Source organism: Dromaius novaehollandiae, chromosome 7 (genome assembly GCF_036370855.1).
Source record: "Dromaius novaehollandiae isolate bDroNov1 chromosome 7, bDroNov1.hap1, whole genome shotgun sequence".
NCBI classification, from domain to species: Eukaryota; Metazoa; Chordata; class Aves; order Casuariiformes; family Dromaiidae; genus Dromaius; species Dromaius novaehollandiae.
In genome coordinates, this window is record NC_088104.1 from 5,719,148 (window position 1) to 6,804,788 (window position 1,085,641).

General features: G+C 37.8%; 1 protein-coding gene and 2 long non-coding RNA genes across 7 annotated transcripts; 1 reads left to right on the plus strand and 2 right to left on the minus strand.

Annotated features, from left to right (window-relative positions):
• Nucleotides 1-25,693: 25,693 nt before the first annotated feature.
• LOC112997453 (uncharacterized) lies at nt 25,694-59,458 on the minus strand. Of its 5 annotated transcripts, none has more exons than XR_010389916.1 (3): nt 59,360-59,458; nt 39,198-39,269; nt 25,694-25,897 (listed from the first exon to the last, which is right to left on the minus strand). It is a non-coding gene; the product is annotated as an uncharacterized LOC112997453 (long non-coding RNA). The 5 variants fall into 5 exon arrangements; XR_010389914.1 differs by having other exon boundaries at nt 39,198-40,716; XR_010389917.1 differs by having other exon boundaries at nt 39,176-40,716.
• A 147,836-nt stretch (nt 59,459-207,294) lies between these two features.
• Nucleotides 207,295-957,560, plus strand: LRP1B (LDL receptor related protein 1B). The gene is made up of 91 exons (XM_064515494.1): nt 207,295-207,376; nt 382,625-382,750; nt 493,129-493,266; nt 580,231-580,350; nt 582,320-582,448; nt 589,553-589,810; nt 606,947-607,109; nt 647,141-647,363; nt 650,218-650,389; nt 652,378-652,521; nt 653,949-654,185; nt 662,771-662,951; nt 665,843-666,062; nt 668,901-669,090; nt 672,913-673,035; nt 674,651-674,791; nt 681,783-681,908; nt 683,833-683,949; nt 688,540-688,620; nt 689,875-690,042; nt 692,803-692,985; nt 698,624-698,824; nt 701,456-701,701; nt 709,501-709,698; nt 711,154-711,358; nt 716,091-716,255; nt 717,451-717,695; nt 725,229-725,360; nt 726,557-726,784; nt 730,648-730,822; nt 731,132-731,226; nt 739,800-739,949; nt 748,582-748,722; nt 751,176-751,301; nt 751,999-752,130; nt 761,238-761,372; nt 761,811-761,940; nt 767,649-767,775; nt 767,925-768,076; nt 768,369-768,493; nt 771,623-771,994; nt 788,152-788,341; nt 789,865-790,069; nt 803,593-803,785; nt 804,245-804,370; nt 809,347-809,475; nt 812,342-812,461; nt 813,477-813,590; nt 813,790-813,939; nt 817,778-817,900; nt 819,624-819,743; nt 822,063-822,191; nt 823,205-823,327; nt 828,582-828,722; nt 830,599-830,786; nt 832,797-832,980; nt 835,108-835,193; nt 838,749-838,871; nt 842,596-842,777; nt 843,051-843,250; nt 857,955-858,143; nt 859,022-859,170; nt 862,499-862,592; nt 864,269-864,385; nt 864,493-864,612; nt 867,741-867,860; nt 874,401-874,517; nt 882,261-882,367; nt 883,075-883,204; nt 884,217-884,323; nt 885,222-885,354; nt 888,766-888,888; nt 890,027-890,149; nt 890,405-890,542; nt 891,117-891,251; nt 892,295-892,414; nt 894,536-894,777; nt 901,341-901,564; nt 901,823-901,929; nt 903,950-904,066; nt 906,439-906,612; nt 908,188-908,313; nt 916,772-916,936; nt 926,584-926,745; nt 931,890-932,064; nt 932,704-932,808; nt 946,749-946,825; nt 949,079-949,169; nt 951,835-951,979; nt 953,022-953,120; nt 955,676-957,560. The coding sequence occupies exons 1-91, from the start codon at nt 207,295-207,297 to the stop codon at nt 955,814-955,816; spliced, it is 13,800 nt and encodes a 4,599-aa protein (XP_064371564.1). The 3' UTR covers nt 955,817-957,560.
• Nucleotides 957,561-977,683: 20,123 nt separating this feature from the next.
• Nucleotides 977,684-980,400, minus strand: LOC112997441 (uncharacterized). The gene is made up of 3 exons (XR_003262695.2): nt 980,318-980,400; nt 979,652-979,837; nt 977,684-977,842 (listed from the first exon to the last, which is right to left on the minus strand). It is a non-coding gene; the product is annotated as an uncharacterized LOC112997441 (long non-coding RNA).
• Nucleotides 980,401-1,085,641: the final 105,241 nt, after the last annotated feature.

Consider the following 1,085,641-nt stretch of genomic DNA (forward strand, 5'->3'; position numbering starts at 1 on the left):
CGTTCATCCTTGTTCAGACCATGCAAACATCAAAATCAAATTTAATTTCTGCTCTGTCAAATAAGACAGAGTATAATGTATTCTTCAAGCAATCAGTATTATATACCCAGGCAGCGATATTTCTAATCTGCTCAACTCTGTTAGCCTGGCCTTTGGAAGCCCTATCTCTGTGATTAGATAGTAGAAATTATGTAGTTAAGTGAACGGTTTTAGCAGTCTTACATGAAAAACTGCCAGTGTCTGGGCTTTGATAATGGGACTAACAGATCCCATGTCAGCTGCAACTCAAAACCTAGGGAAAGGTTTAAATAAAGTGTATTTTTTCCTTAGTATGGAACTTCCTGGGGAATAAAACACAATAGTTGTTTCCAAAATATATCTTACAACCCTAATATATCCTTTCAATCAAGTTAACCAGATGCATTAAGGGATCAAGGCCTTACTCACTCCGAGCATTTGAATTACTTAATGAAAGGCAAAACAGAAGCAAAAAGTCAAACCTACAGCTATCAGCAGTCCTGAACAGGCCTGGCCTTAATCTGGACAACACCCATCTGTCAAGCTCCACTTCCAGGGCTCCATATCCAAATAGCTGAAGGTAAAGTCAATGGACGGTGCACTACTGAGGTTCAGACTCAATGATCTTGTTGTCCCTTGCAGCCTTAAAAGGTCAGTGTCTATATGTTCACGTGCTCTCTATAGTCTGACCAGTGCAATTACACCCTACACAATCCAGTCTGTTATTGTGCTCCCTGCATTGGATTTTTGTCTCCACAGATCATCCTTAAGGAGATGAGACCACTTTATCAGACCTCATTGTGGAGCCAGGGCTTAAATCTTGCTTCCACCACCACCAGCCTTTTGTCTTTTACGAGTCCAACTTAGTTTAAAAGCCACTTCATTAAGAACAAGTGTCTGCCTTTATGAACAGATATTGGCATACAATTTTGTTTATTAAAGAATTATATTTTCCAATAAAAATAACTTTAATAGGGTCTTTTTTGTGCAATTAATTCTTTTTTCAAACAGCTATAGCAGCAGTAAACAATAGTGAGAGTTTGAATCTTCTTGAGTCCTAGAATCAGGAATCGTTCAAGCACGTAAACTCAAAACAGCTGCAGTAATTGGCTAAAATTGCCACTTTTAATGACACAAATTATACCAGAGTGATGTTTAATGAAAGCTACAATTCCCAGCTTCTATAAGCAAAATTTAAAACATTCTCCTAAATTGTGTGGACCTCTCTCCTTTAATACCCTGCTAATCTTTGAAAATTGGAAACAAATGCTTCAATTAAGAAACAATTAATTGACAATTAATTCAACAATAAGCAGATGGCCAGAAAGAGCATCCTGCTATTAAATGAATCAGATTTGAGAGGGAGCATTTGACCTTTCTTACATAAAAACCCTCTGGGGAAAAAAAAAAAAAAAAAAAAAAAAACTTTCCTTTAAAAAGAAAAAAAAAAAAAAGGAATATGGGTTTTTTGTATCATACTATGTGGAGCTCTAAGCTTGAAAAATGAAAATAAAAAGCTTATTTACATCAGTATTTTGGTCTAGGGGATAGGAGACATGAATTAGGATAGGAATAAAGAGAAATAGCTTGCACAAGCGTGGGAGGATTTACAATAGCTCTTGCACCCCAAGGCCCCATAGAAGAAAATAAAGCCACCATTATCATCAAAACTGCAGATGATCTCATAAAGGGCTTGTCTACACGGGGAGGTCAGCGCAGAATAAGCCACGTCGTGAATTTAAAGCACAGTCGCAACTTTGCATAGCCGCCCGTGCAGACGCGACGCCGGCTTTTCCATGGTTACGAGGGCCGAGGCGCGTTAGGAGGCACAGGACGGACGTGCTCCTCCTGATCCCTGCGCTTCAACGGAGCTGCAGCGAGGACTGAAAGCCCAAAACAAAGTCAAGCACGTACCTCCTTCCACCCAGAGCTGGTGGGACCCCTGCCCTACGTCCACCTCGGCTTCTCGCCACCCCCTCCCCGGCCACCCTGCCCGTGGGAAGGGGTCGGCACGATGCCCCAGGCGCAAGCAAATAGCAAGGACTCTTCATATTGATACTCCCACACCCTCCCCAGTAACTTCCCCATGCGATCTAGCCTAAGGGTTTACTATTCTTAATCTATCTTAGTACCATTTTAGTGTGGGGATGACGTGAATGAAGTGTGCATTTCCTGAAGTCAAAGGGAAAACTCATTTAGCTGAGCCAGGACTTCACTCTGTATATCTCAGATGACACCGAAGAGAGATTCTCAGTGACACTGGGGATATTTTCACATACCTGTGTAAAATGGTCCTTCTTCAGTTCTTCGCTTCTTTGAGAAGATGGGTGAAATTCTGATTTTTCTCAGAGAGCCATCATATGCCTGGATATAAATATATGCTGAATTTGTAATGCAGTGCATGGAAAAGAGAAGACATTCAGCCCATGCAAAAAAGTGTCTATGGGGCATAAAAAGCTCTATTTGTTAGCAAAAATGAAATAATTTTCTCTCAAATCAGTTATGAGTGATAAATTGGTTTAAAAAAAAATCAACTTGACCAAGCTGAGAGTTTAAGACCAAAAAAACACCTACAGACAAATAATGTTTGCTATTTTCAGACTTTCAGTTTAACCTGTATGGCAAAATTACCATGATTTATGACTGAGACTTCTATAAATTAACGTGTCAGTCATCCCGCATGTAGCACTGCAGGAGCTCTTATTATGTTGCATTTGCTGGTGCTTTTTTATACAGTCTGGCTATGACTGCAAAAATAATACATACTGCATAAACCTTGAGGCCGTTTGTGGCAGAAGCAGTAAGCCTGGCTTTCTAGGGCTTTGGCGCAGGCAAAGTAGGCAGTGTAATCATTGCTTATACCTAGAGCTGGCTGTGTTTTGTTAATATTCATCATATACCCCCGTCCTTTATTTCAATGTGTGTCGCTTAATCCCACCATGAGAACAACCTAATCCAAAAGCTGCAGCAGCAAGACCATTAAGCAAATTCATGAATACTTTACTCGTAAGACTCATCTTTCATATGTCAACATAATAGTGATGGTCTTTTCCTTTAATATTAATAATACATATGCATTTGAAAAGGTTTTTTAGGCATTCTAAAAGTTAAACAATCAAATGGAAGTTGTAATATAAAATCGGACATACTCTGTGACTTTGGCTTGCACGCGCTGGTGTCTCCAGGACAGTTCCTCCCGGGCTTGTGGGACTCTAGAGAGAAATCTGCGTGGTTTAGACAAGCAATGCATGGGCACGAGTCCCTGGGCTACGTTTCCCAGGGTGGTGGCTGAAAGGCTACGATGGGAAATAAGAGAAAGCAGAGACTCTCTTTAGTAAGAGAGAATAAGATGACATTGATGGAACTGGAAATAATCTTGAACCACTAGGTCAGAATAGAAAAGGCATAAAAGGATGTGATGGGCTCTCATGCAATTATTGTCATGGACCATCATCTTGCCTTTTGCCGAATCCAGCCAGCAGCGTTTGGCTAAGCTTCCTGTATTAGCCAGCTCCAGAAGTTGCTTTTAAACTGCTTTAAATGGTAGTGCTGGTCTCAGTTTCATTCTTTAATTAAACTTTAAGATACCAGCAGCTTTGCGCCCATCGCTTCATTTGGAATATCTTTATCAGTTCCCAGGCAGCATGCGGCACAGTGCTGAGTCTGCACACACATTAGCAGATGCTACACAGATAGAAAAAAAAAAAGAAAAGATGAAATATGTTTGAGGAATATTCATGCACAAACACCTGCTGGGTTCGCTTATTTTGTCTTCACGGCTTATTGGAATTTAAAAGTTTAACTGTTTTCCAGTGAGAAAAATGTTGAAGAAAAAATTCTTTGGGAAAGGGTCAATTTTTGTTAATTTCTTGAAATAATCAAAAAGTTTGAAATAAGGAAAAAAAGGATATTTTGACTTCACTGGTTTTCATTTTTCTATTTCAGAATGGCCTTTCAAACTTTATGTTATAACATGGAAGTCCAAAAAATCACAAACTTTTTTTAAAATTTATTAATAAACAAAAGGAAAAATTAAGGGAAAATTTTTAAGGAAAAATTAAAAATGTTAAGAAATAATAAAAATAAGAAATTTTAAAAATTAAAAAAAGAAATAAAAACAATAAGGAACAATAAAGTGTACCTGTTTATGAACACTTGCTAGCTGTCTATATATGATCTCAGCCAAGAAAGAGGGCCACAAGGTCTAACTAGCCCAGCTCAGAATGGGAAATGAATACAACAGTTACCCCTACTTTTGATAAAAGTGAGATATTGCTAGTAATTAATGTAGGGATTAGAAGCAAGAAGTATAGAAAACTGATACTGGGAATCCAAAGTACATGAGGAGAAATCTCTAGCCATATAAGTCCTTAGTAAATTTTTTTTTGCTTCAATATATTGAAGTATATTTCGATATAGTGCAAAGTTTCTAAAAAAACCAATTTTCTATCAGTAATTGGAAGCAAAGCCAAGATTAATGAAACAGAAATATTTCATAAATAAATCTGCTCTTCAGCTAGGAAAGAAGTCAGATAACATACACACAGCAACATGTATTCAGTAACACTACAGAAACACCAACAGTTTCATTCCTGTAGTGATCAAGATGGATTTTTTTAAAAAAAGGGGTTTTTTTATTAGCTCCACACAGGAATTTTAAATGTCTAGTAAAGAATCTATCACAACCACTAGTGTAGTTTAAGATAATAATTATTAAGTTAACAGATTATTAATATAATCCAGGTATTTTCCAAATGACCGGAAGAAACCTGAACAAAAATAGTTTGTCAATATTATAACAGAATGAGCAAGAACATCTGCGTAATTATATTCCTCTTAGTCTGATTCCAGGCTCAATTTATTTGTCTAATGACAACAAAATTTAAGGGTTTACTTAATACAATACACCACTTCTCTATAATTATGTATATAGTGAACAAATTGATGAGTGCTCTTCAACAGAGCACACCAAGATCAAACAGAGGTTTAAACAAGGCCAATTTAGACTGAAAACACAGTTGTCTGTACTTGTTGAAACTAAGGAATAAATAACTAAGGGTTGTATTTGCGCTTGCATCATTAACCATACTTAAAGATGACGTATCTTGTTGCACCACAGCTATTTGATCGGACTGAACAACTCGTGGAGAGCCTGTACAGGCAGAGGTCTGACCCGGGGCTGGTGATCCCAAGGGACTCGTGCTCAGGAATGGCTGTTGCTCTGGCTTACAAATTAAAGAAATAAAACATTTAATGGGTTTTCTAGTCTTTTGCCCTTGTTTCCTTTTGTCACTACCGGAACATGGGCTTAACCAGTTCGCTCATCAAATGTTGGGGGCTCATCACCAGGTTACTAGTTAGCAGGGCATTAGCTCTATGTTGGCTTCACTTGAGATCAAAAAAAAAAAATACTCAGCGTGCTAATGAGAGCCATGTCGGACTTGACAGCGTATTACAAGCACGGTTTGTGCACTTATAGATGGTCGCGCGGAGCAGGTACACTCCTCAGCCGCGAGGCGTTTCAGGGACGCAGGGGACAACGTGCCCCTTCGAGCTGGCTTTGTCCCTTTGCTAATCGCCTGTCAGCCACATTCTCCTCGCTCTTCTGCGTTCTGCATTGCGTTTTATTTCCAATCTCCTTAAATAGACCCCAAAGCAGGTTACAAAAGCATGACATCACTGCTGAGTCAGCATTGCAGTTAAAAATTGCTGAAGCTTTTTTTTAGTCCCAAACCCGCTCTGCAGCCGGACCTCTCGCTCTCAGGTTCTTTGAAGTGCAGATAAGCAAGTCCACGAGGCTGAAGCTCAATCTGAATTACTTAGAAACGTCAGAACAAGAAAGGCTTCACAAGCGCAATGCCCTATTTAGCAAACCTCTTTAAAACGATCATAGTGGAAAGTGTGAAGTTTGTCGCTTTAAAGTCTTTAAAGTGGGGTCTAATCACAGTTACCAGACCTTGCTAAGCTAGATTTTCAACACCCTGGTACAAAAATGCTCTTAAACAAAGTACATAGTTTGCATGCAGTCCGCTACTGACACTGTTACTAGTTTTATGTTTAGTGCAATGCAAGCACAGTGGTGCAGAGTAATCTAAGCTTGACAGACAGCTTGTGGCTCTTGCTCCTCTTCTGCAGTTGACTTAAGAGTTCCCCCAAGTAAAGGGTCAAATCCTGGAAAACAGCTTTATTCACCCATGATTTCTGCAATTTGCATTACATTTCACTGGTAGACTGCATGTGAAAAAAGACCTTAGTCCAGGCAAGTCCCACTTCTATGGGGAGAGGTGAACAAATACATGAGAATCCCTCTAACTGGATACTTCTCTGGCAGACTTTCTCCTCCCATACAATAATTAGTAGGCATTAATTCAACATAATATAATCATTTTCTCCTATAATATTTTCTGGAAGCATGAGACCTCAAAGCCCACAGCAATCAGAAATATCTCATATAATCCATAACTGTGCAACTCACCAGGTTTAGACATTATACAAAAAAAATTTACATGGACATTCATTCCCGGACACATGACATCTAATCTTCTCTTCCAGTGTGTTTAAATACACTGGTGGATTACCATTATTTTTCTCGCTGTTGCCTTGCTCCCTTGCTGACACGGGGCCGTATCCCCCTTTCCAGGCTCCCTCCCCGACTCCGGTCCTCAGTGCAGCTCTCTGAGCCTTCGCTCAAAATATCAGCTATATGCAGCTAAAAATAAAACTTGCCACAAGACAAACACCTTTCCCAAGGTGAGCAGAATAACAGGCTCTAAAAGATGTGCTTCCAACCACTTCATAACATACTCATCTTTTGCTAGAGTTAGTATTTCTGAGGCAAAAATAGCCCAGATTGTGCTACAGAGGCTTCTAGACCACAGAGAGATATTAAGGTTATTCTCAAGGTGAATGCCTTGCAACATTACTGCAAAAGTCCGTAGCAAGAAAGACAGCTCAAGCCAAAGGTTGCATTTGATTTGGACATGAGCCATGACGCAAAGGAGCAGGTAGTCAGGTTTCCCTTCCTAAGGAAAGTCCCTGGGGGTCTGGGTACACAACACGATAGCAGGGACTGCTGGGACATGGAAATGGCCTGGGTCATGCTGACCTACCTGGCTTCCCACTCCACCTAGGCAGTATTATCCAGGCAAGGAGCAGTTTGCCTTTCCAGCAGGACCTGCTGTACTTCCCGGCGGAGTCAGCACCAGGACGTGCTCTCCATAGGAGCCACCTGAAGGGCTAGGGATGCAATGCCTAGCCATGCATCAGCTCCTGGCAGAGCTGAAGCCAGTACTGCCAGCCAGGCTCTTATGCTTTGCACCCTACAAACGAGAACGAGGGCCTCGTTTCCCCACCTAATTATACCCACCTGGGACCTCCAAGCATGCAAGTTTTTCTATGAACACAGCATTTGCAGCCAGTTTTCAGATGAGGAGAGCAACTCGCTTCTTTATGCTGAGGTGATGTCTCAGGTCAGTGTTTTGCTGCTACAACACACAGATGAGCTCAGCAAAGGTCTTTAAGAAACCAGACCTTATTAGACCTAATTTCAGCCATCACTAAGCAGTTTGGGTCATCATTCTTTCTCAGCAGCCGATGCCTGTGAGCTCAGCCTCACCCAGAAAGTTACTTCAGATTCATGCTGTAAAGAACATAAATAACTTTTTGATTTTGCCCTAGAACAGCAGAGAGAAATTCATGAACTCATTTGAGCCTGAACGCCTGAGCACCATCTCACTTGCATGACGACTGCAGCGCTCGTGGCACAACTGCCACATCTTCCACGTTATTTGGCAATAGTTTGAAAACACACCTGACAAACCAATGCACACCAGTGTACAGCCGTCGGGTTACCTCCAGCTCCTGTTTGCCATCCCCCCTACCTTTCGAGAAAAAAAAAACACAACTAAACAAAACAGATTATAGGAATAATGAAAGACTACACCGTGAGATATCTGCCCGGAATAGAGTGATTAATTTAAATTAGCATAGGGACTTTAGTGGGCTGCAGAGACACAATGATTAATGTGAAAAATACTTCATGCTAGAATAACAAAGTAGACTTATTCAGTTCCATATATTACTGCAATTAAAGCAAAAAAACCCCACCCCTGCAATATTTCTATAGAAGCTTAAGGGGTACATCTATATTAGAAAAGCTGTAGTGCTTTGGTCATATGGATGCAAGCAGGTGTTCAAATCATGGAGGTGGTTATTTTTAGTTAATCTTGACTGGGATGCACACAGTAGTGTCTGGTGGGCAGAGCAGGCAAGACGAAGGTTGGAGTGGCCCCAAGAAGCCAAGAAAGGGCGAAGAAAAGCCACAGTCAAAGGGATTTTGGAGCCAAGAGAGGAGCAAAGTCACGGTTGACGGACGCCAGAAATGAAGTGCGGGTGCTGCTGTCGAGGAGGCACACCGTCCTCCCCAGCTGCCTGCAGCCCGCGTTTCCTAACAAGTAGGTAATGCAACTGCCTTAGTTGTCAGGGAGATCTCGCAGGAATGGCCAGTGGTCAGAAACTGTCTCCAGTTCGGTTGCTGGAGTTCTACTGGCAAGACTGGTTGTGGCGGCATCCCCTGCCTTCATCCCAACGCTTGCTCAGTCCACCCGGAGACACGCGATGTCCCCCCTCCCTCCAGGAGGTTTCACTGGGCTCAGGCACACTTTTCTAAAGGAATGTAAAATAACCGTGAATAAAACGCAGACAAATAGGATCTGCCACGTACTCATTTTGGAAGAGCTTACGCCTGTGTGGGAAGTGCTATAGTGCTATAAAGAACTTTTATACCGCGTAAGTGTAACCCTCCGGGAGCGGGCCAGCGTTGCCAAACGAGGAGGATTGCATATCACCAGTCAATCTGAGCATGCAAACTCTGGGCAGGCCCAGATTAGGTTTTATTAACATCATTCGTTACCGTAGAGCGTGCCTGCGTGTAACACTGAAATAGGACTAAGACTGCCCTCTTTCCCTTGCTCAAAATGATAAACAAGTAGTAGGCTGCATATGTATTTTAAGCTCCACATGCTCAGAAGAAGACCTGACCCTCAGCACCATGAGCTGAGGTCTGACCCAGACTGCTACCTGCAAAAATGAACAAATATTCCATGGATGTTTCTACCTGCCCTGTGTCTGATTGGAAATACCGTGTGGAATTGTGTTTTTCCTTGTGCATTTTTAGTGAACTGGGAAATGTGCTGACTAAAGCGTGAAAAATCTGTATTAATATGGATCAACCAGTAAATAAAAGCATTTTAATGAAATGTTGTCCCCTAAGGCAAAACACAATACCTTTTATTTGCCTTAGCATAGTGGAGTCACTGAATTGCTAAATAAATAATAACAGGTAGTACAGAGACTACCGTCAACGTTATGTGCCAAAAGAAACAATGCGCTACGTTTGCCAGGAACAAAGACAAAAACAGTACATTGCATAATACGTTTTGCAAAATAAAATTTGAACGTTCTCCAAAGTAATTAGCAAATGCAGGAAACGTAAACAGAGAAAGCGGGACGTGTCCCGTTTCCGCACGTCAGCCTGTCAGCCGCGTTTCCGTCTCAGGAGTGTGAACCCGCCTGACAGTGACAAGGCAGCAGCAGAAAGTGTGGCACGGCTCAGTTGGCAGGATTTCACAAAACCACAGCTCTTCCATAAAGGCAAATTAGCTGTTCTTGTTCGTGCATCTCCCCCTACCAAAATACACTGTCTGCATCAAGATAGAGACGTCGGGACACGAGATAGCCGGGCTGTCAGCGATGCTGCTAACCTAGATCTGTCAAGGTGAGCATGGGAAAGACTTCGGATTTCTGTAGGCTGTTTGGAGGAGGGAAATGATGTGCTGTCCCTACTAAGCTGCCACCATCAAGGAATCAGTGAGCTTTCAGTAACACCCTCTGGTGCTTGAATATTGTACATAACATATTCCCTTTTTTTCCTCATAGCATGAAGGATGCAGCCCTTAGATGGCCACGTGGAGGGACTGCTGCTAAGACAAGACGTGGAGAAAAATAATTGCTCCATCCATCCTGTGGAGGGAACAGCCAAGACTGTTTCATACCTCACAGATTTTCTTCACCCGCGGGCAGGCTGTGCTGTCCAAGCAGCAGCCCTCAAGGCGTGAGACTCCCTGAACCCCAAAGTGAGCAATCCTGGTGGCACCCACTCAGCTCTTCATCTGCCTGTGCTAGATTCAGCCAAAGGAGTCTCATGCAGTAAGGCGGGTCCTTGGGAAAAAAATGTTTAAACGGGGACTCCCGTCTGGTCCGCGTGGCCTCGTGGCTGCAGGCAGAGGTTCACCGCAGTGTTCTTGGCTTCTCCAAGAGACATTACTGCAAACTCTGACAATATTATCTATGGGAAATCACTGAAGCAAAAGTTTTGCAATGTTTTCTCAGATAAGTGTACAGACATAAGCACAGTGGTCAATGTGCCACTGTAGAAAATAGAGGAAACATATTAAACTAAGAATTAAGAAGAAAACATCAAAAGGAAAAAAAGAGGCATTGGGAAGTGGTGTCCTGACAGCATGCTAAGCAGATATCTTTTCCAGATAAACCTAGTCAATACTAGGATGAGTTAAGAGAATACTTAGAGAGAGAAATAGGTGTTTTAAAAATGGATGGGCCATTAACAGCAGATAATTGAATCCTTGTGGTTAAGAAGTATCACTGAATTCCCTAACAGCTATACATATATCTGAAGCCAACACATGGTTTTGTCAGACACCAGATAAGGTGATGGAAAGCAGTGCAATTCTGAGCAACAAAAAAGCATTAGTTTATAATAAAAATTGAAAATATGAAGGGAGGCTCGAACGTACTTAGCATGGACAAGCTTTCCCCAAAGCAATGAAAAGCTTGAATGGAAATGCGCAATTCGCTTACTCTGGTGCTGCTTCACAAATAGATAAAGCCACAGGTTCGGCCTGGTGTAAAACTAAGTACTGGGCTGTTACGCCAGAGGTCTGAGAGGGCGGGGAGCGTAGTTATATGGGTAAGTCACAAATTTTACTTTGCCATCTACCACTTGTGTTGAAGAACACACATATTTTTAAAAAGATCTCATGCAAATTCAGTGTCCTTTGGGTCATCTAACTTAGCTCCCATATAGAGAGCAAGAAAACTGCTTCTACATCAGGATTTTCCTCGTTATTCAAGAGCCTTGACATCCTCCAGCCCAATAAATGAGATATGTCAATGGTTTTAGATAGCTTCATAGTGTCCCATAGGAAAACAAGAAAATTCACAAGATAAGAGTTATTTTAAACCTGACTAAGACTGTTACTGGAACATACACCTCAGGTACACGATGACAGCTAGATGGAAAAGAAAGATTACCTTAAAACTGTGTTCAAATCCTGTCCGTGTTATAGGTCCATTTTCATTCCCTTGAGAGGATCTTACTGCATGTGAGCAAACCCCAGATAAAGTCACAACCGTATCCAAAGTCAGTAATTATCTATCTAGCTTTAATGAACCAGTTCAGTGACGCACCACAACCGACACAGAGCTTATACCAGCTTTTCATTGATTTACAGGCAAACTTTCAGTCGGGTGGGGGGCATGTTTGTGCCTGTAAAATGATAGCAACAGGTAAAGTCAAAACCAGGACTTCAAGGACTTGCTTCCTGTTGTAAGTTTTCATTTTCGTAATACACATCTTTGCCCAAAAGCTGCCCTGAGCTCTTGGACTACTTCTCTTTGACCGTATCCCATCTGTTAGCTGGCTCTTTGCTACATTGCTAAATCATGATCAGCATCTTCTTGTTCTAGCTTCTTGTCTTTGGCTTCAGCTGTCATATATCTGACTATCTCCCCAGCTAATTAAAAAGGCACCCCAAATATTCATGTTGCCTGTGCTTTCACTTTGGGATTAATTGTGCTTGTTTTCATCTTTCATTTGGTTGTGGCTGGACATTTGCAGAAATGCTTTGCTGAGAATGCATGCAGCATATATTGCCAGCAAGTATTCTCAAAATATGCCCGTACCAGAAAAAAAACATTGCAAAGTTTGAAAGACTTGTACAGAACTTGACTTTCTCCTAATTAAAACTTTATTATTTGTATTAAATATATGAAATAGGAGGCTAATTTATGCAGCCCCAGAATACTATTTTCCTGCAGATTTTGTCAATCTGGTTTCTTTGATATTTTCCAATATTTCTCCAATATTTCCTCATATCTTTGTAGGCCTCTGTTGATTATAGTTGTAAAATAAAAATTGGCTTACAATTCTCTTGAAGACAGGGTTAGGACTAAATCTATAATGCTCTTCCTGATACATTTAATAAAGTTGAAAGTGAAGATTGCAGAGACATCCCACATACCAATGTCCATGCTGTGTGGTGCTTCGCAAGCTTTGTCCCCCAAATAAAAATGATTGATTTAGACAAGCCTTGGATTTTGAATCTGTAATCACTGACAGACAGGTGCTTCCCTGATACAAAATGACATTGTTATATTGATTTTGATGTAGCAACTCTAAAAAATACCTAGAAACAATGAAAAAGTAAAGGGCTTTCTATCTCTGATCTTTGGTTATGCTTGAGCCATTTTACTTTAAATAACCATTTTCAAGAGCTAGAAAATCATAGATCGAAGCCAATTTTTAATACGTGTTTTGGATAAATCAGAAACCTGAAATTTTTGCCAGTTCCACATATGGGCTAGAAGAAGCAGAGTCTAGAGATGAGCTCAGCTGCACAAACTACCCCAGCCATCCTGCAGGTAAGGACTTCGAGGTAACGCCAGAATGATGCATGGGTCTCTCTAAGGTAACTTATGACCATACCTTTGCTCACAGAATATTCCTCCATAATCTCTAGACCTTATTTTATTACCGATATTGTTTTCTAAAATTGAGGACGCTATATTTTATCACTTCAGAGATGCTGAACATAAAAATGCAACCTGCATGATTTTATTTTATGATTAGTGTTCTACTAGCAGCAGAAACCCTCTTTAGCCTGATGAATATCTATGGAAGACTCCATTTGTATCTAGAATTAAATAGATGATGAGGAACATTGCAAATTGAAAATAATTTCTGCCTTCCCCCCTCCTCCAGCTCCCACTTAGTCTTAGTCGTTACCTTTTCCCAAGAGATTCTTTAGCTAGTGTGAAAAAAAACTCACAGAAATTCTGCACATTTTGTGAAAGATTCACTGATTTTTATTCCTGCAGCTGACAAGGAAGAAATTACTGTGAGCCATTATGTTTTGGAGAATTGAGAATACCCCGTGCACGCATAACGGTGCCAGCGACGCAGCTGATATTTTGGGGAGCCTGACCTTTATGAAGAGCAGCCACACACAGCAACTCCCTTCCCCACCCAAAAGCGCTCACCCATGAAGGCAGAGAGCAGATGCACAGGGTCTATAAGCACCTGAGACCAGTTTCCAAGAAGGTAGCCCATGAGTATGAAAACACAGCTCAGAGAACACCCTGAGACCCTCTGGAAGGCAATGTCACCAAGAGCGATGCCCTTCCACCACAGAGCATATATATATATATGTGTGTGTGTGTGTGTATATATATATATATTTTTTTCATCTATCGGAGTTTGTGCTTGTGCCCTGAGAATTCATCAGCCAGCTATAAAGGCATAACAATAGCTGGTCAAGGACAGGGCGCACGATGCCTTTTCACATGGGGCAAAGGCAATCAAGAGATTTCACACATATTTGTGCTGCCTGAGAAACATCCTTAATGTGTGGGGACACGGACAAGGGTAAGAGCAAGAAAGATAAATTATCTCGCTCCAAGCTGCAGTCAGCCTGTGGATAGGAGCAGATTGACACAGTTGAGTACAAGCACCATGAGCCAGAGCCTGTAAATACCTGTTAGAGTGCAAGCTGGTCTAAGTGAGGAAAAATGCCTCCCTCTCCTTCTCCCTATCCCGTCCACTCATCTCTGTCTGTCTCTCCTGATAATTTTATCATCCTTCTCAGCAAGCAGAGAGGGGGTGGAAAGGGTAAGTGGCATTTCTAACCCTGACCCTGGATATTCAAGGGTGAGGTATTTAAATTTGTAAGCTAGATTTGAGAGTCATCGTCCCACGGAGAAGAGTTCTTAGATTAGCAGTCATAAAAACTCCTCAGGAACTGCAGCTAAACCAACTCATACAAAGCCTCCCAGTAATCCCTTTTTTTTGCGCGTTTGCAAAAATGGACTGAGGAGGGTGAGAAACATTCAGTCCTTCCTGAAATCTGGTAGCTTATGTGGCTACTGCTATAGCTCTTGGCTAATTATACTAAGAGATGCAGATCTGACAGAAAGATTTAGACCTGAGAAAAAAGACAAGAAAATGTTGAAAATTTCCTTGAAATATTCCTACCTGCCCTCTTCGTAAATCCTTCTGTATTATGTGTATGTTGTAAAATGACTTGTGCTTTGCAATGTCTGAGATGTTTTTAGGGAAGATCATATACTGAAAAGAATTCATTTTCCAAATTCAGGTCTGGCGCTGCATCCATCATTCACCAGGAGATTAAGAAACCAGGAACTGGCCAGATACAGCCAAGAGTATAAGGGACAGCCTTTGGGTTTGGTTGTATCTTGAGCACGTCACTGTAACATAAGCCTCTATTTTTAGCACTGTCAGGCTGGTGGAGATACTGGATCTGACCAAGGACATTGCCCACTGTGCTGCTTTTAACGGATGGTCCCTGCAAATGTTGCCCCGTTGTGCAGCGCAGGCAGATTTAGCGCTGCTTTGCAGAAACCCAGGTCACTACCAAGCTGACAGTGCTTCTGTGCCATGTCCTACCCGAGGATCCTGCTTTCCTCATCATTAAGCTGAGGACGGGAACAGTTTTCAGCTCCCCTCCCAACTGGGTGTGCAAGTTTCCCTCCATGGAAACGAGGTCAGGGAGCAAAAACCTGCTGAATACCTGAATCGTGTCCTGTCACTTGCTCAAAAATACAACTGGGACGTGGAAACCTGGAAGCTTTTCCCCTAATTTATATGAGGCTATATCTAACCAGAGGTAGATACAGCTATAGAGCTATATCCAGCCCAATTAGGGGCAGAGCCTCAGCTGCCCAAGCAGAAGGGGTCCAGAGCTCATCACAGATGTGCGTAATGCACAGAAAAGGAGGGAGTCTCGCTCCCAGAGCTGCTGGTCACCGTGTCGTCTTCTTACAGTCCTGCACTTGACGAGATACCGGGAGAGCTCTTTCTCCTCGGAAACCGACATCCTGAAATCCGAATTTCCGTCCGAGAACAGTGTAGTGATCATCTGGACATACGACCATATGGCAGGTCATACGTGCCGGGTGAAGGTCTCAGAAGAGCTGAGTTTCCACCTTCTGAATATTACTGCTAATCGCTCTCCTCCAGACTGCGAAAGGCAAAATGCCCAGGACGCTGCCAGACTTAAAGACAGGTCTGCAGAAGAACTGACCTATTATATGGGTAGTAAATATGATATGACATTACACTATAAATAAAAATAGAATACGTTGAAATAAAATACTATCAACGCCTTTTGAAATATAGAAGCAATCCTGTTTGAGGGCCTCCAACTGTTTCTTTTTTCTTTTTGCTTCACTTGGACTTTTGCAGTTTGGTTTTTCATTCTGATGTGGAACTTGTTTTACATGTAAAGAATTTACCACAAAACAGCACAAAAGATGCTGTTCATTAATCAAAAGCAAACAATTTATGTTTAAAATGGAAACAATGATACTCATAACAGTATGAATCCCTGATGAAGACATAAAATTCATTGTTTTTCAAATCAAATGTTAGTGACTACTGTAAGAATGACTGCAAATATCATCTATATTGGTGCTTGAGGAGCCCGTTTAACTCAGGATCTAATCACAATAGCTGCCATGCTAATAACCACAAACTAGACTATAGCTTTCTAAATGTTAAGATTGCTGAATATTAAGCAAGAAACTTATAAATTACAATGCAGCTGATCATCATCTAGATGTGACAGTGAATAAAATCATTCCAGAAGAGTTCAAATTTGTGTACTGTTGGATCACATTTTTCATTTCTGACTGAAAATGAGTCCATGTTATCTTAGTTTTATCTCCATGGAGAGCTGAAGACAGCTACTGTCATCCTATACCCTAGGCTTTCGCATTTGGGCCATCTTGCATTGGGAGCCAAAGAATACAATGACTTTTAAGTACAGTCTTCTCAACATCAGGTTACTAGCTCCAAAAAAATTTTTACCAAAAGGGAATAAGAAAATCGTTGCTGAAGCTGCAAGTCAGATGCGAAGGCAAACTTCTTTGCAGCTTCATTTCCAAACAGAAGAAAAACAAAAATCATAATCAAATGCAGGTCTATGATTAAAAATACAGTTCAACCAAAACCATACATCACAAATAATGTCTGCTTGCTGTAATTAAAACTGAAGACACAGGATTGACGGCCTTGTAGGCCGTTCGCACTGTCTGCTGGAATCCCTACATGCCCTTCCATACTGTGCTGATAAGTGCTTAAGAAATGTCAAGCCATGGATAAAATCAACCAATACTGAATCAAATCCAGTTGCTACATTAGTGGGTTAACTGTAAAATAGCAAAGAAAACATGACAAGAGATAAGTTAATGACTTTTTTCTTTTTAAATAGCTTTCATTATTACAATGAAATGTGACCGCAAGTCAAGCCCATAAAATAGATAAAGGGAAACTGTGGTGGTATCTGAGAGCTAATTTTCCCCGCCCTTCCTCTGCTTTTGTTGCTATCTGTAAAGCGAAGAGACGCAGCAATTACACTCTAAGGCTTCGAGTGAACAATTGAATCAACTTTGGCTTAATTCAATAATAACCAGAGTCTTTGGGAGCTTCCCCAGCCCGCAGGGACAGAAAGTTCAGTTTGAGAAGGGCTGTAAAGTCCCATCTGTGAGCACAAGGATTTGGCCAGTGAGATGTTCATTTTAATGCTGGACTAAGTTTGTCAAAAACAAAGCCTTTCCAATTAAAAATTAATTGTCTTTAGCAGTATATGACATTAAAATGTAAATTTAAGGCTCAGTCTTTTAAGGTGCTGAACCGTATGGTTTTAATCCACTGAGGCATTAAAGCATGTACTTAATCTTTGTACATGGATAGTCTTATTGATGTAAGCACTTCACTAAAAGGGGCCAGATTAAGAAGCGTCTTTAAGGACGTAGCCCTCAGCAGTGAAAAGAGGTAGTTTAGGCCAAAAGCATTACAGTGGGCCAGAGCCCACAGGTTATTTGCATTTTGAATGAGAGCATTTTAATAATTTAATCACATTTGAAAACCATTGTATAGAGGCGATCCCTAGTCATCTGGAGGAACTAAGTCCTCTTAAATTCTAATTCTCACCCTTCTGCTTATTCACAAAATAGCTTTAAGAAATATCTTTCCATGTCTCAGCTTTTCCATCGCCACAATGCTTACCTCAAAGGGCTATTGTGCATGTCATTAAGTAATGCTGGTAAAGCACTCTGAAGATATGCATTGGTATATATATTCTAAGAGAAATGATTATTGACGTGTTAGTACCATCGGAAGTTTGATACAAATCCATGAAATATACCATTGGTTACAATTCTTTAAACACAATCTCCAGCATAAAGACCTTAAGCGTAAGAAATAGTTGACTACTTTAGAACATAGTTTTGTAAAACCTTCATTCTTATAGCTATATTATATTCAAATGTCAGAATATATCCAAACCCCTATTTTTATTTTAAGCTTGGCTGATTTATTGATGGCTGTGCTTAATTTTTAAAACATTTTCTCCTTTAGAAATTAGTCTACTGTCAACCCTTCTAATGTACACAGTCTGGAGTCACCGCGTTCATCTTAAGAAGCTTAGCATTAATGTTTAATTCTGCAGTCCTTGCCCTAGCTGTGCAGAGCAGTTTGATAGTTTATGCGCTTCTGCAATCAGCGGCGAACACAGATCCCGTATTCTCACCTGCGTGGAGAGTTGGCAGTCTCTCCCACCCCGTCGCCCCTTTTTTCCCCCCTGTACTTTTCATAACCATTGTAACTTTTCAGTAACACGTAATTGCAAAAGCCAGCAGTGAAAATGCAGAAGTCTGAAGGAAAACCACTCTCGTTGCAAGCGAGGGTTGGAGAGGTGATTACAAAGTGAATTCTGCACTTGTGGTCCCAGGCGGGGTATTTGCTTCTGCGTGTTGACCCCCTGCCACCAAGGGGTTTATTCACTTCAGTCTTTAGTGCTACACATCATTCTCTGTCACTGGACAGACCTTCTACCGACCCAAGAAACGTTCTTGTCTTAACGAGCAGAAGCAATATCTTTTTTTTCCCCATACTTCATAAATGACGAAATTAAATGAGGGGTGCCGTATGCACTGGCTTGTGCTGCCCGTGGGATTAACATTAGTTTAAATGCACTGCTTTTTTTTTTTAATATATATATCCACTGCCTACATTTATACATACTATACACATATTTCTCAAAAATTCCTTATATACACCAGGTTTTGCTATCTGCTATAGTGCACACACTAGCAAAATGCTCTTTGCTCTAGAAGTTCTTAGTGTCTGCTCCTCTGAAGCACGTGGAGACCGGATAGGTCTCGATTCAACAAAGTGTATGCTTAACATTAGACCATGCTTATCTTCCATTAAATCTAATAAGACTAGGCACTTGCTTTATGTTAATTATACACTTAGGTGTTTTATGGATTGGGGGCCTAGATTACTTATTTGATTACAATTAAGCCTGTGATTGCATGTTTGCTGAGTTGGAGCTATGGAGGCAATGAGCCCGCCTGCACGGCTGCTCTGTACCTGCCTCGTTTGATGCAACGGGAGTTGTTATGACGCTGCAGTTTCGAGGGGTTTCTGTTAGCCTTGCAAGTGGCAAATTCCAGTCTTTTTCCACAGAAATAAAAAAACTGCTTATTTCAGCACCTCATGACCATTTACAGAGGAAAAAAACTTTGCCGACAAGAGAGTTAGCAAACTATTCCCAACACACAAACCTTTTATACCTCTAGCCCGTGAATATGTACATACATTTTTTTCCCCCCAGAAGAGCTGCAAACAGGATGAACTCTTCTAACCTCACTCAAACGAAAACCAAGAGAACAAATACTCCAGGGAAAAATGAAGCAGCAGAGCAACCTTTAAGCAAAGACACAGACCATCCCAGCTGCCGTAAAGCCAGAACTAAGGGGAGAAGCTGCTGTCCTGCACCACTCTAACAGGCTTAGCGCCTGGTGTGACCGCAGCAATTTAACAGTTGACCTTGCGGAGCCAAAACGACAGTCAGCTGGGGACAATAGTCATTATGCTAGTAGGAGAATGGTGCATTTTAAAGTCATTTTAGGCAGGGCAATGCTTATAAAGTGAGTTAAATAGTTCGTTTCTCTATGCAGAGTGTCTTCTGTAGACAAACGCATTAAGAAAAGCTGATATACTCATCACGACGGTCTTGCGGTGAGGGTAACAGATTGGGAGTCGTTTCCTAGGTCTGTGTCCTTTTCATGTCTTATCTTTCCGAGACAGATTGCGAACCAGTTATTCGCGCTGACGGGCAGTACTCACACGAGCTGTCCCGCACGAAATAATGATGCAGCTTGCGGAGCAGTCATCCATCACTGTAAAAAGGCACTCTCAATGTAACCTTTAGATTGCATGAGATGTTCAGGGCAGTTACTATCTCTCCTTGCATTTAGCTCAAAGGTCTCCCCTCGGCTGGTGTGTCAAAGGATCTGCAATATAGGGGAAGACAGCCTAAATTATAGCCACTAGTATCTTTCTAGGATATTTAAGTAAAGGTTATTACAAGTAAAATATTAAACTCTCAGTGTTTTCCACAGCCAAGTCAGCATAGTCTACATCCCTATCTCTATCTTAGGCCTCAAAAGCAAATTCGAGGCTAAAGTCACGAAAAAAAAGGAATGGTTAAATACTCATTCATATATAAAGGGTTTTTTTTATAAATATAAATGGCAGTCACTCAAACTATCAGTCATTTGGAGAGGAAGAATCAGCAGGCAATCTAATTCAAGGAATTGGATTGTAATGCCTGATGCAGATCTACCAGTTAATTTAAATAATGAGTCACCTGGTAGGCAATCACATCTAGGTCAGGACATTTAGCGGGCTGAAAATAATGAGTCTAACAGCAACAGAGCTAACAAAACAATCCAGATAATAATGACAGCCCAGAGTGACAGCTCTAACATCATCAGACAGCGTGCACAAACTGTAAATAGGCAGAGCAAAGAGAGGGAACTTGCGTACGGAGGCAAAACATATTCTCCGATGAAACTATTAGAGCAGAATTATGCTTGGTTAAAAGGGAGCACACTGACAATCACAGCGAGGACGTGCAATATTTATGCGCTGCTACAGAATCTCCCATATCTGTGAAATCCTTCTTTTTCGGTTGATTTTCTTTTGTTTTTTGCACATAAAGCAAATATACTTAAATTTTATTGTTGTTGGTTTTTGAAAGCAAGGCAGAAAGACAAAACTTTTCCCCGGGTCTTTTCCTGACTTCTGCTTGCCTGGAGTGGTGGATGTGTCCTGAAACTTGGAACAGTTTTGGCTGACCAAGGATACTACTAAGTTATTCAGACAAAATGTGGAATGGAGACAAAGATTTATCTATTGAGTTTCATCTTACATATGCCGGTCCGGGCAATTGGCATTCTGCTGCCCTGTTACTAACACTGCTCTGTTTAGTTTATTCCCTTAAACAGTTAGGAAACACATAAGAGAGGACCACCAAATAAATATTCTTAAACTTTGGCATCTTAATGTGTTTTAAAATGAATGATGATGTTTCTTTTCACAATTACAGGCTAATGATGAACAGCCCTTTTTTCCCTCAATGAGCTGGTTTTAGTTTATAATTACGATTTCAGTTTTAAAAGCATTCTTGAGTAAAGCAGCAGAGCTGCATCCACAGATTTAGCCAGAGCTCTGTATTCCAGCTTCGTGTTCCCAAAGTTGTCACCAACCTCTTCGTCGCTGCGAGGGAGTCTGCAGGAGCCCTGCTTTTCTTTTCAAAGATGAAAGAAAAAGATCAGATTTTATTCTTACTTACAGCAGTGCAAATTATATCTGCCTCTGCCTTCAAACACTGTGGTGGTAAGGCCACAGGTGCTGGCTACCTGGAAAAACTAGTAGTGCAGAACAGGTGATTAAGAGCCAAAACTGGGTTTTATAACATAAAAGTTTCATCTCATAGTACAATATTAATCATTAGCTTAGAGTTATGAATTTTTTTTTTTTTTTTTTTACATTTTCACTTCATTTTCATGCAAAAAAAAGCAGTGAAAACAGTTTCTAAAGCATGCAGTGTCAAATGAGCAGTGGGCACATGGCGGCCACTTCATTCCCGCGGTGGCACCAGTCGGATCCCACCTAGATGGTGGTGATGCTCACCCACGGTGGCCCGGTGTGATGGTAGGACGATGGTCCTCCCGGTCTCCCACGTTACAACCTCGGATGCCTTTTTGTTGTGGTGGTCTGGCTCAATTTTACATTAACCTGTTTTACATGTTCTTGAAATTTAGCAAATTAATGAGGACTTCTTCATACATCAGAAATGAAGTGAAATTTATGCACACACTTGGTTTGTAGAGTGTTTTGAGGTCCACTTAGATGAAGGGAGCTTTGCAAATGAAAAATCATTATCTTAAGAGTCTACCAGACATTTTAGACTATACAAGCAAGAAGAAGTGTGTATGGGCAGGATAGGAATCACGACCTGGCCGGTATTCCCTGCGTTTAATTTGTACGAGCCTCTTTCACCAATATTGGAGCCACTCACACCTCGCCTGCTTTTCCTAACCTGGAAGTAGCACTTTCAAGTTGTAAATAGTGAAAGCATTTGGCTAGCTGGCCTGCTGAAACGATGAGCCTCGAAACAGTAATTTTCCTCCTTTTAGCTAGTTAGATTTTACAGTTTATAGATGACCAAAATACTCATGCCACACATGATTCTCTTTCTAGCCAAGCCTACTTAAAATGCTCGTTCAAAAGCAATAAACGTGATATTTTTTCTAATCAGGTCCCTTTGGAATCATGGAAAAAAAAACCCATCCCTGGCAGCTCGTGCTGACTACCTGCGCCCCTCGTTACTCCAAACCCCATCTGACAGCCACACAGTCACGGCCGCCTTTCAACAAGAACCACCACCGAGTCTTTTAAAAATAATTTTCTTTCAATTCCCAGCTAGTTCTAGCTTAAAAAACACATATAATTGCCTAATAAGCAGTTCATCAGAGGAGCATAATTTCAAAGGGAAACGTTGGACCCATCCAGGCTTTGGCAGTAACAGAAATTAGAGATGCCTTTTAAGTTCTCCAGTGCAAGTTATTCTGCACCAGAAGAATCAGCAACCTGGCAACTTCTGGAATATCAATTAGGCTTTCACATCACGCACAGAATTTTAGGAGGGGGGGAAGATTATGGTTAATAGGAAGCATTGCTATAGCATATTGTTAGCATATTAGAATATTATTAATATGAAGCAACTACTGAACTTAAATGTAGAAATCTGTTAACTCTCTCAAAAGCAGCTGTAGGCTCTAAAAAAATAATAAGAGATATAATAAGAAATAATAGAAAGAACATGTTTGGATTTGGACAGGGAAAACCCTCCATGCCACTGGAAATTGTTTTTACCTTGTCGCCAATACTCTACCTGCACAAGCAGTTCACAGGTTCAGGGTCTAATCTTGTCTGATATTTTGTGCAACAAGGGCCAGAGAACTTAATGCATATATTTTTTCATCTAGCTGAATTATGGGTGCCTGACTGACTCCCGTTTCCAAACAGCTGAATTATTTTGATCTGCAGACCCCAGGAGACAATGAACTGGACAGAGGCTAAGTTGGGTTAAATCCCTGAGAGCCTTAGGAGAGGCTCCCCGGCACTTGCTGCAGGTTGACCTCAGTTATGTTACCGTGTTAGAATATCTCACTCCTACTGCGTTGTACACAGGTGTGGGTGATTCTGTGCAAATAACGGCTGTTTTAATGAATATTATTTCAACTGTTTGGAAGTGCTTTATTACAACGTTAATGCAGGTTTATTCTCCATGAATAAAATGACATTTTCTTTTTTTTTGATATGATTACAAATTAGATGACCATCACATGAATAATTCTGAGATTTCTAGAGTTTGCTTTTATCTGAATCAAGCAGGAGGATCTTGGCCCTATTTTTAAAAAAAATATTGTGTTATTAAAGTGCTGGAACTATTTCATGATTACTTTTAGTAAAAAAAAAAAGAAACCCTACAACCATATAGAACAAATATAGTATAAAGTAAAATAAAAGAACATAATTAAAAAAAAAGATTGACATTAGTTTATACAGAAAACACTTCTGAAGAAGAAGAAATTTGTTTTCTTTTCCCATTTACTCAAGATGGAAATGCCCCTCTTTTAACTCCTGGGAAATGAGAAAATCATTTTGTCTATGAGCTTTCAGACTTGTAAAAAATAATCAACTAAAAATGTAAATTATAAAACCATAAATTAAATATAAGAAAAATTTAAGAAGTGATCAAATACTAATCAGTTTGCTGTTCTAGATCTGTCTATATCGATGCCTTTGAAACATCCCTTTAACTTGTTTTTCCTCTAAGATTTTGGAAGAGTATGGTACATTCAGTTTCTGAACAAAATTCTTATTAGTTAAGGCATTAATCGGTGGTTAATTGTAATTACTTAGCCTGTGGAAAATTTGGGAATGGAATTCAATTGTGAGTGCAAGTGAAATAAAGTTTGCTTTTACTATTGATTTAAACATTTTTGAGACAGATGTTCAATACGGTTTACTTAGCAATTTTTTTTTTGTAATGCTTGGTCAATGTGCTGAATAATAATTGAACTCGGTCTTTACATAAATTTTTGTATCACATATAAGTTACCTTGTAATCGTCAATAATCTTAACAATAGAGGACAACACATATATTGCTTTTCTAATATGCCTGAGCAAAATTACAAACGGAGATATTTGTGAGCTCGTATACATTTTGTTGTTCAACCGCACGTCCCTGAAAACGTTAAGAATGATTTAAAGCCTGCAGCATTCACTTTGATGCCTGCTTTAAATGCTTTTCAGCTTTCCCAGTGACGCCGTTCAATCCAGCTTTCCTTAGTCTCACAAAACGGTAGCTGTGCTCAGAAGGGCAGAGCCTGCGCCGGGTCTGCAGGCAGCCGCTGGGGATGGGGCCCTCGCTGCCCCTGGTGCCACGCGCATGGCTTTGCTGCTGGGAGCAGGACGTCCTGATTTCTGCCCACCACGCACGTGGCCAAGGCACGCGGGTGGGAGGCAACGGCAAGTGAATGTAGAGTCTCTGGTGGCTAATAAGGTGCATTACTGCATCTTTCTTCCTTGTCCGCCTGCCTAGCGCACAAAACTTGCTGGAGCTACTTACTGCCTTCGACTCTGCGTCTCTGTTGAATCTGGATGAAACTGGCCTAAAAGTCCATCCAATCTAAAAAGCGAATTCAGAATAACTATTCCTTTAGGCAGTATCTCCCCATCCCGAGACCTTGAGAACAGCGACACAGAAATATATCACAATTAGAGCTGCCAATATGATGCGTGTTTTCCAAGGAAAACTGTAATTCCAAAAAAGTTAACTGGCTTTTTAATTAACAGAAAACTGAAATGCACCAGTTTTTAAAACTGAGAAGTTTGGAATATTGACTCTTCTATTTTCTTCTTCATTCCATTTTTTCTTAGATGTATAATAGAAGGAGGGGAAAAATCAAAATGTGAGGAGGAGAAGCTGAAAACGGAGACTTATTTGGCCATCGTGGTAAAATTTTGCAAAAAAAAAAGTTATTTGCAAAACTTTTAAATGTCAATGAAGAAAACCTTCCCTTTCATACTATGATGTCATGATATAATAATATTTATTTTTGTAGCAAGTTAGTAATTCACCAGCATTGAAAGCTACCATGGGAAATTTTCTTAGGCTTTTGAAGCAACTATAAATTACCACTCCTACTGGCAGATTATTTCACTTTTACAAATTCTGTTTTTCTAAACTTATATCTGAATAATAACAGCCTTACCTTCTCTTTTCCATTTGGATTTTAATACAGTTAATGGCATTTTATTGTGACAATTTACTTATTCACGTAGTTGGAATCTTTTGTAAACTACTTACTTTTAAGAGAATATTTAAGAAAATTTTCCAAAATTTACTATGACTCACCTAACCTAGCTGTATCTATCCTTATGCAGCAAAAAGGCAGGAGGCATTATTTTTCTGAAGCACTCTTAGTTAACTGTGTCCCTCTTTTCCAGTGGAGGCTAAGGTAATAATTTATTGCATAGCAGAAAATTACAAGACTTCAGCACTGACTCATCTCTGTTGCTTTGGTTGTTTGTGAAAGCGGATGTGTAGCTCATCTTTTTCTCACTCTTTTTAACATTTTGGGTTAAAAAATAGGTTTAAGATTTGGGAACTTTTTGAATAACAAGGTGGGTAACAACATGAAAAGACTTTGATGCTCCAAAAATAAGCTCTTTGGCATTGCAAAGGCAGAAGTTTGCAGCTCCAAGTTACGACATGGGCTGCGGACAGCCGCAGCGGGCGCCCAGACTGGGCTGGCTTCCCGGCACCGCCTGGGACCTCTGCTTCTGCAGAAACCCCTGCTTCCCTTTACATTCAAACCATGTTTGCATTCCTTGTGCCAGAGAACCAGCATCTACAGTAAAAACCCCAAGACTTCCTATTATAGCCTTTTATTTCACCTTTCTTTTTTAATTCAGGTGTTACAGCAAGACCCATTAGGAAAGATGCTCACGTTCTGCAGAATTGTTGATGTTCTCAGAATTCCTCGTATCGCACAAATCCAGAAGAGCGAGCTCCGATGCAAGCTGTGGGCCAAATTCAGCAGTCCATGTGGATCTTCATACGGCAAGAAGCAATCCTGCTGTGAACAATACCACCATCAATAAATGAAAGTGTTGCTTTTCTCATACCTCTGTCCTACAAAGTATTGTAGTAACCACGAATTTGTTCTTACTTATTTTTACATATATCCTTGTTACTTATTTTTACATATATAAATGAAACAAACAATTCAAAGTAAAAACTTGAAGAGAATGAATAGAGAGCAGCAGAAGTCAAGAGTCACAGTATAACTCTAAAGGACAACGTCAGCAAAACATTCCACTGGCCTCCCTGCGTTTGGTCATGATATAATTAATCCAGTCCAATCCTTTTGTTAAAGAAATAACTAGTAAGATAATTTTAATGAGTTTTAAATTACTTGTTATATTTTATATTCTCTGTAAATTCAAATATTGGCAATAATTCCTGTACAGAAATATTTTCTGCTATTATAACTTCAATAACTACAGTGTATGTAAGCCAAGATATGCCTCGATGGAAGAAAAGAAACTTCGGATAATACATCATTAACCTTAGGCCATATTTTAATCTTCATTTCTAAAGGTTTCGCTTTGTGTACAGTTTATTCATTACACATTGCCCATTTACAACAAGCAGATTCAGCAAACATTATTTATCAGGGTTTCTTTGTAAGCTAGCGGCAGCCTGGGTTTCCTGTTGTGTTGTGGAGGACAAGCCAAGGAGGCAGATTCAACTGAAAATAAATGGTTGATGCCCAGGTTTGCTGTCTATTTTTTTAAACATAGTGGAATTGTCCTTAAAAGCTGCAAGGACACATGGTAAAGTTTCCCAAGAGAAGCCTAATTCATCCTCTGACCTTTTATACCAGTTTGGTTATAACATGTATTCTATTAGTCAATTAAAAAAAGAAAAAAGTAAAGGGAGATGAAGGAAGCAAGTGTAATCCATAGCAATGTCATCTTGCTGGCTCTGATGCTTGCACTGAGTTGTGCCTTACTTGCAGGGTGTGATGAGATCCTCAGACACTAATAGTCAAAAGACAATAATATTTTTGAGAAAGTATTCTAAACGAAGCTTAACTTTTTGGATCAGGAGCTCTTTTTATGAAGCTGTCAAATTTTTCTGTTAGGTAATACCTGAATTTTCTTCATGCCTTATACTTTGATGTCTCCATAAACCTGGAAATACAAAATATGTCCTCATTTGAAGGAAGGAGGAGATTCTTTACATCAAAGTGTAAACAGTTCATTTCTATCTTGGTAAATGAGGTCATTCTGTTATTACTCCACTCTGCTTTTTTCTTTCTTTCCCTGGATACTGAAGTCTGTTTGAAACTAAATTGTCTGCACCTCCTTTTTCTGAGGAATTGAAAAGCCAACTTTTCTGCACATCATCATGTTTTTAATACCCACAGTGGTTTAAATTTTGAAGTTTTTAGATAAATGTAACACTTGCTTTCACTTAAAAGACTATATTTTTCTTTTTCTGGTATTTTAATACACTATTTCAGTGTGTTATTCAATTGCCATTGCACATTCCATTTCTTAGCTGCATAAAAGTTGCAAAGTCACGTGAATCATGGAAGTATTTAATGAGGGTTTCATGTGATACCCAAGGGACTATTGCCAGAAACTTTTGCTAGGTACTCAAAACAACATTTTCAAAAGTATCTACTTATTTTGAATTATTTGGTTATTGTGTGATTATTAGAGGTCCTGGGTCTGTGGAGGACATTCACTGGTCTTATTTAGAATTTTAGATGTTCACAAATTTTCAGAATCCAAACTCCTATAATAGGCTTTTTCTGTGTCACTGATGTCAATCTGAGTTTTATAGACAAGTCAACAGTATCACAATCAAACCTAAATCCATGAGGCATTTGGGAAGTTTAAGTTTCATATTTAATAATAACCAATACCAATAACAACAGAAAAATATTTCCAAAAGTCCTTATCTAGCAAGATTGTGTTACAAAAGATACCCTTAAAAAATTATCCCCACTGCATCCAAGACTGATGCTAATCCAAATTCAGTGAGATAGTTTACTTAAGTAAGAATTACTCATGTGATTAAGAAAGCTTGAAGGGGTGGCTCTGATATTTGTTACAATTCTATAATCATTTTTGTAACTGAGAAATCATTGGCCGGCTTTATTTTTGCAAGAATTGGCCACATTTTTTTCCCAAATTCCATCATTTGTCCTTTTAAAGAATGGCTGAAGACTGAATGGAATTACAATACTCTTCTGTCGGGAAGAGCAAGATTGGATTACACTTCATATTTTACGTGAAGAAAATTGTGGCTATTTTGGTCATAAATATAACCTATAAGAAAAAAATATCGAATTTGGATTGCCAGTGCAATGCTATTATGCTAGAGTAATATAATATCCACGCTGATATGATAGGTGCTCTCGAAAAAGTATGGATATGCAACATGACGCAGTACACTCTGTAGATGAAATGTTCTCTCTTAATATATACCCTGCATAACAATTTCGGGATAATAAATGATGGGTGGATTTCTTGTTATTGATTTTACCATCTGAAACAGTTGGAGGTCAGCATACATTTACACAGCACAAACTACAAATCCCAGTAGCCATAAGCACTGCCTCAGCCTTCTTTTTCCAAATAGTTCATACAACAGTAAACACAGAGAATAATAATTCTTAGTGCTTAGCAATTTCTTTTATTCTGCTTTATATTGTATACAATCTTTTTGTGGGAAAGCCCTTAAGAGAAGCAAAATCAATAGGACACTATGAAACTGTAATAGGAGTCTGCAGAAATCACTCTAAGAACCACCAGATATAATAGAAAGTGATAATATTTCTGTAGGGCTTTTCTTTCTAGGGCAAAGAACATAATAATTAATAAAAAAAAGTAGAAAGCTTGTTTGGTTGGGTTTTTTTCCTAGTAGGTTGTGTTATAATCTACAAAGGCGGAGGAAGAAAAGGTGTTCCTATAGCTCTGAACATATCCTTGAAATGTGCACAGTGAGGAAAGCCTCAAGCCTGTGCGTGACAAGCCCTTGTAGGAGGTGTTGCTCCTCAAGGACACAAAGAAGACCCTCAAACAGAGTCCATGACACTACAAAAGGGAAAATGATACAGAAAAATATGAATTACTGAGCTTTTTTATTTCTCCAAGTAGCCTGAGATCACTGGATGCTACATTTCCAGGGCAATGGAGTGGCTTTTTCTCAGCTCCCATGCTGTATTGAGCCCCGCTGGAGAATAAGCAGATGAGACGGCTCCGTCAGGGAACCATCAGCGCTTCATTATTGATCCCCTGGAAGGAAGTGCCGGAGCAAAGTGACTTAGTTTTCTGCACAGCATTTTTGTGGGTTTTCAACATTAAAGTGATTAAACTATCATAGTTTGAGTGCTTTAGCTGCATGTGGTTCCTTCCGATAATGGTATATCTCAATGAGCTGATTATTCACAAAACATATAATAGTACAAGACTAGAAGCACTACAAAAATCAATTTTATTTAACTTCTATGCTTAACGATACTCTCAAATATTTCAAGATGTTTGAGTGATTATGACAGCATAGGCCCTGATCCAAACCCACCTGCAGTCACAAAGAACCTGGACTTTGATTTGTTTATTTGAGCCTGATTTGGCTACATCCTAAATTCAGTGCGGAATTTTAAGTATACAAATAGTGCTATTAAAACTGAGGAGCTTAACATTATGTATACAAATCCAGTTTCAGGTTGGGGCATATGTTAATATATAAAACACAGATATAACTTCTGCAATAAGCTTCCTTTTCACAACTAATAAATTCACAACGAGAACACTCAAAATGAGTACTTAAAATGATATTCAAGGTAGCACAGGCTGTAATGATCTGCTGGATTAGAGATTTGGATGTTCCATGTCAGCCTTCACACTTACACTGAAACCTCTAAGCATAGGATCAATCTTTTTCATAGGGTTTAATTTTTGGTGTGTCATGGAGGTACTTTGAATCACTGTGTTGAGGTACCTGTCTTTCCTGTACACTATCCGTCCAAGCTCCTAACTCGGTATAATTAAAATATCTAAGTTAAATTCCCGGAGAATCTGAAATACATGGTGAACACATCCTCAGTCAACAGGGAAAGATCATGCCAAGTCCTACGCTGTTACCAGGTGGTACAAATCTACTGAACTGAGTGGATTTAAGTCCCATTTGCACTATGCATATGTTTCCGTCTATAATCATCCTCAAATCATTTCTGTAGCCATACAATAACTGTGGAAACAATTGTTTTTGACAATGTAACCTTTTTGCCAAATGCCTAAAACTATCCAGACCAAGTGCTGAACTGAGCCAGAGCAATGGTAACACGGAGGGTATTAATTATTTTCTTTCAATATTCTAGCCACAGAGACACCACTTCAGCCCATATATTCATCAGAGTGTTTTAGTGTACCTTTTACATTTTCATTGTTCTCTTTGCTCCATTAACAGAACTATTTGCATGAAAGAAAGAGCAAATTGTCTTCTTACTGGTCTATTACAAGGTTCATTAATGAATACAGGGGAGCTTTATTAGTACTTTTATGGTGCACCCATTCACTTTGAGTTTGTCGTTGGTGTTATTGCTATAACAAGTTGCTTCACAGATGTCTGAAAGTGCTGTTAGGTACAACAAAAAATATATTAGAAACCAACTCTTATATTTCTACCACTCTCCTCAGTTGTAAAATCAGTGGTTTTTGAGCAACATTTACCAATACTCATTTGATGGCAAACGATATTTGGGCATCTTAAATGTATTCGAACAGTATACCGCAGTATTCGCTCCAAGTTTCATATGACTTTGCCCCTGCAAAGTGGCAAAATATTTTTTTTAGAGAAGAAAGAGTTGTAAAACAAATTTTGAAGAGTGAACTATTAAATTAATGTTTCATCACATTAACGAAACAATATCCAGCAAAAAACTTTTCTACAAAATGCTGCATTAAAGTTAATGCAAGATTGAATACCGCATACGGGCATATTCACTGCAGCTTTAGATCCTCACTGAGGATAATCTTCTGTGGACACCTTTGGGAATTTGGCTTGAATAAGCATGGAGAAATTAAAGCCTACGCTAAGAAGGAACTTCCAGCTCATGACTCATACATGACTTTTTTTTCCCTTTTAAATGCTGGTCACCACCACTGAATATTGGAAGTGAAAAGGCAAATTAAAGTGCCATGTCACTTGCTCATAGTTGTTACCCACAGATCAGCAAAGGCTACTGTGGGATGGGTCGCCTGAAAACGTCACATACAGGAACACATATGTGTTAAGTCTACTGTAAATTCTATAAATAGTTTTAGCCTTTTCCTGGTAGGGATAGTAAACTGTTATGCTTCAATAAAACATGACATAGAGGGCAAATAAGACTTCTTAAATGACATTTTGTGCTGCTGAAGAGGTAGGTAGAATATTCTTTTTTTATAAATCACCATCTAAAACTCTAGATACTTTGTACTCTTTCTGATTTTCTAAAAAAATTACAGAAAGATTCCTCTGTTCACAAGTGAGCTAAAAAGCCTTGCCCAAGATTATGTCTTGCTCTTTGTCTGGTTTAAGGCAAAGGAGTGCAAGCAGGGGTTGTGAGATTTGGACTCACTCTGTTTTTTGGGACGTTTTACTAGTGACGGTGATGGGATTGCAATATTTACAAGTGTGCCTGCTACAGATAGCTTTGACATGAGCCAACATCATTCCGCGCTCATAATCTGTTCATTCATAAACATTCATCAACCTGCTTTTTTTTTTTCTTGCAAAGTACCATTTGTCAAAAAGGTTTGAAGAAAATCTAATCTAGTAAAAGGGTTTAAACATCTCAGAAGAAGTACAATGAGGCTGAAGTTAGCATTAATGTTTATATTCATGAAAATCATTATTGTCTGAGCGTTTTCATACTGCTTTTTTTCCAAGCTGATAACATAGGCTGACTTACTAGGATGCATTTTTTATAAAGTGTTTGATTATTCAGTTTGATTTCCTGAAGGCTTTAGTGTCTAATTTACTGAGGATGGAGGGATCAGCTTAAACTTTGTGGGGAAAAATGAGAATGACACTTTTATGCAGACCTGTTACACTGTGGCATGATTAGATGCAGCCAATCTTCACGAGACTATAGAATTAATCTTAGTTCATGATAAGGACAAGTGTGGCAGAGCATTTTAGGTTACTAGGAATATTTAAAAAGGAATACAAACTTTATGTAAAATCCTCAAAATTTAAGGAGGAGGAAAGGAGATACACTGCCACCAGATTTAACCCCCACTTTGGTGCTGATCTTGCAGCATTTACATTGCAAAGATTAAAATGTCTCACACCTTTCTCATATATGATTACATAATTTTTCATTCCAGAGTTTAGCCTTATTCTACCAATATTTTCCAATCTACATGGAGAACTATTAACTAGTCAAATTTTACAGCAGGTGAAAATGACCCCAACTAAGCCTTCTCTGATGCTAGATTAAAAAATAAAAGCATGAAATAAAAATGTTTCCCATCTTTTCAAGGTTTATAAACAGATAATCCAGTTTTAATTTTTTTGCTTTCTCTTCCAATAATGTGGTTTAGTAGGTTGAACGTAATTTACATGTTGCTTAACACCATATTAATATTGATGGAGTCCATAACTACCACTGAAGGATTCCTCCAGAAGTTGAGAGATGTTGTGTTTCCAGAAAACAGCAGTATCAAACCTCTCGGTTTACTTCAAATACTCTTCAGGAATGAGGATCTATCACAAATGCAGGGTTATCTTCCACATTAACTATGTATTTGCATTGTTCACAGCCTGGGCAAAATCCAGCTTATCGAGTTATGTGTTTGAGGCTGGTGAGAGCTGCATCTCCTACACTATCTCTGCCAGTTACCATATCATTTCTCCCTTAAATTATTTTTTAATGTGATGTCACTTACACCTTCACTGTTGTCAGAGATGTTTACAGCATCAAAGGGAAATGTAAGACTGAAGGAGCACGTGTATAATGATACAACAGAGATGTATGTGTATTGCGGTAAGAAAGCTTTATGGGGTTCTGAGTTGGAGTAACTTGCGTGGAAATTAGCCAGAAATAAATTACATGGAGATAGGTTTATCTCTGTATTTAGTCCAGTGTTTTATAATACTGACACTAATACTTCCACAGGTTATTTTAAAACACAAAGCACAGCAAACATGAACAGTGAGATGGAAAGCATCAACTGATTTTTTTTTCCTATTATTAAGCCTTTGACATTCATAAATCACCAAGAAGGCTGACCAGATATTCTGAAGCCTGTCCAATTTATCACTGCACTGAGAGGTTACACTTTAGAAAGTTGCTTGTTCATTCTAATCATTATCCTAATTTGAAATGGCAAGATAAATGCTTATATTGATTTCATTAAGACAGTATTTTTTGCCATTAGAAGCACTGTTTAATTTTTCCCCCCCCAGGTTTAGGCGCCAGCTCAGAAAGCATCTGAGCACAGAGTTAAACATGCACTTACTTTACTTGGATTTTAAGCATCTCCTGAAAGGATGAAATCGTTTAAATAATGCACTTAAATGCTCTCTGCCCAGGAACCTCAATATCAGCATTTTTAGAGAGCGCTATTGATTGCAGCTGGCCTCACTGTCACCAGGGGCTCCCGGCCACCACGCACATCCCTGCCACCCAGGGGACACCCGCACCAGCACACCGGCTCACTGGTGCTACTGGTATCGCCTTTGCTGCTCCCTCCATGTCTGGTCAACCCCGCACTAGTGGCAAGACTTTCTCTACAGTTTAAATACAAGGTTTTCACAATTACTAAAAGACATTAGGAGTTCATCCCCCATGGACTTTCAACTTGAGCTAAATGTCGAAAGATTATTTTCTTTCCCTAGATCAACGTGAACTGATACATATTATAGGAAATTTCATTTGTTGGAGTGTATTATGTTAGTATAGTACTAGATTAAACTTGGTTAACTGACAGCTACGTACAGCACCGGTTTCTGGTGCCGTCATGGTGATTTACTCTGGTATCAATATATTCTGGAATTTAAGATTAGCCAGTTTTTCAGGATGCAGAATACAACTGTCAGGAGAAGAGGAATGAAAAGGGAAAGCAATGAAAAAAAAGAGGAATGTCTGCAAATTAGTTTAATTTTAATTCCTTTAAAATATGCTGTGTGAAACAAAGGTATTTGATTGCATTGACATCTTTTTTCCCTAATAAATTTTTAAATCATTACAAAATTGTGAATAACTTAATAAAAATATAGACAATTTAGCTTCAATGTCTTTCTTTATATCACAGACTCAGACCAAGAGGCACTTTTAAAACTGAAGATATATCTTGCAAAACAGAAAAACAATTTGAAAAATCCTCAATGATACGTCAAGCCAATGAACAGAATCAGCTGCTTTTGTGAAATCACTGGTTCGTTGTATTTCTCAAAAACAACAGCGACCCTCCCCCTGTTTTGATGAGTAGTACTTGACTCGAGCAATGCAGTAGGATATATGATTCTCCAAATGTCCCTCGTCCTGATTATACAGCTGTTTAAAGAATATATGGCATTTATAGAGATGCAACCTGTCAAAAGTTAGAAATGATGCCTCCTGGCAGGCCAGCACACTCAGAAGACATGTCAGCTTACTATGGAAACCCCTCTAAACATTGCCATAGAGAGCAGAGAGAAAGGGGAAAATTCTGCTATTTACCAAAGGGAACAGCATTTAAATAATATCCTTGATGCTCGCTGCTGCCTGTTCTCCTTTCTGGGCTCCATGACCTTTTTCACTTTATTCCTCTGGGATTCACAGACATAACTGCTCTTAATAAAATTCCTCGGAGAATTTTCTCGTACGAGCTGAATGAGGAGAGGGTTGCTCCGACAGATCAGCACTGAATTGGCAATGGTCCTCATCTTGACACACATCTCTGCTTTCCCTGACTGAGCTCGAGTCAACAAAGCCATCACTGTATCTTTGCCTTACAGTCCCTCCACGGGTTTTTTCAGAGTTGACTATCATTCCTGCTTTAAAATATTAAGGATGAATGCTCAGCATGCCTTCAGCACTGTTTCCAAGAGTCCCACTGCCTTCCCCCAGTAATGAGCAGCCTGGAGGAAGCCTGACTCCGAGCCTTTGAAGAGGGAGCTATAGGAAGTCATGTCATAATAACAACACTTTTAAATTACTTATTAATAAAGCAATAGTTCCCAGGATTATCAGCCAAAGACCTCATTTCTATTGTGCTAGGCATTATGCGGGCACCAAATTAAAGGATAATTTTCCTGTGTAGGATGTTTAAGATGGTTGAAGTAAACAACTGAAATGTCTTTAAGTAGTATTGGAGCTTAAGTATTTTTCTATTGACTGATAGTTAGTTAGTCATCTTTCTTTCCCAGGAAAATTCTTAAGCAAAAGCTTAATTTTAATAGATTAGACTTGACTGGACTTAAACTTGGACTTCATTACTCAAATCGGGTCCTATTAAGTAGCTCTACAAACTTTCATAAACTGTGCAATTTTCCTATGCAAGAAGTACAACCACGGAAAATGTGCCAATAAATGAGAGTCAACATTGCAGTGAAACAAATACATTGGATTTCCAGGTGTCGGCTATTCTCTAAACAGCAGTCCATCTAAGAGATTCAGTATTTGAAAGACAGCGTCACTTACCAAGCACAAGAGAGAGTCCAAATACATTAATCTCAAAGGATTACAGCCAGGACAAATGGAAACAAACTTTCGAGCTCTTTTCTAAATTAAACAATTAACTCTAATATTCACATCCTCAGAGACATTTCAGTTGAGCTAGCATGTCTAATTTATAATCAATGATTAACAGAAGATGCAACTAATTTGTCTTTGTTATTTGATTTTGCCACAGTCAAATTTACTCAGCAAAATGGATTGAAACAATGTTCTAAAGACGGGTGAGCATTGAATTAGAAATCTGGGATGTGGTTTCTTTGTAGGCTAGCACTAAATAGATGTAATATAGGACAGTATCTCTTGCATTAAGTAGTTCTAACAAATTAATTCTGACCCATGAGCTTAATAAAGTCTGTTAAGTAGGCCCGCCATTTCTGCTAAGTTAAACGGAGACTGAATATTTAATTATTTTAATTGTCTGATAAATTTGAAATTGAGAAAGTAACAGTCCTGAAAATCTTAAAATATATTTTCAGCCCTGTGTGTCATGAAGCATTACTCTGGTGATTTTACTGCATTCACGAGGTTACAAAGTCAAGCCCAGCCACCCCTGATCGAATGAGAATTGCACATTAGCTCAAAAAAAAGAGTTTTCCAGGGGTGAAAGTACCAGTCCAGGGAAGGCAAGGCACCTTGGCAGGAATATTTAGCCTGGTGATTAGGCAGCAGCAGATCTAACGAGGATGGGCAGCCGCAGGAACGAGAAGATACGTCACACAAGTCCAGCGCTGCAGTGAGCTGCAGTGATTCGTATCGTAATGCACGTGACACGGTAGTAGTTCATGCGTGAAGCACTTTTGTAGTCACAGCCCATGCTAAATACGGACAGAGATGCAAAGTTAGAAGCCAGGTCAATCAAGGGCAGCGCCAACTGAAGGCACGTGCGGATCTCCTGTGTTGCAGGTATGAGAGGTTTCCGTGAAACCTGATGTGCCTCAGAGTAAATCTCATGTTTGTATCAACAAGGCTCTTAAGCTCGAAAATGAACCGGGGCGACGGAAATGATGCAGAGACTCTGCATCGCTGGGATGCATCGGTGCCACGGCACCTGCCGAAGGGGATCGGGGAGAGCCTGCGTTGCCACAGGGCAGCAGGACACAGGGAGTGGAGAAATATCCAGGAGACAGAGCAAAAGGTGCAACCAAACCTTTGGAGAGCACAAGCTGACTACTCAGGGTTTACCTATCAGAAATATATATTAAACAACTAGTACAGTTAAATAACTCTTGATGTGGTGCATGCTAATCATGAGAGTTACTTATTCGGTTTGTCAGCACCAGGTCTTAGCTCCACCTTCAGACTTGTTAAATGTTGTTTTTCTTGTGTAGCTTTCTTACTTTTGTGGACTACATAAACTGCAACTTGATATTTTCCTGCAAGATGTTTTCAAAACGGTTTGAACTGCAGTCATCTATGGTTTATGGCCATGCAGTGCAATAGGCCTCCTCATAAAATCAGTATATATCTTTTTTAAAATTTGCAGTAATAATCCAATAACCTAAACAGAACACTAGACCTAATAACTGCAGTTGAGCCATGTACCATATCTTATCTCTCCAAGTAATTCTTTTACAGAGGAAAAAAAATAAAAATCCTTTTGAAAGCACTCTCTCCAGAGGCTGGTTCGGCACTGGACATATAAGGACAGATACTAATCAGTCGCAGTAAAATAAAACAGACAAAAAGCAACTACAGTCAGTAGGCTGAGAAGTCATCCCTGTTAAAATCAATACTGTGATTAATGCGGAAACACAGGACATTAGAATCCATCATGCAATATTTTTTTCTGTCTGTACTGTTATTTTCATTGCTTTAACTTTGCTATGCTGATCTGCTTTGCTTCAGGATAGCTAGTAGAAACCGTCTCCCATCCTTCTGCAAGAAGCAGAGAGGGGCTGAGGTTCGCAATCACCAGAGAAGGAACAGGACACATGCTGAAAGAACATGAATAGCTTTTTCTATCCATAAGGCTACAGTTAAGCTACAGTCCCAGCTATTCGCCTTCTTCCTCTACCTGAAGCATGTAAGTGTGCCCCAATGTAGCTCAGGGACCCGGCTGTGCTGGGCAGCACACAGGTGAGCACCAGCAGCTTCATAAAACACCATCGAGAGGAAGGCGAGCACTGAAACGCCTTAGTTTCAGAATATTAACTTTAAAAGCCCCGCACAATGCGGATAAATGTGTTATTCCAAAGAGACTAACAAAGAGTAAAACCCCTTATCTATGGGAGGGGGAGAACAGACAGCGATCTCCCCTCCTTGAAAACCACGCACAAGCAATTCCTCTAAAATTTACAGGATTACACCGATATGAGATGAATAGATGAGAGGATAGATCATATTAATGAAGAAAAGAGTAAGTCGTAACAAAATGCCTTTCTTTCCCCTACTTGCTGCTTGGTCGGGCTCCCTGGAAACAGATCTATTGCTAAAGAAATAGAAGCAGACCCCAGAGACGTTGCAGCCTAATGTGTTGTGCACTTAATAATGTCCGTCTTTCACAACGGTGGCCCATAACATTATTGGTTTCTAAACGAAGAAAGTAATTTGCATCTACATTACAATTGACAGAGATTGAGCATGTTTTTAAAACCTTACCAAACTTTTGGCCTTATAACAGCAATATATTAAAACTACAGTAGTTTTGTAATACTTCATATTTTTGCTAAAGATCATTTAACCATCCTTAATTGTCACAAGCTAAATAATAAATGGTTTACATAAATTAGAAAGCTGTATTGTACAGAAAGTGTTCATATGATATTTTATACATCTAGCAGATTTTATTGGACAGCTATATCGGGCTTTGCTTTTCATCACCTTGTGCAAGATTTTACATCAAAGATTTTAGCTTGACGCTTGCTTTTCTTTCCTTTCTATTTTGTAATATTATTGATGTATAATTTAATGATAGAAGATTTTGGATGCATTTGTTGATAAATAGAGGTGAAGCTTTGTTCTCTATAAGATCATTGCTTTTTATCTTTTCTTCATCGAATTGTCAAGACTGCATACTTAATCACAGCTAGATGTTGGGCCTCATCTTCAGTGCCCCGGAGTCAATGAGAGTTTTGTAACTGATTTTTATTGGAGTGGGTCCGAGCACACTATTGGTAATGTGCAACTTAGAAATGCCATTTGCACACATATCAATTTTATTAACTCCCTCGGTATGGAATTTTCAGAACGTAATAGTTTGGCAGGCATTACTTTAGATTTATAGGACTCCAGGATGACACTATTAAGTCACATTCACACCTCTGAAAATTGCCATGGCAACATAGTAAGACCAACCCGTCCATCCACACTGGTGAACGCGACTCATCGCAGCAACCGAAACCTCTGCTGCTGCCTTTCGGGGGGCATCGCTTAGGGCTGTGCGAGCTATATGCAGCAAAATATGCTCACACAAATAAATATAGACACAAATAGTAGGAGCAGATGATCACAAGCACAAAGGCAAAGCAGAGAAAATATGGAAAGGTGAGGGAAGTGCAGACATATATGATTTTTAACTGAATTATTGTGGTGGAGCTCTACTCCTTAGGTAGACGCTTTCTGAAGATTTTCTGTTCTACAGACCTGGGACAAAAAAATGGAAATTCTTAAAATATCAGAAATTCTTACAAAAAGGAAAAAGATGACCAACCAGTCTGGTTCCAGTGCTGAAACTCGCCCCCCGAAGAGCAGAGCTGACCTCGCCAGGCGTGCAGAAAAAGGGCTGAGCAGACAAGGAAAGAAAAAAAAATCAGACGTATATTTTAAGTGACAGTTAAAATATCTCCTTTTTCAGGAAAAAAATGGAGGAATAATCCTGGCTGCAGAAGATGTCACCGTTTCAGCTGAAAATTGCAGGCAATTTGTTGTTGTTATTTCCTGCACATCCACGTTAGCCCTTATTGTATCTGTGAACCTAGCTGCTTAACAACATGAAGCATTAGGGACCACTATTTGTTTATACCACCTAAGGAAGAGCCTATCTATTTTTAAAGCTTCATACTTTTAACTAAACCATTACATTTCTATTTGCCTGGGGAACAAAACGTGGCTCTGACTCAGACGACTTGTCATGTTTCGTACTTTCAAATGGTGCCTCATAATCAGTGGATGGACGCATCTCGCCTGTAATTTTAACGCCTGCTTGAGCCTGACTCACTTTTTTTGGCAATGGTGCCATTCCTAACTGATGCTGAATCATGCTGGCAACGCCGTTTAACAATTTGCTTTCAGAAGAGCTACACGCAGTACTTGCACAAAACTATGAACTACGAAAGATTAATTTTCTTCCAAAAATTAAACTCGTAATATACTTGTGCGTTTGAAATGTTCTCTAAAGAGTTACCTAATTCTGAATTAATGCCTTCTAAAGCATTTCTGAACAATTGCTTTTTGATAAGATCGTAGCGATATAGGTAGTTAACAGATAATCTTTTGAAATCAAGCGATTTAAAAGCCAGAGGCGTAATCTCCTCAGCGCCTGGAGATGAAGTGCAACCATCCCAAAATCTCTTCACTTTTTTGTTCTTTGTGAGGCGATAAAAAGAACAAAACCGAGGATCGCGTTAAGGCAGCGCAGAGATGCTGGCAGAAAGCGGAATAAGGAGGCTGTGGCTATTTCGCAGGCCTGGCGCGGGAGGGAAGCGAAGCGAAGCGAAGCAGCGGGAGCTGCCCGCGTGCGCAGCAGCCGGTCGGTGGGCACACATCCGATCGCTTCAAACCAGATGCTTCAGCACGGGTGTCCTGCCTTCCCTCTGGTTTCCGACCGCGGGATAACAGCTTCCCTCTCTTCCTGCAGCAATATTAATTAGACAGTGCTCCAGCAGAAGACTCTTGTCATCTTCCAAGGCACACTGAGACAAGAGCGGATGGCGGCATAAATCATATCTTCTTAAATCAGCCGTGCTGAATGTGGCCCAAAGTTCTTACGGTTCGTTCTGCTGAAGGGGTTGGGCTGAAACGTCAAGCCATTGCCATGACCCAGCTGTCAGCGATGCCACAGTTATTGCTCCGGTGTGCGCTCCGCATGTGTGAACTGTTTTAAAAATCTCTTCTGTTGATCCAATTAGTGACCTCATCTCACTACACACACACCCAAGAGCAGCAGTGATGAAGACCCTGTTCATTGTCTTCTGGCTTCATCCCATGCTTGTGACACTTCTGAGAGGTGTCTTGAGAGTAAGAAAAAAAAAGAAAAGAAAAACTGATTTCACAATTAATAAAGTAAGTGAAATGGTCCTTACAAAATACCTACCTGCATCATTCTTGGCATGTAGCTCTCTACTTTGCTCCAAGTTTATGCATAATTTGAGTTCGCCTTTATGCACTCATCTGTTGATATATGGCTATATTTTTACTGAACAAATTTTGGAAAGATGTCTTAGCTGAGTAAGTATGGAACCTACTTTTTCCTTTTTTTGTTAGACTGAACACTTCTTCATAAAGAATGCAGTCACTAAGCAACTTATATTTGCTTGCACTTTCCTGAAAAATACATGTGGTATATTGATAATATAGCACAGTTATTTCTTACTTGTTGGCAGGTGGTCTCTAGTGCTCCTAGAGAAGAAAAAGTCTCTGTATTAAAAAAAAAGAAACAAAAAGTGAAGTTTAAACATAGGGAAAAAAATTTGCAAGAGTGTTTTAAGGAACTGAGAGAGGCACAGGTAAAAGTACGAGTCTACCAACATTTCTGCTGTGAAAAAAGTTTTAAAATTCCTGTCATTTGGGGCAGCATTCTCCAGGCCAGTGGTGAATAATACATTTTTTCCAATATCTGCAAGAGTCCCAAGACTCATCTCTGATAAGAGTGCTAAAGCAGTACTTGGAGGAAAGTGAAAACCCCAGCGGAGAAGGGAAAACATCTTCAGCTTGCTCCCAGCATTTTGAGCTTCTTCACACATCCTCAGTTCCAGTTTCTTATCTTTTTCTCCTCTAAGATGAATATCTTAACTCATATTAGCTGATTCTCAGAAACCATGTTGGGTTCATACCTGGTGAATGTGTTTCATTAGTATTTTTTTTATTTATAACCATATTAGCAGGGTATTGCACAGCTTCAACCGATCCATTATCCCTACAAACTCGCAAAATTGCTCTTTGGCACATGCCTTTGAAGCTCCGTGCCAACCAGCCAAGCTTTGTCCAACTTGATAGTATAGTTTCCTTTGAATTTCCACTTCCTCCAAGCCCCTGCCAACCCGTCCCTCTCCCCATGCCGTCCAGCTCCTGCAAAGACAGAGCTCCCCGTATCTTTTCACACCAGTTTGGTGCAGCAGTTTTTAATCTCTTTCACTGATTCTGCTTTACTTGACCAAGCTTCTCTCAAAACATGTTTTCTGCTCCGCTTAATGACCAGCATACCTTCAGGAGACCTTCAGCTCCTGCATAGCTCACATCTGCCTTCCCATCTTCAGCTTGGTTCAAGTTTTCTATGAAGATCTGGAGTACAGGCTGGCTAAGCCACATATTGTAATCTGAGTAAATTCTCTCAGTTTTTTTCTCATTCAGCATTTTCTTTTCTTGTCAGATAGTTTGCCCCAATATGTTTTCCCAGATTTCCCCTTCTTTTTAGCTGCTCTTTTAAATCTTTTTTTCCTTCAGGCTGGTCTCTGGCAAAGCTCCTTCCTCTATCCCACAGCCATTTCAAGGATTACTAAGCTGCAACTCACTATTGAAACACCACTAACCTATTCTACACATAAAACTTGAAGAGACCCAAACAGGGTTTGCCTTTAAAAAGCTGCAAAACAACAGTCTTAACGTACATACAGAAAATATTTACAAGTATCATCATCACTCCTTCCAAGCAAAGGTAACTCAAGATGCAGACTACACACCCCTGGTGTTATTCAGCTCATGTCTGAACTTAAGTCCTCTCTCTTAAACATGTAGAACGGTTTGTAGAAATAGATGTCTTTAAATAGTAAGGCACTACTGGTGGAGAAGCTATCTTCTTTTATACAGACCTCTGCAAAATACAAACTGACATGAGTGCAAACTTCATATTTTCTATTTTTCTTGCACATACCAGCCAGCTTTCTAGCTTAACAAGCAGATTACTAAACTCAAAGAAAAGCTGAATATATGCTATACTACTTGCCTAAAAAGAACGAACCAGTTTCCTGATTTCTTTGAATCTATCTGTAAACTGTGAAGTATGCCATCAAGTAACTGCATATTAGTTGTGGGTGATGTAACCTGTCAGTCATAACAGATTTTTTAAATTAGTAGGTTTCTTTGACAAGTAGGTTTCTTTCTTTCTCCTTGATATCAAGTTATTTCCTTCTTAAAAAGGACACAATGACTTCAGACACCTATATAAAAAACTAACATGAAGGTCATGGAACTTGGAGGTTTGTTCCTGTTAATAGTTTTGTAATATTCAGAAATTTCACATAAAATCTCCTCTATGCAAGTGATTTTCATCTTTGGTGGTTAAAACTTCAGGACTATAGTTACAGATTTTCTAGTAGGGAGAAAAAAAACACGTAAAGTACGCTGTCATCAATTTTCTTGAAAATACATTCTTAGTAGAGGATGATACCCCATAAGAAAGGCTCTGCTGGGTCAGACCCACGATCCATCCAGTCCCGATTCTGTCTGTAATAGCACTGGGGGAGATGCCGCCTGGGAGAGCTTGCGTGACGTGCCGCGATCTGCAGTCCACTCCCACATCCTTGTCTGCTGGAGGAGGGATATTAGCACAGACATCTCTGCCTGGTCTCTTCCTTCAGGATATTATTTACTAACCTGTTATCCATTAATTTCTTTAATTCCCTTTTCATCATGCTGATTCGTCCATCTCCACAACCTCCTGAGACCATCAGCTTCATAAGTTTGCTACCGTAACAGAAAACAGTACTTATTTTTGTATGTTTTAGCCGGAATTTCTAGCAATTTCGATGAGTTTCAGAATGAAGCAAGTTAGATATTAAAGTGCTTCTCTGTCCCATCCAACGCCGGAGGCAGGGAACGCAGCACGCTCCTCTCGTTCCTGCGGGAAAGGCGGTACCCGCAGAGCTCCCCACTCGCCGCTAGCAAGCCTGCGGGCCCTTCGGCTCCTTCCAGCACTGCCACCGCACAGATCACCCATGCCAGGAAGGTTTTCTTAACCGTTAGAATAAATTTAAGAACAACGGTAGCAAATGTAGTAAGTAAAGATATTTCTCCGAGAGCACTATTTAGATTAAATAGGCTTCTCTCAGGGCTTTGCAATGACATGCAGCAAGTCCCATTAACCAGTACACATGAATATTTCTAATGATGTAGTTGATGGAATGGACTAAGAGGAAAAATTGATAGGGTTTGTTTGGCTTGTTTTTGCAGACTAATTCCTTAAGCAGCCTATGTTTTAACTTTTTTTTTTTCCCTTCCAAATGGAATTTAGATAGGTGCCACTTGGAGGCACTCTTATACTACTCTCACTTGACGTTTGTGTTATAAGCATTTCGTGTATGAAAACAGCCATTTTTTATTTCTTTTTTGCTTCTGATAATCATCCAGGAATGGGTAATTAACAATGGTTTGTGTATTTAAACTCAGACATTATTCATATATACTGTCTTGCGATTTTGTTTGAGGTAAACAGTCCCCTATGCTTTCAATAAACCCGACTTAATTCCTTTGTGCAAAGGATGATAAAACATGATGCAATGGTGTTCCAAAGAAGTGGTTAGAAAAGACTGCAAACTTACACAAATTATTCACTTCAAAACTGTGTGGGGTTTTATCACTTCAGATTTGAAATTAAACACCCAGCTTATAATTATATTCTATATATGTTAAATTATATATAATTATCTTTGAGAAGCACAGAAAAGTCTTTCTGTTTTATAGGCACACAATCTCTTCATTTTTATTGCATGTTAGGTATAATGAAATGTATTCCAAAGTTCTGTATTTGGAGCAGGATCTTTCCTACACAGATGTGAAACTCAAATAATTATCCTCAGCTTAAGTAAAGATGACATTTTGCAAAGCATTTGCACACCGTAATAGTACTTTTAAATGTGGTGTGCTCCTTAGTGTTACAAACTGTACGTAGTTCATGAAAGAAATATGTAATCAGGTGAAACAAAAGCTTGCCCACTGCTTGCAAGACAGTTGCACACCTGCAAAAGTCTACAAAAGGAGAAAATAAAGGAAGCAGAGCACACTTGTTGTTAGTAAAGGACACACGAGTAGAACTAGTCCAGTAAGAGAGAAGAAAGAAAATTATGATCCTGAAGATCAGAGATGGAGCCCTGTTCACTCCCTGACCTAGGGCCAGACCAGCCGCCTCCCCAGACCATCTCACACCTCTGTGCCAGGTCAACGGTCCGGGTTAGCGTTTTGTTGGGGAAGGGCGTCCGTTCCCCTTCCCCGCTCGCTGGGGATACAGCGGTAACAGCAGCCCAGGACCCTCCTGCGACAGCAGTACCGAGGTGCTCCTGGCGGATCCCTTCCCCAAGCCGCGTGGAGCAGAGAGCCCACCCCTCCCACACCACGAAGGCAAGCGGGCCTGAGAGAGCAGGAACGTTATGAGCAAAGTCCTGGGAAGGGCCACGTAACTCTTCTTCCAAACGACTGCTTCACACGACTGTCGGCATGCAACCTGCGGTCCAGAACACTTTTGAATAAAAGTATGTAATTCAGCGAGATGGATAACACGTGCAACTTTCCAAAGAAATCCTTGCATATGTTTTAGATATATATAAAGGATTCCTCGGAGCGTAGGAGATTAGCACGGACTATACTTGAGCACACTAAGTCTAAATAGTGAGCAGTAAGAGATAATACCTGCCTGGGGAGCCATAAGGACAAAAGTGTACTTAAGGAGAGTGATGGGTTTCAGCAATGTCATTAAGAAGGCGGTAAGGGGAAGCCATCTCACCACAAGGAAGGGAAGGAGCCAAAAGCCTGGGGAACTTGCCATGCTGCAAGGAGAGAAAAGAGGATGGACATTAGGCTTCTGGATATCTTCTGGCTCTGCTGTTGCACCCGTCTTTTCAGGGCCTGTCAACTTTCCTCCTCAGCAGACACCGATCAGGCTCTTCGCCCAGTTCTCACTGCCATCTCCTCTCCTCACCTAGGAGCAGCCCAAGAGGATCGGAGCACCCAGGACACCAAACATCACATCCCATCCCCAGCAGTCACCAAAAGCCGGAGCCGCCCCAGCCCACTCCCACTGGCTCAGGGCTGAACCAGGGTGGTGGCAAAGTAGTGAGTTACCTGCAGGGGATCTTTCTCCAATGAATGCCTAACTTCTGCTTGCACTCAGCAGCTATTTGCTGTGTCTTTTCTATTTTTTCCCTCTCTGCTAAAGATATTTAAGCTAAATATGCATAGTATATGGAAGTAATAGTGACTGTGAAAAAGAAATTGAGATGGTACAAGTGATCCTACCATCCTGCAGCAGGAGTTTCAGAGCTTACCTACACATTTTACCATGTGTTTTGAACCTGCCATTTGCTGCCCTTGTTCTCCTTATCCTCAGCTGCTAGAAATAATATTCCTCCTTTTTCATCCTCTTTTCCTTTTCCCTGTTATTTATTCACTCTGTCACCATTTCTCTATCCCTACTCTTTTCCCTTCTTCCCCCTCTGCCCCCCACTCAATTATTCCTCCACTTTCTACAACCCTTTCTCCTAACAGGTATGTATCACTGGTATAAAAATATCCTTTGAAAAATTTACTAGGAACTGGAAAAACACATTCCCTAAGAGGCAGAATTTCTTATAGGTCTTATTCTGTTCAGAGAAGCCTTCTGGCGCTATTCATAATGCAGAATTGTACCATGTAAACGGCCAAATCAGTTTTTCCAGTGAACTCAGGTGGTTGGTTTGCCATATCTTTTCTGTTATTCATTTTTCCTCTCTGCTAAAGACTTCACACAAAAATGACAAAACCTAAACAGCATGTCAGCTAAGCTAAACATATGTATCATACGAAATAAAATTTCCTGAGAAAAAACAACGGAGACAAAGTGCGAAGGATCTGATGTTTGTTCCCTATCAGACTTAAACTATGTATACACCATTTTAAGACATTATTCCGCCACTCACATCAGTTCAGCTTAAACAGAGCTTTCTGAAGCGCGTGTGGGTTAAGGATGAACTGGAGTCAAAATCTCAGCCCTGCTGCTATCTCATTTTAGGGTGGCAAGGGGCCCCGTGACGCCAGGGAAGAGGGACACACGCTCCAGCTGACCAGCCTCTCTGCTCGGTGCTCTTGCAGAGCAGAGCGAAGGTTTGTCCTCGAGCTCCCATTTAGCTGATACTTCCTCCACGCTCAGGTCACCAACTGATTTATGCTTGTGATTTTACACCCAAACTGGTGCCTGATGTTAATTTGACAAGCCAACTGGTGAATCCTTAAAACACTTTCCTGTTAAAGTGACTAGACAGAATTGAAACTGTGCATTAGGGCGTCAATCACAGAAACCATCTGTTCTAACAGGGCTTTTTGTACCTTCCAAACTCAAGCTTTCTGAATGAGATGCTGTCTGTTTTATAAAATACTGACAAGAATCAGTATACAAGAAATTACCTATTCAGCTTCTCTTAGAGATGATAATTGACAGTAGTCAGTTAACAAGTAAAGATGTTTTGAATGATTAACATGAGGGAGGGATGAGTTATAGAGTGTCTTCATTAATTCTGTATTAAATTAACCTTCCTAACACTTACGGTTTGAGAATTGCCTTGCAAAACACTGCGTACAAGCCCTAAGCACAAGGCATTGTTTCCCATGGCCAGCCACAACAGCTATAAAATAAATCTGATCTGGATGAGCTTTGTCGTCTTTCTTCAACACAATACCCCAAGGTGATTTTATTTTCAGTCATGAATGACTCACTTCACTATCACCATCACCTTTTCATTTATCACAGTAATTTCTCAAATAAAACGGAACAAGAGAGATTCAGGCTAGATATAAGGAAAACCTTTTTCCCCCACGAGGATAGCCAAGCCAGGGAGCAGCCTGCCCAGAGGTGTCACGCCATCTCCATCCTTGGGGGTTTCCCAGCCCCAGGGGATAAAGCCCAGAGCAACCGAGTCCAGGCCCAGAGCTGGTCCCACTTTGGGGCATGAGGTGGTACCAGAGACCTGCTGCCCAGCCCAATTCCTCAGCAATCCTTTATCCTATAACAGACCCTGGCAGTGAATCTTCTTCTGTTACATTTTATAGACAATTGGCTAACCCTGCCTTAACTGCCCCAAGGTTTCCCAAGCCACCACAAGTTTAAAGCAAAGTCACAGTAATTTACCGATTCGGAATTACTCCCAAACTTGGTGCCCTTCAGTAGCTATGCAGCATCGCCTCCCTCAATCTCCCCCAGGAAACTTTAACAAGTTTCTGTCTGGGCATCAGTAGGTGGTCGGGGAGGCTCGTTCCTGCTTCAGGGCACCACAGGAGGTTTATAGAGAACCAGATGAATCTCGATTCAAAAAAGAAAGAACACTTTAACAGTAGGCCCTTGATAATCTAGGATAAAAGTAGGCTTCAGCTTATCTTAAAAGTAACAAAAACCACAAGCAAATGCTTTTGAAAGATTTTGAGAGGCTCTTCTCCCTTGCATAAGCTTTTGAGCAATAGACACAGTAACTGGTTGCATTAATATTCCTCTGCCTGTTGCAATAAAAGGGATTCATTTAACCTCACCAGCAAACACACTGCAGCTTACTGGGAACAGATCCCTGACACCGCAGTGGAAAGAAAATTACTTCCAGGGAAGCTGTGATACTTTTTCCATTACTCTCAGTACTTGGAGCCATCTGGCCTTTCTTAGTGATTCCTCAAACTTCTGAATGGAACTAAAACAGTGACTCTATGATCATTTACTCCTGAAATTAAAAGCATCCACGTGCATTATCAAGCTTCCCTTCTGGAGATACTGGCTGTTCTGTAAGGTGACCATTTAGTTTCCTACATTTCCATTCACTGAGGAGCACCTATCTTCCTCACACTTGTGCTTCCTATAGGCATTTCTCAAGATTGATAATATTTATTTCTCCTCTTACATAGATTTCTTTTATCCCTAGTGATCCAAAGTACTATGCAAGCAATCACGCTGTTTAGGCATTGATATGCAGCTGCTCTCAGGAGCAGAAAGCTCCAGCAGACCGCACAATTTCTTCATAAAATGCTGCACAAAACTAAAAGGACCAAAGAGAGGAAGCAAAATACAGTCTATAGGGAAGAAATATCCACAGAGAGTGGGATGGACTTCTCCATTAACACCTTCTCTGTACATATTTATATATAAAATAAGAATGGGGAAATGAACATGATGCTATAACTTATTTGTGTAACAATTAAAAAAATGACCTTTTTAACAACAATACAGCCTTCCTTTATAACAGCAATCCCTGAAGCTTGCAACAGCACAGGTGTCCTCAGAAGGGCTGTTGAACAGACGGAGTGAGGGAACAGACCTTTGCGCAGCGAAATCTTGCTGACAGCTAGGAGCCGAAAGCTGCATTTTCCTGTACCCTTAAGATAACACAATTGCTTGGATGCAGCAAAGTCTTAGGTGGTTTATGAGGTAGTGATCAAGCTGATTGACAATTCTAATTAGCAGCTCTCTGATGTGCAACATTATGGCATTTTATAGCAACTTTCTGTTGCCTATTAAATCTCCACTGCCATCTTATATGAAACAGTACTTTATAGATCACTCGATAGCCAGTGCTGTCAATTATGTTTGTTTATACTGAAGGGCTTTATTGGCTTGAAAGCATGCTGCTTTGGATATAGAAATTCACATCTGTAATAGTTAGCGATATCTTCCAAGACCCCAGCATTTCTTCTCTAAAGAGCTGCTGGCAGGTGAGGCTGGCACAGGAGGACTACTGTGCCCCGTTATTACTGTTTCCAGAACACAGCGTACTCCAGGTATGAGGTTTTGTACATTTAGAGATGGCTGGGGGGGTTTTTTTCCCCTCTCCGATGGAGGTGATTCATAATGGAATATAGTAATCATAAGAAAAATGACATCTGTTTAAAAATATGGTTCTCTGTTACAAAGTCACGATGACATATCACATTTTGCTTGGTTGAAAACATGCTAGAAAATGGTGCTCATTTGGGATGTGTTATGAAATGTCTAAACAGATTTTTCATGGAACAATATCTCCCCCCGCCCAAACCCAACCATAAACTAAATAATAATTACATAGCAGGGTCATATCTTAGCATCCCCACTGGAATTTGTAACAAGCAGACCAAGGTCCATCAGAAACACAGGAAACAAGCTTGTCTTTCGGTCATCGAGTTTCTTACCTGTATTGAATATGAGTTTGTTTCAGGGTATTTATTTTCCTGATATTTCTCTTGGAAAACTAGGCTTTCCATCATGCAGAAGGTGATAAATTACTGAGAAAAAATAGTATCTTTTCTTATGTGTGTGGACTGTGCCAGAGATCTGTTCTCCCTGGTGTTTTTAGAGCAAAAGACAGTACGTAAAATTTTCCTTTTTATACCCCCCCCCAAAATCCCAGAACAGCAGTTTAAGCCTAAATGTTTCCTTAAGCAAACTATAAGTTAACGACTGAACACTTTCAAAACTAAATTTAAAGATGAGTGATCAGCAAAAATTTCATAAGGCCAAAAAAAATTATGAAGTACAGATAAGAAGGTTGATGATATATATGCACTTGAAATACTAGATATCAGCAGACAGAATGCAAAGCACAGCAGGGCAGTTACAACTCAGTGTGATTCATCTTTTAAGTGATAAGGGTTTTCTAATTTTATGAAGTATTTGTCATATCAAATGCTTCATAGTTCCATGAAAAATTTCTTTGATTTCTATCCCTTAGGGTTTTGATGTACAGTACAGTGCTCCCTTCATGTAAGGTTTAATGCTGGAATTATGAATAAACTGCTCAGCACTTAGGACTACTGATGGCAGTAACTGGCACCCCAGAACTCAGATTCCTTCACTTCACTGTAAGTTTACAGTTTCTCCCAAGACTGGGAGCGTGGGAGGTCCCAGCGCCTACTGGGAGGTCACTGGGTACTTTATTCAGAAGGAAGGCAGAGCCTGAGGATGCATTGATTTCAATCTTATTGCACAAGTTCTCTTGCAAAAACATTATAAATCTTTTCTATAACATGAGGAAGGTTTTTCTTCTTTGGGAAATTAGTCAGGAGGCAATATATACATACATCTATAAATACATGCACACATGCATATAAAAAATAGAGATGGAAGATTATATCATATTTCATTAATAAAAGCAAACAGATTCGAATAAGAGTTTTAGCATAACCAGCCAAATGTCATTTGCTATTTTCCCAGGCTCTGTTCCCTCCCATCTCTTCTTTCTCACCGTCATTACCCTTCCTCCACGGCCAAAGCAAGCTTTTGATCAGGCTCTTTCCAGCTCACTTCCATGGCAGCGTATGGTCCTACAGGACAGCTCGTGTGTGAGCTATTGAAAGAGCTCTGTTTTTCCCAAACTTCAGAAAGCACCTGTGTGCTACACTCCAGTAAGCTGTGTTCTAGCTTTAAATTGGGCTTTTCTGTGACATGAAAATTTGTGTTAAGCATTTTCATGAGAGCTATTAAAGAATGAAAGACTGTTCAAATTTAAACAGGATCCTCTCTCCTAGGCATAAAGAAAAACATTTAACTTTGCTTAATGTGTTAAGTAGCAATCATCAGAAATGGCAAAGAATGTTAATACCAAATATATTTTATACTGGGAGAGACAGAGGAATCAGTAGCACTATCCCAAAATCATTGCTAAATTTGGCATCACTAACACTGCCCAAGACAAGTGTAAATCTCTCTAATCTGCATTCAAATGCAGTTTGGATTTCTCCTGCATATTCTGCACTTGTGCTATTCTCTAGAGATTTTGGTGAGAGATTGATGCATAAAATATGGAACATAGACCCGTAGTGCAAACAAGAGGATGGAAATTTATCCCATCTTTGATGAGGGAAAACACATTTCCCTCATCTATTTCCCTTCAGTTGCACAACCAAGAACAGGGAGTTTCATGATACATCTTTGAAAAGGAACGCATTAGTCCAGGAAATAACAAAATCCAGTAATAGAGCAAGACCTTAACAAAAAAATAATCACGATTCTAAGAGCTGATTAGAAGTCCACGAGAAATTCACTGTGCAGCAGAACTCTTTACAATTAACGTACTGTTGAATGTGTGGAGTTACACTACACAGTGAAAATGTAAACCATCTCAGATCCCATCTGAGAAGTAAAATTAATAAAAATCCTTTGAGAAGGCTAAGGTATATTTAAGAAAAAAACATTTTTCATCCAGTATCTTGAAATCTGCATACAAAAAGGGGGTTACACAACATAAGATGTAAACATTCATGCTGAGGGTCTTCTACTTTCTTATAACATTTTTATATATACATATACACATATATACACACACACACCATGAATTGACATTTATGGCATATCTTAATGTTATTCTACTTTTGCTCTGTATTTGCTTGCTATTTTCTTTGGGAGGCTACTCAAAATAAAAGCAATTGCACACAATGAACAGTTAACTTAAAAATAAACCAGTAATTCAGCACCTGAAGGTTGTTTTTTTTTTTTTCTCTTTCTAATCTCAGATACCTTGGTGCCACTATATAAAAATTGAAGCTACTAAATTTGAATTAAGAAGGTTAATTTATATTGAAATTTAGAGCTAATCTTATTTAAAGTATTACATAGACCTTGCATAATTGATATAGACAAAGCATTTTCTGAAATATGTGGGTCTCCTGTACCAGGTCTGTCTACTGACATGCTCCCCAAAACTCACTTACCCTTGACATGAAAGTTATTTCAAAATCCTTTTTAATTTTTCTTTACATCATACAGTCTTTAAGAAAAAAGGGAAAATGTCCCCATTGTATTGATGGGAAATAGGTTAACAGAAACAAAGTCATTTGCCCAAGATTGTCTAGAAGATTATCTAGTAAGTCAGAGGAAAGACAGGAATTGAACATGCATCTTCCAGCTCCTCCAACGCAGATACCTCCCTAAGAGGTCATGCTATTCCTAGACCATAACACTTTAAAAAAATCATTACCCAGAAGATAAATAGACATGTACACACATTAGACAACAACCCTGCCTGCCACTTCCCCTAGTTAGAAATGCAAACAAGAATTGACCTGGACCACTTTTCCTGGTCTTTGCCCAGTTATCTAAGTGTCTCTTCTCCAGAAGCCAGGCCAAGAGAATTCAAGTCACTGACTGTGGATAAAAGCTTTTCCGATAAACTCTCAATTCATTAAATCAAATGGAGACTTTAAATTGATGAAGATTATAATAAATTATTTCTTAATTCTGCTGTACCAATCTATCATACTACGACACAATGAGCAGTCACACTAAAAGCTTTATGAAAGTCATCTTCTTGTCTTCGTCCAGAGCTCAGTCCCGGCCAGCAAGCAGCAGCCGGGTGGGAGAGGAGTTTCCAGCCACCCTGGCACATGGCTGCCACGGTGCCTCCATGAGCATGAGGCCCCTTGGGAAGAGGTCGAGGCCAGGGACCGCAACTTCTGAGCAGTGATTTGGGCAGGGGGACCTCATGTTGGCATTGCACCATGCAAACCAAGGCCAGCATCTCAGTAACTTGCATGCATGTAGCATTTGACTCTGAAAGCCAAGTTTCTCTCATGTTCTTCCCCATCCCCTTGCCACAACATTCCCTAGTCCCACGCTCGTAAAGCAATGTCCAAATGCTGCACAGGTGGGCAAGAGGGCAGAAAGGCACCACTTGACCTTCACCAGGAAGCAAAACCCAAGCTCTGCTTTACACAACAGTGACACACAAGAGCTCAGCGTTACCACAGCTGCAAGGGTACCACTTCACTCCAGCTTTTCTCCCTTCCTTTCTAAAGGCATCTGGTCCAATCAGCCTATAAAGAACACAACAAAGCCAAGTAAAGAATATCGGATCCATGTTATGGTACAGAAACTAACAGCACCATATATACATGTATATCTACATATGACCAATCCGTTCTAGGTCCTTTGAGGAGAATAAGGAACATGATGCTTCCTTCCAATTTAGGGATGGTGTACAGGAGTAGTTATCATCATGTTATCAGCAGTAAGGTTGTGAAGTACAGAGCCTCACTAGTATTTTTTTTTCCTCCCTCAATGAAAAATCAAAGCATCCATTGTTTACAAAGCTCCTGCTATTAGGAAAGGGAGACAACATAGTCACTCTAAAGATCTTTCAGAATCAGTGCTTCCATTTTTACAGTTTGCTCAGAGAGACACACCTTGAAACCATTCAGGTATGAGCTGTATGCACTGGCTAGCTCATAATCTGCTGTTTTATGCAATTGCATAGTTTTACTTGATGCAGTTCTCATTGATATTTTAGGATTTGCAGAGCTTATCTTAATGCAGACGGGTGGAATCCAGTGTTGGTTTTAATGCATTAAACTGGATCCCAACCATCTAAGAGACTCCCTGCTGCACTGCCAGCCCCGAAAGCACGGCAAAGCCTCCGGGCAGTCCCGAGGCAGCAAGGCAGGGGGGAGCATGGGCAACTCCATCCGAGCATCCCTGCATGCACGACTTACTCCTTACGTCCCTCGGTCGGAAATGCTAACTCGCATTCATCAGGATGATGGTCAGTCAGTGCCCTCACACCTTTTCTTTTGACTTTCGGTAACTCATGGGAATTTCCCCAATCACTTATGTTTATCTAAGCACATATGGTTTTAACTTAGGACAACAGACTTCATTACAAAACCTCTTTCCTTTCATACTTAAAGGTAGGTGCCTAAAGAAATGAAATGAATTATCCTACAATCTCATAATTCCTGGAGAGCTTGAGTTTGGTCCAACGAATACTCAAAGGGTCTTTATTAGAGTCTCTTTCACAGGTCAAGGAAGCTCTCTTTCTACCAGTCCTCTGATTCGAGCAGCAATATCCAAGAGACCAAAAGCAAAACAAACAAAGACATGCTTGGCTTTGAGTTGCATTTCACTGCAGACATTGTCTATTCACCACAGTACGTTCACAAAAGGTGAATCTGATGGGAATACTGCCTGAAAGGAGGTTGCCATAAGATTTCAAGTCCAGTATTGAAGATTCAGGACTTCAGACAAAAATTGGAAGTTTTGAAGTTCTCCTTGCAATAGTGTTTCATACTTGCAGAGCTACACAAGCATCTCAAAGCACGTTTCTTACGGAAATAAATCTTGCAACACCCCTTTAAGATAAAGCTATAGTATAGTTATGTTACAGCTGAGGAATCTTAAGCACAGAGGAAAGCACACGACTATCAAATTGACATTTGCTTTTGGTATCTAGAATGGACTCTTAGGCATCTAAATGATGGCTTAAAAATTCAAATTCAGAAATGGGCATCTTATTTCAATACAAGAATAGAAGTTTTCAAATATGAAAAATATACTGCACTGAAAATAACCTAGTTGATTAAGTATAAACTAAGTTAATTAAGAGCCTTACAAAAAGACCTCTAGCTGGCAAATTTTCAAGCAACCACCCTGATGGGAAAGCAGCCCTCAATATTAATAGTGGTTCTTTTGCCACTGGACCTAGCATTATTGTAAAGAATTATATTTCGCTTAAGATCCTGGGGGTGGGGTGTTAATTTACCACCTTGATATAATAATTAAGTCAGTAGTAGAAACACAGTAAGCCAGTTAGCAACTACCATCACCAAGAATTTGCCGGTTTCAGTAGAAGAGAAGACATCCCTCTCCTAGCTAAACATTTTTTAAAAAAAAAACTTTCTGTAGCAGGACATTTTTCAAAGAAATGTTCTATTCGCAGAAGTTTTGTGTTTTTCCTAAGCTGTAAACCCCGGCAATGCATTTTGTTCTGATTTTTGTGCCTTCCAAGTTTGGCCATGCCATCTTCACCCATCTCTCACTTCCCAAAACTCTTTTCTTCACATGCACAGAAGATGGTCCCAGCAACTCAAAAACACTTCACATCACCTTCCACCCCTGGCACCGGCTCTTCTGCCCACACATTGCACCTGCCACGGTTTGCACTGCTTCCATTCCCTGCAGTAAATTTCAACCAGATGCTTTGCACCCGGTTGGAGCCCTCCAGAGCAGTGGTGTTGCTAAGAAAACCATTCCCTTGGTGGTGGAGCACCGGGCTTGCCAGCTCCAGCCCTCAGCTCGCTCCTGCCTGCCTTTCCCCTCTCTTCAGCTCCAAGGGGCAACTCCACCTCTCCCCTGGGAGCATCAGACCATTTCACCTCCTCCTGGAGGGCAAGCTCACTAGAAATACGTCAGAAATCATTACTAGGAGTTATATTTATAGGCCAACTGTCCTTGCATGGGACTATTACGTCTAATGAGTCCCTGTGCAGCAAGAGGCGAGCAGATCCGAGGGGGTTTGGAGGGTGGAGGAGCCTCTGCAGCCCACCATAAAACAGGCAGAAACCTGGCTCTAGGCTCCCCTTGCAGAAGCCATAAAAAGAAACACATGGGAATAGACAGTATAGATAGGTGAGTGCTGGAGTTTTATTTTATTTTTTGTTAAAAAAAAGCTCCAGAACCCTTCATTGCTCTACACAGAGGACTTCCCAGCCGCAGCAGCCCCACTGCAGGCAAAGTTGTTTACCTCTTTCAGAGAAATACAGTCTCCTGAGCCATATGACTGCAGAATTGATTTCGGACCCTGTGCTTCCTCACAGGCTCCTGATGTTTAAATTTTGCCACCGACAGGCAGACCACAGGAAGAGCTCGCATTTAGGGCTGTGCTCTCAAAGGAAAGCACTGCCCTGCTGCTGCAAGCCCACGGAAAAAGAGCAGAGCTCTGCTTTTGGTATCCTTCCTGCATGCCTGGACTCCGACCCTGAAGGTATAAACTGAGTCATTACTAACCGAAAGGGAGGGGAAAAGGAAACCTAATTTTCTTGCCCTTCTTTTCTTCAATAGGAGTTGATAAGACTATTAAAAAAAGTTTTCTTCATGCACCTCAAGCTTCTTTTTGCAGATTGAGAAATACACTCAATATACATAGCTGCCTAATGAAAGTGCCCCATTAACCGTCCATTGTACTTGTCAGCAACCGTAATTGTGACCTGCTTCAGCTTTTTCTACACTTGTTACTCTTCCCCCCGCTGCCATCCTTTTTGCTTTTACCATATAAAGATGCAGGCAAGAAAGACGCAGAAAAGACAAAATGCAAAATTCAAGACTAAAGAGAAAGTAACCTCTAATATTATAGAGGTTTCTTTGTGCTTTTGCTTTTCCAAACTAAGCTTCATTGCCATTAGTATTGAGTGCAAGGATCCTGCTGGTTCTGTTGCGGTTGTCCTATTGACTTTCTCTGGATGAATAAGTTCCTGTCAAGAGCACCACTAAATATCCACTTTAGAAAAGCACTTTTAGCCATAAAGAGCACATTTTCCCTTCCTTCTTAGAGTCAGAGCCAGAACTACAAAGCAAAATGAAAATGCACAGTCTTTGGAGACAGATATAATAAGTAAATACTTTGTAGGCATTAATTAGCAAGGTTTTCCACCTGTGTTTTGCATAGGGATTCAAACACCCTTCAAAACATAATTCTGCTGCTGCTCCTATGCTTGCTATCTGACTTTACAAGTAATGATTAAACCAAACACTTGTCTTGCATCAATCTTTATATACTTGAATAAAATAATGCTAAGTTCTCCAGGGGTAAACTTCCCCTCACCAAAAAGCAGCTAAGATACCAATTCAGAACTAACTGCAGCCTCTGTGTTTACTTCTGGCCAGGAGCTGAAGCGTGAAGAGACCCGTTGTGCAAAATATCCACAAAAATCCAGAATGTGTACTTAGGACTTAAGTTAGTTATCTGAAATTAATCATCCAGATATACACCAAGCATTGGCTCATCTGCATTCAGCATTGGTACCATTAGATGAAGGTTAAAGAAAAATCCCCACAGAAACAAGGCAGCAGAAAAGACAGATAAAATAAAGGTTGCCTCTTTATTGGTCTTTGGACCTCTGGAAACAGTAGAGCAAATGCTCACTGAGAAGAAGCCACCAGTTCTGCGTCTGCCAGCTAAAAGAGCAGCCAATTTCTTCAGGCCATTTATGTCTAAGGCCGTATAGCTTTTTATTGCTGAGACAGATAATACATCATTGATACAGTAAGACACCTTTACATGAAAAATTAAGAATTCTCTGCACACTAGTATATATTTGTGGAGTTGGTGCCTTTTCTTCAGGCACAAGCCACAACAGACACCCCCATTCCCTCACTTTATTGGTATGACTTGCAGAAACAGGCTCCTATACTAATGCCACACAGTCCCACTGGTACGCTCCACAAGTATTTGGCAATATACACATAAGGTTTCATTGTGGTGAGCATTGCCATCAATAAGCCTATAGAAACTTCAGAGGCAGATGGAGGAGAAACGTGAGTTTACTGATTTGAAAACTAAAATGAACAAATGCTGGATGGAACAGAAACATTCTGCAGAAGTCTGGGAATTTATTGCACCAGCGTCCGTAGTGAAATGCTGGCTGGGAAGGCTAATAAGACACATGAAGTTTTCCACGTGTCTCCTGCTCTTGGCTGTGACTCAGTATCATGTCTGTCCTGTGACATAGTCTATTACCACCAAATACTCAAAGGAGCCCTTAACATCAAGTGGCAGAACCTGCATTTTCACTCCCAAACGCCCTCAGGTTTGCTTAACCTGGCACTTCTGAACACCCAGTTCACCCATCTCTTATCTGGGCGGAGGAAAACATGCCTTCAGATTTTCAGATATTTTAGAGTTCACCATTGGCACATAGGAACATGCAGTTGAAAGGAAGGAGGAAAATCATGCAGGCCATTCCCTGGAGCAAACCAGAGGAGATGATGGCTTAGTATCAGGGGTGAGGGGAGGGGCGTAACAGGAAAAAACAAGCTTCATATATGTTCATCTTGTCCCAGTTTTACCTATCCCAGACTAGAGATATCACTTAGCATCTTTGGTTTGTAAGGAGTGCATAAATATTGATTACTACTGGAAGTGTTCCAAAAAAACCTTTAAACTGACACTTTTATTCTGCACTAATTATTCATATATTTGGGAAAGAAAAAGTTCTTTAGTTTCACTTGGCAAATGCTTTTGTTGAATGTTTTGAATAGTAAGCTCTATAAGACTGGGTAAATTGCTGGAGGATTTTTGTTTTAAAGATTACAGACCACTCCTTTAGATCTGCTATTTTTGACAGAAGGGAAGAAAGGTTAGAGCAGAGTACAGCATAAATAATTCTCACCTAATGACCTAAAACTTCAGGGTCAAATCTTTTATGGGTTTATTATTAATCTCTGGACTTCAACTGACTTTTGGTTTAGTTTTTGCAAGTTGTTTTACAGAAAATTAAGGCTTTTCTCTACTTGGAAAATATGATTAGTTATTTTCTCTATTTTCACTTGATTGGTGTCTTGATTGGGATTTTCCTCTGTGCATAGTATGCTTTTGATAAACAGGGGTACTTGAGGGCTGTTTAGTTGGTGGCAGGATGTTAACACTAATTGGGGCTACACTGGGAATTATTCTTACAGATATTGCAAAGAAATAAAAATATCCAAGAGCACAGACACCTATTTAGTGGAAAGATACATTAAATATACAACTATGCTTGCAGTAATTAATATTTCAGAAACCTGTGGAAGCAAACTGGTGATGGACAGCCAGAACTACAGCTCACATACCCAATCTGTATTCCAAAACTGAGCAAGGTCAGGGTGGGATTAACTTGTGCTACTCAAATAATAGTCTCAGTGATTGTTTAAAAAATATATAACCATTAAAAACAATGACTGGTGCATGAGGGGAGAGGAGAATATTGCTTACTCACAGCAGTTGATGAAAAAGAAGGATCGAGATCCATTGCAGCTTCCTGCGTATAGTTATTGGATGATATATGGTGTACTGTGTTCCCAGGTATTGAAAACCGTTTCAATGACAGCCCTGAGATCCAGCGGCGAGGTACACAAGTTAATCATTATGCATGTGTTGTTGCTTGACTGGAAACACATGAACTGAATGAACTCTACATCCTGACCCAGGCAGGGGACATATCAAATCCAGGGCAGGTTCCTGCAGGAAAAGTCATCTTTGGTACAATTCCTCCTTCTCCAGAGCATCACTTAAAGCAGCTCAAGTTCAGCTGTGTTTTTATTTTTGGACAGTTCTTTATCAGCAGACTCGTACAAGCATTGACTGCAGATCTTACGGCATGCTGTTAAATATGTAAGAACATCTTTAATCACAAAGACATTTCTACAGCAGTGAAAAACATTACACTTTTAATAAAGTAAAGCCTGTTGAAAATAAAAGATACTCTATTTTGGCAGCAAAAGCTTTGAGTTTGTATCAGATGCTCATTACTAGGGTCCACGTTTAGGAGAAGGCAGTAGCTGACAGTAGCCAAGCTCCCACTTTACAAAGGGATCCGAGTCCTGCAGCCTGCGCGAGTGCCAACCCCAAAGAAAGGGGCAGGATCCGCTGGAGCGGGGACTGCTGCACCGCCAGCAGCAATTAAAAAGGGGTAAAGGTGAAATCGCCCCTTCTTAGTAACTACAGTCCAAAAAGCTGTGCACGCAGGGCTCCAGCTCTTCTTATATTTCTTCTTATCCTTGCCTTATGGCCCTAGGGAACAATAGAGGTCTCTCTCATAAGGGTATAAATAAACGAAACAGGACTTTGAACACTCCAAAGGACCTTTCCACAATTGTTAGCTGGGATTTTTCAGTGGCTGATGGCTGGTGCTTTCCACTGAGCTTTCTCGATTTTCCCCCTCCTTTAGATGTTGCATTCAACTTTTCCCCATTTCTTCCTTTTTTCCACCTTTCCCTTGACTCATGTTCCCCTCACATTTAACTCCTAACTTGCTTTCCCTCATGGACACCCCTGAGCTGATGCAGGCTGCTCCTCTGCAGCCCTGGCTGCACCCAGCTCCCGCTGCCTGCACATCCCCTGCATCCCTCCCAGCTCGCAGGACAGGACCAGCACGCCCTCGCCACGTTGGTCTTTCTTGTCTCTAGCACACTACCAAACACATGAAATATTTGCAATTCCCATTTAGGTGAAAAAGCATTAATAAATGCTTTACTTACCCAGTGGCAGTACTTTTTTTTTTTTTTTAAGCACAAGAGTGCAGAAAAGTCACACCACCTATATTCTGAAGAAATCCTTCAAAGACTTTTTAAAACACAATATTTGTGTGGCTGCTGAAGTGACCATGCAGCTGACTGAACTGGCCTGGGTGTGTCAGAGGTGCCATACCACTCCTTGCTGTCGAAAGTAAAGGCTGAACGCAAGCCTCCATCCCGTAGGCAGGCTTAGCCACCGATTAGTCAGTCACAGAAGACTATTAATACATAGCTCCATTGCCATGGCAGCAGGTTAAAGTTAGAAGTAACTGGGTTTCAATAATTTAAATACACTAAAAATACCGACTTCTAGGTTTAAGTGATTCTCTTTGTCACTACACTGCCATCCATAATGACAATTGCCACCTGTGTTAGAGAGTCTCCTTAGAAAACTCAGTCCTTGCACGAGCACGTAGTTCTCTTGTCCATGTATCCCTACTCCAAAAATCATTATATGTTCTTCCACTTGCAGACAGCGGACCCAATAGTTTTATTTCTCAAATACAGTGAATACACGCAGCTCAATTTCTGCAGCAAAAGCAATAATCAGCTACCAGACAGTGAATAGATTCAGTACGACCAAGCCAAACAGGCCGCCGGACAAGGCTGAGTATTATTTCATAACACTTTCTTATATGCTTGCAACTATACGCAAACCCCTCAAAGAGAGCTTGAACAAAAGAAGGTTTTGCAACATGACCATATACAATAAGAGATCTGCAAAAGCTATCAGAAAATAAATAGATACTTCCTATGTTGTCACATCACAGCTCAGAAAACAGACTGTAAAGAGGAAAACTTGCACTACTTATTCCACTGCAATCTAGAAAGGTTGGAGAATAGGCAGCTCTCCCAGAGTCTGCCAAAGGGTAAAACCAAGAAAAATTAATATTTTTTCCTGTTCTTAAGAATGCATGACTGCTCTGGAGCCTCCAAATTAATCCAATGCCAGTCTGGATTAATATAAACCACTGACCTGAGTAAAATTAGTCAGGTGGATAAGTGTTTCCAGGACTGTCCCTTTGACAGGGAAAGGAGACACGGTTCACAGCTTCAGCAGCAAACTCAAAGAAAATATCCATATTTAGCATAAGATTCAAAGCCTTCCTCACTTGTCACACATCTCAATTAAAAAAAACTAAGAGAATGGGAAAAATGAAACAGATGTTTACATATGCAAGTTATAGATACAAACCTACTAGTAGCAGCCTACTGAAAAATGTGGCTCTGCTCCATGCAGGGGTGAGAAAAAATGATTTAAAATCAAGTGATTACGACTACAAAGTTACCTATCAGCAGCCCAGTTGGGAAGCTGGTCCAACAGACCACGGATTAAGGATTCTGGAAGAGAGACATATACAGAGAAAGGAACATAGTGCATAAACTAAAAAAATATATGGCTAGCTCTAAAATTTATATTTTGGGAAGGAACAATCCTTTTCCCCTTCCAGGGGATGAAGAAAAAACTGCTTTTCTTGCATTTCTGTGACAAGTCAATAAAGATTAAAATATTTTCAAGTGCAGTTTACAAGTGGATTCCCCCCAAATTGGTCCAACTCTTTCCCACTGGCAAGCCCAGAAAGCTATGGATAAGCATAGCCACATTTATTTCAGTTTTAATAAGAAATCTGACTTTTGCACAGCGATTCCTTCAAAAAAAGTCATGGGGTGGGAGGCAGCCAGACCTCACTGCTACCCTGGGAGACAAAATCCCTCCCTGAAGCTCCTTGCTGCAGCCCTATTTTCCAGTTAGCCTCCTGCTTATTTGTTCTCTCCAGCTACGTAATTTCAGGAGAACTCAGTGCTTTTAAGGTGGCAGAGAGCTGCCAAGTTTATGGAGCAAGCCGATACTGATAGCTGTGTAAAATGCAGATATGGGAAACAAATGTTTTAAATTTGAGCTCATCCTGACTTTAGATTTCCAGCACCGCTTCATTTGCTGCCCCCGCTAGATAGCCGCTCTGCATTTCCCTTAGATTACGCTGCTCCTGGAGATCCTTCTCCTGGGGTCATTAGGCATATCTCAGTTTAGATTTCCTATAAAAATCTGAAAGTTATAATTTAGTGGCACAGCTGCAGTTATTGAAATGGCTCCGACTCCACCAGCTGAGGACTCCAGGGGAACAGCCGGAGGTCGAGGAGGGAGGTCGGGAGCAGCACACAGGCAGGACCAGGAGCATCTCATCAGCACGAGCCACCTGGAGAAGGGGAGAAGCTGCACCTCAGCTGAGACCATGGGTTTTTTTATGCCACTGTGTTCCTATTTCATAACTTGACAATGAGGTAGTAAATCTTCAAACCAGGGGCAGGCAGGCTGAAAGTTCACCTCCTAGTCCCAACTCACCGCATTTCTCCATTCGTAGTCCTCTTCACGCGCACTACAGAGGAGTATCATTTGCATATAACTAACATATGTTCGAGTATTAGATGCAGACTCCACAGCCAGCTTTGCTTTTTTATAAAATGAAGCAAACGGAAATGATCTGCCCCTCGTATGGAGCAATCATACAATATAGCACGACACTGAGCAGAGTTAGGCTCCAGTTGCCTGTCAGAGCAACATCAAATGGCATCTTAGTATCCTGATCTTCCACACTTTAAAGCGAAGCCCCTAGGTCTCTCAGCTTTATCTATTCAGAGAAGCAAGAAAATAAAGAAATGAGAATAAGAATTGCTGGCCGAAGATCTGAAAGCAGAAGGTACAAACAGTCACAAAGATTACATTTATAATGCCAAAGGAACAGAACATAAAACGTACGTTAAGAAAAGGAGACTTGGCAAATTTGGAGAAAGAGTTGTGACAGTCCCTGGGAAGAAACTAGAAGAAAGTACAGGAGGGCTGGCAGTTAAAGGACAACTTAAAGGCACAATATCAGATGATCCCGAGGCAGAGAAAGTAGAAAAAATACAGAAAAAAAATCAAGACAACTAACAATCTGATAATCAGAAGGGAATCATACTGAAAGTGGAAATATAATTAAGGATGAAGGCAGAAGAGCAGCACAAGTACACAGGCATAAAATTGAAAAGGCAGAGGAACAAGATGAGTTATAACTAGCTATTAATGTAAACAAAAACAAGAAAAGTTCTAGAAATGCATTATCCATAACAAAGATAAACAGTCAAGTTCATCACTTATTTAAGAAGTCAAACAAATAACAGTAAATGCAGAGAAGCTCAAGTACCCAAAACCTTCCTTTCTTCAGTTTTCACTAAGGTTGATTACAGCCAGATACTTAAACAATTAATTAACTAGGAGATAAAAGCATAGACCAGAAAAAGATGGGCTGAAGAATATTTAAGTTAGATGCAGCCAAGTTTTAGGGACAAATGAAATGCTTTTTCAAGTATCAAAATTAACTTAAGCCATCTAAGAACCATTGGCAATTATCTTTGATATCTCAGAGGACAAGGAAATCCCTAGGGGACCAGGGAGGGGCAAACGCAGCACTAACACTTAAAAGGGAGGGTGGAAAGACAGTCCACAGAATTAAAGATCAGCCTTGCTTTTATATTTGGAAATGTATTAGAACAGTGCTTAAAACAGCAGGACAAGAATGTAAAGATAAATGGTATGGGGTTTTTTTGGTTTTTTTTTTTTTTTTTTTTTAAGAATAAGGCAAGCCTGTCACAAAAAAGGTGTTGCTGATACTGATGGGAAAGTTGCAGGCAGCAGGTTGGTTCTGATAAGCATCATAAACTCAGGAAATTCAGCCTAGATGAAGTTACCATGAAGTACGCAGGCAGTTGGTTTAAAATAGCGCTTAAAAAGCAATAACCTTTGACTAACAGATGAGACGGGAAGATGCTTCCCGTGGACTCCTAGGAGGGGCCTTTTCTGGACTTGGTTTAGTTCATTTTCAGCAGGGACGCTGGAATCGAGCGTGCTCCACAGGTCTTCCTGAGATAGCACGATCTTTTGCAAGAGATGTGCGTTTGCAAGAACATAATTGTTTGAGTGGTCCCAGAGCAGTAAACTGATAATAAAATAGCAGTACTTTGCTAGAGGACTGGGAGCAGTTATTTTAAATTAGAGACGTTCCTGTAGAGGCTGCCTTGCTTGAAGCGCTGTGCGGGGTTACTCGTGCTCGGCAACTCTGAGGTCACCTCCTGCTTCTGGAAGGGGCTGGGGGAGCTCGGCTCAGGGCCGAGCACCACAAGGACAACGCTGAAAGCTGGCACAAGCGGATGAGGGCTCAGCCACCGATACGAGGGCTTGGGCTTCCCCATTAGCTACTGGCACCGTGGTTGAGCAAATGCATAGCCTTCTCCTTCAGACCTGGCAGACAAAGGCAGTTGCAAATTGCTAGGAATACTGCATTTATCAGCCCCGATTCCCTCTCAGTCTACTCACTAGTAATAGTCATATTTATACTTCATACAGGGGGGAAAAAGTTACGCAGTCATACTAAAGAAACAGCCACTCAGCAGCAGTTTGATCCAAAACCAATTTCAAGCTTCCGGAATACCAAGTATTTCATGGGAAAATCTTGTCTATCTTCCCCCGGTTGAACAAGCCATGCAACACTATCACTAAGGGAATATCTTTTCTTGACAGTCAACCAGCTATAAGGAGAAATGAGCCCAGCTGAGAAGCAGGATGCTCTGGGTAGCGTGCTGATCTAACACAGCAATATTGCTCCTGGTACACAAAGCCAATCTTGCTTAAGAATTGCTATGTAAATCTGCTAGGAAAATATCCTGTCCTTTCTGTTACATTTCCTCCTCCATCTCCTGTACAAACAGATAATAAGAATTGTGCTCTACCCCTCAGGAAGTCAAGGTGCCTCTTCAAAAGCTGAAACTCTGCAAGACTGAAAACAACTGGTAGAGGGAGACCCACCAGTCAAAATAACTGAAGAAAAAAGCACAACAGAATCAAAAGCTCTACAACCATCTTTCCTTGGAGAAAAAGCTCTATGGCCTCAGACGTTTCATAATACAAAACAAACAAGCAGAAAAGAAAAAGACTGATGAAACTTGAATGGCTCAGAGTTGATATGATTTACAGAAAACCTTCCCTGCATCTCTGCAGTGATAAAACCAGACTGGCCACCACCTCTCCCTTCCAAAGGGCTCAGATATTGTGTGTGCACGTGGGGGCTTTTTAATGCCTAATATGACTTGACCCAGAAGAACACCAATTGAAGAAATACACACCTTGGCAGCATAACTGCAGATAAAACCAAATATGATGCAATACATGTCAATTGGTGATGTGCATATATTGACACACAAATTAATCAAAATAAAAAGTTGTTGAGGTCTTCCATATTGAGCTAGATTATAGATTCACAGAGGTACATGTAGAACAGCGTGAAGGGAATTGACCCCCACCTGTGCTATTCCACATCCTTTGACTCTAGGAGTGAGGCAATAGCACAAACTCCTCAAAAAGAAGGAAGGATAAAGTGAAGGCTATTGCTTTTTCACTTCTGGCCTTCTCAGCAAGCCAATGGGGACAAGAGTGCATAACTTCTAAAAAGAAAACAGCAAGGGAGAAATTGGATTTGTCTCTTTGCTTCTCAAAGTATTTTCTGCAAGTTTTGCTTCACATGGAATTTTAAGGATGTCATCTCCGATTCTGCTGAAGGATGAGCACATTTAGCATGAATGAGCACCTTAAAATGGGGATTGGAGGGCTGAGAGGTTAAACTTTGCCAAGATGCATTTTCTAGAAACTTACTAAACCTCTGACTTCATCGAACAGCAATATAACTTGTCTTCCTGAAGAGCTACATTTTCCTGTTTTCAGCCTTAGGTGCTTCACTCGCTGCACCAGCAATTTGGTCACTACGGGATCTCTAAACCTGGATGACACCAAACTTCTGGTGGAAAGGTATGATCAGCATTCCCCACTTCTTCACAAACATCCCAAGTCTTTAATACAAGGCAGCAAGATAGGTCACCATACTTTCTCATCCAAGTAATGAAGTGGTTCAAAGCTGTGTCCCCCAGGCACTGCACACACAGACACATGCACAGATCCTGCTGTGCACCAAGGCTTAGAAGCTGCAATACAGCATTAAAAATATATTTTTCTTTCAAAGTCCATTTATAATTCCCACTGGCACTTATGGGAGCTGTGCAAATCCATTAAGGAGGAGATGGATATACAAACCCCCTGAGCATACCCCTAAATTACAAACCAAGAAGGTCTATAGAGGTCTGACACCTAGAAGTAAACCTTGAAAATCTGTATTTGTAATGGAGATGCATTTGCTTCTCTCACAATAGCAGTGCTACAGTACAGCGTGTTACACTCACCTCTGCTGCTGTCATTACACAGCTATACTCTCTCTATAGTGTAAGAAGTGCTAATGATATTTAAAATCCAATTTCCAAATCAGCCCTTTCTGCTCCTCCCTCCCCATCTGTATCTGTTTACTTTGTTGAAAAAGCTGTCTGCAGTGCTCAGATACTTCAGTAGCAGAGACATGTAGATATTTATTCAAGGAGCAGAGATCTTCAGCAGGTTTCCAAGTTATTTTGGAACTTGTCATTCCTGCAGCCCTTTGTTTCTGCCCATAATAAACAATGGGCATAATGAAACAGTCTGGAAAGCAGGAAAAATAGAATCAACTAATAGCTCGTCATTCCACCCCGTCCATCTGCCCAAGGCAGGCAGGAGCTCTCAGTGGTATCCTCTCATAGTCCTAAAGTCAAACTCATTCTTTGCCTTGCTCTCCTCCAAAAATAGATTTCTTCGGGTCTAGTCCCGATACTCTTGCATCAGTGTGTTAAAATCCAGTGATGTCAAAAATACCTGCTGGAGCACATGAGAGCACTGTATGGGATTCATTTGTCCTTTATGGGTAATAATGAACAAAATACATTGAGATTACTTTACTTGCACAGAAGGAACATATGATTACATTGCAATTCATATGTGTGAGAAACCCTTCAACTCAAAGCCAGCTCCTCACATGCATTTAAGGGAATTGGGAACTAATTGCAGTTCCACAGCAAAACTACTTTAAACAAGTGTAAAATTAAATTTAACATGTCCTACTGAGGCGAGCAAGACAGTCTCCTGGACTAGCTCAAGAAAGCCAAGTTCTGTTCCACCTGAGTTGCTTACCCATAGGCTGACTTAACAAGTTGAGATTTTGTCTCATTATATCTTATTTCTTCATTGTTAAAGAAAACAGCAAGAATCATTATCTTTTAAAAGTGCTGCCAGATCAACTGGCTTCAAGGAAATGCCCATGCATGCGTAACTACACGAGAGCATTCCCAGAATGCCACTGACTTTTTGGTGCCAATCTGCTGTTGCTGATCAGTGACACTTCCCTTCCCCCCTAAAGTGAGCTAATTACTTACCAAACTGTAAGAAATTCCTAGCACAGGAATTCCTTCGTTATTTTGGACACTTCGCTGCCCTTCACAGACAAGCATGTTTTGTGCAATGGGATAATTTCATTGCTTAGCTGACAGGTAGAAGATTTACTAAACTGCACCAGGTGATGAGCACCAGGCTCTTGCAATAACCAGAAAGACAGGTCACTTGAATGACCCCAGAGCACTGTCATGTCCCTGCCACAAGGAAGGATAGTAGCCCTTTCTGCCCTTTTGGGGATATAAAGATTCTTTACATTCATCTTCTGGATAGCCAGCTGTCTCAAAACCCTTCATTTGTTCTCTGCCACAGGAAAATCAACACCACAGCGCATGCTCAGTGAAGCCAGTGTCGCTGAGAAGTGCCCGACCTCCTGCCCACCTGCTCAAAAATCCATGTGTGCATCCTGGCAAATCCAAAACCCCCAGTAGTACCGGATTTACACCAGATGCCTTGACTCACTAAACCTACCACACACCTGAGCACATGCTTCTGTCCAGAAACTTGGAGAGAGAAATGCAACAGCTTCACCTTGCTGCAAACACCCCCCAAACGCACCCCAATTAGCTGCAGGCGCCTCTGCAGCCCCTCCCGGTATGATTAGGCTGCTTCACTCTTGCCCCCAAGAGATGCAGTGGCTGCAGGGCTGGTTAGTTTTAGCTCTCATCCCGAACTAGCCCGCTGTACCCGATTTCTAGAAGGAAGAAGTGTTATCACAGGCAGCTAGACACAGCAAGCCGAGCACGGACAGGTGTTCCTTTCCGCGGAAAAGTTGTCCAAAAAAACGCTGCGCCTGCGGTTGCAAGCTTCCTTTCATCAGGACTCAACACAGCACCGCCAACACCTCCGGGTAGAACAAACGCCGCACAGAAGAGAGCAACGGTGAAGTAGTGAGTGAAGGACAGCATTTTAAGCTTAATTCACCCTCCCTTTTTCTCAATCCTATTTGCGTCTCCGCCGCTGTCCCCAACCCACGGACAAGCTGCTGCCCTGTGGCTCTTGCAGAGCAGGTTATGGCACATTCGTGTGCGGCCGTACACGGAGCACAGATGCTCGATGTCGTATTTGTAGCTAGCAGCATTAGAAATGGCTTTATGGGGTGGTGGGAACGCGGAGAGGGCGACTGCGCCCTGGGGAATCCTTCGCAATTATTGCACAGGGGAAACGAAGAGTTTACTGAAACAAATCCCAGCAGCAGCAGCTGACTGCAGGAGCTGAGCAGGTGATCTTTCAAACGGAGAAATTGGTTACACAGCAAAGTTTGGTGCAGAATTGAAATATTATGGGTATTAAACATCTCTTAAGCAGGGAAAAGTGATTAGTCATTGACGGATTTAAGTTCTGATTCAAAAAAGGTCAACATTTTTAATGAATCAAGCAAAATGTTTTCAGCTGCACTGAAATATTTTGCTTGGACTAAGTTTTTAGAGATTTAAAAAACAAAATGAAAGGAAAATTGAATCAAAAATTGTTTTATTCCAAGTGCTGAAAATATAGCTTTTGTTAATGTTCTTCATAAAAAGTAGTGAAAATAAATGCATTCAATGTACACGCTGTCAAATTTGCACTTTCTGTCAAGAAATCTGAGCAAAAAATCTCAACATTAGTACTTTTACCACTTTATCAGCTTTTACTGTATTTGAAGGCTTTTGAGCCCTACTCACTAGCAGTATCCAAGGCCAGTGCCTAGGTTTAAGTGCTCAGAGTCAGAGGAGAGTTCACATTTTTGCTCCTACCTGCTATGTTGGATAATTCCCATGTTCCAGGCTGACTCATAAGCAGCCCCTTTCTGTTACACCCGAAGCAGCTGTTTTAACTAAACCTGTTATTGTTTCCCAAAGGCTCCCCTGACAGCAGCCGTTAGCACAGCTCAACAAAACATTGCATTGAGAGTACCGACTTCCCCCCCTGCCCTGCATCAGAGGCACACAAGAAAGTTTAGTTTCCATCAGATGAAAAGCCCACTCCACACCGGCCAAAAGGCACTTAGTTTTCATCTATCTTATGTCTTGCCTGGTCTCTTCCATCTTGTGGAAAACAACATGCTGCCCTCCAAGAGGACACGTGGGCTACACCAACAGGGAACTTGCTGTGCCCACCTGCAGCCATCAAGCAGAGCTGGCCTAAACACAGCAAAGGTTTAACTTGCCAAGATTCCCAGTAGCAAAGTAGACCAGTTGGAAGGCATTGCAGAAAGGGAAAAACAGAGGGAGAAGGAAAAATAAGAACAAAAGTCACTGAATCAAATCTCAGAAGAGAAGGATGGAACCAAAGAATACCTATGAGGTATTTATTCAGTAAATTTAAATATGACAACTGTCTCAACACGCAAACCATGTGTAGCACAGTAACAAAGGAAATATCATCAGGTGGTAAACTCTTAAGACTCTTGCTGTCTAATGCAACAGGGAAAAATAGCTAAGTCAATAATTAATGTATTTCTTCAACACTTTCTCTTAAAATTCATCACAGTAACAGAAGATAAATGTGCTTGTGTACATTTCCTTATTTCTGAAAGGAAGATAAAAGCCCCACTAAGGCAAACAGACTTCCTGACATGAGAGCTAGAGGAAGCTCAGCCTGTGTTTCACCCACTACAGGTAGCAGACACCAATAAACAGTGACATCCAGACACTGTAACCTTATTTTTAATGGTGCTTTGACACTCTAAAGGTATTTAATAGTTGCCATTAAATTCATTATCTCAGAGAGAGGAAGCCAGCTATACAACTGCAACTGCTAGTAACTTTTTTTTTTGAGAGTTACTACATACCACTAATGTATGAAGTGTTTTTCACTAGGGAATACAAAGTGAAACTAAAGTCTGCAATCAAAGAGCAGCTAAAAAAAGCCTCCAAAACTTGGTCAAGTTTTTGATAAGAAGGGACAATTAGTTTGCTTGCAGACTGCTTCCCAGTGATAGGGGAGACTGCAGCCCAGTGCAGAACTACATTGAAAAAGCCCAAATATCACAACTACCTCAAGGCCATCCATAAAAAGCACAGGCAAAACAGGCTCACTTTGGTAGGGAAGTAGTACCAAGAGAGCATACACTTACTAGTTTTTGCAGGAAAACAAGCAAAATGAGGATGGATTGCTCATTTGTGCTACGAACTCACAGCCATCTTCAAGGGAGGCAAACAGCTCCCTGCACCACAGTTTCATTCGAGAAGGTCTCACATGGCCAGTCACAGCAGATTGAACAGACATGGCCCAGATACCTCCCAGCAGCATGAACACACTCACAAAGCAGTGCCAATATCTCGTGGAGGACCACCACATTGAAGTGTCCCTACATGGCACCTTGGAGATGAACTCAATGTAGTGAACTTCGCTAAAAGGTTGGCAACAAGTTTGAGGTGGTGGTTGTTGAGCTTGGATGCAAGAGCAGCATTCAGGCTGCTTTACTTCTGAAAACTTGGGGCAAGAAGGATCAAGGCACTTAATGCATGCTGGTAAAGCATCTTTCCTGAACACCAGGAAGAAAATCCACGTGTGCAAGAAACTAATTTTGAAGTTTTTGCCTTAGAGCAGACTCTGGGAGATAAGGTGCCATGAATGCTGCTATTCATACAGGAAAACCTCTGGAATTTTGTCTGGGGGATGAGAAGAACACATCTACCACTCTACAGGTTAGACTTGGTGCTGCTTCGCAGGGTTTCAGAGAAGCAGAAACCACACACACTTCAGAGGCAAATAAGACTGCTGGGAAGATTGTTTCTGCAGCTTCAGAGCAGCTCAGCCTGATAGCTGTCGGTGTAGGTGAAAATGCCTTCTGCAGATGAGAAATCACTTCTGGGGAAGCGTTTTTCCCTCCTGGTTCTGCCACCCAGTACAAGACTTTGTGTGGCCCCCTGAATTCAGCCTTTGGGAAATGCATCCTAAAGGGAATGCTTTCCACATTCAGTTTTCCCCAGAGCTCACTGTTAATATTTGTGCCTAATGACTCCATACACTGCTGCAGAACTTAAAGCCATGAACATAATGGGGAAAGGGGAGAAAAAACACACACATTTTACTTGCCTACCCAATTTCATTTCAGACTCCTTCCTAATCAGTGCCCTACCTGGCTGCTGCCCAGGAGCCCTCAAGGCAGCAATGCACTCCCGAAATCTTCTCTACAATCACCAGTTAAAATGAGAAATTTCAAGCTGAGGAATGGACAGTGTGATTTTCACAAAAACTTTAAAAAGCATATTTACCTCCTACCATTAAACAGGATATACCTTGTGAAAAATTGCTTATGAAGAATACTGGCCATAATTTGAATCATTCAGAAACCTTACAAAACCAAGGAGGAAAAACACTTAGTACAAAGAGAAAAGGTTAAAAAGTCATTTTATATTCTCACTCACACATGGGTAAAAAAATATTCTATACACCTTAATCAGCAATGGCACACACACGCCTGGATGTATTTGGTAGCATTTCTTACTCAGTGGTCTCCAGATCACATAGGAGAAGGGAGACCTGTTTTCTAACAGATAACAGAATTTCCCCCCTATGTAGCTTAGAAAGAAAGTTTCATATTTTATTGTATGGTTGGTACCATACAGTAAGTATAATCCACTGTCCTATGGAGAACAAACGTACCAGGCTTTGTCACTGGCCAGTGAAGCCACCCAAGTACGAAAACCATGAAAGAACTGTTTTTCCCAAAACACAAGTCTTAGGGCCATCATCCAATTTGGAAACAAAAGACTGTTTGAAGTAATGAAGTAAATATGAATTATACACTAACATGATTTTTTTCATCTGGCAGTAGATTTGATATGAATATTAAAGTTAATCTACTGCTGCACATGATTTCTTGAAAATAATTTTAAGTGGAAATATGCTGCAATTCAGTTACATATGGAACTCAGACACTTCACGTAAGAAATGTCATTTAAGACCTTCTGGAGGTCTTGCTTTGCAGTAGTATAACACTAGGATTATTTCACATCCAGAAATATTATTAGCATTTCATGCTATTTTGCACATACCTAGTTTGTCATGTGGTGCTATAGCTTGTGTATACTGTCACTCCAAGGTTACAAGATGTAACCATTCCCTGTGGCTAAGTGCTTGCAATTAAATACAGCACTGAAGAAGCTAATTAAAAAAATGTTTTGATGATAGCAGCATAATACTTAGTAACCTTCATAGGGGAGCAGCTGTGCAGGAAATACAGACTTTACTAGCAGTTTGAGGGTGTGCTGCACGAATCCCACACACTCACATGATTGCAGGCAGCAAGGACCAAGGGTGACAGCAATTAGCCTGACTGCATCAGTGCTGCCTCCTCCTTGCTCTCTATAGGCAACCTGGATGCAAAATTTGGCATTTCTGGATTCCATTCAGGCACCAGGAGCTAGGAGGTAGATGACACAGCATAAGGCACAGTGACCATGTTCATACTCAAACCAGCTCACATATCCTGAACTTATCAGTTTTCTTTTATGCTGGTCATCACCCCCTAACAGTTACTGGGACTCTGCGTCTCACTGAAGTCATGAACAGTCTCATTACATACATATATATATACACATATATATACACATATATACATATATATATTTACACACACACACCATTGTTTTGCATGCCTCAGCAGTACAATTGGTTTTCACAAACTACCAAAGTCCCAGGCAGATCACACTAGGGAGCAGATCACAAGCAAATGCTTCCACTTCATATGCACACAAAAAGAAAAGCAGCAATGTAAAATCAATAGCAATATGCTTAATAATATGCGTCTTAGCCACAGGCTGTGGCATATAGAATGCAGTACACAAGAAAAAGATTTCAATGCAACAGTTAATAAAATGATAGACATTCTAAGAATACTGTCCCCAAAGACACAAAAACATATGATTTGCCCTAAAAAGAGAAGACCATTGTAATCTCAGTGATGAGTATACAGTGATTTATACCTCAAGGCTAACATTGTCATGAAAAAGCCTTTAAAAAGGTGAAGTTTCTCATATATTGAAATCCCTCGGGTGGGGAAGGTACCCCGGAGGCACTCTCCAGAAGGTGATGATCAGTAGTGTTGGTGTGGAGACAGGCTTCCTCCTGGAGTGGAGCTGCCTTCAGGGCCATATTAGCCAGCAAGCCAAGCAACCTCCGGCAGCCAGAGCCCACCCAAAGGGGAGGTTAGAGCAGAGCAGAGCCCTATGGGACAACAACAAGCTTTCAAAGTGCAATAATGTCTTCCTCATAGCCCAATATCTTCCAAAAATAAACACCACAAGTGTTAAGTAAAAATTAGCATTTTTAAAAACAGAGCATTTCCAAGAACTTTGAGAGGCGAGATGGGCAGGAGGAACAAGGAGTCTCCATCACTGTCACCGTGGGACTAATTTCATACACATTGCCAAGGTATTTTCTGATTGCTGTAGAAAAAGAAAATGCAAATCAGTCCTCACTGTCCTGTTTAGTAATCGTGATTTTTTAATGCAAATCCCCATTGCACATGATTTGTAGGAGAGAATATTTTAACATGATAGCTTAGCCTCTCACAATAGAGCATACATTAGTCTTAATGTCTTTCAAATACTTGGTCTGTTCTAGTGCATAAACTCCATCTCACTCCTTATCAAGTATCCCCCTATCCAGAACTGTGACCTTTATTGTTATTCCAGTTAATTAAGAGCCAGAAAGTGGGAAGATGGAAAACTAGAAACTGCTTTCCAACATCAGTTTTATTACATACTTGAGTAGCCCCAAAACTTTGAATTTTAGTCTAGTTAGAACAAATGCAGGTGCTAAAGATTATTCTTTTATCTAATCTGTCTTTTCTTCACCTTGCCAGGTTATTTGCTTTAATCATATAGCACTACAGTGACTTCCATGGTCTCATTATACATTGCAGAACCAAGTCAAAAGCAAAAAGCAAAGCATGGCCAAGCTTACTTGAATATAACCTTTAAGATCAAGCCATTTGAAAGGTAATAATCCTCCAACAAAACAGAAAGAGCTGCAATTCTCCATATGACTATTTTGCAAGAATGAGTATTTCTGTGGTTCTGCACAATATTTTTAATGTAAGAGAATGTATTTCTGGATGGCAAAAGTTGCTTGAACCTTGAATGATTGAGTACCATTCTTCATTATGTTAATTTAAGTGGTAAAAGGGTTTCCTGACTGACACTAATTGATTGTCCCTCCTGGGGCTTAATTGACACAAATTTGTCTCCAAACCTGCACTGTTAATCAGCGCCTTACCCACTTCGAAAGAGCCTTTGCAGCTGAAGTGCCAGCGAGGGTTACAGCCAGACTGCACTGACTGCATGTAAGGGTCCTTTTGAATGCTCTAGTTTAGTTGTGGTGTTTCATTAAATTAATATTTTCCTAATCTCTGCTCTAAAGTAGAAAAAGATAGTCTTGGATTCATTTGCTATGGGAATAGCTTTTTGTTTTGTAAACATTTCATTAAATGTTAAGTGTTTCCTTTTATCTAGTGCAAATCAGTAGGCTTGCATAACTAGATATTAAATACTGTTTGAAAAAAAAAAAAAAGAATTAGCTAAGACATCAAGCCATCCTGTTCAAGAGAAAATTCATCCTTTTGATTGCCACATACCTTATCTGCAAGGCTCCTGCAGTGATTCATGAAGTACAAGGATCAAGTTTGTCTCTAATTACAGTGATTGTTTATTTTAGCAATTTCTTTGCTTACATTTTCCTGACATTATGAAAGGTAAGCTTGTCCCAGCTTCTTCAGAGCCAGTATCTTCAAAGAACATGCTACTTTTCTGTAATCTTTGGACAACACCGCCCTCATGATTCATACTGAGTTACCACAATGTCCTTTGCCAGTATTTGTAATGATGGCTTCCAGCAGTAGAGAGACCATGAAAGGTAAAAATAACTAAAATGTGCATAAAATTCTCACATTTGTGTCTACTAAACTACATCAATACTGAATTAACCCAACAACTCTGACCCATAGTCTAAGATCTTAGTATTTTGATTTAAAGACTCCAATAGCTGCATCTGTCCAAGTCAGTCTATAGTCATAATTTTCTCTATATCCACTTTCATTTATGCAAGTTATTTCTAACACTCATTTTTAATATTTACTTTTGCTTATATTAGTTTTCTGATTTCTTAAGAAATCCTATGGACTCACAGTGTAAGCAATTGCCCCTTAAAACATGAGTACAGTTATTATAAACATTCAAGACTAGCAACAGTCACTGAAAACCTGAGCTCCTATCCATAATGCATGTGAAAAAAGGTGACCTCATAACATTGCTTCTCAAAAAGAAGGGTAAATGTCCAGGTATCACTTTGCATTTGATTTACTACACTGACTATAGTTTTTGTTGACTGGCAGGATCAGAAAACTTAAAAACAGCTTTAAAGAATAAGAAAAAAGTGACTTACGAAGCATAACCAATTATTTTACTGCCCATTGCAGATGGCAGAGATGCTTAGCAGGGATAAAACTGCTGAGCAATGGCATTGGAGGTGACTTATAAAGAGGCAGAGAGCCCATTTTATAAGCTAGGAGGATTGTTTCTTTTCAGAGTTTAATTGTAGAAAGATGTTTGGGAAGGTAAAGCAAAACAGCTATAAATAACATTATGTTGAAGCTATGCAGAGCTAATCCATAAGATATCTTCAGGATGCGACTTTTCCTACTGCCCCAGTTTGCCAGGCTCCCACCTTACCAACTCTTGTGTATAGCATCGGTCCCCTGCAGCCTTGACAAAAGCAGTCCTGCTCTACTGATACCTGGGAGCAGCACTTTATAAATACTTATAGATATGCTTCATTATTTGCCTTCAAAGCTCACCATAATTCCCCTCCCTGTTGCAAAGCACTTTGGAACAGCCACTGGATTTTGGAAGGGTTTTTGCTTTTTTGTATGATACCTACTATAAGGTCAAAGAAGCAGTAGGCAAGTTGCTAAAGATATGATAGGTTCACCAAAAAAAGAAAACCACCAAGTTACCTCCAATTTTATAACTCTTACCTATGTGGAAAACACACAGCAGTAATTATGCCTGTTTTTATAAATGTGAATATAAATTGGAATAAAATCATCAAAAGCACAGCAGGTTAACTAGTATACCAACTGAAAAAAATCCAATGATGCCCTAAAAGGCAAAGATGCAACAGTGGCTTTTAAATTGGTAAATTATTTGGATAAGAAAAGTTATGTATATAAAGATAAGTGGAAGATGTATAGTGAATAATTTCTTTCAATTCAGTTTGGTTTTCAAAAAAGGACTGAACCAATTTGAACACTGCAAGTTTCCAGAGCCATTTTTCACATCATTCACTTACATCTTCTTCTATTTGACAGTTCTGGTCATGTCAAAATGCACCATATGTTTTCAGGATTTTTTTTTTTTTAATTATACTGAGGATAAGGAAGATTGAAGAGATTAAGATAGGTCCATGATAACTTCCTATCATGAACCGTCACACAGCACAGAAGTTATACAGTTGTTCACAAGATATTGGCAAGTCACATGGGGTGTTGTGCACTTGTCAGGCAAGCAGCTATCAAAGCTATTTCGCATTTCTCTGGTTCTGCTGTATTTGCCCACTTAATGCTCCGTCCAGTGCCATTTCCTACCACTTGCACAGGGGATTTATGCAAGATAAAACACATAGGTATGCTCCACTGTTGCACCAACTCAGCTCTGTGAATGTTGAATAACAAGCCACTGAGAAGCAGTAATTATAGACTGCTATTAAGGACAAGAGTAGTGGTTGTAAAACAAATCAGCCTGGATAGCAAAAGAGTCATGTGCTTCCCCTAGCAAGTTAGTTATAATAGCAGCTTTCACCATATGAGACTCTCCAGGCAGTAATACAAAATCAAGACAATTACCTACACTTCATACTTACATTCTCCAACACATTTTACTACTAATATAAATAAGACTTTTCCCCCAAAGCATTCTGGCATATTCTATTCCTGCTGCAAACCAAGACACCGAATGCCAGGATAACACTACCCAAGCAGCAAATTCAGGCTGCTGTCCTTTGGGACGATGACAGCCCCTGGGAACCTCAGGGATTAGACACCTTCCCTGCTACTGACGCAGTCAGAAAGCATAAATGGATAATGCTGGTCACTGGAAACTGTTTCTTCCACACATACATGTGTGATTCCAGCTCCTCAACCATCCTGTCTTTGAGGAAGATCTCTGCAAGCCCTGGAGCTTCATACTGTGGCATCAGGCACATTGTGTTCCTAAGTATCTAAATACCAGAATACACCAAAATGTATTTGTTTCTACCTTAACATGACTTGAATAAAGATGTGCACTCCATTGCAAAACCCAGACCAAACAAACAATAGCAAAGGTTTGTAAAGACACAGGTGATAACTATAAAATGCATCAGTTAACACACAGTCCAAGATTTTACTTCAGAACTACTTCACCTATTTCTAAACACAAATTTTACTTTGGCGGTCTTATGTTTGATTAAACTGTGAGAAAACTAGTAATCCATTGAACGCAACATACATACCTCAATAAACATCATATTATATGTTTATGTGCATACTTCAGACAGCTATAGGCTTCAATTCCCTTTCTATAATTATTTGTTCTGGATTAGGACTAGATATGAGACACTAACTTTGGAAATAGTGACAGATCCATAATCCTGTCTTTGGGCGATATTGCGCTGGAGAACTTACCTATTTTAAGAAAATAGGTGTCTTTGGAAACTTAGCATGTGTAACAAAGTACACAGTGGCAAGACATCAGTGGTTTTAAGTTCTGACAGAATCAAATTTGCTGACTTACACAAGCCCTACTAACAGGTTCTAGGGATCGCTTCACGCTAATTGCATTAGGGGCAGACCTAAATGAGATTCCAGATAAAGAGAGAAATACAGGTCATAAACTGGAAACTGTCTAATGAACAAATCAAGAACAGTTATAAAGGTGAAGAGGAACGAAAAGCAAGAAATCCTTAAGTAAATGCTGCAGCATTATCAGTGTATTTTCTACAGGTCAAAAACCTGACCTCATGCATTTGTGTATTCAGTGATGCACATATCACGTAGTGGCACAGCTTTCAAACACTGTCACAGGCTATTCGTTCTTGGTATAAAAATGCCTTCCAACAGAAAAATTGAGCTCACCTCCAAAGACTCATTTTCAGAAATAAAAAGATACAGGCTCAGGATTTTTTTTTAAGCAAATTATTTTATCATGTAGCTCTAATTTGAGAGATGCACTTTGTTAAGCAAAGGAGAAAACATTTCCATTGGCTGACAGCTATGGTGAGTTTTAGAAATCTGCATTGCTTTCTAAACATACTAGTTTCTGCTGAAGAGTTGCAATTTATCTACCAGCTGGTCTAACTTGCTCCTTTCAGGTACTGTAGCTTGCATACACTCAGTCACCAAACTGAAAACAGGCTTGTTCTAGGGTTGGCATTTTCTGAATCAAAGTTACTTTGACTACCAAAACTCACTCAGGATGAGCACTTAATGCTTGAAGCCCCAACTTACTAGTCAAGTACCTAGGCTTGGCTCACTGAGCATACCAGTGGTACACAATTGCAACCCTGGTGATGGGTTTCAAGCCTATCCTGACATAACCAAAAATTATTCTCCATGAATCATGTGAGTAGAGCCATGGAAATGAGCATCCTCTGCCACTCAGTCAGGCCCATACCTTTACTGCATACTTTTTTACAGGGGTTTATTTCCACTAGAATTATGCTCACAAGCAGCAAAATAGAAAAATAAACCCAGCCCATTGGCTCACATTACCAGTGTGCTCAGGGGGGGAGTTTCTCACTAAGGACATCAGCTTTCAGGAAAACAACTGGAGGGCTCAAAAATCCATGAATGCTTTTAACTGCTCAGTTTAACAGGCATTCAGGTTGACCCTGCACCTCTTCTACATATTCATGCTTGCTATCTTTGCTTTAGAAGAGTCAACTTGATAACACCACTCCTGGTAAACTGCTCAGCCCTTCAGAGGTAGCACTTATCTCCCTGTAGCTCTTCCTAGGAAGCTAATCTTTCAGGGGGTCACCATGATGCTGAATCTCTTATCTGGCTTTTGGCCTTTCTCCTCCTCCCGTGGTTACCCACAGGGTAAAAGAACATATGATACTTCAACAGATATGAAAGACTTGCATGTGTTTTTGTGCAGAAGAAATTGCTCACACCCACAGAGAAAAGAACCCACCAGCCAACGTTAATGACTTTTTTCCACTTTAGCAGAACAATATAAAGACTGGGAACCCAGCTGAGCTCTCCGTACACAGTTGCTGTGAAGTCTTTTGGGACAAAGTTTCCTAGCTAAGCACCGCTTTCAACACAAACTGTCTCACTGCATTGGTTTATTATGTTGCAGCTTTTAAAGTTAGCAGCAGCTCTTAACCCTGTGTATTTTTGCCTTTTCCTTACAGTTTTTGTGAGCCATACAGTCATCTTTCCTGATAACAGCAAACATTAGCTGCATCTACCCAGGTGAAATGCTGCCAAGACTCATTTACTTCATCTTTTTTGTAGAAAGAAGCCCTTCCTTAAGTCTGGGATAAACAAAAAATAAGAGAACTATTACAAATACACTAATAAACACAACTAAACTCCTTGATCTGTTTTACCATGGAGGTAAAACTCTTTTCACTAACAGTAACTTCCAAACCTCTTCCAAGACTAAACCAGTGTCAATAATTATAGCAATTTATTTTAGGAAAAAAAACAGATGTATGGAGAAGAGAAAGGTGGATTTTGACTGTGCCATTCCATGACTGTATAAGCTAGTCCAAGACTCCCCAGATTTAGCCAGTGCCTTATTCCAATAATATTTGGGTTGCTACGTAGTTGACAACACTTGCCAGCTGTATCAGTCAAAAACTAACCTCTCCCCACCACCCAAAAAATTTGCTATGTAATGGTCTAAGCCAGCCTAGAGCAGGTACAAGAAAAGGAAAAATAAGATGCTGAAACAGAAATTCCCTGGACAAACAGGGAATTTTTGACCTTTTTAGTGATAGCACTAGCTAAGGTGCTTCTCAAAAAGCCACATCCTGATAAAAACAGTTACAATCATTTTTCCAAGCAAACATGAATAAAATGACAGTTTTTCTTATCAGTCAGGTGAGAAATGAAGACCAAGACAGGATAAATGACCTCTCACAACCTGCAAATTTACATAAAATTTACTGTTTCATGGCAATTTTGATGTGTTTTGAAGATCCTTTGCAAAATTTCTTATATCTGCAATCAGCTGGCAGGAAACTTGCTCATTACAACTCATCCCTTCCCACACTACTGAAAATCAAATTAGCATATTAGATCAAACAAACCCAAGAATTTTTAGCCATCTAGGAAAAAGCCTGCATAGCCATTTAATGTGTTGATTAAAAACACACCTAAATAAACAAAAAAGTTCTTTCAGTAAACACAAGCCTCATCATCACTATGGGAATAAACCTTGGATGCTGTTTAGGCCCCTAGTTGATTACTTCTCAGAAAAAGGTGTTCACACTGGGGAAAAGTGACTTTGCTTTAATATCAAGTTGCTGTTGGGCATCTCTATAACACTGTGCCATGTCTACAGTGCCTCCAATATATACAATAAAAAGTAGTAATGCACTGCTGTGCTACACTGACCTCAGAAATGTAACAAGGGGGAAAAAGGCACCAGAATCTTAGAAACAGGAAAAGCAATGTAAGAAGAGAAAATAGCAACTCTTTTTAAGCATGTGAAGGCCATGAAAGGAAATTACAGAGACAGAAGGAAAAAAAAAAAATCAATGTGCATTTAAAGAAAAGCAAGGAGCTACTATTAGGGACACCCAGGCTGGATGGAAAAAGGTAGAATTTAGGTGGTGGTTTTCAGCCTCCCCCTTCCCCAAAGGCACTGTATATCTAGAAAGAGATATTGAAGAGTCAGAGGACTTAAAATTAATCAATTGACTTTTAGTCACAAGTAGCTATTGCAACAGCAGTACAAAAGAGAGACATATGACCTGACTCTCTTAATCAAGGCTGGAGAAGCTGTTTCCTGTGCCAGAGATTACGCAAACTCTTCTTGGGTCTGTCTGGCCCATTTCCCCACTCTAATTTTGTGCTGTATTTGTGTATATATTTAGAGAGAGATTTTCATGGAGCTAAACCACAAATATTGGAGGAAAGAGGAATTACTGTGTTCATAAACAGCATGTCATAACTATATACACATCAAGGTTGCAATTTGACTGAGCATCAATAGCTGACACCGAAGTGTGATAATAGAGGCAGAATCGCATAGAGCAAGTTCTCCTCACTCTTAAATTAGATTATTTCACCTTTTGTCTTATTCAAAGCTTTCTTCTTTATAAGAAGGAAAACCTAGGAGTTGCTGACTAATCTGACAAGCAATGAGGAAAATACAAATATGTTGGACAGAGGAAAAGAAGAATTATAACTCTGGCTCTGTCCCAAAAGTCTGCAGGATCCAGAGCCACCCTCTGCCTAGCATATCCACTTTGTGCTTTAGGGAGCTGACTATCCCAGCACGCATCTTGGGTCTATAAATAAAGCCCAGGACATAACTTAAACTGAGTCTGTAAATACAGTATAGAGCAATGCAAGTAATCCTATGTCATCAGTGTATTTATGACAAAAAAAGAATATCTTAGTAAGATTACAGTGACAATGGTGACACTTGTTTCCCTAAAAAGATGCCTAACCTGTCATATTACAGTCCTCCCTGATAGCTCTCTAAATTCACAATGTAAAAATTCTGTAAGTAACAAATTTTAAGTGATCAGACATTGGTTCTGCCAATAACAGCAATATGAAAATGAAAATTTTTCTGAAAAAATCGAAAGAGCTTATGATGTTTAAGTTTGCCCTTGGAAAGCATCATCCTCAGCAGTTTTGCTTGTGCTGCTTCAGATATTCAGCATAGCCCAGCCTCCTTTAACTGAGCCAGGTGTCTACATGAAGGGACCAGATCTTCAGAAAGCATTTAATACCTTGTAGCTTTATTCAATGATACCAGGCATCTCTGAAAGTCTGGTGTCCTCAGTCTCATGCCTAAACTACAATTGAATTCAAAAACAAAATAGCACCTGTATTTGCGACTGGCACACAGCCACAAGCCATTAATACCTGCAGGAGATCTGCCACCACAGAGAGTGGCAGCTTGGAGACTCCCTATGAAATGGGGTTGTATGGCATAGCTTGTTTTGCTGCTTCTTCCTCACTAACTCTAGGTGAGGTGCCAGAGCTCACAAGAATGAAAAGAACTTGAAAGACGTTTTTGGCTGCATCTTGGACCATTTAGCCCAGTCTCGTGAGTGTAACTAAAGTTACAGGTGCCTGTAACTAAGGGAGCCAGCAAGAAAGAAAACTGGAGATTCAAGTTTTGGTTGGCAAGATCTTGCCCATACACCAAGAAAGAAAGATTTGGAAGTGCCACTAAGAGCTATTTATGATTGAAGACTGGGATAAGAACTATTTAAAAAGATAGATGTGCCTATGATTAACTCTTAAAAGAAAAAAAAAGGAATTTCAAAGGACTCAAAGGGTTTTAACGTCCTTCCAGCAGCACAGGGATGCCAATAATTAATCTTTCTCATCCTATCCACAATTCTGAGCACCGGGAAATGACAAAACAGCCAACATACCTACCTCCATACCACCTTCCCAAGAGGGGAAGTTTACCCTTAGCACTCTGAAGGAAGCCCAAGCTTGGATAGCCACTCTGGAAACATCTGTATGCTTCTGCTAGTGCTAAGGAAAGAAGACATTCCTCTGGGAGGAATATGCTGCAAGAGCCCCAGAGCAGGTAAGCAGTTCTGAAACCTGCATACTTTTTTGGCATAACTTGTTTGTTGGACTGCCCTAATTACATTAATGTAGTTGCATCAAGTCACACAATGACAGGCAGCCAGGAGAGTAGACAGATTCTCTGCTAGACAGAAACTTGACAGAATAAGCAAGTGTACATTTTAGAAGGGTTTTTTTTTCCTCCTCTCTCTGTCTTTAAAAGTGTCTCAAAAAGTAACCCAATCAGCAGGAAGCAACGTGCACAGCACCCAGTGGGAGCAGTATCTGCAGAGGCTTGCTTGGGTGATTTCATTATCACTTGGCAGCCTTAACACTTTCCTGAGGAAAATTTTTTGTCCTTTGGAGTTTTTGATTTAGAAATGCTTAGTTGATGCAGCTTCTTCATAAGTCTCTCTTTCTTAAAAGCACCTCTGGCAAAAAGCAGAGGATAAAGGCAAAGCAGAGCCAAGGAACAAGGTCTCCAAGCCCCGCTCACACCCACGCTGTCCCAGGAGCCCAGGGAGAGAAACTGAACACCCCCTTGACCACAAAGACCTCAGCTAGCTGCAATCTGAAGGAAACTTTGCCTTACAGCAAGTGCAAAAAATACCAGAAGAACTCTCTGTCCAGGTTTGCTAAATTGCAACAAAATCCATACAGTCTTTCTGCTACCCCAGGGAACCCCTTTGCCACCCCAGCCCAGCCACGTGCACATACCTGCCTTGCTGCTGGCACCAGGCTCTCCCTCGTCCCATCCTCTAAAGAGCCTCCCCTAGGCTCCCTTTCCCCTTAAATGCTTTTAATTGCGTTAGGACATGTAATTCCTCACACCTGTGCACAGAACAGCAGCTGGGACAAGGCAGCTTAGGCTCCTCCTTACCCTTTAAAGACACATAACAGAGATTGAATATATATTATAATGCAAATGCATCTATCTCAGTCTGCCACTGATCTTGCCCTAACTGCAGGTGGGGAAGATGAGACAGACCAGATGAAGACCTTAAAGTTTTTGAATCACCTGTATCAAGAAGCACAGAGAGCGTTAGATTTCTTCTACGAATGAATCTCATGCGAAAGGAAACTAAACACTGGAAATTTCTTAATGGTGTTAAATATGTTGCATAAATTCATACCAGTGAAGAAGGTGTGGGAATGAGCTTCCTAACCTGGAAGCTTATGGACTCAGAATAGAAATAGAGACACAGGTACTTAAAGAGGAGAGGAGACACAGGTAGTGGAGGGCAGTAACTGTCCTCCCTGCAGTGGTTGCACTCTAGTGTCCATCAGGTGAATTAAAGCGGACCACTGAGTTCCTGGCTATCTGCTGCACAGAGTCTGAGCGTTTGTAGTTTCAAAAATAGAAAATATTTGAAAATTTTGAAATAGAAATCTCTTTGCCCCAAGCCAGGAGGTACAGGACCTTAGGCCGGTGACGCCTGCAGAGCCCATCGCTGCTGCTGTCTACCGCAGTAACATCTGGCAGGGGATCTGTGGAGCTGTCTGTCACCTGAAGAGTAGTACCAGTGAGTCTGTAAGTCAGCTGAAAGTCTTTGGTGCCATTTACACTGGGAAATCCTGGCAGGAGGATTGGCCTGACTGACTCTGGAGCCCCCGACATGCTCTTGGAAGTGAAAGCGCTGCCTGCGTTGCGCTGCGTGCCACCACGCCAGCATCCCGCAGGTCTCGGTGGCGGGCAGTCCCCGCGCCTGGCCGTGTCTCCAGCGGCAGCGACCTGCGCAAGCCGGAGCTCTGCAGCGCTGCGGGGCGCTGGGCTCCTCCGCAAACCAGCTCAAAGCCAGCTGGGTAAATTATGGGGCATCTAGTTCTCGAGAGCGGAACAACACAGATTGGAAAGATGGTTTATGTGGCTTAGATGAGTGAGGATACCGGAGAGGTTGACCCTAAATATCAGTATTACCTATCTCCCTCCAAGAATGTATTTCTTGGCCACTGACTGATCAGTTAATCCTCTTTTTTATTCCCCTCCCTTCACTAAAACTCCTGAATTATTAAAGGTGATATCCAGGGACACAAAATCCAGGGTTCCACCATGGTATGTTTTACTGCTTCCAATAAAATTTGTGCAAACTTTACGGACTGAGCTTGAATTGTGTCCTTAGTGGAAGTGGCTTGAACCCCTCAGTTCTGAATTCTCATCACACAAGATGGAGGTGTTAATATAATATATATACACACATACATACATACTTCTCTATATATCATATTATATATACCCATACGTATGATATATGATATATGAGATCTCAAATAATTGTCATTATCTGAATGACAAACCAAGTCCTTGCATTATTTCTCTTTTCTCCTTCTTCTTTTCAGAATTCCTCTGTTATTTTCCCTTCGCTATGTCCCAAACCTTGCTTTCTGTACATCTCCCAAAGTCCAGCACGTGCATACACCTCGGTGTGGGCCTGCCTGGTGTTGCTAATATCATTTGCGGCACATGCTTGCCATCTTGCTGGGATGCGCGTGGTAGAAGAACAGAATGCAGTTTTCTGAGATGTCATGTAACATAAGATATGCAAATTGTCTCTGATTGTGAAGAAGAGATTATTTTTCCTGTCAAATACATATGCTTTATGTACACTGCTAGTTAGAACAATGTTCAACAAACATTTCGTTTTTAAAGGCTGGAATATTCACGAGATGAGTTTTGCATATGAAATCTTCATCTCCAAGAAGAAAGATGAAAGTGCTCCGCAGTGTATTCTGTTATCGGGGCTAAACATGGGGCAGCAGGAAAGGTCTGAGGGAAAGCGAGCAAAGGAGGCTGCCCAGTATGTGTATCCAACATCAGTTTTGGAGGGTTTTTTCATGACCTACGTGGTAGAAAATACCTGGCAGCCGTGCCAGCCCTAATGCCAGCGCTAAGAGGAGGGAGGGACCGTCGTGGGGACACGGTGGCTCTGCACGAGCTCTGTGATATCCACAGGATTTAGCCAATCTGTTCCTGCAGATGTCGGTTTTATGCCTGATTTACCTGGCGCGACGCGGTTCTGGCTCGCACAGCGGCACGGCCGGGTCGCGGGCTCACGGGCCGCTGCGGACGGGGAGGGTCAGGCCTCCGTGATTCCAGGGCGTTTCACTTTTAGGCTTTTCCTCAGCATTTTTGCATAGCTCTGAATCCTTGCAGCAGAATTTTAGTCTTTTTGTGTTATGCTTTTCTCATTTTTTTTCTTTCCAGATGGGCTTGCTAGAGACTCCAGGTAAACAAGGGAAGACAGATGCAGGAAAATGCTCTTTACCCAGGCACTGGAATAGCACACGCACTTGTCACCCCTCTACGAAATATTGGCTATTAAAGATGTAATATTTCCACTATCTCTCAATTGCAGTATAAGAAGATTGAATGGGAGGGAGTGTATGCAGCTGACCTTCCGTGAGCGTTTTCAATATACTTCAAAATATCATTATTTACCAGTTGTGGGAAAGCGTTCTTTAGTAAGTAGTACAAAGCAATCACAGTGGCTTTGGAGATTTTAAAGATTTCATAAGGAGCCACTAGTGTCTGTAAGATGCCCTTGGGTCTTCTGTTTTGCACTGTGATTGTGCAGTGCTTTATTTCGGTCATAAAACGCACACAAAGGGAAAGGAAAGAAGTAATCTTCTACAGCTGGAAACCACATTACAGGACTCTCTTATAATAAGGAGAGATTTCCCACCAAGTGACACAATGGGACATTAAGGATTTGATTTTGATCCTACCTAAATGAACAGGGAAAAGTCCCATTGACTTTAGTGGTACAGGATGAAACTCCAAAGGAGCTATTTAAAATGTTATGTAGGTGATTTATGGGTACGGTTTTATGTATGTTCATTAAGTGTCTTCTACTTTCTCTTTTCTTCCTGGAAATACGAAAGAAATATTAGTAAATCCTGTGATTACAGCTGTGTGGTAATATAGCAGTGGTATCTCTATGAAGAGCATTTCTGTTGAAGCACTTATTCAGATAAGCTTTATATTAACACAAATTCACAAATAAGGAATTGTTATCTTCCCTGTTGACAATTGTTGGAGAGAGTCAGTGAATGCCAAAGCATTTATAACATTCATGCACGCTGCAAATAAACCACTACACTTCAGTGCTGACAGTGTGTTGGTACATTCAGGATCTAGCTGCGATCACAAAGCCTGAGCTCCAGTGTACTATGCAAACCAGCTTTTACAAGTACTTGTGGAAAAGAAAGAAAAAAGAAATAGTGAGAAGGAAGAATTCTGAGAAGGAATTTCTGGCACCGTAAATCCTTGACTACTCCTTGGAGAAAAAAAATTGCATGCATGGATAAATTCAATGCTGCATGCATTAAATCATGCTGGTGTGATTTTATTTAGGCAATTTACCTGGGCAATCTGACATAAGTTGGTATTTCCTATTTTGCAGCTCCAAATATACCGTGCAGAACTTCTAGACCTGAACTCAGATTGAGAAGAAATAGGAATTTTACTGTGATAATTTTAAGTAAGAAAATGAGTATAATTTAATTTAGTGTGATGAGACAGTAGTTTTAATCCACCTAACTTGACCTTTTTGCCTGCACTGTGTTATAAAGTTGTCAGCAAGCCTCAGCTGCCTCAGTGTTGTACTTAGAAGCAATATTGGAGAAAAAGAATTACAACTCAAGAGGTCCAGTATTTCAGACTCATTCCAATCACTCTGATATCCTGAAAGGCCTGGTATTGAATTTGACATTTCTTTAACAGTAGGATAGGTCCTGAATCATCAAACTAGAGTTCAGCTCTTTGGATTATTTTGTAAAGCCATAACTGTTTCACCGTTAGGTGCAATCCAGCCACTGCTTGTGTCCAGCTTCCCATTCATTACAATGGACTTCAGAAAAAGTTAATAGAGAGTCAGAAAGTAATATGAGAGCAACGTACATTTGCTTGCTAACTGTTGAAAGAAGAAATGAGCTAAAATTGAGCTAATGGCTTGCCTTGAGAGATTTTTATAGAATGAAATCGTCCTTAAATAAAAGCTGTCAAGAATAGGTCTTCTCGTTTCATGACAGTTGCTCAAGTCAGCAGAGCAGAGCAGCTTTGCCCTTCCCACAGAAAGTGCGTTCAATTCCCATATGTAAGGTATAAAATTGCAGTACGGGATAAACTGGGCAGCTTCAGGACAATCACTGATGAAGCTAAATAATGTTCTGTAAGACAAAAAAGAAAAAGTGTCTTTTAAAAACAGCCTCCTGAATATCCGAAGGTGATAATAATTTTGTAATCAATTTATTAACAAAACCCCTGCTAATTCTTACATTCCTGTAAGCTAAGTATAATTTATAGAGAGAGAAAAAAATCCCAGACTACCCAAACTTGAAGTAAGCCCTCATGCATTTCCATGAAACCCAATGAGATCCCTAACCAAAGTAGCCACAGTTGCTTTTTGCCCGGCTCACGGGCGATTGCCTTGTCGCTCACCCTCGCTTTCCGTGGTTGTCTTTGCACAGCCTTTGCGGGCCTCACCACACAGTCCTGGGCTAGACTCTGAGGTTTTGCTCCCTCCTGCTTACCCGTATTTTAGCGGGGTGCTGTGAATCGTTGTTGATGAGACACCCAGGACAGTTTTACAGAGAAACCAGGGCTGTGGCTGCACCAGCCTCACGCGCTCCAAGGGCTTGCGGCTCCCGGCGCGAGGGGTCTCGTCTCCTCCACCTTTCCTGCTCCCGTGGTGGGGCTCCTTGGCAAGCCAGTCCAACTGCAAACCTGGAAGGAAAACACCATCTTTTCCCTGGGCACACTTTCCACCAGGTTTTGCAGTTGAGATGGCTCCCTGAGGGGTCTGACGGGCAGCAATGCTGTTGCAAAATATTTAGTGGGAGCATGTAATAGGGGCTGGGGAATGGGACAAGCTGGACGTCCCCCATCCGGCAGCAATAGGTTGTCACGTCAGCTCGCTCTGCCTTGCAGAAATGCACCCACGGTGCATCTAACGCATCTAAGTGGTGCTGTAATATCTTTCCTTGTGCTGCTTGTTAAAGCAGAGCTCAGTGTTTTGTTAGCATAGAAAACAGCCAGCACGAGAAAGCCATCTAAAACGGATCCACTTAGCCTAAAGCTGCCAAGAGGAAGAAACGGAGCGTATCTCGCACAGAGCCACTCTGGGCTTCGCTGGGCGAGATGCCTCTGTTCAGCATCATTAATGTCCCGCGTGCCTCTGCAGATGCCTCAGCTGTATTCCTCAGGGAAGGCAGCAAGAGCTCCCATTACTATTTTTGTTAAAACCACACAGAATGAGCCTAGAATGACACATCTTCTGAAAGAGAGATGTGGTGAAAGCACTTCCCCAAAATGCAGAAGACACATCCCTGTCCTTTCATTGCCCGATGGTGTTCAATCAATTTAATCACCTCGCGCCACAGAATATAGCCATGCTTCCCCTTGGCTGTTACAGCTTTCTGTTCCAGTTTAGCCCTGAACATGAATCTCCCCTTCAGGGGGATGATTATATAGTTTACATGAATCTCCACTGCATAAATAACGAGTTTTTGAGGCAAGGACTACACTCCAAGGTTCATTGCTCCTTAGCATCCAAACCACAAGTCTACAGAAAGTTGTTTTTTCTTTTTTTTCCCCCTCCGTTTCTCAATGTACTTTGAAGTACTTTAAGTAGAGTGAAGCAGCTTCAGAAAGAGAGACCCTGGGTGCCTTCACCCAGCGCATGCAGCAGGTTGGGTGCTGATACGCACTTTGGGAAGATGCAGGTTAAGATCCTCTCGGGCGAAGATGGGAATTCAGCATGTTGCTCTCGCCCTGGACAAGTGCTCTCCTTGATAAGCAAGGAATGAGAAGGGATATATAGCTATCAGCTGTCTTCTAAATGCAAACAGAGCCTGCAGTTGCACTTTGTGTGAAGCTCAATGTTCCGTGAAGCATTGCTGGAACTGCAAGAGCATGGTGGGCATCAGGAAAGTCTACAGCTCGGCTGAGATTAAAGTGCTTCCTGGAGGCAGTCTTGATCTTTAAAGGGAAAAGGGGAAATGCTGTAAAGGTGTGTACATTATCACATGATACTTGCTGAACCGGCTGCAAGGATTTCTGGAAAGCTGTTGTGTTTGGGTACTTTATTAGCATCCTTAGCTTTGGTTGCTTGATGTTTCCTGCTCAGTAATTGGAAGTTCTAAGTCAGTGTTTAAGCCTCTAAAAATGAAGTGATCTTTAAGTAATTAAGAGTATTGTCAATGCCATTTGGTGTTCAGAGGCACTGGAAGAGTAACTGCTCTTGTAACACATAACTTCTCTTTAACTCTCTCTTCTGAGATGGGGAGGGGAGCCACATTTTGTTAAGCAGATCTTAGATTCAAACATGTGGCAGAGTCAACTGGAAATAATATGTTCACAAAAAGCATGATGGCCTAGAATCCAAATCGCTTTTCTAGCTAGATTTTTTTTAAGGACATAAGCATTGTCTGTGGAAGTTAGTTGAATGGGGCCACTGATTTTATGCTCAAATATTAGAAAAACAGTCTTATTAAAATGTATGGAATAGAAGCTGGAAGAGCAATCAATCAGTCAGTAAAACTGATCTGGATTAAGCAATAGGTTAATCTTTCTGAAAAAGCCTTATTTCAGACTTGACTTGTCAGCTGAGCAGACTACGGTGTGTTTCCAAACAAGCACTCAGATCCAAGCTAGATACCGTACGATCTAAGTCGAAAACATTTAGCCTCAGAAGGGAATTTAAAACTCAAAATAGAATTGAACCTAAGAGTTTAGATATCTAAGGTCCCAAAGAATAATCTAGAAAACTTTTGTGTGGTGTGAGGCATTACTAGGAGCTAGCTATTAGGAAATGCTAAACACATAACTGCTCTGGAAGTCTCAGTCCCCTCTGGAGATTAAATGCCAGGCTGAATCAGGTTGGAAAAAAGGCACTCCCATTCCCTCCAGGCTCTACAGTCTGCACTCTATTCTCAGGGGTATATATCAAAAGTTTTAAAAGTTTAACTTTGTGAAAGTTCCAACTACTGTGCAAAAGCCTAGCATAAGTACCATGACTCAATTGCCCTGGGCAAGCACATAAAACATATATTTTTCACCTCGGAGAGCATTACAGTACCTGCACCGCACTTGGGTCACTGTGTGTCGAAGAATGCAAGAGTTCAGTAGTCAGAAAGAATTAACGAGACAGAGTATAAAACTCCGGCTGTAGTAGATAGCCTCCTGTCAAGGGGTGAGAAACCTGGGCTCAAGTCTACGCTTAAACAGTAGTTTGTGCATTATTTTTCATTATAATAATTGGATACAGAAAGAAAATAATCTTGGGGTTGGAATGCAGGGCTCAGTGTCTCAGCTGAGTCTTTGAGCCTATAAACATCCCTTAGCGTCATGCAACATCTTAACAACTGCGGACCCCTGAACTGGGATGGGAGTACGGGGTACTTCAACCCAGATCAGCCTATGGTTTCAAGTCTAGGTTCCCAGTTTTAGACATCAGGTGCATTTGAGGCATAAGTTTTCTTCTAGAAGTCCTATCGTCTGGGGCTTCCTCTACATCTTCTGCAGGTAAGGATGGTGTACCCAGCGGTTCCCACGCTGGGGTCAGGAGGCAACTGGTGGTCGGCAGACCCCAGCAGGTTCTGCTCGAAGAGGACATGGTGGTGGCTTGCCTGTGGTATCTAAAGGTGCGTGTTAGGGCATAACAGCTGGCTGAAGTGGCACTCAGGCACTTTGCAGCTCCCAGGGGCGCATCGCTGCTCGGGCCACGCAGGTTGATCACGGTGCGGGACGAGACCTCGAATCCCCAGAGCAGGAGGCCGAGCGGCACGCTACAGCCTGACCACCAGGAAGGACAGCTTTTTTTCTTTTGTATGTTCTTTTTCTCTTTTTCTTTAAAGATGTCTTATTTAAATATGTGGTCTTGCTCTCTTTTTTGAAGACTTCAGAACTCAGCTGTGCAGCTTTGAAAGTTTATCAGAAAATTGAAGATTTAGCTGGAAGCTTGTTTTCTGCTGTCTTTCAAAAATTTTAGTAGGGTTCAATTCCGTGTATTCATAACAATTTTATTTGTTTCCTGTTGAGGACAGGCCAGACAAAATTATCTTTGAAGAACTAGCTTTTTATTGGATGTGAATTTAGGTCATTTTTATCCTTGGGTTCCTTAGGCAGAGCCTAAAATCCAGGCCATTTTAAAGGAAAATCCTAATGGTAGCTTGCTAGGATTTCACATCTGACTATTCTTGAAGATTTCTGTTATCAATGACACAGATTCTTCCAACAGAAAATGTGCTTCTACTGTGTTTCATGGTTCTTGAGACAGATCTTGGAGCTGCATAAGTCAAAAGCATTTTTTTTTCAACATATTGAACATGGTATAGTACTAGACTCTCATTAGGAAAGGACACCTTAGAAATAATTTTTTAATGTTGCAAAAAGTAGAAAAAATTAAATGCAGTTATATTTTTAGTCTCTCCTATCAAATCAATCTCCATTCTTGTTAGACAATTAAAAAAAAAAAACACCTGTCTTTGATAAGGTGAAATACTTTAACAGGTACAAGCCTCTTGTTGGCTGTTTGGAGTTGGCACAGAAATTTTCTATGCAATGTGTTGCTTGATTTAGTTTCTGGCATGATGTTCTCTCTCCCTTGGTGGATTTTCAGCTGCTTGAGAAGAAGAAAACTGATGGATTTGATGTGTGTGAAAAAACCTTCCTCAATGAACCAAACTGGCAATGCTATCTGATTCCAGCTAGAATGAACGAACACCACAAAAATGTTAAGTAAAAACAAAACATTTGTTTCAACAGCCTTAGATGTTTTGCATTAGCTTTCCTTGGCAAACAACGTATTTTCCTGCAAAGATACTGAGCAGGATCGCCAGATCGCCAGCTTTGGGCCCAGACTGTAGAGGAAGTACTTAGACAACTTCCAGCTAAACTGAGCCTTTAGGCTTATTTCTGCGTATAATCAGAAGCCCCTCCAGAAGCCATGATTTGAGTTCCACAGGTTTGGGGTCGAAACTTCTATTCTTCCATGTCATTTGGGACAGCTGCCAAGCCCTAGTGTATCTGCAGTCTTTAAAATGTGGTATTTGTACAAAAATTTCATAACTTAGGAGAGACTTTGCTTTTCATCTTTGTCTCTGGCACAGAATCTTTTTGGATAAGCCAGCAAGCAGAAAAAATACCCAGTTGTTTAATGAACTGTTAAATGAAGCTCTGGGCCTATGTGGCTGAAGTGGCTTAACTGGCTGAAATGTTTGTCTGTTATTCACAGATAGTTGAAAGGTTTGTAGAAAAATCACAAATACGCAAAACGGGGAGGCAGTATAAAGGCTGGGTTTGTCCATTAGGATGCAAAACACAGAACAGCAAGTCTTTTCTGTTGCATCCCCTTTTCATCCAGCATCCAGACTGCTACAGCTTATTATGCCTCATTACGTATTTAGCAACATTACCAAACAAGTTCAGTAACTCAGTAAGTAAAAAGGAGTCAGTGCACGTGTAGAGCTGGGCAGTGGGAGTTAGAAGCAGAGACGTACAAGGTAAAAGTCTCGTGCAGCTGAACGGGCTGCTCCAGCACAGGGGTGGGAAGCAGCAACTTGGTGGCCTCCATGTTCCCCTTCTGCTCAAATTTCTTGAAGGTGTTCACGACTCCTGATTATCATCAGTATCAAAATGATTCCTAAAAAAATTTCAGGAAAACAGGGAATGAGTGAACAAGACAAATACTTCTGAGAGCAATGACTTCTTCTGCTTTCACAGCGGAGGTTGAGAACGATGATTTCCAGGATCTCTCTATTCTGTCTTCCACCGTTAGCCCAAGCACCGCACATCCACTCATACTCATCTCCTACAAGTGCCTCTAGGGTTTTTTTTTTCTTTGTTTTTATTCAAGCCCTTTATATGAGGAACAATTTCTCCCTTTTATCAATTTCAGCTGAGTTTCAAAGACAATTTTCAACATCAGTGTTCACTCTTTCAAAGACAATATTTGGAAATATTGTATGTGAAAAATACCTTCCAGACAAATAGCCACGAGGACAGGCAGGAACCTACTTAAGATTAATAGGCTGAGTTAATAGGCTGAATTTTGCTCTAGACTGACCTTTGTACTCTGCTGAATAAAACTTTAGCCAAAATCAGATGCCAAATTCATTTCCTTCTTCCTCAGTTTCATTATCTATATAATAGGAATATCAGTCTACAGCTGATGGGTAGAGTCTCCTTCCTAGTCTTAGGAAATTTTCCAATGTAAATATTAAGAGTCTGAACATTACTAATCTATAACAGTTGATGGAAAGTCTTATTGGTTAAGCCTGCTCTGTTCCTTAATGGGACTCCCAGGTGCTATCCATCTTTCAGCACACTAGGCTAGAATATGAAATAAGTCCAAACTTCAGAGCATGAGGTCACTCCTAGAGCATCCTCTCTCCTCTGCACCACACTACCATATCATGCTATAATGCAGGTATTGTTCAAGGTTTTGATGCCTGCCCCTTAAACCCTTCCAGCCTTTGTGGTGTGCAGGACCTTTCTGCACCATGGAGAGCTTGTGACCTGCATCATCCCTTTTCCGCAAAGCATGTTACATTAGCACTCCCCACCTAAGGGCCTTGGCATTAAATCAAACCTCCAAGCAAAACAGACCCAACACATTGCCACTGCTTCAGAGCAGGAGGCCAGCCAGGGACCTACGTGGTTTCTCCTTGAAGTGGACAAGTACACCTGAAACTGCAGGCTGGGGCCCTTCACCAGTAGCCACACCACCACAGACACTGTGTAGGAACTGCACCTTGGTTTCACCATTTTGTCATGTATTTTTCATTCGCCAAGCACATGGTGCAATTGCTAAGGGGTGCTGCCAAAGAGTGCCTGCCGCTGGTTTCTCACTGTGGGTTCACGTCTCCAGCAGGAACATGACTCAGGTGCTAGCATTTTCCACTCTGTCTCTCTGTTCTTCTGAAACTTGATTTTGACTCTATGGGGTATTCAGCAAGCATCTTCTCGCTCAGGTGGCACAAGCCTGCACTGAGTGCGGTGGCACGTGCCTTGCCTTTCAGCGGCAGCATCCTCGATGGTGTCTGCAGCAGGCTCCGTCCAAAGGGATGCCCGTGCCAGCAATGCACCATGTCCAGGTGGGCTATGATGGAGCCCCCAGCATGGAAGGCATCACTCCAGCCTACCCCTTGCCTTGTCAGCCCCCATTCATTCCCAAATCCAGTCTGTGCTCCGCTTTCCCAGAGATGCCCAAGGCTGATGTGTCAGGTGTGACATGAGCGGGCCATGAGCTGCACGACCTGGGCAGCCTCTGCCGTGCTCCTTCTCCTCCCTGCACACTCCTTCTGGTCTTGGCACGCTCACCAAGCTCATGGAGCTGCATCCCGGGCTGCTGTGACCTGTTGGAAGATAGAGAGAGTATAGCTGAAAAGGGAGCAGACTCTTGGCATTCAGCCATTGGATCTGGAAACACCATCCTGGCACTTCCCAGGCCTTTCCAGACGTTTTCTTGGGGCTTGTATGAAAAATATGGGTCTTGCAAGGCAGTCCCTAGATCTCCCACTGCAGGTGCTGGCAGACTTGAGGCACTTCGTCTGGAGCATTTTATAGGTGAACTCAAGGGGGACATCTACTCGTGGACATCTACTGATTGCCTTCAGGCGAGTCCCAGAGGGGCTCTTCTGTGGCTAAAAAGTGTGAACAAGCTATGTCAGCATCACGATGCCCTTACAAGTCAGGATAGGTACTTAATCTTAAGGGTGTTATAAATCTGTGGTTGTTTAGGAACAGCAGAGGACACTTATCTACCTTAGGAAAACATTAATACTCTTTTAAAACGAAAAGCACAGTTTCCACTAAGAGCTAGGGATATGTATGAAGTTGGAAGAGAGGTAAAGAGATGAAAATACGTGAAGAAGGGAAAGGGGAGGAAAGGTCTAAACAGAATGATTCTGTAGAGAGTGTGGTAAAAAATTTTTTTCATAAAACAGGCAGGAATTTCCCTTACTGTGTCTTCGGTGTATCATGATCCTACAATGTTATGTTCGATGTAAGCTAGATGATGATTTTTTTTCCCCTCCTGTAGTACTTCCTAAATTCTCCAGGCCTGCTGTACCTCATCTTGCATAACACAGCAGATGGGAGAGAGAACAGAGCAGGGCAGGATCCAGTAACATCCCTTGGATGGTTGGACTGGCAGATTGCAAGAAACTGTGTTGAATGTAACTGCCAAGTCATCAATCAGTCTGAATCAATTAATTGTCAAACTGGCACACAGTTCATAGCAGGAAGCTCCGTGACCCATTCTGGTTAGTTGTCTTTGGTTTTTTTTCTATTTTTATCAATCCAGTGTCATGTTTATTAAGAAAAAAAAGCTCTCTTCTTGTGTATGCAGGCTCACCCCTTTGCTCGCTGACCTCTTGAATATCCATACTTCTTGTAAAATTGTAGATAATGCATCAAAGTCAGTGCAGCCTGGTTCTGCTAGTGTTTAATGTTTTCTGGATAACAGATTGTTTTCAGGAAGTGAAAATATTATTCAAGTCTCTTTGAAGGGAAGATATGTTTAAGGTGTTGGAAGTGAAAGCACCGGTGACAATACTGGAAAAGAAAATATGTTCTACTTCTTCATTAGTGGCATCCTCCAGCCACTACATTTAAAAGTTTTATTTTCTACTTTTGCATGTGTCTTTCAGCTCCAGCAGTAACACTGCTGTTGGCTTCACATAAATGACCTTGTTTATGTCTTCATATTTATTCATAGCACCGGGCTATGATATATTATATAAATGTTATATGCACATTACTAACAGGACTTAAATTAAATAGAGTCTATAGCAGAGGCGGCTCGCTCCTTGGGGATAGGGGGACCATCCCCACAAACTTGATACCTTTCGGTAAAATCTTTCTGAGCTGGATTTCCCCTTGGTGCCCCCACGGTCGCAAAATCTGTGGGTACCACTGATGGCAGCTGCTGTGATACGCTCGCACCAGCGTGCCGAAAACTGCCGGGTCACCACTGGTTTTGGGGTAAGACGTAGCGTCCTTCACAAGCAGATTGAGAGCTGCAACGTGAGCTCTGCAAGAAGAGCTGCTCGTCGGTGGGTTCACGTGGCAAACAAAGTTGATTTCCCACAAGTGTAACTTTCTTTGAGACGGCTCTTTGTCAGCGCTCGGAAAGGATGATCTGTGGGGAGAAGCAGGGGGCCTGGACCGGGAGGAGCAGGTGTTCCCTTCCAGCCGCACATTGCGGTGAGCAGTCGCAAGACATATGTCATTGTGCACAGTAAGGTAGTCTGATCCGGAGCGAAGACGCATACATAACGAGCAAAGTTTGCGTCGGAAGGAGAAGAGTTGCAAATGTTTCAGAAAAGAAATCAGGGTTAAATACTGCAGCAGGAATGAATGTTAAATAGCGCAGCCTGTGCAGCATCCAGGAGAAGCTAAAACGATCCCAAGAATTTAGCAGTAGCTGGCAAAGGCCAGATGCATCCCTCAAGCGATGAAGGACACTGGGCACCACCAGGCCAGGCCATTACTATCAATACCAGATTTGTACACGGATTTGCCCTGGTGTATCCATTTCTCTGCAATGCACACGAGCCCACAATGTGGGTTTTGTGTCAGTGTTATGACACAGCGGCAAGACAAACGGTATTGGATACAGCACACCTTCTCCTAGGACAAAGTTAACCCATCCAGAAAAATTTAGAAAACATTTGAATGAGCAGAGGGAGTTCAGACCAGACCAATGCTCTCTGTTATTGTTATTTTGATCTCTATGTTATTTTGATCTGGCACCAGAAACCCAGTCAAATGATGACCTAAAGGAGATCTAAGGCAGCCTGTAGTCTACCATATCCAGGGTTTCAGCCTTAGATTGCAAACATTATTCTCTTTTACGTCAGAATGAAGTTTCCTTTGGATAATATTCACCCTGGGTCTAGCAAGCCCAAACCCTCAGGAGAGTGATCAAACGTCCAAAAAGCTGACATGATTTTCAGAGAGGCAGGTCCTCCCAAGCCATTGCAGCTGAGCACTTCCGAAAACCATATTAAGAGTAATGCAGCATACCACACCTTGACGCTCTGCATGACCTTGTATGCGTGTTAAAAAAAGTAGTTGCTATGGAACAAATAAACCTGTAAGGATGGACTTCTTTCAAACACAAAAATACACAAACGCATGTCTGTCACAGAGACAAAATTACTGCATCTGCGCACACAACCTGAAAGCTCGAGTGCACAGCTTTTCCCACAGCCAAATACTCACATGCCCAAATACAGGATTGCATATGAAATTTTAGTAATTTTTAATGTGTTTTAATCCAGCCCTTAGGGTTTATTTGGATACTTGCCACTCTGTTCCCACATCAATGCATTATTCAATAATCTTAAGTTAAACCTATTAAAAAGTTGCTTTGTGCTGGCAGAAGGATAGAGTTTGAATTGCTCTACAAAGGATTTTCCCACTGACCTACTATATAGTGATTCTCTCTACACACATCCACTTAAATTTTTCTAAACTTAGAAAAAAAACTTGTATAAGGATAGTTCCTGTTACACTTCAATGCAATTTTGATTATATTATACTACAGCAGTAGCACTGGCCTTCCTTCAAGTCTAGGTGAGAAGCTAATTGGTTTCAAACTGTTTTAATATGCTGAAGTTATAGTTGTCAATTATTTTTCTGGAACAGTTCAATTCCTCAGATTGAACTCTGCTTTGTTAAAGAGCTTTAAACCTGCTAAAATAATTAAATAACTAACTATTTTCCTTACTTTGCTCTGCTTTCATATTTAGACTGCTTTGGTTTCTGACCTCCAAATCCTGTTAATTTTGATCGGCTTTCTTTGTGAGTTTAAACACTGTACTGTGTTCTCTTTTTAAAACAAATATTGTGTTAATATATTTTACATTGCTTAAAGTTACTTCAGGAGCTGGTGCCAAAGGAGATGTGACAATATAATTTTCATATGCTTGCTCGTCTTGCTTACTGATAGTGTCTTTTTACCTGATACAATCAACAATTTTAAAGGAACTATTGCTTATTTAACAGATTGCAAATTCTTTTTAGTAGATATTCAAGGCTAATGTGCTGCTCTGAAAGCTACCCAGAGATGCAATAGTGTTGAACGCACACAGAATTGCATTCAAAAATTTCAGTTAAAGTTACACAGAATTATTATCTAGCTCCCAAAAAGCTAATTTTATTTTTGGCAGAGAAATGCTTCTGCAAACATGTATGTGTGTTTGTTGCAACACCTGAATCAATATCCATGTCAGGTTACTCACAGATGTAGCAGCCTTTGAGCATGCTATGGGTAATGTATTGCCACAGAACATTTATCACTTTTGATATATAATTATCAGTAAAACAGGGATTAGTGTTTTGTTGGGTAAGGCCCAGCCTTATGTGAAATCAGAACAAGGGCCATTACCTTTAATGCCTTTTTATCTCTTGGGCTGCTGGAACGATTACTGTTTGGAAGGAGGAAGGACGGGGAGTGGGAATGGTCACAGTCCAAGGTGTCCGAGACATCTGTCTGCCTGGATCAGCGAGAGGGAGAAAAAGGAGAAGCAAGAAATTCAACCAAAATTAGCAGCTAATCCTCCTCAGAGGCATGCGGCAAAGCCCGTTGCGATGACCGGAGAAGGCTGGACGGGGCAGGACGGTGACAGTATGTAGCACCTGGATCTCCCAATGGAGGAACGAGGCGTCACTTGGCCGCGGGTAGCCAAAGCCACTGCTTCGGCATCAGCTTCTCCATTTCCAAAAATCTTAGGAAATAGAAATGAACGGCTTCAGTAGAGAGGTTTGGGAGAGTGAGTATTACTTTTAGAGAGTTGTTACATTAAAAGTTAATATGGCTATGAGGAATACAGGATTCACCTTGCTGGGTCAGATTAAACTGGTGCAGGATCCTTCTATCAACAGTGGCCGATACTGATGTTTGATAGTGCTCAAATAGCTTGCGGCTATGGCTATAACTGCTTACCCTGACCCTGGGCGGTCAGATAACATCTCTCCCCCTGTGTGGGGATTTACGTCCCTCAAATATTTCTATTCTGTCAGAATACAGACATTTTATGGAGGGGCGAGGGTGTTTTATTTCAAATATGTTTTTCTAATTCTCTTTGAAGCTCTCTAAGCTTTACTATTATTAGCCGCAAGGCTGAGCTAGTGTCACCGTAGCACAATACGTTTACCTTAAAAGACGTGTTAAAAAGATGCGTGTGAGAACAGACATACCCTCTGCAAATCCGGAGCTGGCTGCTGCTGGTGACGTCAACGGGAAGAGGAGGAGACCAGCAGGGCAGGGTTTCATGGCCCTACGCGAGATGCCACGAAGTCATGATCAAAAACATGTAGTCAGAGGTTTGACTGATCGCTGCAGGTGGGATCTGAGTGGCTGCTGGCGTCTCTCTGCAACACCGAGCGGGCACAGAGGGGAAGATGCTCTGCACAGTACTCCCAAACACCCCTCGAGGAACCGCTCACTTCTCCCCCCGGCCTGCACTGGGTGCAGCATGCCCCTTCCACCACTGACCTGCCATGAAACCAGAAGGAATGTAACTGAAAATCACAATTACCAAAAATCCCCCAAGAGAACAACCTGACTGGGCACGACCCCCAGCTGCAAGGTGTGCTGTTTTGGGGGGCTTGGGAGGAGAACTGGTTTGGAAGGTCTTTTCCTTTTTTGGTTTTGTTCAAATCTTTACTCCTTCAAAATGCACTTAGTGACTTCAGAGATCAGGCTGCAAAACCCAGAAAACACCTCTCTTTCCAGATATGCAGCACGAGAGCAGCAGCAGGGTCTGCTTTCTCATCCCACCTACATGTCTCTGGCCCAAGGAGGGGAGGCCGCACAGGGAGAAGTGCAGTCCACACCAATTCATTTTTTGGCTTCTTTGCTAAGATAAATTCTTCTCCTTTGTATTTAACAGAGCCTTTAACCAGCACAACAAACAGCTTTATGAATATCCGCAAAGAAATCTCCAGCCGGGTTGCCAGCTACCGTGTTGGTTTTGTAGGAGGGACATCTGTCCAAAGGCAGCTTGGCCAAAGCCACCAGCAGAGCCACGCTTGCAGCCGCTTGTGCCGGTAACCTCAAAGGACCAAATGGAAAGTGAGGCTTGTTCCCAGTCCCGTCACTAGTGCTCTGAACTTTCCAGGCCTCTTCTAAAAATTCTCATATCTTCCACTTGGCATGGGAAATTCCTCCGACTCCAGCAAAGGGCTTTGAAAACAGAACAGCTCTCTCTTCTTTCTATAGACTCTGTCTTCTCTCCAAGGCCTCATTTTCGTTATCTGAAAGATTCCCACACAACCTTCATAGCCACAGCCTCCAGACAGAATAAAATCCTAACTAAGTATACCCTCAAACGGGAACCTGGGGCTGAAATATGTTTGTAAATCCCTTGGATCAGAGCACAAGCCCAATTTTAAGTCCAAAACCATGATTGACCTTTTCCTCTGTTAAAATATGGTTGCATTCACACAAGAAAAGCTATTTTTATAAAACTTTGGCTCTTGGTGGCGGCAATCTTAGGTCTAATTTCTAGAAATTGAGGTTGAGCAGTTCTGAACCATATGTTGTAAAAAGCAGACGTGAATGTCTGACCCTGCAACACTTCTCAGCTTCCCTGCTCCCTCGCATCACTTCCCGAGCCCTCAGGTTGCATTTGTGCACAAAGTGCCAGCTTTCCCCTCTTCCCCTTGCCAGCCTCCATCCCTTGTCTGTTCTAAATGCAGCTTTGGCAATGGTTTAAGCGTTTGGTCGAGGCATGCATGTGTTTTAACCGGTACACTTTTTCCCCACAGGAAGACACCAGACCGGCTGGAAGGGGCCGTATATTGGAAAAGCTGATTTCCCTTTGCACCCAGATGCTATCAAAAAGTGCAGCGCCCTGGAATAACCGGATCTATACCAATACAGGTAATGTAGTGGACCTTCTTGTGCAGACCAGCCTTCAGGTACTTTTTTCCAGCTCACAAATCCCTCCGCACCGCAACCATCGGTCCCATTTCAGGGTGATTTCCTCCCATTTAGCATCTCCCACTCCCCATGCCGGGTTCTCACGGGAGGGTGGGCACAGCCCACCCGTCCTTTGTTGTCATCTCCGGATTTTTTCCAAGGAAAATGTAATCACCAGTCCTACTTTAACTTCCAGCATGCCCAAAAGCTGCCTGAGCACATTCTCCCATCCTCGGTTTCTCAGATGCCTGTGTTTGTCCTTGTTGTACAAGTAGTGCTTGGCGAGACACGACTGTCAACTTTGCTGGAGACACAGTGTAAATATTTTGTGCTTGTACAGCCGTGTACTTACTAAAGGAAATTGTGCTGCATACCAGCCCTCGTCGGGTTAACGGGGAAAAAAAGTGCATTTTTCTCATCTCTTTGGAGCAGCTCAAGCTGTAGCATGGTGCATGATTTAGCAGCATTTGTGATGTTTCCCTGATTAATTCTTAAACGGGTCTCCTAGCAACAGACGGAGGGAGACCACAAGTACTTTGCCATCAGAGAAACATCTTTGTATTTTTGTCTGGTGTCAAGTATTGGGATCCGTACTCTCCCACGTATGAATGTGCACGGAGGTCTCCAGCACACGTCCCCTTCTCCGTGCATATATTCCTGAGATAAGGCATTCGGTAAGGGAAGCTTCTGTAGGGATGAGAAAAATAAAGAAAGTAAGTAATTGCTTAAAATTACAGCAAGTGGATTTGAAGTTGGCAGCAACTGCTTGGTTAAAATACTTTTTAAATGATGCCAGGTACAATTTTTAGAGATTTTTAGGATACCTTCTGCATCCTTTTAGATAACCCATAGAGGCAGAGTGAGAAAAGCAAGCAAGACTCCTTTTTTGATAGTGCTGTACACAGAACAACTGTATTCACAATTAATTTCTGCTGTTATAGAAACTGCATATAAATATTTGTGTTTGAGCTCTTCTTCTGTGTGATGAGAAGATTTAATAGGAGCATGCGATCACTGTAGACTTTTTACACGTGAAACTGAAACATAGCCACAACGGAATAAATGCACCAATTCCATTATTTTCTGCTAGCTCTCAGTCTATGAAAGACCATTGCTTTAAAAATTAGGCACAGTGTCTACCACAGAAAGTGTCGTTAGCAAAAAGCAGCATCTTTCCACTGAAATACAAAGAATCCGTAGAACTCATCTGTGATTTGAATTAAAAAAGTGCCAGCAGACTCCAGCACTCATGCATCCTTCTGGAAAAATGAGGGCGGAGGCTCAATAGCAGCTTTTGTCTTTGTACTTCAGGAAAGTCCCTTGGGATGTCGTAGGAAGAAAAAGCTGAAATTTTCCTAAGGGCAGTGAGACAGCTATTTAATCCAGTGAAAAGACACTTGGATAATTGTAGGCTATTAATTCCTTAATTGAAGGAGAGCATAAAGGGATCTCAGCACACACAAGATATTTGTCCTCTCTCCAGTTCTAATCAAATTGTTTTTTCAATGGATTTATTAATTGACTTCAGGATTAGATGCTTTCCTTAGATGTGTCTTCATTATCTGGAAGTAAAATTAATGTAACACCAGAATGCAGATATCAAAGTAGAAAAGGAGTCAAAGAACTAAGGACTTGAAAAATAAAGATAAGTGCATAGTTGAGGGGCTAGGCACTTTTATGAAAGGAAATCTATCAAAACAGATTTCTTTTACCATAAATTGTATCTGGGGAAGGGAGATTTCATGCCAAAATTAATCCTAATCTTACAGTGGAAAGTCTGTGAGTATAGATTACCGCTTGCGTAAAGATCTGCAAGATTTAGCCTTCAGTGTACTTCCCTAGATCATTGCCTTTAAATCAAACCTTGGAAGCTAAATATTGAATTGTCATCTCCAAAGATGCTGCTAGGAGTATTTGAATATTTAGGAAGGGAGGAGGTAGAGGAGATGGAAGAGCCTCCTTGGTGAACTTCCTCCTAGGAAAGACGCATTAAAAGGTATTGAGCCTCGGCGCTCCCATTCCCAGTGCTCAGCTCTCTGCTATTTGCACTGCAAGCAGGCAGTCCTCGACGCAGCAAAACAGCTTGACAATTAAAGAAGTATATAAGACTCTACATCATTAATATGAAGTCTTAAAAGTATGTTTAATTTTGTTGTCTTCAGGAAGCCAGCAGCCTAAAATTCCAGCTGCTCAAAATATGTCAACATTAACAGCAACTGCAGGGCTTGGAGAATAAATCGTAGCAGCCGTTTTGATTTACACGCCTGCCAGCTTCCACGGTGCGACGCTCGGGCTCTGTTTGCCTTTTATCGTTCCTTCATTATTGGCGCATCCCACCATGCCTGATTGCCTTTTATCCTCAAATTTTGGGTAGGTCAACACGCAGGGCCGGTGCCTGTGGAGGCTGCCGGCTTCGGGGGGTTGAAGCACAACCCAGCTGGGATCTACTTTTCTCCTGGTGGTAGGATCCCCCTCCAGTGACACACCGGGTGCAACATTTACAACCAAGCCCTCCTTACTGCATTAGCACCCCACTTTTGTCACAAAAAGGTATTTCAGAACAGAGAAGGTAGCTTGGTTTCCACGTCCATTCAGCAGATGGCATCAATGAATCCATCTTCTGGCTCAAAATGTTAATATTTTATAAGAGAGAGATAACATTCACTTATTTTATTCCCCTTCCCACGGGCATGCACTTAAAAAAAAAATCTTTCCTAACTTATCTTAATTCATATCTCCTATTTCATAATTACCATTTTACTATACTTTCTGTCCCTGTCATAGCTTAGTTGTGTTTTTTTGAAATTTAATCAAATAGTAATTAAATTCTGAGGGTAACACCTCTGGTTATCTCTTCATAATTAAACTTTACTTTTTTCTTCAGAAATATTTGAAAGGAAAAGGCAATTTCTCATAAGAATGCATGCATATCGTTTGTGTGTTAGTTTGATGACTGAAGTGACTTTGGCAGGGAATTCAGGGGAGATGTACTTAATGCATTCAAATATGGGCCTTTTGGAGTTTTTCTTTTTTCATTTGGGATTGGTTAGCTAGTTTCAAGAAGTCCCAGATACATGCCAAATGCAAAATGCAAGAGGTTTGTAAGTCTTATATCTTAACCATTGTTTTCTCTGAGTAATGCATGCAATACAAATTGCTCTCTTTCCTCCCTTCCCTCGGAGGCAGACTAAATCACGCTATTATTTAACATAAATTGAAATTCTTTCCTAGACCTCTTCAAGTAGGACCTATCAATATTTGCGTAATGGGGCAACTGCATTTCCCCCCAAAACCTAGGGCGAAATTCAAATCTCACTTTGCTGAGGAGGGCTGAAACAGAGTTACAGTGCAATTAACCCAGCGCCAGCCGTGCCCAGGCTGCCGTTCTGCTTACGCTAAAACCTTTCTTGGCTCAAGGCAAGGGTTACTTGGCATCCGAGAGTCACGAAGGGAAAAAAAAGCCTTCTCAATATTTCAGTGTTTACATTGAGAACGTTCTTAATATTTTATTGAATATCTCTTCACTCAATAGGATTGAGGGTATTTTCTTCAGAATAAATACCGGCCAAGAAGATCTAAAGTAATAGCTCTTTATTCTGCAGTTATTTACTGCCCCGTGATGCAGAGAGGAGGTAGCTTCAGTCCTTCAACAGTGAAAAGAGAGATTTGGCGAGTGCTTTCAAAGACAAAGAGGGAAGATGACTTTGAAGAGACTTTCCCCAAAGCTGAGCTTGGGCCAGGGCAAGGAGAGGAAACAGTAGCTAAAAATCAGTAGTTCCACTGCAGGCAAAACGATGGCTTCGCTCTTGGTGACATGGAACAGCCCTGAAAGTGAGATGAGTTGTTAAGTCCTACACATCAACGTTTCTTACCTTATTAGACTACGAGGTCTTACATAGCTCTCTCAAAACCTGGTAACAGTTGAGAGTCTCTCTCCTTACACAAACCTTGACAACTATACAACATTTTAAATTTAATTACTTTAGCAGAAACTGTTCCTTGTACAAAGGTTGTTTTCAGATTAATTAATCTGCTTCCTCCATATGTCACAATTCTCTTATGTATCCTTCATGGTCTTTCAGACATGAACAAAATTCATCCAAGATCCATATGTCTTTCTATTTGTGCTGCTACCCCACATTTGTACCTGAATTTTTTTCCAATTACAAAACATTATTTTTTAACCTTTCATGGAAAAAAAACAGCGTTAAAAATAATAAAAGGCTTTTTGTAATGTCGTCTAATCATACTATTTTTTTTTTTTAACTTGAGAGCAGTTATCCCTGCTGTCAACACCAGTCTCATTCGTATACCAATTACCTAAGGGAACAACTGAGTATTTGGCCTTTTAATGCAATCCAGAAGCTGGAACACTGTAAGTCTGTAAATGCCCAGCAGGAGCGTCGCAGATCACTGTCTAGTTGTCCACAGACCGTACAGTTAACAGCTAATTCTGGAGTGGTTAACACTTCATCTAATTAGTCTCCTTGCCAAAAATATAAAAATAAAAAAAATTATAGAGCACTATCTCCCCAGACTTATAACGTCAAGGTTTTATTCTTATAATTAGCATAGCAGCAGCTTATCCTGGTAGCACGAGATGCTCAAAGTTATCAGCTTTGTGACCAAATTAGAACTCTTAGTCTCTCCCAGTTCAAACTGTATCAAAATAATTATAATAATAATAAGAAAAGGAGGACAGGAGTCTCACAGCTGGCTTGTTTCCTCATACAGTGTGTTTGCTGACAAAAATTAAGGGAGCACCTCATTATTTCCCAGGAGATAATCTGAAATCGTTCCCAGAGCGTGGCTGGCACAGGACAAGTGCTCTGACCTCCTTGCGTTTTCCCGTACAAGGCCACAGCAAAGGTGCTCTGGGTGTAGGAAACTGCAGAGCGGCTGCTGCCAGCCAGGGCACGGCGAGGGCTTGAGTGGTGGTCGATCCCAGCCGCAAGAGTCTTGGGCATCCCGACTCTTTCCAAACATGGGTTTTGTTATCAGAAACTGAAAGAAACCGGATTATTTTTCCCTGTCTAAATTTTTTACTTCTTAGGAGAAAAAAAAAAATCAATACTTCCTTAAACATCCACCTCTGATCTGGAGTCTTGTGGAATATTTTCATAGATTAAAGCTTGCAAAAAACTAATGAGCTGGTAACATCAACTCAGTTAACTGCAATGACTGTCATCATTGGTCTGCCACGGAAAAGCCAGGAAATGTTAAATGTTCTGCTGATCTTGTGCCTTTGGTGCCATCGATTTCTTTAATTTTAGATCAGCTGCTCTTGAGTGCAAACCTGCCTTCTGCTTCATCTAGATTTGTTAATACAGTGGTGAAGGTCCAGGAGTCATCTGAGGTTTCAAAGACCTGAGATTTTGAAAGAAGTTTGGAAGAGGAAGAGAGAAGGGACCTCTCGTTATAACACTTGGCTGTGCAGTCTCTACATGAGGTTTGCGTTTTTCAAGGTCCTGCTTGATCCTTCTCAGATTTTGCTGAAACAGCAGCACCCCATCTTCAGGGGTGCAGGACAGGAGCAGAGTATATCTCAACGGTAACAGAAACGTACCAGGTTTTGAGCTCTGTTACATTGCTAGGAATCTAATCTGATGGTTTATAACAATGTAGTGTATATATATATATATACACACACACTATATATATGTAAAGTATACATATATATATAATTATTATATATATATATTTATATATATAAAATTATAATTATTAATTATATATATAAAAACTATGTATATTTAAAAAGATAACTTTTTCTCCAAGTGTTTTTCCTTCTGTTCCCTTCCACTTTTTTGTTATATTAAAGACAGATATAGAAAAAGGTACATGGTTTTCACTTTGCATTTTACCATGTCACTTTGAATTTTACCATTTTTTTCACTTTGAATTTTACCATGTAATTCTGAGTACATCCTAAACTATGAAGGATGAGGAATAGAATACCAAGAATTATCTGTGCTGAAAAAAAAAAGAAAAAAGAAGAACAGATACCAGTATACTTTTGTCCATGGCTTTTCTGTACAAACAATAGCGAGCAGGGAGGAGGAGGAGGAGAAGGAGGAGAAGAGAAGACAACGTTTCGTTACTGGCAAAAGCTCCAGACCTGGGGGGGCTTAACACAAGACTCAAAATGTGACAATTTAAATATGTGAGATTTCAAAGGATTAGGAGCACCATTCTAAATGTCTTATTGAAACACACTACACAATCATTTGCCACAAAAGTGGAGCTATTTAATTTTAAGGCAATTTTAAAATCAAAGCGAACAAGTCTCTCACTCTAAGTGAATGAGACTTGGCAGGTCCTTTACAGCCGAGAAGAGCTAAGCCCTGGTACAGACTGCAAAGTTCTGGTTCATAGAAAGAGACAGTAACTGAAGATGAGAAAAATTTCTTAACAAATATCATTGAGGGGGAGAAGGGAAGCGTGCACCTCTGCAAATCAGAAGGGAAATCAGAAGAATCATTGGGGTGGGATTTTTTATCTCCAAATCAAAGTGTTGGTAGCAATTCAGCCTGTTTATGCAGGGAGAAATGTCTTTGAAGCAGGGAGAGGAAAAAAAATAACAAGCACATGGCACTATTTGCTCTACAAGTCAATGAAAAATAAGTATTCATTACTAGAGAAGAAACATTTGCACAGTTCAGCACACAGCTGATGAGGAGCACTAGAGGAAAAGACAGAAAGCACAACAAATTTTGAGTGTGGTCCCAAGAAACGAGCTGAATAGTCTTAAACTCACCTATGACTGAATGGGTTTTTAACTCAGTTTGGACCATCAATGTGAATGAGACAAATAATTTGATACACAGAAAAAAAACTGGCTAATCTCTATGAAACTGCCAAGATATCAAATCTGTTAAAGTGACTAACCATGTACAGAAGTGTCAGAGCAGACTTTGAAATGCACCTAGATGTTTCCACAGAACCCTGGCCCCAGCTCAGATTTTCCAAAGTGACCCTGGGTCAGATTTGGGGAGATATTTAACAGCCTAGAAATATGTATGAACACTGATGGGACCTACATCATTGCTTAAATAATTCCATTACTTTACTCCTGTTAAAAATTTCAATGAATGTGTTCCACTGGGCTCTGAGAAGCAATTGTAAATGCTGAGAATTTGTTCATTAACAGTTCGTCTTCCTAATCTGTAATCTGGTGTGTAAGAGCGGTGATGTTAACTGCAGTGTGCTGGAGTCAGATGCATCCTTTGACCACCTAAACCCAGGCTGCCTGGAGCTGTCTTCTGCACTGCAGACTGCTATTCACCATGGCTTTTATCAAACACAGCAAGGCAGTTTCAGTATTATTTCTCCTAAGAGAAAATTTGAGGTTTATCTTCAGATGTTTCAATATGATTTTGGCTCCATCTGCACCGGCTAAGTGAAATTAATTGGAACCACATTTACCATAATCAAATTGAAGTTAAGTAAGGCTATTAAACTGGGGATTTTTACTTCACATGTTTAGGCAGAATTAAAACAGAGATTTTTCCAGTTCTTTCCGGCCTCTGAATTTTTTTCTATTCACTCTTAAACCTAAAGAACTAGCATAGAATTTGGCATGAAATTCTGCTTTTTCTTTTTTCTATTACCAGTTAAAAACACCACCCATGCAGTCCTTTTCATTTAAAAACCCCAGTTTGAGAATTACAGACTCTTCTATTTCTCAAAAGGGCTACCATTTTGAAAATACACAGAGAAAATCATTAATAAAAAATGGAGAACCGGCACTGATTGAACATTAAGTGTATATACAGAGCCATTAAGCCCGTCTGTCTAAGATGTGCTTCATACTCGGAACATTGTGTGCATTCAGAATGAGAAAATTAATTTAAAACTACCTAAGAACTTCTGAACTGCAGATTAAGGTCCATCATCCCTTACAGAAAGGGAGAATAATTGTCATCTGCTTCCTGCTAATACAATACGAGTTGTGTTCCTTGGAAAGGAATGCTTTGCACTCTGTTTTTTTATGTACACAAAAATGGCATGCAATATTAATTTGTTTCTCGGTGGTGATCCTCGGACTGTTTTTTTGTGTTGCCTGTTTATTTTGTGTTCACTGAAGGGACAGGAAGAGGAATAAAAAGAGAAAAAGAAAACTTTTGAAAATATGTTAACATTTAAACTCAATCTACAGATCATCTCTAACCAGGGTGCTGTTACCTAGTACTTGATAAAGATATTACTTTAAGAATATACTTTAAATTATAGTTCTGATGACTCTCCTTAACCTTGACTTAAAGATCTATCTCCACCCTTTCTCCTTTTAAGCAGATTTTTCAGGCTAAGCTCTTAAGACAGAAGATAACAACATTATTTTTCACTTTGATTTTTTGAAGGCATTCAATTTCTGTAATATTTTCAATTAGTAGAATATGGAATCTTTCATTTCATCCAAACAGAACACAAGATTGCATCACTAACTTGTCAATGCAATTAGCCATATTCTTAATTTGATGCATTTCACTGAAGCAGCACCTTTCAGCTTCTTGTCAAGGACCACATAGTTATGATAAATCTTTCACAATGAATGAAAAGGTTAAAAACATCTACTGAGTTTGTAATCGAATGTTCTGCACATCCTCAAACATCACCCCCCACAAACTGATTTTGGGGTCATGTTTTTCATTCTTATTCTGGTGCTGTGGTCGCTATGCCTTTAGACATTGTGATGCTATACGAGAAAACCCAGAATAGCAGTATATTGCGAGCGCTGACTTAGTAACTAACGAAAACGAGAGCTCTACTGAATCACACAAAAGATCCGTGTTTCCTTACATTTAACAAACTGCTGAAAGACCTATAATTTAGATAGCAGGAACTAAGAAGATCTGTGCTCTAAGTAGGGAAGAGATAAAGGGTTATAAGGCAGTGGAAAGGAAAAGATAAAGAACATCACTGCAAGATCCATTTCTGATACTAACCATCCCTTTTAGCCATTTCTTTTAGCTAAAAGGTTTGTTTATGCCATCCTGGGCTTTTATTCCAAATGTCAAAGTGACAGGAATGATATGAAAAACACAGATTAGAAAGCAATTGCCCAAGTGTAATGACCTCTGATGTAAAGAAGAGAGAAAAGTTGCTTTATGAAGCTTTGGACACAGAGAACACGATACTTCTTTCTTACTCCATATTTCAAAACCTGGGATCTCCCTGAGTCCCTGCTTGTGCTAATCAGCGATTGCTGCCTGCGTTGCACCAACTGCGCTGGCTCTTGGAGGTCCCTTTGATGGAGCAAAGAGGAAATTGCTTCACTGTCCGTGCAGACCATGGCAAGGAGAAAACCTTGGCTCTCAGGCCAACGAAGGTGGATCATCTTGTTCCCACAGCACAAAGAGCTATTGCTCCTTAGAGCAGACTGGCCAGGTCCAAACTGCATGGCCTTACTGCACTCGCCTTACATTTCCATCCACCACTTGTGTTACCCCTGTGGCCACTATTTTCCCCTTTTTTGTGTGTGTGTTTTTTTTTCCCCCAGTTCCAAGCACTGTAAGCTACGGGAGGGCTGTGTAACAACTTAATAAAGTTGTTTTGTACAATATAACCCTGAGATTATGTGTTTGGTGTGCGGGAGGCATTTGAGAGCTCAAAGCCTGTAGGATGCTTTTGGACAGCTGAATCAGGAAGAAGATGCCAAAATGAGCACAGTTTGTGTCCAGTAGTGTCTGACCTGAAGTAGTCCCAGAGTACATTATCCTACCAATTGTAGCCAGGTTTTCTTTCGGAGCGAACTAATAGGCTCACTGAAGAGGGGATCATAGGAAGAAGCACGACGTGGATAGGTGAGAGAGCAGGGCTTTGGAGTGAAGTAGGAAACAAGCCAAAACGGCAGAGAAGACTTGGATCCTCTTCTCAGGACGAGGGGAAATTAATATTTGCATAAGCTTTCCTCATCGCTGAAACCACCTTCACAGGCTGGGCCGTGTAGAACTGGGCTGGTATACACGACCATTATTTACTGAGGCAAATGCGTACTTGGCTTTTAATGTATAATTTTAATATTTGATGCTACTTCTAAATAAAATGCTTTAAAAACTGATAGGCCTTTTTTGGGAAAGGGTTAAAGTGGTACTTTGTATAGCTATATGACATAGTTTTAATGTGTGCAAACACCAGCCAGGTCTTACAGTATTGCCTCAATACTGAATTTTGCAGTAAACTTATCGGCAATGTCCTACTCATTTGGGAATACCAGATAGTACCGACCGCTTGTCTTTTAGACATGCTGCTTGACAACATTAGGTTACAGATGGCCTTGGAGTGAACACGGACACAAGCAACTTCCAAACCATGTCTTGAACAAAAACGAAGATTTTGGGCCAGATTATCAGCAGGTAGATAATTCAGGTGCTCTTGCATAGAGGGACAGTTATTGATGGCAGCTACACGAGAACTGCCAAAGCCTGGGCTGTCCCCTTAGCTCCTGCTGCAACACAAGGACTGGCAGCGTAAGTGATATTAGTACAGCTAAGTGCAAAAGTGAACAGGCCAGTTTACACCATTCTTTAGTAATCATTTAAACTAAACTGGATTGCCACTGGATTGAACTAGGAACAGTGCTTTACCGTGTTACCACCCACAGCTGAGAAGAGCTTTAAAAAGCTGTCCTTGACACCTCTTGGCTTTTAGTTATTCTTATCTCCTGGTTTCTTTATGACTCTGTCACTCAATCCACCGTCGAAGCTGCATCTTGCTAAGAAGCATCTCAGGCCAATTCTCAGAAGAAAAAATGTGATAACTAAAGAATACAGACTGCCTGAGGGCAGGACCAGGGAATTCAGTAGCAAGGGAGGAAACTGCCACTAGAAAGAGTGGCAGAAAGACTAGACCTAACTACACCTGGTCCTCTTCCTCATGTCCTTCTACGCAGGCAGGTGAGGCCAGTTGGGTCTGAGCCCAGTTTCGGGGGGTGAAAAGTGCCATCTACTGAGTCAAAGATGGACCAGGTAGTTCCTGGACAGAGGTAGCTACTGCCAATAGTCGGGTGTTATGGTGACAACTATTAACAGCTCTCTCAATAACAATTATTAGTAGTACATTGGTACTTCTTTTGTCTGCTTACTCATTTTTACATAAATTAAGCATCGCGAAATCACCTTTTCTTTAAGAAGCATCTACAACGTTGTGGGTATGACTGAAATACAATTAATAGCAAGTTGCATATATTCTGTCCCAGGGTTATTAAACTTATATTTGTGGTTCTGCCAGCTTTCATTGCCTGCAAATAGGTTCTTTCAAAATATTTCACTGTAAATCACATAAGATCCCTTGTAATCACTGTGGTGGATTATGCAGGAGCTTAATCTGGTGGTTCACCGCAACTCTCTGCTCATAGGGCCTGCTGGGCAGCAGTTCCCTTGGTTTTGCTGGTCGCGGTCAGGATCGGGCAGATCCTGCTGGCCAGGCCAGGTGAGATGAGTACTGGCAGGTTAGAGGTGTCCAGGCGTGCCCTTCCCCACCGGTGGTGACCTGCTCAGGTTTACTGGGCAGGAATAACATGTAATAAAAAACATATAAATTCCCCCATACATATCCTCATGCATGTATCCAATTTGACATGGTCTTCTCTCATCTTGGGCCAGCTTGGGTCAAACACAGCTGCGTCTGGGGCAGGTTGAGCAGGGAAGCGGAGCTGGTGTTATGCCACATTCACGTTGTTCTTGCTCTAATAGCAGCGAGGCGCCGGAGAGGTGTAGATGAGAGGAAGAGCTGATGCTTCCAGCGCGTCCAGAAATGTTCAAGAAGCGGAAGTGGAACTGGCAGTCTGATCCGTGGGTCTCAGGCAGGGAATGAATACTCGGATATCCTCTTAATCAGGTGTCCCGCCCCAGCTTTCAAAGCCTCAATGGTGGAAAACACAGAAGCAGCACAAGAGACACAACCCAAAGCATGCATAAAATTAAAAAATAGTGACAGCATAATTAGAATGATAAGGCAGGCAGAGAGTAACCAGTCTTCAAAGGTGATTTGAGAAAACACCAAGGTGAAATGGGATTTTTGTCATTAACTTCTATGGGGCTGGGCTTTCGCTACAAATCTAACCCTTTCCTCAGCATTCTCTTTCGTTTTCATACTTACTAGGAGCTACATATGTGAAAATCAATTAGATTGTTTTCATTATGTCATACTTTCCAAAAATTACAACAGAAAGTTGTCCCTACAACAGTAATATTTTAATTTTAGAGCATAATATTCACTTGATAACTTAGTGCATTATTTCAGTATTTTCTCTTACATGAAATAATACATATGCAGCACAGTGATACAGAATGGTGTTATAAAAACATTTCACAAAGTTCAATTGCACATAATGGTTTATATTGCCTATGCATATGTGCAAATACAAGTTTTATTTTGGGGAAAAAAAAGTGGAATTTTGCAGTATTTGTTACGCTTATCAGACTAGAACACTTGTAAAAGGTTTCTTCTGGAAGATATTTCTATGTGACCAAAAGCAGTTACTAGTGGTTTCATGTTGAAGACCTCAAGCCGTGTTTTCCATGAAAGACTGATACTGTCAAGTCCTGTATATCTATTTCTGCTATAGTCTATGAAAATCCAACTGCATCCCTGTAAAAGAAGAAGCCGTACTTGTGCAGTCAGTTTTGTTTAGAAGAGCTGTGCTGTGCATCTTCTCTGTGTTTTCACAACAATCCACCATTGCTTAATAACAATCCATAATGTTCTAAAAATAATAAGCCTAGGTGGTCTGAAAAGGTAGAAAATGGAAATCCTGTCACATTTTATCCAGAGGGAATTTATACATTTTGTTTTGCTCTATTCCCTAAAGGACAGAGCAGATGTACAGGTGCTAGGCTAGAAATTGTTATAATTACAGAATCTATTCAGTTCCTCTGAGAGCTTTGAAATTTTCAACATAAAGCAGGAACTCAAGCTTTGAAGAAAAAAAAATCCATATGCTTGAAGAACAATAGAGTACAGGATGATTTCCTGAATTATTTACTGCAGCAAGTTGATCATTAAGAAATACAGCACAGTAAACAAAACTCAGAAGAAGCCTTGTAAATCTAAACAATATCAGAAACAAAACTGCTAGCCCACAAAGGTTATATAAATATATATATATACACATATATATATACACACACAAAACTTTTGTTTCATACTTTTTGTACTTAAGGAGTGGTTACATAAAAATTTACACATACCGACACCACTGTTCTCCTTACCATATCTCCTTCATCCATGTGCTTGAATTCTAGCTATTTGTTTTCTGTGAGGGGAAAAGCCTTTACTATTACTAAGATATGAGCCGAGTGAGAAAATGAGTTGAATTCTGCAGGTTCCTATTTAGCAGCAAAAAAAACTGTTTACTTTTCACTTGCAAAAGATTGATCATTGATGGTCATAAAACAATAACAGAGGGAAGAAGGTGAGGTCCTAGGTTAACCTTACACGGCGCTGCTGGGTATCACACCATTCTCTTAAGTCCAACAACCCGTAGGCGAATCCCATGGTTACAGAGGCAGCTCCAAAACTTCCTGACATCAGTATGAAGCTCATCACCTTTCACCAGTACTGCTGTGACACCTGCATGTCCCTTCTAAATCAAGATATATAATTTATGGCTATCTTCTGGAAACTAGACCATTTTATGTAGATCTGTCCCAATTATTTGACAATCTGCATTGTTCAAATTTCATCCCTATCATCTGAAATTCATACGGAAATTGAAATGCACTATGAGATGGTTTCAGATTTCTCCTGGGAGTTTGGTAAAAGTAGAATTTCCTTGTGTTTAGCATTTTAACCCCCTGTTGTATGCCCCTGCAGCGTCTTTGCTGCAGCAGAAGGCAGCAGCCCTGTCAGTATAGACAGTGCCTGGGAACAAGGGGGAGAAGCTTAGTGCATTTGGTGAGTCGTGTAGCACCAAATTATTAATACAAAAATTACAGCTTTAGATCAGATCCTGCGATGTACATCATTTTCCTTTTAATCGCCGAGTGTTTTTCCACTAGCCACTGTTGCAGCTATTACTTATAACCCCTTTGGTTTGGGGGACTGTGCTCAGGTAGAAAGAGTGGAGCAGGAGGAAAGAAGGGGCAAGCGATGGCTGGGGAAGAGGAGGAGGGCAGGAGGCGGGGGGAGCCAGGCTGAACACTTAACTGGGCTTCTAGCACAGATGGTGATGCCCCATGAGGAGGCATGAACTCACCCTCCACCCAGCTATCCCAAAACAAGCAGAATGAAGCAGGAACTGTGATTTTCATGGTTTTCCTTTGAATTTCTAATCTGTTTCCAGATTATGCATTTACATGCTATTCCTTTCTGTGTACGGCTTGCAAATAACAATCTAATCCCAATCACTGCTAAAATTATTTTATAAAGAATCTGTAATAGTAGCAAAATTCCAGCCTCATCAAAAATCTGAAAGCTATTATACAATGGATTTTTGACAGCAAGTCTCCCTAGAGCCCACTTTAATAAAATCTATAGGGAAGTCACTCCCTGCATTGCTACTCTCATTACGTGGATTTTTAGACAATCGGCTTCCATGGCTAAATAGAAGAGCTTTACTGCTTTTCCTCTGTGCCACAGCTTTGTCCTTTGCTCTTGTTCACAAAAAAAAAAAAAGAAAAAGAAACATTTAGCTATTGCTGTCACTTCTGAAGGACCTTGCAGATTATGAACTTTTCATTCAGTCTCTTCAACAGAGGAGGAAAAAGTGTTTGTTCTTCTGCTGACCCTATGAGACAGCACCACGTTTGAATGGACATCAGCCTCAGCTCCATCAGCAGAAGCAGAAGGAAGGCAATGTCACCGTTATTTTTGCATGTGTTATGAGTCAGTATAGTTATTTGTGATGTGGAAATGTATTTTTCAAGTCTTCAAGTTTTATACTCTCCAGTACGGAATAGCATGAATTTAATAGTATTGTCTGGTTTCTGAGATGCCTTGACTTGAGAAACAAAGCAGGAACCTATCTTTTAGGCTTTTAGACAGAAAACATGAAATGAGAAACTGAAAATCTCTTTTAGTAGCATCATTCTGTAAGCTTTATAGGATTCCTAAGTATGTAGTAAATTGTGTTATCATGGTTGATAAACAGAAGCATTTAAAAGAAGAGTATTTCATTTTTTTTCAAAAAAAAAAGAAACAAGAAAACAAACAACTAGAAACCGGCCCTCAGAGAATAGGCTGGCACTTGCACTTCTTACAGTTTGGCTCCAAACAAGGGATTTTTCTCTACTTTTGAAGGGAACTTTTGTAGTAACCTTTTTGAATTTTGCAAAAAAGAAAAAGACATACTTGAATTGCATCACATTGTGTTTCATCTGGCATAGCTTTTCAAGCTCTTCAACAATTTCTGCTACCACAAAATGTCTTCATGTAACATAGCAACAGTTTCAGCAACTGTGCAGATTTAGAATCATGAAAAACATTCTAGTTTTGTGTAAATCACATGGATCCCTTCCCTATTCCATGCGTTGTATAACGTGCATGTACGGTATTTAAAAGTAGCTGTTTCCTCTCCCGCAGCAAAATAGAAGAATAATAAAACAGTATGAATTGGTACTATGCCTGATGCTTGAAATCCCTCTAAAGCATTTGAGGCATCTTGGAAAGATAATAACTCCTGATTTAAAGGGAAGATAACTTGTTTCTCTATTAATTTTGAATACTTAATAGTAACACATTAAAGATCAAAATAACCAGATCACAATAAATAAAATAAAAACATGAAAATGAAGACAGATCTATTGCTTATGAAATGTGCACATTCTCATGCAATGCATTAAGCTTTGAAATAGCTTTCAAATAGAAATCCAGTGTGCCACATTATGTTGCTAAGAAGATATGGACAAACTGATAGAGTTCAGAGAATGTTCTGAAAAGTAGCAGAGGCTTGGACATGTTGATTCATGAGGAGTAGCTTAAATATAAAATTCAGTTTAATCAGATTAAATAAACAGTATAATAAGGCTTTAACTATACTTGCATGATTACATATTTAAATAAGCAAAAGCAAATGTGTAAGGTTAAATTGTTAAAGTTTTTTTCTAATGCTATATTCGAGTGTAGCACAATTTCCATAAAAAATAACAGTGGAAGTTGTTTAACATAAGATTTTTTTTTTAAACTAGATTGAAGAAAAACTGAGAAATTTGTAACACAAAATATGTCCAACACCAGTCAACGGAAAGTGGACTCTCTGGTCTGGTAGGTCTTTGCCAGTGTGTACATTTATTATTTTAAACTTTTTATTATGCTGGAGTTTGCTAATGGATGCTATCTTGAGCTATCTTTAATCTGCAGAGCAGTCACAGCAGATTAAATCAGTGAGGTGTGCTAAGTACTCTGCTACAGTTACACTGGAGGACGGGTAGAGCTCTTTAAATAGCGATGATCTGATGAGTTGGGGATGGGGAATTATTTAGCAAAAAACCCAGAAGGGGAAGCAATCCTGTAACATCAAGAACAGAAGAGGTAATGAACCTGCCTGCTATGAATCTGTTTCTTCCTGTTTTCTACAGGCCCATGGGGGCCACTGATATATGTGTAAATATTAATGTGTGTGTTTACAAAATATATAAGAGTAAATATAACCTGAACGTGGAAACTGCACTGTGAAAGGAAACTCCTTTCTCACTGGCACTGTCTGCAGCGTGGAAGTGGGCTCCAAACTTTAGTCTGCAGTGAGTTTTTCCTCCGGGCAGATCCTCTGCAATCACAGCAGGGGAAAGGGAGTGCTGTGCAGCGGAAGAGGACCTCAGCGGCATGAGATCCGACGTGTCCATCAGTCACATCGGTGTAAACAGAATCAAGACGTGTAGAACATGCAGACCATGATGGTCTGAAAATGCTGTGGACTGGTTCCCAAACAAGGCAAGAATCCACTTGGTCTAGTGGATAGGGACGTCCTTGCAGGTGACCATGCGCAGTATTGCGCAGAGAGGCCAGAGATGCCCAGGACGTAGTATTCTGGTATACAGATAAGGGCTAAGCTCACTCTGAATGTGCACTTTCTGGAAAGATCACGTTTCCACTCTCTGATAGTACATCTAGCAGAAAATGGTGAACTCCAAGATGAATAGAAACATTAGAAGAGTTACTAAAAATTCATTAGCAGTGCCTGAGTTCATCTTTATCAAATGGCATATGAGTAGAGGAAAGTGTAATCTAAATAACCCCTTTTAAAAACAAATGCGTGAACTTAGGGGAAATCTTGTCCTTAATGAAGTCAGTGTTGCAATTGATTTCATTATAACAAGGATTTCATGCAAATAATTGCTAGCGATTTTAACACCTATAGTAACGCTTCCCACAACTGCAGGTCATGGTTGCTTCGAGGCGTTCTCCAGACCTCTTCCCCCAAGCACCACTTTCCGCAAGGAATAATTATGCAGCGTGAAAGCTGATAGATTGTTCTGATATCAGTGAAGTCTTCGTGTCTTTTCACCAGATGTAAAGTGTAATCAGAATTTTACAGAAGTGCTTTTGAATGTCATTTATGAAGTTTTCTTGGCAGCTTTTTGGAATCCATTTCCTGTCATACACGGAGGTACAGAGGCAGAATTGTAAAAATTCTACTTTTCTTTTCCTTATTTTTCTTAAGCAGGAGAAAGCTAACAACAAGAAATGGAGGATGGAACGTGTATCAGATGTGTAACACTGTGGGAACTTCGGTAGCCCTGTAAAGCTGACTGTGTTTTTTTCCACAGCCTGATAGTGCCAAGTTGTCTATTATTTCAACTTTTGTTTTGTAATTAAAATATCTTTAGTCAAAAGTGTCACTGTATCGCTTTGCTCACCGACTGAAAATTTCAGATCGTAGGCGCTCCTTGCCAAATGCAGAGTGCATGCTGCACCTAGCACCTGGAACTTGTGGTTTACAGCAGCTTCCTGTGCTGAAAAGAGAAAATATTTGGATTGCTGTTTGGGACTTGCAAGTGGAGAAGCAGAGCTGATAATGGAGTGTTGTTCACTACTGTGCCAACGGCAACATCAGATCAGAACAGGGCAAGAGCACAGCAGAAGATAGCTCAATTATTTTTATAGACAAGCTACCTTCCTGTCAAACCACGGAGCAGCTGGTGGCCAGTCATCACCTTACTATCATTACTGGACTTTTAATGAGAAGCTATCGCTTTTAATTGCTGATATTGCATAGTTAATTTAGTGTTGGTAGATCAACTCTATGGACTGTTGTCATGGACTTTTGCAAGTGTGCTTCACCAGGTCATAAAAAGATTGGCAGTGCCCAGCAATACTGAGAATCTTACACCTGTAGAGCTGTCAAACTCTAGATAATATATGCATTCATTCTCTTACAAAATAGATGAAGAAAAAGGTTTATCAACAGAAAAGGGTTGTGCTTGCCTGACTGCTCCAGGAATTGAAAGGAAAGATCCATATTGGCAAGATCTTTATCAACTCAAGACTGTTTCCCAAAATCAACAAGTGTATTTTGGCGTCTCAGATTTCATTCTTACTGTCATTCGGGGACATTCAACATAGTCTTTTCCTCACTTCCAAATTTTGTTTCTTACTGAGTGTTTGTACATAGGAAAACAGGCTCTTTCACTTTAGGCTGCATGCATGCAGCGATTGGGGTTTGTTTCTCAAGGACTGAGTGCACGGTGAGGTGCCTCGAGACAAAATTGGAAAGTTCTCATCATTCTCTGTGTTGTAAAACAAATCAGACTGTATCTGGTGTTTCAGAAAGACCGAGGGAAAAAGTGTTGGCCAGGAAGGCTATGCTACACATCATGAATAGAAAAGGTAGATCTGCAAAACATATCAGTGAAATAAAGCCAGGAATGTTCTGTGTGTTTCCTATTTTGATTATATGACTTTGGTATCAAGGAAATGTTTGGGTTTGATTTTTTTAGGAGTTAAATCAATTGGATGGTGACTGCTTTTAGGAGCTGGTCTCCCATGACATTTTTAGACAAGAACAAAAAAAAAAAACTGTCAAATAATGCACCACATTAATAAAACCATGAATAATGCAACTCAGGACTAGCTGAACTATTACAGAGAGTCCTGACATATGTAATAGGCTTTTGCTGTGGTTAATTGGCCCAGCAAAGGCCTGCAAAGTCATTGACAAAAGAGGGCACTCGGCAGTTTCTGCTCCATCATTTGCATGATGTTGTTGGGTTATTTAGCTTGAGCTTTGAGGCAAAGGCAGCCTAAAACAGCTGTCTGCCTGTGTGTCCTATACATAATGCAAGCTTCATGAGCTCTTTTTCGTGACCGCACACTACTATCCGAGTCTGCCAGATTGCTCCCAAAACATATCCTCCTATTACTTCTCTACAGTTGTGGCACTATTTAAAGACAGAGTCTTCTTATTTGCCTTGTTTGGCTTTTCTCCCAAAGGCTTGGCAGCTTTCAACAGATAAGGTTGCTTTAGAAAATGCAGCATTTCAGTGCCAATATAATCAGAAAGAAAGATAACTAATTATTATCCCAATATTAATATCCACACCAACAGCAATGATGTTGCTCTTATGACAAACTAGAATGCAGTTTCTAACTACGCTTTCACATTTTCTTCAAGATGGCAAGATGTTTTCTAATATTCTTACTTGTCTTTTGTAGCAGACCGCTGTGCTGGTGGTATATGGTGCGTGGATAAACAGAAAATCTATGTATGGACGAGATAGATAGGTTAACAGCTGCATAGAGGTCACTGCAAGTTGTATTTAACATGGGGCATGTTCTAATCCCTGAGCTGTAGGACGCAGAGGGGCCTTCTACCAGTTGAAAACCAAGATATGCAGTGCCAGTATCAGCACTACTAGAAAGATGATTTCTATTCTGTAACTTCAAATAGGTTTTAAGTAAAACTTAAGTATCTCTTATGTTTATCCTCACAGCTGTGAATTTCATTGAGCTCTGATGTAACTTTTACTCATTTAGAGAATGAGCTTGTAAAGTAGCAAGATAACGAGTTGTACTCTCAAGAATATCAGGAAAAACAACTGTTTTAGGCAATCTGTGTCTCTGGCTGCTTCTTGTTGCTTTGAGTGACATAATCCTCTCCCACACACCCTAAAAGAAGGTGGGTTTTTTTGTTCTAAAGGAACATTTTAACTTTCCCATTCCCAAAGTGCCTAAGTAATATACAGCCAAGTCATCTAACCTTGATTTTTCCAGACCCATACACCAATGTGAAAAGAAATACACTCTCAAAGTCAAGAGGTTTATGTATGCATTCAGTAAGATTAAAGTTCATGTCAAACACAATTACTTAGTTTAGGTAAGCTGAGTACCATCGAAAATCTTGTCAGGTATAGTCATTTAATTAAATTTATTTTTTTCTGTACTATTTCTATAGTAATGTGTATGTGATTATGAAAATTGGTAATATCACTCTCTTTGCTGCTCATTTGCACAGTAATAGCTTATGGCTCCTGCGTCTGTAAATGTACCCAGAAACAGAGTGCACCAGGTGCCACTGTTCAACTGCCAAGAGCCAAAACAGGAGAAGAAAAAGGCCAACGCTGCTAGTGTAGTTTCTTAACAAATTAAAGAAAAAAAGTAGACCGTGAGAATGAAATGATTCCTGTTCTGTGAGAGATAAGATGACTGCGGCTGCAGAATGCAAAAAATGTCATTGACCTGTTGTTGGTTTGGAAAGAAAAAGGCTTTCTCTAGAACTGTTGTAAAAATACAGACACGCACACTCGCACACACACGGCCGACAGAAAGGCTAAGGAAGTTTAGCTGCAAGCAGCAGTGAGAAGCTGTACCAGTGGTGCTGTTGCCTCTCCATACGGCTGTGGATGCATGCAGTTGTCTTCTCATCGCTCGATGTGGAGTTTCTGCTTGTCTGGAAACAAGAACAAAAATCTGCGTTAATTAAAGCTGAGAATGGGAGAAATAAATCAGTAAGAAATCAAGGGAGGAGGTAATCAATGAGGCGGGAGGATCCTGCTGGTAGGATGCAATTATACTTCACAGGAAAGGACACAGCGAGATTGATCACATGATAGCTCCCTGGTTATCACAAAATATTCTGCTCCACTCGCTGTGAGGACACAAAAGTGGTAATTGTGTCAGTCTTGTAGTCAAAGTTTTAAAATAACAGAAAGTTGACACAGATAATTGCATTAGCTGAAAAAAAAACCCAACAGGTATTGAGAATCACAACGTCTTTCTGTTAGGCATCGGGAAAGAGAGCAAAATAGAATAACAGACCTATCATGCTGATGCCAATTTGTTCTCAAAAATTAAGTCTGATACACAGAAATAAAAACTGAACTGTCTAGGATGATCTTAAATGAAAAGCCAAGCAGATAGGTGGACAAAACTTCTCCTTTCAGTAAGCTCGGTCGTAGCAGGAAGCTTATTTGCTTAAAAGTAAAAGAATGAATTAATATGTAAAATAAAGAGAAAACAGTGTAAGTTAAGAGTAGAAAAACATTTACACATAGAGTAGTTAAAAACAACCTGTTAGCTTCTTGCTGTGGTGCCATCTCCAGCTGCGCAGAACAACCAGGCACATAGGATTTCCTTTACCCACAGAGGACCGGGAGAGAGCATCTGCCCGCCACGTCCCCCGGCTCAGCTCTCGTATGGGCAGCTCCTCTGAACTATTTTCCAGAGAAAATAGGTAGCCCATAGCGAGAGGCATGGACCACTGTGAAAGCTTAGGTGAAATGTTTCTGGCCCTAACCTCGTCCTATTAAGTTAGTCCCCATTTTTAATATTTAATTCTGCTGTGGCTGTGCCAGGAGGTCAGGGCACCACTGTGGTAGTGCCTGAAAAAAAGTGTTAGATGGGGCAGTCTCACGAGCTTATAACTAGTAGTCAGCTTAGTTCAGTATTAACAATCAATCCAAGCCCTGGGGTTTTTTTTTACAATAAATTGGATTAATCTGTTTTTCAATTTCATTGGCCAGTACGCTTTCTGGATGACTCTTCAGATAGGCACATCAAAATCCGTCAACTGTTATAATATATGCCCCAAAAGGACAAACCTTAAGGGGCCCAGACTGAACTGGGATAGGATACTACAGGATATAAATAGAAAGAAGAGGCTGTGAATTGCTAATATGCTGACTACCTTCCTTACTTTCACCATTGGGGCGTTCAGGATATATTGCTACAGTTGAGGATGCCACCCCTGAAACTGCCATGGTGAAATCGCAAATGCAGTGCTCCTCCTGCAAGATGTTTTCTTAGAGGTGTGCCTTTGTTTTTCTTTCTAGCAGTGGAGCCACAGAAGTTCATTCTGCTTTTCTTTTCCTTAAGATTAATGTCGTGAGCAAATGAAAAAAGTCATACCTAAAATCATTTTTAAAGATGGGGATAATGGTGCTTCCTTCATGGGGGTGCTGTGCAGCCCAATTAGCAGTTTGGCCATGTGTCCACGCAGGAGCCATACCTCAGCAACCTCTCCGAGGCCTTAGTTTTCTTCAAAACTATTGACCTAGAGCTCGTGGTGAGTCCTCCTGCTCTAAGCCGTGCACAGCTTTTCCTGCTGCTAGGTAATGCCCCGTGGCTGGCCAAGGGGAAGGAGATGCAGCCTCCCGCCCCATAGCTGAAGGACCCATACCCAGGGTATGCTTTGTGTACTGCGTTGTCCAAGGATTGCATTCCCAATACCACACAGCATTCACTGGAGCGACTTCATGAAAATAATTTGAAATATATGTATTCTTCTAAATATAATTTCTTCAAGAGTCAAACAGATCCGAATTCAGAGAACTGTTTTTCAGCTTGGGTTCCTCCTTCCCTGCAAGAAATTTGACATCTCTTCACAGAGGGGAGATTCTTCTTTGCCAAGAGCTTTTTTTTTCTTTTTGAAAAAAATCAAATTCAGCAAGCACGATACATTTGACAAATCTGCTTTGGTTTCGCTAAAGAGTTTGTGTTGAAAAACTTTCAAAAAGATGTAGTTAGATTTGTGTTGTGCTTTACAATATTGTAATATTTTGGTGAGTCCTACTACTGTGCAGTGAAAAGTAGATATGGCCAATCACTGCTTAATGAAGAGACATTATAATGGCGTTAAATCTAGATTTAAAGAATCTCTGTCTCATACAGCACTCATCTCCTAAAAGAAGAATGGTGTTGTAAGCAAATTTTAAGGTTAAAATATTCTCCACTATCAAGGGCTAGCGTGAGCTGCAGTCCAGGCTGAAGACCCATTTTTCTTTTAAAATTGGTGGGAGAAGAGATAAGTGTTATTGCTTCTCCCTACTTCCCTACGCACTGCAGACTTTCCCGTGCCTTTCATGTGATACACCCATGCTTGCCTCCATGTTGTAGCTGCAAGCGCTCCCTTTCTCATCTCCACTTTCCATGCACTGGTTAAAATTTCACACAGTGCAAAAGAGCAGAGATACAGGTTTCCTATTTTAAAAACATCTTTCTTACTGAGGAATATGGGGTCTGCCCTCCTTCGCTGGTGGAAATCAGAATGCCGGTAGGATACACAGAGATGGCTCAGTGCAAAACCCGCCTGCGGGAGGGAAGAGTTAGACCCCCGTCTCTGATGAGCTCCTGGGAACATGCTGTTGCCTTTGGCAATGGTTTGCTTTTGAGGTGACCTTTCTGCAAAATGTTTTTCAACAACTTTATGCTTTTTTCCAAGTGTTTGGGATATATCTACAGCAGTTCAGGGGAGTCAGGAATCTCAAAGGGAATGCAAGACACCCATACCATCTTTGAAAATCCCAGTTTAAATATTTTTTCACAATACTCAGTGTAAGTGTGAGCTCTAATAGCGATGGTGGCATAAGGAAGCTTCAGGCCAGGCTGCCTTCCCCTTCCAGAGGGTCCCACTGCTGCTGGAAGCCCAGCTGGACCCCCGGTGCAGTCGGTGCCCTCTCCCACCGCCCGACGCTCCTGCCCCAATTTCCTACCTGCTGCCCCAGCTCCTCCTTGCTGCAGGGTTTCTGCTCCGAACAAATGGGAGCGTCTCACTGAATGTCAGACCAACCCTGCTGGGACCAAAATCCTCAACAAGAAGACGATGATTACAGACTCATTAGGCAAGCCTATAGTGAAAGTGCTGTGACCAAATGTTCAGTTTTTGCAGTGCCATGAGCTTTCCTAAATGGTAAAGCAGTGTTTTAAGCCGGCTCTCACTTATTCTGGATCAGGGTGATTAGGGGAGGATTCTCTGCTCTAATGCATGTGGCAGAAAGAGAGGATGTCTATTTTGGGGGTGTTTATTTTTTCCTTTTAAGGTATGGTCTCAAGCCAAAAGCCTGGATCTGAACTAAAGCTTTGAATCCAGGTTTGTGGTTCGAAAGCATCATTGTTGTAGGCACGAGCAATGGAGCATGGGAAGTGTTTCTTTTGGATTTGAATTTCAGACGACCAGCTTAAAGATCTAGATTCTTGATTCTTGGTCCATTAAGGACATACAGTATTTGTATACAGATCCACAATTTTGTTCTGCACCTGTTATATATTAGGGGAGCAAACATTGCTTTATAAAGAAAGAGAAGCTGAGTAAATTCACGGTAGCAATTAATATTAAATATGTGGTATATATAATTGATGGTGATGGGGACTGAGTAAATTAACTCCGGATTTTATTTTTCTTGGAGGGCTTGGTGTGTTTCATACAAAATTGATTAGTTGCCTTGCCTTGACTTTATTGCACAGTATTGAACTCGCTGGCACTGAACCTGCTGCACCTGTGTCTTTGTGGGAATGAGTAATGCAACCTACATGAATTGTTTTAAGAAGGAAATAGGAATCTGGACAGGGTATTGCACACAGAAACGGAGTTATTGATGTCAGTCTTGTAGCAGGCTAAAAGATCAAGATATGATACTCACTGTACCTCCGCTAGACCTGCCAGTATTGGAGTGCCCCAGAGGTCACCCAAATGTTTCCTTAAAGGAACATCCAAATGGAAATACTGGCCTCCTACAGAGGTGGCACAAAACTCTGGGTGATAAAAAAGGATTAGTGTTTGGACACAATTCTATAATTAATGAAAATATTTTTCATAATAGTCCACATGATTAATAAGGTTGACACAAGAGTAACTGAATGTTAAATTTGGTCATTTTTTCCCTGTGTGCTGAACTTTTTCTCAGCTGTCTCATGAGTTACTACTTAGCTCTGGTCACCAGAGGGGTAGACAAAACAAGCCAAATAATAACAGAGAAATTTGTGCGATTTCAACTGGTCTTGCACTTGCTCTTTGAGTGACAAGTGGCAGAGAGCCAACTCTTAAGCTAATGTTTGGAAAGAAGGGACTAGTTCATTGTGCTTTTGTTCAAAGCATGCCCACGGGTGACTAAATGGAACAATTCACTTTTACTGAAAGGCTGAGAAGGCATGTGATTTCCTTCCTAAATACATCATGGAGTTTAATGCCGGGGAGGAAGAAGAGCTATTTAAATTAAAGACAATGTTGGCACAAGATTATAACAAAAGGAGCAAAATGTTCATAAATAAATGGAACTGGAAAATTGGAAGATTTTTAACCATTAGAGGAGTAAAGTTATGGAAACATCTTTAAAGTTAGGTCCACACATCAGTGGAATCTCATTCACAGAGATGACCGTGCAGTATTTATTTATCTGAAGCATTACACTCCTCTCTTGAAAAAGAACAAAAAATGACTCATAAAAGTGATATGTTGACAAGGAATCAGTCACATGAGTCTGTCATATTCTGTGCAGAACTAACTATAGCCCTGCACTTATCCATTCGGCTTTTACTGTTATATTTGCACATTTGCTGTCTCTTCTTTCTTTACTTATACTCATGTATGCAATCTCTTTCAATGATTAAAGAAATAACTATGCAAAAGGTAACATTACAATTCTATTTATATCTCCAGGTTCTTCACTGCAACTCAGCACTACAACACAGTTTCTAAAAGTGAAAGAATTTACTTTTTATAAAATATGCTAATAGAGAAGGGATTTTGAAGAAGGAACTTGAAAGACTCTGCAATGTTCTATTATTATCTAGTCCATGAAAAGAGTACCACAGCAGTTTATCTTGCTTATGGCTCATAGGACTACAAAATTTTTGAATTTTAGGGTGTTTAGCAGGGAATTAATTAAACTATCAGTCATTTCACAAGACAGTTTTAGGGAAAGATTAAGCCTCACCTGTGGAGCTCCCTGAAGTACAAGTGATTTGTACGTATACTTAAAATGCACTTTTATTGTATTAGGTCATTGTTTAGAACTATTTTGCCCTAAATAAGCATGCAGCAAATAAGCCTTTTTGCACTTTTGCTGTTTGTTTTGCTTGAAAGACTATCGTAGTTGCTCTTCTTCATCCTGTGCGAATTATTACTTCACTAAAGGAATTGGGAGGTTGTGCAGGCATTTCAGCTGGGGGTATTGAAAAGTTTAGCATTCTCCCAGTGCCTTCCTCCTGTACTGCTGCCACGGCTAAAATTGCTGGGCTGGTTTCCATGAACCACCAGCAGCACAGGGCAGGATCCGTCCCCCAGCACTCTGCTTGCTGCTGTGGAAAGCGGTGAGGGTAGACAGCATCCGCGGGCACAGCAGAGACCTGGGCAAAGTCATGGACAATGGGGTCAAAAAGGCTGGGTACCACCCATAACCATGCACTAAGTAGGATCAGCCCTCCCATATACGGCCACATATTCCCCTCTGCCTTTGTCAACGGATGTAACATCCCTTATGCGCTTTAATCACTTGGGATTTTTTCTTTAATGAATCATATGTTTAAAATTAGGCACACACAGAAACATATAGATTAGAGACAGCGACAGAGACAGAGACAGACAGAGACAGAGATACAGATGTAGAAGTAGATACAGATGTAGATGTAGATGCAGATGTAGATAGATATAGATGCAGATGTAGTTATAGATGAAGATGTAGATGTAAGTGTAGATGCAGATATTAATCAGGCAAGAGAGTGCACATGCTCCGAGCCATGGAAACGTCTTAGTCTCCAAAGACAATTACAGAAATCGTATTCATTATTAAAAAAAGAAGATGAACTGACAACCGTCAAACCTCCAGCAAGAATTTTGTGGAGATACCTGGAGGTGTCTGAAAGGCAAATGTGAGCACTGTTTTCCCAGTGCGCCCATCAGAGGAAAGCTACAGCAAACGTGCTGCTTCAATGGGCAAAACGCTCTGCGCCACAGTCATGTGGCAGTGCAATGGCACCAAGCAACAATAAAGTAAATTATTATTCCACTGATCTTCGAGTACTCTTTTGCTTTGAAATGAAGAATATAACTAAATGTTCAGAAATCTTTTGCCCTGCCTTCTCTGAGAAGATTATAACACAATGAGGCACTGCATGGATCCTAACTAGTCTGTATTTAGTATACAAAATTGAAAAAAGGCAGAACTATGTGATACATTCAGGTTCCCAAAGCACTTTATCCTGGGGTCCAGTGGGGGGTAAGGGAAGCATAAAACAAACTGGGAAAAAAATCATCTCTTTTCAATCTTTTTACCATGCCTCAATTCCATTTTAAGAAAACTTCACAGTGCCAGAAATCAAGGCGTGAGAAACATCTGTGATTCTGAATTCCTCATTTTTGTAATATGATGATTCTCTGAGTAGTCTGATGCACATCCTCCACTTACTTTTTTAACATTTTGCACCTTTTTAATTAAAAGGATTGCTTCTATCATTTTCTTTTAGACTGCTTTCCACTTGTTCTTCTGCTGCGGTAAGCATATTGAAATTCAGAAGATAAAAAGTCGTAAGCATGAGATCTGGGGGTGAATAAATGAATGAAACCATGGAAAAGTCTGTAACAAGGTATTATAACCAGGATAAGCATGAGACAGGTGTATCACCCCTGAGAAGTTAGTGTAAGTAAAGAAATGGCAGGACAAATTAAGTTCTATAAATTAAAACACAGAGAAATTCTGACTAGGCATCTTGAATGTCTCATGAAATAAGAGGTCACTAAAAGATTGCTTTTGCTCATGTCAGCAGAATCCCTTCAAAAACAAATGCCTGTCCTGTGCTGGGAAGATGATATATCTATCTATTCCTCCATTACTAACTTCTACGTTTTTGCATTGCATCTCTGTCAAACACTGAACACAGCATCTTTACTCATTACCTTATAAATCTACTGTAGCAACCTAGAAGTCATAAAATTGCCAATGTATATTTATCGAGTAGGAGTTTTTTATCAGGGCTTTTTCTTCTATATCTTTTAGTGGTAGCAGACTGATACCTATTGAAATTCAGAAACATTTTGTATAAATAGATGTTTATTTTGTTGTTATTTAAATATACGAAACCGTGCTATATATGTGGCTTCTGATACTTACATGCAAATTTCTTTTCAAAGGATGACTAAGCCAATTTAAGCTGCATGTAAAGAAAGCATTTCTTTACTGAGACTTGCATGCCAAATTTCAGCCAGAGAGAATTTTAATATAGAACCTTCAGACATACAAACCCCTCAGAAACAATATTTATAATGGAAATTTTGACAGCGCCTTCAGTACAGCAGTGAAAATAACACCACCATAATGAAAAAGAAATGATGATAAACAGAATATATTATAAAGTAGGGTCTAACAAATTCTTAGCCTTACTTTTGTCAGTGAGCTGACGACAGGCAGTGAAATAAAAAACAAGCCTTAGCTTTTAAACAAGAACCGCCTGAACAACAAAAGGGCTTCTGTAAAATAGATTAAGAAAATATAATACTGCTCGTACTGCATAAGGTACTATTTTCATTAGAAACCATAATTCACAAATTAACACTGAGAGCACTTATAACTGAAAAGGTGAAAAATGTGGCTATCTGTCATTTTGGTAACACATTTTCTTCAAAAAGACATTCTTATTACATTTCCCAGGCAGGTCTGTTAATGCCTTTTGTTTAAATATTCATATGTGGGGTTTTGAGTCTGATTTCTGGGAAGAGAGACAGAGCCCGGGAGCTTATGTTGAACGTCCGAAAAGACGCAGTCCATGGAAAAACAGGGTGACAGGATAGACGGATGCAGCGTCCTCCTTGGCAGAAGGTCCTCACGGCTGCCACACGTGAGAGCAGGCTAAGGGCTGCTTTGCTTTAGCTCCAGAGAAATGCACACACACACACACACACACGTGTATGTATACATACATACATGCATACCGGCTACAGGAGACCTTGAACATACCAGAATTTGTATAATAAATATTGGAAAGAATCCTTTTCCCATGTTTTCTAACCATTTCAAAGGCAGCAGCAAGGGAGCAGTTCCAGCAGCAGCTTGTGCTAGCCCATGAGGGAGACCTTCCCTTGCCTAACACAACACCAGTGCAACAGCTTCATGCAAGGCAAGACAGCAACTCTCCCATAGAATCCAGCATTGGTTTTGCTCACATTTTTTTCGGCATAAAAATAACTATTATCCAACACAATGAGTCCGTCACTGTGCAAAAATATATTAAACACAGTATCGGCCATTCTTCTATTGGAAGAAGCTATATTTAGAGAAAAGGTATGTGTCTACAACAGAATTTAAATTATGTTAGAATGTAAATGGTAAAAGATATATTCAGACACTACTTGGTGTCTGCGTTTAATCTGTCTAATGTAATGCAATGTTTCAAAAACAAAATGTAGGAGGAAAATTTCATAACAATGATGTCCTATCTCTCTACTTGGCATGTTGTATGTAAATTAGATATTCTTGAGTCTGTAATGTATTTCATTCTCCATTCATTTGAGACAAATATCAAGATTAAACCATTAGAAATGTATATTGTTTCAGCTTTCAAATAATTTCACTGTAAAGCATTGTCATTTGTTGGCTAATGTGAACTGAGTTGATTAAAGCAGAGAGATCAGTAATGTCTTCTGTAATTTCAAAGTCGCCTTTGCAAGAAATGTGATTCCTCACATGGGCATGCTCAGATACCTACAGACATCTACACATATCTATGACTGCCTTATATTAAATGCCTCATTCTAAAGATAAAGGCGCAATTTATCTGCTCTGCACAGTAGATCTCTTGTTTTTAAAAGGCTGCTGTAAACAGAGAAGTCATCTCTACTCCTTTGTTCATCTAACCTTGTGTCTCTCAGAGTATCACTCTTCTGAGAAACAGTTTTCCGGATCTGACCCAACAGCTATTCCTTCCCTGTCCAGCACAATTCATGGGGAGTCACTTCCCATGTCATTTCTCCCCCGTAATCAACATCCAAGAATAACAATTAAATGTTAAGAAGTATAATAATGAAATGACTTTATCCTGTGCATCAGTGACCCATGATTTGTCACAATGTAAAAGGAAATGTGAGATTTTTTAAAAATGGTTGTTCACATACTGTACAGATCACTAGTCACATTTTGTCTCATTTTTGTTTTCTTCTGTATCTGTCTGAGTTGGGCCTAAGCCTGGCTGAGGTCTTGGAACATTTTACATCCATAAAAAACCCTGATAAATAATAATGGTTAATTAAATTTTCTTTTTTCTGCTAAGAAAAACATTTCACGTTCTTTACTTGAACAATCCTATGCACAGGAATCCTGTGTATTTTATCAGAAAATGGGGTACAATCTTATAACGTAAAGTGAGAAATTTTGTCACACATTTTTATTTTTATTTGAACAATAACATTCACTCATCCCTTGAAAAATAATTCATCTTGTTTCTCAATTTCTATTATGTCTATCTCTCATGTTGGCAATATATATAATAACCATATAGGTCATATTTACATTGTTCTCTTATTTTGCTCTGAGGAGCATTTTCATTGCACTCACATCTGAATCCTTCAGATTATCTGAATTTCATGCATGCTGCAGAGCACATGGAGTGTTTCTGGCCTTGACCCCCATCCCAGAAGTCCTTGTAACCTTGGCAAGGCGTTTCCAGCACTTTGGAAGTGCTGCATCATCAGTCCTGTCCATGGATCTAAACAAAATCACCAGCACTGCTATTTTTGGCCAACACATCAGGGCACAGAGGACGGGGCACTGGGACGGTGACGTCTGGGCCAAGGTCACATCCAGACTCCTGGGTGGTCAAAGCCAGGTAGGAGACACTGCTGAGCACCTGCCCAATGAGTTTAGCCCCCACTGGCAATTTCCTTTGACATTAATCACATTAACCACACATTATTTCCTATCACTAATTTTCTATTATCACATAACTCTTTTTAGCCTCTGGTGACCTACTCTGTGTACGTGTTTCTTCTGAATGAAAAGCTTTCTTCTCTGTGTTCACTGTGGACAAAACCATCACGCTGTCATTAATTGGGCATGGGCACTGTATTCAGCTTATATCCCTTCTCCAGATAAAACCTGGCTGATTTTTCCTGCTCAGCATGTCTAGGATGTGTAAGAATCATAAATATCAAAACAGCTAGAACTTGACCCAGGCTCTCTTCATCACAAATCTCAGTTTCTGCAATATTCTTCTCTCTGGCATTATCAAATACAGACCTGCCCTGACCACGATGCTGTTCTTACTCCATTGTTTTGTTCATATTATTCCCCCTGTTTCCTTTGCTGTATTAAACATAAACTTCTTGTTTCCACCGTCAAAGACATGCGCTATCCCCACCTCCAATCAGATCATACTGCTAACTTCCAATGTTAAAATGTCCATTTTTCAAGTTGGCACTTTCATGCTTTCTCCCATACTATCACTCCCTCTTTGCAGGAGCTCCCCATAAATGTAAGAAAAAATAACTACTCCTCCTCCAAAATGTCCCTCAAACCACTCTTTTGCTGAAATGACTTTGTTTTTCATTGGCTATGGGTGCACTGAGATGTACTACATACATGTTAATCAATATCACCTCATTGCTTTCTCGCATTCCTCCAATTTTTTTTATTTATTTCTATGTTCTTGCCTGTCTTACACTGAGATTAGAAAAACATCTTTTAGTCCTGTGTTTTCACCTTATTTAGATAGCTGCCCACACCTACGATGTGGCCTCATAGGCAATACAGTGACACAAAAAATAAAGAATTATAGGCATATAAAGATGTCTGCAAATCAGAAGCATTCTCCTAAAGGGAGTATAGTTGAAATTTACTGGTGCACATTAAATCTCAACTGTTCTCTGACTTTAAAAAGATGATGCACCCAGGCTTGGATGGAGACGTACTGGAGAGCAGCATGTGGTTTCTCATTAAGTACAGAGATATACTTTGAGTTATAGGCAAACTTTGGCTCATTTTTACAGAAGAAAAGTGGAGATCCTCCGTAGGATTTACCTCTAGGTAAGTACGTCTGCCAGTCTGAAGCGCGGCTGGCATTTTTGCAGCCTGCCCCCTGCAAGGGGTCACGCTTTGCTGCTTTGTGCTGGAAGCAGACAAGGAAGCAAATTCTGACAAAGCCTTTTTCCCTCTGCTAGCGGACAGATGTTTCCTTGTTCAGCACTATCTATAATGCAGCATATGCACTTGAATATGCAGGAACAACCGATACAAGACTCCCCACCTTCCACCAGTCACTGCCTGCAAACATTATGATGAGAAATAGTAGCTGTTTTCCTTTCTTACGCTGTTCTTCATGACAACTAGCACAGGAGAGGTATTATGAGAGACACAGGGTGGGTCACTAATGCTTTCTAAGGACAAAATTTTACAATATATTATTGATTTAAATGCTTTTGGTGAAATGGTGATGATATCACTTTTTCTTTTCCTTTTTCACTTAAACACAAAAAAGCAGTAAGCCCCCATATCTTTTGATACTTCTTTTCCTATAGAGATGATGGAATGCCAAAGAAAATCATGCAAACAAAACCTTCATCAGTCTGTCCTGGAGGCCAGCCAGAGCCTAGATAATTTGGACATGACCATGATGGGCTGGATGAATGAGTGGGAAGGAGATACTGCTTTCAGGCTTTGTAAAACGGCTGTAGACAGTCTGTCCTTTTTAAAAATGTGTTTACAAATTTTTCAGAGCAAAAATAAAGTCCAGCATTTTTACTGTGCTCATTTGAAAATAAATTGTTGAGAAGAAGGAGAAAGGGAGAAATCATGTTTTGCTATAACGGTGCTACCTAGTCCAGTCATAATCTCATAGCACAGAAAGTACACCACTTAAGAATCTGCTTTTTAAGAGCTGCCAGGATTTTTAACCTCTTCTCAAAATACATGAAAGACCTCTTAAATGTATTGCCTTAGTACATTGCAAATCTATTCATTTAGCAATTGTATCAGATATATTTCTTTGTCAGCTACCCATTTAAGAAAGGATCATCTTAAAAGGCACTGACATAAATTGTTGTGTGGAAGATCGATTAGTTTAAAAGGTTTTTCCTTTTAACAGATCAGATAGCTATTATATCTCACCATTTGGTATATGGAATTTTCATTGAACAATTTCAGTATTTAATCACTGATTAAAACACATATTCATTTTAAATGATTTTACCTAGATTCCATGATCATGAGTTACTTAGATGAGTTTTCCACTTGTGCAATGCATTGAATGGATTTGACCAAATGGCCAGGAAATTCTTCCCAATAAGGCCAATAATTAACAAGGAGAGGCTTTAGGTGCAAAGCAAGGAGGGAATTATTCATCTGAGACAAGTAAAAGCAGCTTTTATAAGGAAGGTAGCAAATTATCAACACTTTGCTAGGAATTATAGAGCATACAGGTGATCATTACAGATCCCTACCAGTTGTGGCATTGGCAGTTTGTTGGATCCCATTCTTCCCAGCATAAATCACTGAATTAATTCCTACAGGTGTGTGAAGGAGTATACATGAACTGTTGCTATTTACTGTTCTGAAAAATCACACTTTTTGACAGATATGTAATTGCTGTTATGTTTCTTGAAATTAGTTCATAAGAAAGATGCTGAAAACAGCAATCTGGTAAATAACTTTAATTGAATTCTAAGGGCAAAATTCTGCCAATCATTATTCCCATTGGGTAACACTTTTCTCTGCAATTAGTCTATTGATTTTGTTGAGATTACTTATAGGTTGAGATTAGGTACCATGTAAGTAAATGACAGAGCAGAACTTCGCCTTAGTATTGAAATGTGGTGAGGGTGTCTCCTTTCTGAGGGCCTTTTCAGCTCGTTTAAGGTGAAGGAAACCATTCATTATCCTGGGCTACTCTTTAATACCAGCCTGGACAACATACAGGGTGTGTAATGGAAGCATAAAGTGTCAGTGATAGACACCATATTCAGTTACACGGTTTCTTCTGCATGAATCCCAGTGAAGTTCTTTTTCCTTGACTTGATGAAGAAAAAACTTTTGATAGCTCCACAGTCTTGAGGCACACTGAGAATTAAATAAACTAACTGTGGTAGATCTCTGATTTCATCAGCCTCCCACACATTTACTTTTGTGTTTTACTCATTTTTACTGCATGCCTAATTAATCAGGAGATTTCACAATTACAAAATCTAAACTATCAATAGACTTTCTTATGTTCTTAAAGCTTAGGAAAAGGAAACAGAACGAAAAAGAAAGCATTTTGAATCAGAAACTTCCTAGAAATGGTATAACCTCAATCCCTTGCATTTAGAAATCATTAAGCTACCTTTTCAAGGCCCATAGATGATTTTTCAGGCTAAGTCTTACAGCAAACCGAGATTTATGCCACTGTTGAGGGTTTTTTTTTATTTATAGTATATTTTCTTGCGAAAGCCTCATAGAAAGAAAAAATCATTTCCATCTTTATTCCTTTTTTTAGCATACTTCCCTAATCTCAACAGGAACAAGAAGATGTCACATTTCAGATGAGTTTATACAGATTCATAGAGTTTTAGAGACAAGAATATCTCCATATGAATGGCATTTCAAAACTGAAATCAAACATGACGCTGTAATTCCCTCTGAAGATTCTGTTTCATGTACTACATGTTGAATAATAACCTGAAAGGACTCCATGTTTCTAAAGCTAAACAGTACTTTTATTGTGATAGCCATTTACAGAGAAGCTGCACACTGCACACACAACACACTGACTTTCTGGTTCTGCCTTAACCTCTTCTGTCTGTTAACCTATGCTCTTGCTTAAGCTCCTTGTTGGCTGGTACAGATTTCTTTTTAATGCTTGCTGTTATGTATTTCACACAATAGTCTGTGGGGGACAGAAGTTATATAATTCAGTGAAAGAATACATTTTCTAAAGCCACAGACCTCCCAGGTGACCAATGGGACACTTGTGCCTAAAATTATTAGTTTCTTTTCTCTTGCAAATTTGGATTTGTATCTCCAACCTTCTCCAGGTTGCATCATTATGTACATACAATTGTGCTTGCACAAAATCTGTGGGGAGAGTTGGAAGGAACAGGGCTCCTTTCATGCTTTTCTCTGTGGTTTGCAGGACTCTGAGCACAGCCCTTCAGAAGTCAGCAAATGTCCAGCACGGGAGACCTGCTTAAGAAGCAACAGACTTTGTTGTTCTATTCCTATATTATATTCCTTTCTCCTTCAGTCAGCATGACGCTAACTGTAGCCCTGAAGTACAGGAGAACTAGAGGTCATCCGAGCGTATAGCTCACACAAGCGTTCCTGGGACCCATAGGCAGGTATGCCGAAAGAGGCGTGCTACAAGAAGCTGCCAAGTGGCTAAATGACTTAAGAAGATCAGTATATCAGAAGCCACAGAGAGCAAATGCGTCTGTTCTGCATAGGTCAGGCAGTGTGTCTGCTGTAACAGATAATGAATCGTCACTGCTATTCAGTCTATTCAGTGAGAGTGTATGAATTCAAACCCAGTCTACCCACAAAAGCATCTGTTTTGTGATATCTTCAATCAACATATTTTTGCCTTTCCTTGCAGATTTGCAAGATCCCCCTTGCTGAATTTTGCTAGAACTGGTAGAAGTCTATATTCCAGTTGTATTATGAGTTGCACCTGGGAGGCTGGGGAGGGGAGGGAAGTTTGCTGTTTCCAAGACCTACTTGCTCTCTGAGAGGCCCTGAAACACGTGCCTACTGTCAGCAGGGTCAGCAAATGGTGACTGATCTCTTATCATTGCCAACTGCAAAATGTACCGAACGAAAATCCACACCTTACATTGCCCTACTGTCACCCTGCTGAGTGGACTCTACTCTTGTGTATCTACTTCAGATGGCTACGCACTCAAATGACTAGGATATGTTGTGATTCACCTGTCGGATTTCTTTCGGGAGCATGGATTTTCTCACCAGTTTTAGAATATTTTTACTGTACCCTACTACTACTTGGTAATGTTTCTTGACACTATTCTGGGATTATATTGTTTCTTCCTCCCCAGTACAGCTGGAATCAAAGGGTTTGAGAGTAAGCAATTGCAAATATGGTTTCCAAATATCCAGAAGCCTTTTTCTCTACAGTGTACTTAGTGTCTGTTTCTTTTATTACATCTTTTTTTTTGTCAATCATTCTATATTTCCATACATTCTGTACAGTGATACGAAAAGCAAAAGAAATATACAGTGACTGAGGAAAAAAAGATGCATGCATTACCGATCTGTCTGTCTAGCACTTCACCTAATACTCTAGTCATGAGCATAGAAACCAACTTCCTGAAATCTTTTCCAAATCTTTCTTTTCTGCTTTTGTCATCAAGTTCCACTTTGAGTGCTTTCAGTTCCTTCTTGATTTTTTATCAAGAAAATGGAACAAATGCACTTTGATGAAAAAAATGTATCTAGAGACATTTGGATCAGGCTTTAGGGACTTTAGTTATGCACCCAGGCAGAGTACATACCCTAATAAAGCAGATAAAGCACTGAAATTTTGAATCAGTTCATGCAGTTAGCATCTTTTATTGGCATGTGCAATGAGTTCCGTGGTATTTCTTGTGCATTAATTATGATAAGCAGCAATTTGCTGTATATAAACAAGGTGCTTTTGCAAAATATACCCATGATATACATAGGGATTTGTGATTACAGTTTTGGAGTTTCCATTCTTACTATGCTAAAAGTGCACTGTAGAAGACCTTTCCAAAACATGAATTAGCAGTATGTCTCAAGTCCTCTCTGTGTACGAACCAAAAGTAGGTAATAGTTCCCAATGACATACAAAGAAGAATCTGTTGAATAGATGGAGATTTGTGACTGCTTAGTATTTTAGAGTTATTCCTAAATATGAAGTGAGCACTAAGAGCCTCTCAGAAATAGGTGGGATACTGTGATACACAGGCAAGCTAAGGATTCATACCTGTTTTTTAATATATATACAAGAACATCTGCAGATAAAATAAGAATTGAAACATTTCATGTATTATACTGTAGGGCATTCAAGCTCCTAGCTGATGGGTATAATGAGAAACTTCCCATTTAGGTATTATATTGTTGTGCAGTATAGGGTTTTTGCACCTTTCTCTGAAGCATCTGCTATGGGTTATTTTCAAAACCCTACTTTGAGCATCACTTTGGCTTAACATAATAATTTCTATGCTCCTGAAACTGGGACATTCTAATTATCTTTCAACATTATAGTACTGTACTACTAAAACCACTTTAATCTATAATAATAACAGAAAAGAATCATAAGCCAAAAGACTGTTTACAAGTTGACACAAATGACCTAATCCTTGCGAAGAGCCATAGTGGAAAAAGTGTGAAAAATGTACTTCACAGAAGCATCCTTGGCAGAAGAAATGAATTCAGTGAAAAGGTTTAATACATTTTAACGAATGCCTGAATTGGATGACAGAACTGTAAGAGTGGATCTTGTACCTTAACGGTGGCCTGAAAAGTTCTTGGAAAAGACAGTTCATATCTGATATGTTATTGAACTCAGTGAAAAATATCAAATATGATAAACAGAAAAATGGCAAGAAAATATCTAAACACAACAAACTAACCTCTGGAAGTTTCTTCACAGCTTTATCCCCTTGAACGTGACTGGTGATATGAATGTATATTAATATTCTTCTAGCAGTTGTGTGGGTCCATTAGCCAAATGCTATTCTTCATAACAAAACCATTAGAAATATATGGCCACAAAGTGCTTCTGGCCTGAGTCCAGCTGATCCCATATTTCAGCAAACAGCTCCAATATAAGGAAAAGATTAAAAAAAGGGGAAATCTTTTTTTGAGCATGTCATCTCTCCAAATCTAATAATGTGTAGTGGGACAGATCAGGCAGATTTCCACATTGTCCAAAAGTTACAGGTTAAAGCTGGGAGAGACTGTTTAATGAAGTATGAGTGCTTCCTGGCTTCAGTACAACGTGAAACACATGCTGTTAACCTCAATACTGCTGTCTCAACAGCATTTAGTTTTCTGTACGGAAAAAGGTGAGATTTGAAATTCTGTACTCTATCAAGAAATGCCCAGCATACTATAAACTGGAAGACAGAAAATCAAAATAATCATTTTATAAAGTGTTAACAACAATATTATTATTTTTATTTTATTGAAGTAAGGGAAGTGAGAAAAATAACCGTCACCTGATGCTGAAGCAAATTGTGTTTACAGCTTTGCTTAAAGCAAAGCTAACGCAATTCACCAATACTTAAGCTCTGAGAAATGATCTTTCCTGGCAAAATAAAGGGTAGGGCTGTCTCAGGCAGCATCCGTTATGGCGTAAGTATAACCCAAGTGCCGGAAGGAGAGAAGTTAATGTGGATAAAGCAAAAGGCCAAGACCACCTTTTCTTGACTATCATTTCCCAGATTTATTGCTGGGCCTTTGAGCAGATTCCTTAATTTTTACTTTGTCTCAATTTCCACATCTATAAGCTAGGGCTAATTTGCCTTAGCTGTGTTGCATAGCTACTCAGCCTAATTCTTTTTCATTGAGTACCCAGGATACACAAAGATCAACAGAAGCCTTTTCTGCATAGCTGATACGATTTGGTCACTCACTATTAAATTTTGTTTTGAATTTGTTATTTCCATAGGAATCATACACAGCAGAGCTGTTGAACTCAGAAGTTATCTGCTAGCCAGTGCAAGTTTCTGCATGCGGTGAGCAGGGGCTGATCACTCCTGATGGCTTAATGGCAGCAAGATCACTGGGCGTGAAAACCCTCCACTACTTTAAATACATCTGACAAGCAAATCTAAACTTAGGAAAACATTTATTTTCCCATGTTAGCTAGCGTACGTTAGCATTCTGGCATAAACAGCATGTAATTTTAATTGCTAACTTGTTAAAGTAAAATACATTCATATTATTTTTTCTTAGAATTCAAGGTAGGATATGAAACCAAATAACTCCAGTAGTGTTAACAGGATCATGAGTAATCAGCTGATTGCACTTTTCATTTGGGATATTCCCTACCCTAAGGATGCCAGACATAACAGATTAAGTAGATTTAAAAGTGCTAGCAAAATGCAAAGGTGCTTGACAGCATACAGACACCATATAATATAATGATAAACAGATGCAGATAAACATAATTAAAAATATGAAGAAAAAAAAGAGGCATCCTGATACCATATGACACAAAAATACAAAATATATATATAGAAACTCTTTCAAACATCTTTCAAACTGTTTGAAATCTTCCTAATGCCTCCTTCTGTATTTCTCTATTCCCTCTCCCCTAGCAAGCAGGAAAAGACCAACATGCGTATCCCCCCCCCCCCACTCCCAAAAAAAAGCACAAATAGCATGGACTGCAAAATAACTTGTGGGATTGAAATATATCTCATTGTTGGAGCAAAGCACAAATTCCACGTTTCAGTAAACCAACAAAAGGTAGGTATCAGCAGGGGCTTAGCTAGCTCCATCCAAGACAAAGACACTTTAGCCAGGGGTCTCCAAATAACGAGAGATGCCACAAAAGCAATCACTGGAAGTAAACAAATATTTGAGCCCGAAGTAAAAGGGGCTTTGCATACATGTGTGACAAGAAATCTAATGGATAAACAAATTACATATAAACACTGCAAAAGCTCTCAGCTCTGCAGAACTTCTAAAGCAATTTGCAATTGCCAAAATATTTACAGAGCAGGAATCACTTCTCCCTAGCCCAGCTTGGGATGAAGCTCTGACATTAGGAAAACGGAGCTCCTCAGCAGTTAGTAATCCCCAGCAACTGCAGAACAGCTGCTAGTTCTGGTCAACACCATAGCACAAAGAGACCTCATAAACTCTATATGGAGCAAGAAATCTCCTAAGCTGGTCCCTCCTCAAGCCTGGGCACTGGTGTGCTAGGTTTCATGCAGAGCAGACTCATCCTTTTTGAAGCTGCCTCCCAGCAGCCCAGATACTGCAGCAAAATTAAAACCAGGTGCCCTGGAGTTAGGGCTAGGCAAACTGCTGATCACTGAACCCCCATTACATGCTGAGAGACAGAACTAGAGTTTCAGGTAAAAACCTATTTTGACTGTCTAAACCATGGTGTTAGGGCTGTCTTCCCCAGGTTCCATGATATGAGGGAGCCAGGAAAAGAATATTTTATGTATATGTTTTTGTTCATGTTTTTGCAACTTTTGTTTTGTTTTTAAAAATTTTTCATCATTAAAATATTCCCTAATCTTTCTTGTGTCCCTATTTTGCCTGTTGTCAGGCATCTCTAAACCAAGGCTGGACCACATCTACTGTCTCTAATTAATGAAAAATATGAAATAAGAAAGTCTTATCTCAAGAAAAACAAATAAACAGACAAAGCCTAAGCAGGCTTTAAGCCTAAATAGGCTGCATTCTTTAACAGTTTGCAGAGTCACATATTTTAAAGAAAAGGATACAATTTTCAAAATGCTTCAATCCCATTTAAAAAATACAATGTTTTGGGGCCCAAGTCCCAGACTCCATTGTGGTATTAGGTACACTGTAAAACTGTTTTCACACCTCTAAGGTCAGCTCTGGTGAGTCGGCTGTGTTGCACTGAATGAAGTGAGGCTTTACACCAGCCAAAGCTAAAGCTCAGTTCAAGAGACATTCATTTTTTTCCTTTAGAAACTCATGAAAACGTGATACTTGGATTGAGACACTCATCTTGAGAAACAGCTCTTTCTTTTCAAATCTGCAAAAGTTATTTGGATAGAGTGTACTTTCTGGTCCTTCATATTTAATGGCAATAATCCTTCCATTGTATGCTTGTATTACACATAATTCAGCCTTCTGACCTTTGAATCACCACTAGAAGCCACCATGAAGAATTTATTTGGCAATCTTGATTCCCAGAGAAGGCTCAGGGACAATTTTTGTGGCCTCTCCTGTTAAAATGTCCAGACATGCTTTGTATCAAAACAGAAAATAATACACTTGCAAAGCACTTACCATCAATTACAAATATTTGCTGCAAAACTCAGTTGGTGGAAGGTTCTTTTATGTCCAGAAACTTTAAAGAACTGCCAAAAGCTGAAATCTATGAGACATTTTAACTAGGTTTACAAGAGGATGCCATATCTTCAGCTTTAACGTATTGTGAGTATAAAGCCAAACTGCCAGAATTAAAGCTATTCATACTGAAAAAGCACAGTGTAGTTATCAGACTCCAGGACTAACATGCATAATGAGCAAAGTCTTACAATCAGAAGGGAATTAAAGCAAAATTATTTGAGGAAAACTCATTGAAGGACTGATCCTCATGGTTGATATGTTATTAGCAGATGTGGGTTCTACACACCTTTCTAGACCAAAGCCTAAAAGCACCAGATGTTTCAAATGCCTTCTGTAACCAGGTAAGGCTGTATTCTGCATTTCACTACACTGTGTGAACCCTTTGCCTTATGCAGGATTGTCATAGTAGGAACTGTTATGACTTAATTTTAAAAATTAACCTTAGTTTCAAGCCTTTAAAATTGTTTTTGTATCATTTGCAAAAGGTTTGTTTCTTTTTTCAGTGTTTTTCCTCTTGTTCACCTACCAAACCACTTTTACTCCATTTATTCTGAAGAACAATGTAGTAATATCTTCATCTATATGAACAATCAGGGCTCTCTTAAGCATCTTGTGCTCTTGTATAGACTCTACATCATATTCGTGAGTAGCTGGACAAGTGAGAGGGGCACTGATGCACGTGCATTGGGTATTGTGCACTGCCTGCAGGATCCCTTTCAAATTAGAGGATCGGAAGATGATCCTCATGGGCCCCTCTCTTAAGACAGTGCTGCCTGTGAGCATGAGAATAAAGTAGTTAGAAGAGCCAACATGCAACTGTGCTCTGCATATTTTATGGGGTTTAATTGTATTATATTGATTTGAGTCCATTATAGCCTGGTTACTCTAATAAATTACATTGTTCTTGTATCTGACTGGTGTGCTTCAAATATGATGTTTACCAAAGGCTATGGAAAATATAATCCTTGAAAGGGTTTCACTCTGATGAAGTTTTCTAAGTAAGATCCCAGCAGTTTAGAAATGGTCCCTAAGCATTGACTAGTAGCATCAAGTAGGAGGAGAACAGCAGAGAGAAGTACCATTTTTTCAGACTGAGCTTCACAAAGCAAGAAAAAGGGAAAGGGAAAGGAAAGGGAATTTATTATAAATGCTCTCCAATGCTAATGTCTTTTTGTATATGTCCTAAGTTGGGGGTTTGGAAAAGTGTTAATTAGTGAAAGAAAAACAATATTCCAGAAACACATCTGTATTAAATATATCATTTACTATTGTTTGTATGTTTTATGTGGCAATTCATATGAAATCTGAAGCTGAAAGAATATGCATAAGGCAACATATGAAGGTGTGTTCTATGTATTCCATGTATTTTTCTGGCAGTACAAAGTTTTTTCGGTGGAAAATAAAAAGGGAGAAGGGTTACTGCTGGAATGGAAAATAGTGTAAACAGGCGCTCGGAGCAGATCAAAAATTTTTGCATGTTAATAATTTCCAAAAGGACCTGGAGATTTTAAAAGCCACAGCTTCAAGTTGCCTAATTGAGATAAGTTAAGTCAGCGTGGTTTTCAAAGGCTTTTCTGAAAATCAAGGCTTTTAAGATCGCTCGCATTAAAGGTGGAAAAAAGGGACATTTCATTTCTAGTCATTTTTGAAAATTTGTGACAGCAGATGTGTTAGGAGACAATATACACTATTCCACTGTTATATGATAAAGGTGAGTCATCAACATAAAATGAACAACTTTTCTTTTAAGCCTATGGGATTCCTCTTTGATGATTAGCAACAGAGTCACAGCAAGCAGGTGCCTGTTGAGAGGCATCGCTGCATCAGCTCCACCTCGCTGTGTTGGAAATTCCCACTGTAGCACTGAGATCATATTCCTACGTGATGGACTCGCACGTGATTCAGCCCCCGGAAGGCAGGAAGTCTGGTGAGGAGACTCTACAGATGTAGGTGGTTGGCAGAGGAAGTGGAAACTCTGTAATATACATATATAATGTATGTATGTATATAAAAGGAAAGTCTCACTCTAGAGTCCAATTAAATTATTGGATGCTACCTTCAGAAATACAGAATTCTAAGCTTTTAGATAAATTTATTGACGGAAACGAACATTTAAATATATTCACATACAGCTTCTGAAAGACTGTAAAAGGTGTGAACTGACAGAAACAGACTTTATAGTGTTCACACCTGAGCATATTTTAGCACTTAATTTGAAAAAATATATATGTATTATCTACTTTATTGATAACTTCTCTTGCCCTTGATGGGTCTCACAATTCATGTATCACCTGTTGGCAGGTATAAAAGGAGCTTGATTTCCTTTCAGCTGAAGCGTAGTGTAAAACTGCTCTCTCAGAACTGGACAAAGCGAGGCTGTTTGCTCCAACTGCCTCAACTTTGAAAGGAAACAGGAATGAATCCCATGGAGCCCCATGTCCCGCATTATGCGGACGAGACAAGAGGACGTCAGCAATCACTTCTGGCCTTGCAGTCCCTGGAGCTGGGCTTGCAGACAGGCCGGGGTGTGGTGAGCTGTGCCGTTGCAGGAATTACCACTGGGACTGACATTACAGAATTGGTCATTCATCATGTTTGACACCGGGGCTATTTCCGAAAGTACTGCTTTGGCACATTCAGGAATAATTACATCAAAGTTGGTGCTGTGCGCTGCTTCAGAGGGAGGTCATGCAGACAATAATGCATCACATCCTTGCGCTATTGTAATGCTACCTATGTCTTAGATATGTCTCTAACTACTGGTCTGTAGCCTTCCCAAGCCAGGTGCCAGGACTGTTTGCCTTCAGAGAGTCTGCATTCAGATCTCAGTAAAATAGCAGAGCAAAGGCGAAAGGAATGCAAATAAGAACAGCAAAAAAGGCATGTGGAAAAAGGTCTGATTCCTGTACAAAAGAATGTATGTTTAATATGTTCAGAAGAATTCATAAGAAAAATCAATGTGACTTGTATAAATCTAAAACTTATAGAACAATATGCAAACTACCATTATACACTCAAAACAACATATTATGTTTCATTTATAAAGGCGTATTTTAAATTCACAGAAATAGACATTACAAAGTGACCTGATTTACACAAAGTAGAATATACACAAACTGAATTATAAATAAAAAACAGAATATTTTAAGTGCAAACAAAAGGTCTATCTGTATACCTATTCTACTAATAGCAAAATTGTAAGTGTTTGCAGTAGGCATAAAATTGGCTTATAATGGCCTAATCGAACCAATGCTACTTACCTTGGCATAGGCTAATGTCAACCTTATGAATAATTCTACATGTGTCAGTAAAGATGCAGCTGTTAAAATGGTAAGCCAAGCTGATCAGTTAGATTAGCCTGAAAACAATGACTTAAAAATGGGAGTTCACATAATTGACTTCTTATGGTAAACCTTTAGGATCACAGAGATCTTTCACAAGCTTTTCTCCACCAGAAATTAAAATTAGGATTTTCTTCCTTTTCCTTTCCCGTCCTCTTTTCTTTTGAAAAGCTCAAATTTCATTATTAACCTCAGCTCATAAAATAGAGATTTAAGGGAAATATTGAATGACATGAGACTTGCAACAAATATGCTAGAATCAGCAACATGTAGCTTGCAATAAAAAAATTCAGCTATTGAGTAGCATCTTGATGATGTATTAGTACAAAGTGAATTTTAAGATCAAGAAACTGTATATATCTAATTATATTATGTCCTATTCACAAAGATTATTTACTTGACAACCAAACCAGCAGAATCATGAGACTATTTCAGTCTTTGAATGTATGCAGTATCGTTTTAACAGCCCGTGTGCATCACTGAAAAATAGAACACCTTAAAACACAGTTAATTATATCTATTGTTGTATGCTTCAAACAATACAAAAATATAAATCTGTTTATTAGGAAAGGCAGTAGGACTTTGACCTATTGGCAGTTTACCCTGAAGATAAAGGATCAAACAGCCCTCTAAACATTTAAAGATCATTTTTTCTCATGTTGAGTAATAGCAACATGAAAAGCACTGATTATTATTTATATATTTACCTTCCTTATAGTGAGAATGAGAACTGAACATTACAATAGCTCCAGAAAAAGAACCTAAGAAATATCCTAACGCAGTTTAACTTTACAGGTGTAGATTGCACAGTGAACACTTAAGCACTAGCTTCCTTGCTTTCTTAAAAGCAAAGCATTCCTATGAGACAAACTATACAAAAAAAAAAAAAAAAAAAAGACTGTACATTTTTTCACTGCACTGGCAGGACTATTATAAAATTTTCCAAGGAAATTTTACCCTGCAAAGTTATGGCTGAATATACCTTGCCGTAACATGAAGTAGATGTTGATGACTGTTCTCTCCTCCTACCCTCCAATGCATGCACACACACACCATTTTTACCATAATCAAAATACTCCATCTGTGACACTGCAGTCAAACAAAACTTTCCCAGAAAACACAGTAAAATGAAAACTGACTTTTTTTTTTTTAAGAGGGAGTGATTTTATTTATAGTATTACTTACAAATCAAAGGGGACTATCCGTATGCAGCTCCCCACACTCTCATTTGGCAGGTCAGCTCCTGCAAGCACAAATCTTTTCCTTTTGGCTTCACAGGATACAAGATCTTATTTCAGTAGCTCCCTGGGGCAAAAGAGAGCTCTGAGGGCTGAGGCTGCACAGGGACACGGGTGCTACGGGCAGGGTGCTGAGGGCGCGCAGAGCTCCTCTGCCTGCCAGTAATGTATGTTCCCATGTAGTTGTTGCATTCGAGGCAGGTCGTAATGAGGGTAATTTTTTGGTTTAGCTGATAGCAGCTCTGAAAGAGGCATTGCAAGGGTACAGGCACTGAAGTTTGAAACTCGACAGTCAAGATCCGGAAAACAATCTCTGTACTACATCTCTATCATTAACTGCAAAACCAAGCAAAAGAGGTATTCCTATCCTTAAAAAGACACTTTCCGTTCCTGATGTCAGGAAGCAATCTGCCTAACTTGCTATCTGGCTTAACCGGTTCTAACTGTGATATCGCTCCGTTAGCCAACCGAAGGTGTGCTGGCAGCCATCTGTTCCCCACGCTTTCAAGACCCTATGTTGCTTTGAGAAAATGAGAGGCTTTTTTTTTTTTTTTTTTTTTTTTTTACTATTTCAGTGCAAAATTTGAGTATAATTATCCTCAGATAAATGAGAACTGAAATTCAAAAGCATTTGCATGTTTTGAGACTTAGCATATACTCTTACGTATCAGCTGTGGGATCATAACTGCTGGGCCTTCACCCCAAAGTACAGTTCACATAGCAGTGATCATACTTGGCAGTGATCAGATTTACAGCTAAAGTTACACATTTCAGAGCTTGCTAGAACCATACAAAAATAAATCAAGCAAATTTGATTAAAGTGTAATTAAAGAAACCCTTTATTATCCTCCTCCAAAATGGGGGGGGGTGATAATTCTTTTCTCTCATTACCAACAAGGATCACCTAAAGCACGCCTCGGATTTTTCCCAGTAGCATTAAGACAGACAAAGGAAAGTTTCTGGAACATAAAAGATACAAAACCCACAGCTACCACTACACATTTTTTAGGAATAAAAACCTTGTGTCAAGACGCTTCAAATTCTATTTGGAGTAATTCATTTCCACTCTCACATCAAGCAAAGTACATAGAAAAGCGGAAGTCTGGCATAAAAGCACTATAATACCTGTAACTCATTCAAGAGTTTCCAGATAGAGAACCACTGACATTGCTGAAACTGGACGAAAGAGTACACATATTGAACAATAACACTTCAGAACTTCATTTGGATGAAATTTTAAAACTTTGATTAAGCATTGCTATATACAAGAAGAAATTTTTGCAGGTGGATTAGCTGGCTCACACATTTGCCCAAAGCTACCATAAACCACTGGCAAAATTATATGCCTTGAATTCTCCTGTCCCTACCCACGATGTTGCACTCACCAAACCAGAATATAATTTAAGACTTCTTGCCGTTACACTAATTGAACTGACACAACTCTATTAATATGCATACAATCTAATAACAACATTTCAATGAGCAGGAAATACATTTGCTTGTTTTTCTTAAAAGAAAAGAATGGGAAAAGATATTTTGGGGTTGGCTGGGCATCTATTCCCAAACCATAATAAGGTTGTTATCAACTAGAAAAGCCTATTAAGCTAGAAAATGAATACTGAAAGCTTTCTAATTAAACACTTTCCACTTACATGATATTGAAAGAATAGAGTGGGAGATGGTGGTACTGATACTGTATTAGTCATTGTATCACTCATATCATGATGTTGTAGTCAGCTTTTGGGACACTACATGAATAACCCAGGTGCTCAAGCTGTGCTGCAGTTTGTAATTGGAAATATCTTTCGATAATAGGTGTCTCATGAGTTGTTTTCTCTTCCTGACATATTTTTAATGTTACGTGACTTATAATTGAGTGTTTTATTAACTGTCATAGACTTTTTTTTTTCAGACTTTGAGCCTGATCCTGCCAAGCCACTCTGCAAATTTGTCCTCAGCGGGACTGGAGTATCTCCATGGAAACTGTACAATATAGGTCCTGTCCCTCTAAAGCAGCTTGCAGGACTAGGCCTGCAAGCTTTTCATTCTTCGAGTGGGGATACAGTTTTCATGTTTATCTGCAAAGATCCCCACGATGGGGTATATACTTCGATACTGATTTTAAATTATTCTAAGAGTAACACAGCAAAACCAACAGCAGCATTGCCCATCTTCAAGTGGAAATCTCGTATCACTTCTCAGAAAAATGTTATGTAGCAGAGGATGCAGTGAGTTACAAAGATTTCATTACATTTGAAAGAGTAATGCCATATTCAAAAATGTTACTAATAAGGAAAGTAACTTTTCCCACAATTGTCATTAAAATCACAACTCCGTATATCTGGTTTGTTTAAAATATAGTAATGACTGTTTTCATTCTGAGACTTTCACGTAAAGGGGTGGATTTGGTGGCCATCCTGATTTGAAATATGCCTGAAAAATACAGAAATTAAATCTGGTCTGCATGGAAGGTTAAAAATCCTCCTGTCTCACCTGAACGAAAACTGCTGGTATGCTGTACATTCAAAACAGAATCACAGTGAAATCCATAATATTTAAATTTATGCCATTTACTTCTTTCAGATTTAGAAAGGTATTCCCACAGATGTACAGCATACCTGTGCATAGCACAAGACTATACAACAAATAATCTTAACTGAAATAGAGAAATCATGATTAGCTTTAACACTCTCAAGTGTAAGCTGTTTCTAATATATACCCTTCCATATGTTCTTGTCAAAGGTTCTCCAATTATGCAATAATTGGGATACAACAGGTGTACTGGCAATGGCTTGGAAGTGAGAGTAGTAGACGAATGAAGCAGATTATTTGATTAAAAGGCTGGATTTAAAACATATTGGAAATATATTAAATACATTAATCAGTTCATTTATAGAGCTTAATGCTTTGTAATAAAGACTTGCTGCAGCAGGAGTGCATAGCAGTCTGCATGCAGGAGTGCAGTTGCCTGTACGGAGAGGATGGTTTTGAGACATTCCCATTTGTTGGGATTCTTTCAAATCCCTTTCTGAGGGTGTTTGTTCTGCTTGACTTTTAGGAAAGTAACTGTACACAGTGGCTGTTTATTCTCTTGGCTTTCCCTTATGGCCAGTGGTAATTCCCTATGTATACACACTAAGGATGAACAATACTAGGGACTCCTTTTTTGGACACAGAGAAGAAAAAGTGGAATTGGCTGTGGCAATTTTGAATGATGGTGTTTAATACAACTGTTTTCCAACTGCCGTGCAGTGGTTTGTTTCTGACCCAGAAGGAAGAGTGGCTCTCTGGTGGCGCAGTCCTGCAGTGAAGGCTAGGCCATACCTGCGTTACCAGCCTTCCTTGGCTGTGATAGGTAAAAGTGCAGCCCAGGTTTTAACAGCAGTATCCTTTAGAGAAGATGACTGTGGCCTGTTGAGTCACCGCATCGAGGCCTCATGGCTTCCTCTGGACCAGCTCCTTTTTTTCATTCCCCTCTACATTTGGTTACACACAGAGCTACAGCTAATATTGCCTTATGCTATGCAAGGCAGAGGCTGCCCAAAATTTATCTTCACCAGCCAAACAATTTCTATGATGAAATGTAGCTGATTCTCCTTCTTAACTCTACTGTTATCACACCCAAGGTAATTCTCTCAGTCCCTATGAATCAAAATACAAGATGGGAACCAAAATATGTTACAGTTGCCCAAATTTATTGACTTAAACAGGAAATATGCAAGGAAAGCACCATCTCAGTCCTTAAGATGTGGGTAAAATAAAGAAACCTAAAATCTTTCAATTAGATACCAGTTCTGCAAAGCACTAACCATGGAATTTTGGGAACTTAGTTAACCATGAATACTGCAACTGTGTGGTCATATATTCTAATTAATGGGAATATGTGTGCAGACCTACCAATTTTGCAAGTCCAGAAACAGCCCTCCATGGTTTTACAGTGTACACAGAGACGTGCCTGTGTGGCATGTGGCACGGGACACGCCGGTCAAGCACAGAACAACTGTCCGTGCCCAGTGTTAGGGACTGCAGGACTCTTGCACCTGTGCTGGTTGCAGACCAACTCTACGCTTAATTACTACAAAGACTGGCACTTCTGATATGCACCACGTTCATGGCATGTGCAGGGTATAAAGCTGCACACAAGTGCACTGCTAATTCGTTTGGCATGCCCAGGGGCACCCCTATGCTCACTACTGACACCAGTAGAGCCCTAGACTGGGCAGTGGTTGCTCACCAGAAATCAGTAATGGCTGCAGCAGAACTTGTGTCTTGTGTGATAACAAAAGTGAGGGGACTTCTTATTAGTGTATAGTTATTAATAGCTATATGTTTTATTTCTGATCTATTCATGGTGATTTTAATACACAGAATTACTAAAGAGAGATCTGAAAATGCTGCAGAAGTTAGAAATAAATAAATAAATGAATAACCTGTGACTTGAACATGAGCTGAAAGAACAACTTATTGAATAGAAAGGGGGTGGAAGGTCAAACAGGGCGGGATATCGACTTGAAAGAAGCATTAGCAGACAGAAGTTGCAATTTCAAAAGTTGAAGAGGAAGGTTTCATTCAATGTGCAAGGTTGAAATGCCAGTAGCAGACAAGAGCAGGTCTTTGAATAGTTACAACACCTGGACATCCTTTAAAATCGTAAGCCAGGGAGAGCTGGTATGAGAAGTGGTATGAATTTGATATAAATTGGATGTATTGAAATAACATAATATAGCTTCCTAGCTTCTCAGTACAGCAGCCATGTAGCAGACGTTTCCAAACACCCTCGACCAATGACAGACTGTAGTCCCTGTATAATAGTAGCAGAAACATTTTGTTCTAACAGAGAGAGAGATTAGAAACTTGACCTAATTCTTCAGATTTAAGAAAAAATATCCAAGCATGGAAAAGGACCCTCCTTGAATCCGGATGAATTGAAGTGGCCTATTCTAGCTGTTGTTAGTTTCTTCTACACATAAGATTTTATTTTGGAAGTCACAGGTTCTTAGTTAAAACAAGTTTAACTATTTAGCATCAGATTCAGCCACCTACATAAAATTCTCCAACTGTTGAAGTTGTTAAAGGGACACTGTCAATTTTAAACCTGCACGTCTGTCTAAAAATCTTTTACCTTCTGTTGTTAGGAGACAGTCCTAAGGTTGTATGCTTGAAAGGCATTAGAGAGAAAATACGTCTTTTTGACAGGATTCTGGGTGTCATCCATTTCACCAGTTTTCCTCTTAACTCACTTAGGCCAGATCCTGCAATGACATTCACTGATGTCTCTGTGTGGGACTCAGGCTTCAGTGTAATTCCTCTAACTTTAAACAGTTTTTTTCAAATGATTGCCTGTCAAGGTGATACTCTTCTGTTAGTTCAAATTCATAGAAAAACTGTGGTGTAGTCTTTTATTAGCATCAGTCAGAACGAACTGTAAGAGGCAAAGAGCTAACTTCAATATTGCATGCATTAGCTGATACTGCATCCTCTTCAAGCCCTTGTAATCCTGACCTTGATCAACAACTTCATATTTTCCAATACTTACCAAGAATTAATTCCTCTCAGGAATGGCAGGTACTGTGGGAGTCACATTAGAGGCTAAAAAGGCAAATTCTGCAAGCACGAAGCAAGATTTCTGAGTAGCAATTGAGAAGGCTATATGACAGTGTGAAAGGCCAGCAAATATTCATGAGCTGTCGGAGGAAGTGAGAAAGCAGACTGTAGGAAGTAGAAGGTGGATAGGAATAGAAAGGGACTGGAGCGTGGGAGAGATTTTGATGGTTTCAGAGATGTGGAAAAAATAAAGATTAAAAAGTAGGGATGAATGAAGACGTAAGAAGACTTAAGGACAGGTGAGATAAGGCAAGGAAGACTAATGCTGCAAAGTGAGCAAAGAAGAGGTCTTTTGGAAAAAGCTATTATCAAAAACAGAATTGTATTTCATATGCAGAAGGAGACTTACTTTAAAGTGGCATGAGGAAGCAATGTTTGTTATGGCATTTCGCAGCCTCTATGTATTTGATTTCTCAAACGGCATACTCTTTTAATGTAACTTTTTATATATATTACATATAGATTTGGGATGTTTATTTTTCTTGTTAATGTAGTATATAATTCTGACTGACGCTGCTCTTAATTAAATTCCCTCTTCATAGTTAAGCTTAGAAGCTATGCAGTGTAAGTGTACTTATCCTTTAACTGCAAAGGCATGAAAGATTTTGGAAAACTTAGCTTTAAAATGACACCATCGAGTCTGCCAGTATCTCTGGCAGGGTAAGTGGAGAGAAGAGCCGTGCAAAAGACAGGGCACACAAGAGGCCCTCACAGGCTGCTGGGAGCAGCCGCTGGAGACACCAAAAGAAACTCCCAGGCTAAACTCACTCGACAGCTTATATCCATATTTTGTGTATCGATGCATGCAAAAGGGCAGAGGAAGTTTTACTGTTGACTTCACAAGGAGAATTGGCTCCTAATGCATTTTCGATGCTGTGCGACTTAACCTCCTTAAACCCATTTTCTCCTCACGTGATCCTTTGAAAGTTTATAAATAACCAAACTGATATGTCTTAGCAGTTGCATTTTTGCAGTGAAGTCTAAGTAGGCACACAATATCTTTGTACTCCTATTCTCTAAGAGAAGGTAGGTATGATAAGATGTGTATTCAGAAAACAGGAAAAAATAACATTTGGTTACTTTCTTATTTATCTCAGATGTCCTTTATATTTTTTAGCATTGTAAATTATAATAATTAAGAAAAATGTTCTCTTCCACCTCCTAATTTTAGCTAAAGAAGAAATCAGCAAACTAATAATGACTCTGATGGACAACAGATGGATATAATTGCTATGTAGAGAACGACAGAGAAATAAACATAAACATGTAGACTTACTAAGGCCTCAGTTGCAACCACAGTTCCCTATTTGTCACTTTAACTGCTTGAATAAATGCAAGCATTTAATGGGAGTCCTCTCATAAGTAAAGTAACTTTATCTGTAAATACCTGCAGAACAGAGATATCAGCAGCAGCCATCCTGTATTTGTCTTCAGGACCATAACGAGGGACACCCATTCTGATTTCATTATCCCATTCTACAAGATATTGGAATTTTCATCAATTTTCATCTTGGTTTAAAGCTGAGCTATGCATAGTTCAGGGAAAAGGGAGGCTTGACCTCTGTGTGAAAAACTTTTGCTCATATTCTGGCATAAGTAAGAATCCTAACAAAATTTCTGAATAAAAGGAAGAAGTTCTGCATTAGATGACTTTCACTTTTCCAAAAGATAATAACTGCTTTAGTTATTGGCTGATCTAAAGCCCTGTGAAATTTTACTTACTTCACTGTACTCACATCTTCTCTGTGGAAGACATATTTAGTCAAACAATTAAGTACTTTGGCCCCAAATTCTTTCCAGCGAGACTTGAGCAATAATAATATCAGTGTGTGACATATGTGCAATGAAGTCAGCATCTGACACAATGTTTCTAAAGGAAATTCTGGTGAAATAGGTAACATTAATGCTGATAAAGCTAAGAGAATAGGCTGGATAAATGGCATTCTCTTGCTTACCAGATCTGATTCTGATAATCGCTGAGAGTCTGTCACGTATATGTTTGACTGCAAAACGTATGTGCCCCAGAGTTGCTGAAAGGCAATAAGCAACATTTCTCAATGCTGTTTTTTAGACAGAGTATTTTCACAGGGACTTCAGTGGGAATGAGGGAAGTTTATAGGAACTGTGGTGGGAAAGTTCAGGTGTTATTATTACTTAAATATGTTATAGTTTTAGTGCAAAGGGACAGAGAATCACACAGAAAAAATTACGCAGAAGTCTCCAAGCACTGCATACTGAAGTGACAGACACTACCAACACAAAAGAGAAATAGATGGACACAAGTATTTTCTGAGTTCAGTATTAAAGAGAACCATGCTGTTTTTGTTGTTGCCATTTTCATTCAAAGTAAGATTTGTGTATTTGTAAATTAAAATAGATTAAGTTAATTTGAACATTTTTCCCTGTTGCAGCTCTATGATGTTAGCTGTTTTATTGGTGAAAAAACTGAACCAGCTCCAGAGGTTTGCTCAAGAGCCATTAGAATATATAGTAATTTACAGCTACTCAAAGTTATGCACTGAGTTACTAATTAATTGCTCATGTTGAGGTGCTTGATTGGATGCTGAGTTATATGCAAAATTTATTGAAAATAATTTTGTTTCTTTCTCCCCTCTACAACTACAGTCATTAAATCAAGACAGATATGCCAGGTAGTTATATCTATCTCCTAAGGCCTTGAGCTTAAAAGCCTCCTACTGGCTAAGACCTTTGCAGACCATATAATCAGGATATCCTAAAACATGTGTTACTAAAAATAAGCAAAATAAAATATCCCTGTGCCTTATCTTTCCCCATGGTTTATTACAAGGACATGAAAAATGTCAGCAGTGCCCAATGCCAGAAGAAATATTTGGAGATTTCAGATTTTATTCAGTTTAATAAAAACATAATGAAAACTCAGCAAAATAACGTATTGTAATAAGAATGTTTCCGATTCATTTTTCTTTTGTTTTTCATTTTGGATTTTAAGTAAAAGTCAAGCAAATGTGCTGTGCATTTAATTCAAAGACCCGATGCACAGGTGGGGATCAATGAATGGTGTCTAAGGGGTCTATGACAGGAGTTTCAGCAGCAAAAACCACAGCAAAACGGTACAGCTTTTGATTGTCTAAACTTCCATTGAACTGTCTTCGAGCTGCTTCATTACCTGTATGAGCAGGTTTAACCTACTGTGCTTTGAAACCAGCTGGACTGTTAACTGTAATACTTCCCAGAATCTCATAATCAGACTGGGAGAGTTACAGGGATAATTCATAGTCTGAATTACCTGCACGAGATGAAAGAGTTCCAGGTCTCAGCTCCACAATTCACTCGGGAGGCAGAGAACATAGCACCCTCGGGAAAGAGCAATCCTGAAAAGAAAGGTTTTGTGGATGTCACCACGTGCAACCGCCAGCGCTGTTAGTGATAGGATGTTTTGGTATTTTTCCTGTGTTGTATGTGTTTCCGAACATCCTCAAAATGAACAGCTGAGCAAAAGAATGTTCTAATCCCAAAGTAATTTTAGATATTAGTTCACATATATTGAATGAACAGTTGGAAAGTCAGCTCAGGAGCAAAACACTGAATAGATTAGTTGATCTCTTACTGCTAGAGAAAAAAATGTTGTTTATTTTCAAACATTTTAGAACAGTGTTTGTTTCAATTATTTTGAGCATTGAAATAGCACTGCTGCTCCCTCCCCTAACAAAAGGAATAGCTTTAAAAAGCCTGGACTTCATGTTCTGGTCAGCTGAAAGGTAGAGAGGATTGGACAAGAGACAGGGGGAATCCAGTACCTGTGACCAAGTCGGATCAGAGGCCAAACAGCATCCTTTGTATTTGAGACCTTAGAAATACTCTTGTGCTTGTATTTTTGTGGAACAGTGTGTTTTTTAATCTAGAAGGAGGCACAGGTACCAGCAAAATTTGGCAGTGTTTATAATACCTTTTTCCTTTCCTCTCCAAAGACAGGATAGAAAGAAAAGAACGATTAAATGTAAAACAAGTTATGGGGAGAGGGACATATTTGATCCAAGTGCCTTAGACAATGCTTATTTCGAAGGAGATGTGGGATGGTCTAACCTATATTTTTGATTTCCAGATTAATTGAAAAAATTAATTTTTAAAAGCATTAATATTACCAAGCAAGCAAAAAATGTTTCTTAAAGTCTACAATACAAAGGTATTAATATTTCTTTCTGGGGCTGCCTTTTTTTTAATGCCCCTCTTGAGAGAAGGCATCAGGATTGGAGCACATATCTCCTGGTTTCCTAGTAACTTAAAACTTTTACCCACTGAAGGCCATGCCCTGTGTGCTACGCAAGTCCCTTCCACCGCAGAGCGGTGTGACAGTAACTCCACGGGGTAACCATTATATAGATCCTGCAGCGCTAACCGGCTCCTCAGGTGATCTCCCAAAGGTAAACATGAATTATCCTTCGGGTCCAATTCAAGAATGCAATGATTTATGGTGGTTTCAACGAGTTTAAAATAGCAATTGCAATAGTTTATATGGATATTTTGAATGCAACATTTTGCCAGTTACTGTCACAGTGTTTTGCTGTCTAAACATCCCATTCTGATCTGTCATCATATTCATTTTTAAGCTTTCAATGGCAAAGATGTGCAAACAGCAAAATGTCTGTATGATCAAACCAGCTTACATAATCATGAGTTTTTGTTCTTAGCTCATAATCATGAGCTAAGTACAAAATTTAAAAGAAACTATGTATCTGGGAAACCTAGCCTTTTTTTCTGTTAGGTGTTCATTCGAAAGAAGTTCAGAATTTACATGAATTTATTCACGTACTGTTTTTGTGCGGAGAATTTTTGGCTTGCACTCTCACCTTGAATGCCTGTTCATGCAGTTTTAATAATCCATGTTTGGCTGTCCCAGTGCTTCGTGCTGCTTCATGGGAACTGGGAAAATGAGCTCCGGTTTTCTGTAACGTCACATCTGGGAATTAGACCTCTGAGGTATTTGGCCTTAATCTCTCTGCGCCTCCAGTGTTCTCCTGAAAGATGATGAGAATATCACCACCTTTTCTCAGAAACGCAAAGGAAGGGATTTCGCTTGCAAAACAACTACTCTAGGTCCTAAGAATGTGATGGGCTATGCTATATATTCTTGGATACCACCTAGTGGCACTGTCTCTGTTAACTATGGATATAAATAACCCCAGCATTTGGTTACCACAATTCTGAGATTAAGCTTATGTCCTTAATAATTGATCTTTGCAGCATTTAAGGAATGTGACCAAAAATAATTGCGGCAAATTACTGGAAAGAAACAGAGCAGATATTCACAGCCAATATATAGCAATATTTATTCCAAGCTTAGCAATATTTATTCCAATCTATTCATGATAATCTGTGTCTATCCCTTCATTCTAGTGGTCAATATTATAAATCAATGTCTTTTTCCTTAAAGTGCAACTGTTTTATTAGCAGCTGAATCTAACAATCTAACATAATCTAACCACTTAAAGATGGTTTGTATCAGTTTGCTATTGCACTTACATTATTATTCTCATGGAGAAGAATACCTTCTAACTAAATAGCAGAAGCATACTAGACTGTGTCTGTTGGTTAGATGGTCCATCTTGTCACAACCAGCAATAAAAACTATTTGCAGACGATGCAAAAATGCCTTCATTTCATAGATTCTGTTCCCAGTGTCCTGAACGAAATGCATATCACTAACCTATTAAGTACAAATCGCTTAAAGATGTAAATTTTTTATGACTTGCTAAATGTTAATGTATGACTTGTAAAATGTTAAAGTAGTAAATAGCTTCTTTGAGCTCATACACACTAAATTCCACTTTGTAGCCCTAAGCATTTAAGGTAACAGTCACAGGGTATTAGTCAGAGAAATTTCCATAATCCTCATTGACTTTAATTCATTATTGTTAAAAAAAAAGACAATTAATAGTTAATGTCAGTAGAATAGAAAAATAGGCCATTGTCAGAGGAAAATGGTCTTCCGCTAATAGCAGAATGTTGAGACATTCACTGAGAATAAATGTTATGAAATATGAAATTTATGATACAATATCACAATGTGTAATTATAGCTATTTTATGTCAGCTCTTCCGAAGGACTCCAGAAGACATTATCAAAATCTGATTAATGTTTCCGCATTTGATACTTATTGATTTATTGATGTATTAACCAGCTGGGAAGGACTCCTCACAAACACAATTTACTTAAAGCTTACCATAGAAGCATGTATACATACTGCTTTCCATCTGGCAGAATATTTCCTATATTTAGGATAATATACGAATATAAATGAAAGTCACCAAGTGGAATTTGTTCTGGCTGAAAATATCACAGGCTGATATGGTTGTTTGTTGAAAAGGGAGCTAGCCAGCTTCTAGAGAATATTGATGAATGGTCTCCAGATACACAGCAAAGAGCTAAATTCAGAGATGTGAAATTAATGTGACTGCACCTGTGAAAACTAGCCACAAATGTGATCCAAAAGGATATGTTATGAATATGTGGAGATATCAAAGATATCCAGTGCCTTGGAACAAATACTGTAGTAAATCATGAGGATCCTAGCATAAAAAAAGGAAATACAGTTACTTTTAATTCCCCCTTCATTTAGGTATTTCAAAGTTATCTAAATATTTAGCACTAAATTTCAATTCTGACATCCATGCCAAAGAACATTTTAATTATCAGGGACTGTTGAGGTATTGCTGCTTGCTATCAGTAGAGGTTTTCCCTCCAGGTCTCAAGTGAGTAGGTGTGCTAAATACTTTCATCTTCTAGAATAAAGATCATTCTGTTTCAATTTTTAATAACATTTTGAGATCTAATCCAAATGTGATTCATTTAAATAAAAATCAATAGATTTAGCTGCTTCTTTTGAATCATTTAGGGAAACATTTTTCCATCAGATCTTCATGAGGGGTCAAATTATGGGCTGACTGATGCTTACAACCCGTTGACTTTAGAGGATTTGCACATTGTGTAAATTAGCACAGATTTGATTCCAGGGATCTTTGATAAGTGACATAAATTAAGAACAGCTCTCTTTTAAAACCCCATAAAGGTCAGTACAAAATTGAGAACAAGAATTGAAGACACGGCCCCAAGTCTCTGAGTTAAAATGTATTAAAGGGTTTCATGAAGCCCTTTAATGCTCACAACCACAATTTGCCCCCATTCTCCTGTCCTGCAGTGTCTCATTTCACACCCACCACACTGGTATGCTGCGAATAGTATGAGTCAGTTTTGCCCCCCAAAGCAGCATATTTAGCATGCTGTGTTGACTTCTAAATTAGATGACAGCACCTGGCTTCAGTTTAAGTGAAGTGACTGTGGGTGAAACAATCTTTATCAGTTGCCATCCCACAGGCTGAAACTTCAGTCTGAGGAAGGGATTTATGCAATTGCTAATCTGAGCATTTCATTACAAATATTAATATTTGAGGACATCTGAGACTTTTCCTGGAAGACAACTGCATTTAAAAACTCAGCACTACTAAGAAGCCTTACTTCCACTATTTTTTTGCAGAAAAGTTCCCTTCTAATGTGAGCACCTTCTCTCTTCTGTACCGCACAGTCTTTGGGGAAATAGATATGTGTGGCCAGTGCCTAACAAACATTGTGCTCTCTCTGGATAATCAGTCACTTGCTCTTGGTCACCAGGAACGGCAGGGCAGATTGCCTGCTGCCATTCATGCTGACAGGTGCATTTTGACAGAAACAGAAAAGACACTAAAGAAGGTTAGATGTGGGCCTTTTGAACTGCATAACACTTAAGCAGAATGAAAGCTGTGAAAAGCTATCTTGGAATTATTTAGGATTTTCTTAACAAATAGCAGTGCTGTTTCCTTGTAACACATTGGGTCTTTTTTACAAAGACCACAAATGGTCAAAGCAATGCTCCAATGCTCAGCTGTACTCTATCTGCTATTTTTATGATACATATAAAAGACCGGCTAAAAGAACCACTGTGCAATTTTGATAGGCAGTAATTTAGGAGCCGTCATCTCACATGGCCTGACTCATGACCATGCCCAAAGTTTATGTGACCTGTGAAAAAATGTCCTACTAGAGTGTTTCATGTGAAGCTGTTGGTTGTGCATTAGCTCCTTATAAGATAAGTAGTATCTTCTAACTTTTCTTTCAGAGTATGGAAACAGTGACTGTGGTGCATAGCATGAGATCTTTTCAATAGAAGTCATGGGATGCTGAAAATATTTTGGTCATTGTAAGTGTGATTCATAGGAAACAAGAACTTGAATACCAGACATCAAATCTGAAATTAAAACTCAATTTAGCCTCAAAGCTGCAGAAGACTAGACTTTGGCATGTGAGCAAGCAGAGAAAATAGTCCAGATGGCTAGGCTCTTTAATGTATTACGGACAGAGTTAATCATAGTGAGGAGACGATTTTTGTGCCTTTGATGAAATAACAGGTTTCTTTTAGGTTTTGCTAAGGATAACACTTTTGTTGCAATGCTTAAAGAAGTACAAGGCTTATTCTTCACATGTTGAGTAATGCAAATTAATGAAAATGTTTTGTATGGGCCCTAATAGAGTGATTTTAACCTTTAAAGAATGAGATAAATTCCTTCTTAATCCCAGACATGCAGCTATTCATCCAAGCAACCAAAGCACTTGGGACACTGGCAAGTTCACAAGTGTAAAATACTTCTTGCGAGATAGGAGGAGTTCGAGTACTTGCCCTGTCCATCCTCACCCAGGATTCACAAACAATTAGCTGGCCAACCGGGCTACGCAGTTCCCTAGCATTATGTCCAGTCCTCCAGGGAACCGAGTCCAACCTTTAGAAGAAACTGAGACTATTTGTCACTTTCTGAATTATACTTAACACTTCACCCTGTCTGGCTTTTCAGGAATCAGCCTTCAAAAATTATTTCAGTGTGCACAGAGATCCAGTGTAGGTATGGTTTCTAGCCTTTGACACATTAAATAGCTAGTTCTCCTGCAAACAGAAGTCGACACTAAGAATGGTAGTCTTCCTGCTGTAAGACTTCAGTAGTGGATCTATGATAATTGCATATTACATCTATATGTATACCAAATGCATTTATAATGAGTATTGTCATTGCAGTGAATAGCAAAACAATTAACTATGATTAACCTCTTCTTGTGAAGTGTTGCCATTAATTTTGGCATTTATTATGGAAATACTTTTGAAATTTTACAGGAGATTTGAATAAGACTATTGATATTTTCACAGGCTTTTTTGATTACTGAGAAATGAATTAACTGAACATTTTAAAGTCATGAATATACGAGAGATGAGAAAATGTGACAATATATATCAAAATGTTCTATCTTCTTCATTAAAAGCAACTATAAGACAGGACATAGGGAATTAAAAAGCTGATCTTGCTAAGCTATTTATCTGATACTCTTTCAGTCACTTCAGTCAACATTAGGCTATTTTGACAAAGACATAAAATAAAATCCTCATTAAACTGAAATTCACTGACTTCAAAAGCTCCAGGATTTCAACTATATTTTGGTATTTTTAAGGAATAAAAATTGAGTGAAGGATAAATTAATTAATTCAAGTTCAGCTTTTCGATTATACAAATTCTTGTCTAGTTTCAGAGAGTTTCCCAAGCTCTCAGTTTGGGAAAATGATCCAGAGGATGAATGGGATAAGGGAGGGGCTCACACTTTTCCAGAAGTCTGACAGCATTTCCTGCCTGCACTTGAAGAATTAAGACAAGGACTAAGATGTTTGTTTCTAGTTTGGATAATTCCAAAAATTTAGAAGCTTATTTTTATTGATATAGTCCATAAAAACAGTAAAAAGAATCTATTTAGAGTATAATTCAAATCTTTGAAAGATAAGAAATTCCAGTGTCAAAGAAATATTTATGAAAACAGATAGCATTTTCTTTAGCTGAAGAGAATGCAGATTTGTACTAGTACCTGTTCTTTATCCACACAAAGTCAAGGACCTTTTGGCTTCAGGAGTTCAAATGTAAATCAAATATTTCACTAAGCCCTCCACTCTTAGCTCCTCAAACAAAACACACACAAAAAGGAACTAAACAGATCAACTGGAAGCCAAGAATGAAAAGCAGTGAGCCCATCTCTACAAGTCAAACAAAAACCAGGAAGAAATCATGCAAGAATTTTTCCTGAACTGATTACCGACAGGTTTTGCAGTCAGCTCATGCTCTTCAGAGACAAAGTGGCCGCTGGAGGCACTCAGAGAGACAACCAGCAGGACAGCCACCACTGCAGGCTGCCAGCCACAGTGCTAAGGAGCAGGGGAAGGAGATGCAGAGCCTCTCTGACCAGATTTTCAGAGGCTCCAACTTTCAGAGCACTTCCACCCCCAGGCTGACAACTCAGAGCACACCACTGGGTTGGGAACAACAAAGTAGGAGAGTTCAGTTAATCCCCATATTAATCTCATGTTGGGTGTGAAGCTCAGACTAAGCTTTCAGGTATCTTAAATACTGTCTGTATAGATAAGCTAGTTAGGAGGAAGCAGCTCTTGACTTTGTCCTAAATGCCACTGTGTAATAGGAACCCTAAACATACTAATGTGCTACTGAATCAACAGAGGTTCCTAAATTCAATACAGCAGTCTTCAATTTCATATATGATACAAGGGGAGCTACAGGAAGCTGAGGAAACCTTTTAGAAAAATGCTAAAAGGGGATACCAAGAGTGAAAAATGTTTGCTGTAGGCTTTTTTTAAAAACACCCTGCTTTTGCCTTAAAGCAAACGCTCAGCAAAAACATCTTTAGAAAGGTCAAGAAAAAAAAAGAACACAGCATAGGTAAAGAACAGTACACAGGAGACAATTAGAAAGCATAAGACATCTTTAAAAATTGGAAGTCAAATCCAAATAAAGGAAATAGAAACCAGTATGAACTCTGTCAGTTTAAATGTGAAGACACAGTGAGACAAACCTAAGAAATATGAATGCCTTCTGAAAGCAGTAGTGGACGGATCTCACAGTTCTGCATGACGGAGTGATAAAATACCCCAGAAATTCTAAGTGTAGCAATGCTATGAAAACTCAATACTCAGGAAGGAAGAGAAAGTGGAACAGCAAAGTGAAGCAGCATTATGCCACTGAATAAATCCTGAACAAAGAGCGAAAGGACATAGTAGAACTGAAAAGAGTTCAGAGAAGAACATTGATGATGATCAGAGGTATTGGATGTTGCCTATAGGACGATCAACAAACTGAGAAGTACTGAAAACTGAAGGGATGTATGTAGGAGAGAGGAAAGTTATATGAAATATGAAAGGTGAATAGGTAATGATTCCTCACTGTCTCTTGCAGTACAATAACTGTGAACATCAAATGAAGCTAGCAGGTGGCAAATTCAGAGTAGACAAATGGGGATGGCAATTCATCGCTTGTGCCTAATTTAATGAAAAAACTTCATTCCATGAATATTTTGACTGTCAAAAGTTCACATACAGTCAAATAATGATTAGAGAAATGAACAGAAAAAAATCCACAAAAACACCCACTTCCAGTTTAGCAGTCCTCTGTTCCGCTGATATTGAATGCTGTGAAAATATACCAGGAAGAGTCCTTAAATACTTCTCAAATTTTTATATATATTTTTTAGACATCTGTTATTGGCCACAGCTAGATACAGGATGAAGTGTTAGCCAGAACTATGATCTGGCCAAAAATTCCTCTTCTGCTGTTCTACTCATGGCAAAGGATGGCAGTCTGCGTCCAGCCTCATTTGGTGTGTTTGTATTGTAAATGCAAGCTAATGCAACCTAAAACTTGTCCTTTGATTGCACATCCCAGGTTTCTGTAAAGCATTAGTGAGAGCTACATGAGTGAAACTTGGAACATATTTGGCCCTTACCCACAATTTTGATGCACTGAGGTTTCTTGTCACTTCAAACACATAAAAGAAGGAAGCCGAATTTTAGTCTACCAGATATTTAATCAGAAGAAGCAAAAAATTAGTAAAGCCATCACTTTCAGAATAACATTAGGTAATCAAACAAGAAACAGAAATGATATAATTTAGTCAGAGGAGTCAACATTTTGTGCACCACAAATTCTCTCATTTAATAGTTTTCTGTAAAGCTTCACTTTAATTTTGTTTCCAAAAAGCAATAAAGCAGAAGTTGTTTTCACAAAGCAGACAGAAAATTGATTCACTAAATGTTGATCATTTTCCAAGGGTAATTCAGAATTTCTAAACTCTTGCATATTTAATAGTAGTTTTGTTTTTATTTTACATAAGAATCTCAATAGGTTAATGATTAACTTGGTTATGATCTACATATTGGTATGTGTTATTGTTTCTGGTACGATTATCCATTATGTTCTGTTTGCTCATGTTCAAAAGTCACAGTTGGAACATTTTTGTGCTGTTTTACATTGATTGTTTTTTTTGGTCACCTCAAGTAAACTACCGTATAGACAAAATAAGAATCTCAATATAATAGCAAATTGCAAGCAATTCACTGCTGTATTGCTCATTTCAACTTTTTTTCAGTTCTTTGAAAGGAATGCAATTTGCATTTTCTTATTAATACTGATAAGAAGCCGGACATTATAGTTATTGGAAACACAATTCAATTTGGTTTGCCCTTCAAACAAAATACTCCTGTGTTACAAGACTTGGCAGCTCTCTGTTAAAAGATTGATAGGTCTGGATGCTGAATTCTTTGTAACTGAAAGGTTAGCAGCAAAGACTATGTATATTAAAGCTGAGACAGAATCTGATGCTACCTGAAGGGAAAAAATTGGATATATATGTGTGTGTTTTAATTTAAAGTATTTCTGAAACAAAGGTGAATTTTAACCAATGCACTCAAAGTACGAAAGAGTGCCAGCTGAAATAGAAGAATACAAAGAATGAACAAACTGCAAGAAAAACAAACAATCTGTTTAGGAGAAGTGGATTTTTAAGCAGTCTATATAGTAGGTTTTTTGTAGCCAAGGTCACATAATTTTACAGATAATCAAACTAGTGCCAAGCAGATAATAGTCTGTGTTCAGAGTACTTGTTTTCCAAAGATGTTTAAAGTACAGGTGGTCCTACTTCTCTTGCCATGAGACTGGATATTTTATTTGATAAATGTTGACAGAAAAAGCACAGCTTTTTTCATAGGAAGAGTTTCTTCTCACTTAGCATCTAAGAACTTGACTTGATTTAGAAGTAATATTCACCTAAGCTTCTCAATGTGAATTTTTTTTTTTACGGAAACTTTAAAAAATAATATTGTTATGTCTAATAAAAAGGTTGAGGGAGAGGAGACCAATGAAAGAGAGCAAGAGAGGAGAGAAAACTGGAGCTGACCATAAAAATCTTTTTCTGCATCTTCTTTTTTGATTTTGTTATTCTTTCATGGTAAATTTAGATTTCTGAAAAGGGAAAAGAAATATTCACCTTAAAATAGATATTTCTTCTCTCTTTTAAAACAACCTTCTACTGCCCCATTCTCACTGTACAGTTTCCCTCTGGATAAAAACTTGCCCATTTTAGTGGCAGGGGATTACTGCATGCACAGTCCCGTTCCCAGTAATAACACTGAGTTTTGCTCCTAGCCTTGATGACAGTAGGGCTGACGGTGTATCCCACTGTTGCCACTTGCAAATCCTTTTTAGGATTTGCATTTTGTAAGACTGTACACATGAGATGTTAGTAGTATCACTCAGTGTAAGAGTCAGGTATAAGAACTAAACGAATCAGGTTTTTCACTTGCACACAATTTACGAACAGGTCATGGATTAGAGTTTAGCTTGGACTGTACATCACCATATGGGGAATGTCTTTATTGATAAAGGTATTCTTTTTAGCTAGATTCATGCCCATGGAGAATGAAAAAACAAAAAGAAGAGATGACACCTACTCTTTGGTGTTTAAAATAGAATTTGCTTCTAACTGTAAAGGAACACGTTAGGGCTTGGGGACCATGTGACATCACTTTGATTTATATAAACTAGCTCCACTATTTGCCTTTGTAGGTTGTATTAGACTTCAAGGACATTTTTCATGTTGGAATGACAGAACGGCAGAATTCAAGTAAACAGAACAGTTAGTTTTTTTTATTTTGTTTTCCTATGCAATATAATTGCTAGTTTTTTTTCTCAGAGTGACCCTGAAAAGTCACCCCCAGTGGTAATGAAATCTAGCTGCATAAACAAAGCTGTCTGATTGGAAAAAAAATTCAGGTCCTAGTTTTTCACAGTTAAGGAGCCTTTTACAGACTGATGATTTGTTTCTAAAATGACCATCTCCAACTGAATATATGCCTTATCACAAAAATCACTGCTGTTTTCTTGGTTAGTAGTTACAGGAGAGAGAAATATGGCTTGATCTACCATGTTCAGTAACTTGAGACCTATGTGCTCCCTAACTTCACTACTCTCCTGCACCTTATAAAAGCTTGTCAAATCAGGATTAGTCCATGTTAACTGATCAGCATAGTGAACCTCCCACTTGCTCTGTTCGTGGGACTTGAAGGAGACTTAGGAAGATTTGAGTCTACCAGGTTATCAGTCCACCACCTGTAAGGAATATTAATTGCTTTTTTATGTTGGACATAATAGGGTTTACCTAGTTCACCTGCTTTCTAATATGTGCTCCATTGACTCATTTTCTTAGAAAACAATGCGAGCATAAGGTTTAGGCAGAATAACAGTGAAGAGAAGGTGGCTATATTCCTGCTAAAGTTTTTTCAGTGATACTTTTTCATTCAGCCTTCTAAGAAAGAATATGTAGGAATCTCAGCCAGGTCATTCCCCATCTATGCCCATGGGACAGAGGGGGTGAGGAAGTACATATGTAAGTCAGTTTAGGCGCATAGTCAGCTAGTCTCCATAGGACAATACTTTTACAATCCAAAGAGAGATGAGGCTTAATTTGGATGAAACAGGCTGATCCTGTTAGTGAGTTCCCATCCTTTGCTTCATCCTAGTCCCCTGCTCTTCTACCTAGCATACAAGTCAGTTCATATTTAGGCTCCTCTCTGGAGTGACCTCAACAGTTCCTTGTCTGGGAAATCAGATCTGATTCTCACTGACTGCCAAGTCCTCTAAATCACACCAGGAGGCCTTGTACGCTCCATTCGCCCTCAAAGACCATGACAAGAGAGCTGCTTTCTCCCATGCGTCACTCAAAGTAACCACGGATGTATGGAGCATATATACTCTCTTAAATGCAGCTCTCCTACTAAGTTCACTCCGTGATCACTGCTGATCATGCTAAATATGAAGCACAAAACATCCCATGAGGCAGCACTTTTTTTCCTTCACCAAAACTGTCATTTGACAAGGCAGATGCTGGACTGGACTGCAGATGGGATCATGGCCAAGGACTGTGTGAGGCAGTAGCTGAGTGTTTATTTGGTCTGGGCACAGATATAGGTTGTGCTGGTAGGGACAGAGTGTGTTCGTGCGCAGATGAGAGACCTGGAGTGTGCCAGATTCGCGTGTCTGAGGTGGCTGTGGTGACATGGTGGGAGGTAGCATGGGACAGTTTTTGCACTGCAGTGCTCCCCTACGAAGCGCAGCACTGATGAGACCCGTCCTTTGCAAAGATGCTAGGACTGTTCTGGGCTGACCCGTTCACTACGTCCAGCACAGGATTACAGGGACTTCTCTGCCCAGTCACAGACTCAGTCATCGTGTCTGAAGCATCTTCTAGAGGATCCTGTTTCTACCTACTGATTGTGTGGGAGCTGAAGAAGACCAAGTAACTTGACTGGTTACCGTAAGTACCTAAAATGAACAGTATAAACACATGGGACAGTGTCTCCCCAGTTCCACAAAGGGCTGTGCTGGAACAGCCCTCTCTTCAGTGTGTTTGTGACAACTCCACTGCCTGCAGTTACCTCCCTGTGTGCACTCCTAGAATGCATAAAAGCATTTAGTGTCTATCTTCATATACACAAATCAGTCATTTATGAGGAACGGAGTGTGCTGTCCAGGATGTGAGCATTCACATGATATAGCCTATTAGATCTTTAGGATATAAGTGGTATAGGCTAGGCCTTACACCCAATTTCTCTAACTTTGGAAAGAAAGAACATCCTTCCTCACCCTTTCTCACTGTTGTCTCTTTATAATTCTGCCAAGCTATTCTTTATCTGTTTTGTCATACCCGAAATGTTAATAAACAAAGTTTGGTGCTCTTCATACTGAAGTCAGGGGATGTTTTGCTGAGCCCATAAATATCAGTAGTAGATGAATCAGGACAATTATTTGTAAGTTTTTTGTCTTGAATCTCTGCTGTTCCTAGCATTAAATCTTCACTGAGTACTGTTAATTAAAAGCAGCTTTAAGTAACACAACCAGTTTGCTTTTGGGTGATTTTCCAGATTCTGACAGTAGGTGCTACATATGCTGTCTTTTCAATACATGACACAATATCCACCAGTTACTTCTATGTTAAGTTTCATCCAGTAATGTTTTTTTCCCCAATATCAATCAGAACCATAAAGCAGAATGGATATCTGGAGGTAGAAGTCAAGATTTTGATTGACAGTGAATAGCAAATAATATTTCCAGCTCAATAAATGTCAGCGAGCTTTTGATAAGCAAGGTAAACTATAATAATCCCTAGAGTAGAACATAGTACAAGAATAGCAAAAAAAAAAAAATCTAAAAATTTTAATTTAGGTGAAAGAGGCAAACCCAGCTATTTGAAATGTTGTGTTTGTTTCTGCAAAAATGTGGTTCACAGTTTCATATTAACAGATGTCTTTAGAAAAAGGAAAGGTAAAGAGATTGTTTTCTTTAATCCTATAGATATAATGACGTGACCTAAGATAAATGCAGCAATGTAAAGAAAAAAAGGTTAGTTTTTCATTCCCCAAATTAGTTTTCAGATCACACAGCAGAACTATTAAAACAGCAAGTTTAATCAACTTATGTAAGAAGTCTAAATATAAGCAATAAAAGACATAGTAAGAATCTTCAAGAAGGATCATTCTCAAAAGCTGTACATTTAGAAAGAAAAGAAAAGAAACAATAAAAAACATTTCCAAACTGTACATGAAAACCTTATTTCTGCTTATTCAGTGTGGCTGAAGTCAACCTTAAAGGGTGGGTACATTTGGGACCCCCAGATATTAAATTCAGTTGTGCATATATTAAATGTCTGCAAAACTTGTTAGAGTTGAGTATTGTCATGTACATAATTTTTCTTTCCTTTTGGGGCAGAAGAGGGGAGAAATGCAGAGCATTGATTTCTTGTGCTCAAAGGCATCATGTCATCTCTTCATTAATCAATGGTATGCCTAGTTCTAGATGATTACAAATTTTGTAGTCCATCCTTATATTTTCAGTCTCCAGAGATCTCTTCAGGGAGCACAGCAAAACAGCAGTCAATATTTGGACTTAGGTAGAGCTTGATTAATAAACAGGATATCTCTTTGCTGAAACCTGTCATGCTACACCATAAGTTTGCTTCCATAATCCAGCACAAAAAATAGAACCTCTTCAAGTTTTTAAAATGATTCTAAATCTTGGACATCTATGTGGTTTCCTAAATTTATTTAGTAAACCCCTGATTTAAGTAGTGGATTCACACTTTATTCTCAGCTAAACAACTGTTTATATTTTTCCCCAACATGCCATAACAGATTGCAGACAAGAAGGTTTCAGAGAATTTTCTGTGTGTATGATGAGGTGGGGAGGTAAGGCGTGTTTGACTGACAACCAGTTTTTGATGAGTAGCACAGTAACATGTATAGATGATTCTGTGGTAAGAATACATTATTTATTTCCCAATAGAATATTTTTTGCACAGTGCAAATGATACTATGATTTATCTGTCAGGTCAAAGTCTAATGGACATAAAAATCTATAAAGAAACAATGTCAATTAGGCTTATGATGGCATATTATTATTTTGGTAGACTTGTGATGGATCTGGATCAGAGCTTAAAAGGGATTTTTTGTCAAATATTTCTTTTCACTTTTAAAAAAAAGCCAATACTTGAGAAGAATTTTTTTCTATGAGACACAGATGATAGCTGTCAAGAAGATGATATTAGTAAGTGGAAGATCTCCTGAATCATGAATGTCCTCTTGAAAACTTACACGTATTATAAAATACATTTTAACAGTGCTTGATAAGCACTTCCCAATATTCCCAATATCCCTCATTTTAGCTGCCTTTCCTATTTTAATGGCACAAAACTTTTGGAACGGTGCAGATGGGCTCTGCTCTTATCCACCCCTCAGCAACTTGGTTGTCCAGTATACTCCTGTGCCTGATGGGAAGGGAGCAGGATCACTGTGACTTTCCTAATTAACATCACCTGGTATGGCAGTTCCTTGGTGCTACACTACATAGAGCCATCACTTCAGAAATGTGACAAGAGTCACATTACAGGCTTCTTTGCAGCCTCATTTGGTCTGTTGCCTCAGTCTGAGCTTTGCTTGTGTTTTATCTTCTCAAGATCTGTGCGAAACAAAAGTGTATTTTAAAGCCTTTGTCCAAAAATAGAATAAAAAAGAATAGATCAACATTGTTAATTGTTCACTGATTTTCTAGTGCCTCCATTTTGGGGGCTCATCAGAGACATCTAAAATTTGTGCAGAGATGTGAAAATTGCTATAATCAATCTCAATTCATAATCAGTTTGGGTAAGTAAGTATTCAGCTAATCTAAAAATTCATCTCAAGAGTGTCTCAAGTTGCATGTTCAAGTGGGACCCAAAATGAGCGAGCACCTTGGGGATGCTGGGTATATTGCTTGACTAAGATTGTTCAAGGAGGGATTTTGGGGGGGAAAATCTAGCTTTAATTCTGCATCAAACCCTCCATCTCAATTCAGATAGATTTAAATCAGCACCAGCTGTTCCACTATGTTCTGCTGCTACTGGTCATCACTGCTAGCTAATGCAGATACATCCTTCAAGTGCTAAATATGTATCTGTGCTTTCTCCATTTACAATTGCAGTTCAACAGCCAGGAATGTGTGTGTGTCCTGTTTGTTTGTTCTGCCCTGTGCTCCATCACCAGAGAGTATGGAGAAAGGGAAATTAGATGGTCTTTTCCTCTAACCTGACATTACTATTATTATGATATTATCACTAACATAAAAATCATTCATATGATTTCACTAGTATTTGTCATAAGAGATCTGATGCTTTGACAAATGCTTGATATATATTTCCCCCACCTAAAACTGTACAGTTTTAATGTGCATTTTCTACTAACCAAAACACCGTGTCTGGTCTCTTTTTCTATTCACTGTCATCAAATTACCTCAAAACAGAATTTAAAAACTAACAATTAGGATCCAGCTTCTGGGAATGATGGACTGATTGAGAGCCCTGGAAAATGCTGTTACTTTACTGCAAAGAACAGCAACCACTTGTCCGGTGCCAGTGAAAGGCTACCTCAAAACCCTTTTATCTCTCATGACATTGGTTTGATGGCATCCATCTCAAAAAAGAGGGGAAGTCATTTTAGCTATGAAATTCTAGCCTTTCTGCAAGGCTGGACCAGTGATTTTTTGGTGTAAACACCTCTGAGTTAAGAGATGGGATGAGAACATTACAAGCCAGTGTGGCACAGCTACTGGAACGGGTACTGATACTGCTGCTTCCTATCAGCAGCAGAGCTGACCAAATTTAAACAAGGACTCAGGTGAACTGTACCTCGGTAGGATTGAATATGGTTATTGATTATGGGCTGCACTTAATATACACTGAGGAACACAAAAAAAATAAAAAGGACAACTTTCTGTAAGTCACTCAAGTTGAAATTGCCTAAAGCCTTTCTCTTAGCTATGGGTTTGGCAAATTTCTTACATTTTAGGATATAGACCACTGTAAACCAAAGGATAGGGACATCTGTTGCAAGATGAAAAATTTCTTCTCCTGTTACCTATCCCCTCAACTACTGTCTGTCCAGTTCCCTCACAAGTGTCCTCATACTTACACTTTTCTCCTTACATATTGAATGGCAGCCCTGTACTGATCTGGCAAAAAAAGGTCTCGTAATTTAAACCCCCTTCAATCCTTTCCTCTGTCATGACAACCTTGGAAAATCATCCAACAAAGGGAAAATAATTTGGATGAGAAGAGGCATGAACAAGTATATTTAAAAATTAAAACAATATGTAAGCCCCGTGTTCCTCCTCTCTTGCAACCTTATGTTGGTAAGCAGGCAGAAGAATTGCCTCCTTTTCAGAAGCTTTCTCTCAAAATGCCAGGCAGACAAACTGGAAGGAAGGAGCTCTTTGGCCTCCAACCATTGGTAGGAAGGAAGAAAGCTAGGACAAGATAGCTAGCTAGGACAGAAAATCGTGTAGAATTTCTGCCCAGAGTCAGCAGTTCCCCAAGCACAGCTGCTGTGCTGCCTCTCACGCCTACTCTCAGGGCCAGATGTGGCAACATCTGCAGCTTACCTCTGACAAACTGTAGCAGGCTGAGGGAGAAGAGTTCAGCTGATCAGCCATCCTCCTCGTCCCAACAGCCATTCCCTGACTCCGACAGGCAACAGAGGGAGAGCCAAAAGGGATGCCCAATTGGACAAGTCTGAAGAGGGCTAGCACTGCTACTGACAGCATTATATCACTGATCCTCGGGAGCTGAATGTAATATGTTGTATTGATTGGATAGAATTAATCATTTCACAGATGCCTTTAATGTCATCGCCCAATCAATTTGGAATTTGCTTAAATTTTTAACAACTCCTAAGTAATTGCCAAAGTTATTTGAGGAGGAAGGTTTATATAAAAGACATGGTCTCTGCAGCCCACAGATGGGGATGCAAAGTTTCTCCTTCTCTGGGGTCTCTCACCATGTAGAGCCCTAAAAAAAAAAATTTTTTTTTGTTATGTTACTGTGCTGTAAATGCTGTTTGGGTGCCATTAAAAAAACACACAGGTGGGGTCTTCTTTGTGCTCCTTCATTCTCCAACCCAGAAGACATTTCTCTGCCAGAGGCATAGACTTAAAGGAAACTTTTCAGTTCCCTCATTTCTAGCATGGTTCTCTTGCTTTGCATTTTGTTTTTCTCCACAGAAGAACCACTAAGTGCTATTCTTTTTCTCTTTTTTTTAATGCTTTTCACCACATTGCCTCCGGGACAAGTCAGATTCTAGAATAACTATTTTAAATCTGACTTTAGAAGACCTTGGAAAGGATCCTGAATTTGAAATGCATCATTCTGCCATCTTAGAAACACATTTTGGCACTCCCTCTTTGACGATGTCATAAATGGCATATATGATCTTTTATTCATAATCTACTGCTGCAGCTGATATAGTTAGATTTAACTATGCTTTTTTTTTTCATAAATAAATGCATTCTTTAAATGTCTTTGAACCACTTTTAAGAACGAATGCACCATACAGTATGTTGTGACAACTGGCTGATTAGTCCCAATTTCTTTTTTTTTTCCTTTGGAAGTTTTCCTTTCATGTGCATATCAACCTGTGAATTCTGTGTACTTTGCAGCATCAGTGATTCAGTGATACCAAACACTAAAAAAGCTATTCACGCAATTAGCTACCAAAAGGGCTGGGGGTTTTGGGGGTGTCTTTTTTGCATCTGCTTGGTTACCATTTTCGATGCATTAAAGAGAGAAAATTTTAACTATACATATCAAATTAATCAAAATAGATAGCATCATGCTACCATATGTATTTGATAGTCTATGTTTATTTGACCTTTGGGCTGCATTATGTGGGAAGTCATATTTTACAGATTGGCGAAGCTGCAATTAAAGATTGCGAAGAAGTTATCAGAAATATCTCCTTTAGCTAGCTTGAAGTCGCTCAGCTCAGAGGCTAGCAGTGGGTAGCCACAGCAACATGGAATAAGTGTTCGTTGGTCCCTGAATTCCTGAGGGATTTTACAGTTCTCTTGTCCATCCCCATCTGCACATTCCTGCCCTTCCTCAGGCTAGCTCTAGTCCTCACTGGAAACTGGGATAAGCCTAGTAGAAAGCTATTCACTTTTTGCTGCATTTGTTTTCTGCCTATCTGCAGCACTGAAATGGTACCGTGATGAGTGTTAGAAGGCCAGGAAGGGGAAGTGAGAGGAGAGGAGGGATGGCACCGGCTGCTGTGCAACCATAGACCTGCCTCATCTTCTGAGGAAACACCAGTGCCTGCTCCACTGGGGAATCAAACTAGCCAATTTGGAGCTAGTGTGAGTGGTCTGTCTGAGTTAAATCACTGCTGACTGTAACTGCAGCTGCAATAATGTAGACACACCCTAAATTATTGTGATAACTGTTATCCTTAAACCTATGAATCTGTAAGAAATTTATGAATCGTGAAAGCAGTTGCATACATGAATAAGACAACTCATTTGATCAGTCCCAATGTTAGTGCTATTGACTGTATATTCCTCTGGAACAAGTAAATCCATATATCAATAGCCATCATCTCCAAAACCCACCAAACTGAATTAGTGTTAACTAACATTTCATCATAATATTTTTTTTTGTCTATCATCTAGATACCTTTTATTTAGCAAAACCTATAGAGAAAGAGTGCCAGGAAATTAAATCAGAAAACCATACAAAATACTTTATCTATATTAAATCTATGATTCTGTACAGATATTTAAATCCAGCATAAAATTGATCCACAATATTTCAGAAGAAAGAATATGTTACATTTTTGTCATAAAAGTAGCCGAATTGGTCTCTTCTGTGTTACCACTCCAGCTCTTTCATTCTCGCCTTACAGGTGGGAGAAACGGGGGATGACAGTAGATGTATACTTTCCGTATCTTCCTGAATGCCTTTCAAAAGCAAAAGTGTGTTACCCAAAATAGTAAAGAATGTCATACATTCTCATTCTTCATGTATTGAGAATAATAATTACATGTCATCAAATCTTGAAGATCTTTGGGGGGTTTTCAGTGTACATCCAGACAGACTCCCATTCATACAGCTATTCACTGAGCCCATGAACTAATAGTTATAATTTCTTGCCTTTGACATATGGATCCTAGAAATGTCAATTATAAGATCCATTTAAAGAAAAGCTTCTATCTCCTTCTATGTAAACTGATCACAAAGTTTGTTGACAATTGTGCCTAAAATTCGCTCTCACTAGATTCTGAAATTTTGAAAACATATGACCTTACATACCTTAATTTTCTGAGACTATGTCAACTCTGAGTCATTACACCTCAGTAAAATTTTGCCAGACACGAGCAGTCTCCATTCTCTTCTGTTATTCCTTGTTTCAGGAAAACATAGGAGAAAACTGATGCTTAACCATGTTGTGCTTTTATTTGTGAGGTGAGTGGTGCAAATTCATTCTGCAACATGAGTTCGAACTTTCCTTTTTTGATGAAGTTGAAAATCTAGGGCTTTGTGTTGGAAAACAAGTTCACTGAATGCATGGCTGGATCCTGGTGCCTTCGTGCACTGTGCAGAAGCCCTCCAGGGGGACTGCATGGGCTACTCAAGCTCACAGAGATGTGCATGTGACAACTCTGGCTAAGTGCAAAAAGTGCTGCACAGGAGAAAGCTGCATGGTCATTTAAAAAGAAATGGCCAGGTTTTCAGTTTTTCAACATATAACAACCACATCTTCTCATCTTGTTGGTATTATCCTGAAAATTAATAATTTACACTGGTTTTGTTTTTTATGATATTGTTCTCTTAAACCTCCGCTGTTACGTGCATACACATGCACGCCCACTAACACACACCTGTCTGCTGCAAAATTTTTTGTTGCAAACCCCACCAGTCAAAAAGCATTTGAGCCACCACTGCTGTGCACGTAATCAAACATGTCTGAGTTATAGCAGTTTAACAGATTACACTTATTAGCTGAGTGACTGTAGCTGACTTTGTACATAGTTTCACCTTTTTTACAATGACAAGCATAACACTTTAGCTTAAGCCTCTGCAAAGGTGATTTAAGAAAGGTGTACTGCATTATGATTTCAGCTCTGAAAGTGCCTTTCTATGGTCTTCGTCAAATAATGTAATTTCACCTCATGATGTTTCCTCTAAAACAGGGAAAATGCTTAGAATGAATGACAGGCCATAAAATAATTAAAGCAGTTTTGTAAACCATTTATTTAAAATGCTGAAAGGAAATCAATATGATGATTTGCATGAGCAGATATTGATTTGCATGAGCAGATATTTGACAACGTGAATAAAGCAATAACATTCTTGCCTAACTAATTAATACCTACAGAATGCTAAAAAAAGTGCTACAAGTCTCTGAATAGAGAGCTTTCAAGGCCTGAAATTGCCTTCAGTTTATTCAGGCATTTACCGCTAAAAAATTATTTTGAAAAGGTACAAAAGCTTCAACATGATGGAGTCAATGCAGTTATCAGCCAGGACAACCTAAAAAGTGTTCAATAACTGTATTTTGGCTCCAATTTGAAAATTAGCCCAAGTCAGGAAATAATTTCCTCATCCCAGAAAACACTTTCAGATTGAAAAAGTCCTCTTCTGAAGTGAGATATAGCAAAGAGGTTTCAGAATTTTTCACAGTAAAGCAAAAGAATAAAAATTCAGTGTTGCAGGCATTCGCCTAAGACGTGACCAAGCCAAGTTCAAATCTCTTCCCATTTGATTCAGGGACTACAGTCTGGGCCTCCTACTCAAGACCAAGGACTGCCAGCTTATTAGGTTTTCCACAGCTGTGCTTCTCAATGACTTCTCCTGCCTGAATCTACTTTTTACAGATAAATAAATAGTTTTTGAACAAGTAGAGAGGTGTAAGGGTGAGGAAAGAAGGAGGCTGACTAACTACTTGACTCAAAACACTGACTTGATCTTTTTCCCAGGTGGGGACCACAATCAATTGTTCAGAAAGTCTCTTAGAGCGGTTCTTCTTTGTATAAATGCTATTTTGGAATAGGGAAAAACAATAAGACTATCCCTCAGTAGGCATACATGCTCACATGATATTTGGGGAAAGTCAAGTTCAAGTCTCTACTTTGCATCAGATAAAAAGGAAGACTTATTTCTAGACGCAGGTTTCTCTTTATAGAATTAGAATCCATACTTTCACCCTAATTCGTAAAACATTTCAGGAAAAGTTTGATCAAAACTGATACTTTTCCACAAAACATTTTGCTTTACTACCTGAGTCAGAATTTCCCGATTAAAATATCCCTACAGTCCTGTCTGACTCTACTGTAAAACTATTCTCTCATACATAATGCCATTTATGGAATTCGGTGCATGCTGGAGAGCAGGCTAGAAGACCATAGCCTGTATGTAAAATAAGAGATCATGGAGATCATGGTGGACTGACCTGACCTATCTTTGGTGTGGAAAAGCAATAAACTACTATTTTTCTCACCTTTTGCTCAGCCAGCCATCTCCGCTCCTACCGATTTCAGTGGAAGTTTGCTTCTTTAAGGGTTTGGCTTGTGTTTTATGTATCTTGCATTGATCTATTACCAAGATGCATTTTTCATCCATTTTTAAACAGAATTTTACAATAGAATAGAACATCTAATTCTTAAAACGTTCTTTCCCTTTGTGATCCAACCTAGAAAATAAGAGATTTTTTAATTTTTCATAAAGGCTCATTATTTTCTTTGTCATATTCACCTTTTCCATACAATGATCAGAAACAGAATGAAAATAGTCATCCTTGTCTTTGTAATTAAGGAGCATCTTTACAGAATGTGGTAAGATTCTAAATTTCTTCCTTCTCTTATGGTCTGACTTAGGAAATTATTTAGCATGATTGTGGACAAGATCTAAAAAAAACATGCAAGTGCCTGAAGTTTGACTTAGGTGAAACTGAAGAGTCTAAGTCAGATATTTTGTTTAAAAGATCCTCCTAGCTAATAGGCACCTCCTCAGCCATGCAGAGTCTGGTCTCTTTTGCTGCCTAGAGCTACCCCCTTCTCAAGAGAGTAGCACCTATTTCACCCCTCAGTCTGATCAGGACTCAGAAATCCACTTCCTTTTCCCTAAATCTCCTGAGTAACTCGATATAATAGCTGTTCACAGATCACAGCCAACAAACATCAGAAGAATAGAGATGAAGTCACTTTATTTTCTAAACTTGGTCCTCAAGAGCATGACTGGTAGCAGTGCTTATGTGTTATATATGCTAGCTATTTCTTACAGTATTTGCCTGAGAAATGGAGAACATATATTTAATTTCACCTTCTGCCAGGGGAAGTTCACATTTCCAACCCCAGAGTACAGTTCCTTAACTGTTAGACTATAAGCTAGTCAGTGGGTTCTGATCTCAGGATTACTAGGTATTTTTCCAAAGACAGTTTAGTCTAGCAACAGACTTTGAAGGCAGAGATTTTAATTGCTTCTGACTCAGAAGGGAGCCGAACTCTAGGCATTTGCTTTCCATACGAATGACCGAACTGGTCGGCTATTTCACAAACATCAACCCTGATCACTGGCCCTTCCTAAAAGAAAATCATGCACCTCAGTCAGCCTTTGAAGGGACAGCTAGAGGCAGCTCCCTTTCGGCTGCGGACTTTGGGTGGCCGCGGCCAGTCCTCCTGGCTGTCACCCAGTGCAGGCAGCTAAACCAGGGCACCAGGAGGTTTCCCTGCACTCAGCATTTGCTACTGCGCAGCACCTGCCTGCCTGCTACTTGCTCTTCGAGTAGGCTGCTGGAGTCTGCTGCTTCTTCCTCGCTGGGGTGTGCAGCACCCCTGAATGTCTCATGTAAAACGAGGAGTCCGCAATAAACTGCGTTCTTTAAAATGCTTTTTTTTCCTTTTTTTTCCCTTAGTTATTTAAATAGTCCATTACTATAGCAACTAGTGCCTCACCATCTTTAATATATTAAACCTCATTACCCTGTATGAGGCAAGGGAATATTGTAATTTTACTCTACAAAGGTGGGAGTGAGACATAGATACTAAACAGGTATTTACATAGCAAAAAAAAAAAGTTATGATTTCAGGAAAGAAGGCATACCCCTGTTACCTCTAATTTAGCAATCACTAGTAACAACAGGAGCAGACAAACAATTTGCACTTTACTGTGGACTAGTAACCTGTATATATAATCAGTGGGCCTGAATTTCTCAGCTTACCTGGAACTCCATGCCTTCATCTGACCCCTTCTCCCCTGCATCGGTATGTGTGTCAGACAGGCGAAAGCCAGCGGAAGCATCTACTCTTGCACATTTTGCAGCCACGTATTATTTTGTCTCGTTGATAAAAGGGCCGAGCGTGTAGCTGCAACCACAAAGGACTTTCTTTTTGCAAGTCAGTATTTTGATTTCTGCATATACGAATGCAGTGCTGGGTAAAGCTCAAGCAGTGTGGCTCAACTAAGAGCTGCAGTCCCAGCACCATGCTTCATAACACTATTGGTTTAATACTGTATTGAGCAGGCACCACTTCATCATATGTTTTGGGTATGTGTATGCGTCCTGTGTATTATACAGTACTATACAATTTAAGACATGTCACTTCCACTTCTTGAAGTCAACCGTATTTTACTGAGAAAATATATGAATTGATAGCACGTTATTAGCATTTCTGGCACATCACTCATGTAACAGAGTGGCAGAAGAGGTCACTCCCTCATGTGAAGAAATACGCTGTATTATTTCAGTACTCATTATGATCTTTAACTTATTTGCTTCATTTAAAAAAAATCACTGACAGATACGTTGATTCAGAGCTGCTGCTAACACTAGTGCTCTGAAACTTATCAGAGAAAGATGTGTCTGAAGAATAAGCTTTATTTTGAAAAAGAAAGAAAAATTGGAAGTCAGATATAACACCAGGATATTTTTGCTTAAAACCCTGTCTGACAATTATCCTCAGAGTTTTAACAGCAGCTGTTGGTTCAAATAGTTCATCCAAGATCTGATCTGAGAAGAAAGAAAATTGAAAGTCTAAGGCTTTAGGCTTAGATTTAACTTAACAAATTAATCAATATTTTTCAAATAATATATCTGACTGGGGCATCTAGGGCTAACATGAATAGAAGCTGTCCCACTCATACAGATGGCTAATACTAAGGGCTTGAGACACTGCGCTGAAGACAGTCACCTGAAGTCTTCTTATCAACTTTACCAAACTTTGAACAAGAAATATTGAGCAAAGCCTGACTGAACCGTGTGTCTGAATTCACATGGAAAACCATCTTTTCCTATGGAATTATCTTCTAGAGCCTCAGATTATGGTTTTGAATATGGTTTCTGAATATATGGTTTGAATATGGGGGGTTTTTTTGAATATGGCTTGAATATGGTTTTCTGCTACTAGTCATGACAGTTACAAAGAAGAGCCTGAAAATGTTAACTGAAGGTAAGATGCTACTGGAATATATTCCTGAATTTTCAAAAGTCTGAAATAGTGTTTGTGAAAAAGCAGGAATGCAACATTCATCTGCAAGGCTTGTTAAATCCAAAACCCTGGGGTAACAAGCTGCAGCAGGCAGAGCAGTGAATGTGTGGGGACCTAAAGAAACTGAATTTCAAATCAATATAAAAATGTACAACACAATTGTTACCGTAATTCAAATGTTCTTTTTTTCCATCCAAATTCCAGTTCCCTTGAGGCCATATTCTTGTTATTATTAGACTAAGCGGCAGAAATTTCACTAATTTCACTACTCCAGTAACTAATTTACAACCTGAACTTAATGTATGAGCATCAACTACTGCCATGTGTAAGATCGAAACTTGTGTTTAAAAACAGGTGCATATTATTAGTTTTACAAAAAAATTATTAATATAATTTGCATGAGCATTTCTTTTGGTTTGGAAAGGAGGAAGAGGCATAAGTAATGAGGGAGAGTGAATGCTGATAAGAAGAAAAGCCCAAGGATCTGCATTGCAATGTATTGCACCGTACTACACTGTGAAGGATGCCCTATCTATTGAAGGATGCCTCTGTGCCCTTCCTGGAGAGATTAAGCCTGCTTTCAGAGGGAGCAAGTCCTCTGCTGTTTGTACAAGGCGAGACTGAGGGAATTACTGTAACGTAGAAGGGTGTTTCTGTGGCCCTGCTGAGGGGTGAAAGAGGTAAACCCTCTGGACTGCATTTCCCACAGAAAAGCATTGAACACTGGGGAGGGTTGTATGAAAAGACCTTTATGTTTTTCTGAAATAGGGGAATAGTCCATCCACTTGTGAGATGTCTGGGGGCAACCGGAAAGGACCCCTGGTAGGAGAGTAAGTTTCAAAGGTTGTAAAAACTGTTCCAGCTTGCTTTTTGTCTTTTAAAAGGGTATTAGCTGTGAGGGTCTTTTTGGTATGTTTGGGGATTTTTTGAGTTAACATTTCAGAAATAGTCTTGAAATATAAATGGGATAAAAATGCAACCTGATGCATGATTGAAGGAGATATGCTGTTGGAAGCGCAGTAGTGCAGCAAGAGCCTATGGAGTTCCTATCTTTCTCTCCTTTTTTCACCTTTTGACACAAATCAACAGACGTCTGACTACCCAATATTCATCCCATTGCCCTTCTTCCAAAGGCTCTGTTCTGGCACTTTGAAATAGTCCGTTTAACTCTGTGCACTGCCTGTGTACTCCTTGTCCACTATATTCATCTTTTGTTGCTTGATATGGAGTGATATGAACTCTAGCATTTGCCGGCTTAAAAGCCGCACTTTATGGAATCATGAGAAAAAATTTTTTTAAATGAAAAAGGCAAACAAAACACAATTTTTGCCATCAAGGTTATAGATAAAAGCTTGGAAATATGTGAAAGTAACTAGGTTTACGGTGCTGGAGGTGTCTACTTTGGATGAAATATAAAATCCATCTTCAAATATTTCAAGGCACCTTTTATAAAAGACATTTAACTATTGAGATAATAGTTAAAGCAAAAATAACAGAATAATCTCTTCTTTTTAATCAGGTTCTCTGTTCAATCTATAACATTAATATTCCAGTCAATGACTTGAACTATGATAGTTTTGTTATATGCTAATAAACTTAATATAGCCCCATGTCTAAAGTGCTTTCCAAGATTATTGTAGCAATTATTCTTTCTAAAGTCTTCTGATGGTCCTATGGGGTGGCTTGTGCAAATTCAAGGTACACTGTTACTATGTTTCCCTAACCCTTTAAAAAAAGCTAGCGTAGATGTTAAAATTTGGGCATTACTACAATGACATGTTGCTTCTGTATATTACCAAACACTTTTGCAGTAACACTGCCAAAGGAAAGTAATGCTATGTTAGCTGTACCTTGAGCAAACTAATGGATCTGAAAGAAATTGCAATGTGGTAAATAATCTTCTGTCTGCTGTAATTAAGGATGTAGCTGAGGAGAGGAAGATTACTTATCTGCTAGCATGCAAGAAAAAGGCCACGAATGAAAATAAATTATGTACAGCCCTCTTCAGCAAAAAGGACTGCCCCTTGACGCCCGCTCTAGGAGATTTATGTATTTTCAGAGACATTCCTGCATCTGCCACCTTTCCCACGCGGAGGCGGCAGCTGCTCAGCCAGCAGTTCCTGCCGGGCCCTGGCCCCGCTGGGCTGGCAGGAGGAAGCACGCTCCAGGGGAAACCTGGAAGCCGAGTGCTGCTACTACTCTTCTTATTTTCATCACAAGTAAGGGTAATGCAAAAGTAATAATGGTACTCATCTCCTCACACTGCATGAGTGACCTAACTCTTCATTACACTACATTAGCAAATTATTCTCCATTCAGATTTTGAAAGTCCTGACATGACATTTCTTTGGCTGATATGACCTGTTGTATGCCTATATATATATCATGTCATATTGAACGATGGTAACTGAAAGCTCCTGAAAACTGAGAAATCTTTAAATAATTCAATAACAAGTACTGTGTAACTACAGCATGAACCTTCCTAATTATCCCTGGCCTGCCTCTTGGAAGTGTTTTTAGGACAGCCACTATCCAGACTTCTAGTCCTAAGCATGTGTTAGCAAAACCAGCGAGTAGGCAGAGAATCATTTCACCTGGATCTCAGTCCATGTGAGATTATTTGCAGCCACGATATGTTCTGGAGAGTGGTGAATAACCTCTAGCTATGTCTAAGCCAGAAAGAGACTGTATGAACATTGTGCAAAGACCAAACTAAAATAAACATTGCATCTCATGTCCCTTTTATTTGTGGATTTCCTCCTCCTGCCAAGATAAGGTCCCTCCCTCCAGTGAGGGAAAGAACTGGAGAGGAAAGAACTGAGAGGAAGGGCTCAAGGCAATCCTTCTCCTGCCACATAGAAATGCTCAAGATCGGCTTACTTTTGTGTTTTGAACACTGCTGTAGAGATCGCGCTTTAAGTAATGGAAATCATATGGACTTCTATTGCCAGAAATAGGGAGGAACAGCGTTAAATGGGAGGACTGCTGTAGAAAGGGTGATGGTCTAGGCTTCCCGTTGATCTGGAGTCAGACAAGTTTGGGGGACAGAGGCTGTGAAAAGTTCATCAGGAAATAAAATCTGTGGAAGAACCACTGCAGAGATACTCCTTCTTGAGGTTACCTCACCAGGAGGTGTGGCAGTCCTAACAAATCTTTTCTTTATTCATTCTAAAGACTTGATTTTTCAGTGCATTGTTTCTGACAACCCACTGTCTATCTGTCTTCATCTTCATCTTTCTCTCTTTCTGACTTCTTATCTGGACTGATCTCCTCTCTTTTGCCATATGATCTCTGAAATTTGTTCACCAAGCTTCACCCGCGTGGAACTACTTTTCTGCGTTTTTCTGCTTCATTGTGTCTGTACTGCTTCCAAATTTCAGGTGAAATGTGTTCTTGTCCCTTGACTCTATCTTTAGAATGTGGCTGAAAGAAGGATATTTTTTCTTTGAGAGTATATGAAAGGTGCTACATAAAATAAGTTTTGGGGTTTTTTTTAAATCCATTTTTAAGGTAAATATGGTTGCGCATAAGAAATACCTGTGTCTAATATCATTCACACTGGTTTAAGTCAGGAATATTTTCCTTGAAGTCAGCAGAAAATGCTAGGACAAGGCAGACTAGAACTGACATTCTATTAAGAAAATATAAAACTAAATTCCAATCAGAATTTTTTGTAACTATTTGATTATCTTGAGTACATAACATCACAACAGTTATTGGAAAAAAAGTCCTGTATTCCATTAAATATATAATTATTCATATTTATAAGGCTTAAAGGACGCTGTGCAGTATTGCTAATTACTTTGGAGGCAGAAAAAATCGTGTTTGCTTTTATTGTGTTTTAAGAGATGTTGTAATTTCACTAGGAAACTTGGCATGGTCAAAAAAAAGAAGAATTCAGTTTCTCTAACACTTGAAAGAAAGATGCAAGGCCACCTCAGAATGCATGACAAGGTTGTACAGGGATTTTTTCCTAACTCAGATATGTGGTTGGCTAATTCCATGAAGTGTGAGTATCTTATGAAGTTGTAACTATATTTTTAACTGTGGATGCTCTTATTATCTATGCAAAGGCTTATTCCTTAGAATCTGAACAGTGGCTAACAAAGAATGTCATAAGTTAATAATGTAAGCAGAGGGGGGGAGAGAAGAAAGATATTTTTATGTTTTCCTACATGTTTTAAGAGTGATAGCTTTCAGTTTTATGGAATGCTTTATTTCTCTTACATTAGGTGAGTTTATATGATCTCACAGTTTACCTCCTGGTAAGTGATATGCAGCACTTAATATTTTATTTACTTCTTCCTTTTTATCATTTCTGCACTAAAACTATTAGTACCTATCTATTAATGTTAAACTATCTTCTTACTATCTATCCATCCACATATAGAAATAAAATCATCAAAAGATTTCTTTTTCTTAATAGTTTGGATTTTTGCTCAGTATATCCCTTCATTAGTGCTATACAATTTATGAAATAACCAAAACTGAAGACATAATTACAGGTGAGGGCATACCAAAACTGAGGACATAATTACAGGTAAGGCCATACCATTGACAAATTGTTGGTGCCGTAACCTCTCCGGTAGTAAAAAAATATGAGAGAGAGACATCCTAATATTTTGTTTGCCTTTCATTCTACCATTACGGCCAGATATGGTGTTACACATTCTACTACACAACTCAAAAATTCTGAAAGAATAGATTAAAATATATATGTCTTTTTGTTCTTTTGCCATCATATCACCATCTACGCTGATAAGCATCCTGACTCTCATGACCAGAACAGCAGAAACACTGAGTCATAACCATTCTGAAAGCTGCTGGAGCAAACCAGACGCCAAACTACACTATTCTCCATCGGCACACTAAGGCTTCACTTTAGGAGAACCTAAAGAAATGTGGTGATTTGAATGCATGGGAGCTCTGTTGGAGGCTCTCACTGAACCGCCACTGGCTGTGTGGGGTCACACAAGCGATGCCATGTCAGATCCTGTGGTCACGCAGGGGTGGCACAAACAGCACACGAAGTTTCCAAGGAAGGTGAGCTTCTTGCTTTACTGCACTACCAAGCTCGAGCTTTTTGCTGTTATTTTTCTTCTCAGTCTAATTTCTAATTTTGTTTACTTTCTTGATATGAACGCTGACATCTAAGGGGAAGAGATTGCTGACTGCAAATATATCTCTTTTTGGCAGAGTTATCCCAGTAATTTGTGCTGACCATATGATTATCTAGTAGCTGATACAGCGAGGAAAGGTTTTATTTTTTTTAAAGGGAAGAGAAACCTCTCTCTGCATGGTGATGGGTGAATATATGGGATTCAGTTAGGAAAAAATTTTGAGTTCAAGTGAGAAAGGCTTACTTTCAGTTACTCCATTGTAAATTTGAAATTACTTTATTGAAATAAGTGAATTTATTTTTGTGTTACTTTAGGCTAAATGATCAGAATTTAGCCATACTGCCACACTGTGCCAGTGTGCATTTCCCTACTAAAAAGGCAGGATATCATAAGTTATTTTTAATGGTGAAGAATGAGACATTAGCACTGTATTTGAAGTGGAAGATAGTTTTAGCTCCTCTGTCACATACCTGCCAGTGAAACATCATATCTGAGCACAGGACTGTAGTCTGCCTACCTCTAGCAGTAATTACTTCTCTGGCATGTGATAGTTTGCTTGTGGTATATTTCATTCTAAAGGCCTTTTCCATATAAATATGGAAATATATATATGTACATGTATATACACATATATGCATGTGTATATATTCTGGCACTGAGAAAAATAAGTGTAGAAAATATACAGCCTAAGTGGAATCCCTCCAGTAAGGCCAAGAATGAGATTGTTTGAAAGCAGGTCTAACAGTACATTGAAAAAAAAACCAAACCCTAAAAGATCATGAGAGATACTTTCAGTGTGTGAATTACTTATCCTAAAGTCAACCCAATTACTGTCTCTCCAGTGTTGATTCTAATTCATTCTGGATATTTTTATTCATTTCCTTGAGCTTCCCTCAGGCTGATTTCTGAGTTTTTAGACTGATTTTTAGGATTGGGGTTGTTTGTTTCAGAAACTTCATAATATGTGTAGTTTTCATGTAGCAGACACCATGGCTTAAAGGGCTAAACTTACAGTTCTCTATTTCCCAGTAAATGAAGGAAAAATAATAATCTATTAACCACTTTATAATAACTGCTAATTTATGTGAATTACATTCTGGGGTAAGAATAGAAAAGCTTTTAAAATCAAAACTGAGGAAATGATCTGTGTGCTCATGATGGTTCTTAAATCAAAAGATTGTTTTGCTTTGGGGTTGGGTTTTTTGTTACTGTTATTAAAATCTTCTAAGAAAATGTATGTAAAGTAACCCAGTATTCTATTTCAAATCTGGTGAGTTTTATAGCAGATCACTGGTGTTTATTTGAAATAAATGTGATGCAACTCCAAATGTCTCTTCCAGTGTGAATACAAAGTTATTAGGCAAGCCAGTAAGATAATTTTGATTTGATGGCTATTCTATAATCACTAAAAACAGAAGGGAGAGGTAAAAGAAAATGTACTGAAATTTCTGTGTAATGGACAGAAAAACAAGAGAGGAAGGGAGCAGAGAAGGATAGAGCTGATTATAGATTAAAAACCCTATTGTGCTAACAATTAACTTTAAAAAATTTCATGGAAACATAAAGTCTTCAGAGTTTTTAAGAGAAATAGAAATAGAAATAGAAAACTCTCATAGAGTTTTAAAGAGAAATGGAATAAAAATGATCATTCTAAAACTGTTAGCATATTCACTTGTGACTCTGGAAAGACACACACCACTTCCATTCATGCCAAATGTAGTAGTATACATGCATCAATAGACTTACAAGACAAACGAACAACATTTTATAAAGAGAGGCATTTTCGACATCACTCAATATTGTCTTTTGTAATTCTGTAAAACTACAGCTGTGGTCTTTCCATAGTATTATTTCCAAACTTATTTTCTCCATTTATATACACTCATCCTGTCCAGGAAAGTATTAAAAATATGTGTGATGATTGTGGCTTCCTTTCTTCTACTTTTGAATTTAACATTTTTCTACAGATAGAATCCCATATTTTAAAGCTTGTCCTGCAATTCAGTCTTATAAGGTGTGTAGTAGCAGGACCTTGCATAAATTTAAAATACGTCAATAAAAACTGAATCCATGCTAATGAAGTAATAATTTGCTAACATTTTCAGATTCTCTTAATGAGCAGAAGACATAAATGTAACTTGAATCATGACTGCATATGATGATTGCATATCCTTATTGCAGTCTTATTCCCTCTTATTGCTTTAAACAAATTTGAGCTACATGAATAAAGACGAGATTGCATCAGATATGGGATGTAAGGAGCAGCAGCTATTTTTCTGCACAATAATACTTCACAAGATATTCTTGAGGATGACTTTGAGGGGGTTCTTCTTGTGTTGATGCACACAGTTTAAGCTCTCACCTTGAAGTTAATTTTATACTGCAGTAGGCAGAGAAGCCATTACATAGGAGCTGAATGAAATTCAGAGATGCTGATTTCACATGCAAACACACATGAGCTGTGAGTGCTCTCGAATGCTGCTATGATTCAAAGGCCCGCCTTCCCGTGACAGAGAGGGAGGGTAGCTCGGTAGGAGCACGCAGACCAGGACCTGGCGAAATGCCTCTCCTTAGTCAGCCACAGATCTCCCTTGTGATCTCACGCAAGTCACTTAAGCCTAGATTAAAAGATGGAGCGAGGTAGGCAGTAGGAACCTGAACTGCAAGTTGAGCACTTTGGAAGTATGAACCCCCAAACCCCTGTACACCGGGCAGGGGTGCGCTTCGATCTGCAACATGGAATACCAACAACAGATAAACAGCCTAAGATCAAGTTGTTACCCTAAGCTGAGCTGCCTGAACCAAGGCTGAGAGCACGATACCTACACCGCCTGGCAAGAAGCCCAGAGACATCTTGTGTAAAGGCAGCTGCCCACAGCCGTCAAAGAGTCAAGGAGGGCTTTCTCTTTTCAGAATCCAGCCGGATGATGAGGTATTATGGTGCCCTGGCCAGCAGGCTGTGAGCTGGGCTCACCAGGTCTACCTTCCATGCCTCTGGTTGAGGTCGATCACTATATCAGCTTCACAGAGGACCGGAACTGGGGAGGAACAGGATTTTTTCAGTTTAAGGTTTAGGGATCTCTAGTTGGCAGAAAGAAGCTCTGATTCCATGTCTTGCCCCTATACCTCTTATTCTTTATATATTATAAACAGTTACACATGGAAATGTATATACAGATATACATGGAAATAACTCTGACTAACGGGAAGAGGATTATGGGGATTTTCCTTGGTATCAGGAAGAAAATAACCATGCAAGAAAAAAAAAATAAAATGAAATTTGGTGGTTTTAGATGTCTGAGAGTCTTCTTTTCTTCAAGGACACATGGGTATTGTGAGGTAAGTCTATTACTTTTACACGACTGTGATAACATATATCAGTACGTATTCTGCAACACAGAATAACCTGGTTAAAATTGTGATGAATTATGATTTTAATACTTTCCTGTTTTTTCCTCCTTTCGTTAATTTTTGGGGGAGGACAGGGGGATTTTTAGGGGAGGAGAGAAGTCATGGCTGCGGTGGCTGTAGCTTTCTTTTCCTCCTCAGCTCCCTGATTTCTCAGCACCTCGCCACCACCACATCCAGTACAACCCACTATGCTTGCTCAGCCTCTTTCCCCACTTCTTGCTCCTTCCTCCCAAACTCCAATGGCAGTGCAGATACGTCTGCATCTGTCCTGAATCCCACTTGGGGACCTCCATAAATAAGCCAATATGGCCTCCCAGGTGAAAGACGGGTGGAGGAAATCAAGCAGAACTCCTAGATGTTGTCATTGTTCCCCAAACAAAGTTATTTTCAACAATACACTCATAATTTATGATTCTAACTTTGACCACAAGCCTGTTTTAGGTCTAGTACTTCCTGGCTCATCAGATCAAATAGAACCAGCTTTGGCATGCTACACATACATATTATATATACATACTATACAGATGCCCTCCAGTATCAGAGTATAGGTCATAGCCTCATTTGCAGGATCAAAGCTGTGACTGCAGAAGCTGGGATTGTGATGTTCTTGGCATTTCTTGTGAAAATGAGAGTTTAGACCAGTATTTATGCATAGGTGCTTCCTGACTGGGTCCCCCCACCCATAGCCCTTTATGTAGTTTATTCTTTTTTCTGGGAGGGGAGTGGAATGATACTCTGCTGGGCTACTGCCAAGCTGAGGATGCTATTAAAACTGCATTTTAAGGTTTACATTTTGAGTGCTCTTTTATGTAACTTTAGATTTTGGCTGAAATGTAGTAATATTGGAGAAATGGCTAAAAATAATACTTTATAATTGCAATGTATAAATCTTACATAATGCTACCTTTCAGCAGAGTCAGGTACATTTGCAACAGAAAACTGAAGCACTAGGTGCTTCCAGCTACAGCATAGATTGAATTGGCAAGGAAGAAAGAAAACATCTCATTCTTCCCTGCACACTGTTCATTACTACTATCGGTATTCATGTCTTTACAGCGGTACTTCAAAACCACTTGAACAACACGCTAACTATGGCACAAATACAAAGTACAAGAGCTTACAACTCACAGGGACATGGCAGAGAGAACTGAGTAAGATGGCAGCAAATATGTTAGTGATACCATCTTTTTTTCACTAGGCTTGACTGAGGATTGATCTAAGTGAATAACAGGGATGGGCTGAGGCAATAATGGGCAAGTATGAAAAGAAGTGCTAAAGTGCAAAGGCTGAAAGAAGATACAGGATCCTTTGGAAGTGGCACAGGATCACTTTGCTTCAAGAGAAATTCTGCAAGTCTGAGCTACAATCAATCAGTCCAAAGCATTTAGCAAGTGGCAGCCTTAGGTTTGGAACTCAGGATTTCCTTTCTCTCATCTTCCTGTTCATTAAAACATCTTTCTGTGAATTTTAAACTATGATTGAAGGGAATTATCAGAACTTTATTGCAAGTTAACTAATAATCATTAGACCCAAATTGCATAAAGTTTGTCTGTAAGAAGCATGAAAATAAACCAAGTATATCTCTGAATATTAAAAAAATTTCTAAACAGAGCTATTATTTGAGCATCTTTGGACTTCAGGCAGAAGCAACAGATTTTCCATTTAATTTGGGTGAGGTGTGAGTTCAGTTTTTACACCTTTGGATCCACTCTTTCTGCATACTTAATTTTTTGGTTTGGTAAAGAAAAAACATATAATGCCCATAACTATGGCTATATCTATCTTTGCAATTTAAGGATCAGAACATGTAAATTTGATCTTGAAGTTATTGCACATTTTTCTCTTTTTATTTAAGGCTTTCAGTATGTGATTGTACAGGTGTGTACTGACTTTCTGATAAGGTCTGTCTAATGCAAATCCTTCTCAGATGCTGTTTTTTATTCAGCAATGAAGTAAAACTAATAATTAATCAATTTTTTTCCTCACCAATATTAGGTAGAAGAGGAGAGAAAACTGGGTAAGAATAAGGCACTTGGTTATTGCATTGTGAGATATTTTCATATTTCACTACTGAGCATGTTATGAATAATGGCTTTTGATAAATTTCTCTAGCCTTATTCAAGGAAAAATGGTTGTCTTTGTCAGTAGAGGCAAAAGAAATCTTTTTCTCTTTTTACTTTTGCCTGGATCTCATATTTCTGTGGTTGCTATAGAAAGCTATTACTGGAACTCATATCTAATAAGTTTTCTTCTCCATCACCAAATAACTCTCTAATACCCAGTATTCCTAGGTGTTTGTTTTAGATATTGTTCTCCATGACCTTTTTTCTTTCTTTTTTTACTTGTAAAAGGGTCAAGATTTTACTTTCTCTACAGACACCTTCTAACTTTAAAATCTCTGAATTTCATGTACTTCCTTCATAGGATAGCAACAGTCACCAATAAATACAGCAAAACACTCTTACTTATTTTACGTTTGCTCTGTTGTGAAGATACTGTTTCAAACAAATGCTGAGCGTTCCTGTTTCCTGCTGCAGCCAGCAAGGACCAGCTTTGGTTGCTTCATATTTTCAGATGGACTGATTTACAAATGTTTGCAAGTCTTTACATCTTTCTTCCATCATAGCAGCGAAGCTAGTATCCTCTGCTAGCAAGATGGGAGTTGGAATGGGAGTGGGGAGCAGGGTGAGTAGGAAAAAGAGAAAAAGGGAAGAAAATGGCACAGTGCAGAATTAATGCTTTTTGCATTTTCAGATAAAATTCATGTGGCAGCAGCCTTGCTGCTGAAAAGCAGATGTAATGTGGGTGACAGGAAAAGGGTGAACTTAAAAGTCTGGAGGGTAGTTCTTGCAAAACATGTAGTACCTGTTTGTATGGGTGACTAGTTAAGATGGAGTTTTGCCTAGGGCAGCGGAGCCCCTGCAGTCTGACCTGTGTGAAGGGATTATTCAAGAAAGCTGCTTTTCATTCAGTGTCAGATATGTGCAGCAGATGATGCATAACTTGATGATGCATCATTTATGCTATTGTCCTATGAGGGTTATGAATTCCAACATGTAAAAGGTACCGTATGACACAAATCTACTTTTTCACTCCTTCTAGTGAAATCAAGGAATATAGAGATGTACCAGAAGTAGCTGAATTATATCCCATCACAAGAGTTTTATATATCAAAAAAAAAAAAAAAATCATACTGTTAATTATGCAGAGTGAAATGCAATAGTAAACTCAAAGACTTTTTTTTATCTTAATGCTTAAATGTTAAGCTAAATATAAAAAGGATCCATAAATAAATGATAAATTGTTTATTACTTTGAAAGCCTACTTGAAATTTGTGTACTGTGTTGCTGACACTGAATGTCCTGAATTGGCCTAACAGATGCAACTTAATGTAGAAAACACCATGATGGCATGTATATTCATCTGGCAGCTAGACAGCGTTTTTTTTTCAACGCACTGAAGTGATTCTGTCCACATGAAAAGAAAGCCATTACATAATCTATAACAACAAGTTTGCAAGATTCCTAGGACAAGAACAGGGAGGGAAAAAAATACTCCTAAGTTCAGTCATTAAATACAGTCTGGCCTTGAAGAATGCATACAAAATTGATTTCCCTGTGTGTTGAGCTGCAGTATGAGTACTTCAGTGTAACAGAAATCTGTCTTGCTAGTTCCCTACTCCCTTCCTTCACTTCTACCGTATGTTGTGTTTGTACACATGTAGATATATATACACACACACTCCCCCATATGTACACACATTCCACTCAAGCCACAGAATTTTTTAAAATGCCTGAAAGCAGTTCAGTTTGTGGCAGAGCATGGGTTTAATGGTCTGACTTTGAAATTATCCCTATTCTTCATACATTGTGTCTTCTCCCACTTCAAAAAGGGGATCTTATTGTCCTTCATCAGTTCTTTTCTTCAGTTATCATCACATCATCTTTAATCTGTCTTGATGTTCTTGCTCAGGTACAGGCATTCACAGGCTCTTGGCAGGCATGCAAATCTTCTCTCTACCGACCAGCGAGATCAGCCTCATCTTCAACAGGGGAGGCCAATTCCAGTAGGTAAGCAACAGCACAGCCACTCTATCCATGTCTGATGGGCCAGTCAGGTGTTATTGGGAGTAGGGCGAGCTAATATGCAACGGAGCGGGATGTGAGGCTAACAGCTGAATCTCTGTTTGCATTACAACTCTGCTTGATTAGAAACTCCGGGTTAGTCACTTCCCTTGGGAAATCCCACTCCCTCCAGAGACATCAAGACAATTGCTAAGCTGGGGAATTCTGCATGATATATTGACTTATGCTGCCCTGTTGAGGGAGGGAGGCACATGGTAAAGTGGAGAAGGCTTTTGTGCATTGCATGGAAAAGCCAGAGGAACATACTATTGCTGCCATGTTGCCCTCCTCTTTCCTTCCATAGCCACTTTATAGAACCGTGCAGGCACTGAACTCAGCTGCTCTTTGAAAAATCTAAGTGTAAAAACAGAGAATATTTTTTCCAGAGGTTTTCCCCAGATTATTCTTCTGTTATTTGGACCACTCTTGGAGGAACGGGTAATTGAGTGAAGCAACCAAAGGGACCGTCTGACCATTTTAGCACAAAGCCAGCATCCAGTGGAACAACAGGGCCTTGCTCCACAGGAATTGCCCCTTCCACATTTCCCTTTGAATGACCTTATCACTGACAGTTCATGTCCATCTCTCCTACTGCCTTCACTGGTTGTATATTCATATCCTATCAGTGGTTTGCAAAATGATGAAGGGAGTTTTACTTCTATCTTGAACAGCAATAATTAAGATCCTTTTTGCATCTGATGCCGCTCTGTGTGCAGAACACAGATCATGTTTCCTGGATAGTTTCCCCACTTTGTCCTGTGCCATCCACCACCTACTGCTGTATTTGCGCTGGCTGCCTTCTGCGCTGTGCAAAGAAGGGCAACATATGCTCCATAATCAGGAGCATCTCCCCTCCAAAATTCAGGATGGATGGGTGGCCAGCCGCAGTATGACAGGCGACAGACAACGCAGTTCGTGCGTAGGACCTAAGGGTATGGAGAACAACTCATGCCAGAATCTCCAAGGTCTGGGTCTGCCCCCTGTGGATTTTGATGTCGGGCTGCCTGAATCGCTGTCCAGGCTCCCTGGCTCCTCTGCTCTCTCACTCGTGCTGCCTCCCGCAGGAGAAAACACAGTGGGGCTGCCTCGCTAGAAACCTCCTGTGAGCCCTGAGATGGGTGTTTTCATTCCTCGAGCTAACCACCTCCTTGGAGATGAGCATATGGTTCTTCCTGATATGGTAATAAGGAAAGCAGGTCCCAGGAAGTGGGATCATGGTGCCGACTGCCAGGGCTGACATCCTGTAGCTCTGCGAAGAACGTTTCTTGAATCTGAATTTAAGACCCTTAGCTGCCAGGTTTTTGTTAAATAGAACACGTTTTCTGTGCCTCGGACCAGATCTTGCACTTGGAGTGTATCACTCAAGCTGCTGACAATAGGGTTCAGTGAGCAGAACCTGCAGGATCAAGTTCTGTCCGGTACGAAAAGTCAGAGCTCAAACAGCAGTTTGAGCTTAAAAGGAAGGAAATCTCATATTTATTCATGATTTAATTAAGAGAAATCAGCCTTTTCAGACCGTTTTGAATACACATGAAAACAAATACGCAGACTATCATTCCTCAAATCAGCCCTATGCTTCTGAACAAAATGTAGCGGTTCCAAATATTCCTGATACAGTGATTTAATCCATCACCTGGGTCAGACGCTTCTATTTCCACATCAGGATTTGGAGCATAGAACTACAGGTTTGAATCCCAAATGCCGAATGAAAGACACATAAAAAGTAAAAAATCCTTCACAGAATTTTGTTCAAGCTTTGTTTGAACACAAACCTCTCTGTGCTCTGGGTTTTATTCATTAAAATAAAGCACACAAAATAACTCTCACCTACTATTATTAATCATAAGGATTTACTCAGGAAAACAAATACACTCAGGCTTTCAGAACAAATCAATTCAGAGGAAGGGAATATTTTGGCTGCCATGGCAGCCCAGAAGACAGTAAAAACAAACATCTTTGCTGCAGATAGTTTGCAGCTGACTACGAGATGGACTGTTGGTGATGTGTGATGCTATTTTTAAATAGCAATTGTTTAATCATTTCTGTTCCCCTGGGTTGAGACTAAAAATGATGCCTCCAGAGCACTTTGTCTACAAGCAGGTAGAAATAATTTGATCACATCCTTTATGGGCTGCAGAGAAAATGGAGCTGTATGAAGTATTGGCAACACGTTTCACAAAGAATCTAAATATTGAGTAGAAGTGAGAGTGTGTTGATCATGACATTTAAGTGACATAATGTCACCAAGTGATATCCTGTGAAACATATCATATCAAACAGAAAAGGGAATCTTTTTTTAAAACTGTATTTTCTTTTCTGGCTTGCTTTCTTTACTTCAGTTAACTCTTGGGGATCATGTACCCACCCACTTTACATGAAGGGGACAGATTATGTCTGAAGTACATATGCAATTGTATATAAGTAGACCAAGTGTGGGTATTTCTGAAAGAGTTATTAGACTTGCTGTTGGCTTGTAATAGCTGACAGATTTATTGCTGACTTCCACCAGGCAAAACAGAATTAAATAGAGATGAACTTGCCAGGATGACGGTGTCTCACCAACAAGTTCTGAACTGTAGCCTCCTTATAATTCCTTGCAAATTAAGAGAAACCATACATTTGTATTTGGACTTTTACAGTATACCTAGATCTTACTTGTAATATAGAAACAATGCCTATTATTGTTAGAAGCAGTAACTCTCTTGCAGTAAAGCATTCATTTCAGCAAATTGGAGCTATTTTCTTGGTTGAATTCACATGTGGTGTAACTCTTTGTAAATCAGCAGAGTTATGCAAGCAAGAAACTTGACCTAATAGAACAAACACTTAAACCACAAGCACATAGAGTAATAGCTTGGTTTCACAGATGCCAATGGGAATTTTACTATTGACTTCCATAGGGCCAGGATCTCACCCATATCTACATAGATGATTAATAGCTCCCCTGCCTTTCAATACCCTCTCTGGCTAACAATACGTTATCTCTGCCAGTGATTACTTTTAAGATGTAGCTCATAAAAATGCTTGTGAAAAGTAAATAGTTTTGCCATTGGGACATACTATATCAAAGACAGCGTTGGATATTGCAGAAATCTTCCCCAGACAGATTGCCATAGGGCACTATGAAGTCTTCTCGTGTCCGTTTAAATAATCCCAGCTGCTTGTCCTGTTATAGCGTTATCCTTGTAGATTTTTCAGAAAGAAGGAATTAACCTTTCCATCAAAATGCATTTAATATGTCTGCTTGCTAAGTGGTTTTGCCTCCTTCCTTGGTTACAGGCTTGCTGAGATATTTTTGTTTACTTTGAGAAAAGAAATACATACTTTCCCTGGCATCTCTTACTTTTTTTTTTTTTTCGTACACATGTACCCCTAAGAAACAGTACTCAGTACCAGCTGATGGGGGATCAGTTATTGAAATTTTATTTTCACCTTCTTAAAATATTGGCCAAAGTATTGGCCAAGTACTCCAGTTTTGGGATATAAGGACCTAGAAAGAAAAAGCCTTACTGATAAAGTAGTGAATGATCTGATTTTCAAAGGTGCAGGACACCTTCATCCAATAATTGTTCTGTGGTTCACTGGCAATTTAACACTTCTTTTTAAGTGATTCCCATCCCTGCCTCTCCTTTCCTTGTTTTGACTGCAGTAAGCTTTTAAGAGAAGCTGGAGAAGGATTTCAGCTGGACTGATCTTCCCAACTGGTCCAGCTGCCTGCAAATTTCTCTTTCCTGTTAATTTCTTGCTTCCTGTATCATTTATTCACTCTCCTTCAATCTCTTGCATTCCTATTCAGCGGAAGAATATCAGGTTTCAGGTATATACAAGGCTCACGTGTTAAGATGGCAAAAATGTAAGCCATAACGTAAGTGATGTCTTCTTGGCTTATGTGGGATATTGCAGAAATATTCAGACTCCTTTGGGACTTCCAGTTTCTCCACTGAGGAAATAACCATTTATTGCTACCTTTTGTTTCTTATCTGTGGGGAGAGGAGCAGTCATACTGTTATCAAGAAAGCAGGGCTACAGAAGGAGAGGTTTGTATTCATGTTCATATCCTAGTGATTAGACCTGAGAGTGAAGTCTCCGTATCTCAGGCTGGGTCCCTCACAACCAGCAGCCACAGACGTACACTTATATTTTGATTGCTCTCTTTTGCTGTTGTTCCAGTGTTGAACAAAACAAATCTTGAAGTCTTTAAAGGCATTTTGCACTTATAATCAGCACTGGATGTTGCCCAGCGTTCAGTGGGTGCACAGCCTGCACCTCTCCCTCTCCTCCATGTAGCAATTCTTGAGTTTCATTGTTACTTCATCTACTGACATGAAAGAGTAAATGCAGTGATTCCCTAACAACACCAGTAGTACAAGCTGGGAAAGTTAACCCCTCAAAGAGTCTCTTTTTCATGCTACAACATGTTTCACAATGGCAATACCTCAACTTTTTTTTCATATCACAGCCACATATTTTCTTCAGTACTTTCCTTTGCCCCTTCTGTCACCTTTCTTCATGATCCATAAGCTTACTTATGCTGGCAGAAGCGCACTAGAAAACAGCTGTTCTGCAGAATGTCCAGTCCTAGGGTGCCTGTGGAGCTAGGTGGGTTCAGAGAATTTTGGTGTTGATAAAGCTTCATTTGTTTTACTCTCCTTTTAAAAAATGGTGTATGTTTTCCAATATGAACGTGTCTAATGAGCAATGTTACTTCCATGAAGCCAGTAGGTATCTGACACACCCTAGCTTATACAAGCCAAGTTTCACTAGCTATGAAGTGCAATGTCTACTCTAACAGCTAGCAGATAAGAAAATGATATATTTTAATGTCCCACCAATGATAAATGGAAGGCACTTATAAAAGGAGAGAATATTAACATAGCTTTAAACTTCCCACCCTTTAAGTATGTGCCATAACTTGACTGTTTTCTTCTTTCCTAGTGAAATACGAATTTATATCAATTCTTTTATTCTGAGAACTATGTCATTGCAAGTCGTAATAGCCATATGCAGTATCTATCTCTATAAACCTTGAATTCTTTGTTAATTCTGTTGGAAAGTATTCTGCTTTTTAAAATACATTATGTCTATGAAAGAAGATGATTTATCACTTGAAATGGTCATGTTTAAATAAGGTATATATAGATCTAACTGGATCTTTAACTCTTCTATACACACAGTTTTCAAAAAATAAAATATTACACTGCAAACAATGATTGGCATTATAGTTATGTCACTCAGCGTTATTATCCTTTGGGAGCTGTAACTGTATTGGGGGGGACAGGTGTTTTAAGGTTTTAGGCTGCTTTTTCTCAAGATTGAAAGATTTTCTTTTTTGTATCTAGTTTAAAACAATTATTTGAGAAGTAGCCTATGGGGGGCACTCAAGTACTGCAAACGGATACTCCTCTTCCGAAACCAGTCAGCCTATGCTTAGATGGAATGGGGCAGACCCTGGGGCACATTTTCACATTACCTTTTAAACAGAGGACAAAAGTGAGTAAAATAAACTAAAACATTTTTTGTCACAGCCTTACTATTCCCCGATGAAAGACAAAGTGATATTAAAAGGTGCATTTAAACGACATTCAGAGGCTGATTATGCTAAAAGCATAAAAGCATAGTGTAGACTGCGGAGCTTGTCTGCATTTTTTAAATTCTAAACAAGGTATCTTGTACATTATGTTTCAATGGTAGATACAATTATTATTCGCCTACTGAGTTTTTGGGATTGTTTTAAACTTTAATGACAGTCTTACGCTCTGTTCTTGATTTTACAGAGTGACACAATTATTTATTCAAATCACTTTAAATATATCCTTTTCTGTGAAGGAAAATTTTGCCTACTGTTGTAGTCGTGGCTGTTTGCCACAACAGTCATTTGGACTGCTACCGTAAAGCCTTCATCTGATGGCAAAAACCTTGTACCAGATGTTCCTTTATTTGATCTGTTTTATGATTAAAAAGATTTAACCCAAAACCAGAATGAAAACCCTGCTATGGCACCTGGCTGCCATCACACAATAATTTGCTTTGAAGTGGAGGGGAAGACTCATTTAATCTTTGAAATGCTGTGGTGCGGATCAGTAAGTTTTTGTTCTGGTATATTTTGGAGGAAGATACTGTAAAAGTGAATATAATAGCCGTCTGCAGGATAATTTTCTAAACATCCTAAACCAGTAAATACTACTAATTTCTCCTAAAGGAAATGTTAAAGTAAGTTTGAATAGTAAACGTGAAGTTTCACACAAGCTCTCACGCCTGGCCAACCGGCACTGATGACGATGGAACGAAGGAGCGCTAGCGCAATGCACCACTAGCCACAAGGCTAACAGCCCGGCTCTGTAATAAAATGCAGTTTCTCTGTAGAAGAAAAAGTAGTGCCAAAAGGAAAGTGTTCACCCAAACGTCATCAGTAACACAAATGCAAGTGTCCGACATTTATCAAGAATGGGAAATTTCATGAACACGCAACGTTCATCAAGAATGGGAAATTTTATGAGCTTACAACATTGAATCAAGCAATGTAGAGTTATGTTTGGGAACGACATTTCCCATAGTGCACTTCTCTCAGGAAAAGCACCTAAAACAACATCATAATGTACGGGAATCTGAAGTGATGTAAGTGCTTTGCTCCAGACCTAGATGCATGTGGAACTGACACAATAGTGGCAACTTTACTTTCTTGATAATGTATAATTTTATTTTAATTGATTTTATGGTCATGAGAAGTGATTCACATACACACAGGACATGTTAGATAAGCATGAGCTTCCCAAGTTTGTCAGTATAGGTACACGTACTTGTATGGTATATCATCATTCTCTTTGCGATACGCGGAATGATGTGAAACACATGAATGATATATGTCATAACAGGATCCATTTACAGTATCTATTAAGTGGCACAAATTCTCTTCAATTTCAATACTGTCAGCTGTAAGGCTTTAAGAAAACACTTGTTTTTTAAATATTACTTCTAGTTTTTATACCTCCGTCAAATAGCGAATTATGCTTCTGGAGAGCACTAAAATATGGAAAGCTAACAGAAGATTGTGGAAATGGATAAATACTTCCATTGAATGCCATTATACATTACGTATTATTATTTTTTGAATCATTTGGTATCGCTGAGAAAGATCCCACTAGGTTATTTCTGATGCCAAACTTAGGAAATAGAAAATATAGATAAAGCCATATAGTTTACTTCACAAGCACTTGCATGATGAAATTGAATTTTTCCTAAATTAGTTGCAGGAGATCAAATCAAAAAAAGATGAGCTTTCTTCTTAGGCAATATTCCTATAGATTTCTGCATTGGTCCTCTATGAATGTTATAAACCATGAAATTAATTCAAAGCAATGTATGTTACTACTGTTGGGACTGGTTACCATTGCCCCCTACCCCTTCCTTGGCAGTGCCTTGCAGGTACTTAGATGTCCAAACCTTAATCATTTCAATAACTGGACTTTCAGGACAAATTGTGTAGAATATTTAAGTTTGTCTTTAACTTCAAGCATGTGCTCATTTGCTTTTGTGAGATGATATCAAAGTGTACTTCACTACGCTTCATGTACCTCAGTACAGTGTTTGTCTTTGAAAAACATATTTCATTTAAAAAAAAAGATTATTTTATTATGGTACTCATAGGTGCAGGATTCATGCAGAGTATATTTCTCCTGGGATAAACTGGAGAAGGAAGTAATTTGAAACTGGTTAATATGTCACTCGGTCCTGACATAATTTTACCATGGGAGTTTGAAACAGATTTAAACAGATGTATTCCTCACTTTTTCCATTTTAAATATTTTTCCTCAGGACAAGCTACAAACACTATTTTGCTGGACAAGGAGTTTCTGCCCAGTTATTGGAAACAAATTTGATCTCTCACTGCATGTTGATGCAGTGTCTCTGAGCATAGCAGAATGCCAGGTAAGACATTTGGCCCATTTTAAATAAGAAACTTAATTTATTGGGTAATAGTAATTTGAAAGTACAGGTTTTTTTTGAAAGAGATTAATCTTTTCAAAATTGTCCTTTGAACAAACTTAAAAAGTTGATGAGCTCTTTTCTGCTCTAATAACACTTATGAGCCTATTCTTATGAGAAACAAACCTGGCAATCAACATTAAGATCTCCCATTTATGTCTTAGCTAAAGTATATCCAGCTAACTGCAAAATATGGCAGTTCCAGGCAAATCTCTGGGGGCCATAAGCTGGTGTTTAGTTGCCTTGTCTTTAGCAGATGTGCATCAGTTCACCACATGTCACCTTAACTGCTATATGGTCCAACATAATCTCTCCAGCGTTTACAAGCAAAATAATGTAACTGAATCTCTTCACGATAGTTGCAAGATGGAGAGAAGGAATAAATCAAGATCCTGGTTTCTACCTAGGTTTGGGTCTGCAGGTACTACTTTTCTGTGTTCCATTTATTGTTGCATTTCTGAGACAGGTCTTCACACTGTTCCATTTTCATGGATTTTTGCTCAATACTTCACAATTTATGTACTAAAGCCATGCAAAATATCTTGAATGCCAGGCAGTGATTTTCATCCATGGCACTTGGTCTGCAAATGTACACATCATAGCTCACACATGAAGAACTTCTCCAGGAGCTGTTGAAGATGCACATTTAGAAAGTCTTTAATAATGAAACTACTGTAGCTCCGTAGTAATGAAAAATTCCTTTAGGGATGTTTTCTCCAGTAGGGATGGCTTGTAGTGTAAAACCGTGAATTCAGATTTTTTTTTTTTTAATCTTTGGTCTTTCTTCCTTCTCACTCCCCTCAAATACTTTCTTCCTTCTTTTTAGTCCTGTGTCAGCTGCTGCCTGGCAACTTTTCTGTATCTGCTCGGACAGGGCAGGGCACCCAACTGCCTTCGAACTCTCTGCCAATATCATCCCCTAGCAACCTGGCTTCGTGGGCCAGCTCTGCTCTCCAAGGGCTGCACGCATCCCCGCTGTGTCACGGCCAACAACCTTGCTACGTACAACCCCCCTGTTTTCTGCTTAACTTATGACCCACCAAATTGAGTAGTAGGTGAATTGTTACTGCTACTATTAATAGGCACCTACTTGCAGACTGTTGCTGATATAAAAGAAATAAGCAAAGCCGTAACCCAATTTCCAGTGATGCAATCAAGACAGTTTTCACAGTTACTAATGTTAGAATTACCTCTGGCTGATAATTAATATTCCTGTGTTGTTTTATACCAGCAACTACGAATGATTGGTTCTACTTTGTTTAATTTAACTCAATAAGAGATTTCATAATATTCTATAGCTTGATGAATTCATTTATTTAACTTGTCAGTATTAATAACTTTGATTAGGAGGAAGAAGTTATAAAGCACTGTAGGAGCAAACAGATCTCCAACAGCACTTTTAAGTTTGAATTATCTGTTCACCATTACTTCACTCTAATCTCCCATATAAGTCTCTTTTTTGGTTGTAGAGAGGAAAAACACGCTCGAAGTCTTCTTGTCTCTCTCCTCAGTATCTACTCTGTTTGACTCTCCCGTGCTTCTTGCTTGATTCTTTCACATGGGAGTGGTTGAAAACACCAGACTGATTTGACCGCTGATATGTGTAACTGTTTCTACCACCAATCCCATGTTTCTTCACGTTAATAAACCATGCGGTAATCTCAGTAAAGATGTATGCATACAAACAACGGCAGTGAGGGTGCAAACACAGAAACGGTATCCATCTAAAAATCTCCATTTTCTAATTTTTAGTTGTGGAGTATAGTAAAAGCATATTATACAGCAGGTGACTGTTTAAAGAGTTTGAATTTTAATACATATACAGATACCGGGTGGGATTATGTCTGTGGTGACCTCATGAAACATTTTAAGATTTATTCGCAAAAGAAATATATTAAATTTTTTATACAGAGAAGCTTTTGATGCTGACTTACTGAAGGTGGGAAGAAGATACAAGAAAGAACATTATTCATATATTAGTCATACATATTTGTATTTTATGTATTTTTTGAGCTGTCTAATTTCATCATATAGATATGACCTCATAGTGAATGATGTTTAATGGAAATGAAACTGATGAGGAGAATGACTTACCAATGGGCAACTTTTATCTGTTCAACAGCCTATGTTTTCTTAAAACTAGGCTTCCATGATAATGGTCGTCTCATAGTGCTATCTTAAAGCAACCTACATTTTTAGGTGGCAATTTGACAAATGATTACTTACAGGTAATTGTGTTTCTAGTCATGATTATGAAGACATACTGTGTATTGACACTATTTCATGTAAATAAAGAGGCTGTTGACATTTTTTATAAATATTATTTAAATATTTTAATATGTTCAGGTGCATATGTGATCTGCAGTATTGAAAGCAAGATCAATTAATTCTTCACATGCTCTCATAAATGTTAATGCTTAAAAGGGGGAGCAAATTGCACCATATCATTAAAGGAAATTATTCAAGAAGAGCACTGAGGACTGTTGTTAAGTAAGTATGGAATAAGACTGAAAAGGAGGAAATTAGTAATAAAGCATCAGATGGCTGAAAATAAGATTTCAGTCAAAATATTTTTGTGGTAATGAATAAAGGGCCAGCATGGCAATTAACAGATAATGCTTGGGGGGGAAATGCATGACCACATTTAACTTTGCAGACCTGGAGACTTCTGCAGAAGACGCAAGAACTCAAGGTGAAAGAAGACTGTTCTATAATGATATTTCAGTATATGAAGAATACATTGACAGACATTCATTTGCTGTTTGCAGAATGTACTTCTTTCTACCATGTGTCAGTCTTTTCATGTGGGAAATGGTACTGACTTAAGCAGGAATTCCTGTTCAGGACTTGGAGTTCCCTGGTTTTCCTTCACACATTTTCTGATTTGGCTCTGGCATCTAAGTATTTTCATATTAGGAATGTTAAAGGTTGCTCAAATAAAATTATAATTAATGCATACCAGCCTTACACATGACTCTGGTGGCATACAAAAGGACCCAAAGCAATCTTGCCTGTAAATACATGTAGTGATGTCTCAGGACAGCATTCAGCATGACTTCACTTTGGTTATAAAAGGAACTGATTGCAAAGACCACAGACATTGTCAGAATTTTTTTCACCTTAATTCAGATCTGCTCAATTCTGTATTAGCGAAGGTCCTCTGCATGGGGATATATAATTCTGCTCAGCTGTAGTCATATAAATACTAATTGACTTTAGGGGGATTATATAGGCTTTATAGATAGTAGATAAATGCAGAATTTGGTCCAACTGGATTTTTTCCCCTCAGCTGTAAATTACTTGAAGTAATAAAGCAACCAGCATACCTCTGTGAACTTTGGGCTAGATTCTGACCCCAGCGGAGCCACTGGGCCCAGGGCTGGGTTCTTTAACTTCTTAGGCAACAGTGCCATGGAGTCCCTCCGCCATTTTAATGTAAATAATTAAATATTTCATATTTCTTTCAGGTTGTGTACTTACTCCTTCTTGCAGCACTGCCTATTCTTCCTGCCCCTTGAAGTCTCTTGCCTGTGCGGCTTCACATAAAAGCTTCTGTGCTGGGGAATATAAACATGAAGTTAAAAGGACTAAGGCTTTACCCTTGAAGCATAAAGGTCTCAGCAGTCAATTTTAGCACCTTGCTGTATTTAGAGAAAACTAGTATCTGAAGATGATATAAAAGCTTTAGCGCCTTTCATCTGTTGAAGGGTCTGCTTTTTAAAAGAAAGAAAGATTTTTTTTTTGTAAAAATGCAGTGAGTTAAAGTTGTCAAATAATGCAAATTCCCTCATGTGAAGTTATGACTCAGCTATACAAAGTGGTGAAAAAAAACACAAAATGTGAAACCGCCGCCTGCTTACATGATATACTTCAAGAAGCCTCATTAACTCGGGCAAAGTTTGCCACGGCTCCCTCGGCTGTCAGCTCGCGTCCACGCTCCCGAGGAGCCGGTACCCTCTCAGCCGGGCACGTCGGCGGGACCGTTTTTTTTTTCGCTGAGTCACGCAGCGTGGCGCCGCGCCCTCCGCAGGTTCGCCCTCGCGAATTAAAAAATAATTTAAAAAAAACACCCAGGAAAACGCATCATTTGTGTTGTACGGCTTCAAAAGGGGGAAAAAAATAAAGGGGGGGAGAAGTTTCTGGCGCGGGGCGCGCCCCTCCCCCCCCGCCGCCGCGTGCGCGCAGCGGCTTCGCGCCTGGCGGGCGCGGGCGGGCGGGGCGGGGCGGGGCGGGGCGCGCGGCGCGGGGCGGGGCGGGGGCGGGGCGCGGCGCTCGCGGCCGCCGGCGCCCCGCGCTGCCCCGCCGCGTGAGGCGAGCCCGCCCGCTCCGCAGTGAAAAGTCGCGGCGCGGCGGCTCCGGCTCCGGCACACGGCAGCAGCGCGGCGGGCGGCGCCGCTCCGCACCCGCGGCAGGCTCCGCGGCGCGGCCGCCGCGATGTCCGCGCTCCTCCTGGCCCTGGCGGCGCTCTGGGGATTACCGCCCGTCGCCGAGGCGCTGGCAGCGGCAGCCCGCGCAGGTAAGGCGCCCGCGGGGAGGGCCGGCCGCGGGAGGAGGGCAGCGCGGCCACCGCTCAACTTCCGCGGGCTCCCCCCCTCCCCGCCACCTTTTAGCCTGAAGTTTCGCCGCGGCGTCGCCTCCCGCCCCGGGCTGCGCGGGCGCTTAAGCCGCGTCGAAACTTGGGTGCTGCGGGCGCTTCGCTTTGGGGGAAAACGCTGCGCTTTCGGCGCAGCCCGGAGTGGGCAAGCCCCGTGCCGGGGCCGCGGGGGACGCGTCCCCTCGTGCCGCCCGTAACGGCCGGCGCGGCGGCCGTTGGAATTCGAAATTCGAAGGAAGCGGGCGTTGAGGGCGCCGGTGCGCGGGCGCGGAGCCGCGGGCGCAGCCCGGCTCCTGCGGGGCGACCCCTGCGCTCTGCCGCCTCGCGCGCCGCGAAACTTGCTCGGCTCTGCCAACTCGGCGCCCTCTTTCCCACCGAGCTCGTCGCTGGGCTGTGCGCGGCTCGTGGCGCAAATAACGGCGTTGGGGCAGAAGGAGCTCAGCACCTCTTAGGCGAGATATTTAAAAAAAAAAAAAAAAAAAAGCAAGTTGAAACACTTTTCTCCTCTGAAGAAGTCTCTGATCAAAGAGGGGAGCAATCCTTCTGCCGGAGTTAGTCTCGGTGTTCCTTGCTCTGTTCTGTACTGTTGTCAGACCTTTCTTATTTTCCTTGGAGATGACCGAATTAAATATATATTTTTTTCTAGTATAGACTAAGTCTCTCTGCTGTTTCTCAGGTGCAAAAATATTAGTGTGCTCGTCTGACTCAGAATTTCTTACCTTCGTCAGAAATGATGCTAATCAGAAAATAGTCTCTCGGCTTATTTGCAGCCCTTTAGCTTCAAAACTACGTAGTTAAATAAATAGGACTGCACTGAAGATTGTTGTATGAAATCTGCTAGGAATAAGTTAGATTTCATTATAAATGTAGCTACATAATACAGTGAATTCTTATTGTTAAATATCTGGCTCTTCTCCATCATGTACGCACTATCTACTAAATTGTTTACTAACTGCTTACGACTCATTTGGGCAAGTGGAGATGGATCTAGATAGTCAGTTTCATGTATATGTTTCTGCTTTAGTGAAACTACTAAACCTCTCAGTTCTATTTCCCACCTAGATATCAAAATTAAATAGGTGATTCATGCTGCAAAAATGAGAAATAACAAGCTATCAAAGAGAAAAGTACTGCTGCAGCATCACAAACTTGCGTGTTTAAAACACTGCATCATAAGGATATTGCAAAGAAACAAAGATACTATTCACTGTAATGCCACCTGAACAGCCAAATGTGAAAGGTTCTTAGGAAATCTTTTAGTTTTGTGAAAAGTACATATGCTTTTATTTTGATGTATGAAGATTTGTGGTTGTGATGGTGCTTGTTTGATTGGAAAATATTTCAAGAACTTTCCATGATATTCACAGAATGGTCAGATTATGTTTCAGTAACTGTAGCCTGAATCTATCAGTGATCTTATGAATAAAAATCAAACTTTCAAAAATCTTGTAAAATTGTTCTAGAAACTGATTTGTCCCTCTGTGCCCCTTAATAGAGATTAGTAGGTGCTGATTATTAGTGAATATTAATTTCTGGTGTTTAAATTTTTCTTCATTTCCCCTTTGTTTTGTTTTCATGGTTACCTTGTACTGATTTAGTGTTTCACAAAAAATGTGCTGTCTGCTTACATTAAAATCAATCCAATCTTAAAAGGCAACATCCTTGTAAATCATACCAGCCCAAAAAGTGGGATAAATCAAATTTACTTAGAATCAACTAACTCATCATATCATAATGTCATGTCTTATCAAAGCCAAGTGGAGTACAAATTAGGACTTAAAAGGCATTTTGTTAAAAAAGTCAAGTGGTCTCAACCTGAAAGGGATTCAGGATGAGGCATCCAGAAACAGAATTATATTTGCACATCAGATAAACTTTATCATATACTGCAAAAATACTGACCGTACCAAGCTGATTTTTCTTTATGGGGTGAAATTCTGAGTCACTTAAGCTTGCTAGGCTTAATATATGTAAAAGGCACTGAAATATGGAATGCACTGAGGCTTACCATTGGTAGTAAGAGAATTGGGAAAATGTCATGGATTGTGTTAATAGCAGTGTTGTGGTAGCCATGGTAATACAAAATATTAGTGAGGTGCTGTAGGGAGAGGTTACACCTTCTATCAGACCAGTGGATATGAGCTTAAAAATAAGGGGGTGGGGGGCAAGGTTTGGTATGTTTCTTTAGGTCTGAAATAAGATCAGAAGAATAGCATTTTATTGGATCAGATATGCCCTCAGTCATGTTACAACTACTCTGATTTTGTATATATTAAAGAATTGGGAAGAAAAAATGATGTGGATAAAGTGATGGAAATGAGGTGGAAAAGGAAGTAAAAAGGAAGTGTAGAGGAGAAGAAAGGAATCTAGACATGAGATGACAGGTGGTAAGGATAAGAGAATAGTTTTGCAGTTGAGGTTATGTCATTTCAGTTATTAAGAAACATAATTTGCTTTTAAACTTTAGTCAGTCTTTTTTCGAGGAAGTTCCTGAAACCAGAGTCTCTTCAGGTTATCCTGGTTTAAAAAAAGTTGCAACTGTTGAGATTAGTGAATTTTAAAAGCTTGAGAAAACACTTAGTAATAGTTTACAATGCTGAGAACAGTATGATTATCTGCTCTTTATCAGGCTGTGCAGAAGAACTTCAGAAGTCCCATCTCCATCTTTTACGTTAGAGTACCTAAATTGTCCAAGGGCTCTGCAGTTTCAGAATGCAGAGTTTCCCTCCCACAGCTTTCTCAGTCCTTGTAACTGTGCCTTGGGGTTATGCCTGGACTCCTACACCCATTTTTGTTTTATTTGTTTGGTTTTGTGGCTCTACTGCGAAATGGCATTACATTGTACTAACTGGCATGATTATCAAGAGGTTATCCAAATTACATAGGTGTCCCAAGTAATAGGAGCTGGATTTGGGTTGTCTTTACCAAGCGTGGTGTTTTCAGTGAAATATATATCCACAATAGTGTTAATGAGCCTGTGGCCCATTATTAGTGGACATACCATCTATTGTGAAACTGTTCATCGTTTTTGTTCAGTTTTGGTAGTAGATCACTGTCTACAGCACAGTATTTTCTTGCTACGGACTTCTCACAGTCAGTTTGTGTTTTGAATCTGATTTCAAAGTACTGTAAGATGAAACAGCTTGTCAACAAAGTCTTACAAGTGATCTGTCTGTAAAAAGTTATCTGGTAACATTTTCCTGTTCAGTATAAAGTCTAAAGACTCATGAAGTTCCATGACTGATGGCATATCATGCTTTTTTATAATTCTTAGCCTGTTTTAAAGAAGTAAAAACAGATTTTCATGAGACCTACTACTTTCCAGAGTCATAAAACCATCCAAAACTTCCATCTTTCTTACATTTAGCAGGGAATTTACAGTTTTCAGTGTCCTTTGACATATTTAAGTAAAGGCTGGAAATAAATTACTTTGAAATGGGATTTTCAGGTTTAAGGTTCATTCAGTTGATGTTAATTTGGATTACTCACTCTGATAGCAGAAATGTAAACCAGGCAGAATAAATCTAGTTCCTTTTTGTCATGATTGCTGATGATCTTCATTCTCTATTAAGGTGTCACAGCAGGCAGTGGTATGTTGGTAGGTTTTAGACCAGTCTTATTATTAATAGTTAGGTGTTTGAAACCAAATGTGCCAAACAGTACAAACTGAGCTCCAGCTCATCAATCCAGTAGAAAGTATTCTCCATAGTCTTGAGGCAGATTTTCTAATAAGGCTGTTTGTGTTGTACTATAGAAGTTCCTTCTCATACTTAAATCCGTCTCCAACAGGTAACAAAGTATTAGTATCTTGCACACAAGATGCTTACAAGGTCACAGTAACATTCCCACTTATTTATTCTGAATAACAATATAACAGGAAGCACGGTGTGCTTTTAAGAACTTTTTTTATTGGAGAGGTAAAATTACAGAGAAGGGTGAAAATATATCAAGGAATTTAGGACTGTAGTTTAGAAGGATGTGCCGTAAGAGGTGTAACTAAAGACAGAAATCATGAAAGATTTCCACAAGTGCAGTTTCAGTGACTGGTTAGGGCTGATTAGGGATGTATCTATGTCCTCAACTGAGTATGTGATTGCATGCACAGAGTACTGACACTTCTGAAGACTGCGAGGAAAGTGTGTGGCACGCTCTAAACAGATATGTGGGTTCTCTCTAATCCATATCATTGTTTTAAGTTAAAGGGTTTTGGAAGTGCTTTAGTGTTACAGAAGAAAAAGCATCAGAAACACACAGACTATTTAGAAGGGTAACAATGCATTTTACAATTCAGAATGAGGTGTTTGATGTGAAAAAGACTGTGTAAACTGGTTTTGTGGCAAACCTTTTGCTGATTTGCTTATAGACTTTCTGCTGATTCTTCTGCAGGTTGAAGTAGCTATCCTCCAAAGAGTTACAGAAAAGCTCTTCTTACTTCAGGCATGGACTTTTTGAAGTTTTATGTGACTGCCTCTGTGTGAAATTGAGCATATGGATATACTTTTATGTTCATACAGACCCCAGTCTTCCCCATTTAAAGGAAGTGGCAAAACTTGCCTTGATTTCAGTGGACTAGTCTGTAGCTTGGAAGTGTCTCTTTCTCTAGAACCCTGTTATATATTCTTTTATCTATCATTTGGAGTTAGAGAATAGTTTTATCTTATTGACTGCAGAGTATGTATGTATTTTTAAGTTAGTAATTTAAAAATAATGGTTATCTGTAGAAAATGCTAGTAGTTTAGATGGTAGAATATTGGTTTTATTACAGTGCTATACTAGTGGGGTGCTAGGATGTTGTTGCTTGTTTATTGTTTTTATGTATCAATGGATCTTTAACAGTCATTTTCCTCCAAATGCAATTACAAAAACTTGCTTAGAGAATTCATTTTAATTGCATTTACCCATAACATTTTTAATCATAAACAGTAAAGATGAAAATACCGGAACTTGGCTATTTTATGCAAGTCATGATGACTATTGCGCCTGCATTTAGTGTGAGTTTGGGCTGAGCACAGAGACTGCAGAGCTAGGTCCTAAATTTGTGAGTGCAATTAGGAACTAACTGGATTTTTTAAAAAATGTAATTACTCAAATAATGACTGTGCACCTTCTGTCCAACCCACTAGTTTATTTAAACAAATTAGTGTTTTTTCTCCTTTAATTCTATTTGTTGAAAAGATTAAGGTATTTATAAATGTAGTTACATTCCAGTTAGGACTTCAATTGTTGGCCATAATGCCAAAAATTCCCAAGACACATCAAACTTCCTAATGCAGAGTCTTGCTTTTTATGTAGTTGGTAAAGTGAAATAACCAGAAGCGTGGTTCATTACTCTTGAATTAGCTGCCTGATGCAGCCCTGATTCCCCTGAGATCAGTGCCTGTGCTTTGCATGTTAGAAGATGCTGAGCCATGCGTGAGGTGGGGATGTCTTTTTGCATGGATGCAGGGGTATATGTTAGCAGGATTGGACCTCAGTAATGGAATTCCAATAAAACTCTGTCAGTGTCTTTTAATTAGATTTAATGAGAACTGGAAAGGATCATTAGGAAGATAAACACATGCTTTTGTAAGTAATATGTTCACTATATTATTAATTTGATTTAGTTTGTAAAATGCTGATAGCAGGAAGCAGATCTCTCTATGTACCTGGAAAGTGTTGTATGGCTCTGTTTTGTTTTGTTATGATATACATCACTGCTTCCTGAGTAGTGTGTAAACACAGAGCCTAATTGTAATTGGATGTATTTTGCTTATGAACCCTACCAATCTGAGAACAGAATTTGACACTAGAAGGAAGACTGTCTCCCTTTAGCAACTGCTGTTTTATTGACAGTTTCATAATAAATTGCATTTTTAAGAACAAAACATTGCAGTAAACAAGTGTATTATTAAGTAAAAGGATTTTCTGAAGATGATGTAATGCCAGTCTTCAAGTGAGGTACTTTTTGAGATTTTATTTCTATTTGGTTAGAAATGCAGCATAATTATCAATGATAGAGATTACTGTATGGCAAGTTCTAGATAGGGTACAGTGTATCATGGGATGCCTTCCTAACACCAGCTGGGTGCTCCTAAATTTCTTGCTTCTTGAGTGGCTTGGCCTTCTGGAAGTGATACACTATTGAAATGCAGCTTCACTTCAGGAATAAGAATGTACATATTTCTCTTCTTAAGATCAAGGATTTCTGACTATGTATTGACTTATTATCAATAGTATGTCCCTTGGTAAGCTTTGTACATGACACTGTTTTATGACTTATGCTTCAAGCATAATAGGATAAGTGCTATAGAGATGAATCTTTAAGTTTAAGAATAAGATGAATATGTATAATTCCTCAAGGATTTTACCACCACTGAGTTTTTATTTAATAGCAGTTCATAAGCTTCTCTTACTTTTTTTCCTTGCAAAAAGAACAAAGAAAACTTGGAGAATGAGCAAGTATAGTTTTGCTTCTTTGAATAGTCCTGTGATGATGTATCTGAGGAGGGACTAGAACATGCGCAAGACAATTGCTGATGTAATGCTCCATGTGGTATTTTTTTCATATGAGGTGTTCTGTCAGGGAAAAACTGTTCTGTGTACACACCCATCCACCTGCCCCACTGTAACAGAATACCCCTGTGTTTTTCATGCAATAGGTGATATTAATTTACCTATCTGCAAGTTAGCAAAACCACTTTATCAACAATTTTTAGAGGACAGCATGGATATTGCCAAACAGTTTGGGCAGCTAGTTATTCTATTCTGAAAGGCTGTAATATGTTGGAGAGCACTTGGATTTCCACCTCTAGTTTTCTTAATGTGCAAGCAAAGTATTTTTCATAAAACATAGTTCTCCAGAATAATTAGGGCACCAGACATACCAAAATGCTAGTGTTTCTTATGTCCTTGTTTAAATCTGCCTTCTTGGAGGAATACTTTCACTGTTGTGAAAATACATATAAAAAAATCTTAAGCTAATACAAGATGATCATGGAAAAATCCCAGTAATTTTTTAGATTATAGATAAATTTCTCAAACACTTGCCTCTTTCAAATACTATGAAGAGAGGAGAGAGCAGCTTAAGTTCATAGCTAGCTGGATGCCCTTTTGCACATGCAAACACAAACTGACTTACCCAAGGATATTTGTGTAAAACTGCTTATGAAATGAAAGTCATGTCATTAGTGAATGAAACTTTCTTCTCTGGAAAAGAATAGTTTTTTATTAATGTTCTAATATTCTGTTAAATGGATTATGGATCTGAATTTACATCACTGAAATTAGTAGATAATTTGTTTTGTCCTGCATGGTTGTAGGGTCAGACTACAGATCTTTAAGGGAGTTTTGGATCATTTTACTGAAATTTCACAGAAAAATCTTAACTAGAAGACAGTTGATTAAACCGTATTTTGTCTGGATTGTTTTATGCCTTTTGTGTAAGGCATTGTTATTCCTTCCGATATCTTTCTTAAGTTTCAGTCAATTTTGCCTGAGTTCCTTATCTTAAACCCACTTTTATATTCCTCACATCTGCTTTAAAAACACATATGGAAATCATGATCACTTTTTATTTCTCAGTCTATAATAATATTTTGGAAAATGAGCCATTACATAGCTGCTTTATTTTTGGTAAAGATTTGGATAATTCAGCCAGATATTTCATGACATCTTAATATTGACATAATGCCTATTTCTTTAATAGTACTGACAATTTCTCATTAAAAATCAGTTTTGTAAAGAGACCATCTTCTCATGGGGTCAGAAAAATGGAAAATTCCAGACTCTGTGCTAAGGTATGTATGGTCTGCTACTTGGAATTTTTGACTTTCTTTATTACACAGAACTATGTTTAACTATAAAGTTGCTGGTTTTCTAGATGAAACATGGTGCTTTTCATTCAAGATGGCTAGTTACTGCTCCATATCACTCATTTAAAGTAGTTAAAACATGATGCGTTGAAAGAAATTGAGAACACAGTATCCATTGAATTGGAACAATGAAATAGAATGGCAAGAATGTTTTATTCTAATGTCCTAATTAAAGTGTGGATCATTTGGCTTCTGACTGGCTATATGGGTTAAGTAAAAACAAGAATCACACTTGGATAAATGAGGAGTGATTGCTTGTAACTTAAATCATGAAGATATTTTTGTACCCAGTGCTCTAATAAACTGATCCAAAACTCATGGGCGATCATGGAAAGATTGTCTTGCTTTCCGTAGATTTTTGGCCAATTCCTAAACGCTGATCTGAAAGCAGTGTTTATATGGTACCTTGTCATTCAACAAGTCAGTTCTCTGAATATTTGTAGTCATATACAGTGAGTAGCATGTTTGACTGTAGCAGCATGCTTCCCGGCTGCCTCCTGGTTGGCTAACCTGTGTGGCACGCGTTGAGTCGAGTCACAGCAAGGCAGGCTGCAGGATTGTCTTTGAGACCTGTGGTCAGATCATCTGTGTTTCCAGCAGTACCCTGTCATACAAACCTTGCACACTTGGAGCCTGCTTGGTTTAAAGGTGAAAGTAAGATTTTTTTTTTTTTAATGGATGAATGGCAGAAATACAGCTCTGAGAGAATAGAGAAGGTTATTTCCTGCTCATGCTTGTATATGGAGTTTTAAAAAATCATAATTTTGTATTTATAAACAGTTTTGAATTCTAATTGGGCTTTTTCTATCTCATCTATTCAAACTTTTGGGGATTCCTTAGGACTGGCAGAAACAAGAATACAATGGCAGTGGGGTTTCATTAAAACATGACTAGGGCCAGTGTGAAGCCTGTAGATTCTCCAGTGCCAATACTGATGTGCCATCCAGAAGGAAAGTAGTTTGACTAACAAATTTGTGCTTGAGTGCGGAGACGGCAAAATAACAAGTATAGCTGTATAAACAGCAGCTATGATCTAGAAACTACTGGAACTTACTAAATTAGATTCTTTAAAATAGCATGTGTTATCCCCCCCTTCTCAGAGCAGGACTACCCTTTGAAGTGTTGTTGTTCCTGGGTTTTATAAGATTACCTATAAGCTACATGTAAAGAATGCATATGAAGGAAGCTTAATTACAATTTTTTTTGTATCAGGCCATATAATTTTAAACTATTAAAGAAAATTGTAGATTTTTTTAGCATAGTAGGGAGAAAAGGGGTTAAGGTAAATACTAGATAAAACACTAGGTATAGTCAGTTGAGAAATGTATTTGAAGAAGCATGATCTCACATTGTCATAAATACTTGTTTTAAATGCTTACTTTGTAACTGTAGTGAGGGGTTTTTTGAGGGATGTTTGTGGGTAGTGGGAGCTAAAGATTAGAAGGATGGGAGGACTGAAAAAAATGAATTTATTCCTCTTGGTTCCCACATGCTAAGCCAAGTGGTTTATTCTTATATTTAGACCACAGAAAGAATAGTAAACAGCAAATGCTTTCTTCATAGTAATGTCTTATAATTGTAGTAGTCTTAGGAGGAACACTTAAAACTAGGATACTAAAACATATACAAGGAAGATGGAGCAAGACTGTAAAAGAGTGAAAACTAAGGCAGTCTTCCATACCTGCACCTTGTCAGCTTGAATTGCTTTTATGCTTTTGATAAAACAAAGTTAGGCTACATTGAAGCAAGAAGGTATTTTGCAGACAATGTTTCAGAGGCTACATCTGAACTGCAGCAGTTGAATGGCATATGGCTGCTATAAGCCACTTTTACTGGAACATACTGCATGTATATAGATGTGTATAAAACCTTGGCTATGTAGGGAGAGCCTTGAAAGAAGCTGCAGTAAAGTACAACAAAGCCAGGAGTGCTGGGGGATTTTGTGCAGGTATAATCTTACAGCCTAACCCAAATGGCCAATTATCACACTATTCCAAATTGGGGCAAGCTATTCAGGTCAGCATATATGTACAGACCAGTCTAAATGGATTCCTTCTCTTAAACTTGCTAAGTTACATTTCTTTTTCTGGATTTAGAATGGCTGTGACTTAAACAGAGCTGACAGTACACAATATTACCCATTTACTCTCTAGATTATACTCCTCTGGAGAATTGGCATTGGCTAATCTGCCACTTCTACATTTTCAGAGACCTGTTAACTGCATATCCAGCAATATTGCAGGAGAGTGCAAAAATCTAGGCTTATGTAATTTTCTTCCTTATTTCCCTCAAATTTTCAGGTACATATGTCCAGATCTCCAGCCTTAGCAATTTACTTTGTCCTATGAATAGTTGCCTTTCTGTGTGGAAGTTCTGTCAATACCTAATTTTGACTGCTCGTAGGGCAGTAAGAAGCTTGAAGCAGATGGCTGTCAACAGATGATGACGAAATTCTGAAATACTGTTCAAATACAAACTGCGAGGCTCAGTATTTAAAGGATATTTGAGCATATAAAGCCAGCTTATTTCTAATGCCATTACCATGTTTGTTGCAGAATATTCTACATACAGTTTCTATGTCTTTGCTTCTAGTGGTATGATAACAAACAGTCTCTTCTACTGAGAAAAATCTAGAATGTTGCTAACGTTATCAGTGTTCAGTAATGAATAAAGCAGTATGAATGACGTTATAATTTTGTCAGTTAGAGTTGTTAAATTGTCTTCAATAAAACCACTGATTTACATTAATTGGTGGCCTGGCTCCTCACAACTGTATCATACTCTTTCAAATGTTCCTTGCAAAACATTGGCAATCACTGTAAATTTAGTTATTACATTCTTGCATTGTTTTTGTTGTTGTTGACTTTGACTACTAGTGAAAGACCTCAGAATTCTGGCACACTTAATATGTGGCAGGAATTTTAGAAGCATAGCTAAAAGCATTTATAAAAAGTACTAAACTAGCAGGCATAGTACAACTTGGATTCTGCTTCCTCATCACATTTGTAAATTACATTGAGTTTGTGGATTTAAGTGCTTTTATAAAAGAATGCTTGTGTATATATGAAAAACATGATGCAAGTATGCAAATTCAATAGAATGCCTTTTACATCTTTATGTATCTCAATGAAAAGTGTCAGACCATAATAGATCAAAGGTCTGTTTAGCACCACTGTAGCCAGTTTTTCTAGAGATAGTATAGTACATATATATCTGCTCATGAAGTGAATTAACACTCTGGAGAGCATGTTTCTTGATGCTAGCTAATGCCTATTTCCCAGATTTAGATAATATGTCTTTATGTTCAGTATGGTAATTGTGGTGTGTTCTCCACCATCTAATTATGCATCCATAGAAGTCGCTTCCCCCTACTAGTTTTAAATATTGCCTTTATGTTTCATTCCATTCACTATTCTGTTTTTATGTGCAGTTGAGAAGTTGCCACACCGAAGTGGTCATCTTTGAATGTTTATTTGGAATGCTAACAGCTCAAAAACGTGCTGGTTGTGGGCTTTGTTCTTACTGTTGGCAAGTGCAGTGGTAATTTTAGTTGTGTGCTTATTTCGCGCTGGAGTAGGATATCTCATTTTTCTATCAAATTTACAAAATCTCATGCCTGGGGGGAAAAAAGCTCTTGTGACTTCAGGTGACCAGGTGCTACAGAGCTTATTAGAGAATAACAGCTTTTGACGATACAAGCTCCTGTTGAATGTTGCTTTCATTTGGAATTGCAGCCTCAGGGAAACAAAAACACGGAGTAGAAGTGGATAATGGAAACAGAGGCTAGAAGGGTTATTGGTTAAATTACAGGATTATTATATTTGTTGGGAGGAAGGAAGGCCATGTCTGGTACAAAAACTCCACAGCTTCTACCAGCAGTCTTCAGTGCTTCTGAACCAAAAATGGTTTGTATTTCTGAATAGGCTAGGAGTTAGGTGGCAGCATGTGGCATGTGCAAGTTTTTTTTTTTTTTTTTTTTTGTTGGTTGGGGTTATTGTTTCTGCTTTTTATAAAATGTGGGGAAATCAAGCTTCCAACTTTCTTTCCTGGAAATACAGGATAGCCTACTTGGAGCTGCTTGTGGAAATGAATATATTAGTGAAGAATTCATGGGTGATCAGATCTAATTCTTATGGAAATGAATGGTAACATGCTGTGGGACTTCAGATCTATGTGAATATATTTTACATTCACCTGACTTACTCTAGATTTAAGGAATAATATTCAGTGACTGATAAATCACTGAAGGTTTAACACAGCTCATCTCAGTAGAAACTGCTGCCACTAAGAGGAAAAAAATGTCAGCAGTAGTGCAGTGATATTTTAAAAATACATAGTAATTTTCCTCTACTTCAGTAATAAAGTTATGTGGACTACAGTTTGCTTTCTTGTCAGCATCTTTCTATTGACAGCTTTCTGTCAAAAAGGTGAAGTGAAGAATAAAACCTAAGTGTTTTCTCTTATTTTAAATGTATTCTGCAAAGCTTTTGTGAAATATAAAGCATATGGACTCTGCAGATAATGTTTGCATTTGGGACTTGGGGGGAATTTAGGTGAACTTTGTGCTGTAGAAATCACTGCCCTTTAAAGCAACTGCTTATATTTAAAATAGGCACATCTCTAAAACCTGCGTATTTTGTAGTGTAGTCTAGTCTTTAGAACTTTGGAAGTTGTAAGTATTGGTATAAACTGAATTTTCAAAAATCTCCAGTTCACATAAATAGACCTACCAAATGTTTTCTGAGGAAGCTGTTAACGTTTAAAACAAGCAGACAAAAAGCATACCCTAGTAAACTAAGTCAGAGAAGTTTGGATAGTTTCAGTCCACATCTGCAATAATATAGTCTAAAAGCTCATTGTTCATTAATGTCAATCTTAATTGTGATAATTTGAACACTAGTTCTAATTAAAAGAAATAAAAATGAAGGAGACTAATATATTCTTAGATGTCAAGGTCTGGTCCACAAAACATCCAAAAGGATATCCTTCAAAAGCAATAGGCAGAAAGTATGTGTATGAATTTCATTAGCCAGTAATAATATGTGTACCCATACTTGCAAAAAACATCACTTTAAAAATGTACTTTCTGCTAGAACAGTGGGCTCATGTAATTCACAAGGATAGGCCTTCTGCCTCATCTTCACAGACCTCTCTGCTGAAACAGCTGGGGTAAGCTTTTGCAAAACTCCTGGCATCTGTTAAATATAACTTTTGAAGTAAAATCCCCGAAGAGTTTGGCCTATGTAAAGTGCTGTATGAAAGATCTGAATTCACCTTTGGCTCTGCATGCACACCACTGGTTGACCGGAACAGGGAGCCTGCAGAAGGAATGCTCATTGGCATGTGCTTGGTGTTTATTGCATGAGTCTGTCAGTCATCTTAATCATGAATGGGATTTGCTTGCTCAAGGAAAGTTTGCATTAAAATGTTTACTCATTACAGGCAGGGAAGTATGCTGCAGGATCAGCAACTGTTGATGAGAATGTGTTGATGACTAGTCTTGAGGAAGCATTTGTGTTTTTCAGGATATTGATAGCAGAATAAGGGTTACATAGCAGGAAAGAAGGTCAGACTTCTCTCTGGTGCAAGGGGTATTCTCATCTCTGAGGAGGTGCAAGGGAGGACAAGACTCAGGAGAGCAAGCATGCATGCATGACAGACTTTGTGCCAGATCAAGACAACCCCACACCACTTAGTGATGCAGAACAACTGACAAGATGGGTAGTGTTGATATTTTAGTGCTGAGGTGGTATTGGTACTCAGTGATGTGGGCAAATTTGCTTGGAGCACTGTATATGCTAATTTAGATATGGCTCATCAGTCTCCAGCAAAACCAAGAAAAACATAAGAAAATGTCATCTTTTTTTATGTTAGATCACTTTGAGAAGGTGAAGTTTGAGAAATGTAAGTAAAAATCTATGAAATAGACCAACCAAGCAATAGGGATATTTTAGCCCTGGGATTTGGAGTGCAGAGTAACCTCTCAGCTGAAGGGTTCTGGACTTCAAGAGCCTTCTGAGCAGAGGGAAGTGGAAAGAGCAGTGTAGCAAGGCCCAGCAGTGACTGCAGGGGAAGAAAAGGCCTCTGGTCTCCAGGAGCCTCTTGGGGCTGACTTCACTTCTGTGCTGGTTTTTAATGAATTCAGCTGCACCTGGGAAGAAAAAGCTGAATAGACCTTGGGCATTTCCAGAAAACATCTGAGATTCTGGGTGGAATATGTGGGAAGGTGCAGAGGTGGTGGGGCTGAGCTGAGCCGGGCTGCTGTTAATAGCCCAAGGAAGAGGGAACCTGTAACCCAGAAAAGGGCAAAGTTACTGCTGAAAAATGAAATGCAAGGGGTTTTCCTTTTCTGAGCACTTGCTGGTCTCCACCCCACTTAGAGGAATGAAAGGAAAGGCTCAATCAATCTTGCTCTTATTAAACTGCCGTAGCTAATACATTCTGCTAAAGTGTGCTCATCATGCTGTTTAAAACAATCAGTTTAGGAATCCACTGACAATAAATGAAGATTTATTGTTTCAGAGTCATTGGGGCACCTAATACAGGTTTGCAATACTAACTGTAATTTGTGAAAGGGGGGAAAGTCCTGGTGCCATTTAATTAACTATCTGGCCAATAATTCTCCCATTTTATTGAAAAATCTAAGTTGCAACTGGCTTCAAGTACACTCTTGTACAACTGTGCCAAAAGTCGGCAACTAAACACATTAAAATCCAGAAAGCTGTATACCATTCTATACACACTAGACAAAATCACACCTTGAACTGCAGAGATAGTTTAACATTTTTTTCCTCTCTAATAAAGAGCAAACCAGAATGTAGTAATTACCTATCTAAATAAAAAGTGATTAGAAGAGAATTAATATTGTCATAAATGTACAAGAAGTGTATCATGGTAAGGGTGTCTGTGTGGGACAATTAAGAGATTTGGGCAAATCTGAACAGTATTTTCTTAATTTGTAAGCTGGTTTAGTTAGATAGTTCAAAGGCTTTGAAAGGTGAATGTGATTTTTTTTTTTTTTCCATTTGCCCATGACTTTTATCCCACTTTTAAGTACAGTTTTTTGGCTATGAGTAATGTGGATTTTAAGGGTTTAATAAGTTACCTTCTTTTTCCCTGGCTTATGGAAAACATATGCACTACTAGCTTGTTTTATATATTAAAATGGGCTATTAGAAATTCTTCTGATTTGCTTTCTAAAGGACATTCTGCAATTCAAGTCTTTCTTATAAAATTTTACTGTTTGTATTGCTACCATATTAAGACACACTGGAAGCTGGATGCAAATAACCTATTTCCTGCAAGTCACACTGCTTAGATTTTTTATTACTCAGTGACATAGCAAGCTTTGAGCAAAGTGCAGGAGCTGCAAAACTTGAAATTTTATCTGGATTTTGAATCAGTTTTGTGAATTAATGCCTTACAAGATTTCATGGGAATTTTTTTTTTCCTTTTTTGATAGCTGATTTAAATTTTCATGTAATTTTTCCAAGTAACTTTGAATGAGGGAGTCTTAACTCACTGTGGGATGCCCCTGAAACTTCAACTGGAAGTTTCCCTGCATTTCTGGTGGTGGCCCCTCTTCTGAGTCCTGCCATGAGCTTGGGTCTGCCCTTCTGAAAGGTGCCCTGCCTCTGCACGTGAATACCTACCCACTGGCTTGGGTGCTGCTTCAGCTCCCCTGGTCTCTGTGGAAATGGCTCCCTGCCTTGGGCCACTGCTAACTAGAAGGTCTGGATTTGTCACTTAAACTGAAAGTCTTGATATAAATAGTTTGGGTTTTAGCATATAATGCTACAGACCAGGTGGTCATATGGATGTAGAATGTGAAGCTCAGTGGTTAATGTTTTTGTCAGATGGAGGCCAAGCTTGGAAGTGTTTAGAAGACAACTAAAAGAAATCAATCTAAAACTATTGAATTAATTTGATTACATTTTTAGCAACCACTAGAGCTGTTTCAGTCACTCTGGTCAGGTTTCCATCTGTCATTCTAAAGTTGAAAGGTTAATGACTCATTTACTAAGCTATGCAGTTTTCTTTTGTTTTTCATTTACAGTTATCTCTACTTCAAAAACTGAAAGGCACTTCCAAAATATATTGTACTCATGCATTATTGCTGTCAATTAAAGTTATTAAATCATAGATCCTTAAAAGTGAAATCCAAATATGCATTAATATATTTCAGTCACTGAGTAGCTGTTCCATTACAAAAATGACGAATCTAATATTGGAGCAGCTGTGGCCTCCAGCTAATACTGGAACTCTGCAGATGTTTCTTTCTCAGGATCCAAATGTTCATCTGAATATCCATTTTGCAGAATGTCTTGGAAGGATAGAAACAGAAGGAAGAGTCCTAAAAATGGCAAAGCAGGAGGGAAAAATGCAGATAAACAGAACTCATACACAAACACTGACGAGGTTCTGAGTGAAAGACTGATAGAGAATAGCTTTGTTGCGATGAAGGCCTCAGGAACAGGCACTAGTAATGTGAAGAGGTGACGGTGGAGTGGGGCCCTTAAAAATGAGGATGAGACACTTTGCATTTGGTTGGGGAAGCCAACGGAGGGTGAACGTGACAAGGAAAACAAGTGACAAGAAAAACATCACAGCTATATTTGCAGTAGATTGTGAGAGTTGCTGGGGCAGGTACTCCAGCGTGAGAGTTGGAGAAAATTAGGGTGAGCAGCAAGAGGTGAGGATGCCTTGTATATAAGGGCAATCAAAGACAAGCAAAGAAGAGGCACATCCTGAGTTCTGCTTAGAGGGGTGATGAAGAGGAAAGAGGAATCATTGATAACTTGCAAGTCATAGGCATAAAAAAACTAAAATGTGGGTAGTGAATTCAGGGAATGGAAGATGACGAGGGCAAAAGTCACATTTTTTTGCAGCCATTTAATACAGCATTTATGTTCGTGCTCCATTGTGAATTTCTTAAATTAGCAATTTCACTTTTCTGCAAGTCTAGTGTACTTTGACTCTTAACTGAATTAAGTCCCATTATAAATGACATCTTTCCAACATTCAGAATGCAGGTTAGCTCTCCCAAGAGGGGCGCTTTAATGAGGTTGTTGCTATGACAACTTAGCTTTAGATGGCACACGTGCCATTTCTGAAATACACGGTTTCCTCAAATACTACTGTAACTTCTCTGAGCAGATTTTAAAATTTCCCTCTTTAGCGGAATTTTACATCCCTACAACATATTTCTTTTCTCCAAGTAATGCAGGTGAGACTTTGACAGTCCATACAACTTACTTCTTCTATTTCTGAAATGTTGATAGTAATTCATGGTTTGGCAAGTAAAGAAATAACAAGGTGTTCGCTCTATGGTAATTTCAAAGGATACACTTAGGACTAAGTCAACAGGTTTACAGAAGGAACAAGAACATTAAACTACACTGTTTACAGTGAAAATGCATTGGGCCTGTCTCTTTCAAATTCACATCAGAGAACTCTTCATGGGTAGAAGTTACTTACCACATACTTAGCTAACTGGTAGGAATACAAGTGTCCCTGCTACTACACAGCCATGCAAGTGGGTTTAACAATTTGCTGCTTTAGAGGAGGTGTCTGTGGTCTGTAACTGTGCTGTGTAACTTCTCACTATTTCCCAAAGACATTAACTTAAGCTGTTGCATCTCTTTTCAGGAAGATTTTCAGTGCAAGTCTGAAAAAGGTGAATAGAGAGGCAAAATCCCAGTACAGAACTTGGCAGCCAGGTGCTGGAAGCTATTTTTTGTTGGGTTCTTCTATCATCAGCAATGAAAAGAGGTTTCTGCCCTCCAGAGGAACCTGACCTGTAACCATGCCCTGGGGATGAGCGTCTGGCTCCCTATGCCAGTTGTGCAGGAAGCCCAGGGAGGCAGGCACTGAGGTTGCACTTGCTTTACCAGAGCTGCCTGTACTACTCGGGTTGCTGCACTATTAGATGGTGAAGTGTCATGTTTACATTCAGCTGACCTGCTCTGAAATGTATTTCTGCTACTTCAGTTTTTCTGTTGCTTTATAAATTTGGGTTACTTTTCATTGTTCTGTCACTTCTTCCTTCCAAGCTTTGAAAATTAAGTATATGAAAGTACAAGATAACACAGAAAGGAGTCACAGTCACATCTCACATGACCTGTACAAATACTGCCTTAAACATTGGCCTGGAGTACACTGCTTCTGTTCAGGTTGAAAAGTCTTATTCAGGTTGCATATGTGTTCAGTTTTTTCTGCTTGGTTGTTAATTATTGCAGTCATTTCTCTTCTGGCGTGTGGATAGAGCCACTGGTGAATACTCTACCACCTGGCTGACTGTTGGAAACAAACTGTTTAGCACTGCTGATCTCAGTGAAATTAAAACCGGGGAGGTACTGAGGAATGACAAATTCCATTATTTTTCTTCAGCCCCAGAAAGCTTGGGGGTTTTTTTGAACTGAAGTTAATTAGTTTAAAAGAACTTGGTTTGTTGCTCCTTTATAAGCAGCACACTAAAAATCTGGATTTATATTTTGTATTTTATTATAAGATAAAATACATTGATATTAAAGAATGAAAAGGCAGGCTATATAAATCACTATTTCATTGTACTTATTGTGCTATTTATTAGCTTCCAAGTATAGTAAATTTTTATAAATGCAAAATCATTCAGCTGTATCCAAATTGGCTTGAAAGATGCTGATAAGAATATTTGAGGTTTTTTGCAGGTTCTGGTAATACTGTTTGTCATAAGTGTGCTCATCCCAGTTTCATTCTTTCTGTGACTAGACTGAAAGTGCAGTGTCTGAATTATTTTAATGGCAGGTAAATAATAATGTGTGACCCTTTCCAATTCTATTTGATTTTTTTGGCCATTAATGCCATTTAAAATCTGATTGGGTTTTCTTTTTTATTTTGGAAAAAAGTGAGATGGAGATTAGCAGGTGTCAAAAAAAGAAAGGCAAAATCCCACTATGCATTGAAAAAATGAGAGCAGATGCAGAGTGAAAAGCACATGGTACTGATTCTGGCTTTTCAGTATGAAGACTGATACAAGAAGAGAAAACATATAGCAATTTAGTCTCATGGCAAAAACTAAATGGAACAAGAAGTACAGAAATCTCAATATGTTGTTGCTAATGAAATTTACATTTAGAACAGTATGTCCTCCTCACCATTATGCTCTCTTTAAACATAGCAAAATTAAACTAGTCTATAGGCAGAGCTTCTTGAACTGTAGTCAGAACCTGCAGTAAATGAACATATAACACTCAAAGGTAACTATACAATACATGAAAAAATATTTTTTGAGATGCTGTGTTTGTTTAGGAGTTATCGCCATGTGTAATGATATCAAATTATTATACTGTTTCTTGAAGTCCTAAGTTGCATTTTTTTTTTTGTTATACCAGAAAATGACTCATACTTAGATATGTTTATCTGTGTGTGTGTGTGTGTATATGTATATGTATATAATATATATATATGGCAGGTTTTAAATTGAACAGTTCCAGACATAATTTTTCTAATACTGGTTAATCCTTCTTTAATTAAAATGTTAATTGCTAATCCAGATATTACATGCACAAAAATCAGCCTACAGTAAACGGTTTCTTATTTGCACAAGGAAGAAAAACGTGCAATTACATGGTAATATGCTCTTCATAATTGCAAAGCAGTTGTCTTATCTAGAATAACCAACTAAAAACATATTGTTGAGTTACTGTAGGAGTTTTTCCAAAAAAAAAAATTTTGCTCTAACTAAAAATTCCCGGTTGGCCCAAAGTAGGGCCTGAAATACCATTTTTAGGGAAGTTGTTGTACAGAGCGAGTTATTCTAGTGCTATAGCTGTAATTACCTCTAACAGTTGCTTGGCTAGAGAAATGATCTCTTGCACCGTCCAGAACAAAACTCCCTTTGTCCAAGCAATGTATTTCAGAAGTCAGTCTTGTTTTCCAGCCGAGGGTTACAGAAGGTAAAGTTAGCTAGATGAAGGTTTTGCTTGTCGTGTAAAAACTGCATTAGGGTTACTAACTCACTTCAACCTGCAGCAGGGAAGAGTTGCATTTGTTTTGTCCTTGAGGTGCATTCTGTGTGCGACTCGGTTTACTGATCTTATATCACTCAGTGACAAAGTTAAGCAGGTGTAGTTACATGGGTAGTAGAGCACTTCATGCTTATCAAGTAATAATGATTTATGTGAATACTAGTTCAAAGTTCTACATGTAACTGTGGCCAGTAAGTCTTCTGAATCAGTGTTGTTAACAGAAAGTACATACGATGCTGCTGGCTGATAACTTGTTAATCCTATAGAATATTAGGAAATACTTAATTGCTGAATGGAATGGCATAGTGCTTTGTACCCCTGAAATCAGTTCACTTGGCTCTTGTGGCTTTAGATTTTTTTAATCCATCCTTAATGGAATTGCTAAGGACAACACAATTCAAATGTTTCACACTAAGCTTTTTCAGAGTAATCGTATTGAAATTGCAAACTTTCAAATCATACAAGACTTAGCAGCCAAAGTAATATATTAAATGAGGAAAAAAATAGAGACTTGCCTTTTAGAGTGCCATCTGTTGATTTTTTTTTAATTAGAGAAATCATTTTTATAAATCTGTCTCACTCAGTATATGCTAATAGCTAAGCTTTTTAAAATATCTTCATTTTTATAAAACCTGAAAGGAAAAACAACTTCAAAAACATATGAAGTATTGACTACCACTACATAGTATTCAACAAAAAGCATGCTGCTTAATTTCAGAAGTCTTAATGGTCTGTTCCTATTTGGGGCCTGTCTGAATATCATTGGAAAGGTTTGAGCTTTTGGATTTAGGATGTGCTTTTTCATATTTTTTTTTAACCTGTTCATTTTTCATCAAAGGAGGTGACCTCTTCACCTTTCTTTTTAATCTTTCCTCCCTTTCATTCCCTGTATTCCAGTGTTCTATCCAACTTGTAAAAGTCACTTAATCTCTGTTTGAAACTATGCATGATCTGCTCCAACAGCAAGGCTTCTCTTATCAAGTTCATCCAAATGGATAAAGAGGAGGATGCCTTTGACACTTCTGCTGTACCAGGAGGATGCATCCTTTGCTTGGCTAAGAGGTATAAAAGAGGTTATTTTAAGAATTATATGGATTTGTGTATATCACTTTGGCTTGGTTTCCAGTCACTGTCTTTTGAGATGTGCTTGAACATCTGCTATTGATGCATGAATAACAGTGCTATTTATAGCTGGTTTTCAGGCAAGAATACTGGCTGCGGCCACCAGGAGAGTCAGTACTCCTTGGCTCGAGGTTGTTTTGATTCCTTACAAGGCTTAGACTAGAAAGGCCTAAGACATAATAAAAAAAAATCATCCTCCACACTTCCAAGGTTAGATGATGGTTTTCTGAGTGGTGTTACCTCATCAGGCAGAACCTTGTTCACAGGATATGGGACAACCCATGGGACAAACACGTCCCATCTCCTGGGGGACCTCTCATCTTTCCCTGTGCAAACCCTTGAGCTATATACAGTGACAGAGGCCTTCTACCACCTGGTATGCTTGCTGTAGCTCCTCTTCGCTTGTCGTCTTATAATACAAGTTCTATATAATGCAGGCTAGTAGCTGGATCTGGGGGGAAAAAAAGACTTGTGCCTGAATTACATTATTTCCTTTTCTTAGAGTGGATTAAGAATCATTTCTTCTTCCTTTTGTCTTGTGGGCTAGGACTAAAGAATCTAAAGACAAATCTGCTGTGACTGAGCTTGTCTGAGAGAACAGGGAGAGTGATGAGGCTCTAAATTGGCAAGTGTGTAGAAACTAATATACAGGTAAAACTGATCTCTGCAAGATATTCCCCAAATCATTATTCAGTGAATAATCTTATAAATGCGAGGTTATAGAACTGCTGCATTCTCAAGAAAATTCTCTCATTTTGCTCTTAATTTGCCTATGTAAGGTTCGAGGGTTTTTTGGTCATATCTTTTTTTAAACAAAACTACAAAATGCATACTGGATGCATGATGAGTTCGGGATTATGTGGCGTAGGAAGAGGGACATGTTGGGGGACCGAGCAAGTAAATGCATCAAAGTTTCTGCTCAAGAGGTCTGACCGCCCACTCCATGAGCAGCAGGGATTGCTGACATTCACATGCCAGATATTAAATGGGCAAGTAATAAAGTAGGAAGGGGGATACCGCAGTGAACCAGGAGGAAAACCGTTTGACTGGATGTATTTAAAAAAAAAAAAAAAAAAAAAAAAGCTCTACCATGATAAAAGGGAAGGATGGGGGGTTCTCACCCGGATGCTTTCATTCGGTAGACTGGCCAGAGGAGTCCTGTCAGATTTTAAAGGAAAAAAAGGATGAGGGTGAGGTAGTTCTGTGGGGGGAAAAAAAGATAGAAGAAAAGTGGGAAATGCTCTTAACTTTTTAGGGAGTGTTTTTCCTTTCTTATTACACAAGCAGATTCACTCTGGATCCGTAAAGCGCTCTCAGTTATCTTGCAGTAACGGTCCCCAGAGCTTCAACCTTTTTACTAAACTACCTTTACAAAAAAGCTCCAAATGAAAGTTTAACAACCCCTCTCCTCCAGTAAAAAGATTGTTCAATAAAATCATAAGTGTGTATTTCTTGGCCTAAAGCCATGTTTCAGATTTTGCATAGACACAGGGCAAAAACCTGCCAGAAGATTGGAAGGGCATCCACCAAGTTTGGTCCATTTGGTTTGCTGTCTTTGCTTGTCTTTCTTACATATGCACACTCATACACTGTTTTCCTATGCATGCTCTTTTGTGTAGCACAAGTTTCTCAGAGTATCAGTGTCTCTGGTGTATAAGCCCTATTTTATTGTTCATGTCGTCTTGCCATGTGTATCTTAAGGACATCCTTTTAAAAACTAGCTTCTAATACCACACCCATAACTCCAAAAACTCTGACTCCAAAATGAGTTATTTACTCAGTCTCTGTGGGGAATTTGGTGTCATGCAGTTGCTCCTGGACTAGATTGCAATCAGGCTGTGTTGGTATACCTCTCCTATCCTATGTTTCATTTTGCCTGTGGTTAGCCATTTATTTCCCATTATGTTATTTAAAATCCTACTGCCTCCATATTTAAAATGTTACTTTTGTCAGCATCAATGTAAAATTTCCTTGCAAGGTAAGCACAGATCTTGTTTTGCTTAGGCAAGACCTCAAGGCATAAAGCTATGAGTGCAGAAAACCATACAGGGAAAGGTCTGCCCTTAAAAATGCATAATTGTGTTCGTATTTCTTCAGTGGTATAGCAGTAACTTACAAGTGCCTTTGCACTGTGGTGATTTCCAGTTCACTTTCAAAAATCTAGCTGATTTGAAATGTCACTCTTGATAGCTGCCTGTTGATATATTAAAAAGTAACTCTGTAGGATATTCCAGTTAAGCAGGGCACTTTATGTTGAGCTTCTGCCCAGCAGCTAGTTGTACTAAAGTTCTAAAATAATTAATGAATTAACCAAGGTGTAACCATGGGGACAATTTCTGTGTTGATGTTCACCCAGTGCAAGTTCAGTCACTATAATTTGACCTGTAAAGACAAATTGCGTAATTCATCTGCAGTTTGGTATGATCATGTGTAAAAAGCAACTGATTTCCTGACTACCTTTGGGATATAATAATGCTGCTATTTTCCCCCCTTTTTTCCAGAAGAACTGAAGCAAATTTAAAACCAGTATCTATTGAATTAGGGCTTCATTTCCTAAAAGATGTCTGAGGTGAGAAATTGTTCCAAATTTATACCAGCAATCCCATGTTTCAGGATGCAAATAGCAATCATAACCTGTGGACATTTTGTGAGCAACAGGTGCAGGAAAAAGCAACTCGCCAGTATTAGAATAAAATTGTTTAATTAGATTTTTTCATACTTATTTTTAGCTTGCAAGATAATTGCCTCATTATGGACAGTAGATTCTGATTTTATTATGTCAATGTTTATCAGCACTACACGCAGTTCCAGGAAAGCTATAACCAATCACAAAAGCATTTTGAATGCTCAGAAATGGCTATTAAGAGAAGAATAGTTCAAATGTGTAAAGATTAGATATCTAGAGAAACAGCCATTTTAGGAGGGGCAAGAACCATTACGTGGTTAAGTTAAATTAATAGCACAATTTTGGTTCATTTGGGCTTACATTTAGAGCTCCTAAAGGCACACATGGGAATATATGAATTAGGTTTTTTAATTACATTATTTAATTTGAGCAGTTAAATTGCTTTTCAATTTTTAATACAACTGTTTTTGAGCTGAAAACACTTTCTGATTTGGATTTGTGTGTGTGTGCTTGTTGTTTATGCTCACTATTTTGGTTCTGCTCCAAAGATCTTTTCTTTTTCCCTAGGAAAATAGTGAGAATTAATGTGTTGGCAAAATCCAGCCATGACTTCAGAGAGTTGTGAATAATGAATGCAGGAACTTTCTCTTTCTCTGCAATGGCAGTAAAACATTAGCCAGCTTTTTATTAAAAATGCTACATTTGTAATTATGGCCCAGAAAAGAACAGTTCAAGTGCAGATTCTTAGACCCTGATCAGTCAATATATTGTGTGAGTGGACAGATGGGACCCCCTTTGGTATCAGGTGTCTTGCACTGGTTCAGACAGCTCTATATACATACGTACTGCTGGAGAAGAAACAAAGTTAGCTTTCAAACAGAGCTAGTTAGAAGATAAACTTTTTTTTTTGGGGGGGGGGGGGGTCCTGACTGCATGTTTCCTTAGTTTTACAGCAAAATAGTATGTAATTCCTGATGCCACTCTGTAATGTATGTAAAACAAATTTGTCAGACATGGCTAATAATTGTTCAAACATGCTTCTGGCAAAAAGAGGCTAGAGTTTGGTTTACTCAGCCTCAGGGAATCCTACTAACCCCTCATATTGGAGTCAGTGGGAGCTTTGTCATTGACTTAGAGATTAAAGGGTATAGTAAGGTGACTTGATTTAAATCAAAGTGGTTTAGCTATGATTTAAACCAACAAGCAGGAAACTTTGATTTAAATAATTGATTTTAATCTTACTGTGAATTTAGTTTTTAGCTGTTTTCTTAGGGAAAGATTCCTTGGCTGGTTTATCAATTTAAAGGTACTGCTTTGTCACCAAATAAACTTAACTGATATGTTTTTGGCCAAACAGTAAAATACTCCTCTACTCCCACTTAAACGCTTGTGTTCCTGAACAGATCTGTGTTCTGACTTAACTTTTCATGAACTCTTACAAGCTTAACTCCTGTTTGAAGTTATTGGGAATGGATGAGAATTAATTCAGCATTGGTTAAATCTTGAGTCACATATTAGTTTTTAAATGCCTTTACTTTAAAGCTGAGTATGATTTAACTCTGATGCCACACACTTTATTCACCATTTGGAGTGAATTATTGTGGACACTAGAGGGAGCACATATTGTTTTAGGAATGCAAAAATCACTGCATATGCAAGTTCTTAGGGATTAGAAGAATTTTTGTCCCGTTAAACCAGAGTGATCTCAACAGATGGCAATATAAAGCAACGTATACAGTATCAGTAGACAAGTGTGTACATCTTGGGTCATTTGTCAAGGAGAAAGCATGCAAAAAATAAGAACACTTTGTGAGAAACCTCTTTAAAAGTAAGTTTTCTGCACTTTCAAGGATCACTTTCAAGGATACAAGAATGTTGATTTGCTTTCTCCAAAATACTTTGCAATGCAAATCAGGTGCAAAGTGGCAATCCACTATAGACAAACTTCAAGCAAATACTAGTTTCCAGTCAAGACTGCTGCGTGGTTTGGTGTGAGAGGAAGCTGCTGGCAACATCTGCCTTCTCTTTTGCCTTGCCATCATTTCTGATGGGCTGAGTTCCCCTTCATGGAAACCCCAGAAGAGCCACAGAAACCTGGCAATGCAGAGGTGAAATGGAAGGCTTTTCATGAAATTTCTTTAAAAAAAGAAAAACTGTTTACACTTCACCCTCTGCTTTCTGTATTAAGGAAATCTACTGTCTGGGTAAAATGAGATTGCCTAAAAGAGATTTCATGTTTTAGTAGAGATAGAGTGCTCTTGCAGGGTTGTTGATACTGTATTATGTTACACAAAATGAATGAGATCAGTGTTTGATTAAGAAATTTAGAGAAATACTGCCAGGTTTTCTAAGACTTAATGGGTTGGACCACTAGTGGTAACTTTTTTCTGGTTTTCCTCTCAGCATTTTAACCAGTTCTAACAAAGTTCCAATGACCTAGGTTGGTTTCAGTAACATATCTGTTATATACATTTCAGTGGAAATTGGTTTTCATAACAGAATATCTTGTCTGTGATGTAATTTTATTGGCTTGTGTTAAAATGCATTAATTTTGGCTGAAATAAAGGCTTCAGGGTAGATGCATTTTTTTCTGGTGGGAGTTCATTGGAGTCATCTTGTTTGTTTCAGTAAATCTCCATTTAAAAGCAAATGTGTCATTTGAAGATTATGCTGCCTGACTGAATAATGTCCATTTATTTTCAAACATAGCATTCTTTCTAACATAAAACATGGCATTCAAAAATACTTTTAAATCTTATTCTATTAAACTTATTTTTAATGTACATAATTGTCAAGCTATTATGTTTGCCTTATTAAATAAGTGCTTAATTAAATTAAAGTGGTTTCTGTCTTAACTTGGGGATAATAAAATTAGCTGACTAATGCCTATTTAATTCGTCTTACCTCTGCAATGTAACTGAAGCGAGAGGTAAAATGTGTTGTGTTCACATATCAGCAAACAAGGGACTTCAAGTTTCTGATCTGAAACAGTGATAGCAGCATCTGTGATAGCCAGTGATCAGTTACACCTATTGATTTGACACTGATTACCATCACTTTGGCCAAATGTTGTAACCTCTCCAAATCCTCTACTACTAAGGTTATTGTTTTTGATCTCTACCTCCTTATCTGCCTGTAAGATGGAAAGAGTTTCCTACCTTGTACTGGGGTTGCAAAGAATAAATACTAATGTTTTAAAAGCATTCCAAAGCTTTAGAACTTTCTGGCAAAATTGAAGTCCCAAATTTTGTCACTAGTAGGCAGCAAGTTTTATTGGTGCCAGTATGTTTCTCCTGGAAACCAATAACCCTTGTGTGAAAGAAACTACTACCTTTGAACCAGAATAAAGACCAGAAATGTAAGCTCAAGCCAATGACCGTATTTTTTCCAACAAAGTATTTTTCCTCATGTGCAGTCGTCATGCAAATCTTTTGCTGTGGTCTTCAGTAAATGTTTGCTCACAACAAAACATAGACTGGTATTTTCCCTTCCTGTGTTGAAATCCATGGAAAAGGCTTTCACTGAGGAAATATGCAATTATTTTGTGGGGAGTCCCCTTCCCTTCCCCCCCCCCCCCCCCCCCCCAATTCTGCACCAGTCTTTTCCCATGAGAAGTTGGTCTTGTTCCCTTCTGCATGACTGTTCACTGGCTTAGATTCTTGACAGGTCAATATAAATGATCTCTGAAATTATAGATGTGGTAGTTCTGGCCTAAATCAGGCCAAGTTTATTGTCCATGTCAGCAGATGGGACTCCAATGGACTTCTGCTTCATTGCCAACACTCAAATCACCTCCCTGGCTGAGCAGTGTAGTCGTTACATGATTCATGGCAGTCTGCCCCCATGTTCATACATAAATTCCATTATTTGTGCTTTTTCTGTTCTGCTGTTTCACAATGGACTTGACTAGCTACAACACTAGGGGAACAAGCAGGCTATGTTGTAATCAGCTTAAATCCATTACTACTTAAAAAGAAAGATGTTCCCAATGTGGATCTAGACTGCTGTGGTCTGTTAGGGAGTGCAGTGTTGTTTGGCCACATTAAGGAGGGTGGAAAAGTCTTCCTTTTCCTCCCTCCTGCCAAATGCCCTTTGCCTCCTCCAATAATCCTTTGCCTACAGTGTGGTGATAATGACATTAGATGCATATACTGCTTAAAATGTGTATCAAGCCAGTTGCAACATTTTAATGAACACACAACATTAATGTTGAATACCTGTATATAAGATATACAATACCTACTTCTTACGGAAATGCAGTTTCATATATGTATATCCACCTTGTGAATGAACTGTTTCTCTATTTGCCTGTCAGTTATCCCTAAATCTCCTGAAAGTTGTATGTTAGTATTCAAGTTCTGCTATGGCTACCTTTAATTCTCATAAATGCAGGAGTAATTTTCTTATACCCAGCAAGAGTCTATCAGCATACAATGATGGTTATTCAAAGTTAAACAAAGGCAAATAGACTTCTATGTGCTTAAGTTCCAACCAGTATGGTTTATCAGCAGATTAATGACTTACAAAACCAAAAGCAATTCTACTACGTTTAATATTCTACAACTGCAAACCAACATATTATATATATTAATCAATTTGTCATAAATGGACCCCTATTTCATATACAAGCAAATAAAATGGACAAGCCACAGCATATTTTATTCATAAACCAATATATAACAAACAAATGGACTTTGATGTAATCATATTTTATTTTAAAAGTGAGAGATTAAATCTATATGCTTGTTATACAAATTTATGTAACCTGTTTGAATCAATATGTGATATATAACCTATTTTAAACTCTGACATGTTTGGTACTTCATAATTACTTCAATTTTATGAAAAGTTCCAAGTTTCTGGTTTTAAGACAGTCCTAGAAGCAACTCAGATTTTAATTAAAAGTTTTGCCTTGGTTTTAAAAAGGTCATTTTAGCCAAGGGGAGATAATGTCCCTTTATAGTAGCACATCTTGTTTCTGTTCCTAATTGACGTTATTTGCTGGCTGCTGAAGAAGTTTTCATCCTGCTGGTAAGGGGAGGAAAAAGTGGAATTTCAGTAGTGTTGCAGTTTTCTTTAGAATAACATTTTTCTGTGTTAGATTGTTCATGTTTTTTTTCTTTGTCCTATTAGGTAAGTGATGTTTTAAAAAGAAATGCATAACATTATTCTTAATTGGTGGAAAAATGTGATATTTTACTAATGTAGTGTGCACTTTGGCCCTCAAAATAAAGTGGTGAACCATATACCTATCTTCTAGCTTCCAATCCAGTCCTGGAATTTCTCATCTCATCTACTTCATTCTGGTTAGCAAAATGTGTTGCCTGAAATGTTCACTGTATAAATTTACTCCAGCACTGTGAATGTATGATTACAGGAAAAGACTGGTATATGCAGATTATTAGAATTGAGAAAGAAAAACAGAACAAAATAATATAACAGTCCAAAGAACATGTAAAACAAGTGCTGAACATTGTTCAAAAATCAAAATAATCTGTAAATCCAACAAAATTAGTCTGTAAAAATTTCACCTGTGTGGCAAAACTATCCTTAGACTAAAGGTAATATATCATGGGAGGCTAAGAAGTCAAACTGAGGAGAAGATGAACAGTAGATTTACAAAAGCAATCGGAGGGGAAAAAGGCAGCATGAGAAAAATGAGGGAAATATTTTGACATTCTGCTCTTAAGAGAATCTCTTCCTGTTCTTCCAAGTTCCACTAAGAGTGGTCCTGCAATCACGAGGCAGAGTCTGTTTAACTTGAGGGAGACCTGAGATTGGAATGACAGGAACTTGTAGGCAAAAACAGTGTTTAGTTCCTGCTGGTGCACACCTTCACTATCCAGATCATAGCCTACAAAGACATCAAGGAGACACTTTCAAGATGCTGCCTGTCTTTGCACATGCATGGCAATGTGGCACCTAGCCAAAAGATGGTGAGAAATATTTCAGTATAATTCAAGCAACTCACATGTGTATGGCTGAATTAGTAATTCAGTTGATAGACATAGCTGGCTATCTGCAAGCAAGTGGATGAGGGAGTCAAAGCCACTCTTTGTCCTAAAAACTTTATGAGGAAAAAAGTTCTCATACTTTACCAAAGAAATTTAGTGACTACCTTGTGGTTTTAATTTTATAAAAATAATGACTGGCCACTGTAGTGACTGCTGTATATATAACTTCCTTAAATTTTCAAAAAAGCTAAATTTGTCAAGAAAGTTCAGCTGCCTTTTGTAAGGGCACTTAAAATGTAAGAGACAGATTTACAAATGCTCACTATCAGTTTGCATTGAGAACTAAGGATCCTGCTGAGCACTAAGTATTACTGAAAATCAGTGACTTAATATGCAGAAGGTCAGATGTGTTTCTAAAATAGAGATGTACAATTAAAGTATTACAGTGCATATGTGATTTGTTTAAAAGATCTTTCTGACAGATTGTTATTCCCTGTAATCTATCAAGCAGTTAATTTTAAATCCTAAGGAACACACATCCATATGTATATTACTCTGCAAAGTTATGTTGCTTAGAGCATAATAATGCATATTTTTAATGTTTTCTGTGCTTCTGTTTTCATGTTAAATGGCTTCCAGAGCCATTATTGTCTTTTATGCTAACTATAAAATTATTCCCTTCACTGTTTTGTAACACATCTTGTAGAGTTGTACATTTCTATCTCTCCTTTTCTTCCTAGACAGAACAGTGGTCTACCCTTACACCCCAAGTCTGTCTTACTGTTCCTCTATTAACCTAATTACTTCATTTACTATCTGATTTGCTTGACATGGAGCCTGGATTTTCAGAGATATACTCTTAAGATAGGCATATGAATTCATGCTTAGGTAGCAAAATAATTTGATCATCAGAAGAGTTTCTTCATATCCAGGGCTTTTGAAAGAATTTAGGAGTCTGGAGGCTTCTGTTCTTTAAATCTTGGTCCAGATTCTCATTTCTGCAAGGGCTGATAGTTAGGCTGGTTGGTCTGTCACAGAAAATATGTACAGTGTCATATGATGGTGCACTATCTGGTCAGGAATTTTCAGTATATCACTGAAACACTGCTGGCCCTATCTACTAGAAGCTCTTGCAGATTCTGTTTGTTTTATATCAGCAATATTCAGTTATTCTACCTCAGTGTGTAAACAGTGCTCAGAACTCTCTTACCAGTTCTCAAGAATCAGTGTTTTCTTTCATTGAGTAGAAAACCTATTAAAAGTAAAATTAATTGAGCTGAGGGCTTTCGGTCTCCCTCAAAGATAACAGAAGAAGGGAGACAGTTCATCCCAAAGCCAGCATCACTGCAGTGTAACTTGTAACCCTTGCCTGGTCTCATTAAAAAAGTGGTAAAGGACTGCGTGCATTAATCCTCTATATGTAATTGTAAGAAGTATGATCTATGTACGTGTTTATCTGAAGAATGAAGTTCAGTGGCTTGAACACTACCTCTGAGCAGTAGTCAGCTGAGTACTTACGGGCTAGATGGAGAAGAATACCACTTCTGGCATACTCCAACCGTACCTGGAGTTGCAGAATGCAGTGACAAGGGGAAATGGTCACAAGTTACAGCAAAGGGCATTCCAAGTAGAGATAGCAGTTTCACCAAAGGGGTGGTTAGCACTGGTACAGGTTGCCCAGAGGGATTGTGGTATCTCCATCTTTGAAGATATTAAATGGTGTACTGAAAAAGGCCCTGTGCAATAGGGTCTAATTCTGCGTTTAACCCTGCTTTGAGCTGGGGAGTGGCACTAGAAAGCCTGGAGGTGCCTTCCAACTTAACTTCGTTTCTGATTTCCAAGGCAGGAGGATACAGGCAATAATATAGTCTTGAGAAGGTTGAACCTCTTTCCTAGTTAAGTACTTTTTAAATTTTTAAATTTTATTTTTTTTTCCTAAAGGCACTTCTCTCAGCTGTCAAATAGATGCAGGGGCTATGAAAGAAACCTTTAAAACTTACCTGAAGATTGCACCAAAATAGTAGGCTTCTTGAGGAGCCACATAGCTGAGACCAGATATATGCCAACTTCTAGTTAACTTAAGACATGGTTTATTCCTGAAAGATTTGTAAAAGCTACAGTTTCAAGCACACTATCTTTGCCAGACAGCACAAAGTATTGAAAGTTCAAGAAGGAGCCACTATGTAAATTTTCAAAGGAAATGTGCTGGATATAAAAGGCTTTCTTTGGAAAAGCCGTTCTGTCTATGAAAGTGCTTGTAGCTAAGGGATAACTACTATGGGGCATACATAGAAGAGCAGATAATACAGTGATGGTAATGCAGTGTTTACCTCAGGGGTAGGTTTTCACTGAAAATCAACTTTTGGGTTGCAAAACTAGCTGAGTAGGATATGATGAGCAGCTTGATAAAGTGGAGAGTGACAGGTTTTGCTTTGCACAGTAGCATTGATAAGATGTAGAAACTTTGCAAAGAATTCTGATCGTTGCTGACATAAAGTGACTGAAAGAAGACTGCCAGGAAAGGTTCAGCTTCAGAACTCTAGCTTCTGCCCAGGCTAGTGAAAAACAGTGATCCTTTGGTAAAGCTAGCCTTGATGTTAACTGCGTTAAGATTATGAATGTCTCTGTTTCCTCAAAGGGCATTATGGCTCCTCTGGATATAGTTACTCAGAGTAACAAAGTTGCCTGTTGTCCTCTTTGAGACAGAGGAGAACACACTGGCGGTTTTCAGTCATCTTTGGCAGTCTAAACCCAGGGTTGTCATTGTCTTAAAGGATATTTGTCATGAAAGTTTCAAATTACTTTAGAGACTTATCACAAGAAATGTTGAAGTCTCTAATTAAAGATGTTTTGTTGACATGTGTTAAATTTCACAGTATGTTATGTATTAAAGGTTTTAGAGTCTTGGGAGATGTTGCAATGTTTATCTCATTGTGCTTGAACAATTCTGTACTAGCTGAGCCAATGCAATGAAAGTGGTATTTTGGACAAGATACCTAGAATTCTTCAACCATCAGGGACTCCCCAGAATTAATAAAATTTGTTCTAATTTATCTTCTGAATAGAAGATAGATTCTTTGAATAATGCCAGCTAGTCTTCGAAACGCATACTCAAGTCAAAAGAGCAATCAGCCACTGAATACACTCAAAATCTCCAGTGATTTGGAAGTTCATGATGGAGCTGGTGGAACAGAGCTGGTCCTAGAGACCTCCACCATACCTGCAGTCATTCTTCTGGAGTGTTAGTCTTGCTTTGTGAAGTGCAAATGTTTTGAGGAGAAACCTTCTGAAGTGATAGTACATGTTTGCAGAGGCAGCTAGGACAAAAAAACCTCACAGGTTACACTGCAAACTATACATATCAACGTACTGGAAGAATGACACACCTAGACGTTAGCCATAAGCAGAGCTAAGAGGCATCATGACTCTGGACTGACTTTGAAATCTTCAAAGGATGTTGCACTGAGGTAGGTAGAAATCGGAGGAGTGCACACATGCCCTGAACAGACTTTCTGATAAGCGAGGTTATTTCCAGACTGCTTACTGCTCTACTTACCAAGGACGCAAGCATGGTGGGACACAGGAGACTGAGGAAATAAGAGTCATATTGAAACTGAAATTACAATTAAGTCCCAGACACTGAGCTGAAGCAGTGGTTATGACTGAAGGTTGGGAGGTATGGATCAGAGTGACTTAGCCCAGTGATCAGACCAACAGCTATGTTATGCTCAGAACGGGCAGTTTAATGGGTGCCTTGAGCAGGTCCAAATGACTCATTACAAAGGCTGCTGACAAATCCCACCTGTTCATGAGGAAACCTTTTTTTATGGGTGAAGGGCAATGCTGTTTTGATTACTATGGTAGCAACCAGAGATTCAGAGATCAGTCGAACAACATTTCTTAGAGCTCTACAAATAAAACCAGTTTATGTTGTTGGCACAGGAAATTACAGGAGTAACATGGAAAAATACAAAAAAGTTAGGGTTATATTGCAAAGGTTAGAGTAGAAGAGAGAAAGTTAAAGCATCTCCATCTTTCTGTAGTTGGAAGAGTGGGATTAATTAGGGAGGAGAGATTAGAGAGGGACCTGACAATTAATATAGTTCCTCATCTGCTGAATGCCATCACAGATTGATTTGTAATTCCAAGGTAGCAGACTATTAAAATTCTGTCCCTGTAGGTATAGTGATTCATAAAACAAAAGATGCTGAGTTGGTGTCCAGCCAGCCTAACATTTCTGTAAAATACTCAAAAGTTAATAGATTACCTTTCTCCTTAGTTGCAGCGGCTGCTTTAGGTAGCACAAGGTTTGAGAGGAAGAAATGCTTCTCTGGGACTGATAATGTGGAGAATTCTCTGTAAGTGATAAAATCACATGGAGCGCAATGACTCCCAGGGCAGGAGAGCTTGTGACAGGGGCAAAATTTAATAAATGTTCCTTTGAAAATCTATAAAGGTTATGAAATGTCATCTTTATGTGCTGTTGAAATAATCCAGCTTTAACAATGGCACCTCTTTTATGTGACTTCTATGTGTAAAAAAAAAAAATAAAAAAATTGCAAATTCATACACTTCATAATTATTAATTTTCACTACAAAATTATTCTGTTTAATTTTTTTGTTTAGACATCCCCATCATGGATAGTGTATTATTCTAATACCAGGGAAAGTGTTAAAATATATCCAGTAAAAATATATACTGGTAAAGTCTCCAGTTACCCAGAATAATTCTATAAAATTGTGCTGTTTAATGAATGATGGTGACAGAAGTAAAGATAGACTTAACTCAGCTTTAAAGAAACTAATGATCCTCTGTTTTTCCCAGTTTGGACCTGTAATCTCATATGAACAGGTTTTGTTTTCTTTTTGTGCGGGAATACAATGAGAAAGTTCAGAAGAATGACACTTTTTATTAAACCGACATGTTCATTTAAAAAATTAAAGTTGTTCAGATTTTAAGTTTTTGACAGCACTTGACTCACTTCCTGTTCTAGGTGATTTGGTTCAGCCTTCCTAAGCTTACACTAATATGAATTCCTGCATAGAAAGCTTTGTGAAGCATAACATGTCTATGATTCCTATAAATGTAGCAAGGGGATCTGACAAGACAGATGCATCAAGGGGAAAAATCATGACTAAGTTGCAATAAAAATAAGAAAAGACTGTAAATTAATTGTTGAAGCAACAGAGGTATCCTTTTTGAAGGTGTAGAACAGAAGTGTGAAGGAAAAGGGTGACTCTCAGCTGAGATTTATAAGTCTCAAACTTTGGGCATTTCATTTCTTTTCAAATTCTGACATACATATTAATCCCAGTCAGACCACTGTTTGTTCAGTATTCATGAATGAAGAGTCATGATGTTTTTAACTTTGCTCCAAAGAAGGTGTTGCCAGTACTAAGATCAGCCTTTGGAAGCTGAAAATTGTGGATGACCAGGTGAGTCTTGAGAGATGGTAAAATAACAGGAAAATGAATAAATGTCAACCCCAAACATAACTGAAATAGTTTCCATGGGAACACAGATGTGTAGCTTCTGTGCATGTCATATTTAGCAATTTGATTGCATGTTTGTTTGACCTTAAAATTCAAAAAGGCCATTTGAAAATCCTAGCATTTGAGGATCCTAACAAGGGATTATTATGCTAATGGTTCCTGAAATATCCCTAAACTCATATGCTAAAGTTCATAACTGTAAATGGCTCAATCTGAAGTATAAATCATTAAATGACTGAGTTCCACTTTACCCTCAGCGAAGTACTCTACTGACTTTTAGTACAAAGAAAATATGCATGAAAATGTCCTTTAATGTATGTCATGGTGATCTTGAAAGCCTAAGTAGAAGTAACATTGAACAGTAACCTTTATCCAGTAAGTACTGTATTTTCATAGTTTACCATTAAGATAAATTTGCCTTAACCCTCATTTTTGTAGTAGTCTGCCTCTAGTCTCACAAAGCCTTTTTCTTATGTCTGTAACCTGTCCTGCCTCTGGTTCTCCTGTTCTTATGGAACAATGTATTTTAAAAAGACATGGTTTGCTTAAGGTGAAAGTTATATTTGTAGAGATGTGTAACTCTGACATGTGGAGGTCTTCAAAGGTATAGTTGACTCCAGATAACTCATTTATTAATGTGAAATATTTGAAAGTTTCCAGTAACTTAGGAGTTTAAGCTGTAACTTGGAGAATGGGTAGGCTATGTGAAATACTCTAATCTAGTTAGAGGCTGGCCAGTCAATAATTTTAATGTCTGCTGGTTTGAACACATGCAAATGTTCATTTATAAAATAGCTTTCCACGTTAACTCATGTGGCCTTTCGGTTTTTTAGTATGTGGATTCAAAGTCACAACCTGAACTGTGGCCTCCCTGCTGTCATACAGTATGTCATCAGGGACCAGTGGCAGCTAATCTCTTCAAAGGTGCCGTGCCCTGACTTACTGTGTAATTCTTGTATTTTTGCTGTAGTTAGAAGGATATCTAAATTGGAACATAAATTGCCTCTAGTTAATTATTTCATTAAATGAACAATGTGGACTGCTAAGCATTATTATTCCCATTTTACAATTGAAGAAATGAAGATAGCAGTATCTCAGTGATATAGACTATGAATATATAGTTACACGTTTAGTTCCACACCAAGAGCAAAATCTGGCATGTCACAGCTGTTCTGGTCATTGAGAACAGACTGATGATGAAGATAAACTTGCTCATATGCTGTACTTGTTCTGAATGCACAATTTCTACTTATCTCTGTAAGAATCAAATGCCAAACCTGAACACTGGTTACTGAATGCTTCAGGATAATTAGCCAGTCCCAAAAATGAATCCTGAAGTAGAATACAATAATACTGCTTATCTCTGTTACAGCAAATTCAGGTGTTTTAACAGAAGTCTCTACCTTTAGAACTTCATCCTATCTTTCATCTTGCATGTGATTTTTTTGGAGGTAAGGATATGCATTACAGTCTGCTGATAGTCTTGGGGGATTTTTATATAATTTTTTTCACTGAAAGTAGTAGTTCCTGAAGAAATGGTTTATTTTGTCTTGGATCACTTTTTTTAAGCAAAATGTTATATGTAACTTTTCAGTACAGAACATATGACCTGACTGGTTCCTGGTAAGGATTTACTTACATTCCTAGATATTTTCTTTTTAAGTCCAGGCATATATGGGGTTTATGATTTATTTCAGTTAATCACAGATGTCTAAATGCAAAATCAAGGACCTGCAGTTTTCAGGTGGGTCTGTGACTCTTCTTGAACTAATTGGGTTGTGAAACAAATTAATTTCAGCAGATTAAACTCTCATGAAGAAAATTACTAAAAATTTTTATTTTGACTCATCAAGTCACTTTGTAGTGCAAAAACAGAATGTAAATTAGAGTTCCAAAGGGGCCTGGTTTCAGCATAAGACTTTTTTCCCTGCTATGCAACACTTTTCCAGATTCATATTTTCTCTTCAGCACACCAAACTTAGGTGGAATGGTATCACTGAAATACCCACATGGGATATCATTTGTTCTCTAGTACAAATTAAGTAAACACAGGTTGTCATATAGATTTAAATGAATACTTTCTCTTATGGGTGATTGTCCACATAGCATATTATTCACTGCAGCAGATAATTATGCTATTAAAATATTCAGGGAATATAGTATTTGCATAGAGCTTTTAGGCACACACATGCTTCTGCGTTGTAATTATCTAGTTCAGGGCTTTTTCTTAATGTGACCTATCACCAGCACTGGGGCACTTGCAGGCCCTGCCAGGCAAATGTAATATGTTGTAGATTATGAAGAAGAGAGTGTCTTGGTGTGATGTATTTGTGAGATCCTGTGGGGAGCCGAGGAAATCTGTTTCAAATACACTGTGCCCTGCAGAGAGAGCTTTCACATCTGATCTCAGGACAAAAACGCTAAACTTCTAAGTGCTCACTAGTGTGCGTCTCATCTGGCCCACAGGAAATAATTGGAACGTGTTTATAAAATACAGTCTTGCCATCAGCACTGAGAAGGAGATGGGAGAAAATGGGATCCCATGTAGTGGCAGCCATATTCATTATTGTAAGAAAACAAAAACTGATTACAGAAATAGTTGGCGTGATGTTTCGTAACTAGGATGAAGATGACTAGCTGCCACTGCTACATGCTTATTGTGGAATGAATGGTACATATTTTTGTTTATTTCATCTTCCTCTTATTATTATTCTGTTAATTCCTTCAAACATTCCTGCAGAGCAGTGGCTAAGTGTTTCACATTATTGAAATGTTTGTCTTTTTACTTTCAAATCAGACAGAGTATGTATCCATGTGCATATTAAAATATGAATTTAAATGATATATAAAAATGTGATTATTTTTAATAGTGAAGGTCACATTTGTTTACAAAAAAATCTGTCAGTACTTTGACCAGTGTAAGATGTTTTTGCTTTAGGGCAATTGTGTTGCAAAGTGCTGGTACAAATGGAAGTTCTCATTTAACTTAGATCTTCATTCAGTGCTCGTAAATCAAAGTCCTTATTTTAAGCCTAGAAAACAGTAGCTAGAGGATTCTAGGCAGTGTGAGATTCTACCTGTCTGTTTTGTGAAGGGATATTATTGAGCCTCATATGTTCTTGGGTTTAAGAGCTGAGACAGTTTCCATAGGGTCCCCATGAATTTTCTTTCAGCTACCCATGTGTAAATTAGGAGTAGCTTAATGAAGTTGCACTGATTCGAAATAAGTGATTCTTGCCCCATACTCTTCAGAGTTCACAACATTAGTAATAATTTTCCATGTGGCAATGTTGACTCTTCTTCCTATTCTTTAGATAGGAATTAGCACAGTCTTTTGCTGTAAGACTGACCATGCTCAGAATGGTTATGTTAATCACAATTTTAAGACTGGATTTCCCAAGAGAACAGAAAACATCTTTCTAATCATTTTAAACATGCATTTCAAGAAAGACTTATTCCTTTTGGATGCCTGTGCTACCTATGTCTGTGCTAATCTTGTATATTGTTGAATTTCAGATTGATTCAGAAAGGGATGCTGGGTGGTACCAAGAGTAGCTGAGCCATCTCTGAACATCTGGGAGACTTCTGTATCTGAAACATGTAGATCTCCACTGTGCCAGCCAGAGTCTTTAGAAGCATGGTTTTTAATGCAAAGTAAAACAAACTTAGAAAAAGATTAGAGACCCAGCTTTCTGCTTCCATGCTTGCATCACGTTTCCTAAGAAACAGTTATGATTGAGCATATGGTCAATGCATGGTGGTATTTTATTCTTTGGGTGTTTGCTTCATCACAAACATCTGTTACCCAAAGCAAAAATCCAGCACAGTGGCAAGTTTGTGCTTGACAATAGCAACATCTGAATGTACTGTGTGCCATGTCAAGGAGGCTGGTTCAGCTGTTGTCCCACTGCCTAAACAGCAATGACTTAAGGCAAACCAAATTAGATGCTAAAATGCAAGGAGATTAAGAAGAAACATTCTAAAGAAGTCTTTCACATCCCTCACATATTGAGTTTCATATGCTTACCACAATATTCATGCCGAAGGAGCCGCATCCATTCTAATCCATGGACAGTAGGCAGAGGAAGGGATCATCACTGTTTCATATGGTGTGAAGGATGCTTTGGGTTTGCCAATGCCAAGCAAGCCTTCTTGTTTCTTCCTTGGTTCTGTAAATCTGTGCTTGCCTGCTTCACTGTCAAGCTTTTTATGAATAATGCTTGAAAATATTGAAATCTGAAGAGGCTCACAATGCATAAAAGATGTTTTACAAACTCAAGAAGATTCATCATAACCTTAAATTGTGCTCAGATTAAAATCACTAATCTGAATGTATCCATGTTTTTACTGTTGCATGCAATTTTTTACAACTTATTTTATGAAATTCTGGAAAGGAAGGCAAATAGGGTCATCTCTGTGGGTGGATCAGAGTGATTAAAGAACACAAAATTGGCTTTCCTGATATCAATCAAATGTTTATTCTGCAGTTACAAAATCATCCAAGTCTAGGTTTAATCATGAAATTGGAAGGTCAGGATTTCAGAGACATTGCCCTACATGGGCCTCCTCTGTGCGTATGTGTTTTTTGATGCAGCAATAGATGGTTGGATCTTCAAAACTTTTTAATATGTAATGACTACAAATGATCTTGAAGGAAAGATTTCTAAGCTCCGGCAGGGTACAGAGCATCCATTAGCAACTTTAAAATAGTTCATTAAGTGAATGGGAAGAGCTATCTGCTCGGATAACCTGCTCCTATTTCTAGGTGTCTAGTTGGCTAGCTTTCTTGTAGTATCTTGGCCAGAATGCTGTCATTCGAAGCTGGTGAGTCTCTGCACTTCGAGAATATTTGGCACTGTAAGCACATGATCATTATAAGCATATACTACTGTCACAGAAGGAAAATCTCTTGAAGAGAACAAGGTGGAGATTGAAAAAAACTTTATCTGACATGTCTTACAGGTGCAGTATGTTATAGTGCTGCTATTTATTCAATTCCATGTCCGGTTAAAATACATTCCTTTTAACTTTCATTGTCTTCTATTCTTAAGCTTTTAGACTGTTTATTCTTCCATTGTTTCTTCAATCCCTTGGTGAATGCAGTAGCAATATCTTTTAAATAATGGTGTTGCATTACGTTGGCCTAGTATAAAACAGTACTGAAATCAAACAGGTTATTTACTGGTCTCTTATGTAAAGTACTGCATGTTCCCAGAGGGATGCTTAGTGTTGATGTCTTATAAAACTGGATGTTATGCTACAATATCAACTGGTATTTGGCTTTAAAATATGTTCTTTTTGTCTCAAGTGAAATATGTTTCCTTTTGCGGTACAAAAAGATGGTGATCTTTTCCTGCAGTACCTTCTTTAACAGTGGAATGTAAAATACTATCTAACATACAAAGCGGCTTGTAATGAAGAGAGATGACGCTAAAGACTGACCGGAATTCAAGCTACCAAAAAATGAATTGAAAATAATCTCCTGTCGAAAGCATCTCAGAAGTATAGTTTCCACTGAACAATGAAAGCTAGCATTTAAATTGTATAACAGAACTGAACAGAGCCACAGAACATAAGGCAAACATGTAACACTTAGGCCAGCTTATCTTTTGTGAGCTGCTCTTGTCTAAAAGGAAGGTCAATGGCAGCTGCATGTATGCGAATACTTTAACTACAACAAACCATTATTGTTCTTAATGTCCTTCATTGGAAGATCTCAAGATTTTTTTTCGTTTAATAATTATGCATTACAACTAACATTCCAGTAAGGGAGCTATGATGTTCCTTTAAGTGCTAGAAACAAGATTCTTACCTGGGTTAGAAGTTTGGTGAATGGTAAATCTAGCAATAAAAACAAGATGTCTTAAGTAGAGCAATTAAACTCCTTCCCTCTACCATCTCAAAATGGAGAAATTCATTTGCTTCCACTGCAAGTTTGAATGCTACAAACCTCTTAGGCTGCCTGACTTTAGATTTATCTAATCATTCCCTGAAAAGCCTTATTTTGTTTCCTCCTAGGTGAAGGAATGTTTGCAGCTGTTTTCAGTTCTCCCCTTTCCTACTTTGGGGATGGTCTTCATTTCTCAGAAGCTTAAAGTTCCCAAAGAAAAGTTATCCCTAAAGTCACCTGAACTTATAAATCAATGGGTTTGAAAAATGGTCCTCATCTTGATACCTTGTACCTTTTCTAATCATTAAACTATATAATAGACAAAGGGAATAAGTTAGAAGTGAGGAAACTGGGTATTTTTTTCTTCTGATTTTTTTAACAAGTGAATTTAATGGAAGATCAATAGCTCTGGCTAGAATCAGCTTCACTTTAGGAAGGCAATATGTACAGTTCTCAATGTGATCTTCTGAAGTATCTGAACTGTGACCATATCCTTCATTTCCAGTTGTTCATCTGTTGAAGCAAAAAATGCCAATCATGCTGTCTTGTGCAGTGATGTATGTGATATCAATAATGATGGAATCTAGTCATCAAAGCATTTTACAAGGTAGTGTACAAATATTAATTAACCTTTAAAAATGAGTATGAAGTAAGTAATATTATCCCCATTTTGGAGTTGTGGTAACTGGAATATACAAAGATAGGCATGGATGGATTTTTCAAAAAATGCCATAATCCTATTAAAGATGAAGGAAGTGCAAGTCTTCAGATCCTCTGAGACTGAGGCGAACAATTTAATGTGTAAGCCATTGCAAGAAAAACTAGAATCACTAAAGTATCTAGCTTTCATACCCACCCATGCTTAATACAACAGTCATAAGGAAGTTTTTTTTTAAAAAAAAAAAAAAGCATAGATTGGTATAGAACTGCCACTTTTGTTTTCCTCTGATTGGTATAAGACCAGATCTTAGCTAGCAGAACTGTACTTAATGAAAACGCAATTTAAAGGGGGTTTTGCTGATAGTGTATAACAGAGGGGGTGTTATATTTTATGTACATGTCAACAATGTGGATTTATCTCAATTTTAGAATATATTCTTCTAAAAAATAAACAACTTGCTTCGAGCTAACCACAGCAAGCCTGTTAAAGCACAATGGAAAACAGTCCAGTTTAGGCATATTTAAAAGCTATTTCGGTTGGCACGGAATCAAGTCGAGAAGTCTTTTAGGTCATTTTGGTTCACTGGAGCCAAATGTGACAAGCAGTGTGATTCATCTCAGCATTCCCAGGATCCCTCAGTGTGAGTACAACTGTCAGGTCTTCACTACTGCAGGGAATGCCATTCAGCAAAGCTGTTCAGGGGAACCCATTCACCTGCGAGGAAAGCCTCCATCCTCTCTATAATGTACCAGAGTCCTGTTACAATGCATTGTCTACAATTGTGGATGTGAATGCAACTCTGTATGCCTGCTGCTGTGTATCCTCTAGAATTTTGGTGTGAACTCTGCTTTTTCTTAATGTATGTAACTATGTCCTGGTGACACATTATAGTTTCTTTTATTAGATTTAATTTTTTATCTTGTTTATTCTATTACGCTGACTTTAAGAAAAATCCAGTGCCATGCTTGTCAGCGTCATAGGTTTTTTCAATATAAATATTATCTTTTTGATGATTCCGAGAATTCTGAGAGAAAATATTGATTTCTCTAAGTCAAAAGGCTCTTCTATATCTCATAAATATTCTTTTTGTCAAGATTTAATAATTCGTTATCCAAGCCAGTGCTTAAGTGGAATAGATTTATGTTAATACAAACTTTCTTTGGTATTAAGATGATCAATTTTTCAAGTGAGAAAAAAGGAAAGGTGACAGGAGCAGCAAATGATCATATATACTATGGTTTACTTGTAACCTCAGGCTCAATCCTTGTGGTTTTGAGGAAGGGTTCATTGAATAGATATTGAAACATGTAAAGGCAAAGAGATCTTTTTTGCATAGCTACCTGTAGGGGAAGCATTAATGCTCATCAAAGTCAACAGGTATTTAGTCAGAGTGCTTGCAAAGGTGGTATTCCACAGTCGTCTTGGGTAGCTTGCAGGAATATGAAAATTCAAGAGTCTATTCAGATTTTAATTAAACAAAAGCCTTATCCTGTGTGCTTAAAAGTCAGTATGATATTTTCTATGTTCTCCACTAGGTTTTTAGCTAAACTTCAGCCAGTCGACCACTAAGCAGGAATAGATTTAATTTACTGAATAGGTTTTGCCATGACGAGGAAAAAAATTCCCTCTCCTAACTAGAGGTAAGAATAATTAGATTTTAAAGTACTTCACGTATCAATGAAACCATAGTGATTCCAGTTAGAATAGATAAAAATGAGACAAGATACTTAATTTTGCTAACTGTGATAAAACTCAGATATAGGAGATAAATAAGACTGGTACAGTATTAACCATTGTCAGGTAGCACCAGTGCCTGCAAGTAGCAGGACAGGAAGGCAAAAACTGGACATTCAAGAAGACTGTATGAACCATAGTGCTATCATTGCTATTGGCCTATTTGTGCTTATTAAAGAAAAGTATTTCGTAAAGTATGACTAAATGCGTATTGTAGCAAAGACAAGCCTAAAACTTACAAAGGTACCACTCTTGTTTGAAAACAAAGTAAAAAATGCTCTTTCCTGTCTTCACTGGTCTGTTTTATCAATATATTTTTTCATATGGGCACTGTCTCTGAACATAGACTGAGTTTTATTACTGGCTTTCTAAACATGAGAAATACGATTTAGAAATGAATCAGTGCTTAATTTAATTTCCTGGGCTTTATTTTTAATTATATGCTTCTACTAATCAAACAACAAATTAAGGAAAACTGACAGTGGAAAAATAAACTTGCGGGATATTTTTCCTTGCAGTTCTGGTAAGTCATTATATCATGAAATCGTCTCTTATGCACAAATTGAGTTGGGAAGGTAAACTAGAATTGAGCTATTTTATGTTACATGTGTATTGATGTTTCATATTTTAAATTGACTTGAAGTTTGACTTGCTGTCTGACAAAAATAAGGGGGTTATATTTCCTTCTGCAACAAAGTTTCAGGTTTCAGACCAATGAATGTTCTGGCAGAATGATCAAAGTTTAGTTTCAGCAATGACTGTACAGATTGCCAGATTATATTGTGTATAATTAGCGTATGTTGTTCAAAATGCTTCTTAGTTATACTAGTGAGAAGCCAGAAGTACTCTCTTGAGAGCAATGTATTTTCTGTTATTTACACTGCTGAAATCACAGTTTAGCTCACTGTGTGTTTTTATAATGTGTTGTACACAACTGTGAATACCTATTTGATGGAAATGTGATTAAAATTTAGCCTTGTTCACTTCACCTGCTTTTACTCTCTATATCTCTACTGAGATTTATTCCATCATTCAAAACTCTCCAACTGCTTCAGAAAGCTGCCAGAAAAAATGAAAACAGGAAATAACAAACAAAATCCTTTTGGCCAAGGCCTTGATTTCTTTTCCTCCTACAAACATGGGTTTCATCTCTGCCACTGTGGCAAGTTTATCCATCTGATATTTCCATTCCCTGTAAGGAGAGAAATAGAGGTTCTAAGCCAAGCCCTAAAAAACAGATCTTCAAATACTAACTTTAAAATAGTAGTCTTTTTATGTATAATTTTCTGTATTTCATCTGTAGTGGCTTGGTTTCCAAGAGGGACACTGAAAACTCTTCTGATAACTTTAACAACTTTCCAGTCTCTCAGAAGAGGTTTTCCGTAGTGTATAGGCATACTAGATAGTGCCTTATCGACATTCACCTGGGTTGCCCAGCATGAGTCATAGCTTTGTCATTCATCAGTACCTCCGCAATCCCAAACACAAAACAGCTCTAAATAATAAATCAAACCTTACCAGCATTATTATCTAGGCTTTATACGTGATGGGCAAACTCTTGAGGTAAATCAGTGCTGTTGCTTTTTTGCTTCTTTTTCTGAAGCAGAAAAATGTAAGATAACTTTTCTGAATTAGAAGGCTGGATATGATCACGGAACTTGCTTAAAAGAGGAGTCTGTAGTTGCCCTAAATTTGCATCACATAATTTTCCTTTTTGTTGGAAACTGTGCAAGCCACTGAATGGATCAATAAAAATTGATTTTTGAATAGTGAGCAGAAGCAAACAATTGTATAAAAGGGGAAATAATCTTAGGCTGAAAGCAATTGGATAATATAGTTTTGCCAGTAATTGATGGGTACATAGAGGTTAAAAAAAAAAAAATGCAGGGCATTTAAGACATAGAAAAAAAATTAAATGAGGTTTTAATTCTGATTTGTGATATTTTTGACTGATATAGAACAAAGTATCTAATTTTATTCTAGGCAGGGTGATTTTTTTTATCTTTGCTGACTTATTTCTGTTGAGTTGTGAAAGTGTGCTAAGTAGCCCCAGAAGAGCTTTCAAAGGATGGATTGCTATTGCTTTTGGTTGTACAAAAAGGTTAATTATGGAGGTTGGGAAAATGTTGCTGCTTTAATGATAAGGGACTGCTATATATAAATGACTAACTGAGCTAGTTTTCAGTCATCTTAATTTTAAAATAAATGACAAAACATCAGGCTCCTTGATCATTTTAAGCATTAAAAGTGAAAGGTCTGACCTGCATGAGAAGTACCTAATGACCAGAAAATCTGGGATAGGTAACAGAAGAAGAGATCAACCAAAAAATAACTGATTAGAATTTCTATGAATTTCTATGTAACATGATCTTTTTGAAGTAATTAAAAAATCCAGAAAAAAAGTTGTCGTATTTTTGCCAGAGTTTATAGAATTTTGAGTACGAACAAGTTTTCAATAAATCAAACTAATACAAACCCATATTTTCATGCCTCACTCCATAGCTCTTATTCTGCCATGCAAGTCAATTAGCTACTGGAGGATTTCAAAAGAGAACAGAACTTGGATTTTATCACTGGCATACTAAAGTTGACAGATCACCACAATTTTTGCTTTACAGCTGGTCCTGTTACACAAGTTTCCAAATAGAATTCATATGCTTCACCCATTTTTGCATTAAATGTAAAGGAAAAGGCCTGTTCAAGGTTTGTACAATACTTTTTGGCATGAATATGAAAGCCTGTAAATTAGTGTTTACTAGAAAATGCAAGAAAGGCTGTACCTGTCAAAGAATGATTGCTTAAGAACATCATACTTAGTGTTGAAGCAATGATGGATAAATCTGCAAAGGTGGATCAGAAATTAACTTTTTGCTTAAATAAGTGTTCTTATATGAATTCACTGAGTCCAATGAAAATCACTCTAGGCTAATGAACCTCTAAGAAATCTTGCAATAACCAGCTGTCTTCCGAGATTATTTCCACCAGATGCCCTTGAGGATTGCCTCTGTTAGCAGCACTAAATACTTAGAAATATTTCTCAGACCTTTAAAATGGATTGCAAAACTTGTTTGTCTTTATGCTTTCTGTCATTACTAGGTAGTTCTGGCTGAGGAATCTTCCCAATTCCTTTTGACCTTTGAGCCATATTGCTGAGATATTCTTTCAGTCTGAAAAATAACCCTAGACAAAACATGATGTAAATATGGATTCTTGGGTTCAAGTTGTGTTCTGCTTGGGGAATGTTTTGTATTGTGCTGCCTAGCCAGTCCCAGCTGAACCTCACGCCAGAGAGGAATCTCCTGGGGCCTAGATGCAATATATTTTTTCATACTCTGTGTATCTTACCTTATAGCTTTTGACTATTGCTGTTATTTTAAGTAATCTGTTAGACTCTAAATTATGTTTGAGTACTAAGCTAATATAGTCCACATTGCAAGGAGTTTGAGGTTTGCATTTTCACTCTTCCTTTGAAGTTGTAAGAATTTGCACGAATTTGCACTGAGTTTTGAAGAAAAAAAAACATGCTTTAGTCCTATTCCACCGTACTTTTTACTGACCTGAATGAATTTAAAAGCATCTTCCATCTATGGAGGTTTACCTACCATGTAAACAGAGTAGCTATGTGAAGTGACTGAGCAACAGTCTTATCAGTATTCTCAAAATATTTAGTGTTTTAATTCTTCAAACTCTAGTACCCCAATATTTTGAAAATTTATGATCCTAACCGCTTGCTAGTGCAATTAAAAACTACATATTCAAGTAATGCAGAACTGCTAACAGAAATTAGCAAAGATAGAAGTTTGCATTATTTTTAAAACTCATAAAATCAATGAGTTTTATATAAAAGTTAATATCTAGAGATACCTAAGATGGAAACAGTGATTAGAAATATTAAGAACTTTCAAATGTGAAGAAAAATGCTGCTTTCCATTTTCTTTTTTGTGCATGTCTATTTTGCAGTTCTGAGGTGTTCGTCTTGCAAAGTGTGACTACACAGGAAAAACTTGTAGAATTTCAGTAATACTGTGATATTGATAAAATTCAGGATGTCAGTAAAGCATTAGCGATGAGAATTATTAACATTCACATATTTTACTTCTGTTTGTTCTGATCTCAGTTCTTTCATATATGTGGAAAAGAAAGTATTTTTTCAGTCTTTAAGACCTCCTACAGGACAGTTTAATTCCAATAAGCAGAACATTTCTGAAGCACATCTCTGTCCCCACAATCCGTGCTGTGGCTCACTGAGCAATTTTGGAGCCTGTGAAAGGATTCCTGCGGGTCAGCGTTAAGCTGAAAATTGGACTGCAGCCCGTGCCTCCAGGGATCCATGTGGCAAGGGGCCTGGAGCCTGCAGAGTGAGACCCGAGCTTTCCAGTACATACCCAGCAGATGTGGGATGGTGGACTAGTTAGTGGATAGAAAAGGAAAAATCTTGAGCCATTGCAAACGAAAATGTGGAGCTAGAAGCAAGTCAAGAGCTATAGAAGAAAAGTACGTAGTAGGAAAACTGCATGGTGTTGAACAATGGTCTTAGCAGTTTGTGATAAGCTCGGATATTTAGAGCAATAAAAATTAAAAGGGGTATAAACTTAGAATTATGGATAGTTAGAGTCTGGAAAATTTAGGAGATGGAGAGGACTCAAAGATCGAGATGAAAAGATGATTTGGTGAGACTGCTTGCAGTGGTTAGATCAAGCCAGTGCACTGGTGAATACTCTGCAGTGTGTGGGGCTTGTTTAGGAGAGTGAGTACACAATACCACTATGCTCCAGTGATCTCTTTGGCATGAGACAGCTGTGGCTTAGGCTGGTGCTTTAGTTCTCTTCGTATATCTTCATTCTTGTAGGTAGGCTGCATTTCACTTAATTTAGCAGACGAGGAATAGATACTTAGTGTGTGTTTCATTGAAATAAATGCTGCATAAATCTAAACTATAAGCACTTGTCATTGTTATTCTGAAATATGTGCTTTGCTTTGACAAATAGCTCCATTTGGTTTTGTTTCATGTAAATACAGCAAATAAATATTTTTATTTACTATGGTTATTCCTAACTAGCATATGTTAGTTTCGAGCATAAACAGCATGTATAGATTTAAGAGTTAACCAAGACTGAAATGTAATTCCTTTTGAGTATTTGACTATTAACTTCATGCAAGGAAAACCATTCAGTTGCTTATTTAGTGACTTATTTGTTTATATAGAAAATCAATTAGTATGGCCCCTGTGGTTTCCTTACCTTTTCTCTTCAAGGGTTCTCATCAGGAAGTGCGTTGACACAGCATGCTTTTGGCACCCACGAATTCCCACATTTTGCTGGGGGCTTCCATGGCCCAGTAAAGTGCCAAATTAATACATCAGAGTAGGAGCTGGGAATGTCAGAAGCAGACCTGAGACTTCAAGACCTTTAAACATCCTCTTAAAGCTCTTACTTAAGTCTCACTTTCAGGTATTGATAATGCTAATGGAAAAAGAAACAACATTGTTCTGTTTGACAGACTGATGGCTCAGCAAAAGCTTGAACTAAGCCTTTTTATATAAATATTTGTAATTGCCTTTGTTGTTGTTCTTGTGGAAAGAGAAGGAACTCCTTTAGGACATGAGTTGCATATACGTGGGGGAGGAACCTACTGGAATAACACCATATAGAGGCGAGCAGGAGGGAGAGGTGCTGGGCACATCTCTCATTTGCTGCCAATTCAGCTGATTATGGGCCTTGGTGGTTCCAATTGTGTCTCCCCTCTGAGCAGAAACAGGCAAAAGCCAGTGCTTCCAAGCTGTTTGCTGGTCGCTTCTGTCACTGCCTTTGAAGCAGGCATATTTCCTCTCGGGATTCTCCCTTGAAGCCTCCAGCATTTTTTGTGCTGGTGACTGTCTAAATTGGCCCAGATTTACAAAGGAGACCATATATGCTTGTTACACTGAGATAAATCAGTCTTTTTTCATGAAAAGTCAATTGTATTCCTATTTATCTGTCTGTACATGCAGTTACTGATATGAAACACGGTTTGTTTTTTTGCTTTATGCTTTCCTGAATTGGAAGGGAAGCGAACCCCACACCTTTGTTCTGTCATTCGGATGCCTAATTGGCACTGACATGCACCAAGTTAGTGTGTCAGTGTGGCTATTGACAGCGAGATGTGCTTGTGACTAGTGAATCCAAAATTATAAACAAATGGCAGTGACAATGAGAGTGAGAATATTACTTTTGATATGGTGTGTAAAGGAGAGACAGTGGTCAAAGAAACACAGCCAGGCCAGCCGCCTTCTGGCACAGCGAGCCCTTCTGGCTCTAGTCACTCTTCCATCTACTTTCAGTGGACATTCAACAATACTTGATTTTTAATTTCAGGTTTTCCTAAACAAACACCTACAAATAACAATTAGTAGGGGAATTCTGGAAATTCAGCAATAATACCTGATTCCCTCAATTCTTTATTTTTTAATCATTGGTCTGGTGGAGCTTCCCAAGGACCAGGAGATATTTTGATGGTTACATTTAGCTTATTTGGAGTCTTAATCTTTTTTTTTAATTGTAGAAACTGGGAGAGAACATTTATTTTAATAGGACAGCTGTCAAAACAGTCTGCTTTAGATAGTTTCTAAGTTTGGTGACCTAGAAGGAAACTGAAAAATAAGGAATAGTTTAAGCTAGTTGGAAATACTAAGACTACAAGTGAATATTGATTTATTTAAATAATTGTGCTCAATTTTTAAAAACTAAAAATGTTAAAAGGTGAAAAGATTATTCACAGAAAGGATGTCATGAATCATTTCAGTTTATTAACCCATGCTGCTCAACCAAGGAAAGGAGAAGGAAATATCAGGTCTCTGCTGAATAGAGTTTGATCATTGTGTTGGGTGTTGATGAACTGAAACAGTGACATTCAGCAAACAGGTTTAAGGCTTTTGTGGCAGATATGAAATGGAGAGTAAATATTCCTAGTGGACTGTATAAGTTTATATCATCAGCGCCTCAGATTGCTGCAGTCAATCATAAGCCCTTAGAGATAGAATTGGAATTGGCCCTGTGTTATGCAGGCTCATTGACTTTTATTGTGTAATGTATTTCATCCTCTGCAGGAAGAAGATAGTGTGGGAAACAGTCTTTACATTCAGCTTGTTCATAATAACAAAGAGGAGTTTGTGGGAAAGGAAATCAGGACAGCTGCTTACTCTTTCCAAAAGAGAAGATGCTCTGACTATTTTAAGAAACATCGTTAACCCAAAATCTAGTTAATTACATTTTTGCAGCAGTCCAAACATATACTCAGGTATTATGTCTGTTTCTGGGGCTTTTCTGTGCTTGAGGGGGGCAGATTTACAGTGTCAGTTTTTCTCCTTTCCTCAATTCTCACCTCTATAGCTCCCTGAGAGATCTGTGCATACAAAAGGCAGGCTGACTAAGACTTAATCCTGCAGTTTGTCCCTGATGGGAATATGCGCATGGTGCCCATTAAAGGGAACAGGTTTTGGCACAGGAGCAGTGGTCTGCCTAGATACAGCTGGAGAAACTGGAGCTTAAAAATAGTATTTCAGAAGGGGAGCTGTGAAGCTTATGCACTATAAGAAATGCTGACAGTATAAGCCCTTACTATGCATGTGTTCTTGCCATATACAACAGTACACACACAAAGTGCAGTTAAAAAGTCTACTGTATTGGATTGCCATTAATGAGCTATGCCATAAGTAATGAGCACAACATTTCTGTAGGAAAAAATCAGGTTCTCAGAGTAACACAAGACAATTTAAATAGGTTACATAGCTAATTTTTCTTTAAGCTGCAGAGTTCCTGGAGCTGGAAATGACTGCAAAAAAGGTGAAAAATGAGAAAGTTTGGATGAACAAGTATTTTGATTCTGAACAGATCAATACTCAAAGGCTGAGCGTGGATCAGTCATTTTGAGTGAGGCCAAGGGGAGCTGGTGGGTTGGGACAGAGGCAAGTCAGGTTGGGGGAAGCCCTTTCTTAAGAGCGCTGTGAAAAGATGCTTTCTTTATGGTGTTTATTACATCTGCTCTGCAGAAGACGGAGCTTATGCTCATACATAAGTAACTTTCACTAAGAAAATACATAATTCTGGGTCATCTGCCTCTATGTTAATAGGAGATAGGCCTGCAAGTCTGTTGGCAAAAGGATAATACATTTCCATTTAATGTAAATTAAATGATGTCACATGCAAAAACTTGGGTAAAGTTGGTCAAAATAACATAGAAAAAGTGAAAGGTTATTTATTATTAAAGACTAAATCAGTGTGGTCAGACCTCTTTAGCAGGGAGTACTGCCTCAGCTGGTTTCATGTCATCCCTTGTGAGCAATAACTGAATAATGGAATTCGTGTTAGGGTAAATTGAACTCGAGGAGAATTTTGTAAATGTTCGCAGTTAATTAAGATATTACCAGTTCAGCAAAAATAATAAAAACATTAAAAATATTGAATGAATGTAGATGCAATTAGCATATTTTAATGGATTCATTCTTTGATCATTTATCTTCTGGTCAGCATTACTTTAAAATACAATAAAAATGGACAATTGTTGAATTTAACTGAAAATGAATGTAGTTGTGAACTTCTTTAGGAACAGTGCAGTGCTGATGCTGTTAAATTACCGCTCACACCTACACAGTGACACTTTAATGGAAAGTATTTGCAATTAAAAAAAATGAAGCCAGGTGCCTGTTGGTGTCAAGAAAGATAGAGAGATGTTATATTTTGAAAATATCTCTAGACTTTAATGTAACACATCTGCCAGCAATTGGAAAGACTTGCAGGTTGAGTTATAGGATTTATATTAGCTTTATTTTAGACGCTTTTAGGAATGCCGAAACATATAGCTAAAAGGAAACAAAATCTTCCTGAAGCTAGAAAACATCAGGCCTACTCCTCCTTCATCCTACTATGATTAAAATACAACTGTAAATCATATATTTCAGAAATTGTTTATGAACTCACATGTCTAAACTGAATAGCTGTCCGTAAAGTTTTAAAAATTAAAATCCTTTTAGGAAGTAGTGGCATTGCAAAGCTTAAATTGCTTATACGCTTCTGAAGGATAAGTTAGGGATAGATATAAACTAGATAAAAACTCATAAAGAGTCCAGGCTGTTCTTATCCCTCTGTCCACAGGGCTTTAAGAAAAATCTGACTTCTCACTAAACTGTGGCTGCTATTTCTTCAAGTTTGTTTCTTATCGTATTTATAATCGGCCACCAAGAGCTTTAGCAAGCGGCTTGTGCTGTGGCTCAACTCTGAGCGATGCCATGACTCTCAGGTGGCTGCTGGGCTGGGGTAGAGGATGGGCAGTCACCTGGCTGCAGGCTGCCCTGCTGCTGGGCACCTGCGAGCCTGAGCTAAAGCGGCAAGCTATGGGGAATGCGACGTCTAGCAATCTCTGCTCTCCCGGGGAGCTAAGATAACGTAACTACTTGCACGTGCATTGTAGACCCGCATGGCTAGTAGTAGCAGGCTGTTGTCTTAGCTCGGATGGTGGCAGTGTGCTGTGATAAGAAAGGATCCCGCTCTGCTCTTTCTTCCCTACTTTTGTGTCCAACCTGATGCTCCTGAGGAAGTTTTGGTGGCAATAGAGAAATTCCCAGTAGCCTGTTTGTCCAGTATTATAAATATATTAAACAGTAAATAAAAGATGCTATGGAAGTAAAACTGTAAAGAGAGAGCTTGTCAAAAATGCTGTGCTCCAAAATGCGCTATGAATTAACATGCCAGATAACTCAAAGGCCAGCAGAAACACAGAAGCTTACATTGGCTGTTATGGGGCACTTAGGGTTTTTTACAGCAGGCTGCACTTTATGCCAGTTAATTTTTATGTTGTTTTTAAACTTGATCATCTTCACTGCTGTTGTTCAAATGCCATTAATTTAAAAAACTGTCGATCAAAGATGATTATTACTATGCAGGAGTGGTGCACTGCATACAGCAGAATTATTGAAGATTGAAATATTTTAATCTATTTTGCTCAGGTACAGAATGGAGATCAAATATGACTGCAGCTGTTAACAACAAAGTGCAGTGTTACACTAAAATTGCAATTTTAATTGTAATTTAAAGTTGAATTTGGAGTTTTAAAATTCCATTATTTAATGTATAACCTCAAAAAGAATTGTATTTTGTAAAGAGGAGGTAGTACAAGAAGTAGTTAGCTTTTAAGAGACTTAAGTTTAGGAATGAGAAGTTGCTGAATTAAGAGTTTGAATTATAATTGGACAATTTTTTTCCTATAATGCAAAAATATAAACTGTAAGAATCAGCATTACTGTAAATGGGGAATGAAAAACTCATTCTGTGAAAAACCTAAGTATAAGATTATTTTACTAGTTGAAAATATTTACTTTCTGGACATCAGAGATGCAATGAATGGCTGAGCCAGGTTAGAATTGAGATGTGTTGGCTTTCCCCAATTATCTATAGGCAGTGTCAGATTTGTACCTAAAACAGAGCAAGAAATTATAATAAGTGATATAACCAGCACAAAAGTCTCAATAACGTACAAAATGTCACTTAAGATGTTCTTTGATGTTTGTGGAAACAGAATATTAGCTTTATTTTTTAGTTCTTTCCATTTGCATTTCTGTTCTTTGTTTCCTGAGGAAATCTTTTTCTGTTTAATTAGAAAGAAAAGCTAAGATAGGTACTTGTTAACAGGCTTAATTTGCAGTACTATGCCAAAGGTTCTTTGCAAGTCTTTCGAAGGAATGTGGGAAGAGAAGAGAATTTGATATTCCTTCTAAGCTCTTAACATTAATGGTTATTGCTGCTTTCTTACTACTGCCTGCATTATATCTGATGTAGAGTTCCACACTTTTTGCTCTTAATAGAATTATAAAAAGACACTATCTCACTTGCCTCACTACCTTATGTACCCACAAATACATATGTATGTGTGTATACTTAACTTCAGAAATAATGTCAGTGCTTTTCAAGGGAGGAAGCAAGATGTGGAAGATCAAAATGGGACAAGAGTGAGGAACCTCAAGAAACTTACTATTTGAAAGGAGATTTATTTTTCCATTGGTACAAAATGATGATGATTAGTATAGCTTGAAATACTGAGCAAAAATGGTTAAACTGTAGAACAAATTTCAATTCTGGATATTTTTAGACCTGTGACTATTTATTTCAAAATCTCAATACTTCAGTCTGGTATGTGTATTATCAAAGTTTGAAATACAATTTCACAAAAAACAAGTCTTCCAAATTTTCTAAAATTTTAAATCCATCTAAGATTATAATTGTCTGTTTCCTTATGAATTGTTAGAACCATGTAAAAATCTAAAAAGTCAAATATCATAAATAAGTTGTTAATTTGTTGTGCACAAAAATACATACAATGTTCTCATCTGTTCTTTTACAAAATTTTCTTCTTGTGTGGGCTTTCTGTACCAAATACGTTTTTGCAAAATGATTTTTCATGCAAAGTATAACTCTTTTTGCCTATCCCCGTCCTGTTAACAGGTACTTTCTCTTTTTTTGTACCTCAGCACACTTTTGTTTTTATACAGATGGATTGCCTACCAATATTTTGCAAACAGTGGCCAAAAAAATCATTACTCAGGATTAGGGAAATTGCAGATTAACAGTTATAGAGACAAAATTTATATTGTTCTCTAAACAAGAAAGTTATGAGCCAAACTGAGTCTTCCACTTCAATCAGCTTATCCATCTTGACTGGTTCTCCAAAAATACACAATCATCAATCATTTATGTATAATGTTAATATCCATGGACAAATTGCTAATTGTCAGATGTGTAGCTGGCTACACCAGTTCTAGTTACAATTAGGCAATTGCAAGAGAGAAAATAAAAGCCTGTTCCAGGTAGCACCAGAGGCATGTAGTACAAAACCATCAGTAAGTTAAGTTAAAGACAAAATTAGATAGCTCATAGTCTGTAATATATGCACAGTGTGCCTCAGTCTCAGAGTGCTACCCAAGTAATTCACAATATTCCATCTTAATTTAGGATTCTAACTCTCTGTAAGAAAACAACCAGAAATCTGCTCTAACAAGCTGGATGGCTAGCAGTAGCTGTTTGTAATGCCAAACACCTTTGACAAGGACATTAGTTACTTTAAACTAATCGGCACGCTAAAACAACAGTATAATCCCAAAAGATAGTTTCCAAATAATACAGATTTCAAAGTCTTGGCAAGGTATAGTTGGAAGTTTCATCACTTGGAATGTTTTGTGTGAGCAGAAGATGACTGAATTGTCAAAATGGAAACATTTAGCAGGGATAATTTGATTTCGGCAAAATTGTGATGGAATGGCAACAGAATTGGTCATTTTCTGCCAACTTCTTCACGGATTTCCTAGCAGATCAGCAGGAGAGCTGCTAACTAATAGGAACCTGGTGGTCTCCGAGTACCAGCCCGGCTTTCTTTGGTGTGCCAGAGGTGCGATGGAGAACAGGGCTGGGGACATCCAGGCTTTTCAGCTCCTTCCCAGCCTCCTTCATCACCTGTTGAACAATCCAGAAGTCCCATGCAGGTGGTGCAGATGCCTGCACTTTGGAGCTGTTTCCTGCTTAGGGCACGGAACCATTCTTTACAGGTTTAGACAACAGGACGATTAAATATCAGTGTTTATCTTCCAGCAACTTTCTGATTTGTCTGAGTTTTATGAAAACTTTTTTTATAATTGCCATACTGTTAAGTAAAGATTTGCAAAACAGCCGCTTAAAGCACTTAAAAACTGAGCTAGGCAGTCTCCAGATGGTTCACTATAGTATCATCCAACACAGCTCCTCGCTACAGTAGTTCTAGTTATAATTAATGTAAAGATGTAAATTAAGATGAACACACCTCTATTTTGTGTAATCCCAAGCATTTTCAACTAGCTGAGACACAGCAGATATGTGGGCTGCAATTTAGACTATATGCATGTACTTGAAAACAAGTTAACCCTTTAATTACACATTTCATATAATAGCAAAAATGCACATCACAAATATACCAAAATGTACAATAATTTGCATATGCAGTGGTATTCTGCCCTCATCTTTCCTTCAATTTCCTTCTTAAAAACCACATCTGCAAGTAGCTTCTTTATAGAAAAAATCCTCATGTCTTCCATATAAAATATTAGTGATTTGTTGCAACACCCTTGGCTGTTTTATTTAACCCCTTTAATTGATTACCATCTTTTCATACTCTTAGAGCAGTGATGTACACAATAGTGCTTGAGAATAATTTCATATATAAGTTCATTGTACCCATGTTCTTACTGAGATCACTTAGGTTCCATATAAGTAAATGGATCTCTTCCCCCTGGAGCGAGCAACAAGATCAGGGTCTTGGATTTTCAGTTCTTTATATTGTCAGATAATGGTTTGTCTTTAAAGCATAATGTATACTTATGGTACTGTTTAAGTGATAAGGAATTTATAATCCATACTGAATGTGCTAGAATATGTTAAATTAGAAAAACAAGCAAGGAAATAAAATTCTTAATGAAAATTAAACTCTCTAAATCCTAAATCCTGGTATTATTGTTTTTAATTTCACTCTGATGTTGAAAGGTACTTCAAAAGCAGATCTTGTGGATACTAAGAGTAAAGTAGAGCATCTTATATTTTTATAATGATACTTGCTTTGGGTATTGAAACAGCTCTGGCTGCTGTTTTGGAGAACTGTGATTTGGGCTCTTGATCTTCGGTTCTCCATCTGGCTGTGCAACAGCTCAGGTTCAGTAGCTCTTATCTAACTAAGAATGCCTGAAAACTTTCACAATTTCACAAGTAAAGATTAGGAGTTCAGTTCCATAATTGCAGTTTCTTTTGACTGATTTTGATAAAAAGCTATTACTCGTAGGCAAGACTGGCAGAAGACTACATGGGACGTTATTTGTTAGATTTGTGGAGACTAACAGTGCTCAATTCAGTCCTCTTGGGCAGCTCCAGCAAGACTTCAGAAAAGACGCTTGTACATGGTTAACATGCTGGTAGCCACAGTATGTGGTTTCGGAGGCTTTTCTGCAGCCTGGAAGAGTTATGTGGTCCATATAAAAAGTTAATGCAGCTGCCTTTTAGTCAGGACAGCTGGAAAGCACACTACAGCAGGTAAGCCAGGCAATACTGAACTGGTTTTGCAATGCTGAAGAAAAAGTAAGCAGGGAGCAGCTATGTGGAGACCTGGAATAACATTTGCAGGAAAGGAGTAGCAGGGCTCTCGTTTGTGTGATGTCAAAGTGCACAGGGAGAATCAGAAACACCAGCGGGTAGCAGTGTCTCAGTCCACCTGAGACTTGGCAGAGAAGCAGCCAAAAACCTTCAGTGCCACTAGTTGCCACCATCTACATTAGCCTAGTTCAACAGAGACACGTCATGTTGTAACACTTCATTTCATGGAAGTCATGGAATTTTTTTGTGTGTGGCAATGTTGAAACATTGCATTTGATCATTTTTTGGAAATGTTTCTAGTTTTCAGTTTGAAGTTATTCTTGTCAAGTAATTTATATTTACAATTTGATATAATACAAAGAGGATAGCCCTTATTTAAAATAAGCTATTTGCACCCAGTTAACCTTTTCTTAGAATGTTAATTTATACACATTTTGAAAATGTAGAACTTGTTTGGAATTGGAACAAAAATAAGACTTAAAATATCTAAATATTATTTAGGATATCAGTTGTGTTTGGTGCTTGCTTTTACTAAAATTTGATGGTGCTGGATCAAAGATACCACACTCCTTCAGAAAAATGAGCAAGTTCATAAAACACTTTCAGCATTTATGTATTCCTAAGAGATTTTATTAAGTGTGCTATGTATATTGTGTTTTTCTGATCGTGAAAGGCAAAAATTGTCAGTCGTGTCTTACTTGCATCTGCACTCATTGTAGCATTCAAAGCTAGGACTGAATTGCTACTTAATTCAAAATCAGAATTATAAAAAAATTTATGTCTAACTTGATATTTCAAAACCTTCCTAACTTTGAAGAGAGAATCAATAATCTGCTTTATCAGGCACTATAGGATTTTAATCTCTATTATCCTTTCAACCCCTGCTGCCACAAATTAGTCATATTGATCGTGTGCAATTCCACATGGATATAAATCATTAATAGTGGCAATATATCCTATATAATACACACAAATACACAAAGTTATAATAATGCATATATAAAGGCATGCTGAATCCACTCCATCTGGAAAAGGATGACCTTCTGCAGTACCAAATGAATTACAAAATCTTTTCTAGCTACTACAAGTGTATAGATCATATTCTTAGCGTACCCATAAAAATCATAGTTACTGTCAATTTGAGAAATTTCAGCTCCGTGCTCATGTTTCTCTTTTGCTGTCACAGGAGAAAAGCAATCCTTCTTATTAGAAGGACAAGATGTACTACTGGATAGTGCCTTGACAAATGACCTTTTCCTAGCTTTAATAGCTCTAGAATCTGTATTGTTGAAAACAAGTGTGTGTTTACATTTGCCATTTGAATCGTAGAGTATTGCATGTTTTGCTTGGTCTCTTCAGGTAACATTATTTAAGATGTCTTTTAACATACTTATAAATTTCTTCTGTTCTAAGCAGCAGCCTGATATTTTGCATCCCCTTTTTTGTTTTATTAAACTTTTCAGTTTCATAAAAATAGTTACTGAATACCTTAAAAAGGTATACCTTAAAAATATTACCTTTTATGCCTCATTGCATTAAGGGGGGAAAAAAAAAAAAAAAGAAAAGACTGTAATTATTGCAGCTTTTCACTGAAGAAGGACCAAATGCATCCTTCCTTCCGAACTGGAGCATTTCCCAACAGAACCGCTGTGCCCAGCTGAGATGCCAGAGGCTGTCCTCCACTGCAGCAAGCATGACAGCCCCCGCTCCATTTTAAGCTGAAACGGTATCATTATGCATATAGCAGAGAAAAAAAATGGTGCAATTTGATTGAAACATGGATATTTACGGATATAGGGATCGTGGCTCAACAGATGTGATCCTTATTTTTAAAATGGGAATGAAAATACGAATCAGCCTTTAATAAAGTTTGCACAACTGCCTTCTTATTACTCACGTTGGGTGACAGGGGTTATGTTTCTTTAGCTTTCCTGCAGGAAAACACTTGCTTTCTCATGATATTTGGTCACCTGCTAAACAAGATGTTTGTGAGATATAACCATACACTTATTAAACATTTTTTGTAATAAGAAAGATAGATGTTAATGCTAAACATAGCAAATTAAAGTAGGAACACCTATTACAGCCTTTACTGAGTACCTTGTTGCCTGTCTGAACCTTTAGAAATCGAAGCTTTAAGGGCCACAAATTGTAGGAAGAACTGTTGGTCTCTTAAGGGGAATGCTGTTGTGCATCACACCGCTAGAGCTGAATGTATCGCTTGCATCTGGACTTTGAGACTAAACGGCTGGATCATAAGAATCTTCTGTTAAAACAGTTCAGATAATGCAAATTCTTTTGCATAAATAATACAAAGCAGTTATGCAAATACTTTAAATTAAAATCACTATTGAAGTTAGAAATCTGTATTTTTCTTACAACTAACAATGTAATACTTTGGACCAGATTGTTTATATGACTTCTTAGCTTATTAAAATAACTATATGGTTATTTAGAGAGAATGAACATTCTCTGTAGAGTGCAAATTTCACAACTGCCTGGCATCAGCAAAAATGACATAGACATTACATCAGATGTCTGTTTAGGATGGATTTTTGATGCACCAAAAATGTATGTTGAAAGTCCTATCATTAAGTTATTTGAAAACATGATAATGTGGCAGAAAATAAATGTGAAAATATTGACTTATGTAGAAAATAGCTGTTGAAGGGAAGTAAATCAGATGTAAAGCCTTTCATGACCACATCAAAATGTTTATGGAAATGAACACGGTGATATATGGAGAAGAAACACAAGTGGAAGGCCATAGGAAAGGAAGGACTGAAAGGATGCAAAAAGATAGTTGTAATTCTGAGTCAGTTAGTTAGGATCAGATTGAATAAGAAGAAAAACGAAGATGTTTGTAACAAAATGAACAAAAGATTGGTACTCCTGAGATTTACACAGTTCATTTAGTCTGTACTGAGATTCACTAACATTAAGAAAGCTTGCTAGAAGATCCGAGCGTTACCTAAGAAGGAAAAAATGTAAGTGATTCAATGTCCTTGGATCACAGGTCCAATGATCCAAGTTGGATCTCGTTTACACCAGTTACTGCAAATTGGTGTAGAATAACTTAAGCCTATTTTACTGCAAAGGCACTACTTCTGATCTGTCACGAAGGAAACCTGATTTCCAGTCTCTGGCATCTGTACAGCACTGTTTTTGTTGAGGCCCTGAAGAACCGTACTCAGTACTTTCTAACCTTTTTAAGCAATGTATTTCAGTCCCAATTGCTCTATCTATTAACCTATATATGCCTATACAGGGAAAAAGAGTGCAAGTCTAAGGTGCCATTTACTATTTCAGTCTGTCCTTGAATCTTATAATAAATCAGACAGAATAAGACCACCTTAATTTATACCATCAATGCACATAGCAATGTTCTGCAGTGAGCAGCAGGGATCTCACTGTAGTTACTGAATATAGTAGTAACATATTTACAAAAACTTACATTATTTTCATATTAAAATGTAATAGCAGCAGTAATGCACATTTATTCTAAGCAGTAACACATTTTGTGAAGTGTGAATGGCACTGTATGCAAAACACCGTTTTTAAAGAGTAGAAATACTGTATATTTTCAGCTATGAAATGCTTTTAAAATACTACACTCTATCGTCACTAGAATTTGATAAGGGCAAACATCATACAATAAAATAAAAGGTCATTTATGACAAGGATGTAAATATACAGTAAATCCTTAGCAAAAATAGGTCTTGAAGTTTGTTGGGTTTTTTTCATTCCAGCTTTCTTAAGTGTAAAATACCTTAAGCTTTTTGTCTGATTGTTTATAAACAAACATTGTTCTTAAAATTCATGCTATGCCTTGTTCTTCTTTCCTGTTTCCTTTATCTGCAGGAACTCATACGGTCTGTGACTTACTTAAACGGATCCTATGTGATCGCTAGCACAGGGACAGCTCGTCCTGCTTCATATTTTTTACAGGAATGCTTGTTTCACTCAGTGAACCAGTATGAGCTATATTTGGGGGAAAAAATTGCTGGCATAACTTAAATTGATGTTTAGAGGCTTTGCTAGTAGAGTTATGCCACTGTAATTATTACTGACAAGAGTCCCCCTGCAAAGCCAGCCTAGCCCAGGAACGGGGATGTATAAGATGCACAGCTTCATTTTAAAGCCCTGCAAACATCCTTAGAGGTCATACAAACCCACTTTTCCCAGGTGCTGAGTGGTACCACAGAGATTAATTAAGTGGATGGGCAATCAATAGGACAAAACCAGTTTCAGCTGTATTATTCTGGATTCAAGAACTCCTGTCATTACCTTAAAATAATCTATTTCCTCAAAGGCTTGGAAATGCTTGTCAGTTTGAGCTAAACAAGAGATGGGATGATGAAAAATATAAACCAAAAGTAAGAAAATCATTGGCCTAAATTTGGCCAAAGACTTGCATTGTACTGGATTTCATTCATTTCCTATGTGTCCCTTAGAGTGGCTTTGCTTTCTCCGGAGCACGTGCCAATGAGCAGCGTCACCTGCTGAGACTGGTGCGACGCGCTGAAACGTTGGGAGAGATGGCAGCTTTGCGTCCTGTCAGGTCATTTGGTTGTCTTTGATGACTACAAGTATCAAAACTGTTTTCTGCATCTTTTGATTCTAAGACTTTTTAGAAACATACAGATCTAGGTCTTGGGTTTTTTTACTTTGCTGCTGTTCTCTTTAAATAATAGGAGTGTTTACTTAAGAACAAGTAAGAAGTGCTAGAAACGGCAGGCTTTGTGATTAAACTGTATGTTCCAAATTGAAAAGAGTATTTTAAAGTTGGGTGTTATTAAGAGTGCATTTAATCAGAGAAGGTGACAAACAATTTGTTGTAAGACACATAAATACTAGTTGGAAACTAATTTCACTGACATAAAAAACAATCAACTCTTGCATATGAAGTAAGTGGAAAGAGTGTACCCCTGCATGTTATTACTCGTGCAGTATTTTACATTCATTTAGAACAACTACTTCCTTCTTTTGACTAGAGCAGCCTTTTTTATCCACAGAGTAAAGCAGAAAAATATTCAGAAAACATAGTAATATGCAAAAACAGCTACATGATTTTCCTTTTTTGCTTCTTAGTCATATTTAATAATCATAAATTGCCTTGTTGTATAAGATCTTGACCTTCTCTGTTACCAAAGCTCTCCCCTAAAAATCCTGCAAAGTTTCAATTTCTAAATGTCACAAAATATCAAATGAGTGCAGAAGACAAGAAGCAAGTCAATAAATGTTTGTATTCTTCTCTTGATGCTCTTTTGTATTTCATTTTCTATGGAAAAAAAATTAACCCAAAGTTTAATCTGTCCTCCAAATAAAAGGAAGAAAGAGAACAGAGCCTGGGGTAACAGTCAGTTAAAAGTATTGATTACAATGCATAGCAATTTACTGAAAAATAAATAAATAAACCTGAAATGCCTTCAAACTATTTAGGAGAAAGCATACTGTTTCCTATGGTGGGAAGAAGTATAATTAAAAAGCTATCAGCAGTCTGGGATTGTCAAAAGTACTTTGTCACCTAAAGCACATTCCTTGTAATTATCTTTTAGGCTTTAAGCTAGATCACCATTAACCTCCAAAGAAGAAGGGTTACTATGCTTTCTGGTGTGAAAAATTGTATCATCATGTAAATTAAACCCTGTTAGGTAGTCCAATTGGATTTGGGAAACGATTGAGTATTAAACCTAGTCATGTATATTATCAAATGACACAAAGCATGAAATGCTAAGAGGGAAAGAAACAGAATTTTTTTTCTTCCTTAAAAATATCAATATTTTTGTAGGAAAAAAAGGTTAAAAACAAGAGAAATGCAATAGTATGTATATGTACTTACACCTTGATTACATACAGGTGGGGGTTTTTTTTTGTTTTTTGTTTTTTGGTTTTTTTTTTTTTTTAATCTCCAGGGAATGTAAAATGAGACAACTCAGGGTTAGCTGATAATAATGTAGCAGTACCTGAAATCACACTTACCTATTACTCAGAATCTTTTACTCTGACAAGTAATTACCTGGGTTGATAGGCAAAGACTCCTTCTACCCAAATTTCCTGCTGATGACTGCTGCAATGGTGTATTGAAGTAATGCGACTTGCTTTATATAGGCACTTAGTCTAACTAGTAAGTACTATGGATCATATTAAAAAGTTTTAACTAAATGCTGAAAAGTTAATAATAATCTCTAAAACATCAAAGTTATTATCTGGGAGGGGAAAAATGACTGCATTTTCTTTTAGCTTTAATCAGTATAAGCTGAAAACTTTGTGTTTCGAATGCAAGAATAAATGCCTTTCAAGCATAGATTTTTTTTGACTCATTAGCTTTTGAAGCCAGCTGTGTTTACGAAGGTGCAACATTTCAATGACCAGTGTAAATTAAAGAGTGGTTTTACTCAGCTTGATGACAGGTTAGTACTTGGCACTGCTTGAACTGAGTCTGCCAGCGAGTCTATGAATAGGTTTAATGATTGACTATTCCTACAGGTGCATTACAGGGTGAGGTGTATTATCAGGGTTGCCAAGAGTCACCCACAGTAGCAATGGTCCCATCTCCCCTGTCCTCATGGTGTCTGCCTCTTGCGTTCTGAAATTCGTAGCCTTCCCCAAAGCCTATGTTCACATTTCCACACACGAAGCCTATGTGCCACAGTACGGGCTCTCCGTTTCCATCAGACCTTTGAGTTCAGCTCCCAAGCCAGCCGCGCTCAGGCCTGAGGTGCACACGGTGTTCGCACCGAGTGGCACTTGTGTGGCAAGCCTCCCTCGGTCATGCTCAGCAAGACTCCTGCTTGACGTAGGATCAAGGCTTTTTAACGTGCCAAAGAAAATCTTTTTCCCTTTCACATGAAGAGTGTGCAGAAAGGAGAACTCTGCTGGTAATGGCAAGGATCCACTGTATAACATACTCTTCTCAGAAACAGAAATGAAATAGGGAGCTTTGCAAATCGGTAACATGTAGTTCCATCATTAGGAAGTAGATGTTTCTTTGTAGTCGCTAAATATAAAAATAATTTGCCAACAATCCCTGAGAGACTTTGAATATTTTTTATTTTGAACAGAACTTTTTATTTCTCTGCCAAATTACTGTGTGTTGACAATGGGCTGTAGCCAGCATTTATAGTATTTCTGCTTTCAACTAGTGGAAAGTGGATAATTCAAGTGGTGTGCACAATAAATGAGAAGATCCACTGGTTCCATAAAGACCTTCTAAAAGCCTCAAAATGGAAAGTAAGGCATGCTAATATGAATTGCAAAAGGACACAATTAATTTGTACATGAAAAAATTTTTAGTATGCCATTAGCCTCTGTGACAGCCAAAAATAAAAAAGGCAATCATGTGTAACCTTGCCAAAAGTATGACAAACTGCTTGTAATGAAAAAGTTCTGTATTTTAAGCAAATTCATAATGTTTTTATACAAATGATTCTGTTAACCCTTATTTGCTGTCAATGAAATTAAGTTTAAAAAATGATATTAAAATGTATGCTCATTTCATAGTCAAAAAATCAGGAACATCTGCTAAAGAAAGTGGAAGTCCTAGTGCTGGTGCTGTTCAGTTTATTCAGAAGACTTGAATTTTCAGGAAAACAATTCTGTCTCATTTCCTCTGTGTCTCTGTTCCTTTTGTATGGCTTATTAAAGAAAATATGAGAGAAAATATCAGAAAAAATAATCATGAGAAAGTTAGGAATCTCAATTCTGCCTCCCATATCTTTAACAAGCTTAATTTTTCCTTTGAATTTTTGTTTTAAATTGAAAGTCTCTTCTTCTCTTTTATCCCCCCTGCTTCTCCCTTTGTCACTTAATCTTTTTAAGCATATATTATATGCAGTATTGTATTTCAGAAAAAAATAAGTAAATTTTGTCAAATGTTCTTTATTATTAAGTAATTTTATTTCTAGATATAGCTAGCCATGGTTATAAAATGCTCCTGCTAATGCTTCCTGCTAACAATGAAAGTTAAATTATTTTACAGATATTAAAATGACACCATTGTGAGATTGATAAATTATTTTCTGCATACTATGAAAAAAATGAATCATGGCATTTCACTAACCTAATTTAATCAATAATTCTGTAATTCCTATTCAATCATTGCTCACTTTTATTCATCATTGCATGAGTACAACAATTACTAGTGAGTCCTCTATGAAAGTATCTGACAGCATTAAATAATACAGATAGAATAGGAGCACTCTTATGAAACAACAGGGAGCCAGTGTCTTGTCAGTACAAGTGGGTAACTGTCATTTATGTTAACAGCAGCTGAAATATCATAGTAGTCAAAGGAGACACCCCTGAAGCTTCCAGCAATAATAGGGACTACAAATTCTCTCTACTGGAAATCTGATGGGGATTATTTAGTAGAAAAACATATTTCTCAAACATACATATAATCTCCTCATGCTTTGTAATACTTAATATGCATTTATCTGAAAAAGTCATTAAGATAATTTATGTTACAGTAATCTGTGGTATGAGTTAATTTTATAAGCCTTCTCATATGCCCACTAAGAGATTTATCGATTATCAGCCTGATTTTTTCATCAGTGCAACTCATTTGCAACTCCAGTCAAAATCATTTGGTAGAAGCAGAAGGGACAGTTTTGCGATGCCTGTGGAAAGTGAGATGATATATCTCCTGATAGAAATCTCCACACGACTTGTGTCACCGTGCTACAGTAGCAGCTTCCAAGATCACAATTCAAGATGATATGCATGAGAGCAAATAGACATTCGCAGTCCTTCAGCTAATGTCAGAAAGTGCTTTTGCCAAAAAGAATGTGCACATTGCACTACGATGGTAGCTATTTCTTTCAAAGGTGAGGAAAAAATAGTATTTTCCAAGATAATTTGGAAATGAAGCTTGCTTAAACACTGTGTTTTGCTGGTGCTGTGGTAGCTAGACACAATACTCAAGAGTAGTAAAATCATATTCTTTTTTTAAAACAAGACTGAAAGTTCTTAAATTACCTCCTTCCTTACTACTCAAAAAGGCATTTCATTTCTGTGTGAAGTTCTGGCCTCTCTGAATTTCAGTGTCTTCCTTGCTATTTGCTCCTCTTCATTCTCTTCCTATAAAAAACTTTGAATTTAGTACCCTTTAAGTGTATCATCTAAAGTATTGCTTTCTAGCAATGATGTTCACTGAAGCTGGACTGCCTATAGTTGCTGGGACCTGTTTCCTTTGGAAGACTAGTGAATAATACTGTTGTAGGTAAATTCTTTCTGTGATTTTCTCTAACACCTGGTGAGCTATTTCTCATGTAGAAGTGAGGGACAGAGCTGCAGATACCACAGAGACACCCATACCACACTATGACTAGAATGAGAAAGGTTTCTAAAGTCCCAGTTGCTCTCTGCCATCTCGGCTGCTGGTATTTAAGGCTGTAGCAGGAGGATAGTGACAAAATACTTGGCTTGTCAACTCGAACCCATCTGACCGGCACAGTCTGCCCACGTTTGATCTCACATATTCCCTCTCCCAGCTACAGTATCCCTTGCTCTTACAAACAGGGCTGTTGCGAGTCCCAGTTTTATCAAAACTGTTTAGTTTAGCAATGTTGGCCTGGAAAGCCACAAATGAACCATCTTGGAGTCAAAGGTAATGGCTACTGCACACACAAAATATAGTTGTTATCTACTAGCTCCACTGCCTTGTGTTCTACTGGGACATACTGTCATATAACAAACACAAGGAATTGTCTAACTGGAGATTTTGTTATTTCAAAGCAGCTCACAACTGGCTGCAAATTTTGCTATCTTTACTCAGGAAAAACTCCGTGTAGTGACTGCAAGATAGAGCCCTAGTTTTCTGCACCGGAAACTTTCAGTATTCTAACTTTCTACATAATACAAAACATTCCAGAGCTGAGCCTTTTTTTATGTTTATTTTGATATCTGTTGGCTGTACTTGTGTGCACAAAATACTTCTTAAAAAGGTCCAGTTGTGTCTCTGTTTTGGATTGATGTGTGATTATCTGTTATAGCACTTTAAAGTCTGGCATATCTTGCCATATATATATACTTAGATTGATTGTACTAATTCTGTAAGTATACTTGCTCTCCTGGGTTTCCCTCTTTCTCTTTTCTTTGATCTTGTAAATCTGCGGAAAACAGGAGAGATGACAACCTTGTAGTCAGTGTGTCTGTATTTCTTGTATAGCAGAGACTCTGTTTCTCATTATTACACCCAGGTTTTTCTTCTTCTTCTGTGGTCCTTCTTTGCCATTTCTGACAAATTTCTCCACTCCACAGTGTTTGATTTGACTCATTTTTTTCCTTTTTCTTTTGGATAAATGCTACCTTCTTCAGCCTCTCATATTTTCTTCAGTTGTGTACTGCTCTCCCACTCCATGCATTGCTAAGTCCAGTGAAGAGTTTCTTTTACCCTTTTCTTCATTACAGTCCATTCTTATTTCAGCTGTGGCACAGATTTTTTATTTCAGCTTTCTGATAACTCACATTTTCTACCACCTTTACAGTGCTGTGGAAAGCACCCCTCTTGATGAGCCAGCCGTTGCTATAAAGCAAGTAATGACAATTACAATCTCCTTAAGGGTTCCTCTTATAAGTTGGTTATCTTTAGTACTAATCACCACATGTGATTGAATGGCAGGGACAAAGATCTGCAACCTGATCCAACACTGAAGTCAGCCCTGATTTGAGCGAGGGGTTGGGCCTTTTGAGGACCTTCCAACCTAAATTATTCTGTGATTCTAAACATAGCCTTTTCCCAAAGAATTCTTTGAACAGAAGTGTAAGACTCCCTAAGGATGCATGAAGCTTCTCCTCTTCTTCCCCATCATGATTTCTCTGCTTCATTTTGCCTCCCAAAGAATCCACACTTGAAAGCACAGCGAGGGTATTGGACTTCTTTCCAAAAGTGTTACAGAAATGTTAAGTTCCAATTAATCTCAAACTTGATTTTTCTGTTTTACATCCTCAGATGGGGGAAGTTACTAGTGACTGCTCCCATATAGAAAGGATAATAATAATCCTGGATTTTTCTTGAATGATTCTTTCCAGGTCACTTAAATTTTATTGACTTATTTAGGAAAAAAAGAAGTAGGTGAAGGATTGCATCATTTGCGGTAAAACTTTTGAGAAGAAATGTGGAAAGAAAAAGAGTCAGATTCACCCTGGCATAATTTGATTAGTTACTGTGAAGTTACACCAGGGACTAATTTGGCCCGAGAAGTTGATAATCATGTAACACAGATGTTACAGTATTTGAAGGCAATGGTCCATAATAGCAGAAGGAACAATATTATGCCCCAAAGGACCTATCAAGTGAATGAGATGTTAGAGAGGTTTTTTTTTTTTTTTTTTACACAAACACGGAATCAATACTGGGTGCCAGATCAAAGTACGCCTAAGAAAATAAAGCACTTTACTAGATTTTAGATTAAACCTGCCGATGTCCATTTTAGAACAACTACAGGGCATTTTAGTATCATCCTGTAACTGCATATATAGAAATGGAAGTTCAGTATGCAAATACGGTTTCTATTACTTTACTAATAATATGACAATTTTGAAAGAATGGCTTTATCAATCAACATAAGTATTGTTCAGAATTTTGTAAGATTTTTGTTGTAATATAAGTTTTTATATGTTTTAAAATATTTAAGTAAACGTATGTGAAAATCTATAGATGTTCCTGTATTTTGAATAGTTTATCATCTGGAAGATAGAGGTCAGAGACTTATTAGAAATGGAACAATTATGGTATGTACTCTGTGATTAAATATCAAAATCATTAACCAGACACAACGTTACAGTTTAATATTAGAATAAAATTGACAGTTTCTCTTGTAAAAGGCTAATGAGGCTGCATGCATTTATAGGCCTTCTGTAATTTGAAATTTGATATTGACCTGCACATAATGATTGATTCCTCCCACTCAACAGAAGATGAAACTTCCCAAATCTTTCATCTGCCACAAGGTAAACACTGAATCCTTCATTATAAACCAGTGGACTTCTTAATCACGAACGGCACATTCCCAGCAAACCAGATAATTAAAACAGGCAGCTCTATAGTCCAAGCTCTATCCTTTTGAGTTTCCATAACCTGGCAAATCATAAGGCACCAAGATGATGAACCTCAGAAGAAACTTGTGTTTTCTTACTACTGCTCTAATTTCCAGGAGAAAGAACTTCCTGGGCAACTCAAAGTATCCAGTATAGTTATCATAGTGAAAGGGATAAGACTGAGTAATATCTATATTCTGAGAAAATGTCTTACTGCAGTTTTTCATTTCCTAGCAGTTTGGGGGTTTTCTTATTTTTATTTTTGCAGAATTGCTTGTGAAAGATCATGTGATTCTGAAATTCTGCTAGCCTTGGTATCAGCTACATACTTCTTCGTTGTTATTGGTTTGGTACGCATGTGCTTTATTTTAGATTAAAAGGAAAAGTACATCCATCCAAGGCTTAGGCAATTTAGCATAATAAATTGTACAATACAAATAATTTAATTAAAAGTTTGTTAGACTGAAGTCCTCAGAAACCGAGTTTACCATTTTTGTACTGTGAGACACATTCTGGCAGCCTTCTCTGGAGGTTTTATTATTATTTTTTTTTTTTCAGTGTACTCAGCTTAAGGAAGATCCAAGGCATAGGAATGGTCAAAAAAATATACATGTGTACTGTGAGCACCCCTTTCATTTGTAACAAGGGGGTGAAGTGCTCTTACCTTAAAAAGATGATTCCCCATAGCTGTTGGACAGGCATCACATTAAAAAAGAATGAAATGAGACATCTCTCGATGCCCTTTCACTTCCTCTCCTCTAAGGGTTGCCATTGCCCCATATAACAATGTATATTGTAATATCGCATTTTTCATGGCTGCCCTACAGGAAGTTGATTGAATGTGTCTATCACCCCCCTGCAGTCTCCAGACAACTCTGATTTATTCATTACTCTTTCCATGATTGGATGTCAATTAGTGATTTTAAAATAAAGTCTTCATCATCGTAGTAATCCCTTGAGCTCCCAAGTCTCCCAACGCCTCAGCCATTTTATCTCATTTATTATACCAATATAAATGAAGTACTACTGTCAGATTGCACTGGGGAAAGGGAGCAAATTAAATCCTGTGTGTTGGGAAGTCTCCAAAACTGAGCCATCCTTCACAAAGGGACGGGCGTATCTTTCGAGGAGCCGTTTTACTTAAAGGAATTCAGTCCTTTCGGTTCCATGACTGTTTTCAACTATGTAATACAAACAGTGGTAGACATGCCTAACATGCACGTTTCTGCCTTTATGCTACTCAAGAAAAAGTTAAGAACAAAAATAACTGTCAACTAAGGTCTTTTTAACTGATTTTTCAAGAGTCCAGCCAAAAGATTTTGAATTGACAGCTGGTGAAATGTTCATAGAGATGACATCTGCCCATTAAAAATATACCTCATACTTTTTCTTGTCCTCAGGGATTTCAAGACTGCAAATCATTTTCATGAGAGATGTAACCTTAGATGAAGTTATGTAAAAAGACATCACTTCTATCAAGTGCAATAATCGCAGTATGATACAGGAATATTAAACCACTGCCTGCTAGCATGATATGCACAAAATTTTTCAGAATTTTCCTGAGTGTCTTCAATTGTTATTTCATATTGTGACACCTGTAATTGTATATAGCAATCTAGATTTTAAAATCCTGACAAGATTTCTATGGGTTCCATAGCATACCTAAATCCATCACAATGTACTAGATAGATTTTAAATTGATGGTACCACACCAAGCACTGAAATAAAAGCACTAGCAGCACTTATCCTTGTAGACTAATAGCTGCAAATGATTTTATGAATCATTAGTTCAGATACTATAGTCCTACCCATTTTAAACCATTTCTAGATTAATGCTTTTTGTCTGTGATATGGTATTAATAGGCTGCTGAAAAGCATGTAGTTTCCAGCAGTGTGTCACACAAACATTTTAGTGATGGAACAAAGTTTGTAGTATTGCAATAACAGATTAATTGCACCGAGTCAGTTAGCTGGTTCTTTTTCAAAGAATAATCTCCCAAGAGTTATTATCCTGTGAACAGACCTCACTTCTAAGCACACAGATTACCTGCTGCTGAGTAGTTATGTTTGGATGATAATGTGGTACAAAAACACCCTCAGATTTTATACGCCAAAAGTGCTTACTTAAACCCTTTTGTAATCTAGTAATCTAGTAGAAAAAAAGTCAATGATATTTCAGCATTCACCTGCTTTTGCTTCAGGTCATGCTGGCAGAGCAGCAAGCAAACTAAAGTGTCAATTATCGCATGTTCTGTTGTTGCTCCTCTCCCTCCATAACTTAAAAGCAACATAGACAGCTTAAGGCAAAAACATTGTAAGCAAAACTGAATTTTGCTTATAGCTCAAGGATGAGAGCTGGGCAAGGATCCTCTTACCTTACCACATGAAGGGGGGAGAAGTGGAAGGGAAAACCAGGAGAGGGAGATGCGGGTCAAGCCACATGTGGGGAGCTGCTGTTAGTGCGGGGCTGACTGCCCTGCGCCCCCATAGCTTTTTTCTTTTTTGCAAAATTTGCAGATTTTTTTTTTCCTTTGGATTTGCCAATCCACTGCAACCTTCCAATCCAATGCAAGCACACCACGTGCTTGTTTCATGTTACCTGAGCATCTAGGACAGGGGTTTTATAAGTGCGTCGGTGCCTTCTGCAGAGCCTGTGGCCAGGCCGGGTCGGGGCAGGCCGGCCGGGTGGCCGCAGGCGCATGCTGGAGCGGGGCCGCGGACGGGTCTCACCGCATCGCGCCCAGCCTTTGGCTCCCTGTCCTGGCCACAGCAAATATCCGAGGAGAGACTTTTTCTTCTTCACCGAGTAAATGGAACAATCGATTCTCCATCTTGTGGAGGAAGTGGGGTGCCAGCCCTCCGCTTTTAAGTCTCCTGAAAAGATCTCATTATTTGGAGGTGGATACTTTTTCCTGTACTGTAACTCTGCATTTATGTGATCGCTTTCTTGTTCAGTTCAATCAGTTTTTTTGTATTTCTCTGAATGATGGTAAATGTTAACGATAGTTTGCAGCAATTCAGCTGTATAGCTTTCACTAACATGAGTTGTATCATATTGATGATTTCTTATCCCTTTTAAAATATTTAGCTGCTATTTTCTACGTATTCATGTGTCGTAGTGAACTGCACTTGCTCTGAGCAGGTTTTGTCGCAAATGCTGTTTACTATCGATTGCAAGCATAGAAATGTGTTTTAAATGTAAAATCAGTACAATGAGGCCTTCACATTTGGATGTTGGAGGTTAATTGCCCAGGTCTGGAAGCTTTGGGTGCTTTTCCTTCCAGGATGCTAGTTGCAAAAGAAATGGTTTGACTATTTAGAAATACGGTTGTCGGGCTCATTTTTTAATCTTTTTCTTCAGCTGAGCAGGATAGCTGGGTGCCTTCCAATGCTCCTTCCACCCTTCGTACGGATTTAGTTTGCTTGATGAACCACAGTTCCTAGTAGTTACTGTCCTGGACTGACCTGTATGGATCTCCTGTTATCAGAGATAGTGACGCCGAGCCTTTAAGGCAAGGTGTGGGTGATGGTGAGGCCACCCATCCTCTGCAACCCTGTGGCTTTGTGTAGGCTTGATCATCATAACAGCTTCCAATACAGTTCCATAACATTACTCAATAACTACATAAATTGAGCAAAAATATTTAATCATTTTTTAAAGTAATTAAGTCTCAACTCCTATTTATGATTCTAAAATGTTTTTAATACTAATGATACTAAAAAGGTGAAATAGAATTGGGAAGAAAAATTAAAAATGGCATGTCTGCTTCTAACTCTGGCAGGCAGGACAGTACTCGTGTTTTCTACCTCCCTATCGCATTCCCTAGAGACGTCTGAGAGACTGTCCTTTGGAGGAACCTCTCTCTTTCTATTTGGTATGCAGAGCCAAGGAGATTAGGCGCTTAATCTTATATCTTTAGACCGTGATGGTATGATGTCACATCTTTAACATGATGGCAGGAAAACAATTATGGCTGTATTGTTTCTTACTTGGCTTTCTTTATTGTGCTGTTGAATCCAGGAGGTTCAAAGGTGAGTAGTAACAATGTGATATAAGGACCTAGAGTGCTAAAGGGCTGACATGTGAAAGGGATGCACTTTCTGTAATGATGAATTCTTGGAAACTGCTGCAATTTTAATGTTGTTACTGCTGCATTTAATTTACTTCCCCTTCTACAGTGGATAGTGAATGATGTGGAGTATGTTTTCTTCTGTATTCCAGATGAGAAATGAACTTCTATTTATATCATATTTGCAGTGAAAAGTTAGTATTGCAACTTTTTTTTTTCTCTCATTTCTTCTACTCTATTCTAAATTCATAGGTTATAGTATCTGGTTTGCAGTACTAAAAATAATAGTAAAAGCCTGTGCATTTTCCAGACATGTCCGTAAATAAAACATGCAGGCATGCCTACATTTTTAAGTAGCTGCACATACTGTTATCATATATTAATAGGTGCAAAAGTCATATTCTGCTATCCACATGTTAACAATTAACTCTTTAGATGGATAGCTAAATAATTTCTTGTTTAGATCATATTACCAGACATATTATTCAATCACTGCACCACAGACCTTGAGCAGACATAGACTGACACTGACAGTTACGGAATGTGCTGCAGTGGTTACAGGAGACTTCTCTCTACAGTTATATGCCTCTTTTTTTTTTTTTTAAATAAGTCTAAGCAATAAAAAAGGGGAGACGTGCAAGAACAAGATTTTTAGACTATGCCTGTGTAAACCTGGAAAGACAGATGGATGTTACATCTAGTCCATACGCTCATGTAGGAGGCTTCCTCTAGACCAGCGCGACCTACATTCTTGCTGCAGGAGAGGAGAACAGCACAAAGTCAATGTCGTTCTCTCCTGTTCCGGTAGAATATACTTTTTTTTTTTTTTTCCCTCTCTCCTGTCAGGGTTAAGCACTGAGGGATCTCACATCAAATAAATTAGAATAACCCATCATCTTCAATAGCGCTACAAGGATTTACGCTATGTAAGGATCAGTCCTTAAGTCATTCCAGAGGTTAGCAGGGGGTGTTGCATACCTGAGTCAGCCTTCCCTGTCTAGTTGCCTTAATCAATTCGTGAACACTGTGCTGAAACATATCATGATATTCATCAATTCCCCTCTCCAAATAAGCAAGAAAAATTCTAGGAAGGTTTTTTCTGTCATTACTGATGTTCATAATATAGTGAGATTGATGGATTGCACTAAAATCCTCACTGTGGCAATGGCTCATTTTGAAATGCATTGGAAAAAAAAGCATTTTTAGTGCAGAGGTATGCAAGAATATTTAAAGGTGTTTTGCTGAAATATGCTGGATTTAGGAAGGATACACAAACATTAGAAAGAAGTATAAGTTCATGCAAATATGTAAATTATGAGGTCAAAACTTGTTTCTGAGCTTTGAAAAAGTTACATTTTTGAAAATGCATCTATTTGATACTTTAATTTTTGTCATTTGTAATGAACTAATATAATTATTGTAAACCATCTTTAGGAAAATCTTAAGTGTTTCTCTAACATGCAAAATCCTTTACAGGCAGTAGTTAAAGGGCTTCTCATGAAATTAAAAAAGAATTGGGTTATTTAAAAGTACTTATAGTGAATATCATATATCCAAAGCATCAAAATGTTTTGTCAAAAGTATTCACATCTGCAGACATTTTTGTAAAAGGAAAATTAGTTTTCATTTGGAATTTGTATTTAAAAATGAGAAAGAAGCAAAGCACAGATTTAAATTCAAAGAGCTTTTAGATCATACAGTAAATTGATGGCACATGTAACATTCCCAAATATTATTCAGCCACATATGTTAATTAACATGTTTGTAGAAAAATCTGCATATAATCAACTTTTTCAGTGGAAATATGAGAATTTCTTACACACTAGTGAAGATCATGTCTTTACAAAGATATGAGACACATACTAAATCCCCAAAACATCATTCCAAAAGCTAACCACCACTGTCAGCCAGGAAACTGCCTCTCAAACACTTCAAACAACAGGAAAACAACTTTTTGACCTCGAACATTTGACACTGTATCCTACCGTGTATCATCAACAAGATCAAACTGTCAGGGACTTTTCTTGCAGGCAAAAAGCCACATATGGCTATCAAGTCTTCTTTTAGCCAAATCTGAACAATGACAACAAATCAAACTCCTGAATCCTGTATGGAAAACTTCAGTGTCTGTCTCCAGGATCACACCTGCCCTCTTACCTTTTCTAAGGACATATCAAGTTTCCTTTCAAATCAATTTGCCCATATCAGCTTCTTTGGGAGGCTTGCAAATTGTCAGAAATATCCTGAATTCCAGTCTAAATTTATTCATGAACAATTTATAGCCCTTGAGCTTGTATGAGTATCAGCCTGTAAGTTAAATAATTCTTCTCCCTCCCTGCTGTTTACCTCCAAATGTACCTATAAAGAATAATTGCATCCCTTCTCAGACTTCACTTTGCTAGGCTAAATAGATGAAGCTCTTTTTAATTTCCTTCTCTTTAATCCTCCTACTAGGATTTCGCTGCACTTTTTCAAAGGAAGGTATCCAGAACAGTATACAGTATTCTGTATTACATCCTGCTGATGCTCTGTATGATGGTGCTAATGCTGTCTTGTCTCCACTGAACGCTTACCTTTAGGAGTTATCTATTACTAGATGTCTGCAAATAAGAGGAGTAGTTCAGCCTTCACTCATGTAGTTTTTGGACCTTTGCTGCATCTGTAGCTTTAAACAAAATGTAGCTGCAAGCTAGTTAAGTGTTGGATAGAGCTGTGGCCCACAAAACTTATTTCTTGTTGGAGCTGCCAAGTGCCATTTGAAGGCAATTACAGCCTAACTGCTTTGGGTGGATTCACACCTCTACATTCAAACATGTGAAAGACTTTGAGAATCCTAATTAATAATAAGTTCCCTAGTTAGTTTTATTGTTGCATGTTGGAGAAAGAGGCTTCTTCACTGTGAAGATAAATTTTATGGTTTGAATTGCAAGTGTTTTAAGGCCCTCCTAAGCAGGGTTCTGCATGCTGTATACAGAAAAAAAGCTCATTGACTGTCCTCCCTAATTTCATTAACTGTAGCATATGATAAATTCTTCAGCATGTATTAAGAGGGATTGTATCTGTTAACTAAACCTCCAGTTTCACCTACATATAGCTCATTTTGCAGTTTAGGCCCCTTTTGACACCTTGCCTGGTTCATCAAATTAATGTAAATACAATTTTCCCCTAATTGGGTGATTAGCCAACATTCACTACAGGCCTGCTTCTATGGGTTTTAACCAGTACAAGGAAACTCATCGTATGTATCGTTCCAGATTATATAGATATTTGTGAAAGAGTATTAAAACCTTGGATATCAAGTACAGTAGGTATTACCAGAAATGCAAAAAACAGACATCTCATTACATGATCTCATTATGTGATCCTTAGCTCACCTGCTAGACAGACAGACAGCCACTCAGTGACCTTACTATTTTCTGTCTGTCTATTCCTGAAAGACCAAATGGGTAAGACACTAGTCTGTCACAGCAGCAGCCCGGACTCGGTTCGCAGGTCTGCCTATGATGACCTGTCCAACCTCTCAGTCATCATAGCTATGCATTTGGTAAATTACAGTTATTTATCCCCTGGCAGGGACTTGAGACCTTGGTTATTAAGAATTATAAAGAGCAGAGAAATATTACAGTCAGGCAGTAGAAGAGCTGAGATTATACCTCACAGCCTCTCAGACTGAACCTGTGCTCTAGGAGAGGGTATTGTGGGAGAATGCCTCTCTAAGAAAACGCGTGACATTTTTTACGTTTCTGCAGAAATACATAACAGGGCTACTAAATTCATGACACTCCCACAGAATACATGGCAGATCTATATATAAGTGTGTTCAGACTTCCAGCCTTGTGTTTTAACCTCTGGCCATGTATCTTCTCGCTGCTGCCATTTTGGCTAATACAGAGGTTCAAACTAGTGACCTCCAGAATAGAAAGAGTGAGTTGATACATCTCCTGTGAAAGGTCAGGCTCTGCAGCTAGGACGTGTAATTGACTGACTGCTTCTGTGCGCTGGGCTCCAAGGGGAACGTCTGAGTGCTGGGCTGGAGAGAACCGCGCTGGAGACAGCATTCAAGGTCGTCCGCGAGTTGGTATTAGTATGGGGTTGAATAATGAGGCAGTACGGAAACAGGACGTCATCATACTGAATGAACAAGGCTAAGAGAGAAAGAGAGAAAAAGAGAAATCAAGAGGAACAGAGACAGAGTTTTTGATAAGTGAAGCAGTCTTTTGTGTTCACAGTTACAGACAGAAAAGACTTGTGAAATTATATGTGTTTTTTCAGAGGCTAAATGCTGCTTTGTCACAAGTAAAGCCTAAGCCCTTAGTGTTTACCATTGGACCAATACGTTTAAATTCACGCCAATACAGTATTGTACCAGTGAGAGACCACAGAAAATTGCATTCCTGGACTATCGGCTGTTGAGAGCAGAACCATCTTCAGTATTAAATCAGCGTTCTCCTTTCCTCTGATCTGGACCCTGCCATTATTGCTAGCGACCACTTCTGTGTCTTTCCTCGTCCCTTCTGCTGTGCCAAAAATCAATGGAAAGATTCTCATTGATTTTAGTAGGCTTTAGCTCTTGTGCTAAGTGATCAGAAAGGAGTCACTTGACTATAATTCTCTTGTCGCAGCTGTTATAGAGAAAATGAATCCACCCTTGATTGCAAAATTCCCCCCTTGAAACTGCCTTTGTTCACAATTCATTTGCTGGCAGAACATAAGATGCAAGTGAAATTGTTTTCTAAAACAGTAGGATTCTATTCTGGTTAAGCTAATCGTCTAAAAAAAAAATCCCCCAAACACTCATTTAAGTGTAAATTTCATATAAGATAAGCCAGCTAGTTTTGGGAATGCACACTTCAGTGAAAACTGAAAAGAACCTGGTGAGCTTTTTTTTTTTTTTTAAGTTTGAAAATTATACTTCCTCTGAATTCATCCGGGTATTGACAGAGCAGTTCTGCTCTCAAGATACTCTTTCTGCTCTTAATGACATGCTGCTGAAGTTGCTGCAGACGTAAGTAGATGTCAGTATAGTTTTCCAACTTGTCATCAGATTGCATGTTGTAGTTCTTCCTCAGGGTTTGTGATAAGTTATACATTCTGAAATACTTGTTTTTTCATTGTATGCAGATTACTTTTGAAGACATTAGAAGACATTAGATGCTATCCTATTTGATATAAATGCAGGTTAAAAGGGTGTTGCAGGAGATTTCCTCAACCAAAACCTAGAAAACATCTTATAAGGACATATATGTGAAACTGAGAGCATATGTTAGAGTTGGAAATGGTCTTCTTACAAAACTGCAAAGCCCAAGAGACTACTGAACTTGATTCACTGGATGGGTGATTCTGTTTTCCGCAGCCAAAGGATGATTCCCTTTTGCTAACTACAGCATATGTAACATTTTTATGGGCGCAGAATAAGAGAATGGCTATTATAAGAAAAGATTATGTTTTTTATTTAAAAGGTAAAATGTGGATCCTTTTTTTTCCCTAAATCATAATTGCAATTCCTTTCAAAAGGCAAGCTGGAATCAGCTCCCCATAGATGCTTGTAGATGAACTCATAATTTGTAAGTGGGAAGGCTGCATTGTGCCACTACGACTGGAAAAATTCAACAGAAAAGCTATATGCGTTAAGTGCCAAAGCCTTAAGTCTGAAAGCAACCTTTGGAAATACTTTTCTGAAAAACCATATTGACAGACTGAGGTTTAAGCACAGTAACACTGACTACATAGAATTATAGTCTCCTTTGGACTAAAATGTGCTGCCATTTAATGGATTTTTAGTCAGGTGTTATGTGTGTGTCAAAGAATCACAACCAATATACTAGGGCAATTAGATTTTCTTTTCTATTATTATTGGTAACTTTCTCTTAATTATTGAAAAGAAGGTGCATTTGCCACTTAAAACATCACTGATAAAAGACCTCGGATAGTAAGGCTGGCATGTTCATAAGAACATATTCTGATAGCAGAGGAAAATGGGGTCACCAAATATAAACCATTCATCTTCAAGGGGTTCCTATACGCTGTCATTATCTCTCTTTTGCTACCACCTGTGTCTTTGGTCATATATCATTGCCAGCATTGAGCTTAGTCATTTTTTAAAGCAACTCCCCATTTCTTTCTCTGCCGCTCTATAGAGCTCCCTTAACAATTAGGCCTTCACACTTCAGTCCTGTCCTTACACCTGCCTCTGGTGTGATATTTACAGTGTACTCAGTAACAGCTCTGCATTTGTGTGCTGCAGAGCTGTCTGTGACACTGATCATAATCATTTCATTGTCTTCGTGTGCTTCTTTAACCTTTTGTTGTACCCATCTGCTGTCTCTGTCTCACCTTCTGCTTTGGTTATAAAACCGTTGTTGTGGGGATTGTCTGCCACGATCACGGTTTGTATGGTACTTAGCATATTAGAGTCTTAATCCCAAACTGGAGCTGTTAATTGTTACTGCAATACAAATGCATTGACAAGGTCAAGCAGCTGTTATCAAAATTAGAGGTGTATTTTGACTGTCTTCCTCTATGCCAGTGCTCTTCACTTCCTGATAGAGAGAAGCACTATTTATGTGCCTTTCTGTTGTCCTCCACGTATCTCTGGTGCTTCAGCACTGTGGGCTTTAACCTACTTCCTTCTTCTGCTTGGGGTATTCCCGTAGTTTGTTTTATTTCTAGTACCATGTATTGTTCACCGCTGAACTTCTGCACATCGTAACACCCGTTCCACCCCGCTCTCGGGAGAGCTCCTCGGGTGCTGCTTTGTGGTCCTTGTCCTAACCTTTCCCCACACTTTGGGGAGGCCCATGGAAGTGTCTTGGACAGCTGTGGCATATGACGACACAGACCTGAGGTAGAGTAGTGCAAAAGATCCTTTATTGAAAACGCAATGGCTGGTTATATAGCAATCAAGCTCAGCCACTCCTCCAAGTATCTCCTAGACATTGTGGCATCTTGTGATAGGTAGGAAGATGTCTTCTGATGCCTGGCAGGCGGGCAGGACAGTCCAGCAGGACAGGCCCACCACAGCTGCTGGCATGTAGGCAGGAAGGCACATGATCACTAGCAACTCACGTGCACACATTCTGGCCACAAATCATAGTTACCACATCATTACTTTCTGCTTCAAAGGTTCTCTGCTGTCTTACACAGCATCATCCTATCTTGGTCCCCAACAGACAGCTGCAGCTGTGGTGATGGACAGGCCTTGTGCCAGGGCCAGTGGTTAAATGCTTTTCCTTTGCGCATCTGTGAGTGCCTATCAACTATTTTCCCTAGGGTTTTGAAGAATACATTGAAGGTTACCATAATTTAAAAGGTTAGGTGAAATGGCTGGTGAATTTAAAACTGAGAGCATTGTCTCATGTAATTTCTTTAAACCTGTTAGAAGAAGCCTTCATCTCCTTCTGCTCATGTTAGGGAGGTAAAACAGTAGTGAAAGTTGAGATATGTACAAAGGCTTTGACAAAAGTCAGTCTTCCAAGAGATAGACTCTCAGCTTTAAGGAAAAATGACCCACCAATAAATTACATTCCAAAATATATCTTCAAATAATGCATGAAACCTGATTTACAGAAAAACATGTCTAGGAGCCCTTAAGGCCAGGTTGTTCTTTTGTAAGCCAAGACCTCTTTCAGAAAGAGAAAAAAAAAAGTATCCCACTCTTGCAATCTTAATGTAGAAAGCAGATCATTTCTGCCTGTACACAAATCTGATGGCATTGTTTTCCTAAAGTTTCATCTGTTTGTCATACCAATGCACAGAATACTTGAGTTTTTTGGGAGAATACTGGAGTCCAGATATACTGTATGCATCCCCATCAGTGCAGTGGAAAATCCAGTGCCTCTTTTAATGTATGTGGTCACTGAGGTGAACCACAGATTCCTGAGAAGTTTGAGCTCTTAGACAAAACATGGGAGATTATTATCCACCAAGGAATGTCAGTGAAAGCAGAAGTAAGCAAGGATGCCGGTTAATGCCAGTTGTGATTAGGGTTTATAGAAAAAGACCTGTTATGGATTAATCATGCTTCTCCTTTGTGCTGCAACGGACTCTGCCTGCTATGAAAATGATGCATTTTCACTTCAGCATATGCCAAGGTTTGGGAGTATCGCACCGAGGGCCTGCGTGCACGAGTTAGCTCTGGAGAGCCTCATCATGCCTCCTGAGGACACAACAGTAGATATTAAGACAAGGTTTGGTTTGTGGGATCCACAGGCAATTATCCCAAAGCGCAATTTGCTACGTGGCTTTACAGATACGACAAAAGGTCATTGGGTCCGGTTTTAACAGGGGCTCTTGTTAGGCTTTGCACTGAGCAAGATTTGTACCCATGGGCTCTATAACATGTAAATGGCAGTGATCCTCTAAAATCTGTGCTCCCAGCTAGGTTTCAGTCAATCGAGTATATATTTTTTGATAAGGCTTGTTCTCTAGAAAATAGCAGTTGGTAATGCAAATACCAGTAGACCCATAACATATGTTAGTTATGGAAGGATTAAGTTAAGAAATCAACAAAAAAATTACTATTCTTTTCTTCATGGTTATGCTTTGTGGGGATAGGAAGCTTTCAGAGGGAAGAGGGACAGCCGTTTAAGCTAGGAAATTCAGATGAAACGTCAAATGAATTAGCATGCAGTCTTAGTATCAGGGATTTTTTAATCCTGCCTTAGCCTAACATCTCCCCAGAACAGTTTTATGAGAAAAGCAGACCAGGAAAAAAGGAGCTTATAACAGCGACTTACAGGTTTCCTCTAAGGTTAATTAATTGCCATTATTTGTGAAGTACTGCAGCAATGAACAGTAGCTTTGAATTTGATAAAGTTAAAAAAAAAAAAGAAAAAAAAAAGGAAAAACCCGTATGGAACAATCCTGAGCTTGCAGATGTTTTTTTTTTCCCCTCTCCTCTCTGTAGACTCAGTTTGCAAACTTAACTCAGACAATTTACAAATATAATTACAGCAGAGAATTAATTTAGCAGCTATGTGGAGTGGTGGAAAGAACAAAATATTTTCATTGAGAATGTTGAGGCTGGAAAATCCAGGAAGGACGCATTTACCAAGAGTGTGTACCCAACCATTTTGGAAAAAGGATATTTTTAGAGAAGTTTGTCCCCTGATTTGGAGTCATTTATATTTAGAAAAAATAGATATTGAATCAATAATAAAAATAACAGGAGTCCATTTTTGCCTTCAGTTGCTCTGGAAGAAGAATTTTGTTAGAAAATGAAGTCGCTAGTTTGGTTAATTCCCCAGAAAGGCATGCGTTGCAGAAACAGGACTAAGATTATCACTAAGAGGGTCTGGAATCACTGTTTCTATCTTCTTAGCTTACATCTTTCTCTTTCCAATTAAATGCTCTGCAGAGACTACTATTTACTAGCATTAAAGTAGTGGCAAGAAACCCCAACCAAAACTGTTCTGGGCAATTGTTAGGAGACAATTTCTAACCCAAACAGCTTAAAAGCATAGACATTAGGGGATGGAAACGGCAGATGTGTCAGTGGCAGAATTAAAAAAAAAACCCAAACCCAGAATGCACTAGCTTCAGATCTGGCTGCCTCTGCCTCTTCCTCTCTCTCCCATCCCTCTTTACCCCTTCGTGTCTATCATGACTGCACTGTTTGAATCAATGGTTCAGCTGAAAAGACCTACATATTAGCTTGAAAATGCATAGCCAAGAACACAGTTACCCAGCTCACTTTGGCCTGAAACAAGGGTTTCACCATGCAGGGGAATCTACTTCACTTGCTTTCTCATCTGCTCAAATCTTAGGGTCCGGTCAGCAGGGAAAACAAAAATTACTTTCAAGTTTACCAACTCCCTGAGAAGGCTGCTCTGTGTATGTGATGTGGTTACAGTCCCCAAACTGATGTATTTATTCTACAACCATAGCTCTGAGTGTGCAGAGCAGTGTCACACAACGGCAAAGTTTGCAAAAAGAGATACTTGCACAGAAAACCTAAAACTAAAAAAAACAGGATGCAGTTACATTTGGAGATATGTGAGATACAGCTAGTAATGTTTGTTCATAACAGACTCGTACTGTCATAATAAAGAATTCCTTGAGCCATCTCAGAGTCTTATTTCAAAATTTATTATACTATTTAGCATATATAAGGTTAAGAAAATCAACACCATAGGCAGATGGCTGGGGAATTGTATCATCCGGTGGCTCCCTTCCCTACCGCCAATAAATTTGGTGGCCAAGGCAGGGCACCAGATGCAACCTGCTGCCACCAGGGCCAACTGTGGGCATGAAAGGCTGGAGCTCCGTTGTGTTACTGTCGGCTTCCAAGAGACCGGCCCTGGGGTTTGGCCGAATAATCTTAATCACATACTAAGTTACTACTATGATTGCAGAGCACAAGAGAAATGGGATGAGAGGGAATTTCACTTTATCTATTGGTTAGAGAGGAGAAATATCACTGGTGCTGTGAGATTGTTAGGAAATGAATTAATAAAGAAGAAGTCATACTCAATTAAATCATTCCCCTTGTCTCTTCTAGATAGTGTGGCACCAAGGCTGTGCTTCACAGTTTACAGATTTGTGTAAAAAATTGGTGCTAATAGTTCAATTTTGTGTAATTTTCATGCTGGTAACATTGAGTGGAGGGAGTAGGAGACAATTCTTGTATAAATAGTTAATATTCAGAGGGGGCAGGTGGGGTAAAGCTATATTTAGAGATTAGAACAGACAGCAAAGATCCTCTGAGATCTAATCCTAGCTCTGACAGAGTTTCTGTCCATCATGAGTTGTCACTAAAGCTCTCCAGGTTTTTTTTTTTTTTAATCTTTTACATGAAGATAATTCCTTGCTATCTCACTGGGGCTTTGTGACAATTCATGTCTGTATAACACTTTGAAGCAGAGCTTGTAAAGTGCTAAGTATTATTAAGATGAGATGAGGAGAATCTCTTATCTCAAACATCAAGTTCTTCAGGGATGGGGAAGGAGGCAGTGATCTATTATCCATAATACTTCTCTTCAGACTAAACCTGATCAGCCTTAGTGTGATTCAACAAAACCCTGTTCAACTGTGGACAAATGGACATCTCTATTACAAATGATGAAATGGAAAGATGTATAAAGAGAGAAATCGCCTGACACTGTCTTTGATCATAATCTATCTATGCCTCAAAGGAGAACATAATAATACAAACATATTTGCAGAAGTAAGTCAGTTTTGCCAAAAATAACTCCTACTGTTGTTCTGGCTGTCTAAAGCCATCACAGATATATACAGACAGTTGTTGTTGTTGTCAGTGTTGTACAGTGTCGCTGTGCCAGTTAAAACCCTGCCAAGTAGCACACTATGGCGGCTGCATTCCAGTGATGTGATTCCTGTTTGTAAAATTTGTAAAGCACTGAAGCATCTTTCAAAACGGAAATGAAGAATTATGATAAACTGTCACTTGATAATGATAAACACTAGCTAGATCATCTCTGGGCTAATTTTAAAAATAAAGCGTATTTCGTGTTCTCAGGCTAAAGCTTATTGCAGAGAAAAGACAGGATAGAAGCAGCTATGGGGGCAGATGCTATCAGCATAGACGCAGATATGTTTTAACCAATTAAACCAGATTCTCACCAAGTGTTTGAGGAAGAATAGGAGGGAGTAATTTTGTTTATAAAAAATGTTCTTATCTGTCAACATGTATACCAATAGCCTTGTTATTGGTATTGAATCCGGATGTGCACTCTAACATTCAGAAGCTATGCTGTGTTCTTTCAGCAATTTGAGTTTTCTGAACGTTATTTCAAGGTCACATATCACTGTCTCCCATGTTGTCAATCAAATAAGTAGCATCTTGCTCGCTCTCTCTCACTCCTTCTGCATAATATTCTATTCAGCCTTCCCATGTACAGGATCAGTCTTTGCAGCTTTAACGCCTCTTACTTAAAGGTGGGTCAAAGAAGAAGTAAGACTCTGAATTCTTCTGATTTTTAAATCTTTGATTGAATATTATGTATTCCTTTTTAGAGTTTCCTTTCCTTCAGGTAGGAGACTGGGGAATAAGTGCAATTCAAAAAGTAATTGTTACTCATTTATTTTCATTGTGGATCTGCAGCAACTTTCTGTGACACATCAGTCTTGATGAATATTGACACAGAAATAATGACTGCCCATTGCTATAGTTCCACTTGCATTATCAGTTGGAACCAATGTCTTCATTACTTAATAGAAATAAATTAATAAATAAAATATATTATATCAATTTGCAAGATGACCTATAAAATGTACCAATACATTCTTCTCTTAAATAATCCTGTGTACTTCAAAGAGTGAATTTGCTGATTGAAATGAAGTTTTTAGAATATTTGTACTCCCTGAAGGGCATATTTCAACCAAATGCCATTAATAATTGATCATGACATACTGGTTCCAGGAGGTTAAGAAGATCATAACAAGTATAATACCCCCAAAAGTACAAACTTTGGGTGAACACAGCATGAGAAGCTGGCATTCTTTACTGTTTTTATGTTGTGGCCACTGCATGGGATGGGAGCTCAGATGAATAATGGATAAGTGTTTGTTCTCCTTTCCTTTGTCTGTTCTTTAACCTTTCCTACCGTGTGTGTCTTTCTTACCAAAGACATTTTGTCATTTTACTAATGATGAACTAATGTACTTGTTCACTTGGAATCTCCTGTTTGTATATTGGCTGGGAAGTGCTAGTAGAAGCATCTCGCATTCTTTAAAGTCTTTAGTCTTAGACGTCATCTACTCTCTTTGGAGCCATCCATCTTCATGAGAAATTGCATTTCTGTATTTCCTACTGGCATAGTATTCTACAACTGTACTAATAGCCCACATCAGGTATTGTCACACATCCTGCACCCCCCCATATTCACTAAGTAGCCCTTTCAGAATAGATGGGATGTTCCTTGTTATTGATGTATTGTTTTTTCAGTATGCACTTTGGAAATTCAACATACTAGAAGGTAAAATTGCATACCATACGAGCTATTAAAAGTCAGATTTTGCCAGCCACAGACTTGTCATAGCTAAGTATGGAAGTCTAATGAAGGAAGAGTAATGGCATCTTGAATCTCACAGTGCTTTATATTAATTGCTGGCAAATGCTGACTGCTGGCAACCATTCCATAGTCAAAACATAATGGACTTTAGAGGCCAAACTTGCATTCCTGCAATATAGCAATTTTTCATAATGCAGTCAAAATAATTGTAGAGGAGGAAGCATCCTCTACCTCCCTGGCATGGTTTGGAAGGTCTACAGGAAGAGCAGCCTTCATCTGAAGGCCTGGAAGGATGAGCAGGGAAGATGTAGCAACTGTGCAATAATCTTTTGGTAGTCTTGAAAATTAGCAGCAGCAGGCTCTGGAAAAGTCCAATAAAAACTCTGTGCAGAGAGATCTTCCTGACACAATGGGCTAGTTATAGTTGGAGAAGCAAATGATTTGGAGGGAGAGGAAAGGTTTTATTTTCTCCTAGTCATTGCCTCGCACATTAACTGCAAAGCAGATATTTTTCAGCAGATATTTTTCAGACCTGTACAAGGGTCTAATGACTCCACACAACAGATCTTTTTTGTTTGGTATCTGACAGTCATTAACACCTACATGTGCAGGTTTTGAGAGTGTGAATTCCGATGTCTGCACATGATAGGGTGAAAAGGCATTAAATTCTTGGGAAGGTTTTACTATTTGAAAATTCTGAGTGTTCAGAGTTCACATGAAGGAGGAGAAACTAAATAGATACTTTTTGCCAGATTAACAAAGTAAAACCAGGTCTGAATATTACAGTGTTGGCTTACTATTCAAGACTTAAAATTGAGAATTCATGCTTATTTCCGTTCAAGTACTTTTTAGTTCCAATGAGTAAAATGAATATGGTCCATATTTTGCATTACTGGGGGGAGATTCATATTAAGAAAAAAGTTACTTCGTTATACTTACAGCTGTATGAGCCATTTAAGTAGGTGTCCAAATGATACATTATCAAATCTAAGAACAATTAACAATAAATACTGCTTTTGATTAAATAGTAGCAATGAAATGATTGTCTTAACTATATTAATACAGAAGGAGGGCAAAATAGATACAGTAACAGAAGAACTTTCTATCCTGTGACTTGATGTGTCCTATGAGCAGATTGCAAGTTCTGGCACAATCTATAGTTGAAAACATATCTATTTTTCATTTTGCAGCTATCAGAGAGAACAGCAGTTTCTATTTTTATAGGTTTTGCAGTGGGAATTTAGCTAAGTTGTTCAGAAGCTAATGCCTAAGTGTTTTTTAAGCTGCATTCACATGTGCATGGCTGTTCAGGATAGGCCTTTGCTTAATAATCAGTCTTATCCAAATTCATGATAGGAAGACATTTCCCATCAAGAAAAATTTGCAAAACGTAGCTTCCAGTGCTTCCATAGCTCACCATGGATACCTTACCATCACAAATACTGGATCCCTCCCTACCTCGGCCATCTGCAGCACATGCCTCCAACACATACTACAACCTAATCTAGGCACAGGCTGAAATACTGTGAGGTCAGATTCACCACCATCATTTCAGCACTTCTGGTTCGAAATTGGGCTGGAAGGCATTAATAAATAGCATAATGTTAATGGAAGTTTTCTGAACAAGAAGAAGTAAGTTTGATTCTGGGAAAGAGTCATGGGCTATGAGGTACAGTTTGCCACAGTAATTTGTGTTTCTGTTGACCAATGCATAATCTTCTCAAAATGATTTTTTTTTCTCTAAGACTACTGTATGAATGGAAGCATCAAAGTAAACAATACATCAAGTCAAACATGCCTTTGAGTATGCCATGTTACCTATAAGCAGTAGCTCTTTCATATACAAAGGAGAATATGAAAACAAATGAAAACATGCATCAAAGAGGCTATTTGATATTTCTTCTTCATCAAGATCACTGGCTTTTGCGATGCAAGAGATGATTTCTGAGATATAGTCACAGAGAACAGCAAGAGCTTTGATACCAAACTTGCATGGACCACGGTGATTTTAACCTTGCAAGTGTAAAGGTTATGTACCATGTACTTCTGCTGTTCTGTATTTTTTTTTTAATTAAGGATGCATTATACGCTTAGGCAAAAGAGATACACGTAGAAGTTGTCCTGTAATCTATGTGGAAGGCTCTATTATATATAACTTAGCAAATCATCTGAAAAAATGCTCTTTGGCTTTCCCTTTGTGTGTTCTCAGCTCTTGAATGCCAGGCATTTTTATATTCACAAAAACAAAGTGAGCTCTTCTGTAGTGCCTTACTTCCTTGGAGTTTAAGAGACGTGCTACATGTCAGAATGTTTTATATGTCTTCCTCTTTTTTTAGCCCATTCCTGGATCAACCGTGGCTATCACAACTTGGGGAACACTCTGCAGTCCCTAATGCTCCTGCTCTGGGTAGCTGGAGCATGGCATGCACCAGCCATTCATCCCATCTCCATCCTTTTTTCTACAAACGTTATAAAGATCACATAGAAACCACCTGTGCAGGATAGACAGCTACCAAGAACCTCCCCTACCCACCTTCCAAAGAGGACAATGATTTAGCATATTGCACAGAGAACACAGATGGTTTAGTTCTTAACATCTTGAGAACTTTTATTTTTAATTTTGCTTGGGTTAATGACAAAAAAGGCAATTAAGCTTTCATCATGAAAAGTTTCCCTAAATAGTTGCCATACAGATAAAACTCAGGGGAAGTAATAGGAGGAAGTCTGTTTCACCTTTTTGGGGCCAGAAAGTATGTATATTTCTGCTAAATGCAATTCCAGTCATTCTCTGTATTTTTTCATACACAGAGGTATCTAGATGGACATAAGTTGCAGAGAAGTGGTACTTTCTGCTAGTGTTGCAAGGCACAGAGCATTTGCGTGCAGCCTTTCACCCTTCCTCTAGTAACTAGGTGATGGTATCTGCAATTATATATCATCTTTTCCTGGACCAAAATACTGAAAAACAACATTGTTGATTGCAATTTCTCTTATACTTCCATCTTATTTAAGTATCTTTGCAGGTTCAACCAGTATTTACTACTTCTCTAAAATAAGATGCTTTTAGGAAATCTAAAACTCAGCTATGTTTTCTGCAGAGAATAAAACAATTTCTGCAACATTCTCCAGCATTACCCACCTGAAAGCCCTGAAACAAGTCAGCTCCGGGGCTAACAATACCTCTCTCTCATCAGTTCGTCTCTTCTAAAAATTTTTTGAAGAGCCTTTGTCTATTCCTTCTGACTGATCAGTGGCTGTAGCTGTAGCCCTGCTGGCCTTCCAAGGCCTGGTTTTTCAGGTTAATTGTTGACACATGTCAGCTAGCTATTTCGTAAGAAACAGCATGGGCATTCAGGGAGCAAAGCATCCTCCCCAAACAGGCAGATAAACAGATGAGGAGAAACAGAAGATGGTAGAAGACAATCTTCCTCACTCAAAGCAAAGCAAATGCAATCACACTACATCTAACAGCTGAATGGTCCTTATACTAAACCACCTGCCACAAAGTCAGTGCCTCATGTCATGATTCTTGGGAGCAAACGGAGCAAGTCATGCCTGCGTTCTGGCTCTCATCCTTGCTAAGGAACCTCTGATATTTCTTATTTTGTGGCCCATCAAAACAGTGATATTTAAACAAAGGCAGTAGAAGTACCTCACAGAGAAAAGGTGGGAAAGCTGTTATAAATATCACTGCCTTTAAATATGACAAAATATTTAAGAAATACATTACTAGAGAGTGCAAATGATGCAGCCCTGCGTTACACAGATAAGAACTGCTACTAGCAGAGTAAAACACTGCGCCCAAGTCTGGGCATCTGAATTGTGAAAAAGTTTTGTCTAATGGGGAAAAAGCTGAAGCAATCAGTGCTGCAAAGTGCTGACTGGAAGAATAAACATTAAAGAGAGAAACCAAACCAGAAGGCAAAAGCAATCAGATTTGTAAAAGAGAGCAGATTCTGATTTTATCTTATGGAAATAAATGCAATAAAAGCTTTCTAACTGGGGTTGTATAGAGTTGCAATTTTTTTTTATGCAATAGGAGAAAAATTGATGCCAGTGGTGGTTTTAATATTTTATGGAAATGCTTCTGCAAATAAATGGAAGTGTTTTTTATTTGCAGACATAAGGTAAATGGGAGAACCAAAGCTTTTTTCTAAATACATTTTTTCTATTAGATGACTTCACACTGTGATTGTATAGTTTTTGCAAATAGTGTTTAGATAACATTTAAACATCACAAGTCATGCATATCTGTGAAAGTCCAGGACTGAAAATGTTAGGTGCTGGAAATGCCTGCCTCTGTTTCACTGCAGCATTGGACTACTTTGTAGCCATGAAAACTAGTCCCAGTAGTTCACGAAAAGAGCAGTGTCTGGCAGATCAGGTATTCTGCATTTTGATGTTCACTGTCCTGAAGCCATGGTGTCACCCCAGTGATTTCAGGGCCTCTTCCTGAGCACGCCCTGAGAGCCAGCCATCCATCTGTCATAATAGCCAACATTCAGGTCCTGTCTTCATGCCGCTAATGTAAAACCTGGACGATAATAAAACTGATGGTGAAACTGCAGCAAATACAGACATATACAGCTTTTCCTGTGAAAAGTAAGGTAGCCAGCACAATGCATTAAAGCAGTCATTTCCTTTTATCTGATAGGGGAAAAAAAACCCAACCAACTAAAAATAGCCAGGGCATTATGCCCTATGATCTCTCTTCATCCTATGGATCAATATGTCCTGAGCTTGCATCCCATACATAAATAGCTTTCATGGGCAGATGACCTTGCTATGGAATAGACAGATCTTTAATCAACGCAGCCTCGGTATAGTAGTGTGAGTAGGGTAGAGGCTATAGTAGTTTATAAATAATGGAATTCAGCTAAATTCAAAGCACAATAAATCAGAATTCCTAAAACCCCAATTAAGACTTACTGGTAATGAAGAACATTTTTGTGTCATAGGAAAACCTTGTTGATAGTAGCAGCATGGCACCAAAATCTAGCAGTTCTTTTCTTAGCCATATTCAGTCACTATTGGCTTTTTTCTTTTTTGCAGGGTGGGGGCAGACAGAATATGCCATACTTTCCTAATTTAATTCTGATAGGTGTAAACCCGAGAATCTGGGGGAACGGACAGCACAGACTGCTGTGTCACGTTCTAGTGAGAGGTGATGAACTAGGAAACTTCCTATCGTGGTGAAAATTCAGACCTGGCTCTGCAGTGTAACTACACAAAAAGGTACCGATGGAGGAAGGCAGCGAATTGCTGGCAGGCAGGGCTCACCCCAAAATGAGTCATTTGAATTTATTTTTGGATCAGATCTTCAAGAGGCTCACAGCAGTGCCGCCAGTAACAGTTTCTGATTGCTGTAGCCTCAGAGGTAAGAGGGTGTCAGCCTACATCTGGTATAGAGGAAATTATATTGCTTCAGCTTTAAATAGTTTCCACTAAGTTGCAAGTTGTGTTTTGTTCAAGATCAAATACCTTTGTTATTTTAATGTTGAAGGAAGGTTTGCAATTCCTCCAATTTTTATCCTTAAAATTAATAACTGAGAACAGCTCTTCCTTTTTGGAAAGCTAAGGTTCTTTTGTGAGTAAAATACTAGACACAACATTTCAGATTAGTCTTCAGAAAAATATTTAGATTTTTCTGCGTGATTTCGTACTTTATTTGGTTGTAAGTGAGGAAAATTCTATCCTTAATTTTACTATAGAACATATTTATTTTATTTATTTTAAGATTTTGTTTCTAAAATGCAGACCATGTCCTAAATTAACTGAAAGAAAAAACATGGTTATTTCCTTGTAATTTTTCTTTTGTAATAGCTAAGAAATAATTTTGGTCAATGACTTAAGAATTTCATGAGCACTATAATATTGTCTGTTTAAGAAACACACACAGGAGACAGACAGAATCAACATGTGTATGCCTACACGCAACATGTGTGGTGAGGACACTTACAGGATACCTATACAAGAAAATGTTTTACGCATTTTTCCTTCCTTTCTGCAAGACTGCAGCAAGTTAATGCATCTAGCAGCTAAGCAAGTAAAAAGCATTTGGAGTGGGGAAAAGCTGAGTGCAATAAATACAAAAACTCTGCAGCAAGTAATTCTAGACATGTTCAGTTCTAAATTATACCTTGAGTATGCTGGGACTTTTTTGTAAGGGAATACAAATGGTTGAAGGAGGATAATATACTTCACATATTCAAAGCTGTACCAAAGTATTCTACAGAAGTGGTCCCAAACTCTGCAATTAGTTTGATACTCAGCACACACTCAACACAGCATCGAGTCTTTTTAAAGATGGTTTCCATGCTATTGCCGAGTCACGGATTCTTTGCGATTCGTGGTGAGTGAATCAGACTGCTGTGGGGAAAGGGGCTGCTAATTAACCCGGGACAGTAGGATAGCCAAATGCAGTCCAGTCTGATGGGTGTTCTGCCACACCTGATTTATTTAATTTCTGCTTTGATTAATATCAACTTTTATTAAAACTTCTTCAATTTACAATTTTCCTATCAGTTTTAAGTAAAGTTCAAGTAAAAGATGTAAAGAATTAGAATTAGCTGAAATCCTCCCTGTCCTGATTTGACACCTGTAGACAAGAGAGCTGCACAGCAAAGGAATCATCCATGGCAGTATAGAATGCAAATTGCTCAGCACGCAGCACGTCCTGACACAAGCTAGGTATTAATTTATTTAAAGCTCACACTATTGTAATGAATTCAGGGTTTGCTTGGCTTTGAGGTAGAAATTGTGCATATATCAGGTAGCAGTAGGATATAAGGTTCATCCAGTTAGCCTCCAATACTGAGCATAAAGCCCATGCTGCTTCCTCCTTCTCTCTTTGAAATCAGTAGCATAGCTTCTACTGCCTTGTCTGGGCTAGAATCAAATCCTTGCAAAACTGTACCCTGCTAGGAAAGAAGTCCATTATGTAGGTGAAACAACATCCTTTCAATGTCAGACATATCATGTCTTTTCATTCAGGTGAATCGCAAACTCAGATGAGGAAAGGCTGAGCCATTTAAATTTTATAGCAGTATAAATTATAGATAGGAATCACTTTTGGAATAGGGTGAATTAGAATTGCAATGTTTAAACTGAACATTCAAATGGTAGCTGATGGTTAAGTTTTGTGAGATGGCGATCACTAGTAATAGTCACTACTAATAATTTTATTTAAATTCTAGCAATGTCCAGAGACGTCAATAGAGCTCAGAGCCACTGTGGAAGTCACCGCACAAACACATGCCAAGGTACCTTCACAGCTTTTTAGAGTAGGAAAAAGAAGAATTGTTATTATTCTCATTTTAGAGATTTAGAGAGAGAAGCAATTTGGGAAACAGCTCACAGGAAGTCTAAAAGGCAGAGCTGTTAGTAAGGAGAGAAGAATTCCAGTCACTGCTTTGGTCACTGCAATTTTACTACTGTGCTTATTTAAGCTGTTCCTTTTCTGACTCTGCCTTCTGGAAATATTCAGTGTTACAGTTCAGCTCAGAAAAAACTTCTGTTTATATCTTTTGACAATTTTTTTCTGATGGCTGCAAGGCTCCATATGTATTAGTCTGTAACCACTGTTCAAAGATCAACTTTCTCTTATTTAATATACGTGCATCCTGTCTTTGGCTCCAGTGTTTTCTTTGAGTTCAGTACATAAATTCTCAATTTTAAAACATTACATTCACATAAGCAGAATATGAAAATAATAAATATAACATTAAATTATGCATTACACTACAGTATGTTAACCACTTTCATGTTCACCAAGTAAAATGTAGGAAAGCAGTTTGAGTCTAAACAAGGCAGCAATTTTACATTGTGTAGGTCACTAGAACACATTGTACTCATTAAATACCCAGTAACCTTGGTAAAAAGTTGAATCCTAGATAAGCGTAAGGAAGCCTCTAATGGATAGTCTGCAAATATATCAGCTGATTTGTAAAACATAAATATTTTATGAGTAACAGGGTTTTAAAGCTGATTTTGATTAATGAAATGCAATCTACATATTCTTTCAAGAGTCAGCCTACAAGCATCTAACCAACTAATTAGTCTGTTTAGGTAAAGTATTAAATCTGCCTTGTGTTTAGAAATAATAAAAAGAAAAAAACAACTTAGACCTGCTTTGGAAGGTGGCTGTAGTATGGAAAAAACTTCACTGGGATAAATGACCCAATTAGAAAAGTATAATAATTATATAAAACTCTGCAAGTATTTTTACAAAGGGTTTGTATTCCTAAACATAATGACTATTTCAATCTCATGAGTGAAAATATTAAATGCAAAGAATGGGGGAAAATGAACCTAAAACTTTATTATATGCAGACCCTCTGAAGGCAGAAATGGTTTTGTGAAGTCCAGTGAGGTCACTGTGAGTGCATCCCTATATCAATTTATAAAGAGTGAATCTGTATGTCAGTTTAGTGGTCATTAAGATGAACAGGTTCTGGAAGTCTGACAAATCTTTTCTTTTTTACTCTTTTAATTTACATCCATGCCACAGATGCCTGGCTGTGATCAGTCATGAGTGTTGCACGCCACTACAGCCATGAGTTGGATTTCTAATACGGTGCACTGGAGAAGCCACTTCCAAGTAGAACTTGCTGAAAGATATTGATACAAATATCTTCCATGTGGTCACATACTATTCTTGACATTGATGATATTTTCAGTGGGAAGGTATTAAAATGGTTCCTTTGATGTTTTTGGTTGTTTCTTCTCATTTTACCACTTAGCTTTGTTTTAACTTTGCTATCATATTAAAATAAGAATTCTAGTTTCCAATATGTTCAGTTTCAGCATTTTCTCAAACAGATACAGTCACAAGACTGAAAACTGCAGGCTGTTAACACTGATGCCTGAAGCGAACAACCACCCTGTGGTATTTATTTAGGTGGTCTGACTTGTTAAAGAAACCAATGTGAGGCAGAAAGGCAACACCATACCTTGATCTTATAACAGTGTCTATCAAACACTATGGAGAGCAAAGACACTCTAAAAGGGCAGTGAGATAACACCTTCGTTGAGATAAGAGAAGGCAGAGAAAGTGGCAGAGACAGTTTCCAGAAAACAAATGGGTCCCAAGAGCTCTTTAGTTTTTTTAAATAGTGTACTGGTTGGTTCTTTTTTCATAATGCATAACAATGTCCTCTCAAACAGCGCTTGTATGTAGTAAAGCCTGAGATTAGATGAGGCTGCATACATTCATATTGCTGTTAATATAATCATACCCCAATGCTTAAATAATGTTGCTGCTTTTAAAACACTTTTGAATGATTTTATTCCATCTCATACATCTTTGGCCATTGATAAGTAATCATTCTCTTACTTCACTGACATATCAGTCTTTGCATAATTATTTTTCTGCATTTGTGTTTACTATACTGACTACTGCTATCCCTAATAGCAGACAATAATTTTCACAAGGCAAGATCAAGAGTGACAGCAATATTTCCTAAAACCTCAGTGAAATCATGCCATTCAGACCTTACAGACTGAAGTATCCCTCAGATACACCTTGTCCAAATGCAAAAGCTCTGTTTTATCTGTAGTCCAGTAAGTTCTTATGCCTGAGTGACAGCTCTGCTACTATTGAAGGAAGTCTTTAGTAATCCATTAGTGATGAATGCAACGTTTGTCCATTGGAGAAATTTCTCTGATTCCAGTTTGCATCATTTTATCATCTGATTTTTTTTTAAGTATCTATTTTCTTTGTTAGTATTTTCTTTCTTTCCAATATATTTCAGATTATCTGTTTTCATCTGCCCTCCCATTTCCCATTAGTTCTCACAGCGATATACTTTGATTGTTCTTTACTAGTAGTGCCAAGATCACCCTGGCTGTACATCTGCTATTTCCCTTAGGAAATGCATTGTTTTTTTCCTGCAAGAAAGTGAAGTAAGAAAAAAAATGATATTTCCATTATATTTCTAAAATAATCTAAATTCTCTGCTTCAGTACATGTGTAGACGAGGCATTAGAGACCTCAGGATAGTTACTGTCATATCTCTGATTTTTCTTGTTTCAAAAATTTTCCATTATTGCAGATCCTGATCATTTCTTTAAGTGAAGAAACTTCTGCAAAAAAAAAGTTCCACAAGATCCTTCTATTTCTCCATTTTGTGCAATCAGAAAGATTTGATACATAAACACCATTTTATCCTGAAACTGTACTAATCCATATATTATTAATTTCAGTGTTTCCTCAATCCTACTTAGGATGAGTTTGGTAAAGATCCTCTGGCTGTTATTCAATGTACTTATCCTGCTAATATTTTCATGATTATCCCATTCTCTGTCTTTTGGATGAGAATTAGGATTTATTCTTCCACTACTCTGGAACCTTCTCACCCTTTCAAATATCCCAGGGGGATCTTTCATAATTCAGTTACTGTTACTTCACAGCTCTAGCTGTGAAAGCTCAGGAAAAGCTGCTTAGCAAATAAGTGAGCTCACTTTAAAAAAACTGCTAGATTCACTAGGCTTTTATGTTTGACATATCAATACCACATGTCATTTTACTGGGGTCTCCAGTTCCTCACTTGCTCCTAGTTGTCTGCATCAGCAAAAATGTGTTGTCAACCTTAAAGTGACATAAGCTATATATCTTGCCCTCTGCTTTCTATCAATATATTTGTAAAGTCTTTTAGCACTTTTCTATTTCCTGAGATGCTTTTAACACTTATCCTGTTTAATACCCTCTGAGCATTCAGAAAACAACAATTTTATATCAGAAATAGTCTATAACTAAGTACAGTAAGTGAAATGTTGCCATCTTTCCACAGTAGAGTGGCAAATCCTCATACCGAGACAATACGTGAAAGTCATTAGTGGGAAGGAGAGTGGGAGAACTGCTAGACTTATTCCCAGCTTTCTGGCAAAATGATGCTATAAAGCCACTGGCAATTGCCCCAACAACCTATAGCATTTTGGCACTCTTTATACATTTGAAAACTGCAACTGTAATGCTGTCAGTAGAAGTAATATCTTCCTATGCAGATGCAGAAGTGAAGGAATCCCAAGAATATCCATGGAAACACATAAAAAAAAATAAGGTCCATTTGAAAACTGAATCCTAGCCAGTGTGCCTCAGTTGGTGGAGAGCCCATCTAAAAAGCAGAAATGAAAAAGCAGTAAAAGGGCATCATTAGTTCATGTTGCTGGTTCATCACTAAAATTACTAAACACATTCGTCATTGGGATACATTTATTTTAAAAAATGGACAAATGCTTTATGCCGTGACGCTGTTAGACCATTTACAAAAGTCAGAATGGTTGTACATTCTGTTAATGTGTTACTGGAATAAAATAATGCTGCACAGTTAGTCCTGGATTATGTGGAGAGCAGCCAATACTTGTAGCATTGATTACAAGGTCTATGCCTAAGTAGTTCTCTTCCTGATTTATGATCAATGCATTATCATTCACTGAGTGACAGAGTAAGCTACTAGATTTGTTAATTGGACTGTAAACCACACTTTCATTCTCATGTTACAGCATTTTTCATTAAAAAGAGACATATCTAACATTTAATGAAATGCTTAAATAAATTAATTTATATAGTGTTGAATATAGAACCTGTGCTTATTTCTGCGGAAAGGACTAGTGTATACTATATCTATTAATTAGTCTTGAAAAACATAATTAAAGGGCTGTAAACTCTGTGAGGAAGTTAACTAGCCTTGTAATAAATACCAATTTATATGTACAGTAGGTCAGTTAGTATTAAGTAAAAAGCTAACCTGTAAAGAAACTCATTTTTTAGCACGGAGACAACATAAATAAATTATCATCATGAAAAATAGAGCTGACCTTGCAGATTCAAAGGCAGCAGATTGCAATGTTTTCACAAGTTCACATAGTTTTTTATCTCCTAGCAACTGTATGTCATTTACATATTTTACCACATTAAGCATTTTAAAGAAATTCTCTGATTATTGTTGTTGGAAAGCTGTACATTCTCATTATAGTATAGTTCCTGGAAGACTGTTGTTTTTATAACTGTGCCCAGTGTCTTTATGGAAACTAATGAAGCTACATAAAAGATTTTGGTGTAGGAATTTGATATTAAAGATAATTTCTGTTATTTTATGGTGTTTACAAAAACACTCAGGTGTAAGTTCAAGTTGAACTATGTTGGCACAGCTCCTGGTGCTCTCAGTCTGAGATGCACTGGTATAAAAAAGGGCAGAATTTGTGGGGGCTTTTCATTAGTTTACCAGTGGAGTTCTGCTCTTTAATTATCTTATGGCTTTTGCAATAGCAGGGCTTCAGTTAATGCACAGATCTCTCAGCAATGGCAGAGAGAGTCCTGAACATCTATCTGGGGCCATGTTCTGTGACATGTTGTAGGGTTTCTGCGCTAGTGTGGAAGATTAGACATCAGTTAGGGTTTTTTTGCTGTACGTTTTTATTTCTGTAAGAAAACTTTCCTTCTTGTACCACTAATGATAGCAGTAGGTGAAATTTCAGAAGATCATGGAAAAAACTTATTCTTTTCCATGCTGATGCCAAGAAGATACTGGATCTAGATGCAGACTTGATCCAAAATAGGTTAAGGGAACTGAAAGTTTGGTGCTACATCAACCTTCTAATCTTTTCTTTCAGGTAGCTGAGAAGCAGAAAGACTCTTTATATGACTTAAGCCTTTGTCATAATAAGGACACTGTAGCATATGAAAAATCATTTGAGATCATTTGAGCCTCATCACCTGAGCCCGTCAAATCACAAGCACTCAGCTCAGTTAGAGGGTAATCTGACAAGAGCTGAACTCAATGGCTAAAAATTTCATTCACTCATACAGTGCAGTATTAGGGAATTTAAAAGCAGCTCTTCTGCTTGCAGAAGTTTTTTTCAATGACGAAGGAATGTAATTCTTGAATGAAGTGAACAGAAGAGCTGTTTTTGAAGAGATGGCAAAAGCAAAGCTAATATCAAGCTGGCATCACTTTCAGAGAGCCAGGAGCTGAAGTTCACAGAACAAAATGCATGCATATAAACTCCCAGCTCTCGGGCTTCTCTCTGCAGTATGAAGTGCAACGCTATTCCAGCCCACTGGAGAACTACCCCAGGCAGAACAGCCTAGCAAGAACCACCTCTTATGTGATGCATAACTTAACAATGTGCTTAAGATGTCAGTAAGGACTGTACCTGTCCCTACTATTAGAAGGTTAGTCCCATCAATTTTATATCAATGCACCTGTTAGTGTGCTTCTTTTTCTTTATCCCAGCAATATTGTCTAATCAATTTTAATACCTAGTCAGAACAGTTATTTTGTAAAATTCGTGAGATGACAGAGACCTCATGCAAGCTGTACAAAATTACCAATTATGGAACTACACAATGTTTTCTGGGATATAATAAAGTGTTGTTATTTACTCTAGAAAGAGAATGTCTAAACAGATCGGTTTCTCATCAGATGCCATTGCTCAGAGATCTGAAAAATATGGAAATGCCTGAGTTTAAATCATCCATATGCCTGAAACAGCATAAGAAATTAGTTTCTTGAGCTAGTTTTATGTTTTTCTAGCTTACAGCTAAATCATGTATTATGGTGAATCATTAACTACTGACTTTTATAGCTAATCCTTACATAGCCCATTTTTAGCATAGATGATATTTTTGAAATGCAAGTTTTTATAGACTACAAATATGCATCAGACAATGCAATTATCTGTTTTCAGCATGTCTTCAAGTTTAGTCTTTCTCTGGAGAAAATATGGAGAGAGGTTGACCTTTATTTATAGCGTGCTTTGTACTGTACTTTGATTCCTTCTACTACCTCACCTTCATGGGGAGTGATTTTCCCATCATTGGGGAGAGATGCACAATTCAATTCCTCATACACATAAAATCCCAGCCGATTTGCTGCACAGACTGAAATAGCCTACATCTGCAATACCAGGCACTCTGTATTCTCTCCATGTCACAAGGGAGGGGACAAGGCAGTTCAAACTGATTCCTCTCAGGATAAGATTGGAGGTACATTTCTGTTTTCTTGCTACGTTTCAATTGAAAACTAAGCCAGGCCTTTAGACTTGAACATAAGTTCTCCTGTAATTTCTTTGTACAGAAATGTGGATAATCAAATCTTTTTCTTGCCAGAGACAATGTCATTTCATGCTTTGATTTGTTCTGATGTGTTCAGTTTGTCGTTCTCCATAGTCCTGAAAAGTCCTTTTGAAATTAATAAAACAGTGGGAAACTTCCCAATAAGAGTTTTCAGGAGGGAAATAAAAAAATAAAGGAAAGGGATCCTTGATGTAACCTGAGGTTGAGAGGTGTTTTAGCACTTGTAACTCCCACTGATAGTGACAAAATACAGAGAAAACTGAGGATGTAAATAGACAGGTATATGGGTTAAATGCCATATGCATATAAACTCCAACTATCGGGAGATGCAGGATCCTCAGTTGGAGTCCCCAAAATTTAACACCGAGTGTGGAATCTCCCTGCACAGCCAGCAGAAAATACCTGGCATGGAGATGAACCTGCAGCCTTGCCCCTCAGAAGTGTGTGTCAGGAATGTGTGTGTGTCTCTCCACTTGTATGCTGAAAAGTATGCTGAAGGATATAGCTGCCTGTTTTTGATTGCTGCCTTCTCAATGCCTTCTCTTGGCATGACTCACAACTCAGTTTACTCTCTTCATTATATTCAGAAATGCTTCACAATGTTTCATTTTCTTAACTAAAATAAAAAGGCCCCATGGCAGTTCAGACAGGCATGCATTAATATTGAATGATTTGATGAAGATTGACAAATTGAGATATTTGGTTTAGACTCAAGCCATCTGAAATGAAATTATTTCTTTCAAATTTTCAAGGAAAAGATGGGAAGAATCAAACTTTGCATAAACTTTATTTACCTGGAAAACTTACAAATAGCTCTGCTTTCAGCTGAGCTTCTAGGGTTCACTTCTAGGATTGGCTTAAGTTAGTCTAAATCTGTATGTGTATTGTACTCTTGCTTCTATTTTAAGTAGGTATTCCTATTCCTTTTCTGGGCCAGACACCATGTGCTCCTGCCTGGTAGTCAGGGGACCAAGGAATTGATCTGTCTGAAATCCCTCCAAAAAAAAAAACAAAAAAAAAAAAACAAAAAAAAAACAACCTAAACAAAAACCAAACCTGGAACAGTTTCCTGGATGTGGCTGGTTGCAGAATCACAAGTGCTGACACGGGATGGGAATCGGGAGCTAGAGGTAAGAGGAAGGCAGAAACGCTTCAGCAGCAGCATGGATTTATATTGGCTTGGGGTGAACATGGAACTGTATCCTTGGACTGTGAATGGGATCTAAGAAACATGAGACATGTAAGATGTACTGGTTTAGCATCATTTCTGCTAGTAAAGAGATGCCAGCTCAGCTGTGACGCTGCTTAAGGCTTCCTGGGCCGGTTAGTGAAAAGGTAATAACTGTACCTAGAAAAGTGAGAAGAAAAATTGACTCATGCCGAAGTTAAAGTTTTAATCTTTCTGGGATGATGGATGTAAAGCTAATAAAAAGAAGAGTTTTGAGCTTAGTTTAAAGATAAACTTCATAATGAATGCCTGTCTTGCCTCGTAAAGGTGAGGCAGGCAATTCATTCTCATATGCAGCTGCAACAGCAAGGACGATAATATTATACAGTAGACTGTGGGTAACGATGCTTTCTTTAAGTGAGAGAATGTAACACATTTTTGAATTTTTCACAGCTCTCCTTTTTGTTCTTTGTGGATAGGAAAACAATTAGACTTATAAAGCTCTCTGATTAGACACTAGGATGGGCAATGACACATCAAATGGCTTTTCTCACACGGAGGTTAAAGCATTGTGGGTAGACTTTTAAATAAACAGAAGATTTATTCATAGTAGTTGGGTGCCTTTCTTCTGAACTGAAGGAATCCTTTTAATAAAAATTATCAACTTCCCCCTTCTCTTGCAGCCTTTAAGCGTGTGTGCGTACGCACGGGCGAGTGCAGGGAGAACATTCCCGTTAGCGTTAGATTCCTCACAAGTCTTTCTGTGTGTGGCTTAATAGCCTTCTGAGGGAACTGAAGTCTCATTTTGTGCTGCTCTGAATTTAAATCCAGGTCACAGAGATGTTAAATAGCAAATGACACATTTACTGTGCCACCCAGCTGCCTTCTATAATGCAGTAGGAATGCTTTCTGAACAGAGATAGTATGCCAATATTAACTTACATACAGGTTGTTTTGTTTTGGAAGCTAATGTTCAAAAAAAAGAAAAAAAAAAGGATGCTGCTCACATTTAAATAGCTACTTAGTCCCTTTGCTACCTTCCCTCCCTGAAGTATTAATGTCTCATTCCTGACTTCCTAAAACATCAGTTCCTTTTGGTTCAGGCTGTTACATTTGTGTTTATAATACCAAAGAAAAGATTTTCAGTTTCCAGGTAACCAGAAATCAAGATGATATTACCAATATGCTATTCTAACTCTCGTGTTTAGTTAAAAAGTGGATTTGTGTAAAAAGTGGATTTGTCCAGAAGTAGACACTCTTTGGTTTATCCTGCCTGTAACATTATCCTTTTGTAAAGTCACATATTTTGTTTCTCAGGAAGGTAAGCGGTTTGTCACAGGCTGGTGCATCATTTCAGCCTTACAAGCAAATAATAAAGTTGGACACCTGCATTCTGTACAAAAAGGCTTTTATCAGGCAGATGGAGAATGTGTTCCAGTGTATCCAAAAGGCTTATCACAAGATGAAAAAGATGTGGATATTGGGGTATCGCTTCACAGATGTCCTTTCTGTAACAGTACACATACACAAACAGCAGCTTAATTGACTTTTGACCGATAGATGGAGACAAAAAGCATTTTTCTTCATTATCCTCTCCTGTCAATTCCTACTGAGCAGGTCAGTTTACCTGCAATTCCCTATCTGGTAGTGATCCTGTTCAGAACAGGTGGGTTTATTTCATTTTTTTCAATATATGTTTTTAAACGGGGGATTTAGGTCTGCTGAGTGTTTCCCTTAAGTGCAACATTTTGTTTTCTCTAGGTTTGTGGGTGGAACAGCTTTTCAGGTTCAGGATTTCAGGTTTACTTCACTTTTTCTAACCTCATACAGGGACATACTGCACTACAAGTACAGCAGTTGTCATCTTGCTAACATTAGGAAATTTTACTTGGAAGCCCCAGGGCCTAAAGTAATCTTTTCCTCAGGACAGAGGGGACCCTTCAGCACCTGGGACCTGCAGGCGACCTGCAGACAAGCTCCAGGGTTCACCCGGGTCACCATCATCCATCCCAGTGGCATGTCCAACAGTTGGCATTGGGCTTGAGCCTCTGCAATTTGGGAGCAGATGAACAGAGAGAGAGACATAGCAACCTGGGCTATAGGTTACTGAAGCAAATAGCACCTGACTTCAGCTTTCATTTTGTTTTATGCATGTCTGTTTTACAGCATCCAGATATTTGCAACAAATCTCACTGAAAATGCATGAAAAACAGGTGTCTATTCTTAAATATGTAATGACTCAGCCACAGAATCTTAGAACATGTTTTACATTATGCCTTAAGTTATTTCCATTGACTTCAGTTGTATTTTTCAGGTGAAAAGTTGAAAACACCCATATACATATATGTACATGTATATGTATATATATTTGTGAGATTTTAAGGAACTGTTTAATTTAACAGGATTGAAGGTAGAAAATGGACTAGATACTAATCCAACAGTATCACAGATACATGCACATGAGAAATGTAACTTGACAAACAGAATTGAAAAAGATTTAGAAGTACTAGCTGTACCTGCAGCATGAGGAGTTTTCTTCCTAAGGTCTTTTCCCTATACACTTTTACTACTCTTGACTGAATTAGTGAAATGTGGACAATAATTAGGCTTGGCTTCATTTTTTTTTCTTTGCTCATTTGCCAGTGTTTTCAGTTTACAAGTAAATTGCCCCTGCAGATTCATGTATCACAACTCACCCCATTCTAAGTATCTCTCTGCCTTCTAGTATTGACTTATCCCAGTATCTCTCTGTCTGTTAGAATTTTCTTGTTTCAGACACTTGGTCCACAGGTTAACCTCTTTGATCTTTCTTATGTGTTCTAATTGCCACATTTTTAAAACACACATTTACTCCCAAATCCATGGTGAGCTCTGACACTGTTGTCTGATAAATGCTTATAATCTAATAAAGATAAATGTGTGTTAGGAAAAAAACCCAACAGTAGTGTTCTGCCATCTGTTATGTTCTGATATGCTGTATTGAATCAGTACGTATTTCTGATCCATTAATCTAAACAAAAATTCAGTTTAGCTCCAATTTCCTTAAACCACAAACTACTGTGTTTATTCTATAAATTGCTTTTTATGTATTCCACTCATGTCTGTTGAATATAATCAACCTGTACCTGCAAATACCAAAACCTCAACACATACTATGAACTAAAAAAAAAAAAAAATATTATGGAGGTTGCTGGTTTCACAAATATATAAATAACCTTCCAAAAATGTAATGAAGGTTCATATCCCCTTCCTAATAAATCTGAATTCATTTTATATTTATTAGGAAGGGGATGTGAGAATTCTGTAGGAGTATTTAAATATCACAGCACGATCAATTTAATGAGACCTGTAATCACTGCTCAGCACTAAGCACCCCTTCACAGGTATACAGCTGATTTCTGTCTTGCAGGAGGTATGTAAGTTTGCATTAACATATAATTTCTAACCTGGGATTACGGGAGCCTGATATTTAGAGCTTTTCTCTATTATTTTCTTCTCTTTTTCAAGAAATACTCCATTGTCCTTGAAATACTGTTTGTTTTGGGTGCCATTAGAAATATTCTTTAAACTGCAAGTTAACCAATTAAAGGTTCATTTGAATTCTGAATCTTTTGAATTACAGTTAAGTCTTATTCTCAGGATCAGTTTATTTCATACAAAACTTTCAGGCTAGATATAAGATGGACATTGATTAAAATCTTAAGACCCAGAGTTTGAATTAAATGTAGTCTTCTATCTGCTTACAGGTTGGAAAATAAACAAGATCACTTAAATAAATTCAGGAAAGTTAAATCAGAAATAATATGTGAAAAACTGATTTGTAACTTGGACTCTTTGAGTCAATTCATGACAGACTATTTGTCATTGTTGTGAAAGTCATTTATCAGTCCTGTTCGTCTTTTACAGCTACTCTTGATTTTTTTTGGGGGGGGGGGGGGGCCGGTTTAGGATTGTCTTCTTGCCCTTCTTTCGAACACTTTGGTCCCTAGAGCATTTATGGGAATTCATTGGGCAGCTGATAAGGAAAATTTGCCTCTTACTGCTGGTCTTTGCATAATTAAACAAACACATCAGTTTTAAATACCGGTAGCCAGTTTTGAAAAGTTATGTGCAAACAAGCAACAAAACTCCTTGTCTTTAAAAGAGGCAAAATTTGTTAAACACAACTGTCTTTGTAATTGCCCAGTTATGATTGATCTTCTCAGGCTTTGGTGGTGCAGTACCAACATGATTTTCTGCTGGCTGACAATGTAAGTTTGGGAGGATGGAGCGGTTTCAAGTGCCATTCTGCCACTTGATACTGGTGTTGTATGTTCCTCTTTTCTTGCTTGCAAATGGTTTTAGTATGTTTTTTCTTCTTTCCTTGGCTAGATGGCATGCCCTTGATATCTTTTCATTTTCTGCCATATGCACATAAGGCTTTTCTTTAACAGGGAAAGCAGCGTGTGTAAAATATTCATAGACTAAAACATTTAAAAAGATGTTAAAGGACAAATAGCATTTAGTCATGGTCGCAACCTTTCTACCATGCTTTTAATCCCATAAAGGTGAAATTCCGCTCTAAGTTAAAGCAGAGCTGTGACTCAGAAATAACATAATTAGCTTCAAAATGTGTTTGAATAATCATGCTGAGTATGAAGTTACTCATAATTTAGCCCTAAATATATAAGAGGTTTATTTAAAAATACATTTTCCTGCAGGTAAACATGACAGACTGGGCTGGAGGAATGCAAAGTTTAGCTAGTTCTCTAAGGCACTTTGCACCCAGTGTTCTGCTTTTATCATGCCAGACTATATTTGGCCAGCAACAATCCCAGATCAACTGGAGATTAGATTAAAACAACAAAATTAATTTTAACTGTGACATAGGGTATATTTGAACCCAGTAAAGAAAGGGTAGCCCTGTATTTCACCTTGATTAGAGAAAAAAAAAATGTCTGGAATTATGCAATTACATCAAAAGTGACTGACATTATGATTTACTATGTCAAAACTTTCCATCTTCTTCTAGCACCACGAAGGTCAGCGACAAAACAAGTCTGCTGCATAAGATCGAAAAAGAAACTGGTACTGTGAATAAAAGCCAGGAATGTCATTTTTAATTTTCAACGTCCCTGCTTTTGTGGCTGTAAGCCAGACCATAACGTTTCACTTGTTTTTAAAAAACTTGTATGTAATACTTTTTCTGAAGGAGTCAAGTTGAACTCCCTGGAGAACCGGCGACACAGCTAGAAGTGTAGTCAGTGTTAGAGAAGTTATTTGCAAAGTTTTTTTAATAACAGACATAGTCTGCTCTGAAGGGATTCCTAGATCTTAAGTTTTTATGCAGTCAGCACTCGTATGACAAAGAAGGTAAAGAGGGTGCTGAGAAAAAATGGTAGTGCCACATGTTGGCATTGCCCCATTATGTCATGCAACTTGCTTGCTAATTCTTTAAATATGTCATGCCATTAGAGAGCAGAAGGAGTGCCAGGCACCTGAGCTGAAAAATTTTGTAAATGCATATTGTTTATTTATTAGTAGTATAAATAGCAAAGGAATTAACTTGTAAAAAAACAGAAGTCTGAAATATTTGTGCATGCAGTGCATACTGTTGAATTTCTGAACTGAATTGCTCAGTATTAGAGCCACTTTTTAAAGAATTACTAAAAACTTTTAATCATCAAATAAATAATTCACTTTTTGATTATTTTTGTTCACCTCTAAATGTAAATGTGATTATTTTTAATCTGAAGAGGCTGTCTTTGGGATGGAAAGCAGTTCATTTCTCATATTCTTTTATCTAATCTTCTAAAGTGTTTTATAAAGTGGCATCTTTACATATAGGACATCGGGATGCAGTGTGCACATATTCAGAGGATCACTGAGGCTGACAGTAATCTCTCAGCAGACTCCAGTGATCTGTGTTGTGGCTGGCAATATGTAAGTAAGTTTACAAGTGCCATTGTTCCTACAGGTTAGGTTCAGAAACGGCAGTGCAGAAAGACTGAAATTAGTCAAATAAACTGATCGTTCTGTAAGAACAAGCAGGCAGCAAAGCGCTAGAGAATTCCATTTTGGCAAGAAAACATTCAAGCTTTGTTATTCTGGTTTTATGACGTTATGAAGAGCCCTCAATAGAATTATAAATTTGTGTTACATGAATGTTTATCTACTAACCTGCAGGAATGTAGTGAATAACTCGAAACATCTTCCATGATCTTTTCGTGCATATTCATGCCTTCACCTCTCCTACAGTCTCTTTTTACATGATGCCTCCATTTCATACAGACCTGCATGATTTAGATAAACTAAAACATGCATCTATATGGACTTAGTTATTTCAGTTTCTATGACATATTCCACTTTACTGCATATTGGTGGAGGTGCATAAATTTGTTACTCATAGCAATGAGTTCCTGTGTCCAAGACTTAAATCTTTTTTTTTTTTAACTGATCTAAACCTCAGTAAAATTGGTTTATAACGTTTACAAAATCTTTTCACTAGTTTAGGTATATTAATTTTAAATCATGCTAAGTCAAATAACAACTTGGGACAGATAAGCCCTCATTCTTTTCCTATCTTTCTCTTTCATGTCTCTTGTTCCTATAATCGCTTATGCCTATGTATATTATGTGACACGTTTTGGTATAATTCAATAACAAGAACTTTTGAGCTCTTTCCCTGGTAGCTGCAGGAGATGGCCAGGTTTTGAAAGAAGATTATTTGCAGCTGTCATAAAAATTGTACTTAATATAGTACCTAAATATCATGGAAACGAACCGCATGCCTAATGAGCTAAATAGTTAGGAAACACCTCAGATTTTGAACCCCAAAATGCAGCGCACTACATTTTGTTCTTCTTGTGGTAGCTGGGCGTAACTCAATTGATTTCCGTAACAGCACATCTGAGGATGAAAATAGGTTTACAGTATCATAATATTGTTGCCCAACTCCAAGAGCAATGGGTGGAAAATTTACATACAAAGTTCATATTGCTAGGGATATTTGCACAAATAATTAATCAAGTCAATGCATGTGTGATAGGAAAAATGTGACTGTGATACAGATAATTACTGACTCTCTAATACAGTGAAAATAAACTGATGGATATGAAATAATTGTGACTGAGCTTAGCCAATTCCTAGTTAAGCTTTAAAAGGAAGTAATGCTGGAATAAATCTTACCCTTAGATAGTTGCATATGGTGATATCAAGTGCTGAAGATAGTTGGATCATACTCCTCTCTCACCAGAAAAGAGGATTTTGTTCAGCTCAGCAAGCAGAACTACTGCCTATGAAGTGCCAAGGACTCAGGCGGACTCCCAGTAACATGCATGGGGAGTGCAGGAGTTCAGCCTGATGGGATATTGCAGTGATGCCCTCGAGCTGGTTTCACATTGCATGTCATATCTGAGAGATACATCAACAACTTTGAGAAGATAGGTATTGTAGAGCATATGAGAACTGTGGAGTGAAAATGGGTGGTAGCATGGATTATTTAGGAAAAGTGTGGAAGAACTAACATGGAAGGTTGAATAAGTAAAACTGGTAATCCTGCGCTATATTATTTGTGTGGTACAGATGAGTGGAATTGATTAGCATCCCTGTCTCCTTTTCAGATTTCTAAAAGCAGACTGTGATGTCCTTAGCAAAAATGAATACAATAGTATTTCCTGAATACTCCTCTAAATTCAGAAGCAAAACACTATTTGTTATGGATGTAAATGTCCCAGTATATCCCTTCATGTGTCTTCAAGTTAATATTGAGAAAAAAATTCTGAAAGATTCAGTGAAAAGAATATTTTCCGAAAAAAAACTTTTCAAAATTTCTTAAGCAGTGACTCAACATCAGACTCTTTTGGTGGGATTCAATACGGGACTAACATAAATATCAGTATCTACATGCAGCCAACACGTCTAATCTACTGGGGCAATGGGAGATCTAGTCAACAAAGCCAATGAATGCTCGGGATTGACTCAGCTCTCCGCTGTGACTACATGGCCAGCCAGCTGCATTGCTCTGTAAATTCCTCTGCCTGTATTAACTGCATCTCCAGTGACTATGGGGACTGAGGCATCTGGCTTATAGCTATGCACCTGCATACTAGCATGTGAATTTAAGTGTCTTGAACTGATTCTTTCCCATCATGACTCTAGACGAGGTGACTTCAGACAGTCATGCTATTTTTGAGTTTATAAACTTTAACTGTAGCTTAATAACATTGAGCTAGTGGCAGGTCCCATATAAATAATTTAATAATATGTCTCTATGAAAACGATTGCTATCTAACCAGTAGAAATAACAAAAGTAATTAAATTGAATTCAGTATACACATTAGCCACTGAACTACATAGCTAAAAAAGAATGAAGAGTGTGATCTAAGAGTTGTCTGTTCCTCCCATAGCTTTATAATTATATCTTGAGGGAAATGCCAGAGCTCAGCACTTAACAATCTGCCATCAGATGCATTTATGAGGAAATTTTCAGGAAACCAAAGTGTCGACAGTATCGTTTCCACAAAAGAAGTAGTCATTGAACAGTCTGGCAGTGATGTGCTGAGAGGAGCATTGATCTGTATATTTACATAACATGTAAAGATAATAATTTTAATCTTTTTTTCCCCAAGAAAACCCACAGCAAGGTCATGATCTCACAGTAATGTTTAGAAAATAGAGCATAAATCTTGGACAATGTCAATCTGTCATTGCCCTACAGCAGTTTTTTATTGTTTGAAAGAGTGCAGCTGGTCAATTCAGTGAGTCTGAGAGTGTTTTCCATAAGGGATGGCTAAGGCAAAAAATGGCCCCTTTGCAATGCTAAACTGTGGGGTACTGCAAAAGGGGGAGATATTTACAATATAGGAAACAGTGACATGAGGTATTATTGCTGAATTAACAGATGCACAGAGTAAACAAATAATGGAAAAAAATTAGCAAAATGCTTTTCCTATTGCCAGTTTGTAAATCAAAGTGAAATATCTTTTGTAGCTATGGCTGGTACATATACGCAGATATTAATATTTAATTAATTAATACTTTCAAGCCGAAAACTGAAAATCTGGATCAAGACTAATCTATTTAGTGCTTAATGTGAGTAACTTTCAACTTAAAATACATATGTAATTTCCCAAAGGGAACAGAACAAGTCCAGATTGTGGCTGTCAAGTGTTTCTTAAACATTTCAAAAAATTGCTCGCATAACTGTTCATCTCTCTGAGCAGGTTAGATGTCTAAAGAGATTTTGAGATAGAGGAAAAAATCAAGTAGCCTTAAGAAGAAAAAGACAAACATGGCTATGAGTGAATTTATTTGACTGACTGAAACACTCAATAAGAGTTGAAGAAGTCTAATTAAGTTATATGCACTCCTAATCTAGTGAGACAGAGATTTTTAAGAAGATACTGTCAGATTACAAGTGGACTGGCAACATCATTACTATGTTATCCTTTATAGTGACTGTTTATCACTTGCATTTGTCTTAGCACAGGCAATGAAAATAGGTAAATCACAATCATTTCCACTTACAGCAAAAATCAAAATACCCTATGCTATTGTTTATTATCTATTGTTAAAGCAGTAGCTCCTACTGACCCCATTCATGGAATTGAACTTCAGAGAGTGAGCACTGTGGTTTTTGCAAAATAGGAAGTAGCCAGAAAAGTTGTGTTAATTTCAAGCTCCATTAGCCACAATGTTTGCCAAATGGAAGAGGACCAAATTGGTTGGAAATCTTATCTTCAGGTTCCTATCTTGGTATTAAAAATTACAAAGAGTAGGTAGTAGTAAATAAAAATCACATAATGTATCATATGAATCATTTCTTTTGAAATTACTTTGAGCCTTTTAACATTATTTCTTTTCCTAGAATCGTAAAGTAATTACTCAGGAAATATTGATTATAGAACTGTACCATCCACCTGGGTTTTCCAGGACCAGGTTATTGAGATCGCAATTTGAATTACTTAAAGATAATTAGACCATAAAAAAGTAATAGTAATTAAACTTTCTTTTCTTTACATTTCTTTATCCTTCTTTTAAAATTCTGTAAATCATGTGTAGCACTATATGATTTGAACACTGTAATTAGAGGAAGAAATAGTATAAATAATAAAGGGCATAGCTGACTCTAATTCAGTCTATTATTTTTACTATGATGATTAGTCTGAGTGGCAAGATTTATTCCTCACTCTGCATATCGAAGTGCTTATTTTCATACAGAACTTCTCCCACAGGAAGCTATACTTTAAAGTCTCATTAGATCCACAGCATTTTGCAATGTTGATATATTTTTGTTCTTGCAAATGTTGTATTAGCACAGATGTCGGGGGGGGTACTGACCATGTACAGAGAGCCAGGCCCTGTTGAGCAGATTGAATGATGCAATGTATAATTTTACATTTACATTTAAATGATAAAGTCACACTCAAGATTTAAAGGAATCCCCAGAGTACCTAATTTGACTTCTAGGAAAACATGAGCCACAGAATGTCATCCACTTGTTCTGCATCCAGCTCCATTATTTGTAGTGGAAGTCCAGTAATTAATATTAAAGAAATCTTATTGATTGTGATAAGGCACGAATCAGGCCTCTGCTCCAATGCATCAGTTTAATTGATTAAACAGATAAAATGATTGATACAAAGGTATTAGAACCTGGTCCTGCAATTTGGACTGATAGTCATTAACTGCACATAAAGGCCCTCACACGTCATTTATATTACTGCCAAGCCAAGTAATAGCTATCAGGCATTTGAACTGTACAGCTGTATTCTATATTTTTTAAAATTTCCCCCTAGAGAGCTATTATCAGCATTGCCAGCAGTAGATAGTGTGAAATATTAAAACTATCCTTCGTTTGGAAATCGGGGACTCTAAAAAGGTGATAGTAATGCAGAATATCAAGTAACATGCACATTAAAGAGAGGGAGCTTGAACTGGAAATGTTGCCACAGGTAAGGCAGAATAAACTTGAAGGACAATTAAATTATTTGATTGAATTGATTTAAATTGAATTTAATTTAAAATTGATACATTTTGTGGGTTTGTTTGTTAGAAAAGATGGAGTCAGTTCTTAAAGCCAGCCTTGCACATTACAGCTAGAGTAGGCAATGCGACGCGACTGGGCGCTCAGGTCTGTGCCTGCCGCCTACATGCACTGTTTATATGCAGTACCAGTAACAAGACTGCTGAGTCCCAGAATGCTAGAGAATGAATGTCAGCTCATTTAATCTTTGTCAGCATGGTCCTCCCTCACTTCATCCCTTGAAAAGAAACCTTAAAAGGAGGTGTGTAAAGAGATGTTTTCAATATTCGCTCTAGGAAGTGTGGTTCTCAAGATTTCCTGGTTTTGTTTAACAAGTTGCTCTTCAAGCAAGTGATTTCAGAGTCAGCTCTAACACTTTAAAAACGAGTATTTGTTATTGACACTGATATTGTAATATATTGACTGATCTGTTAGTGTGTGTGCTGGGCACCATTTAAAAAGTCAGTGTTCACCAAGGGGTAGCAAATCCTGGGGCTTGCTCTAGTTCAAGGATGACTCATCCTTGTCTCTCACTGAAATTTTGTACGTATATGTATGCGGATATATATTTATATGTATCTATGTATGTGGGGGCAAATATATATATCTCAAGGCTGCTAGAGAAGAAGTTGACATGATCTCATGCAAGCAACTATTTAAAATAAATACTTTTACATTAGTTTAGCTTGAAATAACTGATTCTAAATGCTTTAGAGTTTTTTTAAGATTTTACTAGTAGTTTTGAGAGCTTGCTAAATATATTGGCATGTTCTCATTTGTTGAATTCTGTGGAGGTTCTTTGTAGCTGTGGGATGACAGAGACTTTTACAGTCAGGAAAGAGTAGCTCATACAGTCTTTCCTACCGAACTATCCTCTCCCATACCAGAGAAAGATTTCTACTTCCTAAGGAACGGAAGACAGCACACACTACTCTGCTTCATTGCAAGGCAGTGTAACCGCTGAAGAAATGGATCCACTCATTCAGCACAAGTAAGCAAATTCAGCTGGCTTATGAAAGGAAGCCTAGACAACGGTGTTCAAACACTTGCTTACATTTCCTTCCCTCCCCCACCCCCCAGATGTCTGGTTTCAGTTTTAAAACATAGTAACATTTCATTAAGAAGCCATAGCAACCCTTCACTAATTTGTGAAGAGTACATTGTGAGCTACATTCTGTACTTATCAACATTTGAGCACTTTAGATCTTGTTTCATCTCATTAGTGGATGTTTATGGGACCTAAGGGTTTAAGCACTCTCTGACTCATTAGTTAGCGTGTTGTGGTGCAGGTTATATACTACAGGAAATTATTTCCTCAGCCTTTAAATGTTCACACAACCTTCAACAGAAGTTCAGTCAGAAATGTTTCCTCACATTAAACCGTCAGTTATAAAGGAACGTGCAAAGGTGTTTTTAAAAATAAAACTACTTATTATAACACTGTGTATTTCAAAGTCATACTGTTCCCAGTGGCAGACTACTGGACCACCAAAGAGATACAAAGTGCTGTATATTTAAATTGCTGGAAAATTGCTCTGGAAAATTTAGCCAGAGGATGGCATTTAAAGTAAACAGCAAATCACAGGAATGTGTCAGACTGGAACTTGCTTGGTGTTAGCACCAGAAAAATAAGAATCATGTTTCCAGACTCATTTACTAGACCACAGTCTTTTTTCCCAAACACTGCAATTAACGGAGGTTCATGCATGATCTAACTCATATGAAAATAAATGCTCTTTCTCCTCAACTAAATGTATTAACCAGGGCATCATTTAGTAAACTGTCAGTAGCATCTGTTGGAGACTGCCAGATAAAATACTGATGAAAGAAGAAGCGGTTTGCCCAGATTACTGGCAAGTAGTTCTGCATAATATGGACAAATTCTGTGTGTGCATAATTTAATAGGAAATAATCCACCAATCTACTTCTTGTCGTTTCGTTTCTAATACTTTTTTCTTTCCCATCATGATGTGCAGTTTTCTTTGAAATACATTAACAAATGGAAAAAACAAATACAAGTGTGAATTAACAGTGTGATGTAAATGACAGAGCAGGAAATGGCATCTTAAATTTGTTTACAATATGTTGCAAGTCAAAGCATAGGAAACTGCTTTATTAATAAGCAGTTGATAGTCATGTTCATTAGGAAATCACAGCAAAAATGTGCTGCTTGTGTGATAATTGCCTTATTAACACTGCATAGGCTGTATCCATTTTGCAAGGATTAATGCAGAAGTCAGGTTCACATGTTCTGCTCTTGCAAAGATAGTATGGATTTGCTTATTTATAGGTAGAGCTCTGGTACTGTAATTGAGAGAAGATAACTGGTAAGGTCCTTAAAAATCTCTCGCCAAAATGGAAATGTGATGAAGATCAATATCAGATCTTATCTGAATAAACACTGCTGAATTTCACAGTTACTACGTGGCAACCTGTGCTTACAGAATGCAACTTTACAAATTGGAAGTCTCCAGCTTCACTCATAAACAATACCTACACAAGCACTGTATGATTTTGCTACCAATCTTTTATGCGTGAGTCACTAGGCATATCGTGATTTTGATGGGAAACAAAAGTGGAAGGCTCATGCAGATTGCAGGGGGATGGGGGCTTGCATTTGAAAAAAAAACAATATTATATTTCATTTCAGAAGGTTGAAGTACAGACATAAGCCAAACCAATGCATTTCTTTCATTCCATCAATGTGGCCAAACACAGCTTGTAGGACAACAGTTCCAGCACATCATTTCTCAAAGCCTCACGCTATTCAGACTGTCAGAGAACACAGCACCTTGGCCACAAAACCCACTCACTTGAGGCAGACTGGCCTGCCAGGGAAGCTGCAGAAGTACGTGCTAAAGCTCCAGTATCAGGGTAGGGAGGCACAGGCACTTATTGTACCTGTGACTTTCCCTTCATTTGTGTAAATCCAAAGTAAGAGGCTGGTGTCAGATGATTTATAAGAGGGTGAAACTGCTGCACTTAGGCCATGTTCTACCATTTTCAGTAATTAGTTTAAGATGACTCCTGTAGGTGTGATGTGAGTACCCTGCTAATTGAAAATAGCCAAACGCAGTACCTGTGCGTCAACTGTAGAGAAGCAAGAGTGGCTGTGCTTAAGAACCAAACTGCACTCGAGAACATCTCCAAGCTCCAGTGCCTGTTCCATTTTATTCATGCTTCTTGATTTATATCTTCAGTTGCATAAGTTTCTGTACCTAACCAAAGGGGAAAAGCTGTGTTCCTAGAGTGGACTGGCAGCACAGCTTTTCAAGCTTTTTTAAATCTTATTTGAACCAACCTGCTTTCTTTTCTGCCACGCCAAGCTGATGCCTCTGGAGCAGAATGGCAGAACCTGCACATCCCTCAGCTCATGCCATGGCTCCAAATGCTCACACTGTCACCCCAAGCGGTTATGTGACCTTCAGCCGCACAGACAAGGAACCCAGCCCTTCCACTACTGGTCCAACCTCTCTGCTACGAACAGAGTAGAAGATGGCAAAGATCTTAAAAATAAGATGGCCAAACCACTTCCTGGGATCACTGTTAATGATCCTGTCCTTCCCCTGCCTGGAGCGATTCTCTCCTAGAATACTTGATGAATTCTTGTCATTGTTGCTTGGATATCCATGGTGCAGAAAGAGAGACTTCTGCCCTTCTCTCTTTGTCCTGTATCTTCCATATACAGATATCCAGGGAGTGCGACTGATAAAATTTTCAGGTCCATGAGGAACCTTCTAAATGGAAGCTGGAGGCTGGAGTCCCTGTGGCAGAATTTGAGAATAAATATGATTGTTCATTGTAGTCTGCCAAGACATATGTTTGATAGGAGGTAAGTGTAACTCTGCCTTGAAGCAAAGCCTCCTCTTCCTGTGGTGAGCTTGCAGCTCGATGGCAGAATCACTAGACAAAGCAGCTGATGAAACAATAAGGGAAAGGGCTGACAGTTTAGGGTGGTTTAGGACACTTCTTTATCTTCAGACTTTTGCCATGTATTGCCACAGATTGCACTATAGTGTTTTCTTCCAGAACAGGACAGTTCTGTCACTCTGACTTCATGGTCTGCCATATGTCTTGTTTATGTGATCAGCCTAGAAGAACTGAGAGGAAGGTGTTCTTCTCTGAAGCATTTAGGGACAAGCACATTTGCTGCAAGAGCATGATTAAGCTAGAGGACCTAATGGACTTAACCTAAAATGCTCTCTTGAGCTCGTTTATGCTCTCTTGGGCTTGTTTAGCCTTTTTCTCAAGATCTTGGCAATGTAGTCCTGGTGTTTATCATGTATAATCAGTATTCCAGGACAAGTTAATAGAGGCACTTCAGTTCTATGCCTTTTGTAACTTCTGGAGGACAAAAGGGTATGGAGGCCCTGGAATTGCTGCTTTTGGAGGGCAGTTTGAAGACTTTTATTTGACCCATTACATGTGTGACTGAAGTGTTTCGCTGTGGGCACTAGCAACTGATTTTTGCTCTTCCTGGTGATAAATTGTGTCACCTGATGACTCACAAGGGATCTTCTCTCTTTATCTGTATTGGCTTCCTGCTTTCCCCAAAATCATGCCTTTCTCCTCCAGCTGGCTTTTTCCTGTGTTGCTCTGGCTGTGCCTGTGCCCTCTTGAGTCCAGGCTAGGTCTGCAGTGCTGTCCAGAGGCCAACATGATGTTGCAACCAGGTAGCGGAAAATTACAGCATCGATGTGCAGGATGTGGTCCAGATCTGTCGTCCTAGTGGCTGTTGGGAGGATTGGAGCTATCCTGTTCCCATGAAGCGTTCAGGTGGGAGAAGCCTGTGAGCCATGTTGAGGCATACTGACAGTCTGTTCCCTCTCCCTTTCCTCCACAGTGAATCCTGCTGCTGGACTTCTGCTTGGAAAGATTCATAACTTCTTCAAAAATCCTAATAAAAAATATATCCTTGTTTGTGGGTAAATTTGGCTCAATGTCCATTATGAAAGCATTACTTCTTATCTAAACCCAAATTTTAATGTTCTTTTACAAAGTCCGTTTTCTCTCTGATACCTTCATGTGAATCATTTGTCCTTGGCCATGGTCCACCTAGTGAAGCATCCTGGCTGTGGTTTCAGATCTGATTAAGTAGATTACTCTCCTCTTTTTTACTATATGGTGATACATCTGGAGCACAGCTCAGGCGACACAGGTGTTTTATGGAAGTCATGGCCATGTTAAGATGTACTGCTGAATAGCAGTAGACAAAGTTCTTTGGTGAACTGGAAAATGAAGAAGAAAGAATTGCCCCAGGGGTCTGATTCACCACTCCACTATGATTCAATAAAATTACTGGAGTTACGGAGATGTAAAACCGGTGTGACATAGTATAGAAACAGGTCTTTTGCCTTTCACTTAGAAACACGTCTGCATTTTCGAGTTGCTTTATGACTTTAACACATTAATGCTGAGCAAGGGGAACTGGCATAGATCTCATTTCCTGTTGTTATCAATAACAGTGGCAGTTCATAACTCCCCCGTGAGTTAGATAATAATTTTACTCATTTTTTATATTTATATAAATGAACAAAAAAGACTAGCAGTAAGCGCACCGTAGTCAAGAGCATCAGGATGCTCACCAAGCAAAAAATTCTTATAGTGATCACAGTAGTAAAAATAAGTGAATATTCCAGTTTAAATCCACACTTTACTTTGGTCCAGCTTGCTTAAATGGCAAAAAAATACTTCTCACTAGCTATGAGACTGATGGCACTTTTTATAAAAATACAAGGAAAACCAGTAATTGTTCTAGTCAACTATGTCATTTATCATATTCCATTTAGTGAACTCAGTATCTTTGTTGGTTCAAAGTGCTGTTTTTGAAGGCCTTGATGTCTGACATGCTGATTTGTCCTTAGAAAAAGCAGAAATATATAAAATTTTCAAGAGAACAAAGTTTCACAGCAGGCAGTTTAACAACATTCTTTGCTACCTTCTTAAAATAAACTTTACTTGGCTTTAATCTGACACCATCTACTGTTACTGTGTAAGATGTGTTATGACATGCTCAAGCATCTGGAGTTCAAGTATCCAGACTGGTCCTCCTAGGCCACATGGTAGTATTTTCTCTACCTGCAAGCCAGGGCACTCCTGAGGGGAGCACGGAGGATGCTGCATTTTGATCTCATCCTGACACTGTCAGGATGTAGCTGGAGTTCCTGTCCTGGAAACTGGGAAGTGCTACCAGTTTCTTCAATCTATGAAAAGCCTTAAAGATTATGTCTGATTGTTTCAGAATCAGATCCCGTAGTCCCTTATTTATGGAGAACATTGTTTATACAAGGCACTGTCTCTCTTTTTTTTAAAAAAAGCTAACATATGAATGTTGTGATTCTAATTTAATAACATAACTGACACACTTGCTGTTTAGTATCTTATTCCACACTGAAAAACATCCCCAGACTCATCATGTAGGGTTTATATAAAGTAATAGTAAAATAAATTATTTTCTATTTTAAACATCTACAAAAGAGATACTAGCTGATTTTAAAATACATGCATTTCATGCTCTTGTGTAAAGAAATCATAATCTTCCCAGTTCTGTTTGACTGCAGTTCTATAGAATAATTTTTCTTTTTTTCTGATTTTTTTTCCCTAAGGATATTTAATGTGGGGGTGTGATTTGACTTCTCTCACCATTTAGGGCACTAGTACAAGTCATGCTGTGCAATATACATTTTACATGCTATTCTGCTTCCACAAAAGGCTAATGAACACAAACATTTGGGATTCATCGGAAATGGTCTACTTAATGTGATGCTTCTGCAGCAGATGCAGTACTTTTTAAAAGTTACTGCTTCTCCAGTCCTTGCAGCTATTCCCATCATATACACTTGGGAACAGTGACAAGGACATGTAGTACAGTAGCTGTTATAATGCCAAAATGGGTCTAATAGATCTTAATTCTTATTTGTTGTTTGCATAAACATTCAACTGAAGGACAAGCTCCAAATTCTGACTTGTGACACAGTCTTCATTAAGATGTGAATGAGGAATTGGGAAACTTCATTGCTTAGCTTATTTTTGAATAGACATTTCTGACTATTTCCAGGTAACTTGAGTCTAACCCTGATCTTGCTCTTTCTGAAGCCTACGGTAATTTTCTTACTGAATGCAATGGTTCAGCATTGGCTGCTAATAAAGGAAGAGGGCAACTGTCCTTAATACTAAACCTTTCAGGCCAGATCATTGCAAAAGTGGTGTTAGTGCAATTAAGAAGAACCAGGCCAAGGCTATTTAACTGCTTAATCTTAAAAATGAGATTGCACAAATTGCACTGCAAATGCGCTGGCTGCAGGATCAGCAAAAGACATTTTTACATACACACATACACGTGTGTGTGTGTGTGAGAGAGAGAGAGAGAGAGAGAGAGAGAAATTCTCTTGCCTGTCTATGGAAAACACTGGATGAATGTAATTGCCCTGCTCCACTGTGAAGGCAGCAAGAATGTGGAAAGCCACACCAGCATGCCATGCACAGAGAGAGAGAGACTCAACTGTTTTCTGATGTGGAGTTTTCTGGGCCTCCTCTCAAAGGGGTTTTAGGCGACAGTGGTATAACTCAGTAATATATAGTTAATGTGCCTTACAACCATAGCAGACAACAGCCATTCCTCTACCCTGTTAAACCCATCATTTGTGGAACCAGTTCAATTTTAGGTTAGAGCAGTTCAGTTTTAGGCCAGAGGTTTGATTCACCCAATTCCAGTTTCCATCCATTTTAGATACAAAAGCTGTATGCTACCACCTTTCTAACAAATTCCTCATTCTTTAATGTATCAATATTGATAATTCCTCTGTGATGTTAGAAAAAGTACAGAAAATTTCATCATGGCATTAAAATGCACCTGAATCCTTAATCTGCACTGAAATCCAAAGGTACTTATGAGATTTCTAAAAATCTTACATATAGAAGTCTGAAAGGGAACTGAATTTGCATCTCTTTCATTATAGACTATTGTTGTAATGATTCAAGCATTTTTTCCTCATAAGGGACAGCGTATTTACCATGCTATCCATTAGGGAGACAAATGCTCCTGAAAGATATGCCAAACTACCAGTTTTTCCATGTGTGAATGTTCACAGTCACCTGTATAAATAGCAGCGGGCTGCTAGAGAATACCGTATTGATGCTTTTGCCTTTACTTCTGGGAGTTAGTTTATTTGGCTTTCATGATCAGTGAGAATTTTTTAAAACTGCTTCCACAGAACAATGCCTACAAGTAACAGGGGGGCAATATGCTAGCACTGCAGTCCTCAGGGGCCAAGCTCAGCAGTCTGAAATGAAATTTTTCTAGAACTGTAGCCTTAATTTAAAAAATATTCTATGTCTGCAACAGGTTTTATTTCTAGACCTATACTTTAAAAAAGAATAGGGGCAGGAATCTTGGAAGAGTTATCTATTATTGTTGCCCAGCATGCTACTGCACCAAAACAGCAATAGATGTCAATAGATTTCCAGTAGATAATTCAATGGTAACACTGTTTTGAGCACTGCAGCGTGGGAGCCATTGAAAGAAAGAGGTTAAGAGACAAGTAAGTAGTACTGGAGTACTATTATTACAGCTATTTTTCTTTACTTCTACTACATATCATCCTCTTTTATTAGGAGCTGACTGTTGAACCAGAAAAAACAATGCAACAGTAAAAAAATGATACATTGGCAAGGAAGTACCGTCGATAAGTGATCTGAACAGCACTGACCTTTTGGTAAAATTAAATAAAAATATATACATCTTAAAACTTTCAAAAGTGTAAGATTGCCCACACTGTGCACAGAGAGCACAGGTAGTTCTAACAGTGACACAGGAAAATAGAGCCACCATGATCCCCACCTTAACCTCAGAGATGCAGGAACTATTCGATGAGGCATTGTGCATCACTAGAATCACAACGCTCACAGCACCCGGGAGCTGAAAAGAGAATCCCGAAGATGTCAAATTTGAGTGAAAGTTCTCCAAATCCCACTTGTACAACTATTATACTCTCAATACACTATTCAAATATCAATTAATTAATGTTTGCTATTTTGTGTGATTTAACCATATATTTGGGGCTTCTTTGTTTGTTTAGCAGCTATAAGATGTCATTGCAAGATCTAAGGGGAGACTTAGGGGGAAAGTCAGTTTTTAAATGCAGCCTCATGACCTTTCAGCGATTTCCTATAACTTGGTATTAGCACTCTCCCAAATTCACTTACCTTTCCTGCTTCTCCACACCTATATGCATCCATCCTGCCTGTTTCACATATGGTATCACTGTGTTTGTTTTAAATATTAATTTTTCATAGGTTTGATTTTGTAACAGACATTGTTTTATCTACCAATCTACATGCATTTGATGTGAAAATCACCTACTTTCCTTTTCATCTCCATAAACAAGATTTGTGCATCATGTTCTGCAGGGATTGCTATTCTAAACCTTGGAAAATTACTTTTAGGACTTTTAACATGGAATTTTTGTATGTCTTTTTGTGAGTGTCTGGCTGCAACAAAGGAAGTCTGGGGAAAGTATCAGCCAACTAATGGCAGCTCCCTAAGTCTCAGTTTTGTGGTACCTTAAGCCTTAAGTGAGGCTACGAAAGAATTCTATGTAGACTAGAATTCACATCAGCTAAGGCATCATAGACCAGCCAAATATAGCTTGAACAGGGGAGATTTTAGTCATATGAATCCCATTCTGTACTATCCCCCTAAACATGCTTGTAATGCTGAAGCTAAATGTTGGAGATGGGACTGGGGCCAAGTACAACAAAGCTTCTTAAGCTTCTTTTCATGGGCATATATATGTATAGACACACACATCTATGCATCCATATGGGCATACCCATGTAAGCTTTCCATTGATGAATATAGCTAGTGACAGTGGTAAAATATGGCCCTTTAAACCTGTGGTTTTCATAGATGACTGATTTCCTTTTGCCTGCCTGATGGCGCAGGGATTCCTGCGATTCCGTTCACATAAGGCTCAGAGCTCTATCACAAACACCAGCCTTTGGCTGGCTGCACACTGACGCAGCGCTCTGTAGCCACACCTGAGGACATGAAAGATGACTACGTATGGAGAAAAATTATCTCTAATTTACACAGGAAATAGCATTCCTCAAGAGATGTACGGAAAGAACAAAATAATAATTAGAGAGCTCTAAATCATCCAGACATGGACTTTCTTCTAATGCTCAGTACTGGCGGAGAACTTAAAAACAGTTGATTTCCAGAGAGTGTGTACCGTAGTGTGTATCCAGTTAACTTGGAACTGTCTTATTTCTTACTGTCTTCTCCATTTCTTTACTGCACCCATGATCCAAGCAAATATTGAGAAACTGGGAACAAGGAGAGAAAGTAATAGTCCCAATGTCACTTCTGAAGTCAGCTATGCTATGGGCTTTGTATTATGCTGATAACAAAATCAACCAAGTGAAGCGTTAAAAGATGGATTTTCTTTTAAATGAATTAGGTTGGATTTAGCTTGATGTTCCACATCACAGAACTGCCAATCTTTCTTCTGTGAACCTGGAAGCTGTCGGTCATATGGAAGTGAAGGCCATATGCTTGTAAGAATGGTGAAAAATTTTCATTTCGATTTTGAGCAGTTATTTTCTGAGTAACACAGAATGCAACCACTGAAATCTCAGGGGCAGCAAGGTCCTTAGTCTCTGCTGGAGGGACCTGAATCCTAATTTAATGACCTATCTTTTTGCAGGTGGGAAAAAAGCTAGCAAGGGGACTGGGAGGTTAAGGCGAGCAGATAAGAGATAGAGAATGAAAAACAAGCCAAGAGGGCAGCACTCCCATGGACTGCCAGGCAGCTGAGGCTTAACTACAGTGTTGACTTAGATTGTCAGAAAAGGTGTGCAACTTCAGGCCGAGCAATGACTGGAAGTCAGCACTGGAAACCTAACTTGATGTTTCAGTCTGCTGTTTAGAGACCATACTGTCACAGCTGTGGAAAAAAAATCCTTCACTTCCAGATTGCTAGTGAAAAAAATACATTTATTTTTCTACAGTAACTGTAATGCCCTACTCTTTCCTATCAGGAAGTCACATTGCTGAAAATTACTCAGGAGTAGAGGTCTGGTTTAACTAAATTTCATAAGGCACTGGCTCCTTAATGAAATGGAATTAAAAGCTGATTTAGGGAATCATCACCTAAAGAAACAGGAGAATAGGGTTATGCTACACACGTATGATATAAAATGATCCCTTTCCCATGCGCTTCATCCAAAGGAAGTCTGACAGTATCCTAGACAATTGCATTACTCCAGGTGTGAAGGGAAATGTTTTCACAGCATGCTAAAAACATAGAGAGATAGAAATGGCAAAAAAACAATTGTGTTTCTGGACACAGAACCTGGTATTCTCAGGAACAGAAAAGAAAATCAAAATATACCAGTTCTGCTGGTATACAAGAGACTATAGGGCAGTTACTTCTACTACTCCATGGCCATGCAGGCTATTTGAGTAGATCCCATACTCAAACAGCAAGGTTCTCAGGTTTCCTCTCCGGAGCAGACCACACAAAACTCTGAGCCTTCTAATTTACTTTAGAGGTTACAGTGTAAAAGGAAGGTAGAAATCTAGGCCTTTAAGTCAAGCTTTTTAATCTAAGGTTGAATTTAAATTGTTGCTTCAGCTATTCACTGAAATAATGTTACATGAGTAATTAGCAAATTAATAGCTCACTGCATTGTGTGTAAATGTCAGCCCCTACAAATGTCATTGCTTTTTCTTTACTAGCTTATCTTATAATTTTTAGACTGATGATTTTGTCTCCACTGGGTATGTGCTTTCTTGCTGCTGAATAATGGAACAGTATATATACAGAGGCTAGGATTTCAAACTTTTAAAGACAGTTTAGGTGACATTAGTTGATACTTGAACAGTCCACATACGTAAATACATTTTTTGCAGAGGTGATGTTCTTCAGCCTGCTTGATTCAGGGAATAGGTTTGTATCTAGTCTTCTACTTTGACAGTTCCCAGATGAAACAGAAAATCCTAGAGGCTTTGAGAATTCAGCAGTCCTCAGGATCTTCAGTGTGTCCAGCGACGTGACTGGCACCTCGCACCTTGTGGAGAGACCCGCTATCACCTGTAAGCTACATTCTGGTGCTGCATCTTGTGCTGCAAGACCAGGTTCCAGGAATAAGCCATGGCTTTTATTCAGAGAACTCATACACAGTATGTTCCCTGAGGTGACAAAGGTCCACCCATTTGTTATACACTGGCAATATTTTTTCCTTCAGCCATTCTCAGACAGTCCCCTTAAAAATAACGATCGAGAAACAGAAGCATGTATCTGGTGGAATCTATGAGTAATGCACCACTTAATACTTTAAGTGCCCCTCTGTGTCCAGTGAAGCAGCACTCATATGGCCCCATGGATGTGTTTTTGATGTATGTGCCGCCACTTCTGCTGCTCCATTGGAAGTAATTAGATCACCCAAAGGGCATGTCTCTGGGTGTATTGACTGTGCCACTTGAAGAAGTAACAAGACATTTTATTCCCCTTTAAGCCATAATAATGCTTGTTACAGTTTGCAGTTCTCTGTTACATACTGTTCTTTGTGATAAAAAAGTCAACTTCAGGTTGTTGTAGGAATCCAGTTGCACAGTAGGAACAAACTGGTAAAAGACGAGAGCAGGGATCATGTTTTCAGTTTCTGTACAAATCTTCTTTAACTCCATTGTAAAAGATACACTGAAATCTGACAACTTAACAAGCAAATTAAGTGTTATAAAGCAAAATGCATAGCACTACAAAAAAAGCAAAGGATAATGAAAATACTGTGTTCGATGACATGTATTATACCTACCAGAAGAAATAAAAAATTAGCCATGATTTTCCACGCTGGTACTGGCCATTTAAATTAGGTACTCCTTACTTAGCATTTATTTTTGTTTGACTGGATAATTAGATGGCTATCTTATCTTGTTAAAGAAAGTATGACAAATAGATCAGAGTATTTTCAAAATATTTTACTTTCTTAAAAGTAATTGAAAATCTGGAACCCAAAACCCATTGTCAATACTCATATTTAATTAAAAGTTTTATGGATGCTTTTCATGAGAAGTGTATATGAAGATGACCTTTTGATACTAACAAAAGTAAGACTGAGGCTTTCTTTTGTTTGTGTTTAAGATAAACCGCTTTGTTATATACTCTTGTGTGAGAAAGATTTGAAGGGTAGTACGAAATAAACACAAATGGTTGGTAACTTCTTTTTCAGTTGTTTTATCCTAATTAAAATCCAGATTGTTGTTTACTGCATAATATTTATTTAATTCAGGTTTGCAAACAAGAAGTAACAATTTACTTTTATTGTTTCAGTAGTTCAGCTTAGTTTCATTTTGATCACAGAAAAGCTACCAAGTAGACAGTTCATCTGCATACCAGAGATATTTTTACTGGTTGGAATTTTTCCTAGTGGATTAACTCTTTCAACAGAGACTTTGACACTATTGTAATTACTCTTCATGTATAACCTATCATGGCAGTAGGAGGAAAAAAATTAAGAGAAACAGTGACTAATTTTGTTCATTCAAATTGTGTTTGCTCACAAGAAGACAGGCTATTATTTTGTCTTATGAAAACCATAATGAGAAATTTTCTGAGCTGATTATTCAGATCAAGCATAGGGCAATGTGAATTTGATTAAAGTCCACCTGAAGCCTTGAGCCCAGGCATATCAAACGGGAAAGCAAACTCACTTTCCAAATCCTAAAAGAGTTAGTTTAGACCTCAGACCGCTCTTGGATTTTTTATCAGAAAGAAATTGTAGAAAATTTTTAGGGCTAGATTGGCTGGAAAGGTTAAAGCTAAGTGAGGCAAAAAAATAAAAATAAAAAACAGAAAGACTGTATTGTGAGGACTCCATACCTTGAAAAGCACTGTTGATAATGCCCAGATAACATCTTACCCTGTTTAGGGTAAACACTAGTTAGTTTTCACAAGCTCATATTATATTCACTTTTTAGGGATCAAGTCCCTCCTGCATTGTTAGTACCTCTGTTTCCCCATATGCAGCACCAGAAAAATAACAAGCAATATGAAATTTGTAAAAATATCAGTCAGTCTGATGCCTCTTACTTGATTATATCCATAATCTCCCTGGGTAGACATGCCATTTCACAGAATCCAATCAATAACATAGCAACGGCAGTCTGCAAGTTCTAGCAGTGTGTTAATAAATCCCACTTTTCCATTGAGCTATATATGAACTCTTGCTGAAGTCACTATGAGTTTTGTGAGCTGATCAATGTCAGGTTTGGACTCAAATGCCTAATAAGGAGAGGGAAAAAAAGTTCCCTCGCTCCAGTAAGTATCCTTGCCACAAGGAATATTAGAACCTTGATGTTCATGTCCTATGACTTTCTGCACATAGCACATTATTTAAATAACAGCAGCAGAGTTTTGTTGATACAGCAATTGACGACTACTTGAAACTTACACAGAGTAGATTAAGGCGGCATAGATCAATCCTAAATATTTACTGCCACGTACATTTGCAAAGAAGGCGGTGAAATATTTCACAGTGCAGTACAATCAGAGAAAATGCTGACCTCCAGTATGGTTACTGTCCACTGTCCATAAGCATTGCTCTTATCCCATTAAGAAGTTTTGGCTGTACGATCAGTTAAAAGGCACACATAGCAATTTTAGATGTTCTCAAGTGGAAAATCCAGAAAGAAGCTCTGCATGTATGTTGAGAGAAAGGGTGAATAAATAAAGGATAGCTCTTTAATGCAGCTTAGCAAGCAGTTGTGCCATTGCCTAGTGTTATCCTCCTCACTCACTGAACATAAAATAAGACCTGGGACAAAATCTCAAGTGCTAAATTGGCACAACTCTAGCATCGAATAGGAACTCTAGCCATCCCAGTATCCTTTTATTTCATTTTACTTTGCTAACAGTCTTATCTAACCCATTAACACTTCTAACGGTCTACAAAGATTAACCAGTCTCTTAGTAAAGAACAGGACTCAGAATAAACGAGTTGTACATGTTTTTTAAAGAAAAAGGAAAAACTTTGCAAGAAAAATAAAGTATTAGAGACCACATAACATTGTTCTATCTTGAGTTATAAACTCTCCAATCTGTGAAAACAAAAGGCTAAGGGGAAGGTGCACAATTTAGACCGTGTAGTTTAAAATGACTTTGCTGTTCAGTACAAAAAAGCAGTTCAGTAGAAAAAGCAGCTACTGTAGCATCTACTTCACAGAGAGTACTTTGATATTTTTCAAGATGGTTAGTCGTAGTACATGCATTCTGTGCAGTGAATCTTCACTGAAGCTCTGATTAAATGGAAATGTTTAGCTAGGATGCATGCAAGCCCAATTAGAGGTAAAATACAACCATTGCAGTATTTTCTCTTCTTCTGAGAAACTTCTCAGATACTTCACAATTACACATAACATAATGGAATCTCCATTTAAAAGCTGCTGTCTGTTATTACATCATTTAATACTGAAAAGGCTCAAGATCAAACTACTGTATTTAAAAAGAAGCAAAGGAAATGCTTTCCCTGAGATACTCACATTATAAAAAGAGGTAAGAGTGGAGAAACACTCAGCTATGTTACTCAACTTGTTGTGTGCTAATGTTTACACAACATGATACATCTTGTTTTCTGACTAGTCTGTATCCTGATGGAAAACTATATTCTTTTCAAACTGACCTGCCTTGTGAGACTGTGATATTTTGCTTGTGGTTAAATGAATGTTTTTTTACTGATAGTTTATTTGTTGAAAAACAGTTTTTGCCAATATAAAAATATTTGCGAAGCCAGATAGATTGTTCTGATACTTTCAGCTTTTTCAGAAGAAACAATTTTGTGTGTATAAAATGAAGTTTTGGAAATAGTAATTAAAAAATTGAAAATTTCTGGTTTCCTGAAAACATCTCTGGCCTAAAAAAGAGGAAAGAAACAAAGTGTTGCATCTAGTTGTAAAGTTAGTATAGGACATTGTCTCAAAGTTAATACAGCACTTGTTACCATGACTTCAAAATATCCTTGTACGCTAACAGAAAGGACAGATAAGGAGATGTGTAACTGCATCATATTTAATTTCTGCCCTGCAGGTTTTTCATTAGTATTCATTGCTCTATATTCTTTTCTCGGGATTTTTTGCAAAGGACTATTTGCCTATGAGTAATGTTGAGTATTTTTGTAGTTTGGCATCTGAAACACAAGCTGCTTTAATTGGATTCACCAGACCACATGGTATATTTTATTCTCTGGTTAGGTGTCCATTCCAGTGCACAATAAACTGTGAGTCAAAGAAAACTTCTATTGATCTAACAGAGTTTATTTTTAGGATGAGATTATTATCAGGAAGTAGATGAGAAATTTTTTTTAATAATTTTTGTATAAATATGATTATAACGTTAAAATTCACTTTATATAAATATTCTATTTGTCTTCTGGAATATTAATTTCAATTTCACTGCTTCAGTGATTAATCTTGCCTAAAAATAATTTGCTTGAATATAGAAACTGAGGGAACACAAAATGACAAGACTAGAGTCAAAGGAAATTTTTTTAACAATCTGAATAGTTATGAAATGTTTGCTATTGTGATATTTACCTAGCTCTGTTTTTCTTTTCTTGGTAAATTTTTGTTTTGCCTTGTTTTCATACTGGCTGGCTGATTCAAAAGTGAAGGCAATGGCAGTTTTTCTATCAGCATCACTGCCCTATGAAACAGGCATTACATGTCATTCCATATATCAACCTCTCAGTTTAGTCTCAGTGTCTTATTGTTTTGAATGAAAACAAATAACAACTCTACGGGGCAACCAATCACCTTATTATTTTTCATAAATCTACATTACTGTCATACACAAGAACTACCTCCCTGCCAGAGAAAAAATTCAATTAAAAGCCTGCCAGAACAAATGCACCCACACTGCATCCCAAAGTCAGCCAAACTCAGTTCCAATAAAATACAAAAGCAGATTTCTCAAATGAAGGCCCTCTGCTTAAAATGTCTTGCCACCAGTTTTACAGTTTGCTTGAGGAATCAACAGCTAAAGCATCCTCCTTTTTAGTGCCATGATGGATCATAGTTGACTTTTTCTCTATGTAGACAGGGAAATGCAGCTATCGTCATAGGATAGAAATTTTTCACTGCGGATGACCATACAGCCTTCATTTTGCCAGTGATTTAAAAAAAGCTATATATATGTGTGTGTGTGTAACCTCTTATTTATTCTAAAAAACTACTTAGTGCTTTATTATAAGATGTCAATCTTTTTCATATCTAACAGAATCTTAATGCTAGACAGGATCGTGGCTCAAGATTCCATTATTCCCCCCCCCCAAAAAAAAACAGATAAAAAGTAAGTTTTTCAGAAGCCACGCCGCTACAGATCAGCTCTAAGTAAGGAAGATTTCTTCAGGTTGCTGTGTCCTATGGCACAGCCTCTTCCTCTGACAAAGAAGTGACCCTTTCTAATACTCCTCTATGATCTTACTTGGAAATAAGCAAACAGAAAGTCTAAATAAGGACTTCTTTTTAAGAGCTCCCCATGGTTGGGGGGTGTGTGGTGGGAGGTGTCTAGAGGGTCTCATTTATTTTAATTAGTTACTGGCAGTATAATAAAACTATATCAAAATCACATCTTTAAAAGCTTGAATTAAAATAAAAATCTTTCTACTTTTTTAATGTGTACTAGAGTTAAGTTCCTGCACCTGCAATGCAAACTTAGAACACTGATTTTTTTTTTTTGGAGCTATTTATCACTACAAATTGTTAATAAGTTGGCTTTCACAGTGTTACGGGCATCACTCATCTCTTTTCACCAGCCTTTTGTTTCTTTTGTGCCACATCTAAAGATACTGTAAATGTTTATCATAATCTCATATTTAGTTTTTCACTTTTGGTATGTTTAGTAGGCCTTTCAATACCGTATTCTACTTTGTTGTCTTCCATGTCTCTGCTTTTTCCACACTAAGGGGTCTCACAATTTTTGATTTTGTAATTCCTTAGCTATGTTATGTTAGTAACCAGCTTCACTAACCTCTAATATTATTACTTGCTTACTATTTCTTCTGGTGTTAGTTTAGTATTGATTCAAGTTTTTCCCTTTTTAAAATTGTTGGTAGCATGATAGAAGCAGTGTAGTTTTCTTACGATAGAAGTACTTATCCAAAGACTTTGGCCAGCTCGTAGTGAATTTTCTGGGAAGAACACCATAGGCTTTTTCCTCTGTGCTAAAAGCAGCAGTTGACAGAGAAATTGCTTGCGTGCTGCTATACACTCCAGGGTCTATTGAAAACAGTTATCAAATAAAAGTGTTGTTTAATAAGAAAATCTGCCTTTGCAGATTCATATCAGATTCCTATCAGTACAAAGTTCATTGTTCACCTGTTATTGGTTGCAAGTGCAAAGTGATGCCTTAGTGCAGAAAACTACAGGGTTTGGAAGCAGTTATATAACTGAAATAAAGAAGGAAACTGCAGGTAGATTAAAAAAAAAGTTCAAAAAATACTTGCATCAGATGCACCTAGAACCACAGTATTTAAAGGGAAAGTGTTCTGTAATATGCTCCTTTTTGTATGAAAACTTAAGGAAATCCTTACATAGCAATCCCCATCAGCGTGCAACGTAGTGTAAAACTGACAGATGCTAGTAATTGTAACATTACCTGTGTGGCATGACAGGCAATTTAAGACTAAGCCCACATATTGATGATCTTTGCATTTGAGCTTTCATTCCTGGGACAGCTCAGGGAATGGTGAAGCTGTGAGAAATATCCCAGCCTCTTCCCTGAAATACTGTTCCGCATGGGAGTAATGAAATACAGTGAAGCTTACAGAGGTTTGCAGACCTTTCTGTCCACCTGTCCACTGTAATGTAACTCCTAAATAAATGAGTTCCTTTGCATAGCATATATTGCCAGTGGAAAATAATGCACAGTGTAAGAATGACATTGCACTATTCAAAATATACTACATATGGAGCCTTTGAGAGGTGGGGTTTCTAGCAGTGAAGTCTGCTTCTAGCTTTTCATACAGCCTGTGTACACAGCATGTGTTTTATAATGTTTGCCAGATATCTCATCTCTAAAGCTACATCTGGATTGGAGACACAGTTTGTGGAAAATCAGTTTGGTCCCAACAAGCCATTTTAAAATAATTTTGAAAGTAAAAAGTAGTGAAAAGTCTGTGTTGATTGTGTTGTAAAAGGCATATGTATCATACCTGCCATGAGCTCCACTAGATTTTCATTTCTCTGAACTTTTAAAAGTAATTGTTACTACAGATGCTGTAATACAGCAGAAAAGCTCCCCTCAAGCAATGGGTAGATATTTCTTGTCCCAGCAAATCACTAACAACGAGAGGTTTTCTTTATTTTCCCACTGTGATAATATAAAAGATTTATTTAAAACTGCTTGGTCCTTTGGTAGCTGATATAAAGAAAAAGATACTGGTAACGGTGTACTGCATTTGAAGTCTTCTTTTTCTGCCTAAAAAGTGCCATTGCGGGGGGAAGGGGGTGGTGCATGTGTGTGTATGCATGTGCGTGTGCATGCGCGCGCACACACAGGAATCTGTAGCATATTATTTCCTGTAATGTGATATATGTAATAGAACTCAATTACACGTAAAACATAGGAGATAGCTACAAGGTCTTAGTCCAGGCCTAAGTATTCTCTTCACTTATTTTTCCATTTCCTAAAATAATACTGAAAACAGGACAATACTATTTCTTTTCTGAGTTACAGAACATGGTAAACCTGTAATAGCGAGTATACTAGGGCCTTTTTGCAGGATCACCCTCTTTACCCTATCTCTACAAGAAGATTTTTGTGGAAAACAATGTGCTGCATTAATTTTGCCTTCATCAGAAATCTCATCTATTGCTCTAGGGTTTGGTTGCCAGTTATCTTCAAATCTGCCAACTGTTACAGAAACAAAAACTCTTTCCAGTTCACTTCACCCAGAAATGGCCTGCTGTGTAAATTCCTTCATAACCCAGCTTTCTGCTATTTTAACACCCGCACCCCCCCAAATTCTATGGGGACGGTCCTAAAACAGCAAGGTATTTTTTCCTGCAGGTATGGCCTCAAGCACTCTGAAGGCTCAGCTCCAGGCCTGTGTGGCACTGCTCCTTTTTCAAGGCGTAGGGCACAGAGGCTTCTGCAGAGAGAGGTCAGAGCACTTCATCTTAAGAGATCCAAGAGAAATGTAGCTTCATACATTCTCAAAGACAAAATCTTGCAAAGACTATCAAGGAAACGGATATGTAATATCTCAATTCTATTTTAAAGCTGCCAGACAATAAAATAATACCGAATCCCTTTCCTGATAACCACATTCCAACTAGAAAGTGAAAAAAAAATACTTTATTTCTCAGCTAAAAGTCTCATTATACTGACTATACTCTGACATTCAGAAACACTCAATGACCAGCCAATAGACACAAAAGGTCAAAATGTTAGTTCACATATTTAATTTACAGATAATTGGATTAAAAACAAAAAACCAGTTATATGAAACTTTTCATACTAATATATTTAGAACTGGTACCAATAGGTTTCAAAAATAACACAGGTATGTTATCTTCGTATTCTAGACAGAACGGTATGATCAGACTGTATGTCAGTCCCAGATCCATCACAGGGAAATTTATGCTAGAATTTTCTTTGGTCAGGCCCAAATTATTGGTACCATCGCTATTATCTACTAAAATGCGGTTTGCATAGCAGCATAACAGATTATTAATAGCAAAGAAAGGAGGAATAGCTGAAAGTTTTTTGAAAGTTTGGAATCGTTATTTTCTTTCAACCTCTTCCTGTACATGACAGGAAGCAGAGCTTTTAGAGGATTTTCATATGCACATTGAAACACACCTTTAAGTCTTTCCCATTTAGTTTTAGCAACTAAATATATTAAGTAGATTAGTTCCACCAGAACAGAATATATCTACCAGATACATTGCCAGCTGTTTCAGCTCAAAGTTCCACTCCCTCATATATGACTAGGACACTTTGTATTGGAAACTTAGACAGCATGTATGACAGTATTTCAGCTACCTACATCAAAATTTTTTGATTGCTTTACAGACTTGCCTTACTTTGCAAATCCTGCAAGTACATTTCAATCAAGCTTGAATTTGACTTAAAAATAAAAATATTTCATCCAAGAAATTGGATTTTTCAATTTATTATAACTTTAAAAAAGACTGAAGCATGTGTGGACAACCCAATATAGTATGACTATGATTTTTTTAAATCATCAAAGCAATACTTTCTTATCATGTGAATTTGCTTGCAAGTTTGACCTTACTTCCTACATTTTCTACGCTTACTACCATGCTTTAACCACATGATTTCCAGTAATCTTTCGTGGCTATAGCTTTGCTTGCAAAGTCAGATGGTTAATACTATTTCTATGATGTCACTTTTCTTTATATCAACTTAATCCGAAAATTCAATACATTGAAAATATAAGCAAATTGAGAGCAAAGTGGTAACTCTTTTTCTTTTCTTTAGGGTTTTTATATATGTCTCACAAGCCACTCAAAAGCTGTAGATGTAGATGAAATGGTTTTCAGCTATCTTCATCTGTGAAATTAAAGGAATTGTAAATGATAGATCTCATTTGTGTAATCTTAGCTTTGTTGTAAGGAAACAGTTACTCTATATGCTGTACATGTCACCACTCTGAAACCTCCCAGACTGATAAATCAAAATAAGGGTTTTCTCCACATTCAAGTGAGCCTTGCAAGGGAAGAACATCTGACTGAATTGATTAAGGCAGTGAATCAAGTCAGTAGGGGCCATGTTTCCACCAATATATAGATCAGCAGTTTAGAAGGTTTTCACTACATTTTACTACTTATTGACCAAAGCTTTCTCCAAAAATAAAGTAGAAAAAACAATCTATTCTTTCTTGCAACAGTGTTTTGAAACTGCTGACTCCTTGTCCTAAATTGTTCTTACACTCCAGTCATTCAGTAGGGCCTCATCACTGTCGGACGGGGAAATTCTTCCATTTTAAATTTTGTGAGCGTGCAAAACCTAGGCTAACCAAGGATCTTGCTTTTCAAAACCATAATATATAAGAAAATTAGTAGTGTGACATCACAAATTCAGATTAAAACAACCTTTATCACGTCCTCAGATAATCCTCTGTCTTCCAGCCTGTTACTGGCATGAAGATACGTAAAATATCTATCTTTTCATAAAAGTCAGAAGCAAAGCACAGTGATAACTGCTGAATTTTACAAATTAGAAAGCTGAAAACTATGAATAGATCTAGCAAAGAATCTATTATCTGTACAGTTTTTTATACTCTCCAGTTTCACTTAATGCATGATTTTGTCTTCTGAATAGTTTTTAAGTGTCATAATTACAACTCTCCTGACTGCATTGTACTTAAGGCCATAGCCCTTGAGTCATGATACCTACGAACCTGACATTTAGAGAGGTTTTGACCCCATTAGCTGGGCAAACCTGAGTGCATTTGAGTCACAGCAGGGCTCTGGGGAAATCTTTATCTTATTCCAATATCATTAATGAAGTCCAAGCCACAGTGGTTCAACACAGAGTGTCTTATGCTCATTCAAGTAGCATTATAGGAAACTGCTGAAAAGATGTACCAAGATCTCTGAGATTGTGATCTGTGACTTTGATTGCCAAGCAAAACACAGGGACAATTATTTAACGTCTTGAATGTCATGTTTTTCCACTTAAAAAGACTATATTGTCAAACAAGGTAAAACATACTTCTGCAGAAACAATTGCTATATATATATTATATATAATATCTACTTAGCATGTCATATGTATTTATATCCTTCATATATAAAGGTGCATTTCTTTTGCAATATATATGGCACTATGGAGACAGACCAGCCCTGACCTAGTCCTGGCAGACTACCCAGCTGTGAACTCCCAGTCTGTGTCCCATGTCCAGGAGCACATATTGCACTGCCAGTCACAGGGGAGGGGGGAAGAGTCCACATCACGATTTAGCGTTTTACGCTTTGGATCTTTGTACTGCAATAGAAGAGAGTGATATTTTGCATCATTTGCATGTCTTCAAGGATAGAAGTGGAATTCCCACTAGAACAAGGTCAGAACAGCAAAAGCTGCATGAAAGAGTAGAAGGATGTCATTGAAAAACTTGGTCTGTAAAAGGAACTAATGTCTCACAGAATTGGTAATGGGATATGGATTATTTCTCCTATAGGTCACTGTCTCTATTCCTGCACAGATCTGTACTAGTGACTGAACATCATAACTAGCTAATAGCTCAGTTAGGCAGGCTATGTGAATGTACTGACTGTTTCAGTCTATTTCCTTGTGGGATTATTTACATCTCAAAAATGCCATTTTGACTTTGAGTAACTGGTACCCCTATTAGCACTGTAAACAAAAAGGTCAAGGACTGAACTGAACAAAGGCTGAGCTATTGCCTCTTTTCTGGCTAGATTTAGCCTGAAATCTCACACTGAAGGTACAGTCACTCTGCAGCTAGATTTCCATCTGCAAAAGACTCCTTATAAAAGACTGAACAGTCCAGCTATATTTATGCCCTGAGATAAAGACTGATTAGAAATTTATCTTTTTAAATACCATGATGGAAATGTAAAAAAAAAACAAAAAAAACCTGTAGTTCAAGTTTGCACAGACAGGAGAGAACAATCAAGATAATTTTATACCTGGGATAAAAAAAATCCAGCATTACTTTGAGTATTTTTTTCCACCACAGTCTTCTGAATAGCCTTTAAAAATTTTAATCATATTTACATTTCTAGTCCCATACATTTCTAATCCCATGCACTTCACTGGAAGTTACGCACTGAAATACTTTTAATTCCATTATCTCCTCCCAAAACTGAAGCTTTGCCTCAGGGCCTACCACTTCCCTGCTGAGGAACTGGCCTACACTTTTTTAAATAAGCACATCAAAAAAACATGATGAATCTTTCTATCTCTGAAGTTGTCTTTTATTAGAATCCAAACCTAGTAATGTAGAATAATTTAACTCTGTAAACAGAGAAAACTTTGACCTGCCAGATGAGACAGATCGCAAAATTGTAACATGCAAACAAATCCCCTCCAGGCCCAGTGGGTGCTGGAGTGACCAGGACTGCTTCTTTCCCCCTCATTTCTAGCCCAGTAAAGTTAGTGGCGCTCCAGGCTGCCACAGGGGTACCGTCACCTTTGCCCACCCCTGAAGCTGAGCTGTGGGTGGGTTCCCGGGAGCGCCCACCTTCCCAGTGTGCTTGTCCTTCGCAGAGACCCTTGGGAAGGAGGGCACAACCCTCTCTGCAGAAGGTCCTGGAAGATGCCTGGACCAGGATGAGGTACTGAATAATTCCTTTCCACCCCTAGTCCACCCTTTTACTGGAACATAAAACAGATGTTGCCCATCCACTGAGCTCCAAGCAAGCAAATTAAATAGCTGTACCATCCATCCTCAATGGTAATATTATTTATCTCCCTGGGATACCAATGAAGACATTGAACATGGAAAAGGAGTAACAGTTAGGTCTTTGGAAAGATCTTGAACACTTTTAAATTCAGCACAGCAGTAGCAAAGCACCCCGCCATCTTCTAGTAGCCACAGTACCATGGAAATGCGTGTAGTCCTTATTGATTGCCCGAGGAGGGTTAAGCGCTTGGGAATGGAGTCTGCCGTACTCCCGTGGGCCGTGAGGGGCTGCGCTGCTCTCTTTGAGGGGAATAAATCAGTACGTGAAGGCAAAGGTGCCAGCAGGACCCTGTCACTTTACAGATATTACATTAAACAGGGTTTGGGGACTGAGTACAGAGATCCCCACCTTGCTTAGTAGTGAGGTAAGTAATTACACTTAAAAATTTTTCTTCTTTGCTACAGATACCAGTAATTTCTCAGCTGTCTTCTGTGTAGGTCTCAGATGTGCTCTGAAAATGCATGCCAGGTGTACCTCCAGAGACAAGATTCGTTTTTTTATGCATGTAGCTATGAGCTAAACACTGGCATGACTACACTCTCATCTTTTCTATACATATGCAGCTGCAGATATTTTGGGCAGTTTCATATGGGAAATAAAAAGTGGTTTTAGGATTTTATTTTGGACCCATTTGTGGATCTTGTTCTCAGCAAGCATGGCGATGAAGAAGACTGAATGGAACGTGGGAAAATCTTCCTGGGTTGTGGCATGACCACATCATCTCTTTTATAAATTAATCAAACTCCATTTTAAGCTGATTCGGTTTATGGAGTTCTTTTGTCTCTATTGTCCTTCCTGGGAGGCTGTCCAAGAAGCTGGTGCTTTATAAGGAGCCTTCAAATTCTTAACTTATGCTATACATAGCCAAAATATATAGTCATTTATTCCTGGGCCAGCATCATCCTTTAACTTAAATAATTTTTTCCTCCTGATGTCTACTCCTTTTTCTCCCTACTCCATCCAGCCTTACCTAGGTTTTTAGAGATATATGAGATAAATCTGATTCTTTGGTTCCAAGGTAATTAGTAATATACTGGACACCTATTTTTTTTAAAAGGACACCTCAGGTAAAAAGAGGAATATCAACATAAAGTCTAATTTTATGTCAGTGTTATTTTGGAATGATTCAGTATATGTGTCTGCAATGTGACTGGAAGGTTGATAAAGTAATTACCGTTTTTATGAATCTTGGAGTTATTATTCCCTCAGTACAAGCCCTTGTAACTTGTCAGCTTCAGGGGGAACATTCATCAAAAATTTTTTTATGGTGACATGATATGAAAATGGCTTATGCAAGAAAATTCAGCTTACATGTTCTAATAACTGCTTTCAATTTGTACTTCCCATCAGCACCATTAATATGCAAATACAATGCAAAATTATGATGTCACATTATAGACCTAGTCACTACATTCTACTTTGTATATGATTTTTACTGTTCTTGTGGAAAAGTATAAATCATATGGAAAAAAATAATGATCTCCCTATTCTGTGTGCATCATAAACATGACAAAAGGACGACAGGAAAGGAAAAGTGAGTATTAGAAAAATTTTAGACCTTTGGGTTAGCTGCTGGAAGACACCCTATTTAGACAGCAGAAATATATCAATGTCCCTGGAAAGCATTAGTTTACTATATTGATTTTCTGTTATGTGAATTAGAAGATCACATTGACACTTAGATTTGTAATTTTGCCTGATTTGCTCTGCTATACTGTTTTGCAATATATTTACTTTTTTTTTTTAATAATATTGACTGTTTGACGGTAGCAGGAATACATAGAGTTAAACAGACTATCATAGTATTTGTGTTTTTTGAAAACTAACTTCTCAGTAAACATGAAGCTTTTAAAACATTCTGATAAATGCTAATTTAGTATCCATCTTTAAGCAATTAAAAAAAACAGAATAGGACACAATATGCACAGAAAGTGTGCAGAATGCACAAAATTAGTGTGTATAAAAGAAGAAAAACATAAAAAGAAGAGTTTCCAACTGCTAATTTGAGGTGTCCATCCCTAGTCACTATCAATCCACATACTGTGGTGCAAAAATAATTTCTTTCCAAAGGAAATATCAATAGGCAGTAAGAAAAAGTAATGTCAAAAACAATACCTGGAGAACTAGTCTTTAACCGCAGGTTCTAGCGACCTGCTGCTTTTTAAATTTTCTGAACCAAGAAACACTATCCTGATGATGTGTAACTTTGACATGTTACTTTAAAATGTTTTTCTTAGCGTAAGAAAAGCAGTGCAAGAAAAGCAATACATTAAGTAGTACCACAGGAGAGTTACCTGAACTTAGAATCAGTTTTGCTTCAAAACCAATTCTTAATATCATTTCCAGTTTTGTTTTGTTATTTTTAATACCCTTAATCCATTGGCAGGTGAACCTGAGCACGTATACCATTTTCTTTTTAAGCGTCTTATGATGGCAGTGATTATAACTGTATAAACTCTATCACCAGACCCTCCCTACAAGGCGTAGACACTAATGTGAGATTTATGTGGTATCTAAGCACTCAGACTAAAACTGAGCTCCAAGAACCGCCGTTCATCTGCTAATTTTTTGACTTGGATCCACCCAAGCGTCTAAAGAACTGCACAGGTACCTCAGTCTTCCCAGAACGGAGCGCGCTGGTGCACGGGGCGCTCCCTCACATCCATGCTTGCTTGAAATCCCCAAATGCTCCTTTCCACGTTGGGTCAGCTCCCTGGGGCACAACCGCACGATCACGCTGGCTCTATCACCAAAACAAGGGCGTTAGGAAACGTTTGGTATCGTGAGACCACAGCCTAAAACACGCTGACAGCACCAGGGTCGCTGCGACGTGGTAGTGACCGCTGTCGGCCTTCTTCAAAGGTGCTGGAGTCGCCTCGTTGATAACACAGTAATTCACTGAATAAAGAAGTGGCCAGAATAATTACCTGAGTAAACCCAGGAGTTCCCCGTGCGGCGCCCAAGCCTCACAGTGCCCGATTGCGCCGTGCGCCCTCCCGGCCTGGCTGTCCGGCGAAGCCCGCCTCGGCGCTGCGCGGATGCAGCCGCGTTAGCCAAGGGGCAGCCGCCGCTTCACAGCCGACACGAGCCTCCCCCTCGCCTTCCCAGAGGTTTCCACAGTGGGGACGCAGCAGCCGTGGTTGCGGTTACCCGCTCTCCAGCTCCGCCATTTCGCGCCATGAGGTGAGGGGACAGGGTCCAGCTCCGCCATGTTGCGCAGCGTCGGGGGCACCATGAGGTGGGGGGGAGAGAAGTTTCTAGAACGGGGCGGGGGGGGGGGGAAGAGCCGCCTCCCCGAGCGCCCTGAGGAGCTGTGGGCAAGCACTGGGTAGGCAGACAAAGTGCTGCTCATAACCCTCTGAAAACTTCCTGTTTTACCTCAGCACTTAGATTTTTTTTTTTCCAGTTTAGCGGTTATTTATCCCAGTGCCCTGTTTTAATGCGTTTTTCGTGTCCTTGGCAGTTAACTATACCCGAAAGGCCTGGCCACCGCTCTGTGGAGGTGCCGGCCGGCTCAAGCCTGGATGCCTCTGCTTCCTAGTTCAGTGCTCAGGTACCCAGATGCCTTTCTTTTACATGTAGACAGTTAATACTAGATTTTTGAAAATACTTTTTCCAGATTTTTTTTTCCCCTCTAAGTTGCAAAATGCAGCAGGTGGTCATCTCTGTTTCAGTAAAAATCAAAAGAATCACAATGGTGTTTCTTTTTCTACAGGCAGCAAAACTGTGTTGAGTTTCAGACTTTCAGTGATCAAAAGGAGAAAATTTTGATGGTTACTAAAATGAAGTTTTGAAAACTCTTACTACATTTCAGAAGAGGGCTTTCAATGTATGATTAAACAGTAACCCAAGCTGGGCTTAAGAGCTGTAGCACTTAAATGTTTTTGTTTGTACTTTTGTATACTGTGGTTTGATGTTTCACATTGCATTGCTTTGCTTCTGTGCTGACACTCAAAATGCTTGTGTGAAAGCAGCTATTGAAATTTCACTGTGAACGCAGAGCGAACACAGAGCGAAACACTGAGTATCCTGAGCCAAACTAACATGGCAGAAAGGAGCAATTTCTTTTAACGGCCTCGTAGTCTAGAAACAGGTACAACTGTAACAAGGAAACTAGACTATTTTCTTAGTTCATGCATAATGGTATTGTCATATGCAGTTTTAAAAAGACTTGTTACATAACATCCAGCAAGATGTCATAAATTATTTCTATCTTTAAGAAGATAAGAATTCAGGCCACCTATGATTAATTGTTGCCTCCTTATTAGACCTGATAGAAAACACCTGGACCCCCTATACAGATTCAGGAGGTAAGGAAAGAAAAAGAAAAGCTGCAGCTTTTATGGCACTGTAGGAGAAAGGTATGTCTGGGATTTGTTGTAGTAAGCATGATTAGTTGGAAATTTAGAGCTGTATAGAATGAACAGATTTGTAGAAGCTTCATGATATTGAGGTAAAAATAGACAGCTTTTGGGGTAACAAGGAAGAGCCATCTGAACTAAGGGTCCAGTAAAAGAAAGGGGTTTTTTTATGCTTAATAAAGGTGAGGTGAAATGGGGAAGGGTGCTTCTTTACACAATCCTTGTGGCAGTGATAACACTGAAAGAAAAGTGGATTTTGTGAAGTGTAAGCAAGGTAGGGCAGGAGATATTATCTCTGGGCTGTGTTTTCTGAAGATTCATGCCCTAGGACCAAAAAGCTAGGGGCTTCTAATTATTTTACTTGTGCAAATGTTCAACTGAGAATTTAATGCACTGATACCGCTTGCATTATAATTATTCCTGGAAGAAGGTTTCAAGCTGAATTTAGGGACCAACAAAGATTATTTTCTCTGTTCAGGAAATATAACTTCTTGTTTAGGTCTGTTTGTAGAAGAAACTAGAAACTTAGTCACTTATGGACTGGGGGAGAAATAATGATGTTAAGAATGAGATGGGTTGGGATATAAGGTAATGGTTTATTTTTACAGAAGTCCTATGCAAGTAAGTTTAAACATAAGACAAAAAAACCTCAAATTATGTTTTATTAACTGTAGTTGAGTTATGACTTCTGAGTGCTGTACAAAAGAAATGGAAAAACAGGGTTATAACAACTGGAAACACTGAAGTATGCAAAAGAAAGAAAAAAGTTTCTGAGATGTTAGTGGGGGAACTTGGACTACAACTAGTACTGACCCTGGTTTATCCAAGTAGTTCATAGGTCTTGCAAAACTGATTATATTTACTGCCTCAAAGTGAATGAATACATCTTAATAGTTTCTCTGAAGTCATCTGTTAAAAGCATAGTGGATTTTGTATAATATAAAACCAGCTCTTTAAGTTTATTTGTGTATTGCCAAGGCTGCTTATGTAAATAACATCATTCTAGAATTTGGAGGAAACCATATCAAACATACAGAACTTTCAGAGTGATTTAGATTGAGAAATGCCAGTGTATAGTGCCCTGCTATGTCAAAACACTTTTTCCAAACCAGACTCTATCCCTGTTCAAAGTAGAAGAGAATCATTTAGGTTCTTTTATATAAGTGGACAGAAAAATGGGTTTGACAGTTTACTTGAAAATGATTTGTCTGTGTCTGGATTGTATCAATTCTGTGCTTCCTGAGGCTCGATTCAGCCACTTTGAAAAGCAGAGATACCATACCTCTTAGCTTGAGGCATAGTACACTGTATCTATACGCATAGATAGTAACTATACAAATTTCCAGCAAAGATCACTTACCTCTTATGTTGCGTATTTTCTTTTACATATGAGAAGAGGGAAAGGTAGAAAGCGGAGAGGCATTTTAAAGCCATCCAAAGGGAGAAGGCCAGTCATTCAAGCCTTGTTTGAATCACCCCTAAAACCTGTCTATTTAAAATCTATTAAAGAAACACTGAAGTCAAAACTCTTCTGAGGCAAGGAGCAGAAATAAAAAGACTTATAACTATTCAAGGTGTCCTAACCACCAGGGAAGAAAAAATGTGCCTACTCTGCACATGCTTGGTGTGTTGGAGTGCTTTCTCAAGTCTACCTGCTGGCAGGAGCTGTCGATTTGCCCCTCTTGCTTAACTTGTTCACCGAAATCAGGAGGTAGGTTGGTAATGAGCATGATTACCACTTTCTGCTGGTGCTTCCAGAAAGCATATTAAAGCACTTAACTGCTTCATGCCTCTTGCTTGTGGAGACAGCAGGACAAAATTCATTAAGCTGTTTGCACTAGACAAAGGTCTGTTTGAATCATGGTGGTGACTTGGAAATTCCTTTTCAGCAGGGATGAATCTTTTTTTCCTGTGACCATTTTATGAATGTATCCCTGTATCTTATCTGCCAGGAGGCTTCCCTGTCCCTTGCAGTCCCTGGAAGCTCCCCTAGTTCCTGTGGTGTCTGTTCCCTGCTTGGCCAGGGCAACTCAGATGAAAACTAACTGCTAGCTGAACTAATGCCATTTAATCAAACTAGAGAATATGTGGGCCCGATCCTGATCTCAGCTGGATAAAGGTAAATTCTGTTGACTTCAACTGAAGTAGCCTCTGTAGTACTGCTGCCTCAATATTCTGGTTAATTGGTGAGCTGCTGTTATTTCCATGTACTTCCAAATACATCCCTGCATAGCTATTTTATCTATTGCATAACAATTTCTTTCAAGGTTAAACTTAAATTTGACTCGGCTAGCTACTCCATTATATTAAAGTAAGTATTTCTGGTTATGTCAGCAAAATATATCAGTCTAATTGGCATCATATAGTGGATTCCTTTTTAATATGTGTTGAGAAGCGCTGTCTTGTGTCTGAGACTGAATGGCAGCTGCAGTGATACTGTGGAATTCAAAATCCCAGGGTTACGTCTCTGGATGTTTTAGTGTTCCCTCGAGTCCCAGAACAATCTAAATTGCTTTTCTCCTTCTATCTGTGCTATTCAGCACTGACCTTTGTGGGCTGAGGCTAATCAAAAATATGTTTGCCCAAGGGAAAAAGGTGAATTTTGTATCAATCACTTCCTCCCTCTTAAAGAAGTTCAACAGATTGATTTTTTTTTTTTTTTTTTTTTTTTTTGGTATGATAGCTCCTACCTTTTGGGATACTGTGGCTACTTAACTTCACCTGCTAAGACATTATTGTAACAGAAGTGAAGGGGGAATTCCTTCACCAAAATATCTGAAAACTTCCAAGATGTTTCCATTTTGTGCACTGTTTGCAAAGAAACATTTTTCAAAATTTGACACGTCTTATTTGAAAATGGAAGTTTGCCAAACGTTCAAAATAACAATTTCCAATATACGGAAGCATAAATATACTTTAAATTATGGTAAATGGAATTTGGTTTTTTTCCCTAAAACTTGAGGTAATTTGCTGCTTAGGGCATTTCTGACCTTGCTTGTCTATTGCAAATAACGGCCGTTTACAATTGGTGTATCTACAAAAGCCAAAATGGAGTATTAAAAGTGAGAAAGAATCAATTCCATTTGTGCAAAACCTGTGTTGTAAAGGATGTGATAACAACCTCAGATGTATCTGGAGATTATTGGGAATCTCGAAGAGAAGGCTCATGTCTTTAATTAGCTGCTAATTAAAATGCTGATTATCTGGCCTGTATCCCTTGGCATCTTCAAACAAGATAATAACATGGTACACATGTAATTCTGTTATCTCATGTGCTAGAAAACTTCATCAGCTTGCCTACCACTAAAAAGTAAAGCCACATTGTCACATAGATAAAATGCTAAAACCGAAATTGTTTGTTTTTGAGTGGCGGTTGTGAAAAGGCCAAATGAAATATGTTTTTAAAAAAACAACAGCAAAAAACAAAACTGAATGGATAAAATGGTCACAAGAGGATTGGACCTGTGTAATGTTCTTCATTTATCTCTGCTTCACTTAGAGTTCTTTTTCCCTCTTATGTAGTTAAAAATATATTTGAGTCTGGTATGAGCATTTTAGCAAGTGACAAATACTCAGGTTTCCAACATAGAAAATTGAGGTTTCAGCTATAGAGTTAATTTAACAAGAGGTTGGCATTGGTGAATTGTCCAGACCTCCCTATATACTGAACTTCATGGTAAATTTATGTTTTAAGATTCTTTTTTCGGTCTCAAAACCTTTGTCTCTTACTTACGCGAAAGCTGCTTTAATGCACTAGCTTGTATAATTCACTGAGCTTTTCTCCTTTTAGCAGCCGCCAGCATCTTTCATCTTCTAGCCCTTGGGGAATGTAATGTAGTGTGAGGTACCATGTTTCTGTTTGCTGATTACAATAGCTCTGATACTAATACATAATCTAGATGTTGTTCTGCAGTGTATGTTTTACATGTGGCTACAAAATGTGTTTCCTGCGAGCTGAATTGTAAAGGACAGTATAGTGTCTTATGCAGGGTTTAAACAACTAGCAGAATAAATATTAAGGAATCACAGAGTTAGTGGTGACTTAACAGCAGTTTTTTTTTTTAAGGCTAGGTAAATTATTGGTGTTTTCAAAATATGTCAGTTCTATAAGAGGAGACATGATTGAAACACGAACAAAAAGTTGCCTAAGGTGTGGTCTGCATTTGTTGAATTGTATTTATTTGCAGATAGCTATTGCTGTTTTTTTGTTTTTGTTTTTTTTAACTCTTTTTAATGACTAAAAAGACTCAGGTCAAATGACTCATCAAATCATTTCTTTTTGCCAAAGTCCATAAATGTTGTGACCAGATAGATTGTTCTCTTCCCCCTTAGTAGAATATAATTTCCTTTTGCAATTAATTTTTGTTGTTTTCTCAAAATAGATTTCACAGGTTTGTTAAACTTCTGTGAAACTTTTCCATTGACTGTAATCTTTCTAGGAGGATGCTCAAACCTCCCTGAGAACAAAGAGGTGTAATCAGAAAAAAAAATACACTTTTCAATGGAAAAACTTATTTGCTTTCCTTGTTAAATTATTTAATGCAAAAATGTCTGCATGCTCCTGGAATCTGAGACCAGAGCTCTGCCCAGGCCTGAGGAACATTTGGTGGTGCAGCGGGCTCCTTGGTGCAGATACTTTCCCTCACCTGGGGAAGCTTGTATTCTCAGCTGTACGGTGACATGGCTTCAACAGGAAAAGTGCAAAGTCTAGCCAAAAGCTCGATGTTGGAGCACTCTACTGGGAGATGGAAGTTGTGAAGTTTGTGTCTTCCTTAGCTGAGGAGTTTGAGAATTATGTCAGCTGCTTTAAAGTAGGCACCATTTGGCTACTGTAGCAAAGGTCCTCCACCATGTTTTAAAAGGAAAATAGTAAAACACCTTTATTTATCTGATGGGTATTGGTGCCATCCTCAAAGATTCTACTCTCTGGGTCTTGAGCCAGGTCGTTTGTTTGTTTGTTTGCTTGTTTTTTGTGGATGGATTTCCCTAACGTTTGAGGGCTAGTACTGTTAATACTGTATCTTTTGGAAAGTATAAGGCATTTAATTTTCATTTTTTTCTTTTTTCTTTTCATTTGAAACCTACTAAAATGAAGCAAGAAAGATTATTTGCTTTCTTTGACAACACTATGACTGACATAGTGCCATTTTGTTAATGAGGAGAGCAGTGGTAACAGAAGCCCAGTAAGCTTAAGTAATGAAGGCTGGGTTTGCTTGTTTTTTCTCACCTTTTTTTGCCTGTTTCCTTGAGCAAATTCTAATGTACCTTTTCAAATAAACTGACTGGGAACAGGACACTGCTGTTTCTACACTGAATACTGGCAAATCTAATGTCACCTTGAGCAAAGCTCTGCTTACTTTGTTATTTTTGTAAGAATTTTATAAAAATCTGTCATTCTTTTGTAAGTAATTTTGCTAAAGGGAAGATCCTGCTCTTTCTGAAGTTTGTGGTAAAATGCCAGTTGCCTAGTTCAGCTTTTAAATCTACCATGTATCAACAAGGCTGGGTAAGTACATAACCTTCTTCCACAACTTGACTAAATCTCATTACACACACAGAAGTTTTGCAGAACATTAAAAACAGAAAAAGGCAATGCATATACTATTTATATGTTAAAGAATTCTAATTTTCTTCAAAGCCAGATTTTTCTAGTATCATGCAATTACTTTCACCTGAGTAAATGCTTTTACTTCCAGTACTTGCATTAACTGTGTTTATAAGATAGGAAGGAATTTCTACCAAGAGATAGCATGAAAGATCAAATGTTTTCCCTGTCTTCATTTTCTTTATCTTTTTAGAAGGCTCAGGGACAGCAGCAGGTAATTTGGGGTCTACATTTTTGAAGAACTTCAGCCCCTATTACTAAACTAAGCCTTCAGAAAAATTTGGTCACTTTATAAGGATGTCTAACAAGAGCTGGCTTCCTTTGGAAAAAAAGGTGTTCGTTCGTAAGTCATGTTGAGTAAAATTGAAATAATATAAAAAGAGGGAAAGCAAAGAAGAGGAGTAATATTCAGCAAACCTGGAAATATTGATGATAGCCCCTTCAGTAGAATTCTAAGAGAGGAAAATAACTTTTGGCCTGACTACATACTTGTGCACTTGAGTGATTAAGAAGGGGGTCGTGGGCTTGGGTTTTGCAAACATGAGGTATGGGGAACGTATGCTTCTGGCAGTAAGGGGATTTATTCCTCTTTTTAGAATTTATAAAAGTGCTTTCATGAGCCTAGTTAGAGAAAATATTACACTCTGTCTTTGGTGGCTCATGACAAATAACTACAATCACAAACAGTTCACCAGTTTAAAAACAAGGCATGAAGCTTGCATGGGGCAAAAATAGCAAATGTCTGCTAGCTTGTGAAAGCTGAAATGAGAGAAATAAGTGAGATTTTTCACTCTAAATGTGTTTTCACGCTGAATTTATACCACATACCTTATTACTCTTCTTTACCCCCCCTTTCATCTTTTCTCTCAATGATACTAAGAAACCCTACATAAACTCTTCTTAAAAGTATTTTATACAGCTGTAGCCTTTTACTTAAGCAAGATAACTTTTTTTCATGAAGAACTTATAAAATACTTGTTTTGTTGCACATAGATAGTTAAATTCACCTTTGTTATTGAAAGCCTATTAAAAATTAATTAGGCCTTTTAAAAGGCAGTCTAGCTTTTCATAGCTATATTCACTAAATTCTCTCTTCTTTCTCTTCCCTTAGCAGCTCCCAACCTTGCATTGGTCACACTCATCGTTGTTGAGTCTGTTGCTAAACTCATCTAATTGATTTTTATCAATCTCACAATTCACAACCAAATGACTCTTCTGACTTAACCAGTGTCAGAATGTTTTTGCAAGCCCTATACTGAGTAATGCTGTGTAAATTTGGTTTTTCTGATTCTAAAAAAGGAGCACAATAAACAGATTTAATTCTGACGCAATGCTTGCTGCTGGCCGATTTGTTCTCTTTACAGAGACAAACTTCAGTTTCCTTCAGTGCCTCATTTGAAGGCAGTGGGAGTCTTGTCTCTAGGACTGTGGGTTGTTTCAGCCAAAAGAATGGTCACATATTAGAAACAGTGCAAGTCTCACATCTTACATTCCTCTCAGGTCTGAAAGAAACATAAAACAGTGCAGGCTTTTTGTTGTATCTTTGAAATGAAAGCCTTCACTGCAGCACGTGCTTTTCCTGCAATGTTTCTAATACTTTCTTCTTCAGTTTTTTTCCTTTGTTTTCTATTTGTTTGTTTTGTGAGCTTCACTTTGTGTCTTTTTGTCTTGTTCATTATATCCCCACATTGTTCTGCATGCTACCTCCATGTAAAATGTGGCCCAATAAAGCCGTTAAATTCTCTTATGAGAGTGTTGCTGCAAATTTTACAAGTATACCAATTGCACCTAGTGGGAGTAAGAGCTAGTAAGGTTAAACTGCTTTCCTTTTCTTTCTGAAATGACATGATTCAAAATTTCCAAAAGGCTTAAGAAAGAAACTAATATTTTAATTGCCTTGTATTTCTGCAGCTGATATTAATAGTGCTGTCAGTATGTTAGACGATAAGAAGCTGCATTACACACAGGAAAATGTGTTGCAAGAAATAAAGGCATCACTGATTTATTATGTAGGGCCAAATCCTATTCCAGTGAGTACATTGGTGACTGACTATTGCTGGGATTTAAGGCTAGCTGATTATGGTTATGTAATCTAACAGCATACATAATATAAATGTGTATATATACATAAATATAAGAGTTTGTTCAGTAATTCCTAGGATGAAGTCCATAACTTCTGTGCAAGGAAAGCAGATTTATAACTGGATACCGTGTCCAAGTAATCTGACAGGACACCGAGAAAGGGAATGAATCTCTGTTTAGGGTTGTGAAGCAGCTACATTGCAATTCATAAAGCGTGTTTCAGACTAGTGAATCTGTCTTCTGGTTTTAACATGTTGTTTTAGCATACTACATGTACAAGCTCAGATAGTTTAGATTACCTAGGCATGGAGCACAGTACAAATTAAACAGTTCTGCAGCATTATGGAAGGCTTATATCTCAAGGTAATATGGCACATTCCCAATATCCATAGAAATGTATGAGGCCCAAAGCCAGCAAGATCTACAGTCATCTTTAAGAAAATCTGGTTTTCCTAGAAGCTCGCAAACATTAACATTTGTAACACTGCTTGTGACTTCAAAATGTGATGCCTCCATTACTTACATAGAATGATTTTGCTCCTTCTAATTATTTCTCTACTAGCATGAATATTAATCGTTGCTTACATTATAAATGTGAAGTACTATAGAACTACATGGGAGCAAGCATAGCTCTTAGGGTTTGTTTTTTGTTTTTTGTTTTTTTCCCCCTTCTTCCTCATATGGGTTCAAATTCTTCATGTTGGCTCTTCTCAGCATGCACTGGGAATAATAAGAAGACTGATTGTGAGGGGAAAAATATGACTAAGAGAGAAATTAAGCATGAGAACTTGCTGTATGGTGTTTGTTCCACTGAATATTTTCAGGATTGTCAGCTGATAGTGGGATATTCCAGCACTACCAGATGTCTGTTTCCTCAACTTGAGACTAAAATTGGAATGGTGAACAGGGTTTTTCGTTGCTTGCATTTCTCATGAGAGAAAAAGTGATGTGAAACTTAGTCCATACATTACCGGAGAGAAAACAGCTGGTTCTACAAGCTTCATCTACATATTTTCAGTAATCTTTTTGCTTAGTGCTTCTAAGTTTTTATTGCTGCCAGCAAATGACAACTGTTGTTACAGTATTTGGTAAATTGAGAAAGTGAAGAATACAGCAGAAGTTACAGAGAGCTAGAATTTCTGGATGATTTATTAGCTCAGTATAGGATATTAGTTTCATCTGTGTAACTTACACATTTGGGAAGCTAAACTTAAACTTGAGGTAGCACTTGTCTTGAGCCCTCCAGGAGATGCATCTAAGAGGCTTGGGAGTTTTAACACAATGTGTACAAACTAATTGATATCTCTTGTTCTAAGGACCAAACAGGCTTAAGATACAACACATAAATAATGCCTAATAAGAAACATAACGATGATAATAAATATAATAAGCATAGATAATGCCTGCCTTTGGAAGTGGAAGTTAAAAAACAGTATTTCTGGCCTTTTGGAAGGGAAGGGAAAAAACGGGCTACTTCTATTAAAATCTGGCTTTTTAATTCAGCTTTGTGTGTGTGTTCTCTCTCTCCCTCTCTCCTTCTCTCCCTCCGTCCCTCCCTCCCTCTCTTGCTCTCTCTCTCTCTTTTTTTAATTCTATTTGTCATTTTAAGAGATGAAGGGATGGAATGATGCAGATTATAGTAGAGAAGTCCTACTTTCATTCTCCTGTTGTTCTACAGTAACGAAGATGGATGTGAGTTTGGGCTCCCCGTTTGATTTCCCCTGGTTTCACTCTGGTGAATTCCAGTCACCATTCATTCTGTCTAATGAGATCAAAGCAAGGAGTTACCCTTGCACTAATACAGCACTTCAAAGGTAGTAATTGCTTCTCTACATATTCCTGAGGAATGTTTCCAAAATACATATGTTGGCGGACCCACAGAACTTAGTTTTATTTTTGCAGGTGCCTTTGAGCTGAAAAAAAAATAATTATTTTATTGCAGTTTAGGCCAAATGAATTGGTGAGAGATTTCTCTCCAGCTTAGCTGACATCAAAGCAGACTGTGGTTACCTTCCGTCAGCTTGCATAGTCAAAGGTCAGTCCCGGGCTAGATCTGTGAGCTAATATGGAACAAGCTGACAGAGATAAGGGTGATGAACTTTTCTAGCGTGAGAAATTGGTGGTCATAAGTATAGAACTGATAGGATAATAATGAAATGCCTTTCTAAATAGGCTTAAATCTGATTGACACTGAAAAGGTGCTGCCAAATTATTGAGTGTTCATACGTACCTTTCTGAATCTTATTCCAGTTCATCTAAACTTGTTTTGACCAATTCCTTCTTAACTTAAAAAGGTGACCTGTAGCACCGTTATATTCTTTAACTTCAACATTCCAGATTGTGGACAATGTTATGCTTAATTAAAGTTGTTTTTTTTTAATGGTAGAATGGTCCAGTTGTTTCATAATGCAAATTAAATTTTAGCAGATGTGTATTGCAGGTGTAGATGATAAACGCTTTATGACAATCCTGTTTCTAATTTTCCTCTAATTTCCTTGATTGCTTATGAGTTAATTGTGTGTGTACTGACAGAAAGACTTCAAAATGCTTCATCAGTTAATTAAGAATAAATCAACACATTTTAAAATGTGGTAAAATAGTCTTAGACTTTTATGTTTTGTTGAGTAGTAACTGCTTTTTAATTTTTTTTGTTGTTTTGGGGGAGAGGGTTGCTCTTTTGAACTCGGTGCTCAAAAAAACTGACATGTATGGTTAGTGATTGGCTACTAAATTGAAAGTTAACTGATTAAACAACTGTTAGCATGCTAATTAAGGGATATTTCTGTTGTTTTAAAATCTGTCAAACAGTTCTGCAGTGTGTGTATAAGGAATACTGGGACTGAGTGATGCTTTGGTGCTAGTTCACTAAGGAGTTTACATGAGTATAAATATAATTGCACCTCTTTTTTGCCAATTGATTTTATTACTGTGCTTAATGGTTTGTTGAATAGTTTATAGGATAATGAATGTCATTTCCTTGTATTATACTATAAATAACTTGGCAAATTTTTAATTAGGATAATCATGGTAGCTTTCTCTACTGCTGTAATCAAGCTTTGCTTTTTGCATCCAAGAGCTAATGTACATCTATATCAGGTTAGACCAATTATGTTTTTCTAGAGAGTACAAGTTTTTGTTGATTTTATTTTTTTACATCGTTTCCCTTCTTAAATCTTGGCTCTGCTTCTGTTGAAATTATAATTCGCTTTATTGGATGATTTTTAATTACTTTAATATTCTGATTAGAATAACGCAGAGGACAGAAGTTTTGTTCCATGAAAGATTTAGAAGTTTGGCTTTTTGTAGCATTTGAAGAAAATTAGGCATTTCCTAATTTAGTATGAAAAGAAGATTTTAAACACCGGTAAAATCAAAAGTTTAATTTGGTTTCATTTGTAATCTTAAAGCTGATTAACAGCTATAAAATTTAAGAATTCAGAAAATGAAAAGTAATTCAAGCAAAAGTTTAGAAGTGCTCCAAGCACTGCAGGGAGCTACCCCCATTTTGGGGGAACCTGATCTACCAACCTGCATCTGCAGCACAGCCTGGGAGCCCTGGAGCAGTTAAGGGCTGGCAGGATGGCATGCTGCAGGCAGTGACGGCCTGGCTGATGCGGTTGTCCTGACAGGCGAAGCATCTCAGTGCTCACATAACTGTACATTCTGGGAGAATACTTTCCATTCGTTTCTCTGGCTAGCTGCTGCTTTTTTTTTTTTTTTAATCACCTGTGTAATGCTTACTCTTTCTGTGATAAACTGGTACAACTTTCTGTACAACTGGTCTTTACAAAAGAGGTGTTTTACCAGCTTTGTGCTGTGCATCTTACACTGACAAAAGTGTCATCCAAATGAGAGTTTTGCCTAATTAAATATTACATATTTATACATGCACTTTATTTCATTGCTGTGTGGAACTGTGCGCTGTTTAACTCACCAGGGATTTGCTCGTTTCAGACCAGGATTTCACTTGTGTAGCAAGTGGCAGATCTGAACTGTGCAAGTAAAGGCAGTTGCATGAAGCCTTGAAGTATGTGGAATGCAATATGCAGCTACAGTAGAGGGTTTCAGTTATTATATTGGTTGCAATTGCTTTCTTCTGTTTTTATAGTTCTGAGATGAAACTAGGGGGATGGGGAGAGGGACTTTTTCAGTGCCCTGAAAATATTATAATATATATCAGAAATTGCTGGTTGAAAGTTTTTTTTTTTTTTTTTTTTTTTAATTAAATGGACATAAGGCAGAAAAAGTCTGTTTTTCAAAATAGAAGCCTTTTGCACGTATCTGGAAACATAACGCTTTCAGTGAAACTTTTAATTAAGAGAAGGGTTGTTGGGTTCATGAAGGAATTCTTGACGAGAAAAAGAATTGATTCTAATTTTGCTCTCTTGAGCAAGAAGCAGTTTGCCACCACCTTCAACTTTGTAAAACACTCATGAAGTTTCTTACCACACTGCTGCATTCCAAATGATGACAAATGTACAGAAAGGCCAACTCCTCTTTGTTCTTCACAAAACTCAGAAGCTTAGGTGGATTCAAATTAACAGTTTCCTTTATCTCTTCTGTAAGAGTAACAGAAGGACCTATGTTATGCTAAGGGCTGCATAGTGCTATGCTTCTCCCGTAGGTGACAATAGAAATACCCATTTCATTGCAAGGATTTGAAAGTTGTTAATGTGACTCTCACTACGTTGCGGAAGACTTCTCCAGCTCTGTGGCCGCAACGCAGCTAACATGCAGAGATCTAACTGCTTGCCCTCTATAGTCTTGCAATTATGTCATCACACATGAGTCTGAACATATGGTCACTTCTATAAAATAAGAAGCCTGAGAAAACTGTAGAGAGCAATGATGAGACAGGAAAAAAATCCAGTGGAAATACAGAATTAAATGTCAATGTCTGCATTGTGCCTAGTTAATATTTCAGAGGAATGCTGTCAACTTGTTATAGAACCCGAAGGATTTATGTGTTTTTCTGACAGATTATCATGATTCCCATCTGAACACTTAATGCCAACATCTGTAGGGTTACACCTAATTTGGGAAACAAATATATTCTGTCCTCGTCCAAAAAGAATACTTGGTACGTTTCAGGAAATGCTTATTACTTTAGGGTCACTGCAATTAAGTGGAGGACAGTTTTTAAAAGGCTGTGATATAGAGAACGTTATGCTTTCCTTTTGGCTGCTGGCTTTAAATGCAAGTTGACTAAAGCCAACTACTGGTCTTCATAATGCAGTGAAAAAGTGCTGCTGTTAATAGCTCTGAGTAAACACCTTGCTTTGAAGTATAAACATGATAAGTAGTACTGACTATTGAACTTTGGTTGTACCATCAGTGCTTTATGAATTGAGTACATTGGAAATGTATTATAACAGCTATATGTTCCATTCAGAACTTCATAAGCTCCACTGTAATACTTCTTCAAGTTTCACCTCTATTGGTCCTTGTGGAAGCTGTCACAAAACCTAGCTTTTCTGGTAGTTTAAAAACCTTCTTTACATTAAATCATGGCCAGTTTCAAAATTGATGCACAAGAACACATGTATTAACTGTTTCTTTGTTTATCACTGTCTCTTCTGACTCTTCATAGTATGTGTTTATAAGGGTGATTCCTCTTATGTCCTTCTGTGGTAAGTATAACAAAAAACTAAAGAAAAACCATGCCTGTTGTAGTTAATGATAAAACTACATGGCTAAAGGAAGAAGAAGAAAAACCTAACCAAAAATTTTGAAATATGGAAATAGCATTTCTCATGTATTACTTGAAAAATAATAAGTGCAGAGAGTGGAAACTGTTAATTTTTATCTGATTTTAAAATATATATAAAATAAAAGCAAACGAGTTTAATGAAAGAAGAGATCTATACTTTTGGAACGCTCATTAAATGGCTTTCCTGTAATCTGTACATCTCTGCAACTTTCTGTTATTCATTACTTCTAAGTTACAAAAGTAACTACCTAGGTTAAATTCAGTGTTGCTGAATTTTAATTTATGCAGTGCTTAGAACTGTTAACTTGGAGAATGGGGAGAAAATAGGAATTTTTCATGAAGGGGTTGCTTTTGAATAGCTTTTGTTTAACCAAAGCATGATTAGAAAATTTAACAGAATTTTTACCTGCCACAGTATGCTAGTTACAATTTTTTTTTAATAAAGTGTTTGCTTTGAATGATAAATGTACTATTATGTACTAAAATGTCAGTCTGGAGATCATCTTAATCCTGCGTTCTTTCGGCAAGACCAGGAAGCAGAATGGTGTCTATCAGTGAATCTGATCAGAATAAAAATGAACTTGTAAGCCAATAAAGTGAGTCTAAACCACTTTATTAGAAGTAGCATTGAGTTAAACAGGAACAAAGATATTGCATTCAGTTCTGAATGATGAATAGGACTTCAGTTTTAAAGGCTATTTGCTCTGCCTACTTGATGCAGACTTAGTGCTGATAAAAGCATCCTTTCGATTCACCTGGTGGTTCCACACATTTTGGGTATCCAGAGTTCCAGGTTTCTGAGTGTATAACAGTTGTGCCATGCAAGCCGGTAACTCCGTGGGTGACTGTTTGTTTTGCCTTCATCTAGATGATAACTTTCTTTCTTAGTAGTCTCTATCTTCATATCTTTCTTCTGTTTCTTATCTTCAACATCATGTCATCTCTTTTTTGCATCTCTAACAAATGTCCCATGGTACTGCTGGCCTTTTTCTCCTTCAAAAGAGAGAGAGAGACTTTCCTCCCAGCAGCCCTTCTCAGAGATCACTATGTGGTGTCACCTAGTAGAAATGAGAGAGGAAGTGGTGTATGGCGGTGTGTTTGGGCAAATGCAGAAAACCATGAGGACCAAACAATGTCATGTCCTTCTTGCTGAGGTCAGACACAGCAGGGGAGTGAAGCCATGAAAAGCAGTTCTAAGGCAAGAAATGTCCAGTAAAGCCTTAAAGACCTGATTTTTTTCTGGGAAAAAATCAGTGGAGTTTGGAGGAGTACTCTGGAAACATGGATTTGCAACTCTTTCATGTTTGTAAAATATCAGACTTTTTTTTTTTTTTTTCCTTTTATTCCCTCTTGACAGTGTTCACAAATGCACAAGTATTTCTGCTGCAGAATGTAAAATTCTTTTAGAACTGTGGATAAATCTCAGTGGGAGGCTAAACTGGTCACACATCTACCAAAAGAGGGGAAACTATGAACTCACCGATACTTCCTCAGTCCTTAAACTGTATTATGTTTTACCCCTTTTAGCTAAAATGGATTCACAGTGTGATATCTTGGACTGAACAAAGGGAAGGGAAAATGCTGCCCTGAGCCCAAACTGGGGTAGAGTGCTATTATGACCCAGATCTCCATCAGCACAGCAGGAGATTAAAAGAGGAAAAAGTGATCACACTGGAAAATGTAAGCCAGTGGCCAAGACACACACTTTACGAAATTTTGTAAAGTGTAGCATTGGGAGTTTGCATGTTTATGCCTCAGTCCGTGTGGATGACAGCAGTGACATGCAGGGATCTGAACCAAGTTGTGAATTTTCAACTACTTGGGTCATAGGATAGATTTTAAGTGATGTGTCCTCAGGAGGCCTCTTTGCTCAGCCCTCTCTAATGACTGATTAGAAAGCACTCATGTTCTCAGAGATCTGGGGAAAGTGAGGGTAAGGAAGGAGGAATGGCATGATCTCCGAGACCTACCATCTTTTCTCCCTAATTATAATAATAGTGTTATAAAAGTCCTCAAAGTTATAGTTAGAAAACAATGAACAAGATATTATATAATTTCCTAATCATATGATTATAAATAAATAAATACTTTATTGTATTTTTATTCTGAGTTGAATCTTGGGCATCAGCATTCTAAATGTTTTGGTCAGTTATTACAATATTATTATGTCATCATCTTTCCATTTCTTCAAAAGGCCTATTTCCAAAATACTTGCAGATATCCTGTCACTTTAGTGTGTGTCTCAGGGGATCAGTGAAATAACTTTTACACAGATGATGTGAGTAATAAAAAAGCATTCCTTTGCATATTCAGCTGCATTCATGACCTTAGGTTTTCTTCAATATTGGTGTCTTCTACATGGAATATTGTTTTTCTCCTCAGTGGTAACATAAGCCTTTCTTCTTCAAAACATATGATTTATTTTTCTTGTCAAATTGTCATTAAAATCTCTTGGAGTCTTTTTGTGTGTGTGTACCTTCATTTTTCTTAATGCAGGAAAGTGATCATTACTAGCTAGCAAATAACAGAATAAGAAAAATATTTTCTTTTGTGCATGTACACAAAGCAGCTTTCAAAATATCCTCTGTATATTGCTGAATCTTACCTAAAATTTCCTTGTAACCTATCATAAATTACTTTGGTCTCACAGTGCAATCTTCCAAAGCATATTCTGCAGGGTTTTTTTTTTGTTGTTTGTTTGTTTGTTTTTTCCTGTAATGTCTTTGAAGAAACAGAATCAAAAAATCTTAATCTTAAAAAAATTGTCCTCAGAACAGACTGACACTGTATCCCTATCAATCATGAATGTAAATAAAGTAGAAGGCAAATGTTGAAAACAAATTCATTGAATAAATTCCAAACCCTTAGTTTAGTTAGACTTGGTTAAGTGAATGTCATTCATCTTGTCTCTGAACTTGTTTGCTTATGATTAAAAGAAACTAGTTACAAGCTTATAATTGTTCTTTATACTAATCAGTCAACAATAGCTTAATGAGAAACATATTTGAATAATTTAAAATATTCATACGAACAAAAATTGAAAACAGCTCGCTACTTCCAACAATAATGATTTGTAAATATACCTGACAGTGAAGTCATACAAATAGATTAATACCAGTTTTCCTCAACTTCATGGGCTGATTTAATTGCAGTCTGGGAGTGATGGTGTAATAGTATCTCTAATTCACTTAAGGAGCTAGAATTTTACCAGGCTGCTTAAATGAAAGTAAATGTGTAGATCTCTGATGGCACCTTAGGAACTAGTGTACCCTACGTAATGCTAGTGGGACAGCTTTCAGGACCTATATCTATATTTTCTTCTTTAAAATCAAAAAAAAGAATTAATGCCACCATTCTGTTATAGGTGTGCTTTCCATGAAATGGCACTTGAAATCTACTTGAGTATCATTATTGAAGAGGTTCAAACAGTTTAGATCTTAATTGATATTAATAAGAATAACCCTCAATGACATGAACTTGGCAAGCCAGAAATTGCAGCTGTTCTCAGCAGTAGTGGCAGTAACAAAGATAATTAATTGTTTTTCCCTGGGAGATATATTTAGATTGTACAATCTAAATATTTCCTTCCCTAAGCCCTAGTTCAGGCTTGCATTTGTTCTGCAAATACCATAAGTAAAACTAAAGTTAATATTTTTTGACTGTTAGCTATTTCACAATATGAGGTATTGCAATTATTTTAAAAAATATATATTTTTAAAGTGTTCATTACACCAGCCTTCAAATGATAACTTTAACAGTAAATATTGTACATGGATTCTTTAGCATAAAAGAAGTAGTAATTTGATTAAAAAAAATAAAGCTTCTTAAGAAAGTGGTTTAGTGGAGCTAATCACACTGGACCCACCAGTAATGTACAAAGGTCATTATATTCAATATTGTAGAGCATACATTCCTGGCCAAGTGTGGTTGTGGTTTTAGGCAAAAAGTATACTTGAGTGAGCACAGATTCATCTACTAAAAAGCTGTAGTCAGCAGTTAAAATAGTCCTGAAGTTTCAGTCCTAAAATGCTTTTTCAAGTGCAGCAAAAATATTTAAATCACACTGAAATGTTCAGACCCATCCTGCAAAACCTCTGTGCAGATCATTGTTTGTCAAGCTTTAAAATACTTTATTAGCTTAAAACAATATTCCGAATGTTTAAGGAATCCTTGTTGATGCATTACTTAAAGATAACATCAAATTGCAACAACCGCTCAGGACTATGCACACCACTGTGTCTGTAAGGGAATGAAACTCCAAAGCCACGCTGCACCAAACACCACCTCCCGAAGCAACTTTTTCGTTGTTGTTATTTTATTTTATTTTTTATTTTTTAAGTATAATGTATGCTTAGGAAGTGTTTATTTTTGGCCCTGATTCTAGAAACTGTAATGGATACACCTACAAGGGTGTGTGTTCATTTGCTTTAAGTGTGGTTTTTTTACTAACACTTATTTTACTAGGGGCTGTAAAAAACATAAATTTAAATGCTGTTCTAAAAAGGGATATTCTGAATGAGGGTTTCTTTAATCAGTTAAATATTTCTACAATACAAACTTGCTATCGAGGTATTATTTTATGTACACCAGTAATATCCAGCACTAAAACACAGTATATAGTAATAGATAGTGCTCTACTGCTTGATACAGTAGTATTTTCCTATTTTAAGTTTAGAAACAGTGGGTTTTTTTGTTTTTGTTTTTGTTTTTTTTTTAAAGAGGGGGTTGGTTGCTGCTGCTGTCTGGGCTGAGGTTTTCGTGGAGGCTGTTGTAGGTTCTGAACTGATAAGGCAGCTGTTACCAAAGTCAATCAGCTGTTTTCCTGCAGTAGCTGTACAAAACATTTCCTTTCATAGTCAACATATGAGGCTTTATTTCTCCCTAAACTAATAAGGTACTAAACCACCAAACTAAACATTTACCTTTGTGATGTAAATATTTTCTAAGCTGAGCTATCAAACGATGCATTTACTTACATTGTTCGTTTTGAGGTTCAGACTTTCCAGCAGGAAGATCTGTCGTTTGTGAATAGCACAAATTTTTTTTATTCACTTGCATCTTCAACTAAATCTAAATTATGCATCATGCTTTGCATACAGCGTAAGTAATACATATAATGAAAAAATAATTGTATGTAATCAATAGTAGCAGTGATTCACATGTGTTGTCCATTATCCCTCCTTCAGCCCATTACCCAGAAAAACTCTAGAGTGTTAAAAGAAGTTACAAGTTCATCAACTGAGATATTCCAAATCCGAAACTTTCTGGATCTCTCCACATTATTTTGCTCATTATATGGCTGCAAGATTAATTTTTTTAGTATGTATATTAAAAACATATTGTGCAATAGAGGTTGGCATTCAGTATTGCTTCTTTTCAGCAGCAGTAGAATTGAGAGGTAGTACTGCTTTTGCCTGTGCTCTGAAGTACAGTAGACTGCTATTAATGAAACCCTAGCTGGGGATACCTTAGAAGTTTGGTGCTATAAGTAATAGGAGGAAAAAAATATATATATTTATAAAAAGACCAAAAAGTACTGTCAGCACTGTGATCACGCATCAGGCTAAACCAGTTCCTCCTGGGAGGGGCGGGGAGTGTTTGTACATACATTTTTTAGAGAATCATTCAGTCTGCTTCTGTGATTTAGTCCTGTCAGTTATATACTGTAGAAGAGTAGCTGCAACGAATAACTGGTGCAACACTAAATAAAGTGTCTTCTCATTAATCCCCTGACTCAAAATCACTAGTAAAACCATTATAGTGCAGAATTCCAAAGCCATGTCTTCTGTGGAGAATTGCCCAGTCATATGGTTTTGCTTTTCTTTCTTTCCTGCTGCTAAGATATAATTAAAGTTGCTAAAAATACGTGCTTCCTAATACTGTTTTTCAGTGTAAACATATGCTACTGCTGTAGCCGTTACTCTGTTATCAAGGGAGGAAACGGTACAATGATGAATGCTGCTTAGCTCTATTAAGTGGTCCCTACTACATAAAGATATGAGAGCTTCTTGTTTATGGTCTGATCCAAAGTATCCCGAAGTCTGTAAGTAATAAATATGCAGAGGAACCTGCTGGGTCTGTTAGTCTTATGGAAGTATTTTTACATGTCAGATGAGAGGAGACATCTGAACTGTGAACTACTGGTTTCATCCTAGCCTGTGAGAATTCATGTTTTCAGTGCTGAGGAAATCAGTAGACCAAATGGGGGCATAATTACTGAGCTTTTACAATACTGACATCATACCTAATTATGGTTTAATCTACAGAACATACTGTTTGTTTAATAAGTCCCAGCAGAGATTGTTCAAGCATATGCTTTCACATCACCTGAAGGTAGCTGGGAATGACTGTGGCAACACTGTCAAGAAATGACAGTTTACAAGATTTTACGTATTTTACAGTATACTGTGTGGCTCACCTTTGAGATGCATGAGATCACTTAAAGGTAACCAGTAATAAGTATTTAGAGCCAAAGTAGCTTAAACGTGTTATGCAAAGAGACTCCTTGTTTGTCTTTGTGCCTCGGTCTTATCACACAGTTTTCTTAGCACAACCTCAGTAACTAACAAAGCAGGTAATAAAATCCTCAGCACCCCTTCTGCTACAGTGAGATCTGGTTGTTGCTGACAAAGGTTAAACATCGATCAGCTTTTTGACCTGCTAAAAAGATGACATCTGCAGGGTTTATTCTGAGCTTACTAACTCAGGATGTCTTTTCTCAGTTTGTATTTAAAGCTGGCTAATGTTTTCCTGAATGTCAAGCCCTTGATTTCCCTTCCTGTCTCCTCGCCCATCACTAGAATTTTAATCATCACTCCCCACGTGTGGAAGGACTGACATGCTTTAAGTAACTTGAGGATTTTTTGGAAAGGAGAGGGTGGGGAGTGAAAGTAGCCTGAGTTTGCATGTGTGAGTGGTTGCCTCCCAGTGAATGGGGTCAGGGCAGGGGGTGGGGAGAGTGGTTGGGGTTTTGTTGTTGTTTGTAAGGTGGGACCTTCCTTTGCAAAAGCCATGGTATGTCATATTTGTTCAGGTGTCCACTCCTGCTCTTTACTGCAGTTTTTGCTAACTCCATATTCAGCACATCAGGCTTATAAGCCTGTGATTCCCGTGACTCTCCTGGAACTTTTAGAAATTAGGATTGCATTTTCGACTCAGATACCAGACAGTTTTAAGAAAGCAGTTATGTGAAAAATTAAATTATTCCATTCTGTCTTACATCTAAAACCTTTAGCACTTGTGCAGAATCATGTGTACAATTGTACTGATTCTGTTTTGATGCTGTCTTCAGTTTTCTAATTGACCATTTCCATCCTCTTGACCATCCTATGTGACTCAAACAGCCCTAGGGACTGTAGTGGATCTAGCGGTCTGAAAAAGCAATAGTTGATTTAAACCTTCCAAAAGGAACAATGTCTTTTAATTAAATGTTACCTAGGTAAGGGTGTGGGTGCCCATGTATGTAGCCAATAAGATTTTTTATTCTGTCTCTTGAAAGTTACGCTTGATAGCATTGTATCACTAGTATTATGTTGATAAAGAAAATGTTTGATACGTTACTTCACTGTATGTCTGTTATCATGTCTCTTACATACTTACAGTATTTTTTTAAAAATGCAAGTTAATATTTCTGAAGACTAATAGAATTTCTCATAACTGTGCCAAAGCAGTAATTAAGCTTACGATTCTTTGGTTTTGGTTTGCCTTTAAATAATTCTGTACTAAATTTATGCATATGATTGTGCTCTGATCTCTCTGTTCTTTATTAATTGTTTTTTTAGAAGATGTTAGTGTTACAAAAACATTTAATAAATACATCTTATGTTCATTTTTGTATGATATTAAATAATTCTGAATGATAGTACTTGGTTATTGTTGCATGTTGAGCTGGTTACGATCCTAGAATGCTACCTAGGATAAGGGCTTCTTCCGGGAAGAAAACTCTCATCAGAGAGAGGCAATTCCTAGCTTGCTTTAGAAACAAAACGGGTCTTTTTGATCCATACCTGAGGCCCATTATGGTCTCCCTATCATTTTAGCAACTCAGCGCTTCTCTCTGTTCTGTTTTTGGACAGTGCCAACGCTTTGTCTTTTTCCTTGTTGTTTCCAAGGAGCAAATGGGCGTATGTGCTCATTCATCCTGTATGTCTGTACTCCAGGCTCCCATAACTCGTGCAGTGCTATTCTGCTGTCCTGCACGGGATAATAAATTCAAGTAGGGGTAGTTCCGAAACTTGCTTGTAAGCAGTCAGGTGACGCCATGCTCTCTAGGTGATGCAAGGTGCATACATTTTGGCTATATTTTTACAAAGCAGAAGCTATAAAGCACATCCATTACTTCAATGTAATCCTTCTTTGTAGCATTGACACTTTACAGAGAATATAAAGCTTGCCCTGCTAATACCACTTAAAACTTTCCAGTAGTGATTTTTTCTAAACATTGTATCATACTACCTCTAAATAATACCTGTTTTCCTACTCGGATATTCACATTCAGGGCATACTGACAGCAGCAGCTAAAATTACAATACATTGTTTGCTAGTGGTGTGAAAATTACTATTCAACTAATACATTTCTAAATTACACCTTAAATCATCACTCTTGGATCATACTGTCAGAAAGTCAGACCTGAGCTGAAAATCACAGTTTTAAATGCTTTTCTGACTCTTAAATTGAAATAAGATCTATTTTAGAATATCCTTTGGTGCCCCATTGACATAATTCTTACAATTTAAATTCGAACTCTTGATTAGCATTATTTAAAATAATGGTTATAACTTCAGTAGGGCCCAGCACAAATATGGAATCAATTTCAGGATTGGAACAAAATTTAAAAATATCTATGTAAAAATACAATTTTTGTTGTTGTTGTAAATTTCTAATGTTACTACCACTTTTTAAATGACTTGTTTGAACTTTTTTGGTATTAAAGGTATGCAATATCAAATTTGAACTGAATATTTTAGCTAAACCTGCTACAACTCTTCTTTTAGCTGTGTATGTGGATTGCATTTATAAGGGAATTTTAGCTTAGTTTTCTCCTAGTTCTTTCATCCTTTTAATCACTGAGTTTATTATGAGGGTATCTTAGTCTTTAACCCTGTTTCCCTGTAGATTAATTATTCCAATATAAAATTAACATGCATTAGACATATGTGGTTGCTTACGGTAGCAGATTTGTCTGTTTCATTTTATATAAATCTTCTGTTGCACAAAACAAAACCTTCATATTTAAGATTTCTCTTGTCATTAAAATTGAATTATGTAATAGGCTTCCATCTGCTATCAAAACCTGTTCATCGTTATTTCATGTCATTTTAAGTGGGATTGTTCTGAGATATGTTTCCTGGCAGTAGGCTTGCCACACTCCTGACTATGAAAATATGGTAGGATAGGGCTTCCTTTCTATCTGCAAAAACATTTTAATATTAATTATCTTCTGATAGAACTGTCTTGAAGAAGAGCTCTTTTTTTTTCTTTTTTCTTTCTTTCTTTTTTTTTCCCTGGCTCATAGGTTAAGAGGCTGTGACCTTTCAGAAGGGGTCCATTCTGGAGAGTGGCCATGGACAAGCCAGTGCTTCCTCCAGCTAGTCTGATGATCCTACTCCTCCTGTCTCACCCTCTTCCATGTTGTTACACGCTGTACTGGTGTACTTCAATTGTGTGCAAGTCCTAAGTCCTTGCCTGCCTCTCCCCCGTCCATTACGCCAGTTGCTGTGGGAAGAACAGCTTTGCTATCTGTCAAACTCAGCCACTTCTTCCGTGAGACTGATTATGGTTAGCAGAGCAGTATTAAATATACAATCATTAAATTAGTATTAAATGGTTGGCAAAGGAATGACCAAAGAGTGGATAGGGAGGTGATGGACAGTAGAGTGTTACTGCGTTGTTTTTTCTTGAATGTAAGTGGTATTTCAGAACTGGGTAAATACTATCTGATAGCCCTAATGACAGCTAGGTAACACATTATGGCAAACATTATTTCCACAGGAATAGCTGAGTACCGGAACAAATTACCTAAGGAAATGCAGAAATTTTGCTGGAAATTTTTAATAACTTTATTGATTAATATGTGCTAGATATATTTTTGGAGACTTGATACAACTTTCCAACAAATGAGCTGGACTGGATAATCTCATAAAGTCCCTACTAGTCCTATATCTTTTAAGGTTCTCTGAATGAAGTGTGAGTCTAATGACTCCAAGTTGTTTTGGAAGGATGCAGGTGGGAGGTAAGAGAGAAAGGCCAACTTATTCCAAAAGAAATAAGAGTGTATGAAGTATTGTGATTTTTCTTAACTTTCAGCATTTAGCTGCTGGAGGACTGTACAGTTTGGGGATTAAGCTATTTGATCCAGTATTGAAATTTTTGGCAAAAGGACCAAAATGTGCACTTGAGTCCTAAAACAAAGCAAACAAACCAGCCAGCCAACGATGATTACACAACCTCAAAATTCACCTGCAAAGGAAATAAAAGAGAAAGCGAAGAAGACAATTCAGTTCAGTCCCAATACTATGCAGCTCCTTGCATCCTGCTTTGGTTCCCTCTTTTCTTCCCTTTAAGATATTTCACCAGTTACAGGTGTTTTGTTTTGGGGTGTTTTCTTTTAGACTGGGTTGGGCTTTTTGTTTTGTTTTGTTTTTGGTGTAACTTTTGTTTTTCTGTTTCAGAACAGTTTCCGTTTTGGTTTATATGGAGATCTGAAAATGATCTACATCTTAACTTCTTGTATCTTTCCTTCATGCAGTTATCTATATTTAAAAAGAAGACTTAAAATTATATTTGTATTCAAATTGATGATAAACGGAGCAGAATTTTACAGTCCCACAGTGTTCTTGGTATCTATGAATATTAAAACAGTTTTAGTACGTGCTTTTCCTTTCTTGATGGGCACATGTAGTTCTCTTTCAAAAGTCTGAAAAATTAAAAGGAAATGGCTTTATGAAGTTTTACATAGTAATAAAACTGCTGAATTAAAACAGTGACATCTTTTTATTATCCTTTGATATATGAAACTTATCTAAATTAATTATCTTCTGGTATTTGCTAAAAATGTTACTATGTGAAAATTCACAATGAAATAACATCTGCTCAGAGGAGGACTTCTCAAAGATATTATAACTGAGCTATCTAATGAATATTTTCAGCTTTCAAAAGAGAAAATATTGTGCCTGGCATTTAGTTAAATAACTTGTCTCAAATCAGATTCTCCATCCTGCTTCTAAGAAAAAGAAGCGTTTCTGACTTGGAAACATTACACTTAACCTTGGAAGCTTTACTACTAAATTAAAAACATAATTTGGAAATATCCAAAGAGTTAATGAAGATAGTAGACAACAAAGATTTATTTCAAGTCTTGCTTAGAGGCACACTACATGTCACAGGGCATCCAATTCTGTCTGAAATTACTGAGAGTGACTTATTTTCAGTCCCAATCCTTATGCTCATTTCTTCTACTTTCTGGGAGTATGTATTTTCAGACTTTTCAAGGTATAATCTCAGGAGTAACTAGAAGCATTAGTCAGTTCTCCACTGAGTTTTCTGGAGAAGGAATTATTTGGTTTTGCATGTGAAAGTTTATTTTGCATATCAAGGCACATACTTGGAGTAGAAAGCACAGAGTCTGTAGGGTGTTCTACACAGCTTCCTGCACAGATCCTCACCATTCTCTGTAAAGATTAATTTCACTGATTAAGCATTTTGCTAGTCTTTTGTAACTGTCATTTCTTCCAGAAGAGAAGAGCTGGTACTGGACTTACACCAAAGCAAATGAAATGACAATATTATGAACACATTATGATACAGACCGAGTTGGAGACACTCAAAAAGTTCTTACGTTTCATATAAATGACTTCCTTGACAAGTTATTTAGACTTCCAAAGACATGTTGTTCTGTGAGAGGGGAAAAGAGGCAGGACTTGTTGCACTGAAAGCCTTTGAGAACCTTTCCACAAACAAGCATTCGTGCTCACATTCACCCCGGCACTGCTGGGCTGTGTAGTTGTTAACAGCTGTAAGGGCACGTAATTGACTCCGTTAAGGGTCTTACCATCCCTCATAGATAAGGGGAGAAGCGATGGTCATTTTGACTGTGCATCCAAACATTCATACTCATTCTGAGTCTGGCTGGCTGGGAAGGAGGACAGCTTTGCACTGGGAAACCTGGTTGCATGTTTCCTCCATTTTTGAAGGAGGTAACAGATAATTGTAAAATACTGGTTTGTATGGAGATTGTTGGGACTTCAGCTTCTTTTTTGCATAGGGCTACTTGGAGTACAGATTGGCAAATAGCAAGATTACAGGTAATATTTCTTCTATTAGTATATTTCTATTGCATTAAAGAAGATATCTTGCTATTCTGTAGTATTTTTGTGTCATTAGAGAACATCACTATCATGTCATTTCATAGTTTGCTGAGACATGTATTACTGTGTGACCCTTTGCTGTTTAGGTAAAAATTGTCTCAAGAATATTTGGGTCTTTCTCATTATCTGAATATTAGGTTTCTCAGTCCATGAAGTGTGCCAAATTAAGGCTGAATAATCACCTTTTCTGGTGATTTCTGATTCAAATCCACAGGATGGAATTCAGGGTCAGTCCTCTTGTTGGAAATACTATACTGTCAAAGCAAAAGTAAAAAAGAGAGGAGCAAGGCTGCTCCCAGACTTATCACCTCCCGAGCCCCAAAAGAGTGGATTTGTAGGAAGCAGTGAGGATTTCTAGTCTCTTATCAGTATTGATATCTAACATATTATTTGCTCAGCCTGATCTGTAAGTTATAGCGGTACTGTATAGGTCTGAAAAATACAAACCAATATTGTAGCTGCATAATGTAACAAGGAATTTGAGTGTGCTTATTTATGGACTAAGTTATGGGTTGAGAAATAGGGTGCTTGGTGTTAATGAGGAGACTTTGGTTTAAACCAAAGTTTAAACAAGATGTCTGTGATCTTGTTGCGGGGAGGATGTGCAGACTGAGAAACACCTGAATGCAGCATTTAAAGATGTATAGCATCAACTGAACATATGGTGCTGTTAGTGACTGGTACCTGTATATGTGCTTTGCCTATGGATAAAGTAATTAGTTTGTTAGCAGTTACCATCTACAGGTCAGGAACTGAATAAATGTATACAAAACTTACATATTCATTCTTAATAATTTTTTATACACATATAGATGTATAAAATATATACATATACATAAAATGTATTTATTTAAAGGGAAGGGAAGCCATGCAGCTGTAGCTTGGATTATTTGGATGTGGACTGCTGTAGGTTTTGACCTTACTTGGAGCTGTTGTTTTTTGAGTAAACCACGTTTGGCTAGCCATCCGATTTAGGGTGTTAGTCCAGAACTGATCATTCAGTCTGTGATGGGCATCTCTTTTTGGGTGCACTAGATTATTCTTCAACTGTTGTTCTGGCTAAATCCGTACTAGAAAAAAAGAATGGGCAGGGTCCTTGGCAAATGAGAAGACATGGTTTACATGTGCAGAGCTAAACATGGGAAACGAGGTGAGGTGAGCATGCCCCGTTGCCTTCCGGGCAAGGTTGCTGGTTGCTGGTCTCCCTGCTCCCCGCCTGGGTCAATGCTGGGGGAGCCAGTGCTGTGCAGGGGAGCGCGGCCACGCTTCCCGCCGCGGTGGCTGGGGGAGAAGTGCTTGGGCCGCTCCCTGGCCTTTCGCATCAGTGTGTGTAGACCTCGGGCCTGAGCAGAGGATGGTCTTTGTATAGATCCTCGGGGCGAGAAGGGGAATAATGCTGGGTGACTGGTTAAGCCCCTTTCCACAAATCCGCACGTGGTAGATCTTGGGAGAAATTTTTGGCTCCTGTGAACAAAATTTTTACTTGTTGACTCTGAAGTCTGACTAGGTGTCACAGCATTATACTGAACTGAGTACAACAGAAACAAGTGACTGAAACACTTTGATATACTCTGAGTATAAAAGCTTATTTACTGTTTTACAAGACACATTCTAAGGATTTTTTTCTGTAGTTTAGTGCTGCCAAAACCTAAATATTGTGCTGGAATGCTGGGCACTAAAAATGTAGATTTAACTCAAAAGGTATAAAAGGTCAGAAAAAGATCACAAATAGGAACTGAAAAGTCACAAATAGGAACTGCTGTGCATGCTCTTTCTTCACATTTCCCTTTCAGTTAGAGTAATTTTAAATTTTAGCATATGATGAATTTCATCTTAACTTACTACTGGAATCTGCTTTTCAACTTTTGAGTAAATTTTTCAGAAATTAATCTGCAAACTCTTCCATGTTTCAGAGTAAGAGATCAAAGAAAATCCCAAATGGAAAACATACTTTTTGGGGAAGGAGAGGGAGGGGGAAAGTTCCAAGTTCTCAAGCTCTTGTAATGAAGATAATTAAAGCAAAACTAATTAAGAACTTAAAAGTGCAAGTTAATGGTTGCATAATATCCTTGAAACATGGCAGAGCCAGTTTATTATCAATAGAAGGTCCATGTAGAGTAGGCAGGTGATACAGTCATCAATGGATCAGAATGAAAAACACACTGCTGAATTCTGGTTTTGTTACCGCTGTCAGTAGTCTTCCTGCTCTCTCCGTTAGTTTTTCAGAAGAAATTGCTATTTCAGCAGGGAATCCCCCCTCTTCCTTGCGAGTTTTGCCTGTGTAAGCAGTCAGCAAAAGACCAGCTGAGCATTTGTATGTATTTATCTTTTTTTTCTTGTGGAACCAAGTTGTCATTTTAAACTTTCGGCATTTACCTAATAGGAACAATTGGGTGGCATGGTTTAGCCATTCCCCAGTTCAAAATCCCAGCATGTTTACATGTGTGCTCCCTTTCCCTTATTCTACTTTGGGAGTAAGAGGTATTTCCCCCCCGCAAAATCACAAAGATTTCACAATACAGAGCACAAAACTTTCTTGGACATAATTTGTTAGCTTTCCTGTAATGAATGATCAAGGATGTTCTATGTATATCTTTTGTCCCCTTTTCTTCTTGAAAACAGAGAGAGACCTAAATTTTCTTTCATTGGAACCATAGTAAAAATAACTTTTAATTTTTTTGAATTAAAAAATTCATGAAATTGCATGAAACATTCACACTTAATGTTAAATAGCATATGTAAAAAAAAAGTTTAAAATTGTTATGATGATCTTTTATCCCTAAATATTCATTCGTATAATGTCATATCATTATAGATCAAGAGCTTATGTTTGAATGCATTTTTTGGATTAGTTTGCATGTGTGTTTTTTTTTTTTTTTTAATGAATATTTAGTGAAGCCTAGTGAGCATACTCCATGCTATAATGAATCAAGAATTTATTAGGTTATTTAAGTTTTGTTTACTTTGAAGAGTGTTGCCATATGGGAGATTGTTTTTTGGGGGGGTCTCAGGTGCTCTTAGCAGATGGAGATGGAAAGGGCTCTGAAGAAAGCATATACCAAGCAATTCGGATCTAAGCAGAGTGGTCGAATTGCCTGAATCATGGCAGAAGCCTGGCAGATCCATGGAGCGTCCATGCAAGGGACTCCTGAAAGGGAAGGAGAGCTCTGAAAGTGGAGACAGTGCTGACGCCTCCTGGCAAAAACAGTTCTGGAAATATGACTGTTTCTCTGTGTGTCTGGCTTTTTGACTAAGGCAGATATTAATTACATTCACAGTGAATCATTTACATTCTCATGATAGAACTGAAGAAGCACTCAATTATATAAACGTTATCTTCTTTATACTTCTTTTCAAGAACCCTGTTTTTATACTTCTTTTCAAGAACCCTGTTGACCTGCTTTTCGTAATTGCATTCATTCAAATACGAAAAATCCAGATACCTTTGACCTCTACCAGTCAATGTGATCACGGGCAATGACCTTTATCCCTTATCATTCAGGAGCTGAATGCATGTTTACAGAGGCAACTATCTTTTTAAAGTTGCAGCAGTCGTGTTCTAGATAAATATTGGTTGCCATCTTGTATTCTGAATTTTTTCTGCTTGCCTAATGATAGCAGTGCATTGCAACTCTGAATTTGAAAATCTTTGAAAACTGCAAATGGTGATAAATTTAAACTGGAATTTTGGTTTTTCACATTTAGTGTAATTGCATAAGTTATAATTGTAATTAGTTTTCTTTTTTAAAATTTTTTATTAAAAAAAAGAGAGAGACAGAGAGAGCAAAGAGATTTCAGGCTTTATCCTCTTAAAGACATGCCAGTCTTTTGACAAATTTTTGGCTCTAGCAACATATTTGCTTTAAAGCAAAGGCACCGGCTTTTTTGTGAAACTTTCCTTCTAGGAGGCATTGCCAGGTGTTTGCAACATAGGGTAGGAGTACTATCCTCAGGGAGGCAAAGCTTTCATTGACCCATAGAGATGATTTCTAACCATCTGCTCTGTATCTCAAAGAATCAATATGTTAAAAATATGTGAATTTTCTCATCCTCTGGGAGCCTGCCTGTGCAGCACACAGAATACAGAAGAAAACAGTGCCCTGAGAGAGGTGTCACTGAAAATAACTCTTTTCTGCAGTTAGGAATAAGACTTAGTTGACCATTTTTAAGATATGTTTTTAAAAAACACTAATTAATGCATATTTACAAGTAGCTGGGCCAATTCATTTTGCAAAGAAAACAGCTGAAAATAAGAGATAATTGTAACATATATGCAAAATAACACAGTTTGAAAAAGCACTGTTTCAGAAACAATAAAAACCTGAGCTCATATTAAGCTCCTTTGCTCTGAACAAGATCTATTTTTAAAAGTATTTTACAAGTTAAAATGTGTTTCTTCACTCTATTAGTTTTTTTTTTCAAAGTAGAAAATATAAAAAGCTTAGAACTTTCTAATTTCTGTACTGCTGAATAAAATAGAAAGCAGGAGTTTAATTATGTGGAAATAACTAAATGATTTCAACCTACTAAAATTAAAAAGAACAACCTTTTTTCCTTTTTTCTTTCTTTCTTTCTCTTTTCTCTTTTCTCTTTTCTCTTTTCTCCCCCCCTTTCTGTCTTTTCCCTTTCTGTCTTTTCCCTTTCTTCTTCTTTTTTTTTTTTTTTTTTTTTTTCCCAAAAATGCATCCCAAAACCCTTGGGCTAATTATGAATTAGTTTCTTTATATTTGTACGTGCCAGGTCATGCTCGTTCTGTAAGGTGTGTGTATCCTTACCCAAAATAAGAAAAATGTAAGCTTTATTTGTGTAGGTGTATATGACCGTCCACAGCTTTAGAATGGTATAATAGCCCAGCACAGTGCTTACTGACTGCTGTCTCAATGTTCCTTCTTATTTCACATCAGCAACCTACCAGATTTTCTGTGTCAGACTCTCATTATCCTTGAACACAGTGATAGAATACTTCCCCTTGCCATATACTTCCTTGTTTGAATGACATTTACTTAGGCATTTATGGTGTTATTCACAGGTTTCTGTTGTATTCCTGTTCATTATTGCTGGCACTAGTACTGCTCTGATATATTTTGACTGACAGATGACATTGAGCAGTGAAAAGGTATTTTATTAAAGATAAGAGCATAAAACATAATGGAATGTTGTGGATGAGAAGGGTCTCTAAATTAATGGCAGTATGGCCTTACTTCCTTGTCTTTCTCTCTGCTTAAATTTTACATTTCCAAGGGAGATGTATTAAGGACTATATAGAAGAGGGGTCTGTTCCTTTTAAACCAGTTTCATTCCTTTCTGTTAAATTTTCTTCAGTAACATCCACAACAGTTAAGGATGGGCAGTGTTTAATATAGTCATTGCACCAAAAAGCATACAGAAGTTCTGCAGACTTCACATTGATTTCATTGGCATCACTGTAAACTTAGTTTAGAAGCTTAAATAACTATACTGAAATTCTTCATTAACTTCAAATATGATTTTTTTCCCTCAACACTGGGCTCTGCTTGCTGCAGAATACAAGCAGAGTTGGAGTATTATATTTTGACATAAATGACAGCATTGATTTCTCCCTTCACCTAATTATTGCTAGTTAGGACTTGCAGAAAAGAACCAGCAATTCTTTTTCTAGGTATTTTACATGTAGGTAATTGAGTAGGTTTGTGTAGAACCAGTCACATGCATAAACTTATCTACATAAATGTTTTGATACTGAAGATACTACTGTCAATTAAAATGCATACATTTTTCAGTGGTATAGATAAGTAGGCACAGTAGGTAACTGATTTTTGATTCTTCCATGTCTGTTACGAACAGGCATGTAATACGTGGAAAATGACAGATATTTCATACTGTGCTGTAAGGTTTCTGTAAGATCAGTATTCTTGAAATCCATGATAGATTGCTGTTTCTTTATGTAGAATTCTGTATACATGTTTTGTTCGTACTAATGTATATCCTTGGAATGCTGAAACTCACCTAATTCCCTCCTTCATTCCGACTTGAAAGACTGCAAAATTTCTGCGAGTATGTAAAACTGTGCTTTTAATTACATAGTCATTCATTTTTTTGCAAAACAGATGAACAAGGTTGTCTAAAGTATCTCAGCACTCTGCTGTTTTGATAAATGCAAGGAATGAAAATATATCAAAAATGCTTAAGATGTTTACAGAGTAATAGAAGCAGCAATGTAGCTATTTATGTAGATCTACATAATACTTGCAACTTTCAGTCATTTGAAACTGTAGCTGTCGGTAGTTTTAGAGACCGACCTTGGACAAGGGCTGCGTGAATGATGTAATGAGTAGGTTGATTTTAACAAAGTGTTCCTATTGTTATTTCCTAGAATAGTAAAACATAACTCTCCCAAAACCATGCCCAAAGAATTTTTATTTAAAGCTTGTATTCAGCTTTACAAGCACTTTTTAAAAATATGTCTTGCAATGATTAGACAACATACTTGCATATATTTTTTTGCAAAATACATATTTTGTTTAGGAGGCCAATTAAGTTTTTCTGAGGAGCACTCTCTTTTATTATAATGCTAATTGCTAGTTAACATATCTGACTCAGAAACAAATACTGTGAGGATTCCTGATAATTACAAGCATTTAATCACAAGCTGTAGCCAAACAGATCACGTTTAAGAGCAAATCAGTTCATCAGACACTTAAACTAGCTATGTACAGGGACAATGAATTACAGCATGCTGATAATGATTAGAAAAGATAGCAATACCCATTAGCGTTCAGCATGAACTAAACTGATGGATTGATCTAGATATGGAATTGGGCTTAATTCTCTCTTTATTTATACCCGGTTTTATATCTCTGTAACAAATATTGACTCCAGTGAAGTTATTCCTCATTTGTATTAGTATAAGTGAGAGAACAATCCAAAAAGCTTTTCCCAGTGACTCGCAACGTAACAGTGTGGAAGGCACTGCTGCAATTTATATATTGATAAAACGAATATGATGATATAAGCTTTTTGAGCTTTAATTAGTAGTTTATTAGGATAGTTTTACGTTTATCAATGATGGAATAGTCTTGTGTTAATTAACTCCTCCAGATCTCAAGGACATCAGACTTTCTTTGAAGCCAGCAGATAGACTGGGTGTGCCATACGTCCAAAATTGCCCTCTTAAGGGCCTTGTTTTTGAGGTGCCTCTATTCTGACTTCAAATAGCTAAATCCTTTCTCTGCAACTTTGTCACATGAAGTCTAGAATATTGTTATATGTAAACTTGAGGCAAGATCTAGTTGTAGAAATATGTATTTAAAGCAATAGTCAAAAAATATATACATATTCAAAAAATGCTTACAAAAAATATGTCCTGGTAAAAATCTAATTACTCGAAACAGCAATGTGGTGATATTTTCTGCGGGCAAGAGAGGAGACTGGTACCTCCCTGCAAATACTATGAAATTAAGGCTTGTCGAACTCTGTGTTGTTAACAAACTTACTTCATTGTGAAATAGTTGAAGAGAAGAGTAGAATTTCTTAAAATTCTCTTTCATAGAGGTACTTCTGGCTAAATTTCTTTCTGTCTGGTTGGAACAGTTACTCCCACTGAAATACTGGGGATGTTAGGCCTGTCCAGTCTCAGTAAGGACACTGCTTTTAGCTATCTCATTAAATTAGTACTTCATATTGTTTCTATTCTTTGCTTTGATTTCTCATTTCAAAATCACTTTATTTTCACTTTTACTTTTCATTGTGTTGCTTTATTTTTGCTCATTTTTGTAATCATTACATTTTAAAACATTCTTGTTTTCAGAAGAACGTCAGTTTTGTGACGTAGGAGAGTTTCTTTGTCGCGATCATGTGACTTGTGTCTCTCAACACTGGCTATGTGATGGAGAACCTGATTGTCCTGATGATTCAGATGAGTCTTTAGATACATGTAAGTAAAGAAGCTGCTGATTTTATTTTATTTCCCTTTTAACTGTAAGATTTATAGCTGCACTCAGTATACAATTGTAAGGATGGATTTTGCTTTTTAAGAAATCCCAAATAAATCTTCATATCAAGGGGAATAGGTTACATTCACTGTCTAGGTCAGAGATAAAAGAAATGGAAGGTGTTTTGTTCATGTGCCACTTTGTAATGAACACTATCACCAGAGCATATGTTCCTTATGCTCAGACGGAGCTAATAGATTAGCTATAGAGGGCAGAGGCAAAGTCAGGCACAGGAAAAAAATATTCCTTTAAAAAGGAAAGAGGCGGATTGTAATTGAATAGTGCAAAAATATTTTCAATAAAAGTAACAAGAGCATGCAAACATCAAAGGAAGAAATGAAAGAAAATGAAAAACTATAAGGAAAAAGAAGCAAAGAAAGGAAAATGAGGGAAAGCTTTAATAAAACATATTTAATTATAATTATAATAGAAGATCTTGTTTTTTATGTGTCTAAGAGCTTCTGAAGATGAGAATAGCAACCTTATAGACTTTTTTCTTATCAGCCTTGTAGCCTACTGATGAGGTGATATTAAATCTTAATGTTCCCTTGTTTCCTGTGTTCTGAGGAAAATGAGGGAATTTCCTGGTTGTATCCCCAGGATAATCAGTTAATGTGAGAGAGGAACCATGTCTTTTCAAAGCAATACTGATAATCAAGAAGGCTAGAAATACTTTTTTTTTTCTTTCTGCTAAAAGAAGAGAAAATATCATGTATCAGACAGTATTTAGGAGTCTAATCTGTAAGGTGAGGGACAGAAAGTTGAGATGTCTGGAAACCATTTCTGGCTGGGCAAACATTGTACAAGTGATTGCAACCTTCCTGCTCCACAGTTTGCTCTTTGAGATAGATAGGAAAATTGCCTCTGAGACTGTGAGGAGGGTTCTCTGATTAACTGTTTGTGAAACACTTTAGGATTTTCAAGAAACAAAACACTCTATTTGGAAGCATCAGATACATTTAGAATTTTTATTACTGCACTGATAGGTGATTACTGTTTTCTCCCCAATGTAATAATTATTTTGAAGCATAGTGTCAGTATCTGCAGTTGAAAGGGGTTTTTTTCCAGTTAATGAATATTGTGATAAAAGCACAAAAGTCACATGCACAGTTTTTAGCTTGCCTCCTGATATTTAGCACGTAGTTCTAGCCCGTAGTTCCAGATCCAGCAGCTTGCTAGATATCTGGATATCTACCTAGATAGCTAGACATTCCTTCTGAAAACTTTGTATATCTGATTGTACTGGACCATATGATCTGTGTTCAGTTATGCCATTTAAAATCATAGCATCTTAAAAACATGAGCTTTGAAGTTTATTGATGGCTTGAAGAAGGAAAGAAGGGGTGGGCAGGAAGCCCATGTTCTTCCCAACATCAGATCCTCTTAGAAATAAGTCCTTCTTTGCAAATGCTAACAATTTCCTTAGTATCCATTGCTTACATTGTCCGAAGTCAAAGGTAGGTGTTAGATTCATTGCTTTTCTGGCTGTAGAGCAGCTAAATCCTCATGCATATACAACCAGTGTAGTCCTTTGCTGGCAAGCTGCTGGTTAATCACATACCTGGGCAGCATTCAACTGTGCAGGATGAAATTATGATTGTGACATGACTGGTGTCGCACTCTGTCGTTTAAGTTTAGCCAAGGCCTCTGCTTAAGAACCAGCACTGGCATGCTGAGCAGAACTTTTTTATGTATTTTTTCTCAATTATGTTTTGGTATTAATGGTTCTGTGTTTGTTAGCATAATTTACTATCAAATGTAGTAGTTCTTGAGATATGTGTATGCCACATCAAGTAAGCTGTTTATACACATTAGAGATGAGTATAATGTTCCTTATTTTTTCTGCTCATATTTTGCATGATGGTATTTGTGAGGAGTGATTAACTACCTTAAAATATTTTTATGAAATATTTGAAGACTCTGTGGTATTAATGCCAAAGACACAGAACCCTGAGGTTTAGAGCATCAAATTGTCTGTCTGGTTGTTTATAGATGAATGCGGCTTCTATTTGTCAGCTCTTTGCTGACTTATATAAGATGAGTTATTTGGTGAAGCCTGACAGATATTACTAGTTGTTCCTATAGCCATAAACAAATGAAGTTTGATTGATTTTTCTGTGGATTTGTGCCTAGTAAAAGGGTTTTCTGGATTCTAATAATGTGCAAGCATTGATCAAAGCTTTTCCTGCAAGTGGAAGTTCTTAACTTCTCTCACATGTGGATTTCAAGGTGTCTGAAAGGAGGTAAGTACTTATGCTGAAGCTTTTCCCACAGCGAGAATATGAAAAGTCTTGGCACACTCTGTCACTCAGCCATCTATTGCAGAAAATTTTGAGGAACTGAATATCTTTGACCTCTCTGCTGGTGGCATTTTGACCAGACTTTCAATAGAGCCCAAAAGTTATTGGGCTATGCAAACACATACAATATGGTTGTATCAAATTATATCCTCAAGAGTCCCCATGAAATAATACAATCTAGTCCTCTTACTAGCTTTAGTAAAGAGATCTAGGATGGACAGAAAGGAGAAAAAGGTGGCATTCTTAGTTAATGTTAAATTCAGCCTCTCTGTTGGCAAAGGTTGGATCAGGGCTTTATGCATCTACAGCTTCTGTTTGCTTTAGCCAAGCAGTTTGATGGAGCTGTCCTGTCACTGCCTGTGCTCTTCTGAGTCTAAAGACAGAGCTTCTGTCACCAGTCTGCCACTCTTCTACTCCCCATCTTCCAGTAAGTGGTCTCACAAATAGCTTTGAAAAAGCAGGAGTGAATTCCTATAGCACCTACACTTGTGCTCTGTTCCGTTTCTTAGCAGCTGTAATTCTTTCTCCTCTCAGTGGAGTTGCTGCTTTTTATAGTACCAAAGAACCTGCTTCAGTGATTCATAATGAATATTTTAGTGAACAAATTCTGTTGCTTTTCTGTTAGTGAATTGTTCATGAGAAAACTGATTTTTAAAAGTTAAATTAATAAAACTCTTGACCAAGTAATTTCTACCCTGTCTTGGGTAGAATTTCTCTAGGTTTTTCCTGAGGCTTTTGCAAATGTTCAGGATTCAAAAATCAATTTACTTAACCTAATTGGATGATGCTAGCTTCTTTGGTAGGCTAAATCAAGCTCACTTGAAAGCAGTAGAACTCTGTCAGGTTCTCCAGAATCTGACCAGACAAGTTGGACTCTTACAGGTAGATTTTGGTCTGGAGTTTGCAAATGTTTAGAGGACTTCTTTATTTTAAAAAATTCTTTATTTCCTGTTTTGGTGGGATAAGTACAGAAGGATCAAAAATACCATTGAAGGAAATGGAGTTTAAAAGACAGAATAGTGACAACCTTGTATAATATCTAAATATCAGTTCTGTATTGACTGCTTTAGACATTAAGTAGTTAGTAAAAATCAGTATTACACAGATGTTTCCAATTTTATCATTCTTGCCACCCATCTTAGGCAAATGCTTACAGCTTAAGACCATCTCAGCAGTTTTTAAGGGGCTCAAGTAGGGGAGTTCATGAATTGCGTGCTCAAAGCACAAATTTAAAGCATTGTCATTTGGGGGTACTAATGTGTGTACCATTCCACAGCTGGGCCTCTGACTAAAATAATTCACCATCTGTAAATAAGCCATGCGATTGCCCAGGAAATCTGACTTGATTACATGGCTTTTCCCTGAACCTCCTGCTAGTAGGGTTGAGATCTAAAGGTATATTTGGAAATGATTCCATTTATTTGTATTAAGGAATTTCTTATGTTAAGAGCTTCAGGATTTGTCTGGATTGCATGTGCTTTTCTAATCTCAGTTCACAAATTCCTCTCAGTCAAAGTGCATCATACTAAGGAAAGGTAAAACAGGGGAACAGGAAAATAAATTGCTTTCTGTGGCTTCTTTTGGAACTATACACATCTATTGTATTCATTTTTTGTAATGCTTATTGCAGCAGCAGTTCCAGCAAGGGCTGGTATGTTGTCTCTTAGCCATGAAATGGAGGAAGATGTTATAACACTGCCTGATATTTGCTTTGTGAAGAAAGACTTGAGGTCTGAACTCTTTTCATATCGTTCTGTGGCATGTTCCAGGCCGTAGTGCTTTGCTACAGCATACATAGTTGCCCATTAGAACAGCCTCTGACGCGAAGTATTGCTTGAATATAATAAATAACCTTGTGAGAGGAAATACAATATCAGCACTCCTGCTCCCACAACATAAAAGTACTTGATACTCTGTTATTTTTAGCAGCATGAAAATTCCTAAAATAATTCTCTGCAATTCTGTTTTTTATACTATCCACAACTGCATGTTCCTTGTTACCTGGCAATGCTGTTCTTGTATTTGAACTTTCTTAAATGGTATCCAAATAGCCATTTGAATACAAGTGACTCCTACAGTTTTATTTGTAACCGCATGGTCCTGAATTGAAAGAACCCCAGTTTCCATTAGCAAACAGTTAAATTTTGAATGGTCCTTATCCCTAGAAGTTTGAGTGGTTGTAACTTTATCAGAGACCTGTTGAAATTAACTCTGATAATAATCCTTCTCTGGGATGGTGAGAGACTATCACCTTAAACTGAAGTTAAAGGAGAAAAAGAAGGCAGCAATAGGAAATATCTTGTTTACAAGCTTGAGTCTCGCTTTGCTAAAATAGCTTCTCCCATTCTCTGGATTGTTAATTGCGTGAGACTAGTTTCACAAGCTTAAAAATTGTTAATTTGGTACCTAAATTGTAATTCTCTTTCAAGTAAATGATAAGATAATTGACTACTATGTTGCTCCTATGTCATGAAATAATAAAGATCAAGTTTCCTAAAGCTCCTAAATCTTTTATAAATAGATCCATTGAAATTCAATAGAAGTCAAGCTCTCAAACCATTCTTAGGTAGCTTTTGAAAATCCCAGATCAATAAATAACTTTTGCATACATTTAAGATGAGCTGTCATGAGACTGTTGAAGGTAAATGAAGAAAACACTGGATACAAGGCAAAAATGTATCTTGTGTTTTCACCCTTTAATTTTGCTGTATGCAGAGTTAGTATTGAACAAGGAAATCTACATAAGATAGCTGCTTGTACCTATTCTTCAGCAAGATACTGAACCATATTAGTGTCATTAATTTTAACTGATTTGAGGTGATGAATGTATACTGACTTTTCTCTCTGAATTAAGAGCTTTTGTATCTGTAGCATAAAACTTAAACAGCTTCTATAGCTCTTGTAGGAAATGAATGAAAATGAAATGACAAATGTCAAGAAGTTTTAAGAAACTGCTGCTAGTTTATATAAAGTGAGGTTAAATACTTAATATAACAATACATTACTGTCACACTTTTGTTTTTGCTGGTGAAGAGAAGTACTTCTGACAGAACAGGATGAATGTTTTAAAGAAGGATTAATTTTCCTGATAATGGTTCTGCAAATCTGAAAGAAAACATACTCCTCACTGGGTCTCTCATTGCAGTTTCTTCTGGCAAAGATGGAGTGGTTGGCAACCACCAGTAAAGACAAGATTGTTTTGGCCCATGTTTTTGCCATACTACTTTCTGGCCTATAGTTGCTCATCTCTACCCTTCTTGATCTCTTTCAGATGGTTTGCTATTCTCTGCTCCTTTTCCCCAGGGTGAACATCTGCTTGATTGCTCTCTGGGCTTTAGCTCCATCTGACCTCTGCTTTCTCCTCACTCTGTGACTTGAGAAAACTACCTTATTTGGCCCCTCCAGGAAAGGTTATTCTGCTGGAGTGGTATGATTTCCAATGTTCTGTCCGATAGTTAATGGAGTATTGGAGCAAACAGTCTGGAAAGGACAAATGTCAATTCCGAAGCTTTTGGAAAGGTTATAGAAAAGTACCCCATTGAGACAGATCATGCATTGTAGTAATTCTGGAGAAGAGGCGTTCAAGTTGTTGCATTGTAATATTTGAGGACCGGTGCTGGTTAGGCTTCATTGCCTTCCTGAGAGGTTTCATGCTTTGGGAATGTTCTTATATTTCTCTCCGCTAATTCTGTTCCTCCTCTGTTTGGGCCACCAGGTCTTTGAGCACAGATAAGCAGTCATCTTAGGCCAGAGAATAACCTGAATTTTTTTTGCACTTATCTTCTGTCAGAGCCAACATATAAGCAGCAGTGTTGAGGCCCAAGTGAACGTTTAGAGGCAATTCCTTTTTATACTTTCCTGAGGATGTTAAACTACATAAGCATGACACATAAGCATGTTGTCAAATTGCTGGAATACAGGCACTATCCTTTGAATATACAACTAGTTCATTTTTTGTGTGTGTGAGTGCCTTTGAACACTTGGTGTGAATATTCACGTGACTATGGCCCCTATAAAACCTGATCCTAGTATTATTTGCAATGCATTTATATAGCCTATTTGCAGCAGGTATGAACTTGCACTAAACAAAAGCCGGGAAAATGCACTAACATGACACTAGACGCCAGCATAACCCCAAACCCAAGCCGATGGTCCCCCTTCTAGTGGGACCTATTGGCTTATATGGCTTTTGGGTGGGAGCTTTTCTGCATTCTACTGTCTAAAGTTTAGAAAGAGTGAGCTTATGCCTGCTTGTTGTTTTTGGTTTTTGTGTTTTGTGGGTTTTTTTTTTTTTTTTTAAACATATGATAGATATGGGAGCTTGAGTGGGATAGCAGAATCTGATCCACAGGAAGGAATGTTCAAAAGGATAGATAATGAGGTGCTTGAGCATTACTAGGAATGTAATGGTACACTGAATACCTATTGTATGTATCGTTTAACCTGTCAGCCAGATAACACTGCAGGAGTTAAAATTTATACTGTACTAAACACAAGGATTTTGCAAGAGCAAGGTATAAATCTGTCCAATGGATATCAGAAGTATTGTTAGTCTTATTCTGGTGACTTGTCTGACACTGCTGCATTACCTGTAAAGGGTATAGCAACAAAGGTTTTTCTGCCATCAGCATTCATTTTGTAGTGTGTTGCCATTCCAATTTTGCAAATAAAAATATTTTTTCTTAAATGTTCATTCTGAGTGACATACTACAATCAGGTAAGCATCATAATTTAGCAGGAAAGAGAATAAATGGCTTTCTCTCTCTTTTTTTTTTTTTTTTTTTTTTTTTTTTGTGGTCATTTAAAGGACTAAAAGCAATCAACAACTCTTTTTAATGGTTTATTTTTCTAATCCTTATATTCAGTTTTCTGCTGATCTCCAGTCTGACTACTCTTTGACATTGTCCTTTACATAATGCATGCATCCAGTCCCATTTCAGCCAAAAGTAACTGTCTTAAAGCTTAAAAGCTAGATGAAAACTTTGCAGATTTTGATTATGATTTTGCAGTTGGTGTAATTATACTTGTACATATTGAAAAACTGTTTACAGCTTATCAATATAAATTGTTGCATTAACTTTTAATATAGGCTAATACATTTCCATAAGGTTACCTTATTTGAGGTTTACTAATAATAATTCATGTCTTGCAAATGTATAGCAGGACATCTGTGTTGTATTAAAAAAGTTTGACAAAGAATAATTTCTTTGTGAAATTCTTCAAGCTCATACTATGAAATGAACTTTAGGTAAGATTCTCCCCTGGGCTCAGGAAAGTGCTAGGATTTTTGTTTCTATTTGAGCACATAAAATGAAGCATGACATTTCTTTCCCTCTTTCCGCATAGGGCAGTATTTTCAAAGTGTTTATTTAAGAATTATTTAGGGGTGTGGCAAAATCATAAGCTGTCTTGTCTGTGTGAAAGACAAGAACTACACAGGGAACATGATATTATTACTGTGCAGCAACGGAGCATCCCTAGCAAGAGGTCTAGGTTTGAATAGATAAAAATTGTGAGCTCACCAGCTGCATATTTTCTTGGTAATTTCAGTTCTGGAATAAAGTATGCAGCAACAAGACTAGCATTGAAGGATTTAGAGGTCATTGTATCTCTCAGTGACATGTCATTAGAAATACTACTTTTTTTTTTCCCCCCATCACTGATTATCTTGTGCATGGTTTTCCAAAAGTGATTCATAGGGAATTCAATTAAATGATTGCTGACAAAATGAGCCTCTTTTAAGGTCTGCAGAAACATGTAGGTAAAATACAAGGGCAGGATGGAGCCTTTGAAGGATGGTGCCCACTACCTAAAACTCTGAAACAGCTCATTTATGGATTAATTGCTTGCTAAAATTGCACTTCCTACACAGAAGCAGCTCTAATGGGATATATACTCACAAGACAAGAAAGTGAAAAGATCAGTCTTTTGAAAAACCCATAAAAGCAATTCATACTTTGACCACGACTTTGTTTTTGAGTTTTTAACCGAAAGCAATTTTATTTTCATAGCTAAGCTATAAATTACACCCCTCCAAAAAAAATGTGTGTGGGAGGAGGGAAGAGATGGCAAGGCTGGCCTGGTGTCCCTTCCATGAGATTGTAGTAGCTGTTAAGCCTAGCCTAATGGCATTTTTTGCATCCTTGAGCTTCTTGTCAACATTTGGTCACAAACGAGATATATGCTTTAATGGTGATCTGCACCTGGGGATACTCAGTCTGTCATGTGCAAGTGCTGTCTTCCCTAGTTTCATGGGAAGAATTTTTCTCCTGCACTATCGACACAGCAGATCACAGTAAGGATCTAAGCAACAGCACTGTGGTTGTAAGAAACAGCGCCAAGGAGTCTCTAAAATACACTGGTGCAAGAAATGTCAGACAGCCTGAAAAAGTAGGTTTATAATTAATAATTGGGCAAGTGGTTGGAGAGAAAGACGTGAGATTGCAGTGGTTTTTGTAGAACCTCTTTATTTAGTTTGATTTGAACTTTTTTCTTTCCTGTAATATTTTTTGTCCCTATCTCCCTGTGCCTTTCTTTCAAACTTAACCTGCATTAACCTGTATCACTTAGCGACCTCTATTATTTATTTCCTTTTCTCCTCCTCCCTTTTGTGTTAATCTCCTTGCAACTCTTTAGTGCCTTCTGTACTGAACTTATCATTCCTTCTCTAATTCTGCATTTCCCACTGATTCTTTTCAGCCCTAATCCCTACTGTTTCTTAATTCATTACTTTCCTACTTTCTTTTTTTTGCCTTTATTAGTTCTGATGAAATTGTCAAAACTACCACAAAAACTGCTATTTTTTATGCTTTGTGTTCCTCTATTTTTCCTCTATAATCATCCTAACCAGATTCCCCTTCCCCACTCATATGTCTGATCCTTTTCTCTTCAGTCATGTCCTAATCACTGTTCCTTCATTCTGTGTCTCAATTTTCATCTTTCCCTAACAGTCCTTTGTGTCCTGCTCTCTTGTCATGCTACTGAGGTTTGATAGTCAGAATCAGGAAAAGAGATTATTTGGGGAAATGGGGAATGCACCTTAAACAGTATAATTCATCCAAATATCAAGATGATTGTGATAGCATTGGCTGTTAGTATGTCATTGCATTCTCTAGCAGAAATAGCTTTGGTAAAAGAGAGGCAGAGAAATTACTGCACCATGGCATTAGCTATTGATTAGACATTGATAAAATTTAAAAACATATTTAGAAAAAAACTAAGTGCATAGCCCCACCAAAAACCTTTTTGGCTTTGCTGGTATGAAAAGGTAATTTTTGATAATGCAGGGATTTACAAATTACAGCAATCTTATGTATGAAATTTCTAGTTGAAAGACTTTTATCTGAGGTGATGCTACTTTACTGTGGGCCCCAGTTGCACTGAGACTCATTACAAACGTTTATAATTATAATGATGTATCTGGCCCTTAGACCCTGTACTGGGAGAGATGTAGTGTGTTTAAATAGCGGGCTGGATAGTATTCTTTATTTGTCACTTAAAAAGTCCTAAAGTGTAATAACCATTTTTCTTCTCAAAATTACTAATGAAAACAACTCTCATTAGCAAGCAGATGGCTTTCTGGAAGAAAAGTAAAATTGCTCTTTTTGAAAATAGGGCTGTGATTTCAAATAAGAATTTAGATATCTTATTAGCTATAAAATGCAGAGTAGTTTTAGTGAAGGGGGCACTTTACTATGGACAGAAAAATAATGCAAGACAAAAAGTCTATTCACAAAGTATAATGCACAACTATGAAAAAGGACTGCAGCTCACTATAGCCAGTAGCCTAGGATTCAACTGCACTACATTTTAGCCTTCTAATAAGCAGAAAAGGAAATGGTTGAAAAGATTTTATTTCAAAAAGTATCCTTCAGATTTAGTTCTTTATTGTTTACTTATGGATTTACAGATCTAATCCAGAAAGTCCTTACTTGTATTAGCAGTTCTTACTCATGCACCAGTACTTCTGGCTGAAATTTAACTGTGCCAAATAAAACATTTTAAAGTCTCTGCATCGCTTAATGCCTTCATCTATGCATTATTCAAAGATGCATCAACATCCACGTGCATCCAGCTTTGTAGAACTGAGAGCTGTGCCCTCAGAAATAGGTCTTAAATGGTATGTTAAACCTGTGTGCCCAATATGAAAATAATTCCCTATTAGTTCTACTCATGTGAACAAGTATTTATAGGATTGGATCCACGTTTGTGTATGTATTTCTTTAGTGAGAACACCAAATTCTTTTTTATCATCTGACATTTACAACCTCACCAAAAGCACAGCTTCTTAGGGGTTACAGCTGTTAATGATGTATTTGCAGTAAGGTGAGGTATTCCAAAGGGAAGTAAAGGAATGTGGCAAATTTACTTTTCATTGCTTAAGTGATGAACCAAAATTTAGGGAAAGAATTTACTTTGGATTTTGTCCATTTTCTAAAAAAAAATTACTCACTGTGTTTCTCCTCTTTACTTCCTTTTTTAAAGATAATGGAGTGGTTAGAATATTTTTACTTGTTGGTCTCTTCACTTAAACATGCTTAAGGTTTTTGGAGATCCAGGTTCAACTCCTCTGCCTTCTTTTAGAAACCAGAAGTAGCCTGTCAATCCCTTCTGTGAACATGGTTTCTGCCTTATCAATAATTGACTCCCTGCTGGAAGGAACTGGGCCTCTGATGCTTGGCACCCCCTTCTACCCCAGGCAGTCCTAGGCCATGGGGGCTTTATCTGAGTGACTGGGTCAGTATTGTGGTTTGCAAGGTGGAACGGTTTCAGGGGAGTGTTTGCATCCAGGGGAGGAAAGCCCCGTTTCAGATGCTTCTGCACCTGGGGTGCATCAGTATGCCAAAGCTACAAAAAACATCTCTTGCTGCCTTAACACTCAGGCTGTAGAGAATATTGAGATGGGGCTTTCTAACTCATACTGACTTGTACTGCTCTCCTTTTGTGCCTGATATTTGATATTTTAGGTAAGTTTTGAATTACTACTACCTAGATTTGTCTAAGGTAGATCTCCAGCATGCTACTGTCTTTGGTTTTCTAGCTTCTTGTTGCAAGAGGTAATTTAGTTTCAAGTATGTTCCATTACCCAAAGCCAGTGATAACTTCAAATACAAAAAATAGGCTTAGATAATACTGTACACTGTACTATTGTACTATTAAGTGAGAAGTTACATAACATTATCCCTGCGCAATAGAACAATAAAATAAAGATACAGTATCCTTATTCAAATCTCTTTTCTGAGTTGTATTTTCAGTAAAATAAATAGCATGTGTTGTTGTCTTCCAATGAGTTCTCCTCCAAACTCCTCACGTCCTTAAATCCAGAGTGTTGGTGCTGTCATTGCACTGCTTTCAGTCACTGGGAATTCACATAAAGGAGAACACTTAGTGAGCTGGGATCACAGGGGCAGCTTGCACTTTGTCCAGCCTATAAAATTAATAATGGAACCTACTCAGTCGTTGGATTTTCCATAATAGCAAATGCTTTGCTTCATTGGTTTGTAATTCCCTGTTCAAAATGAGACAGTTCAGTTTAATAACAGACTTATTTTCACAGTTGAGTTTTTTTCTCAGTAATGCTGTGGTGAGTTCTCTATCCAAACTGGAGAACCATCTTCTCTGTCCTCAAGTTTCCCAAAGTAGGATTTTTTGGGTTTTATTTATTTCTATGACCTGCATGCAGATTTAAGTGATCTGAAGGTCGATGGTTTTACTCATTAGGCTCCTGTAAAGCCAAATCTCATTTCACTTTGGCTGCACCAGAGATATCTCTGAGGTCAGCCAGGTCAAGGCGGCAGTTGCTGCAAGTAACTATATGATTTCTTTCCTGCTGACAATCCTGGGGATTTGAATACATCTGATGAATAAGGTCAGCTGAACTGAACTATTTTTGTATTTACAAAATTATTTAATTTGCCTTGTTCTTATCTTCCTTTGCGTTGACTTTGGCCTGGCCTTATACCCTAGTCACTCACTTCTTGATATGTATTGGGTTTCATGCATATCCTGATTATGTGACTTCATAGCAAGTGGAGGAAATTACATGATGATCATTAAAGTGTGAAATTAAATTCTTAAAGATGAAACATCTAAAATAACTAAAACATTACCCTAAAAACAAACAGTGTAATTGATCCTACTTAATTACATGCTTAATAATTTTATACTAATATAAAGCACATTGGCTATGTACTAATCCATTTCATATTCACTGCCACTACAGATTTCCTCTTTCTTATTTGCTTTACAACTCATCATTACTGTGCACGTAAAGCTAGTTTTCTTAGAATTTTTATAGTATTATTTCCATATAAAATGAGGAAAAGTCTAATATATGAATACTAAACAGCTCATTAACATAGTTTGTAATATATCTGTTCATGATAAAAGCAGCTGAGAAATGCTGATATAAAATAGTACTTCAGTCCCAGAGTATATCTAAGATTAGAAGAATCATGCCTTGGATAATAAATACTTCAGGGAAAACAGGAAGTCTTAAATACAAATAAAATCAAATAAAGTGCTTTGTATGCTTAATTAAACACATTAACAGATGCAATTATTTCAGTTAAATAATTAATATATTACTGCTACTGACAAACAGATTTTTTTTTGTGATTAAAAAATAACCTGAAGATTATGGGAAAGGTTTTCATTTTAGGAGACAAAAGACTGCCTCTAAAAGACATTAAAGACCCTTTTTGGATCTGTAACTAGCATGAAGATTGTTAATGACTGCATAACACAGCAAGCGGAGTGCATGGAAGAAGAAGCTAATTTACTGTGTCAAGAACTCAGATTTTTAGATTTGCTCTTGATGGGCAAGCCACTGTTTCCAGCCTAAGACATAGGACTGGCTTTGAAACAGTTTAGCTGATGAACAGTTTCTTCTCTACCCATATGCATTCAGGTTTGTTCCCTGAAGTCATCCTCTCTGGCATTTTGCCTGTGCTTTCTGAGTCCAGGCTCCAGGAACAAGCTGTGAGTTGTCTGTCCAGGATTGTCCATAGGATGTGTGTGAGTGAAACATTTTGCATTCACCATGAATATTTGTTAGAGGTTGGAGCTGAAACTTTGGAAAGATGTACTGCAAAATGAAATGATGTATTTTAGGTTTAAGTTGTTGGCAGTTTATACTTTGATGTAGATTTAGCCATATCAAATTACATGCAAAAGCACCTTTTTTTTGCCTTTCTGCATGATTTTGTATCTGTAAGAGAGTAGCTGTGCTACTATTTCGTTGCACTAGTGACTTAACAGTTCAGCTTAAGTTTCATACTCAGCTCTGGGGTATTAGCCAGTGAAGCAAAAATACTGACAGTTTTATAAGGGTCACGTTTGGTCCTTAACCTTTGCTAAGATACCACATTAAACAAAACATCATTTAAGCCAAAATACAGCTTAACTTTTGGTCATCTGAAATGTCATTACAAATAATTGGTGAGATATTTATTTATTACAAATTTTTCTGGTATTATTGACAGTAAAATAATAAACAATGCATTTTCTAGACTTTTGCATACTGAAGTATTTCCCCATAGTGGAAAACTCCCACTCATTTTCTTGGATGAGTCAGAATTTCTTCTACATTTTTCAGCTTGGTTTATCAGGGACAAGTCACCAAAGCAGGAAAAATGGGAGAACGCTCTAGACAGAGTGTAGCCTCTGTGCTGACGCACAAAGCCCTAGTGTGGGGCTAGGACGTAGGACTGCCCTCCAAGCGTCCTTCACACTGTTCATGAACAGTGTCTGCTGTTAAAAGTAGCCATTTCATAGCACTATTCTTTAGTCTGTCACAGAAAAGGATGCTGGGAGAAGAGACTGCTAATTTACTGTTACTATGTAGTGTGGTGATATTTGCATTGAGTGTATGCGTGGACTTAAACATTTTAGTGAATGTTCTTGTGTATTTCCCTAGAAATAGTGGAAAAATGTGAAACAGACGAATGATTCTTACTAAGCTATGACAAGGTTAACTCTGACTAAGATGGGCTTTTTTCTTCTTTTTTTGTCTTTTTCTTTGCTGATGATGGGTTGAAATGACGCATGTAATGTTCCTTGACCTCCGAGGCCTGGTCTCTTTGTTTCTTGGCTTGCTGCTGTCAGGGACAGCACCCAGAGAGATGAGAGCACACAGTAGTTCATACAGCCAACATCTATAATGCAGACCCAGTTTAGCAATGTGAGTAACACAGCTAACGCTGATGGCAATGGTCTTCTGCGGCTGTCCATTTAAAAGCCCGAAAATGCTGTGTAGGAAGAATAGCTGGGGAGGAGCTCCTGGCCTCATGAGGGAAGCTGTAGATGGAAGAGCAACAGGATCTAATCAGTTCTCAAGTCTTCCAGCAACCTACGCAGGTCAGCGCAAACCATACTACCTTTATGCTTCAACCCAGGTTGCAAACTGCTGCCAAGCAGTGACACATGTACTCCCACACTCATGATTCATCTGCCCCTACCTGGTCTGCGGACGCTTCATCAGAGGGTATTATATGCTCATCTGTACTTTTGCTGTACTGTGGTCCTGTCAGCAGGGTATAATGTTTTAAAAAAAGCTTAGTCCACAAAGGAAGTGTGATAGTTTGTAGCTGTTGCAGCTGGGAGTGATCCTCTGTGGATCCTCTGTGATCGCACTGCCTGGAAAGGCAGTGAAAATTACACTGATCCAGACAGCTCAGTTGCTTTTCTATGGTAAAGCATACAACCATAATGATGATGGTATGTTCTGGTTTTCCATGCTTCAGCTGCATTTGTTGCTATGTTAGCTAAAGCAGGCTGACAATTTTGAATATATAGAAAATAGTACAAGATTCTTTTAATGGCATTTTCTTTTCTCAGTTTGATTTTGCTGTGACAGTAAATAGAAAGCTGAAAAATTCCTTACACAATCAAGGGGAATGCTAGTTTTCCCATGCAGAGGAGGGTGCTAAGACATGTATAAAATTGCCCCTGAGGAGTCAATTCAATAGAAGAAGCTCACACCCGCAATTTCCACAAACTTCTATTTTTAACTCAGGTTTGGACTCTCTGAATATATGACCCATTTTGGAAGGGGCTGATAACTTCTGAAAGACAAAAAAATATCCTAATCATCCCTTTTGTAGGGCACAAGAACAGCAAGAGTTTATTTAAAAAAGAAAAAAGTGTTTGGAAAGTTGATGGTGAAAAGTAACTCAAAGCAGAAGGGAATGTGGAATTTAACGTACTTCTCTGTGGCTTTTCCTGCTGGAGAGCTCTGTTTTATGATTGAGCTTTGTTTTATTTTTCTGGCTGTGCAGAGGCACACTGCATCAGGCATGTTTTTATTTATGTTTGAATTTAAGGCCTGTTTCTACTTTGAGCAGTGCAAAAGAACCTTGTCATAAATGAGGAGTGTTTCTGTTGTTGTTGTTATTGTCATTAAGTGTCTTGCTATAACGTCAAGCTATAATGATCCTACTTTTTTTTAATTGTATGTAACGTTGAAGGAGCTACATACATTATGAATGTATAGGTTCTGTTCAAGGCTGAAAGCAGCGTAGCTGATCTTGTACAGTGCTGTGCTGGAATTGAATAACATCTCTCAGCAAGCAGGTCTTATTAGCTTGGGTAAAGCTATACATGAACCATCTGTAGTACTGCTGAACCTAACCCGATGCCACTGCAGTACAGTGCTGTGTACGGACTTTTGAAGGCTGAGATCAGAGGACTTGCCCAGGGTAGATACTATTTCAGTTCACAGGGTGGGCAAGACTCCTCAGACACAGGCTTATTACTAGAAAAATTTAATGATACTGGGATAGTCTTTGAAGGGATTTTGTCTTGTACCAAATATGCACATACGGTTGATAGTAAGGTCTCTTTTTAGGAACTGAAATTGCTAGAGTAAAAATATATGTAAAATCTTAACCATTACCAGCATAGAAACATGCCAAGTACCAAAGCTAATTTCTACCACCATGTAATGGGCTTGGTAAATGTATTACTCTGTGTGTCCACTTTACTGTCATTTATTTATAATGACAAATTCATTTTAGCAAGATGTTTTTAGCTTGTTAAAATTGCATTAGTTAGTCTGCGGCCAACAGTAATATTTGGACAGTGATCCATGCCTGCCCCAATAAACTGCTCACAAGGCAGTGATCTTTGGTGTAGGCCTCTGTGCGTGCTTGTGCAGAGCTCATTAAGATGTCTTATTCTAGTAGAAGGCACAGCTATATTAAGTACTGAGTTCTGGCAATAAAAACAAATGCAGCATGGCATGGAAATACATTAACATCCCTTGGTTCACTGTAGCATCATGTTTTCAGTGAAACAAACAAAGGCGATATAATAAACTGAGCTGGCATCAGCCCAGTTAGTCTAGGAAACCTGTAATGGCTTTCACAGGGCTCAGGGTTGGGTCCTATGCATCATTAATATTCTTTTAAAGGCGAGCGGAATCTTTACTGTTGAAATAAGGAGTGAAAACATAAAAATAAGAAACCCTTGAAAGCTGTACAGAATCTTACACTCATGTATTGCTGATAAATACTTAACAAAATAACAACCTGAAAACCAGTGCAGATGTTTTTTCTGGTAGCTGGTGGAAACTTCTCCAGCTGTCTGCGTTGTGAGTGCACGCTGGGAAGGCGGATGGCCGAAGCACAGCCACGCGCTGGTGCTACTTGTAGTGCTTGCAGGGTTGTCACTACCTGTTATAAATTATTTATTATTCAGACATTACTTGAAACTACAGACTCTCTTGCGTGTCTGCTTTGTTCAGTGCTGAAGTTCTGAATGGTCGGCATGGCATGCTGAGAAATTCTGTGTACAGCAGTTCCACCTGTCTAAAACCTCTCAAAATAAGAGTTCTGTATCTTGTATTTTGCCAGACAGACATAACGGTGCACTTATTCATCAGGATGAGTGTCTTGTGCAAGCTAGCAGTTTCACATTAATCTATGTGGCACCCTACACTGTCACCCGAATAGCAGATTTCATCCTCATCAGCAGCTCCAGCAATCACTGTTTGCTTTTTAACTGATATTGGAAGAGAGTTATTATGTGTGCAGAGTGTGCTTCCAGTTTGGTTTCGTGATTCCTTTGTCTGTAGAGCTCAACGACAATGATCAGATACTTTTGAAGTTCAGTTTGCAAATCCTGTACTGGTTAACTGGTTGGGTTTTTTGATCTTTGTTTTTTGATTTTTAGCTCTTCAGAGGGGCTTTCACAAGGCTATTTTAGCAGTGGTGGTATGTGGCTGATTGTGAATTGCAACTAATTCAGGCATCTTATAAATATCAAAACAACACATTTTGCTTTTACATTAATATGCTAAGGTCAAAGTCACTTTTCTGTTTGAATAGGTAAGTGTTTCATCTTTGTTAATATCTACAACTTACAAGCTGCAGTTTAAAAAAGGAATTTTTAATGTTTTCACGTTGCTGTTTCAGCCTAGTCCTCTCTAAGGAAAGCTGCTAAATACAAATGTAAAATTGCTGTATAACATTCTGGTGCGTGCCAACGCATTTTGATGGCTGCGTAGGAGGTCCGTATCCTGTTTTTTGACTGTAATATTGGAACAGGATTGGTCAGTGCTTTAGCTTTGAGCTTATTCTCATTTCAGGTTTGTTCCTCCTGTTGATTAAATCCATTCAGTTCCCATACTGGTTATTGAGATTGGCATTGGATGTCCTTTGAATGTTTCTGAACAGTAGCTTTTCATATTGCTGATTCAGTTGATATTTTTCCTCTGGTAACATTGTATCTTACTCCGTTTATGCACTCATCTAGTTAGAGCTCGTACTTCCTCAGGACATGCAGGAACAGTTTTGGCTCTTTACTTTGGTATTCTTGCAGTTTGTGCAGTATAAATATCATTGTTGCTTGGACACTAATGTTCAATTTAAAAACAATAAATACCCCATTTGCTGAAGGCTAATAGTCTGTTCATTTTGTGCTGTAATATTGCCTGCTAATTCTGTGAAGAATCCATCTTCTGAGAAAGTGATGCTGTGATCTTTGCTGTGTCATACCAACTCTTGCAAAGTAATGTAATATTAGTTCTTTCATCATTTTTGCAAATGTCAGATACTGTCAGTCTAACTGTCTGTCTGTCAGAGCAGTTCTTGGAACTGGACCTTCTTGCTTCAGATTTGCTTCTCCATGCAATACTATAAAGGCCTGAATATAACGTAGCTTGAAACCCAAGGCAACCTTCGTCTTTTTTTAAAGTATGTCACAGTAGATCAATCCATCCCATTAACGAATAGTGGCCAGTCTTCCAGCTTCTCCAGCTTTACACACTCTCCATACGTTCCACAGGCCCTGCAGCTGCTTTTTCCCCTGTCCCAGACTGAGCGCCTTTCCTTGCTGCCTGACTGCCGGGAGTGCTTTTCAATGCCAGGGCCGCTGTTTACTACAGGAAGATGCTTTGAGTGGTGGAAACATGGCAATACCTGACTCTGATTCTGGAGGGATTGGTGTTAATGCTGCCAGGACCCCAACTCAAGTGCAGGTTTACTTAAGAGAAAGCATAACCATGTCCCTTGGTTACATCCTTTGGTGTAGGGTTGCTGTTATGGGTGGGGGGGGGGGGGGTGGACTTTGCCTTAGGCTCTGGATAGTTGGACCATCTGGTTTATTATCATGTTACCTTTACCATGTTAATCAGTGTACTGTCTATCCCTATGAACTTTAGTCTCTACGTTTGGCATGCTTTAACTGGTTTAGCAAGGCTTACTCTCTTTCATGTTTCTACTTTCTTTTTGTACCCTTTGACAAAGGAGATAAAAAGACTTCATGTTTAAGTGGAATGCAGTGGTCCTTGAGTTTCATAGTTAGTTTTTTCCTGTGAGAGTCAAATGGAAACTTTCTGCTATTTAAACAGAATTTTTACCCTGTATTTTGAAGGAGAGTATACCCTGTCATGGGGTCTATTTCAACCACTCCATTAAAAAAAAATTACATCTAGTTACAAATGTTATTGTGGTGACTCAGAGATTAGGAGCCTGAGAGAGGTCAGTTAGATGAAGCGTTAAAAATTAGACCAGTACAGTGCAATATTAGCTTTGCCGTAGAACAACCAGCTTTCCGGATTCCTACCAGAGACTTTTAAATATATAGAGTCTCACATGCTGAGGCCCAATCTCTAGTAAGGATCTTCAGCTTTGTAATGATCTTTCAGTCTTTGAAGTGTGTTATAACATGAAGAGAAAATGAGAAATGTACTTGGTTTTAAAATGTAAAGTGACATATAAAGAATATGGATAAAATGGAAATTTTTAAGAGAAAGGATGCATTTTATTATTTCCAGGATTTTCTCTGTTAACTAGTGAGGAAAATGGTTTCTCTTCAATTGTTGTTTTTTTTAACAGTATTTTGAAGTAAAGAATATAACCAGTTCTGTGATGAGTAGTGGTATACTCATTTTATCAGCCTATCAGCACTTGATAAATGTCTGTTGGAGATGATCTAGATATATGAAAGGGATCTTATATTAAAAAATCACTATATAGCCTCTGTAGAGTTCTGTCTATTAATAGAGGCCAGAAATATCATGAGAGGTGTAACCAAAAGATGAAGAATTTTAACCTTTTTTAAGGTGATAATTAAGATGAAAATTGCTTCGCAAAAAAAGTGTTGTCTATAGTGTTAGATTATTCTGAAAAAGGTTTATACAGAGGTATTACAAATTAAATCCGTGGTGAATGTTAAGGGAGAGAGAAACAAAAGGTGCTCTGGACGCTGCTTTCGCATCCTTCTAGTGGACAGAGAGAAGAAGAAAGCCTGGAGAGACACGTGTGCAATAGTGCTCTCTGCGGGAGCGAAAGGAGCTGAGCCACCAGCGAGGTTAAACGAGCTTTTGAACTTGATTCAGCAGATGTTTGGGAATGGCGTATCTCTCAGTGGTGAGTTATTTTGCAGGTCAGTCTAACGATCACCCTGAACAAATTCAGTACTGGGGACTTTAAACAAGGCAGTCCTTGATTGTCCAGACCCGTAAGCTGAGTCAGCAGCACAACTCTCAGGAGAGCACTGAAGCTTATGGGCCAGGATGGGGGAAAAAAGGCGGCAGTGAAAACTTGCAGTTGGCTAGAAAAGTGGGATCTATTTCATTCCTTTTATGAAGTCCTTGGGCCACTGATGTGCTACTATGCTGTAGCTGTAAGCAGTGCTACTCTTTTTTTTTTTTTTTTCCCTGAATAATTAAAGCAGTAAAATGGTTTGCCAGTCCATTTTTTCAGTAAATATTTTTATTCCATGCTTCAAATTAAAGAATTCTAGTAACATTTAGCTTAGTAAAATGGCCTACTCTTTTACATTTTTTTAAATTATTTTTTCATACAGTACTTAGTGTTGTAAACATGTAGGACAAAACGAAGTATATTGAATCTCAGAAATAGTGGGCAGAAATAGAGCCCATGGTGACTTCATAATTGGCAGGTATCTTTCCTGTCTGTATTTGTTTACAGGTTTACATAAATGTGTTGGGGCTTTTTCTCTGGTTTTCAAATCTTTGTTGATTCTGGATCAGTTTAGGTTGTTGAATGATGGCTTTGCAACATTTGCCACGTTTCTGTCATGATGATGACAGAATGATATGATAATTAAACTATTGATCCTATTAGAAATTCAGTCACAATTTAGTGAACTTTATTCACTAATATTCCAGTCAACATATTTCTTGCTTTCTTGTAATCATTATGTTCTTCAAGATTCATGTGACAGTTCTTGGGATACAGGATCGTTAAAACTGTCAGTTAAGAACCACTACATTAATGGTTGGAAAACAGTGGCAGTTTGCAACAGAGAAGTAAATTAGTCTGCCTACTAACTTGGACAACTCCTTACTTCTTATTTCAGCAAAAAGGTGCCTCACAAGGCGAGGTGACCTATGTGATGTATTCTGCAAAATATATCAAAAGAATTGCAAAGAAACTTTTCATTTCATGATGCAGGATTACATAGAGCATGAGGAACATTTAATGATAATGATTATTACTATTGCATATAGATTGTTAATGACCCAGGAGGCACACTATTAAGCTTTCCTGAGCTTTTTAGTAAGTCTTTTATCTTACAAGGTTGCAAATACAGATGCATGCATTTCTTTTATTGACCACAGTAGCAGAAATTATTAAAAGAAGAAGATGCAATTCATGGTGGCCTGCAGGCAAACAGATTTAAAGATATGAATCTCATGCCATAGTGATTTGCCAAAAGAGAAAAATGTGAAGATGAGTTTTCACTTGGAAACGTACGGAAGAAAAATATTTGATGGAATTGGTCTTAGGAACAGAACAGGAAAAGGAGACTGAAGCTTGGAGGTGTCCCTTTAACCTGACTGCAGGATTCTTTGTGTTTGAGCATTAAGAGTGTTAAAGCAAATGCTGTTTTGCAGAGCATGTTGAATTGCTTTATTGATACACTCATATATTTATCTGAATTTCGTCTCACGTATGACAACACAGACTCTTTTCCATGGCATACTAGATTCAGACCGTAGTGTGCTTGCCTGTCTCTTAGGTGTACAGAATCTATGAAAACATATTTCAGAAAGGAAGCAGGAAGATCTTATTTATGATGTTGCTCAGTGATCACAACATTGAGCTTTCTTTAGTAGCTCCTTTAAAGCCTTAGATATTCTCAATGTAAAATATAGTTTTGCCATTTTTTTACCTTTTTTAATTATGTTTTTTACACTAAACTGCTTTTAAGTGCCCTTTTCAGCTTCCTTCAGAAAAAAAGTATCACAAATAAGCATGATGCCCTTTCTACAAATCCCTTTGTCATGTGCTGTGATAAACAGATGCATAGGAGATAGTTAACACTATTTATCACATCCTACTTGGCAAGTTTGGGATGTGTCAAGTTAGATAAAGTAGCAGCTAGATGTTCTCCATTCTAAACTTCATAAAACAGAGCCCAAACCAAGGAGATTGCCTTCTTGTTTTAGGAAGATGCCATAGGTTACTTTCTTTTTTTTTTTCCATCCTCTCTCAGAAAACATTTCAGAAAACCTAGGACACTATGCTTTTACTTGTAGAAAAGATAAGTTTTAGTAGGGTATCTTTATTTAAGAAATATAATTTGTCTTTGCGAGGTTATTATTTCATATACCTGGTTATTTCAGTTGCTTATCCTGCATGATAAATATACTTAAATAAACATTTCATTTAACATTAATGGAATAATTTATTGTATGTAAAATACTGATTTATAATAGGACAAATTTATTAAGATATGACATTTGTTCCATTCACTGCTCATGTTAGATAACAATTAAGCTTTACCAGGTTATTTTAAATTTATCAGTACAGAGTTTTTGTAACAATAGCTACTATAATACATGTGCAGTGATACATTATCTCCTACTACAGTGCCGTATTAAATGAACATTCATTTCAACATATCCATAGGCATTCGGTTGCTAATTGTAATTACTTCCAATATGTTGCATCATACAAAGCAGAATATTGCTAGCAGGTATGATAGTATTTTGTGCAACAGTGGATTTGAACTAAGTTCTTTGAAATCAGTGAAATGGTGCTTTTGGATCTGATCTCTTAATCATGTAGCAGACTGCACATAAAAATTAGGTAATGGAGTGTATACAGTAGAAAATGCATTGGAAACATTTTTTCTCCAAACAAACCTGTAAGTACTGACAGATACAAAGCCTGCTGGGTTTTATGAAAGGCACTTCTAGCACCTCCAACTTTAGTCTTCTGTTTGCTTGATCTCTTGTACTTCATGGAAGGGCCTTGGAGAGTTACTGTTCTGAATTCTGAATTTCCTATGAAATGTATAAAGTCCCTGTCCAGTCCATGAAGAGCTGGAGAAAGTTAGCATTAGAAGCTTCATTTTTTAAAAAAAGACAAAATATTAGACAAGAAGCTGACCTTCTGGTCAATCGCTGCATCTGAATAATAACAGTTCTCAGCAGTCCCCAGGAAAACAGTAGCCCTTTTCTGGGAAAGGGGTATTGAGTTTAGACAAGGGAGGCAAATAACATCCTGTAACTTGCATGGGACTCTTGAGCTGGCAGTAGAGTTTCTGCCAAGATTTCTTGTCAGTGAGCTCCCTGCGGCAGTTGAGCATTTGGGAAGGAATGAGGAGCTCTGGGCTCCATGTCCACAGCTGGTCGGTGCTGGCCATTCCCACCCTGTTCCGCATACTGTGGCAGATTTTAGCTCAGCCAACCAGCAGTGACAGCAGTTGGTACCAACTACCTGGGGAGCCAAAACAGGCTCACTTCTGCCTTGCTGTTTCTTTTCTTTCAAGTTCCTAGTAGCTGTAGGAATTCCAGTGTTGGATAGCCTTTTTTCAGGAAATGGAAGTGAGATATAGAAAGAACAGGATGCTGAAATGGGAGGATATTCCAGGGGTTAGAAAAGAGGAAAAAGAGGACCTGGGTTTGAGGAGCTTGAAGAAGAAAATCTGCAGTCCATAATTAAGGTGGGGATGTTAATTCAGAGGACTGGCATTTCCAAGTCTTTTAAGCCTGTTTTCTCCCAAGGATACTTTTCTTATACCATGATGATTGCCCTCTATTAGAGAGAAAAGCACAGGCTTTGCAGTATATTGCTGAGGTTATATAAGAACCAAAAATATACTTTCAACTTCTGTGGGAAATGGTATGGATAACCCTCAGTTAGCTGACAGCTGGAGTAGCTAAGGAAATAACTTTCACATACAGATTTTACATTTATGTTGTGACTGGGTAATAGCAACGTCATGAGCTACAAATTGTTGAAGACTTGTGGACAATGGATAAGAAAATAATACCAGATTGACCAACCATATGGTTGAGTTGGCAGTTGTTTTTAATACTGTAATCTAATAATAAAAAAAAAGAACACTTTTTTAGTGGAAAAAAATGCTTTCATTGTAAGAATATGGTCACACATCAACTTTAAGAGAAGAACAGCAAAGTGCAGTGTGTTTGAAAAAAGTGAGTCTAATAAAGCATCTTTATTAAGGATCCAAATTACTTCTCTACATGATCAGGGAGGAGAGTTGTAATGTGAAAACTTGGCTTTTGAGATTAATTAATTTGGTTACGTAGGTTTTTCAGTCAACGTATTATTAGAATAATTTAGCAAAATATCTGGGGCTAAATTCTTGGCTATAGTGTGATCCCTTTATATTATGTGACTGTTTAGTAACATTTATAACATTCAATTTTAATTTTGTTGTAATAATAATGATGTCTAATGGATTAAGATATAAAAACAAACCACAAATAGGTAAACATTTATGTATTTAATTATTTGTGCCATACCTTGTAAGTGCAACTATCTGCAAAATAGTAAGCGTTTGTTGAGGTTTTTGATGCTATTATTTTCTTAATGCTATGAAAGATTTTCTACCCTTGGTTTAGGATGCTGCAGTTTACTAATGTTCTTATAAGTTATTTGTCTTGTAAAATCTCCCAGGATTAAAAAATTTCCTGTAAAAGTCAGATGGTTTCTCACAACTTTATGTATTGGAACAGTCCGTTTTATTGAGCCCTTTGAAATTCCAGAAAAAATCCTTGTAGATGAAAAAAACATAATCTCTTAGTATGAATTGTGTAACACATAAAATGTATCAATTCTTTTTAATCTTCCAATTAAATACTCACTCACTGGTACACTGTTCCAAGGGGAATAAATTGCAATTGTATGAAAAAGAAGAAAAATAACCTCTAAAAGAGAAAATTCTCACTCCTCTTAGGCTTGGCAAGTTGGCTTTCATATAATGATCAGCAACTTGAAACATGGGTTCAGAAATAAAATTTCTCTGAAGTTTTGGAATTTGTTGACTTCCCCATCACTTCTGTGCTCCAGTCTCCTGGCTCCAGAATGAGATTAAAATATGAATGTATGACAAGCAGGGCAGCGTAAATGACTTGTGCTTTGTTTTCTCCCTGAAACAACCAACCAACCCCAATCACTTGAGTTGATAAAACACTCTGAGCTTTCTATTTTTAATCCTTTTTCTCTCATTCAATTTAGGAAAGTGCTTAATGTTATTTCAGAATAAAAAGAACACTTTGGAAACATCAAGATGAAAGGTCTCAGTTTTTCTTTTCTATTCTTTTTGCAGTTTAAACCGCACATCAGATTTTACCTGGGTTTGCTGTCATTTCTGTTAAATTTGGGGCAAATGCATTCTTCTTTGGAATATCTTTTCGATTATCAGAATAAAACCTGTTCTTTGTGTCACTGGGCTAGTAATAAAATCTTCAAAAAGGCAAGCATTTGCAGGGTTTGTGCTCCTTAAGATTGGAATTAGGCATCTGCTCTATGCCTCAAAAACGTCAAGTGAGTGTCTGGAATCAGTTATTTGGAGTCCATATATTATTACAGAAGTGGACATTTTTAACAAAAGGCCAAAACTAATTATGATGAACATGTTTAATAAACTAAAGTGAAAAAACAGAGCTAAGAAATTAAAGTAAACATTACAAGTATGTGCTTTTGGATTCTGTCTGGTTTTCAGCTACTTCAACAAGTCCACATATATAGCATGTTTGAGTGGAATTAATAGCACCATTTCTTTTCTTCCTCTATTTTCTCAAGTCTAGCTTTCAAATTTTAGTTTATATGTCTGCAGAACTTTTTAACATAATGTAGTACAGTGAATTTTGTTATGTATAGCATATTTGATTGCATATGTGCTTTTTGAATAATCAGAATCTTTGTAATAAGGGAATTGAAGCTTTGGTTAAAGAAAGATTTTTAAAGGGCATAATTCTGATTTTCTATTAGTCAATTCATTTGCTTAGCTAAGTGGAGAGAAAAAAATGGTCTAAAGTATGTCTTTTACAAGAGATCACTCCAACAGTGTTATTTAGTTTTGTCTATTTGTATGTATTCTACTGAAATTGCCTGTCTTTCTTTCTCTATTTCTGTTTGTACATAAAGAATCCTATTAGCACATCAGTAATTTGCAATCTAAGTTCCCTTGAGGTGCTGTATTCTTCCAGCACTTTTTATTCCGAGCTCACAGGTATCAGTGTTCCAAGTACAATGAAAAACCTTAGGTGCACAAAAGAGATTCTACTGATTCATCAAGGCACTGATTTTTTATATTCAAGAAATTTGAAGACTAACATAATTGAAAAGAAAGTTATTAGAAAAATTGTTTTCTCCTGAGGGCTGGTATCCTAGCTCCAGAAGCAATAGCAGGTTGAAATGGGAAAGGAAGAAAAAACAAACTTGCAGCAGTCAGCCATAGTGAGACATAGGATTGAAACAGTTAGAGGTTTGGTTTCTATAGCTTTACCTTTCTAGCTCACCTCTCTTTCTTATGCTGTATTAATGTTTGTTATGTCTCTGACTATACAAGAGGAGAAGCAAGGAGAATTTTACCTCCAGAGGATAGGTTTTTGCACTCTGCCCCCCGGATTACAACCAGAGCTGTTACTTCTGCTTATAGTTGAGATTGGCCTACTTCCCGTTGCTGAGAACTTGGCCCGTGTTTCTATATCCAGCTAGAAATTGCCATGTCTGCCTGACAGTGTTTGGGACTGTTTGGAGGGTTGTGAAGTAGGAAGAGGGTAAAGCAAAACTTAGCTGGTCATTTTTGAGAATGAGTTTTGTGATGAAAAGTGGCTTTGCCCACTCTTGTTGAGAAAACTTAACACCTCCATTCATTAGATCAGTGACTGAAAGTTAAAGAGAGGAAGGTTTTGCACAAGGTACTTGCACACTTTTGGTCCAGGATTTGCCATCTGTTTTAGATGGCTTAACAGTTCAAATTGGTGAAACTCTCTTGATTATTTGATGCTTGGCAAGCTGTACCCTACAGTGTCTTGCAGAATGCCGATTCCTGATGTACAGCTTGATGTTCAGCGGGAATACGCTAAGGACATTTACACAGCTATTTTCCTGTCTGCTTGGGCTGCCAGACACTAAAACAATTAAAGGCTGCATCCACAGAGTTAAGACAGATATCTGTCACTTAAGGAGCGTAAGTCCAAGCTTTAGATCTTCAAACTGCAGCTCAGCTGCCACTCAAGTTGGCAGTTCCCACCAGATGCTGACGTTTTCAGAAGAATCACTGTCTGCTATGCAGAGTGTGCATGACGGATTGGGTTATGTTGCAAATCTGAGCGGCAGCTGTAGGTTAAGTACTTGGCATTCATGGGAGCAGGGATTGCAAGTCAGGCGGTAGTCTTTTGCTGAATGTCCTAACCAGCTGGCTCCTGAATGTGATTGCTCCTTTGACTCTGACCTAATGGATATTGTACTTATATAGGTAAAATGGAACAGTGCCAACAAGCAGAATGAGATTGCCTGCCGTACCTTGCTCGAAGAGGCCGGAGAGGGCAGCATTTGGAGTGGGAAAAAAACAGGAAATACTTGTTCAGATCCTTCTGATTTCATCCAGGACAGTTTCTGAAAGAGAAGCTGTAATTAAAGTGTTGTGTCAGGGGGCTGAATCCTGAATGAAAGGAGTAACATGCTGCAACTCGGAAGATCTTAACCAAAGTACAGGAGCATATTTCATATCTGTTTTTTTTGTGTTTTAATTACAGTTATAGAAAGATGAAAAAAAGGAGAGCTTAAGATTGACCATAAGCAGTCTTTCACCTGCTTCAACACCTCAATTTAATTTTCTGTCATTGTTTTCCTTTAGGCTATGCCACGCTTAGCATCTTTTAACTTAAACTGAGGTATCTCTCCCTCCTGTCTTTCCCTTCTTCCTGCTCTCCTGGGATAAGGAGGTGGGAATGGACCAAAGTAAGGTTTGAACCTCAGTTTTCTGAGAATAACATGCGTGGGGAGGCCCAGCAGGGAGCTCGGAGCTGCCTCTCCATGGCCCCGTGGGGCAGGACTTGCTGTGCAGTGCAGGCGAAGGCAGCTGGGATGCTTGCAGAGCCGGCTGCCATCTCCACCGGGTGCTGTTGCTGTCACCGCTGGTTAGTAATTCCCACCAGCTGACATGCCTGAAGCTGCTGCAGGCCCAAGTCCTGCCCTCCTAATGACTCGTGGGTGACGGGATTTGACTCTGGGATGTGGGGGGAAACAGGCAGACCCTGGTTTGATTCAGTAATGCTCAGCTTTTTTTAAACATAATTTGGGAAAATAAAAGGTTAGGGCATGAACTGGAAGCTTAATTTTAGTGTTGTCAACATCTGGCTTTTCCACTTGAATGTACATTTTCAGTATATTTGGGATCTTTTTAGTATACTTGCTGTTGATGTGATCTGGTATCCATGTCACAAAGATTAAATCTTTGAAAAGGAATTAAAACCCACTAAATGAAAAATATTTAGTGGGAAGAGATCATGCTACATTTCTCCTTTTTATAGGGTCTCTGAAGTAAAATATCTTTGTTCAAATTAATAATTACATTATAATTCTTTGTAACTGTATGGGGGTTAATGAAGCAGGAGCGTGGTTTATGGAGGAATTCCTTTTATAGAATTGCTTTCAGAAATTTCTTTGAAGTAGAATAGTCCTCGTTGACTGATTTTCTTCAGTTCAGAAAATCTGCTTCAGTGGGAATTGTACTAAATTCAGTGAAAACTTAGTATTCCAATACAACTAGGGTCTTTCATTTTTAAAGTAATGGTTTGAATGCTTAATCTGTGGGAAAAGTGTACTGTTAGTGGATTTGCTATACTCATATGACTTACAGCTATCTTTTAGCAAGAAGGAAGGGGCTTTGATATAAACTACCAAAATCATGCCTGCAGTTTGCTTCAAATCATGACCTGGTGACTTTATTCAAAATCCTAACTGTTTCCTAAACAAATTGGTCCTATTTGTGTATTACTGTTGTTTTATAGTTTTGTGGAGAAGACTAAAATCTTGTTTTAGAGATATCTCCTAAAACAGAGGAGGCATACAGTAATTTGTTTTAATCAGCGGGACCTGAACATAGAAAATATTATCTAGTAATATTTATGAAATAAACTCTGGCAGAAAAAAGTTTCAGCAGTCCATCTGGCATATAAAATCTTAAAAGCTTACCCTCCAGTGAAGAACAGAATGAAGATAAAATATAGCACACACCGCTCCTTGGTCTTGTTTAGCTGCTGTCCACAGAGACCTGAAGAAGCTTTAAAGCTGCCTGAAAATACTGTCTGCTGAAAGGCAAAGTAAAATAAGGAAAGCTGTGGAATAGCTCATAGGAAGGCTGAGGCTGCTTTCAAATACAGAGATTTGATACACTGCAGTTCATGAACAGCTGTCTTGATGCTGTAACGTGTCCAGGACTTGGGATTCACTGGGGAGGAAGACCTCAGAGAGGCAGTGGCAGAAATCTTAAATGGTTCTGTTGTTCCTAGAAAAAGTTTATGCTTTTCCTTATCACTGGGGGGAAAAAGGGAAAACGAAGCGTGCTGCTTTAGTGAAGACTAACAGTGTGCGGATTTGCTTGAGAGCCTTTGCGTCCTGGTGCCAACTGGCAAACGGTGCATGTGTTCAAACATCAGTCAAGAGATTAGGGGCTGAAATTGTTCTGCAAATAGTGTCTTCTCCGTGTGATTTTAATGATGAGTACGCAACATTGGGCTGTGATTTTAGAATCAGGGCTCATACATTTACATGTCTGGGTCTCCCCAGGAATGATTACACCCTTGGAGGGTGAACAGTGGATTAAGTCTCTATGTGAATGCTACATCCATGGCTGGTAATACCACCTTTCTTGGTTGTTTCTTAGCAGCCCAGAACAGAGATTTTTGCGATTGCTTAGGAAGAGGTTAATTTTAAAAGAATTGGCTGGAAAATCCTCTGCTTACTTTTGCCTGAGGTTTGTTATTTTGTTGTTGTTTTCCAGCTCCTTCAGAAGGTTCTTGCTGTTGTTTCAACTAGTTCTGTTCCACCAGAACATGAGGCACTGCCAGCATTTTCTGGGTAATCAAGAGGATTACCTTGTTTCTAGGAGGGAGAGTCCTGTAGAGCTGCCCTGAAACACGGACACAGAAATTTCAATGTCTGGCATATACTCAAGCTCCCAAACTCCTAATTCTGATGGAATAGAGAAATCCATCAAAAAAGCTTAGCACATGTGTTTTGGTTTTCATGTTGAATTAGTGGTGAAATGTGTGAATTCGTTTGTTAAATTTTTATCATTACATTTTGGAGGGCATTTCATTGTCTTGCTGTCGCTACTAAGGAAAATAACTGAAATATGGAAGTAGAAGTAAATATAGTTGTTCAAGAGCCAACAAAGGAAAAAAAAAGAATCAGAAAATATAGAAATAAAAAACCCTAATGCTTTAAAACATAAGTAATCAGCAATACTATTGAACATAGCCTTTCTCATGCTTTGTGAAATCACAATTAGGATTTTAATTTTTACTGCAAATTAATTTTAATTAGAGGGTTTTTTTAATTAACAAAAATATTACGCTTTTTATGTTGGCCCACTGGTTAAATGAGTAAAATATACAGGATCTCATTTAGGTCATTGACTGGAGATACATTTATGTTTAGGAACAGATTATTTCTATGTGGATTCCCTTCAACTTTTACTTATGGATCTGAAATGATTATTCCATGTTTCTAGAGAAAAAATAGTATTGCACAACAATTTGTGCGGGAATATCACACGGGTTATCAGGCCGCAGTGGTGTTAGCTGACATTGTGCAACAGCAGCATGGGACTGCAGCTATTCAGTTTCATGCATGAACTGAGCTGATAGGTCTCTGCAAGGTGACGCGCTGTCCTGTGTGGCTTTACCAGTGGAGTCTCTGCTAGCTCAAAGCTGTCTGCGGAGGGTTGCCCTGCACTTTTCAAAAGAGCCTGGAGACGAGTGGGAAGGGTTGAGCTTCGGATGGCTACTGTGCTTTTTTTTCAGTCTTTTGAAATTGTACGTTTCCTTGTTCTGAGTTTGGCTGAGATAACATTTACTGCAACTTCTTTCTGCAATGACAGAAAATCAGAGACGGATAAAACACAGTGATGCAGCCAAAAAAATCCTCATCAATTGTTGGAGCACTAATAGACATAGAACATCTCCTGTTATGGCCAAAGTGCTTCCAGTGTCACTTTATACAATAAGATATAAATTTCCGGTCCAATGCAGTGTTAACTTAAAGTATTTATTTTTCAGTGGACTGCTCCTAAAAGTCTGTGTTCTTTTGTCTCCCTATGGAGTTTGAAAGCCTGAGGCGTTCTTTTTCAGAAGTGTAATGGCAGACAAGCCTGTGGTGATGGCTCGGTACACGTCCAGCTGCTCCACAAATTGTCACCACCAGTGAAGTGAGAGAATAAAGGGCACTCGCTGAGGGAGGCAACAAAAGCGTCAAGCTCATCCATACATCATGATTTCATTTCAGTGGCAACAATGTGGTCAGAAAATACTTAATTTTGAACCATAATCAAATCAACACTTGCAAAAGGAGGAGCAAGAGATGGGTAGGATACTAGTTAAACTGGAGAAAAATGTAACATTTATGGTCAAAGTGCTAGAAGTGGCAGTGGTTGCTCTGTGAATAGTGCTAACCTAAGTCTTTCAAGAGCATATTAATGTGTGAGAGATCCAGACTAAAAAAATATCATCTAAAAAGCAGTTCTTGTAATGGATGTCTTGCATTAAAGATAACTTCTGAATTTTGTCTATATCGGAACAAGGCATCATTCCTTAGTTACTGTGTCATCTCACTTCCTTTTTTATTTATGGTAGAATGTGTAGATACATTTTTCATATTCTGTAGATTCATCATTTAAGAACTCCAAAATGAAATGCTGTGCCCCAGATTTGGTGGGAAGTTTGCAACCCACAATATTGTGATTTTACAGTGTCAAGCTACTGAACGTAAGAGCTGACATGCTGTGATACAAGGCAGGCATGTGATTTATGGTTGACTTTCTGCCACTACCATCACTCAATCTTAATCTACCACCAATCTACCATCATTTCAATCTTAAGAAGCACCAAGCAGGCTCGTAGGGCTTGGTGTGTGCCCTGACAGCAGAAGCTGCCGTGGAGGCATTCTGCAGTTTGCTTCTGCTGTTATTGAAGTCAAAAGTAAAGAGCTCATTGATTTTAAGTGGACCAGGATCAATTAGTCTTCAATTAGAACATGACCTTCATAATCTTCTTCTAATCAGCACTTCCTTTTTACAAGAGTGCCGCTTGGCACTATCCTAACCCTGGTCTGAGTTATTTTTGTTTTTATGGATCTACATTACTGTTTTCAGATCGAAGTAAAGTAAATTGAAGTAAATTTCTTCCTTTCCTTTATGCCTGTACTGTGCTAATCTTTCATCTAATGCAACTCATTAGTTGTCTCGCTATTATTTATTTACTTATGTATTCATTCATTCATTTAAATTTAGAAGCTATAGTTTTGCTTCATTCAGTCTTGCTATAAATCCTATGGTAATTCTAAAAAGGAAAAAAAATCAACATACAAAATATACATGGACAAATACATCGGTTGTTAATCCCATTAACTTTATTTAATACCTTTTAAGAAACAGAACTGCACATTTCCATAAACTCTTCAGATATGCCAGTTAATTGGAACGTGATCTTTCCTAAACGTGCCAGATCACTTCAGCCTGAGTGCCATTCAGTGATGTAAATTTTGTTTTCTGACTTTTAATCGTTAGTGATTATTCCCCTGATGATCTTACTAGCTTTGAGTGCAAATACTTCAAGTGGCCCACTGAATAACTAGAAGTCTGTGGATCTCCTTCGTAAATCTGCATGGCTGTCCAAGTGCAATTTTAGTCTTTTTCCTTACAGAAAGTAAGAATGAAGTGATTCCGTCATTACATAATGTTATTTCACTACTTCTATGATTATAAGGCTCAGGACTATCATAGTCTGTAGGCATAGGTAATGTCTCTCATTTGGTAGACTGACAGATGGAAAATATGAGCAAGCACTGTGCATATAAGCTTTCTGAAGAAAGCCCTAAAGCCTTTTTTTTTTTCCTCTCTCTCAAAATTTATCAGCTGATCTAGTAAAAGATACTGCCTTTCTGTGCAAGTTTTGTCTCCTTCAAGTCTTTAGATGATGACAACTACCTGTAACTTTACCTTTTCAATGCTATTCTAGTATGAAGTTTCACAAGCCCAGTATGTTCTGAAGACACTTTCTGTTTAGTCATCTCTGGTAGATAATAATGCATAATTACAATATGTATTATATATAAGTGATAAATTGTGATTTATAAGTGTTGTGATTATGATGTTTCTACAGAAACTGTCTTTTGGAGACTGAGCTGATTAGCTGAAGGTTTTTATAGAGCTATTCTGTACTTTTTGTTTACTCTAAGATGTTCATTGCTTCTGTCTTTTGTGTAGTCTGTATGTGAAAATGGTTTCATCCTCTCTAGTGATCTTTCTAGGCTTTTATCCTAGACTCTGCATTTATGGGGACTCCGTGAATTGCCAGTATCATAATGGTAATTACAAATGTTACCTCTACTTAGAGCTTTGAGAGGAATGTTGAAATTGCTTTGGCATTTATATCTTTTTCTTTTCTGTAGTTAGGATTGTGCTACAAGCTGTTTATAAACCTGTTGCTGCCTGGCTGCTTGTATCAGGCTGCACAGAGTGAATGTTCGCGTGGCTTCGCTGGGTGTTTCATTAGAGACTCCGGTGTCCTAGTTCACGAAGAAGCTTGGCTTCCACATAAGCTAAGTGCAGTGGCAAGTATTGCTGTTATAGGCAAGGTTATTCTGAATTTGCATTATCAGTCTTTCTTTTTTTGTTTATTGCTCTATAAGAGAAGAGCAGGAAAATCACAAAATCGATGACCCATTTGAAACAGTCTGCTTCCAACGGGACATGGGACAAGATCAAGGAGCTGGGACCTGGAACAGGAACAGGAAGGGAGCAATAGGGATTTTATTAAAGATTCGTGTGTGAGGTCATGCCAGGGAGGCAGTTTCTTGGGCTTCTCGTTTCAACTGCCACCCAGTTGCTTCTTCCCAAGCTTCCTGAGGATTTCTAGACACTTCAATTCTCCCAGAAAAGTTGAATACTTATTAGCCGTGCTTTTTTTCAGATGATGTACGGAGGCACAGAGGGGTTATGTTGCTTCTCTAGTGAAGATGAGAATAATAGAAAGTAGGAGTCAGGATTTTTAGTCCTATAATTTATTTTTTTCAACAGTCTTGTTTGGTGGCAGTGGGCTTAGCTCTTTTTTTTTTTATACTTACCTAAAGTTAGCCTTTCCTTAATAATGTGAAACTTTTGTAGTTGTCCTAATTCTGACTCATAAGGTATGCTAAAAATTCCTCCTTCAGTTGACAGCTTTCTTTGCCAGATTATACTATTCCCAACTGATTTGTTGTTTCAACTACAGTTTTTTTTCCCCTGAAAAGTACAATTAGTAGAATTTGTTTCAAGGTACTTGCAGTTTGCTATAGAATGTACTTTCTATATTTTACATTTTCTTAGCAGAGCGAGTGTTGTTATTTGTGTTGTTCAAAGTACATGTTCACCCTTTCTCCTTCTTCCTCTTACCCCCCAACACCATGCCAACAAACAAAAATTAACGTACTGAATAAATCCAAAAATAGCCCTTATCCCAGCCCTGGCACTTGTCTTTCATCATGCATGTGCAGCAGTGGTCGTTGTGAAAATACAGCTCTTTGCTAAGATAATACTGTGTTGGAAGGAAGCAGGGCGGAGAGGGGGAAAACTGGAGCATTAGGAGCTTTCAGGAGCGCAGACAGAGCTGTGGGTTTCTGTGCCTCGGAGCAGGGTGTTCACCGCTGGATGGTGGCGCCACCAAATAGTTGAAATTAGTTACAGTCAGAGTAGAAGGTCCTGTCCCTTTCTAGGGTGACCATTTCATTTTCATTAATTAGGAAATTCAGGGAAGAAAGCAGTAAGAGGTGGCTTGATACCTCCATATTAATCAGCACTGATTGAAAAGGCAGACAGCAATCATGTATGTAGGTTTTATAGAACTTTATGAAGATAAAAACCCTGTAATATATGCTTCACTTCTGGTATATGGCAGCTGACACTTGCTGAATGTCTGCAGAAGTGTGATTAAATTCTTAAAAAGAAGAAAAGTCATTTCTAGGAGCTCTTAAAAAGCGTTAGGAATAAGTGCTGAAGACTGAATGTGTCTGGTTTCTTGTCATGGGTACAACAGTGTGGTTGGTAATGCAGCAGATCTAAGCTGAAGCAGGAGGGTGCCAGAAGAGAAGGTACATAAAGCTGCTTGCAAACTTCACAGTGTCATGGTCTGGCCTTTTTGCAAGCTTTTTTTTTTTTTTGGAAGTTTGCAAAGCGAATAATCACTATGAAGAAGTGATACAAAAAAAAGAAGAACTAGCTAAATGTGCACTGAATACAGCTTGTGTGTGTATAAATTGGAGCCGTAGACCACTGTGGTAAGGAAGATGTGAACAGATTTTCTGTTGCTCAAAATTAGAGAGAAAAACTCAGTTTAATGTGTTTACACCTAACTGTTCTGACTTTATATTTCATTCAAACGGAGAGTGCTGAAATGCTAGTACACATGTACTTTGGAAAATACCGTAGATTCCTGTTTTAATTGCATATAAAAATCTTAAGTTAATAAAGGAATTGGATCTGCTATTGTTATAAAATTTCCATTTTATAAATCTTGTCTGTAGTTTTCTTGAACTTAAAGATATTGCAATAGAGATGAAACAAGATGCTGGGCTGAATATGGACAAGGAATAGGTAGAATTTTCATAGAATAGTGAAATGTCAGTTGTATATGTTAGACCATAAATGATCGTTTTTACATTTACTAATTTGTGAAATGCAATATGAATGTATCTGCTCAGAATAATATTTATATGAAGTTGGTTGATTATTTCCAAACTAAAGTCATAGGAGATTGTTTCCAGCTTCTCTCTTTTTTTCCTTTCTGTTTCATTTTCATTTTCATTTAAAAAGAAATAAAAGACTGAAGAGGTTTACATTGGCCAGAATTTAATTTGTATTGACATTTATATCTTACCTCTGAGGGCTGAGGGAAAAAAAAGCAATCAAATTAGGTCAGACACATACAAATGAGAAGATATTGCTTGGAGCTGCGTGAGCACTGAAACACCTAAATCCAGGTTAAGCAAAAGTGAGCTTGAAACTCAACCAACATGTGAGTCGTGGGATTCGGGAGACTGGGTGTGGAAATCAGCTTACAGTTTACTGAGACTGTCTTGAAGGCAGAAAACTGTGGGCTGGAGGGACAGAATTCAGAATGCCTAATTAATTTTAATAATAATCTCATCAAGGCTAGCTGTATGTGAGAGAAATACCCGTTTATTTGCCATAGTGTAGACTATAATGAAAGTACAAACCAAACATTAGTTTGCAATAGTAATGCCGCAGATTTTACTCACCCCATTTGATTTAGCACGGTATGCGATAACAGACGTTTTATACTACAAAATAAGTATGGCTTTAGGATATTTTAACTCGTGTATAGGACAAACATACTGTAAAGGAAATGAGAAGACTTTAAAACTTGGAAGTTTGGCACTTGATATTTTGTTACAGGAGCAATATTAAGACAAGGGAGAAGCTCTGTAGCTTCAGTACCTGTATAGGGAATTGTTTTCGCATTGTAAATTGTGAATCATTTTTCTTCTTTATTTACATTTTTTTGAAAAATGCATCCTGGTTGGTATTGTGGTACCTTTTGTAATGCTGCCATAACTGCTGTTTTGGACAGATCTTCATGAAATAAATGTTATGGGAAAAGGAAGGTGAAATCTCACTTTTTTTAAGAAGCTATTTTACAAACAAAACAAAACAAAACAAAACAACCAACAGTTCACCACCACCCAACTATATACCAAATTATGACGTATCAACACAACAGTTTCACTGTTGTGGATGTTGTGTTCTCAAAAGTGTTTTTTTAAAGGACTTGTTTCACAGCTGTGTATTGAGTACAGAAATATTTTTTCCAGTGAATTTGTGCTTTAAGTGGATAGAAGAGAGTGTTGGTTGGGTTTTCACAGTTATGGAATGTAAATATTCAGAAGTATCAGTGAAGCCTTTCATTAAGTTAACCTCTACTTATACAGTTACCCTGATGGGTCGGGTGGGGTTTTGATTTCTAATTTACTGTCAGAAATCTGCTTTGTGAATAGGGGTCTTCTCCTGTTTACTTGAGAGTAAATTTAAATTACAAATGAAAAAAGAAAAAATAGCTCTAAAAACTGATGCATACATATATATTTGTCTATTGCAAGTACCAAAGTGAACAGATAGTAATTAGTGATAAGTGATCAGTCTCACAAAGTTGGTTTGAATAACACGATTCAGAGCTCAATGCATAGCAAATAAGCTTAGACTCAATGGAGAGAAGGTAGAGAAGTTAATCTTTCCTCCAGGGCAATAATGTTCCAGGTGATATATTTACAATGGATTTTGTCACATCGTATTTTAATTCTTCCAAACAATGAGTTTCCACTTCTGTTTTCCTTAGGAGATTCATTCACAGCTTATGTATTAACAACCCTTAGGCTTCCCCTGGAAGTCTGTCTTTTTTTCCAGATGAGTCGGTAGCATCGATTGCAATTGATTAGTAAGGTCAAACTTGTATTGCTCTGGAAAGATGCACAATCATGGAAAATTCATGAATGAGCATCTAATATTGACTCATTACACTCTCTTAGCAGAGCATGATAATTTAAAACAACTGCTGCGTTTGGAGAGAACTAAAATACACATTATACAGAAAATGTGTAGCAAAGCCAGCAGCTGACCTAGACCTATGTTTCAGTGCACTTTCCAAATTGTAGACTCAGAGAGGGAGTGCTCTCTGAACCACTGCTTTTTGATGAAACAAATGTCTTTTTCTCTTTTGATGCTTGAGGAACACTACAATGACTGTAGTGAAGTCTCAGCTATTTTGTTTTACCAATAATAAAATTATTAAATATTTTCTTTTCCATATCCCCCGAAGTTGATACCTCGTTACTTAAAGGCTGTTGATAAAACACTAGTATGAACCATACTTAGATAAAAAGGAAACAATACTGTTTGCTGTATTAGTATACTATTAAAAACATCAACAAAAATATTCAGCATGGGTGATGATGAAGACATTAAAAGTGAGGATATAGAACAGAGGAATTATAGGTACTTATTTATGATACTGAGTATTTAAAGGAAAATCCAGGTCAATCTCCAAATTTCCTAAGAAATAATCTCAACAGAAGTTTTACTTTTTGTAAAGAAGTTGTACTTTTTAGCGAAAATAGAGGAATAAGTACACATTTACAGAATCTAAATGGATTTACTGCTTATAGATGATAGGTTTTATATTGTTCTGTCAAATTTACCACCTCTGTTGATAACAGCTATGAAATCTTTTAAAGTATTCATGTAATTGTTTAAACTTGCACTATATTTTACTAAGCAGGTAGTCTCAATTATGTTTTGTGGCAGCAGATTATTATTTCTTGCAAACATTATTTTCATGTATCACTTTTAAATTTGTTGTGTTTTATACTCTTCAACTAGTTCTCGTTCTTGGCTTTGATTATTTTGTTTGTTCAATGAGAATTACACAGAACAATGTCACAGTACCCAATGGAAATAGGTCTGAGGGCAGACTTTGACTCCTGTGTAGTTTGCCAGAAGTAGAGCTACCATATGGCCAGATTTTCCTGGATGTGTCTCTTTTCCTACTGAATATCTTTTCTGGCGTAACTGGAGAACTTCAGAGTGGGCTGTTCAGACGTCGTGTGGTTTTGTCGTAGCCAGTGTGTTGCTTAGACTGAAGAAATCCAGATGTGCTCTTGCACTACAGTTGATCAGCACATCCGCTCTTGTGACCCACGTAGGCCCAAGCAAGTAAGGTACGCTGCATGGGACCTTCGGAAGTATGTATGTCTTTCTGTCTAGGTAATCCAGGACAGAAGTATGTGAGTCTTAATGAGGTTGTAAAGCTAAAAATAGCTAGGTGACCATAAAGGAAAATTTTTACCTCAAGTCTCTCCTCAAAGGTAACTTTTATTCACGGTGTTACTTACCTGACTGACTTCTGTGGTGTATTTCAGTTGTAGAGAGGAAGATAACGTGTTAGAGATTTTTGGCAAGCCAATTAAAACATGGGAAATAGGGTAATTCTGGTGTGTACCCTTAGATGGTGGCTGCCCTCCGGGAAGGCGGAAGGCTTCCCTTTCCTGAGCCTGCGTGGCACCAGCTCAGCAGCGAGCCCCGCACTCGCCTGGCAGCGGCCCCAACTATTGACCTGTGTGAAATCAATGGGGAAGTGCTGGGTAAAGCTTGACGGCAAGGTTATATCTTCACACTGAATACCAAATGTGCAAGAAACTTTAAAAAGTGTTGGGGGGAAGAATATGACTTTATTCCAGTTGCATCTTACTGCAGAAGGTCTTACAGAAAGGCTACCAAGCTGAAGCAATCACGTTTATAACCAGTGCCAGCTCATTTGCAAATCTGCATGGCAAGTTTGAGCAACTTAGAAACCCCTCCGCCCCCCTCACAGCCTACCAAGGGTATTCACTGAATGCCAAATATGGACTGCCTGATTAAACCGTAAATTACTTGTGTTGATTTTGATGATGTTGGGCTTCATTTCAAAAGCTTGAGACGTTGCTCTACTGTGGAATCTGAATAAAAGGACTTCAAAATTAAAAATAAAATCCCTGTAAGACTCCAGGAGTAAGCTGGCAATCAGAAAAGTACTGGCACTGTTCCATGATCTGTAGCCTTATTGTAATAAATGCAAATCATCTTTGGGCTGAAAGTTGTACATGTGAAAGCTTTTAATTTTGTTAAAATGAATTACCTGTAATTATCTTGTTGTTAATACGTAGCAGTGGACTACTAAAAGACATTGATTATTCACAGCAATTTACCATTAATCAAGGAAAAAACTCAGAAGACAGGTTAAACTCATATTACTGCAAAAGCAGCTTACATCCTACATCAGCAATTTGCTGTACAAAATTCAAAACACAAATAATAGTGTGTGCAACTGTGTTGATGAGGTTTCTATGCAGTTGTTTATTGCAATACTAAGAGGTCAGGTAGGTACTGTACAGCAAGCATAAAGGTTAAACTGTTGTCCCAAAACGTGCATAATGCAAAGGGTATATATGAATAGTCATTTTGCGAAGAGATATTGCCCCCCTTTCTGAGCTGCCCCTTGTTCACCAGGAGTACCCGGCCTGTCTCTCCGCGAGGCTGTTAGGGAGCGCTGTGAGCTGCTGTGGAGGAATGGGGGGCCCTGCGTCCTCCTGCCCGGCCCTGGTGACTGCCGGAGAAGCAGAGAGCAGCGGCACACCGCCGCTGTGCGCGCTAGGGAGAGCGCAGGCCGTACCTCTCGGCGGGGTCACGCTATAGCAAGGGAGAGCGATGTCTTTAGTGTGTAATGTAGTATCATAGCCACCTCTGATCTTTTGCTTCAGGTTTAGTTCACCTGTCACTTTTATTTATATTTCCTTCTCCCTTTAACACTACATATGAATGTGGTCCATACTCTGCCCGGAGCTGTTTACTGGGAACTCTTTGGCACTAGTGCTTATAATGTTCTGCTTATTGCACTGTGTATAATCAGATTAACCTTTATTTTGAGCTGTAATTATTACATAGAAGGGTGAAATTCAGCCAGGAAGGAGTGACTTTAATGAAGACGCTGCTGTAAATATTCTCATTCTGTTTATTCTCATTCCTGTGATTTATTCAAAAACAAGAGAAAGAGCAATCTTGATGAGTTCTACAGCTGAAATTACAGTAAACGCATGCTATGCGTCCTCAAAAAGCTGAAACTTCAAATTTGCTGTTTTCAACCTGAGGAAACTTCTCCAGTGGCTGTCTTGAAGATATCTGCTCCTTATCTGCCCCATTGCATCTGTTACTGCATGTGATTGTTGCTACTTACTATTAACAGCAGTCACACATGTTCAAATAGTTTTTTTGAATCAGTTTGGAAGTGAGAGAGAGGTGCTAATGCTTTTATGAAATCTGGTAAGCAAATTTAATCAACACGATTATCACAGCCCCAGGGCAAGAATATGAGTGTGTGATATTGTGGGGAGAATATTTCAAAAGCTCCTCAGTGCTGAAGACTTAAATGCTTGCGTCAGTAATGACGGTGCAGAATCCTAAATCATCCTGGCGCTTCTGTAGACATTACTGTATAAGCTGCTGTAACTTTAGACATCCCCCGAACATTTCTCTCAACTTCACGCGTCGCTGTGAAGCTTTAATCTCTGTATGAAGCTGACAAGTGATGAGAGTCATGTTCTATTACTTTATGGTTTATCTTGTCAAGTTAGCAGCAAAGAACAAATATTCTAGTCAGTCTGATTGATTCTGCAGGTAGGCTTAAGTTACTGTAGCAAACGCTGTTCTGTGATGCAGCCTTTGCAGATTCTCAGGTCCTTTGGCATTTCTCTGCATAGTGTTTGAAAAACAAAAGAGGAAACGGGCTTTTTAATCTCATAATGTGCAGGAACATTTCATAAATTATATATGAATGTTATGATATATGAATGCAAATGCTAAAGTGATGGAAGAAATTGAAATACAGTACTTGATAGAATATAACTTTATTCAGTTCTAAGTTTCAGAGTTCTTCAAATTAGCTAATCACATAAAAGAATATTTGAAAACTGATTTAAAATATATTGCCATTAAGATAACTCATGTTTTTAATTACCATCAGTATATGGGAGCTGCCATATATCATACCCTAATATATGTGAGATTTCTGAGGCTCGGCAGACTGGCTTACTGCGGTTTCAACTGAAGTCATTAATAAAATTTCTTGTTGAGTTCCAGGGACACAACTAGGCCACTGCTGAGAGTTTATCAAAAATGCTCAGATTTCCTCTGTAACTAAAGGTAGAATATTGAAAAATGAATTGATGACAACTCTTTGGAAAGTGTTATCAGTATTACATGCTACTGAATTACAGTGTCTGGGGTGGGGGGGACACAGTAATATATACAAATGCACATACAGGGAAATCAGAGGTTAAATCCTGAGTACATTTTTCAAGATGAATGGTAATGGAAAGCTTCTTGTCAGCTCAATAACATGCTCAAACTTCTTCTCTTGCACAGCTTTGTGTTATCGTTTCTGTCCATCAAGATATTTTGAGGCTTGAGGATTCTGTTAATCAAGTAAGCTCATCCAAATTAGCTTAATATACTTGAAAAGCTCTGTCAAGACACATGAAACCATGTGAGCTCACTGTTTTTAACCGGCAAGGAGAATCTAAGTTAAATAAAAACTGCAGCTCCAAAGAATATCAGTTTGGCTTGTGTAACGCGTCTTCCTGCCTTCTCTTAAAGATCAGAACAGAAACCTAAATGTTTCTGTCTGTGATCTCAGGAGGACTTAAAGACAAACAGGTAAAATGCTTTATAGTCAAAGTAGCAGAAGGTTTGTGGGGTTTTTTGATCGTTTTCCATTTGCTTTTACCCTTCCAAGGATGTTGGATGTAATTTTTCCCCCAACTTATCATATTTCTTCTTATAAAAATACAATTAGTTAGAACATTATGGGGTATTTGTACCACAGCATGGCCTATGAAAATTCAAACGGACATAATTAATTGGAGTACCACGAAACAGCATGTTCCCCAAGCACAGTAAAATTCAGGATAATCATTTTATCCTAGTTTATGTTTTAAGCATTTTAGAAGATAAAGGAGATTGTAAGAGCGGCTGGACCTTGAGGTTTTGTCCTTAAGACATTTCTGAGGATTCATTGTGGAAAACAAAGGAATGAAAATATAAATCAGTTACATAGTTTACTCTCAGGCAAAAACATATATCAAGACCGAAAGCATTTTGCACTTAGTATTGACTGCTGTTTGCACTTGCATTGCTTATGCAGCTGACCCCCTCTAAACAAATACACAGGTCAGAATTACTTTAAATGCCTCTAAAATTATTTTATTATTTAGTGTGGCACGTAGATATTTTATTTAAAGTTTAGATTTCTGTGAGGCTTTATAATTAGATGGAGGAGAGGGACTACACTTACACAGTGAAGTTTTATTGTGGGTTTTAAAATGCGTTAGTGTGGTGGTGCCCTTTTTATGTAAGTGTTAAATGTTTACTAGTATCAGTTCTGTATATCAACTTGACTGGTTTTGAAGCATTTTCATCTTCTGTTCACAAATGGAATTAAGATTAAGCTACTGCTTACTCGCTATTGGACTCCAATGAGTAAGATATTTTTATGAATCTGTTAATCCATTTTTCATACTGTGACTAGACAGCTTGAAAAAAAAAAAAGTATTCCATGTTTTTAAGAGCATTCTCACATAGAAAGAAGTCCAATCAAACTCCCCATTTTCAGAACTCCTGGAATAAATAATTCTTCAAATAGCGCTCCAAACAAGAGGTATGTCATAGAAACGTAGATATTCCTTTCCCTCAAATAATGTTTCTTACCTGTTTTACTGTTGCATCTTTAGTACCACAGTGGTTTGTTTTAAGATATGATCATCTCCTTTTCCTTCTTTCTTTATGCCATTCTTTTTGTTTATTTGTTTGTTAACATTTGTTAATGCTGATAAAATCGTAATGTTTTGACCAACCTAGGATAGTCATTCTAGTAATTGCACCTGCAAGTGCACTTTAGTTAAAGGCATTTTTAGTTTGAGACTCTAAAGCTTAATAATGGGGGGTTTTTTGTTTTCTTTTTTAATATGAAATACTGTTAAGGTAAAAGAGGAAAAATTCAGAAGTTTAGAAGGGGAACACAGGAGAGAGTTTTCATCCCAGACTCTATCCTGTTCTAAAAGACTGACCTGTATTAAAAGTAGAAACACGTTACATTTTAGATCTTCTAGATTGTTTATAACAACTGTTTTGTTCACAATATTTGATAGCTGGCAGCAAATGGCAAAGAAATATTTGAAATGTTTGAGAGAGAGAATATTTTAAGTAGCAGAAGTGTGTTCCCCTATCATATATGAATGTCTTCAGTATGGGAAAATTTTCAGAAGGTGTAAGTTGGATTCCTGCACCATACCTAAGGGGAATACAGTGATATTTCCTGTGGGATTATGCAGATTTACACAAGTTCTCTGCTTAGTGGGTTTTAAGCCTTTAGTACAAGCAACACTGACCAAGTAAAGGGCTGCAAGACGATTCCTCCCTTTCAGTCTGTTTTAAATTTTAATTTGTTGTGATTGTAAGCAATGTCAGAAGATCTCATAAGCGGTGTGATGCCCATGAGCCATGGGCTGTTTCTGTGTAATGGTGACTTGCTGAGGTCTTAAAACTGATCCTCAAATGAGGGACCAGCTAGCATTAGAAAATTTATGTGACCCTAGGACATTCTGCTACCAAGAATATGAAGCTTCAGCTGTCATAACTATATTTATAATTATTGATAACTGAATGTAGGAAATGATTCATCTATTAAATCTATTAAGTCATTTCTTTGCGCACTACTGGCAGGCAAGATCACTGGCAATAAAAAGGGTCTGTTCGCTTTCCTTAGTAATGTAAGTAAAAAGGAGTTTGCCAGAAAACGGTTTCTTTCCCCATCCTTTGTCAGCATCTTTCTGTGAAGCTTTCGTTTGCCTTCCCTAAGTAGAACTTTCTGCAGAGCGCTGAGCCCCTGCTCTCTGGCTGACCTGTGGCAGTGGAGGTGGGAGTGTGTCCCTCTCTTCCACTTCTTCTCAGATGGCTAGAGCTTTCCTCACATGGTAGGTTAGAGCTTTTCGTGGCTGCACGTTGCTCTACCATGCCTATCTTGAGGATTTGGGGAGTTTAGTAGACCTTTTTTGTATTCTTTGAGGTTTGCCCGGCTTTCTTTCAAGAAAACACCTGTAAGATGTGTATGTACTGTTTTCATAAGACTGGTCTCCTGACGTTGGCTGTGACTTTGCCAAATGGCTTTAAAAGTGGTGTTTATTGTGTCTGCAAGTTTCCAGTCTCAGATGACCAGAAATACACTGACCACAAATGCTGCCTTTATTGGTTGGGAGAGGGCCGTGATATTGATGAGTACCCACCTGCCTGACCTTCAGAGCCAAACAGGTGAGAGCCTTTCCTCAGCAACACCATAAGCTTCCCCACAAATCTACCAGAAGCATTTATTCACAAGTGGACACTTCCTGCTCTGATTCTTTGGGACCACAATCCCCTTCTCAAGGGAAAGATTTCCCAAGACCATTTCAATCTCGTATTATTTCCAGTGCCAAGTTTGTTTCAGCCTTTTCAGTGAAGCTCTGAGAGCTAATGGCTTAAAGTAGCTGCAGAAGAGGCTGGCTGTGTCCTTCTTAGGAGCAGTAGCTCTCCTCTCTATTCATTGAAGAAAAGGGTTTGCTGAAAAGAATCATCCTAAAATAAAATGCTTATGCCAGTACTCAAGTGTTACTAAGATTGGAAAACACCACATAAAAATACTGCCCTAGTACCTGTATAATACTTCTCAAAGCAGAACAGTTACATAGCAGGGTTTTCTGTGTAGATCAAGATATTTTTGGTAAGTTATATATTATGACCTGCTGAGTAACAGCTATTCCTGGTAGCTGATAGTTTCAGTGAGGGACCCAATTATTGGGTGGCTAGTGCATAAATATTTGGTGATCAACATGCTATCTGGCAGAAATGAGTGAACCATTTAAATTTCATTCCACCCAATTGAAATTAGAGAGATTAAAATTATCACCCTAAATCCAAGGTTAGGGAAATGTCTCCTTTCTATTTTTTGTAAACCTGAACTCTAGGTTTTAGTGGTGATTAATGAGAAGTGTTAGTTGGAGTATATAAGTATGAAGTGTGTTGCTAACAAACATTACAGGGATAGACTTTCCTTCTTTCTGCCAGGATGCTTAATCAAAGGGTTCAAGGGGTTTCAGTTCAGGCCAGACCTCTTGCAAAGATGACTAATCTCACTTAGCTGCCACTTTTCAGTGCATCTTTGCCTGCTGTTTTCTCCCTTTTACAGAGCGCAGGATGTGCAGAAGGTCTTCTGATTTGCTACTTTATCCATGGAGACCCATTGAGGAAGGGGGTTGAGGGAGCTTAGAGATGTTAGAGAGCTTGCTGCTCCTCTCTGAATTTTACTGTTGATGAGTGAGTGTGCAGAACTCCATAAAACAGTGTGTATATGCAAATGAACAAACAAGTAAGTTATCAAGGACTATCAGTTGGGAAGGAAAAAAAAGTCAAGTGTCTTATCTTTCCAGGAGACATATGTTACAACCAGATAAGCAGTTCATCTTCTCAGGTATGTTCCATTAAGTATATTATCCAATCAACTTGGATATATAAGACATATTGCAACTCTAATCTCCTCAGGCAAGTGGTATTCAATTATACTTACCATTTTAAAAAGAGAACTATCCTGAGCATTTAGAGTGCTTGCATTTTTGGCATTCAGTCTTGTTATGTGGAGGCTAATAAAGAGCATTCCAACTAAGAAGGCTTAGTACAGACAGATGAAATATTGAAAAAATGATATTATATATGTCCTGAAGTGAAAATGTTCACCATCTCTCAAAATGGTTTCCTGACATCTTATCTAATGTTCTGAAATTAGGTCAAGGAATGGAGAATGAGAGTGAATTACCATCCATTTCTATGCCTATGGTGTATGTTTGTGTATATAGTTATGATTAAAAGAGACATGCTGCTGAATACTTTGTTTGCGAGTGCCCTTTCTGTTTTAAAAGCGTATTCGTGATGTATTTGTTTTGTTATGTAAATTGCTTTTTGGAATGAATACTGTAGAGACAGACCAATTTTCCTGATATTCTTCTAAGCAAATATTGAGGATGGCAGTGTTGTATCTGTCCCCGCCCCTGTAAGCTCTCCTGAAGAAATGCCTGGTCTACCTTTTAAGATAGAGCAAATGAAAAGATAAGTTCAGTCACAGATAGGTTCGTAATTTGGTGGTAGACTGCTACTTCCATTGGTTTGACTTAAAAAGAATCTAGCATAATATCTTTGGAGACTTATGGGAAAAACTCTGCTTCGTGTCTGTTACTGGAAGCATTTGCAACAGTGATTACAGTTAAGGTTGTTTAGCACTTTCCCACATCAAACCCTATTCTCAGTTGTTTGTCATCTGCCAAACTCTCTTTCAACAGCAATTATATGACCTAAGCTAAATGCTTGGAATTTACAGTTTAGGAAGCATGGCCAGTGTTTAAGAAAAAGAAAGGTTAAGGGAAAATATGGCGTTTAGCTGAGTGTAAAATAAAATTGGTCCAGCCTTTCACTAAGATGCACTAAAGGCTGAATGTTTTGAAACAAAGCCGCACTTCTCAAACTCCTTTATCCACACGTTCCTCTCCAAAGTGACCCACAACACTTTTCATTCAAACTGCAGTTTGCAGATGCCGATGAGGGTGTGCTTGTTCTGTTCTTGCCCTGTCTCTGAAATCCACCAGTATCTTTCTCATTTTCATATCCGTACTTGGCCAAGGTATAAACCTCTAAAAAAATTTTTCAGTTCACGTGTACTTGCTAGAGATTTTGTTTGTTTGGCTTCTACTTTCCTTAAAGGCCCTTTGCTGTTTGCACAGAGCATGTTCCACAAATCCAAGCAAATGATGGCACATGACCTGTATTTCCCCCAGTTTCCTTCCTGTTTTCCCGTCCTACTTTGAGCATTGAGCAGACATCATTGCTGAATTTGTGAAGAGTGAGCTAACCCTGCACTCTGGTTGCTGCTCTTGAATGTTGGTGTGAGCAGAGCAGACGAGACGATGTGAGCAAGCTCATGAGAAGTGAGCTTGTGGCAGACCAGAGTCTCCTTGGCTCTGGATTGTCCCTTTTAATCCTTTCTGGTGATCTGGCCCAAGGGGAGAGAGAAGTTATTTCTTGGTTCAGTGGCAGAGATATGAGATATGATGCAGGCAAGAGAAAGTGGGAAATAGAAGGTTTGTGTTATCTTTTATCCCATTAAAGGTCACCCTATAGAACTGGATTTCTCATCCAAATGCTTATGTATTAGTCAGAGTTTCTGCTCATAGATATCTGATTTTCATGTCTGTCTTTCAGTGTGACTAGTCAGAGATGAAGCCCAGCAAAAGTAACAGTTGTTTAATTAGCCCTGTCTGATCTGACAGTCAGCAATGCGCAATGTATGAAAAGTTAAAGATTGCACAAGAATTGTGATACTTGCAAGCACTGAGGGAAACAGATCTGTGGATATGCTCCAGAGAATGTGCTTGCCTAAACTTCGTCTTACATACTCTTGAAATACCTGGGTTAACATCCATTTGTCAAGATAAGTAGACAAGCTAGTAAAGATCTGTATTTATTTTAAGGGAAAAAATGTATGAGGAAAAGGTTCTGAAAATGGATTTAAACTGGAAGCTTACATTGGAGGAGTGATATTCCCTTCCCTGCACCTTTCTGTAGCCGGTGGTCATGTTATTCTCCATCTGTATTGTACCCAGAACAGTTCTAACCTAATCAAGCAGAACAATTCCTTTTTTTCCAGCTAGAGCATAAGACTATTTTTAAATTAAAGTTTTTCCCCCATATGGTTTTCAGCACAAAAACAAAATAAAAGAAAAACCTTAATGTGGCAAATAGGACTTAGTCATGTTGCCTTGTTTTTCCAACCTCTGGTTCCCAGTGGGTCCATGCACTTAGCTTGCTAGCTAACTATGCAGTGAACTGTTCATCTCTTTGAAAGACAAATAGCTCTCTGGAAGTAAGCAGTTAAGACAGCATTAGCAGTAACCTGTGTGCAACACTCGGATATGTCGTCTCATGTCTGCGTGGGAAACGCTGCCTTACCTTACGTTACTGCCTTTCCTATATTATGCAGGAAAGAAGTATTTAGCTGGTTGTCCCTGTAGCTCTTGCAGTCCAAATCAGGCCAGTCATGGACATTTAGGTCATGCTATGTGTTTCTTCCTGAATTCCGATTTTCAGAAAGGTTCAAGGCTCCCAGTGGATCAACTTAATTGGGGAGTGAACTTTGATTCAGTTCTTGACCTTCCTTCTCCCTTGGTCTTTTTTTCCCACTTTGTCTTCACAGAATAAACAGTTTACAGCAATCCAAATGTCAGGAACTTCAAATAACTAGTTTTTAGATAAACACTCTACCAAAAAATGCTACGCAATTTTCAATTTTTATAGTAATATGTTAAACTAAGGAAAGTGACATTAATGTTAAAATCTCTGAGCTCTGAATAAATTTTAGTGAAAGTCTTACATTTTTTTCATTACTTATGATGTGGCTCCTTTTATTCAAATACCAGAACCATTAAGGGAGCAGTGAAATTATTTGAAGTAAACAGATCTGAACTGGTTTTATTACAAACCAAAAAAACTTTTAACTAAAATTTCAAACCTATATTTCACTGTATGTTCACAGAGTAATAGCTGTAATGATGGACCTATGAAGTGGTAACACTATGGAAAAATAAAGCAACTTATCTCTTATTTCAAAATCTTATTTGACCACTACATTTCTATTGAAATATTAGCACAAATATAATAGAAAAATACTGTATTGTATTGTTTGTCCTATGGCTTTAGTGAATTTTTTCTGTATTAGCCGTATGGGAAAATTTGCGCTTGGGTAGAAGACATTTCTATTTGACCTATATGTAATGACTTCGGCCTAGGTGCAAATTTTCCCATTTGTTAAAGAATTCCTGGTACTGAAATTAAACCTCAACTATTAATAAGATATGAGAATTTGAAAAAGCTCACACATTTCACCAGAATACATATCTTCTCTTCTTTCCTACATTGTGGGATTGTAGGAAGACTCTGTCAGGAGGAGGAAAAAAGAAACAGTTAGCAATTGGGGTCCAATGCAAACTTGTAGCTGAAGGAAACCATATCCTCTGCTATAAGACTTAGTTATCCTATCAAGAGTACGTACCTGCCTCTATCTCAGCTAATTACCATAGCTGCGACTAAAGAAAAAGCTATTTTGCAAATAATAATATCCTATAGATTTGCAGTACAGGTCTGGCATTATCTTTTACTGCCTGTGTAAGTCCTCCGTATAATTGGTTGTAGTTAAATAAAATTTTGAAACGATTTTTCATCAAATGCATACATTGCATGACAAATATTCAAGCATTAGTTCAAAAATTACCTGAGGATAGCTTATAGGGTCACTAATGCACCTGAATATCATTAATAAAAATTCCATGAAAGATAAAAAAATATCTGGGCCTAATGAATATTTAACTAGAAGTTCTTTATTGTTTTTTCTTGCACATCAAAGCAGTTTGAAAGCTGAATTCTTTTATAGCAAATAGTATGCTCAAATATAGAGTGTGGGGTTTTTTGTTTTGTTTATCAGAGAGTTTTAGCAAATGTTTGCAAATATCTTTGTAAGATCTGCTGTTGACTTCACTAAGTTTTATTATTTACTGCCATTTTAGACATAAATCACTAGGCTTTAAGAAAAGGAGGGGTGTTCCTTCACTAAAAGTTTTTCTTCATTTCCATACTGCTTTAGGTAAATACCATTCATATATGCCTGAGCCTACCAGCTCATGGCATGGGGTGGTGGGAGGAGGCATGGTACGGTTGTGATTGCCGCAGAACCTGCTGCCTCTAGGAACAAGGTGCTGCCCTCGATGAGTGGTACCGGCCAGCTGTGCAGCCTGTAGCACTCCTCAGGTGTGAAAATGATGATCAGTTTGAGGTATCATTTCCCTACAAGTTTCTACCACTATTCAGATTGCAGGTGTTTGCCTAACTAAAAGTAATGATAACGGGATGTATTACTGCTCAGTATTTTAAAAATAAAGTGATAGTACAGATAGCTTCATGGTAGTTCCTCCTACCAGCACTTCAATTCTCTTGAGCAAATCACCTTTCCATGGGTGGTCACTCCTTACTTTCCATATTCATATCTTAAAGACTCCTGAGATAAAGGAAACTGTGCTGTAGTTTCTTGCTTTGTACAGCTTTAGACCACCAGCATTCTCTTTAAACTTTTATTGCATACAAATTGGCTGAAACTAATCCATAATAAATATATTTAATAGGAAAGGAAGAAGAAAGGCAGATAAGTCAGAAGTGTAATGTATGCAAAGGCATTTACTTTATGTGGATTTTGCGTAGATGCTCAGCAAGTGGAAGATCTCTAACTTTCTCATTAGGATTCTTGGGAATGTGAAATATGTTCCATTTTAAGGAGTAATGAAGAACATTGAGGAACAAAATCTATTCCTTTCTCCTATCCTCTTTCAGCAGCAATCTTAATGAAATATAAAATCAGCAAGCCTTTAGAAAATCTCTTCTTCTTTTTAGGGAAATAGAAAATCTTAGCCTAGAGAATTCTGTGGAAATATTGCTTGGGGATATCAAATTTATCCTGCATTTTAATGGAATCACAAATGAGTCAATTTAGAACTAGTATACCATAAGCTATGCTTCCTTCCCACATCTGTTCATAAACACAGAAGTATGTATACCTAGGGGAAACTTAGTTCCTCTTACATGCAAGGAGGAAAAATTCTAACTAAGAATACATGTTTTTCCTCATTCCCTGTGGGTAAACATGATAGAGTAAAATATAGTTATCTTTCATTTCTAATACACAGTGCCCCTTGTCAATCATCATTGTTAATAAGGCTTGGTGGAAGCAGAAGTGTGTCACTACGTATATCTAGGTAACGTCATTTGCATTGAGTCGGTCGAGTGTTAACTCTTACTTAACAAACCATAATCTTGAAACATAAGACTAGGAGTCTTCCTTACTAACATTTGGTTTTGCAGAGAGTTTCCCGGATGCTATATCAAACAATAACTTTAGATAAACCTTAGAAAGACCAAAACCAAACAAACTTTGAAAACAACTTATATAATTATGTATATTTTATTATATGTAATTTAAATGCAAGTAATTCCTAGGTCTTCTGAAAGCAGGTCTTTAGAAGTTAGAGCTGAAGTATACAGGGAGATTATAAATGAACCCTTGTGTAACCATTGTCTTTTTTTTTCAAAACTGGATCCACAGAATCTGCTGAATTGCATTGTGTATATAATTGTAATTATTTTTAAAATAATGTATATGCCAATTGACATAATCAGCCATCAGTGGGTATGGCTGATACCTCGGCTGTCATCTGTTCAAGTCATGCAGTGATGTGCAGGGCAAGCTGACCATCAGATTGGTCGCTGTATTTAAAATGAGTGAGACGTGAATATAGTAATCATTGTTTGAGAAAACTTGGGTTCTAAACTAATATCTCTTTTAATAGTGGTGACTGGTCATAGTCACAGTAGGTGAACAGAGGATAATGTTTTTAGCTTTTTCTCATGTGACTCTTTGAGTACTGTTCTTCAGTTTCACCTAAGCTGGCCACCCACATGACTTCAGAGAAGTGTTAGTGTAATTCTGTTTTTTTCCAAAGTTACGACAACTTATCACAGTGAGTGCAAATTGCTGATTCAGGTTAAGGAGTCACTGCAGTAACTGTCAGTTTAAATGGGACTGTACACACGCATTAGCCCTTAACAGGCAGGGATGTTGTTACCTGTGCTTGAAATACAGATACTCCTTGAAAAGTGCTACATTTATTGCCGTTGGTTCAAAACTGTTGTCTCCTTGTATTAAGGGATTCCTCAGCTTTGCATGCATTTCAGGGACAGCATAGTATATAGTATATGGATTACTTCATCATGCTGGGAGCAAAACTGATAGTTTTCCTGGTGCTGGGAAATCCTTAGTGGAATTTCAAATGAAAAAGTATGTATTCTCCAAAAGTTACTCTAATATGTATCAGCGCCTAAAAAAAATAAAAAAGGGGAAATACTTAAAGAGCAGTGGCTGGACATAACATGGACATAACAGTCCCAAATGCGAAGTGTGTTCTGAGATTCTAGATTTTTAGGGATCCTCAATGATACTTCTTCTGTGTTATTTAACATTTAAGGCAGAAGTAGTTTTTCTTAATGCAACTTCATTGAATTATACAAAAGAAATTAATCCTTGGTGTTTGATAAAAGTGGCACTTTTCTAACAATTTCGGTTTAAAGATTTCAAGTATGTGTCTGGATTAATGGGAAATAGTTCATATGCTCAAATTAAGTAAAGGCAGTGCTTTATGAACCCAGCCCCAAGTGAGATATGCAATGGGGTTTACGTTGCAGTAGCAATCCTTGAGTGATTCTTGAGTATCTTTTGTTCCTGAAGATGCTCAAAGGAGTGTAATTGCCTGAAGTTTAGAAGCTAGATTCTGACTTCAGAATATGAATATAGACCTTGGTGCTTTTTGCATTAACTGTAGAGCTTTCTTGTCCCCAAAAGTATACGTGGGCTTAACTGTCCCATGAAGATAGTGCTATATTACCTTGTTGCCATAAGTAGCTGGAGAGAAGTTGAGAGATCTACTATCCAAAGTGCTGATTCACTATCATCCCCACGTGATCTCCAGAAGAGGTGTTTTACAAACATTACCACGCAGTGGGAATGCGACTGTGGTACATACTCTTTTTAATTCTTGTAAATTAATATTTTCTCCGAATCTCTGAATTTCTTTACTGAATCCGTTAGAAATGTTCACAATATTTTAACGGCTTTTCTTCTATTAATATGACACTTCTTGAGGTGAAAGTTGTGCTCTCCTCCATTTCTAATTAATTGTGCTAGCAGCCATAACATTTTATTACATGATTCATACAGCTTTTATTTGGCATGAAATAGAAGCGAGTTAGCTTTAGGGTATGAGCGGTTCCAAGAACGGAACCTTTTATTTCATTCTCTTTAGCATCACCTTTCTCAGAAGATATTTAAAGATTCCTTTTAGTCTTGCTCGGTTATTTTTAGGAACCTTGGTTGTTTTTCTCTTCAGAAGTTGTTAGCTGACAGTTCAAAGATCAGCCATCCTGTTGACGTCCTTTTTCTTCTTCATCGTCTGTGCACCTCCAAGCCCTGCAGTATGGTGTTGCCAGTTGGTGTTTGAGCTCTGCGCATTGCAGCGTGATGACGGGGCCTGCCAAAAGAGTTTGGCTAGAAATAAGCTAATCTCGAAAGCGGCGAGTTGTCATTAGCTCGTTTCTCAGCTCTAGGTATGTTAACGTGTTGCAGTGACATCAGTTGTGGTCAGATTACATGCCCTTTCGTCGTGCTTCTCAAGGAGAATAAACAGTGGAAAGACGATAGGAGAGAGACTCTGTAGGCCAGCTCCTTTCTCTCCAGCATTTGTACAGGCTGCCAGCTCACACCCCAGTGTCATCATGCATACACCTCGGCCAGGGCATCAAGGGAAAAGATATCTTCCAATTAAAGATGGATAAAAAAACCTATGGTTACAATCTGGTTTCTCTGTAATGGTAGTAGAGTCATCATTAGTCCTAAGTTATTGAAAGAAACCTTAAATGTTAGTTTTAATTACAATTCAGATGATTACATTTTTTATAACAATCTCATATCTTTTATATATATATATATATATATACTATTATATATAATAACAGCCTTTAAGTCATCAAGACAGCTACATTAAATAAACAGGGTAAAAACCTTTTTGGTTTTAGTGGTTGGTTAGAAATGGCTGAATCTATTTGATTTATATGCAATACGGGGCAAGAGGAAGCCCGGAAACCCCTTCATTCGTTTTATGATGGAATTATTTGGCATGGCTTTCTTAAATCTCTTGTTGCCATGTATCATGTTAGTTCAATATTAAAAATGAAAAAGGTTCAAAAAATAGATTGCATTAGATCACTGTAGGTGCAGAAACATGGGCAGAAGTGGAGTATTAATGCAGCACTTAAACACTGGGCAAAGTTGAGACCTTATTTCCAGTTCACGGCAGGGTGATACAATCTGGCAAAGCCTGAAAGTCTTGGCAGTTTTAAGAACTCATCTATCCTATCCATGCACTTTTGTAGCAACCAAAGAGAAAGATTAATCTTCAGCTTCTGTGACATTGACACCTATATACAAAAAATAATTTCACTGGAGAATAGTTACTCTTCACCCCTGTGGCCCTTACATGGATATTTAGCATAAGATCAAAATGCTGTAACCATGTTCTCGCTTCTGATTCAAAACACGCTATCGAGAGTGATTTGCTGTTAATACTAGAGACCCTCTAGGTGACAACTGCCTCTCAGAAACCAGCCTTCATAAAATTGCCTTCAGATGCTGTCTGGATTTGCAAATGTGTAATTCTCCAGAGCTTTCAATACAATAACCTCAGATTCTAATTTCAGTTTTGTCTTTCCAGAAATGGCTTTAGGAAGTTCTGTGCTTGAAGCTGGTTTTATTCGTGTTTTGTAACTACTGATATAATTCTTCAATGCAAAGTCCTTGGACCTTTTTCATTTTTCAGATCTGTTGATTTATCTAGAAATAGCTTGTAAAAAACCAGCCTAAAGCATTGAAAGCTGAGTTAGGGATGGGAGAACAGGTCTGGTAAATATACTCTGAATTACAGCAACATTTGCAAATTTGTAAACTTTGGGCCTAACATAATCTAATTTCTTACGTCTATACAATCAGTTTCTGATTCTTTTTCCTCCTAGGAAATGCCATAAAGACCCCAAAACCAAACTAAGGACTTCTCAGAAACCTCTGTCCATCAGGACATTCCAACAGGTCCAGTCTGTCATTCCAATATTTACAGGGCATCATTCCAAACTGTAAGCCAGGTCTTGCATCTGTTCTCTTCTCTTCTCTGTGTTTTCTCTGGAGGCTGGTACTTACTGAGAGAATTCAGACTAATAGGATAACATTGCATCAATGTCTGTGTCTTTGGTGGAAAGCAGCAAATCTATTTTTCTAGTCCAAACTAATTATCTCTCTAACACACACAGAGTACAGTGTATGTTACAGGTTGCATATCTGTTTCACTTCAGGTTTTGCAGAGCCAAATGAAAGAACGACAAATGCATTTGAATTGTTTAACCATCTTCCAGAAGACTGTGTTGTGGAATGCACGTAGAAATAAGGGAAAAATGCAAAATTTACCATCAGTGTCAGTGCAGAATATTTCATACATCTTCGCTTTCATCTGTGCATTTCCATGTCTGTATAGGTTATTTTAATAGCTTTGAATATAACGAAACTATTAATTCCTGAGAGAGCAGTTTATGACACTGACCGGGAAGAATACTTTACAAGCATGCAAATAATTTAAGTATTTTGTAGGCAATTTCCATGCTTTTGAGCAAAGCTGATGGCAATATAAGCTCCAGTTTACCCAAACGTGTGTGTGCTTTCAGGTTTATGCAGAAATTCCTGAATGCTTTGCAGAATGGGGGTCACTAGCTTGTGCTGAATAGAGGTGGCCACATACCTAAGGCTGAAAGCTATACCTCTAAGCATGCAGTTGTGTGCTTTGCTGATTTCACACCCTAAATACTCTAGATCACTAAATACATTACTTATGAAGGAAAGATTGCTAGGATAATGAATTGTAAATGGGGTCTTCCTCAAGGGTATAATGCCCTTTATAAGATATTTTAATGCATCAGTAAAAGATTTACAGCTTTTTGCTTATTATAGTACACTTACCTCTACTTCTCATGACTTGAATGGGATATGGACCTAAAGATGGAATGTATTTACACAGAAATAAAATAAGGTGGAAAATCTTGACAAGAAATACTGTTAAGTGAACAAAAACCCCACCATTAAAGTTTGTTTCTGTGTAAAGTAAGGAAAAACAAAGTGTAAATTCAAAAAAAAAAAAAAAAAAAAAAAAGATACCTGGAACAAACAGTGGTTTCGTTTTTCCAAGAAAACTGATAGTGAAATCTGACACCAACCATCACTTAACAAGCATTAACAAGAAATGTAAATATTTGTCTATTGTATCCTGGAAACTGGAAAATTAATATGGACAAGATATTACTGTTAGTAGGAGGCTTATCTTTCTTTGTAAACAGTATTGAAATATTTGTTGAGATTTATGCACCATCACTACTGTAGTTCAAATAAGCTCTGTAAAGCTAAATTTTAAACTCACATGCTGATCAAGATATCTTTTTAATTTATTTATCCTTATCACAGTCTTGCTCAAATTATCTCCAAAATGTTCTTGGAAGCCAAAATTATTCAGAGGAATGCATAAAGGTTTAATGCTTCTCAGGAGAGAAACAGTGCCAAGGCAATAGGCTTTTTCTCTATGTTTTGACACTTGAAAATTGTCCCAGCAAGAAGCAAGATCAAAGATGCGTGAAATAGTGATAATGGAGTGCTGAAGAATATTTACAAAACATTCAGTTCAGGTCGGGAATCTGATTTGGTCAAAGGCTCAAATGAATTCTCATTTCATACTATTATTTTCTCATTTCGTGAAAGGTTTCTAACCACCACAGGAGTGAGGTTCTTGAACTGCCTTTGATAGAGGTAGCACAAAATAACTAATTCTAAGATAGAGCCATCATCATCAGATTATTAAAATGATCATAAAACTTGGCCTGCTGTAGCAGAGACTGGCCACAGTGGTAAAGATTTCCTTTCAAGTCTTGAGTTCCTATGTCAAAGCTATTTGGAGATAAAGCAACGTTTCATGTCTAATAGAGCTTTTCCGTGTCCTGTTGTGAAGTGGAATCAGTATTATCCTGCTGATGTTGTACCAGAAGTAGGAACGAAGCTTGTCCACTGCTCCCCAGTGCTCTGTGCTTTATGCTTTACTTGAAATTCAGAAGTATCTTCTTGTCCTTCTCTTCTAGATTGTGCCAGCTTCTCCTCTGCCCTGCCTACAGCAGAGCTTCAGTGTCAGGGCTACTGCTTATTCCCTTTCTAGGCATTGTGCAAAGTCTCCTAACTGTGGGTTTTCTTACAAATAAAATTCCAAAGGAATTAGATCAGCAGAAGCTGAACTATCCACTAACCACTCTGTTAGTATTTATATTTTATTGTATTGTATCGTATTTATATTTTAGCTAAACCTTGACCTCCTTTTGTGAAGAAAGGAAAAATGAAAGATTGGCGTTAAATCATCCTTTTACTTCTCAAAAACCCATCATCTCTATCCCTACTTAATCCTTTTGTTATCACAGCATATTCACACATGCTAACGTGCATGCAGAAGAAGAAGAGGAAGAAGAAAAATGAAACAAAAAACCCCAAAATTTCTGTACTATATTTGCTATATACACGTCAACAAAGATTAGCTCTCTTTATATTCTGTATGTGGAAATGATTTCTTATAGAAAATTAACCTTTTTTTCTTTTTCTTTATAATTATTTTATTATTTATTAATTTATTAAATTGATAATTATTTATTAACCTTTTTTCTTTTTTATTTGAAAAGACGAATTAGAGCAAGATGGCTTGCAATAGAGCACATTCAGTGGTTGCACTCTGTCACCTCTATGTTAAGCTTACAATTGCTTTTAACTATTGCAGCTTCTTTTCTTATTTTTCGGCAATTCCTGAATAAACATCAGTTACCTTCAATGCAAGACAGGAAGGGATATACAGGGAGAGAAATGACATTCTTTACTGCTTGCATATGCTGCAGATTTGCACTTTCAGTTTGTTCTACAGGAAGAAGCACGTAAGACAAAACAGGCAGCATTACGTTTTCTTTAATGTTAATGTTTTAATGTTTTCTTTAATACATTTCTTTAATGTATTGAGACACTAACATTGTTCAGGCTGTGAGATTCAGATTCAAACATTTTATTTCAAGTGTCATCGCATATCATTATGATAAGAAAACATTACAACGGGGAGAAAGAAGATAGATGTCAGTATTTTCAGTCCCCCTTTCCAGCAGATATTTTCAAACACAAGATCCTGTTGAGTTTGAAGTGCACAGAGGTTGATTGATGTTGTAATTGATTTGAAGCTGATTTCTCTCAGAACTGTCACTGGAAGACCAAAGGTGGTAATATAGCTTTCATGATGAACGCTGCATATGGTTTACTGATAAGGAAGTTGGAGAGGAAATACTAGATCCTAAAACCTGGAAGAAGGAAAGAGGGAAGGGAAGAGCGAAGGAAGGAAAAGCTCTGATGGTGTTAATGTTTCTGGGGAAATCCAAGCCACCACGGAGTCCCGCACCAGGGTCAAAAAGATACATGCAGCTGAAAGAACCCATATCAAAGCAAACTAAAGTAATGGTTTTTAAAATGATAATGCTGATTTAAAAAATCAGGAAAAAAAGTAAAAAGTAAATTATCAGCTTAGGACATTCTTCAAAATACTGTGACAAAATCCTTTAATGTTTTTGTCTAAGTAAGCTTTTGCAGTGAATTTAACCCAGCTAACTTGAAACTCTAACATACAGAATTTTGTGCACTTGTATGTCATTTTTCATTTTAAAAGGCATGTCATTTTAGACTTTGCTTCCCATTTTTTATAGCTCTTCAAGTGCCTGCAAATGGCACTTATCTCTGATTTTTTTAATTCTCTTGGTTTTGGAAGTTGCTGAAGTTCATTCAAACCTTGAGAACAGCTTGAAAAAATCCTGCCAGTGTGTTCCTGAAATGCTCTTTATTCCCAAAATGGGAAAAGGTAGTAAAATTGGCAGGTACTGGTAGGAATTTAACTACCATATCATACTATGATTTAAATGCAAAAATCATAATATTAAGCAGTTCATACATTGTCATTTGCCATAGAAATTCATTTAACTTTATGAACTGCATGTGAGAGATGAACAAAACCGTCAGATTTTTGCCTTGATTCACATATTTGTCTTCAAAACCTTTGTATTTTAGCTGTGACTTCTCTCTTCAAAGTGCATTTTGGACATATGTAACACCAGCAGGGGCTATTCTGCCTCCAAGTTTTTGATTCTTTATAGGCCTGCCAGCACTCTGGAAGCCGTATATAGAAATACGTGAGATAAGCAAATATTATTTATAACATTTAATGCATGATGAGTTTTTATTCCTTTTTTTTTAGTGGTGGTATCTCTTGAATCCTTTGGATATAAAAGGAAAGAACGATGATGATCAAAGGTCTATTTTATGCAAATTTAGGTAATGATCCATTACCGCATGGGTCAGAATTATTTTCACATTCATCTTTAAGTGACCTTCTAATTCTGGAGAATAAATACAATTCCAGCCTGTTCTGTCAAACTAATTCATTTTCCAACAGTATAATAAGCTTGTAGTAAAAGAATCAAACTCTTCAGAAATGTAGCTGATATGTCTCATCGCTGGCCATTATTGAATAAATAAAATTATCTTCAGGGTCAAGCTCTTAAATGTTAGTAGAGACACCCAAGAAACGAGCTGCTTTACAAAAGTGTTGGCACTAGAATTTTTGAATTATGGATGAAATGAGGAGCTTAGTGGAAACAAAACAGAACTCACCCCGAAATCTTAAAAAATGGAATCATATGTCGTTTTAGACTTTTGATTTTGGCACTTTGATGTCACAGTGTAAAGAGAACAGTGAATAACAATTAACCGTAAAAGTGGTGAGAGAAAAGCTGGTGTAAGCACAATACATAGGATTCATTGAAAATGAAATAGTTGTTGGGTTTTTTAACATTTTTCTACTCATATGCATATCTTTAAGATATTTATGACTGGAAAAGGTACCTGCATCTTCTGTTTTATCCATATGGTCCCATAGTAACAGATGCCTAAAACGGCTTAGGAAAGGTGTGACTCATACTATCTGCTGGATTTTTCCTGGCAATTTTTCCCTTGATTTGTCAAAATATTGCACAAAAGAATGTTCATTTATAGGATTACAGACTAAAACCTACATTTAGAAATGCTGTCATAAATGCCTGCATGCAGTCTGGCTGTCTTCCCTGCCAAGGACTGTTAATGCTTAAATTAGCCACCTGATGGTCTGGTGCCTTGTTGTTCACAAATGTCGACTGCTTATGAAAGAAATAACAGTTTTTTTCCATCAACTTGCAGAATAACATTCTAAGTGAGCTCATAAACCCCACTAATTGTTGGCTAAATTTCACATGTACTTTCTTTTGCAGTGTTTAATGTTCCATTGTAGGTTAAATAGCAACACACAGAGCCGCCACCAAGATCCTAGGTATGATTTTTTAAACTTTGTCACTTTGAAAGAGAAATGACTAAGACAATAAAACAGAAGACGTGATCTCAGCCTTGTTTCTTGTTTCTCGTTATAATTTTATGTAATTATTAGGTAAAGTATTCAAATTACAGACTTTTCCATACACAGGGTAAACCCTGTTCAGATAAAAGGTATTTAAATTTGCGATGTTTTTCTTCTGTTAAAGTGCACTTGAGGCTTAATGTAGTTCACTTTTTCTGCCTTCTCCGTCTCCTCTTTGCCCTCCACCCTCCAGCTCTACACTTTCCCCAAATGCAGAATCTGTATAAAAGTCCAATTTGAGTTGAAAAAGGAACTAATTTTAACATAAAAATTACATCTTCTAACAACCTGTTCCAGAGTTGTCAAAAAAAGTAGCATTTCTAGTAATGCTCTTTAATTTCTAAAATCGGTACTTTGCAGCAATTTTAAAGTAGTCCTCCACTCCTGCAGTCTAAAGAACTGTTCTTTAAGAGATGTTTTACTTACACACTTCAGATATAACAACCCGTAGAAATGCGAAGACATCCTTAGTCTGGTTAAAATGCGAATTTTACAGCTCTCTACCAAACCAAGCTGGGAACATGTTTATCAAAATGGGTAGCTACAAATATCTGAAATTCCCTGAGTTCACCAGCAGATTTGGTAATAACAAGCAAGTGAAAAGACTTTCAAAGAAACGGAGGCATTTGGCAAGCAGAGCACTGAGACTGCATATTCTCAGCGTGGATGCATTTGTGCCGCACGTGCATGTAGGTTTTGCACGCGTGGCTCTCCCCCGGGGCCGGCGGGGCCTCCGCAGCGGCGCGCTCCAGCGCTCTGCCTCCTGCCGACCTGCTGCAGAGAGGCTGCTCGGCACAGGCTAAACATCGCTCTTGGTGTTACTTTAACAGGTTCATGTATCCAGACTTTAAATAATGGGAACATGATGAGAAAACGGACATAAAAATAAGAGCGATAAACTGATCGGGATGGAGGTGCTGAGGGGACAGGGTCACTTGGGAGGCAGGAAATTACAGTGATCTGCTCTGACATACCTTGTCTGCAACGGGTTACGTTTCCCAGAGTGTCCTTTCAGAAGGGAGGCAGAATTTTAGTTATCCAGATTAAATTTGACCAATATGCCTCCTTTTTTTTTTTTCTAAGGCTAGAGGAACTGGTAGCTAAAGGTGGTAACTAACTATTCAGTTTTATTTCCTGCACGTTATCGCTATATGTGGAAGAGTCGAGTATCTTACGTTCAGCATGTGAATGCACGTGAGACGGCATTTTAAAATTAAGATGAGGCTACAAAGAGATCTGGTATTCACAGCAGGAACTTTAAACCTCACGTCTGGCATGCACTATTTACTTTTAATAGCTTGTGCTGTGAAAATCTGTTAAAAACTCATTATGCTAGTTAAAAACAGGCAATAATGAGTCCACCAGTAACTGTTTGCTTTGGACCACAGTGCAGTATGGCAGCTTCCTGACTAGACTCAACCTGCTGAAAATGTTTAAATCTAGACGTTATGAATGCAGAAGGTTAACAGCCAAGAGTTGGCAGTGCAAACTGTTCATCCGATGTGAACATTGTGCAAAATGGCTGTACTCAAAACATAAATAACTTGAGAGATTTGCAGAATTTAATCTGTGTTCCAGTTTTTGCTTTCTTAAGCCAAGTCGATTCCCTAAACTGTGGGTTTTTGTTGAAGCTGTAACCGATCACGATGGCAGTGATCTGCTGGCTACAGTTGTAATAACAGAGTACTTTCTTTTTAAAAGGCTGCAGGACTTTCCATATTATATATAGGATTAGGATAAGCAGGCTTGACTAAGGTAAACTACACAGATGTTTGTAAGAAATGTTTTATACGGTTTTTGTTTTATATGGATTAGTTCAGAGGTTGCCAAGGCTTTCTGGAGTGAGTTCTCCTCCTCCTCCTTCTCCCCCTTTCCTTGCCGTGTTTTCTTTGTGGTGAAAAACCATTTAACTAGATGACTTCTCTCGTCGTTTTCCAGCCCTGCTTTCTGATCCGCCAAAGTTATGTGGGGTTTTACTTATCGATTAATTATGTAGCAGTATTTATGGAGCAGTGTGGCCTTGACATGGCTTCAGCTATTCTTTGGTTTGGAGGGAGGGCTGAGTTTTTGAAAATTTAATCAGTCGCTGTCTCTGGTTCAGTGTATCAAAATAATCTTCCAACACAGAGATAGGCACCTCTGCATCAGCTTGTGAAAATCGTCCTGCTTTTCCTACAGTGCATCCCTTTCGTTTTATTTAGATCAGCTGCGATGCTCCAGCAACACAAAAGTAACACTAACAAAGTGCTCCAGGAGAAACTAGCCATTTCCTTGTGCGTTAAGAATTAACAGAAAAAAATAGTTAACATGGGGTTTCTGTGGAGAGTCTTCGTAGTGTGATCTTCGGTTATGCACTATTTATGCATACTGGTTATAATGGAGGGGAGAATTGATAGGAATTTGGCATTTTAAGAATAGATGGAGTACCCTAAAGAATTCACATGTATTGAAATTGCTTCTGTGCTGCATACTCACTTCAGTGTAAACATCTCATTGTCACTGTTGTACAGTGTAAATGGCAGAGTTGGAGACGGTGTAAAATTTTCCTTTTTGATAGACTACAGAATATTTCTTTGAAAATATACACAGATTTATCAAATTGAGAGGCATACGCAGGGATGCTTTCAATTCACCTGAAATTTCTTTGAGATTTTCTGAGGTGGAGCTGGAAAATGAGTACGTGTTTCAAAGACGCCTTGTACCTTGTGGTAGTGCAGAGAATTATATGGAGTGGTTAGATACTATTTTGCACTATTCTCAATGAATTGTCAATTAAAAATAATAGTAAACTCCGGACACAGATTAACAGCAAATAAGATGGAATATGATTACTTTTAGTAGTGAGGTTAGAAAGGCAGTGCACAGAAATTGCTCCTCCATGTGTCCTGTATTCTGCTTTACTGGGATTGCTGCTTTGAAGCTTCATAAGAAAAAAAGGAAATCTGCCGAGCACTATATTGCTAAATGTCATAAGTAAATGATATTGCATATCTTCAAAAATTACCTGATAAAAGAAAGATTGCAATTATGTCACTAATATTAATGTTTTAGGAGGAAAAAAGTGAAGTAATTTATACTGCAATGGAATATCGTATTGTTTGTAGGACACAGTTTTATCTCTTGTTTTTCACTTAGATAATCCCTGAGAAGAAAGAAGGATTTCCTAAGTTTTATGAAGTCAATGCACATTGAGCAGCCTGCGGAACTATGATATTTTCCAGACTGCTTTTCATGTAAAGGCATAATGTGGGAGGACTTACAGGAATAAGAGTAAAGCTATTGTCTGAGAGATGGACGGGCTCCTAGCAGAGTTCTCAGAAGTACCTGTTAGTCCATTTGTTTGTAAATATTATTAGATTTCATGGAAACCTTCTACAGGATTATTAATAGTGCTATGGACAGCTCACCCTGCAAGGGCAAGAGCTAGACGGTGGTATTACTGAGAAAATCTGACACTAGCTGCTTTCTGTGTCAATATTTTATTTCAGATATTGGTATTCAGAAAGTAGAATATATGCCCTCACATTCCATTTGTTTGTGCCACCTTGTTTATGCCATTAGTTTTATAACTTAGAACTTTGAAAAGTTTGTATCAGAAGAGATATATGAATAGTAGAGCAGTTGCACAGTTTTTTATGCAACATTTTTAACCAGAGTATGAAGTTTTCTCAGGATCTATAAATTTTATGAGCCCACGTCTGGTTCACTGCTGTTTTCTATTAGGGAAGGTTTACAAAAGCCCTTCATTTTGTTTCGATGATGTTAAAACTTTTCATCTTGACACCTGCAGCATTTCATTTTTACTTCTTAATTTTGATTCATTTATCTAGATATTTAAATTGCATTAAATGTATATTGCAATGAAATGTATTTTGTATTATAAGATATATGGGTGTGTATTCTGCATAACACAGTGCAGTATGATATCCAGAAGTAGGAGGAAAATGAAGTGACAGTGAAATTTCATTTGTTTCAGAATTTCCAATACAATCTTGTTCTATAGAGATGTAAATATTTTACTCTGCTGCAGTCTTTCAATATATAAATATATGTCTGTATATGTGTGTGAATATATAAGTATATATGAATATAGATGTACATATATACACACAGTGTAAGAAGTTTTAGGAACACTTTCCTAACTTCTGGGTGTTTCTAATTAATAGTTTTCTGATACTATCTGCTCTGCAATAATTTTCCACAATATCCGACAGTGTGTTCTGCAATCAATTAGATGTGTTGCTCTCAAAAAGCCTCCTAATCTCACTAGTTACAGCACTGATCCAAAATACTGAAGTGGTGGTAGAAGCAAGGCCTGGAGGTCTAGGTCTGCCCAGCATCCAGCTGAGAGCCACACTGTAGAGGCAGGTTTACTTTTTCTTCCTCTTTTTAGCTCAGTGACTATGTACGTATCCAAATAAAATGTAGTAGCTGAGACAGATGGAGCTGCACAATATCCAGTAGCATAACAGTTTCGAACCCTCCAAGGAGGTGTGAAAAGGGGATTAAAATCTCCTCAGGTAGGGGAGGACCTGAACCGGGATCTCCCTCGGTGAGTGCTCCGGGCAGCGGGGCTGGGGGTGGCAAGCAGGCAGCACCTCCTTTTGCCCCTTCTGGGGTAATCGGAGCACAGCTACGCGATGAGCCGCCCCGGGGAGAGCCCTGAACGTGGCCTTGTTTTGATGGGTCTTGAGCATAAACTCAGAAGCGTTTGCAGATCTCAGTTTTGAGCGTGCTCTGTAAGAGGAGCTTTGGATACTCAAACCTATATCTGGGATAGACACTGAGCCAAAATTTAGGCATTTTGTGAGTGACAGTGGTCTTACAAAGTTGGATGTAAGCTCCTAATGTTTAGGCGTTTAGATGCCTAAGGCTCCTTGAAAATGTATTCTAGAGTGCTTTATGCCAAAAATGTCAAGTTAAAGTTGCTTAGGAAATGGTGCTTTTGTTGATTGTATAGAATTGTTCTTTGTAATAACTAAAATAATTCATCTGGGGAAGGCAGAGATGCCAGACAGAAAGATAATGTTGTGCCAATATTTAAGAAGAGTAAATGGAACAGCCCTGGCAATTACTGGCCTGTTAGCCTGATATCGATCTCAAGCAAAATAATGCAGTGGTTAATAGGAGGCTTGCTTAATAAAAATATAAGGAAGATAATATAATTAATGCCTAGAAGCATTGGCTTAGGGAATTAGATCGCACCAAGCTACCTTGGTATCATTTTTGATGAGATTACAAGTTTGATAAAATTAAGATGTTGGCCATAGTCAGATGTCTTAGAAGACTATAGTGCATGATATTTTCATTAAGAACAACAGCAAAACAATGTGGTGCAGTAGATTTAAAATAAGCCACCGACATAAATTTTAAACAATTACGTATTTCGCATCACTGAGTAAATATGTTTTGAGGATCTTTCTTCTGTTCTATTTAACATTTTTATCACTATACTGTCACAAAATATAAAATAAGTATTAATAAAAATTGCACATTATACAAGGGCTGGGGGGGGGTTGTTAATGATGATAGTGACAGATCAGATTCAGAATGGTCTGAATTTCTTGTGCACAGGAAGCAGCATGCAGAAAATCCCATGCCTTTAATAAAGCCAGCAGAAAGTCGTACTTTCAGAACAGAAGATTGTGCCTAGGAAGTAATTGCCGTTAGAGGCTGTTTGGATGGAAATGAATTAAATATGAATTCTTAGCGTAAACAAGGTATATTGGGTCAGAATGGAAAAATGGTACCTGTGAGTTTGGTTCATTTTTAAACACTCTCAGAAGGTCTTCTAGCTCTATCCACAATTCAAGGAATGTGTTGACAATTTAAAGGATATTCATTAAAGACTTCCAAGAAAGTTGAAAAGTTTATAAGCTTTCTCTGTAATTGAAAACTAGAAGAAACTCAATAATCTTAATTTATATTTATAGAAGTGAAAGTTAAGTCCTGATTTCATTTTTGCATGGGGAACTGTAATTTGATAGCAAACTGGGGGAGAGCAGGAGGAGTGTTCTGGATGTCTGTTTTCCTGTCAAACAAATAATAAGATCTAAAGGCTGGGAGCTGGAAATAAGTGTATGGTTTTGGTTGCTTTTCTAAAGAAGGGAAATTTCAAACAATTTATTTTTGCTTTAGTTATGGAGTTGACTCAACTGTCTAACTGCAGTAGTACATTCCATTTTGCACGGAAGCATTATCATCATTATGGCACATAGTGATATATTTTTGAGTCCAACTGAGCCTTTGTCCAACAAAACATTCATAAGTTACAAACATACCTTAGCTTTACTAGGTGAGCACTTCAAAACTTGTTCCAGCAGTAGTTTCCAAAGTCTGTAATATGGGTAAATATACAACTCTTTCTTATACCATTTCTGTCTTAATGCTAATGAAGCGGAAACTGTTGATAGCTAAAGACATATTAAGAAATTCCTTGCACAAACTGAAGAGTTGGAAGATATTGGCTGTGCTAGTGCTGTCTGAAAGTGCAGGGAAGACAGCTGCCAAGCTGAGGAATCAGCAGTTAAGAAAGACCACCATGCTAGTATATATTATCTGAGAAGCTTCAAGACAGAAATGGTGGTAAGCTGATTTTTGGAAGGTGAGAAAGAATAGAAGAAAGAATAGAGAACAACCCTGATACCCAAGTTACGCAAGGCAAATTCCCAGTTTTATTTTTAGCAAGATAGAACAGTCATAGAGAATAGATGTTGATTTAAGTTTGAGAAACATGCTATAAAGAAGAGTGCTGACATAGCATATGTTGCTAGCTAAGAACTGAGGAAGGATAATGAAACAGGAGAGAAAAGTCTGAATTTGTGTCAGCATTCCATAATGCAAATGAAAAAACTTCCAGGAAGATCAACTCTAATGGGAAAGTAGTGTGCACACATTCGTTTCTTAACTCATGTGGCCAGGTAAGCAAAAACCAGATGAAATGATTCAACTAAAAGATTCTGAATTTTCCACTTCAGCTTATTGTAATTGTTCTATTAGAACTGGATTTAAGAGTTTTCAGAGTTCTACAGTCAGAAGAAATGGAATAATGATTGTCAAAGAGTATGTTTTATTTTATATTATCTTGTGTTAAGTTCTGGTGTAGAATTAAAATATAGATGCTTTGGGGGAAGGGGAAAAAGTAGCAGCTGGTCACCTAGGGAGAAGAGAAGAAAATGGCATCAGATAATTAAGTATCTGATAGAACTGACTTAGAATTTTTGTTCCAAATTTTTTGCTTAATGCTTAATTTGCTAAAATTAGTCTCTGAAAGGATCCTGGAGAATATTCTGAGTCTAGTTTTTCAGCTCACTTTAAATTGCTTTTCTCTTATTCTACTACCTTTGTGAGGACATAAAAAGGAAGAGAGTCCACTCCCTGTTCATATGCTTAACTGTTATAGTAACTGTTATATATCTGTGTTCAGGTGTATGGCCCTGTGCATCCTGTGCATCCTCAGAATAGCCATGTTTTTGAGTTTTTTTAAAATGATTGTCTTCTTCAGTGTACATTATTATGAAGTCAGATAAACTCTGAGTGTCTCGAGACTAGACAGGATAATAAAACAAGAACATTCCTAAGCCCAGACTATAATTTCAGGTGAGCCTGAAGCAAATGTAGTTAAAAGTTTCAGAATAGCCATATGCTTAACAGAGATCTGTAGAACTGAAATATATTATTGCTGTGGACTTTTGGTGCCTGGTCTTATTTTGGGGTGAGAGGTGGGGGGAACTCCTGAAATAATCTAAGAGAAGCTTTTCCTTGTGCTGTGCTTAGAAGGGCGAGAAATGCTGCCGATCCTTCGCTGGAGCCAGCTACCCGAGCTTACAGGCGTTTAGTTTTAATGGGAGATTCTGTCGAACACCCAAAACTCCAAGGGCCTCCTTGCAACTGAGTCTCAGGCACCATTCAGTCCATCTCTTACTAGTATTGAACTAATACTTTGGCGAAAGCAATATTTAAATAAAATATCTTCCAATTTTTCTACCATACTTAGTAAACTAAGAGTTTTTAAAAAAATCTGGAAGCTTTCTGGTGATACCATAGAGCACCTGTGTTAATGTGGTTCTTGCACCCTGGTGATGTAATTCATCGTCAGTATGCCTTAAACGTAAACATATTTTCATCCTGCTGCGGCCTAGGATCCCTGTAATCCTCTGAACTGGGCTGGCTAGGAGAACAAAAGGAAGCCTTAATTAAATTATTGCATAAATTCCCTTTGGAGAAAATGAATAAAATTCAGTAGATGTAGAATATCCGGCTCTGAGTAGATGTCAAAGGAAATCTGCAGGCCTAGTACGCTGGACAAGAAATCAAAAAACTAAGCTATTTAAATGCAATGCTTTGAGAGATGATTATTTTTGAGAGAATTGCCTCCCCTTTTGAAGCATTCTTGTTTTTTCTTGCCCCAGCTAGGGTTGGGGGTGTGTGTTTGTCTGTTTTTGCTTAGATGCATCATGCTCACGACTGGAAGAAGCCTAGCTGGTGCAGAGTTGTTGCGCAGCTAGGTTTCCTGTCTCACTACTGTACCATATCCAAAGTTGTCAGGAGAGACGCATTTTCATCATAGGATGTAGATTTTGTTTCCTTGATATGCCAGGGCACTGGAGGACAGCAAGTGTTACATGTAGAGATCGTCTTCGCAAAGCCAAAATATTTTGCAGGGATCTGACAGTCTGATGACATTTTTACAGTGTGAAAAGGGGCAACGGGTGAAGAGAGACTTCCCAAAATATTTTGGTAGTCAGAACTGTGCTGAAAACACCTATAAACAGTGTTGGAGTGCCCGCTGTGGTGAGCATGGTCAGTGCTCGAAACCAAGGGAGGGAAGTTTGAAATCAGACATTTTGACATCTCAGTTTTGGGGTAATCATTCAAGACACTTGATTTTTCTCAGTTTAGGGCAACAGTATGTTTTGAAATGCTAAAACTGGTATGAAATAGCATTTCCATAGCTTTGGATGGCTTTAATTACCTGCCTGTGCTTGTGGCTATCTATCTAATATAAATACGAAGTGAGCGGATTTAGGATCTTGTTAATAATAGCTGTGCTTTGCTATAGCTAGGAATGGATTTTTGTGCTGGAATAGTTCTCATATTTCAGAGCAGAGATCTGTTGCTCAAACCAAAATTGATGTCCGACCTCCTACCCCCTTCTCACAAAAATGTATTAAGGCATCATGCATCAAGACCAACAATGTTACATTATATTTAGCTGCCTGACAACGTGATGTTCCTTAGCGAGATTAGTAGTGTACTACTAATAATAACAAAATGCAACCGGACATGATACCCTAACAATAGCAATTTCAGTTCTGCTGTGTCCTCCTAATGCCACTGAACAAGTACCAGATACAATTGCTCATTGACCAATTCAATTATTCTTATGTGGTTGGACATGTTGCTAATGCTAACCAATTAGCATCTCCTTGAACTACTGGAAGGTCTTTAGTTATGCTTGGGGCTGAAAGCGTTTTAAAGCTTTCTTTAGAATAGTATCTTCCTAGAGAGAAGAAAGTAGTCACTTTGAAAGATAAGGAAAAATCACTTTTTCCTCTTTTGTAAGCACTTTTTTCAGGGAAATAAGGTGATATGGAAGTATAGGCTGTTGTTTAATACCGAATAATAATAAAAATTGTACTAATAAGAATAGGATGATAAAAAATAATGAACTCAGCTTTTGGAATATGGTTCCTCTAGTAGCAATATTTCTGCTGTCTCCTGTGCTGTCACTTAAAATCTGTTCAGCTGCACAGTGAGCTGTGTTGGGAGCTGATCTGTCTGAAGACTATTGAGTTTTTATGTTGTTAGGGTTAGCTTTTGCCTGTTCAAGCTTTCTAAGCAGGCTTGTGTTGTGCAAGTGCTGGTGTTGGCACCTGGCTGGAGGACAGCTGAGCCTGGGTTATAGAGAAAGATCAATCGGAGACAGTTTGCGTTGCCGTAGGACTACAGTCCCGGTGTGATGTCTGACTGATGTGAGTCTTGAGTAAGAGGAATTTAGCAATTTGTTGGGTAAGTTGTTTAGAGAAAAATATTGGGTAGAGCAGAATCCACGCCTGTCGCTATCAGTCCTTGACCTTTGCCATTAGGTTGTCTTTCACTTTTTGCAATACAGCATTGATTTACAGGTCTCAGTTATCTCATTAGTTCTCTAGTTATCTAATCTAGTTATCTATCCAGTTATCTAATAGTTCTGCGTGAGTAGGTTCACACTAGTTTAAACATTGCATCTTTGATGGCCTTATGCAGGGTGCTGTCACCCCCAACTTTACATGGACTGCAGTTTGTGGGAGCTGGGCAAGGAAGATGTGCGTTCCTTCAGTGACATCGTATAAAAATGAAGTTTAGATAACTCTTGTGGAAGGTTATATGAACGCAAAAATCAAAAGAAACAGGAAGGAAAATCTTGGGAAATAGCTTTATAATGAACTTATCTAATGATCCGTATAAAAATGAGCTAAATTAAAGTTTGATTGGATCAGGTGTGTATCAGTAGCAAATAAGCTTAAGGATTCACAAGTTAGAGTCCATGAGCATAAAAATAGCTATGCTGATGAGACCAAGAAGTCTATCCAGTCCAATAAAGTCCTTTGGAAAGCAGCCACAAGGGAAGCATAAAAGACACAGGACAAGTACAGACTTAGCCATCCTTGGGATACTTCGCAGGTTTTAACTGATGACTTAAGGACAAAACAAGGGCACTTCCTAGCTGGAATTTGCATTTAGGCCATCATGCCCAATAGATACTAATGGACTCCGATGAATTAATCTGACTTGTTTCTGAACCCATTGACTTCCAGCAGATCCTACAGCAATGTGTTCAAAAATTGTGGCTCTGAAGTGTGGTTTTACAAGCATCTTTGTTTTTTCTAAACTTATCCCTTGATTTTCTTATGAGATACAGGAAGTAATCATTTCTTTTTCACCTTCATCATATCGCTCATTATTTTATAGATCTCTGCCATGTTCCTGTTTTTTTTGTTTTCTTTTTCAGACAGATATATTTCGCTCTGATTTGTCCTTTCCCTCCCCTTTCCCTTGCCTGGAAACTGTTTCACATAGCATATCTTCTCTTTTTGTGCTTTTCCATATTTCTGCTACAGCCTTCTTGAGGTAAAGTGACTAGAATTGCATGGAATATTCCAAGACATGGTACATCATGAATTTATAAAATGGTATAGTGATGCTTTTTGATATGTTGTTAATAGTTTTCTATTTGCTTTTTTGAGCTTTACTAAGCATTAAACTGGCAGTTTTAGAGGACTGTCTGATGTGACACCAAGATCTCATTTATGAGTGGCGGCGATATATTATCTAGAGCCTGTTATTGTGCTAGATAGGGTTATTTTTATCCATGTGCAACTGATTGCTTTGAACTGTATCTGCCATTTTATCACCTAGACATTCTCTATTATGTATGTCTTTTCAATCAAACTTGCATACAGACTTTCAAGCTTGCCACGATTTACTTAGATGTTGAACATCACAGATCTGAGCACTGATCCTTGAGATACCCCACATCTCCTATTCTGGAAAAAAAAAAAAAAAAAAAAAAGTCATCTACCATATCCTTTTTCTCTTTTAGTGAATCTTTTAATCCACAAGATGACCCTCTCTCTTGTCTCATAACAATGCAGGTATTTTAAGATGTTTGGGTAAGAGATACTAAGAAAAGGATTTATAAGATAGACATAGCACATACTAATTATTACTGTCCAGAAGCTTTTTGCCTTTTCAAAAAGCTTTTATAGATTTGAGGGCAACTTCAAAGCTATTTTTACCTTTTCTAAACATAGCCTATTATATTCTAAAATTTATTATATATTATTATCTCTATGTTAGTTCTCTTCTGATACAATTTCCACCAGTTTTCCGAGAACAGAAGTTTCATTTAGTGTCTATAGCAACTTATTTCTGTTTCACCATGCTGATTGCTGCAATATTGCACCTACTAGTAGTACTTTGTGATGTGAGTGTGATTTGTCATGTGTAGGTTATTCATTAGTTTTAAAAAGGGATAGAAATTGAGTGAAAGTGTGTTCTCTTGTAGTACATTCATTTTTCTTTGAGAGAGTGCATTTTTTGCATTTTAAGAGGGATAGAAGTGATGGCTTTTGTATGTTTATATAGGCACAGAGCTATGCATATATGCTGGAGAGAGCCAAGACTAATATATCAGACTAATATATCTCAATATTTCTAACTACACTTCATTCTACTGGAAGGGGCACACATACTCCTATGTTACCTTGAAGATTTCCCCACGAGTCCTAATATGCGTCAGGCTGGTTGAGGTGTTAGACTTAGCATCCCGTTTTTGGAGTTGCCATGTGTTGAAAACGGAGGCCACCAGGGAATTTATAGGCACAGAGGCAAAGTGAATAAAAGGACTAGTAGAATTATCATGAGAAAGCAACATAAATTGGGCAGGCAGCTAAAACCAGATTAATAGTAACATTGAATGGAAATATCTGAACATTTTTATTTGCTTTTTTGGTGAACAAGAAGGTAATTCCTTTGAAGTACAACACTAAAACAATTGTCTATGTGTGAGCTGGTATTATAGGACTGTATGTGTACAGACTTGGAATTTGTGATAATCATGGTTACTTATTTACATGAAGGCATGTAAAGGTTCCCTTAGTAATTTTTTTAAGTGTGCATTTTTACTAAGCTCACATTAGGAAAATGACTTGTCTCTAAAGAATTGTTGTATATAAATTTAGGCTTCATGATTAAATTTAGCAGTAGAGTGAAATAGTATTTTAACTAATTTAGAAAATCTCAATCCATTTCTTAATGAAGTTTCCATAATCAACTTCTATGGCAAGAGGAAAAAAAAAAAAGGAAAAGAAAAAAGGAAATTCAATATTTTACAGTTTAAATGTCAGACTCCATGCAGACACTGAGTCATTAGGGATAAGAAAGTCCTGCACGATTTTCCTTTAAAGAACATTCTCCCTTGTTCACCAGAAGGTAGTTTTCAAAGTTGACTTTCACCAACGGAGTAGTATAATGTGATGTTACTTCAGTGTTGTGAATACCAAAATTTAATGTTTCCTTTATTTCTGCCAGAAACTTTAACTGCATTTAAGCTTAGAAAGATGTTTTGATACATTTTGTCTTTCGCAAGTAATAGCAGCAGGAAATTACAGACTAGTGTCAAATGGTGATTCTCTGTCATTGAAATATATTCTAAAAGAGAAGCTTTGATGACATGAAACTGCCTCGAATGGCACTACTTTATGCCTCGAAGACAGTGTATATTCTCAAGTTGTTCCTGGGAAGACGTGAGGTGTGGGAATTTAATAACCTACGCTGCTCTTGAAAAGATGTAATTTTTCTCATTTTTTCAGCCCAGTTCTGCAATAAAGCAAAAAAATGAGGTTTGGTATTAATAATGCCTCTAACCTTCTGAATGATTAATATTTAGACGATGACTTGGTACAGATAAGATAATTCAGTTCTTCTGATTATAAGACTTAATAGTGATAACGAACTCAAGGTTAAATTAAGCTTATATAGCACCTTTTCAGCTGGGGAGTTCAAATGCTATATAAACATAATTAATTACGCTTTAGAATATTACTGGTATAAGCATTTAACTCATTGTAAGGAAAAGCAAAAGTTAGCTCAAACAATGTTTTGTCCCAAGTTCACATTATGAGTTAGGAAGAGAAGAGAGATGGGGACAGAACCAAGCAATCCTGAATGGCAGTCCCTCTCCTAATCACTGCCTGCAAAGACTTACTAAAAAAAAAAAGAGAAGAAGAAGTATACGTGGCATATGATAAACAGGGTGATAGCTAAGTGTTACCACTCAAAACGCTATTCTGGTAACTAAACTAAGCATGAGACTTTGAGTAAAAATTTGGAGGAGGCAAGTTTTATACCAGGGGGTCACTTCGGTGGCATTGTGTTGGGGTCTGCGTGATGGACACATCTGCATGATGGACACAAAGATACTGAGCAGCAAAGCAGTTTTAACTGCTAACAAAAGGTGAGGCCACCCTCAAATAGAAAAGGGTGGCCGTCAAGCAGACCAAGAACTACTGTGAGAGGATTTGCCACAGCTTTGCTGCTCCAGTGTGCGAAGAGGTCTTTTTGTCTGTCTCAGGTATCCCTGCAGTTTTTGCAGTCAGCCAGCCTTGAAATGTGAGCCAAGGGGAATCTTTTTCTTTTCTCCAGTGCTTTGTTAATGAATAGGATTTTCATTACTCAAAGTAGAAAAAATATAGATGTGATGGGGAAGAAGTGTACAGTTCACAGCATGGATGTTCCTTCCCAAAAGCTAAAGTAATTATAAATTATTAAATACTTTCAATTATTTCTCTCTTTTAGTAGATGTAAGACCTTTTGATTTGAATGTGCATTCATTATTTTGGTTACAAGAATTGGAGAAGAGATGGGGCAGGTGCAGAGGACATGCTTCATTTGGGAGATGAGATATGGCAATGCCCAAAATAATGGAAAATTAAGTCCCCCTTAAAGACGGCCAAATCAAGGTCACTGAATGTTTCCTTTAGCATTTTTTCCCCAGGATAAGCCCTTCTGTGAGAAGTCCCCAGTCATTCCTGCAACGGGGATCTGGGAATCCACCAGGATGAGGGTTTTATACCTCTGTGCTATGGGAACTCCTTGGCCACATCATTATCTTTGATACTTGATCTCAAACGTGTCACTCCCGATAAAATACCATGGGATGTTGTATGCGCATCAGCTCAGTCGTGTCAGGGAGTGTGTGCTGCTGGAGTCCAAGAGCTTTCCTGTCCTATCCCTCCCCTCCTGTGTGTCTCCAGGGTGAAGGAAGGTTTTCTGCACTCTTCAGTTAGCTGAGAAGCAGCACACATTCTGCTCTGGCAATTCCAAATGAGCACAAATTGAGGTAAAATAGAAAATCATGAACTATTTAATACTCCTATTTCCACATTATTTATTCAGAAGAAATTTCTATTAACAGTGCATTGTACTCACAGAGCAATTAACTCCATCCCTTTCACAGATCACTCTACAGATACACTGACATGCTCTGCAAAACAAAGGGGTTGATCTTTTGGGACTAAGATGCTGTTATTTTCTTCATTTGCTTATCACTGAGTTAACATGTGAGTGACAATGATTAGTTACATTGCTGCATTCTGTGAAGATACAGAAGGTCAGGAAGATGTATCTAGAGCTACATCCACTTCAGAAATGTTTTCCCTTGCCAATATTCAGAGCATCCAAAATGATTCTTTTCTTTCTTCAGGTCTGCTTTCCCCTTGTCTTCCTGAGAAACACAGTTGAGTTCATAGCTTCTGTTTCTATATTTTGCTTGGTGCCTGGTAGAGACAGATATAAAACACAGATAATGATTGCTCTTGAAGAGGGCAAGTGGTGGTAGATAAGCTTTAAGGTGTTTCGTTGACAGAAAAATGCGTTCTGTCTCAATTCCGTGTGCTTCAGGAGTCAGTTCCAGTGAGGTGGATGCCTTTGCAGAAGATGGTTTGTTTTCTGCGTAGCTATGATAAATACTGTAATGATGAAGTAAACACACACTTTAATTATTCTAAAGCATAATTTGCACATTAGTTTCCATAGTAACTTGTCATCCGTGTGGCATGGTTGAAGATAGTGACATTTGTGAGTATAGAAAGTCAATTTATGCAATGGTTTACAATGTAGCATTTGATTTCTCACATAAATATTATTTTTGTTGGTTATGTTGGTTTTGTTGGTTATGTTGGTTTTGTTGGTTATAGCTGCATTTAGGTCAAAATTGTTATAAATTTCATAGGTATAAACTGCATGGAAAAATTAGTCAATGAGGTCGCTGTATTTTAAACGTTAAGAACTGTAATTGAAATCTGCTTCTGCACAAGATGCTGTATTTTCAAAAATATACTACTTTGGCACATGGGAATGTTGTTTCTTCAGGGCTTGCTCCACTGTTAAATAAAGATTTAAGCGTTTAGCTCTGAAGGAATCATCACTTTCAACCAGGGACAATTCACTGTGCCAATAAAAAGGTTGTGTACAATTTAGAAAGAACATGAAAACAATGTTCTTGGTCCTAATTAGTTTTCTTGATATATAAGGTAATATATTTCTCAGAAGGAAATAAATGATACTAACACTGTTATTTTGACATAATAAGCCTCCTAAAGAATTACTGAGTTTAGATGAAAAATATATACATTACTAGAAAGTATTCCACTGTGCCTGTGCTCACAGCTATTGCTGTATGCATCTGTACGTGGAGAAAACTTACACACATTAAACCACGAACTATTGCTTCTGCAGACTTCTTAGTCTTTAATAGGTGTCTGTAACAGATTATGGAAATCTGCAGCAGCAGCAGATCTCAGAGGGGAACTAGTTTGTCCTGGAATGGGTTTGCTAGTGTGCAAGAGAACTGGCACCCCAGACTTGTCTTTACTGCAAAATCTGACCGCTGCAAAAGCACGTTGCACAAAACAGCTTTGACAAAGACCTCACAGTCGATGCAGATGAGGTTAGAATGTCAAATACTCTTGATATGATGCAGATTTAGCTGTAATTAGTTGACACTGTGAATATAACTATAACTTGAGCTTCTGTAGTCTGATCTCAAAGTCATAGGCATCATCTGGTAACGAGTTTAATTCTTCAAGGCTTTCTTCTGCTAATAGTTTCACTCAATTATCTTCTAGTGAATGGAATAAAAACTGTGGGTATACTGGAACAGTAGTTTCATTTTTGTTATAATGTCATTTACACTCCAAAAATTGGCCAGATATGCAGTCTGAGGAGGAAATAAGGAAAGAAGAATGAAGATTAAAAGTGAGTGGATCTTTAACAAAATACAAATTGTGTGGGGAGAGGGGGGGAAGATGTTTCTACTCTGCATGACCCTGGTGCAGCAGGCCATGATGTGGTTAATGGTGCTGTGACCGACAGGCAAACAGGCAGGGATGCCAACAGGCAGGAAGGGGCGTTGCACTGTGCCTTAAGTGCCTTCACCTTCATGTTGCCACAGGCCTTGCATTTGCAATTCAGTAGCGTGCCTTTTGCTTTCAGCTGCCTAACCTCTCACCTTGCCGCTGTGGCTGTGTTTTCCAGGGCCCCTGTGGCTCCTTGCTGTCCTGCTGCCGGTTTGCGCTGCTGTTCCCATGGCCTTGCACCTGCAAACCCCAGCAGGACTCTTAACGGTGGGTTCTCACGGGAAGCTACCGCCCATGGTGTGAGAATCGCCCCTCTCCCCTCGTCCCCATTTCTTAACCTTTAAGTTGTAGTTACTATTTTACATTAGTGGAGGACAAAACTTATGCATAGCAAACAGATAGCAGTCATTTAAATATCTGATAGCTATCACCTGATTAAGCTGATCAGTCATGCCTGACGAAGCATGCTTCATTCACCGCTAGCGGTGTCAGAAGTGGCAACTACCAGTTGGGAGTCTGAACTGGGTCCTGCTTAAACCAGCTCACCAATAAATTCCTAAGTACAAGGCTTAAGTATTGCAATTGTAATTGTGCCCACTGAATACGCAGACCACAAACAGGTATTGCCATAGTAAAGGATTGGGCTGGGAAGTGGGCAGGTCGGCAGACAAAGGTCTCTTCTTCCCTCCTGCTGGACTGGGAAATGTTTGACGTCCCCTATATCTTTCTTTTGTTTTCATTCTCCTCTTTATTCCCATTTGATGATGGAGGAATAAGGAGTGGATTTGTTCCTAGGTCAGTTGTAATGCTGGTGGAGAAAAAGGTTATGAATTGGAGGAAATTTTCTAAGACACTTTTCTTTTTCTGTAAATACCTTTCTTTCTAGATTGCCAGAAACAACTGGACAAGCTGGGCAGTAACCACTAGAAAGGAAATTATAGACAGCCTACTGGAGGTCCACTGGGCACAAATTAATTTGTATTTTTATATTTATCCATTCTATGTTTTCAGCTCCTGGTGGAGGTAGTAAAAGATTGAGCATAGAGTTACAAAAATCCGCCCTTAAGAATGGGGGGTATGATATGTGAATAAAATTGGAAAATGGATAAAAGTTGTATTGGCGAAGCTTCGCTAGCACCTGACATGCCTTATTTCAGTTAAGTTTTTTAATCATTTTATTTCCTACTAAAGAAGATGTCTATGTATTTCTGCTGTAACTATCACAGTGATAAGGCAGAATAGGGAAGATTACTGAGGATTGGATCTATCTTGATGACATTGTGGAAAGAGCAAAGACAGAATAGAAATGAAGGATCAGGTGTTCATAATTATTCATCTGTGAGCATTTTACTGTTTTACTGTAACGTCTCAGTTAGTTTAGCTGTGAAGTGAGGACAACAGGACTTCAAAAAGGTGTTGGGTGGACTGATCAGAATACAGTTACGCAGACAAATTAAAATAGTTAAGGTACTGCTTGTCAAATGAGCAGCAAAAACCGAGTCCACGTGCAATCTTTTTTCAAAGTAAAAATGTGTTAGCTTAATCCACAGTGTATTGTACTTTGTAAATGGGATATTTTGCATGCATGCGCACACACACACACAGTTAATAACTGACTTGACAGATAAACTATAATTTAACTGTCATCGTGTGAACATGACCAGTGATTTGTGTAGAGAACTGTATGCTTTTCCGTAGTTTGTAATTCATGTTTTCTAAATATGTAGACATACAGCATATGTGGATGTTCGTATGCCAAAGGAAAATGTTTAGGGTAGATAGAATACACAAAATTCATTGCTGTTTAGTAAGCTTTGTGCACATCTTTTATGCAGTTATGCTGTTGTGGAAATCACATCTATTTAGGTAAGTGACTAAAATGTTTTCCTTTTGGCCACTTGCTTAAGATGTTTTGCTCCTGCACCTGTTTGTGTTAACTATATACCTAAAGGAATCAAAATATTTTGCTAGTGATCTATCAATACTGCGAAAATGTTGTAGTAAACACAGTGCAAAGTGCTTTTCTGTACTTTTCACAGTAAATTAAAGTCTGTGGGCCAAATTTTGGATAGCATGTGTTTGAGAGAAAAAGGAGAAAAGTCATTGTCTTTTGAACTAAAACAATGTTAATGATTCCATTTCTTCAGTGCGGTGGAGGACTTCAGTTGCCGGCTTCTGTGTGTGATCCCAGTCTTTACTCAGTGGCTAAATCGAGTTGGAAGTTTTTCTGCACAAGTTTCAAACCCATGCGTACCCCACAGGCTACGAACAAGGGGATTTGGTTTTGTTTGGGAAGTTTTAGTTCCTATTTAAAACATGTCTAATATGTAGTCAGTGTTTCCTTGTGCCTCTTTGCTCTGTGTGAGGGTGTTCAGAAATTCCTTCCAGAGTGTCCCATCATGGAAAACTAGTGGTGATTAAGCATAAGAGCTTAGCATTTTAATGACTCGGTAACAGCCAGTGTGAGCTGACTCTCAGGGTACTGTCTCCTCTTCATCTCATGATCGAGAGGAGAAAGAGGATGATAATATCTTCCCTAGTTTCTCGTCATTTCATATCCATAGTCACAATGTTTCGGAGGGCCATGCTGCCATTCAGAGGGACCTTGACAGGCTGGAGAGATGGGCAGAGGGGAGCCTCATGAAGTCCAACACAGGCAAGTGCAGAGTCCTGCACCTAGGTGCACCCATGCACTAGTACAGGCCAGTGGTATCCCGGGTTGTGTTAGGAAGAGCGTTGGCAGCAGGTCGAGGGAGGTGATCCTTCTCCTCTCCTCAGCCCTGGTGAGGCCGCATCTGGAGTACTATGTCCAGTGCTGGGCTCCCCAGTACAAGAGAGACGTGGAGCTACTGGAGCGAGTTCAGCAGAGGGCTACTAAGATGATTAAGGGACTGGAGCACCTCTCCTATGAGGAAACGTGCTGTAGATGACCCTGCTTGAGCAGGGGGGTTGGCCTTGATGATCTGCAGAGGTCCCTTCTAACCTCAACCATTCTGGGATTCTGGGATTCTGTTTTTACTCAATTTAGGGTTCAATTCTGAATTGTTTAGATTTGGATTTCATAAACTCTGGATTGGATTTTCATTTTAATGAACTTCATTCTGTAAGACATCAGCTATGATGGTACTGTATTTTTTGGCCGCATTTCTATATGTGCAATGTTTAGTTCAATTAATAATTGATTAGATTATCAAAAGCATCCATTTGTGACTGAAGGACTTGTGTCTTTTGGACTTATTTCCAGATATTTAATATAGCATGTTAATTGCCAGACTGTCTATAACACTCATGGATCACTGGACATCATACTGAAGTTTGTCAAATATCCTTATTTCACTTAATTATGAGGTGTTGTGAGTCTATGCAGTTATTTGAAACAGACTTAAAACAACTAAAGGATTTTAATTTAGCAAAGGATTTATAGTACTGCATGATCAATAAGGCAAAAAGAATTTTTGCTTTAGAAAAAATGAAATGCATGTGCAAAAGAAACTAGTTGGGCTTCATTCTTTCACAGGATATATATAAATTAAGTTTTTTATATGTTGTAGTGAAAAAATGTAACAATTTGCACCTTATATGTCTTTATACTTCTGTGCTTTGGTGGTTGTTGCAACATTTTTTCACTGTGAAAAGTGGCATATGTAATTATGGGGAAGACAGAATTACACATTGCATGCAATTACATTCAAACAAGTAAACAAAATAAAACTATATTCAGCAAGCTAAGGAAGAGCTGAAAGCCTTTTAATGGAGATGCCAAAGATGAGGTTCTGTAGCTCTACAATTTGCCAGTCAAACTGTTGTCATTTAGGAGAACTTGCCCACAGAAGCTCCTAGTAGAGCCAATGATTGGCAAATTGGCTTTCTAAAATGTTATGTACTGTTCTGATTGCTTTTTCCCTATTATTCTTTGACAAGATCTTAATATTTTCAAACTTAAGAACTTGCGTATATGTCTTTAAAAACTGAACTTTATTATTCTGCATGTCTCATGAAATGGGGCACATCTCAGTAATATTTTGATGGAGTGAATGTAATAAAAAGCTTCATGAGTTTTTTAAAAGATCCCTGAAAAGAGGATAAATATCATGTCCATATTGTTCAGAACTTTATCACTGAAAGACATAATGTCTTCTGAAAATAAATCAGTGGCAAAAGTAACTGAAGCTGCAGAGATAAGGTCATGTTCTTAGCTGTAGACAGATCCTGTTCTAAATAAACTAAATTTTGGTTTCAAATGACTGCTAGGGGTCTCCTTGTTATCTTGCATACAGTTACTAGAGCTTCAGGAGAGTTCATGTTGATTAACACTGTAGGATGCACAGAATGAACCCGTGGTTTCTCTGCCTTCCCTGCTGCCCACCTTTTTTGGGGGAGGGTTAAACTGTGGTATGGAACATCCCTAATGGAACGTCTGATGCCTTCCTGCGTAAAGGGGCAACTTACTACATGGGACACTTTTTGTTTTGTCATTTTTTGAAAGATTAAGAGTTACTCGGTGGTTTGGAGGAAGAGCCAGCACAGGGATTCCTCCATACCCCCTTTTTTTTAAAAAAAGGATATTCTTCAGCATGTCCAGAGACAGTCAGATTATCTAATGGTCTCATGGAGTGTGTTGTGCAGCTGCCTTCTCTTGATCAGTAATCCTCTCTCTCCACCAGCAACATACCTGACAAAAAATTGACTGAACATTTTCTTAGCAAAGAATTATTTGCCCGATTAAAGCTCTTAGTCTTCAGAAGTAAAGAACTGTGAAAAAATTTGGGAAATCCTGAATTCACCTTTCATTTTAACAAATGGAGGGAAGGTAAAGAGCATCTTAAACTCATTGAAAAAATGCTTTCTGTTGAAAACACAATAAAAAGATGCAGAAGTTTTTGCTTCTGCAAACACACAAACAAAATACTGTCCAGACTGATGCTTAAGAAAAAAAGTAAAATGAGGTGGATAGTGACAAATCAAATTTGTAGGATTTATTTTAGCAAGTGGCTATGAATCCTTTTTTAGAATATTCCCCCCAGATCTTGTAGTAAAAGATTGTACAAATTAAGAACTATGTACAAGAGCCTACCCTGTTCTGTGAATAATTTCCCATAGAACTCTTACTATGTTTCAGCTACTTTAAAACATTATTCAATTAAATGATATGTCAAAATACATTTAGGAACTACATAGGGCATATTTCTCCTGCAGCTGTATTACAATTAGTCAAGCAATTTATATCGATGTTAGATTTACAGTGTATGTCCAAACTATCGAGCTAATAAATGGAGGTGGGAAAAAAAAGCGAAATATTTGAGTAGGTAACCAAACAATGGAGGTATTTGGATATGATTAAGTTGGAGGAAAATAGTAAAAATAAATAAGAGAGTGGACAAGGGAATATTGTCAAAAGCAGCAGGAGCTAAAGACTAAACCCAAAGTATTTCAAGAAGGAGGAGAAGAAAGTAGCTGGAAACACATCATTTAGGAGACTGCAACAATGGCAGATTTGCATGATCATGTTTGAAGTAATTTGCCTGTAGGAGACAAAAGCATCTTGTTTTGAAATTCTATAGAAATTAAAATGCTGCGCAGTGTCCCAAGTTCTTGTTTTAGTTAAGTTTTTTGACAGCTATGAATGTCAGTAAAAAGCTTCCTGTCTTGGTGTATGTAATTTGGGTTAAGGAGAAGAAGCGAGCAATGAGATTTTGATGAATCTTTTGTCAGTGTGTACACAGAAATAGATTTGAATTCTCTATTACTTTCTGTATAGTATGTAGAGAAGTTTAGATTTCAGTAGTCTGAATTTGGTTTAAACTAAAGGTGGTTTAAAATTTAAATGTACTAGAGATGATGCAGATTTGGAATCAATTCTTATTTCAGAATACTGCCATGAAAATCTCAAGTATCTGTTTTTGCTTAGTGCAAAACTATCAATAGAGCTTAAATTTTTAAGAAATAACTTTTCTATATGTTTGATTTCTATATAACTCGCTGATGTCTCAAATTGGAAGTGTTTATCAAACCATTCCCAGGGACCATCACACTGAATCCCAATATTGGTTCTCCCAGGAATAAACTTTGCACACTTTTCAAATATGCTGTGACAGGTGTTGTTGCTGCAAACTGTCTTGCCAATGAAATTATGAAAGACCATATGATACGTTGTGTGAACAAGTTAAGTTAAAATTTTATTTCACTGTGATTTGGGAAGAAGCTTCGTTATTTCCACTCTATTGTGAAGGGGGATGGATTCCTGCCTGTGGAGCCTGGTCCTCTGAAACCTCTCTAGCTCCTGGAAATGCAGGCTCCTTGCTTCTGAGCCAGTCCTGGGACTACGCATTATGGGAGCTGTGGACCTTGTAGAGTCTCAAGCACTGTGGCTCCAGGCTTAGCTGAACCATAATAGAAGGTGACTTAACTCTGCCACTGCTCAAGTTAGTTTGAGCATCCTCATTGTGTACCAAAAAGTAAAAATGGGTTGTATGCTTTAAGATCATTAATATGATTCTGAAGGAATTGTAGGAACTTCATGCTTTAGCATATATAAACTCAGAGGTGATGCATGTTCCATTGGCTCCCTGTCTGCTAAGAAAAGGCACATCCTCAGGTGTGAACAGACCAGCTTGCAGGTCTCCCATGAGAAAATGCACCCATAAGCATTCTTGCATGACATGGACTGGATTGCAGCAGCACAGGTCCTATTAGCAAGGGAGACATAACACAACTGCTGTCAGCGTTGGCATTGGTATTGCAGGAGATACCGAGGTGCATCTGCAGTAGAGTCTTGGTGGGAGGAACCATAAGAAAATCCGTATCTTGTGTCAGGGCTCTGTTGCATGTCAAGCGCTGCTGAAGAATGGGGTTTGCTAGAGAGCTGGATCTCAGCTCTTCCTGGTCTGTGTGAAACGTAGGAATTGCCTTAAGCCAAAAGTATGAGAAGAATGGCACGTGCATTTTCTGCATTAGGGTGCAGATTTGCAGTTCCATTAAGCCCATCCAATGCAGTAGCAGTGTGGTTCCTCTGTAAATGCCGCACCATCTTCATCCTTACAATGGCGTTAGCTCTCACTTGACTTCTCCGGGAAGTGGATTCATCTTGCTAAGCTGTTGGGACAATGCAACTTTCTTCCCCCCCCCGGTATTAGTTTTCTGCAAACTTAGTGAGCTCAGCAAAGACAGGAACGTTTCTAATTCAGTTCCAGGATGTGTCTAAGATATTGTTTTAATTCAGCTCAGAACTGTGTGCTTTTTAAGTGAGTACGTTATTCCCACAAGGAGATCTCCTAAACATCTCTACAAATTTTGTTGTTTAGGCTAGCGATTTTTCAACATGAATTCTTTTGACTTGGGCAAATCTGTATTCTTTTTGCACATCTGTTTAAGTGATGTAAATTTGCATAGCTCCTTAAATTAATGATACTTTGTGAGGGTAACAGGTTTTAAAGGTTTGCGGGGGAGGGAAGGGGAGGGAAGTGGGGGTGAGAGGAAGATTTTTTCCCTTTAATCTCCTCTTGTTAATCTGAATAGTAGTGCCAGCATTCTTCTTGAGTCTCAGAAAGTCAAGTTTAATGTCAAACTGCTTAACTCTGTCGTGAAACGGCAGATTGAACAACAGAAAGCACAGGGAAGTTTGAAAGCCTGTTCATCCATCAGCAGAGTCTTTGTTTCACCCAGCCAGTACCCAGAGGCTAAAATAAGAACCACAAATAACCTTCATTTGATCTTTAGTTTAAGTAAAAGTAGCATTATATATCAGCAAATAGACCAAGGTAAATAATGCAGAAAGCTATTTGTCAGTCCAAGTTGCAACAAAATCCATAAATTATTATTATTTTTATTCATAGGACCTTTTATTTTTGCCTTGCAAATGTTCATAAAGCATACTTTCCTTCGCAAAATTGTTTGCTGAAAGGGAGAGATACATATGCATCTGGGAACTGATGTTCACGGCTAGCTTGACTGAAGAGGGATCCGAGCAGGGAAGGAGCGGCACTTGACTTTAGAGGTCCTAAATTGGTTGGATGCCTTGTTCATGGGGAATAGTGCAGCTATCATCAGTCAGCTCTGCTTCCTTCAAACGCAGCCAGAGTGGATCATTAAAACGATGGGGTAGATCGTCCTTTTACTTGCATCTATTTTAGAGCACTGTAATTCCCTTGATTTCAGTGGACCTGCTCTTGATTTATGTTGCTGTAAAATAAATAAACAAAGAAAGAGCTAATATATTAACTAATATAACCACACAGGCTGCACATAATTATATAGATGCTAGCTATATTAGCCTTTTAATGTTTTACTTAAAAATCTAGAATAAATAACATCAGCTACGTTATACAGAAAGATTAATAAAAGGTATTAATAACTCCAGATAGAAGAGAAAATTAAATTTTGGTCTAATATACAAATTATTCAAAAATGCATTGTACATGCACTTGGTATGTAGTCCATTATGCGTGATGCTGCATACTTTTTTGCCTTTCATGTATATTTGATTTCTTTAAGAATTTATATATTGTCTTTCCATTAACATTCCCTAAAGGCCGAGATCTGATATTTTTTCAAATTAAAGCCTCATCAGTTATGTTAAACGAAACTAAATATGTATTACAGAAAAAATCAGATGGGCATATCAGTAGTCACATGTTTCCCTGGAATTCAGGGATTGGTATGAAAATGGTCTTGAAATCTTTATCTGATATTCTTGTTTGAAGCTTTTTAAATAAAGCTTTTAAATTTTTACCTTAATACATCCTGACAGTTTGTATAAATGTATTTGTAGAAAATCAGAGGCTACTGTAGTACAGTAAACTTTGTTATTTGAAGCAAATGGTGACTATAGAGGTCATAACTGTATTAAACCATATGAAGAGTTCTTACTTGGCGTGTGAAGTTAGTATAGGGTGGATATATTACCTAAAGATTATGATAAATAACCTGTTAGTGACACTTTACATACTATCTAATAAGGAGTGACCTTCAATTTAAGAGTGATTTGTTTGTGCTAAAGTGTTTCTTTCCTGCCTGTGTGTTCCAGATTAGTATGTGTGAATGCTGTATCTAGGAATTGTGTAGATGGATTCAAACTGGGAATTTGTCTTTTTAAACTCTTTTTATTGGTACAAAGATAGTTCTGTATAAATAGAAACATCCATCAGGCCATTGGTTTTGTGTACCGGCGGTTTGGATTTCCGGACTGGACTTTACCTCCTGGGAGCTCTCCAGTGTGGCTCCCTGCATCACGACTGAGCTTGGGTGTGAAAATGTTTATTCTGTGTGAGTAATCGGTGTCATATTTAATACGAGCCATGTATTCTTGTTATTGTAGTGATCTTATGAGAACTGCATGTTTTTTGATGTTTTTGTATTTTAGCAAAATAATTACACCTCTCTGGAATAGTACTATTGACAAGCAGATACTAATCTAGTTTATGAAACCCTAGATACTTGCATCGCATTTGTATCAGATTCTTTTGCAGTTTATATTCTGTATTTTGTTGCTGTGTCTTCTGTTTGTTGCCACTATGGCTATTTTTTGATATTTCACCTGATTTCTACTATTGCTTTTCCTGTCCGGGGACTTTCATCATTTGATTTGGTTATCTGCTTTCTTGGATTAAAGATTTTGCTTACTACCAAAGGCTCAGATCATAAGGTATGTCTAGACAAAAGCATGAAAAATCAGTTTTAAATACATGAAGAGTGGCTTCTACTGGGTGATTCAGTCACAGTTTTCATGAAAGATTTCTCTGGCTAAATATTGGTAGCCCTTCATTAAAGAGTCAACAACATAAAAGTAACTGTTGTTCTTGTAGATGTAACCACTGAAGGACATATCAAACCGAGTGCTCTCAAAGCTTTCTTCTATTACAAATGTAATTACTGTCTTGGTGTTCTTCATCTCTTGAAGTGACTTCACATATATTCTTTTGTAACTGTTTCCTGACATTTGCCTTTTTTCTTCTTGAAGTCTCTCTCTGGCACTGTGAAATGATGTTTTCCCATGTTTTCTGAATGCTTTTATTCTTCCATTTAATGCAGAAAAAGAAAATCAATGAAGACTATGCTTCTCTATTTACTCTGTGCACCCCCTTCCTTTCCTAATGTGTGTTCTCTCATAAATTCAGAAAATATAACAAATAAGCACAATATCGTATCTTTCCACCTATCTATCCACCTATTTATCTACCTGTCTACCATAATGGGCAAGATGTATCCCATGTCCTGCAGACCAGTAAAACATCCGAGCCTTCGCTCACACCCCTTATTTTGGAAGGTTTAACAACATTTAGTTTGCTCATTTCATAGGGGAATGATTGCGTTTGATAATATTAGGATAATCTCAATCTGAATCAAATCTAGTGGTTCCAGGTTTTGAGAATTTTGACTCACTAAAAAGTTTGATAAAATGCAGTTTATTTGCAGAGTTAATGGCTATACTTTTCTATATCTTTGTTTTTTGTTTGCTGGTGAGAGTGTGGGTTTTGGATTGGAGAGGAGTAAGTATTTTTTCCTCTGCGTTTTCTTTTTAGGCTGGATTCGTGTTAAAAACCAAAACACGGAAAAAGATTCAGATTGTTGTGCTGGCCTAAAGAATAAATGTCAGCGAGCTCATGTACACTGAGGGGCTTGTTCTCCTGAGACTGTATCCGTTCAGCAGCCCACTGAAGCTCTGCTAAATACCGATTACAGTCAGATCTGACAGTCATTTGAATCTGTGTGCATGTCAACAATTGTCCTTAGATCAAGGGTGACAGGGAGAGCTCTAGCTGTATGGAAGCAGATGTCAAGTCACTCAAGCAGTCTTCCCAGTTGTTGAACATAGATAAGTTGTAAATCACTTTAGGTCAAGGGAAAAAATACTTGCAAGAAGGCACATTGAGAGCTAGGTGAAAAAGTGAGATAACAGCTGGAAAAGCAGCTTGTAAAAGTTTCAATTCCTTCAAAGCATCAATAACTGTAAAAGCATTTGGATTTTCTACTTTAATTAATGCAGCTGCTTGTGACAATGCAGCCTTCAAACACGCAGTCTGGCTTTAGAAATATTCGTCTAAGGGATTGAACTTGTGGTTACATCATTGCCACCAGAAAAAAATGGGTTTGAAAGATTGCATGCTTGGCTGAATAGGAGACTCTTACAAGAATCAAATGTGATAATCCATTTCTGTAGCATGCCGTGCACTGTTGCATTCCAGCATGAACAGGATCAAACTTTGCCACGCTCAAGGGATGTCTGAGCTTGCGCTGGCTTCCCAGCATCAGAACGCTACTGGATTGCGGTCCTACCAAATCCTCGTAAAATAAAACAGAACAGTAGTCTCGATGCCTGCAAAATTACATATGGAAGAGGAGAAATGGGGCTTAATTACCTACAGCTCTCTACTGGGAAGCTCTTAGAAGACATAGCAAGAATTAAGGAATTTGGTTGCCAGCTCTGTAAGTGCATATATAAGACACGGCCTCTGACTTTCAAACAGTCTTTGATAGTTAGAACTGTCCTTCCATAAAACCTGGAGGGAGATAGCAAAAAACGTTTTTGTTTTTTTAAGGCATTTTCAAAACTTGGGAGAAAAAATACCCCTTTCTTTATGAGGCAGTCTTGCCAAGTTCAATGCAGGCATAAAATCAATTTCTCCCATTGAAAACTGCTTTTCGTTTCTCTGAATTGAATGTGTGCATGACAGGGGAGGTGGAGTTGCCTGTCAAGGCTGAAATAACTCTTGCTGCATCACTTGTTCTTGGTCTAAAAGTTACCTACCTGATTGCACTACTAGCCGTTAATATGAGAAGGGATGGGAGAGAGCAGAAGCTTCCAAGCCCTTATGAAAATTGATTATTTGTTTTCTTCAGTTCACGTGCATGCTATATTTAAAATAAATTGTAAAAGGAGTCGGGCAAAAGAGGATGATTTCCTACAAATGAAGGTAAATATGGTTAAACCAGGAAAGGCTTCCAGTGTAAAAAAGCTAGAGCCAAAGAATAGATGTGGCAATAATAACCAAGTCTCTTGCTGTAAGTAGTTATCTGTCCATGGCCTGTGCCCAGCACAGAGCAGATGGTGTCTGAAATGCTGAACATTTCAAGCTGCAGGCTGGAGAAGCCCCAGCTTGCCTGTTATTAAAAAATAAAGAAATAGTAGGTTTTTAAGCTTACTGATCTTACCGATGTTTTCTAACAACTACAGTAATGGACAATACAGAAGAAATATGAAAATCTGAAAAAATATGGATTGGTTCAAAGCAACAGTTGTAATTATGTTGGAATATACTGATTCTGCTGGTGAGCAGGAACTGCTCAACTGTTAAGATAGAAACTTATAATGTAAGAACATTTGCAGTTTTAATTAAATGTTATTGAGAAAGTTACGGTATTAGAGAACATAGAAAATCTAGGGGCTAGAGTATTCACCAAGGATATGGAAAACTCAAGTTCACATGTCTTTTCTGCCCTCGTTCCAAAGACACAGACTTGACTACGAGGTTCTGGGCACTGTTTATCACAGAATAGCAAAGCAGTTATCTTACCAGAGCATATACATGTTTATAAATGTCTGGTGGGAGGGTGTGAAGAGGACAGGGCTGGTGGTGCTCAGTGACGGGAGAGGTAATGGGCACAAATTGAAGCACAGGGAATTTCACTTGAATGCAAGAAAACCCTTCTTCGCTGTGAGGTTGCTTGAGCACTGGCACAGACTGCCCAGAGAGGCTGTGGAGTCTCCGTCCTTGGAGATAGCCCAGCACCAACGGGCACAGCCTGGGCACCCTGCTCCAGCCGACCCTGCCAGAGCAGGGCTTGGGCCAAACGGCCTCCAGAGGGGCCCACGAACCCCGGCTAGTCTGTGATTCTGCAGTTCTCTTCCCATCGCACTTCTGTTTGGAAAGGGAAAAGTAAGCTGCAGCAAAAGAGGTAGAAAAGATTAGTAATAGAAAATCCAGGAAAATTCTCGATACAAAAAGAGAAATTAAAGAACACATAAATCCTTTCCTATAACTGAAGAAAGGGGTCATTCAAAAGTCTGCCTGCATTTTATTACAGAACTTTACTTGGTTTTATTGAGATCTGTTGGGAAATCTCCTCCTCTGTTTGGAAGAGAAGAGAAGCACGGTGAAATGCAGTGTCTCACTGGAGCTGCCGTGGCACAGGGACTCACTGAAACTGATGAAAACACAGACACATCAGCGTCTGGAAAAATGAAATCTTGGTGGTAAATAGAGTTTTATGAGTGAGATGAAATAGGAAGTCTGAAGAAAAAAGACAGTTAATAATGTATAGTTGGGGGACGAAGAAGATGGAGATGCCATTGTGAATACACACCAAGAGGAAAAGAAATGTATTTACTTAACATTTAGATTTCTTTCTTCAGATATAAAAGGACACTAATTGTATAATTTGCAGTTCATGTTCAGAAAGGGAAGCGATTTACTGCAAACTGAAAGTCATGCTATGAAATAACCGTGCAGTAGCAAAGCTGACAGTTCTGCACAACAGGCCAAGCATGAATTCCATTAGCCCTGCGACACAGCGGCTCTTACAGCAGAGCTCACCGGGCGCTGCCCAGAAACCGTGTAAAAGTCCAACTGTGTGACAGGAAAGATGATGTTCAGGACCAGCAGTAAGTCGTCAAATGATGCAACACCCTTGAAAAGGAAGCTGAATGGTTAACAAAATACGGTGCTTGTCCCCAGATCCATGTGTTAACCCTGTTAAAATCCTGGCAGTGGATATCCAGAATTTTAATAGTCTGATAAACTGATTTTGTTGATTAAAACTCTGAATGCCTCAGTTTTTAAGTCCCTAAAGAATAGATTCCTGTCTTTAAGCGCCTAAGTCTTTAGACTTTGTTTGGAAAACCTGACCGTTTCTCTAAGAGCTTTGCTGGGGACTAAGGACGCTGCCTTAGACCTCTGATGGGAAATCTCGCTGCTCCCTGTTTGTGTCTGCAGAGCGATAAACGCAGCAGCGAAACAGTGTGAGTGCTACCGAGGCTTTGGGACTCTCTGGGGCTCTCCAAATCTGTCTCTTGTTTCCCTCTCTAAGTATATAGGTGCCTGTGTGGCAGTAAATAAAATGTCTATCTATTTGCAGACATATAAATGCACTTACTAAGTGTATATAGATATGTGAGGCCTTATTCTTTCTACTCATTTGAATAAGGAAGTTAGTTTCTTACTCCTTAATCAAAGCCTTTCAGCCAGTGTTGTGGGTCCTTATGAAAAGAATTCATAGAAATATAGTAAATATAGGTCTTGATTTTTTTTCTATTTGCTCCTTGTCTCTGTCACCTAGTCTGTTGTCTCTGATCCCGGGTTATGCTTCCTATGTTATTCTGACTATATGGAAATGAGTTTGTACAAATGTTTCATGTTTTTTTTTCTTTAATATCTGTATTTGTGGATGGATTCTGTAGCTCCTCTGCAGGCAGTATGATGGGGGTAACTTTTTAAACTAATATTCATGTTCTAAGGTGCACATGAGCCACTGCCTGGAGCAAGGAGCCTCACAGCTGTTGTGTTTTGAAAGTAAATGGGAAAAGCGCTTCTGTTTAGACAGAAAATAAAGACCTTGAAATTTGTATAGATACTGGTTCAAAGACCAGGAGGTTTATTTGTTATTATTCTTCTGATAAAAGATTACCTTGAAGGAAACCCAACACAAACAAGGTTGGAGGAATTAAGATTCCAGAGAACAGATCTGAAAAATAGGTGCTATATTTGCAAGGAAAAATGGGGCCAATATTTTTACACTGTGATCTCAGCTTCAATACCTTTCTTTGCATGTCTACAGTAATGCACCAGGGTAAAAACAGTGATTGTCACAGAAGAGAATGCAAAGGGCAAAAAATGAGTCAGGACCAAAGAAGCACTTAAAAGAGGTATTTTTTAAATAAAAAAACCCCAAAAAACCAAAAACCACTAGGAGGCAGAGATAACAAAAGATGGGAGAAAGATCCCCCTGACAGCATATTGAATTTTTTTCTTCCATAAAAGCATCCAAAGGACAATAGCAGAGAAAAAGGGAAACATCATTCTGCAACTGTTTGTTGTAGTTAAGAGTTCCAGAGCTGAGGCTGTTCTTCATGGTGCGGATTTCTCTTTTTTAATGATCGTGGGAAAAGTGACATGGGACAAGCAAAATGCTTCTGTAAGAACAAGCAAGAGTAGAAGTTACTTTTAAAATACTTCCCTCCAGCTCCATTGTTTACTTACACTGTTTATAATTGAGACAGGTAGGTCAGAGATCAGAAACGAGAAATTTCCCACATTCTTTCAAAAGTGAAACAAATTGCAGTAGCATAAGACTGAAATGTCTTTTTGAAACACTAAAACAGTGATAAAAATCATCCCAGCCACCTGGGATTTAGGAGGTGTCAAAAAATTCTTTTGAAATATAGACACATCAATGACTAAAATTGACAGTAGAACAAATGCTGCCATTTTTGGTCTCTCTTTTTAGTTAGAGAACAAATGCAAGTTTTACTAGGAAGAAGTTCATGGCTTTTTTTTTTTTTTTTTTTTTTTTTTTCCCCAAACACAAGACAAATGAGGCAAAAGTGGATAGTTTGGCACAACATTGAATTCCTATCAGCTTCATACTTCTTAAATATTATGCACACTCAAGCAGCTTACTGCTGTGGAATATTTTACAGCGAATGGACAGCTGTCAAAAATAAGACTGTTAATGTACCTACTTCCATTTTTTTTCCAGAAAAACAAAAAAAAGTGAAAATTCTTCAGTCTGCTAACAGCTCCTATCCTTCTTAGCCTAGTATTCAGTCCTTTGGTTAGGAAAGAAAATGAGATACTCACTTACCTCTTTGCTTCAGGGGGGTTCAAACCCCCATTTACTCCTTTCTCAGACTGTAACAACCAGCATTAGTGTAGTCAGCTCACTATAGGCCCAGCTTTATCCCAGCTGGTGTTAATAATCAAGCTAAATTAATTTACATGAACTTAAAGTTCATTAAAGCAAAAAATCTGTGGACTCCATTGGCTGTGTTGTTTTGGACCGTTGGCTGCATTATTTGGAAGGGAATAGATGACATTCGCAGATATAAGAAACTGAACATTAAATAAAATATGCAGGGCAGCTGACTAAAATCACGTCCTGTTCTATGCGGAAGTTGTTTAAGGTAAATTGTAGTAGAGCCTGGATGAAAGCTAAGGAATGCTTAGAAAAGGAAGCTTTATACATACTTTTTATGTTGCTTTTTAGGTCCTAATCTAGAAATTTATAGTACAAATGGAAACTATTGAGATTGATGGGATACCATTATAGATGCAGCAGTCTGTAAATGGAATACTTTAAATATGTGTGTCCTAAAAGTCCTTAAGAGTATATTCAGGTAAAATATGAATATTACAAACTTTTCTTTCTAAGCTGTTTCATCAGAATAAAGTGACTCCTGTGCTTTACCAAATGCCAGAGCAAAGCAGATAGGTTCAGTAACCACCAAAGGAATTTCTTGAAATTATATTCAAGTGCATAATATAAACAAATGAAAAATACTTCTCCTATAATCTGACTGTAAAGAATATAAATAATTCTGACAACAAACTCACTCATGCATCTTCTGTAGTTACCAGATATGTGCTTTGTGTCATTATTTAGTCAACCGTTGTAGCCATTTTTTTTCTGAACATGGGTATCCAAACAGTATCTGTTATGTGCTGTCAGTTTGCTGGCAAAATTCCACTTTTTATTTAGAGTGAACACAAATGTCCCTACTTAAAAGATACTTAAATTACAGCACTTACGCTGAGTTGAAGTGAGCCTATCCATTTTATAAGTACCATCCGTTCTTGTAATTTCAATCTCATCTTTCGCTTCCTTTTCCATCTCAGGAGAAGGAAAAAATGTGTCCTGAGGAAAATGTAAAGCAGGTTAAACTCAGTCTGGTATCCTACCAAAGGAACAGAAAAGTTCTATAAAAAGAATGGTCACAGAAAGTCAGGTTCTTGTCCGCAATGCAGTTTCCATGCTTACCTTTTGTCTTTGATGGACTCATCACACCCCATCTGAGAGCAAGGAGCCACTTATCTCCTAAAAACTATGTATTTATGCTACTGTGAATGATGCAGGGCATCTCAAGATTAAGGCATCACATTTAGCAAGACAATGATGAACACTGATTCACCAGTAATATTTGGGAACCAAGTCTTAGAGGTTATTTTTTAAAACTATATTCATGTAGAAAAATATTCAGTTTGATGTCATTAATATCACTGCTGTTCTTATGGGAAAGATGCTGTGCCCGTACATGTAAGTTCAGTATAGAATTGGAGTAGTATACCGAAATGACCTCAGCCTGTATCTCAGCAGATGCATCAGTGGGAAGGATAATATTTTTCTACTCAAAATTCGATGCAGGGTTTCATATTTTTTTATCATTATGAAGTGACAGAGATAATTGTAGGCTTTTCCTGTCTAAATCTGAAAAAAAATCTCTAAAATTTTATATGAATCCTTTGATTTATTTTCCAAAATATGGGTTCAGTATATGCGTGCTCCTGTAACTGTTGAGTCATAGTCTGTTAGAACAAGGCAATAAAAAAGTTCTAAACAGAACTTCCACATTCATTCTGACAGTGGAGTAACATGTTCTAAATCTTATAATATTATAAATAAAACCACTATTGTATATGTCTTTTTTATAAACCATTTTGACACTTTCTTGGGTTTGATGTTTGAAGACGTTGCGACTATTCACCTGAAAACCTTTTTAAATCTTGATTCTTGACAGTTAAAGTCCAATACTGGGGCAAATGGTCTTAATACCTTTCGTAAATCTAGCTCAGTGCACTCTCTGCTCTGATTAATTGAAAAACCATTCACTACTGGTACTGTGGTTGTGAAAGAGACAAAATACTTTCCATAAATTGTTTTAGGATTGTTATAAAAATACATATGTTCATTCTTTTCTTCAGCACACTGATTTTACCTAATTAGTTTATCACCACAAAATTCTATATAGAAATATTAAACCTTTCTAAAATAGTATGCAAAGGATATGAAGAATTTTGTTCTTGGTCCATTCTCTTTGAGCATCACCTTTGTAATTTTTTACTATTTCATATAGTTTTGCATGGAACATGTTTGATTTGATTTTATAATTTCGTAACAAGAAGTTAGTTTCAGGTTTTTCTATTCTGAAGAGATTGAAACCCAGGATTCTAAAAGTGACTTGGAGTGATTGAAATACTGTGTTATAGAAAATGAAAACCTTTTGTTCTGATTTTGGAATATACTTTTTAAAGACCTTTCTGTAACATACATCTCTCTACTAGACCTTGATGAGTCCCAACAAAAGTTGGATTCTTTAATAAGCGCTGTCTCGACCTCCCCGTGATGGAAGTGATTTTCCTAGTCACAAATGACAAATCTCATGGCTTAACAAAGCTACTTTATTGAAGAGAGAAGAGAAGAAAGGGAAGCCTGAGAAGATGAAGTACAAAAAACTACTTCGCTTCCCTCATTTGAACTCCGTATTCATTTCTTGGCAGTGAGCTACCAAAGTGGGTGGCTGCCGCTTTTCTTCTCTGTCAATACTTCCTCGCAGTCGGGCTTGCCAGGTAGGAAAGTGTCAGCCAAGCTGCAGCAGAGGCTTGCATGAGCGAGCGTGACTTGCTTGCTTGCTTGCTCCTTCGGCTTGGTAGCGGTTCCTGCTTTTTAGCAGATGTGTCATACCATCAGCACCACGTGCTGCCCACATCCCTGTGAGAGACCTCTTCAACTCTCTCCTTTAACCGTTATTAGCTAGTTTTGCAAGCTGTTACCCACTCTGTGGTGATCACTCCCATCTAGGCAGGCTGTGTTTTGGTCAGACTTTCCACATTGCAGCTGCATCATTTCCTCAGGTTTACAGCATTGTTGCTTTTAAAAGTAATGCTACCCAATGTGGTAAAACATAAAAAGCTGAACATGTTTCAGATATTACCAAGACCTTTCATTACGTTCCCTTTGGCTTTACCAACCCACCCACACTTCTGGACTTCCTTTTTTCTTGAGTCTGCTGAAGGACTGAGCTCTTCTAAGACTTAGTCTTGGGCTGACAGTACAATATGACCCATGAAAAATCTAAATATTCCATTCTGAAAAACTGTGGAATTGGCTGATGAGGGGAAAAAAAAAATCTCTGCAGCTCTTCTCAGGGACCAGAATGTAGCAAGCAACTAATAATTTTCCCATTTTTTCCTCCATGTTTCACATGAAGTTGTTTTTATTTCTTCAGACTGACCAGACTTTAATGTCCCTTTATCTCCTACTTGTTGCCTTCTCTTGGTGCAGGTTGTGTTACATGCTAGGCATGGGCTCGGGGAAATTTTCATGTGCTAGAATCTTATTTCAGTGGTGAATTGCCAATTTTTGTTTCAAACATCATTAGTATATTACAGAATTGCATTGGAACCAGCATTTAAAAATATTACTTCCTATAAATCGTGAGTGTGTCAGACCTTTGCAGTCTTGTGAGTTTGACCGCAGCAGCCTCTCGGCAGGTAGGTGAGAGCCCGTCTCCAGCTGCTCTGTCTCTCCGGCGGGGGCCGTGGACCTGCCTCGGGTGCAGCCACGGCCTGTGGCTTCAGAGGGGGTGGCGGGAGCTGAATGAGCTGGAACTTCCCCTTGGCACTTACTAGCAGTCCAAAAACGAGGGAAGATCTGGCTTAAGAGGCTAGAGATTACAGGTTTGTTCACTAATATTTGCTGTGGTTTTGTCTCGTATGGGTTGTCTGCTTCTGCCATACCATTTATCTCAAGTCCCTTTATTTTTTGTATTTGAGAAAGAGACAGCTGAGGCTGAATCGCATTACCTAATGCCAGGAGAAAAGGACTCTAGAAGTATGAGAATGAGAAGGGAAGGTTAGTTATGTTGTTTCCTAACTAGTAAGCATATGAAACTCATTTTCTCTCTAAATCATCCTACTTATCACACTGTAAAGCCTTTTACAAGTCTCTCAGAGGTACTAATCTAACATTTCCTGTGCATAGCGCAGGAATTTTGTTATGCCGTTCTCTTTTTTCTGTCTGGGTTTTGGTTCACCTGTGTATGCTTCTAAGGAATAAACAATTTGGCTTGTTGTGAGAAGTCGCAAACAGCCAGAGTAGTCTGACAAAAACACGCTTACTTTGATATGTCCTATAGCCTGTGTTATTTTCCATTTGAAAAGAAGAACATTGCAGGTAATTTTACAATTATAGTCCAATATTGCATCAAATAGGACCTTCAGTATCTATGCAGTGCAAAGCCCTGTAAGTTTTATCTTTTTGACACAGAGCATACTCTAACAAACCCAATTTATTATTTTATTGTGCTAAATTTTGCACTCAGAACAATTAAAATTGGTTCCCATCATTTCAGTGCCTGACTGCATATGAAGAAACAAGGCACACAATTTATTTTAATTAGAGGTAATTTACATTTATGTGTCTGTGTGGAAAACAAAAAATGAATAATTTTGTGATTGCAAACTACCTTGCTCATTTTAAAAAATGCATGAAGTGTATTTCTAAGTTACTGTAGCAAGGCTGAATTAAATATATAAGATAATCTTTAAAATGAATAAGTAATGCAGATTTAACAACACTAAAAATGCTCAAATGCTTAGAAAATGTTGGCCTTTTGAGCTAAATTTTCTTGCCGTTATAGAATAGTGTTATGCATTTTAGTGCTAAATTTCCACCCCAAAATCATAAATAAAACATGGATATAGATACTAACATCATCTACTAAAAAGGCTTAAAATATTGCAAGCAAGGTGAAAACTCCATTTTTGCTGTTTAAAATAAGAAGTTAATATATCAGTGCATGTTCCAGTCCTTTCTTGTTTTTAAAATACTTGTGTTTTATGTTACAGATCTCCTCAAACCCTGAGTAATTTGACATTATTTGTAACTTGAAAACTCTTTCTGAGTTTGAATTCCCATTCTACTGGTGCAAAGTTGAACTCAGTAAATTATATCTCACCACACAGACATTTCTGAGGTTCTGTGTGGGTGCATAAATATCTGTAAGATGTGGGCCGTAGGATTTTCATAAAAATTTCCAGAGCTTGTTACAGATACGAACCAGTAAATAAGTCTTCCAGTTCCCTTATTTTAATAGAACTTCTTCAGTCTAATGAAGAGCTCAGCTGGAAAATGATAGAATGGAATATGTATATATGCATGTATATAGCCAATACATGTATGTATATATGCAAATATAATCAAACACTTTTTATAATATCTAATGCTAGTATGCTGCAAAGATTCAGTTACATTCTATATTACATCCAGCAATTCTATTAAACCACTACATTTGTCCTCTGAAGAACATCTGCATGCATTTTGCCACTGACATGTATACACTTTGAATATGTAAATATGTATAACGTAAGTGCTGATGTGTTACAATATTGCTGGTATTAGGTATTTTAATTGTGTAAGCAATTAACACTTCTTTTGTTCAGCTCACTATCATTTTTCTCAAGCTGAGACTCTATTAGCAACCCATTTGGTATTATGCATAGACATCAAGTCATTACAACAGTTGACACAAGACAGCCTTGAAATGTGTGACACTAATTAAGTAAAAATCTCCAAATTACAAATGAGTTCCATATAACTAATGAAGAATGACCATCTACATGAGACAATATTCATTTCTTACTTTGTTGATCATAAAGCGTTGCTTTAGTGTGTTGTATTAAATCACCAAAATCCATTAACTAAGCTTTCATGTCAGTCTCTCCAAATACAAGGAATATTAACTATTTCCACTTCCCAAAAACTGAGAGCATTTTTTCTCCTCTCCCTACAGTCTTCATTGACAAATGTTCACCAATCTCTTCTCCAAAAATAACCAGGGAATATATACTTACAAAGCTTTTACCTGTTCATAGATACATACATTTTCTTCCTTTACATTCTGAGACATCCTATGTACAAGAGCTTAGTAAAACTATGTTTTAGCTTTCTAATTTTTAGAGCCTGAGGCAAAGAATGTAACTTCTCTGTCTGTCCTATTGTCTGTTTGGGTGAGTTTCACTGCACAAGTTGATGCTGTGGTCATTGAGCAAGCTTATAAAAATATCAAAACTGGGTGAGGCAATGCTGGGAACCTGTGATAGAAGATTACAATGGTGTGGACTGCATTTTGTTAGGGGTTTTTCTAAGCAAAGGCCACTGACACACTGAATTTTGCAAAATAAGAGAGAGGCTGTTGGTTTTCAAACAAAGTTCATGGTACTTAAGTACATCTTCTTGTGGGTTCTTCATTCTCTCTGCTTCCAACACCCACCTATTTTCTCTAAAGCTAGATATTTTTATTAGTCTTTATTGACTGCAGTGAGAGGTTTTTTATTAGTTCCTGTGAGATAATGCATTTTCTTCTAGGCTGTATAATTTCACAGGGTTACAGTTTTGCATTTATGACAAATTCAAGTGAAAAGTTTAAGGGTAAAATTAGGGAGATTTAAGAAAATTCAGAGATTTCAAAAGACCCATTTCCAATTTTTATATTCACAGCTCCACAGTAATATAGAGTGAAGAATGGGAAAGCGTGATTTACTGCATTAACACACTATCAGGTCGTATGTGCTCTTTTTAATACACTCTATATGTGTATGGATGGATGCACGCTCCTTATATGCATGTGTATAGAGTCTATAAAAAAGGAATAATTATTACTCAATCTGGGACAACAAAAATCAGATAAGTACAGAAAGAGATGAGGTTTCCAGCATCTAATGAAGTAGTGGAGCCAGCAGAAGGGTTTGATTTAAGCAATAGGCAAAAATGAGATGTTTACCTTAACTTTAGTAAAGGCCAGAATTTTGTAATCTGTTCTATAGGGCTGGAGATGTCTTAAAAATGTGATATACAAAGTACTTCTGTTCCCTTATTGCATAGTAATGTGGCCTTGCTGGTGTTACCTATAGATACATTTTCACTGACATCCAAAAAAGTGCAAGTGCAAAGAGGAGGACCACATTAAAATGTACATATCTTTTGGACTTTACGTGGTTGTCAGTTCCTTTATAAACCACGGTTATGTATCTAAATTACCCTCGTCACTAAATTAACTTTCATTTTGATCAAGGATGGCATTTTTTAAGTACTATATATTTATTAATTGATTTGTTACATTAGTCTTCTGACATAGTGTATGAATTCTTTTGAAAGAAGGCTGGAACAGTCCAAGTGACTCCAGTCTGGTTTCCTCTCCCTGCTCTCCTTCCCTCTACTATAGCTTTTGTTCTTCCTTGCTACATTATTTTTCTCCCTCTTTATCTTGCCTGTCCTCTAATGAATTCCTCCATTTTTTTCTCACCCAGGTCTCTCCTCTGCAGTTTTTTGCTCTTTTTCTATTACTGGAGAGGCTTCAGGGGTGTTAGTAGGCAAGTGGATTTTCCCTTTCTGGCCGTTGATTTCTGTGACCATCCTTAAGAGCATTAAAAGAATTCACATGCGCATGAGTTTGAATTCAGAAGTGGATAAATTTAGAGTCATGCTTGGAAAAACTACTCCAGTCTCATAGAACTGTATGTTAGACACAGAAACTATGGATAGAGAAACTATATTGAAACTAGCGCTGAGAGAGAGGCTCTCCATGCTGTGGCTGAGGAGGTGGCATCTCCTTTAATTAACCATACAGGCACCCTGTTGACCAGGTGAATTTTCTATTTGAGGTAATTTTGGATGCAAAATGTCCGACTGGACATAAGACTCTAGATGGGTTTTGGTATTATGAACTGATTTTATTGTTGCCAGTCAGATTTCCTCAACGGAAATTGCTGGGTTTGGTAGCTAGATGTGCGTAGTGTTGTCTCTGTCCTGCCTGGGTGGGACACAGTGGATCACACCCCAGGTCCAGTGGCCATGCTGGGTCTGATCACCAGAGGATCAGCTGTATTCTGACTCCAGCTGTGTCCAAATACATATGTGCCCAGAGAGTTTTTTAAATGGTGATAAGGAGCTATATAAAGATTTTCTCTATACCTCTTTATGCCATTTGTCAGCCCTTGTGCAAACTTTAACTGAATTTTCCTACTTCTCTCTAGTAGCTGCTAGCTACATTACAGTAGAAGAGATGAGGCCAGTGGCTCCGTTAATTATTTACATCTGTGGACATGAGCAAGTGTCTGACATACAGCAAGCGGTGATTAGGAGAAAGATAGCCAAAGGGAAAGCGTTTACTGGAGAGTTTTCTCAAATAGAGTACTGACAGTCATTATACTAGCCGTGTGCAAACAATGTTCAAGTTTTAAACAATTAAACTTATTGTGTAATATTAGGTTTAGGCTGTCTGCTGTTTGCATTTCTCCAGTGTTTATGAAAACGCACACACAAAAAGGAGAAAGCAAGCAACTGTGGAGCATCATAAACCAATATCCATATGTTGTGTTTTGCACCTGTGAACTCATTCATGGATAATACTAATGACGATGCTAAAAGCGTATCACAGCAGTGTACGGACTGGAGCTTTGTATGCCACTACGAGGCTTGCTAAGCTTTACATATAGATGATCTTTGAATTATTTAATCTACAAAACCACACAAAGTTGTAAACCATCCTTCAGCAGCTAATTTGAATGCTTCTTAATTATGAAGTCTTGAATCACTAAATTGCGTATCAGCACCATAAGCACAAACTAAGATCAATGCAAATCCTCGACTGGATTTGAGAAGCATTGCCTCGGATAGTTGTGCTGCTTCTCTCCCTACAAAACACAATGAGCCGAAGGCAGAAGGCTTTTTGAGGCCATACACTTCTCTTTATAAAGAGAGGATGAGACACTCGACGCTAGATACTTAAGGCTGTGAACCAGCACAAATCTGTTGCTTTTAAGAGCTATAATGACTCAAAGCAATTTTTTGATTTCTTATGTTCTGCATTTTCTCTTTTTTTCTGTTTGTTTCAGTATTGCTTTCTACAGTTTTCCACACTCACTTCTTAAGCTTGGTCATAAGTTATGAGATGATACAGTCAGTATATTCATTCATTTCCATACTCACAAACCTACTCACTGTCACCAGTTTTATTCTTTCTTGTGAAATATTATTTTGGAGACAATATGTTGTGTTTGCGAGGTAGGAGATGACAGCTGTTGTTCTGTCTTGAATAGCACCATACTTTGCTTGCTTTCCTCTTCTTTTCAATTGTCCATCTCTTAGCCTAAGTGCTTATAATTCTCTCATGGACGGCTAAATATCTAATTTAATTGAAGGTGACTTCAAACTTCTATTCGTTATGAGTCTACGTGGGCGAATAAAGCACAGTGATAAATAAGAGTAGAAATGAATGACTAAAGGGGTAACTATGATACCATAGATCCCTATTGAATCTAAAATCCTTTGTCTGCATATACGTAAGGTGCCAAAGAATAAATTTTAAAGTAACTTCCATAAACTTACCCCAGAGTTTCAAAATCCTGATATTAAAAGTACATGTTATGCTATAGAAGTGGTAATATCTGTGTGAAAAAATGACTTTTTAAGGGATTGTGGTATCATGTGATATATAGCATTTAATTTGCACTTCACACATTAATCGGTGGCTGCAGAAAATAGTAGTAGTATTCAACCTCTTGGAAGCTTTCAAACATTCAACATAAACCCATGAATTTATCATGGAAGAATTGTCTTTTGTTCCCATTAATCTTTAATTTTCCCACAAAAGCAAATTCTTCTAATGGCTGTAATTTAGCCCTAAGCCTTAAATATCTTTAAGGTACAGTATCCCTTGTCCTGTCAGGGCCAGAAATGTATGTTACTACTTTAAAATGTTGTGTTTTCAAGTTTTACAAAAGATGAGCACCTTTTAAATCCCTGGTTATCAGCAAGGAACTGGAGCAAAAAACAAAAAAGCATCAAAACCACTGTGGATAATTTCTGGCATTTTAAAGTCTATATTGGACATTTTATGTGACTTTGGCTGCATGTAGTAATTAGGGCAGCTTGTTTTTATAGACCAAGAGCTATGTTAAAGAATATCAAGTTTTTTAAATCAATTCTGCAATCTTCAAAATTTTAAATTGTAGATAATCTATTAAATCTTGATGTTCAAGCAATTTGATTTTTTTAAAATAAATTTTTCACTTTATTTAAATTTCTTTTTCACTTAATTTAACCGACTGCTTCTCCACTGTGCTCTGCGCCCAGAGCAGAGACGGGGCACTGTGGCGGCTGCGCTGGGCGCCAGCTCGGGAGGAGCGACAGGCCCCACTCCCCAGCTTCCCCGTGCCCAGGATCATTAATGGGACTGACTGAATATGGTGTTGTGCCATGGTGCGGTATTTTCATTTAAGCCCATATTTATCCAGAGAGATCCTAAAAGTAGTGGTTTGGATTGTTCTTTCTTAAACTTTGGGCTATTTTACGTTAATTACAGTCATTAATCAACTCCCTTTGGTAATCCTGAGGAGGAAACATATGTAGCTGCGACATGAAGACTTCTCTGGAGTGTGCTGTAGTCAGAACAGTGAAAGACATTTTTCAGAACTCCATTTGCATCAAAATTATCAATTTTCTCTTTGGGTCAGAGTCTGTCCACTGCCGCCTTGGTGCTTGCTGCAGGCACCAGTACAGAAATGCCTTTGCCAGAATTCCCTGCCGTCTGTGCAAGCCGACCTGGACTCGAAGGCCACCGAAAGAGCGGAGTAAGCTTTTGTTCAGGGGGCTGCTCGCTGGTGAGGGGGCCGACTCTGTCAAAACAGCTCAGGGAGCAGGACGGAGCTGGGTGTCGCTGGCGCCCAGCGCAAATGTAGCTTGCAGAGGCGTCCCGCAGGCTGGAATCGCCGTTCCTGTGGCTGAGGACAGAGCTGCTGGAAAGTTGCTAGGCTTTGAGCAAACTGAATGCAGCGATGGAAAAGGGGACCCTTCCACAAGCAAACAGATCTGCCCAGGCGCCTATTTAGAAGTGTGGGCTACTGCCTCATCCTTTACCTGAGCGCTTCAAATAAAACTTACCTGGGAAAGACAAAGATGGAAAAACTAGCCCGGGACTGGCAGCTTTGATGATGTTTTGTGTCAGTTGTTGAATATGAGCATCTCTGAATGAATTTGTAAGAGTTAAGGTTTTTGTGTGAATTTTACTGGGCGTTGAATGTTTGAAGGGCAGTAACAAGTCTCCTCTCATCTTGCTGTTTCGAAAGTCTCTGCAAGTACGTGTTATTCATGCCTTGTGCCTCCTTAGTAAAGTTGCAATGCAAAGTTATGCGTTGTTTCACATTAAATTAAGAGGAATATTTCTAGAAGGACTGTATGTGGTGAAATAATCTTTATCCATAAGTTCTGTTACTGAAGAAAGAAAAACCCACTTACGCCTTGCCTATGATAACGAGCTCCTAGAAATACTCCGCTCATACCCGCAGTTGCCTTCTCTAGTCAGAGACTTAGTACAGCGTGAGCTGGAAGTGGGACAAGTATAGTTTTGATGACAAGGAAGCTCAAATTTAAGACCGATACCATTTCAAAGTGGCTGGAGAAATGTCTCTGACGATTCTGACAGGGGTCTTTGATGCCTTCTGTCACGGTGCCGCTGTGGTGGGAGAAGAGGGATTGTGTTTCACCAATGCCAGTCTTCCCTGCTAAAGGCGATTACAGGGATTCCCGTATCTTTTCTCAACCCTGCACTGAAGCAAGGGCACGTCTGTTGAAGAGACGTTAACTAAAGTCCCCAAATCCTGCACATGGACGGCAGAATCATGGTGTTTTCTCATGCTCTCCCAAGTGGTGGGGAAATGCAGTTAGCCGTGACATAACACGATCGCATCAGACATGGAAGCCCGCAGTTGCTAATCAGTTCAAGTCGCCGGAGAAATTGGCGATTTCTTACATATTACAGCTCATGTGGTCTTCTCGCTTGTGCATCACGCATTCATTAAATTACTGATCCATGCAGTATTCACTCAATTTCCAATCATTGTTAATATCATAGGTTCAAATGAGATAGGAGCCATGTGACTTTGGATGTCATGTCCGTGTGGTTCCTGGCCTTCATGTCGTCGCTGTGCAGTACTCTGTCAGAAGGAGAAACTGCAGCTCGGTCCACAGGTCTTCTGTGGATTTGGTGCTTGCCAGTCTTTTCTGGGACCTCGAGACCCTGTTTGGGCCTTTCTTCAGTTAGTCTGTGCTCAGTGAGCTGCACTGATTGCTTTCTCTGGTTCATGGCCCCGAGGGCTCCCCTGGGCCTTATCAGCCCTGCTCACCCTGCCGGGGGCCCAGACCCCCGCTCAGCCCAGCCAGGGCCGTCAGTCCCGTCCTGGTGACACCACAGCGGTGCCGGGCTCCGGCGCCAGCACAGCCCCACCGACCCCAACCTTTGGGCCGCCCACCCAGCCAGGCCTCAGCGTGTCCCCGCAGCCGTACCCAGTGCCCGGGGCTGGCAGCCGGGACCCCTTTTTCCATTTATCCTTTAGTCAATAGGCCTAGGCCGCGCGCCTCCGTCCCCTTTGCCTTCCAAGGAGTGCCGCAGTACGGGTGCTCCAAGTGTTGGTACCGCCTCTTACAGCCAGTCGTTTGGACTGTGCCTCACCAACTTGTGAGACTAGGAATCATTGCGTCTTTTGAAGGGAAGAAAGGACACCAGGCATCTTTGATATTCTTAGCGTTCTTGCACTGGTGTAAAATATACTGAGATGATTTCAAAGAGGAACACTTCTGGATTCCTTTTCCTCAAGTTGACTTGATGAAACTCCCAGAAGTGGCTGTCCGTTAGAGGAGAAGGGAATGGAGTAAACAAGATGAAAAGCTGCTCGTCTTTATTTGCATTAAACTTTTCGGAAAGTGCCATAACTAGCTCGGATTCTGTGGGCAAAGTATGTGCCACCCTGAATGCACAGTCACGCGGAGCTGCGTTTGGCCTGAGGGCCAGGGTAGGGCCCAGGGGCAGCTCGTGGGCCCTGGGGACGTGCAGTCTCCTCCCATTGACGTTGCTGGGTAATCAAGACCTGTTAGTTCTTAGACTCATTTTGCAGCCACTAGTTACATAAAATAGGGTTTTTTTTGGAAGTTCATCGTCTTGCGCAAGTCAATTCAACAAAAATTACTGTATTTTTCCATAGCACCATGCCAGTAAGGAAACATAAAGAACATAAAAATTTATCTTAATCAGTCACATTAATATATTAATTCCTTCTAAACTGAACCTTTCTGTTTTCACAAGCGGTGCATAAAATTTCGCTTGAAAACAAAACACTGTGATTAATACTTCTCTGAGCATATTTCTGTTTCCCCTCATACCTTTCCTCCTCAAAGAAAGCTAATTTAGCGAGCCCACCTTCTACTGATTTTAAGTTAGATAATGTATTTAAAATTGCAGTTCATTTGTGTCCTGAAGGAATCTTTGTATTCTAAAAACAAGAGGGTTAAAACCAAATCAAAGCCAAATCTTATCAGCTTATCAGACTTGTCCTGCTCAGATATTAAATGTTAATTAAGAGATTTCTTCTTTTCACTCATTCGTTTTACTGGGAAAATACAAATGTTTATATATTTCTGATCACATATTTCAATTTTCTGCTTGATCACATATGATTACTGGCTGTATCTGTGAGCACTGAAGCAATCTTGGGTTTATATGCAAGTAATGCAGTACCATCGTTTACATACTTTGCAAATATGTATTATTTTTGTGAATGTTCCCTGTTTTTTTAAAAAGCATTTTTTTCTCCTCACTCTCACTGTTCACATTTGCTTTAATGCAGTGGATAAATGGCAGATTGGAGATATTTGGTTTTGTTAAATTTTAGGTGCCCTCAAGTTCTGATGAAATTGAAATGTGAATACAAGCTAAATATTTCAGTTTTACATGACCTACCTGATACTGAGCACTTGGCTATCCCAAGCTGCTTTATTTCTGTTCTTTTCTGATAACTCTGCCTTTCTCCATGGATCCATGGCATGTCATAGTTGATAGTCTGGCAGGAAATAGGAATAAGCTTTTCTAGTTCTAGTTCTTATACTCTTCTAATTCGGCCTTAAATGAAGCCACTGAGTTCAGATCACAGAATCTGGTACGTAAAACATCCCGGCTCGGATTCCTCAGTCTCCAACTTCCATGGAAGAACGTAGGAGAGAGCACGAGAACAGGTTTTGAGGAAATTAGAAGCTTAAGATGTCTGAAAAGTAATTAAAAAGGAATAGCGTAGGTTTACACAAGCATCTAAAAAACTGCTTATTGCCTGGCATGAGAAGTAGCCCACAAACCCTGCAAAACTAATCGAATTCCGGAGGAACACTGGGCACTGCCGGAGTTTTTGGATAAAGTAGTGAACTCGATGTGCATGCAGTGCTTTATGGCATGAGGCATCTTACCCTCATGTAACAAAAACTACCTCCATATAGCAAAACCCCCCAGAAAAGACACCAAAAACCCAAATCAAAACAAAGAAAACTGCCCAGTGGCCCTGCTGCACAGAAAGGGAATAGAGCCGCATTCCCCCTCCCCTCGCTTTCTTGCTTCCCCCAGGGTCTGTGGCAGAGTCAGGAGGTCAGGTCTCTGCTTCTCAAAGGAGAGTTACTGTGATCTTCAAATCCTAACTGAGAAAAAAATTATAATCATCTCTGCACTTCCTATTTTTAATTTCCTTTTCAATTTTACTGGAAAATATAGAAAAAAAAATCTTTGTACAGTGTTTCAGTATCTCTATATCAGCTAAGCACTCATTTGATCTAGTGCACAAGGAGAGTAGTTCCTTTTCTTTCAGTTCAAGGGGCAGTTTTAGACCCTTCATCCTTAGCTTAGCAAGGCAGTTTGCCTGAAAACCTGTATGTAAAACACAGCTGTGATACAACCTTCTTTTTCAGTCCTGGAAGCACACAACTTGAGACAGAGCACATTCATCCTTGTACGTATTAGCTTTTAATCCCTAGTCCCAGTGAACCATTTTTTCTGTGAGTCAGTGATGTAGGTATCAAGGATACACAAGGACCTAAGTGGTGGCCCTGCATCAGTAGGAGGTGCCAAGCTCCAAGGACGGGAGCAGCAAGCGGGAGGCCCCACGTCACCCCTTTCCCCGTGGTGCGTCCGCGCGGCGCTGGTGACGGGGACCCGGGGCGGCGGGAGGCACGGGGTAGAAGAGCACCCTTCCATGAGCAAACAGATTATAAATGTTTAATTAGGGTTTTCTTATTGGAGCATGTTTTCCAAGTCTGGACTTTTATTCACTGGGCTATATTAAGAACTAGCTGTATCTGTTTAAAAGTACATAAAGTGCCTCAGCGCCGTCCTTTGCTTTGTCCTGCTGACCCAAAGAAAGACAAGATGTGCCAAAATGGAGATTTTCCCACTTCTGGGGGAGCTTTCAGATACTGCCTGTTTTATTTCTGTCCTTGGTCTCGGAATTAGTACCGAGGAGAAGGTGAAAGCATATTGCACTCGAGCACATTGCGTCCTAGCTTGTATTTCCCTTGAGGACTGTTACAAGCTGACCGAGTTACGCATAGACCCATAGCAACTCTGCCTAACACAGGGAACCAGGGAGCTCTCAGTTGTTTCCTGAAAAAATCTCCACAGCTCTAGTCTCCGGGCAGCTAACCGTATACTGCCCAGAAGCTGAGATCCGTCCTGCTGTGGGCCTCCAGATGTCCTGAACAGAGCGTTAAAAGCTCTCTCTGCTTATCGTGGGAAATTACAATGCTGTTTTGTTTCCCCCCCCCATCAATCAACCCCCCTACAAATAGCTAACCAAAAGGGCTCCTCAGGAACCCATGCTGGAGGCTTTGGCGAGCGCAGCGGGTAGAGGGACTGCGGGCAGGAGGGGAAGCTCGGCCGCCTCCTTCCCCTCTCCCTAGCATCCTGCGCAGCTCAGCTCCGCAGCCGGGCTCCTGGGCTGCCGGGACCGTTTCAGCCAGTGTGGCCATAAATATTTAACGTTTATATGTAATTTCATATCTAAGAATCAATATCTGAGGTTATTTATATAGTGAAGCAATGAATATAAATACTAATATCTCTTTCTTTTGATATGACCAGAGAAACTCTAGACTGTGGTTCACTAGGCAATTGCAAATCTGTGATACTTCTTTCATGTTTGCAAAGGTAAATTTTAGCATCTGTAAAGTTTAACATGAAGGAAAACATATATTTTATCAACTGTATTGTAGGAAGTAATCCTACTCGATGATTTAATTCTCCTCAATATGCTATTGATAGTGCACTGAAAAGCTTGACAACAGACAGCTATGTGAAGTGTTGTACTTAGCTTTAAAATGGAAATAGTATGCAATATAGAACTTCCTCTGCCTTTTTGTGCATATAAAAATATATATGAGAAACTTTCTGTGTATTTTCTAGGTCCTGACGAGGCAGATTTCACCTGTACCCCGAACTATGTTGCCTGCATCGGTACAAATAAATGCATTCACTTGTCCCAGCTCTGCAATGGTGTTTATGACTGCGCTGATGGGTATGATGAAGGGGTACATTGCCGGGGTAAGTAAATTTGCTGAGGAAAAAATGCTTTAACCTTAGGTCTTTTACTATGTTTTACTTTTGAATGCAAAAAGAACCAGAACTTTCTTCTTCTTGGAAATACACATATTTTAAAATGAAAATGAATGTCACTGATAGACGTATGTTTTGATGTATATTTCAAGTTTATTTTAAAAATATTTTGTTGTATATAGTAAATGCAAGTAAGAAGCACACACGGATTTTCAAACTTTAACAATTAATTGAGTTGGTATGATGGAATCCTTTACACCAAAAGAAGGATGAGGAAACCTTTGTTAGGGAGCAAAAGTCGGGCAGCACACGCTGTTTGCCAGAAATTTCTTTTTTCCTTGTAACTTCTGTTTAAAGAAAATCAGATATGAGAAGAGCTAAAGAACGACACTGAAAAGACCTCAGATTTGCCATGAGCATTAGTTTGCTTTTAAGACTGGCTTTATGTAAGATTTTGTTCAAGTCATCTACTGTTTGGGAGTGTAGTTATCTAACTGTGACAATGAAAAATCTTAAACAGAAATTTGGGAGGTCAGCTTTTCAATATCTCAGGTCTAACACTCATGAGTTTTATTAAGCTCTACCTTGGAGACAGTTATAAGCTGCCATATTAAACCCAAATCTTTGACACCCTAAGTGGTTAATGTGTCAATGAGTAGACTTCACTGCTAGGCAAATGATTGTTGATGATCCTTCGCAGGTCTCCTGTTCAAAAAGAGAAACCCAGGAGCAGGTCCTGGAACTTGCACTGCAATCTAATGTGACAATATACAGTAAAAGATGCGAGTAATGATATACTTCAGAAAGTTAAATTAGAATTTAAAAGTTTGGGTGGACAGATTTCCAAAACTGTCATAATAAAATCTAAGCCAGTACCAAAAATAAACCCTCTAAAAAAAACAGACGCATAAAGGAAAAGAACGTCAGCTGGAATTAGTCAGTATAATACTGCTTGACTCCACAAAACCACAAGTAGTTATTTTTATGTAACCCACTCAGGATATAGACTGACACAAGCTATATTATTCTTATTCACAGCAATAGCAATCATTTCTTTTCTTGAAGGCTCTACTTTTGTGGGCTTGTTCAAGAAGCAATGTACAAAATCAAAATTTGTGTCAACATACTGATTTTAGCATTGGTCTCAGCATCAAAAAAGAGCAAGTATTAAATTGGCCAAAGCAATCTTTGGCCCACACTGAAGTTTTCCAAAGTTGCAAATGAGTTTTTTTTCAGAGAACGGCGTTAATCCACTGGCCACCATTTAGATGTGTATTCCTCAATAATTCACATATTTGTACTAATTTTTCTGGATTAAGGTGCAGAGGGTTAAAAACTTCATGTGCTGAATAGTTATTTTAAGTCTTCAAATCAGGAGAGTAATGGAGTCAGAAAAATAAGTAGACTAAAAAGTGAATTTGTACGTTGGTGTAAATTAAATGTGTTTATTTTTTATGTGCAGCTTTTTGCATATGTAGTCTGTACTTTGCAATGTTGTAGCACATAAAATAACTAGTCTTTATTCATGCCCTTTTAATTTATGCTCAAATCTACCTTGTAAGGTTCCTGTTGATTCCCACTCCTTGCTTTATTATCATATATGAATATGAAAACTTCCCTATGGTAAAATTAATGTCTGTGCTAATAAATTACCATAAAATTTAGTAAAATATACTAAGATTTTAACAGTAAACATTTGGCCTAGAACATACAGAACATGTATATGATGAAGTTCTTTAATATTAGTTTTTTATGAAGAATTTCACGTTGTCTCCCAGTGATTCATCTAGTAAATGGTAAACAACGCATTAATATTGATTCTAGTAGCAATTACCAGTTTTGCTGTGCTTAATAGAGGCTATTCTTGAGAATATTAGTGGACACATTCCTGTAAAGAAAGCTAAAGAATATAGAAAATTATAATTTTACATTATGGTGATGTAGTTTGATAATTACAAGTGCCACTAATGTATTGTAGACAGGGTTGTTATGTATCATATGGCTGGTATGAATGCAATATAGCAGTGATTATATTTATATATATATGTATATATAATTATAAATATATAAAAATATATATATAATTGTAAATGTATAAATATAAACATATCAGAACAATAAACAGTTGATGCATTCTGTAGCTAATGTCCATTATAAATAATGAACTTACAAGGATATGTTCAGGGGATGTGTGTAGCCAAAAGCTGGAAAGTTGCTTCAGAAACCTAGCGGAATATTTAACTCTTGATATTAGTAAGAAACATGACAAGTGTGTTCCTCTTTAATTAACATTATTCATATGAAATTTTTTGTGAAATTTTTGATTGATCGGGAGGGTAAAGCAGTTTTAAGTGTTGGTTTGCAAACCACTCTTATGTTCACAGACCTGACTGTGTTAAAATAATCTGTTACCATTGACACTGGTAACTCTGGGCAAAGAAGTTACGGTCTGTGCAGCAGAAAAATATTTCACAGTCTGAGTTATGGGGCATGTGATCATGGCACAGACTTTTGCAGGGTTCAGGTCACAACTCCAGAAAGGTGACAGCTTCTAATAATGGTTAAGATCTAATAAGATACAAACATTCAATATATGGAACTATTCTAGGAATTTCTTTCTCTAATACTCTTATGTTATTTCATTATAATATCATCTTTGAGGGATATATTCAGGACTGCACCTTTCCCTGGGTAGCAGAAAACATGATTGTATCTGCAGTGTGGTAATGTATGTGAAATTTCAAGGAAATAGTAGTAAATACAGTGACATTCCTTTCTTGTCATCTTTTATTTCAGTCACATACACATTTTTGCTGGTGAACGTAATGCATAAATTCAGGAGGGTTTGTGGCAATATGTAATAAAAAATCTTATATTTTGTATGGTCATTTTACATTATGCATTTCAGTGTCCTTCAGAGGAGAAGGGGTATTTGGTTCCCTAAAACAGATTGTGGGCTTAAGCTATTTGAAACTCGCAACATGTAACAGTGATAAGACATCTGTGTTTGGTCATTTTGGTTTCTCTGCTGTTTTTGACTAATTAAAGAATGCATTAGAGAGGATGAAGGCACAAGCGAGGGCTTACAGTAATTGCTAACCTCTCCTACAAAGTGTAGGCTGGGGCTGCTCAGTTTTCTGAGATTCACCCGCTAATTTCCCCCCAGACCAGTCCTGCCAGATGTTGGGGCAGTTGCTGCCCATCGGGTGTTTGGAGGCTGGATAAGGCTCCACTAAAACCTGCCAAGCCAGACCAGAGCCTGCCAGTTTGAGCAGTTCTGCTGGAGGACTGATCCAGAGCTGTTCCTGACAACTACGTTTCTCTTCTCAACACAGTTCTTCAGGTTTCTTTTGAGAGCTGTATCTTTAGTTCAGTTGTATTTTCAGCCACTTTTAAAGCTCAGCCAAGCAATGAGCTGAGAATTCCTCTGCCGCAGGGGAGCCACCGAATTACTGAGAGCTGAGCTGTTCGCTCCAAGTCCTTCCTTCACACTATTTATCCCTGAGCACCCCGCGCAGGGATCTCGCTGTGGGTATTGCTGAGGGGGGGACCGGGACAGGCTGCAGTAAGTTAAATCACATGTCACGTGCCTTCAGCTTCCTCCAGTATCTGATTTTGGGGTCTTTTGAAGGTTAAAATATCTCATTTTTTCTGTTCTATTTAGGAACAGCTTAAACAAACACAAAGGATAGACTGGGTAGTCTGGCCTTGAGCAGGTGAAGGGAGGTGGATTAAATATATCATTAAGATAATTTCTAGAGAATTACAATCCCATTTCTATGAATCTAGAAATGGTCATTTATAGGGCTAGAAAAGTCATCTCCACAGTTTTATAAATCAATTTCTCTTATATATTTAGCAAAAAATTGAAGGTGATATGCCAAAATTAATTTTTGGTCTATCTCTGAGTTAGAGCGGTAGAGAAGCAAAACTTGTTCAGAGTGTAAAAACATCTCTTTTCAGTCAGCTAACTTATGACTACAGGAGTAGTTATGCTAAAATTCTGGATATTCTAGCCACGAAATACCATAAAAATACTGTAAGAAGTACTAAGAAGAATACTAGCAAAAATACTTTGCATATCTTCAACTTTAAGCCAAAATATCGTAAAAGATACAGAATATTTTTGGAAAAATTACCAAGGAGCAAAACCAACACAGAATTAGCGGCACAAGTAAGAGCCCAGTGCAGCCACTAATCACATGCTGATTCTCTGCCTTTAAAGTTGAAGTATATTTTGCATTATACAGCAGTATCCATTGCATTTTTATGGGCAGTGTTGTATTATATTTATATACACATATATATCTATATATATGCTGGGAATACTGCAGGAAATTCATCCATAGTAGCTAAAAAGACAAAATAATAACAGCTTTAATAGCCTGCAAGTGCAGCTCTCCAGCGTACACATTCACAGTAAAGTACCTTAGGGGCCGCTGCACCCGGGGCTCGAGGAGCTCAGGACTTGCGCTCTCGTTGCTCTCCCTGGCCCTGGGCTGCAGCAGCTCCCCACTGACGTCAGAGTTGCACGAAGCATGTGGATGGACCATTTTCCCACCTGAAACACTGCTTACTCAGATTGCTTACGCTATCGCAAATTGTAATTAATCATAATAGCAAGGTTTCAGCATCCATTAAAGCCCTTGCTGTTTAGAGAGTCACTGATAAGGTAACTGCTTGCTTCTCTACCTGTCCCTCTATTTAACACCGCTGACAAGACACCTGGCCACACAGTACCATCTGCATCACCTGCAGAAGACTGAAGATATCATAAAAATAACTTGAACATTTTTTGATACACTAACTAGAAGAAACCTAACATGTGTTAGTAGGCTAATACTCATTAAGAACGTCTAGGCGAGATCATAGCAGTTACTTAAGAGATTTTTTTCGGTTAAAGCTGAAAGTTTGACTGCACTTAGCTGAGCTCTGATAGAGTCCTGCCAAGCCTTTGGTTCGTTTGGATCTTTGCTAACCATGACCCTAGCCATAATCTTTAGTGAATAAAATATACAAACTGGATCATTTAGCATAAAAAAACCCAAAACACATATACAGAAGATTTTGCTGAATAATTGCTATGTTTTTTGTAGCAGCCTATAATCAGAGTATTATTTTTCTGTTTATGCTTTTTGAATGAATTGTTGCCATAAGATGAAGATAAATGCTGCTATTACAGAATCATTTATCCATTCTGGCACTTGTACAGCTGGAGCACTGGGACATTTTAAGTAGTGTTTACTAGAGAGGAAAATACAAATTTCAGAATTTTATGGAAACTTAAGGCCTTTCAAGAACGAGACAGAATTACAAAATTGAAAACTTGCGGAGCTACGTTTAGGTCCACATGTTAGAAATCTTTTTTTTTTTTCTCTTTTCTTTGTTGTTTTGGTTTTCTAATGAAGCTGTGTGGCAGGGTAACAAAGAAAATCGAATTTAGACTGGAATCGTAAATGTTCCCCTGATTTTCTCCTGAGACTTTTGCAGAAATAGCGCACAGCTTCTGCAAAAGAAATCCCCGTACACTCGTTTGGCGTATTCTGCCGAGCATAAAGTCAGTCAGCCTTTAAGACTGCAGCGTGCAAAGTGTAACATGAGGTTACCGAATCCTTGAACCTGCAGGAAATGTCACGCTGCTCCTGACAAGCCAGTGGGGCTGCAGAAGCCACAAGGTGACGTTCAGAATGGTCCCCCTGCAGTCACACTGTGTCCCACGTCAGGCCTTTTACCTGCGCTTGTAAGACAGAAAAAGAGAAAAAAAGGGTAGGGACTAAACTTCTAAAAAGCATCAAACGGTTTCTTTATGTGCAAAGTAATGAGTCCTCTCAAGGTAAAGAAATTTGTACTGCGGGAAATGTGATGTAATTTTCTCATTGCATAAAAAGCTTCTGAAATTGTGCAAGATTTCATGAAATCTGGAAACGAGCCACAAAACACTTTAACCTTTGTATTCCTCCCTAACCATTGGGTTTTTTTTCCGCACTGCTAGAACTGACTTCCAATTTAAACTGTAAAGTCTTAGGAGAAAAATAAAAAGTGCAGGACTTTTCCTAAAGACTCATTTTTTTTATATCATAGTATCTGCTGTTATATGTTTGCAAGAGAAACACATTTTGCTTGCCTAGGATGCCAAGATGGTCTCTTTCTTTCTTTTGAGATAATTGTTGTGATCCTCTTGGTCAAACAACAGAGAAATGAGTTAAAACATGATCTTTTAGGATATTGAGGTAGACTACTGAGATATGGTAGAAACATACTGAGACTTTTAAATCCTTGAAAACTGTCATGTAGGACATAACGTGTGCTTTGTGGGACGGCACGCTGGTTGCGTGGCATACTTGGAGGGGCCGGGGGACACGGCGCCTCGGGTGCTGGAAATGAAATCTGTGAGGGTTTAGGTGAGGTGAAGATTGCGTCTGTCCAGATTTTCAAAAATTCAGTGGAGATATGCTTAAAGAAGAGAGAGTTTATTCAGTCTGACGTGTTCAAAATTTCTGCTTGTTGAGCTGTATAATTCTGCAAGAAAACAAGAAATGTGTAAATAAATTTTAGAAAGCGTCAGAGGATCTGTATCCAGGTGTAGCGCTTTCATTTCTGTAGAGGCAGAATTCAGGCACTGACCCTGCACGAGGAAGGAACCGCGCGTAACCAGCCACGGTTCAGCCGATGGCTCTTCTTCACCATCATGGGTAGTTTCGCTTTGGATCAGAGCTGCTAGTAGATAACTGCATTTGTCTCGGGGAAGCTTGCTTGCTCTTTTTATTCCATCTCCTTCTCATTTCACCGCACAGATACTCGGCTTGGGGGACGTGCTTGTTTTTCCCACCTTGATGCTGTAGCGGAGCTTGATGCAGCTCCTGGAGATTAGCAAGCTCCTTCAGTCTGTTCTGCTGTCAGGAGAACCACGTCATGGGCTTGCTGATTTAGTACCTCGCTATCACAAAACCCGATTGTAGCAAAGCAAATTAAAGTCGGCTGGCAGAAGTATATAGCAGTGGAAGATGCTTGAGTGATGAGATTGCATCCCACCTTTAATAGGCTGTTTCTAAAGATGTTTTTAGGCCAAAATACTGGGCAGAGCAAATGCTAAAATTAAGAAAGAGCTGGAAAGAAAGAACAGGAGGTGGCAGTGATGAAGACTGAGAAGAGACAAATGGGTAATTCCTCACTCTCTATTTCAGAATTCTTTTGTTATTCTTAAGTAAAAAAAAATCCCAAATCCATTAGAAACCTGATTTTTCAGAAAAGGGCCACTACGATACCAGCATTGCCTATATGGCAAACTAAATGTAGATTTTAAAAGTTTGATAATCGTTTGATAAAAGTTTGATATAATAATAATAAAAGATAACAGATCATCAACTGCTGAAGGACAGTGTGTGCACAGTATTATGATCCTGTCTTCTGAAAGAGTGATACTTATTTTGTCTGTTCTCAATTGGTTTTTCCATTTTAAGTTACAGTATTCATTTTCTTGAGAGAAAAGGTTAGATGGTTGTACATGTCAGCAAAATCAAATATTGGTCAGTTATGACCTCCCTGAATACAAATACTGATTTGTTTTGCTATTCAGACTGTATTAGTGCCAGTGTTTTAAATACATATACTTTCTTAAGGGTCAAGGAAACCATGTTTACACAAGGAAGTGTAGAATTGAATGTTTCAACCATGGATTTCTTTTTAGTCTTCCCTATGAAAGAGAAGATTAAAGGTTCTAACTCAAATATTTTATTTCTTCTAGGATTCCATTACCTAATAAAATGCATAAAGTGTAACAGACATTTTAAATATGTCATATTTTAAACTAGTCCATGGTAGTTAAACCAGCAAGCTAGCTAGCAGGATAGTTAGCAGGATCGTGCTCTGGGACACGCGGACCTGATGAGCACGGCTCTGTTGGGGTCGGAGGCGGCTGCAGGAGAGTGACAGGAGAAAGGTTTGCTCTGCTTTCCAGGGACCGAGGTTAAGTGGTATTTATTGTTACCTGCTGTTACTGTTTTAAGGCTGCCCTCTATTAAGAAAACAAACAACCATCCTAACTCTTACCATGAGCATCACATTTTCAGTTGTATTCAAAAAATTTTGTTATCTTTCTGTGGATCAGTGGGTATAATTACCTGATTATTTTTTCCAGTTACAACTTCTTTAAGGAATTGTCTTGCATAAGAAATATAAGATGCATATACAAATTATTTGAAAGGTACTTTTATGAAGATAAATACTCTTGGCATAATCTCTACATGAAAAGTTCCAGACATATTCACATTGCAAAAGAAACCAACTTTCACGTGAGCTTGCCCCGCAAGCAGGAGTTGTAGCTGCTACCTGCGATCCAGTCGTTCACGTCCCAGAGTGCATCTTAACTGCATCGTCGATGTAAAGGCGTGGGAGACAGCTTGTCCGTGAGGGGGAACCAGGGCCTGCGACCAAATCCTTAAGAAACACTGGTAACCTTCAGGCATAGTGAGAATGATGGCATGAGCTTTATCTTCTGCTATTGTCACCAATATTCAGGGAAAGAAAAATAGTTTAGACTTACTGAAATCTTATTTAGAAGGAGTAACACTTTTTCCAGTTTCCTTTTGAGCAACTTTCCATTATCAGAATATACAGGAACTTTTAAAATAAGACATATAGGGTAAGAGCTCAATTAATATTTATTATGTTAATTAATAATAAAATTATATCTGATGAGAAAAAAAGGCACCTGAGGCACCCATCCATCAATAAGAGGCATCATTATTACATTTCCATGGACTCTTATTCCAGTGACATTATTTGTGTATTCATTGCTCAGATTCAAGAGTTTTGAAATAATTGAGCAAACTGGTGTTTGAAGTGAGGAAGAAAATTAAGTGAAAGATACATTTGCTGAAAAATGTGGTTTTGGTCCCCCTAAAGCTATTCATAAAGTCGACCTAAATTTACAGAACGGTATCAAATGGAAGACAGAAAAGAAAGAAAGAGCAAATTCCAGGGCTAGAATCACATTATTTGTCAGAAGTGGAGTTGTCAGTTTTCTCCCCCAGGAGTCCTCAGCCAAGCTAAATTATGAGACTTGGTTTCAAGTTCTTTTACTCTCTGCCTGAGGGGATTTGACTTCCCAGCTCCTTATCTTCCCAAGGTGAATAAGCAAACTATGAGGTGCTCTGGGTGGGGGCTGCCTCTGCTCCTCATGCTGCTCTTCTACGTGGGATACGCAGTTAACCATTTGTTAGAGCAAATACTTGAAGACCCAGGAATATTTATCCTCATTCCCATGACAAAGAGGCAGTTTTGGTCTCTCTTGTTCCAATCTCCACAATTATTTGTGTATTTTTAACCAAAGTGGGCCAGCTGCAGGAGTTTGGGTAGATGTAGTCCCACCTGGAATACATAAGCAGCTGCAGAACATCTGCATGCCTATCCGCCTACGCGTGGTGCGTATCTGAGAACAAGGAGACCTCGTTTCAATGCCAGGCACTGAAGCAGGCAGCAACCACCAGCTGTTGATTAGTGTTCAACAACTTACAAGTTTTCTGGAAAAGGCTGCTCTTTACTCTTGGCATTTCTGCCTAGTGCATTATATACGCAAGTACATGGAGATGGACAGTCACTAAACGAGAAAGTCGCTCTTGGTAGCTCGTCAGGTGGAGGGATTTAGGACTCTTCTGGAAAAAGGAGTTCAAATGCTTTAAGCAGAGCAAGGATATTAACATGGATCTCCCATATTTCTTTAGAGTACACAAACTCCTTATCTTTATTCTCCTGAGAAGAGAAAGAAATCCAAACAAACACAGGCTTCTTTCAAACTATTTTTTCCCTCCTTTCCCACTTTTCAGTAGCCAAAACACATTGTCTGGTATTTTCAGAGGCCTTCCTGGTATGTAAACTTTAGTTTATTATATCAAGGACAAAAGGATTGCCAGGTTTGAATATCTTTTAAAGTCAGGTATTTATTAATAAAATCCAAAAAGTTTGATGAAGGTAGGCTTTTCCTTTGCCTAGTTTTTAATCATTCCCTTAAAATGTTTTGTAGGTAATATGTCAGGAGGACTTCAGGCTATTCTGCCTTTTCACACTTTGCAATTTATAGCTGAAAAAAGGGAACCTGTTCATTTTTCTTCTAGACAAGGACCATAATTTCTTGCCATATCCAACTTCTTACATCTTTCAATTTTAAACTCAGGAAACTGTATAATCAAAAAGTATAAGTCATTTTCAAAGCATGTAATACAGTTTAAAAATTAAAAGTTACCATAATTTCTGATGATAAGTAAGTCAAAAGTGTGACCAGCAAACTTAAGTGAGATTGATAACATTCAGTGGTGTGAAGAAAAGTTTGCTTTGACATTTGAGAAAAAACTTCTGGTCTTCCACTGGTAAGCAAGAACATGCACGTAGAATACATAATCTTAAACTGATTCTCTGAATTTGTTACATCCTCTCTGGAAAATTTCAATCAATATTCTTGTCGCCACAAAAATCCGAGTCAAGAAAGAGAAAATTAGTCTTTAGCTCATGGGAGTAAGACCTGTAGTTAGGGTCTTACCGTAGGTTTGAGTCAGTGCTCCCTGGAATATGTGCGTGCAAGGGTAGGAACATGTTTGCCCTGTACTGACTCAGGTAAGAAGAAAGTGGGCCAGGGAACTCCGTAATCTAAGGATATTACCTTATTACTGTGGAAGCGGGTGAGCTGCAGCGTTGTGCCTGTGCACGCAGTGGTATCAGTCCGTGTGGCTCATCATCATCCGGGTTGTGGTAGTGGCTCCTTCTGCCCTTTGCTCGCTGATTGTCGCTGCTGGGCATTTATAACCTCACAAATTTTGCCACAGTTGCTCCCCACAACACTTGTCTTACCAAGATGTTAAGCATAAATTTTAAATGGTCAAAAGGTTATGATTTGGCATCATGTTCTTACAGATTTTGAGTGGGAGAAACTACATACCTCTATTTCCATTCCCTGCAATATGGAGGGAGAGTCAAAATCCCCTTGAAAGTGTGAAGTTCAGAAAACATGCAGATGATGTAAAATAGTACTGAAGAATGCTTCAGTACTGTTCACAAAATATACGTAGCGAAACTCAAGTTAATGCATTCGAATCACATATAATCTGTACTTGGCATATTGCAGAGGAAACAGATTAATAATTTACTTCCTATTAATATTCCTTTCACACCCAAAACATTATGCTGAGAAAACTTGTAGACCTAACTTACTGTTCTCTGTGCAGGTAATTAAAGTCCTCGCAAGATCTTTGCTTCACACTTGTCAAAAAAATTAAAATAAGTGGTGTGCAACAAGCAGAAAATTTTAGTTAGAATCAGACCCGAAGCCTGTTGGACTTAATGGCAAATTCCCATGATTTTAGAGGCCTTTGGATTGGGCCTATCCAAATCAGAAAATACCAATGCTTAATTTTTGGAGATTCTTGTGTTCAAGTAGTGTTTAAAAACCTGTATATGCAAAAGGCATTAAAATTGTTGACTCTCAGCTCACAAAAAAGGAGCATCCCTAAAACAGAATGACTTTTTTTCCTTTTTTTTCAGACGCTCTAGGAAAATGTTAGATCTTGAGAAGGATGTTTAAAGTTCAGGATGTGACCTTGATCCACTCTGTGCAGAACAGTAATGTTTTCTGGCATGCATCTAAACTGTTGAATAAGGTTGCTATATTCTGTTCTCTGAACCTCTCTCCTTAGCTCTAGGATATTGTGCCTTTGAAAGGTGTTCTGTGAAATCGAAATTCCTGAGACTCTGCATTTAGCATCTTTCTAAAAATAAATTTGTCAGTAGTGTTGTTCTTAAATCCATTTACATGTAGCAAAGCATAAAAATGCTACTTAGGAGATAAGGTATCTTATACCTGGGATGGATTAGTGGAACAATGGACCATTGTCAGCCTTAAGTTTTCTCAGAGGGGGTGATGAACTGCTAAGATTATGAAAGAGGAGGCGTTAGTAAAGGGGAGGATTATGATTCCAGAAATAGGTTTATCAGCCCCGCAGTGACACTTTCCTGACCCCTTCGTTTTGCCGCTTCCACGTATAATGTGGGTTCCACACTTGTGTGAGGGTCCGTAATAGCTGCTGTCGCGTTAGCAGCACCAGGGCAGCCAGAGAGAAAAACATCTGTGCTTTAAAATAAAAGACACTTTTATAGTAATTTAAGCCCCAAACGTATCTCTCAGCCGTGCTATAGAAGGTCAGACTCCTACCTCATTAAGGACCATGTATGACCTTTTAAATAAATGTACTTTTTAATTACCAGCAGGCAATTCAGCACAATTTGTTGCTGTCTGAGGTACTTTCTATTTTCTAATGGTCTTGCATATTTTATAGCCTCTTTCAAAATTATGCATCAGATGTAGGACCTGCCACTTGTTTAACTGACTTTTCCCCTTGTTTTAATGATGTGCGTCCCCTGGAATTTCAGCAGACGGGGAGGCAGCTCTTGGTTTTAGTTACACACGCGTACGCAAGGGACATCACAGCGAGGAGGGTCCTAGCCACAGCCTGCTGACGCCCAGAGGATCCTCTTGCTGTAGAGACCCTGGGGCTATGACCGGTATCTCCATGTACTCCCTGCTAGCAACCATCCCAAATACTTGCTGGAGAAAGAATATAATTGCTGGATAGTAGCTTATGCCCTGGACTGGTCGTGCCATCATTTTCATCATCATTGGTTTAGCTGCATTCTTTATTATTGACTCTTATAATTTATTAAAAACAAACATATCATCATTTGATGAGCATTCAGATCTTGATTTAGCTGCTAAATTAATTCTTGAACAACATAAAAACAAAGTGCATTTGCATTTTATATTCTTCTTTAGAATATTTTAAAATATTTATGGTAGAACAGTGCAGTGTCCCTGAAGCGTAGACAGATGCTTTGATTTTTGGAAGAGAAGGGGAAAAGTGCAAATCCAAAACAAATCTCATGTTGGTCATAATATGAGGTATTAGAGGAAAGGATAAAACAAACGCAGTGATGCAAAAATGCCTTAAATAGTAACGTGCCTTTTACCAACATGTGGATTACTGTTTAGATGAAGTAAAATGGGCATCACTGATGCTTCTTCTCTTACTGAAGTTAGTGGTTTCAGTATTTATGTTTACATAAATACAGGTTGACAAAGGAGAGCTGGATGAAAGACCAAAAAATGCTCTTAGATTATCCTCACAGAAAATCAGGCTTTTTAATATATGAAAACAAATGTTTTGCTTTGAAGTCCACCCCTATATATCAGGTTTCCTGATATCATCCTGAAACTGTTGGAAAGACATGCATCATTTCTCTGCTAAAACTGTTAAACTTGGGGGATATTGGAAAGGACAAACATTTCCTGCTAAACGCAGGGATTTGCAGTCTCATAATTTGCACACCTGAAGGAGTCTGTGCATCACATATAACGCAGATTCGTTCTGCCAGTCCAGAGCTTCTTCCCACCCTGATGGCAGCGGAGCTCGCGGCCGGGAGGAGTGCAGTCTGCTCGGTGTGCCAAACGCCCCAGCTTCCCTAAGGCTCGCCACCAAGTCAGCAAAGCCCTTGACGCACGCCAAAGGATGCGTGTAGTGCACCTGGTGCACACCCAGCGATGTCCGTGCTGCGTACCGAAGGTCCCAGCAGGGAAAGAAAAGCTGCACATCTAATGTAAATTCATAGGTTCCCTGTGTCACTACGAAGCTTCACATAGCACCGTCTGGCAGCCGGGCTGTTTCGGACCCCAGCTCTATAGCTTCTGCCTCCATCTCAGGACACCCGCAAGAGGAACTGTATTGCCTTTAAGTTACTTAGCCCTACAGCACTCACAAAAGGAAAGTCGGTATGGTAATAAAACAGCCGTCAATGTTCAGTGAAGGACCCAGTAAGCTCTGCTCAGTGTATGCACTGCGAAGGAAACTGGAAGTTGCCATTAGCTTATGTTAGTGCTAGTTATAGTCTTCTTCCAAAGTAAAAACTAATCTGCAAAATAACCCGTGTTAGCAGATGCACGCGCCGGCCTTTGCTCCGGAGGTGGGCTGTGGAAGTGCTCCTCACGTCCTCGCGGGGAGAGCACCGCCACGGGGAGCTCCAGGCTCCGGGATAGCGAGGCTGCCTGTAGAAAGGGGAGGCTTGAGGAGCACGTCAGATACTCCGAAAAATCTGAAAATATTTTGCCCAAATGGAAACAACTGGTTTTTGTTGGGTTGGTTTTTGTCATTTCTAGTTCATTGTGATACCTTTTACCGCTTTTTGATGGCGATTAGGGCATGCTGTGGGCCAGGTTTTGGGGCACGTTGGATGACTGCTGCCAACGTTGCATCGAAGCGGCAGGACAGAAGCGGCTTTTCATGGTGCTGGCCTTCTCGTGCCCCAGAAGCACACTAACGGGAGCTTTCCGCTGCTCGCACCCCGCTGCTGCATGCGGGAGGAGGGTGGGCGAGGGCCCGCGCCCGCCGGACCGCCCTCCCTTCCCAGCTCTCCGCCTTGCTGGTGGGCTCTGCTCATCCCTTTAATCTAGCCCATGCTGAGGACAGTCAAGTTACTGGGTTGCGATCATCATGAGATGCAGAAGACGTAACTTCACTTTCTGTTCAAGAATTTGCCTCCCCCTGTAGAAGGATTACTGACGTAGATGCGAGGGCTGTTTGGGAGTATGTGAAGTAACTTGGGCTGGTGTTCAGCACTGTGACCTCTGCTGCCAACAGGGAGCTTGGAAATGTGGGTTGTAATCCTGAACGTATTAGAAATGTGCTTCATACTTAAGTGTAACAGAGTATTTTCTATTATAAGCTGAAAAAGATTTTTTTTTAAAGCCCACAGTCATTGCCTTTCACTCTGGGAAATCCTGCCATACCCGAAAGCGTGACCTTTACAAGTACTCAAACTTCTGCTATTTCCGTATTTTGGAAACTATAATCTGACAAACGCCAGTGTTAGCAGTAGGCTAATAATTAGGATTGTGTTGTTTCTTCTGGCATTACACTGTATGTATTTCTAAAGACTCGGTCAGTTAAGGGCTTAGTGGAGTGAGATTGTGGTGGGGTTGATGGCTGGGCTTCAGCTGGCGGTCCTTAGAGGTGCAGTTTTTATTTAGATTTTTCTCAGGTGAGCTACCAGTGAACAAAGCTCTCGTCTAGGTGGTTTTGGCACAATACCTGGTTTTCTTTAGTGTTACCAGTATGGACAACATTTTAAATTGTGGTGTTATATTGCTAAGATTGCCAAGGAATTTGCATCTGCAATGTTAAAAATGACATGTTTGGGAAAAATAAGTATTTTTTGTGAGGGTGAAAACAGTAACATGATTATTGATTTTGTTCTTTCTTAATGGACATTTTCTAGCAAATTGGAAGTCTTTAATCAAAATGATTTTCTAAATGGATTTAATTTTTTTTATACACAAAACCTAAAATATTTGTAAATTAGAAAGTCAAAGGTGAATTTTGAAAACAACTTTATATTAGCTTTTAGTAAAACATCACTTTTTTTTTCAGAAATGGACACGCTATACATTTGCATATGAAGAAAACACGCTTCCTTTTTTTTTTCTACACTGGTACATTTTAACGAGAGAGTTGCAGAAACCCCCAATAAATCCACGCTGCCCGTGGAGATGTTTACTTTAATAGAAAGGTCCGACAATAAATAATCAAATCAGATTCCAGAATTTTAGAAATTATATTTTACTCATTGTGATAAAGATATAATCACTGGAAATTGAGGTCTCGCAAAACATGAAGTAGTTTAAGAATCTGAAACAGCCCTGCATTCGCATCAGCCGTGCCTTGCCCCAAGCCGGGAGTCCCCTTCCAAGCGCGGCCCGGCCCTGCCTCGGTGGCCTCCCCTCCTTCGCTCCTAAAAGACCGTGCAGCAGGCAGGTGATCGCCACCGCTGCTGGTACGTGAGCAGGAGTGATGGGAACCTCTGAAAGCACGTTTAGTATTACCTGGAAAAAATAGTGATGCCATTGTAGAGAAGCTTACTAATTCTTTCCACCTCAATGCCTGTATGTTTTTTTTAAAAGAGATATTATGTATCATCAGCTACAGTGTGATTTCTTTTTGGAAAAAAATATTCTTCAGGTGCCTCTGAGTGTTTTCTAAAGATGGATGTTTTTCAGGGAAAAAGAGATGCATAATCCAACACACTGCAGGATAAAGCTTTTATTACTATTTGATAAAGCTTTTATTACTATTTTGAAGTTAATTGGAATTGATGGTGTTCATTCATATTTCTTGTCAAAAGGGTTTTAGAAAGTAAAATTAGGGTTAAAAATTGTGGGCAACTGATAGAGCTTTAAGAAAATGAAGAGATATAATGATGTTGGAAGGAAAGACCCAAAAAGGTCTAATGAGTCAACATGAAATGGAGTCCTTGGTGCGTTAGACCGTTGCCTGTCGCACTGAGCCCCACAGCTTCCCATCACTTACACGTCCGTTCCTGTCTCCCTGCATACCTGGTGTGTCGAAGACCATAAGTTTTTTGCCACAAAGAAAACTGAATTTACAGTGGGAATCTGGTCTGTAGCTTCAGCTCCCAGGTCCTAAGGTAATAATTATTACGCAGAGCTAGTCACTGCAGAGACCCTCGTTGCATGCAGAAGGATACACGAGATAAGGGAAAACCGTAACTCGGTGATTGTGTGGAGCCGGGGTCACTGGGCCTGGGCTGGTGCTGTAAGTAAAGCGTAAGCAACCTGACGGCCGCCCAGATGCTCAACAGCCCATCCTGATTGAGGACTGTACTGACAGGGGTATAGGAAATGCCGCCTGCTGCGGCCCGATGAAACACCAAAGAGTTTCCATGGAATCAGATTTTATTTTGGTTTATGAACTGAAACACAATAAGTTCTGGGAAGAAAAAAAAACTGGCACAGACTCCACTGAAATGCTAACACTTCTTAGCATGCAAGTCAGAAGGATCACAAGCTAAGTGAGAGATTTTAAGGGAATGTTTTAAATGTTTGCTTTCCCTCTGTCCTTTACCAGTTCATGTAATAAGAATCAGTGACTATTTGCCTTTTAAGTTCCCATAATCTTTTCATGGAAAGAAAATTTCAGGGTGTGTTTCCTCAGTACAGTCAAATGCTTTGTGGATTTATATTGATGAAGATCTGCTGCCTATCTGCAGCAGGGACGTGTCCTCCTTTTAATCCATCCATCTTTCAGCAGTGATAAAAGGTGGCTCTTCACTTTTTAGTCATAAAGTTAACTTCAAATAGGAGATGTCAGTGAGTAAAAGAAAGTGATCTTCATCTTCTAATATCATCACAAACCCATTTTTTATTGATAGGTGCCAAAAAAGGGTTGCAATCATTTTGCATGGCTTTAAAGCAGTGATAGCTTTGCTTTGAGCCCATTAAACCTGTGCTGGTGACTCTAAAGAAGACAGCAATTACCACCTTGCTGTTGTTAGTCACAGAGGGAAAATCATAAAGTTCCTAAGTACAGGAGTTACATATTTTAATCATTACAGGAATACTTACATCTATTAATCATTTTGTTGTTGTTCGACTAATGTTCTATTGTTGGGCCTGATTTGCCAATACATTCATGTGCTGCTTGTTATTTTGTCACTGCATTATAATTTCATTATTCTCTGACCTTGCTTGTCCTTTGCTCGCACAATTGCAGTGTAAGGATGGTTGCAGCCACTGGGGTACAATGAAAGCAGTCGAAACTTTTGCTTTTCAGTCAAACTGCATACAGTATAAATCTTAATTAGGTTCACAGAAATTCAGCCGGTTTCTGCGGTGGCTCTGGCCCCGGCTGCTGGGCCGGGCTGGGGGTACCGCGTGCCCCGAGTTCAAGGTTACTCTGACACAGTGGTGTAATTTTCAGCTACTATTTGTATTTTACACCAGCAAGGAGCCGCACATGCTGGATGGCCTGTCTCAAGGAACTTCATCTTAGGTTGCAAATTAAATTTGCTAAGCATTTGTATATTGACATATGTATCTAAATCTGGAGCAAACTATTCAGTCTTCCTACCTGTAACTAACATTATGATGATGATAATGAGATAATGGATCTAATATTTGTGTTATAAACTTCTCTTGGGATAATGTGACTGTGTGGAAAAAAAAGAAAGCTTTTACTTCTTAGAGATTTTGTGTCTTTTGAGATAAGTTGAAATCAGCTGTGAGATGAGAAGACAAGAGGGAGACTGTCCTTTCCTGCTTTAATAGCTTCCAGGATAACACATTTTTATGATTACACGATTCACCTGTTCACCAAGGTTAATAGGTGCCTGAAACAGCGGCTTGTCTGTAGTTTGTATCCTGAGCTACACTGGGCCTGTTAATAAATGTCTAATAGCTCTTGCTGCATTTAAAGGCTTAAACAGGAGAGTCCATCGCTAGCTGAAACAGCGAGTTTGTGCTCTCTGGTGTTGTGCGCTGGCGCGTTCTTGCAAAAGAGAAGAGCACTGACACCCTGCCTTAAAACCTCCCACTGCTCCTCACCTTAGCTCTGGATCCAGCTTTAAACCCATCATGGAGGAGGGTTATTGTTGCTGCTAGTTAACTGCCTGCTCCATCTGTGCAGCCGTGGAGGGGATATCCTCCCAAACAAAAACAAATCTGGCTGCTGCCTGGAAACTTCAGGCAGCTGTGGCCTACGTAGGCGCAGCTTTATGTGCGCCAGTGCTGGGAGCGCTGCAAGACACACCGGCCACCACCGAGGCTGTTGTCTGCTCGGGGTGGATGGGGAATGTGATCTGTTAAACAGAAAATTAACAGCACAATGAAAGAAGAATGTTTACTTTTAATAGTTCTTCTTTTATCTTCTTTTCAGTGCCTGTCTGTGCTTTATCTCCTTCCTGTTGTGGCAGTCCTTAGGAATGCTGATGAGTCGATGCGGGTCCTCAAGTGCTTAAGCTAGGAGCCATTTACCTACTCACATATCGCAAGCTTGAGTCAGAGTTGGTGCATTTTACATAATTTATTTCCTAAAACCTGGTAGACAGAGTGTTTTGTGTAGCAAGGAGGGCAGTTTGGCATGAACAGGATCAGGCATGACCCCGGTTTAGCCTGCTTGTAGCTTGCAGCAGTGGAGCTGGTTGCCGAAAAGGCACCAAAATGCCAGGGCTCCAGAAGGGAGGAAGCTGAAGGTGAAAACCCAGTGCTCTGAGCACGTAAGGAGAGCTGAAGACACGGGAGACAAGTGCCCATGCCAGAGGCCTCAAAAATAAGCGAGCGATAGGCCTGGAACTGCCCCTGCTGCCTCTCAGACACTCGAGTTGTGGGGAAAGTAGGCACCTGGATGTTGCAGGTGGCGAAAGCACCCAACAGCCCCTCAGTTCCTGCTGTATTTTGCTCCCGAGTCTAGGTGTGCTGCCTTCAATGTAGGTTCCAAATAGGTTTCTTCTCTAAAGTCTATTTGGTCTTACTTTCATAAGATGCTACATTTTATTATATCGTGAGTTACCGCTGTTTAAAGGGCCAGCGCTGCTCGTACAAATCTGCTGCGACAACCCCAGACGTGGCTGCGTTTCAGTTCTGGGATTACTCTTAGGTAGTTTGTAATTGCTTTATGATCTTTCTGCATTGAAGATTATCAGTGTTCACTAGCGACCTGAATATTTTTCTCATATATTAATACCAGCACTTGGCATTTTAAAGTAAAACAGAGGAATAAACGCACGTCCTCCCACACGAGAAAGCGGAGGTCTGAAGTGCCTCTGCAAAACAGTTATGAAATTGCAGTGTATTGCCCGTGCTTTTGGCTTCAGGGAGGCCGAGATATTGCCCCCGTGCCCAGCCAGGGAAGGGCTGGAGGGGTCGGGAGCTGCCGCTCTGCCGGCAGCAGCCCCGCACGGGCGCGGGCCGGGGAGCGTGGCAGGCAGCCCGCCGCGGCTGCTCCACCTTCACCGCGGTGCCTGCGCAGCGTAACGCCTCACTCATTTCCCCCCAACGCATTGAAACCCTCTGCATGGAAATAAAATAGAAAAGAAATTACTTTCATTATGTTGGTTTTATTTGTTTTCTGACTCAGTCTAATGTGCGAGATTATTCTCGCCAAAGTAAATTACACATTAGAAGCAGTATAACAAAGGTATGCACTGTTTCAATGGAAATAAGTTGATATTGGCAAAAGTACATAAATATGAGAAGTCCAACAGTGCACGTTAAGAAGACAATAAATGTCTTTACACAATTTTTAAACAAAATTGTTACTCATTGCTGCACTGTGTATGCTCCCATCCCTTCTTCTGTGTTCTCCACCTCCCCCTTCCCAAATCTGAAGGCTTCATATTGATTTCTGGATGAATAAGAATATTCTACAGAAGAGGAGTTTGTAATTTGTGATTACAATTCATCTGTCTCCCTAAGAAAACTACACCCTGCTATCATTATTCCGCCCTGGCCTGGAGGTGGGAGGCAGACTTTCTTCATCTTGCACCCCGCTGAGCTGAGTAATGAAGGTAGTGAAGAACAGCCAAAGCATCAAAAGCAGCCACCATCCAGTCTGCGCTCAGATTTGCTGATTTTTTTTATTCCTTTTTTTGAAGCAACACTCAGAAATAATCAAGTGTATTGCTGTAAATACCAGCATGTTATTGCCGTGGAAAAGCTGCACTGAAAAATCTGTGTTTCATGGAGTCTAAATTGTGCAGAATATCCAGAGGTATTCGCTAGCTACCTCTACTGTTTCTGCTGTTTTTTATGTACTTCAGTGAAGTCATTTATGATGCTTGAGTCACCAAAATTTAAGGTGACATGACAATCCATAAAAGCATTTGTCTCCCAGAGATTTGTGAGAGATACTTGTGTGCCATAAGAAAAAGCAGTTAAAAAACTGTGAATCTTTATGTTGATTTTTGTCAGTCTTACCTACTGTCTACTTTCAAAAAGGGATTCGCACTCAATATTTCACATTGACTAACCCCTCTTTGCCCATGAATGACCAACATAATCGTGCAGATCGCTTTCATGCCGTGAAAGCAGCAGCCCGCCAGTGTCTGCCCCACGCTGCCGCCTTACCCTTGCGACTGACCCTGTGAACGAAGGCACGCACAAATCTGGGATGTGCTGTTCTCATAGTTCGTACTGCGCAAAATTAGAATCTCTTTTAATGATATGCCATTTTTCTTATGTCCAACCCAACATTTTTTCATATCAGATGTACTTTCTTTAAGGACAAGCTGCCAGGTCTTTTCTGTTGCAAATTCTACTAACAGCTTTTATATGAAGTTGAAACTCTTGAAGGAAAATGAAAACTGTATCACTTCTGATTTTCCTCCTACATTGCAACCTGCTTCTTGTGCTAAGGGAAAATTATGGGAGCAAGAACACAGGATGAAGTACACTATCAGCAGGAGCACTCGCTGGAGCATGCCTCCCTTCTTGAAAAGAGGAATATTCTATTACTAGTATATATATATATATGTATATATATATATATGCCAGGTTCTTCTTTTTTTCCAGCAAAGAAGAGGCTTTTCCAGTCTTTGTTCTCTAGTCTCAAATTGGACTTGATACCAGGTGTGACTTTCACACCTCCAGGCCATACCCACTGGGCGCTAACTGTCCAGCAGCTCTCATCTGAAGTTTATTGGCTATGGTGCCAAACCACAGCCAATATTATATTTCATTACAGTGAAAAATATATTCTAATACCCTGTGTTTTAAGTTTACCAATCAGTCACAAAGCAGATTTACATACTTAACTCACAAACAAACACCAGTCACTACCCTAACTGTGTATTTGGTCTATGCATTCGTGTCATGTTCATAAGGGTTTTTTTTATGCCAGGTAGTGTGTGTGTGTGTGTGTGCATGCGTGTGTGCGTATGTGTATTTGGAAATACATATGGGGTCCTGTAAATGGAGCTGGTGCCAGCTGGAGGTACGTAGAGGTTGTTGTTTCCACCAGCCTCAGCACCAGCACTGCCCAGCCTGTGCCATGCTTACTGCCCCCAAAGTAGCTGACTGCCCTCCTGCTAGCTTGCGTGCCTGATTTTTGTTATCAGTTATATCCAAGTCTACGTAACAGATTCCTAATATTCCTCTTAATCTCTACAACCATTAAACTCCAAAGTGGTTTTGATTAAACAGAGCCCGCTCAGATAAGCTCTCACTAAGTGCTGACTGCACCACAGATAGATAGACAAGCTGCCCCGTCCTCTTTACCTCTACCATTATCTTTGGAGCACTTCAAGATGCTTCAAGTATACTTCAGTGCTATATTCACTGTGACAGTATATGGTCATAGTCACTTCTAGTATGCTAGTACTATTATTCCTTAATCTGCTTTACCTCTGGGAAGAGTTCCAGTTTCTCAGTTTTCTTTTTATTTAATAACCCCTTGCAGCAATGTCCTAACATGCTGATGATTTCTTTTGATCTCCCCCAAATATATGCATAGATTGGGTAGGTCCCGTTATCCAGTTTATCACCCGTGTGATTGCAGCTACTGCAATCAGTCCCATCACAAGTACTTTCCCTCTCCTTGCTGTTTGTAGTGATTCTTTTCGCTATTTCTTTATCTTAAAAAAAATCTTTTATTTCCCTTACAGTGTATTCAAACTAGCACAGAAATGATATGAGTCCTCATATTTTCTCCCCACTTCTTTCTTCTAATTCATTCCTTAATACCACAGAGATGCATAGGAAGAAGAGTCCTTTTCTAATAAATGTCTCCAACATAAATATCCCCAAAGCTGTTTTGTCTGTGATGTTTACTTTCTCTTCTTTTGTCCTTTAAGTAGATCATCGTCCTCTCTTACCACATTTCAAGTTCTCCTGCCTCTTTCCTCATGAGCGCTGATGTTTCATAGCTAAGTAGATTCCAGCCTAATTCACTGAAGGATAATTAATATACAACTCTCTTCATCTAATCATCTTCTGAGTCTTTGCATCTTCTTAGATCATTTCTAGTAGTCTCTTGTTCACTACCATCAGGTTTTTTTCTTACTCTGTGGACTTGAAAAAGTGGTGAAAACAGCAGAAGCCCTCCTATAGACTGTCCTGTTCACTGCAAGGTGATTTCTAAGCCTTTTACCTATGTCTTCTCTACTCCACTTTTTAAAATAGCCAGTGATTGTATGCAGATCTCCAGTCTTTCCTTGCCTGGGTGAGACTTGCTGAATAGTAGGACAAGGGTGGCATCGAGAGTCCTCTCATGTTTTCTGTCTGTCCTGCGGGTCCCATCCTGTGCTCTGTTTCCCTCTTACTCAGCTGAGTGGGTGAGTTAGGGCACTGCGTCCCCATGGACAGCAAGCAGGTTCCTGGCGGCGGTGTGTTTATTCTGTTGCTGCCGTAGCCATGACGAGAAGGGACTGCACGTTAATTTGTCTTGAGCACTATAAGCATAAACACATATATACATATGCATACAGGTAAATTGCTTCTGAGAGCCTGAAGCCTCAGGAAGAGCACGATCAGCAGGAAGCTCCCGGCGTACGTGAGCACCCGTTTGCTGTGGATGCCCATGGCCTCGGTCTGCTGCAGTAACCTCCGCTGTCTTTGCTGAACAGATCAGATGGACCCGAAACAATGGCTGCAGCTGTGTGCGATGTGCAGCGTTGTGTCATGCCAGAACGTTTAGTCTAAGAGAACTGTTGCATGGTTATTTATTGCTAAACTGTCATCTCTTGGGGCAGAGGGAAGCAGAATTGGACTCTACCACTTATAATAAGTCATATTTTCAAAGTTGGTACAAAATTTTAAAAGTAGAAATTATTTTTGCAGGTGGCCTAACATGTATATGTGTATAAAGGCATGTGCAATGATACTTTGGTTTCGAAACGCCACTCAGGAGGCTTTCTGTACTGCTGTTCCTAATCAAATGCTTTGCGTGAGAAAGTGTTTTAAATTTGCTCTCGTAGCTTTACCTTGGGCCATACATTCCAGTACCATTTGTTCTTCTACATTTTCCTGTTGCTATGTTCAGAGCATCATTTTGATCAGCTGTGCTTCCTGTCCCCTAATTTTTCTTGTCTGTGATAACCAGTTTCTGACACTGGAATTTGGGTGGGAGCCAACAATGGTGGTAGATTCATTTAAGAGAGGCAGTAAATATACATTTAATACAGCTGTTAATGTTCAAAATCAGATTAAGTTTATATACTTTGGTCACTGAACCAGGACTCAAACAACTGCAAATATTTGCATTTCAATTCTATTTTCGTTAGTGTATAGTAAATAAATGCCACATATGACATGATGTAAGGAGACCGACAGAACAAGAATAAAAAAACTCATGCATAGACATTTTCTACTTTAGCATCCCAGTGTTTTTTATTTATTTTTTAAACGCCATTTACAGGTATATAAAACTAAATTTAGTCCGTTTTTACAGCTTTAACAGATGTTGCACTTTTGTTTTACAAGTGTTCCCAGTATTAAATTCTGTGTAGTTTAATTATTTTAATGTCATTTGAACGATTAAAGATGCAAAGGGAAGTAACATCGAAATCTCTCTTGAATTATCATATTAAAATAGCATTCTCTCTTTCCAAGCTCCTCCCTCTTTCTATTCTTGATGTTTTACAGTTTATCCATGCATTGAATAAAAGAAAATACGCATGGGAAGACTCCAAAGGATAGAAGTTACATCTGTAAAACTCCCAATGATTCTTAAATTTTATAAGAATTTAAATACAAATCCTTGGCAGCTTTGAAAGAGTGTGGTTCTATTGACTTAAGTGAAATTATTTTAATTATAGTTGGCAGAACTGGCTTCTGAACCTAAGCATACAAGCCCTTCGTAGATGAATTCTCCAGGAAAGTGCAGTCAAATTTACCAACTTGCATCTTTGCTCATGCGAAGAGACCTGGGGGAACAGCTGTGACCAGAGGTGCTCTACCGTGTGCAAGGCAGTAGCTCTAAGTACTTAGATACGCCGATTCTTAGGACTGACCCCAGAGTCCCTGAGCTTCTGGAATTCTGGACTTACATGTTGTTCAGCCCTCTAAAAACAGGCCACTAGCAGAGAGATTTGTGCCTGATTCTTTCTGTACTGATTTCCTGAAATCAGTGCAGAACATGGTCACATGTACTGGACTATTCCGTTGCCCATATTGACCATTTTCCTGATGTTCTTGATGGAATTGCAAAGTGGTTAGGCTAACTGTTGTAGCGAGTTTAAATCTACAATGAACAAAATACACTATTTTCCTAAAGCACAGCTGCATACAGTATAAAAGGGGACAGCAAGTACCGGAATATGGAAGACATTAGGATAATGTTGCACATTATTGTTTGTATAGTCTAGAGACATCTACAGTGGAAGGGGTCATTTTAGTGTTCAGTGGTACTTTCTGAGATTTCAGAAAGGTTTCTTCTCTGTATTAAATGGATTCAAGGCATTTACTTTTCCCTCTCCACAAAATACGGAATACCCTGAAATACCCGAATGCCTGAATTAAGGAATCTCACGGGAGTTATCTGTGGCTGGTAGGAGTTTATAGTCAAACCGTAGTTTCCAAAGACAGCCAAAAAGGTGTCAGAGCGTATTGCTATTTCCACTTGACAGGTAAGGGGCAAAATCATAAAGAGTTTAAGTGACTTAACAGGAAATCTGTTGTGTGGCTAAGAAATAAAATGGAATTTCAGAAGACCTAAAATGTGGTTATACATTCTCTCTGTATTATTACAGTGCTGTAAAAGTAGTGTATTTGCTGACATCCTTCTCAATTGGTGCCAGTGAAATTAATCACTGGGTTAATTCTAAATACAGTTTTGCTGACTTGCCCAAACTATGCTGTCATATATTATTATAACAGTTTATATGTGCTGACAAAGTAGATGGTTTTGTACTCCTGAGGATGAAGTTTTAAAAATATGGTCTTATTTAGACGAGCATGTTAAGTGACAAGAAAATTCACTAAATATAAAAGCATGGTCTAAAATTCCTCAGAGCTGTCCCTGCCTGAGTGACCAGTTAGGGAGAGTTTATGTATCGTTTCAGGTCCGACAGAGAATCTTGTCTTAATAAATCTCTTCGGCATCTAGGCAAGCGATAAAATTTGTGTCGAACATGACCTTGCTGTTTATCATTTATGTGCCAGTTTGTACACATTCCTGCTCCTTCCACTACTATTGGGTCTGAGTAGACAGATGTGATATATATCCTATGCAGTTCACATATGTCTTCCAGTGCTTGAAAATACAGATTTCAGGTTAACATAATTGATAGAATTACTAAAAAGCTTCATTTTGGGGTAGACTGTGAATTTGCTATGAAAATTCAGTAATACTGAGAGATTACCAGCACAGTGTTTTTCTAGTCCATCAAGTATCAATTAGTATAAAGCATTGCCAAGAAGTTTCTATTGTTTTCTTGTTATTGCAAGAGATTGCCTGAATGCACCAGAAAAATGTGAGGACTTTTAAATATGGAGAAAAACAGAAGGAAACCTTTAATAAGGAACGAGGGGAGACCTCCCCTTTCCAAGACAGATAAGAAGTTTTTCTGTTTTGACAAGCAGTACCAGATATCGAAATTTTGTGGCTTGCTTCCAAATGAAGAAAAATGAGCGGTACACAACAAGAAACTTTTCTACTCAGTGTAATGAGTATATTTTACACTGCGCGTATCGGTCTTTGAAACAAAGACGCCAGAAGCAGCCCACATGGGCAATTGCCTCTTGTCGGAGAACTGAAAGCGGAGATCCCAGGAGAGAACTCCTTCTCCGTTATTGATTCCAGTTAGAGAAATTAAGATGGACAGAAAACTTCCTAATTAATTGTCAGAGCTTCCTCAAAGAACCGCTATCACAAAAGAAACACAGTAGCGGTTTCTTTTAAGACTAAAACCTTGCTCATATGAAAAAATAAATCACTATCAGTGAAATCTTTAAACGTTTAACAGTGCCATCTGGTGACCTTTGCCATAACAACAAGAATTTATTCGGGAGTGTCTGTCTTGAGGATCTGAAAGGGCTGCGCAAACAACGGGCTATTGCTGATTGAAAACCTCGCTTGGGGAAAAGCGGAGGCGTTTATTATTTCTGCTCTTCTTCCTCTACTCTACAGCTTCCAAAACTGAGGCAGGTTGATTTGTAAACTCATATTTTCCTCCTAGTGACAACATATGGAAATAATATCTATGTAATATTTGTATGTATAGGGTTTATATATATATAATTATAGTTTCAGAGATGCATGTAGAAACACATATACAATTACTGCTTGGTAGCCAGGTACCAACACAATTAATATTCTCGTACAGTCTCTTGAAACATGCCTGGGAACTGCGGTAGGAGTTCAGCCAGTTTCTGAAGACAAGGCCAGCCCCGAAATCACTGAGGAGGAGCCCGTATCCAGTGAGGAGCCTTTGCTGGGTCGGCTCTGACTGATGTTTTGACTAATACGGTTTATTGTGAAACTCTCAATGTCTCATGTTTTTTTTCCCCAGTGAAAAGATAGAGATAGCACATGTTCTTAATCTTTGTCTGTCCTGTCCATCGAAATTTTAAGCTTTTCAGGACAGGGAGTCTCTCTGACTGTGAGTCAGGGGGAATCTCACTAGGAGTTGCTGGAGACTACTAGCAGTGAAACAAGCTGTTAGGAATATATTAGTTTTAATTCAAAATAAATTTTGCATTTGAATGTAAATTTTGAATCTGGTTTAGTACAAGCAGAAATTCAGAACACCATTGAATGTTGTTTTCTGTCTTCACAGTCACAAAATTAGTGCAAAAATACTCCTCCCCTCTGAAGAGGGAAGACGAAAATTAAGTGCTTTAAACTAAGTGGTTTAGAGAGTTGTCCTCAAGCCTCTACCAAACATGGCATAAGGAAGCTGTTCATTGACTGTGGGAGTATCTTCCTCATGGAAAAACAGAGCACCTGCTAAGCGCTAATACTTTCAGTATTCATTTATGTGCCATACGCTTTGACATGTTGAATAGATACAGGTAAATAAGCAGAAATAGAAAATCCACAAACACATTAAAAGTGATATACATGTATTTTACCTCATAAAAATGCACTTGTCAGTTTATTGTTAACCTAACTACAGAAAAGAAAAACTGAAATCCAGACACGTGCAATGGGAGACATTGCACCGTATGTTTCCGTCAATGCCAAATCATTTGTCTGCATCTCTTTTAGCGATACTTCTTTCTTTGATTACTTCAGTCGACTCTTCACTAAGCAATTGTTGCCTATCTTGGTCACTCTGTCCATCAATTCTTTGTCACACGTTATTCAAAACTCATCTTTAAATTTCAAATTTAACATGCTGTTTAGGACTGTAGATTGTGGGGGATGTTTGCGTTCTACATTTGGCTACTGTGTTGCAAAATACATTGTTTTATATCTCCAACATGTTGCATGTTAGTGAGTTTTATAAAGTTCTAAAGCCTTTTCGGGGATAAATCTATTGGATTGATTCGAATTAAAAAAATAGTTTTTTTCTGGAAAACAGAGGCTGATATAGAATTAGGACTCAGTGAATGTTGTTGGTGACTTTTTTATTGAAATATCAGTTTTCATAGAATAATATGAAAGTAGTGATGAATTTCAATAAAATGTCCGGAACACATTATCCTGAGATATGCAGAATTTTGGGACAAGGGCCCTTGCTTTAACTAATATGTTTGTGCCTAAATCAGTCTATTGGGAAGTGAGAGGCAGTCCAAATTGTCGGTCTGCATGGGCCACCATGAACTTCTTCCTGCCTCTCCTAGCACAGGTTACTAGATCACCATGCTGCAAGGTATTTTGAGTGGGCAGCTCTCAATCTCTGCCAACATTGATTTGCTATTAAAATATTAAGATGCCTTTTAGTGAAAAAAATGGAGCCCAGGTATATACTTATGGAGGGATGATCTGGGCACTGTGGTATAGAGTGATTCACTTTCTTCAAATAAACATTTAACTTCTCAAAGTGGAACTTTGAGAAAGGATTTTGTTTGTAGAACTGGGGAAAAATCAGAGAAGGGCAACAACTTTTATTGAACAAGGAAGGTGGAGTAACTTTTTATGAGGAATAATGAAGCAAGCTGGACTCTTCATCTTCAAAGGGAGTTGTCCAAGTTGGAATATTTTGGGAGTCTGCAAAGCTTGAGTGATAGAGATCAGGATTGGTGCTCAGTGTCTCTTCCAAAACAGACGTGAACGTAGGTGGGAAGCTAGTAGGTGGGACAGTTAGGGTCTGGGAGACTACTAAGGGAGATAGATACCCTGTACAGGTCTTGTTCTTACTCTTCCGTAGGCATCAGATACAGACGCTGTCAGTAACTGGACAGCGGGCTTGATCTACCCTTGGTCAAGTGCCTTATTATGTCAGAATTAGAAAAAAAAAGGTGTGGGGGGAGGGTCCTGCCAAAAAATAAATCCTTGAGAATATTCATTTTGAGCTGAGCCAAACTCTTTTCATTTCTGTTTTCAGTTTGCTCAAGGGATTTGGCCAGGGAAATGGGATTAAAATGATATGGCCCGATTGCTACCTTTAAGCTTATGTGCAGTCTTCGGACTGTATGCAGATGTGTATTCATTAATAAATGAGACATATTGATCATAAGAAAGATACATTTCTTGATATATCTTTCCTTTTAAGATTGGTCATATTTAGGGCTTTATTCCAACTATATTTCTGGGCTTTTTTTTCCTTTTTGTGTTGTGCTTATTTTATCCTTGGATTATCAATAAATCTCATTTTTAGAAAGAAAATAGAGTATACTGTACCATATTTCATTCCTAAACCCCAAAGTGAAAAGATCTCTCATCTCTGAAACTCATAAACCCGTGCAGCAGAGGCAGAATTTGTTCTGTACCAGCAGGAGCAATTATGAGTGTCCCAGAGGATCCCTGTGTTTGTGCCGGTGCTGATGCCTTGGTTTGTACACAGGTCATGGATCCTCTAATGACCGCGGCTCACGTTGCCGTTTAGAGACTGGGAGAGCACACCGTGTGCTGTCCCGTTGCTTTTACAGGACTAACGGACACAAAGATTCGGGCAAAAGAGCACTATAGATGAAGTTGCTTTTGTCATATCGGCACAACTAACACTGCAACAGTTAAATGTCTGTAAGCGTTTCCATCATAAATAAAATGCTTGGCATTTAAGAGCTCAGCTGCTAAAAATCACAGGAGATAAAATAGGTCTGTTAGCTTGTTTAAACAAAAAGATCAACATCTATTAAAGTGTTTACATTGGTCACGCTTTCTTTTTAATGGCGTAATTAGGACATGTAAAATGTGCTAGGCCACCTGACCAGTGACTGTAAATGGTGTCACAGCTTTGTGGCGTGCCTGCTGCTGAAGCGGTGTGCGCTGCCGCGTCTGCAGAGCTCAGGCAAGCCGAGGCAGTGCATCAGTTCGGCTCGAGCGAGGAAGGAGCAGCGACGCAATCGCGCTGCGCGCAGGGCTTTGCCCGCGGAGCTTTGCCCTGGGTTTCCGAGCGGAGGGAAGAGCTGGCCCGGGCGGGCAGGACCATGGCGGAGCGCACCTTCGGGGGCCGCCCCGGCCGGGCAGTGCTCCGGGAACAGGAACGCGCCGCAGCGGCTGCCGTGCGCTCGCGGCCGTGCGCGTCCTCACCCCCGTGGGGCAGGCGGCACCGCTCCGGCCAGGCGTCTCCGCGCTCTGGGCCCGAGAGCGAAGCCCTTAGACGGGCGTCGAACATGTAGCGGTAGCTCCCCACCAGATCTATGCCTTGCTCTCCTCCCACTTCTCTACTATAGCTTTCCTCTCGTTTCTGTATTTTAAGTTTCCTTGCAATTACAGTCTTCTTCACAAAATTACTGCTGAACTTGATAGTTATTTAAATCTTGTTAGAATATTGTTGTGTATTTTATCCCAAATGGGAGCGTGGGGACTATAGTTTTAGCAATTATACGTTCTTCCTTCCTATTCAGTCAGGCAGGAACCTTCTTTGCTGAGTACATGGTTACATTAATTGCTGAGCAGAAGACATGGGACTCCTGCTAATGAGTTAGAAAGCAGCCCAGATGCAAGGGCTGTGTGAGCTGGTCATCACAATCTTTGTTTTCCAAGCAGTAACATTTATGTAAATGTACTTGCCGGATCTGAGCTTTCGAAAGCTTTGATATAGGGATGCAAAACACTAATTGGTGAGTGTATCAAGAATGGAATAGGGAAGGACTGAGTGGATAAAGAACATGTTAGATATTGATGTCCGATGGGTCTCATGAGGTGAAATAGTGGCTGAAGGAATATCCTCAGGCGGCGTGGTTTTCCTTTCTGCGTTTTATTCCCAAAGAGAACAATGCAGTAAGATGTTACATTTTGCTAATGACATTAAACAGTGGGGAGAAGTCAGTTCAAAGGAAATGATAGTATTCCAAATTACACAGCGAGATTAAGGGAATACACAGAGATGTAATCAAGATACAGAAGAAAACTAATCCGGAAAGTAAAAACAACAGTCAAGATGTAACAAGGGTGTAAAGTCATCCCTGTAAGTTTTAGACTGCTTTATTATGTGCAAAACTGTATAGCACTTTGTGAGTGTACACAGGTCTGCACACTGCCCTAGAGTACATACTGCACTAAAGGAGAGCTTCAGTGACTAAAAAGAAGTGTCCGATGCCATTTTACATGCTGTAGGATAACCAGTTTTCAGCTGTTACTCCATATGGGCATAGGTGTCCCATAGGTCCTTTGCCAGCTTTGCCAGCCCTAGGCAGATATCTGCAGTATCCTATAGTGTCCAGGATGGTTCCAGATACCCACGTTTTGATGTGCATATGATGACTCTAAACATCCTGGTGATCCACCTGGTCTTCACGCTGCCACCTGAAGGTTTCAAGCAGCATTCAAAAATCTTTGGCTGACAGCTTTTTCAAGACACTAATTTGTTTTGGAGATCTGTTTTTACTGCAGAACTCATTTATCATAAGGACCTGAAATGCTTTGTCTCTGTTCATCTGTAGCCAGTCTCCATGCTGCTGTCACTTCATCCTCAGATTTGTGTGTGTGTGTGTGTGTGTGTGTGTAGCTCATTTGTCTCACCAAATACGCTTATATTTTTGATGTCATTTAATGTGTAATTAAGCATCCCCATTTAAGTATATACATGATACCTCTTTTCCTAAGAAGGAATGAAAAAATCAACATTCAGGTGCTGGTACAAGCTGTCTCATCACTTGAACGTGGCTGCTTGGGCTGGCTTCTGATTTTGGCAGGTAAAGAATGAAGATTTCTTGTATTAGTTGTTGCCTTTCTTGCTCCTGACTGAAAAGTGCCCAGCATGTGAAATGAAAGAAGCCACACCTAACCATATCACAACATCAAGAAAGTCAGGTGGGGGCAAGAAGTTTTCCTGTATATCTTTTTCGCACACACGTGTTCTGAATTCTTATGAATATTAAAATATGTGAGATATTATTCTCTGTTGCATTTTGAAAGACATTCAACAAAAATATTGGTCTTTTGTGAGTGTACCTATTACATTTTATTCTTCCATCAGTTTTTTGTCACAATACATGACGCACATGCACCATAGATCACAGAATTGATATATGCTCCCATTCATCAGATGTGCCACATAAATCACTTCAGATAGTGATATAATATTTTAAAGAACTGACAGAACCCGTTCAGCCAGAATTGTTTTTCTCTTCTCTTGCTGAGATGATTCTGTGGAAACAAGAGTGGAGAGGTTGTTGGTAGGTCAAAATTTTATGCTTCTTAAGAGAAGAAAAAGGTACAAGTAATCTGCAACCCTACACATAATTGACCTTGACATTAAAATCATTGTATGTACATAATCTATCAATAGAGGCAGTAGAGAAAGACGTGTTCGTAGTACTGGAACAGAGAAATTAAGCTTAACCTGCAACAGCTTGTGACAAACAAAATAAGAATCAAATCTATTGCATTCCAGAGTGCATTGTATGACCAAGTTGAACAGTATATTGCCAGTCTGAAAAACGTAACAGTCAGTTCTGAAGTATCCTGTGAAAAACCTTGAAACAGACATTGAATAAGAAAGCTTCAGACAGTTCTTCTCTCTAACACTGAATGAAGAAATTTTCCAGGCCACCGACTTGACCTTTATGTTGGGCAAGGGAAGCACATAATTTTTCAGGAGTGCGTCATATAAATGAAATGTGACCTTCTTTACTAAGTAGTATTTGGACACCAGAACTTTATTCAGAACATTGTTATATGAAATACTTATAGGCCTGATACAGCTAAATTCTGGGAGAAGATGTGTATGTGGTTAATCATTTTCTTTCATTTACACCAACAGAATATGCAAAATCTGTGCTTAATGCTTTCCACAGTTAGAACTTTCCCCATTGAATTGAACATGTGTTGCAATTCCAGTGCCAGCATGGCCCACTGCGACCTCCAAGGGAAGAAATATTGTGTTTACTAGTGAGAAATCTTTATCACCTTTTATTTTATATCACTTTTTCAATTCTCCTTTTATTTGCATTTCAAATATAGTACACCTTTGCTCATTTTATTTTCAGATCCCAGCTTTTCTTAATTGACCTTTTCATTGTATCTGGACTGGGCAGGTGAGATATTGCTTATGGTCCTAGTGACGTTGTTGAATGTCAATTCTTGTGAATTCCAACACCTTCACTCATTGTCATATATTTCTTAAAATTTTTAAGTATGTCCTTTTTGGGAAAAAAAAAACTTGGGAATTTATAAATAATTCATGGAAACAGTTGTAATACAGATTATACATTACTAAGCAGATACAAAACAGGCATAGATGAACTCCCTAGCATTTGGAGTTTATTGAAGTCTTACAGCTTCTCTGTGCTCTGAGCTGGCCCCATGGCAATATGGTGATCTGGCCCAGTCTCTCAGCACTTTCGAAACCTGCACAAGAGCCACCCACCTGGCGTACACAGCACGCAGGTTGTTGTGGCTCATACCCAACCAGATCAAGAATGGCAGATATTTTCATAATCCCCAAACTTTGCAAATTTTAAAGGATAATTATTTTAAGCATGTATAACAATATATATTTTATCTTAACCAAGAAAGCAATAATTTTAATTTTTTAAAGAGCAGAGTCCTTCACAGCACTATGTACATCTGAGTTTCTGGCAATCCACACAGTTTTGCAGGGTCTGCATTTTTGTTATTAGAGAAAATTCTCCCTCACAGCTTATGTTCCCTGTATAAGTTCACTTTTTGCAAAATGATTCACTTCTTTCATACACTTCAAAGCATTTCCGTATGCACCAGAATATCATCTATAGTCTAACATAACAAACAAACTGATAAGGCAGGTCACGTACCGTTACCTCCATTAACCTTTCAAATGTGGCTGGGTTGAAAAGCCATCACTTTAAATTACAGCAGGCCTTGGCTTGCTCTGAAAGTAATCTCTCCCTGTCCTTTGGATCTACTTCCAATTGCCAATACTTTCTTTTTATGTGGTGTGGTAGAACAGACTGAACCTTTTATTGCATCTAGGATGGTATTGAATAAGCATCCTTTAAAATGATGTTGATCCTGTTGAGATTTTTAACTTTGCAGAAATTCAAGCAGCTTGAGAGACATAGTTTATTAGCAGTTTTTCTGTTTGACCTAAGCGGATTGAATTGTGGGAATGCTGATATGCACAAGTTACTGTATTACACGGAAAGGTTGTTTGATAGTTGGTCAGAAATTTAAACAAATGTGTGCTTTCATTTGTTTCTAAAGTTGAAATGTATAGCTTTTTTTATATGAATTCCCATGAAAAGTAATATGGTACAAAACTATGCGAAAGAATATAAGAAGCATTGATACTTATTGACATTTATATAAATGAATCATTTGTATAACCAATAAAAAGCAGATACCATGCTATATCAGCAAGTGTAGTTAAAAAGTATTTGGAAAACTGATATATACAAATCTTAATACATAATGCCTGCTTTGGAGCTTATCCTGAGTGAAGTTGGGGGGGAATGGAACTATGTGAAAACTTAAGAAAGGGCCCAAAGCTCAATTATACCTTTGATTAGTGACCAAAAGGTCTGGAAAGTCTCCTCCTTTTTGTGAAATGCTCAGATAGATCCTAGTAGAAAATTTTCTTGCTGTTCAGTTGTTGGCTGGACCAATTCAGTTGGTCTTCATTGAACAGCACAGGTGCTATCTCTAACTTGGAAAATATCCTAAAAATGGGCTTGCCTATTTGAAAGGAATCCCCCTCTTCACGTAAGTTTTTCTGTCTCAGCACATACTAGATCTCCTGCTTCAGGTTTGCACCACTGTTTCCTTCTTTACTAGTTTCTGCCTGTGGAAGCATTCAGCAAGCACTTAGAAATGCATTTCTGCTCCAGATCCACAAGACCTTTAACAGCTAATATTCCCCCAGGCTGTCTTAACATGTCTGGTTGGATAAGTATTAAGTTTCAGCAAGTATTCCTGAGCATAATTGCATTACTACCACTGTTGTTGCTTGGCAGTAAGTAAAGAAAAACAGGTCCAGAGGTAAATGAAACTTAGAGACTGGTGCCTGCAAGTTGTGCTCCCTCTTGTTTCCTGCACTGGGAAGGTGACTTGGAACGGAAGTTTGTTTTAGTAGATCTGCAGTATAACAGGACTTTTTAACAGTTGCAGTATGTTGGTTTTCTGTGGCCAAAACCAACTCTTCACAACATTTTCGCTCAACGCATAGTTAAATTATCCACACAATTAAACTGGGACTTTGTTTCTGTCGGATTTTGTGGTGGACAAAAGAAAAATAGGTTCAAAAAAGGGATTAGACAAATTCCTGGTGGTAAGATTGATCACTAGCTATTACACTTGTTATAATCATTAGTTCAAGAAGTTCGCTGGCCGCTGATTGTCAGAAACTAGGAAGACAAACAAGAGGAAAGATTACTTTGTATTTGCCTTGCTTATAATATATGTCCCTAAGCATTTGCTTCTGGCAATTTTCAGAAGCAGGCCACTGAGCTGACAGATCTTGTGACTGAGCCAGTATGGTATCAAATATATCTCTCTGAGCTACTTTCCTCAATTTTTTTACTACTTCTGGTCTGTCTTAGTTTACAAACTGATTGTATTTATTCAAAAATGTCATGGAGCAGATTATAACCCTCGCTCCCATCAGACATATTAGACCTCAGGGTGTATTGGAGACTGTTGCAAACAGCTTTCTTTTCCTGCCCTCGTAGACACTTCCTCCCCTAGTTCCACTGCAAGTTCCATGACAAATTTCTTAGCAGTTATCAAACAGGTCATTTCTGGTTTATCCTAGAAGATATTAATCTGTTATGCCAAGAAGGCAAGGCTCCAAAGGTCTTCTATCAGTTTGGATAGAGTTGCTTCTTTACATCTCCTTTTAGCTTTCGACTGTACCTTACCCATTCCCACAAAATGGCTGGTACAAAACTTCATGAAAAGACCAGACACTAAACTGGGAAAACTTAGTCACATTAAGTGATACAGGTTCTTCAGCATATCAGCTGGTCTTGAAAATAAGGTTGGCCTATTTTTCTGTCAGTATTCCAAATATTACCAAAAAAACACTCTGAAATCTGTTCACTCCTCTCTCAGCCACTTAAGTCCTCACTGCAGGTTTTTTCTATTAAGAAATAGGAACTTTTTTTTAACTTCTCTACCCTCATACCATGAAAAATATTTTTGTCAGTAGTAATTGCATTACTAGTCACTTTGTCCTGATCCGTCTTGCCATTGTGAGACAAATAAACTTCATAATCTGTCTAGACAGCCTGGTTGTTACTCTAACAGATGTTTGATCTCCAAAAGCAAGACATCCCTCAGCTAGTTTGTAGAAACCTTTCGGATACTGCATTAATTCATTTTTATCTGTCCAGCTCTTGTTTAAAATCATACTTTTTATTTTCTGAGACATCAGTGAGCTATGCAATTATCTACACTGTTTGTTCCACCATGGATCAACAGCAGGACCAATTCATAGCTACTTTCCGTGGAAATTGTATTCCATTTCTAACAAGCACTTACATGATATCTGCTTGTTCAAAGCCATTAACCAAATTCAAGGTCTTAGAATTTTTCCAGGTAGGAAGAAAAAAATGCTGAAGGAGTCATATGCTAGTCACAAAGAATCTCCAAAATTCTTTTCCTTGTCCAGGAATTGTGATACAGATGATGTCTCCATGTCTCAGGTTTTCTGCCCAAGAACTTCTTTCTTAGCTCTTTTAAGGACAGAGCTTCCAATACCTCTTTGGCTGTGCCTCAGGCTTATTTGCAGCTATTTCTCTCTGCTCCACTGGTCTTTCTATTTCTCTCTCATTAATAGAAAAATGGTCACAAAAAAACCTCAGTGAAATTCCTCTTCCAACATGTCATGTGCATATTGTATCAAGCTGAATAGTGACGGTTGCCAAAGTTTTAAGGAAGACTCAAATTGTTTCAGCTACCTGGTTCCATAAAGGAGCTTAATAGCTTCTTACAAGGATCTTTAGTGAATTCACAGTAGACAGCTAGTTCTAAGACGTATCATCCACTCAAGAAGCATAACATAGCATGCTTATAATCACGTCAGCTCACTTTTGGATTATTTAAATAACTCCACTATAAATAAGCTACAGACAAAAAAATATTTAAAGAAATTAAGGAATAATTTAGAATGAGAGATAGTTATTTGGGAGTGTTGAGAAGCCAAAAGAATTGTTGAGTGTCATTCTTAGTATATATTTGCCACAGATCTTTTCTCTAATTGCAGATATAAAAATGGAAGAAAGGCTTGTTTAAAAAAGGGACTTTATTGCTGGGGCTTGCTTTCCTAATGAAGAGTGTTTACTTTCATAAAGTATTCAGCTATTTTGCCTTTAACTTGTTAGTTTAACTTTTTCTTCCTGGATAGGTTTCCCCTATGGAAATTGTGTATACCTCTACATTTCTTTAATTTTAACAGGAGCTGTGTACATGAATGTTTTCATAATTCTTGTTTCCAGAAATACTAGGATGAGTTCACTATTTTGGAATTTGTAGTTATACAGTCTGTAAAAACGATAGTCTCCAGGCAGCTATTCTTTGTACAGCTACAGTTCTGGTATTTTAATAATTAAATATTGAGTTAATTAAGTATGGGTTGAATCCATTCATTGAAAGTTCATCCTTTCCAAGCTGAAAGCTTTCTGAATATATATATATGTATTTTCGAACCTATACGTGCCTGCATATCCATCTCTCTATTTCCCTCATATTTTCCTTGTTTTCTGGGCAGACTAAAGACTGGTGAAAAATATTAAAACCTCTCTGTCTCAAACTGCTGTTTTATTCCTATAGAGAGCTGTTTAAGTCCATAGCAAAAAAAGTTCATTAAATGTTCAGTACCTTGTTAGCAGAGAACCTTTCTTTCATTCTCTGCCACTTCCGTGTCTTTTCGTGTTCCCAACGCAGTGCCTTGCTCCTCCCTACCCATCCCAGCTCCAGCCACTTGCTTATTGAGATTTTTCCCTTTCTATTTTCATTCCGGCGGCAGATCTGAGAGGCTGGTGTTTGACTCCTTTGCCCCTGAGGCTGCAAGAGTACAGAAGTGAGGCGCAGTGAATGCACTGATATATCTATTTCATATCTCACTCTCCAATTGCATTGGGAAAAGATTGCAAGCCACTATTATACACATAATTTAAGTAGTTCAGGTGAACATATGCTGCTTCTTATATTCACACTTTCTAACAGTTTTAGTGACAAGAATGCTTATGGCATCTTAACATTTTAAAATAATATTGCAGAATATTTTGCTTTAGATGCAGAAATTTATTACTCACATCAGAAGATGATTAGAGTTTCTGCAGCCCTCCAAATACATGACATAAACATAACATGTGATCTGTGGCTTCAGACAATTAGCTTAGCCTGTAAGTGCTGGATAGCAAATGCCCCAGAGAATCCCTTACAAAACTAACTACAGACCAAGAATTATTTGCAGAAGTTGTTCACAGATTATTTCTAAAGGCAGTAATTAAAATATTTGCAAAAAAGGCAATTTGCTTACTAGCAAAAATTGGATCTTAAATCATCTAGTAAATTGTTAATTAGTTATCCATCCGTGTTCGGGACTTCAAGTAAGTGTAAATGGTTGGTCCCTAATGAGATGCGGCTAAGATTCACATTTTCCCCGTTGAGTTGATTAAAATCAAATTAGAAGAGCCTCTGAACAGGTCTGTCAATGGTCTGTATGCAGCTCGGCTAATTTCCGCCGTGCACAGAAAAGGTCTGGCAGGGCAGCAGGAGAGGAAAAGGAGGCTGGGAGCAGGAGGAGGTACGAAATTGGTGGCGGCGTTTGTGTCTTTTTCTCGTTTGATAGAAATGCAAATTGGACACTTGCAGTCTGAGTTAATGGCTGGTCTCTAACTAGACAAAGTGTCATTGATGTGTGCTATCCATTTTTCCAAAGTATCACTAAGAAAAAGTATAAAAACAAATAGATGCAGCCATTTATGGAGCTGGGAATACAACGGTGCATTAGTACAGAAAAATACAATGTGACATAATATTGTAGTTATAGTCCAATTTTAAACATAAAATTTAGTGTTATGTTGGGGCATACTTACCTTGCTGTTCTTTGAGCCAATGCGAACTATCTGTGCGCTGTGCTATAAAGAATAAACCTAGGATTTGAAGTGCCTCAGATAAATCCGATTTTTTTATTGTGTTTGTATGATTTTCACTGTCACAAAATAGTGTTCTTCTAATTAATTTTAAAAACCTAAACTTCAAGGGCCTCGGGTTGTTAATATTTTGCATTGTGTGCTTCACAAATGACATTTGATAGGGGAATGTTACCTGTATCTTATCTTTAACTTCATTGCTTTCCTTGTGTTTAGCTATTATATCTCATACTTCAAGGTCTGTCGCAGCCGCAGTGACTGCATGTTCCTTGGCAGTATTTTCCTAGTTCAAGAGTGTACAATAAACCTGTGTTTATTTCAAACAGGGTTTAGAATAAGACATTCATTTAACCCAGCAGAAGTAAGATATAAATTTCTGAAAAGGCTTCGCTGAAATTTACAGACTCCAGGTTGTGATATATCAGCAAAAACGACAAACTACAGTGAGCAGGAGCGGCTGGCGCTGCCTTTACCGAGAGGAGTAGGATACTGAATGTAGTGTTATTCTCCAAAAAGACATTCACAAAAAACAACAGGTGTGATTAATGGCTTGTGGTGACCCGAGAGGTGAAGTCTTTCTGCTGTTTGATCCACTTGCTGATTACACAGTGTTGCCCTCCGTGCTCTGGCCATCTAGCGATCGCCTGGTGTTGCCTTCCCACCGACCTGCCCATCTGTCGCCTGTTCGGTGCTGCGTGCCTGCTATCCTCTGCACCTGCTGGAAATTCGCTTCCAAGGGGTATCGCATTCAACCACCTAAAAAATGCTCTTCAAACAGTGAGTAGCAGCTTCCTGCGCTCTGGCCTCCACTGAAAGTAGAGTCAACAGGGCAAGCATGTCCCCTGGTCTCTCCCCCAGCTGTGTCTGCCTTCAGCAAACTTTCCGAATGATAAAAATAATAGTTTCCTGCATTTGTAACGTGATGGTTTGACGTTTTAGTTTAAACAGCATGTCCTACTGCAGATTCCCTGGTCTAAACACCCAGATGCAGTGTTTCAAGGGTGTGTGTGAGTCTCTGTCCAGAAGTACAGATTTCATCTCCAGTAGGAACTGCCACATGTAAGACAATTAAAAGACGTTTTATAACATAACCAGAAATCAAACTGTTCCCTGTTAGAGGCTTCTGCCCCAAATGCTGCCTGCCTGTGTGTCATCAGCACACCTGGCGCACGTCAGATGAGAGGAGCTATGGCAGATGAGCTAACACTGCTAGAGAGTTATAAGTACATTCAGCTGAAAATCTGAGTGGTGCATACAATTTGATCAGCTATTTTTGTTACAGACACATAAGCTGTACTTAAGAATTCATTTTTTCAAAAGACATTTTGAAGCATTGAACAAGCAGTGAGGACCTTCAGTTCCTCATTGTTTTGTGGAAATGTTTGTTTGGATTTAAAAAATAGATGACACATAGAGGACATTGACACGTACAATGGAGTCTAAATTAACTTCATTCAAGAGGCACAGCATCAAGATCTAAGACGTAAAACCATTTTTTTATATTGTGGTATAAATCCAAAGAATTAATCTTGATTCATGCCAATGTAAATTAATAGAATTTGACCCAAAGTCATTGTCTTATTGCAGTATTTGTCATTTTGTCCTTGATAAATATATTAGAAGATATTTATCACTGTGAAAGCTCTACTCCAGTTAATGCCAAATCCAAGTAAATAAAAGATTATAGTTAACTGCCAATAACAGGATTTATTTAGTTTGCTGTGGTCTTATAGCTGTATTAGCTATAGAGCCGTATAGAAACACAGCAATCAGAACTGCTGTATCAGAGAAGTATCACGGTCTAACTCACGCATGTCCTTTCCCAAATACATGAAAAGCAATCCTAAGAGAATAAAATAATTTGACATATATATACAGAGCAATTGTCACTAAATTTTATTGTTCCACATAGATGGTAATCTACTGAAGACTGAACAGAGACAGCAGTCTTGTGTTCCCTACCATACCTTCTCATAACACAAGCTCTTCTTCTTAGATGTTTGTTGAATGTTTATAAAAATTTCTATCAGTTCCTGCTGTTTTGCACAATTATGCTAACTATGCTTTTGGCAAGAAAAGTCAGCTATACTTAGGAGTTTGTTAGCATATTCAATGCAAATCTGAATACTTATTCAATGTATCTAAATCCCAATGGATGTAAGGTTTTTTGTGCTTCATGTTTCATTACATCTTTTCATGAAATTGTCTATACTATTGCATTACTTACTGTAACATCAAAATTGATGGAAATTGAGCCTTCAAAAGCTTTTATGGACCAATGTATGCTATTCTGCCCAAGTGAAGTCAGGGCGGGTCAAATCCAGCACAACACGTACTTGTCAAAGTGACTGGAAAGGCAAAGGGGAACTTGGCTGCCTGGTGCATTTTAAGTGTGTGTTGCCAATGCCTTTCAAAGGAGCTCGGATACAGCAAAGCCATCTGGGGGAGGTGATGTTAGGTAAGGAGGGGAAAAAGGTAGAACGTAACTCTTCCTCCTCTGCATAAATCAGCAAAGGTCCACCTTTATTTCCCTGTCTTCAAGAAGAAAAGTCTGTCCCAAATCCTCGCTTCATTCTACCAACCAGGAAACAGAAGATCCCTGCAGTCTTTCCATCTTCTGCTGGTAGTCTAATGCGCCTGGTGGCAGGTCCCCATTACCTCTTCAGAATTTCCTTTTGTCTTTGTAGAAATGTCAATCTAATTGTGGTAATGTATTTTTCACAATGTGACTGTGCAGTTTTAATGGTCATTATTTAAGATAGCAGGTTTTTAATTACTAAAACGAAGGTGCTCAGCTATGTCGGACTTTACACTCTGGCTGCAAGATCCACTGACTATAACCTTTTTCTTCTTTGTTAGAATCTATCATATATTGGTATCTTTATTTCCTGCTTTACTTTGGCAGTAAGACACTTTCATCAGCTGCTGTAAAGGGTACTAATAGTACAGTCAAACTCATTTTCATCAAATTATGGGATTTTGGAAATATTGCTTAGTAGTTCATCCAGTAATAGTTCATCCATATGAAAAATGAATCTTGACCGTGCTCCGTATCAGAGATACTTGGTACTTAACAGTTGCATTATGTAACTGAAAGCTACCAACAGGAACATCATTTTCTCACTCCTATAACTCCCAATTACCTGTTCAGATGCAACCCTTTCAGCTTCAAGAGATACCAGACTATGGTCCTTCTGTCAAGGCAGGGATTTATTTAACTAAAAATGTGCAAGATCTGAGCAACCAAATCGTAATTACCCAGATGACTTCTCTATCAATTAGCAGTTCCTTTGATCAGATGGCCTCTGCAGACTCGGGTGATCAGGGGTCCTTTCCCCGCAGCATCCTTTCTGCTGCAATGCAGGCAAACCCAGAGATCCTGCTGTGAGCTTCCTTAAGTACAAACCTTGGTGCATAGTTGGATGCATGGGCTGATCTCTTTCAGCCACTTGATTGCTGACTTTGTTTGCTAATTTTGCTAAATATATGCTCATACGCAAGCTGTAGCGGTTTGATTGCTAAATTCAAGCAAAACAAAAAGCTTATTATCCCATTCCTTAATTAACATACTAATGGATGTAAGTGGCACCTTGACTGCTTCCCTGTTTTTCTTTTTTCTGTGAGGCTTTTCAACCACAGCTCCAATGGCTAAGACATAAGCCTGTACATCAGGCAGACAAAGATTTGGGCCTGCATTCAACTTCTACATAGCATCTCTCCTTGAGGTAGGATTCCCTCTTTTGTGACTCAGGTCAGCGGGTGTCTGATATATGCACTGAGGCTGAAATTTGTAATTGTCATGTGTGAATCAGAGGGAGCTTTGCGCTATTTTTGGTTGTCTTATGAAATATCAGAGATGCATGTGGTGAGAGAAGGGCATTTTGGCTGGGCAGTGCAATTAGTATGGATGTGATGTTCTGTTATAGAGAGTTTGTTATTCTTTGCTGTGACATCTTCTTACTATATATAGATTATATACACACACACATTATATATATAAATCATGTAAGTATTTTAAAAAATGAAAATAAAATAGCCATCCTACAAAGGCACACGCATTTATCAGGATGCAGTTCAACAGCAACGAAGAAAATGCCTAAGCAGATGTGAATTATACCATGCCTGACATCAGAGAAATCTTGGATCTGATGGGTTAGGCATAATCTCAGATAAGAAACTCCCCTAGCCACAGATGCTGAGAGTTTGAACATAGAAATTGGTCAATATGCTGTGTTATGTAGTTCTAGCTGGCATGAGAGGAATTCTCTCCATTTAAGGCTCTGAGAGTTGATTATGAATTAATTACCAAGTAGGAAATCACTGCAGAGGCAGAATACTTAAAACTATGTATTCTTTACTGCTAAAGCCACAGAGCTGGCAAAATGCCAACAGGCAGAGCCTTTGCTGTAGCCCAAGAGATGGCGGTTTTGCCATTACTCGCAGGGGCCAGGCAGGCTGAGTCCGTGCTGCAGAGGCCCTGGGAAGGGCTCGTGTGACAGCTGGAACTGTGCTATTGAGGAGGTTTTTCCATGTCTGTTGGATAATTTAGATTATTGGACTGTTAAGAACAGGACTGACAATAAACTCACTTTAGTGGGGGGAGCAGCAGGGCAATAGGCTGATTCTCCTTAGTGATAAATGTATGGGATGTCTTGTCTTAGGCTGGTTTTGGACCCTCAGGATTGATCAGAAATTGGCACCTCTGAGGGAAGGTGCTGCATTTTGAAAAGCCCCCTGTAGATGAAAGATATTACTTCTCACGGATGGCAACGCTGTAGCTAGATGGCCACCAAGACAGGTTTTATATATTATCGCAGCTAAGTTTAGAAGGTGACGGTACTTTGTCTTCATACATCAGCATTCTAACAAGACCTCACGATATGAAACAACAATGTTCATAGCACACTATAAATCATTCTTAGCACTACAATAAGTTTTCACAGGGCGTCCTGATGGGTGTCAGATCTCAGCAGAATACTTCATACATCGGAGAGAAAAAGACTTGACTACCAGATTTCTTCACGTCTGTGTATTTGAAGTGATAAACCAAACGTAGTATCGTTTTTGGCCAGCTTTTGTCACACAGAATTCGTTTACCAAGTTTTAGTTTAAGGGTCTAGAATTGGCATTTTAATTGTAAATAATAATTGTACTTTGTAGTCATTTCTAAGTCATACTTTTTCTTGAAAAATACTGATAATCTGTCAACACAATTATCTTTTTCTTTTAATTGGGTTTGGATTTATGCAATGCAACATATGAGAGATAAAAGAATTAACAATTTTATACAAGAAAAAGAGACTCATTTACTAGGAGGATTTTGTTAAAAGGGGACTGAGAAATAGATAATAGGCTATCACAAACAAGAAGAGATTTTAAAAGAGAATCCCTGGGAGAAATTGTGAATAGTTAAAAAATGGGAGTTAGGCCTAATTTCCTTTGACTTTCATGATAGCAAAGTTCATAATTAGCATTTCATTTTCAAACATTTTACAAATATTAAGCTATCCTCACAGTACCTTGCTGGAAGTTAATACCTTGCACAAGCAGATGCTGTGAGACTGTGATTAAACCTTAGACGTTCCTGATCTCAACTTGGATTTGGAAAACAGACGTTCCCCTTCACAGCTTATACCTTCCTCAGGAGCACAAAGCCATTTCGCTTCTACAGACTTTTCCCCACCTGAATAGTTAGTTCAGTTTGATTTGCAGTTAATCTTTCCGTTCTGCTTCTCATTCTCATCTTAGGCATGGCATGCTACTACAGGCAATTGTGTCTGTACACAGAAGGTCTGTACAATCCTGAAACTTGACAGTTGTAAGGGAAACACAACAAACTGTCACTCTTTAATAGCACCAGGACTATTACTACAATTGCACCAGGGCCTATACATAAAAAGAGGCTGATTTTCTTTGTATACTTGTAGTTAATACCAAGAAATATGTGCTGTCAGTTGAAATACGGCTAATATTTTTAATGCTTCTTAGGTTTTTATCATGCCACAATAGTCTACGAGCAGAGACATATAGATCCCTGAACAAAGACCGCCGTCAGACATCAAATACACATTTGCCTTGTGGTATAGAGCAGAAATCACTGATTCCAAGCCATTCAGGCTGAAGGAAATTTTATTCACTGTAACACCTCAAGATGTTTGTAAAAGCCAAAAGAACAAGGCAAAAACAACTGCAGGCTGTTTGAGAATTTTGATGACCTGCAAAGCCTTAGAAGCCACTATAAACTGTGTTAGACAGAGAGACCGGTAGCACCGTGTTTCCCTGTGTTTCCTTTCCTCCTACATAGTAGAAGGACAGAAGTAAGGACAAAATGCAGGGAAAATTGCCTGGATGCAGGGAAACTGGATGCCTGGATTCTGCTCTAGCTAGGAAAAGGACTGGAATGGGTATTGCAGTAGGACGTGAGGCTAGAGTTAGAGCCTCTGGAAACTGGAGTTAGGCAACAGGTGAATCAAAACATGGGAGCAGGAATTAAAGGCAGGAGTCAGCAAAAAAGAGCTGCTGCTGTTGAGTTCTCAAAATACAAGAAGAATAAGGTATGTTACAGGAAAGAAGCAGGATTCAACTGTTGGAAACAGTGCAAAGACCAAACAAGTAGTGAGTCAGAAAGGGAATGGTTCCTTGTTCTAGGAGCAAGATAAAAAGAGTTATTTCATAAGCAATAAACTTAGTTTTCTTTAAGAATTGATTAGCATCTTGCATCTTCATCCATCCCAAAGCAATCTAGGGTTGCTGTAATCTTCCCTGTACAAAACCCATGAGTATGCACTGCCCCTTCCTGTGCTAACCCAAGTTTTAATCCCAGACCTACCTCAGCTTGCATCCTCCCTGCTGCCATTCCCATCCCCTCTTCTCTGGTCCCTAGCTGGCTGCCTGCCTCCCCGCGGTGCCACGGAGGCTGCATAGGGCACCGCTGCCTGTGCCCCGCAGGCAGCCCTACCTGCTCTGCCTGGTCCCTGCTATTCGTTAGTGGATGCAGGGCAGCGAGTTTCCCAGCTGCCGGCCTATTGATTTTTGCAAGGCTCGTCAGAGGAGAATACCTCTGACACTCCTGCCTTTCAGTTTGGTTAAAACAGGCCAACAGCTTCAAAAGTTGTAAACAGTTCAAATGGAGAAACATTGCAAAAAAAAGTCCGCTCTGTTTTTGAGAGGGGTGTTCCTCTGTCTTCAGCCTTATTCCTAAATTCTTCATTACTGTGAGTGCGTACCCACACACACAGTGTGCTCATTTCAGGTTGAATTTCCACTCTGAATTACACATGGAAAATGAATGTCTGATGGCTTTGCCATGAAAAGGTGTCATGTCAAATCCCAACATTTCTCTGGCATATTTTTATATATACCTTCTGATTTGGAGATCATGAGACACACAACATTGCTATGATAGCTGTGTTATTAGAGAGGACAAGAGCATCTCTGCAGGACTAAGACAGGAGGGTGACCTAAACATGTAGATGCAAACAGAGCTGGCTTTACATCCAGGAGAGTTCAGTGCTGTATGTATATGTATATATATTGGGCACACACACACACAAATATATACATGCACATATATTAGTTCAGTCCTATATATAAGTCTGCCCAGCGGAATGGCATAGCTGAAGCAAAATGAAGTCTGTGTAGATTTTCTGGGAACTGACAGATTATTTTTAAGCCCCCTCCGTATTCCCACAGTGCAGTTTAGTTTCAGGAATGGTTGCTGCACCTGCTAACAGACCCAGAGGAGTTGGATGCCAGTTGTTTTGCTGCTCCTCCTTTAAGCCCCACATATAATTAGCTGTGTGGCTCCGGCTTCCTTTGTCTATCAGTGATGCTGCTGCCTTCTCCTGCATGTCAGTCCCACCGGGGCCCGTGGCGAGGTGACAGACAGTTGCAGCCTGGGTAAGAGAAAAGGCAGGAGAGAGACGGTGAATGTAAAAAATATGAAAAAGGCATAAAGGAGAAAAATAGTCACACATATATTTGCAGTCTTATGGAGCATATTTGCATTACAGCCGAAAAGGATCGTATAAGCACTTTCTCTCCTCTGTTGCGACTTACCTTTCATGCAATTTCTACCATGTCTTTCAAACCTGTTAGAAGGACAGCGAACAAGGTCACTTTTTCCTTGGCCAACAGAAAAGCTGATGCATGAAACTTCTGGCCGGCTCTTGCCTGCAGAGAGAATATTCTAAATCTGCAATGTGTGCAGTTTCCCTAAGGATGGGAAACTTAACAACTGTTTTGCATTTGCAAACTATAATACCAGGCTTTAGCGAGCTACACTGAATATGACAATTCCAGAGCCCTGAATTACACAAAGGAGTCTTAAGTCTATACTCAGATCTAAGTGTAAATGGAATTATATACTGAATTATTGCTGCCTACCTGCTTCCCAGTAGAATCACAATGAAAAAAAAAATGTGCTGGAGTACTGCTGCTTTATCTTAGAAAACATTTTAAACCTATTACTTTAAGTAGTCGTTCCAGTTCAGCTGTTACAGAAAAGAGATGGGCCCAGAGTTCCTTACTGAAGGTATTATTCCCTTGGGTATAGGTTTTTATACTGTAGTCTTTATTTTGTGTATACTAAAAGAGTATACCGCCAAAATCCGGATGAATTCCAAATTATAAATGGGCAGAAGAAAAACGTTAGATTCTGAGTAGTTATTATACATAAAAAAAAGTAGACCTTGTACTGATAAAATCCTTGGGATCCTTTTCATCAGAAAAGCAAACTGAGCGTCATGGTAATGGCTCAAGCCAAGGTTTTGGTCATGTTTTTGTTTGTTTTGAAGAGCGTTGTTTTTAGTACTCACGCAGGGCCAAAGCTGAGCGGGAAACTGAAGAAGAATGCCAGCGTTCCTCCTCGGCGAAGCTGCAGGGTGTTTGTAATTCAGGAGCCTCCCACATGCTCTTCTGCTACACCAGAAGAGAAAAGAGGACCATGCTATGGAAAGACGTATCCCTGCTAAATGCAGGGCAATAGGCTTTTACTTACACTGAGGGCAGCATACCTAGCGTTGTCTGCACTTGCAGGCGCTGGCCCAAACAAGGGGAGAGGCTGCGTCCCCAACTCTAGAGCTGTTTCCTCTACCATGGCAAGATACAGGACTATGCTGCTCTTCTTCCAGTCTACTAATTCTTTTCCGCCACTTTCTTCTATTGCTACACAACACATTTCTGTATTTTAAGAATCAAGGAGCGTAGCTTGTATGTTCCCATTAACTGCAACCCACAACTGTTTATGTATTTATATTGACCTCTTTTTCTGTTTGTTATTAAGTCCTTCTTAAAAGCAAACTTAATTATTCCTATAATGAGATAAACATAAAAAGCAGCTTGCAAATATAAAACGTATACATATGTTAATCATTGTCCTTCTGCTTTTAGTCCTTAGCATCACTAATTTCCACCAGCACAGACTGTAGTGATATTGCTGTGAATTAGGTTCTATATTAAGTGCTAGATTTTTAGTAAAAATAGTGCTAAATTAGACGCATTGAGCTCTAAACAGTATGGAGCTGTGGTAGAATATAAGAAACCAAAGTTGGGGTAATTTTGGCTGGTTGAGAAAGTGTTTTAAGGGTGGGGTGGTGACACAGTTTGGGATAGCATGTTGGTTAGAGTACAAATTGCAGTTTGCTGATGACTTTCAAATCATCAATAAGATACTATGCTTTCTCTCTGCTTCTCTGTCACGCAAATATAAGTTATCGTGGTCTTTATATGCCTCCCAGGAGAACTGCTTTTGGATGAAAGAATTAAAATATTCCTGCATTTTTTAAGGTTTATAAGCTATACTGTTCTTGTCAGGAAACCATGCAAGGGTAGTTGTATAGCCGAGTGCAGAAGAAGCTGTATTTTCAAAGCAGGCTGTAAACTTGCACAGAGAGCAGGGTTTGAAACCATTTGTTATTCCTCTGTGTCCTTCTATTGTCTTCCGCACCGTTTGAGTTCAGCCTCAATTTTTTCTTGTATGTCCGTTGTAAATACACACCAGAGAACTGCATGTGCTAACTCGGCCTGCTAGCGCAAATTATTTGGTGAAGAATAACCATTTTCAAATATAAATTGTGACATCTGAAGCTCATTTAATCAATGTAAAAGGAATAATAGATGAATAAGAAAAAAACATTTTTATTAATGGCACTAGAGGAAGGTTCCATGCTCATGATCCTCTGAAAAATCACACACAGATGCTTCAGTGATTTTAGAAGTTTTTTTTCTAAATACTTCAGTTTGCTTATGAATAAATGCATTTCTTGAGTTGAAATTTTCAGATGGGTTTTAATACCATGTTTACATACTGCAAGTATCTATTATTGCTGAATGAAATATTACTTTCTTTAAGCTGATATGGTTGGCTTTTTTCATCTAGCTACATCTGTTACTTTTTATAAATAAGTCTTTTTTTTGCCTAAGAATCAAGCAGAACTTCTTCCAAGCCTTCTATTCTCAAGTGCAACTTTAAAAGTGCAGAAATAATAGCTTTAATACTTAGCCTTTATTGGCTAATTCAATAGCTTTATGTACAGTAACTGAGAAAGGTAAATGTAAGGGGGATTAGAAGGCAAAGGAGAAACTTTTCCTTGTAATTCTGACCCCAGAAGAACTGCTCTGCAAAGGTCCTTCTGGCCCAGGCTGCAGCCTCTGTGGGGGCCGGGGGCCGGTGCGTCAGGAAGGGTGGCAGAAGTGGGGCAGGAGGAGAGAACCGCTGCCGGGTGTCCCTGCTGCGGCGTGCTTAGGGGTGTCCGGGGTTGGGGGCATCTGCATCATCCTTTTCTACCCAGCTTTGCAAATTTCTCGAATCCGTTTTGAACCGATTTATACTTTATCCTCCAGAACAATGTGGCTGTGATCCCACAGGTTTTTAAAATCAGTATGATAAATGCTTTCACTTGTTTGCTTTAAATCTTTCACCTGAGAATTTTATGGCGTGGTCCGTATTTCCTATATTATGAGAAACAATGATGGTGACAGAAACAGGGATTAGAGGCTTTACCATCTACAAAACCTTCTTCTAAATTTTCCTTCCTATGTTGTATATCAATAAATAAAAGTTTTATAACTTTTAGGCCTTGGGGCTACCGCTTCTTCCCCCCTGAATGAGTGTTGTTTCATTTTCTTCCCTGAGACATCTCCATGCTTTAGAGCGGGATGGTAAGAGAGCTTGAGAGCAGGAGTCATCTTTGGTTCAGTGTTTGAACATTGCAGGGCAAAACTGTATCTTGTCTGTTAGCATTAGCTCCTCATAACACGATTAATAACAAGAAGAGCCATCGAGCATGTCCATGTTAAATGTCTTAAAACTCTTCAAAGCTGGAGAATCTACAACCTCCATCAGCTCTACTGCGTTCACGTCAAGACTGTTCAGTCTGACAGATGTTGTTTGATGAGTGCGATCAAGCTCAGCGGTGTGCACGGACATCATCCTGGGCCCCTGGAGGGCTTGTGGAGGTCCCCAGAGGAGGTGCTCGCAGCTCGCTCCGAGGCAGAGGAGAAATCCTCCTCCTCCAGTCGCACTGTCTTTACTCGGTGTCACTTGGGAAGGAGCGTGGTTAGCAACCCTCAGAGGTATTGCTACAGTGACGTGTTACCACTGTCTAATTTAGGGATTGACACGGTAGACCTCACTCTTTCCAAATAAAGTAAGCAACAGTTGTCGGTTGTTTTGACAAACAGTCATATCCTTTATTGTATTCTTTGAGATTCTTAGCAATAGTGAAAGTCTTCTCATGATTAGCTGTGGTTTATTATACAGCAAAGTACATAGTTTATTCATTTTAATTTCCCACTTACTAATTACTCCTGAAGGCTGTAAATTTCACCTTATTTGGTGACACACATCTGGAGTGTATAATAAATAGTAACATATGTTCGTTGATGTTACATTGCAAAAATCCTTAGGGAATGAAGGATGGTTTTTATCAGTGACCTGAATTCTATTATGTTTTCAAAAATAAAAATGTAATCTAACAAAACAATGATGTACTAATAAATGCCAATATATCCACATTAGTTATTTTTCTCAACAAGCACATTCACTCTTACTGAATGCTGTTTATGACATCTCCGTAATATAAAAGGTTTACAGTGAGGTCAGAGAGGTTCATCCATCAAATTCGAGTCTTATTAACACAGCATTCAGAAACATCCAAGTTTTATTATTAGTTGTCAAAAACATTTTTGTCTGACTTCAGATGAGGTAATTTATGGAATGAAGTAGTCTAACTCAGTTCTGAAAACATCTCTCTACTTTATGGTGCAGTAATGCTTCTTTTCATTTGGATTTCAGATTGCACAGAAAATATCTTTCTTGAGAGATATAAAGATAACTTGAAGAACAAAATATTCTTAGGAAAAGAATAATCTTCTAACTCTTTTTTTCCTCACCCACTGTCAACCACTCATGTGAGTTATCTAATCCTGCACTTGGAGTAGGCTGGTGGCTGGACGTCTGTACCGCACAGGTGGGTGTCCGGCTGCTGCTCTGAATGCAAGAACTCCTTGTCTCTTTGCTGTCTTTGGTGTCTTACTGTCCTTTGAAGATGGTGGGAGAGGATGCTGGTATTGAGTAAGCAGCAGTTTTCAGAAGAGTGAATGGTTTATTTTTACCCGATGGAAACTTATGCGATGAGAGCTATGGAGGAGACCGCAAAATGAAAGCCGCTGTGGCGATTATAGTGATGCAGATGTGGCCCGCTTCACTGAATGCGTGTGAAGCCTCATAGCAATAAGGACAAGTATATTTCTAATGCACTCTCATGCATTATGGGGACAAATCCACACAGGCTTTGGTTGCTTTGGATTATCTTTAAAACAGATGGGAAGATTCTCTGAATCTCATGATATACAAGTTGGAGTAGAAATCATACAGGAATAGACTTTTGAGGGGAAGTTTGCAGAACTTTTTGATTTCATTTAGATCAATGGTAAAAGCATCCATCATTGACTGTTAGTAAAAATCATGCATTATATATCTTTGTGAATTATGTATGGGAAGGAAATTGTAAATTGATATTATACACTAAAACAGGTATCTAAGGGCTTTAATTTATGATGATATGTATATTGGTCTAAGAAATTCGAAATAGCTATCTTTTCTAAGTAAACCACATCTTTGATCTCTATAGGTTCAGAAAAATCTGGCCTCTTTGAGGTAGTCTTTCATATTCCAAGTGACTTCAGAAGATGTCTTTTTTTTATTAGAAGCATAGGTACTGTGCTTTGAAACTTCAGATGTATACTGAGCAACAGAGATGAGTGTATGTTAATGTTTGTGTTCTTTCTTACGTGAAGATTGTGAAGTTTCAGAATGCCAAAGTAAAAATGGAGAGTTCATATGCTTACAAGGTATAAATGTAATCAGCCAGTAGCATCAATTAGGCATACTCAGTAGAACTTAAATACAAATTTTTTTAAGTATACCGTTTGAAGAGTTGGACACAATGCAAAATGAATATTCAGTAATAAATTGGAATTGATCACACATTCCATTTTTTGCATCCATTAATCTATCCAAACCACTGCAGAAGTAAATAGCCATTCTCTGGATTGCTCAGAGTGGTAATGACTAGTTTTGAATAAATAGGGTGTGATCCTGTAGTCTTACTACTAATTGCTATTAAATACAACAGAATTTTTAGTTTTTGATCTAAGTTGATACAGAGTAGAGAAACTTTGAGTATTTTGTGGGCACGGTTCTACAGAGTAGTCTGTTTCTCATTTATAAAGCACTCCTTAAATTACAGGGTTATTTATCAACGAATCAAAGACATTAGAGATTAAATATTTCTATCTTCTATCCAGTCTTTGAGTTCAGGATTGCTCCCTGTAGTATAGTTTTGATGGGCTTTCCAACATTTCCCTTTGAAAAAGAAATAACTATTAATGTTATTAAAAAAAAAAAGCTTTTTCTTTGGATTGTAAAATGTGGGCAGGACATTACAAAAGTGAACTTGCCGGAGCGGATTCACGCTAAAGCCTGATGTCTTTAGCACACCTCTTATTATATGGGCTGAAGAAAAAAACAACAGATGATAAATATATTCATTTAAGAGAAAACCTTGCTAAAGAATGTCATTAGGCAGTCCTTCTACAGTGCAAGGAAATGAAATTAAAATGTAGTACATGTGCTTATTTATCTGAACTTTAGACAGACTCGTGGCCTAGTTCTCAGAAGTAATGAGTACGCCTTTCTTTGCCATTGTTATTTTTTCTTTTTCTGTCACAGTGGAGTTTTTTGTGTGTATGGGAGGAAAGAAGAAAGGAGGGAAACTCTGTAGGTCATCTGCTTTCCCCGGTTTTCTCGGGGTGGTGTTTTCTCCTGTTGTCCCACTCGGCGGCAGTCCCAGCCTCTTGGGGATTCGGCCAAAGTCCTCAGGCTCCAGGGCCCAAACCCCGCATTAGGAGGGAACTTTTAGTGCAAGTAACATTTCAAAGAAAGAAAGAAGGGGGTGACAAATTATGTTGTCTCACCGGATGTTAGCTACTAAGTAAGCTACTATTAGATTTCTATGCAGGTGAAAGTGTGATTTTAAAGTGCAGCTCTATTCAGTGGAGTAACATCAAGCATGATCCAAAAGCGAGCCGAAAGTTATTCCCCTTATCACTAAGCCACTAGAATAGTTGCAGTTTGTTAACATCACCTTTGTTAATCAACATTTTAATACTTCAATTATTAGTAGATCCAATATGCATCATCAAATAATATTGACTTAAAATGAGAGTTTGTTCTGAAACCAAAGTATGTAAAACCGGGATCTGATTACATGTTAAATCTGCCACCTATCTGCATTCAAATACAGTCAAAAATATCTGCTGTTTTTGTAAATAAAGATGCATCCGTATTATTTTTTCAGTGTGAGCCAGTAAGAGAAATTGAGCTGGATTTGACTTTGGTTCATGCATCATCAAAGAAGCAGTAAATTACAGTTGTAGGGAATTCAGCCTGCAGTTACTGGCCAAAAATAATAATTTGTATAATAAGGTTATATTTATTTTGAGTAATCACAGGGTGGGACACATTAGATATTTAAAAAATTTATATTCTACAGAATTCATTTCTGAAGGTGTTTATTGGAGTCTAAGTACAAGGAGACTTTGAGAAATGTAGATAAGTTAAAATGTACTTTTGTAAGAAAATGTGTTTATTTTGTACTGGTGAGGTTCCTACACTAACCACCATAGTACCTGAGGTCTTAATGTAAGGATATTAAACTAAGTGTCCAGCATATCTCACATTTTATTATTTATTGAATGTCAAACTAAAATACCATATCATGACAAAATATATGCATCTTATTACAAGATAATTATTCTAGTGTCACTAGCAGGGAAACTATTTTACCACAGTGAGAAAAGCAAACATAATATTTTACAGTAAAAACAGTTATAACATGATGTCAGTAGTGTTTTAAGGAATCTTTCTGTGGTTTGTTAAGCTCAAACACCAATTAAGCACTGAACTGTAGAATAAAGTTATGACAATCAATATTGAATCAAAAATCAAGTGATCATTAATAGCTTCTAGTGATTTATCGTTCTTCATTTGGAGCCCACAGACCAAGAACATCTTTTAGAGGCAACAGCTTTAGCTGCTAATGCCTGGGTCTCAGCTCTCGTCTGGGCTTGCCTGCTTCTGCCCTGGTTTTACCCTGTTTTAGCAGTTGTCCAGCAGTCGAGCAGCTATCGACTGGCCTGATTTAGCTTGTAAGTGCCCCGCTAGTGAGGCTTGTCTGTGCTAATTCAATAATTTGGACTATTAGACTGTTACTCTATAAAAAAGAATTAGACGAAGAATAAATCCTGGGCTCCATATATAAGATGTTCGGGGCCTTTTGCTCATAACAAGACTTTGAGCAAAACCCTGCAAACCCATCTGAGTGGCTCCTGCGAACAGGTCGGCAGCACGTCCTGATCTGCTCTCAAGGACTGCGGATAAAAATAATGTGTTGGCATAAAGTTAGCAGCTGTTCAGAACACCCCGTTTTGATTTGCTGCTCTTAAATCCTACGAACTCACTTCCAAATCCTTCAAATTGTGGGAATTTAGGATTAAATAACCTGGGAATATAAATCCTGGTTTTATTCTCCTCTCATTCTTGATAGCGTTTCAAAATGCAGATTGAAAGGAGCTGTTTTCCCTGTTCTGTGGATGAGAATGTACTTTCGGAGCGGCGTAGGAAGGAGAGCTGTAGTCGACACAGAGGGCTGCTTGCTGCTTCTCGGGTAGGGCAGGTGCTTGCATTTGCTCCAGGATTTCGTGTGTCAAGAGTGAAATATGAACGTTCATATGTCAAGAAATTCTGTTTATTAAAGGCACCTGATCAAAACGTTGAGCGAGGGGTCAGAAAAACAGGACATGAAACTAAGCTAGAGCCAAGCACGTTAATGAGGAAACAATAAAGTAGGCAGAAAAAAAATGCAAAGTTAGAGTAAGATCCTTAGAAGAGGCAGTACAAGACGTGGCACTCAGCATGCCTGAAATAAGAGGGAGAAAACAATAACAGCTTGTAACAAGGAGCAAGCACTCATCAAGATGAGTGACAATCATCACCAAGGTATAGATAAGAGCCACTCCGCAGGAGCTCTGGGTTTTGGGTTAATTTGCATTATGTAACTTCTGTGGCTCTGCAGGGGCTCAGCCCCAGCTCCTGTCCACACCAGGCTGCTGCTCTCTCTAGGTTTACCTTTTGCACAGCTCCCATGGGGACGAAGCTGTCAGAGCATTTCTGCTGTCCCTAATCTGGAAGTGGTAGGCATGGGGATATCAGTGGGGATTCTTGAACGTTCTTGATGACGTTCTTATGTGATCGCGAGGAACTCCAGCAAGTATCAGTACGCACAGGCTACGCCGCCGTTAAATGCGTATATAAAACGCACCCTTTCCCAGCTGGCCTTTTTGCTAACTCCTTTCAAGTTGTCCTTTCCATCCTCCAAACCTCTTTTTCTCCCAATCTTAATCCATCTCTACTTCGACTTCTTCTTTCCATGCAGTGAGCATAGGCTTGTGTGGTGTCATATCTTCTTTGTAATGATATCCTGATGGACAGCATCAACTAAACAGTAAATGCCATTTTTCCACTGACATCATTTCGGCAGTGAAGAGTAGGCTACTCTTTTGATAGAGAAACAAAAGCCATATTGTAACCTTAATCTTGTAATATTGACATTACAGCCATGTTGGAAAATCCATGACCTGCCTTGCCTCGTGAGACAGTTTACAGTCCACAGCCTTCAAAATCTCTGGTGTTATAATAAAAGTTCAGAAGCCTGCCTTTTTTTGATGCCCAGCACTGCAGTCAGTGAGACAGAGGCAGAAATCGCTATTTATAGTGAGTATTAGTAGGATGTTTCTGAAATCAGCCCGGGCCGTGACCGCAGAGATGCGCCCTTGGCCAGCCAAGCCTTCAGGGGAACATGCAGCCAGATCTGTACGTGTTGCCTTCTGAGCAGAGGGGAGCTGCTGGCTGCAAAAATCATGCTTTTTATACTTCCCATTTAAAAACTCAATTCTACAAAGCCATGGAGAAGTAAACAGGGACTTCAAGAATAAATTTGCACAGTAGGTTGCTGAAAATTTGAGTCACTGAAACAGTAGCTTTCACATGAGCTCTCGCATTGTGTACTAGATCTCCCCAGAGAACAGTCTCTCTCTGCGTTCATTTCTATTCCTGTGCCAGGAACACTCCTGCCTCCTGAAAAATAATAATTATTATATGCTGTTGGATAGCTATTATAACATGGTATTAGATAGATTTCAATAAGTCACGTTTAACCAAGCATAGGACAATCTAAAGAGTAATTTGAAAGATTGACAACTGTGAGGGTTTGAGAGCTTGAACCAACATACACGGATAGATTTTTATATTTGCGTGCAATGATTTTAATTTAAACAGCACAGTTTTTGAGTACATGGCCATAGGCAGATATTCAGAGGTGAAACCATTCGGATGGTGGAATGCTGTCGGTCTATACCACCTGGCTTTGCTCCGAAGCAGATGAGCAGTGCTCACACGTTAAGTTGACTCCACAGAGAGCAATAACAAATAAGTGAAATAGCGATAGCCATCTATGCTTTCTATGCTAGCTGTTTGCTGAGTGAAAGCACATCTGCACCCCAAAGGTTTCTGAGTTCTCTCTGTAGCGTCTTTTTAGTGGAAAAACAGTTGGTCAGTTTGTGTATTAATAAGTGAGCTGCACAAATCTGTTCAGTTTCCTTAGAAGTTTACACTGCTTTAGAAGATTTTTACCAGTTGCACACCTATTCTTCATCTTTAAAAGAAGAAAATCAGTCTTCAAATTCAGACATCAAAACTTAAATTATTTCTGCAATTACTGTTGTTCTTCACACTGGTTTTTGTTTCATGCTTTCCTAACGTTCTTTGGTACTTGCAAAAAATTCTTACATTTATTGCTTGCAGCATTATTGAGTTAAATAAAGTTGTAAGAGAACAGAAATCCTTCAAAAGTGGTTGTATGAAGAGTTTCAGAAAGCTATCCACTACACTTAAAGCTTTTTCTTAGAGATGATATCTAATTTTAAAACAGAAATTTCAATCTTCCAAGTTGATAGAGTATGTTTACATTTTCGGCTGTAGTCAAGGAATAAACTGTTGTAAATGAAAGTTTAGAATTGGCAATTAAATATGGAAACATAACATGTAAGAGGTGAGGGTTTTTCTTTGCTAAAGATGGAATAAGAATCAAGGTACTTCCGCTACCAAAGCATTTGATACAAGTAACAGGTTTCTGCATCTTATCTAAGTTTACCTAGCATAACTCCCTTTTTAAAAATTTTTATTCCAAAGACGCAGAGATTCAATTTAATCATATCATTTTAATATAAAACATAACTTTTATCAAGAAGAAAAAATTTTCAGCTAGGATTTTTCTGATCAAGTAGGAAAATCCATTAAGTAATATCCTACATTCAGAACATGAAATGGTAACTTTATCACTGAATTATAGGACTCTCTCTGGTTTGTAATGCATTGACTGGAGGTCTGCTATACATTCGGATGATCTGGAGACTGTGATTAAGAGTACGTTTTAGAAGTATCACCATTTACATAGAAAAAAAAAGATTTTGATATAAATGAAAACCGACCTGCAGGGAATTATATAGATTAGTGCCCACAAAAATTTAACATGGAAGAGCAGAGCATGTTAAAGGAAAAGACATGCACAGTGCCCAGCAGAACGCAATTCAAGATACTTAAAAGAGCCAGCAAGACTAAGGGTTTTCTCATTCACAGTCTTCTTCTGTGAGTCTGTCATTCAGAAAGCCCCTAGGTCTTTCCAGGTCTTCTTATGTCTTCTATTGAAGATCTTACTAAATCTCGTATAATTTATTCTTGTTGGTTATGTTGTTTTTCTTTTTACTCAGTGGTGTTTTCCACGCTCTCATTCTCTTTTAATATCTAATTTTGTTATTTCTTGGTCTTGCATAAGTGGATTTTGTTCATGTAATGCTTTTGTCACATTTTTTACCACATTAATTCTTCTTTGGTTTAGTTCACATCAAATTTGTTTCTTTAATTGCTACAGTTTATTCATCACATCATTTCTTGTTACTGTTTGCCTTGAGATGCACAAAATGCTGAGTTTTAAATTTGTCAAGTGCAGCATATTCCATTTAAAAAAAGATGTATGAAAAGGCATAAGAGAAATCCTTTAAAAATTCAGAAGGTATGGTAGCCAAAAAGACTTGACAATAAAAAACAGAATGGCAAAATAATTGTAAGACCCAGAAGTTATGTTAGTAACTGCAAAGCACTGAGGGTAAAAAAAGCGATCAAATTGTTTACTGGAAACAAAATTATGAAAGAAAGAATTACCAAATTATAAAGTTGGGGAGAAAGAAGATAGAAACTTGCCACAGTTTTTTGGTTACATTATGGTGAGAACTAAAAAAAAAAAAAAAAAGTTGTTTAAAGAATTAGGATCAGCAAGTCTTCTGGACAAATATTTTTCTTCTGTTTTAATTGCACAGCCTAAGAAAAAGTAACTCCGTTGTTCCCCCTAGTGTTCACAGAGCGTGCACGAGGACGGAGAGAAGAGAACAGGTTTGATGCAGATTAAAGAAGCTGTGCAGAGAGGGTTGTCAAAAGATAAGACAGAAGATGTTCAGAGCTAGGGAAAGTATTGCAGAGGGAAGCGAGCGGGAGACGTCTTGGCAAGGGATAAAGGTCTGCAGCTCGAGGGGAACCTTTCGTGGTGACATTGAAAACCCTCCGGTAGGCATTTGGATGTAATGCTCTGTATTGATTCTGCACTCGGTGCGGAAATGATTATCGTGTTTGTGCACCAGCTACTAAACATGCTAAGCTGTTTTATCAGCATCTTTTAGTTTTAATATTCTGAACGATAGCCTTTTGCCTTGGTAGTCCCATGTAAAGACAGGAATGCTAATCCTCATTTGTACTTGATTTCACTTTATTAGCACATTTTCCCTGTGACTGACAGGCTCCCTTCGTTAAATTATGAACTCCAAATTAACTCTAGGCTCTGTGTCCTGCATCATTGTTTGTCACGGTCAAATGAAACTAGCCCAAGTTATGCCTTTTCTTTTCCAGATCTTATTATTTAAAATAAGGATTGAGCTGCATCTCTCAGCTGCTCTGAAATACTTTAGTGGTTCACTACAAACCGCTTTAGACAGCAGAAAACCAGGTTTATTAATATTCACTGTACTATCAGCTGTACTTGCCACGTTGAGAAGAGGAGTCCATAGGTATCCGCACCTATTTGTTTCTTGGGCAGGAGACGGTGAGTTATCACTCTTTCACACCATAAAACCAGTGTGGCTGTGAAGAGCTTCTGCAGCATTAATCAGCCAATTTTGCAGTCTCTTCTGTTCACAAGAGGGAAAAAAAAAAGCATCTAACTTCTAAATTTTTCTAAATGAGGTCTACTTCCCTTTCTTTAGAAAAGAAAATAGAAAGCTCGTTGCCCGGTAGAGCTCAGCTGGGGCCTGTTACCTGAACGTGATTAGGAGAACATGCTTTCGGCCCACTCTTTTCTCAGTCAGGGAGCACTTCTCTCCTTTGAAAAAAGATGGGACGAAGCTATTGTTGCTGACCAGCATTTTTCAATCAGGTCACCTTCTCCCTTTTTAAAAATCTAAAGAAGAATATTGCAGCTGCTGCCAGTTGTTCTTCTTGAGGTCTTTTTGAATGTCATTTCATTAAAGAAAGAAAAAGATTATATCTTGGGATGTAGTCATTCTTGTATGAGATGGGAGATCATGGAAATACATTAGCTTTCTATTTTTCAGCTGTAGTTGTCATCTTATCAGGTCTCTTAACTTGAGATTTTTGTTGTTCTACTCTTCATTTTTTTCCAGTTTTCAGTTGCTTCTCCACTGATTTTTATCAATAGCCACCTTTTATATTTGCTGTCTGCACTGATCGTTGAGGAATGAAATTAAATGATTTCATATGAAATTAAATTAAATTAATTCAATTAAATATGAAATAAAATGTTAAATGCTTCCCTATCAAAATACACATCACATGGCAAAATAATTGTGGAAAACATGAGCAATGCTGAAGTGCCTGCCAATTTTGGCAGACATCAGTATCTTAAGCATGGACTTCATGCATTTCTGGATTTGTTTTCATTTATGCAATGTGTTTTGGGTATAAATAGCCATAGTTTAGTAGTCCTTTCATTTTAGTCAATTTAGCTGCCTGACTGTATGCAGTCTTGGATTGCCGTGCCTGCAGTTTTAGGGTATCAGTGAAAACGGGAATATGGATTGCAGTATAGTCTTTTGCATGTGATTACAGATGTCTGCCTCCCATATGATTACAGATATCTACCTCCTTTGGTTAAGTTACTCTGTGCACTGCGGTGTTTATGATTTAAGTCAGTTATTTGTTCTTATTGGAGTCCTGCTTTCTGATACCAAGCACTAATGTGTTAGTGCCACTGAGAAGAAATTTTCTATGTGAGCTGCTTTATACTGAAGGCTGACAGCGAGTTCCCGGAATTTTTCAGAAACGTTTTTCAAGAGTGCCTATAAATTTTTCATATGTAGAAGATAAAATACACAGCAGACAACCATCCTGTAACAAATGGTACCATCTGAAAATGTGAAGTTATGATTGTCATATTTTAAAGTGCATGATTTTACACTGAGCTGGAGGCTGCACAAATCGTGCGTGTGTGGCTGCAAATGCACGCGTGTGCCATATCTCAGGTTTCTCACCTAAAACAGTGATGCTTTGCTCTGAAGGCTCCTTTAAGTCATCTTCCTGTTACATCGCGATGGCCGTGGGAAGTTATACCGTACCTTGACTGCGGAGGTGTGGGTGGGACATCAGAGGGTTCATTTTTTTCTAGCAGCCGTCTCCTCTGCTCTAGGAATAATATGCCAATGGGAAGGACAGGAGATTTGCATACTGACCATTTTCTAAATACTTTTTCTTCTTCCATCTTTACCAATGGGCGTAATGCTAAACAGACTTTGTGACCTTTCTGCGCGGCGTTCTTGATGTTTGACAGTGCAGATCTGAGTTCACCGCAGTGACTGACTCGTGGAGCAGCAGTAGCGAAAGAGCAACTCGACGCAGCGGTATCAGCCTCATTAGCAGCGATAATGGGCTCTTCGTGCAGCCTTGATTCTCCTATGATTTTAATGGCACAGCTTTTTCTGTCATTTCTCTATGGAGAAAGCATGAAGTCGGAGAACTTTTGTAGTCAATAAAATATGGAGGGTTGCAGATACACATTTCTTATTCTCAAGGTGTCGTTCTCTTTGTTCTGAAGAGCACACCATTGTCAATAAAAAAAGTGTTTGATGGGAGATTTTCATTAGAAAACTCTGAATTTGAAATATTCAGGTCAGGAAGAGCACACTGTGATAGTCAGCATTTGGTTTGAACTTCTGAACATTGGAAGGGTTTTTGGAGCTACTGCTTAAAAGAAAGTTAAGTCTCTGATCCTGGATGGTCTCTCAATTTGTTAAAAACCTGAATGAACTAATAAAGGTGCTTCAGAGAGCATTATGCACTGTAAAAAGTCAGTAAAAATAATACTGGTCCCCTAAAGTTCTCCATACAAATTTTTGGAAATAGTTTTGGACGTAGTTGTATCTTTCCAATAGTTAAGCCTGGTAGGCAGCCTGGGTCTGCAGCACAATTGGATTTCTTACTGGTTGACATATTGCTGGACTTTGTCAGTATAATTTTAATTGGGAGTCCTGTTAGAAGTGCTTACATCAGAGTATAATCCTGTCGGTTTTATTCTCGCATTGAACTGAAAAGATCTGTTTTTGCCATTAAGAGCTGAATTCTGAATTTTTGCACAGCTCTGCTTGACACTCCACCTCAGTCCAACAAGAAAATCAACTTTCCGTTTTACCTTTATTCCAAGGAGCCAATATTATCATTGTAATTAGCAATTCGTTTCAAGATATTAGAGTGACGTCTAGAGGCCAGGCAAGGTCTCCTCGTACTGTGAGTTGTATTCATGTTCCTTTCTTCCCTCTTTCTCAAAAGTGCTGATGAACCAAGTGGGTCAGGATAACACCAGAAAAAATGATCGGATAGATTTAATTTTTCACACTCCCGGCTTTCGCACCTGTGTAGCTATCATGAGATCGCAACTTGCTGTGCTTATTACAGACAGGATGAGCTCTACAGAGAGAGAAGAACTGTAGGAGCAGGTGCCTCTTCCCTAAAAATGGTCTCTGTTGTCTAATGTGGGAGCCCAAACCATGCGTGTCCCTTCAGTAACTGTGCGTGGGGAAGTGCTGGTCTGCTTCTGTATATGTTTTGGGATAGAGAGTAAATAGGAACGTCATATCCCCAGGTATATAAAGCATATAATCTGCCATGATGTAACCGCAAGAGTGAGCAGACATAATTTTAATATCCATCGAGAGCATATCAGCAGAGTATCAGGATATATTCCTTTGCTCATCTATCAGTTGTTCGTTCCTTCATCACTACAGTGCTTGGGTCTCCTCAGAACAATCCATGTGTTTTGGTTTCATATTGACTCTGCCAAAAACAAAGAACTTGATTAGCTCTAATACTAATCAGCTTTATATCCTGAGTCAAAAGGATATGTAAGAATCCTACCTCAACCTTAGGTTGTGAAATAATCCTTTGTTTCTAAAGACAGTTAATATTAACTTCACTAAGCTTAACTCAGTGTGGAACAAAGGACTGCTTGGTGTGATATTTTCAAAAAATGTTCCCATTATCTCAAAAAACCTCCTTAATATTGGAGGTACTTGTAAGAGAATCATACTTAGTGTCTGTCATTAATATTGCCAGTTGTGTTTGAAGGAAAATAAGAATTTCTGTTTCTTCAGTGTTTTCTTCAAACTTAAATTTAAAATGTAAATTTTCCTTTGCAGTCTTGAAAGCCTTTAAAAAATTATGTTTCCTTCCCCAAGGATATAGAGTACTGAGTGGGATATGTTGATACTACTAAATTTACTCAACTCCTTTCTTCTTAATTCAACAGTTCAGAACTGTTTTTTGTTTTGTTTTGTTTTCCAGTATTTTGCTGTAATGGTCATGTACATAAATTGAGTCCAAAGCATTTCATTAAAGCTGTGGCAGTATTTCTTACGTCAGTAGCTAGCAGCCTGCAGGATGCACGTGCCTGCTGTAGCTGAGCGGCCTCCTGCAGAGACAAACAGAGCAAATGGGCTTGAAACAAAAGATTAAATAAAGCGAGAAGCTATTCCCTGCAGTCGGATAGATAATGTGGCCTGAAACTAGCATCAAATCTAGGACCCAGAATAACCTTTATGTCACCAGAATAATAATTATTATTTTCTATTCAGATATTCCATAGCATTTACCTTTTTTTGTGATAGCCAGGTGTGATACTGCAAAGGCTGCATCAGGATTGGAGCCTTAGTGGTACTAAGGACTGTGCAAGTCGGTGCAGGAGCCATATGGTCCTTGCACTGAAAAAGCTCTCTTCTTAGGAGATGCTGCCACATACTCCCGTGATGAGGCGTGACTTGTAGAAGTGTATCTGCACTGGATTTAGATTGCTCCCCAGCAGGCTGGGCTGGGAGGGAACCAAGCAGGGACCTGTCACTCGCTGCCTTACGCTGGCGTCACGGCGGGGTTGGGGCCGACGCTGCCGGGAGCAGCCGTGCTCTGGACAGCCGGGTAGCTGGTTCAGAGGTGGCTGGTACCTACCCAGGCTGCAGCACAGCCGTACCCTAGGGATTTTCAAAGGGGCTGGTTCGATGTCTGCTCTGCGTGACTCCTGTGTTTCAGCCAGTGCAGGAATGAATTTGGGGAGCTCATGCAACTACTTAGAAATTATTTATATGCTGGTTAGCTAAAGATGTGTGCACATCATGATACATGTTAAGAGTTGCACTAGCTATTGACCTGCGAAAGGTAAAATATAGGCGAAAGCCTGTGCATGGGTAGACATGCTAACATATGTTTATTACCTGTTTCATAGGTGGCTGTATAGGAAACGGTTATAGTTTTGCTTCTTTTCTTAAATAATATTTTTGCTTGGAATATTCACTTGCTTTGTCTTGCAGAATTGTTTCATAGCACCACTCTCTTGCTCATTTTGATTTCTGGATTCCTCTCTTGGACCAAAATGCTATTTTGAGGAAATGTTTTACATTCTTATAATAATGGGCTTTTCAAGCAAGCAACATGGATAATTGCTTGTACTTAGAAACACTCCCCGAAACAACAAACTCACTGTCAAATAGGAAAAGGAATACCCAAAATAAATGTGCAAATTGTATTAGCACTGTAGATATGGCTTATATATTCACGTGGCTCTTTCTGCAACTTGTGACATGTTTCATAGAAGTGTCACCTTTAGGAGGCTATTTTTGGCAATGAGGTTTCAGCAGGGGATTTTAAGGGTAACGGTGGGTGTTGGATATATTCTCAAGAGATCACCTTCACATTCCCTCATATATTTCTGGGCGGATTTAAAAAGCACGTATTGTATGCATTGCTGAGTGGATGTGCACACTTGTTTTATTCTTTCTCATAAAACAAGATTCAGTAAAGGCTTAATATTATGGGATATTTTCATTCAAAGCCATTACTTTCTTTGGATAAACAGCAGCTGGTAAAAATCCTGAAAACAGATGCAGGAAGGTATGCAGGTTGCTTAATATTTGTTGTTCTCGGAACAGCTCAAGCAACAGGCAGAGATATACCTGCACAACAACAGAAAAGAAATGTTAAGGAAAACCTTTATGTCCAGAGAATTTGGAGTTACTTAGCCACCTACTACTCTCTTTAGCCATAAATGGGCAAAAGAGAGATAATGTATAAAAACTTAAGTGACTCTTAGCTTTCTTCTTTCTTCAAAGAATAGAAATTTGTTATATGTTTTAGGAACCGGCAAGTTCCTGAGGGTTTGCTCCATAGTAGCAGTTTAGTGGAGCTCTGCAAATGCTACTGGCAGAGTCTTAACATTTTCATGGCTTGTAGAGAAGTTGGTGCTTGCAGAAAGGCTGGTAAATTATGGGGAAAAAAGAGATCTTGCAGCTCTTCTCTGTTATTGCTTCCCTCAAACTTTGAGAAAATTCAAGGAAAAAGTATTGGTGTTCTTGGCTGAGTGCATGGCTCAGGGAGGTGCAGCCTTTCATTTCTAGGCTCTTCCCAAGCCGCTTACGTCAGCCGGCGCCTTCCTTTTGCCGCTGCTGCCTCCGTGCCCGTTCTGAGGATTCCTCGCAGAGCTGTGCTTGGTGGCTGTCGTGTTCTCTGCGCAGAGCCCCGAGTCAGGAAGCAGATGAAAAAAAGGACGAGAGGCAGAATTTTTTTTTAAAAGAGGAGGTAAATACTGTGTCTTTCTGCTTTGCTGCCTCCTTAGCATGTTTCCTGTCAGAATTCGACATGGTAAATAACTCTTTAAACCTATATTTAGGATGGAAGGCATTTTTTTTAGCTAGAAATAAGACTCAGCACAACCAAATCTATTTAAATGCAGCTTAATAGAAATGTCAACACAGTCGTGAAATGCCTCAAGGTGTTTCTTCGGTGAAGGCTGAATGTGACACAAAATAGATGTACGAATACTGTGGTACAGAATAAAGCTTTTGTGTTCTCCTCAAATCTAATCTCGCCCTCGCCTCACTGAAGGTTTGAAAATGCTTGGCTGAAGTCTGACTGCCGCTGTGGTCCCTGCTCTTTCCTCCTTCCAGGGGATCCATCAGCCCGGAGGAGGTTTTGATCCCGGAGGAGCCGGAGGTTCGGCGGCACCCCAGCTGCCAGAGCTGCCCTCCTGCGGGGCCACGGTGTTGGAGCTCCTCACCTGCTTTCCCCTGCGGACGTTTTACATTCGGATGAGGGTTAGTGGGCACTGCTCACTCAGAACCACCCAGGAAATGTGTTAGCAATTTTGTTTTTCTCAAAAGGGTGGTAGATTCCTCATTTAACTCCTGATGGCTTGAAAGAAGACAACCCCATTTTACAAAAGTAGCTGCCTATCAGTATTCCATTGCTACTGTTCCTCCTTTTTGCTAGCATCCGTAGTCCATAAAGAATGAAGAGTGGGAAGTACATTAAAGTGTCTTTTCATCTTTCATATTTATGAAAATTAAAGAACAGAACAGTTACTCTATATTGCTCTTTTATTAGGAAAGCCTTCTACTTAATCACCCATAATATGCCCCGTGAAGTATGATGCCCTACTGGCAGCCCTACTGCCTTTCCAACGTACATGAAATCTCAAAGATAAATTGCAGGCAGTGGCACACGTAGTGTCTTTACCTCTCCCTCCCAACCTCCCTCCTGGCACTGCCTGAGGAGCATGACCGCGGTCACGGCGTCTCTTGTAGTTATAATTATACCCGGTGTAATTTGTATGTTTATCCCAGCCAGCACTCTAACTCTAGATTTCAGTCTGCCTGTGTGACAGATCTTTCTTTTAGCAGTTGACAGGCAGGGAAGAAGAATCCATCAGACGCTTGCTTTCTGTGGCAATGCAATTTTTTTTTTGAGAGGTTAAGTTCAGCTAGATCTTTATCAGCAAACAGTGATTTCAGAAGGAGAATGAACTTGACAACTGTTTTAACAACCTGGATGTTTATGTATGTCTTCAGTTAATGCCTAAAGTCAATATTTGTTAAGTCTGATTGATAAAAATATGTGCCTTTCATCAAGGTCAAATTAATTTGCAGAAATTTGCTTTTGCTTACCATGCTGCTTTTACACGGAATCTGTGTCAGATTTTGTTAAAACTAGGCAGGCATTTTCTCATTTAGGTTATGATTATCTTCACAACTCACTGTGAACATTACCTCATTGAATGTGTCTTTTTTAAAGGATTTCTCAGATTGGATTCCAGTTCAGTCAGGTGTTAAATTACCTGACCTGACCTCATTCATTAATATTAATAGTACTTGAAGTCTTTATTTTATTCGAGGTTCCTTTGATAGACCTATCTTACAGATGCCTTTATAATAATGCCCATTCATCAGCTCAGCTACATACAGGACATCACGTGAAACTGGTGGTGACTGCTAGATTGCATGTTGTCTACTGGTTTGGGTTGTGTTTCAGCTACGGTTTCCAATGTACACTGCAGGCTATATATCATCAAACCAGCTTAATGAAGTGAAGTTTAACCACTGTAGTTGCCTTCTCTGCTTTTGAGTTTGGTGGGAGTTATGGGGAGATGTGTGGAAGGAATCTGAAAGCGCTGCTCGATCAGGTGGTGCTGCAGCTTCCTCATCACTCTGAAATGTTACTGCCACCTATGTGATGTCTCTGTACTAATACAGTAAAATATGATTTATTTCGTGAGAACCGTGTATTTGCAGTGCTTCAAATAATAGCAGAACTGAGCTAGTTGCTGCTAACTTGGGTTGAGGGTAGGTATTGGTGGTAGCTGCTGCAGGTCAGCAGATAGCAAGATTGGACGTAAGGAAGTTAAACTTTCATCAGTCACTGAAGCATGAAACAAAAAAATACAATATAGACTTAATGTATATTAAACAGCTTGAATTAATAGTATAGTCTTAATCAGGCAACACTGAGGTGCCTGAGATGATGAGTTTTTTTTATTTCGGCATGCCCTACAACCTCGTTAACGTGGACTAGAAAGCAGAAACACTACAAAATAAGAGCTTGTTTCCTCCTGAAACCTGTTTTTTAATGTTTATTTCCAATGTGATAGAAGAATTGTTTTTCACAGTTGGGTATGTATTACATATTATTTCTTTAGTGGGAGAGACTGTCTGCTAGAGGCAGTGGGACAGAAAAGCCTTTTGTTTCATGTGTCTTTAGTTCTATATGCTGGGCTGAGACCAGCTAAAAACTTTGGAAGTAGGAGAAAACGGTGCTTTCTGGAGAAGAACTGAGCATGTTGAGGATGGAGAACTCCTGTTAATAGACCTGGTGAGACAGAAAATGGGGCGCACACAGCAAAACTGGGAGATATCAGGAAGAGGGAGAGACTGGCTTGCTGCAAGGAATAGACCCAGAAACCTATTGAAAGCAAAAGAAAAAGTTTCCTAAACAGGAATGTCAGAATTTGTTCAACCCAAAAGCCCCTGGAAGTGATGGGCCTGCAAAAGAACATCGGATAAAACACACATTTTGCTTCTCTCTTTCAGCAGATCTTTATTTTCTCTGTTCGCAGAGATGGTAGCTATATGAATCTCTTAAATTCAGATTTAGATGTGTAAATTAAATATATCCCTGAGACAGGGTGAAAAGCTATAACTCCCATTGAGTCAATTCCTTCTAGCAGCTGGAGACAAAAATGCTCAGCACTTGTGAAATTCAGCCATTTAATTTAAGAACTAGATGAAATAAAAGATATAGTTATCAGCTGGCCTAACTTCTAGCTTTTGCCACCTGAAAAAGAATTCAAAGCCATCAGTTAGGCCTACAAATTCTGGTTTGTGTCTTAGTTGGCAACTAAATATATAGATTGTTGCTGAATCCATATACAAGCTGACTCCATATTAGAAATTGTATTTATAATTTTTTAGATTCTCTCTCCAATCCTTGGCCGAAAGCAAGGCCTTTCAGTCATAACACATGCAGAAAAAGAGAGATCCAGGTCCTGTTCTAGAACACCTGTATATATATAATAGATATTATTATAATACAATCATATATAATATAAATGTGTAGATATAATCAAGCCATAGTAAGTCAATAATAAGTATGTCTCCAGTTGACGTGGGTAGATAAAGGAGAACTAGAACTAGACCCTTAGCTATGAGCAACCAAGGAGCAACAGGCATCTAGGAGATAGAAAGGTGCAGCAGGAAGAGGAATCATGACTTCAAGGAGCAGGATTAAAACTCAAAAAAGAAACTTAAAGAAGTTAAAACTGCTGGAGAGTCCATCTACTCAAAAGCAGTGTTACAGAGCTAAGTTTTCTAGACATACTAAAAGTCATATTAGCCAAAGACGTTTTTGTGCATTTTGTTTTGCTTTGTTAAGCAGCGTGGGGAAAGCACAGGGTTGCTGCTTTGCTCTTCATGTAGACCGAGCCCGTAAGATACCTGGAGGTAAGGACCGACGGTGCTCCCGACTGACCGTCGTAGTTTCCATACAGTACCGAGTTAGCCAAGTCGCATCGAACACGCAGAAATGATTGGTTTCTGCTGATAGGTTTTACAGAACAAAGCACAGGCTTTTCTCCATTTAAATAGAATTACTCTATTGTGATTATGTTAGAAAAAGTCAACTGTGCACACTTAAAATTAGCTACCGCTGAAAATGCAATTTAATTTTCAATTTCTGTTTTCTTCATGAAAAATGTAATTATACTGGACCTATTTTAAATCACTGCCTATTTAATTGCCTTTTTATTTTCACACTAGTCATGAATTTGGAGTTTCTGGTGTACATGCTTGTGCTGAAATTCACGTACTTAATAGCTTTTATTAAAAGTCACTAAATAAATTACTTTTTTTTTCTTTTTTTGCTCAGCTACTCTAATGTTATTTTTAACTTTGGGCAGACCTAAGCTTTTCCACTAGGCTTGATAACATGGTATAAGATAATTAAATGTAAGATAATTAAATATAATGTATCGAGTTAATTTCATTGATACTTTAGAGATGCATTTGTGCGTGTCTCTTCACAGGAGTGCCTGAGGACATAGCTATCAGCAGTATGTAAACACCATATGTTTTCAGGCATGTGTCCAGTAATAATAGCATAAATATACTATAAGCAAGATGCTTTATATCAAGTTCTTACTTGATACAACTTATTCAATATTACTTTTCAAGGAAAGTGATAGGGTGTTATAAACCATTGATGGTGCTATCAGATAGGAGAACCCTGTAACTTAGGCCTTAAAAATACTGTTAACTATACATTATATATTCCATATTACATATATTTAATTAGCATGCATATATAATTAGCAGTATTTAAAACTATATTTGTGTATTAACTATATTATAAATTGTTATTTATAACTATTAAATATAATTTAACTTTTATTTTTATATAATATAGAGTTAACAGTATTGCAAAATGTGAATCATTTTATTTCTGAGAAATCTAAGCTTTCAAAAATCCCTTCTGGCGATGGTGAGATGCAGAAGTAACTATAAAGATGAACTAAGGTAATGCATTTATTTATTAGCTTCTTAATTTGGGTGTGGGTGGCTCTGTTGACTGAGTCCTAAGCAGCTGAAGCATAATAGGTGTTTAACAAGAAAATGGTCAGTTTTTCTGCCAAAATCGGAATGAGCCAAGGGTGATGAGAGCAACTACAAGTATATCCATCTGCTGTGCTGTCACTTGGAAAAGTTGTGAACAACTACACTGAAAGATGCTGGCACTTTGTATTCATCACGGAGAGGATATATCCAAACAGCAGCTGAGCGAAGCAGCGATCCCCCCAGACCTGCCTCCGTACTTCATTGTCTTAAGCCGAGCACGCGACCCAGTCCGACTGCTTGCTAAAAAATCAGAAGATTTGGAGAGGAAACTGGAGAAAAGAGAAAGAGATGCTTTTTGCATTTGCAGGATATAGTAGCTAGATGCTGAAGTAATACATGGAGCCCTTGTGTAAATCCCCAGGCAATTTCTTGTTTGTTCTCAGGAGCTAGAAGTATGAGCTGATCTTTGCAGTACAGTTTAACCTCTAAAGCTCACCAGTCACTGGTATTCTGTGTTATGCTTTGCAGGTGTGCATCTAGTAATCTCAGGTTCTGGCCTGCTGAAATTGGTATTGAGAACTTATATCGTGTTACATTAACTTATTTATCAGCCTTTTCTACCTATGCCCTGGAGAATGACGCTAAACAGGCAGGCTGTGACATACGGAGACATTTATATGCGCTGTCCCCACTGATAATACATGTCAGTGACTTCTTGTGTGAAAACCTTTGCACATTTTCCTTTCCATCTACATTTAAATATACATGAAGTTACATAAAAATATAGTTGTTACCAAGCCATAAAAAATACAAGTGACTGAAAAGATTCATCAGTGGTGTACACTGCTTTCCAGTTGTTTGCTTTACAGCTGGGCTACAGGAGGGGCTTTCTTTTGGGCTCTAGATGCTTGGAGGGATTTGAAAAAAAATGCTAAAACACCAGCTGTGGAAGCCACTATGAAATATAACAAATGTCATAATCCTATAGTAAAAATATTTACTGAAAATTAGATTAAGCGTTCCTATGTATGACTGCGCCTATGACAACAGCATGTATGGGCAATAATGATTTTGAGCAGTGGAGCTGCTGTACTGGATAGATCATTGACTTACTACTAAATGAAGCAATGAATGAAAAGCAATTTTTGTGCTCCTATTGCTTTCAAACTCAGCAACACTGAATCAATTACACATTGCCAAGGGCTAAAGACTTGTTAGAAGGGTAAAATATAAGAAAAGCAATGAAGAAAGACGAGTCATGGTAAAATGGCAGGAAATGTTACCATACTTTACAACGTTACTGCTAATTTAATGTTTTCAGCTGGTGTTTTAAGTATATCTAGCACTTTCAGAGAAGTTACAGGTATATAATCCTAGCTGGATAGAAGGTGAGATGATGACAAAACATCAAACATAGAATAATGCTGGATCACATCCCAAACATCAGCAGAGTAGGTGCAAAGTATGGTGGTTTTGTAGGCTTTCGGGTTGAAGGTTCACATTTTCTAGCTCTTCTGAACTCCTGCATTTCTACGCACTAACATGCATGTGTGAGACAAGACTCATGGGCTAATGACACTCCAGTTAATAAGCTGTTAAGAAAATAACGTAAACACTTGCAGTATTTTGAAAATCGGCAGTAGTGAGCCTTTCTGGACACTGGCAGCCATACACAACTCTAGGTTGAATTCGTTGTGAGTTATGTGCCTCCAGTGGGGCAAAGACTCCCCCTCCAGAAGCCCCCTTGCAATCCGACCATGCTCGTTGCGGCAAGAGAAACTGAAAGAACTAGACTGTTCTTCTGGCAAAGACTGTAAATGTTGCTCTTGAAGGAATATATCGCTTATTCCAAAACCCTGCACAGTTCAGAGTGATATATGTCTAAATGTCTGCCAGGCAAAAGTAACTGTTGAATAAGAATTTTACATGTTCAGTATAATTTTTCCTTGTTACCAGTTTTAATTTTCTTCTTGCTTAAAGTCATTTCTCTTACCTTTCAGTGGGTTTAGTTGTATGTGTGAAAAAAAGTTCGGTTCCTGAGTTGCACACTTGGTGCTCTGGAATGGGTTGTTATTCAATCCCTTTATGTAATTGATTCCAAATCCTGTGCTGAGTTTCCGGGAAGGCGCTGCCTTCAGAGCTTGAGGTTTCTGCTTGGCAATTTTTGAGGATTTTATCTGTCAAGTGAAGTTGTATTCATGAAGAGAAGCAATTTCTGAGGTAATACTTCCATGAAGAGGCATGAAATTGGACGTTGGAAAAAGCTATTATAGGTGTATTTTATGATTTCAAAATGATTTAATTATGTTTTTTCCACATAACTGAGAACTGAGCAAAGTAAATAAAGATGCTAGCTTTCTTCCCCCCCAGTATCAGGAAAGGAATAGTAATAATCCTTGAGGCTCTCTAAAATGTTTAGCACTCCCACACCATTCCCGGCTTTATTGCACTATTAGATTTGCAGCATTTGTTGAGGCCACAGACCAAAGATGAAGGCTAAAGTGGTCTTTTAGCTCCACAAATGGTTACTCCAGAAGAGAACGGAAGCATCTTGGCATGCCCCAGAAGAAGGTGGCACTGCAGCTGCCAGGCCACACCAGGTTCAGATGCAATAGGGAATGTCAACTTACTGGGCCATGAACTGGACACTTGGACATATAAATTTATATAAATGCACAAGTTTCTTGCTTATGTTGTCAGATGGTCTAAGGGCTTCGGCACATACAGCTGTTATGCTCCACAGAGCACTTGAGACCATGCGCAATCCTGCCAGACATCTGTAGAGCTTGTGTCCAACGCCGGAGCTTGGTCCCTTGAGGGATGCAAGGGCTAAACCCAAATCCTGTGCCCCCACGGTGTCTAGGGATGGGAGAACGAACCAGGAGCTTCCTCAGCCTGCCCTGTTCATGCAGAAGGGACGCTGCAGGGCCATTTCCTGGCAGCAGTGAGCGAAGCTGCCCGCACCTGCGTTGCGCACACCTTCTCCCAAAGGCAGCCACGCTCGCACGGACAGGCAGCGCCTGCCCGTACCATCGTTTCACAGCAACCTGTGTCCTGTACCCATGTTACAGACACGGTTCTTAATAAAGGCTTGATATTTTAAAATGTTTTGTACCCTATTATTATTCATATGTCTGAAAGACTAATCAGCAATTTATGGGGAAGATAGAAGGGCGAAGTAGGAGCTGAGAGCAGAGTATCAGCTGGTCTCCACATGGGTTTAATACATGATAAAATATGAGTTGGACATGCATTTGTGCTACTTGATCCCAGAGCTCCTGAGCTCCACCATTTAAAGATACAGGGATGTAGAAAAAACTGGGATATTATCAATCCTGAACATTGGCAAGTTTTCCCTTTTTGACTTAACATTGAATGCCAGCTATACTGAGTTTTTTTCTAATCCTTATTATTGACTTATGTGACATTTCATCTGCACAAAGTTTATTCACTGATGAAACTTGGTCACAGAGCTAGAAGCCAGTACACCATAGGTAAATAATAGTAAAAGTCACTCTTCCTAGAGTGGTATTGCTTAATGGATGTTTAATCTTTTTTTCTTAAGCTGAGTATCAAGCCAAACAAGCAAACAAAGTGCTCGACAGCATAAATGTATAATACAGTCTTCAAGACACATTATTGTTACCCATATAGATTTGCTTTTATAAATTGCCTCCCTGTAAAATAATATATAAACTACTGTCTGCCTGCATCTCACCCCAGGTGATCAAAAAGGATTTAGTGATCAGTGATGGCAGAAAGGCTAAAGATGTGTCAACGAGCAGCAGGCAATTAACCTTGCCTGATTTGGGAGGAATCAATAGGCATTCGTGACCACTAATGATGTTGTTTCTATAATGTGGGCAAAGGTGAGGCACAGCTAAATCTCAGAAGATTGGTGTGACTTACAGTGACCTAGAATGTGGCTTCCAAGTTGTGGAAAACATCAAAAAAATAAATTTCTTTCAACTTGCTGAATGGATTAAATGTTAATGCCTCTAGAAATGGTGTAAGGTCCAAACCTAGCAGCCACTAGGAATACATGAAACATTTTCTATTGATTTCATTATATATAGATAACATCCACAGTACTGAAAATTGCAGTGTTAGGAATTTCAGCTAGAGCATTTTGTACAAGAAAATTGACTGAGGCTGGATGAATTACGAACATGTGTGATGATTTGGGTCTGTGGTTGTAGTACATGTTATCAGTTGCTGTTATTTAAGTGTGCGTTAGGAGTTGCTACTTTCTAGTTTACTTTGTTAGACATTTCATCTAAATTGGTTGAGTGCCTTGGACCCGTACAAGTGTTGCTGTTTGCACCAAATTATTCAGAGCTACTGCAAAGCTGCTGTTTTGGGTTCACGAAATGGGGAGGAAAGGTTGATGGCATGGAGGGCCTCCCATAATTTCTTTATAATTAAAACTTCACTTAAAAAACTTCAGAACAATGTTCAGGTCTACTTGATGATAAAACTCTGATGAACATAAAATGGCAACAGAAATGAACTTGGCAACAATGGTCTCAGTCAGGAGTCTTCACTAATGAGATGTTAGAAAAGAAAGCTTAAGTTTAGAGACTTAATTAAAAAGATTTTCATTCAACACCATGACATCTCAATAAATAATACTTCAAAACATAAATATTTCCCTTAAGTTCATAGGAAACTTTCATCAGAATTGCTTTCAGGACTATAATAAGTGATAAGATATATAGTGTAATTTTGGTAGCGAAGCACATTTTAGCAAAAAAGACTTCTATTAAATCATGCCTTACATGATGTTATAAAACAACTTCATATAACTTTGCTATTGCTTAATGTAAATGGACTTTAACGCAATTGGTTTTGAGTGGGAAGATCTGCATGGGGAGGTCAGATGTATTACTCATCTACAAGAGACTGCTTTAGAATAGGCATTGAACAGTGACAGTGACATACTGTGATCTGGCTTCACGTTAAATAGAGCTGGAAATCATAGGCGTAAAACTGCAATAACAACCACTGGTTTCTGCTTAAAGGTCATTGTTATCCAGTGGCTAGAAGGGAGAAGTGGAGTCGTATATGAGAGTGTGCATCACCGTTACTATGTGATCTTATACTAATTAGTTAGTGGTTAACTATTACAACAGAACATTGTGGGACTTTAATTATAAATTAGTGTTTCCAGAGAACTCTGAGACTTGATAAGTAGTTTGGGTTTGGGTTTTTTTTTTTGTTTAAAAGAATGATGACAATTACTACAACTGAGATGGCTTAAAAATACAATCAGTATATGGTTGATGTCTTTGCTGTCTATATATGTGTGTGCATATCTATTGTTTTTCACAAATATAAAAGCCCAAAATATAAGGCATTATTATTGCAAAATGAATGCTCCAAAGTTTCAGCAGTAGTGTGTTTGAGCCCATAAAAAATTAGCATCAGCAGAATGTGAAATAAGGCTGAGTATGTAAATATGAAAATGAACAAGGTCACTGAGATACTTGATGGGCAAAGTAAGTGAAATTTAAGAAGCAGAAGTGGAAGACATTGTTTTGTCAGATGGGAAGCTTATGTATTACCTTTTCTGAAATATACAATTTTACTTTTTCAGACAGAAGTCTGAAGCTTAATCTGGTTGACTTCACACTGCAGCACATGAGGAGCACTTGCACGGTCCATTACAGTGTCCAGACCTTCCAATTTCTTTCAGTTTTAAAAAACAGCAACGCAAGGACTACGGCGGTATTCCATGTCAGCCCTGTCCCGGTGTTATTTCTCCTCCGCAGCTCCAAAGGTTAACTGAGCAGAGCCTTACAACGGCGCTTGTACAATACTGCGTAACAGCATCACAGGAGACCTTGCATTTGGGTGCCTGTCAATTAGGAAAGCTAAATGCTTTTTCTCAGTGTTGTTACTTCCTTTATCTGGTGAATGTAGCGCACGTTTCCTGTCCCCGAGCGTATGACTTTGCTTTTGGTTGAATTAAGATGTGAGAGCTGGCTCTAATTATTGTCTAAGTAGAGAGCTGACTCGTGCAAAAGCCTCGAAGGTGACATGCTGTACGCTTCGCCTGAAGAACTGCAGATTTACTGTGCGAGGACATGGAGCCCGCCGTGTCCTGGCTGCGGGGACACTCAGGGCTCGCAGAGCCGTGGCCAAGGGAGGGGATGACATACTTGCCGAGGAGCAGCCCCGCTCCTGGCTGCCTCCCCTCCGCTGCCCCCCGCGGCACCAGGGCCCTAAGAGGAAGCTCTGTCCTGGCTCGCCAGCTCGCCCTGCTCTTCTCCCGTCGGTGCCTGCCCTCTGCGGAAGGGACTTAGCTGCGCCCCTTCCCTGGTGCTTTCTTCAGGCTGCTGCAGGGCAAAGTCCTGGTAACATATTTACAAGAAAGACGGAGCCTGTAGGATCCCCAGAAGACTTTCTGGTGGGAGGGGAGAAGGGTTCGTACCTCGGGAACGTGCATAACTGAGGATAGACCTTAATGGAGTGACACCCAGAAGAAGGGACCTGCCCCTTTGGGGACAGGCGCATCAAGAGTCTTTCAATTCCTGAGCCCCCTTGAGAGGCTTCCTACCGTCCTTTGCCTCCCTGAAACTCTGCTGAGCCTTTCTCACTCCAGAGCCTGCTCTGCCTCTGCCAAAAAATTATCTTTGGCCTCTCCAAGCATTCCTCGGGCAGTGAAATGCTATTGAGTTATAAGCCTGAGAAATCTTGAGCTAAATCTGTAAATGCATTTTATATGAACCGGTGCAGATTACTAGCCAGCCCCAGTGACCTGCTCACGGGTGACTGCTGCTCCATGCTGTGGTTGATCCATTCTGCCAGTCTTTGGCACTATACACAAACTGTAGTAGTTACTACTTGCATTTCTGGATTACTAATGAGCATGTTCAGTATTGTCAGGCTTCATGCAAGTGTCCATGATATCTCACTAGATACCCTTAGTTTAATAATGGTTCTTTGTAACTCAGTGAAACTGTTTCAGGATGTGTTCAGTGTTGTGAAAGTACCTAAAACTATATGTTGGTTTATATGACTTTAAATGAATATGTTCTTCTCACATGAGGGATATCTATTCTTTTAGATCTAAATCATATATCCAGATTAATAGCCAGATAAATGAGTGTCTTCTCTTTAGCCATGAAATCACTTGCCCAGTTTCAGTTTTCCCATGTGAACTTCTCTATAGCTTACGCTTGTGTATGGCAGCCAAGGTATAACTAAAGCGGCAAAAGGTCAAAATAATGAGCCATTTCCACTGGTGAAGCTAATATTTTACTACATGCCTACTACCTGCTGATCTCATCTTTTAAAGTGTTTTGTGATGCTATGGTTGAAGAACATAACATAAAGCAAATTGTTTTGAAACTCAGCCAACTGTTGTAGGTCAAGATTTAGACAGGAAAAAATCTCAGTAGTACATCCTTGAAAAATAAATTTATCCATGAACATTGTAAGGAGATATGGTTAGATAATATTTTGAAGATGGATATGTTCAGTTCTGAAAAGGAGTGGTGACTGGAGTTTGAATTTGGAAGATTTGGTTTGTTTGTCTAAGCTTTGTCTAAAGGCATACTGCAATGTTCTTTGTTCTTTTTGATCTCATTGGGTTGGAAATGACCAAAAAACCCCTTATTTTTTAATACTGTCTTGTTAATCACAAACAGCCTGAACTTACTCAGCAAGACATGTCCATCTTCATTTAACAGTAATCACAGTAAGACACTTCTGGCTTTGAGCAGACTGACACATTATTTAAACAAGATCTTTGTTTTTCTTCTAATTGCAAAATTTAAATGTCTGTTTAAAATAACACTGTATCAAATTGTTCATCAACCTTTTATTGCCAACACCTTGACTGCGATGTGTGGAAAGATCAAACAGAGGGTTGAGATACATTAAGTAGGATTTGTGCAATCCAGCCCATGCAGCACTGTGCTCAGAAGTGCTTAAACTGAGCAAAGCTGTTTTTGCATCAGCGCTGTCAGGAAAAAGGGAGTTTGGGTTTTGTGGGATCATAGCGAAAGAATGCACATTACAGTATGAGTCTGTTGCCTGATGATTATAGTAATGGCAGAGGCTGGAAACACTGCAATCTGTTCTTTGCTCCCAGAACCCTTCATATATTTTATCCAGGGACTATTTTATGGAAAATTCAGGAGCAATGTGGTACTCAGGGCAAAGCACCATTCTCAAATATCATTTCCCTGCTTATGTCCTGGAAACATTAATGTAGGACTAACACCTCAGCCTTAAGAAGAGATGCTATACTCTGGATTTCAAGTGGATGGAGCTACCTGCCAGCAGTCCAGGCTCAGGTGACTAAGCTCTGCAAAAGAAAAGGATTTCAGTTATACCCAGGGCTTACGATTTGCTTTGAATTCCTATAGGCACTTCCTTCCCAGCATGCAGGGTTTTCAGTTGTCTTTCTGGGTTACTGTTACTCTGTGCACTATGTGGAAATCCCACCGCCTGTCTGATCTCTGGGGCTAGGTACCTGTAGGCTGGCTTGCAGACCCGAACTCTAAATACCTAAATCTTTAAAGCATCTAGCTTTTAGCTAATTTTTCTAAATGGGGGACTTATTTCAAGTGGCTGGTAAATACAACTTCAGTCCTACGTTTTCCTAAGCCTCCTAACCACAAGTTAGGAAGCAGCAGTGAATCAGCTATACCGGGATGTGGAGGCTGCAGCTGGACCTGGGCTTCCACGGGAAACAAGGGAACACAAGATAGGTGGAGGAAATGTTCATCTCAGCATTTGTCTAAGGGCAGGAAGATATCTTGTTTTTTTCCCTAGCCTAAGGTTTTTTCGCCTATTTGAGTGTAATGGGGCACATCTGCCATTTATTGCATGTTATTTGAAATTTGACTCCTTCAGCTTCTGTGCTGAACTTTGGCTGAGGTCACCCATAGCGAGAGTATAAGGTTATGAATTTGTTCTCAGATTTCCATATCTCTTTCTCAGTAGTATATTGACCATGACGGAGTTATGGGCCCAGGTCCATGACAAAGATCATTATATTTTTGTCCTGTTTTTATGGTACGATAGTCAAAACTAATAAAAAGACCAACAAACGTAAGATAACAACATGCTGCATTATTTCAATCTAGCAATTGAATTCTATCAATCAAGCTACCCTGTTCTGTCAGAGAAGCAAACCATAGAGCTTTATACCATGCATATAACATAAACAATAACAACCACAAAAAAACCTTAGAGTAAATTAAATTAAAGGGTCTAATCTGCAAAAAGGATTGTACTTCAAAAACTGGGAAAATGAACTAGAAAAGCAAAATAAGGCTTACAGCATATGTGTGATAAGAATAGTCTAGACATCAGTTTATGAATATTGAATCATAAAAACTGAATGAATAACACAGTGATAAGATCAGGTAAATTCATGAAACACAAAGCTGCCAAAAAGAATCCGAATATTTAAGAGATATAAGAATATGTATGGAGTGCAATTAGAAGACTAGTTCAGTAACAAACTCCTAAGTTTTCCTTTGGGCTTGTCTCAGAGAGAGGGAAAAAAGAATTAATCTTAGTTCCATAATGAAAAACGATATTCCAGCAAAAGATAGTGAGTTACTTTAGGAATATAGTAGTGGAAAGAACCTCCTGGGTCATGAGCACAGTTTCTGGTTTCTCAAGGGCCTTGCCATATATTGTCTTTCATGAATCTATCATGATCCGTGTCAAAAACATTTATTTATTTTCTGTCCCTGCTGTTTCCTTTCAAAGAGCAGTTCCAGAACCTGATTACTGTAATAGCTGAGAACCTGCTTCTAATTTTCAGCCAAAATTTATTAATGGGTAATTTATGCCCATTTGTACTTCTGCCAACAGCCCGTTAGCTTAAATAGTCTCTCTTTCCCCACTGTTGATCCTCTGATATATTCATAGACAGCAGTCATAATTCCTCTTAGCTTTCATTTTGCAGCACTAATCAACACAAAACCTTCCCGTCTCCCCTCGGATTATAGCTCATTCCACTGATAGTCCTTGAAGCCATTCTCTGACCCTGCTGGAATCCGAGTTTTTCCTCCAGGTGCCCATCAGGGCAGGCACAGCCATGAAGCTCTGTTCGAGAAGAACAGGCCTCACTAGCGTCTGGGGCCTTGACATTAACACTTTCTCTGTGTGAAATACTTATCCTGATGCTCCCAGCGCTGTATTTGCCGTTTTCCCAGGCAACATTACCTTGGTAGCCCATAGTCATTTTCTGATCAACTGTTTGCCAAGGATCCTTTGTTGCTTCAAATTGCGAAGTCCCAAACTTACAGCCGGAGCTTTTTTATTATTCCCTAGGCATGTTAGCTTGCACTTTGAACTATTAAGCTTCACCTCATTTCTTTTACTTAATCCCCCTCTGTATCGTTGATGCTTATCAACGTTGTGTAACCAGCAATTCTTAATTTACCAAGTGCTGTAGAATTGTCTGCCCTCTCTGGCATATACCGTCATTACAAAAAGAGCAGTACAAGTCTTATTTATTACAGATGTGCCTATATCTGCTTTCATACTGACTTAACTGCAATGATAAACCAGCTGTGATGTTTTCCTTGGTCCTTCTCACCAAATAGATGAGGGAAGGGAGAGACTTTTGCAGCGCTTTGCACGAGGGCTGTGGTGTAATTGAAGATGAGCATTTTTATCGGCTTGCCTGATTGTCGGTACATAAAATACCCACAGAGAGTTAAGGAAGCTTTATAAGGAGGCCTGACTCAAGTCTGAAGGGCTTTTCTTATCTTGCCTTTCATTTGAAAAGTATATTAGCTGTTATCCAAAGTCTAGTAGAGGGAACTGAGTAATCAAACACAAATAAACACACATTTAAAACATACTACTAAGGCACTGCCAAGGTTGCCAATTGTGTTTTAAAAGTAAGAGACTTCTGAAAGCATTACTTTTAGCTGTGTCATAATAAAAAGTGAGTTAAAAATTAGCATTTTGACATTAGAATGCTCTTTGAATGGCATAATGTTCCTAAGATGATGATATTTAAGGAAAGTAGACCTGTTTAGTAAATTCATTCTTCCTTTAAAGATTTTTCTGTCAAGATTTCTGAGCAGTATTGGAAATGTTTTTCACATTGAAAGGCTAAAATATTACAGGCATACAAAATATTGGAATCTCTTTTTACCTTTTTGGGGTTTTTTTTAAACTTTGAGTGAATTATAATTAAAATGAGTGACATAGAATCAAAATGTCCAATTTCTTTATTTTTCATTTAATCATTGTTTGAAAATTCAAAGCTTCTTTGTAACCTTACAGGTTTTTTTAAAAGGAAAGGAGGAAGAAAAGAATGGAGTATACATACCATTGCTTTTATGGCATTCTCTAAGAAAAAAGTAAATGGTCATTCTGTTATTTTCCAAATTAAGAGAAAACTTTCATTTGAGACTTGAATTTGTTCATAAACTTGCTTTATAAAATGTTAGTCCTTGCTCAGTTCTGTTCAAAAGGCCTAATATGTCATAAATATCAGGATATGAGAATAGTAATAGAAACTGATTTATTTAAAATATTTATTTTCATTTAACCAAAATAAGACATTTAAATTTCTTATATTACATCTTCCCTTTTACCTTTTCCTCTAAGTTTTTATCTGTCAGGTAAAAGAGATGTTCTGAGCAGGTCCTTTGACCTGCTCAGAAGTTTCAAGGGATGCTTTTGATCTGAAACTCAGACCCAACTTTGCTTCAGGCTGAAATTCTTGTTGCTTAAGACAATAAAGTCAAAACAGGAGAAATGCAGGTGATGTACTCATGAAACATAATTGGGTGCCCGCTACAAGCAGAAGGTCTCATATCATCAAAGTGGCTCAATAATAATGTCAGCTAAATGCATTTCTTTGGGTGTCAGTCTAGTCCTCTTTCATCCTCACAGTAAAGGGAAAGTTAACCGAGGCATCTTATTCAATCAGCTCTAGTGTTTAACAGTTCCTGGTAGCTGAAAAACTTGTGGTATTAGAAAGATTGCAAGCTTAATTGCTTTTCTTTTTAATAAAAGCATAGCCAAAACATCTAAGCTTGAGAACCTCAAGTGAACTGTGAACCTCCTATCAGTTCAGGAGGAAGTGACAAAAAGCATAGTGGATCAATTGGTTAATTCTTTAGTTGAAAAGCCATTCAAGAGAAGATAGCAGTTCCTTATATCCTTCATCTTGGGTGAACTATGGGATGCAATGTACTGCCTTGAACAGGGAAGGGACAAACGAAGCCAGCATTTTATTCCCATGAAATCCTGCGGGAGCAGGCAGCTTGTCCAAGAAGCTTGCAACGCCTCCGAGCCAGTGTCAAAGGAATATCACTTCAGGGGAGATGAGATGAGCAGCATCTTTGCCTGGTTGGCTACTCTCCTGATGGACGAGATTCCTGGGAGTTAGAGGAACGTGGCAGGTGGAAAGCGGAGTGACTTGGATGTATTTCAGAGAGCAGGGTGGCTTTTGTGGTAGACAAAACTTTAGAGAGGCTTTTTCATGGGACCCAGGGAAGGAAAAAATGCTGCTCTGAATCTGACCTATGAAAGAAAGAAAACACTGAACAAAATGATCTAAATCAGAAATGGATGAGTTGTCAGTACGCCCTGGGCTTGGAGAAAATGCGTCAACCTGAAGTCACTCACAGCTGCTTCTGCTACCGTGTATTTCTGCAAATGTCACACCTTGCTTTGCAGCTCCGTGTCTTGAATTGTGGGTCCCTCTGTGAGCTGTAAAGCTCTCTTAAGTTGCTTTCCCTCAGTTCAGCTTCTTCCTTTAAGCCTTGTAGCAGAAATAACATGCTTTGACAAATCCAGAGGTTTCTGTAGCTGTGGTGAAGGTGGAAAGCTCAGTGAGGCTCATTCATCACTGCCTGTGTATTTTGTATGTGAACTGGCATTGAGAAAGGGAGACCAAGTGGGTGCATCATTTCGCTTAATCCTAGCAGGAAGCAAGGCAGGAAGCACAAGAAATGAGGGTCCCTGCTTTTCATCTCTCTAAATTTCCTATCTGGAGTATTAAAAATACCCATGTTCGGCACTTCATGGTTTTCTCTACCTCCTCACCTCTTCCCAAGAGGTCTTTTGCAGGTCTAACCAAGCCATAAGTGGTTGTCAGACATTGTCTTCCAGAACGCACATGTCCTTGGGGGCTTCAGACACCCCCAGAGGCAAACTGACTCCATGTTTTTCTCAAAGGTTTTCAAGATTAATGACTTAAATTGAAGAAAACAAAAGCATTAGTAAGATAGAAAATACATTTATTTACCCTCAGCATCGTTGTTTTATTTTATGCTTCTTTGCTTGTGGATTCCTTTAGCAGGTTTTGCAGAAAATTTGCAATAGAGCATATATGTTCTGGGGCATGAAGATCTCTCTCACACAAGCAATAAGAAAGCTATTCACGGGCATGTGAGTGGAGGCAAATTGCTGTTGTGATCATCTAATAATTTTATGGAGGGAAAAAGTTTGAAGACAGCATGATATGATAATCAGCATTGCTGGGGTGTTTGAAGGATGCCCTACTAGCTGGCTGACCAGCCGCCTCCCTCCAGGGCAACTAGAAAAAAGTAGTTTCAGTGTAAAATTTGAGATAAGCAATAGACTGCACCGTTTCATAACTGGTTCTTGTTAAAACGAGAAAAGAAACTTTGTTTTTCTCACTGCTCTCGTTTTAACTATCTCAAATTCAGCCAAATACTTTGGAAAACATTATTGACAACCGACCGTGAAACATGTTTTTTGAGAAAACTAATTTGAAATTCGTTCATTTCTTGATCAGTAGGATCAGACATCAGTCACAAGGAAGTGAATGTAAAGAACTGCACAAGCAAAGGAAGGAAGCGTTAGTGGAATACTTCCTAGCAGATGCAATTTATAAAAGTGTAGCAGGTGGGAAGAGGACACCAAGGCAATTGTGAGAGACAGTGTGAAAAATAAAGAGTGCGGGAAGCATGAGGGATGAGATGTGTGAGCTATCCAGAGCACTTCAGTTGTACTTACCATCAGGAAAAGGCAACAGTGGCCTTGTTAAAAGTCATCCACGTGATACTGTAATAATTTAAAATCGATGAAATGCAACATGCTATGGAAACAAAGGAACAAATAGGTTATTTTTAGTCACTTTCCCTTGATGGCACTCACTTGCCCATGCTTCGTCACCTCCTCAGGAGCCTTGGCTGGCTGCACGACGGGTCACACTATTACCGTATAAGCTGCTGGCTGGCTGTACCCATTACGGACACAGTGCAAACAATGCAAATCTGGGTTGTGAGTTAAGTAGTTATTGTCCGGTTAAAGCTACCGGCCCTATCGTGTAACACAAATATTTGAAGGAGAAAATTATAGGTTGTAAAGGTGGGTTGATCCATGTTTGCTCAGAAAATGAAATGTATATATCAATTTTGTTCAGATAGTAGTATTAAATAAACAGATACCATATAATCCGCCGTGGTTCCCGTTCCATACCTCGGCATGCAGTTCCAGCCGAAGTTATCTATCTTTAGGGACTTTTTCCTGTTTGTGTTTTGGAATTGACTTGTTCTTGGAAAGGTGTGATAGATTTAAGGACTAGACTAGGGACAAGAAGCCAACAAAGCAAGCTGCAGCCAAAGATGTATTCTCTTCCTCTGCAAAGGACACAAAGGCAGAGGAATAACCCACAAGCCACTTTGGAAGAAGCACAGATTTTGACGGTGGCCCGCAGACTGTGTGGATTATAGAACTTTAGGGACTATGGGAAATATCTGTTTTTATACCAGTTGCATTATAGGAAGCGGTAGCTTTGGGCGCCAGCCACAGCCACTTTTCTCCCAAAACATCAGCTTAGTTTTGACACAGACACACGTTCCAGAACTGAAACCCTGCGTCGCAGATGCTGGTGCTGACTCTTACTCATTTTCATTCTGTCCCTCAAGTAGAACTTGATAAATAATGATCAGCTGGGTTAAGCCTGCCCACATATGAAACTACAGATTTCTCTTTTTCTTTAGGACTTTAAGACAGCTCCGTAACAGAATCTTTGTGGGTTATTTTCTAACCCATCTGTGTGTAGATTTGACTGATGGAAAATGTTTTTAGCTCAACCCTTTGAGCTATATTCCTCAATCCTTTTCTTATTTTTCTATAGGGAAAAATGTTTTTGTACATTAAAATACTCTTTTTTTGATTGACAAAATAATTGATATACTTCATCCAGACTGGCGCTGAGAATTGTCTGAACTTTTTAGTTTGCTTCCATGCTGATTCATGCCAGAAATTATTGCAGTGTGTATTTCTGCAGTATACCTTCTGGTTGCTAGCATCACGTCTTGTGCTGATGGTATGGATTTAAGCAGTAGATGCTATGAAGGACTTCAGTAGTAATGACATTTATTATGTCCACTCTTTGTCCAGCATTACATGTGCAACATTAAATTATTGTACCAGAATGTACTCCCATTGATTGCTGTGAAGGTTATATGTGTATCAGTAAATCAAAATGAGCTTACAAAAGATAGCAAATCAATTGATATGAAGGATAGGAAAGACATAGATATTGAAACCTTTGTTATAAACTTGTCTGTTTTTTATAACTGTAATCTAAGTGTTTGAGGTTTGTTTGCTTTTTTTTCCCAAGTAGTCACTTTGACTGAAAATGACTGATGTGCAAAAAATGGAGGTCTAAGCAGAGCAGAAGTACACCTAAACCATAAACTTGTGAGCAACTTTGGATAGAAGTAGTTATCTTGCTGAAATGCAATTTTGAAAGCAAGCTTTTCACCACGTGTTATGTGTCATTATACCTTTCTGAGAGCAACAACCAGTGTAAACAGCTAGTGATGTTGTTTCCTTCCTGAGACATGCACATACATATAAAAGCTGGCAAGTCTGTGATACAGGAATAATCAGAATGAACATTTAATAACATTTTGCTCTGTTTTCCTTTACAGAATTGCTACCCAAATGCCAACAAATGAATTGCCGATACAAATGCGCCATTACAAGGAATGGCACCAGGTGTTACTGTGAAGATGGATATGAAACAAGCAGTGATGGAAGAAGCTGCAGAGGTGAGTAAGGCATACGCTGTAACGTTAAGGCCCAGGCTTCCCAGTGCTTCCTTGCAGATGGACAATAACGGAGCTGTAGAAATCCTCCGTGGCTGGAGATTCTTTCTAAGATCAGCTGATTAAACTGTATATATCTACTTACACAGGAGATGAATGTGAAAAGTATTACGGTAGCAACATAAAACCATAAACCAACCAAAACCAAACCATAAACCAAAACCAACAGCATAAAACTGTTGTTGTGTTGCTGCTCTCGAGCTGAAAGCAGCTCTGTGCGCGAAGTGTTTCATGAAGTGACTCAGCAGCTTCTGTGATTTGTGAAGCCCAGCATAGGTTATAGCAGCGCGTACTGGTTACTCCCCAGGGCATTACGTGGCCCTGGAAACAACTGTCCTGACAGGTAAAATCCATGGCCTCTTCCAGGCTGGTGGCTGTGCTTGGCCGTGTGGCTCCCGCTGATGGCGGCAGCAATAATGATCCTTGTCTTTCCCATGACTGCGGAGTGGCTGCCCGGCGCAGAGGGCAGGACACAAGCCCAGGCTGTCAGCCAGATCCGGCCTTGACACCGTACAGACCAGTTAATGACAGGCAGGCACGCTTGGTCACTTGCTCATGGCTCCTAGGCCAGGCCCCTATGAGGACGCTGGCTTGGGGCATGGGCCAAGCTGCTGTGGGACAGTGCCCGTCCACACGGACCCTTTCTTGGTGCTCTTCACCTGGGAATGAGCATGGGCTATGGTGGTTAGCCAGGGGACAAGAGTTTTACCTCCAAAACGAGAGTCGGGGCCTTCCTGCTGACTCTTTCGCCTTCCCGTGCCTGTCCCCTGCGAGCAGCTGTGCTCAGCTCCCTGCAGTGAAAGCATCCCCAGCGAGCGGGGAGGAGCGGGCAGCATTTCCCCGTGCCCAGGCACGCTCACGGCTCATTCACGTGAGCCGCTCTGCAGGCCTCGCTGCCAGGGGAGCCTGTAAAGCCTGCAGTGTTTCCCCTCGTGCCCATAAAGTCATATCCAGACTGGAATTTGATGAGTGAACACTCCTAGATCATACAGCTGAGCTCTGGGTGTTATTTGCACATAAGCAATTGTAGAGCGCAACTGGTGTTCTTTTTCCATTCTTGAAATACATGGCTTTTTAATTCTCTATTTGTTTCTTGTTTTATATCTTCTCTTTCTATAAGTAGATTGGGGTTCTGTTGCCTTATGTATGTGCTCACTGCCAATCACTTCTCTTTCCGTGTAATAGTGCTAGGCCAGATTCTTCATAAATATAATTTATTATAAGCTCTTCTGATATATGATTGTCATGTTTTCTGATTGAAAATTTATCAGAGGAAATAATTTCATCAGCAACTTTTTAAGATATCAATTTATTACTTAAACTCTCAACCACTGTTAAAGAGCATGTCTTGATATTATAGTATTGTGCCTATACAGTCTAACTGAGAAAATTGTTCTTTATATTTGTTTGAGGAATATATAGTTTTTGATGTAGTGGATGATGGTTTAATGTAGAAGTTGTGACAGTTCTTTTAAGGAACTGTAAGACATTTCCAGCATAAATAGGTTGAGAAGTATAATCAATTATTTCATCTCTTCAAATGTTGTTTCATTCATGATCCCTGATAATTGTAAATGCAGGTGAAAGTGGTCTCTAATAGAAACAAGAGCCCAAATGTGTCCCTGACATGATGTAGACACTGGATACTAATTGAACAAATGAAGGTTTTTTCTTTCAAAATTAATAGCAGTTAAACTTGAAAACCCTTGATCTTCTGTTTGGTTACTAAAGTAAGTTCAGCAGGCAAGACCTGCAATAAGGTCAAGGTTTGAGAAGGGGAAAAAATAAAGCACGATACCTTCATGGCTTAATGAACTAAACTTTACTAAGAATTCTGATTTTCTGTTGAATTCCCTTACTCTTTTCTTTCTTTCTTTTATCTTTAAACAAACTCTCCTTTATATCCCTTTAGATTTGAATGAATGTAGTACATATGGAAGCTGTAGCCAGATGTGTGAAAATACAGATGGATCATACACTTGTAGCTGTGTGGAGGGTTATGTACTACAGCCTGATAACAAATCTTGCAAGGTCAAAAACGGTAAGTTTTAAACTCTTTTTACCTTAATGGAAACAATTTTTTTGTTTTGGTTCTGTCTAGAGGATATATGTGAAAAAACAGATAGAAATGCATACTAAGAAGAGATGGACTTTCCTTCACTTTATTAAAAGATCCACCCTTAACGACCCTGGAACACTTTTCACATACTATGACAATACTCCAAGGACATTATTAAAAGTTATTATATGGTTATTATTAATGAACTTGAATACTCAATTCAGCCAAGATTAGAACAGTTACCAGTTTCCCTTTTCATAGATAAGTCAAAGATTTTCCCCACACAAACAAAATAAGCTGTTTACTCTGTTAAGATAGTGGAGATGGTGACAAGGCAGAGGAAATTACCATGAGGTAATTGTACCCTTAGGATAAAAAAAGACATGAGATTGCTTTGTCCTTGAAATATCCCAAGAGGTGAATTTCATTATTAACATATTCGCACTAGGTTTTCTTTGTTACCTAATGCATATTTTCATTAGTAATAATAAATTGGGTGTTTGAGGGAATTAGCGAATTGTGTTTAATGAAGCCATATTGTGCAAAGTATTTTCTTACTCAGCACATTGACTTAACAACCTTTTTTTAAAAGAAACAAGCCTTTCTTATTCAATCGATTCAATATCCTTGATGATTCCAGACCCAAGTGTAAAACTACATTCGTTATATTTTTATTTAGGCTTTTGCATTTGGGATTTTTTTTAAGTCTTCTGTAGGTATTTTGCCATTATAAAATGTGAGTATCGAGTGTTTTTTGAGGCTACCTCAAAGAAAAGGCACTGCTAAGCATGCTCAGACTTGAGTGCCAGTAAGAGTATGATTTGTTATTGTTTCTATCAAATTTTGTATTGATCCACACAACATAGCTATAGATTGAAAAAAAATCACTGAGATAAGTAATGTAATATAAGAAATTCCATACAAAATAAAAATATTTTAATATACTTCTTCCTCCACTACATAAAAAATCAACCAAGAACATCAGTCTCGATCAGGAAGTTTTCACGGTGCTAGTACCGGAGGTGAGATGAGTCTCTGAGTTTCCTTTCTTGCATCCAGCAGACTGCACAACAGCCCAGTGCTGTAGAGAGCTGTCAGTGTCTTGGTGGTCTCGGTGAAATGAGTCTCTTCAGCATTAACGGAGAAGAACTCCTCTGTCTTTTGTAGTACCTCATCATATTTATTTTACAGCAATTTTCATCTTTTCTGATATTTCCAGCAGGGAATCACTAGTCATTAATCAGAGAAATCACTGCAGGATAGTACAAATCAAGACCATGGTGCTGTGAAGAAATGAATGTTGCTCTTGTTACACTGGTTCTGTGCGTAAACATAACTTTTCCTTGAGGCGATGCTGGATTAAATAATCAAGATGTGGAATATTTAGACCAAATACTTCATAGCGCCTGGAGGTCTAAAAGAAGCTTGGCACAGGAATGATGGTGTTTCTGTCACCGAATGCTGCAACAGCTCCAACGGCTTGTAGTAACTAATGCTGCTCCACAGGACCCAGCTTAGGGGGTGGCAGATAGGGAAGCACCCACATACCAGCAGGTAGCCTTCCTTCACCCTTTCCACTGCCTTCATGAGTAGACTGATAATACAACTTGCTTTTCACAAGCTGCTGCCTTATAGGATAAGGTTGAGCAGGGAGGAAAGCAAGGTGCTGCCCTGCATGAATAAGGATCGACGAACAACTAACCAGAGACCAGTTCTGTAGAAAAGTAGCTAAAATGCGTCAGGGATCCCAAGTCAAAACTGAGCCCCAAATGCCCTATGGTTGGGGGAGCAGGGGGCAGGGACTATCCTGGTATGTGTAAGCAGGATTATTCCTTGGAAGACATCTGAAGTAATCCTGATACCTACTCTGCAATGGGAAGGCTTCAGCTGGGATGCTACATCCAGTGCTGGGCATCACGCAAGGCCAACGAGGACCAGGAGGATAGACTCCAGGAGAGAACTGTTAGAAGTACGTAGGAAAAAAAACCCCAAGACATCTGAGGAAAACTTTCACCTTTTTTTTTTTTTTTTTTTTCTTAAAATGCCTAAAGAAAATAAGGCTGGGAAGAGGAACCTATTCAAGCAAATGAACTAAGGAATATTCTGTTCTGTGTGTGAAAGGTAATTAAGCAGCAATGGAGGTTTACATTAAGCATGAGGTAAAAACTTTCTCATATTAAGAACTGTGAACCTGCTAATGATATGAATTGCGATCCATGCTGAGAGCCTGGATGCAGCAGAATATGCGACGACAAGCGATAGCACTCCTCTGCCATGTTTTAGCAAACTGAGGTTGCTAAATATTTGCTGATAGAGAACCTAACGTCCTCCTCTCCGTTAGTCCTCATCACGCCGCAGCGGAGGTGGCTGCGGCTGCCGTGCAGGGCTGAGCGGGCTGGCAGCCCTGGGGGCACCCGTGGGTGGGTGCCGAGGCCTCCGGAGGGCTCCCCCAGCTCTCCCTCGCCTCGGAGCCCATCGCCGCCGAATGCTGTTCCTGCACGAGCAAATTATCAAAGACATTCAAAGAAGTTGCTGTTTCTCTGCCCTTTAGGCAGCAAAATGCTTAGCTGTAAAGGTGGGTAGGTTTATACTTCATTAAATTCTGCATTTTCTTCCTCAGCTCATTTGAATAACTTTGGAGCCTGAAACTTTTAGCTACACAGTACCTTTGGGAAGGATGTTAAAATAGGTATCAAAACAGCTGGGGGCACACCATGGTTTTTTCTAGACTTTTTAACCATGCTTTCTTTTATGTGTAAAGCAGTTAATGACTTCTTCCCAGGTGAAAACGAAACAAAATGCAGCTTTGCTGAACACAGTTCTCGAGCTTGTTTCCCAAGATTTTATGCCTCTGTCGCAAGGTCTGCATCTGATGAGAAGAATATTTAAGGAAACAAAATGACAGAATTGGAAATCTTTAGCTTAGGAGAAAAGCCGTCTTTCTTCCAGAAGTACCTGGTATACGTTATTTCTTCCTAGCCTATCTAGAGAGAAACGCCATGGGATAAGAAACATTTGTCGTACAAATATAGCAGGGCGAACTGATAATGATTAAAACAAAGATCTGTTTCTGATATTGTAGAAAACATTCAGCACGATCAGATTTCACAACACAGGTTTCTTTTAAAACCTCACAGAACTAGTTTTTGAGGCTGGAGAGTAAAAATAATCAATTTTTAAGCCTATTGTGGATGAATATTAAAAAGGCACTTAGAATTTACTTGTAAGGCTTCTTCTCCTGAGGTGCACCTTGCAAAGCTGCTGGTAAACCCTGAATTCTGCTTTTCTCCTTTTCGTATCGCTCTAATGAAAAATTTCTGCTGGCATTTGTGAAGATTGTCTCCCACAGGAGAAGTGACTGTGGGTGGCAGGGCAAAGCCCTTCGCTTCGTATTTGCTGTGACATCACTTATTGATCTGTAGTTTAGCCAAGATCAGGGAGGGAGGAAATGCAAGTCTTTCATCTTTTTCACTATTATATCTGAAACATAATTCAAAGGAAGATACTTTCATTTTAGACAAGCAGGATGAATCGTAAAACTTTCCTGGATTAGAGAGCTATTCACTTCTTATCTTTCATATAAAATGAAAGGGAAAAGAAAACTCTGGAAAGAATAACAGTAACTCATCCTAGCTGCGTCCACTAAACTTTTAAGCTTTATAGATTCCATTCTTGAGAAATGGGGAAGTAGTATTTGTGACTGAAAAAGCAGAAAAAATTGTCAGCTTCTTTTTTGTTTTTCATCTACATTATACAATGTATATACTAAGATGCTTTATACAGAATTTTTAATAATTTTGTGTGTAGTTTTATGATAAAATTAATTTTCATTAAACATATTTACTTTTTTTTTTTAAATAAGTGACTAGGACATCAGTGTTTACCTGAGTGACATTGAAATAAATACGTTAGCCAGCATACTGTGAACGAACATGATTAACTGATTCAATTCATTGAATTATTGCTTCTATAGACTGCTTGAAAAATATAATTTCAAGCTCAGTAATCTGGTTTCTGGATAAGTTCTGCAAGAATACAGATGTGTTTTAAATGTTTAATAGCGCCTGCAAAGTAGAAGCTCTTAGCAGTGCCAAGAATACTTATGATCCCTTTGTCTGGAGCCAGGTTTGATTACAACCGCTGCTCAGGAGTTTCGACACTAATTCTTTCTCAGAATTCCCTTATGTCTTAGACATTAATACTAAAATACAGCCTTTCTCCAGAGTTTAGTGAGGTATTAAATCCTTGTTATAATTTTCAATAGGTCAGTTCAAAACACTTCACGAAAGGAAATGGTTCTCTATTATAACTTTGCACATATTTCTCTTTTGGAAAAAACAAGGCTAGGGAGCTTCGCCTCTGGCTTATCCCACTTCACAAGAAGTTACTTTTCTTAAACAAGTTCAGTTCCTTCGATCTTTACGTACCTTTCAAATTTTTCAAATACTTTTTTGTATGGATATCAGTGATATATTGTTGGAACTGAATGTGAGAAAGATGAGAAGGTAAGTTAGAAAAGGAATAAATTTCAGGAAGTGTGATTTTGCAGATGTGAACACGAGGTTTCCTGGAGAGAGAAGATGCATGTCACAAGGTAGAGTAGACATTATAGAAAGAAAAACAATAGGAAAAGAGTCAATGAAAGCCACTTTGGAAAAGAATACATGCTGATCCATTCTAGAAAAGAAAATGTTGGGTAACAAAGTAAGCAAAATGAAAAAGAGATGTTTAGATACAAGTATGTCGTACCAAAGAATAGACTTCAATGCCTACTTCTGTGGATTTCAATGGAGACCCCTAAGCAGTGTATTCACTAAGCATTTTTTTCTCTTTAATCAGACTTGCTGATGAAGTATTATTTGTCAGATCCTTTGATGTATGTAATTTTTTTCCTCCATTCCTTCAGCTAGAATTGCTCAGTAAAATTTTGAAAATTTTATTAAGTAGAATGTTGATTGAAAATACTACATTTAAATACAGAGTTTAAACCCTGATTTATTCCTTTGAATGTACGCAGATTGCTTTGGAGTGAGAGCTCTTGACTTCACAACACAAATATTTTTCACACATGTTTGGCAATTACAGTGTGAGACTGTAGGTTTTAGGGTAAAGTTTTCAGCACACAGCTTCTGAAAGTTTGCCCACTTGCCAACATTATATAATTTCCCAAATCAATGGGATGTGCTGTAATGTCTTTGACCATGCTTCAGGGGACAAGTTTCCATTTTGTGACTCCTATGAACATACCTCATTGCAAAAATAGACATTGCTGTTGCCCAGTTAAACCTAAAGCAAGTTTAAATAATAATTTCCCAGGAAATTTCAATCTCCTTGAAGGTACAAAGAAGTTCTACAAAATTCTGTGTGGTCACCTTATCTCGGGGGTCAGCATTTCTGTTAACTCACCTGTAACAGCTTTAGACATTTGGTGAGGCTCAGTCAATTTGGATCCTATATAAGCATCTACTCTATGTTTCAAATCATACTTTCATCTGGAAATATTGCATCTGACAGCACTAACTTGTTCAGTATTTCTTTGGTACAGTCCATCTGTTGTCACCTTTGGCATATAAATAGGTGTGAGTAGTTCGTGAATTACCTATCATACTTCCATAGATTCTCTACAAAAAAACAAAACCAGTAAAATTCATTCTGTCCATCAAGCAGTCAGGAAAATAAAGCAGATTAAGGCTTATGGTGACACCCTTGCACACGAAATATGAAGGGTATGTGGAAAAACGCTTTGCTCCAGGAGTAGTGTAGCAGCTTCTTGCATTGACTCTTGAGCTTGCTGTTATCAACAGCCTGCTATCCATAGCGCTACAACCTATTTTCCCCTCTAAGAGATTTCTGTATTTGTGTGACTCTAGTTTAATCATTAGCTGAAAAATTTTTGCTGCTTGTGGTGGCAACTGTTAGAAGCAATTGTTTCTATTGCAATTAAACATCAGCTTCTTGGTAGGCCCATGCTCCAGCGGGGGTGCTGGGACCCTTGCAACAGCAGCTGTACGGGGAAGGCAGTGACTCAACACTGGAGTCTCCCTGGAAAGCTCAGTCAAAGCAGAGATCTCTTCTTTACAGGCAAGGATCTGCTTATATGAATGAGATGCCTTCCTCTGCTAAAGATTGAAAACCTGCATAGAGTTGACTAGGTATGTTTTAATCCTAGCCTACAAGAAAAAATATTTGTGGATGCTGTGAAAATTCCACCATATTCACTTGCCCGTAACTTCCAACGGTTGGGCTTTGGGTACTATGGTTCATGGTTACACAATCCAGTTTTTAAGGATACCTTATTTTCATGTCTTCCTCTCTCAGGGAATCTTCTTCACTATTCAGGTATTGTTGTTTTCTTCATTATTCACACATTGTTCAAGTATTGTTATAAATTATTAGCAGGACTTCTGGTCAAAGTGATTCAGGTGAACATGACAAGAGGTCTCAGTTTAAGTTGCATGTAATACCCTACTATGAGTTGCTTCCCCTTATGTATTTTTTATTGTGACCTGAATGTTTTCCTAGTGGAGACTTTACATTCTCCATTCCTTTTTCGCTGTCAGGACACTGCACTGCATAAAGCCTTCTGCCCTGGTATTATGCCTATCGTGTGTGATGTAGCCAGGTTTCATTGTGTTAGTCTTTCTTTAAGCTGCATTCACTCAGTTTTTGTCTTACTTTACAGACTGAAATATGAAAAGTATTTTACTATTTCAGGTATACTCATAAGTTCTTCAGTTTTTCCTGATCTATATTCTTTTAACAGTGTCAGTAATCCAGATAGAAATGATTTGCATAACTTGTATTTCTTTGTATGATTTAGATATGAAAAATGTTGTAATAATGATACTTTGAATTTAACAGAAGCTATGGCTAGGGTAATTAATTTTCTTTAATGATGTGAACCAGGATAAAATAGAGTTGTAATTTGGTATATGTGATAGGTATGAGAATCAAAACAAAAAGGCAATTTATTATGTCTCTTAAAAAATGCAGGTAAAAACATATAAAACTGCATTAAAACTGGAAAGATAAATATGGTCTGTTACAGTCTGTTACCACTTTAATTTCTCTTTGCTTTGTTTTTAGAGCCCACTGATAGACCTCCACTTCTGCTGGTTGCAAACTCTGAAACAATTGAGGTCTTATATCTTAACGGAAGCAGAGTGTCTACCCAAACACCTGTGAAAGGATCTGCAGTTTTTACACTAGATTATATTTACAAAGAGGACACAATTTGTTGGATTGAATCAAGAGATCCTTTAAGTCAGTTGAAATGTGTCAAGATGACAAAAGCTGGGAAGTTAACAGATGAATGGATAATAAACATCGCTCAGTATCTTCACAGTAAGTACTTGACAGTCTTTTAGCAAAACAATATAGAGTGTCTGTCTTTGCAAACTCGCAGGAGACTTTGTGACTATTTTGGGCTTCCTGTTGAAGATAGTCTTAACTGAAATTCATAAGCACTTTTATGTTTCCCTCTCTAAGATATATATATCCAAGGTTTTTAAAGAGGTGCATTTTTTTAGTCCAAATATAATGTGTAAAAGGTATAGTCTTACAAAAACAGGGCAGTGCAAAGGAAGAAGAAATGTAAAAGGCCTCCCTTTCTCTGGTGATGTACTGCTACGTAAAGCTTGAGAAAGATTATTTGCTACTGAAGCAATGCTTTTCACAAGGAATTAATGAGAGATATATGCTTGTCACATTTGCTGACAATGATCATAGGTATATTAGTTCTTGAAAATAATAAAATATTTTGTGATTTATTGGAAATAGATTGCTGCCTTTTTTGCAAGAAAGATTTAACTTGTAATACTGCAGTAGTCTTCTGCATTACATCATTAGTTTTTAATCATCTTCTCAGTGGGTGGACCCTTCTATCTTCTGAAGGATTTGTTGATTTGTTTAGATATATTTTTTAATAGACTACAAAATAACATACAGATTTAAAAAAAATGCAGTTTTCTTCATCTTTCACAGAAGAGTTGTCCACAGATCAGCTTGTAGAGAATGGCACTGAAGAGTGTAATGATGGTAATGTAATCTCCATTGCTTTGCACTGGACCTAAGTTTTTGAAAAATCATTTTAAGTAGAGATGGACATCAAAGAATAAATCTGAACTGATCTTGGACTTTCTGACTGCGCAGTTCAGAAATACTCAAATCACAGGTTTGATTAGACCTCTTGGAGGTTCACGTCAAAGTGGTAAATTCTTTCAAGAGATTGTGCTTTAGACTATCACGATAACTGCTGTAAGATGTGGTTATTTTTCCAGGGGAAGAGATTGATTTTTACTTATTTTTCTAATTCCATCTTTATTATGTAGAAAATTAAATTGAAAAAGAAAGATGAGGGCTTTGGCTTTGCTTATTTTTTTAATAACCACTCATTATGACTCTACTACTTTTAGAGGACTCTTTTATCCTAGATGTAGAGCATATTTGTATTTTTTTTAGCCTTTTTCATATTTTGTTTGCATTTTTTTATGTTGTATTTTAGAGGATTTTTCATACTTTAGGTATCTAAGAGTCCTAAGAATCTCAGTGGTCGTATTTGAATATGCCTTCTTAATTCACTCTGTTATTGTTATTTTCTTTTATTTTCCTTTTAGTAAGAGCAATCAGATTAACTGCAGTCCTTGGCAAAACTTGTTTTGTATTGAACTGTATGTGTGTCTGTTCTGTCACTTATCTTGATCATCAAAGTGGATCTTAGCTCTGTGTTTTTAGTATTGCACCCGTCCTCGCCTGCATTCCTCTCCCTCTGTTCTCGGCGTGTGAAAAGAATTGCTAATCTCTGTGGTGTTTGGATCTGCATTAGCACATCTGTTTGCAAAATTAAGGCTGTATTATGGGTTTGAAATGAATGCAGTGCCTGGAATTAATGAGCTAATCATTTTTCATAGTGTTAGTACACATCAGTGTGGACTCTAATGTTTTTCTGAAACTTCGCTGTAATCATTCAGTCTTGTTTAAATTAAGAATTGAAATTCCCATGGACATGTATTGACTGCAGAGACTTGTTCCAGCTTATTGTTTAATTTTGGTTTAGGAAACAGGGCAGTGGGCTTGGAGCTCTTACTGACAAAACCTGGTAGCTTTGGCTGTGGTTGGTGCCCATGTCCTTGGCTCCATCCTCAGCAGGACAAGTAGTGTGAGAGCTGCTTCCATCTCGCTCTTGCTTACAGCTCTGCCAGTCTGTTCCCTGGGGCAGCAGAGACAGGAGACAGCATGGACAACATGCTGCTCCTCTTATGGGAATAATAATTTCCAAAAGGTTCAGTCACAGACTTTATATTTTCTGGTATTCAGTATAGAAATTACCCGCTTGATAAAATCTTCCCTTGCAGACGTATATCTGGAGTTGCCGTGTCTGCACGTGGACATGGCTGGAGTCTGGATGTATGTCTGCCTACATGTATGGGTCATTTTGTGGCTACAGCCCAAAACTGAGTTTTAATCTTAAAGTATTCCTTCCCCACCACCACCACCTGTTAACCATCGTGTGACTCCTGCCATTTCTACTCAGTACCTAGCACCTACTTCTGGTGTGGCCAATGAAGTCACTTTAGCTGCTCGTCCAGTGTTTCAGCCTCAGCATCTTCAAGCGTGAGTGTCTTCTCTCTGGCAGTTCAAGCTCAAGCCAAACAAATGGTCTTGCCTCTGGAGTTGCTTATAGAAAAATGGAATATCTGTTCTTCATAGGAAACTTCTATTTTTGTGTGTTTCTTTTCTATGGTTTGGGGGTTTTTTTGTTTTTGGTTTTGTTTTGTTTTGTTGCTTTTTTTTTAGCAAGAAAATATCCATCTAGCCAGAAAGAGAACAGGGCTATTCTTAAACTCTTAGAGAAAAAAGAAAAAATATTCTTAGCAGTGTCCGTGGGATTTTTAAATTTATTTATCCCAGTTTTCTAATCTCTTCTTCATTAGTTATCTGGACAAAAACATATCATAAAACATATCCTCATTTGCATATGACACAAAAATTGGTAGAAAAGTCAGTTATACAAAGCATTTGGGACTGCTTGAAGTGGACTTATTCAAAGTGTTTGTTCTAGCACAAACAAATATAATGTCTTGTAATTAGGAACAAAGAATGTAGATTGTATTTTAAGATGAAAGACTACATTTAGGAAAGCAGAGACCATGAAAATTACTTTGTTTTCATGATAGATTGTATAGCACAAGCTCTAGGTAGTGAACATAAACCTTGGATTTACAAAAGAAAGGATATTACAATCCTTTAGTATCTAGCATTTTTCCTCAAAGGCAGTCCAGTATGATTTCATTTTGGTATACATGTGTCCCAGGCACATACAGCCAGATTCTTTTGAAGAGTTGCATTAATTTGGTCTGCATTTGTCCCTTATTCTACGGGAGGATAGAGAAGTAGGAGAGGTTGGTGCTGCACTCAGGTGTCGCTTGCTGCAGCAGAACAGGGTGGAAATCCAGTGCTGGTATTCCTCAGGCTTACTAAGCTAGTTGTTCTCTTACGAGATTTATTATATCATTGATGGGTTTTTTGTTTGCTTGCTTGATAGATTTCTTCTTTCAAATAGAAATAGGTTTCCATAGGCATGGTAACGTCAGCACAAGCATTCGTGTCTCAGCCAAGGCCGGGTTTTGGCATGTTTTTTTGTCTTTTTCTCTTTAAGACCTAGGAGTTGGAAGTGATGCTGGAAAACTTCCTCCTGGAAAGATTTGTGCAGGCAGTGTCAGAGCCAAGTAGGCTTTCAGGGAAGATTCTCGTATAATCAGGCTTGTGCAACCAGTAAAACCCCATAATAAGCCACACACTACTCAATGCTTCACACCGTCTTGCAGCCCGCTCCTCATTTGTACATCAAGACTTCCAGGAACAATCATCTATGTGAAGTGCTACCTCTGGGTAGCTAGGACCAAAGCCAGCAACGGTTTTTAAGGGAATGATGGTGGAAGGTCCCTCCCAACGTCGTGCTGCTCCAAACCTTGATGTGGAATCACCTGCTAATGCTTGTCAACCACGGGGAAGCCAGCAAGAGCAGCATCTTTGGGATGGCAGAATCTTCTTCTCCCTCATTTTAATAAGCATTTTGCATCTTCATCAGTGCAAGTGCCAAGCACCTGACTTGCTCTCCAAACAAGCGCCAGGGAGTGCAGTCTGTGGTCATAGACACTATTCTCGGGTAGAATATAGCAAAATCTCTCTTTGGGATGCTACTCCAGAGCATGCTGGGATGGCATTTGACTCATGTTTCCTTTGCATTTAGTTACCACAGCACATCAGTGCTATTAGAAACCCTGAAACGGTTGCATTTGGCTTTCCTGCCTTGCGGTGTTTTATACCTCCAGACAGACAATCCTGCTTACTCTCAGAACACGTACAGGCTCTTCTGCCAGCAGGTGTGCTTGTGTGGAAGTAATCCAGATGGAAAGAAACATTTTACTCCACGTACTGTCTCAGTTTTAATCCAGCTAATTTCCCTCGCCTTCCCTACCACAGCACAAGGGAAGAGTCGCTGCAAGGTTGGGAACAAGTGGCTAGGACAGAGCTGGCCGTCTCCTCTGGGCACCAGCCAGCATCTAAATGGCAAGCGCAAAATGCACAAAATGGAGATGTATCAGCCTCTCTGCTTGGGGGACTTACCTTCTCCTTGCCCTCACCAGGCCCAAGCTGAAGGACACTTTTTGTCTTTCCCTATTCTTGAATTTGGTCATTATGCAGACTGTCAGGCGGGGAGTCCAAACAAAAGTGTCTGCAGCAGAATGGGAGGACGACCAGTATCAAACAGTGTCTGTTTGGTTACCTTCCTGTTTTTTGCTATGGTCCCAGTTGCTCTAACTGCCCCCCCCCCCCCCCCATAGACACACGCACACACACAGAGGCAGGCAGGCAGGTTTGCCTTTCTTCTGAGCTTAAAAAACCCCAAATATCTCCTTCCAAAAGCAAAGAACAGAAACAAAGTTTAGAATGTGTTTTAGGGGGGGTTGAGGGGGGTGGTGGTGGCGGTGGTGGGTTTTGTTTCCTTTCTTGGTACCTTGAGATCGTACGAAAACAAACAACCACAAGCCCAAATTGCCACCCCTCTCCAAGACCTCAAACACATCCTAGCAGTGACTAACCACAACTACAAATGTTGTGTTGCTCAAAATAGCTACAGTCACTTGGCATTTATAAACCTCAATCACTGAAGGAAACACTTAGTACTAAGGATGGAGCTTCTGTCAGCAAACTTCCTATAAGGTTCCCATGAGTATTCATGAGAAATGAAAGCAAAGATAGGAAAACAACTCTGTAGGGTTTGGGTTTTTTTGCCCTATAAAAAGTCTGCCCACTGAGCATGTCTCCAGATAGGTGTAATAAGCTGTCATATAGTTGTAAAGTGTGATTTTACTTTTTCCTCCGTGATAGACAGCCCTGTTTGAAAAAGGCAACCTTTGTGGGGTTACAGGCGCTGAGACTTCAATTAAACATCAGTTTAATGAGGGTCTAGCTCAAGCACTCACAGAACGATTTCTTCCCAATGCTTCTCCTACCTCTCTGAACTCTTTCTTGTAAATGAAAGAGCTAAATTATTGGAGGTGAAAAGATTATCCTAAAGAAATGTCACAGTATCCTCACGCTGTCTGTGGTATCCACTCAGTGCTCCTAGAGTGCTAGGTGATCTGATATGGTTGTTCATACATTTCTGGGGAGATGGGACAAATGCTACTTCAAGGATAGTCACCTTTCTTTGCGCAGAGGTGTATTTGTGTAGAGACGGGACGGAGCTGGGGTCACCTTGATGGACCTGACATAGTCTGGGAGGCTCTTGTGCCATGATGTGTTTTGGCCTGTCCATACATTCATTCATTCTTCATTCTGGTGCATCTGGATTTACTTCTGATCTAGGTAGGTGATACAGCCCTGGTGAGGGGCTTTCTTGAAGCAATATGAACCATTACAAATCACAGGAAACAAGGCCATCTGATACCAAACGGCTGCTGTACAGCTCTTTGCACCATGTCATGGCAAGATTCTTTAGAGACCTGAGCCTGTGCAGAGACTTCCTTTTATCAGTTTCATCCTGTCTTTAGCTACTAGCTGTTTTTTCTGATTATTGATTGAACACAGCCTTTTTGATGGTCATCAGATTTACTAGAAGAGTAAGAGTAGTTCATACCTTCTTGTTAAACACATTCATTCAGTCTTTCTCAGAGACAGCCTGAGCCATCGCCTGTAGGTTGTGGGATTTCTATGTCATGACCAGTTTGGTATCTTCCTTCAGCAACAGAGGGTATTGCAAATACGTTATGTTTTTGTATGAATAGTATTCGTATATTCAGGTGCTTTTTTCATGGTAATCACTGGTACTATTCTTTAATATGATTTTCACAAAAACTGATCTGAACTTGTTCTGCTTCTAAAAATTTACTGTGGACCTCAGTAATCGGCAAATTTCCGGGAAGACGAAGACATTTGCATAGCAGAGGCTTCTCAGCATTCAGGAAAGATGTGCCCTCACTCCCTTCGTTCCCCTCTGGCTGAACGGTTTCTTTGCTCTCTGGTGAAACCAGAAAGTCCTTTTTTTGCAAGATGCTGCAAGTGAAACAAAGCCAGAATAACGTTACCGTCCAGAACCAGGACTGGTACCCCCTTGTGATGCTATGTGGGATCCAAGCAGTTGTTTCTAGCTCCAGCAATTGTGAAAATTCTTCTACTCTTTCTGCTACAACTTCCAGGCTCTTGAGATGTCCTCAGTATTCAAGGAAGCTTGTCTTCTCCTTTCTTAGAACAGAGGCAGGTGCATGTAGCAGCTGTACAAGAGATACGTACTTGTAAACTGCCCATTTTGGTGGCATTGACTGTGAACCTGAGGCTGTAGGGGTACATTCTTAGAAGTTATTTTCAACGGCAGTACCTAATGAATAATTCAGTATTAAATTCATTCAGCTAACTGTATATCTGTGAACTTTTTTCATCTTTTGTTAATACTTTTTATTTAATTTATAAATTTCCCATTTTTGATAATGCAGCTAGGGCTTTTCTTTCTAAGTGCAGCTATTTCTTTGTAATTTAGTGTCACACAGGATGCTAATCGAGTTTGTTTCAATTAGACTAATTGACAGCAAATTTGCCAGTTACTCCAGACATTAATTTATTAATGCAAATATTTTACTCAGATCTTATCAAAAAACAAAAAAACACATTAAACTGAACTGTGGCTTTTCTTTTTACTTAAGGTACTTTGTATCATGTCATTAAAACTAGATCGTCTACCTCCTTAAGGTATTTCTTTGAGAGATGCAGATCATAGAAGGCAAGCTGCAACAGCATTACAATATAATTACAGCAAAAAGTCTGTGACTAGCCAATAAACTGCTCCAAGTTAGTTTTCTTCAAAGCTTCTTTTGTCTTTAAAGAAAGAAGCATGAGAAAAATTATAAACGAAAAATACTGTTTATTTACGTTTGTATAGCCAATTATGGTACCTGTTAAGAAGCACTTGAGCAACTGCAGACCAAATTTCAGCCCTGATAGACATTTATCCAATAGGTAAAAATGTAAGTGAAGAGTATGTTTTCAGCAAAGATCCTGGGAGCTTTCAGGAAGGCACAGCGCTTTATCTGCTGCGTGCAAAATTGCATATACAGAACATCACCGAGTGACTGGTATTAGTGAATTGGCCCAGTCGCTGCTAGCGTTAGCAGGGAGCGAATCACCAGCGCTGTGACTTTGTCCCTTCCATGTCGGATGTGTAGCGATACAAAAAAATGGCTGCGGTATGTTTTTTGGGGAAGCAGCAGTAAAAAAAAAAAAGCAGCTTACATAAATTATACAAGGGAAAGAGTACAGGAATAAAAACACAAGTATTACAAGGCATGATCCTAGCCGGTGACCTTTACTAATGTTTTTATGTGTTTTGCAACTCACACTTGGATCTAATGCCTTGTGCTGCTACGTCGTGATGGGTAAATAAGGATCGTGCTTTTCCTAAATTGATGAAAATTTGCAGTAATAGAAGTAAAGCTGAAATGAGAACCTGCATCTCTGATGAAATGAAAACCAGTCTCAACATCTTTGCCACTGCTTTTTAAGAAATTACGTAAGTGCTGCCCCTCTGGGCTCTGCTGGACTGCTCTCAGTAGTCAGTCTCTGAGCGCTGTTGTGGTCTGTAGTGAGACCCACCAAAGAGTCCGTGGGGGTCAGGATACAATGAGGGCCTTGCTCTTTAAACAGGCCTTCATCAAGAGCTCTTACAGAAAGAGGACATGCCTGTTTGCAGAAGTTGATAAAACCGTGATTGTTATTTGCACTGCAGTGGCTATGGCAATTTAAAAACACCATCTGATGTTAGGTTTTAATACAGGATTTTTGTTTTTTTAATTTTTAACTTCTTTGACTGGCAGAACCTATGGCTGACTCAAAAAGTATTATCTCTGTTTCATAGGAATATTGTTTGGCTTCTCCAAGTCCTTCCTTACATTGTGGATCTCCAGTAAAAATTGAGTGCATTTGATCAAAAATTTCCTTCTGACTTTAGCTTTGGAGTAGGACCTGAGATGCTGAAAACCTTAACTATCGTGTCGGTGTTATTAAATAAATAAAATGGAAGAACAAATCCTATCCCTCTCATTATTTGTGAGTTAGGCTGAATGAAGTAAAATCTCAGGTTTGCATTACAGTTTTTAATGGTGGTTTTAAGTGGAGCCCTCATTCTGAAACTGATAAATTACATGTAACAAATCTTTTAAGCAGATTAAATCACTTTCACTAAAGTCAGGTTTAAGTTATATAAATTTCTTAGTTCTGGAGAGACAGTGTCAGAATGGTTGTAAGTAATTTAAGAGAAGAGAAAGACGGAGTATGCAAGAGGGCTGGTCCCTTTGCTCAAAGCTGAAGCCCTGCGTTTTATCTGCATGTCGCAAAGCAGCGACAGCTTGCTCGGCTGGGTTAGGCATTCACCGTGGCGCTTCTGAGCCTAGGATGGAGCTTGTGTAGTCTTTGCATGTGGAGTTACATGAACACTGTAGCACGGCACGTAAGCAAAAATAATGAGCTGATTAAGGAGTGTGTGGATACCTGTCAAAATGTACAGTCCCGGTGACTCTGGGATATCTCAGATGTTTTACCTACATATCTGGCTCCATTTTTCAATGTATATGTGTGTGTGTGTGTGTATTAATATTTCAATAAATAGATATCTACAGAGAGAATGTATTTCTAAAGAAAATCAATGCTATTTCTCTTTTAGTTAGGAATATCCTGAAATTACTGTGCATTTTCATTTCAAGGGTCTTTCAAGGATATGGCGGTTATTCTCTAAGTCTGTTCAACTGGTTGCAGAATTCAGGCTTGTTCTAAATAGACATTACCACTTCATTAGCTTCAGAAATGAACTCTTTGGGAAAAGATGACTCAAGTAAGATAAAGTAATGTGAAAACATAATATGGGTATACATTTTTATAATAGCCTGTGAATGTGCTGTAATCCATATTCTGTATTTTACTAAATAACTGGTCACAGTTCATTGCGGGGGGGGGGGTCTCTTATGCTAACATACTTTTATGCCAGCATATCCTTTCTTTGCTAGTATCAAGACCCTTTTTTTCCAGCTGTTTACAGGAGAGGAGGAGTAGCTTAGTGAGAAAGGCAGTCTCGTCTGCTGGTTGTCAGGAGACCACTGTTTTTCCCGAGACTTACTGAATGACATTTAGCAAGTAATCTTCTCTTTTCCCCTCTTATTGTAAAATGAGAATAACAGTATTTCCAGATGTCATAGGGATGCTGTGAGGTTTAAAAACTGAAATGCTAAAAATGATGGGGGGTCTAGTAAGTAGGACTAGTTAGCACAAAGTACCCAAGACTTCTGTAGTTGAGAAGAGGAGGCACTATGGCCACATATCTTTCTAATGTGGCTAGTTAAACTATTTTGGAAGAGGCTGTAAGCTTTTTGAAAGCAAAGTTCAAACTCTACAAATATAAGAGTGTTGTGTGTGAGTCACGTTACTGGAAGCAACAGCTATTTGAATGGTTCGTAAGACTTTTTTGTGGACTCTGTGCTGGTATTCATTTTTAAGATAATGGCATTCTTGTTCAGGTAGACCAATATTTGGATCCCACCACTGCAGTGAAGATAACAGGACCCCCCAGAAAGTGTCCTGATGTCATGTTGAAAAAGAATAACTGACGCATAAAATTGTAATTTGTAAAATGCATCAGCTAGGCCTTGATTTTAAGTCTGGGCAGTTATGTCCTTGTTGATCAGGTCAAATACAACAAGTAACAGTCTCTCCTTCAAAGGATGCTGTTTTGGTTTCGGACAAGGTGGAAGAGATGGATGAAAAAAGATATGGATGAATAGGAAGAAAGCAAGGATGAGGTAACACTAACAGGAGTATGCATTTATAATAGACAGCTGGCATTCAGCATTCCTAGATAGGGAGAGCTTTTTATTTGTTGTGCTCAGACCATAATATAAGGTAAATGGTGACATGAGGTGATGGTGTACAGCGCTTTTGAGTTTTTGCAGAAGTACAAGCGTGTTGGTGGCGTCAGTTGGTGACAGTGATTCCTCTGCCTTGTAGCAGTAGGTACCCACGGAGGAGATGATCCTTTCTGAAGAGTTTCTTTTGTTTTTAGAGGCAGGGAAAGGGATGAAGAAAATGGCTTAATGCCATTTAATGTGAGAAGTAATTTCATTTTCTTTCCTTAGTAACCCTAAAAGAAGAGGTCATCTCATCTGCCAAAGTACATGATGCGGCTTTGTTTCAGAGGTGTTATGTGGCATGATGAGATATATATTTTCTAACTGTGCAGGTTATATTTTTTATAATTAAAAATATTTTAAATTTTTCTACTATTCTCATAGTAGTACTTCTCATGCTGGATTTAAATTGGGATCAACATGCAGAATTTAATTGTATTATATAGTTCTTTAATGACATTTGCATTTGTTCTTATTTGCAAGCACATTTTTTTAAGAATATGATGTCCCTTTCCCCTAAATGTCTGAGATACAGAAAAAACTTCAGTGCTCAATGATGTCTTATATATATCAGAATGAAATATGCTATGGTCGTTATTACCTTCTGATTAAAATTGAATTGAATGTAATAATGACCTTTGGGAAAAAGAAACAGTGATCTATAACACTAGGTCATGCTATATATTGTATATTTGTGTTGTCTAGACAATATATTGCTAATAGCAACTGTATTGGGCTCAACATGAAATTAGCCTATAAAATTAAGACTTCATTTTACCTGCAAGAGAATTTAGCATACTCTGTCTCCTGCGAACCAGTGTTGTCTGACAAGTGTCACCTTCTACGAAAGTGTGTGAGTTCCCTTCCCTCCCTAACCCCCTGTTTAACAGCTGACTGAGATAATTGACTTCTACATTAACCCCCAGATGTGCTCCTTGAAGCGCCGTTGTCCACCTCTGGGACTAATCTGCTTGAACTTTCTCCTGGAAGTCATTTTCCTTAATTACTTTGTATTGCAAAAGTAACTCCATATTTTGTTTAAAAATTTTAATAATGTACTGTTTAGCATCTTTATGGGAAAATGTGCACGTGTCCTTATTTGTGTGTAAGGGCTGTTTATGAAGTGCATACATGCAGCAGGCAGTCCGCGGAAGGGGGAAGGTTGTACACTTTCGCCTTTGATGGAGGGTGGTAAAACGAGCCAAGTATTACAAGCTAATGCAGCACAGCGTCCTCCCCACAGCAGCTCTCTTAGTCCACATGCTTGATGGGATGCCTGTTGCAGCTGAATTATGCTTTAATTTTAACAGTGGATGACTTAACTGCTTTGAAGTAAATAACTGGGTTTGATTTACAGTCTCAGCAGATTTATAAGGAGCCTTTGAATGTGCAGTTAGAAAAAAAGGCTGTTATAGCTATGTACCTCTATAAATCTGTCTTTATTGTTCAGCATGTATGCAGGCTACTGGGACCCCATTACAAGTTTACAATCATTTGGCAATGTGTTTGAAACTCAGTAATGCAGAAATTAGCAGCGTTATGGTTTTCGACACCTCTTACTTGTTTCTGACATGAGATTGGCAGCAGAAAATTCACTCCTTCATCCTCCAAAATCTTGATCCTCAGGATTAAAAGACAAGCCTATTCATCAGGCCATTATTTCACTGTTTCACGCTTCTTCCTTTTACATTTCATCTAGTGGCATCGTAACCAGATGCATGAATCATGATACCGTAACAGAAAATTTCACCCATTTTACTCATTCTGAAACTTGATGTACTGTGAGGTAGAATCATTTTACAATGTGAGGACAAGGAGAAGTATGCTAGGAAATTTTGACCAGATTTTGCTACCTTATTGTAAAATTCCTGGCAAAGGCACCAAGCCCAAGCATACCTGGGACCCAACATCATCCCATTTCCTTTGAATGCTCTGTAAGCAGAAGGATTTTTGTAAAAGGAAGGTGTAGTTTAAGAGCTTAGCTTAAGAGTCCAGCTTGTACGACTGTATCTTGTCGTCGGTGCTCAGATATTATTAATATGTGAGGACCGAAAAGGACCTGGTAGGCCAGCTTTTGTCACAGTCTTCTTGGAGTCTTTTGAAGTGTTTGGAACTACTAATTCCAAAACCACAAAGTCGTCTGACATTTCTGGAGTTGGATCTTCTCTTCTTGATATGTGGGCTGCATCTACTAGAAGAATAAAACCACTGTTTTTAAACTGAAAGAGAAATGCCCAAGTGGATGTGTGCCTGGTCTTGTTTTCTTCTGAGCTAGTCTGAAGCCAAATGCTTGAATCTCTGAGTGACTAGATAGGCTAGATCACTGAGAAAGCAGATGTCGCCGTGAGCGATCAGGATGCTTTCATTAAGTATTCATGATATTTGGATTATGATCATATTTTCTGAAACCCTTGAGTTTGGGGAAACTACTATTGTCTAATTGTTCACATTTACAGGTTTTAAAACCTTCTATCTTCTAATATCCTATAGGTTTGGAAGAATAGCAATTGTATTTGTAAGACAGTAACCCAATTTGTTGAAATTTAAATTACGTTACTCATCAAACAGAGGAAAGCTTTCTTTTCTTTTGAGGAACTTGAAGTCTGGATGCTTTAAAGTGCTTATTTAAATTAAATATATTTTAGGTTTTGCATTATACTCTTTACAAACAGTATCTGAGAGGGCTGATTTCTCAAAAGGATTAGATAGCTGAGGGCAATGCATTTGAAAAAGATAGATGGATATTTGTCATTTAATTTTTCATTTTTAAACATATTCAATAATCATGCAGGGTATGGTTGTTAAAAGCTTACTCACCAATATGTCTAGTTTATTGAATGGTGACATTTTAGATAAAAATCATGTTTTGTAAATGGAACTACCGACATAATTAGCCAAACTGCTGTCAATAGAAGAGGCCCAGAAAAATCTATGCCAACATAAACTTGCCCACACCACGGTGTCAGTATGAAGTTGTCTGGGCTGATAATTAGAAGCATTACTCCCCAAAGAGAGAGAGGCTCAGCAAAGGCGACGCTTGTGCAAGACTTCACAGCCTACCACTTAGGCGGGCTTTACCTGCACGCTGCCTCGGCTCACTCTTACCAGGGGCTTTAGGAAGAGGAAGGCTCGCTGCTGTTTGCCTTGTTGCTCAAAACTTGGCTTTTTACCCAGGCGGAGGCAAAAAGCCTATGTCTAAACTGCCTTCTCTTCTCCTCTGGAATGAAATTTGTTGGTTCCTTTGTACATATATAATTTCATCTCTGTTTTTTCTAAATAGATACTGAATTAAAAAAACAGATTTGTCAATGGCCAACACTTTTAGCACTTGCCTGCCTTACAACATTCACAAAGCCTCACCTGCTGCTATCTCAGCTTGCGTTCAGAAAGGTTAAACACCCTCCTAGCATATTTGTTGGAGAAGTGAAATGCAGATATGTGGGAAAAAATACACCCTGAAGACTCAGGAAACAGAGGGCAAGGCAAAAACTCTCAAATATGGTACCTCATTTTTGTAGGGCATCCCATGGTTTTGGTTTTTAAATTTTGTTTGACTTGTGCTGGAAACAGAAAATCCTTCCTTACTCAAAATAGAGAGAATTTAACTAAAATAGAGAGGTTGGCTGTTTTTGATTCATTAACCAGAAGTATACATGGAGTGTACCCATTTTTGGAGCATAGATTTCATCCAAAATCATGGATCTGAACATTCACTTAGAGGTTTCTAAGAAGGGCTGCAACTGCTTTAAGTTCCACTGTGTCGTTTGCTCAGACCACTTCTCACGTTAAAAACAAGTGATAGTTTTACTGAATTTCATGAATGGAGAAAACTCAATAATTTTTCTATTGCCAACCTTTCTTCAGCATTTGGAAAAAAACATCTATTTACAAAATACTTACTTTAATAGCCAGCACTTAGGTTGAATCCTTAGTTAGAATGGTAGTATAAATAGCAGACTATGGTGCTGTTTTCCTCTCTTTTCTGTTCACCGAAATCTTCCTGTGCAAGTCTTTATTTCAATTAAAATGACTATAGTAATGCATGCAGTGCAAGGTGCATGTCATCCAGTATGGTTCTGACTCTCATAAGCTGCATTTCTGCCATAGCATGTGTATGTCCAGTACCCTTTGAAGATTTAGCCATCCCATATTTAATGTAAAACTGCTGTTTTCTCTAAAGGTATAGTAGTATTTGCGTGTTAAATGAAAAAGTGTTGAGGCACACTTTTGCTGGCGCCCGTGCTCTATGTAATGCCATTAACTGCAATAAAATTTTGAATATATGATATCTTAACTATTCTTTCTGAAGTCCTTGAGAGGAAATACTGTTTTTCAGAAAGTAATAAAGAAAGGATGATCAGATTTAGCAGAAATACTCCAAGGAAAGCTCTTATTAAAATAGAAAAAACCCTCAAAAATATGTACAGTATTGCTCAGAATAAATATGTGTGTTTTCAGGAGCAGTCATTTCTTTTTAGAGACTTCTGAAACTGTGCAAATGAAAGAAAAAAAAGATTAATTACTTCGGAGATGTGAGTGGACTTGCCATCTGCACGTTGGGCTCCAATATATGAGTTCAGAAATAGGCATGAAATTAATTTGGTAACTTCTTGAGTACAAAAATGTATATTTAAAAATTCCCCAGTGCAACCAAAACCTTATCTCCTTGGTATACACTGCATTCAACTGAAGAACCGCTCAGAGTGGCTTATTGCATTGCTGCTAGCAAACCCAGAGATTAAAAGTTTCATTCCTACGAGCGGTATGTGCTAGCTCGGGGGATCTTTCCTGTAGAGGATGATTTTATGGGGGAGTGGACGTGAGCAGCTCCGTACAAACTGCTCTTGTGAGGAATTTGGTGTGTGCAATTCGCAGCAGAACCTGTGGCACAAGAAAGACAAACCAGCAGAGCAGAGGTGTCTAAAATACACAGCTTGGGTTTGTGACTGCCAAGTGGAAACGCCAGTGTGCATCGAATGTCCCGGTTGTTGTTGGGTGACAGCGAGGTACTGCCCCGGAAGGTTTATTTTCGAGAAACACCCTCTTTGCCTGGTGGGAGATGACGTGACTTTTGCTAGTTTTAAAAGCATGTCCTACATTTTGTGTGGACAAGGGAAAAAAATCCTCTTCCTCCTGGAGGGCTTGAATATGTCTCAGTGCATGTGACATTGGCCTCCTCCAGAGGTAGGATACTGCACTAAATGGAGCATTGCTTTATTCTGGCTCAGCATATCTTTGTAATAGCAGCTATCAGATGGGAAGAGGCATAATACTCACTTTGAATTAAAAGGAAAATGAATAGTGGAAGGAGAGAAATCTGAGATAGGAGAGACAGCAGTGGACTGTGTAATGGGATGGCTGTGATGGAAAAGAGCCAGTATTTATTCCTGGTATTTTATTGAGTAAAACTTGTTTACGTTATCTGCCTTTTAAAGGACAGCACGTGCATCTCCAAGTCTCTTTTATCAAATGAACCCTCACTTATTGTCTGTCACAAACGTAATGCTTTCAGTTTCTTTCTAAATCAAGTTTGCTTTATATTCTTTAATACAGCATGTATGTGATGGTGGCAACAGTTTCTTCTGGGAGTGGGGAAGAAGAACCCCTAAAAGCTCAACCTTGAAGGATGATAGAAATACAGAAAACTGAAAGTACCCCAAAAAAGTTTCTATGTGAAATGATATCACACCTGACTTATGGCAATATGAAAAAATTGTAACAGTACTTTGAAACTATAGTCATATACTGTATGTATATGTTTAAAATAAAAGTTTTTAAATAAATAATATAGAAATACCTAACATTCTATTTAAAAGAAAATAATTTTACGATAGTTATTAATTTAAGAATAACTAATTCTGTGTTATATTACACGGTGATGTGAATACAGTACTGTCAACAGGAATAGGAACTAAAGAAATTTTAGTTCAGTGACACTGATAAAGTTTTATCCTTCCTTTAAGAAATGCTTCTTTGCCCTTCTGCTTACTGTAACTAGGTACTGTAAGACTAGGCATAAGACAGGTAGATTGAATTACAAGAAAAATGCAGGATTTAGAATACAAGTACAAAAATTATTCTAGGCTCCCGCCCTGCAAAAAAAAAAAAAAAAAAAAGCAAACTTGTGCAGTCACTGTTTTAAAATGAAGTAGTAGTTGTGCTGGTAATTGTGAGGGTACACGCTTCCCCTTTAGCTGCTGGAGAAGGAAAACTCCTGGTTTCATCGTAACCAAACTTCTCTGCATAAGCACCATGCGGACCGTTAACTTCGATGCAACCCATTTTGGCAGTCGGATCAGAAATCTGGCAGCACGTGGGTGTTTCAGAGCTATAGAAAACCAACGTCTGTGAGGGTGAATGTGGCACACACACGTCTACTGCTGCATGTAGTGGTTTTAGACCTGCGTATCTGCATGCAGGTTTTTTCGATTTCTGTGAAGTTATTTCTGATTTGGCTTTAGTCCATTTTAAATATATATAATATATATAATTAAACAGATCTAAATAAACTATTACATGCATTATCAGTGTCCTATCTCCACCGTGTAATGGACATCCTGGAAAACTAACTGGAGAATTCCCGGGACTTCCTGCAGCTGCCTCCTCCGCGGGGATCTGCTGCCCTGCCCCAGCCCCTGTGGCCTTTCTCATTCCCTGTTTTGTAGGCGCACTGTCATTCAGTGATACCGCTTCTGAAGAGCCTGCAAAACACTTTCAGGAGGGCAAAATTTAAAATATTTTCCCAGATTACAAGCACATGTCTATCTTTTCACGTCCTTGAAGTTGTACCAGGACTTTCATACTTAAAAAGAAACATTTCTCTCAAAACAGTGGCTAAATCATTTGCCAATATTTGACTTGAGAATTGAATTACTTAGTATATACTCTCTAAATACCCTTGTAAACATTCTCGTCTTAAAAAAGTGCGAGTTCTTTAACTGAGTGCAGCATCTGTTCAGTGAAGCAGCTAGAAGTTCAATTATTTGTATGGTGTTTTCGCTTCTGAGCCTTTCTTTCGTCTTTTTGGCAGATGTGCAGCAAATAGCAATCGACTGGATCACTGGGAATCTGTACTTCGCGGATCCCGTCAGCGACAGGATCTTTGTTTGCAGCCCCAGCGGGGCGGTGTGCGTTACCCTGATCGAGCTCGAGCTGAGTAACCCTAAGGCGATAGCTGTTGACCCAACATCAGGGTAAGGTTATTTTTTGCATTACAAATTTTTTATTTTATATGATGCATGCTTATCTGCTGAAACACCCCATAATAATCTTTACATTTGTTTCTATGGCTTTTCACTTTCGGGCCACAGACTGATGTAACATCTACTTTGTTACTAGTTAATGCAGCGTCGTTTACACACCCCAGTGACTGCAAATCGTGTATCTGTTTCATGTAGGTGTTTTAACAACTGTATTTTCACTTTTATATTGAGCTATTTATATAGTAGCTATAACAAAACAATAATGCACTTGCAGCAAGCAGTTAAGACATTAATTAGAGTACATGATGCATAACTTTTCAAAACGGAATGAGAAATATAAAAACAATTTTATCTCTACCTTGTCATAAGTTTTTCTTTGCTTGGGTTTTCCTATAAATTGTGTTTCTAACTAGAATATGTGAAAAAGGAACTTTTTATTTCTTTATATTTTAACCCCTCGTTATCAGGAGTATTGGAAGTAGCTCTACGGAGTTTAGTTACACACAGAATTTCAGGACTTCGTGCTCTGCTTTAGAGGGTCATCTAAAATGATATGAATACATTGTGTTTGCTTTTTCTCTTCCATTGATACATTCAGCATCACTTGGGAATAAAGCCTTGCTTAAAATACAGGGTACTAAAAATCTTCCATTTTACAGCAGCCACCAGCTGGGAAAAGTTTTAAAGCAAATGAGGAAGTAAAAGTGTAGCTAAAGAGGAACGATGAAGTTAATTTAAAAACTGTAGATTTCAGTGAGGATTTTGAAACAGGGATTTTCTCCTTGTTTTAGTCTGTAAGTAAGTGGTTAAGACTGAAATGTCTGGTGGAATATATCCTAAACTGACATAAACCCCTTCTCAATAAATACAATAATGTTTACTGTAGAACAGCTTGTCATCCGTATGTGGACTTTTTTTACTCTTTATTTAAAGTCTGATTGAATATTAAGATGCATTATCACGACAACTTTAATTCTGACAAGAACAGCTTGCATGTAAAGTTTACTAAGAAGTTGTATAATGTAATTCTTGAATATAGCTGTATCTCCTTCTGCAGCAGATGGTAAACTTGCCTTGATCTGACTGCAGTGTTGTTTTAAAAGAAACAAATAAAAAATCATGTATAAATTGATTTTTCTGAAAGTTCTGATCTGAAAGAGCTTGAAGCTTTCAGATTTGCTAACAGCAGCCTTTTTTGTACATTTGCTTGTTTATTCTTTGCTGGATTTACTAGATGAGTTCTAAGCTTGTGATTAGATAATCTTATCTTTCAGGGGTGTAAGAACTGCATCCAGCACTTTGATTCTGCAAGGAAGGCTGGAACAGACCAAAAAAAAAGACTGTTTTTCCTTCTGTTTGTTATCCATTAGCCATAAACCATTCTTATCTAGATAGCTGCCTTTTCCAGTGGCGTAGAAGGGAGTAAATTAGTACTTTAAAAATATTTTCCTTAATTTTTTCTCTTTTTTGCTTTCTTTTTACTCTTTCATGTTGATACTAGCTAAGACATAATTCTGTGTCAGAGTATTGACATGGTATTCTATTCCAGGTAACTTGATGGTTTTATTTTATTTAAAGAACCACAAAAATATCAATATGCAAAAATTTGTTGCAGTTTGAGCACCAAATGAGCAGGTCACATAAAAGTGTAATAGCTTCTTAAGACAGTTATATTTGTGCACTGTAAACATATATTTAGAAATCATGGGTGCTTTTTACTGAAATATGAAACCTAGCCTGTTTTGAGAGATTTTATATGGACTGCTGTAAGAAATTATCCAATTCCGTTTTAATATGTTTGTTCCTGTAACAGGTATTGCTGCCATGTTACGTTCATTAGAGCGCTCTTCTGAAAGCTGACAGTACACTTGCACAGCAAAGACCATTTGCTATGTTAAGGAATTCGGAGCTTGATCGTAAGCCATTGCGCCTATGACAAACTTACCTATAGTGATGGGGGATGAAGCCCTGATATTTTGATATGTTTACATCCGCAGTGTCTTGCACATCACTGTTGTATGATGATCCAGAATTCCTGATTTACCAATAGACCATGTAAAGCCTAGGCAGAAAATTTCTTAAGCCTAAATGGTTCCTCTTGCTTTACTGAAGATAGTTTTTGCGAGTGTGATTAATTTTACCTATCAGTACATGTGACTTTTATTAGGTGTTTGTTTAGTGGTTTCGTATATTCTCCTATGCATTTAGAATTGAACTTCAGTGAGAACTGTTATTCGTAATCTAAACTGATCTTAGAACTGAGAGAAAAAAGGTTCTACTATTCAAAAAGCTCTTGAACAAAGTGGTTTGTTATGTTTCCAGTCTAAGCCCCCGCTATTTTCATTTAGGATTTTAGCAATTTTATCAGTCTGAACTATGTTCTTTTACTCTAGCCCGCACCTACTGGAAACATATGTGAAAATTTCAGGAAAAAAGCAAAAAGGAAAAGGGCAAATTAATTATTCAGCCACTTACAGGTTTTGCAGCACTAGTATTCATCTGCTGTGTCAATGAACTTGTAATACTGTGTAAGTACTGGAGCTGCGTTAGGGAGACCATTGCCAGAGGAAAAAGTCGTGTGTGCACGGATTGCTGTGAGGACTTCAGTGTTCACACTTGTCAGTGAAGCATATATTGAAGAAAAAGTTAGAACGATGCTAGTGGAAAATAAAGTAGCAGTCAGAAACAGAGAGGGAGAACAAATTATTTTGTAATCATGTATTATCTGTCAAATGCCTTTGGAGTGAGATTTTAGCTGCTCAGGTCTTCAGTTCATAGTTTTGATAAACTGTAATATAGGACTCCTTTTCTTCAGTGGTCAAGAAACCTAAGCAGTTAGTCTTCCTGCCCCCCTTCGTCTTTTGGTCTTTAAAAGTGGTGTAAAATTGATGATGGTACTGATGAGTGTCACATGAAATAAATATGAGTTGTGTTAGAGTGATTTCATTTCTGGCTACAGTCTTCAGTGTAGGTCTGCTGTACTAGGGGAGAATGACATATTTTTAAAAGGATTCTGCCTTATTCTTTTGGCAGTAAGCTTGCACACCGATGAGACTTTGTGGTTGCCATATGTGGAAAACAATAAGGAAGGTGGTGATGCACTTCAAACTCCCAAGAGACTAGACCGGAGGGTTTAGCAGGTTCTCCCAAGTCTGCTACTGACCAGCTAGTTGTGTGCAGAAAATGCGTTTTCATTTTTTTATGTCTTCTATTTAATAGGGAGAATGACAAGCATCTTGTGTAAGTTATATGATATTTGGTTGTATTCGGGGAGAGGAGGAATAATTATTGCAGAATGCACTGTTAAGCGTGTACTTCTATATACACGTACGTATATATATACCGTAAGGATGTCCAGTGTTCGTAAAAATATATCCAGTTAAATCCAGCGTTCCAGGTAGACTGTTGCCTTCCAGTGCGCCACACTGGTAATGCGGAGTGTAGACCAGCATTTTACATGGGAAGAATGGATTGGAGTAGGGGCATGCTAGAGTTCCCTCCCCTGACATTAGCACTTTAAAATTTTGGTCCTGTTCTTCCTGCTTATATGTCTACTATATATGGAGTAATGTATATCGGGGTTACTTAATTTCTTCTGGGATGCATTTCTGATTTCTGCAAGAATGCCAGGAAATGGGGAAAGGCAGGAGTAGCAGAAAGCTGTGAGTCTGTCGCTGGCTCAGGGCTACTCCTGGCTGCAGTACTGTGTGACTCGAAACCATGGCTCTGATGCTCTTTGGGATGCCGATCGTAATTCTCTATTACATTTTATGGGCTTAAGGAAAAACAGGAATTTTAAGGAGAGCATTTAAAACGCAAAGGCTATTGATCTAGTACCCACTTACGAAACTGTTTGGAGCATGAGGAGGTGCCCAGGGAAAGGGCACGCACGGCGAGATTACAGAGACGACGTACAGAGGAGAGCTAGCGTGTGGGAGGGTAGCCCGGAGCGTAGAGAAGCCCTGGGAGTGAAGAAGGGAGTCAGACACCTCTTCTATGAATCACTATAAAAGAAAGGCATATCGGTGGGAGAGACGGGAGGGAAGAGGGGGAGGCAGAGAATTGCAGAGGATGCCCAATTAGAGGCTGAAGTCATTGAAATGGGAGCTTGTCACAGTCATTTAAAAGTTATATTAGTAACAATGGGGAGAGAAGACTTACTGCTAAAGAGATTTGTAAAAAGAGCTATCAAAGACTTTAATACTGCAACAGTGTGTCTCATATAAATATCTGAATAAATCTTTTAATCATCTTTTCCTTCTGGTGTGTTGTAAAAATAAAAAAGGACAGCACTGCGTATTCCCTTCACTCAGCACTGTAAGTACATGCAGGAGGAGACTGTGGTAAGATGACTGTTAAAAGGACAACATCTATTACTGTGTTCTGCACAGTCTCTTGGAAGTGCTAGTATGTCAAAAATACTGCCAAAATACTGCACAACAACAAAAAAACTTTGATATGAGGTTTCCAAGTCTGTAGTAGCAATCAGGTGATACCTTCTCCCTTCCCTTCACAAAGGTGAAGAAGGGAAACAAGGGAAGAATTCATAGCCTAGGTCTTCCCTTTCCTCAACAAAGGAATTTGTTCTGAGGGGAAAATAAAAAAGACTATTCCTTTAACTTTTCTGAGATTCTCAGCACAGATTTTACTGTGGCTACGGTCAAAGCCACAGTATGATAAAAGGAATTCAATTAATAAATATGTAAGGAAGTTCTTGAAATACAGTTGGACAATTTGCATCAGTCCAAAATCCAGGAAACAGAAGAAACCAAAGTGTGAGACATCATTTTGAAAGACAGCGTTCTGTATAAGGACGGAGTGGGGCAGCGTCCTTACACTATCGTATCTGGAAGTAAAAATCCTGAGAAACAGTTGTGTCTGCTTTTTAATGTTTTTTCTTTTTATTTGTAAATTTATTTCTCTTCTGAAATACTTCTGGTATGCCTAAGAGGAAGAAGGGAGATTGGTCATGTGAACCCTGTTATCATCCAGAGTGATTAACTGCTGTTGCATATATTCTTAATCAAGCTGCGTCTGATTATCCCCTTGAGATGTTTACAATTATTGGACAGACTTAAATGTAATGTAAGGTCCATTGAACAGTTCACACTAACAGTGCCAAGGGAATGATAGAGTTTTTACACATCATTAAATCAAAGTTTTACTTGCTAGAGAGCTATGTACAGGAGATAGTGCCTAGTGTAATAAAGAGATACAGCCAAGGAAGGGAAACAACTTTTAAGAGTGTGGAGAGATTTTTTTCCCTGTGAAGCTGTAAATGGAATGAGTTTGGGGCTGGCAATTAAACCTGTTTGGCCACATGAGAAGACTTTCAAGCCCATAAGAGCTATCCTATTTGGCAGGATCTGAAAAAGAAGCTAGGAGAAACTTTTTCATGGTAAATTGTTTGATGGAGCTTCTGCATGGGCAGAGCCTGAGCCTAACCCTGAAACCTTGTCTCCTGAAATAGCCAGAAAAGAGCAAGTCAGCTGAGGAGCAGCGGGAGAGGGGGACCTTTCTGAATCAACTTCTCTGGAAGCACCTGTATCTTCAAAAAAAAAATGTAAATGCACTATCTTGTAGATGTCATGAATAATGCTCGCATTTGCATTTTCTTTGCCTTGAGTTAAGGTAAATGGATGGATAAGAAAAAAATCATTGGAGGTGTAAAATCTGCAAGGCGGTGGGTGCAGGAGCAGGCGTTGCGGCATCCCCCCAGTCCCGCTCTGCGCTCAGAGGTGCGGGAGAGGAGCGGCAGCCAGCGCAGGGCCGGCACCTCGGCACGTGGCGACACGCCGGGCTGCACGCTTGAGTCTTTAGGATCTGTATTTTAACCCACCGTGTCCCTCCTCCCTCCACCCCTGCTGATTTTGGGGGATTAGACATGCTTGCCTTTGCACCCTTTCTTGCATTTGATGTGGGCGGTGAGGGAGGATGCAAGCGTGTGGGCAGTGAGATTGGAGCAATGTCCCAGACGAGGGAGAGGGGAGAAAAGCTCATGGAATTTGTTACTGAGGATGAAATCAAGTTTCTTACCAGGGAGGAAAGAGCAGGAGTTGAAAAAGTAGATGAGGTCAGACCACTAAACATATTTTTTTTTTATGTCATTGTTGTTTAAACAGGGGAGTCTTTCAGGATAAATATAAAGCATCGACATTTAGTATCTGCTGTCTCTTTTTATTCTGTTCGTGCTCTCTTGTCTCTGAGCTTTTAAAACAGTCACAAGGCTTGGGAGAGAACTCTGAAATGTAAAACTTTTTTTCCCTCAGATTAGTCACCATTTTCTGCTGATCAAAGAGGAGTGTTATAGTCATTAAGGCTCACTTTTAAACAGCAAAATCATTAGTATTTTAATATCATGCCGTTATTAAAAGAGCTCAGTTCCTTTTCTTGTCACAAGCAGTTTCAAAGGGCTATGTGTAAGATACATATAAGACATAATAACTTTTAGAAAGTTTTAAAGGTGACCTGGAAAAAAATCCCCTTTAAAAAAATTCTTTATGATAACTCATGACAAGCTGAAAGTTTTAAGATTTTGGCTTTCGCTGATCATTCTCCCCCCCCACACACACCGCTTTCAGGCTGTGAACAGTCAGAAGTAATAGCTAGGGGAACCAAAACAACTCAGAAAGAAAGATATTTAATCAGGCAAAAAAACCCTTTGAAAATTATGTTTACCTTTGCTGCCACCTATTTAGCTCAAATGGTTGTTAAACACTTAGGAGAACATATTTTTACATGTTTTCAAGTCTTCTGAAAACTCTGCTTCCATTTCTGTGGTATTCTGTTTAAAAATGCATTTGTTGCTAACTAAAATGAGGCACTCATTTATTTATATTTGGCACCTTTACATTTCCCTGTGGACCTGATCTCCTTTGAAACTTTGCTTCTTTTGTAGTGGTACAGATTTGCTTATTGGGAAACTTTGCTGGCTGCTGCTGTAGTAATGACAGAAAGCAAGGGATAACTTCATCTTCTGTCTTTCTTGAAACAGCATGATATGATTTTGCATGCATATGCAAACAGAATAGAAGAAAAAAATAAAGTTGTTCTTCAAGGAACTCAAATATTTGGATTTATGAACATAAAAAGACACAAACCTGTATGAAACCCATTTAAGGCTGATGAAAAGTATTCACAGTCACTGATGAAATGAAAGAAATCAAAATATCAAGCACTTTACATAACTTTACCTTAAAAGGGAACTTATTAACAAGTTGAGGTTAAGTAGCTGGATCAAAGCAATTTGTATCATCAAGACAAAAATAGAATAAACTTGCACAGCTTTAGTACATGCATATTTTCAAATAATTATGTGTTTGCATTTTCTATTGTGCATACCTTTTTGTTAATCAAATACACTTCACAACAGATAATTGATGGCTACGGTTAAAATCCAATCTTTTGTATCTATTTGAAGAGGTACCCAAACCAAACTGCATTTAAAGAAAAGCAGATAATAATAGCGATGCTAATCTGTGAGTTAGAAAGAACCTTTCTCCTCCCGTGACTGTAAAACTTGGTGAAGCCATTGGCAAACTGACTACTGGCAGTATTACTAGAGTATCTTACGATGTCTTGGGTGATGGTATTATCTAATAATCAGAATTACTGTCTGGAGAACAAAAAGCTCGCTAGCTGCTGCTGACACATCTATTGCAACATAAACTTAGGTAAGCTTTTCTCTTTTGCAGCCTGTGCGTGGTGATGCATTTTGCAAGTACGTTGCGGCTAGCAGAGGTATTTGAGCAGTGTAAATAATTACGGGAAAACTGCAGTCGAAAGAACTGCAATGCTTCGATGGATGAGCTTTTCAAAAAACACCACTGAAATCACAAACTGACTAAAGCTATTACATTCGCAGAAAATAAAATAGCTTTTAAGTCAGTAAAAGATAAGTATTTTCACTTATCAAAAATTGCCTGTCAGCAATTAGTATTGCCTGTAGGCAATAGTTGGTGCAGAGGGCCTTGAATGCCACGCTGTGCCTCCCTCGCTTCGTCACCCTCGCTGGAATTGGGCCTAATAACCGAGCTGTCATCCGAGTACAGCGGTTGCACAAAACAGGCCTGCTTTTTCATGGGGTGTCTGTGGTGCTTTTTGTTGATAACTGTTTGAACCGTCTCAGCAATCGGCACTGAACACACGAACAGTAGCAACACTAATAACACGCCACGCGACTGATTGCCTGGGGCCGTTCCCAGTGGATGCAGCACATGCCCAGCTGGAAACTGCCTGTGTGCAGGTACTGTTCCTTCTCCCCCACACCCCTGTCCCTCCATCCTTAACTGATTAAACTTCTGATCAAAACACTCTCCCTTTATTAAAGCTACCATGGATTACAACTGCAAAGTTAAACCACTTGTGGAGGAGATGGAAAATAGGTTTGCTTCTCTGGCTAGTACAAAAGTCTTGTGATTTTTTTCTATACGTGAAATGCCCTGACAAAAGCTACATGATCTGAATCACACTATCAATGATCTCCTCTAAGATGAAAGCAATTAAGCTAGAGACAACTGAGGCCACTTTGTTTCTGAATGAGAATATAAATGGGAGTTTAAGGCTCTGTAATGCATATACGTTATGCTCATGTCCGTCTGAATTCTCCTTTTATTTTTTTTTATTACCTGATTCTCTTATTATCTAACCAGCTTCTGTAAGGTCATTACTCTTGTTCTGGAACAGTCAGCCAAAGGGGCAAAAAGGATGATAACCACTCAGTTAATTTATGAGCGGTATGATGGTATCACCCTGATAGGGACTGCTGCTCTGCTGGGGCCTGTTGGGTGTCCTTAGCTCTTCATATGTTTTCCAGAGTCGTTTTCCCGTGCCTCCCCTCCCTCGGTGCTACGCTTAGCAGCTCAGCAGCGTGAACGTGCCTTGCTGATGCCTCAGCTGAAATGTGACCGCTTCGGGTCACCATATAAAATATATATAAGATACAGAAAACTGGAGGAAGTCTGGAGATAAAAATACAAGTTGTTAAAAAAAAAAAAAGGCCTGTGCAAAATCATTGCAGCATCATTGCAGGGAGTCTAATCTGGAAGAGAGGAGGTTCAGAAGAGCCATCACTGTTTTCTATAAAAGGTTGGTTAAACTGAAAGGTGGTTAATTATTCTGCCTGTTAAAGAAAGGACAGGGAAAAAAGTCATTTTAATTAGCAGCAGAGACTTTGATGGATACAGAAAACTTACAAGGCTGAGGAAGCATTAGTGTATGATCCATGTGGAAGTCGTAATCGCCTTCATTAGGGATTCGTTGGACTTTGCTAGGCCGACATCAGGCAAGGATAATAATCTAGCCTCGTTTGCCCTTTCCTCTGTACAGGAGGCAGTACATGTGTATGGGTCTGCAACCTTATCGTATCAGACACTGGCACGCTAGAAGAATAAATGTGAACAACATTTACTAACAATTCAGTGTAGCTATTTAAGGGTACAGTTAAAAAATTACAAAGTTACTAGTTGTTTTCTTTCCCCATTTGATGGGATTTCAGAGATTTTAAGGGAAAAAAAGGCAAAAATTAGATTTTAACTGGCTTTACTGAGAATTTTGATAACAAAATGAAAATGTAGTGTGGAACATTTGCAAAAGAAGAACAGTGATAAGAGAAGAAGAGTTAGAGCCCTCCTGCAAGCAACATCGTTGCCTTTTAAGAATTGTCTTCATTTTAATAGATACTGCAATCAAATTGTAAGTTTAACTGCTGTATCTTTTTGCATTCATAAAGTGATGCGAGAGTCTTCTCTTATTGCCATAGACAAGCAGCATATTAAATAAGCATCAGTAATGAAGGTTTTGCCTTTTTAGAGTTGTTACTTATTTATTGTCTGGTACAATTGTGATACATTTGACCCCAAGTATATGCAAGATAGGAGGAAAAGAATGGAAAACATGACCAGGACTGTGACCGCGTTTGGCTAAACAGAGGTAAAAAGCTAATTAAAGCGTGTGTAGAAACTTAGGGATATTGTGGGTGATGCGCAGCTTTTCTTTAAAGATGAGTGCATCCAAGTTACTAAATATTGCATTATTAGTGGGTTGTTAAGTAAGTTGTTTAAAGGGCCTTAAACTGTCAGAATACACAACTACATGAAGTTTCAGTGGGAGCAGAATTAATTACATCTACTTTACAGTATTGAAAAATACATCAAAAGTAACTGAAAGTGGAGAAGTGCTTGTTTATTTTTTAACGTTGGCATTACCAGTTATTTTGAGATAGTTGAATCATTTTCAGGGACAAGACCGCACACACACAAACACACACACAACACTTGTTCTAGGATAGAGTCTCTTGTGACTGGCCTCGGGCTTAGTGTTTCTAAACTAGAGAATTGATGTGTTTGGACAGTGTTCAGACCGGCATTTGAAAACATGTTTACCTTGAATCAATGGGTAATTAGCTCGTTGGAGATGCAAACTTGCAGTGCAGACAAGCCTAGAAAAAGGCTGTGAAGAATAAAGTGCTCTCATTGAGTCTACTTCAGCTTGATTTAGATCATTATTATTCATTAGGATTTGACAGCTCATCTACAAACCCTAGACCAAAATACTCAGGGATTTATATTTAACAGATTTTTAAGGAGAATATTATATTGATAGGATATTTGAAATTCACTGCGTTTTTTAGCTGCTAAAAAATAAACACAAGAATAGGCTATGCTTATAGACTTCTTCAGGTACAAAAATTGTACAGAATCACTTCTTGGCTGATCTTAGCCGGCAAAATGATAATATATGGTACTTTCATCTAGTGCAGCTCGTTTGAGCGTAAGGAGGGGAGAATAAGCAAACTGCATTTCCAGCAGGGATTACACTGATTTCAACAAGAAATTAGTCTCTAACCAAAATATTTAAACTGGAACATACATTGGTTGACTAAACCAAGCCAAGCTCTTTGTATTCTTGAGTGTTTGACAGGGTTTACTAATATGAATGTGTAACATCTTCTGAAAGTTCAAGTTTTTTGTTTTTTTAATGTACTAGGCTACCCATTGAATTAGTCTTTTCTTATTTGACATAGATTTTTCTATTCCAATACTTTAGTATATGTAATTTATACTTCAAAAATTGATGTCTATTCTAACATTTTCAAAAGTGAGATCTTAGTATTGGCACCCAAATTCATATTTAAACATTCAGTAGGTTGGCAGCTGAATTTTGTAAGATTTGACAGCTTCCAGCTCATATCCAGGTTGGTTAACAGCTGTGACTGTTCAGAACTGTTGAAAATTAGGCTGCTTTTTTATTTAAATAATGTGTGTGTGTGTGTGTGTGTGTATCCGTGTTTGTGATTGTGTGTGTGTATGTACAATGTACATATAGAACATGCAGGCATAGACACTTATTTCTCTTACCACAACTGTCTTCAATGTTGTAGACCATAGTAACTATCAAGCTCAATGGATCTTTTCCCATTTGTTGTCTCCACTCTGGGGGAAGTGTGTTGGGAATGAGGTAAGGATAGTACGAAGGAGATTTTTTCTTGCATAAGAAAATTAAATGCTACTCAGGAGGACTGGATTTTGTCCAGGATTTGGGGAGAGGATTCCTGCCTGTTGCCGGTGAACCAGGTTAGGCAAGTCGTTACTGGCAGCATATTCTGCACTACGTGAACATCCAGCAGAAGCCACCTGGGTTTCGGCGCGCAGAAGATTTGAGTGTGTTCAACTGCGACTGGCTTGGAAGTAGCTGTGGCGCCTGTCATGTGTTAGTATGAATGCTGTGCCATGTCAGGCTTAACATAGTTTAAGCTGAGCAGTCATAATTAGTGGGTAGGTTTGAAATTCTGCATTTAAATTCAATGGTAAAACAGGCAGATTACTTCATTTAAGCTTGTGAGGATTTTGTGAGAAGAATTCATTAATATTTGTGAAGCAGGAGGAGATAGTGGTGAGAACACAGGGAAAGTCCCAGTGGGGAATGAACAGCTGTGTATTCAGAGCAGGATTAGCGGAGAGTGCATTTCTGTCGTACGGCACGAAGCTGCCCAACACGTAAGAAAGCGATAGTCACTGCCTCAACACATAGGCAGGGTGCTCCAGAATAATAATAAACATTGATGTAATCAAAGAATTTAGATGGTCCATATCAGGTGATAGATTAAGATTATGCAGGAGTCTTTGCTTGATAACATGTGAATGTTTGAATTTGCCCTTGTAATTTCAGCTTTGATGGTATTCTTACGTAGCTCACAGTGTGGAGCTAAGTAAATTACCTAATTGCACACCTGCTGCATCTTTTTCTGTTTGTGAGGAAAAAGAGTAGCAATTAGAGCTAGAGCTTGAGAGGCCATCTCTTTTATCACCTTGTTTGAAGGCAGAATAGACTATGTCTGCAACTTTCCTCAAGGAGTTTTTTATAAATGTTCTCAAATATTCAGAGAAGGAATTCCAGGAACCTAAATGTTCCTTGCCTTTTACTTAAGTTTATTACTTCTTGTTGTGTTGCTAGCTGACAAGAAGAAGAGTTTATTTCCTTCCTCTTGTAGTAGCCTTTTAAATATCCCAGGACAGCTTCTTTTAATCCAGAGTAAGAAAACTAATTTCTTGCAACATGTCTCCACATATTCCATCACCCCCACAGTTTTCTTCATCCAAACTTGCAATTATTTAGTAGCTGCGATTTGTATTGTCTCCGTTTGGTCTACATTTTCCTTGGAAGTGAAGTCATGCCTTTTTGATGCTAAAAGTGAAATAGGAAAGTTTTATTCTCCCATGTAAACACTCTAGTATGATGCTTGCTATTTTTCTTTAGTTTTCCTTTAACTCTGAAATATGACTGATGTGGGACTAGTTCTGCTAAGTGTTACCTTTGGTAAATGTAGTTAAGTTGTTCTTTTTTCCCTCTTCTGGCTACAGTTTCCTGCTCGTACTTGTTCTTTCACCGCCTTTGGGCTATCACTTGTCCAGGCTTTACTCATCAGAGTGAAGTCAAGGGATGCGGTAGTTTGTAATGTCACGCTCTAAACCAGACCTGTGAAGGAATCCAAGTTATATTAAAAAAAAAATTTAAATAGTAAGTGAAAGTGATCACACCAGCAAGTGACTTAGCAAAACCGAGGTGTAGGTGTCTGCCGTGAGAAGATGTGATGGATGCACAGCAGGAGCACGACCCACCGCAGCTAAGCCTGCTGCCAAGAGGAGTGAGGGGACCAGGAGCCTAGCGCTCGCCTTGGCGTCCGCCGGTCCCGTAGAGACTCGCCTGAATGGTTGGTGCTGAGCCAGGTGCTCCCGATCTTATGCTTGTGCAATTATCTGATACCTGAGCCATTAGATTGGTGGAGCTTCCTCTGAAATCATAGTGGACATACAGGTTTTCGTCTGTATCCTTACATGAGTATATCCTATTTCAGTTACGTCTTTGGAACATTATAATAGCTTGTCCTCTCCTCCAGGTTGCTTGTAATCCCTTGCATTCTGGTATTGGTTTTCAAGAGAATATGTATTCTATATTCTGTTATCCAGTGTTCCTTATTTTTAACCATAGCTGTCTTCCACCCAGCAGAACTTCAAAAAATTATATCTACAGTCCTTCTACTTCCTTTTTTGGGGGAGTACCATTACCATCCCGGATGGCGCAGAGCGTCGCAGCTGCCGGAGAGGGTGGGGAGTGCGAAGTCCCACTTGTCAGCGCCTGAGCGTTACGCTGCAAATGGCAGAGCGAAGCTGGCAGCATTGCCCATTCGCCTGAGAGAGTGTCAGCTTGCTTCGACCCTTCTATGAGAAGGAAAAGATAGTTCTGTATACTAAGTATTTCTTTTTATATTAATCTCTTCGACCAACAATAATTTGCTAAATATGTGAGTGTAGTCTACAAATTAATAGTTGTGAGATGGCTTATGCACAGACTTCTCACTCACAGATTCTTTAGGAAAGGCAATTTATCTTTTTAAGGTTTAACACATTTAATATGCTTATATGTTGAGATTTTTATTAATACATTTTGTCAAATTGTTCCTCTGATATGCTATTAAAAGTAGACTTTACTGCCTTTCTTTCCTGAAAAAATCAAGAACACTACAAGAAAAGTGAAATAAAATGCAGCAAAACTACAGTACTACAGAGTCTGAATAAAATAAAAACTGCAAAAACACAGACTAAAGCCTGGCAGAATAAAAACTAGTAGAAAAGTCTGAGTGAGAGATAGTTCCACAGCACCAAAGGTTATAAGGGAATAATAAAACAATTAAAACTAACAATTTTTGAAAAACATGTATGTATTTATGAATTTTGCTTTGTTCAGAGAAAATAGAAGCCAAACCTTAAAGAGTAGATTCAGAGGTCAAACAATACATGGATTCAACTGAGTATAGAGGAAATTCAGGAAATTTCAGTCAGAAAGTGAATACAGATCTGTCAAGAGAAATTGTTCAATATTAAAAAAAAAAAAAAAGTAATGTAATAGAGTGACTTTTTAATAATTCTGTCTCCAGGCCTTTTGAAGGCCCCAATTTTGTAAATGTTTCATTATTAGGCCTTCATTTTTAATTCAAGTATTTCTAGAAGAAACCAATTTCTAATAATTGTCAATAATGTTTAATTAAAAGTTATTCTAGTTTGAAATAAAAATAGGTACTTTTTTTAGTTGACCTCCGTATACGTAGATAAACACATATATGCTAATGCTGTTCTTTAGTAGGAGTACAGATGCTGAGAAGTATAATGCAAAAGCTTTTGGTAAGAGGTCTATTACTCTGAATATTCCTGCATAAATCGCAAGATTGGGTAAGGGTATTCATACCTTTCATCTAATGTACTCCTTGGAGATGTGGCTGCGTTATCTGTTTCCTTGTTGCCAGTTAGTTACAGGAAATGCTACTTGACTAAATACTGTTAATAGTTTCCAGAAACATTTCCATTTAGTCTGTCTGTAGTTAATCCAGCCTATCTTCACCTGTCCATACGAGCTATAAGGTTCTGCAATGAACATCTAATTATAATTAGCATCGCCAACCAGTCGGAAGGCCTGAACAGGAGCGTACGCATCCGTGTGTGCGCTCTGCTTGCGGACAGTACCCGTTGCCCCAGATGATGCACACCCTTCGGTGCCTCGTGGGGCCTCGTGGGGCTTTGCATGCTCTCTCTGCGGTGGTGCTTTTGCTTTCCCTGATGGTCTTACTACGGAATACTTCCTTTTGTCCAAAGACAAACTAGCTATGTCACCTTGAAGGCATCAACTCCAATAGCAGCTGATACTGCATATGAAATGTTAATATTTGAATGTAAAATTTTGCTTGCATTCTAGGATAGCAAGAATATAGTAAAAAAAAATAAACCCTCCTCACTGCAGACACTCACAGTCACGTTCCAGTCGCCCCTCATTAGGTACTGTTCCTCAGTGTGGTCTTCTCCTCATTCCTTTGCAAAACTATGTGTTGGCATGAACATCATTTTAAGTACAGCATGAATACGTGTTATGGCATTGAGTTTAGGACATATTTACCTGCAGCAAGCTCATTTGTTAATAGGATTGCAGGAGGCTATAAGACAGTACTGATTTTTTCATTGTCTGGGTGAATCTCTTTTCCCTGCCCAAACCCAGGGAGCAGATTCAGGCAGTTCCTCTGGGAGAGGGAACAGTGCAGTCCGGCGCTAGCGTGGCACAGTATTCAAGTGACTGAAGTCCCGCCAGCGGTCTTGTGGGGTGAACGTTGTCAGGGAGGCCACGCATACCTCTCCTGGACAAAACAGCATTATGTTTTGGCTGCCTGAATTCATAACTATATGCCACCCCGGTAGGCAGTACGCGTTCTGCTCCATCTTTACAGAAATCAGGTCTGACTTTTGGAGTCCTGCAAAGCGTAGCCCCGAGTTATACAAGCTCGAGGTACCCTCCGCAGAAGTGAGGCCAACCGGGGATTTCTGCAGGCTGCACAGGCTGCTTTCCTTCTCTTTGGAGAAATGCAGCCCTGATGTGGATAGCGACAATTCTTTTTCTTTGCCTCGGTTGCCTCCCACATCAGCTAGTTAAGAAGCTGCTCACAAATAAGTTTGGGCATCTAACTTCAAATACCCTTACAGGTAAAGGGGCTCGAGCCCTGACTGCAATGCACAATAAGCTCAAGCTACATAAAGGAAGACGGAGAAACAGCTGCAGTCAAAATCTCCAGGAAATTCTGCTGTCAACTTCTGCTACCGGTTTAGAACATTAAAGAATTAATGATCCTGGATTTTAATGTTCTGCGTAGCACAACTAAACAAAAACAACGTGGGTTGTCCTTTAATGTATTAAATGCCAAGCATTGTCTTGCAGAGAGATAGGTATGTTTGGGTGGCCTGCAGAGAAGTAGTAGAATCCCAGACAGAAAAACAAATGTATCTGCTTGCACATACGAAAGAGAGTGCACCTCTGCAGCTGCTCAGCATTTGTCCCTGCAGGTAATAACAGAAACATATAACAAACAACATGTAAACATCTGACAAATAATATACCTGGAATTGTAGGTTTTGGGGGGAAAAGTCTGAAGCCAAGTTACCGGAGCTGGACTGCAAATAGTTGACAATATGAAACCTAAAGAAATCTGAAAATGAGTCTAAAAGGAGTCTAAAAAAATAAATATGTTACACTCACAGTAGTTTACCCTGAATCAGTACTTGATCTATGATTTTTGGTTTTGTTGCACTGGTTTTCAAACAGTGATCTGCAGACTGCAGAAATTTTGGACAGCATCTGAAGGTTTTCAGAAGGTGAATAAGAAAAGCATGCTCATATATAGATGGTTGCATCATATATATAGGAAATTTCTTAAAACAGCTGCCTTAGAGAGCCATTTTTCCTCTGGGAAAAAATAGCATCTACAAGTAAAAGTCACTGAAAACCCTAGGGATATTACCGTTAGTATCCCTCATAAAAATATATATATATATCTTTGTATTAGATCTCATTTTAATAATTCCTAGGCCTAGAACAGCATACCGTCTATTGCACTTTGTATAAGTCATTTTGATTTATTATTCTCACATTTAAATGCACCTTAAGTGTTCAAACAAATAAATAAAATGCAGATTACCACTTAATATCTTAAATACCAAATATTGTCTTGCCGAAAGCCAAATAAGCTACCTATCTCTGTTTTGACTTACATGTACTGGGGCTTAATAAGGGGTACTTTACTCTACCATGTTATTTCTTTGCAGAGATGTTTCAGGGAAAAAGAGATTAATAAAGATATGAACTTTAGAATTATGAACTTCCCTATTATCAAGTTTAAATGGGTGTTTTTTAGTGTCTCTGGGCCATTGCTGCTTCAGATTTGAAGCATCACTTCAGAAAGCTATAATTCCTTTTTGTATCATAAACTGTAGTAAAGAAGGTATTGAAATAAGACTTAAAATTAATGTGGGCAGATGTAGAAAAGAAAATATGAAATGCCAGGTTGCAGATAGTACAGTAAAAATAATTTGAGATCAGACAAGAAGGTAGAAATGAAAATGCAAAAGGAGCAGATCCGGTGAGATGGGACAAAGGTACGTCAAGAGGATGTGGAGAATATTATTTGGAGAAGAAAATAAGGAGAGACAAAGAAAACGAGGGAAAAATAAAGTGAAGAAAGCTTCAGGAGCAGAAATAATACTGGGCTGTTGCAGATGGAACTGACAAGGGTAGGTATTAGGGAAAAGATGTGTGATCACACACATTCATAAAAATTCATGCAGTTTATGGTTTGTTCCCTGGGCCCTGTTTTGTTTTGTTTTACAGTTTTTGAGATCAGTGGGTGCAGTCCTGATCTAGACAGGCAGCACTGCAGAGTTCTGCTCTCGAGATGGTCAGCTTGTCACTTCCCAATGCCTGCAGCTTCCTTTCTCTGTGCTTGCTTTACTTGGATTTGTTTATCTTACTCATTATGACTAAAGTACAGGTGAAAAATCAGGTAATGAAGTCTTACAGACCTTTCAGAATAAACAAATGACAGCTAGTAATAAGCAGGAGCACCTGGGCTGTGTTTTCTGCACAGTACGTGGTGGGTTAGAGAGCTCGAATTAACAGTTTGCCAGGGATGACAAAGGTGATGTAGCCATTTTCGATCTGCTGAGAGAGAATATGGTAGACGGAAGAGCTACAAGCATAGCTTTCATAGGTTTATGAAGATGCAAAAGTATTGTCTTGCTGTCATGTAAGTAACTACAGTGCAGTTATGAAATATAAATGTATTAAACCTTGGTAACATTTTCACTTTTTTAAGCAGCTGTCATTAACTAGAAAAAAACTGTGGTCCTATCTAGACCACATGTTTATTCAATGTCTGAGTAGACAGAGTCACACGGACAGTTTGTAGATGTTGTTAAAATTGTGTCTCCAAAAACTGAAAGGACAGTGAAGGGGAGACCTTCATTCCCCTATGGTGGTCTCTAGCATTGTGACATGAATCTCCATCTGTTAACCTCTCGCTTGACCTGCATATCAGCATAAATAACCTGCTATGGTTTAGGTAAAAAGAAAGCAAGAGCAAAAATAGGTCACTTTGTGTAAAGCCAAACTTAAAAAATCACAGAAGTGTAAGCTTTCACTCACCCTTGGATGGGACCCAAATCAATCTTGAAGGGCTGGCATCCCAGCTTTTTCATACCTGGTGTCCTACTGTTATGCTATTTTACTGTCGTGATACTGCAGAGAAATAGAGCTCCTAATCTGCAATTTTAAATTCACAGTTGTTGATAGGGAGCTTTTGCAACTGCAGTATAGTAGAAATTTCTAGAAATGGCAGGAAAACCTCCAAACGAAGATTGCAGAGACTTCCTTTTCTAAGTAGCAATCTTACAGGTTTCGGAGATGAAAATGTATTTCACTACTAAGAGTAGTGACTGTGTTGCTGTCAGTGCCAAATGCCTGAGAAACCATGTTTCTCTTTGGGACAGGGAAGGTGAGGGAAAGAGGGAAGTGTGCCATATACTTCTTACTCCATATTATTTTGCATTCAGAATGAATAAAATGAGAACTGCTCAAAGGCTTTTTCTATCAATAAATTTTTTTTACCTGCCTCCTGGTACCAGTACCCTCATGGAGCAGATTCTTTCTGCAGTCAGGATAATGCCAGACAGTGTGAATTAGGGAAAAGAAGGAAAGGTAAATTAGTTTTTATGGTGTTCAATAGTCCCTTTAGCCTGGTTAGTGTTGGCATTAAGTCTAGTTCTTATGGCATTATGTATACATCACTGAACTCACTGTGATAGTTTCTGTATTTTGTTTACCTTTCTGTGAAAGTAAGTCGCACCATTTGAAACCCTGTACCATCAAGTCAAATCTCCCGGAGTGCTAAACAGGGTAACACTGCGGCTGTGTGAACTAATCCTCAGGCTCCAAGGGATATTGATGTCCCTTGTTTTCTGCCTCCTCCATTTCCTGATGTAATTGTCAAGCAAACTATCCTTCAGATTTCAGATTCTCTGTAAGATTAGGTGTTCTTGCAAGCTGCTTTGGTGGGAATTATGCTATAAAATCAGGAAGAAAACGTAAAATAGTGAAGTTTTATCTAGCAGGTATTTCTTACTAGCCGTTCCGATTTCCTGCAGATACATATTTTATTTTATCTGTGGCTATGAAATGTAATTTCCTAGCCAGGAAGTCTCGTAAAACTTTGGAGATCTCTCTGTAGCCATATCACTTCATTCATTTACAGCAGAAAGTGGACTTCACGAAACCTGGAAAACATGCTGTGGCGAGCCCTTCCTGTGCTGCTGCTGGGTTTAGGCATGGCCTCGAAGGTTATTCCAGGTCCACTTTGCCTGATATTTAACTCCTGTATTCTGGTTCTAACATTGCACACCACTCTGCCAAATAAGATATATAAATCAAAGGCCCGATCCTACTCCTGCTCCGGTTCTACTAGGACGTTTGGCAGGGCTGTCTCCAGAGTTTGTTGGCTGACTGCGCCCTGACCTCTATAGGCAAAATTGCATATATAGCATGGTGGTGTATATTTAGCTATATGATACAGTTTAAAGAAAGAAAGTAATACACAGAATTTGTAATGAGATTCAAGTCTAATTATATTTTAAATTATAAGTTTGGTGACATTTACCTTTCACTGTATCATGTTATTTTTCATTTTGTGCCTCAAGCCAGTGTTTCCCAAACTCAGTGCTGCTTAAAAATGCTTAATCAAATAAAAATGCTTATTTTCCATCAGTGGATTTCTAGCTACAGTCATGATAGATTAAAGCAAAAAAAATTAAACAGCTTTGTGACAGAAATGAGGGAATATTCCTAATCATTATACCCATTTTAAAATTCATTGTGTGTTTAAAATGCGGTGAATTTGTCTATGTGCAGCATGAGTTCTTTTTAAGGATATGCAATTACCGTATATTGAATTGAAATGGCAAATCTCAAAAGCAAGCTGAAAGTATTGAGTCTTTTATCTCCCAAACCGAGAGACCTGAGGCTGCTTACGCCAGTTGAGAGGGAGGCAGATGACTGACTCGGGTGAGGATAAACGTCCAGGAAAGAAGCTAAGCACCCAAATGTTAGTACTAAAAATCACAGGGACCAAGAGATCCAGGAGGGACTGGGAAAGGGGCAGGAAGTCAGGCCAGGGAAATACAGAGTGGGATTGAGCATTGGGAGTAGATGTGAAGATCAGCCTGTAGAGAAACTCCACTCCTTTGGATAGGAGGTACAATCCTGGACTTCAGCTTAACCCCAAAGGTGCTCAGCACTTCTGGGGAAACTGAGATAGGGACATACGTGATTTCCTATAGATCAGAATATTTATTGTAGCAAGCGATGCAAAAATGAGTTGGTTTGAGAACCCATAGAAAGTATGTTCATCTTCATGCTTTGTTAAACACATCCTTGAAAACTGAACTGGGACCCCAGGGTGCTAAAAGCAGCTCGGTCGTGGCAAGAAAGCATCTAGTCTAAGAAGGCATCTGAGTCTAAGAAGGCAAGACGGCATCTGAGTCTAAGGCAGTTTAGCTGCAAAGTCTCAGGCCCTTGGAGTGAATCCTCCACCCAGAAATATGTCTAGGACATCTGCCAGAGAAACAGCCCTGCTCTTCCCCTCCCGCCACCCAGAAAAGAAACCTGCTAAAAACCAGGGGGAGCTGAAGAGCCCTTGTGCACAGCGTTGTTGAAACTAAGCATCCTGGCTCAGCTTGCAGCAGCGTGTCAGTGCTGGGGTTGTGTGGCATTGCCATCGGGCTCAGGGAGAGTCCTCAAACCTTTACCAAAAAGGCAGAGAAGTTCTTAACGAAACCTGACCCAAACTGGTTCATTGCTGAGTTTTGTAGCTGTGTGTTTAGGAGAAGGCAGAACAGAGTACTTAAGTTAGTGTTTATATATATTTTTGGTCATGTAGGGCCTTCTGTTTTTCTGTAGTGCATGAAATTAACTTTGCATGAGCCAAATTATGCAATTTTGAGGTTTTATAGATTTATAATTTTATAATAGATTTATAAATTCTTTTACAGAAATAGAGCCAAGGAAATAAAAGCACGCATTTGTTATACCTAGCAAGGTAGTGGGAATATATCTCTGTCACTTAAAGATATACTTCAGCCATAGGCGTGCAATCAGACTGGCATTTTGTAAAGACAGAACTATAAACAGATGGATAAAGCACAGGTGTAGGAGCTAAAAAACCTTTTCTTTCCTGTTTTAGTACTCGTCAGTTGTGTGACCTCATCAGTCAACTTCATTGCTGGACACCTCAACTTTCACAGCTGTACAATACAGTAAAAGTGCTTCCTTGCCTTTTCTCAATGCTTTGAGAATGATGAAAATTAATGAAAATTTGTTATGAATGACTGATTAGTGACAGCATTTTTATTAGAAAAACTTGAAAGGAGGCTTAATAAATATGATCTTTTCAATCCTTTTACCCTCTGATTTTCTTAGCTTTCTTGGATCACTGACTTCATTATGTGACATCAGAAAATGCCTTCTAAAAGCAACTGCTAATAAAACAAATGTGCATTCTGCTCTTACTGTTTCCACTTCTGTACTTCAAACAGAATGCATTCCCATTCGACTTAGAAAAAAGATTAATGAATATCTCAGTAGTGTCCAGTGATCTGTTATGATCATTAAATAGCTTTTTGTCCAATTACTTCTTCTATAAACAGCTAGTGTTTTCATACCTAAAAATGCAGTGGTGTTATGAAGTTTAAAAAATATTGAAGCTGTTTCAGATCAGTTCTATCTGTTCCCAAATATGAGGATATTAGGATATTTTTAATATGGGGAAATGCAAAGTATGTCAAATACCATGTCTTTGGCTACTGTCCTTCCAAATCGCCTCCTTCAGTTTAGCCTACACATACGTATGACTCAAGGAATGGCAGTTTAAAAAAGACTGCCTCGATTTCTAGGATTTCTAGTACCAAGTGGCATTTTTTGGTGACTTTTTAGTTCTGTGAACTGCTTCCAGGGCACTTCTTGTAAAATAGATGAGAAAATACAAAACATGATTTCACGGCTTCTTTAGACATGTGATCATAGAGGCTGAAAGCTATGTACTTTGGTGATATATTTTGGTTTTCAACTTTAAAGGATTCAAACCTCAGCAATTTAAGCATACTTGGAAAGAAAGTCTAATGGCCTTTATGTTTTAGTGTTTTTTAAGTGGAGCTTCTTAGCAAATTTTTTTCTGTCCTCAAGTTATTCAGGCTTCCAGAAGTTTTTGTGTTCTGCATTAAGGTGAACCTGGGAGCTTTCAAAGTTACTGTGAAAAAAGAAAGATCCCAGGAAGGCCACAGACATAGGGGATACTCATGTACTGTCTGGAAGCTCCAGGTTCAGATATCTCCACTCCTCTAATACTCTGGACAAGTGTATAACTGTCAGCCTACCGCCTCATCTCAGTCTCTCCCATTGAAGGTTTTTGCATATGTATAAATAAATAATTTTATGGACAATTAAATAGCTGTTGGAGTAGAGATTAGAATATTTTGTCTGTCATGCATGCTGTTATCACTGAGCTGTAGCCTGTTGCTTTTGTTCTGTATAATTAATTCCTGATATAAAGCACAAAAGCTTCAAAAGGAAATGCTGGGACAGGTTCTGTGGTACTGACATAGGTTCAACACAGATTTGAAAGACCCATCAAGACAGTAATAGATTTTAACCCAGCTAGCAGGCTATCTGTTACTGTATGGTGTTGTAAACTTTTCTTTTTAACAAAAATTTCATGTGACACCAAAACCATTCCTTGATAAATATTCAACTAAAATATTTATATTCCCTTGGAAATTTTATTTTCAACAAATAAATGTTTCTCAGTGTGGAATAATGGAGCCAATAAACAAAAGAATTATCCCCATCCTCTGATCCACACTTCCTTATTGACTGAATTTTTCTTTGCCTTTAGAATTGTCCTTAGATTTTTGAATGTTGTGTAGATACTGAGAAGAAAGTTACTTTTTCCAAAATATAATTAATTGCACTCAGTTCAGATGTTAATTTATTCCTGTTTTCAGCTGTCTGATACTTGCAGATTAGATGTTCCAGCCCCCACTTTGAGTGGCACAGCTTAGAAAGCATGTTTTGAACATATCCTAACATACTTAATTGAGTTCAGCACATAGCATAGCCTCCATTACTAGTTTAATTAAGGAAAAAAAACAACAACACACGCACACAACACAGAGTGTTGTTTTGCATTATAATTGAATAGTGCTACCAGGAATCGCAGTTCAAAGTGCTTAATTCCCTCTAAGCGCTGTGCAGAGACCTCAGGTTCATAAGTTGCGTTGTGAATCCTTTTTTTGATTCTGACTTCTTAATGATTAAGACTATTTTTCAAAGATGTTTAGACGTAAGAAGAAAGTAATCAGGAAAAAACATCTGCACAACTAACTCCCAGAGATTTATCTTTTATATTGCCATGGGTTTCATTGGGATTTAGGCACCATATGATCTTCTGTGCTTGTTGTCACTGCCGCTCTCTCTCCATTTTGCATTGACAAGCAAGCGCATCCCTAGCCGGGTACCATCAAGAGACAGTCTACATCAAGCAATTACGGGTGGCTGAACATAGCAACCCCTTTAAAGAATATCAAATAGTGTCCTTACCCCTCTCTTCCCTCTTTTGGACTGAAAACTGAAAAGACCTGGAAGAGGTCTTTTAATGAGTAACAAAGGAAGTAACTGTTTTGGCGCAGGTGGTGTCATTTGCACATGTACATTCCTACCCAGGTTATCTCCCACCTTGTCACAGGGAGTTGGAGTGATGAAAATGATGCTGGAGATGGTAAGATTATTCACTGGGGTAACTTTAGAGGAGGACAATTATGTTGAAACAAAGAGGGGAGAAAAAAAGCATCAAGTTAATTTGTGCTCCCTTCACCTCAGGCTGATTAGAGTAAATTACCTGCCTTTGCAATTAATGTGCAAAGTAGGTATTCATTATTTTTCTGATGTCAAATAAAATAACATATAAATATAACAGAAGTAGTCTTGAAGGGCTGTCTACCTGAAAGCATACCTTTTTTCTCATACTCTATCAGTTGGTTTAATAAAAGCTATTCTATTGATAAATCTTGCTCTGGTATGATTATTTCCGTTCCCTGCATAGTGTTAGATGAAGAGGATTTCACCTCCTTTCCAGCTGTCACCACAGTATATGTTATTCTGCCTATAAGTAAAAATAGTAATGAAAGAGTGAATTGTGTAATTATACTGAATTTTTAAAAGTCATATTGTATTGAGCATTTTTATTGGGCTTTATCTTTTTTCTTGTCTTCCTAAAATTAACTTCAGCTTTAATATGCAACTGTATGTGATTATCGCTGTGTGCCTAGCAGCCAAGAGTTTGACGGGGAGAAGTACTACTTAGCAGAGCAGAGAAAGATGAAGTTAGTGACCACTTAAGCAGCCTTGAGCTATGAAAGCCTGGGAGACTGGTGGGATGCGTCCCAGGGAGCCGGGAGGCTGCTGCCTGTCGTCTCTGGAAGGTAGTGGCAATTGTGAGAGATTCCCAATAAGCAGATGATAAAAGTGCAAATGGCAACTTCTTATGGTCCTGTAGGCCATACTTTACCGTAGATGGTAAAACTGTGTTGTTCATTTTCTCATATATTATTATGTTATCCATACATTGGAAACCCACTTCTCATATATTCCTAATTACATAATCTATAAATATTACTTCAAGTATGAAAATTTTGTTGGAATTGAAATAAATAAATTAAATAAATTTGTGAGGTAGCTTGGAGAGCTCGGCTATAAATATAGCAGTTCATTCCAACATAACCTAACAGCTTTGCACATTAGTATAAACCTACACTTGGCAAGAACTGTATTTTTGTTCTTCTGTATTTTTTTACAGTGTAGTCATAGGATCATTTCCTAATTAATTCTATGTAGAGTAGGTTGGTATTTTAAAGTGTTATTACAGAAATGGTGTATACAGTTATCACCTGGGTGCGCTGATTCCCAACCACCACTCCAAACCTGCTAAGCTCTTCTCATCGTGTTCAGGAATCAGTGTTGCTAATACATATCTGCATTTTCTGTGTTTCAGAAGAGTAATCACAAAATAGATTTGTGAGCTTTCTTCTAAACTGCTTGTGAAATTTCTTACTTGAGTTGGTAATCCAGGAATTGGATAATTACAGATCATGAAGTAAAAAGTGGGGTGAGATTTTGGTGAGCACTGCTTTCTTTTAAAGAAACTATTTGCAAATGTAATCTTATGTCAAAATCTCTCTCCCAGTAGAGACTGTACTGGAAGGATCTGGGACTGTAGAAATCAATGTGTGAGAGGCATAAAGGCAGGCCACACAGATGTAGGTTTTTGTTATTTACTTTGCTTGAATAAGTTTAAGTTTTATTTAATTCAGCTCTAGACATACAAGTTCTGGAGAGTCTCTTATCTACACTCTTAATTTTGCTGGGAACAAGTGTCATGTTGTTCATGTATTTTTATTTTGTTTAAGTTGCTTGTTTTTTCTTATATCCTGGAAGTATAAATACAGAGGTTTTTGGAAATAAAGCTTTTCTATTTAAATGGGTGGATCCTGGCAGACTGATTAGGTGTCACCCTTAATATCTGCCTTAAAGATATCACATGAAATTTGAGTCTTACTTTTGATATGTATTTTATATTTGAAAAATGTGTTGTAGATAAGATGCTATTGTCCAGGAAAAATGATTTTAGAGACAGTGCTACAACAGAATGAAGCTCATCTGATCTCTGTACAAACTGGTCTGTAATTATGCATCAAAATGCACAGTTAGTCATTATAATTCCATCACAGCACAATCCTGGTACGCTATTAGCTAATCCTACCTAATAATAGCTTGAAGAAAACTTGATTAATTAAAAAAATGAGTAATTTGTAGTACTTTTTGATATAACATCACCTGATTTGGAAATGATGGCTAAAAGTTTGCTTATGTTTCTTTAACCTAGTTAACAACTGTACCTTCAGCACTGTCTTAAATCAAGGAATGCAAACAGCTACCGTATATGTTTGAGTTCTTTTAAATTTTATTTATTTAGCAGCTATCTATACCAAGAAATTGGAAGGATTTTTTGTAGAAATGTAATGGAGATTTTTCTTTCTTCTGTTTTTCCTTTTTTTTAGTTAAAGTATCTGAATACACTTGTGGGTCCTTAACAGTATCAGAAAAACTTCTTGGATTATTCTGTAGTAGTAGGATACATTTGCCAGCCTAGAAATTTCACTTACGCTGTCTAGACATTAGGACACAGGCATTTCTAGGTGAGTTAGGGTTCTGCTGGGTTCACGTAATCAGCCTGTTGTTTTTGAAGTGGCTGTAACACCCGATTTCTTTTCTGATAATGAGGTATATGGCTTCCTAGGTGAAACAAGAAAATAAAGATAATTAGGATCTTTTTTCCTTACAGATAAGAAATTCTGAGTATCAGCATTTTAAAATTTCAGGTTATCTTTGCTTTGGGAGGTAGAATCAAGTACTTTGTGTTTTACCTGAACTTGCAATTAGCAATATCCTGGCAGGGTTTTTTTTTTTTTTCTGTTGGCAGTGTGTGCATGTATGTGCGCATGTGTACATGCAGTATATGTAAAATTTGGGGCTCTGCCTCCCCGCAAGGACAGTTGGACAGAGAGCTGACACTGTGCTCGGCCCCAGGCACCCGCCTGCTGCGGTGATGGTGGCTGGGAAGCCTGACCGACTTTCCGAAACAGCACCTGAATCCCCCCCACCTTTCTTAGCCAATTTGAGGGTTGATTTACCTTAACGTGGCAGTTTGAAGCGGTGGCTTGGGAGCTCGATGAATCACTCGGTCGCACCGTGCGGCTGGATTCCTCCGTGACGTGCGTGGCCTGGTGCTGGCTACTGCGGGCGAGCGACTTGCAGCGCAGCAGCACGAGAGCCCCGGTGCCCGGAGACCTCCTTGGCCCTCTCTGCAGGGCTTCCCGATGGCCCCGTGTGCAGTGGAGCAGAGGAGAGGGGAAGTAATGAAGTGCCTCCTAGTTTTCTATCTTACTAATTCAGTAAGAGTTTGTGGCTTTTGGAGCTGTTTCTGTGCTGAACATGTTGCCGCGCTGTGCTTTTTACCCTGGAGAAGAAGCAGGTGTGGAGCAGGAGTCAGGATCTTGTGTGCTGTAGCTGTCTGCGAGCTTACACTAAAGTAGATGCTGTCTCTCTTCAGTTAATATGTGATACTCACATCACAAAAATTGGCAGGACAGCACTTGTTAATGTGCTGCCTTTTAAGGGAAAAGGATAAAAAATAGTCCCTTCGCCCCAGCTGTCACCTTCAAGTATCCCTCTGCCTCTGAAGTTGCAGCCGTGTTTTCTGTTCATGTGACCCTTCCCTTTTGGTTTGTACCGTTTCTTTCTTTTTATGCAAGAGGTGGAGATGCCAGCAGAGAAACACAGGCAGGCTAAATACTCGTGTTGTCCTTGCTATTTCCCACGTGGCTGCTTTAAAAGGGAGAAGTGTGTTAATTAAACTAGCTGCAAGATGCCTGTGTTGGGGTGGTTCCTCATCTTACATTCACCAAATAGCATGTAAACTGTCTAAAAACACAGATAATATGTGGTTTTGTGGCAATGCAATTTACCTGATTAAAGAAAAAGAAGAAAAACTAAATTAAGGAAGCCCTTTGAACCCTGTAGGGACTCTGTGTTTGAAGCAGAAGTAATAGCAGGAGCTAGTCCCTGGCTCAGCCTGCGCCTCTGTAGTCCCGAGATTCCCAGTTTGCTTCCCGCAGTCTCCTGTTCAATGCATTATTTATGTTCAAAAATCTGTAACAAATATGGCAAATGTATTACAGATAACGGCTTTTCTATAAAGTACTCTGTCATGCCAGCACAGGTTTTTACTGTGCTGAAATGAGGCAAGTTTCATGTGGAAAATAGTAGCAGATGATTCTGTTGCTAAGGATTAGAATAATGTACTCAAATAAAATGGGAAGTTTCAGTCCAATACCTCACATATAAGAAAAAATAATGTAAGTGGGATTTCAGACTTCTTTGTATACATGTGCACTGATACTGCAATGGTAGATACGGTGCTTGAGATTAGCAAAGGCTGAACTCATCTGTCATGTTGGCAAGGCAGGAAAGGCCACTAATATTTCTAAATAAGGGAAGGGAAAGGGTGTAAAATAGGTCAATCCCTTTGTCATGAATAGTAACAGTTCTTTATCAGTTTTCAAACTATTCTAAGAAAAGATTTGATTGTCCACACTATATTTATTGAACAGCTGTGAACACAAAAAAAAAACCCAATTTTGAACTCGACTGTCAGGTTCTGCGCCTGTGGTTTGTACATGTTGGATCTTAATCAGCACTGTACCAAGAAAGTTCATATTTTGTTTTCTTCCTGGGGGGAAATTGCCTTATTAAGCTTCTCATATTTTCAGTTGATTATGAAATCTATGAATGAAATTTAGCTCTGACTGGATGACATTAATACCAGTCCTGTGATAAGGTATAATTTTGGATAAGGATTTAATTCCAACTGATCATATTTTACTTTGAAAAAAAAAGTCTGTATAAATGGAGGATAATAAATGTTTGTCATTCTTCCTGTGAAACAGTAAGAATTTTGCAGGGCTGTAAGGCAATACACCTTTCCAACACTGAAGAAGAGACAGCATAGCTTCCAGCTGACGAAGACATGAGTGAATTGTGGATGTTGTAATATTTATGTGTAGCAAATCGTTGCTCCTGCGTGTGGAGCAAGCAGCTCTCCCATGCTTCCCGTCTCGTGTCAGGGCCGTTAGTGAGTGAGCCCTGCCCCAGAGCTGTTCACCAGCTCCCATCAGGATGCGCTTTAGCTAACTGGTACCAAGGCGGTAGGTTTCTGAGTACGAGGCTCAATAAATATTAACGAAAAATCCTTTCGTGATTGATTTAATGATTTAACGATTGACACAGCAAACTGTCACCTTCAGCAGTCTACAGCTTAGTGACTTCCAGAGCTAGAAATATACTGTTGCATTTAATAGCCATTAATATATTCTTCTTTCATGAATTTGTTGGAAAAAAGAAATAACCGTCCTTGCTGTTCACTGCTGATTCATGCCGTTAAATCATTAGTTTAAAAAATTTGAGTCTGATGCTTTTGGGATCTAAAAAGTGTTTCTCTAGATATAATCCTTGCCTTTCTTTTTTTTCTGCATATGAAGAAGGAGCCTTGAGAATTCAAAAGCTTGCAAACTGTGGATTTTTGATTAGTTTAATATAATCCTCTGTAATGATGATTATTGTAGCATTTTCTGAATGAGACGGATGAGACAGGTTCTCAAATGCCAGCTATTACTGACATTTAATCTGGTATAGGTCATAAAATACCAAGACGAAAGAACTGTTTTATAATTTATTTTTCACAAAATAATAAATATTTAAATAATTAATATTGCAAAAATGCTGCCTTTTTCATTCTCCATAACTTTGGTGTAAATAGAAAAAGTTGACTGATAGAAATCACAATTTTGGAAACAAAGCATTCTTTTTTAAAACAGAAATCTCTATTGTGATAGGTGCAGTTGATGTAGAAGATGTGATCTCTGATGAACAGAATGGGTATATTTTTGGATTTCGTACTGCAAAACAGTTCATACAACAATTAACCTCTGTTGAGGAAGGCTCACAATGAAAATGCCTAGAATGGCCTGTAAGGATTGGAAAGTAGAGGAGAGCAACAGGGTTATGAAAATGCATATGCTGCCCTTGTTTGCACTGAATCAGCCTGCAATCTTTGTGTGCATCATTTGCAAGCCCCCGTTCCTTTTACTGTTCTCTACTAATGCTTGGGAAGAAAAATACCGGACTGAAAGTGTATCTATCTCTCTATACACACCTAGAAATGCAACCCAATGGCTGCTGCTGCAGCAGGGCGGGAGTGGGGCGAGCGGCCGTGGGGAGGCCTGGTGGAGCCTGGGAAGCACAGATCTGTCCCGCGGCAGACGCTAACCGCGCTCAGACTGTGCCACACTGGCTCAAAGGGCCGAGTGTCCGATCGCTGGGAAAGAAAAGCCACGTGAGAAGTGGGATTACGTGTAGGAGATAATATTGCACTATGTCTCTGTAGCCGTTTTCAGAAAGCTGGTTCCTGCCAGTGCTGGCCTCATCGGCTCCTGAGCTGAGCTTAGCTCTAGGACAGAAATCAAACCCGGCAAGCTCCAGGCTGCTTTCGCATTTGCCTGAATTCCATCAGGCTGGAACTCAGAGACACTTTCAGTTTAGGGTTCTTTTTTTCCCCCCAACAAATATGGAGCAATGAAAGCAATTTTTTTTCCAATATCTTATTTTTAAAAAGTTATTCTCAAAGCTCTCTTTTTCCAACAAAAGGAAAAAGTTGTTTGTGAAGTTGAAGAAGAATTACAGTTTAAATGAGTATAATAATATATTTTGAAAACTAAGTAACTTCAGGGAAAATACTATATTCCATTTTTATATCTGAGAGTTTTAGTATGGCCCTAATTAAGCCTTAGAATATATGTATTCTGATACGTATTTGTGTTTATGTAATTACTATGAATGATCAAGTGGCAACGTTTTGTTGTTCCGGAAATCATTCAAAGCAAAATAATAAAAATGTCATATTAAAAAATATATCTGTAGGACAGCATATATTCTGAACATTCTGAAGGACAGCATATATGTCAGACCCAAGTTTCTAATGAAGAAACCTAATTTAAATTTCCTATGGCAAAATTGTTTCGTTGTATCTTGCGTGCCGTGTGGACTATGCACCAGCTGAAATTAACCATCTAATCCTCAGAAATACTTACTCAGGACAAGCTAAGAAATGTATTTATCATAATGTTTTCACCAGGCTCAGACAGTTATAGATTTAATTATGGTATCTAACAAGAGTGTGTGCCTGATTTCAATATAAACATTCATTTTATAAATATGTGGAAGTGTGTGTGAAATATTTTTGATTTTATATATACTGTTTAAATCTTATAAAGACTTTTGGGTACTAATTGGTTGTCATGTGTTAAAAGTCTACTTAATTGGTGATAAAAAACTACAGGTACATGCCAGTGTGAGTGTATTTAAAAACTGGAGCTTTCCAAGGGATCAGCAGAGTTATTTGGCATAGCCGGTTTGCGAGAGACTGGGAAAAATCAATGGTTCTTCATTCTTATTCTAACTGATGAGTTCGTAGTAGCACATGGGGAGTGCGTGCGTATCCTGAAAGGACACTGCTTCCAGAGACTGCATCTCATTTAAATCTAACAACATTTTCAGAAATAAATCAGTAACTGGACAAATAAAACTAAACACTAATGATAAAGAGGTTTGATGAACTCATGAATACAACTGCAATGTATCCTGTAATGAACAATAACATTTATTAACATCTTGCATATGTTTATGAATAAACATTAATATAGACCTAGAAAGTAAAATTTGATTGAGTTCCTAAAATTTTATACTGGAAATAAATTTTGAAAATTCAAACAACATCCTTTTTTTTAGAAGAAAGAGAAGGACATTGAAAATGCACTCTCACTGCACAAAATTACTCAAGCTAGTTACATTGCTTTAATTAAAGGATATTGAATTGTATTAAGATAGAATAGCATATTAAGCAAGGATAAATTTGATATAAGCTAAGGGATGCAGTTTTTCAAGATTATGTCTCATAGTTTTAATCTCATTGTTGATGGAAAAAAAACAGATTTAACTATTATGATGGCGATGAATGTATTGCAATTTTCTTTTTATTTTTATCCTCTAGCAAAAGCTGAGAACTGAATTTTCATTTATGTGGTTTGATTTATTGGTATTGTCTTCAAGAAGTGCATTTTTTAGTAAGTACAGAAATTCAAACATATTCATATGTGGAGCAAGAAAGAGGATATGTCAGAGTGGATATGAGTTTGCTGCGTATTCACTTTAAGTTTGAGGAAGTAGACCTTATAACAGGAAATTGAAACCATGTAAAGATATCACAAGAGAAAGTTGTACATCTTACTGTTACATATTATTCTGCAGCCAGGAATGGTAAGTCTGTTGAGGAACCACTTGCAGTTACCTTACTGCAGAGAAAGCTCATTCTGGTGATAAAGGGAGAGCGGACAAAACTTTTTAAGGCTTCTTATAGCATTACTAAAACTTGATTTTATATATATTTGGTTGCCATTCCTTGGCAGTGAAAATGAAGGGTTCTATTTCCAAAGAAGTGGGAAGGATCAAATTTCAAAAACTCGATGTAGAATTTTGTTTTGAAAAGCTAAAACAAAAGTGGAGCATATAATGGAAATATTGTAATAAATTACAGTGTAATAAATTAGTCCTGAGTTATCATATTCCATTAACTGTATAACATTCCTGAAAGTGCACATTTCACTATGTTGAAGTAAAGGTGTGCAACAGTGTATGTTTACTTCTGTGGTGCTGCAGAACACTGCAGAAAGAGCATGAATCTTTAATTTCCATATTCCAAATTTTGTTATTTAAAAAGCAGTATCTTAATTCTCATTGAAAACCCAGGGTTCTAGGATAATGGCTTAGAGATTTGGTTATGGAGTTTTCCTTTGTCGGTTTGGGTTTTTTTGGTTTGCTTCTTCCATGTCTTCTCGTGCCCTTCTTAAAAACTGCTTTGAAAAGCAAGGAAAATAGATGTTACAAAGTGAAGGTTTCATATTTTTCTACATGGAGTACAGAAGTTAATATTATGTCACCAGTAGAGGAAACAGTATTTGGCTTTTTTTTACATTTCAGCTAATATTTTAATATAGTTTATGAATGTTGCGATGAAGTTAATTTCCAGTGTCATTACTGTCACGTGTTCACTATCCATAAATAAATATGTACTGTAAACAATACATTTTAATCAAAACTGAAATATATATTAGCTTATTTTTTTCAATTTGCAACCTTAAGTAACTCATTATCATTTTCCTGCCTGCTGAGAAACTGAGCAGCTCCCATAGGTGTCAAAAGATTTTGCAGGAGGAGCACGGCACTGTTAAGGATTAGGTCCCGGAGGTTTCTATGTACAAAGATGTGAGACGCATGGGGTGTAGGCTGATTAAGTCCAGTTCAGATTTCAGAGATAGTGCATTGAATTACAAGAGCGTTGAGCAAAGTGAGGAAAGGCAGCTGGGCCAGGAAGCTCGCAAAGTCCGCAGAGGAGAGCTCACCACTCTAGGTAGCCCTTGCTTCCTCTGGATGCACTAGTTTTAATAGGGGGGGGGGGGGGAAAGGAAAAAAATACATCGATTTTTTTATTCATTAAGAACTACACAGATTATGACAATCTGTGGATTACCATAGTAGGGAAGCAGTACCATTCAAGTACTGAGACTGAGACTTTTCTGGGCCCTGGATCAGTTACCACTAAAAATGTGCTAAGTCTGAGGGTGGCTGATTTCTTTTGCTTTAGATGCAGACAGAAGAGACAATTACTGAACCCAGAAATCAACTTGAATGTTTACAGAGGGGAAAACCTTCCTGGACCATGCTATAAAGCCTCCTATTAATTAACTGCAATGCAGATGAAAGCATACATTCATTCAGATTGAATGCAGATACAAGACCACGTGACAGTCCCCTTTTGAGAATCCAGAGCTTTAATTTGCAAGTGGAGCATCCCATAGATGTTGTCATACAGTCTTTTTAATTAACTGTTTTGATCACCTCTTCTGAAGGTTGTCTGTTTGTCACAGCCCCCATAGTTTTAGTCATCCTACAGTATATTTTTCATGGAGGGAATAATCTTTTATTTCTTTTAACACAAGTAACTGCTCTTTAGCACAAGTAACTGAGCAGAGGCCATATCATTACAAAAAATCTTATTAGTAGTTTTTAAAGACACAAATTTTTATTTTATGTTATTAAATTTCATCCTATTTCTGTTACTCCAGTCCAGAGTTTTTCCTACACTATCATTATTCCTCCTCTATATTAGAAAAAAACCTCTAATTTGGTGCCATTCATACATCCCAGGGCATACAGTTAGTGTGTTTTCATTAAGTAAGATTTCTCCCAAGATCAGTGGAATATCATTAGTAGCCTTCTGTCTTGATAATGATGCTTTCAGTGTAATTTCTGGAAATTAAATACTGTTCTTTCCACTCTCACTCCTGTTGAGGTGTACTATCAAATATTTTACCTTAATCTAGACAGGTCTGGCCCACCGCAGTAACTTTGTCTAAGAAAGCAGCCTTCTTTCTATACATAATATATTAATTTACCTGTGCCAAAACCACATTGCAATTGACTCTGCCCCATGAACTGCCAAGCTCTTTGTCGTTCTTTCCTTCAAAATCTGCTCAGCAGTTCCCATCATGCTGAGACTGAAGCAATGGGCCTGTAATTACTTCAGAAGAACATTCATTCTTTGTTATTCTTCAGCTTATGGAGAAGGTGCTGTCCTTTAAATGTCAGTTTATTTGTAATGTTCATCCTTTTCCTACTAAGTGGTGCTTACACTAACACTTCCTTATCTCTGATAACAGAAGACCAGAGGAAGAAAGAAAAGGATGTATGGGGCGGCAAAAGGCAGGTTTTCCGCGGCATTGACATTTGACTGCTGTGTGGCAGGTGGCATGGATTTGGTCTGGCTGACAGTAGTTTTAACATGTGAACTTCAGTTGACCCTGTAGGATAAGGGAGCAGCTTAGATGTAAGAGTAGTAGAGCCCTGAGCAAAAGCAGCCTGTTCAGGCAGCGTGAAAGTGCAGGGGTGTTGAGACCTCTCGAGGTGAGCAGGCAGTGCCTGGTGGGTGCTGCGTGAGTTTGAATACCCAGTTTGAATATCCAGTCGAGACCTGGCTGTTCTCTGTCCAATCCTAAAATCAACAGTGTCTGGAGTGACTCGGGGAGAGTGGGGAGACACTCGGCGTACCCCAAAAGAGAGATGGGGAGAGCCCGGGGAGCCTGCGGACTGGCACCACTTCGCTGACCCTCCGGCTTTTCTTCTGGGTTGTGTCCTCCACCTGTGGATCGGGGAGGAAGTGTAATCCATATATACCTGCGATTAACATGTTTTGGTATCCAAGTCCATTTAGTCTCCGCACTGTTATTTCATCTTGAACAGCTATATACCATCAGGTGTATGATGGTTTATCTTCTGCACTTCTGTCCTGTCCGGGCATGCCAGCACCTGCTTCTTGCTTCTCCTTGTAGGGGATTTAGGTTATTGTACAACAACACGTACTTCCTCTACAGATCCATTGAAAGAGCACATGAGATTTAAGAGCCAACTAGGGAATTAAAGGAGCAACAAGAACCAGAAATAGGCTGGCTTGCTGAGTTATCTTGGGAACAATTTAAGTCTGTGGCCTGGCAGCTGAACGGATGAGCTACTGGACATGGTTACATGTGTACCGCTTTCCTATAACAAATGGTAGTGAAAGACTGAAGAGGGAAATAAAGAATAAAAAATAATAATAATGGCACATGAATACACTCAATTGTGAAGCATAGTTGTATGTGTCAGGATGAAAATGGAAACTGTTTCATGATACCATTTTTTCATATAGCATTGTTCCACACATATTTTTTATTCAAAGAGTAGCAGAATTGTGAAATTTTGCCACCCCAAATTGTCTGATTGTGCTATAAAGTATATGGCTTTTTAGGTACATAAGATATTAAGACAATGCATTCATCCAAAAGGCCAAATGTAGCTTTATAAGGAGAACATATTTTCTTCAAGGCTAATGAAATAGGTGGGTTATTAATGTTGTGATTGAAAGCTTGGAAAATAAAAGGAAGTAAAAAGTATTGATGGAAAAGTTGAGGGCTTTTTGAGGCCCTCTTGGTTAGTTTGGGGGGCCTGATAATGAAGGAAGATTAATCAGTGACTAATGGTAGGAGAAGAGGAACTAGGAAGTGCAGTGTGACTTTCATCTAGTGAGATGAAGTTGTTCTCCTTCTGGATTAGTTTTATTTGGTTAATTACTTTATTGCAGTTTGTAGTTGGTGGGTTTGTTGGTTGAGGATATTTTGAAATGTTACAGAGACTTTGGTGCTCACTGGGGGAGTTTTTAAAACTACGCTGTTAGTTATGAAATAGGTTGCATTTCATGGACTGGGGACTTGTGATAGGAAAGTCAGCTAAAACCTGTGAAATCATCAGAGGGAGGAGGATGTATGTATTAGCTAGAATAGATTACTGTAAATCAGCAGTGTAATGGAGCTGTGAAAATAGCAAATGCCATCCAGTGATGGATCAATTTGCAGTAGATGTGGGGAAGTTACAGTGCCATTGTACAGACACCAGTGAGCTCCTTTCTGGAACAGTGCATCCAGTGCTGACCATGCTTGTTCAATAACATGACCTAAAACTGGAGTGAGTGCAGAGAAGGGCAACGTAAAGAGCCTGTTTTATGAGATAAGAAAGACTGACTTTGTTTGCTTATCTCTAGCTGGTAACTAGACAGTGCAGAAACTTGATTGCTGTCTAGAAATACATCTGGTGGAGAAGGCAGGTGAGAAAGAACTTTTTAGGCCAAAGAACAGTGCGCTGCAGACGCCAGTAAGTATAATTTAGCCTTGAAGAAATTTTGTTTAGTTTATTAGAAGATTCATAACTGTTAGAGCAAACCATTGCGGAAGAGCCTTCCGGAAGGAGCACTGCAACAAGGCAGCTCAGTACTTTTATGGGAGAGTTTGACAAGTTTGAAATAGGGTAGTATGTGATGCCTGCAAAACACCTGGACTTGAAGAAGTTAGCTGGTTTTGGTCTTAATTAACAATGGGCAGAACATGTTTTTTGTACTATTTCCAAGAGCTAGGAGAATATTCGGAGTTTCTATGCGTGGAAGTGTCTGCAGCTTTCAAAAGATAACATGCCTTAATAAAACTCAATTTAGTGCCAAAATTTTAACTATTTTATAGCAGCATTAGTGTCCTCATTGGTAGTCTCAGGAAATAAAAGCTGTAATGGACACAGTTCTGCCTGTCATTGTTCGAGCTGCTCCCTCAAGGTCAGTACTAATGGATGCTGTTTGGGATGTGCAGGGAGCCATATATTGTCAGGATTCATGCTGCAATTGTTCTGTGAATTGATAAAAGATTTCACCACCCACTGCTGAAAATGGATGGGCAAATGCAGCACCATTTGTAAGCATGGAAATTAGGCTCAAGCAGAAAGAAATACTACTAAATTGTATCCTTGAGAACTCCCAAGGCAAAGGGAAGACAGTGTAATTGTGGGTCAGTTTCATGTGTCAGTAATAAAATTCTGATTTAAACCTGCATTAGTTCTTTAAATACAGAATTGCATTTCAAGATTGCAAGGTGAAGCATTTAATTTTCTTAATTTAATTTTCAGTACTTACTCAGTACTGTCTTCTTTCTCTACATTAAATGATGGATATAAAGTTATATTATTGCCAGTCTCCAAGAGAAATTATCTTTCAAATGAAAATTATGTTATTTACACCTGCAGTAAGGTTAGCTTCCTTACCACAGCTGTTGTTAATATAAAACAGGTATTCAGGAAACACAGAAATGACCCCTGTAACACTGAAAGCTGGAGACGCTACCAAAATTAGATACCCTTTATTGTATCTATTTATTTTATTGACATACCCACATTTTATTTTTTCCTGATCTCCAAAGACGATAGTTTGCAAAAGACAAAGAATTGTTATCTCCAACCTGTTTAATAGCTTGTTTTGTGATATCGTACAGAACCCTATGTGATACCACACAGTCTTCTAGAAGAATACTGTGCACGAAGCAAACGAGTAGAGTCAGTTGCTGCAGGTCTGTATCGTTGCTGTGTAGCTAGAGATGATAGATAAATAGATAGAGATAGAGCTATGATAGATAGATACAGATGTGTGCATGTCTAATCATACTAGAACCAATTTCAGCTTCGTGATTGCAAATTGAGCTTTGATTTGAGTAGCTGAATCTTGAGATACAAAGTCCCATTAAATAATCTAAATCAGATCCCCAGAAATGCACATTGTCAGCTAGAGTGCATGTAATGTTTTAACAAGTGTTATTTTAAATTTAGTAGGTGTTGGTCTTGCTGATTAAAATATATAGAGATAGATAGACAGACAGACAGACAGAGACAGATAGACAGAGAGACAGACAGGTATGGGTTTCTTTTCCAAATAAAACATTCACTTTTCAGGCATAATTTTTACTTTTCACATCATCTGTAGTATGCACATTGTGATTTATATGGACCTGAATGTTAAGTACGTGTTTTTTAAAATGTTCTTAAAGTACAGCTGGAATACAGAATTACCATGAAGGACAAGGCAGGAATTCAAAATGATTTTGACAAATAGAAATCCCTGTCAGGAATGGAGTTATCCCTCAGGAATGATATAGGTAAAGTTTATTCTGCCTTATGGCCTGGTGATGGACTACATGACCTTTCAAATCCTCTTCAAGCCCTGTTCTATGATTCTGTGATCAACTCATTTTAGCATTTGACAGCTGCTGTATTTATACTATAGATAATTCTAGTACTTTAAATACTTTGTGATTTTTCTGAATTTACATATTTTGCACATAAACACTTTAAATTACATTTACATTTCAAATGTATTCTCATTTATGCTAAGGTATTAATAATAAAGGTTATTGGTCTCATTTGGTAATTTAGCAACTCTGTATTTCTTCCAGCCTAAAGCATGAAAGTGTTGGTTTTTTATGAGAGGTAACAAGGCTACAAATTACTATGATTTAATATAAACATATCACAAGGTTGATATACTGTTCATCCATTTGTGGTAATAATTAGCAGATAATTCACTTAGTTTGGAAAATGAAATCCTGATTCTCAAGGTAGTTTTAGTAACATTCAGTCTGGAACAGGATTATTCTTTACAACATGTTAAAGTCATGGCAAGGTGGTCGTCTGCTTGCAAATGTAATTTAGTCTGACGAATAGATAATCCTGTAAAAATATTGTCAGGTTAATCTAAATTGATTTGTTAATATTAAACCCAGTGAATGCTAATCAAATATCAAGTTGAGAAGCTTTAGTAGCAATTTTAAGTCTTTGATAATTTTCCATTACTCTTTGATGGAATGACTCCTAGGTTTTGTGGAAACATACTAAAGCTTTCTCACAGTTGATAGTCCTGTCCTGAACTTCTTTCCAAGACTGGATACAAATGCAATACAGACCCAAGCATCTACTTTAGAAATGCTTCCTTTCTTTTAATCTGATGGTACTGCTGACTTGTTTTTGTTGAATGCTGTATGTAATGAATTGCTTTCTAAACCATGTAACTGCTTTGTGGTTTTGCAACTCCTTGATATTTGTAACTATTTTGTTATTTTTATAGGTAGTAGACTTAGAGAAATACTTAAGATTCGAATACAGTGTCTGTACATACGAATAATAGCCATTTAAAAAACAGAATAAGTATCAGCTGAAGGGTATATTTGTGGCACAGTAAAATGTATTGAAAACTTCTGTATGTTCCACTTGAAAGAAAATTCAATGTAATTGTAAAGTTGTTAAAAGATTTGGTAAAATTTTTAGTTAATCAGTTATATGATTATCAGTATTATATTTGTTATTAATAGAAGTAGTCCCTGAAATGGAGAAGAGTGAAAACTTGCTTTGCACAGTGCGTCCAGGAGCTTTCCATTACGATCACACTCTTTGAAACTTAACAACATTTTATTTTCTTTCAACAGAAAGCTTTTCTTTACAGACTATGGGAATGTTGCCAAGGTTGAGAGATGTGACATGGATGGAATGAACAGGACATGGATAGTAGATTCTAAAATTGAACAACCAACTGCTCTTGCACTAGACCTCGTCAATAAATACGTGTACTGGGTTGACATATATCTGGATAATCTAGAAGTTGTTGACTATCAAGGAAGAAAGAGGCATACAGTAATGAAAGGCAGACAAGTAGGTATTGATTTGCAAAAGCAATAAAAAGTACTGATATCAATAAATGAACCTGCATAATGCTAGCAATTACAGTAATGTTCTTTTCTTTTTTGTTCAAGTAAGTTAGACCTTAAAAGATTCAGCTGCACGTTTTGGTTTTTTTTTGCAATTTAGCCCATTTTGCAACTTACAGACAAGTTTCCATGCAGTGGCTCTTTAACAATACATCATGTTTCCATTGTAAGAGACTTCTGGAGGGGAGATATGGGGTAATACAAGGGGGATAAATTATTAATGACAAGAAGACACTATTGCCAATTCAGGAAGAAGAGACTATTAGGGAGAAGAGAAATAACAAAAGGTGTTCACCTGTTCAGACAATCTAGATGCACTCAAATCATATTTATGTTGATGGCAATTGCATTCTTCACAGTTGATCCAGGTGTTCAGAGTCATAAATATAAACCTTAAGACTGACCTGCGAGTCTGTGCGTGGGATTGCATCAATCCGTTGTTTTAGCTTGGAGAGTGGGGTAATGGGTAGTATGGAAAGGAAGGGTTCTACGGCTGTGGAAAGGCTGGTTGGAAAGCTGGAGAAAAATAGTAAAGAATTATTCCTGGTTGCTACTCTGTCTCACAGAGTTTACATGTAAATCTGGTTCTGCCTGATGTTAAATAGGATATGGAAGAATGAATAAATAGATAGAATAAACACTTCACCTGTTCTGCTGTTGCTCTTTACTCACTTCCAAGTAATCACTGTTTACCCAACAGACAACTGGTTAATATAACTATCATTTAAAAATATTTAGAAACAGTGACAAGAAAACAATCCAGATTGGCTGGCTAAACAGCAAACACCAAGCCTTCCTATTTTTAGTGAAATGCTCCCTTTCTTACTGTAAAATGATCTAGCCACAGTCTTTAGCCAGTTGTTCTGGAATGGCAGGTCTTGTAAACTTTTTTTGGGGGGTGACATTTCGGGAACAGATACTTAGAAAAGAAACTAACAGTTTAACAGACTTGATCTGAGTTGTACATACTTGTGTCTTAGGAGAGAGGCTTGTTCTTTCTCTTATCTGAAATTTGGATACAAAAAAGGATTTCTAATTAAATCTTAAATTCTAAGAAGGGAGAAAGATGATTCTTTCAATATAGATGAACTGAAAGGGTGACAAGTATAAAAAAGTTAGGCTTTTAAATTGGTCACTGTTATCACAGAAGAACAAGCGTATTGATTGTCTTTCCACTCTAATGAAAAACTGGTGATTTCACTGTTTTTTGTGCTTGCATTTGTTGGGATTGAATGTGACTTAGTTACTCCATGCTACTCATAGTTAGTCCAAGGAAAGAGCAAACCAGAAAACTATTCCCAAGAAGTTTTAGGGGTAAGTTTATTTCATAAACCCAAGCACATCAAAAGATATACTTTTCAGATGATAAGGGCTTTTATGATTGATAGCTTGGAGTGGCTTTCAAAGGACTATATAGCAAACAACATTTCCATTCATATATAAGATAATTGGGAAGCTGCATAAGGAGTAAGAACTACTGCAAAAATACATAAATTAAAGCATTATAAAATGCATTGTAAAAAGAGTCACATAATAGTGTAAATGTAGAAAAGCTGCCATGAGAGTTAAATAATGACGTTTTAAAATGTGTGCAAATGGAAACAGGGAAGAAAGAGGATTTAATGCAGAGAATTCAAAAATTTGGTACAGATGGATCATTATTTTCAAGGCTGTTTTCTTTTCAATGTCTGGCATTACTATAATTGGACTGAATTTTTACTGGGTCTTAATCAAACACTTCTGTTGATTTCAGTTAGTTTTTACTGGGTAAGGGCACAGTACAGAGGCAAGCATTTGGCCAACCGGGGGTAATTTCCAGAAAGGACTGGGATTTTGATGCACAACAGGATTTCCCTCCCCCCACCCATTCTTTTTTGGTGAGGTATGTCTGAGTCTAGGAGTAAATGGGCTGAGTAAACACTTTGTCATGAATAATTAATTGATTAATAAGACACAGCTTATGGAGCACCTACCAACAAATTCTCTTTAATTTATTCAGTTTTCACATTGCTTAGTGAGATGTTTTGCATTTTCTAAATCTATAGATCAAGCGCAACCTCTATTATTGAACACTTCATGTTTGAGCTGTAATTGGTTAACTAACTATGGGTAATTTTGAATGCATGTACCCATACACATCTCAGATTAATGTAATTTTAGAATTCACTTCTTGAGAAACATACCTGGCAGTACTGTATGACCCCAAACATATTCAAAGACACAACACAAAAGGAACACAAGCATAGCTGAGAGAATTTATTTATTTATTAGAAAACATTCAGTGAAAATATCTTGCAGTATTTGCCTGGCTTTGGTCACAACATAATTAAAAAATACATACATTCAACCTATTCACTGTTCTCTGTACACAGAAAAAAAGGTTTTTGCTAGTTCATTTACTATATTTATTAGTGAAACACTAGCTAATATTAATATGCATTACTAGTTAGCTAATTAATATTAGTTAATACTAATGCATTCACTTAGCACAGCATGCCAGACTTTATAATTTTAAAGACAGAGAAATGGGAAATTCAGAGAACAGACGAATTCGGAAAGCTTAATGTTTTAAATTTTCTTTTTCTTGTACAAAACTTTTTTTTACCATAAGCTTATGATTACAAGAATGTGAGCTATACTTGTAGTGTAATTTTCATTTAGTTTTACAAATATGTATCGCTTTATGCAGAAATTATTCTGTATGGTTTAGCATGTACATTTCACATTTTTATTTGATGTTTCTAAAAAAGAGAAATAGCTAAAATAGCTAAAATAATGATTCTTTTTCTCTTTTCCAGGTTAGGCATCTCTGTGGTATAGCAGTATTTGAAAACTACTTATATGCAGTTAATTCAGATAACTTCAGCATTTTACGAATAAACAGATATAATGGCACTGATGTTCAGTCTCTTACTAAACTCGAAAATGCTAAAGAGATCCGCGTATACCAGAAAAGAACTCAAATAGCAGGTAGGATCAAAATTCCTCTTTCTAAGAAACAGAAAACCAGCAAAGAGGTGGATATGTGGTCAAAAATATTTGTGTAGAATTTCCCATCAGAAGATGCAGTGAAAATGGGTCACTGCAGCAGAACTGTGGATGGCATCCTTCGCCTTGTGCCTGTTCTCCTGCTTCGCTAAGCTCCTAACAGAACTGGCTCCTTAGCGTGTGGTTTGGAGAACTGCTGAAGGCCCTGGTTTGCAAGTTCTTGGACTCCACACAGACATGCTTACAGAATTTAACACTCTTCAAAATTGTTAGATGTCTGGTGTTGCCCACCTGGTTTGGTCTCAGACCTCTCAGATTGCTGGTCTCCCAGGGTCTCCAGAGAGCTATTCAGACAGATGGCAAACCTTGAGGGAGTCGAGCTTCCTGCCTCTGCCTTTGAGGCTGCAAAAAGCATGTAGATTTGGGCAGCTAGCCTGCCTAACTGCCAGCCCAGCAGCTAGTGAGATGGGGAATTGCTTTTCAGTTTTCCTCAGTTTGAATAATTAACTCTTTCCCTTTTGTGAAAGAAATTTGCATTTTAGTCTAGAATGAAAACTTCCTATAATCTCAGAATTTTTCATAAAATAGCAAATTCCTTAATCCACAGTCCTGTATGACTCTAATCATGGGTCTGATTGCATCCTTTCTGCATCCAGAAGAGCAGTATGATTTGTAGGAACTTTGTGCAAAGATTACAAGATCTAAAATGTTTGCAATTACACTTTATCAATGAGGGGGTTTTGATATGACTGATAGCAATAAATACTAAAATCCTTGCCATAGCTGCTTGGACATAAAAGCTAACATATCAGTTCTGGGGATCAACATCAATGTTATTAAACAGACTGACTGCTTTTAGAAAAGTTTCTGAAGTGGTAGCAAGCTCTAAATTGATGTTGATTGGATGAAAAAATTTTCATCGTATAGCCCAGGGCATCAGTTTGCAGATGTGAGTGCCAGAAGAACGCTGTGAGGACGCTGTCCTTGCTACAGGCCGACCTCCTGTACCCCTGAGGGAGTCAGAGACCTTGAGTATAGGAGGGACATGATTACAGTGTATCTTTTATTGCATCCTTTGTGATTACTCTACCTGCTCTTGCCCTTGGTTGACTCTGCTAGTTACTTCCTTTTGAATGAACATGTTTGTTGCTTTCAAGATTTGCTGTAAAGGCTATCTCAGCTTGGTAAAGTTTCTGTATACCTCTAACAATATTGACCTTAAACCACTGGATTACTTGTTGAAAAACAGCTACAAAGCTTGAGAGGATGGAGACAGAAAAGAAAACCAGTGTTTTGAGCTAAAATACCATTGGTTTATTGTGAGCCAGTTTAGCAAATGCAGGATAGATGTTGCTCTCTGATCAGACTTAGTTGAAGAGGATTTTTTTTTTTAAATGAATTTGGTGTATTAGTGTGCTAATTTAGAACTGTGCATTTGAAAATATGATGTCAAGGGAAAGGAATCCTTTGGGTACTACAGTTGGATTTATGTCCCTACTGTTCAAATACAGGAAAAAGACTACAAGGCTCTTGCTGTTCTGTAGTTTCTGCATAGGTATTTGCCCCAAAATGGTGTTGTCTAATGGTGTCGAATGATTAGTGAACTGGATTGGCATTGGATTCACTTGGTTCTCTTATAAAAAAAAGAGATGGGGGGTGGAGAGTCAATGAGCCAGTTACCCCGAGGGAGTGCTGTCTGGCAAATGCCTATGTAAAAACTTATTCAAAAAGAGGTGATTACATGCACCACTGGGGGATATGGGTTGATAGCCACAAAATAGTGCTTCAGATTCATGTATTTGTCAACTTTGGGCATCATTTAAAAGAAACATCTTTTTTTACAGTTATATTCTTGGGAAAGATTGATTGTGATACAAATTCACTTTTTTTCTGTAACCCTCCACATGTTGATGCATATAATTACTTTGCCTTAAATGGGTTTCAATCATGCTGTTTTTCACTTGTTGCAGTCAGAAGCCATGCGTGTGAAGTGGACCTGTATGGAATGCCAGGGGGATGCTCACACATCTGTCTGCTCAGCAGCAACTACAAAACACGGACTTGTCGCTGCAGGACTGGCTTCATCTTGGGAAGTGATGGCAGGTCATGCAAAAGTATGTTTTTAAAATCAAAGAGTTTGCCAGCTGCTATTATTTCAGGTGTTATTTAAAAACAATATCAATAACAATAGAAATAACACAGGCTGTTTTCAGGTAAAATTTGCTTGCATCATGTATCTGACACTTTGTTTATATACTCCTTTTATTCCCTTAAAATTATTTGATTGGACTCAGTTTATAGAAGTGACAAATTAAACCTGGGATGCTCTTTAAAGAATTCTAAAAACCATCAGAAGTTTTCAGTTTAACAGTTTTCTTCTTTTTTTATAAACTGTGCATTCTCATACTACCTAAGTACTGAAATGCTGCTAAATAGTTCCCATCGCCGTTAATTTCTACCCATATAGTCAACTTACCACTGAGAAGCAGACCCTTCACGTGAACATGAGCACGGTTTTTCCTTGTAATAGTTTGCAAAAGGAAATCTTGATTTGAGTAATTATACTTATACCTAGCACTACAAGAAAAACACCGTGTGTTGGTCACCTGCAGCCAAAGGGACAGTCCTGAAGGTTTTGGAAAAGGCCTGTTTTTGTCTGGTTTCTTGACCAAAAGGCACTGATTTAGTTTAGATGAAGTTAACTTAGTTACTTTGATGAATGCTCGTAAGTAGATACTTTTGGCCTCAATCAAACTTCTCATGGTTTTCACTAACAATTCCAAAAACAACAAAAAGTTCAGGGGCTCTGGGGAAAGGATATTTTCATGTCTACAGGAGAATTTTAAGAGGTATGTTCCTAATACAAAGTATCTAAGGATATTTATAAGTATCTTTAAGGAAAGGAAATCACCTTACTAAACTTATTTGTAATTAACTTACTTAGCTAAATTGTAAAAAACTGCTGAGAAATAAGAAATATTGGTATTCACATGTTGTGTCTAAGTTTGAAAGAACAGTGTGTGCTGATGCATTCTATTCCTTCCCATTTGAAAGAAATTTAATGTAGTTTTCTGTCTTGTTTGTTTCAGAGAAACTTCAGGTGAAAAAATCAGTGTTTTGAATTCGCTGAAGTTTACGGTCTTGTTAGATTTAATAATTACTTCAGTCATAGTCTACATTACCCTGATAGAGCCTAATGAATTGTAAAATTAAATGCCTACAATGCTATATATGTCCATTTCACAGTAGACACAAAGTTATTCTACGGTCTAGCATTTCTTTTCAGTATGAAATTTGATAGAAAAAATAATTAGATATAAGCAGCTCACTGAAGTAGTTTATATTTTAATTAAGGTAATGTAATTAGCTAGATTTCTTGAGTTTAGTTACCTTCAGAATATTTGAGAGTTTAATTTTTGGTATTGAATAACACTCCTGCCCCCCTACTAATTGTGCGAGTTAATTAAGCAGTTGACATTACGCACTGTAAAAGAAGATTAGGCAGCATCAGTTGTTTATGTTTGTAATCTTTCTTTTGCAGGACCAAAGAATGAACTGTTTCTTTTTTATGGAAAGGGACGCCCAGGAATAATACGGGGAATGGACCTGAATACCAGAGTATCTGATGAATACATGATCCCTATAGAAAATTTAGTCAATCCTCGTGCTCTGGACTTCCATGCTGAGACCAATTACATTTACTTTGCTGATACTACCAGTTTCCTAATTGGACGACAGAAAATTGATGGCACAGAGCGAGAAACAATCCTCAAAGATGGTAGGCAATGTTAACTAATAGTGACAACCAGAGAATCTCACTAAGGAGAAGCTGAACTTATCTCCACAGATAATTTTAAGTATCCAATTGAAAACACACCCAAACTAGACCTTGTGCACAGTTGGAAATATTTCTTTTCTTACAACTCCCTGTTTATATTTCCTGAGTCCAGAAATAGTAAGTTAGGTTAAGTTGCTGTGTTGTGAATTTTTACATTGCCCATTTAGTCTCTACTCTGCCTCTCCACTGAATTCTTTCAGTGAGTTAGATACAATGGATCCATAATGTAGTTCTTGGTAATTGTCCATGGAGCCATTCCATATCCTTGCTGATGCTTATTCAAGTAGTTTTGCCGAATGAGACTTCCTGTTGTGCTGTCACTTGCAAATTCATTAGAAGAAAAGAAAATGTAGGTGATTTAACTTTGTCTGTCCTGATGCATTTTCCTTCTATTTGTGGAAGCAAGAGGAAGACCTGAACATTCTTGGGAACCCTGAATTAACAAGTTTGTCCCATATATTATAGCAGTGGGAAAAGTAATAGCAGTTCACTACGTTCTACCTCTCCCACCACACTTCACAGAATCTTTCTGGTCTAGATTCACATCTTTTGATACTAAATATTGTTTTCAGTGATTAAACCTCCAGTCTGTCAACCCATCCTTCTTTTTCTTTTTGTGAATCTTTTTCATGAAAGACTGCTTCAGCAGGAGATAAGCACTGCCTCAGTTGAAATCTCTTTTACAGTAATTATTTTCTAGTACTCAAGAGAAAAGCTCTATGAATATCTGTCTTGGCCTTCAGAGAGCTCAATCTGTTTATTTGTAAATTCAAGCTTGAGGTAATAAAAATAACTGAAATAATACCATTGCTTTGAGACAGGGATTTTCATTCGCTGCCATTCATAACACTCATTCCCATGTTTCAATCCAACCATCCCAGAGACAGTATCACCAGCTTGAGGTGATATGGGGATGTTTTGATATTTTGTCTCTTCGCAGACCTCAGAGTCTGCACAACAGTCCCTTCAGTGGTAGCTACAGGGAATGGATGGCTTTCGACCGTATCTTGGTGATTGCCTAATAAAGGGCAGCTATCTGAGCAAATACTGAACTCTCTGCTGTCTACCTGATAATTCTTCAGTTCACTGTGAATATAGAAATGGATAATATATATCAAAGAACTTTCATTGCTGGCCTTCCTTTATTAAACAACACAAATTTCATTTTAAATCAAAGTAATCCAAATGCTGCGTATAGCAAGAGTGGATGGCATGTGAATTTATACATTGTAAGGTAGTAACAAGGAGCACCCTTGCTGAAAGGTATCTGAGAGGCTGAAGTTAGTCTAATCGAACACACAGACATGAATAAACTTTGCATACCAAATCACCTGATGCAAGATACTCTTCTAAATAAAGTCTAACTGTAATTTCTACATTTTATAAATATAGCAAAATGCCAGAGCATCATCAAATGAATTATGGTTCATCTGTGATCTATTATTGGTGGCTGTAATACTTACAAATAAAAATAAAATTTCACTGTATATCTCCCCTCACTCCTTCCCCAGGAGCTTACATTCTATACATTCAGGTTGGTATAGTTTCATAACTTTAAAGTATGTTTAAAAGAACACTTGTTAATGTATTTTTCATGATTTAAAAAATTAATATGGCCTCCAGCCATACTACCTCCGTTTTTCTTCTTGTCAGCTCTCAAGAACTCAGCAGGGATAGATTAAATCGGTCCTTCGTGGAAGGCTACTAGAGAAAAACAGGTGTGTCAGGAGGTGGTTTAATATTTGCTCTGAATGGCATGCTGCTAAGGAGCTCTATCTGTGGTAGGTGTCACTTCTCAGATTAGAAGTTGTCATTTTTTGTGACTATCACATTTTGTAAGAACAGATATGCTAGCTCAAACAACACTACAGCTCCCATAATTACAGTCTGCCTACATGAGAGCCTGATCCTAGAAGCTGTTGACTGTGAATTGGGAGTGCTGAGCACCTTACACTGCTGGAGTTTGATTTCTCATATAGTTGCAGCTGTGATTTCTTATTCTTCATTTCTGATAATAAACTGCTGTGTAACATTGGTAACTATTTGACAGCCCATAGCAAGGCCTATCCCAAAGTTGGCAGCACAACTGCAGTAGTAGTTTAATTTCGCCAGTAATAGAAATTGCTATAATTAAGGTTTCAAAGGTACACTTGTAATCCATTTTTAAATTAAAAATGAAATAAACCAGAAAATTTTAAAAAGGGATTTAAAGATTGCTCAGCTGGAGTAACATAAAGAGGAACTCTCTTTTTTACATTTCTTTGTCTCCTTTGTGTTGTTTAGGGTCACTGTGAACCTTAGAAGTTGTCTATTACTCACTTATTAATATTAGCAAAGTTGGGCAAGGGCTAACTTCTTTTTCAAACAAAATCAATGTAAGTTTGTAAATATTTTTAGAAGCTGTATAGCTGCTGGTATATGGAAGAACTATTTTTTTTCATCTGTTCTCATATTAATCTAGCATTTTAGGCAAGATTTAACTAGTATCAATGAGCTATGCAGTTCTGTGACATACTACATTCCATGCTTATAATTTCTAATATCTTTAAAATCATTTTAAAGGCAAATCATTGCCTTTAGAGATATGATCAGTCTTTTTAATAATCTCTATATTCAGTATACATGGATGTCACATATTACTGTTGATTGTAAAATTCTGGTAGGATTTCCAGAATTCCAAGTATTAATTTTACTTATCAAATGGCATTTTATTCACTGTCATACCTCATTCTTTTTGTATGGAAAGTGCTTCATTTTAGAAATCCTGACCCACTGGAATCAAATAAACTTTGGTTAACTGGAACGGCCACTATTTTGTTCTTTTCGACAGTTACATAAAAGTGAATCCTAAATCCTAACTTGGAACTTACACTCTATAAAATTCTAGTGTAGAATTTTCCTTATTTTAAAGCTTTGTGACATACTTAATATCTAATTACCCTTTGATTTTTTGACTCCAGATTGTATTTGGTTTAGATGGTTAGATATTCCAAAATTATTATGCAAAGCACAGTAGCTCAGATACGGTAAATATTATAAGAGACTGAAAAGACTTGGAGCAATATACTTGTAATTTTTAGCTGATTAAAAATTTTTGATGGTTTTTACTTCCTGAATGCTAGGTATCTCACATTCCAATCTAATATTTAGTTTTGCTGTTGTTACTTATACAGTTCATACTTTATGATGGTTCAAAGTGAACATATTTTATGGAAATATTCTCAGTGTGGAAAGCCTCAAAAGCTTGTCATGTATAAGAAAGGGCAATAGTGTTACTGCATAGATTTATTGACCTTAGTTATGACACAGTTCAGGGTTTTACTGGAAGCTGTTAATCCAGTGTGATAAAATCAGCTGTTGACATCTGCATCCAACAAATTCATTGCTGGCTGTGTGCTTCACAGCCCATGTTGGACTGCAGGAAACTCCTCATCCTTCTGTTCTTGCCTATCCAGTAGCTGAGCTAAACACTGTGAGGGGCTGTTTAGTCCTTTTCCTTGTATTGAGCTCCCAAAGAAGACAATTTAAAATTTGCTGACACTGCCTTTTAAAAGGAACCTAGCAAAGGAACCAAGAAACAACACACAAAACAATGGCCATGAACCTGGAAAATTCTATGATAGTGACAAAAATTCCCTTCCTTTTATGGTAAAAATGAATTATCTCATCTGTGTGTTTCTCTCTATGAAGTTATGCTGTTTACCCACTGCCATTGTGCCCAGAGAGATGATATTTGTAAGGGAAAAAGCAGTTTTAAAAATATTAATTAGCTGTCACGCTATGACTTTCATTAGCCACTTGAGTTGCTTTTAATTTTCTATTATAAAAAGTGAAAATGTAAGTACTGAAATACCTGTGTCAATAGGGTGAATTATAGATGTCATGGATTCTTGTCATTTTTGAGTTTTGGTATACTATGTGAGTCTGTATCATAATTTTAGTATATTTCAACCTTACATATTAAATCCATTCTGCTGTGCATTTTTCTTTAAAGGAAATAGTTATAAAAAACTAGGAAAAATGAAACATTTTGCACTGGCAGACATTACAGTTCTATTAACTTGATAGGGAATATGGTGGTTTTATAAAACACTGTAAAACAGTTCAACAAAAAGGCCATGAAGTAATTTATCATGTTACAATGCTCAATGCTATTGAGATTGTAACAGCACCTTTTACAGATGCTGTTATTGCATCCAAGTGTATAAAAAGCCCAATATTTCAGTTATTGGGTAAAACCGTTATATTTTATCTTTGTGTTTTGCTGATGACATACCATATGTTATCTGTGGTTTGTAGTAAGCTGAAAGTTTTCTGTGCTGCACTAAATAAGTTATGTATATTGTGACACAGTAAGAGAGCTTTACATTCGAATCCATCGTGAAAAATTTTACTGGTTTCTTGTAGGGAAGAAGATAGATTATTCGAGCCATAACCAGTAAAGGTGTTTGGGTCTAGCAAATATTATTGTTGAAAAGTTTGTCCCAAGGAAAACATGGCTGATACACTGCAAAAAATACTTAGGTGTGTTGAAGTTACAAATCTTAATAAGTAAGACCTTTCCATTGGTAGATACTGATTGTATTACAGGGTACTGAAATTTGACTGATGTTTTAGACTATGGCAATACAGTGGCATGCCACAATGCTGTTGCTGTAAACGATTAAAATGAACATTTTGAAATGTCCCAAACTAGAACTGCAAGAGATATTGTGAGATTGTTCAGAAGAAAGCTGACAGTTAAATTACATGAAATTTGTGCCAGCACAATTCAAATAGTAAACAGTTGTGTTCGATTTAGCCGATTTTTACATGCATATCTGGCATAAGCAGAATTTAAGCAGGATCAGTGATTTTTGTCACATCAGCATTTCTTTAAAAATGGCAATACATTAATGAATATTTTGTTACACTGTGATAAAAATCTCTGTTTCATGTTTGTTCTGACAAAACCTTTCAAGAGACTTTACTCTTGATTAGAAAGTGATGCTAACACTAGTGAGAAAGAAATAATCTGATGAAAGTTTGAGTCTAGACACCATAGCCTCCACAAATGTGAACAGAAAAAGTAATTTACATTCCTTTCTTCAGTTTTTGATGATTCCCATCACTGAAATTGTACCTTAGCAGTATTGTGTATCTTACATACAAGTAATACAACCCACATTTTCAAGCAGCATCAGAGCAATGAGGACTTCGGTTTTGGGGTTTTTTTTAACTGTTCAGCCCCACTGACCTTCCCTGTTATGGAAGTAGAGGGAGACATTACAATTCAAATGGGTCTTGTAAATTCTTAGGCTCAGACTTGATAGGAACACAAAAGCTGAAGCTATTACATTGTTATCTGATTTTATTTTTTTTAATAAAAAAGGAAAGATCCAGGAAAAATAAGTAAGAGGATTAAATTATTTCATTACAAAATGGAGAGAGGAAAAACAATGCCCAAATCAAAGAAAGAGGCAAGGAAGTGATGCAGATAAGAATGAGGGATAACTTATCATGCTTTTGAAGTTTGAATATCCAGGTTCATGTGCTGGCTCTGGCACAGACTTCTTCAGTTATGGACAAAGGAGTGCTTTTCCCCAAGGACCTGGGTTAAGAGTACAGTAGGAGCCACTGTCATGAACTGAGATGCCACATGATTTGGTTGTGGAGAGAAAACTTTCCAACAGTATTAAAAACATAACTGTACCTGAAGGCTGTATTGGATAACATTTGGAGCACAGACTCTGCTAACTACGATACGGTATCAAACAATATCACAATAAAATGAGAATTTCCACCCGAAATTGGACCTTGCAGAGGATATTAAAGCACCTAAAGTTTCCTTACCTTCAAGAATGAATTGGGGCCAGGAGGAAATGAAAGGTAGAGGTGAAGGGTAATGCGTGTGCGGCTCAGACTTGACGGCATTGAACTCCGGGCACATGCGTTTTGCCAGGGCGAGGCGGGAGCGTGAGGGACGCTGTGAGGGCGGGGCAGGGCGGGGCGGCCACCAGCGGCCCAGGGCTGGTCGAGGCCAGTCAGGACCGGTTGGAACCGGTTCCAGCCAGCCCTGAGGCGAAGTGGAAACGCATCGCGCGGCTGGTCTGCGACCAGGCAAGGGAGTGTGGTGCCAGTGCAAAGAAATCCACAGGCAGGAGGGATATCCACAGCAGGGGAACACCCCCGAGGGGCCATGGGGTGCCCACCCCACAGCCAGGGCACTAAGGAGCAGGGTAGCAGGTGGTCGTTAAGTGTTGGGTGCCAAAAAAAAAGGGTCAGGCGCAGCGCCTCCTGCGCCGCAGGGATTTGCACGGAGTGAGTGTAACCTGCAGCGACAGTAAATAAAGTTGAGATTGGGGAGGGGGAAAGGTAAGTGTTTGTGTGTTTCTGGGTTCAGATGCTTGTGTCAGCTGGCAGCAAATTGACTTGAGTAAAGTTCGGCGATTCGAGGCTTTCAGTAATTGGGGGAGGAAGGGGAGGGGAGTTGCGGGCAGCTGCAGGGCCTGTCGTGGTCTGGAGCTGGGGTAACTGGAGTGGTTTTGAGACTCCGGGAGGAGCTGTGCCTCTGGGGTTAGGAACCTGTGGTGTGAGAGACCCGCTCGTCGTGTCCGTCGGGCTAAGCCTGAACACCATGCAAAAAGTGGGGAAAAGAAGGGTCTGAAGGGAGCCGAGAAACCCGTAAGGGATGGGAAGGCGGTTGTGATGGGACAAGACGGGTGCCTGCTTCAAGCCCATGCTCCAGTGGCCCGGGAGCGCAGTCCCCACCCGCAGGATCCAGGGAAATTAGGCCGGGAGCGGCGGAGGAGCTGGGGTGGCTGTGAAGCACTGGGAGGGAGGGGTGCTGCTGCCGGTGGGGGCAGAGGGTGTGCCGTGTGCTCCGAGCAGAGCTCTGGGGCGCTGGCACCGCTCGGCAGAGCTGGGCTGTCACGGCAATGGTGCAAAAAGGCAGGCTAACAGAGGTGTTAGCAAGTGCTCAGTGCGGCAGGCACCCTTGGTCAGGAATCGGCTACAGGAGCGGTGAGTGAGCTTCAAACGACTGCCATGGAGTGATCCCGAAACGCTGAGCAAAAGAACTTCAGGACTTTGGCAAATTAGTAACAGAGGCCTTTCGGGCAGCCCCAGTTCCTGTGATGAAGCAGACCTGCGGGAGCGGTGTGAGCACACCACAGGAGCCCGGGAGGACTGGAGCAGCCGCCGTGCAGAGGCTGTGGCAGCAGGGAAGCCGGAGCAAGCGGCGTGCAGCTTTTGGCTCGGGAGAGCAGAGGTCTGGGGAGTTTGGGGGCCTGTGCTTCTTGCAGCCACTGTCATGTGTGGTGGAGTAAGTCTTCGGTGTCGGCCGATGGAGGGATGTGTGGAGTGATGGCCCTGATACCGTGAGCGAGGTGCTCTGTGGAAGGCCTGGGAAGAACAGTGTAACAGACCACAGGTGCTTGGGCAGCTGAGGTGTGTTTGCAGGTGAGGGAGAGGGATCCCAAAAAGGTGGTTAACTGAGATCACGTCCCAAATGCTCTGATGGTCTGGTGCAGGGGGTACCACGCCAGAAGGCTAGTGTAAGATCAGCAGCATGGTAAAGGATGATGCGTAAAATCTGGTAGTGTTGTCGACCTCAACAACACTATAAAGGTCAGGAATGAGCAGAAATTCTGCTTATCCCCACCATACACACTGGGACTTAACAGATCTTCCTGGAAGAAAGAGGAAGGATGTGATGAAGAAGTATGGGAAACCCTTTAGAGATCCAGTGCTGTGGATTTAAAAATTTGTGAGCATGACGAAAAAGGCAGAGCTCAGTTAACACTGCAGCATATTGGACAAGCTTGGAGACTTTGCTGTTCAGAGCATTGTTTTACTTCTCAAATGTGGAAATGCCTGTGTTGTATTGAATGAACGTTGTTGACCCATTTTGGTGCTTGGTGGACTCATGAACCTGTTGGCACATCCAGTAGTAGTATTGCTCTTTGCTTGTATACTGCTTACAGTGTTAATTGTTTGCTCATATACTAAGGCATGGAGAGGAATTCAAACTGTTGTGATATGCTTGCTCATGTGTTTTGCAGTATCAAGGGACATGGAGCAAATACTTATTAAATGTATATTTTGCTTATTAATAGGAATTATATTTGAGATTTGAGTAAAAACAAGATAATTTAGAGACAATGCTGTGATATAATACTGAGAGCAGATCTTGGAAGCTATTCTTGACTCAGGTAATACTATTATTTAGAGTTAAAATTAAGTAGGATTTTGTTCAATGGTGATTTGCCCAATACCGACTGTAGTTATCATATGAAGACCTACAGCTTAATATAGAAGTTTTATGATCAGTCTTTATCTTTTGTAGGGTATTTTCAGCAAAGACAAATTCTGACAAACACAGCAAATTTTAACATCGTATTCCAGCATATATAATTCCAATTCAAGAAAATAATTTAATTTAGCAATACTTGCCTTATATTGTCCATTGTTGACACTAAAGAATAGTGTTAGAACATGAACGTAACCTTAATCTCTTCTTACTGTTTCTTTTTTTTTTTTAACAGACCTTGATAATGTAGAAGGCATAGCAGTGGATTGGATTGGAAATAATCTTTATTGGACAAATGATGGCCACAGGAAAACAATCACTGTAGCCAGGTTGGAAAAAGCCGCTCAGAGTCGAAAAACTTTGTTAGAGGGAGACATGTCCCATCCAAGAGGAATTGTTGTTGATCCTGTCAATGGGTATGAAGTAGACTAATTTTTTATGCATGTTTTTATACTATAAATAAATATAGGATTGAATTTTGCTTGGGATGGGTGTTTAGATCCATGTAGAAGTTTATCTGTAATTCCTGTCCAGTATTCTTCCTGAAGTCTTCAGGATAATGTATATGCCGAAATACTGATCTATGTCAAGTTAACTTGAATGCGATACACTCAATTTGTTACAGCAAAAGGTGAATCAGCCCTGAATATATTTCTATGTTAAATTGTTTAATATTAATTAAACTTTACAGTATTCCCCACTATTTCTATCTTCATAAGTCTCAGTTTCTCAAGACGATTATAACGATATACTTGTACATACTGGTGTCTAAACAAGACAGTTACTTTTTATTTCTCACATAATTAATTGTGATAGGCTACATAATAAGAACATAATATTAGTCTGGTACAACTGTGGTAGGTCTAAAAATTCACTGGTACATATTTATTCAGGGAATTGTTACCAGAGGATGTAGGTAGGTAACTCTAGTGTGCCTGGACTGATGATTGTTGCTTTCCTAGTACAAGAATGTATTTATGCTACCAGGATTTCATTTTTGAATTTGTCCTTTGAGGAATGGAAGTGACTGTGGAAAGGCTATAATTAATTATAAGGTCAGATAGTAGGAATGTAAAATCAGACCACCAACCATAACCATGCCTACAATTACTCTGTTAAATTTTTCAGCTCAGTAGATGTGCAGCATAGAAAGTTTATAAAGAGGTATTGTCTGAAAAGGATTATTATATAAAACACTTTTCTATTGAAATAACATACCCTTCATGATTATACTTCTCATGGAAGCTTTTCTTGAAGGAGAGCGTTTATTATGGCATTTTAATTATGTTTAGAAAATATTAGTCTTGAGATAACAAATGTGGAAGTATTAACTACCTTTTGAGATACAATTAAAACATATTAATGTAAATGTTCATTAGTGTAAGAATGTTTTAGCAAATGACATGGTACTAACAAATGTGGAAGTATTAACTACCTTTTGAGATACAATTAAAACATATTAATGTAAATGTTCATTAGTGTAAGAATGTTTTAGCAAATGACATGGTACCTAGAATAAGTACAGACAAAAAGTTAATGGAAAAAACCTCATTAATTGCTCTTTAGCAGTCATGTAAATATTTGTAAAACATATTTTTTCTTCCAATAAAATAAGTACTGTACTGACCTGGGTCTTTGCTTGGGTTTTAGAGACTCAGCAAGTTTTCTAATTTTGTGATTAAACCTAGTGTTGTTTGAGTCAAACATACAGTCAAGGCCATAAACTTCACGGATTGAGAACTAGTTGGCGTTCTTAATGTATATTTACAAAGATAGTTAAAAAAAGAAAAAATCTGTATGACTTGGAAGAGATATAAAAGGAACAAATGGTATATTTGCATATCTGTAGACCTGTGTAATGATAATACAATCTTTTCTTTGTATTTTGCAATGCGTTGTGTAAAAATCTATTTAATCACATTGTGGTTATACATAAAAGTGTACTGAATAAAATTCTTGATCAGCAGGTTTGGCATCATTTACATGAATATGTTCTAATCTGAATGGATTTGATAGCAAAAATATTTTTCAGCGAAATACTTCATATCCTTTGGAAACATGGGGACTCCTAGAATTAAAATTCGCATACTTTACGTGTCAAAGTACAGACAGGTTAAGTGAATAGAGATCACACAAGTTATATCAGGGAAATTGTAGAATTTTAGAAGCATAAATCCGGTGAAATCAAAGGTAAGGCACGTAAATACTAATTAAGTCATGACACCTTTAATATTCATAAGAAGGATGATATTTGTTTAAGATCCATATGACGTTTTTCCTCTGTTTAAGGCTTAATATTAAAAATCCTAGATTTGACCTTAAATAAGCCTTTTCTGTAGTAGATATTTTCACTATCTTGATGTTACTGTGCGTCATATGATCTGGATGCTCTTTTGAGGTTTCATAGGTGACCTACAGGCTCGTGTGCATTTTTTCCTACAAAAGCTGGTGGTACTTAGCACATTTGCTCCTTTCAGCTTTTGTGTAAGTTAGAATTGTATATTTTAAATCACTGGAATCAGAGTTGTCACCAGCAAATTTTGTAATAAAAGCTTAAAATCAGATTCATTCAGTAAGGAAAGAAACAGTAAAAGAAATGTAGGGTAGGTACACTGCTCCACTGTGTACCATAAAACCTTGGCATATAGTATGCTAAAACTGTCTACTAGCTGCTTTTTTTTTTTTTTTTTTTTTTGCAGATATTTTTTTCTAGACATTTCTCTTTCTAAACATTTTTGTAAGGGACATTCTGCTCCTAATAGTTTTTGAGTAATTTGGCTGCTTTCACATGTGATGTGAAGTTCTTAGAATGTCAAGGTTATCCTGTGGCTATTAAACTAGAGTGCAATTAATTCATGAATTGCAGCTTTTTTGATACTATTAAGTGTAATAAAAAGCAGATTTGCATCATAAAAGCAAATTAGACTCAGCCAAAAAAATACCGGTCAGAAGTCTGAAATTTGTGACAAAGTCAATAGTTGCTGGTTTAAAAAAAAATCATTATTTTGTTGTGATTAAACAAGGCCTCAAACAGTTCTTTCACTTCTCATGTCAATTAACCCATTTGGTATTCATATAATTCAATACTTTCCATGTGTACGGAATGCTACTGAAATGACACTTAACAAAAAGGGATTTTTCTCAAGTTATAAAGAGTAGTCCATTTAGAAATAGCAGTGGAAAGAAACATAAAAAAGACAAAATCCTACTGACTTTTGGGTATGCAGTTGCAAAATTTGTTACAGATTTAGGATATGATTCAGATGGTTAAAATGGAATCTGAATGTTCATTTTTATAATTTCATAGCTGGATGTATTGGACAGACTGGGAAGAAGATGAAATAGATGACAGTGTGGGAAGAATTGAGAAGGCATGGATGGATGGCTACAGTCGGCAGATATTTGTAACATCAAAGATGCTATGGCCAAATGGTCTAACTCTGGACTATAATGCGAATGTATTATACTGGTGTGATGCCTATTATGATCACATTGAAAGGATATTTTTGAATGGAACTGACAGAAAGGTAAAAGAAAAATACTGCTTTTTGCCACAGGCATGCTCTTTCCCTGAGCTTCATTGTGTTATGTTAAAAATACTTTTCAAGTTTTTTAAAGGCTGGATAACCCTGCTGCATGTCCAGTGTCACCTCTGTTGAAAAGAATGATGTTAGCAATCATCTCCCGTAGAACATAGTGTAGATTAAAATTTTCAGCTTGAGAGACTGACAGAGAAGTTAATTTTTTTGTTCTTTTTTAAATCTGTTTTTCTCATGTGTCAATGAATTGCATTTTGACTGAACTATCAAACTGCAAAGAGCTTTCCAGTAGAAAGAAACTGAACACATTCCTTTGGCTCTGCCAGAGAGACACTTTATATAACTTAACTGATTATGCTGGTTCCCATGAATCTCAAGGCCTTCTTTGAGCATTTGTTGTGAGTGCAGGGGGGAAACACTCAACAAAGTCCAGTCAATAATGGAGAGATATTTTTTTAGTTGTTACTGATTGCTTTCATAGCTAGCTACAAGTCTGTACAGAAGCTGTGTGTTGTTTTGTAGAAGTAGCACTAGCTTTCAGCTCAAGCCTGGAACAGACATCTGGAAAACAGTTGAAGATCAGGCCGGAATCTGATAATTTAGGGAATGAGAGGAATAATGCTTCATAAAATTAGGACCCTGACACTTGAGATTTTTATGTCGGTCCTAATTGAAAATGCAAAGCGTTGAAGTATCCTTTTACATTTGAGTAAGGATTTTGTGGCAAAACATACGTATGTTTTGATTTCTCCTTCATCCTTTACTCATGATTCCCTCTGCATGATGGCCTTTCTAGGACCAGTATGCAGATCTCCCATATTGAGAATAGTAACTGTAGACACAGTCCTGCTTGAGATTTGTCCATGTACAAACTCACATTGCTTTTAAAAAGCTTTATACTGGATGATCTGCTGTTAAGTCTCTACCAATGCTGTAGTGTTGCGGTTTGTCATAATAGCTCTGTTAGGTTTTACATTTAGTGCTTTTACTTTTGTCCCAAATCCACTCTGGTCCCATAATGGAGGGAGGGGGATGAGCATATTGGGAGCAGGAATTTTTTTTAGTGAAAGAAACCTTGCCTACTAGCAATTCTAAAATTGCTGGAAAGTTACTGGACAGAACAGGTCTAAGAAGGTAAATGTAGCTGCTGTAGATTACACTAGTTTAGAGAATCTTCTCTAACTATTAGTGAGAACTGCTTTTTTTGCAATCCCTCAGAACTGGTGAATGTTAAGAATGAGCTCTCTTTGCAGGCTTTATTTCAAAGCATGTCACAGAATTGTTCCTTTTTTTTAATAAAGTTATTTTCTATTAATCCTGTGATTTGAATAAGATGCGTAGCCATTTGAATAAAATTTACATAGCCAAAAATAACTAGAAGATGCCTGCTTTTGCTATTAACTCCTTTGTTGTTAATTATAGCATATTCTGGTCAAAAAGTATCTGGAGTAATAGCATTTTTAATACTTAAACACTTCAAGTGTCTGCTTAGTGAAGATTTTTAGGGAAAGGGAGATCCTACAAGAATTCTACCAGCAGCTGGTGGATGACTGATTGATGGATTGGTTTTTATCAGAATGAGTTACTGGAATGAGGGGTTTTGAATACAAGAAATCCAAACCCAAAAAGAAAATTTGAAAGGCAAAAGAAAATGCTATTTTGCCACCTAAGCATAGTTGTATTTTAGTGGTTTTATCTCCTTGTTCTTCTCTTGGTGCCATGTCTCTAAATAGAGAAAAGGCAAGGAATCCGATAAACTGTGTCACTGATCCTAGAGGCAAGATAGATATACTGTTGGACATTAGTTCAAGCAAAAAGCCTAGCTAGGAGGAGGAGTTTGGAACTTAGTGGTTCCAGTGTGGCTGCTGTGGTGAAGTATAAAGGCAGGGTTTCCAAAAGTAAATATTTTAGGGTTTTGCTATTTTCTGTTTTTTAAATACTTCAAAGTAAAGTAATTTTCATGTGATAAATATAGACAATATTTTAAAGTTTTGTCTTAATTCTATATGAATTACAAATATTTTTGAATTGCTTCTCTTTATCAGACAGCTCCTGTGTGGTAGTAGTTGCAATTCCTGTGCAGGAATCCTGAGATGGGAGCTATGGCAATGATATGGTTTTACAACTTTCCTGCAGCCACTAAAGTAGAAACAAGATTTGGGGTGTAATTTGTTATTTTATATAAATTGATTGACCAAAAGTGGAAGAAAGTTTGTTTGATTTTGGGAAGAAACTGTGGTATTTATTTTTTTATGGTTGTCACAACCCAAATTAGAGAGGAAGTTTGCAGGAATAAGTGAGCAATTTATGCGTTTAACTTCTTGTACAAGGATAACCAGCTCACAAACACTATTCTGTGCTGTTGGTTTAAAAAAAAATTACTGAATTAAAGTCTAGTTCAGGTAGAAATCATTTCAGTATTATAAGGTTGATATCTGTGTTTACTGGAGAAGAGGATTTCAGCAACATCTTAAAAGCAGCAAACCTGTGATATAGTTGAGAGATACGCAAATTTATGTAAACATCCATGTTTCATCCCTAGGAAAAAAGGTAGATATTTACCATACATAATAACTGCATAGTTTCTTGTGCATTATCTGACAGGGGCCACTTAATATGAATATGTAAGGTGTTCTGAAGCTGACTATTGATGTTGGTGCATAACACAGCTTTTGACTCTTTCTTTGCTTTTATTGCTTAAAGTCTGCATGTTTGGGGAGAAGTGCTTCTCTCTGTTATTTTCCTATTTTATACTCTCTGAAGTGTATGCTAATAAAAATTAATAATCATTTTAACTTGATAATACTCATTTAACACTAATTGCAGGTAGTCTATAATGGAAAAGATTTGAATCACCCATTTGGACTGTCACATCACGGAAACTATATTTACTGGACAGATTATATGAATGGGTCTATTTTCCAGTTGGATCTGGTTACAAGGAATGTGACGCTGCTAAGAAGTGAGAGACCGCCTTTGTTTGGGCTCCAGATTTATGATCCCCGTAAGCAGCAAGGTATTAATAAGATACAGTTTCTCTGAAGGTCTATTAAAAAAGGATATTTTCCCTCAACTTTTCTAATATTTTCGAGGATACTAGTAGAACAAAAAAAATGTGTAGATGATGGCATGACAAAGGTGCTTTTCAGTGTTTCAGTCTATTGATGTTGAAATTGATCATCTCATACTTATTAAAAACAAACTGTACTAATACTATACCAAATTGCATTTTTCTGTGTATTTACCCTATCTTTATTACCACTTTCCTTGTGTGTGAAAGAGATATTGGGAAAATATAAAATACAGCAGATGATAGTGTATATATGCATTGGCTTATGCACATGAAAGATAATATTGAATTTACCTTTTCTCAAATAAGATCATAAATACCATCTGTCTTTTCCTTTTTGTAATTTTCTTCCCAATCTTGGTCTTCATTGGCACCATGTGACTTAATCTGCTGAGAGTACCTGGTGCTGTTATACAGAGTCAAACTAAGTGGCTTTTGAGGGTAGCGGAAATATCCATTCTTCTTGCTACTTGTATCAGTAGAGAAATGAGATAAAAGGCCATAGGATAGCATGGATGAAGTTTAGATAATGCAATTCTTAGCACACAGGTTAATTGACAATTGTATTTCACTGAAAAAAAGTTGGGAACCTATTTACTGCATGGGGCATTTACAGGCACTTGGAATATTTGCTCTCTGTAGTGAAAACATAGTCTACCAGAGATAAAAAGCATAAAACTAAACATCAGGAATGAGTATAGTATAAATAAAATACTGTTTAAATGTTAACCATATTAAATATTTATATAGATCTCAAAAAGAAGAACATCAGGCCTATTAGGTTATCATTTTTGATATGTAGAAAAGTGTTTCCAGTTCCTATAGAAAACCCGAGCCCCTTAGACGTTGGCAGTTTTGTTACATTTGGTTTTGTATGTGAAACAATAATGAAGAAAATGTAAAAGTCACCATTTCTAGGAATGTTACTTATTATAGATACAACTTTAAAACATGCTTTGCTCAGCTATAATGGCCAGTGTATTAAAATAGTGGGTTTTTCTTTTTCTTTTTCTTTTTTTTTTTAAGATTTAGAGATCCTATTCACAGATACTTTGTCTCTGTGCATAAAGCTTAGTTGTGTTTTCAGTGTCTTCACCCTTAGATTTGGATGTGGTATAGTGTCTTGTTTATGTCCATTCTTACCACTTGGAAGCTCTGTGTCTCTATCCTTTTTAAGTCAGTGAATGTCTTACAGAGCAACTGATAAAAGTAGATAGAATACAACAGTAGAAAAAACTACTTAGCTTTCATAGATAGAGAGAAAATACTTAGCTTTTGTATTTATTAGAGGCATTTGTGTGTTTATATATAAATCATACACTTATCTATGAAAATAAGGTATAATGATTGTTTTACTGATATAGACTGGCTAAATATTTTGCCTATATGTAGCCTTAGACTTATGTGTGGGGTTTATATACCTTATATATTACGTATTTTTTGAATGCTTTTGTTCTATTAGTTTTATCTACAAAAAACTGACTGGTGATTTACAAAGGGGTGAAATACAGTTAAGTTTTCAAATTGTATAAGATGGCATATATAGGGTTATTTAATTATGCTTCATTATAAAGTTCACTATATGTGTTTCTTTCAAGCGTTAGTAGATGTGGTTAATGTTCTTTTAGATAGAGAAGGTGTCTGTCTTCCCCAAAGTATGTCTACCAGTTTGTTTCTGCTTGGTAAAACTGCTTTTCACAAGGTCTCACTTTACCATCTGAGACCCTACTGAAAAGCTTAGTGATTTTCTTTACAACACTGAAGTATGAAGTCTTCCCTTTACTTTTGACTGCTAGCTTTTCTTAGAGAAAGCCACTGAGGTTATTATTTCATTATGGAGTAAGGATGTCCAGGAAGCCATCTTGCAGTTGGTTTTATGAGTTTGGAGGTAATGCTGAAATACTCTCTTTTCTCATATTTTAACATATTTTTTCAGTATGTAAAATAAACTGTAGTATGTGTTCACTACTGTGCTATATCAAGGTCATCACAGTGTGAATTGTTGTATAACAATATCTCTTACTTCAGATGCTTTTCAGATACTCTCTTTTACTTCCAATGTTGCTTAAAAACAAGCTTCTGTTTTTCGTTTTAGACAAAATCTGCCCCCAAATCTACCCTCAAGTTAGCAAAACTTTGGGATACTGTGGGCTGTTTCTGCTAAGAGAGAATGTAGTGATTCCTTTCAATACATAGTGCTTATACTGCTTCACTGGGTACTTAAATTCCTTTTGTTAAAAAAAAAATGTAAATTAAAAAGTGAATGCAGTCGTTACAAGTTCCAAAATCAGCTGTTAAGTCCAGAGGTAGAAGACTAAAATGTCTTCTGTGCTGGCTGTTGTGGCATGTTTCCCCTTAGTGAATCTTTGAGACCACTGCATTTTTATTTTCCCGGGCCATTGCCCCTCTAATCTAACAGGCTGTATTGTTTTACACAAGCTTATTTGAATGTTCAGTGGGGTGTTAATGGAGTGTAGGACACATTTGCTTCTGAGATGTGATGTATGATGGGTCAAATAAAAAGTCTGGGACTAAGTTATTACGGAGTCCTGCAGGACTGTATCCTAAGGTATATTGAGGTACATCTTAAAATTAGAAGATGCTGATGTTTTGAAAATTTTAAAATATTTGCTGGTTATCTGATTTGCATTTAAAAATGTGCAAATGTTTCTCTGCATATGCAGGTATAGCTCTGACAGGATAGAACTGTTTAATATGTGTTTTTGCTGCTAGCTCTATGAGAACCTTTTCTGTGGAAAAATTAAGTCGTCGTGCAGTGAGGAGGAGGAGATTGCATAGAATTTATTTTAACCCAGGAAGTCAATTAATGTTTTGTGGATCTAAATGGAGGAGCAGAGGAAAGAACACCTGTTTTATACTTCAACAAGAAGATCGGAGACCAGTTCTATTTTTAGGACTCGGCAAACTTGAGATTCTGAAGTTTTATACCTTGCCTGATCATACATAGTTAATTAACACAAACTCCTGAAATTTACAGAGCTCTGATCATGAGAAGTGGAGTGCCCTTGGCAGCGTATATCTCAATAATTAGGTCATGACCAAAATGACATAGACAGAAATTGTAACATTTGCTTCAGTGGGCTTTGGTTGTAAATACGCTTGTCCAAGAAATGAGGTGGTGAGGATGCAGCAGCCCCTGACAAATGATAGAAACATTTGACAACTGTCAGTATCTTCATGTGAACAACACAGTGCTTTTGGGAAGAAACATCAGCAGAGGAAAAGAAGGCAAGGAAATAGCAGATGGATTCAGAGAAGAGTAGTGGAATAGCTGGTTGCCATAGAACTGATTACACTTTTAATTTTTGTCTCTTCTTCTTTGTCTCTTTCTTTTGTTTTTTTCCTTTTGTGGTCAGAGTATTTTAACTTCTGTAGCTGCAGAATATAGACATCAGACTATTTCTCCCCCACCCCCCACCAATATTTCTTACTACTACATACATAGTAATCTTTAGGCACATGTAGCTGGTCATTAAATATTTTGTAATATTTGTTCTTCTCATTCTTCATGTGAGAAAGAATGTTGTGAGCTGGTGCTGAAATTGTTTTTTATTCTTGCAGGTTATTGCAATCTGTAACTAAAACCATATTGTAGTATTACAACCTGTGGGAACCAAACTACGGGAATGATGTTCTCTAAAATAGAAAATAATTGTAGAAAGTTTTTTTTAATGTTCTTGCATTCTCAAAATACCTACTTGCTTTGCCATGGCTGTTAGTTTTAAAGTTGCTCTTTCACTTTCACAGGTGATAATGCGTGTCGTGTTAATAATGGAGGCTGCAGCACTCTTTGTTTAGCCATTCCTGGAGGCAGAGTTTGTGCCTGTGCTGATAATCAGCTTTTGGAGGAAAACAGTACAACCTGCACAAGTAAGACTTTTTAATGAATGTCTAGATTGCTATTACTATTAGGGGATAAAGTTAAATATGACAATAAAACAAAAACATGAAATCTCCTAGAGGCTTTTTGTAGTTCTGTAGGACAAACAGCTATTCCTTGAATAAACTTTCTAATCAAAGACAGATTGTTAAATGTAGTAAAGATTTAAAAAAGACAAAATTTTAAGTATATAATATTTGAGCATGAAAATGCATTGGAAAATGTTTCATGATGTCCGATATGGTAACACATTGAAATACTTCACAGGCCTCCTTTGTATTTTATAGAATATCAGAAATGTCAAAAAATGTCATAATAAAATCCATATTAACTGGTTTCAGAATACTACATGGGCTAAATATTTTAAATTGAAATCTGGCATAGCAAATGCTCGTGCTGAAACTGTTCATAAAACATGTCAACCATATTTTTTTATATAATAAGTCCTGACATAGATGATTGAAATCTTGCATTCTCTTTCTTGCATCTATTCCTTGGATGTCTTCATTGAAACACTGGTAAAAGATCTTTGTGTTCATAACAAAATGTGAGATTTTCAATTAAAAGTAATAACTCATCAGAAAATGCATTTAATATAGGTAACTTACTAAATGTTTAGACTTAATATTTGTAATTTATTCAAAATTCTCTCTCATTGATTCATATGTTTCTTGAGTGTAGTGTGTAAAACTTCACATCAGTCTCCAGCTATAGCTGTAGTAATGCTGAGTAAAGTGAAAGGATTATTTCATAATGTGTTGAGTGTTATTGAGTTCACAGTCACGGAGAACTTTACACAAATGCATGCCTTGCAGATCCATCACAGTTACCAAAGACAACTATTTATTTTTAGCATAAAATTCTGGAAAGTGGACTTCTTGCTGGTAAGATGGATTGTAAGCACTAGGAAAAGAGGTTAGATGTTTTCAGATCTGAATGAAGCACGTTTCCTGCTTTTTCCCAGCACACTTCAATACTCAGCTCTTTCCAAAGACTTTGGTGTCCCTGACAGGGTTATAGAGTGAGGTGTTATATTTGCACACGAAGCATTCTGAATGTTGTGTTGAGGAATGTATCTGCCTGAATTTATCAGTGAACTTGTAGCTTGCTACTTAATTCTAACTCAGTAGAATTTTATCCTTCCTCCTTTGCTGAATCTGTATCAGCGCATAATCTAGGCGTTTTTGAGTTGTCGCTTGGATCCAGGAATCAGCTTTTCAGCAATCATTTTCTGGCCCTTTAAATAGCATTAGAATTTGTTCTCTGTCTGTAAAAATATTTTCCGTTCATTGTCAATGAGCTATTACAATTACTTTAAGCTAGTATTTTTAGTGTCTGTTGTCTGAGCACAAATTTAAAAAACAGTTTCAGTGGCATTCTGTTTTGAGTTTTTCAATTTATTAAAAATACGTTCCCTCAACCATACACTCAGATATGCATGCTACTACAGGCTTCAGGTGGAATTACTATATATATAAGAAGTTTACTATAAAGTATTCTGAAGAGTAATAGCAAGAGTTTGTATCTATTTATGTACAGGTAGTATTGCATTCTGATACGCATCAAACTGATGAAACATACAGGCTTCTTGGATCTTTTTCTTAGTTAAACCTGGAGAAGTGCTACCACAGCTGTGCAAAGCTGAACAGTTTCAGTGTAACAATAAGCGCTGTATCCAGGATCGCTGGCGCTGTGATGGAGATGATGACTGTCTGGATGGCAGTGATGAACATTCGGATGTTTGCTGTATGTACTCTTTTACATTTTAAATCATACCTCATAATTTATTTTAAAAATTGTGAACGTGACAGTCTAAGTCTTTGTTAAATATTAAGTCTGAGTGAAGTCAGACAAAAGAAATAATCCTGAAATAAATCATGTAATGTTTCATAAACTTCTTTTCCTGTATATAATAATAGTAATCTTGTTAAATTGCATTTATGTACTGGTTTCATAGCACAGCACAAGACCAGTGTATCAGTCATCTTTTGATTTTGATGTTGTCATTTATAATTCTTTGGGTGTAATTATTTTTGCTTTGTTTCCCACTATTGTGCTTTTTTTAATAAGGGTCATGGGATAATTCAGGTTGGAAGGGGCCTCAGAAGGTTTCTAGTCCAAGCTTCTTCTAAAAGGATAATCAGCTATGAGGTCCGACCAGGTTATTAAGGGCTTTATCCAGTCAGGTCTTGAAAATCTCCAAGGATGGAGGCTGCACAACCTCTGCTACTGCTTGACTGTCCTCATGGTGAAAAAGTTTCTCCTTATATCCCATCTGAATGTCTGTTGTTTCAATTCCTGTCTGCTGTCTCTTGTCCTCCCATCATGCACCACCATGAAGAGCCTGGCTCTGTCTACTCAATAACTTCTTTGTAGGTATGGGAAAGTTGGTATTTTTTCCCCGCAAGCTCTTTTCCAGGCTGAAGACAGAAGGGCTGCCATCATGGTAGCCCTCACTCCAGTTTATTCATGTCTTTCTTGTGTTGGAGGGCCCACAACTGTAGTAGTCTGCATGTGGGTGATGATCACTTTCCTTGACTGGCTGTGCACCTGTTAATAGAGCCAAGGGTGCTGTTGGCCTTTGCTGCCAGGGCACACTGCTGGCCCTTGGTTCAGCTTGCTGTCAACCAAGAGCCGCAGGGCCTTTTCCACAGAGCCAGCACCCAGCCTGTATGCTGGGAATTATTTGCATTTGTCCTTGTTGAATTTCATAATATTCCCATTCCTCCAGCCTGCCTAGGTCCCTCTGAATGGCAGCTCTGTTCTCATGTGTATCAGCTAGTCCCCTAATTTGGTGTTATCTACACGTACAGGATTATTGCTTGCAAAATGAAGACAATATATTTAACTACACAGCAGACAATTACTGAGCATAACATTATTAAACACTTCATTGATTGTTGGCATTGAAGTCTTGAACAGAGTCCAAGAAAGTAGAGTGCAAGATCAGAAGATGCCTTAAAGCTTCACTTGTTTTCTTCTGTATTGTGCAAAGAAAGGGATTTGCTTCTCAATAATCATAAAACATTTTTCAGAAAGACTATATCTGTATGCCTTCTGTTAGTGGAAATGAATCTGACATGCTGCTAATAACGTACTGTCTGCTTGTCACCTTAGGGTCTAAAGGTGCTTTGAAAACACAGTATCATTTGACACATACATATAAGTTAGACAAACCCAGAATATTAAATTTTGACTAAAGGCATGCTAACTTACAGTGCCTTGTTATTGTTTGTAGAAAATACTTCCATATACATTCAAGCATTTTCTGCAAAAGCTGGAGAACTTAATGTTACCAGAATTATATGTTTCAGGCAAACTTGAATGCGCACTGTGTGTAATTGCTTCTTTTGTCTTCTCTTTTAAATTTTCTTGAATTTTTTTCCCTTTGCAGTTCATGTGTTTTTCTTAAGCATTTCCAGTTTTCAGTGAGTTGTATTCTGTATTTAAAAATACAGTTTTACTGGAGCTGTATTTTTTTTTCTGTAGAGGAGGGCTAATGTTGAAACAAAGAATCAGAAAACATACCAATTAGATATCTGTGTCATTCCTGGAAGCTACTTAGATAGCCTAATATAAAGTTAGAATTGCAGCAGTGAGAACTCGTCTCTTTCTTTACTCAGCCTGCCTCAGTGCTTACCATCTCTATCATTAGATCATCTCTCTAAACCAAATCTTCTTTGCCAAAATGAAAATACAATATTTATTTTCCTATCCATTGTAGACATGAAGAACTGATTATACTCTTCTACAGTGCAGCATTGTTCTGTGTTTCCGAAAACGCTTATCATGGTCTCTCATTCTTATCTTTTCTAGACTAAACAACCCTGATCTGTTCTCTTTTCTAATAGATAGTTTTTTACATTTCATTGCTCTTTGAACTTTGCCAGTTGATTCTTGGGGTTTGGTATCCAAAACTGGATATATGTACTTCTGCCAAGTCATTTGTGAAGCTGATTAGGCTGAAGGAATTTGTGTTTAATGGATGACAGTCCTATTTATACATCCTTTGGTGATTCTTGCCTGTTTCACATTGGCCTGACGTTTTTGATGCATACCAAGCTTGTGATCCTTGGTAAGTCCTAGGTCCATTTCTGCATGGCTCTTACCTAACTAGTTTTTCTTCCTTCCTGCATTTATACGTTTTGATGGCTGCATGTAGTAGTCCTTACAGATTTAAATTTTAGTACTTTTCAAAACATTTGTTCAGTTGATTGTTTTGAATAGTAGTCTTTACTAACTTCTTACTTTAATACCAGGAATTCTTAGATTTACTTAAGGAGTTCAAGTAACAACGGCAATGAAAAGAAAAATCTTTTGGTATAGACAGTTGACTTGATTCTCATTCCCGTTAGTGTAATTTAGAATAATTCATTGATCAACACTTGTAATACTCAGGCTTTGTACAGGTACAAATGAAATCATAATCTATTCCCAAATCTGTATGTGAAATACAGTTTAAGCAGCTAGTATAATAATAGTAATCTGTCTTCAGTTACTATAATAATATAAATAGTTCTTTTTGACTTAGTCTAAAATATTTGCAATTATGAATACACAACATATTAGTGAATGTATATGGTGAATATATATGGGCAAAAACTTAAATACCATCTAAAGTATTTTCTATATCTCTAATATTAAAGTCAGATTTTTAAAAAGGTCTTCAATTTTTATCAGATGGCTAGTAAAAGTTTTTTTTTTTCCTCCAGTCACATTCCAAACTATATTACTTCATGAGAGTTGGAATGCCTTACTGCCTTTGATTAGTCTTTACTTGCAGTGTTCTTGCACCGTCCACACAAAACACTCATGAAGAGTTCTTGTGCTATCCGTATCACACTCACTCTATGTTAATTCCAAAAGGAAGAATAGGTAGAAAGGTCAAAGATAAAAGCTACTGAAATGTCAGGGATAAGCCAGCAAGGTGTCCTTTCATTTTAACACTGTTTATTTCCAGATATATTTTAAACTTTTAAAAAAGAAACTATGGAAGGGTAAGTAGGTGGAAAAAACCTGGAGATTTTTGTTAAGCCAGCATTTGAAATGATACTGTATATAGTTTACTGCCCTTGTTGTATTACCTCAGGTCTTGTCATTAGCATACAATAAGCAGAGCATGTGTACTTAACTACAGGTGGAAGAATAAGCTGACAGTATTTACATAATTTCTGTGCTTTCAGAAGTCTTCATCCTTTCCATGATAGCTGGTAGTTAGAAAAACTGGTTTGCAAGATAGCCTGTCCACTCTTGAATAACTGCTTTTTCTCACCGTATTTGACTGTGTTGCATTTTCACCTTTTGACACCTAAATTTTCATCATAAGTAAATAACAGAGGTATATATGGTCATTGAAATTAATATGCACAGTTTTAGAAACATTATATGAATTGTCCAAATCTTTGCTCACTGTGGTATAATATTTTGGTTATGCACTTGGCAACTTCTATCTCTATTCCCTTTGTTATTCTATTTTGGTTTGTTTATCTGTTTACTTCATTTTATATTTATAAAAATAGAAAAACTTGATGGCATTCTTCTTTAAAGAAATAGCAATGTTTTAGCAGCAACACTGTACTTATGTAGTTGAGCTTAATACCAGACTCTTTAAGAGGGAAACGTCATTATTATTTTAAACTAAAACTGATTTCACTCACAGACATTCTCAAATTCCCACTTACTCATAAGACACGTGTCCATCTAGTTTCTCCAGTATTACTTGCAAGTGATGTGGAGGACAAGTGATGCTGACAACTGAATCGTCATCGTATTTCCTGGATCCTTCTTCGGCCGGCAACCGTGTGCTGATTCTTGAATGTTTCTTTTATGCCATTCAGCATCTGACGCTGATTGTCTTTTGCCTCTTTATTTGAATGTTTTACAGCACCAATCCTGTTTTTTATCTTCCCAGCATCATCACTCAATGACTTCAGTCTGCCCTTTGTGTAATCTCATTTTAGACTGTCTTTTGTTTTCCTGATCTGGATTTTTGAGCAGCTGCATATAGATATGCTGAGACCTTCCTAATATTCCATAAGTGCCATCAACCCACAGCACTCAAATGTTTCTTTTGTGCTTTTACACTCACATTCTGATTCATACCAATACTAACATTTCTCTCTTTTTTTCCCCTCCTTTAAAAACGCTGCCTTCCTTCTCCCATGTATACATTCCTTGCTAATAAATACACATGTACAGACTTGGTTTTGAATGAATGGAAAGCAAATGTGTATTCTCTCTATGCACTTTGAAAAAATCTTTCCAGCTGTCATTCTGAATATTCAGATAAATACTTCACATTCCAGAGATACAATGACTGTTTTCGATCTCATCTTGAAATTTGGGCAGGCCTTCAGGTAGCTCAGATCAATGTTTTCTTACTGTCTTGAGTATTTAAAAAATATGTGTTAGTAAAGATCTGCTTCTTTATTTTTAAACAAAAAGGTGTCAGAAAAATCTTGTTAGACCACAGTTCTGTAGTACTCATGTGTTTGTACCAGATAAAAATGTTAGCTCTGTGTGAAAAGTTAAATATAGTCTAATTTAAGTGACAAATAGAGTAAGAAATTTCCTAGCCTTCAGGAATAGGTAGTGATTTCTGCTGAGGAAAAGATACATTCTTCATCTATGTATAGGTTACCCAGAAATTAACATGCTTAAGTAAATGTGTATAATATATGGTTTAAATAAATCATTTTGGTTAATTCAACCTTGTTAGCATTAAAGATTGCTTATAGTCTTGGTGTATACCATTAGATTTTGGGGTAAATGGAGACATATTTGTTGTTTTATTTAGCATTAAATACCAATTGTATGATGACATCTAGAAGCTGATTAATTTAATGACTCATGAGAGATCGGTGTTAAGTCATCTATGTTTGCAGTTCAATAATTTATTGATTTATTTATCAATTTTATTTTAAATCTGTTGTGAAATAGCCTTTTTTCTTGATACCTTCAATATTTTTATTCATGTTGCCATATCTCTATGACTAACTTACTATCATTTTATATATATTACTTCAAAGATTTCTTCTTTTTATTCCTAAGGTTATTTATACAGAACAGAAATGTGGACTTGATGGCAAATGATGGATCCCACACCGTTTGTGTTTTTGCACATATATGTATTAATTTTTAAAAAATATTCTAATATTCTAATATTCTAATCCCAAATCTTTTTTTTTTTTTTTTTTGCTTTTCTATTCCAATGTTTTTGTTTTTTATCTTGGAAAAAATAACACATTCCTGACCTGATCTGTCCCAGAGTAGGAGCTGAATTAAAGTACACTAAAGAAAATGTAATATTTCCTGTTCAACTCAAGATGATCCTATGCAGATATCTTTCAACTCCTTTTAGTAGGTGTTGGAAAAGGACCAAGTATGATCTCATGCTTAAATAAGCATGTGAAACTTTGTAGTTACATCTTAAGCATAGGTAAAGTTGTGGAAGTATTATGTGAATCCATGTCTGATTTAATGCATTTAGGAAAAGACGAATCATGAAGCATTGTGCATAGAGAGCTGCTGTGGAAGTGGGTACAGCTTCTAGAAACTGAGCCTTCAGTGATTTTGTTTAGAGAAACCTGTTCCAGTTCCTGTGTACTGGAACAGCACATCTTTCTCACACCAAATAAATGCTATTATGTTGAAAAAAGACCTTCAAATCCTTTTAAATCAGGTGAATTTTAGATGAATCCATGAAGTGGATGAAATGGAGTTAGGTAGATAGTCTGCTCTTCTTAGATATAAGGGAGCTGTTGCTCTATTGTATCACACAAGCTACTGAGGATTTGATCTATAAAAGAAGAATTTTTTGTTTTTTGTAGGTTTGGCCAATATCTTTAATATTTTCTTTGCTTCTATTTAAAATTCATTCTCATATAAGAGTAGTCTGTTGTTTGTCAGTACTGTTTTACTATAATTACAGTTAGGCTCATGTTACTGATACGAATTACGAATAAGCCTATTGTAGGAAATAATTAGATACTAGGTAGCATGTGGATACATGCTAAATTGTGAACACTATTGAATCATGACAGTTCCTTTGCTGACAGATTATTTGTATATGTTTGTAAGCACACGTGCACATACACCTGCATTTTGTCTGTTGCTACGATTTATTTGCTTGTTCAAGGCATATCAGCATTCTGAGTTACAGAGCTGCAGGAATATGTATATATTTTTTAATATTTTTGAAATGAGCAACTGAAATATTAGTTTATGGGGTTTATTAGGGCTAAGCTAGTTAACGGTTCACATCTCTATTTATATGCAGTGCTTTTCGTCTGAAGTTTTGAGCTGTAAATTGCCATCTCTATCCTCAAAAAAAACAAACCAAAACAAAATTGTTGGATGGTTATGATTGTATTTTCAGGTGGTATTAACTGGTGTAACTCAAATAATGTTAAACTTAAGGGTTTAATCTGTAATTTATGAGACACAGGGTGAAACCTTACATTTTGTTGAACCTTTGGGAGCTGGAGTTTTATCCATGTCTGTTAGACATCTTTTTATCAGTACTTGTAAAATCCTGCTACATATCTTATCCTATCCTCTAAGACTGGATTGCTGAATAATTTCTCTGTCATGGTGATTATAAATACTGGCTAATCATACTAGCTACATCACCAGTGAATATGTTCAATATATTATTTTCAGCTGCTTTTCTCTGATTATTTTCTTAGGAAAAGCTTTTTTTGTTTTTTTTTTTGTTTTTTTCCTCCTTTCACCTCAGTCAATCATAGTTGTCCTGATGATCAATTCAAGTGCCAGAATAATCGCTGCATTCCCAAGAGGTGGCTTTGCGATGGAGCTAATGACTGTGGTAATAATGAAGATGAATCAAATAAAACCTGTGCAGGTAAAAACTTTACTTGGCTGTGCATACTTCTCTAATTTCAGTTCAATAAACAATTCAAATCTGCTTTGAGCTGAACTGAACAAGTCTGCTACTAGTAATCTGATTATTGCCGTTTTAAACTAATTCATATTTTGCTGCCACTAAGGCTGGAATGCAGATTATATTTTACTTAAGCCTTGTGCTTGACTGTGCTTTCCGAATTAATTTAGCACTTAATCTATCCATATGGTTGACTGTCAAAGCACTGCTTGGGTACAGCCTTGTCCCTGCTAAATCTTTATTGTCAGTTAGAATTTTGTTTGTTAGCATGCTGTGATGAGTGCCATCTCAGTAATAAATTTTATTTTATGCTGACAAAAGTATAATTATTTACTCAGTTTCCCCTTGGTACCTTGGAAATTGTTTTGTGTCTGTAATTTATTGGTTGTATATTGGATTTTTAAGGAAACTTCAAGACCAAGACAGTTTGCTGATTCCACTACAGTAAATCTTGGAATTCCAAATCTGTCCTTTGCTTGTAGGGAAGTGATATTTAGGGCTGGTCAGTAGATTACACTAAACAATCATTAAATGTGTGATATACGAGATATGCAAGCTGATATACAAGCTTACTGATATCTGTTTTTTAACAGAAATACAGGGATAGATAGCATACGTTTTTGTGTTAAAATATTCCCTGAACTCATATTGCTTGATTTAAAATTTCGTATATATAATAACCTGCTCACTGGTTGTTACTTGTGCGGATGGGCTAAAAAAACCCTCTAGCACAGATACAGACCTATGGAGTCTACATCACCTCTACAGTGTTATTGGAAATTTTAATAAATCTTGATATCCTTTGATATTCAACTGTATGTCTGTAGAATAAGAGTCTTATTTGAAGACCATATTTTGCATCTGTATTGTGGTTGGCTTTTGGTTGAATTTTGTATTCCTGAATTTTCCTTTGTTCCTGCAGTGGCAAACTCTACTGATGTTAAAAAAAAAATCTTTCTTTGAATGATTTTGTGTTTATATTCTCATATTTTAAGCTGTTTCTAGGGAGAAAAAAAAATGTTAATTTATAACAAGAAAAGGAAAAAATACTCTTTTGATTACTGGGATTTCTAATATATATTTTTTTTTAAGTGTGGAACTTACATATGGATAAACAAACTTCAAAAGCTTAAGCTTTTAATTAAAATCTGTGTCACTGTCACTGACCTTGTAGTTCTAGGCTGACATCTTGAATAAAAACAACCATATGTAGTGTCAGCTTTATGTCAGGTAGATTTTTATTCAAGTTTTACTATTCATTGTCTTCTAAAATCATTTGTGGTTACATAGCATAATTTCTTTTAGTGGTCTCTATTTCTTCAGAAGACAGACCATATATGCTTTACTTTAATGGATAGTTACCGTTGCATATTTTCAGAAGCAAAGATTACAAGAACAGTGCGGCCAGGCACATTGCAGTCACATGTTATAATTTTTCTGTCTAAATGTGAATATCACTAGATCATTGTTTATGTTATAAAAGACAACTTACACTGAAAAGAGCGAGTTAAGATTCCTGTCGTAGCATAGGTATTTCTATGCCATGGGTTTTGTTTACTTCAGCTGTAACGTTAGTGTCATTTTATCAAGCAATAATGCTCTTTCATCACCTAAATTTGTGTAAGTACATATAAAACTTCAGTTTGTCTTTTGCTAAAGAAATCATTAAGAATTATAAAGTACCGGGCTAGGGCACAGTCCTGTAGATTACCTCAGTTTTGTCTGAAATCAAAGGAAGTTGGTGATGCTGTCAGGTCAAGTATAATGAGCAGCCAGGCCAGCAGACACCCTCTGGACTTATAGTGTCTATGTACAGACATGCACTGAGTGACCTAACAGATTTAGTCCACTTCCCTTGCATTTTTGGAGTGTTTTGTCTTGACAGCAAGAACGTGTCAGGCTGACCAATTTTCTTGTGGAAATGGACGCTGTATTCCAACATCGTGGCTGTGTGACAGGGAGAATGACTGTGGTGATGAAACAGATGAAATGACATCCTGTGGTAAGTATTAGTAGAATTAGTAAGTAAGAAAGAATTGTTAAGTAAGGCATTAATATGAGTTAGTTAGTATCCTGACGTATAAGAGGATATGTTTGTGAAATGACTTTTTGAGCATTTTTGAGAAAGGGCACGGAGAGAAGCATCAATCACGTAGGCAGGGGGTGAGAGTTTGTTGCACAAGAAAGTTAAAATATGAAGTGCGTTTCTTAGGATACTTAGCAGCTGAACTTGGATTTTTCTCATATACGGGTGATTTTTTAACTTGATTCACTATTAAAGATCAAAATAAAATCCAACTATGTGAAAGCAGTGTATTCAATAACACATTACTTTATTTGCTTTTCTGAAACGTCTTACTGCTGTAAACCATTTTATTAGTTATTAGAGTTCTATTACTGATAACAGTTGTTCTGCAAAAATATTAATAGCTGTGAAGCCCTTTCAGTGGAAAGCGAGGATGAATCACAGAAAGTAAGTGCATAAATGGAAGCCGTGGGCTGAGATCACGATGTCCTGTGCTTTCTAAACATAAATCTGCAGCACCTTAGCTACCAGCAAATCTATGGAAGGCAGTGTATAGGATCCAACTTGTAAATTCTCTTGATCCCAAGGCACTTCAGATTGTTTAATTCTAAATTATTCATGACTGGCAACCAGCTAATGCCTATTAGTCAGCGTTGTCTTGTTACTTTTTAAGGCCCTCTGTAATTTTCAGCATCTCCTTCTTTCTTCTTTCCCTAGTGATTTAAACGGGAAAAAAAAGTCTAATTTGATATTGACAACTCTGATCAATCGCTTCAGAATAGATGACATTTGACAAAATCAAAATCATTTTGTGAGTGAAAATGAGAATATCATTAAGGTAGATTTCTAATTGCTGTGCCCCAAATCAAGTAACTCTTATTGCCAATTATATACAGAGATAGAGTAGGTGATCCCAGTAGACTCTCTGTATTTTAAAATGTCAGAAATTACAACATTCTGTGTATGACAATAATTTATCCAACTAGCTGTCCTTTGTGTTCTTTGAACAGCTTATCAATTTATAGATCTCAATGTCATCTTTGTAATTTTTAGGTTTTCCTTATGGTATCCTGTAAGCAGATCTTGAATTTTCCTTGAGGTCATCTAATCAGCATTTATTTTACCTGATGTTTGTATTTCAGTTTGGCCAGACTTTACATATGTTCTATTATTTTATTATCTTGTTTTTATCTCAAGCACTGTGGATGTACAAATATGTCTAATATTTCTTTTTTTTTCATTCTGTCTCATGATTTGGTGCTAACTAGAGCATGCATTGTTACTAACAAAAATATTTAGCTATCCACTACTGTTCTGTGAAACAGTTTATAAATCTATTTGTATTCAGTAGTTTTTTTAATAATAAAATCATGTTTTATTTTTTGTTACCATTACAAATCCTTCATTTTTGACTGAACCAGTCTTCAGCTGTAAATAACTTTGGCTTTTTCTATTGATTCAAAAGCTTATGTATACTTTTGCCTGTTTACAACTGTGGTGAGCAGGACCAGAGCTGATAGCAGTATTTTTGCACACATACTATTTCTTAAGATAAAAACACATTTTTTTTTTTTAGCAGTTCTGGACAGCTGAAAATAAACCCTTTATATTTTCTCTTACTTTTCTAAAGGAAACAGGATTTACGATCATGTCCATCTATCTATCACTTCTCTCTGTCATACCATTTACACTCAATAACCAAAGGACAACAGAAGTCTCAAAGAAATGGAGGTTTTACAGGGCAACTGGATAGTTGAGAGAACCTACATTAGGGGGTTCCACACTAATGGAGAGGCTTCACTGTGAGCTCAAGAGTCACCTTTCTTATTTTGTCTGTCTGCTGGTAATCAGCAGGAATCTGGTAATCAGTACAGGGATAGCTATGAATCAGCTACAGGATGTGCATTTCTTTGTCGTGAAATAGGAAAGGCGTACTGGGGAAGCCATAGGGAGAGTGGGGGGGAGTATTGTGTCTGTCCTATAGGATGCAGAATTAGAGCTCTGCAAAGTAAACAGAGATACTGCAGAGGCCTCTGGGAATTCTGTGGTGGGCTGAGAATCGTGAGAAGATGGATGTGTGTGCGAGGATATAGAAATCTGGCTTAATTATTTATGCTGCCTATAATTTTCTTAGAATACCTGCCTTATGCTTTCATGTGGAATTTGTCTTTCAAAGTATGTGTAGTTCCTGGCATACTAAAAGGTGGCCTACATAGGAAATGTGAGGGGGTTAATGGGAAACAATGCGCGCACATGCTCACACACATGCTTGTCACAAAATAGTAAAATCTTAGCTGGGAGACTGACTCCCTGTGTAACACTGATGTATATTGGGTGTCATATGAAGATGACAGACAGAATCCCTGAAGAAAATTTAGAGGGGGAGCAATGAATCAGGTCATTGAAAACTGAAATTCTTTTGTTCTAGCTCAAATCGATAAAAACAAAGCTGAAATTGCCAAGGTGCAAAGTAAGTCAGAAAATATGGACAGTAAAGGGGAAGGAAAAAAGATGGAATCAGGATGTCTCCATGAAGGTGAAAAGGAAGATGTGATTTTTGTCTTAAGTAACTTCCAAGTAAATCATTGTCATAGCAATAGTATATCACAATTCATTTTAATTAGTTTCTGCCTCTTTATACAGGTCTTTCATAGACAGATGAACATAAAGAAAATAAAGTCATGAAGATGTTCATGTATGAAAAAGGAGGAAAAAAAGATTTAATACATGAGTTAAATTTGATTTGTAGAAAAATTAATAAGCAACTGAAAGGCCAAATTAAAAATGGCTTTCATCATTGCTTGAAACACATAAGGCATATGCATAACTAAATACCATCTCATTTGCCGACCTATGTTACTTGGCTCAGGACAGATGTTTGGTCATCATTGCAATGTGTTCCCCCAAGAGAAAGAGCCTTCTTTTGATGAATGCCTTCCCTCCCACCACCTCTGGTCCCTCACAAACTTTTTAGGAGTGATTGACAAACTGTTGTTGGTGATGATATAAATTTTTCTTCCCATCCTTTTCATCTGCTGAAGCAGAAGAATAATCACTTCAGTCTTATGGTGTTCTTGGTGAGCTCTAAACTCTACCATTTGATGCAGCTGGTTTGTTGCTTCATTTAAGCCAAGGAGTTTCCCTGAGCTTCCTTAAAAAATAGTAGCTCTTGAATTATTACTGTAAAACATTTTCTGCGCAAAAGGCCACAAGAAGCAGCAAATGCAAGTGCAGAAGTTCATTGACTAAATATTTCAGTACTTGTCATAAGGAAAAGTTGTGTTTATGTGGCATGTTTTAAAAGTTTGAAAAAAAACCCTTTGGTAGTAAATGACTACATGAGCCAATTCTCAAACTCTTTTTGAAGTTTGGCTTTATGTCAACTTTGAAACAACACTACAACAACCCAATGTAGACAGGAAAACACCATATCATTGGGAGACCTGTTCTAATCTTGGGCAGTTCTGGTGTGGCTACCAGGATTATGCACCATTTCAGATAGTTCTTTCTGTTGCATTTAGGGTGTAGTATGTAGGGATTTGCAATCTGAAATTTTTTAGTGAAGGAGAAACTTGTCCTTAGGCTGCAGTACAAGAAGATTGTTCATATATTGTCTTTGTTTTGTATTAGGTGTTTTAACAGTTATTGAGGAGCATATTATTCTCTTGAAGGTCTGTATAGAGAATTTAGGCACCTGACTTACCCATTTGAATCAAGTCAGACTTTCAGATCGGTTTGTGTGAATTTCCATGTTCTGTGAAGTAGATCTCCTATTTTCATAACTGAATGAATACAAGCTCTTTTGAGTATTTTTATTAGCATGAATGTACATACTTAGTTACCCAGTTGCTTTCATGAAAAGTCTGTGTGGAAAACAGTTTTTTTAAGCAGAAGCATAGTAGACATTTATTAAAAAAAAAAAAAAAAAAAAAGCTCCATGTGTACTTTAGATAAGCCTGTACTTTCTGAATGATAACGTCTCCGTTTTCTACTACTTTTTACTGGAATCCATGTAAGAAATTATTGTAAATACTGACTTTTTAATTCTGGATTTTGTTACATCAGTGCACATTAACTTTATTCCTTGACTGTTCTTTTGCTTGCTGCTTAACCTTCTCATTTATAGTTTCCTATAGTGTCCTGTGTTTTACTGGTAGTTTTATTGCAATTACAGAACATTTTTTGAAAAATAAATATACTGAAAATACAGTTCCTGTGTTAATCATCAAGCTATGAGTAGTCATAATTATTAGGATGCTTAATGGCAAAGAAAGCCCTGATGTGATTGGAGTATAGGACCATGTCATTTGATGCAGAAGCATGCATTTCAGCAGTCCAGATTGATAAAGGACAGTGTTTGGACTCATCTTTACAGTTAAAAGCCCTTTTATTTTTTATTTTTCATCTCATTCCTTTTCCCCCTCTCCAGTTAAGTCTCTGGCAGGTGCAAATGTTTGATACAATAAATTTTATTTGTGTAATTTATGCATATGAGAGGGTAGATGTGTATTACTAAAGACAATACACATTAAAGCATTACTGTATTTCTTTTGAATACTTCCACAGAGTTTCCAACCTGTGAGCCACTAACTCAATTTATATGCAAAAATGGAAGATGCATTAGCAGCAAATGGCTCTGTGATTCAGGCAAGTACCAAGTGTTTGATATCTGAAACTAATATGGTAAATATTAGGTAAATATTGTTTTGATACTCATTCTTTTCTTCTGAGACTGATATTATCAGTTTGCCTTGTAACAGGTCAGAGAATAAATATAATAGTTCTAAATTACTGACCTAATTTTGAAAGTTGCCAAATTGAGGCTGCACATGAGGAATGATGCAGTGGATTTGGAAATAGTTGCAAATGGTATATTCTGTAGAATGAAGTATGATGTAATGTTCGATTTAAAAAAAAAATAATTACTTAGGAAAGTATTTCCTACTTTTAGAAAACAAAACCATTCCAGGGACAATATATAGTGTTTTTGTTGTTTGTGGGCCAGTTCTGCTTAAACAGCATCCCTCAGTATGGAAGGTGGAGAAGATTTACAGTGTAGATACTTCTTTTGTCCTAAAGAGTACATATTTGAATGACAGCTGTTCATATTAATGTTTTCCTAGAGCTTGTGATGTGGGAGGAATGTCATGCAAGTCCTAATAATACTGACTTGGTTTTACGTCCACTACAGCATTCAATATTACTATAATTTTATGACAATGACAGGAATTTATAGCTGTAAATGGACAGATTCCACAAATTATCACAGTATGCTTGCTGAAAGCAAGGCGACTCTTTAGTGTTTATCTAATGTATTTATCTTCTCCATTCCTTGGCAATCATAATCAAATTAAGGGAATTGCCATAAGATTGTTGTAATGACTACAACATTAAAGTAATGAGAAACTACATTCCATCGTTATTTATGTGCACGCTCTCTCCAACTTACACTGTTTGCAAGTGCGTAGAAACAACACTTGTAATACTATTTCAAAGACATTCTGACATCAGGTTTTCATTTTGGGTAATATGAAGCTTGAATCACTGGGACTAAAACAAATCAACTGTATCTGGGAGCCTGTGTAGTCATAGCTGACTGAAGAAGAGAAGAAAATTCAGAGCCTTCTAATACTTACCATTATCTGTGATAGAATAAGGGGTTAGGCTACCCAAAATGACAGAGAATCGAGTGCTGTTGTTAAGATAGGGTTAAGAAATTGCTTATATTACAAACAATGTTACTATAAGCCAGTGGGGAATAAAAAACCCCCATGCTATTCCATTTACTGCACTTTATTTTTCTATAGCCTTTTCAGCAATACCTTGTTTGTCCTGAGATATTTTATTCAGTCTTTTTGTCTTTAAAACCTTTAAAAATATTCATATAAATAATATTCACAGATGACGACTGTGGTGATGGGAGTGATGAATTAGGCTGTATTCACTCATGTTCTGCAAATCAGTTCAGATGTTATAGTGGAAGATGTATCCCAGGTCATTGGGCATGTGATGGTGACAACGACTGTGGAGATTACAGTGATGAAACCAAAACAAACTGCACTGAGGAAGGTTAGCTATTTTTCCTGCATTTTAGTACTTTATTATGAATACATTCCTCAGTCAGTGGAAAAGACGAAACTCTCTTAATCTCGGTGAAAGTTGAAATGGAAAATATGTAAAGCTAGGTGCATCCCTTTTAAGATGCATGTACCTCAGAGCATCCCTAAGTCTTCCATCAGTGTATAAAGAAGGGAATTAGGTTCCAGAAACCTCAGAGGCCACATGTAGAGACAGATATACAAGCTAGATATTGTGTTTCTTTTTATTTCAGATAGCCATGAAGACAGTTAGCCCCCAATTACAAATTACAGTGTACAGTTGTATAGGGCTGGTAGTATTCATAATTATTTTAAATAACTGTCCAGTCATTTTACAACACTTAAAAATATAATTGAAATATGATTTGTAGTAGGCCCCATGGAACCCACCTAGGATAACTTAAGCATTTTTCTTCTTTCGTTGGGCATATATAGTCTCCAAATTTCCTTTTTCCATTTAACTGTTCAAAGTTGCCAGTCTTTCTCTACTCCTGTAAACCTGTTCAGCCAACTGAGAAATTTGCCCATGTAGTCTCCTCTGCCTTTTATTCTCTATGGAGATCTGCCTTTTATTTGGATCCAGAAATATTAAGCAGAGTAATTGGTAGAGAAGATGATTATAGTGGAAGTAGGAATACAACAGAGTGATGACTGGGAAGGGGCTGTTTACATCACTGCATTTTATGATTTAAGAGGAAGCTTGCTTTCAGGACCTTGTTGGAGCAGGGCACTGGAAGGAATTTGGTTAATACGTTTTACAACAAGTTTTCAAAATTTCAGACGTAATATGACAATCAGAAGCATACCATAGAAGAATGACGTATTTGAAAACAAAATGGATATTATACTGAGATAAATTCCATAGTTTTACTTTACTGAAATAGGCTAAACATGATTTTTGTGCTTTTAATAGAGATACATGCTACTTGGATAAAGAGCCAGCAAACAACATTCCTTAAGTTACTGCTTTTTATTTTTCCAGTATTTTTACACAGTAAGCCTCTCAATATACATGTGATTAAAAAAATGTTTTTTGGTAGTGTAACTGAAACATTAAACATGAACATTAAACTGAAACATGTTTTAATAAAATAAAGTCTCACTCAAGTGCCATACCTTCTATTTATTTGGGTGGGGAAAGATGAGGAGGGTATTTGTGGCAAAGGATAAAGAATAAGTAGAAAAGAATGAGGGAATATTTTTCCCTCGTAGTTTCTTCATAGTGATTTTTCACAAAACAAAGTAATTGTACTCAGTTTTATTGACCTTATTCCATGAATCGGCATTCTACATCTTATCTGCAGACCTCATACAAACAGATGAATCAGCAGAATGCTGTGCATGTGTAGTGTAAAAGTTTTGGGTTTTATGTTTACATAATTTACTATTACTCTTACTTATCTGTGTAAAAAAAATTAGCCTGAAACAAAACTATTAACCTGCCTCCATGCACTGCCATCTCAGAGCTTAAAGTCCCACTCCACCTTTTTATACGATACCATATTAGCCTGTGATTTGAGTCACAGTCTGTGAAATAGCACCATTTTGCATGGTCAGAGTTAGCTCATACATCTTTGGTGTCCTGTTCTGCTACATGATGTACACTTGTCCAGGAACAGTGTCTTTGCTTTACTTAGAGTTGAATGCAAAAATGCAGATCATTTAGGAAATAACAAGGTGACTTTTAATAAAAATCGGGTTATAGCCAGTACTAGAAACATTTATTCAAATAATGCTTTTTGGTACAAACAGGACTGTACAACTTTATCATTGCTTTAAAATACATTTTACCAGCATTAGTATGTTATGGATAGTAGACATACTTATAGTGATAATAGTTTATCTAGCAAAGTGGAGGCAAGGGCAAAATTGAAAAGGACATCATCTTGAAAATAGATAAGAGAATTAAATATACGATGAATAATTTAAATCACATAATTATTGTTCTTCAAAACATTGAAGATTGATTCTGCAGCTGCACTGAATTTATTTTTGTTACTGTGGAATTTGGAAAGGCTGCAGCTAGTCTGCCAGTGCTGTGACAGCATGAGTCTGGCAGGTGTGGGGGGTCAGAACTCTTAAGTAAGTTGGAGTAGAGGTATGGCTGTTCTGATTTCTGCCGGGTAGACACATTCCTTGACACCTCTTATGTTTTATGAAGCAGGAGATGGAGTTTGTTGGAAAAGTGGGGAAGGGAGAGTAAGGAGGGGAACGTATCCCGAGGCAGAGAGGAAGGGCTTTCACAGCACCAGGAAAATTTCATCAGCCTAGGTCTTCCTTACATCCCCAAATTCATTCTTGTCTGACAGCTATGTAAAAAATGTGGTATTTACCTTGAGCCAGTGATGAAGGGGGAGTGACAGGAGTGAGCAGGATAAGAGAGAGCGTGTCTGGAGCTTGTGTTGAAGTGATGAGTCAAGAAGGAATAGTGAATGTTGAGTGTTACACTTAGGGACTGTGATTTTCATGTTGGTCAAAAAGGAGAAGGGATGAGAAGCTGGAGGAGGGGAGAGAGTGGAATATGAGTGGCCTAAGAACTATTCTGTTGACCTAAAGATCCAGTTGTGTCAGCATATAGGGCCCACTTCCTACTTACCCTGTCTTTAACTTAGAATATTCACTATGCAAAGGTGAGGCTAGAGAAGTACATGTGTACGTCTATGTCATTGTAGACCTGACAGAGAAAAAAATCGTGAGCAAATTCTTTGATGTAATTCTTATTTTTTCTAAGAAACTCCATCTCCTGTAAGATGCAATGGGAAAGAATTTCAGTGCAGTCCTGATGGTAACTGTGTTCCTGAGTTGTGGCGCTGTGATGGAGAAAAGGACTGTGAAGATGGTAGTGATGAAAAAGCCTGTAACGGAACTATACGGTTGTGTGATGAAAAAACAAAGTTCTCCTGCAAGAATACAGGTACAGTGTATATATATGCAGATTGTTTTGCTCTTGTTTTTATTCATTTTTTGTGTGTATGTGATTTTTGTCATAAATCTACTATTTGAATACAGCTTTTAGTGTTTTAATATTACTGAGGTAATGTTACCAGGTGTATTCTTATCAGGAAAAGAATATTAATATACTTTGCCTAACCTGTTTGCTGACTCATGATACAAAAATTGATGGCTTTTCTTCTATTTTCCATCTAGGACTTACTAAAAGTAAGTTGATTAAAATGACATGAGGTAATTAGTTAGAAGACTTCATAGAATTCAAACTACAACATCAGAAGAAAAACACACTTTCTAAGAAAGCTTAAAATCAAATTTTTCTAAGTATACTTGATGAAAAAGATCTGAAAAGACTGTGATTTAAGTAGTGTTTACATGAGGATATTTTGCAAAGCAATGCTTAGGTGGAACATTTTCTTAAGACTTCATTGTATGAGGTCATCATTGTATGAATGTTTTTGGAATTAGTTTCAAAGCTTAATGAAATACTTTGGGTAAAATATCTTTTAAAAGCAAATTTTAAATTGGTTTATAATAAAACTAGCAATTTAGTAATGCCAGTTGCTATTAGTAATGTAAAGAAAAATATATTCTAAGGCCTGTGTAAGAGCCGAGCATGTTAAATGTTTCAGTCTAGTTATATGAGCTCTATCCAAAAGTGTTTGTAGATGTGTACAGATACAGTAAGATACTTTATTCAGATCTACAATACAAATGTGTACAGGGAGTTACTTTTTAGTACATGGACTACTTTAGGGTGTCTTAGAAATATTTGGAGGCTTGCTGCTACCTGGGCTCTTAAAATTATAGCAATCAATGTCTAAATAAATAAATATGAAATACAGAATTCTGGCTAACAAAAATAATTAAAACATTTCCTTTTTTGTTCTTACAGTTTCCTTAAGGATATGTAGAACAAGTAGTTGTTAAAGGAAACAGCTTCAATAAGTGAAAATGGATTATTAATGAAATAGGCAGCCTAACACAAGAAATACGCTTTCATGATACTGTCCTTTTCCTAGTGCTTCAATGGACAGAAAGCCTCAAACTATGCTTCCCCATTGTATACTTATATATCATGTACACAGTGATGCACAAGGAGAGCAATTTCTCACTGAGTTTACATTATGAAGGATGGAGTGTGAATTCTTTGGCTACCACATGTAAATGTGTAAACAGTTAAACATATAAACAGCAAAACTTGCTTTCATCAAGGATCTGCTAAATTCAAGGGATATACAGCTTTGATTTTGGTGAAAATGCAGTCATGCTTGTCAATTGTGTGGAATGGTCGCTTTTGGAATCAACTCTTGACAATTCCATGAATAACCTTTCTTCCTTTGTTTTCCTTCCCTCAGCTCTAGAATGAGCAAAACTGTTTTTCTGGATGAGGCATGTTGGCAATGCATTGAAACAGAATATTGCAAAATCAACTTCTTAGTTAGGTTACCTTTCAATTTAATTCCCGATGAGTGATATGAAGCAAATGGGTACTGACGGTGTTATGAAAGATAGTTTCTGTCATGATCCTCAGATTTCAGAATAAATGTTATTTTCTGTGTGGATTACTCTGAGGAAATAATGTCTAGCCTTTCACATTTTTGAAAATTATTCAGTTTAAGAGAAGCTGGCTAATCCTCCCCTTATATACTGCTTGGTGGTCATATCTAAGAAGGAAGTCTCTGATTTCTTGACACAAATTCTGATATTTCTGCACAAGAACATGTGCATGGAGGAGGATGAAACAGCTAATGTGTTTTGGAGGAATGACAGTTGGGGAGAAGAGCAAAAGTGAAATGTTTTTGCCCTATTTTTTACCTCCTTCTTTTTTTATGGCTTCAAATAGTAACTGCAGGATCTTCTCTTACTGCATAGGTTTTTGTTGGTTCTAGTTAAATGCGTCATAAAACCACAAGCACAATATGTTTGCAATTGTGTCCAGTCTGCACAGTTCTTAAACTGTGGTATCCAAAGTCAGACAAACTACTGCAGAGCACTCCTGTCAACAGATCTTGGAATGACATTTCTCATTTTTGAAAGAACTTTACACAGTTGTTTGTTGTGATGTGATAAACAATAAACTAGAGTTTTGAGTAGCAAAGGGATATGAGGCGCAGTAAATACCTGATTGAGATTGCCTGCTGTTGGGCTGCTTCTGGCCATTTATTTTCTGCTTTTAAATTAGATTGGAGTTACTTACCATTTTAAATTCTGATTCTGTCCTCCAAAATGAATTGCAGGTGTGTACCTCAGCTAAGCTCTATATACTCCTTTGATCTTTCATTTTTATTCCATCTTCCTTGTTTGCAGTTAGTAGAACTGGACAGAAAACAGAATCTGTACAGTCTCACTTGAAATGTCATCTAATTACTCTAATGATCATAATCAAGTATGTCTGTGAAGACAAATGCAAAGGATTCATAAATACTTTAGTCTAGTAAGCAGTAGATCTAAACTGTCCTATATATTTTTCATAATTGCTGCTTTTTACAGTTCCTCCAAGAAGCAGTTAATTTTGTATTTTACCATTTTTAATCCTATCCTGTGTGCTATCATGTTTTGCTTTTTTTTAACATGTTAGTTATATATTTAGAGGAATATTTGGGCTAGAAAATAAGGAGTGTAAGTGGAGAGGAAGTAAAGTCATGGGATAATTGTGACCGTGAAACTGGAACAGGAGGGCAACGGTGATAGTATTGTCCAAATGTAGAGAGCAAGAGTCAAGGAGCAAGTGAGGTGTGAGGAGCAGAGAGAAATTCATGCTGAAGAAAAGTGGGAAGGAAGGTTTTTGGAGAAAGATTCAGTTGAGGAAGTTGATAGAACCAATCTATGGATTCTGGGAGGGCGGCTGAGAAGGAGAAGTTTACTGTGGAAGGAGATTATGGTATGAAAGGAGTTCAGAAAGATGAGAAGATTTACTAAGAACTCTGGTATGGGAAGCAGTGAAGAGTTCACAGGTGAATGGTAGGATATTGGTCAGAATTTGGGTTCATATCAGAAATGACAGTGTTCTTGAAACAAAATAGTTTAAGTCAGTATAAGACTCAAGTGTGTTCTACAAAACAAGCAAGATTATTGATTGACTACCAGTGTAGGTAATCAGTAAATACAGCTGATTAATTTTGGTGGCTATGTCAGATTAGAACATTCCTTCATTTTGGTAGAAATGACACTGGATCCATCCTATAGATTAGGAAGTCAACTTTAGGCAGTTAGGAGCAACTGAAAGTGTGTAGCAGGAAGGGGCAGTAAAATGAAAATACTTCAGTGAATTTGAAATAATTATTTCAAGAGAGTCATAATAATACTTCATTAAGTCCATCTCTTTTGGATTTTGGCAAAGATTAATTCCTTGTAAATAAATTCTACTTAAGAACATGTCATAGCTATCATAGTGGAAGATGGATCTTTTATTATTAAATGCATCTTCATTAAGATAAGAGAAAGGTAGTGAAACAGATTTGCTCTGTAAACACCTGCATGTATAAAAGATTAAAAAAGAGAACATGAGCTGGAAGGAACATCAATTTGCTTTGGGATCTGGCTAGTTTGACTGACATCAGTGTTTCCCAGTAAATTCCATTTTACTGCTGGGTTATGATAATATTTATTAAATCAATGTTCATTTCAAAGTAATAATGCTGAGTGGAAATTTTCTTGAAACACTTGTGATTGCATGTAAGGGTAAACTGCATGTGTACTACACATACAACTTAATTTCCCTGTGTCTATACGTTTGTACATTTTCAGTGTAGCATATTTAGGATTTTGACCATTACACAAAATGATGAAAGTTTCCCATTCTAATTGACATTTCTCTCTAAGTTTTCCAGGTGATTTTGCACTGGTGAAATTATGTTTTGCCGTTTGCAACCATACTCACTGTAGTATGATCTGAAATTTCAATTTATACCTTTTCTTCACCAGCAATAAAAGTAGTCTGACACTTGCCTCATAGAATGCTTCAGAAACATTTTTTTTCGTTCTTCATGTTTTGCTGTCTTTTATCCAGTTTTCATTCTATGAGGAGGATGGCATCTTTCCCATTTAAAGAAGGCTAAAGTAATAATCCAAAAGCATTACACTAATCTTAAGCTAACCAACAAGTGTTTCTTTTAAAGGAAATTGAAATCTGCTATGGTATTATGGCAGACAGTAGCGTTACAGTTAGAGACAGTTGTTATGTTGTGTGGGCGGTTGTATAATACCTGCTTTGAAGTGGTTTTATATGAATCCCTGTCATGGATGGGGCAGAGTAAACAACAGCCTGTAGTGGATTTGGTACTGGCATGTATTTAAGAACCAACAAAATTTGAGCTTTTACCCTGCTTGATTATCTCACACATAAGCTCACTTTCTCCCCCACAAAGTCATATACTCTTCCCACCTTGGTCTTGACTTCCCACCTGGAAAATTGCTGCTAGTTGGAGAAAGCTGGGCAGAAAATCATGTCGGTTCATGCTGTGCAGCTGTCTTGCAGTTTCCAGTCTTGGGCTTAACCAGCCAGTCCTTCGGTGTTTTTCTCTATGGAGCCACCCATTTCCAGGAACTTTCCCATTCCATCCCAGGTTTCTGCATCTCAATAGTCTATAGGCAGAAACACAATGCAAGATCAGTTTCCCACTTGTGGTTCTGCCTCATGTGTCTTTATTAATTGGAGGATTCAGTAAGTGTCACTTCTGTTTAGTCCAGATGTTACCAAAATTTACAACCAACTATATTGCTTGTAGCTAGCAAGTAACAGGTTTCTGCTTTAGAGTTCAGAAATTCAGTTTTGGACACACGCACAAACACATGCATGTACACATACAGTTATATACACATGCTCGTGTGTGCATACACACACACAATTACACATCTGTAAATGGTAGCATTTGCAGTCTGTTATTTTTCACCTACCTCATCCTTAGCTTGAGTGATTCTACTTTAATACCTATATGTTTCTGGAAAATCATAACTGCTTTCTCAGTAAAGAGACTGTGCTGCATCTCTGATAGTTGATGGTCAGCAAAAAAGTGGAATTTATTCTTTTTTCCTATTAAGGAGTGAAGGAAACAATCTGAACCTTGGTTAGATAAATCTGAAATCTTTCATCTGCTAGAGGTATTTCATATAAAAGATAATCATTTCTCTGACATGATCTGGGAATGTCTGGTGTATACTTCCTAAAACGATTTTGTTCCTTAATCCTGTGTTAATACAATGCCATATTTTGGAGCCTTACTCTTACAGAAGGCTTTTGAAGTAGAAGATAAGAGGAACAGAGAGGAAGAAAAGCAAAAGAAAAATAAATTTTTAGAACTTTTTAGTATAATTCAGTATATTTAACGTAGAATATGAAGATGCGTCCTACCTGTATGAAGTTCTATTCAACAAGGAAGTAAATAGGATTGATTTTGATTGGAAAATTAGGCTGTCAGCATTGATTCGGTTCATAGTTCAGAGTATAAGCCTGAGTTGGTTTATTTCTGTTCATCTGAGAAGAAAATACTGTTAATACAAAAGCAGAATACAAATAGATTTCTGTGTAATGTTATTGAAGTTTTTTTTCCAATGTTTGCTTCTGGTCTGATTTCTTGTGTTTATTGTCTCTTTTCTCCAAGGGAGATGCATTAGCAAAGCGTGGCTGTGTGATGGCGATATTGATTGTGAGGATCAGTCTGATGAGGATAATTGCGAGGGCTATATGTGTGGACCACCAAAATACCCTTGTGCTAATGATACCTCCATCTGCCTACAGCCTGAGAAGCTTTGCAATGGGAGAAGAGATTGTCCTGATGGATCTGATGAAGGCGATCTTTGTGGTATTTCTCTTTTAGATATGTTTTCCCAGCTCTTCTCAATATGATCTGTCACAGTATTTCCTCTTGAAAAAAAGGTCCTCATGCTCGTGTTACTCAAGTTTTCTCATGGTAGCTTGTGCATTTTATTTAATTTAGATCATCCTGTTTTTCTGCTTGAAGTATCAGTTTTCTTCAAATAAGGGAAAACCTACTTCCTTTTAACTCTTTCATTACTTAACCCTTAAGATACTTCCTAGAGGTAAGCAGTTTGAAAGACTATGATATATATGAAAATGCTAAAGCTAACTTGTAGTTCTCTCAAACACAGAAGCTTGAGTTGATGGAATCCTATCAACTAGCTGTATAGGACATCATGAAGAAATACATTATTATGCTTGTTATACTTGTAAGTCATAGTTTTCTACCTGAATCAGAACCAAACCTTTGTCTCATTTTGTTTTTAGTGCTTATATATGCATATGCCCGCAGCATATAGTACTTATCTCATAGGTGTTAAAGAGGATGGTTCTGAAAAAGCATTATTTGTAACTTGATGCAGCTCTTATATTTGATGCACATTCTGTGTAAGCTTTCCAAGTGTGCTGCTTTTAATCCTTTTTTTTCTTGGACTTCTCCATTTTCATTCATCTGTTGTTTTTAGTCTTGCACTTTTGCAAGTATTTTAAGGAGCAGTTTTCTGCTTTTCAGCTACAGTTTTTCTTTTAAAGCTGATGTTTGCAGACCTCTCAGAAAAATAAGGTTGTTATTACTATCTAAAAGATAAATGCAAGGGATGGTGAAAAGCAGTTAGCATGTATCTTCAATAGAATGTGTGTTAAAAGGATTTCATGGTATATGATATAATGTAGGTCATCCCATTGAGTAAAATGGTAAAAAATATGTATATAAAATTGTAACACAAGTGTAATGTTTTCTAATTAAATTATTATAAAATATATATAAAGATAAAATGAATATATTTAGAAGTTAAGATGGGTAGTACTAGTAGTATCATGTAAGAGTGATGGTCTAGGGATAAAAAGTAAAACACGATTTGTAGGAAGAACTTAGGTAATTTTGTAATTCTTTTTAATTACATCAACAAAAACCTCTCCGCACTGATTTTGCTTCTCTTAAGATGTTATATGCCTTACAGCGTCCTGTTACAAAGCATTTCCAGAGGTTTACAGGCAACTTCACCCTCTGACATCTAACTGTTTGCTAGGAGACCCTGTGTAGGGCTGTGCTGTGTCACCTGAATTCATTAGCATACAAGGCAGAGTTTGCTGGCTGGGCAAAAGTTGCTGCAGGGTAGGGTGAAGAGGTCTGTTTACTGCTTTGCACTGTCCTGCTGTGTTGCTTTGCAGACTGTGTTGTCACATGGGGTCTTAAATTCGCTGTTCCCCTTGAACATGTTTATTTTGTAGCCTTAAATCCTTCAATTGCTACATGTGAATCCTGTGCTGTCACCAGTTCTGTCATTAGTACACCATTTATGCTGCAGGTGAAGGAGAATATAGCATAAAGTCATTTTATTTTATTTCTACACTATTTCTATATTTGGACAATTATCTTCCAAATAGTAGTAGCCAGTTATGACACCTGTAGCCTGTTGGGCAACGTATAGGGCCAAGCTTAGCTGTTAACAATTGTTGCAACTTTTAGAAGGTTTAGAAGACAATGGACATTTTGGTAATTGTTAATTATTTAACATTAAAACATATTTAAACATGATCTGAAGGAGAAATACATAGTATGGGATGTTGGGCAAGACCTTTGCATGTTAGATATTTTAAGGAGCCTGCTCCTTTTTTGCTGTCAGAAAAAGCCTTGGCAGTCTGCACAAAGGACCATTAAAAGAAAAACTTTTTATTATTTTTTTTTTAAAACAGGAGGGAAGAAATTCTTCTGTAGAAAACTTGTATAAATTTTATCACAACCACTGTACACAATTATCATGCTCTTCATTCAAATGCTTCAAAGGTTTTACAAATCATTTTCAAACCCCTTAACAGAGCTTTGCAAATTATCAGTTACCTGCAGCATAGAATATGAGAACACTGACACAGAGAATGCAGTAGTAATATTCTCTAATATTTGTCTACACCTTTCTGGAAAAGAAGGAAAACGAAATCCTGATTTTCATTCTTTATGTGTACATGTTTCTTTGACAAGTTATTTAGGATACAGATAAATAGGACTAACAGTTGGAGCCTTCTTGAACCCTTCAGCTCAGGTGTTTGGACACGGGGGAAGTATCTGGGAAAGTATGTGTGTTCCTTTCTCTGGGCCTCAGCTTTTGTTCGCTGTTGAAGATGGGATGTTGGGCTGTTTTGTCTTTGGGCTGGCTCTGTATGGCCACTTTTTGCTTCTTAAATGAATGAAATAATATGCCTGGAAAGCCTGTCAAAATGTGTACATATTGTACATCTGCCATGCTAAAATCTTGAAAAGTTACAGTAAAGCTACTGTGCTGAGCAGTTACAAATTAGATAATTTTAAAAATAAATACAAAAACACTGTTAAGCAGATGTAAAATTCATCTGACTTCTTACAGGCTTTTCATGTGTTTCAGTTAACCTGATGGCTTTAAGAAGTACACAATGTAACCGACAGCATTTGCAGCCCTAATGCCTTTTTATGTTATTTCAGATGAATGTTCACTTAACAATGGAGGATGTAGCCATCAATGTTCTGTGGTTCCTGGAGGAAGAATTGTGTGCTCATGCCCTACAGAATTCACTCTTAGTATAGACAACAAAACTTGTGAAGTTATAGATTACTGTACCAAGCACCTTAAGTGTAGTCAAGTATGTGAACAGAATAAAAATACTGTCAAGTGCTCCTGTTATGAAGGCTGGAAGCTCAGTAAGGATGAAGAAAACTGCATTAGTACTGGTAAGTGGAGATTCAGTTTATTTTCAATATTCCAGGCATTAATAGCCGTTACGTCCATTTAGGAGAATTCATCCCCAACCCCCCTTTTTTGTTTTTTCTTTTAATGAAGGAATACAGGTTTAGATTATGAAAATGTAGGGCTTGGAGGAAGCCGAAGAACTCGCTTAAAATAATCCCTATCCTTGATGCAGGATGAAGGGCTAATGCAGTATTAGTTCCTTGTTTATAAGAGTTCCTAAAAATATTAATACCAAATAGTTTCTAACTAAGTTTTGTTTGAAGTTCTAAACAGTTTTTCATGTGTATTTTGTATTTAAGGGATATATATATAGGATGTATATTTTGAAGAAATTGATCAATCCATGACATCAATGACATGGATGAGTTATGTGGAAATATAGGATCAGTCTTCCAACATGCAAATAAAAACAGTAGATCTTAACACAGAGTGTTCTGTCTTGTGTTCTGGCTCCACATGCAATTTCCAAGCATTGTGAGAGGTTTAGAAGGTGACCTATTTTAGAACTCCTCAGTTTCAAAAAATCAACATCATCTGCAATGATCATTTCTTCTGGTTTAAGGAACATGTATGTGAAGGAAGTAATGCAGCTGTACTTTGCCATATTCCAGTTGGTCTATGATAACCTGACAGCCATACTGAGGAGAAAAAAAAAAAGATCAGAGTACTTAGCGAATCAAGGAATTTTGACGGAGGCTTCAGAAGAGATGGGTTGAGCTCTCATAAGAGTTTACTTTTGCTCAAAGATGTAGTCCTCCTGCCATCTCTTTACCCCCAGTTTCTTTCCCATTTTCCAGACCAGTGTTTCTGTCCTTTCCTTTGCAGTAGTTCTGTGCTCTGGGAGAGACACAGTAAATGACAATTTGTAGTGGATCTGGATAGCAGGGTTTATTTAAGAACCAGTGAGATTAGAGCTTTTATCCTACTTGATTATCTCACACACTCACTCACTTGCTCCCCTCCAACGTTATATTCTCTAGTTTTCTACTTGTCTTCCCAGCAGGGAAATTGCTGCTGGCCTGGGAAGGTCAGACAGAAAGTCATGTCAGTTCATGTTGTGCAGTTTCAAGTCTCAGATGTTACTGATCAAGGTCCCTGGGCATCCCCCAGTGTATGTCTCCACACATCTCTCATCTCCAGAATCTTCCCCCAATTGAGGATCTTCAACTTCCTGTTTTTGGCCCTCCATCCTTTTTCCAAGGCCACCACTTGTTGGTTCTGTCTCACGCCTCTTTGTTAATTGGAAGATTCGGGATATGTCACTTCTGTCCAGGTGTAACCAAGATTTACGAGCAGGTTGTACTAGTTGCAGCTAACAAGTATCAGGCTTCTGCTTGAGAGTTCCAAAGTTTAACTTTGAACACACGCACACACACAAGCACACAAGTGCACATACACACATACGGCCAATTATCTACTGTTAGTGTTAACAATTTAAGCTATTTTTTTTAACCTGTGACATTCTGACATTTGTTTTTTGACATCAGTAAGCCAGTTAGTTTACTAATCCAGGAGAAAACCAACCTACGCCAAAAACAGAGGTGAGGGAACTGCTTTCCCTTCAACATTCACTGTTGTTCTGTATTGAAGTAGGATTCAGAAGCCATGTTATGGATCTCTGTTTGTCAAGTGCAATGTGAATTACATATGTGCAATACAAACACGTATGTGAACTATAGACTCACAGCCTTACCCCCATGTAGAGGAGTTAAAAATAACATTGATTGTACAAAATAACATCGGTTGCTGAAATTTCCTAGATTTTGGAAGCACCAGTTTAGGATTGTTCTCTACTTTTAGTTTTCTAGTGACCTATAAATTCCAGACTGAAATGTCTCCAACACTGTTCCTTCTATCATTTGTTTGATATTTCATAACCCAAAAGATTTTATGATTAAAATAATCCAGATTTATTCCAGATGCTTGGCATTTTTTCAGATGAATTGCATGAAAAACTTCTGAATTAGAGAGCTAGAAATAAAAGCCCATGTTTCTCACTGCTATTCAAGTGAAATAATTTAATTAACAGCCAACTGATCAGTCAATATTTTAGAAAAGGCAAATTCTAATCCTTCTGCTTTGACTATATTTGAGCTAATTTATACAATATCTCAGAACTTTGTTACTGTTGTAATGTGGCCCACAATTTATTTATGGCCAAAACTTCAACTGCATCTAATAAAAATGTTTCTGTTTTCCAAAACATTGAATAACTAAAATTTAGCTTTGTAGTCTATGTGTTCTATTAAATAACCTTTTACAAATGCTCTTTGTCTTGCCTTTGAGCTCTTTTTAATTCATTAAGAATGTGTTTATATTCATCAGCCTAGAAGCTTTGTTGTAATTTCCGGAATGATCTCCAAATTGTGTCTTTGTGTATCAATATTTATTACTATAGTATGTAAATATTTACTACTACAAACTGAGATCAGGAATCTATGTTCCTCAGACATTTCTGAGCTATGCTGATAGTAAACTTTCAAATCATGGATCACTGGCATACTCCTGTGATTCTGTATATCTGAATTTTATTTTATGGCGCTCAATTAAAGTTCTTTTATGATGCTGCTATAGTCTTATTGTCGTTCACTCTTGATCAATCCAGTTTGTTTTATAACTGACATTTCCAAATATTCAAAAATTCCTTCTTACTGGGTTACAGATATAAAAGGAATAAAAGCATATAGAAATCTTAATCATTTGATGGAGGAAAGCCTGAAGGAAACATTTAATTATAGAAAATTGAGATTATTGTAACAATATTTGGAAACTAAGACAAAAAAAAAAGGCGGGGGAGTTATTTTTCAGCAGAAGAGAACATATAACAAAATTGAAACTAAGGTTTCTCAGGTTCTCCTGGGCCAATGAGACACTTCTGCTTGAAGTTTACTGATGTTGGTGAGAACTTGCAGTTACAAATTGATATTCACAGAATTTGTCAAATTATGTAATATTAAATATATGATCTGAGACCAGTGATGTCAGCTGATATGAAAAGCAATACCTTTCTCTACAAACCATAAAGCTTCTATCTTTATGTGATCAAAGCCACAACAAAATTATTGCATGTTAAATATGACATGCCACTATAGTCACTAATAATCTGGGCTAGTTTTAGTTTTTCATTGAAAGACATAAGTGCTCCACAAGACAGATACTCTGATACTTAAGTTGTTGACTGTATGAACAGCATTTTAGTAAACTAGGAAAGGGAGCCCATGTTTGGTCCTGTTTGTGAATCTATGAGCCTCATACTGTCTGTACCGTGAATGTCTCTGAGCATGAGATCTTAAATGAATATAAATTTTTTTAAAAAAAGGCTCTCATGTAATTCTATAACTGGTAGAGTTGAAAGCAGTCTGGTGAAGATAAACAGTCCCCACAGTGCCGAACTTCTTCCTTTTCAGTTATACCAGATGGTATAAAATAATTCTTAGAAGAACCACATTGATTTAGAATGTCTTGAATCAGGAATGCTTGTGTATTACATTAGAACAGTAACCAGTAATCCTTTTTCAAGGAGAAAAAAAATTCCTCAGGGGAATACTATCACCTTAGCTTTTAATTACTTTTTTTTTTTTTGCCATCTAACATATCACTTTTCTATATACAAACACTTCAATAATACACAGAAATAACATCTAAAGCTAGTATGCAACTCTTCACTTTTTGAAGTTATTGCAAAAACTTTTACTTGAGTGTCCATCAAAAATCTAACAGGAATATGCATCCTGAAGATGCATTAATGTATTCGAGTACATTATTTTTGATGGTATATAAGAATCTGTCTGTTTGCCAGAGGAATTTAAAGAATTACCATAGAAATATGGTAAATTATTGAATAATAAGTGAAAAAAAAATTACCTTAATAGTATTCTTTTCTTTTATTTTCTCTATCAATGTCTCTTTCTATGTCTTTCTCTTCATTTCCCATTTTCTGTTATTCCTGTTTATCTTCTGTTCAGTTTTTGAGGTATTAAAATGTTGTGTTTTTCTTTTTTGAGTTTCTTCACTTTCTATATCTTTTGTTTTCAACTGGTTAGGTTTTTGCTCTTCTCACGTGTGTATTGTTACATTACTGACTTCCCAAATAATAAATTTTTCATTCATGCTTAAAATTGTATTGATTCAGCTAAAAGTATGCTACAGAGCTCCATTATTGAAATAGAAAGTAAATATAGATTATATATTTTCATGCCCTACTTCCTAGTTTCTGTTGAAACATCTTTCAAAGCAAGATGCACTGATGTATTTCACTTGAACTCTTTTAGATAATAAAAATGCAGAAAAAAACTGCTCTTGAAAAATATTTACATTGCATGTTTATGTTCAGAATTTTCAGAGTTTGGTTTAATAAAAGGCAAGTTAAATGAACTCAAAACCAATCTAGTTTTCATTAAAAAATGATTCAACCTTTTCTAAGCTGTTGGAACTCAACTATGCATATATTTATTATATATTTATTATATCACTAGCTATACATACGTAAAAGAAGATATCATATCTGTATTCTTGATCTGCTTCAGCTTGTGTTTAATTCAGTTTATTAGAATTTCTAGCTAGTTTTTAATATTGCAGTTTAAAAATTTTTGATAAAAGATGGTCGTAGCCTCTTTGAGGAATGTCAAACTTCTGATGAAGTTTTTATGAAGCTTTTTTCAAACTATTTATGAAGATACCATTTTGCTTTGAGGTAGATTTCAAAAAAGCACAGGGTTGGATGCTTGCTATGCTAATATTCTTACATTAGAGTTCAATGAAACAAAAAATAAGCTTCAGTTAGCATTTTCCAAAAAAAAGAATTTCAAATTAAAACCATTGGAAAAGGTGAAGCATTGATCTTTCTACACAGATTTGTGTGTGTGTGTGCGCGTTTAGGCAGTTTTCTTCTATCAGATTTTTTCCTTATCACTTTTCATGCGTCATGCACAATACTTTGTTTAAATCATGTATTTGGTATACTCTCCTATATGGTAAAAAAGCTTGGTGTGTATGTGAAATCAGAAGTTACAGAAATAGATTATTTTTGTCCAATAATTTATTATCAATTACTTTTCTTTAAAAAGCTTTAAAAAAGAAGAGTCAAGATCCATTATATTGAATTGGGTTGAGGTGAGATTTTTCAAAAAAAATGTTCTTAATCAATTTGTAAAATGCAGAGTGTCTTCTCTGAATTTCCAGAAGAGCAATCAAGATGGAAAAGAAGATCAAATATTTATTTTTAAGGTGATGGAACAATTGCCTCAAATAAAATGGATTCAATTTAGCCTTTAATTTGTAACTCACCATAATACATCCTCTTTCATGGAGTCATAGAAGGATAAGACACCTTCAGTGGTGAACTCCCAGTCTCCCAGGGATGATGTATTTCAGTGCATCACTATCCTTAATTTTTTTTCTAATCTTTCTGAATCTATTTACTCCAAGTTCCAGCCTTTAATCCTAGGCCTACTTCTTATTTGTATAGAAAACAAGATTTTCCCCATATTCACTCTGTCAGCCTTTTATGTCTTTGAAGAGTTTTATGTGCTTCCACTCGCTATCTCAGTCCATTCCTTTTTAGGCTAAGCAGTCCCAGTTTATTCACTCTTTCCTTGCAGGTCATACTTTTAGACCTCTGATTATGCTTGTTGATTTCCTCTTCAGTTCTCCAGGTGACTCACATTCTTCGTCCAGAGCTGTGCTCAGAACAAGGTACAGCATTGTAGACAATCTTCACGAAAGCTTAGGAGGAGTGATTTGAAGGACTATATCATAATGGTTTCTGTCTACTCTTTTGACTCCTTTTCTGGAGAAATTTTTCACCTGTGATGCCTTGTCTCTTGTTTGTCACAGTATCACTCATCAATCTTTATTTATTCTCACACTATTTATGTAGTCTCACATCTGTTTATTGACTGTATAGCAGCCACAGTAATCAAGGATCTGAATTTACACCTCTTCATATTGATATGGGAAGGGTAAGAAAGAGGGGGAAAAAAGCAGTGTATGACCTGCTCTTTCAGATGAAGAAGTCCAAATAAACAAAATGGTGCTACTTTTTTTATACTCAGTTCCATATAAATTGCTATTTTTTTACCCATTTCTCATTATTGATTTACATTTGAAGTACTGTATCTTAAATTTGTCAAGATCATGTTGAATTTTAATCTTCTTCGTGAGTGTTCCTCTATTTGCACCTTACATTATGGAGCTTAAGTTAGACTCCCTCTTGCTGGAATGAAAAACTCTCATCCCACAGAGCATATTTTTTTTAGGATTCTTTTTTTAATTGTGCTGTTCATTATTGAGAAACACAAAAGAAGTTACTGGTGTTGTTCATCATGTCTGTGTTCTTATGCATTGGAATTGCCTAAATAACACTATTTGGGTAGCTTGTGGTCTCCCACATAGTAGCTGCTAATTTATCAGAAATTGAGAAGTGCTGTTAAAGTGTTCCTCAGGTTGAGATAGCTGATTCTTGTGAAACAACTACTAACGTCACTGATCTTGTTCTTCATAAAGTTGTTCGACCAGTGCAGAGCCTTGAAAAATTGGCTTTGCAGAAACTCAGTCATTACCCTGACAAATATGAGAATCATTCAGAAAGGCCAAACAGTTTATGAACAGGTACTTCATGACCAGAAACACTGCTTTGCTGAGGTGTCTTTTTAACTTAACATGTCGTACATAAATGAATCTGTACGTGCAATGATTAGCAAGAAAAGAACATTAAATTTATCTTAAAAATTGATACATATAAGCATCTTTTTATTGTGTAATAATTTGTGGAATTTCTGACTATTTTAGGAGAACAGTGCATATTGTCTATTGTCATGAACTGCCAGTAAGCTGTTTTCTATATAAAATTGAGGTTTTATTGGATGGAAGAAGAAAAATTTCTATTTCAGTATCATGTTGCATTCCAGGGGGAAGACCTACAACAAAGGAAAGCTACTTTCTGAAAGAAAAGGATCAGTGTGAAAAAGTTTGTTTTTTAAAGTGAATATACCGAGTTCACTGGGTAGTTTAGAGATCCATTTTTTTAACACAGCTACTTGTTTAAAAAACTTTTCCTAAAGTAGGATGTGTAAGAATTAAAATATAAAATGAATTTATAGTATGTGTGACCTACGGAGGGAGTGTTTACATGTGTTTATAAATACGATTTTATATAAGCTCACAGACGTGAGCACATACAAAATTATCTATCATTAATCATATAGCAAGGGTATGAAAATAAACTTCAGTACTAGGTGGGTTTGGTGATGGGATATGTCAGTAAGCATGTAAAATGTTCATTTCCTTGCTTAGTATTTTGGGATGAGGTTTTCTTTTTAACTGCTTCAATTAAAAAAAATGATGTTATGTATGTTTTAGTAAAGTTTGTTTTAAAGTAACTAGGATTTGGAACAATGCATAACTTAACAGATTAATTTTTTTGAAGTTTTTGTGAAAATGGATTTTAATTTTAGTGGCTTCAGACTTTTTAAATCCTAGTTGTGGAAGTCCTTGTGGTGGAACTATAAAAATATAGCTCAATAGTTGAGTATGATATTTCTGATTTTAATGTTTAGTATCTCTATGTATGATCAAAGATAAGGCTAGAATGGAGAAGTGAGAAGTTTGTTGGACTAAAAATATGCTTGAAAGACTTCTTATCAGGAAGTGAATTGTTTTAATAATCCTTTTCTTCCAATAAAATATTCTGTGTCTTTTCTTATTCTGTGTGTCATTTATATCAATATGTAACAATGTCTTCTTTATTATTCTTTTGAAATGTATAATCTTTTACTTCTAGATCCATTTGAGGCTTTCATAATTTTTTCTATTCGACATGAGATCAGAAAAATTGATCTTCACAAACGTGACTACAGCCTTTTAGTTCCTGGTTTGAGAAATACAATAGCACTTGATTTTCATTTCAATCAGAGTTTACTATACTGGACAGATGTGGTGGAGGACAAAATTTACAGAGGCAAGCTTTCTGATACTGGAGGTATGAATTCAATCTTAGATTTCTTAGTAGTCAGAACTGCAGTTACAGGATGTTGGACCTGATAAATTGTAACTGAACTACCATTAACAGAAACAAAATCTGTCGTGGCATTCAGCCTTTAAAAAGGTGTATAACGTTCAGCTAGGAAAAGACTGCAAAAATTGCCATTTGCAATATGCTGTAGCAGGGAGAAAATGGCAAACACAGAGGGCTGGTATTTCTTCCTAGTCCAATGACAGAAATACTGATTTTTCATTTTTGTAATTTAGTTAGCTTCACCTTTTAAAAAAATCTACAAGGATTTATCAAGTCTGTGATAAATTGTCGGTTCTCACTGTAGATGAAAGATTTTGTTTCATAATTCTATAGCATTCAAAGACTTGATCTTTACCCTGGTAACATAATTATGGTCTATAATTCAGTATAATCTCACAATATACAAAAAAGTTTTTCTATAAAATTCTGCTGAAGTATATCTTCAGATGCTTTCATTTTTGCATATCCAGAAGCATATCCCGACTGGGACAGAAGTATGCTATGCTTTACATACTACTCAGTATGTAAAGAAGTGAAAGTCTTGCCACTTTCCATTAATGGCTGTGGTGTGTTTGCATGAAATTAGTAAGGTAGACTCTACTGTTATCACACTGTGTTGTGGTCACACTGTACCAGACCGCAGGTGGCTTTTGAGCTGTTATGAAAATAAATTATTCCCTCAGTCTTGCAGCTGTCTAGAAAAGAGTTGCATCTCCACAAAGCCCTCTGTCTTCCTGGAAATCCTGAGTGCTTCTGTAGTTGCTGTTTATGTGAAAAATTTTGAGACCTTCCAGAGGAAGTTTATGATAGGGAAGGGTTTGTAGTCAGTAACAGTATGAATTGTACAAGGGAATTCAAAAGGGCAAAGTAAGGTTGTTTACTGTAGAGCTTATCACAATGTGTGATCTAAACATGCTTTTGATTCTCCCTGCTTTTCTCTCTTCATCACAATCTTTCTGAGTTTTCTCTTACTCTTGTTGAGAAAGAACTGAAATGGAGCTGTATAAATTTTGTTTACTCTGCCACTGGGAGATGGAGCATGAGCGTGTGCTTCACAGATGCTGCAAAAGGGGTCCCTCGTGAGAGGGCATATGTACATCTGCAGTGTGACTCCACATGTGAACTCTGGCCTTCATTGAAAGTTTCGGGGCTTTAGTTACTAAACCATCTAAGAAAAAAAAATGTATATTACTATGGAATAAAATTACTCATTTATTTATATGTGGCCATAACTGTATTTGTTTACAGTAATCGATCATATCCATAAAGAAAAAATATGTTGCATGGAACAAAATACTGTATCATTCATCAGATGAATCATGAGTTCCCTCCAAAACTGTAAAATAGATTTATATGTCCATGTCCACTATATCAGACTCTGTATTAGCCCTATAAGTTTTTGTTTGTTTTGTTTTTAAGGTGTAAGCGCCATTGAGGTGGTAGTACAGCATGGCCTGGCCACTCCTGAAGGCCTTACTGTAGACTGGATTGCAGGAAACATATACTGGATAGACAGCAATTTGGACCAAATTGAAGTAGCAAAACTAGATGGCACTTTGAGAACGACATTAATAGCAGGAGCTATGGAACATCCAAGGGCTATTGCTCTGGATCCTAGATATGGGTAATTACAAAAAGATTTCTTTTTCATGTTGCAAAGTATTTTAAAGTTGGAGATTAAATGTGAGATTGATGAAGTTCCTTTTTGCTGGGAGTTACAGGATCTAACATGTCTTTATTAATTCTTGAGCCTATATTTTGAATCAAATGCCATCCATTGTAATCTGTTTTGCCCCAATGAAAAGGAGCGAGACAAGGTGAGCCAGCAAAAGAAGGTAAGTCAGGAGATACAGGTATCTGTTTGTTGACAAAAAACTTCTCTTGCTCTGTGATTATTTCAGTTAATTTTAATAATGTGGTTGTTAGTAGTTGGAGCCAGTGGTCTAGCATTTCTGTATAGTTAATGGACATATTTAGACATTGCCAAGGCAGTTCATCTCATTTTGAGATTGATTTTAGTGGGACTACAAAAGACTAACTTAGATGTAACCAAAAGACTAAAATTTGAGTGAGACAACTCCCACCTTTTGTGTTTGTTTTTCCATCTTTAAAATGGAGGTAGTGTTTTCCAACTTCTGTTAATAATTTTTCTAGCTATTGATGAGGAATGTTATGTCAATTGGAATATTATTAATAAATCATAAGCAGCCAAGTGTATTAGATTCAGCCTACTACCATAAGTATATGTATTTTATTTAGTGCCTTGCATGATTGTTTATAATAAGTATTAGAATGTTACAAGTAAGATTTTAAAATGGGATGTGGAAATTCATTTCTATGTTTGATGACTGATAAGATTACACTTCATGGTAAAACAGCCTTAATGTGTTAGAATATTATTAAAATCAGACAATAATTTAATTAAGTCAATAGACTTAATTAACATATAGTGGAAGGAAAGTAAAACTGTTGGTAGAACCCTTAATTCACTGTTCAAGTGGTTGTCAAGAGGAGGAAATCAGATTAAAAGTGGCCAAAAATAATATGATAAATTTGGAAGAGTTTGCAGAATCATGACAATTAATTTTGTTTAGAAATCTGATATGGTCTATCACTTGTCTTCACTGAATGTTTCTTTCAGGAACACTGCTGTGGACATAAAAATATAAGTAGATAGACAAAATTCTGAATTTGGAAGTAACATGTTTTAATAAGTAAGGACCCTAGACTCGCAAGTCAGATGCTAGACAGCTTATTTACAGAGTAATAGCTTATCTACAGAGATCTTTAGAAAGGGCCATCCTGTTGGCAGAACTGGATGACAAGTTGTTCAAATTAAATGGGTGAATAAAAACCCCAAATCAAGTCACAACTCTTCTGAAGCTGAAGGCTTAATCTTAGTCTGCCTTTTTAAAAGCTAGAAGCAACTGTATGCTACGTTTTGTTAGAAAAAGGGAAAAGAATAAAATCTCTAAATACAGATGGAACCAGCTCTTCAGTCTTTTCACAAAGAAATGTGAATACACAGGCATAGATGATTCAAAGTAGATGTTTGTGTTAGAGAATCCGGTAAGCCAGTGGAGGGGAGACTGCCACAGCTCCTTGCCTCCAGGTCCACCAGTGGGGAGACAGAGCAGGTAGCGCCAGCAGGCATGCACACGAACACACATATACAACGCAGGTACATATATACAGGACTGACCACGCAAATCAGTGCACATAGGAACACTCAGCCCTTGCACAAACACAAACAGCACCAGCGACCTTGCCCTGTCTTCCTCTCTGACTGAGGATGAAGTTCTGTTAGTGGGAAGTACATACATGCACGTAAATGGCTAGAAATGGGGGTTAATAGGAAGTTAGGGGTTAATGGGGGTTAATAGGAAGTCGGGACAGACTGCACTTTTATTCCCTAATCTCTCAATTTCCACACTCTCGTTCCTCCCCAGACCTCCTTGATCCCTCCCTTTCTCCACCTTTTGGTTGTACCCTGAGACATCCCCTAATAAGTCTTGTGCATCCCATAACGTGTCCCATACCCCAAGGCTCTCTGGAGAGCTGCTCATGGTGCTGGGTGTCCCCTGGCCCATGGGGCTGACGGCTGCCCTTGGACCCCTGGGAGGGGCCAGGGCAGGGGCTGTGTTCAGGTTATCAGGGTTTATTTTGCTAGGTGAGGGGGTCTCTGATCTGTGCCCCTGAGCTCCTTTGTGTTCGTGGAGATGAGGCGTAGTGGGCTCATCACTCTCCTGTCATGGCCCTGGAAGTAGCCAGATCAGGGTATTATTTCGGTTACCCCATCTTGGCACTGTTCCTCAGTGCTTCTTTGTGTGTGTGGAGAGAAGCTTTTTATCACATAACATAATGGTTAGTACTAGTGCCAAATATTCAGCTCTCTTTTTTTGTATGTCTAGATCTCTGATAATCCTTAAAAGCAAACATGCAAATTTAACTTTTTAGTCCTCCAAGTACTCGATGTTTTTTCATGTAACTATTACATATATCAACCAAGTAAAGCCATCAAAAGTTAAATTAATATTGTAGATAGCTTGATATGCCATTAATGGAATTTCAGAAAGGGATGCTAAAATCTTTCATTAATATGGCATTTATAACTTATTTTAAGATTCATTTGGAGTTCAGTATATTCATACAGAAGTGGGTCACAATCAGACACTCACAAATAGTGCTACCATGGGTACATACCTTGTTTACCACAGTCACCTGCAAAAAAATTGTGAACTAAGCTATATTTAAATAAAGCTCAATCTAGAGTTAAATGGTCTTTTTTTGATCTCATTGTCCTATATATGAAGGCACTGAAATTGAATGACTACAGATATTCTTGACTCAGTACATTGCAAAGGCTCCTTGTAAGATTCCTCTAGATTCATCATTGATGTATTTGCTGGCGGGTTATTGGTCTGCTTATAATTGACTGGTCTTTATCCAAAGTTGCTCTGTGGCAAGATAGAAATGAGTTCATAACATAATAAGAACTAATCATTTAAAGTTTCCAAGATTTTATTACATGGATGAAGTATTTATGTGGCACAAAAGGCCCTGATAATAGAATGTACACAACTTTATTTTAGTATTGCTTATATCTTTCTCTGTTTTCAGACTATTTCTAAAATGCATCTCTTAATTGTACAAATAGTCTGAACCAACAGTTCCTATTCTATTGTTACCATTACTCACTTGTAGACAGTAAAGTTCCATATATGATCATTCATAAATTTGTAAGGCTAGAAAAGAACATTGAAGTTACTGAGGCTTTCTGAACAGTAAATGCTGTTGAAGATAATGACATTATTCACTTGCTGGAAGCACAGTGTTAACGAAGCTGTGATTTGAAACTAATTAGGGAAGCATTTAGTGAAATTTTGTCAATTATTGTATATTTTACCATTCCATTGTTGTAAAAGAAAAAAGATTACATATTATACTTGGCAATGTATGTATCCAGTTTTCTCAATTTATCTAAGAATTGTTTATAATAATTACTGAATTCTAAGAAATAAAGTAGTTCTTTGTAGCGTTCCTTGAGGTAGTCTTTAGCAATTTTTCTTAATTCCCTACCTCATTTTAATTTCACTTGCAATTTGATTGATGCAAGTAGTCTAGCTGAGATTTTTTTTATATTATTTTATTTTCAGGGCATAAGTTTACTTGCTTAAAAATTATATGGTGTGCAGATATGGAAGCTGTATGCTGGAAAATATCTTGGTTTTGCCTTCCCCCTCACCTCCCACCCCTTTGTGCTCACACAAAGGTCTTCGTGTTTGTCATCTAATCTGGGTGCAGTTCAGTTGCTTGTACTGTCCATGGGAGGAACTTGGATCCTCTACTAAGCTGATTTAGAGAACCTGAATTGAAGGTTAATGTAGATGATGTAAATACCCACTTTATACATTTTGGGGTATTGAAAAAGTGTGTGGGTAAACTGTCCAAGAATTAATACCTTTGCTTGAGCAGTTATTTAAAAACACTGTGTATTACTTTTCACACGCACTAAGTGGAAAGGCCTTGTGAGAATGTGTTAAGGGCTGAAATTGTCCAAGGTCCTTACTTGTCAAAAGCTTTGCTATAGTCCAGCCTCTCTGCAGTTAGTTCTTACTTAAAACTACTTCAACGTTATTGTATCAAATGTATTCTGTTCCTTTAAGAGGCGTAAAAATTGTGTGCATTTGGAAAACTTAATAAGTTAAAAACAGTATGTGTTTTTGTCCCTTGGTGAAACTGCTTCTACTATTTAACATGAAACTACTTTGGTTATAGTACATATGTACCATACAATACCTTTCTAAGTTTTCTTAGCAAGACCAATCTGTTTAAAATCCCACAGTGACGTGCCAAAATCTAGGGGTCCTCATTTGGAACACTTTTAATAATAGATGGAAATCTCTATCGTATTCCTATATCCTTGCTGCCTCACATCACCTTTCTTCCCTTTCTTCCCTCCCCACCCTCTTCATCTGTGGATTGCTTCAAAGGCTCTCAAAATCATTTTTTTTTATGAGCTGGGTATCAAATTGTAGAAGGAAGACAAGACCAGCTGTCACTAGTATTAATGGACATAAAAAAGAGAGCTCTTCTAGACTTTTAAAGAGAGGTGTCTTTTCAGTTTCGTGATTGCTCTAAAACTAATGAAATATTAATAATGAAACATTCTCTCCATGTTACCCTATAACTTTAGGGAATTTGTATAGTTGCCCAAATTCATCTATGTATATTACTTATTGAGACACTTAAATATATGAACCTGTTTCAAACTTTAGTCTTTTTGAATCCCTTACAAATTTTGCAAGCTTTAAGATGTTCTTACATTTGTTTTCTTTTCCTTTTCCTCTCACCAGAATTCTATTTTGGACAGACTGGGATGCAAATTTTCCTCGCATTGAATCTGCTTCCATGAGTGGAGCAGAAAGAAAGATCATATATAAAGATATGGATACTGGAGCCTGGCCTAATGGCCTTACTGTGGATCACTTTGAAAAAAGAATAGTGTGGACAGATGCCAGGTAAAGAGATAACAATATCTTTGTTACATGTTCATAAGTACTTATTCTTACATATAAAAATGTGAACTGCATTGCAAATAGAATATATATTATGTGCATTTCTTTAATTCTATTACCATTATATATGTCTTCATGGTTCAGTTCTGTGTCCTTTGCAGTCTTTGGCATAAAGCCCTTTACTACTGGGAGTAGGTTTGATGAATTCAGTAGGTGAATGCGAAATTTTGTTAGAATGCAGAAGAAACTATATGAGAAATCTTGCCTAAGTCCTTGAGAGAAGGAGAGTCATTGAACCAATTAACGATCATATTGTCAGGGCCCTGAGGGCACCAGTAGGTGTTAATGGCCCTGATCAGCCTCACCTGAGGCCTCCAGCCACACACCTTCCCTGAGGGCCCCGGACCTTGGACCAGGACCCTTTCAGCTCAGCCTGGGGCCTTCAGCCCCTGCTCCAGCAGGCACCCCTGTAGCAGTGCTGGTCTCCAGCTCCATCACAGCCTTGCCCCTGTTTGGCCATGGATCCTGTTGATCCAGATCCTGACTTCCCAGCCTTCCCTCAGGCTTTCCTCATCACTTTGGACCTGCCTGGTGATCACTGGGCTGTGTCTGACCTTAGTTACCGTCACTGGACCTGACCCTGACCTGCAGATTGATTTCCTGGCTTGACCTCAGACCTGCCTCATGACCACAAACTTTTCCGATGATCTGGACTCTTGATTGAACCTGGCTGCCAACCCCAGGGCTGCCCTGCTTGACCTGCCTGGCTGCAGTAGGATGGGGCCATGGCTGGTAAGGCCCCTGCCTTCCTGTCATGTTGTCATGCAGGCTCCTGACTCCTTGTCCTTTAGGGAACAGCCAGCCCTTTCTGCACCTTGGCACTCACCCATGGAAGACTGAAGCTCTGCAGTGCCTTTTCTCTAAGTTCATGTGAATGAAAATTGGTTTTACTCCTGTATTTCCACTGCATGGAATTTTAAAAACAGCATACAAGCAAAACAGAATTTCTTATCACTAGTTAAGAAATTAATAATATGTACTCTCTCAACTCTGAAGTTAATGATTGCTCTGTAAACATTCTTCAGCCTTACCAGTATGTAAGTATCAGAATATATGACATTTTTGCACCAGTGTCATAATGATTGTGTAGATTTTTAAAAAATTTGTGTGTAATCATAAGTTTGGGTTTATCTTGTAGATCGGATGCTATTTATTCTGCATTATATGATGGAACAGGCATGATAGAGATCATACGAGGTCATGAATATCTTTCTCACCCATTTGCTGTTTCTTTATATGGGAGTGAAGTATATTGGACCGATTGGCGGACGAATACACTGGCAAAAGCTAATAAGTGGACTGGCCAAAATGTCAGTGTAATACAAAAAACAAGTGCTCAGCCGTTTGATCTTCAGATATATCATCCAAGTCGTCAACCACAAGGTAATTATCTATTTATAAAATAGTTATTTATTATTTCTCTGAGAGGAAAAAAGTATTCTTTTTATATACAAGTATTTGTGTATAGATTTGTCTTGAAATAACAATTCTTAATTAAGTGCCATCTTTAACGATAGCATTCCTTGGGTGGTAATACAGGTTTTTTGAACTAGAAGTTTCATGGGGTCGGTGTCTGTGAATATTGTACATTTCGACTCTTATTCTTGTTCTATAATGAATGTAATACAGAACCACATGTATTTAAAAGACTTCCACCTTAATTTTATTTATTTGGAATAACTAGTCTGCCAAAAGCTGTTAGCTGTCTTTCTCATCCTTTTTCACAGAGTAAGATTATTTTTTGTGTGAAATAAGGCATGTGTACAATTTTCGTTAGAATAAATGTTTGTTCTGTATTATAATTGTCTTAATTTGCTAATTCTGTTCTCTGTCTTTATTTCCTTCTCAGTCCTCTTTGTTTTTTTTTCTGTTAGGACTGTGTAACTTAGATTCTACCAGTATAGACCGCTGCTCTATGTAAATAGCCTAAGTAGGGTTTTATCTATAAATTGAAGCTTTTCAAAAGCATATCCCATTCACTTAACAGCTGTTATCTTACAGTAACATTTATAACTTGCAATTTCAAATTAACATAGTATGTTAAACTTACTTTTGGTGTAGATAACTATCCAAACTGACAGGAAGTTCGTGGCATATACTTTAATTAAAAAGTAATAGGAAATTCCTTAATTATTTCTTGATACATTATTTTGTAACTTTAACTTTCAAACGTCATCTGTATAAAACTTACTTGTTGATGTGTATATATTTCCATTTCAGTTCTTCAGCAACACTTGTACAGCACTATAAAACTGATACACAATTATAGAAAGCTGGTATGTGTATAGGCTTTGAAATTAGATGGATGAAATGTGGTCAGTTTTCAGTTTCAAGTCTGATATTGTCCTATTTTAAATTCTAGCAGTTGAAGATCACCAAACACTTAACAACTATTGAATTTTAGCTACCTGATTTAATGAAATATTCTGTTTAATTCTGAGTGAAATATGCAAGAACCTGTTAAAACTTAGCTCGAGACAGATTTACAATGGCTTTCTCTCATTTTGTATAGGCAAAAGGAGTAATGATTTCCTTTTAATTTCAGCTGAAGCTTCAAATGATTTTATCACTGGATTGTAAACCTCTCATTCAGATGGTGAACATTTAGTCAAGAAATTTAAATTACTGACTTCAGTGTTCATACATGTGAACAACTGCTCATCAGGACTAAGAAAGAAATTGGAGAGTAGCACATTAGTAACACATTTAGTATTTTTCTACATTATAACTGTATATTTTATTTCTGTAAGGATTGAAAGTCTTATAAACACAGACACGTGTGTAAAGTTATGATGTGAAATTTTCAGCTCTAAATTTTCCGACTTTGATTACTGCAATATGTAGACTCTATAAGCATGTTGCGTATAACATAAGCAGTAGTTAAAACCAAATTAAATACAGAGGGGCTTAGCACATTTTGCTGTGATTTTATCCTGATACCGACCTGTTTATTGTTACCTGTTTATTGTTTATTTACAGTTAGTCTTTGCTACTGATCTAAATGTGTCTTCTTGCCTTCTCTCCTACCACCTTTTTCCCCCAAGCACTGTCCAGTTGAGGATAGATCAATCCAAGATGCTTAGTACAGTACTGACAACTGGCAATATCCTGCTTGCTAGTAAATGCCACCACTTAAATGATCATTTAAAACATACATTTCATTGGGGTTTATATTACCTCTTTCTCTGATCTTTTTAATACTGAGCCTGTCAAAGTCCATGACTTCGTAATTACAAATGTTAATGGAAATAGTTGGAAAGTGGTTATTATTACATAATCATTTACTAGGGGGCTTTGGAAATTTGAATTTTCATTTATTCAATGTGAAATAATGAGGGTAAGATAGTAGTTGAAGTAATAATGAAGGGATGTGATAGGATATAGAGCAGAAGAATACATTTTTGAGTGAATGTCTTCAGTTATTTTGTCAGATGGATACTCGGAGGTCGTTCTCTCTGTGGACCCCCCAGAGAAAATGGCAAAATATTACTAATGGTGAATAAAGTGGATTTTTTCGTTACAATTATAACTACGTGCATAAAGATGTGTTTAAAATTAAATTTAAATGTACAAAACCAAGTATAGGACAGGAAGACATTATTATGCTATCGCTGGCAATGTACAAAAGCTGTTCCTGCAAAAAGATGTGCTAGAATATTGAGCAAAAAGGGGACAGAGAGTTCAGAACCTCTGATCCTCAGCTAGAATCCCAGCTTTCTCAAGATGGTCTAACTCTTAGATATATCTTTCCTTAGCAGAGATGGAGCAATAACAAGTGATTTATTCGTTGTGTCAGCTGTCAGAGGCAAGAATTTAGCCTGTTTAGGCTTTTCTGTATTTTTAAATCTGTAACTTGTGGATTATTTGTGAACAACAAAAGAGATCCTCCAAAACAAAATGAGCTGTGAATACTAATACTGATGGTGTGAGCTGCCCTGCTATTGGTTATACACATGTGTAAGTTTACTCCAGCAAATGCTCTCCTGCAGTAGTCTTACTGTTTCCTCTTTTTCATAAGCTGTTCATTCTTCCCCAGTAACTTTGCTATCTCTAATTCTCCATCATCTGCCTTTGACTTTGTGTGGGTTATTTAGTGTAAATGGGTTTAAGGATACAGACTATCTAGGATGTGAATAAAGTATTTTTATAGATATATCTATAATAATGCATGCCTAACTTGTGAATATATACTTAAAAATATATGCATATGTACATATATACATGTTTACGTGTGTGTATACATACATTTTTCCCCATGTTTTTGTAGTGTTTGTAGGTTTGTTCAACTTAACATTTCTGAGATGCAAGATATATCACTAAGTGCACTATCTATGAGTAAGCTAAGTTCTGTTGTTACAGGACACAGCTAGGCCATAACTATAGAAGCTTTTGAGGTTTGCCTTAGAAAACAATAATGCTGCAAAGGCAATTTAATGTGTGTTTCTATTGCAAAATATACAAAGAACAATGACTTTAGTTTGTATGTAAACATAAGACAGTGAAAGAAAGAATAGCGCCAGAGGGGGACCACCAGTTAGTCTCAGAACATTCCATGGCCTCTACATAAATTTCAATTCTTTTCCCTAAAATGGTGATGGTAGTAGAAACTAATTTAAAATTCATATCATGTAGTTAAGATTTTCTGATACATTATACTTGTTCTTTAATACTAAAAAAAGACGTTCTGATTTTCTTTTGGCCCAGGGTTTGTAATGTAGAGTAAGCTATTCAGACTTCTATGTTAGTAGGTCCTGGGCAGTCTTTATTTAAAAACATCCTAACAATTTTGTATGGCTTTGTAAATGTCCTAGATCATAGTTCTGCACTAGTTACACATAGAAGAATATAGATGTAGCTCTGATGTAAATGCATGCCAGCAAGTAAAGTTCCCCCTACAGACTAGTAGGGAGAAGCTTTGAAGAATGCTAAGTTCTCTGATAGTATGTATTGAAAAAAGGAGCACCATGAATACAACTCATTTTAAGTTCCTGAAACTAGGCATGATGACAACTATGGGTAAAGATTTGAGGTGAGTGATCTTAATTTAGCTTGCAACATGTTTTGACAAATGCTGTCAGGATATAGCATACGTCTCCTGGTATTATTTAAAAATAGTAATGTGCTAATATTAAACAAGGATGTAACCAAGGTTTTCAGTGAATATCAATTTCCCTGGGCTTCATTACTCTTTGAAATGTGCCTCTTACCAGACTTTACTATCCTGTGCACTGTGCTAACAAAGTTGTGCCACTACAGGACTACGGAGTATGTATGCCTAGGTATCTTAAAATATGGATGGAATAAATGTTCATCCCTGTGCACTCATTTCAAGTAACAATTTTTTGCTAATTTTGTAATTCATCATTTCTGCTACTTTGGGATTTGAGGAATTATGGTCTTTATTCTCTTTCAATGGAAGCAATTTCTTCTTACAAATATACAGTAAGTTAAATGAATACTAGAGAAAAATGATGATACTGTGAGAATATATCTTGATTTTTCCTTTGAATTTTTAGCAATTAAGGAATAAGTGAAACAAGATAATATGCAGTTTAGGATTCCAAAAAGAGATTAATGTTGTATTGGCATTGCAAGATGGCAGTATGAATATAGCACTGAAGAACAAACATGTTGGAGTCTCAGATCCATAGGTAGGCATCCACATCATCTATGTTAAGGTTATTAGCTTTTTTAACATTTTGTGTGATTTATTTTGTTTGAAATAAAGCAGAGGAGAGCCATATAAACTTGCTTTTGGCTGCAGGAATTTATCTGAGTTAATTTAGGACAGCTGCTAATTTAAGACAGCAAAGTTTTAGTGAGATATTTGTATGAACGAGGTATCTACAAGATAGGTTCATCTGTTAGTTAACCACAGGGAATTGCAGAAGGCTCTGTGATCTACTGCAACACGATGTCCCACCTCGGTAATATGAGTTGGAGACCTACTCATCTTCACAGAATCACAGCTGTGTGTCAGGCATGCTATTGACATAGAAAATGCAGGGTTTTAGGAAGAATATTTTCCCAACTACCCTTAAGTTTTAAAAATACACTGGCTGTAAAGAGCAATATCTTCTGCTTTAGGCATAAGAAATTGCAGTTGTACTGTAAGGGGTATTATAAGTGTACTACTGAGGATAGTGATGAGAGGAGTAAATTTAGCGCGCTGGATCTCGGAAGGATCACAGCTTAAAAAAAGTTAGATGTGAATTCCTTGACCATTTTTGAAGTCCTTACATTTCTTAAGGGTATTACTTTGTATTTAAAAATCATGACCATGACACTATTTTTCTTTTTGCAGACTGAATTTTTATAGATTTAAAAATAGGACAAGCAGTATAGTAACTGCTGAACATAAAGTATACTGGCACCACTGGGCCACTGTTTTGTAATTAAAGCATCAAAATGTTTAACTTCATAGTACTATTTTGTTATGGTATTCTGTTGAGGCCTGTATTGCCAGCTGTTAAACTAAATAACCTTTTACAGAAAGGTAGTTTAAGATGCACATGAACAAAGTTTTGGTTATTTTATTTTGGGGTGGATTTTTTTAAATTTTATTAGTTTGAGATTTAATCATAAGCTATTTGTGTACATTGTTTTTGCTTAAAACCCCCAACAAAATTGATATGTGTCTTACAAAATATGCAAAATGCATGTAGTTTTTAAATCTTTTGGTACCTTAAGCTGAATTCCTTTACTCATGGTGTAAGATCCATTTTTATAATTTTTGTTGTTGAAGATATGAAAGAGGACACTGAAACGTGTTCATTAGGAATCATAACGTAATAGGAGTCTTTCCTGAATTAGTCTAACCAAGCAGCCTGTCTTTGACAATGGTGGATGATCAATGCCCACAGGAAAGTGCAGAGCTGAAGAAAGATGGTCACACTCCTCCAGTACACCTTGTAAGCTTCCAGTAATCTGTGCCTCAATTTTTGAACCTAAAATGATGTTTTTGTTTTAGACAGATTTTTCTTACATGAACTTTTCTAGGTGACTTTAGAACTTACATAAACTCTGGATGTCTGCAGCTTTTTGGACTGACAGTTCTGCAGTGTAACTATGCCCTGCTTGAGAGCGTAACTCATCTTGTTTGTTTTCATCCTGCTACCTGATATTTCTGTTTAGTATGTCATAGCTCTTGTAATGGGAGAGGTATGGGGCTGTCATTTCCTAAATACAAATTCTTTTGCCTCAGAGAAGGATCTTGGAGGTATACTAGATGAATGAAAACTCAGCTGGATAATCAATAACAGTAAAAATGCAAATAGGATGTTAAGATTATTATACCACATGTAGTTAAACTGTGGATCTCGTCATGTTACAGATGCTAGTTCAAGTGCTCATCACTGTGCATGTAACTTGCACAGTTTCTTTCAGTATTACGTTATTGCACATTTATTGTATTTTATCTGGTTTTTTTTCTCACTTTGTCATGTAACTTTTGTATAGCTTTTCATAGTTGGATTTCATTTAGTCTTTTGTCACCTTTTTTTAGATATTTGAATACACTGAATGGTGCATACCCTGCCACAGAGGATCCCTTTATTTTGAAAACTAGACATTTATTCCTACCCTTTGCTTCCTGTCTTTTATTAAGTTATTAAACTATGATGGGACCTTCCTTTTCTCCATCCTGGCATAGTTTCCTTACAAAAGCACCATCTAGGGAATTTGGAAAGTCTTTTGGAATTTAAATACGTTATATCATCTGAATAGCTCCTGAATAGTGTGTATTCATAATTGGGATTGGTGAATCATGAGCTTGTGATACAAAAAATGTCTGACTTTTTCACATTATATCACATTTGTTCATGTATCTGATGATTTGATTCTTTATTATAGTTTCTGTATCTGGCTTGTATGGAAGCCAGACCTATTGGTTCTAGCCTGGGAACATCCTTAAAGAAGGAAAAGCCCCAGCAAAAAAAATGTTATAAATCTGTATTCATTGTAGATAACTATGACCATTTATACATCTTATTTACATGACAGAATTTTCACCGCTTTCTTCCCAGTTTATCTTATGCTGGTTTGATGAAAGACATAGATTATGCCGGCAAAATGACGTAAGATTGATATCATGCACTTAATAGGAGACTTTGTGTAATTAAAATGTCACAAAAAGTGACACCAATAGCAAATAAATTAGCAAAAAAATGACCTTCTGTAATGTTAGTAACAGTTATTAATGTCAATGCAGTTATTGTGTATTTGGCTCTTGACTATATTTAACCAAGACTAGATTATTGCAATTTAGTATTTAGAGGAGGGAATAGAGCTTGATGGTACAAAATGTACACTGAAAAACTAAATAAGACCATTCCCATCCTGAGTGCATTAATAGGGGGAAGATAAGAAAAGAATGGAGAAAGTTCATTAAATTTTATAAATAACACAGGGATTACATTTTGAGCAGTTAGGTTGTTTTTTTTTAATGGCATTTAGCTGAAAATTTTGGAGATCAATTAGAAAGAAATGACAGTAATAAAGATGAGGCCTTACAATATGTGGTTGCAGGTTTTTTAGTGTCATAGTGTAAAATTAGGCATAATATCTTGATATCTACTTAAATTTCTCTATAGATACTTACATTTTCTTCTCTTTAGTGTTCTCCCTCAGATTTAGGGAGATAAATTGTTGTTCACTTTTCAGAACAACAGCAATAATAAAAACCCTGTCAGAAAAACTCTTCTAGGACTGTTTATATGAATCAACTTTTATCCCCAAATCTTGTTTGTTTTCAGTCAAAAGCTAGAAAAGCAATTTGGAATCCTCTAGGATAAATTCAATAAACATCAGAATATAAAAAGAAGATATGCAGTGGCATTTTCTAGACATTGATACAGGAATGAAGACTAGCTTCAGAGGATGTTTTTATATTTTGTGTATTTTATTGTGTGATTCCAGCTTCTAATCCATGCGCTGCTAATGAGGGCAGAGGTCCATGTTCGCACATGTGCCTGATCAGTCACAACAGAAGTGCTGCATGTGCATGTCCTCATCTGATGAAACTGTCTGTGGACAGAAAAACATGTTATGGTAAGTTTTTCTCCGCAAACCTGAAAATTGTATCGATTTTAAGATTTTATACTGGAGAAATTAGAATGCATAATCTTGTCTCTGCAGTGTCCTGTAGTGATAAATTTTAAAGGGACATTACTTTTTGAGAATTGATAATACATGAGGTGTGCGGAGCTTTGATATTACTGCCTTAGTCATTTTTTTCTATTGCTCATGGGTATGACATGCTAGTGGAACTTATCTTTGCAAAACAGGAAGATTAATAGTGTAAAGAGCATTATCAGAAAATGACGAGTCAAGTAGCCTGAATAACAAAAAGGTACTTAATGGCTTTAATCTCTACCTGTTCTTCTAAAGTTGTCTTAGTTTCGTTTTCAAGGATCAAGAGCTAAAATGAATAAATATTAAACATGCAGCCTTGCAGGGGAGTTGTATAAAAGACTGTAACACTTTTAAGCTGTAAAAGCCCTAGAAATGTCAAATAATTGTGTCCATTATTTGTAAAACCTTGTAATACACTATTCTTCTCAGTGTCCATTAATAGTGTCTAGGAAATCTGAAGAAAAAATACTTTATCATATCAAAGGATATTAGAAAGAGAGAAGGTACCTTTGCAGTTTATATACTGACCTTTGCTAAAATATTTTAGTTTTGAGGTTAAAAAGTAGGGTTCTCTTCTGCCTTTACTGATTTTATGTATCATACTTTTCATTAGTAGATGTCTAAATTTGTTTTAACATTCAATGACTTCTCTTTTCCTCCCACCTCTTTTTGCCTTTACCCATACATTGAAGCATTCCTACTAACTTTTGTTGTTTTCAAAATGTTTTTCTTACAGTGATAATCTATTCCTGTGAGATATCAAATATTGATTTCTGTTATGATGTGCAAGTGAAGCAGTATTTTTGATTGGAATAAGAGAGATATAAGTTTTAAAATATTTTTAAATTTTTTTTCCTTAGATTTTTACAAGACTGTATTGATAGGGTGCTGTAGTAACATCTTTTCCAGTATCCAGGATTAATATATTTTTCACAAGATTTTATACTCTATAACATACTTTGGCTTTTGGATGTTATTAGGCTGCAGGCTTTCTAGAAGTCCTAAGTCATTCATATAATTTTAATTAAACATTTGGAAAGTGTTTTCATTTAACTTCATTTAGCCATTGAGGTAAGGAAGATGAGGAGTGATGTTTTCCTGTTTCACTACAGAAAAGAAGAAATTTCTTCTTTATGCAAGACATTCAGAAATAAGAGGGGTGGACATAGAGAACCCATACTTCAACTTCATCACAGCTTTCACCGTTCCTGACATCGATGATGTCACGGTCATAGATTTTGATGCTGTTGAGGAACGCTTATACTGGACTGATGTGAAAACACAGACCATCAAGCGTGCCTTTATTAATGGGACTGGCTTAGAAACCATTATCTCAAGAGGTAAATCGCGTAATATTAAATTAAAAATAATTCATTAGAGGTAAATGTTTGTGTGGTTTTTGTATGCAACAGTATGAGAATTCAAGTTTCTATTAAGAATACCTTTCACTGATACTGGATAATTCATGTAAACAATAAAAAAACATAATTTTATTTAGGATTGTAGTTCATTTTATAGATGCATAAATAATTTTTATTTAACATGTAACATTTTTTATAAAGAATTTAAATACAGTGTAGTGAACAATGGAAATACTGTTTTCTGGGAGAGGTAGAATGTTTAAAGACAAAAAGCTGAAAAATAACTGCATCCTGAAATAGCTTTGCATTGAAAAATTTCATGTGGACTTCCTATATCCTTCAGCTAGCTGTGCTGACTTACAGAAGAAATTAGCTCTGTCAGAACCCACTTTTTTTTTCTTTCCAGTGAATGTAGATCTTTCTGATTTAATCTTCAACTTGAATTTCAAATTCAGAAATACAAGAAAACAGTACCTTTGGAATATTAGCTATATATTTGGCATAGTCAGGGCATCAAACCACACAGTAGCTTTGCAGTTTGCTGATACTGGTGTTACACATTTACCTCTTGTCTTCTTGCAAAGTATGTAAGGTTCAAACTGAATGTCATCAGGCTGTTCAGGTCCAGTATTGGCCCGAATGGGGCCAGTATTTTCACCATGTGGAACTGGAGTCTTTTGATTCTGCGTCTTTGAATCCTGGGTATCCTTCTACTGTCATTGGTGCTTCAGTTAAAATACTACGATTCATGTTTTCCTGAGCTTTCTCATTGTAAGTAGGTTGCTTACAGCAGTAAAGGGAAACCAATATTGCAAATGGAAAACCATGACTGGCTGTTTTTTCTGCAGTTGCACCTTCTTTGTTCCAACGCTATTGCTCTGTGCTTTGAATTCAGAGACTGAATAGATCTAAAGTCTGTACTTGGTCGCTCCAACCATATGCCAGTATCTCCAGTGCTAAAATGATACCATTTGTTGCCTTTCCTAACATTTTTTCAATTGTCAGTTCCTGTCCTGGCAGCACATGGTCTTCTATCTTGTAATATGTGCTGCCGGCTTCAAACTAGGAGATGTGTCTGGAGGAGTGTGGGCAAATTTGCAAGCTAAAGGAACTCCTAGATCCTCAACTACTAAAAGTGTATTTGAGGGGAAAGAGGAGAAAATAACTCACTTTTGTAAGATCAGACCTTTTTTCAGTTTGATAACAAACAAAAGAGACTGAAACTGTTTTCTCAGTTGAGTGGCTGGAGACACCAGAAACGGAATTCAAGTTCTGTCCAAGGCTTCTTTTAGACCAAATTTATTCTGTCTTAGCAAGTTTTGCAGAGTCATTGGACCAGTGTGGCATATTCCTACTTGACTTTTTAGGTTGGTAAAAATGATTTCTTTTGTCTGAGTGTCTTTCTTTTTTCCTTGCTAACTCCAGGACAACTTTATTAGCAATCAGAAGCAATTTTCATTACTAGTGACAAGAACAAGGCTTACAAAGCCTCTTTCGGTTCTACCTTAGATCATGATTTGAGGTGCTGAAAAGACAAGGAAAATGATTTTTTTTTGATTGGTAGAATTAAACCATTGTTTTACTGAATAAAATGTATAATGAAAAAATTACAGAAAGTTGTCAAGAAACTTAATGGATAAGGGTATTCACTATGTATAAGTATATCTGTTTATCATGCATTATTTCATAGTTCCAACTAGCTTTTTACTGATGGTAATTTCCATTGTGGAGTAAATTTTGTATGTGTCAGATGTAATTTCTTATATATAAAATTTACAAAATTGCAGTGTTCTGACACATCCAAATGTTACAGGGACTGCTTATTATGTGTAAATGATCACATTGCTTACAGTTATATTTTCGTACTTCTCATAAGAACATAAACTTTAAAAGCATATGCTAACAGGATTCTCACTGGATGAAGTATTAAGCCAATGTCACAACCATGGCAAAGTCATGTTTTAATCTTTTTAAGAGTATGAAATTATGAAATACTTATTTTCTAGTTCCGCCAATCTTAAAAAAAAAAAAAAAAAAAAAAAAAAAAAAAAAGCAGCAAGGGTTCAGTTTATAATGAGTCATGGCTGTATATTTGGTGTCCTTTGTTCCATTCCCAAAAGCTGGCAAACTTCCTAAAGTCCCCTCACCATTTAATATTAAATATACGCAGGCCAGTCCTTAGCAACATCTGTGTTAGTTCATCAATGAGAATAATTCAGTCAGTGAAAGTAAGCAAAGTAAGTTGAAGAGGAGATTGTGTACAAACTGTGAAACATAATGAGATCGCCCCCAGCCTGTTTTCCAGTCTACAAAGATGTTGGCTAACATGAACCATTGCTAAGCCAAGGCAGAGCATGTTGGTATTCAGACCTTCAGTAGTGCATTACACCCAGCATTTAAGGCATGGAGTGCAGGCAAAACATACATTTCTGGTGAACATGGGAATATTTAAACAAGGTGATTTATTTATTTATTTATTTCTCCCAACATTCCTTGATCATTTTGAAGTGCAGAGGGAATTGAATGCCTAGTAGTTTGTCATCTAGTGATGTGTTATCATGATCCATGCTTTTTTCTTTTTTATTCTTTAATCAATATTGTGCTAAGGAGGGCTATCACTTGCAAAAAAACCTGTGAAGCTACCAGAACAGTCACACCTTATTCACATTTTGCCACCTCAGCTGGTTCTGACTACCATCCTAGTTCACAGGTTGCTTCCTTCTAAATGGCATGGGTTTTTTTAAGTGCTGTATTCTCATTAGTCATTGTTCTCCTATAAAAGCTCCTGCATATTTAATAGAAATTATTTGTAACAGGCTCTGGATAGAGCTATCTGTGTCAGGCTACACAGGCCTTAAATCACATCGTTTCAAAAATTCTTCCAATTTAATATTTACTGAATTTGAAGTTCATATCCAGTATCATACCTACAATAAGAATAGTAGTTCCCTCCAGTGGCTCTCGACTTACTGCACTTCATGCCTTAATCAATGAAGACAGCTAGATTTGGTTGCAGTCTTGTGCCTTTAGTGAAGCTTTCAGGTCTTCAGATGTGTTTCAGGTCCAGGGTGTTTGTTCTTAGTATGACATCTTTCATTTTCAAATCCCAAGGAGGGAGTAAGTTGGAGTCTTCAAAGCAGCATTAAGTTTCAGTTCCAGAAATAAGTAGCTACAGTACTGAAGGAGCTTTATTTATCTACTTACGTGCTATAGAACTATCTTTTCTGGGGCCATCTCCAAACCTTTTTTTCTTTTCTTTTCTCTCCTTCCCCCCACCCACCATGTATTGACCAATGACTTTAATCCAGATTTTCTGTACTGAGCCCTCCTGGTGCTACAGAAGTAAGTAGGCTTTCACACTTCAGTATAGCTTTGTTTTAGAACTCCTCCATGTGTTCTGTATCTCTCACACTCAAAGAAGCACAGAGCTTCCTCTTGAGTCAGGATTTATGTTTGTTTAAATATGATCTTTGAACTTCCTAGTGGAACCTAACACATTCTTCATCATCATGTAAAGACTTTTGAGTAGTGCACTGAGTAAAAAATGATTTCCTAAGTAGAAAAAGGCTCTGAAAAAATATAAAGGCTGTTTCATTATTATATTTGGACAGTAGGTTTTTTGCAAGTATTTATAGATGATTTCCTGCATCTTCAGTGCAATTTCCATGTTAATTATTGTTGCTGTATCTGGGTCAAAAATAAAAACAATGATTTCTAATTGCACCTTGTTAGAGTATTGCAGGAGTTTGTTAAATTGCAGAAGAGGTTTGTTTTTTTTTTTTTCTGAAAGTCCGAAAGTTTAGAAAGTAAATCAAAAGAACAACTGCTTTCACTTTTTGCAGATATTCAGAGTATCAGAGGTCTTGCAGTGGATTGGATATCACGTAATTTATACTGGATTAGCTCAGAATTTGATGAAACACAAATTAATGTGGCACATTTAGATGGTTCCTTGAAAACTTCCATCATCCATGGAATTGATAAACCCCAGTGTCTTGCAGTTCACCCAGTAAGAGGGTAATATATTTGTAGTTTTAATAAGTTACCATAAAGCTCATCAGGAGATTTCTTTTTCAATCAGATTTTGAGCTTGCTCATTCTGTTTTCTTGCAAAATTTATACTAAATGCATGCATTTGAAAGATTTTGCACAGAAATTCTTAACTGAGTATTGCTTCTATACCAAAGTTTGCTGTTAATTAAATCATATAACCAGTAGTTGTGTATTATGCCTACTTATTAAATCTATGCACATTTTCACTACTGATGTGTTAAAAATACTGTGTACAGAAGGCAGTGTTTACAATATGCTCTTTTTCTTCTTCAGTAAGCTTTATTGGACGGATGGAAACACAATTAATATGGCAAACATGGATGGCAGCAACAGCAAAATACTCTTTCAGAATCAAAAAGATCCTGTTGGTAAGTATTCTTTTTTTGTTTTTTATTTGATGATATTTTAATATGGAACTTGTCTTGAAATGCTACTTATGTATATGATGATGTTTCTCACATTCTATAGAACAATGATATTCATGTGCATAGAGACATGAAAAACACCAATGTATTTTTGTGTTTTACTGTTCTAAGATATTTTTTGTCCTATTTTAATCACATTGAAATCTACTATAATGAGTCAAATGATACAAGTATTAATTTTTAGGATTACAATAGATACATAGACTAAAGGTGAAATGATACCCATATATCTGTTTGCATCTTTAGGTCATGAATAAAAATACAAAGAGCGGGTCTTTTAATAAACTGTGTTTTTTATACATAGTGTAACATAATTTTTAATAAACTGTTTTTAATAAATATGTGGGAAGATTCTTCTACCAGAAACATAACTTTCTTCATCAGAATGCCAGGTGCACGATGAAAAGATAATTTGACTCTTAACTTTCCATTTATAACAAAGAGCAGAAATTGAAACACTCAACTGATATAAAGCCATAACCCTTATTTTTAATATTTTATCATTAACATAGTTTATAAATTATACCACCTTCTGAAAAATTGTATCCCTTGCATGCGTGCTAGGGCTTTTCTTAGTCATTCAGGTCCCTTTCTTTCTTTTGTTTTGCTTTTTTCTTTTTTTTTTTGATGTCATTTTCTTTAGGTGGTTAAAGTGATCACTCTGGTTGTTTTGCCTTTTTAATGGCCCATGAAGTGTTTAAATTTTAAAGCATTTATTTCTTTTTTGTAACTGAATGTAAGTGAGCCAAAGCAAAAATAAATGACCTAACTAAATAATTAATTTGAGGTTAGAGCAAACACAATGTGCATTTTAGTCCCTAAATTCAAAACAATTTTATAGAAAATATGCAGTAACTGTTTTCTTGTTGGTTTGGTTTCACATCTGTCCACCTTAAGAGACAGCAATCTGTGTATTTGGAGAAAAAACAAAGTGCTAAAGCCACTAAATTTAAGGTGAGCACAAAGGAATTTAATAATAATTGGACAATATTAAGAAATAATGCTGTGTGCAACAATTTGCACTGAATATCCTGTGGTAGATGACAAGGTCACAGGGCCTTGAATTACAGTCCTTGTGGTTTCTGTTCAGTTTGTTCTATCAGTAATTCCACGGAACCAAATACATGGTAGAATGCTAAGTGCTCCTTCTTGCTCCAAGTGTGTTGGCTCTAGGCATGTAGGCTGCACATGCAAATCCACATGGGTTTTGTGACATTTTTTCCTTCATGGATGTGTCTTACTGGTATCAGATGGACTATTTATGCAGTTAAACATCTGTTTAAGCCTTGTAGGGCTGAGAATTGTGACAGAAGTGGTTTGGGTTTTTTTTTTTTGCTATTTGTTTGTTGTTTTTTCCTTCACTACAGAGCTATGAGTGAGGCAAATTGTTGTTGTGCAGTAATGGACTAATGTAAAATGATTAAGAACTGATTTGAGTTGCTTGAAATAGTTTATATTCCATATTAAAAGTTTTCATTGCATAATAATGAGACTAAGGAAAGTGTAGAGATTTAACTGTATTTTCCCTCCTTCTCGCCCACCTGAACGTGTCTTAAATCATAAAGTGTGTCTGTGTGTAGGTTTACGTATGTCTGTATATAAGGGGAAGGTAAAGCTTGCCTCTGTCTATCCATGAAATACTTTTGAAGTGGTAGATGTCTTGCACTTAATTTTATTGTCAGTCAGGATGGACATGAAAATAGCTTCTGTTGCATGTCTTTCATATACCAACGTTGAAATATAAAATATATTAAGTATCAGTTTTAAATGTTTAAATTAGTCCTATCATTAGAAATATTCATTTAACAATAAATGTACATGCCAAGAATAAGAAAACACTGCTGAAGAGCCAGAGGAGCATACTAAAGAACTTATATTTAATAATTCATTTCTAACTGACAAGTTAAACTGTCTTTCTGCATAAGTGAAATTCCAGTTCATGTAATTTACTGATTTCGAAAATTTGGAGAGCAAGATGAGCAATCTGATAAGTGACCTCCCGAGGAGGTTATTGAAAAAGGACAAATATGTGGCTTACTGTATTTGGATGTCTTGAGAATTGATGCTTTTAGATTTCTTGAGACATAATTTCAGAATTTAAAGAATGGGAGAAAGTTTTCCAATCTGTGGCTTGAAATATGCTGATGGTATTTTCTCTGATGAAGTCATGTTAAAAGAAGGAAATTCTTTCCATTTAATTAGAATATGTTTTAACATCAAGAGAATGTAGGTAGTAGATTTTTGTGACGGAGAATCTTAGGAGGACAAATTTTAGGTCTTTTTTTATCTTAATTACTAGTTATGACTTGTTAGTCCTTTCTGCAGTTCTAAAAGGCTTAAATACTGACACACATACACCAGTTGAAAAAAAGAACTATTGAACACTGGGATTTCATTAAATTACATTCTTAGGGATTAGGTTTTTAGCGCTTAATTTGGCTTTTATACTTTGTGAGGCAGATCACTGATGTTTTAAATTTCTAGCTTATAATAAGTTAAGCAGTTGTTCATCTTAAAACTTGAAAAATATAAACCATGCATCCTTTGATTGTTTTCAAAGCATTTAAAAAAACCAGATATTTTAAAATTGTGGCGTATATTTATGTCTATTCATAGGAAGTTTTGAAATAACTTGGATAAATAATCTTTAAAAACACACTGGATCACTAGCTCAGCTGCATTCAAGAGACTATAATTATAGGATAGGTGGGAGGGAGGGGTTTGTTTTGTTTTGTTCTAAACAAATGGTATCTTTCCTATTGTTTCTGTTTTGTCATGATTCTAGTGAAGCATTATTTTCTGTCTCAGTTGCTCTTTGTACTGACTCTGTACTTGAAAATCCCTTGATAATTCATTGTTTCTTTTCAATAAATAGCGTAGTCTACAAACAAAATAGTTGCAGATATGAACAGAAAATCTTCTTGAGACTGGCCCTTGAAATTTTAACTTAAATTTAAATTTTTTGGTAAACTGCCTTTATAAGTTGTTATTTCTTAAATACATATGTTTTTAGTGGAAAAATAAACTTAGTGATTTACTACTTTGAAGCACTGTTTTTACACCGGAAGTATAATCAGCCGTAAAGAGTTAAGAAATCTCTTTCATTCCACTAATTTTTTTAATAGTTATCCGAAGCTGTTTTGGGAAATGTGAGTAAAACTTCCAAATTATGAATCTTGTTATAATTAATCTAAGCCATAACAACAGTATCCAACATTTAATTGATTTATGTAGCCCACTAAATTGTACAAAAAGTGCTATTAGGAGTCATCTTCATGAACTAGGTGGTGTACCAGAGCAAAATACTAAGCTTGCTTTGCCAGCAGTAGAAGCTTAGAGCTTATGACATGGTTTTAAGATTGAGAGGGTTTTGGAACTTCTGTGTAGAAATTGCCAAAATAGTAGCATGTATCTGGTAATTTTAATAAAGTAGAAAATGCATGTGAAAACAGTGACAGTGTAAGACACGATAATTTTTTTTTTTAAGCAGCAATATAATTCTATAAAGGCTTGTCAGATTTTTTCTAATATTTTAAAATGTTACGAAGCAATTGTCCAAATCCATAGCCAAAAATGTGTTATCTGCAGATGGTCTTCAAATAGAATACTGTTTAGTTAATTAGAAGAAATTTTTTCCAGAAATCTAGAGCAAGTGAAAATGGTAGGTGCCATGAGAAAAGGAAGCACAAGAGACTAAAATAAGCAAGACAGTATACACGTTAGGAGGTCACTTAAAGTTTTTGATGGCACTGTATATTTGTAACCTCTTCTGGTAAGATGGAAGAACATAGAGCTGGACTAGCGAATATCAGTTTGAAAACTTTGGGGAGATGTGATTTTTCACATTTCTACCAATACGGGATTAGATGTAATTTCTTTGGGTTTGATTTTAGGATTTTGAACAGCCTCTTGATTTTTCTTAGAAGATACTTTCAGAACAAACCACAGGGAACAGTAGACCGGAGTATTTTAAATAGTGGGGTTTTTTTTTTTTTTTTTTTTTTGTCTTTCTTTACGTTACTCCTTGAATTTGGTTTACCATGTGGCAGATTCACTGGATTTATTTTTACTTTGAAAACAAAGATTCATAATTGACTAGCTTACACCAGTTGCTTGACTTTTAATCTGTATGTGCAATACTTGAAACAGAATTGTATCGTAATCTTATCAAAACAACCAAACATTTATTTTATGAGTGTACCTTGCCGTCAAGTACTAACTTGAAACCTTTTACTAGTTTTGGTTGAAAAGCACTTTTCTTTTAATTAGAAATCAGCATTCTGAACAATCCATTGTTAACCTAAACATTCTTGGGTGAGATTTATTGCTCAGTTTCAGAGGTAATGAGTGCTTGAAATAGTTTACATATAATTGGATTTTAATTCACCAATTAAGGCTGCTTTCATATTTTTCTAAGATTAGTTTCATCTCTAAGTCTACATCAGTCTGTCTCCCAGTACTGAGCTGCCCAATTTTGCCAGCTATCATGGTTATTTGCATTTTACTTGTGGTCTTTTGTCATTCACAGATGCAACCCCAAAAAGCGTCATTTAGATGTTAAGAGAGCAGAATATCCATACAGTAATAGATCACAAGCTAATGAATGAAAATGGAAATTTTAGTTGCAGTGATTGGAACATCTTGCCTAAAGAGTGTTTCTGTCAAGCTGTGTAGGTTACTGGAGAGTTACATGGAAGTATAGCTTGATGTTCTCCCCGATGCTTTCTGTGACGTTGGCATGATTAGGTTCATGAAATATAGTGTTGGCTTTCTCACTGAATGATTACTGTATGATTTAATTAATTTTCATTGGTGTTCCTTGGCTAATGAATATTCAGAATGATCTCAGATAAAAAGGTATATCAGACTTCATAAATAGAAGGAAGGATTATGAAAATAGTTGGCCAAAATATTCCTCTTCCTTTTATAAAATACTACTTGATCAAACTTTTACTGTATCATAGGTTAACTAGTGGGTTTTCTTCTGCAGCCACACTTTTGTTTTGCTTTGCGAACATAGTAGACACAAGAAAGAAACTGGAGATTGCAGTGGTGTCTGCTTCTTAAATTGTTTGTTGGAAAAATAATTTTAATACACATTTGGAACAAAAACTACTTGAAAGGCATGGATCATCTGGATATTTTAGTGCAGGTCAGTCCCTTTCTAGGATGTGAGTGTTCATTCTAGTTTCTGAACAGAACAATGGTTCATATACCTTGTTTAGTTATGCTATTTCTGCTTTGTCCATAGTGCTATAATGGATTGGCATCCTATATTAAAATAACTGGTTAATAAGTATTTGAAATTTGAGCTGTTTAGGTTAGAAAAGTTCTTTACATTGGGAAAAGGTTATAATAATGGCCTACATTAAATTCTCAATAAGAAAAGGTATTGAAGAAATGGCAGAGTAAACTGGAGTGGAGGAAAAAGAGAATACAATGGAAAATACAAGAATAATTCCATGGAAGATGGAAGTGAGAACAGAACCCAAAGAGAAGATTTGGTCTCCTCAAGTGCACACACGTGTCAGTAGTAGTGGGCTATCCCTCAAGAATCCAGCTCACTGAAAATTTCCCAAGCAGTGGGTATATGGAAAAGGCCCATCTTCATCTGGAGCATAAAAGCTAGATCTTGCAGAAGCTAATATAACAAAGTAGGTAAACCTTTGTGGCTGAATTGAAATTTTTGGTCAAGAAAACACATTTTCATTTTTATTGTTCACATGACATCTAATCTATTTTGACTGAAATTCTGAATACAGGATGCGTTTCCGACATGAGATGGAGCTGCACGTAGCCTATTGGAGGCTTTCATTCTCAGGGTATCTCAAAGTCTTTCCTTTCAAAGGTAGATTCCATCTGTGATTCAGGAAGCCAGGATCAGAGCAAGTTGCTGTAAGACCTTTGTGAAAAGGGGTGACACTACATCTGTTTTATAGACCACATCTGTTTGGTGAAATTTTTTATTCTTTTATTTCACTGATTTTTTTGATATTACAACTGTATTTTAACTAACACATAAAATTGGGAAGATATGTACATCCTATTAATAATTTTTATCTTAATTATTTATATCTTAATTATTTATTTTTATCTTAATAATAACCCTGACTTTATTTTAAATTTATAGTCTAATTTTAGAAATCTCTTGACCCACAAAGACCTGATTTTCATTCTACTAATTTTCTGCTTCACGTCCTGTGGGAAGGAGGATTTGCATATGACTTTGGTTCAAAGATTGTACCAGATTAGGTCTATGTACAGGAGGGATAGTGTGACAGCAAGTCACTGCTATGATACTTCTTTGAGTATATTGCAGATTGTTGGTTTTCTTTACATACTTTACTCAAAACAGATCTATCAACTCACCCTGATAAATGCTGGCAGTTCTCATCTAAATGTCTCATCTGATGATTTTCAGGTCCTTGAAGCTGAGTGTCTGCGATGCTTTGTCTTCCATTGGTGGGCCTGCCTTCCTTTCCTCTCAGTTTTCCGAAGAAAAAACATGCAGTATAAATATGAGACAGATATTTCTTGCACTCAAATCAGTTAATGACCAGTGCTTTCCACTCAGCGTTCCAAAGGGCACACAGTATTGCCATGTGGTAGCTGTCTACAAAGTCAGTAGATATTTCTTTTCTACAGTCTATATGTTTAGGTTAAATTAGACAACTCTGCCATAAGGCATAAGCCAGCCGCCCAGAGCAGAATGCATCATGAATGTCTGTGAAGCTTACTACTAGCAAATCACATGTTTTTATTAGTAAAAACAGAATTCCTGAAAAATCTATCTCAATAAACACACTCTGTCTACATTTAAAAATAATACATTTTCACAAAGGTCAATAATTGGTGATATAACACAGCAGAAAAATATTCTGGGAGGGAAGATGTGGTAGAGGTGGCATTAAGGAAACAGGAATGTTAGTTTTGTCAGCTGTTGGAGTGTAATTGGTATACCTGTGTGCAAAAATGTAAGAAATAAAAAACCTGACAACATAACATTGTAATTGCTGTGTATGAAACGCTCATTGCAGCCCCATGAATAGATCTGTCTGTGTGAAAGCGGTCAGCAGCTGACTGGTAGCAGAAAAGAGACAGAGAATAGCAAATGCTGTCCATCTCAGAGCAAGGAAACCTTTCTATTGCATATTGTATTTGTAACTGTAGTAAGGCTTCCCATGCTTACCGTAATTTCTGTGACTGCTGCTTGTTTCCAAGGACTGTGGCACAGTCTCTTCTCTTTGATTAGTGCTTATTTTACAAGCATGAAAACAGTTAGATGCAAAGAGATGTTGCAAGATCACTCTCTCCTGAAGCGACTACTCAGTAGCTTTATCCTCTACTGAGTCTTTCTGTCCATTTTGGGGTTTTTTTTGGGGGGGCAGGGGGGGGTTTCCTCTCCTGCTTCTGGGTCAACCAGTTGTAGAGAGGGGAAAAAATATCAGTTACTGGAAATCAACTGTAAAGCTATTATTGGAAAGCTTAGAAAGTGGGAGCCTATTGCTCTATTATGTCAAATGTCTGTAAAGAAGTAGTGGCGTGCTGCCAGCTATAAGTATTGTAGCACATGGCACTGCTTTTTCACATCAGGATTTTGAAAATGGATCTGGCTTTCCATGGAGAAGCAGACTACAGGATGGAAGGAAAGTATTGTTGAATTTTTACATGTTGACCTATGGAGTGAAATACAGTATTTTTTGGCAAGTTGCTGGATACCTAACATGAGTTCTGGGAGAAGTCTAGTACCAAGGCAAATTATTATGGCATATCTTGTCACCATGCCCAGCATATTTCACAGTGGAAAATCTGCCACAATTACTTGAACATTTTTAAAGGATTATGGAACTCTGAAATATTTTATCTCCTTACTCTTTGCTGTTATTTCCAGAATAATATATGCTTTGTTTACGCGGTAGGATATTCTGCAAGTATTTTCATTTCTACATTTTTCTTGCTTCTAACTCTGAAGAATTGATTATGAAGTCACTTTGCTATGAAGTGAAATTTAAATTAATACTATAAATTTATTGAGAACTAGTAGTAATTTTTTTGTATTTTAAGGGTTATCAGCATTCTAAGCAGTGGACTGTGCATATGGGGCGAGAGCAGATTCTTTACAGTTTTCAAACACACAAATTACTTTTTTAAATCTTCATATATTCATAATTTTAGAATGAAAGTGGTGTATTCTGGTGGGCATTTGCTAGTAGTTTATAACCTCTTTTAGGTCATCAGTTCATTCAAGCAGTTGCCAGATAATAGCCTTTCATCAGTCGGCCACTGATTAATTTCTGTAGATGGGAGAAGTATAGGCAGAAATCTTTCAAAAGGCATGTGCTGTTTCCACTATAAATGGCCAAATTTATTTTGTTTTTGAATGGATAGGTAGATAGATAACACATACTTGTATACTTTTTTTGTCTTAAATACACTTTTCTTTCGAAAACAGCTTAAAGATGCTAAAGGTATATTATAATTAAAGCCACAGTTAAAGTTGTGTACATTAATTGCAGGTTTATCAATTGATTATGTGGAGAACAAACTTTACTGGATCAGTTCAGGAAATGGAACCATAAACAGATGCAATTTGGATGGTGGTAACCTTGAAATAATAGAGTCAATGAAAGAAGACTTAACAAAAGCTACAGCTTTAACCATTATGGGTAAGTCCAGTGGTAAAGTCTTGCTTTTCAAGTGATTGGATGCTGATGAATTATGAATTATCTAAAGCCTTGAAAACTTTCTGTGTGAATGCAGACACATACAGTACATTCACTAGTGGCTGGTGTGCATGTGAGTTCATTGAACATGCAGCTTGCAATCTATATTACAAGTATATGTTTCTAAATAGTACAGTCTTACCTGTATATACACAGCACAAGGTAATGGACTGATGGCTTGTTTTCAGTGTAGTTACTTGTAAAGCATGTTAGAAGAAGGTCTCTATTGCAGAGAATTATCCATGACTTGTTTCTTCTGCTACTTCCTTCTTTCCATCTCAGTTCAGACTAGCCCCAGTTTGTTGACTTTTCATGAACCTTATGAACAGTCCTTTGGGTTAAGACAGCTGATATAAATTGATGATTTGGATTTTTATATATCTGCTGATCTTTCTTGTATTAGATTGGTTGAAAAATAAGTTGTTTTACTTGTTACACTCTGGAATTATATTTTCAAGTTATGAACATAGACTTTATAGACATTTTTCCTTTGCACCTTAGAAATGTTCAGAAACATTCAAATTGTCAAAAAACATCAAAAGAAAAAAAGGTAATGAAAATAAAGTTTTCTATGAAACTCAAGAAGTCTTTAAGTTGCAGAATTGTTGATTATGAGAATATCACTAACTTTGTTTCTTATACGCATGTTCAGCTGTTGGCCCTTGCTAGAGCAAGGATAGGATGCTTTAAGAAACTCTGGTTTGACTCTGAGCCAGCGTTTTATGCTCTTCTAGAGATAATTTTAAAGCTTTTTCCAAATTGCCTCCAAACAGTTTGCTCACTTCTGCTCTGTTTCAGTTCAAAATGATTTGTATTTAGCTTGGGTTTTCTTATAAAAGGTCTTTTGATGGCTAGATTTTTGTTCTTACAGGTGACCCATCAAATGCCATGTCCTTTTTAAAATTATTTTATTTGATTGATAAAATCTTGCTCATTTAATACCCATATAGTTGGTGTACTTGTGTAAGTCATGTTAAATGAACTTCAGATTTATTCACGTGGTATAAATTAGTCATATTTTAAAGTACCCATCTGCTATAAGAGGTTTATTATGTATATATTTGGCCAGTATTGAACTCTATATGCTGTCAAAATCAGTTGGAGAGGAAACATATATGTAAGTTTTATGTCAGAAGAAGTCATGGATGTTAATATGGAAAAACTGTCTTTCCTTGACTTGATTGTGGCTAGAAATGGAAAGAACAGATGACCTTTACCTCAGGGAGTGATTGGAGATCTTCAGTGTGAGATACTGTTAAGAATATTTGTTCACACTGTAACCAAGATGTCTTCTGTATCAACTCTTTAACTGAGAGTCACAGAAACGGCCATAGTGATGATCCATCGGGGATATTGAATTCCTTTCGACTTGTTGAGTTCCAAAATTCCTAGTCTTTTGGCTTCTGTTTTTGCTATGCCATTTTGAGCTTCATATATATGAGTTGAAAATTATATTTCGTTTGGAGTACAACACTGAATATATATAAAAATTACTATTTTTTCTAAGCCCTTACGCATACTAATATTTCTGTTTTTATTGCCATTCTATATTATGATGTTGCTATAAATTCATGATTAAGTCATGTTTGCTCTTCTACTCTTCCCATTTTTTCTCTAAATATACATTCATTGTGTGAAATGTCGGTGACTGCAAAATTACCCATTTTAGTTAATTTACTATTCAGAAAAGTGTATGAATTCTTTGTTTAGTACCTCCCACTGTTTATTGTCTTGCATTTGGTCAACACTTTTTTTTTTTCTTCTGCTACTCTATTACCGATTCATTTTATTTTGTTCAACACCTCTGCGGTTTCTTCTGGTCTTTTAGAATTTATCTAATATGCAGCACTCGAGTGTCAGCAAAATTTTCACCACTACCACTGACACCATTTACAGATTTATAACAAATGTATGCACTCTTTTGGAAACCCAGGATGTCCCAAGTGAGAGAATCTCTGATTTTCCTGTACGGTACAGTTACACTGCTTTCAAGATGAAGAAAATCCTTTCTACACTTCTCTTTATGTTTTACTGAGTTTAAGATATTATACTCAGTATCCGATTTTGGCACTTTTCCTAGTGGCCAATGTCTGAGTATGATCAAATTATATAGATGTATTTGGCATTTTGTATCAAGTTATATTTCCTGGCATCTAAGTTATTTATTGAACGTGGTTCCTTTGCTCAAGTCAGCCTGGTTGGAAATTTACCTTTGTGTGACAAATTTATTTATTTCAGGACTAATGAGCAGAGTCACTGTACTACAAGATTTGGATTACAGAGTGCTTTGCAGCAACATCAGATGTATCTTGAAACTGGCATGTTCTTTCTTGACTTATGTGTGTTCTAAAGCATAAACCGATAGAAGAGTATTGATTAATTACCCTAAGTTTGTAGCTGAGAAGAGTATGTTGAACAACTTTGTTGGCAGTTTTGCTGGAGGTATTTGATTGGACAAGGGTGAAGGAGTAAACTTATTTCCATGTCATATCAGGTCCTCACAGAAATACAGCTTTCACAAAATCAGGAAAATCAGCTAAATCAGCTCATTTTGTTAGAAAATAGGAGTATCATGGCAAATTTAGATGATCCAATGAAACTATAATTTGTTGTGCACTGGTGGTATTTTTTAAAATAAAACTAGTGGTAGAAACTTCAGAGGAAATGTTCCTTGATGCTAAATAGTAGTTTTTGTCTAGTCATTCTTCAGTATTAGAAAATACAGTAACTCCATGTAGTAAATGATGGTATAAATTGGTACTATTTCTATTGAAATTTATATAAAAGTTTTTTCAGTTAGCAATAAACGAAGATCAGACATATGTAATAGCCTTTTTAATGGGAGTGCAGATATTAGAAAAATGCCTTTTGAACACAGACTATAATATAAACACAGCTTTCAAGTTGTATTATCAGGCAATCAAAATAGACAGTAACAATTACAATATTTCATTTTTGACAGGAATGTTGGTTCATATTGCCAAAATATATTCATGATGCCATTTCCCTTGGTCTTGCGGTTAACAGAGTTACTGATTATTTGAATTTTGTATTGTCCTAAATAAAGCTTCAAAAGCAACAGCAGAATGGATTCCTTTAGTAACTCAAATGGTGGGAGTTTTGACTTTGCTGAATTTAATTGTGAAGTGAAAGGTGCTGCTTAGATCAAGGAATTTCAAATACACGCACCTTAATTTTCCAAGCCATCAGTCTTCTAATTGCCATAACACCATTCATTACATTAGCATTAATATATGAAATATATCTAGGCAATTTGCCCAGTTCTAAGTACAGTACATAGTTGTCTACAATAAATACTCAAACAGCCATTAATGAAAACTAATGGCCCATCAAGATTTGCATTCGGAGTACTGCTTGAAATCTCTGAAGGACTGTCCACAATGCTAGTGTAGCAATTTTTGGCATTTGAAATTGCTGTTTCCCAATATGTTGCTGCTGTTAATGCTAATTACCCAACAAAATGGATAAATACAAGAATTTTAATGTATATTATAACCAGTTTCAGAAACGGGATTGTAATTAGTGACTGAAAAACATTCTGGTTAGCATAATCAAGCAAATAAATCATTTAACTTTAGTTTCCTATTTGAAGGTCTCAAATAGTGTTGCTGTTTTTTCTTTCCTATTTTGTGAAGGCAAAATTGTTTTTATGCTAAGGTCAAGTGGCTTTGTAAAATCATGAAGTATATTTTAAATACAAAAAAAACCCAGATTAATTTAACCTAATGTTAGAAATCACAGATGAATTAACTAGTGAAGCAATACATGAATAAACCAGAAAGAATCTTTCCAAAATTCTGCTTCCAGTTACTGTCAAATATAGCACTGTAACATACCTTTTTGTATAAGATTGCTGTGGTGTATATTGCCTGTCTGGCTGTGTCTGAACAATTAAAAGCTTTATTCTTTAGCCAGCTACGACCAGTTCATGTTTTTTTGGCCAGTAGACATATGAGGATTGACCCCAAGATACCAAAACTTCAGAATCTGATCTTTTTGTTAATATCTGAAATGTCAGGATTTGTTTGAGCTTCAACATACTTAAATTCTCAGTCTGTCTTTCTACTTGAACTCCCCCTAATGTATCGTTATCTCGTTCTAAAACTTTTAGTGCACTATGTAAAACCAGCATGGTAAAGAAAAATAAATACTAATTAGGTAAGAGTTTTGTAAATTGTATTGCTAATTAAATATTTGTCCAGGTATCATGTTAACAAGAACGGAAGAGAAAGACAGAAAAATCATTAAGAAGTGTATTTTGAGTATTTTGTTGTGATTTGTCTTTTTTAAAGGTACAGGTGTAGGAGACTATTCAGCTTCTGTGTCCACAGGCCAGCACTCTAAGGACGAGTAATGAGTCTATACTGTGCTGTATTATCTTCTCTTTCTTGTGTTTGTTGCCCAGGGGAGGTTCTTTGTGATCTGAGGACAAAAGTAACAGTGTCTGATAGGACTGATGGAAGTTGTCTAGATACTGTGTGTTGTATACGAGAGCAGCAGCTGTCTCACACAATAAGTGAGTAAGCAAAGGAGGCTCAGGACTGAACCTTCAGTGGCTGATGTGGAAATGGGTTGGTTCAGTACTAGTACTGAGAGGGAGAAAGCAAATGGTATTTGTGATGTGGGTAACTTTGTAATTGAGCTTGATTAACCACAGCTCATACTTTCCTCTTTTGGTAAAAGATATGTTACTAAAGATACGTGTAAGTAGCAGATTGGCTTTTTCGCTATGCTGTTTTCAGAAGTAAAATTTTGAATTTATAACATAAAAATGCAGAACTCATTCTAAAAAGGTGGACTTACAGAGTGGCAGCCCGTCACTTAGGTGGAATGTCAAGGAATGAGCTCGGAAGGAGGTCTTCTTACTGCTTAAGCGTTGTCAGGGGAGTAAGGACTCAGGAAGGGTGTTCTGGCATTCGAAAGAAAATGAGAAACAGGTACTGTGAAATTTATTCTTGACTGGGAAACTTCAGTGTCATCTTGGGAATTTGAAGCCATCACATCATACATCTGTGTGTGCTCTGGAGTCAGTGTGGACTAGTGCAGTCAGGGTATGAGATCAGAAGATTGGCTATGGTTTCCATGTCAGTGATTGACCATTCCCATACTGGAATTTCAGTTTGATATCAAAGCTGCTTAAAAGCAGAATGCATTGGGAGGTAGAGCCTGCTTTTCAGGTATGCCATGATTCTGAAAACAATTACTAATTATAATTGATTTTAATGAAAAAAATATGTTTTAGAGTTGAAAGCAATTTTATTCACTTGTACAAATTAATTTCTTCACAGAAGTAAAATTGGTAGAATTTTCACATATAACTAGATGTTTTAATTTAGGATTTTCTGTGAAAATATCCTCAAATTAACAGTGGTTGCACTGGTTTCTAGTGTTTCCTGTTTCTTAATACCACAATAATTTCAGCTTCTCTCTATAAGCTTTACTCCATAACATCCTACATTTTTCATTTTTAGACCTCACTACTTCATTACCTGTTTCTCTCTTTTTCTGCATACCAGATCTCTCTATTCTGAACACTCTTAGAGCCTTTCTCCATTCACAGTTCCAAGATTTGTTATGACTACTTATTTCTTCCTAAATTATTTAAATTTCTCCCCTTCTTTCTTTTCATTCCTTCACGTGCTGTTGCTGCTTTGGACTACACACACAGGCTGGCCAGCAAATGTGCTGCTTGGCCATCTGGCTGACAACAAACTGAAGGGATTCAACCAATCGTTCAGCTCTACTGCAGTACACAGTGCACTGTCAGGCAAGATTTTGGACAGGGTGGTTTGAGTTCATCAAGGAAATATGATATATGCGTGTTTTTAGTTTTGCTTCTGAAGGAAATTCTGTTTTGACAAAGGTTGTATTCTGTGTGTTGATTTTTTTCTTAAGGTTTTAAGTAGTAATCAACTAGCAGAAGTATGTCATGCCATTACTGTGAAATACAGTCCATCAAGTGGAATACAGGATGCTGATGTTTCTGTTGGACCTGATAGAAACAGCTTGCATGCTTTTCATTGTGTGTGTTTGTCCACCACTAAAAAAACCCAGGAATTGCTTCACTGAAATAATGCTTTCATGCAATGTCTGAAGGATGGCATTAAGAGTTGGCATTGGTTAAGGGTTTTCTGTATGTTGATTATGTTGTGTGTTTCAGTCTCACTCAGACAGGAAAGGACTGTTTTGCTTCACTTCCAGTGTCTAATTAAGATTGATGAATAGATGGGAACAAGTTGGCTGAAATTAATTGCAATAAAAATGGAAAGATTATGTTATAAGGGAAACAACTGACAGTCTTTACATTGATTAGGCAGGGGCTCTTCACTGTGAGAATTCAGTTGTTATGAGTTAGCTGAGTTCTCATTTGCGAAGTCAGTTCAAGTTTTGAAGTGCTTCATCTGCTAAAATTACACAGTGAGCATCATTACTATCATTATTATTATTCCTTTGGATCTGACAAAGTTTGCTACTTGCCTTTCAGAAATACATTGCTGCAACTTTAGTTCATTCTTTTGTCATCTCTAGGCTGAATTGTTGCCATGTACCTTATGGAAGATATTTGTGTAGAGTATTTTAGCTTGCTCATTAAGCAGATGATGTCAGCTTGAGTGTGTAATGCCAGTGCTCACATACCTGAAATTTAAAAGCTTTTGTTTTTTTCTGTGTTGGCACATGGCAAGTCACAAAAGCATATCATGGCTGATTTCAGCACCGTCATTCTGTAATTGTGATAGTCTCAGGTGTGATGTAAGTTTGATACAGTCCTTGGGCATCCCTGATTTATGATGCTTGACTATTGTCCTTGACAATATGGTCGTGACAATATGGTCGTGAGTACCTGTGACATACAGCAGAGCTGTGCTATTGTCACACTGCCTTCTTCACCGAAACAGTGGCATGAGGTAGGTGTTGTAGAAGGCAGTTCTGTGATCTTGGTGCTGTCCTTCAGGGTTACAGTAAAGCTAAAGCTAATAACTGTGCCTTTTTATGTGGACATGGTTGCCAGAATAGTGAAGGGCATCCCCCAGAGTTCTTGTGGTCTTTTTCTTTCATTTGAACCCTTTCTCTCTTCCAAGCCTGGAAAGATTTTCAAAACTATGCATTTCATATCCTTTTCTTCTGTTTGCATTATTTCCTCTTGATGTCTTTCTTGATAGGTCTCCTCTGCTTTTTTTTTTTTTTTTTTTTGTTTTTTTGGAATACAGTCCAAATATCAAATGATGGCATGAAACATAAACTACTCAAAACTTACTAGAAATATGCTCGGTCACAGGTTTGTTTCAGTTAAAGTAGTAAAGCATATTACTTTAAAGAAGGGATAAACCTTTTATACTAGGGCATCTTGTTAGCTTTCGTTAGGTGAATAAAACACCAGCAAGCTTTTGAACTGAAGAGGCTCTTTCATCAATTCCAGCAAAGTCAAAGTCTCAAAGTTGTATGACAACAAATGACCCTGATAAATGTTGTTTGTATTCGTATTTTGTGTTCAGAAAATTGTTGTATTTTCTGAACAAAAGTAAAGCAGGCTAATGTTGATATGTAAATGATGTTAATGAGGCTTCAAAAATAACATCTTCTTGAAGTGATGTTGGGAAATGAAATGACATAAGGAATATACATGTCTCATGAATTTTCAGTTTCTTGGGATTCCTTTTAAATAGCTTGTTTTCATACTTTGTTGTTTTAATTGTTATGGAGAAGAATATTTTAACACTAATAGTGACTTCTAGATCTTAATTTCCTTCCTAATGAAAGCTTGCATTCCACAGAAACTGGTATGGTCATAGGAAAATGATCAAACTCTGTATTTCTATACTCATTTCAGTTAAATTTCCTGTCAGAATTTAAGTGAAATCTTCATGACTAAAGCCATCTGAAATCCCACCTTTGAAAAATATGTTGCCTTTATTGCAATTGTGCATCAAGTGAGAATCCCCTGTCATAATTCTTTGACAAGTCCTACATAATATGATTGATGTATTCTGTATGCATGGGTTTATGAGGATGATTTGAAATTTTATGCTACTATTTGGATAGCATGTCTGTCTTTTGTTATATTTATTTTGTTGTCTCATGTAGATCATGATGAAAAGTTTCATAATTTGGTAGTCTCAGTAATTTCTTTAACACAAGTGACATGTTTCTTAATTTTTTTTATATACTGTTTGTCATACTTATTAATTTGGACATGCAGACCAAGTACTGAAAACCTGGAATGTGAGTCCCTGTCATCTGTACACACATAACGAATGCATATGGCAAAGCCTGAACATGAAGCATCTGATCTGTGAATAAGGTTCTGTAATTTTGGATATCATTCACAGCTTTTCACTTAAAGATGTATGTAAAAACTAATATGTAAAAAGAAAAAAGTAAAATTATAACTCTGAAATTCCTCTTTTCAAAATAAGAAATATTCTTGGTTCTTGGAACAGTTTTCATTATAGTTGATCTGAGAATTAAGCTCAGAAGTCTTTTTTCCCTCAGGTTTCAAGCATACATAATTTGCTAAAGTGATCCTCTTAGTTCATAAAACTTGGAAATTTTACAGATAAAAAACTCTGGTGGGCAGACCAGAATTTAGCTCAGATGGGTACCTGCAACAAAAAAGATGGAAGAAACCCAACTGTCCTGCGAAACAGAACTTCAGGTGTTGTACATATGAAAGTGTACGATAAAGCAGCACAGCAAGGTATGTTCAGTTTTAGCCATGTTTAATGAGCTTTTGGATTGCATGTTACCTTTTCCAGTATTATAGACTGAAATAATACTTATTTTATTGTAATTCAATAATAAAATATTATTGAATAAATTATTGAATAAAATAGGGTAATTGATTCAGAATACCAGGTTTCAGTATAGTTCAGGTTGGTGTTCTTATGGAATGTCAAAGTTGAAAATTTTTAGGCAAAACAAAAACTGATTAATGTGTGCACTTCTTACCAAATTACTGAAAGTTTAAATAAATGAAGTGTTATCTGAGAAGTCACTAATATTCTAAATTATCTCATTATTTTAAGACACTTTAATTAATCTAAATCCCAGAAGTGACAGTAGCATAAATCAGGAGTTAGACAGCAGAAAAAATAGGGGAATGATGCTAATACTCTCAAAAGTTTTTTGGCAAAGTGGGAACCAAGTTAATATGAAGAAGTGTAGTTTGGGGTCATGTACACTGTTATGTGAATTTGGAGATGATTAGAGACAAAAACACAGATTGTTTAGAAAGAGAGATTATTTCTGATTCCAGCAGCTTTCCAAGTAGTGATTGTTGTACCGAAAGTGATGAGGATATGATCTACATTAAACTAATTATTTCATTTTGAGGAGAAGTTTCTAAAGGGACAGGATGGAGCTAAGCTGTCTGACATCTGTTGGACAATGAGTAGTCTAAACATCTCATTAGCCTGCTTTTAGGTAGGGAGGAAAATTTAATATATATTTTTATTAATACACATTTGACTTTGGGCTTTAGTATTTTGGACTTCAGTTATTCCTTTGTTAGATACCCAGTATTGTTTCACAGGCATCTGTCCATATAGCTAGCATGAAGAATATGCTCACAAGGCACTCTCATTACAAATTCAGGATCCTATTTCTTGGTCTGTGTGTGGTGCTGAATATACTCAGAAAATGGTGGACAATGGGTACATTTCACTTAAGAAAAATCCGTCATTAAGACATATCCATACTTGGGTGCATGGCTAAGTCAGCGAATGACCAAATACATTTCTGTGATCCTAGTGCTAGTTAACACAGTGAGACTCTAAATCCAAAAAGAAAAAAAACACCAATTCTGACCTAAATTAATAGAAATCATTTTAGATTTAATACCTATAAGAAATTATTTATATACAAAGGAGTTCTGCTGTGTCTTTTGCCTAGTAGATCATCTACAGGCTTGTTCACAAACGTAGGCAAAAGCATGTTGTGTAACTGAGTAATAGCTGCACTTACATCATGGAGAATACAAAACTTTCTACATACTTCATGAAAGCCTACTAGCTTGAAAAAAGTTGTCATTACATTGATGAAAGTTCAACAGTTGCATCTGAATACTGTTTGCATTCAGGATGCTTGGATAAAAATATACAGATAAGATCTTCTGGAGCACTGTTAGGCAAAAGGCATCTGGCTTCCTCCCACCCTCTTCTTAACTAAATGTCCCTGTGAACTCAAAACCAGACTTAGAAATTTAGACTGCATGGCATATCTGTCTTTGCTCTGAAAATCACAATTCAGATGATGATGCTTAACCCTGCAAAGACACATTATGTTTTTACTCCAACAGATGGAGAGAGACATTGTCATCTGTGCTACGAAACTATGAGTTTTGGGACTTGTTTGGGAATACAGACAAGTACAAGAAGTGTGCTGCATTCTTCTCCTCATTGGAGAGCCGTACATGCCCTTCATCTCTGTACACACAGCTTGTTTATAAGCATATTCACCTAGTGAGAGATTCCTACTAACTTTAACAGTCCTGAAGTATTTTTAGACAAGTGTCAGTGGTCAGGGTATATCCTGGGAGGCCAGAGGGTTCTAGTACTTGCATCAGGTAGCACTTTGCATTTGGTAAACAAATTCCAATCATACTATTAACTGTAACAGCTATTTCTTAAAACAAAGTTCAAATCTTACATTCAAATTCAGGTTTATTGCATGTGAGAGTAGTGATGACAGTTGGTTGACTGCACCAGTAAAACATCAGCTAAAATCCACAGCATTTTGCCTGCAGTAAACTTGCTATTAGATTGAATTAGAAATATTTTCCTGTGTTATAGTTTATTTGTGGAACATAATGTCATGTTTCCCTTGAAAGTGATGGTTTTCACTATTTTGGACTACTAACTCTTCTGAAACAAATTGGGATTGTCCAGCGCTCTGCAAGGGCTAGCAGGGATTTTACACTTTTCTCTTGCAATTGAAATCACACCATGTTTTCCCATTATACAATTGCTAGGTTTTTCACTCCTAAATTTCTCCCAGTTCAGAAGCCTTCTCTGTGCTTGTTAGATACAATAACTGATGTACTGGGATTACCTTTTGAAAAATTGTTAATATATTGATACTAACGTGTTTTCGTAAGAATTACACTGTTCCAATTATGTTTGCTCTTGTCTCTTCTTCCTTGTCATGTTATAGGTAGTAATTCCTGTCAGTTAAAGAATGGTGGATGTTCCCAGCTTTGTTTACCAACATCAGAAACCACTAGAACTTGTGTTTGTACAGTGGGATACAACCTTCAAAAAAACCGCATGGCATGTAAAGGTATAATACTTTTCAATTTTTGCTTTAGCTGACTTCAGATTTATAGGAATACTTAAAGAAATGAATAAATAATCCATTTTTATTAATTTTAATTTAAATAATGTTACATACTATACTTGATTACAGCCGGAGCAGACAAATGTCTGTTGTGGTTAAGATGGAATTTCAGTTTAGCTTTTAATTTCTTGTAGTTCTGCATAGCTTCCACAAATTTGTGGGAAATTCTAAGGAACATTTTTCACACTATTTTTTTTTTAATGTAGACAGAAAAAACAGACTGTCTGACCCATCATTGCCTGTATAATTTCAAGGCCACATACCTTATCCTAAAACTAAGTTATAGTCTACAGTATCTGAAAGATTGGGTATATTCTCTTATTATACAGAACTGAATATACAGTAAGGTCTATTTAAGCAGAAAAAAAATAAAAACATAGCTTACATCCAAAGTCTTAATTTTTGCCTCAGTAATACAGAATAATATAAGTCAAGCATCATCTTACCGTGCCTTATAGTTGTGTAAATTTGCTATTATTTATCACTACATGGAATTGCTGCCTCATCCAGTTGAGAGTGTTATCCTGGAAAGCTGCAAACCAGTGCTGGAAAAGAATGTCCAGTGCTTGTTAGTTTCTCAGTTCATTTTAATTAGGAAATACTCTATTTTGCTCTCATTAACTATCTGATTTTCCCATAGGTATTGAATCATTTCTTATGTATTCTGTTCATGAAGGAATTAGAGGAATTCCTCTTGATCCAAATGATAAAATGGATACTTTAATGCCTATATCTGGAGTTTCATTTGCTGTAGGCATAGACTTCCATGCAGGTAAATATTATGCATAGTTTGCTATAAATATGGTAAATTCTATAAATGAAATAAGAACCTAGTTTTCAAAACTTCTGAGTAACTACAACTACATATAAAGCCAATGGAAGTTGATTGTGTGTTACAATGTTAAACTCTAGCTATTGATGAAGGATACAGTAAAATAGATACTTTGAATTTAGGCTGTTTAATTAAGAAATACAATCAACAAATGTTTCCTATTGAGGTAAGGACTTCAAAAAATACTATAAGCTGAGTTTAAGAGATAAAACTATGAATGTATTTTGCAAATTTATTTCATAAACTTGTTACATTTCTGTAATCTACATTTGTAGGGACAGAGCTTTTCCATAATCTACTTCCTTTAATATGTTAAGGAATAGAAACAAAATAGATTCTTTCTGCGTGGTTAGTGCTTGTGGTGCTGGTCTTCTGTATACCAAGTCTTAAAATTATGCCTTCTGTGAGTAGGTTTAAGGTCTGACTGTACTGTGATTGAAATCAAATGAAATGATATTCAAAACAAAAATAACTTGTAACTTTATATCAGATTGAGGTAGTACAAACGTGTTTTGAAAATATGTAGTATTATAGATTAAATGTTAAAATTACATTAAGCAACAGAACAGTAGAACACCTTAACTTAATATGGAATTATATTACTTACAGTAAATAGAAAAACATTTATTACCTATATTTGTAAAACAGTAATATCTCTTATATATATGTAAATCACACTAGCAGCAGGCTAGGCTCTTTTCAGTGGAGATATCACTGGGAACATGAGTAGGAAATTGGAGCTTTTAGAGAAAATGGTCATAAATCTATAGAAAAGTAGGCTTCACTAGTTCTTTCTTCATTGAAAATAGATTGTTCCTTTCATGACATTTTTTCTCTGAATGTTCTTGGTTACATAGATTGTGCCTAGCAGGTGGGTTGGACAGCTGATAGGGACAGTCTTCTTGTCTAGTAAAGTTCAGCAACTGAACCAACAGTACAATCCAACTCTGTAGCTGTATCTTCCTCTCAGGAGCATATGTTGTAATGGTCTGAAGAACATGAATTTCTATCTTAGGTACACTACGTACATTTCTAGTGCAGTGTATAAATATGAGACAGTTTTTAGTTGAGATAGCCTGACAAATTTCCTATGAAATAGCATTTTAGGTGATCTACATTATAGAAGAATAGGCATTAGTCTCCTGAAATGCACAGATATTTTGTCACGCTCCATTGTTTGTCATTTTGAAATAAATTCTGAGAATTCAGCATTGAGAAATTGTAAGTTTTTGCTTAAGTATATGTTAGTATATGCCATCATATTTAAAACAGACCTTGTTCCGCTTGTTCTGTTTGATTCCAAATATTGCTGAAGTTTTGTTAAAACAGGTGAGAAATGAAACACATTACCGTGCTCTCTGTCTTTTGCCTACTTTCTTTGCTGATGCTCATTTACATCTACTCTGCCTAGCAAACTTACAAGTTCACTTAACATTTCACAGTGCCTTCCTAGCTGTATATTTTGCTTTTGAGTCAGAGACAGCTAATCTTCAGAGCTTTTGTTATACAGTAGTTAGGTCAGTCACAGAGTTCACTTAAAAGCCAATGTGTTTATACAAATACCTTAGATGAGAAAGTCTATGATACATCTGATTTCACCTGTTTGTGGAAAATACAAGATAATAGGGAAGTGCTACCTATGCAAGTTCTTTACTGACAGTACTAAGACAATTTAATTGGGTTTTCTGGGGATATACCAGCTCTTATTTTGGAGAGTTCTATTCAGACTTCTCTAGTCAATATCAGATTTATACTTTGGAATAAAAAGATGCACATACTAATATTTTTAGCTTTTTGGAAAAATGAGATCTGAAATAAAAAGAAATTTGGTGAGATCCGTTAACATGCATTATAATCAGCTACAGCACAGGAAATATATACACAATTGACAGTGACAAATGTATTGATGAACATTAATGTAAATCTTCTGTAGCAGTGAAATCACAAGGGGATGCTGTATCATAATAATTTGAAGTACAGCCTTCTGTTGCATTTCAGCTTAAACAATTATTTTTCTCATTTTGGTATTTTACCTTGAATTTTCTGAATTCGTTCCTAAAACCATTGTTCATAAAATGCAATTCAGAAAGCAAATGGACATGATTTCAGATTGCATCTTGTTTTTATATTGTTTTTTAGTAACTGTAGCTTGCTTTTCCTTCTTAAATATGAAACATTTCCTAATTCTGTTCTACTCTCAAAAATGATTAGGTACACTAAGTGGCTAAAATACATTAACATGTGCTACTGGTGTGTCGTATCTTGCTCAAAGAGTTATGGTAGGTTTTTTTGCAGATGTGAAAGGGGCTAGAACAGCAATATAAAGGCACCTTTCTTCTCCCTTGAGATATCGATATTTCTAAATACTCATTAAAGCAATAAAAGAATAGTTTTGACCTTTGAATTTTCTTAGATGCTGATGGGGAGCAGGGGCTGCATGTTTATCTAAGACATAGGTTTATAAACCTAAGTGTGATCCTAATCCCTTTTGTTTCTATATTGTTAAAGATACTGGAATTGATTCTGCCCCATTGCCAAAGATGACTACCTAGTACATCAGGAAAATGCCTGTTGTGTTTTTCTTTTGACATTGCTTCAGGAATCTAACCATACTTTTTACCTTAGTACCTGGTTTGCATTTCTTGAAATAATTATTTCACATAGTGGGGGGGACTCTGTGATTAAACTTGGTCTGATTAGAGGAGAATCTGGATGACAGACAATTACATGGGGCTCTTTAAGACATCAAGGACTCTCCTTTGAAGAAATGAGAACAATATGGTTATTTGCAAAACCATGTTCTTCAAATTGATGGGTAGAACTGTATCTCCAAGAAAGTGATCGTGTTTATTGAGACAGTCTGTCCTAGCTCCTCCCAATTTAAAGGGTACATATTGCCTAAAGAGTATTAACATCTCTGTCTTTTTAAGGGAGTTACTTGTACAACAATGTGGAGCAGTTACATGAATGTTTTCATTATTCTGAAGAGTCTCCATAAAGATGCAGTAATAGTGAGAGTTTTTGATAGTTTTGACAGAACACAATGTTACTGTTGAGCCCCTTTCACTTCTGCAATAGTTGATTTCAGAAAAGGGATTAAAAGAAAAGATTTGCAAGATTTTGCCTCTGTCAAAAATGGGGTCTTTCCAATCCTTTACTGAGTTTTGCTGAACTTAGTGAGAGCTGGGAACCCAGAGCCATTATCACATACTTTTCCACACATTGGCTGCGATTTCTTCTCCCCTCTTACTCATGCTATCATTCTGCCTCCAGCCCTTTGTGTCTGCAGTGTATGTACAGGTGTGGATAAGTGAAAGAACAATAAATTTTACTCCTTAGCTAAAATAAGCATTGTAAACAACTACAGACTAAGCTGGTAAGGCCTAGCAAAAGGGGAACTAGTACTTTGCGTGTCAAATCTTGAATTACACGATTTTATTGGCAAAATACTAACACATTAACTGGAATTCATCAATGTTTGCTGATAAGCTGCCTGAGAACTGTAGGAGTCAGTGGGAGTTCATTGTTTTAAAGCTCTCCACTCAGCAAAATGCTTTTAGAAGCTGCATGAAGTTATAGATTGATGTTTCCCATTTCATGGTAACTGCCATGTCTAGGTATCAATTCTTTTCATTTCATATTCCAGCAGTCTTTAAATAGACATTGAAGGCTTCTGAAACCAGAGATAACTTCAGAGACCAGATGCTGAACGGAATTTTCATCTCCATTCTGTTGATTTTCAATAACTTCCAATATTTTGGAAAATAAAATAAGTTTGTACCATTATTATATTAATAGTACTACTTGACTGAGACAGCATTGACACAGACCTGTGCAGTATCTCATTAGACTTGCAGTGTTCACTTTTACAAGTTGAACAGACTGTGTAACAAAATAAAGGCCAATTGCTTTATCTGAGTTCCCATTAGCAATGTTCTGCGTGGCATGCGTCCAGTGGTTGAATCCCACTGAGAATGTTACGTTCTATTAAGACACAGGGAACTTCAATTATTAGCAGAAAGGAGCCCATAAAAATTGCTGTCTCATAAAATGAGAAAGATATGTCATTTGGATCACACCATCTGTGTCCAAATGCAATCTGAAACTCAGCAAATTTTGTAGTACTAGCTGTATTTGAAACCCACAGGGATTGTTATTGTTTAGTAAAAGTTAATTTAGTGGATACTTTCACACTGTACAGCACAAGAGTCTCTCACTCTTTTTTTTATATAAAGGACCTGCAAATCAAAAAAAATACTCTCCAAAGTAATGCATAGTGAATAGTGAATGAAAAGTTTGGTATTGCTGTAAATAAATAACCTTTGTCAGTACTTCAGAAAAAGAATTTTTTTTCTTTTCCTTGGATCATCTTTGAAAAATTATATCAAAATCTCAAATGGAATGTATGTTATTGTTATGTTTAATGAAAATTTAATTCAGGATACCAAGGCGAGTGAGGCATGTAGTTATACAATATGAGCATTTAAATTGTGCTTACTGAGGTTTAATATCAGTGTACTAGTGGGAGATTTGACTTTATTTTTCAAGACTGCATGCATTATTTATATAAAATTCTATTGCTGTCAGTGATTTATTATTCTAGAAAAATTACCAACTAAGGTTTTCATTCATTTGTATTTTGCAAAATACTAGAAACAAATATAAATCATGAGCAGTTTGAATCTTCTAATATTTATCTTAAAACAATTTGTTCTTTATTAATTAATCAAGTCCTACTAACATGTAATAGTCTTATATATGTAAAATACATTATTATATATGACTCATATAAAGCTACTGAAAGTCATATACCAGTTCTTTTAATAGTATGACACATCTGAGATGGCCAGTCTGTTTTGAAGAATTGTGCAGTAGGAAAGTGGCATGGACGAAGGGAGGAAAGTGCCATCAGTTGCAAAATTGAAGGTAGAATGTTTGTTCTTCATGGACTGCGTACTCATCCTGCTAGCGTTTACCTTTAGGGGTACTTTCTAGAAGCATACAGCACATGCTTTATGAATTTCTGCTTGCAATACTGATCAGACTTTCTCATCTCTCTTAAGTATGATATTAGAAAGAGACTTTTTGTTTGGTCTCTGAGCTTCTCAGCTGTTTTTTCTAAAGCGCTAATTCCTGGACTTTTTGGAACAATGGTCAGTTGTTAATCCTGTTAATTTCTCATGGACTATTAGGCAGATTTATTATTTTTACTTGTCATTGAAAAGACCAGAAAGGTGGTATTGTTTATAATAGAGTTCTGAGAATCCATTGCCAAATTGGGAATATTACTTGAAATGTCTTTTATTATACTCATTTCTTCTGGCCTCAGTTACTTGGTTCCTCGCATTCTCTGTTGAATAAATATCTTGTCTGTTAAACCTGAAATGAGTCTGAAGGTTCAGCCAACAGCAAAGAGAAGGAATAAGCAGTCAGAGTGCATTGCAGGCTAAGAGCTGGTAGATCATGAAGTGCAATTTGAAGAAATAAAATGCATCTTCACAACTGCAATAGTCTAAGAAGAAGAAAAAGGAAACAACACTGAAGGACTCAGTGTGCAGCAGTTGTTTATCTTGAGAAACCCAAAGCTAATCAGTCACTTATCAGATAAAAGGGTTGTAGAGGGAATGTATGATGAAGCAACTGCTATCAGTCGTAATAAAATGAGTTTGTCCGCAGAACTGGATTTGACAAGATCATGATAGACAATTTCTTTGAAGCTTTTGGCTCCTGCAGGGAAAATGATGGAGGAATATCCCTTTATCTGCTGCTTCTCAATCTGCTGTTTCATAGTTACATTGCCAGTTGTTTAATATCCTGCTCTGCTAATCATTGTCCATTTCATGGATGAGACGGAGAGATATGAAGCAGTTTTTCCTGTAAGATTTACTGTAGCAGAGAGATGCATGCAGGGGCTTCAGAAATGAACACAATTTAAATACACAGGGACAAGTATCTATGGTGTGACAAATGTAGAAGCAAGAGCTTGATCGTCACCTGGAAGAGAGGCTGGCTGCTCAGAACAGATCACTGTTTAGGAGGATCTCAGCAGCTTTCGTCTGTGAAACTGAACACCTGATCATTACCTTGTTTTTCCATCCTTTGTCCTTGATTTGATTGATCTTCAGGAAGACACCATCAATAATGAAAGTGTAACTTCCAGAAAGATATAGCAAGAACCTTGCACCAAAAGATGGTCAGCTTTTGGGCTCACAGATGAATTGTCTGAGACCTCCCAGAACAGTGATACTTCTTAAAAAGTTCATCTCTCCTTCAGGTGACGATTCTAGTGATCCCTCCACTGCTTCTCCCATCTTCTACGCTGCACATACTTTCCCTATGTATTTAATTTTTTTGCATTTCTAAAGGCCCTGCATATGTGCCCCTCTGTTAAATTAATCGCTTCACTGTCTTTTGCGTTACTAACTTCTGTACTTTCCAGGAATGCATCTTTGACAGTTAATGGGATGTGCCTGTATTGCACAAGTTGGCATGAATTTCAGTTTTGAACTGCTCATTTTATTAATGAATTAGAAAAAAGAGAAGATTTTTCTTAAATAAACATGTAGTTCTGGAGGGAAGAGAAGTGGTCTGATTTTAGTTTTGGATTCATATATCCCATTGCTGAATCAAATACCGTGTACAGTGTAAAATCTGGTCTTAAAATAGGGAGGAATACCTCAACTAAATATGTAATCAGACCATCTCTCTCATGGGTACAATACACTGTACATATATTGCTCCAAGTATACAAATAGTGAGTAAACAACTTTTTGATCCACATATATCAATATAGAAAAAGATTTCAGTATTTTGAGTGTGTAAGGAAAGATTTTGCTCAGTCCATCCATTCTGTACTTTGATGCTTTCTTTGATGTTCTCAATTTTTGAGAACCTATGGGAGTAAAATTTCTGAAAATTAGAAACTTCTTTCCGAAATTGTCTAATGAGTTTTTATATTCTGTTCTATTGGTCCAGTTAATGCGTCAGTATAGTTTGTGTAGCATAAGGTATTATTTACTTCCATGTGTAATGTGAAGATACATTAACTACTCTTTTAACAATTGTTCTTTTTATGCTAGAGGTATTATTTCCTCTGACACAGTAAATACAACTTGAGTTTTGCCGATTAGTTTCAGTCCCAAAACTACTTGCATAATTTGTTTTTCTAGAACAGATACTTTCTGCTTAGAAATTCTGGACATTTTACGAGAACACTACCACGTAAATCAAAATGGACTTTTATTGATTTTGAAATACTATTCCCCCCAACATTTGTCTTAAAAAATGTGTTTGCTTTTACTGTTGGAAACTGTTTTTATAGTTTTGGCATTATATCTGTACATGTCTATGGCTTTCTGTCTTCCGATTCCTTTTTGTCTGTGTGCATAACTGTTAGTTGCATTCTACCTGTTTATATTCAGGTAAGGTATATTGTGTATTAAGGAAAAATATATATATTTAGCAAAGTTTACTCTCTCTATATATTTTATATATATATAAATATATATATTTAGCAGAGTAAACTTAAGATTTCACAAAATAATGCATTTTATAGAAAGCAAATTAGTATTTTAGAAATTCTTTTGGTGGTTGCTATGAATAATGATATATTTTAAATAGAAATACAATTTTTTAAGTTGGTATTATCTCTTTAGCATAGGATTGTCTGGTAACCCATGCACATAGTTCAGTTTGCATTTTTGGATTACTGAAAAACACTATTTTAAGAAATAGTCATTTGAGTCTTCTCTATGGGAAATACTACTGCAAAGTCAGCTGGGTTATACACATCAAGATGTGTTTGTGGAATTGAAATCACAGAAATCTCTGTATTCTCATATCTGAGTTGCTTAGCGGTACTCCTGTTAGGTGGGTTGTTGCTCATGTGCCTGACTGTTAAATGGTCATAGTATGAATACAAAGTGGTTTGTTTTTATAAAGATGAATTAAACTGGAATAGGGAATACATAAATTTCTCTAGTAGAAGATTTTGTCCAGTTGGTAAACCTAATATAAACATCCCTTTTTATTATTAACAATGTACTTGCAGATGTAGAGAAGACTTCATAAAGTCATTTCCCTTCTAAATAATTCTATATATCTTACATCCCACTGAAAAGCGTTTGGTATAAGTGCACACAATTGCACATATTAATACCTTAGTGTTGAATGTATGTGCAGTTAGTATTAGGGACTGTGTAGTTTTCTTACCCATTTGGAATTACTAGCAAAATACATGGCTCCAGTATGTGATCTAACTATTTGTTGTGGATACATGAAGTCAGAATCTGTCACTTATCTCATTGTATGGCATTTGTTCCAAATACAATTTCTCAAAAACTGTTTTGAGGTGGTTTGGCCAGAGTTGTTGAGCTTACCATACTGTTTTGGGCTTGGAATTGACCATTATGTGTGTTAGTTTTACTTTTTCTTTCATTATTTCATAAACATATATTTACAAAATTAATAGCAGATACATACAGTATGAAAAGATAAAGAAGGAACAGATATTATTGATCTCCATCAGCTACCGTCTTTCCCAGAGGAAATAGCTCACTCTGGAGGTCTGCCCCTGGTTTCCGCTCGGAAACCAGAATGTCACTGTGGATTGCAGCATGGCTGTGTCGTTTCTCAGAGCTCTGACAATGGAAATTGAGTGAATTCTGCCTTAAAGATGGCATGACCTTGTTTGCCCCATCTCTTTGCCAGCGTTACTTCTCTCACAGTATGGCAACAGAAAGGAATGCATGTCTGTGCTTTGGCCACTCCAAAGTCACAGTCTGCCTAATTAGTTTAAATGGCCAGTGCAAGTGGGTTTGCACTCTCACGCTATGAGACCGGTCAGGAGAAAACCTAGTACTCTGATTTAATTATTTTTAAACAAAAAGGGGAAAAAATGAGGAACTGAAGATGATACTCTTGATACCATTCATCTGTTAGTTCTGTAGCATATTAATACAGTCTTAACTGGCAGTTTTTACAGTTGTTAATGTACACATTTGGACTAAAGTAACTGAATCCAAAAATCCTTGTTATGTATTTCATAGGAAATGATACAATATATTGGACAGACATGGGCTTCAACAAAATTAGCAGATCTAAACGAGACCAAACGTGGAAAGAAGACATTGTTACCAATGGTTTGGGAAGAGTTGAAGGCATTGCAGTGGATTGGATAGCAGGTAGGCCTTTGTTTTTCAGGAATGATCATGTTTTATGACAGTGCAGTCCTGCATTTCCAGCGCTAGGCTAAATACTGTGGTTTGCTTTCAGCTCTAATTTCTAATATACCAAATGTCTAGATTTTTTTCTTTGAAGATATCCACACTGTTTTTTGTAAATTTACTACCAACAGAAAAAATTGTTTAAATGTCTTGGATACTATTTCTTACTTAGACAGATAGTCTCAAATTTGACGATCCACAAATACAGATTTATACTTTAAAACAGAAGCTTGAGTATTACTACAAATTGCAAATACAAAATACGTATAATTTAAAATACATCAATTACTTTCTGGTCCTAACTTATGCATTTAAGATTTAAACACTTTCCAGGTAGCATTTTCTGGGGTTTTTTTTCTTCTTCTTTTTTCAATAACTTCATGGTATTTTTCCTAGGTAACATATATTGGACAGACCATGGCTTCAACTTAATTGAAGTTGCCAGGCTCAACGGCTCATTCCGATATGTAATTATATCCCAGGGCTTGGACCAGCCAAGATCTATTGCAGTACACCCAGAAAAAGGGTAACATGACTGTTGCTAATTGCATTTCTTCTAAAGTCTGCATGCTAGCACTGAAGCTCTTAAAGAAATTGAGGCATTCACTTTAATATGTAATCATTTAATAAACCCCAAAAGGATGTTGAAAAATATTTTACTGAAATTTAACACAGTTTGAAGAAAATGTTATTCTTTTCTTATGGTGAGATCCTTTCATGAGTCTCTGTCTATGTGAAATGCTGTATTCTCTTTGCACAACAGTTTTCATTTTCTGAGGAAATCATTTCAGCTGAAGTTTAGACAACACTTGGAATCATGCTTCAATCTGTTGAATACTACTTAAGTTTCCACCAAATCCAAGGAAATCAAACTAGCAAATGAAAAGCTTAGTGTGGTGATGAAATAGTAGAACAGTGTAATCCTTGATGGTCATGAATTCCAATATTGTATAATATCCCACGACAACAACCAGAAGATTTTTAGGATAACTGAAAACTATGTTAGATGAGGCATATAAGTTTAATAAAAAAAAAAAGTTATCGTAAAATCAGGTCTATCTTCATCCATCTGTTTGACAAGAGCGAGGACTATATTGAAGCATTAACAAGAATAGAGGATGTTATGTCCCCTTCCAGCTACAAAACTATTGCTAGCAAAGGTGCAAGTAAAACAGAACCAGTAAATTCGGGAAAGAGTTCCCATCTTTTTGTCACTGAGAAATATGAAATGGCCTTCCTGAAAAAAGGCATATAAACAAGACTTGGTGGGCTTAGCTGCTACACTTACCATGCTAAAACGAAGCCATATTGTGTTTATGAAAGTCGTAAAAATTTGAGCAGCTACCTGCCCACAAAGCCAAAGACTGTGTTGCTTATTTTCTCCAAATTCAATCAAGTGAGTATCTCAATATCTTCAGGAAAACAGCCTCTGTGTTCAAAGGAATCTTCAGGCCTGGTAGTGAACAATTCTTCTAGCTTCTCAGTAAGGCTGGATTGATACCAGTCATGCAAAGTGTCATTTGGATTTTTACCACACTTTCCTTTATTAGAGTGTAGGCGTAGTGATCTGTGTATCCTCCAGACTAGAACATTGCAGCAGAATGTATTTAAGAATGAAGGTGAAAACAGTAACTGTTTTCATTTTCTGCATAATAGCCTTTGCCACAAATCACTACAGCTGTATTCATATAACACGGCTGGTTGCCTGGCAGTACCTGCTAACAGTTTAGGATTGATCCTGTTCTTCAGAGTAGATAACCACTCAGGATCTGGCTAAAATAATTTTTGTATTTTTGTCCTTAGTGTGTCAGAACAGCTGTGCTCCTCTGGAATAATGCTGTTTTTTTTGGGTTTTTTTGGGGTTTTTTTTGGGGTTTTTTTGGGTTTTTTTGGTTTTTTTTTGGGTTTTTTTTGGGTTTTTTTTGGTGTTTTTTTTGGTTTTTTTTGGTTTTTTTGTTTTTTTTGTTTTTTTTGTTTTTTTTTGTTTTTTTTGTTTTTTTTTGGTTTTTTTTGTTTTTTTGGTTTTTTTGGTTTTTTTGGGTTTTTTTTGTTTTTTTTGTTTTTTTTGGGTTTTTTTGGGTTTTTTTGGGTTTTTTTGGGTTTTTTTGGGTTTTTTGGGGTTTTTTGGTTTTTTGGTTTTTTGGTTTTTTTGTTTTTTTGTTTTTTTTGTTTTTTTTGTTTTTTTTGTTTTTTTGTTTTTTTGTTTTTTTTTTGTTTTTTTTTCTTTTTTTGGTTTTTTTGGTTTTTTTTGTTTTTTTGTTTTTTTGTTTTTTTTGTTTTTTGTTTTTTTGGTTTTTTGTTTTTTGGTTTTTTGGTTTTTTGTTTTTTTGGTTTTTTGTTTTTTTGGTTTTTTTGTTTTTTTTGTTTTTTTTGTTTTTGTTTTTTTGTTTTTTGTTTTTTTTGTTTTTGTTTTTTTGTTTTTTTGTTTTGTTTTTTTTTGGTTTTTGTTTTTTTTGGTTTTTTTGGTTTTTTTGGTTTTTTGGTTTTTTTGGTTTTTTTTGGTTTTTTTGGTTTTTTTGGTTTTTTTGGTTTTTTTTGTTTTTTTTGGTTTTTTTTTTGTTTTTTTTGGTGTTTTGGTGTTTTTTTTAAAAAGGACCTTGCTGTAAAGTAAATGGAATTCTGATAAAAATCTTCTGAGTAGAAGGGCAGACCAAACCTTTTCAACATAATGGTTCATTTGCAGTGTAATTTTCCTCAACATGTATATAATGTACTTGCTGTGCACCTTTATGCATATACACAGAGTTTTCACTTGTTACTTACACCAAAAGGAACAAAAAGCCCTCATGAAGTTTGTGGGGACTCAGTGTAACAGATGAAACTTTTCTGGAGCATGCTTCGGTACTAATAAGGCTTACATAAATAAAACCCATTACTTTCAACCGATGCTAGAAATGGGCAAAAATGTAATCAACTATTCTGCAGTATTTGGAGAGAGTAGCTGGATTGCAGCTGAGATCCAGCATTTGACATTTGCTATGGGGAAGGGTAAATGCAGAACCCTTGACAGAATAATATTTAATACAGCTATTGAGAGAGAAGTTGTTTTTTTGCTCAGTTTGGTATTTTTTGGTTTTAATGAAAATTTCACATAATGGTTTCTGACTCTGTAGTTCCCAATTTTATTTATCTCAAAAGATAAGTATGCACATAAGGAGGTAGATGAAATAATAGATAACAATATTAAGATTCATTTTTAGAGGTGAGGAAACAATTTCTCTGTTTACATTAATGCATCCTTAAAGATACCACTGAGCTGTTGTCTGAAGTCTTACATTCAAATAATCCACTGCCACCACAAAGCAGCTATTAATAAAATGTCATTAAAATATAAGTTGGAGGAATTGATTGAATTATTGCACTTGAAATAAGAGAAAGGGGGGGAAAAAAGAGAAGAATCGATAGATAATGTAGGAAGGAGTTCAGTTGTAAAACATCCTTTAGATATTTCAGCCTTGAGTTTTATAGGTTTCGGATGTGTTCAGAATGTTTAAGAAAGGTTAGGAAGATGAGAAGACCACAGGTTAGTAATTATTTCCCTGCCTGGTAGAAATGTGTATCTTCAGTGAAGGTAGGGAAGATTCATATCTCTGTGTTTATTTTTTATTTTTTATTATTTTTTAATACTATGCCACAAAACTATCTCTTGAGAAAACCCCAATCCACAAATTAACATTTCTACAAGAATTTAGGAGAGCAGTATCTTTTGCTAGCAAAGTAATGGGATATCTTTCTGTGGGAAGATACAGGCCTTCTTACCCTCTGCATTATTGTATCTCTTTCCCTTACCAGGCAAAACTTTCAAAGATGTCCTTTCCCCCCAAACTTCAGCCTTCATTGTTATTGAAACTTGACTTGGCAGCTGTAGGAATGGAGAGGAAAATAGCAGTAATTAAATGCTCATTGATCCTGCCAGTCTTACCAAGATATAAAGCAGCCAGCATTCAGGTGGTTGATAACATTATTTATATTACTAAGGAAAAAGTTAAGAAAGTGTAGCCTACAAAGGAGTGTCATTTCCCTTGTCACATTTTAGTTAGTTGTGTAATATACAATTGACTGTCTTTCTGTCTTTCTGTCTTTTTTGGGGGTGGGAGGCTGAACTGACATGGTCATTTTGAATTGAAATACTGAGTTCAGTTCATACTGAAATATGTCTTAGACTATGAAGATCTCTCTTTCAAAAATATTTCATGGAATTCCTGTATTTATTAGCTTTATTTTAATTTAAACCCAAAATTATTTATTTCCACAGATTTTTTTTTGAAAGTTAATTCCAGGACAGCATCAAATTTCCATCATTTTTATCTCCATGTCAGCCACATAAATTATATATAGAATAGTTCCTCAAAAAATTGAGTCATAGTTATTACTAGCATTGCAGTATATGCACCAAATGCATTAGTAGCGTACTGCTACCTACAAAGGTCCAAGCAAGAAGTACTTTTGACAGCTTCTGGAAATGTCTTGCAAGCTTTTCTGTACCTGCTAATAGTTTGTGTAAATTCATGTATCAATAGATATATTAACATTACTGCTCCAAGAATGTATTAAGTAACTTCCCTTGCCTTTTTAGCAGCTCTTCAGAATTTTCTTTGGAGGATGCTGTATTCATTTAACTTGCTAGTTATAATTTTTAAACGTAACTAAATTTTCTCAAACAATAACTAAACTAAGGGAAAGAGTATTGAATGTTTAATAAAAGAAAATGGAATGCTTGCCTTTCCATAGTCAACATTCAGTTGAGCTCCTGTGTTTGGAAGGTACCTCTGATTGCATACATGCATACAAGTTCAGTTATGTATCAAGATGCTGCTTGTAATCTTCTGGTTAAAGTTGTATTAAAACTTAAACAGTAATTCTTAATATCAAGCTGGTTGGCACTGATTATTTTAACATTTCTAAAACTTAAATATTTTTAATTTAGCTAATGTAGCAGGTAAATTTCCTAGTGTAGGATAAGTTTTATAGTTAGTGTTCATATCACTATTTGTTATGTCAATTTGAGGACAAACTCATTTTTATTATAGTCAAAAAAGTCATACAATTACAGAGTGAATGAAAACTAGACATTGTTCCAGGACCCATGTTTCTTCTCCCCTTCAGTTGCTGCTGTCCTATTTTTATCATTTCTCTTTATTCCATAGATCCCCAGTCATCCAATCAAATATAGCTAATTTAAACAGATTCTACATAGGTAGTACAGTTCAGTAATGCACAGAAGAGTTTTGCCATCTTTAGAAACAGACTAATACATACATTCCACATAGTATGAGAATCTTGTTTATATGTTTTGTTCACTTTTTGTACAGTAAAATACAGTATATTATTAACTTGTGTTTTGGTGTGTTTTTATGAATATTTGCTCTGAAAATGCTTCTCTTCATGCAGAAATATGCTACACTTGAATTAGTTTGTCTTAGAGGGAGATTTCTTGTTCAGAATATATATATATTTATATGTGTTTTTAAATATATTTTATATATCTATTTATGTATAAATGCAGATATTTACTTTTACTTGAAGTTATACCATAGTTTCCTGTTCGGTAAGGAAGCGCTTTATGTAGATTAACTGGCCTCGTTTGCTATGCACCAAGCAACAGATTGAGAGGTAACAGGTAGGGGACAGAAGTTTGACCTAGCTCCTGTTACTGTGCCTGTAATTTTGGCAATGTATACTTGGATAATTAAGATGTGAATTCTTCCCATGAACATTAAGGAGACCAGGGGAAATAATTTATTCCCAAATAAATTGCCTCTCCTGTACATTTCACATAGTGCAGCTTCCTGCTTTGTATTTAAGATATTTCTGAGTTAGACGTATGTCTACGGTATTATCACAACATTTGTTAGTAGGTATTAGATGGGTTAGTTTGTATTTAAAGGATTTTTTTCTGTTTGTTTTTATTCCCGTAAACACAGAGCCGTACTCAGGTCTGTTCTCTATGAATAGAACTGCTTATGACCAAATCACTGTAGTTTTAAGAATGACTTTGTACATATCATTTGAAAAAATTAGTCTTAACAAAATGTTCTTTCTATCAAATAAATATTGCGATACATTTAATCACTAAAGATAATTTTAAAAGGCATGAGCCTTACTGTCTTTTTTTAAATACCTCTTTCATGTTAATAGTACGTTCATTTTTGTTTCCAATAGAAGTACAGGCTTGCACATTTTCAAATCTATTTTCATGATAAATTTTAATCGGTAATTTCTGCAACATTTTAGGTATTTATTTTGGACAGAGTGGGGACAGACTCCTTGCATAGGCAAGGCACACTTAGATGGGTCTGAGAAGGTTGTGCTTGTGAGCCTGGGGATTGCGTGGCCTAATGGGATTTCCATTGACTATGAGGTTAGTTCCTCTGCCTTCCAATATATATTAAGATGCACAGTATTTGTTCTGTTTCATTAAAGGATATTGGTCTTTCACTTTGGTATAATCTTAATAACTCTTAATAAAATACTTCGACGTCTGATGTTTCTTTTAAAATTAATCTTTAGGAAAACAAATTATATTGGTGTGATGCTCGTACCGACAAGATAGAAAGAATTGACCTTGAGAGTGGAGGAAATCGGGAGATTGTGCTGTCAGGGAGCAATGTGGATATGTTTTCAGTTGCAGTGTTTGGAGCTTACATCTACTGGTCTGACAGGTAATTTATTTTTCCATAAATATTTGAGTGTCAAAATGTTATTTTAGTCTCAGGTGCTTCACCTTTGTAGGATTAGCCATTCCTTAGCAAGGTCACAGAATGGATCTCAGAAAGCTATGCAATTTCCAAAGAAAAGGCATTTTTGATGCTCAGAGCTAAAGTGTACGAGTGTCATAGATGAGTGTAGATTTCTTCACCTTCTGTTAGGGGAGCTCTCCACTGCCCTTCAGTCATTTGTTTGGTTTGAATTAGTTGAGGATTGTTGATCAGACATCTTCAACTTTTTTGGCAGAGCACATGCAAATGGCTCTATTAGAAGAGGCCACAAGAATGAGGCCACGGATGCAGTGACCATGAGGACTGGCCTTGGAATAAACCTGAAGGAAGTGAAAGTCTTTAATAGAGCACGAGAGAAAGGTTAGCTGTTCTTAAGGATGCTGTTAATTGTTTTAATATCACCTGATACTATCTATGTATATTAGAGTATAAAGAAAGTTAACTAATCACTGATTTGTAGCAATAGATTCTATCATAGTTCCACTTTTTACTCTTGAAGATCGGTTTTCTTTTTTTATTTTAACTAAATTTATGTTATTGAAGAAAATACATAGTGCAGCTCCTTCTAAAATATTTCTGGGTGTTTTAAAGGAGAAAATCCAAAACCAGATGACTTCTTGTCATTTCAGGTTTTTTAAATAATAAAAGAACGAAAAAGTCTTATAAATGAGATGACTGTTGAGCTGTGCTTTAAAGAGCAGTAATCTCAGATTTCTTTTGGAAAGCAAACCAGAATTTTGTTCCACAGCTAGGAATTCCCAACCTCTTGTCTCCCAAATATTTATTTCCCAAAATTCCTTGGCTTGGGGTCCTACCTTTTTTGTGTGGAAAGTGACCTTGTAGATAGCCAAACTTCGTTTATATTCAATTTGTTTTGCAAAGTGCCAAAGAAATTTAACTTGGATGCTATACTCTTCCGACTTATGATATCAGTGGTTAAATTGTATTTTCAATTATCTGACTAAGAATAATCTTGCTTTTAGCTATCTTTTTCCTGCTAAAGTTCAGTTTTGAGGAGGCCTTGAAAGGCAAAGATGATTTTGTGAGAAAAGAGAGACAGAATTGTATCACCATTGTGAAGAACGTAAGATTTCTGTTGGTTTCAGTGACCAAAATCCATTAGAAGTCTGCCAACAATTAGGATGATTTCCTCTGAACAAACTGCTACCATGCAATCCAGACAAAATTTTACATATATACCCAAAGGGACAGAGAAAGAAAGAAAATGTTATTGAAATACCACATATACTTTTTAATACAGATACATCTCTGGTGTTGGTATCATTCAAAGGCACTTCAATCACAACATTACATATTTGAAGATCCTCTTTCTTTTGCTGAATATACATCTTTCCCGTGTAACTATATTAAATATGAAGGATAAAATAAATCTGCATTTTGAAAGAAAACATATTTAAAATTTGATAAGAAAAACAGTGTATTTCATTTTCTCAAGGGAATTTTAAATATTTCTGGAAAAACGAGTTGGTGAGCTGTATTGATTTTAATACAATTTTAATAAGAATTTCTGCATGTAATTTCACAGTTTTATGGGCATAGTATTTTGTGTTTTAAAAATCTTCACAAAACTTTTTTTTTTTTTTGACTGGGCTAGAAATAGTTAATGTCTACTAGCTTGGAAGGGCTTTGTATTATAGAATTAGGAAAACAACAATTGGATAAAAATGCTTCTTTACATGTAATGATTTTTATTTATAGCTTTAAAGACTTGAGTGCTTTAGAAATAGGAGAAATGGTTACTGGGGCTAAAAATCTTTTGATACTAGTTTGAAAAACATAACAATGATTTTTAATACATTTTTCAAATTTTACTAGGCTACAAATGGTTAATGTCTTTGGGAGGGGCTGTCAGTGAGCCAGGAGGACAAAAGGGAAAAAGCAGGTGAAAAATATTTTTGGAATGTTTTTATATCACTCTAGTACATAATTTTTTAAGTTTATTGAGCTAGAAATAGTTAAAGCTGTTTAAAAAAGAAACCAAGGTAATTAGCTAGCTTCTTGATCTTCTGACATTAACAAAAACCTGTGCTGATTGACAAGTGATCAATCCTCTTTTTTTCAAACACCTGTTTTACCCTTTCTGATGAGCCAGTCCTGCAGTACAATTTGCAAGCAAATTCCTGTCCTTCAGTGCTATTCTACATGTGCAAGGACATGCCCTGACTAAACTGTTTTCAGAACTGGCCACTTTTAAGGATCTTTACAGTTGGTGAGCTGTGGAAGCATTGAAATTTTCAAACAGATATTTTACAAGCTTGAGAATCTTATTCGTTTATTTTCCTTCCTTTTCTCAAACTCTCATCCTTCCAAACAGATATTAACTTTTCTAGCCTAATAAAACTTTAAAGAACCTTTAAAAAAGGCCACTGGCAAAAATGTATACAGTTAACTCTCCAAAAGGTTTTACATGACTATAGAGGAGCATTATTCATATAATCTTGCCTAGGAACACAGAATTCAAGTCATGTAATTTTAAGAGCAACTTAAACCCTGCCCCCATCACCATTATTTTTACTTAAAAGTATCTTCATCTTGAAATGTAGCAATTAGAAAATGCAAATATTCAACAGTGCTTTCAGATTGCTACGTATTCCCTGAAAAATTTTATGGTCTTCTACCAGATAGCAGTCTATTTAAAATGTTTTTGTCTCCTTCGCTATGGGAAAATGACTATACTGAAAGAGCTGAATTGTTATATGGAAGGTGCTGTCAGAAACAGAAACTAAATTATCCAACCTAACTATAATAGTATTTCATATAGAGTCCAAAAAGACAAAGGAAAATAGCTTCTAATTTTTGACAATTACTGTAACTTTAAATATTGCTTATAACACATGTAGTTTAAGTCACTGATGTTACTAATCTGACAATGATTCTTTAATGGTATGTATTTGTCAGGGAGTAAGTTTGTAAAGTCATGTTTCAAAAGATACTAGAAAAAATGTTAGGAAATATCTTTACATTAAGAAGAGGGAACTGGATCAACACAGTTTTGTACCTGTTAATATATATGTTTTTATTTCAATAGAAATTGTCTAAAAACAGTTATGTAGACTATTATATACTGAGTGTATCAAAATTTGAGTCTTTTTGCCAGTAACAGGTGTTTTAAAAAAAATCTTTCAAACCACTTGAAACAGCTCCTAACAGTCTCTGAGTCTTCAGCTGATTATGGAGGAATAACCCATTTTACCATTTTATATTTATAAAATATATACTCTTGTGAATTGGAAAAGACATGAATTATATTTGTTCATAGATTGGATTCTTTAAAATTGGCTTTATTGGCTTTTATTGGTTTTAGTTAAAGTTATATCCTCTTTTGGCCTTTGTTTTACTCATGAATAAAGTAGAAATAGTTTAAATGAAGAATTCTTGAAATACTTTAAAAAGATACATAAAAATATGTCCTGATTTAAGTTAGTGAAGTGTAATATTATAAAAGCCAGATTTCTTTCTTGCTTACAGGTACTAACATTTGTGCCAAGAATAATGGTGGATGTCATCAACTTTGCCTCTATCGGGGCAATGCACAGAGAACATGTGCTTGTGCACATGGCTATCTTGGAGAAGATGGAGTTACTTGCCTGAGACATGAAGGTTACCTATTGTACTCAGGAAGGACAATATTAAAAAGTATACATCTTTCAGATGAAACCAATTTAAATTCACCAGTGCAACCATATGAAAATCCAGAGTACTTCAAAAATGTAATAGCTCTCGCTTTTGACTACAGTCTGAAAGGAAGAGGTACTAACCGCATATTCTTTAGTGATGCACACTTTGGAAATATACAAGTAATTAAAGACAACTGGGCAGGCAGAAGAGTGCTGATTGAAAGTAAGTAAAGAATTTATTTCCCAAAACACTTGTTTTCTTTCAGTAACACTTACTAAATGAAAAGTTGATATCACTTGACTTTATAGAGTAAAAATGACAGTAGAGTTTTACCACAGTTATCACAATTGCTGTAATTGATCTCAATATGATATATTTAAACATTATCTTTTAGTATTACAGCTTTAAAACAATATATTTTTAACAGCCATATGACATACGAAGCATATTTGTTAAAAACAAAGGTGATAATGGTGGTGCTTAATTGGTATTACTGTGATTTTTAGGAGCTGTACTACTGAAACAAGACCTCATTGTACAACACCTAGAAATGAAAGAAGTCCCCTTATGCAATGAACTTACTGTTTATTTGTAGTTGTAGTTGGTAGGGGTAGAGTACTGTAAGATACAGCAGCTGAGGCGACCACTTCCCAGGATAGGAATACTGGGACCCTGATCAGTGCGTCAGCTTGACTCACCATTCCTGTAGCTGTTTCAAGAAATGTGACTGCTGTGCAGTTATGATTGCCAGAGACAAACTCCAGCCTGTGCTATTGATTTTCTTAAGGGGAGGCTCACTCAGTAACATAACATATTTACTGTGCTTTCATTCATCACACTGGTAGGGAGAGGTGCCTGAGACCTAGGGTTTTTCTAGCTTCTGCATGCTCACAGCCTGCCACTTCTGTCACGGGCACTGACACCAATATCATCACCGAAGTCTTTGGGACAGGATACCCAACACCTTTTGCAGCTGAAGCCCCGCTCCCTCAGTAAAATCTTAGGAGGATTTGGCACTGAAATCTCCATCAACAGAGACTAAAATAACTTTAATACAAGGTGTACTTGAAAATTAGGTTTATCATGGTAAAATCAGAACAGAAGGAAAATCTGAATATTGATGAATGATAAAGTCTGAATAGTAAACATACAAAAAATTGTACTCTAAAACTCTAAAACTAAATTTAAAAATTCTATGCTGCCTTTTACTACTTCATTCTAATTTAATTGTTCTAAAATATGTAATAAACCTCATTCATCTGTAGTCAGCTGTTAGGTGCATCTATTTATTATGTTTTTTCTCTTCTTTGCTATTTTAGATTACTGTCAGGTTTGTAATGTGGCTGTAGCCATTCTCCATGTCTGATGTGTTTTATCAGTGTGTGTTTTGTTTTGGTTTTTTTTGGGGTTTTTTTGTTTTTTTTTTTTTTTTTTTTTGAGTCAAACAGTTTGATAAGTCCAAAGAAAGTAATGGGGAAAAACAGAAGTATTTTAATGTAGAACATACTACACTTTGTTGCTTTTATATCATTGGAAATGTTTTTAGAAAAGACATAAGTTAAACAATTGCAAACTAATGAAACTTTATTCCACAACTTACACTGGATAAATGTGTCATTACATACCTCTGTGCTGGGGTTACTGGAAGGTATTCCCAATAAAGATAATTGTTCACACTAATGATTGGAAAAGGTATGATACAAGGTCTTTCTTTATTCTGAGCTTTTATATTTGTATATTTTTGAGAAATTTTTTATATCCACATTAAGGTATAGTAAAGACTAAAAAAGCAATGTTGTAGGGATGTTCTCATTACTGCCAACAACACATTAAAACCTAGGGATTCAGAGCTGAGATTACCTGCACAAGAGACAGAAAGTGCTCACAGAAATGTGCAGTGATTGAATACAATCAGTATTTTAACTCTGCTGTGGTAGGAAAACATGAAAAGTGTTGCATGAAAAACCACTGGAGATTTTTACATTTAGAACGGACAAAAAGAGAGAAATACTGGTGAAGCAGCAATGTAGATACAAAATGGATTTTTAAAAGAACAATAAAGTATTTCTCATTACTTTATAATAGGTTGTTGTAGAAGAGCTAAAGACATTCCACAAAGCATATTTGAGAATTATAATTCAAAAAAATTGGTAGGTAGTGTTTCTACTTGTAATCTTAATATGCCTGATTTCATTTTTCATTAGCAGAGTCAGCACTCTGAATAATTGAATGTCAGATGGCATTTTTTTATCCTTGCAAAAAATTAACTGTATATGCTTGGGATATGTTTGTGAACAATGTCGTTTGTATGGTAGAAATGCTTCGGTTGTGTTTTTGTTGTAAATGAGAAGAGATATCGCATCCCTGTATATGCTTCTCTGTTGTTCTCCTTTCTGTGTTTTTAAAACTTTTAATTATGCTGAGTCATTCACTTTAAACTTGTATTTTTTGTACTGTGGGTCCTTCTTCTCCACAGACTTTGCACTTGATTCTTTTCTCTCAGTGGAAATTGGAAATAGTTCCGTTTAATCAGTGGAAGTATTTCTTGGTGCTCCTTAATGTAATGCAAGTATTTCACTAACAGTGGTATCTATAAGGGAAAAAGGCATTGTGGGATTAGTTGACATCAGTGATTCCATTCACTGTAAGACATTTAAAATTCTAATATTTTCTGATTTCCATGTTGACTACGTGTGATTACATAGAAATTATTAAATGGAAGCCAGCTGACAGATTTCAGTAATAATATTTCATTGCAAGATTGAAAATTTTATCTTTGACATATGTTATATTTTTGCTCCAGAATTATTGGTAAGCATTTATAGTAAGTTTTCTTTCTATTAGAAAGAGATATGAAACTGCATTAAAAGTACCTAGTATAATTCTAGCAAATGTACAGCCCCTTCCTACCTCATTAAGCTCATGTCTGCAATTCATGCAACACATTACTCAGTATTTAATTCAAATAGTGAAAGTAGAGTATGTGATATACAAGATACCACTGCCACAGATTTTTAGTTCAGTGAATGCAGATCTTCTGCTCATAAAGAATCCATTAGCTGATGGGTTTCTACCTCACTGAAATCAGATATGCCACTCAAATCGAACACATTATTGAACTTTTCTGCCCACTGAAAACAGAGTTATGATATATAAAGAGTCCTTTATTAAACAGGTTTCCAGTTCACTGAAAACAGATTTACAACTCACGAGCAACCCATTATCTAACATGTTTTTAGCTCACTGAGAACAGATTTACTACCCAGAAACAACCCATTATCTAACATGTTTCCAGTTCACTGAAAACAGATTTACAACCCATACGCAAGCTATTATCTAACACAGTTCCAACTCACTGAATATTGATTTAGAATTCATAAACAACCCATTATCTGACAAATTTTCACCTCACTGAACAGATTTGCAACTCATAAACAACCCATTAGCTAACACATTTTCAGCTCACGGGAAGTAGATTTACAGCAAATAAACAACTTTATCTAACTTGTTCCAGTTCACTAAAAACAGATTTAGAACTTACCAAGAACCAAGTACCTGATAGGATTCTGTCTTCATCAGGAAGAAAGAACAATAAAAAACACATGTGTAGCGTGCACAGAGTGCCATAACTTAGCACCTTTATTTTTGTGTGGCATAGCTTTTTGCAGTGGATTCTTTCCTATCTTTGAACTGTGCTCATAAAATGAGCTTTATTTCCTTCAGTCAGTAAGTAAGAAAGGTTTTTATGATGATGATGAGTAACTGGATGGAATTAATCTTTCCTCGTCTAGACCTGACTGTCAATTTTTAAAAGTTCATCCTGCTTGCTGTAGTCCCACGAAGTACTCTTTTGGGTGATCAATTAGCAGTTCACTATCCTTTATGATTTTATTACTATAGCATCACGTATGGTATAATCTGGTCTGTAGATGTTCTTAAAATTGCTTAGTATCGTAGTGATATCTATTTTAAATGTGTTAAGTGACATCACTACCATCTGTATCATGTGTTTTGTCCTCCTAGCCTTTCCTTCAAAAGCAAGCATAAGAAGTTTTTTGCTGACAATTTTCCTTTAAATAGACACTTCCAGAAGCATCAGTCTATGAAGAAATGGGTAGGTATGTGGCTAGGTGGTCCCACCACTATTCCATTTTAGTTGTAAAGATTAAATAGGCGCCCAGTACAGTTTACTTTACACAGATTAGGTTGCTTCTGCTTTTTGCCTGTTACTTAAGCTTGCTGTACATTTGTGAACTTTTGTATCCTTTTGTGTTGTGAAAGCTATATGAACCTGTTTAGAAAAAAAAAATGTGTATTCTTACAGTTTCAGGAACTTGCCACAGTGTCCCAGGTGCCTTTTTCCCTCAGAAACCATGAAGAGCCTTCATGGCATTACTATTTTTCATTGTCAGTGGTGGTCCCATATAAAACAAAACAAAACTCAGTGAAAGGGATTATATTTGGAAAACATATGCTCATACCTACTTTCTCTGTTGTTCAAGTTTGAAGAATCCTGCAGGACTCACTTTGCAGAAAGGAGTATTTTTAATTTCACATAAGCTTTCTGGAGCTTTTGGTTGTGAGGACCAGTGCCTTGGCAAATTAAGTCCTAACTCACTCACTACAGACTTTGTAGGAAATTGAAGTAAGATATTAACAGCAAAAGGAGATACAAAAGGTAACAAATTTAGGGGAAAGTGACACTGAGTTTAAATTAATACTTTGGCTTGGCCATCTCAGAATACTCTCTTTAGAATTTCTGTTTGACCCTACCTGAAGTAGAGCTCTAAACTGTTGCCAGTTTCTCTGGAAGAATTTACTTCTGAAAACCTAGATCAAAATGGGGTAACAGAACACTGTACAGAAAGAAAGTACAGAAATAGTAGCAGTTAAAGGCACAGAGTTACATGAAGAGGTGTTTGGAAGTCTGACATCTTTACAATTGCTACAAATTATCAGCTTCATTTTGAGCAATAGGCTCTATTCTCCTTTTAGCCCAGGGGAGAATTTTACTCATATTTTCTACATTGCTAATCACTTCTAGACAGAACAGCTTGCTTATTTCATACTTATGAACCAGTTTCTGTAATACTCAGACTTGAGGTAGTTTTACATGCACTCTGAAAAAAATATATATATATGAAATAGTTTCAATCTTTTGTAGATCTAAGTGGACCTATCTTCACATTTCCAGGTGAAAGAAATTTTAAAGTAGATTGAAAAGACTGAAAATGAGTGTTTCAACAGAAACAAATCTGTTTGATACTAAAGACTTAATATTACCTGCTTATCACCTCAACAGATTCTCGTGTCCTATCTCTCCCACTGGTTGTTTATTGTTTGTCAACTGATAAACAGAGTGGATATTCTTTTTAATAATGTGATGATCTGAAAAGAGACTGAGACTTCCAACTCTATGTAGGAGCAGTTTGACCCGGAGAAAGTCAGTGGAAGAGCATGTACTATCCAAAGGCTAGATTCTTTGTGGTTTTGATAGAGCAAACAGCTATGGGAACTTTAAATAAATTAAAATCATGATGATCAGCAGTGCCCTATAGTCTGTCCTGGGCTAACCAAAATTTTTTATTTCCAACTATGCATGTTTACCACAGTGAATTGGCGCACTGAGCTAAAATTGCACTAATTGGGTTGGGATAATCCTTGCTTGTTTCTTCTGTAGTATCCAAGATTAAGACCTAATTGACAAGCCATCTGCTAAACCTCTCATCTTCGCTTTTGCCTTCCTTCCTGTCTGCCTGCCTAGAAGCAGAATGCCAGAGGAGAATTTGTGTCCCTTCCTCCTTTCCCAGTGAACATGAACACTGTGAATCAGCAGCCCCGAAAACTCTTTAAAATTGAAGCAACTGAGAATTTGGAGAAGACCACATCTTAAACTGTCTCTCTGTGTGAGCTATCCTTCGCCATCCCAGTATAAATGCAAATTAAGATTAACTTTAAACAGTAAATGTCATGCTGGTTGCTGACTAATTAGCATTGTGAAAGAACAAGAAGTTGTGTCATAGCATTTCTGGAGACAAAAATGAGAACAACATGAGAAAAGGAGGGGTGGTTACAAGAGTAATGCTCTGTGAATTCCCTGTACCCAAATGGAGTGTCCTCATTTCGGGTGCTCAGCTGAAGAGCCCATACTGACTTGTAATAGTCTTTCCACAGAGTGAACCACTTGCATCTCTGAGCCTGCAGACCTTTGGTGTTAAAGCCCAATCCACAGCTAGACTTCAGGCCTGCCATCTGAGTGCTTATTCATTCTTCACTGTATATCTTCTCTTTGAGATACTGAAAACCCAACCCAAGGCGTACTTACCCATTTAGGTGGGATTCCGTATTTATAAAGAAGAGTTTGCATCTTTAATGACAGATTGATCTTCTGAAGTGTGCAGAATCACCAGAAGAAAGGACAGATTGCAGCTGTATATGGCTTTAGGTGCCATATATCAGGAACCACAAAGAAGGTAGAAAGAGGCAATACTGGCAGTGTTGATCTGGCAAGATTATGCTCATCCAATAATCATAACATTAAATATCACAGTGTCTTTTTCTGACAGACAAGGTTGCAAGGTTCTTCATATTCTGAAGTTTCTAGTTCAATCTGTCAATCTTATATTTGAAAGAATTTATCAAGACAAATGTGAATAGTCAAGTGACATACCTATACATTCAGAAAACTGGTTCTTCACTTGCACAGTGCAAAGTTCAAACTTGTTTCAAAGCCTTACGCTCATCCAAGGAAAAGGTTTTTAAAAAGACTCTCCCTCTAAGCTATTAGGGCAGTCTCCTTTTTATCGTAGAAGTTTAAGATAACTAAAGTTCATTAATTAAAGCCTGCTTCAGTGAATCTTTGGGAAATAGTGAAGTATTCAAGTAACAGATTCATACTAGGTTTAAGGCAGTGGCACTCAGAAAGGAAGAAGAGAGAAAGGGAGTAAACAAAAGGAAAGGCAAAAGAAAGCAAATGAGGAAGAAAAAGAAGTATTAAGATGAAATACTCTCAGTGAGCTCAGTGGTTTTTTTCCAATTATGTAAACAATGACTAACACATTTTGCCAGCGTCACATCTTTCACAGTATAAAAGGAAGTGTTACGGGCAAAAATTCCATTTCTGTTTTGAACTTTAGATGCTTGTGTCTGTAGAAGGCAAAAATCTTTTCACTGCTAACGAAGTGTCAGATCCTGTGATGTATTGCAAGGCTTTTTACAGTCTGAATCTTTTAAAGGTGTTTCAATGTGTGCTACTATTCTTTCTGACTAAATTGGTCCAATTTAACTGTCAAAAAGGCATTTATGTTCCCATTTCTCTTACAGAGCTTTAAATTTGGTACACTGTGTGAGATCCCTTTAATTTTTGAACTTTTTCCTTCAAGAAAGAACTTTTTAATTTGATAAAAATAAATACTTGAAAAGATACTATTGCTCTTCATTCTGTAAATGGGTTACATTTATTATCATAAATATATATGCATATATAATTATACATGGTGGAATGTAGGTCCAGAGTCTTTCAGGTTTTAAAGGAGGGGAAAGCAAGAGGCTAATGTAAAGCTTAAGATATTTTAAGAGTAAAAGGCAAAATTTATTGTTACAACTGCTACCTTGTTAGCAAAAACCAAAGTGTCTTGTTTATTACTATATTTTGTTTCTGAATGCTGCTGCATATTATCATTAGTGGGTAAAATTTACTAACTGTTCCATGGATAACCACTGCTATAGGTGGATAAAGTTTACTAAGTTTATATTAAGCAGGTGTTATATAGGAATATTTATATTATAGGAATATATATATACAATAGGAATATTTACACATTTTGTGGTTTGTTTAGGTATTCCTGGTTAGAAATGACGAAATGTATTTGTGATAGGAATTCACATACACTGATCTTTCAGTTCAGTATGTCCCTACTACTGCTGTTCTGCAAGTCATGTTTCTGATATCTCATCTCTATCCTAGAATCCTTTGGTTCTATGTTGACAGGAACAAGAAAAACATATGATTATGGGTATTTATTGTAAGCATTGCTTAGTTTTGGGATCGTTGCTGTCGTGACAATTATAATTTTTGTTGATTTAAATGTAAGGCTAACTAATTTTTTTTTTTTTTTTTTTTTTTTTTTTTGAGAAACCACATGTAATGCATAAAGGATACTGTGGGATCTTCTTCTAATTAGAAAAAAAAGTCTTCCAGGAGAATGGTGAAGATGTTTAAAACTTATTTAGCAACAGTAATAAAACACAGTATTTCATCTCTAGCTGTTTTGGCTTTCTATTCTAAAAGTGTTCCTGCTTTTAAAGACTCTCTTGTACTGACATTTTAACTGTTATGGAGTTATGGTATTATAACACTTGCTAACTAGTAATGATGAATTAAACTATATTTAAGAGAGGGAGGGACAGAGATACAGTTATAAAAATACTATTGTTTTTTTCTGATTTGCTGAGTTCTATGTATTTCCTTAAGTATATGGTGTATCAGCCTGTCTTTGTTAGGTTATCCCCTGCTGTCCCTAAGCCATTCCCTAAACCTAACCAAGAAATAAATTATGTCCAGGTTAATAGAGGACAGAGTACTGCAATTTTACATCTCCGTTGATTTGGTTTCCTTCAATAAGACATCAAGGAACCGCTTTGTAAGGTCTATATCCATTGTTGGAAGAAAAAAAGATTTGTAGGTAGATCTAGTACTTCCTCATAAAAAGTTATCTCTCTACAATGCTAACACTTCATTTTCCCTTTAAAGATAAATACTTATTGTATCGAGTACAGGAAGGGAAGAAGGACTGGGAAAAGCCTTTCTGATTTGTTCGGTTTTGTTTTTTCTTGAAAAAAAATTACTTCATTGTTTGAAGAAACATATTATGGTCCACAAGACTATAGAAATATAATTAAATAAGTAATTGTTATATTGATGGAGATAAAGCTATTTATCACAGAAAGTTATGACAATACTCTGAATTGTGACTTGACTGTAGTGTGTTTCTCTGTGACACAAATATTTTGAAAATGCTGTTAATGGAGAGTGAAAAAGAAATCTGGAATTCATGCATAGATAATCATAGTTCTGGAATAAAGACACTGTTTTCAAAATTGCTATTTTCTGAATTTTAAAGAGTTGCTTGCTTGTTCCATATGTATTCAGACAGAAAAGACAAAATAGTGTTTTTTCTGTTCTCCCATAGTGAGTTCTGAGCTCGTCTGTTTGATCCAGAAGTAAGCCAAACTGTACAGCAAAATGTAGAAAAACTACCGGTGATGACAGAAGAAAATTAAAGTCAAATCATATAAAATCTGAAATACTAGTATTAATTATCTGTTTCTTAGCTTGAAACTTAGTCTCTCTGAGTATTCACACCTTTTTGCATAGCTCTGTCTCAGTAACAGAAAATGTTTATGAGTGAATAATTTATTTGTCATCATCCATAGTGAAACTAAACACAAACAAACAAAACCTTTCATGAAACACTATAACACTTGCCGATTGATCCTTTCAGGATCAGCTTTTCCTTCCATCCTGTTTACATTATCAGTACTCCATTGACTGTAACCCCATATTAATAAGCATGTAAGTATTCACCAAGTGTAGATGAGCGATCCACTGTCTGTTTCTAAGGTCCAGCTTCACCTATCTTGTCCACCTTCATGCTTTGATTTACTACTGTTGCCACACCGATTCCTTTCTGCAAGCAGTATGCCCTAGCACAGAAGCGCAGGCTGCACACCTTGGAATCCAGTTCAAGCCACTCGAACACCAAAAATCCAGTCATGAGTGTTCCTTTAATCCCTACCTAATGCATTGCACAGAAATACTACCATCATGTACTTTTTCCTTGGTTGGTTAGTTCATGTTAAGTATGCTTTAATTTTTCAGCCATGGGTTAGGTTCATGCTCTCTCTTATGCTAAGTTTGGGTGTTTCCTAGTCTGAACAGTCTCATCAGGTGCTTTGCATAGACCTTCATTAATTCACTAGTGGGCAATAAACATCCTGCTTGTTAGCAGGATGGGCATGGGCATATAAGTCATGGCATGGCATGGCAATGGGCAATAAACATCCTACTTTGTGTGTACTTGCCTGTCATTCACACTGTACTTATTTCACAGGCACAGTAACTAGATAACTAGTATTTTATATGTCTTCACTGATACCAACTGAAGCAATGTTATCAATCAAAAAAAATATTTACCCAGTAGTTCCTTTTTGCTGAATGTATTAGAAGTGCTCCTTGAACAAGTACCTACTATTTGTATATTCATTTTAATTTATGTATGGACTGAATTTTTAGTTATCATTAGGAAATCACAAAGCTTTTAATAAGAGATCTAAATATTATGCTTTCTACAAAAACAAAGATTTTTTTTTCCTGGATTTTACATTTATTTCTAAATTGTTGTATTTCTCTTTAGATTATTCACAGCAAATGTTCATTCTTTCCTGTTGTCCTACTTCAGAGTGAAGCAATGCTGGGTTATATCCATGGAGATGCTTTTGGTGTCTTGAACTTAAGATGCTTTGTTGCTTTGAAGAACCCAGAGCCTGTGTTTATACCATCTTACTGCGTTTGATAAGCTTTAATGTGCCATAGCAAATAGCGTGATTTTGTATTATACAGCTCTTGAAAAATTGTACAGGCATTTGCTTGTTTATGGTACAATTTTAGCAAACTTTACATTTGCTAATGAAATAATATTCATAGGCTAAAGCGTAATTAAATAATTGGTTATTACAGTCCAAGTTGTTTATGCCAAATTTGATATATTCTTTTTGACAGAAATTTTCAATATGATGACCTAGTTTTACGTGTGATTGATGATAGAAGCAATTAAGAAATAAAATCTGCATCTAATTTTTGAGACAAATGCACCTTATCTTGTTAGTCATTCTTTAATTATACCTTATTATTGTCTCCTTAGAATTTTTATATGCCAGAATTGATTTACTACTTTACAACTACTTGGCTGAAGTAGAAGAGTAAAGACTTAATTAAAATACTGATGGTGCAGTTAGTTAAATATGTGTTTTTTAAAGCCTTCAGGTGTTTTATTGCTTTTGAGGCATTCTTTTCACCTTAGATCAAATAGTGACCACCTGGTATCTATCACCATAATATTAAACAAACAGATTGACAGAGAGCATTATCATCTCCTATGACCAGTCTGGTAAAGCAATTGGCAGACTGTTTCCTGAAAGGTAAAGTTGAAATGTAGTTGGGAGAGTAAATTGAAAAAAAAAAAGTATTATGATGTTGAAAAATCTTCTTGCCTTACAACTTCTCAAAAGAAATGGAGTAGGTGAGAACATGAAATTAAAGGAAAGAGGCAGTCGAACTGATGCAGTCCTTGTCAAAATTGGGGGAAGTCGTGACTGTAATCTTTCTAGAGAATTTCAAATGTGAAAGGTAAAAGATCAAAATCTAGTGGACTGAGAAACAGTATGTACCTTACCAAAAGTCAGTGGCTAGAACTATTGGATAATTTAAACATTATATTCTTAAGCATTTTTATTCTGTATTTGCAATAACAAGGGAGCTCTAATCTGAGCTGTTCAGTTATTGATTTGTTGCTTGTCTGTTCCCCAGGAAAGTCAGATGAAGATCAGCATGACAGTATTTATAGGCTGCATCTCATCTGTGGGATGCAATCCATCTTCGTTAAGTTCAGTAAAAGTGATAGATGGCATTTGGCAATGCAATGATGTGATCGCTCTACCATTGCCTTAGTAAATCATAAGCTGTTGCATTCTCTTGTGTAGATATTTAATCAGTTATACACCCCATTACTGATTTAATTCAGAATGTCAGTGGCAGGTGAATAATGTGAGTATTTGTATATTAATATCATATTGTATTAATGTTCCTTTCATTTAAGTATGCTATTCATGTGAAAATCATAAACTGTTGCTCCATGGCTAGAATAAGTTTAATCTGTGCTGTAGGCATCTAATGCCATCAGTGTTTTAATTCAATATGTCAGTGAAACAAATGTGTTTCTTTTCATTTCCAGTTTCTTTATGCTTTACTAATTCAGAATATTTTATGATGCTCTGAAAATATGAAGCTTAGAGTAAACAAATCACTAATTTTCATTCTGTCGGTAGATTTGGGGATGAAACTGTAGCACCAAATAGCATCAATGAACTCTTATTTCACATATATTTTAAAGTAGTGGAATAGCTGATGATAAATGAATTTCATCACAAAAATTATGTATATGCTCTAAAATATCCCTTTAACAGTATGAAATAAGTACAAAATAGTTGTGATGCAAAATAGTAATGATGTAAAACTGGAGTGCAGTTGTTGTGGAATCTCCTCCAGTATCCTGGCTTTGGCAATTTGAAGTTGATAGTCTCTTGTTCAGTTGCCTCACATTAAAACTAAAACCTTCTATTTCTGTCTGCAGTTGATACAGTGTAACAACTAGCAAAGATAAGAATATGTAAAGCGATTCATATGCATATTGGGGTTTTTGACTGACCTCTAAAATAAAAAGTGTATTTTTACCTAAAAACAACATCAAAAATACTAACAAAAATGCAGCATTAGCATGGATAATTTGCATGTAGTGCTGAAGATACTTCATCTGGTTCAGAGTAAATGTTAGTAAGAACAAAGTTAGTTGTATAGTCCATTGTACTGTCCATCTAAATCTTGGATCAGTTTAGCACTTATTCTCTAGGTCCATTGTCTTTAAAACCACCTTTCCTTACAGATTTGTGCTTTTAAAAAATATGAAGTCATTCTCTCTTGTAATGGTAGAGTTCTCAATTTCATAAGCAAGCAATGTGATAAAACTAGAAGTTTATTGACAAGTCAAGAGAGTGCTAAGGAGAGTGCTTTGTATAAATACTTCAAAACTTACACTTTAGATAGAGGTAACCCAATGTGCTGGGTCTGTGCAGCAGACAATTTTATAATTAATTAGTCTCTAGTGTCTTCTGTCAAATAGATTAGATTGTTCTGAATTATAGATTTTTAAGAAAAGTGTAATTTTTTTAGCTCAAATGCATTTGTGGTGTGTATAAAAACATTATCATCTACAAGCTTATCAACTGAATTTTTCATGGTTCCATATTTAGCTTTCCCGAATGTGATCATTTAATAAGGAAGCCCTCTCTCTTCTTTCTCTTGTGTGTTTTTTTTTTAATTGAAGTAAAAGGAAGATGCAGTCTTCATCTGTATGCTAACAGATTACCTGTGTCCATAGATAGCATAACTTTCCAACTTTCCATGACTCTTTCTCCTAAAAAAAAAAAAAAAAAAAAAAAAAAATTAGAAATTACTATATTATAAATAGTAATATTAAATTAAAGCTTCCTCTGTCACAGTGTCCACACCTTGATTCGGATTTGCAGTATATCTTGGTCCATTTCAGAAATGCAAAGCTATATTTTCTGATTCCTATAGTAAAGTGTAGTTCTTCTCTCTATCACTTAAATATAAAAATTATCAGTAAACTTATAAATACAAGCCTTATATTTCAAGAGCATTTTCTCATTCTAGTTATGGCAGGAACAACATGATTATGTTTTGTCTACTACAAAAATGATTTTAGTTACATTATTTAACACTATGCTTTAAAATCTCTTGTCTGAGATTCAGATGAGGAATACAGCTGAAGTTCAGTGGTGGTAGAAATGCAAGAAGTTACTTGAGAGGAAAATGGAAGTTTTTCTTAAGTTGTCTAATGAAAAATGTGATTTGTAGCAAATCTCAGTTAAATCCTCAGCTCCCTGAGGCCATGTTTTTAACTGCAAGCCAAAGGCTTGGTGGGCTTGGCCGGGGGGGGGGGGGGTAATTGCTTTTTGTTTTTTGTTTTAATTCTGTAAATAAGCTGAGGAAATGCTTAACATTCACAGATACTAAAAGTAAAAATAGTGTAATAGTTCATAATTCATAACAAATGAAGTACAAAATTGGTCAGAAAATGTTGATATGTATTTGAAGTTTTGTAAACTTAAAAAAAAGTTCAGAAAAAAGATGGGTTGGGAGGATTCAGCATGTAATTCTAGTGGAAATGAGTAGACTAAATCAAAATTCTATTCCTGGTTCTTTGTTTTCACAGTTATCACTTCGTAACTTTTTTTTTTTTTAATTTTACAGTTTAGTAAAAGATTTGCAAAGATTTCAGTAAGGTGACCAAGAAGTGTATCGGAGCCTGTAAACTCTACAAATCTCTGCTCTGGGAATAATGTTTGGACCCTGACCAGAGTGCCGAGGGGTTTATGTGCACAGTGCATGGCTAGTGTCGCTAGGATGGTTTGGACAGACCAAGTTTCTTCTAGATCCCATGTTGTGCTCCTCTGGCTCTGAGAAATTATCATAATTTTTGGATTTCTTTCAGTTTTTACCACCTAAAATAATGTGCTGGTTATAATGTCAGCCCACCAGAATGGCATTTTGATGTTGTATAGCTGAGGATATTTTTTGTATGCCCTGAACTGTCATTTCAGAAAGTTAAGGTGTGTTTAAGGTGTACAGATTTTAGTGCTTGGGATGACTCTGTAGGCAAAAGGAACAAAATCTGGTGTGGTCTTGTTTATATTCCCTAAACGAGGTTGCCTCATAAGCAAATTATCACCAGAAGCTTACAAGGATTTCATCTCAGAAGTAATTAATTGGTTCATTCCAAAAGAATTTCTTGGGATAAAGTAACATGCAAGTGATCTGGGTGCTTAAGGGTGGAAGACCCAAGAATAAACAGAGAAACTGAATTACTTGATAGTACAGATCTATCCAGAAACTACATAAACTGTAATTCATTCAATAAACTTGCATTCAGGCATATTTAAATTGTTTTTAAAATGTTTAAATAGGTAGTTGCACATCTCTGTCATGATGTTTCAAATAATTGCTTATCTTTGACTCCAACAGGTGATGCATAAAAATGCATAAAGCAAAAAAAAATCTTGCTGTATTTCAGTATGTGTTTTTAATGCTTAAAATCCAAGTAAGACAAGTAAATACTGTGTTTAAAAAAAAGAAATACTTGTAACCTATCCATCTTTTTCAAAGACAAAACTCTTATCTAATGCAATGGTCAGAAGAGTTTTTGTAATTTTCAAGTTGCCTTCAATGCCCTTGCTAAAGTTCATTTACTTATTTGAGTTATTTGTGAGTGAGCTTCATGTTTATTCCTGAACTTCCCTCAGTAAAGTAGAAGACACTTTTTATGTCTGTTCACCTCTTTAAGGAGAGTCACTTAATTCGTTTTTTCCTAATGGTGTCACTGTGACTTCTGTGCAGATATATCATGAAAATGTAGTCAGAAGATCATCAAATGCTTTGGAAGGAGAAATATAAAAACCATGATAAATAGTGATTTGCCTCATGGTTCTGATTTAGTGTTAGCACTTCCAGTGTGATCAAACTAGTTTTGGAACTTTCTGTTCTCTGTATACGAATTGCAAACTAAAAGTTACATCTTCAGCGAGCCAAATGTAAATAGTAATAATCAGCATACTGCGGTCCTTATTATATTTCTAGATTTTGCCGTCTGTAGTTCATTAATTAGCTGTATGAACATTCTGGTCTAAAATTGATTGTTTCTAACAAAATAATAAGTGAAGCAATCAACATACATTTCTGTAGTAATTCGAAAAACAATGGTAGGAAATAATTGCTCCTGTTTCTCACAGTCTGTCACTTTTATATATTGGAATCAGTAGTCTACAATTTATCTTTTCTGGACATTAAATATATGCTTTAGCTGCCCATTAATATCATTTGTTTCTAACTTATGTTTTTCACGTGGAGTGAAAGAGCTTGGTATTGTGGCTTACTAAATAAGGTATTGATGGTAAAATCTTTAGAGTTGGTGGGTTTTTTTTCCCAGTATTTTTCAGGTGTTTCCCCCCCAAAAAAAAGCCTATTCGGTTAATAAGTGGCCAGCTTTGATCCCTATTAACGTAGTGTGTATCTGTGTTTAGAAAATACATCCAAAGATAATGTTAAATAATGCAAGTAATTAGTAAAAAAAATAAACCCAAGCCTTGGCTTACATGAAGTCTAAAATTGTGACTAAATTACTTCCTTTTTGAATAAAAGCTTATTATTTCTAATGTGCTATCTGGGGACACTGTAGTGAAATTATTTTTTAATGAGCCTAAGAGTTGACTAATGTAGTACAGGGATATTAATAGTGATCTTGCGCTCCAAGGTTTTTCCTGAAAAAAGCCTTGTGTATGGAGAGAAAAAAAAAAAAAGAAAAAAAATCTTAGTTTCACCTGATTTTTATTAGAACCAATAAAAGAACTGAGAAAGCTGGTAGGCTGAAATAGCTGAACCGTATAAGCCTGCAAGATCAACTTTGAAAAAAAAAATCCCTTGCTAGAAGGAATTCATTTGTTCTCTTTCTAACCATGTTTTTCAGATGTTGGTTCTGTGGAGGGACTTGCTTATCATAGAGCTTGGGACACTCTTTATTGGACCAGCTCTACCACATCCTCCATCACGAGACACACAGTTGACCAGCAACGTCGAGGAGCTTTCAACAGGGAAGCAGTAATAACAATGTCGGAAGATGATCATCCACACGTGTTGGCTCTAGATGAATGCCAAAAGTATGTCTTGTATCTTTATTACCAGATTTTGATTTTTACCTAATGTCGAGGACACAGCAGCAGCTCTTTATTTCAGAGACAGCTAATATACTTAACCCTTTGAAAGTTAAGTAGATTTCTTGTTTTAAGAGACAAAATTTAGTCTTAAACTTTTAAAGCAATTTCAGAATTAAGATATCTCATTTTATATGTTTATATGTTTCAGATCAAGTATTAATTACCTTTTCATTGTATGTTTAAAAAAACTCAAGCTGTTTTCAAGGAAAAAAATCAGCTAATGCAAATTATCAACAGCAAGGATAAATAATTGTGACGACTTTACTGATTTCCTCTGTCATGCATGTTGTTCTGGTTGCTTAAGTAAAAACAAAGTGAGTTTAGAGCTTAAAGAAAGAGAATTTCAGTTTCTTGTTTGCCAGATTGATGGGTGTGTGTGTTTATCACAAATCAAATCAGTGTGGTTTAAGAAATATGTAAGAGATGTAGGTTTAAGGTACTTGTGGACAATACCCTGAAAGAAGTCTAGTCCAGTTCACTTCCTGCTACTCTGAAAAAATCTGGGCTTCTTGGAAAAATAATTGGAGTGTTTGTGTTTCTTCTTGATCCTTTTGCTAGTAAATGTCTTACAAATTTGAGCTACTTTAATCTTCTCTGTTATTTCTGGAAGAAAGGAGACCTGTTCTTTTCTTCTTTTTTTTTTTAATCTTAGAATTGTCCCCATTTAGGGGAGGCTAGGCTACATTTCTGCCTTATGTTCTATTTTTAGTTCAAGATAGCTGAACTTCTCTTATTTGCATGGATAGTCATGGAGGTTATTTCCATCTGTGAGTGCATGTACAGTTTATGCAAATTAGGAGTTTATGCTGTATTGTAAAATATGATTTATCTAGGTATCTTAAATAAGCAGACTAAACACTGATGGGGGTTGTAACGAGGGAATAAGCAAAATCTTTTTTTGTTTGCTTCTTATATACAGGTGCTTCTCACTGTATAAATTACAGCCAGAGTTCATTCCATAAGTTTGGCCCCTATTGTTTAACACTAGCAACATTGTGCCTCTTGTGAAACATATTAAGACCCCTTGATTCCTCATTATCAATATTTTGCAAACCAGCCCTTTGGTCTGCATGACAGTTCTAATATGGGAAAAGACACAAATGAATCTCACTGTTAGAAATTATTAATATACATGTTATCAGAGTTAAGTTTATATTGTTATATAGGTTATAACTATCTTTAATGGTGTATTAGTATAAAGACATGATGACGAAAATTAAGCAGACCTGTGAAGAGAAAGAAATATGTACTTGTATACAAGTTAATGAACCAGGAACCTACTGTAATTTGTAGGATACTGTCTATCACATTTTCTTATTTACTATTGATTATCACAATTACTTGCAGATGCCATTCATGATTACCTATGAAGGCATATATTTTTTCTGATACTTATTTCATGAAGAGAATTAAATTATAACATGTATCTCATGGTTTCATTTATTTGTTATTTGATTTCAATACAGCTTAATGTTTTGGACTAACTGGAATGAGCAGCTCCCAAGCATCATGAGATCTACCCTCTCAGGCAAGAATGCACAGGTTATCATTAGTACAGATATTCTCACTCCAAATGGACTTACCATTGATCATAGGGCAGAGAAACTCTACTTTTCAGATGGCAGCTTGGGAAAAATTGAGAGGTGTGAATATGATGGATCACAGAGATATGTAAGTAAAGCAAAAATCACACAAATATTCATTATAAACCTGTATGTTCGATTATATTTGTTGGCCAGTGTTAAATGCAAAATGCAAGGAAAGGATCATGAATTGCAGAAGTTTCTCATAATAATATTAGTTATATATTAGATTTAAAACTGAAAAGATTCCTGAACTAGAAGTAATGCTCTGCTTAACCAACCCGTTCCACTTTCTGGATGGTCTTCTGGAACTGCAGACCCCTCCCACAAAATCTCTTTGCACTGGTATTGAGCATGAAGCATCGCTGTATTAAATGAGCTGCATCAGCTTGAAAGAAATATGCAACCAACATCAGTAGAAGAGGTAGAGAAATGTTGTACTTTACATAGAAAATTAAGATTTAGAGAGTAACATTTGTATGTATATATTTGCATGTATACAAAAGAAACTCTAGTCCATCCCTTGTGCATTCAACAGAGTTTGGCACTAGAAGGAAAATTATAATCGTTCTATTTCCTATCGATTTTCAAGTATATGCAACTCCACGCCATTACTCTTACAATACTTCCTTGAGAGCTCTGCTAGTTTCAGGTAAAAGAGTCCTTTTATATGGAATATGCTAAAGGCAGTTCATCTATGCTCACAATTTTGTTGCATGTTTAGCACTACATTCCTCATATTTCATAAAGCTTTCCCCCCAAAGTGCGTGATGGAACAAGTGAAGGGCATATTCTGGTTTATATTTTCAATTTCAAGCTCCAAAGGCAACATTGAGTGCATCAACTCATTTTTATATCCATTAATGGAAAAATAATTACATCTTATAATGTATAAAAGCTTTGAAACATTTTTGCATCTTAAATGAAAATGGCACATTTTTGTTTTACGTACCGTATCTGGACAAAATTTGCTTATCTGAAGGAAAAGAGAACCAAGCTTGTAGCAGCAGGAGAGAATTAAAATAAGCATGATTAAGCCTATAGTCTTGTATCAGTTCCTTTCCTCTTTTGTTTTCATTTGTATATGTTAGCCTCAGCTCACTAAAGCATTCAAATGCAGTAGCTGCATCAAAAATGGACAAACCAAAGCTATGTACGTTCTAATGTACGCAGCCTCTGACTATGTTTGCTGTAAAAATGCACTGACTTTCCATTTTTATGCTCAGTGAATTTATTATGATAGAATCCACCTGTGTGTCTGAGGATAACGTACAAAAGGTTGATTGATTTTGGGGGGGGAAAGAGGGTGTCCTTTAGGAGATTAAAAAGGAATTACCACCTTTCAATTGTTTCTATTATTCCTTATTTTTTATGCTTCAATTATATCCTGATTCTACATGTTACACTAAATATGTACTCCTTTATTTAAATTTTGCTCATACTTTCATAAATAATCCTTATTATTTATCTCTGGATCTCCTTCAATTACTGTTGCATCTTTTTTCGGATAATGTAACAGAACTACACATGGTGTGCCATATGTAAATGCAATATTAATCTATATTGAACCATATAATAGCCAAATAGTATTTGCAGAATTATTTTTTATTCCATCTCTTATGTTACTAAATATAAGTAATCAAAACTTTTAACTGGGTTGTATGCAATAATCTTGGAGTTCCTAATTAATTTATGAAAGGGTATAAATAGTTCAAATTATCTCTTTGCTTAATAACTAGCATTCGTTGATGTGTTTCTTTGATTCTGCTTTGCTTACTAGTTTCCCCAGAATACATTCTAGTCTTATCCATTCTTATATCTGACTAGTTTGAATAAATTATGCATCTACAGATTTGCTCAGTTTGCTGTCTACCACACTAGAGTATCTTCAGGGACATGCTGACATCTTCAAATAGAAGATTTATTCCTACACTTGTGTTGTATTTCAGGTATAAGAAATTACCTGTTTCTTTCATATTAATCAACTTTCTTAAGTGTTTCCTTTGTAGGGCTTTGATCACAATTTGAAAATCCTGATAAATTATATCTTCCTCTTCTTTATCTTCTACTTTACTATCATTCCTGAAGACTGATAGTATGTTATAGAGTTTTTTGAAAGTTATTCTATCATGCAATATATTCATCTACATTGTTGTAATTCTCATGTAATGACAAACTGCCCTGTAAAGCAAAGCTCATTGACCAATAAAAAAGATACCTATTTAAAAGACATATGCATTATTTCTTTCACAGGTAGGAACTTGTGCTAATATTTCATTCTGTTGACTGCAAGTTTATTACAACATCAGACACTTTATCCTTAATCTCTAGGAGTTTAGGAATTATATAAATACTTATATACCTACCATTTCATTCCAGTGACTTGCTTTACTAGAGTACATCACTGTCTCGGTCTGCGAAGTTATTCCTCTATGTGACTGTTATATTTGTTAAATTTAGTAAAGAAGAGAAAAATACCTTCTTTAGATCTTCACTAGTAAAAGATTTAAAAAAATAATTTTCTCTATTTTGTAGACTTTCTTTAACTGCTTTCTTACAAATACTTTTTTCCAGGTCAGGTATTCTTTTGTTTCTCTTCTGGTTCTAGAGAGATTTTTTTTTTTAATTGTTTTCTTTCATTTTTTCTGTCAGAGCTTCTTCCTATTCATTTCACTTTGTCTGCATTTCCATTTTCTGAAGTATACCTCAGTGTCATATAGATCTGTTTCTTTTCCATTTTGCTGTGGTGTTTAGTTTTGCTTTCTTGATCCCATTTTAATTAAGGTTTTGAATATGCTGTCAGTTAAGTTACAGCATAATAAGTAGGCTATGTGGAAACAGGTATATTCTTCCATGAACAAAATACACCTCATACGGCTCCCACTAATGAAATGGGAGATGATCCAACTTTGTTGCAGAAACCATTCCTAAAATCTCATCCTTTTTATCAGGCCTTTGGCTTTCAGTTTGTATTAGCAAAACAAACTAGTCATATGATTTTTCCCAACCACTGTGTTTTCAAAATTCGTGTCTTCTTGTGGGATGAAAATGTTAATTCAGTTTTTAGCTTCTCTTTCCCATTTCTCATATGAAAAGTTATCTGAACTGTGAAAATTCCAGCTTTTCTAGTATATTGTCTCTTGATTTGACTTTCTGTCCTTTTTAAATCCACTTCCCTATTACAGTAACAAAAAAGGTTCTGCAAGTAATAAGCTGAATGCAACATGTTCTTTAGAAGTTTTTTGAGGAGCTCAGGTGGATTACACCTATACAAAGCTGAACTACTATTAGTTGTCCTGTGATGGTATCAGTTTTGGGAGACTCAACTAACTCAGTAATAAAAAATACTGATCTGAGTCCTCAGCTGGTATGAGCTTTCTACTAGACAGATGTTTAGGATCTTGAGCCATGTGGTGAGCGGTGATTGCTCTGTGGTAAGTTTAACCAATAGCTCCAGAATTCACCCAGGGAACAGAATCCCCTGTAGCCTGTGGCATAGGGCTGTCATGAAAAGAAGAAGCAAGAATGATGGCATGAATGAGCAAAATATCAGGCAGAGGTTTTAGATTTTTAGGTTACTGTCTTCTTGATGTGAAAAAGTTTTTTCTGAGCCTGTTTCTTCACAGGTGTTTTTGCTCTGCATCATTCTCTTCGCCTCTTCCCACCTTAAATATCTTTGAGCATGAAACATACTGCTCTTGTAAAGTCCTCTGAACTACAGTCTGGCTGGATGTCAGCTCAGAACTTGGTTAGAGCAAGGGGCTTAGATTTCAGAGAACACTGAACTAGCTTTCAGCCTATTGGCTTTAAGGGTGGTCTCCTTAAATCTGCTCTGCAGAGTAGCAAAACAGGTAACCTGTAAAAAGGCATGCAAGATATCAGTTGCACCATTCTGTTTGGGAGTGAGAAAACAGGTTCCGAGTTCAAAAAACTTCTGCAGAGGAAACTGCTAGTTTTTCAGAAATACTTCTAAGGACTTTTTTTTTTTTTTTTTTTTTTTTTTCAGGGTATGGCAACTTACACACTTGAGAGTAATTGTGCTGTTATCACAGCTAGGATGCACACCATATTTTTCTTTCATATATATGCTGTGTTACGTGTCAATAAATAGAGAAATTTAAAATATGTGAGCTAGATGCCATGAAAAATATAGCCATACCTTCAGACTATGATTTACTTTCAAAACCTCAAGGCTAAGATTCCAAGATTAGTGCCACATTGCAAAGAAATTTCAAAGTCTTGACTGTGCCACATATCCAAATGTTCATAAACTCAAAGTCCAGACCTTCAACAGCTCTGTCAATAGCATGTCTGAAGAAAAACACATAGACATGACAGGACAGTTAATCAAATTCACTCTCTGTGACAGATGTCAGATACCAATTATATCAGAAGAAACATCAAGACAAAAGAAATTTCCTCAATTTTCAGCAAAGATTTCCTTCCATTGACATTTTAGTTGTTATATCCCTGTGAAGAACAGGAGAATAATCAGGAGCATAAAATTTATAATAACAAAAACAAAAGTGTAAGCAGAAGATAATGCAATACAGTTTGCATAAAGATGCAAAAAAGAGAATTGGGGCTGTCCTAAATTCTGAAAGCACTTTTTTCACATTGTTTAGACAGAGATTGTTATTTATAGCAAAAAAAAAACCCACACCAGGCTTCTTCATTTAAATGTGCAAATGCACTTTACCTGTATTGACCAGCTTCAGTATTAGTGCTTCAGACGAGTTGCTCATCACCTTGTTGATGCATTCTTATATCAAACTAGAATGCAACCATGAAATTGTGTTATTGATCTGGTGAAATAATATTTCCAGGGCACTTGTTCTTTATTGGTGTGCTGTCCAGCTTGACAAGATCTCTGGTTTCTGCAAAATTACGATAATTCAAATAATCATCCCCAAATTCCGGTGATCTGAGATTTTGTAGGATCTTTCAGCAAGGTGCTGCAGTCAGCCACCACTGAAGAATGGTTACAACAGATTAGCCTTTTCCTCACTCTCTCTGCTTCATTGTTTTCTAGTTTCATTTAGGCTAACAAAGATAGAAGCTATGTTGTAGAATGTAAAATGCTAATGTAACTTAGTGAATTTTCTTTCAGGTAGCAGCTTCTTTATTCTACTCACTGTAATAATCTAGTAAAAGGATCAGAAAATATATCAGACGTATTGAATTGTTTCTTTTGAAAAGAATCTTAGGGTTTACTGGGTTTTGTATGAAGCTGATATGTTAATGCTAGTTTTTGGTTGCAGGGGTATTCTTTTAAGTTTGGAAGAATACTTTTTGCTACTAAGAAGATATGCAGGGTTTTGTTTGAGCCAGCAAGATCACTGTAGCAATTAAACATTTCTTGTTCTCCTCTGTCAGATCTTCCTTTTCAAAAAATAAATGTGACAGTTTTTTATTCTTTTTTCTCCCACAATCCTTTCCCCTTTTTCTCTCATTTTAGAACCTGTAGGATTAGTTAGTTGCAGTGCTAGGGAACTGACATCATTGATGCTGGTGAGCTGCTTTCTTTAAGCTCAATCTTAGTGTTACTTTACAGAACTACTTAATGACAGGGTTTGCATAAACAATGGCAATAAAATCCTCTAAGCCCTCTGACCTAGGCAGCTGGTTGATGGAGATCCGACACTGTTAGTTTGGGTCTGTTTGCTGAAATATCTTCATGTCCAATGTCAGTGGGCTGGTAGAAATTAACTGATAAAAGAGTTAAGGAAAACATTAAAATGACTCCTAAGATTATGGAGAAAAAGATTATTTATAACACCTCAGGAACCCACAAAATTAGAAAAATATTGCCCAAAGTTAAACATTAGATGAGGATTGTCATTGCTATTTATGATGTAGAAAAATAGTGTTGTTTAATTAATATGGATGTAGTTACAAAGAAGCTGGTTAATACAGTCATAATTTACAGGGATAGAAATAAGTTCCATTTGGATGGTACCTTGGGAGGATGTTAACCAAAAATTGCTAAAATAAACATTGTCAAATCAACAGAACTGGTCATTTTTCACTCAGGAGTTTTCAAAGAAGCTGTAAGGACCTTAAAATCACTAATCTTGATTTTCTACAATATTTAAAACACTGGCAAGATTCCAGAACACTGGAAAAAAGAAGTGTTACACAAGTATTTTAAAGCATAGTTTAAATTATTAAGGTAGCTGTAAAAGCCAGGTAGCCAATAGTACTCTGATGCTTCAGTAATGAACATGGAAAAAGAAACTACCTTAGTATGCATTATCCTTGTTACATTTATCTATAAACTGATGCAGAACAGATTTAAACAATATTAAGAATGATATAAAGGTTGACAGTGAACATGGTTTAAAAATTTTAATTGGTGCTACAGCTATTTTCATAATGACAAAAATTATCATTTACATGTGCTGATGTTACCACAACTGGTGAATGGTAATTCATCACTGAGACTGGTTTAAATGCTGAAAGTTACAGACATGTTAGACTCAAGTGTTTAATACATCATTTGTCTAAACTGCAAACGTAAATAGTAGTTGGAACACTGAAAGTTTAGCCTTGCAGTTTGCTTTTCAGTGTCATAAACATGTTCATTTCTATAAATGGGGAAACAAAAATTTAAATTAATCCTTGAAAGAGAAAGTACTTTTGATTTTGTTTGCTATGATTTTATGAAGTGTCCACGCTGTATAATTCTTTCCTGTGATACTTTGAAAGATACAGTAAATTAAAAGAAAATCAATGCATTATAGATACTAGAATGATGAAAATATGATTTTTATTCAAGTGGATTGTGATATTTAACATGAACAACAAAAAAGCATGCGCTCTCGTAAATTTTGACCAGATGAACTTGTAGTGGTACATGGTTTTGGTCTTATGTTTCCTCATACTTTCTATTTGGAAAGATGCTTAATATGATTATTTAGTAACTTTAAGCATGTTCATGTTTTTCGGTAGGGTGTAGTAGTGATTGACAAGAAAAGGGAAGCTTCTTAGCTATCTTCTGGTTTCTCTTCCTCCATGAAAATCAGCTTGCATCTTCTTTTTTAGTTAATTTGTGTTTGTGATTTTTCAGCTGCATTAAGACTCCAAATTAGACAGTAATGAAAATCAACATTATAGAGCTAGGTGAAGCCTTCTCCTGCAGTAATACAAGCTACACTGTGAACTATGGGTATAGGCAATCTACAGGCAATCTTTTCCTGAAATAGAGATCTTTTCCCACACACCTAGCTGATGACCCTTCTACCCCTCCTATTTTAGAAGTGGTTCAGGGAGGGGAAAGGAATAGAAGAGAAGTTTCCTTTCTTTGGACTAAGTAACTGGCCCTATTGGGACATATCATGGAGAAGAAATTCTTTATGTAGTGGATTTGTTTACCTAGGAACAGGTAGTATTTTTATTTTGCCAATGAAACAAGATTATTATAAAAGCAACATCAATAACAACCAAAACCAATCTGCCCTAAGTCTGTGTTTTTAAGTGACTAAATCATGTACATAAAGGTACAACTTGCCAAAATATAGATTTTTTTTTTCCCCTGGCTGTGCAGTTAATTTCCCTGTATCGCAGTTCCACATACTACTTTTTCTTTAGGATCCTTTCTTAGGCTTATTTAAAAAACAGTATTCAGTACAGAATAATAAATCTGGCATACTATTTTATATTTTTCATTTAAAAGAATGAAATACATTAGGTAATTTTAGATTAATGTTGTAGTCTACATTATAATACAATAACTTCTTGTTTCTTGGTAAAGGATAAGTAAGTTCTGTGAGACTGGGCTTTATGATATTCACCTAATATGTTTAGGCTAATGATTTTATTTAATATTTGTTTAATGATTTTATTAGGCAATTGACTTAAAGTTGATATTAGTTTTAATCTTTTTAAATGCAGTTTTCTATACTAGCTTTTGTCATTCTGTTATAGACCTGTAAGTAGATTTGGGTATCTTTAGAAGAGTAAAGAGCCCTTAAAAACTTTTAAAAGCTTTATTAGATTGCTGTGCCCGTTTATTAAGCATTTCCAAAGAGCCATATTATCAGTAAGTCATTCATTAGAGTTAAAAATTAAAATGCTTAAAAGCAGCTAATACTATAAGCTGATCCATTAATGGTAGGCATTCATTAAAAAAAAAAAAAAAAAAAAAAACTCTCTTTCTATAAAACTTAAGCTTTAGCATGGTAAGAATTCTTTTTGAATCTAATTCTTAAAGACAATCTAGTAAGTAGATTTATATAAATAAATAACAGTATTCTATGAAGAATTCATGTCTACCTATACAAGTTACAGATATCTCAGATATAGAACAGCTGTATGTTACAACAAATCATGTCTAGAGAACTGAAAGATATAGAAAGGATCATAGTTAAAATTACATTCCCAGTTGTGACACCCTCCCCACCCCAACCCGTTATCTGATTACAGGAAGCAGAGAGAACTTTTAATCTGTTATTATTTAGAGCTCAAAATATTTGCTTCAGTTGAATGCCTGTATCATTCAACATTGAAACACATAGTGTAAAATGGCTTGTTCCCGACTTTTGCTGGAATAGGCAGAAGTGGTAGGGGTGTCTTTTATTCCCTGAATGTTTTAAGATTCTGCATTCCACATGAAGTTGCAAGATCTTATCATTTTAGACATATGATAAAATACATCAAGACAGGGGTCTCTATATGACTGTTTTTATTTTATACTTCAGAAGAACTGTTCAGATTTCTAATGCAGCATGGCAATGCATTGCCTTTTTCATCTGCCTGTGCACATTCATTCAGAGCCACATTTCTCTCCCATCTGTGACCTAAACCATTGTTGATGACCATGATTTTTCCAGCTTTCTTCCTGTTGCACAATGTGCTTTTTGTTGTTTTTTGTCTTTTGTACTAAATGCCTAAAGTACTTATAGTATATATAGTATATATATATAGTATATAGTATATATACTAAAGTACTGCAATAGTTTGTGGGAGTGCATGAGCTTGGACCTCACAAATTAAACCCCTGTTACATTGTAGTCTGTATTATGCTTGACCGAATTCGATAGTTGAGGTTGATCCCTTCCAGGTCTTTTTTTCTAGTATTGTTTTGCACACATTTAAAAAAAGTTATTCCATGTATGATATTCTGTGAAATAGTGATGAACATATTTTCCTAGTTTCATAGTGATGAACATATTTTCCCAATCTGTATTGTGAGATATGTGAAATAGTGATGCTTACTTTCTTATGAAGCTGGGTCCTTTGTCCCTCTCACTCAGTGCACACAGTGGTTCCACCTTTGCAGCGCACCTAACACACAACAGGCAGCGTGTATTGCAGTTGGGTGATTGCTGATAAACTGGCATTATGCTTGTGGTGATAAACTACGTGCTTCCAGATGGGATAAGTAAAGACAGTTTTGCCTTTATTCCCCTCGAGGGAGTGCTGCGGTCATTTGTTTCCACCTAGGCATCAGTTTATATAAAACTTACAGTAAGCTTATTATGTTGGAGTCTTAATGGTACCATTCATTTGTTTTGTTTTCTAATTGACTAACAACTGCAAAGGATATTAGAGAAGGAAATGATGGGTGAGCATACAATATGAATATGCTTCATTTCCTTAGGATACGAAGCTAAAAAATGTTGAGAAGCTCTGATACCTACATATCTGTTGGGGGGATTTGAAATTAGTGAAGATTTGGATCCTACAAAAATATGTTCAAGTTGGAAAACTTCTGCAATCTTGGTTTGCACAGACTCGGTACATAAGACCAGTCATAGTAAGTCAGGCACTGTAAAGTAAAGAGCACTGAGGGGTAGCGGGTGCCCGAGGAAGAGCATAGGAACAAGGCAGTTTTATCATTAACATTGTCATGGGGCAATGACTTCCACTGAATGTTTTTGAAGTACTTTTTTTTCTTCATTTTTAAACTGTCTCCTGCTATTTTCCTTGATTAGAAGAGACAAAGAAAAGAAAACCATTCCCAGTTCTTCTCTGTGCTGCTCATGGTTTTATAGATTCCTCCTCAGCTGTCTGTGAGCAGAGTTGAGATTTTCAGAGAACTGTCACTTCAGTGACCTCAGTGATGTTTTGCCCATGTCCATCATTTTACCCTCATGTCCACTGAATTTCATTTACTACTCACTTCCCAATCTGTATTGTGAGATACTTTCGAAGTTATTTACAATTGGGCCTTATCTTCAGTATTATGAATAATTCAGTTTTGACAGCAAACTTTGTCACTTCGTCATCTAGTCCCTTTTCATTTATAAATATGTTAATCTGAATTTTTAATGATTTTTTTCCTCCAATCAGATGTAGCAATAGGTATTTTTACCTGTGTATTTATCCAGGTGGAATTGGAGCAATTAGTGAGTAACATGTAAATTTACAATTTGAAAATACGATTTTTCTTGCGCTTGAATAGCGATCACCGATTCTCTGTTGGCTTTCATTTCTATAGTATATACTTGGGTATGCCCTTTTGCTGAAGGGCTGCAGCAGCCTTCTTATGTCTTGATACAGATCTTATCAAATTACTATCAATAACTTAGAGGAATAAATTTACAAAGTATTGGCTTCCATCATTTTTTTTTTGTTGCAGACAAGCAATCTATAAAGAAAAAACATGCAGATTCTTTCATGCTGACTACTGCTCCTCAGCCATCCCATATGAGACCTATGTCTGCCCAGTATTAGCTGTAGACACTGCTGAGAAAATCAGCGTCAGCTTTACTGAATATGAGATTTAGAAACGTAGATGACAAAAAAACTTAGAATAGACCTGATAGACAGCAAATCTGGTTGATGTTGAATCCTCTTAAAAATGATTTGGCAGGTGACCAAAGGATGAAATGACTCTTGAAGAAGTCCTTCATTATCAGTTAATTCTGATCATCCAAGAATGCTATCAAGATAAAGAAATTTGTCAATCATTTTCAGACACCTTCTGTAAACTAGAACAATGAAAGGGCTCTAAGGTTGGCCTAAAGCTGGCTGAAATATGAACTCTTTTCTTGTAGATGGTAGAAATGAGATCAATGTCCTAGAATAATGCTTGGCATAGTAGAGGATACCCTGAAGTTCTGAACTTCTACGCTCATCATTGAACAGTGCTCCTGGATGTTGGCTTTTGTGACCCTTTATTTAGATCTCAAATCTGTGAAGGGTGAACCAAGAGAGATCAGTTCTGTAATGAATTTACATTCTTTTGTCACGGTTTGCAAAAAGTGACAACAGTGTGATAGAACATAGAACGCTGAACAGAGTAGGGCTTTCTTTGCCATCATTTGTGAAAAAAATCCTTTGAACTAGGACAGTTTTCACACCATCATGGAGGGCAAATATGGCACTGGAAAATCAGTATGGCCAGATTTGCTACAGATCTTTCAGAAAGATATGTGATAAGATATGAAAGATATGACACTACATTGTCCAAACTGTAATTTATCATTCTTATAAACTTTATGAAGTGAGAAGCTGCACCTTGGTTTTCAAATTTCTTTTTGCCATTAAAACATTTCTGTTTATCTTTTAATACTTTTAATTTTGAAAGAAGCTTAGTTAGAAAAAAGTTGTCTTTGTGGAGACTTTATCACAGGAGGAATCTTTATATTTGCTGGACAATTCTTACAAATAGTCAAATATGTAGCTTAAAATATTAATGTACAGAGTTGAGTAGAATTTGATATGATTATCTGATTAATATAAATAATTTTGACACTATATCTATATGAGATCCATATCTACATGCCCAGGAATGCTCATGTGTACTGGAATGCAATTATGTGCATTAGAAACCTGTCAAAACGCTTTTGTGTCTGAAGTTGGCCCACTGTAATTAGCACTCTTTCCATGCAGTTCTTGGGTGTAGTTTGGCATTGAGTCAGTCCAAGGTCACTGGCAAAGGCATTTTGTGTGCAAGCTGCTCTGTTTTGGAGGCTGTGACAATTTAGCATAGATGGAGGCCTGTTCAGTGCCCAGCCATGTTCTTGGGCATATCTCACTTACTGCCATAGATGTGAGCACCCTGCCACTAAAGCATACTTGGCACTGAACACTGCATAGTTAGGACACCTTAATCTCCAAGGCATAGTGCAAGAGACGTGGGGAAAAAATGTTTTATTCTTCCAGAAAATGAATTTGAGCATCCTATGTATTGGATGAATCTTTTAGGTGGTGAGGAAGATTTTTTCTTTTCTTCATATGGGACTGACCATTAATTCTTCCTCCTTCTGCCAGCATTAAAAAAAGGAGAAATGGTATGCAGTGTCCACGTGCGAGCAGGCTGAGTACTGTACCAGCTGGCTCTGCATACACAGTGCACCCCATGTGCATGTGTGCAGTCAGCATGGATAGCTCAAATGCATCAGATGTGCTGTGTGCATGCAGATAATTATCTTCTATGTTTCAAGTTGATTTCCATAAGCATATGTCATTACTAAAGGTACCGTTGGGAAAGAAGAAGAAGGACATGAAGCAGATGGAAAACTGTGGTGGCCTAGATAGAGAGATAAATTGAACATTGATGATTATAAAAACAAAAAAAGCTATCTCTGAGTTTTTTAAAGAAAGATACCCCTTTTCTGCTTTTATCCCAATTTACTTATGGTAAGCAGCAACTACATATATAGATGCAGTTTTTCATGGCAGCCTGGGTCAGAAGAGCTGTTCCCAGTTCATATATATACCTAAGTTACTAATTGTCCCAGAGAAGTGTAGAAGAATACAGTGCAATAAATACAATCAGAATATTATTTATTTTCATTACCTTTCAAAAATTCTAGTACAGAAATAATGACTCCTTTCCAATAATTTTGCTAGTCAGCCAAAATTTTAAACTAGAGGCCTAATTAAAAACTGCATTACATTCTTCCGAACAGAAGCTATATATATTAATTTTTTAATTCTGATATATAGAAAGAATGAACATACTTTCGAAAAGCTGTAACTTAGGCTGAGATTAAATTCATTGTATTTCTACAATTTTCACTTGTTTAGTGTCATTCAAACCTACTACATAGTGAACTGCAGTTCGTTTTTTTTTTTTTTTCTAGGTTTTAAACTCTGATATCTAACAGTAATATAATGACTTAGGAGATTTTTTTTTGTCATTCGATAATCCTAAAGCATTTAACAAATGCATATTGTCTCGGGTTGAGACTTCTAATATAATGATAGTGGTGAACACTCTTCAGTTTTGAAACATGCTTCTCACATTGATTCATAAAGACTCAGAAGTTTTAGACTTTTCAGCCAAGCTACGGTATCTCATTTTCTCTGTTTTGTTTGGGCTATTAAAGAGTCGGTATGCTGACGGGGTATTTTTACAATCACGTTAATCTAAATTCTGAATTTCATCTTATAGAATAGATGCTTCAAGCAATAGATGGGCACTTGCATTTAAGTTCTGAAACTTTGAATTGTAAATAAATAAGTTAACCTTCATAGCATTCTTTTGAATTATTTTAAGTAAGTGATGTTGTCTTACTTTTCCAGTTGCTTTAAGTATAGAAGAATAAGTGTTTGGTCTAAAACTATGAAGTGAAGTGAGTCAGTGTTTGCACTTTTAAGATTTCTTACTCAGAAGCAACACTCCTCTTCATGTTTGTCTTCTGTACTTATGTATTGTAGGTAATTGTCAAATCTGGACCAGGCACCTTTCTCAGCCTGGCCGTATATGATGATTATATCTTTTGGTCAGATTGGGTGAGAAGAGCTATTCTGCGTTCCAATAAATATACAGGAGGAGAGACAAAAGTCCTTCGTTCTGATATCCCACATCAGCCAATGGGCATTATTGCAGTTGCCAATGATACTAACAGTTGTAAGTTACAAAACAATATACACGATTTTGTTAATTCCATTCATTTCAAGAATTTTGCTTATTTTTAACAAAGTTAATACATTTCACCATGTTTCATAACCTTTTCTTTTTCATTTTGTAGGAACTGTTAACAAAAGATGGGGTAAAACCTCTTCCTCAAGTAATTAAATATTATTGAATGACTATTTTCTGTGATGAGCATTCTGCTCATTTAATGGTAGTTAAATAATTTCTTTTCAAGTGTTTACAGCTTTTGAATGTGGTGTGTTTTTTTTTAAATGACTATATTAGCAGTAACTCCATTTGTTTATTTTTAATATGCCAGCCTCTGAGGCACATGAACATTTTTATCTGTCTTATAAAACTGGAATTAGTTGCCTGTGAATCTTTGCTCTCTCAAAGACATTGGTCATTGAAATCTGATAAAACAGAGTCCATCTTTTATTGTTTATTTTTCAGGTGAGTTATCTCCTTGTGCACAAATGAACGGAGGTTGTCATGATTTGTGCCTTCTGACTCCTGATGGACGAGTGAACTGTTCGTGTAGAGGAGACAGAATACTGACAGATGATAACAGATGTGTGAGTAAGTAATACTGTCTGACACGATGCTTTTCTATGGCATAATGCTGTTGAGTATAAGTCAAAGATAGTTAGCCTAAGCCATTGATTCCTTCCATATACAGTAATTAGTGATGCTGATGATTCAGCACATATCAGTCTTCTGGGTTTATGTCTTGTAAGGCCTTTTGTAGATAAAAAAGCACTAATATTTATACTATTCTTAAATTAAATGATGATTAATTAAATGATGGGGATGAGCCACATTTATAATGTGGAACATGACTTTGCGCTTCTCCACTCTAGAAGTGTAGGTGACTGGATCTGGAAAGGAAGGAAAGGTGGGGGAAAACATGCTATTCCTTATGTCTTTGTTAATGTCATTACATAGCTTTTTTTGTCACAGGTAGAGGCTCCTTCCCAAGTTCTGCTTGTTTCTTAGACCTTTATCTGCGTCAGGCAGAATCTCCCACTCTTGTATCAAGTTCTCCACTTTCGTATCTGTCTACCAAGCAATACTGTTCAGCTACTTCACTTTCAGAGCTATGACCCACCTGCTTTCTTGAATTAAAGCACTTAATCCTAACAGTAGATGGACACTATACTATTCAAGAAAAACATATATTTCAATTGTCTTTATGAATGTCCTGAAACTGAAGGTTTACCTTCAGCTTATAGGAGCTTAGACAGTCTACCTACTTCACACTCTTCTGTATTGGTCTGTTTTCCTTGAACGGCCTAATTAACAGCTTCTCTTCTATCAGTAGACAGTCGCTTTTAAAATGCCACTCCGTATATGCAGAACTGTGTTGTTGTGGGATATGAAGAGATTTATCCTTTGCTGACATTTCTGTACAGTGTATTACAGCTTATTTTGGTCATGCCACTGAAAATTTTTCACACTAGAGTGCAAGTTAGCTTTGCTGTTACATCTGAGTCCATAATGTTTTCATATCAGTAAAACTCTATTGTACACAGGGATTAATACTGTTTAATGATCAATTCAAGGCAATCAAACAGTGTGCTGCTGTTAAAAAGGAAAGTCCTGTTCACCCTCCCATCATGTGGTTTGCATCAGCAATAGAGTCATGTAACTGAGTATCATTTTATCTCATTTACTTGACTGGGAATCAGGATTTTTTTGTTTTAGACCTAGTTTTAGTTGGATCAGGGAGCTTAGGTCATTCAGCCTGACACTGAAGGATCACTAGAGCCAGCTAAAGGAACTAGTCAGAGCACAAGACTGAGGAAGAAAAGAGCAGAATTACAGCTTAAGGAATGTCATGATTTTGAATTGACTTAAATCAACCTTAGAAGTGCACTCTAATGGTCCTCTAGATTTCAGGCTTATAGTCTTGGCAGCTCAGCTGCCAACATTTACCTTTGCCAGGAGCCTGTAATTAGCTTCATCACAGCTAATTTCTTCATTATTTTATCTTAAGTTTTTAGTCCTAGAAAGAAATTCTGCCCTGTTTATTTTGGATCCATAATTTTGCCTCTTATTTACTTTCCTAGAATCTTGCTAATAAATGAAACCAGATGCATACCATAATTATTCAGATAATCAGTATAAATATACTGTAACTATCAAACATGTCCTACACAAATATATAAATTCGTATGATTCTGTTCTGTGCCTTCACACACTATGTAATTCTCCTTCCATCTTTACTTTTGGCTCACACATACATTTTAGGCTCTGGCTTTAAAGTAATAATCTAGGCTTTTACGTAATGCATTGTAAAGTCATTGAAACTTCACAGAAAGACTTAGTTTTGTCATTAAACATATGGAAGTATGAAGATTAAAACTCTTATCCTTCACAACCAGAGAGTATCTAGCATCAAGATATGATAGTAATGTACAGCTAACCTGTATTACATGTACAGCTCTTATTGAAGAACTGCTTTGGCTAGCTGTATAACTGAGATACAGTGGATTGTACAGATGATTTTCAGTGATAAAGATTTTAATTTAAACTATAGTATTGTTGCAGAGTAGCAGATTTTTAGTTTAGTAATAAAATCCAATGATCAGCTGAGATTGTATGGACAGGTACATGATTTGTTAATGGTTCGAAGATGTTAACTAAGACTTTAATACTTTACAAAAAGATGTTTTCCTTTCTAGAGCCAAATTATTCCGCCTCCTGCAGCTTGAATTTTAGCACCAGTAGCTGGACTTACAGAATCACTGTACTTTATCCTCTCACACTGTGGGTTTTTTTTTTTTTTTTTTTTGGACTTTGATCATTCAGGAGACCTCTTGGAACTGGAAAATTTCCTACAAGTTGCATAGCCTACCTATCTATGCTTGGGCTCCTGGGTCAGGTCCATCACTTGCGCAACTAGCATTCTCCCATTCCTTTATCCATGAGATAAAGGGTATGATAAAGCTCATGAATTGCTAAGGACATGACATTAGCTGCCTGCTTCTTCTCTGAATCTGTCAAGGAATTTTTCCTTCATCACTAGATGGTTAAAAGCCTGGTGGGTTTTTTTTTGTTGTTTTTTTAACTTCCTCACAGCAGGCCAGAAACCTGTTTGGCTGATAAAGATAGGATAGGATCAAATTGTATCTGGTTAAAAGTTTCTCAATGCTTGGTTAAGATATGTGCATCATAAACATTTTGGTTTCCCAAATAAGTTCAATTAGGAGAAAATATAGAGAGGGGTTGGAATTCCTAAGGAGCAGTAAGAAGACAAATCTTTCCCTGATCCTCATTTTACCTTCATAAAATGTAATGGACTTCATGTATTTCATGTAATGAACTATACTTACTGCATAAATGTAATAGAAGTACTGGACTGTTTGCTGGTGGGTGAAAAATGTGCTGACGACATCCCAAAGACATTAGAAGAAAAAGAAGATAAAAGAAAAAAAAAAGTTGTGAGGGGTGGAATAGTAACTGCTGTTAATGATAGTAAGATATTACTATCATAGTAGTAGTTACGATGTAGCTGCTAGTATAATAGATAAAAGTAACTATGTGCACTCATTGGCTGTGCCAAATGATTTATTAAAGCTGAATCTTAATTAAAGAACTTATTTGTATCTCTTTTTTCTGCCTAGTCAGGGCAGTGATCAACAGTGAAAGCGAAAGAGGTTAAACAGATAATTTTGTAGGTCCAATAATTTAATTTAGAATATTACATGCCATTAAAACTCTTTATTGGCATATCATGTATGTGTGCCATTTCATACAAGATTCTTAAATCATGGGAAAACCAAACAGCATTTTAGATTTAATGATAGTAGGTTCAGATTCTCAAATACATTGTACTGCTATTATATGAAACAATGTTAAATCTTCTTCTAGACTATGATATAAAAGGTTATTCCATCTTGTAAATCATTCTGTAGAAGATTTTCAGGAAATGGTGATGAAAATTAATGGTAAAAATAGATGTATAGGAAGACAGACTTTAAACATTGGGTTTGACTATCAGAGGAAGGAGAGAAACAAGAGGGACTTCATAGTTTAGCTGGAAATTAGGAATATCCTTTTTTCAAAACACAGCTGAAGATCTGAACTCAATAAAATTGATAGTAATTGCAAACTAATAAGAGGAATTACCTGTCGTTTCAAAGTGCAATTAGCCTATTGCATTTTTGTCAGTCAAGATTTTTGAGACAATGATTCTGTAAAATTGAATGAGGGATTGGATGATTGAATGGACAATATGACTACTCAGACTACTTGTTTCTGATCAAATAAACAGTTTTGAAAGGGATTGCAATGCTTTTTTTTCTGGAAGCTGGGGTTCTGTAGAAGTTTATACTTAGACTTTAACTGAGCATAGATTATATTATAAATACTTTTTTTTTTTGCCAACTTTCTCTGGAGATTACTGTCTACTGAACTAGAAATCTAATCAAGAATGACTTTTCCCAACACCTTAGTTCTCACGATGCTTAAAAATGAAAAGGGTTAAAAAAGAAAGAAAATCAAATTCTGGGGTAAACAAGATTAATATTTAATGGACTCTGTATCATCTTTAGGATCAGCTCTTACTTTGTCCAGAATCCATATTTTCAGCACTTTTATGTTTTTCTTCATATTTAATCTAGTTTAAAAATGGTTTCAAACTATATTTGTTTAACTTCTGCATATTGTGGACATCTGTTCTTCCTGAATTCATGCTGCAGTAATGATAATGGAAATGAGCAGACAAGTGTAATTACCAGGTTTCATTTCCCCATTCTTCCTCTTGAGATGTGCTGTATATTTCTCCTTTCTTTCAAGTTTGTTGTGTCATTTAGAACCATACATATAAAGCAAATGTGCTATAACAAAGTTCACGATGAAATCAGTCTGTGTAAATACTGTGATACATTCTTAGTTGATAACTAAACTGATAAAAATCAATATGCAAGAGAACACGTAAGTCAAAAAGATCAAATACATCTTTTTTTCCTGTAAAACAGTAGCTAAAGCATTTGATAAAGAGAGAACACACAAAATTCACATCTGCCAATTAATTTTTGAGAATTAAAAAAAGTAAAGTACAGATAGCAGGTTTTCTTCATTGAGTGTTAGGTCATAACTTCAGCACTGGATGTAGTATATTGATCACGGTGAAAACACTTGTGTACACACTGAGCAGCTGCACAGCACCACAAAACAGAGTTTGAATTAATTGCTGGGTAACAATAAGTGTTTGCTTCTTTTTCTTGGATGTGCTATATTGAAGAGACTTTTAAAACATCTATTAAGAAATGATTACATACAACCTGGGGGTTGTGTAGAGGCATGTGGGTGGAGGACAATTAAGTGAAAATAAGTAGTTACAGAGTCATTAAAAATCTCATCAGAATCACTGCCTTTAACTTGCCTCTCTAAATGTTCACACACATTCCTCAATATTTGGCTACATACATATTTTTTACAGAATCCATCTTACCTTGGTTTGGAATTCACCCCAACATGACAATATTTTTCTCATTTTCTCTGAGTGTAAAAACTATTAAAAATTATGTGTTAATATGTTTTATTTTTAGTTAAAAATTCTACTTGCAACATTTATTCTGAGTTTGAATGTGGAAATGGTGAATGCATTGATTATCAACTGACTTGTGATGGCATTGCTCATTGTAAGGACAAGTCTGATGAGAAACTTTTCTACTGTGGTAAGTATTTCTAGGCGATTCACCTTCATGTACTATATTCATTTATATCATTTGGTGCTAGTATTCATTTCTCTGTGACTTTTCTACTTAGGCATACCAACTGCTCACCAGATGTACAACAGAAAGAAAAATGCACACTCATACATTAAAAAAACTGACGTTATATGGATAGAATTACTTGCACTGAGGGTATTTACTTGCAAATCTCATGTATTAACAGGGTTAAATTTAATTACAAGCATCCCAAATGCCTGTAATATGTAACATGTCTGTCTCTAAAACAAGAATAAGGGAAAACATAACTAGCTGCTTATTTAAAGATGAGAAATTGGTTATATTCAGGTTTAACTTAGGAATATAGATCTATTCTTTCCATATTTAGTAAGATTTTCTCTGGTTCTGAATAGAAAGTATGAAAAAAGAAGTATTATAAAACAGAAGAATGATTGTGTAATAGAAATCTTTCCACACAATTTTCTTTTCAAGTTTATAATATTGTTCTTCCTGTATGTATGTATGTTGCAAAGAGTTAGCTCTTGGGCTGTCTACTTTTTAGTTTCGTATTTATCTCAAGTATTTCTATGCTGCCCTTACTTTTTGTCCTAATAACCAACAAATGAATTGCTATCACTTCCATTTTTTTCTTTGTGTCCAGCTGAAATCTGAGTTTGCCTGTTTCAGTGTCTAAAGCACTATTGCTCAAATACTTTTGATAACTCGCTGAGTCACCTTACTGAATCCCTGCATCCTGCATGTTAAGTGAAATCTCCTTGATGCCTAGGTAGCTGTAACTCCTGCCTATGTCTTTAGCTTATTCAGCATATCCATATCACATTCTTGATACCTCTTCTGTTTCCTCTGTAAGCAATTCCATGTGTTTTTAAAATTACCCATTATATTTATACCTGCCTTCTCTGTAATTTTATGAAAATGCCTGCTTTAACTCCCAGAGTTCACTGTTCACCCCCAGCATTTCACTAGTCAAGGTTGACATTGGATATGGATTTGGAATAGTTAAAAACAAAACAGAAAAAAACCCAAATAACAGCAAAAAGAAAACCCCAAACACATGCACACACACAACCCCCCAGGTATCCAAGTATATCTTGCAATAGAAACTGCTGTCATTTTTCTTCTTTCTTCTTCAATTAGTGTACCATTAGCTTTCAACTTCTGGGTGATAATTGCCTTGATCGTGTCATATAAAAGTAATAACAACATTTCAGCAGATCACTGACATTCGGATAACTAAGGAAGCTGTTTCCTTGAATTCGAAGAAAGAGAGAAGGCCAAGCAAGGGAAGAAGAATCTGGAATATACAAAACACTGCTGGTTCCCAGGGGGGAAAACCCACCTGGAACAACAAGTGACAGCTTCAAATTACTGAGCAGTCAATGACTTATATCTGTGAATTTTTTCTGAGGTTTCCTCACTAAGTGTGTTGTTGATATGTTTTATTTATTTATATTGCTAAATCATACAGGGAAATGATTTAAAAAAAAAAAAAAAGATAAAACAGCCAGATTCCTGATGAAAGAGAATCAAAGTGGATGAAATACTAATGAGAATGAAGTGAAAACAATACAAATACTTTTTTTTAAATTAAACCTCTTTGATTCTAATATTAATTTTAATCATTGATTTAATTGGCAGCTTATAAGAGGAAGACTAAGGTTTTTATATGTTTTCTTGCGTTTTATTAGGAAAGGAGAGTAGGTTGAAGGAATACAGAGAAAATCCTCTGGGAACAAATTAGAAGGAAAGTTGTACCTGGGGAGGGATCTCAAAATACTGTTGCTTGTCATTCCAGAGAAGTTGTCTTGTCTATCAGTCTGAGGTTTACTGAGCTGTTAAAACTATTTTATGCTTTATTCTATAGTAGTGAAAAAATACAAATGAAAGATCTAGGGATTTGTATTTTGATGGATTTGCCATCTAATTTTATGAGGGTGTAATGTTAATTTCCAGTATGACTGTGTACATTTTGCCTCATTTAAATCAACCATACCAAACATTCGGCTACACAATGAAAAAAATAGCAGGAAGAGTCGTGATTTGGTCATGCACTAGGTCATAAACAGTTTGCTGCTCTCTGAATCTGGTAGAATAGTGTCTTCTGCAGGATGTTGGACACTGCTAAATTAGGACCTTCTCCTTACTACTAATCCAATGAATATTACTTCTGTATTTATTTATTCTTGTGGTATAACTTGTACAATGATTAGGGCTTTAGTAAATACTTTATGAATATTCAAACATATGCAAAAATCATACATTTTTCAACAGTATATCTTCTACCTACTTTAGGAGAATATTTGTAATACTAGTATTCAGAAATTGAGGCATATGTATCCCATAGGTAGACAGATGTCTTCCAGATCTGGCACTTTGCTGCAAATAATTTTTATTATTTTACTTTCCATATTATTGATGATGTATATGTATACATATCTGAATTTAGTTAGGGCAAATTTGGTAATTTTCCAATTCTGTGTGATGAGAATTGTTAACGCGCTATAAAAAAAAAATTGCCACACTCATGACAAAAATACACCAAAACAAATAAATTTAAAAAACCTTTTTAACGTCGTAAAATAGCAATACGTGGGAAATTGGGCTTTTTCATTTTTTTCTCCGTCATTCTTTTGTTCTTTCTCAGAATGCTTTCTTTTATTATCATTTATCTATTGTCAGTCCAAGTTCTTTTGCTGGACAATAAATGAACAATTTCATAACCTTTTTGGTAATTTAAAATGCATTTTCATTAAAAAAAAATTTCCTGGATTGTTTGTTTTTAAATGCAAGGCTGTTTTTATTATATATCAAATGTCCAGATGCAATTATGTACTTATACTTAATATTCCAGAAAATAGAGGCTGTCGGAAAGGTTTCAAACCATGTTTTAATCGCCGCTGTGTTTCAAGTAGCAAAGTATGTGATGGCGCAAATGACTGTGGTGACAACTCTGATGAATTTGACTGTAAAGGTAAATGGCAGTTGCTTCCAAGGTGATTTTAGAATGTTGCTCTGTAGATACTTAGTGTATATATATAGACAGAGCTAGGAGATGCATGTAATTTTATTGAAATTATCAGGGTTGAGATTTTCTTCATTATGATTCAGAAACAAGAGCAAGTATACACTGGTATGTTTAAGAGATCATATATTGGGATAGGTATTAAGATAGATTTTGGGTTTCAGCTATAGTCCTCTAGAAGGAGGGATTTCTTGGCAGTGGAAAATTCAGGAAATACTGTCACTGCTACTTCTGCAAAGGAATACATTGGGCAGCATCTTTGCCATAGTCAGAGAGGATGAAAGTTGTAAGATTTCTTCTCTGCATGTGTTCCTTCTTTGAAGTAGCCAGCGTTCTGTTTCTTTGCTTCTCAGACGCACTGCAACATTTGTGTGCTTTGCAAAACTTAACAGAATTGTCTTTTTATATCTTAAAACATGAATATTTGTATTCATCCTTTAGTTGATGAATAAAAACTAGCTAGCAGACAACAAAAATCCTTAGTTACAATTAAGAAAGTCTGGAGAAGAAATAATGCCACAATATATAGCTAAAACCTGTGACGCTATAGTAACTGGCATGTGTTTCTTATGGAAAAAAATGTGTGATTTTTAATCATACACCTGAATTTGAGTAGAGAGAAAGCATACAGGGAAGAACCCCAGCAAGGTTTTACATGAAAGCAAGCTGAGAGATTCATAGATAGTGCTTCTGTCCTCCTCACATGGTGATTATTTCATAAAGAGTTGAATTAACTAGAGAGAGACTTTCAGCCTCAAGATTCATTTGAAATAAGAAATTTAAAAATCAGAACCTTATGCTTTCAAGTTTATTAGGGCTCTCATTCCTATTGAGGTTCTAGCTATGGAACGGACTGTGCATTCTGAATCTAAAAAGTAGAATCTTTAAACATAATGCATACAATATGTATCTGAGCCCTCTGTTCAGTACATAAATTTGTATCTTCTATAACCATATACTATAGATTCAACATGTGCTTCAACAGAATTCCGTTGTGCAGATGGGATTTGCATTGGAAAATCGGCACAGTGCAACCAGGTCATTGATTGTGCAGATGCTTCAGATGAAAAGAACTGTAGTAAGTTCACATTTGTCTGTGTTTCATCTTAGCATCTGTTCTTCAGTTATTCCTTGTTACATATGTGTTAATTCATAGTCGTTACTCCTTGAGTACCAACAACTGCATGGTCTGTGCAAGTGAAAGCTAAACGTGAAAAACAAACTCAGTCTTTCAATGTGTATTAGATGTGATGCAATAATTTGCTATCTCTTTCCAGATAATATGGATTGTGCTTATTTCTACAAACTTGGAATAAAATCTACAGGATTTATTAGCTGTAATTCTACTTCGCTTTGTATACTGCCAGAATGGATATGTGATGGATCTAATGACTGTGGAGATTATACAGATGAACTAAAATGCCCAGGTAACCATGCAAAACAAAACAAAAGATGTTAATTTCTGTTTCTGGAAAAACATATTTTTGTTTTTTTCTACTTATGTTGCAAAATATTTATTCATTCAATACTGTTTAGTTAATATAGAGATACAAATAATGTGGAACGCCAGGTTTTTTCACCAATCTTGTATTTTTTTTTTAATCAGATTATGCAAAGTATTACAAATTAATGATGCATTTCTCTGAAGAAAACTGTAATGTCTAGCTTTCTGTTTCCTCCAGGTTAGGTCTATCATTAATCATTTTTATTTTTTAAGTTAAACTTCAGTCATCAAAATGTCAAGTTCATCAAGCTTCAGCATAATCACTCAGTAATTTTTATTAGCTACTGTTTTAGTGGATGGTATTTCTTTTCTTGTTTACTCTTTTTCTTTTTATTTTGTTGAGGCACTTGGTGTGGGCTGCCAAGGTAGATTTCAGGATTATTGCTTTTGTGATTCATTTCTGCTCTTGTGCCAGTGCTAAGAGATCATTGTACACTTAAGTTCCAGTCTGGAGTTGAGCTTGTAGGCTTCCAAAAAAAGAAGAGCTATTTACTGCTGGAGATTGCGCTGCTTTTCACATAAACCTGCAACTCTGTTTTCCCTGTCTCTCTCTGCTCTCTTATGGGAAAGAAATTACACCCCTTATAACATCTAGGAAAAAAAACTCCTTAATCCTAATGTCTTGGCAAAGTAACCCTTATTAAAATAGGGTTGAACAAACAACCACTAAGAAAAAGCAGAAGTTAATTTAATATCTTATGTGAAACAAACAAGAAGCAAACTTATGTGACATTTTTTGAAGTCTTTTTTTTCTTTGTATCTTTCTTTTTTTGTGAAAAGCAGAATACTAACATATTACTAGAAACAAACTTTTTCAACATATATAGATATCATAATATAAATCTGAAGGTAAGACACTACATTCATGAGATTTAATTACATAACTTTTATCAGAATCACCAGAGTAAGTGTGAATGAACTTCAGAAGACAGCAGAAGGTTTTTAATGTTTAAATAGTTTTCTCCTCTGAGCCTGTTTAGTATCAGTGGGGAGAAAATCTCACTTGCGGGTGTGTAGTACTTTTGTGCAAGCCTCTTCTGCAGTCTTGAGAGATTCTCCTTATTTCATAATCATGATTTTAGCATCTACTCTCTAATACTTCATAGGTTCTTTTGGTTACCCTGACTTCTGAAGCGTTGTACAAAATGTGATTCTCAGTTATGGATAAATATCTAGATATATTATGAATAAATCTTTATCTTCTAATTTATTTTAGTTTATAGGATTTTTTAGGGGTTATACAAGCCTTAAACCCCATCTTTTGGACACTTAGTACCATATTTAATCTTAACTAATGAATTATTACAATATTAGATTCTTATCCAATGAAGGGTGGCACTTAGGATTTGCTGCTTATTCTTACTCAGAATTTCTCATTTAATTCTGAGAACATGAAGTACAATATATAAACATAAAAGATAAAGAAGTGAAAACCTATATTTAGAATGCAAAAATGATCACAGGTTTGTTGATTCATATTTGTAGGATTAGGGCCATCCTATAAAATTCTGGTTAAGCTGAAGACACTGCACTGTGAACAGAAGCTCTAGGGACATCAAGCCTATAGCTCCTCTCCTGTGCCTTGAGCTCTCATACAAAAATTTGTAGAATTAAAAAATAGTAGTATTTTTTGCCCACAGTATTCGTGTAAGTATCATCTTCCAGAACTTCACTCATTCTTTTAATTTCTAGCCTACCTCTATTCCAGTTTATACTTGTTTGTTCTGATGCTCAGAAGGACTTTGTAGTCTTTCAGTAATCATATCCTCAATCATCTTTACTCGCAATGGCAAATAAGCCAAGGCAGTTTAGCATTTTTCTTTCAAGATAGGATATCTGTCTGTGTCATCTTAATCGTCTCAGTCTGCATCTCTGTTGAACACGCTAGACCAGTATCTGGTATACTAGATGAAGATTTTTTCCATGTGTCACTGAAACGGACTTTCTTGATACATTTTTAAATTTTCTTTGTTCATTTTCATAGTCTTCCTGTGACCAATATCTCTTTCTTCTCCTTAGGAATGATTGTTATTAATCCTTAAGAACAAAATCATGAATTTTGTGCTGCTAAATACCATCTAATTTTTGTTAACCTAGTAATCAGTCATCTGATTCTTCCCACTGAGTATTCTGTTTTTCTGTGTGAAAATCCCAATTTGTGTCATCAGCACTTTCTATTAGAATTCTTACATATTTTTGCCAACATCATAGATGAAAGTGTTAAGAGGATCCAGAATGAACCTGGAAGAGCTTCAGTACTACCGTCATTCAACCTGACATTAAGAATTTTCATTCTCTCTATAAACCAGATTCCTATTAATTTTCAGTTTTCATACTAATCTCCATATTCTCTGGATTATCTCATCATTCTTTATAATTTGCTGCCTATAATACAGCTCGAGATAGCTTAGATTTACTGCATTTTCTTTATCTATAGGTTTTTTTCCATACCAAAGAAGATTTTGAGGGCAGTTTGGTATAGCTTCAGTAAACTGATGTTGCATCTTATTCCATTGTCCATTTGTTTGTATTACTTTATTCTATCTTTCAAATGTGTGCCAAGAATTTCCATCATTTTATTGTGTGACTAAGTGCCTGCATCATTCCTCTCTTTACTCAAAAGCAGGATCGTTCCAGTTCAGCATACTTGTGATTTCCTTTGCCATGTCATTCAAAACCAACTGACTTTGGCACATTAAGTTTCTGAATGTTTTCTGTATTATGAATATAAAAATTCCCTTTAACTATCTTGAATTTGCTCAGTGCCATTGTTCTTACAGAAAATTAAGGCAAAATATTTATTTAGGGGTGGCTATACTTAGATAAACGTTAATCCTACCCAGTCGTCATAGACCTCCCACTTGTTTCCTGATTCTCTTTTTGTATTCATACAGGTGTAGAAGCCATAAACAACAAAATTTTACCTTTTTTTGAGAGAACAAGAGAGACCAAGGGAAAGAAAAGAAAAGAAAAGCAGTATAGATAACCCTTACATATTAAGGGAGTAACAAAAAACTTAACAAAGAGCTCCAAAGATTTCCAGTGCTTGGAATTAATGTATGTTGCCTATGTTTTTACAGGCAACGTGCTTGCTTGAGATTTTGAAAATAACGTATGCCATGCATTTACTAATATTTGTATTTGTTATGAAACTAAATCTATGGTATGTTTTCTTTTCTTGCATTTGTTTTCTGAGCATTTATTAAAGTAAAATGACTCTTACCCTCTACAAAGGAAAAAGGCAAGCAAGAACAATGTTTTCATTTGTGACAAAATCTATATCTCTGGCTCCAATGTCATTAAAACTCCAGTTAGTCAGTGCATGCACTGTCAGTGCATCAGTTGTAGCTTATCCCGAAGAATGTGGCAAAAATACTGCCACAGTTAGGTAATCGTTGATGCTGGCAGATCGATCACAAAGAAGGGCCATATCTTCAGCTGGTGTAAATCAGCAAGCAGTGTTGATTTGACTGAGCTCAAAATCTGTGAACTGAACTATTTTCCTCTCTAGGTCCTTTTAATTTAGGTTGAAGCTGTGTTCTCTTTCTTCTCTAAATAAATGAAGTATTTCAGCTTCCTAAATACTTGGCTATCAATCACTATTCCCTAATATGTATGAACACAATTCAATAATAAAAATAACATTTGTAAACATAATCATCTTGCTATCCATTAATTTTTAGAAATTTAGCAGAAATGTATTAGGATTCTAATCATACTAGCACACACCATTTTACATTACATTCTTTATTTTATCACAGTTCAAAACAAACCCACATGTGAAGAAAATTATTTTGGTTGTCCTAGTGGAAGATGTATTCTGAACACCTGGCTTTGTGATGGGCAGAAAGACTGCGAGGATGGAGTAGACGAATTGCACTGTGGTGAGCATTTTGTCTTTTTTGTAAATCACTGATGTAATTTTTTTTTGTAATTTGTGATGTAATTTGTCACATTTTGCAAATGTGATTTTGTAAATCACTTTCTGTAATCACTGATGCACTTGGAAAACAGGAAATGTGTATTTAGACATCAGCGATTGAGTCTAGAGCAGTGTAAAAAAAAGTGCTTAATACTACATTTTACTTTCATTTTCAGAGTAAAATTTCTACCATTTTGAGTTTCCAGTGTTTTAAACCCTATCTACTATCAGAATGAAAGCCCTATGAACAAAATTTTTCTCCTGAAGATTTGTTTGTATACAGACAAACTATTGCTATAACTTATATTGATTACACTAAGTCTTCACAAAAATTCGTTAGGACACTTTTATGAACATAATGGGTTCATATCAATATAGTGTGATTCCAGGAGGAATTAACCAAAATAGATCTTTATGAGCTTCCTTTGTATCAGAGGCTGTACAGGTATAATTATTTAAAGTAACGACAAAATTCATATATGTGAGTAAAATACAGCATACGCTGTGAACCAGGTCTAAGACTGTTCTGTCTTAGATCTCTTAAGATTCTTAAACACTACCTAATAAAAGAGCAAGGCAGTGAGGGCTGGTCTCTTCACTTCAAATTCCTATGGGTTAACTGAACAGACGATTTCTAGAACTAAACTGTAGCTGAACAGCAGAACCAGTATCAGGTCTTCATATCTCCCATTTCAGTGAAACCTGAAATTTGTATACTCCTTTTTTGTTTTTGCTTTACCACTTAAATGAATGAAAGTTAAACTCTGCACTCTTCATGAGCCAGTTTCCATTAACATGCACCCCTGTTTGGTTTGCAACCCAGTTTCAGTTTGCTTTTCTGATCTTAAACTTAAAAATTAGGAACTGCTGTGCCCCATGAAATGTGGAAGGTTTAGTCCTGACCACATTCATCAAGCATAGTTTGATGTTGACATTTTCAGGTTTTTGTACATATACGTACTTACGTACAACATTATAAAATCTACTAGGCGATGTTTGTGGGTGAGAGGGAAAGGGTTTTGCCCTATTAAACAAAAACAATTTAAAACAAAATAAATTTTATTTTTAAACAAAGAAGGTTGGGAAAAGTGGAATTTTAAGGTTACAGAAAAGATCTTAATAGTGGCATTTATTTAGTATGGTTCTGCAGACAGATTTTGAAATGCAAAAGCACATTATTTTGAATGTATACAAAAGAGTAAATGAAATAACAGAATGCAAATAGACAACAACTTTTTGTGAGAAAAAGAACATGGAATATTTTAAAGACATAATTAAGTACTGCAATACCAAGAAGAGGGAAGTGTTTGAAAATTCAGACTGTGTGGTCTCTGCTCTACTACCAAAATAAAGCAGTTCACTCTAGTTAAAACATCCATGTGAATGAAATACACAAACTGTTCTTATGTTTTTAAAGTATTTGCCCTCATGCTACTAGCAAAATCTTTAAAAATATTACAGGGTAAGCCTTTTGAATGTCTTTTTTTTTACAATTGTATTGGTGAATTCAAAGTGTTAGACTACTGGTTACATCCTCAATACAGGTATAGGATTATACCGTATTTAAGTATATTAATACACTAAATTGGGAGGAGAGAAATGAGTGGTTAGGAGATTCCTAACCTATGCTAAAAGTGCAGTGCTGTTGTGAACCTAACAAATGAAGTGGCTGGTGTCATTCCTAGATTCATCCTGTTCATGGAATCAGTTTGCCTGCTCTGCACACAAGTGCATCTCTAAGCAATGGACTTGTGATGGTGAGGATGACTGTGGAGATGGCTTAGATGAGAGTGATGCTATTTGTGGTAAGTAGAAGAATCTTAGTTCTGTATCATGTCACATTTTATATCTTGAAAAAAACAAAGTGATCCCATGAAGGTGGTGGAAAGGGAACTAGCGCAGCATCTCAGAAGGCCCTATCTTCTAAGGTTAAGCTGTTAGAGGGTATCTGCCCCTCCCCACATCACCTTGGTAGATACTTTCTCGCTGGTAGTGTATGGTTTGTATATAGTCCATCAGTGAAGAAATGAATGACACACTAGCATGAGCAAAATGAGAACCAAACGTTTCTGTTCCCCATCCCTGAGGTAAAACCTGTGTATCTCTATTTGAGCTTTGCATTTTGGTGGTAAGTGCCTGAAGACTCTAAGCAGTTTTTTTCTAGCTCTTTCTTCTATTCCCTTTAAATTTTTCTAGATACAATCATAAGCATGATAGCATAATATTCCTCTCAAAATCCAAAGCTCTTAATTGAGTAGGGAATTCAAATTTTTCCTGTTATTTTGAGGCTCAGTTGAGTGAAGATGTCATAGTGAATTCTTTTAGAAAATCACATAGTGTCAAGTCATACTGTCATAGTTTCATGATAATTTATACATTGGGTCCACCCTTATCTATGCAGTATTTTACAGTTTTCTTTAAAAAAAAATCCAACTTTTAATTCTTAAATACGTGTTCATTTAAAAAAAAATTCTTACTTGAAGTCCACTCAACAACAAAAATAGTTTACTCTGCATGTAATGTAGAATACCACAATAATAATACTCTGTTAATTGTGATAATTTTAATAAAATCAAGTATTCCGTTAAGTAGACTGAAAAGAAATCTCGGCTCATTTTCAGAGCTGTGGTTTTGTTAAATTACTATCCTAATCAAACACGGATGTACAAATGCGAACAAATTAAGAGGATGAAGGTGGAAAATACAGTTCTAATGTGGGCAAATATGAGTGAGTTGTTACTTTAACTTCAAGTTGGCATCCATCTGTAACACATTTTTCATGGTGTTTGGGTCAGGCTGAAGACTGGGGAGTTGGAGGCAATGTCTGTTTGACAAGGAAAGCGATGCCTGCCTCTCCCCCCATGGAACAGGATCAGGAGAGAAGTGTTAAATGAGAAGGCAAGCCCTCATCTAGGACTATTACAGAACAATGTAAAATCCTAAGAAACGTCAAAACATCATTAACATCATTTAGGGCAGAAAATAGGAAAAGTGAGCAGAAAAGGCCAAACATCAGCAAATTACTAAGTGACATTACTACTTTCTGCTCTTCTTTAAAGGTTGTTCAGGAGTAATTCCTTTGATTTCATGACTTACAGTAGATTGTAGATTTCTTCTCAGAAGAGAGCTCTTCCCGTAAAATTGTAGGACATCCCTTGAAGAGGAAGAAATCCACACCAGTTACGAAGTGGGAGCTAAGGCTATATTTCTTCTTAGGAACAGGAGACAAATCTAACTTGCAAGAAAAAAAGAGGGATCAAGATGACTTTGGGTTTTTCAGTCTTGAGAAACATACAAAATCAATGTTTGTTTAACATGAAGTTTAACTTTAGAAATATCCAAAAATGTCAAATGAATAAAAGTAAAGAGAAGTTGGCTTTCATCTTGAATAAGTAATAAAATAATCAAATACAGTCTTTGAATTTTATTTTTTTCTTGAATTTCTAATTGGAATGAGTGGAAAATACAGTATCTCCTTTTTACTGAAGTAAATTTGGCTAATCCAGGAGAAGACATGAACTGATCGATTGCGTAAAAGTTTACCTTAAAACAGAGTAAAATAAATCCAAGGATATAATAATCTGATCTAGAGGAAAGCCTATTTTAAAAGAAAAAAACCACAGGCATTTAATCAAATAAACAATATGCTGAGTTACTTGGAGTGGAACTGTCAGAGATTTTCTTACTCCCACGACTACCATACTTGATACACATTGTTCTCTACTGGGTATTTGGGACTGACCCATCAAAGCATTCTAGCATAGGGTACGGTGAGCTGAGGATTATGCATTTTACAAGAATAGGCCGTTCGGTCAGTCAATCCAAACATACAGTGTTTGCTCAAAACTGATTTGTAAAGATGCTCTTTTGGATAGTTTTCATGAAGTTTTCAGGAAGCAACTTTCCTTACAGAAAACTCTTTTTAAGAGACTGGGTAAATGGAAAGTTTTGTCAAAATTTTATTGTAAAATACAGTCTTAGCCTGTATGTTTAAAACACCGTGCAGAACAAAATCTTTTTTCAGTGTTATTTCAAAGTAAAAATCCCTTACCCAGTCATTACCCATTACTATAAAAAAAAATCAGTCAGGCCATGGTCAACACTCACCAGTAGTATTTTTTCAGGTTCGGTAACCTGTGCAGCAGATACATTCAGTTGCTTGGGTTCCCACGCCTGCGTTCCTCAACACTGGCTTTGTGACGGTGAAAGAGACTGTCCTAACGGAAGTGATGAACTTTCTACAGCAGGCTGTGGTATGTTTCCATATTAAAAATGTCTACCATTTCCTTTTTCAGTGCTTTTGCCTTTATTATACCAAATTCTGTTTGTGTCTGCAGTATTATATGTTTATACTGTCAAGTTTATTAGTAAAGATTGACACATACATGCATACATGCCCAGATGCTTCAGTGTTTCAGTCACCCTAACATCTTTGGGTTTTGTTAATATATACTGATGCACACCAGCTGAAGATCAGTATGTGTGTGTCACTTCCTATACATTATACACCAGATTAACTAATGAAAATTAGCAAGTTGTTATTGACTCTGCAGTGTTCTTCCTCTTCTTGAAGAAAAAAATGATGTCATGCATGTCAGAGAGATTATATGTACATCAAAAGGCAGAGACAGTTGGGTCTCCAGTTTAGTCTGGCTAATTGTTCAGATCTTGACATCTCTTGCACTATAAACTGTTGCTTCCAGTCTTCTGAAATACATTCCTATTAAAGGTGTCAGGAATTCAATATAAGGAAGTTTTGGATTATCATTAGGGGTTTTGTTTTATCAATGTACGTAAAAATGGCATAGGTTAAAAATATTGAAATAACTGTCTCTCCATTTAATGTATATTCTATTCTATCATTTATGACTTCTAGTCTGAACTATGTATTGAATATGGAAGTATTTACAGAGCTTTTGTTCAGGAGCAGAGTAACATAGGAAGAACATCTGTATTTTCAAACATTCCGTGCCTCAGAGGCAGAGCATAGTTTAGTTGTAAACAGTGTCAACTCTTGAAGTCTTTTTTTTTTTTTTTTTGGCTCAGGTTACCTGAGATTTTAGCCATCTTTATCTCTTTGGTGATGAGTAGCTTTTTCTACTATCTAACTGTGTGATGCTCTGTGTATGACTCATAAGTTACAGTTGTTTACATTGAATCCATTCAGACTAAGCATTTACTTCTCTTTTCATTTTTCTATTAGAAAATAACTATATATCTTACTGCTCTCAGTTGTATTTATTTTTATGTACTGTATTTTCCTTAGCTCCTAATAACACTTGTGACGAGAATGCTTTCATGTGCCATAATAAAGTCTGCATTCCCAAACAGTTTGTATGTGACCATGATGATGACTGTGGAGATGGATCAGATGAATCACTGGAATGTGGCAAGTATAACTGAAGTAGTATAAACAGAAAAATTTCAGACTGTTAACTGTAGGACTTTCTGCAAGGCCTGTTACTTTAAGTCACTATTGAATAAGAAAATTGTTCCCTTTCTAAGATTGTTTTAGTGGTGGCTTTTAGTGTGTGCAATAATGAATGCAACTTGGACCTGGAACTGCAATGATAAATTTTTTGCCTTAGTTGTGACTTATAGTCGATTGCTAACAAAACAGAATTAAAACAAAAAAGTATAGTATGTGACTTCTTGTTCTCTATTTATATCTATTTTTATATGTCTATTTTTGTCTTTGTCTCTGTATGCATTTTTTCTGTCAAATAATGATACATCTCTGTCATCATCACTGCTGTTAAATGATATCAACTGAAGCCATATACAGAAGTTTAATTTTCACTGTTCTTTTTGAATTCAGGAATGAATGTGAATATGCGTGTACACCCTATCTAGGCAATGCTCAGAACCATTCATCTGCATAAATAATATTTTTGGAAAATAGAAAGTAGATATTCTGTCCAAAAAAACCATGCACAAGTTATTATTATGTCTCTCTTTGCTCAATTGAAATCTATATTGTTCATATACTCTGCGAAATGTTCTTGGAGAACCACAGCAGAAGACAGCTAGCTATATAATTTAGGCATTTCTAATGTACATACCACTTGAAAGGTGTAAATGCATAAATGATGTAAGTAGGCATCCAAAAATTAGAAGAAAAAAATATACATGATATTTGCAATTAGTGAAATTTTTCGTGTAAGATTTTAATCTACCATAAAATTAAACACTGAAGGGAAAGAGTATGATAATGTACTAAATAAACATTCACTTCTTAGTCATATAAAGAACAGATTTCATCAACATCACTAAAACTGTACATGACATGGAAAAGATCTACTCCTGTGGTGAATTGACCAGTCACCAAATTGTCCCATCTCCCTTTGTGCTCGTGAAGAGTAGGCTGGTACTTTAGAGGCAGCAGCCATTCCTGGGTACATCTACATTACATGGGTCAGATGAGGACTGCACTTCTAAAGTGAATCACCAAGTTGTCCGCACGTACTGTTTTTTGGCTCATATGGAGCAGAGATAAAGCAAGTGAATTGATGGGGAGAAGAAAGACTTTGAATGAAGCTGAACCCAATGATATGCTGTGGCCAGCTTGGGCTTTAAGTCTGCAAGAACAGATTAGGGCTGGTGGAAATTAAAATCCTGAAATGCATATAGTGTGGATATTGGGTCCTCAGTAGCAGCTGTTTTATTCTACAGAACCACCCCTGTTGCACCACACAGCTTGCCAATGTGAATTTAGCCATCCTAGAAGAAAGAAGAGAACATACTCCTCTCCTAGCTGACTCCATTTCCTTTTTACTTACATAAGCCACGTGGCTTTTCGAGAGAAACAAGTTGTAACAATAAGTTGTTCTGGGAAAAAACGACATCATTCATGTAGTTTAAACCAAATCATGATCAAAGCTGGTAATTGATATATTAATGACATAACTGGAGATCTGTTGCTTCAGGCTGAATAGCAGCAACGCAACAGATAAACCACCTTAGAAGACACTTACAGAATGTTAATATTCACCCACAAATTTCTAAACACCCTTCTATAAAGAAATCCCCCAAAGTTCTAACACGCATGCACACAGAGTTACGTGTACCTTCCCCCCCCCACCCCAGGACAAGTGGGTTACAAGCACGCATCCCTTCTTCTGGGCCTCTGCATTGTCCTGTTCTGCACCTCTCCTGCTGGAGACGGGGAGGCTTTAGCTTTATGTGTGCCTGTGCTGCTCTCCACAGCCTGCTAATCCACGGAGGATTGTAGCCCTCCACAGGGTCACGTATGCAGCCTTATTTTTTGTACCTGTGCAGACAACTACAGGTGATCCAGACATGCGCTGCTTATCCTTGCATTCCTATCTTAGCAGTTGTTGTTATCAAGGTCATTTTGCCAAAGGTGGCCTGTGCGAGCAGCCCTGCAATAGTGACAATTTAAACTGTTTTCCTCACTAGTAACAGTTCATGCATGCCAGAATCCTTTACAGGAGGTGACTCATTATAGGTTTCTTCCTTTATTCAGCACTACGTGATCAAGTTGGATGCTGGGGGGAGTATGAGAAACACTCTGATCAGATTTTACTTAGAAGAGGCTTCAATTCCTAAATAATTATTTAGACCTAAACAGTTATTCACAAAGTTCAGAAATATAAGCATTCTTCTAGATACTTATAATTTCTTGCTGGTATTCTTGCTGGTACCTTATTTCATTTGTTTCCTATAACATCATACAAATACATGGTCCCTTAAAATACTGACAAATAAATTGTGGTGGTTCAGGAGACTTTCAGAAGGAGACAGAAGGAGGAATTAGCAACAGAAAAGAGGATGTACAAAATCCTGATTTAACTGTAGTATGGACCTGCCTACAAGCACTGGCTCTATTAAATTTCCACCAAGTATACTGAAATCTGCAGCAACATTTGCTGTGTTGCGCTGCTCCAATTCAATTTCCCATTAGCTGATAATCAAATAGGTACTGTGGTGTGTGACTAAGCTAAAACAGTATCGTAAACCTGTTGTCATAGTGTGATTTTAGAAAGAGAACAACTCATATAGAAGAGGAAGCACATTCCAAAACAGACTTTTGAAAGTTCCTATGAACTTCAGGTGCTAACAGGATTTAAAAATAAATCATCTAAATCATTAAGATTTTTAACATCTAATTTCTAATTTCTCATTTGGGCTGAAACTAGGTAGACTGATCATAGCCCTATTAGATTTTAGAGCTCTGCTAGACCTTTGCATCTTGATGTCCAAAATAATAAAGATAAAAATATGCCTTAGCAGTCTGTCTACTGAGTGGGATAAACTTTGGTTTGAAATACATTCATAAAAGGTAAGTTAGGGTATTCCTTTTAAAAATATAGAAAGCTCACAGTTCTCCTACTCTTTGAAAATTGTTTTGATATGTTTTGACTGTATTTTATAATCCTGTCTTATTTATGAAATCTTATTAATTAATTAAAAAAAAAGCATAGAAGCTGGGGAGACTATGAAAACAAATATATTCTCCCTAAATAGCATCTCCTATTGCTGCTGTTGGAGACAGACTACTGGGCTAGATGAACTGTTGGTCTGATGCTCGAAGGTATTTCTTATGTTCTTAGGAATCAAAAAGTTTTTGTGGGAAACCCTGTTGAAAAATATTCTGGATTAAAGACTTCAACTTTATTTATATGGCTAATCAAAAAGCTAATATAGGAATAGGAATAATTTTTTGATTTCAGTTTCTGATTTCTTTAAATCCTATTCATCCAGAGTAGAAGCAATGTTAGTGTAGAAGAGGGAGCAGATGCCCTTTTTCTGTGGATTGATAGTGACCTTTTCTATGACAACATTCTTGTTGAAACACTACAGAATTGAGGTAAAGCTGTAGGCCTATAAACACTTCCAACCAAAGGCATCTCCAACAACCAAAAAGCCTTCACGTTTTTTCAGTATTAGGCCAGTCTACCTTCTTTCAAGTATGGTTATGTAAAAAGAGGGAGAAAATTAAAAAAAAAAAAAAAAAAAAAAAAAAAAAAAAAAAAAAAAGAAATCCTTCAAAAGGCCACTGAACTCTTTTGAATTCAAATTGATGATTATAATTGATGTAATAGCATACTGTGCTTTGAAAGTAGTACATTAACATATTTCTAAATGACAGCTAAAGCTACAAGAGGATTAAAGATCTTATGTAGAAGGATATCTTATCCCAGACGGTCAAATGTCATGTCTCCATCTGCTAGCAAAAAAAAGCTCTACCACATGGCAGGGGATATAGTAGTTAGAAGAAAGAACAAATATTAATGTTCTACTTCTCTCATTTAACTCTTGTCAGTGCTTGTTTCTGTTTGCAGATTAATCAGTTTCAGTAGTTACTATCACTTCGGATTTCTTTCTTAGAAGAATCAAGTCAAGTTTTTAGAGCTTAAAACCTGCCTTTTTTTTCAAGAGGAAAGAATGATTAGACCTAACTGAAATTGGTTAAAGAAAAAAGTTGCAAAATCATTCTTACTTTGTAAGAGTCTTCATACTTTGCTTAAGTTTATTTGTGGGATATTCCTCAGTGAACTGAGATCGCAATAACTCCATGTTTATAACTTGTGGGTTACGGCTCTAAAAATACAAATCAAATCAGGTAAAAGATTTCCTGGATTATTTAGCAGCAGTGTGTGCATATTTAATACACAAAAATTTACCCTTAAGCTTTTTTTGCTGACTACTTCCATGCTCTCCTTTACCATATGCTTTCTGTTTTTCTCAGTCATTTTTTACTTTCTGTCTCTGATCCTTTCTTCCCCAAAATCTGCCTTTGATTTTGTACAGGTTATCTGAGTTTTAAGTTAAATTTAGGCTTGCTTGGAGTGTTCTTTTAAAGGGGTACAGATTATCTGAGGTAGAATTTATACACATAATATACAGGAAAAATTACAGTTTTCTTTCCCAAACAGGAAGATAAGTGTCAGTGGTTGGTTTGGTGTAATAAATCTTAAAAGTAAAATCTTAAAAGTAAATCTTAAAACTCTTGAAAGTAAATATCTTAAAAATAAAAGGTGATTATCCATCTGGGAATTTTTCAACTTCTATGTTTCAAAATTGAAAAGGAAAAACTAAATTTTTTTCTGACTTTTCTAAGTTTTTCTACTGGTTTGATGTTTTTAAACAGCCAGGTTCTAAGAAGCAAATGCCTGTCTATGGTTTCTTTACTATATTATATATTGATTTTTTCTGTTAGAAAATCATTTCAATTTTGAAAATATTGTAAAAGTTGATATATTTATTTACTTTGCAGAGGGTTTAGAAAATGTGTGCTTAGTATGGTTACAGTGGTTAGTGTTCTGCATGTTTTAAAGGGAAAGAAGTGGTAAGCATGGTGTAAAAGTATTTGTTGAGCATAGCAACTTTTTAAAAGTCGATTAACTATTTCCTAAAATAGCAAAAAGTTAAACTACATCTAAAGAAAAATCTGTTCACAATTATAAGAGTTGAAGACCTGTATTTTACATATGTGGGAATTGTGTCATGACTATATTGTGCTGTGTAAGACACATTTGATTTCTCTGTTGGCAGGCACATGTATAAGCATATAGAGCTTTATATCTCTTTACACAACAGGATCCATTTTTACTTATTTTGCTTTGTATGTGCAAAATTTTATGTCCAAAGTATGGAGTCATTGATTACCGTATTTCTAGGGTATCGTCACTGTCGTCCTGGAGAGTTCACTTGTGCTGATGGAAGATGTCTGTTAAATTCTCAGTGGCAGTGTGATGGGGACTTTGACTGCCCAGACCATTCTGATGAAGCACCTATAAACATAAAATGCAAAAGCTCAGGTTTGTATCTAATTTTGTGAGCAATACATGTAACCCTTCTTTCTGGAAAGCAATGATTTAGGGTTGTAGATAGACAAATGCAAAACCTAGTAGCTTAAAGATACAGTTCTCCATGTAAGGATGTTCCTTGTGTCTTGCAAGGAGAATGTGATCGTAGTTTGTCAATCCTGAGCAATCAAAACCTCAGCTAACAGCTCAATAATTCTTTAATGCTTAAATTCTATTAGTACTAAAACAAGATAGTATTGCTTTAATTATTGTCAGAGCATATAGTAGCTGACCTGTTGTCCTAAACATGTTCAGCATATTTAACGTATATACTCAGAACTGACACATACAAAGGGGGAGGTTAGGTTGTTCCTTCTGCAGTAAACACAAATATATCTTTATTAGAAAATTACTAACTGGATGTGGTTGATTTTATTGTTTCTTTTTTTTTTTTAATGGGCACAAATAATGTTGCTGAGGTCTGAATGTCTGTTGAGTAATAAATGAATCCTGGTCTGCATATGGTATGCTATTCTGTGATTTCTTAAAAGTCCGGTTCTTCTGCCTAGATCTTAATCACTGTATTACACAGTACCATAGTTCATTATGCTATTTTTTGTGGAAATCATTCATTTGCTTTGAGGTAAGGCAATATACGTATATCTTTCTGTGTTAAATTTATTTAAGTTTTTTTTTCTGATTTGAAAAACTTGAATGTAGATGAAAGGATCTGTTGTTTAGGATATGAGGCTGCACATGCACTTACATGTTTTAAATTAGGAAGATATGTTTTACCAATTTCTATTGAAGTCAGCAATAAAATTCCCAATCATTAATAAAACTAGCATTAAACCTGTAATGTGAGTCAAATAAAATATTAATATTTGGAACAACCATATAAAGTTGAAATATCCAGAAGAATAGTAATTGTTTGAAAATTCCATTTTGTTGCTGAGATTTCAACTCACAAAGAGTACTTAGTATTGTCAGTCTCTTCACAACTGTACAAAAGTTCTTAGTATCATAAACATACATAAGAATTTTCAGATAATCTCTAAAACTGAAATGAATTTTACGATATTTCAAACCTTGGGATTTGTATGGAATATATAGTAATATGTAAATCTGTAGCTATGTGTACCAACTATCTGATCTGGTTCTGATCGAAGTCATTCATTACAGGAGGAAAATTCCCTGGAGTTCTCTTGTGTTTCAGCCTCCAGTTCTCCCATTAATTTGCCCAAATTTAGCTTCTAAGTCCAATTACAGAAGTTCCCTTTAAGAATTAGAGTATTTTAATTAAACGTAGTTCTACTTGATTGTAAAAGTTTATCTTCAATGTTGTCAGTTTACTATTTTGTACTTCTGTTTTGTATTACATCAAATATGTGATGCTATAGATATTTACTAGGTTTCTAATTTGAGGTATTTCATTTTAGCTTGGTCTAAGGAAATGAGTCTTGTGTAATCTTGAAAGTAGTCAGTCAGTAAGTCTTACCAGTAAGTCTTACGCATTGACCAGTTTCAACAAAATCTGACAGAGAGGTGGGGGTGTCAAAGGCAGGAGTTTCCTTCCTGTTTTGCCAACAGGTAAAAAAGCCTGTTATCAGTGTCCTCAGAAAAGGAAACACTTCAGAGTTAGATCAGGCACGTTACTAAACCCTGTACCATCCACAGGGCAGGGAAGCCATACTTTGTAAGTCTTGTAAACTGTAGAACTGCTGCTATATTTTGCACAGAGATAATACTGAGGATCCTCAATTAAATGAAAACAAATGCATAGGATGGAATGGTAAGTTGGAGACTTGCATTTGGAGCATTGCAACTGGTCCAAATACCAGTAAACTACACAAAGAAAAAGTCCCACGTTCTCTTTTTTCTTTTGCAGAGCGGTCATGTAACAGCTCTTTCTTTATGTGTAAAAATGGCAAGTGTATTCCTCAACGTGATGTTTGTGATAACAAAGAAGATTGTAATGATGGATCTGATGAGAAAAGCTGCCACATTAATGAATGCCTCAGTAAGAAAGTTAGTGGCTGTTCTCAGGATTGTCAGGATCTTCCTGTTGGATACAAGGTGAATAATTAGACTGTGATACAATGTGATGTAAATTCTTAATTCTTGACTGTTTCTTAACTATCGCCTCATCATAATAAAAATTCCAGTGTATTGTGCTTCCTTGTAAAGAAGTACATTTTAATTCTTATTTTCAGTATGTAAAATGCCAGTTCTACAAAAACTGGTACAATACATTAATTTTGAATCTGTGGGAAAAGAGCATACAATACTTTAATATAATAAATCATACTGATATACACAGCACCAGAAAACAATCTGCTTTTCAGTTGTCAGAAAGAAAAACACCTAGGAGTGAGTCACAGGAATAGTAGTTTTCTCCGATTTTTTTCCTAAGTCAAAGACACTAACATAAGTAATAGGACAAAGTATTTATTACTTTAGTTCCAGAATAAACTCTGTAGCTGCTTGCGTGTGACTGTCTTTCCTGAATCATCTGAACCCATTGTTTGAGTCTGAGATGTTGAGAAAGGATCACTCTACACTTTTCAGGAATTGTACAAACCCTAACCACTGTGCTCACTTAAAATTTGAAGCTAAGGACTGAAGAGAGAGTTTTCGAGGTTTTAACTTCGAAATATCTCTAACCTCACCTGCAAACTTCTCATCTTTTTAATTGAATATTTGCCCACTGAAAGCTAAACCAGATTTGGTTTAGCTCTGAAGGTATTCAAGCCCCATCTCTAAAACGGTCTCCTGGCCTAGAGAGCTGGCAACTATGTTGGATACAGCAAAATTCTTATTGAAGTAGCATCATTGTGGAGACACCACATTCTTGGTCTCTGCAGAGAATGCAGGAGGCAACATGACAAATGCTTGTCCAGTGGTGAAAGTATGCACCTGTTTCAATGATTCATCATTGCTTAATTATACTGTTTATGTACACTACCCAATAATATGTATACTACCCAGTAACTATAACTCTTTTAAAAATTACCACAGGATTAATTCCTTTCAGTCCTGAGGAATTTTCACCATTATAAAAACTTACTGAAAATTACAGTAATTTTAAAATTGTGGAGAGCTTCTTTCAGTTAGTTATTCTTTCAAAATCCTTAAATACAAGTTATTTTATTTTAAACTGTTCCTCTGTGTAACTTGTCTCTTATTTAAACATATTTCATCACCATAATGTGAAATGATGGCATCATTTGTTGTTTTGTAAAATATAAAAGAGAAATCTTCATTTAAATTGTCTTCAATTTCTGCAGTTTTACTGACATTTTTAATGTAATAATGGACTAATAGTATTATAATAATTGATTTTCCCTACTATATTTGAAAAAATGTTATTTTCCCTAGTTCAGTTTGTTATCAGTTTCTTCTGATAGTTCTTTGATGGTTTTAGAACCTTCTTTTTTTTTCAGTCATTTGATATTAACTTCCTCTTCCATTCTCACTTCTTTCTATCTAGCTGTATTTTGCATTACTGTCATATTTGATGTAATCAGCTTACCACAGGTGTCATCAGACCCCAATAAAAGTCAGCTTCAGGGTTCTCATTCACATTACTGTACCTGTTACACAGAATGCTAGATGTCATCAATATCAATGCTTGAAGAAAAATTATTAAAAACTCTACATCTACCTTCCCAAGAAACATATGTGCACCTTAAAATAAGGAACACCAAAGGTGTTCATCATTATTCATCATTATTTTGGTAGAAGAATCCTTGCCATATTTTTGCAAATGTGTTTCACTTTCTCTCCAGTTGAAGAAGACAGGATAATTGCTTATTCTACAGGAGAGGGTAATTTTTTTTTTGGGGGGGGGGGGGGGGGAATAAGGGTGGGAATGCTACTTACAATCACACCAGCTATAATTATAAAAGAAATGTATGTATGCCTTCCAGTAAATAGCACAAATAGCAATTTAATTAGTTGTTACCTGAAAAATTGAGGTTAGATGAGAAAGTTTATGGTGCTAAAATACTCAGAAGAGGATAAATAAACTAAAATACCAAACAGAATCAACCAGTAATACAAAATGAATGCATGTGTCTTTCCCAGTGCAAATGCTGGCCTGGATTCTGGCTGAAGGATGATGGCAAAACCTGTGTAGATATTGATGAATGTTCAACTGGGTTTCCCTGTAGCCAACAATGCATCAATACATATGGAACCTACAAATGCTTGTGTGCAGATGGGTATGAAATACAACCTGATAACCTAAATGGCTGTAAATCTCTTTCAGGTATCACTTTTTTTTTTTTTTTTTCTAATACACATCTGTATCCAGAATAGTTTGCACAATGCCCTAGCTCTGATGTCTGTGTTGTTACCTGTTTATGCAAGACAAAGAAAGTTACTTGGTAGCACATTACTTTTCAACAAACACTGGGAATGTGATGCAATGTCTGAATGTGATAGAAGTTCTATTTTTAGTATATGTTGTGCTCAGATAATTTTGGTGAATAGTGCAGCGGGTTATGATAGTTTGAATTACTAACTTTATTAGAAAAGGTATTGGGAAAGTTGAAAAAAATCACTTCTAGTTTCTACTTTTGAGTCACATGATAATGTGTTTATGATACGTATTTAGAAGACTGCTAGAGTTTATTTTATCAGCTTCAGAATATTACACTGTCCTTTTAACTTCCCAGTATATTAAATATATCTAGTGTGCACAGGAAAAGACAAAACAGGAAAATATAGTAAAAATTACCAATTCCATTGGTCCCAGAGCAGTCAGCCAGCTTAAATATAAAACCAGCCACTGCTTATATGTAATGCACAGTAAAGTTCAAGGTACATAATAGCACTGGTTAATTCCTTACCCCTCTCTCTATTCCACTCATGTTGTTTTTGTGTATTTTAGTCAGGGAGATTCATTAGACCAGTGAAAGGAGGAGGAAAAGGTCAGCAGAAAGAATCAAAAACTCCATTATTGCCTTCTGCTGGATTGCCTTCATAAGGCAGGCAGTTCTCTTACAATTTCAGCAGACTCCTCCTTATTCCAGCCTTGCACAAACTTTATATATATATATATATATGTATATATATATGTATATATATATGTATATATATAAAAAATTTAAAAACTGGTTCTATTTTCTGTCTAAATGACAAGACTGGAACCTCTGTCTGCCTCAGATTCCTGTCTCAGGTGCTTCACTGACTAGTTGGAGGAAGCACAGGAGAGCTGCAGGATCTGTTTTAGCTTTCCACCTATCTCACACCTTGCAAAACACTGATACATTTAGAAGCCATAGATCACTCAAATGAGAGGAGGAGCTGGAACACATGATAGGACAGTTGTGTATTGGAGCAGTAGTAGATAGAATTTGAAAAGTGATGCTGACAAAGTTACAGCTGTGCTGTAGCAAGGATAGCTGTGGTGAAAGGAGTTGGCAACATGTGGTGGCTGGCTTAATGCTGATTTCTTGCATAAATTGCTCTGAACTCTTCACAGCATCAGAGCAGCCTTTCTCCACAACCTGTTAACTTAGTCTGTCCTGAAGATGATGCCTCAGATCATGTAAGAACTGGAGGATGTGTTAAGAATTAAATATAAAATGAATGCAAGGTGATACAAAGTATTCACTAAAAAAGTAGAGTATTTTGGACCACACATCACATCCCAGAATGTATAAGCAGTAGATAGGAGGTAGATAGGAAGTACATGATGGAGTGCTTGAGTATCTGGAGGAATATTTTCAGATAAACTGGAAAACTGGGGTGAAAAAAGCCAAATCTGGCTGAAGTCTAGTGTTAGAGAATTTAGATTTGTCCAGATTGCTCTGTTTCTTTATTTCCAGAATGTTTTGACTATTGAAATTTCAAAAAGCAATGGTCAAAATGTGTTTGGTTTGCGACAATAACAAATAATAGTCTCCTTATTAATAATAACTTGAAAGCGAATTTTGAATATTAAAATATATGAATGTGCAGTTTGCATTTATAGCTAAGGATCAGTTTATGCCTTTAGAAATTGTTAAAAATAAATCAAGAAATTAGAAAATCTCCTTGTTCATTATTTATCTAATGATATTTAAAAACTAGAACAAATGGTATGAAATATATTTCAAATTTAATCTCTGACATTACATTAGCATAAAATTCAGTATGGTTCCTATATTACAAAGACAAAAAACTAAATTACACTGAAAGATATACTAATTGATTGCTTTGTTCATTTTTATACTGCATCATTGATCTTTCTTGGAACATTTAAATGTTTTAAATATTTCTTTCATCCATAACATTGGTCAGAGCATGTAACATTTATTTTTCAAGCCATCTGTATTTCAGCATTGTATTCCTGATTTTCCATAAATTAACGTAAAAGCTAGTCTAATATATTCTTTCTTCTGGGGTTTAGATGAGGAACCTTTCTTAATTCTGGCTGATCATCATGAAATAAGAAAAATTAGCACTGATGGATCCAACTACACTTTGTTGAAACAGGTATAATCCTAGTAACATGCTCTAAGTTTAACTCAGTACCTTTATTCATATTGAAAGTATGCAACTAAGAGAATTGGCACTGTAAGCATCAGAGAACAACTGCAGTACCTTCACAGTTTTTATGATATCTTAAATTGGCTGTTGTATCTGAGTTTGACATGATTAAGGCTCAGGCAGTTGTTTCTTCAGTCGTTCAGAAGTCCAAAAAATAACATCTGTGTTATTTGTGATGCTCTTCCATTGCAATGTGTTTTGCACAATTTGTATAGTTTTACTTTAAAAAAAAAGAAAAAGAAAAAAAGAAAAAAAAAAAAAGCTGTCTTGCCATGTATTATTTGGGCTAATTACTATCAGAATCCAAAATCTATTTTTTTCAATTTAAACACACAATTCCAAGTTTTACTATATAAATGATCATATATTTTTGGCTAAACCTGAATATTTACATATTTTTTCTAAATTGTTATAAATATACCAGGAAAAAAACTTTGAAAAACCTGCAAAAAATAGCAAGTCACTTAGTAAGTACAGAGCTATTGTTTTAACAGTTTCTGCTCTGCCTCTATGCTTCACCTAAGTGTAGTTACTTACCATAGTTTAGATTTCAAGAATATTTTTTAATAAAAGTATCTATTTCCTTGAATACTAATTAAATGATTATAGAAAGACTAGAAAATCAGTTATGCCAGTCAATAGCATTAGGCTTTTTCTGACTTCTGTGTCAGTAAGCTGTACATCTTAATGTCCGAAGAAATGTGTTCAGGTCTTCACAATGGCAGTTAAAAAATTAACCATCTTACATTGTACATTCAACTTTCTTTAAGCATAGCAAACATTATGTTAAAGTCTGTCTGTTTTTCTGAAATCCTCCTGATTACCTCTCATTTACATCTCACTGACTTTCTCCTCTTTTGCTGGTATATCTACTACTAGGAGCCTGTGAAAAGAGAGGAGCAACAGTCAGTTTTCTTTATGGTGGATGCTGACAGATCTGCTCAGAGCTTCATCAGTCTTGAATTTAATGGGCCCCTTTTCACTACACTAGAGACCATGTAGCCCCGGCCATTAAAGAGAAGCTGTGGTTTCCATATTACATCGGTTCCCTAGTCTAAGACATACCTCTGCTGTTGAAGCTACTGGCCTTTGATCTTATAAATGCAGCATCTTTAAAAGCATCCAGATTTGAAAGCAAAAAGAGGAGCTATACCAGCAGAACAGGTGGGCTGTCTTTCTCGTGAGGACATCTTTTTGTCCTTGTAATGTTACGATGGATGGGGTTTAACCCTTTCTTAGACATCTGCTAGATGAAGGCAAATGCCAGAACTGCTCTGGCAAATGAGCAAAACTACCCTTCTCTATGCATTTGATCTGTGCTTTGTCATTCTAACAACTGTTCAGTATAAACCCAAAACAGGGAAGCTGAAAGTAGGAATTCATTCACTCTCCTCTGAATCGTTATGTGCCAGCTTTTTCCTTTCTTTTTTTTTCAAATGTACCTAAACAGTACCACTGTTTGAATTACATGTTTCGTGTATGTTCCTTTGCCATTTCCTTCTTTTGTAGTCATCAAACTCCCAGGGTTTCCCTAGAGAGAGTAGATGGAGAGTCTACCTCCTCATTATTAGTGATTTTAGCTGGCTGTGTGGCTTTTTTTGTTTTTTTGTTTTTTTTTTTAAATCAGGGTGCCAAGGAACACACCTCATGACCAAGGACAGTGTGCTACATGTAATAGAAACAAACACACACAGAGCTTTGAGATGAGAGACATAACACAGCTGATGATACCTAAAAGTTTCACTATTCCTTATAAAATCAAATTACATGAGAAAAGATAAAGAATTATGCTAGGAGGACTCAGAACTGACATATAGAACAGGAAGAGGAGGTGTCATCTGGACAGAGAAATTTATTGCAGATGTACTGAAATAATTTTACCTGCAGTTGATGTTTTGATAAGTATTGGAACTAAAATCACCCAAAATAAAGAAAGTACTTAAAATCAGTCACTAGCAGGCAGTCCGTTTTCCTTTGTCAGACTGAATACTTAAGAAGTTTTTAGTGTTTAAAATATGTAGGCCTGTCTTTCACGAATTTATTAATTTTGCTTTCTAAAATGTTACAAAACCTTGATAGTCTTTTATATTCATCCACATGCTATCTCCTTTGTTAAGAATTTGGGGTAGGGGGTTACCTGTAGAAGTATGTGTACTAAGAGTAGAAAAAGACAATTTAGAAGAAAAAATTGTTTTGTAGCATAGTTACTGTGGCTGACAACTGCAGTTTGTTGTACAAAAATGCTGTGTGCATGAATGTGTGATTTTTGAAAACGAGGGTGGTCCTCCAACACTGTATTGTTTCAGGTTTTGCTTAATAATGGTCTGTGCAACCTAATCGTGCTTTTGGTCAAAAGATATATTTACCATATTACACTATAGTACGGTTTACAGATTAAGCTGTATCTCACTTTCAACAAATGTAAATGTTACTCTTCTTAGTACTTGATTTTAGAGGTGGCTAGTTCAGTACTTTCCCTGTACAGCTATGACCTTCGTTAATGAGGGAGGTTGCCAATTACCTGAGAATAGGTTATTGGGCTGATAATAGAATTAATTGAATTGATATTGTGGTTATAAAAGGATTCCAAACTGCATCTGTTCTTTTTAGCAATGCTGCTTCATCTTTGAAAACATCTTTGTATAATCTTACAAATAACTGAGATTTAACTACATGTCAGAATGTTAAACAGATTACGGAGCAAGGTTTTCCTCATCTCGGACAAGGAGTGAAGGGTCTCCTTTGAACACAGCCAGGATCAAAACCTGTATTAAGGCATGACTATAGGAGACTTCCAGATGCCTGCTTAATCTCTAGCCTTCACATTTTACATATATGCTGCCTTTAATACAGCATCTGAAAATCAAAATCCTCCCTATTCAGGATTTAAAATTCATAGTTTTTTCAGCCTGACAGTTTTGAATAATATATAGTAATAGAAAAAAGTCATTTCTAAAGATGATAAATTTTGTGCTATTTTTTATTTTATTTGTTTAAATGAATGTTTTCACATTTTCCAAAGAGCTGTCATTCCTATATAGGACAGCATTTTACTTCCATTCCTAAATAAGATGGTATTCTAATACTTACCTTTCATTTGGTGGAAATCGTCACAAATTTTTTTCCTTTTCTTTAGTTTGCCAAAGTAATGTCACAAGTAGTAATTAAGAAATTGAGTAAAAGTGGAAATATTTACTCCATAGGTACATTTTAATATTTGGAATGAAAATGCAGGCGTTTCATTTACTTTCATACATCATCTGCATTTTGAAGTAAGTTCTTTGTAGTCATATATTACTGTTACAATTTTTATTTCTTAGTCTGATTGTTTACAAGTAATATATGGAAACATAAAACACAGGTACTTCAAAAATACATACTCAATAGAATAAAACATTTTGAATACTATATGCCATATATTTTGCTTTTTGAGTGCTACCAAACAGTTTCTATTCAATCAAGCATATTTCAGTAAGTAGACTTAATTTTTTCCATTTTTAGGGGTTGAACAATGTGATTGCAATAGATTTTGACTATAGAGAAGAGTTCATCTATTGGATTGATTCCAGCAGACCAAATGGCAGTCGTATAAACAGAATGAGCTTGAATGGAAGTGACATCAAGGTAATTGGGGCTTAATAATGTCACTACTAGAATTAAGTTTAACTGAGTATTTTGGGAAATTCTTCTTCATGGTTGCAACTCAGATTATGAGTTTTCGATATATGCATACATATATACAGAATGAACTAGCAAGTCCTCGTAAAATATAATTGCCTTTTTATCTTTGTATTTTATTTCAAATAACGATAAGGACGAAGAGGACTGTACTTATGAGCTAGTCTGTATAACTTAACCGGCAGTTGACTGAACTGGCTGTTCAGTATGGTTTACAGCAAGCCAAATAAAAAAGACAGGTATAAGTATATAAGCTGTGTAAATACACTGATATATTATTTCTTCTTGTAGTCTTCAATTTATGTTTGTTTCACCTGCACTGCACTGATAGTGAAAAAAGCTCACTGTCTTTGCTATGAATAATCCAGGGTGAAACAGTGTTGTCACTTCTGCACAGCCTGTCTGTTCTGCCTCTATGGTGGAGTAAGTTCACAAATCCACTATTATGCATATTTTTTGACTTACATGAACATTTTTGCTGGATCTGTGGTAAATAGTAAGAAATTCTTCTTTGCTTACTCTCTTACATCTGACCTTCCTCTTAGACAAGGAACAAATTAGCAGTAACAGAGCCTGTAAATTTTGTTTCCTCATTGTACACCAGTGTAGGATACAGAGAGAAGAGGTATGTGTTTTTCATTTGTGGCTTAGTGGATGGACTGACGCAGATACTCAGAGCATACTGACCTTAGTCTTTCTAAGGGTTAAGGCTGCAAAATGCCTGGCACCGGTTGGCCTTGTTTCTGTCCTCCACACAGTAATAACGGCTCTCAGAACTGAAAAGAATGTGGATGAGCACAAGTTATTTAACTCTGATGCCACTGGAAATGAAATTAAAATACAGCATAAACTCTACAGCTCTAGTGAGTCCCTGTGATAATTTTTCTTTCAAAAAATAGGATACAGGAAAATGTGGGATTCTGTCAAAATTCCTTAAATCCTTAGATCATATGTATTTTCTTTGGACACTGTACAAAGTATCCTACTCGGCTTCTTGCCCTCTGTGGCTGAGTCCATATTTTGTTTCTAGAAATGTTGATAGTGGTGAGGGGAAGCTGGGGATGTCCACAGACTCTTTATTTCTAATCTTACTATCTCAAGAAGAGTCAGTCTCTGTCACCAAATTGTAATTGCCAGGTGGGAGAGTACAAAAAAATACCGGATTGGTTTCTAATGACTGAATGATACTTACATTTTTTAGGAAAAGGTTTCAGGAATTTGAACAAATGTGAGAAGAAAATTAGGCTGGGAACATGAAAAGCATTACTTTTTTCCTTCAGTAATACTTTGAAATTTGGAGAATAAGTGTCATCCTGACAGTTTTTTTGCTTAAATAGGATGTCAAGAAATGCAAAGCAAAATTTGTGAAAATAAGTGCATATAGTTTTTATATGACCATTTCAGTTCATTTCACTGAAAACCTTGGTCTGGATTTTAACCTGTGAAACCTAAAAATTGTGTGTAAAATTTATCAAGTATTATATACACTGTAGGTGTTTGATACTTTGTCAGTAATTTTATCAAGTGCAAAATGGTAATTTGCTATCTCTTAGACATACATTTTAATATGTTACTGTAGCACATTTAACAATTGATGTTATAAAGTAATTGATTTCCTGGGAAATCCTTACATATATATATATATATATATATATATGTATATGTATGTGTGTGTGTATATATATATATATATATATATATATATATATATATATATATATATAAGAGAAGGTTTTATGATTGGCCACCTTTTCCTGTGAAGTATGAATTTTTTATTTTATTCCCTTCATACTTCTTGGTTTGCTATTTGCTGTTTGGTGTGAATATTACTATTCAGAAGGAGAAGTGTATATTACCTAGGACTTTCCTTTAAGAAGCCAGCATCTTTTCAGCATACCTAATTCAGTTTTCTTTGTCTAGGAAAACTGATGGTACCTTATTTTTCTTCTGTATCTGATCACGGAGGAGATACTTATACAGTTGAAGTGACAAATTTTCAAAGGAATGAATTCAAACATTAACACAATGTTTTATGTATAGTACTGTAACTTGAAATGAAAACTGTTACTGAGCAGATGAAGAATGCTATAGTATGCTGGAATATATACATTAAATGTCACACTGATAATCTCATTGACGGGAATAAACTTTAAAGTGACCCTTCAGAGAAAAATCATCAGCGAGAAGAGACTAATTTCTGTGGTTGATGCTTCTAGATAGTGTGGCTAAACCACAAAATAAGTTTGCAGAGCTATCCATTTCTACATTACAGCAATTGCTGCAATTACACCTTTATAAAACAGTGAAGGTGGTAGTACGTCAAGCTTGTAGTGAAGCTCGTAGTATTAGGAAATGAAATATTCTATGCATATGAAAAAATTGGTGCACACTTGGATTTAATTTTAAGAAGATTTTATAAGGTGGTAAATAACTTAATAACCTGAAAGGATATTTTTACATATAAAATTGGGGTAAAATATCTCACAGTATCCCATTTTGTTTTGAAGGCTTTTCAATATCTTCAAATAGTAAATGAAATTATAAATAGCACATTCAATTATACACTTTCAGGGTTATGTGTAAAGTTTACACTCCAGTGTACATGGTTTTAGTGGTGAAGTTGAAGATAAGTTAAAATATACAGTGTTCTCATTATCAATACTTAAAAAATTCTTAAATATTTTCAAGTATTGCTCTACTGCTCTCTGTGATTTCTTTTTTTCTTAAGTTCTACTTACATAGACCTAATTAGGAGTTGGGATCAGCTTAGGAGTTGGACTTTGATTTTCTGGTTACTGGGGATATTCACATGTCAGCTGAGTAGAGAGTTAATATGAAGCACTCCCAGCCAAGCAAGATTGAGTCATACTACCATTATGAGCTTTGTTATCCTGTATGTTTACAGTCATTTGTTTCAGTGTCAGAATTATTCAACTAATAAAAAAATTTTGAGAATTACATATCCCTAGCCAATAGAGCACAGATTTTTTTAAAAGAGCACTGAATTGCTTCTGTCTCAGCTCATTCCTTAATTAGGTAGTCTAATTGAGATTGAACTAGAATTAGAAAGTTTCTTTCTTTCACAAAATGAATATTGGAAATAAGAGCACAATATTTACCTTCCAACAAGGTATGCTTACAGCATATCTGTCATGATGACATACAGCATCACTGTTATATTAAAATGAAATATATGCCAGCATAGGCTGGTGAGGGAAGAGGTGAGCTAAGAAGCAGACAGATTTGAGGGCATGGTACAGGGGGAGAGGCCTCATCTCCATTCTGTTCTGTGAAGAATAAACAGAGGAGTAAAGAAAGAAAAGTGTTTTTTTTTTTTAATTAAGACAGAAGGAAAATTAAAAAGTTAACATTGAAAAATAAAAGACATAAAATTATTAAAATTTAGTGTGTCGTCCAGGGAATTTGGTAATTTGACCTTGCCACATCATAGTTTTCTCCATTCTGCCCTCTTATAAGAAACTGCATTAAAAAAGAAGTGTCATTACTTCAGAAATGTCATTGTTTAACATGGAATATTATCTGATTTTTATCATATTGCATGTCTCTGTATCCTATATCCAACCTTTCAATGTTCTGAAATATTTAGCTCCAGAATTGTTGTTGTTCCCAATATTTAAACGGTTAATTTATGTAATTTTTGCTTTTCTAGGTAGTACACAATACAGCTGTTCCCAATGCTCTGGCTGTTGATTGGATTGGGAAGAATCTCTATTGGTCTGATACTGAAAAGAGAATTATTGAGGTGTCTAAACTCAATGGCTTATACCCTACCGTTCTCGTGAGCAAAAGGGTGAAGTTTCCTAGAGATCTGTCATTAGATCCTCAAGCTGGGTATGAAGCAACCATTTTGCAGTAATGCATTATTTAATCTTATTTATTTAAATATTGTCTGACTCTTAGATACACTGAATATTAGTAATCTAAAATGCATAAGCAGTGTTTATTATGCTATCTCACCTGTAGATAAGAAAAAAAACTACCTGGAAGATGGAAATATTGTGGAATAATTACTGTCTTATCCTTGAAACTAACTAAATAAACAAATTATGTATTATTATTATTTTTACATCTCTGAACAAAGTAACTATTGATTTTGTTTTACAGATACTTGTACTGGATTGATTGCTGTGAGTATCCTCACATTGGCCGTGTCGGTATGGATGGCACCAGTCAAACAGTTGTCATAGAAACACAGATATCTAGACCTATGGCCCTTACAATAGATTATGTCAACCGTAGACTGTATTGGGCTGATGAAAATCACATTGAGTTTTCTGACATGGATGGATCTCATAGACATAAAGGTTGGTCAAACAGCTATTTCCATTTTCATCTTTGCTTTGTAGATTTTAATTCAAGATGCTTAATTCAAGATGCTATTTATAATTACATAAAAACTGTACTTTTAAAGTGAAATTGCAAGCTTATTAAATATACTTTTTCCTTTTTATCAATATTTTTAAAGTCATTTTTCATATTACCTCTCTTGGTATTAGTCATTTTTTAAACATGTAGTAATATATGTCTGTGGAAAAAATATCAAATCTAAATTGAAACTCTAGAAACAGACTCAACAATCGGAAACTGCACTGTTAATTCTGTACTCTAGTGTATGCACATAACATGCTGTTCTCGACCAAATTATAAAGCCACTGAAACTCAGCTATTAAAATTGGAAGATGGATGTTCTGTGTGTCATGTGTCAGAAAGTGGCTAAAAGAAATCTTTTCTCCAGCCAGAGAAAGCCTGGAAATGGCCATTTGTCCACTCAGCATGAGTCAGTCAGTGTAGTAGTATTACAAATGTAATTTTGGACTTTCCTGGCAGATGGATAAAATAACTTTGAAAATTCTAATGTAATGAACTAAACTTTATCACTATGTGCTGCTTCTCAGTAAGAGAGGTAATTGAAAAGTTAATATTCTTTACCTATGAAGTGTTAAAAATAAGTTTTTTACAATGATGATTATTTCTCATATTCCAGATGGTATAATTAAAGATCTTTTACTTTAATTAAAATACTCGACATAATCAATATTGGGGTTTTTTTGTTCAGGTGAAAGTTGGTATTATGTGAGCTCCCTTTCCATAACCTAGCCTGGTTTATCCAAACCTCAAAACTGCTGTTATCCTGGTAGAAACTTCATGAATTTCAGCCTTTTTAGGCTTTTATCTCATACTGGGTGCTTCCAGGATTTCTCTGAACTGGAGTTCATGAAATGACTCATTTATTTGGAGCTTTCCTTTGAAATAAATTAAAGAAAAATGTTTTCTAGCTCTTGTGATCATGAAGAATAAATGATAAATAGGTATGAACAGTTCAATGACACTTATTTGAGATGGCAGGTTGGAGAGACTACAGCAATAGCTGAGAGAGTTGCAGACATTCTCATTAATCTCAGCATTATCTTCCATGCTTTTTGTAACAAGCACAAGATAGCTTAATGGTTTTAACTTGCTCACCTAAGCAGTACTTATGCAGACAAACTCCTGAGCGCTGGCTGAATTCCTCATGACAGTGTGTTTTTCTGACAGAGGAAACAAAGCCCCTTACTCTACTGGATGTTATTCCCTGTGTTGCTGTCCTGCTATTTCCTTCTCATACAATTATCCTCCTTTTGCTCTTCTTTATGGATTTTAGCCCTAGCCTGACTGCACTGGTCAAACTTTTCTCAATTTTCTCATTCAACCTGAATGTTTCAGGATTCTTCTTTCTCAGAAAATGTGCTTGTATCAGCAGATTTCAGAAGATACCTGCAAAATTCAGTTCATCCTATCTTTAGTTTCCATTGGCTTGCTCTTCAGCCTGTGGATTTGTATTTAGTCTAATCTTGCCCAAGTGGGTGAAAGCAGCTTCAACTGCTTTTACATTCACAGAATCAATGTCTTCCCTAGAAGATAAGTGAACCTAGGGAGCAAGGAAACTTGTCACAGGCCCACAGTTGGCACCAGTGTAGAGCAATGTGTCATATAATACTCTTTCTCATTCAACAGAACAAAAACCTGCCTACCTTTAGACAGCTGAATGTGTTCAGGACTGTTTACAGAGAATGTCTGATTCTGTAGATACTATAGTGAAAATATTATAAGTCATGTGTTACTAGACATTCTTTAGGCTTTTATTTCTGGTAGTTTTACCATATCCACTAGTGGATGAAATAGGTAGAAATTGGCACCTGTTAAATATTTGAGGCAAGTTTCATAAGTGACAGTGACTTTGTGTACAGCTGGTGTCAAGATACTTTTAAGAACTTGGCTTTTTAAAGTAGATTAAGCAATAAGAAACTTCTTTCTTTGGGAGAAAGATCCTGAGGTATTTCAATCATGTGGGAGGAAGATTTTCTTCTTAGTTAATACAATTTGTCATTTTCTGTTATCAGATGCTGCTTCTCAAAATACAGTTATCAAACCAGAGTCGAGGTGTCACAATTTGTAGAACACTTTCTGTGGATTAAGAGAAGTGATAGAGTTCTTGCTGTCTGAAATGAATCAAAAAGCAAAAGCTACTAAACGATGGTCAATCTGTCTTTAATCAAAATCTTTTCCCTGTCCCTCCCCCGTACATAGTGGAACAAACTAACAAATAAATTCTGTATTTCTTGATGTTTTCAGCACAAGACTGGAAACATTTCTGGAAGATAAAATTTAATCATTACAAGTTAATTATCTTAATAAGGGACACTAGGGGAAATTTAATGGGTAGGGTTTAGAAGAAATGAAACTTTATGATCTCTGCTAGCTTTACAGTATGAGAAACTATGAATCCATGTGGAGATATATATATAAAAAAATAAGAAAGATTGGTTTCATGCCTTGTGGATAACTGTGTTTCTTGAAGACATACCGCCCTCATGGATTGCGTAGTCCATCCTCCTTCTGTTGTTCTGAGGCATTTTGTATCATCAAAGTTAACTAATGGATGATTGATCTTATTCTGTTGTTTCCCTTTTCAAATGGAAAAGGAGAAAAAGGATAAAGGCACAGATATGATCATAAAGTAGACACTGATGGATCAGAGCAAAAAGGTTTAAGTAGGATTCATGTGAGCAGTGCGATCCAAAGGACTAATTCTAGAAAACTAAGTATATTTTCATCTCCTGTGGCCTTTGAAGGTATGGCTAGCTTGCTGTGAGGTTTTTTTTCTGAGAATATATTTGTTGGGTCAGAAAATGCCACAGAGACTTCACAAGACCCAGTAAAAAAGTCTGTTGTCAGAAGCGGCTCTAAGGTATATCATAGAAAGATATTATCATGTAAGATAGACCCTGAAGGGTTGGTGCTTTGCACTAGATACTTTTTAAAGACAAACAGAACAATTTTAGGCAAATTATTTACATAGTGTCTGTTAAATCCATGAGTGTTTTTTCCATGCAACTTCAGTTTACTTGTCTTTTGGTAATTTAGACCTTAGTAGAAAGAGTTTTTGCAACAAGTATATATTTTTTTTCTGTCTTACAGATCAGAAAAAAAAATCAGAAAAAGAAAATACTGCTGCTTTTCTCTTGTAAAATTCCTCAGTTTTTCTATAGAGAAGTAGGCTTTTATAATTGCCAAGATAGTCCAATAAGAACTTTGCAAATATGCTAACTAGGCCAGAAATCTCACAGTACTTGGGAGCTCTTCTTGGCACTAGGGGCGGCAATGACCTTGCTTATCTACTTGAAGTTTAATGCTTGATTATGTAAACTGTCTTTAGAGCTTAGCTAATTTAACACTGCAGCATTCACAAACGCTATGCATAGTAAATGATTAAGCAACCACTGAAGCACTAATCTGGCTAAGCACTAAACTGGTTTATGTCTGTGAGCTTTAAAAACATTTAAGAATTTGTCAGACTTAACAGCTGCTTTTGGTTCCTATTGCCCAGGGGAGATGCAAGCTTCACAGTTCCCCAGCTACCTGATTGCCTCAAACAGGTTTTCGTATGCTTCGGAGCTCTTAAAACCCAGAGGTGCCTACCATTTTCCCATTTCACTCTTTGAAGATGAGTATTTCACTGTAATGAAGCTATAAAACTTGAATCAGATAGTCCAGTTTAGGAAGTACAGAAGCTCCTCTGAGCTGAGATTAGTCTTTAAATGTCCCGAGTTCTTTGATGTTTTATACTGTAACAACAAAAGTTTAGCACTTCATTGCTTCATCTTATATGGGCATGAAAATTAAGCAATGAAGAAGTGTTGAAGCTTTAAATGAATTGAGTATTTGTAAATGACTCCTTTAGTGGAAATACAGTTATCAGAGAAAAACTTTTTTAATATAATATCTTAATTAAAATATTCCTTTTCTTTGGAATTGGCTTGTGCCTGAGTGCTAACAAACTTCAAATTTGGTGTACATATATGCATATATATATATATGTATATAAGCGCATAATACTTGAAAGTATTAAGTCAAAGGTTCTTTGAGATGATAACTTTTCATTTAGCTTCTGCAATTTCAAATATTGCAACTTGTAAGACCTTTGTTGGTACAGAAAGAATATTTCTGTCCAATTCTGAACTCCTGAGTTTATAACCATCTAAATCCAGTTATTTATGGAATTACCCTAATGTAAAAGTAATGTAACAAATTGCAGAAACATAATTCCTTACAATTTTAAGCTGCAGTATTCACAGCTGAAAAATTAGAGAAGCCTGAAAAGAGGATTTCTAATGGCAGATGAGAGATGTACGGTAGCTCTAATACTGAAACAATTTTTCTCTCAATTTGCGTGAAGTCTATAAAATTATTCATTATAGCCACCGCTGATAGCACAAACCAGTATCATAATTGCTTGACTACTATTATTGGGTTCTAGATGCCATTTTCATGATTGTTAAGATAAAATTCTCCAGCTCATATGTCTTCCTAAATCTGATTATTTTATTTTATTGTATTCTATCTGTTTTAATGGCATATTGAGGAAAAATACATAGATTCACATACATTAAAGGCAATTCTTACAATTATGTTACTCAGAAGCTCCACAGTTCAGGGAGCATGAAGGTTGACAACAGATTGGTTTCTGTATCTTCAGCACCTATAATACACCTAAATTTGGTTAGATTATAAACATCTGAAAATAATTTTTCTACATATTCATTAAAAGCTTGACAGACATTGGCTGGTAAAATCTATGAAGTTTCCATATGTGCTAGATATACTCCATCACAAACTTCAAAGGATGGGCATTACTTTCCATGCAGTTGCTTCTGTCAGAAAGCTGCTAGGACTGAGCACATAAAGTACAATTTTTCACATGTAATGATGTCTCCCATGTTCCTACCAAAGCAATACAAAGGGGAGGCAAGAAGCAGGCTGTTGCCAGTGAAGAAGGGTGCAGAATGTTGTGCACCTGATATAGTGGTGGTAGAAGATTTTTGAAAACATATTCTTCTCCTTTCATGATACCATTTTAAGTCATATTTCGTAGTTCACTTTAGTACCATTTGTGCCTTCAGATGTTTAGATTTAATCTTAACTCCAAATATCCTGCTTTCTGTATGTTACTAGTTCTGTGACATATGACAACTTTTGTGTGATTTTTTTTAAAATACAGTATTATGCTAAGATACTATATCAATTTTAACTGTTTCAGTTATATTTTTTGACTGGCAATGTATCTTACCACTTAATGCTAGTACTTGAATCTTCTATTCTCCAGTTTGGACATGTGATGTGTATATTACATTCATAGAAAGAAATAGGCATGCATGCACATTATCAGTAATATTTTCAAAGTTTAAAAGGCTTCAGTTAATGAAATAAACCTATATATTCCATGAAACCTGTATTTTCTGTTCATTAAGTTTGGCAAGGTGATTTAGTAAAATTAATACTGATTAGAAAATGTTAGATATGTGTGTTCTTATCTCTTAAAAAAATCAATGTTTTAGTATAACTTACATAAGTTTAATCACCTCATTATATACTTTTTCACAAGTGTAATAGACATGTCTTATTTTCATTATTCACTATTATTTTCCATTGTCCAAACACTTCAAATCCACTATCAAAAGGAGCAAGTAGCAGCAGAAATACTGTACAGAAATAAAAAGTATAGAACCTGCTTGAAAAGTTTACAATCTGAATATAAACTGAGACAAAAATAGGTATAAGGCAGTTCAAACAGAAATGACAGCAATATGGGCCAGTAATTTCAGCACAAGAGGGGATCGACTATTTCCAAGCTTATTTGTTTTTGTAGGTATAATGGCTATTTTTCCATTAAATGATGTTTTTCTTTGCTAGTTTCTCTTGGAAGTTTCATCAAGTTTCTTCTTAAGATTTTGTCCAGATGTCAGTCTGCTTTTTCTTTCTTTCTTTCTTTCTTTTTTTAAAATTTTGCATTTTTCTAAACAATATTTCAAGGTCAAAATTGTCTCTACAGATGTTGGCTATCAGCCTAAAAGAGTTCAGCTATTCTCAAATTTATTTTTTGTGGGTTTGATGGCTGTGAAAGAACTGGAAAAAGAGCAATGAAGTGTATTTGTACATGTTAACACATCTCTGTCCATCCCTGAATGGCAACATAAAAAGACTGAGAGTCTTCTTTGACAGAAGGGTAATAGATGTAAATTAGGTCTAATTTATTCTAAGTTATTGGGCAATAAGACTTAAATATCTATAAATGATAGTTTATGTTTAGCTAATTCAATACCAACTACTTGATGAGAACGGCGAAGTTTGAAAGTAACTGTTTAAAGTGCAGTCTCAAGGAAACACACTATAAAATGTCATGTGCAGTTTAGGAAATTAGTTTCAGAGAATGGTATGCACAATGATACAACCGTTTTTTTTACAGTTTTGTCAGCAGTATAAATCTTCTTTCTCTGGGTGCCACAACTCTTAAACAGAAACTCCTTCAATGCCACTGAGGGGAGAGGGTCGCGTGAAATGTTGCTTAACGGAACCTCAAGCAGGTCCTAGCTGGGTTAATGCATTTTGGGAGAAGCATGGCAGGAATCTTTCAGTCCTTCTCTTCTTGTACAGTTTTTACAAGCACATCGCAAAGTTGTAGTCTTTTCTCTTTGGAAAGTGAAGGGACAGATCTCTTTCTGAATTAAAGGCAGCTTTGAGAGCGTGAAGTTGTCAGCCAGCTTCAGCTGGCTTGAACAGGATTAGGGAGGAGAGCAGCAAAGAAAATGTAACCTTGGTGGATATGATAAAGTCCAGGTGTTTTTGTAGCATTTCTTGGTTAGAAGAAGTCAATGCAGTACCTTTTTAAGTACGCTTTTCCTTGGGACATAGATTGTACCAGCTGACAATGAGACATTTTTTCCCAATCTTAGTTAGTACTATATTTGTTTCTACTTTTGGAAATACTATACCTTGCCTTAAGAATAGACTGGAGAAAACCATTTATTGAAAATCATGCCTAAAATTGTTTTTTGAATTATTTTTATTTTGCATAATTGCAGTTAAATTCTTTAGTATTTACTGGAGATGCATAAAATGAGAGTATTGTTTATGTTTCAGTGAGGGCTGAGTGGTACCAGACTTCACTTCTGTACAGTATGGCAAGCATATTTTGTAGTTACAAGGTCTCAAATAACATTTTTTCACCCCTGAAATCAAACCTTGCAAATTATGCTACAGGTTTTGTACTTTAGAGTGAATATCAGAAGTACACAGAACTTACTAGAAAATATAAGGGAAATATAATTCCTACAAGGTAAAAGTAGACATTTTTATCACGTGTGTGACAATATGTGATTTTGTATTCTTGGATGAAAATCACCGCAAAACATGAGACAGACATTTACATTTTAAATCTGTGCACACTTCTCACATGTCTACAAGATCATGTTACCAAATTACAGGGCTCTTCTAAGTTTTTTAATGCACTTTATTTCCTTTTATTATGTTATCTATGGTCATTTTTTATTTTATGAGCACTTCAGTTCGGTTGTGAGCCTCCCCTTCTTCTGCCTTTGCCACCTACCTATACTTTCTTCTTCCTATTTGCTCCAGCTTTCTGATAGGCCCGTGCTTTTCTCTTTTCTGGCTTCTTTTTCTTGACACAGTTACCATCTTTTTTTATCTCTTTGGCCAAACACTGCTTGGGATCAGAATTCTTCCCATACTGTACGAGAATTCATTGTTTATATATAATATCACACCTTGCTAGAGAATTAGAGCTGGTAGTGGAAGGCCTGGTAGTGGAAGGCCTGTTAGAGGAGGGGACTGCAAGTGGGGGCTCACCCACCTGCAGTAGCAGTGGAGACTGTGCTAGAAAAAGGCATCACAAAACAGAGTTAATGTGCAGTTTTTCCTCAGAAATGGCTTAGAAAGGTCGTTTTGGATTCCATCTTTGTTATCTCTGAATAAACTCAGATAAAATGTTTTACTTCACAAATGAGAAGAGCAGAGTGTTGAAAATCAAAATGTGTTGTCAATTTGAAATCACAAGACTCTCTTGCTGGAGCAGAGTAAAGCAATTTTTACTGGTATATGATGCATAGAATGTATAGTAGTATTATAGAAAAAAGTGGCATATATCTTTTGATTTGTACTATATCAAAAATTGTAAGCAACTTGAGTCATGGAAATGATTAACTCAGTGGTATCAGTCAATTGAGCAATACTGTTCAGGGAAAGACTTATGCAAGGAGCTAAGGGTGCTTTTCCCTTCTTCCATCACCCCGTAGCAGCTGTCCAGTGTGCAGGTCCACAACGATGGAGCTCGAGACCTGTGGTAGTTGGGCAGTTACCTCTTTTCTGATTGAACTGTACGTGAGTTAAAACAGTGGAGATTTCTTCATTTGAGAGAGAGAGAAAAAAAAATAACATGCATGGGCTACAGGGGTTATTTAAGGATTTGATGTTCCAACGATAGGAAAAAAGCACATGCTTTTTAGAGCACACTGCTCTAATAAAATGTTCTTATGGACTGCTAGAGCTGTATTCAGTAGATTATGGGTCTGTAGACGGAGTGTCTTGTTTGTTAATCAATAACTTAGTTTTGCTGGATGCTTTGAGATACAGATAAAGCTTGGGCATAGCTCAGCCCAATTTTTGAAGCTTTCATACAGGCTATAGAGTGACCTAGTTGTGAGAAACCTTAAAAGAGAAAAAAAGCTATTGAATACATAGGTAATTCTGGAGTAAATTCACACTAGGCAGTTCTAATGGATGTGTGTTAAAATGTCTAACTATTGAATTCTGTCTGAATTTGGTGGTCTTCGTGTCAGGCTAATGTAATTTTTGTGTTTAACAGTATATATTACTCTTACTAATGGATTGGCAAGTAGACATTTTGGTTAAATGTTTTCAAATAGGTAATACTGTCAAAGCAGAGGTACTTACTAATTATGGCTCTAATGTTTTTGCTCTGAATTTGCAGAAACTAGTCCATGTTCACAGTACTTACTACAGAAAGGAGAACAATTAGGCTTGCTTTCCTGTTTAAAACTGTGATTCAAACTATAATGTGTGCAGTGAGGTCAGTTGTTAGTATTGCAGCAACTAACTAATGTATGTCACTTCTGAGGAGGTAGATGAGTAGTGCAGATAGGTTCTCTTGAAGTTAAAGGAACGACGGAGAGAAGAAACTGGATATATCCTCTACTAAACATATTTATGATAAATCAATAGCTGTTAGTACCTGTGATCCTTGAAAGCTTGAAACAGTGATGTTCTCAAAGGGAAAGAATAAGAGGAGGAGACTATTTTACTGTTCATCAAAAAAATAAGATGTAAAATTACATTATGATTTTGTGTTCCTTTGTTTTGTCATTCACATTCCATGTGAACTTTAGATTTTATAATCTATTACATGACAACAGTTTTGATGCTCTGTTCTTTACAATATACTAAAAGTTAATGGAAAGAGGCAAAATACAATTCAGCTACTGTGGAACAACTCCTCGACTAGTAAAATAAATCAGAATTAGCTGCCATTAAATGACTTATACCTGTAACTTTCCTCATTCTTTACTGATATATCAACTGGAAAAAAAAGTACATTATTTTTTATGATCATCTTAGAAGAAATTTTCTTACAAAAATATTTGAATCTATTGATATTGTATATATTTTATATATTTTTTTACTTTATGTATATATTTATTCAAACTGTTTTATTTAACGTAGAGTCTATTCACTGATTCTTGTATGGATTTTTTAATAATTTTCTCTAAGTTTCATTGTTGGAATATTTATAGGTTTTACAGCCATAAATCATGTAAAATCCAGAAAGAATTTTGATCAAGTTTGTGTTGAACTCTGTTTAATGACAAGTTGACTTTACGGCAGAATCCCATTAAAATTGTAAAGTTGCTCCAAGGCCAAAAAAATTCAGAAGAAATGAGTGATTCATGGTACCATTTCCTCATATTTTGGATCAGTATTGGCTAGAACTTCATCTTATGGCAGCAGTCCAGGCAGCACGCCACAGCCCCTTGCACTTGTACGGTTTGATGGGCATACACTGGGCCAACTGATTTTCTGTTGGCATGCATGGTATGTCATGTTACTGTCTTGCTTCTTGTATTCTGGACAAAGATACTTCATTTTTGGTTACATACCAGCCACCAATGTTATCCTCTTTCTCGAGGGTCGTGTGGGGGTAGGTGGGCAGAAGGGACAGGAAGGGAGCTGTATTTAAGAACCTGCTTTGCAGAAGTCCTGCTGTCCTTCCACTATCACCTAACAGGGAATGTGTCCGTCTCCACGTGAAAGCAGCCTTGCCCCATGAAGGAATTGGGTTACTTGTGGAGGGAGATGCCACAAAGCTACCCGGGAAGATACTTGGCAGGAACTTGCTGAGGGCTAAGTGAATTGTCCTGGCAGCCTGAACGTGTCCTCTGGTCAGCCTGTAATGTAGTCCTGGTTTAGATAGTGTTTCCCTGCTTATGACTATGGAGTAGTAAGTAGAATTTGTTCTTTGAAACTCATTAGTGAGGAAAGATTTAGAGAATAACCTCCACTTAGAAGAACATTTTCTACACAGTTTGTTCCTCTCATTTTCTCACCAAGGAAGTTACAGTCAAACCAGGGGAAAATGCTGTAAATGCTAACAGCATAAACAGATGTAGCTGAGCTCAGGAGTGGATTTATCAATAATGGAAAAGTCTATCTGCAGCATTTCAGGTTCAGAGTTACTTCTTAGCTCTTTCATTGTAATGTAGGAAAGACCTTGTTTCTACACTAAGCAGCTTCCTCTCCTTCATAGTGAAGACTCCAAGAGAAAACTCACATGTTAAAAAGGGCTGATAGGAATAAGGACTCATTTAGCAGCATTGATGAAAAGAAGCTCCTTTCTTCTAATGGAGCTTCAGTTTCTTGCCCTACCTGTCAAATATCCGTTTGAACTGAACCACTCTCAAGAGACTTTGTTTCACTTCACTGTTCATTAGATGCAGCATCCATTCTAATCTCATGATAAATTATTCTGGAGAATGAAGCTCTTTATTTATCTAGAGGTCAGAAATAGACAGTGGCAGAACAAACTACAAGCCTACTCTGAGAGCATTTAAATCATTGACAGTTTCTACTTTTGACCAGTGTGCTTTGATAATGGAAAGCTGAATTTTTAGAAGGAGATTCAATTGTCCATGTACTCTGTCATACTTCTTTGAAAGAACATAAAAAAGAGAGTATAGCATTTTTTACATTATGTTTTTTTTTTTGTTGTTGTTTTTAGACAATCAGAAGATTTCAGCTTCTAAACCTGCCCCTTACAGAATTGGCTTTAAAAAAATCAAAGAAAAGTATACTTGATTCAATCAACTGTTTTCTGAAATGCTGTCTTGATTGTACTATTTATCATTTTACCCCTCCCATTTAACTTAGCTTACCTATTAATAAGGTATGATAAGAGAATTGAGACAGTATATGGTATTTTACTGAATCTTTTAAATTCATGAATATAAAGTTTCAACTGGATTCTGATGTATGCATAATCCATTAAAGCTATGATAAATTGTATACTTTGATTTCTGAATGGATTTTGTGTCTCTGTGGCAACCCACAGATTTAAATAGAAAGAAAAACAAGCATTTACTCATATATCTGTACTCAGGATTTACTCTCTACTTGTAATTATTGGATTGCCAGAAAAGGATGACTGCTGGACATGTTTTTCATCGGTGAGGAATGTTACAGAAGACCATTTCAAGATAATTGTCCCCAATAAATCCCCTTCATTATGGCTTTTATATGCCTATTTATTCAGATTTGAATCTCAGCTGTGATCAGAATAAGAGAATACAAACAGAGAAAAAAGAACATTTATTTTATTTAGAAATATTAGAGTGATATCTTTGACATCTTAAATTGATGTCAAAAGCAGCAACAAGGGTCATAATTTATATGAATAGATATCTTTCCAGAACTCAAGCAAAAGAAAAATAAATAGCTTTATAGCTAGCTTCAGGGTTTCATTCCAAGAGTAGCAGTTTCTCTTTCTGCTGTTTTTTCCATCTTCTTCTGTCAGTCTGGTTTGTATTTCTCACTAGAAAGTGTCCTTTAAGATCAGTGGAAGTTTTGTTGTTTTCCAAATGTTCCTAAAATTCATGGTAGTCTTTTAGATTTTGTACTGTGGCCCAATAACATGACTCAGAGGATCCAAGAATATTTACAATCTACCTAAAATAAAAAGTCTTGTTTAATGTGCCTAGGTTTCTGTACATAAAGACGGCAGTATGGGTGTTAGTGATTCAAACAAAAAGGTATTTCTTTTACACGGTATTTGTGCACACAGATAATGATGAACTCAGAGTTTATTCAGAATTGTAATTTCCTTTTTTTCTAAAAGACAAGTATGTTTAAGGTCTGTGCTTCCCTATTTAATTACTGTAATCTGGCAGTAAGCATAGGATATGAAAATTAATATTCTCAATTAATAATGTTAAACTATATTACAGATCATTCACTTCTTTCTAATTAATATTAGAGATACCTGCCTTTTCCTGAACAATACAAAGTTGCTTGATCTCCTCAAAGATGTATGCAATGCTTAAGGAATCTCTCAGAATATTCAAGGATAATCACCAGTGTTCTGCAGAAAACCAAAAAATGGTAATGAAGGGCATTTGACTCCTTAGTCTCAGTTGTGAATAGGTGCAGGGTTACATGTTCATGTCACTGCTGTCAGCGTTGATTCCCCCACACACCATACTAACCTAAATCGAAGTTATGTACTATTTTCTAGTCTATAGATTATTTTCTCCACCAAGGGAATTAGTTCGGTTCACAGCAGTGTGTGGATAAAATTAACATACTGTAGTTCATATAATTGGTGACACACACACACACACACACACACACACTCATGCACACACATCTTGCAGTGGGGAGACAAACCCTGCTCTAGCCTTTGGCTATTCTGGGCCAAAGAATCTGGGAGGCTGTTCATGCAATTTATTCTGATATATCCTGTAGTAAGAGAATGTCAGCCAGAAGGGAGACGAATCAGTATAATGGACTTAGCTGTACTTGTATTTTCTGTGGTCTTAATTTCCTGTGCTTGAGTTGTTACCTTGGCAAAAGTGAAAATAATGGTACTTCAAGTAATCTTTCCTTGAAGAAAGAGGAGCAGGATAGCAATAATCAGCAGGGAGAGTGAGTTACCTCTTGTTTAAAGACTCGCTTTTCACAATGTGATTCTTCAAATGATGGAAATTGCAAGAGCTTTTCTTGAGGTGTGCTATATTAGGTAGGGAACCAGGCCAAAATTGCATATGTAATAGGTGCCAAAAGTTCAGGCTTTTACATGTGATAGCACTTTGACTAATTTCTCGGAAATGTTCTGAACCTCTTCAAAAGACTATGTGATGGTTATGGCATGTGTAAACATACAAGAAGGCGAAATCGTTTCAGGTCTAAGAAGCAAGGGGATAGTGTTTCCCATGATCAGGAGGCAAGATACCCTGTGTGGAATTCAGTGCGGGCAATAGCATTGTGTACAAAGGGAACTTGCTGTAAGTTGTCATCCTTACACTCAGTATCAGCCATCACTTGTCAGTGAACTATGAAACGTTTGAACTGGTAACTTAGAGATTTGCCAGCCCCATTGAAGTCCTATCCAGGTAGAAAGATGAAGCTGTTTCTATCAAAGAAAAAAGGAGGAAAGTGTCAAGGGTATACTGGTTAAAAATGGCAGACTCCGCTTCTCTGGTTTGCCTGCTCAGCTCTATCAGGAATTAGGTTGGTTCAGTGATAAAAAGAGATTATGACATATAAATTGACCAATATGGTTGGATTTTCTCCTGTGACATTTATGGTTACAGTTGTGTGCATAAAAACAGTAGAATTAATTTTATGTTTACCAAGAGCAAATAGCCAAAGGTTAAAGAGTATACAGGAGGCTGAGGAACATTCCAAAGCTTTTTACCCCCTTTTCCTTTATTTCCTGTACTTTTTAACAGTGCTGATGAGGCATTTTGTGATAGTGAAACAATGGGGTAATATTGTTACTTTGTGTAATCATTTTTTTGATTGTATGGTTGCTTATGCTGGGAATACACAACAAGCCCTCTTACTGTTGTGTTTATTTTAATATAAAACTACTTTTTTCATTTCTATTTTGTCAATATGTTTTGCCAAAATGAAATGCTAATAATTGACCTAAACAGTGTTAAATATATAACATCTAAAGATGCATACATTGCATTTTGGATGTATTCTAATAACTTCTGTATCCCAAAGACAGCAAATGAATACTGGCCTTCCATAAAGACTAAATTAAGTTTTATATATATATATATATATATATATATATATCTTACATACTTCTTTAAAACTTAGCACGTCATTACTTAGAATCTGGAGGTGATTTTGTTAACCAAAATTCTTTCATTTCCTTAATGCTGGTCAGGCCAACTAACGCTCAGCAAGCAGAGCTCATGTACCCAATCCATCTTTATCGTAACTGGTAATAAAGAACCCTCTAGGCTTGACACATTGTCATGACAATTATTCTCAAGGTGTTATATAGTAGTTGTATCTGTCAACCCATGCAGTATGGAATATTTTAACTGGCAGTCTTCCAAGAGTGAACATTAATCTTAGAATCTCTTCTTACAGTCCCTAATCAAGACATCCCAGGGGTGATTGCACTAACATTGTTTGAAGACTACATCTACTGGACAGATGGGAAAACCAAATCGCTCAGCCGTGCCCACAAAACCTCAGGATCAGACAGACTATCACTGATTAACTCATGGCATACCATAACAGACATCCAGGTCTATCATTCTTACAGGCAACCTGATGGTAATTATTCTGTCTGTGCTTTCCATACTGCACATGGATATATTTCACTTAGTAGCTAGTTTCTGACTTAATGGAAGATTGTTTGTTGTGTCTAGTGGTATATTTTTATTTCTTTTTCATTTTAAATTTTGGAGATTTCGGATTAGCGACTGTAAACATAAACCTGTGATTAATGTTGTAAATATATCTGGTATTAAATAAATGTAAGGCATCTTGTTCGGTGATGAGATAGAAATTTGGACTCTTAAAAGTTAACCCAAAGGCCTTTGTGGATACTGACCTCAAGTACAGATTTGTTAAATTACAATATGGTACAAGTTACCAGTTGTCAAGATAGAAACAATGTATTGCAAACATATTTAACATTGTTGCAGAGGTAGGAGAGTGTTAATATTACACAAGAATACTGTTACTTAAGTATTGGTTGGCCTGAATGTCAGAGAATTCAGATGTTATGATTGTGTCTGATCTTCTGATGTCCACGTGTTTGAATTCTAAAAAACTCACTTAGATTAGCTAATTTGTTGTCCCATTATCAAAAAAAGGTTCTTTTTTTCCCCTTCATTCTTTCAGTGTATGAATCTACATCCGTAGTAATAATTAATTTTTGCATACAAAAAAGATGAATAATTTAAAGGCAAAGGTTGCCTCTTAAGGGGTTTTGGTTTGAGATATTTCATTGTAAAAATTATTTGTGTAATGTATTTTTCTTCCTCTATAACAGAGATACACTGAAGTATATTGAAATAATAGGCTTTGATTACTAGAAGTCCTAATAGGAAGATGTCCTAATAGGAAGACGTTGCTTTTTTATATTTTTTCTATAAATCAGTGATTAGCTGACAGTTCTGATATTCTTTTTTTTATTCTGTTCATAGTGTCTAAACATCTGTGTGCACTGAACAATGGCGGTTGCAGTCATCTATGCCTTCTCGCCCCTGAGAAGATGCATACTTGTGCCTGTCCCACTAACTTTTACCTTGCTGCAGATAACAAGACCTGCCTATCAAACTGCACTGCCAGTCAGGTAAGTTGGGGGGGGACTAGTTACATTATACTGTGTTTTCTCCTGCCTTTAAATAACAAATTGTAGTGCTCCTGAAATGTGGAAGTATCTGTCAAAGGAGCTGAAGACTAGATAACCCTTGGGTGCATCTAAGGTTTCAAATGTTTCATCTTGAAGACTGTTAATTGAAAGTAGACTTGCAAAATGCCTTTTTTTCCAGAGAATGCAGAATTTGTTCCCATTCAAATATGGATGTTTCTGTCAGTCATAAGAACAAATGAAGCTACTAAACTCATAAAAATTACTTTGAAAATACATTCATATAAAATATGAGACATAAGAATACAAAGCATAATGTATAAAAATGATTTTTGGGTTTTCATGCGTGATCAGCTATACATAAACACAGGAAAAGGAACTCAGTCCAGTTACTAGACAGAGTTGATAGGGTTGCATAACAGAATCCAGTAGCTGAAAGGGGAATGGTAAAAGGTGCAATTATTTAACAATTAGGTCAATTAAAACATTGAATTCTTAATGTGAAGTGGCTTCCCCATTACTTGAAATTAGCATTTGGTGTTTTTCCTGAAGATATAAGGTAGATTAACTAGAACACAGAGATTTCTTTCTTATCAGAGAACTGCTTTGATAAAAGTCTTTGGAGTGTTGTACTCAGACAATTAGCTTAGGATGTTTGTAATAGTACATTTGGCTTTTATAATCTGTAATTTTTCTAGTTGTCCAGCTTCACTCAATGTATACTAATGACCCCTAATGACATCCTGCATCATGATGCATTTTTTCTGTATTCATTAAGGAACAGGCTTTACTCTTCATTTTAAAGAAACAGTGGTCATCTTAATTTATCTTTGATGTTTTAAAATGATGTATAATTTCATACAATTAATATTGTTATTTCAGAAACCTTCCCACTGTCTTCCTCTGTTCCCCTTGAGGTAATGTTTTATGTGGTTTTAATTTTTTCATCACATCTTTTCCGTTGAGATTCACTGCTTATCACTTCACATTAAGTGATGAAGGAGGAAAGAATGTGTAAAACAGAATGAGAAATTTCTTACATAGTCTTCCCCCCCCCCCCCGCCCCATTTCCAGCTTCTCAAATTTGTCTAGTAAATAACTATGGCACAGCTGTTTTTTCTTCTCCTCAAATTGAAACGTAAACTTACTCCATGGTGAACTAATATTAAGATGCTAACAGCTGATTGATTGAATGGCTCTACTCTTCATTGGTAGTCTGAATTGAAAGATAGCATCACATCCTGGCTCCTTCAGGAGCAATATTTTACCACTTCTGGATGCCATAGGAGGGAGAGCAAGGTTATATAAAAGAAGCTGTTTGCAGAGAGACTGTTAAAAGTTGAAACAGTAGTTATTAGGTCTCTTCTTCTATTAGGTCTCCTCATCTTCTGATTTTGAAAACTGTTTACTGTTTGGTAATTTTACAATCCAATGACAATCAGATGGAGAGATCAGTGCCAAAAATATACTCTACTACTTGCAGAAGATTTTTAAGGTCTTCTGTTTCTTCAGATGATGCTGTAATATTATGGTTGCTACAGTGATGTAATCACATCCATTGGTAACCATTTGTGAAGAAAAGTTGTTAGATGGCTGATATGCTGGTCTCTCAGACTTTACAGACTCTCAGCTGTCTTTGATAGCTAGTCTGAATTAGGAAGTTGTTCTTTGTGTACAAAATGCATCAGACTCACGAACGCTAGAAAGGCAGGCCATCCAGGGACATTCCCGAGGCACCCGCAGGGTTCTGACACTTTCACAAAGTGACTGGGTCCCAAATGGAAAAGGGGGTGGAGGCATTTTCATGCAGAGCATAAGAAGCACCTGCGAGTTAGTACATAGATCCTGGAATGAAATGTACAGTGTCAGTTTAACAGCCTGAACTCCCTTACAGCGAACAGAAAGTGACTGGCATCTTAAAATGATTAAGCAGCAGGAAGCCTAAGCTAGCAAATAGGAAATACTAAGAATGAAAGTTGAGTGAGCTTGTTTGTCTCCTACATTAGGAGGCCTTCTGCTGAGCTACACTGAGATACCTGCCTTTGTGAAACAGATTAACGGTCTTAAACCTATTCCTAAATAATCTCCCAGAGTATGGATATTCCAATAACTTCTCACTTAAAATACTGGCTTAGATACAAGCAAAATCTGGAGCTTCTGTGTTCATATAGTAGAGGTTGATGGCGGTTGCCACATCATGCACTGGTGGCTAAAATGTAGAAGTTTGTTTTTGTAATATGCTTGAGTTTAGAATAACTGCCTTTCAGGCTCAGCCTATCTTACAGCGTGTTCCTCAATGCAATGCAGGAATGATGTAGCTGAATGTAATTCTGATACAGCTACAGGTCTTAATACATAAATCCCAGTGAAATCCTGAATTTTCTTGGAGAAAAGCTAAAACTGATGTAATGCACTAAGTTTAATATACCTTTTAAACAAAACTTTACTGAATAATCAATGGTTTTAAAAACATGGAGAAATTAAAAAGTTGTGCTTATTCACAGAAAATAAAATGTCTTGCCCTTCCGAGCTGATTGGTTTCTTTCCTTTATGTCCTCATGCAGCCACCAGGTAGGAAACACAACACTTTTTAGAAGTGCTGATAGTCTGTCCAGATTTTTCTCCCTAACATTAACCACAAAATGAACTTCTGATTTTAGGTTTAGCCCTAGAGGACTCTATCAAACCCCTTCTACCTTTCATTTTGTTTGTATTCCTTTTACAGTTAGAATTAAGGTACAATCTTGCTTTAACTCAGAATAAAGGCATTGCTGAGCTCTTAGAGTTTTTTCTTTTTTTTTAACAAACATTTTATTCTTTGGAAAGCTTGGAAGGCCTGGACTGAGATTTTCTGGTTTAATTCAAACTATATAAGCAATATTGTATACAAGCACAATGCTGCATGTTCCTGAGTTCTTAAGCCGCTTCTGCTTAACTGCGTGTGTTTCAGTTTATCTGGGAAAAGGATAAAAATCTGTTTCAACAGCTTGCAAAGACTATTTAAAATCAGAAGCGATTGTTCTGAGTGTGATCTTGAAGGATCAAATCACAGAATACAGTAAAATGTGGTAGTTGTGCTTATATCAGTGGAACTATAAATCAGTGTAGTGATATCACGGAAACTACGATGAGTTGTATCAGCTGAAGCCTCATTGCAGCACATATCCAAAAAAAGAATAATGTTTTTAAAAAAAGGTTTTATAAAATCAACAACCAGTGGTGATTGATGGAACAATGACTTACTCATTAATTATACTAATCGTGTAAAAAAAAATGTATATCAAAGCTTTTCTTCCCTCTTCTTTCACAGTTCCGCTGCAAAACTGACAAATGTATTCCATTTTGGTGGAAATGTGACACTGTTGATGACTGTGGAGATGGCTCTGATGAGCCTGAGGAATGCCGTAAGTGTATTCCAAATTTGGAACCTAGCTTTTTTCAGTTCATATCTAATATAATACTTTAAACATGTTAGGAAGGGGTTTTTTTTGAAAGCTTTTGTTTGCAGCAGTGTTTGTTTTCCTTGATCTTTGTCAGATTTACAAAGGGTACAGGCGCTTGTCTATCAGCCCGTAGAAGATTTTCATTAACTTATCACTGCATGCTAAGGATCTCTTAAGATCTTTGGAAAATCACAAGAACATGCTGTTCATGTTTTAAACCTTTACTTTATCCCATTTAAATTTTAGCCTGAGATTTTCATCTTAGAGTTATGTTTAGAGGCTGTCTATTATTGTATACAAATAAGACAAAATCTGGCAAATTTATTTGGTTTATTTTTATACATAATAGAAATGTGATATTCTAATCACATTTGCTTTTGTTTTATTGCAGTTATGCAAGCTCAGCTACATATTATTTGTTACAATTTCCTGAATAATAATAACATTCTCCATATGATTCCTACTAAGATTCCATGTAATTTACAGTCAAAAATGTCATTTCAGCATATGATTTTATGTAAATACTAAGTTTTATAGTTTTATAAATTTTATCAATTTGAGAGTTAAATCTCACCAATCCACTATAAATAATTTTATGCAAAGAACTGTTTCCATGCATCCTGTGTAACTTTGACACAGTCTCCTCAATGTGGTGCAGATTCAGCAAATGTCTTGGTAGCCTTCTATAGTTCATATCATAGGTTACTGTAGTATGATGCCATTGAGTTTTAGACAATTTGAAGTCAATTACGATGATGTTTTCAGCATCCCACAGGATGACTGCAGTGGTGGTAGCTGACTGAAAGTTTACTTAGATGTTAGTAAAATACTCTTCTAGTGTACCGGGATCCTAAACAGTCATCACTGTCGATGATGCTGTTTCTCACTCCTAGTCACTAACTGTTCCAACATTATCATATAATCTACATAAATCAAAAGACTAGTACAGTGTTCTTCTCTCAAGCTTATACCCACAAAAGTCCTTGTAACTCAACTGTGTATTCCACAAGTCCTCCAGTTAAGTAACAATTCATTTGAATTTTGTGTATTGAAATCATCTATTTTTTTACAATTTTACAATTATTTTTCTTTTTCCACTGCAGAAGCCTTTGAAACTAGTCTTCACATATATAATCGTTATACATGAGAGTACATCTTAAGCTACACATAAGAGTACATCTCAAGCTACAATGTGTTTATATAGAGTATTACTCTAGAAGTGTACAATTGCTTCTTCAGTCAAATGTCAGTGCCTGTGAGAATGAACAGTGGTAGACCTTTCATGGGAAATATATTTAAAGGGGGATAGAGGGTTTCTTAAATACTGATTTGAACTGAAGCATTTTTATCCTTAATAGCAACTCTCTGTTGTGTCCATAGCACCAACCCATAGAGGGTTATACTCTATATCATTCATAAAATAGAGGAGATATGCAAATTTAGAATCTCAGAGCTTGAATTTAATTTTGTTGTAATACATTTACATTTTAGTAACTATTATCTCCTCAGGTTGATGCTATATAGTCAAATACAGTAACATAAGAAGTCCTTTAATTAGTCCACAGAGGAGGAACAACACTATTGACATTTTACCATTCATCTTAGAGTATTGATAGCAGTTTTCTTTCTTTCAATAGCTGAATTCAGATGTCAACCAGGACGTTTTCAGTGTGGAACTGGACTTTGTGCTCTTCCCGCCTTTATATGTGATGGAGAAAATGATTGTGGGGACAATTCTGATGAACTCAACTGTGGTAGGTGACTACATTTAGTAGAGGCTTCAGAAACATGCTAAACTGATATTTAAATGGTTTAAATTCTGGCAAGAAACTCATTAATACTTTTATTCTTTTAACTTAAGACACACATGTGTGTCTGTCAGGTCAGTTCAAGTGCACAAAGAATCAGAAGTGTATTCCAATAAATCTGCGATGCAATGGACAGGATGACTGTGGTGATGAAGAAGACGAAAGAGACTGTCGTAAGTTATGTTTAGAGAATTTTGCTCTGAAAGCTGTAGTTGCTTTTAAACAAGGAGCTGAACTCACCTATGTAAAATAATTTGAGGAACACACATAACAGTTAATTCACTGAATTGTTTGATGTACAGTACTACATATACAATATAAATTAAAATGTCTTTTATTAACTTCATTTTTTTTAAAGAAAGAAGAGGGGCTGTAAACAAATTAGTTTCAAGCATTAAATTGGGTTTCTGACTTTGGCTTAAATGTCTGTTTTACTCTAACCACCTCATAAATGACTCTCATCTTCTCGAGCTTTTCATCTGCCATGCCTTGTGGCAACACAGTTCAGTGGAAAAAGATCATTCTTCCACTACTTTTACTGGAAAGGATGTAGGTCCATAACTACTTCTGCATCCCTTTTATTTTTGATGGTGAACCCCCACCTTTGCTGTGAGGATTTCTCCATTAATTTGTCTATGTAATTTGATTTCCATTTACTCACCTTTTCATACATCTTGATTTTTGTAAGTTCATTTTCAGTCCACATTTGTTATAGATGAACTAGAGGAAGTATTTTAAGATTTAGAATAGGAATGTGTTGAATAGCTTCTATCTTTTACCACTCTGTAGTTAAAATGACAGTGGAGTCTTCAGATGTGACTCTGTTCTTCACTCGGTTAATTCTTTGGATCTACTGCTCATCCAAGGTGCTTATCCCTGTTTTCTGAATTAGCTCTCCTCAGGTCTGCACACACTGCATTTCTGCAAAAACATGGCCATCTCCAAGGGAAGGGTTGCTAAGGATACAAAGGCTGTGTTGATTAGCATGTTTAGTGGCCATCTTTCAAACAGCTCAGCAGAGCTGTAGCCTGTGACAGACAGTATTACCTGTTTTCATATTGTATTTCTTTAGGAACGGATTAAGTGCAGTCAGATAAACACCTAGAGAAGATGGAGGAGACTGTTCTTTTCCTTAAGAAGAACTGTACCTCCTTACTATATGGAAGGTTCCCAAAACCATGAAGTGTAGCTGACAAAAATAAAACAAAGCCACAGCAGCAGAATCTGGAGAGCAGCAGTACTCGGGGACTGCAGGAGAGGGTAGGGTCAGGATCAGCGGTGATGGAGTTAAATACTTCTAGAATTCAGAGAGGACAGTACAGTTTGCTCTGACATAAATGAAGCCTCTGAATTGTCTGAAACTTAGTCATCAGCCTACCTGCACAGTGATGAGGGGAGAGTTATATACGTTTTTTGTTTCTGTTCTGTCTTGCCTAGACATTATGAACTTGTCTCTTAATGAAAGTTAAGTGTGCTAGTTTATATTCTAATCAAATCTAGCATACGGCTTCTAAAAATTCTTAAGTTTCCTTTGGGGAGTTAACTAGTAGGGGAAGGTTTAACTAAGTCTGTCTTAAAGTTTGAATTGACTTGGGTTCCTGCCACAAGACAAGCAACAGGTTATGTGTTACCTGTTTCTTTCTAAAATCACTAGACTAGGATTCATAAAATACAGTTCTGCCACTGTTCGGTTTTATATTTTACATCACCTTGAAGAAGTCACATTGCTTTTTTGTACTTTAGGCTTTCCATATGTAAAATGGAGGTAGTTATATTGGTTGTCTTTGTGAAGCACTTCGAAATCCTCTGATAGGTGTTCTAGCTGAGAGTCAGCATTTTTTTTTAAAGTCTAGTTAGCAACATAGCCAAGTCTAAATGTGCATTCATTCCAGCATTATATTTATGTATGAAAACCTGACACTGAAAGAAATAATACACCAACTGCTAATGAATGTGAAATTTCATATTCTTGACAAATCGAAGAAATAGATAAGAATGTTCATTTCAAAGAGCAAATGGCTTTTCAACACAGATTGGAAACTTTAAAAATCCTATGGAGCTCAGCGTGTAAAATCTATTGCAAGTGGTTAAACCAGGATAACATTCATGTAGGAAGATATTATCAGAAAATAGCTCATATGTAATGTTCTCATTCTATGTTCAGTTCACTGTAGAACAGTTAGGAGGTTCTTGTACATCCACTTATCTCTAAGAGACTTGTGGCCATCTGACTGCAAATAACTGGCTCACAGTACAGCACAGATGTGCCCTTTTATTCATCTTACATCTATGCACTGAATTATAAGAGTTTAAGAAATGGTAAGATCTGATCTATATGCTGGTTAGGAAGTCAGTATAGAATCACGAGTTCCACTACATATGTTAGAAATCGCACTCTATTCTAATAGCTTGACAACAGATTCTTCTTTTAGAGCTGGACCTTTAACTTTCCTCTTAGCCTTTGGAACTGAGTACAGTAGGAAAGAAAGGACCAAAAAGAGTAACTTTTTCTGATAAATGCCTAGGGGAGGTATCCCTGCTGAAAGGCCTTGATTCTTTCAGCATCCTGGCTGAGAGGAAGGACAGCAGTTGACCTCTCTGCTTGGAAATGAGAGGGAATTCATGGTGCACTGAGAATCTTTCTTGTTGTCAAATAGCTATTCTAGAATTAAAGGATCTCGATGGAATAGGATGAAGATTAGCTGCATCTTTGTATCTTTACATTACTTTAGGATTCTGTCTAATGCTTGTTCTGTTAAACTGATAGAGAAAAACCATTTTCAAACTTTTCTCCTCATTTACCCATTGCCTATTAAACAGAGACCACAGAATTTAACCAAAACTGGACATAATTTTGATTACTTTAATTAATCAAAATCATTCTAAGCTGAAAGCCTTAGTACTTCAAACTAACTAACTGTCAGAATTAATTACTGATGTTTTTGGAAAGCTTTTTTTGGGAGGGAATAATCTGAATGCCTTAAAACAAAGTGCTTTGATCGTGTTAATGTTAAGTCTGTTTGTTTGTTGTTAAGAGAGTATCACAACAGAACCTGTTTTTTAAATTTAGAGTGTACTATTATGTATAATATATAAACACTGTGTAAATAGAAGGCAAAATTATAAAAAAAAAAAAACTGAATGCTGTTTTCTTACATGTGTTACTTAAATGATGCTAGAAGTCAGAGATACCGTATTTCTGAATTTTGGATCCTTAAAAATTTATTCTTTTACTTTAAAACAAATATTTTGATTATTATCAGAAATTTCTAGTTTTAATTTGGAATCCTTTCCTTTAAAGCAGAAAACAGTTGTTCTCCAGACCATTTCCAGTGTAAAACTACAAAACACTGCATTTCTAAACTGTGGGTATGCGATGAAGACCCAGATTGTGCTGATGGATCAGATGAAGCTAACTGTGGTGAGTGTGACAGCGGTCATATAAATGAAAGAGCAATGCAGTGTAGGTTGAAAGGTTAACTGCAAAAATAGATTAAAATCTAGTATTTTCTACGCCAGCATCTTTCAAGATGTTTTGTTTGAGCTGAGTTTTTATTTTGGTTTAGTTTTGAATCTCCTACCGTAGCTTGACATTATTTCCTTTTACTATTTTAATAAAAATGATTCCATTTAATATATCTTCTTTCAGTATGTGATAGTACCTATATAATATGATAGCCTTATCTGGCTCATACAGTTCTTGTTTAGTTGCAATCTTTATATATGGTGTATATATACACTTTATATTATACAACTACATTATTGGCAGGATCTATAAATGAGTATCTCATCTGGAATATAGTGACATTCTTGGTTTTTCTTACAGAATTACCCAGTTTCCATTAATTTTTTCTGCATACCTTGTTGCTACTGTAGTTAATAAATAGGAAAAATGTAATAATTTGCTGTAATCTGCTTTATAATTTCATTAGATGTGTATTGCCTTTTTATTTTAGAGATGGAAGATACACAATGTAGCAAAATCATTTTGTAACTAATGAATTAATCCACCTCACAACAACTATAGGGCTTTGAAATATACAGAGAAATTGACTCAGAATCAAGAGCCTTAAGTCCAGCATGAAGTTGATTTAAATTTTATCAACAGAAACATCTTCAAGGCAGATGCTGATGTTAGTTAACACTAGCTGGGCAGAAGGGTCCAGTGCAGATTCCAACTTGACATGACCAGCTTTTACTTCTGAGTGAGTAACACGCCATAATATACCACTCCACAAACTCTGCAACCCCATAGGACTTCTCCAAGAACTTCTGATGCTTATGAAACTTTTGTGCTTAACCCTGACAGTTTGAGAAGGTAGATCCTCAACAGATGACATCAAGGAAATAATTGTGAAACTGTCAAACCAAGCCCTCAGTTCTGTTAGGTTTTATACAATATCCAGAATCACAGTCTCCTACTCTACCGAGGCAGATTTTTTAGAGCAAAAGTACTAGCTTGGAATCCAAGAATCTTTTTCATTGCTTTTTTGAAGATTCATTTTTCGTTCACAACTGTAGCTACAGGTTTTAGTATATTTCTTATTGACAAAACAGATTAATTGATTATATTTCTACAGAAACAGTTAAAATTCTTTTATTAAGACAGTAGTCATACAAAGTTGAAAACATCTAAGAAGTTTCCACATTCATCTGTCTGTGATATGATCCTGTATATGCCTCGTATGCTATTCAGCAAATCACTTGGAAAACAAAAGATCACGCTGCTTAGTAGTAGCTTTCTTATTCTTTGCTTGCATTGCTGAAAAGTACTAAGCCAGCTTTTTGGTTGTAAATGAAAGAAAAAAATACAAATATTCAATCTGGAAATGGATTACAGATAATCAAAGTAAATGGATCAGTACTGACATAGTTGGAAAATTACTGGAAATTGATGTCAACGCAAAATCACCAAGTGATGAAAACCTTTTGCGGAATTCCAAGACAGGTCTAGTCTATAAAAGGAAAGAAGGAAAAATACTCTGAGGTGGAAAAGAACAGGAAACACAAGTGCACAGAATATTCACAGCTCTCAGCATTATTCAGGCAGATGTGAATAATGGGTTTGCTGAAATGCATGGGTCAGGACAAATTTATGCTACCACTGGGACGACAAAGTAACAGAACTGTAGGCTGCAATCAAGAACAAAGCACCAAGAGACAGCAAAATTTCCATGGATTTATTTCAAGCATTCGATACCAGCACCGGAATGAAAATGTCAGACCTGTGTAATATGTCTAGGAAGTTGAAACTCTTTCTCAGCACTGGAAATATGAGACCATTGTTTGAATTTCTGAGAAGGGGCATCTTTTTTGATCACATCAGCTGGAGAGAAGTTACACTCGAAGAAACCATCTGGTTTGAAGGAATAGTGAATGCAAAGCTTAGAGGAGAAGAACCTATGCCATAAAGACTGTTTCTGTCCTGTTCTGGGCTATGCTAGGACTACCTCAGCACTGCTCACCACCTGATCCACTGAATAGGTTCTTTCTCCTATACTGGCCCTATCACCTCAGTCTCTGAGATGCCATTTCCTTCTTTTGTTTTGTTTTTTCCCTGCTAATTTGGACAGCATTCCAAGATACAGAGTTTGTGGAGTGATATTTTGGAGTAAACTACACAAGCCCAATTGATAGGGCATGAAGACATTTGAAAGAAAGAGAAAAAGAAATATAACTAATACCGAAAAGGGAAAAAAATGTAATTCACTGTAATTGATCATTTTAACCATTAGATAGAATAATGCCCAAACTACCCTGGTGATTAAATAGCGTAGAGATGCAGTGCATGTAGTCCCAGTTTAAATATTTCTTTTTAGTCATAATATATGCAACTGGTTATGCTGCTGTATGTCAAAGAGTCACCTTGCCCATTACTCTGTCTCTGGTAGTGAATAAAGGCTAGTATCTAGGGAAGAGTTTGGGACCAAAGCAGACCTAAAACAATTCTTCCCCAGGATACTCTTCCAGCATCTGACAATTTGTGACTCAGATAACATGAGCCAAATGTGTGTCTGTACTCAGTAAGGCCTGATGGATTTCAGTCTTTCCTAGTGTCTTTATAAAACTTCTACGACATCCTGTAACAAGGAGTTCCAAAGCTTAATTACACAGTATATGAAAAGCCACCTCCCTTTTTATTTTGCATCTGTTAGCTGCATATAATGCCCCTTAGTTTTTGTATTGGAGGGGAGTGAACAATATATTGTTGTTTACAATCTCCATGCCACTCGTGATTTTGTATACTTATATACCAACTAAGCCTTTACAAGCATGGGATGCTTTATTCATATTTTAAACAAGTTTTCCTTAATTTTAGCATTTCAAATATGTTAAAATGAACTTAGAACAAGTTTTGGTCTCTACTTTTTTTTTAATTTTAAAGGTGACTATTTTTTGAACAAATGTTGGTAACGTTAAATTATAAAGTTACAATCTGCATATAATAAAGATCTGCATATGTTGGCAGTAATACTAACTTGTAATAGTTTATAGTTCATTCTGAAGATGCCTGCAGTGCAAAACTTCTAGTATAAAGGGCAATTTCTTTTTTGCTTAAATGCTTCACAGTGATATATTTTGCTTAGTCAGCATTTAGTACTGTATATTATTGGAGATACTGTATTCAGTTAATTTTTTAGTGTATTCTGAATGTATTCAGTCTTCTGTGGTTAGTTTCTGACTCAGATGATTAAAACAACATTAGAAAATTTATGCTTATTAACAAGTATATGGTGTTTTTTCAGAATAGTAGGCCAAGTTAATTTATTCTCTGTCCAGACAATTAAAAGAACCAGTTAGTCGTCTTAATCCTTACTCACAATTTTAATGCTTTACATCACAAAAAGCTGTTTTGATCAGAATATGAAGAAAGCGATATTTAGTCTTGGAAAATGGTTATAGTCTGCTTTAAAGGTTTATATGTATTTAAGATATTAGCACAATGCATCAGTACTAGTGTGATTGTGTTCTGCTTCCTCATGTTTTTCTTTTTTAACATTAATTTTATTTTTAGCCTAAAGAGTTAAAGTGTTTTTTTTATGATGATGATGAATATATTCCATGAGATTTTTGAAGGATGAATTATATAAACTTAAACTTTCTTCAGCAACCTAAGAACTTCCTGTATCCAGTATCAGTGACAGCCTGCCAGGCCCTTGAACAACTAGCTGATCCTTGATCAAAAGCAAGGTTTTCTTCCATTTTAGATTCTGTCTTTTAGGTGTCCACACGTGCACGCATGTGCGCACAAACACACACACACATACCCTCATACACACACAAAAAAACCCACGGAATTAAAATCCAAAATCTGCAGTCCAGTGCAATTAGTGCCAAAGTTGTGGTTTTACTTCACTGGGATTGGAATTAGAATCAAAATGTTTTAAATGTGTAAATACAATCTTTCGGGTTTGGGTGTTTTCTTTTATTTTTATATGCAAGCCTTCATCCTATTTTTTTTCTTCTTGCTCATTTAGAAATATTTGTGAAAGGAAATATTAGATATGACTGCGCAAAAGATATACCCCAACCTCAGGCAGCTGCACAAATATCTGAAAAAAGTGCTTTGTCTGTGACAGTAGACCCACTGATCTCTTAATGGTGGTAATTTGAACAGAGAAATGTGAAAATGGAGTAGCCATAATTTACTACTTTCACTTCATATCATTCTTACCTAAAACTTCCCATTTTAAGGCAGCTTCATTTTAAGAAAAACAGAAAGCAGTTTCAGTGTTTAAGACATATAAAATGACAAAACGTGCGTGTGTCTCTTTCTGCGTTTCAGGGTTCAACCATTCGAAAAATGAGGTGCCACACTTTTTCTTTTGAGTCCAGTGAATGTATCTTTCTGAGAGATCAGGTTTTTGTTACTCAACTCCCTAAAATCTTCTTCTTTGTTTTATCTTAGTTCTACTATCCTAATGTTTTCCTGGGCTCTGATTTGCATGAAGAAAAAAATCCAAGACAAGCAAATATGACTTATAGCAAACATGGTCAACTGTAAGCTGCTGTGAGAGATCAGTATCATCCCAAGGGAAAAATAAAGCTTTAAGATATCTGAAGTGAAGAAAAAAGAGCCTTCCAAGCATCAAAATATTTTGCATAAAGAAATAATTATTTTTGTGTGTTTGATTAAAAAATAAAATAAAAGTAAATTTTGAAAAAGGCAAGCCCAGAAAGTGGATTTAGCATCCCTGAGAACTGGAGAATTCTGTATGGAGAATACGAAAAGATATATTGTATGTTTTCCGCATCCTGGCAGGTAGCTGAAATAGAATGTAATCTGTGATTAGTCTTCAAGATGCATTTTGTGGGCAAGTATATTTAATTCAGGACTATAGATTTTACTGGAAGCATTATAAGTATAGGATAGATTCCTGGTTTGAAACTTGGGCTTTCACAAAGATACAGAAACAAATTAGAAGAGTGTCTTTGTTTGTTTGTTTATAATATGTAATGTTAAATGTTCTTTAAGTGCTTGCCAGTTAAAGTATTTGACACATCATGGTTATAAGGCAGGCTTATGTAGGGATTATGGTAAACTGAAATCTGAAGAGGCAGGAATATTGACTGCATCTAAATTAAAATGGAGAACAAATGCAAAAGGCAGTACTATAATTACCAAATTTTGGAGTTTGCAGAACTGAGTTAGGACACTGTTTACCTTCACTTACTTGCTATTCAAAAATTGGTTTGATTTACTCTAGTTCCAGAACCACGTCTTAAACAAAAACAAGAAAAGCAGCAGTTTGGGCCATAGCATTGAATCTAGTATCTATAAATTCATCACATGCTCCTTTCTATTTCACAGGCAGAGAAAGCAGGTTGATTCAAGCTAGTGTTTCAGTCCTCCTTCTTTCTGTCACTTATTAGAACTCACCAAGTGGCCTGATAGCAATATGAAGTCTGAACTGACACGCTATGAAATAGCCTAATGGAAAGTTAAGAAATTTCTATTGAAATATCATCAGAGTGACATGTAATTTTAAATATGTCATTGAGGCTTTTATAAAGCAAACTTATTTTAGGTGTGCTTTTTTCAGTGACAATATGTCAGTGATATCTTTTTAATTTACTTCATTTCATCTCGCTTCTTCGAACCTGAAGGAATTATATAGAAAATAAAAAATACAAATAAACAGAGTCAGCTCCTTCCTACTGGAGGAGTTCAGAGTGCTCATGCATCCTCAAAAGGCTTTGCCTACAGTACTGTTGTGTACACCAGAAAGCTCAATGAGAATGTACTATATGAAGAAAATTAACCTCAGTTTAGATTTATTTGTCTTACAAAGTTTTACTTTGTATAAGTAAACCTTCAGTCTCTAATGACTGATAAAAATATAAATCAAAATGCAAAGTTTTCTGTTAGGTATGATTAGTCTTACATTTTTGCATACCATCATAGCTATTGGAAAATACATATTTTGTATATTTTTTATAATCACTCTTGTTGCTTACTGTGATCTGGTCTTTCGTAAAGCAATTTTACAGTAAAATTCAAGACAAGTCAGTGTGGTGTTTTGAGATTCAGTAAATTATGCTAACCTCTCCTCAAGCTAATTTGTGTATCACTTTTGAATTTCACACTTTACTGTAAATGGTAAGTTATTATGACAGATTTTACAGTCTGTTTTAAATGTTTAAGTCTCTTACCATCCTTTAACTTATTTATCAATTTAAAACACACTACAGTTTTGCCTTATTTTTTGTGCTTTCAAAATGCACATTCTGGCTATTATCATATGATTTATGAGCATATCTCTTTTGGTATGAAGGATTCAATAGGATTTTAAAGAATGTGATTAGTTGAATTAATTATTTATTTCTGAAAATAACATTTTGTTTTATGGTTGCTCCTGAAATATACCTTGCAATATTCTCCTGTCACTGTGCAGTAGCAGTCTTTGCAGTTTTGACTCTCTGTCTGCAATGATGTAAATGATAGTCATCTTAATTACAGATAAAAAAACTTGTGGGCCTCACGAATTCCAGTGCAAAAACAACAACTGTATTCCAGATCACTGGAGGTGTGACAGCCAGAATGACTGCGGTGATAATTCCGATGAAGAAAACTGTAGTAAGTAACTTTTGCCTAAGTGTGTGTTATAAGGTGTAGAATCAGTTTAGCAACATGTAGGAGGAAACTACTTAATACTGGTGAACTGCACAAACACGTTTTTATAGAAAGCCATCTGATAAGTTGAAAATCAGTTGATCAGAATTTAAAATGTCTGTTGTTCCAATTTTATGTCTATGCTCCAAATGCCTGTTGCTCCAATCCTCCAATTTTATTCATTCTCATAAAGAGTTGTAATTCTGTATGAAAGAGCTATGCAAGAATGCCCAACCTATGACTCCTCAATGACCTTACAAATTCAGAATATATAATAAAGTATCATCAGAGTTAGTTGCCTGTATTTGCAATACTCTCTCTTAAATGTCATATTTCTTATCTCTAGATACGAGCCATAAAACCTGTTCAGTGTTGCCTTAGGGGATAAACACTTGCCAACAGTAGTGTTTTATCAAACACTATCTGCCCGTTATATTCTGTGTATTTCTTAGATGATTTGAGTAGTTTGTATCTTGGGAAGTCTACTTTCAAAGTGCTTAATCATATAAAAAAGTAGACCTTGTTACTGAAAGTAGCTCTATTCACCTAGTTCTCCCCTACCCATGAGCAACCTCAATGCCTAATATATCTCTGTAATATCACTTTCAATGTGTTAATTTAAATCTGCTTCTCAAGAAGAAATGACAAATTCTTAATGATTTTCTTCATCTCACAATTGTTAGAAATCCAGGAAATTATTATTTTTTTGTAGAAAATCTTCAATCATCCTGGATATGTGTGTGTGTGTGTGTGTGTGTGTGTGTGTGTGTGTGTGTGTGTGTGTGTGTATACACACATATTATGTATGTATGTATCTATATGAATGTATATATATTTATTTCCTGAGGAAGTAGCCTAGAATCAATAATGTTAGGCATTCTTACACCAAGCAAGTGCTGTCTACCCCTTTCTCCTATCCAAGGCATGGTATCCACAGGTACTCGGGATGTTCTGAAGACTAGGTCATTTTGCTTGAAAAGTTAAAGTGGACTTGTATGCCTATCTTTTAATCACTATCTACCTTTGAAAATGATGGAAGTTACAGATATTCCTGGTAGCACAGTTACCATATGAAAGGATTTAATCTAAAGCAGAAAATGTCATGTGACTTTCAGTCATTCAAAGCCATTTACAGTTATACCTTAGGGGGTTTTTTGACACACAAGTTTGCTTAGCTTTGTGAGATACTTTTTTTTTTTGAATTGATTATTAGTGCCTGTGAGATTTTTCCATTTCCATTTATAAAGAGTATGAAATTATTTTATGTTGACATAAAAATCACAGAACAAGACATTGTTCAGCTATAGCAGTGTTAAGCCACATGACTAGATCTTTTTTAAAAATCTGAAGATTAAAAAAATCCACCACCTCAAAATGTTCCTAGTATTTGCAAAATAAGTATCAAGCATCTTCTTTGAAATTTGTCATGTGTGAATCAGGGTTTATTTATAAACTAGGATTAATAGTTTTTTTCCCTAAATTTCATTATTAACACAATATAATGTGATTAAAAATGCTCAAATTACAAAGGAGCAATCTATCTTTGTTTTTGATTTATTAAGCTTGCCATCTTTGCATTCACATCAATTATTAAGTTATCCGTTCAGTTCTTGGCTGCTTTCTAGACTTACAGATAAAGAAATCAATAGTTTATCATAATGGCTGGAATTAGTGAGTTGAGAGTACCCAGACATCGCCTGTACATCAAACAAGACCCTTGTTTAAACTCTCAGAACAAAACTTACCACACGTAAACATTAAACAGAGTAGTAGTTAATTGTAATTTGTGTTTGATTTTCAGTATTTTTGGTTTTCTTCTGCTTGTCAAATGCATACTTTACTTCCTAACTGTTGAATCCCTTATTCTGCTGTCTAAATTAAGTACAATAGGGTGACGCAGCTGTTGTAAAATTTAATATCTTGAAGCATTGGGAAAATACATAGTATTGTTCAGTTGTTTGAAAAAGATTTATAAAATTCTTTATATGCTGTCTGGTCACTTATAAAGTGTAATGAAACAAATATAAATGAAATTAGAACACACAAGCATTTGACAAAATATATTGCACTGCATATTAAGATAAGCTGTTTACGGCATACATGAATTTTCAAAGGGCTTGTCAGGAAACTGTATCAGAAAATGGGTGGTTTCTCAAGAATGCAAAATGAATTTGTTGAATAATACAGCATTATGGTGAAATCATCAGGAGAGAAACAGATTGCAAATTAGAAAATATCAATGGATGTGAAAAATTAATACTGGTATAATACAAATTGTTGGTTATGCCTGAGGGTTTTTTTAGTATGACTGTTTCCAGCATAGCATCACCAAACTTCATTGTTCTTCAACTGTATTTGTCTTATAGTCTATAGTCAGAACCATCCTTCTTAGTTTACTTTTTACTGTCTTGGACTTTCTGTCTAATGCTTATAAAGCTGAATGCAAATGTGTTGTGCTCCTTCTAAAGCTGACAGAAGTTACTGGAGAAAATCATACCCCCTTCAAGGATTTTGTATCAGAAGCAGTCTGATAGCAGCAGCTCCAGGAAGAGATTAGAGAGTCGTGTGATGGGGAGGCTAGACAAGGAACACATGGGAGCAGAGACTGCGCTGAAGAGAGCAGTGCTAATGGGACCTCTCCCCTTGCCTAGCTGTCTATAAATACCACTACACAGCAGTTGAATTTTCTGGTGAATTTACTCAATTTTGGAAGACCTTTTTAAAACAGTAAACCTAATGAAGGCTGCCAACTGTCATTTGGACTCTCTCCCAAATAAGTGAGAGTTATTATTAGGAAGGTTAAAGGTCCATTTTGAGTAAGCACTAAACAAAGTGGAAAACATTTCTAATTCTTTTCAGTTAGTTAATATCTTGGGGGGGGGTTGCTTTTTGAGTTTGTTTGAATTTTTTAAATGAATTTGGGCAAAAATAGTATTTTGTCTTTCAGGGTGCTTTTAAAAATGGAGAATTAGATAATAATAACTATCTTATTTGACCATCTAAAGAAAGCATCAGTAATGCTTTAAATGACATAATTTAAGAAAAAATCTACTGTAAAAATTGAAGAAAAATGAGTAGTAGTGTACCAAAACATGAATGCAATCAATGTAGGAATATTAGTGTTACTAGAGAATCTTCTCAAGGCTGTTTTGTAGCTCTTACAAGTTCTCAAGAAAACAAATTAGTTAATTTTGGCCTGGGATATGTTTGTATTCCAAATGCATTGAGAATGAGCAATTATTTAATGCTTAAGTGAAAACATCTTTAACATATTGAAAGAAACTAAGCTGGAAGTCTCATAATGTCATCTGGTAAGCCATTTTCATGTATAACAGTAGGTCTTGAGTGGGTAGTGCATGTAAATTCTCTGCATCCTTTACATTGCTTAAGACTCTTCTGGTCAGCTGACTTGGTGCAGCTATGACAGCGTGTGGTATTTAGTTTTCTGAAAGCACTAGGCAAAGGCAAGTATACTGCTTTGCTATGACAAGGTGATGTGTACCAAAGATTTCTTCTTTTATGTGCATCTACTGGTTGTATGCCTAGACTAACAAAGAACAAGTGTTGTCTTTGTTTTAGTAACTTTGTTTTAGTTAAATACAATGGTAAATAAGGTTATTGCAAAAGAAAAAGTCTGCATTCAATGCCACTTTCAATATATGGAGAAAAGAACTACTACAGTTACTTACCTTGTGCTTGCAGTCATCCATTCTGCAGGAGGCTCCAGGTTATAATTTTTAGCTGTATTTTAATGGAGAATTATAAGGAAGGGTTTCTTTGTTTTTGCCTCCCATTCCATTTTGTCATGATAACACTGTTTCTCTGATGTAATGTGAATGCATCATGCTGAGTACTCTGGCTTGGCTCATTGCAAGGTTTCAACTTCGACATCACTATCTAGTAGTAGATCTGTTGAACACTCACGCAGACAGTATCCTCAGTGACATTTCTGACTTGTGGTGGGGCAGAACCATCTGTTCACAAAGTGAGACTTTGATTCATATACCTTTGTCATTTTTATTCTCTGTAAAATTAGGCCTTTCAGTTCAGAGAGTAAGGTCTTGCGTACTGTAAACACAGCTTACTACATCATCACTACACTATCAGATCTGATGCCATATGGCAACATATTAGTTCAGACCAAGGGTGCATATAGCACGCTGTCCTCTTCCCAGGAGAGGCCAGTGCCTAGAATAGAGTGAGAACCTTGCAAGCATGACATTTCTTCTGAGTACTCTTTCAGCTTTTGATTGTTTTTAGCTCATAGAATTTCCTTATCCCGGTATGATTTATATATCTAAATGATTTGTATATATAGTAACACTCAATAGATCTCCTTTTCTGAGTTTCCTGAGCCCTGGATACCTTTTTGCATCTTTACTATCCTTTTTGTAAAGTGATTATCAATTACAACAGTAACTATCCATTGCATGAATAAGCATTGCCTTTTGTTTTGAACTTGGGTCCTATTTGCTTAATTTGATGGCTCTTCCTTGCTAGGTATCTTAATTACTCTCTCCATAAAGTATGTATCCAACAGTATATTCTGGTGATTTACTAGAGATATTCTATATCTGATTCTTTGATGCTTAGGAAAAAAGTGTGTCCTATGTATGTGCCTTAATTCCTCTGTGTGGTCTGCTGCCAGATGCTGAGATGAACCAAGAAGTCGATGTACACTAATTCATTTTGGCTAAAGCATTCCTATCCCATTTTTGTGCTGCTATTTGTTTTTCTGCATGAGTTGCACCTTCTTGTTTTGTACAAATTTTTTTAAGTTGGCTTTGTAACAGCTGTTACAAGACATAGAATTCTGAGTAAGAGCAAACATACAGAAAAAGTACAAACACAGGTAAAAAGTACAGTATAAGTTTGTACCTCAGATACTTTTTAAAAAAAGTATAAAAGTGCATGGATCATAATATCGTAACAAAATCCTTCCAATTCATGACATATTGCAATATATATGCTCATTAAATGCAAAATTGAACCTCAAATGTGAAATGATTTTAAATGTTTCCCATGAGACCTGTTCTTGCTACCATTTAAGTTGATGACAAATCTGTCTGTTGGCTGTACAGAATATTTTCAGACTTAAAATGATCTTCTTTCACATTTTAGTGTGCTGTGTTTCAAATAAAATTCTTTCTAATCGTTCCAAAATGCCTCCTCAGGAAGGAGTTTGGGTGTTTTTATAAAATTGAAGCTGAAAGATGCCGTCCTTTATTGGGTATACAGAGGTCTATTAATACTTATTCCATTCAATAACGGTATGAGCACTGATGGGAAAGTACTCTACTGTGTTCATATGTAAATCACAGAGTTGTATTCCAGCAGCAGAAATATTTCTTGCAGACAGAGAGATGAGAAGTTACTTCATTGTGTGCATTTTTCTAGAATCAAATCTCTGTTTATAAATAATTCATTAGTAGTATAGAAATAGTATTTGCTTATATTTTGCAAATCAATATAGAAACATGACAAATGTTTATTTGCATGTGAATTACTTTTTCCACAAATTATTTCCTTTACATAATTTATCATATTTTCAAGCTCCTCTTCATGGCCTGTTGAGAACAAAAGGAATCAAATGTCAATGATTTGCAAACATTTATACAATGAGCTTTTTCTTAGAAAAAATTAATGGAAGTATGTATATAATCTGAAGAATCCATACAAATGCTAACCTTTGATTTGCTTGAAAATAGCATTGCTGGAGGACTGATGCAATTGCTGTAGATCTGCCTTTATTACGCCTTTCTTGCAACTTTAAAAAGAAAATGTGCGCCTGCCTGAAAAATGAAATTCCTCTAAAAACTCTCAAATGGGCATATTTTGACTTTTTTTTCTGAAGTTTATATAAAAAAAGAAAACTCAAAATGTTCATGAAAACTGCTCCTTTCTTGATACAGTTTTTTATTTCTATAGATCGAAATATTCTAACTAAAAAAACCCTAAGTTCTACTTTACTATAGATCTGTGCAACTCACCTCTGGTAAGTTCTCATGCTGGTATTCACCAAATTCTTTATGAGGAGCTTTTAGTGTGGCATTTGCTTTCTCTGCTCACTGGGTTATCTTCTTTAAAAGCATCCATGCTTCTGTCTTCCATAACCAGCTAAAGAACTCTTTGCTGGATGTACCTGATCCATTAGCATCTGTTGCCACAGTCTGCTCTCAGTCTCTCCTTTTTCACTACGCTTTAGTCACACTGTGACTGGCTTCGTCACTGAATTGTTTGCCATTTGCCTGAATTCTTCCTATCTCTCTGTTGAAAAGGTCCTGCCAAATAATCCTTATACTTGATTTTACAATTTTTACATATTTCAGTGTTTGCTGTGATGGAAAGATCCGCTCAAATAACCCTTGTTTGCCTTTTCAGTCCTACTCTTACATAACTCTATGACTGTCAAAGTCTAAATCTCATAGAGACTTGCCTAAATTCTGCTCAGCCACTACTACTACTGTATCCTAATTTAATCCAGTGGTCCAAAGTCCAGCCCCTGTCTTCATTCTCTCCAATGCCTTTGGTACTGGCCCTCTCCCTGAGGAGGAAGGGATATGATGGTCTGCTGGGAGACTCTCCCCCACTGATCCCTCTTTCCTCTCTTGTGCTGGCAGCAGCAGCAAAAATGCAGGGCTTGTGCAAGTAGGGAAGCAATAGTCTGAAACAACCAATCCCACCTTCTCCATTGCTCTCCTCAGCCTGCTTCTCCTGTTTGCTTTCCCTATACCTTGAATTAACTTCGTGTCTACTCTTCCACTTCAGTGTACACCTTTTGTAATGACTTCAGACCTCCCTACTGTGTTTCATTTCCTTTCACAGAAGAGAAGAAAGTTTTAATTTATCACAAAATATCTGACTTACGTTCCAGCTGTTACTGTATCCTTCCCATCTGTAAGCTCCTTAGATTCCCTTTTATCTAGCATCTCCCTTTTGGTTTCCTGGAAACAACTTGAAATTCCATCCTTGGCCTTACCTTTAGTCCTTCTTTTCCTGTGTTTTCTAACAGGTTGACAGTAGTGGGTTTTTTTTGTTTTTTTGTTTTTTTTTTTCCTGAAATTATACTGTCTGTTGGCTTTTGCAACTCACTGTATTCTTGCTCTGTTAAATCTCTAACCATTTTGTCAGTATTTAAGTCAGTGGATTATTCTTATGCTTTCTCCCATAGTTATTTTCTGGAAAACTGAATTACTTTTCTGGAAACTCCAAATCTTGTTTTTTAGGCCCTCCATTTACCATGCCAACACTGTTCCTCTGAACATTTAGCACAGGGGTAGCTAATTCTTCCCATAAGCATGTGTAAAAAGGTGTGAGATAAGAGGTATACCGTTATATGACTCAGAATCAGAGATCTGTTTACTGCTACTTACATCCCTTATTATCAGGTGCAAAATAAGTTTAATTTCTAGTCAGAAGCTTATTAAAATAAATAACATTTGTGTATCCAGCATGACAGTTTTCAAAAGAAGTTTGGGAGAAGCGAAGGTATTTGCATGACTGTTTTATTATAAATAAAGATGAAATTCAGTTATAAAATGTTATGAAATAAAATCCTACAGTATAAAAATCCTTAAGATATTTGACAGTTACTGATTTTGACTTTTTTATAATCATTCATTGATTTGGGGATTTTTATATCTGTAAAAACGTTACATGGAAATGCTAATAAGCCTAGGGTTGTTACTTTTTCTTTTCTTTATTCAGAGCCTCAGACGTGCACTTTGAAAGACTTGCTCTGTGCAAATGGAGACTGTGTTTCAGCAAGATTCTGGTGTGATGGAGACTATGACTGTGCAGATGGCTCAGATGAGGTAGGCTGCTTCCAGGAAAAAAAATTCTCTAGAAAACTGGTAGCATTATATTTCCCCTATATGAATATTTTAAGAAGCAGTTACAGAATTCTACCCATGAAACCATATATAAAAATGTCTTTGCTAAATCAAAACTAAACCTATAGAATTATTTATCCTTAAAAGAGAACATGCAAATAAAATGAGTCATGTTTGCCAGTAGTCTAACTGTATCTTTTTGTCCCTTGTCAATGAGCAAAGCGTCTTCCCATTCTGGATATTTGGGGAACCATTAGTTTATACCTCAAAAATTGTCTAATTTAGGGGGCAGGGCTGTTTGTCTTTTTCTTTTTTTTTTTTTTTTTTTTTTTTTTTTTTTTTTTTTTTTTTTTGAGAAAACAATGTAGGGCCTGTTGTTTGTGCGGCAGAAGCTCACTGAATATTTGCTTTGCTATTTTTCTGTTCTTTCCTCTTTCTTTTGTTCCTTCTTTCCTGCGAATGCTGCACCTCAGGTGTTTACCACCTACCTAGAGGGTGCAAGCCATGTTGATCATATACACAAATACATATACACAAATGCATTTTATATCACAAGTTGTTAAAGTATTTCATAATGTGGCAAGTTCTGGGCTCTAACTTCTCTAATTAGCTGTATATTTACCAACATTTACATTAAACTCTTGATCTCATATTTTATTTATTTATTTCACTTTTTCTTATTGTAACAGAGATATTGTGAAACAGGCTGTTCAAGAGATCAATTCCAGTGTTCCAATGGTCAGTGCATATCAGCAAAATGGAAATGTGATGGTCATGAAGACTGTAAGCTTGGGGATGATGAGAAAAATTGTGAACCAGGTATCGTTTAAATAATGCTGAGAATAGTTTCGTATGAATGAATGAAACAAGGAATAGAACAGAGTGAAACAAAGAGAAAGCAAGTCAACAAACCAAGATAACTTGCGCACTACGAGTAGCAAGGAATACAAAGAAATCTGATATTCCTCATTCATTTGAATTTGTGCCTATCTACTCATGTTTTGAAAAACCTACTTATGTACAGCCATGCATTGTAAGGTTTGTTGTAGGGAATGATACTTTAATTATATTGAAATAGAATTCAGGAATGTATATCTAGCTTACCAAATTCCTCCCCTGACAGGAGGAGTAATTTTTGGCATGTTACTGAATTGTCACTGGGGATTTTTTGCTCCATGGTCCATTTTTATCAGTCCTCATGCAAAAGTTTTCTTTAGCTTATTACCATTTTTGTTGTTACTATTTTATTTCCTTTTTACCTTTTTGGAAAATGCACCACTTTGTATTTGCATGAATTTTGCCAGCTTTCTTGCAAGCTATGTATAGATCACTGAAGCTGAGGGAATTTTATGGAAAACTCCACTGATTTCTAGTGCAAAAAAAATGCTATCTATACTTTAAATGAAACTATGATTAATATGTATTAATTTTATTGTAATAATGTATAATTGCCAAAACCATGGTGTCATATAAATGAAGATTATTTAATTACAAGCATTTATGTAACTTTGGGGTTTATATTTTAAACATGCACTTTTTTATGCTCATGTCAATATATGCATGTTTGTAGTTAACACTGTTACCAAGCATAAGGGAAACAGGAAAAGAAATTTGTTCACCATAAAAAACAAATATCCTTTCACTATCATTGTATAATTTACTTAGGGCAAGACAGTTCAGTTTTGATAAAAATTTAGTTGTATTTGTAATTCTTGTAAGCTGCAAATAGATGTTTACTCACTATATTTAGCCAGATGAAAGCATTAAATTATAAAGCAACTTATTTATAAATTGTCTTTTTCTTAATGCTAAAATGTGTGTTTGTAATTAGCATCTCCAACGTGTTCTTCAACTGAGTATGTATGTGCAAGTGGAGGCTGTATTTCGGCATCTTTGAAATGTAATGGAGAGTATGACTGTGCCGATGGATCTGATGAGGTAACTGACAAACTGCTATTGAATTTTTTGTGCTATTTGACATTAAGTTTTTTGATGAGCTTAGGAACTGTAAATAAATAAAAGGTCAAAGATTTATTTTTGCATCCATTTAATACCGTCAAATGACATAGCCTTATGACCCTGGTTCCCTGGCAGTTTACACTGCATTATGTTTGTTTGCTCAATAGCCATATCCTGGAGAGACCTGGTTCATTTCCTCTAAGTCCAAACCTGAGTGTGGTTTCAGGGTGGTTGCTGCAGCGGCTGCTCTCTATTGGCTCTGTGGACAAGTTTGTGTCACATTTGGCTCCCTCTGTTCTCTAGAGTCCCCTAACATAATCCTAGCAGGCCCTGCACTCTCCATGGGCCTTCATGCCATGCTCTTCCCACAGGTAGTATGTTTGGTATCTTTTTTTTTTAAAAAAACACCAGCTTGGTGAATGACCTCCAGAAAAAAAGGCCAGAAGCAATAGTAATTTCTCCAAGCCATAGAGATGCCATTTAGAGTCTGAGCCAAATGCTACACTGTGCAGGTGAAGACAGACCTCTCTGGAGGATTCAGTCCTGATCTACATGAGTGTGAGCCAGTTTGCACGAGCTGGCCTCCTGTCCAGGGTTGTTTCTTTTGGGGCAGATGACTTCAGAAATGTAAACCTAGCCATTGTTTTCATTGCTAATACTAGGCAACATACGGAAATAATATGAGAACATACATAACATGATTACAATTCACTTGGAGTTTGGTAACTATTTAAATTACACTGTCCCTAGGAAAGGACAACTACATTGCATTAAATAGCTGGGTAATGAAACAGTACCAGTAAATTATGTTGTGTTGGTCTGTATGTTGTTATTGTTATTGCTAATTGATATTTAGTTCACACGTGTATTCACACAGATGGATTGTGTAACGGAATGTAAAGAAGATCAGTTTCGATGCAAAAATAAGGCCCACTGTATCCCTATCCGATGGCTGTGTGATGGAATCCAGGACTGTGTGGATGGCAGCGATGAAGAAAACTGTGAGCAAGGCGAGACACACTTTTCTTTAAAAGGCTTACTTTACTGTTTTTTTGTATTAAAACACATCATAAGTTAGGGATACCTCAAGGGTTGTGAGTGATGAAATGAAGGCCCTGTGACTTCTTTTGACAAAGACAGTATTGAGTTTTGTAAATAGCTGGATGAAGAAACAAAACTCATATTGTTTGTAACTGACAACTCATTTCTCCTTCTTTGCTTTACCTTTCCCAAGGACCAAAAGAGGGTTATGTGTTATTACTGAAAGCATATAAGTCCTGTTAATTTACAATAATTTTATAGGTAGCAATAATTTACAAAACCATGAATTTAATGACAAATTGCTAAATAAATAAGTTTAAGACCCAGTTTTCTATCTGCTTCTGTGGAGATGAAATTTTTCATCTAACCAGAACTTACAAGATCACATATTGAATGCTCTTTCTCCTCACAGAGCAAAACTGAGCCCATAGCATAAGTTGGTTCAAATGAAGCTAAACCTTGTTCTCAAACTTTCATGCTTATGGCCAAGCTTCCAGATATGCTTTTGGGAAATATATCTAGTAATCTAATTCTGATATTTGCTGAATATTCACAAATCCTGGTCTAATAAGACTTTTTCAATTGTGCATACATTATATATTTACATACATATGCAAACATGCATAAATATATACATATACATACCTACATGCATCTGTATGTATTGCAATTAAACATCATTAAAGAAGTAACCATTGTATTCCTCCTGAGCGTTAGACCATGCAAAAATTTTTAATATCTGATTTTTTTTTTAACTGAGCATTGCTTCATCTACCAGGGAGTAGCACTGTATTGCTGCCTAAGATTCTTAGTAGGTGTAGTAATTCAGTAATTCTGACAGAGAAATTCTCCATCAAACAAATTAAAGCAAATTTTCAAAAAAGCAAAATTTTTCTCAGCATTCTGACAGCTTTTATTTTCCCTAGATTAATGATCTTACATCTAGTAGTCCTTATTTTTTTCAAGTGAGTCTCACTCTGTGGATTAGTCATCTGCAAACCTGTGACTTCAAAAGCATAATGCAGTGCAGTGATAGGTAATAATAATCAGAGAAGAGACAAGCAACTGCTGAGTAAAATATCCCCTCCATTATTTTTCCTAAATCTATTAAACCGTACTTACAACTACGAAAAAAGAGAAGTTATATGGGATGATTTTAGGTTTGAAAAAGAGACCAGAAAATGAGAAAAGCTGGAAGAATGTTGCAAAGATGTTTATGTATAAAAGGAAAAACACCACATTTGGAAGCATTGAAGACTGAATCATTGTAAGAATATTGAAAAAATCAATGACGTTTTAAAAGTTTAGGAGACAACTTATAGTGTCCTTCAAAACTGCCTTTTAAAATACCTAGACTGTATCTCTTTAAAACCAACAAAGTGTAAATAAGTAGTAACACTTTCATTTTATCTGAAGCCCACATTATTCTTTGGATGGTATAATGGCACTTCTGTGAAATACAAATTGCTTATCATATAATAAGAAATCTTTTGTCTAGTTGGTTATTGCTATAATACTTTGTATTTATGTTACAATTATGGTTTTTGTTACAGAAATCTATTCTATAAAAAAATTATGACAGACAGAGCAATCACATAGAACAAATGCCAGTTTATCTCACTGGTACTTAAAAAACCTAATTTTTCCTCATTGGAAATACAGCAAACACAAGTGGAGTTTTATTCTAAAGCATTCTAAAACAATCCTTGTAGTATTTATTTGTAGTGTATGTAGTATGCATTTTTTTCAAAATTAGCCTTTTAAAACCTTAATGTACAACTAGCATTACAGTTTTAAGGTGATTGTGATTTTATTTATATTTATGTCTTTCCATTTTGAATTGTATAGATTTTTCCTCTAATGGGAATATTTCAATTAAATATTTGAATTGTATATATTTGAACATTTGAATTGTATACATTGAATTTGAATATTTGAAATAACTGAACTGTATATATTTGAATTGTATATATTTGTCCTCTAAGAATAATAAATAATTTAATATTTCTCTTAATGCTCTTAAGTTATATTTGCAATGGGAGTGAATCATATTCAATAATGTAATGTGAACATTACATCCTATTGCATGATGGGTATTTGATGTAGATTAATTTTCTGGAAAAAATGTAAACCTGTTTTGAACCTTTTATGCTGAAAGAAAGCCTTTTATTGGTGTCAGTGGGGTTGTGAGCAGGGCACTGAATGAATAAGTAAAAGCTGCTGGAGCTTGATCTAATTATTGGAATGTGTTTAATGCATTGAGCTAAGCCATAGTGAGAGTTCTGGTGCTATCATGTAAAATTTTAGTGTTTCCTCCTCTGCAGGTGCACAGCTTCATTTCTCTTATGCTGTACTCCTCTCAGAAAACTTTGAGAATCCATACTGGAAAAGTATATTCTATAGAAAATGACTTTCAAGAAGTAGGCATAACTTAATTCAGCGGTAAAATCTAGTCATAATTTTGACAAAAAAATGCTTTCTTACTGCTATAGATATTAAAATTGAACCAAACTTAAACCCATTTTTTAAAGCTTGAACATTCTATCTTTAAACATTTTCTCTCACCCATTCAGTTTTTTGAGATATTTCAGCCAATACTGAAATTGCATGAAAGAATTTATTCTTGATGCATTCTGTGCTCAAGAAAAATCCTAATGAGGACAGAAATTACAGAAAGGAAGAGGTTATCTAGTCTGTCTGTCTCTCCCAGTATGGCCAGGTCTTCTCTTACAGTGGATTGGTGGGGCCATTAATAGCTTGATTAAGCCAAGTGCACCTCAGGAGAAGAAAAAAATGCTAGCTCATGGAGAAGGGATTGCAATCACTTTGTCCCTTCTGAAGATGATGTGCTTAAGGGAGACTGCGAGCAGGAATAGGTATAGCATCCAACATTCATAGGAAATAAAGCTGAAGTGGCCTTCCACAGATGGGACCTTATTTCTGTGTTGTTCTGGTTTATTCCATTCTCTGATAGCACAAAATAGAGATGTACCCAACCATTTCTTATCTGAAAGGCAGCTTCACCAAAGGAAGCTTTAGACGGAAAGATAGTTTAAGTGTCTCCTGGCTAAATGCAAGGGGAACATGTCTAGCTAGTGAGTTTTTAATGCCGTTCCTTGGTAACTGCCAGGCCAATTAGAGGATTAGGCCAAAGAGCAAATTCCTAGCTAGCAGAAAGGGAAAGAAGTGCTTGCTTAAAGAACAGATTTTTAAATGAGTATTTTTCTCTGTCTCTTCAACCATTTCATTTGAGATTTGATTCATTTAGTTATGCTGTATGTTTCGTTCACTGGGGATAGTATGTGGTAAATAGCTGTACTGACTTTCTTTTATCTTTCTGCTTTCCTGTTTTTCTTCCTGTCGTCTGTCCATCCTTCCAGGGGGAAATATATGTAGAGCTGATGAATTTTTGTGCAACAATTCTCTCTGCAAACTACACTTTTGGGTCTGTGATGGAGAGGATGACTGTGGAGATAACTCTGATGAAGTTGCTGAAATGTGCGGTATGACACCAAATTTTTCAGTGCTTTTTATTTAGTAAAGCAAGTAAGCAATTTAGAAACAATATGAAACATCCATGAAAGGACGTACAGTTCTAAGCTTTTCTCATTTGGCTTTTAAAAGATTAGCTTGAAATAAATATACAAGCAGAATAATATTCTATAAATGCAAAGTTCTTATTATATTGTTACCTATGCCAGTGAAAACTTGTTCACATTCTTTACTTCATTTGAAATTACAGAGAAGACCTCAAATAATAACCTAGTTATTTTTGTGTCTTTGTTAGTTACATTTATCTGGTAGATATATACCTGCTTTTTCTGAGAACAACAGTTTTGTAATAGACATTTCTCCAGGTACATTATTACACTGCACACAAATGGCTTTATGTAATATATACTCTATTAAAAGAATTCTAAGATTGCAAAGCTTTAGAAACAGCAAAAAATGTGAAAATGCATAAAACAAAATGCATCATCTCTTAGATAGTAGACTTTCTCTACTATCAAAAACTGCTTGTCAAAGAATATAGCATCACTTTATGACACCTGATCTATACACATGCAGAAGTTTTACCCTAATGTAAAATTAAAATTCGCAGAGTTCTAAGAAAAAATGCTTCTTAGGTTTTACACAGTGTATTCATAACGAATTCAGGCAGGTTTTTAACAAAACCACTGTTGAGAATATTCTTTACAGCTATACTTAACTTTACAGCTATAATTTACTTTAAAAACAGATAATCTATGCGTTCATTGATGCAAATAGTTGGTGAGCATATCCAGTTTAATGTAGTTTTCCTTTGTTACTGCTGCTAGTATAATTTCAGATAAATTTGTGAAAAATCTTTTTTTTTTTTTTTTTTTTTGTAGCAAATGCACAGACGGGAAAAAGTTAATTCTACATTGAAATGTGGAACATCATTAAATTTCCTACCTCCTTTGTTTTATTTATGTTGCATTTAATGGTTCTTAGAAATAAATATTATTGGTCTTATCACATGAAAAATTCATTCTTTAGTATGTCAAGTTGTACCACTTTGTTTCTATGCTTGCTTTTTGCATTGATAGGCGGGCATTAAAGAAGGTTTAAGAGTACTGGCTGGGTACTAGCTGATTTTCTTTGTTTGTTTTAATACAGTAAAGTTTCCATGCCCTCCCACAAGGCCATACAGATGTAGAAACAACAGGGTTTGTCTGCGACCTGAACAGATTTGCAATGAGGTTGATGACTGTGGTGATAACTCAGATGAAGATCACTGCAGTAAGTGATATTACCTTTCAAGACATTCAGATCAAAGAAAATAGCTTGACTGCAAACTGTATTACAGAAGTCTGCTTGTCTTTCATTAAACTTAACTGGAGGTTAATAGACCAGAATTTAAAAATGGAAGAAATTGAGTTTTAAATAATTCCCAGTTGCTTAATGGTTCAGGGTCATTCCTATTTGTATGTGTAAATAATGTAAATATTCTACATACTGACTGATTTTTGTTACTGTTCATTTGTAATTATGTAGATAAAATCACATATAAAGCAAGACCTTGTAAAAAAGATGAGTTCACTTGTAATGATAAGAAATGTATTCCAATGGAGCTACAGTGCGATTGGTTTGATGACTGTGGAGATGGTTCGGATGAGCAAGACTGCAAAATGAGTGAGTTTGATTGACAAGCTACGTTTTCATGATTGTAGCAGAAAAGAAATAATAAAATGAGACTGTCTTCCATGCAGAACCTCTCAACAAAACAGAAACATAATATGAAGATAGCATCTGTATGTAAGCAGATATACTCAGTATTTTGTTTAAAATATAATACAAAGAAAGCAAAAAAAATTAACAAAATAATGTAATGTTCATTGTTTGACATACCATAAGAGCAAGGCAGAATTTATAGCAATTCAAATTGTGGTATTTTTTAGAGTAGTTCTTGAGTTTTTGAGGTAGTTCAGGTTTAAGTTGATTGCATTTTATTTCACATCTGCAGGGAGAATATTTTAGAGTATTAAATTCATCTTCTGAAAGAAAAAATATTAATTAAATAGTATCTACATGCATATATAGGTAAATACTGTAGTGTCATACATTTGTTTAAAATTTAACATGATGCTATTTTAACAGAATCAAAAATAAGTTTGCCAGGCTTTTTGTTGTTCTTCTTTTAGATGTCATTTTTTAGCAGTTTAAAGAAATCTATTAGCATTTTTAAGATGTTTTTGTTTATGTTTAGGTGTCACTGAATATACATGTGAGGATAATGTGAATCCTTGTGGAGATGATGCATACTGTAATCAAACAGAGACATCCCTATTTTGTCGGTGTAAACCTGGATTTCAGAGAAACCAGAGGAACAGACAATGTGAAGGTACAGACCTTTTCCATCACTCCTTGCTGTAAAGTATTAAAAGTTGTCTGGGTAGTCAATTTTTTATGTTAGAGAAGGAGCTACATATCACACACATTTTTTTCTCAGAGTAAAAACTTCGTAGCTATGGGATTAGGAAATCAAGATAACTGAAAGGAGGATGTAGTGGAAATAGATTTATGCATTTTACCTGGAGAGGTTATCAAAGATTAATGTCAGCTGTGAAAGTCAAAAGGTCCAGGTCAGAGCCTTGAATGATTTTATAATTTGATGTGTAAACGGATGATTTAAGATCTAGTAGAATATTTAACTAAGCAATTTCAATTGGCATAGACTAGGTATATGAGAGAATTTTGAGGTGCCAAAAAAGACCAAAGACCTATAAAACTGAAAGTCAAAATGTAAATTAATAGGTTGAAAGTAAAATACCTTAGAAAAGTCAGTCTTAATATACATGGTGTCACACTGACCTGAAAACAGACCTAGTTATTACAAAGAGTTGATCAGAAAGATCAAATAAAGTCTACCTTTCAAAGAACCTTCCTGATGAATGGAATGTGAATTCATTTTCTTTCTAGTGAGCAGTAACTTACAGAAAAAGTGCAGATGACTTCAGTGGGACTGTCAAAGTGAATAGATGATTGCATATGAAAGCTTCATTATTTGGCTTTCAAGAAAAAAGGTATACACACAAGGTTTTCCAATAATAGGTGATCATGTAGTTTTTACTTTGAAGGAGATAGCTATGTTGGAAAAAATTGTAACAGACATTTTCATTCTCAAAGTTGATTTCAAGTTCCAATGTTAATAGGGTGGTAGAAGAAGGACAGAGAAATGATACAAAAATAATTTTTTTGAAATACATTGATTGCAGTGGGAATGATGTCAGGGATAATGGCAGAAAAAGGTTTCCTAATACTATTGCAAATAAAAATGCTTATGAGTTCATTTTGGTTTTCTGCATTGTTTTATGATGTTCAGAACATGTTAAGTAATAGTGTATTAAACTACAGATACATAAATTCCATTTTTTTTCCTCATAGATGTCAATGAGTGTATGGTGTTCGGTGCTTGTTCCCAACACTGCAATAATATTAAAGGGTCATACAAATGCATATGTGAGAAAAATTATAAGGAGAGGAATAACAGTTGCATTGCAAAAGGTAAGACTATAAAAATCAAAATAGATTGACAATACTAAATTATTTAGTTTGTTACTTACAGAGTTGGTAACACTAATGTCTGTTGCATTTATAATTCATTTTAAATACCTATTTCTTGAACAGTACATAAAAATAATTCTCAAAACCATTCAGATTTACCTTTCATTTAGGTAAGCAATAAATTGTTATCACTTCCATGTGAATGAGCATACTTAATGTGCAAGTCCATTATATGTAGGTGTTCCTTTTTTTCTTTTTTTTTTCAAACTGCAGCTTCCTCCTTTTACATTTAAATATGCACAAAGAAGAACAGAGGTTATGTATTTCCAAGCATGTAAGCACTCTGGTGAAGTTTTAGAATCTCGATGAAAAGAATCAACTCTTTCATAGAAACATTAATTAAAATACTTTAGGAATAAAGTATTTGGAGTTAACACAGTTTACTTTGTCTTGTTGAGAAATCTTAGACAAGTTGTTTATATGGAGTTTATCTAAGTATAGTCACCTGAGATTAGGTATCTAGTATAAATCAGCTGCTGAGACCATGGTCCGGTGAAGGTAAAGAAATATGCACACTTAGATGGCATTTCTCCCTTTAATAGGACAGGTTTATTGCACAAAATAGAGGTAATAGTTAAGTCTGGGTATTACATAACTTTTAAAATTATTTTACAAATAAAGCAAGCAGTAATCCAGCTGCCTCAGTAAAATTAACATCATCTTTATGGGCCTATAGCTGAATAACTGAAAGTATGATCGTAGCATCTTACCTGCAATTTAGTGAGATACTGGAGTGAATTTGACTTACATCTACCCTTTGAGTCTTCAACTAGCAACCAATGTTGTAGTTGCAAGATGTGATTCTGTGTGTATGTGGTGCACACCTAGGAGCAGTAACTGATCTGAATTTTACTGCCACTAAATACATGTTGTGGATACAATCCTAGAATCATAATAGATTGCATAATATTAATCCCAGTTCTTCTTTCTTTGTAGCACCCTAGTCAGTCATGTAGGTACACCCATAGTGGGTAGCTAGATGACAATAGACAGGTTACATACTTTGTCCACATTCTCTTGAAGCAAACTTGTTACAGGAAGATGATATTCATGTGTTACTAGCAATTTCCTCTACACATAACACAAATTCTATCAGCATTTAGCATCGTTGCCTACTGCTGAAGAAGCTGTCAGTTCAAGACATAGGAGCAAACTCCATCACAGTACAGTTAATGATTCCTTGTTTCCCTCATTGGTACTTGTGTTAAAGGAACTCCTTTTTGTTTTATATAGCAGTAGTGAGGGAACAAAACACTTTGGGTATTTTATCTGCATAAGGAGCAAATGTGTTGGATGGACTTTATTATAAGTTGATTCTCTATAGATAAATGTGATATAAATTGGACACCTAAAAAATTCCAAGTGCTTCCTAATGTACCCAGCAAGTTTGCAACTTTCTCAAAACTTTGGGAATACCTATCAGGATTATCTTATGATTACCATATTTGTGCAACCTGTATTCAGATAATCAATATCACAGGTATCCATAAATGGTAGCTATCTGAAGTGCTGAAATTTGAGGTATTACTGCACATATTCTATTGCAGCCCTGGTCCAGTTACAATCCTGTTGCAGTGAATTTCAAAACTTCACTGTCTTCACTGAAGAAAGCATCATCTATTTTAATTTTCAGAGTGATTTAAAATAGTGCTTATGATCATGTTTGCATTCCTGTAATATATATGTGTTAAGGAACATTTAGACACACATGCATATAAAAAATGAATAGCAAGTTATATGTATTTTTAATGTGTAATAACTCCTACTCTTTGTATGTTGCTTAAATTATTTAAATTCTTAAATTATATTCTATTTAATATATACAGTCTCAGGTATGATAGTGTGTGTGGAGAGACTGATGTCACATATTGATATCAAAGTATGAAGTTACAGTTATTACCCAGAGTGCGACTGTTTTTGCATTTTGAACAAAAAGTAAACAAGTAATTTTAGTTTAAGAAATTATATCAGATAAACTCCCAAAAGCTAGAAAAATGAAAAGCAGTGCTTTTATATTAGTTGACATTTACCTTATTTCTGTTTCATTATAATAATCCCTAGGCTCTGAAGATCAAGTTCTCTATGTTGCTAATGACACTGATATCCTGGGTTTTACATATCCATTCAACTACAGTGATGTTCATCAACAAATATCACACATTGAACATAATTCAAGGATAACTGGAATGGATGCATATTATCAAGGGAACATGATTGTTTGGAGTACTCAGTTTAATCCAGGAGGGATTTTCTACAAAAAACTTCATGACAGAGAGAGAAGGCAAAGTAATAGTGGCTTGATAGTAAGTAATCAAAGCCAAAGTTTACATGATACAAATTTCTTTTGATTTACTTTTCTGCTCTGATTGTCCATAATAGCATGTGCTGATTTTTAAATTAAAATAACTATCTGATAATGATTTTATTCAAATGGTATGTACGTCAAATTAAATTACTAATGCCTTTCCATGCAAAACACTGAGAGACTCGGCCAAGTCTCTGAGAGAACATAAGTATAAATTTTTTTCCACAGAGAAATAACAAATATGTTAGAGGCGTGGAGAGAATGAATACCATAAAGATTTTTTTTTACAGACAAAAGAAGAGAGGATATGATAAGCATATATAAACAACCCATAGTTTAAAGAAAGCCATGAGTTTGAAATGCTTGGAAAACATAAGATAGATAGTCAGGCCAAAGACAGACTGATTTGCTACTGAATTTCCACAGAGACCAGGTAAACAATAATAATTAGCAAGGCTGTGAAAAATATTTAAAAATGAAAACACTATTTATTCCTTTAGATGTTTAACTGCCTATCCTATTTTGTACAGAAGAAAAAAGCTTGATATTTGTGCATGGGCATATTGCTGAAGTCGCTGTGCACTTTACAACAAAAATGGGTGTGGGGGTGGGGGGGAGGCTTATAACCTAGGGTAATTTCAGGTGGTCTTACATGAAAGCAAAGTAAGTGTAGATTGAGATTCATTTTACTTAATGCATTTATACAGAATTGTTAAAGAAATATTAGTGCTGATCTGAAGATGACAATGTGATCTTTACATCTGTGTTTTTTGTAAATACTGTAAGTTTAGATTATTTGACTATGTATTAAATGTGATGGCAGAGGACAGTTACTAAATTTTTGTAGCAGGCTGTTTCCTTAAAGTTAGAAGGATTAACAGGACTGAGCTTATAGTATGTGAATGCTTCGGCAGAAAATACCCAGCAGAAAATACTGCAGCAGCAACAATAGACTAATCTTTCATCTGTCAGTCAGCTCTTACACACCTTCTAGGTGTCTTTCATCCGAGGATATTTCCTTTGCAAATGAATGACATTCCTGACCTTTGATGCCAGCACGGCAGAAAGCCTGAGGGATGTAGACTCCAGCAGGCACTGAAGGTATCTTGCATCTGTGATGGCATATCCATGAGAAGAGTGAGCAAAGAACACCACTTCCATCTGCCAAGCACAAGGGAATCTAGATTTTGACAGAAGTGTGTGTGAAGTAGACCTAAAATAGAATTGTATTTGTAGCATTTCTAGTGTTCAGGTATGTCGTCTGAATGTTGGGGAAGGAGTCTTTGAGAATCTGCATATGGACTGAAGATGTGGAGTAAATCCTCTGTGTCATTTTTTTCATTTATATGTGGCAGGTACCGGTGTCTAAGAAATCATCCTAGACATCTCTAAATCAGATTCCTTATGTAAAGAAAGAAATTTTACAGGTCTTGACTTTGCTGAGTTTAACTTCCTATTTTCTGTTTTCTTTGTATTTGTTTTGTGATTAATACCAGATGCCTCCTGCAAGGATGAGTATAAGTCTAGTCTGCTGTCCCAGAACATCTCTAATGAATCTGCACTTTCTTATGGGTTCAAATTGATCATAAGCTTCCTTGAGTCATACTCCGTGGTTTGAAATTTACTTAACAGATGGGACACTATCTCCCTGTTTAAACTAATGAAGACAAAATCTGCATTACTTTTGAGGGCTTGAAAATTACTTTTGTTTTCTAGTGTCGTTTTGCCATTAAGGCAGAATACTTTCTAGTCACTCTTAACTCAAGATTGGTGAAACACAGCTTTGATTTCCCAGTGTTGCATGAAAAAAAACTCTTTTTCTTTACACACCATTTTCCCCCAACTCTTCAGTGCAGGTTGATGCTCATGAAGGTACTTCTTCTGAGCCATACAAGGCTTTTGCAAATCTGTATTTGGAAAATGCCCAGACTGAGTATACCTGAATATATCTTGGACACATTTCATTTATGTTTATGAAGCATTTATTTCTCACTGTGTTAACCCATTTAGATTGTTTTTTCAATATCATTTCATTTATACTCAAATATCATTGCCTTATATGTATTTTATACATACACATACATATACACATATATATACATATATATATATACACACACATATATATATATATATATAAAGGCTTATGTAACCAATCAGTCGGTGGTTAGTTTTCCAGTGTTGCTTTAATACAGTCACTTAAATTTGGTTTTGAAAAGCCTGTCTATTCCTTGATTTAAAACAAGTTTTTAATGGCTAAGTTTTCAAAGGTTATGTTGTAACTTTTGTATTTAGACTTTGATATGTAAATCAGGACAGTAAACTTGAGCAAACTCACCTGCATTTTCAGGTAATTACATTAATGCAACAATCTATCTCAACTGAAATTACTTCATGGAATTAGCATATCAAGAGCTTTCTACAGAGAATAGCTTTAAGTATCTCTTATATTTTTCTGTGAAAAGGGGTTTAAGCCTGATACAAATTGAAGCATTAAAGGAAACAGCAAATATCAACTCTCTAGAGTTTATTGACAGATGCAGAAGAGGATTGCATTCTTATCCAGTGAAGATGATATAAACAAATTGGTGATAACTGGTGCAACTGTTCACTGGCATAATCCTCTGAGAGAGGATGTATGTGTTATTTGTGGTGAATATTCAATACAGAGTGACTTGCCACTTAAACTCAAGTGCTCATTTTCATGAAGTAGGACACAAAGCTGAACATTAAAATAATTGCATCATATAATAGGAAGAAAAACATAGGTTTGGTAATGTATTCAGTATATTACAGCTTGCTCCAGGCCCACTGTTCTGAGAGCTTAACAAGGGCCCTTAACCACTTGTGTGGTACAGCCACATACACACTCACAGGAGAATTCAGTGCATTGCTGTAAATGGCAACAATTTTTAGAATGTTTTTTCTAAACACACCTTTTGCAAACTATGAGAAACCAGTACCTTTCATTTACTAAAAATATAATGAGGTTTCATAATTGAAAATCTTGCCTTATAAAAGGTGACTCAGCTAAAACAGATCATTGCTAAAGTGTGTTCTGTTAATACAAACTATATTAAGTAAGTAGGCAACCTAGTATTTAAGTAAAATTGCAGACATTTGAAATAAATTATAAAAATGGTAAGGTTTAATTTCCAATCTTTTCCAGGTTACCCTCACAAATGTTTTCAGTCACTCCACTGTTTTATTCTGTAATCTAACTGCCCCAGGCATTTTTGACCCATGTGTATTAATCATGCAAAATAAGTTTTCCAAGGACAAATAAGATTCTATTTTTAATCATTTCCTGCTTAGATCCGTACTTTTGGATGTTGAGGTGCACACCATGATTTCATTATTAGAGAACTCCTTTATAAATGCCTACTGACGGTACCAGATATTTGTGCCCAAAGAATATTTAAGGATCAACTTTACTTTTCCTTTCAGCCATTAAGTGACTTAAACAGTATTCTTCCAACATGTTTTCTCCTTCTTCTTTTAGTTGCACTTATCAACAAAATGTTTTTAGTAGTCTTAAAAGGTTTAAGCTGTGTTATAAATTATGTTTTTACCATCTTGCTATAGCTCTGTATCGATGTTTTTTAATTTCTTACTTAGGACATGTTCTCTGTCTGGAATCAGAGATAGGATTTTTAAATGGACCTACCTGTGTGATACAAACAATGGTTTGGTGAACTGCTTGCACATGCAGATGCTGCTCATCTGTCGAGGAAATTTTTGGCTTGTGCAAGTAAAAGCCTGAGTGTTCTCAAGTGTTATTTTTCTCATTTATTTTTGTTGCTCTAATAATATATTATTATGTATTGTATTATTTTTAATTAATATTTATTAGGTAACAATAAATTATTGTCATAATTTATTCCTCAGCATTGCCATACAAAAAATATCTGTGAAGTTAATAGAGAATATACTGCTTCAAATGTGCTTGTGATGTTAATTACATTCATAATTTATCCTTCCCGTGCCAAGATGCTAAGCATTGCAAGGCAATGAGTTTGTTCCAGCTCTATGTATAACATATGCTTTTTTAGGTCAAATTCAACTTTAGGGATTCACAATTGTTCTGTAATCTCCCATCGTATCAAAATGTTTTCCAAACCCCAGCTGTTACCACACTTCTTTTTAATTCTTTACCTCTAAAAAAGGTTTTCCAACAGACAGCAGTTGATCAAAAGCAATCAAGCTGACTCATTCTGTAGTTGTGTAGAAACTACCATATTGTAAGAGGTGATTAGGCTTCAAAACACAAATTCTCAAATAAGTTGTGGTAATTTATATTTAGCATCACAATGGCTAAAAGGACTGGAGAAAACATTAAGGTTATTTTCATCCTTATTCCTTATGCAAAACCATTCTTTAAAAATTAACATAGTCCAAATAAGCTATTAGGTAAAAGCTCATTTAAGTATGTAGTTTTCCTAGACAATATAGAAAAATGTATAAGACATTAGACACATGATCTAGCTAGGCTGAAACTTTATCAACACATCTGAGAATTACAGGGCAGTAACATCAGCCAGTGTTTTTTACTTTCTCTTTTGAATCACTTATAACAGATGGCTGCTTTCCATTTCTTCTGGTTATCTCCTTGTTCATTTGAGCTTTAGTCTGAGCCCCAACGTTACTAGAATTTCACTTTTATTGTTTGGATGAGAAGAATGAGGAAGGATCACTGTTAGTAGGCTGGGCAACCTTCTTCTAGGATCTTTTTTAGGAGATCCCGTTGTGTCATTTGCTTCTACTGCCAGCTTTCTGGGAACTGTCCCTCACACTGCACAGTTTCTTACATCATGCTCTTGCCAGGTTGCACAAAAAGTCAATCTTACTGTAAACAGTGGGTTCTTGAGCTGTCCAAGGGAAAGGCAAGGGACTCTGCTGTCCCTTATAGCTGTTTTCAAGAAACTAGTTTCAGTCTTGCAGTCCAGTGCTTCCAGGTAAACCACTAACTCTGTACAGTCTCTGGGGTAGTGACTGAAGAGCTCCTGGTCTGAGAATCTTCTTGAAACAGATCAGATGCCTGAATATAATCCAGAATTAAAAGGAGTTTGGATTATGAAATACAATGAAGTTTATCAGCAAGTACCTACATTTTCAGAAGTCTTATTTTTGCTTTGACTTGTTTAACCTGTGCTTGGATAACTTAACAAACAAAAAGCAGAATATTGCATGCAAATACTAGATTTCTTGATAAAATAGTTAATTTTCATTGTATTTCTGGAAGCATATGCTGCCATTAGCACAAAGATTTGTGATACATTATTTTTGTTTAACCTAAAAAAACCTGTTTTACTGTTTTGTAAATGCAGTTATTGAGTTTTCTGCTTAATATTCATCTAAATATAAAGTCAAGCTTCTGTGTATGTTTAGAACATGCATTCTGTGACATTTTGTAGGATTAAAGGTTTATGAACAATGAACTATCTAAATTCGCCTTGCAGTCCTATTATTTCACCTTTATTTTATGATGGGAAAAAAAAAAAAAGATCTACAAATGTATTTCTGATGTTAGGGAACTCTGACATCTGAGGAGAATAAGCTGTTTGGGGATTTTCTTTCCTGGTTTTAGTTCCATAGTTTAGTAGTGTTCCATTACTGCGTTTGTCAAAACCCAGACATTTTGCACATAATTTAACCTGATATCATTATATGTAAATAGGCAAACAATTGCATACTTCCTTAGTTCATGCAAGGCTTGAATTTTTTGTTTTTATGCTTTGTTCATGTAAGGAATTATTCGAGTTGTCCTATTTTAAAAGGTTTACTCCTTTCTGCAGTAATTTTTGTAAACTTTGGAGAAACTTTTTAATACGTGTTTCTACTAAGTTGCATTTCTTATTTGCAATATGTTTTTCCATCTTTAGGACTATTTATTTTAGGATCCAGGCCTTAACTATGACTGTGGAATCACAATAGACATATTATGATTTGTAATTGTAAAGATTTAATCAGTGAAGATTTTTACATATGAGTATTCTTCTGCTAACTCCAGTTTTAGTTGATGGTGGAACACAGTAACAGGTAACAGCAAGGAAAGAGAAGCAGTTTTCTAAATGCAGTGATTTCACTTATGCTTAGCAAACTCCTGAGCAGCCATAGCTCAGGGTGGTGTCTAGGACTATTTTCAGAGAGTCTTACCTCACTAGGGCTTATGCTCAGAGAGCATAGTTCTGTAGAGTATAATAGCTATGTAATCTCAGTTCTTCCTTCTTCTTTCCTTTGGAATCACAGTATGTAGCATTTGTCTGCTTCATTATCAATAGTTCAAGTAGTTAATGTGTTAGTGCCATTTTCTTAATAATTGAAGTAGCCTTAGACTTGAGAAAACAGTTGTGTTGAAATACTGCATTTGTTCCTCTACGTTGAGTAGAACTGTGAGCAGATCACTCCAGAGCTTGTCACCTATAGGTGGAGTTTGTGTCTTTCCAATGCAGTGTTTTCAAATATTTCATCATCTCTGTTAAAAGTACCAGTTATTTGCCAAACCTGTGACCTGTTAGAGATCATCTCCATACATCTAACTTTAAAATCTGTTCCTTTTAGTGTCCAGAATTTAAAAGACCTAGGGGCATTGCTGTGGACTGGGTTACTGGAAATATTTACTGGACCGATCATTCCAGAATGCATTGGTTCAGCTACTATACAACTCACTGGACGAGCCTGAGATACTCCATCAACGTAGGGCAATTGAACGGACCTAACTGTACAAGACTCCTTACAAGTATGGCAGGAGAACCATACGCAATTGCTGTAAATCCTAAAAAGGGGTATGTTTGTTCTGATGTTATTCTTTTTTTGGTGATTTAAACCCAAACGCAGAGTAAAGTATGACAAATGACATGTACAAATGTCTAAAACTTGGCCAAGTCATTTTCTTAATCTTTCTGCTTATTTTACTTTTATGTGAAACAGGGTCAATTATGTCCTGTTTTTAGGCAGGTTGAGAGGCTTACAATAATTTAATGTCAATAGGTGTTTGGGGTTCTGTATAGGCTTATAACATAATTTATGTTTAATACTTTTAGGATGATGTACTGGACAGTTATTGGGGACCGCTCTCACATAGAAGAATCATCTATGGATGGTACTCTGAGAAGGATATTGGTTCAAAAGAATTTGCAAAGACCTACTGGTATGCATCATTTCCATTTTTTCTAGTTACATGCCATTTGGTAACTTGGTGCAAATATCTTGGCTGAATTCCGGTTTTTCAGTTTCCAAAAAATTGGGTATAAAATTGTTTATATTCTGGTTATCCATATGTAGTTACCAATTAAAATTCTTAATTGTATTTTCAAATGATATATCTTAATATGACTTTTATGTAGCAAATGACTGTAATGACTGTTATGTAACAAAGCTTGAAATGATATTATGTATCAAAGGACTTTATGTAATCAATGAAAATATGATTTTTTCAGGTATCCTTAAAAAGGAAGATCAATTAAGGGAACAGGCCATGCAAAGAGAGAATTCCACAGATTCATTGTCACAATATTGCATTTTTCGATACCTACTGTCTGAAAACAGTTTTATAGCATCCTTCTGTAGTTTTCTTCCTTTGCTTCATCATAGAAAGTGAATGTCTCTGGAGTCTTTTAATTTTTTTGTCATATATTTCACACAAATCTGCTCTCTTTGTGGAGGGAATGCAAAAGAAAGACTTCAAGCCATTCTTTCTCTATGGCTTTGATATTTCCTCCCAAGTGAAACCTTACTACTCCTGATTAGATAAAGTTTGAGTTTTTACTGAATATCTGTATTCCACAGCTCTTAAATTTGTTGCTAATTATGACTTTTCCATTTCAAGTAAGAGAGAGTGAGAGTTTGAGCATTTTGGTTTGACTTCACAGGGTATACATAAACATGACTATCACAGCAGTGCTATATGTATAAAGAATACAAAAAACGTGCTGTTTTATTTTGTATTCTCTCTGGTACTATGAAAGATACATTGAGAATGTTATTTATTTATTATTTGTTATTTAAATATTCTTATTAAAATGCAAAGATTCATTCAAAGCAGGTTATTGATAACTGTTCCTAAAACTTGCACATTTCATATACTATGTATCACACAGAGTTGACACATTGTGATTATCTTTTAGGAGAAATGATTCTCTTCAGCTGTATGTCTGAATACTAGTGTTTCATTTAAAGACTTTTTTAATGGAGTTGCAAATATAAACATATTCCACTGGTCTATGCATCAGATTTCTTCTCCTTCCTCTCATCTGTCTATAGCCGATTAATTTATGACCTTAAGAAGAGAATTTTTGCTGTTATGTGTAATTTCTTTTGCTGTTATGTGTAATTTCTTTTGATGTATTTTTTCTGACTCACCTACTTACATAAATGGGAAGAGAAATACTTTTCTCCCATTTTTATAAAAAATATACTATAACTTCAAAAGCTGAGAATTAAATTGTTTTATTGTTCAAATATCTTTACAGGCTGGAGCTTTTGACATGACTTAAAATGGCATATTAATCATTTAAGCATCCTCTAGTGAAACATGGACTGCTTGATTTAACTATTGCAGTTATTGCCTAGAGGCTGGATAGTCACAATATTATCTATCTTTTATTCTCATTTTTGCTCTCACTCACTGTCTGACACTCTCTCCATATATATACATGTGCACAATAAATATTGCTATTGAAGTCTTGCAACACTTTCAGCCTATTTGAAGTAAAGTAATCATAATTTTAATTCTGTAATGATTATTATATATGAAGTATTGATGACAAAAAAACAAAAATATATACTTGGGAAACAGCATAGATTAGGAAGACTGTATCAGATCTAAATGACTTGCAGTTCTCAGCACGTAGTCACACTGATGCTACTGCTTAGAAATCTATCAACTTCAATAGATTTTGTTTTGGTAGAGCAAAAGGATTAGATTCCATATTTATATTCTCACCTGGAATAGGTTCCTACCTGCTGTGGATTCAAAAAGTATTGACCTTGGGAGAGTAAGTTAAAGAAACTGATTGACTCAAGTTGCAGGTTGAAGCAGAAGATGTTGTATTCTTTTCAGTTATCTGTCATGTTTCCTTGTCTTCACGATTTTCTGTGTTCTACAAATATGAAGGAAAAAAAGTCTTTAGTACGTAGCAGTGCATATTTTGAACTTTTTTTCTTTGTAGGTCTTGTAGTTGACCAGTTCAGTCAGCGTTTGTTCTGGGCTGATTTTGAATTATCAGTTATTGGCAGTGTTCTTTTTGATGGTTCTGATTCAGTTGTGTCTGTGAGCACTAAACAAGGTATGAAGAACTTTTGTATAATATGATTCCTATTTTATTTTATTTGTCTGAAATTTTATGATTCAGAGAAACTGTGTAAGCAAAAAGAAATGATTATTAAAAAGTAATATTCATTGCTTTTTGTTCAGATAATACTTTAGATATTATCTAAACAAATAGATATTTAAGCTTTTAGGTAATCCTTAGGGGAACGATGGTGGGGTGGTATGTGCAGATCTCCAGTACTGGTATCTAATTATTAGCTTGGGTAATATTAAATTACTGTTGTGATTAATACCTATGTTTGGCCTCATTTGGACTCACATGGCAAGAAGAGGTCTTTGTTTAGGTAGAAGTTGGAGCTGTCTGCATTGCATGGGAATTGTATAACTTAGAGATCAGTCAACCTGAATCAATTCTGGAAAAATAATGGATATGGTATTCAGGACAGTAAACAGGCACAGAATACTACTAAAAGAATGCAAATCAGGAAAGTTTATTCTGTAAGAAAAGATGTCCTGGTCTAACAAACCTTTTTTAAGTAAGACTGCATGTTGACTTTTTAATAATTTGATAATCTACTAATATATGTAACAATATTTTATGAAATTTGGATTAAAAAACAGAAAGCACGTTAAATAGGTTCAAAATGGGAAAGCAGTCTGCTCTTGGGAAATGCTCAGTGGGCAGTTGGTAGAGGAATTTCATTGGGATGATACTATATCAGGTGCTAGTGAGTGTTTTTAACCAATGATTCACCTGGAGCTTCTGGAAGACACTGGGAAAAATTCTCCTCCAATGTAAACTGAGCAGGACCAGATTTAAATAATCTTATTCTGGTTTTAATAGCATTTTACATCACATCTTGCATTAAGATACATGGAAGTTACTCATCTAGCAAAGGATGGTTTTGATGAGTAAGGGGATCTGATTACCACCTCCTGTAACAAAGAATCACGCTGTGCAGATGCGTGATGTGAGGTTTTAGAAGACAATAAGTGCTCCTAATACTCTTGCTTGTGCCTCCTTCAGTTATAGGGTTTAAAAGTGGGTGGGTTACAATCCAGCACAAGAAACACAGTTCTAAAAAAGTTTGTGGCTGATAGAAAGATTGACAGAGTATCCTAGGTTGAGTTTTAATATATCTTAACATTAATTTGTGTTTCAGAAATAAATGTGAGTTTAGTCTTCAAGGGAAAAAAGAAAAAGCACAACAGTATTACTAAACAGGAGAATGCCTATAAAGTGACAACTTCAAAAATAATCTGTAGCACAGTGTGGCTGTACTACACTGTACCAAACCCAGTAATTTGGGGGTTTATAAATGGAGAAGTAGTAGAGACTTTTTTACTTCCATAAGTATCATTTAATACTCAAATACAAGATCGATAATGTGATGTTGCCTTTTGTCTGCTGTCAGCATTTTTAGCAACTGTGGAAAAATTAGAGAAGATGCATAAAAGAAAAAATTGCAGAGTTTAGAAATCATTTTGCAATGAGACTTAAGAGCTTTGATCCATTTAATTAAACAAGTATAAAATAATGAAGTAGAGTTCATAAATAATTTTATAGAAACAAAATATTGAGCACCAAGCATTGATAAGAGGGTGGAGAAGCAGTAGAAAGAAAGGCTGATAACTGAATCTAAATGCAAGTTAAAAATAAAACACATTTTCACAGAGAAGGTAGATAATAATAGGAACAAGGTATCGCAGGCAATGATAGGTTCTGTTTCTTTATGTCTTCAAATCAAGAAGAGATGTATCTCTGAAAAAGAAACTTTAGTCAGAAGGTATTGGCTTGTTACACAGCCTGTCCAGCATAGAAGATGGAAGTATGTTATCTAATGGGCATGCCTAGTTCATAAAAATGAGGAACAATAGAGCTTTAGCATCTTCATTTTGCATTAATTTACTATAGTTATGAATTAAAATAAATGTAATAAAAAATTAGTATTTCTAAAACACATGCTAAGAGGAAACAATGGTGAAGAAGTGTTTAATCAGAATAAATTTTCTATGTACAGCAAAACAATCTCTGTTTTGTCACATGTATCTGTTATTTGTAGTTAAAATGTTACAGCTATATATGCTTTTTTAGCTAATACTTATAATAGGGCTTCCCTACTTTTCAGTGTTCAACCAGTCACTGAGGCTGAGATGTGAGAAAACTAATACCAGACTAGAGATTTTAATTGCTTATGTTGTGGGAAGAGAAGATTTCCTTTCAAAAAGATTACTTTTTAGAAGGCAGTCTTTGTGGATACAAGCCAAGCTGTCTGAATAATAATGTCTTTTAGCTTGTAATTGCAATACAATTCAAGTTATTATTAAAATAAAGTTGTTTATTATTTAAGTATGAATATATTTATGTATTATTTCTTTTTACTTCAGGTTTGCTGCATCCACATAGAATTGACATTTTTGAGGATTACATATATGGAGCAGGTCCTAAAAATGGTGCGTTTAGAGTACACAAATTTGGCAGGAGCCTTGTAGAATATCTAAGTGTGGATGTTGATAAAGCAAAAAGTGCCTTGATTTTCCATCGCTACAAACAAATAGACTGTGAGTAATCATAATTACTTTAAACTAGATAAGGAGGGAATTCATCTCAGGAAAAAAATTAAAAGTAACCCACAAATTGAAAAATATAAAACAGAGCCTTACTGTACAAACTGAAAATAGAGTTGGTCATATTTCATAATAGAAGTTTAATTTAGATTTTTTGACATATTTTCTCCCATTTGAAAGGACGTTGGACAAATATTTGCCATGTGCACCTACACTGTAAATGAAGTATAAAAAAAATACCAGAGCGCTGAATGCAAAGACTTATAGTCACAACCAGATGCTATTTTTTCTTCAAATTGCCAATAAATCTCTTGTCATTCACAAAATTATTAATGCAATTAGGACTGGTTTTAGTTAATGATCATGAAAGTTTGAATTCCATAATAGCATTCCAAAAATATTTCTTATTAATATAGTGTCTTTCATTATAAAAAACACTGAGTGATTTGTAAATAAATATATAAATAATAGCTTATTGAGAAAAATACTTCATTTGCTGTGGAGCACAAAACCTAGGTGCTTAAGCTGTTTTTGAGAAAGCCAAAGTGAATGATGTATCCCATGGAAATTACAACTGAAAAACTACTTGAAAAAGCCGAGCTGAGTTCTGAAGCAGCTCTCAGCCCTCTGGCTCCAGGCATGGTGAAGGAGAGCCACTCACCTGCCCTGCTCTTGGGAGAGGACACTTTAGTGATGGCGTTGAGCTGTATCATTCCTGCCATGAGCTGCCATGCAGGCTTTTGCCAAAGTGGAGAACACTGAGGGAGGCCTTTATTTAGGCAGGTGGGAGCAGACCTTCCCAGGAAGCAGACTGAAGCACTGACTGCAGGTGAGAGAGCAGGTGAACACCTACCAGAGAAAGACATCTAGAAATATCAGTAATATTCTTGATTGACCTCAAGCCATCCTTTTTACTTAAAATGAGTGGATTGAGTGAAGCTGTAAGCCCCAGATTCATTTCTAAGCCCTTGCAGAGTTCTCCGGTTCAGTCTAGCCCACACTGTCACTGCTGGGGAAGTGTGAGGGTGTCAGTTTTGCCTAGTGCTTCCAATACAGTGCTGGCATGCGTATTAACTCCAGTGGAAGAGTGAAGCTTGCTTTGGTCCCAACAGCATTGTCTGCAGCAGCTAAAACTTCTGAAAATATTTCGGCCAAATACAGAACTTCCTTAGGTCAGTCAGCAGCTGATAAAATCATAGCAAAAGCTGGCAGTGTAAAATGAGAAGTGTAGAATGAGGAGAGTTAATGAAAATTGCTGACTCATGAATGAATACTGTTGCAGTGAACGTTTAGGTGTTAAGTAATTCCTTTAGCACTAAAACCCAATGCTTACTTCTTGAATGTCTTTATCATTTTTAAATTCGTTGTTACTGGAACAAATTCTATGTTGGCGTGAGTCTTGTGTTGCTACTTGAGTGAACATGTTCACTGACTTCAGGCTGTCGATATACCGGAAACCAGAAGCGTATCCTAATTATGTATATCTGTTTATTCATTACTTTCCAGTTTTGTAACACAGTGCAATTATAAACAAGATAATCTTTTACATATTTTTTTTTTCTCAAATAGTGCCTAATCCCTGCTTGGACCTGGCATGTGAATTCATTTGTTTACTCAACCCTTCTGGTGCAACATGTGCATGTCCAGAAGGAAAATCATTGGTCAATGGAACATGCATTGATCTGAACCTGTTAGGTGAGTATTGAAAACTGCCCGAGAAGCAGAAAATAAAAGAAATGGTCCATTTTTGTCATGACAAAAGGCTAGGCTGTCTGTGGGTCAAAGTTCTATGATGTTGTTCAACATACCTATTACTTACCTGAAATAGGAAGCAAAATACCGGTATCAAAAAACTGTTTTTATTCATCCAAATGAAAAATGAACTATTGGGTTAAACTGATATAAGATGATATGCATTATTAGAAGTGTTGTATTAGACACAGGAAACCAGAGTTCATGACAGAATATCTACTTAATTCTTGCTATGTTTTAGGAAAAATGAAGAATGTGACTTTTTCTATAGAAGGAAGAGTATTAAATGCTTAAAATTATTCCACTGTAGTTCTGGCCAAACCTAATGGGTTAAGTGGTTAACCATCTGGAATGGATTTTTAATCAGCTTGAATTTTAAAAATTTACAGAAATCATAGAGTAGGATTTCTCATGTGTATGAAAAGTCAGAATGCATCGGAATGTTCCTCTAATGTTTAATTCTAGGCTCAGAAATTGACGAGATCTATATTTTGGTGAGATCCTTAGTACTTAAACTGCTCAATTTAGTAATTTAATTAATTTAAATGAAAGGTCATCATTCCATTTTGTGGGGTAAATCTCACCTATTAAAGACTTCCTAATCTTTAAATATTGAATTAACGTAACAGTGTTTCAATGTTTTATGATATGGGATTAATAAAGCTATCCTGACTAGTAGTGTTTCTCTTTCTGTATCTCTACAAATTTTTAAAAATAGTTTGTAGAGTAAAGCGATATTACAGAGCTTGTCCTACATAACAAACCCATTCATCTTTTTGCTTAAGAGTACAGTGTATGCATTGCATTTACATCAGCAGCAACCTTTGTATGTACTACAGCATGCTCTAGCAAAAATACAGTAAATGAAAACTTAATTATGGTTCCTCTGTGGCTGAGTAGCTATGAATGTGGATTTATACAATACTTATACAACTCTACAGTAGTTTTACAACAATTTCTACTGTTATGGAAGAAATTACATCACTGAACCAGATGTAGTAGAAAACATAAGTATACTCTACAAGATTTGTAATTCTAAAGACAAAGTCAGTCTAAACAGCCTGTGTCTACAGAGAATATTTACCCTCACTGCTCCTTCAAGTATCAGATATTTGCTCATCTGAGATGGAAGCTGTTCTGCCTGGCTATTTCTGACTTCTCATCACAAGATTTTCTGCAGATGCCGTACCACTAAAATTTATAAAAAATGTCCCATAGTTACTATTTAAGTATTGAAGAAAGGACAAATAAAAGAATACTGGTTTTTTTGCTTGTGACTGGTAGTAATTTGAACCCATAGTTTCAGAAATGCTAATTTTACTTGTGGGGTAAGAGATTATGCCATGGTAGAGCTTTCAGGATATTATGTTTTTATTAAAGAAATATCTGGAGGCTTTAGATTATTTTTCTGTTATATTTATATAGCTACATAGCAAATGCCTAGAGAAAGCATACTGAATATATTGATATTTTCTGGTATTTTCCCACAATCGTGATAGCTGTTATACCTTTTTACAGGTTGCTGAATAAATGTTTCTTAGTTTTCTGATAAAAACTTGTATTTCTAGTATTGCCTAGCATAGGTTTTTTCTTGTGCATTTTCCTCTACTGATTGTAGACTGCAGGATTTGTAGCCTCACAGATTACAAATTATGAACAGACACTAACTTCAGCATCATAACAAACTAGCAAGTATATGTTTTTGCACTCTGTTGACATTTATGAAAAAGTATGAAATGAGTTTTTAAATGTTTGTTTCATGCTACTTAGCATACTCTACTTAGCCTTGCAGGGATCAGCAGAGATTCCTGGCAAGATCAGAGTCGACCTCAAGGTCAGCATCTTGAATGAACGCAGCTTGTAATTACTGGCGGGCTGACAAATCACTTGCACTTACTAGGTTTCTGAGAGCCTCTAAACAAGAAACATTGTGCAAATTATGTAGTAAATGCCTTTTCTTAATGAAAGTCAAATCATAAAACAGACTCTCTTCCTTAAAAAAGTTATACTGAAAGAAATATTGAGTAAAAGGTGGAAGACGTAGTCTTACTACTCTTTTCTGATGAAAAGCTACAAAATGCCTATGAAATATCCCAAACTGCATACATTCAACCTGTTAAAATCTTGCATTATATTTTCTTCATTGTCTCAGAGCATTTTTGGCAAAACGATAGAAGCCAATAACCCAAAACAGTCAAAATCCTGTCAAAATCCTTATGTTGTAGAATATTGATCCAGCTTTAATCCAAGATTGCATAGTGATATTTTATATCAATTTCTGCAATGAAATTCTGATTCAAAGTCAACTGAAAGATCCCTGTTGTTTTTAGTGGTCTTCTGATTAGACCCCTGAAGAGTGAAGTCCAGGAGATTTTAATCTGAGTCATGACCATCCATGAAACTCTCTTTAACTGGTTTTGTTACTGATTTCATCATAATACAGTACTGTTTTGTACTTCAATTTAACTGTAGGTGTGTCACAATAGTATATATACAGTACAATTTATCTGTTTAACAATGCACAACCACTAATTTACAGATCTGGAAACTCAACTTCTTAAGTCTCTTTTAGTGGTCTTTATTTATATATTAATAGAAGTGATGTGTACTGGTTGTTTTGTACTTGAACAGTAACTATTCAATGTTACATAACAAGCATCACAGGTTCATAAATTAGTAGTTATGAATATCAAAAACCAATGTGACTATACTGTACTTTTTCAATAACGTATACTTCAGATTACTGTAGTAAACAGTATTTTATTGAACGTCCTTAAGAGTTTTATTTTTAGTGTCTTCTAAGTGGTTTTGGTCTTTAAAAATGTAGTACTGAAGTTACTATTACATTTCCGTGACTTAACAGAGTCAAAATGGTGCAGCTATCTAAGATTCCCAGTTTGTCTTGAGTACTGGCCCTCAGGAGAGTCAGTGTTTGAGGACTTCATTTCGACAATGCATTGGTCTCTATCCCTCTGAAAAATGCACACCAACGAATAATGATTATTTTCGAGAAATGGTGTTCTTCCTATTAATGTGACATTTTTCATTTTAGTGGGTTTTTTGCATGACTATTGTGAGCAAGCCTTGCATGCTTTGTACAGCACTTTTTACAGCTTAATAGTTGGTTGGTAACTGGGAAGTCCTCTCAGTATTGCTTTATTTCTTGTAACTATGGCCCAAAAAGTGACTCAGACTCTGGAGTCTAGAGTTCATTGGATTTATTTTAACAAAACAAAATTGAGGTAAGTTTGAAATTCTGCATAATAGCACTAATGACTTGATTCATCAAACTGATTTTTCTTCATAAGTCCTGGGTGAAAATTTCTAAATATTGAATCCCCAGTAGCTTTCTATAAGAATGAATCCAGATTGCTCCAGACAGCTGCTTTAGCAGCATCCGTTATAACTGATTAAAACAGTTTTTTGGTTTGTTTTGGCTTTTTCAAGCCAGAGTTATTGCAACACACGTGTCGTTCTGAAGGAGATTCAGATTATTTTTAAAACAAAATCAAAACTGGTTCCTGTTTGTTCTTAGGTAAGCTTTCGTCTCTTTTTTCCATAGCTGATTTTGACTGACAGAATACAAAGTTTTTTCTGATCTATGTATTGACTGTGATAGGCATGACTTTTTCAGTTCAGAAACTATCCTTTAGTTTTTAAACGAGTAGGGTACCACTTATATTTACAAAAGAAACCAGTGGATTTATACGCATTTACTTTATTATATCTAATTATCTGTGGCACAAAGAAGATAAATATGTTATTAGGAAGATGAAAGTGCAAAGGGAGATTTGCACTGGAAGAAAATAGTGTGTATCACAGGAATGAGCAAGAGTAACGGAATACTTCCAGGAGTTCAGTATTTTGGAGCTGAACATTTATCATTTTCATTTTAGGAAGGGGATATTTGTGCTCTCTTGGCTGGAGGAAAAGCCTGAGAAAAATTACAGAGGCTCAGATATGATGTTACTTCTGAAAGCAGATGAAATAGTTAATTTATCATGGTATTTCCTGCAGCGCATTTCTGTGAGGACTTGCCCATTTCACACTGAGACTGCAGGCAGACCAAATGCTCTGGCTGGAGATATAGAGGTTAATCCCTACTTACTTTCTTTTTCACCCACAAATTCTGCCTCAGGGAGCTTTACTAGCAAAAGCTATGGCAGTTCAATCCGTGCTATCTTCTCGATTTCTGTCCTGCTTTCAGTCTTTTTTGATAACAAATAGAATAGTGCTCAAACACAGAAAGCTCCTTCTTGTTTGAAAGAATCTATTGGTTACAGCAGTATCTTCTGTGTTTACAATGGGGATATACCATTGGGACTGATGTTTTCCCAGAACAGAAAAAAATGTATTAAATTACCACAGGTGCTTGGTTAGCTTTTCTCACTGTGCATCCTTTTCTTAACACTTCTGTTCCATTTGGGATTGTAAAGTAAATGGATTTTTTTAAAGCAGAATATGTGAAGGGCAATGAAGTGTTCTCCAAAGAGGAGGGTTGGTCTTATACCGTTCAGGCAAAATTTGGAGATTGCAACTTCTGATAAGTTTTGGCTTATGGAGAATTGGCAGATAGTAGAGGTCTCTTCTGTAGGGACAGAAATATTTATACAACCTTACCAGAACTTGAGAACTTGAGTCTCTTGAATGGGTGAATTCAGCTTAGTGAATATAACTGCATATTTCTCTTCAGGGTAGGCAAGAGCAAATACCTTTATGCCACGTGAGAAGAATACTTTCCACTGTGTGGAGGAAAACTGTTCCTGTCCCAATTAGTATATTTCGTTAACCTTTTGCTCCATAGCATCATCTCTCCAATAAGCCGCTGGTCTAGAAATCAGTGGATCTTTCAGACGGCAAAATTGCAAAAAGTAAGATATATTTTGTTCAAGCAAGAAAGGGTTTTTATAGAAGTGCCAATGAAAGAAGTGTACGTGTGTGTTTGGGAGAGAGGGATGGAATATCTAAAAAGTGAATAAGTAAAGGCAGAAGTATCAGTAGAGTTCAGGCAGTTTTGCATTGCTGGTTTTCCAGTATTTCCTTTGTGTAAGAATTTTGTTTTCAGTTAGAGGAAAGTGGCAAAAATTGAGCAAATAGACCCTAAGTTCATTAATATTAAGTATCAAACATTCATATCAGGAAGAAAAATGTAAGAAAAAGAGCAAATCAAATTTATGATATTCTTTATTGAAGAAATATTAAGATTGAAGTAGACAAACCAAGGCAGCAGAAGACAAAATAATCAGACTAGGGGAGAATATATAAAATTACATGACCTATAACTGTTTACTTTCTACCATGACAGATTCAGTAGCTAGAATATTAGCCAATAGTTTAGCAAGTGAAATTATTTACTTCTGACATTTCAAGAATTAAATAGGATGGCTGGGAGGTGTTTGAGTTGGAGTTCCAGCAAGGTCTGACCAGTGTTGACTTTACTCAAGATAGAAACATTTCTGATTAAAAAAAAATTTTTTTTTTACTTTGTTCCAATAGGGCATGCTTACTAGAGATATTTCCAGCTCTTCTGAAGTCTTTATTCACTAATCAAATTAAGAGAATTCAGCTTTTCATAACCATTCCTCTGTGTTTCTCTCCTGTATTCTTTTTTCTTATTCTCTTCTCCTATAGGACCATTCTGTTCCTTTTTCCCACAAAAAAGCATCTGATCCCCCTTTTGTACTCAGTTGATGTGAATCAGCAAGAGTAATTTGATTCTTGTATCTACTTCTAGACATAAATACCAGCAGCATTAAAACCCTTATATTGTTAAAGTCTAACACAGGATTTTAAAACTAGCTTGTCCATTACATCTTTCAGTCCTATTTCTTAGCTTACTTAATGTCCAAAATTGTTGTAGAAACTTTTCCTTGCTTGTTTCATATTTAAGTCACATTTAGATTCTTGAATTTAAAATGTTTGATAGAGAGAGAAAAAGCAAAGTATTTTAATAACTCTGTGATGATACAAAATATTACACCCTTTCCTATTTTTCTGTCTCATTTCTTTCTCAGAAACTTTCTCAGTTGAGCATCATGTAAAGTTATTTTATATATATTGCATTTAAAAATTATGGGATGTGAGTGTCCCAATCTTTGAAAGCCAATTGGATTAGAAAAGCTTTACTGCAGGCAATTTTTGGCCCAGTATATTTTTATGAAAATATGAAGGTGAGTATTTCCTGGTACAGTCAGGGTAACTATGAAGTTTGTAGTTCATGTTCTATAATTATAAGTATGCCTTTTTAAAGTGTATTTTTATGTTGAATTCATGGAGTATCTCTTAATTTATATATTTTTCTCAAATTTTATATCTTAATTCTTCAGAATTACTCTAGAAGCAAAATAGAGCGGATATTTTAAAATTTTTGCTATAAGTTCATAAAAATGAGCACTTGTCTGTACTTCAGTGTTATTTATTCAGTTTTCACTAAGCTCTGCTCTATAAACTCATGAGTAATGATAAGTAAAACAGATAAGCAAAAAAAAAAGTGCTTCTGTCCAATAAGATATGCTACATTCTCTGTTTAAACAACTTCTATAATGAGTAGCTGAAGAATGGTTCATGGAACATCAAAGGATTTAATGAACCACCTAAATAAATAAAATCCTGAGGCATCTTCAGACTCTCAAATACAAAGTAGCCTTGTTACAACAGACTAATATATCCAAGGTGGATACCAATAAAATAAAGACCATATGTCATTTCATATTTTTATTCTAAACATCTAAACTCATGAGGTTTGTATAATCACATTTTCTGCCCATCAGTCCCCTGCAACAGCTTCTAGATTCATTGTCTCATTTCTGCTTAATCTGCGAGAGGGGTAGCAGCCTCAGGGCTGATGGGTTCCCAAGAGATCTGAGTAAGCGGCTGGCTCGTGGCGGGGAGCAGCAAGGGCCAGGCTGCTGCGCCAGGGATACAGCTGCGGTGACAGCAGGGCACAGGGCTGCTGCCCGCACCCCGGTGACGAGGCAGGTCCGAGGTCAAGGCAGGAGGTGAGGTCCGTGGGGTAGGGTGGGCACCCATGTGGCCAGGCTGGGACGTGGCTGCAGCGTAGCTCCCCTGGGGACCAAAGGTGAGATCCTGAGCTTAAAGGCAGCTCCCAAGCACAAGGCACATGAAGGCCCCTGCTTCATTCAGGTCTTTTCACTGGAGTTCGATCCTGGATTGCACTTGTGCACCATCTCAGCTCTCGCCTTGGCGAGAGGCAGCCAAACCCCTATGAGGAGGGGTGTGCTCAGGACCCTGACGGGCAGGAAAGAGAGATGTAGGTTAGTCTGCAGGAAAGGCTGCTACAAAAGCCCAGTTATATTACTGGCCTCTGTAGGGTCTGTGCTTGAGAGAACAAATCTCAATGCCTTGATCACAGCTAAAACTTCAAACAGAGCCCAAACCTTACAGATGAGATGTCTCAGGCACAAAACCTTAGCTCTAGGATATCAGACTTTCCTAAATTCAGCACTTGAGAAGAAACCTTTCTTTAAACAGCAGAAGTAAGAGTCGGCATGCCTGTGTCAATCAATCTTAGATCTGGGAAAGTATAGGAGATAAAGGATACCCATGCTCTTTTTCATGTGTTATTTAACTAAAACTTACTAATTCAGCCAAACGTCGGTGTTACTGGTGGATCTATTACTGAATAGTCTCATTGTTTGCGTTGTCCCTCTTATTAAAAGGGCATGTAGGTTCAACTGCTGGATTAGTTAGGCATCAGTCTGGCTTCACAGAATTCATTTTGTTATGTGAGAAATGAAAGGCCTTATTGTTGAAGCATAATTTGGGCTGAAGAGGTGCTTGTCTGTTTCTTTAGCATTACAATTATTTGGATGTTTGAGCATTGTATGCATGCTATTCTACAATTAATTTCTTGTGGATGTCACTGAGTGATTTTATTTCTTGTTCACTGAAACGAATAGAGATTTATTTCTCACAGTGTTTCCAAGACAGGCACAACTTTAATTGAAAATAACGTTATAGAAAGATTGAATCTGGCCTACTCAGGAGCTGTGTTACCCAATACCTGGGAGCTAAGAAAGGGGCACCACCTTCACGAGCGCTCAGCGCCTGCATGGCGAGGCAATGCCTTTCGTACAGGAGAGTGTACAGTGTCCGGGGCGGCAGGAGAGCACGCTGCCATTCAGCCCAGTCTAGAGCTCCTGACAGCCCTACCAAGGAGCGCTTATGGTCTCCTAAAAATATCTCTTTTATCTAGCACTGTGGAAACAGCAGTAACAGTTTGCTCTCTCCATTTTGAAAAGTGAATTTCTCCACCCCCCAGCAATTACCGGGAACTGTAGATCTATTTAAAACATCCCCAAATTCTGGTTTGCCAGTTACCCAAAAAAGAATTGTTGAAATTATTGAAGAGTCCAGTAATCTTGGTGTGTTTTTACTGCAGATGATACATGTAAACTGATATGCGAGAATGGAGGGAAGTGCATTTTAAACGAGAAGGGCGATCCCCGCTGCCACTGCTGGCCGAGCTATTCCGGCGAGCGATGTGAGACGAACCATTGTTACAATTACTGCCAGCATGGAGGAACCTGTGGAGCCTCTGTCCTTGGTAAATATTTCTGTGCAGCTTTAGGGTGTCATTATAATGACCTTATTCTAAGTTTTTGAATTTATTCCTTGTTTGTAATGTTTTTTCTCCTTGTAGCCTCTTTGCTTTGTCTAAGCGTAAACGATATGCAATATAGCAGTACATACTGTATGCATACTTTATACTAAATAGTGCTTTTCATTCACATATCTCAATGTTTAAGCAGAAATAAATTACATCCCACAAAAGGGAACATATAAGTATTCAGTATAAAGACACAAATGTTAAAGTGTAGAAAGGGAATTGTAAAAGCAGGCTTAAGGCCAAAGTCTAACCACATCTGGAAGCCACCCCCTTCCCCCACATGCACCTTGCCTTCTATCTATCTAAATTCTACCTTGAAATTTTTAGGTGCTACTCCTAAAGTTTTAGGTGCTATTGGGTATACGCATAGAGATATTTCCTTAAACTAGAGTTGTGTGACCTCAGTCTTTTACCTTTGTCTTATTAGAATTCACAAAATTAGGCATTTTCCTCATGTGTCTCTCAGGAAAATTTGGTTGATCAGAATTCAAATCCTTTGTTTGCTTGAAGGAATTTGAAATCACATCTCTTATCTTCAGGGAGATTATCTGAACTGCCAAGCCAAAGATATTTGGGAGCTGATCTTTGTCCCTTACATGTAGCTTGTATAATGTAATTAAATAGTATTTGGGCTAGAGAGAGAAAGTGTGATAAGAAGTACTGTATAACTTAGTAATTATGTTAGAAAGGGGAAGCTTGAATTTTCTGCTCCAAGGAATATTTAAATATTTGATTCATAGTGGAACAGCTAGGGGGGGAGTTTGAAGTCTAGTCTCTTCTCAGAGAAGTCTATCACCTCCTGAAGATGGTGTGAATCATTTCCTCATGTGTGATGAAAAAAACAACATCTTGGTCTCAGCAAGAAAAGTGCAGACACTTGACCTTAGAAGAGGAGCTTGTGACTGTTTCTCACAGAGGAGGGAAACAGCTCCCTGCAGTGTGGGAAAAGTATGTATCTTAGTTGCTGTGATTGGGGGTTGCAGCCTAGATCTCAGCATTTTCCTCAGCATTTCTTATTAATTAACTTAGCCTATTTAGTTTAGTTATTTAACTTCCCTTACTGTCCCAGCTTCTGTGGATCCTTACCTTCTTCCTACCATCTTACCTAATGAGATGTGGTGGCAAAAATCCAAGTGAATCCAAATCTAGTAATCTATTGTGTGTCAAGCAAAGCATTCTTCAGTTGTGAATCATTTGGGATTAGTAATATCATTTATAGTGAATATCAATAATAGATAATAGTGACTACATATTAGAAAATTAGAATTATTTGTAGTTGATACTGATCAATTATACTTGAAACTGCTTCTAAGAGCTCATGGAACTACTGACAGAAATGATAACCTGAGACTTTTATCAATTTAGTGAGATCAATACATGTTTAGTGAGGATGTGCAAAAGTGAATGAAAGACACACAGGTGATTTAAATGACATGCCAAAATTTCACTGTCATTTGAAGATACTATATTTACTCCCCCATCTCTACATCTCTGGCATTTAATTGATACTTTCATGGGGTTATAAGGCATTATAAAACTAATAACTTAGCTCCTATAATTCAGCTCACTTGTGAATCCTGCAGAGACCAGTTTTCTTCCTTTGGGCAGTAACCGTGGAACTTACTCCCTTCCAGCAGCTGCTGCTTTCTTTACTGGACAACTGACAGTTGCTGTGGTCATACACCTATTCTGTATCCTGGACTTCCTGGACTTTTTTTTTTTTCCTGCTAAGTACAACCTCTAAAATCTCTCCCCCTGCTCGATGGCATAATTAGCATAATAGGTTTGGTCATCAGTGAATGAAGGAGAGAAATGGGCATATCCTACAATATACTTCTGCTGGATTGTTATTAGTGACTCCATCTGCTGTAGAGGGCCTGGCTATTGAGACATTATCCTTCTTTCTTCTTGGTCTCAAAAAGGCAAATGTACCCACACCAAAAAAGCACTAGGAGAGCCAACACTGATGTGACTGCAATCCACACTCCACTCTCTGACTACCTGATTCTGGGAATCCAAATCTTTAACTGCTTCAGAAGTTTACTGTACCACACCTGGCCAAAGCATGCCAAGCCTTTGTGAGCTGAGATCAGCGCAGAGCCATTCTTGCTCATTACCAAAGGAGAATTGGATCTTAAAGTTGCAGCAGCTACCTCTAAGTACAAAGAGGTAGTCTATCTCCCAACTCTATCTGGTGTCAAAAGTTCTGATGACTTTTACTGGACATACCTGCTCATAGGAATATTCTTTTGCTGTGTTGCTTCTCCTTTTCCAGTTTGATCAATTTTTTAATAAACATATTTCAAGTTAACTGGGTCTCACATATGCCATTTCCAATTCATGAGTGTAGCCATGCCTTGAAGCCAGTGCCATAACTTCCATGTGCTGGAGATGTGGGAAAAAATACCATAGATTTTTCTAAATCAAGGTGACTCCATCCAGCATTCTAGATAAAATTTTCAAATTGATCCCCATCTCATCTTCCTTGCAAGCCTTGCCCCTAGACCCTATAAATATTCTATTAAGAAGAAATCTCTATTTCTTATCAGGCTGTGTTTCTTATCTATATCAGGCCATAAATCCTGTCTTCCTGAAACAAACTATCATGTCAGCAAGATGTCCCCATATCCTAGTTTAATCCATGGTATACTAAGGTTGTTATGTATCTTATAAGAGGAAGCTAAACGGAACGCCTCAAAGGCACCCAATATCTGTGATCTATTAACTCAGCAAAGCTGATTTCATAATTCCTCAAGTATTCTTGCAACAACAGTTTCTTCTTTCCACTAAAATATACCGCTGTGCTAAACATTCAGTCAATGCACTCCATCAATGCATATTTAGCTGCAAGGGCTGCACATACAATTCACAGTTTGGACTGAGGATGTGACAACCAGAAGAGACCAGCATTCACTCACTTCCTTCTCGTTATCTGAGCCTTCAAGAAAGGGCTGATCTGCTGTCAGATTTATGTGAGAGTGATTATTGCACACATTGCTTTAATGTTGCACATTGCAACAACTAGGAATGTATAGGTTCTGTGTTCACAGAAACTCCTGTTTTTCATTCATGGTTATAGAACTTAAGCATTGTAGTAAGTGCTGAGATTTCAAATGTTGCATCCTAGCAGGTTGACCTGTCCACTAGCAATAAGTATATTAAATGCATTTTTTTGTGTGGGGAATTCTTTCATGTCTGGAAAGCACAAAATTACTATGTAAATTAAGTCAGCCCAATACCATTTTAATTTGTTTTACTATACTATTCCTATCTGTGCATATCAACTTCCATATGAAAATATTCATGACCAATTCCTCAAAAAGTAGCGGTTACATTTTTCATCCTTTAATCATTTGGCTTATCAAACTCTCACACTAAACTGATGCAAAAAGGTTGCACATATTTTCCAAATTTTCTTCTTTTTATTTACTCAAAATGATTGAACTTTTTCCTCTGGAAGTTGCCTATGTGTGCTAGTGCCAATCCCAATTCTATCTGCAAAACAGAAATGATGAGGTAACTTCAGCTTGGAAGCTCTAATTGCCCTTATTGATTCTCTTGTATTATCCAACTCAAATAGCCTTGATACAGTCTATCTAGGAAGTGTCCTTCTACATGCGCTCCTTTTCGGGACTGTGAGTGCATTTATATTGCACAGCTGCAAACATGTGTCTCTGGGCTAGCACCACTGTGAGCAGAGGCAGCCGCACTGGTACACCATGCCATCGACATGATGACGGAGAAGGGTAGACCCCGTAGCTGCTACATTTCCACCTTCTTCTGGTTCCAGTGAGTCATTTGCTGCCTGTTTGTTCTGCCACATAGAAGTGCCTCTCTAAATTCAGGGCAAAATCTGGTCGTCTTGCTGGGATGTTGGCTCATCCAAGCTGCTGTTGCCCATGTTTTCTGTCTCCTCACGGGAAACCTTTTCTGTTACATGCTACTGGTATTTGGCCCAGAGCCCTTGGAGGGAAATGAGCTTCTACAGGGTCACAGCTGCTGTGATGCTTCCCTAGCAGTCAGGGAATTTCCTTATTGTTTGATTTTGGTTTGAATACTGAGGTAGACATATCCTGAAAACAAATATTTCATCACATTCTGATATAAATAAAATGACACAGCATATACAATACACGTCTAGTGAAACTGAGCTTGTAAATTCTGTTCTCTTTTACCACCTAATACATAATAGTAATGTGATAACCAATTAACTAAATTGTGGAGTATTACTCATTTTTTTAAAATATGATTGTGTTAAATCTTTGCTGGATGTGGTAAGTTGTAGAACCTCATTATCTGCACACAAATGTTAATTTGTTAAACAAATCCCACTGGCAATTCAGGGATTATTCACTGTTGGTTTACTTACTGCTAAGCCTTTTGGCAAATTCCTATGTGAACATTATATAGCTAGAGACTGGGGCGGCTTTAATTAAAATTTATAAGTTTATGACAGTTGTATTGAACTACAATAATTGAACAAAGAAAATGTCATCAGTTAATTAAAAGTACACATCTGAGACATGTAATTAAAAGTTTGGTTATAATAATGAACACTTTCCAATAAACTGAATTAGTAGGAATTTTGAAAAAAAATAAATGTTAACATAAAAATACACTTCCCTTTTTTCTTATGTTAAAGTAAAAATGTTTGAGCAATAATTTACTAAGTGTCTTGAACATATTAACTAGATTTAAATAGTTCACAAAATTAAATAAATACATATTTGCACTATATTTACTGCCCCAAGGGTATGTCTAATCACATAGAATTGTGATGTTTGTGTCAAAATGAGTAAGACATTGTTATTTCTTCCCATCAAATGAAAATTGATGAAATACTCTGCTCCAAAATATTAAAGATTACGGATGAAGTAGGTACCTAATAGATCTCAAAAGCATTCAGTGTTCTGTTTTATAAGCAATTGATAGGGGCAGATTTGGGGATACAGTGATGCACACTGAAAGCTCTGCTCTCACTGAAGGATGTGTTTACGTCACTCGTGACAGACCAGTGCCCGTAATGTCACACAGGGACACCCCAAACAGGCGTGCTGCAGCTGCGTGTGACCAGGACGGGGGGCTGTTGTGTGAAAGGGGGTGGGGGTACGGGATGGGGGTTATCTATGGACATGGAGGGTGTCCGGTCTGATGTGCAGCTGATCTCATGGTCCCAGCAGAACCACTGCCACCAGCCTAGCTGAGAGCAGCCTTGGAGACTACTCCAGTGTATTTTGGGATAGCTCTTTTCTCCTTTTCTTTCACAATGTGGAGAGAATGCCTATCTATTGGGACTGATCCCAGGCATTTCAGCTCATAATTATATACTGGAGTACAGCTTCCCTCCACTACTGCTGGGTCAGTAAAGCTAATGATGGTTCATCAGCCACACAGGTTCCCACATACTACTATGCTAACTATCTGCAAGGCATATTACTTTTAGCAGCCTCGTGTAGAATGAGTACCACCTTGTTTTCTAGAATAGTGACACCAAGTGAAATATGCAAATTAAACATATGGTGCATAAAAAGCACAGTCATGAAAATGGAAGGTGGAGAAATCCAGAATAAAAAGATATGCTTCTTTCTCTCTAAATACTGCTACTCTGGTTTTCAAATTGCAGCATTTTAGAGGTGACATGCTAAGCATACGCTGCCACCTTCTCACCCTTGCCATATTTACAAACAAAATTGTTCAACATAGATGATCTAAACAGGGAAGTTTTCTTGGATTTAAGGAAGAGACTTAAGAAGAGGGTACGTTAAAGCTAGGATGCTGACCTGTAATAAGTAGTGAAAAAGAAGATAGTATTCTCATGCAGTAGATCTGTTTGAGGACTGTAATGTGGAAGGAAGAGCTCAAAACAGGAAAACATTTTTTCTTTCTGAAAGTGTTTTTTTTCTTGTTTTTGCATAAAATATACCAGAAGATGGATAGCCGAAATTTTAAATTTGAAGCAGTTAGTATTCCACAAAACACTTCCCTAATGAAAATTTTTCTGTACTGTAGTGTATGTTGTGAACGTTTCTGTGGTGGCTAAGGTCAGAGGTTACAAGACAACTTTACTGTAGTTTCTATACAGCTCTAGTCCTGAAACGTCATGATCAGTGTAAATGTTTATGTTCTCTGTGCATGAGATTACCATGCAGTGGCCGTTAGGTATAATCTGTGACATTTTGGATAGCATAACTGTTTGCTTTGCAAACGTAAATCAATATTCTGATACTATGATACAAACACTTATGCCATTAGTTGACATTGTTTAATACTGCAGTTTTATTAAAATGTCCTTGGACATTTTTTATCAGAAATAATTTATGAGAATAAGGCAGATTAAAATGTCATTATTATTATTATTATTTCAGATGCCAACAGTCGGTATATAAATAGTCAATGAACTATTAACATTACTAGAAGTCATGTTAAATTGAGTGACAAAAATGGGGCTTAGGCTATACTGAATTAAATTTTCATATAACTGTCAGCAATTTGGCATATTTAGAAGTCTACATTAGCAGGAATAGAATAATTTCTTGTACAAACTAGGAAAATATCGTTGCCCTATCATTTTACAAAATAGAATAATATTAATAATAAAAACTGAATTTAGACCTCTAGATCATATTCTATCACTATTTTATTTTAAGTTTGTAACTGAAACACTGATTCAAATTAAGATTATGTAAAACCCCCTGACTTTGGGTTAGAAATTGGAATATAAGTGGGGGGGGGGGGAAGAGTCTATGCTAACATCAGAGTTCAACATCTTTGATTTAATGTTTATATCACAGGGGACAGATATGAATAACCAGGCTGATGCATATTAAACTGGTTGGAGCTATTTTAAGTCAATGGTTTTGTTCCTACAGTACTCATTAGAGGAAGAGACTAACTGATCTCGTGGCCTTTAGGATGATTTGCAAAACACCTAATTTAGCATAGCTTAAAATAGAAAATATGGAACAGAATTAGGTGAAGGTTTTCAAGTAACAGAAGATTAAGAAGTAGAGCAAAGAAAAATAATAAATAAATCATTCTGTATGCCTCAGAGGAAGTAGAAAAAATGAGGGCACTTCTCTTGCATTCAAAAAATCCTCCAATGAAAATGATACTAAATGATGGTATTATATTAAAACAGAGGCAGACCAGAAGGAGTATTGTGAGATTTATGAAACAGTTTAATTCACAGGACTCTAAAGAGACAGGAAACTAAAGAGAGAAGAAACAAGAAGAAGATAGGAGTTGCACAGTTCAGAATTCTGCAGCTGTGGTAAGAGACATCAGAAGACAAATGTGAGTTTGAAAGTAGAGGTGGATACCTATACCAGACAGCATATAAAAACATGCTAAGGAAATAATGAATTGAGGCAAAAGACAGGAAGGCGGGGACTAAGTTATAAACCTTCAGCAAATCAGGCAGCAGTATGGATTTCCTGGTAGATTAATATGAAGATCAGAGATGATTATTATGAGAAAGCAACTCTCAATCTGACTCATTTGACTACTTTGGCTTTTTGTGCTTGTGCAAGGTATGCTGGATATAAGTACGCTATAGTCAGTGTTCCAGAGTGACTTCTGTACATTTTAAATGAAGTCCTGCGTGCTGCTCAGGACCACGTCAGCCATAACTTCTCTTGTACGTGCTGCTCAGGACCACGTCAGCCATAACTTCTCTTGTACGTGCTTTAGCCAACCCTTCCATGAAGCAGTATTTGTTTATATCTGGTGTGAAATTTTAAAATGTAAATGTAGGGATAATTGGTGTCTCTCATGATTAAGGCATTTCCTGACTTTTTCTGATCTCTTTCAGATTCCAAAGTGGTATTGTTATCTTGATTGAGCAGTCAATAATATGAAACCAATACTGCATTTTTCCTGTTTATGCCTGCAGTTCCAGTGCAAAGGACTTCTGCATTACCCATGCAGTGCATTATGTAGTTAACTTGCTAATCTGGTTGACATTAACATTTCTTAACAGGTAGTTACTCCATCGCCAGCAAAGACTAGATTTCAAGTAAATTTGTACTGGTTTTACAACATCTCATTGGTTGCCTTCCTTCTCTAAATTTGCCCCAGACAATTATATTGATTCTCCCATTCAAAACTAGACATTTTAGTTCTCCATCCTATTCCTTAGACTTCTACCACTTGCATAAAGCATGTGTGTTACTGTATGGGTTTTCTGTAGTCTCTTCAACAGGCATTCCTGTTCTGCCTGTCACCTGTTTTCTATTTGACTGTTGCCAGCCTATATGCAGTTCTTTACTTAGAGGTACAGTGTTTTTGTGGCTTTACTCATAGGAATTAGTCTTTGCCTGTTAGCTTTCCCTGGCTCTGCAGTGACCCCGTTAAGAGCTTGATTCTGATTGCCAGCAGTTTCCTGGTTTCCTTGTGATTCAAACCAAGCCTGTCCCCATGTGCCCCTGTAACCAAGAAGGGCCCTCAGGTCCTGATTAATCTGAATCTCTTTCCTTATCCATCTTGTCAGCCAGGAAGAAGAAAAAAAAAGTGTTAAACTTTTGGTCTATTTTCCGTAAGTTTAAGAAAGCCCCAAAGGCCAAGTGATAGAAAAGGGAAGAAGGATGGAGGTAGGGGAGGAAATTTTGCAAGAAAGAAACAAGAATGAGAATAGATTATTAGAAAGTGTGAAGGGAGAGGGCTGGCTGGACACATCAAGGCATTTGACTTGAAGAGAAGATTACAAATGAGGTGTAAAAGCAAAGTCAGAAGATGGAAAAACATTTACATCTAGAGGTTTCTTTTAAAGAAAATAAACCTTGAGGATCAACCAATTAGTGAAAAGTGAGAGTTTATTGAAACAATGAATATGTAACAAAGCTATAAATCTTGCGGACATGAGATTTAGATAAAGGAAATTACAGAAAAATTAAAATAGGGAAAAATCATAGCAGAAAAATGTATCAGGACCTTAGACACTATTTTAAAATCACTAAAAAATAATCCACTATACAGCAGGAGTTTATTTTGAGTAAAATTCTGCCTTTTTCCCTAGGTGTTTGCTGCTTTTCAGACATTGGATGCTGAGCACTACATGCACCTTTGCTCTGATACAATATAGCCATATTTAAGTTACTTATTATATGAGAGCAGTATGACAGCAGAACAGGCACACGTTTGTGGTCTAGTAAAAACTGTGTTACGTAAAATTGACTATTAGTGCATTAGTAAGTATTAGTAAGTATGTGATTTATATAAAAGTTTGTAGATTCAAGAATAGAGTGCGTTCTGAGGACATTACAATGGTGATCATATAACCATTTTTTCTTCTGCAATTAGAGGAACCCAGTCTGGCTGGATGATTTGAAGAGCTTTTCACAATTTATGGTTCTAAAGTCGTATTTTATATTCCTATTTAAGAATGTCTTTTAAAATAATTCCCAAATAAATAGTTAATGATGAGACATGTACAAGTATAAAATGAATAGATGCGGTTTTTGAGGTGTTCATATCTTACAGTGCTAACTTTTGTAGTGCTAATTTGCTCTGTTATGAGAAATACACTGGTTTTTTATTTTAATGTTTATTTATTTTTATCATAAAATAGTGTTCTTTGTTTCAAATAGGGAGGCCTACCTGCAGTTGTGCACTGGGTTTTACAGGACCAAACTGCAATCGGACAGTGTGTGATCATTTTTGCCAAAACGGAGGAACCTGCAGTGTCACTGCTGGAAATCAACCCTTCTGTCACTGCTTGCCTGAGTATACAGGAGACAGATGTCAGTACTGTAAGTAATTTTCCACAAAATCCATTTACATATGCAGGAGAAGAAAGAGCTTTTGTAGAAATGGTTTATTTCAGCATTTTCTTCAATAACAGCTAAAAGGGAACTGTACAGGACAACTTATTTGTCAATAGAAATGAGATAATTGTATTAAATTTCTCTACTTAAACATCTCACATTTGTAATTGGATGTTAGTGGAAATCACAAAAATAGTGAAATGACATAGTTGGTTAAAATATAAGAAGGTCTCTGGTATCCCTTATCTCCTAGATGGGCCAGCACCTGTGCTTCCAACTGCTACCTTGCCTTTCCTTTTTATTTCTAACATGAGTAAGTAGCATATTGACAACTACTGCTTTGACTTTCAGTCCTCTATATTACTTCATCTTATTCAGTCCAAGGTTACCTTCTGCAAGGTTTCTGTTCTCTCATAGTATTGGAAATTAGGGTTTTTTTAAAGTATTTCTCTTTGGTGATGCTCACAGCTTAGGTTCTGTCCTTTGCAGCTGAGGTTCTCTGTAGTTTCTAATGCTGACTGACCAGTTTCTTCTCGCTGAGATACTGTTTTCCAAAGGTTTCCATGCCACTTTTGTCTCTTTAGAGTTTTCTCCAAATTTTCAGTTCTTTTACAGAGGAGAGAGGAAAAATTATCTACTAATAGGTCTTCCATTCTTACTCCATTTATGTTTTCTCTCCATACTTTCTCTTTACATGGATCATTATCACCTCTTTTCCAGAGAGTCAGGAAACCTGAACGTAATCTTGAATTTCTTCTATTGGTCACTCATTTCAGAATTTTGATTTGTCTTCCTCAAGTCTCTTTGACATGTAACAACTCTAATGAGTAACAACTCCAGCATAAAAGTGATTATTGTTCTGAGATCAGAATCTTTTTCTTAGAAAATCTCTTTTTCTGTATTCCTGTTTTGCTTTTACTATAGCACTCTTCTGTCTGAGATTAAACTATTAGGAAGACTTGTTCTTTGTCTTCTCCTGATGTGCCCAAAACCTTGCTGAAGCATACAAAAATAGTTATTTCTATTGTTATGTCTAAAATATGGGAACTTTATTTGATACTCTTCTTTAGTAAGTGTAAGCTATTCAATCATGCATTCTTAATCTCTAGATTTTAGATTTCTAAACTTTTGGAAAGATTGCAGTGAGAAAGAAGAATTTTTTAAAAAATCTCCAAAAAATAAATTGCAATTTGTAACACTAGCCTTTTGAAAGATCTTTGGACTTGAAGGAAATACTTTTGGTTAACTTGACCAGGACTAAACTCTTTTACATAGAGATAGAACTGCTACAGATCCATACAGATTCTTCATGAGAGTTCATTATTTAGGATGATAGAAAATAGTTTAGTCTTTTTCTGAGTATTCTTAGATTTCTTTGCCTTAAGATGCACACGCACACACACAGTCCTGTCTCTCTCTCCTTTACTTCTGCCTCTTTTTGAAAAAAGATGTATGGATTTAAATTTTTTATTTATGTGAATCTTTTGTTTACCACCTGCCTGTGTTAAATGGAAAAGACTCACATTATCTGGGACAAATTAAATTAGTTTTTTCTAATTTCTGCAGAGAATGTTGCTAAGGCCACGAGGCATCATGTAAGAGAAAACACTTTTGTTGATTGAAATGGAGGGTTATATTCATATTGCTCTATATAGCACATCTGGGTCTTGTCTCTTAAAACATATAAGTGTCTTATAAATTAAAGCACCTGAGAAATGCTAATCACTCTGATATTAAGTGTTACAATGACTTTCATTGCAAGCAGCTCCTGAAGAATATAAGGAGACGTATTCTCTTATAACCACTCTATATTTTCTCTCAAGTCTAATCAGATTTGGATATAGTAATGTGTATCAAAAAATAGAAGACTGTCATAGTGCTTGTTATAGAATAGAACATTAAATGTGAAATCTGTCATTTCTTTATTACATAATTTGGTGAATGAACCAAAGAAGGCTAGATTTAAACCAAATGGTAGGGAAATTAGCTGCTGTAAAGGTCTGGTTTAGAATTATCTACCAGGTACAAAAAGTATTTAGTTTTAGTGAAAGGTCTGTCAAACAAGAAAAGGGTTAGTGTGTATCTGAAATAGGATTTGTACGCAAGTAAACTGAATGTATTTCCAGTTGGGAGACTAGAAATAAATTGAAACCTTTGAATGGAAAACCAGCAGTAATTGTGATTCTGTCCCACTTGGTATTAAACAAACTGCATGGATCCACAAATAACTATCTGCAAACACAATTGGGTATTTGAAAACAGTATAGTACATAAATCATGCACAGACAGACACACAGATTAAGAAAAAATATTTACTTGAGGCTTACCCAAAACCAAACAAATTGTTTCTAGTTGAATGCTTCTGCATACATCTTTCTTTTTTTTCCTTTAAGAATTAATTTAAATGTAAATTTAAGGGTACTTTTAAAATAGAGTGCTTATTATCAGATTTGGATTGTCTACTGACGCTTTGGAAAAATGCCACAATTCAGAGAGACTCAAACTTATTAAAGGAGACAAAATAAAATTAGGCTTTGTTTGTTTAAACCTTAATACTTTTAGGAAAAAGGCTTATAATGTTTTAGACTATTTTTGATGACCAATAACAGCTTTTTATAACTTTAACAGTTCACAGTTAATAATGTAAATGTAAACAAACATGCATGTATGATTTTTTACTCTATTAGACATGTTCACTTTTTATGCATATTAATATAACTTTATTACAAAGATTAGTTGTCTCTAAATTATCTTTTTTAGTCTTTTTTTGATGTAACTAGAGCAAATTCTTAAGGAAAGAATGATACATGAAAATGAATAGGTATTTTACTCATGTCTCCAATTGAAAATATTATTGGTATTTTTTATGGCAAAGACAAGACATTTACTTGCTGTATTGTGAGACTGTGAGGACCTTATTTTCTTCACACTTATCATCTCCAATTACGCAATGCAGACTTTCTCCTGCAGTTAGTTCATATGAAGGCTAATAACCAAAATGTACTCCATGTCAAAGCACTGGAAAAATGAATTTAAAAGTAAATAAATTTATAAAGAATTGCACTAAGGTTATGTATGTGATTATATACACATGCATTTGATGTATTTGCATATAACTCCTTATTCAAAATTCCTAAAATGAGACATACAGAATATTTAAAGTTCATGTCTTGAACCGTTCAAGGACCAAAAACCTTTAAAAAAAAAAAAAAAAAACCCTCAAAGTGCATGTAGTGATCTCACAAGCTGTTATTTTCCCTAAAACTGAAGTTCCTGAAAGAAAAAATAACTATTTGTGTGCCATTTCAGTCCAAATATAGCAATCACATTTTAGATACAGCAGATTAATGGAGTTTGAGACTATATTCAATAATAAAAACTAGTAATTTTTTTAGAGAGTATAAAGCTCTTATTTTTCAGTTTGGGGAAATTCTTGTCCTAACAACCCTGGAAACACTTGCCTGTTCACATGTTTTTTTTCATAAAATATCTCTTAATAATAGCTTTTAAAACAAAAGTAGTGTTGTTTTTTTAAAAAAAAAAAAAAAAGGAAAAAAAGATGCCACCACCATCCCCCAAAAGTACCAATCTGGGCCTTGAATCAGGGGACTATGAACAACAAACTACTTCAATTAGTATCTTTTAAGCCTCTCTGCTGCCTCAGTAGTGGTCATCTAAGTAGATTAGTCTGTAGTCTGCATAGGTAGGTGGAGATGTACAATGGATGATCCAAAAAAAAACCCTCCTCCAGTAGTCAAGGATAACTCCCTTGTCCTTCATCAGAGCTCTTTCCAAGATTATCAGTAAAACTGGCCTGACAGCCTGTAAATACGTCTCTGACAGGGGAAAAAAATAAACACAGAGAAGCATAAGCAAAATGCATTTCCCACTTTATGAGATACCCTCACCAATCATCCAGCAGTCTTGAATACGTTCAGGAAAATATATCAATTTTAGTAGTCTCTAATATGCTTTTTTCAAGGTACCTCGCAGCTGAACAACAGTTTTGAGTGTTTACATTTTCAGATTCAAGGTTGAAGGTGCCATTCGGCCAAAATTTCGTTTTCTAGTGAACAGCTTGATAATGCTCTACCTCTAGCTGCTACTGAGTCACCCTCAGTTATACCCTGAACTTAAATAGATAGGAACTTTTTAGTATTGACAGAAAGGTAATGTTTTGTTTATGTGGAACATTTGAACTCTAAGTTAACATGGACAGATAGTTCAGAGTTATATACATGTCAGAAACATGATGGAAAGCTCAAGGCAATATTAACCACTTGTAACTGGAGAAAGTATTAGAAGCAGAGAGATTTTTAGTGATTTGGCCCCACTGAGGAGCTTAAATGACAAAAATTTTAAAAAGAGCTGCTCAATCAAAAGAAAGCTGTCAATACTGCATAAATGGAAATAAACCTAAATGTTAAAATATCAGTATTTTGTAGCACTGGAAGCCTCTTCAAGCAACTTATTTCTTTTAAAAGGATGTGGGAAAAAAAGTGTGTTACGGGTGCTTCTAGAGAATTAAAGAAATCACTACTTGAAATCTCAGTCCTGCAGACATTTAAGCAATTAAATGAGCTAATGGGGTCTTGCAAAGTCTATGAAAATAAGTATGCGTATACTTTTTCGTAGAATTTATGGATTACGTCTTTATACATTGTTGTTATAACTTCATGAAATTTTAGTATATGGATAAATGAAAATAAAAATTAATTATTTCAAAATACTGTTTCCATTTCAGTATAACATAATGTTGTTAACACTAATGTGCATGTATCAAAATTTTTTTATTCAGCCTGTGTCCCATTAAATGTATTAACATTGCTCTGCTTTTCTCATCACTAGTCATGTCATATGGGACAATGGCATAAATGGTTAAACATATGGAAGAAAAAAAATCTCTCTTATGAGCTTATACCTTTTTTTCACTTCGCAATTATAACTAAGTTACAATACATTGTATGTCTGTTTTTAGGTATTATATTAGGTGTAATGAGTCACCAGCTTCATTTACCATTTTGTTTTTATTACTGTAGTTTTTAAAAGCAAAAAAACTAAGGGTGTTACTTTTTCTGATGTGATACTCTTTCATATCTTTTAACATCTAGCTTTTGTGTTGTTTGCAGATGTTTGCCACCATTATTGTGTGAACTCTGAATCATGTACTATTTCTGATGATGGAAGCGTAGAATGTGTCTGTCCGGTACGATTTGAAGGTCCAAAATGTGAAGTAGACAAGTGCGTAAGATGTCATGGGGGACACTGCATAATAAACAAGGACAGTAATGATATAGCATGCAAGTAAGTGGGGAGGTATATTCAAAATTGCATATTTAGTAGCCATTAAATCCTTTAAATCTGTAAAGTTAGTTGCACAGTGGCTAGCCCCTGAATCGATCACATCAGAACAGTGTCTTTGAGCATATAGTTACTTAATTCTAGAAGAGCCTACTGGCCTCTGCCTTTTTAAACCTACTTTTGGGGCACTCATCACTGGGGTAAGCATCACATAGCAGGAGACTGAGCAGCTCTTCACTTGGAAAATATTCTGATAGGAATATTTAATGAAGTTAATAGTCTAGTTTTACCACATTTCTGAAATTTGTTCTTCTTTCAGCAGTATCTGTGACAATGGTAGAGTTATACTGTATACTAATGAAAGCATATGTAGTGGGATGTGCTGTTGTGTTGCTGAGTGATTATTCTATAGGAATAGTTTGTTTTCATGAAATTAATAGAAGGAAAGATTTAAAATATTTTTCATAAAAAGCTCACTGCCTGTGCTAGGTTTTTCAGGGTGGAAACCTAGAATTCCTGTAATCAGTAGATCTTGTACATACCATAAAATAAGTATTTTAATATATAGATAACTATAAGGTAATTCACACTGGATTTTAAAAAAGTACTGATAGCTATTTGTATTTTTTTAAAACATGACAGCTGCAGTAATGGAAAGATTGCCTCTACTTGTCAGTTATGTGATGGCTACTGTTACAATGGTGGTACATGTCAGCTGGACCCTGACACAAATATACCTGTCTGTCTGTGAGTATATTGCACTGTGTAGGTCATTAAAATATCTGTGTGCCAACAAATACTAAAGTTAATGTGTGTATACATTTAGGAAATGTCATGTGTTGTTTGCAGTGGGATCTGGTGGTGCTTTTTCTAGTTATTTCTATAACCTGATACTTTGTCTATTTCTTGCAATCTGGACATTGCGAGATGTAAGAAAGATATATGTTGCAAAATGTTTATGGGTATATCTTTTTAGACTCTAATAATTTCAGGCTAGGTCTAAAACACACTTAGGCATTTGTTCTGGAATGGCATCCAGAGGTGCAAGGGCGGCAACTTGCTTCCCTATGAAGTATATGGGGCAGGTAGTCCATGAAGCTCTTGAAAAGCTGTTTGCCTCTCCCTGGTTCTCAAAGATGGATGAAGTCTTTTCTTCTAAAAGGATGGTCAGAGGTGGTGGTGGAATACATCTGTAAGGAGCCTGATAGCTATAGGATAGGAAGAATAGTTTCCGTGTTTATTTGGTATATGTGTCCAAGGGTATGTACATGTATCTGTCGCTTCTGCCCTAACCTTTACTCTACCTATAGACCATAACTGTTCTCTTGTGAGATTGCTCTCTCTCTCCTGCAGAAATACACCACTGTTGAGAAAATAATTCAAGATACATTTCTTAAGCCCAGACATCAAATACCAAAGGAAACATGATTCTGTAGTCTAGACGGTAAAGTACTCTCTTAAGAGGTAGAAAAACCTATTCTAGTCCTTGCTTGAGCGCTGTGGTGTATCTTCTTGTTCAGCTGCTAGATGTAAAATATAGAAGTAGTCATTGTAGCAAGAAATTAATTTCTTTCCTGCTTTCAGTTGCAACACCTAATCACTAACCTACTGAGTCGTACTGTTCTTTTTTTTTTTTTTTTTGGGGGGGGGGCTAATAAATCTTCCTATCTTTTCTGCACTGCAGAAAAGCTTCATTATTGAATAGTCTTCCACTTCTCAGAACAACCTGGAGGTCAGAGCATTCTCCAGGAATGTATGAGATGTTAGAAGAAGTAAGTGAACTTGAATATCTCATTTCCAGGGTGACAGAAGTAAGTTATTGTCCCAAGGGATCTGGCACTACAACAACTTTGTAAAGAAAGTGCAGCCATCCCTTCATTTTGTTGATGTGTATGAGGCAGATGATCTTAGAGAGATGCCTGTTGTATTTGGACTCTGAAAGAAGTTAGGTGGAGAAACACCTTGCTTTTGTAGTCTGACCAGCGTGAGAGAGGGACCAAGCTGTTCATCCTTGTGAAAGCTCAAGCGCTTCTGAATGTGCAAAGGGGCAAAGCTGTAGATGCTGTATTATTGAAAAGAATGTATGCATACATACAGTATGCAGCTATGGGGTTAAGGACAGCTAAGTTGAGTTTTCATGAATGCAGTTCTGTGCTGTGGTCTGTACTCAACTGAAAACACTTTAAATGCCTGTATGCATCTGTCTCTCTCTCTTTTTAACTATTTTGATGTAGCCCTTAGTAATTATTATTTATAGCTCTGTAAATATCTTAGCAGATGAGTAGAGAGATTCATAATTCTCAGCAAAAGAAGAATCTCACAGCTTTAATGTTAGGCTTAAATATGATGACTAAATCTGGTAATTCACATGCTTAAACACTTTGAATGGCTGTTTTGGGAGCTTGTGATTCTTCCTTTCTTTTCTGATTGAACGAGTTTATACTTTTTCAAATTTGTGCGGAACACCATAGCATCTCGAAGAAAACAAGTTTCATACATTAATTTGTGTATGGATTTACAATACATAGAAGGCATTGAATAGACCAACACTGCCGACTGCTAAGAAAACAATCATGAACGTTTTTAAAGGCAATTGCACTTTGAATCAATCAATACAAATGTAGAGCACATTTAACAATAATACTTAGCTAAGAATATTAGATTCTTGAATGCAGAAGTTTGTACAGGCCCATTGTTTTAATAGTGTTTGATTAACATTCATTATCAAACATTGCAGTGTAGTATCAGATTGGACCTTCCATGTAAAAAAGAGTATTATTTAATATCTCTGTGTGTGTGTATGTGTGTGTGCCTTGCCATCATTATATGTACTGCGTTTAAAATCTGTTCAGCAAAAGGCAGAATATTTATGTAGGTCTATTTTACTGAAATTCTGCAGATGCTCTGTGGGGTTTAAAAGTCAGCGCTGTGACCAGAAAGTGAACCCTTGTGATTACTACTGTCAGAATGAGGGAATTTGCACTTTAACTGCGTTTAATGAACCGAGATGCAAGTAGGTTTAACCTTCCACTTAATGCTGCACATTGTGTGACATCATTTCAGGCCACAGTTCATTGGTTCAAGTCATGCACATTCACATACATTTCACAATATATACTTAATCTGGGGCCTTGTTTCTGTAATACACACTTACCCTCTGATAGTTGCACTGATGAGTATATTTAAACACAGACTGTTGGAGTATCTATATCATTGAAGAAAGAAATAAAAATACTTCAATTTTAATAAGCATATTGAAAATGCCACTTGGCTTTTATTGTTCACATTGTGAAATATTTTATCAAGTTAATCCTATACATAAAGTTCAGCAAATAGTGATATTTCACATGTTTTCAGTCTAAAACTGACTTTCCATTTGTTATCTGTACAGGGAAGGAAACAGAAAAGCTGTTTAGCTGCCATTTCAGGAGCCAAGCTTGTATTCATAAGCCTCTTTGTTAACCTCATATAAATGTGCTTTAAAATAGAAACTGTCAAACAAACAAAAATAGGAAAGTTACATCATAACTTTTCTTCTCCTCTGATAAAAAAATATATATATATAAAATAGATGTATTTGCATGCTGTATTCCTCTAGCGGATTTTAGGCCTGTTTCTTAAAAAGAACGTTTTAATCCTCACCAGGAAAGGAAACTACCTTTGCCTTTGAAAATACTGTATGTCAGACATACACAGTGATATGAAAGCAGTCAGAAGTACATGGATTTTACTCACCAGTTGTTATGCCAAAGTCAGAATTCAAGTCATGAGCCAAAGACCTAGACTTTATTCAGTTGAAATACAGAAACTCCAACAGCTTTAATCTTATCTCATCTAAATGCATGGTTTATGAACGCATAATGCGCTGTGGGGATGTGATGTGTTTGTGTTGGTGGGTAGCAATGAGAACTATTAGGTATGGTGAATAATTTTCTTGTTTTATTGAAATGATGATCACAATTCCTATGTCAGTATTCTTAAGCAATGAAACTCTGCCTTGAGCTGCTGAAGTTCACTGAAAAGTAGATTAGTAGTTCTGACTGAGTGTACGTACAATGAAATCATCGTACTTGTCGTTAACTACTTAGTAAACCTCAAAGAATATGGAGTGGGTCTGTTCATCAGCATACATGGGACATGGTTGTTTGGAACAGTTTCTACCTCTGTGTATCATACTTGAATATTCAGAATAATGCTGTTCTCAGAACAACCTGTTGCTAGCTGTATGCTCAGGTACTGCAAGTGCCTTTCCTCCTCTTTCTCTAAGACATTGTGGCACATTATCTCCACTCTCAAGAAGGTAACAGTCCAAAATTGGTTTGAAATGTTTTAATATGTAAAATAGAAAGTCTAAAAATACAACATTGAGAATCATTTTTTGTTTTTCATACTGTCTCTGACAACTTTTAAGTGTTAATTATTTAAACTGTAAAAGTTTGCTTTTTATCTAATGCAGGATTTTACAGAAAAAAAGAGAAATAATTTTTTTGGTTTCTTGAGTTTTCTGTTATTTTTAAGATGAACTTTCTTATGAAGCATTACCTTTTTTATAGCCAACAAAAGTTATATTCTGTTTCAACTGGAGTCAAAACTCACAAAGATACCGACAGTAGGATTTCAGCAAAGTTAATTGAATTACTTAGAAACTTCTGGAGTAGCATTGATATGCCTTTTTTCACATTGCCTGTTCTCATGATCTTTTGGGTTGATTTAGCTATATTTACCATCAAAATAATAATAATAAAAAGATATTAAACCATCTTGGAATCTCTTGGTTAGTCTTTGAGTTAATAATGTGAATTTTAACCTCCTCAGAACTTCTTTGTGAGCCCGACTGCCAACAGTTGCCAGGATCCATGTTAGCAGAAAGGGAGCATGGGATGCATAAGCCCACTGATCCTTTCTTCCTGTTTTTCCAACAGTGTGTAATTCAAAGAAATGCAAAGGTGGATTGTTAAAATAGGAACTATGCTGAGAAGCTTTATGCTGCTAAACACTTCTCTTAGACAGATGAAAATAACATTTTTTTCCTTCAGATACATTTGAGGCCACAGCCCAGGACATGCAATAGCCAAAGTTTGGAGTCAGACAGAAGGTAAAGAAACAAGCCTCAGAAATCCAAGGAAAAGCTGTCCAAGACAAAATCTAACTCTTCCGTACTTTCTGAAAGACATAATAAGAAAAAAGTAGGAAACAAAGGCTTAAAGAGAAAACAAAAGGAAGAGCAGAATTTGTGCAAAAGTGGTATTAGATTACAGTCCAAAGGACTGTTTTCTTGATGAAAGTTGTAGTACTTCTTTTTGAGAAGGATATCTTCCACAGAGAAGATGAGGGTGATGATTTTAAATATAGTGAGTTCCTTTTTTATTTAGTTTACTTTTTTATTCTTAATGTGACAATATTCCCAAGACCAATTTTAGTAGGCACTTGTGCTATGCAATAGAGCGAATAATCCAACCTCAAATAAAAGGAAAGCAGTAAAGCACATCAGTAATATAGTGTTTTCACAGAAAAATTGTACTGTCCTCCTTTCTCTGTTATCTGAGCAGGGTTTTTTGAAGATATTTTTGGAGGGTTTTTTTAATTAAATGTATTGTAAGGTGGAGAAAGGAAGAAGGAAAATGGGGAAGAAGAGAGGGTGGCAGGGAAAGATTAAATTCAAGATCCTCTTGAATGTGAGGAAGAGAGTGAGATGAACTGACAATCAGAAGAAGAGGAAGTTTAAATGAAACCTCGGTAGAAGACTCTTTTTTCTCATTCACAATCTAAACATAGAGAAAGCTAGTTGTCCTATTGTCTGTTCAGACCGCTGTTGTTAGTGTGGCCAGTGACTGTGTCAAGGAATTGTTAATAGAATCTTCTAACCCCTTTTTCTCTTTACAAAACCAAAATGGCCCAGAGGAAAGGGAAGAGAAGCAAGTAGGAGGAATGAGTTGAAGACAGTTATGGTGATGTAGAGGAGGAAGTGTAATTCCATATATGTCTCAGTTCTTCTTGCCAACCTCAGAACAAGCTCCAATTGATCCCAGTGTCTTGACGTTTTCTGGCACCAAAGTAGTTCTTAACCAGACTTTGTTTATAATTTTAGCAAGCTCATATTGGCAGGTAGGACACATCAGAGAGAAATAAAGTAACGCCATGCTTTCTGAGAGCCACTGTGCCATGGAACAGTAGTCTCAAAGACTTTCTCTGTAAGTTCTGCTCCATCATTAGGGAAAACAGTTTATCCCTCCTGCTTGCATGTCTGGCTATATTATGCATGACATCTATCTGGTCTCTAAGAGACAGTTAAGGACTAATCTTTTTCTAAACCCATCTCCAATTCATTGGTGGACAATTTTTAGAAAGAAGAAATTGGAAATGGCTTATTTGTATTCTCGTTCAGCAAGAGCTCCTTTCCTTTCTTGGTGTGATCAGTAGGGAATGCAAACTTTATACACAATCAAGCCCTTATTAGCATTCAGTAAGACAACAGAGAATAAGATTTATCTGTTCTGAAGGGCAATCCTAAAGCTATAATTATACAGAGGAACTGTAAACCTCTAAGAGCATACTCTGCTTTTACCAACCTAAACTGTTACGGCATATTTTTATTCAGTAATCTTCCTATCTCAAGTTTTTAAAACTTGAATCCACTGAATATTAGTTGTGTGTTGCAAATAGAAGTTGCCCTTTTCACCTAACCAGTTTATGACTGAATTAAAGCCCCACTGCGACCGCACATCAGCCTCTAAGAGGGAGGTATTTGTGAAACTGGTCTCTGGATTCAAGGAATACTCTGTCAAGTTCTGAAAGATACAGAATATACTGCAACTGGTCTTTGTATATAAGGTGCTATGCAATCCAGATTATGGATTCTTAGCAGTATTTTTAGGAATATGAAGAACTTTCTTTATTCCTTTTTCCATATTATTTTTCTTATTGCTCAATAATAAAGGTTGAGAGAGAGTTTAATATCAGAATGTTTAAATTTAAGGCACTGACCTTTTCTTTTTCTATGCACTACTGAGAGTATCTTTTAAGAATATGGTCTTATGTATACTTACTATCTTTTAACATTCACATATTAAATTTCTTAAGGATTTCTTAAGGATTCTCACTGATAGGTTGTGTAGGGGACATGTATAACACTAGAAGCATACAAGATGTTTCTGAATCACATCCAGTAACTTCACAAATCCACTGAAAGCAGAACAAAAGGGAGATCAGGTTCAAATGGGAAACAAGAAATGCTTTTTCTGTTTATTTCAGAAAATGTCAGTTGCATCTGTTCTATCAGTTTATCTTGTGTTTCAATAGTTAACTTTATTTTGCATCTCAGTTTTCTCCTCACAAATTATCTAACTGTATATGGAGTTCATGTAAGAGAAACAAAGTTTAGGGAGAGATTACATCTTGTATAGATATATAGAGAGAAGAATATAGACACTTTCCAGTACACAAGATCTTCCTCCATTGTTATAAAAGCAGTGCTATATCAGTTTATTTAGTAAAAAATATTACTCTCTCCCAAATAAGTTTGTTCCTTTTATACCTTTATCATAACTATAGCTTGCTATAATTACAGCTCAGTATTTGTATTACCATTATTTGCATTGGCACGTAAATATGATCAAATTAGAATGTGCTTGCACTGGGCATTATAGAAATATAATGAAGGATATTCTTGTTTTACACAGTTCACAGTCAACGTGATCCAAGACATAACAAATCATATTGATCCTTATCTAAATCCGACTGAACTTAAAGAGAGTTTGTAAATACTGTAATAGGATTTTGAGCAACTTTGCATGAATGTGGGTGAGGAGTTCAAGGTGACAAAAGTAAGGTTATATTACTATGCTGGATAATGTAAGAGGATAGTCATTTCTTCCTTCTTAGATTACTTGCAGCATAAAGGTTTATGCAGTTCTGTGTGTCTAATGTTTGGCTCTTCTGTTTCCTAGGAGTCATCAGAAAAAGAGAGAGAAATTCAGAGGATAATTCACAGCATTAAATTAGTTGCCTGTGGTTAAATGTGTTGACTATTCAGAGAGCTTCAGATTGTGCGTGTTGTATTTCTAAATTAGAATGAGCGTTCCTTCTTCTGTAATGAAGAATAAGCCATCCTGGGTTGTTTAATTGCTTGCAGTCAGCAGATGCATGGCTTTTGAGAGCAAATTTGGTAGAGAAATCAGTGGCCTTTCAGATTAATTAGAAAACACGTTCCATACAGGAGCTTGAAAGAAAGTGTAACTTTGGTAGCAGAAGCTGACAAGTGAACAGTGAAGAAAGAAAGAATTAATTCATTTCTAAAACAAACAGTTTGGCTGAATAGTGTATTAAAGACAACAAGGAACAAATGGGGAAAACAAGTTCTGAAATTTCTTAAAAGGGAGAACAAAATACTTGAAGCGCTGACATGGGAAAATTAGAAAACTAATTCTCACAAAAAGTAATAGATGAGAGATGTTTATGCCAGCTTTATTTTCAGTAGGTTGGAGAGAGACACTGTGCGTGTGTGCGTGTGCATGTTTTATGGAGATCTGAAAGGAAAGAGCACATTCCTCTTGATGGGGGAACTTTTCTCAAGCTCATATTCCATAATGCTGTACCCCTCTCCATTCCTTTCCTATCAAAAGGTCTTCTTAAGTGGGAACAGTTTCTGTGTAAGTATATGCATGTACACAAGACTCCTATCTATGGCAGAACTATGATCAAAAAAAGATATAGTCCGGCTATGGACAAGAAGGATACAGCAGATTAAAATCCCCTCACCTAGCATTTTCCTGAAGATTGAGTTTAAAAAAAAAAAAAAAAAAAAAAAAAGCTATTACAGCATAAAATAGCTGCAGCATCAAGAAGACTGCCTGAGAGTAGAAAGCAATTCTAACCATGACAGGCAGTAAAAGTGACAGAGAGAACAGTTGCTTTCATTAAATATCTTACAATAAATGTTTTCCTTATGATCTGCTAGAGGATATTTAATGAGCTACTCAATTGCAACAGGAAGTTCACACTATTATGCTGGTTCTTTAAAATCTTTCTCTTTCAACTAAAAACAGATTTGTTATAAATGTCTTGAATTTGAACATAATCAGCAGATTTTAACTTTATATTATAAAAAATTTTGCATCCAGTTTGTATCACAAACTAGCGCTATTTAAAGAAGTAAATCCAACTGGATATTTAGAGAGTGGTAGTCAAAGGGAGAAATAACAAGACCTTGGAAAAGAGGAGTATATATATTTTTTTCATTGAACATTTCTAGCCAGGCTTGTGATGAACATATCTTTTCCCCATGAGTTTAAACATGTTTGGATAAAACATGTTACAGAAGTTGCCGTCACACTTCATTACTTATTTTACTTCTGTGAGAAGGAGAAAGAAACATGGTTTACATATGCCTATTGATCCAGTCATTTCTGGTTCTTTTTGTATCTTAACCACCTTGATCCATTCTTTTCATTTTGGGTGCTCAGTATAATTTCAGCTACAGTAATAGAGTAAAAGCTATCTAGATACATTTTATCTTTGTATATTTACTGTATGTTAATAACATTAGTATGTGTGTAATATATGTACTGTATACATTTTCCTCGTAGTGGGGAGTTTAATGATCCTTGATTGCTTTGATGATTTCACTTCATTCTTTTGCTTTGGGATGACAAGGCCAAGTTGCATCTCAAGGCTTGTTTCTTTGCAGTGAACCACATGTAGCAACTATAAATGATTTGTATATAGTATAATTTGTATATATTAGTATGTAATTTGTATATGGTATAATTACATTTATGTTTAAAGTGACACTTTATTTTTCCTTGTAGGTTTTTATTAAATTTAAGATTCTCTGAGTTCCTCAAAAGTGGTTTTCTATATAGCACTGTAACATCTGCTGCCTGTATGATGAAAGCCTTAGGAAAGTATCACTAACTGCATTTTAGGAATAGTATAGTGATTTAGTTCAGTGCAAGGATTTTGTTGTGCTATGTCATCCCAGAGAGTTTTGGGGAAAAAAGAGGATTATTTTAATTTGCATCTTTCAGTGCTATTTAATACAAATAGTAAATACAGATAGTAAATAACTATAATGCAGATGTTCTGTTCTCTAGTCTTACAAGTAGCAGAGATAAGACAAGTAGTTAACTTGTTTCAACTTTAACTACTTTAACAAGTAGTCAAAGATAAGATATTTACAAGAGGAATTTTAATGCAAATGTTTTTAAAATATGAAGCTAGAAACTTTCATTTTGATATTTTATTGTTTTTTAATATGTAACTGATGAAATGAAGATGTGTAATATGTAACTAATGAAATGAAAAGTCAAAAAATCACCTTGTATAATTAGAAAATACCATTTTTAAGTAAGAAACATTTTCAATTGCTCTTGAACCTCTATGCTGTAATGACAGTTTCACAGATTCTGATGTATTTCTAGACTAATTTTTAATGCTGCATTCCTTGTCAGTCTTTTGATACACAGTGGTATATGGAGTTGGAAGGCAGTTCTCTACAAAAATACCTCTAACTGTGTATTGTGTCTTCTATATTATATTTTTCAGACAATGCTTGTGGCACCAAAAAAAAAAGAAAAGAAAAGAAAAAATGGCACACTGCCACCAATTTAGTCTTTTTGCTAGTTTTTTATATTTGTTCAGAAATTTAACAATCAAATTGTTCCTTTTGGTCAAGTGCCAATGTAATTGAGTCTGAAATTTTTTAGTGTTCTGACCTGTAAGGGTCATAAAAAAATAAAGGAAGGACATATTTTCTTTCATAAATGAATTCTGAAACAACGGCATGATGAATTTCAGAAATGTAAATATCTTGATTCTAACTATTCTTTATTACAAATAGGACATCTTTCTGATTTCAGTTTAGTTTTTTTTTTTTAAAAATCTCTGTTTTTCTGTAATGGTACATAAATGCTTCCTGTCACACTGGCATTCTGTGTCTCAGAAGGTGTGCTTCCCAAGCAGTCGTCTCTTTCTAAATGTAGGACAAATTACAGCAGAGAGAGCTGTAGCATAGCTTTATTAATGACCTTGGCAGCAGAATAGGTACAGTCTTTGTTTACGCCATTCCCTTTCAGGATTCATGCTGCTGTTCTGTAGGACGTTGTTGCTGTTGGAACTGTTCACCAATTCTATAGGGGGCTGGAGATTTGCACCCTAAGATCTTCACTGTAGCACGTGCACCACTTAGCTGACTCCCACATGTCCTTCACTGTCAAACTCCCCAGCTATTTCCATCCGCATTTGCTTATGTATAGCTCACGTTAAGCATTAGCACTGTCCTGCTTCACAGTTCTGTATAATATGAACGTCTTTAGCAGAACCAGTGGTCTTACGTAGTGCCGCTTCATTGATGCCTTTTTGTTTGCCCATGCTGCAAATGTCATATCTCTAACAATAAAACTGGTGGCAATACTACAGAATGGAAGCTTCTGATACCAAATGTTTCGGAAAGGTACAAAATAATGTGCATCAGCTGAAACCTAAAGTCATTTCCCATGCTAGATACTGAGCAGTCTGAGTTTAAATGTTCTAATATCAGAAAAATGTCTTCTCTTACTATGAATAATTTATGTCTACTGTATCTGAAGACCAGTGAAACTAGTTAAAACCTGCTCATCTTTTCCACATCCCTATAGCAACAGTTGTCCGTGTCCCAGCCCCATCACTATTCATGTGCCTATTCATAGCTTATTTTCTGTCTCAAATTCCTTTGCAAACAACACATCTTTCCTCTGGCCTTCATTTCTTTTTTTATTCTGTCTGCCCAAGAAGAGTCTTTATTAGCTTCCTGGACCATAAAAGGGCAATCATTTTACCTCTAAGTATAGAATAAAATGGCTGGCATCATGTCAGCTTCAGTCCCATTAATGTTTATTGGAGACAACAAATATTTGGAGTAAAGAAAATGAAGTGGCATGTAGATAACATGTTCTTATGAGACATTTACGAAAAAATACCTCAGAAGTATTTTAATATTGCTGACTTTCACAATTAAAATGCCAAATCTTTGGATAAAGAACTTCTAATCTTCATACCCTATTTTGTCTATCTACTACAAATGTAGCGGAAGGGGGTTTTAGCTGCTGTGAATGTCTTATCTCTTGTGAGATTTTGAAAAGTGTGTACATTATGCAGTGTTTTCTCATAAGCTTATACCTGCATGTTTCAGCGGGGACTCTTTTGTTAGTTCCACTGTTTTATACCCTTTCAGCTGCTCTAACACTGGCTCATCATCATGATTCTCTTATACAGCTGAATGTGTTTCAAACTTTCAGGGTAAGCATATAGGTAGAAAGTTAAGGTAGGTCTAACTCTTAACAAAATCATTCCTTTTCAATAGTGTAGTTTTAAGTGAACATTGCCTCTCAAAAGAAGCTTTAACCACATACGTTGAATTCCCAACAGCAATGTTGCAAAAATTCTGCTAAGAAATATGACTTTCTGTTCTATGGTTGTCACATGCCAACAGTTTGGATACATACAGAATACACGAAGTATGAAGATTTATGGTGTTTCTCTACAAGACTAGAGATACTTGCTTTGGAACTATGAATTGCACAGTGATCTCTTGAAAAAGCAAATTCCTTAAAATAGTAACTTAGTAAGGTAGGCTATCAGTGTAATCATTTCCATTGGATGTAATTGCTCAAATGGGATCTATAAAAATGGAATAGATGCAGAATAGGAGAGCACATCTTTTGATTAAAATCATAAGTGTGACTTAGAATGTGCTGAAGTGGTGGTAAGCAGGAAGAAAATGGCAGTTGGTTTGAGTTTTAAAATACATTATTGTGAACAATATCTTCTGTAATTAATTAATAACTGGGGAGAAAGACGTCCTTCACAGAAAGGACACTTAAGTGTGTATTTACCGTGTTATTCTATGAGATTAGGCAAAAGAACTTACTAAATAATAATGTATTTTATCTATTGTATGAACATTTTTGAACCAACTAATAATTAATAAACATTTTTCAAAGATCATCTGTGCATTATTTATCTGCATAGAGCTTGAGTTGAGCACTTGCATAACATATTGTAGCAAAAATCAAATTAGAACCAAAAAGAAAGTTCAAACATAACATGAAACCCAGTAAAGAGATTTGTCTGAATGTTGGATTGTGCTGGAATAGGCGTAAGAGCAAAGTGGGAAACTAGCTGTTCCTCCGCAGCGACCTAAAAAGACAAAAGAATCAAAATCATCTCTAGCAACGCTAGCTAGAAATACCCTGTAAGAATTCCTCGATTTTTTATCCTCAGTATTTTGTACCTTTCCAAATCTTTTAGTATCACAGAACAATGTCAGTGGCTAGGCCTGTCCACCTTTTAACCCTGCAATTTATGTTTAATCCTTAGAAAGGTGTCAGATAGCATTGGTTCTGTATGCAAAGTATTCTTTATTGCATTTTTATAAAGTTAATCTATGTTGAAATTCATAAATAGTTCAAAAATATTTGGAAAAACATGATTCATTACACAATATGCAAAAGAGGCAGTTTTAAAGTGAGTATTTCCTGCAGCTTCCACAAGGAGGGTTTCATGTTCTGCAGTAAATAATCATATTTACAACAGGATGAATAATGTAGTTGGATTTCATTCATGTATTTGTTTCAGTTTTGAGGAATTTGCTGAGGCTGCATTGTGAGGACTCCTTGTGTTTGCTTTTATGCATGGAGAGCTATTTTCAGTCCCATTTGAAGAAATTTACATATTGATATTCGCATAAGGAAATTATAGCATAATAACTTTGTGTTCATTCAAGCACCTGGCTTGTGAGCCATATGTTCTTAACATAAAGTATATTCCAGTTCCTTTGAAGTCAGTACAGATATTGATGTTCCTTCAGTTTCGTGTCTTTACATGCTTTAACTCTCACACATGCAAACACACGTGCACATATACATATTTCTATAAATACATATTTACTTATATATAATTCAAAATTAAAAACATAATTAAATTGCAGATTTTTTAAAAAAAACATTTAAATCTGAAAACAAAGAAAAGAGGAGCCACAGTTAATGTGTGAATATTATTCAAAGACAGATCTAATTGCTTAAGTAAATAATTACAACTACGCTTGTAAGAACTGTTCTGCAGTAAACTTTCCATTAGTCAGAGCAGTGGAGGACAGGAGTACCATGGAAGGACCTAGTCACTACGGATTCTGTGGGTTACTGGATGCGTGCGTTATTTTCTGTCCAGTCGGTATGCTTCATGCAGTGGGGAAGTGGCTGTTAGAGCTCCCAATGGAAGCTGACCCTCGAACAGTATAGTGCATTCATGCTACTACGTCCCTTAGCAAATAAACACGGCTGGACTAAGTTGGCTATGCGTAGATCCAGCTCAGGTATTCCTTCATTATTGTATAGTAGGTAGTAATTGGTATAACAGATATTAATATTCTGTTTGTTATGGCTTTTGTTATTTAAGAATTTTAGAAAATGACTGAGATTGCAATATCAGTAACAGGAATTTAAGATACAAAGCTATGGTTTTCAAGTAAGTTATTCAGGATGTTCAGAGCATCATGGTGTGTTGCTGGCTCCTCTCACGAAGCTTCTGTTGATTTTGTAGAATCGCTATTATCATTCGTGTAGTTCTTGAGAGGCTGCTGGTGGTTTCTTTAATAGGTTAGTGTGTTAACAGCTAACAGCTATTAATTTCACCATCTTAATTGGATCCTTTAGATGTTCAGCCAACTGGTCAGGCACACAGTGTGAGAGGCCAGCTCCCAAAAGCAGCAAGTCTGACAACATCAGTACAAGTAAGTACTTCAAATAACAACAGCTATCATGTGTCAAATTTTATCCATTTACAAATTATAACTTGATGATATTTTAGAATGAGAGTTTGTGAAATCATATGTGGTGGTTGCCTATTTTTTTATAAAATAACAGATGTAGGTCTTTCTCAACATTTGATTGACATTCAGTGCTATATGAGGTGGTTTGGATAGATGTCATGACATCTACACGCGCTGTTTCAAGGCTAGCCTGTACTTTTCTTAAAAAAAAAATGTATTAGGTGACAAGTGTTTGGTGATATCACTGCTGTGCAGAGCGCGAGTACAAGACCTCTGACCATTTAAGTCCCACTGAAAGCCTCAAAAATAGAGTTGTAAGTAGTTCATATGTTTTGCATTGGCTGTCCGCAGAGGTTTGAGCTTTTCTTACTGTGAAAATCATTCTGAAAGTAAGAATAGCTCCTGTCATATTTTTTAAACATGTCTGTAAGCATAAAAGGATGGTATTGCTGTGCTATCAGCAGTTTAAACTGGACAAGGTAGCCTGCAGTGCACTGAGTATGCTGATGATATCCTGCTGTACATCCCTCAGTCACATTTAACCCACCTGGGATGAATTGCCCGCTATTCAGGTCAGCTTGGTGCTTAGATGAAATCTACCTAGCAATCCAGACAAGTAAAATAATACTTACATGCTGGAAATGGTCAGAAAAGTGGGCAGTATTTCTTGTTGAGGAAATACCTGCGATGATTTAGAAAAGAGGCATTTATGTTGTGTCTGTGGTTAGACCCCAAACTGCACAATGATCACCAGACAGCAACTTATGCCTGGTAGGGTTTTTTTTTTCTATTGCATTTTTGTTTATAAATATGTATATACACACACACACACACACACACACACATATATATATGTATATACACATACATGCATACACATTAACACATGTATATACATATATATACATGCACCTGTGAAGACATAAACAACTTTTTTTTCTTCAAAGTGGAACTTCTTCCAGTTTTTTACACAAATGTGGTCTCACAGTGGCATTTCTGGAATGTCCTTTACACGTTGGATCTTCGTAAGTTTGAATGAGTACAGAATGCCCCAGGTTTTTGATTCAGTAGTACTTCATTTTGGGCCTATTACAATCTGACTTGGCTTCCAGTAAGCCTTTGGGTAGAATCCAGTTATATATTTTGAAGTTCGTTATTTAGACCATGTTTAATTTAGAGCAGAGACTGCAAACAACTTATGTAGTTGTCAATCTAACACGATACATGAATGATATTTTCATTTTTCACGTTATGTATTGTGATATTAAAGAAAATTTATGTCGTTCCACATATTCCTCTTGCTGGAGTCCTGTAGTCTGCAAGAGGCAGTTTGAGAGCTGTTACAGCATAAAATTATTTGTAGCATTTATTTCTTTGTTGCCAGATACTTATATTAGAACTGTGAAATTCTTAGAAGGATACGATTGCTGACCTTCTTCCTGCAGGTAGTCTTGTGTCACTGAAGTCACCTGCCGAAATAAAGTTCAGACAATTTTCTTCATCTCTGTTCTCGACTCTTGTCCTTTCCGTGAACATCACTGTCTGATCTGTGCACTGTTTTTCTGCTACATTAAGCATAACTGCAGTTGCCTTGTTTGCTTATATCAACATAACAAAATGATTGGCTCTCAAGTTGAATGCAGTAAAATGCAGGAATGTACCAACCACCTATAAATGAATTTTGCTTACTGCTTTTCATTTTTCTTACAAGTAAAAGTAATAAATATATATAAAAGCTAGTAACAGAATTATTGAGTCAGATCCATGACTGCTAAATCTTTTAAATTAATTACCATGTGATTTAAACGAAGTGCACAAGATGACAGAGGCAGTTAAAGTCAGTGACCATGCTACTCAATCCAAGCTGTTCCATACATAATCGTACGGTAAAAGAGGGCAAAATTTAGAAGAGTTGTGTGTAGTGAGAATTAATGCAAAGTATTGATACCCAGAATAAAGGAGTGCATCGTTTGTTGATAAACTTACTTGTAGTGTGTACAGCAATATCTGTAACAATACTTCTCCATTTATCAATATTCAAATCTCAAATTTATGAACCTCAGCAAAAATCACATCATATATTGGTGAGTGAAATTATTCTTTTTTAATTAATTTCACTATTTCACAGCTGTGAAAATGGCTAGATCAGAAAATGATTACATTCGAAACTCAATATTCAACGATATTCAATGATATTTCCTTTTCCTGTTTCAGGAAGCATTGCAATCATTGTTCCTCTTGTTTTATTGGTGACTTTGATCACTACTCTGGTAATTGGACTATTTCTTTGTAAAAGAAAACGAAGGTAAGTAATTTTATACTTTTGTATGGAGTAAAAAAAATGAACAAAATATTTAAAATATAAACAGCTCTTTTCATATCAAAAGTCCACTTTGTACATGTAGAAAAAGTATTTATTAAAATCCCTGTCCCTGGATGCAATGAGTTGATTACATTTTGGTTCTTGTAGGAATAATCGTCCCTATTATTTATATTCCAGCATACGGTAGATAAGTAAGTATAGTCCTTTTCCTGTCAAACTTGACCAATCCTGCCAAAGCTGTATAAGTGTTAATATTTTTATCCAGAGACTTAGTGAACTTAGTAAACAGAATTAAGGTATTTCATTGAAACCATGTAATCAAGAAAGAATGTTCATCTCTATAAATACTTGTAGACAGTCTGTGCAGAATTTCCAGTTTCTAATTGTATTCACTCTGGTTTATTTACATTGATTAATACGATTTGATTTTATGCAATTTATAGTTAAAATTTAAACAATATTCAGAGTATCTACCATAGAGTCACAAGCCTTGTCATCATTACAGCATTTTGTTAGTATCCTGTATAGCAAGCTGTGTTCCAGGACTGACCAGTAAATCTTTATTCTTTTGAACTGAGCTTCCTTAGAGCTGATAATTAAGTTAGGGAGGGCAGCAGACATTTTGACTGTGGCAACTTCTTCAAAAGCCATGTTAAGCCTGAACAAGCTTTATGCATTTGAAGTGTTTGTGGTATAAAATCTGGGTGTGCATGATTGGTGCATTGGTGTTTTTGCCAAGGAAAGTTTATAACTTGGATACAGGTAACCTTGATACAATAGAGACTCAGGCCATTTGTAAAAGGAAAATTAATTACATATGCAATTTTCTGTTGGCATTGGAAAAAACAGAGGCAAAAGGAATGAGAAGTGGTGAGTCTGGAGCAAGAAAAGGTTTACAGCGAGGAATAAAAACTGAGATAGGCAGTGTAGAGTGGAATACATGTTATGAGAATCTTGATCGTGTGAGGATACAGAGATGAAGGCAGTAGGGGAGAAGGTGGAGTACACAACATGAAGAATGATAGGGCGGTAGGTGGCAGGGGAAGCAAAGATGTTTCTGCTCTATGGAGACACCTGGGAGCGCTGATAGCTTCTTCATGGTTAGCAAAGTGGTGGCACTGGAGATGGAGATATAACAAGGAAAAATCAGACTCCAAATAATAAGTGTGGCCTAGTAGAGAACACCTGGCCTGGCAATCAGAAGGCATAGCATCTACTGCAGGCCTGTAATTGGCCTGTTTTCAGTCCTGAACAGCTTACTTCCTTTCTCCCATGGCTTATTACCCACCTGTGAAGCTCAGATAATGACTTCTTTTGTAAAGTCCTGTAGAAATGTGTGATGAACCTACCACTGCTGTAAACATGACCTTCCATGAGACTATTTCAGTCCTCCAGACTGTCATTACCATCTCACACACAGCATCTCTACTGCAAACTCTGTTGTTTACTAGTAAGCATAAATTTTTAAACCCTTTTCTAAAAGCCAGAAATATGTATAAATTCCCTGATCTCAGTGTTAGTAACACTTAGCATGCCAGGCTCCACAGACGTCATGTGCTGCTGTTCCTAAGCACCAAATTTAATCATAGCCAAATCCTGAAAACTAGTTGCTGGTCTGTAAGTCATTTCAGTTGAGCAAGTTACTCTCACTTGTTACATAATAGATCTTCAGTAGTAAAACAGAAGTGGACCTGAACAGAAATGAATTTAAAAAAATCTTTTTTCTTGAAATTGTATTTGAAAGTGTGTTTTAGCTTTTGTTATCTCTTCAGAGAAGACTTTCAAGTATTAAACTAGGTTTAGGTTGTTCAACATTTGTACAGTACAGATAAGTGTTTAAGAAATACATTTTTCTATGCCATTGCTGAAAAAAACAGATCTTTTAGCATCCTGTGACTTCTCTAGTATTGCCTCATAATTCTAGAGAACATGCTGCATCAGGAAAAATTACCCTCTTTAGGTTATTTCAGTTGCTTGAACTAAAATCTCCTTAGCTAAAAGAACTGAATTCAGCAACTCGGGCAGTTAAACTCAATTATGTGAAAATCATGTACTGGTCTTCATTGTTACTTAATTCAAGTTTAAAAATAAGAATTCATCTTTACTAAAGTTTGAAAAAATTCCAGTTGAACTTCATCTCTTCAATAACCAATTGATAAGGAATACAAACTGGAATTTTTAATGTATCACAATGAAACTGTTTGCTTGTCCTCAGATTATGCCTAACTTTGGCCTGCTGCTTTCAAATGAGAAAGTGGATGGTTCATATTAGGTCCATCCTGATTACTGCAGAGAAGCTGCAATGAATTTGCAGGGTCTTCCTTGAGATTTGAGGGAAATTTGGAAAGAGTGGGAGGAATTCAGGGGCATAAACAATGACTGAGTGCGTTATATGACTTCACACTGCTACAACCAAACTGAAAAAAACAGTAAAATGCTACTTCCAGTCCATGTCAGATCTGCACATATGCTGGAAATGCTACTTTGTTTGAAGAAAACAAGGACTTTCTGATCGTTTCTGCAGGAAATGCTCTTTCATCTTAATGATTTAAAATAAATAAAGTAAAATTCATACTTTTTTAGGATGAAGGATCCAAGAAATGACTTGAAAATTCACTAGTCTGTTTTTTTTGTTAATTCATTATAGGACAAAAACTATCAGAAGACAACCTATTATCAATGGAGGAATCAATGTAGAAATTGGTAATCCATCATATAACATGTATGAGGTTGGCCATGATCACAGTGAAGGTGGTCTTCTACCCTCAGATTTTACTGTAAATGCAGAAAAGGTAATGTTTTTTTCTAGTGGCAAAACTATTTATTTTATGTGTTACAATGATTTTGACTTTGACTGTGATTAATAGAAACTTAAAAAAAGCAACATTTAGATTTAGCTATACAATGAATATAAAGATAAGTTAGATTTTATTGGAAAAAACTTCATGTGTATGTTATAAATTGTTTTGCAGCGTGATGCTGGTTGATGGACATTCTTTTCTGGTGTCTGCATTTTACCAAAACAGAGTGAGAACTAAACTGCAAAATGCATTTCTGTCATAGAAATATCTACCTTAAATTACCAAATCATAACCTATCTTTTTTAATTTAGTCACAAATATACAATATATATTGTATAATAATATAATAATAATGTATAATTATAATAATGTAATATATATAAAATGTATATGAGACTATCTTATTTCACATATGAAAAGTTCCAAAAGCACAAAGCATTCAGAGTCCTGGCTGGATAGATTAAATATTTACACAAAGCCAGTAAGTGTTATCATTTTATTGTAAAAGATGCTGTCGCTTCTGCAGCACTACTCTTTAGTGGTTGAACTCCCTGAGTGACGTGACATGGGACGGACAGGGTAAAGCTGCGGTATCTTTCCTAGAGCTCTGTAATCAGACATACAGCAAAGGGCAGCCATCACTCTGTGGCATTTCTGACAAAGCAATAACCGGATTACTGTTAGCTCTAGCAATGGCATTGCTGAATCGCGTCGTCAGTGTGCGGAATACAAGAGGTAAGATGAAAAGGGACTAGCTCACTGGAGAATGAGTAACTGAACTGAACGGATGCTTATTTTGAAGCCTGGCTCTAATGCTTAATGGAAAATGATTTTCAGATGCTGAATTTCATTCTCCTTTTCAATGCAAGAATATTCCCAGCTAAAGAATACTTGTAATTAGATGAGGCTTTTTTAATTGGAGATAGCTCTAAAAGAATGTTTTTAATCACTGCACTGTTTGCTTAACAGTGATTAAAAGTACATGTGGAAGATGCTCTGTTAGCACAGAAACTAAAATTTTCTGTTTATACAGGCCAGATACATAGGGGGAGGGCCCACTGCATTCAAGCTTCCCCACACAGCTCCATCCATCTACCTAAACTCTGACTTGAAAGGACCACTATCTGCAGGGGTGAGAAATGATGATTCAAATCCATTTCATTCCACCACAGCCACTTCCTAAACAAAGTTTGTGTGTCATTTTAGATTAGAGGCATTTTCTGTTTGTTTTTTATTTTGTTTTTCTTTGTTTAATTGGCAAGAAGAATGACAGGAAATAATACATTTCAAATTTGTAATAGGGAGTGCCTCTCTGCGTACAAAATTTCATCTGTACCCATCATTGTAACATGATCTAAAGCTGTAAATGTATCTTTGCAAAAGAATGCAAAACCGTAAGCAATGTCATGCTTTTCATAGTGTTAAACAAAAATGACAGAAGTATATCTTGATACATATGCAATATATAGGTAATTAAAGGCACTTAGTGAAGTTTATCAAACTGAAAGAAGTTTCCAAGTAAATTAAAACAGGTCCTTTTAATTTAGGAGAATTTCATATACACTAAAATGAGCAATTTCCATTAATATTTGCGATGCATTTTTGGACTGTTCAGCTTCCAAACAATTTTTATTGATAATGATAATTAACATCGTAAAATAGTTACGTATAAAACATCAGACTTTGACTGAAGTTTAGCATGATTTTGCAACCACTAAAGTTTAAAAAGAAAGGGACATCATTAGAACATTCATTTTCATATGCCTCAGTTTATATATTCCTCTTTGTGCCATTTGCATTCTTGCATGATAAAAATAAGTTTTTTAGTATTTGAAAGTTTAACAATTTATATAGAGTATGATATTTCTGATGGACCACAAAACTGGATGAGGGAAGGTAGAATATACACCTATCTCTGATCATTTCCATTATTCAAGTCATTCAAGTTACTTTCTGTATCTCACTGTAGCGCATACTGCGTTATACTATTGGTACCCACAAAGAGGTATCATAAGACATTACCTACTGCTTGATATATGTCCATAACTCCATGAGGCACTGACAAATGAGAAGTGTCATTATACTGTTGTAGTTTTTATCCTTAATAGTGATTGTCAATCAAATGAAAAGTCCTGCCAACTGAAATAAACCTAAATTTGTTATCTTAAATTGCTGATGATAATTGCTACCACTGATGTAAAGTTCTCCAAGTCAATGTGCACAGAAAAGTATAACTGAGAATTTGCTCTCATAAATTACTACAATGGCTGATTACATATTTATGTGCCATTAATATAGAAGAGTAGCTTCTTCTTTCTTTCTTTTTTTTTTTAAAAATAAATGTGACTCACCTTTTTCTGCCTCCATTCCAGGAAAATGTGATACCAGGCAATCACTTTATCATCTGTAACAGAAGGAATAGGCAGCTTTTAACTAACCTAGATGAGTAGCTGCCACATCTAGCTAGCCTAAAGAATATGGAAATCTTGGTTCAGAGAGGGTATTGCTCAAAAGGGAAGGAAGAGAAAAGTTTCTAATCTGCTTTTAATCCATGTTAGCCAGGGTGTAGTCTGGGTGTTCACAAGTAAAGAACATTTATCCACTTCTGAGCTAGGTTACTCTGAAGTTCAGCCACTTCTTACATGCACCAAACAAATCAATTTACCTGTTTTTTAGCTTACTGCTGTTCCACTTGCAGTATTTGAATAAGCTAAGCTGTACTGTTTTGTTAGAGAACGATCGTAAGGTACCCTTTCCAGTTATTATAGGTAATAAGCTGAAAATCTAGTTGGATAGCAAAGGTCTTCTATGAGACAATAAAAACACAAAGTGTGAAGGAATAAATGGAGACAGTTGCATTAAAAACCCCGGATAATGCTTTCTCTTTAGCATGAATGGTAGAAGAGTAAGTTTTCGTCCATGTTACACATCCTTCTATGCTGTCAGACTCAGGAGATTCTTATGGACTGAAGTGCTTTGCAGAACTAAAAATGGACTTGTCCTATGCTTAAGTACCACTCATTTCAGGAGATTTTTTTATTACAGTTGAAACTACCAAAATCATTAACACTGAGAAAATACTTCTCAATCTGTAAATACTATGATGTGTTAACAGTTATGCTGGTTTATTATTAAATAAAGTTTAATTTACATTACTAAAGTATTGAATTTTTGGTCAAATCATGTTGTATATTTGGGCCACAGAATTCGAAAACATGGTCAGCAATTGATGGGATGCTGATGTCTTAGAACAGGTAATATACGGAACCTGTTGGTTGCAGTTTTCTACTGTTAAACTTGTTACATGGTCTCACAGTGCACCTCTTCTATAAACTTCCTCATATCTATTCTGAAATCTTCCAGTGTAATAAGGTGGACAAGTCAACTTCAGAGACATTTTTCAAGGTTTTTGTTTTTATTATCATCACTGTTTTTATGGTTTTAATGTCATACTATTCTGCATGTCACGTCATTGATTATTTTAATAGCATGTCTCATACCATGATTTTAATTTTAACTAAATAATTAACTCATTATCAGGTTTGGCAGAAGTCGAGGTACCTATTAAATATGTCCAGCTATATTTTATGTGTACTCGTTCTTGGTTTAACAAAACCATTTCCATTTCCATAAACATTTATTTCAGTTTAATCTGACTGATCTAATGTATGCTTAATTTCTCTGCAGCCAACAAATTACTCCAATCCAGTATATGCAAAGTTATACGTGGATGGACAAAACTGTCGAAACTCCTTAGCAAGTGTTGATGAAAGAAGAGAACTCCTTCCAAAGAAAATAGATATTGGGATAAGGGAGACTGTGGCATAATCTGCTGTTACCTTTTATACTCTGTATAAATGTATAAAATATAAGGATTACTTTTCTATGTACCAACAGTATTATAATTGTTTTGGCATCAGCATTACCTCTGTTTTTTGTTTGGTTGATTGTTTTCTGGGTTTTTCCTTTGCTGATGACTTTCGACTGACCATTTGTAAGGTATTTTTATGAAAAAGAAACTGCACTACGGTACAATTTACAACAATGCTGCTGAAATAACACACCTTTAAATTTGTTAAAATTGCAAACAACGTATTCGTTTGTAGCGTGAAAATGAGCAATCTATTTTCTATGAACTTTTTTGGTTCTACTTAATCAATGAAGATGGTATCTGCACTTTTTCATTATGTAGTCTGGAAGCTGTAGTACAGTGTGTAATTCTGTTTATTTTAAATGGTGAAAGAATGGTTGAATGGTCTACTCTCTTCTTTGTGCCCATTAGAATTTCTCTTCAAATCCTGATAAAGCTAGATAACTTTTCACAAACAAACATAACTTGCTTTTAAATTAGCTGTAGGTTGCCGAGAAGTAAACAAGACTATAGAAATGAAACATCTAATGATCTGCATGAACACAAATGATTATGTTTCAGAAATTCAGTGACTGTACATGATATACTAAACATATATACCATGTAAACAAGCTTTGTATTTATTAAAACCTTATAGAACATAGTAACAATATATCTTGAAAGCTGAAACCTTACTTGCTGTGGGACAAAGCATACGAACTCCAACAGTCCTGTAGGACAGTAGCCACCCTAGAGCACAAGAGGGCATTGCCTACACATGCATTATACGTTTATTCACTTAATCATATGCATTACTTATGGATTAATAATTCCCCAACACATACCAAGCAGTAGGAAGGAAAAAAAAAAACCTTAAGCACACACACATGATCACAGCATTCAGTTTTGACAATCACAAAAAAGTCATACTTGTTTAAAGATATACTAAGGGGTCCAAAACACACCAGTGTTTCCTTTAAGTGAAGATAAACTGTAATATTGCTGAGGTAAAACATAACCAAATTGCATATTAGTGGAACTTTACTTAAGCCCAAGTTTCAATAGTCTGGATCAAATATCAAAATTCAATTATGAAAACTGAAAAGCAAGAGTATCAGTTTCCAGCACTTCCTCTGACCTGGTCTGTTTTCTGTTGTTGCTAAGATGAAAAATCTGACTCATCTTTTTTTAATTTTGATGGAAATAGAGAATACAGTTTCTTTCAGGTTTAAACTGAATCAAAATATTTTATACATAACTGTAAAGGCACAAAAGACTTATTCACACACATACTGTGGAGGACTCTTCGTTCCTCTGCAAGACATGACTGACTTTTAGCTATCATAATATATTAACCTAACAGATTAAATATGTTTGTGGTTGCTCTTTATTCCCTTTGTACAAGCATTACAAAAATAACTGCTGTTTTATAAAAGATTTTTGTTGTACTATTGTGCATGCATACTACCTATTTCTAAACTTTGCCATATTGGGGCCTTTATAAACTCCTGATTTATGTAATACTAGTGCAATTTTGCTTGAACAATGTTATGCATATCATAAACTTTTTCAGGTTCTTGTTTAAGTACATTTTTTTAAATTGAACAGTATTTTTCATTTTGGTTATAATAGTCATTTTGCCTATGTTTCTACAATGAAGTGTTAAATACTTTATAAAAAAGATTGTTGACTGACTTATTTAAATGAAAATCTACATACTTATATCAGTGTGTTGACTAGTTTTTAAATTTAAATATAAAATGAAAACTAAAAGGAGGTGAAGGAGAAGAGCAAATTGAAGGGACAGAATGGTATGTTGTACAAATGCCTAAATTCCTTCTTTAATGGCAACTTGTGCTTTTTACGCAAATGCTATTTGAATGTTTTTGCAGCTCTGCACGTGTTTGGATAACTTTAGGAGGTGTATAGCTGTATATTATGTCAATAGAATGTTAAAAAATATTTTCTATAAAATAGTGAATTAAATAGTTTCATATCATATAGCTATGATCTTACAGTTTCTGCCTTTATTCTGTCAAAGTCATCAAAGATGATTTTGGCCCTCAGTTTTTGCATAATTGTAATTTTTATGAGGCATGAGAAGCTAGTTGCTCTTTGCATAAACATCATTGTTTATTTTACAGAAAAGTCAATCTCAAATATTAATACCCAGGCAGAACTAAATTTCAGCTAGTCAGTATGGGCTGGTTCAAGCATGAGTTCGAAATGATAAACTCTTATATTGACTGATTAAATTTATTATGTCTCACGTTTCCTCTCAGTGAGACATTTTTGTTTGCTTCACGTTAGTTTAAATGTGAATTATTTTAAAAGTTTAAATTTATTCATTTCCTTAGAGATACTCAGACAGTTGGCATCATTGGAGTTATTTCAGATTTACACTGGATAGTAGGTCAGAATCTGGCCTTATGCTTGTAGGAAGAATTTTGATGGGGATCCTGAGCTCTACCATTTCCCTGCATGAAGATCTCTAAATTACACCTTGGTGTAATAATCCCCAGTGGACTGGTGGGGGTGGGGATGTATTTTTTTCTTAATTTACCATGGTTCTCCATAGGAACTATTTCTCATAATCCCTGTAACAGCCCCAGAAGTACCATGAAACACATAAGGAGCTGAAGGGTGGCAGGAAATGAGCTGAGATCCTGGTCAGTGACCCGTATGTGTATCCATATAAGTTCAGAAGAATGATATTTAGTAATTATTAATGCCACAGGGTTTTGTGTGTTTTAGTTAACATAGGCTTAGAAAAAAAAAATCTGCATAAATGTACCTATATCACTGACTAAAGCATTGGTCTCTTCAGGGTATAGCTGCAAAGTTTCTTTTCAGTTGCTTTCCTGAAGATACTAATGACATTTCATATGAAGTGCTAGTACTGTACTATTTCACTGAATTCACCAAGCAAATTTTTTTCCATAATACTAACACTTTTTCTTTGAAATGTGGTTTGTGTCTTTGAATTGATATATCTTTTGCTAGAGAACAATGGTTTTAATATTTGCAAAAGGAAAGCTCTGTATTGGAACTCCCTTAAAATTTCTGCCTAACTTTATTATTGTCATGGAGATCACAGAGAAAGTGCCAACATAATAATTATTTTATTTTTATCAAGGTGACCAGAATCAATGTGGTCATTCATGTAATAAAATTATGTCTAAAAAAATTTTTAAAATTCTGTTTTCACATAAAAGCACATAATGTATCAGAATAAAACAAAATTTTTTCTCATGCATTCCCCTTTTGGGGGGATGAGAAGATGAGAAAGGAAAAAATGTCAGTGATAATAAAGATAAAAGGTCCTCAAGGTAATCAGCTTTAAAAATAAAGACATTTTTCATGTGGAACAAGCTGACCAACAGTGAATCTTGCCTGTCTAGCCCTGGGCATCTCTGCAAAGATACTCAGGCATTTGGAATTTTTCACATCTCAGAGAGATGGATTGGTGGGCAGAAGTATGGCTGACAGAGGGGATGACAATTTGTCTTCCTAGTTCTCTAATTTATCACACTTACCACCTCTACATGGGTGAAATACGGATCTGACGAAAATAAGGGTTTTGTAATTTAGTGCCCATACTGTGAGATGACAAAAAGGAGCAAAGAAGCATAAAGCATCTTTTTGCTGCCTTACGTCAGCAGCACATCACTTAGTACGTGTTGTGGCTGAGGTGACCTCTAACAGTGATCTTCAAGGCAATACCTGAATAGAAGAGACTGCTGGCCTCAAGAGGATGTTGAATGAGTTTTTCCTGGAAAGAGGATGATGTTACTGCTACTTCTACAACTACTATTAAACCCAGTAATGGTACACTGCTGGCAAAACTTTTTTTTCTCACAGAAATGTCTATTAAGGTATGTAGATATGCACAATATGTATAGTATCAGAAGTGACATGCAGTTGAGTAAAAACTCATTTTAACAGGTGAGTAGAAAGGAAGGTCTGGAAATGCCAGAGGAAACTCAGAGAGAGATATTAATTCAGGATTACTGTTAAGCTGTTTTCCTTTGAGTTACTGCATCCCAAGTTAATGTCCAACCTGGAGAAAAAGATTATGCAAACCAATCGCTTAACTTTTCTAAATCTTAAACAAGTTTGAACATTACAAGAGCTGACACGTCAACAGATTGCAAGATAAAACAGTACAGTCAAATTTCTCACATATTTTGTGTCAGTAATGTAAAAGCAGCGGTCTTGTATCCCAAAAGTAAGGGGGCTGACGATTAGTTTAAGATAAACATATGTAGATTTAAGGTAGTGCTAGCTGAAGAGATGATCTGCTCAACAGATCAGTTTTCAGCCACCTGAATAACTCTGGAGAAATGGGGAAGAGATTCCACTTGAGCTGCAGTGGAATGGATGTCCATGTTATAGAGAGGTCTAAATGTGCTGGTGTCCAAATCTAGTGCCAAAAAATACCCTGTGTGTGTGTGCTGTGCACAGAGCTTTCCAACAGGCAAAGGTCTACAGCCGTCCAGGAGCCTGAACAGTCTTGCTCTGTCCAAATACTAGGAGATAACGCTGGTAAGATATAAAGTTCCAAGTCCTTTGACAATTATAAGATTTGGACATCACCCCACAGGTAATACAGCTGGAAAGGCATCAGTGAGGCCTTTGAAGAGCGCAATAATTGCTGGACGCCAGAACACTGCCATACTTGGTAGGAAAGAGACAGCAGAGAATATGTCAAATACAGCTTTCTGTCACCTTTCCCAGACCTCCTGCCTCACTGGCTGGGTTTATTGGCACAGCCTTTCTTTTGTGGCACTCAGCAAGACTACACAAATAGTCATAGCTCTGGCTGTGAGGTTAAGGGGTGCCCTGTGCCTTCGGAAACTGTTTCCCTGGATAAGTGACTGTGACCAGTGACACACCAGGGCTGGTGTGTCAGGGCTCAGGCAGAAGGTTTCCGCTACCAAGACACATGGAGCAGCTCTGTGGAGCTCCATTCACGCTCTATTCCAACCAAAAATCAAAAGGGGCTGCTTTTGGGAGGGTGGTCCTCCAGCTCTTTTCGGATGAGTGGCTGGCCCCTTTCCCCAAGGAACTGATAGTTGTTCATGGCAATCCCTTCACGTGAAGGTGCATATAGATAATACTCCAGTTCTCCTTTGAGGCATGTTGTCTGTATGTAATTCACAGCCCCATCTTTCTGTTTTTCACTGTCAAGAAACAGGATTTGGAAAACATTGCAAGAAACCAGGAAGAAAGTTTGCTCCTCAGTCCTTTCATGCTATCTTAGACAACGCAGTGAAAGAAGCAAGGCTTAGACATCTCCTTATGGATACTTTGCCTGCAGTGCTTATAGATATGCTTCCAGTGTGAGTGTATGTATAGACAAAACATCTTAAAGAACAGCACTGACAGGTAAGTGACCTTTCTTTCCAGAGATGGATTATTTTGTTGTTTAGATGTCATGAGCATGCCCCTCTCTTCCTGGCGTACTGCCCTTCCAGACAGCCCATCAGTCCAATCTCGCAGTGGTTTCTTGGGATATGGGTTTGTTTGGAATAGTTGCATCTTAGACTAGGTGTCAGGCACATAACTAGGCGTAGACATTAAAATATGACTATTTTAAGAATGCCATATGGTTTACCTTTCCAGAACAGCTATATACATTGCTAGCATTTTGCTGGAGCAAGGCCCTGAAAAGCTTTTCTGCCTATGTATCTGAGGGGTTCTTGATAGTCAAATGGAGAGGACTTTCCCTGAGGAACTCTGGTGATCACCGTTGTATGGTGTCTAGCTATGGCATGCTGATAGTTCAGTTTAGATATCATCTAGGGTTGGCAAATTGCATTGTATAGGTTATAGGAGGCCTTTTTAGCCTGCAAGCCTAAGATATGTATGGGCTAACTGGTGACTCACAAGTCCTGAATTTCAAACAGTAGTTCCCAGTGTTGGCAAGCCTGAACCACACCAGATAAACCATTTCAGCTGCTGTGGAATTATGTACTGCCACTGTGAGCTTAAAATAGCAGTACATTATGATTTTTATCTGTTGAGTCTGAGGCCCAGATCCTGTTAAGAGCTTTGGTGTTAGCTGAACAGCTGACGTACTCGTGCAGAACCTACTAAAGTACGGTTAGCAAACTTCTTCTCCTCTTGGGAGCTGGCTCCCATGACCTGCAGGAATTTGATGAATATTCTGGACGCTCTGAGAGAGGATGAAGAGAGGTACTCAATATTAATTTGGGAGCGGCGCAGCAGAAATTCTGCATGCTTGGGGAGATACGATATGAAAATAAGTATTCTGTAAATCAAGAACTTCAAACTGGTATAAAAGCTAGAGTCACATAATTAACTTGAAAAAATAATTTATTGAGCTGTCATAGGTCCAGAACCAGTTTTCTTTTTCCTAGGGATTAGGAAATAAAGCGAGTAATCACATAGGAATATTCACACAGTGGAAAGGAATCTGCAGCCTTTTGTAACAGCAGCTCAGCAGAGGTGTCCTTACGAAGAACGGAGTGGTGAGAGTGAGGTGAGATGGAGGTGATGGAGTGATGGAGGTTTGAGTACCTTTTGTGTATTAGTTTAAGGTTACCCTTTTTTCAGGCACGTCTGTGTATACTAACAGCTCTCCTCTCCTCCTACCTTGCCTGAAGAAGTAATGTGGTGTATCCTGCACTTCTAAGAGTGCAGGCTCCTAGATGCACTGTGAAGCCTGATGATATTTGCTGGTTTTGATAGCAGGAGGAAAGTGGCCTCCAGGTAATTTCAGGGTGCATAGTGCATCCTCCGCTGACCAGGGTCTATTTGTTGAAACGGCATAAGATATTAAAGTACGCAATGCTGCATTGCTATCCGTACTGCAGAAGTCACAGATTTCAATTTATAGGTTCCTGATAGTCGTTTTATCTTCTTTTTAGTAGCAAGACAATAACCAGGGCACTTTGTACAACATAATCAGAGTTGCCATGCAGTAGCTGCTGTGCTGTATCTGAGATCCCGTGATTGCTCTGCAGCCTGTATTTCCCGAGACTTGAGTTCCTCACAGTGCTCTTTTGGTGGCCCTTCCGCTGGCTGGGGTGCTCCCCTGAGCTTCACCACAACATGTTTGCCCAATAGTGCTTTGTAGTTCAGTAGGCAGTCTGGAAATAGGTCCTTCATGTGAAGACAGTGACCTTCTTTAGGTTTCGTCTCAGTGCGTGATTCAGTTCACACATTGTACTGCCCTGCTTTGTCTTATCTGACACTTTTCAAAAAATATTAATCCTTTGCTCAAAATGTGTGATGATTTTCTGCATATATCTAGCTTTGTAATCTTGAAATGCCTACAGTCCTAATACTTCATGACCCTGAACAATATTTTAATGTGAATTAGTCTGAAATCATAGCTTTAATTCTGATTTTTAGATTGTTTCCTATATTGTAGAATCAAATATCTTTTCTCCCCTATTCTTAATGAATGTGGATAAAATGCAGCATAATTAAATGGCTGATTTGAGATTGCCATTGTATACACCACCTAAATTTGTGTCTGACAATACTAGGTTGTTCTTTTTCTGCTTAAAATTACAACATTAATGTAACTTTCAGCAATAGGCACTACAACATCTTTATAAATATTTGAAAAGATGCTGTTCAATGAACTGTGCAAGACAAGAGGTTGACCTCGGACAACTAATTAATTATCCCAATCAGAGGAACTCCAGACAAAGTACCCTCTCTAGCAATTTGAAAGCTAATTTTAATTCATGTCTCGTAAAAGTCACTTGACTTCCAATTATGATTAAATATGCAAGGTCACTAGAACGTGGCAAGTGGAAGAGCAGAAAGTAATCCCCTAGTACGGCGGTGACAGTTAAAAAGTGATGTCAGGCACTGAAGGACTGTGCAGGAAATCCAGATGGCACGTTGTCCTGTCCGCCGGGAAGCGTGAAGGACTGACAGGACACGACCACCATTTTTTTGGCCCCACTTCTGCATCCTGGTAAAATGCTTGACTCGTTATTTTCAAGACTGAAATGCGGAAGAGTTAAAGGTGTGCATAGGCCTCATCAAAATATCATCCATTAAAGAATATGTGTCAAATGATATGGCCGCTCTCATCATGCACTGTTCATTCTTGGTATAAAATTAATTAGTTAAAGGATTGAACGATGTATCTCATCACGGAACAGCCCTAATTAATCAGGTCGGACTGGATAGCAGTGTTCTTAAAGTGTATCAAAATTGCAACAAGTAATATTACATTATTTTTAAGGAGATATGAACAATAGGGCAAAAACCTTTTTTTCTTTCACATGTCATACTGAGATGTTTGTACATCCATTGGCATTTGCATCTACTGCTAAAAGTATTTTAAAATATGAATAGCATATTCCGATGCTTGAAAATATTGCAGTAACGAATCTGCTGCCTTAAAACATGATTTTTTTCCTCTCATAAAATACAAAATAAACTCATCATTTTAATCCTCAAAAAGTGAATATTTTAATGAAACAACAAAATGTTGACATAATGATAATGTAATTAAAAAGCAGCAGTTATCCTGTCTGATTTAAATAGCCGTATCTAATAAACACAATGTGACAGCCTCAATCTTGTCACATTTTTCTGCATCATGTCCTATTTTTGTGGACATCATTATTATTAGAGCAATTGTTGCAGTCTTCCAAAAGAAAAATGTTGAGGTCAGTCACTCCACACTCACTGTCACTCTGGCGTGGCTAATTGCTCTCGCGTCAGACAGGAACAAGCACTAACCTGCATATATTTAAATGCTATTTTGATGCTGCATCAAGTGTGTTTATTTGTACAGCTTGATGTAAAATGTGAAAGTTCACTGGAGAGGACACTTCACCCTGAGACACGCTCACCGCCTCTCCAAGGGGGAAGGAGTGGGAAGTGTGACCCTTTATTGAGAGAAGTAGTAGTTAATTAGTCAATCAAGCAAAGGAGATGACTCTTGACTTAATAAGGCAACAGTTCTGTCTCGGAGGAAGTGGAGCAATGCACATTTTAATTGAGAAGAACACCTACACAATCGTATGGATGTGGGGAAAATTAGCACGTTTCAGGGGAGCAGGATTAGACCTGGCAAGAGTCCTTGGGGCACTTGTAATACCTCTTACCAGACACCTTGGCTTCCCAGCACATCCTCGCAAGGCTCGAAAGAGTGCCTGAATTACACAAATAAACCTCCGCTGGCAACGCATGAGCACAGTGAAGAGGTTCACCACTTGCACCCAGAGAGGAGGAAGCTCCTTCAATGACTGGTGGTAATCCAGAAGGCTTTGGGGCAGGCAGGTGAATACTGGGTGTCACGCTTGAACCCTGAGGATTTCCAGCAACTCCAGTTGCAATGATTTCATGATATGTCACTTTGTGTACTAGGGTTAAAAACAGAAATAATGGTGGCATGGTGTCAGAGTGGGGCTGAGTCCAGACCCAGGTGTCCTAGAGTCCATCCCTTGCAGATAAAACGCACAGTGTCCAGGGTAGTGAGTGGAAAGAGAGTTATGCCCTAATCCTTTCCCATTTACTGGTCAGTTTTGACTAACTATGCACTCTCTTTCAAGTTCCTTGGACTATAAAAAATTAAAAAATGGAGTCTAGCCAGTGGATCACTTTATATAGTGTATATATATGTGTATATATATATAAATATATTATATTGAATAGATAGATATCAGATGGAAGTCTTCTATTTCTTGCTTCCAGCTAAAAGTAAGCTCTACCTACATTTATCCAAGGTCTATGGGACTCAATGACCAGCAGCATCTTACTTTCTAAATTCTATTCAGCCTTTGCTTATTCATATTCCAAAGTACTCGCATGCATTTGTATTTCTTTAATGTTTTCATTAAAGGCTTTCTTATTTCCTACTGTCTATGAAACAGTTCACTGGCTCGTTAAAAAAAAAAGCAGGGAAATTATCTGGATTTCCATGGATACAGATGATATGAATGCAGAGTTCTTTGTACTGAACTGCTCTTATTATTTGCACTTGTTATATTTTTAGAGTTTGATTTAAAGTTTAAAAACTTGTGATGCTTCTGCAAGTTTTGAATGACAGAAAACCAGGCATCCTCATTACAGGCAACCGTAGAGAGCAGGGAGGGGAGGGAACTATTTAATTAAGAATAACAAGTATAGAATCACAGGGCTCGACAGGACCACAGGGAGTCATCTTGTCCTCTCTCTGTTTCCCAAACAAAATCAACTATAGTTAAGCCATTTTCTATAGGCATTTGTCTCTCATTTTTGAAGACTGCCCGTGATGTGCTTAAACAACCAGTTCCAGTGCTTGTCCTTTCTTTGTCAAGTCTATGTTGGAATTTCCGTTGCTGAAACTGTGCCGCTTGTCCTACCCACCACGGACAAACCACACGTCTTTCTACAGCCTTTGGGAAAGTGAGGGCTGAAAATGACCCTGAGAACAGGAATACTTGCCCCACCGGGTTGTGGGGTATACATCTCAGCCCTGCTTTGCCCTAAGCACAGCACCAAGGCACCTGCCGAAATGCATCTCCAGCTGGGTTGTGAGCAGCAGCACGAAGACCAAAGAAGTCACGTTGCCCTGTCCTCACTGCAGCTCTGGAAAATGCCTGGTATCTGAAGAAAATGTTGGTGTGTGACAAGGGACTCAAGGAGTTGCTTTTCTCGCCATTTCCTCCTTGCTGCAGTTCAAAGGAACACAAAGATTGGAATTGCTGCTTTTTTTTGCTTACAAATCTTGCTCTGTAAGAGGAATGCATCAATCCCTTGTGATGTTAGGCATAAGTGGTGGGAATCTAACCGTCAAGCCCAAGTGACACTAAAAGCAAATCTATTATTCAGTACCTTCATATCCTAGTGGAAAAAAGCAACCCTATACCTATATCTAAAAAAAGCCAAGAGATAATTTCTCTGCAAATTTTCTGAACATCAGAGATTCACATTAAGAGACCTATCCCAATATTTCTAATACCAATATATCTCTACCAACAAAAACAAGACGGCCCTACAAAGAATTAAGACATACAGAATCCACTCTCCTAATCAATTCTGCCAGCGAGACCTCCTGAGCTCCTTTAGCTTGAAGCGCTGCTGACTTCTGCTCTGACTTTTTTCACAACAGCAGGCTTAATCTGTTGAAACGTCAAGTAATCCACATAATGAACCAGTAATTCCAATGCTATAGCAAAAGCCCTAAATGTAATAAACTGAAATTACCAACTCTAAGAAATTAAACAATGTTTTGAGTAGTGTTGCTGGAGGAAATGCCTACGTAACCTGTGGAACAGGTGTGGATCATCCATGAAAAAATACATAGGGCTTTGCAAACTTCTCACCACAAAAAGAAGCTTAAGGGATTATTTGATGAGGATCTACAGATCCCTCCACGGACACAGGGTAGCTGAATATAGAGGAGTCTTGATTCCCCTGCATTGATTTAGAATCAGATGAGTGAAATTTGATTAAGTTCAGTACCGAAGTATATTTTTGTTTAGTTTTGAGGCTTTGTTTTCAACCAGTGAGGCTAATTACCATCCACTCAAATTACCAAGCTCACCATTGCACTCTCCGTCAGTGGAAATCTTGACTCAAGATCAAATGTTTTCTAAACAGACTTGCTTTAATTCCTCCAAGACTGAATTCAAGCAGTTTGTACGTCGTACAAGGGGAAGATCGCAGTATTGGAGCCACGGAAGCTATAATTCTATGGTTTCTTCTTGAAAGCAATTTTAAGTGGTTGAAAACTTCCTAAGAGGTCCAACATTCACCACGTAATCAATGCACCAAGCACCAGTAACATTCATTTTCTTGTTCTATTTCAAAACAGCACCGTTTATTGCCTAGGGAAAGAGTTATGGTGGGAAGCTGTGAGCCACACGTTTTACACATGCAGCAGTCCACACTTCATGGCAACAGCGTTACTGAACAGTATTTTAAACAGAGCCACAGGTACGTGTGCGGTTAAGTTGTCTGCTGGTAATCGCAGCATCAGCAAGAAGGCAACGTGCTGCATTTGCAGAGCCAAAGACGAGCAGGTCCATTAACAGTTTAGCACTAATGACCGACTGTAAGAAATACAGGTGCAGACAGGCTGGCTGTAAAAAACCACGCAGGCGGCGAGCTGAGCGGGATAGCTGCTCAAGGCGGTCGGTACCTAAGTCCCATCCAGCTTTCCCTGTCGACACTTTGGTTCAACGCGCGGCGGCGACTGCCCAGCGGAGCGAAAACCCTCTTTGCAGGGCAGCACGGGGCGTCAGAGCTGCAAAGCGTGGCAGCCTCTAGTGCCGTATTTCCTACCCCTCCGGCTTTGGGGTACGCACACAGCTTTCTGCATGCAGGCACCTGGGGCTGGGCCCAAAAACATATGATGAAAAGTGTTCAGTTAAGCCAAAAGATAAAAAAGAAGAAGAAAGAAGAAGAAGAAAAAAGAAAGGAGAAGGAGGAGGAGAAGAAGAACAACAACAACTACGACAACAACAACAACAACAATGAATAGTTAAAGCGCTGGATGACTTTGGCATGGATCCTCACTAAGGGTAGAAAAACTGACTGTATTTTCCGAAGATGTTGGGTTTCCTTGTAGCAGAAAGGCAACCTATACCCCACAGGTTTGCTGCATCGATAAACTCTGTGTGTTGGGGCAGGGCATATTTAGGATTGCCAATATTGTTCACCTTCAGGAAAAATAGCATTTGTGTTACTTTTCATACATAAGTGATAAAGACTGAATTTTCCCTGTGGTTCAGAGGTTCAAGCCATACAGCAGCCAGAAGAATAGACATTTTTTTTTAAAGGGCAGAGTCTTTCTAATTTGAGATGATGGTTCAAATAGTTGGTGCCTTGTCACGTTCCCAGCTACTCTAGGGAGAGGGTTTTTTTTTTTTTTCCCCTCCCCTCAGCATTTCAGCGCATTTGCTCTCTGTTAAAACATGGAATTCAAAGAATGGGGAAAAAAGCCATGAGGAGCTGAGGAAACGAACATCCATATTCAGAGTAACCCTGACTGCATATTTCCATCAGGTAGGAGGAAAAACACTGTGTAAAGGCTGTAGCTGTATGAAGCATTGGCCCTGCTATGCACAACTGCGATGCTCTAACCCTCTTTCTCTTCTGCTGGTTTTGGGGGCCCATTACTTGCACCCCACCATCCCCTCCTCCCCCTCCTCATCCTGCACTCCAGCCATTTCCTGGGAATTAAAATCCTGTCTTTTCTCGTCCCTTTGTGCTCACTCTTGCTCCCGCTTTCGGCCGACCTCCTCTCCGGCTCAGACCCCTGAGCTGCCGAGGGCGTGCTCTGCCTGGCCCCTTCCCTGGCAAGGAGCAGGGCTGCCCCTGCGTTTTGTGTAAGGATGGATTTTTGCCTCTAGGCAATTAGGAGGTCATAGGAACCTTACACACTGTTAGAATGCATGAAAAGTGGTATTTCTAAGGAATACGTAGGGAAATGGAAGCTTATGATAATAATGGCATCTTAACATTTTAGTTTTCGTTGCTGTGACTTCATAGCAACTGTTCCCATTGAAAATGCTGCCTGACCTAACCTACAGCAGCCTTGCAAAGCAGAGTGCTCCATTATCCTACTTTTTCTCCCATAATTTCAGTTTTGAATGCTTTTGAGCATTCTTCATAATCATTCTGAATGCCAAGCTCGTGGGGAGCTCAGCAGCTATCACCAGTAAAACGTACTTGCTTTGCTCGATTCTGCTATTGGTGCTGCTGAGCTTTGTACTCGGCGACGAGGACTGCTGTCCACGGCAGTTCATGCAGCCTCCCGTTATAAGTCTGTTTATCTGCTATAAAAGCCTTTGGTGCTGCTCCCCTCCCTGGAGTATCTGCACCTACTTCTCTGGGTAATTCGTGCATCGGTATGAGAAGCGGTGATGCCATATTTAGCAATATTTAGTCTATGGTGCCTCTGGATGACTTCTGAAGTCCAGGCACACGGGCAGGAAGCACAGTTTCTTGTTTTCCTGGTCTGGTCCCACGTAATTACATTTCTTAATAGGAAACGAATATGTATATAACCTGCTCTTTACGAGTGCTCTGAATTCCAAGCTTGCAAGGAACTGTGCCATTAGTATGATATAAGTAACATGTATTCACTCAACATAATGCAGCTATTTGTAGTGCTTACCTCAGAATATGGCAAAGAAAAATACTACCCATAGGACTAAACAGCTTTGCTCATAAAACAGTGCAAATATGGAATTTTAATCCAATCTACTTAAGTATTCTATCAACGCGCTTTGGGCTGATTAAATCAGTTTCTTTATGTTCTAGGATTTAAAATCCTATCTTTGCTCTCTTGATGTTCCCTGTGTGAGCTTGGGGTTCACTGTTCAGTGTGTGTGAGAATGTATAGCAGAAATTAAAGACTGCTCAAAATTCTCTGTAGCAAACCTGCTTCTTAATGATAGATTTTTTTTTTTTTTTAGGTTCACTGTGCAGTCAGGGCACATGAGATTTTTTTTTTTGAACTAAGTTTACTGCTGAAGGTAGAAGCGTAGGTTCCACTAAAGCATAAATCTGCAGTCTGAAACCCTTGTAAGAACTCACAATATTGCTACAGAGAGTATTAAAGTGAAAAAATGAAAAATTATAGATTTTAATGTGCTTGTAGAACCCTGGTGCCCTGTGGTTTGCCAATACATATGTGCATCTCCTTTACTTTCATTTTTCAGAAAAAATATTAATGACATTACTGTAATGAACATTGGATATTGCCGATGGGCATGAAGATGTGAAGTGATGCCCATAAGCTAAGGGCCAAAGAGATGCAACATGCAAGTGCTTTTATCACCGCGTCAGAGTGGCACCATCTTCCCCATAGAGTTAACAGAAAAACATATTTTTCACATTGATGTATACCTTGGAACTGTCTGTGATATGATGAGACAAAGAACAGTTTGGTCATTTGTTAATCAGTCCCACAGGCGCTTTTGTGCATGGATGGAGCTTGGTGGTGGCGTGTCCCTTAATTAGTATTAGTCAAAGGGAGAGACAAGAATATCTCCTCACAGAGAGAAGTCTTTTTTTTGCAAATATTCCTATAAATGCACTGAAATTTCACAGAGAGAATTTTGAACTGGTTTGCATCATCTTTACTTTTCCATATTCTTTATTCTCAATAGCTCATGAGAATATTTTACAAATTCTAGGTCTGCTCAGTAATAGTTTCATTAGGAAAACACACTGATCAAAAATGGATACTTGATCAAAAATGGATACTTAGGATGTATTGGATAGTGATGTATTCCCAGGACCAGATTCAGTTCTCTTTGAGTTACCCCTTAAAAAAATCCTTCGAAAGGTAAAGCACAGCTTCATTACTAAAACTCATTTTGATTAGCTGCTTTTCCCAGTCACTTTTAAGTTCGGTACAAATTTGACAGGGAGACTTACTCCGTTCCCAAGCCCAGAGAACTTGGGTTGTTAGCTGAAACCCACACAAAGCGTTAAAAATGTATCCCTCTCTTTACATCCATCCTGCTCCTTCACTTCTCCTGGCACAACCAGAGGGGTTTTTACCCTCCTTTAACTCTCCAGATCCTATATAAATAATAATGAGACACATATATTGTCCAGTCACCAAGGATAGTTAGCACTGTCACGAGCCCTTGTACCCAGCAACTTCCCTTACCCGTGCTGGCAGTGCTCTGGCAGCCCCCGGGCACCAGCAGGCACCTTGCACTGGGTTAAATCTGACCCAGAAGTTTAACTGTACCTTTTGAGTAGATTTTTTGTTCATCTTTTGAGTAGAATGCCTTTGATTTCAGTTCCTACGGAGCTCACCATGTAAGTATGTCTGGGAAACAAGGCGTTGTTGCTTACTGGAGAAAGAAAACGCATAACAAAAATATAAAAACAGACTTTGCCCATCCTTTGGCCTGTCCTACAGGTGTATTTGCTGAGCCTGGATGGTGTACGTCCTATCTATAAAAATATTCTGTAAGTGTGGGAATCCTGTGGGTAATGCAAACTATGTTTACATCACTGGTTTTCGGTGTTGTCACTGGTTGTGGCCTCGTAGAAGATAGATAGAGCTTCAGAAAGGTGCAGTTTGCTGCCCTCTGCCTTAGAGGGTTAATTGTGCTTAATGAACCCAGTGGGGTGAAAAGCAAAAATTCACCCACAGCTACCTTTACTTCTCTGTGGTCCTGGTAAATCGATCAGTAAAACCACTTACTGAGGAATAAAGGCAGTGGGGGGCTGCTGCTAATGGCAGGGCATCGTGAGATGCTTATAATGCTCTTTTTGGCTTTCTGTTGTTCTTTCTTTGGCTATAAAAAACAAGCTGGAGTAAGGCACATAGCTACTATGTATATGTGGACCTTCGTATAGCATGGCCGGGAAGTTATTGCTGGGTGATCACTGGAAACTGTGAACTATGAAAGGGAGTAGCTCCAGGAATGAGCATCTCTCCTCCCAAGGTAATTTTTCAACTCCAGCATGATTTCTCTATGTCCAGAAGTCAACAGGAGAATTGGGGAAATGGAAGAGGATGGGCCAAATAATTGCAATTACACTAACTCCCGATTGCAAATGCTTTTCCCTTCCTTTGGAGGCTCTGCTCCTCTCTGCCTCACTGTCCTAGGCAAGCTCTGGGGGCTGCATGAAAGCCACCGTGTCCACGTCCATGTCTGTGTCCATGTCCATGTCCACATCCGTGTCCATGTCCAGGTCCCTGGCCTTGCACTCACTGCTCCAGGCTTGGGAAAGGTGAGCTGGATGAACCAGACACTTCACCTTCCTGTTAGGAGCAATAACATCCGTGACACTGAAGCGTGCTTACAACAAATATCTTCTGTGCTCACTTAAAAGCCCAAACCATCATTGTTTAATCAACTGCAAAAACTGTTTATTGCTTTCTATACGTGATGGTCTGAACACCGTGCTTTAATTAACCGTATCTATTTTGGCTGTCATTCGACACAGATTTTATTGGAATGGATGTTCAATCCCGTCTTTCATAATAGTCTCTTAAACACATCTGTACTGAATTCTTGTATATAATAATCAGTTTCCATCCCCTGTCTCTAATTCATGTCACCTCTGCTCCCGGGCAGCTTCATTCGTGTCCGCCCCATTCCCCTTGTTCCCTGCCCATTTTTGCAAGTCTGCCTTGGTTTCACAAAGCTTTTCCTAGTTCTTCCTCCTCACCCTGCCCAGAGGTCTACAACCCGTCCTCTGATCCTTTTTCTCCTGCGTGACGTGGGTCTTTCGCCCGAGATGGCAGGTTTCTGTGTCAGCTGGGGTTTTCCGCGGCTATTTCGGGCTCGGCAGCCGAAGCCCTGAGCCCTTCTCTCCTCTTGGTCCGTCCTTCCAGCCGCACTTCGCAGCAGACTAACCTGCTTCTGGCTTTTCGGCCTGATTTAACCAACCGCCTCCCCGCTACTGCAATATTTTATATTCCTCTTTATAAACGCCAGCTGAGAGTTTTCTAATTTTGCTGCCTTTGATCCTTGGGTAGTTACCAGAAGGGAAAAGGATGTATTTCTCTGCTGCTTTCTCCAAAGTTTTCAGCAGCAGCTAGTGAATTTGAGGTGCCAGCGGTGATGCATCTTAACCTCCCTCTCCCGTTCCCAGCCCCCAAACCCCTTCTCCTGGGAATGCCGGCTGGTTTCTGCAGCGCCCTGGCCTTTCGCAGGGCCCCGGGGGCAGGATCGTTTTCCAGCACTCCTTGTCCCCTGTAACAGGGCGATTGGAGGTGCGAGTGGTGCCATCCTCACCCGAGGACGCCTGGGCCCTTGGCCCCAGCTGAGCAAACCAGCCCAGCCTTGCTCGGGCATCTCCCCCTGGGCTCAGCGGCCGCGTTTGCTCCGGCGTTTCACCAAGGACTGGTGCACCGGCAGACGCCCAGGGCAGTTTGGACCAGCATGTGTCATATATTTATGTTGAATGTTTAATTATTGCCGCCTTCTCAGGCATTTGGGGAATGAGCTATCTTAGCATCCCTGCAATGTCTACTGCGAGCTTAGCTGCTATTGCTTTTAATGGGAAAACACACAAAGGTTCAGTCTTTCGTTTTTGTCTTTGTAATTCTAGAAGTGACCAAAACCACACAGCTGGCTGCTGTTTTACGCCAAGGAGCCGTAATAACAGCCTTCCTCAAAATACTGACTTAGAAACTGTCAGAATGGCTCATTTAGTTGGGAGAAGAATTACTTGTGGGAAAAACAGGCAGCTAAATCGTTTGCTGTAAAATCCTAACAGCAGATGTGTGTACCTTTGGCCTGACTCCAAGTGGTGCACATCCCGGTGTCAGCATCAGGCATAATTTGATACGCCGCGTTAATGGCGACGGCGAGGTGGTGGCGATACATTTTATAAGCTTTCTGCAAAAAAATGTAAAATAGTGAGCCTGAGTTGTGCTTCTCTACCCTGCGTTGAGAAGGGAGAGTGGATTTTTGTTGTTGTTGCCATTAATGTTGGTGTTGCACGTCCTCTGTTCCAGTGACGGTGCAGCTGCATTGCCAGCAGTCCCTCGGCGCTTGCTGCTCACCCGCCTCCCCGCCCCACTGCAGCCCCGGACCCTCCGCGCGCCGGGGCCCGTGCGGACACCCGTCCAGCCTGGGTTCCCCGCGGCGGTCTCCTTCCTCCCGCGGGAGGCTTGCACAGGGCGAGAGGGAGGTGTCTCCAGAAAAGGCAGCGGTTCGCTGTTCCTGGAAGAAGCTCATCCCTCCATCTGCCCAAAGCTGTAAGGAGAGACACAACGACGCGCTTTGAAGTGAAGAGTGGCGGAAAGGCATCTCGTTTTTCCCATAAAACTGCGCCTGCTTCCCAGATAAACGAGAAGGGGGTGCCGCGGTCGTATGCCGGGGGCGATCGCCAGGCTGCCACTGCACTGAGCCGCATGTGCCAACAGCTTCGCAGCTCGGGGCCACTTAAAAGCCACCTTTGCCTTTGTCCCCCGGTCCCCCCCGAACCTGTCCTGCAGCGCCTGGCCGAGGCGGAAAGCGCCGCTGTGGAGCCGACACCGGCCGTTTTGATCTATTTTCAGCAGCGGCTGTGTACAACACCGTGCTCTGCCGTTGCACAACGCCGCGTGTTCAGCAGTGCCGAGCCTCTGCGTCGCGAGAGCCCGGGATTCGCTTTGATCTAATCCCTTGGCAAAAGCATAAAAACAGGCGCCTACCTGAGCGTGTCGCGCTCTTTTCATCCTAAACGGGACCAGAGCGACCCTCCTCGCGCCGCCCCCAGGCACCATCTTCCCATCCCACGGTGCCCAACCGGTGTCTTGGGGGACACCGCGCTGGGGAGCAGGTTATTAGTTATTACATATTAAATTACTGTATGCAATTAATTATAAAATATTTAAAAAGCAGTTGCACCGAGTCCATGCTCCCCGGGAGCCTTTGGTTGCTTTGTAGGTCAGGTTTGGGCTCTCCCAGCCGTTGACTTTGCTGCTCTGCTCCACCACTATTAAAGCCTTGTTTTGATGGTGTTTTTTTTTTTTTCTTCTCAAGCAGCCCAGCTGGAAACGTAAGATAAAATCCAAGATAATTAAGCAGGGCTCAGGACACAGGCAACTTCATGGGGAGGTGTGCGGCAGGGAGACCCGACCATCAGAAAGCTGACAGCAGAGGCAGACATGCAAAGAGTTATAGGCATTCGACAGACATTAAAAGGACAATAACGCACTGGCTTATGGCTATTTATTTTTTATGAGCGACTTTTGGCAGTATTTTGTTTGAAGTTTTGATGGCCATATGTTTTCCAGGGAGGCACAGCGCTGTTTGTAAACTGTGCTATAATTGAAATTGAATTTTTATGAAATCTATGTGAAATATGATAACACATTAAAATGCTCTCCTTTAGAGAGTTTCCTCATTGATTTTTGTTGCATTAAATCTGTTTACACATCAAAGGAAAATATTGCGCTCTGCCTGTCTTCGCTCCAGCCGCACGCTGCCTTTTGTCTTCCGGAGGCTGCACACGGCCGGGCACGGGCCCCTCTTCCAGCACCGACGCTGCTTCTGGTGAAATGATGCTTTACGCTGTAATTGGCCTTCTTCCTCCCATCTGCTTAGCAAACCAGCAGCTTTATGAGGCCTTTCTTCTTCCTTCATCTTTTCAGCAGTTCAACCATATATATGCACCGGGACCAATCCTGCCCTGCTGGAAATACACGGCATTTCGTGGCTGACTTCGCTAGGCTCAGGACCAGCCCCAGAGACACCGACCGAGGGGGAAATCTTTCGCTGGAGCGAACGGCCTGGGCTGCGCTCACGGCAGAGGAGCGGCGCTGATTTACACCAGCCGAGCATCTCTCCCCAGAAAAGTTTTTGTCATGGCAGAGAGCATTTTTAATGGATTTGGCATAATTTAGTTCAGGTCTCTCAGAAGTTGCTGTAGAGATAGATCTTCCTTTAATTTTTGTGTGTGAGAATGCCATTTGGTGTGTACGCATGTACGTATGAGGCAGTGCTTGAGTGATGCTGAGGAGCGAATGCAGAGCAAAGAAACGGTGCTGGTGAAGGGAAGCATGAAGTTATTTTTAGCCTGGTGCTAAGGAAAGACTTGCAGAGCGAATCCCTCCTAATGATCAAAGTAAAACGAAAGGTATTTTTAGGACAGATAAGGAGATGTACAGCGATAAACCTTTCCTTGCTTTCTCACAGAGCTACTTGCCGTAGCACCGGCTCTGCAACGGCGCTGGTGGCGTTACCCTGCTCAGGCTGCTGGTGCGGCGCTGGGGCAGAGACCTAGTCCAGATGCAGAAGAAATGATCTGTTTTGCTGGTTTTCCATGTAGGGATAATAGCTAAATGCCATCACTAGTGGCTGCTGGATTTGCTTCCAAGTTAAAGCTGTTCTCTCCCCCAATCCTACTTTCTTGTTGCCTCTGCTCATTGCAGAATTGTCACCTTCACCCTCTGCTCCTTGCATTTGTCTGACTTCCATCTTTCTCTGTTTTCAGCCTATGAAATGTGCTGTGCTGGACTGGACCACCAGAGCTTACGGCCTGACTCTGCCTGCTGTTACTCCAGAGAGAGCAGCCCCGTCCGCGACGCCTCTGGGCCGCGTCCCCGTGCTCTGCCCTGGGCAGAGGCGCAGGGGTGAGCGCAGGCTGCGTGCCCCGACTAACCTGGTGTCCCGTCTGGTCAAGATGAAGAGCATCCAGAGGAAATGTCATTGAGGCTACTTATGGGACGGCTTTCCCTGGCCGGGAAGGAGGGATGTTGCCTTGTGACCCAGTCGTGGTGCAGTAACGCTTCATAAAAGGTAGGATGGGAAATAAATACATTTTTAACTATGTGTATTAGAGTTCAGAGCTTGGACCCGGATGCTGAGGCCAGTGGTCACATCCCAAAATGTCCATCCAGGCACTGCGAGAGAATAGCCCCCATCGTACGTACAAGATATATTTGCAGTAACGCTCCTCCAAAGGGTTAGGGACATTAACATTATGCCCACTGTGAAAGGGCCTTGAAGAAACAGGGAAGTTAGCACAGATGCATCTGTAAGTGATTTATTTATATCAGGAGTTTGCGTTCTAGACAAAACCTGTAAGGTAACGAAGTGAACCAACATCTATTTTCAGCTCATCATATCTGCAAAGCCTGGCCCAAAGGGAGCCGAGCCAAACCCACCGCACCCTCTCCGGGCTGTGAGCTTCCAAGACAGAGCAGAGTGTTTAAATTAAAAAAAAAAAGCAAAACACTGTTTTTTGCTAAAATATAAACTTGACTAGTTACCTGCTAAAACAAAAAAAGGGCTCTGAGAAGGTGAGACAGAGCAGAGACAGAAAAGGGTTTGCAGAGCTCCTCGGCTCGCCCACTGTGCCCGGCCCCCAGGATTTGGGCTAGTCTGGTGTTTCTGAGCTGCGCGTCCCTCTTGTCCCCGGGAAGGGCTATTTCCCCATCTCCTCCGGGGCCTGTGCTTTGCCTGTGCTCCTGGACCCGGGATTTTCCTCGGCGTGCGCAGGTCCCCCGCTTCCTCTCCCTCCGGTTACCGGTCTCCGAATAAAACGGAAAACAAACAAATCAAAGCTACAGCCCTGTCGTCGTAGGTGGGAGGAAATACAGCAAGCTAAAACTGACAAAAAGGGATTGTAAACAAAAGGGAAAAGGGGGGAAAATGGGCGAAAAGGAAGGAAAAAGCAGGAGAAAGTGGTGGGAAAGGAAGGACAGAGAAAAAGGTTTTCATAAAAGGCAAATTTAAAGAAACTCTTCATGCCTCAGCTATGTTGGGACTGGGCAGACAGACAGGTTGCTACCAGTGGGAAATTACGCTTTCTGCCTGCTACGAGCCGAACTTTTAAACAGCTTACCATAGCAAAGCGGCATGCACATTTTGTATTAAAAATTAATAATAGCTCCTCATCTGCCGACAAATATGAAATAACACATTAATAATTTCTGGGGCTGAATATACAGAGCCGCATCCTCCTCCCGCACCGCGTCAGACCCCCGTTGGCAAAGGGCACCCCTCGGCGCGGGGACGCCCCACCTGAGCGTCATATGTATGCATCAGTACCTGGATTAATTGTATTAAACTTAAGGACAGGCCTCCCATTTACCAAAAAGCTATGCCCGTCCTTCCATGCCCTCCGTGTCTTACCAGGGCACCCCGCGCTCGTCCTGCCAGGGGACCTCTCGGGGCAGGGGCCGCGCTGGTGTCGGACGCGGCCGTGCTAGAGGCATAGCGCCGTTTGCCCATGCTTGGGCTGGAAAATTCGTACGGATGAAAATGGCACGTATAATGCACGTGCTGTTATTCTGTTAGTTAAACATGCTGCACAAAGTAGTCATTCTGTTATCGCTCCATCTGCAAAAAGCATGAAATACAGTGGCTAACCAAACTTTTTTCATTTTTTAAAATAAAGATGGAAAGATTGGTCTATACTACAAATACACTGTCCAAAATATTTTTGTGACAGTTGCTCCTGCTTTGTTTATAAGCATCTCTTAAGCTTTCAAATCTTTATAGGAGAACTAAGTTCAAAATAATATTTATCATGAAGAAAAATATCAAATGTTTAATGGTATAACTAAGTCTTATTAATGTATAGTTTGTACGGCATATGTCTGTATAGTTCAGATTAAAAACTTACAAGACCTTCTTTCCTTTTCCTTAGAAGTTATAATCTGTTATGAAGTTCCATAAATGTTTGAGCTTGAACCTCAGCTGTAGGAAGGAATGGGAGTTTTTGCATGGCTCGAGGACGAATGTAAGTTGCTTTATTCCTATTTTCTTTTAGCCCAGCCAGAGACTCTTTGTCATGGAGCTAGTAACTAAGGTGCGAAAGATTAAATATTTCCTTTGGTAATTGTAGCCTTAGTCTCTGCTTTGGTATTTTCCAAGCTATAGCATTCTATATGCTGCTTCACTTGAGAATTTTTCTAAGGACTGGATACCTTATTTTTTCCATTTCTGCAGTGTGCTATGTACAAGGCCCATATATACTTTCAACTCTAATCCCTATCTCTACATAACTAACAGTGTTTTCCAGCCTGTGCAGTTCCATGCAGTTCCGTGTTGCTGCTCCTTGTAACACCAACGAGATTACACGGCAGCCTACGGAGCAGGAGGAACCGCGTGTATTCACCGCTCATCTCGCATTACGCATTACATTCCCTAGCAGTAGCTGTGGAACCTGCCTCTCTCTTTCCCCAGATATGTCCTCTACTACAGTCAGCATAAGCACCTGGTTCGGTCCTGCCCTGAAGCCTGACATTTCCACAGGTAAAGAGATGTCGTACTCATTATGCCTTATCTTTACAAAATTCATACTGTTGGACTGAAAAAAAAATCCCTTTAAGGAGTACAAAATAAGAGAACGCATTTCTAGCTACCTCTAATTTCCAAGACTTTTCAATGAAATTGAAACTCTTATGAAGTTACCTTGAATCCAGCAAATATTCTTCAGTCTTGTTCTGTTCGTTGGCAGCTCCACATTAGCATATTGGTCTGTTAAAATGCATGTAAGCATCCATCTGCCTAGTGGCTCCGCATCTGAGGAGTCGTCTTCTCAGCTGTTAGTCCCATTAAAGTCAACTTTTTCACTTGAACTTGCTTTCATTTAAGCCACTGCTAGCACAGAAAACAGCTCATTTAGTGATGCTTTTTCACCTTTTAGGTTAACTCTGAATGCATCATTAACAGAAAGATGTTGACTAATTTGGAGGGAGTTTAGAGAAAAGCTATAAAAGTGGCTGGAGGGTCTGCCAAGCATGCATCGTGCAGAAAGATAAAGTGAACTTTCTACATCTAGGCTGCCTGGAAATCATGATTAGAAATTGATAAAAGATATAAACATGGATAATGGAAGAATTTAGGGTGTTAAAAAATAAAATGAAGAGCTGAGGCAGGTTAGTGGGGACAATGAAGAAACTCCATTTTCAGGTGTTTGGGACAGCTGTTTGAGGGTGGCCCAGTTGTCACAGTGCAGGGGAACAGACCAAGGATCCTGGGTCCTAGTCTACGTGTGTGTTTTAGTAGTTAGATGGGAGGAAAAAAACCCACCAACATCCAAGAGTGAAAGCACAGATATAAAAAAGAGAAACTCACCGTTGACTTGTGGCAACGATTTTTCTGGCATGCCATATATTAAGTTGTGCAAGTGTCCCTGCTGAAATGCTGGCAGATTTAGCTCACAGGGTAGCTGAAATCACAAAACAGTAATATAAAACAGGGAACAATCCTGCATTGCCAGACATTTTTGACCCATTTTCCCAAGTGGGGCAGCTCTAATAACGCCTGCCACTATCTGATAGCATTACGAGGTCATTGGGACTCTGGGGGGGTCTGCGATAGCATCCACTTCCAATTTGTTGCCTATTTTATTTTGATTTGACTCACAGCTGTGCCAGCTGGGGATTCTGAATTTGCAGTTTCTGTATCACTGCAGAGCACACAGCTTATCCTTGCACGCGGTGCAGGCTTTGGGCTCAGGCCACTTTGCTTCCTCTGGCCTTCATCCCGACAGAGTCCGGGTTATAAAGCACGGCCAAAATTAAATGGCAGAACCCCCCGACAGGAATTACACTGCACAGGCACAAAATACTATTTAATTTGTGGATAGACAGCATGAACACTGGATGATGGAATTTAAAAAAAAGGAATTAAGTTGGGGAGAATTCAAATGAAATATCTTTTTCAGACAGTACACTCATTTGTATTCCAAAATGCAATTATAAAATGGCCTCAGGAAACTCGGTATTCCTCCTGGTCAACAGCAGTGGCAATATCTTTGCACAATATCATGGATAGGTTTAATTTCCAAAGAGGAAACTCATCGAGGGCAGCATTAAAACCACTGTAAAGGTAAACATTTCATAAGCCAACTGACAACCACACTAGAAATATTAAACGAGCTTAGAAAATGTTACCCAGTTTGCCTGCAAATTGTAATGTGCTTGGAGAGAAAAATGTTAGCTGACTGCATCACAGGACCCACTGATTAGGAACTGAATGAGACCTAAAGACCATATATTTTAGTAATCTGTCTTTGTCAGTGGTGAGATGCTTGAAAAAAACTAATCAACCTCTTTCCCTAAACTCTGGATAAAAGATACAAAATGCAACCCACACAGACGCTAATATCTGAAACATAAATATTTAAATTTCCTTCCAGGTTTTCTGTAGCTACTAATGATGTCTCCAGATATCTGAGGTGTCCATAGGATTTTTCTGAAATTCTTGTCCTTGATGACTTCCTGTGGCAAATCTAATCTACAAGTAGGGCCAAAACCAAGGGACAGTCTTGCAAAGTGATTAAGTTCTTCATTAATGCCAAGTAGGGAAGTAGTTGCAGTCATTTGAATGCATCTTCTCATGTGCTTATAACTAGGTTTGGGGTAAACTTACACAATATGGACCTGTGGGCAAAACTTCTTACACCCTTTATGAAAACATACAGATGGAGAAAAAACGCACCATGTTGTGCTTACAGCCTTGAGAGCTGGACACTCCACACCCCGAGCACCTGGGTATAAGCAGTGTGTAGGAGATGGGTGGCCCCCTGCACTGATTATATGGTGGCTCCAGAGATTAAGTTATAGCAGCCATAAAGCTGGGTGTAGGGCAAAGAAGCACTCGGCAGCCCTAGAAACCATAGACCTAAAAATCTGGCATAAAGTGAGAATTCCCCACTGTCCCCTAGGGTGAAGGAGCAGGTGACAAATCAACTCTGGTTCATGAGATGAGAAAAGGGAGAAGGTGAGATGAAGCTATGAAAGGCCATGGTGATTTACTGAGTCATAACTCATCTACCAACTACCTCAGCTGGACTAGTCTGGGAGCGACCCCCCTTTCTTCCTTCATACTCTTCCTTAAGAAACCAACCGTTGGTTTAAGAAAGGGAGAAGACTTGAAGGGTGCGACCGCCTTGTCTAGCGTGTGTAAACAGTGCAAGGATGATGAGTTGCCAAGCAGTGCCAAGACGGGTCGCTGAGCGGTCTCATGTTGCCTAGGCAGAAAAGGAGGAGGGCGAGGAGATGCTGAATCGCAATTTCAAAGGGATTGCCTCATTCTAAGGCTGGAATGTGAAGCCAAGTATTAAAATGGTTCATTTATTAGTTTAATTTTGATAATACAGGCTATTTTCAGGCAGAGATGGCTCACAGTGCATGCAATACCAGGATATTGCCCTGTTTAAAAGGCTACAGCACAGAGTCCAGTAGTCTCTGTCCCCTCGGCATCTCAAGGGAAGCCAGCGGGGCATCGTGCAACACATGCTGCCAGGATTAATGTTTAGCAGTAGTTTCCCATAACCTGTTGCATCACATGGCAGAGGGAAGATGATGTTGAGTCTGGCTTGACCCCAGTATCTGGTCATCTTGAGCTAAGAACAGGTACCGGGGTTCAGGGTATATTTAAAAGCAATAAAATGAAGTAGCTTTGTCTATTTCGGTCCTTGTCTGTGTGTCAGTCTGTGGTTTATTGCTTTTTTCTGGATCCACTGACTACTGTATTCCTCAGGAAAATTCCCATAATAATTCTAGTGGATTTTACAGCAAATCCTTAGTAGACGTTACTGTTCTGCAGGGCATTTGCAAGTGACATTTGATCCAAAGGCCAGAGCTTCCCTTAAAACAGCAGGAAGGAGCATATTCTTTCAAGGGAGTGATGCGTGCAGGGTGGAAACATAATGTAATATCCCCTTCTGCAAGCTGGACTGACTCTGCTATGAGACTGCATCCGCTAGATTGCTTGTTGTGCTTAAAAAACTGGTGAAGCATGAGTTTAGCTTGAGGGAAATGCTGATGCAAAGGATACTCCAGGAGCAAAATGATGGGTAGAAAATGTAATTTATCTTGACCTTCCATCCTAATAGTTGCAATGGAAATAAAAAACACCAAACAAAACAAAACAAAAGTAAAAAGTAAGAGAAAAAGGAAAGAGCTACTAAGCTGACTGGGGTAGCTCCTTATGTTTTATTTACTAGAAATAGCAAAAATAGCAAAATTTCTGGAGTGATTTTTTTTATGTTGTTGAAGAGATGCTGATATTTTGTAGCAATATTCTCATGAAATATTATGGTTTGGATGGAAACCAGGCTTTTTTCTAACATAATTTTTTTTCAGATTTTAATTGGGAAATAATGCACTTTGGAGTCAGATGGTCCAGCACTTGCTCTGTCTGTAAAAGGCTTCAATATTTTTCTGTTAGACTGGTGGTAAAGCAAGACTGACTGAAAATTAGACTGTCTCATTTCATTACCAAAGTTCAGCGAAATCCAACAGATGAACAAGCTATGTCAAAGGTAAAAAAAAAAAAAAAAAAAAAAAAAAAAGTTATTACACTCTTAAAAACCTAAAGTATTATCACGAAGGTGAGCAGATAAGGAATGTTTATTGTTTCTAGTGATTTTAGCCCCCTGCATTCAGGGACACAGATTACCATAATTAGTTTTTATACAAAATGCAATGCAAGCGTTCTTGCAAGCAAATTTAAGCATATGTGTTAAAATCTGCTTGATACTTCTTGGCTGGAAGTCAACAGAAATCTACTCAAAATGCTCGATCTACATGTGGATAAAATCAGTCCAGAATCAAGCAAATCGCAAAACAACACCCCATCCTTCAGCACCTGACCGGTTCCTGTCCTTACCCCTCTCTTCGCCTTCCAGATAGCACCTGCAAAAGCAGGCGACGAGCAGCTTCGCAGCCCCAATTAGTGCGTTTGCTGACAGCTCCTGCTACGGGGGTACAAGCACTGCTCCGTTCCTCTTAGCGAGGTGTTTCAGCCCGGCTGGGTGAGTGTCTAAACACGTCCTGTAGCTTTCCTGACTCCTTCAGCGTGGAGACGTCCAGGGTATGGTTTTGTTTCATCTTTGCTTCCAAAATGCTCTACAGAGGCTCACTTCATCTTCTGTTGATAGCTACCCAGGTATACAACAGTGATAAGCAGTCCATGACACGGAAGGAAAAATACCTTATTTTTCTGAAAGCAGAGAGGGATTTAGATTACATCTGCTCCGCCGGGCAGCTCCTGCGCTAGCTCCGAGGGGAGCAGCTTTATCCCACCGCTCTCTTGGCTCAACTGCAGAAAGCTGTAGGGAAACAGGGAAATTGGGGCGCTGGGCGATGCCATGCCTTGACCAGGACACTTCCACTACCTGGGATAGCTCACGTTATTATAATGTCATTATAAGTATTATGATATTAAACACGATAATACTATGAGCAGGAAGATGAGTTTATTTAGGCACTCCGATATTACAGCACCGACAGTATGAATACCTAAATTAGCTGGCGTTAGTCTCTCTTTTTGAAAGATTACCAGGAACCTTCAGGAACACAGTGGCCAAGATTTGAGTGGAAAAATTCAGACATGCAAAACTCCTTTTTCAAAGGTCATGCTTCAGCAAGGATACGATGCTGCCTCGCAGGGAAGAGGGCCTTCACCGGGACCATGCGGTCTGGAAATCCGCTATCCCAACTCTCTGCTGCTCCCAAAGTAATTTAGTTCAAGAGCTAAGGACTCCATACAGTATAATGTAGGCAACACTTAGAGCTGCTAATATTATTAATAAGGATATTGTGACTTTTGGCAAACCTTAAGCAAAAAATTAATGAATCTAACTGATGTTTGAAACTAAATATAGTTCACATTAAATTTTAAAGCTTTGAATTGCATGAAGAGCTTCAACAGTTCTAGTTCAATCAACAGTAATTGCAATTTGCCGTCAGCTACTGTGTTCCTGTGTTATTTTTCCTTGTTGGTGTGGGAGATAACAAATGTGTGAATGACATTTCAGCCTGGTAATTGGGCCATTTATAGTTCCTTGTTAGTTCTTGCTGGATAAGGGCTGTGGTGCTGATTTTACATGAGGATCAAGCACCTCATTAAAACCATCTCACTGAAAGTATACCTGGGATACCTGACTGCAAGGCGAGCATTGCCATGTAGTACGTGAAAAATAAATGACTTTGTGCTTTCCATTACCATTGAAAGTCTGCATTTCTGACAGCTAAGGCAATCCCTTTAGGTGTCTTCGAAGTTGCACTTGGACTTTGTTGGGTCAGTGGTGGTGGCCCCAGCTGGCACCATCTCTCCAGCAGGACCGACACACGGACGGGACGGCCAGCTCCGCTCGGCGTGGCAGGACGAATATTTGCCAGCCCCTGTGGGCCCACAAATGAAGAGCACTGTCGTTCTTGGACTTTTCCAGCCCTTTTGAAAGTTGAGTTGATTCCTCTCTCTGTGCCAGCTACCTCCACGAGCAGGTCCAGCTGGGACGGAGGACTGTGATCCTGTCTTCCTCCACATTTCTTTGGATAACTTGCACCCAAAAGGCTGTGGAGAGGCTCTTGATGTCGACTGAGAGCGATATTTCCACTGTCCGCCTGTGCCGGTGTCAGTGGCAGCGAGGGCTGGCGGCTTCCCCAGCATAGCTGGGGTGAATTAATTGCAAAGTAGTTGTTGGAAGAAGACCAATTGCTCTCAGCAGAGAAAAGACAGATGATTCTCAGAAATGAAACTTTTACCAGGGGCACAGTCTCATTCTTCCAGCTACGTCAACTGGTTTAATAAAAGATATTACCTCTCCCCCGTCACAAACCTTGTTTCGCTTATACTGTAAGACCATCACAGCTATAACAATGCTACTACCACAATATTAGCAGGAAAATGTTAGCAGTATCTATTCGGCTGCAAGCAATTCCCTGATACCATCAGGGAATATAATTTTTTTACTTGGATATATAAAAGCAAGATGCTCAAGATATAAATACAGGTTTTGCAGAAAAAGAGATTTCCACACAACTATGCGCTGAAGGTTTGCAGCACAGGTTTATGTTTGGTGTTTGCGGCATAGTTTTGCTGCTGCTGCCACTGAAGTTTTTCAGTAGCAAAATGGGAGGAACTCAGCAAATTTACATAGGAGAAAAAGTCAGCGTACACTTGTCGAGATTGTCACTTAGGAAAAAAGCTGTGAGAAATACAGGCTGTGTGTAGCATTATGCTAGCAGTGACTTGGAACCCTTTGTATTATTAAATTCACAGTGTTCATAGTGCTCAAAAGTGAGTGCAAAATGTGCCTGACTTCTCTAATGCATTTTGGAATCAGAAAAATGTGTAAATGCCTGAAGATCTTTCAACTGATGTTGTCATCATCCATCTGCATTAAATTTTTGCCTTTAACTAGAATATTCCTTCATGTTGAATAAGATGCTTAAAGGGGAAGCCTCTATTGCCTCTTTTATTGATTATTAATGAAATCACAGAGCTATCAGCTGTGGAAGCTACAGTGATAATTGCTTCTCTTAAATCATGAATATACTAAGAAAGGGAGCTTTGGGGGAATATTTTATGATTTACGAAAATTATATAATAATTACTGCCTTTTTCTGGGATTTTTTGAGGATTTTCTGGGAATGTGGAGGAGTATTTGAAACTTCTTAGGAGAATCAAAAATATTTCATGTTTCTTGAATTTCCAGGCATCGGGTCAGGAAGAGTGGCTGAAAAACTCCAACAGGTAATGATGAAAAATGTGAGTACACTGAAGACTTAATAAAAGCAGGACACTGTCTATGACATTGTCTAGTTTAGTAGCTAAAAAAGCAGAGGGCAAGTGGTAACAAGAAATGATGCATGTTTTTTTCTGAATTTCAAAGAATTGTGATATGCTGAATAGCAAATAAATTTTCCAAATGAGACGTGAAGGCAGCACATTGACAGAAAAAATATATGACTGCCTTCTGAAAGCACAGGGAGACACAGCCCCTACAGCTGTCCTCTCAAGTGTACTCAGAGCTGAAGAACAACCTCCGCACAGCTGTGCCGGAGCATATTGTGTGTAATAGATATCTTAGTCCTTACATAGTTTAGCAAAAAAATGTTCACGTGCAGATCGCCTGCTATTAGCACAAATTTCTCCCCTGTTGCACTCCAAGGAACATTTGGTATCCTGGACCGTGGGAACCATCTGGCTTGCACCAGGCTCAGCGTGCAACCACATCTGTGTGCTCGTCCTGCGGACACGCAGAGCACATGCTCCACGCAGCCTCTTCTCTTACTGCAGGACACGTTCCCAGCAGAGCCAAACCTTCCTGTGCAGGCCGGGGCTGCAAAGCTTGAGATGTTTAAAGTGGTTCCCATAGGAATTATGAAAATGGTATCTGTGGACTCTCCATTACTTTAGTCAACTCATGACAACAGTGATGCTCTATGGTGCCTCAGGTTATAAGCCACTGCACTGGAGCACATGAACAAGGACAAGTTCTTGCTTTTCCTTGCACCCAGCTGTATCTTGTAGTTCTTTATTAGAGGTGGCGACGAAAGAAAACACTTGGTGTTGATTTCACAAATAGGGGATAATTTTTTTTTTTTTTTTTTTTGCATGTACTTCCAGAAAGGACAGTCTTTTCTATCTTAAATGAGTGAAATGCCTATTGATGCCAGCACAGAGAAATACACAGTACTATGGATTTTAACCAATGTCAAAACCAATAATAAATGGAGGTCAAGTTTTTGAGGCCACATTAAACGCCTTCAGGCATTTAGGCAAAGAGGTTGCCCTGTGTGACCTGTGGACAAATATTGAACCAGAGAACCCCAGCTTTTGATACCTATCTTCCACGTTTATAACACTCTCAAGAAATTGAATGGAGGTATGTGATTTCTTTTGTTATGAAGGTAGGATAAGAAACCAAGACCAGAGTTTCTAGGGCTCTGAGAAAAAGAATTGGTTTTGGGTATCAGGATCCAGGGAACTAATTGGAGAGGAGTCATCCTCAATTGCATGATTGTGATATAACAGCTTTAGGCATTTTAGACGATCCCTTGGTTTCCTCACCACTAGCTTATAATGTTGAAGCAAACATGGGAGTTTCATTTATGCTGGAAATGAAGAGACAAAAGAGCTTTCTTCAGCATGTCTGAGGTATAGATTACCTAAAGAAAAATTGCCGTAAGTGCTAGTAGAGTGAGGGGGATGTAGAGAAGACAGAGGGAGAATTACAGAATCACAGACTAGCTGGGGTTGGCAGGGACCTCTGGAGATCACTTAGTCCAACTCCCTGCTCAAGCAGGGTCAGCTAAAAGCAGGTTGTCCAGGGCCATGTCCAGCCAGGGTTTGAACATCTCCAAGGATGGAGACTCCATAACCCGTCTGGGCAGCCTTTTCCAGTGTTTGCCCATCCTCCCAGTGAAGAAGTGTTTTCTCACGTTCCAGGGGAATTTTCTGTGTTTCGGTTTGTGCCCATCGCCTCTCGTCCCATCACTGGGCACCACTGAGAAGAGTCAGGCTGCATCTTCTTTACACCTTCCCATAAGGTATTGACACCCTCTCAAAGGTATTTGTACACATTAATAAGATCCCTCTGGCCCTTCTCTTCTCCAGGCCGAACCAGCTCTCCCAGCCTCCCCTCGTATGAGAGATGCTCCAGTCCCTTAGTCATAGTTGCAGCTCTTCGCTGCACTCGCTCCATTAGCTCCATGTCTCTCTTGTACTGGGGAGCCTGGACCTGGACCCAGTGCTCCAGATGTGTCCTCCCCAGGGCTGAGTAGAAGGGAAGGATCACCGCCTTTGACCTGTATACTTCAGTCTCAACAAGATTTTCTGCACCACTGTTTTATTGCCGAGGAAGTGGAACCCAGCACAGGCTTTGTGAAACGGCCAGGAAAGTGGTACCGGAGAGAAGGGGCAGTGAGAGATGGGGAGCAGCGTAACAGATAGAGGTGGAAGTGGTTGCAGCAGTTAGCAGTGGTCAAGTACCAAGTTGTGTTGTCCCCAGAACTACTTAAATGTGTAGGTCAGTGGGAAAAAAGAAAAAGAATAGTAGATCTCATCGTAATGCTTGCTTCATTATAACCTTGGGAGCATGACTTCCTCAGTCACATGGGTTTCTTTGTTCTGTCTTTCAGGAAGCCATCTATTCATTTCAATATTTTCTTTTAACAAGAAATAAAAAAGCAACAAAAGCAGTGGTTGCATCAGTTATCACCTCTTTTATAAGAACCTTAGTGTAGAGCTTTTAACAAAGACTGCAAATTTCCAAGTGGCTCTGTGCTTGGCTAGGCATGTGTCGCTAGAAAGATAAGGCCAAAGTGTGCTGTGCCTCAGAGTGTTTTGTCCTGATGCTACAGAGAAAACTGAAGTTGTTGATAAAGGGGTAAAGTAATTTCATGTAAGGACACATGATCTGCATTTGATAGAGTAAACAGTTTCAGAAACGGTCAAAGCTGAATATTTAACCAATTTTTATGGGATCAAAGAAAATAATTAAATCAATTATTCAAAAGTTATTGGAGGAAGTGTTTTGCAACTGCCAAATAGGTTAAAATTAAGAACTTTAAATTGCAAATGACATGGCATTGTTTCGTAACATTTACCAAGGTTAGCTGTCGTCTCCTTTCTAGCTTCACAATCCTAACTAGTGTGAGCAGGAGAAGTTCATGGTAGGGAAGCTGATGATATTTTGTCTCACATTATCATCTAATTATTCCAGAAAAGCATTAGAAGACAAGATTGGACTGTAACTGTTTGGAAGAGCCTTGGTGAACTTAATCTCTTCCAAACCGCTGGAAACCCCCAGCTGAAACGGAAAGCTGCCGCTCCGTAATGCCGTGCGGCTGCAGCGCAACACCTCCTTCGGGCACGGGCTGATAAAACTCCCTGTGCCCTCACCGGTGTCACATCCCAAAGGCTTCCATGGCGTTACCATGCCAGCAGCATCAGGATGTGGCAAGTTAATCTGCCACGACGTGCAGTTAGGTTATAATTTTTACCAGTGACTAGGTGTCCTTTGTCTCTCTGTGCAGAAATTACTAAATATTGTTAAAGTTCCCACTTTATTTTTTTTGTGCAGGACATTTCTTGATCTCCACCTTTAAGATTTTGAAGGACTGCAAAGGAGCTGAAATTCTGTTTCAGGTCAGTTCGTTCTTATTTGCACAAAGAAAGACTTCCAGCTTTAAATGTAGCTTCTTAAATTCAGTTCTCACAAAGGCTTTATATTGAGTGATCACCAAAGTAGGTATTGTCTCTTTTTAAGTGTCTTTGTAGGGACATTTCTTTCTAGTTTTAGCAAGAAAATGTCTTAAGAATTGCCAGATAATGGTTGCCTAAAGAATATTTATGGTTTATTAGCTTCTTAACTCCACAATCAGTTGAAGCAAGATCAAAACGGCACAAAAATATAATTCCCAGCACTATAATTTAAGAAAGTTTTGTAATTTTGATTGTAGCACAACACAAAACATCTGAAAATAAACATGTCAGAGGAATGTGTCGTCTTTAGGCTTTTATGGAGTATATGTAAGTTTTCACCTTTAAGCAGGCAGCTGAATTTAGCAGTAAGAAAGTTTTTCTACAAAATATTTCTGAGCAGTAAGTGTTCTTAACATTTAAGGAATCAAGACATTAAAATGATTATAAAACTGATTAATTTTAGTAAGAATTTTTCAAGCCCACACAAAGGTGTTTAGAAATGAGATCTTTCCCTGCAAACGGGGATGAGTGAAGACAGACACAGATTTAAGGGGGTTTACTGTATTCTCCTGGTCCTAGTCTACCTGTTGCTGGACCTGGAAAGGAAGGTGAAGTGCCCACATCACCTGCTACGAGTGGCCACACAGCAGCAGGTGATGGGCATCCGCAGGGGACAAGGGCAGCCTGAAGAGACCAAAGAGCTTGGAGCATAGGAAAGAAGTGCTGGACCATGTGGCCTTCTCCTGGGTCTGTTCTTGCAACCTGCCAGAGGGTGGCATGTCCTAGACTGGCTGAACCAGGCCAGCTGAAGGCCTGTCTTTGCCCTTCTCCCACCTGTGCTGTCCTCCCCTTTCTCTCTCCTGATCATCAGTGCTGAATGGGCCTAATTATCCTCTCATCTCATCTGGTATCTTTCTATCCCAGCTGTCCCAAGCCAGGACACCTCTGGTGGGTCTCTGGGGTAAACAGAAGAGAAAGCAGAAGGAAAGGTAGATGCTTAAAGCCATCTGGGTATTCTTGCTGCCAGGACACAGATAAAGACCCTATCCCTCAGATTGCATTTCCCATCATTAGAGGCCAGCTTGAGTCTTGCCAGGACAACACTTTAGGATGAGTCTGAGCCCTTCCAGAAAGCATGGTGGAATTTTGTATATAAACTGTTGAAGATTTATGGTTCTGCTGTGCTTGCACAGCCTCTTCTAACTTGGAGTTAATTCAGTTACTACTGAATGTAGTATTCCAAGAGTATCACACTGTAATGTTTATTCTGTATATAAAATGCACAGAATGCATCTTCTAATAGAATTTTTTCAAAAATTTGTAGAATGCCTATAGATAATCACAGCCTCTTTGTGTGTTTGTTAAAGATTATGATCATTTAATTTGAGCACGTAGGGATCTTTTTCTAAAACAGAACAAGATTTTCTAATTGATAAAAGAGATATCTATACTCACACCGGTTTCTTGTATCTTGTAATACCTCTCAGTAATATTCTTAGAACTAAAGTAGATATTACAGTAAAACATAAAAAAGATGAAAAAAGATAAAATAAATGTCTCATTCATATGGACTGAGATTTTTAGATTCAGGTTTCTAACTCCACTAAACTGTAGTCGTCTGAGAACCAAATCCTTCAGGTTCCCTTGAAAATTTTTCCTTAAAACTTGGAATGAGTTTTTTGTCAGAGCAAAGTTAATGCTTCATCTTTTCTAGGTTATTAAGTTTTAGTCTAGTGCTACCAGTAAGAATAGCAATAGGTACATAGAGAGGGCAATTGACTGTCTCGAAAGGTTAACTGTCTTCTGGCATAAAATGAGCACAATTACTCACCAAAAAGTAAATGAATAAAATATTCATCTAAGGAGTTTTCAAATGCAGCTAGAATGGATACTGTGCAACTGAGAAAAAATGGAATTTATTGAAAGAAATAAAAAATATCTCAAGAAAGGAAAGATAAAAGTGATTCATGATAGTGTTTAAAAACAAACGCAGATTATTTTGGCTTTGGGAAGAGAATACTGTCTTTTCTGAACTTTGTTGCCTGAAGTTATATGAATTTGTTTAGGTGGATGGAGGAGGTTGGGGGAATGGGGGGATGACATGGGTCACCGCGTGGATCAGTTCATTCCTGTTTACAACATCATGAGAAAAGATTATTTACCAGACTGAACAGAGCTTTAGCAACTGTTTCTGTAGGGCCAAGCCTGGCTCTGTTAAAGCCATTGAAAAATTTGCCGTTGTTTCCAAGCAAGCAGGATCAGGCCGTAGCGGCGTGGGAGCGGGTGGGAGTGAGTGACGAAGCACCGCGGAGGAGCGGCCACCACGGCCTGCCTCTGCCGGGGCCCAGGAGCACACAGCGCTTCTCAAATCGCTGAGAGAAAGTGTAAATTAGGCAGAAACACTAGCAGTGCCCAGTTGAGAGGGTTCCAACTTATTTCTTCCTCTTTATTTCCTTAAAGGGAGAAGCGTTTTGCATTCCGACCCTCCCTCACAGATGAGCCCAAATCCACCCAAATGCAAATAAGGATTATTTCAGGTATGGATGAGTTTTCTGGCTCTTTAGGGTGATCTGAAAATAGGAGGAGGAGAAAAGAATTCTGAGTCACACAGAATAGAAACAAAATGTAAACACAAAATAATTTGGACAATCAAAAATGTTTAATTGCATCTAATGTGGTAAGTAATGTAGTATTTTCAGGCTATGATGTTTTATGCTTAGGTGAGTTTTTAATGGGAAATAGAATGGGGTCTTGTCTATAGCCAAACATTTTCTTTCTAAAATGTTGAAATTAAATACTTTCAAAATGTTCCACCATATTTTTAGAAGAAAAGTACTAATTAAATTGGAGTGTAACTTACAGAGGACATCTCTTCCCCAATTTATGTGACCCATATCCCCTGAAACCTCCAAAATCCACTGCATGAGACAGCCTACTTTCCTCCCCTTTCTTTTCACTGCACCCGTATTTCCCTTAGAGACAGCTCATGTTAGTAATCGTAGTTTTATTGTGAGAGCACTGCACAACACACGTGCTTGTCCTACTGCATTTGACTTTTATTGCTTAGAACCAAAGAAAGTGGAGAAAATAATTCAGATAACTCTTTTGTCTTGTTGCCACAGACAGACAGGCGTTGGGGAAAACAAAAGAGGGCCCAGAAATATCTGTAAGTCACAGCAGTCCCTGGCCCTGCTTAGTGCCAGCCCACCACGGGTTTGACCTTCATCTGCATGTCCTTCACTTTCCTGCAGCAACGTTAGCGGGCTACCACCCTGTCATGTTATGAAATGAAATAATAAATGCCGCTGGAAAATCAGTGGAGAATTTGGCAGCTTTGTCTTCAGCACAATGCTTAAAAAGTGCTGGTAAATAGGATACAAGTGGCACGATGAACAACGGGGCCGCAATAAAACATTGACTAGTTGTACTCATTAAAGGAGCCCTGGCTGATCCAGGCACGGCACGAGCCAGGGGTCCTATGGAAATAACAGCTTGTCGTGGTGTAATTACAAAGCGCATCAATATATGTGCATGGGAGAGCAAAGCGAGGGTTGCCTGGACAACCGGACTTATGAATGCTGGACTGTGCAATATTAATGACAAACGTTAATAAATTATTAACGTTTATGTTTTGTGCGTGGGGGGTAGGTGGTATGAAATGTAACATAAACCTTATCTAACCTTTCTGCCAGGTGGTGTTTGGCAAGACATGAACCAGGTTCAACGTCTGAGACACATGCAAGTGGCAGCCACCCAGGCTCTACACCGTTTCCTCAGCCTGAAAACCGAGCAGAGAAGTTTTCTTCCAATTCTTCAGTTCCTTAGATTGTTGCTGGGTCTAATTGACTTCACTTATTTAGGCATATAGTGTTTCAGAAAACATCGCATTTAGCTTTGATTTATATCTTCCAGCTTCAGTTTCCTCCTTCTTCGCACAAAGGCTATTCTGTCCACCGGAGTCAGCAGGAGGTACCATCCGGATGAAAAAAATCACAGCTAATTTGGAGCTATGTCTTTGTATCTCCTGGCTCATAATAACACCAAAGTTAAGGCTTTTTCCTTTCTACTTTTGACTGATCATAATTGATCCATAGCATTTCATATGAAACGCAAGTTTTTTCCTGAAGCTCTTTTGACTGTATGTCATGTTGTTTTCTAAACTGGTTAAATGCTCCATCTCTTCGGCAATCTTCATTTTCAAACACCATAACATGAGATATTCAAGAATAGTAAAAGGTCATTTAGGCCTCGCAGCTTTGTTCTCTCCATCTCTGAGAATTTTGTACCCTGCTGTCTTATGCTAGTCTAGTCTCTTGGGCAATATATTTTAATAAGCTTCTAATGCTGAACTTAATTATCTGAATCTGAAAATCCAAGATCCTAAGCATCCCTTTCCTTCAGAGACCCTCTAAAATACAGAGAAGCATACAATTTTCTTAATTACAGTTTGTTTTCCTTCTGTCGTTAGCTGAATTTTAGCAAGTAATTTCATAGTTGACATGAACATGGGTAACTCCTGTTCGGAAGTGCCTTTCTGCTCGATGCTGTGCCCTGGCTCCCGCCTGGGGCTTCGGGGTGGCCGGCGACGGATGCGGCAGCTGGCTGGGAGGTGGCTGCACCAGGCTCGAGCCTGCTCTGCTGGCACTGAGTGCATATCAGAGCGATTACGTCGCATATCGACCTAAAATTCATAGAGGTGCCTCTTTCATGGATTGCTGAATTCGTCATTTTTAAATGGTGTCCCTGGCACAATGCTTGTATAACTCCTCTACGTGCAAAGGTAATGTCAGCATATAAAGCATAAACCCAACTGTGCTGGCATAGACTGTAAAGCCACCCAGTTCAGTATTTTGTCTCTGACAGCGGCTGTTAACAAATATCTAAGGAATAAGAGTAAGAGTGTGACTCCCAGAGAATGATAGCCCTGCACTCTAACACTTCTGCAGCAACCCTCGCGGCTTAGCAGTGTCTGAACCTATGTTCGGACCTATGCATCCTATGTAGGTTAGCCCCAGAAGTACTTTCCTTCCTTGTGTTTGTTTAATTGCTTTTGAACCCTTTCACGATTTTAGTATCCTTATAATAATTAGTGCCACAGTTTAATTATGATTACATGAAAAAAACATTGCCCTTTGCCTGTTTTTGGATTACATAATTTAATTTAATGCACCCTCCCAAACTCTTATGTAGTAAGAAATGGTGACTAATTGCTCCCTATTAACTTTTTCTCTGCCGTTCATAGCTTTCCCCTGTCATTTCCCACGTCAGCCTTTATTTCCCTGACAGAAATGTTCAAGCCTGTTTAACCTTTCCCTACAAGGAGGCTGCTCCATGTATCTGGTAGTGCTTACCATTCTCCTAGATACCTTTTCTAGAACTCCTATGTATCTTATGTTGAATAGCTACTCGATTTCTAGTCTGAAGTCATGTATCAGTTGGATTATATAAAGTCAACTCTGTGTAACACATGTAAGGAAAACCGTTCTACAATCCTGCTTTGATGTTACTTCAGATATGCCTTTAGACTAGAGATCAAATGAAAGCACTAAATAGGGCCCCAGTATGAATACATACATTTCCGTGGAGCAGTAGTTAGGCTTCTCTTATGGACGACAGCTCCACAATTCCTATTTCAAATGTGCTAAACCTGAGGCATGCAAGGTGCGAGTGAAATGAGATCAGGACCCCTGAATTCTGCGTTCGCTCCCTTTGTAAAGGCACATACAGTCCTTTCGCTCGCCGGCTCGGCGGCTCATTACTGCCGGCTAGGCCTGTGTAAGGCGCTGGGCTGAGGACCGCCGGCTTTTGCCGTTGCGAGAGCACAACCCCCCCGATCCACCTAGCCAGAAGCGTGTTACAATACTGTCCGCTGAGAAGGAAGGTGGAGGAACTTCTAAATTGCTTTTACAGAAACTAATTTGTAAGGAAGACTTCTGAGGATTTGTATTAATTATGTTTGACCTATTTGCTTATGTTTAAAGATAGTTCAGAATCTGATCTGATAAACCGATGATCCCTTGGCACCCAGCTTTTAATTTAAAATGGGTTATAGCTCTAATTTAGTCCACTGAGAGAATGCTATCAAGCTGCTCCTCTGGTACCTCCACAACGGATGGAGCCACAATTCGAGAAGCGCTGCTGATAGGCAAGAGCAATTGCCCATAGAGTCGTTAGAAGTTAGTACAGGTCTGCTGAATTTGCATAACTCAGGTGGAATTGTGTATGATGTAGCGGTTGGCATACCAAAATCCTAGAGCCAAAAATATTTTTTAAATGCAGGCATGGAATTTTCTTTAGTATTGTTGCTTATCGACCACAACTGTATCTTTAAAACGTACAAACCAGTATCTCCCCTAGCCTCTCCGCATGCTCTCAGCTATCCAGCCTTGGAGCAACGCTCAGGCTTGCGGTGGTTTGTCAGAGGTATGAATAAATCACAGGTTGCATGTTACCTATTGTTTTTTACCAAATAAGAAGCCTACAACTGACTGGTAATTACAGCAGCAACTATCTACATTTTTGCTGCCTTAAAAGTGATTAAATAACATGCTGTGTTTTCTTATGAATAGAAATAGCATAGTAAATAATTTTGGTCATGCTACTTAAGGTCTATCTTGTGGGACTCACTAGCCAAAGTCATACTTCATGGTGAAGGTCCAGGTGGGTAGGACATCAGCCAACATGGCTAATAGTTCTTTGCCCAGAAAATTACTCTTAAAATGTAAATGAGAGAGAAGATGTATTTGAGATAATCTTAGAAAACGAAGGAGAAATAAACAACCCAGCTGGGACTCAGTGGCATTTGCTGATTTGTGTAGGTCCTGTTCTCCTCTTGTTACCAGCATGTGTGCAAACAGTGGCCATGCATTTTGTAGTGATTAGCCTGACGGTTTGAAAGATTAGTTTGGTTTGACGCGTAACGGTGAATGCAATTAGGAAAATAGGACCATATGTTATAAGGACCTTAGCGGGATAATGAGAATGGAGGGATATGAAAAGTGTGCTCCAAAGTCTCAGTGAAGTGATAGATTTAGCAAATAAAGGCTGTCAAATCTCAACCGAATCGACAGCAGGGCTGTTGCCTGTGGTTATTACCGCAGAGGATTTGCAGAAGATGGTGAATTAATGGCACATAATTTCACAAAGCAAAAACAAACAAGCTAACCAAGACCTAGTTGTCAAGAGTCTACCTGAACTGAAAAAACATTGCCATGGTCCCTAATTCTGTTTAGCCATTTCTTTAAAAAAAATTACACATTTTAAAGAGAGTCCCAACCTGGAAACTGCTGGTAATTTTTAAGTTGTTTTGAAATGACAATCAAACTAGTATGTACTTCACGCACCAATTTTTCTACGGCAGGTTAAGTTTTTCTGATTCAAAATAATGTGGCTCCTGCTTATCAGACACGCTGAAAAGAGTTCTTCCTTCCTCTTTTCTCTTGGCAGCTTTTTCTTGTGATTCTGTGATTCTGTGACTGATTTACTGTGCCTCCAGCTAGGTGCAAAGCTGGGGAGCAGAAAGGCTTCGTATGTCCTACCAGCAACACGCGTCCTGGTCTGGTTTTCTCTTCTGACACTGGCTCATGAGCAGCATGTAGATTTTGGGGCTCTTTGGACTTGGATTTACTACTTCTCTTTTGTCCATAAGACCTGTTTTGCCTTGTGAAGGCAGAAAATAGTTTTCTCTCACATGGTTCTTGACAAACATATGTTGATTGTTACTTGTTTCCCTAGTATCTTCTGGGTGTTTACAATTAGTTAATTCAACTATCTGCTCCATTATTTTTCGGATAAGAGAAGTTAGATTGATTGGTTTGTAATCCTGTGCCTCTTCCTTTTTTTTCCCCACTTTTTTTGTTTATTTTTTAAATATCTTTGATGTTTTCCAGTCTTCCTCACCCATTTTATATGCATCGTAGCTGGCAAAGCAAAAATCAGACAGAGCCACATGTCATAGAAGATTATGTTGTGAAACATTTTTTAGAAGTGCACAATATATTTACAAATGTTCCTCAGAATTTATACACTTCATTTTTCAAAATATCAGCAATATACCCTTCGGGAGCAGAAAAATGCTATCAGTGAGAGAACAGATGAAACCCACAGAAAATTTTCGTTTGTTACAATATTAATCTGGTGGCCTCACCCCCTGCTCTGAGTGATTGTCCTTTCTTTCCTGTAGTGCTGTCATTCCTCTTTCTTACACACAAAGTAGACAGGATTTTTTTTCCTAATCTTTGCCTAATTAAAAAACAACAACAAAAAAATGCTCTAATAAAATAATGGCTAATTCTTGGGGCCATCAGCTCTCCCAGCTAGTCATTAATCCTGAGGAAATGAGCCAGGCTTGATTGTTATTACTAAAATATATTGCTGATGTAATTTAGAGCTTCCTAGAAACAGATTTCTAAAACATATTCTGGCCCTCCTGGTCCACCCGAGAACATGTACATTAATTAATCTGCATAAAAATTAAAATATCATTTCAATAGGATGTTACTTAGAAAGGTAACATAGTTAGAAAGTAAAACAGCAATGGAAATGGCAAATTCAATGTTAACATTGAATTAACATCTTCATATCGAGGTGGGGTACCTTTCTGGAAGATAGGTGTTAGACATTATGCAAGGTCAGGCAGGTTGATCCAGTGTTGCTTCTGTTCTCAAAAAAAAAAAAAAGAAGAAAAAGAAAAGAGAGAGCAGAAGAAAAAAAAGAAAACAAAACGAAAAAAAGAAGAAAGGCTGGAACAGCCCCTCTCACCCAGGAGCAGCCAAGAGTGTGGTTTCCGTGTTGGTCATGCACATGAGTGTCCAACCCTTGCTCACCCACCCCATCTCCAGCTGTGCTCAGCTGAGCTCGGGTCAGTGACTGAACCTCAGCTGCGGGGTGACCTCTTTGCTACGGCCACCGATGGAAATGTGCAGTACCGGCCTCACCATGCCATCTAGCACGCTCTTTGCAAGGTCCCTTTTCTGCAGTCAAGTACTCAGAATAAATATTTGTGCAGTCTTGCCTTAAAATCAGCTGATGAGCATTAATGATGAACATTAAAGTCAGTTTCCGCGCTTGTTCGGTTGTGTTTTAATTTTAAAGCCGAGCCGCTCTCCGGCACGTTGCTTCCTTTCAGAGGACCAGCCATGTGAGCCGTTGTATTCAGGCAACCATTTCCCTCAAACGAGCACGCTTCTGGATGACACGATCGCTTACATCAGTGCATAATTCGTTTCCACTCAGTGCACAAGCTTCAGCACGAAGCGCAAGTGGAGGTCCCGTTTGTTTATGCCTAGTTGGTCTCGCTGATATAACTGGCACCGCTGACTTCTCTCAAGAGGGGGTCATGGCCTTTCCCATAACGGAGAGCTCCTTCCAACCAGAACAGATGCCCATAGGAGGGGGACGAGTTACATCTGACACCAGAAAGCATTGCTTTGAAACCAGCTGACAAATACCCAAGTGTCAGCCACGGTGCGTGTGCTCATCGGGGACGAGCTCACTTAGCTGAAAAGCATCTAAGCAGCCTAGTTGGGTTTGCTTTCCATCTTTGCTCCCTCACACTTCCAGCTGTTTTTAGTTCATGCTTCTGGAAGCTTTGTGAGCAGCATCTCCTTTTTTTTTTTTTTAACTGATTGACACTTAATTGCTAAATCACTGTAATGCAGATGACTAAAACTCCTACTTGTATAATAATATTGAGGATAGCTAATTACATAATTAATTTGAAACATTTATTTTCCAGTACAAGAATGTGTCAGCAGAAATGTCTTAGAGATAAACCTTATAAAGAAGTAAGCACCTTAAACAGACTTTTAATGCACAAAACCCAAGTTGCTACCCCCAAATGCTTCCCTACCTCTTGCCTACTAATGGACATGTTTGAATTTTCCAGGTCCTTCTGCATTAAATCTGATACTGACCCAGGCATCTACAGCTTGTTCCCATAGTGGCCCATGTTGCTGGTTGCGGTCCCCTCACTTCAGCCGTACTGATGTAGAGGCAGTTAGCATCATTTTTTGTAAACTCCTGAAGAAGCCAGTATGGGCATCCTGCAGACACTGATAGGCATCAGGACTTTCACAGTGACTGGGGCAGGATTGTCCCCTCATCTGTTACAAAACGATCGTTCTTTTGTAAAATAGCTCAAGATAAAGAGGAGGAGGCAAGATTTTTTTTTTTTCCCAGCCTTTCAGATGCTCTATGTCAGACTAATTTCCTTCTCCAGCCTAAGGGAAGGCAAAACCCAAGTTTCCCACCCTCAGGAGCGGTTTCTAACAGCCAGACCGTGGGCTGTTCACGGTCAGAGGTGCACATCTGTGGAGCACATCTGGTGTGCACATCTGTGTATGCAGGATCTTTTAGCTCTTCCTTTATGGGGCAAAGAAAGCAAGATTCCTGGGGAGTTTTTCAAGTGGGAGAATATGTGAAAAGAATTAAGGCTTTTGGGAGCCTTATACCTTGTATTACACCTATTGGGAAAGTCCTTTCCTGGAATATCTCGTATGATGCTCATATCCCAGCTTGTTTTTACATTTTGAACTAAACAAGTCAATGGAAAACAGTGATATAGTGATACCCTGAACCACAGTGATACAGTGATTACTGTGGGACTATATGAAAAAACAAAAAGATAGAATGAGCTGTTGTTACTAATTCTTTATCATATACTTAGTCTAAATTACTAAGTTTTTTTTTTAAGAGAAAAATCTTCATAATGAGACTCTGTATATGAGGATGAGCTGCTGAACTTGGAGAATTTTGTCTAAGATGAAGTAAGAAATAATTGAAAAACTCATATATATTAAGAAATTCTCTCAGAAATAACTGCTTTTGTCAATGTTTTAGATATAGTGCAGAGTTCTAAATATTTCTCTGTCTGTAGAGAATAATGTGGATCATATTATGGAAAGGCAAGAGCACCAAAACTGCCTCTTCATAGTCATTTGAACACAGATTTAAAACTGAAATATTTGAGCCCTGAGAAGTTCTCTAGTATGAAAGTCTATAAACAGAAGGGCAACCAACACTAGCTCCAGCCTCAATTAAAATAGTATAATTGCAGAATGCAGTGGGTAATTGAGAAAGTTAAAAGTGTCAACATGCTGTATAAATGGCAAAAAAAAGACTCAGCAAAGCGTGATATGAAAACGTCTTTCAATCCCATGTGGGATTAAACAAATGTGCCTCTCTCCATTTTCTTAGATCTTTATCACTTTGGAAATATGTCTGAAGAGATCAGCATTTAACAGATGGGCTACAAAACTGATAGTATAAAGTCCTGTACCTCTAGAGGATTCTTATGTCCTTTTTTTCATTATTGTCACTTCCTAAACATACGTGATAGCCGTGACCCTGACTTTGGCGTGTGTTTTGCAGCTTGAAGTGCTGCGTTAGGAACAACTTCACCGTCTGGTGGAAATGCTGACCTTGCTGAAGTCCGTGGCTATGTTCTCGACGGCTGTGTTGGATGTCACCCCCTAGGCAGACAAAAGGAAAAGGCAAAGGATAGAAAACCCTCAAATACCTTTTTGATGTCTGGACTGTAATTTCCAACACGTGGCTTATTTAGACAGGGCATAATTATAACGGGCTGGTGTATTTCCCATACCAACACTCTTCTTCCCAAATTGGACTATGTCCTCCCTGAAATGTGGCTCTCTATCTGCACACAGATGAGTTTTTCCTGCTTCAAAATGATAGCTTTCGGTTGGTTATGATACATGTAGCTGATGATGTTAGCTGATTGGTTTGAACTTTTGTCTCTGACGTTCCCTTGGATGCGCGCTGGAGCCGATGCCGCGCCTGTATTCCCCCTCAGGCAAGCAGCCAGGAGATCTGACTACCAAGGTGCCAAGTGATGGATGCAAAGTGTCAGCCAGAAAAAATTTAATTTTACAACAAAAAATGTGAATATAAAATCACATCATGGATATCTTAGGTTGAAAAAAAACTGTCTGACCGGTGATTAGCAATCAGGAAGCAAGGAAAAATGCCCATTTCTGTGTTTCTGTGTTCTGCTTGTGAGTTGTCACCTATGAGCAATGCACAGATTGTCTTGCTGTGTTTTCTTAAATGAGTGTTTCTTCCGTATTTTTCAGACTTAGCTCTAAGAAGTGCTGTAGCTATGTGCACAGGAGCAGTGCTCGCAGGCAGAGGGAGGGATGAGCAGCTGTGGCCACAGCGCCAACCATTCCCCGTTGTCTCCAGCTCTTGGTGAGCCCCACTGGCTGCACTGGTCAGACCCAAAACCTACTGAAGATATAGGAAACCCTGTCATGGGCTTCAACTGACTTTTTCTCAGAGCCTCACAGAGTAAAGAGCAAACAAAACAGGACATGACGATGGAAAAGTTTGCCATCAAGGAAGGAAGCGTTTCAGTTAGCTGGTGCGTTAAATCACGGTGCTTCATTACGATCCTTTTATTTGTTGTGTTGCTTTGAATATGAAGTCAGAAGCTGGTGACTCACGTTGCCTGCAGGGCCCCAGTGAAAAGAGCATATCTTAGAGAAATTTTGATTGGATTGCAAGAAGCACCCAGCACCTGGAGCCCATGAAATACGGGAGATGCTGGTACGGTGGTTGTCCCCTCTGTAACCAGCACAGGGGCACTGGTTTTCGACTTTCTGATATGTGATTTCTGCCTCGTTGTTGATAACTGTAAACATTGTTCTAAGTACTATTTTATGATCCCTGGAGGAGTAGCAGTGTAAACAGCATAATTATGTTCACCTTTGAGGCATATCTAGAAAGTTTGCTCTTCCAGAAGAGCGATAGCAGAAATGAATACTGCCGACAAGGTAAACAGAAAAAGAGATGCCGCAGCCTGCTTGTTAGAGACAGCTAGTGCTTGAGGGAGCTATGCCTTCAACACACTTTAAAGTGTATATATATTTATATATTTATATTGCTGAGATTTGTTTGTAAATACATTGCTACATGGCAAAAATATTAAAAGTATTAAATTTTAGGATCTTTCTTCTTCTGGAGGAAGCATGAGTACTTATCATTAGCAAACCATAGTTACATGGTTATTACAGGTACCATGGACTGCGTACATATTGGCATGTATTTTTACCATGCTGTTATAAGAATGGCAGGCTTCCTCCACGGCAGAGCTCCTGCATTTGGGATACACACACTAGGTTAAACTTAAACTGTTTTTGTCTAAGCAGACGGTAGGAAAGGCTCTCGTTCTAGCCTGCCCGGACGTGAGCTCGTCGCAGTGAGGGACCCTCAGCAGCATCTCCTCCCTGTTGGACCCCACACCATAACGCACCCAGACCCTGTCTCACAACTGGAAATTTGGGTGCAGCTCAGGTATTTTCAAGGGGTTTCAGTGCTTCAAATAAATGCATATACTTGCTTAGGGGTTTCTGAACATAATTTCACCATTTGCTGTAGCTAGAATAAAATATTCAAATCTTAAAAAAAAAAACAAGAGAATTGTCTATATGTAATTCTGAGACAATTCTCTACAACTTTCTCAGTTTTTTTACCAAGCCTGAACATTTTTTGAACTGTGGTTGGAGACCCGGCAAGGCTCTTGGGTCCTGGCTCCTGCCCGTACCTGTTGCTCAGTCCTCCCCAGCTAATGCCTCAGCTGAACCTCAGAAAAGAACAGGAATCCTCATATCTTCCTGACCCTCGATTATTATATTAATTTGGGTTAATTGTACTTGGGTGACGCATTCTTGTTGACAGACCTGAGAACAAATTCCCAATTATAAACACACTGAGGCATTCATGATACAGTAGTTTCATAGCACTGAAGACAGCTTCATAATGTAAGACAAATTCTACAAATAGATGCACCTGCTTATCTGCAAATGGAGAATATAAAGCACATTATTACTGCAGAACTTCTGAATGCAAGTTGGGTATTTGGTTTATTCATAAATGATATTCATAGTTCTTAGATAAATACCTTCAGCTTCCCACTGCAGGGAGGATAATTCTCAGCTTTTAAATACTGCTTTTCTTCAGTTTACTTCTCTTTGCAAAGTATGATAAGCTAATAAAGGCACTTTTTCCTTCTAACTGCATTTGGGGGTGGAAAACACCTAACGATAACAATAATAACAATTCTTGGCATTACTATAGCAACTTTCATTCAAAGATCTCAAAATGCTTTCCAATAAGCAATTAATTAGGCCTTGCAACCCCCTGGAGAGTTAATTACAAATTATCAAGTATAATTTCAAACTGTTTCCATTGAAACTATATTTGAAATCTTTCCAAAGCAAAACAAAATATGCTGACTATAATACTACGACCTTTCACTCCTCTGCTTCATTTTGAAAACATAATTTGATGAGAATTTGAATGCACCCAGTTTTAGGGAAAGCTAATATAATTACTGCATCACCACAAAACTCATTACTAGTCTCCATTTCTTCAGTGAGACGATACTTTTTAATCTAACTCTGTCTAATAAAACAACAACAACAAAAGTTGAAATACTGCTAAGTATTCCAGCGGAGCTCCAGAGAGATTTCAGATCGTTCACGTCCATCTGTTCATCTTTTGCAAGGGTGGTTGCTGTTGCGAGCGGCACATGGCTGCGATCTCGCCTTGCGTTCTGACGCGGCAAGAGGAGAAAGATGCGTTTTTGCTACCTCCAGACGGAAAGTGTCCTTCCTGGGAAACAGCAAACTGCGCTAATCCAAACAGTGTAATTTATACTTGCTTTGGGCTCAAGGAGGTATTTGTCGGAGCATGCAAGGTCCCACAGAATATCAGAAGAGAACAATATCATCTAATTTCCCATTTTCAAAGTGGTCCAGAGTACGTGAACTCAAAAACACATATAGAATGAGCTGCTCTAAGCTGGTCTTCTAAAGAAATGAAATTTTGGCTCTTCTAAGTAAAATTGAAATAAAAAGAATGGCAGGAGGTAGAGAAAAAGAAGGGAAAGACTGAAATCTAAAACCATATCCCAAAATGGCATAGCTGAAACCATCCTGGATTTCCACAAACATTGTAGCAGAAGACTAGATCTGCACATCAGAGACCTGAAGCTGTAATTTTACCTTCATCTCATATAATCATAGGGGTAATTAAAAACCCTTTTATTTATGCTAGGATGTGTCCTTTGTTACAACATAGTTATTGGTTTGCTTTTGATGTAAGACGAAACTAGTTTACTCATGTAATTATCTGAGGGCAGAGAGTTCTCTCTTTTCATATACTTCTCTCTTTTAATATACTTGAAAAAAAAGAAAATAATGATGAACTTGTTTGCAAGAATAAAGCTCGTGAGAAATTTGTCATCTGAAAAAAGTGCCAATATGTTAGCAGTGAAAATATCGTACATGTTCATGTTCATAGAATGTACATTCAAAAATTGTATGGGCATTTAAAAGGCTATTCTACTTAATATGTGAAACAGGGTCATGAAAAATGAAGACGTATCTTTTTTCTCTAGCATAGGAGTCTAAAAACAGTGATGAGCTAAAACTTCATATTGTGCAGGCTAATTGAATGTTTCGCATCCCTATTTGCTGTAAGCAAAGAGGTACATAAGATGCATGCATAAAACACATGCATATAATATACTGAGGCAGTACAAAGTTCATAAGCTACTTTCCATTTGCTGAAAAATTTAGAAGGAAATTATTAATAAGAAAAAGAAAGATTTGCAAAAACTTCATGAGAGGTAGCAGAGGGAATTACCTTCCCAGAGAATTTACAGCCAAATAAAGATAACCTTTGGAAGAATAATTCAGAAGTCTGAGCTATAAATATGTGATTACAGCTGATTTTGTGCCACTGCTTGAGCCCAGCAGAAAAGAGAGCTAATTTTCTGAAAGTGCTCTTTTATTACGTATCCAGTGATCTCGCCCTGTTCCGTTTGCATGCCTGCATACGCAGCCCCACTGAAGCCAACAGCTTTGTGCAGGTGTGGAGCATAATTTAATCCCAGAAGTGACTCCAGAGTATAATAGAAACGAATGTTATTTGTCTCTACAGTTTTTTAAGTGTAACCAAACTAACGAGGAAGGATGCAGAGTCTGGATTCGGTTTGATTAAGGTTCTAAGCGTTGATTGGGCCAAGAAGGTAATCTAGAGGCATGCGTACACAAGTTTAGTGCTGGTGGAGGCATAATGAGAACAAAATGAAGAGAAAGTCCTAGGAAAAAAGCTAAAACAATATAATTACATAAGGGAACGGGGTCGTTGCTGTGTGCTGTAAAATGTCCATATGCAAATGAGCATTTTAAGTGCTCAGGCATTGTGTTTCGCAACTAAAAGAAGATGTATGGTAAGAAACAAGAATTTGTGTCACTATGGGACGGAGCTGAACTGAAGAATCTTCTTATAAACATTTACGAGAAACCGAGGCTCTTAGCAACCCTTATTAGCACAAATTCATCCGTCTCCTGGAAGTGAACGTGTGATTGGCAGGCCTTCCTATTGAAATATTGAGCAAATAAAATCTATCTGCTCAGCTGTATGTACAAGTCAGCAAAACTGGTGCAAGGAGACCAAAAGTGATTTTATCCTCTGTTTGGGGAGTCAGCTCTGCTATGTTTATTTTCAGCGGAACAAGCCAGTTAGGGAATCTTGAACAAACTTTTCATGTTTACCATTATTTTTAGCAGGAGTAATAGTATTCTGCTACATCAGAAGGGCTAATATGCAATTTTTACAAAAAGTCCAGATGAAAAAATCCCTCTTAAATATTAGTGTTGAAAAGAACACTGAAGTGGGTCAATACAGCATTAATCTTTTGCCAGCAAAACTCTTAATTTCTTTATAGAATTTAAACCACTCTTCTTCACTTTCCTGGAAGTCATCAGATGAAAAGAAGCATTTATTGCTAACACAATGCAGAGTCAATACAAAGCGAAATGTCTAAAATCTAATATATGTATTTTTATACAACCTAGTAAGATTCTCTAAAAAATTACACATCCTGTCAAGATTAAATTAAAATAATAGTCACAAAGCGTCACGTCCAGTTTATTTAAAAACTATACATCAGCAGCATAAATGTATGCTTGCAAAGCTATTTAGGCTCTTTCCATCATTAAAAGGCAGAAGCATGGCTATAGCTCTTTTTTTTCAAATTAACAGCTGCTTAAGTCCAAAATGAATTCAGCTCTCTTTCAGATGCCCTGGAAAGAAATGTCCAAAAGCTGTTCACACTGCATGGGCGGCTGGCCAAGTGCGCCTGCAGAAGCAGAGGGAGGCAACATCTGGACAAGGTAAAAAAATCCAAGCCCCAATGACCCAGAGTGCTAAGGAGTAAAAGTCAGTGACTCATAATAGCTCGTGTCACGGTAATTTGGGGTTTTTGAATAATTAGCGATGACAATAACTTGTGCATCCCTAAATATGGTAGTTAAGCATGGCTCCAGAGAGAAAATTAGAAACTAGTGGTATGGAGAATCGGTGAATGAAATGTGCTGGCTTATTGGCTTGGATAAAGATCCAGAGAAGGTATGTCTCTGTGACCAGAGCTAGTCAACGGGAAGAGTTAACTACTGATAAGCCGATACAGGTTTCTTTTGCACTCTTTTTTTTTAATTTATTTTTATTTTGGACCCAGAGCTTTAAAAAAGTGTGCTTTATGTATGTAATAGCCATGCCAGAGTCCTTCCTTGGAACATGATCAGACAGAGGCATCAGTGTCTAACTGAGGACAGAATTAGCTCAGTTAGATGTGGATGACAGCAAAATGAATTTCTTTCTTTTACATCTGCCTTCTGTGGGGATGGGAATAGCAAGTATTTTTGACTGTATAATGCTTGATGGTGGTAACTGAAACCTGGATGATGGGAATTATTGCTCCTTTTTTTCTGATGAGTCCCTCCTGAAATGTTTCACATAGACAAAAGATATATGGAGCAAGGAAGTTGGCTTTGCTGTTGATGTAATTATATGAGAAGAAAGGTAATCAGCTGTTTTCATGCAATCTGAAAACAAAATACAAGCTGTGCAAAATCTGTTCGCACACTGTAATAAGAAAGATGCACAATAAGCACTGAGTGTGATTAATTATCTGAGTGGGTTCGTGTCCAATTTAGCAGCAAAGACTGACACAATCAGAATATGCGGTCTGTCTGGAGACCGCAACAGAAGCATGAATGAAAGAAACTCAAGCGCATTCTGGCAAATGCTGCACTTAATGTATTTGGATTAGTATATAAAGCCTTGAAGGTAATTAGTAAATGCAGTCCCAATAGCAATATATGCATGACTCCCATTATTGCTAATGGTGAACATGTGCTTAACATCCTGAGCACTCTACCAAAACTTTATTGAAATAGTTTCAGAAGATGTCCATAATGCTCCAGAGCCTAGAGTAAAACAGACTGCTAATGCCAACGAACGTGTGCAATAAAATCCATGACAAGAGAATGCATCGATTAGGTTGTGGTTTTGAGAAACTTGTCTTCAGAGAATACTTACTAATCTTGAAAGATCAGTTTAAAGACACTGCTCCGTAGAGGGCTCATCCTGCTGTCTGGGATAATCGAATAAAGCTAAAGTGCCTCCATAAAAGTCAGACTTCTGCACGTGTTGGACTGATGAGAGAAGGGCAGACTCAGGCCAATGCCCAGAGCAGTAAACATCTCTGCGTTCCTGCCGCTCTACCTGCACGCGACCAGAGCTTAGCATTCAGCACCCGCCGTGCTACGGCCCAGTCTTTTTAAGACCTGGTTCACACTTTTGAAGAAGGGCAAAATTAAATGACATCAGAGCTCAGAGTGAGAATTCCAAATTTTGGGGGGAAAGAGCTCAAAGGTTTTGCAAGAGTAACTACCACCAACTGTGGGATGAAGCATGTTACTCCCCCACTTCATGTTAATTTGCCTGTTTTCCAAGTTTTTTTCTTTTTTACTACCTTTTTGAAACATGCACCGTCCTTGCCACTGCTTATGACAACTTAGAATTTATTCCGCTCCCTTAGGAGCCCCCAGCTGTTTCTCCGCACGGATACGGGATCGCTCCTGCAGCCTGCTCAGCCTTGCGATCCGAGCCGCAGTCAGTGAGCAGCTCTCACACACAGGATGCGGCAACCATGGTGAACAGGCACCAACAGGAGGTAACAACCATCATTCCGTATCTTCGAGAGCAAAGACCCACAGAAACTATTTATTAGGTTTTATTGAAAATAGCAAGCAGAAGAAAGAAGTTAGGATAAGGGAGGAATTGTAACCAGAGTGGCTTTCACAAAGGAGCATTCGATACTTGGAAGCACGGGTAAAAAACCTCTCTGCTGTTGCTATTTACTCATACAGAACCCTACTATTTCAGAGTTATTCCTCTTGATCAATACTATTTTAAAGACCTGCAGAATAAATCCAGATGACTGGTGGTCAAAGTCCTGCTAAATGTTGGGTAATTTTTTTCTGAAATGGGCTCTTCCTCAGGTTGCGAGCGAGCGTGTGCGGAGCCGGGCAGCAAGAGGAGTGATGTACGCGCGGGAGGCCCGGGCAGGCGGGTATCGAAAGGGCGAGCGGATGGATGGGGAGGGCTCCGGACGTGCTATTGAACGGGAGAAGGATGAGGGGAGGTACAAGGGGAGGAAATTGGTTGTGCATGAGTGTAATGACTATGTGACACTGCAAGGTAATTAAATGAAGAACAGTTTACCGAAGGAATAAGGGTGCAGTATGCATCTTCGTGGAACAAACAGGCAGGGGATTTATGCAAAGTTCACATCCTTGCGAACATTTGCTTGTTAACTCTATGTAAGAATATACGCTAGGATAAAATAATAAATACTAGGAGGGTGGTGTGTGGATGCTCTGAGCTGTGAGCATATGTTTTTGAAAATAGATACTGTCATGGAATAGCCTGCATGTTTACCTCACGTGAGACTACCCAAAAGTTGCCTAAAGTAGATAATGTTACTGAGTAAATCTATTTCCAGGATATAAAGCTGGAGTTTGTTCTGAATGATGAAACATATTTAGTGAAGGGAAAAGCACTCTATTCTTTGTGTGCAAGAGGAAAGAGAGAGTTTGGAGTGGTGACAAAGCTTGGCAAGGTGCTTAAAAATGTTCGCTATCATTATAGGTCAAGTGCATATTGAGCTGGGAATACCACCAAAAAATATTCACCTGGAGCATTCACACACACCCACAATGCACAACGTTCACGCAGCAAAATACTTATCACAAAGGCAAAAAGAATTTATCACTCGCACTAGTTTCAACATGTAACGTTCAAAGAAAAGGTATTTCACTGAAGTGCTGCGTATTTTAATAATGGTGATTTATCCAATACTTATGCATCACTTCTGTGCATGTAGCTTATTATGAATGGCTTATTAAACTGGTTAAAGCGGTCAACAGGCACTGCAAATGCATTTACTTTAACTTTAATGTTGCATGTTACATTAGAAATGGCTGGCTAAACATATCTAAGACATTTAGCAGTGTGAAGTGCAACCTTAAAAATCAAGTAAATGTGTTTTTAATAGTGGTTGATGTGTTGTGACTATCCAGTGCCATAAATGTTATGCACATTATTTCTGAGATATTTACACATTGCTAGATTCCACCTATAGTACTGCCCTGTTTATTAAACTATATAAACAAACATTAAAATATACCACAAGTGTAACAGTCAAGTGTAAAGTTTCCCCCTCAGATCTGCACAGCAGATACCCATTTGGCTATTCCACCCTCATTAAGTGTTCAGGACTCTCACTGACAGCAGCAAGATCAAAATTACACTTCAAATGAGCAGCTGAAGTGTTGGCATGTTTATCTGAATTTTGTTGATACAGAAATCCAGAAATGGCAGCCCTTCTTATTTCCATGCATTCTCAGTGAAAACAGCTCAAATAAAGCTTAATATTTTAAGGCCAATTCATGAGGGTTGTAAACAGCATATGTTGGAGTATTTCATTAGATCTGGACTTGATTACAGGCGGTATGGGAACAGTGTCTGTAGTAAGAAATATATGTGAAGATAAAAATTAAGGTTGCTTAACAGCTTCCATAATCAACCTCTAATTTTCGGGTGCTTATAACTTTCTCCAAATTTATGTTTGCTTTTCGCTACACACTTTATACATTATTTTGAATTTCATTTACATCTATACACGCCATTTGGCAGCAGAGCTGTCTTGTACCGAAGAGGTGCTTCGTGCCAGCTTTGCAATGGCAGCGTCCCCGAAGGGGATGTCTGTGCAGACCTTGGCTCCCCCAGGCCCAGCAGAGGTTTGCTGCAGAGGTCTGTGTCCGGTGTCCATCCTCCCACCGCTCCTACCGCACGGTGACCACCGGCTCGTGTGGGGTCCCCAGGTGCTGGAGCAGTGTCTTCTTTCAGCAGCTTTGGGGTTTCTACCACGGCAAAACTCAAACTGGAAGCAAGTTTCTCTCCTTTGCTTTTAACATCACTGGTGCCGGGGGCAGGTAGGGGGTGAGAAACCTTGGCTGACTCACGAGCTGAAGGGTAAGGTCTGGGATGAGTGAAAAGGCAGGGAATGAAGGAGGGGGACCAAATGAGGTGATAGGAAATGGATGGGATCTAAGGTGAAAGTAATAATAAGAAAGCTGACGAGAATATTAGGAGCCATAAAGAAGAGCCGACAGGGGTGTTGATGGTGGTAAAAGGGGGCGGGGGGATCAATGAAAGGGCACGAGCTGGAGCAGAAGTGGGGCAGGAGCTGGGAAAAATAGCAGCAAGTGGAAGGAGAGAGGAGATGTAGTTTAAAAATGAGAGCTGAGTCAGATCCACATGAAGAACAGAAGGCAGCAGGCCTCTAACGAGCCTACGTTCAGCCGTTGCCTATCAAACGGCCGCTTTACTGCCCATGCACGGAAAGTAAAGGCCCTTCTGGAAAAACATGGTCCTGTACCCGTGTGCTGTGATTTGCAACGTATTGCGAAGCAAGTGCACAAATAGGATGCTGCAGCTCATAACCTTTTAGTGTCGGGCAGTCAGTCTAAAGGTGCTCTTGAGACACAGAAACAACCGTGCTTATGAAGAAGGTCTGTGACCAGATGTCCCACCTAGATGTGTCCCAGTGGCTGTGTGCCTAAGCTTTTATGTGTCCATGATGAAAAAGATGAATCTGGCTAATTCGATTGTAAGATGGATCCTGTGTCAGAAAGAGGTTTTGGCCGGCGCTAGGCAGAGGAGTCTGTGCGGCCCTGCAAGGATGCCAGGTCTGGGGACGCTGCAGCCCAGGAAAATCAACCTTAGTCACGGGCATCACTGGTGGGAAACCAGGAGCCATTTCCCTTCCCGCTGTCTGGGGGGGCTTAGCGAAGGGGTGGGATTTGGAAGCCCCCCTGTCTCATTCCCAATTCGGCAGGGATGGGGAAATGCTGAAATCACCCACATACTCGCCTGGGCTGCAAGCACACAAGGTAGCATTCAGCGTGGCTGGGGTAGAGAGATTTTATGTTTGCAAATGGGAGTGTCCACGATATTCTGCTGCATAAATGAGAAAATAGATTGCCTTGTCTGAACAAAGTGTAATCATTTTCATTATTTTGCATACGGTTAAGGTTCTTACCCTATTATCTAAAATCTGAATTTCCTTAAATGAAACTTTTATCTCAACAGCTTCTAATGTTTTCAAAGACAACCCGTGAGGACACCCACAGAAAAATGAATATTATAGCATTTCAATGTTGTCCCCAGCTCTGTTTAGCTCTAAATTATACAATTCTTGAATTAGCTACTGTCTGTTTTCAGTAGTTTTCCATTACATGGGGTCAGGCACCGGAGGAAATAGTTTTCTAAATCAGAAAGGAATATTAAATGACACAGCTGATATGTATGAACAGTGGTGCAGAAGATTTATTGAGTAATGTGTTAGGTTGATAAATGATAACATTTATTTGCAATTTGAGGATGTGACCCAAATGACACTCATTAGCTCAGCTTGTGTAGAACCGATTAGTTTTGTAAATTTATTATTTGTCTGGTGCTATTGGAAGAAGAGTCTTTCTTTAATTGATTGGAAATCTGTTTTATTTTAGAGAATATTATGTATTCTGTTCTTAATTGTATTCTGCTGTTTCTTCCTGATGTCAGGGATATTATAGTCTATTATTTGAGCAAGGGAGTACTTGGCAGCCAACTAAAAGACTACAGTGAATGTATTAATTCATACATAGCGTGTGGGGGGCAATAAAGAAAGATTTCTATTGGGAAGACATTGGGAGTGAAATGAGGAAATAACTGGCTCACGGACAAGTTGTTCTTCTGTTGGTTGAGCTTGAACGACACGTGATCCATTTCCCAAAAGGGTTTGTGGATTTTAGAGCATGATTTCAAAACATACTGAGTTTTTTCCCGTGGCCATCATCCATGAGAGACAAAGATGCTGAGCAAATGTCTGTAGCTCTTTCCTGGGTCCCTGATATTAAAGTCTAGGAGTTTGGAGGCCTGAGAAGAAACTGTTGTGTTTGGGGCTTTGGTGCAAAAGTCCAATGGTTGTTAAACTGTTATAATATTCTGTAGGTCTCTCTCTCTGCATGGAGACAAAATGGAAAAGGACTAGAAAATGGTCTGAAAAAGGACTAGAAAATGGTCCCTTCTCTACAGACTTCTCAGGGAGGGTTCAAAACCCCACAGAAAGTGAGAGGGTTTCTGGGAGTCAGGCTCTAAGCAAGAGTGAACAGGGACTATCGCAGGGCAAGAATTTTGAAAGTTATTTTAATGAGAAGTACTGGTCTGTCGAAATCAGGAAAAGGTGAGTTTCCACAAAGTAAAATCTAAATGTAAAACTCTTCAGAGAGTAAAGCTTAGACATCATTGAAACATTCTGTTGCAACATTTTCTAAACCCATTGACATATTTTCTGATGGCTGGGAATGAGTTTTGTTTTGATACTTTACCTTTACTATCCCTTATTGAAGTGTAAATTTTAAAAAGATCAAAACCGAAATGAAACCCAACAAAATTAAAATATTTGATTGTACGCATCAGAATTCCCTCAGCCTTAATGTAACAGAGGAGGGAGACCTTGGTTCTTCACCCTTATTTTACAGAAAAAAATGTTCAAAGCAGCAAAAATTCTAGCGAGACTCAAAAACTATTTCTTGCCTGGTTGTCGCAAAGGTTGAGGTGTTCGAGGAGAGTTGTTTCATCTAGTTTCAGCCAGTTCCTGCTTCCTAGAAACAAGCCGTAGCATGTTTGAGAGATGAGACCAAAAAAAAAAAAAAAAAAAAGAAAGAAAAAAAAGTGGTCCTTTGTTTCAATAAGTTCTTCATTTATTGTACGGCTGGAAAAGATGGCATGGCAAAATCCTGCTTTAAAGGATTTACTGTTCTCTCTGACATTTGCGGTTGGAACGTAGCAAAAATATTTCAAGAAAAACTGGAATGCCAGCTTTACCTATGCCCGTGTTTTTCAGCACTTTGTTCCCAAAAAGAACCTTTCCCTTGTTAGAAATATTTGCCCTTCCTAGGAAATTTTGAGATTTAAATCCTTGTCCGAGAGAAAGCTGAGCCTCGAGTGTGGTGGTTAGGAGGCACCGCACTGGCACTCGTGTCCTTGCTCCGTTACTCGTCCACCTTCCAAGTGAGCGCCCCAGCTGCTGGGTTATTGACTGTGTGGAGCTGGGGGTCTTTCAGTCTCTCTTGTTACACCTGTTTCCAAAAATAAAGGTGTATCTATCGGAAAAGGGACCTTCCCTTGCACATTCCGGCTGTCCTGGGTATCAGTTCGCTGGTTCCCTCAGGGGTGGGCATTTCTCATCCTGAGCAGAACTTGCGGCAGAAACGCATTTCTTGGCGAAAGGATTTCATCAGCTAGTATTTCCTACTAAAAAAGGCTCAGCTTTGATAAATTATTCTTTGCTGATGGAAAATCATGTTGTCACAGAAATTCCCAGATGTGCCCAGCGCTGCCACGGCCTCCTCGCCTGCTCGTGCGGCTGCTGCTCGAGGGTCCGCGGCTGCAGCCAGCCCCGTCCCGAGGCAGGATGGCGTGGCTCCTGCTACGCTGCCCAGGGACCAGGGCGCGCAAACACACAGAAAAACTGTTCTTTTGTGTAGGTGGGAGAGTTATATGCAAGTTTTTTGCTTTCTTTGGTTGCCTTTGCTTCTGTCAAAACGGGTTTCAGAGCCAGCTTTTAGGGAGATGCTAACATTTGCCCGTCTCTACATATTCGCACATCATTCTCAGAGCCATGTTAGAGCTCATTTTCCGTTTGCCGATGGTTGTAGCTTTTATTTCCCTCAAAAATCACACCTTTCTTCACATCGTTACAAGGTTTTAGAGCCATGGAGCTTGTTGTTGGACTGATGCTGTTGCGCGTGCTGCAAAGGCAGCTGCGTGGAGCCCGGGGGCTTGCTGTACTTTTTCATGTAAATCCTGAAATAGGGGTTTGTGCCAAAGTTATGCTCAAGTAAAAGGTGCGAGGCAGGGATATCAGAGCACACAATGTCTCAGGAAATCTGGCCAGCTCTGCAGGCTGCCTAAATTATTTCTCTGGCCATTTTGGCTGCCAGAGCAGAGACGGAAAAGGCTTAAAGCCCATCTCTGCCCTGTCGATTTCCTTGGGTGGGAGATCTCTGTTAAACCCACAAGATGACACTTAAATGATGTTTTATTAATTAGCATGGAAATGCATTTAATCCAGATCTAAATTTCATGAAACAATTTTTTCCTCTGCTATTATTTCAGGCAAACGAACTAGTTACTGCAGTCAAATCTTTGGAGCAGAAAATGCTGCATGGCTTTGAAAGAAAGCACAGACCTTCTCATAACTACTGAGCTGCTTCTTGCGCCTGCACAATGGCATTATCCCTTTCGTTGTTCACACATTATCATTTGCAGTGCAAAATAAATATGCCTGGTAAAGCCGTTAATGAATAGCGCTTGGATGCAGTTCCAGGAATCGATCTTGGGCATGCTTTGGTGGGTGTGCAAGAAGTGTAGTCCTCTGCTAGCATGCTCAGCCAGACTTGAACAAATCTAGCCAGCGACAGCATTTTCTCACGATGACCATCATCGCTGGTTAGTTCCAGTGTGCCAGGATTAAAAAAATTGCCTGTGGTGCTTTATTTATTTCATGGTCCTTTCTGCTGAGAGTTTTTTCTCATTTTATACAAACACCAAAGAAGGATGCAGGCAAAGCAGCTGCAGCTCATACATGAAGTCACAGCTAGGAGCAAATATTTCAGAGAGGGACATGGTGCGCGTGTGCGGCTCCCGCCTTGCAGCGAACGAGAGCAGCGTGGACACCAGCCCGCTACCTTCCTTGCACCTCTGTGACCTTGTCCTGGGTGCAGCTGCTCTACGTTGCAGCGATCGAGCGCAGGCTCCGATGCTGTCTTTTACGTCTCTGACAATTCCTAGCACATCTGCACCCAAAATCAACGTCAAAATGTTCTCATTTGCACTACCACGGTATATGACCCCCAGATCATTTTTTCTCTCCTTGCAAGTGGCGCCAACGATTATCTTTCCTGAGCACAAAACATGCCAGCCGCCTGGGACGGGAGACAGTACTGAAGGATAAATGCAGTATTTCCTCTGGGTTCTGTTTTTCTGCTTACGTTTCCCGCATAACTCAGGGGCACGGGAATTAATGCTGCTAACCGCTGCAAGGAAAGAAGTAGTCATTTCATTACTAGCCCACAGACAACACTAAAAGAACCGGTTATTATTATTTAACGCTGCAGCACCCTCCACGGGCGCAGTGCTTCACGGATGTCCTCTCGCTAACAAGTCTGCAAGACAAAAATCCAATTCTGAGGGAGAGCCGCGTGTGCAGCCCAGCCCCGGGGGGTTTGCGAGAAGGCAGCATCGAGCCTTGACGCTCCCCCCTGCGCTGGGCACCGGTGGGGTCCCATGGCACAGCCCAGGGTGCCCGCTCGGGTCCCAGTACGACCAGCAGCAGCAGCCAACGTGCAGGGAGGGCAGCCACCCGTTTTCCTTCTTTCCCTCTCACTAATGCTCCTAATTGGAGCATTAAGGAGTTAAACTTATGCCATAGAGTGGCTATGTGAGAAAAAAGCCTCTAGACGTATAGCATGTTTAGCCTGAAAGAAAAAGCAGACAGGATGATGATCTCGTTACAGTCTTTAGATATATAAAAAGATTATAGAAGGATCTGGACCTGACCTGTGCGGCTGGACTCTGTGGAAATTAAGGAAAGATGTATTGACCATGAAGAACAATGAAATCTTCACAGAAATGGAGCAGGCAATGTCTTACTAATGCTTTTTTGAGTTGGACTGGAGTGTGAAGTTTTGAAATAGAGATGCATAAAAACTAGTTTACAAATAACACAACTTTAGGTGTGGAGACTCTCCATAGACGTGAATATAGTATTTGTTGTTGTTTCTTAAAATTTAATTATATACTAAGCATTGTTTTAAACCATCAAAACAACCTGGAGGAATTTAAAATATATGCAGGAATAAAGAGAAGATAATATACAGCGTGTGCAGTTTAGGAGCTATGTGCTAGTCTGTTGATGGTCGAAGTAGCAGAGGAGAACACTTTAAAATATACATTCCATAGAAAATAGGAAGAGAATAGGATGTTGGCAAGAAACTATTGCCAAAGGTAGCTATTCGAGTCAGGGCTGCATTTCTCTGGCCCACTCCCAACCCTGGTGATGAGTAGCTGCTGTATATAGGATATGATGCAGCATAAAAGTGAGGTTTCCTAAAACTTTTTACAAACTTACAACTGGCATAAAAATGTGAAAAAGGCTACTCAGAGTTCTTGTACTAAAAGAGCTGCCATTTAAGAAAAAATAAAAGCTCGGTAGCCATTGAGTCAAAATAAAGATCCGTAAATATAATGCTCATATAGGCGTAAATTTAATAATCAGGGTAGACAGCCATACAATCTAAAAATTAGGGAATTAAGAGCAATGAGGGAATTTACTCCGGCACAGCCTTTTACGCAGGATGGAAAACACAAAGAGTAAGTTATCAAGTAAGGTCATAAAAGGCAATGACATAAATGAATTTAAGAGACAGCTAGACATTTTTATGGACAGAAGGAATTGAAGAATTCAGAGCTGGTGACAAATCAGGGAGATGGGGCTGAGATAAAATGAATGAGGACAGGCTTGCTTGCGGCCAGAGGCATTTTATTGTCCAGCAATACCTTATGTCCTCTGTCATCACATCCTAATCTGACACTGACGTCTGAAGGCAGCAAGAATTCTTCTACACCTCTCCTTGGATATTAAAGAAGAAAAAGTGCTTTCAGCACTTTTCCCCCAAAGGGAGAAACATGATGTTGTTTATTCACTTTTCAACACTTGCACATAGTTGTGGTTGATGCTAAGAGGACTCAGCCGCAGACGGCGCATTAGGGCCTGCTTATTAACTTGGGGTATGGTCTCTTGGTTGCTCTGAAATTCTTCAAAGACAGGTTTCAATCATATCTCTTGCTGTTTTTAAGCAGAATTTTGTTCTTTTTTTATATATATGGTTACTTCTGGAGACCATGGACAGCAATGAGATATTCCCAAAGCAGTGTCCTTCTCCAAGCTGTGTGTTAACTCATCCCACTGGCGTGGGCTTAGTGACGCATTTCCACATGCTGGCGATGTAGTGAAATTGGTGTAGTAGGCTGACAAGATCCCTGGTGCCCCAGCATCTGGGCACAGCATCCAGACATGTCTGATGACTTTTGGAGTGCCAGGGCTCAGTGCAAAAAACTGACCTTGAGTTATGGGAAGAGCAGCCCATGCTGTGAATTTTGTCCAGAATTGGAAAAGACAGTTGTGTGCCAGTCAGGAAACGATATCTATCCTGCACTGAAGTTTGGAGAACACAGATGTAGATTAGTTCATGCTTGGAAGTACAAAGGGCAAGTAGAAGGACATCCATACGAGGACATCCAGGGTAATAGGACATCTTTACAGACGGACGTGAAACCTCAGGTAAACCCAAAACTCAGAAACCTTTCTGAGACCCCACCAGCCACCGCTTGGGCACTGGATCCAGCTGGCAGTCCAACCCTTTGCCCTATGTCTGGGAGATCTTTCCAAGGCCGGAGAGGTCTGGCACCAAATAACGCCCACAACGACAAGCGACGTTACCTCCTTGCCACATGTCAACAGTACCAACCCCGGCTCTCCTTCAGGCCACTCTGCTGGGGCTTGTTCTTGCCCTTGGGCATCACGGGGCTGTTGCACTCGTGATCCCGTCTCCTGGAGACTGCGCTCCTGGCAGGGGAGCTCTGCTTTTTCCTGAGGAGGGTGGTGTGTTGAGCTGGGGAGGGTCTGCACAGGAATCCCAGCCTGCACCTAGCACGTCGTGAGCGGCTTCAGGGGTGCTGAGCTTTGTCATGTGCACGTGTTGAAGAAACCATCCCAGCTACAAAGTGCTGAAACATTTCCGTGACATTGACGAAACGCAGCAATTCTCTCTTATTGGCAGAATCTTCTTCCTGCTAATAGCTTTGACTTATTCCTATAAAGTAAATCCATATAAAAAAGCACTGTACTCTTCCTCATCCATTTCATGGATCACTGTAAGTATACATCCCTTACACCCCCCTTTGTAAAGAAGCTTGAAAGAGTCTGAGTGTGTGGCATTAAAAGCAAAGCATGTCCAGGTTTGTGTGGGGTTTACTGTAATCTAAACTGTGCTAATGAAGGCTAAGCCCAAACAACTCTGAAAAAATGCCTGATGTGATTAGACTTCCACGGAGCACAGCAGCGAGACTAGTGCGTATTCTCCTTCCTCTTTAACTGCTTCCATCATAATCTGAATATCAAGATCTTAAATCCATCAGGAAGCCAGCAGGCAGCCCACCTTTATGAAGAACTTTACCCTTAAAAATAGAATGAAAAAGGCTATTATGAGCCATCAGGGGATGGGCAGCCCTGCAGGCTCAGAGTATTTAGCTAATATGGAACAGGAGGAGGTGGAAGTTCTTGAATGTGTTTTTGTTTTAAACGGCCCCTCTGCTTCCCAAGGAGCTTTATTGATGGACTCCGAAAGAAGCTGAGGTCGACTCTTTGTCTTGATGACTTAGTGGAGAAATATTTAACTGGGAGCCTTATGAAAACTACTTAGCTTTAATAATAACGTCAAATCACTGTTAAATGTGTTTCAGTAACTGTCATTAGAAACATAGCATTATAACCTAATTCTATTTGTTTAAATAAAGATCTCCCACATTCACATTACTCTAACATATATTTGAGAAGTTAGCCTGCTGAAAGCAGAAAACTGCAGATAGAAACCAGGGTTTGGATGATATCCAAGCAGTTTCATATCCATTCTTTGCTGTGGGCACAGGGGGACAGAGATCTCTATAGGGCTTTATGAGCGCTATAAACAATAATATGATGTGCTGTGATTCCCTTTTGCCATTCTGTGATGCAGCTGCAAAACGAAATCACCAGCTCCAGCTGAGATTGGGGGTCCTGGCAGGAAAAGCACAGAAGTTCAAGGGAGTATGGGAGCAACTGTCCATTTCTCTCCTCTCTCTTGGCTGAGCAGAGTACCAGTGAAGACAGGAAACCTCGAAGGTGTTGTCCAAAGACAGGATGGGGAGGTACTGATTGTCCTTGTGCAGATGATGCTTTAGGCTAAACCCGATGAAAAAATGTAGATTTCAGTTATAAGCATCCTAGTCTTTCTCTAAGGTACCTGGGATCATGAACAGTCAGTACACTGAGCACACACTGGCCTAAAATCAGTATGTTGAGAAAGAAGTAGAAGACACCGAGAGGTGCATCCCTTTCATGGTGACCCACTGCAGCGCAGCGCTCTCACCCAGGGCTTTGGGGACCTGCCACCATCCATACGACACACACAACGTGAAATCAGCTGGTGCACAGAGGTACCTGCAGCCTTGCTTTCAAAGAGCTGATGAAGGCTCACTTGAAAACAGGTTCCTGAGCTGAACGTGGAGCAGACCTTCAGGAAGCAGCTTTGCCTATTACTGATAGACCAAGGTGGGACTGGTGGCCTTGGAGCGGGACTGAGTCACCTCCTCAGCCAGAGGCGAGCTCAGATTTACATTCCTTGGCAGGTTTTAGTGAGGATGCATTCACCATCTCACCCTCTAACTTTATTCCACATTACAGAAAATAATAGAAGATTCATTAGTTTGGGAAAATAGAACAAGTAGCCCAACAAAACCAAGACCAACCATACAGAAGTCGGGGATGAGGGAGAGGCTCTCCGTTTCAAAGATCCTTTTTGCATAAAGAATTCTTCAAAAAGAGACCATAATCATCTGAATCCTAGGAATTTTTTTTTTAAGTTCAGGTAACCCAGCTACAAAAGCAGAACTTAATTAAAAAATAGTAATAGCAGTAGCAGACATTGTATGGGTTAATTGACAACGTGGAGAAGTAGCTTCAAAGGTGGGAAATAACACATTAATTATACAGTAATATATTATTTATCTTAAACTAATCTCTTATTTGTCTTAAATCAACTATTTTCATTTTATTTGATATATTTGAGTAATCTTATGAAACAAGGTTTCACTTTAGCGTTTGGCAGTCTAGGTTGCTTTTTTTTTCTTTTCATGTTTGGTTCTTGGATAAAGTTGAATAATTTAGACTTTACACAGAAGTGCAATTAGGACTAGATTGATGGGCTAATTTTAAAGTGAGTGTACAAAAGTGTAGTTCGTATCAGTGAAAATAAACAGTTCAAACGTGGCTTGAACACCGGCCTTCAGCCAGCACTGGCTGGAGTGTCCCTCAGTGCACTCAAAAGCCCTGCAAAAAACACTGTAAACCAATATATGCAAAAAGCACTTTTATAAAACCACTGAGAAGAGGAGATAAAAATGGTAAATACTGTAGCTATTATCTGGAATAAGATATTTGAAGTGGAGAGACGAAAACCCAAAGGATCTTGAAAGACCTGTCAGGATCCAAATGAAATGGTTAGCTAGGAAAATATTGCTTTTCAGTCAGGAAATTATGTCAGCAAGCTACCCCTTTCCCTCCACGAGTGAAACTGAAAATGGGAATTCTTTAGACCAGGTAAAAAAATAATAATAATTTGTGGATTATTGCTTTGGGTAGAAATTCTTTAGCTAACCAATATTCCATTTCTTCATTTAGTTTCCTTCCTCCTGCACACACAATGGGAGCACATCGCAGAGGACTGATGGTTTCTAGACCTGCATTTTGAGGATGATTGACCTAAATGAGCTGGTCTCAGAGCTGGGAAGGAGGCAAAGCCCCCAAAACTGCCCAAGCACGACATGGTCAAGTTCTGCTTTCACTCAAGCCAATCCTGAAGTCAAAGATGTGACTGTGGCTTTATCTGAAAGCAGAATTTGGTCTGAAAATCCTCATTACATGTGAATTCCACCAGGATATTTCATAGCTAAGGTCTCTGAACGCATTTAAAATAATCCTCTTTTGCTTTATGTAACGAATAGAATAGATGGAATTGCTTTCCCAGACTTTCTGAGGAAATTGAAGTGATGTTGTTAAAGATTTAACAGCTTTTATTTCTCTTTTCAGATCTTAACCCAATATCAAATATTAAAGTCCTAATATATTTAAGGAAACCAGAAGTTGCTGTTATAATTAATTTCCTCTCTGAGAAAAAGTATTGCAGGCTTCTTTTGGAAAGAATGTAACAGTAATCCTTTAAAAGAAAACCAGAGCAAATGTGTGTACATGTATGAAAGCCTTTTTCTTTTTTTTTCCTTAAATCTCAGCTATAAAGATACATTGCTGGCTAAGACACATAACCTGAAATGAGCATGTCATGTCACATCTGTAACACAACAGTGCAAAATGCATTTAAATTAAAAAAGTCTGGACCGTGCAAGCCAGCCACACATGTGCTCCAGAGGAAAGTAGACCCAGGAGCAGAAATGCTTGATGAGAGCAGCTCTGAATCCACCAAAGATGCCAGCAAATCCCCCCCTTGCTAAATAAGGGTGTAATTTCAGCACAGGTAAATAAGGGTTGTAAGCCTGGGCTTGCACTGAGCGATGGGCTGCAGAGTAGACAGAGCGGACGAGAAGGCTGGCACCAAAATATCTAAACAACTATTTTACTTTTCTTCCAAATACACGACAGGAGTTGCAGGCTAAGCACCTGGGAGAGCTTGCAATGGCCTCCCGAAGCTGCGCTAGTGATAGCCCATGTGTCAGCCTGCATTCCTCCCGGGAAAACATGCCACATGGTTTCTATCTTCTTTCTGGCCAGAGACTGAGTAAAAGCAAGCTCCTGCCAAGTGTCTTAAATTGCTTTCTTTATTCTAAATTCAATATATTAAACAGCTATTTTTCTATCTTTTAAATTTTGGGGGGGATTATTCAATAAAAGGCTAATTGTACCTTATTTAAAACATCTAGTAGCTGTTGATGACAGAAAGGACTATACAACTGAGTCGATCATACCCATACCTCAAAAATTGTCATTTAAAACCTGTGAAGAAGGAAGCGAAAAAGGTAAAAGTCGGACATAGACAATAGGAACATTTTAAAACCACTATTTATCCCTACTTTTCCTTGTGTCAGCAGAAAGGCTGCCATGTGGGGCAGGTCCCACCCCGTCGGGGACCCCCTGACGTCTCCTTGGAGCGACACGGCCCCACGCCGCCGGAGCAGGAGCTGGAGGCACCACGCGGGTGTCTGCAGGGCGAATGCAGCGGGTGACTTCCCAGGAGAAGACAAGGACGTCAGAGCTGGACCGCGGTCCCGCGGCCTGCCCACGTGCCCAAAGGATGGAGGCTGTGGGGACACGCTGGCTGTTTTCCCTTTGAATAAGGACTCTGGAGTCTGGTGGCTCTTTTCTTAAACCACGAGAAGGTATTGCTTCGGGGGCTTCGCTTTGTTTCGGTGTTGGGAGGGGTGTTGTTTGTCTTTCATCTTTTGCAGCCTGGCTTTTTGGCATAAAACACAAACCCCCAAAGGACGAGACCATCCCTTATGTGTGCAATCTATGGAGGGTTTTTTAATTATTATTTTCTAGTCTGCTTTTTCATTCAAAATGTCAGTGGAGACATCTGGTCCTTTTGCAACTAGAGAAGCATGCCAAAAATACCATATTAATGAAAAGACCCTAAACAAAAACTTCCTCGGGGCCACAGCTGGAAGCAAAATGATGTCTGACATAAAAGTGACTAACCATGTCACCTGTTTTCATTTACCCTTCTGTATGCTGCAAAATAAATATATGGCAAGATAAATCCAAGTGGTAAAAAACGAGGTATCTGAAATATATTGATTAACTTATTTTCTTTTCCTCTCTTGTTCAACTTTGTCCAAGATTCATTAGAAATACGGATGCTCTTCACTCGATTATCTGAAGTTAAAAGAAGCATATGGTGCTTTGCAACAAAAGATAATTAGATTTCTTCTCTGCCTTCAGTATTATAGTTTGTTAATGCACTTTAATGGTGTTTGCAAACAGAGTAGGCAGAATAAATGATAGAATAGATTAAGAGGTCTGAAATGATGAGGTTTGCTTTTCTGGGTTTGTTTCTCGGAGCATCGCAACTGTCCTGTGATCCATCTATTCCCGCATCCTGTACTCTTCCCTTCGGTGATGCTGGATGCTTCAGAAGAAAGTACAATCTCGCAGGTGATGGAAAAACTGGTCATAACAGCATTTTCCTCCTAACCACTGCAGGTAACTGTTATGGCCTGAAGCACAAGGGCTCATGTCCCTTTTTTTCTGTCCCTATTTGCTGTTAGAGTCAACCTCCATCTACGTGAATGGCCAATCATTCATCTGAATCCTCTAAGCTCCTGGCCCATATGCTGTTTTGCAGCAATGAGTTTTAACAAGCTACATATACATGGGCTAAAATCCAGTCCTTTCATTAGTCTAATTTTAATTTTGCATTTTCCCTTTTCAAAGTGATACTAATCATGCAATTGAAGAATAATTTAAAGCAAAGTCTTGAGAATCTTAAATAATTTTATCTATTGACATGCAACTTCACGTGCAACTTTACAAAAACATTGTCTAGACGTTTTTGGTATATCATTCTCAATTCCTAGAGGGTCGGCTTACAAAAAAAAAAAGGTTTGAAGTAAGATGAGAAACCACTGCTGTACTCCTGCTAGACTCACCTCAGTGTACATTTGGAATGAAAAAAATAAATATGTGTGAGTGAAATTAGTTTTTCAGACATTGCCTGTATTTTGAAAAAAGGAACGGTAGCTGAATAAATTTATCTTGGTTTTTGGATTTCAGCATTGAAAACTGTTAGTTCTGGTGGGGAAAATGGTGATGAAGTCATCAGCCTGAAATATGTAAAAATGTGACAGAAGGTGTTTGGTGGCACGCTGCCTGCGAGCCACTCTGCAGAGTCATAGAAAAGAGCTACTGCAGCCTTTTTCCAGTGGAGATAATGAAATGTTTAGGCTATTGAATAAGTCTCTGAAGTGGATTGCTACATTATCTGTTGTCCATCTTCTGAGAAGATGAGTCCAAACTGGAACAGGTTTAGAGGAGTAAAGGAGTAAAGGATCAGCAGATGAGGAGAGCTTATTTATAATATCAGGTTTGTTTCTCCTAAAGCAACGAAGGAGGGAGATATGGCTGCACTCGGTAATTTCATTTGCTGAAATGACTAGTGGTAAAGCCTTTGCAAATCACCCAGACTCAAGGATGCATGAATCACAGCAGCAAGGTTTGCACTCAAGAGGAACAGCTTTCGTTTCTCGCTCAAATGACGCTGAAAGATAGCGTTCCTGCTGTTACATGTTATGCTAGGGTGTAGGAGTCAAATAAACCTCAGTCTGCTCTAAAGGAAGGTAAAATATCGTCCTTGACTTAGCTTCTTCCCTTAATTTACCAGCATGGCCCCTTCCTAAACCGATATAGCCATTAAAATGATATTGTATCACTTCCCTTATTTCTTGCCTAATTTCACTTTTATGCTAGGGGTTTTGTATGTAATCATTATTTTTGCACCAGCATACTTTTCAGTGACAGTTTGTTTTATTTCTTAAAATAAATGTATAAGATAAAACATTAGACCTCTGGCCTGCTTGGCTAACAGGACATAGACAAAGTAATTTTTTATACTTATGCGGTAATTTAGAATATTAAAAAGACATTGGCTATAAAGTTTTATGTATCTTCATATTTTTATGCAGACCCTCAGCTGATGCATTTACATTGCAGCTTACTTTGAGTTATTTGATATTACTATTTTACTCTACAATAATGTGAAAGATGCATTGATTTTTAGTCATTATTGGATCCCAAGGTCTAGTTATAAGGCAGTATAAGTAAACAGCCACTCATAAATGGTAAAACTGTGCAGAATTTCATCCTTTCCTTGGAGAACACAGTATAGGGAGATGGAGCCGGGATGAGCTCTCTGGAACAGGTACGGGGATGCATCTATGCAATATTACTGTTCTCCTATGCAATAATATGAACAATACAAGCGATTTTTAGTTACTTGCACGAAGTACTTTGACTGCTAGTCACTAAAGGATCCCACAGTTTTCGGGATGAGCTGTGCCGCCCGAGCTCCTGCCTCGGTTCTCCCTCAGAAACCAGCACCGAACCAGGATCCGGCAGGAAAAAGGCTTAAAATGGCTGTTGTTGAAACCTGGCAGCAGCGGCAACAAGGATCTTTACACTTGATTAAAAAAGAAAAACAGAGAAGAGCTGTAAGCTCCTCTCGCCAGCTCAGCTGCACGGAGGCCGGGCGTGGGTAAGCTGAGGAGCGGACGTGTTTGCCATCCACACTTCCCAAACAGGCAACAGATACTGTGCAAGAAATAATTTACCGACACAATTATTGTTTTTTCAAGTCAATGTTTGACCTAGACCTTGGGTTAAATGTGTTTACTCTCCTAAGATAATCTCAAGCCATTTTCTTTCTGCAAAGGTGAGGAAGTTTACCCTGAGAAAAGCATTTATGCGCACAGGCACTTACAAAGTTTGCAGCTTGGTGGCAACCCAGGGTGTAAAATATTTGAGACACCGAGTTAGGACATGCACACGCTCGCCTGCCTGAGAGGCCCAGGCTGTTTCCGCAGCCAAACACTCGTGCATTAGCAGTTTGGTCCAGGGAAACCCTTCCTTCTGCTCCAGCCCCTTCCCAGCGGACGGGCTCAGGTAAATGCACCACGACCGTCAGGACAGATCTGGGCCTTTGACAACAACTAGCATTAAGAAAATAGATACTCAAGATTTTTTTAAGTATCTTTCCAAATTGTTGAAGGAAAATGTGTAGATCTATAGGAAAGTATGAGCTGATTTCAGGATTTGACCAAATTGCAAACAAACCTTTTCTCTGAACAAGCCCATTATATAAGTGCCTTAACTTCTTTTTCATTTGATTTCTGAATTTTCAGGGGAAGCTATTAAATATCCCAGTCTCTCTCTTTTTACCAGTTTAATGCCTTCTTTCTTGTTGCCTTTCCCTTTTTCTTTCCTAACACTCACTCTCCTTTTCCCTATGTACTTATTAAACTTCCTACCTTCCTTCATCCACCCTTCAACTTCTAAATGATATGTTTAAAAAGTACACGGAAAACTTTAAACTAGAGGAACAAGCTGGGACTGTGACAGACTCCCAAGGAGAAGGAGTAGTGCAGCTTTTGACGTATTTTCTACCTAACTGAGTAATGCTGAATCTTCTTCCTGTCTTGCCTAATTTCACTTTTTATGACTGTTAATACTTTCAGATATAATTTGTTGTTCTGCTAGCTTACCTCTCTTGCTTCTTACTTAACTGTCAGAAGATTTCTACCCAGCTGTCTTGGTTCTCTTCTATATCACCGTTAATTTCTCCTCCATTTTCTCTGCCGCCTTTGGTGGCTCTTTCCCTCTCTTCTGCATCAAAAAGGACAGACTTCAGTATCCCCTTACCGGCCACTCTTTATGCTGAAAATTGATATTCACTAGACACCTTCCTGATGTCAAAGACGAACCATGGTATATTTTTCCACAGTTTTTGGCCTCTGTAAAGCCGCTTGCTTGTATCAGGAGTAGCAGCTTCGGTTCAGCTAGACGAAAACTTGCTCCAGCAGCTCCCCCAGGCCCGCTTGACCCTTCCCGCAGCGCTCCTGGGAGAACTAGGGGCTCTGCTGGGCAGGGCGCGCGGACGCAGATTGCAGGCACTTCGCCGGGTCTGCGTGGCGCGGGGGAGCGGGCAGACCTCTGCTCGGGACCCCATTTTACATCACGGGTCAGCCTTCCGGCGACCGCCCCGTTCGCGGGTGTTTCCAAAGAAAGAATGAAGGCTCCCACCTGACCCCCTCGTTCGTATTCGTCTGAACATGCGAGATGAAAACGTGCAGCGCTTTTGGGCTCGGAAATTATTTAATTGCTTTGTGCACAGTGGCTGTATTGTTAAATTCCCGCTCTGTGCAAAGATGCCTCTCCAGTCCAGACACGGCCAGGAGGCCTGCAGAAACCTGGGTCTGCCACGAAGAGGTGTTTATAATTGGTACAAAAGTGAGGTTGAATTCCCACGCTCCCTAGCATTGCTGCCGTGAAACAGTAAGTGAAGTGCAAACAAAAGCCAGCTGAAAATTTTAGAGCTTGCTTCCAAGGTAGCCAGGAAAACCTGAGTCCATAATATTTAGAAGATTAAATAAAACTCGGGGAGGAGTGTTGTGACTGACAGCATTTCTCTAAATGCCCAGTGAAACGTTCTCCCACAGCTGTTTAGCTCATCTACATGGGAAACAGAGCTTGCTGAGGAAAAAGCAGGGTGTCTAGCTCAAAACAGGAATAAACTCCATGAGCAGCTAAGAGCTATAATTAAGAAAATCACCACTTTGTAAGGGAAATGTGAACTGTTTCAGCTTGGCTTTCTCAAATATAAATGCAGACCAACATGAAAAATATGCAGCTTAACACAATGATGTGAAGCCTGTATATAATAGACTGACAACTCCATCCAAGGGTTGAGGCCCTTAATAACGAGTGGAGGAGAATACAAGCGGAAATATGGAGGTGTTGACAGGTATATACAAGCGCATATGAGACCTTTCAGCTGGAGATAAATGACATCAGGGATTCATAATCACTCTTAAAACTCTTCTTGTCCTATCTGAATTGGTCACAGAGGCAGGCCGGTTTGCTGTGGGGTTGTTTTTTCCAAAAACATCCCTTACTGGGTGTTGCATTCGAGGGCATTGCATTCTGCAAGCAGGGACTCCGCTGGCTGCAGATGAATCTAGACCATAATCTAGGTAATATTTACCTGGTATGTCTAGGTAATATTTAACGAGTAGAGGAAGTGATTCAGTGAAACTTTTTGAAAATGTAACTGTGAAGGGCAGCCAGCCGATTTTTTGGTGGGAAGATCTGAGTAGCAAAACCTGACTTGTCTCAGGAGAGCAATCATGATTCATTGACATAGGCATTTAGGAAGAGCTCAGTCATAAATCCTAACTGTAGTCAGTCAATGACAGTGAGCCTAGATTTAAGGCTTGACTCCTTGGTTGTCAGGGTGAATAAGCTGAGGGCCTGAGTTCATGGCAGCAACCTCAGCTGGACCATCTTGATGTATTAGCTGGTGATTCTCGAAGCAGGGCTGAGTTTCTACCTAACCTTAGAGTCAAGGAAATTGAGCTGCTTTCCTTAAGTGTGCGAATGACCAAGAACAGACCGCAGCTGTAAGACATACATATATTTGGTGTTTCCCAAAATGTAAAGACAGAGAGTTAGTTTATGTGTTAAAGCTGTGGGTTTTTAAACCCAAAAGCTGCGGGACAGGGAGACTTTCAGAAAGACAGGGAAGACTCAGACGTGCAACGTTCAGCATCTCACAAGTGTGAGAGCTGCGAATTTCAGGAGTAAAGCAAGACGATGCGGAGAAGACATTTTTGAGACATGGACAAAACAGGGACTGTTTTTGGTTGTTTTTTTTTCTCACTCTGTTAAACCGTCTGGTGCTAAACATGAAACAAAGAGAGGATTCGGATTACAATGAAACATACTGTGTTTGTGCCAAAGTAGGATCAAAGGAAGCAGTATATTATCTTGGAAAGCTTTAGGTCTGGCAGTTGAATAAAGTGGATATTCTTCAAATCATTTCTTGGAAAGAAATAAAAATGCAGAATTTGAGCTCTATCTCATATGTGACCCAAGAATGTAAGTCTTTTACTTCTTATTTCAGATGAAATCCTGTTATATGGCTGCTTTTTGAAGGATTAAATTGCTCCAAGGATTCATGCTTACACACAATTCTTCACCTCTTAAAAAAACAGCCCAAGTCCTAGGCCTGTAATGTTGCCTTTTGATGGGAATATCTCATGGCCTGTGTACAACGGGTGAGGACTTTGCTCACTCCCTTGTCAATGTGAATGAACGCTGGCCAAAAGTAACGTGCTGTCTTATTGGCAGGGGTCACTAGAAAGTCGTAGTCTTACTGAGAGGATTGCAAATGAAATCTTTTTGCAGCTTTCCAGTAATGCTTTTGTTCAAAAAGGCCAGAATATTTTGGAGCAAAACGTGGAGATCATGACAACAGTTATTGGCTGCTGCTGCCTGTATTATGTCTGTTCTGTGGGTAAATAATAGCTTCAAAGGTCTGGTTGGCAAATAAGAAGATAAGTGGTCTTCTGCCTGGGTGGACAGTTAAGAGATTAGAGCCAGCAATATGTTCGTAATTTCCATGAAAAAAAATCATAGATTTCTGAGGGTTCGCAGAGGTAATAATAAGAAAAAGAAAAAAAAATCAGTTTTGAACCTCTGAATTTTCAGAGTACCACCTTTCCACTAAGTGTTTGATTTTACTCTAGCGAAGGATTTATTTTGTTACCGTGGACCTCAGTGGATCTAAGATCACACTGCAGAAGTTGGCAAAAGAGCAGAAAGCTGATAAAGAGGATATGTCATGGATTTCTCCCACTGTCACTAAATATTTACAAAGTAAAAACTGGTAATTTTCTTAGCTTTACTCTAAGTATTTCTGCAGATTTATTAGTTCTCTGTTTTGCTTTGGGTTATAAGTGATTCCACTTGCAGATCCGTTTGAAACACACGAGAGATAAATGGGAGCATCCAATTTTCTAAATTAACATTTTGAAACATTCCCTATTTCTTCTCAATAAATTTTGGATCCATTCTTTCCTGTATTTTATAAGACAAAGCTAATTTATTTTTTACTATGGATTTATTTTTCTGTTGAGCAGATTTAGATAGTTTGCCAACCATGTCCTTTTCATCTCAAACTGTCACTGAAATAAAGATTCAGTCATTATAATTTCCATATTCTGAATATAATCATCTATTAAGCAAACTAAGAATAATCAGAATTGGATAGATATAGTGAATTCTTTCTCTAGAAATTAAACTCTACCAAAAAGGTGCATTTTTTCCTGAAAAAAGATGTATTTTGTGGTTCCACAGAGCTAGCTGCATGATTAATGGAAATGCATTTTGATATTTTTCATAAGTCTCAGTGTCTCCAATGCCAGAACTTTTATAATATTTGTCAGTGACTGTACACTTCCCGTTGATTAATTATATTAGACAATGATGTGAGCAGAGGTGAGAACGCTGCTGCCAAGAAAAACACAAGATAGCAATGAGAAATACAAAATAACAAATATCTAAGGATGCACTGATGAGCTTATAAACATGAAGTTGCCAATATATTTAATAACACTAACGTCAGGTTCAATGAGAAAGCATCAAATAAGATAATATGACTTTATGTATAACAATTTGAGTAAGTGAGGAAACCTAGATGCTAGGTTGGTTTACAGAAATTGAAACCAAAAGCTCTCCTTGTGAAACTAATCCAATAGATCATTAAAGAACGTATATAATTTGCCTAGATTTAACCTTTCAAATGATGTGCCCTTCAAATCTAATATAAAATATACAATAATAAAAGTTTTTCAATTTAAAATTTATTCTTGCCACTCACTCCGGTTGGCTCCAAATGTCTATCAAAATCAACTTCATTGCAGAGCTGAGCCTGAGATTTTCAGTACAGATTGTGGACTGCTGCAAATGGGGAAATTTCATGTTTTTATTACCTTGCATTCTCAATATGCTTGAAGGTTTTGGAACATCTGAAGCCGAATTCTGCGTTCAGACATATCTGTGCATCTACTAAATCCAGTTAGTTAGTTTAAAGATTTAGTTTAATGTTACTTAGGATATAATGTCATCTGCTAGTTTGTTCATTTATTTTACTTACACAAGCACTTACACTTACCTACATATATTTACAGCTGACTTAGCAGTGAAGATTCAGGGAATCTGTTTATGCAGAATTTATGAATATTGGGGCAGGTTCTGAACTCGTTCCCTGCTTGGGTGCTCCAGTATGGACTGAGTCAGCAGCAGTCTGCAGCTGGCATCTCTTTCACTAGCAGTAATGGAAAGCAGTTAAAGTTTGATGACCATTTAGGCATGTGGACCACCTCTGGACCAGAAACATAGCTGCTATTTTGGGGAAAAAGTCCCAGTGGAACAGTTAAATCTCCTGCTGAGGGCGATCTGAGCATCATCTTCGAAAGGGCCTTGAAATTACGAAAAGGAAGATTCCTGGGCTGTTGGACTGTGGGCCCAGTAAGAGAAGGAGACTTACAGTTCAGGTGAGATTATGGGTCCAGACTTGGCAGAAGAGAGACTGTGTGCAGGACTGCCAGGGTCAAAGCATACGTGTGCAAGTGGTGAGGGAAATGAAGAGAAGGAATACTTGGGGGGCTTATTATGTGTCTTTGTTATTCCTGGGGGCCCCCCACCAGCTGTGCTGCAGGGCTGGTTTAGGAAACCTGCTGCCCACCTCATCTTGACAAAGAGGAGCTTGAGGACAGTCATGTTTGATGGCACGAGACCAAACTTAGAGACTGTCTGCCTGGATGAGACCTAGCAGTGGTATTTGACATCCCAAAGGGTCAGGATGAGTTTTTTAGGCAGGACAAGCTGGGAGAATGGGCTCACAGTCTTCCTATTAAAGCTTTGTCAATTATTAATATTAGTACTAGTATCCTTGTTTTTGTTATTAAAGAGTGCATTAGACTACACAAAGTCTCATAACAATAAATGACACTTTTGGTGTATTACCTGCTTAATACCAAAGTAATTGCCTGTGATTAGATACCACTAATAAAAAGTCTTCTGCCAACATGATTGTTCTAATGAAGTATTTCATAGCTTCCAGTAAAAGCAAAATACATTCTCCATCAATCTTGTATCAGTTTGGGACACCAGCTCTGATGGTGCATTTTTTTCTACTTTTCTCAAAAGTTACCTTTACATTTTGTTCCACCCAAGGACTAAAGGCTCCTGATGTCCCTTCCTTCAAATAATTGCACTGACTCCCTTTTCCTGTAGATGTGACTATTCGGATTTTGACAGTTTTCTTGTTCCTCTTGCAGCTCCTGCTAAGGGTGTTCCCAAAAAGCCAAGAGTTCAACCAAGCGACTCCCACTATTTCACAAGCAATAGCCTCGGACTTCAATCCCAAAGGCTGCAAGAAATGAGGAAATGGACCCAGGAAATGAACCTGGGTCTCTAAATATTAATTCCTAGTGTGCATGAGCCCGTCCCAGAGCCGGTCGGGGAATGCACGCGTCCCTTCCTCGCACTCTCCAGCACTTTCCTGCAGGGAAATGTCCTCCCTGCTGGGGGGGACGAGAGCTGCTCCCACCTGCCCTGGTTGAGACAGGACGCTGTAAATTTTAATGGAAAAGGGATGGCAGCCTACAGGGAACCTACCAGCGGCCTCTGTAGGTTGAAAACCATCAGAGAGATGTTAGCACCAGGAGAAGACGCCCAGCCATCTCGTGGGAGTATCTGGTCTAACTGCAACGAGCTCAATCCCCAGCCCCGGTGCTTGATCAAAGTTTGTAGCTGTTGGAAGGTGCTGAGGTCTGCAGGCGGAGTTTCAGCCTGTTTCCTACGCTTACTTTGATTGTGTTGATTTTTCCAAGCTGAGACTAAAGAAACAAATTTCTCCCCATCTGTAGCAGAAGGAAGAAAATACTTCAAGTACGTACATATCTTCTGAAAACAGCTTCTCTCACAGTCCTTATGCCAAAGCTTTCAGCTTCTCAAATGATTCATTTCAATGTTATGTTGACACAGAAAGCAGAGCAGCTATTGTTTGCAGAAGGGAAAAAACAATCTTAATAGAAAATTTATCATTTTCCAGGGTCATTTTCTACACTTTTACGGTAGGGTTTTAGCCTCACACTGGTCAGCAGACTCTCCTTCGGGGAGATACTTACGATATTTGTAGATTATATGAGAGAAGAGGGGCAAAATATGTAATAGAAATACTCTTGCAATTAGGCTATTTATTACTTGCTATAAACTGTTAGTAAATATGGCTTTTCTGGGATTGCTCCTGGCAAACAAACTAGCTATAGAAATGCAAAGTTCTGGAATTTCCATTTCATTTCTTGCCTCATTAATTTCATTAACTTACAAATAGATGAATACATAAAATTAAAAAGTAATTTCCTTTTAATATTTTTAAATTACTCTCTCTGAGTATTCAAACCTTTTAATCTATTCTTTTAAGGTCTACATCTAATTGTTTTTATCAGAGGCATAAATGAGCTTTTGTGAATCAGATAGCAGTGTGATTGATTATAAGCAAGCTAATCACAGACTGCCATTCACAAGATAAATGCAACTGTTTCTAAAATATTTGTTTGCAGTCTTTGGGATTTTACTAACTTTGCAGCATGTGTGAAATAATGTGTGGGTGGGATGTGTGGAGGGTGTGGATTTATGTGGGGAAATCAAATCTAGTCATGGAGGAAAGGCTCTTTCTTTTTTTTTCTTATACAAGGACAGATTGCATGGGAATTATAGTGTTTCCCATTTAATAGCAGTAGCCTTCATTTTGATGTTTTTCACAACAGTGACAAATGGCAGCTAAAAAGAAGTGGGGAGAATGTAATCAATCTTTACACTTTTACAAATAGTTGAAAACCAAGATGAAAGCCAAACTATTCCAGTAACAAATGAAATAGTTTGAAACAAACAATTATCTTCAAGATAAGGAAAGTGCAGAAGATGAGTTAGGGCTAATTGCTAGGTCTTTGGAGGAGGCAAAAACTGCTGCTCTGGTTTTTTTTTCCTGTTTGGGATGCCAGTATCCATGGACACAGCACTGCAACACGTATGTCCAGAGGTGAGAATATTCCCCTGAAATGCCACAGAGTGAGGCCGAGGGCAGAACGTGTGAGAAATTAGGGAAAAAAATGGGATTGTCTTCCAAGAATTCCCAGGTTTCGATGGCTGTTACGTAGCAACAGTGCTGAAGGCTGCGGGTGTCATTCAGACTAGAAATCATCTCGCTATTTAACATGCATTTAATATTAATATTTTAATAAGGTATTTATATAATGATAATATTTATTAATGTTACTGAAAAAGGCATAACAATAAAATGACACCTGGTGATATTTGAATGAGATTTCATTGAAATTATAATAAGCCACAAAACCACTCTATTAACAATCTAACAATCCGTTCTATTAGCTCGTACTATAAATGAAAGATCAAAATCGGGGAAGTCTTGATCCACTTAGCTGAACAAAATGGAAATTTACTTTGGGTGGGATTAGGTCAGTCTCTACTACACACAGTTTTGGTGATGGAAGATGCAGGAGGGAAAACCAGGCACTTCTGAAATCATGTGAATAATGAAATCACCAGGTCAGATTTGGAAACTGGTCATTTATTTACTCTGATATTCAGAGGAGCCACACACAGTCGTGGGCCTCAGCTGGATTCTGCAGGCTTTATGTGAAGGCATTTGGTATCAGGGTTGTTTTTCTGCTTGTAGACAATGCCAACCAAATGTTTTCTCAGTGTCACAGCTGAGGTTAGAAAATCTGCTATCACAATGCATGGTTATTGGGAAAAAAACACATACAGATGCTGGCACCTCTGGAGTTTTACAAAACTCTGTGAAGACCAAGTCTCATTTCACCATTCTTCCTTTTTAAATGAAATATTGATTTGGCCTGGGTTCAATTTGTGCTTTAAACTAGTGCACCATAATAATAAGGCACAGCAGGAATACTTAGGGATAAGTTTTCAGATTTAGCTGAACTGCAGTGTTTTTGTAATTTTAATGAAATCACTTAGGAGCGTATTTTTCCTGTAATGCTTGGGGTAGTCCAAAGTGATTCCCATTAAAATGACCTGGTCGGAAATTTAAGGCACTAGTGCTGGAAGACCATCATTTTCAAGCCACACATTAAAAAAAAATAATAAAAGCCCTAAACAGATGATTTATATATTTTATATTTATTCTATCAGAATTGAAAGTCTTTCTTTAAGCAAGTGGTAGAAGAGGACAACAAATTTATTTTAATTTTTAGTGTAGGCACAAAGAATAAGAAAACTGAAATTTCTGTATAACCTCATGAACTTCATTTTAAGGAACTAGCTTTCAGAACAGAGTGGACACTTGCTTGCTATGGAGTTCTTGCAGCCAGGGCTTTCTGTGCATGCAGGAAAATATTATTTATTTATACCTCACATCTTATCAGAGCCTCATAATATGATTTTTAGCTATTTCCCAGCCTCTTTTTATGCAGGTATCTTGGTATACCCGTCTTACCCAGAGTGTACATGGAGTTTCTAAGGCCTTTTCGCACTGCTGTTTTCTTGGGCTGGTTGTTGCACCATCGCTGAGATACCTTCTCTGTTTCTCAGCTGCTTCATGAGTCCTTCTTCACATCTTGGGGATACAGTGAAGAGCGTTGTGTGACTGCTGATGACTGATCACAGGTGAACTGAATCCAGATGTACCCACCTAAGACTTCAAAAAACAGCAGTCACATTTTCAGGAGCGTTATGTCACTAACACACAGGTGATATTGATACTCGTGGTTTCATTGCTGTGTCCTTGCAGAGGGTCTGGACATGACACAGTTTGGCCCATTTCTCTCTCTGCTGTACTCAAATACATTACAGAGGGTAAGTCCTCTTTATTTTCTCGTTGGGAGGTATGTGTGATCTGCTCTTATTTTAGCTCCCGCAATCCAGTTTTCTCTTTCTGAGATATTTTTAAACCCATTGAGGTCTTACTGCCTTTACTAACTTCTAATTTCAGGCCTAGCTCTGCTTAACCTTCTGGTTTTGGTCATTCACCAGTACATTTCTTTCCTTGCAGTGTTCACACACTTCATTTCCCAAACATATACTTTCTTAGGACTTCTCACACGATGCTCTCCCTTTATTTCTTGTTTCATCCCCCTGTCATTTTTTCATGTGAACTTCTCCATAGTATCCTACCTCCTACTTCCCATTTTCTCTTTTCCTCTTTAGCTTTTTCTTACCTCCTATACATTCCTAAACTCATTGGGCTCCATCGCGACTAGCATCCAAAATTAATTCCTCCAATCTTTTAGCCCCCTTTCCTATGCTTCATCTGCGCTCTTGTATGGACTACTGAAATTCCACAAAAGGAGGTAACACCTGGAGGTCCATATCTTCTTGTTGGTTTCCCCTCTACTGGTCATCTCTTGGTCCTTTCTGAGCAGACCCTACATGTGCTGAGTCCCTCAAAGCACTGGGCAAAAATACTTCGCATCTGCTGGTCTCCGAGCAGAGGATAATGTCTGAGGTCCATCTCTTCGAAACAGAGCAGAAACAGCTTAAAAAATCTGGCTTGTTCATACAGAAGTCAGTCCCTCAGATGGGTGATGAGAAGATATGAGCCCAGAGCCAGGGTCCGAAGCAAAATTTAAAGGATGGATGCTTCCCTCTTGGCTTCGAGCTAAGAAAGGTAGCTAGCAACACACGCCTGGAGTGGGCAAGGCGACACTGGCAACCATACAACATCTGCAAGCGAGACAAGAATTCAGTTTGATGGGAACATCTTTGCAAACATTGAGACTCCTAGAATAAAGCTAGAGTTCAGTGAGGTCAGGAAGAAAATGTAGGGAAGTGCCAGCAAAACTGGAAAATGCTGTCAAGGCATCTGACAAGCTCAGCAAATACCAGAATTGCCTCCTGAGTGAAGTTTAATTAAAAAGTCTATTGTTTCCATTACTGCTTAATGATTCCTGCAGAAGTAGAACAAAAGTTTATTTTACAGGTTAATTATTCCTGGATATTTTAAAGGGATATGAGGGTATTTTCCTCTATCTCATTTGGTAGCTGAACCATAAAGAACAGTAGAGCAAATGGTGGCATAGGAAATGGTGAAAACAATTTAAATCAAAGAAAGCCTGCCATGTTAGAAGTCCTGGTGCTTTTACGTGAAAACCAGGCTACTAGCAAATTAAATTAACTTTCTGTGCTGAAAGAAGCTTATCAATGATACCTCCACTTCTGCTTCTGAATCCTAATGGAGATTCAGTGTGAGGAAATGTTGCAGTTGTTTTTGCAAGCAAACTACAAAACGTCAGGGAATATCACTTACTGGGCTTCTCAGACAACTCAGTTCTGCTCCCTTGTACTTGTGTATGTTAGTTATCACTCCGGGTTTTGTCATCTATCCAGTAAGTCATACATCAAAACCCAAGATTCAACATTAAAAGCTCAGGCTAATACAAAAAAACAGGTAGAAGTGGATAATTTTTCAACAAGGTGAATGGTGGGATAGACTAATTTTTTGCATGTGGGGAACACGTATTATTTAACTTTAGTAGGAGAAAAGACTATTATTACACACAGGGTCCTATATGAGCTTCATTTTCTACCAGCCGCATGCCTCCCAGAAGCAACTTAATCGGTATGACTGCCAGCCGACATGTGAAGCTTATTCTTTCTCAGTCCTCTCCCAAATAGTTAAGTGGCAGCATTTATAAATGCCATAAAGGGCAGAATTTCCAAAAGGGCTGAACCGAAAGTCAGTAGGACTCCTGCTTCCCAGGCAGGTAGACCCAGACATTCAACTGTGATCATGCACCTTATTTCCTTGTGTTCATGTGCCATGACCTACACCACCCAAACCGATGTATTTTAACTTCACACGATTTTCAGAAAAGGAAGCATTTGAAGTGGGCACCTGCGCCAGTTCTTGTCATGGATATGCTCAGTGGCATGTCTAGAAATGCTGATATACCCAAGGCTGGTGCTTCCGATAGATGATCTCTCACTGCTATCGCTCTTCCTTTCTACGTGGCAATTGGGTTTGAATGTTTTTGGTGAGCTCAGGTGTGAGGGGTGACTGATGTGCTAGCTGGGTGACCTTGCAACATGTGCTATTTTTATATCAAAGAGAACACACAAACGTTTAGTTGATTTACGTCTACCACTCCCATATCTCTTCTCTTCCCAGATCTTCTTCTGGAACATGCATCAATATGGCTCCTTATTGTCCGTTTTTATTTGTTATTCTCACCACTCTCCATACATTATCATTACTATGAACGATGTTCATTTTCCCCCTCAACTCTTTATGTCCCTTTTTTCTTGTGATAATGTGGCTATATTTATCATTAGAAAGAGGTTACTTACTTGAACATACTACAAATGTACTTACCCTGTTTTTATGTAGTTTTAAAAGAACATTCTTCATGTTTCTTTGAAAGTTTTGCCAGGCTTTCATTGGTATTGCAGTTTATTTGTCTTTTCCTTTTAAGTACACGAAGAGGACAGGGAATGCCTTTGAAAGCCTCAGGTTCTCAGTAACCTCAGTCCTTTAACCTTTCTTATTCTTGAAGTTTTCGAATGGGTTTGAACCAATGACCTGGTGGTGACAGACCATATTCCATCACGAACGCTTGCCTTCCCGAGATCGCCTTTACAGCTTTGCTCGGCGCGGCGTTTCCTTCTGCTCGTGCCTAGCTGTGGCCGTGTGCAGGTTAACTGCAGGGATGGCTTGCTGGCTTCTTTTCTCTTGTTAATGCGAGCTACGAGTATCCAGCAATGACTTTGGACGCAGCAGTGTCTTCATTCTTTCATTTACCGGCATCCCAGAAATTGGTCTCCGGAGGAGCAGACGGCTGCGGGAGCAGGGAGGAGATGGTTCTGTTTTGGGGACTTTAGATGCCATAAAGGAACTGGAAGAAGAGGGGCCTCCTGAGGACATAGCTAAAGGGATACGTGATTTTTTTTTTTAAGCCTTCCCCCAGCAGAAGAAGAAGAAACAGATTGAAACTTTTGTAATCAAAATATATTATAAAAAAACACCTAGCCGAAAAATAAACACTTCAGCTCTATTTCAAATTATTATTTTACAAGAAGCTTTTTCAGGGAATGTATTTATTTTCTTTCTGGTTAAATCTTGAAATACTAGAAGCAGTAGAGCTAGCAATAAAAGAAACACTTATATGTGAGTTCGAAAATCCCAGTAATTCAGATTATTTAGGTGACCACATTTGGCTTATTATTTGCAATCTAACAGTCTTCATAACCCGTCTAAAAACCTTTAATTTCCTCTGTAATGTATAACTCCATGAAAATGAATAGCTGAGAAGACTTAGAAGCTAGAGAAACGATAGAAGACAATTAGTCTTTAGCAGTGTCTTTTTAAAAGCTCAATGTATCAGCCTTTCAAAATGTTTTTAAGGTTTCACTTGGAAAGGAAATTATGTCAATGGCCATTGATCATTTTGGAGGCTTTATATTGCTTCACAGATATTTATAGTGTTAATGAGATCAGTGATATTGCTACAAACTAGTGTAAGTATCAAAAAGCTCATCTACCTTGACGTGCTAGTAGGGTTTTGAAAATGGAAATTTCTGCAGGTAAGGACATTGCAGTATTCCAGGTCTTCTTATTTAGAAATATTTGTGGCTATCGTGGCATTCAGAAATGTCTAGAAAAATGTGCTATGTCATAAATTGTGGCATCACCTAGAAAAAGGAGAAAGGTGAGATGTGAGTGAGTTTCTTTAATTTGTAAATTATACAAGAGCAACTTTTCTGCTTCCAGTTCCCTTATGTTTGTGCTTTGCTTAACCAAATAGGTCAGTGGTAGAGATTTTAAAGTTCCTTACTTTTTTGTATTTTGGTGTTTTGGCAAGTTCTGGGTTAAAATAAAAGTAAGCAAGTGATTTCTGGTTTATTTGTTTTATATCTTTTTCTAATGTAGGCAGTCTAATTCTCAACTGTTTATAATGATAAATTATGTAAATATTAAAAAATAAAAAAGAGAGACTGAGACAGAGAGAGAGAGAGAGAGTCTGAAGTGCTCTAAAAGAATAACAATTTAGAGCTCTCCGGAGTTTTGCCGTAGGGCTGTATGCTGTGCGTGGCGTTGAAAACGATCGGTTGTGATCCCTGCTGGCAGAGAGCACAGAGTTGTTGAATACAGGCGTGTTTATGCTATCGGACGTCTCCTGTATAACGCCGTCGATACAGAGGGTGACGCAAACGTAGACTCCGTTTCAGAGTCTGCAGCCCCAGCGAAGGGAGCCCAGCTATAAATGTATGACTTCCACCCACATAATGTCGTATTTCAAATTGTTTCCACAAGTCTGAGGCCAAAGCACATGAGCCGTGTGAGAGACCTCTTTGTGGCTACAAAATACAGTTTGGCAGATAGCAACCATGTTGTTTGATTGGGGTCACGTTACTTAAGCACGTTTTAAGAAAGTGATTGCATTACAGACTGTAAGAAATCAACAGGACACATCCTCTTTTATGTATGCTTTCAATATGTCATCATTTGCTTTAAATGTTTTTTGAAGTTTTCTAAAATCGCTTACCAAAAATACAAAGTGAACAAGCGCAGAAAGTGTTATAAAAGTGGGAGACCATGGGAAGGAGGGAAGGAAGGAGAGAAAGAAAGGAAAGAAGGAAGGAAAGGAAGGAAGGAAGAAAAGGAAGAAAGAAAGAGAAAGGAAGGAAGGAAGGAGAAGAAAGAGAGAAAGAAACTTACACACAGTATTTGGTTGCAGTAATTTCTGTACTCTGTATAAAGGTTTCCTTTTTCGGATTTGAGACTTTAAGATTGTTACTATCGAAAACAATATTTAAAATTTATTTTTTTCGCCCTTTTTCTTTGAATTCTTCATTATATAGAACATGTACTTTAGTGCTCTTGAAATGTTTTGTTCTCTTCATTAAATTGCTCCATTTTTATTTTAATGTCCCTGCAGTCTGGATTTTCTTTAAAAATGTCTGCATATCTGTTAAGAACATTTGTTCTTGCAGAGCCTGCTTCCAGTTTGCTTTTTTTAATTTCCCTTCTGAGTGAAAATGTAGGAGTTTCTTTGCTTTCTTTTTTTCTTTTTCTTTTTTTTTAAATACCTGCCTGCTGTTGTTTCTTGCACAGATTTCTTACGCCAGCACAGACCCCTATGGCAGGTCCACACTCATTTTACATGCCCAGATCCAGCCAAATGCAAAATTGAGTAACCATGAATTTTCTTTCATCAGTATTAATGTTTAAGTCCTTGCCTAAAGAGCTAAAACCAAGCACTTACAACTGTGTTAGTAAAGTAAACTTAGCTTCTCTTGATATTTGAAAAGTCAGCTTATTTAATTGGGATCATACGTAGGTGCAACTTCCCATATCACCTTATCAAGCATCACCCACCTTTGGGTTTATTTGGTAAGACGGCAGAAGAAAGCCAGAGGACCAGCTAAGACCATCGAAATCCATGCGTTTCTGCGCCTTGCTGCTCCCCAAAGTGCGCTGAGCACATGGCTGTTCAGCCAGACAAGCTCTTTTGATATGGGCTTATTGGCCTTCACTTAAGGAAACATTTTCATTGAGGGAGAAAAGCCTCACGACGGTACTTGCTTTTACTGCTGGTTTCAGCATTGTGAGAGTTATGGGCACCATCTAAGCAGTGCTAATGTGTAGAGGCAGCAGCAGGCTGATATACTGAGCATCATTACTTACAGTGGACTTCTTAAGAAGTTGGAAATTGAAGGCTGAAATCTCAACAGTCCCTTCAGCAGTCCAAGGACTTGGCTTTAGAGTTACACATAAATTCTGTTTATGTTTATCCAATAAGAATGTAGTCAGTGAGTAATGCAAAGACTCGTTTACTTAAACATAAGTGGGAATTAATTAGTCTATTAAATGACAGAAAAGGAAATTCTGAGCCAGGGATGCACTCAAGGTCACAATAACACATCATCTCTTTGCTGGATGTGCCTAAGATTTCTTTTAAGTGCAGCTGCCAAATCATCTTGTTTCTTTTGTTTATTAGCCAGTTTATACGAACATCTCACTTGAAATGGGAAAACTTCCAGCCTTTTCTGTGTTACCTATGGCAGTCGTTTAAGCAGTTGATGTCTTATTACAAAATATTCATGTGAAAAATACATTTTGCTGTTTAATGATTAATGCTTATTTTCACTGGAGCTGTTTTGCAAAGATTCAGAATCAGGAGCATTTTTAATCTCCCAGCCCCCCCATTCATCACATCAATTGGCATACACGTTGGTTAGCCAGTAAAAGAAATTAATGGACTATCTGACTCCATTTCATAGCATCAGGCTGATGGAGCGCAGAAACTGCTATAAACACCAGGGTTCAGTGGGACTGCTGGCTCGAGGAAAGTGTACGGCATTTTGCCCACATTTTGAGTCATCATTGACCAAGCTAGGCTAAAATCATCACAGCAGCATGTCTCGAATGAAGCAGAAAGATTGTGCAACCTCCTGACTATTAACTTGACCCATTCTCTCTTTTATTTTTCCTTAACTTAACTTTGCGCCATACTGAAATAAATGAGACTGCTTGCATTGTAAGAGGAAGGACTGCATAATGTGGCCAGTATAAATAGGATATTAAAATTACATGCATTCTACATTTTATAATCAAATATGATGCTCTTCCTGACATAAGCACTATCTGGCTGCAGTGATAATCACTAATGGGTCAGTTGGGTACCAGAGCACAGTAAATTCAGATGATGACTACATGGATGCTGCAGATTCCTTCTGCTTTCATGTTATTATAACAGAGAGAAGAGTCAGGCAAATGAGTGAAAGTTGCCTCTAGCGTATACCAATAAAAATTAATTTAATTATGTATTGTAGATCTTATGATAGTTAATGCTTTCTGAGAGCTTCAATGCTTAGAATCATGTTCTTTAAAAATGAATTTCCTTGAATGAGAATAATGGCATTCTTCATATACGGGAAGAAAATCTTGAAAATGAAGAAAACGTCATCTGTTTAAAAAAGCAGATGACAAACACAAACAAAATTAAAATCTTTTCTACTGAAGCCTGGCTCGTGATGGCAGAACGCTAAGGTTAGCGCTACTGGTGTGTAGTCTCTGCATCTCAGCAAGGCTCCTCAGGACCCTTGTAGCCACCAGACACGGGAGAACAGTGTGGAAACAGGTGTATTCTGAATGACAGCTCTATTTTCAGAGTTACTGGTTGCTCTCCGGGTACTTAGTTGCACGCCTAAGGACAGACATAAATACTTTTCTCTGCCATTTCAGATGAACCAAATGCAGCAGATGATCGGAGAATTTTGCACTGCAGAAAGAGAGTGTGATTTGGCATGGTGATTTATTTATAGTCCACACCTTGCCAGAAAGGACCTGAAAATGTAGGAAGAGGAGTGAAACCACAGACAGAGGGAGGCCAGTGGCACAACTTCGACAGTGCAGGATTTCGGCAGCGGTCGGGTTTCTAAGATTTTCTGAGATCTTGATCAGCAGTAGCTCTTGTTAATTCAGTGGGATTCACAGGTGGGCACTCAATACTCTGAAATTCCCTCGGTACGCTCAATATGTTGACACTCTATGTGCTATGTTATCCTTGCTGTTCTATTTTTGTCTAGCTTTTTATTCCTCTATTGATTTTAATGGACTTCAATTAAGGTCTCTTGTCTCAGAATCTTTAGAGCTTTATTTATACAGAGCACAGACTGCTAGCTCACCAGTCTGATTTTTTTTCCCCCCTCAGAATCCTTAAAGTGCATTTTTTTTTTTTTTACACTGGTCTATTATTTTAATTGGGTTAAATTTAGAAACATTTAGATACCTTTCAAACCATCTGCAGTTTCATTGATGCTTAATGACTTTGTCTTTATGGATATATTTCGATAATTGACAATTACATCTTATTGCATGCCATCCAGCTCTGATGTTCGAAAAGCTCAGAACTGGTTAAATCTGTATTTTAGTCACAATGTAAGTTCACAAACCATTCCATCATTAGCTGCAGCAAATGGTAAGAGAGCTTTAGAGCAGGAGAACATTATTCCCTATTCATAAATTCAAATCACTTCTTCATCCTCATATTTCATGTTTATGAGGATGTAGCTTGAATTTTAAGATTAGCAGCCAAGACTACTGAAGTGTGCACTAGCAGCTCCTCCCCTCATCTTTCCAACTGCTATAAATCTTCTACACCTACTGCCAATGAGACACAATATCAATTATGTACAAATAAATCCATAGAAACCCAGTGCACAGTTCTCTTGGTAAAGCAAGAGCAGCAGTAATCAGTGTCAGTAATCAAAGTCTTCGGAAGTGGGCATTTTAATTCAGATTTATGCTCTCACTAATTGGCCAGACTTCCAAAGCCGTTCTAATAAGCTATGTATATTCGCGGGCTGGAATTGCCCTTCGCGGCTCTGGGAGCTGCTCTCCGGGAGGAGAAATCAGTGAAGCGGAGTCTGGCTATAGGCTGAGTTTAACTTACTCTGTACATATGCACAGCAGTCTAGTGATAGAAGAAGCCACATGCAGGCAATCCATAATCCCCTCTTCTGAAAACTTTAACCCGCGTCCCATGGTTCAGACCCCAGAAAGCTGTTATATCCCCGGAGCTGCTTTGAAGGATGGAGGATAAGATGAAAGAGCCCGTTCTCAACTAGCTGACAGTTTCTCCCCAAGGACTGTTCTTTAACAATACAGCATTTCTTCAAGATAAAAATCCCACGTTGTGCTGTCTCAGAAAAAAATAATTTCTGAGACAATTGTTAACAAAATCACCTGGTGACTCCAGGATTATTAATCAGTAGTGCTTTTCACAAAAATGGCAATGAGCGCCCTGGTTTCTGTAACCAAATAAATTTTACCCATATGCCCCTCAGTTTGGGACTCTGCCCGATAAAAATCATTTTTAAGAAATGCAATGTTGACCTGTGATTAAACCCAAGCTTCATTAATCTGTCTCCCTCTGGTGGCCAAGAAAGACTATAACCCAAGGCACTGGAATGGTATAAAAGACCCTGAAGAAAAAAATCACCAGGCTGAGGCAATTTTGCCCTGGGAAGCGCTGTCACCCATTTCTAACACAAACATTTTTCAAGAATTTCACTTCAGCTGCTTGCTTTGGCAATAGGTGAAACCTCTAAAACTGCTGGCCTCAGCACCACCGGTCCCTTCCAGCGGGGAAAGGTAGCTTTCAACCACACATCCTTTTAGCAGCGTAATATATTTCCAGGAGCAATACCCCACATCTTTATTCATGATGTGAATGACGATCCGAGTAGTAATAATGAAGCAGGGTCATGAAGGCTTTGCATTGTGAACTAGTATTAATCTAATTTCCTACAGGATGTTTATCTAAGTCAGAAAAAAGCAAGCCGTTCAGAATGCGTTGGCAAGTCTCGGATGAAAAGCAGCCAGGGAAGTGCTAGGGATTGCTGGAGAATGCTAAATTACATTCACTCGGCTTTGCTGAGAAGGCTAAGCTGATTCTGGCAGGATTTTGCAGGATCTACCCAGCGCAAATTGGCTTCTTATTTTTATGAATGCTAAGAATCATCAACATAAAAAAAAGTCGAACAGTGAGCATTCAGTACTCTCAACAATGAATAATGACAATTTTACCATGTTGCAAATATTGTGTAAGTATTGCTAATTCTGTGGGACTATTGTTAATTAAATAACAAAATGAGGCATTAGCTTAATGTAGGTACTTTGCAGCTTTGTATGTCATACAAAGTTCATCATTTATTTTTAACTGCAGGCTGTTCCCAACATTCAGAAAAGACATTGGTTACTGACTCTCCCATTAACCTACTTTGAGACTGTCAGCAGAGCAGTTTCTTTGCTGCAACTTCATTTTCGTTTGAATGCAATTCTTTTCTCTGCCTCTCCAGTATAAAATGCAAGCACTGCTGGGCACAGGCAGTTTTTTTAAAGCTTTTGACAGTGTCTAATATGATGGAGCTCAGCAATTGATTGGTGCTGCTTCCATGAGAATAGATTTCAGCCTTTTGAAGAGAAAGACAAGCCTGTCCACCTCCTATTTCTATTGAAAATGATTTTTTGGATACCTTCCCCACTAATCCAATGCCAGTCAAGTTAATAATTTAAGGTTTATAATGATAACGGTAGACCAGCCACCAGGTAGTGACCTGCCCCTTGAGCCTGCGCACCGGCTGGCACGGATGCTGAAGGAGCTCAGGGCTGCGCCGGGTCCTCCTGGCCCCCAACAGCAGCCCAGGCACATGTATTTTTTGAAGCCACCATTGCATCTCTCTTCCTTTAGAAGACCCATGGACAGTGCCTGGCTTGCTGGCATGGCCAAAACCATTTTCTCCACTCTTAGAAGTTAAAAGCAGAGGTGCTCACCTTGTGGGGCGAGCCAAATACTCTACCAGCACCGACATGTCTCTGGACCTTTCATTTAAGGAGCAATTCCCTAAATCATAGCATGGGAATGTCTTACACGACGTGCAAAATGGCTTGGGTGAACGAACCTATCTGACAGTCGTGGAAATTTAACTAGCATTCAACCTCATACTTAATGAATAGTCCATTTGTCCAGAGATGCAGGTAATTTATAGTCGAACATTTTCTTTTGATCTGTCGTTTGCTCTTTCTCTTTAGAATTAAATCACTTCAAAATGCACAAGGGAAGAAGGCAAAGGGAAGGAGTCTTTTTATTTTTAATTAGAATGTGCTAAATGGTAATAAAGTAATGTGAATACAGTGGAGACCTCTTAAATCCATAACAGTAAATCTATTGCTGCAACAGGTCCATCCTTTATCTAGTGTTCATTTAAGAAGGCTTCACCTGAACTGTAACAGTGACATGAACTGATACTAATAGAGTAATATATTTAAAGAATTCAATAAAGCATCTGTTGTAGATTGTGATATGCCTTGTAATTTTATTGACAGAGGTTTGTTTTGTCCCAAGACATATAAAATGCTTGCGTAAATGGTTTGATTATATAGTACTTTTAAAAAATATGCACTCAACTGATTTCTTGTACTTGGCAGCATGTCAGTGATTAGTAAGATGATTTTTAAAATAAAAATAATTGGATAGGCTCTTAAAAATTAAGATTTCACTCACTTGGGAAAAAATTCTAATGTGAGTGGAAGAAGCAGTAATTTGAAGATTACATTCCTTTGTATGTAAGTGTTCAGGTATTAGGTAAAACATCATGAAATGATATTGTAAAGCCATGTATGCAGGAAAACAGATTATTCCCATGATCTTAGTATCCAAAAAGTTATGCATTTTTAATTAGTTAAGAGAAATATGCAAGAGTCAAGATATTTCTGCTGATTTTTCCCCCCTCTCTTTTCTGTAGTTGACTTGCTCCTACTGGAGTAAAAGTGGATTTGGTGTATGATGGCATTTTGTGTATACAATAGCCTATTCCCTCAATCTTCTCCAGCCCCAAGAAGCTGAGAAAGGCCCCAGAGCACGAGTGTCACCTGCGCCACTTCCTCGGAAGGAAGCCGCTCGCACCGCCCGAGGGCACGCACGCAGTGCTGGGGCACTGTGCAGGTTAATATGCTGAGATTACCTTTTTCCAGGTTAATGAGAGGCTTGGTTTTGTAACCACTACAAATCTGTGTTCAGCAGGACGGCTAACGAAGAAGGACTATTTTCCCAAACCACCCATCTTCTCTGCTTCTTTCCAAGCATTCGATCCAGGGCCAGGAACTCTGGCAGCTCCCCTCCTCCCGGACCAGACAGCGTGCAGTGTGGTGGGGTTTGCTTGCCCTGCATGCTCCATTCCTTTCTCAGGTCTAAAGCAGGTATATTTTCCTCCTGTCAGAATGAGAATTTATGACTTCATGTTTCAACATACTTTGTAAAAAAGAAAGTAAATGATTCCTTTGAGGGATTATTGGTCCTTAAGGACAGCACTTTGATGTGCTTATAGGATGCGTGTGTGGACATATTGTAGAACTCTTCTACTCAGTGTCTTGATCTATTATTGGTGCACTTTTTTATTTTTTTCAGCTGAAATATTTTAAGAGATGTTGTTAGTTTTGCTCTAGTAGAAACAAGTGTGTGATTGCATACATTGTCAGGTTTCATATCACCAGCTTTTTGCTTTAATCTTAAATGACAGCTGCATCTGTTGAAAGTTTGTTCCTATCTCCAGTTCTTTAAATCTGATAGGCTGAAGGAGCCCTTTTAATGCCAGTCTTGGTAGTTGATAGTTATTTAGATATGCTTCCTGGGCTGTAAGCTGTTGAATACTGGTTTTGCTCCTTGATAGAAGTCCCAAGTGACTCCCGTACTTTTGCATTGGCAACCCCTTGGGGTAAGCAATAAGTAGTAGGCAACCTTTTATTTAACTTAGAGTAGTTGTTTTTGTGGAATCTGTGGGCTGGATTTTGTATCTTGCACACTGGCGTTAAGCTCAGCGATACACACGCAGGTTTAGGCCTGACTAAGGACCCTGACTATGGCCTGAGTATGACCCCAAACAGTCACGGTTTACAGCAACAGTTTCAGCCAGCATCATGCCATTTTCCTTTTCCTGGAGTCAGGTTTTATTTTACTGAAATGATTTGATGTCATATTTTCATGAATTCTCCATTGATGGTCACAGGTCACAGGCTATGGTGCGACACATGACACATGCAGTTAAAGGTTGTTGATATGATGAAATCTCTACGTACTACTTTTTGTAAGGACACGGCATTGCTATCAGTGTTAGAGAGCATAACGGCTGTGCATGAAGCCCTGTGGTTTTAAGCTCCTGATGGGCTTAAAGATCATTTTAAGTGATGGGTAAAACTTCCCCGAGTAAATAGGAAAAGCCAGCTGGAAAGTACCTTCTCCCCACAAAACCAGCCCAGGAATGAGGAGCCAGCTGGGCCATCTCCGACCAGCCAGTGGGACCAAACCCGTCTCAGGTTTCCCTCTCCCTAACGGCCCTGCGGACATCCAAAGCCACTGCTGTTTCCAGGGAGCTCCAAAGGCCCATGACCTTGTGAGAAGCAATGTTTGCTGCGCCTACTTCAATTTCCATAATTAAAAAACTAGTCATCATTTGACCTTTTATGTGCTTTCTCCGCAATTCATCTCAATATTTCCACCAGTGCTTCCTGAATTACTATTAGTTTAGTCAACTGGAGGCTGCAACAGAAACTACCCTTCCAATTATTTTAAATTCCACTAAGCTTATTGGTGTTGACACATTCATTTTCAGTATGACACTATTGAACAAAATAACCGAAAGGTCAACTTTTGAGAATCAGTGTTTACACTAAGCAAAACAGAAATCCAACATTATGAAATACTCAAGAGTGCAAGCAGTCTAAATTAACCACATGAAGAGGGTGCTTTAGCTAAAAATTTATATATTTTCCTTAAAATTCAAAGCAGCTTATTTTAAGCTCATTAAAATACACACACACACACAAAAATCACTATAAAAGCCATGTTATGTCAATCATATGAATGGATGAGTATGGCCACGGTGCTTGAGGATGCTTATTTTCTTTAGTGATCAGCTCTTCATTTTCATCAGCCATGCATCCACTCACGTGAAAGGAGGTGAATTTGCGAGCAACAAGTTGCGTATGTGACAGTTTGAGAGCTGGATCCTTTTTCAGCCCCTCGTTCTTTTTTCTGGGCTCTGGTGCAGTCATTTGCTTTGCTACAGAGACTGCAGCAGGAGCGTTACAGACTCACCTCCAGATGTTGCAATGCAAAACGTTTTGTGCCAAGTGCACGCCCGGAGTTCAGTTCAGGAGCTGTTTTTCTGCCTCTTTGGCCTCTTCTAAAGATTTTTCTGAAGCAAAAATGTTTTTCTGATGCTACAGTAAAAATCAAAAAGTTATTGCAATAACTTCATTATACAAAATGTAGGTTGGGCTTTCAGCTAAGATTTTAATCTTTTTTAAGCTGTTGGACAATCTCAGGTCATCAGGTCTAGAAAGGAGGCATTTAATTCCTTTTAAGCTTCTACTCTTAAAATTCAGCTATGTATCATTAAACCCAGGACATCAAAAAAACACAGAACAGCTGCATAGATGCAATGCACATCCTTATTTAACCATTAGCTATGTTTACTCTAATTGTACAACTTCATTAGTCGTTCTTTTCCCCATTTAAAAGTAAAATGAAATCTTTAGGTAATTATAGTGACTAACTAGCACTGTCCAGTAATGCTAAACCACCAAAATAGTGGACTTTAAATCCAGCCTGATAATAGTTCAATGTGAAGTTAGTGACAAATGTTGCCACTAAAATACTACATTCGGTGAAAAGTATTACCAAAGATCCTGTATCGTTAATATATATGCAGACAGAATGTAATTAGCTGTGGGTAAATGCTGACCTTCATAATTTCTTTGTACCCTATTCCCAAAGTGTGTCTTTCTTCACCAAAGCACTATTGAATTAGAAGCACTGCACATAAGAATCTCTTTGTATTACTTTTGTGAGAAGTTACCAGTGAAATCTTGTTAACATTTGCAGATTTTCTTAACGTTTTGTTAGTTATATTTTTCTTAGAATATCTACTTCTGACACACAGAATGTTTTTACCTATACATATAGATAGATAGATATATGCATACATATGCAGTGTATAAAAGTAGATGTGATATAAAGGAATATGTACCAGAACCTGCATTATTTATAGTATTTCTTTAAAATGTTTTATGAAGTAAAATGAGGCTAGCAAATAAAAAAGCATCACAATACTAGAAATAAGCCGTATTTGTAGACTACTGCCAAATAACATTAAATCAGTATGCTGATCTGCAAGTTACTATAATTTTTCTCTTCAAGACCAACTGCTTAAAAGCAACTTAAACTTACCTGAACCTACCTTCTGCCTTCCAAGAACACACGGCTATATACAACATGTGCAGAGTTACAACGTAATACAGACTGTTGGAATAAAGTTGGATTTGTGACTGAAAATACATGGAAGACAACTGATTTTGCTTAAGTTACTAGACCTGTCCCACAACTCTACTTTTTATGTCACTTCACCTCCTGATACCTAACCTGTACAGTGCAAAACGCACTTTTTCTAATCCAGCGGAGGGCAGCTAAAACAGCATTTACAGCAATGCTTCTTCCAGCTCTTCCGAAATTGCTTTTCTCCCCCCTGTGTTTATTCCGTTTCTTATTCAGGCCATTCCAGGCCTCTCTGCTTTCTCATGGAGTTCAACATGCAAATATGTTAGAAATGCAATCCCCTTTCACAGTGGCTTATATTACCTTGATTTCCCGACTATTTTGCAAAGCAGAAAAAGGATGTTACAGTCGCGTGTGGCTGTTACATTATGCAACGTCTAAACTGGGAGCATTCAACCAACATTTCCTGCCGAGTTTAATTTTGTCCAGGTTTCCCAGCTGCGGTGTCTCTGCGTGTGGCACTCTCGAGTGCAGGTGGAGTCAGGAAGCATAACACCAAGAGATGTACCACAAACAAGGTACGAGGCTGGCAGTACCAGATTTGATCGCAGCAGATTTTCTTCTTCTTTTTTTTTTTTCCCCCTAGTTTATTTCTATTTATAGAGTTTAAGTCAGGCTTGGCTTTAAGCATAGGCAGGTGCTGAGGACAGGAGACAGAGTCAGCAGAACGGTCTCTGCCGGGATTAGCCCTGGCCCCAGTGCCTGCAGGAGGGATGGAGGGGGTGTCACTTGCTCATGGTGAAGAGAGAGCTCTGCTGGATACGGTCATAGAAAAGATGTGGGACAAATGCCCAGCTGACGTTTTTATGTGCAATGGCACAGCAAATTACAATTCATTTATCAAAGAGAATTTACACACACATGCATATGGTCAGCCTTGTACAACTAAGTTTTATTTGGCTAGCTACTTAACAGCACTATGAAATTTAATCAAATTATTATGGCAGTAAACTTGGTGACATCCATGCACCGACATGGGTTTCATTGAGGAGAAGCAACTATAGTCTATTACCATGAGACGGTTTGGAGATGACCAGATGGAGCGGAGAGAGGCAAACACTTCCCTGCTGGCAGCCACCCAATGCTTCTTGAACCTCATGTACTCCTAATAAATATGTCATTTCCATCCCAGTCATGGCTATGTAGTGATAACAGCAGGAGAATCACTCTCCTTCTAATTGTGCAAGACATCCAGATATATTCCCCTGTCTCCCTGACTAATGTCTCCAGCATGACTTGTTAGCTTCTGCAATGATCAAGCAGCTATTAAAGATAAAACTGTGTTAACCTTTTCAAAAATTAGAAGAGCATGACTGTAACTGGAACTACAATGTCTTCCCGGAGACTAGAGCCAAAGGGTGAAAGATCGCCCGACTGAGACATTAGTAACGGATGTGTTATTTATTTAGTATGTCTGAAATGCATATGAAGAATGCATCTCCATCCAAATGCCCCCTCCTCCTATATGATTGCTCTAACCAATGTGGGTAGGTACCAGTATTTTTAAGACAGAGGTGAATCATCTGTCTATTTGGTTTCCCTCACTGTCACATAGTCTAGCAGATAGATCATAGAAACAGAGGTCCCAAAACTGTGAAATTAACCTTTTTCTAAATTTTGAGTGTAAACTGGACCCAAATCCATGTTAACTCTAATGATCTTGTCAGAACCTATCGCATTTGTTCACATTGTACCTTTGGTTACAGATCCATGAGTCTGACACCCAGGTAACACTTAATAGAGCTATACGTGGAGCAATGTAAACGGGGGATGTCACAAAGCAGCCCATAAACCAACAAACTAGAGGTGCAGCATGTTCAGAAATTGGCTTGTCTGATGAAATGGTAAATAAAAATCATCTCTGACATGCTTAAGCTATAATAAAAGACAGGTCTTTGTTTACTGATAAGCATAATCTGTAGGATACAAGTGACAAACAGGAGATAAATCCCAACTAGAAATAAGAATGACTGACAGTCCAAAAATACACTAACTTAGTCTACAATGAGAACATTTTTGGATTTGTTTTGTTAAATAAACTTTTTATGGAAGTTATCAGAGCTGCTGATAGAATAAAACTCATAATAAAAATAGATAATACCAGTACGAAAATTGTGGAGAAATGCAATATACAGTCCCAAGCACATGGAATATTTATAAAGTCTGACTTCCATTAAAGTAGCATCTCAGTCGCATTTTTGAGATTTTAATATCTGCAAGTAATTTATTGTCTTCCCACAAGGACCAGTAGAAAAGATCATTGAAATGAGCACGTCCTAATTAACTGTTTCCTTCTCTCCAGTCAGATTAGCAAGAGCCAGGAATCATCCCTTTTGGAAACGCGCTCAGCAGCCTCCTTTTGTAGAACAAAATGGAAAAAGCAGAATCCGTAAGGAAATACATGAAGGGCTACCCTGCTGTGTGAAAACATTCATAAGGTAGGAGCTGATGTTCTCTCAGCGCAGCTAAAATGTAGTCCATAAAAATTCAGTCCGGAGAAGGCAATGAGGAAAAGTGGTTTATTTAGGGGGGAAAAAAGACAAGTTTCTCCCTGAACTTGGATGTTCACAGTCATTTACAATGTCAGAAATTTGCACCAAATGGTCAGTTTGGCAAGCGCTGACCTCCTCACCCCGATGCCTGCCAGCAAGGACCACCCAAGCACCCGGAGCAGCAGAAGGACCGGGCGGTTCCCGCGGAGGAGCCAGGCTGGCGGAGGCTCCCACTGGGCTACGGGCTGACCACGCACCCAAGGACAGCCAGCCCTCCCACCACAGCTCATTTCTCACCCAATTTCTCAGTTCGTTCGCTTTATTTTATTTGGAAACTTAAAGCACAAGTGAAAATGCATGTACCATCTGTTAGGTACAAGACCTTCATCACCTTGTACCTTGGGCAAGACTTCAAAGCAAAATTGTGCTGGACAAAATAGACCGCTATCATATCGGTGCACATTTGGCAGCTATGCCTGGGATATTATATCTGACATACCTTGACAGGTACTGGCCTCCCATCAGACTCCCATCTGTTTAATAAAATATTTGCCCATGAAAAGCAACAGAGGAAAAATAATCTTAGCACTTCTCCTTAAGGAGGAGAAGTTAATACTCACGTGGTATTAACTAGTTAATGTTTTTTTTGCATTGAGCTAATACAGAACGGCAGTGTTCGCATGAAAGAGGAGGTATAGGAGGTCACTCACGTGGCTAGGAGGCAAGTAGTGAGGCGTGAGATGTCAGCGATACCCAGACAGCCCATGCTCTAGGAGATGTCACACGGGAAAGAGATGGAAAGGTAAAGTTTGCTGGGAAAGGAACCTGAATCTATCAATACATAAGCACTTGACAGCTAAAAGAAGCTCCACCCCTACGCTGAGCGGAGCTGCGAGAAGCTGGTGCAGGACCTGGGCGAAGCTAACGGGTTCTCCGTGCAGCGAGAACCCCAGCACTCCGTCTCAGCAGAGGGCTGAAATATTACAGGCATAAAATTCCTATCGAACCGAGACAAAAATGGAGTGCCGTAATGCTTGTATGTAAATTATTAGAGAATAAGAGGGCAATACTAAAACTATCAACTAGAAAATTACTCCGGTACTGTAGCATATCGTTTTTTCAAACATAAACTTTGTGAAGGCAGACATATCACGAAAAAAAATCTATAAATCCCTTTGGTAATGAGGAATGGAATTAAAATCCAGGCAAAATTAAATTCTGGAAGATTAATGTTCCTTTTTATATTTTGATGACAACTATAAACATAATGTAATTTTGTGAATTTACTGCTTTAAAATGCAAGCTGATACTCCACAATGGTGCAATTTAAGTCACAAAGCAAATAAGTACTTTTCATTCTAATGTCCCCACAGATAAATTTTGCAGTAGTAATGAAATGGCTTTGAACTTCTTAACTACCATTTAAAATAATACAGAAACAAGTAAGTAATTTATAATTGGAGCTCTGTCGTATTTAAAACATATGTAGTGGCAGATTGATGACGGCTGCGTATTGTCAAGGTAGTTGTCCCAGCTGCTGAAATACGAAGTCTGGGGGATTCCAGCGACGGAAAGGTTTTGTAGAGTTGTGTGGCTTATCTCTTTTTCCCAGTCCTCTGAGATATAAGCACTTCAGCAGCAGTAACCTTGTTAAGTCTTCTGAAAATTCATTATATAACCTGCAAGGACTCTGAGTTCACCTAAGGGTGGAGGAAAGCAGGAATGCTGGTGGAGCCGACCGAGGCAGACTGCTGGAGCCGGAGGTTCCTTGCAGAAATACGGAGTTTCTTGCGTCGTCTGGTTTGTATACGGTATACAACCCTTGAAGATGGAAAGTCCCAGTGGGGTGAGGGGAAAAGCAAGGTGAAAGGAAGACCACTTTAAGAGAAGATACAATGCGGAGGAGGTGTTCAGGCACTTTACAGAGCTCCAACTTAAAGTCAAGCAGCAGAGAGACAACTAAGGTAGTTTTCTCTTCTTGCCATGCCTACAGTCACAGTATCACGGTTTTTCACAGTAAGGTTAAATTGTACCTGTGTGGAGTGATGAGTTATGTCCAGATAACAGAAAAGGATATACCCACCTGTTTTCACTCTGAGATATTTGCCTTAGCTGAATTTTTCTCTTTGGATATCTTATGCAGAACACTGGGGAGAGCTGCACCTCTTAGTTCCACTCTCTACTTATTTCTATAGCTCCAATTCTCTACTTATTTTTAAAATTCTAATTATGCATGAAAAGGAACCTTAAAGGTCAGCTCCGCACATTCCTGAAGCCAGATTTCTTCAGCTAATTATTGGATAAAATGCAAAGAAAAAAGATCAGCATTTTTTTTTCCATATATGTTTTGCCTATCTGCAGAAAGTAATGCTAAAAGGAGAGTTTAAATGCAAGCGTATTTTCAGAAATCAGATCGCACACAGTGCAAATGCACAGAATAATCTGCTCAGCTGGATAAGCAGTTAAAAACAATCAGAAGTCAAAAATACAACGTCGCGTTGCAGACTAGCAGGTCATCAGGAAGCTCTGTAGGGGATGTCACAGTTTAAGGTCCCGCTTCCACCGACACCACACCAAAACCTCCTTTAACTTCACAGAAACGGGTCTGGCCCAACCCCAGCTGTCATACGGGAGTGACAAGGAGGAAAAGGGAGCAGATCGGAAAGAGACATGGGGCCGAAGAGGACACGCAAAAGAGCCCTGGCGTCCGGCACGAGCCTTCGCTCAGCTCAGCAGAGCCGTGCTACTGAGAGCGGGATCCCGCCGCATCTCGCAAAGGGAGTTGAGGACTCAGGAAGGACCGTCTGAGCACAGGGTCCCCGGGATGCCACAGGGCAGTCCAGGAAATACGATTTTTCAACTGCAAGCATTAATAAGTAGACTAATAACTACACTGTATTTTAATTACATTGTGAAGATATTAATTAGGCTAAAAATAAATTTTTGGCTCTACCTCTTAATGATGGGCTTGCTTTTACTCACAGAAGTCTTCTGAGCATAGCGGTCTCTGTGAGGGGTTTGCAAAAGTGCAGATGTTTCATCTTTTACTAGTTTTTGTCCGGTGCTCGCTCATCGTAACTCATCGTAACTCTGATTTCCAAATGGGTTAATGTGATGCTGGATCTATCAACAAGAAACGCATACAGTACCCACCACTGACGTTCCTACCAAAATATTTTTAAACATAAAATTATAGCGGACATTAAATATTTAATATTCAGCAAACCTGTGGGAATTTATTTTATGGATTATATCTAAAGATAATATGTACAGTAATGGTGAAAAAGTTGGAAAAAAGCAATAGCTGGTTCATCTGAAAGCATGTGGTAATTTTAACTTGTATTTTATATATGAACCCATAAAATTTATATGGGAGAAATTAAAGGTATAAAATGATTTATAGGTGGATTAAAAAAGCTTGCAGGCTTTAGTTTCATACATCTTCATGAAAACAGTTATAAATCTCTGTAACCTAAATTGCTTATCCGAGCTCTACAGAAACAGCATAAACAGAGCAAGCAATTATCTGTAATAAACTTTTTCTTTAATATTGTGGCATTCACACTTTTGTAAAACTGTGTATTGTAATTTATCTTGCTGTATCAGAAAATCAGATTTTATTTGCTAGGCTCATGTATATTTTGCAATTGTGCAGAAGCTGTCACCTTCCTAGTAGGGTGATCAAATCATTACATGTGAATAAAATAATAAGGGAATAATCTGTGTCTCTCCACATTAGTTTATATATAATATGTATTTATTTATTTACTTACTTACTTACTTACTTATATGTATGTTTTCTCCCCCAAACACCACAGAGTTCTTGGACTCCAGAAAAATCACTTTGTAACCATGCTGTCTCGATTAGTTGCAAATTTGTTTTTCATTATGTCCAGTGCTGACACTTTAAATGATGATTTGGGCAGTATTTCCATGATGATTTGGGCAGTATTTCCTGGGGTTCAGACATTGGCTTCTAAACTCTGCATGTGAGTTCGATGTCTTTTGTTTCAGCCATCTAAACATGTTCAATTTGAACCAGTCAGTTATATCAAAAAAAAGTTCCACAATCGTGTAACATGTGGGATTTTCCAAAAAGCTATCTCAGCCCTTAATCTACTTCCCAAAATAAAGTAAAGCGTTATCATTTGCTTGGAGGAATGCCTAAGATCCCTAGTCTGGGCACTGTGAAACTCAGCACAAAAGTCAAAGTCGTTAAACTTGAAAGCCCGGGAGCAGAATTAGGTCAATGCTTGCAGGGTCTGGAGAGCAACAACACTGCGGATTAATTGCAATAGGTGCAGAGTATATGGATAAGAGCCTTGTGGCACAAAAAAGCACAGAGAGTCTGCCTCAAATCAAGAAAAAAGACGAGCTACAGAGAATAAAATTAGTAGAGTAAAAAGAGTTCAGCAAACTTCAGCATTTAAAAAAAAATGGTATAAAGTCGCATTTCCACACGTTGCTCGCTTATTGTCATATTCCACAGCCTGAATTTTGGTCGCAGGAAATTGGTGCTGGCTGTTGTCGTACTGGCGTAACTGATGGCAGAAACGTGCACATCTAATATCCCGCGTGCCGGATAAATCGGAACGAACCACGCGTCTATCCGGCGTGGTGCTCTGCTTCTCGCGCAGGGAAATCGGGACAACAGTCACCGCTGCCAAGATGAGCTGGTTGCAGCCTGCACGTTCGGGCCCTCTGTGCGACCTGAACCGCACAGTCTGGCCACGAGCCCGTGTTCATTTGCAATGAAAACTCAGACAAATTCGGCTGAACGCCGCGCGGGAACTTCTCGTGGTTCAGCCCACGACGCAGGTGTCGTAACCTGCAGCACAAGAGGATGAATTTCCTCTGCAAAATGAGGCCTGGCTGCCTTCTGTCTTTGTCGCCACCCCGAGATTATCTCTGGAATGAAAAGAAAATGTCTCTACAGAGCAAAAATGTCTCTAGTCCATCATAAAAGAGGAACCTGTGGTATTTAAGAGACCATATTGGTTCACCATGCCTCTCCCTGTCTCCCAGCCATGCCAAGAAACCTCAGAGCAGTGCTGAGTTTCCACTGGGTCTCCTGAGAGCAGAAGGATCAAGTGGACACTCCACTTCCACTGCCCAATTTGTTTTTATCATACTATTGGGGGAAAAAAGTACATATTTTAATTGGAAACATTTTCCATGTGTAGCTTCCTTTAGTTTTAATCTCTTCAATCCTTCTGCCAGATGCTGTCAAGAGCAAGGACCAGATTCAAGAAACAAGCTGACCTCTTTGAAAGAAAACCTTGTTTAACTTGAGGAGCCTCAGTGAATTTCTGGGATTAACAGTATTCTGCTAAGCCCGACTCCCAAACAGTGAAATAATCGCACTAGCCGCGGGATGGCATCCTCCCTGTGAGGCAGGGCATCTCCGTGCCTCCCCAAAACTGGCTCACTGGGTCCCACTGCCTGCTGCCAGCCCTGCCGGCGCCGCAGATGCCAGCTGCCTCCTCCGCAGCAGCCAGATTGATTAATGCAATTACACTGAATTGGGGCCCGACCTGCATTAGGTTGAATTTTGGTGCCTCTTGTCAGACTGACAGAGGGACCCTGGCCTGAGAGCGTATCTGTTTTTCTGATTATATTAGCTGGCTTAATAAAGGATATTACGTTTCCTTATGAAAGTTATTTCTCTTCATGTTAAGTAACGCGTTCGCTCACAGAAACATTGTCAGTGTTTCATTAGCTCAATTCCCCCAGCCAAAGTGTGCAGCACATGGAGAAATGTCACCTCGGGTACTGCTTCCCCGCTCTCCTCCTTCCTCTGCTAAGCCACGGTCACGGTTGGGTGCCGGGGAAAGAGATAATATCAGTCTAGGTGCAATCAGGCCGCCTGTCTTCCAGTGCATTTGCACAGCCTAGTCCTCTCAGGAGGCACCTTAATCCAGCTCTAATGACGTGAATCTCATTCAGCGGTTGGGCTGGGGAGATCTCGCTGGAGCTGGCTCGGCTTCACTGCGGTCCCCTATTGCGAAAGTCTTTACGCTGCCTCTCCGCCAGGCGCGCGCTTTCACCGCTTCCCATCAAAGCGTCCTCCCACCATCGCGGAAGGACCGGGGCAGAGGAAAAGCTCCCTGATATGAAAGAGCAGAAGTGCTTTTCGCTCCACTTCTCAGTGTGTTCTGCACTTCTTTCAGGCAGGGCAAGTCTTTTCTGTACAGAAAATCTACGTACATTAAACCGTCTCTGCGACCATATTTGACTTCCACTCTACAAATAAATGGGAGTAGATAGCTCCTTTCCCTCAGGAACTGCTGTCTGCCTAAAATCCAGAGTCGCTGCTATATGCAGATGAAATGGCCCCTTTTCCGTGAAGACATGAAAGCGGAGGAGTCCTTACCCTTCAGAGCTTCAGGCTGAGGGGCTTCGGCACATGCGGAGCAGATGGGAAGACGTGCGATTAGGCAACTTCCAAACTTCAGAAACGTTTTCTTTTCATATTCTGACTTCTTGCCATGCACGTATTCTTCTGCAACTACACTCTGAGGCTATTTATTAGCAACTCCAGAGGAGCGATAGCTGCACAGTCTGTTTTTCATCTTTTGACAGCAAAGCAGGGCTAATGCTACTGTTTCAGACCGCCGCCACTCGACTAGTGTGTAGTCAAAGAAGAAGTGTCCTTTGAAGGTGCAAATGAGAAAGCTATCTGAGACAAAAAGATAAAAAAATAAATTTAATATTTTAGGTCATTTATCAGCACCTAGGAAAAACAGGGAAGAAATAAAACATAGACAGTGTTCTTCAAAGAAGGCTTTTAACCATAAGCTACCAGAAATTTCAAATGTGTCTCCTTTTCACTCTACTTAAGTAAATATTTGAATAGAATGTACTGCATTTCATTAAAAATCCAAATTAAACACTTTCAGTATTTAATTTTTTAAAATAAAAAACTCAATTAATTGTACAGCCCTTAAAAATCCATTTAAAATCTAAAACCTGTAAAATATATACAAAAAAATTGATATCAGGTTTACATATTAACCCTGGAATGAGGGGTTTTAAAAAATGTCTGAAGTACTCTAAATATTATATAATGAAAAGTTATAGAGGTGTTAGTGGAAGGAATAAAGGGAATTTTGATCACGTTAGGGATTTAAAGTGAATGTGAAATTATGGAAGTCTTAACATTGTTCATGAACTTTCCCGGAACAGAGGTCTCCCTTGGATCAATGTTACAAGGGAGGAGGAAGAAGAAGTTAGACTAAAGCAGGATTGGCATGCATGATGAATTGCAGTTCATTAATCCAATTAATGAGTAATTCCAGAAGCTTTAATCCCACATAAAGCTCTTTATTATGGCTCTGCTGGCTAGTGCTGCGCTAACTAAAAGCCTGTCAGCAAATCTATTGTAAACCTCTATTATACAAAGCCTACCACGCACTGCCATAGCTTATGTGATAGCATTTTTGCAAAAAATAATAAGAAAAACAGAGAAGGGGGCGTCTCTAACCTTATTTGACCGAGGTCACATTACAGAAGAATGTAAGATGTATTTAAAAAGACACAGTCTACCTGAATGTAACTTGAATTATTTATAAGCATGCTTGGTTTGGAAGGCGAATGTATATCCCGGTTTCTGAAGTCATCCGTAGGCATCATTTCTTGATGCACATCCTATTGACAGGTGGGAGCCGGTAAAGAACGCCAGGCTGGTTTTGGAAATAATCTCTGTTCCATTTTTATTGTATTTCATTTGTGGTGGTGCTGCCTATAAATGTGATGCTTTCTGAGCACTTCAGGAACACAGTCCCTCCTCTGCAGATCTTGCAGGCAAAGAGGAACAAAGAGAGGAAATAAAGAGAGGGAACAATACGAGGTCGTTTACATACTAGTTGCCTTCATTCAGTGTAAGCAGCCCTGCAGAACAGAGCGTTTAGGAAGGAGTTAAGTGCGAGGCAAGCGTATGAACTTTTAATGTGTGCTTAAGAAGGTCAAGCCATGGATTAAAAGCTATATAGCAGAAAGAGAGTTTCAGGACTTCCCATACAGGCAACCACAAGGACTCCCCTCTCAAGAAATTGGTTCAAATTCCCATTTGAATTTTCCCATTTCCCACCCAAAGCCTTGCTCCTGGCAACAGCGGTGGGGGAAGGGGACCAGCAACAGCAGAGCCTTGACCAAGACCCTTCTGACCATCGGTGGCCAACACGGCTGCAGAGGAGTAAGGAGCTGCTGTCACCCAGCCTCCAAGTCCTGCCCGTGCTGGACATGAGGGAGCTGTGTCCTCCATTTGCTCTAACCGGTAGGGTCTCCTGAAGGGTAGAATAAGGAGGAAATGACACTCAAACCTATAACTATTATCAAAACAGAATCAGAATTATTTTGCAGAAAAAAAAGGTTTATACTGGTGGTATAAAACCCAACAGCATGGGAAAGCTATCAGACTGGCAGCTCTGCTACGTAGTGATGTAGATTTGGTGAGCACTTGGCTACTCAACACTTAGCATAAATTAATCTATATTAATAATGAAAAGACTTGCAATATCAGGACAACCTGTCCAGCACCCTCAAAGAGTCGCTTCTGAGCTCTTTAGACAGCTATGCCCAATTATTTCCGCATTATCAGTTTGTAAAGGCTGTACTACTAAGAAAACAGGATTCTGCTGTGATGACTATTTAAGTAAAAGTGCATCCTTTTTGATATTTCCAAAGCGTCTGTTGTGGGAGGACGACACTTCACACCCAATTACACATCGTGATGGATTCATATTTCTTGATCAGTGACTCAGAAGCCCTCTGGAACAACGCTGCACAGTGACCCTGCATCTCCGAGACTGAATGAGATGATTAGTGACGTGCAGAAAAAGTGTCAGAATTTCATGCATGCCAACACTACTTTTAACCAGTTTCTGTCTGCAGTCGTGGTTCTGAACTGGAAGAAACTTCAATCACTTCAGCACAAAGTTACTTGATGGAAACAAGTGACTTCAGACGTCATTAGAGAAGGAGCACAGTTGTCTCAAAATTAACTTGTTTCCATGCGCCCACCTGGATCCAGCCCAACGGGACTTCCATTTAGCAAAAGCAACAATCACAATTCAAAAACAAAAGCAAAACACTTGTGCACTTATTGCTGGAAATTCAGATTTATGCAGCTTGAAAATACAGTGGAAATCAAGCACTTTAATGAAGACTCAATGTACTTCAGTGTGGCTTGGCACATTATTGCAGCTGACAGGTTTCAAGTATGTGCTTGAATCAGGTCACAAAAGAGATGGTGTGGTAATTAAAAATGGGTTTTATACTACTAGCACTATAAATTCATCTTGGTTAACCCACTGAAAGCCTGTCCTGTATCATTCAAAGGAAACGTTATAGATCTCAGAAAACAACCTATAGAAACATTGGGCTTGATCCACATCTCAGTCCTGTTGTGTAAATATAATCACAACTGCCGAACGCCTATCCAGGAGAATCAGCATGTGAATCAATATCTGAATAATGCAAAAATAACTCCTGTATTTGTTTTAATAATAATAATCATCGCTGTGAGTGTTCTGAAGCACCAGTCATGTTGCATTTAAGATTGTTCAGCAGATTCGAAATCAAATTAAAATGAAAGCCGTTGCCAACTACGAGGCTACTCACTGCGGCAGGGGCTGCTAATGTGGGTTAAAACCGGACCTCGGGTGCATTTGTGCACTGCTGCTTTAGCTCTCGGAGGGGCAGATCTGCCACGTCGTTCGGCTTGTCGAAACCCCAGTCCGAGTGCGGCGGCCTGAGTGGGGCGTTGGGGCTCTCGTGAAGGCTGAATCTGTTGGAAAATGGCACAAAGTTACTGAGAAAAAAACAGGTATACCCTGGGGGTGGAAACATTCATAGCCAATACTTCTTCCCTTGCAGCTTCAAAGCTTTAGTGGTTAAAGTTGTAAAGAGTTAATCTAACAGAACCAAAACAAATCTGCTCTGCTCAGACCTTTGCATGTGATACTGCTCATAAACGTCCTTAAAAATTATCTTTTGCAGATAACCAAGAAAATTGCCACATGCACTCTGGTTCATAAATGGGAAATTAAACATGATTTGGTGCAAATAAAGATAAGAAAGCATGAATAAAAGAAGGCCACTTGGTATTTGCATTCAAAGCACTTTACATGTGTCAGTCGACTACCTCACCGCGCTTCCTCCCAGTCCCCGATCTGACTGAGAAATGCAGGCTCACGGCAGCCCGGCGACACCGGCGTTATTAACCCATTTTTCATAGCTGCAAACAGAGACGCGAGCGAGGCGGGTGACTCACCCGAGGTCACCGGGGCCCGCAGTGGCAGCACTGGAAATTGGACTTGAACCTTGTTTATAATGCGGGGTGCAGGGCAGTTCATTCAGCCTGAGACGCTTCAGCATCAGGAATTCATCAGCTTCCATCGTACGGATGAAGTGATATTGCGGTATCTGCAGTCTCAAGAAGTCTCCAGCTGCTCATATAGTTCATCTTTCTTCTTAGGCTAATTGCAATAAAAATCTTTCTCCTTTATGAAATCCCACTAATAATCTGTAATTAGACAGATTATTAGTAATAACAATCTAATGGATCAGTGTCTCCTCCCTGACTGAATCTGTACCACATCAGACCATGAATATGTTCCCATAACCAGGGTACCATTTTTTAGGCAAGATTAAGACGAGCAGGGGGAGGACAGCGGTGCGGTCTGCCGGTATTTATCAGTATCACTTGTCAGCTTACAAAGCGTTATGTGATGTACGTGTCCGGCTCGCACTGTTTACACTGACGGCAGATTGTACGATTCTTCTTTATTGCCAGTTGGTTTTTTCCCTTGAAAACAAACAAACTATCTACTGCTCCCCAGAGAAGGGCAGGCAGTGCTTTTCCATCCGGTAACGAGCCAAACAGCAATCCATTCGGGGAGGCTCGTTTCGACGCCAAAGCTGATCGTAGCAATAGTTTCCTCTGCGAGGCAGGCAGCCGTCGGTCTGCTGTTGCTACTAAGGCACACTATATGTTATTTGTCGTGTACAGTTATATCATACTTTTTAATGATATTTTTCTTAATGACAGTTCACTCTGTCCCAGACCCATTTTGTGCCCATTCTGGAATCAGAGGAAGATGAGATATTCTGTGTTCGCTCTCAGAGTGAACTACACACTTTTTTCTATCCATCTCTGCAGGAAACAGCATTCAAGGGCATTTGGATGCCGCTCTGCCAAGGCTAGGCAATCCTCTGCTGAAGACAGGACACGAGGGGTTTGAAATAGTTAAATAAAATGGATTCAGACTTTTCGGTCATTAGCGTGGTTTCTAATATACGGCACATCATTTATTTTTGAATACTATGGTGATGTGAGTGTCCTTTTAAAGGCTAAGGATGAAATAATTAAAAATGGCTAAGTGACCTTGAAAGTCATGTCCTTCTGAGAGTCAACAGGGGCTGTGCACATTAATTAGTGTTTTTCAGATTCTACCCTTAATATTTACCAAAGCTGAAAAGCTTTCCCTTAGTCATTCAAGGGCAGGCCTGGGTAGCCTGTGACAGTTGACGTATTTGTCTGTATCATGATTTAGCCGTGATTTAATCTACAAAAACACATTTAATATTTCGTTACAGGCAGCTGTGTTGAAAATAGTATGTTTATTACACTTTCATTTCAAAAAGTACCTATGAATAACAAATTTGATTGCTAGTATTATACACTGGCTATTTCTCATCAGTAATAGAAATATGAGATAAAGGACACAAAAGTATTTGATTTATTAGAAGGGACATTAGCTCAAGAGTAGCTTAATTTTAGCATACATATTCATAAGCAGTTCCTAATTCTTAGAGTGACTTTTTAAAAAAAGTCAGTTGTTACTTTAATAAAAAGCCTTCTGAAGAAGAGCTTGGTTGAGCTTTGTATTTGTGCACTTCCTATTAACAAGAGGAGAATGAAATTTCCACTGAATACCAATCAATAGCAAAGAGAAAAATGTAGCATTAAGACCTATTTTGTTGCTAAACTATTGCCGAAGTCTCACAGCCAGGAACACTAAAGACTAGAGTAGACAAGACACTAAGGAAACACAAGGCAAAACAGGCTTGCATGGATAGAGAATTGAATAGATGAATGTTTTCTATTCTCTTTCGCATTTCTGTGTTAGGTCAGTAAGTTATTGTAATTGTACTACAGAGAAAAATCTCTTATCAAGCTTCTGCTGTTCCATTTTACCTTCCTGACATTGGTCTTTCAGCATCACCTTGTTAGACCAGAGGATGGTATGATTAGACCTTCACCAATGAGAAACAAAGTAAATAATTTTAAATAAGAACTTTTGGTTTTGTTGCTTAACTAGACAAACATTAATCATACTGCATTTGTCAACTCTGAAGACAAATAACCTTGTCAGGGGATGCCTTATCGCCAACCAATACCATATGTGCTTGCAGAGCTTGAAGTATGCACCTGCGCTCATAAAGGTAACGCAAGCCCAGAGTCAGCTCTCCACGTGCAGCCAGATCTCTGTTCGCTGGTAGGACTTGCCTGCCTGGTTCTTCTGGGGGTCTGAATTATTGCTTGTGTGAAACAAACTGATTCGGTGCCACCAGGCAGAGCAGAAATTCCAGCTGTGAAGGATGTTTGAAGCGTAACCGTTTTCCAGCACAGCTGATTCCAACTGCTAGTCTGTATTTTTCCCCATATGAGGCTGTAAGTTTTTCTGTGCCAATGTTAATGCACCAGTAGAGCCTAAGCAAAGAATGAGATTTTCTTGCTTTGCTCATACCAAAGGTGATGGGTAGAGTGGGCTGAACGACAGATGGTCGATAACATAGTGTACTGCACTGTCTAGCAAGGTCTGGTAATGTCTATAGGCTAGATACCACCTAATTATGAATTTACTCTAGCTTGGGACAGCTTCCTACTGATTCAGTACTTCCTACTGAATCACTGAATTCAAATACGTTGCCACCAACAATCAGAGTTGGACAGCAATGGGTAACACCGCTTGAATAAAAGTATTTTTAATACTAAAGTATTTTGAAAGCATTAATGAGACGATTATATTTTTGACTAGATACGCTTCTGCACTGCAGAAGTTCCAATACAGCTGGTCCAGCTAATTCAAACGTCACTTCTTCATCCTCCTATCTAAAGTAGCTCTGCTAAACGTTTCTGAAGATTTTAGTTTTTTAACTGGAAGAAATGAGATCATGTTCTTGTGAACACTTACACACACTCTTAATTTTATGGACATAAGGAGCAATCTCCTTATCTATCATGTAAAGTTACAATCATGTAAAGTTAAGCACATGCATATGCTTATTCTTTCATGTACATAAATTTCCTTTAATCTTGGCTGTTCTTAACAGTTAAGTTATAAGGGATTATCAACTTGCAGTGGGGCTGGTTCTCAACAACTCATCAGGAAATAAAGATATCTCTTTGCTTCAGATTGTAGTAGAATATGAGGACAGTGATTTCCCTGAACAGTAACATTAATTAAGCTATGCTTTGTACTTACTTATTTCTTTGCTATCACACACATACACACAATATTACTGGTACTTTCATATGCTATTTCAGTTATCACCAGTCACTCTGACATATTTCTTTGCTATGCATGATTTTTTTTTTAATTAAATATGCATATAGTTATGAATGGAGTAGCTATATATAGACTTTAACCCAAGTCATATTGAGCCAGTAAAGGTAGATCTCAGTGCTAACATTATGCTGCTGCTGCATATGTGACAATCGAAAGGGTTTTACAGAAAAGGAAAGAGAGCAAAGCTGTTCTCTAGCTGCTACTCTTGTATTGGCAGCAGTTCAGGAACAGTTAAGTGGGACAGAAAAGCTTATTAAAAGTCAGACATCATTTTAGTTTCATATATTCTGAAAATATGTTTTACAGTATCCACAGTTCATTTTATAAACGTGTTCCACCATCTCCCATTCCAGTCAGTTGCAGATCTGGGGTCAAAAAGCAATTAGAGAGGAGCTAGTAGTAAGACCCCGATCCAAACCTGCGCACTCAGAAGGGTTCACAGGCCGATACAAATTGCAGGGAACACCTGAAAAATGTCGAAGTGCCCAAGGCAGCCTCTTAAATAGGGTAACGAGGCACCGAGGCCCTGCTCTTGCCCACGCTCGGGGCGATGCCATCACAGCTAAGCCCATCTCACACCTTCCTCCTCCCCGTGGTCCATCCCCACCTACCTGCTGCCCGGCATCGCCGGACAGGCAGGACCAGAAAGCCCAGAAGTGCCGGTTGTGGAGACATCTGAAAGACATCTGCTCCAGCGTCCTGCTTGAAGCAGGACCATCACCCAGACTAGATGAGGTCAGCCACGACCAAGCCTTGCCAAGCTCTGAAGAGCCCCAGCCCCTGCTGCTGCAGACGTGGCCTCAGCCCAGTGTTCGGCCTAAAAGGGAAACGCGGGTGAACAGAAACCTGTTCTGGAGCACTCCTGAGACGCCTCAGAGGAGGTGGGCAGAGCCAAGCTGTTCACCTGAGGGCAAAGGACACCACTCCCATTCTTTCAAAAACACTGTTGAGTTGCCCAAAGAGCTCCAGATTTGCCAAGGAAAAGTGAAAAACTGGTTTCGGTGCCCACTTCAGGTTGAAAACACTTACACCTCCCGGCTGGGATCTCACAGGAAAGCCCTGATTACCTGCCCGGGGGCCGCGCTATGACGGGAACCAGTCTCCACCCCTCCAGGTGAGACCGTGCAGCCAAGAACACAGGATTTATAGGAGGCAAGACAGAAAACGACTTGCTTTTCGGGCCCTCTTCCCTATCGCGTGCAGGACTTCAGTATTATGGCACACAGTTTAAGCATCTGGCTTACGAGCTTACTGCAGCCTTTATATAAATCATGTCTTTTGCCCACTAACCAGCTACATTAAAGTTAATAAAAATGTAAAGAGAAGGTCTTAAATTAATTAGTAATTGGGTATGCACTCCACTTTATTATCTGTAGATTTTAGGATGTTACAAGAGTGTCTCTTTAGTGCAAAACTCACAGTCAAAAACTGAAGGGATGCATGTATAAATCTCACAAATTTATATTGCACTCCGTGTATGTATAGAATTGTTGTTTGCACGTATAACACACACATTACAGAGCTGAACAAACCTGATATTACGAAATTATGTTTTCGTACTTTAGCTGTTTAGAAAATACCACTGGAGGCAACATCCAGTTTTCGCCCTGCCTGTATGTTACATCTAATTTTCCAGCTGGCGTGAGTGAAGCTAAAGAAGGTCAAATGACCAGTTCGAAATGACACAGGCACTCGGAGGCTCAGCTGGCCACCAGGACCGGCTCCATCCGTTAGACCGCCCCGTCTCCTCACTCCATGCAGCCCCCCACGGGGCAAGGATAGAAGATGACAGTGAGATTGCCGGTTATTTTCCCCTCTGAAAGCCTTGTGATGCAGTATTTGTTACATGCTTAAATAGTTGAATTTTGAAATCTTCTAGTCTGAGGCTGCTACGCAGACTTAAGAGATGAAGTACTATAGAAGTACTTAAAGTAATACAAAGTACTTAAACCTGTATCATTTGCTACGTGCTACAGCTATATCTGTTTTGTCTGGTCTTTCTGGTCTGAGTTTGTTAAACAGAGTTCTTAACTTGGGTGAAGTACTGCAGAAGGGACTTTGAAAACACGCTGGCAAAGAGATGGAGGTCTGCGGTCTGTACCCACAAAATCAGCGATAAAGTCCTCATTTACTTCAATAAGCACAAGCTGAGGTCTAGAGTGACCCGGTACAGCAGGGCACCTTCAGTTGCAGTGACCCTTTTTCAGCATGATTGAAGGACATTTCATCTTTTTGTGGCAAACAGTCTCTATCCTATTTTTGCCATCAGTCAATCTGAGGAATGTCACAGCTGGTGGAGGCTAGGAGATCTGACATTGAGAACATCGAAATTTTCTTAGCCTGATCACATTTTTCAAGTGCAAATGCTTGGACACTTTGAAAGTGAATTGCACACAGGCAATTTAAATAAATTAAGATCTGAAGCTTTCTAGTACCCCTGTATTTTGTCAATGTAATTAATACCATATCAAGTAGATTGCTTTTTTGTAAGACAGGTGAATTATCGGAGAGATGGCTGTTATCTACTATAAACACTTTTTTTGTAACATACTAGGCTTTCTGAAGGTCAGTCATGCAATGATGGCAAATGAAACATGCTCATGGAAGAGTGACTGTTGCAAATATTAAAGATTTCTACCCTATATTGTTACCATTAGTATGAGGACAGGGTTAAAAAAAGAAAAGGTTGTATAAATATTCAGTCCTTGGCTCGTCCCCATTTTGAAAAAGTACTATATGTCCTGCTACACTAACATAGCAACTGTCATAAGTGGGAAAGGGGGGAAGTGATTTTTTTCCCTCTTTTCATTGAAACCATAGGGTGAAATGCTTGTTTGGAAGGTTAAATCTCAGTTTGAACTGTGAGTCAAGCGAAACAAGGAAAAATTTTGCTTTGATGAGTCAGATTTAAGAATGTTGCTATAATAAAGGATAATTATGATAACAGAAATTAAGGACAGAATTATGATAATTGAAAACTCTGTTGTGGCAGATATGAGAAGACCCTGGAGTTCTGGAGCTGTTAAATGTTACCATTAAAATCCTAGTAATTAGAAATACTTGACAAAGAATGGATGAACACTTCGTAGAACAAAACCTTAACTATTACTTTCTGATAATCCTGTTAAATTGCACACTGAATTACATGTTTAAGTCTTGTGTAACTGAGGCTGCTTGATGGCAAAGTTGATTTCCAGGATCTAAAGCCTCCATCATTGTTTTAGAAATAGATTTAACTAATAAAAAAAAGGGGGGGCCAGGAAAAGACAAGAAAACCTCCTGCACTTCAGCCCACTGCTCTGATCAAGTACAGACCAGATATTTAAAGACCTAATTCCACTGAGAGTCAGCTTTGTGACCCTCTTCTTTGCACTGTATGAGTGAAATTTCTCAATTCCTACAGCTCCCTAAAGCTCATTTCAGGCTGAGCTTGTGACTGTACAGTGCACACCGATTCCACTCTCTTATGTGAATTTTGTGGCTGCTTTTCCTCTAAGTAATGGAGCTGCTTATGTTTGCTGCTTTGAGAGATTTGCCTAGCTTCTTTTTCCTTGGGTTACGTGAAAAGCAGCTTTCTGATCATCCATGTAGAAAAAAATGATGTGCAGTAGAAGGTCATCCAAAAGACCAGAGAAGTGCATTATCCAAAGGCTATTTTCACACTGGGACACGCCGAGATAAGTAGATAAGATTTGTTTAGTTTATGAATTATTTTAGACAGTCTGGAAATAAAATGATTTGGGTCCTGGAACACAAAGAGGAATGAACTAGCTAGAATATTGCTATTAGAGCCAATTTAATAGAATTTACCACTTGACTAGCAAGTAGCTGCCATCATTTCAGGGGCAGCCAGGGGTCCAGCCCTGTAAACACACCATACTGGCAGTCCCAAAGTCCCAGGTCCCGAATGAAGACGTCATTGTGCCCATAGCAACACGCTGCAGTGTGGAGTATTTATGCACCTCCTCAGCTCCCATCCTGGCACTGCTGGGGACATGGACCAGCTGTGCATGACTATTCCTGTTTATGTCACCACTATTTTAACTCCACATTACAAACCTTGTTTCCCCAGCAAAGAGCATCTGCTCTCTGAGTGACATGTTTTTAATGTGCTGATTTATCATTGTCAGATACAGGACTTTTATTGCTGGGATTAGAATATTGTATTTAAGGCACTTTTGTGATTACAGATGTTTTACATATAAATTGCCTTATATTACAAAAAATATATTCTGTACTTTTCAGACAGTCTCATTCTCATGAGTTTTACATTTTTATACCTTACTCTGCATGGGTAAGTGGACATGAATTGCTGTCTGCTTGCGAAAGATACAACACAGGCTGCAGTGCTGGATCAGCAACTGCTCCTTGATCTTGCTTGTATGAAGTGACATGGGTCATGGTGATTGAAGAAGCATGTCAGGGGAAATGGGCACGGTGGGAGACAGGTTTGCAGCCAAACACAAGAGCCAGGCTCAGAGGAACCTGAGATCAGCTGCCGTTTTCAATCTGTGACATAGAGGAGCTGCCAGTCTGTTGCGCAGATGGCCTGGTCTGCAAACCATCTCATCCATGTCCAGGGGAAGCACGTTGCTCCTCTGGAGACAAACCGCACAAGGCTGCCTGTCTAGAGGATGGCCAGCCTGGCCCTACCTGCTACCGGTCCCCAGGTGCAGGGGTTCCCAAGGCTTTGCCGTAATGCGTGCAAAAAGGATCATAGCTCATGATCAGAGGGTAGAGGAAACACCATTATCAAAAACGTGTTTACCTAGAGATGTGCCTGGGTTGGACTCTACAGGTCATTACAGGCACTCATGCCAAAGGTTGCTTAGGGTCCCATCTCTTATTAGAGATGTCAACACATCCAAGAAACAGGTTTGGCCCTAAATTTTCCAGGTATTTAATAATATTTGTAGTCAGTAACTGCCTTTGTAGCATTGTGTTATGGAAACACTGAGACCCAGGCCAGTATTACAAACTTCAGCTCTTGCTGGCCTCAGAAAATACTTTGTGTCATGTTTCAGACTTTGAGTTCATACGAAGTATTCACAAAGATAGACATCAGCTAACTAAAAACACGGAGCAACCCAACAAGTATGTGCTGGAAGAAGCTGGTCTCCAGGTGTTGTGATGTTGACCATAACTGGTGAATATCATCAAATGAGCAACCACATCTTTCAGCTGCCTTTGGATGGCTGCAATGGCTATAACAGATGCTAAAGTAAGCCAAAAGCTGAAGTACAACTTTCTTTTCTACTTGTAGGGGGAGACTCCACCCTACAAATGCTGTTTTTTCCTCTCCCTCGCTCCCCTTCAAGGGAGAAAATACCATCAGATCTGAGATGGAGTTTATTACTCCTTTATGGGCCCTTACTTCATGACAGACAAATAGCTGATGAGCTGAGCTGCTACCTTTCTTGTTGTGTCAGGAGCCTTTTTCTTTACAAGAAAAAGGATGCAGGTCAGACTGAAAAAAATAGATGCAAGAAAATCAGCAAGTCTACTGAGGTGTCCTTGCAGGGGTAGAAAGGAACAAGCTGCCCAAGCAACAACGGAAATGTTACAAGAACAAAAAGAAAAGGAACCAGGTATTGCTGGTGAAGAGCATGAGTGATTAGCTTATCTCGTATCAGCTATGCAGAAGACTGGAAATCCTGGAAGGAGGCAGTTATACTGCAAGACCAGGGCTGAGCATAGCTTGCAGCAGACTGAAATTCCGGGAGAAGAAGTCCTTCAAAGAGCTGAAGGATTTCTTGCTGCTTGCAAGAAGGGACCCTTCCTCCTATCACCAGCATTTTCATCAAGACAATTGTAGTAATGTTTAACTTAGTCTATATATCAGTGACAAGAAGGAATATCAGGAAGCTCCAGGTAGAGACCTGCAAGTGCTGTTCTGTGAGTCGTAAAACCCAGCCTTTCTCTCCGCAGCTCGGCTGCTTCGCAGGGAGCGCCAAGCAAAGCATTGACATAACACCACCATCTGCCGGTCAGCCCGGGCAGACGGAAAGGTCGCGCAGACAAAGCGCTTGGAGCTACCTGGCACGTCTCCTTTGCTGTGTACCAGACCACAGTTGGGCGAGCCCTCGCCACAAAACTCTTCATTATTTTTATTATTAATGTTGACTGATGCATTTCCGGGCTGCTGTCTTTGTAAGACAGAGCTAAATAGGTACATAATAAAAAATGACTGCCCTGCAAAGATGTACATGGGTAGGGAAATGGGAAACATTTTTCTTAGCATTTCTGTGCAGGAAGCAGCATCAGTACAGCAGCTGTGCCCTGTAAAAGATATATTAATTTGATTCCCATCAAGACTGATACTATTTGCTCTTATAGATCTGTTGCTAGGTCACATGCAGTTGCACTCATCAAGCCTGCAAAGCAGAAACCCAGAAACAGCGATGTCCACTGACAAGATGAGACGCATGCCATGGCCAGATGCAGGAAACAGTGTGTGACAAAGACCCCAAAATTACTCTTGCAGGAAGTGTAAATGCTGCAGGATTTCTTGCTGCTGTGCATATTAGACTTGCTGTAACCTCCTTCCATGCTCATTTCTAATACAAATCATTTCCAGTAACCCTGTGAGGTATATCTGATACATAGGTGGCATTCTGCAAAAATGAGCTGGAAAGCCATGAGTCCATCAACTCAGCTAACATGTTAAGGCATATCATTTTCTGTAGCCTAAGGCACAAACAGAGATGACGTAGCTGGTATCATGTGGCCCAGTTTTTGCTTTCTCTGCCCAAATGACCAGATAGTTGCTAACAATTGCATCAGTTAAAAACAGCTTTCACAGAGGTCAGAAACAAGGCTAAAACGTGCATCCTTTAATCTGTGGAAAGAATCATGCTGTTATTACCCCCAAAATTAGGGTGATTCTCCTTCAAAAGAGAGACAGTGAGATTTCCTCCCTCTGTAGAGGAAGAACTGCTGGAGCTGTATGAGACCCCCCCCCCCCCCCATCAGCCCCTCAAGTTTTTACAAAGTTTTAGGAGCTGTTAATGCCTCTAGGTACTTCAGGTCTCCACAGGGTAAAATTAAAAAAGGATCCAGTCATTAAACCTCCTCATGCTTCTGGTAGATGCCATTGACGTTTAAAATGCTTTCCATTTGGGGAATAAATGTTCAGAGGAGACATAACCCATTACCTGAGTGGCAAAGACTTGCTAGGAGGTAGGACAGGACCATGCACGCCTGCTGTGCGGGGCATTGGCATTCTGCAAAACGCTGCTCTGCTGGGTGGTGGATGATGAGTCTTGAAGCTGGGGGAAGACCGTGGATGGTGGGTAGCAGGTCTTGAAGCTGGGTGAAGAACATAGCCATTTTGGGACAAGACATACGGAGACAGCAGGAATACGAGGAAATGCAAGTCTGGGGAGGAACACAAGCTTTGGCCAAATCCTGCAATGGTGCAAGCGTATGTGCAGCTGCAGGTGCCCTGGAGCTTTTGCTGGCCATCAGCCAAGGCTTTCTCCAGGAGAGCTCAGTGCAACCACAGCTGAAGGGTCATCTAGGGTCCTCTACATTGTTTTCTGGATGGCTGTTACATTAGATTCTGCTTAATATTAATGTATATTTTTACAGCTGAATGATGGCAAATCCCCAGCCTCCAAAACCTACTTTCCTTACCAGAAAAAATATCCTCCCTACTAACATATTTATTCATTTACATTTACATATAAATGAAAATTAACACCATCAGCTAGCCAAGATGCAATTTCTCCATCAGTAGCAGAAGCAACAGTAGTTCTTGTGCATTTATTATGATTAAATATTATCGGTGTCTGTCACACACGAACAAAGCCATGCCAGGAGTTGATTGTCTATCTTACACAGAAAAGAACTTGGAAGGCAATTTTTTAATCCTTCTTTTTTAAAAACTGTTACCTATCCCAAAGCTATATGCTGGTTTATGCCTGGGTATCTCTATTGTTCCTGAGATGTATCTGCCTCAGCACAGTTATTAATACTCTGCAGAAAATACATCCAGCAAGGCTCGCATGAAATTTATAAGTTCAGCAGAACTATGCAGGAATAATTACTAATAGGACAACCAAGCGCAATTACATTACTTAATATCATAATGCCAAACACAAGATTATAATGATATTGCCAAAATATTTAACAAATAACATAGGGAGAGTGTATTTTCATCTCGGTGGTGAAATAACCCTATCTGAAGCTAACCCAGTGTTTCTGAACACCTGTAATCTGCAGTATTTCTGTAAGTATTTTTGCCCTGAACTGCCTTCAAGCTGTGATGGCTCTGCACACTCCACAGCTGTAAGTAAAGGAAGAGTATTGCTTCCCTTGATGACGCTACCTCAAAGAATACCACGTGGAGGGAGAAGACAAGGTTTAATGCCATGGATCCTCTTAAATAGCTGTGTGCTTTGTAATTGCTTTCATGCAAACACCAAAGTTCCAGACTTTTTTGGCATACTTTTCTGCAACAGGGCTTTTTTGGTTTGTTTTGAAGTATGCTGTTTATTATGAAGTGTCAATTTAGCTCTGCCATCCTGTGTTTATCATCAAAGCAAGTTGCTGTAGTTAACCCAGGAAAATATTCTTTACTGGGAAGGCAAGCACTAATAAAATTACTGGTGCAAGGAATTATTTTCTTTTGTATAGACATAAAGTAATCCAGTGCTTACTTCAGAAAATACAATACAACATATATTGTGAGTCCATTAGCAGCAACAACAAATCTCTTCTGAGTCTAGAGGAAGAATTAATTATTTACATGTTTCTTGTTAAGTTTTTACCTACTGTTAACAGTAGGTTTTAAAAGAATTCCTTTCTGTCTGTGATCAAAGTTTCCAACAACCCCATTTACAAGCAGTATATTTAGCTGTTTTTAATTATTTGCAGTCTATCACAAAATGACATTTGCAATTTGTAAGCATTGCAGAAACACTGCAGGTATTCCAGAAATTCCTGACAAGTCTTTTTGAGCAGCCAACGTTTTTACTCACTGCCATGGACGTGCTGTTAGACCTTGTGCTAACGTAGCAGATACTATATTACCTTTTGGATGCATATCTTGTCCGCAGCTTTCAAAAAAATATAAAACCTCACAAAAAACTTACAGCTGTCTGCATGTTAACCCATGCAGCTCGTGGTCATGTATTTTTTTGGAGTTGCATCTTTTCTTTGACACATCCTTGTAGGACTATTGGTGTGATTACAGGCATCAGAACGTGGTACTTTATCCATACAGGATACTCACAGAGTACATATCCGTACATTATCAGTGCACAATCCGTACTGGTATTAAGGAAAAATCCCAAGCTTTGTCCAGTTAAACCTGGACTCAGTCTTTAGCAGTAGCATTTTAAAGGCGCATGTGACAAAAGGATCTTTATGTTTAGCCCTGGAATCTTACAGATCCAGGAAAATTCATGAGAATTTCAACAGAAAATAGGCAGAGTTCAACTGTCTTTTGGTGCCTTTTTGGCATCCTTAGAACCTAAAACTTGGGACGAAACACAGCATATCCAACCATACTCCCTTTCATTGTTAAGAGCTACATGGACTCTCCTGTCTCTAGGAGTTTGTGAAAATCAGCTGCTTCCAGGGTTATTTTTGTTTGTTTGTTTGTTTTCAACCAGGGGGTGACATAACAGCTCATCCAATGGTTCCTGAAGCAGGATTTAGGTCTCCTCCTCCCCAGCAGGTCTCGTTCCCCAGGGCTCACCCCATGCCACTGGCTGCCCCAAGTGTTGGCGAGCACCGTTGGCTTGGCCCGTCCCTCCAGCGGCACCAGGAGCAGCCCACGCCTCCTTTGCGGCCCAGTGCGAAAGGGAGAGACGCATCCGTGACACCACAGACCGGGCCGTTGTTCCTCTCGTCGAGCACTGGTCAGCACCAGATGCCTCTGAGGAAAGTCCAACAAACTCGATAACGAGCGCTCAGGGAATAACAACTGGTTGGGTTACGTCTTAAACATCTTATATCCATTGTACACTCCAAAATGCTATAAAAGGTCTGCATAAGCTCTTGGTTTTCATACAGATATTTAGCCTACATTTAAACACTTACGTATAGTAAATTCAGCGTTGTGTAATGCTATTGAATATCAAAGATTTAAGATTTATTACCAAAGGAAATTGCACTGAAACAATTTATTGGAAACAAAACAAAACCCGTGACTTGATGATGGATGACTTTGTTCTTTAGTCTTAGACCAATTATTTAACAAAGCATTTGTTACGTTTGACTTTAGGCCAAGCAACAATGCAAGTTGACATATTCTAGAATAATAATAAAAAATGGACAGCTTGTAATACATTAGAGAGTCTACCTCAAGAGCAAGGCGCATTTAGATAGAGTTATAAAATCAGCCACCTTGATAACCTAGCCAATGATATTTAGTCATAATTTAGCCACTGATATTTAGTGAGTTCTACTAAATGTATAACAAAACGTGGTAATACAATGAATCGCAGGCTCCGTGTCCCTTATTGCTCTTTATCGAGTTAACTCTTCAGTGAGATCCTATTACCCGCGGTGATTACAGGTTCACAGCATGGGAGTCGAAAACAAATTTGGCAGCTGCAAATGCCTGCTCCTTTTTTTATATAGCTAAAGAGGAAAAGTGTCCTGTAACCCAGTCTGTCATAACTTGGAGCCATAGTTTGGTAAAACTGTGCATGCTGGGGAGAAATTTGTCCCTTCCTGCTGTGCAATTCTCTGCAAATCTGTTTGGCTCCATGCTGTCTGCCCAGCTGGATGGGCAAAGGGCTTGCCCCCCTTTCTGTAAAGTATTTCTAATGCTGAAAAGAGACATGGAGATCATTATTTTAGGCACTTGTGGTAGACTAATAATATGTGCTAATAGGAAATTGTGAGAGGAGTATTTTATTGTGGGTGGTATACACATCACTGTTGTCTTCTTTCCATCATGAGCTTCACGTCTGAAGAAGTGCTTTGCACTTCTCTGGCACCAGTCACACCAAACAGACCTGGGCAGCATCAGGTAGTTCAGCCCGATGGTCAAGGAGAAGACTCAGTCACGATGAAACAACAAAAATCATCTTTTCTAGACAACTATTAGGAAAGCAAGGGCCTTAATGGGCGCTCAACCATTAAAAGGCAGAATTAGAGACTGAATTAGATCATTTAATTAATAGGGAGTCAGCTGTGTAAAACCTGTTGTGAGACATTGATGTGCTAGAATCCAAATGGCTAAATGTGACTGAAGTCTGTAATAAAGCAAAAAAGAATTTCTTGGTTTTATATAAATAGATAACCTAATGCCTGTTGGAGATCTGCTGTGATAGGCTACTTATTTCAGTAATGTGTATTGCATCAGTTTGAGCCAAGATAAAAAATAAAGCTGGAAAATGAAATATTTTCTCTGCTGCATTTGTATTGTTTTCATGAACCTTCAAAAGCAGCGTTTCAGAACTCTCGGGTGACTGACAGTGAATCTCATGTTGCCACTAAAACTGAAGGGATGAAAAAACAACTGTGCTAATAAACAATGGGAATAACTGACTGGAGACAATATTTGGATTTTATGAATATTAGAAGCCAAAGCTTCTAATACTAAAGGTGAAATGTCCTTTAAAAAAGTGGCTAGGAAATCTAAGGTCATGAAAATATACAAGTTTGTTGAAATGGATAACAGGAAAGCAGAGCCAAAAGAAAGGAAGCATTAAGAAAAAATAGCCTGAGAGAGAGAGATGTATAATGAAGGACAGAAATACCACTGTTTAAGAGCAGCCCATTGTCTACTGCCCAGAAAGCCCAGAAAGGTTTGTAAAGTAGAATTATGATTCCATTTTATGCGATAATTGGAACAAATGCTTACCTCAGTGAAAAGAAGAAAAAAAGCACCTATTTATAATGTTCATTCACTTTAAAATGTTAATGGACTATAACAATAAGCATTGTTCTACTAATTCTATATCACTAAGTTTTCATAGGCAGGTAAGAAAGATGAATTCATGAGACATCTGTTATTTATAAAAGCTGAAATAATGTGTTTAGAGTGCTTCTGTTTTTATTCAACACCTGCTATTTCCTCCACACAATTTTCTTCATAAAAAAATGCTGTAATGACTTGATTTTTACCTATTTCAAAAGATGAAAACCTTGGATTTGCACAATGGCTGGCTAAGAAAACTGAAAGAAGGAAGTCTTGCAGAAAATAAAATATTTGGCTGGCTGTGAATTGGCCCCTGTCTCCTGTGAGGTCTTTCCAGGCTCACTGTTGGTAACTTGCTTTTTCCATGTGGTAATGTGTATAAATCAGATTAACTCCTCTGAGATCAGTGAAGCGAATGGATCCGATGGAATCTAGCCCTGTATTTCTGTGATTTCTCTAGTTTCCCTTATTTCCTGGGACGTTAACATGGTGACTGCCTAGAGGCTGATGCCAATATCATGGGTAAAACACAGATTCCAGAAAAACAGTTTGCTTCCATAGGAGATGAAGGAGAATTTCTCATCCGTGCCTGGAAGCACCTTGGCAATGATGTGTTTCAGCAACTCCTCGTCTAAGGCACCACTAACCATGAACACATATTCTCCACATACCTTGTCCAATTTGGAAAGATGGTGTCTAATTTGAAAAGATTATTGTTTAATACAGAAAAGAGAAGCTTCTGAGCTGCACTACAGCCTTTCTGTTCTCCCAGTTGAAATGTCCTGTAAAATCTCTACAGGAAGAAGTTTCAGGAAAAAAAGGAAAAAAGAGGGAGTAGCAGGTCCTGTGGATGATAGTTGAGGTGCCATAGCTGATTTATAGGTTTGGAAGATATTTGCAGTGCCCATATTATACTTGTTCTGGGGATAAAGAGAGGATTTAATTCACTAGTACTATCAATCTGTTACCTTTCAAGACAGTAAATTCACTAAATTCACTGAAAAAAAGCAATTCAGTTTCATAGAGTTGTTGTAGTAATATATCATTTATCATTTGCTGTATGTAAGTACCAATAGCACAAACATTTAAAATCATCAGTAGAACCATAAAGAGATGAAAGAAAAATGTTTCAGAATAAATCTCTGTCTTTTCCAAAGCAACCTACCCTGTGATAAGGTTATAGAGCGAAACATATGCTGCTAGGAGTTTGAAAAAAAAAATTGTTCCATAGTAAATGTTTTAACAGAGTTGTTAAAATTCATTTCCTATTTTTGTATGAGGCTAGTGGCAGGAAGGAAAGTGGGAATTTGAAAAGTGGGCTGATATGCCCTGGCTTCCTCTACAGGCAGTGTGGTTGCTACAGGGGACAGCGCAGAGCCCCTAAAATTATGTCCTACTGGGAGTACCCTATGGAGTAACCTAACTGTCCTTATTAACTTTAATGGGATGCTTGTCGCTTAATGTTAACCGTTAATCTGATCCTGATGAATAGCCCCATTAATACTTAGATTAACCTATCATCTCTGAAAATAAATAATATCTGCAATATTTTTCCTTCTTGAGAGAACGCAGAAAGGCAATTGAATCAAATTAGGAAGTGACCTACACTCTAATACTCCCGTTTTTCTGCCACTTATTTTCATACATCCATGAGTTATTCATATTTTATATTTTGATGCTCTTTATATTGTATTTTCATTACAGCTATGATGTTGATTATTTACACCACGCACCACCCATTGGTTAGGCAGCCTAAAAGCAGCAAAGAAGCAACACCTATGCAGAAGAAATGGAAGCGATCAGGTCTGCTCAAGGGGAGCCACACAGAGGGCCCCTCCAGTTAATCTGGCTTTCTTTGAACAGCACAGCTGAGTTATTGGACCAGTCCTCAGACATCAAAGCATTTTGAGAATTTGGGCTCCATGAGAGTATCATGATATTTTCGTACTTTCTCGTCTTTATTTTGCAGAAGTACAATGAAAATGCTTTTTTTTTTTTTTTTTAATCAAGTATTTCATCTCACCCCAGCTGAACAATAAACTATGTCCCCAAAAGCTGACGCAGTTCCTCATGGAAGACAGGAACATGACCAATTCAGGCACAACAGCAGCTCACGAAAAATGAAATAAATATTGAGCTGATCTAAGAATAAAAAAGATTTCTGAAAAATTGGCATTCTTACCACCAATTTTTGTGGAAATCATGTGCTTTTCTGAAATGGGACTCTGCGGCTTGCGGCAGCAAGCATGGCAAAACAACGGGGCCACGTCACTCTGAGCCCCACCGCTGCGATGTCCTGCATCAGGCTGGGACCACATTCCTCCTCAATCTGCCCCAAGGGTCCCTGTGAACAAGGAACTGATGCAATTTCCCTGATGGACTCCTGCCCAAGCACTCATTCTCTGTGTGCCTTTAAAAAACTGGAGAGGATCAATGCATTTCTTCAGTTCATCCCTTCTTTGGAGTCTGAAAGCCCATAACTTTGGCCCACTGGCTAATGAGGAGCAATGCACCAAAAGCCATCACGGCTCTTCTACTAGGATATTGGAAGCTGAAGTATAAATGCATTAAATGATCAAAGGTACAAATCATTCTTTACACTCCAGGAGCTTTGCAGAGGGGGATACGCTTTTGTATACTGAAGTATCATCCTAAAAACATCAACTAGTCTTCACTTCAATGAAGAGTTTGGTCCTGCAAATTACACATACTACTTCCTTGTATCATTTTCTGAAGAATCAGCTTCATGAAAAGGAAGGCGCTTCAAAGGGCTGCTATACACTAGACTAAAAAACAAAGGAAAAGGCAAACCCTAATCATTGTATGATGTGGTTTTGTTTTTTTCCCCAAACTAGGCACAAGATGAGATGAAGTTCTTCCCATTTAATTTCATTCACTTGTGCATCTTGACATAACAGTGGTGAGACAGAAAGCAGTTGTTTAGGTGTGTGAATACTGTACTTTTGTTATAATAAACACACCCAGCATTTCTCTACAATACATGGATGGAGGTCTCTACAAGAAATGGGAGCCACCAGTAGAGAGAGAGCATTTCATACCTGAATCCAAAACGATGTCCACAGCCCTGCTGCTAATTTCCTGATGGAGCAGGCCAGCTCTGTAGCCATCATCAGTTTTTATTCCAAATCCCCTTGGAGCCTAGTGCCTCTGCTATGCCACCTTTCCTGCCCATAGCAATGAAGAAGGCATTTCCCTGGGAACGCAAGGGTTTTAATTCCTGTCATTGGCCCATATAGGTATTCTCTATTGGATAAAATAAACAAACAAAAATACACAGAGGAGGGTTTTGGCATGCATAAATATGTAAGTTTAGACTCCCAGAGAATTTTATAATGTTAAATGAAGATATCTTTTCCCTCTGAAGGACTTTGTCCTTCTAGGAACATGCGAGTCTCTGCAGGATGTTGCTCTTTTTGGCCCCACGAATACTGAATCATTTCTATGCCTAGAAAGCAACCCCATGGGACAGCTTCATCGTGAGGGTAATGCTGGCAGGAGCTGGAAGGAAACAAACCTGGACTGTCATTGTTAGCAGTCTCTAATTAGACTGTTGGAGCTTAAAAGGACTGTGCAGCCTGGGCTGCAAAAGCAAAGTGCAAGCCATGCTCAATTTTTGAAAAAAAAGAAACAAGCTATTCCTCTCTCATTCCCTTCCTGAGGGGATACAGGTAGATGGGCACTTCCACATGACCTTAAGAAGACACCCAAATGATGGGACTCAAAATTTCCCTGTTGCCCAGCGTCTCTGGGTGTCACTCCTAGGCGCTTAACCCTCCTCCTACACTACCCCGGGAACCCAGGCATCTAATACTTGGAACCAAGTGCCAAAACATGGAGTCTCTGGAGGCCTTCAAGGCATCAGCATTTTTATTACCATGTTATATCATTCACTCCCACCCTAAGGTTTAGTTCTGCATCTCAGGAAACAAGAAGTTTCAGAAAGCCTTCTCCCCAAGCATCATCGCTCTTAATAACCCTTTCCTAGGCTTCCTCCTACCTCTTCTACATGCACGTGGGTTGTCCAGTCCTCTCCACCACTGAGTCAGCAGAAATCATCTCGCAGTTTCCCAGCAGGATAACACCAATTTGCAGGCAAACAGTCGCTTTCCCACAAAGGACAGTGAAGAGATGGGAACACCCAACATGCGTATCCATCAAACAATTTTTGGCCGAAGTACTAGTCTGAAATGCTGCTGCCAGTTCCCAGCTGTGACTTTTGGCTTGTTTTTAACTCCCCATGTTCATTCCTACTATTCAAAATTAATGTAATACGAGACAGCCTGGTGTAAGCCTGCAGTGCCGTGTACATCTTCTGTATAGATGTGGAAGGTAATTACTTCAAATATTCGCTATCCACACTTGACTACAATAACTTTATGGGGAGTTTTAGCTTTCTCTCTTACTGAGGTAATGGTGAGGAGACTGTGAGAATATTTTGCAATATTTATACGCATGTTCTCCATGGTTTCAGTTTCCCACAGTTTTTTTGGATGAATATTTGGGGGAAGATGGTGTTGTTCGCTACTTTTCTGCCTGCTGTAAGGTTGAAGCCTTGTCTTGGGCTGGGAGACTGGGAGATGGGGAATACTTGCTGTCTAACCTCGCCGCCTAGGTCACCTTGAGTTCGTTTGTCCTTCAGAGCTGCAGGAAGCAACGGGAAGCTTCATTTCATCTTTACCAGTAGTAACTGCCTTCAAGGACACCCCCTGATTAAAACCTGTTGAAGAAGAAAAAAGGAAAGGGGATAAGCACACCTACAATAGCATCCCTTTTCTCAGTTGTAGGAGGTCCTGAATATTTTTGGCTTAAGATTTCTGGCCTGGTTAATTTTGCTTTCCATATCCAAAAGACCAATTATGCCTGTACTGATTGCAGAAAGCTCTCTTGCTCTGTTGCTTTTGGTTGCCAGGCTTTCCCTTAGAAGGATAAAACCCAATCCACAATGGTTTTCAGTCTTTTTCATGAACCCATGAAGTTAAACATTAGAGTGATGCCTTATAGGCAAAACTTAGAGTCAAGTTCAAGCATTACCTGAGAAAGCTACGTATAGGCAAAATTTCTATTCTGTTTCAAATAAACTGGAATTTTGTAACTTGTCATGGATTTGTACTCAATAAATGGATGACAAACTCTTAGAAAAAAATCAGAAAGAAAGGGTTTGGACTCTTCTAAACTTTAAGGAATATAATGCAAAGGTCAGTAAAACCAGTGGAAAGACTCCCAAGGAGTCAAAAGGCTGTAGATCAGGCCTATGAAATAGCCATTCCAATGGGTCTGTTATAAACAGTGATTTTGCAATATCAAAATCCAAAATCAAAATTAAAAAAATGTTAAGAATTTCTTCTGAAACAACCTATTTTGCTCCCAACAAATCCAATCATAAAACTTTTGGGGGGATTTAGTTAAGCTAAATGAACAGTATTTGAGACTCCTTGGTTGTATGGCAAAATATTTTAAATGGCTTTGTTTATACTTTTAAACAACATACTCCTCACAGTGACTAGCCTGATTTGAATGGAATGTTTACAGACTTCTTTTTTTGTGTGTTTTCAGATAATTCACAATATCTTCACTTAAACAAGCAGACACAAAATAATCAAACTTGACAACTCAAAGAAAAGAAGTAGTGACAGGTGTGGAAAGCACTAAACAGAGGGTGGGGATACAATATATTCTAAATAAA

Excerpts from the sequence above, each read along its gene's own strand:
- LRP1B (XM_064515494.1), top strand. The coding sequence starts at position 207,295 with ATGTCCGCGCTCCTCCTGGCCCTGGCGGCGCTCTGGGGATTACCGCCC. Across the intron at positions 207,377-382,624 it reads GGCAGCGGCAGCCCGCGCAG|AAGAACGTCAGTTTTGTGAC; the intron begins GTAAGGCGCCCG and ends TCTTGTTTTCAG. Across the intron at positions 716,256-717,450 it reads ATAGTGTGGACAGATGCCAG|ATCGGATGCTATTTATTCTG; the intron begins GTAAAGAGATAA and ends TTTATCTTGTAG.